Genomic DNA, 1,153,433 nt, shown 5'->3' with positions numbered 1-1,153,433 from the left:
TTTTGATGATTTTTAGGTCATAAAAATCCTAGCCCTAGTTATTATTATGGAATGTCCCAGGTACCCCCCCCCTCCTTGGATTAGTCAGTTTCGTATTCGAATTCGGAGCTGCATGGTGTGAAATGCTTCCAGTAGGAATTTGATTCAATAGTCAATATGTTAATATCGTATCAGATATTTAACAATAAATTTTCACGCAAATGAAGTAATTACTATAAGGTTATGGTTCCTTTTGGTGCTTAATATTGAATCATCCTATACCTGTTGAAGGATGGTTAAATATGGTTGATTATCCATCAACCATCAACCATATTTAACGAAGACTTCGACGGGCAGTGCATGATAACAGGCCAGTGACTATCATCTTGAAAAAGAAACAGCATGCCACATACAAGTGAAGATTAACAGTAAAACTTCCAAACGTAATTAAGTCCACGTTGCACCTAAAATAATATCGATAATCTAGTCCATTTTACCAATATACAGCAACTACATAAATGAAATAGTCCCAGATGACAAAATTAATAAAGAGGCGAATGTCGATCTATGTACAGTAGATAAATGGCCAGTAAATACTCATCTTGTTCAAATACTTAATGTTGTATTTTGAATTTTGTAAATGTTAAGAATTAGTAATGCACACATGAGCAACAGTGTGACAAACTACATAATCGTGCATATTACTTGAAATAAAACGTATTTGAGGTTTCGTTAAGGCTTCTAAAAACAGTTATCGCAGCTTCTTTCTAAGGATGTAAGAACCGTACAAGCGACTGTAATTAATGTAAACATTATACGAATAGCTATATATTTTAAAAATATATATGTGTGTTTCATGTGATGTCAGGATGAGCACAGTCACTATGTTTGCAAATTTTATTTGTCGTTTGCAAGGAAATAGCAACTACGTAACGTTCGTTACATCTGCACCAACTAGACGTTTGTTTTAAATCACGAATGTTCGTGTTGTATCTGTCGCCTGCCCGCTTGCATTCCGTATGCTTACAAGAACTGGCCTCAATCATGACTGCTCGAAGCCACAATGCAATCGTTTGCGATGTAGGTGAAACACACCTATACTAAAAACTTTTCTATGCGTAAATCTATCCATATGCGTCTCTGAAGCACGCGCTTGCTGCTGGTATAAGTTTTTTGTGTGTGTTATATTGATGGTTGCCATTTCACAAGACCGATAAATCTAGAAAAAAGAGGCATCAAAAATGAATAATGAACTTATCCTTCGGCCTACCAACACTTACCTGACATTTTCAAAATTGCCACTTTACTTTGTGCTCGGTTCCAGCGCACAACAGTCTTTCCGAACGATGAAATCGGCGATAAAAGCTCGGATGAAAAAAAATGTTTAGAAGATAATTGAGTTAGCAGCCAGAGCAGATAAACTCTGTCAGATGCAAGTGTTCCGCTTCGCTAAGCCACCCAGAACCATTACGAGAACTCATTAACCCCCATTTTCCTGTCCGCAAGGGGAAAAAAAGGAACCCGGAAGAAACAGATGAGCGCCAGTCTTTTTATCGGAAATATAAAGGCCACGAACAACCAACATAATCACATAATGTCACTCACCATTTATGTTACTGTCATTAAAGAACTCACATTTGAGAATATTGAAATTTTTAATATGTATATAGAAGAAACAAATGTTTAACTTCTCTTGGACATTTTTATTAAATTTTCTCTTTAATATCATTATTATTTTTAGCATAAAATAATGTCACTATTAGTATTATATGTAACTTTCTTTGTTGAGTTTGAGCTTTTGTTTTAAGTCCACTTTTATGCACAGATAGGCTGCTTCAAACTAATTTAGTTGTATAAAGTATGGCATAAAATGATTTTAAATACGAAGACTCTGAAGCAGTGATGTGCGTCTACGCGTAAACAACGATAGTCTACATTCTACACGTAGACTATTTTATACACGTAGATTACGTAATCTATGTAAACAACATGGCGGTAACAAGGTGATAACTTAGCAAAGGGCGCCGTGGAAGGAAAACAAAATTATACTGCGTATCAGTTGCTGTTGTGTAAGGAGAACTTTTCATACTCTTTCTTCCAAATTCGAACAATTTCTCACCTAGGAAGAAATCTAATATAGGAAGTATTCTAGTGTTTTATGGGAATAAGACCACTCTTGCCTCACGACTGCCATCTGTTGTTGTTTTTTGCATACTATTTATCTTCTTCCATAGTTGGTAATAGAAGAGAAGATAAATTTTGTTGTAAATAGAGTTCTTTTCATTTCATTAGGAACCAATATAGTTGAAAATGTCACTTTCCTTTCATGAAAGCCTTGAAAATTAATTTTAGTGCACTTTAGATTGTCTACGTAGTCTATGTAAACTACAACCGTATGTAATCTACGCGTAGATTACGTGTAGACAACGCATGTATTAGACGTAAACTTATAGTCTACGGCACATCACTGCTCTGAAGACATTTTCATAACTTTTAGTCAAATTAGTGTTAATTTGTGAATTAATTTATTATGTCAGTGTAAGTTCAATATTAATTTTGTTTTGACATGTATGTATTTTAAATTGTTAAATTATTCTTATCACGTTGCACATAAAAATGAATCTAGAAAAGGAAGTTGCAACCAGCAACTTGTACTACAATCAATATGTACTAGAAAAGTGATAATGCTCCTGTCGGATAATTTTGCAGGTTCAATGAAATGTACGTATTAGGTTTGATAGCATGCAATGCATTGATATAATATTATCGCTACTTGTGCAAGCTGTTAAGTAGAGAACGATATGGTTTTATTTTCAAATTCAACCAATTTCAAGGTTGAAAATCAATCACGAAGTTAACTACAGTCAAATGTCCATTCACAAAGTTTCAACAAAGAAAAAACTGACTTAGTGCCCGTTAGTGGTACTGTAAAAGTAGTTCAACAGCCAATGGCACCATTATGTGTGATTTCATCATTATCGGTAACCATCAGAAGCATTGGGTATTATTTTAACTTAAACGTTCAGTGAAAAGAAAAAGGCCTTCCCGTTACAGATAGTGCTAACGTTGTTGCCTTGTAATCAAGGGGTCCCAAGTCGATACCCGGTGGAAGCACATAGTGGTTCAAATCGCACTTTATAAACTTTATGGCGAGTCCTGCTTCAGGGTGTCTACAAGTCAAGAATGTCAAGAAAAAGTCAAGAAATTATGCTTTAGGTCAAGAATGTTTGCTATTTTCTACAGTATAGTGAACTTACATTGTTATATACCTGTACTGGGATTTGATAAAATTGAATATTTGGAAATCTAAAATTGTATTGAGTTGTGGTTTAGATATATTCACTTCGTTTCTTAAGAATTACATTCTTGTATGCGTAAAGTTTTGTAAAAATATTAAATATAGTAATGTGACCATTCCCCATCCAGGATGAAGTCTGAAGCACTGATTATTACGTGCATTAATAATTAAAGCAGGTATGAATCTCTTGTTAAAATACAGATTCAGTTTTCATCTTAACTGGCCTTGTGGCAGGGGTTTTTCAATGAATAAAAATATCAATTTTCTTAATTTTGCAACTATACCTAAGTAAGAGGCGATTAAAAAAATGTTAAGAAAAAGAAACAGTCAAGAGAAAGGAAAGAAAGATCAAGAAAAAGTCAAGAAATTTGGATTTGTTATTTTGGTAGACACTCTGTGATTAGACTATCTTTGTATAAAGTGAACTTAACAATATAGAAGAATGTCAAAGTAAAACCTATGTAATTATGCATCCTAATATTATCATGGCACATTACAGTGCTGCCTAACTCACAACTTGCCACTTCCATAAATAATAATATGTGATATCCTTATACACAGTTTACTTCAGTAAGAAAGCAGTGTGCTGTATCAAATACCATTAGGAAGGTAACTCGAGCAGGTTCCATGAACGATAAATAAGGTTTTGCTGCGTTTATTTCCTTAAAACACGTCCTATGATATCAAAATACTTTTAAAAAAGATTTATATTGGTAACAAAATGACAATGTGAATGCCGATGCAATCGTCCATGCCTTGCTTACTGCGAAGGTTCTGTAATTGTTGAATGCATAGAAGCTTAACTTACATGGCCCACAGCACATTGACTGATGGTAGGGTTAATGAGACCCTTCTGCAATGCTCTACAAATCCAGTAACAGCCATCACAGCAGCTAAATAATGACGATTTCCATAGATTTCTCGATCCAATTTAGATGAAGCATAATAAATGACGCAGTGGAGATTGTCTAAATCCTAGCAATCAAGGGTCTCTGCTACCGAAAACACATCGCTGGTCGTAACTGCTTGTTTATTATACTTTGCATACAGATAGGCAACTCATTTCAATACCAAATAGTAACTTTGAGTAACAATAGCTTTTAATGATTTTAATCACCTGCATACGTATGCGAAAGGCAAACTGGAAAACAAACCAAGGATTGTAACAAAAATGACCAGTATAGCGCGGGTTCAAATCCCGGCCTGAGCATGGGTGTTCTTTGTGAATGTCTTTTCATGAATTTTATCATATCATCAGTCATCTTCATCGTCGCGATTAGCGAAAGTGGCAGAAAAGCGACGTAAAATAACCTAATTCAACAACAACAACAAAATATCAGCTTTTACCACCAAGTTCTTATCATAAGGTCAAACACTGGCATTGTTCTTAACATTTCAGCAGATAAGGGTTACTAATTGCATTACTTTGAACTGACAAGGGATGCCAATATATTGCAATTCAAGAATATTTTTTTTATTCCGTTTTGCAACACCTCTTTGAAAACTCCAAGACCTGCTGCACAACTTTGCATTAGCTAAGTAGGGCCAACGCATCGAGTTCCATCGCAGCTGTTTTCTGGCTTTTCAGAAGTAAAATGTTTGGTTGGATTACAGAAGAGACGACAACAGTTTCAATCACATTTGAACTCTTAAATTTTCCAGGTAATTAAGAATTTTCAAATGTGTTTACAGAAATGTGAGATTATGTTCTTGTGCTACTTTGTATTGTTGCAAAGTAAATTGCAAGAAGCATAAAGACAGGTTTCGTATCGTGGCGAGTCCTATGGAAAGGAAATCATCTCTTTACTGTAAATAAAATGTAATAAAAAATAACAACTTGGAAATGGCTTTCATCAATTGAAGCATTCCACCGAATAACGCTGTCTGGCATATTTCAGTGAATGCGAGAACAACGGATAAAACCTGTTGTAAAAACAACATAACACCTTATGCAAACACAGTAGCAATATTTGGGCAACATCCGACCTTATGACTGGCCAGCTTGTAGCCTGTAGAAGCAGGGCCGTAGCATGATTTCACTGGTAACTCACCACATTCCCAAAAGTGCCATACAGCGTTATTCGGTAGAATGCTTAAATTGTTCAGCAAGAGAAGTTTGCTTGTCCTGCCAAATATATTTTTAAAAAACCGAACCACTATTCATCTTATTGTTTATTTATGACAAAAATATTGAACTGTGTTTCAAATACACAATGTTCAAGAATCAAAAAATATTGTAAGAGAGGTTTATGATTCTAAAGGGAGTGTTTATTAAACTTATTTTTCTAGTATTAATAGTATTAAATACCCAATTTTCAAAATACTTAATGTATCTTGATTCGAGAATATCCGAGAAAAACTGCAACACCCTTCATTTCCTCCATGGACACGCCACTTGCGTTAAAATCGTGGGAGAAATTATCACTTAATTATACCTTTATATCTTATCTCAAGTAAGTGGTAGGTATGTCAAATTATGAACGTGTAACTTCAGGAAAGCTCATAAATATTCCTTAGAATAACTGAATATCAGAACCTCCTTTACCTTCCGATCGTCTACTTTCAACAGGAAATTTCTTGATAACTTTGTTTGAAATGTTTCTCCACGAACTTCAAAAGGAAGCGGTAATTAGTGCATAACTTGAACAATGAACTTCTAGTTTTAATTATTTTTCGAAATGGAGTTAATCCTATTGATGCTACTTGAAAAATTACATGACAAAATCAAAGAGTGGGATATTAAGAGCGAATGAAAGTTTGTCCACTCTTGCCAAAATGATAGGCTCTACTATAGTTTACGTAAAGACTCCAGCCCTTCGTAGGTCACTATACCGCGCCAATTCAAACCATGAAGCCATGTTGTTGACACAATCATTCGAGAAGCCATTTTCCTTGTTCCTTTAACTAATTGAATACGTACTAATAATATATTTTTTTAATAAATTGAACTGAAATAAGTCATTAAGTATTCGAAAAACATTATAGTTGTCTACAAACTAAGGAAAATTAGTCAATTAACATAGGAAGTTCACATCCCATACATGTACCTTTTCTTCACACTTTAAGTTATGAATTGTTACGATAGTTTGAGACACTAGTATGTTATGATAATAGTACTTCCCATTTAATATTTTAAATATTAAATATAATTTTATTGATAATATTAAACTGAAAACTACAATAAATGTACTTCCTTAATAAGTAGGTATAAGCAAGGCGTATAATACCCTATCTCTATGAAAAATCCATAAAAGATTATTCCAGTCCTACACCTCCAGTCTTATATTAGTTCCGCGCTCTTCAAAGAAACTAGAAATATGTACAAATGGTACGGATATTTAATTCTGATTTACTAAATCTACTATTTCACACATTTAATCTACTTCCTCAGAATCACTTTTCATATTGTATAGTTTACATTATCCAATGTAAATTATATAAATTTCACAAAATATATAAAGTAAATTTTCAATAATTAATCGCAACGTAACGTAAACAAACATTTCTAACTAGCAGGATTATTTACATGTAAGAATAAATAGTGACATCTTCCGATATGCTCAAGGGCGTCCGGAAGGAGGAGCAATCAAGGGAAATTCAAGATTATACATTCATAGACAGGACTCTGAAGTCATTGACATAACAATTTTCAAATACGACCTTGACATTATTACTAAAATATATGTTCTTTCCCATGACTTGGTTTCTTTTGGTATGATGGTTTACCACACAAGAATTCAGATCAAATTTCAAATGAGCACATAAAGCTCAAAATGACTCATTGTAGACAATAGAACTAGTAATAAGTTGTAATATCGGAGGAAATACTTCAAACATAAAAAGTTAGAAATATCAGTTACATTGCCAACTAAAGGATTTAAAGTTTTGGGGAGGCGAAAAGCTACATAAGAGACAAATGCAATAAAGTTTCCCCTTCTGTCGAAGAGAGTGGATCGAGACGGAACTTCAGAAAGACGAAGAAAAGTCCACACGCAACACCTGAGACTTTGTCCGAGACCAGGTGTCGGCCCGAGCTTTATAACGGGTAAAACGGGTTTAGGAACTAAGAACTGAGTCCTTCATAACAGAAAGTCCTGTGAAAAATGAATGCGACCCATGGCAAGCCGCCCAGGACTGAAATTGACTCCCCGAGTTCTCTCTCTCTTCGTGAGAGAACTTACTTTTAAGGCCAGAAATTCTTTTTCTCCCAACTTATCTCTCTCTGGCTTACCCTCTGCTTGTGTGCATTCTTTGCAATGATGTTCATGAACATCACACGAGGAGCTTCTGTTTCGATCGAGTGGTGGTGTATTTGTACTTTAATTTTCTTCATTTAACGTAACGTAATTAAACCAAATGGGTGGAAAGAATCAATTAAATGTCACAATATCTGAAACAGTTAGAGGAAAAGGTCTAAACATGGGGCTCCACTTTTCATGTTGTCATTTTCGGAGGAAAAAATTAACATATCAAGCACCTGTCTTTAAAATGCATATGTATGAAATATATACTAAAATGTAATAGTATGCTAAAGTATAGAAGGTCTCAATTTTTTTAAAAAAAAAGCAATTTCCAAAAAATTATAAAATGATGTAATCAAAATTGTGGTCTAAATATGGGCTACTAGTGGCAATATCACAAAAAGCAATTAAAATTTAAAAAACAGTCATTTATCGCTAAAACATTATAAAATTCATATTTATGAATAATCTGTTGTTTTGAAAATCACGCGGAATGGGAAAAATCGAAATTAAGAAAAACATCCAAATATTTGTTGAAAATGTGATCTCAACATTAGACCTCATGTCATAGCCCATATTTAGACCATCATGCTATTTTTCTTCTTCAATTTATTCTCGCTCTCTGTGGTACATATTTCACAAATAAATCATGGCATTATAAAAGCCCACATTTGTTTTATGTACCGCTAATATTATAACCTATACAAAGCAGATGACAATTCAGAAAACGCTGAGTTAAAACTCGGAGGTCGCAATTCTATAACAGCGTCCAAGGCCGAAACAAACCACCACTTTCTCTTGCGAATTGGCGCCTCAAACTTTGTCCTTGACAGATAACCAGTTCCAATAGCCTCTGCCAGGCTGGAGCACCCGGGACCGCTGATAACTCCAAAACCCATATTTAAACCTTCTCCTCTATATGTAATGCATATTTTAACTGTATATACTTTTGTAAGCACTGCTGCAATACGCTCAATGTACCGCGAAGGAAAGTTTCTACTTGAAACCATGAAATCATGGGTGGCACCGAAATTTCTTGGCGGGGGGGGGGGGGGTTGTCCAACCATTGATATAACTTTAATAGCAGAAATAATAAGAATAATTAAGTATAATTGTCATTTTACAATAATAAAAATACAAACTACGAGTAATAAAAATTAACCAATTTTATTCCAAATTATTATTTATATAGATTGGGAAACTCTACTGCTCGATCCACCAGACAACGGAACATCCAGTAAAACAGGAAGTTGTTTCAGCACAGTGTACTGAAATTCACTTTTACACATCTCGTTGAAGAAAAAGCTTTGAAAGTTAAAGGGAATTTTACTTACTTTATGTTGTGCAACCTCTCACCTAAAACTATAAAGTTAGCAATTTTTAAAACTGCGGAACCATTTATTCTATGAATTAAATGGTAGAATATGAAAATAGTTCCTGTATCTTTCACTCATTTTTTCTGTTATTTAATAATAAGATGAGTTTCTTGCTTTTCTGTAACTTGAAATGAACGATGGCAATTTCCGGGGGGGGGGGGGGACCAGTTCAAACCCCCCTCTCGACATTCATGTACGAACTCTAAGGAAATGTCAGAAATATGTTTACTGCACTCGAAAGCATATTTCGATTGTCCCTGCGAAGCGATACAAAAAGCGACATAACCACTGTGCAACTACAATGTCGCATGTAATGTGAATCAACCACAACCAACGCATTTCGGTCGTGATTGGCTGTTTAGTAATAACCACAGTATTTAATTTTTATGAGCAAGATTTCATATTACATATTCCAATTCGACATTTCCCCCCCTTGCATTATGGCCGACTATTGCACACCCCTTTCCCCCCCCCCCCCCCTTCTTGCTTGGTCGCGCTGCGATGCAAAACTATACTACACTCATGCATTGTTAAGAGGCAGTGTTTGATGGATTCGAAACGAGCGTGTTACGGGTACCGGAGCCTTGTTTCAATATTTGTAGGTTTCATCGAGGCTGCAATATTTAAAAGTCACGGTTGGCTACGCGCTTTTGCGGTGCGCTTGTAACGTACTTTGGGTCAATCACTCTGAATACAAAATGACTAGCTCCCGAAACAAATCGAGTCAGCTCCCGACACACGAGACAAGATATTGAACAGCGAGAACAAACCTCCACTCGCCAAGATTCCAGGAACAAAATTAGCTCTGGTTTCATGATCCCCCCAGGCGAAACCACCGGGCTGTCCAACATGATCATAACTTCCCCCAATTGCTGGCAATTCTGGTGTTCTTTTTTCAGTCAGAAATTAACAGAGGTACTGCAGCCATAGGCGCAGACTTAGGCAGGGCAAAGCACTTTCTGCGGCCCAAAATTCACGCAGAAGGACACATTTTATGTATATTTACATATATAAATTATTGTTTATGCCGAGCGTGCCCTCCCAAATTATCTTAAATTGGCACCTCTGACTACAGAAGGGTGCTGAAAATCAAGAAGAGAATTTTTTTGTACAGATAATAAGATGGAAATTCAAGGGTGTATTATGCCTGGAAGAATTTAAGTTATTGCATATTGTGAAAGAGAAGACAAGAATTTCAGAACTGGGTTTGTTGCACTGCTATAGTTGGGAAGATAAACGAATTATCAAGACAAATTATTTTAGTACACCACCAGTGGCGAATACTCCATACATTCAGGGTAACGTGCACTTGAGATTTTCGATTTTAAATGCGCTTACACAACTAACAACATGACTTTAATTATCATATTTATAAAAAGTAACCAATTTTTTCCTCTTTCTGTGTGTAGTAGTTATCCTGAGCAATCAAAAGGTTTCCAGAGGCTTGATTAATCACGATCAGAACAGTGGACGTATGTATCGATAATATATTACCGAATGAAGTTTGCAATTTATATGTGTCTTTCGGTCGAGAAAATTAATCTGTGTTGCTTGTGTCGATATATGCAAAAGTGAGATACAAGGTCCGCTCGTGAGGAAACCGAACTGTCAAAAAAAAAAAAAAAAAAATCAAATAAAAAGGTACCGTATTCTGGCAACACTGCAAGGAGCTATATCTAAACTTCCCTTCAGTGCATGTTTCATCCTGTTACAGGCAGTCGGTATCGGGGCAAGCTTGCGTCAGATACAGGTCGTGTGCTGGGGGCGTACAAAATACGCGCACCAAGATGGGACAACGTTACAGCATAAAGTTTTGTTACACTTTGGGTAAATCGTTTACCGAAACGTTACAGATGATACAGGCAGTGTATGCAGCATTATCAAAAAGACAGAATGTGCAGTAGAAACAGAAACAGGATGAAGCGGGTTAGGAAGGACCTCTGTGATTCTGGCCACGATACTGCCATTACACGATAATGCTTGGCTTCACACCGCATTGTCTGTACAACAATACCTTGTTAAGCATTCAGTGACAGTGATCAATCACCCTCCATATTCTCCGGACTTATCGCCTGCTGATTTTTTTCTTTTTCCCAAGCTTAAGATGGCTATTAAAGAGCGAAGATTTGACGACGTCGCGGACATTAAATTAAATGTTACGCGTATTTTGAGAACACTTACTGTCAATGACTATCAACAGTGTTTCCAAGACCTGTACAAAACTGGTCAAAGTGTATTGTCTCCTCTGACGATTATTTTGAAGGTGATAAAGTCATTTGAAGGTTTTCTTTCCTAAAAAAAGAAAGTTCGGTTTTTTATGGGCGAACCTTGTATATAATTTGTTGAACTTCATTTCTTTAAGTCGCATGGAAAGAGACGAAGACCCGAATCGATATTGTTTATAATGTATAAGCAATTGCACATTTTCCTGGTGTATTTCAGTCAACTAAATTTCATGATTGTTTTGGATTAAAACGATATTTAAAAGTTCCTTCACCTTGCAAAATTTGTAGCTTCGGTAATTTCGTACATTAATTAAATCAGTTTTGGAATTTGCTTGTTTGATTACCGTAGTCAGTACAAGCCATTCGAATTATTTATGTAATATAGCAACAGCATTATCTAGGCCTTCAAATTTACAAAAGTTTTGATCTTGCTGTTTGCCAGTTGATCGATTGTTGTTTTTCGTGACCAGATCGAGATTATTTTTGTTGTTAGTAACTATCAGATCCATTGGCGTATTCTGAAAATTTGATCTGGTTTACCTAAACAATTCTTATTTATTGTATATATTTATTACACCCATGATCTAAATTAATTAGATACATGTATAATAGAAATAACACACAAATGCAGGTATGCAAGTAAAACAAAAAATAGAAGCCCGACAACTTCAAGTTTTCCAGGAATTTCTTTATTTTCATAAAATTTCCCTTTTTAGCTAAAATTGAACATAGATTTTTCCCACACCTAGGGACTGCAGCAACACACTCTCTACCAAGCGCGGCACAGAAACGGGAAAGAACAAGCAGTTTTCTCCCGCCAACGTTGTTTGCAAAGTCGGATTTGAGCACGTAGGGCGCGTGTTTTTTAATAGCCACTTGTCCTTCGGCTTCCTCGTCTTCCTGCCTACAACCCGGTCGTCAGAAGAGTACGATGGAGAACGACCAGTGGCGTGCATCAACCAGTGTTTAAATTATTTAAATAATTTACATAAATTCTGGTTTGAAAGCTTGTTTTAGTAGTTTGCATAATATAAATGAGCAATCGCCTATTTTTTTTTTTTTGTGCGAAAATTTAAAATCGCCATATCTTCGTCCCTAATTGAGCTAGGAGGATGGTTGATAGCTCGTTGGACTCGGAATGCAGTCCTCTTTCCGATTCTACAATTCAAAATGGGGGTTTCCATTTAAAATTTCGCAGTGTGATATCATTCAATAGCTTTCTTTACCTTATTAAACACGCATTTTTTCGTTTTCCGATTCGATGTGTATTTCTCACGATGTGTGACCGTTCCGGGACTTTTGGACCACCCAGTATAAAACTTGGTTTACCGGCGGTGAACGAGGTAACAGGGAGAAGTTACCACTGCTCAGATCCTCACGTTTCGCCTAAATAGCTCTTGATAGTTTGAGATGTAGTTGACACGGACTGATGGACGGATAGGCAGACAAACGTCACTGTTGCATAACCGTACATTTTTAGTTTGGTTTGGTTTGAGTTGGTGTTTTAAGTCCAATTTATGAACAGTAAGGCTAATCGGGACTGGACCTACGGTTTAAAGTGGGATCCGAACCACTGTGCCATGTGCCTCCTCCGGCTACAATTATAGTTGCCAGAGCCATCTGGAGTACGTTCGAAGCATCGGATTGCGGTGGAACTTGGTATAGATTAGGGATGGCCATATCCGGATCCTGGCGGATCCGAAATCCGGATCCGGTTGGTTCCGGATCCTAAGGATCCGGATCCTAAAATTTTTCGAATCCGGATCCGGTACTGTCGGATCCGGATCCAGAATTTTCGGATCCGGATCCGGTACTTTCGGATCCGGATCCGGTACTTTTGGATCCGGATCCGCAATTTTCGGATCCGGATCCGTTTTTGCCATCCCACATGCGCTTCTTTGGAAAGTAAGAATGTGTTTATAACATATTGTTACATGCTAATATTCATATATATATATATATATATATATATATATATATATATATATACACGTATATATATATATATACGTATATATATATACACACACACACACACACACACACACACACACACACACACACACACACACATATATATATATATATATATATATATATATATATATATATATATATATATATATATATACGTATATATATATAGCGTGTGTGCGCGCGTGCGCGATTTGTAATTAATTAATACACTTACAAGGGAGGTCAAAGTCCCCCCTCCGATTTCCATGAAACTTGGTAGGTGTATAGAGACCGCCCCCCTCAGATGTCAAGATGAGGAGAAATTGAAGTGGGGATCTGACCCCGAAACTACGTAAATATGGCATAGGAAGAAACAGGGTGCATAGGGCCTCTCTATACACCTGTCAAATTTCATGGGAATCGGAGGGGGACACAGGGGTCAGATAATCCCCACGTCAATTTGTCCTCATCTTGACATTTGAGGGGATTTTGCCCCCTAAAACAGTTTTTAGTTGAAACACAAAAAAACACATATTTCTTCCTTTGGGCCCCTCTATACACCTGCCACGTTTCATGGAAATCGAAGGGGAACACAGGGGTCAGATCCCCACTTCAATTTGTCCTCATCTTGACATTTGAGAGGAGGTTGCCCCCTCGAACAGATTTTTAGCCGAAACAAAAAAACAAGTATTTCTTCATTTGGGCCCGTTTATACACAAACCTGCCAAGTTTCATGGAAATCGGAGGGGGACACAGGGGTCAGATCCCCACTTCAATTTGTCCTCATCTTGACAATTGAGAGGAGGTTGCCCCCTCGAACAGATTTTTAGCCGAAACAAAAAAACAAGTATTTCTTCATTTGGGCCCGTTTATACACAAACCTGCCAAGTTTCATGGAAATCGGAGGGGGACACAGGGGTCAGATCCCCACTTCAATTTGTCCTCATCTTGACAATTGAGAGGAGGTTGCCCCCTCGAACAGATTTTTAGCCGAAACAAAAAAAAAACAAGTATTTCTTCATTTGGGCCCGTATATACACAAACCTGCCAAGTTTCATGGAAATCGGAGGGGGACACAGGGGTCAGATCCCCACTTCAATTTGTCCTCATCTTGACAATTGAGTGGGTTTTGCCCTGTAAAACCGTTTTTTAAATGAAACAAAAAAAACACGTATTTCTTCCTTTGGGCCCCACTATACACCTGCCAAGTTTAATGGAAATCGGAGGGGGGCACATAGGTCAAATGCCCACTTAAATTTGTCCTCATATTGATATTTGAGGGGGGTTGCCTCCTAAAACAGTTTTTTAGCCGAAACAAAAAAAAAACACGTATTTCTTCCTTTGCTCCCGTTTATACATACACCTGCCAAGTATCATGGAAATCGGAGGGGGACACAGGGGTCAGATCCTCACTTTAATTTGTCCTCATCTTGACATTTGAGGGGTTTTGCCCCCTAAAACAGTTTTTTAGCTGAAACAAAAAAACACGTATTTCTTCCTTTGGGCCCCACTATACGCCTGCCAAGTTTCGTGGCAATCGGAGGGGGACACTTAGATAACCTCCCTTGTTAGTCTTACACTTTGTAATTATATAACACTGCATATATTATAATGTTTTATTTTAATTTGTAAAACTGTAACTGTAGAACAATTGTATAATTTTTGTATAACATTTCTATCTTGTTATATGTGTTAAAGGTTTCATCCTGGAATGGAATGTCTCAAATTTATGTGTGTTTCCATTTCCAATACAATGGCATTTACAAAATCACCTCTGACATTTTATGTTAAACAAGTAAGATTACTTTTGTGCACGAGTGTGTTAGCCGATGCGTAGCAAAGTATTTTAGGAACAACACTTGAAAAAATTCTTGTAGGACTAACTAATGAAAAATTTCTTTGTAATCGAAGATCATAATACCTTTTAAGGTGTGGTAATATTATAATGGGATTGAGGTACGAAACTCTCGGATCCGGATTTTTGGATCCGGATCCAGATCCGGAATTTTCGGACCCGGATCCGGAACTGTCGGATCCGGATTTTTCGGATCCGAACGGATCCGGATTTTTCGGATCCGGATCCGTTTGGCCATCGCTAGTATAGATGGTATATTTATTTCTGAAATGCGAACCTTCAGGCTGTACGCATACATACCATTTACATTATGTAAAGAGATAATGTTACATGTTACATACACATACACAGGGTAAAGTTCGTGCTCACTCTACAGCAGAGGAACGTTACCGTAGTACACCTATACAGGATGGAAATCACAGAAGTCACTCCTGCCCCGGATGCTGCCCCTTATCCTTCCCCCTATCCTTCCTATGTCATGTCATACCCTTCACTTTCCCTTAAGGCTGGCAAAGTTTTCCTTCGTTCCTTCTAGATAGTGTTCAGATACATACCTAGGGCTCTGATGTCACGCTGCGCGTTCTCCGTCGCCCAGCTTTCCTGAATTATCGTACGCAGAGTTCTTTGTATCCTGTTCGCAGCCTCGTCTCCCCATCTGCGCTGTCTGTTCGGAGCTGACCATGAACACTGGACGAGAATGTGCTCCTTCGTCTCAACATTACCACACAATGCGCAGATTGTACTCCCATCCCGCACCTTCAGCTTGTTCTGCCTCCATCCACCCAGCAGGAACCAGGCTAGTCCACTTCTTTCTGTCATTGAGCAAAAATTAATGTAGCTCTTTCTACCCCCAGCCTACGACCAGCCTCGGGCTCTGTGTTGCGATGAGCGCTACCTTCTCGCTGCATTCTGCCGTTATCTCCGGTTTACTGATATCCACGAACCTATCCTTAATGATTTGTAGCAGCTCCACTTAACCCCGCTGACCTCTCTCTTCCTCCCATAGTTCCTTCCCCTAGTCCTATTCTATATAACCCAGATTTAATCCCCATATAGAGACCATGGAGAGGCGAATGATGACGAGAAAATATGTTCAAATTTTCACCACCAGGTGTAAATGTGGCGCTGAAGTAACAACAACCAGTAATTTGAGTTTATGTCGGTACAGCAGTGTTCGATATGAGCCCTGACAATGTGAATGACACTTTGGAAGCGTAAGGAGGGTGATCAGATGAAGTGTTTTGTGGAATATATTCACTGTGCACCAGATTTCAGCGCCACATTTCGACATGGTGGTGATAATTTGAACTATTTTCTTCTCTCGTCAGCATTCGCTCCCCCATTGTCTCCATACGATCTATACCAAGATTCAGCGCAATCGTTTGCAATCGTTAGCTTCGAACGGGCTCCAGATTGCTCTGAGTATGGCAACTTTAATTGTAGCCACCCGGTATCTCACGAAGTAACGTTTCTGTCAGTCTGTTACATTGTTCTATAAGGCGAAACCAGTAGATAAGCCAGAATCATCTTGTTCTACAATTAGAAGGCTGCCACAAGCACTTCCCAAACCTTGGAAACGTTGGGACGTCACACACTGAAATCTTGTGTCTATCAGAGAAACATACAAGAAGGGCTGAATCCGCGGGTCTTAGCTTCGAAGCCTGAAAGCATGAAGTCGTTAATCTGAACGATTACACTGAAAAGCTCGCCCCTCCAGTGAGTGTTTGATTAATTGCCGTTGTCGCTGTGGACTTGGGCCGCTACGCACTCCCTCAGATAGAGACTGTCATTAATCTTCCTCCTTCTGTCATCGACAGCAAAGCAAGATACTACGACGGGGATTTTGGGAAACGTAAAACAAATTCATGCAGGATCTCAAAGAATGGTAACGTTTTTCAACACGGTGACAGCTTATTTTCTCATCGGAAGCGCAAGGAGTGAAGTACAGTCATGGAAAAAAGTTCTTCCCCATAAGGCTTTAATAGGAGCAAGTAATGCAGGAGGGTAGGCAACACATATTGCACCCTTCGATGATCGGGTGATTTTGCCTGTCTTAACACCGAGAAATGTGTTCCACGCGAAGGTCAACATGACAGGAAAGCAAAGAGGGTCACGTGACTATTGGTTACGTGGAGTGTTGTGCTTCTCCACGTCCCCAGTTCTTGATCCACATTGCAGAAAAAGTAGAGCTGCATGCAATATATGAAAATAGGTTGTTTTCAACTACACGCTTAATTATGATTTTCCCAATTGTAAATCTATCAGACGTGTCTCCCGATTTAGTCGGGACAGTCTTTTACTTTGAATTCCTGTTTTTTCATAGGCGTAACTTGACGGGAGCAGAAAGGGCATTTGTAACCCCCACAAAAAATCAGGTTTCTTAAAGCTGCTAAAACAGGAATTAAATACTATGATTTGACGCGTCCAAAAAAAGTATTATATTGAAAGATTGTTCCCAAATACGTAGATAGCAATTTAATACTTTGAAAGTGTCTCAGATTTGTTTATTATGTCACATCTTAGTGTGGCACAGGTCTACTACAAAAGTGGAATTTCGTAACAGAAATATGAACCCACTCCTTTTATTTCGTAGCCGATTTCATCTTGAAACTGAAATTAAGAATATTAGTTAACAAGGTAAAAAGGTAAAGTGTTCCCCTGTGCATAGCACCACGCCATGAAGGCGTATAGGGGGTGTGGGGGTAACGCCCCACACTTTCTTGATCCGGTCGTGAGTGGGGGTGATGTGATCAGCATCACGCCCCTGCCGCCTTTACCCCCCAGGGTTTCCCCCAGGTACCCATGTTATTCGACGCTGGGTAGACGCCGGGACCGCTTCCACCGTTAACAAGGTCATTGGTAAACAATAAAAAAATGTGTTAGACCCAATTCTTTAATACCTTATCATAATCTTTATCGCAATTTTAAATTTTGTTGTAAGTCCACTTTATGCAAAAAAAAAAAAGGTAAAGTTCTCACCTGTGCTTAGCGCTACGCCATGAAGGCGTATAGGGGGTGTGGGGGTAACGCCCCACACTTTCTTGATTCGTTCGTGAGTGGGGGTGATGTGATCAGCATCACGCCGCCCCATACTTTCTTGATTCGTTCGTGAGTGGGGGGTGATGTGATCAGCATCACGCCCCTGACCGCCTTTACCCCCAGGGTTTCCCCCAGGTATCCATGTCATTCGACGCTGGGTGGGCGCCGGGGCCGCTTCCAACGTTAGAAAAGTTCCCGGGCTTGAACCGGCCGGGGATCGAACCCGGGGCCTATAGCATGGTAGTCAGACGCGTTACCGACTGAGTCACCGGCACAGATAGACTAATCTGAAATGCATACAGTTTAAAGTGGGATCCGAACCACTATGTGCGATCACCTGGTATCGTACCCGAGACCCCTTGATTACAAGGCCTTACCACTACGCGATCAGTGAGGCGCACACAATCTTTGTATTTCGACCTTTTTAAACCTATATGTATCATATAAGAGGTTGTTTAACGTTGCTATGCCTCTATGGATTATATATAGCCAGTATTCGAGCACATAGCGTCAGGTTTCATAGAATATAAGCTTCTCTTGCATGTTTATGGTTTCCTGTCTGCAGTAGAAAAACTGGCAGGTTCCCGTAGCTTTTCTTTCAATAGTCTTCCAATGGTTGCATATCATATCACTCAAATTTGATTCATTCGTTGCGAACACAATCCCCGATGGCGGAGTGGGATCGTGGGCGCCTTGTAATTAAGGGATCCCGGGTTCGATACTCGGTGGAGGAACATAGTGGTTCGGATCCCCCTTTAAACTGTAGGTCCATTCACGATTAGCCTAACAGGACATAAAGTGAACTTAAGACACCAAATCAAGCAACCAACACAATCCCGTTATTGTCCAGATTATCGAATCCAGAGCCTTCGTCGTGAATAACATAAGCAGGAAGACAACATGAAATAACCGAACAGAAACAGAACCTAAAACCTACATCGGATAGATTGGATTAAGTCGACGATACAGCACGGGTTCTGAAATGAAACAGAATACGAAAGTTGAGGGACCTCTATACGCACCCACTTTTCCTCCACTCAATGGAGAAGATATCCTTCTAGCTCAGAAGCCTTTACGTAGGAGTGCCCTGAGGGAACTTCAAGGCCACTACGATAAAGTGTTCTACGTGCAGCGGCGTATACTCTGGGTCATCTAGGTAATCGCAGATGACCCGGCTGTATTTCTTTTTTTTAATATATATATATATATATATATATATATATATATATATATATATATATATATATATATATATACATTTCCTCGCAATATTCTTCCAAACCAATTTCGATGCATACATTTCCTTGCTTCCAGCGCGCGAATACTTCCAATCGTTTGCCACCGAATGTCCGGGAACCTTTCTCCAGCCGGTGGAATGACTTCAGGGAATCTCACCCTGACGTCATTCCTCCCGCTTTCCTTACAACCCTTGGCGAGGAGGGAGGAGAAAGGAAAGAGGGGGAGGAAACACTGCTTTTCAGGCGCGGTGATTCCGTGCCCAGGGTAAGCTCCTTCTTGTGAGAGTCCACCGGTCGAACTCTCAACCTTGAGAGCCTTTACCGTTCCCTCCGCTCAACTAGGGAAAACATACCCGGTAGAGTGCGAAGAACAGGAAAACTGAATAACATGGGCAAACCAATTCTACGCTAATTTTCACTTTACATTTGCTTCTGTCTTGCTGATTTCTGTTACTTGAACATAAATTTATCAAAAGGGAAAAGCTTAAATATTGAAGATGAAGCAAACTGAATTAAAATTCAAGGCTTAAGCAATTAAAGCACCTATTTGCTGACTCCCCCCATCCTTGTATTTACAAAAATAGTGATTGTTTCTCCTCTCTAATCTTCAAAAGCAGCGAGAATACTTATCTCACGGAACTGAATATTTTTTTAAAGGGAAACCCCCCTCCCCGAAATCCTACAAATATCTAATTTAAAAAGTGTATAGTGGTAATTCATTTTACTTCATTAGCAGGATTAGACACTTTGCTTAATACGTTCTAATAATCTGAGATTCATCTTCAGGACTTCTAACCCCACTGTTTCAAATTTATGTGGCGGCTGATAATAAGGGATGATCCTCATCCCGAATTAAAATTCTGACTCTGACCTGCAATGATTCGAACTTTTAAAAACCTGTCAATTCGAGCTCGGAAAGGGATTTTTTTTTATTATTCATAGGGAATTTCATTCTGAGCCAGGAACACAACAACAGAAGTTTGGCGCGTGAAACTGAATGCGTGTAGTCGTTGGCTTCGTGCTGTGCTTCGTGTTTATTATTTATTTAGGTGTTAGTGTTTGTCGTGATAGTGCTGTGTTAAAGGGTAATGGATGTGATACAAGATTTGCTGGTGAAACCTTTTGGAACAAGATCTTTTCAGGAGAAGTTGCAAATTGTTAATACAGGTAGGCCAGTGTCATCGCTTGAACTTATTTCTACACACAAAGACAAAATCGGGAATATGTGAGGCATTTTCGCAAGCAAATTATGACAAAACACCATGGTTGACAGGAAGTATAAGTGTTAATAAGCTTTGCATTTTTGTTCGCCGTGCTTACTTTTCGGGGCTGAAAAGAATGTATGGACGCGTGACTGTAATCTTTGCAACACTTGTGCCAAACATGAAAAATCCAAAAGTCACATAACTTCCTTTGTTAAGCTGCAATCTTTCGCCCAGACACGTATTGACGTGCAACTGGACAAACAGCGTGCTTTGGATGTAGTACAGCACAAGTAATCGGGTCCTGGAGTAAGTTGAATTTTGCACTTAAATTAATATTGCGGGTTTTTATTTCACTAGTGCACGTCTTTCATTTTTATATTTCACAGGCTGTTTTTTTATAGCTTTATAATACTGTCTTGTTTTATTATTTGAAATTCTACGCGTATAGTAAACTGCAATAACGAGAATTAATTGATTGTGATCGTAGCAATAAGACAAACATTCCGACACAATATTCCTAAATCCAATATGGAGCGTGACATAAATTGCACGGAAACTTTTGGAGTTTGAGGATCAAAAGGTCGGAGATTACCCACTCGTTAGAACCAGCATACGCCACTGTCTACGTGCAATGACGGGACCAAAACATACGTCAGATAGCTGTGTTCCTCCTTATTTCGTACGCCATTGATAACTGGAACACGTGACCTCGTCTTTGGTAGAGCACAAGCCTGCTTGCTTGCCACCACCCTTTAGTTCAGTGACCTTCGCCCGTAGTCAGCAAGAGTGAATGACTCACCAGATACTTGTTGTCTGTGAGGCTACACAAGAATAGATATTTCGTTAGTGGCTGTAAGTATTGTTTCATCTGCAGTTATATCAGTTAACATTTCAATAGTTTCCTAATGGTTACGTTAGTGATAAACATGTAAATTAGTTCTCGAGAGTGAACGTTTTATCTATTTGAACGGGGGATTTTTATAGAGCCTGCATGTATTATTTTTTCCTGAAACAAGAAGAAATTCGAAGACGCAAAAAGAGTTGTATAAGAGTAGTTAACAAAAGGAAAAAAGAAGAAGAAAACGAAAATGTAAATGCTGAAATAAATTATGGTAGAGATCGAGTGAATAACATTTTGTCATGGGGCCTCCTCGATGGAGTAGTGATAACGTCGTCGCCTTGTAATCAGTGGATCCCGGGTTTGATACACGATGGATGCACATAGTGGTTAGTATCCCACTTTAAACTGAAGGTCGAGTCCAGATTAGCATATCTGTGCACCAAACCAAAACTAAGAAAGAAATTGTCACAGTGTAAGAAAATTTCATGTTCAACCAGATACGAAACAAAAGGGAATAATATATTGCAGGTTGGAGTTCACATCTGTAGCATCTAACCAGCACAATTATGAATCGCAACATATCGTATGAGATCCATTTTTATTATACATGTATGATAATATAAGAGAAGTAGAGGAAAGAGAAAACCAAGCGAAACACGGACGCCTTCTCCAGAATTTCAAATCTCGTTACATAAGGTTCTGGGTTGGAGTCCCGAACAGGCATGACTTTCTTGTTCTTGCCCTTTTATCTGCTTCATTTCATCATAATTCATCGTTATGGTTTACCTGCAGGGGAAGAATAATGACAATAATTGCCAATACAAAGCCAATGACAAACAGAACAACTCGATTACGGAGGTGCCAAGAAGAAACGAGACTTGACAGTTTCTCCGCCTCTCGGTTTGTCGAATTGAAAATTGCTCTCCCGTTCTCGGTCTCGACTAGTTAAATATAGAAATCGAAAATGTATGTGAATGAATATACATGTATTTTATATATTCCGGTTTTGTAGGAGATTTCGTGAGAGATGAAATAAGTACTCTTCCATCGTATTTATTTTTATAATTTTTATTCCCTGTTCGATGATCGCGACGATAAGGACGAGTGACCATTACACGAAATTGATGACGAAATAGTCAAACACCCCCGACAAGGACGGTACTCAAAACCGGGAACTTTGGCGACGATATCGAATGTCAATCACTTAATGAGCTTGACCACCGAGCCTGCTTAATGTTGTTTCTCTCAGGAAATTCGTAATAACTGTCAATATCCCACATTCACTATCATTTTCTTCATAATTTATCTTATTGTTGTGATTAACCTGAATTCAAAGAATTAGTTGAAAGGCAAAAATGCAAGATTGAATGTCTCTGATGTTACTTCGTGCCGAATAATATGACGTGGTATTATGATATGAATTTATTAATCATATAATATGCCTATTCATTCCATTGATTGATCCCAATTGAGCACACAAAATATGCTATAATGTCCACTCCATGGAGGAGTGGTTAGCACAGCGCCCTACGATGCCATGGGTCCCTGGTTAGAATCTCGACTTGGGCGTGGGTGTCCTTGGTAAGTGTCCCTTCATCAATTTCATCATAGCATCACTCATCTTCATCGTCGCTATTTGCCAAAAGTGAAAGAATAGCAAATCTAAATAACAAACATCCAATCAAATCGAACATCTCTACCGATTTAATTCTATACGGTACCGAATTCCCACTTTATTACTGCATCTTAAGTCATTTTACAGCATCTCAATTGTTTTCCGATTCGAAAACATTTGGAATGTTGTCTTGTGCAGTTGATTGTGCATTGTTTCGTTGTTTGGATTGTTTAATTAACGTCGCATTAATTAGTTTTAGACCAATCGTGACGGGGGAAGCAAGAGCACAAAGAAAGCGAAAGAGACAAGGAAGAGACCACGGCTTTCTTTAAAGATAGCATCCCGTGAATACAACTCAAGTGACTGCAGAATATTATGAATAAAATTTATTTCGCTTTTTCCTTTTATTTCTGTTTCAGTTATTTTACTTCGCTTTTCTTCTACCACTCGCGTTACTCGTGTCGGTGAGGAAGAATTATAAACTCGTGAAATGGACGATGGTACAAAAAAATATATGCCTCTCCCACGGTTCGAAACTGTCAGTACAAAATATTGTCTTATATTTAAAATTTACGGGCAAATATGGTTTGTCAGGTAGCAATTTTCGCTTATCTCTTTCTCAAGGGGTTCCATTGCCTCTCTGATGTCGTAATAGTAACGTCTTCGCCATGTAATGAAAGGCTTCCGAATTCAATACCAAGTAGAGAGGCTTTGGTTCGAATCCCATTTTAATCTGTAGGTCCAGTGCATGAACTAGACTTAAACAATTAACGTGTGGCATGTGGTCTGTGATGAGAACCATCATTTCAGCGAACCTTCTTGACAATGACTCTAATATCACTTGATAGAATAGTATTTCCTTACGAGTAGCTCTTGTCAAGAAACCAGTTCCTGAAATTTTCTTCTGGAGGCATCGTAGCACCCAGCTGTTTGTTGTGGCTGGGGCACGAGTCATGTGACTCATGCTATCAAAGCTCAATCCTTCCCGAGAAGTCAGAATCACCAGGCAAACTTAAGCGAATATTTTGTTATTTGGGTTGCATAAACAACAGGCTTTAAGACGTTACGAAATTCTACGTCCCGTGGCCCAGGTATTTTTTTCTCAGACTGTACACCATAGCAAAGAGACAATATGTTAAAGTGAGGGAAAATGAGTTAAGAAGCTCACAATTGGTGGATGTGTTATGTGGATAGCTCTGAACAATAACGTACTAAAAATCGTTAGAAAAACTTCCATCTGGGGAAGATGGCGTCATCTTTGAATATCAGTCGCCATATTGGATGTTTCGTTGGGATTGCATTAGCAACCTACAGAGTCAATTTTCGCGCCCTGCTGCATTCCAGTGTTGCCACAATATGAGGGCACAATTTCCCTTTCTAAGGGGCAAAATTTCCCTTTTTGGACCAATTTTTCTTTTCACCTAAGTAAATTATATAATAATAATAAGTAATAGTAGTAGTAGTAGCAGCATTATTAGTGGTGGTGGTGGAAGCAGTAGTAGTACGTAGTTAATTGATTGATTGATTTGGTGTTTTAAGTCCACTTTATGCACAGTAAGGATAATCGGGACTGGACCTACTATTTAAAGTGGAATCAGAAACACTATGTTCCTACACCGGGTATCGAACCCGGGAACCCTTGAAGTAGTACGTAGTTAAGTATTCCGTTGAATTCGTTATTCGTTTGAATAAAAAATATTTTTAAAAAGTTCACATTTCAGTTTCATCACTTCCTGACCAGATGCCCCAGGTATGAATCCTGGTCAGGAATCCATTTAATCGTTAATCCACATCGTTACTATTTATCCAAAGATGCATAAAAGCAACGTACAATAAACATAAAGGAGCAGAAACAGGTAGGAATAGCAAAATAAATAAATAGCAAAAGTGTGGATATGAAATTCGAAATTAACATAAACTGTAATAATGTAGTCAGATGCGGGCCTCCCCCATGGCGCAGTGGTAGCATCATTGCCTTGTAATCAAGGGGTCCCGGGTTCGATACCCGGTGGAGGCACAAGTGGTTCGGATCCCACTTTAAACTGTAGGTCCAGTCCCGATTAGCCTTACTGTGCATAAAGTGGACTTAAAACACCAACTCAAACTCAAACCAATGTAGTCAGATGACCTTAAAATTTCCCTGCAATTGTGGAATTTTTCATCAAAATTCCCTTTTCCCTTTTGGCTAAAATTTCGGTCCGAATTTCCCTGCAGAAGGGAAATTTCCCTTCATGTGGCAACACTGCTGCATTACACTGTTTTAACATAATTTTTGAAAGATTGAGTCAAAATCATACTTAACTACACTAAAAACAGAATAAATGAGACAGCGTCACAACTTTTATTTTGTACGAAATCAGTTTTCGACCTTTCCTGGTTACCAGAATGAGAAACTTAACAAACCAGGAGTTGCATAGCGTTTAAAAATCACTCATTTTAATACTTATTATGTGAGGGACATCTCCAAGTTGTTAGCCAAGTAAAAAAAATTATCATTGGGGGAGAGAGGGGATCTCGTGCTATTTATTTCTATCATACACTTTTTTACACCCTAGACCAAGGGAAATGGCCCTGGTCTTCTCTGAGCGTAAATTGATATTGCACTCATTGCATTCATTTCAACCCCTACAATGTGGGAAATGTAATAACTAGGGCTCGGAAGTTGAGGAAAAATCCTTTTTCTTCCTAGTGTCCGAAGACGAGGAGGCCCAACATAATATATGTTCATTTTGGGTCATTGTAGGCCAGAAAAAGGTGGGTTTTATTTGTCCTTTTTTGGCTTATTGGTTCTTTTTTAACCTTTTTTAGGTCTTAACGGCTTTTTTTTTGCAACTTCACCTTCTTTCGACTACGTTTTTACTGCCCATTCTCAATTCGAATCATCATCAGTTCATCACCTCTTAAACATCCTTTCTGTAGTAAAGAAATAAAAAAAGAAAGAAATACATATATTTGAACAGCCCTGAAACGAGAGAAAAACATTTTTGGAGGACTGAAGCATGTAGGGTACAAGGTCCTTTAACCGTAACTTGTCTGGAAGGTCGCGCTGTAAGTGGCAACTTTCTCTTGTTTTGAAGCTTACAGTTTTTTCGCACTGTGTGTTCCATACCACCAGAATTTTGCACTTTTTTTCATTCATTAAATATGTAATTAAAACTGAAGTTATTAATTAATTTGGGTCACATTTATACGTCTTTTCTTCGTTTTTAGGTCCTTTTTTGACATTTTTAGGTCTTTTTAGAGGTCTTCAACTTTCGAGTCCTAGTAATAACTATTCTTTACCATCTGGAAATTGGACAGTTAATGTCAATTTTTACGTCTTTGATCATGGAAAATGTTCCAGGAACCGCTCCAGAGATAACTTTATATTGCATCCACTGCACCCATATTACAGGATATAATGTTGGGAAGGTATTAAAGTTTTTTGGGAAAATATAACACCAATTGGTACGAGAATAGAATGTCTTAATTCTGTGCTTGATCTTATGGGTATTCGAGTTAAGAAATGTTTACAGAGTATTCAGCAGTGCTACACGAACAGAGCTGTGTATTGGTTGATTGGTTTGTTGTTTCAAGTACACTTTATGCACAGGAAGGCTAATCGGGAATGGACCTACAGTTTAAACTGGGATCCGAACCATTGTGCCATGTGCTACGTATTGGTATTCTAGAGCGTACAAGCACATTTTGTTTTCATTTGACCATTTTCAACAGGGATTCTTGAAACAATTAGTTCCTCGAATTTCAGTTGTCAGTATTAACGAACAAAGAGTATGATCACCGTGCCACTCTTCTCCTTTAATAGCTTGGTTCCAAAATTCCCCATTCCTGAGAAATTTCCATCCTCGGATCTCAACACTTATCGGGATTTTTGCGATTTCTGCTCGTTGCTAAATCGCTTGTTAAGTAGATTGGTGATATCCAATAGGTATAAGGTTAAGTGTCATCATGAAAATGAATGACAAAAGTTCGGATCATGAGTGAATTGTCATCTATTTAATTTGTTTATCATGAATCCTCGTCGGCGCGATCTAGAGATGACGAAATAACGCATAAGTGCGCTATTGTAGACTCTCCTGGCGGAGTGGTTATCACTGCACTACGAGGTCAGGGGTCCCGGGTTAGAATCCAGAGGCCTGGGAATGGGTGTTATTATTGTGAGTGTCCTATAATCAATTTCATCATATCATCACCAATCCTCATCGTCGCGATTAGCCAAAAATAATGACAGAAAAGCGAGAAATAAGTGCCCTTTTTGTAAGGATTGACGCAAATAAGGTATTCTTTAGTTTGGTATTTTTAAAGGAAACTCATGGGAACGGTAACGCAAATTTTACTTGTGATCTGTACACGGAAATTATACTAATAATTTAGCTACTTGGGCTATGAAGAGATATTCTCCCCCTCCTCACGTAACGTACCGTAATCTCAAGTATTGACATCCATTACGTAAAAGTACACTCTCTCTACCGTTAATATCTGGAGCAAGAGACCGAAAAAAGTCATCTGCTGAAATAGTGACTTGAGAGGGATCAAGCAATGAACACGGAGAAGAGGAAGTGAGTTCATACGAGGGTCACTATTTATATTTTGAGCCTAACAATGAAAAAAACAGGAATTTGGCATTGAAAACTGCTTTACTGTTTTTCGAAGTATTCTCCTTTATGGTCAATACACTTTTGCATTCGTTCGAACTATTTGTCAAAGCAGTTTTTCCAATCTTCTTGAGACACCTCCATAATATGGGTTTTGAACGCATCAACGGCGTCTTCCGCCGACGAAAATCGTTGTCCACGCAATTTATTCTTGACATTCGGGAACAAGAAGAAGTCATTGGGTGCCAAATCAGGACTGTACGGCGGATGACCCATCAATTCGATTTTTTCACTGTTCATAAAGTCGGTTGTTAGACGAGATGTGTGACAGCTGGCATTGTCTTGATGAAGAATGATCCGACGGCGTTTGTTTGTTTTCCGTATTTGAACGAAGACCTCTGGCAAACAAATTGTTGTGTACCATTCAGAGTTGACCGTTCTACGTTCCTCTAAAGGCACAGTTGCCACATGACCAGTTTTCCCGAAAAAACAGGCAACCATTTGTTTCGATGTGCATCGAGCGCGAGCAACTTTTGTTGGATTGGGTTCATCTTGAAACACCCATACGGTCGACTGCTGTTTACGTTCCGGCTCATATGCATATATCCATGATTCGTCACCTGTTACAATCTTATATACGTCTTTTGAAGCACCACGATTGTATTTATTGAGCATTTGTTTGCACCAATTTAAGTGACCTTTTTTTTGAGTTTTTGTCAAATTGTGTGGGATCCAACGAGAACATACCTTTCTCACAGCTAAATGATCATGTAATATTTTATATATGCTGGTGGAACTAATGCCTATGGTTGCCTCAATCTCACAGTATGTCACATGACGATCTTGCAGTATTAGGTTTTGCACAGCATCAATGTTTTCTTGAACAACAACTGATTTTGGACGACCTTCGCGAATCTCGTCGGTGAGCGAATGGCGGCAACGATTAAATTCGTTATACCAGCGTTTCACAGTGGCAAAGGATGGGGCTTCATCGCCAAATGTGGAAGTAAGTTGATCGATGCACTCTTGTCTTGATAATCCACGTCGAAAATCGTAAAAAATCATCGCACGAAAATGTTCACGAGTTAATTCCATTTTATTGTTGTCGCGCAATCTCCAAGGCAACATAAACAACACAAATGAAGCTATTGATAAAACATTTGAAGTACGTTATGGTCAATAATGCCAGACGATTCCGTGCAAACGTCAAATCGCGCCTAACTTCAATCAGTGTTGCCAAGGCTCAAAATATAAATAGTGGCCCTCGTACAAGGGAAAACGCGGCTGCAGTTACCAGTCGTTTGCAGTAGCGCGCGCTGCTCAGTGCTCAGTGCACTCGCTTTCTTCCCTTCCCTACTGTTATGCGCGGCCTTGCTCTACAATTTCCCCAGAGAGAGTGCAGTTAAATACTTTTATTCATAGAAAGTTAAGAAAATCAGAGAGTTTAGAACTTTTACCGGCACGTTTTAGAAGGCGAATCAAAGAATATAGAAACCCAGATGCAACATCCGGTTATTGTCCACTTTTCCTTTTCGTAATAAAACAAATTTCAGAGAAGAGATCCCATTGATTCACCTCGTGGCGAAACTTTCTCTAAATACTTCGCTCGCTTGAGAAACGATGCTAGCAGAAGTTCCTGTCGGTAGTTTGGGAGAGCGAGAGTGTGTCTCTCCTCAGAAATAGAAGGGGGGAAACCCTCCCTGCTATCACAGTTTGCGGGAGGGTGGATTCGTTTCTCCCCTACCCTTTCCCTCAGAAGCACTATTTTCAACTTTGACTGCGTCGGAAGCTGGAGATAATATGAGGGGCGGGTCACAGGTGCTCTTGATGTGTGGAAGCGGCCCCGGACCCAACTTATCGCCCGGTATAGAGACGGGGGGACGGAGGAGAGCGAACAAGATATCCGCGCGCGAAGTGGGATACGTCGCTTCTCCGCACTGGCCTGACCTCTGTCGGCGGCAGGCGGCACGTGACGAAGTACACAGTTAGAGGGGAGCGGCAGTAGATCTAGCAACAATGTAACTGGAAGTGCCACTTTTAAGTTCGGGGTGAGGAGCTTTTAATCTGGGATACGGTTTCTAAGTCAGCGAGTCCTCTGCTGAACGTATTGATCACTTTGGAATGCTAGCAGAACTCTCGCTCCAATAAGTTCGCTGCATCCCAACATGCTAATTTTCATTATAGATCATGTATAGCTACTAGAATACTGCAATCGTTCGAGTATCCCACGCTCGAGCGTTTGCAATGGATTATCATTTTATTGTGACGATAATCGTATGCAAAATATCCGTCCTGCCAGTTTCAGCCCGGAATCATTTATTTCATTTTCACATGTCACTGCATTGGTAAAATATACTACATTTTAACATGGAGATGATGACTACGTTCACCTAAGCTTTAATTTCACTGCATCCTGCACGTCACGATCCATATTTGATACGTAATTTTCATAAGTTAATTTTCCTGTGCAAAATCCTCCAAAGATAAGACCTGCAATATCTCTATAACCGATTTCAACATCTTTCCAACACCAGATCGCGCGAAAGGTCTCTGCTCTCCATTCCACTCCACAAATCCAACTTTTACTGTTACCTCAGCAGGCCTTTGGAACAAGTTGCCACCTGAAATTCATGTGTCTTCCTCAATTGTGACTTTCAAAAAATTGTTAAAGTTATACATATTATACAATGAAAATTAAATGTTTGATTTCCCTAATAATATGGCGGATGCAGAGAATGTTAGAAGGACGTAAGGCACAAAAATGATATAACGTTATAGTTGAGATGGATTATCGTCGTAGTATACCGTTTTGGACTGTGTTTAAGTATGTGTAATGTTGGACTGTGCTTAAGTAAGTGTAGTGTTATGTATTTGCTTGTACGTGTGTAAGGGCAAAAATATGTATGTGTGAGTGTGAGTGTGTGTGCCCGTATCTATAGGTTAGATTACCTTTCTTATATGTAATTTTTCTTTGTATTTTTTATTTCTCTGTAATTTTTATATATTTTTTCTTTCTTCTCAATATTTTAATTATTTCGTATTCAATTTTTTTTGTAAACATGGTCAAGTGGAAGAACAGGCTCCACAGCCTTAACTTCGCCATGTAAAAGAAGACGAAATAAATAAATAAATAAAAATAATTCCTCTCGGTTGAATAATTATCGTGTTTTAAAAATGTGAAGTGATACGCTGTTTACATCTCACGCGGCCGCCATTACAACTGCGCTCGTGACCTGACCTAGAGGTCGCTTCTGATTGGTTACGCTACGAAAAATGCTGCGGACCGAGCCTATCCTTGAGAAACGCCATGAAATATGCCATGGCATCTGAAATGCCATAAGATTTCTTTCTTTACACGTTAGCTCTTTGGTCATGGCATAAATGTTAAGGAAAATGCTTTCGTCTAAAGAGGGTGTTATACGTGTACTACTGAGCTTCGAGCTTATACCGCTCGTTTTGCCTGCTCTAGCGAAGAAGCTGTTAATTGCGTACCCTATCTAGCGTCATTCTTGCGAACTATTTGACTCTCGAGTGAAATCTCCTCCCTTCAGCATCATATTAGCTACTGAAAATAGATTAAAGAGCTCTTGAATCATTTCAAGTTAGGTTGATTTAAAAAAAAGAGACACAATATTTTGGGGTAAGAGTTGGATTGCTTACAAGATTATATGGTCCGTGCTCGAAGTGGGGATAAGAACACGGCTGGAGAACGCTTTTCATAATTCTTCAGCCGACTTCCGTGACGAAGTGGTTAGCACAGCGCGCTACGACATCAGGGTTCCCGGGTTCGAATCCCAGACTGGGCATGGCTGTTCTTTGCTAGTGTTCATCCATCCTCATCGTCGCGAATAGCCAAAAGTGGTAGAAAAGCGACACAGAGTAACAAAAAACTAAATTATAAAATTCGAGGTGGAAAGGGATACGGGGGGATGCTACCCCTCGGCAAGGAAGAATTTTGAGTGATTTGGTTTATTTTACTTCGTTTACAAAGTAGATTTTTCTGCCACTTTTGGCTGGTAGAGAAGATGAGGATGAATGACGATATGATGAAATTGATGTAAGGCTGGGCATGGGATGAGATTCGAATCCAGGACCAGGGATGTTAAAGGTTCGGGAACCCATTGATCCGGAAAAAAGGTTCCTGGACCGTATTTAAATTGATCTGGTAAAAGGATTCCTGGACCGAATTGAAATACTTTACAGATAAAAAGGTTCTTTTCGGTCCAGAACCCATTTACGCTTACTGATTTTCTCTGCTGGACCGGAATTGAATTTATTTACAATACCTGGACGTTTAACAACCCTACCCAGGACCCCTGGCGTAGTAGAGCGATGTGCTAACCATTTCGTCACGAAAGTCGGCGGGAAGAATAATGCAAGGCATCCTCCAGCTGTGTCCTTGTCCCCAGGTTAGTGTTAAAACATTGGAACATTTCCCTCAGCTAGCCCCCAAGGCACAAGCAAACGTTCCCCCACTTAACAATTTCCCCTTCCAGCACTTCAACCCTTATTGTTGTTTCTCTTTGTCTAATTAATATCCAAACACCCAATACAATCGCTGCTGATATCTTGTATTTTCTTTATTAACTCAATTTACTAACCACGGCATTTATCTTCAACATTACCCTTTGGTGCAGTTACAAACAATATAGAAAATTTTAATAACAAGTACATGCGGAGATGATGTGTAACAATTGATCGAATCAATGGCTTAGAACTACATTGTAGTCTCAATCGAAACAGATTCGATGAAAGAGGAATTGTTTGGCACAAGTAAGGAAATGTGGAAAAAAAGTGAAAGCGTTTTTACATGACAAGATGGTCTGGGAGATGGCTCTATACCTGGCACGGTATGCCACAGACGGTGGGTTTGAGTCCTGGTCGAGTCTGGATTTTTAGTTAAAATTTCTTTATGAATAAGTTACTATTGGTGTGGAGGTGAGGAGGTACAGAAAAGTAACAGGACAATGGCAATTAATATAGGGAAGTATATTAATTAGATTATGTAAGCAATGAGACAGTAGCCTTAACAAATTTGCAACAGATTACTCTTTCGTTTATTTCACCTTGCTTAATCGCGAACTGATGAAATTAATGATAAGGCAAGCGATTCGAAACTGGGACTTTTCTCCGTCACCGATCCCAGCTAAACTAGCAATGTAAAGTATTAAATACATCTCAATAGAGGACGTTTTTCTTTTGTTAGAACGCCTGTGTTTATACTTATATGTGTCCCAGTTGTCATTTTATGCGCGAGAAAAGGTACGTTTGCATGACTTTTGAAACAGTGTGTGGAATAAATGAATAAAAATACATTTACGATTGATTATTCTGGCTATAGTACAATGGCAAAACTCTCGTTGTTCACAGTTTCGACTATTCTATGATTCGTTGCAAAGCAGTTGACCTTGAACTGCCTGTAGATATGAATTCCTCTTGCACACAATTCTCCCACCCACAATGCAAACGTTCAGGTCTGTGGTGTGAGGGCAAAGATAAGCAAATCCCGATAGTTCTTTATGGTCACGTGACGTGTGGACAGCAAACACTAAGAGAAGTGCACAGACCCGGCAACGTTGAAATGGCTGTGTGTTGAGATGTCTGTTTAAAGCTTTTATAGTGAAATTGTGTTGACTTGTTTCTGCGATTACGTACGAATACTGGAGGAAATAGTGTCGTATTCATTGTGCAGCAGAAAGTAGAAGTATGAATGAAGGCTCCAGATTTCTGCCGCACTACGAAGTAATTTTGATACACGGAAATGTCAAAATAAAATCTAGGCCGGAACGTAAACCCGGAAACTTTGATGGCGAGATGGTAAGTATTTTTTGTTGTCATATATTATATTTAAATACATTGTGACGTAATTGAGTGTAATGCACGGTTGTGTCATACAAAACATGAAATAAATAGACCTAGTTATACTTTTAGTGTTACTTTCTACGTATTTATAATTGATTTGATTAGTTTGTAATAAATACAAGAAAATTAGTATTCAAGGAAACAACATAAGCCAAAACTCAAAACGTGAATAGCTGAGTATCCAACACATGTTCGAAATCTAGACATAAATGTCATTTTACGAGATTTTTGCAGCCATAGTTCTTTGTTTCGACCAATCAACGGACATAACTGTCCTTGTACGAGAGTTTTGCATTCGCTAATCCTTTGTTTCAACCAATCCCCGAACGTAACTGTGCTTGTACGAGATTTTTGCAACGATAATCCTTTGTTTTAATTTGAACCAATCCATGGACATAACTGCACTTGTACGAGATTTTTGCAACGATAATCTTTTGTTTTAATTTGAACCAATCCATGTACTAGATTTTTGCAGCGATAATCCTATTTTTGAACCAATTCATGGAAATAACTTCTTTTGTATGAGATTTTTGTATCAATTACACTAATATGCAAGGTTTTGTTGTTTTGAAATGAAGAGGTGTATCGGAATGGATTTTTTCCCGCAAATTCCGAAAATGACCTTTAAAATTCCAAAGCACGTGAGTTTTTTTTTCGCAAATCACGAAAATGTGAAAATGTAAGAAAACGTAATTTTTTAATGACATTGGTATATGACAACCTTTTTAACGTGTGGAAATGTGCTCCGGAGGACGGAATGAATGTGTAAGGAATAAACATAAATACATGGCTGATTACGAAAATTAAACTGACTCATACCACACCCCACAGCTCCCTTCTTTCTATAGGAGTCACATGATGGTCGCACATGTGGCGCCATTCCGGGCAGAACGCCCACTAGTCAGTGCAAAGCAGGTGCATTGTATTGAGTAGGTGACTGTTCGGTTGTTTTTTTGTGGCGTGTGCAATGGCTTCACGTGGTTGTGTCAATCATCCAGACATATTTTGCTACATATGTGGCTGTTATACGACAGGAAAACAGAGGCAAAATATTACGCCTTTCGTGAAAAATGCTTATTTTCAATACTTCGGGATGCACCTAGGAGATCAGGACAAAGCGTGGGTCCCTCACAAAGTGTGCCGTGCATGTGTGGAGGGGTTGAGAAAGTGAAAAAAGGAAATCACTGCTGTTCAGTGTACCCATGGTGTGGCCAAGAAATCACAGTGACTACTGCTACTTCTGCACAGTGAACATCGTCGGCCATACCAGTACCAGTAAGTGTAACATTGTGTATCCCAATATTCCATCTGCCATGAGATCAGTGCCCCATTGTGAATCCATCCTTGTGCCATTATCGTCCAATGTCAGGCCCCCACCAGACACCGGTTCAGACAGTGATACAAGTGATGAGATGTACCAACCGGACAGTATGGAGAATGAAACCCGAGTACCATTTACCCAGCATGATCTGAATGATTTGGTTCGCGATCTGAATTTACCTAAAGACGCAGCAGAGTTGTTAGGATCACGACTTCAAGCAAATAATTTACTGTGTCCTAATACGAGAATCTCCTGGTACAGGCACCGAGAAGTTGAAATTGGTTCCTTTTTTTCGTCCAGAAGACGGTTTGGTATATTGTCTAGACATTCCGGCAGTCATGAAATTATTCAATATTAATTGCAATTCAGGAGAGTGGAGGTTGTTCATAGATGCCAGCAAATCCAGTTTAAATGGTGTTTTATTACACCATACTAACATCCATCCATCCATCCATTCCAGTAGCACATTCAGTTACTTTCAAAGAGACGTACGAAAACCTAAAATTGCTGCTGGAAAATGTGCAGTACAAGCGTTTTGGATGGTCTGTGTGCGGGGATTTCAGGGTGATTGGAATATTGCTCGGCCAACAAGCAGGCTACACCAAATGTCCTTGCTTTTTGTGAGAATGGGACTCCAGAGCAAGGACGGAACATTGTGTTCGGAAGCACTGGTCAGTCAGAAGTACCTTCACACCTGGCCAAAAAAAACAACAACATTGTTTCAGTTCCACTGGTTGATCCCTCGAAAATACTGTTGCCACCGTTACATATAAAACTAGGTTTAAAGCAATTCGTGACAGCTTTAAGCAGGGACAGTAAATGCTTTCAGTACCTTGGTGTTAAGTTTCCATCAATCACGTCTGAAAAAATCAAAGCTAGCATTTTTACAGGTCCACAAATATGAAAATTAATGGCGGACAACATATTTACAAACTATGAGTGAGTGTGAATTGCAAGCATGGACTACATTCAGAAATGTCGTATAAAACTTTTTTTTTGGGAACACGTTTTTTTTTTACATTTCCACATTTTCGTGATTTGTGAAAAAACCTGACGTGCTATGGAATTTTGAATGTCATTTTCGGAATCTGCGGGGAAAAAAATCCATTCCGATACACCTCTTCATTTCAAAACAACGAAAAAAGTTGAAAAGATGCAGATCAGTGTAATATTTTGCTTGAATCAATCTAAGGACATAACTGCCCATGCTCGACATTTTTCAGCTATAATTCCAAGTTTGAACCAGTCCACCGACATAACTACCTTTGTATGAGATTTTTGCATCCTCTAATCCTTTATTTGAAACAAAACAAAACAATCCCCGAACGTAACTGCTCTTGTACGAGATCTTGCATCGATAAGCCTTTGTTTGAACCAATCCATGGACATAATTGATCTTGTAAGATATTATGCAGCGATAATTCTTTGTTTTCATTCAACCAATCCATGAATATAACTGCCCTGTACAAGATTTTTGCAGCGATAATCCTTTGTTTGAACCAATCCATGGACATAATTGCTCTTGTAAGATAAGTAGTGGGATTGGCTATAGGATAAGCACCACTTACAAGTGTAGAAAAGGAGAGGCTATTTGATTGAACAATCCGATTTGCCTACACTTAAAACAATGGCAAGAGGGGCTTATACCCCAATTCTTCAGGTGTGATATGCCCTGATTTTTTAAGAATTTTGAATTCTAGTGTAGAAAAGGTGAAGCCTCTCAGACAGATTTGCCCATACTTAAAACAATGGCAAGAGGGGCTTATACCCCAATTCTTCAGGTGTGATATGCTCTGAATTTTAAGAATTTTGAATTTAAGTGTAGAAAAGGTGAAGCCTCTCAGACAGATTTGCCTATACTTAAAATTATGTCAAGTACCCATATTATCTTATTGTTTATAGTGTGTTTTTTCTGTCAAAATCCCAGGAGACCCAGTAGAGTGTGGTGCATAGCTCCATGGTTTTTATTGCCTTGCAATCAGGAGGCCTCTGGGTGTGAGTCCTCATAAAATATGGAGCCTCCCCTGATGGCAAAATGTTAATATTGTTGCCTTGTAAACAAAAGGCTCGGGTTTGAGTCCTGATAAAATGTGTAAGATTGAAATACATGTTGCAAAATAATATCTCCACACGTGAGATTTTGAGAATAATTATTGTTAGTTGATATACAATTGATAGCTCCCAGATCTGAAAACCTGGTAAAAAGTGTTTTACAACAGCATAAAAAGAGCAAAATTATTTTATATTGGGGATCACCAGGGCCAAGTTACTGCTGTTGGGTATAAAAACACAAGCTCAGCCAAATACTATATATTCTCATTGCAAAACATCCCCGATCAATACAATAAGACATGTGCATGTGCCTGCATGTTCTTCTAATCTTTTGATCAGTCACATGCCCCGGCCAGGGCAATTAATTGCACGCCTGGGAGATTATATCTGCTGACATATAATTTTCCCTGAAAGGACACAGTGTAGATTATATCTCTTGCATGCCTTCCATCAGTGTCATTAACTCCAAGGTGAATTCTTAGTTGCCCGCTTGCATGTTTGCCTGAAAGAATTCAGTTGTATTTATATGTACCTGAGAGGGACTCTGAATATTTACTGCACATTTCAAAATCCCATTTTGAATTGTATTTTAGCTTTTCTGCAGAATAGGCAGAAGTACTGTGTTATTTGAGCTTCTCTGCAATATGCAGATGTGGTGTAGACATAATTCCTTGGCCTATATGTTCTATAATCAAAAGGCCACAGGTTCGAAACCTGGCAGAGTGTCTGAGCCTTCCTGACGGCAAAATGTTGGTATTATTGCTTTGTAATCAAGGGGATTCTGTGTTTGAATCGGCCCTCTAGAATTGTTCTGTGACTCTCTCATTTCTTACATCATAAACATATGATTTTTCCCCTATGAGAATAACACTACATATGGTGTCATCAGGTAATGCCTCATGGAATTCACAGATAATTTTAATGTTTGTCCTGTCATTCACCACAACTTGTTTCCTTTTTGAAGCATTGATGACAAACATGGGTCTCTGTGTTTTGAATTCATCTGGTGTGTAATACATGTCAGTATTGCCAGTAGTGACCCTTTTGTATGCTGTAAATGCTTCATATAATTTAAGGAAATCATCCTTGGAAATGTCTAAATTATAATTTTCTCTAGGGAATACCTCATTTCTGCCATTTTTAAGATATATGTTCTTGATGTTGCAGTTATCAAATCTACTTGATTTTTTTCCTGATTATTGTGTCTTCCATTCTGAAACAATACCACCACAAAATCCGGCATGTCATATTGTATACTGGAGAATGAATTTGTAGCATCAAACTCATAATAAGTACCAGTTGCGGGCTTCTGTACACATTGATATGTATAAAATTGTAGAGGAATCTGTGGATTTTTTATTATATCTGCTTTGTATTTAAGAGCATAACTGGCTTCATATTCAACAACTGGGATTCTTAGCTCCATAGTCTGAATAATGCATTTGCCTTCATCAGGTAGGGTATTGGGCAAAGCTTCCCCTGTAGAGTTTAATGTGCTGTACCTCATCAAAGCATTATTATCATTGGCAGCTCTTCTAAATGTGATTCTTAAACCACCCTTCCACATAATATCTTTGTAATCTGAGAAGAATCCTGGCAACAGCCGCATGGGGAACAGCACTGTGTGGCTCTTGGTTAATATTTTATCACCAGCCTCAAATCCACCTATTTTGTAGTAAGAAGCCTCGGTTTTGGATAATTTTAGAGTGGCCAAAGCTGTGGAGGTAATGCCGGGATAATCCACTCTGTTTATAACAACACCATGCTTTCTGATCTCAATTTCAGAGAACAGATGGGGCACAAAATTGTCCACCAATCTTATATTTGAATTTGCCGGATAATCTGTTCCATCGAGCTTTACAACATCAAATTTGATGTATAGATCTGCTCTGTGGGGGTGTATAAAGCCATCCCCTACATCAAGATCAACCTCAATTTCTGTGTTGGGTTGATTTAAATTTGCAAATGTCCTCCTGTTTGGGGGGAATGATTGTAGCTCATAACTCTCAATATTTTCCATTTTTTTTGTATGTATTTTTATTTAAATATTAATCTCTATGATAGCAGTTGTTGTGGCTCCAGCAAAATCAACTAATTCTTCTTTTTCATTAGTGACCATCAATTCAATATTATCTATTCTATTATGGCACACAGGAAAATATAATGTTGGGGATGGAGTGTAGATGATTGGCTCCATAAATTCAGAATTAGGTTTAAATGTTGCAATAATGCCAGTTTGTTTGTGAGTACCTATGCCATTTGATTTGGTGATCATACCCTCAGCCACATTACAGTGAATATTTAGAGTCTCTATGGCTAAGAATTTAGGTATATTAATAGCAGTGTGTTTGATGGCTGGTTCAAGTTTTGTGTTGTTCTCAAAGCCTAACAGCTCTCCTATAGTACCCAGATCCATTGTTTCTGTAGCAGATACAATCTCTACTCTGTGAGTGACAGAATTTTGACTTAATACTATACCTCTGGGTAATTGAGCATTTAGAGTGGATAGATTATATTGCCCTGGAGTGATGACAATTTTTTGATCCCCAACTGCAATTTTGTTGTTGTGGTGTGTAATATTAGGGATCAAGTACATGCCATAAAATGCTCTGAGAGCTATTGTTTTGGGATACACTATGTCATCATGCAATTTGAGTTTCAATATTGAATTTTGGCTGGTGAGATGGAATACCCCCATGATGTTTCAGATACAACAGGGCTTTTTGAAAATTTTCAATTGATGGTTTATTTATTTGAGACATATATCTAAGAACAGATAAACACAAATGTCCACAATTAACATCTTTGAAATTTTGAACACGGGCATTATTGTAATAAAGATTAGCTGAATTTAGATATTTTATTAAATTTTCAGGTGGAACACCTCCAAATGAATCAAACACAAATGCCTCATTTTTTAAATATTTAAGATAACAAATCCAGTGAGTGCCCTGATTTTTGTACTTATCCAAATTAACAATGCCACACTCTTTGTTGAGTGGTTGTTCTGGTAAAGAATCAGACATGTACACACCTCTAAAATTTTTGATGCCCAGTGGCTTGATTAAAGCTTCAATATCTTGGTTTTTAAGCGGCACTTGTTTTTTTTAAACTTATTCATGGCTCTCTTAACACCTTTGCCTTTTTTCTCCATGGCCAGGTTATGGCGCTTCAATTCATCTAATTCTGCCTTATTTTTCTTGGCATCTATTACTGTTTTTGCTATGGCAGCTGATCCCCCAGCCAAGCTCCCAACAGCCCCGAAAGCTGCTAAGATGGCAGGGATAGTACATATGAATCCCCCCACATGTGATTTTTTTCTTGATTGCTGTAATTTTTTTAATTGGGGGGTACTAAGCAACAATTTCATACCATGTCCCTTTGCAATACAAGAATTTTTTTCTTGCGCTGCTTTTTGGTCAAAAGGCTATCAATAGGCCCAAGAGATTTGAGACCTGCATAAGGTATTTGATACATAACACCCTTGGCCTTCATTGTAGGTTTATTATATATATATTCACAAACCCCACCCCAGTTTTTGTTTGGTGTTCATAGCTATGGTGGTCCCCAATGCTGCTATTTTTTCACTCAAAGAAGCATCTTTGCTTACAAATCTACCAAATGCAGCCTCTTCTAATTTCTTGTCTGCAACATGTCTCTTGTCAAGATCAGAATGTGTGTTGTATGCTATGTCATGGTCTCTACAAGCAGCATCTAGGGGATTTACACCAGGATCCCCTCTGTTTAATCTATGATCCAATTTTGTGCCTGGACCACAATACTGATAGCCTGGAATATGTAGTTCAAATGGCAGCTTGTTTATAATGTCATTCACCAGGCCCCGACCCTCAGAAATATTCCAAAATTTAGGTGGTAGAGTATTAATAATTTTTATAAGATATCCAATGCCCTTAGTGTCATTCACTATAAAATTAGACAATTTTGTGCTTATCATGTCCATAATTCCAACCTTTTCATTGTAAAAATTGTTGTTGCCAGCATTTTCCTCCCCAGCTATCACCAATAACCTATCTACAAGTTTCCTGACATCATCAACCCACACAAATTCTTTAGGCAGGGTTTTGTATTGTTTGATTCCACTGCCAGTCTTGATCTGTGACCATATGGGCTTGATTAAATTATTGTATTTTGCCCCACTGCTAGACTTGACTCTTTTTTGTGTGGGATCATTGTTCTGGTATAGAGCATCTGATTTTATTAATATTTCTTTGTAATATTCATAATCTTGATCTGTATAGCTGCCAGGCCTTTTCCTAGTCATCAGTTCCCACAACCCAGGTGTGCCGGGATATTTAACAAAACCACCTCTTTGTCCAAGATGAGATTCTGAATAAACAATTATATCATCTCCCATAAATGTTACTCTGAAATTGCCAATTCTATGTATGATGCTACCATCACGCTCTGTGTCAGCATATAAGCCAAAGACCTCATCTTTGTTGTCTTTAGGTGTGCTTAAATATTTTTGAGCAAGAAGACCCAATTCAATAGGATCCTGTGTAGCTTCAATTCTTCGAGGAGCAACAGGACTAGGTGTATGAATACTGGAAAGTGGGGTGATTGGATAATCTAATATGTTCCTTGCAGCTACAGGTACAAGTTTTGATATTTTTACCTAATTCACTAATAGCATCAGTAATAGGCTGTTCTGTTTGTTTGTGTTGTTCATAAATTCCTCGGTTCTCTGATTTCCATCCCTTAAATCTTTTTACAAGATAATCTCTTAATTTAAGATCATCAATAATTGGCCTTTTCATGGTTATTTATATATGTTTCAATGTCTAGAAAATTGTTGATTTTATTTCTGTATTTGCCACTATTGGGTTTTCTTGTCACATCAATTGTGACATACCCATAACTGTTTTCATTCCAGCACCTACTGCAAAACTTGGAAAAATCATTGTAGCTCAAGTCACCACCTACATATTCATCATGTATGTGTTTGAGATTGGTATGATCTTGATGAAACACACATATAAAATTGCTGTTGTCTCGGATCAGCTGATTGGGAATTTTAGAAAAAGTCTGTGCCAGGTAGAAACAATCAATGTTTTTGTGCCGCCCCTGTGTAAAAAAATTTCTAACCTTGTTTTGATTATCCAATATAATGTCATCAAACACAACAACAGAATTATCGAGACATTCATGGAGTGGCTTAACATCTGGTTCAAAAGTGGCAATATCCAATCCATCATATAGCTTCATCAGCTGCTGATATTTTAATTGTTCCAAGCTCTTAGAGAAGACATACAAGTGCCTGTTTTTCCAGTCTAACCAGTTGGGTGCCAATAAAAAATTATCAACCATTAGTGTAGTTTTACCACAAGCAGATGGCCCAACAATAAGACACCTAATATTATCAGGCAGCAAGTTGCCATTTCTCTTATTCTGTTGTTCAGGTTCTGGCAGCCTTTTTATAACATCCCAGGTGCTCATATTATTATTTTGTTTGCATCGATCCAGCTGTGTTCTGGAAGTCCTAGCCATTTGACAAATAACTTGTTGCCTTTTCTGCGGATGATTTTTTCTATGAGATATGTGTCAGGCTGTTTAGTTTTGCTGAGCTCTTCTTCATAGAATCTGCCTTTGAGAATTTCTCCTCGATGATCCTTTATTATATATGTGTTAAGGGTCCCGGGTTTAACTTGAACCACTGTAAATAATTCAGTGCTCCAGTTTCTTGTAAAGCCTCTTTTGAATAAGTGCTTATATTTGCTGATTCTTACTTGATCACCCACCTTGTATTTGGCCCTTCTTGTTGTTGGCTGGTATTTAGGATAATAAACAGTGCTGATCAATTTTTGCTCATCAGATGAAGTTACTTCAGAGGGTTTCATGTTGATTGTGGAATGGACCGAGTTGTTATATTTATGTAGAAGTTCTGGAAGAATATTAATCCATTTATAATTACCTTGGAGGGTAAATTGTTTATACATAAGATTTTTTAGGGTTTTGTTGAATCTCTCTACAATTGAGGCTTTGAGATCACTGTAACTCGAATAATGTTGTATTGCCTGGCTTTTAATAAATTGTTGAAACACTGAATTATAAAATTCTTTGCCATTATCTGTTTGCAAATAGCGCGGTGATCTTCCACTCTGATTGATGATTGTCCTGATGGCTTCTGTAACACATGTTCCAGTCTTGGATTTGAGTGGCACAGCCCAGGCAAATTTTGAAAATGTATCTATTACAGTGAGTAGATACTTGTAGCCCTTGTTGATTTTGTCTAAGTTTTTCAACTGTCCACTTGCCATTTCAATCAAGTCCCCTTGCCATAAATCATCTATGCCTTTTGTAACTACTGGGAGTCTCTTAAAATTATGTCTGGCTTGTCTGTGTAATTCATCAACAATAATTTGTCTAGACATAATATGAAAACAAGAATATTGCAACTATGGGGTGTTCAGCAGCTGATACTACAGGATTTTCTAAATATAATTTGTCCCCTATTTGTATTTTAAATTCCAGAGAGCCATCATCTTCAACATAGGCTGTTTCTAATGTATTGGGATCTGTAAAATCCTCTAACTCTACACTGGTGATTTTTACTTTGTTGTCAGCATTTGTTATTGATAAGGTGGGGTAGTGGTGTGCCTGTGGTTGAAGCCAATATTTGATCTTGATTGGTCTCAATGTGCCCCCAACAAAAAACTGGTAATAAAATTGTGCAGGGGACAGCATATATATTTTGCCACCTGGTGTAAATGGAGAATCATATTCTTTGTTGGGGATGCTGTACAATTCAAGAATTACTGTATGTTTTGGATTCTCGATTATGCCTGTTATTTCCTTTTCTGCTGTAAGCAATCTACTTGTTACAGATTCAAGGTGCTCATTGATGGTCCTAACAACATCATCATGGCCTGGCTTAATTTTTATGTCCACAACAAGTTTCTTGTATTGTTGCACAATTTCTTGAAGCTGGGTGGCAAAAACAGACAGAGCATTTGCTTGATTGGATTCCATGGTTCCTAGCTGTTGCTTGATATTAGCTACAATTTGTTGCAAATTTTCAACAACTGCCAATTTTGAATTTTGAGCAGTAAGATCATGGACCTGTCTTCTGATATCCTCAAACAGGGCATGCAGTTCATTAATATGTTGATTAGTTGGTAGAGTGGCCACTGTTTGAGTGAGATGTTTGATCTCTGCTTGGATATTCTTGATATCTTCTGATTTCAATATCCTATTCACTGCCCTCTTAATATTTTTAAGTTCCTGTGATGTAGGAAGATTTGATACTGTATTTTGCAAAGATTCAAGTGCCAATTTTACATTGTTTAATTCAGAAGCATCAGCCACATTTTGCATAGCATTTTGGAGCAGGGCTATATCTGCCTGAGTGGGTGTGGATTGTTGTAAAATTTCAAGTTTTGTTTGAATATCATCAATCAAATGATGAAAATGAGATAGCTCAGATTCAGTGTTGAGGTTTTCAAGCTTTGTGATTTGGTGCTGGACACTAACAAGAGTATCTACAATACCGGGCAGGCGGGATTCCAGAGATTCTTGTACATTTGTCAAATCACTTTGCACTGCTGCTATTGTACCTTCAAGATGGGTTATGGTACTTTGAATTTTTCCAAAATCTTCATATGTTTCAAGTTGCAGCTTAATATTTGCTACACTCCGAGTTATTGCTCTCACAGCATCAGAAGATGGCAAATTGTTCATAAAATTTTCAAGTGTCTCAATTTTTTCTTTAACCTCGGCTATGGCATTGTGCAGAGGATCCAGATTAGGTATTTGGAGTGATTGAATCTGTTCTTTTAGAGTGGAAATCACTAGATCAAAATCTTCTTGTGATTTTATGCTTTTGACAATTGTTTGGAGCTGTGCCTGGACATTATTTATTTGCTCTTCCAATTGTTGTTTCAATTGCTCAGAATTGGTGGCTTGGGTCTTAAATTTGGCTTGAAGAGCTGCTACAGCTTCTTCTAAACTTTGAAAATTATCTAATGTTGCCAGATCAGTATATTTTTGAAGCAACAATTTGAGTTCAGAATCAATTTTAAGAAGAGGGTCCATGCATTGTGATTGCAAATTTGTAATTTCTAATTGAAGACTGGCATTCAGTGTGGTTTGTAAAGCTTGTAAATCACTTCTTAATTTCTTGACTCTGACATCAAGCATCAGAATCTCATCACTGTGATCTTCATGCCTTGTATGGCCAAATATATCATTAGGCATTTTTGTTTTAGTGGTTATTTATTATAGAGTATCTGATTCTTAATTCTATAAAAAAGGGTATAAGCTTGTCATATGATCCAGGGACCTCAATATATAAGCAGTCACCAGCAGAAACAGTATATACAGTGCCAGAAATCATGTTTGAGTGTTTAATTCTATAAATATTTCTCCCTACTGAAATCTTGACATCACCCTCAGGGGTTGTAATAAATTGCAATTGCCCACCTACAGGTAATTGGTAATGATTTAAATTATTGTTAAATATGTACAATATTTTACCTGTTTCATCATCAACATCTGTAAGTATGCTGTTCAGATGAATAATTAACAAGCCACTCAGTTTAGATATTATATCAGAAGAGGGTTGTGGTGTTGGCAGCTCCATAATAGCCTGTTTTTTGAACCCAAATAAGTTCATAGGCATGTTTATTTATTTCAAATCATGCTCTGTAATTGGGCATTGATTGCTATTTTTCAAATCACAATGACCCCATGGTAGAGTATGTATGCCACATGACAAAATGCATCTCTTATCATCATGTGGGTCCAGAGCCACTTTTCTTACAATATTGCTAGTTAATAAGTGATCCACACTCTGAATTCTGGATTCTGATGTTCTGATTGTGCTACATGATTTGAGGCAATTTTTGTAATCTTCAAATTGGAGCTCATTTTCCACAATCACTCTGCCAATGCCCTTGGCCTTTTTGGCAACAACACCACTACATGTTTCAACACTGTACATCTTGGCCCTTAACCCAGCAAATGCCACAATAACATCACCAAGTGTCTCATCTTTTAACTTGCCAGGCACCTTTTTGTTGTGGGGTTGAATCTTTGTATGTTCACTGGTATCAAAATATTTAAACAATTCAGGCTGTGCTATATCTTGATAAACATCTTCTGTTTGAATATCAAGAACAAAACTATCAGTGTCCATGTACATCAATTTTACACAATCACCATAAAAAGGTTTCAACACATCATAATACAATTTTAACATGTGTAATTTGGCCAATTCCAATATCACAGCCCCTACATAAATAGGCTTATCAAATTTAATATTTGTTTTTTTCATGTTGAAAAGTGCCATATTTTCATCATAAATTCTTCTATAATTGAAATTAGGTTTTGCAATAAATTTTTTGCTCAGGCTGGGGTCAGTAATTATTTTAACATCGGTATGTTTTCTGACATTTTCAATTGTTTTGCCATACACTGAATTGACCATCAATTTAAACAAGGTCTTATCAAATTGGCTTATTGCTGATGTTCGAAGCTCTGTATTTGTATCAATATAAGGCTTCAACCATTTTGAGTGCCTGAACCTCAAAACTTTGCCAATTTTGGTCACTTGAACACCATGATTCATCAGGAACTGGAGGTTTTTGTAATATATGACATAATCCTGTTTCGGCTCTAGAGTCATCATCAATTTCTTCTGTTTAGAGCCAGGTGAGCACTTAACCTCAGGAATTGGGGGCAGATCAGAAAATTTGTTGTGTAAATTATCTGGAATTGTCAGATCAACCTCTAAGAACAGGCCATAGTTACTGTCATCAAAATCCTGAAGATTCTCAATATTAAAATCTTCAACCCATTCAAGCCCTGCATGTGGCAGTTTATCCATCATGGCATAACCATACAGGCTGTTTGCATCTACATACAGTATATAATTTGATGACAGTGCTGGATCATAATCAGGAATATATTTGTTATTTGCTCTGGCATATCTCTGAGAACATTGCACCATGCCTCCTCTTATACATTGTTCCATAAACAGATACATATCTTGATCCTGGATCAGATCCAATTGCATTTTAGTGTTTAAAAACATTGCAGACCATGCTAGGCCCGGAGCACTGTAAAAATACATTGGATCCAGCTTATAATTTTGCATGGAAGATTTTCTGAATGCCTGCAATATATCAGCTAAGAGGGTGACATCAAGTTTTAAATATGCCCTGTGATAATCACCAAATGTCTGGCATTTTAAATTGTTCCACATCAACTGGGCATGTTGATAATCATCATCAGTGATTCCAGATCCTCTGATTTTGCTGTAAAACTCTTGTTGTGGTGGCAGAGAACACTCATCAAATTTAGAAAAATCTGTAACATAATCATATGGATATACACCCTTCCGCCTAATTAATTTCAGGTCCTGATTTGGAAACAAAGCACATGTGATTTTGAATTGATCATCAGATAATTGAGTGGCCAGTGTAGCCAGGCTAGCCGATAAAATTCTGTAAGAATCAAGAAATCTTATGTGAATAGGAACACCATTAACTTTAATTATTTTGTTAATGGCAATATATTTCTCATTATTTTCAGCTAAAATATTTAAATTCTGCTTGTCAAACCCCTCGTACCTGATCAGATGATGGAAATCATAATTGGATGCTCCATGGCAAAATATAGGGATAAATTTTGGTCTCTTGATCTTAATATTACAGCTATTACACAGGGCCATTAAGAATTTACCATCTGTATGAGAATGGTGTTTCACCTTGATATTTGTATCTGAAAATTCAGAATCACATACCGGGCATTTTTCTGCATTGTTGAAATCTTCAATCTGTTTCTCTGTTAAAAGCAACATGGGTTTTGATTTTAATAAAATATTAGATGCTATGTCATGGCACTCATTTTCTTTTCTAAGTGCAAATTCTTTGATGGCATCTGCTCCCATGTATAAATTTTCTTTACTAACAACACCATCCTGTACAACCACATAATAAAAGCTGGAAGGTTCATGTAGCTGGTATGGTGTAATTGAAGATTCTTCAGGATCTGGATTGCAGAATGCAAGAGGTTTGAGGTTTGATTCAAAATCACAGACAATATATGCTGGGTGTTCCAACAAGGCTTCAAACTTTTTGAATTTTGCTTTTTCACTTGGATTAGGCATCACCATATGAACAGGTTTATAATTGCCACAGTATTTCAGATGCTCAATTAACTTGTTTTTAGCAATTTCTGCATTCACTTCCCGAACCCCATTCACCATTTTTCTACCATCAAATACACTTAAACATCTTCTGCACAACTTGAATATTGTATTGGATTTGTCTAGTTGTGTTCTCACTAAAGCTTCAAGATTATGTATCAGAGTGTAATGGTGTGTGCCATCCCCTTCAATTAAGAGCAGATCAATCGGAACAGCAGAATCATCATCAAATGTACTGATTCTGAGAGGTTCTATCAAGCAATTGCCACGGCCAGTGGAACAAATAAATACATTAATAGATAATTGCTTATCATTAATATCCCGGGCCTTTTTTCAAATTTATCAATATTCTGAACAGACATTGGATATTCTAAACCCTCCATTGCCTCATCAAAATCGTGCTCATGTTGTTTGTAATAACTTATTCTCTGAGGATTCCTTGAAACTGGAAACAAAGCAGCTAAAATACACCACAAAAAGCATTTCTCATCATTATTTTCTATATTAACCACGGCTCTTTTGTTTTTAATATTGGCAGGTAATGGCAGATATGTAGATCCTTGTAATGGGCTGAATTCAGAAATATTAACATATAACTTGTGTGGAGAACCGCATAGGCTTCATCCAGACTCTTTTGCTGCAAATTCAGAGTGTTTAATATTCAATTGTTCTATCAAACTGCTTATTATTTTGTCTAAATTTGCATTTAGGTACACAGGTACAGTTTCTGTTATGTGGGGCTGTGTAAATTTTGTGCCATTTGGCTTCTTATATTGTGCAAACAATTTGAGGGACAGCTTATAAGACCCATTTTGTGCATTTAGAATTCCCTGCACATTAGGATTTACACTGTTCAAAAAATTCTTAATACCACATCTTGGCTCTGATTTAAAACAGTGATCCCTTAATTGGCCATTAAAACTGCTATGGATAGGTGGTGCATAGCGTGGCTGCTTTGCAGGTCCAGCATTAACAGGTGCTTCATGCTTCCTTTTCAGACCAGATGTGGATGGTTGTGAGGGCAATGTTGATGACTGTACATAAGAATTACACTTATGCCATTTGTAATATGCCTTGCTTAATATTTTGTGGCATCTTGGACACATTTTCATGGCCTTTCTGCATTTCTTACGGTCGCAAATATGCCGGTGCCTGGCCCAATGAGAACTAGATATATTTTTATTACACTGATTGCAATATTTTTGTTTTGGCATTTTTGTAGTTTATTTATATAAAATTTCTTGGTCCAAAAAAAAACAGAACTATGCCAAAACAATTATAACAGCAGTAACTTGGCCCTGGTGATCCCCAATATAAAATAATTTTGCTCTTTTTATGCTGTTGTAAAACACTTTTTACCAGGTTTTCAGATCTGGGAGCTATCAATTGTATATCAACTAACAATAATTATTCTCAAAATCTCACGTGTGGAGATATTATTTTGCAACATGTATTTCAATCTTAAACATTTTATCAGGACTCAAACCCGAGCCTTTTGTTTACAAGGCAACAATATTAACATTTTGCCATCAGGGGAGGCTCCATATTTTATGAGGACTCAAACCCAGAGGCCTCCTGATTGCAAGGCAATAAAAACCATGGGGCTATGCACCACACTCTACTGGGTCTCCTGGGATTTTGACAGAAAAAAACACACTATAAACAATAAGATAATATGGGTACTTGACATAATTTTAAGTATAGGCAAATCTGTCTGAGAGGCTTCACCTTTTCTACACTTAAATTCAAAATTCTTAAAATTCAGAGCATATCACACCTGAAGAATTGGGGTATAAGCCCCTCTTGCCATTGTTTTAAGTATGGGCAAATCTGTCTGAGAGGCTTCACCTTTTCTACACTAGAATTCAAAATTCTTAAAAAATCAGGGCATATCACACCTGAAGAATTGGGGTATAAGCCCCTCTTGCCATTGTTTTAAGTGTAGGCAAATCGGATTGTTCAATCAAATAGCCTCTCCTTTTCTACACTTGTAAGTGGTGCTTATCCTATAGCCAATCCCACTACTAAGATATTTATGCAGCGATAATCCTTTGTTTTAATTCAACCAATCCATGAATGTAATTGCCCTTGTACGAGATTTTTGCAGCGATAATCCTTTGTTTGAACCATTCCACGGACATAACTGCCCTTGTACGAAACTTTTGCAGCGATAATCCTTTGTTTGAACCAATCCACGGACATAACTGTCTTTGTACGATATTTTTGCATCGATAATCTTATATTTGAACCAATCGATGGACATAATTGCTCTTGTACGAGATTTTTGCAGCGATAATCCTTTGAATTTCTATATTGTTTATTAATCGTAAATATTAACTGCATTGACAAGTTGTTTAAATATGGAGACGAGTAATTGTCATGGCTTTGGTACGTTCATGTGTCTGAAAATTTTCCAATCAAAGAATACCTATGCTAGTATAGCATTCGCAATCATGACCGCGTCTGACTTCTCAATATCTGCAAGCTGACTGGCTGTGTGTCAATTAAGCAATCTATTGCTGCTGACAAGAGATTATAATGTGACATCCATCCTGTATCGTAGAGGTATGAGGATCATTTCCCTAGTGTATGTTTCTTCTCGAGTCATTCCAAAGCCTCCCCAAGAGAGAGGCATAAGGCACATCAAAACGCCAACACAACACCCCAGGGAACAGGTTAATGTTGTTCATGGTAATTCAAGGGAAGTTATTGTACTGGCATAAACTGCTAAATTAGCAGTGATATTTGCACACTATTGTGCAGTGACAAATCCTGGAATGACACATTGGGACGGTGAATTTCAATCGAATACTAGTCTAACATCACACGCTCCCAAAATACAAAAAGAAATTATGTACGGAAGAATGGAACAAAAGTTGTGTATGTAAGTAGTATATTATCAAATGTGATACCATAATAATTTAACATTTGAATCAGACTTCTTACACATAATTTTATATTATTATTTTTCTCACTTTTGTAAATGAAATTGAGAAAATTAATATCACAAAATTACTATTTTATAGACATTTTATTCGGAAATACGGTGTTCGGGGGCGGGGGGGGGGGGGGGGCAAAGGGACGTCCGCAGATTTTTTCCAGCGAAGGGGAAACGATGTATTTTTATCAGGCGGGTAAACAAGGTATATTACACCGTAATAATGTTGTCCTCTCAGAAAACGCCACTTCAGTTTGAAATTATCATGTTCACACATCCCTATTATAATAGTGGATGTAAATTACTGTGACTGAAATCAACTCATACATCTCAAATAATAGGTACTTTAATGTCAAAATTCATTTTCCAGAAGGGGAGGGGGGTGACAACCATCCTTGTACTTCCTTCTGGACGTCCATGTCGCTATGTAATTTTGTAGAAAATTAAGTATTTAAGTATAGAATAGTATATTAAGGATAGGAAATTAAGTATTTTCAAGCCGATGAAAGTTGGAAGCAACTACGGGGGAGGGGGTGCATTATTTCCTTTGTAATTGAACTATTCCGCTTCGTTCTCTAGCAAATGTCTTGTTATTAACACTCCTATGCTTGATCGTTCAGTTATGCTGCCTCTATGTTGCTGGATTTAATATATATACACATTATATAATATATATATATATATATATATATATATATACATACATACATACATACATACACACACACACACATGTATAAAATAATTTGCCCACGCTACGAAGTCAGTGTTTCTACCTAGTAAGGCAAGGACGTTTCACTATGTCTGTGTCACTTCAACCATTTCATCAGTTTTTCATTCATCCATATTGTCGTACTTACCCGTAGAGGCACAAAAGTGACGTGAAATAACTAAAATAGAAATACATTTTCGGGTGGGATAAAATACAACCATCTAAAAATAGTAATGTAGTAATAGTAATACAATAATAATAATAATGTTCTAGCACAATTGAGTATCGTTTGGTATAATTTCACAGTTCAAACAGCACTTTTCATGGCTGAGTGGAGTTCCACTCTACCTCTCCCCTCCATGTTCAAGTAAGATGAGCAGGAAACGTGTTTGTGAGCAGGCCGTTGGAGGTGCCATAGCAATAGTTTATTAAGGAATTCTCGCGAGAAATCAATAGGTCTGGCAACACTGACATTGGCCGCGTCGAAGGCTCCTTTCCCCCTGCCCTTTTCCCCACCCGCCAGCACGATGAGGTTCTGCGCAGGTTTCTTTCCTTGTGGTTCCACTATAGTGAGAGATCTCATCCTAAGTTGAGTTAGCACAAGGGTAACTTATTTTTACAGTTCTGCTGATTTATACCCTAAAATTAAAATTAAAATTTACCTCAGACTAGAATTTGAAATATACTTGTATGTTGGATTCATATAGGACTCATATTCTAGACCTTGGTCATTTTTTATAGTGGTCCGAAGTCCCTCCCAACAATTAATTTTCATGCGAGTGCTCAAAATTCAACCCCGCCACCACATTCAAATAAACCACAATTTGTAAATAAAGAAAGACGGTGCAGGATATAACACTATGTATCTTTCGATTTCGGCTACAAAAATATGTGTATATTGGAATGAAGTGATAATCTCTACGTATTTATTTTCTCATTATTTATCATTTATCATGAACTGCGTTTCACTCTCTGCCCCTCTTTACTTCCAGCCGATTCGATTGGACGGGGTTGGGGGGACGTTTTTCCATCGTCTGGAACAATAAAGAAGGTACGAAAACAGCACGGTATATGAGAGTTTCTGGGTTAGAATCGTGGTGAGGCTGCATTTTCATTCAATTTCTACGAACTCATGTTGAATTTCGTGATTCTCCTTTCTTGACAGATATATTGATTGATTGGTTTGTTGTTTCTACTTCACTTTCCTGCCACTTGTGGCTAATCGCGAAGATGAGGATGAGTGATGAAATTTATGAAGCAACACTCACAATGAACGCCCATGCCCAATCCGGGATTCGAAACCGTGACCCCTTGAGTTGTAGCGCGCTGTGTTAACTCCGCCAAAGAGGTTGTCCCTTGTTAGATATAACACTGGTCTACATATGAATTTTTTTTTCTGCTGACTTAGATATTTTAACTGATTCTATATAATTTGAGGTCACTGATTCCAAATATGTAGTCAGAAAAAGTGTATCACGTCACAATTTTTCACAAATCACATTTGAAAATTTTCACAATATTATAATACTGGCCCAAACTCCAACAATTTTCCATATAGATATCTGCACATAATGAAATTTATTTTTCAGCTGACTTAGATATTTTAACTGATTCTATATAATTTGAGGTCACTGATTCCAAATATGTAGTCAGAAAAAGTGTATCACGTCACAATTTTTCACAAATCACATTTGAAAATTTTCACAATATTATAATACTGGGCTAAACTCCAACAATTTTCCATATAGATATCTGCATATAATGAAATTATAGGACTACAAACATAGGTGGCGTAGCTGATAACAGGTATTAAGTTGCATTGGTTCATAAGTTACATTTCAAAATTTTCAGAAAATTATATCCGGCTACATTCCAACAGCACTTGCAAAGAAATTGCGACGTAGTCAGATGTCCATGCAGAGTATCACGTCACGTTGTTTAAATGAAACATACGTTTGTATTTTCTCAATGGGGAGTTCTTTATGGACAAAAAGTTTAGGCAATTCCGGCAAATTGATCAATTTGTTTCACGAGCACATACAGTCAACACCTGATGCCGGTACTTATGCTAAACTTAACATACACCACAGAATAGCACAACATGCATACCTACTTAGGCAAACATTTTCGTTTCTTTGATTTTCTGGAGTAAGTGGCCTCAGGAACGTCACGCTGCAAGCACCAGCAACAGTCGGCCATCATGTTTTCATTCCATCTCCCCTGATATCGGTGCTCCATGGTTTTTATGTCTTGGGGGAAGCGTTCGCCCTGTTCTTCACTTACGGCACCAAGATTGGACGGAAATATATCTAAGTGGCTGTGCAGGAAGTGAAACTTGACACTCATATTTACTCCTAACTTTTCAAACGTCACCAACAAATTTTCAACTAGAACCTCGTAGTTGTGCGCCCTGAAGTTTCCAAGAAAGTTTGTAATGACATCAGAAAAGGCACACCATGCATCTTTCTCTGTGCGTTTCATTGTTTGTAAGAATCCTTCATCTTTTATGAGCATCCTTATCTGAGGACCATCAAAAATACCTGCTTTTACTTTCTCATGCGTCAATGCAGGAAATTTTGAGCAAATGTATTTAAAGCAAGCCCCATTCTTATCCAGAGCTTTTACATACTGCTTCATTAATCCCAACTTAATGTGCAGTGGAGGAACACTTTCTTAGGATCAACAAGTGGCTTGTTCTGGATGGTTTTCGCCCCGACTTCAAAACTTTTCCTGGCAGACCACAGTCTTCGTACTCAATGTTCGTTCCTTGCTCGACTGTCCCATAAACACAAAAAGCATGGATATTTCGTGAAACCTGCTTGTTGACCAAGTAACATTGAAATGACCTTGAGATCTCCGCACACAAGCCAACTGTCATTTGCATACTTTATCTTTCGAAGCAGTTCTTTCATTGTTTCGTAGCTTTCCTTCAAATGTACGGAGTGGCCAACAGGAATGGATGCTAACTTATTGCCATTATACAGCAACACACACTCCAAACTCCTCTTCGAGCTATCAATAAAAAGCCTCCATTCTTCTGCATTATACGTACATCCCATAGCTTCAATTAGTCCCTTCACATCTGTACAATAGACAAGTTCTTCGTCCCTTTGAAAATATATTAGATGCCTCTCTCTGTCCCGATATATGAAGGATGTTCCAGACGCTAACATATTTCTTTCCTTTAGTCTACACAGGTCCTGCATACTTTATGAGGTGCCCAGGATTTATCTTGGTCACCCAATTTAATTCCGAAATATGCACTATATGCTTTCCTTACAAAGTCAGTAATATTTGTCCTTTGTTTTGGGGCTAACAATGCTCGAATAACTGATTGAAATAATATTCATTATAATATTCCATGTGCTGTCATCTTGTGACCTCTTTACGTACTACGCTGTTTCATTGCTCTAAATATACATCCCTAATATTAGATAATTTTCTATTTTCCTCCGAAACCTGACGTGATAGAAAAAAAACGGATTTCGGTTTTGGATTTACCACCCTCGAATTACTAAAGAACAACCATCAGCCTCCAGTCAGCAAAATGGACGTAGACCAGTGTAATCATTGAAATTCTACTGCCATAAAATATCATTAATCATATTCTTCGATGACGTCGTCATCCAAGGTTCGGTATTTTAATCCTGTCCTGTGCATGGATGAGCATTAATAAATTTCATGTTTTCATCATTCATCATCATCGTCGCGTAACCAAAAGTGACGGTAAAGAGAGACAGAACAAAGAAAGTAGAAAATCATTTGTTAAGGCTTTGTCCAATACTTATCGCTCTGCAAGTTCTTGAACAACAGATAAGTTACAAAGTTAGGAGGACACAACCGGTAGCTCAGTGTTCAATTGAATTGTCTTTGGATAAAACGAACAAAAGTATGGTATTAACATGCCGTTTTGATAGCTCCTGATTTTCACAGACATAAACCACATACCACGCGAACAAGTCGCGAGTTATGCATTGAAGCTAGCAACTGGATCTTACTTTGATTCTTTAACTTTCGTAACATCACGTGGGACACCCGACCTCGAGCGGCCCCACGCAACTACTTTTTGCACTCCGTTTGAAATCCCATTATCGAACACGACAGTGCAATCCGAGCGAGCTGCTGGAAGCTGTTAGGTTGAAGCCGAATTGTGTAGTCAGCTGGGATTAGTGGCGAAGACTACTCCTACGCAAGATAAAATATCTCAAAGTGCAGAGTAGCTTTCTGCCAAGAAATTACCTACATCGGGCGCTGAAGTTTGTATGTTTTAAGTAGCGTTTTCTACCTCTCTAGGTGATGTTGACTTCAGATAATTTTTGAGATGCAAAATTGTTATTTGCACACACACACACATATAATGTACATATAATTCAGCGAAGATTGAATTTCTTATATCTATGTTTGGTTTTAGTCAAGGAGTAATCTACAACCCGACCATCTGCTTCCAAATATATACTGGGAATATTTATTTATGTATATGCTTCAAATAAATCCGTTCATTTATTCATTTTTACGAAGTAGCATTTATCGACAAACTAGATTAATCCTCGCGAATTAAAGCTAATACGGCAGCCTTTAATTGTCATGAAAATAGAAGTGCGAGTTCAGATTACTATTATCTAGACTTTTTAGCCTTAGGTAACGAAGACGTAACCACGTGTATTCGAGTTCTCCATCGGAGAAAGAAACCTCAGCTCAGATGCTGAAATTCCTTGCTTCGAGTGACGTTTCCAAAGACTGAGTGACGTTTCTGGAGAATTTTGTACCGATGAAGTTTGTTGCAGAGGAAAGGGAATTTCCTGAGCGACAATCTCTATGAGCGTTCGCTGCACCAGCAAGGGTTTTTGAGAGAAGTCGGAAAATCAGAGGAAGGAGGGGGGAAGACATGTAACATCTGAGTGGCTGAGCGAGGATAACGATGACTTGGTGTAATTTGGAGGATTCTGACAGTGAGTTGTCTCTAACAAGTTCAGCCCCAACATGATGCCGGTAGGTAATGGTGGAACGATCCTGGGATAGAAACACTATTAGAGGAGGAATCAATCACGAGAGGAGACGCGGAGGAGTAATGAAGACGCGAACAAAAGAACAGAAGAAGATCGCGAAGCTCTACCTTCCTTTCCAAATTAAATTACTCCATTCTTCGCATGCAGAAGATCTTCATCCTTTTCCCTAAGATTCTGACATAAAAAAAAATTCTAAAAATTAGTTACGGAAAAGAACTTTTAATTTATGTGTATCCGTGCTTACAATATTTCTCTATGACTGCGTGTGTGTGTTTGTGTGTCCACATATAAATAATTTCTAATCACTGAATATACCGTCGCGATTAGCCAAAAAGGCATTAACGCGACGCTAAATAACAAAAATACAAATACTACTGAATAGAAAATCTATGATAGAACTGTCATTTACGATTTGTTTTATTTGAAAATTTGTAGGAGGCAAGAATTGTAAATTTGGAATTCTCTTTGTGGAAAAGGCGTAGACAGATTTTCATTTTCGGAGGAACTGGGGTACATATTTTGTGAGGGTTATAGTAGCAAGTATTTAGTCAGTTTACCTGAACGCACCATTTATTTTCTATGTGGAACAGATGCTTCAGACAGAGAAACTAAATTACATTTGTTAATAAAACCTCTTAGACTGAACTGAACAATTTTAGTGGTAAGCCTGGTTCCACATGTACAGGGTTAACTCTTATACAAAGCTGTTGGGAAAGTCGATTACTGATTTCTGACTGCCGCTGCTATGGTAATGGATTTCGGAGAGAGAGAGATAAAGATACACCTCGATATGATGTAATAATACACTGTAATTGCAACTGCATGACGTGTTGGATCCACAGTAGCTTCATGAAGTGTCTTTCTGCACAGTTTCTAGAACGATGAGATAAAATGGTATGAACTGCAGGGCTAGAGTTCATACTATTTAATAGCAGTGTTCTGGGTTCTTACATGCCAAAGTAGGTGGTATGATGCTTCTTGTATGAACCTACTCCTAAAGGTCATCTTTCTCACAATTTTTACGCGTATTCCTAAAAACAGTTTGTACTTCATATTTATATTCTTATACTCAGTATGAATATTTTATTTGAGAATATTTTCTTGCTGGGAGAGAGAGTTTGTGAATGTTTCTTTTTCTAAAGAAAGTTTTATCGTGTACGTCTGTAAATGTATTTCCAGTTTGGAGAATTGTCATTTACATTTAATACCAGACTTTCGCTACTTTTAAAGAAAAGTTGATCACGTTAGTTTTCTTTAATATTCAGAGTTTGAAGAAAAAACCGCCGTGGAGCATAATTTGAAGTAAAATGTTCTTAACATATGCAAGAAACCAAATTGGAGAGATAAAAGAAAACAAGATTTATATTTCGGGGCTTAGAGGGTGAGAGTCTTTCTGTAGACACACAAATGCCAATCTCTCTTCCACGTAGTACATCCTGAACCACATTTTGCAGACTAGCGAGGCTCTGCTGTCTGGACTACAGCCAGTACATAATCCTCTGTGGGACTCGTCCTGGGTGTCGTCCACAGACGTTTTTGATTGCCCCTTCATTCGTTTCATCTTATCACCTCTCATCATTATCTTCGCGATTAACCAAACGTGGCAGAAAAGGGAAGTAAAGAAAATAATCATAAATCATGATTTTATACTTCAAGAATATAAAATATAATTATACTTCTTAAGAGGTCCGTTCAATGGTTAGTTATCGTCAGGCTCCATACATTTTTACCTTCAATAAGTTTTTCTTAATGCTTTATCATGATCTACATTAAACATATCTGGTGTACCTATTTTTCTCATTCGTCTACTCTCTTACGAATGCCTTGGTTTCGTGAGACGGAAACATGACAAACGCATTATCGTATTCTGGCAAGAAGCACCGCAATTGTTTTGAGAGGAGCAACTTTTTGGGAGTCCCTGTAATTCCGGCGACTTCACGGAAAGTCACGAAGCGGCCGAGGGTAATTAATATTTGAGCTGACATGCAGCGAGAGTGACTTTGAGTGAGTGATACACCCAAGGTCTCACGCCTGTCATGTTGCTTGCCACTGGACAGAGTTTCAGCTATGATATTACACAATTAACGTCCTCTCACACTAACGAAAATAGTTCATCGTCTGAAAGGCACAGAACTTTCTTGCAACCATTGAACGTTTTATTTTCTGTTCGATAGCAAGGATAATCTCTGATGATTCGTAAGTCGCAAATAGAAAATAATTATTAAGGTTGCATCATCTTAAGTTATCATATAAAATTGGATTTAATCCTTAACTACATATTGGAAGACAAAGCTTAAGGAAAAGTGTTTGTTAACAGATGTTAGAATTGACAGAAGAGTTTTGTTTTAAAATTTAAAACATCGATATTGCTCAAACAGAAGAACGTACTCCTCAGACTTTTCCTTTATAATACAGAAATAAGTATTTTATGAAATACAATATTTAATTAAAAAAGCGCAATTAAATATCCAATTCTTTACAGTCCAATATAAAATACTAAAATGTCAGTTATTTTATAACATGTAAAAATAATTTTCAAAACTCTGCTTTTTTCAGCAAAAAAATACTTACTAAACACAGCGCTCTTACTACTGATCTACATCTTAAATGCTTAAATTCATTCTTTAAAAAAAGATAAATTGCTTTAACTAAATGTTGAAGCAAATTATCTTTTTAAATATGCTAAATTATTTAATACAACAAAAGGTTTATGTAAATGTACGTAAGACAAAGCAATAACTTCTTCATCACATGAAACTACAATTGTCAGTGAGTCTTGGTCAGCTCAACAATCCTGTGCCGATGCTTCCTAATCCTTTACTTATTTCTTCCAATTTCTGCATCAGCTTCACATTTCTTTTTAGCTTCTCCTCTTAGTCTGGATGCAAGTGGTTTTCATTTCTTACCCTCCTGACCGTTCAAGCTGCTTCTATTCATTCGATATGACGGATCCAAGCTACCCTTCGGAAATTTCTTTCTTTCACTCTTTCCATAAAACATAATTAGGAAACGTTCTTAAATGTGCTTCTTTAATGTCCATATTTCGCAATTAACGACTATCCTAGGCATTCTGAACAATGTTCCTATGTCGAGTAAATACAGTGAAATTGGTCTTTACAAACCTGCATCGCTACAACGACATGTGTGGATACAACGGAAATTGTCATTAGCAAAGGATGAAATTCTCAGTATTGAAACTTGTCGATTTGGTAAATGAGTGTTTATCAATCCCATCTCGATAATGCTAGGACAGCAGCTCATATTAAGAACTGGATGAACATTATTATACACTGATGAAGATGGTAACCATGACATGACACTTGAATTAGTGGACCACAATTGTGTTATTGTTTCCTTACATGTAATTCTAATAGAACTTAACAACTGACGTCTACTTATTGGCAACATATAGTGAGGTACAACATATTCGAGATGAAAAGTACATTAGTCAGCATTTACCACATCTGTTCTGGTACAAGCCTAGTTCAAAAGACACTACAGAAATCGTACATAACTCTTCAAGGTGATAGATATTGGATAACGTATTATTGGACAATACCAAAATAGTGACCATTTGTCAATATTTGGACCTAGGCATAAATAATTTGTAGTTTGGACGTCTTCCACATGTGCCGAAGCAATCCACTGAACACCGACAAATACTGACGATATCGAACAATCAATGCCATACACAATGCTACAACCTTTCGAGCTGCCTCAACTTCGCAACTAGAACCTGAAGGACACCGAAGAGAACAAAGATATCAACGAGACAACAATGACTACACTAAGAACAAATAACATAAGGCCAATCCAATTTAACATAGACTGAGGGAGATATTACTTCATGGGCATCCGAGGTCGAGCATGAATCAACTTATGCAGTCACTCTACCAGCGATAAGACAGCTCCATCCCACATGGCATCTCATCGGCTGCAGAGATCTTGAACACGGAAGACAGAAAACGGTGTCAGCAGATGAATCCAAAACAGACGAAGAATTCCCGGATGTTCAGCAAATCGTGGAAAAAGTCACCTAATTAGACAAAAGCTTGCCAGTACATACAGCTTTATCAGGTAAGAAAAAATCTATACACATCTGTGTCCTGTACATCAAGAAGGTCTTAATTCAATGTAGAGTAGGGGTCATTACACTTCATTTCAAAGAGGTCATGTCACCCACCGACTCTGATTTTGATGAAATTTGATGTACACTCTTCCCTTATGGTTGAAAGAAACCTCCTGATTTTTTTTCACTATATCTCAAACGGTTTTAATTTTACAACACTTCGAAATGTCATTAAATGTGCATTGTCTGTCACTTTTGAGACCCTCAGCATAATATACTCTTGTTTGCATATATATTTCTTTCTCCTTAACCAATGATCTCTTTGAAATTTTACACAAAGCTCAACAAAATTATGAGGATTTCATAAAAAGAAACACATTACATTCAGATCCTATAAAAAAATAATAATGTTCTTGTAGGTTAATTATTGTAGTGGAAAAACTAAGTTAAGAAAACCTGAATTTTCAGCATATGGGCATGATGGAACCTAAAGTTTTTGATGTTGAAAATTATTGCCAAGACATGCTCTTTCTCTACAAAGAATGTAATTTATGTTATTTTACTCCTTGTAACAAAAATCTTACGTCTTTGGACATTGTGAAAGAATGGCTGCTGGGTAATTTTGAACAATATTCCAACAGAAAAATAAATGGAACAAAATTGTTCACAGTGCTTCAAGACATATTTCTTTCCCTGGGTGGATTCGACGGTATTGTTTACGTTTTGTGATGCAATGGACATAAGTGTTCGCAGACTGCAGTACACATCCAGAATCTGTATGTCCAGAGAGTGTCAATAATGCAGCATTTTATTCATTAATGTGTGTGTCGTAGGATTACTTTATTCTATGACAAGCCACAAACATTCACTATTTTTATGCAGACAATACGAATTGCTACTATCAACACCAAAAAAATCGCGATAGATGCGAAATAAACTGCATCAGTTGACTTCCTTATAGAGATTGATGTTAAAGGGAGTAGAGTTAGCTCAATTTGACCAACCCTCATATATACACACTTAATATAGTAACTCTACTTGCTACGCACGAGATACTGCAATATCAGCGAAAGACAATATTCCAATCCATCAAGTTGTAGCTCACCCCAAGGGTAGAATAATGTGTGCGTGAATTGCCAAGGTGTGGTTATGCAATTTATATGTCCCTGCGGGGAGCAATCAAAGACGCCAACGCACTGATTTCTTTGCGTCTGATGTGGCAGTTGAATTCTATGGCCACGAGTAACATAACGTTCTTGAAGTTGACTTCAACTGTGTCCCCTCCACAAAGTTAAAAAAAAATCGGCTTACACAACCTTCCAAATATTTCAAAATATGGTTCAAAATTTTCAGTTGGTTGGTTGATACGTATGTCTTACCACGCAGTATTTGATTTGGTGTTTTAAGTCAACTTTATGCGCAGTGAAGCTAATCGGGACTGGACCTACAGTTTAAAGTGGGATCCGAGCCTCTATGTGCCTCCACCGGGTATCGAACCCGGGACCACTTGATTACAAGGCGACGACGCTAGCACTGCCCCATCGGGGAGGCTCCAAAGTTTTCAGTTATCTGATGATTTCATCAAATTTCTCAGGATTTACCTAGGTGATAACTGTGCCTCACGGATGGATCGATTTAGTTAAAAATATTTCAAGCAGCAGTTATTCATGCAAAATCCAACTCTTCACCATATGGTGACGTCATTCCCATTCCTTTATCCAAAGAATGTGCACTTAATTGGTAATTTGGCTGAGAGAATGGATAAATACGAGCTACGGTTTTGCAACACCATAGCTATGGTAGCTACAGTAATGTTAGTGTGATAGCTTTTCCCCCTGATACTTCCAAGTTCGGCATTATCGACCGATCTCCTTGCTCTGTGTTCATTATGAAATATATGCTAGGTGCTTACTCAGGCGGTTACTTCCACATATAGATCACCCAGTTGCGGCAGACGCAATTTGTTATGAGAACAAATGAAAACCTAATGTTACGTGATGTTTTCATATGTTATCTCAAAATAGGTAATAATGTACTGAATGCAATCATAGCATTGGATTTTCAACGTTCCTTTGACACTATGAATCGAGAATTAACGTTAATAGTTTATTAAAAACTGTGGTACAGTTTCACTTTCCAAATGCCAAATCGTGTATTAAAAATAATGGCTCCCTAACAAAAACTTTTCCGCTGGAAAGAGGTGTAAGGTAAGGTCGGTGTTAAACTTTTGTGTTGTGGTCCTTTTTCAGAGGAAATATTTTGTTGCCTACTTTCCAATCGAAGTCCAACTTCAGTGGACTTTAATTCGTACAGTCATGAAAAAAGTACTTGCCCCACAGAGCCTTAACACAAGTAGTCTTATGGGGGAATTATTTCACGACTGTACATCTCTATGAATCAAAATATATATTTGGGACATGCATTAGAATATCTCCCTAGAACCTTAATTTTCTTCAAAGTATCATCCATTTACCACAATTACGCCCAAGAAGAAGGGTAGTGTTTCTGGTTAATTGGTTACTAAAACACTGCTTTATGTATATATGAGACATATATAGTTTATTTATTAACTTGTTTTGCCCGACATTATGTTGATAATAATAATGAAACTGCAGTGATTTTTCCCACACATTGGGAACAATAGTTTGATAGCAGCTGAAGGAAAACTCCTGTTTACAAATCCTTTCTCTTAGCGTTGGCGAAATGAATATTCTTCCCTGCATATGTAAAGCAAACAAAGAAAGCGAGGAAAGTGAGAAAGATAAAGGAAAGGATGGAATTACTTTTTTCCTTTTCTTCCTCAGCGCCAAAGTTAGTTCCAAGCGTTTGCCTCCTCTTCCCCTGCTCTTCCCGGAACCGAACATGCCCTGCGCATCAACCTCCTACCTTTTTCATACAGAGTTGGAATCCGACTCATGACATTGACAAATTTATTCTCCTTCCCTCGTACAAGCTGCTGCATATTTTGAATTGTTCCTCCCGCTTATCCCTTCCCCTCCCCTATAAAACTGATCCTTTGCTTCCTGAGAGAACTATATATTTGAATCTGTCTGGAACGTATCAGAATCCTACGCGAGTTGGTTTAGTTCTGATTTATGATGCCAAGATAGACTTCCCATCACAGATCCCGCCCTTTTTTTTTATGCAAAGGAAAATAAAGAAAGCATGGATATTGGCTAAAACGAAAACATATGATTTTGTGATCCGCCGTGAAAAGTGAACAATGGAATGAAGGAAATAAGAAAGGGGATAACAGGCATCCAAGTGTGAAGAGAGAGAGGGAGGATGTGAATAAACCTTATGTGAATGACAGAATGAATATACCTGGTGGTTCAAAGTTCAAACCCGATGTATTTGTTATTCACTTTATTTTTTTGTTTTCCTGTCAAGCCTGTCCATTGAAATTCACCTATATTATTCTGATATAGCAATTTCAGAAATTGGGTAACCGGCATGGATTTTACAATATCATTATCAGGTGAATACATTAAACATAAACATTAAAAATAATCTGAATATGAGATACTGTCATGATGTGGAGGCAAAAGTGTATTGCAAAGTAGCCGAGAGAGTTTTCTTTATTCCTCATACACCATTATTGCCAATTCTTCCTACTTTTAATTTCGACTCCTTCTATTATATCAAGGAGGAGAAGCGGGAAATGATTGTTCTGCCAGAATGGTGTGCCTTAAAGTGAAGTTTTTTAAATGTGTTTTTGATTATTTCATTGGACTATTAAGCACGTTGTTTGATTGGGTGATTTTGTGATTTTTTAAGCCCACTTTATGCTTATCGGGACTGGACCTACAGTGGGATCCGAATCACAATGAGCCTCCACCGAGTATCTAACCCTTGATTACAAGGCGACGACGTTACCACTACGCCATCAGGGAGACCCCAAGTTGTTGTTACATTTACTGCGAACGAACGTAAATTATATCACACTTAAATAACATTTGGAATTAATGTTGGTTCACAAAATTTTCCAAAGCCAAAATCAAAAGCGTTTTTAGTTTATCGGTTTTTAAATATATTTTTAAATTATATTTCGCTCTAATGACAATTGGTGTGAATAACTTTGCTCCTATTGATAGAGAGAGCGAGATCCATTATACCATGTTAGTTTAGTATTATAATGTAATGTTTCCATCTTTAATTATTTATTTCTTTTAGGAATCTATATGTAACGTTTGGTTGCAATTCTTGCGGTCCTCTATTCATATTGGGGGTTAGGCGTAGAGCTGACAACTCTGCACTGTAAAAAGACATGTCAAGAAACAGCAATATGAGGCCATGGATGTTCCCAAGGTAAAATATTCCGGAGGTAAAATAGTCCCCCATTCGAATCTCCAGGCGGGAACTACTTTGGGAGGTCCCTGGACTAAGGATAAGATCTACATTAGGAATAAGGATATTAAATTAGGCACCTGGAATGTTCTGAGCCTTTACCGGCCTGGGGCATTTCAGTGTACAGTTAATGAGATAGTTAAGTATAAATTAGATGTAGTAGCTGTCCAGGAAGTTAGGTGGCAAGGAGAAGGACATTGTAAAACTAAAAATTATACTTTTTTCTATGGTGGTACTGAAAATCATAATTTTGGAACAGGCTTTTCCATAAATAATAGAATTATCTCGGTTCTTAAAACAGTAGGATTTATTAATGATAGGATATCATACACAGTTTTACAGGGTAGGTGGTGTAAAATTATTTTATTAAGCATACGAGGGTCACTATTTATATTTTGAGCCTTGGCAACACTGATTGAAGTTAGGCGTGATTTGACGTTTGCACGGAATCGTCTAGCATTATTGACCATAACGTACTTCAAATGTTTTGTCAATAGCTTGATTTGTGTTGTTTATGTTGCCTTGGAGATTGCGCGACAACAATAAAATTGAATTAACTCGTGAACATTTTCGTGCGATGATTTTTTACGATTTTCGACGTGGATTATCAAGACAAGAGTGCATCGATCAACTTACTTCCACATTTGGCGATGAAGCCCCATCCTTTGCCACTGTGAAACGCTGGTATAACGAATTTAATCGTGGCCGCCATTCGCTCACCGACGAGATTCGCGAAGGTAGTCCAAAATCAGTTGTTGTTCAAGAAAACATTGATGCTGTGCAAAACCTAATACTGCAAGATCGTCATGTGACGTAGTACTGTGAGATTGAGGCAACGATAGGCATTAGTTCCACTAGCATATATAAAATATTACATGATCATTTAGCTGTGAGAAAGGTATGTTCTCGTTGGATCCCACACAATTTGACAAAAAATCAAAAAGGCGCTCGCGTCAATTGGTGCAAACAAATGCTCAATAAATACAATTGTGGTGCTTCAAAAGACGTATATAAGATTGTAACAGGTGACGAATCATGGATATATGCATATGAGCCGGAACGTAAACAGCAGTCGACTGTATGGGTGTTTCAAGATGAACCCAATCCAACAAAAGTTGTTCGCGCTCGAAGCACATCGAAACAAATGGTCTGGTCGCCTGTTTTTTCGGGAAAACTGGTCATGTGGCAACTGTGCCTTTAGAGGAACGTAGAACGGTCAACTCTGAATGGTACACAACACTTTGTTTGCCAGAGGGCTTCGGTCAAATACGGAAAACAAACAAACGCCGTCGGATCATTCTTCATCAAGACAATGCCAACTGTCACACATCTCGTCTAACAACCGACTTTATGAACAGTCAAATAATCGAATTGATGGGTCATCCTCCGTACAGTCCTGATTTGGCACCCAACGACTTCTTCTTGTTCCCGAATGTCAAGAATAAATTGCGTGGACAACGATTTTCGTCTGCGGAAGACGCCGTTGATGCGTTCAAAAACCATATTATGGAGGTGTCTCAAGAAGATTGGAAAAACTGCTTTGACAAATGGTTCGAACGAATGCAAAAGTGTATTGACCATAAAGGAGAATACTTCGAAAAACAATAAAGCAGTTTTCAATGCCAAATTCCTGTTTTTTCATTGTTAGGCTCAAAATATAAATAGTGACCCTCGTACATGCACCAACGGAAGATAAAGATGATAATACTAAAGACGATTTTTATGCAGAGTTAGAATAGATCTTTGATAAATTTTCTTAGTATGATATAAAAATTCTGTTAGGTGACTGTAATGCACAGATTGGCAAAGAAGAGACATTTAAACCCACGATTGGTAAAGAAAGTCTTCATGAATTAAGTAATGATAATGGTATAAGATTGATTACTTTTGCAACCTCAAAGAATTTAATTGTAAAACGTAGCACTTTTAAACATAAAGATATCCATAAATATACCTGGTCTTCTCCAGATGGTAAAACTCATAATCAGATAGATCATATTCTCATTGATAAGAGAAGGCATACTAGTATAATTGACGTTCGTACACATAGAGGTGCTGACTGTGCCAGTGACCATTATTTAGTAATTGCTAAATTAAGAGAAAGACTCGCAGTGATAAATCATAAACAACAAAATGTAAAAGTTATAAAATATAATATAGGAAAATTTGCTGATGAAAGAATTAAGAAAGATTACCAAATTAAACTGTCAAATAGATTTGATGTTTTGCAGGATTTAAATGATGATGAAAATATAAATGAAACAGACGTAAATAAGAATTGGGAGCACATACGTAATTCAATAGAATCAGCAGCTAAAGGAAGTATAGGATACCATAAACCAAGAAAAAGTAAGCCATGGTTTGATAATGAATGTCATAATCTAATAGAAATAAGAAATCAGGCTAGACTTAGGTGGTTAAATAAGATGATTCAAATCTAAACAATTATAATGGAATAAAGCAAGAAGTTAACCGCACGTTTAGAAGTAAAAAAAGAGATTACTTGAAAAGCAAAATTAACGAAATTGAAACAAACAAACAATAAAAAGGTAAAGTGCTCCCCTGTGCTTAGCACCACGCCATGAAGGCGAATGGGGGGTGCGGGGGTAACGCCCCACACTTTCTTGATCCGGTCGTGAGTGGGGGTGATGTGATCAGCACCACGCCCCGACCGCCTTTACCCCCAGGTACCCATGTTATTCGACGCTGGGTGGGCGCCGGGGCTGCTTCCAAAGTTAGAAAAGTTCCGGGGATTGAACCCGGGACCTTTGGCATGGTAGTGAGACGCGTTACCGACTGAGCCACCGCGGCCACAAACAAACAGTAAAAACAAAAATATCAGAGATTTATATAAAGGTGTAAATGAATTTAGAAAGGGGTGGCAACCTAAAGTAAACTTGATAAAAGATAAAGACTGTGATTTTCTAGCTGACCCAAGCGATATTCTAAATAGATGGAAGAACTACTTTAATGACCTTTTAAATGTTCATGTAGGAGATAAATCAGAAGTAAATGAAGTACACACAGCAGAACCTTTAGTTCCAGAACCTAACTTGACTGAAGTTAAAGATGCTATTAAAAGGCTAAAGAATAACAAAGCACCTGGTTCAAATTCATAAATTAATTTGTTTAATATGGAATAAAGAAGAAATCCCTCAACAGTGGAGAGAATCCATAATTGTTCCTGTGTTTTAAAAAGGTGATAAAATGAACTACAATAATTACCGTGGAATTTCTCTACTCTCAACAACATATAAAATATTATCTAACATTCTTCTAACAAGACTAACCCCATATGCTAATGAAATTATAGGTGATTATCAATTTGGATTTAAACGTAACAGATCAACTACAGATCAAATTTTTCACATCAGACAGACACTTGAGAAGAAGTGGGAATATAATCAAAATGTCCATCAGCTATTCATTGATTTCAAAAAAGCATATGATTCGGTCAAAAGAGATAAATTATATAATATGTTAGTCGAGTTTGGAATACCTAAGAAGCTTGTTAGTATGATAAAAGTATGCACCAGTGAAACAGAAAGTAAAATTCGTGTGGGTATTAATATGTCTGACAAATTTACAATTCATGATGGGTTAAAACAAGGAGATGCATTATCTCCATTGCTCTTTAATTTTGCCTTAGAATATGCTGTGAAGGTAAAAGAAACGAAAGAAGGACTAAAATTAAATGGTATGACTCAGTTGTTAGCATATGCAGATGATGTAGACTTATTAGGGGATGATACAAATTCAATTAAGAATAATGCTAAAATATTTTTCAAAACTGCTAAAGAGATAGGTTTGGAAGTTAACAAAGAGAAAACTAAATATATGCTTACAGGCCGAAGCCAAGTATTAGGTAATAATCAAAATCTTATTATTGATAACAACTCGTTTGAACCAGTTTCCAAATTCAAATACTTAGGAGTAATATTAACAAATGAAAATTATATTAAAGAGGAAATAAAAAGTAGGCTTAATTCAGGAAATGCATGTTACTTCTCTCTTCATAAACTTTTGTCTTCTTGTTTAATATCTAAGAAACTAAAAGTTAAAATATACAAAACCGTAATTTTGCCTGTAGTATTATATGGGTGTGAAACTTGGTCCCTTACATTGAAAGAGAAACATAAATTGAGAGTATTTGAAAATAAGATCCTCAGGAAAATCTTTGGACCTAAAAGGGATGAGGAGACAGGTGAGTGGAGAAGGTTACATAATTTAGAACTACATAATTTGTATTCATGTCCAGATATTATTTGAATAATTAAATCAAGAAGACTTAGGTGGGCAGGCCATGTGGCACGAATAGGAGAGGAAAGAGGAGTTTACAGGATTCTTATTGGAAAACCTGATGATAAGAGACCTGTAGGAAGGCCAAGACGAAGATGTAGGGACAACGTTGAGATGGACCTAAAGGAAAACAGTAGGGATGGAAAGGAGTATATAGATCTTGCTCAAGATAGGGACAGATGGAAAGCCTGTGTTGCTGCAGCTATGAACCTTCGGGTTTAAGAAGGCTAGAGAGTTAGTTAGTTAGTTGGTTACAATTCTTGACTAGAACAGACAAGTGGATCGAAAAGGTAGATATTCCATTAACAATTCTGTGAACACACCACATTTCGTTTTTAGCTAACATTATCTAGGAGATAACATAACTTTGAACATTTATCGATTGTCGACTTTGAACTGTTTGAACCAAATAGAGAGGCGGACAGGACAACAAAATACTTTAAACTAGCATTTGGGTCAGATCTTTAAGTGGATAAAATGTTCGATTTTCACATTTACTCCGAGCTATGAATGGACCACTTTTGATCGATTGTTGCCACTAAGAGCCAGATAGGCGGCCAGTTCAAGTTGGTTTATATTGTCCTTAGCTGTTATTTGGTAGGTGTATAGTTCCACCAAATTTTACCTTTGTAGTTTTCGAGATACCGACAGGTGACATAAACTGACAGACACTATCATCGCGTTAAGATACTTATTTTTCTTTTGCAGCTTATGCATATTAGAACCCTTGAAATGAATCTCCTGAAATATTTATCTTCGGCAAATAGAAAGGTGCAGGTGGTAATCTGTAACGTTCTGCGTATCTCACCAATGTTTATGGTATGATTACGACATATTCCAAATGGAAATTTACGCAATTGTGTCCGTTGAAGCGAAGGGAGGAGGGCGATGTAGTATTATTTTTTACCGGAGCCTGAAACTTGATTTTGGTTTCCAGGACCAGAGTAGCTTGATTCATGCTAGCAACACGTAATATATTTAGTAACAGTTATCTGTTGATATGTGTAATGTTTCTATGCTATGTAATGTAAAGTAAGTACATACCAATGTAGTACAAATAAGTTTACTCTGCAGTTATTGTAGAGCCACCGCTATAACTTCTGTAAAAAGCCAAAGTAGTGTCCAGATAGCTGGTTTTAATCAGTCTAGCCTGGGAACATTATACTGAACGCAGGTCCAATAGGCGGCTGACCTGCTATTTGCTGCATATCTCTATCTGCCCACCAATCGTCTTCGGGAGTGTGTGCCTCGATGAGTGTCAACAACCTCAGTTGCGAAGTAAAAGCTCTAGGGGTAACATCGCTTTCCCGTTACAACGTTGTTAAGCGTACGTCTGTTTTTGTCAGTTGATTTTATTGGCTCGTTTGTACATGTTTGGGTGTCTTGTGTACTAATTTTCCGTGCTTTGTGTACTATTGTACAACTTTTATCCAGTTATGGCGTTGATCAACTCCCTCTGTCCCCCTTTTTACAGTACGTTTGGCAACAGTGTAACATGTTTGGGTGTCTTGTGTACTAATTTTCCGTGCTTTGTGTACTATTGTACAACTTTTATCCAGTTATGGCGTTGATCAACTCCCTCTGTCCCCCTTTTTACAGTACGTTTGGCAACAGTGTATCCGACGCTCATTTGTTTCGCAGAAACTTTCGGTGCCTTGTGACTCGAAAATGCCCGATGTTAGTCGAAGAGAATTCAACTGATCTCTGATACGTTGTTTCCCAGCCGCCAGAAGGAATTGCAAGCTGTATAGCAGCCAAAGAGAGCGGCCGCTCTAATTGTTGTAATAAGGCCGGAGAAAACAGAAGATCAAAATTTTTCCACATCTAATTGAAGTCGCCGTTTATCCTTCGATTGAAGCTATTTCTGTTTTGAAAATGTTATGAGATGTAGAATTCTGAAAAGCTGAGCATATGCCACGTTATAGTTAAGATTATCTTTAAAAAAAACACAATAACTAGGACACTAGAAAGTCTAGAGCAGATACGCCGTCTTATAAACACTCCGGAAACAGATTATCACCCCATGGTAACTAAAAATTGACTGATAGCTATAATATCCTTGCAAGTACTTCAGTGCAGAAAAGATCACTTATCTAACATTAACTAACACAGAATTCGCAATTGTCATAGTTATGTAAGTTATTGAACTTAGGTAGCGATGAATTTTTCAATAGTGTTGTTGATAATGCGAACCTATAGAGGAACACCAAATTAAATTTTGTGAAACTGAAGGCCAAAAACTTGTAGAAAGATAAAAGGCATTCTCTCATGACATATGTCACTGCCGTTCAAGTTTTTCGATTTATTTTACTCCTACTGATATGAATGTGTGAGTCGTGGTTATTCAGGCATGCAGGGAAGACGAGGGAAGGCGTTCTCTGCCACAAACAGCGCCTCCCTCTTCCTGGCTTTCATTTGACACCTCGTGACGAGTTGACGGGCGCCTCCCGGGCTCAGGAAGCGGCGTTTGGAGTGACAGGGTGCACTTCCAGAATCTCTGGATTTGTCAGACGCAGGAGAAAACCTGTGGTCCTGAGCCAGCTGTCACTTGACCCACGAAATTTTGCCACTGTGGATGTTTCTGCACGTCTCCATCAATAGGAGTCAAAGTGCAAATTGATGAGTTTGGAAAAAAATGTAAAAACTTAGTGGAAACCTAAATTAATAGTTAGTCAACTGATCTGTAGCTTCCATGCGATAAAAAATATAATTTTACGATTGCACTTTATGCCATTACAACTGTTAAAAGTTCAGAGTTCAAAGTTCTCATTATGTCCTTTCCATTTAATCGATACCATGAGTTTGTGATTCACTTTAGGTTAGCACTGTTGAAGGTAGAAAGTAAGGACCTTATTTTCTCAACAGAGAAATGTCCAAGTACACTGTAACAGCTCCCGCAAAATGTACAATATTCTACCGTTAAATTTCAACATTCTACTTATTAATTTTCAAAAATAGGAAGCAACCGTCTTTTTGAAATTTAAATTACGAGATTTTATCATGGAGAAAGATTGATATTTTCAAAAACGGAATTTTGAAATTGCATTAATTAGGTTATCTACTGTATGTAATATCTATTAATGCTTTAAAACGATCATGGTCGTTTTTAACGGTAGTTTTGGCAGGGAAATTTAACGACCTTAGACCGTCATTTCTTCAATCAACTTTTTACATTGTAGTTAAAAATTTATTCCGGGAGTGATCTACTAGCACTTTATGGAGCACCTAAAGTTTCATTGTCTCAACTTATTTATGTTTGCGAACAGCAAGAAGAAGAACAAGAAGTGCACGTCATCAAACTTACAAGAACCTAAGGGAATGAAACTAGTCGTCAACCCTTAAAATTGGCACCAAAAGTTACGGGACGATATCTTTCAATTTCAAATTACGTACGGAACCATGCAGATAGAAAATGAAGAAATTTGGCAATTATGAACTCTTCCCTTGATTATTTATCTATCTCTAGCTTTCTAACTTTATTTTTTACGTCACTTTCCTTTCTATTGAGCTTATCGTGGCGTCGAGGATGAATTATGAAATTTATAATTGGATCAAGGGACAAACGCAATGACACATCCATACTTGAACCAGTGCTCAAACCTGGGACCTTAGCTGACGATTCTACTCCCAGGACCAGAATAGATTGTGGCACTCGCTGCACCCTTGTGTAGGCCTGTTGATTTTTATAATGCTACTAACATAGTAGATGGCCAATTTTAACCCTCTTGCCAAATTCAGCGAGGAAATTCATTCCGTTTCCAGAGACAAATATTTGGAAATCCTTATAGCGTTTGGGGATTTGATGTTGATGCCCGTGGAGCATCACTTAAATGTTGCCGTCCTTGACGCTAGGTAAGTCTAAACATGGTTCATAGCCACCGTAATAACTGGAGAACTTTCTAACTTTTGTAGTTTTTAAGCACCAGAAGCTAAGCTCGGAGAGAGCCGATAGAGATAGATACAAACTTTGAGCCGTGGCGGAGTGGTTATAACAGCACCGACGCCGGGATCACGGGTTCGAATCTTTGTGAGTGCCCCTCCATGAAAGTCATCACTCATCCACATCGTCGCGATTATCCAAAAGTGGCAGAAAAGTGACACTGTAAAAAATCAAATGAAATAAAAATCAAACAAACCTTGAGAAACCGGCGATTCACAGAAGTTCCTGATTGAATTTCGGAGAATACTTTTGAGAAGTTTGTCAGTTACCCTAATTTAATTAAAGATGTGAATCAATCCAAAGTTTTGCATCTAATAATAAGCCAGATACTGCACATGATAAGGCAACTCATTTTGGCTAAATATGCTACCAACACCCTACTTCAAATAATAATAATAATAATATGTATAGCTTGCAACCGTATTAGTACGAAGGATCCAAAAACCAGGATGGTTGAAGATACGAGCTGCCCAAACTAGTTTTCTAATAATTCGCTACACCAGTGCCAAGCCTGCTCCGGGAAATGAAGGTGCGGTTTTGAACTTCCAAAGTCTCAATCAGTGCCCCGCAAAATAATACCAGAGGTCCCCTCCACTTACCTACCTACCTTGACACACATACACACACATGTACATGATAGAAACAGGTTAGGCTTAGGGGAACCACATTGGTGTGTTCCAAGCGGACGTCCGCCATATTTGTGGCCGCCATATTGAATTCAACCCAAATTTTTTAAATGATATTGGTCTAGGAATTAATTCGTGCGCCTGGACAAGAGATGGCGTAACGAGCGTATCGTCCCACAGTTCCGTGTAGCCACACATGCGTTGAAAACTCCTGTCAGCGCGCATCGTTCGTAGTATAGGGCAGTTGATTGACGCGTCAACAACAGCATTTTGTAGTCAACTGAACATGGCGCAGTTCGTGCCAGATAAAGTGTTTTTGCGGGGTGTTCTGCTTCATTACTTTAACATGCAGAAAAGTGCTACCGAAAGTCATCGTATTTTGGTGGAAGTGTATGGTGACCATGCGCTAGCTGATTTCGGCCTGGAAGACCAAGAGCGACCTGGACAGCCAAAAAATTTTGAAGACGAAGAATTGAGAGCATTGCTCGATCAGGATTCGTGTCAAACGCAGGAAGAACTTGCAGAAGCATTAGGCGTTGATCAAACAACAGTTTCCAAACGCCTCAAAGCCATGGGAATGATTCAAAAGATGTCACATTGGGTTCCACATAAATTGAAAGACAGAGACCTTGAAAGACGAAAAACCATTTGCGAATTGCTGCTTCAAAGACAGAAAAGAAAGTTTTTTTTGCATCGCAATGTTACTGGCGATGAGAAGTGGATCCATTACGAGAACCCGAAACGAAAAAAGGCCTGGGTGAAGCCAGGTGAACCAGGTCCATCACAACCGAAACGAGATATTCACTGTGCACAGGTTATGCTGTGCATATGGTGGGATATGAAAGGTGTGGTGTACTATGAGCTGCTGCAACCGGGTGAAACTATTAATGGAGAACGTTATCGACGACAAGTAATGCGTTTGAAGCAAGCTCTGGCCAGGAAACGACCAGAATGGGAGAACAGACATGATAAACTTATTTTTCAACATGATAACGCTCGCCCACATGTCACAAAACCGGTCAAAACCTATTTAGAAAATGTCGGATGGGAAGTTTTACCCCACCCGCCGTATTCACCAGACGTTGCTCCTTCGGACTACTACTTGTTCGATTGCATGAATAACGATTTGATTGGACAGCGGTTCACTTCTTCAGAAGATATCGAAAAATGGGTCTCTGACTGGATCGCTTCAAAGGATGAGGACTTCTTTCGCCACGGAATCCGTAACTTGCCTGAGAGATGGGCGAAAGTGGTGGCTCGCGATGGACAATATTTTTCTTAAGGTATTTATGTATTTTGTGTTTGAACTACAGCTTCAATGTGTGCGTAACAATCGCACGAATTAATTCCTAGACATACATTTGTTACAATCATGCAGTCTTAACTTTTTCTTGATTAAAGATAGGTTGAAGAAACCTTCAGCACTGCATTTCTTCTGAAATTTTAGCCTGATTTAATTCTAGTCTGACTGCCACGCGAGAAATCCGGAGTCTGTGATATAAGGTCGGAATTTTTCCGGCTTTGTCCCCGCATAAGTGGCTCTAGTGCCCACCCAGCCTCATATCAAATTGTACCCGGCGGGTAAAGGCGACCGCAGCGTGGTGCTGATCACATCACCTCCAAGACGGCTGATATCGAAAATATGTGGGGCCCACATACCCTAAATGTGCCTTCATGGCACCGTGCCATATGCACAGTGAACTTAACTTTACCTTTACCTGTATATATTGTATTCGTTTCTGTACCCTTGAGTAACTAAGTTTTACATACACCTATACGAACCCTCTATTATGTCAATGGCTGAGGGCCCCTAAAGGCTTACTTGTCTCCCCCCCCCCCGCGGGTTGTATATCCGGCACTGGTCCTACTCGTTTTTTCCCCAACGCGATCAGATAAATAAGTGGTAGGAACGCAATCCCATTAGATCCAACTGGTATAAAATGCCCCGTTACCAAAATGATTGAAGGAACTTTAGAGCAGTGGCGTGCAATCCTTGGAAAGGCAGCCTCAGAAAAATTAAGGAAACCAAGAATGTTTAAGGTCCTTTTACCTTCAAAACGATCTTTAATAAAGGTGAAAAGTAGTCTTTCTCTGTCTTTGCAAACTCATGTCATTTCTTGATAAAAATGTCCTTTTGCTTTTCAATGTTTGCAAAAGATTTTTCAAGCGATCACGCTCATGGATAATATGTTATTCTCCTGTCAAAAATTATAGTTTTTGCGTCTCTACTGTGCTCCAAAGCTTTTAACTATAATTTTTCAAAAAATGATTCGTTGATCTGCCTCAACGATGTCAATGACATTTGTACAAAGAAAAGAAGAAAAAACAAGTACGTAGATATCTAACCTTACAGTTTGAAACACTACGGTAGCTGTAGAAGTAGACCTTATTGATAGTACTGCGATTGCATTTCAGCTCTTGCTGATTAGGCGTAAAGTTATCGTCCATAGAAGCTGGTCTGTTATTGGATGGTTCAAGGTCACATCGTCCCGTTCTCATTTCTTGCTTCCCCTGGGTCCGTAGTGTTGGGCGAAATACCCAGATGTTTTGTGAAATCGCCACAGGATGGTGCTAAGGGTTGCCATCTCGGACTGGGAGGATTACAAGTGCACTCCTTTGAAATAGTAGATAATATAGAAAAAATAATTATAAGTATTTTGCAACTGACCTGTGAAGGTCTTGCTGTACTGGAATGCACGCGCATGCTTTAAAAGTAATAGAAGAGAATGCAATGTACATACAAACGGGTGTTTCTCCAAGAAGTGTGTACTCCAGTCTAAATTCCGGTGCTTCCATTTGGGAAAGACCTCTGCATTGCAACTCTTGTTTAAACCAGAGACCAGTGTGAATGGTGCTGTCTCATTCACAGCGGACAACTCCATGCAGTTACATGACGAGTAGTTCGACGATCCGTGTCTTCCTCAAATTTTTATCTTCCATTGTCGAGAGAAAGTAAGAAAAGTGACAGAATTTAAATCCATACATTTCTTCACATATTGTTATCGCAGTTGATGCTGTAGAAGGATGAGAATCTTAGCAAGAACGCATCACGTGATGCTACAACAGCCACCCCTTCGTGGCATTTCCTTCCCGGACGTCGCTTGCAGCAGCATCTCCCTCATAAACCGCCTACCGTAACCATTCCCGACCTTCACATCCCGGCCTGTCCTTCACATCGTTGCCTTGACAACAAGGGGCTTTCTCCCTTCCGATCTTTCTAAAAAGCCACGTTGCTGTTTCGAGTTGTGAACGCAAAGCTTCCCATGAATATCAGTTTACATCCATGATATGGAAAAACATAGTGGTAACTTGTGTGATATTTTTAAACTAGACAACATAATATCATTGTGTTTCTCTTAATGATGAGGAGCGTGATGGAGTGTTGAAGTAAATGAGAGAATCAGTACAAATCTGTCTGGATCTCTGTGTTCGCAGCACGTTACCCTAACCACACCACCACGACGACAGCTAAACGACATATATGTAAACAAAATTTGACCCAAATGTATGCTACATAAGTAGTTGCATGAATAATTTCTTGTAACCATCATATATGCATTACTACATTCATTGTAGCATGTAAAGTAGGGCTAATCCACTACCGATGGCGATGTATTGGTATCGGAAATTATCGGATGGATATTATTCAGCAATGCTTGCCGATATTTTGGTCGCAGGATCCGCAAAAAAGACAATTTCGCGAGATTAATTATCCTGGGAGTTATGCATAATTCGCAGCTTCCATTGATTTTGTTCCAACATTATGTGGAAAATCTGTATTCTGTGATTCCATAACAGGTATTTTTATATTCTGATGTAATTATTGAATATTTTTTAGCAAAACTCTGATAAATTGAAACTTGTAGTTTATGAGGAATACTCACCCACTAATACTAATCAATATTTTGAACAACAATTGTTACAATTTTCAAGCACCGGTATGGGCATTGTTTCAAAATGGTATCTGCTCAGTACTGGTATAAATTAAAAATATACGATAAAGACACCATTTGCTGGTGTAATCCTTAATCAAAGGTAGACATTTTTGTGCAAGATTCTGTCAAGATTTTCTGCAACACACAGTAGCATGCTAAAAGTTTTCGTATAAGCAGTGGGGATTACTGCTTTTCTAAATTTTTGTAATGGCCGTATTTTTGCACATCATCACGAATTTCGCCGCATTTCGTTTAGGTTATGGTTATCTGGGTTACAACATCACGATTGGATTGGATTGGATTGATTTGATTTATTTTACTTAAGCTTTTCTTCCACTTTTGGCTAATGTCGAAGATGAAGATGAGTGATGATTTGATGAAATTGATGTCAAGGCCGGTATTCGAACCCAGGACCCCTGATACAACATCACGATCCTGGACACGCCACAGAGAAAGCATATTCAATTAAATTTTCTTTGCTGCATGTGGAGCCAATTAATATACTTTCAGTTCACTCGTTTTATTTATGTCGGCCCCCGTGGTGGAGTGGTTAGCACATAGCGCTACAACGCCAGGGATCCCGGGTTCGAATCCCGGCCGGGGCATGGACGTTTGTGAGTATCCATGCATCATATCATCTAAACCATTCCCATCTTCGCAAATTAGTCAAAAGTGGCACAAGAAGCGAAGTAAAATAAAGCAAATAAAAAATCAAAGATTCTCTATTCATAATGATTGATGTTTAATACTTTTACGAATGTAATGAATTTTCATATTGCGTTCTTAGCGTTAAGAAAATGATGATTTCATATATTTCATATATGTACTAAAGATGAAAACGGCGAACATTAGATACTTGTGTCCATTTATACAATCCTTTATTTATATTTCTTTATTTACTTTATATTATTATATTCAATCCTTTTCACATTTTTCAGTGTGTACTCTTCATCCCATCCTTCCATTGTTAGGGTCTGTTGTCAGAGCGGTTGTCAGAGCGGCCCTTGAGGTCGAAACACGCCTACTCTAATAAATACGATTTTATTTTTATTATCATTACATAATCGATGAAATATTAATTTTATCTCAGAAAGATTATCAGATATAATAAAGCATCCCGAAAAAAATTTGAAGTATGGAGACACAGCACGCTAAATATGAATAGAACCTTATTTTCTATTAAAAATTTTTGTATGCACACCATTTGCACCAGTAGTGGGGGTTATAAGGTATGTAAAATATATACATGCACTACACATGCACAGACGAATGAGTGTAATACCTTGTTTCACGTAGAATTCTACGGAAGATTACTACATTTAATCCGTTTTCTGACTCTAGAGAGATCAAGTGAACCTTGCTAACTGAGGAAGAATAATTACAAGCAACAAGAAATTAAACTACTTACTTATTGATTTCGAATGAGCCTTCCAATAAATTTACCGAAATAATGCATGTAGTACTTAAAAGACCATCTTCTCCCTTCTTGTCTTCCGGTCTATTTTCTTTTGTATAAAGTAGAAACAGAAGAAATGCTCTTATTTACCTCTCCGGCAGCACAAAGGAAATCGTGCCCTCTGAGGGATTTGGCGGAGGCAATGGCGGGAAGCAGGAAGCAGACCCTCTTGAGGAAGACAATGGATTCAAGGGAAGGGGCTTTGATCTTACGGCAATCGGATGTGCCATGAAAAATAGCAGGGTACGATTGATCTGTTGAAAGAGTGGTTTTTCTGTGCGATTCTATCTGGAAAGCATTTCTCATTCTTAAGACGCAACGAAAGTAATGTGAACGTGTAGAGAGGATAATTATGACAGGCACAAAAAGAGGTTACTATAAGGATTTGGTACACCAGAGCAATAGTAATCTAGGCTAGCGAGTCTCATTGTCATAAGAGGCAACTCGCTGATTGGCTGATCTGTATGAATCGCAATTAAGAAAAGAAAAAAAGAAAATCGGTATCGGTTTGAATTCATTTACTGACACAGGTCGATAGTTTTGAGGAATTTTAATCGTTCGCGGGTCCAGAAAAATGTCCCTCAACATCCTTGCAGAGTCCTGGAAGTTATGCAATATATATTCCATTGATTTTGCACCATTATTATGTGCAAAAACTGTATTTTGTGAATCAGGTATTTTAATATTCTGTTGTAGTTTTTTTTAATATTTTATAGCAAAACTGGTAAATTGATTCTTATAATGGAGTGGAACACTCACCCACTAATACTAATCTCTATTTGAATAATTTATAATTCTTACAATTTTCAAGTATCGCTATTGCATTTTCGCGTTTTGCTGGTTCTAAACATGGTCAATAAGCGTATATAATTTTACTTGGGTTATAATTTTTACATTCCTTTAATTTTGATTTATTTAGCATGGTTACGGAACGATTGACAATTGTTAGAGATTCTTGTTACATATAAAGCACTTAGTGTATGCGTATTTTCACATGACAACACAGTATCGTTCATTTCTATTATTTGCAAAAAATCTCGTAAATTTCATGTATGCTAATTCACACACAATCATTCCCGGAATTCCTGAGGAAGCTTCTGTTTTCGTCACTACGCCGGTTAATCGGAAAGTTGGTACATCAACTTTAAAAGTGTGGGAGTTGGTTTTAGTAACACCATTGTTACATTTCCTTTGAATGCACCAATTGCTAGGTACTTGAGCTTGCTTAAACTTGATGCATAATCATTGTAAGGAACTAACCAATCGATTTGTACATATTTATAATTGGGTTTACTCAAGTGCAGCTTATACTAAGCCTTGCAGATACGATTAACATTTGGTAGAGAGGCGATTCCACTGCTTAGTTGCTGTTCACAGTACTACCCTGACAACATTTCGACTGCATGGTAGCATCAAGTTATTTACGTGCACTGGCGCCGACATTTGAAAAACATTGGGTGTTCTGAACTCGGAGATTTGTTTTATAGCCTTATGGAATAATATATGTCATAAATGGGTAGAAAATTTAGTCTTTCAGGATTTTTCTGAGAGGAATACATGAATTTTGTAGTGTCCGTTTTTGCCCATTCAAATCATAAGTGCATATTTCGAAGATAACGCCTTTTTTAAACATCTGAGAATATTTGTGGACATTTATCAATTTCAGTTCCTACTTTGTATTTTTCCGGTGCTTTTCTGCTTGTCTATTTTTAGAGTTTTTAATGCCTATCGATCCTCATTATGGTTAAAATCCATTACTTTTCACGGATAGTGTAAATAATATAGGACACTGATAAGTACGAGATTGGAGATGGAACAAATTTTTACTAAAATTTGTTAACTTGTGAGAATTTTTTAAGGTATAATAATGACGCATTTTGTTTTCTTAAGCGCGGGAATTTTATTCCTAAAATAAAAATATAATACGAGGCAAATTATTGGGTGCGCTCGAGCCCCACGGGCACATATAAGTTTGGCGCCACTGTTTACATTTATTTACTTAGGAATAGAAATAGAAGTAAAAGAACGTTCATGGCAAGCTAAACAGGATGTAACAGAAAAGTTTGTTGTAATTGTACTGGGTGTCCTGGCTCAAAGGCATTTGTCTATGACGGTTATATTGCACCAGTATAATGGAATAGTCCATTGTAATTAGAACCGTGGTAGGTACTCAAGGTCAACAGTACACACACTTCATTTCTTTTCATGACCCTCAGCATGTAACTGTTGATCGTAGCCGGGCTACTTTTAACTGGAACGCCCTGTACTTACTATGTGCTCGTGTATTTATTGATCGCAAAGTCTATCACAAAATATACTTTATATACTGATGGAGGTACTTGTCCAATTTTATTTTGGGTAAAATGATGCACGCAGGATGATAAATTATTGCGGGCGGATCCACATTGTATGGAAATGGTTCAGCGTCAACTTTTATGCCCATGATATCCCAGCGACAGCTGGTGCAATTGTCATAAGACGTGCCAGGCAAATTTCCACACACACTAGCTCCTTCCCCTTCTTACTGCATGTGATACACAAAGAAAATTTCTTCCTCTCCTTTTGCCCCCTTTCGAGTACGATTCTTTTTTTATTAAAAGTCGACAAAGAGACAGATTCTGCATCACAATCGCAACTTTTCCCGCGGTTGGATGGTTTCCTAATAGCGTCGGCGGGAAATTCTCGTTGTCTGGGTTTGTCTCCGAGGAAGAAGAACCCCTTGGTTCGCTCATTCTGCATTCCCGACATCGATTACGTTGAATGCTGTGCCGGGATTATAGTGAAGAAACGGGCGCATGTGTGAGTGCGCGTAGCTTCAAGTCTCCGCCATTTTGGGTGGTGGGATCTCCCCTTCGGGTCCCCTAACCTCCACGATATTCTCGAAGGTTTCCAGATTCGCAGTCCCTCCTCGGCGAAGAGTTACGCCGCTCTCTCTCCCCTACGACGAAGCCTCTGTTCCGAGGCTCGTGTTATGATATATCGTCATCCCGCGCGCCACCCACGAAATATAAAATAATAGCAGCAAGTTCATTGCTATTCCGGTAGGCGCGCTGCGGACAGACACTAAGCCAGAGGAAATGTCGGTGATTTAAAAGAGTCGAGATCCGGGGGGTGGATACGTTGTGCGAAGCAAGATGAAGACAAAGGCGATGCAACAGTAAATAACAGTTAGCTGGTTTAAGCGTAGGAGAAACATTCATGTGAATTGAGTTCTTTCCTCGCTAGGTATACCGTTTATTCAACTGCTTGAACAAGTGACTGCGGTTTTCCGGAAGTCTTCGATAAACGGGGAAATCGTTGGGTGTCGTTTGTAACGAAGAAATGTGCACATGCGGTGTGTAACTCTGAATAACTACAAGGATGTAGTCTTCTATTTCCCTTGAAGTTAACAATAGCACCCTCAAGAAGCGTATTTCTACGCGTATGTTGTAAAGTGAAAAGGATGAAGGAAATGTGAAAACCTATTCGACATCCCTTCCTCAAGCTGCAGCCATCCCCAATAAAAATGGGACACCTAGCTCCTGAAATTCCCGCTTCCCTGCAATGCGCTGCGTCTGTTGCCTAACTGTAAGGCGACAAGTGAACAAGGGAAATTCAATAGCCACTTATAAATAGGAAGTTCGTCTATCGCCACTGAGTTAGGCAACACACATAACGCCATGCAGGGTAGCGAGTATTTCAGGATCTGTCTCTCCCGTTTTTATTGCCGGTGAATGTACATTAAATATACACACCGGGTGGTCCATTTATAATGATAGTATGGAATATCGCATGCAGAATGCATCCAAACGAAAAATTGCACAGAATAATAGTTTGATACTATTGAGGCGGTAAGTCAATGCCGCTAATATTTCGTCGCCGCCAACCACCCCTTAGGTGGGGTGGGGTAAATTTGAAATTTCAAATGGAACACCCCCACTCGTTTTACATATTTGGATTCCGTTTTGAAAAAGAAGAATTTTTTTGTTTGAAAAATTTTGTAAAAAAATTTCAAACTTCGAACATTTATAAACATTTGGTAGTTTCAGATTCATTTTGTTCCCTTTATGTAATAACGGTTTTGGTTTCCGTTGAGAACATTGCATAAACGAATTTTATTAAAAACATGTGTGCAAAGAATTCGACAAAAGAAAATTGTTTGCAATTTATGTTTTTGTGTAACAATAAATAATATTAATTTGTTCCAACTCTTTGGTTTCAAGGAAGAATTTCATATGTACAACACTACTCACTACTCCATTCAGGCTCGAGCAATGTTAGACACAAAGTTTCCTGGTCGATGGATATGACGTGGAGGAACCGTTTCTTGGCCAGCTCGTTCACCCGATCTCGCGTCGCTTGATTTCTGCCTTTTTGGGACTACTTAAAGAAAAGCGTTACCACGAAGTTCAAACAATGCCAGAAAACATGAGGCAAGAATTATTGATGCTTGTGCCTCTATCACTCCTGACATTTTGAAACGAATTGTGGAGCCTCAGACACCGTGTTTTGAAATGCATTGAAGAGAACGGTCATCATTTTGAACATTTGCTCCTTTAAACATTTTTTTTGTGTACCTCAAATGTAAACTAATTTGTAGTAACATACTTAATTTTGTTGTTCATATGAAATTGTTCCTCGAAACCAAAGAGTTGGAACAAATTAATATTATTAGGAGTCCAACCACGTTCCAGATGAAAGGAAATGTTTATCTACAGATAAACAACTTTCTAATAATCTTGTGTCTGTAGGGAAGTGATTTGTGTGTTTATATATATATATATATATATATATATATATATATATATATATATATATATATATATATATATATATATATAGGGTGTTTCGTAAGTTCGTTTACAACGCTTGGGAGGTGATTGTACGAGTGAAAGTAAGGTGGAAAGTTCATGTAACGAAATTCCGGAAACGGCATTGTTGCCGAGTTATTGACGTTTGAAAACGTGGGAAAATTATTTTCCGAAGTGAATAATGGCAAAACGGGTGGAGAGAAGTCGTCGGTGTTGGGAGGTCCATTAAGAAATTTGGTACGCTCTTGTCAAAAAATCACGCGGCAATGTTGTACAATGTCGGCGCAAGGGATTCCCCAAAGGACGCGAACGAAGATGTTGACGGGAGTGGGGTGGGTGTGCGTTCTGCTTGAGCTGGTATCGACGAAAATTGGCATGTGTTGAATGTCACCAAAAAACAAAGAAAATGTCCTGAGCGAAGGGCACTATGACGTAAAAACGAAAAAAATTAACTGTCATAGGTTGCATACCCTGAAGGGCAGATGGGTGTCCGTGTGATCTGATGTTAAGTACCACATTTCCCGCTAGGGACACCAACAGTGTAGGTTTTCTCATGAAGGAGCGCACGTGTCTGTGCCATTCGTGCTTCAGGTGCTGTGCCAGCAGCAGGTTGTTAAACATTCACGGTTGAATGGAAAGACGTGAGGTTCTTGGACAGTGTTAGGCTAACATTTGACCTAGCAGTGTTACGTGTTAATTCTTAGCTACAGCTCATCGTGTTCTGTGAAGTGTACTAGTGTACTAGTGTTAACGGTCATAAACACTTGTAGCCCGGTGTAAGGGATGGCTGCATACACGTCCCAAGAGCTGGCGGACATGCATCTGATTTATGGGGAGGCTGGAGGTAATAGCCGTGCTGCAAGGCGTCTGTATGGGGCAAGTTTTCCAAATAGGGTGTTACCATCGCACACCTTATTTCAAACTGTAGACACTCGACTTCGGGAAACAGGATCAGTGTTGCCACCTCGTCGAGAAGTTGGACGACCGCGAAGTGTGCGAACACGACGGTTTGTGGAAGATGTGCTAATTGCAGTGATGGATCATCCAGGCACCAGTACGCGCGCACTAGCCCACGAACGAAACATCTCCCATGTGAATGTATGGCGAGTCCTGGCAGAAGAGGGGACGCACCCGTACAAATTGAAGAAAGTGCAAGACCTTTTACCTCGGGACTTTGGCCCACGTGAGGACTTTTGCCAATGGTTTGTTCATCAAATTGAAACTATCCCCAATTTTCAGAATACGGTACTATGGACTGATGAGGCTATCTTCACGAAAACTGGTGTGTTCAATAGTAAAAACAGTCATGTGTGGGAACATGAAAATCCACATGCACTAGTAGTATGATTTGTGATATTATTGGCGCGATAAATGATGAACCCCCCTCAGGCTGATTTGGCTACACTTAAAACTTGCTCAACATGCCCATATGAGCTTTTTGCTCAAGTGTGGTACTCCGTCTAATCCAAGATTTTTGTAAAAATGCCCTCGGGAAGTTCCTGTGAAATGATGAGCCCCCTCAGATTGATTTGTCCACACTTACAAAAGGCACTCCTGTCAGATTGTTGTCCATAAGCTTGTTAAAAATATGCCCCTTTTGATATTTTTTTTGGCTACACTTAAAACTAAGCCAAAAAGCCACCCACACCCACACCCACCCACATACACACCCACACCCACCCACATACACCCACACCCACCCACACCCACACATATTTACTTCCGGTCCACTTCCTGTTCACTTCCGGTTCACTTCCGGTCCACTTCCGGTTTGCCTACTTCCGGTCCACTTCCGGCCCACTTGTGACCTACTTCTGGTTTATTTCTATTGCATCATGTTGTGCAACAAATTATTAGACATGTGTTGTTTTCTGATTGGTTGGTTATGACATAATGTGATGATGTGTTATATTCTGATTGGCTTATTGTTTCAGATGCTTTCAATGCGGTCTGTGCTTAGGCTATATAAAGAGATTTTGCATTGCATATCAGCCAGTATTGTGAGAATTGTTGAAGAGTAAGGGTGTGTTGTTGCAGTGCTGCTCATATTTTTTTAAACACAAAAATATTGCAAATTTATATAAATTGAATTACAAATCTATTTGATTTAATAGACAGAATTTTTGACAACCTGTCATAGGTTTATTAAGTATAGAGTTTTGATTTGAACCCCAAGAAATTTTATATAAATACCAAAGCAAAAAAATATTAACACACACACACACACACACACACACACACACACACACAAATCACACTGCTGAACCGAACTGATATTTTTTATTAAGCATAGAATTTTGATTTGGACCCCAGGAAATCTTATATAATAAACAACAACAAAAATGCCAAATCAAAAATATTGTAATCAATGCAATAAGAATATAACCAGCCCCAATTGGGCCAGGCACCAAAAGAATTGTAATCCAGACAAATGCAGAACTCCCACAAAAATATGCCCTAAATGCCATAGAAAATATAGCATGGAATATTTCACATATAAACATAAGGGTACTTGTTCTGCACAGTCATCAACATTGTCCCCACAACCATCTACATCTGGTCTGAAAAGGAAGCATGAAGCACCTGTTAATGCTAGAGCAGCAAAGCAGCCACGCTATGAACCCATCCATAGCAGTTTTGCTGGCCAACTTAGGGATTACCGGTTTGTATCAGAGCAAAAATGTGGTATTAAGAATTTTTTGAACAGTGTAAATCCTGAGGTGCAGGCAATTCTAAATGCACAAAATGGCTCTTATAAGCTGTCCCTCAAATTGTTTACACAATATAAGAAACCAAACGTCACAAAATTTACACAGCCCCACATAACAGAAACTGTACCTGTATATTCAAATACAAATTCAGACAAAATAATAAGCAGTTTGATAGATCAATTGAATATTAAACACTCTGAATTTGCTGGAAAAGAGTCTGGATGGAGCCTATGCGGATCTCCACACAGGCTCTATGTTCATATTTCTGAATTCAGCCCATTACAAGGATCTACATATCTGCCATTACCTGCCAATATTAAAAACAAAAGAGCCGTGGTTAATATTGAAAATAACGATTAGAAATGCTTTCTGTGGTGTATTTTAGCTGCTTTGTTTCCAGTTTTAAGGGATCCAGAAAGAATAAGTTATTATAAACAGCATGAACATGATTTTGATGAAGCAATGGAGGGTTTAGAATATCCAATGTCTGTTCAGAATATTGATAAATTTGAAAAGAAGGCCAGGGATATTAATGGTAAACAATTATCTATTAATGTATTTATTTGTTCTACTGGCCGTGGCAATTGCTTGATAGCACCTCTCAGAATCAGTACACTTGATGATGATTCTGCTGTTCCGATTGATCTGCTCTTAATTGAAGGGGATGATACACACCATTATACTCTGATACATAATCTTGAAGCTTTAGTCAGAACACAACTAGACAAATTTAATAGAACATTTAAGTTGTGTAGAAGATGTTTAATTGTATTTGATGGTAGAAAAATGTTGAATGGTGTTTGTGAACAGAATGCAGAAATTGCTAAAAACAAGTTAATTGAGCATCTGAAATACTGTGGCAACCATAAACCTGTTCATATGGTGATGCCTAATCCAAGTGAAAAAGCCAATTTTAAAAAATTTGAAGCCTTGTTGGAACACCCAGCATATATAGTCTGTGATTTTGAATCAAACCTCAAACCCCTTGCATTCTGCAGTCCAGATCCTGATGAATCTTCAATTACATCATACCAGCTACATGAACCTTCTAGTTTTTATTATGTGGTTGTACAGGATGGGGTTGTTAGTAAAGAAGATTTATACATGGGAGCAGATGCCATCAAAGAGTTTGCACATAGAATAGAAAATGAGTGCCATGACATAGCATCTAATGTCTTATTAAAATCAAAACCCATGTTGCCTTTAACAAAGGATCAGATTGATGATTTCAACAATGCAGAACAATGTCCGGTATGTGATTGTGAATTTTCAGATACAAATATCAAGGTGAAACACCATTCTCATACAGATGGTAAATTCTTAATGGCCCTGTGTAATAGCTGTAATATTAAGATCCAGAGACCAAAATTTGTCCCTATATTTTGCCATGGTGCATCCAATTATGATTTTCATCATCTGATCAGGTACGAGGGGTTTGACAAGCAGAATTTAAATATTTTAGCTGAAAATAATGAGAAATATATTGCCATTAGCAAGATAATTAAAGTTAATGGTGTTCCTATTCACTTAAGATTTCTTGATTCATACAGAATTTTATCGGCTAGCCTGGCTACACTGGCCAGTCAATTATCTGATGATCAATTTAAAATCACATGTGCTTTGTTTCCAAATCAGGACCTGAAATTAATTAGGCGGAAGGGTGTATATCCATATGACTATGTTACAGATTTTTCTAAATTTGATGAGTGTTCTCTGCCACCACAACAAGAGTTTTACAGCAAAATCAGAGCATCTGGAATCACTGATGATGATTATCACCATGCCCAATTGATGTGGAACAATTTAAAATGCCAGACATTTGGTGATTATCACAAGGCATATTTAAAACTTGATGTGACCCTCTTAGCTGATATACTTCAGGCATTTAGAAAATCTTCCATGCAAAATTATAAGCTGGATCCAATGTATTTTTACAGTGCTCCGGGCCTAGCATGGTCTGCAATGTTTTTAAACACTAAAATGTAATTGGATCTGATCCAGGATCAAGATATGTATCTGTTTATGGAACAATGTATAAGAGGAGGCATGGTGCAATGTTCTCAGAGATATGCCAGAGCAAATAACAAATATATTCCTGATTATGATCCAGCACTGCCATCAAATTATATACTGTATGTAGATGCCAACAGCCTCTATGGTTATGCTATGATGGATAAACTGCCATATGCATGGCTTGAGTGGGTTGAAGATTTCAATATTGAATATCTTAAGGATTTTGATGACAGTAACTATGGCCTGTTCTTAGAGGTTGATCTGACAATTCCTGATGATTTACACAACACATTTTCTGATCTGCCCCCAATTCCTGAGGTTGAGTGCTCATCTGGCTCTAAACAGAAGAAATTGATGATGACTCTAGAACCAAAACAGGGTTATGTCTTATATTACAAAAACCTCCAGTTCCTAATAAATCATGGTGTCCAAGTGACCAAAATTGGAAAAGTTTTGAGGTTCAGGCACTCAAATTGCTTGAAACCATATATTGATACAAACACAGAGCTTCGAACATCTGCAATGAGCCAATTTGATAAGACCTTGTTTAAATTGATGGTCAATTCTGTGTATGGCAAAACAATAGAAAATGTCAGAAAACATATTGATGTTAAAATAATTACTGACCCCAGCCTGAGCAAAAAATTGATTGCAAAGCCCAACTTCAATTACAGAAGAATTTATGATGAGAATATGGCACTTTTCAACATGAAAAAAACAAAGATTAAGTTTGATAAGCCTATTTATGTAGGGGCTGTGATATTGGAATTGGCCAAATTACACATGTTAAAATTGTATTATGATGTGTTGAAGCCTTTTTATAAGGATCGCGTAAAACTGATGTACATGGACACAGATAGTTTTATCCTTGATATTCAAACAGAAGATGTTTATAAAGATATGTCCCAGCCTGCATTGCTTGAATATTTTGATACCAGTGAACATACAAAGATTCAACCCCACAACAAAAAGGTGCCTGGCAAGTTAAAAGATGAGACACTTGGTGATGTTATTGTGGCATCTGCTGGGTTAAGGGCCAAGATGTACAGCTTTGAAACATGTAGTGGCGCTGTTGCCAAAAAGGTCAAGGGCATTGGCAGAGTAATTGTGGACAAAGAACTTGAATTTGAAGATTACAAAAATTGCCTCAAATCATGTAGCACAATCAGAACATCAGAAAATAGAATTCAGAGTGTGGATCACTTGTTGACTACAAATATTGTAAGAAAAGTGGCTCTGGACCCACATGATGATAAGAGATGCATTTTATCATGTGGCATACATACTCTACCATGGGGTCATTGTGATTTGAAAAGTGGCAATCAATGCCCAATTACAGAGCATGATTTGAAATAAATAAACATGCCTATGAACTTATTTGGGTTCAAAAAACAGGCTATTATGGACCTGCCAACACCAGCACCCTCTTCTGATATAATATCTAAACTAAGTGCTTTGTTAATTATTCATCTGAACAGCATACTTACAGATGTTGATGATGAAACATGTAAAACATTGTACATATTTAACAATAATTTAAATCATTACCAATTACCTGTAGGTGGTCAATTGCAATTTATTACAACCCCTGAGGGTAATGTCAAGATTTCAGTAGGGAGAAATATTTATAGAATTAAGCACTCAAACATGATTTCTGGCACTGTATATACTGTTTCTGCTGGTGACTGCTTATATATTTAGGTCCCGGGATCATATGACAAGCTTATACCTTTTTTTATAGAATTAAGAATCAGATATTCAATAATAAATAACCACTAAATCAAAATGCCTAATGATATATTTGGCCATACAAGACATGAAGATCACAGTGATGAGATTCTGATGCTTGATGTCAGAGTCAAGAAATTAAGAAGTGATTTACAAGCTTTACAAACCACACTCAATGCCAGTCTTCAACTAGAAATTACAAATTTACAATCACAATGCATGGACCCTCTTCTTAAAATTGATTCTGAACTCAAATTGCTGCTTCAAAAATATACAGACTTGGCCACATTAGATAATTTTCAAAGTTTAGAAGAGGCTGTAGCAGCTCTTCAAGCCATTTTTAAGACCCAGGCCACCAACTCTGAGCAATTGAAACAACAATTGGAAGAGCAGATAAATAATGTCCAGACACAGCTCCAAACAATTGTCAAAAGCATAAAATCACAAGATTTTGATCTAGTGATTTCCACTCTAAAGGAACAGATTCAATCACTCCAGATACCTAATATGGACCCCTTGAACAATGCCATAGCCGAGGTTAAAGAAAAAATTGAGACACTTGAAAATTTTATGAACAACTTGCCATCTTCTGATGCTTTGAGTGCAATAACTCGGAGTGTTGCCAATATTAAGCTGCAACTTGAAACATATGAAGATTTTGGAAAAATTCAAAGTACCATAACCCATCTTGAGGGTACAATAGCAGCAGTGCAAAGTGATTTGACAAATGTACAAGAATCTCTAGAATCCCGCCTGCCTGGTATTGTAGACACACTTGTCAGTGTCCAGCAACAGATCACAAAGCTTGAAAACCTCAACACTCAATTCATCACTTGATCGATGATATCCAAACAAAACTTGAAATTTTACAACAATCAACACCCACTCAGGCAGATATAGCCCTGCTCCAAAATGCTATGCAAGATGTGGCTGATGCTTCTGAATTAAATAATGTGAAATTAGCACTTGAATCTTTGCAAAATACTGTAACAAATCTGCCTACATCACAGGAACTTAAAAATATTAAGAGAGCTGTGAATCGCATTTTGAAATCAGAAGATATCAAGAATATCCAAACAGAGATCAAACACCTTACTCAGACAGTGGCCACTCTACCAACTAATCAACATATTAATGAACTGCATGCCCTGTTTGAGGATATCAGAAGACAAGTCTATGATCTTACTGCTCAAAATTCAAAATTGGCAGTTGTTGAAAATTTACAGCAAATTGTAGCTAATATCAAGCAACAGCTAGGGACCATGGAATCCAATCAAGCAAATGCTCTGTCTGTTTTTGCCACCCAGCTACAAGAAATTGTGCAACAATACAAGAAACTTGTTGTGGACATAAAAATCAAGCCAGGCCATGATGATGTTGTTAGGACTATCAATGAGCACCTTGAATCTGTAACAAGTAGATTGCTTACAGCAGAAAAAGAAATAACCGGCATAATCGAGAATCCTAAACATACAGTAATTCTTGAATTGAACAGTATCCCCAACAAAGAATATGATTCACCATTTACACCAGGTGGCAAAATATATATGCTGTCCCCTGCACAATTTTATTACCAGTTTTTTGTTGGGGGCACACTGAGACCAATCAAGATCAAATATTGGCTACAACCACAGGCACACCACTACCCCACCTTATCAATAACAAATGCTGACAACAAACCAAAAATCACCAGTGTAGAGTTAGAGGATTTTACAGATCCCGATACATTAGAAACATCTTATGCTGAAGATGATGGCTCTCTGGAATTTCATATACAAATAGGAGACAAATTATATTTAGAAAATCCTGTAGTATCAGCTGCTGAACACCCCATAGTTGCAATATTCTGGTTTTCATATTATGTCTAGAGAAATTATTGTTGATGAATTACACAGACAAGCCAGATATAATTATAAGAGACTGCCAGTAGTCACAAAAGGCATAGATGATTTATGGCAGAGCGACTTCATTGAGATGGCAAGTGGACAGCTGAAAAACTGTCAACAAGGGCTACAAGTATCTACTCACTGTAATAGACACATTTTCAAAATTTGCCTGGGCTGTGCCACTCAAATCCAAGACTGGAAAATGTGTTACAGAAGCCTTCAGGACAATCATCAATCAGAGTGGAAGATCACCGCGCTATTTGCAAACAGATAATGGCAAAGAATTTTATAATTCTGTGTTCCAACAATTTATTAAAAGCCACTCAATACAACATTATTCGAGTTACAGTGATCTCAAGGCCTCAATTGTAGAGAGATTCAACAAAACCCTAAAAAATCTTATGTATAAACAATTTACACTTCAAGGTAATTATAAATGGCTTAATATTCTTCCAGAACTTCTACATAAATATAACAACTCGGTCCATTCCACAATCAACATGAAACCCTCTGAAGTAACTTCATCTGATGAGCAAAAATTGATCAGGACTGTTTATTATCCTAGATACCAGCCAACAACAAGAAAAGCCAAATACAAGGTGGGTGATCAAGTAAGAATCAGCAAATATAAGCACTTATTCAAAAGAGGCTTTACAAGAAACTGGAGCACTGAATTATTTACAGTGGTTCAAATTAAACCTGGGACCCTTAACACATATATAATAAAAGACCACCGAGGAGAAATTCTCAAAGGCCGGTTCTATGATGAAGAACTCAAAAAACTAAACAGCCTGACACATATCTCATAGAAAAAATCATCCGCAGAAAAGGCAACAAGTTATTTGTCAAATGGCTAGGACTTCCAGAACACAGCTGGATCGATGCAGACAAAGTGATAATATGAGCACCTGGGATGTTATAAAAAGGCTGCCAGAACCTGAACAGCAGATTAAGAGAAATGGCAAGTTGCTGCCTGATAATATTAGATGTCTTATTGTTGGGCCATCAGCTTGTGGTAAAACTACACTAATGATTGATAATTTTTTATTGGCACCCAACTGTTTAGACTGGAAAAACAGGCACTTGTATGTCTTCTCTAAGAGCTTGGAACAATTAAAATATCAGCAGCTGATGAAGCTATATGATGGATTGGATATAGCCACTTTTGAATCAGATGTTAAGCCACTCCATGAATGTCTCGATAATTCTGTTGTTGTGTTTGATGACATTATACTGGATAATCAAAACAAGGTTAGAAATTTCTTTACACAGGGCCGACACAAAAACATAGATTGCTTCTACCTGGCACAGACTTTTTCTAAAATTCCCAATCAGCTGATCCGAGACAACAGCAATTTTATATGTGTGTTTCATCAAGATCATACCAATCTCAAACACATACATGATGAATATGTAGGTGGTGACTTGAGCTACAATGATTTTTCCAAGTTTTGCAGTAGGTGCTGGAATGAAAACAGTTATGGGTATGTCACAATTGATATGACAAGAAAACCCAATAGTGGCAAATACAGAAATAAAATCAACAATTTTCTAGACATTGAAACATATATAAATAACCATGAAAAGGCCAATTATTGATGATCTTAAATTAAGAGATTATCTTGTAAAAAGATTTAAGGGATGGAAATCAGAGAACCGAGGAATTTATGAACAACACAAACAAACAGAACAGCCTATTACTGATGCTATTAGTGAATTAGGTAAAAATATCAAAACTGTTACAGAGCAAAGTCAAAATTTGATCACAGAGCTTGTACCTGTAGCTGCAAGGAACATATTAGATTATCCAATCACCCCACTTTCCAGTATTCATACACCTAGTCCTGTTGCTCCTCGAAGAATTGAAGCTACTCGGGATCCTATTGAATTGGGTCTTCTTGCTCAAAAATATTTAAGCACACCTAAAGACAACAAAGATGAGGTCTTTGGCTTATATGCTGACACAGAGCGTGATGGTAGCATCATACATAGAATTGGCAATTTCAGAGTAACATTTATGGGAGATGATCTCATTGTATATTCAGAATCTCATCTTGGAGAAAAAGGTGGTTTTGTTAAATATCCCGGCACACCTGGGGTGTGGGAACTGATGACTAGGAGAAGGCCTGGCAACTATACAGATCAAGATTATGAGCACTACAAAGAAATATTAATAAAATCAGATGCTTTATACCAGAACAATGATCCCACACAAAAAAGAGTCAAGTCTAGCAGTGGAGCAAAATACAACAACTTAATCAAGCCCATATGGTCACAGATCAAGACAGGGAGTGGAATCAAACAATACAACACCCTGCCCAAAGAATTTGTGTGGGTTGATGATGTCAGGAAACTTGTAGATAGGTTGCTGGTGATAGCTGGGGAAGAAAATGCTGGCAACCACAATTTTTACAATGAAAAGGTTGGAATTATGGACATGATAAGCACTAAGTTGTCTAATTTTATAGTGAATGACACTAAGGGCATTGGATATCTTATAAAAATTATTAATACTCTACCACCTAAATTTTGGAATATCTCTGAGGGTCGCGGGTTGGTTAATGACATTATAAACAAGCTGCCATTTGAACTACACATTCCAGGCTATCAGTATTGTGGTCCAGGAACAAAACTAGACCATAGATTAAACAGAGGTGACCCTGGTGTTAATCCCCTAGATGCTGCTTGTAGAGACCATGACATAGCATACAACACACATTCTGATCTTGACAAGAGACATGTTGCAGACAAGAAATTAGAAGAGGCTGCATTTGGTAGATTTGTAAGCAAAGATGCTTCTTTAAGTGAGAGAATAGCAGCATTGAGAACCACCATAGCTATGAACACCAAACAAAAACTGGGGTGGGGGTTGTGAATATGTATATAATAAACCTAGGATGAAGGCCAAGGGTGTTATGTATCAGATACCTTATGCAGGTCTTAAATCTCTTAAAACTATTGATAGTCTTCTAACCAAAAAGCAGCGCAAGAAAAAAAATTCTTGTATTGCCAAGGGCCATGGTATGAAATTGTTGCTTAGCACTCCCCAATTAAAAAAATTACAGCAGTCCAGGAAAAAATCACGTGGGTGGATTTATATTTACTATCCCGGCCATCTTAGCAGCACTTGGGGCTGTTGGGAGCTTGGCTGGGGGATGAGCTGCCATAGCAAAAGCAGTAATAGATGCCAAGAAAAATAGGGCAGAATTAGATGAATTGAAGCGCCATAACCTGGCCATGGAGAAACAAGGCAAAGGTGTTAAGAGAGCCATGAATAAGTTAAAAAAAAAAAGAGCCGCTTACAAACCAAGATATTGAAGCTTTAATCAAGCCACTGGGCATCAAAAATTTTAGAGGTGTGTACATGTCTGATTCTTTACCAGAACAACCACTCAACAAAGAGTGTGGCATAGTTAATTTGGATAAGTACAAAAATCAGGGCACTCACTGGATTTGTTATCTTAAATATGTAAAAGATGAGGCATTTGTGTTTGATTCATTTGGAGGTGTTCCACCTGAAAATTTAGTAAAATATCTAAAATCAGCTAATCTTTATTACAATAATGCCCGTGTTCAAAACTTCAAAGATGTTAATTGTGGACATTTGTGTTTATCTGTTCTTAGATATATGTCTCAAATAAATAAACCATCAATTGAAAATTTTCAAAAGGCCCTGTGGTATTTAAAACATCATGGGGGTATTCCATCTCACCAGCCAAAATTCAATATTGAAACTCAAATTACATGATGATATAGTATATCCCAAAACAATAGCTCTCAGAGCATTTTATGGCATGTACTTGATCCCTAATATTACACACCACAACAACAAAATTGCAGTTGGTGATCAAAAAATTGTCATCACTCCAGGGCAGTATAATCTGTCCACTCTAAATGCTCAATTACCCAGAGGTATAGTATTAACTCAAAATTCTGTCACTCACAGAGTAGAGATTGTATCTGCTACAGAAACAGTGGATCTGGGTACTATAGGAGAGCTGTTAGGCTTTGAGAACAACACAAAACTTGAACCAGCCATCAAACACACTGCTATTAATATACCTAAATTCTTAGCCATAGAGACTCTGAATATTCACTGTAATGTGGCTGAGGGTATGATCACCAAATCAAATGGCATAGGCACTCACAAACAAACTGGCATCATTGCAACATTCAAACCTAACTCTGAATTTATGGAGCCAATCATCTACACTCCATCCCCAACATTATATTTTCCTGTGTGCCATAATAGAATATATTATATTGAATTGATGGTCACTAATGAAAAAGAAGAATTAGTTGATTTTGCTGGAGCCACAACAACTGCAATCATAGAGATTAATATTTAAATAAAAATACATACAAAAAAAATGGAAAATATTGAGAGTTATGAGCTACAATCATTCCCCCCAAACAGGAGGACATTTGCAAATTTAAATCAACCCAACACAGAGATTGAGGTTGATCTTGATGTAGGGGATGGCTTTATACACCCCCACAGAGCAGATCTATACATCAAATTTGATGTTGTAAAGCTCGATGGTACAGATTATCCGGCAAATTCAAATATAAGATTGGTAGACAATTTTGTGACGTATCTGTTCTCTGAAATTGAGATCAGAAAACATGGTGTTGTTATAAACAGAGTGGATTATCCCGGCATTACCTCCACAGCTTTGGCCACACTAAAATTATCCAAAACCGAGGCATCATACTACAAAATAGGTGGATTTGAAGCTGGTGATAAAATATTATCCAAGAGCCACACAGTGCTGTTCCCTATGCGCCTGTTGCCAGGATTCTTCTCAGATTACAAAGATATTATGTGGAAGGGTGGTTTAAGAATTACATTTAGAAGAGCTGCAAATGATAATAATGCTTTGATGAGGTACAGCACATTAAACTCTACAAGAGAAGCTCTGCCTAATACCCTACCTGATGAAGGCAAGTGCCTTATTCAGACTATGGAGCTAAGAATCCCGGTTGTTGAATATGAAGCCAGTTATGCTCTTAAATACAAAGCAGATATAATAAAAAATCCACAGATTCCTTTACAATTTTATACATATCAATGTGTACAGAAGCCTGCCGCTGGTACTTATTATGAGTTTGATGCTACAAATTCATTCTCCAGTATACAATATGACATGCCAGATTTTGTGGTGGTACTGTTTCAAACTGGAAGAAACAATAATCAGGAAAAAAATTCAAGTAAATTTGATAACTGCAACATCAAGAACATTTATCTTAAAGATGGCAGAAATGAGGTATTTCCTAGAGAAAATTATAATTTAGACATGTCCAAGGATGATTTCCTTAAATTATATGAAGCATTTACAGCATACAAAAGGGTCACTACTGGCAATACTGACATGTATTACACACCAGATGAATTGAAAGCACAGAGACCCATGTTTGTCATCAACACTTCAAAAAGGAAACAAGTTGTGGTTAATGACAGGACAAACATTAAAATTATCTGTGAATTCCACGATACACTCCCTGATGACACCATATGTAGTGTTATTCTCATAGGTGAAAAATCATATGTTTATGATGTAAGAAATGAGAGAGTCACAGAGCAATTCTAGAAGATTTTTGCATATTACATTGTCTTAGTACTAGATATATGAGTTGAGGCTGGTGTCCAATTGAACTTAAACCAGAAGTAAATATGTGTGGGTTTGGGTGGGTGTGGGTGTATCTTGGCTTAGTTTTAGGCGTGGGCAAAAAAAAATATCAAAAGGGGCATATTTTTAACAAGCTTATGGACAACAATCTGACAGAAGTGCCTTTTGTAAGTGTGGACAAATCAATCTGAGGGGGCTCATCATTTCACAGGAACTTCCCGAGGGCATTTTTACAAAAATCTTGGATTAGACGGAGTACCACACTTGAGCAAAAAGCTCATATGGGCATGTTGAGCAAGTTTTAAGTGTAGCCAAATCTGCCTGAGGGGGGTTCATCATTTATCGCGCCAATAATATCACAAATCATACTACTTGCACTGCTAGTGGCACATCATCAGCACAGATTTGCAGTGAATGTGTGGTGCGGGATACTGCATGACCATTTGATTGGACCGTACATTCTCCCTGTTCGCCTATGTGGACCCACTTATCAAGCATTTCTTAGTGAGGTTTTGCCTGAACTACTAGAGGACGTGCCCTTGGCACTGAGACAAAGACTGTGGTTTCAACATGACGGTGCACCCCCACATTTCGATCGGAATGTGGGCCATTTCCTCAATACCGTATTCCACAATCGCCTGATATTACGCCCCTGGATGTTTTCCTCTGGGGAGAGATGAAACGACTCGTTTACGAAAACCTGTCGTATCAGCCGAGGACCTCGTTGCCCGTATCAATGTAGCTGCAGCATCGATAGAAGAAATGCCGGGGTTGTTGGGTCGCACTAGACAATCCTTGAATCGCCGTTGTCGCCTCTGCTTGGAAGTACATGGTGGACACTGTGAAAACCGTCTGTGATGAGGTTCCCTTCACATCTCCATTAAGCATACTGTGTGCCCTTCAGGGTATACAACCTATGACAGTTCATTTTTTTCGTTTTTACGTCATGGTGCCCTTCGCTCAGGAAATTTTCTTTGTTTTTTGGTGACATTCAACACATGCCAATTTTCGTCGATACCAGCTCAAGCAGAACGCACACCCACCCCGCTCCCGTCAACATCTACGTTCGCGTCCTTTGGGGAATCCCTTGCGCCGACATTGGACAACATTGCCGCGTGATTTTTTGACAAGAGCGTACCAAATTTCTTAATGGACCGCCCAACACCGACGACTTCTCTCCACCCGTTTTGCCATTATTCACTTCGAAAAATCATTTTCCCACGTTTTCAAACGCCAATAACTCGGCAACAAAGCCGTTTCCGGAATTTCGTTACATGAACTTTCCACCTTATTTTCACTGTTACAATCACCTTCCAAGCGTTGTAAACGAACTTACGAAACACCCTGTATATATATGTATATATATATATATATATATATATATATATATATATATATATATATATATATATATATATATATATATATATATATACATATATGTATGTGTGTATGTACGTACAGACACACACACTGGTGTACAAAATTAAGGTAATAAACACGTATTTGCGAATTTCTCCAAAACTAATGGACAGAATGTAATGCATTTGGTATGGATACAGAGTAATAGCCTACCGCAATACACACCATACAACAGTGAACGTGCCCGACCCTGTGGCCGAGTGGTTAGCACATCGCGCTGCGACGCCAAGGGTCCCGGGTTCGAATCCCGGTCGGGTATGGTTGTTTGTGAATGTCCATTTTCATCCATTTCATCCCTCATCCCCATCTTCGCAAATTAGCCAAGAGGCACAAAACACGAAGTAAAATAAACTAAATCAATCAATCAATCAACAGTGAACGTACCTAAACATAACCATGAGTAATGCCCATGACAGCAGGAATGTGCAACACTGCCGTTGGAAGAGGCCGCCAAAAAGTTAGGCAAATAGGGGGTATGGTCACCTCTAACAGACACTCAGGTGGCACACCAAGTCGGCATATTCTTCACGAAACTAGTGAGAAGTGCCTGTGGCAGGCGCACACACTCCTGCTCCAAAGCAGTTCAAAGCCCATGGATGGTACTCGGAGGCAGTCGGCGACCTGCAATGGCCCTCCCAAGTGCATCTCAGACATGTTTAATCAAGTTCTGGTCTGGATATCGGTCTGGCCAATCCATCCGCCGAATATCCTCACTTTCCAGAAAAACGCCGACCATGAGAGCCCTATGTGGACAGGCATTATCGTCCTTGAAAATTAACTCGGGGCCAACTGCGTCCCAGAAAAGCTGCACATAGGGCTCTAAGATTTCCTCTCGATACCACTGCGCAGTCAGGGTGCATCTGTCAAACAGACGGAGTCATGTGCGACCATCCAACATGATGCCGGCCCATACCATGACACCTCCGCCGCCATAGTGATCCCTTTCACTGATGTTTGTGGAATAGTATCGGGTCCCATGTTCTTTCCAGATCAAGGTCCGTCGAGAATCAGTATCGAGGCTAAATCGCGACTCGTCAGTCAAGAGGAAATGGGCCCACTGAAGTTAGGTCTACGGCTGATGTTCTCTGCACCATGCCAGATGCTCTCTCCTTTGGGCAGGAGTGAGTGGGATGCAAACAGCGGGTCATCTGACGTACAGTCCTCACTCATAGAGCCTTCGGGAAACAGCCTGGAAACGGAGGTTCCAGTGGCAGCACAGAGCTCATGAGTGAGCTGTGTGGCTGTTGCCGCCCTCTGGCGCCTGGCGGACAGTGCCTAATACCTACCCTCATTGGCAGTTGTGACTTTTGGACGCTCTTGCTCAGGCGTTGGGATATGGATTCGGTTTCCTGTGTTTCCACAAATTGCAGATGACACTAGACGTTACATTGAACTCACATGCAACCTGAACTTGAGATTGCCTTGCCTCTAATCGCCCAATGATTCTCCATCCCATGCCATCCTTTAAATGTACGTGCGTACTCATTCTACCGCACTGCTTCTCCACCGGTACCAATTTTAACATTACCGCTCTGCTTCTTGCCCATGTGTACGAACAAAGTCCGAACGAGGATGCGTGGAACACCATCCGACTGCTTGTTCTCCCTACCGCTGTCGCAGTGCTACTGCCTCCACGTCCTTGTACGATGCCATAGTCGACATAAGCGCTGGTGCATGCTTTGGTGACCTCAGACTTTCCAGTTTTGGGAGATATTCGCAAACAGGTGTTTATTTTCTTAATTTTGTACACCAGTGTATCTTCCTGTTTTGTACCTTATTTCATTTGTATTTGGTACAGAGTCTGACTAAGACCTTGCTAGAAGGTTGAAACGTAACGTTTAGTTTATGTTTTTCAATAAAATAAATTTCTGCCTTGATCATCATATTGAGTTTTTGTCTGAAGACTGTAGTCTTTAAACATAGGCCTCAGATAATTAAGTAATTGAAGGATGCCATTCGTAATGCGATCACAGCAATACCAGTGGCAATACTACGCTAGCAATGCCGAACTTCAGGGGGAGGTCTCAGGAGTGTATAGCTCGTGCGGGCAAACATTTGTATTACATAATCATTAAAACAAAGTGGTGACTAAATTGCAAACATTGTTCCTGTGTGATGGTAAAATGAAATTTGAAATATGATCTATGTTGCTCTTTTTATTGCTGTCTGCAGACTCTGTGTTTAAATACTTATATTTTTAAAAAAATAATGCAATTACTTAGGACGACCAGTAATTATTTAGTAGTAGACCCGTTTTGCTTTGTAATAGAATTGTATGTAAATATTGGAAACATAGATCACGCAGTCTCAGCTTCAAAACTATTTTATGGGTATTAAGCCACTGGCCAAAGGAATGCTATAAATCCCTCAACTTTCGTCAACAACTACCCACGAGACTAATAATCTGTTATTGTTCTAAGGCGCGTTTCCTGGAGAACGAACCACCGTAAGACTCTCCCATGACGAATAGACCTCGCACAAGAGCTATTTGTCCGAGTCAGCCTCCTTTGCTCGTTCTGGGAGAAATATTTGAATTGCGAGCGAAGAGAAAGCTAGTATCATACCATTCCTTGTTCACACTTTGTTTTGTTGAAGTTAAATGATAGCTAAAGCTTAGTGTAGAGGATTCTGTAGGATTCCGGGTATATTTCAAAACATGGATTTGAGAAACATACTAAGGTGTTATCTACGTGTTTATGCACTCAAACACCACACCCCCACCCCATACACACATAACCTATCAAACTTATTCCGGTTGAAAACTGACAAAACATAGCAAATTTCATGGAAGAGACAATTTATAAAAGTGCTCTCGTATTAAAATATTCCCGACCTTCGTGGCGGAGTGGTTAGCACATCACGCTACGATGTCAGAGGTCCAGGGTTCGAGTCCCGGCCTGGGTGTTATTTGTGAATGTCTGTTCATCAATTTCATCATATCATTATTCATCCTCATCTTCGCGATTAGCCAAAAGTGTCAGAAAAACAAAGTTAAATAAACCAAATCAATCAGTCAAGCTTTACAGCTTTCTTTCCGTAATAACTTCACACACCTGCATAATAATTCTTATGTAGTAAGGCACAGAGGGTGACCCAAGAACTCAGCTTTGCGAAGGAAAAGTTTGGGAATTCCATCGTGACCTAAGGACCGGCGCAACGGCAAAGAGATGAGAAGAGATTTCACTTCTTCTGGAAAGGTTTTAATCGAAGTGTGTGTGTGTGGGGGGGGGGGTGTCAACTAACAGACCATAGAGTAAAGTAGACAAATATGGAATACCATTTTTGTTTTGTGTCATAACTAGTAAAAAGAAGGAAGTAAAAAAGGAATGTTTTGCACTGATATGTACGGATACATGTTAGGTGTAATGTGGTATATATATCTTGTTTAGGAAAAGATCCAGACACATAACAGATAAGTAAACAAAAGTAAAAGAATTACAAGTCTGTACATTTTGGAAAGGGTCGACAAATATGGAATATACATGGTGCTATTCTGTATAAAAAATAAAATATAAGACCTAAATGTTGGTTGGCTGATTTGGTGTGTTATGTCCACTTTATGCACAGTAAGGCTAATCGGGACTGTACAGTTTAAAGTGGTATCCGAACCACTTGTGCCTCCACCGAAGACCTAAATGTTATCTTTGTACACGAAAATAAGGAGAAATATATTGACAAACCAATTCAATGCGAAATAATGTTGTCCGGGGCATTTTGTAATATTTTCCAGCATTCAAGAACTCCCTTTGCTGCTCACGAACAGCAGTGATGTCACGCTTCATATCTTCAATATCTCATGTCTGCCTTCTATTTCCCATCCCTTTCCTATTCTCAGCCGGACGACTCATCCGAAACATAGAGAAATTATCATTTTGGTGTCTAAATATACCATTCCATATTTATCGCGCCTTCGGCATTCCATATTTGTTGCTCCGCCATGTTTTCTTTGTCTTCCCCACACCATTCTTCGAAATATATTTCAACACCTCCATCTGTTGATAGCTCCAAATGTACACATTTCAACACCAACGTAGAGTCCAACACAGATATTTCTGCCGTGCGATGCGCGACACAACTCAAGAAGCAGTGTTGCTAATGGAGCAGATAGAAAAATCGCTGCAGTGCGCCGATGCACAGCTGTTACGTACAACAAGAAAATTAGAGAATTCAGGTATATCTAACATTGAGTTTTAAATGTCATGCATTATACCAGGACTAGGATTAATATGTACTAAGAAGTGGCTTTGTATGTAGCTACATACATATGGACTAAAAATTCGCAAAATATGAACTAACACATACGTACAATTACCAAAAATGCTGCAAAGAAGACTTCTTTATCCGATTCCTTATTTGAGTGATTTCAAACAAAATAAAAATAATATTATTTTTCATTGCATTGCATTGCAGTTTCATGGCGTTCTAACTGTTCACTCCCAAAACGGCAGATAATAACATGCCAACGTGTTAAACCGTGACAATTGGACCACAACACTCCTCCTCAAGCAGTATTATTATTTCCTCTCTGTGATCGGCGACAGTCGGTTGCCTTTGTTGTACATTTACAAACGATGCCGGCTTCCACAACAATAACAAGTACATATACTGCCACTAGACGATAAGCTGCGCGGCTTTTTCTTTTGTTATGAACCAGGGCCGGCGCTAGTCATTTTGGCTCCCTGGGCGGTGGCGGCAGATGCCGCTCCATTTCGAAACCCCCCCCCCCCCGGTCATTACGCAGCAACGGGAAATTGAAAATCAATATATTCCTAAGTAAAACATCAAAATATAAATTAAATAATGAGACTTCTTATGCTATTTCAATACTATTAAGCGCAAAAGAATATCTCGCTCGACCACAGTTTTCAATAGGCTTATTTTTTTCTTCTCTTCGAATTTTACCGCCCTGCTATGAACTTGGTCACCCATCAAAGCATGGCAATTTTAACACAGAAAACAATATGCATCGCATTAAGCAGCAAAAATGACAGCCTCCTCTATGCCATTTCTACAAGAACACGTGCCGGAGCCAAGAGTTGAAATGCTGTTGGAGCCACATAATTTATTTATTTTGAACAATTCCAATATTATGAAATATGAACAATTTGTGAATTAAACCTGTTGAAATATGTAAAATTAAGTATATTTTCTTTGAATATGTAAAAGTAAGTATGTATTAAAGTTAGAAATATGGAAAAATATTGACAATAAAATGCACCTTAAATCACTACAAACATTACTATTCGCAAAGATATCACAAAATTTCAGCGATATTTCGTCAAACTAAAAGTATGTATTTACCTATAAATCCTAGCCCTGATTATAACCAGTAGATAACATTGAACACAGCTATGGGTTCGGTAAATAGTCTACAGTTCAGAAGCACTCGCACATAACGTCAAACCGGTCAAATACTTAGTATAAAATAAAAATATGGTGCTTCCAATCCAACAAAACTCACCGTCACTTTAACTGCCTTTCCCCTTCCGTGACAGAAATAGTGCTTCATTATTACAGTTGGCAACACTAGTTACTAGCTAGCCAATGAACATGCACTGCATAAATGAAGCAACCACTACGCCATGCTATATTGCCACATTACCGTCCCTGCCGAACGGTGTGAACCAAGAGCTGGAGCGCTATTCAATTGTTTTCAATGATATTTGCGCGAGTGTGTCCAGGAATGGAATGTCAATATGGCAACAATGGCGAAGGTTGGCGAGCAGCGTAGAACACGTGATGCTAAGAGAGAGGGAGACGAAACGAAAATTCGTATCTACGCAACGGCAAAGATATTTGTGTTGTACTCTAACACATTCACGCACACACATACGAGATTATTTGCGACTACATACATACCGGAAAAATCTTTTTTCAGGGCCAAAAACAGTTTTTTTTCTTGTGCATAAACCAGCAAACACTCCCAGATTCTATCAAAGCAGTCTCACAACTAATAGACAAATATGGAATAGGGTGTTAAATATGGAATACCGACGTATCTTGTTGAATATGTGTCGACATCTGGTGGAAAAATGATAAACCACATCTGAACAACCGGCAGTTAGTTGTAAGATGTGGTTTATCAGCTTTCCACCAGATGTCGACACATATTCATCTAGATACGTCGGTATTCCATATTTATCACCCTATTCCATATTTGTCTACTTTCCTTTACATGTACAGTGGAGGCACATGGCACAGTGGTTCGGATCCCACTTTAAACCGTAGGTCCAGTCCCGATTAGCCTTCCTGTGCATAAAGTGGACTTAAAACACCAATTCAACTCAACTCAACTCAACTCAACTTCTCTACATGTAGAAACTGCCTCTGAGGAGAAAATCTCGTGAGAAACACATTAACCTTAATTAATTAACATTAAAGAATAGGGACTTGCAATATGCGATAACAAGAGGGAGCTGTCACCAATATATAGGGGTGTATTTGAGAAGAATTCTTAAAACCAATGAAACGGGAACCCAGTAAGAAATTTGTCGCCGTTGAAGAATTACCTAAGTGATTTTCTGCACAGTGGCAACTTCCCAGTCTTACCTTTTCGTGCCAAAGAAAAAAGTTAGTGGGATACAATACTGTACCCTAAGTAACAACGTGGCTTTCGTCTTTCGTGGGGAAAATATTGTACTTCAGAATTATATTGCAAGATCAACAATGGAGTTTGGCTACGCCAGGCTGTCTAATGGTTATTATTGCGGCACACAATGAACTCCGTGTCTCTGTTAACATTGTTACAGGAACACTTCCGCCTGGACAAACTTCAGCCCCGCTTTTCTGCGACAATGGGAAGCGTTCTCCCGATTTATCTGATGATTCGGGACGAGTGCTCGGTCAAAATCTCTTTTGTGTGATGAAGTCCAGCGTTTCCTCGCAACCTCATTTATCGAAATTGAAGGAAAATGCGCCTGTTTTCTGTCGGAAGAGCAGCGCATCACCGAAAGTGCTTTCCGACGAAGCAATTCCCTGCTCACGACAAGTCAATATTGGTTTGAAACAATAATGAAAAAAAAAATAATCACACGAAGAACTAGAAAATCATTACAAGTGCTTTTTAATGCCTATGAAGTGTATAATGCTGTAAAGAGTAGGCAAGAAATTAATGATATTTTGGAATGTCAAAGCCAGTTTTAATTTTATGGAGATAGTAGTAGCTAATATTATAACTCCACAGCTGGACATTAATGTATTTATTTTAGTTGCACTTGATTTTTGTTATTAACGTCGTTTCTCTTCTAATTTTGGCTAATCGCGACGATGAGGATAATGGTGACCCGGTGAATCTGGGGCTCCTGAAGTCGTAGTGTGCTGATCTAAGCATTCCACCTCGGAGGGCGGCTAATGTCTTTATCGAAAAGCAGCACAATAAATATCAATTTAGAAAATATGATTTTATATTGGAAAAATAGAAAAATGGCTCAAGTTACAAGATGTCCCCAAAATTGCTGAGGCTATTGAGCCTTTTAGCACGCACGTGTCTTGGACAAAACTCATATCTGCTCTCAAATTTAGTTGATTTAGTACGCGAAATACGTAGTTTGGTGCCAAGGGAAACCTGAAAATCTCTTCTGCATCGGTCTCTTTGCTACATATGATGATAGACCGGAAGCTTTATTGATAGTTAATGCTGTCTTTGAATACAAAAGGTTTGAAAGTTGCTCGTACAAACACTTTTCCAGCCAAATACAAAAAAGCTGTTCTTGCAAACGACTATTCAACCATTAGATCTTTGCGGGCTGTTTAAACTTTAAAGAGCTCCTAATTAATTTCAAAATTGAAAATGTGGTGAATTTTATGTCGCCATTGGAAGAAACGTGCAGGAGAATTGATTGTGAATTCTTAGCTTGAATTCGAAAACATCATTCTTAGATATGTGCGTTAGAAAATGCCCCTGACCTCACACTCTCTCGATATAGTTAACCATTTTAGAATGTTTCGCCTTTAATCAGAAGCCTGTATGTTGTTTTGGCTTCCATAGGCTATTATCTTTACGTTAACTGTGATATGCACAAACTAATCTTGTTTTTCTCTGTAAACCTGGTTACTGGATACCAAAATAAGGTTCCAGCCTCTCCGTGGCACCACGAAGAGAGTAACGAGACAATGGCAACACATGCAATAAAGAGTATATTGTACTTGGATTCTACTGCAATATAAGTGTGTTGCCAGGAAGTGCTCGTTGCTATGTGCAGTACGTATGCATTACGTCATCTGGGAGCATCGGGTTTGGACATTACCTTCTCTATCTGAAAGCCTAATGGCTTGCTCCGGTCACATGATTAAGCGTCATCAACTGGAGGCGAGATAGCCGCCATGTTTGATTTGCTTCTTCGGAATCAATGTTGAACCTTTTTAGTGAATATGGGATTGTAATGCAAATTTAAGAATTGTAATTGAGTTTACATGACGTGTAAATATGCTTAAATGTGCAAGAGGTCTGGTTTGTAAGTGTTGTGTACTCAATTGCAGAGGCAATTATGATGAAAAAGGTAAGAGTAACGTTCACATTTCTTCAAGATGTCGTTGAAAATGAGAAATGTTTAGGGCAATTCCATGCCATTCGGCCCCTACGAAAAGATACAAGTTAAGTAACAAAGGTTTTATACTCATAAATAAATAAGAGTAATAGTTCATGATGTAAACATTTCATGTGTCCGGAAAAGGCATGCAATATACTCTTAAATGTGTTCATGTTTCATCTCTTGTCAACAATTTTTTTAAAATTTAACCTGAATTACAAACGTTGGTTGACGTTAAGATACGTTGTTGCTTATGATTGCAAATTAATTTCAAGATTTAGTCAACGTTTAAAATATACGTTCGTGTCTACAAGCAGTTTGTCAGTGTAACTTTTATGCAAGCATTCGATAACATATTCATATTATTTGCACAAATTTTCAGTTTCGAAATATGCTTAATGAAAGAAAGCTATACGACAGGGCAAAGTTGATAGATGTGTACATTTACATTCTTACTTTAGCTCGCTTTATGCTTCTTTAGGCTAATCGGAGGCTAATGGAAGATATGTTGTGCATTCAAATACGAGGGTGCGATGTGTAACAAGAACTTCGATGAAATATTCGTGTGTAAAATTATGTAAGAATATATTACTTATGTTTCAAACACAAATGTTTTCACACAGAAAGCATTTTGTTACCTAGCTATGTTAATATGAACTACAAATGTATTAAATTTAATAAAACTGTTTCATATGAACTGCTTTTTATTTTTTGTATTTGTGAAGCTTCGATGTTCGTAACTTTGATTATTAAATCAGTGATAATGTTTATTGTTTCATAATTTTTTAACATTCTTCACGATTTTATTAACAGAGTAAAGACAGTGTGAAGAAATATTTCAAATGTTTATTCCCAAGTGAACGCTAAGATCGAAATATTAATCTGCTTTTTCTTTTCAATGAAAATGTTGGAAACTCTAGTTATTGTCACAGATCTTACTAACTACAATGAAAAGATTCAATTTGTTTATTATCGTTCAATAAATCAATAGGGTCGAAATTACAATGTGACAAATGATTTACGTTTAGTCTTTATGCGCAGAAATGTAACATTGCCCTTGTACCAATAACTTTCGTAAGTTTTTGTATTGAGATTGTATAGCTACACAAAATGTCTGCATTATCTGGTTGATTAATTTGGTAAAGTTATAGACAATTTAATTCATTAGGTAACTTGGAAAGTTTGCGGTCAACCTAACATGCGGGGTTTTGATTTAATCAATTGATTTTTACATACAACAGTTCATACAAAAGGGGTTACGAGTTTTACTGTAGCTGACAAACATTCCCAATAATATTTTTCAAATATATACAATGCTTAAATTTTTCCGCCAGGAAGTTTCTAACGGTTTTCAACCCGTTCTTTGTGCTATGCTAGGAATTTTTTGTGGTGGCCATAGTGACTTCCTGAATGAACATTTTGGTATAAATATTCAATATTCTACTTTTCTCTTCTAACTATATTCGTCGGGAAGGTAAATGCCAAAATTTAACTTCATAAAAGAAATAAATATAGCTTAATTCTCTATGATAAAAATACGACAAGGGGTTTACAGCGTTAAGACGATCGCCTCCAGATGATGACGTCTTGACTGAGCGCTGTGGCCTGAACCTCAAGATGGTCTTGGTTTGGGGGTGCTCGTTGCTATGTGCAGTATGTGCTGTCGTCTGTGGATGCATTACGTCATCTGGGAAGAATTGGGTTTGGTGCGGGGCACATTTAGCTACTAACACGTCGCAAAAATCGGAACAAGCAGGTTATTGATTTTGTAGCGCTCGATTTATTTTTATTGTATTTTTGTACTTGTAGACTGCAATCATGTCTAATTGTGCTGTAGCAAGCTATGAAGGTAACATTATCGTATGAGGGAAACGGATTCCTCCAAATTTCCTTCAAATTTACAGGAGAAAGTACTTAAGGAAATCATTTTCCTTAGCGTTGTGGAAGTTCCTGAATGTAGATTTGATCCATTTTAATGTGAATGCGTGTTGTTTTCTCCGAAAATCTCTGTCCGACACGCTGTTTCTGCTCCCGCCATTTGCTTTCTGCACGAGAGTGCAATTCCGTATGTTAAGATGATGCAACCCCGTAGCCAGTGTTTCAGCCTCGCCGTGTTTTCACTAGAACATGACATGTCGAGTATTTTTAATTTTTTTTTTAAACTATGCTTGCCTAACCTAACTTAACCTAACCTAACCTTACGGAAAATGGTTTTTGGGGCTAACGTGAATGGTTTTTGGGGCTAACGTGAATGGTTTTTGCGGCTAACGTGAATGGTTTTTGCGGCTAACGTCAATGGTTTGTGAGTCTAACGTCAATGGTTTGCAACGTATTAGCATAATTTCAAATCCGGGCAAGAAAGTAGATATTTTCCGGTGAACGAGGTTGCAACACTGCATAAATCGACAAAACATTCTCAGAACGCCCCCTAAAGCAGTACGCTATCACGGCCATAATGTGTTACATATTCGAAACAACAAGTAACAGTAAGTACTCGTAAATAGAAGAAATAGACATTATCTTAGTTAGAAATGCATTATTTCACCTTAGGAAATGTTCCGCATTCGAAAATAACACGTTAGCAATGTAAAGAAGTCCGATATGATTCGTAGGTGTTTCCCTCATACGATAATAGTACCGCTATGAAAACTATAACCAGAAAACTAAAGGAACTGCCATAAAATATCACAGATTTCCAGTCGATAATTGCGTAAGTAAACAGTGGATTCATGCTTGTAGACGAAATGTAAAAAATGCAAGTGTGCAGTGCCAATTATTGTGAAGAAGACTATGTGCGAGATCTGAAAGCAGAACTTCTGTATTTTCCACCAAAGAACGTGCTGAAGCAAACTGCAGTGCCATTGCTAAAATTACACCTAATTACTTTAGTACCAGATAATCGAGGAAATGGTGTAGCTCTCCTAAACACTTATCTTCACAATACAGTATGATTCGCTTGTAGGACGTGTTGATAAGGTTTGCAGAGATGTACGCTACGAAAGACATGCAATAAGAAGACGTGCCCTAAACAGGCTAAAGACTATGCTGCCAAAAAAAGAGAAAAATATATAGACGAAGGTATATACACAAACTGCAAGCAATGTTTCGTTGTTGGAAAACATATTCGATCGTTTACAAAGGAGAAACACACATCTACATAATGAAGCAAATACATTAAAGGTTACAAACAACCTCTTTCAACCTGTTTTAACTAAATAAAGAAGTTCAAAATCTACAACGTAACCTAACCGACAGTACTACACGAAAATTCATCAATATCTTGATAATGTGTTCAACTAGCCCACCCAGCGTCGAATAACATGGGTACCTGGGGGAAACTCTGGGGGGTAAAGGCGGTCAGGGGCGTGATGCTGATCACATCACCCCACTCACGACCGGATCAAGAAAGTGTGGGGCGTTACCCCCACACCCCCTATACGCCTTCATGGCGTGGTGCTATGCACAGGGGAACGCTTTACCTTATTTTTTTTATAATGTGTTCAACTAGTGCGAAGTACGTAACAAATTTATTATTTAACACAAACCGATGTTGATTGTGATTTGTATGTTCACATTATTGTGAAAGACGTTGTCGGAAATGTGCATTTCGAAGATCGGGTATTGACTTTCACGCTATTGGAAATGAAATTCACTTACATCTTCAATTCGAGTTACGTAGCGTTGTATGCACGATGGTAAATATTGCATGAGTGAATATTACACCCATCATTGACATTTTTGCAACTTTGTTCAATTTTGGTATTTCACAAATACATTGTGGATAATTTTATACTCTTATTTCTTTGTAGTACATTTCTGTCAAAAAGAGCAAGATCTATGATTAGTGTAATGCAAGTTACTTCGGTAATGTACAAATGTGTGTCGCATATCAGCCTTGGAGTAGGAGTATATTTTCCGGTTATACAACTCAGACATACATGGAAAGGGAAATGGAAAATCTGCGGACAAAGTCCTTTAACGAATAATAATTCGTACACTTGCACGGTCAGTCATTGTAAGTTCATGTAACTTTTCTCCTTTATTGTTTAATTAAACTAAACTAAACTAAGAAAACTAAATATTAGACTTTTGTACTGCGTTGTGTTAAATGTTGTAAATAGATTATACCGGACTACTATCGGATTAAAAATTGCTTCTTGTGCCATTTTTGGCTAATTTGCGAAGATAGGGATGAGTGATGAAATGATGAAATTGATGAATGAACACTCACAAACATCCATCCCAGGCCAGGATTCGAACCCGGATACCTGGCGTTGAAGTGCGATGTGCTAACCACTACGCCAAGGAGGCAGGCTTGTGGAAACAAAGAAAGAGAACGACAGGGGAGGGGGAACTACCGCTTATGTGTCTTCTTTTCATATTTAAAAAAAGATAGAAAAGCAAAAATAAGCCAAATCTGTCAATCAATTATTTCTTTGTAACTCTTTCATTATGCAATTCTTCTTTAGCATGCAACGTTTTTTAATTAAAATCATAATACGATTTATGAAATGATGAAATCTGAAATTCTAATGAGAACACGGACAACCTTCATTGTAATATATCTATCAGGTTTCAGAAACATGATTTTTACAATACATTTGCATGTGCAATTTTCCCTCTTTTAAAAGTAGCATGTTTTAATTATGTTACTAATCATTAAAGGAATACCTCAATACCCTCCCGAAGTATGATAATTAACATTTTCCCCTCAAAGTAATGAAACACTTTCCCTCTCTGAAACTCGCATATAAATGATAGCGGCCGTTTGCTTCAGCCAAGCCCCGAACGAACATAACCGAAGGGGCACCGAGCATATCCGAGCCTCCCATATGACGTCATGCGCTCGTGCATGATCGGCAATTTTCGGATGGCGCTACCTTATATATTAAGTTACCTTGGTGTGTTGCATTTAGTGTGGGTGTTGACACGTTCTTTTAGTAAAAATAACATTATTTAACTGAAAAAAAAGAAGCTCACATGAAGACTCCCAGCATTCACTCGATGCCTCTCAGAGTATGGGTAATATCTCTGTTTATTCGTTTGTCAAATAAAATCAAAGTCAAGTTTTCACAAAGAAAAAGAAGTATATTTTACTTCTTATCAAACTAAAAATGCTTATGTGCGTAGTTCAATTGGCATTTCAAAGAAATAACAGCATCTTACAATTCAGCTTGGCCACTCATTTAAAACTCACAGCCCGAATTAAAGACAAAACACAGTCGTAATTCACATGGCAACAGCTCTTATTAGACATGTACAAGGTGATCCAAAAAGGCCGCCCCTTTTCAATTGGTGAGCATAACTTTATTTAGGCGAATAATTGCAAGCTACAAGGACAGAAGTGTTGCACAGACATGGGAGTTTGATACAAAATATGTCAATCAGGTTGTAAATGTCACATCACATCACGTCTCACTTAAGTTTTGAATATAACATCATTCAGGTGAGCACCACCGTTGTTGGAGCACTCATGAAGCCGAGCCACGAAGCTACGCCGCAATGTATTCTCCAGCATAGCAACCGGAATAGCAGCGATTTCACGGCGGATGTTCGCCTCCAGTTCCTGGATTGTTCCTGGGCGGGTTTCGTAGACCCGGGACGTCAGGTATCCCCACAAGAAAAAATCAGCTGCCGTGAGATCCGGCGAACGTGCCGGCCAAGCCACGTCGCCATATCGGGAGATGAGGTGACCGGGAAAAAGGTCGCACAATTTGGCAATGGACACACGGGCTGTATGTGCAGTTGCACCGTCCTGTTGGAACCATGTGATCAGAGGAAGGCGTTGGAGTGCCGGCAGGAGAAAGTCTTGGAGCATGGTCACATAACGCTCTGAATTGACAGTACACGTGGCACCAGTGGCTTCGCGAAAGAAGTATGGTCCTATGATTCCTGATGTACTGATCCCACACCACACAGTTAACTTGGGACTGTGCAACTCACGCTGATGCAATCGCCGCGGGTTTTCTGTACCCCAGAAACGGCAATTCTGTTTGTTGACCGACCCCGATAGCAAAAAGTGTCCCTCGTCAGACATCAGAAGGTTGTCGACAATGCGTGCATCTTGTGCCACATGTCGAGAAACGTGTCACAAAACTGAACACGTGCCACTTTGTCGGCTGCGGTCATTGCTTGCACTACTTGCACCTTATACGCTCGTGTATGTAAATCCAAGTGTAAAATGCGATGTAAACTGCCATACGTCATATGCAATGCTTGCGATCTGCGGCGCACTGATCTTCGTGGACTTCTTTGGATGTCATCCCGCACACAGTTGATGTGTTCCTGTGTCCTTACAGCTCGGGGTCGTCCAGGAGACGACCTGTGTCGTACTGAACCCTCCTCGTGCCATTTCGCTACCCAGCGCCGTATGGTGTGTTTGTCCGGTGCGTCTCTACGCTGGCCTAGTAGGCGGAAAGCTCGTTGGGTTGCAACAATGGACTTGCTTTTTATAAACAGCTCTACCGCGCGAACACGGTCTTGCACATTCCACTTCTCCATCGCAACTGATTCTCCCACTATTCGTGAATACGCTTCACTGCCGCCAGCGCGCGCCGGCCAGTGTTGGCTTTGCAGTAGCCAATTGAAAAGGGGCGGCCTTTTTGGATCACCTTGTATATCAAGGTCAATTACTATCCTGACATTATTAGTGAAAGGTTTAAATATTGGCTAAACACAGAAATCAAGTTAAAGAGATTAAAAAATAGCAATAAACATTTACACAAGAAGAAAGGTAATTAGGAAAGAACAATAAACATTTGTAAAACAGGAAAGGACGTATTAGTGTTTACCAAGGTTATTAGAAGTATAGGTTGGGCCAATCCGTTGTTTACTCGTGATGACGAAACGACGGTAAGATGTGAATTTATCCATGAAATGAATTCCAAATTTATGCGCTAGTGTTGCACTATGCAGATAGGAAACCATGCCAGAAACTGAACACACGAAATCGAGTACACAAATGAGCATTTCCACCCATTTACATTTTGTGGCTTCAGACAAATTGAAAATAAATATAGATAGTTATTTATTGTTATGCGGGACAGAATATTATTGATCGGAACGGGAATTTTTTTAAAATCCCGACATTCGGGACGGGAAATATTCGCAATTTCTCGACTAGTCGGGAAATCTCAAATTCTCATTTTCACCTTAAGTGATTTTCTTTGCATTTCTGGAATGAAAACTAACAATTTCCGATAAGTTCCAGACACTTGTAATGCAGAAAATGTCAAGAATTAATACCGTTTTAAAATGACCTTTCGGTATTTCCCGACTGCTCGGGATCCAGAAAAGTAGGGAAGTCATTTGCTGTAGTCGGGATAGGGACGGAATTTTTCTTTCCGATCCCGGTCCCGACTTTTCGAGATACCGCACACCACTTGTTATTATTATTTATTTTAGTTCAGCACAAGATACATCTTCCAAGTACGTTGAACATAATATAGACGTTATATACGTTTTTCAAAAGGATTCTTCGGTCACCGAGCTTTCGATTCGTGTGGGAACGCTAACGTGAATCATGCTAATGCTGGAATCTGCAGTGCGCATTTCTGCCCAGAAGATTATGTACGTAATCTGAAAAGTCAACTTTTAGGTTTACATCGAAGAAATATCCTTAAGCAAGATGCCTTCGACTCCTTATTATGAGCAGGAATGTAGGGAGTATAATCCTGCTAAATACTTCGCCTACCATTTCTTTGCCATTGGTGTACAATTCTCTCTCGCTTTTTCCCTACATATTCACATAAAGCAATAAAGATAGAAACTGCTAACTTTTCATTCCATTTTGGTTATTTATTAAACGGTACGTGGTTGTATTTATATTTGATAAATTTACTTTGCTCTTCCGGCCATTTAAGTCAATTGAGATGAAGAAGAAGTGATAAAATAGATGAATGGCCAATCACAGTTCCCCTTACAAGAGCGACCACAAGAAAAAGAACCTTCCTCCTCTTCTGTTCAACTCGGGCTATAAGAGAGCATGCTCCACTCTCCCCCTCCCCTCCACACGGTGCCCAGGAGTCGCGAGTCTACGCAGGTTTCGTTGCTTGTGGTTCACTATAATAGTAATATAAAATTGTACACTCACCTCACTTAGTTCTCCGGCAGTTTGTTTCTTTATACATCATATTTGGAGAAGATACAATCATATACAATTCAATCTATAGTTGTACGTACACTGTATATAACACACCTGGATGTACAGGGTCAAGGAAAACAAAGAAATGAGCATAGTTTTCTCTTTGGTGAAGATGTTGAACCTAAACCAAAAAAAACTCAAATAATGAATTCGACAATGTAAATTGATGAGATTTAGTAAATAATTTGATGAAGTGAACTAATTCTGAGTGGACTAATCGCAAGCTCAGACCCTATTACTTCTTCATGGTATGTGACGTAAAGTTCCCGCCCAACCGTTTGACGGCGTTAGTGGTTATCGCATCTCCTTTTCCACAGCGTGTAGTACACATCCTCATCTAGACATTGTTCTTGTTCTGGTGTTTAATATCTGCATACTGCAACACTGTCGTTTTGTCATTTCACGTGACTTCACATTGAAGTGATGCATTCACTTGGCCGGTCACACGTCATCGCACGCAAAAACTTCAACCGTTACCATGGTTTTGGGCCAGGGCTGGTGTTTACGACGTGTCTCCCGAAACCTGTTGTAATTCTCTTGTCTCGGACTAACTTATAAAAGTCAGCACATGGATAGATCTATCAGAAAAAACAAACGTCACTCAGTGTACAATAAATTGACTTGATAGGATAATTAACACTTTGTTAAATTTGGCATAAAAATCCGGAACTGGTCATACGTCTTAATAACATGGTAAATGTGCACAAAAATTGCTTTGAATTTTCCTCCGAATAAATTCAGATCATGTTGATCCCACAACTTACGTTACAACATTTTTATAGCTTTGTGTAAGGGGAACGGTTTGTACGACAATCCTTCTTGAACCATGCATTCTATGTGAACAATAAAGTAACATACGTACTTAAAAACAAAGTATAATCTATCTATTGAAGACTTATTACCCCTATACAACGAAGGTTATTACAACATTTTACAAAATATATTTCGTTATTAGACCGCAAAGCAAAGTTCGATAAATTATTTTTTAAAAAAAAACGTTAAGTGAAATTTGGTCTATTGCATACTAATAAAAGACAGCACTGAGCAAAACATTGTTTCCTTTCTTCCTCAGAATCTGTTTCCACTTACATGTTCATGAATGTTTGCCAAAAAGGTATAATATTCATATTATCTGGCGTACTTATTAGATATGATTTATTATGTTTTTTAAGTTATGAATTTATAATTCCTCAAGATACGCTACGCGTATAATCATTACAATGTTATGAGAAATAAAGTTTTTCGAAAGAACGAAGACAATAGAGTCAATAAAAAAGAGGGGCTGTCTTTTTACTTAATTATTCAAACTGAAACAGTGTTGTTGAAGATATCCCTCTCCCGTAAGAAATTCGATGTAAAAGTAAATAAGAGGAGAATCTTTGGATTCATCCAGATAAAGATTTAGTTAATTTCAAAAGGTTTTCCCATTTCTCGTATTCGTTCGTAAGACGCGTCTCGAATAACAGTGTTCTACTTTTTCTTAATTTGTTAGACAAAGATAAAAGTTGGAGGCAATAACAAACATAATGAGGTTAATTTCCTGTTTCCAACTTTCAAAAGAAAGCGGTCGAGTGGATTTCGGTGAGCGCTGGCGCGTTCGTGATTTGTTACGCTTAATTATGGGATTTGAGCTGGTAAGATTTCCTCCTCGCCCAAAGGAAGAAAAGAGATGGGAAAAATTATCTTACTTTTCATTAACATTCTCTGGTACAAAAGGCGTTTAATTTCTGAGGAGAAGCTGATAATGAAGGTGGAGGGTTTTCTTTAGGAAAACTAGATACGAATTCTAAAGCAAGCTTTAATGACAGCATGGTGCCACAAAAAAGTATTATTGTAAAAACAAGTATTTACATTTTCTCTTGTTAAATATTGTAACCTATAATTATTAATTTAAATTAGTAATGAGTTGAACAACCGTCTGACTAAAATGCTTTGAATAGAACCATTCCATTTATATATTTGAAAGGGTACCATTGATTAATTGAAGAGTTAATTTCAAGATTAACAGGGTCTTAATCGTTTCTATGTAGTATTTGTTTTGACAAATCTAAATCCCTACACGCACAAAAGTTCCATATGTTTATGTATTATAAGTTTTTGTTTAATGATAGAACTTACCACACACCGGCTTCATGAATTATCAAATTTTATGGAATAATATGGTCTTGTTCTGGCTTGCTCTAATTTACGGTTATGTGGATGTTTTCGTTTCGTTTGTTATATTTATTAAGTCTCTATTAATCTTTTTTTGTATTAATGGATATTCGCAAGGTAGTCGTTCTTCCTCTTGGAGTTTATATGTGGTGCTCATAATGAATTATCAGTCTTGGTTTATTATCATGCTCCGGAACACAATTTTTAAGTACACAATCAGCGTGTGTACACACATACGGAGAGAGAGAGAGAGAGAGAGAGAGAGAGAGAGAGAGAGAGAGAGATAGAGATAGAGAGAGAGATATATATTTCACATTTTTGCTATTTTCGAGATTTTTTAAAACCCTGTCAGGAAGGGATCTAATACGGATATCACGTCTTTATTTGAAATTTGTCAATAAAACCATTTCCGTTTAGTGCACGATTTAGGAAAATCAGAGAGGGCATAAAATGGTTGGAGTGGTCATCCAAATTACTAAAACTCCTTTAAATTTTAAACTACTTAGCTGAAATTAATATGAACACGTTATTTTTTCTTTCAATTATTTTTTTTTCATGAAATCAGCAAAGACTTTAAAACGAGGAACTGATATTTCCTATGTCACACACGCTATACAAAGTTATATATTTTAAAAAAGACCTCGTTCTGCAATAAATTCACAATGCTTATTTTGCCACAATTTTGCAATACAACTTTTAAAATATAATTTCTATAGCTTTATCCCGGAAAGTAATTTGATGGATGAAACATAAAGGAAGCACGTTTGTGTGCGAACAGCTTGTCTTTGTTTTGGAAAACGTTCTCTGTCGTCCACCACGATGCTTGAAATACGCATCAGATTGCAGGGGACGATTCGAAATTCCCAACAGAAAAGTTTTCAGCTTCGAACGGTAGAACGTAGCGTTGCGCCGAAGGCAATTGGAGCTACTGAATTAAAACTGTCATATGAGAGGGCCTGTGTGTTCGCCCTTGCTCTTCTGAAATTACCCTCCTTTTAGACAGACGATGTATAAAATGAGTATCGCAAATATCGAACTGCCGGAATCACCTCTCTGTACAAAGACGAGCCAATTTATTCATTCCGCGCGGTCGTCTCGCTGGAATTGGAGTACATGAATTGAGTGATTTTTCCTGTTGGCTTTATAAGAGCGTTGCCTATTCAGATCCCTGCGATAAAATGCCAATTACTTCTATGATTATAATTAAAGCTTCGGTATGAGTGGAACTGTTTTTTGTGCACCAACCATGTTTGGTTGACATGTGGTATCTAAGAAATAAGGCAATTCTCTAGAAATGATACTTAATTATTCTTTCAATGAATCATTTTCACGTCATTTTTTATAATACTTATTAGCACACTTGAAAACAGTACTCTTAAATGAAGGTAGTGGCGCTCTCCTTCCCTCTCCAAAACATACATTATGCAGAGATGGACGTCCGGAAGGGGGGCAGGGGGGCCGTGTCCCCACTGGAAAATGAAAGTCAACCAAAAATTATGTATTTCACACATAAAATTTCATTTTAGCCACAATAATATGCGTTAATTATTGCATGAACACCATAAATTCAAATTTAAGCAATGTTTTTTTTAGAGAACAACACTCTTTTGGGGGAAAATGTGACTTGTTTGCCCCCTTGGAAAAAAAATACCTTCCTTGACCCTCCCTGAAAAAAATCCTGCGGTCGTCCATGTATGCAGATAAAAGTTGAACTAAAGCAAACTAAAAAAAAACCCTATTAAAGATTTGTTTCTCGAGATCTAAATAATAATGTGAACGTCACATACAAATATGGATTACTTTATAATTTTCCAAATATTATCTTAGTTCAACGTAAAATACTGTCCGCCTGCTGGTAATTTACCTGCCTATCCGTGCGGATAAATAATGTTATGCCAATAATGTATAATGTGCAGCCCAGTCTGTTCCTGTAAGTACACAGACCTGCGACTTACATTGTACTATATCTCAACATTTCTATTACAAAACTGGACTAGTTATGTTAAAATGGTAAAATAATGATTCTTCCACTTTATGTGAGTCCACAAAGCTCAAGTTTAGTCATAAAGTTGCCTAGTAATAATAAGAAAAATGATAATTTTGGCAACACTCTGCCCTCCTTATTTTAAAATTAATGTTAAGTTCCCATGTTTAACAATAACATTACATAATGAAGGGCTCGGGCGTTCAGTGAGTCCAATGCAAATTCCATGGCGTAGCAATTACACTCGACAATTGAAGGAAGACTCTTTTTAATTTGTAACTAAATAATGAACAAAATGTCACTTACCATGTTTTTACCCCCGAGCGTTTCAAATAACGATTTTAAAGAATTTCTGATGCACTACACCGTTTTGACAATTAAATTGCATATATCTATATCATGAAAGCTAATATAATTATGAATGGGAAACAAAAAAGGACAAGTTTATGCATACATATGTTGGAGTATGTTATCCTATCATATTCTCTAGAAATGTCTTGAGAAACTATATTTAATTTCACACAATCACTGAGAGTGAAATTCTTCCCAGTAGATTGGATATGAGCAACCATCTTGCGTTTCTTTTCAAATATAATGTTAATTTGAATACTAAAGTGTTAAACAACAGCTACTACTTATTACACTTTCAGTAATGTTACGTATATCAATACACGAAAGAAGCTACCAGCATCCATTGTGGTTGACGTCTATAATTAACTTCATTTTAAAAACAAACTTCGTTTAACTTTCGGAAATAACATTTTCATTGTGAACTTTTGACGGCGCAACCTCTGCGTTGCAGCAGACTGTTAATGAGTATCCATAATGGATGAGATGATGCGATTTGGGACGCATTGCCGCGCTAGCTTTTGTGATCTCCTCCGGATGTAACAGACCCATTGCAATACCCTCCTGCCATTAGTACGGCAAGATTCACATCGAATTAGGCGATACTTCACACTAGAACACCACTCTTATTACCCAGAATTCCTGCGATAGTTTTTCACATTAACTGGACTGAAATCTGAAATAGATTGCAGAGAGATCTCATTCGATATCAGATTATATTTTTGCGTGGATATTTTCCAATTTCCATTTTTTTCCTCAAAATGCAAAGCTGCTCCTCTCAAACATTAAATAAAATTTCAATTTTTCCTAAGCCAATACTCATTTGTCTAGCAACTTTCGACTACTCAGAGAACCAATCAAAAGCTGATACCGAATACACAATGATATGACGTTTATCAATGCTGCTAATATGGACTATTCCTTCACACACACCTTATCAAAATATCATATTTATATTCATACATTTTTGTTATCTTTAAAAAGGAGTACAGCGCCATTAAGTCTCCACAATATGTATTAATTTCGTTTTACATATTCTTTTTGCGCTACGACGTCAGGGGTCCCGGGTTCGAATCCCGGCCTGGGCATGGATGTTTTAGAATGTCCATTCATTACGTTCATCATATAATCACTCATCCCTATCTTCGCAATTAGCCAAAAGAGGCACAAAAGCGAAGTAAAAATAAAGCAAATCAATTTAGTTTTATTTTTGTTATTTAGCGTTACTTTTTCTGTCACTTTTGGTTAACTGCGACGATGCGGATAAATGGTGACATTATGAAATTGATTCACAAAGAACACCCATTCCCAGGTTGGGAGTCGATCCAAGGACCCTGGTGTCGTAGCGCACTGTCATAACCCCTCCGCCACAGAGGTCGGTTAATTTTTAGTAATTAAAATGGTATGCTCATTTGCATCTGAATTAAAGTTACATGATTGACTGAATGTAGTTTGTAATTTGTTTTATACATACATCCCCCTTTCAACCTCTAGTTTCTTCTTTATTTTCTGACCGCGAGGAGAATGGGAACGGAAAAGATTAAAAGATTACAAACAGCAAGGAAGGCTGTTACATGTCAAAAATCAGTTCCATCCATGGAAAAACTACGAAACTTGCTTTTGGTCAGTTCATTAGATGATACTAATTTATGAAAATTCCCTTGGTTTATTTTATGAGGCGTCCATAATGGGGAATTAATCATATTATCACGCTAACAACTATTGTGTTTTACTGTGGCTTACGAGTGATGCTAGTAGTGTTTCTTTCAAAGATGTTTAGAAAATTAACTTCAAGAATGAAGATAATGCATTTTTGTAGAAAAGCAAACGAAGCCCGCAATTTTATTTGTACAGTCTACAATATTTTCTTAAACTGCCCCGAATAGATCTCTGAATCTGTATTATTTCATTGCACTTGCATATGGAGTACTCGCACAACATAAAATTATAATTTTAACCTTGAATTAATTGAAAAATGGAAAGTAACTGTGGGTTTCGAAAGAGTACTAAAAATAAGGTAAGGTGTTCATTTATTACTCTTTATAGGATAGATACCCTTCTTTAGACGAAAAAATGCTGGTCTGGGTTTCCAAGGAAAATAAGTTTTTGCAAGTGATTTAATATTTTGTTTATATTATTCAAAACGACACGAGACGTCTGGTCTCGAAAATGATACAAAACATGTATTTAGTCTCGTCTCTAATTTCCAAAAATCTGTTCGCCGACCTGGCGATGTAGTTAGCGCTACGACAAAAGGGGTCCTAGGTTCGAATCTCGACATGGGTGCTCTTTATGAGTGTCCTTTCATAAATGTCTTCAAATAATCACTCATCTTCATCTTCACGAATAACCAAAAGTGGAAGAAAAGCAAAATAAAATAGAACAAATGAATCAATCAAATCAATAAGAAAATTTGTCCGGCTCGTGTTAGAAACGATTAGTAATTTAGATACATATAATTGCTTTTATGTTATATTTCTCATTCAAAACCGCAAATTAAGCAGACCAACACAAAAATTACACATCACACAACCAGTATAAACACTACCATATTGCACTGAATTTTTCTGCAAAGTCTCGAAAACTGGATCAGTGAGATGGCTAAAAGTTAAAGAGCTTTGAACATGTCTCCTTTCACACTTTCTATTGCTGGAGGGGAAAAAATTAAAGCCTCGAGGATAATCGTTCGAAACTATCAGCAAGTTGCCATGGAAACATATTACTCCACATTAGCTTGAAGAAAATCCTTTTAGGACCAAAGTTCAGTTCCCCTTGCTCCTCCGCTTAGAAGCCTCGGGCTCCGAAAGAAGTAATGAACAAGGTTTGTGATTCGATGGAGTCAATATTTTCGGGATGATTTCCCAAGTTTCTCCTACGAAACTGTAACTTCATTAGAAATACACCAGATTTCCATTAGAGCAGACGGCCAACAATGGAGAAATCTCAGATCGGCTCATTTGAATCCCTCGCCATTAGCAAAGCAGTCTGTCCGAGAGCGAGACAAACTCAGAGGCATCATTCGGAGTCTTCGAGTTGAAACTGATGGTTCGTTTAATAGCTAAACTTTTAACCGTTAATAAGATTTGTGAATCCTTGTAATTTGAAGCTCACTGCAGGTGAGACTGGATGAAAGCAGGCAGTTCGTAACAATAGTACAACACGAAACTGACATCGGACATTATTTGGAAGGCTAATCACATGGTCTGAGTTTGAATTGCATTGTTGCGTGTGTTCTATGTATCGCAGTTTATTATTTTTATCGCTTTTAGTTTAGAAATGTGGACCATGCTTTCATTATGGCGTGTAGACTTTTGCTTTTGCAGACTTTTACACAGTCATTGATATTTCTGTTACGGTAAAGCCTAGAGCCAAGAGACAAGACGAGTTGTTAATAACCCAAAGTAGAGTACATGCCTATAAAAAAGCTTTAGTCTGGATTCTCGGATTGTTGAAACGTGCGTTCAGATATTCATTACAAATGGAAAGTATTCTATCTTTAAACTCAATAATTTTCAGGATATGGTACCTATTTCTACCACCTAAAAGCAGTATTCATCATATGTATCGTTCATTACACGTTCGGGTTTTATGTGGGACACCCTGCAGTATTAATATACTAAAAATGAAATTTTTGTCTACACTCTTATATTTGGCCATGCTTGGGTTCAGGAAGCGTCTGCTGAATAGTAAGACTATGGAGCAGTGTCTCAAGATAAGTGTGCTGAGTCAATTTTGCAATCATGATAAAATAAAATGATTGTATAAATCTAAACTCTTGACACGAGATTGAATATCTCATACATGTGCACTTTGCAGTCCCACTATCGAGCAAATTAAATGGATTGTATCAATACCCAATATGATCGTCGAGCCAATTGATTTTTGCATCCATGATACCTGGTTAGTCGGGAATGTATATGATTTTTCCTTTGCGTTTGTTATCAATTTCATCCGAGTATCATTCATATTCATAAAAATCTACTTCTTTTGTATCTCTCTAACTCGAATATGTTAAATTCATGGCAAGTCAAATGCCTCATCCCTTGAATACAAAGAAAATGGATCTTCGAGTTAGGAGAAAGAGTCGCAAGCTGTACGTGGAAAATATTTGACCACATTTTAAATCATCTCTACTGCGCTACAACTGATTTAAAGGCGATATACTGACCATTGAGAGATCTCATACCACAAGAAAAACAGATGACCCAATGATGTAAATGAAAATGAGACGAAACATAGAGGAAGTCACGCTCGTTCATACTAATTGGTGTTTTTTTAAGGATGACGTTTTTTGTTGAAGTTTAGGTTCGTATTCCTGGGTGCTTAGCCAGATACCTTAATAACAATTGTTCTACGAGAGTGCGTCAAATGAGGACCTTAAAAGTCAGACAAAAATTGTATGATAGACTGTATATAGTTGAAATTTACATAAAGCATCAACTAAATAATGCGTCACGGGAAACGGACGGTTTCCAAATGGAGAATTCGAAGCAGGAAGAGGGGGTAGAGATGGAAATAGGGTAGCATTGAACTCGCTCGGCCATGCCATTTTCGACTCGGTTCGGATCGGTTCGGCTGGGCAAGGCAGCAGTACATGCAATGTCAGTTGCAGTCGTGGCGCCGTGGACATTTGAGCATCATTTGTTCGCATACGACAGTTTCATGACAAGTAGCGAGTCGATTATTGAAACATAGCGGCTCTTTCGGTGCCGTTTCAGTATCGGGCGTCATGGATCCATTCGCCACTTTTCACGAAGCTATCGTATGGGAACAAACGATGCTCTTATGTCCACGGCGCCATGCACTGCTGCCACGCCCAGTCGAACCGAGCAGAATATGGCATGGCCGAACGAGTTCAATGCTACCCTATTTCCATCTCTACCCCTTCTTCCTGATTCGAATTCTCCATTTGAAAACTGTCCGTGTCCCGTGACGTACCCTGTATTATTTACATAACAACCCCAAGGCTGCAACTCTGAACCCGTGAACTTGAAAACCCTATTTTTGTCATTTTGAGAAAGTGCCTCCTCCATACACTTCCACCAGTGAAGAGCAGTGGTTTCTTGCGCTCTGTAAGCCTAAAATTCTTCCGTAAATGAAAATTCATTATCTCCATTCATGCTTAACCACACCAGCAAGTTCACAAATGAAAGAGGAAGTTCAACAATGTCCTCAATTGCAGGCAGATGGGTGGAAAATCCTTTGCAGTGGCTCAAAAATGACTGCAAGTACATCCCAAAGATTATTGTTCTTGAAGTATAAAGGCACAACGATTTCACCAGAATTCTTAATACACGAAATTCTACTCTGTAGAATAAACATTTCTGTAGTGATTCTATTAAGGCTTTGTTTGCTTCATACTTTATTTGGAATAAATACAGTTGTTTTAAATTGTCCAAATATATATCTGAAGTCTGGTCGTTGGAAGTGCAGCGTTGAGACTCATCACCTTTTGAATATATGCCATTAGTGACTTCACAGAGTCAGCTCCAATTTGGTAGCTTAAAAGGGAATTCGAACGAAGAAACTTTTAATGGATGGAATCACACATGCTGGAACATACCAAAAATGTCAGAATAATGATTTCGAAAAGGGTGAGATGGGATGTCGTCCTAATGTAAACTCCTGTCGCAGGGAATGCGATGGTTATTTTCCCCCTGCAGATGGCGATTGGTGTTTGTTGGGCATTGTTTGTGATTTCCCGGTGGCGTCTCCCTTTTATTGGAAAGGGAATCCTCCGGGAAGCAGGACCTCTGTTTTCTTCCAGCCCTGGTACAGGGATAATCCCACCCTAATGACTTTCCCGGGGAATATTTATATCCATTTGCGTCACCCCTGAGTTACCGCAGAGCGAAGGAAGAGGGCGCTGTTGACTGAACCCGTGATCTCGGCAACTTCTCATCCTGAGTTTGTGAGCAGGAAAAATGTGGCGATGCTCCCTTGGGGCAGAGAGGGACAAGAGATGCCGGGAAAACTTAAAATAACAAGCGGAATCTGGCGGACACTTGTCAATAATGAACATGACAGTGTGTTGTTTTGAGCCTGGAAACAAATTTTAATAAATCCCTTCCGTGTAAGGAAAACTTTTACCTGCGTTACTGCATGCACATTGAGCGGTATGCCGTAGAAAGAAGTTTGGTGTTTTGAAATTTTCGACCTGTCAAATCGCATGTGTTTTTCTTTTAGCATTTTTTTTCTTGTGTTTATAATTTTATTCTCCTCTTAAGTAGATGATATCCCCGCCAACGTCTGTTGCTATTTAATATTCACAATTTATTTGCACGTACTTAGAATTTATTTGCACGTATTTAGAATTTATTTGCATAATTTAGAATAAATTTTGTATATCATTAGAATAATTTACATTTATGTATTTGCATGTTCATAACTTTTAGGAATATATAATTATTTATTTTATGAAAAATATGTATATAGAAGGTAATTAGAGGTACTAAACGCTATGCATATGGTTTTATATTCATTACTGCAAAGTATGTAATGTATAAATCGATAATATTAATGTTTATAATATTGAAAATAAGTTTTTATGGTTTATGAAACGCTACGAAGGGTGTTAATGGTACGAAATAAGACGGTCCCGGTACTCGAACCCGCGATATGCAACGGTAATAAATGGTTTTAGTGTACAATGTAATAATTTTATTATGGTATGAAAGACGAAGGTCCGAAACAGGAGATGGTGAACTCCGCGCTGAGGGTAGACGAGAAAGGAATTTGGGGGATGTGCGATCTAGGTCAAATGACGTCAGAACGCCTGAAACAAAGAAAGAACCCGATTGACCAATCAGAACCGGTTTTCCCAAGGTTAATCAGAACGCAAGAACAGGGGAAAGGTATGCAACGCCGTAGGGCAAGGGAGGTATTGAACCAGACAACAAAAGATGTCTGGGAATGCGCAGCAAGGGTCAAATTTTTTGAAACTGTGCGTCGCTTGCATGCTAGAACATGTTTCTGTCAAAGTAGGCCAAGGTTTTCTAGAACACTAGAACAAAGGATGTCTGAGAATGCGCGCTCAAGGACAAACTTTCAAGCTATGCGTCGCTTGTAGAACCGGTTTCCGCCGCCAATTAATATTCCGCTCAGGGTTGCCCAAAGGCACAGGACGCTCTAGCGCTGGTTTTAGGGTAGAACAGGTTTATTTTAAAGTAGGCCAAGGTTACCTAGAACACAAGAAAAAAAAAAAAGGATTTTGGGATACCCAATTAGATTGGAGCGAAAATGTTACCCTGAACAAGGAGAACGAAGCGTAAGGGTTTTTTATCTGTACTAGGAAGAAGGGAGAGCTATCAGGGACTGGGCCTACAGTTTTCACTATTTGCTTTTATCACTGGGTAACGAACCTAGGACCCTTTGATTATTGATTTAGGTTGTAAATTTATGTTATTGCGTGTTTTTAACATAATATTGAGTTTATTTTTTACCAAACTTTGACTTTATGTCAAACATTTTCCCAGTTTATCCTTATTTTTACTCAAATAACACAATTTAAACGATTCTAGGAAGAGTTTTTATTATATTTTCAACACACAAACTGTGTTCTTCAATTTTTAATTGTTTACTTTTCAAGTTTTGGACACACAAAGTGTAGTTTGTCCACCTTTAAATTATTATTTTACCAAACTAACACAATTTCGTCTATTCAGGAAAGATTTTTTATTATATTTTAGACTTACAAAGATTTTTTTTCAATTTTTAATTTATTATTTTACAAGTTTAGGCTTATTTTTACCAAAATAACACAATTCAATCTATTCAGGAAAGACTTTTAGTTACATTTTCGACACACAAAGTGTGTTCTCAACTTTTATCTGTTTATTTCACAAGTTTAGGCTTATTATTACTCAAATAACACAATTTCATCTGTTCAGGAAAGACTTCTTATTCAATTTTGGACTCACAAAGAGATTGATTTCATTTTTAATTTATTATTTTACAACTTTATGTTAATTTTTTACCAAAATAACACTATTTATACTATTAAGGCAACATTTTTTATTAAATTTTGGACTGACAAAGACTTTTCTTCAACTTTTAATTTATTATTTTACAAGTTTATACCTATTTTTACCAAAATAACACTATTTATATTATTCAGGCAACATTTTTTATTAAAGTTTGGACTCACAAAGACATTTTTTTCAACTTTTAACTTATTATTTTACAACTTTATGTTAATTTTTTTACCAAAATAACATTATTTATACTATTCAGGCAACATTTTTTATTAAATTTTGGACTCAAAAGATATTTTTACAATTTTTTAACTTATTATTTTACAACTTTATACCTATTTTTATCAAAATAACACTATTTATACTATTCAGGCAAATTTTTTTATTAAATTTTGGACTGACAAAGACTTTTTTTCAACTTTTAATTTATTGTTTTACAACTTTTTACCTATTTTTACCAAAATAACACTATTTATACTATTCAGGCAACATTTTTTATTAAAGTTTGGATTCCCAAAGAATTTTTCAACTTCTAATTTATTATTTTACAATTTTATGTTAATTTTTTTAACAAAATAACGCAATTTTATATATTCAGGTAACATTTTTTATTATATTTTAGAGTTACAAAGATATTTTTACAACTTTTAACTTATTATTTTACAAGTTTATACCTGTTTTTACCAAAATAACACTATTTATACTATTCAGGAAAGACTTTGTTATTTTTTCGACACACAAAGTGAGTGTTATCAACTTTTATCTGTTTTTTTTTTTACAAGTTTATTCTAATATTTACTCAAATAACACGATTTGAACGTGTTTTTTATTACATTTTGGACACACACACGCACACACACACACACACACACACACACACACACACACATACACACACAAATCTCACGCAATATAAATTTAGTGTTATAAATAAATCGTTGTACATCAATAATGTATTGCACCATTTTCGTTGTTATTGGTCAGAATCTCTTTATTCAACTCTCACAAAAATCCTGTGCTACCATAAGTAAGCTCCGCTTCACGTATATGCGGTATAAGAGTTTTTACTAGTTCGATATCATTTGGAATTTCACACAACACACTGTAAAAGCTTCCTGTCGATTCCTCCTGTGCCTTCAAAGCATCAGCAACATCTTCATGGTTAGCAAGATAATAATCAAAAATATGCCTTGTATTGTCCTGATCCTGCAAATAACACTGGATTCTCTCGCACATCCACTCAACAATGCTGGCATTCATTCAAACAGCTTTCCCCTTGGCAAATAGGAAAACATTCGGAAATCAGAAATTCATCTTTACAGCATACGCACTCGCACTCATAAAAATGGGTGCCTACATTTAGATAACAACCCCTGCATATAATATACTTGCTAGGTGTATACCTCTTCAAAGTCTCCAACACACAATCCTTATGAGCCTCCCCGATGGCGCAGTGGTAGCGTCGTCACCTTCTAATCAAGGGGTCCCGGGTTCGATACCCGGTGGAGGCACAAGTGGTTCGGATCCCACTTTAAACTGTAAGTCCAGTCCCGATTAGCCTTACTGTGCATAAAGTGGACTTAAAACACCAAATCAATCAATCAATCAATCACACAATCATTATGGATAACATCTGAAATCATGTTACTCATGCCCTTGTCTGTTACTTCGTTGACGCCATTTTCAGTAACAGATCCTTCCACTCACAGATACACAAATAACAGCACCTGAAAAATAGAAACATAGTTGTAATACTTGTTCACATGACGCATATTCATTTTGGTATTTACTTTTTCTTCGTATCTTTGTTTTCTGGATTTATATATTATTTAAAAAACTAGTGGGGAAATATACATTCCAGTGGTAAAATCTCTTGCAAGGTACTCACCGCAGTGTGGTTAGCCATGTTTGTAGAGCTTAAAACGCCATCTTTCACTAATGCCCCCTTCCAGTCACACATACAAAATTAGAAGCACCTGAAAAATAAAAACATAGTTGTAGTACTTGTTCACATTACGCATATTCTTTTTGATTTGTATTGACCTTTTCTTCGTTTCAATATTTGGATTTACGCATTTTTTAAAAACACACTACATAATAAAAATCACTTACCTTAATTATAACTTCTCTTGAGTTCTTTGTCTGAAACTCTCGGCCAATAATCACAACTTGATGTCTTCTCTGACACAATGCTTCACAAATACTTCTCAAAATAGCTTCTGCTTGCTTTTACGCAGTTTTTATAACTCATAAGAAAAGCTGACGCTTTCTCTGATTTGTTGAAATAAAACCTACGCGTTTTCTAATTGGTTGAAATAAACCCGACGTGTTTTCTAATTGGTTGAAATATTCTTAACATTAGTTCATTCAAAAACCTAATAGTTGTCATCCAAACGCATTAACAAATACACACTGAAAATACTTTGAAATATTATACACACCTTAAAACTTTGTAATATCCTAATATAGAAATACAGAACCAAAAAATAGCATAGTGGAAATCTGAAAACTATAAAATAACTGTTAGTTAAAACTACTTTTTTCTTTAGTGTTAGAAAAAAACTTTAAAAATTAGTGAATGTGAGATACAAAACGTAATAAATAGAAAATTTAATACAAAGATTAAAAAAACAGTAGAGAATTCATTTGAAATCTTGCACATATTTTCATCCCTTCAAAAAGTGATTAAAATGACTGCTCAGAGTTCAGTCATTTCTAAGAGAGCATTTATGATCATATGCAGCCATAATATCAAGATTTATTTGCTCCAAGTTTTTACATTGAACAGGGAATAATTAAATTAATGGGAGACATTAAATGTTCTCCTTGAGGCGCATACCCTCACTTCTTTCATTTAGCTTCCAGCTTGTTAATACTGTATAAGAAAAACCTTACCAAGCGTCACATAACTTCTCTTTAGGAGCATACACACCTTCTTATCATCCTGCCCGTTGTGTTAAATTAAGCGTTTTGACAGTTTGGTTTGGTTCGGTTTATTACTTGTTCAAGATTTTAACTCCTGCCATCGCAGAATACTCTTACCAGAAAAGTTACACACATTCTGAACTGTTCCAAACGAGATGCAGCACATTAATATGCTCAACGACACCATGGGGGTTTTCTGTTTCCCAGATTCGCACATTGTGGCTGTTCACTGTGGCACTAAGACAAAATGTTGCTTCATCACTGAACACAAGTTTTATCACAAATGTGATCATGTTCTTCCATAAGCTATTGAAAACAAGTACAAAACTCAAAAGGAATGACTTTGTCCTCGGATTTTTGTGATTGCAGCAACTGCAAGTAATATGGCTTCTGCTTCAACCGAATCCGTAAGATCTTCCATAGGTCGCTCGTGGAACATTCAATTCCTTGCTTGCTCTTTGCGTTGACGTTTTGGAGCTACGAAATTGGAGGATGAGCCGTTGATTTTGCCTTACATAGGCATCCTGTAGCTGTGAACTGTTCGTACCATCGCCGTATGGAGTTTGCACTGGGTGGATCTTTACTGAACGTCGTTCTAAATCATCGTTCAATCTTTGTCACTGAGCGACTTGCATGCAATTCGAGGACAGCGTATGCTTTCTTGCGGTTTGTTGCCAATTTAACTACTGCTGCGCTCTAGCGGCATGAGATGGAAACGTATAATATTTACAACAGGAAACGAAACTTTCTGAGATACTTGTGCTCTAACAACATGCGAACAAATTACATGTAGTACTATAATTACAATCAATATTAAAACCGCTCCAATCATTTGTATACACCTTGTACTATATACGTGTAATGTGGTTCATGTCTACTTGGTAAGTTTAGCAGAGAACTTGTGATAAATCGAATATGATATTTGGTTCTTAACGTTGTTGTTAAGCACCACGTCAAGAAATCGTGTAGGATTTCAGTATTGTTATTCTTGCCACGTCACTGACTATACGCCAGCAGCTGTGGAAGGGTCGCGGATGAGCCCAATCCTCCATTTATATCCATCAATTCCTCCATCCGGTTGTCAGAGCGAGTACTGGATGAACCCAGCTCCCCAGGGGATGCCGCATGATGTATGCACGGTGTTTCACCGTTCCAGCCAAAATGCCCCTCCTCACTACCCTCACCCTCCGCCAATCGCTTCAACCATTGGAGACGATGCTGCACGAGACACGGAACGCTGGAATAAGAAATGGACTCGCTGGCTGTGAAAAGTGAACATGGCCTTGCGTAGAGGTTAAGCCGTTCAACCTTGGTTTGTGTCGATAAAAGAGGAAGCTAGTCCAACGGGCAACCTTTGGATTTCGTCCTTGCTGTTGCTGTTGTTGAATTAGGTTATTCTACGTCGCTTTTCTTCTACTTTTGGTTAATCCCGACGATGAGGACGAGCGATGATATGATGAAATTGATGAAGGACATTCACGAGGCACTCATGCGTAGGTCGGGATTCGAACCTGGGATCCTTGGCGTCGTACGTCGCTGTGCAAACCGCTTTGTACAGTGATTTTAGAAAGAAATATTTTTACAGTTTATAAATTACAGATTTAGAAAAAGCACACACCATAACTAAATCCTCCAAGTGGCACTAATGGACTTTCACCAATCACCATCAATGTGACGCCACCAAGGTTGTCTACGTTAAACAAATGTGAAGTAAAGTAGTGTGATGTGGAATAATTAGTGTCGTCTTAACTTCGCTAGGAAAACCAAGAGTCAAAAGTCGTATGTTAGAGGCTATGCACACTATTTTTTTTATTTATTGATTGAATTTTCTTATTTTGGAAGCTTTTCTGCCATTTTTGGCTACTCGCGACAATGAGGATGAGTAATGATATGATGAAATGAATGAGTAATGATGTGATGATGAAGGAACACTCGCAAAGAACACCCACGTCCAGGCCTGGATTCGAACCCGAGACCCCTGACGTCTTAACGCGCTGTGCTAACCGCTCTGCACAGTGATTTTAGAAGGAAGTATAATCAGGGTTTATAAATTACAAATATATCTAATGGACTCACATCATTATATTTGTTTTATAAGGACAAGAAAATAAGTAATTTCTGATTATACTGTAGTTTATTCATAGCCGTGATAAGTCTACATTTCAGAAGATTTATGTGCTTCCTCTATAGCGAAGAGGTAACGTCATTGCCTTTTAATTAGGGTTCCAAGATCGATATACGACACTGGTTCGGATCCCACTGTGTATAAAGTGGACTTATTACAAGGCTCATATACATCACACTGAACAATCTGATTAACGCCATTCGCCATGTCAGGCAAATTTAAATTTTAAAACTTTTTTAACGAACACATAAGAACCTCTTAAATGACGACATCATGATGATATAGAATTTCATATTTGCCTAAATATTGGGAAACAAATAAAAGGTCTTAGATATTTTGATACAACGAAACAGTTTTTCTAAATTATAGTTTTCCATACTCTCATTTGTTTTTAACTTACCAATCATTTCCTTCATTTTTTGCTCTAGCTACTCATTTCGCATTCCTGTAAGTCAAATCATCTGCCTGATCATCGTTTGTTTGCTACAAGAGACTTGTATTATATTCCCGGGGTCTGTTCTTTTATGTGTATTTTCTTTCGATAATACCGCCGAATAAAACGGCTCTGGGGCTCACCCAGGGAGGTAACGATGTCTGGAGTGTGGTGTTGATCACACCACCTCCAAAATGGCCGAGATCGATAATGTGTGAAGCCCTACCCCCCACATCCCCTAAATGTGTCTACATGGCACGGTGCTATATACACGGGGAACTTTACTTTTTCTGATATTTTTATAAAATAAAAATACATGATCATTTTCAGTGAAGATGTAAATGATTCTGAAGCTTCTTCAAGAAGGATGGTGAGTAGACTGAAATAACATCTATTTGAATTTCGATGCGTTAAGATAGCGTATGACTTGTGACGAAGTTACATAAGTAAATATACATTGTCTCGTAATTTTAATTCCTTTACATTTGATAAAACAAAGCAATACAATCATGTTACGTGTATATTCACAGATCGCAAGAACGTCCATAAAGTCATTGTACTTAGAGACAGCATTGCATTCGGTGATGGCCGTATGCATCTCTTGTGTAAATGGAGGGACCTTGAAGAATGGTTGACAATTTTCGCAGATGTCGGAATCAGAGCTGTACTTTGTTCTCCCTTCTTCTACAAGAAATCTTCCCGCAAAACAAGGGGGATGTTGCGTTATTACGTGCCTGGAAAAAGGAAGGAGAATGGTAATAATCAGAACCCTTATTGGAGGGGGAGAGATCGCATCAATCCCCGACAGGGGAAAGGGACGCCGCCTCCCTCCAGGGCTGTGTTGATCTCAACAGGGGTTCACTTTAGCAAGGCAAAGTCGATCCGAAGTGAGCTCAATTACAGCGAGACGGCTCCCGGAACACACTCACGGGTCACAGAACTCTCCCCTACACTGCTTAGCAAATCAGCAACTGCACAGACCATAATGTACCCACCCTGCCATTAATACCAATATCTTCATACAAATGTTCAATCACCTCTGTGGTATGAGTTTTCATTTGTAACTTTTCTTCATCCATTACTTCTAATCACCTGTGGTCACGATTAGGAGAAGTGGCAGAAAAGAACTTTTAACGAAAAATTCTAGTTTTCATAATTTTATAAAATTCTCACCACTTGCTAAAATTATTTTATAAATTGTGTAATTCGTGTTTAAAGTTAAAGATCATGTCATGTCAAATCATTTTCAATCATCTGCTAGCAAAGTTTTGTTCACATTTTCATCACAATGTAAGGAAACTGAACTGTTAGAAAACCCCAGGATTCAAGTAGTTAGTATATCATATTTAGAAAACCTCAGGATTAAAGTAGTTAGTACGGTATATCATATTTAGAAAACTTCAGTATTAAAGTAGTTAGTAAGTATATCATATTGAGAAAACCCCAGAGTTAAAGCAGTTAGTATATCATAATAAGACAACTCCAGGGATAAATTAGTTAGTATATCTTATTAAGAAAACCCCAAGATTAAACTAATTAGCATATCATATTAAGAAGATCCCATGATAAAATTAGTCAGTATATCATATTAAGAAGAAAAGTCTACAACCACAATGAAGGTATGCATGTGATCTTGTGATCGTTCTCTCATCCAAAGCATATTTTGTCTTGTCACCTTTGTCACCTTTTACTACAGATTAGAGCATTATAGAATTTAATTTTAAAGAAACGGGAACTTTATATACGCCATGATAATCTGTCCATTGTTACATGCCATTTCTCATATATTGGGCTACTAGTTTTCAATAAATCATTATGTGTGTATATATGAATCTGAAGGAAGTTCTGTGTAAGTCAGTGATGTTCTCAACTCATATACAAAATTCATAGGCTATGCTTTAATTACACAATCAGGAAAAGATGTATCGTTTATTACTTATCTGTCCAATTATGTAAATCCAATTTCAAAACCCGCGTGTTTATCATGTACATCCGGGAGAAGAGCAAATATCAAGAAGTTAAAGGTATGCAAATAAACAACAGGAAATTTGAAAGAGTTGAGAAGTTCAAATATCTATGGGACAATCTTAACAGATACAAATAATATAAGTGCAGAGATAAACAACACAAAAGCTGCAGACAAGATGCTATTTTTTCCCTCGTAAAGTTATTTAGATCAAAGAGCATATCTAAACATCTGAAAATAAGGGTCTACAAGACTGTAATAAGACCTACAGTTACATATGGAACAGAAGCATGGTGAGCTCATTTATTTATTTATTAACCAGTCGCCTATAACAGAGCGAATGCTCCAATTACAATAGGCATTACAATTTGATTTGCTATATACATGTATGTACAATATCATTTACATAAATACATAATACATGATACAAACACACAGTAATTATTACGCAAAACCTTAGATAAATAAGAATACAAAAAGTTATACAAATACAAAAGTTACATAAATACAAAAATTACATATATATATATTACAAATTTTTAACAGAGGAGAAAACTTAAGGAGAGAAGAAACAAAAATAAACAAGTAACAAGCTATAAAAGCTTGAGAATAATAAAGAAATTATATAAATGCCATTATTTAAATAAGAAACAGCAATAATCAATACAAAGCAAAGTTCAAATTTGAATTCATTTATATGTATACAAAATGTAATTCTAGATATATGAGATAAAGCTATTAATTGTACTTGAGACTATAAATACTGTATATCACTCTAGAATTGGATCTGTTTTATTTCTATATTAAATCTAATATGTTATTTAAACTATATAGAAAGTTTTTAATATTAAAAGCAAAATCCAAATCAATTCCATTCGAGACAATATTATTATGTTTACTTAATAATCTAATGATTGGAGAATTTTGATGGAATTTTGTGTTTGATTTATTGCAGTAAAATGGTTGTCTTACTCTTAATACCTTATAACTGACGTTAAAGTTTATCAACTGTAAAAGATTTTCACACTCAAGTATACCATTAATAAGTTTGTATAGTAATATATGGTCAGCCATTTCGCTTTTTCGTTGAAGTGTATCACATGAGAATTCATTTAGTAATTTAACATAGGAGATGCGATCTGAATATGAAGATCTCTTGTATTTTTTGTAGTAAATATGTAAATATGTGTCTAACAGCACAAGATGAGAAAAACCTACTCGTATGGGAACGGAAAATCCTCAGGGAAAATATATAGACCAGTGAATGAAAGGGAACTCTGGCGTATAAGAACAAACAAAGAACTCGAGGACCTATATCAGCAGCCAGATATTGTGATTGAAATCAAGAGGATGCGACTGAGATGGTTACTATGCAATAGAAGGACCTACATCCTATCTTTTAGATGAAGCAAGTTTCAGCAAAATCAGAATACTGGTCATTGAGATATAGTCATTTACAGTTTTTCAATCTAATTTCAATAAGGTCATTTTATCTTTATACAGGGTACAGCAATAAATTGGGCAATTTTGCAACACTGGATATAGCTAGTTGTTGCATCAGAGGTAACACGAACATCCGAACCAAGTGTCTCAGGAATAATAATACTAATAATGTTTAAATTAAATAATTATATTAAATTAATACTAATTACAATACATAAATTAATATTATATTATTACAAGAGTAGGTAAAAAGACTATAAGAATAGAGATATAACAGCGCATATTCATTACGTAGCTTACCTGTAGTTAAGATCGGAATATTTTACATAAAAACAAGTACCCTGGCAATGAAATTAATGTCAAATAGATGAATAATTGAATACTTATCGAATAACAAAAATGATGTTAAATGTAGTTGGAGAAAAGTAAGTTTGATTAAAATTTTATGCATATTATTTTGAATAGTAGTGTACATAAATCATCTTTGTAATGTCACTCAAAGCCTTATGATCCCAATATAATCCTTGCCTTCTAAAAAGTTCAGAGGAAATTAATAACTGTCGCTTATGCAACAAATGCTAATATTCTCATTACTTAATTTTAGTACTTGGTAAGTCTTTGGGGGGGGGGTCTGGACCCCTGGACCCCCTTAAATATGTCCTTCGTGGGCCATCAAACCCCTTTCATCCCAATATAATCCTTGTCGACAATAAGTTCAGAGAAAATTATACAACAAATGCTAAACGCTAAAAAACATGTGGAACGGATGGAGGGAAGGAGGTGTGTGAGAAAATTAATGTATGAAAGACCAGAGGGAAAAAGAAGGGCAGGAAGGCAATGGAAGAGGTGGCTGCAGGAGGCTGAGGAAGATGTAAGGAAGCTGGGAGTGAGACGATGAAGGAAGAAAGCAAAAGATAAGACTTGTCTGGAAGTCTATTGTGGAGGAGGACAAGGCTCTACAGGGGCTGTAGAGCCACAGGGTAAGGACAAGGCAATGTAATTTCAAAACCCAGATTTTGTACAGATTTAGCTTAATGTATTACTTATAAAATATTGATTCAATTAATTTGAGCCATAATAAACAATTATCGTATAATAGCATATGTATATGTAAGTACTAGTATCTGTATATTTGGTCATACAAAAAGTAATGAGAAGAAAACATTTTGACTCAAAGGTACGAACAAGTTAAAGCGACTACAATCTTTTTTCAAACTTTAATACAGACAGACAGATTAACATGATCTCAATTTTTATATTCCTTTTGCATTATATACGAAAATTCGCTTTTAAAAATGACTGACATCTCAGTTCCCGTGAAAGTGCAGTCTTTACAGGATAGTTTGTGAGAAATCGCTAGGTATCGAGTCTTTTCGATTAATGGCTAAAATACGAACAGCCGATCCAGCCCGAAAATAAGACATCATCAAGTTGTAAAGTGTGTGTGTGTGAATGTACGCGCGTGTATGTAATACATGTCCTTTATTGTTATTTCAGCACTGACAATTTCTAACTTGCACGAATGTAGCCTATATGTATATTGAATCTCGATTTGAACACATTTTCCCTTGCATTTTTGGAAAAATGACTGACATTTCCAAGTAATTTTCGACACTTAGCATAATTAATTAAGAACTATTCTAGATTTCCCGACTGTTCAGGACCGCGATAATTAGAAAAGTACTTTCCGTGACGGAGATTTTATTCCAAAAATTTAGATATGCTGCACAGTGGCGTAGCAACATATCGCGAGGCCCTGGGCGAGATTAAAATGCCAGGCCTCCTTACGTTTTCTAAATTTGAAACACAGTGTTGTTTGATACAAAATCTCCAGTCATACGTTAGCAACATTTTAACAACAATAATAATAATAATAAACTTATGAAAGTGAAAATATTATCATTTTATTTTACTCACCCTAAAAATGTCGTTCTCTGCTCTTCCTGGAGCTGAATTCGCTCACAATTTCTGAATAGTCCAGAGTTGAGGCGATATCGTTCTCTATCGATAGCATGGCGAGTTTTTTAGCTTCCTGAATACGTCCCTGTGTTGAAACTTGGTTCCGCTAAGTCTTTGCTTACTGACGAACAGGAACTCGAATTATCTTCTATAGCAGTAACACAATGCAATTCACTTACACTATGATCTACACATGCACCATCCTCTGAATGTACCGGTTGACACTAATCTTCATGTATTTAATTAACATCACTTACAACACTTTCCCCTGCATTTGTCTTCAGATATTTCATCAGTGAACCACATGAACTTTTATTCTGTTTTGTTATTTCAGCTTTTCTTTTTCTCTTAGAAGCACCGGACGGGAATTTTCTTCCCACATCGCGATCTCTACCTGACATATCACTACCGAACACTAAACACGGTGGAGAGTTAATAAAGCGAGCAACGCTAAGAACCGCTTGTTACCGTGCACAACATTCTGTGTGCATTGCTGTGTCTGGCTTCAAGGCTTCAAAATATGTCAGCAGTGAAGATCTTACAGTTACAACAATCGCAATAACGCTTGTGTTTAACAGAACTCCAAAAGAAAGAAAAAATGTTGGATTTTTTCCGTCTCTTTTGTTGTCGCCGTGCCGCGTAAGGTTTGGATTTCAATGCATTGCGACATCTACCGCTGTGGGTTGCAAGTTTGTAACAATAAGTAAGACTATTCTTTCGTTTGAGTTTCATGATATCAGAATTCAGATAAATATATAACACACTGCCGTAAAATCTTTCGTGAATTTAAATTTTTAGTAACCCTATGTGTGTGTGTGTTCAAATTCTTTCGTCAAGCTTAAACCAAGCATACCGTCTGTTCAAAGGTTTCCAACACTGCTTCCAAGCGCATAAAACGAATGAATAATAGACAGAGAATTGATAAAACGGATTATTTTATTCTTAGTTTGTTTATAGAGACGTGGCTTCTCAAATGCTAAACATGTAACGCATTCAGTATTACTTTTATTGCCGGGGAAACAATATAACTTTTTAACATATTTTTCTCACTTCTAATTATTATATATTTTTTCGTATAAACCTGGGAACGCGAGGCCCTTTCAGACGCGAGGCCCCGGGCGGTCGCTTGCTTCGCCCACCCCTTGCTACGCCTCTGATGCTGCATACCCCTAGTGATTTGCATAAACTTAAAAATGTGTGATGATTCACATTTCACCGTTAGTTGCAGTGAAAAATCGAATTACTTTGCACAAGAGAGCACTTTTTGAGTCTCTAATTATTTTAGTAGGCTAAAAGTTGAGTAAAAAAAAAATAATAATACGTAGTCAGCTGTTTAATTAACAATTCTTCTCCACCTGTGGGAGAGAGTTTTGAGATTTATAAATACTGTAAACGTAAAAGAAGTGAAGAAAGATCAAATTTTACATGATTTACTTTTGTGCTACTATTTCACAGATATTTCGGGTGGGGTAGTGAACACCAAAAACCTCTTCTACGACATCTTCAGTCAGAAGTATGAGACTTTTATGTAGTGTCTTGTTGCTACCTGATTCGAAAGATTAATTTTATTTCGTAAAGATGCACTTACCAAGGTGAATTTAACATGTAAACTTTTTACAGTCACTCTAAACTGTCCTCCACCCTGGTGATATGTGACACTGAACAACCAGTGGCGGCGATTGGGTTCCAAAACTGAGGGGGCAAGGTTCTAAAACTGGGGGAAGGGGAGAGGGCAATTTACTTTCCCTTGGTAGATAAGGTTTAGCATAGTGCGGGGGCGAAAGTGGCAAAAAGTGGAGGGCAACTGCCCCCACGCCCCCCTAATCGCCGCCAAAATCACAAATACTGGAAAAACATAAACACAGACAAAACAGATCAATGATTTTTATTGGCCCAATAAATTGAAGTTTGCAAGTCCATGTTTTGCACAGATGGGGTAATCGGGAGTGGACCTACAGTTTAGAGTTGGATCCGAATCAGTATGTGATATCGACGGGTTTTATTGTCTCAGTTAACCTAAACGACTTTAAAATAAATACAATAGAAAGAAAATCCATCGTGGGAAACGGATAGCAAGATAATCTGAACTATTTTCAATCAAGGGGTTCACTCATCTATTGGCATAAGCCAAAAATCAACTGCGGAAAAGTCTCCAAAGAACGATCAGAGAAGCTTTTCCATTTGGCGTCCTTCGGGTGTCAATTCAACCTATTATGTAACGTTGCGAGGAGCAAACTGGTCTACCGGTATCATGTGATAGCCAGGCGCTAAGCGTTTAATGGGAGCTTTTTAACTTGGACGCCAAACAAATGCGGGACCTGCCGCATAACTAGTAGATCAATTTTATCTGTCGTGTACGCACAGTTATCAATGGCTTTCCATCCGAGGCCGCTGTATACTTTGTGGACATTCGTGTCCTCCCTTGACAATCGGGGCTCATTGAGTGCGTCGGAACTTCATTGTTGGTGTGCGAGAGCTCGGTGGACAATATTGCTTGCGCACGTGGAAGGGCGAGGCCATTGTTGGCGAACAAGAGACGCTTGCTGCAAAAGCTGCGGTGAAATTGTCGCAGACGCTGATAAAAGGGCAACGCCCTGCTCCAGCGGTGTGTGAAAATATTAATGCATTTTCAAATATTACATGAATATCCACGCTTTTTTGTGAGAGGTAATGGTAAGTTAACAGTTACGATGATTTTTTTTATTTTGTAACTATCATCAGATGATGGAACTTGGATAACAACAATAGGAAACGCAATAACACCTCCATGATGCTATAACAAGAAAGGAGCTCATGCAAGTAACTGAATTTCAGTTGCAGTTACTTGGTTTAAGAAGTAACAGAGTTACAGTTACTCATTTTAAAAAGCTGCCACCTACGTGGCGGAGTGATTGGTAAACCCGCTATGACGCCAGGAGTCCCGGATTTGAATCCTGGCCTGGCATGGATGTTCTTCATGAGTGACAATTTCATCAATTGTGAGTCATCAATTTCATTATTTAATTACTTGCTTTCACCTTCGCGATTAGAAGTGGAAGAAAAGCGAAGTAAAAATCAATCAATTAACCATTTTTAAAAAAGTAACTTAAAAAGTAACTGAAAGTTAATTTTATTTATTTTCTCCTAGATATTTTCCTGCAAATAAATAACACACAATCGATAGTCATTAATTCTGATAAAATAAATATATGATTTATTGATTGAGTTGTTGTTTTAAGTCCGCTTGATGCACAGGAAGGCTAATCGGGACTGGGCCTACAGTTTAAAGTGGGATCCGAACCACTGTGCAATGTGCCTCCAAAATAAATATATGAAGACTTAAATGTGTTTTATTATATATCTCTGGTACATGTCTTCATGTATTAATATTATTGCAACAAAAAGAATATGAAATCAAACATAAAGCCTTCCTTGCTTCATGCGATTCCACGAAAATCATTTCACCTTTGCATTCAGAGAATGCATAGTTGGAAAGAGATCTACCAAATTTACCTCTTCCACCACATTACACATTTTCAAGTTAACAAATTTGATAACGTTTCTTCTAGTAATAAAGTAACTCTGTTACGGACCTACAGATACTTGCATTTAAAAGTAATCTTTACAGTTAGAATTCCTAAAAAGGGAACTGTTACTTCCAAACGCAGTGCAATATGTGACTCAACAAAGGCTTACAAGATTGTTTGTTTTATTCTCTTGATTTCCACTTCCCTATGTTATTTTAATGTTTTCTTTTTCTTTTCTGTTATAAATAATAATAAATAAATAAATGTTTCCACTATTTGTCCAAACACTGTACCAATATATACAGGGTGGCGCAAAAGTCACCATAGAGCTAACGTATGTATTTATATGTTTCTTTCTGACATGTATTACAGAACTTACAGTGCTTGAATATGAATAATAAAGGTCATAGGTCTGCTTTTAAAGAACATGCTCGATGTGTCCCCTTCAAACGCCATGCGCAGATGAATCCAGGCCATCCAATCATCCTGCACTTTTTGAAAGGTGTCCCCAGTGATGGTATCACATGCTGCTTCGATGCGCTACTTGAGGTGATCCAAGCTCCTGGTTTTCTCTTCGTACACCTTGGCTTTCACGTGACCCCACAGGAAAAAATTCAGTGGGTCAGATCAGGCGAACGTGGTGGCCACTCCATAGGACCTCGCCCGATCCCGTGCCCCGGGACGTTTGTGTCAAGCCACTGCCGCACGTCAATCCCAAAGTGTGGAGGGGCCCCGTCCTGCTGAAAGAAGGTGGGGGCGGTTCCATCAGGTTTGGACACCATGGGTATTACAGAATCTTCCAGCATGTCCAGGTACCTTTCGGCGTTGAGGTTTCCGTCGATGTATATTGGTCCGATGATGCTCATGTCCCAAATTCCGCACCACACCATTACCTTTTCGCCGCCTGTTGCCTTGCTGTCCATGGTCCAATGTGGATTATCCTTACTCCAGTATCTGCGCTAACGTGAAACACAGCCTCATCCGAGAAGAAAATTGTTCTTGTGAAATCCGGGTCTAGAGCCTGCATTCCGACAACCCACTCACAGAACTGGAGTCAGGATCATCTTCACTCATATGATGGAGCAATTGCATCTTGTAGGGATGCCATTTATTCACTTTGAGTATTCGCTGGATGCTCCAACGGCTTACACCTGTCTCCTTTGACAACAGTCGACGAGTACTCTTCTTCGGGATTTTCACCATGGACGCAATGAAAAATGTCGCCATCTGTTCATCAGTTGCTGTCTTCGGACGTCCAGTTCTCTTCTTGTCTTCCACACTACCCGTTTCCTTAAACTTAGCTATCAACTTAGCAACAGTGTCATGTGTGATGGGATCATGGTCCGGGCGTTGTTCGTTGAACTTCTGGGCAACCTGCCGGGTCTAATTTTCGCCGAAAAGAATAATTACTTCAATTCTCTCCTGGATCGTCAGTGGCATCTTTCAAAGTGGGGGGAAAACAGAATTAAAACCTAGGAATGTAAAAGAAAAGGCAACCTCAGTTGTATGGTGTCTTTTGCGCCACCCTGTAAAGCAGAATCTTCTCATACCCTGTCTCATACAGTAGTGTGACTAATGCATGCTTGCATGATGGGGGGGACTCCATCTTGAAGCCTTGTACCCTCCGAGTTATTAGACTTTGACAGGAGGGGTTAATTACGATCCAATAGACATATGCTATTTTCCATTCCAGGAATAGGGTCTTTGGGGCACTATTTTCACCACAATTTTTATTTTTGTCTTTGCTGACGCCACTCACTTGAAGATAAAATACATGCGTTTAAACTGGGTAACTGGATGGAAGATATTAAAAACAAAATATAGTAATAATATATCAGAAATAACACATTTATCGCTTACAACTTTACAAAAGATAACCCTTCAAAGTTTTTATCTCCCCATTATTTGTTTAATAAATTTGAATATGCCGTCCACTTCTTCACAATATGTGGGCAAAAAATAGACAGGCAGTAATCGTTTTCATTACACGATGCTTGAAGCACGTTCGGTGTTTTTTGCGTGCCCATATGTTTCACCGTTGTTGATGTGAGGACGTTCCTGACGTAATCCAATACGAAAAACCGACCTCCTTAGTGTAGTGGTTAGCACACAGCGCGCTAAGACGCTAGGGGTCCCGGGTTCGAATCTCGACATGGCTGTTATTTGTGAGTGTCCCTTCATCACTTTTATCACCTCGCAAGTAGTCAAGAGTGGCAGAAAAGCGAGGTAAAATATACCAAACCAATCAATCGGTTAATCCACCACGAAAAAATCCAAGAGTGTTCAGTCTAATCAATCACCTACGAGGTTATATAGGACTCTGACAATCAATCTTCCAGGCAACTCGAAATACATATGCTCCTTAACGATGTGACTGATGTCCGGGCGTTTTCTCTGTTATGTTGTAAAGCAGTTTGAGTTGGTAACCGGGGAGAGTATAATGCTCCGCCATAAATATAACAACGCGTTCAGTCTCCAAAAATTAAGGAAGTTCCGGGATTGAATGCCAAGTCGACACAATATATTCACTTTTGCACTGCTCTTCACCATTTCAATTGTAACATGGGGATTTTCTAAACCCAAATTACTGCATTGATCGTAGTCCCTTTGATGTGGCATGTCACTTCATTTTTAAAGTACAGTTTGAAGGGTAATTCGGGTGTGAAGTAAATTCTTTTCGGCATGGTTATAGCAGATTTTTCGTGAGGGGAAAACGTTCGGTGTATGCAGTACTTGAAAATTTAATATTGTTTGTGTACTACGTAGTGTGGAAATAGAAAGTTTGCATTGGGGAAGAGGGCCTTCCCGATGTTGCCAAGAGTATTCTCATTTCAATGCATTGTTGAATCAGGGTACGCAAAGGTGGGTCCAACCCGAAAAAAAACCAGCGGATTTTTCGGGTTGGGCCCGCTTGAAAACAAAACATTTTAAAACCCAATGATTTTTTTAAATTAATTTTGGTATTTCAAGGATTTCTGAAATGAAGGAACGTCATAGATGTGTATACTAATGAAGATTGCATTTTAGATTCTTAGAATGCGATCACGACTGGCATTCTAACTCGAGATTAATTTTGCTATCTAAAATGCGCAATACTTCTAATATTGAAATGAAGTAGAACGAAATATCAGAGCTCAGTACACCAATACAAAGTTCAATCTAAGAAATTATATAGGCCTATATTAAGCTGTAGATTCTGCAGGCACTTTTAAAAAAAGATTCCAATATGTATGTTGAACTGCAACGTATTTATGTTTGCTCAATATTGAATACATTCGTTACTGCAGTTTGTATACCAAATAGCATAGAATTACACGATTACTACATTATTACAATAACACAACTATTGCGTTCTACGTAACAGCATATTTCTTGAAAAAACAAACAAATCTACTATCGGGGAATACTATGTATACTATCTATGCTATCGCTATTTTATTATGCTTGTGACTGAAGATAATAGTACACACCTGCAATTGATCTCTTGATGCTTCTGACAAAAGTCGTAATGTATCTTATATCGTAATGTATCCATTACTGATACAACATCTGCTAATATCAATTCAAACATACAAACTTGCTATCCACAGAGACACAGAGCTAACCAGGAAATCGTAAGAGAATAAAGGATAAAAAATATACATTACTATGGTTTAGCAGTTTGTTGTGGTCTGCTTGTTGGTGTGCCGGGCGGCGAAGTGCAGTGGGTAGCTTGAGCGGCAATTACAAATGTGAATTATATTACATGTATTCACATTTTATTTATAATACCTCCACAAAACCCGAAAAACCCAATTAAACCCGAAAAGAACCGATTAAACCCACCTGGACCCAGGTGGGTTGGTTTTTATTTTAAAAACCAGGGTTTTTTCAAAACCTTGTGTTAAATGCAGGTTGAAACTGGTTAAGAGGATCTTTACCATTGAACTGACGCCAATTTTTGGATAAAGAATATGATTTATTGTATAACATTTCAGTATCTGTCATTTTTATGCGTCCATTCCAATTTGTGTCAAGTTATGGATTTTTTCGAGGTCTTTCATTTCAATCGTATTTTGGGTTATCCTAGAGCCTCTTCAGAGATCTTGTGACGACGAGAATGGATCGTTAGATAACGAATTTTGGTGACAGGATAAGTTGTTTGGTTCCCGCTTGCAAACAAAAGGACCTCTTGTTTCATAGCGCTTTATGAGAGCAATTTGTGATTCGTAAATTCTGTAGTTTCATATGACATGATACTCTTTACGAATGCAATATATGTGTAGAAAGTCTTTTCATAGATCGTGATCATGAAGTACACATATGATCCCTTCAAACATTAATTCTTCTGGATTTTTTTAAGAACTGACAAGGATGAAATTAGGTTTTGTAAAATGTATTTTTTCATTCTACTCATTAAATATGTAACCTCATCTGCTTGGAATACATGCTTAATGTAAGCGTTGTTGCATTCCCAATTGAAAGATCGCAGGATGCAAACAATTTTGTATTCTGAAGGAAGACAGTGATAAGTGAGTTATGGAGGCGTTCTTCATAAAAGCAATTGCAACGAAGTTCTTTCCCAACTGCAAATAGCTCTCTGCTATACCGCAACGCAACCGCCAGAGCGGAATATTAAAAAAACGGGGGCCACCTTCATTTCGGCCCCTTAAAAAGTAACGAGTTGCGCAAATAAGCAGAGCAATTTTGTTTAAATGGAACCACAAAAGGAATGCCGTATAAATATCGTACCCCCTCAAAAAAATCTGCGTTAAATGAAGGTGTTAATATTTCTTCCCGCTTTACGATGCGCACGGGCAGCTCTGTGGATGCCGTGTTTTTTGGGGCAGCTGCTCTCGGCTGCTCCCCACGTTCAGCCTGGGAAGATGTATTAGGGGGATAGCGAGGAGGAAGTTATGGAACCCCAGGGACGGATGAATTTTTCACGGGGGTAAATTGCATATTAAGTATTGATATCATCTCGTACCGTTGCCGCGCATCAGGGTCTCCCCCGGTTCCTTGATTTTACATATGTTATTAAAGTGCTTGTCCCAGTAGGTCGTTGCGTTCGGTGTCGCATGCAGGAGGGGGGCAGCGAAAGTTGGTTGGGGGGAAGCAGACAAGGTAAAGCAACACGAAAGGTTGATGTAATTAGGCGATGTTCCACTGAGCTCTCAGCGCCATCTACGCTCCATGACGGCTGCCCGGTCAAAGTCTCCTGCTAGTAATGCAGTTAGGGATAACTTCATTCGGAGGAAACGCGTATCCGACTCTATTTCGCCTTGGAAATGGAAACTGCACCAAATAATGTCACTTGTCGTTTCTTAATTGAAGACAGAAGGACTCTCTCTACATGCTCTCTTTTAGCATGCAGCGGTCGCTAAACCCTGAGCAAAGGAGCAAGATAACAGAAGGGAGCGAGCCTTAAGAAGCGGTGGTATCGTATGGCTATCTTTAATGCATTCAAGCAGATATCATGTACGGAATTTTCAAGGCACTCTCGTAATTCAATTAAGACTCCTTTCGCGTCTTCGTTCTATGTGCAAATTTCTCCCAGCACACTTTTGACTACATTGTGAGATATCAGGATGGGCATTCACTTATTCATGACTCGTCGTATTTAACTTGTTGTCGGCATTAATTGCACACTAGGGTTAAGCAATCTCTCGTCCATAATGTATGCCTACCATGCATGCAATGGATTCGTTCTAAGTCGCTATGCCTTTCTTTGTTTGGTACAGGGCCACAACTTAGGAAATTCCTCTATTGTTTTCAAAGTATATTAAACCCGTATTATATTAGAAACCATAATGGAGAAAAATTCTAAATTCTGTGGGATTTACCTCTATATGCATTTTCTTATACTAAGCAGCAAATTAATAAATAAAAGTACATTTTTACGACGGCTGTATTTGTATGTCTCACAATACACTGTAGTCTCTTGGCAACACTGCAGTTACTTTCCGGAAAGTGTAGTGATGAGTTTGGATTTAATTCCAAACCAAGCGATAGAACTGTTCATGTATTTAATGTTCAATATAAATCATTTTCTAAAAGTATATATCGAAAGCAAAGTCACTTCGGAAGTCCTCTGTACTCAGGTTAGTTGCCTGCAGAATCAAAAGATTGGTAACTTTTACTTCCCTCGTATTTTCTTTACTAATTTTTATTTTCTGTGTTAAAGGACATATCCCTTCTCTGCCCCTCGAGTTCTTAGTACTGAGTACTGCAAACTTTGAAGCGTAAATTTTGTCTCATCACATAGCAATTATAAATTAAATATTCGGATCTGAAGAACAGTTGCTTCACATCAGGCAACATTGCAAACACTTGTGGGTATTGGCGCAGCAACCACCTTCTCTCGAGGCAAGGCAAGAACTTTTTTTCTCTTGCCTGCTTAGATAAATTCAAAGTTTACTATTTGTTTTAGGTGTCATGTCCAGGGATGATTGTTTAGTTTAAGGCAACAGAGAGAGGTATCACTTTTTTCTTGTTTTCACTGGTGATTTATTGTTAGTTTGGGAGGAGTGGTTGTTTAGTTGCAGGTGTCAAGGAGGCGTAATGGCTATAATGGACCTCTCATGTGTGTATGGCTGGGAAGGTGGTGATCCCTCACACCTTCCGTTTTAGGTTCTTAGAAAATATTTCTGTCAAATCTGAAACGTCTGCGAGGGATCATTGATCTGAAAAGGAATGTAAAGTTAGTAGGGGTTAAAATGTCCGCAATATTGAAACACCTTGACTTATTTCGTTCAAGTGCAATTTCAAATGCTATGAAAATCAGTTCAAAATATCTACTTGTAAGGCAGTTGGCGTAGTCAAAATATTATCGACTTGCCCCAGATGTGACACCCCAGTCCTCTCCAAACACGTGAAATATTTCAAAGTCTTCATTGCCAAACTTTAGGATAGCAAATGCCATAAAATCGGTGTGAGTTTTGTTTCTTAATCTCAATCTCTGAATAGTGATCTGGAGATTTGAAAATAAATGTAAAATGTGAAAGCTTAAAATCTCTAAACTTGCTGCATGTATCGTTGTTACAAATTAGCGACGACTCCATTTCAACTCCCATCCCCCCTAAACGATGTAGTACTATTTTTAGTATTATAAAGTTTCTATTAAAAACTTACAGCTCTAGGAATCGAATAATTTTTTTTTGAGATTTCCGTTTCTTATTTCACTAGTATAAAGTCTAGGAAAAAATAGTAGAATTTGAAGCTCTGTCAAGATAGAGAAAATCGGGTTTTTGGTTGCTATCTTGAAACACGTCGACTCATTATCCTTTAATCTAAGGTGTCTATAAGATATTAAAATTTTAGCTCGAAAACTTTAAATTTTTGGCATTCATTGTAGTAAAAAATGTAACTTGAGCCCCAGTAACCTCCTAAATTACGCATTGTACTTAGAACGTTTTATTGTGGCCAGTGATCGACCTAACATTACTGAGTTGAAGGCGTCTAACATAGACCAAATCTGTTTATCGTTTGCCCCTATTTTGGCCATCCGCTCCTTCTAAATTTTCCATATTAGAGAGTTTCGTTAAGTAAGAGTACAATTTATTAGATTTTATTATCTTGATCTACAAAATCGCTAAAGAATTTGAAGTTTTTGTATCACCCACAAAAACGGGTTTCGCCTGTCATCTTGAAATACTTGACCGATGTCGCTCAAATGCAACGGAAGATCAACTCTCCAAGAACTTACATCCATTACACCTTATAAGCTTCATATTTATGGCAGTATAATAGTGAAAATATTTGCTAATTTGGCCACATTTTCCTACTATACCTTACGAATTATATTTTGAAAATTTTATTAGAATTATGGCAGAGTAAATAATGTAGAATAACTGTGAATTTAGCCTCTTACATTCAGAAAATGTATTCCAAAAGAAATTTGACGAGAATCGTGGAGCACGGTACATATCGCGAATCGTAGCGTAAATCGATTTTTCTTCCGCCATCCTGAAAAACGATTTCACTCAAATGCAATAGCGTTCCTGCTTGTCAAAGTATCGAGCTGTAGAAGCAATTTTACTAATTAACTCTAAATTTAAGTCAGTATTGTATTTGCAAATTTCACGACTTAAAGTTCTGTGCCCCTTCCTCAATCACACATTATGTTTTAAATGTTGCATAATATATACGTACTGTTACTGAGGACATTTTGAACAGCATGTGTAACTGTCTTATACACATCAGACCGAAGCGGAAAATGAAGTACAAGGCTGAGAATCTACCATGAGTTGATTTTACCATGAATTGAATGATAATAGAGCCCCTGCAGTTTGTTCTCGTGATATTTCCTTGTCGCCTACAATTACTGTAAATGTGTCATTAATCATGCATCGCGACAAGACCAAACGACATTGTTATCTCTATCTTTTCAATATTTATAAACATCCGTCGCGTTCTCGTGTCTGCCACCCTAAAGATTCGAAATGTATGGTATTAACAGCATTTCTAGCCATGGGCGTCGGGAAGAGGGGTCGATCAGGTCCGTCGACCCCCTCCCCTTGGAAATTGGCATAATTCATTTTAAGAGAGTGTTTGTTATTTTTATTTTGAAATAAACCTAACATAACATAAATAATAAATGTCATCCTATCATCACTCATCCTCATCTTCTCGATTAGCCAAAATTAGCAGAAAAGCGAAGTAATATAAAGCAAATCAATCCATGCAAATATTAATCAATAACATTTTATGGATATACGACGAAATGAATTATGAACAAATCCATGAAACATACTAAGTTATATCTATTAACATTATTAAAGTTAGTACATAAATGTGGACCTTGTAGTGGACAACCCACTTCAGTTGTTCTAGTCTATGTTTGGTAATAAACTGGTGCAGTATAACTGAAGAAACAAGTAAAGTAATTGGCCAATTGTGTCTGGGTATGAACTTATTAAATAGAGTTAAAAAATAGAATTTCATTTCTGGCGACAATTTTCACAGCAGTTTACTCAAAAGAGCAAATGTGTAGAATCGATGGCAGAAGAACTTTTCATTGAAGTTACTTGTGCGTGCATTTAACTTATATGTAATTAATTTGGAAGATTTTTCAATATTTATCGAATATGAAACAGTTACAGCAGCCAAAACTATTTATTCGTAAGGAATAGATGTATTGCAAAATTTCAATTTTTATAAAGCCGATGTCCGTGATTGAAAGTGAAATGTACTCAATATACGAAGTACAGAGTGGTTAGCACAGCGCGCAACGACGCTTGGGTCACCCGGTTCGAATCCCGGCTTGGGCATGATTGTTCTTTGTGTGCCCCTTCGACAATTTCATCTTCGCATCACTCGTCCTCATCTTCGCAATTAGCAAAAAGTGGCAGAAATTCGAAGTAAAAGAAAGCAAATCAATCAACAGGTTATAATTATTTATGGTGCTAAGGAAACTTATGAAAAATCATGTAATTCATTTTGTCATGTAAAGTACTAATATTTCATATGAGATGGAATCACTGATTTTTGATGTTCATATTCGGCAGAAGTAAAGTGGGTAGTTAGTGGGTCCAGTGGTATAGAAGTAATACCACACGATTAGCTACTTTTACTCGCGAAGGGTCAAGTTGACAAGCTACAAGTTTCCCTGGGAACTTAACATCAACTTCTGAGGGAAGTTGGAGAACTCCGGTCCCTGGCGCAGGAAGCTCTGCTGCTCTCTTCTCGGCAATCCCTTCCCGCCTCGCAGTCCCTGAGACCAGAGGAAGCGGACTTAATTTGAGCCGCTCTTTTCCTTTGACGAAAGGCGGCCAAGTTGGGGATTCCCCAGAGAGAGAAGGAGGGGAAAGAAAGAGAGAGAGAGAGAGAGAGCAGCCGATATCGGGAGCCTCCGATCTTGAATATTTAGCAGTCGCCAAAGGACCTTCCCCGTGTGCAGCTGGGATCCGGTCCATGCGCCGAAAACCTTCTTACAAATTCACGGCGATGGCGTTTTAGCGGAACTTGGCGAACAGTGATCCGCTACAAGAAGGGAAAAAGAGAACATTCCGCTGGGGAGAGTAACAAGAAACCTTTAAAAAAAGGCTAAAAGAGAGAGTTCAGGAAACATATGCTCCCCTTGTGAATAGGAGAACAATATTACAATATGCAGCGAATAAAAGTTGTTCTGCATTTGCTTCTAGTGCTGTTAACCTTAAATATTTGTTAATGTTTGATTAACCCTTGAGATATTAACATGTTTTAAGAAACCGTTGTTGTATTCTACGTTAGCACTAGGAACATAGTTCAAAAAATTTTGCTTGTAAAGATAAGGCAACAATTGCAAAATGAACTTGCAACGATTACAAAATATTTACTCGTATGTGTCCTAGTTCGTGTGAGTACAAATATGCCAATGCCCATTTTCTTCCAACTGTAAACAACATGCAACGTCACTGCCATGCTCATATGCACAAGATATCACAAAGTCCTAAATTTATATGGTTGTGGCAGTTGATATTTGGAGAAGACTCATCGGTCCATTGGCAATGACATGTAAAACTTAACCGGTACTTGTATCCAACAACAATGAGGTTCTTTAGAATACTCTGCAATAAATTTTCTGCAGCGATGGTCATTAATGTATGCGCGCGTGTGTTTGTGTGTGTCGATATTGATATTGGAACAAATTTAAAGATAATCAGTAGCTGAAATTGTTATTACCATTCTGGTACTATGGGTACTATATTGGAGACAAATCAATTGAAGCATTTCAAGGATGAAAAATAAATTAATGAATGAGTTTGCCTGTGTTGGCCACAGTATATCCTGCATATTTTTTTTCTTAACCCTGCCTACATTACATTAATTTTATTGTTTATTGATTTGGTTTATTTTACTTCGCTTTTCTGCCACTTTTGGCTAATTGCGAAGATGGGGATGATAAAATTGATGAATGGACACTCACAACCATCCATGCCCAGGCCGGGATTCGAACCCGGGACCCCTGGCGTCGTAGCTAACCACTCCGCCAAAGGGGCCGGCTGTCTACATTACATTTTTAGAGGTTACGGAAATAGTCTGACAAGCATTTTGTATCAGGTTAGAGTTTGGTAATAAAAGTTTCAAATATGGTGAGTGGTTTAGGCGGCGCGGTACGCCAAGAGGAACATTGAGAAGCTGTGATGACGTTAAATGGTGCAAATTTAGATATTTGGAGCAGAAATATTTACAACAGCAGAGACAAATTTGAGTAGAAAATTAGGAAGTTAATCGGTAATATTTGTAACAAGATACTGAACAGTAAAAATGAATTCACAAAATTCAATATTTCTGCTGATGTTAGTTAAGCATTGGTACCTTCAGATATATTACTTCTCTTGTTAAGAAACTGAGCTGATGTTTCTGTGGATCCACGTCCAAGTTGTTCTTTCGTTATTATGGCCACAATTGCGATAGTCTGCCAGAGCTTTTCCTTGGCAGACAGGATCGTCGCATTTTCTTCTACGCTGCCATGGAAAACACGTTAAAGATAGGCGAGGAAACACTTGATGAGGCATTAAAGGATAATATGAAAAGAAAGCTCGTCATTCATCCGCGTGAAATCAATAAGATTCGACGAGAAGGAGCATTCAAATATTGACTCTCTGTGTTTGAAAGAGAGCAACTTGCGAGGGAGAGGAACGCCTCAGTTAATCTGATTTCCCTCCTTCGCTGTGTATTACAGAAGCGCCGTTAGGTTGTAAGGGGAGGAGGGTGTATTCGATCAGTTGACGACAAGTAATGGTCTCTCAAAGATCAATAGGTGATGAGAATTCCTTCTTTTATCCTCAATTTTTCCTTGCCTCTTCCCCCCGTCCCCCCTCGTGCTCTTCCGGTCCTAAAGAGGATCAACGTCACTTCCTTTCCGGTTGTTGCGAAAGCGATGGAACACCAGTTCCTAGTCGATCACGTGACTGGATCGCGGGAGACTGATTGGATGGAGGAGCCCTTCCCGGAATTTCCGAAGAGGGGAATCCGAGAGACTCGGCAAAAAAGGGATCTTGTTTCCAGAACATTAATCTCGGTACGCTGATCGCGAATTATCGCAATAATGCATGGCTTTAATTGCAAATTCTGAAGCGTCGAGGAAGTTTTGGGCATAAAAGTAGGCACGAGTTAGCTTCGGGTTGCAAGAGGCCACAGTCTTCCGCTTTATTCTTTGGAGCATTCAAGCATGTGTAGTTTTTGAAAATATAAATAAGAAACGAATAAAAAGAGACTTAAGTTACACTATCGCAAAAAAAAAAAAAAAAAAGGAAATGAAAGTTCGTGATTTTTGTACGTGGCAAAAAACACTGTTGTAGAGGACCCAAAGTCCCATATATGATATATATTATATATATAAGCCTCTCCGATAGCGCAGTGGCGTCCTCGCGTTGTAATCAAGGGGTCCCGGGTTCGATACCCGGTGGAGGCACATAGTGGTTCGGATCCCACTTTAAACTGTAGGTCCAGTCCCGATTAGCCTTACTGTCCATAAAGTGGACACCAAATCAATCCAATCAATCCAATATATATATATATATATATATATATATATATGAGAGTGAGAGTGAGAGAGAGTGAGAGAGTGAGTGTTGGCTTGCGATTATTTAAATCTTATAGACGAAAAGACACTTAAATATGAACCTTTTTTATTCATGTTAACTTACCTTTTTAAACCAATAATTAAAAAAGAAGAAAACACTTTCGAAATCTGATATGTATCCCAAAAAATCCAAGACCCTAAAAACTAGGAATGCCGTGCCTACGAGGTTCACGAGATAATTAACCATGACTTTCAGGATAATTATATTATTTTATTTAACAACATATGAATCAAAGTTACCAATTTCATAATTATAGACCTCCGGCTACGCTTCGCTCTTCGTGTGGCTGCGAGAGTAAGGTCGATATATCTATGTCACTTTAACGGCTAAGCTTGAAGTAAGGGGTCAATAATTATAAAATGGGTAGTAATTTAGATTTACGTTTACAAACAACGTACAACCTTCCTTAAAGGATTAAAAAGTTTAAAAATGAAATGTTTTAATAAAATATTGGAGATGTTACATCTTAACAGATAAGTAAATTAATTTTAAAATGTGAAACTTATTTTTCCTAAACATACAATAATGAAGTCGAATTCGAATGAAATTTCATTCTAGAAAAAAATATATTTGTATTCCTGACCAATTCCGTATAACTCATGTCTAAAGTTATAATACATTCAATGTAGTGACGCAATAGGAGCTTTACAGTATTTGACAAGACGTTAAACATAGTATTACTTTATTAAAGCGCTAATAATAATTTGAAAGTTCCTAATTAACTATTACAGGCATTCAATTGTCCAAATCAGTGGTTCTCAAACTGTGGTACGCGTACCATCAGGGGTACATGAACCACTTGAAGGGGGTACGCGATCAGCTCGGAAGAGAAATGTCTAGAATACCCACACGACAACAGGTGTGTTTCAGATTTCATAGCTTTAACACTCAACAGGAAAATAAGGCTGATTTTGTCACTGACACTCTTATCTTTCTTTCATATGATTTGAAATGAAATACTCGTTCGAAATCTATAAAAGGCTAACAAGAAACGTATCAGGCTATGCAGGCACATCCTTCTAACTAGAAACAAATAAAAACTCTAAAATTGTGCTTGACAGTTTGTTTACAAACTTATTTTTGTTCTTTACTTTCTTTAACAACTCTAGAAAAAATATATGAAAAATTAAAGTTCCTTATGTACATCTTAGCATACATGTGTTTCACATTTTTATTCTTGTAATTAACCATAAAGATTGTAAAGGTAAGAACACCGAATAAAATAATAAACATAGGATTCTAATATTTATTTGTTTACCATCTTTCCACATACAGCCTGAATGCCATTTTGCTCTACTGTAGATATCCAACATATCAAAAACACTCCACCAATCAGGCAGCCAAAAAATTCTCCAAAACCCACTATTCGGAGAAAACCTATGATGGGGGGTACATTAGGCGTTTAGTTACGACCAAAGACATAGATTCTCCATTATCTGAAGTCATAACTGCTTGAGGCCAACACGTTGAGGTACAATGAGAAAAGAAGTTTAAGAACCACTTGTCTAAACTATTGTCTGAAAATTAACTCTGATGAACTTCGTTCGCTTTTACACCGAACTCGTTGCATGGGTATAGGATAAAGCTGGAATTCCCTTTCAGAGAAAGGAAATGAAAATTCTGGGTTGAAATTAACTATCGATAGGGCAAATAACAAGGAGGCTGTCGTCAAAAGTAATATCGGCGTTTGTTGAATGGTCAGGAACATCAGTGACGAAGGAAAGGGGAAGACACTTCGAGGGCTAAGCGACTGTCTTCTTAGCTAACGAGTCTTGTTACTGGATAGACACGTAGCAGCGGACGATGACAAACTTTGTGAAAGACAGATCTGCTGAATCAGTAAGGGAGAAGTCCCAAAGTAAACTACGATTGCCGAGATCTCAGAAATACAAGGAAAAGGGCATCATTTATTAAATCTCTCATCAACTTATGCTATATAAAATATAATTTGCTGGTTGGTCGACAGTCAAAAATAAAATGGAAATGTTAATGTGAAAACATTGGTGAGTATTATAATAAATTTTATAATAATGATTAACGTTTCTGACATTCTTTGAATCAAAAAGTGTTATTAGGTATGCCATGGCAATCAATGTGAAAGAAAATTGACTATAATGAAAGAAAACTTCATCAGAAATATAAATTTTCGATTTCTATTGTATAAATACAACCAATCGTTCATATTGCACAGTGATTCATGGTCTGCTTTAAACTGTAGGTCCAAACCTGCTTAGTCTATCTGAGAATAAAGTGGACTTAAACTGACTCTGAATTTATTTCCCACTGTTAAATATTGTTAAAATTTCATTTCTAATGAATACATATTTTCGAAGATATCCTGCAATGACTAAGCCGATTGAAAACATCCTGAAATTTCCCCGTATGCACGATATTCTTAATAGTGTTCAGCAAAACTAGATGAATTGAACATCAATTTTGTTATTAATTGTATGATTTATTGATGATTGTCTCAGAACTTTAGATGGACGATTATAAAATTACAAAATAATATTTATCTATTTATTTGCAAATTTATTGCATACATTATTACACTTATTGAATTTTTACTCTCGTGTTTTCATAAAGAAAATTGAGCGGCTCTGGAGTAAAACGTAATAAACCACAAAACGAAACTTTGTTCATCAAGTTGTGGCTAATGAGTTACCCAGATATTTCCCCTGTGTCATGTTTTATCATCTGCTACTGAATGAACTTCGTTCACTTTTGTGCAGAAACGTATACAGCAACTGCATCCAAAGTTAACTCCATTTCGAACTAAGTATGGGTTTTCATGTTTTACTCCCGAACCGCTCAATACATCCTTTTACATAACTTATTAGTTTTCTTTTGCAAATACATTGATTTCATTTGTATTTTAATTAATGATGTTTGTCATGTCAATTACAATTACAACGTGATTTCCAATGTCTAAAAGGAAGGAAAAAATGAAATCTTCATCAGGAGAAACTCTAAAAATATCAAAGTACAAACTTTTCTTTGCCGTGCAGTCATTTATTTTCCATAATCTTTTTGTTTTGTCCAAAAATTCGTTAGATAACCTATCAGGCGATTCGTGCGTCCACCAGAGAGCTCTTGAATATTAAGTAAGCGATGTTGATTGTATGTCATTCAAGTGCAGAAATTTGGATCATGATGTTTTGGAGTTACTTCTATGAAGTAAGATAGTTCAATCTATGGTCAGATATTGCAATAATATAAAAAACTCGTAGAAACCACTTAAACTTTGAACATTTATTTTTATCTTATCCCCCCCCCCCCCCGTCGGGCTTTTTCGTATCGGTCATCTCCTTACACTATGAAATTTTCTTCCTTCTTTTTCTAAATATTTTATGGAATAGAGGTTTAAGATTTTGAGATGCCCAGAATAATAAAAATAGTTTCAGAAAGAAAAAAAAATATCTTCAAGGATTTTAGCGGTAATGCACTAGAGCAATCAAGAGTTCTGTTTCTCGATTTGGGTATCGCTCTGTTAATGGGAGACCTTCCCTAATTTGAAATATGAAAGATCATGCAAACAAAATTCTGCCATGTCAATTCCATGTGAGGGAAAGCAACTACAAGTTCAACAGCTGTATGCCCCTCACCCTATGCTTTCTTTGATAAATCTCGGTAGTGCAGCTTTGTCAATTCATCTAAACCTTCTGAACCTGTTCCTTCTTCACCTCCATTCAAAAACTGTTGAACTAACTCAATCAATCGATGTGATAGTTGAAAATACTTTCAACCCAATAAGTATTATAAGGCAGTATTTAAAAATTAAATGTTTTGCATTATATTTGCTCCAAGAGATAACCACTGGATATCCACAATGTCAAGATCTATGGATGTTATGGACACCCATTTGACTTCCATTAGATATCTTGTTTTGGGCATCAAATTGTGGATGTCAACTTGACGTCCATGGGATATTCAGAACTCGATATCTGAAACTCAACCTATTCTAGATATCCAATACGTAGCCCAAGCATGCATAGAACTTGCTATGAAGAACTTAACGAATTGTGACTATCCAATATCTTGCCAGATCCTGCCAAAACTGTATATATAGAACTCATCCAAGTCTGGATATTCAATTCGTAGCTAAAACTTTTCCAAAATTGTGTTTTGGATACTAGTAAATGAACATAGTACATATTTACTATATGTATATTTGTAATACTTAATCAATAGTAGCTACAGTCAAATAAGGCATTTTTGGGGCTCAACCTGGACATTCAAAAAAATGAAACGAAACTAGCCGGAGTATGTAGTACTACATAAGGTGTATTTCTCACAAAAAGTCCCAAAGAATCCCGTTGCGAGTTTCGGAGACAAGACGTCATCAATATGGCTGCCATCAGAATGTGTAGTGCAATCTTTAAACGCATATAATTTCTCACAGTATAGAAACAGAACCTTCGATTTTGCACCAAATTAAAGAAAATCATTGGGCAATTTACAGATAGAAATATATTATATGTTCTCGACACATTGTCTGAAATATATTAACATAAACTTGAGAAAATTATATTTTCATTACCTATTTTAACCTTTTAGCGTAAATTACTTAATAAGTATAAAGTACTATTGAACATTTTTACATTATAATTGTAGAGCGTTTTAAGGAGTATAAAACGGTACCTGGTTATTTTCACAATAATTGTATTCAAGCACTATAAACTTACTCACCTCTTCTTTACTATTATTAGTTATTTGTAACGTACTGAGACGGTGAAAATAGAGAGAAAATGTGTTAAAGATTCTAAAATCATTACGGTTAATTTCAGATCATTATGAATAATTAACTCCAATTTTGAATGTTTGGTTTGAGTTGGTGTTTTAAGTCCACTTTATACACACTAAGACTAATCGGGACTGGACCTACGGTTTAAAGTAGGACCCGAACCACTATGTGCCTCCACCGGGTATCGAACCCGGGACCCCTTGATTACAAGGCGACGACACAAAATTTTGAATGAGAATCACATGATGTTTATTTGATAATGCCTATTTAATAGGCAGTTTTCTTGCTGAGTAGAAGAAGAAAATTTCATTGCAATTTTGTTTGCAGTGTGCATACCGTTCAAAATTAATGCGTATGAAAGCATTACAGGATGCACTTACGCGTGAAACTCTCGAGTTAAAAAGAAAAGGAAGATCCACTGGAAGCTCAAGCATTCATTCCGTTGTGTACACTGCTTTTGTCTTCCGCTAGTTTCAATAACATTTTGGCTCCTTTTTCCGGCAGCCCTGAGTCACAGCCATTCCGGGAATTGTCCAGAGAATGAGGGAGAGAGGAGGGGAAGTGGATAGGTGGGGGGCGCACTGATGAAACTCGTGGTGTCAGTGAGACGATCGGAGTGGGAGGAAAAGCTAGCGACTCTGGAATCCGCTGGAAGAGCAGGCTGCGGTCTACCTAACGCTGGGTTATCAAGTTCCGGACCGCATTGCTCCTTGCTTCGAGATCGGGAGTAGTGGGGGGGTTCTCCAGGGATTGCCAAGACAACGAGACAAACCGCACGACGCAGTTCCAGGGTTCCAGGAAACACGAATTCCAGTGTCTTTTACTCTGGAAAGCCTTCAGATAAAGGAGGAATAAAACAATATAAAACATATATTGCTTTCTTTGTCTTCGAGAAAGTAGCACCTAGAGAAATTTGGTGGAAATAACAGAATTTCCCTACAACAAATTGTAGATCAAAATACTGAAGTTCTCAAGCGGTGAGGTCCCTACTGTAGTTCATATTCTACAAATGTGTATCTTTGGTTCTGATCAGAATGACGGATAACGATAGAAAATTATGAATAATATCTAAAATAAACATACGTCGAAAACTATGATGGTAAAGGCAGTCTGATAATGCGACAAAGAAATATATCCTTCTTATTGGGCACCACCATTTTCTAGTTCGTGACCTGTTTATGCATCTACCGGCATCTCTGTCCCTCTCTCTCTCTTTTGTCATTTGTAAATATTCACAAAGTCTCATTCCCACATATTCTAGCATTGCACTTCTTTTCAGCTATTAATCACTGTTTTGTTATTTGTTTCTTTCTACGTCCGCATTGTATCTACCAAATGAAGCCTTTATCTAGATATTCAGTAGGGTATTGTGACATGAACAAAGGATAAAATTTCAAACGAAAGGAGTCTTAATTTTTTCCTTTGCATCAGGATAGATCAGCAGAAAAAAATTGCGCTCAGTCAGTATCTTCTTTTAACGCAAACCGGAAATACCAAAAATATTGACGATTTGGAGAGGTTTCGGTCATGAAGGCTTCACCTTTGAGGCTCTACTTACGCTATATGTAGTCATTTGGCACCGTACTTCAAAAGGATCAGCAGTGCCAAAAACAGCCGAAAAATATGAATATAGATGATGTTTCGAGTGTTGTATGTTGCCTATCTTCCATAATTACGCTGCTTCTCTTCCAGACGCCTCTCGCACACGGCCAAGAGGACAGTGGCATGCACGAAAGGCGTCGATATCCTTAACCAATCTTTGATCTCATTTTGGTGATACTCTGGATACCTTAGCCTCTGGTGTTACAAACATTTCAGAACCCACTTCTTCCAAAAGTTAAGATAAAAACTGAGGCTGAATTTAAGAAGAGAATTAGATCTGCTATCTCGTATTGATGTATCCTGAACTGTGCTTGGCAGACAAGCGAGGCTTTGGCGTCTGGACTCCCAGTCAGTCTAATCTTATGTGGGGCGTGTGTCGGTTGTCCCTGTATGTTTGTGATTATCCCTTTATCCATATTATCGTAAAACCATTCATCCTCATCTTCGCGATTAACCAAAGGAACAGAAGAAAGTGAAGTTAAATAAACTAAATCAACCAATCGATCATTATGATAGCAAACATTCTTGACCACAAAAATAATTTATTGCCTTTTTATTGACTTCTTGACCTACTTGTTGATTTCTTTACTTTTTCTTGACTTCCATGACTTTCTTGACTGGCAGACACCGTGAATAATTTTGTTCTCTATACCCCTGCTTTACAATCAAATTATATTGAATAGTGAATACGAATGGGCAACACCTTGTTCCATCACTATAAACCCTAATGCAAGAAATTCTGCTCAGGCGTTGAACAGTGACGTTATCAGAAAGTGGTCGCAAAATTTTCTTCATTAATTGCTTCCGTTTTCCCGTTTGTTTAATAGCAGGACAAACTTTTTCTTTCTTTTTGGACAATGACTGAATCAAAATAAATTTCACTATTGAGTCTGGAAGCGCGGTCCATAGACTTGTAACTTGTATGATTTTTTTTTGTTACGTATTTTCCTAATTAATATTATGTAACGCTCAAAAAGTAGGACATTTATGATATTTTTCAAATTCCTCCCGGACGCCGGACGTGTAACGACCCTGCGTGGTTATCACATTTAGCTATCCTGCGTGATAGCCATATTCTTTAATATATAATTATTAACTTGAGAAATGCCCTGCGAGGCTTATGCGTTTGATTTATCTTTTATCTAATTTTGAGTGCATTGTTGTTAGGCATGAAACATATATTGTTGTAACACGCACATTTTGGTTAAAGCAAGCATGCTAAATACCCTGCGTGGTTTACGCATTCAGTTATGTTTTGTGCAGTAATTGTTGTTTAATTTGTAACTTGCATTGTCGAATCTCTTTATCTTGTAATTTCTTTAATGTAAAGTGTTCAGTTTAGCACACAAGTGTTAAGTTTATATCGCCACATGCTAGTGGTTTTTACAATGCTAAACTTGATATTTTATAACGCACGAGTTGCATCTCGTGAATTTGAAGGGAGTTTGCAACGCTGCAGCCGGCTTAGTTCCGATCTTCTCCACCCGCCTCAGTGCTGCCACCAAACAGTATATAAACAAAGCAGCGAGGCCCGGAGCTCAGTCGACTGCCAGATGCCGACTGCGAAAGACCTGGACTTTGAGTCCATGTCTTCGGCTGGCTACAAGCTAGCATATATGGGTACACTTTTGCACCGCTCCGTGGTGTAGTGTGCAGTGCTCCGGCGCGCGGACGTTGCAGACGTAAGGCTAAAATGTAGGACATGTCCGGGAATAACCGGACGTCTGGTAACCCTACACCAACTCAACTCAAAATTTTAAAATGGGAAGTGGGTCAGTTATGTGATATATATAGTACACTATTTTCTCACACCTGGAAAAATGATAGGTACATTTGTTACAATCACGCAGTCGTAACTTTTTCCTGATTAAAGATTGGTTGAAGGAACCTTTACCCCTGTATTTCTCGTGAAATTCTAGCCTGATTTGATTCTAGTCTGACTGCCACTCGGGAAATCTGGGGTGGGTGATCTATGGTCGGAAATTTTACGGCTTTGTCCCCGAATAAAGCGGCTCTAGGGCCCACCCAGCCTCAAATTAAGTGGTATCGGGGGGGGGGGTAAAGGCGGCCGCAGCGTGGTGCTGATCACATCACCTCCAAGATGGCCTACATCGAAAAAATATGTAGGGCCCTAGCCCCTCCGCATTCCCTAAATGTGCCTTCATGGCACGGTGCTATATGCATAGGGCTTTGCCTGTATATATTATATTCGTTTCTGTACCCCTGAGTAACTACGTTTATTTTTTACTATGTCAATGGCTGAGGGCCCCCTAAAGGCTTACTTGTCTCCGCCCCCCCCCCCCCCGCACTGCAGGGTTTTGCGGTTTGTAGATCCGGCACTGTGTCCAGGCCTCTCTGATGGCGTAGTGTTGTTAGGAACTCCGGTTTTGGTGCGCGGTGGAGCCACATAGTGGTTCGAATCCTACGTTAAACTACAGGTCCTATCTGTGCACAAAATGGACTTAAAAAAGTCGATGCCCATCATTGGGCGATTCATCACTACTAACGAGTTCTCATCTTCCGAGCGAAGAAGGGGTGATGAGGCCGTTACCTAGACAGACAAATCTAGCTAGAAGACCGGAACCGCCGTTTGCAAATGTGACAAAGCTTGGAAGATATCAAGAAATTGTGAGCGAGAGGAGAGGAAAGTCACCAAAACTGACATAGTACTCCTAAACCGACAAACTCCTATTTCACAGCCGAGACGTCCTGCCACTTCTCAGCAACAGGGTAATTCTATTCTCTAGGTTCCCAAGATATTATGCGACCAGCGAACAAGTGTTAGTGACGGGTTTCTTTGTGTAGGGAGAGATTTTTGTTTTGGGGTGATTTCAATATTTTTGTTTGTCTGTCCATAGTGCTATATTATTCATACTGGTAGGATGAGTAAAGGTTTATAGTTTTAATCACGGTATTGCAGATAGAATAACAATTCCAAACATATATTCCTTTTAGTTGGGAAGATGTGGTGTTATTAGATTTTTTATGTTATTGTTGTTAATGGCGTCGTTCCCTAATAATTTAGTTCCCTACATCGTTGCGCCAGATAAAGATGCCCTAGATGCTGAATGTATTTTTTGTGAAGGACTTTATTCTGAGGATGCCAGTGGTGAATGTGTATCATGTGCAATATTTGAGCTCATGTTCAATGTGCAGGTGCAGAACATGACCTGTACTCTGTGATTTCTGAAAATGACTTTATTTGTGTTGCCATTGAGGACTAAATAGGCCAAAGAAATTACATTTCCTTTCATGTTAATGAAAGGAATTGCTTTATTCTCTAATAGAAGCCATTAAAATATTATCACATACATTCATTTGTGTTGATTTGTTATTTAATTTCTTATTTAAACAGGTATGTCGGTTTAGGAACCCATTTTCTCAGATGGCATGAAAAGAATATTTTGTGGAACAAAATGTTGTTTTAATAGATCTTGTTACACAGCTTATTGATGTTCACATTGATGTATTCCACTTCGGAAAATTCCTTCTCTACTCTGAGTTATGGTTAAAAAACAAAACGGTATGTCGGTTTTGGTGACTTTCCTCTATTCATTTTTTCAGTAATCAATTCAATAATTCGTCAGCTTCTGAATAAATTGCATGACAAACTAAGAACATTTTTGGGAAGTTTAGCTACGAGAATCGGAGCTCCAAAGGATGAAACAACGTTTAGGAAGAAAGTGAACCATTTCAAACAGCTACGGAGACCGTTTGACGCTACGTTTGCAAATGCGAAGACTACGCTATAAGTGCTAGTGTGCCGTGAAAATTCTGAAGAGCGTGAATTCTTGCAAGATCAACGGTCCAGGGGACTGCAGCACATGATTGGAACAGACGCTAAGACCACCCAGATCTTGAGAGTACTGGAGGGGCTTGAAAGTCTGAGCGCAAACAAATTGTGATGATTTGCTCTGGTTGAAAGCAAAAAATTAACATCGCTTCGTTTCGAGATGTTATTGTTTGTTTATATCACTATGCTCTATTGTACATGAAGAAGAAAATTTTACTAAATCGAGTCTTCGGCTCTCGAGATCTAAGAAAGTACACGAAGAAGCAGACTTTTCCAGAGGAGTATGTATTATCCTCGAAGTAGGCCTCTCCAGTATAATAAGTCATTATGGAAAGACGGGTGATAATTTAGGAAAATAAAGAAGTCCCCCCCCCCTTTTCACCCTAACACCTGCTTGTGGACCACGTTAGAGGTTCTGCCCTCAATATTGCAATTAAATTATAGTTGGCCTCACTCTCAAACTGGGACCATGCGAATAGCAGTCGTATGTGTAATACGCTATGACTACGTATCAGCAATATCAACCACATCAATGATATTGAAGCGTTAGTTTGGTAAAATATTTATTGGTGTCATAAATTAGTATTCATGAGAATAATCGACATGTTCATTGGTCCGTTCGTGTAGATCTCTTACAAACGCAAACATATTGACATGTATAATACACAGAGTGTCGTCTGTTAAGACTTTTTTTTGTAATAAAGTATTTTTATCTTTCTAGGTTCAGGAGGTTTGAGCTGTAAACGTATGATATTTAACACTCCTTTACTCCCTTTGGAGTTCAATTTCGAAAAACTACTGGGTTTTTACGTCACAAGAAGAAGACCCCAAAAATTTCAGGATCCTAAGTCCAGTTATTGATGCGTTGCTGAATCGGTGAGTGAGGATAAACTCTTTTATCTATTTAGATATATGTGGTGTGTGAATGTGTTACACATTTGCCTGCACACACATGCACGAACAGATTATTGTACTCATACTTACAGTATTATATCATGTTAAATTAGTTTGCTGGGAAATCTTTTGTTCTTACTAAAGTGTATTTTGTCCTTATTCTTATTAAGCGTATGTTGTGGTCCCTTCCCTCCCATCTGAGCAGAAAAAAATTCTGAATCCGTGGATGTACCGTATTCAAATCCCACCAACCGGGCCCCGTGGCGGAGTGGTTAGCACGACTTCAAAGTTCCCGGGTTCGAATCCCGGCCTGGGCATAGATGTTTGTGAGTGTCATCAATTTCATCATATCATCACTCATCCCCATCTTCGCTAATTATCCAAAAGTGGCACAAAAAGCGAAGTAAAATAAAGCAAATCAAAATCAAATTCCGTCAGCAGGGTTTTCTCAGCGAGATAGCCCTACTCTAGTAGACAAATACTGTCTGGTTGCCTACATCACTGAGTCTCGTACAATGCAAAGTTTACCAAAAAGAACTAAGCGAACATTCCCTTTCTGTTTAAACGTTTCACATAATATGTATTTTATTATGTATGGAATGCCATGTTGTTCGCCATTGTGCCCAAGCAGAACGTTTATTTATTAATTTTGCAAAAGAGGTAAATCTCATGACTTTCTAAGGTTCAAAACTATTTTTTTAAAAAGTATTTTAAAACGAAATATTCCCAAACAATTTTGCAAATTGCAAAAACGAAGGGACCAACGAGTATAATTCTATTATATGAAAGATCTTTCGAACCACTTCCTTGTTCCTCTATTTTATGTCACATCGGTAAGTGACGCGATTTGTATTTTCATTCAGTTAGTCAAAGAATTGAACTGGTAGTTTTTGAAGTGTCATGTCGACTAGCACAGATCAACGATGGAAGAATCGAGTTAATTTATTTGATAAGAAATTGGGATACGATTGTTCCTCTACATCCCCCCAAAAAATTCACTATCTGACTGATGGGTCAAAAGTGACAAAAAACTACGCTAAAGAGCAAAAAAATCAAATAAAAATAAAAGTCACGTGAAGGGTGTTGACGATTGATTCTTTAGCTTCAATGAACACAATAAATATTAATTAGCTTAGTCTGTCAGTTCAGCAATTGTCGGTTGCATGTAAAATTGATGTTTTTGAGGCTCAAAACCATGTTTTAGCTCTACATATAGCTATGCGTCGCAAGTATACATATGCGGCACTGTAATTAGTAAAGAATTAGCACTGTGATTGATTCAATTATAATGATTGGCGTACTAACATTTCGCAAGGCTCTGAACGAGATTGGAATGTGATGGCATTCTTTCATTCTTAGTTTTTTTTATGGGGGCGTGGCTTCTAAAATCTGACTGCTACCTCCCAGTTTACTTAAAATACGAAATTTTAAACGCAGCATATCTCAAGGTCGCTATAAGTAAGCTATGAATTAAAGAAATTCCTTACACTCTAATCTCTTCTAGAAACGTCAAGTTTTGAGAACCCAAAAATTGTGCTCCACTTATCAACCTTTCTAAGATGTCGCGCCAGTGTTTTTTTTAGCTTCCTGCATGTTCTAAAATCTAACTGCTAATGTCCTGTTTATTTAAAATACTAAATATTTGACGTATTCGTTCAAATTCCCACGTTTAATCAGAATTGTAACGTTTAACTAGAATTTAAAGCTTGGTGAAAACAGAATGTTGTTTTTTCCTTGCCCACAAAAAAATGACGTTTCCATTAATTTTTCTCACTTGTATTTATTATTTTTTTGTATAAACCCCAGTGGGCGCTCACTTGGGCCGCCCCTTGCTATTCCTCTGATTTTAATGATGTCAAAACCGTTAATAATGCGAGACGAATCTTCAAATCTGAAAAAGAAACCGTTCTTTCGTTTTTGTCACTGCTCAGCTGCACCTCCCCGGTGGCGCAGTGGTTACGTCATCGCCTTGTAATCAAGGAGTACCGGGTTCGACACCCGGTGGAGGCACATAGTGGTTCGGATCCCACTTAAACTGTAGGTCCAGTTCCGATTAGCCTTACTGTGCATAAAGTGGACTTAAAACACAAACTCAAACTCTCTGCTCAGTTAAATTCTGATATATATACTACAGTTGGGAAGAACAAGGCGGACAGAGGAGAGGCGCAGACGATATTCCACTCAACTCGCTCGGTTCCTTTCGCTTCAACCCAAGTTGCACAAGGTATAAGTTCCAGAGAGAAGTAAAAACTAGGTTGTATTGTTTCGCCCAAGGAAACCGCTTATTAATTCCACTCATACTCCGCGACGAGCGAAAATTTCAGACAAAGAAGATATAGCCTCAATTCTCTGCTTCTGTGCCTTATTGTCCCGGCGTTCGCAATGTCGCTGCAGCGTTTGAAGTGATTCTGTGTGCAGGAAATTAAATTAGCGGTCCGGCACATTAAGACAGGCATATTACAGCTCCAACCGCGTCTGCCATATCCCCTTGACTCTAGCATGGACACCGTTGGACGTGAGACGCAAAGCAACATCTGCTTGGGAGAATGGATTACCTGCGGTGCGGCCCCACAAAGGCTCACTCCGGCTACGTGGGAAGCACGGAACAGTCTCTTTGCACAGCACACAAGGAGAGGGGAAAAAATGCAGGTGCGAAATATTTGAGCAGTGGAGAGCTCGAGGAACCAATATATAAAAAAATATATCTATAAAATCTGATAGCCTTGCTGCAATTGTTGTTCGCTCTTCTGTGCGATGCGTTGGTGGCTGTGATAGTTCCATTATACAATGGTTTCTACATTGTGTATTACCAAGTTAAAAATAGATATTGACTTATCAGACACCGTGTATAAATATATGTACATATATATTACAAGTTGGATAATTAAGAAAGGTTTCAGACCGAAGCGACACGCTATACATATCGCTGGCGATCGAACCAATCACCAACAAAGTTTCACACCGTAGTAACATGACAGGCCGCACACAAGTGTGCGTTCGATTGGCGAAATACTCAAGCGACACTTGTCGCTTATCACTTCGGGTGAAATCTCCCTAAGAAATGACTTCAAATTACAGCGCCTTGAATAACGTAGTGTGGAAAACGGCACAGTTCTGCGCGCTCTGGCTGGTTCCACTCGAAAATGATCCGCTAGAGGCGCTGATGTTGAACCCGGTGCTTGGTATTCATCTGCTTATAATGGAAATAAATGGAGTTTTCGCTGCAACGTCTGATTCTTTTACATGAAGCATTTCTATGAATGTGATAATTGCTATGATATTTGGTACAGTGGTCTATGATATTAACGAACATTCTAGACAGTCGACCACGTCCTGTTATCGTCATACTTTGGTTAATAATACGGGAGAAAAAATACGCGTGGAATGCTCTTGGCAACTAAATTTTTGTGTATGAATTAGGTTCATTATTATTATCATCATCATCATTTCTTTTAAAGATATACACACTGAAGCATTTGTATTTTGGATATTTACTGTCTCTTTCCTTCCGCTTTAAACTAATAGCGGCGATGATGATAATGATGATTCCATGAAACGACAAGGGGAACCCCGCAAAACTTTCTTAGTGCCATCAACATGAGTGTAAGGAAACTTTCAAACCAATGGGACAAGCGACACGGGATGTTCACACTGCCACACTAGCAACACACACTTCCAGACTGTAAAATAGCATTCATTGCACATGAGGGTCCAAACAGCAAACGACACGTTCATATGGCGTATTCGCGTGCTACTTGTTACTTCGGTCGGAAAGCTCCTTAAAGGAAGGGTGGTCAGACCGAAGCGACGCGCTACAGGGGAAGTTCCCAACTAAGTGACAAGCGACATGGTGCCTTCAGTCTATTGGCAAGCGTTCGCTGCTAATTGTGCGAACAACAGATAGGCGACACGAAAAACCGCACATTACAACAACAGATCTAGGCGACACGATAAGTCACACGTGTCGCTTTGTCGCTTGTGCGTCGCTCAAACTGGGCCATTTCCTCAATAGCTTGCAGCATGTTGCCGTGGTTTGTTGTTCGCGCATGCGCCATGCAATGAGTGTCTTGCTTTAGGGAGATTGCACACCAAAGCGACAAGGGGCACGCGACACTTAATGCTTGAGGATTTCACCAACCGAACGCTGGGCTGTGCTTCCCGTCATGCCGCTACGATGTGAAATGTTGCTCTTGATTGGCTCGTTTCCAAGCAACATGTGTCGCTTCGGTGTGAAAGTTGCCTTGGACCGAAGGACCCGTGTCGCTTTGGTGTGAAATCCTCGTATCGTTTGTCGCATGTCGCTTTGGTGTAAAATCTCCTTGAGGAAACGGTGCAGTCAGAGCTTGTGTCCCTACGGTTCGAAAGGCTGCATTGATTACGGACTGCTCGCTTCCAAGCGACACTTGTGGTTTGTCGCCTCGGTATAAAATATCTCTCAGGATACTATTTATATTCTAATAACATAGAAAAATAAAACTCTAGTACACAATCCAACACCTGACGTCCGGAATCACATTGCGATGTTTCTTCTTGTGTTACGCATGCTATTTATTTATTAATTTTATTTTACTTTTCTTTCCAAATTAATGTCATTTCCTGACTGCAAATCACTCCACAAATATAACTGTTTCCATCAATTCACGTACCGCCTTTCAAGACAAACAAATCTACATAATATATTCCAAAAACTAACAAAGCCGCATTACTTTCATAAGAAAATTAGCACCGTCATTGATCGCACTGCCATCTATGTTTCTCATCCGTCTGGCGACCCAGTTTCTTGGGTCGTTTTCCACTCTACGTTATTCAAGGCGCTGTACTTCAAATCATACAGCTTCGAAACTATGTGAAGTTCAAGTGTATCAAAATATATGACTCAAATCACACTTCTTCGTAATTTTGTTATTTGATACCCGCTCTTCTTTAGTTCTGCACTGTAGGCTACTACAATTATTTTACAATAAAGTACAGTATTATCTTTGATATAAAATAATCTGAGATTTTAGCTTCTAAATTGGTTAAAATGTGGTCTTTACAGAGACTTGAAAATATTTCCAGAATTTGGAGCCACTCAATACAGGAAAAATAGATTTTTTATCCACCACCTTAAAACTTTAACCTAGTGGTACCATACTCAGACCCTTGGATGGGTCACTTTCTAGTTCTGAAAGAACTTGCACAGTACAGTTATATGTAATAATAATAATTATAATGAATATGTTACTTCTAATCATGGTTACATACTAAATAGTTTGTACCACAATGTGTAATTGAAAACAGTCACTTTAATGAACAATCACTTTCGCATACGTTTTAAAAATGGTAACAGTTTATCAACTGAACACGACACAGAAAATGATACTTTTTATGACCAGAAACTTGGACCCACTTTTCTGTCATTAACATCAATATCTGGAACAGCATGAATACTGCTACATGTAAATAAAAACCTTCATTATATGTTATCGAGTTACAAGTACTAAATAAAACGTTAATTTGGTGATAATCAAATAAAGTAGTAATTTTGAGGTTTCCAAGCGTAAAGTTATGACAGGATACATTTGATATGTGGGGTTGTTTTTCTTCTTTGAAGCAAGATTTAAAGGAAGTGAAACTACGATTGAAGGTTATCGTCGGGAGACCTGACGGGTAAGGGAAACAGACTTGTATGTGCATGTACGAGGGAGTTTCGAAAGTAAGTTTCATCATTATTTTTTTTCACAGGGAAGCTTTATTAGAAAGAGAAGAATACAATGTCATAACAAAATATAATCTTTTCGCTATTTTTCCACATAATCGCCACCGACATTGATACATTTGTTGTACCGTGAAATCAATTTCAAGAGACCCTCCTGGTAAAAATCGGTGTCCAGCGATTTAAGGGAGTTCTTCACAGCCTGTTGCACCTCTTCGTTGCTTCCGAAGTAACGTCCCGATAGTGCTGACTTCAACGCAGGAAAAAGGTGGAAGTCTGATAGGGCAAGATCGGGGCTGTAGGCCAGGTAATTAAATCTCTTCCATTACAGACGACGAATGTGATCTGCAGTGACTCTTGCTGTGTGGGGTCTTGCATTGTCGTCCAAGAACAAAACCCCTCGAATCAAGAGCCCTGGTCTCTTGCGTCGAATGGTGAATTCAATTTGCTTAGTGTCTGGCAAAAGCGTGTCGCATTGACGGTTCCTGTAGTGAAGTAATCAAACAAAATTACACCCTTCGCGTCCCAGAACACTGTCAGCATAATCTTCCCTGCGGACTGCGACACTTTGAATTTTTTCGGTACGGGTGAGCTGGGATGTCTCCATGTCATTGAGGCCGACTTGGTCTCTGGGGTAAAGTTGTGCACTCATGTCTCATCGGCTGTGATGATCCTAAACAGAAAGTCATTTCCCTCCCGCTCGTACAGCAAGTGTTCCAGGCTTATCGTCATTCTTGCAGTCTTGTGCTCAGGGGTGAGGTTTCTCGGCACCCATCTTGCCGACACCTTCCGATATCCCAACAAGTCGTGAATCATGTGGTGGGCTTCAGCACGTCCAACATCCAATGTTGATGCGACTTCAGCCACAGTTACGCGCCTGTTGGCTAACACCATTTCCTGTACTCTGTCGACGTTTGTTGCAGTCGTGGACGTGGATTGGCACCCAGATCGGTCTTCATCTTCCACACTCTGCCTTCCTTCATTGAACACCAGCGCCAAACCATCTGACGGGACATGACGTCGTCTCCATAGACGCTCTGTAGGCGTTGATGAATATCTGAAACACTAGTCCCACGCGCCCATTCATAGCGCACCACAGCACGCACTTCCATTTGTGACCACGTTTCCAGCACACGTCTTTCTGCTATACTGATTTGCACTCGAATGAGCTCGGGCACGTCGGTCTGCTGCTTATCTATATTCCTCGGCACTCTGCGCATGCGCCATCGCTCCTCTGCTCTCGCTCCTCCCGTCGTGAATTCAGGGAAGATTGTCTTCTGTTATGGCAATGTGTTTTCTCACTTTGTAATACAGCTTCCCTGTGAAAACAATTACGAAACTTACTTTCGGAATGCCCCTCGTATATGCTTAAAAAAGCTATACACAAATGAATTGTTTTACTTCCATTGTCGTGTCAATTGAGAATAACTCCCAAGAATGTATTAATCCTTAGAAATACGCGTCCAGTTCACTAACGTAATAATGCATATATTATGGGGTATATTTTCCACCCGTCAATTTAATCAGTCAACAACCTCAATCCAATAGCATCTGAACAACGCACAAGATATATGTATATGCTCGATACCAACAAATCAACTTCTGTAGAAGCAGTGACGTAGGAAATATGTTATCGAGATAGAATTTGTTCAGGATCATAAAAACTAAACAACGGATCTACAAATCTTGGAAAGCGGCGAAACCGAAACAATAAATCGAGCTTTTTTTTTTTTTTAGAGAGAGAGAGAAAAGATAATAAAATAATCAAGCAAACGAGAAAAATGTTTATTACTAATGTAATGTATACCTGTTTATAGTCGTTATGGTCTTTTTAGGGTCTCCCCGAACGTCGTCGCCTTGTAATCAAGAAGTTCCAGGTTTGATACCCGGTGGAAGTACATTGCACAGTGGTTCGGATCCCACTTTTAACTGAAGGTCCAGTCCCGATTAGCCTATCTATGCATAAAGTGAACTTAAAACAAATTCAATAAGGAAAGCAATAATATTGTCTTATTTTTCTGCAATACAATCTGTAAGTTCGCCGTGCATACAGCACTGTGCCATAAAGGCACATTTAGGGGATGTGAGGGGTAAGGCCCCACACATTCTCGATCTCGGCGATTTTGTAGGTGATGTTATCAGCACCACGCTCCGGCCGCCTCTAGCCCCCACAGTTGGCCCCAGCTTCCCATTGATTTGAAGCTGGGTGAGCTCCAGAGCCGCGTTATGCTGGGACAAGGCCGGAAAAATTCCGACCTTAGGTCACATACTCCGGGAAATGAACCCGGGTCTCTCGCGTGACAATCTTTATAAACATTAAATATTAGTAGACACACTTTTTTATGTAACCAGCCAACTGTTCACGTGATAATTACCCTCGATTCCTTGCTTTTCTACTTCCTTGGATTGTTTGAAGATTTCATGAGTTTGGGAAGTAGCCGAGATAACTTAAATTACGTGTTAAAGCGTTGCAAAATGGTGATGGAAAATCTATAACATCCTGGGCTGCAGACACTCGGTTAGCAGGAAATTTGAGGGCTCTCTTCATTGGAGCTCCATATATCTTATCGCCAGTTTATGGATCCTGTCAGCCTCCCTGCCCGCCAGAACTTTTGATGCTATCAAGTTACATGCGAGTGTTATATATTGTGCTGTCAGTCCAGCATGTAGAACAACCTTTACCCGAGCGAGAGGAAATTGTTTCCTGGGCCCAGTTAGAATAATGCGGCTCATTTGTTCTCCAGATAAAGGATAATCGTGTGAACTCACATTTCGCCGCTCGGACAGATCTGCTGGACAAAACGGCGGGTGGTCTCGCAAATAGCACTCGCAATTAATCACCTTGGAACAACCTATGCAGCTCGCGCAAGGCGATAAGAAAACTGCCAATGCAGAGGGTGCAACTTCTGTTTCGCCAATATGAAACCTTCCAAAATGTACGTATTCATTCCTTTAATTTCTGTTCCTTAAATACATTTAAATAGACTGTTAGCAACTGTATGTGTATTCTTCTCTCCAGACTTCAAAGCGTCTTCTGTTCATAAACACATCGCATACCCACCGCCCTCCCTGACGGAGTGGTTATCACACGGCACTACGACGCCAGGGTTCATATCGCTATCCGGAAATAGGCTTCTACTGTGACAATTTCAAGTCAGAAACTCTAATTCTGCGCACATCACATTTCATTGTGTGTAACATTCAAAGGCTTATTTCTTACAAAAATATTATATTACACAGAAAATATAAACAATTACGCAATAACAGGTAGATATGATATGTAAAAACCATACCCTAGATTGAATAAATTAGTTTATTCTATCATAGCTTTGCGTTTCCACTGATATATACTATGTATATCAAGCGCGCACACACACACATCAACTCTGGATTTTTATGTAATATCAAAGTACAAAATATGTACATAAATATGTAACAATAATTGATAAAAAATGTACCTAAATATGTATTATCAAAATAATATATAGCTAAATATGTAGTATCAAAGAATATGTAATGTTAATAATAATCGAGTATGCAAACAATTTCAAGAATTCTGCTAGATATTTATTTTATTTGAACATATTGAACATAATTTTAAGAACATAAGTTGTTCATATGAAAATTTGTATCAAATTTATAACCTCAGAAAACACAGCAATGTGCACATATTTAAGAAACCAATTTTATCAACTATTAATTACTTTTCACAGCGCAAATTATTGCAGAATATGTACGAGAGCTCTTTGTAACTTTCGAAACAAATTGTAAAAAAAAAGCGTCTACAGGGAGAAAAATCGAATGAAAATACATAGCTACTTTTGTACTCTTTGTCCAAGGTAACAAAGCCCCAACACCATTGGCTCTCTTACAGCCCCACACCATTACCCATCCCCCACCGTATTTTGTTGTAGCTGTGGGATTTTTCTCATCTGGTTCACAGATCTTATATAGCCAAGCAATCATGCGCCCATCTGATGCTCCATGGCTCAAATTTCGTTACAAGTACATAACATTACAAGAAAGAATTGCAAATAGGCCAATGGGCATCTGATGGGCGCATGATTGCTTGGCTATATAAGATCTGTGAACCAGATGAGAAAAATCCCACAGCTACAACAAAATACGGTGGGGGATGGGTAATGGTGTGGGGCTGTAAGAGAACCAATGGTGTTGGGGATTTGTGTTTCATTGATGGTACAATGGACCACATCAACTCATTGAACATTATGGGGCTTACTGGTGGCTACATGTTCACCCAGGACAATGACCCGAAACATTCAGCCCTCAACACCAAGCTCTGGTTATCGTACAGCACCCCACGCTGGATGCAAACAGCTCCCCAATCACAGGACATTAATCCTATCGAGAATGTATGGCATATCTTCGAAGAAAGAATCCAAGAACACCACATTTTCAACAAAAAACGACCTCAAGCGCGTTTTGTTAGACGAATGGGGGCAGATTACCCGACAAACAAAAGATACCTTGGTGAAATCAGTCCCACAACGGTTGCAGGAAATCATCAAGAGGAAAGAGGACCCAAGTAGGTATTAAGGATGTCTCGCACACTTAATATTGTATGCCGCAAGTATTACAGTTGAATACTTTTTTGAGCTCCAATTACACATCTTGTCTTTTGTTTTTCTGTACTGATTCTGCCATATACTAAATGTGTTTCTTTTCTGTGTAGTTTGTACCTCAATAGTATGCACTAAACTTCTGTGCACATGTACTTCCATCTTCGTTCCTTTTCTACTTGTTGTACATGTTTCCATGGGAGGCCCGTGGTGAGTTGAATACTTTTTTGAGCCACTGTATGTGTTTAAAAAGGAATAGAATATGTAATTACATACAAATCCGTGCTCTAATCATAACCCAGTCCGCGAATTCCGGATTAGCCGATGTCTGCGCATTAAGGGAAAATTATACCATGATTAGGTGGAGACTCTTCCTTTCTTTTATGTCATTGTTTTTCTCAATTTTCTAAGAAAAGGTTCATTGACCTTTCCGAATACAATCTGATTACGGTACATTTTGAGGTTTTGTCTATTTGAGTTATTGTTATGGTTAAATATATGAAATGGTGATTAATATATAACATGTTATTAAAATTCTACTTGAAAATGTTGAATGGAAATTGTTGTTATGATGGAGAATGTTAATATTATTGCAAAATTCTGTAGTTTTTTGTTTCTTATTAAAGGAAGGTAGTTAAATAACCAGTCTTTAGTCTATATTATGATAGAGGAATGTTTATATCTGTTACCAGGCTACTCCCGAGGCTATATTATATGCGTTAAAGCTATAGCGTTCACAAATGTACACCATTAGCGTATGTGTTTCTTCTGCATATTATGACTAGACCTCTGGTTTTAGGTTTTTAACCTATTTTTTTATTTGCGGGTAAATCAGAAATAACAAGTTTCGACAGAGTTTCATTAAAAAACACAAGAACTGGTGAAGTTTTTTTAGTGCCTAAAATAACCTATTTTGCTTCTTAGAAACTATTTTAGGTTTATGCGCCTAAATAAAACTCTTTCTTTGGTCTTTACATACATTTTTAGATTTTGCACGATTTTCATATCACACAGAGGCATTTGCTCTGTTTTGTGATGAAAAAATTAAGTGACTAACGTGTTTGACACACACTCTGTCGAATTCCCTCCCTCCAATCCCGGAATTAAAGGAATTCCCCTTGAGTAGCCATCCTGGTATTGTGCAGCAAATTATACAGAGCATTCCCTGACATTCGCTACGAAACTCGGCGGCAAGCTGACATCAGAACTTGTCTTTCCCGGGAACGGGCCAGCGACAGTCGCTAGAGTCGGCTATTAAAATTACAGTTTTCATATTGTCTACTAACCTTGACTACAGAAGGTGTTGAAAATGATGTCCCTCTGCTGCAACACATTCCTGGCATCTCCGAAGGAAATTGGCATTTACACGTGCAAGTTCGTCTACTGTAATTCTCCCAATTTTCCGTACAATACTCTCTTTTAACTCACGGATGGTGTGCGGATTGTCTTTGTATACTTTATTTCCCAATTTTTCTTTCCACTTTTATTCAGAACTGACCCTGTTACTCTAAACTTTTTTACGAGGTTTAATATAAGCAACTGTCGCGGACAAGTTCACCGGGAAAGTCAAGCGCTGATGCCGTGCCGCTTGCCGCCGAGTCTCGTAGCGAATGTCAGGGAATGCTCTGTACATACGCAATTCATTCCTCATAGTAACAAGTAATTTTTGCTAACAGCACAAGTACAGTATTTTCATAATTCATGGATAGTTTTAAAAACGATGTATACAAATGAAAATTCGGCTAGAAAATTAATATTTTTTTGCTGTATGTATCTAATAAAATTTCTAACTGTTATTTTGAAATTTTGTTTTTAACTATTGTACCTAATCAGTATTTTTCAGGAATTTTGAACCATTTTAAGTTTTTTGGAACCTACTTTAAGTTCTTTCGAGCCTAATTAAGATTTTTAGAACCTATTTTAGTATTTTTAGAACCTAATCTGAGATTTTTAGAACCTATTTTAGTATTTTTAGAACCTAATCTTAGATTTTTAGAACCTATTTTAGTATTTTTAGAACCTAATCTTATTGTTTTAGAACCTATTTTAGTATTTTTAGAACCTAATCTTAGATTTTTAGAACCTATTTTAGTATTTTTAGAACCTAATCTTAGATTTTTAGAACCTATTTTAGTATTTTTAGAACCTAATCTTATTGTTTTAGAACCTATTTTAGTATTTTTAAACCTAATTTAAGACTTTTAGAACCTATTTTAATATTTTTAGAACCTAATTTAAGATTTTCAAAACCTATTTTAGTATTTTTAGAACCTAATCTTAGATTTTTAGAACCTATTTTAGTATTTTTAAACCTAATTTAAGATTTTTAGAACCTATTTTAGTATTTTTAAACCTAATTTAAGATTTTCAGAACCTATTTTAGTATTTTTAGAACCTAATTTAAGATTTTCAGAACCTATTTTAGGACCTAAAATCACACTTTTTATAACCTAAAAATCCAAGGTCTAGTTATGACGCTGTGCTTTGATTTGTATTTAGTTATTATATTTGTTTTCGATACATTTTCGTTAATGTTATATACTGTATTTACTAGTTGTTTGCATGTTACATGAAGTGATTTCCTGCGTAGAGAGGATTTCTCAAGTTGTGGAATTTATTAATTAAGATCATTTAGCATTTAGTAGTTTAAAAATAAATGTTGGATCGCAAATATTTCGCAAATCCCACACCAACGCCCGGACATATTACAATGTAAACTTTGTAATGTGATGTACTGAGAAGTTGGGATACTTTCATACTCCACGATCATTGATTTTGTGACTCGTCGGTGCTTCCATAACTTAATTGCGTCACGCAGTAATCAAGAGATGATTGAGAATGCGGCTGCTATCAAAGTAATTAACATAACGCTGGAGCGTGGGCTGATTGATACAGAGTGGTATATTTAACATGATTTTAATTGAACTTTCCGTTATCAAGGTGATTAATATAGGATGGAAAACGCTTGCTTTGTGTGTTCAACATTCTACATTGCGTCACAATATGCGGCATGTTTATTCTGTTTACACGCAAATGAAAGTTACACAGGAAGATAACTCTAAATAACCCAACCAGACAGGTTAGCATAATACCTCCGGCTTTCATAAATCACTGCTACAGCAACACAATTATTCAGTCTGTCCAAAACCTGGGCAAGATTTGTCTAATCATACCTGTCAATTCACTCCAGGTTCAACTTACCATTGTCTTTCCACGTGCTTCTTAGTATTTCTACAGGATTCCCAGCAAGTAGATCAGATCCCACTTTAAACTTTAGGTCCAGTCCCGATTAGCCTTACTGTGCATAAAGTGGACTTTAAACACTAAATCAATCAATCAATACTAGGATGTGAATATAAATTTTACAGTTCGTATAATGTTTAGGAACCTTTCGCACTATTTGGTTCATCTCATTCAGGTCTAAATATACGTATTTTTTTAAGGAAACTTCGTTGTACGTACTACGGAAGGAAATTTAATACAAGACTGAAAATTAATATTTAAATTCAGAATTACTACATAAGGTTGCACAATGTTACCATGACAGTGTATGTTCACAAAGTATCCGGAGACGTTTTGCTAGGGGTATAATTTTCATCAACGGTATATATCTGTGTGCCTATTAATATTATTTCAGCTCTGACAATTTTTAAAATATATGCAAATGGATACATTGAATTTTAAACAGATTTCACCCTGAAGAGATTGCGCATTTCTGCCATAAAAGAAGTTATATTTACAAGCAATTTGTGACACTTGGGCACTTTTGATAAAGGACGATTCCGATTTTTCCAACTATTATAGAACCCAAACATCGGTACGGGAAGATTTTCTTCTGATTGCATTACAAAAGAGTTTCGATATTCAGCACACCTCTAGAAGTTTGCAAAAGCTTGGGTTGAAATTTTAAGGAAACCTACCATTCCAATAAGGCGCAGTCGCTGTTTTACACGACATTTGTATTCCATATTTGGGTAATAAAATGAAAGTTTTCCGATTTAGAAATATGGAACAGTGGCAAGTGTTTGGACCCGTTAAACCCTCCCCTTATATACGGCCCTGGCTGTGGTTATAGCTTGGGAAGCCTTTTCTTTATTGTGACGAAATTTCAAGAGTTCTAAGGGATTGTTTTTTTTTTTAATAGTTTCGACATTTAGAATAAATGTGTCACGTGGTCATATTGGCTTGTATTTAGTTGTTATCAATTGTTGAGATATAAAAACCAAAGTAGATATTTTATATTGAAAAGAAGTACTGTTTGATAGGTACGTAAGCCACCATATGTTACTAGTTGACATGGATAGATCAAACAACGAACAATACCATCACCGTAGTACTCTTTTCTGTGATAATTGCTAATTTATTCTCGAAAATAGTTAAAATCGATACACTTCTTGTCGATAAAAACGAGCTTTGAACTAAAGTATGAAAATAAATAAGTCCAATGTATAGAGCTAAGAAATGTTCAAAGTTTGGTTCTTTAATCCAACTGTAACATCCGTCACCAATGGGCTTGTCAGCCGTGGGATCTGAAAATACAAAGCATTCAGTGACACCATTGATGCTGTTGCGCTTCTCGATATGAAACGAAGTCGCTTTTCAAAAAAACAAATTTGAAAGTATAAGCCCTGTTCCTGCAGGTGGCTTCATTTTTGGCCCTAAATCCCCAATAGGCATTATCCCTGCATCAGCGTGTTCTGGGGGAGGATACCGGATGTGACGAAGGGGGCGCAGTCGGCCTCCGTTATGGATTAGAATGGATTCCCATGGAGAACCGTGCACTCGCGTAATACTCGGGATCCGTGCACTCGAACCGCCGCAAAATGCAGCCTTACTACGTGACCTCCCTTTATCCTTCGTGTTAGGCTTTCCGCCGTGTTCGGAAAAACGTGCAAGCAATGCGAATTCAGAGGAAACGAACTTTCAACGGCTGGTTTTTGCCACCAATGCAATACCTCGATTGTGAAAAAAAGAGGGAAAATAAACAATTCCATGCGCACAAATTTATATGACTGCAGAGTCTTTGAATCTATACATGTATATATTTCTATGTGTGTGTGTGTATAATTTAATCTATATGCGCGATGAATATTCATAAAGTTAAATTGCAGGTTTCTGTAGAGCGTGAGATGAAATTCCACCTTTATTTTGAAGGTTTTTTCTCCAGGCGCGGGGGAAACAGACGTATGAATCGTAATCCGTAGGCACATTGCTGTAAATGAACGTACATGGTAATTTGCATAGCTGAAATGATGAATGATTTAACTATTGTTGACCTTGGTTCCAGAGGGAAGACAGACACCTGCTTGTAGGAGTTTAATATCTGTTTCTTTCAAAACAATTCTATATGCTTCACCCTGTCAGTATTGATTCTTTCTTGCGAATATTGTCTGCATTTCGAATCTCCAGATTATAATTGGTGTGGTGGTAACGTCATGGCCGTGCGGGGTTTCCGGTTTACGATACCCGGTGAATGCACACAGCTGTTCGGATCCGACTTTAAACTGTAGGCTCAGTCCCTATTAGCCTATCTGCGGGTAAAGTGAACTTAAACAAATACTCAAAAACTGAAACAAATGATAATCCATCTAAAAATATTCTATAAAACGTAAATTTATTTCAATGAAGTACGTATAACAGCTAAATTGATTAAGATTTTCACTAACAAAGGCCAGAGAATGGATTAGTTGAATGTATTGATAGAAACGTGATTTATTCCTTCAATTTGTCATGCTTTATCCAGACAGAGTATTATATTTTTTTTATTATCTGTTATGTTTATAGCATAAATTAATATTTCTCTTGGAAGTACAAATTCCAAAAGTCTACCTTGTGGCGACAGCGGAAAAATAATTAAGATGTTACCATCTATTTGTCATCACTTGCTTCTTATAACTGAAACGTTCACATAGCCAAGTATTGTAAATGATAAATTAAATTGAGGAATTAAGGGCAACAGTGGTCCAACCTATATCACCATGAATTTCGAGTTTTAACTGTCTCTTGTGAGAATAATAGCGACTCTCTCTACAGATGTGAAAAAATTATAAAAATGTAGGGTAAAAACTGCATTTTGAAGCCAAGTGAATTTTTCCTCTAAGCCAGATTGCGAAAAAATCCAGTACAGCAGTTACCTTACCCAACAACCAACCAATCAGGGCATAGAAGTTATCAATACGTGGAAGAAAATTTCCACTCTTTTCAACATACAAGTACCGAGCAGAAATGATCGATAGTGGTCATCGAGAATTTTGTTGAACGACATGATGATTTGTAACTTCGTTCTAGACAGAATGTAAGTTGGGTGTGTATATATACAGACATACTGTGTATAAACACACACACACACACACATACACGCCCACAATACCCTTTTCCTTTTCAAACACAATAGCAAATAAAATATGTGAGTACCCAGTAAAGAAGGGATGAGGTAGTCTCAGGATATAATCGCAACATGACCGCCAATGAAATCCACTATATTGCATTCAGGTCAAGTTTTTCTAATGGAAGGGGCGTCATATGGTACATCAATCAGGCTATCTTTTCTTCTCAGAAATGTATTTCTGCAACCAGATTAGCTACATGTGATCTAATTAAACTAATGTGTGTGAACCATTAGATGATTGTTATTTCTTCAATGGTTTCTCAACACTTGTACAGATTTGTTTTATTTATTCCTTTATGGCTACTTTAGAGTATACACTATTGTCCTTTGTGATGTCTAAATCCTTAATATTTACTGGTTGCAATAAGTCTAAGACTTTTTCTGAGCATCCACAACGTTTCCACGCTATCTTGTGTCGGCCAACTAAAGTATCTGCTTCGTTCCTGATTAAACGAGAGATACGACAAGAAAATATTGTATCAGATTTCACCTGGGAAAAGAACAGCACTTTCTCCCTCCATCGGACAAAAGCTGCGGAAGAAACATCTGCCGATCGATGAAGAGGCAGTGATTACATCAGGAGTGCTAATTACTGCGCTGACAGGGGAAGTGGAGAATCGACACAATCATTTGTACTGGACGAAGACCATCAGCGCCCCACGACGGACAGATGGGAACTACGACGTCCAAAACGTATCGTCACCCATTACGGAAGTTGGCTCGCACTCAGGGCTGTTAACTGCGCCTCGATTCGGTACTTATTGCCAAATGATTCGTCTCCTGTCCAAAAACACGCAAAAGCAAGGCGGAAGAAAAGAACAAGAGGGGTAAAGACGAATGGGAAGGGCGTGGAAGGAAAAAAGAGAAAAAAGAGGAGCAACAGCTCCGAGAGTTCTTCGGTTGCTCTCACAACACTTCCAGCTGTTAACTTCTTCCCTCTTAATACTTTCACTCTCGCAGAAGTCTCGGCTGCGATTTTTCTGCAACCTTCTTGTTATTTGGTGTCACGAAGACATTAAAGAGAGGTTTGGCTTTCTTACTCTGTTTGACGTCGCTGTAAGAACATGTGTCCTCAAGTGCTTCAAACAAATTCTCATGGTTTTTCTTTCTTGACGTTTCTCTTGTAAGGTTTACCCATATCTGTGTTAATTCTGAAGACACGGATAATCAGCAATGTCCCATATAGGCTACGCGCTTCTCCAATTGGAACAATTTGTCAAAATATGTTTAATGCAGGTTCGGAACTGCAAAAGAATGCGAAAAGATTGCTGTTTGGTACACTTAGCAGACTATTGTTATGCGGGCACTGTTCAGACCTTCGGCTTATCGCCAGTTTTTTGGGTAAATGATTTAACAATTACTAATAAGGATGACTATTTATTTGATTTCATTTGGAGTTTTAAGTCCACTTTATGCAAAGATAGGCTATTCGGGACTGGGCCTACATTTTAAAGTGGGATCCGAACCACTATGTGCCTCCACCGGGAATCGAACTCAGGACCCCTTCGTTACATGGCGAGGACTTTACCATTACTTCATCGGGGAGCTCGATGAGTTTGAGTTGGTGTTTTAAGTCCACTTTATGCACAGTAAGGCTAATCGGGACTGGACCTACAGTTTAAAGTGGAATCCGAACCACTTGTGCCTCCACTGGGTATCGAACCCGGGACCCCTTGATTACAAGGCAATGGCGCTACCACTGCGCCATGGAGGAGGCCCTGGGGAGCTCGATGACTATTTATGTAATAATAAGGTACTGTTTGAATTCTATAACATTACATTGCATTTCGAGCGTATGAAGTTTCCGAAATAGGCAAATCGAGATGACTATTATATTAAAATTATTATTGATTGGTTGGTTTGCTTTATTTGTCTTTGCTTTTCTGCCACTTTTCGCTACTCGCGAAGATGAGCGTAAAACTGATGAAGGGACACTCACAAAGAACACTCATGCCCAGGTCGGAATTCGAACTCGGGATCCCTGACATCGTAATGCGATGTGCTAACCACTCCGCAATGGAGGCTGGTTATACCATATTTTTCTACAATAATTTTACCCACACAATATATTTCTACTTTTATTTGTTACAGGCAAGTTTCCATAATACCGACTGTTACTCAGTTTTGATTCTATTGACATTAAGTATCCCAGCATGGTATATCTTTCGGTAAACGCAATTTTACCTTCATGTCTGTATTAGTTTCGAAGCCACCAACAGAGAGAGACTATTTTATAGAATTAAGATGAAAATTACCGTATTTTCCGGCGTATAAGAGGCACCCCATTTTTTGTGCAAATTTTGGAGAAAAAAGCATTATCATTGATTTATAGTTAATTTACAGTATTTCAAACACAAAGTGACATGTAGGTCTACTTTCAACAAATAACTTACCTAATCTAACTAGGAAAGTACATATTTTAATCTTCTTCTTCGTCACACATTGCAAGGAAGCAAGAAAGAAATCGTCTAACTCAGTACAGAAAAAAATTACAGAAATGAGGGTAATCAAAAAACTGACTATCGGCGTATAAGACACACCCTCTTCTTTAGACCTAAAAAGTGCGTCTTATACACAGGCAAATACGGTATATATCTTTCTGTACACAAAATTACATGTCTGTAGTTTTATTTAATTCTTGTGTATCGAAAGATACTCACGAATATATCGATTGTTTGAGTGCCGTAAGGAGACACTCATATTTAGATCCTTTGTAGCATGGCAGGGTAAAAATATTAAGTAGATATGTAGGTTGACTAAATGTTATGTTTCTACCGTATTCTGAGAAATTACTATGTATAGATTGCTTTCGACTGATTATAATGGTAAGACCTATCACTCAGATCAAGAACACCTACAGAGTAAATTCGGAAACGAGAAGACAACGTTGCGAGGAACTCCCCAAACGGGTGATTTAACCATGAAAACTATGGGAAATGAGCAGTTTCTTCAGACAGTTGAATGGGATCGTAATGAAGCATTTTCTGTCTTTTTTCTTCATAGCGAGAATTTATGTCAGTGAGTGAGTGAGTGAGTCGGTGAGATTGAGTATATAGAGCGTGTTCCGCTTAGGAGTATAATAAAAATTCATAAAATTGTAAGAAATAGTTGGAATGACGGATAGTTGGCAACATTGTGAAGAGTAACTGAAAAAGTTTTAAATGTAACGTGCTGTGGCAGATCGCACATGCGCAGAAGCTATAGGCTAGTTCAAACTGCCGCGAAAGCATCATTCGCCATGTGGACGCCACAACAGAAGGGGTTTTGTGTTTTGGCACTTGCAGAATTTAAATCTGTAAAACGTGTCCAGCAAAGTTTTCGCACTCATTATAACGTTGGTGCAGCGGGTGATGTCCAAACATACGTTTCGATTATGAAATGGGACAAGCAGCTGAGAGAAACAGGATCTTTGTAGCCGATGACTGGGAAGCATGCGAAGCGGAAGATTTCTGAAGAGAACGTTGAAAGGATTCGAGAGACATTCACTAGAAGCCCTAGAAAATCAATCCGGCAAGCAAGTATGCAGTTTCAAATCCCACCAACTGCAGTACATAGGGTACTCCATAAAAGGTTGCGTTTCCATGCATACAAAATCCAAATTCATCAGCATCTAAAGCCAAGTGATAAGACAGCAAGAAAATAATTCGCCGTAACATTGCTAGACAAAATTGATGAAGACGGTCCGTTCTGGACAAGGTGTGTTTTTCCGATGAGGCGACATTCCACGTGTCTTGATGTGTAAACAGACATAACTGTAGGATCTAGGGGTCGGAAAATCCATGGAGTCATGAAGGATAAAATCATCGGTCCTACTTTTTAGTTCTAGGAGCGCACTGTAAATGCAGCAATTTACATGGACATGCTACAGCAATACGCTGTGCCTCAACTTCCAGAAGGAACAATTTTCCAGCAGGACGGAGCCCCATGCCACTTTGCCAGTTTCTTAGATGAGCACTTTAATGCACAATGGATTGGTAGAGGATCGCGGTTCATAATGTGGCCACCAAGGTCACCGGACCTTACTGTGCTCGTCTTTTTCTTGTGGGGTTTTGTGAAGGACCAGGTGTATGCTACAAAGGTTCTGGATTTACGAGACTTGCAGGAAATAATTCGTGGTGCAATCAACAATGTGACGCCACAAATGCTAGAAAACTTATGGGCTGAGGTGGGATACCGATTAGACATTTCCCACGCGATCAATGGTGCGCATGTTGAGGTGTACTAGACTTGTATAAAAACTTTTTTGATTTATGTATGTATGTAAAAGTTTTGGGCGTAAATAATAATAATTATATATGGTATTTTCTTTTATTATACTCCTAAGCGGAACACCTGGTATGTTGGATTTACTTACACTTGTGCCGTTAACCGGTATATTTAAATTGCGTTACCTTAAGACAGAAAAAATAATTTACAATTCCAACATTTTTAAGCACATAATGGAAGATACCAACAGCAATATAAGAAAGGATGAAAGAGCGATAAAGCCTAGGAGAAGTTTCATGTAATGTACAGCTTGAATATCACACTGTGGGATATAAATTTTACGTCTGGAGCCTGTAGATTCTCCTATCTATATCCTAACCACCCATTACAGACCGCACCCTCATCAACAGGACAGATGTTTCGGTTCCATAACCACCTTTCGGTCAAGTGACATTCTTGAAGGGTCCATTCCCTGTCAAATGACACCTTGGAAGGACCAAAATGGACTACGCTGTTCGCACCTCTATGGCGGGAGTAATCTTCCAATCAAAAGTTCTAATAAGCGATCGAAGTATCCTAAAAGTATCTAGAGATCTAGAGATGTGGCTAAATGACCTGAAATTCCAACAGGCAACATTGACAAAAATCAAATTGTATCGATCAAAAAAAATTCAAAATTTTCCGAAGTATGCATTCTTACAGAAAAATCCCCACTAGTTGCTCCATCAATTAATTTCTGGAGAGCTTTCTCCACGGAGTAAGTTCATTTCAGACATCTGTATGGACGAATTGTAATATCGTAGAAAACCCTGTGCAAATATCTCTCACCGTTTTCAAGTTATAAAGCGGCAAAGTTATATTCTATCCAGGGAATTTCTGTACCAAGGTCAAGGATAACGGTAGAGAAGGGAAGAAAGCGAGTGGGCGGAGCGAGGCACTACACGCTGCTGCAAAGGCTGGTAGCTTGAGTCGCTTTTCCCCTCCATGCAATCCTGTCTGTCTCTTAGCACGTGTTCATAGGTCGAACCTTCTCGAATCACTACTTGCGCAGAGATTTGCTTTCGTTCGCTCGCTCCAGAGATTCCCGGGACAGAGTATGGGGATCTGTGGAAGTTCTGGCAGCGCCGTATAGTTAGGCAACACACATCTCACCGTACAGGAAGCGTGTATTTCAGGATATAGGTGTCGAGTCTTTAGTAAGATGGGTGGACATAGTAATAATATTTCTCAAATACAAAATAATTTTGTTTCTAAAACTGGCGGGGTGAGGTGTAGATAATGGGTCTTAGTAACTTTAAAAATCAAAATATAAAGTTTAAGAATGGGATCCTGTTTCTACATTAAGTATATACGGGTACGCATTTTGCCACAAACATGTAACACATAAAAGCGAGTGAGAGTCACCGGATATGAGCGACAGGAGATAAAAACAGAAAAATCGGCCGGTAGGGGGAGCGGGAAGCTGGAGGAAGAACGGTTCCACTTTGCTCGATCTCTTTTAGGTATTTATACAGGCAATCTCTTTCCCTGCATCTCTCTTTTCACGAGGGAGCCTGCGGAGATCCTCCCCTCCCCCCCTCGCTCGCCCCCTCCCCCAGCTACTAACGAAAATTAGCTTCACAGGACCAACCCCTCGGCCTTTTGATGCGAGTATCACCCTCCCCGCGCCTCCCCCCGGAGCCCTTGCTTTTGCCGTCCGGTCCGCCGCCGTGCATTAAAAATTCCCTGAAACTTTGATGAGGCCACGGCGCCTTTCCTTAGCGCCTTCTGAAAGCTTCCACCTCCGCGCGAGGAAAAAGACGCCCCCCCCCTCCTCCCCCTCGCTCCTCCGAGATCAGAAAAGAACAAAGGTTTCCAGTTGGGACTGTTGGTTTCCGCGGAGGCACCTAGGATCTTCTATATAGCAGGAAAGGGGGGTGGAGGAGGGATCTTGGTAATGTTATCATGGCTGATCTTTTGATAAGAGGCTGCGGAGGGGGTTGAAGGGGTTGCACGGGATGGGGTTAGTCCGTATTCATGGCAGTTCTTCGCAGGAATAGCTTGTTCGTGACAAGTCATGCGTTTCTGCCTGGAATTCCCAATCACAGGATACCTTCGTCCTGCGCTGCCTGGAGGAAATATTACCACATAACCATCGCCGGTACTCTTTGTGACATATACTTTGTGCGCGCCTTGCTTTCAGTTGATGTACCTGGTGGGGAGCCAGCTAACGGCTCGTTTCCTGAGAACCTTCGTAACTAAAGGAACTAACAAAGTGATGTAATAAAAATAAATGTGATAACATTGAGTGTGAGAGTGGTGAGACGTGGTTATACATAAGGTTGATATGGAGAAAACATCCCTTGAATTTTTGTAAAGTTCGCCTTGAATACCGGGAATTATACTTGACTCTTATCATGGTCCTAGAGTAGCCACCCTGAATACACAAAATCGAATCGATACAAAAATGTGTAAATACAAATCCAAAATACACTAATAACAATTAATCTATATACAAGTATATAAAAATGTATGACACTCCCGATGTTTATTCTGGCATAACTCTCGAACGCCTGGAGCGATTTCAACCAAACTTGGTACACGTATCACTTGCAATCTGGAAACAAATACTGAGGGGGTAAGACACCCCTGGCTCCCGTAGGGGTGGAGGTGGGAAGGGGTGACAAGTAAAAATAATAGAAAATGTCTGATATTAGTATGGAATCCATAGTTTTCGGGGCACTCTCAATGCCGTTCAACTCCAAGTTCATCACCTATCGGGATGGGGGGGGGGGGGGGGTGAGAGTGGTGAAAATTAAAATGTAAAAAATTATCTAGATTAGTGTCGAATCCATAGTTTTCGGAGTCGCTAAGCTAATTGGTGACATTCACGATGACCAAACTTGGTACACATATGACTTACAACCTGGAAAGAAATACTGTGGGGGTAAGACACCCCTGGCACCCCTAGAGGTGGGGGTGGAAAGGGTGACATGTAAAAATAATCGAAACAACCGATATTAGTGTGGAATCCATAGTTTCCGGGGTCTCGCTAAGATGAATAGTGACACTCACAATGCCGTTCAACTCGAAAACACCCCTGGCACCCCTAGGGGTGAGGATGGGAAGGGGTGACATGTAAAACTACCGATATTAGTGTGGAATCCATAGTTTTCGGGGTTGCTAAGATGAATAGCGACACTCCCCATGCCGTTCAACTTCAAAACACCTCTGCCACCCGTTCAACTCTAAGACACCCCTGGCATCCCTAGAGGTGGGGGAGGGAAGGGGGTGACATGTAAAACTCCTAGTTCATTTTACACTATACTTAGAATTCATTATTTTCCTATCTAATAGAAGATTGGGATAAATAAATACACGGATAATGCCGGGCAATCAGCTAATAATATAATAATAATGCAATTCCACATATTGAGTGACTTGATACCTTCAGTGTGTGCCGCGACTCTGCCATTGTTCAATTAACAGCAAGTATTTTACTTTGCCTCTGAAGCATACAGGATTCCTTATGCATGCAATGTTCGCAGGCAATACATTCCATGCTTTGGGAGCCGAAAAGGAGAAAGATGATTTGTAGGTCGTCGTTGAATGATGGGGTAAGTCGAAATTGTTCCGTTACGGGTAACTTATTCATGAATATCCCTACGAGAATTCATTTTTTCGAACAGGTACTGCGGTTTACCTTCTGCCGGTGTGTTTGCCCTACCGTTGCCTCTAGATCTGGCGAAGCTAAGAAAGCGGACAATTGAATCCTTTGCACCTGTTGCAGAGGCTAAAATGGACTATCGACTCGATAGCTGTCGCCTCACGAAGGGTAAACATAATTATTCTGGAGAATGACATTATAGGAGCTTCTTGCAATTCCGTAACGACCATGTTAATTGGATTGATTTGTTGTTTTAAGTCTACTTTATGCACAGTAAGGCTAATCGGGACTGGACCTACAGTTTAAAGTGGATCCGAACCAACTATGTGCCTCCACCGGGAATCGAACCCGGGACCCCTTGATTACAAGACGACGACGCTACCACTGCGCCATCGGGGAGGCCTACGACCATGTTAACTCTTGGTTACATCTTGTAGCAGTAGAAGTGAAATAACATGCTAGAATTTACGAATGTTACCGAAATTTCGTTTAATTAGAGTAATGTATGCCAGTCACACTTTTTTTTAGTTTGGAACATCCAAATGCCCACCCTTTGTGTAAAGAGGGGAAAAATGAAGATTAACTTAAATGCCGTGTGGGAATATTGAGAAAAAAATAGGATTCAGGAATAATGTTGACAAAAAATAAGAAAAACTTATGTATGGTCCGGCTATAGAGAAGTAAATCAGGAATTTTCTCCCTTTATTATAGTTAGAATATAACTTATTGGCATTTATTTTTATTTTGTTGAGTGAAACACTTTTAACAAATTATTTCCAAATATTTGACCTTAAATATTTATAATTTTATAATTGTAAGTCAGTAATAACGCCCGAAGTGACACAGGGTGACAGATACCCCCCCCCCCGATCAACCCATCTCGCCTCCTTATGACTTTATGCTTTATCAGCACCTAAAAACCTGTTGATGTGCAGTAGTCATTTTAAGACGATAAAGATCTTTAACGATTTATCTTTAACCGGAGAGGGAAATAATTCACGTGATGGAAGTTTTCGTTTCTAAATATAGCCATCCATCTGCGCGCACACAACTGAGACACCTCAAATAACAGTTGTTTACAACTACAGGTACAGTGAAGTTTTTGGAAAATTAATGTAAGGTATCTGAACACAATATGACCTTACCCAAAATGGCCTATTTGCTGTTTCCAAGTAGTTACATACTGAATTCAACAGATCAACAGATGACGTTAGTATGTCATTTAGACTGTCGGAATGACATGATTGAACCTGTTGGTTGAATCTATCTATAGTGTTGTAACTTGAGGACCTAGAAGCAAAATAACTGATTGTGTTCTACGTGATCTAATATTGCATAATCAAGTTATTGCTTACTACATCTTCCAAGGGATAGGTGTTTGTATCTATCTCTAGTCCATATTATGGTAGCTCATAATTTGTACTTTACAACAATGTACGTATTTAGTTTGGACTTGAATCTAAAGTACTGTTTATAACGAAGGAAGACTATGTAAGGTGTACTCAATATGGCCTACATGGGAATATATCGTGAAAGACATGCGCAAAAGTGACATTTGTTACTCTTATGTTCACGTAGAGTGTCCGAGCGTCACTAAGAATGATGAAGGATCTTTCATTTTGCCAAGACTGTGATGTGTAATCTATGGTCAAGTTATAACACATTAATTTCTTTGTTATTTGATTTGTAAACGATGTTATTTCTTTGTATAACAAAAAAAATGTAAATAAAACATAAGTATATTAATGTACTTATCTACCTATAAAAAACATTGTGGTGCTTTCTTTACAATTTCTGTTGCATTTTTTGTTGTGAAAGAACAAAATATATCACTAGGCTATATTGGGTACATTTGTACCCAATATGGCCTAGGCATTACTTTTTAACAAAATCTTCACTGCGCCCATGTCATTATTTGGAACTAGCTCCAATTTTTAGTAAATATGCAGAAATCTTCCCTCTCTTGAATTTTGCGATTAGTTTTATCTTTCTGACTTTGTACACCATTAGACACAATCGCAAACCTTAGATGGGTTGAGGTACCTTAGGTTTATTTCCTTTCTTCCACCTGTGCGAATACATCAATGTATTTCAATTGGTGGAGCAGCTAAACAAGCCGATTAAGAAGCCTGTGTGCAGAAGACTGCAAACAACTGTTATTTAAGAACTAATGGCACAGTGAAGTTTTTGCAAGAAAAAAATGTCTATATCATTCTTTGATTATTGTGGTAAACTGCTGATCTTTGAAGCCATATGTATTGCATTAAGTACCTTGTTCGAAGCAAATCGTACTGGAAATGTAATGAAGGATGCAAAGCCTTTGTTATTGTTGTTGGGAAAAAAGTGATAAAAGTGTTGAAATGCATGCACATGAACGTCAGAGGGCATCAATTGTAACCAAAGAAGTAATTTACAAATGAAAAAAAACGCACAGCCAAGGAGGCATTGGTTTAAGTTGCAAGTTGAGATGTTGTAATAGCAGAATTGGTCTTTGCAGTGTGATACTTTATTATGTTGTTTCAAATTACCGTGATACAATATTAAAATTTTACGCGATTTTCTCTCTCCCAACATTCTAATGTCCATACTGTTTGCTTAATTACTTTGTTATGTACACAGATTTTTTTTGGCTAATTATTTTTTTTAACTCACACAGGCAAGATGCAGCTTGTTGACAATTAGACGATGATGAATTTGCTGCAATGCCAACATTTGGAAGATTGATATAATGGACGCTCCAAAAATCGACCGCCAAATAAAATACAAAATGGAGGATATACATTTGGATGGAAAATGGAGGCTTTTTTTTAGTTCATGCTGGCGATGGACCTAATCGGCTATTGGTAAGTAGCTCAAATATGTATCTCCTTGACATATTCTTTATATGTTTTGAAACTTTTTACGATTGTTATGCTTCTAATTCATTAATTCCTCTATTGAGGTTTTTCGAGCACTTTTCAATCTGCAGAAACTAAACAATTGTGATAAAATTGTAATCGACGGAGCATTCAAAAGTGCTCCTCGACTCTTACAACAATTGTACAATATAAGCGGGAGATATTCGTGGAAGGCGTTTTCTTACTTTTTCTATTTACTACCAAAAAAGCGCTACCTTAGAATGTTAACTGAAGTTACCTTAGAATTCGAACACGCGGCTGTGAGTGCCGTCATTCATGTTTTTCTGGACAGTTTGGTCGAGGCTGCTTCTTCCATTATGCTCAACACACACACACATGAATAAAATTTCAGGAACTAGGTTTGTCTGTACTTCTGGCTGCAAATGCTCTCTGATGCTAAGAATTATGATGAATTAACGACGTAGATGATAAATAGAGAATAAATCATATTGGTCCAATCTGAATTTTGGTCTCGCACGCTAGAGCGTGTGCTCGTAGACGGACATCCATTTAAAGAGGAGGAGGAGGAGGCCACTTTTAAAAAAAATGGCCACACAAAAAAATAGGATACTCAATATGACCCAAAATAGGAGAAGCATCTTAAGCATCATTTGACAATAGATGACCTAACAGTTAAAACTTGAAGTAATGATGTTTCAAATTTATATATACATACGTATATACTGTGTGGCCGCGGTGGCTCAGTCGGTAACGCGTCTGATTACCATGCTAAAGGTGCCGGGTTCGATCCCCGGCCGGTTCAAATCCGGGAACTTTTCTAACGTTGGAAGCGGCCCCGTTCGCCTTTTCACGTTTTCTGTGACCTTTAATACGAGGTATTACTCGACCCCCACCTTGCCATTTGAAATTTTCGAGTCCTTCCCTAACTTTAGACCCCCTTTTTTGGGTCACGCGGTTTCATCCTTTTTTAGTCCCGCAGTCATCATGTGGCATATCGTTGGAAAGCGTGTGTCCTGCACTTTCCGAAACTGTTATGGTGCTACACTTATCTTAATTGTTAAGCTCGGTGTACTCGATTTGGCTCACCTTCCTTTTTTTGCAAAATCATTTTCTATACGGAAAACGGTAGGTGGTACAGACAAATGTTTCATATGACAATCGTATCTTTCCCCGCCTTTCCGAATCTGCATTCCAGACATACCCTTTCCATTTGAAAATCGCACGAACAAGGGCATGTGCCCCCCACTAAAACCACAAAGGGTGGCCTTCTGGCTGTTGCAAATACTTTCTACGGATTCTTTGGGCCCAACTTAGTGGTGCATTTTTTTGTTTCAACTTGATACAATCTCCAGTTCTCGAGAAAAAGGTAGTGTCTGAGTCGCTCTGAAACACCCTGTATAAGGCTGAGCCGATACCGATACTTGAAAATGGAAATAATTGAAATTTGTTCAAGTTATTGACAATATTTGTGTTTAAATATTCATCTCCAATTATGTGCATCAATTTGCAAATAAATTTGCTTTAGAATATTCCAGAATTAAATCAGAATATTATAATAGATCTTATGTAATCACAAAACACAGTTTTTCGTGCAAAATTGTTGCAAAATAAGAACAATGTTCGAATTTTGCACGAAAGTGTCGCGCAGCATTTTTGCGGACCCCGTGAAAGACCAATATTCATGAAAAGTATCGGTTGCTATCGGCTCAGCCCTAACACACACACACACACTATATATATATATATATATATATATATATATATATATATATATATATATAATGGTTATAATCGCAGGGGATATTTGTGGGCACTTTGTACATCCTTGTCTACGTGTATATAGGCATATACGAAATGTTTGTGTTTGAAAAATATCAATGGACTACGTCACTAAGAGAATATTCTGAAATGCAAATTAAGTAGAAAGTAAATGATACATAGACAAAACTAGATCTATTCAATATGGAAATAGAAAACTTCATGTCTTCGAAGTAGTGAAATATTAATAAAAAAAAAAGTGGCTTTTGAAAGAAATGCAAACATTGACCCTCTCTACAGGAGCTCGTTTGGATCGAGGGCGTGTAAGTGGAGACTTATCTGTATGAAGCAACCCTCTCCCGCCGCTAATGGAGCATGAATATGGAACGGAGGTAGAAGTGTCCACGCCAATTAGGGCTAACACCCTGGTGGCTGCTGTTTGCCCTCAGGGCGCTAATCCAATAAATCACGGGGCGGTTATTGTTTTCTGAAAAGAGACGGACTCGCTCTCATGAAGACGTTGCGCGGAAAAGATGGCTTCCATTTTTTCTGCACGCAAGAAGCCTTCCGTTCGTTACTTGAGGTTACTTTTAGAAAAGCAACAGTGAAGGGGGTTGCTGCGAATTTGAGATTAACGAAGAAAACAAAGAGATCAATTATGAAACGTGATCGTCTTCAGCATCAGTAACTTATATTTACTAGTTTATTTATTTATTTATTTATTGATAGAGCTCAACAGGCTGAGCCCAATTATAGTGCTCTACTTACATAATATTACTACAATAGATTCAGTGTTCCAGTAATAGTATTTTTAAAATTGTATAAACTCATTGCAAAAATATCAATTGTGTTATTTACACATGAAATTGTGTTGAAAGAGTTGCACGCTCTCCACATCGGAGAGGTAGAAATAATTGATGTTTTCGCTCTCTGGCAATGAAAGATTTTGTGCTTGGAACGTGTTTTGGAACTGGGAACATTAAATGATATGTCTGATAATAAGTTGGAATCGTCTATTATACCGTTAATTAGTTTATACAGAAAGAGCAGGTCATTTACTTGTCGTCGGAGTGTTAGTTTGTTGAAGTTGGTCTCTGAGACTAGATTATCGTATGAATCGAATGTTGGATATTCTACACAGGCTTTGAATTTGAGATATCTAAGAAACTTTGACTGAATACGTTCTAGTTTATGAATTACGTCTATTTATTTATTTATTGTTATTTTTACACCAAGAAATCACTCTGTCTACATCTTCCTGCAGTTTCAAGCAGTCGTTATGTTATTAATAACGTGTCCATTATTTTAGTGAGTGAAATCTTCATCTGAATGTTTCTGTAAGTAGGTACACTTGTTTATCAACGTAAAGATGAAAAAAATTGAACCATGTGCTCATGATAAACATGAATAGGCAATCATCTTAACTTAAATATGCCACAATGTTCTGAAATAACAAAATGCAATAACGCAGTTTTAACACATGCTCTACGTTAATCAGAGAGGTGTCGAAGAAGTCCAGCCCACCAAAAGGCTTACCAAGCTCTAAATATCGAAATATGTATTTACAAGAGATTTATTTTATTTATTTCTGCTGTGCTCTTGCAGGAAATAACAAATAATGGATTACGGGCTTAGTAAAATTTTGCTCTTACGTGAGATATGCAGAATAACGGAAAGGAATACATATTACTTCAAATATGAAATTCCACTCAGTATCATGATTATTGTAGTAAGCATTACCTTAAAAAATAATTCAGTTGCAAGAAAAATACAAACATATTACATTCTCAGGGACTCACTATTGCAGCTGTACACAAAATATATTTTGTTAAATTGCCACATTTGTTATTTACATTAAGATTAGTTATTTAAAAGTATACTTTTATTTTTCAGAACTTGAAATAAGTAATATATTTATAGATGTCTGTTACATATATATTTTCACCATTATTATTTCATGTATTTTTTATCTTCACTTCATGTATTATTAATATTACATGTGTTACAAGTATATTGTGTTCCATGGACAGACAGGTACCTGTCAGAACCGCCCCAAAATATAATTCTTAGTATGTGCCTGGCATTAACGTTTCTTGCATGCCACTCCCCCATCCTTCTCGGACCCTCCGCCAAACACACACATATAGATATCACTTCAAGTCTCAAGAAATTCCTTTAAGCATATATTCCTCCGAGTAATTATTTATTGGCACCTATTATCGTTCAGTTATGATTCATCGTTTATTTTCATACGTTGGGATGTTTCCCTACACATGTTCTTTTTCCGTTTTCGTAATAATGGGTATTAAGACTGTATTATATCTATATATATAAACAAATACACGAAAATCTGTTACGTTTTCATTTTTAATATCTCTTAATGTTTTTTCCCCGCAGATCTAATTTATCTAACGTTGTTTAAAACTTCAATATCATTATTTAAACTTACAAAGAAATAAACTTGCATTCTTATTTTATAATTAACATAATTAATGGTATGGATATTTATGTCTCGTAAAGTCACTATACCTTGTTAAACATTACATCAGAACATTGAACACGTGATTCAGATTTCATCCATTTCCGGTTTACAAAAAGTCCCTGTGTACTTACGTATTTTTAGTCATTACTTGCTACCTTGTATAGCATATCAACATAAACAAATCATACATTTAAGTTATCTGTATCGCAAGTGGTTCGAGGAAGAATTTTTTACTGCATCTATATATTTGCTAATCCACTGCAATATTAACTTAATACGGTACCATATATTTTACTCTGACCTGCTTATTTTCTTCTGAATCGATCGGTTGATTGATTTGGTTTATTTTACTTCGCTTTTCTGCCATGTTTGGCTAATAGCGAAGATGAGGATGAGTGAGGATACAATGAAATTCATGAAGGGACACTCACAAACACCCATGCCCAAGCCGGGATTCAAACCCGGGAGCATTGGCGTCGTAGCGCGATATGCTACGGAGGTCGGTTGAGTCTTTCGGCACCCTTGTGCTGTCAGCGTCTGTGCTGACTGTCATTACTAACCTTCTCTCTAGTTACAGATAATGTTAAAATATAATAATGGACCACATCTAATGAGAATTTGATTATATTGACAGTTTGTTTATTTTTAAAGAATCCAATTTACTGGTATGTTATGAAAAATATGAAAGTTAAAAAAAATTATAATTAGTAAAATACTTATTTTCACTTTTTCGTTTCTCTTTTAGTAAATTATAAACGTTATACTTGAATTTTCAAATATATTATGGAAAAAATATAGTACAAGAAGAACACATGTTTCAAAAATCGCCTTCCACCATTATCAAACAGGAGAGAGGGGCAGATCAAAAGCTTAATACCGGATACCATCCTTCCGGAAACACACATTGGCGCCTTTTCATTCCTGCTGTTCACAAGGTCACAGATGCAGCGGTGATGAATTGACTTCTTTTTCTGTCTCTTGCAGAAGTGTAGCTATCGAGGGGAGGAACGGTCGCCCTGGACGCTGAAGTAAAGGCGGGTGCCAAACGAGAAAGACGAAAAGAAGAACGTTGAAAAAGAGAGGGGGGGGGGTGTGCTCGAAGCCGTCTAAATTAATATTGTCGGGCAGGAAGGAAATAAATTTAGGAAAAATATTTTTACTCGCTTCAATCAAAGCTCACCCGTTTGTGCAATTCATACAAAACTTATAATACTTAGTACGTACTTAAAGCAGTTATTATAGTATATGATTTGTTAATATTGGTGACTTACTATTTACCAAGTACTGACTGTTTGTGTGTGCAAAGAAGCGCCTTAAAAGTTGGAAACCTTCATCATCGGAAAGTGCAGTACCATGCATCTCATCTTTCTCTTGAAGAGATTCTGTGTTAAAACAGGTAAAGTAGAAGCACTAGATAATGGATAGATAATATCAGGTAAACGTTACGTGCCAATTATTAACATTCAGAAATAACAAAATATATTTCATTGCAGCATATACGTACATCATTATTACAATTTGTTCTAGTAATTAACGTTTTCCTGTATGCCGTAATAATTACTAACTGTACTCAATATACTATATAGTAATACATTGTAGATTACCCAGTAGAATACAGATATAAATAATGCCAAATATTCAATTCGAACTTTTGTTTTTTGCAGGATAGTTTTGTCTTAATACAGGTTTGGGACAAGTGTTTTGCATTAGTCCATGCACTTGAGCCGACTTCCGTGGCAAAGTGGTTAGCACGTCGTGCTACGATGCCAGGGATCCCGAGTTCGAATCCGAGCCTGGGCATGGGTGCTTTGTGAGATTTCCTTCATTATTCATCATATCATCACTTATAATCATTAGCCAAAGTGGCAGAAAAGCGACGCTTAATTACAGAAATCAAATCAAATCAAACCAACTTGGTATAGAATAGCAACAATTTTTCTACGAGTTATCAACGATTTTTTTTTATTGGGATTGTTCAACGGGAACCTTATTGGTGAAAATTGCCACCGCCCTCTTGACAGCCCCAGTCCAGCTCTGTGGCGGACAACCCTACAAGGTTGAAAGAAAACCAAGGACGAGGTCTGTTTCCATTCTAACTTATGCGTTTGTAAACTTACCATGCCTAACACTTATGGGGGTGTTCCCACTGTCGTGCAAAGTAAACATTTTCTGTTTGATCCTCGTTCCCTGTGGAACCTCAGCTAAGTCCCACTTAAAAGCGAGATTAGGGGAAGGAAGGCCTTCACTGCACAAACAAAACATCGTTTCTGAGCTCTCAAATCTAACCTCACAACAACAATGTATATCCCCCACCGTCTTATGTTACTTTGCTAATCCCCCTAACCAGCCAGCCAGGAACGGAACACTCCCGGGTCTTGCAACTGAAAGTTTGTGTGTGGATCTAAAAGATTTAAACATACGATGAATGCTAACTTCCTTTCATCTTCATCAGTGTTTTAAATAAATGCGATCAACACGAACAAGAATTTCCTTGTGGCAACTGTTACTGCTAACATGGTCAAAAGGATTGTTATATTCTCACAGCGTTTGTCGAGATTCGAAGACTGAAGACTCGCTTACAGTAACAACTGTTTTGGTATTATCAGAAGCGCATAAAATGTATTTTTCAAATTTTCCTGCTTATAGTATGGAATGTATGATTATATACTTTTGCAACTTATACCTAGCATAGATCATGGCCATGGATGTTTGTGAGTGTTCATTCATCAGTTTCGTCACATATCACTCATCCCCATCTTCGCAAATTAGCAAAAAAATTGCACAAAAAGCGAAGTAAAATAAAGCAAATCAATTAAAACCAATCAATCAAACCTGGTATAGGTGGATAAAATATGTAAACTGTTCTAAACTGTGCAAAGGTCCACGACGGAGTGGTCAGCACAGTACGCTACCACGTAAGGGTCCTGGGTTCGAATGCCGGCCTGGTGAGTGTCCATCAATTTTATCATATCATCTCGTTTCATCCTCATCTTCGCGATTAGCCAAATGTGGAACAAAAGCGAAGTTAAAATAAACTAAATCAATCACTCAATCAATGTTCAAAGCTGTAAAATGAAGAATGTGCCGGTGAGGACTTGGGAGTTCAAACACCCAATGACATACCTTCAAAAGATGATATTTATGATATGCAGGCTTGCCAGGCTGTGCTACTCAGAGGGCTGTTCTGCCATGCAGCTTAGTGTGTAAGTGTGCGTGTATGAAATATATTATGTTACTGCAGCTGTAATTTATGCCTTCATATTCATTTCATTTAAATACAAAGGACACATTTTGCGATTGACAGTTTGCACACTAATAATAATAATAATAATAATAATAAATTGAGAGAATTCCAATACATTCAGGTCACCACGATATTTCTATTTCTTTCCATTTTCTTCACGTTTGGCACACTTTTTGTCTTCGCTTACTGGGTGACGTCTCCAGGCCTCCACATAGCATAGACTCTGCCCCCTACCCCCTCTTAAGATTTCGTGAAAATCTTATAGCTTGAGTGATGTCCTGAGAGCAGCGGAGATTAAATTTCTTAATCTCTGAAAAATTTGATCTAGGGTAAAATTTGAAACAGAATTTGGAGTGCCCTCATGATAGGAAAAAATATCGTGTTCGTCCTCCATTTTGAAATGAAATGGAAAATGAAATTTAATTTCACTGAATTGCAATACGACATTGCCTCTTAGAAGTATCTAGTTGTTGAATGATAATTCTGCTGTAAAGCTTCTAAATTTCGCTGCAGTTACGGAAATGTGTAAAATCCTATAGACCAATCTCACTTCTATCGCCACTATCAATTATTTGTGAAAAAATCATCAAAAACAGGTTACTTCAGTTTACGTCACCATATATCAACACAGCACCACAGGGTTTTCTTCCAGGCAGCTCTTGCCTAACAAATCTTTCCGTCTTACTTTCGCATGCTGCCAGAGCTATTGATAATAACTCCCAACTTGACACTATATATTTGGACATTTCGAAAGCCTTCGACAAAATTAATCATAAATTTCTCCTTCATAAATTATCATTCAGATTTAACATCCATGGCAAATTTCTCTCTTTACTCCAGGACTACCTCCATGAGCGTGAACAACGTGTTGTTCTTTCAGGTACCTCTTCTAACTTTCTTCCCGTTTTGTCTGGAGTTCCCCAGGGGAGTGTCTTAGGGCCGCTCCTATTCCTTCTGTACATGGATGACCTCCCTGAAAAACTGTCCTCCCTCCCTATCAATATACTTTTGTTTGCGGATGATTGTAAACTCTTTAAGGAGATCTCATCGCATCATGACATGATGATTCTTCAAAATGCTCTCACAGAACTTAAGTGGTGTCGTCAGTGGAATTTAGAACTAAACCCTCAGAAATGCTCTTTCCTTACTTATTCCCTAAAAAAGAACAAAGTGGTGTCTACTTATACTATTGAAAACAAACCAATCCAAAACGTTTCCACCCAAAAGGACCTAGGTATTATCATGGATGAAAAACTCACTTTTAATTATCATATTATTGCTACCACTAAAAAAGCCATGCGCCTTCTCGGTCTTCTATACAGATTTAGCGAAATTCAAAACCCATTATCTCTTGCTTTATTCTTTAAATCTTTCATCTCGCCCATCCTTGAATACTGTTCCCCAATTTGGGCAATGTCCTCAAAAACCAATCTCACCAGAATAGATTCCGTTCTCAGTTTCTTTCTTGCAATTGTTCGCCATAGAATACCTTCCTTTCGACATATATCCAAATCAGACACCATGGCTGCTCTGAATATTCACACTCCATCCTTTCGTCGTGATCAAGCTGACATGAAATTTTTATACAAAATAATAAATGGCAAAATCAGAACAGATCTCCTAATCAGTGAATTCACACTTAGGGTACCCCAAAAGCTAACGCGCAACCTGCAACTCTTCCACAACCCAACCACTAGGCTATCCCTTCTACAACGCTCCTTGTTTTACAGGCTCCCAGAAATCTACAACAAACTTCCCCTGAATGTAGATATATTCCTTCCAGAACATAATTTTTGTATATTACTGACGAAGAACGTGTAAATCTATCCCATCTTGTTATTGCTTTTTATCTTTTGTTATTTTTTGTTTCTACTTTATGTTGTTTCAGTGTAAAATGGCCAAATAAGACTGTATCTGAAACTGTGAGTAAATAAATAAATAAATAAATCATAATATTCTAAACTTTCCCGCACTTTGACTTCATCCCTTCTCAACTAAGCACCATATTACAAAGTATTTATGACAAAAGTATAGTTCGAATAATTATCACATGTTTATTAGCGCAGTAATAATGCAATGGAATCATTTTTATATTTGACACTTGTAATATTATTATTTTCCACATTAGAGGAGCATCGAAGGTGATATGAACAAATTTCAATTGCCACGAGAATCGCATATTCCTCCTGTTCAACTTGTACAATGATAATTTTGCTTTCATATCCACAGTATAGTCTTCGAAACTTCACAGAAATGTGATTATAGATAATTATTACGTGGTAAGCCGAACGTTAAAGGAGTTATCTTCTTTCCAACGTGTCCGTGACGAACCTTGTCACTATTGTTCATTAGAGATTTTGTCCATGCCATCCGCTATTGCTGAAAAAGTTAAGCAATTGTTATGCAACACGTGTACTAAATCCAGTTGCCCTAGTTTCAACAGAGTTATTTTTTTCTACCTGAGGTTTACACACAAAAAAAATCGGGCAGGCAGGTGAAAAAGTAATTTTCATCCATCCAAGTTTGATGAGAACAACAAAGTGGAGATTATAAAAAGAAATTTTCGCTGCACGCATAATTTAATTTCTCTCACCTTTGCAACATTAGCGATCCGCGAGGACAATGAAGCATTCCTTCAATTCAATAACGATTTAATCACATTCGCTTTGTTTTCGCGAGATTCATGAAACACTGCACACGGGAGGGATGGAAAAAAGTGACAGCTACTGACCACCTATTTTCATAATTGTGGTTGTGGCGGACGTGACGAGACAGCAACAGGTCGTGACCTGCATGTGGACTTGACGGTTCAGGTCGACACACATGTTAACCTGCAGTGTTAGTCATTCCACTCACACGGTAGTTACAAACGAAGTGGTAACCGTCCGTGCTTTGAAGCTCAAAATGTTTCCGCTCGGTGTGGGAGAACGCGGCAGACAAGGAAAAGGGGTTTGAAACAAAGTGCAATTAGGTTAGACGAGGTTAGCTTGTTTTGATTTTCGGGCAAAACAAATGCAGACCTATGCGAAGTTGTTATGCATATTGGTTAATAAAAGCACATACAAGTTTTAATACAATTTCGCCCTTCAGACACTGAAGGATAGATGATTACAGGAAATGATATTAGTGAAGAAAAGTACTTTGAAAAATATCGCCACTATAACTTGCAAATTTTCAACGAATAGATACAACCGCGTAGAAAAATCACCTTGTGTAAAGTTAAAAAAGTATCATTACATTTTATAGTCTATTGAACAAATTAACATTTTAAAAATAATTCACTAATGTAATTTAATAATAACCTATGGCTCTTCAGCCCGTAAGGGCCTTGGCTTATCTCCCGACTGCCAGTCTTCCTCCCACAATCCCACCAAGAGGTGTGGAGATCTTCAACCAAATTGGGTGACGTGGGGTCAGTAAGTCGCACCCCCAGCCGTTATATGAAATATCCGTGACCGGGTTACGCTACTCACTCGTAGCTCCCCAATTTCCTCACGATGGTAGGTTGACACCGGCCCTATACACCGGTCGAAACCCCAGAGACTGAACCCAGGCGTACTCGAACCCATGCCGTCCCGCAGTCTGAGCCCAAAGCACAACGCCTTAGACCGCACGGCCACGGACGAAGACAACTAATGTAATTTACATTAACTAACTAACTAACTCTCTAGCCTTCTTAAACCCGAAGGTTCATGGCTGCAGCAACACAGGCCTTCCATCTGTCCCTATCTTGAGCAAGATCTATATATTTTTTTCCATCTCTAGCCATTTCCTTTAGGTCCATCTCAACGTTGTCCCTCCATCTTCGTCTTGGCCTTCCTATAGGTCTCTTACCATCAGGTTTCCCAACAAGAATCCTGTAAACTCCTCTTTCCCCTGCCATTCGTGCCACATAGCCTGCCCACCTAAATCTTCTTGATTTAATTATTCTAATAATATCTGGACGTGAATACAAATTATGTAGTTCTAAATTATGTAACCTTCTCCACTCACCTGTCTCCTGATCCCTTTTAGGTCCAAATATATTACTAAGAATCTTATTTTCAAATACTCTCAATTTGTGTTCCTCTTTCAATGTAAGGGACCAAGTTTCACACCCATATAATACTACAGGCAAAATTACTGTTTTGAATATTCTAACTTTTAGTTTCCTAGATATTAAACGAGAAGACAAGAGTTTATGAAGAGAGAAGTAACATGCATTTCCTGAATTAAGCCTACTTTTTATTTCCTCTTTAATATAATTTTCATTTGTTAATATTACTCCTAAGTATTTGAATTTGGAAACTGGTTCAAACGAGTTGTTATCAATAATTAGATTTTGATTATTACCTAACACTTGGTTTCGGCCTGTAAGCATATATTAATTTTCTCTTTGTTAACTTCCAAACCTATCTCTTTAGCAGTTTTGAAAAATATTTTAGCATTATTCTTAATTGTATTTATATCATCCGCTAATAAGTCTACATCATCTGCATATGCTAACAACTGAGTCACACCATTTAATTTTAGTCCTTCTTTCGTTTCTTTTACCTTCCTAACAGCATATCCTAAGGCAAAATTAAAGAGCAATGGAGATAATGCATCTCCTTGTTTTAACCCATCATGAATTGTAAATTTGTCAAACACATTAATACCCACACGAATTTTACTTTCTGTTTCACTGGTGCATACTTTTATTATACTAACAAGCTTCTTAGGTATTCCAAACTCGACTAATATATTATATAATTTATCTCTTTTGACCGAATCATATGCTTTTTTGAAATCAATGAATAGCTGATGGACATTTTGATTATATTCCCACTTTTTTTCAAGTGTCTGTCTGATGGGAAAAATTTGATCTGTAGTTGATCTCTTACGTTTAAATCCACATTGATAATCACCTATAATTTCATTAGCATATGGGGTTAGTCTTGTTAAAATAATGTTAGATAATATTTTATATGTTGTTGAGAGTAGAGAAATTCCAAGGTAATTATTGCAGTCCATTTTATAACTTTTTTAAACACAGGAACAATTATGGATTCTTTCCACTGTTGAGGTATTTCTTCTTTATTCCATATTAAACAAATTAATTTATGAATTTGACATATTAACGAATTTCCACCATATTTAATTAACTCAGCTGGTATTAAATCAATGCCAGGTGCTTTGTTATTCTTTAGCCTTTTAATAGCATCTTTAACTTCAGTCAAGTTAGGTTCTGGAACTAAAGGTTCTGCTGTGTGTACTTCATTTACTTCTGATTTATCTCCTACATGAACATTTAAAAGGTCATTAAAGTAGTTCTTCCATCTATTTAGAATATCACTTGGGTCAGCTAGAAAATCACAGTCTTTATCTTTTATCAATTTTAGTTTAGGTTGCCACCCCTTTCTAAATTTATTTACACCTTTATGTAAATCTCTGATATTTTTTTTATTACATTAGTGTATCTAACCCAAATATATTTTGTTACACTTACTTTAGCCTATCTAGAACAATATTAAATTTACATATTTTGTAAACAAAAAGGTCGTTCATTCGTCTACCCTACAACTAATTGTTAACGATATCTTTGAAACTACTACATAGAACTACGTATTTGATGTGCTTACAGATCTACCAAGCCCTTCTTTATGACTGATTAGCCACTTTTGAAAAATTATTTCTTTTTAAATAATAATTGAACTTGTTTATTTTTGTAGCTAGAAAGCTACATTTTCAATGTTAACAGAAATAAATTATATTGCTCATCAATCTGTGTTTCCCGTTTTATTCCACTTCATCATCGCTATGACGCCAGGGGTCCTGGGCACGGATGTTTATGAATGTCCATTCATGAATTTCATATCATCACTCATCCCCATCTTCGGAAATTAGCCAAAAGTGGTACAAAACGCGAAGTACAATAATAACAAATCAATCATAATCAAGAAGAGGATTACCATCTTCATTTAGAATGTACGATGTCTGACTGCCACTTGAGAGACTCGGGTTTGATTCCGGGGCGGGAGGAGCACCTTAATGTCCTTGTATATGCATATTTCTGACACATTGTCCTTACGGATAATCAGCAGAATTTGGAGCTCTAGCAACATAAAACAAACTTTTTGATCATCCATATTTAAAAGATTAACTGAAAAATGTTATACTTGATCACATGCCCTTCCAAACTATGCACTTTATTATAATGATTTATTTAAATATCATAGCTAAGGTAATATTCTATAATTGCTGACACATTTATTTCTTACTTATTGAAAATGAAGCCTTTAAGTTCTCCCAGGATATCTTGAAACGCGTTGACAAATTTTGCTCAAATGCAAAAGAGACGAATTCTCCAAATGCATATAGCGACTGTAAACATTTCAGCTCAAAAACTTTATATTTACTGTAGTTTTTGTATTTAAAACGTCTGCGAGTTCGATCCCCCTCCTTCCTTACTAAACTGTGCTTTATATTTTTAAAATTTTATCACAAAACTATTGCCTAATAAACACTGTGCGAATTAAGCTTTTTGCTTTGGGAGGGATGCCCACTCAGTGGCGTATTTGTCATTTCATTTTGGGGGGGGTAGGATTTTTAAGGGGGTATGGAAGTTTGTACTAGCCAGTATACTAAACTATTTCCTTGTGGATCTAAGTACCTTAGAACATTGGTTCTAGCTTAGGTCATTAAGTCTATGATAACATTTATACAAAATTGAAAAAAAGAACCCTTACTATATTTACATCCTAAGAAAGATCCTCATCACAAAAAAGAGCTATCGGAGTAATAACACCGAAAGCTTTGCCAAATTTCTATTGCCAAGTTCAAACGTAACATCCATCTAATCAACCTACAAGTTTCTTGTGAACACTGTAACACATTTTAAATATCAGCACTATGCCATGAAAACTGTAGATGAAAACAGTTTTCTGTTTTCTCGAGTTGGCGAGGTTGATTAGTTGCACAACGGTGTCTGTCTTTAATCCTCAAGGATGCATACCGGCCCCCGTGGAGGAGTTTTTTAGCACATCGCGCTATGACGCCAGGGGTCCTGAGTTCGAATCCTGGCCTGACATGGATGTTTGTGAGTGTGCATTCAAAAATTTCATCATATCATCACTCATCCCCAACTTCGCAAATTAGCCAAAAGTGGCACAAAAAGCGAAGTAAAATAAATAAATAAATAAATAAAGGATGCATACTTTGGATAATTAATGGACAAGAATAATTTATCAATTGTGTTTGTTACGAAGTTAATAAATGGTGTACAATATGTTTCAATTAAATTTTCTTTGAGCGGAGGGAGATCAAAACTTGCCTGGCAGGGATGGAAATAATGTTCTTTTGCAGGAGATACATTTTTTTGTGGGGGAAGGAATCGCCGACATCCCCCCCCCCGTTAATTCGCACACTGCTAAAAAATGTCCGAGAATATTTGTAGATAGAGTCTTGAAAGAACTTATATAGCACAGTACAGCGTGCGTGACAGAGTGAATATCAGATTTCGTTCGCCATATTGAAATTCGTCATTTTGGTTCGCATGCATGCAATAGCATTCCTGCTTTTGGTGGTATCTATCGGTGGTAAGAATTTCTTTAAAGCTACGTCAGTTATCGTGGTCATAAAATTAATGACTTTATATTCTTTGCCCCTCTTCACAGGTTCCTTTCAGAATCAGCTGATTTCGAACCACATAAGGAGAATGACAAGAGTTTCTCAGTTTGGCCATTCACCCAACCCTTTACGACAGCAAGTTTAACTTTATATTTTTAACACTAAATTTGAAAGACTAAAAGCCAGAAATTTGGCGTAGGAATGTGACGACCTCATCGCCCAGTGACTTGTTCACTGCAGTTAGTCAACCAACAGAGTGAAATGGTCAACATTTTGCTCTGTTGGGATTTACAGAGCTGTCCTGTCATGGCTATATGAGCGTCCCACAATCGGCAGAAGTGGGGTTCGGTTGGTGGACTACAATGTGATCCTCCCAGCTAGATCCGAGGGATCCGCTGACCAACGACAGGTGAGGTCCTCCATTCATATTGGGGGTTAGGCGTAGAGACAACTCTGCACTGTAAAACGACATGTCAAGAAACAGCAATATGAGGCCATGGATGTTCCCAAGGTAAAATATTCCGGAGGTAAAATAGTCCCCCATTCGGATCTCCGGGCGGGGACTACTTTGGGAGGGCCCTAGACTAAGGATATGATCTACCTTTGGAATAAGGATATTAAATTAGGCACCTGAATGTTCTTTACCGGCCTGGGGCATTTCAGTGTACAGTTAATGAGATAGTTAAGTATAAATTAGATGTAGTAGCTGTCCAGGAAGATAAGTGGCCAGGAGAAGGGAATTGATATACTAAAAATTATACTTTTTTCTATGGTGGTACTGAAAATCATAATTGTGGAACAGGCTTTTTCATAAATAATAGAATTATCTCGGCTCTTAAAACAGTAGAATTTATTAATGATAGGATATCATATGCAGTTTTACAGGGTAGGTGGTGTAAAATTATTTTAATAAACATACATGCTCCAAAGAAGATAAAGATGATAATACTGAATATGATTTTTATGCAGAGTTAGAACAGGTCTTTGATAAATTTTCTCAGTATGATATGAAAATTCTGTTAGGTGACTGTAATGCACAGATTGGCAAAGAAGATACATTTAAACCCACGATTGGTAAAGAAAGTCTTCATGAATTAAGTAATGATAATGGTATAAGATTGATTACTTTTGCAACCTCAAAGAATTTAATTGTGAAAAGTACCACTTTTAAACATAAAGATATCCATAAATATACCTGGTCTTCTCCAGATGGTAAAACTCATAATCAGATAGATCATATTCTCATTGATAAGAGAAGGCATACTAGTATAATTGACGTTCGTACACATAGATGTGCTGACTGTGCAAGTGACCATTGTTTAGTAATTGCTAAATTAAGAGAAAGACTCGCAGTGATAAATCATTAGCAACAAAATCTAAAAGTTCTAAAATTTAATACAGGAAAATTTGCTGATGAAAGAATTAAGAAAGATTACCAAATTAAACTATCAAATAGATTTGATGTTTTGCAGGATTTAAATCATGATGAAAATATAAATGAAACAGATGTAAATAAGAATTGGGAGCACATACGTAATGCAATAGAATCAACAGCTAAAGAAAGTATAGGATACCATAAACCAAGAAAAAGTAAGCCATGGTTTGATAATGAATGTCATAATCTAATAGAAATAAGGAATCAGGCTAAACTTAGGTGGTTAAATAACTCTGATGATACAAATCTAAACAATTATAATAGAATAAAGCGAGAAGTTAACCGCATGTTTAGAAGTAATAAAAGAGATTACTTGAATAGCAAAATTAACGAAATTAAAACAAACAGCAAAAACAAAAATATCAGAGATTTATATAAAGGTGTAATTTAGAGAGGGGTGGCAACCTAAAGTAAACTTGATAAAAGATAAAGACCGTGATTTTCTAGCTGACCCAAGCGATATTCTAAATAGATGGAAGAACTACTTTAATGACCTTTTAAATGTTCATGTAGGAGATAAATCAGAAGTAAATTAAGTGCACCCAGCAGAGCCTTTAGTTCCAAAACCTAACTTGACTGAAGTTAAAGATGCTATTAAAAGGCTAAAGAATAACAAAGCACCTGGCATTGATTTAATACCAGCTGAGTTAATTAAATATGGTGGGAATTCATTAATATGTCAAATTCATAAATTAATTTGTTTAATATGGAATAAAGAAGAAATCCCTCAACAGTGGAAAGAATCCATAATTGTTCCTGTGTTTAAAAGAGGTGATAAAATGAACTGCAATAATTACTTTGGAATTTCTCTACTCTCAACAACATATAAAATATTATCTAACATTCTTTTAACAAGACTAACCCCATATGCTAATGAAATTATAGGTGATTATCAATGTGGATTTAAACGTAACAGATCAACTACAGATCAAATTTTTCCCATCAGACAGACACTTGAAAAAAAGTGGGAATATAATCAAAATGTCCATCAGCTATTCATTGATTTCAAAAAAGCATATGATTCGGTCAAAAGAGATAAATTATATAATATATTAGTCGAGTTTGGAATACCTAAGAAGCTTGTTAATATGATAAAAGTATGCACCAGTGAAACAGAAATTAAAAGTCGTGTGGGTATTAATGTGTCTGACAAATTTACAATTCATGATGGGTTAAAACAAGGAGATGCATTATCTCCATTGCTCTTTAATTTTGCCTTAGAATATGCTGTTAGGAAGGTAAAAGAAACGAAAGAAGGACTAAAATTAAATGGTGTGACTCAGTTGTTCGCATATGCAGATGGTGTAGACTTATTAGGGGAGGATGATGTGAATAAAATGAAGAATAATGCTAAAATATTTTTTAAAACTGCTAAAGAGATAGGTTTGGAAGTTAACAAAGAGAAAATTAAATATATGCTTACAGGCCGAAACCAAGTGTTAGGTAATAATCAAAATCTAATTATCGATAACAACTCGTTTGAATCAGTTTCCAAATTCAACTACTTAGGAGTAATATTAACAAATGAAAATTATATTAAAGAAGAAATAAAAAGTAGGCTTAATTCAGGAAATGCATGTTACCTCTCTCTTCATAAACTTTTGTCTTCTCGTTTAATATCTAGGAAACTAAAAGTTAAAATATACAAAACAGTAATTTTGCCTGTAGTATTATATGTGTGTGAAACTTGGTCCCTTACATTGAAAGAGGAACACAAATTGAGAGTATTTGAAAATAAGATTCTTAGGAAAATCTTTGGACCTAAAAGGGATGAGGAGACAGGTGAGTGGAGATGGTTACATAATTTAGAACTACATAATTTGTATTCATGTCCAGATATTATTAGAAAAATTAAATCAAGAAGACTTGGGCAGGCCATGTGGCACGAATGGGAGAGGAAAGAGGAGTTTACAGGATTCTTGTTGGGAAACCTGATGGTAAGAGACCTGTAGGAAGGCCAAGACGAAGATGGAGGGACAGCGTTGAGATGGATTTAAATTAAATCTGTAGAGATGGAAAAGAGTATATAGATCTTGCTCAAGATATGGACAGATGGAAGGCCTTTGTTGCTTCAGCCATGAACCTTCGGGTTTAAGAAGGCTAGAGAGTTAGTTAGTTAGTTAGTTAAAAGCCAGAAAGTGTACTTAAACCACTCTAAGATTAAAATGAATTCCTTAGGGAAATTTCTGTTAATAGACATCTTGTCAAACAACTTGATAACTTTATCATGAAAATTTGGTTTCTTCTTCAACGATTAAAGCAATGCCTTTTCAATGGACAGCAATGATAATACGGATAGTCTATTTCCGTTCGAAAATTACGCAAATGGACACTTAATTTTCCTTAAAGTTGCTCTTTTTTATGAAAGAGAACATATGACCAAGAGAGTAATTTTGAAGTTTACACACCACCAGGGAATCGCGTCATAATTGTGTTTCTTTAAGTACTACTCGCATTGCTTTTTCATGGTAAACGGAGTGGCGATTAATGGATTTAGTCGTCCCTTTCAAATGATGTTCAGTTTGTGTGTGAAATGTCTTGTACTAAACGATTTTACCATCAACAAGTCTCAATAATACAACTACCGGTATCATCATTTTCTGGTGAAAATTGCATTTCCAGGGGTGACGACAAAGAACAACCATTGTTACAGTTGCTTACATGGCATGTTACAGTACGGTACGGCGCTTACTAGTAGAGCTAGTACTAGTACCGATATCGTATCTGGCCGGAGCAGCAAGTGCGTTACACACATCTGTCTCACCACGGAATCTGTTGGCATTATTAAATACTAGGCTCACAACAAGCTAGCCACTCTAACATTTGAATACACCTTGTAGGAATACACGCGGAATATAACATTTTGTTTTATTTGTAGGCTATGCACAATGTTTAAACGTTCTGTTTTGTTCGCTTATTCAATCAGGCAGATGGTATAAGTTCAGACCATCCTTGTAGGCAGTAGAAGATCTGTCTCCCCTTATTATTATTATTATGTATTAATATTATTTATCTTAGGAGATACCAAGATAATTTTCTGGACGGATTAGTCATAATGTAACAGATATAATTAATTGTACATATAATTAGATGAAGATATATGATTGGTCATTACATTGGTTAGGAATACATGTTGAAAGATATTCAGAGCAAACTAATTCTGTTGTATTCCATATTTAGAGTTCTATATTATTTATAATTGATTGTTTATTAATATGTACGAAAACAAATTAATTATCTGAGATGATACTTTCTTTAATATACTTGTTGTCCTTTTAAATTGCAGCCATCTAATTTATTCAGAAGGAGTAGGTGAATCACAACCAGCCCTTTGAGTTAAAAAACTTCTCTTATAGTTATAAAATATACATACACGCACACGCAGATATTATGTTTTTCACTTTCGCCTTCGTAGATCCTGCTAATCAAAGCTACGTGGCGGAGTGATTAGCACAGCACGCTACATCACCAGAGGCCCCGGTTTCGAATCCCAGACTGGGTATGGGTGTTTTTTTTTTAGTGTCTCTTCACCAGTTTTACCATATCATCACACATACTCGATTTTACGATTAGCCACAAGTGCCAAAAAACGAAGTAAAATAAACCAAATTAATCAATCAATATTTTGTTATGAAAGTAGAAGCTAGTATCTATCAGGGCTGCCATTAGAAAATACGAGGCTTAAAAAGTGAAAATATGGAAATCTTTCATGTAAGCATCATCATCATCATTGATATGCAACGCTTAGCAATCGTTTTTCAGTCATATGAACTTTCGTGACAACACTAGAGTCTCTGTTGAAGATTACAATCTTCTTCAATATTGGAATTCTTCTTTAAATAATTTCAGAAATAATGTGCCCTATTGTTGTGGAACATCTGACTTGTTTCGATTCCTAATTGAAAGCCCTGCAGAATTTTACGCTTCCATGAAACGATATAGGTTTATGAAGTATGTTTATTAATGGTGTGACTTACCTTTTGTTGTGTCAACAGAAGATATATTTTCATCTGGTTGATATTATGAACAAGAACCCATGACGTCCCTAAATGAACCTTCACACTCCATCGTGTTATTTACGTGGAAGCTGTTGGAGCACCAACATAGTGTTTCCTCTATGAGCAAGAATTTGAAACTTAGGAGATATTTACTTCTAGGACTGTAATATTGATACTTCATAGTTCTAAGTTATTTGGTCGTTTGAGGTAGCCCCAACATGATAAGCATATAACAGCATCCGAGATGCTCATATGTAAAGCTAATGAAATGAATCTAAGCAGTACGAAACATTGGCTATTTCTTCTCAGTAAGGTGCACTTGTCATATTTCTGAGCTAATTAGAGAGAAGGTTCGAAACTAATCTACATACCTAGGTAGTGTCGGCATTGCCCCAACTTGTTGGGGAATCTTAACACTTCGTGTGAAAAACTTCGACACCCAGTGCCTTTTACTGTCAAGTCTTCCGTTAAACGGCAGCTAACACGCCGAGCAGTGGGAGGGCTACTGCCGGCATTTAGACCCACAGATGACCATGGTACTGGTGCTTCAGTATCCAGATAGCTGGTGTCCAGTTTGCAAGTATTTGTGAAGTGTTAAGGTGTTAACAAGTGTTTTAGATTGTTTTGTTTTAGTTTACGTATTACTGCTATCTAATAATGCCACGTACAATTTAAAACAACGTATTTTTATGTAAGACTCTTACGTCATTACGAATTCTTGTAAGGAAGTCAGAAAGCCTTTAGCAGCAGAATTCCCAGATATTCCTTTTCCACACAGAGACAATGTTCGAAAACTTATGAGCAAATTTAGGGAAACAGGGTCTATTCTTAATAACAAGCGAAGGTAAAACGGCGTGTGCTTACTGGGGAGAAGCTAGACAACGTTGAAGCACGATTGGAACATATTCCTCAAAAATCCCTCCGGCGCCTTGCACAAGAAACAGACATTTGCATGACGTCTGCATGACGGGCTACTAAGCTTTTAAATCTGGACCCATACATTAGAAGAGTTGAAAGAAAATATCAGGAGAGTAACTGAAGCAATTTCGGAAGAGGAACTGATACATGATAGTGGAAATTTCCTTAAAAATGCCGTAAATCTGTGGAAGCAAGAGGACATCATTTCCAACACCTCTTGTAACAAGGCACGTACTCATTTCAATTTTAACTGTCAGTGTAATTGCACGAGCTTATTTCATTATATAGCTAGCGGTTCCAGTTACGCGGATGTAGCATCCAGTTTGCCGGCAGAAGCACTCTCGCTGCCCGGTGTAATAGCTACCGCTCCGCGAAAGACTCGACCGTGAAAGGCACTTTATTTAACAATTATAATAAATATATCCTGCAACACTAGTAAATATCAATAGTAATAAATGCAGTTGCATAAAATGGATAAGTGAAGGTTTGTAATGAGACATATTGTCACGGTATCCAGTGACGTATAAAATCACAGTTCGATATTTATTATTTTGTTTATTTAATCATATTATGACTTGTGTAAAGTGTGAAGTTTGGTTTATGTAATCTGAATATTTCCAATGCATATATGGTAAAATTGATATTCGAGCAAGACATCGGGAGTTGGGGGGCAGGTTTTCTGAGTCACAGCACGAACCGTCAACACGGCAAAGTACATGACATTTTTGCAACCGAAGCGGCTTGTCACGGAGGAAAGATGGACTTATTTTCGTCAGGACCAACAGAGAATTCGCCGCGGGAGGGCAAGCTGCTTTTCATCAGAGCTGCACGGTAGACCACAGATTCCCAGTTAAGCGCCAGGCAGGCGAGAACTTAATTCCCCGCACCAACCTGAAGACACGCCGTTTGACCGCGTTTCGAGACAATAGGGCCGATGTTGTTGCACCTCGCCCAAAAACCGAAGCCAAGCCATCTCAACTTCTTTTGAACTGACATTTTTGAATCTCATAAATCTGCAGGACTTCGAGTTTACCACACAGTTTGTCGGGATTTTTGTAGAGAGAGTATCTCCACGCTAGACTCCCGTGCACTTACTGTTTTGTTTTCGCGGACTTTCTTATATTTGCGGACCGTGAGTAAGTGACCGCATCTCAAGTGATCAGTGTGTGCTTTGTCCTGTGAAGCCATTCGCTGTGATTTGTTTTTATGAAACAAGAACTATCTTAACCATGGGCGGCTAACACGATAGAGAAATGGGGCCGTCACCCTTCCCCGAAACCCGCAACGACGATGCGCCACCACCATCCGGCGAAGCCAGCCAACGCCAACACGACCGACGCACAATGCCGCAAAGCCAACCAACGCCCGACGCCAAGAAGGATGATTCCAGATCGACGCCCGACAGAAGCCCGATACCCGAGAGAGAGAGAGAGATGATTCCAGGACGAGGCTCGATAGATGTCCGATACACAAGAAAGATTCCGGACCGACGCGTGAGGACGTACAGCCGACGCTTGTGAGAAGAAGGGATACGCGACGTCCTGTGAAAGTGCCCGATATCGTCGCAACCACCTTTTGTCGCGGTCGACCTCAAAGGAACATTTTCGCCGCAAAGGAACCTTGTGCAAATCCCCGCATCCAGGAAAGATGAACGATCCCACGATGTAGCAGAGTTTGTTTAAGTAGATTGCATCGTGCACGTGTAGTATCACATTGTGTACTAACATGCTATTGTTCTTCATGCATAGACACCGATCGCTATTCCCAAGTTAATGTGTAGGGACCAATTCCAGGGCCGAAGGAATAGTGGATTTTCTGTTCTGTTCTTTCGAAAGATTACAACATGGAGACGGACGGAGCATAGAGTCATTCCGCTCAAGGCGCTTACTGTTCTCATCAAGTAGAAATGTCCGATTCCTAGACAAATGGCCACAGCCGTCAAACATTAAGGCCAGTTTTCGTCGCTAGAAATGTCTATGATTTGACTAACTGAAAATATTGCACGTAAAAGTACATTCCTCCCTCGAAGTTCAAACCCAAAGGGTGGAAAAGATCTCTGCACAAGAGTCAGTTCGCCCCTAACCACAACTCGCAACGACGTTCTAACGCCTCGAGCAGGAAGCAAAGCTTGAGGTAAATACCAGGGTGGTGTAGTGGTTTGGGTGAATGTTTGGTATTCCGACGGTTCAAGGATGGTCAAGCCTCCACATCGGTAGAACATTTTTCGAACAACTTGGAGCATTCTGTTATTACGTTTTCCAGAGTGTTGTGAATGTGAAGATTCCGTGGATGACAGATCTCATGTAAGTGTCTTTGTGGAGCGGTGGTAGCGCAGGTGGTCAGTATTCCAGAGGTCCAAGGATCAATCCCAGCAGGAAGTGGAAGAAATTTTCAAGGGCATGGTAGAATTCTTTCATTTTCATTTCAATGCAGACGGTAAGAAGCGAAAAAATATACATCGTGCTGCAGTGGTTGCGCATTTGCTCCATGTACGAGAGGTCCAAAGATCGATCCCCATAATTTTTTTCCAACCCATTCTCAACTTCTTATTTCAATTTCTAGATTGCTGCCGTACTTTTTTCTTTTCTTTCATTGCCTTCTCCAGGGACTTGAAGATTACAGTAGTCTGATGATTAAGGCAGTCGAATCTCGAGGATGATGCCAGGTTACTGTAAAAGTTCTCACCGCTTGGTGGATTCGATCCTTGGACCTCTGGAATATTGAGCACTTGCGCCAACCACTGCGACACGCTGCCTTTTACTTTGAAGTTGCTTTTTCTTGTTCCTTGAGGAAGATAATTGTCAACATGTAGCAATAATATAGTTCGGCGGCTTCATTTATGCTACATGGAAGGATAATTCAATGGTAATTTGCTGGGAGTGGAAGAAATTTTCAAGGAAATGGTAGAACTCCTTTATTTTGATTTCCATGCTGACGGTTGGAAGCAAAAAAAAAAATACACATCATGGTTCCAGGAATTGGTGGATTCAATGTCCTTAAAATTGGTTTCCTTGCCTCAACACCTTCGGTGACTGTCCCTTTGGCTTCTCCACCCCCGTTTGCGGCTACAGTTCCATTCCTTACGTCCAATTTGATATAATTTTAGAATATAATCTATAACTGTAGTGCTATGTTCTAACCCCATGTTGTTACCAGAAAGAAAGCGTGAGAGAGAGAGAGAGAGAGAGAGAGAGAGAGAGAGAGAGAGATGATTACAATAGAGACAGAGACTGACATTCTTTTTTCTTCGTTCTTTGTGTCGATATTATGTTTAGTTAAGTACAAATGATATCAAAATTAATTTTTTATGCTTGTTGATATAACAAAAACTCTCTCCCTCGGTACGTTTAGTGGGGGTAAAATTTTAGAACAAGATTGTTGGTGGGAGGAAAATCCCCCCTATTCCCCATGGAATTTCGCACTTGATCAGCAATGTTATTGCAGCTACAATTATTGAATTGCAATATTATGGTTCAAAGTAACAGACAAAATTCAACACACAACACAATTCAACACCCTCTCCCCTGACCTAACAATCAGCTATTCATTCCCTTACAGCAAAGGTTCTCACACGGCATACCCCTTTGTACTTGTTGTTTACATTCAATTATCAGAAGTATTCGAATGGTGAAAATTAACAAAGCTTTCACATTTTATTCAATTGTCTTACACCAGATCCATTGACTAGTGTTGATAATTCTATGTTCAGAAAATAATATATTTATGAATGAAATTATACATATTAGCAATGGTTCTTGTACCGAGGAAATTGTCTGAATGTGAGTTAACAAGAGAAATGGGACATTTTCACATCAAGACTTCAGTTCGAAATAATTCGAACAGGGTTTACAAATAATAAATTGTCCCGGCAAAATCGGGACGTCTTGTAGACTTGCATCAATTGTTACCAAACTAAAATTACCAAATATTGCATACCGCATACTTCAGGAACCTGCCTCTCTCCAGAAACAACCCATTGATTAATGGAAGGGCAAAATCGAAATTCTGGCCGAATCTGAAAAATCTTCAATGTTATTTTCTTTTGTAAGTTTATATGAGTCCACATTAAAATATTTCGTAGTTCAAGGAGGGTCATGGGCCCCCATGCTTTAGGAGTGTGGAATGTCTAGTAAGATTACTTCGACGAGTGCTACGAGTAGTAATGGCAGCACTATGTTCCTACGCGTCAGAAAAAATTTGATGCGGATGGTGTTATGTTACATCCGGTGTAGCGGGGTACGAGCGATTTTATTGTTGAGTCAGCAGAACGTGACTGTTGACATTGAAGGCATCGGAAGCGGTGGGGGGAGGGGGGTCAATGGATTTGTCACGTTGTTTCTTGATGTATGCTAACCTAACACGTGCGTATGTTTGTGTGTGTGTGGAGGAAATGCGCGCGCAACCATTGCGTATGATTCAAAGACATGAAGAAATGATTTAAAGATGGCGCCGAATTTTGCTTTACCCCCGAAAGTTTAGTGGCTAAGGTTATTGCTCTGTAAAACAAGAGGCGTCGAGGGTTCGATTCCTGGTAGAGTCAATATTGATTGATTGATAGATTGAGTTAGTTTTTTAAGTCCGTTTTATGCACGGCAAAACTAATCAGGATTGGAGCTACAGTTGAAAAGTGGTGATTCGGACCACTATGTGCCTCCACCGAGTATCGAACCTGGGACCCCTTGATTACCAGTCGACGATGTCAATATTGAATGGTCTCGATTAGCCTGGGTGTAAATAAAGGCAACAAAATGTTTGAGTTCGAAAATCGAGTTGGGTTAGTGGTTAATGTTGTCACCTGGCAATGAAGAGGTCGCGGGTTCGATTCTCTAGGTAGTTAAATTAGGCCAATTGTTTAGCCCCGCCATTATAGGTCCCCGATTAGTCCATCTGTGCATAAATAGTGTTTGAATAAAATCAATATGGCGGCCTTGGGTTAGTGGTTAATGTTGTCGCCTGGTAATGAAGAGGTCGCGGGGTTCGATTTTCTAGGTAGTTAAATGAGGCCAATTATTTTGTCCCGCCATTATAGGTCCCGATTAGTCCATCTGTGCATAAATAGTATTTGAATAAAATCAAAATGGCGGCCGCGTTTTGTGTTTAGCGGCGGCGGCGGCGACCGGGCGGGGCGGCGCGGGGCGGCGCGGGGCGGAGCGGCGCGGGGCGGGGCGGCGCGGCGCGGGGTTTTTTTTCCGCGAGATGTTTCAACCAAGTGGTTGAGGGTTCGATTCCCAATGTTGGTGAAAATTGGATATTCAATTGTATTTGTTTAAAAGTTCCGATTAGCTTTTTTGTGCACAAAGAGAAAATGAACTAATTGGAAATAGGATGTTTATGCTGTAATGAAAAGGTCCCGGGTTCGATTCACAATGTCAAATTGGCTGATAATGATGTTGTTTTTAAAATAAAATAAAAAAAGAAGTGTGTTGAGTCCCCATTAGTATTTATGCAGGAACAGATATTAAAAATCAAAACAAAATGGCTGTGACTGGTGTTTAGTATTCGAAAGGTTCCAGGTTCGAGTTCCTAGTTATAATTTTTTTTTTTTAGTTTACAGAATTAGTTCCCATTTATTGCGTTTTGGCGAACATGTCCACCCCCCTTTGTGGCATTTGGACATGTTGGATATATACATAGAAATTGTTGTCAAAGTGCCTAATAATGATTTTCTGTTTAAATAAAAAAAGAAGTGTGTTATCAGTCCCGATTAGCACGAACAGATATTCAAAAAGCAAAACAAAATAGCTCATATTGTTGTTTAGTATTCAAAAGGTTTTGGGTTCCAATGCTGGCAAATTTGCAGAATAACATTGATTTGTTTAAAAAGTGAGTTACTATCCCCGATTATTTTGATACACAAATAGAAAATGCGTAACCAAGGGGCTAATGTTGGAGTTTTTTAACGCAGTCCCGATTAACCGTAATGCATAAAGCTGTTTCAACGAATATCGAACCTGGAACCTTTTGATTACAATGCAAAGACTTTTCCACTAATGTATGCTATGTTTTAAAACCAAAAATAAATAATAGTATCGAATTTTTTAAAAAATGCGTTACCAGTCTCGATTAGCCATTATGCACAAACAGATGTGTTTTGAAACCAAAGGGGGGTCGAGGGTTCGATTACAACTGGGGTATGTGTGTTGAGGAAACTAAAGGTCAACAGGCATGGAAAGTTTTTATTCGCCATCTCAAAATAAGTTTTTGGGCTTGGTACAGGTAGCTTTTTGTAGAAAGCCCCACAACGACATCAACGTGGCTACCATCTGTGGGGGCCTCTTTTTTTTTTAAGTTGGAGAGGGGCACAAAGCCGTTTGTACCATACAACGTTGCACCGAAGAACCAACTTGTCAACTAGTCACTCACTCCATCATTAAAGTGCACAACATAATATCAGATTTGCACTGATAATAAGCAAAAAATTATAGCGGCTGCATAATTATATTTCAATGACAGCAAATGGTTTCAAATGAATGGTTTTCACTTTTATTTTTTACTAAGTAACAGATTTGGTAATGAAAAGCTTTAACATTTGCATATAATATGAGATTTGTTTTGGTATCCAGTTTGTATGTTGACCAAATCACAGATATACTATTACTAAGGATAGCATTAACTTAATCTAATAAAAATATATTCCACTGCATTACAAAATTAACTCATTCTGTTTTCTGTTGTTTGAATCCATATGGTAAAGTCTCGAAACTTGATGCACATCTTTTTCTTTTGGTATATACCACCTGAAAAACCCTTATTTCCGGCTTACTAACAACGGAATGTGTTTTTGTGCGTACGATTTTGTTCGAGTTGAGTAAAGTTAAAGAGGAGGTGTTGTTGAGAATAGCATTGGTGAGTGATTCGAAATTGATTGTGCTGCTGTTTTTATGGTTTAGACATATGCCTTTCACCTTGCAAACAGTAGTAACATTAGTATTGTCTGGATTTACTACCTCAAATGCATAACTTTTCGGCCCACTGGATGAAAATGCTCTGATATAAGCATTTTTCCCATAGAGTTCTAGTTCATTTGTTAACTCCCCTAGATAGTCTCCAACAGGAAGATCAACATCACCTGGCCTTTGAATATAAATAACACTATCGGTATCATAGTACACTACATTTTCGCCTAATGTATCCAAATATTCATAAAGCTCTAATCGTGCATGTGTTGTAGTGTATGCTGCAATAACTACATTTACAGTCGATAATGGAAGTGCAGATTCTTCGAGATATTGCCAGTGAACAATCAACATATCTTCATTTATAGGTATAATTTGATGTACTTCAACATTGGGATTTTCTAGTTTATCGAAAAAATCCTTAGGATTGTTGATAATACTAACTTGACCAGGGTTTTCTCTCTGTCCAAATTTACCACAAAATGAATTCAGCATAAGTTTTGCTAAGCTTCGTAATCCAGGATTAGCACATATTCTGTTTTCATCCAACAACACACCCTCCTTTTCAAGATAGTCAGCTATGTATTTTTTTTTGGATTCTTCATTAATACACCACAATGGCCAGCCGCTTGCTTCAACTTTTGCTTTGAGAAATGTATTGATGTACTCTGCAAAAACACCACCTGATTTTTTTGCAGAATCATATTGTTCAACATTATATTTCCATACCTCATGTAATTCTAAAATTTTGTATTTCTTTTGAACTGCCTTCTGAACTTCATCCACAACCCAGGTTCCAGTTATAGCTCTTTCCCTAGCAGTATGGTTACATTCCGCCTGGTTTATTTCATCGGCACAAGTTCTACATAGAGGGAAAGTTAATTTTGAATTGGTTCGATATGGTAACACAGGATGGTACAGATCTCTCGGTGGAAGTATTGTTGCTTTGACAAGTCCTTCAAAAGAATAAATATCGGGGCATTCTTCCCCCACATAAATTTTCACCGGATGGCCAACTGGAAACTTTTTAACTTTGCAACAATAAGGGTACAGGCTACATACATCCTTATATTGAATTGTTTCATTTTTTTTTCACAGTGTAATGTAGTTTGGTAGCATTAGTTCTACCACCATAAAACGCCTCCCGGGGAATTATGGGGGCTTTAATTGATAACGGATGTTTTTCAACATAATGTTTCATGGTTTTGTTATTTCTCAACTGCTGGTGAAATTCGCACCCCCACATCTCATGGACAATGTAGTTAAGTGCTTTTAATCTGGTAATTTTATTTTCTGTTCTTTCATACCGAAAAGACAATGTATCATATGGGTCATCATGAAGAGGTTCTGTACGTGAAGTAGGGAAACATTTGACACAACCATGTGTTCTGCATCCTTGATATTCAAATACATGCTCTTGCCCCTTTTGATCTTTAAAATATCCATCTACTTTCAAATTTCCTCCAACTTTTACTTCTGGTCCTCTGGCTGCATGTTGGATTTCGATTTTATGTTTTTTTTCCTCCCATACCAACCATTGAATAGCCTCTATAGACTGAATATCACGCCATCTGTATCCGTTTTTAGGAATAATTCCTATATGTTCTGCTTTCAAAAATCTTTTACGGAATACTTTATTACAAGCTGAAGCGATGGTGATGGCTTCCAATAATGGGTTCACTGTTGTTTCTTTTTCAAAAGTGGTCATGAATTTCAAACAGGCAGCACGTAGTACATTAACATCTTCTACACAGTATTTTCTCAACTCCTTCTGCATATCGAAAACTACCCCTGTTTTCTGTTGCTCACTATGCCATTCCAAAAAACTGGTTCTCTGATTCTCCATCATAGAATCAACAGCGTAAAATTCAGTACCAGGGATACATCCGACATATTCTTTATTTTTCAAAGTATTAAAAAAATGAGGAAAATACCCTTTGGACATTGGGAGATCAAATGCTTTCGGTAATTTGTTGAGCGCCATTGGAATAAAGTTGAGAGAATCTATGAAATGGATATTGTGCATCTTCAAAGATAATATTTTGGCTCCATTCATGATCACAGACGGTGTCCATTTCATTTTTTCGATCATAGTTTGCAGTACAAAGTGCGAATCATACCCTCTACTATTGTGTGCAATACACACAATATTGTTAATTTTGGTGCGGTGAGCTGAAACAAATTGCAGAAAATCGTAAACAGGTTCTGTACTATCAAAAATGTGCTGTCTTTTTCCGCATACACTGCACCATTGAGACATATCTTTGTTCTCAATGCAATTATAGCATACATTTTGGCACACCAAAAGATTTGGAATATGCAGAAATTTGTTTTCAGTGCCTTCTAGTTTTGTGTCCTGCCTCGATTCAATATCGTAGAAAACAAGCATTGCTTTTTTTGATATAAGAGAAGATATTTGTTTGCCATAAATTTTTTGGATGTGACATAGATGTTCAGATGGTACCATATTTTTACAGCTGACACAGAATTTCTCTCCACATATATGAGGATTTCTGTTTGTACGGATAGCATACGCTTTCAGGCATTTTTCACAACATTTTACTGTCTGACAAAGAGAGTTTTTTCTATTGTAACATGTTTTATGATTATTGTAACATTTTTGACCATAGAAAAATCTGTTACAATCAGTGCACTTTATTTTTGTTTCTGAAACAGTACATTTGGGCTTTTCTTGGCATTGTGAACAAACAGCTGTACAGGATCCTAGATGTCTAGAAACATGATCATATTTTTTATGGCAAGTTTCACAATAGAAATTAGCGGAGAATGCAGCTGTAAGAGATGTTATAACATTAAAATGGTTGTTTATGTACACCAAATTTAAAGTTTCGCGCCTAGGTAATAAAGGACCTTCATATATCACATCACTCCCGGAAAATCCATTATATACGGTAATCTTGAAATCAGATAAATAGTCCTGAAATTTTTGAATTTCGGTAGTTCCTCCACCACTATTCAAATTTTCCCCAGCTTCTCTGCACAGTATATCCACTTCTTCTTCCATAACACATTTATGTTGTCTAACATATTGATAACGTTTTTTAGGTTCATTTTTGTAAACATTAATACCTCTTGCCACAACCAACGCATAAGCCAAACACCTGCTATCGGAATTTTTAATAGTTATAATTCCTTTTTTTAGTTTACAGAATTGTTCCCCATTCATTGCATTTTGGCGAACACGTCCTCCCCCTGGTGGCATTTGGACATGATGGAGATATACATAGAAATTGTTGTCAGAAAAAAATGTTGTATTGCTCTGCAATACTTTTTCCAATGCTGCCCACAATATCTCCATATTTACCGCCTGTGCTTCCCGAAAAGATAACCAAAAAGGGCGATCAGGGTGATCTTCATTTCTGATAGTAATACCAACTTGGTCATGCTCGGCCACATCACGTAGAACATATTGGACCAGTTCTTGCAATCCCTCCTGAACCCATATCACCGGATTCTCATTGTGTGGTGCCCCCCGCAACCGAGCACGCACCATTCGTCCTTCCATATTGAATCTTTGGTAACGCCTTTTTGTCTCTTCTATAACTTCAACATGATGTAACACTGCATCATCGCCACCGCCTACCTGTCTGCACACTTCCGCTTCCTGAATACAATCCCTAAGCACCATTTGGTATAACGCTGGCGAAATATGATTTGTACATTGCTCCAATTCTCTAGTGTCTAAAACAGATTCTAAATGGAAAATATCTCCACATTTTTCATCGATTGTTCCAATACACCCAAATATCTCTGTATCCTGGTTGTTATAGTTGTTAGGAAACATTTCAACATGTTGGTTGGTCTCACTAGAAATAGAGACAGAGGGTCTGGGTTGATTGCTGTTAATAGCAGTAGAGGTAGAGGGGGTAGATTGGTTGAGGTCATGAACAGTACTGTGAACAGTAGGAGAGACATTTTGTTTGTGCTTATTATGCTCTTGTGAATAATCACCCCCCGTTGATTTATTAGCATTATTTTCCCCCAATTCATTGGCAATAGCAACAAAAATATCCTGAGTATTATTGTTTACAGATTTGTCTATGTTGTCAATCGATATATTTGCTCCATCTGTACCCAAGGCCAAATCCAGATCACTGAGCATACCCTGAGTGGATATAAAGCTACTCTGACTATATTCACCAATTTCATTTCTGATTGTATTCAAAACCTTTTGGGTGCTTATTTCAATACCCCTCTCAAAATTAGCAGTGCCTGCATTTTCCATTGAGGTGGAGGGCGTAGATTGGATGTAGTCACTATAACTACCATAACTATGAACAGTAGAAGAGACATTTTGTTTGTGCTTATTATGCTGTTGTGAATAATCAACCCCAGTTGATTTATTAGCATTATTTTCCCCCAATTCATTGGCAATAGCAACAAAAATATCCTGAGTATCAATGTTTACAGATTTGTCTATGTTGTCAATCGATTTATTTGCTCCATCTGTACCCAAGGCCAAATCCAGATCACTGAGCATACCCTGAGTGGATATACAGCTACTCTGACTATATTCACCAATTTCATTTCTGATTGTATTCAAAACCTTTTGGGTGCTTATTTCAATACCCCTCTCAAAATTAGCAGTGCCTGCATTTTCCATTGAGGTGGAGGGGGTAGATTGGATGTAGTCACTATAACTACCATAACTATGAACAGTAGAAGAGACATTTTGTTTGTGCTTATTATGCTGTTGTGAATAATCAACCCCAGTTGATTTATTAGCAATGTCTTCCCCCAATTCATTGGCAACAGCAACAAAAATATCCTGAGTATCAATGTTTACGGTTTTGTCTTTGTTGTCAATCGAATTATTTCCCCCAGTTGTACCCAAAACCAAATCCAAATCATTGAGCACACCTTGGGTGGATATACAGCTACTTTGACTAAATTCTCCGACTTCATTTCTGATTTTATTCAACACCTCTTGGGTGCTTATTTCAATAACCTTCTCAAAATTAGTAGTACTTCCAGTTTCCATTTTTCGAAGATATCTGAAAATTATAAAGTTCAAAATTACCTAACAACTTGTCAACTAGTCACTCACTCCATCATTAATCTATATAAAACTGTGTTTGTAAAATTGTCTCCAGCCCCCGATTAGTCCATCTGTGCATAAAACGGGCTTCTAAACAATTTCTCTGTTTGCGCACTGCGGCTGATTGGAACTAGTGCCAGTTTTTAAAAACTAATTTAAATACATACATATGACACAGCTTCAAACTGTAGACCCAGTCCCGATTACCCCATCTGTGCATAAAGCGGCCTTCTAAACAATTTTTTTCTGCATACAGCGGCTGATTGGAACTGGTGACAATTTAAAAAAAATATATAGATACATATAGCTCTGCTTCAAACTGTGGGGTCCAGCCCCGATTACCCCTTTTTTGTGCATAAAACGGTCTACTAAACAGTTCATCTTTTTGCGCACAATAGCTGATTGGGACTGGCCTTCTAAACAATTTCTCTTTTTACGCACAGCTGCTGATTGGGACTGGTGACAGTTTTTTAAAACAAGTGTAAATAGATACATATGACTCCGCTTCAAACTATATGTAGAGTCCCGATTACCCCATCTATGCATAAAACGGGGTTTCCAAACAATTTATATTTTTGCGCACAACGGCTGATTGGGATTGGTAACAGTTTTAAAAGAGTGATTTTATATACACACATATGGTACCGCTTCAAACTGTAGGTCCAGGCCCGATTACCCCATCTATGCATAAAGCGGCATTCTAAACAATTTCTCTGTTTGCGCACTGCGGCTGATTGGAACTGGTGACACAGTTTTAAAAACTAATTTAAATAGATACATATCACTCCGCTTCAAACTGTAGATCCAGTCCCGATTACCCCATCTATGCATAAAACGGGCTTCTAAACAATTTCTCTGTTTGCGCACTGCGGCTGATTGGAACTAGTGCCAGTTTTTAAAAACTAATTTAAATACATACATATAACACCGCTTCAAACTGTAGATCCAGTCCCAATTACCCCATCTGTGCATAAAGCGGCCTTTTAAATATTTTTTTTCTTTGCGCACTGCAACTGATTGGGACTGGTGACACAGTTTTAAAAACTAATTTAAATAGATAGATATCACTCCGCTTCAAACTGTAGGTCCAGCCCCGATTACCCTATCTGTGTATAAAGCTGCCTTCTAAACAATTTCTCATTTTGCGCACAGCGGCTGATTGGGATTAGTGACAGTTTTTAAAAACTAATTTAAATAGATAGATATGATTCCGCTTCAAACTATAGGTCCAGTCCCGATTACCCCCATCTATGCATAAAACGGGGCTTCTAAACAATTTCTCTGTTTGCGCACTGCGGCTGATTGGTACTAGTGACAGTTTTTAAAAACTAATTTAAATACATACATATGACACCGCTTCAAACTGTAGATCCAGTCCCGATTACCTCCATCTGTGCATAAATTGGCCTTCTAAACATTTTTTTCTTTGCGCACTGCGACTGATTGGGACTGGTAACAGTTTTAAAAAAAGTGATTTTATATAGTTACATATAGTACCGCTTCAAACTGTAGATCCAGCCCCGATTACCCCATCTGTGCATAAAGCGGCCTTCTAAACAATTTCTCATTTTGCGCACAGCGGTTGATTTGGATTAGTGACACAGTTTTAAAAACTAATTTAAATACATACATAAGGCTCCGCTTCAAACTGTAGGTCCAGCCCCGATTACCCCCATCTGTGCATAAAGCGGCCATCTAAACAATTTCTCTTTTTGCGCACTGCGGCTGATTGGGACTGGTAACAGTTTTAAAAGAGTGATTTTATATAGTTACATATAGTACCGCTTCAAACTGTAGATCCAGCCCCGATTACCCCATCTGTGCATAAAGCGGCCTTCTAAACAATTTCTCATTTTGCGCACAGCGGTTGATTGGTGCTGGTGACACAGTTTTTAAAAACAAATTTATATAGATACATATAACCCCGCTTTGATTCGAACCCTAGAATTTTTTATTGCAGTGTTAATTTTATTCCATTTCAATTTGGTTCACATCTTATCGTTGGTGAATTCTACTGTTGGTTGAGCTACATTGGTCAAACTACACACCAGACACACACGCACTAGAGATTAAAATTAGTAACCATTAGAGAAGTAGGGTAAGCAGTTTGAAATAACAGTTAACTAGGAAAACAAACTTATATCACGCACTTACCTCCAGTTGCATTGTGGGGTTGCAGCAGAAATAAAAAAGTATAGCAGCGAAACAATCGGCTTAACTTTTTCTCACTACAGAGCACAGCAAACTGAGTTTTTGAAACTATTTTTGAACTTAAAAATACTGAATAATCACTTTCTGCTGGATGGGGGGCAAAAGTTGGACTTTACTACCTGTGACTCGGGGAAATCTTAAATGCGCCTTTTCTAACAAATGAACTAGAACTCTATGGGAAAAATGCTTATATCAGAGCATTTTCATCCAGTGGGCCGAAAAGTTATGCATTTGAGGTAGTAAATCCAGACAATACTAATGTTACTACTGTTTGCAAGGTGAAAGGCATATGCCTAAACCATAAAAACAGCAGCACAATCAATTTCGAATCACTCACCAATGCTATTCTCAACAACACCTCCTCTTTAACTTTACTCAACTCGAACAAAATCGTACGCACAAAAACACATTCCGTTGTTAGTAAGCCGGAAATAAGGGTTTTTCAGGTGGTATATACCAAAAGAAAAAGATGTGCATCAAGTTTCGAGACTTTACCATATGGATTCAAACAACAGAAAACAGAATGAGTTAATTTTGTAATGCAGTGGAATATATTTTTATTAGATTAAGTTAATGCTATCCTTAGTAATAGTATATCTGTGATTTGGTCAACATACAAACTGGATACCAAAACAAATCTCATATTATATGCAAATGTTAAAGCTTTTCATTACCAAATCTGTTACTTAGTAAAAAATAAAAGTGAAAACCATTCATTTGAAACCATTTGCTGTCATTGAAATATAATTATGCAGCCGCTATAATTTTTTGCTTATTATCAGTGCAAATCTGATATTATGTTGTGCACTTTAATGATGGAGTGAGTGACTAGTTGACAAGTTGGTTCTTCGGTGCAACGTTGTATGGTACAAACGGCTTTGTGCCCCTCTCCAACTTAAAAAAAAAAGAGGCCCCCACAGATGGTAGCCACGTTGATGTCGTTGTGGGGCTTTCTACAAAAAGCTACCTGTACCAAGCCCAAAAACTTATTTTGAGATGGCGAATAAAAACTTTCCATGCCTGTTGACCTTTAGTTTCCTCAACACACATACCCCAGTTGTAATCGAACCCTCGACCCCCCTTTGGTTTCAAAACACATCTGTTTGTGCATAATGGCTAATCGAGACTGGTAACGCATTTTTTAAAAAATTCGATACTATTATTTATTTTTGGTTTTAAAACATAGCATACATTAGTGGAAAAGTCTTTGCATTGTAATCAAAAGGTTCCAGGTTCGATATTCGTTGAAACAGCTTTATGCATTACGGTTAATCGGGACTGCGTTAAAAAACGCCAACATTAGCCCCTTGGTTACGCATTTTCTATTTGTGTATCAAAATAATCGGGGATAGTAACTCACTTTTTAAACAAATCAATGTTATTCTGCAAATTTGCCAGCATTGGAACCCAAAACCTTTTGAATACTAAACAACAATATGAGCTATTTTGTTTTGCTTTTTGAATATCTGTTCGTGCTAATCGGGACTGATAACACACTTCTTTTTTTATTTAAACAGAAAATCATTATTAGGCACTTTGACAACAATTTCTATGTATATATCCAACATGTCCAAATGCCACAAAGGGGGGTGGACATGTTCGCCAAAACGCAATAAATGGGAACTAATTCTGTAAACTAAAAAAAAAAAATTATAACTAGGAACTCGAACCTGGAACCTTTCGAATACTAAACACCAGTCACAGCCATTTTGTTTTGATTTTTAATATCTGTTCCTGCATAAATACTAATGGGGACTCAACACACTTCTTTTTTTATTTTATTTTAAAAACAACATCATTATCAGCCAATTTGACATTGTGAATCGAACCCGGGACCTTTTCATTACAGCATAAACATCCTATTTCCAATTAGTTCATTTTCTCTTTGTGCACAAAAAAGCTAATCGGAACTTTTAAACAAATACAATTGAATATCCAATTTTCACCAACATTGGGAATCGAACCCTCAACCACTTGGTTGAAACATCTCGCGGAATAAAAAACACCCGCGCCGCGCCGCCCCGCGCCGCCCCGCCCCGCGCCGCGCCGCGCTCCGGTCGCCGCCGCCGCTAAACACAAAACGCGGCCGCCATATTGATTTTATTCAAATACTATTTATGCACAGATGGACTAATCGGGACCTATAATGGCGGGACAAAATAATTGGCCTCATTTAACTACCTAGAGAATCGAACCCGCGACCTCTTCATTACCAGGCGACAACAATAACCACTAACAAAAGGCCGCCATATTGATTTTATTCAAACACTATTTATGCACAGATGGACTAATCGGGGACCTATAATGGCGGGACTAAACAATTGGCCTAATTTAACTACCTAGAGAATCGAACCCGCGACCTCTTCATTGCCAGGTGACAACATTAACCACTAACCCAACTCGATTTTCGAACTCAACCATTTCGTTGCCTTTATTTACACCCAGGCTAATCGAGACCATTCAATATTGACATCGTCGACTTGTAATCAAGGGGGTCCCAGGTTCGATACTCGGTGGAGGCACATAGTGGTCCGAATCACCACTTTTCAACTGTAGCTCCAATCCTGATTAGTTTTGCCGTGCCTAAAACGGACTTAAAAAACTAACTCAATCTATCAATCAATCAATATTGACTCTACCAGGAATCGAACCCTCGATGCCTCTTGTTTTACAGAGCAATAACCTTAGCCGCTAAGCTTTCGGGGTAAAGAACCTTCGGCGCCATCTTTAAATCATTTCTTCATGTCTTTGAATCATACGCAATGGTTGCGCGCGCATTTCCTCCACACACACACAAACATACGCACGTGTTAGGTTAGCATACATCAACAAACAACGTGACAAATCCATTGACCCCCCTCCCCCCACCGCTTCCGATGTCTTCAATGTCAACAGTCACGTTCTGCTGACTCAACAATAAAATCGCTCGTGGCCCGCTACCACCGGATGTAACATAACACCAGGCGCATTGCCGCCGCTAAACACAAAACGCGGCCGCCATATTGATTTTATTCAAATACTATTTATGCACAGATGGACTAATCGGGACCTATAATGGCGGGACAAAATAATTGGCCTCATTTAACTACCTAGAGAATCGAACCCGCGACCTCTTCATTACCAGGCGACAACAATAACCACTAACAAAAGGCCGCCATATTGATTTTATTCAAACACTATTTATGCACAGATGGACTAATCGGGGACCTATAATGGCGGGACTAAACAATTGGCCTAATTTAACTACCTAGAGAATCGAACCCGCGACCTCTTCATTGCCAGGTGACAACATTAACCACTAACCCAACTCGATTTTCGAACTCAACCATTTCGTTGCCTTTATTTACACCCAGGCTAATCGAGACCATTCAATATTGACATCGTCGACTTGTAATCAAGGGGGTCCCAGGTTCGATACTCGGTGGAGGCACATAGTGGTCCGAATCACCACTTTTCAACTGTAGCTCCAATCCTGATTAGTTTTGCCGTGCATAAAACGGACTTAAAAAACTAACTCAATCTATCAATCAATCAATATTGACTCTACCAGGAATCGAACCCTCGATGCCTCTTGTTTTACAGAGCAATAACCTTAGCCGCTAAGCTTTCGGGGTAAAGAACCTTCGGCGCCATCTTTAAATCATTTCTTCATGTCTTTGAATCATACGCAATGGTTGCGCGCGCATTTCCTCCACACACACACAAACATACGCACGTGTTAGGTTAGCATACATCAACAAACAACGTGACAAATCCATTGACCCCCCTCCCCCCACCGCTTCCGATGTCTTCAATGTCAACAGTCACGTTCTGCTGACTCAACAATAAAATCGCTCGTACCCCGCTACCACCGGATGTAACATAACACCATCCGCATCAAATTTTTGCTGACGCGTAGGAACATAGTGCTGCCATTACTACTCTACGTGTGTGTGTGTGGGGGGGAGGCGTGAAATTAGCACCCCCAATATTTTTTTTTGTAATTACTTTTGTGTGTCTGGGGGGTAGGTTCACGGACGTGACGCAAAGGCTCATTTACTCCACTTCGCTCCATCTATGAATATAAAACCTAGCAATTACAATCCCGATTTTACATCTCGTCCATTGAGAACGCAAATGTTCTACCTCCAAATTGTAAAGAAATATAGATATTTTGGCTGTGGTCTATTTAGGATACCATTGTTTCATCTCTGCTATCGTCTGATGCCTACATACAAACACTATTCATATATTGAGAGTCTTTTTGGACCATGTGCAGAATTTGGAAGCAGCCACGAGAATGAGAACTCCAACAACGAATTAAACCTTACGACAATTTCCTCAACAAACTACAAGCGCCATCCGAGCATAAGCTAAACCACTTGCATTCTAACCTCAGTCACTTGTGGGATTTGCTTTGCAATAGTAGAGGTCTTCGGTTCTTACTTTTGTTGTTAACAGACAAAAATTTTGAATAACAGTGGAATCAAAGTAGTTGATTGATTTCCCAAAATATGAACTATTTATTTTACTTTGCTACCAAACTGTTTTAACTCCATCTCGTTTCCAGAATGCAGTGTTCTATGTGGTAGATAGAACACTGGCACTCTCAAATCAAAGCTAGTGTTGCGTGCAATTATCCTATATAAAATTTCAATTATTAATTACAACATAAGTACTTAACGAAGCAACTACTTCTCTTTAGAAAGGCTTCAATATATCAGCCTTTGCAAATGGTACAAACTTTCAGCGCAATGTTGACAAAGGTTCAAGAAATATATCATGTCAAACTTGAAAGGGCTCTCCGGAAAAAATGAAAAATTGTACATAGAACATTTGGATTCTCAGTGGACAATATGGCTATGTTTTAAGTATGTTACTAGATAACTTACCTGGCTTACACACGCACTGTATAAAAGCTCTTCTGTGTGGACATGGCTCAAACTTTAATGTTTCAACTCTGATTGGTGTTGTGCTTCTCGCCTGAATTACAGTCAGAATTCCCCAAAATGTCGGGACTACCCAAAATCATCCTACATGCAACTCCATTTGCATGAAAAGTGGAGTTACGCCACTTCTGAACCCCTTATATATTAGGTTTATTGCCCCCATTACTTTTGAGGTACCTTGCACTTTGAAAACCACGTTCCCACAAATGATCTATCTCCACACTTCCTTAAAAAAAACTACAGGAAAATACAAGGGGCTTCATTTTGTAAAATCAGAAAAACGTTCATAATTAATGTTTTACATTATTTATTAATTGTGTACTTGAATGACATGAAAGCACAGTGAGAGTTTACAACATGGAGATACTTACATTGAAACCTGGACGCAGGCACCGAAAAAAATTGTGCGAAATGCTACAAGATCTGCAGAAGCTATGAAAAGTAAGTTGAACATGACAGATATGATGTACTTAATGTGTAATCGTGAAATATAAAAATCCACTACTTAGTAAAATGAGCCAGATTCACTATGAACTAAGGAAATAATTACACCCTTTTCCTGTTTTCTGGTAGTCATATCAATAAATAATTATTTGCACTAATTGCATATCCTTAACAAATACCAATGAAATACCTTAGTGATTGCCTGGGCACGCGTTTCCATGAAGAAAAATGTCAGCTTCAAGACTGAACAACAGCCAGAAACATTCTTTCACAAATATACATTCAGTCTCCACAAATTAATTCGATTGGTTGGTTCCAATAATTTCCTGCCCAGCTACAGTTAAAACCGAAATATTTCTAATTGATACAAGGTAATTTTAAGTCAATTTCAAATTTAAGTCAAAACATTCTATGGTAATTAGTAAATTGATTTTACTCCGCCTTAAATAATAAACCATGAACTTTATGCAAGTATTTCTCTTTCAGATTCAATATATTGTTCTTAATGAACATTGAACACACTTTGATGACATTACATAAAAAAATGAAATAAAGAATTCGTGAAAAATTAATGTGTGTTGTGCACATATATGTAGTTTGTGTGTACATATATACATTATTTTCCTTAAAGACCTTTACAAACTATAAAAACAAAAAAAACAACTTTTAATGCTCCAATGAAAAATTAAGATTTATTTCATAATAAGGTTTATTAATTTCATACCAAGATATTACCTTCCGAGGATTACCAATTAATATTTAGTGTGGAACAGAAAAACTTAGATATTTCATTGCTTAGCTTAATGTTGTTTTATATTCCTCGATGGAAAACTTCAGATAATGCATTTTCTATATTAAAGTAGAACAGCTGTTGTCTGCATTTCTCAATTAAAACACATTACATCAGGGTTTCAGTGTGTGAATCTACATGTTGAAAAGGGATAAAAGAGCATTCATAAATATTCAAATATGGAATCATAGAGGTAAATCTGTAAACCAAACAACATTATGTAAATATCATAAACAAAACTCGCATGAAATTCAAATCAACTTGTGATTGTGACAGCTGATAAGTTACCTGACCTTTACCTGGCTGTGCATTTATTAGCTACGAATTAGTCATATTGCGTCCAATATTCACTTCTTGGTTAAATCTATTTTCAAGAACTATGGGTTTGTCATAAAAAAATTCAAGTATTGAGCGTCAGGTAGTTGCAGTACTGAAATTGAACATCTTAACGGCTCTTCTAGATCAATGTGTTACATTCTTGCATGTAGGAGAGAAGATAATGAAATAATAATATACAATTAACGTGAACTTAATTATTTGTAAAGAACTATATGTTCCATCATTTGCCAAAAAATAACTATTGGTTAAAAGTTCGCATTCCCACATGCTGGGAATATTACTTACATGAAAAGAATTTTAAAGTCTTAATGTCACCTAGGGATTGATTTTCATTTTTCATTGAAAGGTATATTACTGAAAGTTATTTAGTAGTACATACGGATCGTTGTTAGAAGTAGTTAAAAAATTATAACAACTTAAATATTTCTGTAACGCTAACAAGAAACACTCTTCAATCACATATTTCTGAATAGGATGAAAGAAATACTATTCATTTATGCATTATTTTGGCCGCAAATCAAATCATTATACAATCATAACATTGAACAAATTATTACTGTAATTTACTTTAGGGCATGAATAGTAAGTATGCATTTTATGTGCTGGAAAATCCAAAAAGTGCATTTATTTTTACAAGGTTGTGCAAATGTATTTGATCGATAAAATGTCAAATAATTTGCGAGCCATTCTTTGTTATCGTTGTATGAATATAAATAAAAAATGTTAATTTTCGTCAGACCCATGTAGAAAGTTTCTACAATGCGCTTAGGTAAAATTTGGAGTCCTACTATAACGTTCAAAAACACTGTACATTTCCAGAAAAATATAGTCATTAATCCAGAGTAATTTCAAGTATTTTCTGCATGTAGGAGTTACATATCACACATCGGCTTTCACCAAGAACATTTTCAAGATTTTTCCATCAAGTTCGACAATGTTTCTTTTGCATTCACGTTTCAGAGGTAAAGTATTTAGGTCATAGTACAAATGGGTATTTTATAAAATTATAAAGAAAATTCGTTAATTTAATTCGGAACAGCAGCCAAGATGAACAACTCACTGAAGTACAGTTAGTTTTACATTTATGTTACAAGCAGGTACACTTTAAATTAATACAACAGAAATGATAAATCACTAGCTTTTATCATTTGAATCAAGAAATTACGTAGTTACAACCATCATTTTCCTATTGCATGAAAATTATGTAGTTTAAGTACGAGTAAAGGGTGACAGAATTTTTCTTCAAGTAGAAAACAAACATGATAAAAAACTTAATTATGTAAAGTAGAATGTTAAAAACTGTCTCCACAAAATTCACATTTGCTTTCATTTAAATTTTCTTCTTTCTATGGTTGTAAATTTACACTATACAATGGAATAGGTATTTAAGTAATAATTTATGTAAACTGTTGTATTACATGTTGTTGAACGGAATGCGTTGAGCAAACTAATTCCTTTTCCTATTCTTGGGCTCTTAAGTTACAAAGTGTTAACTTGTGAGGACGGTCGCTGTAAATTTCCTTTCCAGCTTTACCTTTGCAAAATAAAATTGAAAAGACTCTCACATGATTAAAGGTAGTTATGTGAATGTACATTTTCGTGCAATATTTGCAGAACATGCAGCAATTAATGGCTTATTTTGCTAGTGGGAATAGAAAGTGCAAAGCATTCTCACCAACACATCAAGTTTTACATATTCTGAAATATAATTCTTCTCTTTCCTATATGAGAAAGAAAATAAATGTCGAACAACATAATTAGTCACTGTCCCGAATCCCACTTTAAATATGTCCAAGTCATGAACATATAATTCATAGTTTATGTCTCTCGAGAACACAAAACCCGTTTTCTTGGTTATCAATTTACAAGCCCTACTGAATATATTTGATGATAGCATGATAAGTGACAATAAAAAAGTACTTAGATGTATGTATATATTTCGGCAATAGTGATAACACCTCATGTGCAACTCTGTGATTTCTCTTGTACGTGTGGTAAAACTTTCATCTTCTTTTTCCTTCTTAACATATTGCAGTCATATATGTAAAGTTAACATAACACTGTGGTTTGGAAATCGTATATCCTACAACAAAGTACACACTGATCTGAAGGATGATTCGAGGGTTTCTTTCCGTGTAAGTGTATTCATGTGTATATATATGTGTGTATGTTTGTACAATTGACCAATCAAAACAGGTAGCACATATCACTGCAATAATTTTCTTACTTCTTTCCATTTTCTGTTTTTTTCTTCAATTTGGCACTTATTTGAGGATACTGGAAACACTGGCATAGGTAGGCTTACATCTGTTACGATTCGTTACCATTTTGTTCTACGTTGTACACTCATCCAGTTTTGAGAAATATTTGAGCCTTGTAGTCTCGTTACTACAATTTGTTCCACTGTTCGGGTCCGTTAAAATAAACTGTCTTCCTTGCAAGCAACTTGGTCAACTGTGTCTGTTGAGCACAAACCCAATGCCTTATTATCAACCATTTCGTACGTTAAAGAGGACCACTTCGGAACAAAAGTTTGCTCTTGAGCAACAAGAAGTCTCCGGTCTATACACGGATCATGATTATGTTGAAACATACACCAGTTGCTTGGACCAAACATCAGTTAGCGGCTGAGGATGAACCACAAAGAGCTACAAGAAGTCCCACAAGCACCAGGTGAGGTTGGGCCCACCTAACAACAGTGTTAGAACCTGTAAAGAAGGAAATATTTAGTTCGTTATTCTGACTTGCTACATTGAAAGACATTCAATATATATGTGTGTGTGCATACACACACACACACACACGCGCGCGCGCGTACATTGTTGCCAGTGATTGTATTTTTCAGGCCGAAAAGCGACAAAATCTTTGTGGTTCTACCAAGAGTCCGTGAAAACAATGAAGGGTAGGATCTCCACTGTAGTGTAGAAACTTCTACATAAGTTTTATTGTGACATACATACATTTTTCTAAGGCATCATGGATGGATATGAATGCATAATTTGATGGAATGGGACCCTCACGGTGTCTTAGCTGCCATGAAGATCTCTGTTTTCATTGCACACTCTCTCGCTTCTGCTACGCTATTCAACAGAAAGTGATTATATTCGGGTGTGAATTTTTACCTATTTTTTTTATTCCTTCGTTTGATTAATTGATGGATTTAATTAATTTTACTTTCCTTTTCTGGCATTTTTGGCTAATCGCGAAAATGAGGATGGCCGGTGAATGATTTATGTACTACATTGTTAAAGGATATCCATACTCATGTGCTAGCCTTCGTGGCGGAGTGGTTATCACAGCGTGTTTCGACGGCAGGGTCACCTGGTTCGAATCCTGGCCTGGGGTGTTCTTTGTGAGTGTCGCTTCATTAATTTCATCATATCATCACTCATCATCATTGCCATTACCCAAAAGTGGCAAAATGCGAGAAAAATAAACCAAATCAATCAATCAACTATATTCATTTCTTAATAGTTTAATGACAATTGTCATTTTTATTTTATTAGCAATAAATACTCGTAGAAGTATAACATGAAACAACATAAAAGCTAAGCAATTAATCATTCATTTCTTCGATCAGGTATCTTTCTGTTAGCTCTACTGAGAATTTTTGACTTCTCACTCATTGTCATTACGTGTTACAATATTTATAGGCCTACCAGTTATTTTCCCATTATACAGAATGTATATCTAATTTTTATAAACAACATTTGAATTAAATTAACGCATGTTGGACCTTTAGATATGCGATTCAGAAGATATTTCAGACCCTATCTGCTTGTGCAAGTATTTAATGTGGGAATGCTTCAAACACATATACTACGCCCCTGGAACATTTTCACCTTACACAATATTTCAGGATTTGTTTCTACCAGCAGAGAATATTTATGCGAATACATGTTTGCTTCCGAAACAAAATCCCCTAGTACCAGCGTACATGATTAATTGTGTGGAAAGCAATTTTTTGTATATATTCGTTGAAAGAGAAAAGAGGAATTTCTTCTCTGATGGCGATAGAGTGTCTCCTATTACATTTTTCCATGTACCAGTAAAAAAAAAAATATATACACATGTCAATTACAGAGGTGAAATTAGTATGGAATTTAGCATTCTGAATATACTTCTTACAACTCCAACTTATTTTTGGCCATGCGAGCAAGAGTAAGATTTCAGTCATGTAATTTATCTTCCTCCCAGCAGGGAGAGTGGAACATACAGCCCGGGGACTGAAATTTGATACAACCTGTTAACTTCCCACTCAACCCACCGGTAGTTCATTGTGAGCAGGGTGTGGGCGGCAGGAGAGTGTCCATTGTCATGCTGTCACGCTCCGCAAACAAAACTGTCCATCAGGTGACAACAGCACAAATTATAATTTGGCGGTGTTTGTGAACAGCCTTTAATAAACTTCATAATGATGGTGCGTACATTGACCACACAGGGGGCCCAGGTTAATGGCGAGTAGGGAAATTATGATTGCAGCCAAACTCGAGCGCATTATCTAGTATTCTATAGTAGTAAACAACAACCAAACTTCCTCGGTATTACTACTCTGCAGCGGTGGTTATTTCTACTTTTGTTGGTGTAACTTTTTATCCCCCCCAAAAAAAACTTACACCAGAATTGCTCTGAAAGAAGGAAGTAAATCATTTCATTTCTCTTTTGATTCGGTGATTATGTTTGCTTCAATTTCTCAAAATTACATTACGTTTGGCTTTTGTGAAGCTTTAAGGCGCGTCCCCACTATGCCAGTTGGCAAGGCCGCGCGTAAAAGCCGTGCACGTGGGTACGTATCGTTGGCCTGTGTCGATAGACCAGTTGCCAGGCCGATTACAACCCGACAAGTAGCGGTTTTCTTCAAAGGAAATCGTGCCGGCTCTCTAAGTGGGGAACGCACCGAGTGGCGCCAAGCGTGCCTGCTCAGGTTGAGGAAGGATTAAGTATCGTTCCTTCAACTTTTGATCATGGAGTGGAGTGGACGGACTCGCAAGTTATACCATTATAGAAATATAAAACATATGTATGTGTACATAACTTATTTTAAATCTTTAAAACACATGATATTGTTATTTTACAAATGTTTGAAACGTTTAAAACACAGAGTTGTAATGTTTATTTTCAGACTTGTTTAAAACATATTTTCATATTTGTTACTGTGGTTAATTCCGTGTTTTGTAACTTCGTATTTTCATTCAATCCGTGTCACTTTGCTTATTGTGCACAGAAGTCTGTTCGGTGGCTGAAAAAATATATTCAGTTAACAAAGAGACATATCGTGGTGAATACCATGGGCCACGTTTAAAACACCTGGCTCTGCTTTCATTATTTTGTTTTACAAGTGTTTAAAACATTTATAAAATTGAATAGTTTTTGGATGAAACAGATTTGTTCCGCACTTGACACACTGCACATAGTTGTTAATGTCAGTATTTTGTTGCATTCACGATGAATGTATTTCGGAAAACAGAGTAGCTAGCACGCGGATAGTCTCGAACAGCTTACATGCAAGATTTAAGAGCAGCGTAAATATGTATTTTAAGAAGTTAATCAAGTTTGTACTTTATAACTAGAAATGCAGTCCTTCCTTGGATGATTAACAGATTCCTTATTAATCATCATTCTTAGAAAATAAGTATGTTTAGCATTGTTTTAAACTCTTCACTTGTTTAAAACACGTATTTTTTTAGTTTTTGATTAAAACATGCTTAAAACAAAAAAAACTGTTTTATTTGTTTCTATTAAACAAATTGCCACTTTCCGCTAATTTGCGAAAATGGGGATGAGTGATAATATGATGAAATTGATGAATGGACACTCACAAACATTCAAGCCAAGGCCAGGATTCCAACCCGGGACCCCTGGCGTCGTAGCGCGATGTGCTAACCACTCCGCTACGGGGACCGGCTACACACTATGTGTAATTTTAATTTTCCTCCCTTAAAAGAATTGGGAGATGAAATGGTTGATTTCTTTTTAATGAATTTTCGTTATTTAACGTCGATTTTCAACCAGTGATTTCATCGCAACGATGGGATGAGTGGATGACTAATGAAACATTAATGAAAAATTACAACATAATAATTGTGTTTTGCTTGAGAATGATTTAGCACATACATAAACATGCCCGTGCGCACGCTGTTCTCGTTGTTTTACACTGTAAATAATGTTAAATATAGGTGTGTTTCAAACAAGATCTCATGGTTCCACACGAGTACTTAATTCTAGCTGTTTGAAAGTCAAAAACAAATTGCAGAACTCGTCTTCTCATGAAACTAACGTGTACATAATAACATAGAATAGAAAGGTATTAAAAATCGTGGTCTGAGAATAATCTTACGACCACTGCCAAAGGCATGGTGGCCGATCTCAGAGTCGGGGTGGTTAGTACAGCGCGCTACGACGCCAGAGGTCCCGGGTTCAAATCCCAGCCTGGGCATGGGTTTTCTTTGAGAGTGTCCTTTCATTAATTTTATCATATCATCATTCATCCTGAACGTCACTAGCCAAAATGACAGAAAAGCAACGTAATAAACCTAATTCAATCAATCAATCAAAAACCATATGATTAGTATTTTTTTAGTTGTTAAAAGTAAACTCTCAACCGGCCAAGGAAATGACATTAGGTTGTGTGTAACCTAGTCCATGCAGTGTGCAAGCAGCCCTTCATGTTATTACACTGGAGCTTATAATCACATGTAATGAGACAGCAGGATAATTCGAGTCCCACATATGTAACGTGATAAATGTTGCAGTTGCCGTTAGTAATATGTGAGTAGCACTTAACGAAACAAGAATATGTAGGTCAAGAAGTGATAATCTTGTGAGATGGGCTGTCTAGGACACTTTAGCTTGAGGCTAACTCCGACAGCCCTCTGTTAACTACTGTACAAGACTACAACAGCCAAATGGAGAAGAAGCAAACAACACGGTGTATACCAGTCAAGAAAGTCATGCAAGTCAAGAAGAAAGTAATGAAATCAACAAGAAAGTCAAGATGTCAATAACAAGTAAAGAAATTATTCTTGTGGTCAAGAATTTTTGGTATCATGGTATCAAAATGACTAACTGATTGATTTAGTTTATTTTACTTCACTTTTCTGCCCCTTTGGCTAATCATGAGGATGAATGGTGGTAAGACAGGTGGATCACAAACATATAGGGACGACCAGTACGAACCCCACATAAAAATATACTGGCTATGAGTCCAGACACCAGAGCTTCGCTAGTCTGTCAAATGCAGTCCAGGATGTATTAATAGATAATGCAATTATCTTGTTATATACAGCTTCAGTTTTCATCTTAAGTGACCTTTTGGTAGGTTTTTAATGAAATAGGTATTTTTTTTCTTAATTGCTAATTTCCAACTATACGTACATCCTTGGTGACAATGAAGTTCGACCAGAAAGGAATACGTGATTAAATGCACAGAGGCATAGGCGGTGGAATGGGTGACCCGCAGAAGTGACGCATGTGTGTAAGAGGAGGCGTGTGAGCAGGCAAGAATCGTGATCCTAGCATGTTGCACCCAAGGTCACGTAAAGAACGAAAACGGGGAACTATACGCGTGACATTGAACTTCGACCAGGCACCAGACCCATACGGAAAAAAATTCCAGATAGTGGCGCATTCGACGGAAGCATGACGTCACGGACACGATAAGGGAGTCCACCGTATATAAGCGCGTGCTGTGCACCGAGCAACCGCAGTGCATCATCACCATGGCCAGGGGCAAACCTATTGACAACACCGTGAGGAGAAGAGTGGTGGAGTTGCAACGGGATGGACTCAGTGAACGGGAAATAGGGCGCCAACTGAACTTACCCAAGTCAACCGTCCACTGCATCATCAAACACCACCAAAATACGGGTACTACAGAGCCAGGTAAGGCCCCCGGTCGAAAACGCCTGCTGAGCGTGCGTGACCTACGGATATTTAGGCGCTATATCCAGACCAACAATCATGTTTCTGTGGCCGAATTACGACTGTGGACTCGAGAACGCTTTCACATTGAAGTGTCAACCAGAACCATTCGCCGTTACCTACAGCGATGCGGTTACCGAGTGTACAAGGCGAAACGTAAACCCTTCCTTTCCATGTTGAACAAAGGCAATCGACTACGGTGGGCACGAATGTACCGGGGATGGACATTTCGGCAGTGGAACAGGGTTTTGTGGACGGACGAATCCATTTTCAATGTTGTGTACGGGAAAATACGGAAAACAGTCATTTGTCGGAAGGAGGAACAGAATGAAGCAAAATGTTATGCACGTCGGGTACAGAAACCTGCGTCAGTGATGGTATGGGGATGCATGACGGCATCTGGGGTTGGTCCACTACACGTCTGTGAGGGCATTGTGAATGCACACGCCTATACATGTATACTGGAGCGGCATCTTCCCACAGTGCGAAGGCACCTGTTCCACAGGAACACATCTTTCAACACGACAATGCCAGGCCTCATACAGCGCGGCTGACAAGAGAATGGTTGTCTCGCCATCACGTGCGAACCCTGCCATGGCCACCATCGAGTCCCGACCTCTAGCCCATTGAGAATGTGTGGCGTGTTCTTAAGCGACGTGTGCAACAGAGGGGACCCACGACAGTGGCTGCTCTTATCGCCTGCCTGCAGGAGGAATGGCACCGCATCGATGTGGAATACCTTGAACGACTCGTCCGCAGCATGCCCCGACGCATTGCCACAGTTATTCGCCGACGGGGCGGCGTCACACCATGGTAAACAGGATCCCCTCTAACAGTGGTCGAACTTCAATGTCACGTGTAGATGGACGAAAATGTTTTATTTTGTGTGGACACCATACATTGCTGCGTTGCAGCGGAAATTTATGTTTTCCTTTGTTCCATGTAGCCTGCTGAATAAAATATGTTCAGCATATGCATGTGTTCTCCTTCTTTCACAACGCACTCCTATATTTGTGACTGGTCGAACTTCATTGTCACTAAGGTTGTAAGTAGGAGTGGAGAAAATAAAGTTTAAGAAAAACGGGGGAAAAAAACAAGAAAAAGTCATGAAAAAGTCAAGAATTTTGGATTTGCTATTTTGGTAGACACCTTGAAACATATTAATCAACCTAAGGACTACCTCTGCGCAATAGCTTGCGAAATTCGTGTCTGGTTTGCGCTGACATGCGAGGATATTTATCATCCCTTCATGTGGGTTGGAGAAAGCCCGTCCCTCTTGCGCCATGCGTCACGGTTACTGAAGAATTCTAGATTGCCCTCTCAGGGCCGCCGGCGTTATTAGCTGAAAACCACAGCGGGGTCATCGGTGGACAATGTTTTCCAAACATTGGGTTTGCGGCACGCATCGTGGAATGGTGAATGGCGTTTGTCAACTGCGCTTTTCCCAAGCCGCAGATTCATATAAATGGACGCAGAATACTGTTCGCAAGTCACCGTTGCGCATATCTGTGGTGCTCTAAGTTACTGCACGATTCAAATAAAAGTACAAAGAAAAACATAACTTTTATATTTCATTGTCTTCATCCAAATATAAAGGCAAAATATTTAAAAAAAATCAATCGCAACTCTAAAATAATTGCTATATATTTCTGATTTAAAATAAAAATAGTTGAAAAACAGTTTGATTGAATATGGTAGGAGAAGAGAAACATTGTAAATATTGGTAAATTAGGATTGAAAATTGACTGGTTTAAAAAGTGGCAATACAACACGTGTAAATGTACTGGAATATGAGGATATAAAGGATGCATACCATATTTTTTTTACCGTTAATGTGTATGTAAGTCAGAGGGAGAGAAGGGTAAGAAGTGTTTCTCATTGAAAGAATTGAAAACTACAGATGATCTAGAGAGAGGATACCTTCTGCTCTGGTCTATACTTAACAGCTTGTACAAACCCCAGATAACACATCTATATGTATAGTAATATGTATAATAAGTGTGTAATATACTATTACTACAAGGGTAATAAGGCAGAATTTATAATCAAAAGTTATGGAAAATTTATTGAGGGGAAAATGCAGATAGATTTTCTTATTCTTAAGAACATGCTTTCATTTAAATGTAAATATGTTCAGAAGTAAGATATGTATATGTCTCGATGGCGTAGTGGTAACGTGTCGCCTTGTAATCAAGAGACCCTGGGCTCGATAGCCAGTGGAAGCCCATAGTGGTTCGGATCCCACTTTAAACTGTAGGTCCAGTCCAGATTAGCCTATCTGTGCATAAATTGGACTTAAAAAGAAAACTCAAATTCAAACATTCTTCCGATATATCGTTCGTTGACTGTCAGAATAGAAGAATTTCAATGCTGAAATTCCAAATTATATCATTTAACATTGCCTTTGCTCAAAACACTTCAAACTTTATCTACTTGAATTAAATTATTCCTTCTTCCTTGGTTCCATCTGGTCTCAAAGAAACAATAGAACAGAGGTAAAACCCATGAAATTAAAAATTATCGTTTCTTTTTCTCCTTTTCTTTAATTGTTTAAGCTTCCGCCTTTCTCCTCTCTTCTCAAGATCTCAGGAACATGGAGCAAAGGAAGGGGGCCAATTAGTAACTCCACACTTCAAATGTCAAAATTAAAATCTCTCACGCTCCAGATACGGAGCAAAGTGGACTGGGAAAACAGTTCTCTAAATTTATCAAGAAGAAACAAGTCTTCAGCAGCGAGAAGAAAGAATGAATGTCATTCACAGAATTTTTCTTCTCTTGAATAATCCTCTTACCGTGGACGAACCAGTGTTTTCGAGAGAGAACATGGTGGATGCTTAATGAAAAAAATGTATCTAATTCTGAAAGTTCGATTGCACGCGTGTATCTCAAGAATCATGACAATAAGTAGCCACTTCAAATTGACATTACGATTTACTGTAATTACTTCAATTTAAACAACTCTCACAAAGGAATTCGCATTTGAACTCTAAATGCATTTCATTTTTAAATGCGGAAGTGTTGATAAACATTAGACTTTAATTGTGGATATGGATGAAAACTGAAAGAGAAGTGATTTTATAGCGAAACAAAATATGTATATAACACACTAACTTGCAATATTTAAAATAGCGACGTCACTTCATATCCTCATTACTATATCAGTTTAATATTTTTAAAACAAGCCATGAAGTAACTGGTGCTTTTAAACTCTGAGTGAGTAGAGAGGCACTTTGCGTCAGTCAGGTGACTCACATGCGTGCACTGTACCCTGCGGTTGGTAATTCTCTGTCCTGAAATCTGGAGCGTTTTTTCAGATAATTCTAATCTAATTAGGACGTGTAATCTATCAATTATAGTAAAATACCACATTCACTGAGTTATTTACTCCTCATGTCCTCCAGAATATAATTCAATGGATAAGTAATTGTTTTTGTATAACAGACCTACACAGAAAAACTCTTCCAACGTAGGGTATTCACCTATTTGACGTTTCAGGGTAATTGGCATAATATACAACGTTGTAGAACTGTTTTTCTTATTTCCCTTCATCAACCCGCAACAAACACTTGAGTGTGTTTGTAAGAACCATCCAGAATTCCCTACCTCGGTTGAAACTGTAAATCATGTGCGATTTCAATTGTACGAAGTTACAAGAAAATAATGAGTTGAGTTGTTGTTTTAAGTCCACTTTATACGCAGATAGGTTATTCGGGACTGAACCTACAGTATAATGTGGGATCCGAACTACTATGGGCTCCCACCGGGCATCGAACCCGGGTCCTCTTGATTACAAGGCGAACACGTTATCAGTACGCCATCGGGGAAACCCATACAAAGAATGAAAGAGGTTTTATACCATCATTGCCTATTCTCTACAGCGTTCGTACCAAATCAGGCTTCTCTCTTGCTAATGAGTAAACTAACCAAGGTTTTAGATATATCCCAGCACTAGCTGTAAGGTAAACTGCCATAATATCGGATACCCGCCCAATATCGGATACCGTCATTTCTCGGCTCGTGGGTGCTGCCATCTGCAACAATCCACTGAACTACGTTCGTCGATTGCCGCCAATACATCATTGTGAGTTGGAACGCTGTTGAGCACACTGCGCGTGCACGATCGACGAAAACAGAAATTTTCAGTTTCTGAGTTTTTGGAAGCATTTCATGATCAAAGGTATTCACATTGAAGGTAAGGGGAAACTATAGCTTAAAGATGGAATATTAGAGTATGTTGATATACTAGTCCTATTCGGGTAAATGTCTTTGTTTGATATGAAGGTTATAATTCCCAGGAGGTCGCGTTCGGCCTAATATCGGATAGGGAGGGCTGCCAAATATCGGATATCAAATTGGTGAAATTGACATTCCCCAGTCCCAAATTTCGGCACAAAACATGTCAAGAGCAATCTGATTCAGAAGAATCTGACACTAGTTTCAAAATAAATAATAGGGTGCTTCTATCATGATATGTAATTTTATTTCAAATATAATGTTAATATATATATTATATAATGTTAAATTCCTATCCGATATTAGGCATACCCATTATCGATATTCGGACGACTTTTTTCGATTCCTCAAATTTGCATTGTTTTTATATTTTGTACTGTACAACAAATAATTTATCAACAAAGGAGATAAACACCTCACAAGGCAAAAGGTAAGGTACCAAATTATGCATTTCTGTTAAATTTTAGTGGGTTAATTATGGTGATTTCAAAAAGATCCGATATTGTGTCGGTTTACCCTATTATTAAAGAATAAAAAATCCACTTTTTTCTTCTTTCCCTCTGCCTTTCTCCCAGTGATCAGGTCTGCGTAGTGCACAATCTCCCTTTGCGAGCTCATGTAGCCTAATGCGTTAACTGCTGGGTATGCAAATAGCATTCGTGAAATATTAACGACAGGCAAAGCTGGAGTTAAATTAAGAAGATCTACTTCGCCTTCAATATTTACAGAGGGAAGAACTTGCAGAAACCTCAAATCGCCTAGGGGTTAGAGGCCACGTCTTGTACTGCCAAATTAGAAGCGAGACAGAAAGAGAACTTTTCTTTTATTCGTCTATAAACAGAATCAGGAATAACGACTTTCAAACTGGCACACATACTATCATATCTTTCTCTCGATACATATAGTTCAATTACGGAGGCAAGAATTACGTAACTCAAAGGTGACCGTTTTGAGAAATCTGAAAAATGTTGGATTCTTTTTTGTAGAAATTATCGAGATACAGCACTTGTATCACTCTGGCAGCGGCTACTTCAATCTGAAATCTCTTTTCTATAGTCATATCTTAGTTTATGTTTTTGACTTTACGGTGAAACTGTTATTGATTTCAGCAACTCTGTCGCATCTTGCTTTGTGCCATTCATGAAGCAAAGGTAAATAGGTATTATATACTCTATAATTTCACATCTCTATTAGATACTATATTGACTAATGGCAATATTCATGATAGAAAGAGACAATATGAGTTGTGACACTAGCCGATCGTAACAAAATATATGTTTTCAATTCCCACTTTTTTGATGTATGGTGTTATTCGTGTTTAATTTGTAAATACATTAAATTTAGTGCCTTTTTATATTCATTTAATTACAAACATTTTTGATCCACGAAAATTGATAATCGCATTATACTCCTGGAAATATATAAGCTGCGGCTAAGACTGCGCGTTTGCATGGTCATGCTCTTCTTTTGTTTTCTGCTGAAATATTGTTTACTGGGCTTTATGAAATTTACTGTATGTTGGCAAAGGATAGTGCATTATGCGTTACTATCTCCGTATGTTACTATTAATTCATAACTTCAGTAAAACATAATGAAGAAAAAGTGCGCAGTCTTAGCCCATCTTACTCTACATGCGCGTATGTATGTACAGTTACGGACACTTCTGGGCAGTAATGATCTCATTGATTTTCAATTGGTTCATTACAACCAAGAAGTGTCCGTGGCTGTACCTGGAATCTGTTGCTCTACCTGAATAGAGACCTAGATTCAAGCTTGTTCACTGCACTATTGCTGGAACCAAAGTGACTGCCAGGGGAGTGCAAGACTGTAGTGCCCAACGTGAGGATGGCCTGTGAAGAGTAGAGATAAAAACTGCGGCAGGATGTATCTATCTGTTGAATTTGCATAAAGCAACACAATACAGCATTTATCTACATAGTCTTTCCATTCTGTGTTATTTTGTCTAAATCATAACAGCCACGTCTGGAAGCTACAGATTCTGTCTCGAAACGAGATGATTTGCTTTTGTTCGTGAACGGGCGCGAAAATAGCCATGGAGGAGAATTGCTCACGTTGAAGTGCAGAGGGCTAAAATCAATAAATTTTTTACTTGTTCTCAAATTTCCTATAAATGACAGTAGCTTGGGGCTATTGCTTCATTTACCGTATTTTTCGGACTAATATTAAGTAATTTAAATTTATTTTCAAGGGGAATATACATTACTCCAGAGATTATTATGGAGAAATCTAAACCGCGAACCACATTTTATGCATCTATAGTCAATGGATTCGATACCCAGTGGAGGCACATAGAGATTCGATACCACTTTAACTCTAGGATGAGTTCCAATTTGCTTATTCGTGCATAAAGTGGACTTAAAAGAACTAAATCTTTGAAGTATAAGGATTAATTTAGGTGTGGAGCTACAGGGCGGTTTAGTTCTTACTGCAGGTAGATTTCTCAAAATACACGAACTCTATTTCATTTGATCGAAATGGCACCAACCACAGTTTCAATATCAAGGATTTAAATCAATTATTATTAGAGTTGTCTTAAGTAATGGTACTTGTATCGCAACGCATAGCTGCACAATATAGTAATAAATGCGGCCACCTGGTTTTGTGTCGTACTTTCGTCACTGACTGTTTGTGCAATAATAGAACGTTATTTCTTTTCCCAAACACTGAGTGGACATGATGATGCACGTTGAGATTAAATGCGCAAATATTTTGATAGTATTAGTAGTGGTGGTCATTACGTGGCCTCGGAATGCTTCCGTCGAATGGCGTCGTTGCGAAACTTTCGTTCCCCGCGCAGACCATCTCAACTTGGCTTGGCCGTGAGCCAGAGCGGTCGGTCATCTGGGAAGTTGTCGTCCTCGCTTGACATTTTGTTATTACTGCTAGCTTATGCTCATAATCACCAACGCTGCGAAGCTAGAGACGAACGTTTATCAAGCCTCAGAATTTGTCCCTTTCCGAGTTCTCTGTGGTCCGACATATTTCCCCCGACCGTCCGGCAACTTCAGCGCGGATGAGCACTTCCAAGTCGGACAGAATTCAAGATCGCCTTCATTACCATCGCAACTCATATTTTCCTCACGCCAGCCCTCTTGACGAAGTGTTCAACGTAGTGAACTACGAATTCAGGAGTCGTAGGTTCGATTTCTGGGCCAATCATCTCTTCGTTCCTTCAATTATTTAATCAATTCACTATTCATTATTGCGATTAACCCATAAAGAGAGAAATACCAAACATATCTTGTTTTCACACATTTTTTAATAACATATTTGTCCTGACGTTAACAACTATTTTTTAAGCTTTCCGAGTTCTTCTTACCTTTCTTATGAGTTGTATAAACGTCACGTACTTGTCCCTCTACAACATTCAACTTTCAATCTTGCTCAAGGGCATATATACCCCTTTATTATCTTTAAGACAAGGGTTTTGTTAACACGATTTTCCCCCGTACACTTTCAAGAGTGCGAAATGGCCATGTATGCCGGCACACCCAAAAATGTTAATTCATTGATTCGAATTGCTGGATATCATTAGCGATTAATTGAGTTAAAATTTTTAATTTTCGCAATAGTCTTGATCTACAGCGTGTCCCGCTTAAACGTATAATAAAAGAAAAAATCACAACTTTTTTATTTACCAATATTTTTTGTCCAAACTTTGTACAAACATCTAACAACTCAGAATTTTTTTTCACACATCAAGAACACTAGCGCACTTCCACATGTGAACCGTTAGTGGCACGGCAAATGTCAAACCGGTTGTCAGCCTCAAGCCACACGTTTTGAAGCATGTTCGGGGTAATGTTGCTTACTGCAACCACAATTCTTTCACGCAAGTCTTGCAAATCTCTAGCCGGTGTACAGTAAACTTTGTCCTTAACACACCCCCACAACAAAAAATCACACACAGTGAGGTCTGGTGACCGTGGGGGCCATTCAATAAAATTCGAACCTCTTCCTATCCATTTTCCATTCAAATGCTCGTCCAGGAAGTCTCTAACGAGATTTGAGAAATGAACCGGTTTTACCCATTTCTTTATTGAAATGCACGATGGAACTACTTCTTTAGCACCTAAACCATAACGTGCACGAAATCGTCTGTGCAAAAGTGTCACAGACTTCACTTCAGACAACGTTAAAACACAAAACACCTTTTCTTGTGGCGACCACATGACGAATGGCTACTGAGGAACTGATGATATCAGTTTTCAAGACATTCTGGCTACTGCGCATGCACAACTACCACTGAATGTGTTGCTAAAAAAAATTCTGAGTCATTCTTAAAAATGAAACAACAATCACATAATTCTGACATTTTGTTTAGAAGTTATGAATTTTTTCTTTTATTATACGTATAAGCGGGACATCGTTTAATGATTGATTTTTGTGTTTTAAGTCCACTTTATGCACAGTAAGGCGAATCAAGACTGGACCTATATTTTAAAGTGGGATCCGAACCACTATGTGCCACCATCGGGTATCGAACCCGGGTGTTGTATAATCATAACGAATGTTTATTTCCTGTTTATTACTCGTACTTTGATTTGGTGTAAAAGTTTAAGAATAGAAAAGTAACATAACTGAACTAAGTTTGTTACTCTATTAATATACGTAATTTCCATGTCCATATGTTACTACAAGCAAAAGTCATTGTTTCCTATGTATTCGTTGTAAAAGTTTATTAATAGAAAAGTAATCATTCCTAAAGAAGTTAGAGTTACGTTTTCAAACACAAAGTGAATGTAACAACGATGACAAACAGTCTTTTGTTTCATTTGCTCACAGCTTGTATTGAATATATTTTCAATAGAAAATGTATTATTTATTTTTTTCTATTACAAATTTCCTATTAAAAGAATAAACATAAAAAAAACTACCTGATGTAAAATTGCATTTTTTGACTTGTCTTTTTTCCAGAATACCCTAGATATTCTATAGGACAAGGTTTCAAGGCTCACATAGGTAATTAAGTTATTATCGATGAAAATTACCGTTGCGCGATATTTGAAACACTCCATGTTAAATTATTGTAATGATAACACATACAGCAATTGTTTTAGTACCCTGTGATCCTGAACGGATATGAAATTAAAGGAAATGTTTGAAACCGAAGATGGGACGTGATGTTGCCGCGCATTGCCATGGCGGAGTAACGAAGAGAATTTGGTATTCTCGCAACGGAGTGGTAATTTCCTTTAGCCACTGTGGCGAAAACATTCTCGTGGACCTGCTTGTGCTCAAAGTGAAACTGCCTCACCACGGCCAGCTACTCGTGGTGAATAAATTTCTATTTCAACCGCCAGACATTTTAATTCCGTTTCAGAAATTAACGCAACTCGCCTTCCAATAACGACTTCTACCTCCCGAATTACAATGGTCTGTAATTCTCGGACAATGGCGTTATGGATTGGGTGAAGGGAATGTCTAAATATTGGTAGCCGTGATACAGACTGGCGAATCTGTGCGATTGGATAAAAATCAATTTATTGTTTGTAAGTTAGACAGAATTGAATTTTCCTTTTTCTCATTCGCATTTTGAACTGTATGAGGCTATTGCATATCAGCCTTTTCTATTGTCACAATTCGAACTTTAGCAGTTATAGAATCATGTAGGAACATACGAGTAAATTGTTGGCAATGTGTACGTACAACCTACTATTGTGGTAGTTGCATGTGTGGAATATTACGAACATGTTTTATGAGACTTATACCAACAGCACTGGTTGGTATTGTGGCTATTCTGTCTACCACTTTGTTTAAGTGTATCCAACATTGATTTATTAAAAGTTCAAGTTATTCTTGTGAATGCATACATCCAATAATCACGATTGTGGTATTGTTGACATGACGTTTAGTAGTCTTTTAACTCCCTCTCTGTTTAAAAGAATGAATATAGTTAATATTAATCGGTAATATTTCTTGGAGTAACTACTAACGAAGAGAGTCAAAACTGGACGAACGAGAAAGAAATATGCGAAACATGTTATTATTATTATTATTATTATTAACAGTATTTTAGAACAATACACAATTATATCATGCAATATTTATTAATGTACAAAATTTCACTTCACTCTGTCTAGGGAATGAATGGAGCAAGGGTGCGAATAACAATAGAGAAGAGGTGAAAGTGAGTGGGAGAAGCAAAGCAGTGCGCGCTGCTGCAAATGGCTGGTAGCTGTAGCCGAGTTTTCCCCTCAATACCCTAACTTACCATCTCACGCGTTCAATGTTACAGCCCCTTCAAGTCACTACTTGCGCAGATGTCTTGTTTTCGTTCGTTTGCTCCAGAGATTCCTGGGACGGAGTGTAATACGAATATCTTTTCTGTTTTTCTTTATGATCACATCGCAAGGAATTTTCTTGAATAAGTTTTAGTCCACGATGTTTACCTGAGAAATATCCAGATGTTAGAATAATTCAGATAAGCAATATATAGAAATAATATCTTCTGGATATCTAATAGCTATTATTATATCCTAATAACCGATAACTTAAATGACGGAAATTCTGTTGGCAGTTAATAAAATCTTGGATATGTGGATATTCGACTACTGTTATCGATACGTCTTTTCATTGGAATTATCCAGATATCCGGACTATGCTTGATCAGCCAACTGAATCGTATATGTACACAATCTTAACGTTGATACTCAGTTGTCCATCTTATGAATATCGATAATATCAAAAAGCAGCAGCGGGAGCTCAGTCGTTAGGGCGTCTGACTACCATAAGAGAGACCCGGGTTCGATCCCGGCGGGGGAGAACCGAGATTTCTCCCACCTGTTCAAGCGAGGAGGAAACTCTGAAGGGTAAAGGCGGCCAGGGGCGTGGTGCTGATCACATCACCTCCACCTCAAGAAAGTGTGGGGGCCTAAATCCACACTCCCTATACGCCTTCATGGCGTGGTGCAAAGCACAGGGGAGCACTTTACCATTTGTTTCACTTTATCCAATGAATATCGCCATATCCACCATCTAGATATTTCATTATCTGTCCAGCAGAATATTCAACTGCTGCAACCTATTTCTTGGATACTCATTTCATTATGTGGATTGTAGCCAAAAAGGAACTCAACGTATGTCAATCAACCGAATTATCCTAATACACTACAACCGCTTTATCAGGATGTGAAATATGGAAATATCCATCAATTGGATAATACGGACAGCCATTGTAGTGAAAGTGAATTCCTTCTCATCAACATTTCACGCATATATACTCTCTTGTTGAACCTTCCTGACCCAATGTTGGCCTTTAGTATTGACTTGTCTAATGTTCGCTGCTATCATGTACTGCATAGCGCCCAACCAATACCTCATTGGACAACAATCAAATCGACAAAAAGTTCTGTATTGTCATTAAGTTATGAAATAAATAATTTATAAAATAATTGCATTATAAGCAAGAAACTACTCTGGGGTCAGTCGTTAGCTTTCCCCACACTTTATTAGTGTACTATTGTTAACTGTTTGGACAAAAGCATCCTCCGACAACAGGTTGGAAACAGTGATTCTTTGGAAGAAGATGCTGCAGGCTTAGGAGAAATAAGAAGCCAAGGAAAACTGATTTTGATTTAATGATTTGATTTATTTTACTTTGCTTTTCTGCTACTTTCGGCTAATTTGCAAAGATGGGGATGAGTGACGATATGATACAATTGATGAATGGACACTCACAAACATCCATATCCAGGACGGGATTCGAACCGGGACCCCTGGCGTCATAGCGCGATGTGCTAACCACTCCGCCACGGAGGCCGGCTACAGGAAAACTGGTAACACACACAAACTACATCTAACCAGAGCTTACTACAAGTAATTGACACCACGAAGTAAGAACATGAAGAAACTGCTAATTTTTCAACAAGCGTAAAAAACAGGACAAACCATTTCCTCAAAATGAAAAGACGTTTCACAGATGCTTTCGAAAGGAGGACACAAGCAGGAATGGGTACCCTACAAAAAAAACAGATAGAAAATTCCTCGACATCGATGTGGTTCAACTCAATCCATCATTCTGTCACAGCCCCATGGGTAACAACTGAAAAACAACGTGCAGGATAGATAATCCTTATGCCACAAATAAACATATTAGAAGCAAACAGAACGGCAGCCATCAACACCGAGGTACGTGTAGCGATAACAAAAGGTTTTGTATGTATCTGAAGGCATTATCTTGTGTAATCATCGAACTTGACGCATCAAGTTTTGATTCATTTCTTTAAAACACAAGTTGCTATGTTACGTTGGTCACAACGACGAATCTTAGGCCTCAGTGTAGTGCAGTTCTTTCCTGTGAAGTATCTCATTTGGAAATACAGTTTCTATTTTTTTTTTAATGTGGAATGGAGGCAAATAATGTAAATTCTTCTATTTGAATTCCAGGGGCTTGAATTAATTATATTGTTTGCAAGCAACTTCATGTTTTCATTATTGCAGATTTCCTGGAGCATGTTGATTTTGTATTACCGCTGAATAAAATAAACTCTTTATATCCATTTGCTGAGTTAGGTTTCCTGAAGCTGTGTTTAATATGCTTGTTATGGATCTCAGGGATTAAAGGCGTGGACCAGCTAACAATCTAAATATAGAAAATGTTTTACTTGTTTTGCATTTTATCATTGCTAAGCTCCCCGTGCATAGAGCACCTTGCCATGATATGGAGCATTTATAGTCGATTGATAAATTTGAAAATTTTGGGCGCGTCAGCACGTAGGCTATTTTGCACCCGTCACATTATACGGGTATAATATAACTAATAACATAACTAACATCGGAAGACTAAAATATATTCTTTCTTACAAGGGAGGTTATCTAAGTGTCCCCTCCGATTTCCATGAAACGTGGCAGGTGTATAGAGGGGCCCAAAGGAAGAAATACGTGTTATTTTTTGTTTCGGCTACAAAACTGTTTTAGGGGACAAAACAGTAGTGGTATTTATGATAGGGACAGTGCCGGAAAGGAAGAGCTCCCCTCAAGCAGCTTTGGCTATACTTAAAACTTGCTCAACATGGCCATATGAGCTTTTTGCTCTAGTGTGGAATCCTGCCTAACCCAAGGATTTTGTAAAAATGCCCTCGGGAATTTTTCAGAAAAGAAGAGCTCCCTCAGATTGATTTGTCTATACTTAAAATTATGGCAAGTTCTCTTATCATCTTATTGTTTATAGTATGTTTTTCTGTCAAAATCCCAGGAATCTTGAATTGATATTTATTGGGTTCTGAGACCCAGTAGAGTGTGGTGCATGGTTTTTATTGCCTTGTAATCAAAAGGTTCGGGGTTGAATCCTGGTAAAATGTGAAGCCTCCCCTGATGGCAAAATGTTAATATTGTTGTCTTGTAAACAAGGGGCTCTGGGTTCGAGTCCTGATAGATTGAAATATGTGTGGCATTCCATACGTGAGATTTTGAGAATAATTATTCCTAGTTGATATACAACTCCCAGATCTGAAAACCTGGTAAAAAGTGTTTTACAACAATATATTGTACAAAAACTGAATTTCTCAGTTTTCTTATTTTTTCATGTTTTATAACCACCCGCTCAGCCATACAATAGGGGGAAAAGCGGGCAAATATAATTAATTGTTTGCATGTCTTGCCGGCACGCAAGAGATAAAATCTACATGCTAGAAGGGAGCATTAATGATTTTTCTGTACGATTCACTGAAGGGGCCATTAATCTTTCTGTGCGACAGGGGAAAAAGTGTAACATGTCTGCAACATGTAAAAGTGTAACAAAGATTATTGAGATAAAAATACATATTTTCACACAGTGGCAATGAACTGCCCCCCTTCATGCTGAAAGCAATTCTATTCTGATAATATAAGCCTAGGCAAAGACTTAGAGAATAATTCATTGTACAGACAAAATCCAATTTTATCTGTATTAGCTTCTGGGTTCTGAGACCCAGTAAAATGTGGGCATATTCCATTTGGAGACGTATTAATATTGTGGCATTGTAATCAGGGGCTTTGGGTTTGAGTCTTGATAAAATATATAAGATTGAAATATATACAACTGCCCACACATAAGATATTCACTGCTAGCTGATATACAGTTGAGGTTTGTGTGTTGTTGTACAACAGGATAATAGAACAAATATCTTCTAGAATTGCTCCGTGACCCTCTCATTTCTTACATCATAAACATATGATTTTTCACCTATGAGAATAACACTACATATGGTGTCATCAGGTAATGCCTCATGGAATTCACAGATAATTTTAATATTTGTCCTGTCATTCACCACAACTTGTTTCCTTTTTGAAGTGTTGATTACAAACATGGGTCTCCGTGCTTTGAATTCATCTGGTGTGTAATACATGTCAGTATTGCCAGTAGTGACACGTTTGAAAGCCGAAAATGCCTCATATAATTTGAGGAAATCATCCTTGGACATGTCTAAATTATAATTTTCTCTAGGAAATACCTCATTTCTGCCATTTTTAAGATATATGTTCTTGATGTTGCAGTTATCAAATTTACTTGAATTTTTTTCCTGATTGTTGTGTCTTCCAGTCTGAAACAGAACCACCACAAAATCAGGCATGTCGTATTGTATGCTGGAGAATGAATTTGTAGCATCAAACTCATAATATGTGCCAGATGCGGGCTTCTGTACAGATTGATATGTGTAAAATTGCAGAGGAATCTGTGGATTTTTTATTATATCAGCTTTGTATTTAAGAGCATAACTGGCCTCATATTCAACAACTGGGATTCTTAGCTCCATAGTCTGAATAATGCACTTGCCTGCATCTGGTAAGGTATTGGGCAGAGCTTCCCCTGTAGGGTTTAATGTGCTGTACCTCATCAAAGCATTATTATCATTTGCAGCTCTTCTAAATGTAATTCTTAACCCGCCCTTCCACATAATATCTTTGTAATCCGAGAAGAATCCTGGCAACAGGCGCATGGGGAACAGCACTGTGTGGTTCTTAGATAATATCTTATCACCAGCCTCAAATCCACCGATTTTGTAGTATGATGCCTCGGTTTTGGATAATTTTAATGTGGCCAAAGCTGTGGAGGTAATGCCGGGATAATCTATTCTGTTTATAACAACGCCATGCTTTCTGACCTCAATTTCAGAGAATAGATGCGGCACAAAATTGTCCACCAATCTTATATTTGAATTTGCCGGATAATCTGTACCATCGAGCTTTACAACATCAAATTTGATGTATAGATCTGCTCTGTGGGGGTGTATAAAGCCATCCCCTACATCAAGATCAACCTCAATTTCTGTGTTGGGTTGATTTAAATTTGCAAATGTCCTCCTGTTTGGGGGGAATGATTGTAACTCATAACTCTCAATATTTTCCATTGTATGTATTTTTATTTAAATGTTAATCTCTATGATAGCAGTTGTTGTGGCTCCAGCAAAATCAACTAATTCTTCTTTTTCATTAGTGACCATCAATTCAATGTAATCTATTCTATTATGGCACACAGGAAAATATAATGTTGGGGATGGATTGTAGATGATGGGCTCCATAAATTCAGAATTAGGTTTGAATGTTGCAATGATGCCAGTTTGTTTGTGAGTGCCTATGCCATTTGATTTGGTGATCATACCCTCAGCCACATTACAGTGAATATTCAGAGTCTCTATGGCTAAGAATTTAGGTATATTCATAGCAGTGTGTTTGATGGCCGCTTCGAGTTTTGTGTTGTTCTCAAAGCCTAACAGCTCTCCTATAGTACCCAGATCCACTGTTTCTGTAGCAGATACAATCTCTACTCTGTGAGTGACAGAATTTTGACTTAACACTACACCTCTGGGTAATTGAGCATTTAGAGTGGACAGATTATACTGCCCTGGAGTGATGACAATTTTTTGATCACCAACTGCAATTTTGTTGTTGTGGTGCGTAATATTAGGGATCAGGTACATGCCGTAAAATGCTCTGAGAGCTATTGTTTTGGGATACACTATATCATCATGCAATTTGAGTTTCAATATTGAATTTTGGCTGGTGAGATGGAATACCCCCATGATGTTTCAGATACCACAAGGCCTTTTGAAAATCTTCAATTGATGGTTTATTTATTTGAGACATATATCTAAGAACAGATAAACACAAATGTCCGCAATTAACATCTTTGAAGTTTTGAACACGGGCATTATTGTAATAAAGATTAGATGAATTTAGATATTTTATTAAATTTTCAGGTGGAACACCTCCAAATGAATCAAACACAAATGCCTCATTGTTTAAATATTTAAGATAACAAATCCAGTGAGTGCCCTGATTTTTGTACTCATCCAAATTAACAATGCCACACTCTTTGTTGAGTGGTTGTTCCGGTAAAGAATCAGACATGTACACACCTCTAAAATTTTTGATGCCCAGTGGCTTGATTAAAGCTTCAATATCTTGGTTTGTAAGCGGCTCTTGTTTTTTTTAAACTTATTCATGGCTCTCTTAACACCTTTGCCTTGTTTCTCCATTGCCAGGTTATGGCGCCTCTGCTCATCTAATTCTGCCCTATTTTTCTTGGCATCTATTACTGTTTTTGCTATGGCGGCTGATCCCCCAGCCAAGCTCCGAACATCCCCGAGAGCAGCTAAGATGGCAGGGATGGTAAATATGAAACCCCCCACATGTGATTTTTTTCTTGATTGCTGTAATTTTTTAATTGGGGGGTGCTAAGCAACAATTTCATACCATGGCCCTTGGCAATACAAGAGCTTTTTTTCTTGCGCTGTTTTTTGGTCAAGAGACTGTCAATAGTTTTAAGAGATTTGAGACCTGCATAAGGTATTTGATACATAACACCCTTGGCCTTCATCGTAGCTTTATTATATACATATTCACAACCCCCACCCCAGTTTTTGTTTGGTGCTCATAGCTATGGTGGTTCCCAATGCTGCTATTTTTTCACTCAAAGAAGCATCTTTGCTTACAAATCTACCAAATGCAGCCTCTTCTAATTTCTTGTCTGCAACATGTCTCTTGTCAAGATCAGTATGTGTGTTGTATGCTATGTCATGGTCTCTGCAAGCAGCATCTAGGGGATTTACACCAGGATCCCCTCTGTTTAATCTATGATCCAATTTTGTGCCTGGACCACAATACTGATAGCCTGGAATGTGTAGTTCAAATGGCAGCTTGTTTATAATGTCATTAACAAGGCCCCGACCCTCAGAAATATTCCAAAATTTAGGTGGTAGAGTATTAATAATTTTTATAAGATATCCAATCCCCTTAGGGTCATTCACTATAAAATTAGACAATTTGGTGCTTATCATGTCCATAATTCCAACTTTTTCATTGTAAAAATTGTGGTTCCCAGCATTTTCCTCCCCAGCTATCACCAGCAACCTATCTACAAGTTTCCTGACATCATCAACCCACACAAATTCTTTAGGCAGGGTGTTGTATTGTTTGATTCCACTGCCAGTCTTGATCTGTGACCATATGGGCTTGATTAAATTATTGTATTTTGCCCCACTGCTAGACTTGACTCTTTTTTGTGTGGGATCATTGTTCTGGTATAGAGCATCTGATTTTATTAATATTTCTTTGTAATGTTCATAATCTTGATCTGTATAGCTGCCAGGCCTTTTCCTAGTCATCAGTTCCCACAACCCAGGTGTGCCGGGGTACTTAACAAAAGCACCTTTTTCTCCGAGACGAGATTCTGAATAAACAATCAGATCATCTCCCATAAATGTTACTCTGAAATTGCCAATTCTATGTATGATGCTGCCATCAAGCTCTGTGTCAGCATATAAGCCAAACACCTCATCTTTGTTGTCTTTAGGTGTGGTTAAATATTTTTGAGCAAGAAGACCCAATTCAATAGGATCCTGTGTAGCTTCAATTCTTCTAGGAGCAACAGGACTAGGTGTATGAATACTGGAAAGTGGGGTGAATGGATAATCTAATATGTTCCTAGCAGCTACAGGTACAAGCTCTGTGATCAAATCTTGATTTTGCTCTGTAACAGTTTTGATATTCTTACCTAAATTATTAATAGCATCAATTACAGGCTGTTCTGTTTGTTTGTGTTTTTCATAAATTCCCCGGTTCTCTGATTTCCATCCCTTAAATCTTTTTACAAGATAATCTCTTAATTTAAGATCATCAATGATTGGCCTTTTCATGGTTATTTATTTATATTTCAATGTCTAGAAAATTGTTGATTTTATTTCTGTATTTGCCACTATTGGGTGTTCTTGTCATATCAATTGTGACAAACCCATAACTGTCCTGGTTCCAGCACCTGCTGCAAATCTTAGAAAAATCATTGTAGCTCAAGTCCCCACCTACATATTCATCATGTATGTGTTTGAGGTTGGTATGATCTTGATGAAACACACATATAAAATTGCTGTTGTCTCGGATCAGTTGCTTCGGAATTTTAGAAAAAGTCTGTGCCAGGTAGAAGCAATCAATGTTTTTGTGTCGGCCCTGTGTAAAGAAATTTCTAACCTTGTTTTGATTATCCAGTATAATGTCATCAAACACAACAACAGAATTATCGAGACATTCATGAAGTGGCTTAACATCTGGTTCAAAAGTAGCAATATCCAATCCATCATATAGCTTCATCAGCTGCTGATATTTTAATTGTTCCAAGCTCTTAGAAAAGACATACAAGTGCCTGTTTTTCCAGTCTAACCAGTTGGGGGCCAATAAAAAATTATCAACCATTAGTGTAGTTTTACCACAAGCAGATGGCCCAACAATAAGACACCTAATATTATCAGGCAGCAAGTTGCCATTTCTCCTATTCTGTTGTTCAGGTTCTGGCAGCCTTTTTATAACATCCCAGGTGCTCATATTATCACTTTGTCTGCATCGATCCAGCTGTGTTCTGGAAGTCCTAGCCATTTGACAAATAACTTGTTGCCTTTTCTGCGGATGATTTTTTCTATGAGATATGTGTCAGGCTGTTTAGTTTTGCTGAGCTCTTGTTCATAGAACCTGCCTTTGAGAATTTCTCCTCGGTGATCTTTTATTATATATGTGTTAAGGGTCCCGGGTTTAACTTGAACCACTGTAAATAATTCAGTACTCCAGTTTCTTGTAAAGCCTCTTTTGAATAAGTGCTTATATTTGCTAATTCTTACTTGATCACCCACCTTGTATTTGGCCTTTCTTGTTGTTGGCTGGTATCTAGGATAATAAACAGTGCTGATCAATTTTTGCTCATCAGATGAAGTTACTTCAGAGGGTTTCATGTTGATTGTGGAATGGACCGAGTTGTTATATTTATGTAGAAGTTCTGGAAGAATATTAACCCATTTATAATTACCTTGAAGTGTAAATTGTTTATACATAAGATTTTTTAGGGTTTGAATCTCTCTACAATTGAGGCTTTGAGGTCACTGTAACTCGAGTAATGTTTTATTGATTGGCTTTTAATAAATTGTTGAAACACTGAATTATAAAATTCTTTGCCATTATCTGTTTGCAAATAGCGCGGTGATCTTCCACTCTGATTGATGATTGTTCTGATGGCTTCTGTAACACATGTTCCAGTCTTGGATTTGAGTGGCACAGCCCAGGCAAATTTTGAAAATGTGTCTATTACAGTGAGTAGATACTTGTAGCCCTTGTTGATTTTGTCTAAGTTTTTCAACTGTCCACTTGCTATTTCAATCAAGTCGCTCTGCCATAAATCATCTATGCCCTTTGTAACTACTGGCAGTCTCTTATAATTATGTCTGGCCTGTCTGTGTAATTCATCAACAATAATTTGTCTAGACATAATATGTAAACAAGAATATTGCAACTATGGGGTATTCAGCAGCTGATACTACAGGATTTTCTAAATATAATTTGTCCCCTATTTGTATTTTAAATTCCAAAGTGCCATCATCTTCAGTTTAGGCTGTTTCTAATGTATTGGGGTCTGCAAAATCCTCTAACTCTACACTGGTGATTTTCACTTTGTTCTCAGCATTTGTTATTGATAAGGTAGGGTAGTGGTGTGCCTGTGGCTGATGCCAATATTTGATCTTGATTGGTCTCAATGTGCCCCCAACAAAAATCTGGTAATAAAATTGTGCAGGGGACAGCATATATATTTTGCCACCTGGTGTAAATGGAGAATCATATTCTTTGTTGGGGATGCTGTACAATTCAAGAATTACTGTATGTTTTGGATTCTCGATTATGCCTGTTATTTCCTTTTCTGCTGTGAGCAATCTGCTTGTTACAGATTCAAGGTGCTCATTGATGGTCCTAACAACATCATCATGGCCTGGCTTGATTTTTATGTCCACAATAAGTTTCTTGTATTGTTGCACAATCTCTTGAAGCTGGGTGGCAAAAACAGACAGAGCATTTGCTTGATTGGATTCCATGGTCCCTAGCTGTTGGTTGATATTAGCTACAATTTGTTGCAAATTTTCAACAACTGCCAATTTTGAATTTTGAGCAGTAAGATCATGGACCTGTCTTCTGATATCCTCAAACAGGGCATGCAGTTCATTAATATGTTGATTGGTTGGTAGAGTGGCCACTGTCTGAGTGAGATGTTTGATCTCTGTCTGGATATTCTTGATATCTTCTGATTTCAATATCCTATTCACAGCTCTCTTAATATTTTTAAGTTCCTGTGATGTAGGAAGATTTGATACTGTATTTTGTAAAAATTCAAGTGCCAATTTCACATTGTTTAATTCAGAAGCATCAGCCACATTTTGCATGGCATTTTGGAGCAGGGCTATATCTGCCTGAGTGGGTGTTGATTGTTGTAAAATTTCAAGTTTTGTTTGGATATCATCTATCAAGTGATGAAAATGAGATAGCTCAGATTCAGTGTTGAGGTTTTCAAGCTTTGTGATTTGTTGCTGGACACTGACAAGGGTGTCTACAATCCCAGGCAGGCGAGATTCTTGTACATTTGCCAAATCACTTTGCACTGCTGCTATTGTACCTTCAAGATGGGTTATGGTACTTTGAATTTTTCCAAAATCTTCATATGTTTCAAGTTGCAGCTTAATATTTGCAACACTCCGAGTTATTGCACTCAAAGCATCAGAAGATGGCAAATTGTTCATAAAATTTTCAAGTGTCTCAATTTTTTCTTTAACCTCGGCTATGGCATTGTGCAAGGGATCCAAATTAGGTATTTGGAGTGACTGAATCTGTTCCTTTAGAGTGGAAATCACTAGATCAAAATCTTCTTGTGATTTTATGCTTTTGACAATTGTTTGGAGCTGTGCCTGGACATTATTTATCTGCTCTTCCAATTGGTGTTTCAATTGCTCAGAGTTGTTAGCCTGGGTCTTAAATTTGGCTTGAAGAGCTGCTACAGCTTCTTCTAAACTTTGAAAATTATCTAATGTTGCCAGGTCAGTATATTTTTGAAGCAGCACTTTGAGTTCAGAATCAATTTTAAGAAGAGGGTCCATGCATTGTGATTGTAAATTTGTAATTTCTAATTGAAGACTGGCATTCAGTGTGGTTTGTAAAGCTTGTAAATCACTTCTTAATTTCTTGACTCTGACATCAAGCATCAGAATCTCATCACTGTGATCTTCATGCCTTGTATGGCCAAATATATCATTAGGCATTTTTGTTTTAGTGGTTATTTATTATAGAGTATCTGATTCTTAATTCTATAAAAAAGGGTATAAGCTTGTCATAAGATCCAGGGACCTCAATATATAAGCAGTCACCAGCAGAAACAGTATATACAGTGCCAGAAATCATGTTTGAGTGCTTAATTCTATAAATATTTCTCCCTACTGAAATCTTGACATCACCCTCAGGGGTTGTAATAAATTGCAATTGCCCACCTACAGGTAATTGGTAATGATTTAAATTATTGTTAAATATGTACAATGTTTTGCCTGTTTCATCATCATTATCTGTAAATATGCTGTTCAGATGAATAATTAACAAGCCACTCAGTTTAGACAGCATATCAGGAGAGGGTTGTGGTGTTGGCAGGTCCATAATAGCCTGTTTTTTGAACCCAAATAAGTTCATAGGCATGTTTATTTATTTCAAATCATGCTCTGTAATTGGGCATTGATTCCCATTTTTCAAATCACAATGCCCCCAAGGTAAAGTATGTATGCCACATGATAAAATGCATCTTTTATCATCATGTGGGTCCAGGGCCACTTTTCTTACAATATTTGTAGTCAACAAGTGATCATCACTCTGGATTCTGGATTCTGATGTTTTGATTAAATTCTGGGATTTGAGGCAATTTTTATAATCTTCAAATACAAGCTCTTTTTCAACAGTTACTCTGCCAATGCCCTTGGCCTTTTTGGCAGCAACACCACTACATGTTTTAAAACTGTACATCTTGGCACTTAACCCAGCAAATTCCACAATAACATCACCAAGTGTCTCATCTTTTAACTTGCCAGGCACCTTTTTGTTGTGGTGGTGTTGAATCTTTGTATGTTCACTGGTATCAAAGTATTGAAACAATTCAGGCTGTAACATATCTTGATAAACATCTTCTGTTTGAATATCAAGAATAAAACTATCCGTGTCCATGTACATCAATTTTACACGATCACCATAAAAAGGTTTCAACACATCATAATACAATGTTAACATATGTAATTTGGACAAATCCAATATTGCAGCCCCTTCATAAATAGGTTTATCAAACTTAATCTTTGTTTTCTTCATGTTGAAAAGTGCCATGTGCTCATCATAAATTCTTCTATAATTGAAGTTGGGCTTTGCAACCAATTTTTTGCTCAGGCTGGGGTCAGTAATTATTTTAACATCGGTATGTTTTCTGACATTTTCAATTGTTTTGCCATACACTGAATTCACCATCAATTTAAACAAGCCCTTATCAAATTGGCTCTTTGCAGATGTTCGAAGCTCTGTATTTGTATCAATGTATGGTTTCAACCATTCTGAGTGCCTGAACCTTAAGACTTTTCCAACTTTGGTCACTTGAACACCATGTTTCATCAGGAACTGGAGGTTTTTGTAATATGTGACATATCCCTGTTTCGGCTCCAGGGTCATCATGAGCTTCTTCTGTTTAGAGCCAGGTGAACACTGAACCTCGGAAATTGGGGGCAGATCAGAAAATTTATTGTGCAAATAATCAGGAATTGTCAGATTAACCTCTAAGAACAGGCCATGGTTACTGTCATCAAAATTCTTAAGATCTTCAATATTGAAATCTTCAACCCATTCAAGCCCTGCATATGGCAATTTATCCATCATGGCGTGACCATAGAGGCTGTTGGCATCTACATACACTATATAATTTGATGGCCGTGCTGGATCATAATCAGGAATATATTTGTTATTTGCTCTGGCATATCTCTGGGAACATTGCACCATCCCCCCTCTTATACATTTATCCATAAACAGATACTTATCTTGATCGTGGATCAGATCCAAATGCATTTTAGTGTTCAAAAACGTTGCGGCCCATGCTAGACCTGGGGCACTGTAAAAATACACTGGGTCCAGCTTATAATTTTGCATGGAAGATTTTCTGAATGCCTGCAGTATATCAGCTAAGAGGGTGACATCAAGTTTCAAATATGCCTTGTGATAATCACCAAATGTCTTGCATTTTAAATTGTTCCACATCAATTGGGCATGGTGATAATCTTCATCAGTGATTCCAGATCCTCTGATTTTGCTGTAAAACTCTTCTTGTGGTGGCAGGGAACACTCATCAAATTTAGAAAAATCTGTAACATAGTCATATGGATATACACCCTTCCGCCTAATTAATTTCAGGTCCTGATTTGGAAACAATGCACGTGTGATTTTGAATTGATCATCAGATAATTGAGTGGCCAGTGTAGCCAGGCCAGCAGATAAAAATCTGTAAGAATCAAGAAATCTTAAGTGAATAGGAACACCATCAACTTTAATTATCTTGCTAATAGATATATATTTTTCATCATTTTCAGCTAAAATATTTAAATTCTGTTTGTCAAACCCCTCGTACCTGATCAGATGATGGAAATCATAATTGGATGCTCCATGGCAAAATATGGGGACAAATCTTGGTCTCTTGATCTTAATATTACAGCTATTACACAGGGCCATTAAGAATTTACCATCTGTATGAGAATGGTGATGAACCTTGATATTTGTATCTGAAAATTCAGAATCACATACCGGGCATTTTTCTGCATTGTTGAAATCTTCAATCTGTTCCTCTGTTAAAGGCAACATAGGCTTTGATTTTAATAAGATGTTAGATGCTATGTCACGGCACTCATTTTCTATTCTACGTGCAAATTCTTTGATGGCATTTGGTCCCATGTATGAATATTCTTTACTAACAACACCATCCTGTACAACCACATAACAAAAGCTGGAAGGTTCATGTAGCTGGTATGGTGTACTTGAAGATTCTTTAGGATCTGGATTGCAGGATGCAAGAGATTTGAGGTTCGATTCAAAATCACAGACAATATATGCTGGGTGTTCCAACAAGGCTTCAAACTTTTTGAATTTGCAATTTTCACTTGGATTGGGCATCACCATATGAACAGGTTTATGGTTCCCACAGTATTTCAGATGCTCAATTAACTTGTTTTTGGCAATTTCTGTATTACATTCAGGAACCCTATTTACCATTTTTTGACCATCAAATACAGTTAAACATCTTCTGCACAACTTAAATATTCTATTAGATTTGTCTAGTTGTGTTCTGACTATAGCTTCAAGATTATGTATCAGAGTATAATGATATGTGCTATCCCCTTCAATTAAGAGCAGATCAATCGGAATAGCAGATTCATCATCAAGTGTACTGATTCTGAGAGGTGCTATCGGGCAATTGCCAGTGGAACAAATAAATACATTAATAGATAATTGTTTGCCATTTATATGCCTGGCCTTTTTTTCAAATTTATCAATATTCTGGACAGACATTGGATATTCTAAACCCTCCATTGCATCGTCAAAATCATGTTCATGCTGTTTGTAATAAGTTATTCTCTCAGGATTCCTTGAAACTGGATACAAAGCAGCTAAAATACACCACAAAAAGCATTTCGCGTCATTATTTTTTATATTGACCACGGCTCTTTTGTTTTTGATATTAGCAGGTAATGGCACATAAGTGGAACCTTGTAATGGGCTGAATTCAGAAATATTAACATATAACTTGTGTGGAGAGCCGCATAGGGTCCATCCTGACTCTTTTGCCGCAAATTCAGAGTGTTTAATATTTAATTGATCTATCAAATTGCCTATTATTTTATCTGAATTTGCATTTCAATATACCGGTACAGTTTCTGTTATGTGGGGCTGTGTAAATTTTGTGCCATTTGGCTTCTTATATTGTACAAACAATTTGAGGGAGAGCTTATAAGAGCCATTTTGTGCATTAAGAATTGCCTGCAGATCAGAATTTATACTGTTCAAGAAATTCTCAATGCCACATCTTGGCTCTGATACAAACCGGTGATCCCTTAATTGGCCGTTAAAACTGCTACGGATGGGTTCATAGCGTGGCTGTTTTGCTGCTCTGGCATTAAGAGGTACTTCGTGCCTTCTTTTCAGACCAGATGTGGATGGTTGTGTTGATGATTGTGCAGAGCAAGTATCTTTATGTGTATATGTGAAGTATTGCATGCTGTATTTTCTATTGCATTTGGGGCAAATTTTTGTGGGAGTTCTGTATTTGTCTGGGTTACAAATCTTTTGATGTCTGGCCCAATTAGAGCTAAATATATTTTTATTGCACTGATTACAATATTTTTGATTTGGCATTTTTGCTGTTGTTTATTATATACAATTTCCTGGGTTTCAATTCAAAACTTTATACTGAATAAAAAATATCAGTTGGGTTCAGCACTGTGATTTGTATGTGTATGTATGTGAGTATGTGTGTATACACTTAATATTTTTGGCTTTGGTATTTATATAAAATTTCCTGGGTTTTAAATCTAATCTCTATGCTTATTATGACAGGTTGTAAAGCCAATAGCCCACAAGTGGAAAAAAGAATAAATATTCATTCACACTGACCTTCCGCAAATACCTGCACGGACATGCATATCTTGAATAGCAATAACCTTGTTATGTATTAATTTTTGTATAACAGGCTGGGACAAATATAAGCTTGACTCTAAATATGAGTGGATTACAACAAATATCAGATTTTATATTGTTCAATATGAATATTTAAACCAAACAGGCATGTAAGTATGAGAAGCACTGTATCAACACATCTGTTCTCCTCAGTCACTCTCACAATAATGGCTGATGCAATACTCGGGAATTTCTGTAAGTACTGGCGCTGAGGAGAAACATGCAAAACAAAAATCAATACTACCGTCTCGGGAATTGCGCACACTGACACAGAGGAGAAACATGCAAACACGGAGCAATTCTAGAGGGGCTCTGCATATTGCATTGTTTTAATATTAGATAAGCAAATTGAACCTGGTATCCAATTAAACTTAAACCAGAAGTAAATATGTATGTGTATGTATGGGTTTTTGCTTAATTTCTGGTGTAGCCAAAAATATATCAATTTTTGACAAATTTATGGACGAAAATCTGGCTGATGCAACTTTTGTAAGTATGCGCAAATCAATCTGAGGGAGCTCTTCTTTTCTGAAAAATTCCCGAGGGCATTTTTACAAAATCCTTGGGTTAGGCAGGATTCCACACTAGAGCAAAAAGCTCATATGGCCATGTTGAGCAAGTTTTAAGTATAGCCAAAGCTGCTTGAGGGGAGCTCTTCCTTTCCGGCACTGTCCCTATCATAAATACCACTACTCAAAACCCGCCTCAAATGTGAAGATGAGGACAAATTGAAGTGGGGATGTGACCCCTGTGTCCCTCTCTTGTATCCTTGGCTATGGATATCACCTATATGATATTTAGGTCATGCTTGATAGGGTTATTGTTCCCGTGTGCGGCTATTTTGACGCTCGGTTACCCTTCTCTGGTCTGTCTATTGTTATGCCCATGCCTATCCGGGAACAACGGTGTCTATGAATTCGGCATCTCTCTACAATTGCACTGCGTTTGGTATCGACAATCCTACAGTTCTGTTCTGTGTGTGTTCCAATTATTGCGCGTGTTTTTCCTATGCCAGATTAACGTGGCTTCGGGGTCGGATCCCCACGAGGAAGGGTCATCCGGCACATTTATGGGATGTGGGAGAAGGGTCATTTTGGAGATGATTTCATCAGCACACGCTCCATGCCTGAGCTAGTGTGGAGAAATCTAGCCAAAGTTTAGATTTCACAATATGAAACTAGGATCCCATGGGATTACGAATGTAACATAGAGGACCTTATTTAATTAGATTACAAGGTTATTGAAACAAGCTTTGCTTGGAGATGGAAAGTTTTGCAGTAATTTATAACCACTACTTATCAAAATATCGGGTTCGTAAAATTAATTGCAATTTTACAGATACGTATTCCCATATCTGTCAATAATTGATTAATTTGTCCCATCTTCATAATTGTCGATGAAATGAATTACTAGGGATGATCAAGGCCATTCACTTAAGCGGTTATATGTAGACAAGTATCGGTTTGTATGTATGAAAATACACCTATCGATAAGTTTGTTTTCCGTATAACACCAACTATCAACAAAGGGTTTTATCCGAGAGAAATGATGGGTCAAATGCAATAATGTAATAATGTAAAAATGTAATAAGTCCATTACTTTGTGCTAACGGACATCGTTTGCAGCAAATCGAATTCTATAAATGTGGGTTTTCAGGATTCCGAAAATATATTATTAATTATTGTGATCATCCTAAAGATATGAAAAAGACCTCCACATATATAACCTGCTCCGATATAAATATTACTTAACGCAAATAATGTCAAATGCAGTATGTAAAATATGTAAATGTTCTTTTATTAATAGATATGCAACAAACTAACTAACTAACTCTCTAGCCTTCTTAAACCCGAAGGTTCATGGCTGCAGCAACACAGGCCTTCCATCTGTCCCTATCTTGAGCAAGATCTACATACTCTTTCCCATCCCTACCGATTTCCTTTAGGTCCATCTCAACGTTGTCCCTCCATCTTGGTCTTGGCCTTCCTACAGGTCTCTTACCATCTGGTTTCCCAACAAAAATCCTGCAAACTCCTCTTTCCTCTCCCATTCGTGCCACATGGCCTGCCCACCTAAGTCTTCTTGATTTAATTTTTCTAATAATATCTGGACATGAATACAAATTATGTAGTTCTAAATTATGTAACCTTCTCCACTCACCTGTCTCCTCATCCCTTTTAGGTCCAAAGATTTTCCTAAGGATCTTATTTTCAAATACTCTCAATTTATGTTCCTCTTTCAATGTAAGGGACCAAGTTTCACACCCATATAATACTACAGGCAAAATTACTGTTTTGTATATTTTAACTTTTAGTTTCTTAGATATTAAACGAGAACATAAAAGTTTATGAAGAGAGAAGTAACATGCATTTCCTGAATTGAGCCTACTTTTTATTTCCTCTTTAATAGAATATTCATTTGTTAATATTACTCCTAAGTATTTGAATTTGGAAACTGGTTCAAACGAGTTGTTATCAAAAATTAGATTTTGATTATTACCTAATATTATATTATATTATATATCGTCGTTCGTAAAGTAAGTTCCACTGATGAATATCGTGGTGCTGCAAGCGGGGCAGTGTGAATGCACATGCGCCTTGTGTAGCCACAACCTTGATGAAGTGCAGACGTCAGTCTGAGGCAGGTTGGTCAGGATAGTAGTGCGTAGTGCGTTGTTGTTATGTTTCAGACAATCCAAATTCCCGCCACGTGTGAGGTGCGATCCGTGATCCGTTTTCTGGATGCACGTAATGTTCCAGCTGCGGAGATCCACCGTCAGATTTGTGAGGTGTATAGAGAAGGAATAATGAGTGCTTCAATGGTAAGAAGATGGGTGAGACAGTTTCGTGGTGAACGGGTTAGTGTTCATGATGCAGAACGAAGTGGTCGACCATCTGTTGTGAATCCCAATTTGGTTCGTTTATTGGACGAGCAGATTAGGGAGAACAGACGATTCACTTTGTCTGAGCTGTCATTAGAGTTTCCTCAAATCTCCAGAACTGTGCTGTATGAAATTGTGACAGTGAATTTGAAATTTCGCAAATTGTGTAACCGTTGGGTCCCTCACTAGCTCTCCGAAAATGCCAAAAAGGAAAGAATGGGAAGTGCATTAGAGTTTTTGAAACGGTATAGTGAGGAGGGGGAAGAGTTGTTGGATCGGATTGTGACTGGAGACAAGACATGGGTTTTGCATGAAACCCCAGAACAGAAACGAAGCACCATGGAGTGGAGGCACTCCGCGTCACCGCGGAAAACGCAACCAAAACCAAAGCTTACAAACAAAAAATCATGTGCACTGTGTTTTGGGATAGGCATGGAGTATTGCTTGTGGAATTTATGGAGCATGGACAGTACATCAATACCGAAACCTATTGTGTGACACTTCAAAGCCTGCGTCGTGCAATCCAAAACAAACGACATGGCATGCTCAGTCGGGGTGTCATTCTCCTCCACGACAATGCTCGTCCGCATGTGGCAAATGCAACTCAGGAACTCCTGATGACCTTCCATTGGGAAAAACTACCACCCCCCCCTTACAGTCCTGATCTTGCCCCATCTGATTTTCATTTGTTCCTCCACCTTAAGGCATTCCTTGCTGGAAAACATTGTGGTACTGACGAAGAACTGAAACGTGCAGTTTCCCAATGGTTCTCCATTCAGGCGGAAACGTTCTATGATAGGGGTATAACAAACTTGATATCTCGCTATGATGCATGCTTGAATTCTTATGGCGATTATGTGTGAATGTTGTACCATGTATATATTCTCATCCCTATAAAGGTCGTTATTTTATCATTTATATTTTTCATTTTATTGCATGATGGAACTTACTTTCCGAACGACGTTATATATATATATATATTATATTATATTATACTTGGTTTCGCCCTGTAAGCATATATTTAGTTTTCTCTTTGTTAACTTCCAAACCTATCTCTTTAGCAGTTTTGAAAAATATTTTAGCATTATTCTTAATTGTATTCACATCATCCCCGGTAAGTCTACATCATCTGCATATGCTAACAACTGAGTCACACCATTTAATTTTAGTCCTTCTTTAGTTTCTCTTACCTTCCTTACAGCATATTCTAAGGCAAAATTAAAGAGCAATGGAGATAATGCATCTCCTTGTTTTAACCCATCATGAATTGTAAATTTGTCAGACACATTATTACCCACACGAATTTTACTTTCTGTTTCACTGGTGCATATTTTTATCATACTAACAAGCTTCTTAGGTATTCCAAACTCTACTAATATATTATATAATTTATCTCTTTTGACCGAATCATATGCTTTTTTGAAATCAATGAATAGCTGATGGACATTTTGATTATATTCCCACTTTTTTCAAGTGTCTGTCTGATGTGAAAAATTTGATCTGTAGTTGATCTGTTACGTTTAAATCCACATTGATAATCACCTATAATTTCATTAGCATATGGGGTTAGTCTTGTTAAAAGAATGTTAGACAATATTTTGTATGTTGTTGAGAGTAGAGAAATTCCACGGTAATTACCGCAGTTCATTTTATCACCTTTTATTAAACACAGGAACAATTATGGATTCTTTCCACTGTTGAGGGATTTCTTCTTTATTCCATATTAAACAAATTAATTTATGAATTTGACATATTAATGAATTTCCACCATATTTAATTAACTCAGTTGGTATTAAATCAATGCCAGGTGCTTTGTTATTCTTTAGCCTTTTAATAGCATCTTTAACTTCAGTCAAGTTAGGTTCTGGAACTAAAGGTTCTGCTGTGTGTACTTCATTTACTTCTGATTTATCTCCTACATGGACATTTAAAAGGTCATTAAAGTAGTTCTTCCATCTATTTAGAATATCGCTTGGGTCAGCTAGAAAATCACCGTCTTTATCTTTTATCAAGTTTACTTTAGGTTGCCACCCCTTTCTAAATTCATTTACACCTTTATATAAATCTCTGATATTTTTATTTTTGCTGTTTATTTCAATTTCGTTAATTTTGCTTCTCAAGTAATCTCTTTTTTTACTTCTAAACGTGCGGTTAACAACATTCCGATATAATCGAATTCGCCAATCCATTAATCACTACCCAAGCAATCCTGTTTTTCCCCGTGTGAACAATCCCTTCGTTGTTGTTACAGCTGGCTGCTTGGCAGCTGAAGCACCGAGAGATGATATCTCTTCGGTACTGAAGGGAAACTAATTACATCGCACCGAACGTCGTCTCCCCCTTCTCCTGCCAATCATGTCAACAAGGATTTTCACACGTCCCTTGGAATCAAGTTCTGGAGTCAAGATCTCTGGACCTCCCCATGCATGCTCAAATTCAGGCAGTAGGTACAGGGTGATTGTGAACATTGGGAACAAACTTCAAGGGACGAATCCTGACAGGACAACGAACAAAATGTCCATATGGACTAACGTCTGGGAATGCACATGCTCCAAGATAGTCCACCACCAGTCCTCACGCTTGAAGTCACTCGTAAGAGCACAAGTTTATTAACATGGAAAAGCAAATCCATGTCGTGTTGGTTGAACCAGTTCCTGATGTGCAAACACTTGAATAACGTGCATATGCTGCCTGTGAAGCTATTCGGATTCTGACCGGCACATTCGAACGGGTGCGTCAATTCCTGATGCGCTGCATGGGCGCTTGCATGAGGCCCGTGGGTGGAACTTCGAACCTGTCCGAACACTGACATGCTAGTGTCATGCAATGCCATGTACTGTCATGATACTTATTAAGTCTCACTGTGCCTTTCAGGACATTTGTTCCTTTTTCCTGTCAGTATTCACGTGTGCATGTGAATTCCGAGTACTGTAAATGTTGTGTCACTGTTGCGTCCCTACGTACTCTTGCAATTCGGGCCTGAACTGCCCATCGTATTTCTTTCCCCATGTTAGGCAACTAGTGTTCTTACGAGGGACTTCCGGCATGACGACGGGTAATGACATCTATCTTAGAACACATGCATTTCCAGACATGTTATGTTCATATGGACTTCTTTGTGCCTTGTTCTGTCAGGAATCAATCACCTCGAGAAGATTGTCCCTATTGTTCAGACCACCTTGTGTTTTATGGTTTCCTTACATCTAACAGAATTATTTCTGCATTAAAAAAAAACTTTCAACAAATTCTCTGTGTATGTAAACATAACCAAGAAGGAAAATGCTGGCCAATTTACCTCCGCACAAAGGAAAACATACTTCTGAATCCAGAGACACTAGATCAACCATTTCTTAGGTCGAGATGTAATTTCTACGAGATAGTGTACCATGTGTATCCTGTAATTAACCAAGTGATGAATTCTAAATACAGGTTTTTGAATATCAGAAATGAATAGCTACAAAATTATTAATGTCAATAAGAATGTTAGCAAGTATGAGATCTGCACGTGACGCAGTTGAAAGACCCTTCCGTATCAGTCCTCGTATTCACCTGGGATGCAGTGGCCAACACTTCCTACGAAAAAGGGGTAACGGGAGATACAAAACGCCCACTCACCGAGTAGCGTGCTCAGGATTTTTAAAGAGGGGGGGTCTAATGACGTATACTCTTTTTTAACAATCTGTCCTCATTTTATAATGTTATCCTGCCTTTGACCTTTTTTTTAGGAATAGTGGGTCAAAGGGGGGTATGACCCCAACCAACCCACTTGGGCACGCCACTGCACACACCACTTCATATATCAAGTATATATTTTCTGTATTGTACCAGTATATTAGACACTTTATCTTTCTTTTATGCACTATGTTGAAAAAATATTCAACACAATTCGTAATACAATACAATATTCAATCCGTAACGCACGAATTACCCCAGGTATATGGAATGTCCTCCACTGCCGGATGAAACCTCAAGAAGCTTGAGCAGCGCGAGATTAAAAAGCTGATGCACTTATCAGGCTCCTGCATCATCATTTCTCATTAAGTCGAGGGGTGCGCTAAAGGACTCCTACATGATTCTGACGATTGCGTGTTGATGTTCCCCAGGCTGCTGTGAAAATTGGTCTGCACTTCGGGAAACTCTGTCGACAGCAGTTTCCATCAAGGAGCGAGGGAAACAACACGGGAATATTTGAAACCATCCATTTTACTCAATGAAAAGCCTGCTCGTGTCAACAGTCTCATTTTCTGATAAACATCTAATCTCTTTCCACGGCTATTTTCCTTCATCCTGCTTTCAGACTTGCTTCACCCCAACACGAGAATCTCCCAGGATCCTCCGCGCCGGTGGACGAAAGGCCTTTGAAGTGCATTCGCCTTTCACTTCTGCAGCGGTTATTCGTTCTCGGTGATGGTTCACGTCTGCGAAAGCTCTTAAGGTTGGTTGGTTGATTACTCGCCCTGCAAATAAGCAATTGTGTGGTCGCAGTTCCGGACTACTTACAAATTTGCACCTGCACGTACACATCTTGGAAATCACCCAGCTGGTATGAATGAAATAAACATTAGAGCAATTGCATGGGCACCTAATTGGCAATATAGGCCAGCCAATTCAACGAGTAAGAACGCACTTTTAGGATACTTATCAGCAAAACTGAAAGTACCTTATGATCCGGGTATTTAACTACAAGTATCTCAGAAAATCCAAGAGCTGTATATAGGTAAATGCAAATTTTAGTGAACCGGACAACTAAATTTGCTTGATCAGTGTGTTAGCCGTGAGAAACAACATTAGATCTAAAATGAAGGATCGGGGGAGAAAAAAATAATAATTGCAAAACGTTACTAGCCATGCAAATGAAAATATACAAAAAAAAACTTCTTTGATGAATGAATGTGTATAAAACGAAAGAATGCAAGTTGTAAGGTCCAGTACAGCAAACACATGGGAGGAAATAACACCACTATCTCTCTTACAACAAAAAAATTTCTTACCTGCCTTGCCCGCATGAACCTTCAATTAACCTATTGATATCTCAAAAACTATCAAGTGCGAAGATTTCAAACTTTCCAAAATTGAAGGCCCATGAAATGTCAACTTAAAATGATACAAGTTATATCGATTCGCCAGTCTGTCTGTGGAAGTAACATAACCAAAGGTCAACAATTGATTAGTTTTTTTTACGTTGATATCTCATCGCAGCCATTCAAACTACATGTTTTACGAGTTTGAACACCTTGAATGAATAATTTACTACGATGTATCAACCTTATTGAATGATCCATCTATTTATCTCTTCTTGTCAACAATCGAACAGACGATACCTATCTCTTACTACGAATCTATACTGGAGATAGAAAAACACAACTTAGTGTAATTAAAAGGCTCATTTAGTACAATCTTACTTCGATATAAATAATCGCAATCAGCACATCCATCTATCTACTCTAATCAAACACAACATGGTTTGGTGAAAAACAGTAACGAATCTTGTAATATTATTTCGGTAAATACTTGTATTCCAACATAAAAAGGAAAATATGAAATACATTTCCTACCAATGAGTGGAAAAGAGCACGATTCAGTAACTACGGCACAGCACTACTTTTAGGAGTTACAACATGAACACTTGAATACTTGCATAGCACAGTCTTCACACGTTGTTATTGAATGTATGACTTCTGTGTTTACATTCTCCTTAGTATTCCGCATATTTGAATTTGATGTAAATACATTGTGTTATGTAAAGCAGACTCCAGCTTGAAGGTTTTCGTGTATTTCCGGATATGTTCATCAGTTTTTAGCCTCACATGAGTTGAAAAAAATGAAAGGAAATTTTTATTTGGCAAATACTGTTCATCGAAGGAAACACCAATCAGTTTCGGCAACGTTTTGTAAGAAGCTACAGGACGCACTTCGTAACAAAATATCAATTGGAGATCATTTGTGATGGTCTTCCCGAAAGGTTAGGTTAGATTAGGTTTAGTTGGCAAGTCCACCCTTGAAATAAATGGCTAAATCTTGTAAGTTTTTTTCAATAGAAATGCTTGCTTACTCCTTCCATATTAGAATATGAAAAGAATTTTCAAGAACAATACTCTTGACATTTCTTCTTGCAATCTCAAGAATTCTCGTGACACAAATGCCAAAACAGTGACTCTATAACTATCAGATCCATTAAAGTAACTACAATTCTGTAAGAAAAGAAGCACCACAAATGATAACCTTTATAATGCTAAGGCACACACATTTAAAGAACCTAATCGCAATTTTGAACTATGTGATCTCCCTCAAGCCTATATAAAGTGCAAACACATATAAAGAAATGGTTTTCAAATCTTTCCGAAACTCCGTTCAAATGTCTCGAGAACCAAGCGAATCGCCGGCGCTAATAGCAAAATAATAAATGGGATCCTTCCTGCAATTCTGGGCTTTAATAACCCTTTACTGGAGCATCTTGAAGACAGGAATTCTCTGGTGACACTGACCCTCGACTTATCCCCGGGGGGGGGGGGGGGGGCAGGAGGAGTGCGACAGTGGCTCCGTTTCCCTTGAGAAGGGGAGAAGGTCCGACGCGATATTGAGTTGAAGGAGCAATAAAAAGTGTCTTCCTTCCCTCTGGACAGAGAGAGGGTGGGGTCGGGGGGCGAGAGACGACGCCGGGGGAGAAACCAATTTTGGAAGCCCGAGGCTACTTCTTTATGACGTCACAGAGGAGCGGAATTACGTTGTAGAGGCTCGAAAGACTGAGCATTTACATGCATATAAACAGCGCTGGGTGGAGTCAACTTGGTAAAGGCCGACCGAGATGCGTCAGACTGACTGACTGGCTTTGCGAAGCTTAAATAAATGAAGAGGCAGTTCCAGAGATGAAGCCAGGACCGTCTTCCTTTCGGTGGGATGAAGAGTCTCTCTATCTCTGAGTGATTGTAAGACGGCTGCATCTCCACCTGACGGACAATTGCACGTGTTTCCTTCTTCAAAATTCGCCGCGCTTGGAATTCAGAATTTCTTTTATCTGCAATGCGGGAACTCTTCGTCATACGATAGGAAGGGTGTAAAAAGGAGTTTGGGCAAAGGCTATGGAGAATAAATAGGACTGTTAAATATTTAATAAGACTCAAAGTAATATAAGTTTCATTTATGTCCTTGGAAGTCACTTTCATTCAGCTAAAGTTACTTGTTTAAAAAAATGATGGGTAAGTTTTATGTGCTTACTAATATATATCAAATTAATGACAAATCTAATTATGTATGACTAGAAAACGATGGTCCCAAAGGTGTATTGAATACTAGCAATGCGATAAAGCATTTGATGAAACAGAATGGGATGAACGTGAAAAATAAATTGTAATTGAAAATTGAATATTAATTTCTTTTGACGAAAGTACACTAGAATTGAAGTGTACCGCGGAAAGTATTAACATTTTCGAACACTAATCACTCGGGTATGGATACGGTGTGGTGTGGTATAAAACCTTATATTTATGTAAAACAACAATTGAAACGTTTCCAATCTGTGAAGTTTGTCTTGCTGTAGATATTGATTGATTAATTTGATTTATTTTACTTCGTGATTAGCCAAAAGTGGCAGAAAAACAAAGATAAGGATGAGTGATGATGATATGATGAAATTGACGGAGAGACACTAGCAAGAAAACCCATGTTCAGTCCAGGATCCGAACCCGACATTTCTGGCGTCGTAGTGCCCTGTGCAAACCACTCCGCCATGGAGATCTGCTACTGTAGATGTTTTGTGCATTGCTTTTATTAATAATAAAACAATTTTCACTTGGTGCGCTTGCCACACCAAACTATAAAAGACAGGTCAACATATACTGCAGATACAATACGTGAATTGACATGTTTGTCAACTTAACCCTAAGATTATTTGGTATCAAATATGAGGTGAGCATCTTACTGTATCACGTCTCTTTAGTGATAAAATAAGTTTCAAGAGCGTACAATAACAACCACATTTGTTTTTTAAAGTACAGTTATACAAAATTCCTAATTCTTCAGCTATTGCTAAGCATTGTACTGAAAGCTTAAAAGTATTAAATATTATTTTTATATAATAGATTGTTGTGTACTTGCAATTGTGTCAACAGTGTAATTTTAATGGAAAAGTTACATGTGATTAGTATATAGGAGTGTAGGAGGAAGACGCTGTTGAGAGTCCATGGCATTTATTGTAGTTAATACATACGTAAATGGCATATAGTCAAGTTCTTCTTGTGTTGAAAGAATGACTGAAGATTATCGTGAGTGGCTTCATTACATTAACGTGATATAGCATAGTAATATTCATCAAACAGCCTTTGAAACATCACAGGTTATTAGATAAAATTAATGAACATAGAAACAAGAATTTTTCGGTTTTCTAGATCGAAAACAACACTCATTGTATTATGTCACAGAAGCTATGAATTTTTCATAGTGGTATTTTTCAAAGAATTAAAATATACGTTTCTAAGCACATCATTTTTAAACTCTTAACTTGTGGTAAGGCTGACCATTAGTGGAAACTCACACGTTTCACTTAAATTCAGTGCCAGGTGTGTATATGGAGAGTAAATGTAATTCGTATTATGCAACAACCAGGATATATTATTATTATTTTACTCCTCCCTTACTATTGCCAGTTTATTTACAAACAATGTTGCTTTTATCGTTATGGCAATTTGAATTCCTAAGAAAAGAATCGTGAAGGTTTTTCTCTCATTTATCACGTATTAGTTTACATACGCGCATTACTATTGCTTTTTTAGACGCCTTCCATGTCATACGTAGATAGTAATGATTGAAATAAGATATAAGTTCCTTTTGTAGTTAATAAGTTAATTTATTTTTCGAAAACTACTAATAACTAATGCTGAGTTCCAGAAAACATGTAGTTTCTAAACTACTGATCAAAGGCTCGCTACGTTATGTTATTCTCTTGGTTTCACAAACATTCTCGGCTTTTTGAGCTCAAAGAACAAAGTTTGTTCACCAAAAATGAGAAGAACAACCAAGAAGGAGGACTCCATGCGTATTCTCTTCCTTTCCATAAATATTCCGCAAAGAAGTAACTGGTGGCGTACCAAAGAAAACAGGCGGCATCGTAGCCAAAGCCTTTTGAGGATGGGAGCAGCTCCCTGGAAGGAAAGCGTTTAAAAGTGGGCAGAGTATCAGGAAGTTACAAATGCAAAACGTTCTCTGATGTAACGAGAATTCCCAAACCTTCCTTTGTGTGCCCCAACATGATGCACTCTCGGATACAAGAGGTCAAAGAAAGGAGGGCCGGTTCTTACTTCCGCCTGAAGAACCACCAAGAGAGGTATTTTCTTATGATGCTGAAGATCATAGATTCGATCAGCTATTTTCTTATTACAATTCATAGCTTTCTCATCTCAAAAATATCATTTACACTGGACGTGAACCTAGAGAAGAAATTCAATATGATTCACAATACAATCCTGTTGTGTATTACTTTGTATTGTTTATTTAGTTATATTTTTAAAATATTGGAATGGTAATAATCCGGGAAATGATATTGACCTATATTTATAACTTGAAAAGTAATATGGTACTTTCATTATGAAATTTAGCTCTAGTAACACTTAATTAGAGAATTCCTGTATAACTCTCGACGAATTACACGCTCTTGCCATCTAATCTATACCCAAAACACTATCTACTAGGTTTACTAGGGTTGAGTCGATACTGATGCCGATGTATCGTTAACGGAAAGTATCGGTTGGAATTTATTTACTGGTCGATACTTTTCCGGCATTTTGGTCTTTTGTGTACTCCGCAAAAATGCCCCGCGAAAATTTCGGTCTAATTATATATTAGAAATTATGTAAAATTCGAAGTTTATTTTTATCTTGCACTGGTTTTGTGTGAAACAACTGAACTTGGTAATATGTAATTCAATAATCTGATGTAACTCTTGAATATTTTAAAGCAAAAATCTTGGAAAATTGATGCATATAATTAGAGTGGAATACTTGCACACTATAGTATCTATCAATATTTTGAAAAAAAAACTTTAATATTACAAAATTCAAACATAGATATCGGTATCTGTGGAAATCGGTTCGCGTATCGGCATCGGTTTCGGTGGGAATCGGTTCGAGTATCGGCATCGGTTTCGGTGGGAATCGGTTCGAGTATTGGTATCAGTACTACTATTTAAAACAAAGTATGTCTTTCGGGTCATATTTCCTATCTAATAAGATGAAAAACTTAATTTTGGCCACCCAGTAACTTTCGTATGTAGAATAATATTTGTGCGGTTGTCATCAATGTTAAAATCACAATGCCACAACCACAAAAGCAATATTCTGCAAATATTTAGACTGTCATCATCTTAAGACACTATAACTCTGACTCTATACACTATTTACATTCAACGTTTTAAGCACCAAGTGTGCTGATAATCGGACTGACAAATATCGATTCTCAAGAGTTGTGTTCGACTTCTACTTAGATAATGGGTGTTGAAGTCTCGCAGCCTGAGTAGAAATTTGAAAATCAAAATACAGTATATCAGGTAGTGGTGAAGCCAGTTGTGACATATGGAGCAGAGACATGACTTTGGCTTAAACAGATGAAGAACTTTTGCGAAGATGGACGAGAAGTATACTAAGGAAAATATACGGGGCAGTAAATGATAATGAACAGTGGCGAATAAGGAGAAACCATGAAATTAGAGCTCTCTACAAAAAAAACAACAAAAAAAACATATAGTTTCCGATATAAGAAGCACGAGACTGAGGTGGTTGGGACATGTGGAAAGAATGCCGGAAGACAGAGCGGTTGAGAAGGTCTATAAAGGGAGACCAGGAGGGAGAAGATTAAGAGGAAGGCCAAGGAAAAGATGGTTGGAGGACCTCAGGAGGATGGGGATAAAACGGTGGTGAAGTCGAGGAGGAGACAGAAGAGAATGGGCTATCATTGTGAGAGAGGACAAGGCCCTTTAGGGGCTGTAGCAGCCAAGGAGTAAGTAAGTAAGTAAGCGTTGAAGTCTCACAGCCTTAGTGACATGGACTATCTGAAATCTCATTCTTTTCGGCCAGCGTAAGTTGGCACAGATGGGCAAAACTCTATACTGTGAACATTGGAATTACAATTCCCGTCGGAATGCTACACAAAACAGGTAAGGAATGGCACATGAAAAAATACATTAAAATCCAGAATTTATATAAAACTTGCATGGCTGTGACAAAATTTCTCGTGGCGAGAAGCTTATACTGTTCACAATAATTTATGTTGTCCAATCCAGCAGTTTTATCCCTTGTTATTAACAGTCCGGTAATGCACTTTCACAATCGGTGAATTCAAAAATGAAAATAACGCTGCCAATAACGTATGTGCTTCAAAGATCACACTCAATTCTTCTCTTATCACTACACACGGAAAACTAAATGCATAAAATCTCTTTGATGCACCAGAAACGCATCTATTGTGGCTTTTTCCACAGGTTCAGAGTTTGATGCATTTCTGTTCATAGTTTTTTTAAAAGATAACGCCGAAGTGCATCATATGATGAAAGCTAGTATTTCTTTCTACGTCTAACTATAATTTAATGCATCAGCTGATGCATTTTATATGTGCCTCCCTGAATATTTCTCGATGATGCACATTTGGTCTGATCTACAGACTTTGCTCAAAGTAAAAAAAGGCAATCCTCACCAAAACAAAATTATTAACAAAATAAAAATAAATAATACCTATTAACAAATCTACTCGTAATATCATTTACTACTCTTGAATCCTAAAACCAATGCACTTTTCTGCCACAATAGTAATTATTACTATTCATTATATTATAATAATATAAATATGTGGTCCTTTCTTACGAAAATATTTACATTAAAAGACAGATTTTTTTTGTTTCATCTGATGCATTTAGGGATGTAAAGCACCCAATAGTCAACGTCACTTCTCCATAGTACACCACGGTAACTGCTTGTTGCAGGTCAACGATACTCTGGCGACTGGATCCATGGCCATGGCAATCCTTTGTGGAGTCGTCGTCTCCTGTGTTTGTTCTTCTGCGTGTTGAGTGCCTCTTTACAGAGTCAGCTTTAAATAGGTAAGGAGATTTTATTATTGGAAACAGAATCGTTTTAGTTCTTGCTAAGTTATGAATTAATGAATTAGTTTTAAAAAATGAGTGACGAAGTTTTTAACAAACATATTTTTTTCTTGTTAGGGAGCCTGCTCTCGATTTCGTCTTAGTTAAGGGACTTTTTCTCCGCATTGTGTAACGGCAAACGTAGCCAATGTGCTGATATGCCCACAATGTAAAAATGAATCCATCAATCAGGGGATGCATTTGCTTTTTGTGTGTAGTGGGTTGGCGGGAATGTCGTAAAGAACGCTGCTCACAGATTTTCTCCAATGATTACACGAAACCCTTGCGATTAATCAGGAAGTCTTCAACGCGGCATTTTCGTTCGGCTTAGTTAATAGAATAAAGAAAGACATTACCGAACATGGAGGGAGAAATGGCGGAGGTGAAGAGATCGTTCATGAGGACTCATTTCGCGTGAGAGGCTCTTTCAGGGAACGGATCGCCCTTTTCAACACCGAGTATCAGGCGCGAAAACACCTTGTTAGGAGTTCCGCTCCCCGAAGGTCTTTTCCCCCCGCAAGCAGCTCATTCCCTGGTTAAGGGAGCCCCAAGTATTTTTCACACATTGGACGTGGCTGTCGGCAACCCGGAACCTTTCTTCCTTCGGCGATGAACGCGGAAGACGACGAACTAGATTCAAAGCAGTGTTGCAAACTGCCTGGAAAAGTCTGCTTTCCATGTTTAGTTCCCGAGACGTGATTATAACAAAACATTCAACATGTGTAATCCAGACCCTTAATGGGTTCGATACCCGGTGGAGGCATATAGTGTTTCGGATCCCACTTTAAACAAGGACCAGTCCCGATTAGCCTTTCTGTGCATAAAGTGGACTTAAAACAACAATTCAATTCAATTCAAAATCCTGAACCTTAATTACTGAGCTCTGGTTTAAGTTAAACTATATTAAATTAGTAAATTAAATTATAATTAATTAAAGAAGTTAAATACTAAATTAATGTATGTATTAATTTATTTTACTTAGTATTTCTGCCACTTTTGGCTAATTGCGAAGATAAGGATGAATGGTGATAAAATGAAGGGACAATCACAAACACATATGGACGGGATATAACACAAGTCCTATAAAGGATTATATTGCCATGGGTTCAGACGCCAGAGACTCGCTTGTCTGCAAAATGCAGTCCAGGGTGTGCTACGTGGAAGTGAGGTTGATATTCAACCCCTTAAACGATTACTAAATAATGATTTTTATATTCTGTAATATAATGGTGTGGTTAGGTCGGCAGGACGTATAATTGAGACGTGTGGCACCAGGGTCCGATTCCAGGATGAATCATGTCACGTCGAAGATCCCATCAAATGACAGTTCAGTCTATATATAATGGGTACGTTAAGGCAAATCGTGGGGGAAGGGAGGCAGAAGCGGCAGGAGTATGGTGTTAATTACATCATCTTCAGTGTGGCCGAGATCGAAAATGTGTAGAGCCTTGCTTCCACACCCCTTATTTATGCTTTCATGAAATGCTGAAATACACTGGAGACACTTTACCGTCTCATTTTGTTATCTTCAATAATGTAATAAACTAATATGAATTTTCATCAATAAAGTTTGCTCCTATTAACAACGTAATTTGTTCATAAAAATGTTTACGTATAAAGTCAGCTGTACCTCACTATTTCTGCGAGATGCATTTATAAGAATTTTAAATTTTCCATATCAAGTGAATTTGAAAGGAGGAATAAAATATATTTGAGACATGTTTATGTCCTGCATATTGTGAGAATAGATACACACCTTTTTGTTTATGTACTATAATAAACTACTATATTTTGAGTATAATTATTAAAATATTATTAGTATATACAGCTTTTTAATGTTATTTTACAACATTATTATCTCTCTTTAAGATAACCGTGACTTCATAGTCAAAGACAGTTAATGTTTGTAGTAATGATGTTCCTGGTTCAGGTCGAGGTAAGGGTCCCAATTTGGTGATTCAGACGCTCTTTCAATTTTTGCAATGTTCTTCTTGGGAAATCGCGATGGTGGAGGTGAGTGATGAAACTGATGAAACGATACTCACAAAGAACACGTGCCATGTCCATGATTCGAACCCATGAGAGTCTGTGGCGAAATCGAAACTTCCACTTAACGAGTTTGGCCATCAAGCTGGTTCATGTTACATATGTCAGAATGAGCGAAAACGGTTGTGAAGTGTTTTCAACTGCTCAATTTTAAGTTTTGAACATTTCGAACACATGTAGATAAGAATATTGTTACTTCCACATTAGTAAATGTTAATCTTAAAAAATGATACTATTCTGTAGCTTGATTCCTTTCAGAGATATGCATCTTTTTAAAATGCGGTATTCGGTGAACAAGTAAATTTGTAAAATCCCTAGAACTCAGACATTTTTTAAAAGAATCTGAAACGTTATTGAAGTTTTCACAAAATAGGTCGAAATAGGATGGACTAAAGTAAATATTCGCCTGATGTGATTTCCAATAACCATGACCGAAGATTACAATGTTTCATACATGCTGTTGATCAAGAATATAACGTTAGGCACAAAGACAAATATCTGTTAGATATTTTGTGATTGTAATGTCAACGTAAAAAAACACTGTCACAAAACCGTTCAGTATCTAAAGAATATTCTCTTAGGAAAAAGACCAGAAACGTAGATTTGACCGGTTGGCAACACTGCTTCCTGGAGAAGCTTTGAGGTTAAATGGGGACATCACACGTTCCGACCAGAACTCTCTCCTTTTCATACGGTTCGCTTCTGTTGAGTCCCTTTCCATAACCGTGTACCGCATGCATGAGAAAAAAAGAGGAAGAGCAAAAGACGAGATGTAAGAGACAGTTCAACTCGATATCCGCTGCACACACACACACCTTCTCCCACATGCAAGGTTTGTCCTTTCCGTTCCATTTTTTTTAACGCTCCACAAAAGTTGAAGTGTCCGAAGCAGGAGTAAAAATAAAAGAAAGGGAATGCATGGAATCAGAAATCTCCCGCTTCATATCCTTACGTCGTAATACTTTACGCCAAAGTCTGAATATACTAAATGGAACGCTCAAGCGGTTGTTTGTATTCAAAGCACGTTTCCTCACAAATGCATTGGGTATTGCCTTACGTATCCCTACACATTCTATGCATTCTATGCGCGGCTGGAGAATTCTGCTCCGGCGACAGTGAAATTGAGTCCAAACCCTTCGAGTGAAACTGGTAAGTTTATGCCACAATGAACATTGTTGTATGTTTCCAAGAGAATTAAAAAGGAAGTTGTTTGCTCACAACAAATATGTCTTGCGATTCTATGATTTCGATATGTATATACTATTTCTTGTACGCGTGTCACTTTTCTACGCCATTGGTTAGTAATTTGGTGAGTGATGATTTGAAGAAATGGATTCAAGAATAGTCACAAACAAATAAAGATTTCGGAGGCGAAAAGACAGTGGTAGACAAAATACAAATGGAGATTCTGGGATAATGTACGTTATGTTTCCTGTAGAATAAGAAGGGAAGAGTATTAAATTGAACGAGAACAAGATTCATTAAAAGTCTTAAACATTACAAATAAAAGTATAAAGAGAAAGGGAAGAGAAATATTACGGATCGTATTTGTAATTGCTGAGGAAGTAAGAACATTTGTACAGTCACGGACAGTTCTGGGTTGTAATGATTCCATTAAAAGTTTATGGAATTTTTAAGGTTCAAAGTGTCCGTGACTGAACTACAGGAGGTGAGATCAGTTCAAAAACTGCAGGTTGTTTGTTAAGTACGTACATGAAGTGATGGTTCCTGTTAGAAAAATCTATCCTAATCTTTTTTTTATTCGAATCCACCGCCATTGACTTTACAGTACGATATGATATACAGCACCGCAGCACTTGCGTAGTTATATAACGATAACTTTAAACTATCCATCATGTCAATTTAAGAACACTTTATAAAATGTGTTGATCATATTGCCAGAATCACTTTTGATCATCTGATTAAATGTCAAACTGTTGCCATACAAATCACTTTCACTTGTGAAATACCCTCGTGAATATGAGTGCAAAGCGTAGAAAAATTATCTGCCTAATGGGACACACAAAAGCTGTTTGTCATACGCGAGGGGTAATATATCAAACGTTTCGAATTAGTAATGCGCTTACCATAAATTATTCAACAGAAAGGCACGTGCACATCAACCTTCAAACAACTGCAACATACTTCTTTGTGAAAACAAAACTAGGTAATTCAAAGAAATACTCTTGATTTGAACCATCAGAAACTAACAAATACGTCAGGAAGATGTGATGTGTCATATTTTGTAAAACTTTCCCCAAGGTTTCATGTACATGAAAGAGTATACAATGTGTATGTTGATTATATATTGCAGAGAATGGGAGGAAACCAATGGTATAGGCATAATTTGATTATGTATGGATTTCATAATTACGTTGTCTTACTACTACTCCTTAATAGTCGAGCCAAATAATATTAAATTCTCAGGGATACATATGGAGTAAGGCTATTATGTTCACCCTTACAAACTAGGTTAGGGAGATGTTTTATACCTGTGTAAAGAGGTATCGAATACTGATGGTACGAAAGGCATAAGAAATACGACATCACCACTCAAATGAACTGTTTTAAGCTACACTTATGATGCACTCTATTCTTCAGTTACAAAACCTCTCTTAGTTTGTGCTTCTATTTGGTTTAAATATTTTCCTCTGTAAAGTTGCAAGCTTATTTCTTATCTCTCGAATCAAACCATGGGCCTCCCCGAGAAGCAGCTTCGTCACCTTGTAATCAAGGGGTCCCGAGTTCGATACCCGGTCGGGGTTCATAGTGATTCGAATCCCACTTTAAACTGTAGGTCCAGTCCCGATTAGCCTTTCTGTGCATAAAGTGGACTTAAAACAACAATTCAATCAATCGAATCAAACCACTTTAAATCTTGCACATGCACTTTCTGTTGGTGGAAATTCATGCCACAGTATCACTATTCAATAGTACTAATTTCCCCTGCGTCAAGAATTCACTAACTTCAAATATAACGAGAGTTTCAGGTAGCCATTTTGCATTGGAGGACGAAGTATTTTTATCAGTCAGCAAAGACAAATAAAACTTTCATGGTAAATATTATTAATTTATTGAGTTCGTTTGCAAGTACACTTTATGCACAGATTGGCTAATCGGGACTGGATCTACAGTTTAAAGTGGGATCCGAACCACTGTGCAATGTGCTTACACGGGGTATCGAACCTAGGACCCCTTAATTAGAAGGCGACGAATTTATCACTACCCCATCGGGGAGGCCCCTTTATACTATTATTGTTATGATTGGAACATAGAGTATATCTTATGGGTTTAAAAATCGCACCCATTTATTATTTGTAGCAGTTAAGTTGTAATCCGGGAATGTTTTGCATTGGCAAGTTATTTTCATGAAGTGCATTAAGGTGGTGGTTTGTCCAACTTATCCGTTGGCTTTGCTGAATGTGGAAACGACAGAATTGCTGGCAGTGCTACACGCTTACTTGCTTTACCGCCTCTTGATATTGAGAGCCTTTCAGTGAAATGCATATTCTTCTCTCCTGAACAAAGCAGGGACATTCTTCACAGCATTCTTCGGAGTAATTCTATAGGATCACCCGAGGAGTTCTCTCAGGTACTACAAGAACCACCAGGGCTCGTTCCTCGCGGGAACTAAACCTCTGGAATTACAGTCTGGCTGCTGCTAATGCAAGGGACTTAAGGTCTCGCAACCGAAAGTCCGCTAGATGCGTCCCCTCCCTTCTCCACAACAAGAGAGTCTGATGCGACAACACCTACCGCCCGTGATAATTTAGTCGCCTCGTTAAGTATAGCTATTTATGCCGCACGTAAAACATTTGAATATGAATATGCAATCCAAATCTAGGTTCGGGAAGAAAATCTTCCTCCAAAAAGTTCACTCGCTGCTGCTGAACGAAAAAAGATTGAAGCAAATTTTATTCAAGAAAAAATATAACAGTGAGAAAAGAAAGTTAAATTTAAATATCAAGAATAATATATTAATATATTTCATATTTTTTGTGAAACATCATGGTTTTTATAAAGTATTTGTATATTCAGAATGCCTTGACGAAATATCATGTGTACTAACGGAACCTTTACATGCCTCTGTAGACATGAAATCGATAATGAAGCAACAAACACAATTAAACATTTATGCCTTAATCAGGAACCGAACCAACATTCAAAAAGCTTTGAATTTTGATGTAAAAGTGTATAATTGACTAAGGATAAATTAATAAATAGAACTAGTTATAAATTCGAAGTGTTTTGCATTACGTTTTCCTATGAGACAAAAATAATCATTAAAGCGTGTTGCTTTTCAATTATTTAATTCCGAGTATGTTTTTAATTTGAAAGTAGCACATATCAAAGGCAGACATTAAAATGGACAAAGGATGATTTTATTATTTAAATCCTCTCTATTTAATGTCGAAAAAATAATTTAGAATGGATTTAGAGATATTTTTATTTTGTAGGGCAAATTCCTAAATTTCGCTAAGAAGTGTAAAATTTTCAGTAAGTTTCTTCTAGGATACACACATTTTTTAAATATTTCCGCTTTCGTCGATCCCACGGTTCCAGGAGAGCAGATTAATATCGGTGGAAATTTATAATGGGGCCATGCATACGATACTTTTCCACTCCTAAGTTCAAAACAGAATTACAGAAAAACAGAATATGCAAGTCAACTTTATTGTTAATGCAAAACATTATTTCTTGAGGTGATTAATATACGCATTATTATACGTATGCTGCTTTTGTAATTATTCCATATCATTCAAATCCAACCAAATCTGTAATTCATCAAATACGTACTTGCAGCTCCAACCATTCTTGAACACAGAAGTAGCATAACTATCTCTACGCCAACCCTATATTTCATAATATTCTGATCGCAACATCAACCTCCTAATAAAAGTAACTAGGAGGTGACGATCTGGCGCGTTTCCTTGTGCAGTATCCTCTTACTACAGACGATAGACAATGCGATGCGTTCATGGTATATTTTATTTGAGATTTCAACATGGATTGGTTTACATTAAATGCTGTCGATCAGTTTAGTCTGCCATTGGCGATCTAATCACCGTAAATTCGGAAAAAATCGGGCCGTTGAGCAGCGATTATACTCTCCCGTACGAAGGTCTCCTTGTCTTTGTAAAATTTGGTCTGATATGGTCCCTCTGTTACCTAAAATCGACGCTTTTATAGGAATCCAATTAGCAAGAGAAATTTCGCCTCACAGACCTGAAACTTTCATTTGCACCGGCTCTTTAATCAAACAAAAGTTCTCCAAACTGGATAAGCTAAATTTAGGGAAATCCATTGTTGAGCAACAATGATCAAATAAACAAACATATTATTAATCAATACCTGACTGCTGGCAGGCTTGCAATTAAATACAGTTTAAAAAAGTAAAGATCAAATCAATCTTCGGTCTGCTTTATTCCAATTTTTGCCCTAGTCGCATCTATCGTGATTTTTCCCCAATACAGAAAGGCAAAATTTCACAAATACTACGAATAGCCATTCTTCACATTACTACGTACATTCTCCAAAAGCTTGAAACGCGGAATGAACGATCATAGCCATAATAATCGACTCAGAATTAGATAAAAAGGATTGTGGTCACCAGTTTTCTTCAACCTCTTTATATTTTTTAAGCTGTCTACCCGCTAAGACGGACCGACACCTCAGCCAGGCAGTCATCACGACGATGAATTACTGATACTGTGTTTTCGAATTTTTTTGGTAAAGAGAATACAGAAAATTAGTAAATGTTTTTGCATATTATGTAATAAATGTATATCTAAAAGACCGGTCCAAATTTTGGACCATCCTTTCTGTCATTCCCCACACTTGAAACTTCAATCTCGGGCTGTGCGTGTGTTTCTGTATCTGCCCAGGGATATCTAGAAGTAGATAGAGGCAGCCGACTTCATACTGCCTTAAACATTAATATAGAATATAAATTGAAATTTGCCGGTGTCGTAGGACATTTTAGAGTGATGGGACTATTTCAAATGATACTTCCTCTTTTCTTCTCAAAACTCGATTTACTGATTACCAGAGACCAGAGAAATGATGCGCAAACTGGCGAGACTCTTGACTCTGTAAACGTGCAATATTCTGTGGGTTGTAATGGTAACCTGATTAGTTAATTGATTATCGACTCTCGAACGAATGGACTTGTGAGGACACAAATACATACATGCAGGTATATAACGCCACTAGTTGCTGGAACACTTTTGTAAAGCCAAATGTGCACGTCATGGAACTGTAAGTACAAATGGGGCGTTTTTTTGTACAAAAAGTACCAAAGAACATCTGAATTTCACAGACTGAAACGAAGCGCAATGGAAGATATACATACATTAGTCAGTAATACTTTTTATATAACACTCTCACCGTCTTATGATCGCTGAAGAATCAGAGGAAGCAGTACATCAAAAGGTTGAGAAATACAGAAAAATCGTGCCTCTAATAAGAAAGGGCCATTTTCAGCTAGTCAATGACAATCTTACTTTCTTCTGCTTGCAGGTTACTAAATTCAAATGATTCATGCCTGATTCTGGAAACAACTGAAGGTGCATACTATGCTTAACAATTCGATTCGCAAGTATATGCAAGAGTACGATGACTTTTGAGGCAGTGTTTGTTCATTTGAACAAAGCATCGCTGAAAAAAAAATCCCCTCCATAAGTCGGAAAAGCAATTTTGCGCGTGGTCACTTTGGTTTCCGCAGCGGCGCCACCTCCACGCAACAAAGGAGCTCATCGCCATCATGGCGGAAGATCCACGCGCGTAACGTGACTGCTTAGCAGCTCCATTCAAGCTGGGCTCCTGAAGGATTCAGGGCCTCAATAAACGGCGTGTAAAATGACCGTAGCGCCGCGTGGCGAGGCCGCCAGAAACAATCTCCTGGTTCCTAATACCCGTCGTAAGCTGCCAAAAAACGGCTTGTAAAGCGCAATCCCTTCTCACGCCTCCTCCCTATCTTGTCCGATACGAGTTACGAGACCAAACGAAGCGTTTTAACTGGCTTTTGATCCCGACATAAAAAGACCCCGCGGGAAACCTTATTGGCCTTTTTCAATAGAGACATAACGAAGGCGCAAACCAGAGAATTGGTTAAAAGCCAACGCCTTGTAAATGGTGGGAAATGTTATCGTTGAAACTCCACCAAAGGTATGCGTACATACAGAGAGATTGGTAGAGCCTAAATAAAAGATTATTAAAGTACCGACAGCTAAAATTGGATATTTTAAAATTTGGAATGCATAAGCAATAATGCCAAATATTTGTCGAAATGTTAAAAATATACCAAGATACATATTTTATACATTAGAACGAAGACAAATATTCCTACCAAAAATAATGGTTGGTGGTTGATACGGTATGCGCCAAAATATACAGTACTGAAACTCGCGCATATCGAACACGTGGTTGCGTTTCTCGACGGGGCATAGCTCCAGCTGCACGTGTTCGCAGTAGTGAAAAGGAAGTTGTGTTGTGCAGTTGTTGTTGGAAATGGGTCTCTCGACGGAGGAAAAAGTATTCATAGTTGACCATTATTTCCGCTCATACGGAAGCGGTCGTGAAGGTGGACCGAGTTTGAAAAAGGTGACTGGTCTATATGCAACCCAAATGACAATCGTCCACTCCACATGCCCTAACCTAACCTTAGGTTTCCTGACAGTTATGCAACCCAAAAGGCACGATTGTTATTTGGGTTGCATATAGACCAGTCATTATATTGTAACATGGTCGTATACTTTTGTTCATCTTTTCATTTCAGTACTGTATATTTTGGCGCATACTGTATATGGTGAATTGTTTGGATTTGTAACGAATTATTCCCTCTTCAGGATTTCCCAATTCAGTAACTATGGAAATTGAAATGAAACGAGAGCCATATCAGGAACTGGTCTATACCAGTTGGGATATTTCAGTTAAATGTCTTCACAACTCAGGAAGTACTTCTAATTCATCTCAGGGGAGGATGAATTGGCGTTTGAAATAAGTCGACATTATTAGAACTAACACTTAACATAACCTACAAGCAAAATATATGCAATATACTCTAAATATATTAGAGGAAAGAAAAACTCCCCTTAAAGCATAGTACTTTTCTGCAAAACGATATATACTGTACATATGTACGTAGTATTGCAGGCTAACGTACAGTAATGATGATATCCTCTCAAAAACCTCTTCCCTACCGATTCAATTAGCAGCGGTTCCTGAATTGGTATCTTTTCTCTTCAAACATTCCGCGTGAAAATTCCAGTTCCTGAATTCGTCCTGAGTTGGGGCATCACCTTTGTAACCAATGTACTTGGTTTTGTTTATATCGGTGACATATGCTGAGCCCAAGATCTGGACTATATCACCAGGCACGTGGACCTAGGGTATGGAGGAAGGGAGACGACTAGGACGTGCATAAGTGGTTAGACACAAACATTTTGCATCTTTTCGGCATCTTCAAGGAAGTCACGTTGCCATGCCAACGGTAGTCAGGCTGCAAACTTCTACGAAACCAGGTTGATAACTCCGGAAAGACCATCATACTCTTACTGATTTTTTCCCCACAATTTCTAATCAATTTTTCTTTTGCATTGTAGTCTCTGAGCTTCAGGCTTCGCAGCTAGCCTAGAATATACGACAATTTCAGGGACTCGTTCGGTCTTCCACCTTCAGAGTAGTATTGTTTATGTGGTAATATGTAAGTAGTCTCGCAACACAAGATGTATTTGGGAAAAGCAGTCAATATGAGATCATCTAGCGGTAGTCGAGGTTCCACCTTGTCTAGAAGTGTTGGCAGGCAAACGTGCTTTGACGGAGTCAATCAAGTGTTCAAGAACGAGTTCCTTATTTTCGGTTTATTTTATCGCTTGTATTGTAACTAATTCATCTGAGGTGTCTTCCTCGTATTTGGCCTCAAATAATATTCATATATCAAAATGTTGACCTGTTAATAATGGACTCGATTATATCAAAGTTTGAACAAAGTATCACAATTTTCATCTCCTGTAATAATTTTGAAACGATCAAAGAAACTGAATGAAATAGATTTGTACAGTGCGTTTGTTTTGGCTCTGGGCGAAGATAGCACGTGACACGGTGCAGATGCCGCCATTTTCGTCCCGTAACTTCTCACATATTTACTCACATATATCTTTAGCATGTAGACAATTATATTTCATAACGAGTCCTAACCCGTGTTATAAGAGTTATTAAAAGTTGTTCACGCGCTCTCTCGACCCAGAACCAAAACGAACGCACTGTATTTATCATATATTTAGTATCATGCGCCATGATTTGCTGATACACAAGCCAGATTTTTTTCCAATTATCATGCACAAGACTAGTTAACGTAATCACGACTTATCATGTCTAATCTATAGTAACTAAGAACTATTTCTAAGACTTAAAAATATTGAGGAAACACGAGTGCGGAAAACATCAAAGGCGTCTGTGGCATAAAGACTCAAAACTGAAGAAAATTAAATTAATTTCTCGTCTCTGTCATGCAATCGTGCGTAACAACATAACACATGCAGATGACACAAAAGATATATTACAAGAGAATGCTTCACTTGCAGAACCATTTTGAAGAATAAAAGATATGACTGCCACTGTTTCATTACAGTATAACTAGTTAACTTTTTTATCCTTTTATATACTCACCAAGAGGAAAACAGGTAAGAATAATACGATATGTTGTACAAGCCTCCAGAAGAATCCGAGTAATGTATCGCATAAAGGACTTCCATATAAATGTAGTAACAATAATAACATTCAAAATACATACAGTGCAATCAGTAATGTTCTTTTAAACCTAACTTTAAACACTTTTTTGTTGGGAGGGAGGTAGGAGAGTTATGAACGCGACTGAAACAAATTTGACGTTCGTCAATATATGAGCATATTTTTTAACATGAACCCAAATTGTAAGTTTTAATATATTTTGAACAAAACTCATTGTGTTGCACTCTTGGACCAATACAATATGACCATTGTACTCCCTTGTTCGTTATTCAATCGACTGAATAACGTGGAATGTCAAAATAAGAATCGTTAAGATTCTTAATTAGTATAATGATTTTAATTACTTTGGAATATTCTAAACCTTGAAGTGAATAGTGCCGTTTTGCGGATGTAGGTAGGGCTATAGTTACATGTTAGAGAAGAGTTAATGGGAAAATGTCAATAATACCTTAGCATAGTGACGTTCGATATCTGGCCACAATTTAAACTTTAATGTCAATATCCAAAACTATATAGTGCAGTATAATGTGTAACTTTATTCCACTGATTGGAAACATTAACTTTGGAATGCAAGGAATACCAAATTTATAAAAACATACTGATTAGAATAGACGTTGCTACATAATATTACGCTGAAAATCAAGTAATTTATTTCATTCTACGCCATCCATTATCTTAACTTCAAATGCCTAGCACAGGATGTGTTTACTATTGTGGAACGCAGTATTTTGTTCTAACTGAATTTAATGCGTGACTAATGCTTGGTAAGAACAGATACCTTGCCGACCACCTCATCGAATGAAAGTGCTGCTCTTCTCCTCCGCTATGTCACAGTCTAGATTAAGAATAGGATAAAGGGGTATGAAAACAGTAATTAATGGCCAATGGTACAGCAATAAAACTTAAGTATAACATAAATAATCGAATGATCAAATGAAGTTTTGTAATATGAAATAATTAAGACATAACAAAACGATAGAACATATATTTTTCATTTTGTCGTTATATATATATATATATATATATATATATATATATATATATATTTGAATAGAGTTTAGCTATCTAAAAATTAATAAACTTGATTTCACTGTAATTATTATACAGCATGTATGAATATTGAACCCATACTAAGAATATTTCCTTGTGGTGTCTCCAAAGCTCTATTTTTTTAAAAAATGAATCAATTAATATATTGAACTTAATAATGCTGTATACAAAATGCTTGATATATCTCCATGTTCTTCACATGTCAAGTGAACCGAATGAAAATGAAAATCTAAAAAACCATTGCTACCTAAAAAATGTAGTAGCCTACATGTAGATGAAGAATTACTCCCCCCCCAGTTTAAACTAGTGCCATAGACGAACATTAGCAAATGGTTCACTTTATTCAAGTATTTTCTGGTAATGTATGGCGCTAGTTGAGTAAGTTTTGTTTAATTACCGTGGATTTTTCTAATTCGATAACTATAATTAAACTAGTCTGTCCGTAAAACATGTTTAAACCTGAAAGAATGTTGGATATACTCTTACAGTGAACATCGAACCGATGGAAATGGTTGACGCTGATTCAAAATCCATGCATAATTTAGTAACGCCACCGATATAAGTATGTTATTCAGTAAAACTCAAAAACTGTGTAGACAATAAGGCACTCTAACTTCATCATTTACGTTGGAATATCTAGAAAGCAATCATCTAACGATATTCGCCACGAAACATTGAAACTGTCTGAAAAAGTCTTCTTCGTCCTACACTTTAAACATGAGTAGGCAGATAAAAATACATCGAAAGTTCTGGACCTTAGTTATTTCCAGTTTATGACTTTTGGTTTGTCTTTGTGCTTTTATTTGTTTCGTCGTTTCATCATTCATCTTTATTTTCACGATTAGTCTAAAGATGTAGAAGACAGGTCCGAAAATTGTACAGACAAAATACTGTTTTCAGATTTCCAATATTATCTAATTGTAATTTACGACTACTTTCAAGTTATTACAAGAATTAGGTTATTTTATCAAAAACTGTGAATTTCAAGTTTTTGTCAGCGAATGTTCAAAAATGTGTTCGAAAGGAGGTAAAGTTATTTTCAAATATCAATTTCATGACTTTTGAATTAATTACAACAAAATATTCGTACAATTCCAGCTGTCAGAAAATATACAGTTGCCAGAAAATATAAAATAATAACAAAGGAACAGATTAGAAGCAAAGTTCATGCACGCAAAAGATAGATTACACTGCATTCCTTTATAAATCGATATAAATAATTACATGCAGGTAACAATGAGTTGTTAATCAACGTAAGAATAAGCAGTCATGTACCAGCGATGTACAACACTGAGACACGCAGATATAATTACAGTAGAGATATGAAATTCGTATGAATATATAATTTTAGTTACTTTTTCATACTACACATATTTGTAAAAGTCTCTAGTATTTCCTTAAGAACAAATTTCTAAGTGTTTTGAACCACATTTCGATACTTACTTTTAATATGTTTGTATGTTGTAGCGTTTATATGGTACTAAATAAGAAGAAAAATATTAAATTATAGTCTATAATGTTGAAAGTTAGACCGGCATCTTGGGCAGAGCTTTACAATTTTTAAAATGTTTGGAAAATATTGAATATCAATTCAGTTTTTGATTAGTAAGATTTTGAAATATTTCTCAACTTTAGTTCATACGTTGTAGTTGCAACATACGAGCTGTTTTTTCTTTGCTAATAAACATTCACAATAAACTTTATAAAATGCATACAGTGTAAATGAGAACTAGTTACTGGAGATATGTCATACCATTCGATCAAATCATGGTTTTACATGCTCTAAGCTGTGGCTTCTGTTTCTTCATTTCAATGACAAAAATCTAGTACTTATTAGAAGAGTAAGAAAGATATTCAGTTCAAAAATGTGCATGATGTGGATGTGAAAACATCAGCCAGTACAAGACTTTAAAAATTCAAACGTTGTTTTGATACTGATGCCGGGAAGACATTTGAAAATACTGTTTCAAGCTTGTCATCATGCGAGCGAAGGGGGTAGGATTACTACCTGCTGCTTCCTGGGGATCGGGGGGCGGGGGGAGGTGGTCGGCTGGCGAGGGATCCATGTTCTTTCCCGCGTGGTGTCGCTTGTCTGAAGATTTCATATGGTCAGAGACGTCGTCCACTGTGAGCACCCTGGTGGCGTTCCTTGGAACTAGCCTCTCTGGAAGAATACAGGAAAAACCGCTGCAGACTAGACTAAAGGTTGAATGATGGCGTCCACAACACTGAAAATAAGGCTTATTAGACGAACTTCTTTCAAAAAAATATATTGATATCTTTTAAGAGAAATATTTGAAAAAATAATGCAAAAAACGCGAAGCAGTTTCTCCAATACAAAAAAATTACAACACTGTGCAAGCAGAAGCAATTGTTATACGGTGGTAAAGCTTTCAAATAAATAATGTTTTTACAGAACGAAATATTAAAGTATAACGCTGTGTTCGGTGTCACAACAGACTAAAAATATTGTCCCTGTTTTCGAAGAATATTTGGTTTCTAGTTCCTATGTAAACTTAAGACATGGTTTCGACGCAAATTTAGATTATATCTTCAGCGACTATGAAGGCAGTGTAGCAAAATATATTGTTGAAATACAGGAATCGCAAAGAATTTCTCTGAATGAAAATCCATGATTATGATTTCACATCATTTTTATCACGCCCAGTTTCCGACAACCAATAAGTGCTGCCACCTTTTTCTTTGCATAAACAATAGTCCACCGGAGATTTTTTTCCCCCTCTTAACCCATCAAAGAGCTAGAGGGAAAATATCTTAAGCCCAGTTGCAGGCAACATAAATTGCAAATAAAATTACCTGGACTTTAATTTAAGTGAAGTGTATAATCCATTGCCCCTTTCGCAATTTATGACGTAACTTAATTAGATGCTTCTCCAAAGAGCACATTAATCTTCTGCGGAAAGGCGCGGGAGAAGGGCAGGGCGAAACAGCGGCTTATTCAGTCCGCAAGTAAAGAAAAGGGGGAAAGAATCTTGTTTTTCAAGCGAGACATTCTTCCTCCGGCTGTTTTCTCTCCTTCAAAGCGATGAAACTTTTCATTTTCCCTCCCCAACGCCTTTCTTTAAAAAAAAATCCTTCCATTAATTCTTACTAAGCCTCACTACATAATCATATTGCAACAGTTCTTCCTTCAAATGGAACACTATAACATCAATTCATACTTCTTCCAGAATAAAGATATCGGCAGAATTTTAGGATAGGTTTATATGCACATGTCTGTGTGTGGAAGGGATTTCTGTTACTGGAGGAATAAGTCTGCTTGCATGCCAACATCAAAGCAACCCCAATTAATGGAGCTTTCAGTACTTACCGCACAAACAATTCATAAAATCCCTCTTATTATCATCATCCATCTGAGTTTTGATAAATTCTTAAATATGTATTTCTTTACGTGTGTAAATATTGACTTCTAGTGTCAGTTAATAAACATGGAGAATATTATAAATGTGTAAGAATTTCAAAAAGCAATATGGTTGTAAGCGCATAGAACAGGAAATAATATGTGCAAAAAGTATAATACTTAATGTTACGGATAAGAAATATATTATGTAAGAATGACCAAGCGAAATGCGTAGAGGCAAGTGGCTGGTTGATATGAAGAAGAAAAAGAGATACTGGAAGGCCTAATATGTAGAAATTACAATATTATGCACTTAAAATTATTGTAAATATATTCAGATTTATAGACGACGATTGAATTACATTATTATGTCTGTGGTTGATTGCAAGAGAGTTGAGAGGTAAGTGTTTGGAAATTGAAGAATACATATTTGACAACTTAATTTGTAGTACCGAAATTATTAGGTACACATCAAATGAAAGCCTTATACATACAGCACTGACTTAAACACACAAAGCAAATAAGATAAATGTGATACAAATGGGAGTTTTGTGGAAAATCGCGAATAATTCTTAGGGAAATGCAACTGTTATTTCAAGATTCAAAAACTAGATGAAAATACTCTCATACAGTGATTTAGATTTTAGTAGGCTAAATTTGTCGAAAGATGTGAAGACTTGGGAATAATATACGAATATATTTGCATTTATGACATCAAATAAAGTAATGCATTTCAATGGAAGGCTGAAAAAATGTTCTGTATAAATGTTACACTGCACATCCACATTCGTTAGAGACGTAGAATCTTGGCATTTATTCATTGATACTAGATGAAAGAAGATTGATCAACACCAAGCTCTTACTGTCCTTACATCCTTCAGGATCATCTTAGATTGGAAGGCTATTGGACTTCAGAACTTCTCAGTAAGTGAGACAATTTACTTTTTTATTCTTCAATTCAAATATTTTTACGAAGTTAAAGAAGTGTGTAACGGTTTAAAGACAAAATTTTACAAGAAATTGGTTGCAGTAATCGGCGCGCTCGCCGTTGTTGGGATGTACCTGTATACACATATACACCCTTAGTATGTTCAGGGATACAAGGGGTGGGGTATCGGGGATGGTCCTGTCCTTCGTTTCGCATAGCGGTGTATTCTTCAGAAAATGTCTACTACATATAACTTTATATGAATCGTAAGAACCAAGAGCACAAGAACAAGTACTCCGTGCTGAAGGATTTTATGTATTTTGCTTCAATGAAACATGACATTTGAGTAATATTCACAGTAATGATTACACAAAAAACACATTAGCATTTTATGGAACAGAAAATGTCTAACGTTTTGTGTTCCAAACAGAAGTTACGAATAGCGCTGTAAACTCTGTACAGATGCACACTTACGGTGAAAATGTTGAAGGTGATATTTGCCACAAGTATAATTTCATATATATATATTGCATGGTGAATTCACAAAGCTTATGACATTAAATATTAGTGCATCTTCAATGTCTCACTACCACCCCATCTTGTTACTTCTTGTTAGAGGCCTTCCAGTCTCCCCCGCTACCGACGTCCGTATGAATGTATGAAAATTATTTTATATTCTTCGTATGTATATTTCATCTATTTCATGCTCCACAACAGAACAGTTGATCCACAATAACAAATTTATTTTGAGTTTTCATTTCGAAAATAATGTAGTACTGGCTTCATTACAGGAAAAACTAGGGCGTGTCATTATAAGGGAATTTCTTGTCTTTTTCGGGAACAGTGAAACGTAAAACGAAATAGTTACAGTGACGTAAGAACATTCATGTAAAATGTCTTTAAGCTTGTAATTTATAAGTACTTCATTCAAATTAGGTATTCCATGAAAATAATGCTATCGATATTTCTTCTATTGTTGGGTATTAGTACATGAAACCAAAGTTTTGATTATACAAATTTATTAGTAAAGAAATTACTTGAAATTCCATAAATTCCACCCCTTATGCAAAAATCTTGTCTTCATGATTTGATAAAACTTTTTTCTTTTCTTTTATTACAGCTAGCATTGAATTGTGTGAAAGATTCACGATTTACCTTGTCACTATTAAAAAGAACGACTGGAACATCGACCTTAGGAAGTTCCGGAAGTCACGAATAAATTAATTTAACATACACAAAAAAGCGTGCTATGACAAGTGTTACCGAAAAGTTTCAATGTTTGGCAGGAAGCAAGCTGCATCCTTCCGCTACCAGAATTTGTTCAAGCGAGGTCAACCGCAAATCCGAGAGCCTGCGCCATTCCTAGCTTATTTTCTCCATTCCTCGAACCCGAGACCTCCTTGTTACGTCACCGTCAGGCTACATTCCCACGTTCATCTTCCAGCACGTTAAGCAACAATATGACCGGATCCAAGGTCGAAAAATGTATTTGTGCACCGGATTGCTAAAGTCGTTCCTGGTCTTCTGCATCATTACTTAAGGCTGGTTTGAATTGGTCGAGTAGACGTAAGAGTACTGGAGCGAGTAGGGTTAAGCGAGCTACTCTCCCCGTGTAAACAACTGGGGAGAGCACTGGAGCCAGTACTCGCTCCAGTAGTCAGGACAGTCGAGTGGCTGTCCACGCTTTCTGAGGACAGTATAGAGTCTGTGTTGTGTTGTGTCTGTGAGTGTCCATGGAATTTGTGTCGATTTTAGGAAGTAAGGGTGTGCGGGACAGAATTTTTTGGGTCGGCACGGGAAATTTTTTAAATCCCGACATTCGGGACGGGAAACATTCGCAAGTTGAAATTTTTGGGACGGGAAATGTTCAAAATTTCCCGAAGCTCTGGAAATCTCGAATTCTACACGTTATTTTCACTTTAAGTGGTTGTTTTTGCATTTCTGGTACAAAAACTAACAATTTTCGATAATTTCCAGAAATTTACAATGCAGAAAACGTCGAGAATTAACGACTTTTTAAAATGACCATTCGGTATTTCCCGACTGCTCGGGATCCCGCACACCCCTAATAGGAAGGAACAAACAAAATAAACTACGGGTGTATGAAGTTGAAGAGATGAGACTTGTCATGCATTTGGCGTAGGAGAAATAAAATTAAAAATAAAGGAATTTACGTTCAACCAAGAATGATCGAAAATAGAAAAATCAAACATATTAGTTTTTTTTTGCCAGACATGTCCTCCTTGTGCATTATTGTATTCATTTCTCGTGAAAAAAGTGTGTAAACAGTTTCAGAACTCTTTTTTTTTTTTAATCGACAACGACGTCGATGGGTTCAATCTGTGAAAAGAGCACCAAACAGCTGCACCCACTATCCCACTTTGCTGGAATCGAGTAAAACGTGTGTAAACAGTTACTCGCCATAGAAGGGTCGAGTCGAGCAGACATGTCAGTAACTCGTCCCAGTAACTCTCCCGTTCACTCGACCAATGTAATATTTGCGAAACTTGAACCACAGCTTGAACTTTAATACAGTGCAATTTTAATGTAGAGACCAACCGTTGAAAATGTAATCAAGATTCCACTTTGTTATAACTAATAATTAAGTAAATTTTGTATGAAGTTGTTTTTCGATTTTTAAAATTTGGTTTAAATGTAACGTTTGTACTATAAAACCGCAACTCACACCTCTCCACAAAGATTAATTAATTAAATTTCTATGTGGCAGTTGAATCAAAGGCTTTTCATTACAACTGTTTTCTGAGCTGGCATTATAGGCGAATATTTTGAATTTGGTACATCAAGTTGATATTCAATAATTCATTATTCACTTGAATATTAGATTTATCTCTCACTTTCTATTTCTTCCTTCAGTCAGCCCAATCCTTGGAGTTAAGATTTGTATCGACGATTTAATTTTTTTTCTTTAAAAGTATGATTTTAGAATGCATGCTGTGCATAATGTGCAAAACCGAAAACAAAAACATTCTTTCTGCAATCATGCTGCATTTCAAATCTAGTTATACACACACAACAACCAAAAATGAAACATAATTAAACAGAAAATCGTATTATGAAAAATAAACGAAATTGACATGACAACATTTACTCCCATACAAATAACGTTTACACATAAAAGAAAGTATTTCAGAAGGAAAAATTATTACACGTAGATAGCACATAAGGCATGCAAAACATTTGACAGTTCTTACTCTGCGTGCAGTAATTATAAACATTTTATGCGAGCATTTGCATTCATGCAGAAGTTGATTCCAACTGTCCTACCTTCCTTACTGGCCCCGCTTCTTACTTCGGTTGCTTTCGGCGGCGAAGAAGGCATCGGGATTTCTGCGGGAGATTAAAGTTTGCATTTAATGTGGATGTTGCAGGAAATCTTTTGATCTCTCTAAGCTAATGAAATGTGAGGAATGCTATCGAACTTGGTGAGGTGAGGTGCAGATTTGTTATGTTTGCAAATATTGTTTTCTGAATTCTACTTATTTTCGTACACAGTCGATCTACTTCATTTTTCATTATACAGAGTAATCCAAAAAGGACTTTACAATTTATAAGTGTATGGAAATTTATTCGGAAAAGTTCCAGAAGTGTTTGTGGTGTCCTTTGTAAGGCAATACATCAAGGTTTATTTAAGTTCAATGTGGATCCCATTGGTAATACTTCAGACATCCCATTTGAAGTCAACATTTCCCATGTTTGTGACAGTTTCTCATGAGGAAATAAATTCTCAACACACGCCAAATGTTCGTACGTGGAATGCCGGTCTCCAGATATGCACGTCGGGTTGATTTTGTAGGACTCGTAGAAATTACAAACTTCATTTCCACTGAACTTGACAACAGAGACCAGGTAGACGTTATATACACAGATTTCTGCAAGCGTTCGACACTGTAAACCATGATATTCTCTTGAAGAAAATAGCATTTTATAATTTCTCCTCTTCCCTCATAGATTTAATGTGCTCGTATCTCAAAAACAGAAAACAATACGTAAATTATGAAGGTTGCTGCTCCCATGAATTTGTAGCTGGCTCAGGCGTACCTCAAGGTTCTAATCTTGGTCCCTTGTTGTATTTAATATTAATTAACGATCTACCAAAACAACTTAGAAATTCCGAGAAACTCCTATTCGCTGACGATTTAAAATTCTATAGGAGCATTCACAATGACGATGATTCCATTAAATTACAAGATGACATCGAAAATCTCAACGCATGGTGTAAAGCAAATAAAGTTAATCTAAACCAAAAGAAATGCAGGGCAGTAACATTTACCCGATTGAAATCCCCAATACACTATAACTACGAAATAGCACACACACAAATAGACAGGGCAAACTCAATAACAGATCTTGGTGTAGTGTTCGATGATAAATTATCGTTTCAGTTACATATCACAAAGACTGTTAATGACGCGCATAGAAAACTGGGGTTCATTATGAGAACTGCAAAAGAATTCAATGAAAATAAATAGCTGTTATCATTATTTAACCTATATGTTAGGCCCAAATTAGAGTACGCATCAATAGTGTGGAGTCCACAAACCAGTAAACAAATAGATCTTATTGAAAAAAGTTCAAAATAAATTCACTCGCTATATAGTTTTTAGGATAGATGGTGCATATCCAAAGATGACACCTTATAACGAATTACTAATTAAATTACACATTACCTCCCTTGCAAACAGAAGACCCATACATCAGCTCCTTTTTCTTTTCAAACTTCTTAACAACAAATTGGATTCTTGTTATCTGCTTTCAAAACACTGATGCCAAGAGTAAATGGTAGGCCTACTAGAAGGATCACTCCCACAGTGGGTACGGAAGTTCCATTGCACAATTGTCACAGACTTCGTCTCTTCAAACCAAAACACACAGCGAGCTCGCTCTTAACCTGTGAAAGCAGGCGTTTTAAATGGAACTACCGCTGGCGGAATTCGGTACTATTCCACAAAGCTATTCAAACTTGATGTACTTCCTAACAACATGACACCACAACCAGTTCTATAACTTTTTTGAATAGATTTGTATGCACCTACAAAGTTGTAAAGTCCATTGTGGGCCACCCTGTATGAAAATGAGGTAGGCTATACGTTCCTAGAACTGTCAATCAACTACATGGTTTAGGCTATCGAACGTGTTCTTTAGGACTCTAATTCTTAAAACTCTTGTGTGAAAGTATATGTCCTACATGCACTATTTGGATTGTAGTTAAATAAGCTAAGGGGTCCCCTTCTTGATTTCAGTTTTCAGCCAAAAAAAATACTTTGCTAAATTCACTCCCAACCGGAAAAAAATAACTCTCTCTTGCCTGATAATATGTGTACCTACCTACTTTATTTTACATTAATTATCAATAATTTCAATCTTAGAACAGATTTTTATGGACATTTATGAAAACAATGAAAGAGGAAGTAAAATTCATGTGGGTATTAATATGACTGACAAATTAACAATCCATGGTCGGTTAAAACAAGGAGATGTATTATCTCCATTGCTCTTTAATTTTGCCTTAGAATATGCTGTTTGGAAGGTAAAACACACTAACGAAAAACTAAAATTAAACTGTGTGACTCAGTTGTTAGCATATGCAGATGATGTAGACTTACTAGGTGATGATATAAATACAATTAAGAATAATGCTAAATTTTTTTTAAAAGCAGCTAAAGAGAGGGGTTTGGAAATTAGCAAAGAGAAAACTAAATATATGCTTACAAGGCGAACCCAAGTGTTAGGTAATAATCAAAATTTAATTATTGATAACAACTCGTTTGAACCAGTTTCCGAATTCAAGTACTTAGGAGTAATAATAGCAAATTAAAATGATATTAAAGAGGAAATAAAAAACCTCCTTGATTCAGGAAATTCGTTTCACTTTTCTCTTCATAAACGTTTATCTTCTCGTATAATATCAAATAAACTAAAAGTTAAAATATACAAAACAGTAATTTTGTCTGTAGTATTATATGGATGCGAAACGTGATCCCTTACATTGAAAGAGAAATATAAATTAACAGGACTTGAACATAAAATCATTAGAAAAATATTTGGATCTTAAAGAGATGATGAGACAGGTGAGTGGAGAAGGTTACATAATTCAGAACTGCATAATATGTATTCATGTCCAGTTATTATTAGAACTATTAAATGAAGAAGACTTAAGTGGGCAGTCCATGTGGCACGAATGGGAGAGGAAAGAAGAGTTTACAAGATTCATGTTGGGAAACCTGATGGTATGAGACCAGTAGGAATACCAAGACGAAGATGGAGGGATAACGTTGAGATGGACCTAAAGGAGATCGGTAGGGATGGAAAAGACTGGAAATTTCTAAAGTTTGAACCTCCTACTCGCTTTCGATCTTTTCAAGGACTATGTACGTACATACAAGAGAAAGTATTGATACATGTAACATTAAACGTTCTGTTGGTTATAAGTTACACTTTTTTCTTCTCTTGAGCTAACTGGTGCAGTGAAATCTTGCAATCTAGTCAACGGCTTCATCGTGTTATGAAATTATAACTACATTGAATAGATCATAATAATACAAACGAGCCTCAAGTAGCCCTGTGCTTAAAAAATACTTAATTAATTACCCTCTGTGTGGTTGTGTATATTTGGTCTGGATTTATGAAAAGCATACCGGCTCTAATCCAATAAGGAGGACAATGAGTTTCCACGCAGTACGTTTCTTACACGGTATCATTTTGAAATAAATACTGTAAATAGATACTTCTGAAATGGGATATGTCCTAAAACATTGGCTATGCTGAAGGTGCTAAGTACACTAAACACGATCTTTATGTAACACATGGTGCAGCTTCTATGTACGGTCACCGACAATAAAAATGGGACATCTAGAACCTGAAATGCTCGCTTTCCTACAAGGCGTTATGTGTGTTGCGGTGGTAGAAATTGTCATTGAAAATTTGCTATTAAAATCCACTTATAGCCATCGAGTTAGGCAAAACACATAACGCCTTGCATGAAAGCGAGAATTTCAGGATGCGGGTGTTCCATTTGTATTGCTGGTGACTGTATACATTAAAATGCTTTCGAGAGCTCCACGAGAATGGAGGCAAGAAAGTTGTCACTCACCATAAAGACGTATAGAGCCCTCCGTTTCGCCGAGGGAGTTCTTGGAAATGCAGCGGTAGTTCCCGAAGTCCCTGTCCCTTAAATTCTTGATGGTGAGTTTCATGTGAGTTCGGTAGCTGTTTTCCGTGGCTTCCGTCTGGTACTTCTTGGTGGTGAGGAGCATCACGTTGTCGTACACCCAGTAGCTGATGGCCCTCGGATACGCCTCTGTGTGGCACTCGATGGTGGCGTCAGTGCCTGCAGGAGCGCCCACCAACTGGTTGGGAACCCAGATCATTGGTGAGACTGCGGAGAGAAGAGAGAGTAAGTTTTAGGAACATTCATGAAACGAACACTATAATGTTTTACTTCCATGTATCTAGTTGAACTCAAGGAATAGTTCTGAAGCATGTATATTTCCTGAAGATGATGATAGAAGGTTTGTGGTAAATACTGTAATGTATTATGAGGCTACTAATACTACCTATTAATAACGCAGAGAACTGAATACTTAGTTCTCTATGGTGTCAAAATCTTATTTAGTCGTAACTTTACGTGATTGTCTAAGAATTAATCAGAATTATTGAGAATACTAATGGACTAACATTGGGATTGAAACACAGTACATATATGAAAATGATAGGGACAGAAAGGCAACTGGAATCTTGTTGTGATTGCTTTGAATTTTGAAAGCCATTTAAAAATAATGGATAGGTTGCTTTATCATATGATAATAACATGTTAAACTAGAACAGGTTATATTAAAATAGATAATAAGATCAGTCTATTAAATTTTGTCCAATTATCTCCAATAGTTAGTTCTGCAGACTACAAAATTACTTGTTATAACGTATATTCATTGTTCACTTTTCTTCCTTACTATCTGCGAGGAAATTATTATCTGTAGATAGAAATTTAAACATATTATCGTTTTGAATATCCTCTGTTGCATCACTACCTCAAATGTAAGAGCATTTCTCGAAGAGTTCTACCGGTAGTCGAATTGCGGTCTCCGAGACAGACCTTTCCTTTTCTCCGCTCTCTCGATAATGACCATTACAAAGATCCTAACTAACTCTGCCTAGTGACCGAAAGCACGTGTCTCTGCAGCTCACATCTTAAACTACAGTAATCTCTGCCATTGAATACCTCCCACGTGCATCGCAATTCAACGTAAATAATTTTATCGGATGGTGGTAACTATTTGAATTTGTATTTTTCATATTTTACTTAAGTTACTTCGCCTCTTTTGAATAATCGCGTCGTAGAGAATGTATGATGAATGAATGAAAAGTAGAAAAAGGGGTAGAAATAGCCCCTTAATAAAGGTTCAAATTGCAAGGTTATAAAGAGACCTACACAGGACTCACACAACACATTATAAAGGTAAGGAGACAGTGAAAACTTAATCAGAGACAGTATAAAAAGTCTACTCCACTCAAAAGGTAAAAATATTTGTTGAAACGCTGTTATCATCTCCAAACATGCTTAGGAAGATCAAAAATTTGCCTGAAGAAAGGAAAATGGGCATATAAGATAAGAATATCTTGATGATACACGGATAAAGGAACCTCCATCATCCCGAACCAGGAACTTTAGATAAAAAATCGTGAATCCAGCCTTTTTTCTCCCTCCACCGCGGAGATGGCGATGATGATAACTGCGCAACACATATCACATTCAAGTTTTCTCACATAACACACGCGAGCAAAGAATTTGTATCCTCTCCACGATGTTTATTCAGTCCCCATTCTTCATGTCGAACAGGAAGAAGCGACGCTCCCTTGTAGCCTCGTGGCAAAAACCAATATTTGCTTCATAGGAAGTTACGGCTTGACACCTGGCCAGAAGAAGCATTGTTTATGCGCTCATTTCTTTTCATTAAGGGAAATATGCGACTCCCGCAAACACTCGGTGCTAATGGTCGGCCGCAGTTACTGGGCGTCGCAGCTGATGGACTTTTGAGCTTATGCGGAGGCTAGTGCTCCAATGTACACTGGCAGCACCATAAATAACTTAGTGGGCAATCTGTTCTTTGGAGGAGCCCCCACCTGCCGCATTAAAAGTTGTGCGCGGATAATGATTCTTTTCCTCTCGCAAGAAGCAGCATTAGTGTCGTCGTCATAGGCCCGAGGAACATAAGTATGCATTTTGCAGCATTATAGAGATACTTCCTGTTTCCATCTTCATTTTCATGTATCTTTATCAAGTTTCATTTTATCCTAACGTCTCCAACGGGTAGGTAATCTCATCACACTTAACGGTCACACAGAAAAAATATCAAATAGTTTCTATTATTAACAGAACTATACTTCTCTTCAGTTGTTCTGAAAAGAGAATATGTACGTACATTTATATGAGGTGACTGGTATATTTTAGAAACAAGAAAATACGTTTCAGTGTATTAGTACATAATATAATATCACTACATTATTTCCAGTTGATTTCACCAATAAAATCTTCGTAGTCTCTAAGTGCTAGTCCTCCTGCTTTCCTCTCCAATATAAATGAATTTATGTAGGGCCTCCCCGATGGGGTAGTGGTAACGTCATTGCCTTGTAATCAAGGGGCCCCGGATTCGATACCCAGTGGAGGATAATGGCACAGTTAGACTCTCCGAGCATAAAGTGGACTTAGAGCAATATTTCAATTCAATGAGTTTATACGTTATTTAAAATGAGGAGAAAATGAAATGATGATATGATGTATAAAAACACAAGAATGTTCTTCTTTATTTACTTAAAAATTGAACATTACATACTAAAATTGGCTGATCCAATAACACATATTGTGACATAGGTGAATTTTACAAGGAACATTCCGAAAGTAATATCTCCTTCGCCATAAAAATTTCATTTGTAGCATAAACGTGTGTAATGTAGTGTCAAGATATTGACAAGTGAATAATTCAAGCGTATCTAAAGCATTGTCAATTACTTTGTATACATTTCTGTCATCTTTGAATCCATTGCTGAAATCCAGATTGAGAAAAGTCTTGTGACTGTTTTTCCACCCACATCACGGCTAGTTAAAAATCTTCCATCGTCTAAAGGAAGGGTGCTTTATGAAGAGGAAAAAAGAAAATCAGAACTGTAAGGGATTACAGGGTGGCTACAAACAAGCAGAAATGAAATTCCCTGACTTTTCCAGGTTTTCCAGGACAAAATTTACATTTTTCCCTGACAATTACAGAGTTAACTAAATTGATCTTTTTGCAAATAGAAATAATAAACTCACACAGATCCACGTATGGTTTTGTTAAGTACCAATATTATCTTCTCTGACATTGACTTAATTTCTCTATTCTCTATGATTTGAATTCAAACTGCAAAATAGTGAATTTGGAAAATTATTACAATTCACAAGCTAGGGAACGATTACGGAATTTTTGATATGCAGTAAGTTTAAAATAAAATACTTGATTATTTTTAAAGTTACGACTAAATGAGATAAGAGTGAAGAGTGATTGATTAAGAAATACAATTTGTAATTTATCAGTCTCCTTAGCTATACATTCTCCGTATTAAAAGTTGATATTTCCACTGAGGTTTGGAACCCTCTGCTTGCAAGAACCATGAGTGCGGACTCATTTTTCAATGCATAAAGCTCTCTTCTCTGTAAAGCAAACAACTTAACTCTTGCATATAAGTGAAACAATTGAATCGAACAAAATAAAGTGTCATATTTCCTTACATTATCAATGGGATTTCTGCTTCAGTACAATATATCCAAGTGAAGTACTGTGAAACTGACAATATGCAGTTATACCATTATTGTTGACGAAAAGGATACGTAGGTATTAGAAATTGAACGCAAGGAATTTATAGAATTGCATTGTATAGATACCTGATTTAGCTAACCACACATTAAAACAGGCACACACTAATAATAAAAGCTTCTGAAAGTTCATATACGGGGGGCATTCTGAAAAAAGCTCCTCCAAAGGTGCCTATACGCAGCACTAGTGGTCGGAGAGCTACACACACATATGCAGGCAGGAAGAAGTGGCATGTAGCTGTAATCTGTTACAGTTGCAATGCAGCCGTTTTAGGACAGTTCTAGGTTAAAGATTGCAGCTCTCATACAGTCTCCCACCGACTGCGATGTAGCCTACATCGCACGCTCAGAATATGGCACAGAGCCACCAGCAATCGTGTGAGGTGTGCAGACCGGACGTCGTGAGTGATAGTAAGGTCAGACGATGGTGCATACAATTCAAGGAAGGCCAATCGAATGTGCACTACCCCATACAGCTGAGTACACACGGGCCTTTTGCATCACTTCAGGTCAGAGATCTTGGACCACTCCCTGTACAGCCCTGGCCTTGAATGTAACGACTTTCATCTCTTTGTTTAACTGAAGAGGTTTCTGGCAGGGCAAGGATTTGACAGCTACACTGCGGTAGAGATAGTTCAAGTCTTTGCTGTCAGACACATATAACATGGGCATACAAAATTTAGTGCCATGCTACGACAAATGCCAGAACAACGGTGGTGATTATGCCGAAAATTAGGTTAGGACTCACTGTTACTAATGTAATAAAGTACAACTGATATTCTTGTTTTATTTATGCCTAATCGGTAGGAACCTTGATATTTTGTTATTTTTTTAAAAATTGGTGTATTTTCTTATTTTTTACTACACGGTGTTATTTTCACCAAAATTCACATTTTCATTTTAGCGCATTTTCTGGCAAATATCTGAAATTATACCTTCATGGTGTTGAAAGTTATTTCGGGAAAGTTATTTTCCATACCCCTTTTTTAATTTTAAGGTAAGGATTTTAGATAATGGAATGTTCCCCTTATATACTGAAGGGTGCATAATGACCATAAGTGGCGACGCACCCAAAAAATTAAAATCAATCAATCTCACGTGACAGATACCGATATATTATGGCACCAAAAATTGGCATTATCTTTTTTTCACTTGTTAACTTGAAAAAATCGTGGGAAATACATGATTTAATGTGGCTGTCGGAATTATTCCATGTATGTTACGTATAACTCTATGGTTTACTCTTGAGTAAAATGTTGGAAACCTTGAATGTTCTATGTACACAAACAAGGCCTAAAAAAGACAAGAATGATGGATTTCATGGAATTTTTCGTTGTTTTAGGACATTTCTCTTAAAAGAATCACTAAAAACGCCAACAATTCGCATTTTATGCCAAATTCACATTATTTCGAATGGGCGAAAAATGTGTCCAGACATCATCACTGCACATTCCTAAACATAACTTCGCAGCAATTACCATTTTTCACAGTTTTAGCGTTTGCGAAAAATCAATGTCCCTACTAATTGGAAATTACTTTCTGGCCACCCCTCGTATAAATCAGTAGATGGAAAGTGAAAATTTAGCAGGGCTGGCAGAGAAAAGTCAATTCTTGAAGAAAGTGATTTGCTTTTATGATTGAATGATTCGAGTAAATATGATATTCAAATATTTACGTATCTATTATTAGTATTTTATTTCATAATATTGGACATTAACCTTACTCAGTGAGAGATTAATGACCATCTCTCATGAGTTTAAAAAGACAGGAATTTACAGTGTTGCAGTAAATTTGAGGTTGGGAGCATGCACTTGCCAATTTTTATAACGTTCACTAATGCAGTTTATGTTTAACTTTTTCGTGATAGTATTCAATATATGTATATTCCATTTGGTTGGATTCTTCTTGATATCTAAGAATAGTGCAATGTCATTGTAAACGTATGTTAACTTGTGCAAAACCAATAATACGTCAGGATGATGAAAGAAAACCTTCGTAAACACTGCTACATTAAATAAGGTGAAGTGAGCCAGAAGAGTAATAACATTCCAGCAGCATATTTGCAGTCTAAAGCTCTTCTTGTTTATGCATTCGATTTTTTTTGGATGTTGCAGTCCATGCAATTTCTGTCGCATGTTGTAGTGAGATACTTTGTCGGGTGGCGATATTCGACAAAAATCGTATGTATCAATGGAACCTATTTCTTTCAATGTTCCTTCAGTTTGCCTAACAAAACGCCTTACTACGACGTCCGACAACTATCGGACGGCGCCACCGGCTCTTATCCCCTCCATCTGTTGACAAGTCCCCTTACTACTCCCATACGGACAAGAAAAGAAAATGATAATTCAATGCATTTTCCACGTAATATTTAGAGGTTTAACATTTACTCCCCCGATGATACCATATGGTATCACCAGAGTAAGGTCGTACTCGACGGATGATACCATATGGTATCATGGTGCTGATTACGAAATGAATGTGCTTTTTGGACCTTCTTACTCTTATGTTTGGGTGGAACCTCTGACACAGGTCTGGAGCAAGCCTGGGAAATTCATATTGATGACCAACCTCCCTCTTCTCTGCAACATATCCATGCCTCATTTCCGAACAGAGTTTCACAGTTTGGCTCATTATTCAACTTGTATGGCAACCAGGAACATGAAATATGTTTCAATCTCTTTGGAAACGTCCATTCTTTGAAGAGAATACTAAGGTTTGCGCCTTCTCCCCAAAATAGCGGCAGAAGAGGGGGCAAACTCGAGATTTTTGTTGTTTTTTTTCATGGAAATTCGGTGGTCGCGCCCACAAACCCCCCTTCCTCGGTTCGGCATTCTGAATTATACACGGTTGCATGCTATGATGATTTAGCTGCAAAACAAAACTTATCCGAAGTAGATTGCTCCTATAGTGCTCGAGTTATAACAATTTTCCTCCAAAAATGCCAATTACCTATTTTTTGTAAAAAAAAAAAACAACACATTTTGGCTTATTATTCAACTTGTATGGCACCCGAGAACATGAAAATTATTACGTTCTCTTCAGAAATGCCCATTCTTTGAAAAGAAGACTAAAGTTCGCGCCTTCTTCCCAAATAGCGGGGAAGAGGGGGGCAAACTCCAGATTCTTATTGTTTCTTCATTGAAATTCGGGGGCTGCGCCCCCAAACCCCCTTTCCTCGGTCCAGCATTCTAAATTGTACACGGTTGCATGCTCTGATGTTTTAGCTGCAAATTAAAACTTATCCGAAGTAGATTGCTCGCATAGTGGCCGAGTTATAACAATTTTCTGAGCAATATGAAAATTACCTATTTTTAGTAAAAAACGGTGTTTCACATTTTGGCTTATGGCACCCAAGAACATAAAACATGTTTCATTCTCTTTGGAAACGTCCATTCTTTGAAGAGAATACTAAGGTTTGCGCCTTATCTCCAAAATATCGGGAGAAGAAGGAGCAAACTTCAGATTTTTATGTTTTTTCCATTGAAATTCGGGGGTCGGACTCCCCCAAACCCCCTTCCTCGGTCAGGCGTTCTGAATTGCACACGGTTGTATGCTGTGATGTTCTATCTGAAAAACAAAACCTATCTGAAGTAGATTGCTCTCATAGTGCCCGAGTTATAACAATTTACCTCTAAAAATTCAAATTACATATTTTTCGTAAAAAAAAAATAATCACATTTTGACTTATTATTAAACTTTTAAGGCACCCAAGAACATGAAACATGTTACGTGCTCTCGAGAAATGTCCATTCTTTGAAAAGAATACTACATTTCGCGCCATCTCCCCAAAATAGCAGGGGAAGTAGGGGCAAACTCCAAATTTTTGTTTTCTCCATTGAAATTCGGAGGTCGTGCTCCCAGCCCCCCTTCCTCGGTCCGGCGTTCTGAATTGTACACGGCTGCATGCTATGATGTTTTATCTGAAAAACAAAACTTATCTGAAGTAGATTGCTCCCATAGTGCCCGAGTTATAACAATTTTCCTCCAAAAATGCAAGTTACATATTTTTCGTAAAAATAAAAAATCACATTTTGACTTATTATTCTACTTGTATGGCACCCAAGAACATGAAACATGTTTCATTCTCTTGAGAAATGTCCATTCTTTGAAAAGAATACTAAAGTTCGTGCCTTCTTCCCAAAATAGTGGGAGAAGAGGGGGCAAACTTCAGATTTTTGTTTTTTTTAATTGAAATTCGGGGGTCACGCCCCCCAAACCCCCTTCCTCGGTCCGGCGTTCTGAATTGTACACGGTTGCATGCGCTGATGTTTTAGCTGCAAAACAATACTTATCCGAAGTAGATTTCTCCCATAGTGCCCGAGTTATAACAATTTTATGTTCCCGTGCAGAGTTCCATAACGATATCTTTAAATTAAATAATAAAAAAAAAGTCAATGAAGACGAAATTCCCTGACATTTCCCTGACTATTTTTGACACCTCAAATTCCCTGACTTTTCCCGGTTTTCCAGGTTTTCCAGGTCTGTCGCCACCCTGGATTAAGACATGACAGTTCACTCCATTTTGGCAATAGCCTGTGAAGTCTGTCAGAGGTTCAACTGTGTGCACTATGGGGTAACACAACACTATTCGTGGAATGTGCCTCCTTCAGTTTCTTCAATGTCTGTACATAGTGCTCATTGTTTATTGTTACACCCCGTTCAAGACAATCAGATAAATAACACAACGTCTGTCTCAGAAGATTGTCATCATTACTTTCCCTGATGGACAGTTGTTTTCACCTTTTTTTCTGTCGAGGGGAAGTGCGCTGCCATTCAATTAACAGACGATTTGTTTTTGGGTCATGCAGGAACACCTAGGTTTCAGCCCCCCCGCCCCCCGTCACATCATTAGAGAAAAACGCCTCACCTTCTCTCATAACAGTCCAAGAAGTCTATCTGACTTGAGTTGGTGTTTTAAGTCCACTTTATGCACAGTAAGGCTAATCGGGACTGGACCTACAGTTTAAAGTGGGATCCGAACCACTTGTGCCTCCTCTGGGTATCGAACCCGGGACCCCTTGATTACAAGGCAATGACGCTACCACTGCGCCATGGGGGAGGCCCAAGAAGTCTATCCTTTGTTCACATTGCTTACATGTTAGGTGTCTTTCAAACAATGTTTCTGCAGCTAAGGTCACTAATTTTTGTTTTTATAGCACCATGACTACAATGAATTGCATCACACTACTCCTGGATGGTCACACAAACATCAGCTCTAGTGAGGTCATTCACTCGTTGTCTGTTTAAATATGTCACTATTAGGGTGTAGGGGACATAACATTTTTTTGTCGGAATGGGATCTGGACGGGAATTTTTTTTCCTCAATCCCGGTACCGACTTTTCTGGATTCCATAACACCCCTAGCCTCTGCAGTTGTGGGTCTCTCACTTAGTTGTTTGTCCGATACAGAACTTTCCCCTCTCGAAACATCTTCACCCATGTTCGGACACTGCTGATGTCGATTGCATCTCTGTAGATTGCCGGAAATATTTTGTGCATCTCTTGAGCCTGACGTTCACATTCTTCTCCAGAAATTCAATCACTGCCTTTTGCTTTCCTCCATCAACCATCAAGGTCCCTGGTTCGATCCCCGGCCAGTTCAAATCCGGGAACTTTTCTAACGTTGGAAGCGGCCTCGGCGCCCACCCAGCGTCGTATGACATGGGTACCTGGGGGAAACCCTGGGGGGTAAAGGCGGTCAGGGGCGTGATGCTCATCACATCACCACCACTCACGACCGGATCAAGAAAGTGTGGGGCGTTACCCCCGCACCCCCTATACGCCTTCATGGCATGGTGCTAAGCACAGGGGAACACTTTTTTTTACCATCAACCATCTTGTTTATTTGCGAAAATAAAAAAAAATGCGCATTGGTAACATATGATAGTACATGTCAGCACAGAGTCATTAAAACAGTTAAAAATTTCAAACGTTATTAAAGAGGAAGCATTACACTCAGGAGTGCCTTCGCAGATGGAGTGTAAGTTACTGGAGATAAATGATTCATTGTTAATTTTGTTTCATATGTGGCAGTCGGAAGTGGAACAACGAAACCTCTATTTACCTCCTCCATAGAGCAATTAGCCGCCAAACGGGATCCTCTGAAGAGTGTTATCTCGCACGGCATGAAAACATCCTCTCAGGTGGTGGTAATTCGAACCCTAAATCAATTGATGCAGGTACTTAGCAGGGAAAGCAGAGGGAAAAAATTGCTCATATTAGCCGATTACTCCTGCAGAGATCCAATTACGTCGGTGGGCAGAAAGCTAAAGCCTTAGCGAATGGAGGAAGGAGCGCGCTCGCAGACGCAATTTCTCTCGCCCATAGATTTCGCCAGGAGCGCCACTGTTTCAGAAGATACACAAGGCTGCATAGATTTTATTTGCTACGCTAAATACTATTTAAGCACAGCTTCGTAAAACAGTGCAACAAGTTGAATGTAATTTTGAAATCCCTGTACAGAGTTCATACCATCTCAGAACTAAAAATTGGAGTTTCTACGCACAACAATAAGAAAAGTAAAATACCGAAATAATAGATTTAGTCCTTGGCGAATTTAACAGTTGTTTGCTTACGCGTACGATCCCCGGCAATAAAAATGGCACACGTAGATTCTAAAATACTAGCTTTCCTGAAAGGCATTATGTGTGTTGCCTAACCCTACGGCGATAAGTTGATTTTAATAGCGAATTTTCAATGGCAACTTCTACCAACGCCGTAGAGTTAGGAAACACACATAACGCCTAGGATCTAGGTGTCCCATTTTTATTTCTGGTGACTGTACATATGGAATACACATTTCTCTTAAAACGTGAGCGACATCTATTTGATAAGATACACTAGAAAAAAAGCGTGACATGGAAAGTGTTACCATTTTCAAATGCTAATGACTTCCGATGTACACGTTGCACAGTATGCAAACTTACATGGAAGTATATCAACAATCAAGAGGACTTTTGTTCTGTGTTGTTTACTTTGTTTTAGGTTGTGTATCTTACACAAAGGTTAACAAAAAAATATAATTCTCACTTATTTTATATATTTCCCACCTTGTCATTCGCAAACTATAAAATATAGTACAGATCTAGACCTAAAAAAAAACATGCTCAACAGCGCTCCAAGGACCAAGGTCTGACATAATATAGAGAGATGTTATAATATACCGCATTATCAACATACATGTTTTTAAATTACAATTATTTAATGTTCTCTACTATTTAGTTGCTTTCCTTTGGTTAATAGTTATTAAGAGTTTTAAAATATTACATGTTATATTTAGATTTACGTATTATATTGTTGATTACTTGTCACTGCATACAAAAGTAGTATTGTACTAGATTCGATATCCTAGCGTCTGACTAGTTTAAATGTGTGCTTTAATTGTATTGTAAGTACGCGGCACTTTAGAAGTTTATAAAGATATAGAACATTGTAAATATTTGTCAATAAATTCTCATGATGTACTGTAGCGGAGAGTATCAATCAAATACAGGAGACGTTATTCGCGGTTTATTGGAAAACACCATTCTTCTGTCAACTTCTTGCATAAAAAATATTTTCAAACAGTTACCGGTAGATCAGCTACCCTGGCTGATCAGCCGAGAATACTTGTTTGCACTTGTTCCAAGAGATTCAATTGCTAAGAAATAATTATGTAATTTGCAATCTTAGCAAGTAATGTAAATTGTAGACTTTTCTTTCTGTATTTCTGAAAACATATTATTCATTATTATACACATTTTTGGCAGTCTATTTCGCTTTTATCCATCCATCGCTCCACTGAAATTCGAGACAATTATTGCACATTGTGTGCACACATACATGTGCAAAACCTATATTTATCCCTTGATATTATAATAATTAAATCACGGAGGCTTAGTAGGTAAGGTCATGTAGCACGCAAGCGTGATAGAGGACATACATATTTGCATGATTCTTGTTGGAAAACCAGATGGTAATGAACCGAGAGTAAAATGGAATAACAGTAATAAAATGGTTTTGAAAGAAATTGTTAAGAGTGCGAAGAGGGTAACCCCTCTTTTATCCAGGATAAGGACAGACTGAAGACTGATGTTGTTGCGGCAATAAACATGAAAGGCGAGTACACAAAACGTCCCTTGCTTTAGTTTATTTACATTCTAAACACTAAATTTACTAGCATATCAATAGTTATGTACTGGGTGGGTTAAATGATGAATATGTCAATCACAAAGTAATATTTATTCTACACTCTAAGTAAGTTGTTAATTGTAAGATGTTGGAAATCGAAAGATGTTTAGAAACATGACATGAAACACTGAGTGCCCTAGTTTCCTGATTGGTAGGCAACCAAACATGCCCCACGCTCAAGTTGGTTGCATATATTTAGGCTGTAACTGGTTTCTATGAGTGAAATGTTTTAAGTCCACTTTATGTAGTAAAAGGCTAATCGGGACTGAACCCACAGTTGAAAGTGGGATCCGAACCACTATGTGCCTCCACCGGGTATCGAATCAAAGACCCCTTGATTACAAGGCTGGTTTCTATGATTCTTCAACTTTTATCCGTTGCTGTCTTATGAATGAGCGTAGAGCTTCAAGTGTCACAATTGTTGTTTTCCCATGTTTTATTAGCAACTTGTAGTTTTGTATTGTTCTCCCTGGATTATTTATATAATCATTATAAATAAAATAATAAGTCTGACTTTGTCACATCATATCTGGACACTAAACCACCATCTACTTTTTGATATTGTTTTTTTTTATGTAGCATCGTTTTCTGTAACATTTTAATGAGAATGAACTATGATTAATTGAAACTGACGACAGGACTCGAACCTGGGACAGTCGATAGAGAGATTGTCGATCCAGAACTCAACACGCTTTACCACCAAGGCGTCTTCAGCGGGCTCTTGCTTACACTCAAAAGGTCACGGGTTGGATGACAAATAGAGTCACATTTCAGTAGCTCCAGTTCTATGTACATGAAATGGACTTATAGCATGTACGAAATTAACAAAGTAACTCCTCATACTAAACATACGAGCATCCCTTTTCCCTGCGGCTGGCACGGCTACTACATTCTATGTCATGGAATACCGAGCTGTCGTTGCTAATTCCACCCACTTTTCACTTTCATGATTTCTGCATTCTTCGTCAATTGTTCCAATGAAGTGAAAAGTGGGCGGAATATTTGTTTGCCATTTACGCCGCGGGGGCAACTCAGCGTCGCTTTGTCACGTGATCAGCAAACCGGGAAATCCATCCAGGCGACGGCAATAATTGATACGCGGCAAACACTGCGGAAATGCGAACCAGTAATTGTTCCTCTCTGACTGGCCTGACTTCGGTGTCACGTTGCTTGCGGTGGGCGTGGCTGTTTGCTCAAAGCAGATGCCTGGTCGCACGCTCGCGACTGATAACTTCTGACGGGGCTCACAGGTGGCATCACCGGCGACACGTCCTTCAGCTGCACGCTTACGCCTCTAATTTGAGCATCATTTAATGCATTACTGCAGTACAAAGTCCTAAAACCGGTTATTTCAATCAGAAAGATTCCGAATGCTGTAGACATAGAAACAGCACGAATTGCATTGACATCTGGGGCACACCCACGGAATAACCAATGGCAAAGCATTACTTAAATATCATCGTCTATATGGAAACCGAAAATAAAGAGCTCTACGTCTTGAAAACCCTTGTCAAAACGCTATTTAAATTACAACAGATTAAAAGTGACAAAATTCAGAAAAGTAAATGCATCAGTTGCAACACAAATGCATGAAGTCTGTAGCTCAGACCAAATGCTAAAATGAATCATCGAGAAAGATGCATGAAGGTGTATAGAAAACTCATCAATCAATGCATTAAGTACGGCTCGACATTTAAAGAAATATTCACTTGCATAATACGATGCACATTGTCGTGTCCTTTACAATCGATATAAAAAAAATGCATTAAAATGTAAACCTGAATCTTGACAAAGGCAAAAAAACACACTTTAGTGCATAAATCGATGTGTGTCTGGTTCAGCGAATAGATTTGATGCATTTAATTTTTTTATGTGCAGAAGTTATAATTTTCGGATGTTACAGGACTTCTTTAACATAACAACGTAACTAACATAAAATATTATTTTGTTATTCAAAGTCACGTAAAACCCAAGTAAACGTCTGTTCCGCTTATTAAGATAAACATGTTTTATCTAAGAAGACTGTATACACTAGAGTATACTCGCTCGTACTCGTTCCAGTCTACAATGGAATGGAATATCGTTTTAATGTGACAATAATTGTAGACATATACACGTAAGATATCCGTCCTGGCAGTTTCAGCCCAAAATCATCTGTTTCATATTCATATACAGTGGAACCTAGATACCTCGAACTTGAGGGGGGAAAAGAAACAATTCGAGGTATCAAGGATTTTGACTTACCAAGGTTCGAGTTATTGAGGGCCAAAATCGCCTACTTCGAGTTATAGAGGTCTAAAGTTTACTGACCCTTCTGAACGTCGGCACTACGTATGCCTATGACGTATGTAGCATCATTTTAAGATAATATGTATACTTTACAGTACAACGTACGAAGAAATAAATTGTATTGAACAAAACATTAGATGCACTACGTACATACGTACAACATTGATTTGGTAAAATATTTGGTACAGTCCTGTATGTACAGTCACGGAAACTTCTGGGTTGTAACGATTCCATTGAAAGTAAAGGAGGTCATTACAATCCAGGAGTGTCCGTGACTGTACATACATACATACATCTACAGAACGTACGTACTACAAGTACATACTGTATAAAATCACCGACATCATAACCTGAAACTTTTATGTACGTTACGTATGTATCAACACTTCTACAACGCACATTAAGCACATTAACAGTGATGGTTACATACACGGCAGGGTGGGGGGAGTTTAAGTCCCGACACGATTGTTGATCACCTGACATTGTACGTACGCACCCTACACTTCGACTTATTGAGGTCCGTGCGACTAAAACTTCGAGTTATAGAAGTGATTAGAATTTAACATCGACTCATAGATATTTTTCATAGTCTACCTTCGAGTTATTGAGCTCAAACGGCGTTCCATAAACTGTACAAAAATTAGTATTGAGTGTTATGGACAATTCAAGGCGATTAAAAAAATCGACTTATCAAGGAATTCGAGATGTTGAGGTTCGAATTACCAAGGTTCCACTGTATTTCTGTATTTAGACTAAACTACATTTTAACATGGAGATGATGAAGTCCCAAAACCAGTGATTTCAATCATAAAGGTTCCGAATGCTGCAGACATACGTAGGAACAGCACGAATTGCTTCACATCTTGGAGAACACCCACGGAATAACCAATGGCAAAGCATTAGTTCACTGTCATGGTCATGGTTCACTTAAGTTTCAATTTCACTGCATCTTTAACTGCACGGTCCATATTTGAGGGCCTACCACCATTACGGTTATTTGTGTACCAACAAGGAAGTTAGTAGTAAGGTGTGTTTTATACAGCTTATATTGATACACTTATATCTTTTCTAAATATCTTGTATAAAGACACAAACTGCCGAAGTACTAAGTAAGGTGAGTGTCCTACTGGGCTTCGAGCGTATACCGCTCGCTTTGCCTGTTCGAGCGAAGAAGTTCTCAATTCCGTACGCTATCCAGCGTCGTCCATGCGAACTATTTGGTGCTTGCGCGAAATGCAGCACTCTAGTATACAAACTTTACGTTTAAGAGCAGTTTACATGCACTATCTTCCAAACAAACTTCTGTTACACGTAGGGTTCTTGCACATTGCAGATACAATTGTGGAAACAGCTTAATGTTGGCTCGACGAGAACTCCTACCCGCGTCTCTTGGACACGGTGCTGTGGCTTTACAGACTGAGCTAAGGTCAGCCCTGAATGTCTACGCAGCTCTACTCGTCTCTGGGAACGAATCAGTTGTTCAAATGCAACAGATGTTGTTGCTGTATCACTGACAGGCAATTTTCACACAGGTAAATGAGCGGAAGCCAAAATCTGAGCTAGAGATTCATGTTTAAGTTCAGTACAGGGTATTCAGCTTAGGGGGATCGAGAAATAAATGCTCACCGTTTAAAACAAAGGAAGATATTGTTATTTACCAATAGTGAATACACGTACTTGCGCATGCGCGCCAATGTGTAATGCTGGAACAAGTCTGGCACTATTCAGTAGAGCAACAGACACGCGACGCTACTGTAAGAATGTGGACGCCACAGGAAAAGGTTCAATGCGTGCTTTGGCTAGCAGGAGATAAATCTGTTACACATCTTGTGTACAAAGAGAGAGTTCACACTTTGCAAGTGAGGCAACGCATTACAAATTCAGCTACGCTAGTCACTACAGAACAGTTGGCGGGAGCTTGAATGCCGTTTAGATATCTGCAGGGTAACTAAAGGCGAGTAGCATTGACCATTTTCCTAAACTCGGATAGTTTCTACATAAAATGTGTGTTAATAAACCATTATTTACACTTCAAATTATCAATTACTTCCCGATCCCTCTAAGTGAAACACGCTGTATTTCTATTAAGTTCCTGTTTTATTTTGACCATAAAATTTGAGTTTATTACCAAAAAAGTGGTGCGGTAGTTTTCGTGCAACTAAAAGGAATGGCTGCATGGGTAGCCATCATGGTTCCTTAAGGCGCTCGTCCAGGCGACCGTTTTAAGGCACTTCATTTCGACTCGTGATTTCTTGGCCGTTCTCGGTTGACGGATTGTTTCACGATAAAGAATCGTAATGGATGGGCGTGGCGGACAATCACGCGGGGCCGCCCACGCACTTCCCTTCTTCTCTCGCCGCCGCTTCCTGCGAGGAGGAAGTCGCCTGATTAAGGCATCCAGCGGCGGATGGGGAAGCCTCGGCTCTCGTGACTCCTCGCCGAGTCATGCCAACTGTCAGGTATTTCCTGCAACAGCATTTCTTTGGAGGTAATTGAGATGTTAATTCTACTCCCAGACGATGCGCGACCGCATAAACCATCTCGAGCTCTCGACTGAGGAATGCCGTCTCCTAGACAGAAGGGAAAACACCAGGCAGAGTTTGAAACACTCTTCATATTCACGATTTTGAAGAACATTTGTAAAGAGAAATTCTAATGAAATCGTAAACCCTAACGTAAATGTTTTTTTTACTCGAATTTCAGCTAGTTTAGACATTTAATGGTTTGAGTTGCTGTTTTAAGTCCACTTTATGCACAGTAAGGCTAATCGGGACTGGACCTACAGTTTAAAGTGGAATCCGAACCACTTGTGCCTCCACCGGGTATCGAACCCGGGACCCCTTGATTACAAGGCAATGACGCTACCACTGCGCCATGGGGGAGGCCCTAGACATTTAATGATTTATGCTAAGTATTATATGCAAATTACTGTTCTCTATTATACATTTCCAAACTATTGAAATTCCAAAAAATCCTTTTTCTTGAATTGAATTATTTTTTTCTTCGCTTTTATACCACTTATAGCTATTCGAGAAGATGAGGATGAGTGATAATATGATGAAATTGATGAAGAGAAAATCACAAAGAAGACCAATGCTTAGCCCGGGATTCTAACTCAATCCTACTTAGTCACTTCTCTGTGAAACGATTCTGCCTATTCAGGAATTTTTTTGACTTTTGTCTTCCTTGTTATTACCACAGTTTTCTGACTCTTACCCAGGGCCAGTCGGTAAGGCGTCGGGTTACCACGGCGGCAGTCGTGTTTGATTGCCGGGGTGGATGATTTCAGGTGGGAATTTTCCCATCAATAAATGGGGCTCACCCAGTGGCAACCATTGCTGGCCGGAGCGTGGTGCTGATCACATCGCATTCACAAAGGGCAGGGATTGTAAATGTGTGACGTTCTACCCCCACACCCACCCGGTATATACCTTCACGTGATGTTGAAATCTTGTTTTTTAGTTCTGTTTGTACTGTGGGGCACTCGAAAGCATTCTCTGTAAAGTATTGTGCGAGAATTGTGCCCTGTCCGTTCCCCTTGGTGTCCAAAATATTCTAATATAAAATGTATAATGCATAAAATACATAAAGTACAATGTGAAATGTCAGGCCACTCGCCAATAGTTGCAGCACATAAGAGATGATCTTGCTAAGTACATTCATGCATCTACCAGTCTTACCAATCTTGTGTCTTTTATTTCTTGCACTGTTATGATGATATCAAAGCGTAACATTAGGATGCAATGCAGGTCGACACAACACATTTTGATAGAAATATTCTGCACGTACTGATACAAAGAATGAAAATGGTAAAATTAGTTGAGAACACTTCTCAATTTCCATATTCGTTATTTTACTTCGTTATCGATAATGAGGCTGAACGATGATATGAATCGACAAACCCAATAATATACCCTACCTTACGGTTCGAGCCTGCAATCTCTGGCTTCGTAGCTCTGACCACTCAACCAAGAACGCTGAAAACAGTTCATAATAGGAAACCTTACATTACATTGACCCAAACAATGACACACACAACCACACATTCCAGAACATAATTGTGTAATAAGTGGCGTGCGCGTCGAAGTTTCTTAACAGCAATGAAAGATTGATGAAACAAATTAAGGGAAATGTGATGTGTAAGGAAATGTCTATCAATGTAACTGGCCTCTATAAATTATATTTAAAATACAGTATATAGAGGTTCCAACGTAGTCCTATATCTACAAAGGAAAAATAACTACTGGAGAAAGGGCTTACTATTATTTATATACTTGACAATAAGTTTCCAATCTTTGATGGAAGATTTTTTGTACTTTAAAGTATTTGAGCTGCGCACTATGTAGCTTAATGGGGTAATGAAATCCCGTATCAATTCCTAAGACTGTATATTTATTTTTATTAAAGTCTCTCTGAACGCTTCACGTTGACCAGGGCATTCACTTGTTTTTCTCAGTTGTCTCAACCTCTGAGGCATGTTTACAATGCATTGTGTTGTGCCATGAAAACCTCATGAGCATTCAGGAAACAGGTAATACTTCTTGTTATAGAGTCAGCGGTTTGCATGGTAGCAATTAAATAACACGATTCGGCATAGAGGAAGAGCTCGATGGCCTAGTAATATAGAGGTGAGACAAGCTGAGAGGAGACTGACTTTTGGGATTGAGTTGAGAGAGAGAATGTGGTCAGCAAGACACTAGGTCAGAAGTGGAACGATGCTCTGGTCGACGAATTGGAGAAGCTTACAGACGACTTCGCTTATTTTGATTCAGCTAAAGACTTCAGATAGACAGGTAATTATCCTACACCCAGCCATGATTCAGGTTCAACGGTTCACAAAGTGACCATTGTCTTTTCTGTAGTTAAGTTCCTTAGTGTGATTTTGTACCTTTCGCATTGCCAAGCGTTAACTCGTCATGCCAATGACGAATGGTCTCATCAAGAGGATGAATGATGAGTAGTTTACATCACCCATTGATTAATTGGTTAACAGTTTAGGTATTCATAAGATCCCACGAACTTTAAGGTTCGTTACGTGGTGGAGATGCGGGGCAACGATCCCCGTACCTCTCGCAAGCCAAGCGGTTCGTTACGATCCCAAGATTTATTACCGCTGCCAACATGAGACTTCCATCATGTTATAGATAAAATTTCGTTCACTTTATATTTGCTGATCTTACACGAGATCATTTAAATGTTATGCTCCCATTTTATTGCCAACTTTCCAAAGGAAATTTAGGCATCTAGTTAGATAATATGGTTCTTAGAAACTTCCTTTTTCCCCTCGCCAATTTTAATCTCGACTTGAAGTCCGAAGTTAAGTTGTGTATAGGTAAAGGACACTTGACTACTATCATAAATAAGTTTAACTAATGTTTCAAGTAGATAATTGTTAATAATAAAATAGTAACTACTTATTGTACTAAACTTTCTAACTATCCACTAGCTTCTGCTCTATTGTACGTCGCTTTCATTTAGAAACAACATTGAGCCTTTCAAATCTCCACACACACTTTCTCTTCTTACATCCCTCCTTCTCCAGTTTGTATGTTTTTTCTCTCTCTCTCTCTCATACTCACCCTCTGTCTTACATAATTCATTATTAATATTTAATTGTAATTCTACTTCTCTGAAGAAAATTAAAACTTTAAGAGAAAGATATCACATAGTTAAAAGTAACTTTATGTTTTGTCAGAATATTGAATTTTTCTTGCTAGAACAATGCTATACCAAAATATTATAATACGAACAAAACGTTCATTGTTCATTCTTACAATTAGCAGGAATTGACTCCACTTTTACATAGAAATGATAATTCATCAGAATTAAATTATTTACTCATGTTTCAAGTCAATCATCATTTGGATCTTAATGTATTCCATAGTTTTTAATGTATATTTTATGTACCACACATTACATACGTATGCTGTTTCCAAGCTACCGGACAATCTTCAACACGGTCGCAACATGATGTATGCCAGTAAGGATACGGGGACTTCTCGGACAGCCTGTATATATTGAACGACTGACTTATGACTTGGCTATTTTTGTTTCTCTAATCTCTCTCTCCCTTTCTCTCAACACAACCTGTTTACGTTTTGTATGCGTGTGTGGGTAAGTGTGTAGTTGAATCATTGACTTAGAAAATATTGAAAGTATTTTCATGTTTCTTCAGTTGGCAACTAACACACCTCTGTTTGAACGAAATTTGTACATCTTCACAGTCACTCTTCACCGATTCGTTTGTACAAAAAACTGGAAAGATCTGAAGATGCACGGAATGTTTGGCAGCATCCACTCTTTCGATTCCAAGCGCGCCCTCCACAGAGCGCACTAAATTTCAGCAACGGCAGGAATTCCTTATTAATGAGAGGGTCTCGTGGAGTTATATCGCCCATAATAGGAACGTCTATGATAACTATCCTCATTTGTCTCCTTGACTCCATACCTCCTCGAGACGCAGCCACTGCGCTTTCCCACGAAGCGTTAGTTACGGTTGACGAAGGGAGCGATCTCAATTGCACGCCATCTGTCTGCAGCGAGAGAAAATAGCAGGTGGCTTTGACAGCGTCGGGACAATGCTGGGTTGACAAGAGTCGAAAGAGTTCTTCATTTCCTCCCGACCACAGCCCCCATCTCCTCCCTCCGTGTTTGACGTTAAGAAAAAGAGAAGGAAATTAAAATGCTAGATCCGAGGGGTGGAACCGTGCACACACGACAACCGTTCTTTCAAGAATTCCTTTTTCTTATCTGGTTTCTGTGATCCTTAGCAGCAGACACAGTACAGGACACTTTTGCTTCTTGGTGTACCTTAATTAACAGAAGCGGGGGAAGATGGAAAATTTAACCAGTCTTTGAACTACATAAGGATATCTTGGGAGACTCGTGTTCGATTCTGAGGAGGTTTTTTTTAGGATGTATCTGCAGAAGATATTCTCAGTCCGCCACATCCTTTTACCAAATGTATCTGGGGATACATTCTTGATAGGTTAAGGCAGGTGAAGTGTGGTGCGGATCACACCATCTCTACTAAGGGAGCGATTAAAAATGTGTTGAGATCTATCTTGCCAAGATGCAGTGTACTAGGTACATAGAACAACTTCACATTTAACTGGCACTAGACACAATTGCAATTACATCTAGAATTTCCGTCTTCGCCCTGTAATCAAGGGCCGATACACGGTGGAGGCACATAGTGGTACGGATCCAAACATGTAAAAATAATGAAAATATGACTGCTGAATGGATGGAAGTAATTGTTTCTTCTAGGAAACGTAAATTGGTGCTTTAAGTCCCTTCTCTCTTAAAGTTGCAAGCGTTAAGTGCATTAATGTATATAAACAACATAGTGAAGACTGGAGTCGCTTGTTTTCAGTGTCTTCGTCTGTTTCCTGACTTTGGCTGTGGCTCGAACGTTGTCTTAGCATACACGTTCTGAAGATTTATCGCTAAATTTATTAACAATTCCATGATCTTTTTTTCAGAACATAATTTTAGAGTATTCATTTCTTCACGGGATAATACGAAGTACAGTAAAACCTCGTTAATCCCGACTCCGATAAGCTGGACTTCGCTTAATCCGGACAGGCAAAAGGTCAAAAAAAAGAAAAAAAAAGCAGAATGCAAGGTTTTAAATGTGGCTAGAAGTCAACAAGGGAACTTCATTTTTCGGAGACTTTGTAATGTACTGTATATTGTATTTAGGCCTATGCCCTTTAAATACACCATAATAAACGTGTTTTGAGGCTAGAAACGGAGTTTTAATGCACTTTCTACTGTTCTTTTAGGTTATTTCAGTTAAACAGGACTTTCATTAAACCGGTCAACTTATCCCCCCATTAGTCCGAATTAACGAGATTTTACTGTATCACAAAATACACTTGAACGGGATAAGTTGTTACACACCAGGTCATGTTACAAGACCTGAAAATGCAATAATGAAAGCCATTGGTGGTAAAAATAATTCAATTACGAAAGGAACAACATAAAATATCATTTTCACTTTAAAAAACAATGAAGTTTCGATAAACGAAATATTATGGAGGCTCAATTAAACAAAACATCCCTACATTCGTAAAGGACGCTAAAGTCATAAATTGTAAACACATCTAATCAATCTTCCAGTTGACTAGCATAGAGAATAGAATAGGTATACGGTCTGGACAAAATAGACATAAAATGCTGATTATTACTATTGCAACTAAGTCCAAGGCACAACATTCATCAGGTGAATATGTGGTTAGCGAATGAAGGTCCATCGCCGCTGTTATCTAGGATTTTAGACCGGATACACTCGTTTCTTTTTCTTAGTAGCTCCACAATTGCCCTAATATTATGAAACCCATCGGGATAATACATAAAAACTGAGTCATCATAATTTAATTAGCAAGTAGGAAATTGGATGTGGGTGTGTATATATGTTTGTTCCGGCATAGCTCTCGAACGCCTGCAGCAACCAAACTTGGTACACGTGTCACTTGCAATCTGGAAAGAATACTTTTGGCTGGGGTGGGAAGGGGTAACATGTAAAAATAATCCAAAACGACCGATATTAAATTCGGCACAAACAGACATCCGTGACTCTATGCAATCCAGCACAACGATAGTGTTTCTCGGCTTGTCTAACATTCAGGCTGTGTTGCGAATCTATAGTTTTCGTCACACTCCCAATGAGGTTTAACTTCAAGTTCATCACCTATCGGCATGGAGGGTCAGAGGGGGTGAAAAATAAAATGCCACAAATGACCTACATTAGTGTCGAATCCATAGTTTTCGGAGTCGCTAAGCTAATTGGTGACATTCACGATCACATTTAAAATTAATTACATTTTACACTATAGTTAGAATTCATTATTTTCCTGTCTAATACAAGATTGGGATAAATAAATACCCGGGCAACGCCGGGCAATCAGCTAGTATTAATATAAACACTAAAGAATTCTCAAGAACATTCATAAATAAGGAATTACGATACTAAGGATCCTGCATTCAGTAACAAGATAAAGTAAAGGAAAAGTTAAAGCTTTGTGCCATTCTCTAGGTAGCGCATAGATCTTTCAGAAGAAGGTCAGGACAGTTAACTAGAGAGAGAGAGCGAGAGAGAGAAATAGAGAGAAAAGACAAAGAAAGTTTCATCGCAAGCTATTCAACTTTGGAAGCCACGAATTCCCGACAGGTTTCCTTACATTGTTTGAACACGTAAGCTTCTCCTTTTCAGGTTCAGCCCCAGGAAACTAAGGTCTCATAGGTCGGATATTTTTGTCAGCAAATGCCATGTTTTTTCTTCTTCTTTTTATATTTCTAAACATCCTCTGAGCACGCTGGTGATCGAGGTCAACCAGCAGGAATGAACAAAAAGTAATAATCCTTTCAAAAGTCGCCAAACATTCCATGCTATCTAACCCTACAGCTAATCCTAACTTTATATCAAAGGCTGCGATCTAGTACAAGGCTTCTCTTCCAACAGTCATCAGTAAATTATCATCAGGCACCCATAACACCTCGCAGTTGGAGTGATAAATGTACTCTAGTACCATGAATATTAAACGAGTCACTGCCTGAAGCTGTCCAAGTGATCTCCATTTACCAAAGAGGGGCCATGAATATGTAAAACTTTTCATACACTATACTTGTTTGTTTCTCAATAACTTCAAATTTTACTTTACATTACCAGTCTTTTAAAATATGACGAAATTCAGCATTCGCAGAAGCTTGTACCGCTTCGCGATTACGGTCCGTTTCGCCTTACTGAGTTTTCACCCCCCCAATACAATTTCGCGTAATTTATGTGACACTAACTTTCTAAGGCGAAACGGGACATCCCATTTGCCTTACACACAAAAAATTTCCCACCTGCGAATACGAGGTGTGGCTAGAAACAAACCGGACTGTTGCTATAAAATCTTTTATTGGTTATTTTGTACAATACGAACATTATGCTCTTCAAAGTACTCCCCTGAACTATCGATACACCGCTCCATACGAATCTTCCATTGCTGGAAGCAGTGCTGGAAATCATTTTCTGAAACCATGTTCATGACCTCCGTCGTTTTTGTTTTCACAGATTCAACGGTCGTAAATCTGGTTCCTTTCAGTGCTGATTTGACTTTTGGGAATACAAAAAGTAGCACAGAGTGATATCCGGCGAATAGGGTGGAGGTTCTACTTCACCGACATTTGCAATGTTTGACTCAGTTCTTGACGTGCAAGGCGGTCCAGGACGCAAGTCGTCCACGATCACTTCTCGTCCCTCTTTAAACCTTTGAAACCACTCAAACACTTGCGTGCGTGATAAACACTCATCTCCGTACACTTCCTTCAACAAACCATAAGTTTCTGTGGCTTATTTTTCGAGTGTCCTAAGATACTTCAAATTAATATGCTGTTCCACTTTCACACTTAACATTTTTCCGACGGAGCACAGATGTACGGTTCACTTCGTCCACAAGCTACAGCGGAACTGATCGCCGCGCACCCTGGGAAATCACACAGTCGATAGGCAGGATATCAAGTTATACACTCATTCACCGCTTGACCTTCACGCTCTTGCCGTGTGTAGACAGCAACATCAATCCGGTTTCTTTCTACCCACACCTCGTATTATCGACATGAAGGGTCATTATTATAAATGTAATAAAACACCATGCTACATTGATATAACGTGAATTTATCGCATGTTTCTTGGACTCATACCAAGAACCTAACCTAACCGAACCTTGGTCCGACTGAGAACCGCGCGGAGAGAGATTGGCCAAGGTCGGTGCTCCTGGGGATCGTGGTGGGGAGCCAAGATAGGCAACATCGCAAGCTCTGCGCTCCCATTACGAATTACCCTTCAAGTCGATAATATTCCCAGGTGGGAATTTTTTTGTGTGTAAGACGAAACAGGATAAGGCGAAATGGGATGTCCCATTTCTCCTTAGAAAGTTCGTGTCACGTAAAATGGGGTAGGTGAAAATGCAATAAGGCGAAACGGGAGGACATGCGTTTCGCTTTGCCCACTCGATTTCCCTCCTTCCGCCGATATACTCAGCAGATCCTGGAATAGAGTATATAAGCTTGCATGCTAGGCACACACAGGAGATGTACTACGTATATTTTTCAGCGAAGAATGCAGGCTCGATCTACATTGAGAGGAACCAGGCAACGTCGACGTCTACAGTGTTTCAAAGACAACAGATTCCGTTGCGGCAGCACTGGCAGGGACGATTTCACGCAGATAAAACAGCGCCAGCAAAAAATAAGGCGAAGCTTATGATAGCTCTGTGGTACGAGTAGAGCAAAGGATGGCACGGTATGCCAGAGACGCGGGTTCGAGTCCTGGTCAAGCCTGTATTTTTCGCTGAAAAATCTACATAAGCTTGCATGTATCTTCTGCATTTTCTTAAAAAACCACGATCTTATATCACTTCTCTTGTTACTTTTTACTGTACCTTATACGTATATCTACGACAAAATTTGAACTGGTGGATTTCAGGTAGATTTAAGTACTCGTGTTTGAATACAATATTCACTGTCTTTTTTCTGTATGATCACTGGCTTGTTGGTCCGAATTTCACTAGAAGCCCCAATAATTACTTCTTACCCGAGAGCGATTAATGTTTTAGGAGATGAAGTCTACCTTTCGAGAACCACGCAGGACGTCACTAGAATATTCGCTTCAACTCAAGGAAAATAGGCGAAGGAAAATTCGCTCCTCCCGTCGCTTTACCGCCATCAACCCATAAAATGTAATGAACCTTGTCCACGAAACACGTTTGCATCGCCAAACGAATTCCATTATGCCCGGAATTTTGAAAACCCGTGGGAGATGCCCCTCCATCATAATATTTGCCGTTACATCATTGTTGGAGAGGAGGAAGCTGGAGTCAGCGTAATCAACGCAGAGGGGGCGGCGGGCTGGAGCTAATCAGAGGCAACACGCGGCGCAGTAAAAAGGGAAGGCATTTCTATTTCACCGAAGCCATTTACGGCACCACTTGTTCTTCTGGCGAAAGCTAAAACGCTATGATAGATTCAGATTTCAATGATACAATTTTCCTTCATTGCTGAATATGTGTAGTTGACTTCTTGAGGGTAGACTGTTAGGTATTCTAAAAGAAGAAAATATGTTTATCCTCTTACATCCTCTTCAAGAAGTGATTCATGCTTCTTGAATAAAGGATAAACTGGAATGTAATGCAATTCTTGCTGACTTACTTTGACTTGATTTTTAATATTTAGCTTCGCTTTTCTGCCACTTTTGACTAATCGCATCGATGAGAATGAGTGACGATGTGATTAAATTAATGAAGGTATACTCACAAAGACATTCCATGCTCAGGCCGGGATTCGAACCCGGAACCCCTTGAGTCTTAACGTTCTGTATCAACCACTCCGCTTCGAAGGTTGGTGGTGCCTTACTCAAAGTTTATTCTCTCTATCGTTTGGTTTACAGCGGCTCGGAAGTCAACAGCAAGAGTAGATTAAAAGGAACAAGAAAATTGACAGGGAACGGTCTTTACTATCATTTGCCCGAAGAAACCTAGGAAAAAAAAAGTGACGGTCAACATAGGCAGCATCGTGACAGTGGACGATTTGTTAGGCCTTTTGTTGGTGCTTTCGCCGCAACAGACATTTGCAATTTGTACGCGCAAGAAAATTTCCAATTACTATTCCAAAACTTCAATTAAAATAACTTCTTATTCATTCTTTGTATCCATTAATTCAATAGTCGCAGTCTCATTAAAGTCTTCTTCAATAAAGGATAACATTCAACATTAGCTTCGTATTAGAGAAAATATCACTAGTCCATCCCCAACCGCCATCTTGACTGATAAGTTTGCTTTCTTTTTTTCAAATCCCAAAGTTCGTTTTAAGTCCAACTTTTGCTCAGAGAAGCTAGTCGGACTGGACTTAGAGTTTCAATTCTGATCCAAAGCGCTTTGTAATATTTCTCCACTGGGGATCAAACCATGAACCCTTGATTACAAGGCTCTAAATATATAATGACTGGATTTGAGGATCAATTGTGAGCACATTTTTCAACTGAATTAAAAATAATAATTCTTCTAAATTGCCGTTGGAGCATACAACCTTACAGTTGTTAAAAATTATGCATTCTGGAGAATTTTATCTTGTCCTTAGTTACAATCGTACTTGCAACTTTTCATGTGACAAACGAATTGGTTGTTTCCTATATATTAAGGGTTAAAATGGGTCCAATATCAATAACCTCACAGGGGATTAAATGCAGAAAATGATATTGTTGAGCTAAATACGCCGAATTCCAATATTTACTGTCATTCAACTACCAACCTCCCAGGTATATAAGATTATCTTTGGTTATGTTTCTTACACAGTAAAGATTAAAACGAGTGCAATATGGATTTATCCCCATAAGAAAGGCAGGGGTCGAATGCGTATAAATTGGAATTATTAATGTACAACTTTCCAGGTGGCGAACAAATTGATTACGTTCTGTACACAGAAAAGGTAAAATCACTGAAATATATTTTCTGAAGAGATCCATAGGTATTTTTTTTTAAAGATTTTATAATTTGCCAAATTTGACATTTGATTGATCGAATGAACGATTTGGATTATTTTACTTCGCATTTCTGCTACTTTTAGCGAATCGCGAAGATGAGTATTCGTATGATGAAATCAATGGAAGGATACTCACGAAGATCACCATTACCAAGGCCGGGAATCGAACCCGGGACCCCTGAGGTCGTAGCGTTATGTTCTAACCACTTCGCCACAACATTTGAATTAACTGAAACAGTAATATCAATAGTACATTTTATATTCAAATATGATACAGGACGTCACTTGGGATTACACGTTTATTGAAATTTAAGGATAACGAAGTCAATATGAAATTCAACCTTCTGCATTATCCACAGGGTGAAAGGAGAAGATAATTAAAAATTGAAAGTAATATAGGAGCACTTTTGCTTCCTTAGTCCTTAAAATATAAGCCTCTTCCTTCATCCCCTCCCTTAATTCCACAAATTCATCCGGCAGTCTATTAACAACATTTTATCTTGTTTAATTTAGAAAGGCAGCTGCGGAGAAGTTGGCGGCTCAAATTGGAAGTCATTATCTGCGGCGGTTGAGCTCTCGCCCTAGCCGGCCACCCCCAGGGGCCGGACCCTTCGCTTCTCTTCTTTCAATGCGTTGCCGAAGAATGCTGGCAGTGTATAGAGTAAGCGGAGGAGTGGAGATGAAATTATTAGTGCAGAAATAGGTACTCGCGAAACGATTTAATGACTGACCTACTTGGAAGCTGTAGTGTCAAAGTTCAAAACGGAGCTAAAGACGTCCGATGTTGTCAAAGAACATATAAGTATATGCATGTTTTAAGACCTCTTTGTGTACAATAAATTTTAGATGTATGGTAAGACGTAACTCCTGACTGCAATTTTACTTGAAATGAGATTATTTTCAGTGTCACAGAAGTCAGTTCCACGATCCCACTTTAAATTGTAGGTCCAGTATTGATTAGACTTCCTATGCATAAAGTGGACTTAAAATAATGTTTAGTGAAGTTAATTACTTTTTCTGTCGTTCGGAAAGTAAGCTCCATCATGCAATAAAATGAAAAATATAAATAGTAATATCATGACCTTTATAGGGGTTAGAACATATACATGGTACAACATTCACACATAATGGCCATAAGAATTCAAGCACGCATCACAGCGAGATACCAAGTTCGTTATACCCTTATCATAGAACGTTTCCACCTGAATGGAGAACCATTGGGAAATTGCACGTTTCAGTTCTTGTCAGTACCATAATCTTTTCCAGCAAGGAATGCCTTAAGGAGAAAAAATAAATGAAAATCAGATGGGGCAAGATCAGGACTTTGTAACGACCCTGCGTGGTCACCACATTTAGCGCTCCTGCATGATCGCCATATTCTTTAATGTACAATTATTAATGCTTGCGAAATGCCCTGCGAGGCTTCAACTTTTGGTTTATCTTTATCTAATTTTGAGTGCATTGTTGTTAAGCATGAAACATATATTGTTGTGCATAGTTTATTGTAACACAAGGGTTGAAGAAAAAATGCTAAATGCCCTGCGAGGCTTACGCATTCAGTTATCTTTTGTTTAATCTTATGCGCAGTAATTGTTGCTTAATATGTAACTTGCATTGTTGAATCTCTTTGTCTTGTACATAGGTTGTAAATTCATTACTGTAACGTGTTTAGTTTAGCACGCAAGCGTTAAGTTTGTATCGCCACATGCTAGTGGTTTTTACGATCAAAAACATGATAATTCTTAACGTACGAGTTGCATCTCGTAAACTGAAGGGACTTTGCAACGCTGCAGCGAGCTTAGTTCCGATCTTCTCCACCCGCCTCAGTGCTGCCACTAGACAGTATATAAGCGAAGCAGCGAGGGCCGGAGCTCAGTCGACTGCCAGATGCAGACTGCGAATGACCTGGTTCCCAGATCTAATCTGGACGCTCCCCCAACCAGGTTCCAATAGCCGAGAAGCCAGGAGGAGAAGAAGAGAAGCAGATAACCTACCTAACTACCAGGTCTGCCCAATACGAGCTTGGATTGCTCCCTTAGGTCGTGGCGGCCTAAGCCTCCTGGGTGTTCTCGGACCTATCCTTTGTACCTTGCCGTCTCCTGCTACTGCCTGGACATACCAACGGACTTGTATGTTCCCCTGCAGTAGTCTGAGTAACCCGTGGCGTCCCTTGTTCCCAACACCTTTGCGATTCCCTAGCAATTGACTTGGGTGCCTCCGCACGTTATCCCCCCTGTCGGCGCGGCACGTGGCCACTACAAAGGTGGCTATTGGCTACACGCACAAATTGATGCCCCTAAATTAAATAAGGTCCCTAAAAACCCCCAGACACCTCACTGCGAGGAATAAATGAATGTTCCCTGTCCTCCCTTATCTTCTAGACCTTCAGAGCAGTGATGACATCTGGTGTAAGTGTGCTAAACAGGTAATTTACAGGTGTGGGTAAGATAAATAAAGTTTTACTGGTTGACCTTTTGCCTTTCCTTGTTAAACCCCGCAAGCCCTGAGATACTTAGAGTACATGTCTACGGCTGGTCACAAGTTAGCGTACATGGGTACACTTTTGCATCGCCTACTGGTATAGTGTGTAGCACGCGGGTGGAACATTGCAACTGAAAGGGGGGGTGGTAGTTTTTCCCAATGTAAGGTCGTCAGGAGTTCCTGAGTTGCATTTGCCACACGTGGAGGAGAATGACACCCCGACTAAGCATGCCACGTCATTTGTCTTGGATGGCACGACGCAAGTTTTGAAGTGTTACACGATAGGTTTCGCCATTGATGTGCTGCCCACGCTCCATAAATTCCACAAACAATACTCCATGCCTATCCCAAAACACAGTGCACATGATTTTTTTGTTCGTAAGCTTTGGTTTTGGTTGCGTTTTTCCAGATAACGCGGAGTGCCTCCACTCCATGGTGCTTCGTTCTGTTCTGGGGTTTTATGCAAAACTCGTTTCTTGTCTCCAGTCACAATCCGATTCAACAACTCTTCCCCCATCTCACTATACCTTTTCAAAGACTCTAATTCACTTTCTCATTCTTTCCTTTTTGGTCTTTTCGAAGAGCTGGTAAGGGACCCAACGGTTACACAATTTACAAAATTTCAAATTCACTGTTACAATTTCATACAGCACGGTTATGGAGATTTGTGGAAACTCTAATGACAGCTCAGACAAAGTGAATCGTCTGTTCTCCCTAATCTGTTCTTCCACTAAACGAACCAAATTGAGATTCACAACAGACGGTCGACCACTTCGTTCTTCATCATGAACACTAACGAAAATGTATCACCCAGCTGGAACATTACGTACATCCAGAAAACGGATCACGGACCGCACCTCACACGTGGCGGGAGTTTGGATTGTCCGAAACATAACAACAACACACTACTCACTACTCTCCTGACCAACTTGCCTCAGACTGACGTCTGCACTCCATCAAGGTTGTGGTTAAACAAGGCGCATGCGCATTCACACTGCTCCGCTTGCAGCGCCACGGTATTCATAAGTGGAACTTACTTTACGAACGACGTAATATTTAACATCAAACAACTAGTAGAGACATCAAACTAGTAAACAAACTACATAATTTACATTTTCAGAAGTACAGAGCATTCCCTGACATTCGCTACGAGACTCGGCGGCAAGCGGTCCGGGATCAGCGCTTGTCTTTCCCGGTGAACGGGGTCCGCGACAGTCGCTAGAGTCGGCTATTAAAATTACAGTTTTCATATTGTGTACTAACCTTGACTACAGAAGGTGTTGAAAATGATGCCCCTCTGTTGCAACACATTCCTGGCATCTCCGAATTAAATTGGCATTTACACGTACAAGTTCGTCTACTGTAATTCTCCCGATTTCTCGTACAATACTCTCTTTTAACTAACGGATGGTGTGCGGATTGTCTTTGTATACTTTATTTTTTAGGTTTCCCCATTTTTCTTTCCACTTTGCAGAACTTACACTGTTACTTTAACCTTTTTTACGAGGTTTAATATAGTGATCCTTGTGGAACGGGAACACCAGGAAATTTCGTTGCAAAATGTCGTCGCATTTCTCCACAATTCCTTTTACCGAAGTAACACTCAACAAGATAAATCCTTTGTTGTAATGTAAACTTTTGTGGTGCTATATTAAGCAACAATCTTCAACACATGGACACGACACAACACAACTTCCGAGGGAGGATTATACTGGCGCCAGTCAGCAAAGTCAACAGAAAGGGAGAGAGAGCGAAGGCAGGGAGAGCGAAAAAAACAGACTGTAGCGTGCGACTGTCGCGGACCCGTTCACCGGGAAATCCAAGCGCTGACGCCTGGCCGCTTGCCGCCGAGTCTCGTAGCGAATGTCAGGGAATGCACTGTAGTGTTGACAATCGGAAAGTAAATCAAATTATACAAACTATTCATACGAAGTAAGAAAGTGAAATTTTATTGTTACTTCGAAATGGGAAATGACAAATCCTAATGTAACAAAGAATTAAAATTTCAAATTGACAGATATTATACATCAAGAGAACGTAGCTATTTTTAATTAATTGGGCATATCGGCTACAACCAATGGTATTTGATTACAATTACAATTGCATCCTTTACACCGATCCACCAACCACAGACTGAGACCAACCATTTTAAATGCATTTGTAAGTTCTTCAAGTGTTTCTCCCCAGATAAGACTTTCCATGAGAAATTCGGAAGTGTTTACCCCAAGAGTGGAAATTTCAGGATAAAGCATTTCACGTTTCAAGCACGAAGCTGCTGCAAATTGATCGATGTACATGCGATGTCTGCACGAATTGATGATTGCACGTGGACCCTTAAACACCTTACATATTTCTTTTTCCCCCTTCTAACTGGAACAGGAGACGGCTGAAAGGTTATTCGATATACCCATTGTAAGGCATTTCCGAGGTCTTCAGTTCGCCTAAAAAATGTATATCAAACTGCTCACTCAGACAAGAACGTTAAGTGAATATAATGTACTATTGGAATCAATTCACTATGTAATAACGCATTTTACCACTAGAACGTATCGATATTTACAAAACACTAAACAAAACCTGCGGGTGTAGGCACGCCTTCTTTAAAGAAAATCTTATTTTCAATAGATCAAGACGAGTTTATTCATGTTAGAAGTTCAATACGAATATCGCTATTTCATGTTAATGTACAAATTCCCACACTAACATTGTGCAATGAAATTGTCGATCACCATGTTGTTACGTTCCTAGTAACTTTCCTCACCCTTTACTCCTATAGCCGGGAGCATTGAGGCTCTAAAGGGTCTACACTGAAACCTATCTTCAGGGTAGGTGCAGAACAAATCCAACCAACGTCGTGAAGTTTTAATGAATTGTTTATTTACTGCTTAAGTACTTACAGCCAGTGGTTAGGTAGTTCATAACTGGAACTTGGAGATCAATTGTTAATAGATAATTTCAAACATACTAGAAAGGTCAAACTAGGGTGGCCCAAACCTAGGTTTTACAGAAGAGCGGCATACACCTATTCACTTCTTCCTAGACTTGGAGTTATCACCCGAGATTGCCAATTTAGGTTTTACAGAAGAGCGGCTTGCAATTATTCACTTCTTCATAAATTGGAACTTATATCTCATTCGGATAACCTAGGTTTTACAGAAGAGCGGCATACACCTATTCACTTCTTCCTAGATTAGACCGTTCCTATTTGGCCAGTCTAGGTTTTACAGAAGAGCGGCTTGCACCTATTCACTTCTTCCTAGACTGACACCAGAACAGACCTCCTTACGGACCAAACCAGGCCTCCCGCACTGGTGCAAAAATCCGAACAAGGTTAATTTCGGAATTCATTTGTTCGTGCATGAATTAACCAGCTACCAGACGACACCACCATCGATATTAAATCCTTATTTTCTCATTAAAAATTTAGTTTATGTATCTATTAATCAATGCTGATCACTTGTACGTGATTTTGTATTTTATTAAATGCCTTTCCCTTCTTAAACATGTATAAGAAAAATCGTATTTTTAAAGTCAATACTTCTACATGACGTAACATCGTTCCATATGATCTGTCATGGACGTACACTAACTATTTTAATAAGGATGTAGAAGAAGAAAAAGAAAAACAATGGCTTATTGTGCAGATTTTTATTATAAAAACTGTCAGAAGTGGAATCCAGAGCTGTCTTTTTTTCGTGTTCCGTCATATCCTGAAAGGTTAGTTTTTTATGAATTATGCTCGCTCTTTATGTAAAAATCATTTACATGAAGTTAGTTTCCACCTATGATTTCCACGGAGAATAATTCCTAGCATGTCTTCGTATTCTGTATTTTGCTTCATTTAAATAAAAGGCCATGTGTTAAAAAAAACGTCTGAAAGGGTAAAGGTTCGATTTTGTAACTTAATGCTATTTATAAGTTACATAGGATGATAGGAAGCCAACGAGAATAGTGGGAATAACTTGAAGTTTGTTTGAGGTTCAGAAAAGCTCATTTGTGAATGTTATAATGCAGAAAGTTGCAAGTTATCGCGCTCGTATTTGCTACTGCATCAAGTTTATTTCTTCTAGCATATGAAACTTTGTCAACATGTACAGGAGATAAAAAAAGCGTGTAAATATTAAAGCGATGAAACTTAAGGTAACGGTTCCTATCGTTCTATGATTTTTTATAAAATTCTCTAATCAGGAAGACTAATTATCGTAGAATTTTAGCAATCATTGTCACACGAAATTTGAACCTTTTATATATATTTAAAATACCTAAAATATTTTACCAACATTTACACATGTGTTACTGTAAAGAACAATCCTTTCTCACTGGTGCCACGGAAGGAAGATTTTGTGTTTCAAATCACATTTTAATCTATGTGCTTTAGTCCAACACTACAGAATTATGGATGTTACTCCTATTATTAATAATAATATATTTTGTTGATGGAATCATCTAATTATACCTGTAGTTAATCTTCTTCAGAAATATGTTGTGTCATAACATTTTTCTTGGAAGCACTCCCGGGAGTAGATTCCATGATACATTCAATGACAAAAATTGCATTGTTAGCCAGTTGTAGGTTAGGCAGTAAGCTTCAGTGACTCTTTCTAAAAAAATAATGTGGTAAAACTTTGCTTAATATGTTAGGAAGTTTAGTGCAATATCTATAATATGTTTTTATTTGCATTGCCACACATTGTATGGTACCATAAGAATTAGTTGCGATGAGAAATAATGTGAAAATTAAGTAAGAATAAATCAATTGAATGGTGGCAAGCACATAAGATTTTCCGCAATAGTTGAAGGAGCTATCATAGAATGGACCCTTATACATTTGACACTACTTTATTCAACAGATACAGATAGTGATCTAATGCATATTCATTTTCAGTATATTGTCTTTGTGTTGACACGCTTTGACCTTAGCTCACAAACAACTCTTGCATCTTAGAATTTATCTTTCTTGAGTGACATAAAATGCAGAATGCTTTGTCTTGCATAGTTATATGTTTCTAAAATATTTTTTCATCTTTTATTTTTCTTGTAGAGCTGAGATATGGTTCTAGAAAATATGGCGAAAGGACTTGAGGCACAAAACATACAAAAGTTACAGAGTTTGTGGAGACAATTTTTCAGAGAAAATGTTTATGAATTCTAATAGAAATAAGTTAGTGCATGATGCATACCCAGATGTAGAACCAAGTAAGTATATAGCATTTCTTATGGAATAACATTGTCATCAGTTATGGCTCATGCATAAGAAATGGTATTTTCCCTTTTCTTGATTAAAAAAAAATATATGCTTTAGAGATAAATTTTGCCTAAAGTACGTAACACCTAACAACACAATACATTGCTTGAGGATGTTAGAAACAAATGTATTTAATGTTTCACTAAATATTCCAAGCAGGGTGGATGAAAAAAGATGATATGATTTTCAGCTAAACAGTCCTGTAAAATATTTGAACAGTTTGATTAAAGGAAATAAAATGCACACATTTTTCTGTTTGAGACTACATATGTGAACCTACTATGGAAATGTTTGTTGAGTGTGTTAATGATGCTTCAATAATTTCAGTAACTTTTATTCCAGTGAAAGTCTGTAGGACCTCAATGAGATCATCATACCTTATGCAAAATATATAAATTACTAGTGATTCAATAAATATATGTATACCTAAATAACAATGTTTGTTTATTTTCCCTTACATTTGTTATTAGCAATAGAATATAATGTTTTACATTTTTACAGTATGAGTACTAAATCATTAAGAGTAATGTACTTACTCTGAAACTGTTCTCTTCTACTGGAGTATTTCAACATGTAAATTCATTCTTGGTGAAGTATAACATGTCACCATAGTGAGTGTCCGACCAAGAAACCTATCAGTATGACTATCAATGGTTTGTCTCATGGAATTTCATTAACAATATTACGATAATATTCAATACAGTGGAAACTAATTGATGTAGGGTTTTAAGGATTTCTTATAGTCTTTTACTCTATATTCCATATGTTTAATGCTAACAATATGATTTATATATATAATTGGAAGTGGGGCCTCCCCGATGGCGCAGTGCTAGCGTCTTCGCCTTGTAATCAAGGGGTCCCGGGTTCGATACCCGGTGGAGGCAAAAGGGGTTCGGATCCCACTTTAAACTGTAGGTCTAGTCCCGATTAGCCTTACTGTGCATAAAGTGGACTTAAAACAACAAATCAATCAATCAAATCAATTTGTAATTGGGAGTAAGATGCTTGAAATGAATTTTGGGACTTGTAGGCATATATGACCATATTGAGCCATTCAATGTATGTGAGGAAGAATCCTCTTATCTAATATCCTTACTTGAGTTTGAACTGTTCTTTTAGGTCTACTTTATGCACAGAAAGGCTAATTGGGTTGAACCTACAGTTTAAAGTGGGATCCGAAACACTATGGGTCTCCATATACAACTTCGAGATGAGGTGGTTGCTTTATAGGCATTCTAGGTTAACTTGTGTAAGATGTGACCTTTTCTTACTCTATTTTCCCATAACTATTCATTATGATCATCATAGTAGTTTTTACAGAGAAATAGACTGATAGAATTAAAACAATTACAATTTTATTCGAGAAATTATTCTGTTTGATAACTTCCCCAATGAGCTGTGTCACTCATAGCTATTATTTTATTCTATTCTCTCATGGCAGATGGCACTCAACTAGTTTCTATGTTGTATTTTCTAAAATATTATTTCATCTACAGAACACTGAATGTAAGTTATGATAGAAATTAACTGTAGTGTAAAATATTTACTTTCATCTACAGCATAACATAACCCATGGTTCTACAGAATAGTTTCTCAACATATAGGGTGCGACCCACTCCTGGGTCCTGAGGGGACATTTGGTGGGTCGGGAAGTTGGGCTCGAAACTTTGTTAACTGGGTCTTAAAAACCTATTACATTAAATTACTTAGATATATTGTTTTAACAATTTAAATTCAGGCCGTGTTGTTGTAAAAGAGCAAATATATGATTATAAACTGGGTGCACACCCCTACAAATTAATTCCGCTGGTTCTCATCTTATGGGTCCCATGAAGGTGGGTCCCCGACTGAAAAAGGTTGAGATCGACTGCTCTACAGCCCTGAAAGGGCCTCGGCCTATCAACTGACTGCCAGCCTGCCTCCCACAACCCTACCTAGAGGTGTGGAGATTTTCAGCCAGTAATGGGGTGACTTGGGGTCAGCACATCGAACCCTCAGGTGTTATAGGAGATTTCCCAGACTGGGTTACCCTACTCACTTGTAGGTCCCCAATTTTCTTAGGATGGTGGTTAAGTTTGGAAAACAAGTACTGACTATATGTATATATCTTTTATTCCAGTATTTCATACCTACAAGCCGCCAGCCTATTTGTAATGGTTTCGTTAGATGAATAGCGCTAATGTTCCATCAGTAGTTTTTAATATACGTTTTATGATTTATTCTTATTTCCTGAGACAAAACCTTCGAATCCTGTCTTTTGTATCCCTGGCATTTTCAGCATCAAATCTCCCCCCTCTCAGGGTACTCCACTGATATCAATTGCAGAGAAAGTGGATGCATTTGTCTTTCGTTTTATGAGGCCATAGACAGATGAATGGAATTTTCTACGTTGGTAAATCAGAAGTGTCTACATCTTGCGATTGAATATGGTAGGCCTACACAAGAGAGAAAATTACAGTGACGGCACCAGAAACAGTTGCTGATATTAAGTGTGCTGTATCCTGCACATTGCCACCCACGTTAAACTGTGCAGCAATTGTTATGAAGAGAAAGAGACAATTTGGGAAATGTTGCAACATGGCTCGAGCGCCCTTTAGAACACTTTTGGTAGCGCAATGATCCGCTCACCCCACCCTTCCATTCCTGCTTTTATTTTCTGCTAATAATTCAGATATATCTCGTAAGGTCGTAGTATTTATTTTATTTAAGTGCATAAAAATGTTCTACAAGGATAAATACCATTGTTCAGTTTATGCAGGGGTCCTGGGTTCGAATCCCTGTTAGAGCTTTCTTTGTGTCATCAATTTTTCATAGCATCGGCGCGATTAGCCTAAAATTGAAAAAATGCGACGCTAAATAAACAACGACGAAGGAGGGGTAAAACGCATTGATCTACGAACAAAGTAATCGCCGTAGATAAAATCGCGATTTGCCCAAAATGTCAGAAAAGTAACGCATAATAGGGAGAATACGAAATAAAAATACTTATTACCCATGGCCGTATTTAGAGGGGGGGTTTCTAGGGTTCAAACCCCCCCCCCGAAACTTCTGACATGTTGGATTAATGGAAGTTCAGAAACCAAAATCTGTAACAAATTTTCAATTTTTTTTTCCGAAGCATCACAAAAATACATGGAGACAATGTTGAAACGATCGAGCTAGAATTTTCATACATTTGGAATTCTGAAATTTGAGTGAAACAGGATTTATTCTCAGAATCGTAGCCCACCCGCGACCCCTTCATTATCACTTCTGCTGTCATCTTTCCAGTGTTGCTCCTGAGTCACAAGGAATATAGACTGAAGATTCCCTTATGATTGTCCCAAAATTCCCTTTAGAGCTTTTAAATTCCCCGTCCGATAAAGTCGAAAATAAATCCCCCTTGATAGGAGTTCAAACCTAGGATCTCCAGTTTTGTAGCGCATTACGTTCGCGATTGAGGTTACAATCCATGCACCAGGCTAAGTTTTTAAAAAGAATAACTGGTTCCACACTTTTCAAAATTCCAAAAAAATAATTTTAAAGTCAAACAACAAAAACTTTATGACTAAAATTTTCATCTAACTTTTAAAGCTTTTCTCTTGAAGGTATCTAAAGTTTAATGACGAAGTATAATAATTGTGCATTTCAGTAGATACACACTGTATGAAACGTAAAAAAAAAAAAAAAAAAGAAACTTGTCCTGGATATTCACTCATCTGCTGGATTGAGTAACCCACCTCAAGGATATAACAATAGTATAATAATTATTATTATTAGTATTAATATGGAATAAAATTGTTTTATTATTATGAAATTTTAATTATTATTGTACAATTATTGTTATTATTTCTATTATTCAAATTTCTGGCGACGCCCATGGGAACAATTATGAATGAACCCCCCCCGAAATTTTTTCCTGCCTACGGCCATGTTATTACCACAGATAATACACGGACTATTTTTCATGCACAACGGAATGATTTACGTGTTGGAATTTCAGGAACTTGAAATTATTTTCCTATGTTGTGCTTCTGGGCTACTAATTCTGTATATCTCGTTACTTAGATGTAGAAATCATTCATACATAACTGAACAATGGTATTTATCCTTGTAGAACATTTTTATGCACTTAAATAAAATAATTAATTCGACCTTACGAGATATGTCCCGAATTATTAGCAGAAAATAAAAGCAGGAATGGAAGGGTGGGGTGAGCGGATCATTGCGCTGAGACGCATTCAACTGTCACTGCCAAGAGTAAGATATGATTGGCGGAGAGGTTGCTATGACAACACTTTACGTTTCGAAACAGCCGTAGGGTGGCTCCACATGTCCGGTTTGGTATACGCACAGATTACAAAGGAGAGATAGGAAGTAAGCGATCTTATTAATCTGTGACCAAACTCCTTCGTATTTATACCCAAAGTTCCAGCCTCGAACACCTGTCTTTAGGTAATTTCTTATTACAATACTCCAAATTACAACAGAAAGATGTTTGAAAAATACGTAGTTTGGCAATTAATAATTTACAAAGAAAGTTTACATATTCATTTGGGTTAACAATTATTTCCTTAACGTTGATAAAATCTTACATTTTGGAATTATACAAATTTAAATGTTCCGCCTTTATTTAATTACAATTAGGTTAGTTCATCAAACATGGATAATCTTTGATTGGCAAATCTATATTTACATCATAATAAATGCCCATTGTCTTAAGCGAGCTGTCTTCATTTGATAGTTACAGAAAGGTGAATACATTAGTTCAACAACGCCTTGATTGGCGCGTTCATATTTGCGTCACAACATGTAGTATCACGGACATTAACAATGACTTGAGGTAACACTATATCAAATTTTCTTTTAACACGGAATCTTAAAGTTACAAAATAAGTAAGGTCGTAACAATATTATGGTAGTACCCATTCGCTTTTGATGATTAGAACTCTATAACGAAATGAGGAAATGTGCCATTTTAACATGAAAAAACTATAAGTAATTTCAATCCAACGAATGTTGGAAAAAATATATAATTAAAAAAATATGATAACTGCCATTAATATGCGTTTCTTTGGCGTAACAGATTACCAGCGGTTATGTTTGCTCCTTTCTATGCGTAGTTTGTGAGTAATCCAAGTTATCAACAAAGGTTAGTTTGATTGTTGAATTAAATAGACAAATACACGTGAAGTGAGACAACTTCGGTTAGAATTTCGAATTCAACAATTTCAATTTTGATAATTTTGAAATTTCTAAGATATTTAGAGCACTGTGAAATTATATTTGTTTACTCCCATGACGAGATACAAGAACGTACTGAGAGTATTTGATGGGTCTCCTAAATTGCATCTTTTTGATCTGTATAGTTTCTCAGAAAACAATACATACCTATTCGTTATGAAAGACACATTTTAGCATTTCTGATTTTATCCTGCAATTTATCAAATCCTTTTTAAATGTAACTTGTACGAAGGGAGTGTAGACGTATTGTAATTTCCTTCGGTGTTCATTTCATTTCGTTCATAAAAAATAATTATTTTTGTAAACACTCAGGGAAGGCCATTGTTTTCAGTCAGATATGAAAAGGCCAACGAATACATTTTCGTTATTATATTTTTCCTAAACGCTGAGACAAAATTCCATCTGGAGGAAATTGCTTTCCAAGGAGAGAACACTGTTTATCAACAACGTTAACGTGAAGCTAGAGACTTGGTTCACTCTCGTCGATGAATTTCCAAACACCGTCTCAGGAATGCACCATTACCTCTTGGGAACAATTTCAGAGGGAATCAATTTTCCACTCTCCTAAATGGCTTCACAGAGGTGCGTCACAGTTCCTGCCTCACTGCCGTTGATTTGTCTTTATTATTCCCCGAAGCAAATACAGAAGGAGACCTAAATCAAAGACACCCAAAGCGACATTTAACTCGATGGAACTAAGGTCTCACATAATTTTCTTTCAGCGCCGGATGACAAATCAAAGGAAAGTATTTCACATCGGATGGGAACTAGGAAAAGACAAACACTTGTTCACAAGATTCGTGTAATTCCTGGTTACAAGCCGTAAGAACAGCATTTGGGGTAAGGGAATTCATTATAATGTATAATATACATGCTTCATCTTCCATCTGAAGCTGTAATCTTGTCGGTATTACCTCAAGAAATTTAACGCTAGTCATCTGTTGCTTTCTTGTTCCAGCCTGAAAGTTCAATCACTAGGACATTACACTAGACTCCTTGGTTCATAAATACTTTAAGCAAAATTGAAATATAATTTCTGATTTGAAGGATGGCGCAGCAAAGTTCTGATACGCCGAAGTCAATGATGAATGCACAAGGTTGAAAACCTGTTTACAATTTTACAGTAGCTGATTTTTTTAATTAGGAAAAAATAAACATTTTGCAAACAGAATTCTCAGTTTATTCACACTCCCTACAGTTTCATTATATTATTCTTGCATATTTTTCAATAACTGTACGTAAAATTGTCTTTGTTAACTTATTTGCATCAATTTTAGCAGTTGTCATATTTGGAAATTTCACATGAATTGGGTTTTTATTCTAAACACCAAATATTTATTTTTTATATTTTCGTACCTTTTTGACATTTGGTCTTACACATCTTCTGCCCAGAAACGTAACACGCACTAAAGGCTGTATTAACAAAATACATTTTGATTGTTTTCGGTACCACTAGATGTAACTAACAAGAATAAGTTGAACAAAATCCGACCTACTAGTTGGGTAAATTAAGCCTGGTCCAAGATGGTGTCCTGTGTTCACGAAATGCAAGGATGATGTTTACCTAAGTGGAAAATTCACTATGGCAGGGTTTCCCGCACTATTTCGTTTCACGGTGCCCTTAGTGTTTCAAAATTTTTCCGTGGCGCCCAAATCAGAATGTAGGCCTAACTTGCAACGCTCAGTTAGTGTGGTAAGGTTGCTTGTCTTAAGTTAGAAAATAAACATATATTTGAAATTCAGAAACATTTTATGTGTATGAAGTACTAATAAGCACATTTTTGGAACCATCATATCATTGATTGAATTTACAATTGCAATTAGTGGGCCACATTTCGTATTTCGCGGCGCCCCTGTAAGCCAGCCACGGGGCCAACACTTTGGAAACAACTGCACCACGGTAATTTTTGACACAGTTTTAACCTTGATTAGGCAATTTACTGATATATCCTAACACCTTGCAACACTGCAGAAATGCAGACTGTGGCCCACTACATAAATTTCAGAAGGAAACCTTTTTGGGTGGGCGTAGCCGTTCTGCGAGGTGGTTATTGAGGATCGATCCAGATATTGCGGTGCTTTCCGCTGACACTGGGGGGGCATGGGGGGCGGTTATAGCCACCGGGCGGCAGCTGCACACTGCTTCCTTTTGCGGAGCGGCATGTGAATGTTCGCATTAAGCAAAGCCGCGACAGAAAACCTCAAGAGGTGACCGCCAGGAACGCCGAAGAGAAAGCATAGATTGTATTATGCTGCCATCTGTTGGCAGGACGACTCGGTTCCATCTGCTTCCTGAATTGAGAGCGCACCGTGCAGGTGGAATCAAGCACCAGGAGAATCGAAAAAAATGATTCGAAAGCTTCGCCCGGAATTTGACCTTTGTTGCCAGCGGAAACGAACTGGATCAAAGTTATTTTTATTTTGTTCGTCGCAAGTGTGTAACCAGCCATTAGACTCCCTTTGCACGTTCATCCGTGGTCCACGTGTGCGAGGCTTCTTCCACGTGTTGTTTCTTTTAAGTTATATGTAACGAAACTGCTGCATTCTTACTTGTGACGTGCAAATAATAATAATAAAATTTAACTTATATAGGATTTGTCAGTATGTATATGTGTTTTGCTTATTTATGGTCGCATGTTTATCGGCTTTGGAGAATCGTACGATGTCGATTAATGAAGATAGGTCAAATAGATGAACCATTCTCTAACTCATGCCACGTTCGATATTTGAGCCTCGAAATTTCGGAGACGAGACCTTAAAGCTTAACGCCCACTGAGACGCGGAGGAATGCGGCAACAGAACTTCTGTTGTCTGCTTCAATTGAAATCAAATGGTGTAACGCCCACTACAGGAAAAACGCGGATCCGAAGCGGGAATTTCCATGCCAGACATCTGCAGGTTATCTTAAAGTTTATCGTCCATTGAAACGCCGCCGGGAACATGCCTGTTGCCGCGTTTCACAGCGTCTCGGTGGGTGTCAAGCTTAAGTGTATTAATCAACACGGTCGACAGTTGAGATTGCAGAAGGGTGTAGATATTGGAAAAGATTCATAATATAGAGCTTGTCAATACCATTAACGAGTAATTTCTCGTTTTCGATTTAAATCAGTCAGTTATTTCAATTGCTTGAAAATATCGGGTGAGGTAGTCATACGGGAAGATTTAAAAAAAATCACAAAAAATAGAGAAAGAAAATATTAGTTAATTTTTGAACATGAATGTACTGTACATGAGTTGAAATTGCTAGTGTACCTGAAAAATGTTCATTTTTTTTTAAATATGGTGTCAGTAAGATGGCGTCCTTGGTTTTGACCACATTGTCGGAGTCTCAGAGTAAATCCGCCCATGACGTTATGCTGACATATTGGTAACCTTTTTCCTGCCTGTCCTCGATGACTATGACCCAAATGAAGAAGCTCTCTTCCAGCAAGATGGTGCAACTAGCCATACTGCCAGAATGTCTATGGATGTGCTTAGACTCGCATTTCATGGTCGTCTCATCAGCACATTCGGCGATATTCCGTGGCCTGCCCGTTCACCCGATTTCACTGCTCCTGACTTTTTCCTTTGGGGTTACCTCAAATCCAAAACATTCAAGGACAACCCTCCAAGAAACAGGGGTAATTTGAAGGGGCGAATTCGGCAAGAGATCCACAACATTCCGTTGGAGATGCTACGAAGCGTCATGGGCTGATTTACTCTGAGACTCCGACAATGTGTGCAACGCCTAGGACGTCAACTTACTGACACCATATTTAAAAAAGGAACATTTTTCAGGTACACTAGTAATTTCAACTTATGTACAGTACATTCATGTTAAAAAATTAACTATAATATTCGCTCTCTCTACTTTTTGTGAACTTTTGAAATCTTCCCGTTTGACTGCCTCAACCTACATATCTGATATTTTATAATAGTCAAACATATTTGTTCGTGTCTTTACGTAAATTGTGCAATTAAGTTATAGTGAAATAAGTTACTCTTGTCGCAGTTTGTTTAATACTTCAATTTCTTATGTCATGCCAATCTATAAAAATTCTACAAATACACTATATGTATACAACATACGTATTCATGTTATCATATGCTTGAAAATCAACCTTACTAATAAACGTTCATATTTACTTACTACTTGTAGCTATAGGTATATTTAAAAATTGAAAACAACCAGGTACTAACAATATAACTATTCAATTAAATTTAATTTAATTCAATTATTCTTTATTGAAGGACGAGGTTCAGACAGGTTGTTCTGCCACCTAACCACCATTACATGAAAGCTTAACTTCACACACACATTTGTATTACAATATATCCTTTTATATGCAATGCCGACCTCTGTGGTGGAGTGGTTATCACAGAGCTCCAGAGGTCTCAGTTCAATAACTCAGCTTAGAGTTATGATTTTAACATGGAAGTCAACAAATTTAGCAAATTTCACACACGCATTACAATACAAAATAAATAATTTCCATAGGAATCCATTGCCGTCCCATTATGAAATTCTGCACACAAATAGTCAATTTATGTCTTCAAAACATATATTGCTTTCAAGGAAATTAAAATAGGTGTTTTTGAGATTTTGAAAGAATATTTTTTTGAGTTTTTGAAAAATTACAAAGTTCAAATTAAAGCTCATTAAATGCAGAAGAATATGACACCAAATTGAGCTCTCTAAGTCAAACAGTTTTCGATCTACATCTGTTTAAAGATTTCAAAATCTCGTCAAATTTTGAGATTCTTGCATTTTTGAAAACTTTGAAATTTAGCAGGTTTTTTTTCCTCTTCATAGGTACAATGAATAAACAACAAATCTTAAAAATCTGAATCCTAAAGATTCAAAAATATTTTTTATTGGTTGATTTGACATGGAGTGACCCACATCATCACTTATCATCATTTTCGCTATTGGACAAAGTGGCAAAAAGCAACGCTAATTAACAAATGTTAAATCAAATCAAATTGTACATGCTTGTTGAAGTGCAAAAATGTAGAAAACTGAACTTCTTCGTCACGCTGAGCTTATGGTGATTCTGATAGGCAATATGGCGGAATGTAACGCCTTACAATTCGGTGTGGTGTAACTTGCGATCATGTTAAATATTGTGACTTTTTCGGTTCAATAGTTATTGAGTATTTCGAATTGTTAGTTTTATGAAAAATGTGGAAACAATGTGCAGAGGGATATGACACCAAACTGAACTCTCTAAGTCAAACAGTTTTCGAGCTAATTTGCTTTGCAATTGATAATTTTAAGTTACTTTAATGAATACTTAATCTCTCACACACGTATAATTTATGGAGATTCATATTGAAATTAACGTGTAGGTGTATTGTCCTAATGGATCTCCCGCATTGGATTTTGAAGTGGAGGGAGAGAGTAGAAAGTTCCTATACCAAACAATTATAATTTCTTATAATTTCAAAGTCAGTAAAGAATTTCAAATTCTACATTTTGGATGCAGATGTATATAAAGGACATCTTTGAGAAAGTTAAAACAAGGGATATAGCATTTTTGAAGTGTTTTACGAAGTTGTTGAAGTGATAGTTGAAGTTGTAATTACTTTCATTCCTGCATGCAATATCTTCATTTTTCAGTTTTTGTCATTTCCATATTTTTTAGGTGTAAACGACAGGAAGAAAAAGGCTAGTTAAGGAAGGCGAACTGAAGAGTTTTTCAAACTGTGGTTCATGTGATACGTTTCACAACAACTTTCAGCATGCTTTCTTTTCCTGAAGAAATTCTCTAAGTTTCTGAATTTTTTCAATTTACGCTCCATCCTGGAAAAAGTCATAAATCTTTCGTTTCTCTTTCTCCTTTTCTCTTGTGACTGTTCTCGTTAAATTCTAAATGATTTACGTCGTCTCATAAAGTTTGCTCAGAGAGTTGAATTAAAAATCATGATATTAAATTAACTTAAACCGAAATACATTGTAGATTTCATCGTTTACATTAAAAGACCCGAAACCTTTTCTCTGATTAGAAAGAACAGGATCAGCGCTTGTTAATTATGGGAGCTTTCATGTAGATGCAAAACATCAATTTTCAAAAATCTTAATAACTTTAAGACCTATAAAAGGGTAATCAATGCAGAGAATATAATTCTAAATCTCAGGTTATGTATGAGGATTATTAGAGGAATGAACTTAAGTTTCAAAGAGTTTCAATATAATGGTGTTTTCAAATTTTGAATTTTAAAAGAAAGTTTAGTAAAATTGTTAACTTAATGGTAGCAATGAAATAACTAATAGTTTCAGTGTTTTCTTTAATGAAGAGCTTAAAAGTAATAATGATAATAATATTATTAATAATAATGTGGAATCAATATTGCCACTATATAAAACAATATCCATTTATAAATTTGATGAAAGTAATATTGAATGACAAATATAGATTATAATTACAAAAAATATATAACGTTACGCAAGTATTGACTACAGTAAATAAAATGAATATCATAATCTATTTCTATAAATTTACTCCCAAAATTATTTTAAGTTTTATGTAATTTGAAAATACAATTTGTGTTTGAAAAGTACAAAACGGATTATTCAAAATAAATTTAACATGCAAATTATTTCATTAAATGTCTATATTCAAAATTCAATGAATAGTGTAGTTTCCGTCAAGAATCGAATCATAAATGTCATCGTCAGAACACAGTAGAAGCTGAAGGTGACGTCAAAGAGGGGTAGAACAGTAGCTGAGGATTAGAGATAAACTTATTGATCTCTGCGTGAAATGTGGTAATCTCCTTCTTGCCGATTGTATGAAAAATGCGCTCAGTGAAACTTTCGCTCAAATGGAATGTTGCGAAATTTGCGCTCAGCTTCCTGGAGGAAAGAAGCGCACCTGACTCACCGCTGAGAGCAATGCACCCCTTCGCCACCAACTATTTATTTCATTTCATTTCAGGTGTGACTTTTATGTAGTGCACTATGGAGATTCTTACAACTACTAAGGGCAAGCCTCACGCGAGCTATGAGGGCTACGCTTACCGGCAGTACAGGAGTACAGCAAACGGCCTTACCACTTGGCGATGTCTCCGGGGGCAATCGAAGAAGTGTCACGGGACAATGAAACGTAGGGACAGTGAAGTGTTAAGTGCCACTCAACATTCATGTGGCTGGAAAATGAAGAAATTCCTGTCGAAGTTTGGACATGCTACAAGAGACGGCACCGAACTACGAATGCTGTTGAATGATGGCATAATCACCTAAACAACCTACTTGGACTACCAAATTCCAGGATCAGAGACGTGGTTCTTGCTTGAAGAAAGAAGCGGAAAATTCGGGCTTCGTGTACATGAGATCACAGTTAAATTTTGAGGGAAAGAGAAGGAAAACTGCATACCAAAAGCTGGATGCAAGAATCGAGAACACAGAAAAGAGGTACGAAGAAACAGGCAACATTAGATCGTGTCTCGGAGCGATATCATTCTTACAAAAGTGGCAGTAAATTCGATAAACCGATGATATGACAAAGCTTTCTTGCAATAAAATAGTGATGAAGTTTTTATAAACAGATTTTAAATATGTCGAAATAGTTGAAAGATATTTCAATTATTTAGCCAGTCCACAGCCTGGAAAAAGTGTGATGGGCATCAAATATTAAATAAATATAATATATGAATATTTTGATTCTTTTAGGGTTAGGGAGGGTCAATAATGGTTCTTGGAAGTGTGAGCGGATATTTCGCTGAGAGGAACTTTCGCGACACCCTTCTTGCCATTACGGAAGAAGAAATTTTGCGTGTGAATCAACATTTCATCAAACGATGCCAGGAATGTGTGAATGTAGGTGGACATCACTTTGAACAACTCTTATAACACAGGTTAGTGCTCGTTTTGCAATATTAATTTAAATATCTGCATGCTAAAGATATGTCCATAAAAATAAGCGGGACGTAACTGGTCGAAAATGTCGGCATCTCCGCCATCGCCGTCCGCCACACTTCTGCCGATCTCTCGGCTTCGAAAGGAACTAGACGCACTGTATATGTATAGGCTTGCTGGAATCACTTTGCCTTAACAATAATGTGTGTGGCCTTGTTAACTACACAATATCAAAATGTAATCCTATATTGTCAAAACCCTAATAATTATTTCTGTGTGTCATGATAACAAAAAGTTTGTCCTATTTCAAACTAGGTAAAAGATTTTCTGCATTATTCAATATCATTTCTTTCTAGTTAGATAATAATATGACACAGTTTTAGAATAACTATTCAACGAAACAAAGGCAGTTTAATTTACATTGCTATTTAATTGTCACAACATTATCCACACGTTCAATATGTTTCGAAAGTTTGAAATGTTTTCAATGGTGAGTATTACTGTATTACAGGAGGTATTAATAAAATAAAATAGTTTGTTTCTACTGAATTAATGTTGAACCAATTTCTCCTTGTTGCACATAAAGACAAAGAATTGAAGGGAATTTCTGTTATAAACTATACACATGATGCAACACACCAGCATGCATTTAATCAAGGCATTAAATAAGAGCATGTACTTACATTCGACGTCAACGATTATTCTTTTGCTGACGGACGGCGGGACTCCATTGGATGCTATGCAGAGGTACGCTCCCATCTCCGTCCGGCTAATTTTGGTCAGATTCAGTTGCTCTCCATCGTACACGTTCACTGCAAGAATAATTGTTTACATGAAAAATATAACTATATCTTTACACATTGTTTCTTAAATGGTTGAAATGTTACATATATTAAAGATACTAGAGAAGATGCGTTAAACAAGGTTTGAAACACTTTCGGACTCTGCTATTCTCAAAATGTTCCTTCGTGAGGAAAATGTACATGTAGACGTGAGCAATGAAGCAAATAAACATGGGCTGTATGAAGTCGCCGTAGCTTAATCGTTAGGGCGTCTAACTGCATGCCGGAGACCCGGCTTTGATCCCCGGCGGGATCTTCCACCTGTTCGAGCGGCTCCGGGGCCTACCCAGCGTCGTATAAAGTGGGTACCTGTAGGAAACTCTGCGGGGTAAAGGCGGCCAGGGGCGTGGTGCTGATCACATCGCCCCCATCTTCGGCCGTGATCAAGAAAGTGTGGGACCCTAACCCCACACCCCCTATACGCCTTAATGGCGTGGTGCATAGTAAAGGGGAGCACTTCACCTTTTCACTTTACCTGTATTAAGCCTACAAAAGCAACGATTTTATTTTACTGTAATACAATCAAACATTGCAAAAAGGTTTGTGTAACTGTAGTTTCCCTGTAAAGAAAAATACAATCTTCATACTTCAATGTCAGCAGCACTCGCTTATCTCTTTGTCCCAACTAATTTGCACAATACTGTACTTTCCATAAACTAAGTTATAAAAGGAACAATGTTATGAATATCGTGGAGGAAAACTGTCTGGGAACTTGAGTTATTTGCTACGGGAAATTCTTCTCCTATAAAATTGATTTTTGATTGATTGAGTTTAAGTTTTAAGTCCACTTTCTGCACAGTAAGGCTAATTGGGACTGGACTTCTCCTGATAAGAGACCGTAAGCCCTTGCCTTGAGGTGAACAAATCTTGGGCAGATATATTTCAAGTCGTAAACAACTTGTAAGTCCACAGAGATTAGATGTTTGAGTTTGTATTCTGATTTTTCATTGAGTGATTTGATTTAATTTACTTCGCTTTTCTGCCACTTTGGACTAATCGCAGAGATGAGGATGAAGGGTGATAAGATGCAATGGATGAAAGGACGATCACAAACACACAAGTATAGCATACAACACGAGCCTCATGGCGGATTGTGCTGATCATGAGTCCAGACGCCAGGGCCTCGCTAGTCTGCAAATTTTAGTCCAGGATGCACTACGTGGAAGTGAGGTTCACATCTGGGTGTCTTTGCAAAGGGTCACCCTTATTTCTCATACTTTCAAAGTATAGGGGTCTATTGAATACTAAACTATACAAGTTGTTTAAAGCATTTACTTTTTCGAAAAAGTGTTCTCGGGTTACCAGGCAGGTTAAGTCTACATTGGCTTCCAATGCTCTCATCTTCAGGGAACACTTGTTCGAATCACGTTGCCAGGAAAGCACAATTCCTTCATTCACTTTTGTTATTCCTAGTGCATTATGCGTTTCCCCATGTCTGTTATATACCCAGTGAGATAAATATTCAGTTCACTAAACAAAGGTATATAAAACTATAAGTATACCAGTACAGAAACACCAGCAGAAGTAAACTTGTAAATAGTAACTAAAAATACATTGTAGTGGTGCCTTAGGATCCTTCACGCAGGACAGACGATTGAATAGGGTACCTCACTTCATGCGGAGTGTCGTTTAGTGTCGTTTAGTGGAATGTCCAAGCCACTCGATGCTCGAAATATGTTCCGCATCACTTGGGTGATTGCCTGTGAGAGGACCCTTAGACCCTAACCGACTCACTGCATTCTAAAATATAACGTATTTACCCTTACAGCCTCCTCCAAGGCGTTTCAAGATGATGCAACAAAGACAGGTTTCCGTTATGTCACGCGTGCTATAATGTTCTTCAAAGCTCTGCATAAAAATATATTTACGGAGTGTAAAGTATTAAGTTCTCGGAAACTTCAGGATATTTATTGGGTACAATTCTCTAATGAAATTTTAAAAATATAATGCATCATGAAGGAAGGACTACCGAGTTCATATTCAACTAACTTCTAAGAGTATAATGAAGTACATGGTGTCATGAAATAGGAAAATTGCTTCAAGGTGGCAGATCTTAAGCTTATGAAACCTCTAAAACTATTAAAAAATACACGTTGATGTTCGGTAGAGCTGATTTTCCTTGCGAAGAACGAACGAAGAGATTTTCTCCATATACTTATTCTATTTAAGGGGTACTCTAAGTAAAACAATACTTTTCAAGAATCTCTGTCGTAACTGAAGGACCTCTCCGATGGCGCAGTGATAACATCGTGGCCTTGTAATCAAGGGGTCCTGATTCGATACCCGGTGGAGGCACGTGCACCGTGGTTCGGATCCCACTTAAAGCTGTAGGTCCAGTCCAGATTATCCTTCTTTGCATAAAGTGGACTTAAGGGTATACGGGACAGTCTCCGCCCGGCTTTTCCCTCCGAGTCAGTGTTGCCAAGTAAGCTCTCTTGTGGCCAGATCTGGCTCTTTCGTGCACTCGTTTGGCACTCGCCCAGCCCCGTGCCTCACTATGATACCATCACTGGTTCCGGCCCACATAGACCAACTTTTGCCATGATTATACATTTTGCACGTGATGTGATATTGTTATATTGACTGCGTCGCCCCACCCCCTCTTATATCCCCAGCTACTTTTATATAGCGCAGTGTTGACGTGAAATTGGCATAATATTGTTATCAGGGAATCATTTATTTTCGATTTCATACGACCATGAGATTAGTGATGCCACCGGATCTAGATGGTAAAAACTAAGAATAAATTGTCATCAATTTAGAGTTAACGGTAATAGCAGCGCCCCACCCCTTGACAACTAACATTTCTCTAGGAAGCACTTCGTAAATCTAGCTCTTTGAAAGTCAGCGTCAACTCCATTTAAGGTGAAATTTAGCTCTTTTTATGCGCACCAGGTTTGGCAACAATGCCAGGAGGCAAGGAGAAATGCATTTGGCATATGGGAGTATTATTAGATTTGTTATCTTGGGAATATCAAACTTGCGATGGAATAGAAAATGATATCAACGGGAAGAGGGCAGTTTGAAGAAGTGATTGCCAAGCACAAAAGTCGAAACTCCAATTTGATTAGCTGTCATTTGATGTTGAAGTTCATTCCCCATAAGGAATACATGGGATCCCGAAAGTTCTTATTTTTCATATTTTTCATATATCGTGTCCATCTTAATAATCAACATAAAAAAACGCTTCCACTTGCAACGTGGAGAGAAATTCATACTCTTGGATACACCCAAGGTTTGTTTTAGTAGCAGTGCCCATTCGGGCGATACTGAAATAAATGCACAATTGGTGAGTAACTGTATCTCCTCCCCTTAAAAAAATCAATCAATCTGTCGTAACTGATAATAGAAAATATGATTTGTTACTATATAAATATCCTGCGACCATCATACCACATTTCTCTGCAGTCGATGAACTGTGGTCTGCCAAGCATAAGCGAACCGAATTCGTCACATTTTCCCCTATAAGACAGTCTGATTAGAATACCCTGCAACCAAAAGATGTACGAAAAAAAAGAGAGATTTTTGTAGTAATTTTGCTCCGGCATCACGATAAGATCAGACGGTTAGGATACCCAGATGGGTGTAATAAATTTGCCTGATGAGAGTCGTACCGGGCCCTGTTGTCTGAAATGCAAACTACGCGGTATAAATCACAGGAGCGATCGCATTCTCGCCGAACGCAGAAAATGCGTTGCCGCAAAGGACCCAGAGGAGTATTATTGATCTAGGAAAGAGCCCTTGTTCCTGAGGAACGCACCGTGCAGCTCTAAATAGGAAGAGCAAAGTTAAAGATCTTGAAAGACCGAGACTGTTCTCTTACTTAAACGTTTCCCCAAAGCGATAAGAACACACCTCCATTCAAGGGACGACGTTTAATTACCCCCTCCTCTTCGGATCCCGCCAGGAGAATTGCTCTCCCCTCCCCCGCGATGAGTGAGGGGGCAGAGTATGGACGGATTGTCATATGGTAATTAACGGAAACAATTCGTGGCGACCTGTTGCGTGGATCTCTCTCTCTCTCTCTCTCTCTCTCAACCCTCCAAGAGTTTCTGCGAGTGCGGGCAGGAGGCGAAAGTTGCAAGTGTTTACGGGGGAGCGGAGCGAGGGAATGCAGTTGTCCCGGCTTCATTATACAGGACTCTCTCAGTTCCTGCTCCGGGGCAAGCGAGACACTTTGAAACTCGCTCCCTCACGTCGTTTAACGTCATTAAGACGCAGTCAGGGGACGGAGATTCGTCGTTAAGAACTCGACACCCCTCTCTCCCCCTCGCCACCTCCAGCATCGGGCGGTAAGGAGAATCCGTTTGCTCTCTCAGTCTTGTCCAAAAGATACTGGGAGACATGCAAATGAGCGAACACGTTCCAAGAATCTAATTTGATTGTTGGAGTCTCTCTTCCATTCAATCCTGAAATTTACATCGTTACCATGGCTGGTGCAGCTGCCGAAAGGTCGTTGGTCGATTTCCTTTCCTCAAGCCTACAATTGCGGGTTTGCTCCTCGGCTAATGACGGGCGTTCTCCCTCTTGGTTGCGAAAGCTGTTTGCGAGGATTTGTCTCGTCTTGACTCCTTGTAAATCCCTCCAAGTCACGTGATAAGGGGATGTCTCCAGCAATTTAATAACTCCTTGCTGAGTTGTTTGACAGAGTTTTGCCTCGAGATTATTCAGAGTTTGGAATGGAAGACAAGATTGACAGTTGATCTGTCTGCAGTATAAACATCTATCCTTCAGTTTTCTATGCAATTTTCAGTACTACATTTAGAAAAACCATTTAAAGTAGACCAATTTTGAATTAAATGGTCGCTCTGGCATTTTCTAGGAAAAAAATATTTTTTGTGTACGATTTCTCCTATGTATATACAATTCAAAACTGATAATATTTCATCATGTCTAATTTCCATCATGATGTGTAGTGAATGTTGCTTTTGCAAAATTTTTACGTAACCATAACTATATCCGAAACGGTATAATCTAGACACCTAAAAAGAGAATCATTCTAACCATACGATTATATTAATTTATTTAAACCGCTTCCTTAAATGACGTAATTTAGTATAAAAATCAGGCTTAATTTGTTAAAATGTATTTTTCAGAGCACCCTTAGCAAATGAAGGGACTTATACTCTTGTACAAGAAGCCAACTATAGCACTATTTTTATAACAAATATGAAATTTGAAAAATACGGTATTGTGTCTTGAAAGTTCTGTTAATCACTTACATTTTCTCAATTTTGACTGCGTGTTAACATAAAATATTGTAAGATTTGAACTGTAATATATCTGATGGACAAACAAAAAAAATCGGATTTTTTGCTATATTGTAGTATTCTATGATAGTAAGCTCCAGGACAAGTTACACATTTGAACTTAACTCGGGGTGGGGTCTACAACAAAGAAAAGATGCAGGGAAATATGGAAACGGACACTTTAAGCAAGATGGAATAATCCTGTACAAGAATAGAATGCGTGTTCCTTGTGTCAGAAATATTATCTAACTTTAGATTATCCCATCGGGCATCAAGGCCATGTTATGTTTATTGAATGTCGACAGGTGATAGGTATCTAACACAAGCCTTCGCATTCCTGTCTTCACAATATTAGTGTTGATTTCCTCTATGTTAGAAACTATTGTGCACTAGAAGACGAGTGTACTCGTGGTATTTCAACTAGCCTTCTGAATAAGCCTATTACTAACGGATCCCTAAGGTTGTCATAATTTAGAGATTGTCACTGTGGATATGTTGATGCATAGGTATGTCATACGTAGTGAACCTGAACCTGATAGAATGGTCAGGTATGTCTGCCCTTTCAGTTCACCACCAAAGCCATTGACGGCATCCTTGCCATGACAGGTTGCAGAAGAAAAGAGCCATTCAAGGTGCTTTAAATGAAACAGCTCATGTAAAAATGTCATGTTTTGAAACAAGTATTTTTGCTTAAATTGGCTTGCTGCACCATCTGAAAGCACTTTGATGCATTGTGTTTGGCTATCTGTTTGATTTATCTCAGCAGCAATTTCAGAAAACCATTGACAGCATACTTGTCATGGTACATTTCATCTTAAATGAACGCAAGGATATATGTTCCTGTAGTAGTCTAGATACATGCTGTAAAGAGTATCCCCTGGGGTCGACCATGGCAAGGAGTATACCGTGTTTGTTACAACCTGTCCCGCTTCCCGCGCTTGCTGATCGCTGGCTTTTCTAACAGAAACCAAGCGACATTGCCGCTGCAGACCGCGTGAACTCCGTGCTGGGGAAAGCCGAAGCCAGGCTGTGAATAAAATACGCGGAAATGCACAAATATACACAATTCCCCTTCCTGAATGTTCCAGCTAAGATTACACTAAACACAAAAAGGACACTAGCAAATATCAAAACAATAAATTAAATCCTGGATATTTTAAAACGCATACTAATCAGGACCAAGCTTACAAAACAAGCTTCATCAACAAGACGTAAACAAAACACGTGAGTTAGATCGCAACGTGGCAACAGCGCCTACGTAAGATCCTCTCTTTTGGCTCCATTTCGCCCCTCGCTGCCCAGCAGACGACTTTTTCCTCGTTTCTCATTGGCACCGAAACTGTCGAGCGACCGCTAGCGCGGGAAACGGGACAGGTTCAAACAAACGCGGTATAGTGTAACGACCCTGCGTGGTCATCACATGTAGCTATCCTGCGTGATAGCCATATTCTTTCATATATAATTATTAATGCTTGAGAAATGCCCTGCGAGGCTTACGCTTTTGATTTATCTTTTATCTAATTTTGAGTGCATTGTTGTTAAGCATGAAGCATATATTGTTATGGCACACACGTTTTGGTTAAAGGAAGCATGCTAAATACCCTGCGTGGTTTACGCATTCAGTTATCTTTTGTGCAGTAATTGTTGTTTAATTTGTAACTTGCATTGTCGAATCTCTTTATCTTGTAATTTCTTTAATGTAACGTATTCAGTTTAGCACACAAGTGTTAAGTTTATATCGCCACATGCTAGTGGTTTTTACAATGCTAAACTTGATATTTTATAACGCATGAGTTGCATCTCGTGAATTGAAGGGAGTTTGCAACGCTGCAGCCGGCTTAGTTCCGATCTTCTCCACCCGCCTCAGTGCTGCCACCAAACAGTATATAAACAAAGCAGCGAGGCCCGGAGCTCAGTCGACTGCCAGATGCCGACTGCGAAAGACCTGGTTCCCAGATCTAGTCTGGAAGTTTCCCCTACCAGGATCCAATAGCTTCCTTGAGAAGGAAGGAGGAGAATAAAAAAAGCAGTTTTCCTACCTACCTGGTCTGCCCCATAAGAGCTTGATGTGCTACCCTTGGGTCGTGGCGGTCCAAGCCCAAGTCTCCTGGGTGCTCCCAGACCTACCCTTTGTACCTTGCCGTCTCTTGCTACTGACTGGACATACCAAGGGACCGAACCGTTCCCTTGTCGTAGCTGGATTGACTTTGCGGCGTCCTTTCACACCAACACCTTTGTGAAACCGCGGGTCCCTCACTATTGACGCTTTCGCATGTTGTCCCCAGACGGCGTGGCACGTGACGGCTATCAAGGTTCCTATTGGTTACCTGTACTAGTTGGTTCCCCCTAATTTAGTTAAGAATACTAATACTGCCCAGGTACCTCACTGAGGAGGATTTAAGAGCGTATGTGCTAAACTGGTTATTTACATGCGTGTATAAATATAAATAAACTTTTACAAGTTGACCTTTGACCTTTCCATACTAAACCCCGCAAGCCCTGAGATACTTTGAGTCCATGTCTTCGGCTGGCTACAAGCTAGCATATATGGGTACACTTTTGCACCGCTCCGTGGTGTAGTGTGCAGTGCTTCGGCGCGCGGACGTTGCAAAAGTTTTTGGCGCCCAACGTGGGGCCCGAATTTGCAAATACACAGGGCTCGACTTGTAAAACGTGGGGTCGGATTGGTTACTTAGTGAAGCCGTATATGGACTAGAAGTGGCTCACTGGTTGAAGTGCAAGTGCTAGTGACAGTGTTCGTCTATTGAATTCACGAAGGTAGTGAAGGAAAAGTGGTTTGGGATAACCATACAGAATTCACGAAGGTAAAGTGTTGTGACATATTCGCGTGTGACAAAATGGAAAAAGAAACGTCCGGAATGAGTCTACGGAGCAGAGGGAGAAAAACCATGGAAGGTGAGATTGGGTTCGCATGCTGTGATGATCCTGGAGCCAAGATGGAGTCCTTCCAGTGTCTCAAGAATTTCCATTGGATATGCGAGGGGCAAGAAGAGACCTCAGTGACTGTTGCAGAGGCTAGGTGTAAAACATGCTTATCAGCACCCTTGGTAGCGTCCCTGCTTGAACCAAGTCTTCCAAGTAAGACCCAATCAGACCATTGGCTGCTGGAGTGGTTGATGAAAGATAAAGAGGAACGTAAGAAAGAAAAGAAAGAAGAGGAAGAGCGTAGACAGATTGATGAAAAACAAAGAAAAAGGGAAACTGCTCAGTTAGAGAAAACTCGAAAGAAAGATTTGTTAGAGCTGAGACAGGTGGTCGAATCCATGGAGGAGAGGAGACTCCTTGAGAAGGAAGAGGAGATAGCCCGTATTAAAGAAGAGAAAGCAGAAGAAGAAGCTAAAAGGGCTAGAGAGAAAGCAGAAGAAGAATCTAAAAGAACAAGAAGGATATTCGGAAGTTTTTAGGACTAGCCAATTGGAGGCGAAAATTTATAAATGATTTTTCGGCTAAAACAGAACCTTTGCTGAAATTGCTTTCCAAAAGTGCTAAGTGGACTTGGAGTACTTTTCAACAATCAGCTTTCGACCTGCTCAAGCAAGAATTAGTAACCGCTCCTGCTCTAGCTCAGCCAGATTTAAATCAAGAGTTTTGCATACAGTGCGATGCTTCTACCAAGGGATTAGGATGTGTCCTGTTTCAGGAACTAGATGGAGAAAAGGTTGTAATCCAGTATGCGAGCAGGAAACTGAAGAATAATGAAGTGCATTACTCCATCCATGAGCTGGAATGCCTAGCCTTACTTTTTGGTGTAAGTAAATTCGAAATTTATCTCCGAGGAAGACATTTCAAGATATATACAGATCACCGGGGATTGGTCTGGCTCCAAAATTCTAGAAATTGGAATTGTCGCCTCACTAGATGGTCTCTCAAATTACAATCCTACTCATTCGAAATTATCTATATACAGGGAAAGGAAAACGTAGTGCCAGATGTACTCAGTCGTTATCCTGCAGAAGTCAGTGAGGAAGATGAAGAACCAAAATTTTTCCATGTTAATTACATTTGGCAGGAAAGAGGAGAAGTAGACAATGTCGAGAATTGGATGCAAGCTCAAGAGCGCGATTCTTTCTGCCTTTCCATCTTGGAAGTACTGAGACAAAAGGAAGATGAAGACTCCCCTGCTGAGTCCAAGGTGAGAAGGTTGTATCAGTTGTACGGAAATCTCCTGTTTAGAAAAACTACTGGCGACGAAGTCTCCTGGAAATTGTGTGTTCCTGAGAAATTAAAAGATAAGGTTTTACGAGAGAACCATGATGAGTTAGGACATTTTGGCATGGCTAAGACTTTTAAAAGAGTGAAGAACAGATATTTTTGGCCTAAATTAAAACAAGACGTAGCCAGACATGTTAGAGATTGCCTGACCTGTGCAAAGACCAAGATGGATAAACTTGGAATCATCAAAGACAAATTACACATTAACCAGAAAGACCAGCATGAACTTTTGTCCATCGACCTAATTGGAAAGTTACCTATGTCTTTGGGTTATCAATACGTCTTCACCTTGGTTGATGTAGGAACAAAGTTTGTCTCTGTCTATCCCCTGAGGCGAGGCACGGCCAGAGAGATCATTAATGTGATGGAGAAAGGATATTTTACCCACTTTCCTAAAGTCAGAGCCATTCTATCAGACAGAGGAACGCAGTTCACATCAGGCTTGTGGAAGGAATATCTGGATAAAAAGGGAATAAAGTATTATTTCACCACCGCTTATCATCCTAGCAGCAATACCATCGAGCGGATGAATCAGGAAATAGTAAGATTACTCCGGCTATTCTGTCATCGAGAGCACCAGTCCTGGTCAAAATACCTAACCGAAATATCTTGGCTTCTAAACAACTCTGTTTCCGACACGACCGGTTACGCTCCCTCCGAGTTATTCTTTAACAGGCCTGTGCCTAATGAAGTTTTGGACCACTTCAACTGGCCCATCAATGAAGCAGATTCCCAAATATCTAATTGGAATCAGAAACTATTCATGGCAAGGACTAGGGAAAGCACCAAAAGCAAGAAAAGAAGAATTAGGGTAAAAAGAAACGCTCTTCAATTAGAAGAAGGTGACTTGGTTCTTGTCAGGAATCACAAGTTAAGTTCCCGAAAGAATAGGACTATCGCCAAATTGTTTGAGGTATACATTGGCCCCTATGTCGCCTCGGATGTTCGAAGCAACACTGCCCTGCTGTTGAACCCGACGACCAAGAACCCAGTTGACCGAGTGAATTTTGACAACCTTCGTCTCTTCAGGTGTTCCCCCGAACGGAGAAGACAAATAGTGAATGAAGAAAAGACTTAGTGATTGAAAAAGTAAAAGAGATATAGACTCTGGTTTACCAAAAATTTTTCTGAAAATTTAAACTTTTTAATTTTCCTCAAAATTTTTGCCCGAGAGAGGGGAATATGTAACGACCCTGCGTGGTCATCACATGTAGCTATCCTGCGTGATAACCATATTCTTTCATATATAATTATTAATGCTTGAGAAATGCCCTGCGAGGCTTACGCTTTTGATTTATCTTTTATCTAATTTTGAGTGCATTGTTGTTAAGCATGAAGCATATATTGTTATGGCACACACGTTTTGGTTAAAGGAAGCATGCTAAATACCCTGGTTTACACATTCAGTTATCTTTTGTGCAGTAATTGTTTTTTTAATTTGTAACTTGCATTGTCGAATCTCTTTATCTTGTAATTTCTTTAATGTAACGTATTCAGTTTAGCACACAAGTGTTAAGTTTATATCGCCACATGCTAGTGGTTTTTACAATCCTAAACTTGATATTTTATAACGCACGAGTTGCATCTCGTGAATTGAAGGGAGTTTGCAACGCTGCAGCCGGCTTAGTTCCGATCTTCTCCACCCGCCTCAGTGCTGCCACCAAACAGTATATAAACAAAGCAGCGAGGCCCGGAGCTCAGTCGACTGCCAGATGCCGACTGCGAAAGACCTGGTTCCCAGATCTAGTCTGGAAGTTTCCCCTACCAGGATCCAATAGCTTCCTTGAGAAGGAAGGAGGAGAATAAAAAAAGCAGTTTTCCTACCTACCTGGTCTGCCCCATAAGAGCTTGATGTGCTACCCTTGGGTCGTGGCGGCCCAAGCCCAAGTCTCCTGGGTGCTCCCAGACCTACCCTTTGTACCTTGCCGTCTCTTGCTACTGACTGGACATACCAAGGGACCGAACCGTTCCCTTGTCGTAGCTGGATTGACTTTGCGGCGTCCTTTCACACCAACACCTTTGTAACTCACTGAGGAGGATTTAAGAGCGTATGTGCTAAACTGGTTATTTACATGCGTGTATAAATATAAATAAACTTTTACAAGTTGACCTTTGACCTTTCCATACTAAACCCCGCAAGCCCTGAGATACTTTGAGTCCATGTCTTCGGCTGGCTACAAGCTAGCATATATGGGTACACTTTTGCACCGCTCCGTGGTGTAGTGTGCAGTGCTTCGGCGCGCGGACGTTGCAATAGACTGTATCTTGTAGCTTTCTTTTGCTGTTTGAAATGATATGCTTTGTTTTCTATCGATGATTCTGAGTTTCTTGAACGAAGAAAGTTGACTGTCACATACAGACACACCTAGAAACAGTCTCCTGTTTCGCTCACAGTTTCCCCTTTAAGGGAGAGGCTACAACATCCAATACAATTTACCTACCGTAAGCAATGTCTGCAGTTCATGTCGTACCAACGAGTCGGTCATATGATGCAACATTATGCAAAAATATTAATTTTTCAAGGGGATAGTCATCTTATATAATTCAATACATTTGATAATCTGTAGTTTTGTTTGTCATCAAAGCCTAGCTTTAAATACATCACACTATTGATTGATTTGGCGTTTTGAGTCCACTTTATGCACAGTAAGGTTAATCGGGACTGAACCTAGAGTTTGAAGTGGGATCCTGCACCTAAGAGCACCTCCATTGTCGTCTCTTTTGGAAAATATTGTCACTCAATCAGCCTACAGGGTTTACACACTTTACAGGCTTATGTGTAATTCTACAGCTGATGTTTTCCTGTTTCCACTGGCAATTCCTTCTTCCATATCTGTATTTTCAATATCAACCACTTTATGATAATGAACTTACATATACACTAAGATTTAGTTGTGCAAGTATTAGTTCACCCTATGTGGTATTAGGGCAATGGAAGCCATACTGGCTTGTTGCCTGGCAGAAATGCAGACTGGATATTGCTGACATCATGAAATATGGATATAGGGGTTCCAATTTGTGCATTACCTTTACCGGTACATATGCTTTTGCATTTTGCCTCTCAGGTTGACCTTTTCATGGAAATGCCCAAAAGTTCTTTCAAAATATTGATTGGAGTTACAATTCCACTCCAATTCTAAGCATCAACTTACCAGAGTTTTGATTTAAAATATTAAAAATTACATTAAAATATAAAAGTGCTTTATACATACTTATATATGTGCATGTGTTTGTATTATAATCACAAAATACAGGGTTTTCTTACATAATATTGGTACAAATCAATGGAAACTTCGAATTTTGCATAACTTCCAGCTCATTTTTGCGAACCCATAAACGATCAAAACGCGGAGAAAGTATCAGCTGGTATCGGCATATAAAATCCAACCGATACTTTCCGATACCGATCCATCGGTATAGGTATCAGCTCAGGCCTCATTACACGTGTTGTAATTGTCGTGCTGTCTCTTCTTTATCTCTACGCTAAGGAAGAAAATTATGTTAAAGTTAAATTGCTCGTTTGTAACGAACCATAAATGTTTATTTTTTTTATTATGTTGCAGAGATGCACTTCTCCCCTTCTAAAGAAAATACAAATTGCTTCAATCATTTGATGTGGAGCTGAAGAGCAGGCCATTTGCTCACCCCTTTCTTGCACACTCACCGCAAGAACGTAACCAGACTTCCGCTGGCTTCCGCGTCCCCCTTCAAAAAGACGTTTCCTGGAAATTATTCTCCCCTCGCCCTCCTCTTCCCGCCCCTGGAATTGGCTACCAGAGATGTTTTGAGTCACGGCGCCACGTCGTGTAAGGCAGTAAAACTCCGGTCGGGGAAGAATTTCCAGCTCCAGTTTAATTAACTCTCTCCAGCGTGTGCAAGTTTGAAGAGCGCGCTGACCACATTTCACCTGAATACCGCGTGACCTGCACACAGACTCGCTGAAATCAGCGGGGAAAAAGGTCAGACTGCCCAATTCTGCACCATCCACCCTTAACTGTTGTTTACTGCCCAACCTGTTTTGGCCCACGCTTTGTACAACTCCCAGTATCTATTTCCCCAAATCCATAGAAGCGGGATGCGAAAGTTAGAAGTACACAAGTGGAGAATATCAACACGTGTATTCGCAAGAGGTCCCCAATTAAATTACCAGCATGAATATGGTGGACAACTGTGAAAATAGCCAACAATGAGTACACGAAGTTCTTCATCAAGAGGAGAAAACGTTTAAATTAAAGTGACTTGATGTTGTAATATTCCATCAGGAAAGTAACACTGCGTATTACATTGTATTTTCAACAAAAGCAACGTAAGCCAATTTGAAACAAATTGCTGTGCATATGTGTGCTGTATATATATTCAGAATGATTATAGGGGTTTTCAGAAATTGTCTGACGCAGTACACTTGAGATATGAATACATGTTCGTCTTTTCTTATCGTAAAAGATAACTTTCCAAGTTGTTTGTTACAAACACTATAAATGATTTATATATACGCGATTTTGTCATCATGCATATAAGTACACAATAATCGAATTCAATCCAAAACTCGTTGCAGGATGCCTGCGCAATAGTTTCACTGCAGCTTGCGATTCGTACATCAATATTTGCAGGAAAGGGAGGAACTAGATCCTCGACTTAGTCCAATAAAAAAATATTTCGGGTTAAATCTGGAGAACGAGATGGCCATGAGATTAACTTCTGATCAACGTTGGTCCGCTTCTACAACGGACAGTCCACATCCATTTTCTTATTTACAAAGGTACCCTATATACTGCAATATATACTATATACTAGAGGATAATATATACGTATGTGGTGGATTTCTTCTGGCTGCAGAGAAAGCAATGCAAGAACACCTACGTCAGAGAACCTCATCCCTTAGAATCTCAACTACTTGAAGAATACTTTACAGAAGTTGAATAAAATCTGGTACTGTGTTCACTGTACTAAATAAACGCAGTCTATTCTATTTTACTCACTAATCCCAACTCCAAATATTGATAGCTCGTTGCTTAATATCAGTTATGTCGTTGTAGACAGAAAATAAACTACGATTTCACACAACTCGAATTTCAATTCTACTCTTTCGCACTGGTCTGTCCACTTCTTCACTTTCTGATACAAAAAGACCTAGTATTTGTGAGAGGAAGACTTCGGTGAAGTTTTCTCTTTAGGCCTAGTAAACAATAATGATATTCCACTTCTTGCAATTAATTCCCTTTTCTACTTTCTCTCATCTCGTGTACAGTAAAACAAATGACTGTACACTTTCATTATTTGTGATATTGTGCTAGAAAAATAATTACCTAACTTGGAACAAGTAAGTAAAAAAAGAGCAAACATATTCACTGGTGGGAACGGCTGACGTGATTGGTACGTGATGAAATTACACGTCATTCGAAATCCTGCCAATTAAATTCGGACTGGAGTGAAGCGTGAAACCAACGACTGCAATCAGGCTTAAACGAGGCAAAAAGAACGAGAAGAAGAGTATCTAATGGCTATTGCAGTCGCTTATTATATAGGTTTGGAACATGAAAGGTATCTTCTTTTTTGTGAGAAAAATTTAATTTATATTGCCATTGCATAACTATAACAAAGGCAGGAACTGTATAATTTTTATTTATTATATATATATTGAACATCATGACTTACTTGACTTAATTCCTTTTGCTCTATCAGGAACATAGGGCTTCAGTGACGTGTCAACTCCTTGACTTCTCTCCATGTTTTTCCTTTCTCGGCTGCTTCTTCTTCTACTGTTCTCTTCCATGTCTTCTTCGGACGTCCTATTTTCCGGGCTCCTTGGAGGTTCCAGTCTAAGGCTGCTTTCTCTATTGCTCCAGCTGGTTTTCATAAGGCATGACCTAACCAACTCCATTCTCTTCTTTTTATTTGGATTGCAATTGGCTGTTGTTTAGTTTCTGTCCATAGTTCTTCATTTCATATTATTTCTGGCCATTTTATGTTGAGGATACGCTTGAGACAGCGATTAATAAAGGTTTGTATCCTTTTTGTGTTAGCTTGTGTGGCTTTCCATGTTTCGCAAGCACACAATAAAACTGATTTTACATTTGTATTGAAAATCCTTATTTCTGTCTTTCTAGAAATATTGCAGGCTTTCCAATGGGATACAGTTGTATAAATGCCATATTGGCTTTCTTGATTATATTTTGTATGTCTTCATCTGAACCTCCAGCTTTTGTTATGACACTTCCAAAGTATGTAAATGACTCTACTTGTTCAACCGGCTACAGCCGGATTGCGCACACTTTTCCGGTTTTCTCAGTGGTATCTGGTAAGCCGTTGACAAGCTGTAACAATGTACCGGATTGCGCACAAAAAATGAGGCGATGTTGTCAGATGTAAAAAGTTCTCAAGCCGTTCTCACTTCTGCTGTGTTTGTTTGTTTGTGTGTGTGTGGACTTACACGTGTTTTTGCTGAAAGGCTAGCATTAGATAGGCATAGAGGATGAACCTGATTGGTGGACTAGAATGTAATGGTCGGTGTATCTCCGTATTTATACCGAAGGTCACGAGCTTCGATTGACAGAAGTGTTTGTTGTGCAGTCATTACCCTAACCTAACCTAACCCAACTTTAGAGTTTGAGTAAATTGGTATGAAAATTGTATCTTGAAAACATCAATAGTGTCTTATTGTATTACGTAAATTGGCATGAATATTGTATCTTGATTTGCTACATTTACTGGTCAATTTATATTTTATATTTAATCCTTATTGAGATTTAGTACATATTTTATTTCTAATTTCTCTCTCTCTTCTTGTCTAAAGAAAAAAACGGTTTTGTGCACAGACATTAAAGCTATCAAAGCGGCAACGTTGGATCAAAATCTGTGCGCAAAACAGGTCAGTGAGATTTGTGCGCAATTCTGGATCTAATGTGTGCGCAATTCGGTTATGGCGGTTCAACCAGCTCATGACAAACATTCAATTTTTCTTTTCCTCCTGCCTTGACTTTCAATTCTTTAGTCTTGTTAGTTTGTTATAGCTGCATGTAAACAATTTCCATGAACTGAGAATAAACACAACTACGCTGCTTACTAGAAACGTGTTAATAGCTTTTTAGTATTTATTTTGAGAAGTAGGCGTTTCTATGAATAATTAAAATTCAATTGGTCGAATATGTTTTCATGCCTTGGTATGGATATATCAATATGTTTGTCCTTTCATCACTTTCATAGTTTAGCATTCATGCTCATCGTCGCGATAAACCAAGGCGGTAGAAAGACGCCGTAAAGTAACTGAAATAGAATGAAGGAAAGACGGAAACCGATCATGTAGTTATTTAAATGGTTTTGTGATACTGAATACGGTGATCAATCTATTCATGTTCAAAATGTGTTCTTGTTTCATGAGTTTTTGTTTTGAGTCGATTTTATGCACATAAAGGCTAATCGTGACTGGGCCACAGTTTAAAGTGGGATCAGAACCACTAGGTGTCTCCACCTGGTATGAGACCTGATGTCCCTTGCTTACAAGGCGTTCTGCTATTATTATTTTTTCTTAGTTGGTATATCGTAGATTTTGAAAACATACCTTTACTTAGTGATTTTTTTAAAATTTTCAATTTCAGTGAATTTAATTTCATTTATATTCGAAAATTTTGAAGTGCTGTCATTTTGTAATATGCACAGTATTTGTAATTGTATTTTCGTTGTTTTCCGTTCCACTAATGGCGACGATGGCAATGACTGATAATAAAATTGAATTGACGAAGAGATACAAATAATACTCCTACCTAGGCCGGGATTCAAACCCAGAGTCTTCGATTGGGAGTCGACCACTTAGCCCACTTCTTTTCTATATTTATATAAAGAAATACCGCTACACGGTAGTACCCCTGTCATTCACACATTTTCTCAACTTTCACTCATATCAATTTTTACTATATTTTCAGTTTTTATCATTACAGACAAACACAAACATCCATGTCCTAGCCGGGATTCGAACCCGGGACCTCTGGCTCCGCCACGGAGGTCGACGTCCACTCGGCAATCGAGTTGACTACAGTGTTGTTACCACAACACGAATGGAAATATTTATTTGTAGAACGTTGCTCTAAGAACGAAACTTTACATACACATATATGGGGAGGTTGTGTGTGTGCGTGTGTAAACAGAGTTAGTAAATAAAATAAATAAATACATACATATTTACTCTGTTTTTAGAAGTCTTCGGTTAATTGCGACGATGAGGGTGCATGTTGAGTTCCGAAGATTCAAAGCTACAACCACTGGCGACGACAATAATTACACAGTTATTATGCCTGAACTGTTTCGCTGCCCTGTACTTTATAATTAAATTTGTTTTGTAATTTTTCGTTGCTCTGGTATCTCCAATTACCCTCCCTATTTTATTGGGATCCTGGTGCGGGGTCTCATACCGTGCCAAGATTCTGAATGGTCATATAACCAGCGTTGAATTAGTCTCGGTCCGCTGGCCCCGCGTGAAGTGGCACGAACAGCGCTGGGGGACACGCTCTTCAACGATCCGGAAGAGGCCTCTTCAGTGGAGGATCCTCTTCATGTGGGTTCACTCGGAGTGTGTGACTTCTACGCTTCTTCTGAATTTCGCGAATCTCATTCGCGTATGTCGGCAATTCTCGGATCTGTGAGGTGAAGATGATGTTGAAACAATTATTGTATGCTTGCATTTGTTTCTGATGGGTTTAATATTTACTTGGGAATTTATTGCGTGGATTAAAACTCCCTAGGAATATTGTACGTGCTGTTCTGTTTAATGTTCCCGCTAGGTTAAAAAGTTCACAGGGATTATTATTATTATTATTTTCATATCCTTTTTTCATTCATTATTATTATTATTATTATTATTATTATGTATCAAAATAACCTGAAAGGAGCTCCCCGATGGCGTAGTGTTAACGTTGTCGCCTTGTAATCAAAGAATCTCGGGTTCGATACCCGATGCAGACATCCCAGTCAACACACTAACGTTGCCACAACGTTGTATGCATGTTGTATTTATGATGGCTGTTGTATGTAGGGGAACAACGTTGTGATAACGTTGCACCAACGTTACAAAAAAAAAAAGATTCCACTGAATGCGCTTTAGTTTGGAGGGTCCCCACCATGAGTGCCACAATCGTCAGATCGGAGTGTTTTGTTTAATCTGAATTTGTGTGTGCACTGTCCACAAAAGCTTATATTTCCTACAGCAGACACTAGATGACAATGCGACTCAAATGCAAAACAAACATAAGTTTTAGTAACACAAATAAGGATAACTTCGATTGTAATTAGTGAAAAAAATGTGATTTATTATTCTTTGAAAGATGTGTGAATATTGAAGTTGTAAGGAAGATCAGAAAATGAGATGTGGTGAATACAAGTGAAACTTCCATGATATATTTTTATCCCAGACTATATAATCAGGATCTAAGTAGTGCACACCACATGAACAAAACTTGCAGTTAAAAATTACAAAGCAACATTAGCTGTGATTTGAACACCTTCAAACTCCTTGAATCAAAGAAGACATGATCAGCCACGAATTAGAGGCATGGCTTAGCTGATACTCTCCTCACAGTTTCAAACAGCGAAGGACGTGTGTGTGTGAGTGTGTGTGCAAAAAGAAACTGATTACCAGGGTGTAGTTAGAGTTTGGTTAATTCATCAAACTCTCCAGACTAACTATTGCCTATTTTGGTGGAGCAGGAAAAGTTTTTATAAGCTGCAAAGGGAAACTGTGACGTCATAAACATTTGTTTTTCCTGTTACGCATATGTATTATATACAAAAATGTCTTGGCAAGATTGCTAATAGCTTACCATGCGAAATAACCATATTTTAAATATGCATTGTTGTTACATTCGTAAATTACACAGGCAGCAAGATAATGTTGCAAAAAAGTTGTGGCAACGTTAACCCCTTACATACCTAACGTTGCTACATAATGTTCAGTATATGTTGCCACATCGTTGTCAACCAACGTTGAAATTAATGGACTTAAAACTCAAATCAAACCAAACCAAAGCAGAACCTCAAGCATAAACCATTTCTGTAACAGAGTCTCAGGTGTTACACATTTTGCCGACATCCAGCACGCACAGACACCGGCTGTCCCGGGTTCGAATCCCGACCAGGGCATGGGTGTTCTTTGTGTCCCTTCATCAATTACATTACATCATTACTCATCGTTCCAATTAGTCAATAGCAGCACGTAAAACAAGGCAAAACACAATTACAAATAGAAGCAATATGCTCAGTCGTTCGGTTGTCTGACTACCATTCAAGAGACCCGGGTTCGGTTCCCGGCCGGGGAGGGGGGGTGAGAACCGGGATTTCTTCCATCTGTTCAAGCGGCTCCGGCGCCCACCCAGCATCGTATAAAGTGGGTACCTGGAGGAAACTCTGAGGATAAAGGAGGTCAGAGGCGTGGTAGTGATCACATTACCCTCACCTTCGGCCGTGATCAAGAAAGTGTGGGGCCCTAACTCCACACCCCCTATACGCCTTCATGGCGTGGTGCAAAGCACATGGGAGCACTTTACTTTTTAACAATACTCAGGGTGGCTACTTACCGGGAATTCCTTGAATTCCGGGAATTATGCGTGAATTATTGACTCCGGGAATTCTGCTTGAATTTTTCTCCGTCGACGTGAAAAATTACAACTTTTATTAATCCAAATCCTGTTGAATTTATACATATTTATAAATGCCCTGAATTGAGTTTTTAACAGTTTAACTTTTATTTTTCAGAATGCTGTGTGAAAAACAAAACAGAATTTTCTGGTTCGACTTACTTTGTTAGTGTCATTTGTAGAGCAATCTGACAGACGGAAGATTATTGCAAGATAAGGTGATTAGGTAGATTTAAGTTTGAAATTCTTACACAATTAACAATGTGCCGTAACATTTATGACTTGTGTTTGTAGATGTATTTCGAGACTGAATATGTGAAATGGAAAATATAAACTACGGACCTCAAATTAAATGTTTTGAATACACAGTTTAATTCAATTGAATTAGAATTTCTGAATATACCCTTTATATTGTTACTATATTTGTATGTGTGTGTGTGTGTGTTGAGAAGCGGTAATACGTAAGGTTGAAATAAAGAAAATATCTGCTTGTAGACTTGAATTTTTGTAAAATTCGCCTTTAAAACCGGGAATTGTACTTGATTTTTATGTACACATTAGAAAATTAAAGCATTTCCAAATTTTGAATAGAATAGAATCTGGTATTTCACTGAAATGAAAATTCCACATTAAGTAAAGATATGATTTCAGAGAAGCGACGCTAAATAGCAAAACTCAAATCAAATTACACATGTTGGAAGCATAATCGGAATTGAGTCCTTTGGAAATGTGATGGTTCCCCATAAATATTAATTGTAAATCACTTCGAAAAGCTAAGACACTGTTGATTCAATCATGCTGTACATGGAGTTCCTTTGTAATATTAATAATCTACGCGTACTAGCTAAATTAGAGATGCGGTGTTTAAAAAAAATGAGAGCATGGATTTTAATACATTATTCAAGTTTTCGCTTTTCCTTTACTTCTGGTAGCCTTTTTAATGATTATTTAATATACGTATATTAAACTTAAAAATAACCAGTGTATGTATACATACTAAACTAATCACTCACTCCTAACACACCAAATACATACTTGTTTTTTTTAAGTTCTGCTCCAGGCACTACGTAGAGAAAACTGAAATCACTTCGAAATGCTAAAATTCTCACACAATTACCCAGTGTCGCACTACTGGGATATTTGCTACTGATATTTGCGGATTCCAATGCAATTCATTTGCTTCATACGAATGTTGGGGTTTTCTGGATCCTTTACGTTTGCAACACTGTCGGTTTCTTATAACTGCAGGCTTCCTGCTCCCTCCTCGGCTTTCCAATTTCCTGGAGAGTCCGAACTCGGCCACTGCGGAGAGCATCTAAAGCACGGCATTTGGTGGAAGTGACCAGCCGGAATATTTTAAAAAGGGCAGCGAATTGGAAAGCCGTAAATATTTGAGAAACTAATCAAAAATGTCGAGTGGACTCCGTATCTTCTTCCCCTCCATCTACTTTCTCAGAAAATCTTATTTCCCACCGGAAAAATAATATTCACGTTCGTTTCTATGGGCACATTTGTCATTGAACACTCCATTAAGCAACACAAAACAAGAACGAACTCTCAACAAGCTTTCTCTACCTACATAAACAATGTTGTTTCTTTCTCTTATTACACTTCAACTATTTGATTTTCTATACCTGAAAAGGTTCGAAATTTATACTACGATTGAAATAATATATATGTATCTTGTCTGTGATTATGTCTGTGTGCATCTTTCTGTTTGACATATCTCTGCGTGCGTTTCAAAAAATGCATATATGTATGTTCTAAAGGGTGTGTTAAAAAACGGGACATTTTGAAACTTGGGTATAGACAATAGATAAATAGTTGCAAGAGATTTAATCATGGAAATGAAGAGTGCAGAAGATGTCATTACGTACATACATACAACCGAAGAGATGGCTAGGGTTATGACTTGATGATGACGTCCAATATATAGATATTTCCTTACAGATCTACTTGACTCGACATGCTACAACTGAAGAATCGCTCAGATTCCTGTGGACATGTTACATCGAGCTATGCAGAATGTCGCTCGACGACTGCAGGAACGGTTGCTTAGGAAAGGTCGTCATTTACAGGACGTCATCACCAAGTCATAAACCTTCCTATCTCTTCAACGGTATGTAATTATGTAATGGCATTCTCTGCAATATTCATTTCCATGATTAAATCTCTTGCAACTATTTCTTATCTTCTCTATATCTCAGTTTCAAAATGTCCCGTTCCTTTTTAGACACCCTTTACTACTTGAATGTTTTTAAAATACAAAATGTCGAACTGAAATTGTTGATAGTGAGTCCACAATTTAAATAGATCAATGAAACAACGGATATATTTTCTGACAATACCTACGAAATATAAATAATCCACGAGGATTTTATTTACTAACGATAATTTGGAGGTAGTATTTTGTATTAGCAAGAATCGAAGTAAAATACGGATGCATGTACAGTACAGTGTATTTTAGTAATTTAGTAATTTTAGTAATATAAAAAATAAATTTAACGTTACATTTTATCCCTTGCGTATTTCTTTCATGATAACGATCAGGTATTATCGTTCTTAATGCTTTTAAATAGAAAATGAAAAGTACAGAATATGCTTTACCGATGGGATAGTACTAGGTGGCGCACGAAAAACCGGCTCGCCTGCCTGATGTCGTCGCGACTGTGGTAGCCGTGAAGACTTGGTCCGGACGTATGTGAAGGAGCTCAGCGAGTTGTACTATCTTCAACAAAGAATCGCAATAATGGAGGCGTACGTGTGTACCGGTTTCATTTAGGAAACGCGGGACATTTTTGCAAGCAAGTTTCCTGGCGTTGGGGTACCAGCAAAGAGCAGCATACAAGATTTGGTGAAAAAGTGGCGTACGACAGGGTCAGTTGCAAACGCGAAAAAGAATCGATCACCTGCTGTGATCGCGGATACTGAAGCACGAATTACCAAAAGCCCTAATAAATCTACAAGTAAATTGTCGCAACAGGCGAACGTTTCGTTCAGGTCTTGTCAATGTGTTTTACACGATCTACGGATGAAGCTCTACAGAATGACGTGTCCAAGAACTGAACGAGGAAGATAAGGCTAAACGTGTGCGTTACTGCAAGTGGGTACTTAGCGACTCCACAGCAGAAAGCATTCTGCTTATCTACCCTGGCCGCTAAGTTCTCCGGACCTCACCCCATGTGATTTTCTTTCTTTGGGGATTAAAGAAAGTACAAGTTCGCGAGTATGTAAAAAAATAATTCACAAATGTAACATTTGTTCTCATACCCCGTCGCTACGTGAATAAAAATATGTTGAAACAGCTATATTATTTTATGTACGCTCTGTATAATATTTTGCATAATGAATTCAGATTCAGTTGCTAATTAATTATGATATAAATTATCATCTATAGTAATTCGTTAAACATAACTAATAAACGGGAGGGGGGATACCACTATACAAATTTTATGCCCATAGAGCATATTACTGTTACGTAGTTGGTTGGTTGGTTGGTTGATTTGGTGTTTTAAGTCCACTTTGTGCACAGTAAGGCTAATCGGGACTGGACCTACAGTTTAAAGTACAAGGCAACGACGCTATTATTTCTATTTTTTTATTTTATTTTACGTCACTTTGCTACCTCTTGGATAATTCGCCTCGATGAGAATGATTTCTGAACTGATGAAATGGGTGATTTGACAAATGCCCAACCAAGGTTCCAACATATTCTCTCCTCCTTTGTGTGTTTATTTGTGGCACATTTGATGTGTGAATAGTGCAACACTACGACACAATTTTCCATTCGACTGTACGTAATAATTTCATTCACTCACATCAGTTACGTCATCGGACCACATGAAACTAATTAAGCTCTCTCCGCTTAATCGGGAGAAGTCGGCCGATGCTTGTTGTTTATCAGAGCTGACGGTGTGGGGAATTCTAAATTTTTCAAATTTTGAATATGATTGCGGTTGGCCAAAGGTTCTTCTGAGCATTTATTTCTTTTCCGGTTGATATCCTGATGTAAAATGGATTTTTCTGTATTCAGGACTTTTCAAATAAATAAATAAATAAATAAATAAAGAACTACGAAACTGCTTTAAATTTTGTGCTACTTTGGCAGCGCATTCAATACCTCAGTTATTAGGTTATGTATACTCTGTCCGTGGAATCTCTGGAGTGAGCGAACGAAAGCAAGTCTCTGCGCAAGTACTGACTCGAGAGGGTTCAACCAATGAACGCGTGAGAGGGAACAGGATTGCGTGGAGGCAGAAAGCGACTGATGCTCCCAGCTGTTTGTATCAAAGTGTACTGTTTCGCTGCGCACATACCTTGCTCCAGAGTTTCCCGGGATAGAGTATAGAGGGAATACCATTAAGAGGGGTAGAAATTTCAAATCAGATTACTGCAACACCTCTACTGAGAATGCATTCAACTAATCACAGCATCTAAGGCATTTGACTTCATTCAACCACATCGTTCCGTGCTTCCTCAAAATATAACATGTGTATTATAGGAGGAAATATTTTCTTCCTTGCTATATATTGCAGGCATCATTGCGTCCCTCACTGTGGGTTTTATTTCCCAGAAGGATATTTGGGTGAAAGTAAGGACGGTTTATCTTGGGCAGGACGTTGTTATGGCCATAGTTGTGCGGCAAGGGTAATAGCATGGAGCGTAGGAAGTGTAATCTCTCACAGCTATGGAGGTCGTCGTTGTGTGTGGGGGGAAGCGGGTGGCTGCATAGCAGGGCCGAGTGTGGGTAACCGCCTGCGAGATTCCCTCTGTATACGTGGCAGTTACCTTGCCGCAATATTTATTGTCTGCAGCGTTACGGCTCGTGACCTAGGGCGACTTTCTCTTACGTGGAATACTTTTACGTGTGACACAGTCTCATTAACAGAGCGTATGCAGTTGTGGTAATTACAACCATCTTTTTTTTCATAGCTATTAACTTTGAACTAAGAGGAATTATGGAAACCATTTAATGTTAATCGCGAATACAGAAATCTACATAATTGCTCAAAGATAAATGCTCAAAACTGTCGCACGCTGCTCTTATCTCAAGAGAAGTGCAAGAGCCCATTTCAAACCATTTCCATCTGCCAGTGAGCCGAGTGTCTCTTCATCATATCACTCATCCTCATCGTTCCGATTAGCCAAAAGTGCCAGAAAAGCGAGGCTAAAATAATAACAAACCATCTACAGGTAGCCTTAAATGAAGTAAACTATCATTTAAATTTTGGATAATCTTTCTATGTTGTCATTCCACTATTTTTGTGAAACAACTAATTACGGACTGAAATTCAGTACGGTATTTTGTATAAAGTAAACTTCCGTTTCTTTTTTTGTTTTTTTAAATATATATATACACATACATCAGGATGAATTTTAAGAAAATTCTCAATATTCAATATAATGGTAGGTTTAACTACAACTCCTCTCTTTGTTTGAAGATCCGTTTGCTTAAACGTAGCAATACCGTTGTAAAAGTGTCTATATAATTGTTCAACATTTAATACAATCATTTTTCACTAATTATACTAAACTTCATGGGCCAACAGCCCTTTCAGGATCACAGCCTGACAGGCGGTCAGAGCATCGAGTCCCATCTCTTCTGTGTGAGTAAAGTTCATAAAATTTGCCGTTCCAAATTTCTCGTTTGGAAAAATAATCCTAGATATATTATCATGTTTTTGAAATTTATGAGCTGTACATATCATATCGTCATTTGTTTGATGTATAGAGTGCGACATGCATAGAAATAAAAAAAATAGCCTGGCTATTTTTTTATCTAATATTCTAATTTAATTACAATTTTCATAAAATTTATTTCAAAATGCGTATAGTGTGACTGAACACAGTCTTAAAAACGTCAAATTTAATAAATAATCAGATTTTGCTTGTTTAATCTTCTTCTTCGATATTCCTCAAATCAAAATATCACAAAGGCAATACGCATAATTCAAAATAGAAATTCTGGTGTTTTCTATTAAAGAAGATAGAATCCCAGTATTGAAAGTATCTTGGTATGTATTAGTCCCCAGAGTGATCTTGTTTTGGCAAGAGTTTATGTATTTAAAAACGTAAGTACTGATTAATTCATTAAAAATTAATTGTGTTTATTTAAATTAGTAACATTTACATTACATAATATTATTTATATGAAGACATGAGAGTGTAACTAATAATGAAATCGTATTACAATTTAACTTCATGTCAACGAAGAAGATAGTGAGCAACACAAAGGTGCCAGTCGAGAAGAAAGTTGAGGAGAGAATTCTCTACTGTGCCAGAGAATTATTTCTCAGACATCGTTCGTTTCCATTAGTGGCGACCATTTTCTCCCCCATTACGTCACACACGGTTATCTTAAATGGCTTGCGAGTTCAAGACACACCATTTCTACATAATGATACGGTGTTCCCATTATTCAAAATAAATTCATATCTCTCCGCTATTAGTGGTGTTCTAAAGCGTCGTTATTCCTGGCGAAGAAATTTTGAGGAAAGATACATTTGAAATGACGGAATTTTAAGTCATGTAACGTTACTATTGTAACCGCTCTTAGAGTTCAGCAGAGCAAAGGGAATTGCAAGGAGGAAAACTTTCCCAGCCTTCTGTTTCATCATCCGCCCTAATCTCAACATGAAATGTGTTCGTTGGAAACGAAATTTAACCAAATTTACATTAACGTTTCTTGCAGGTCGAGACCATGAGAAATAGTAGCGAATGAAATAACCATGTTATGATATACGCCCATGTTACACGTTAAAGAATATATTTTACTGAAATTTTATTTAAAAAAAAGTTTAATTTTAAAAGAACGAACTTCTCATCTCTGCATTACATACTTATGGATATTTATATCAAATCACATTTTTTTTATATGTGGCTGATTTTAGTGTTAAAAATATGTACGTTGAGATAATAGATAAGGGAAAATTGTTTTAATTTCAAGGGGCGTTTAAAACATTCTTAACTTCAATAATAGACAATAATTCATGAGTTAATTTGCATTATCGTCATCGTTTATTATAATTATTGTTATTCAGTTATCATCACTATCATGTTAGCTTATCTTGAGGATAAGAATCACACAAAAAAATCTTATGCGAGGCTAGGACTTCAACCTGCATGCAAGCAAGCCTTTGCGAAACGTCACTGGTTTGGGCAAAAAATCATATTTTGTGCACATAAGCAAATAAAGATACTACTTCCTCTGTGCAACAGTTTTTCTGTATAGATGAATAATTTACTTTACCGTGGTAAAAGATACGTACTTATTTTATGTGGATATGAAGTAAACGCAATAACACACACCAATCAAATCAATCAAAGAATCAATAATTTACTTACTTCTTCGCAACACTAGAAAATGTAAATTGAATAGTAACAGTTAATTCTGAAACAATATTCAGATATACTACTAATTCCTGTCTTAAAAATTAAATCATGATACCTACTATGTTGCGAAAATATAAAACGCATCGCTGTTTCGTTTATTCGCACTAAATGATAGTAGTGATTTAAAATGTACGACAATTGTTTTATTTTTGCGTCACTTCTAAGCCTTATAATTTCTAGTTTCCGCCTTTACATCGTGTCTGGAAGATGAAGCATACCACTTTCGTGCATGTAGACTCTCGCTCCAACCTTGAACACGCCTCTGATTCCTTTCTGATCACTGTCCTGCCTTGTTGTTCCATCCTAACCCTTGCGTCTTCCTCAATCACAACCTAGCTCCAACTGGCACTGACCGGACATTTCGCTGAGGACTTCCCCTCTCAACAGTTTTAAGTTGCAAAACTCACACCTGCACCGACAGACATTCCACGACATGACTGTGTGAAATAATGCATAAAGGTCTCATTCTGGTCTTCCCTGTCAATATTTGTTTTGAAAATTACTTTAGAACCAGTGCTCGAAGTGAGGGGGGAAAGGGGGATGGTATCCCCCAGCTAGCAGTATTTTCACAAAACATCCCCCCAGTTGTGTCATTGTCCCCGAGCTAACCCAAAAGCTCGACCAAACATCCCCCCGCTAACATTTTCCTCTTCAGGCGCTGATTAGAACTTTTCTTCTTAGCATGTAATCTTAATTGGACATACCAATTGCTCATTCAACCTCTACATTTCAAGAGAGTGGAAGTACATCCTGTGAACCTTTCTGATCGTTATTGCCTACAGAGTGGACGAACCTAAATATTATGAGTAGACAAAGAAACTTTATTACTAATCATAGATACCACTTAAAAAATAAGAAAAAACTAATGATACTCGTTATCACAATCGAACAATTATCCGACACACGGTATGAAACAAAAGCTACAGTCACCATCAGCAAGTTTAGTAAAAACATGGCAGATATTCCTAGGAAGAATTAGACTTCAATAATTACACCAAATCATCATATTTACATGGATTGCCAAGAATACAAAACACAGATCCGCTCTTTCGACAAATAACACAAGAGGCTTCTGAACACATACACTGCATGCACTACAAATTATTAATCCTGCTACAGTGAAAACAATGATTTTTGCACGAAAAAATCTGGAACGTTCGTATCCCTTCCTATCAGAAAGCACAAAATAATACCTCACACATGAAATATTATCAGTGGTCACGAGAAATTCCAGGAGGATAATACACTACACTCTGTCCAGGGAATCTCTGGAGGAAGCGAACGAAACCAAGCCCTCTGTGCAAGTGTTAATTCGCAAGGGCCGATCAATGAACGCGCGAGAGGGAAAGTGAAAGAATGAAGGGGAAACGCAGCTGCAGCCAGCATCCGTTTATAGCAGCGTGCACTGCTTTGCTATGCCCACTCGCTTGCTACCCTTTTTCATCGTTATGATGGCCTTGATCCACAGATTCCCTGGAGAGAGTGTACAGAACCAAACAACGCTAACGTTTGGAGCGATCGTACAGTTACTGACCCTGCAATAAATGAAGAACTTCCCAATAGACCCTGACTTCAATCAACAACAAGAAGGTATGGTAATGGGTTCACCACCATATCCAAACTTTGTGCAGACAGCTTACGCCCAAAGTACCAGATAACATAAAAACGTGGATTTAATATACAGATAATTCATTAGTAATATGCCCACATTTAATGCACACTCTGGTAGATTTTCTCCAGCACCTGAATCAATTGTACTGAAACAGAAAAAACGCGTAACATCCCTATCCTAGTGGATAGATCTGGGGAAAAAAATACCAACGTCCTTGTACAGGAAGAGAACACAAACTGGATAATACTTAGTCTAGAAGTTAAAATTGGTCAATAATACGCGTACAAATAAAGCCATGGTTTACTGTTAAGCATCTGCTCGAATACAGCAACACTCGGAAAAGAACAGGAAAACACACACACACACACACACACACACACACACACACACACACACACACACACACATATATATATATATATATATATATATATATATATATATATATGTATATATATATATGTATATATATATATATATGTGTGTGTATATATATATATATATATATATATATATATATATATATATATGAATTAAAACTCAATAGCCATACGCTTACCATAACGAAGAGACAAATGACAGGCAAATAAACAAATTGAGAGGGTCAAAGACTGACCCTTTGTCATACCATATCCACACAATTCAGAGAAGACAAGCCAAATTGTGTCCAGACTCTAAGGAGACCATTCAGTAACAAGAAAAGACAAAAAACAAATACCATCAAAGAAAAAACCAGAAAACCTCGTATAACTCAACAAAAGTTACGTATACAAGACATGTGGAGCTATTCTCTTCAAAGGTTTCTAACCATTTGAATAGCATGTACTATTTTGGTCCACCCAAGAAGGCCATAATCATCCCATTCATTATACAACACCACTTGATGAATTAGTGTTGTATTCTTTATGTACGTACCTATCAGACACACGAGATACATAGTTCCACCCCAAACTTGTGTACCTTGCCATGAATATATTGTCAAAACTTATTAATTGCAGAGTATAATCTACCCATCTATCAATAATATTTTTCCGGGGATCGATACAGTTTAAATTTATCTGCGGACATAGTCGCGACTCAACGTAGCAGAAAATAAGTTTAATGTAAATAAATCACCAAATTAACTCACTTCAATCATTATTTAAACAATACTAAATGTAATTCAATTACATATTTTGATTTACTACAATAGAACTATATATTACAAACTGAAGATACAATTTTTGTATTTCATTTTCAAATTTTAAGTGTTGGATTATTCATGTAAATAAATCCAGAAAATTTTGTAATGGATTAAACTATAAAAGCAAAATGTACCGAACGAAAATTTCCTTCAATATGTCAGACGTAATAATCAGCACAAAATAAGAAAACGGTAGTTTCATAATATTACTGTATAGTAACAAGGTCTGTTAATAATCCACTTTAAGCACAGAGAATAATTGTTAATGACAAAATTTGAAAAGCTACAGGAACTCAAATCCAGTTCTCCTTGACCGCAAGAAATAGATGAGGCACTTTTCTGAATACGGGTATGACCAACCTCTGTAGTCAGGGAGGGTATGGTAAGGATTTGATATGGGGTATGTATGTGTTCTTGTGTGTGTTGGTCATATTTGCTATCAGTTAAGTATATTCATTCTCAACGTACTCTAAATAACTGATCTAAAATTATCAAATGCTGTGAGGAACTTGGATATGTGTTTGTATGCTCTTTTTACATTCTAAATCAAATCATTTCCTGTAGACATGCATATTTATGTTGTAAAGTTTGAAACTGTATGTTAAGTTAGTTTGAAAAATGTATACTTTATCTATACTATATCATATAACTATATAAGAAAACTTCTAGTTACTGTTAACTATAACTCCAAACCACTTCACTGACAAAACAAGTGTTCCTGTGTTTCTTATTTATCTGAAATTTTAGCATTTACACCCCGTTATATGTGCAGCAAAATTAGTAATTTACATGTCCAAATTGTTATTTCGAAATCGTATTATATAGAATTATCTACAATATAATAACAGCTGATACGGTTTCTCTATGAAAATTTCTCATCAACAAGAATGGTAATACGGCAATGTATGTAATATTTCTGACTATAATTCTATACTACAATGTTAAAATCTATGATGCAAACTTAAGCTATGGTGTGAGAGAGCTTACTGGAAAGTGCGTTTGAGCATTGGGTCACCAACCTGTATTCACCGCATGCTGTAATATCTCATCTATCTCATTTGGCCTCGCAGAATCGGTTCGATTTACTGTCATAAATCTGTGCCCTGTCTGCTTTGCCACTGGAACAAGAGAACAGCCCATTTACTGTGCAACAAACCACCAGACTTCCCACAAAATACTCTGCACATATATATATTTGCCCAATTTTCCTATCTAATAGCTACTTTTAATTTTACATTACAGGTATCACCAAACGGGCGCATAATATGCTATTTCTTACATATTTACATATATTTTGCAAATTCCTAAAATTGTTATTTGAACGATTTCTAAAATCAGAGCATTTTAGTTTCTTCATTTTCTCATTTTCTTCCATCTCACTTGTAAATGTTCTCTTGAACCTAATCACATTATTTCTGCGAATTAGTCTTTCTTATTCAGCTAAGTAGAATCATATCATAATATTGTTTCAGACCCTTGAACGTTTTAGTGGCATTTTAGCAGATCATATTCAAGTTCTCAACAACGAGGAAACAAATACGTGACTTTTTTTCTTTTTCATGAAATGATTTTCTGTAATTTATATTGATTTGTACTACTCTATGCTATTTTTGATAATGAATAATCTATCATTACAATTTGAATATTTTGTGCGGGCCTTCAAGAAATCACTATTTGTAAAATCTATTGATGGAAAGTTTTATTTCTGACTTATTGCCTTTATATTTCCTTATGGAATATTGCTATTTATATATGTACGATATGAACGGATGATAATGTACTACAATAATTAATGTTGAATGAAATGGAGGGACAAGAAATTAAGACCCATGCCATTTGTTAAGCTACCATTTCATAGTGCTTTGTAACAAGAATACAAGCCACGTTAATCATTAATTGGGTTTAATTGTATTGTTTCTCTGTTATATAAGAATTTTGTGTAATGAACTGTGTGACACCGATATAACTAGTATGGTGCTAAACGACTAAGATGAATAAATTATCAGTGCATGAAAATAATTTAATCACTCATTAACTTCTAAAGAATCTTCTTACTAAAAATTATTACCCAAGGGAGCGAAAACTGGTTCTCTTTCATACACCGTGGTTAAGGATCAGGATAAGTGTGTTATTATACACCGAATTTCAGATTATTTTCTCAATGTCCATTATGCGCTAAGACATTTATTATAATGAATAACTAAATTTGTATAATATGAATGTATACAAGTGTGTTTTGCAATTACAACTATATTGCACTAGAGTTTATCATCTGGGTCACATTTTCTCAGACTGGTAGAAGTGCTAAACTTTAATGCAGTATGAATTGCTTATGTGTGTGTGTCTGTGTCCTCTCAACTCCTCGTTTATTCAATTGTATGATGAGTGTCAAAGATTGTAATTTTTACACTCTTTGAAGATTAAAAACAGAGAAACTATTAAATTTAACTTGACTGAACGTTTTGTATTTGTGTGTTAAAATTTCCCCACTTGGTCTCGAAGTGGTGAATTTTTTCAGTAACTAATTTTTCAGTGCCGATATTTACGGCAGTCAACATAATTTTATTGTCTCGGCTAAAGGGACGGCGCCAGCATAAAATAAGTGGGGGCGGGGGCTACAGATTTTGGAGTCAAATTTTCGGGGGCTAACTAATATCGGCTAAGAGGTATTTACGTAATACTTTACAATGATATAATTTTACCAGTGACATGTTTTACAGTCAGATCCAAAGATAAATCACATGAGATGTTATGTTGCATTTTGTCCCATGGGCACGAATGAATCTTTTATGTCAAATAAAATGCACTAATTGTATTGTTTTCTTTTCGTAAGCCATTATCGAGAGAATAATATTACAGACTTATTATTCATATTTTTTATTTACTTTATTTTACTTCGCCTTTTGTGCCACTTTTGGCTAATTTGCGAAGATGGGGATGAGTGATGACATGATGAAATTGATGAATGGACACTTACAAACATCCATGCCCAGGCCAGGATTCGAACCCGGCACCCCTGGCATCGTAGCGCGATGTTTATTATTCATATGAACAGTAAACAAAATACAACATAAAAACTACACTTATTATCAAGTCGCTGGATATACGTATAAATACTACACGTAACACTCTTTCTATGTAAAAGTGTGAGTATTGTTTTCTCAAATAAGAAAATAACTACAACAAAACTCTACGATAAGATGCATCTGCTTTCATGAGCCTTACAACCTTGTTTAAATCCAAAGATTTTGCAAGTTATTTTTATTATATTGAGTTTTAAGTGCACTTTATGCACATATAGGCTAATCGATACTGGACCTATAGTTTAAAGTATGAAACACTATGTGCCTCCATCGGGTATCGAACCCGGGACCCCTTGATTACAAGGCGGTGACGCAACTACTGCGCCATTGGGGAGGCTCTAGACAAGCAAGCCCTTTCACAATGGCCAGATTAAATAGAGCACTCAACCTCTCATTACCAATTCGAAGGTAACACTTGATTTAGGGTAAGCAGTTGTTGAGGGGGATATGCACATTTCAATAACACGAAGCTTATAAAGTTCGTAAAATGCATTTTGAATGTTTAAACCATTGGAAGCAGCTGCTGAAGGGTCATTATTTTAGATCATTCTGCCTCATAGTGCGCCATAACTCCAAACTGTCCAATCACAACAGTAGGTAGCGGCGAGAGATTGTAGTTTATCGTGCTTCACAAAAGCGACACTAACTAAATAAAGCAGGCATCAAGTAAACAACATCACCCTTGAATAGAAATCATGTTAATGATACCATTGTTTTCTTTCATAATGAAATTACTTACGTCTTCTTGTTCAACGACTGGAATTCAGAAGTTAGTGCCAAAAATGAGGAGGATGCGAGAAATAACATCCACTTAAGAGGTGCCACTCTCAAGAAATAAAAATATTTTCATTACAAATTCACCTTTACTAGGAGATAAATATATGAACATAAAAGTAACGAATATAGTTGCAACTCTTACACTGAGCATTTTGATTAGTGAGAATAACTGCTGAAGATTATAATTTTATTTCAGAATGTATTATGCATAAATACTGATCAGAATTGGATCAATAGTTTTAGATGTGCTTCAAAGATTGATTCTCATGCACGGAATAAGTTTGGCCAGACTGGTGGTACTGCAGAAATTATTTTCTATTATTAACATGTAGGACTAGGACTGCGAATTGAATTGAATTGAATTGAATTTAAAATTTTGGGAGCGTCAGCACTTAGGCTATTTTGCTCCCGTCACATTATAAGGGGGCCAGCCCCTTAAGATTACAAATAACAACTCTAACGTTGCATAACTAAAAAAAATAAAATGTTCTGACTTCTGTTAAAAGCTGAGGCTGTAAAGGGGCACTCAGCACACATAAGGACAAAATAACAGGACAATACAAACAAAATTATACTGGCCATAGGGCCAGTCGCCAGAGCCTCGTTAGTCTTTAGTCCAGGGTGCACTAACGTGGAAGTGAGGTTGCCATTTGGGTGTACTACGTGGAAGCCCTTACACCCCTACTAGGACTGCGAATAATAAAATTGCCCAAGCCTGCTGATCTGAGCACCTTATTGCAATGATTACTTGATTGGATTTGTATTAAGGTTCATTATATGCACAGAGGCTAATCGGGACGAAAGCTACAACTTCTAATGGAATTGAATTGATTTTTGAAGTTCACTTTATGCACAGATAGATTTAATCAGGACTGGACCTACAGTTTAAAGTGTGATCTGAATCACTGTGTAATGTGCCTTCACCTGCGTCGAACTCTGGACATCTTGATTACAAGGCGAAGGCGTTGCCATTACGCCATCGGGCATCTCTTCTAGAGGAATCCAAACTACTTAATGAAATGTTACCTCCACCGGAGATCGAACCTGGAACCCCTTGATATCAAAGCAGCAATTATATCGCTAGACTATAGGGGCAGGGAGGCCAATTCTAATCTTTCAAATGCTTAGCATTTAGGAATCAGGTAGTTTGTGTATTCTTTGATTCCTTAACTTTGTATTTCTCCTCCTCAATATGTGCAGATAAGGATAGATATAACGATTTAACCAATGAGACAGCATCACAATTGTCAATACTCGAATGAGGAACTAATGAACAGAAAAGAAACATGACGCTTCTTTAGATTTTGAAAGTAGTCCTACGTATGAAAATTCATTTATACACCTGTTAGACCTATTCCGAAATATAGTGATTCGATTTACAGAGGCTAATAATTGAGCACATTTAGCTGTATATGCCAACAACAATCAAAGAACAATCTCACAACCACTGAATACGTCCACCTATCAGGCAGGCAGCATACTTCGTAGCAAGTTTGGCGACTCATGATTGGATTGACCAATTCCTTAGTACAAAATGATCAGTGGCCCATAGATTTTTAAACACATCGTAATAAATTAACCTAGCGATCTAGGAAATCTACTTGAACGTTGTACTTGTCCCAATAAAAGTTTCATAATGAAAAATGAAAATTTTACTTTTTAATTTTCGGTCGAAATGCGTCTACCTTACTACAAAAATCTAAGGGAGCTACAGGTGCTGAGGCCTGGTTTGGGGGTGCTTCAGCCCCCCTGTAGCGCCTTCCCTGCTCTTGTAGAAACATTATCTCGTTATTTTGTTGGACATGGCAGTTAATTGTTAAAGCTTACAGCCTATAAATCACAGAAAACATTATTATTTGTGATAAACTATTGCTACAATTTCACCATTTGATCCTGTTACTACGCAAGGAAAACTAAATACATCAAATCTATTGGCTGAATCAGAAACACATTGACTGATTCACTAAAGTGCGTTTATTGACCTTTGCCAAGAATCAGGTTTACAGTTTGAAGCATTTTTGTGTAACGTTTATAAATGTAACGCCAAAGTACACAATATGATGCAAGTAAGTATTTATTTCTATGTCGAGTTGCACTTTAATGCATCACTTTATGCTTTTTTATGCAACTTCCTGCATCTTTCTCGTTGATGCACTTAAACATCTGGTCTAAGTTACAAACTTTATGCATTTTCTGTTTCAAATGATGCATTTACTTTTGTCTGTGTATTGAATCATCATAATAATTATAACTCTTTCCCAATAAAACTGGTATAACCATATATTTACACTATTTCACCCATCGTACCCGCTTGACCTGGTTCTATCTACTGGAGAGTTACACGTGTTTCTAAGTACCTTAAATGTGTTGTTAAATACATTCAAATGCAAGGTAAATCATGTAAAAGCAATAGAAATGATGATATACAAGAATCTTAAAAGAACCATAGTGTTCAATTGTGAGTCAACATACAGAGGACGTACTTTGAAATCTTGAGCATGAGAACCATAAGAAACATAATGACATTTTGCACATGTGTTTGATTCATTGATATGAATCTTGTTGATTGATGAAATGAACAATTTTCATTTTACGATCACAATAAAACATAATTTCGCTGTTAAGTTTGTAAGTTTCAAGTCCTCCATCCTCAAACGCTTCGACTGATTTTATTCAAATTCATACGAGATCAGTGATGGAATACATCTCGTTACTGTATAAACTTCCTCTAAATTTGAAGCAACTATCATGGTCTCAATATTCGCAACTTACCACTATTTTGACTCTTGCACCACTCCAAAATTACGAAATACATTAGAAATATTGTATTTGAAACTTATAACTCTTTCGGAGAATTATATCAACATATAAATCCAATCTGCTTATGTTATCATTAAGTCAAATTCACTTTTCGCCAAAACAAATAATGTAATAAAATTAATTGAATGCCCATGACAATGATGGTTAGATTTTGCAATATGTGTGAGATTTTTATCACCGTTTATGTCATATTTTACTAGATAAGCGGCTCAAGCTTACATTTGATCAAGATTATACACTAAAAATTCATTAAACAAATCTGTTTGTTTTGTAATTTATGAAAATGACTATTTTGATGCACCGATAAATGAAAGTAAATAATGATGAACACAATATATATTATGTGATTTTTTGTTTATAAAAAATCTTTCAAACAGAGAAAAGGAAGATAATGTAAACCATTAATTTTCGGAAATACATAAATATTGCTGTGGTGGCATTTCAAGTAGATTCGCATAATATTTGAGTCAATATAAATGCAATTCTTTACTAATTGGTACAATCCGTCTTCAGAAGTTAAACACTGGATCTAATAACATTTTATAGTAGAATAGGCTCCTTCTAATCACACAGTCACAGCAATACTTAAACTAGTAAAAACACCTTTATTTCCGTCTATATACTATGAAGTTCACCAATGTTATATTGTGAAATTCTTCAACTGATTTTGCACCGTCATCTTAAACTAAATACTCGATTTAAAACGAGTATGGACTTTTTTTATTCGTTGCAAGTAACGAAAATCGTAGAAGCAATCAGCCCGTCATTAACAAGGTTTGCAGATGCTCCGATGCCAAAGACAACCAATTTTCTTCGTCGTCCGTGTCCACTTCTCAGAGCAGATACCTCGGACTACTTTGCAAGCTTCTATTTTGTTCGGGCGGCTTTTATCGAGTATTAGTCGTTAGCTACTCCCCATTCACTCGAGATATTAGATCCAAAGTAGTGGACCTACGTAAATTAGCAAGGATTCCAGCTTTTGTTCATGAAATCAATGCAAAGTCTCATAACGACATCCCTCCCTTCCTTCAGGATCATCTCTTGAGCTTCAGGTCTTCCCCTTTCCCTTCTGTAATTGGTCGTGAATGAAGCTTTGGAAATCTTCTCTTGAATTCACATTGATTATCCTCGGTCTTAGAGTCATATATGTTGCACTCAGTCCAGTGCAAATAATAGCACTAATTTAAAGTTTTATTTGCAAGAAATATCAGAAATAAATAAATCAACACTTCAGTCTGATGATTTCTGATCTTGAATAATTTACAATCCATTATAGAGTTCCGTAAATATCAATTTACTACTATTGTAGGTATAGCATCCAATTTTTAAACTTCAAATGAATATTTCTCATTTAATGACATCATTTCAAAGCAAAGCTATTTAGAAGTAAATCAGTTTCATTCAGCTGTACATTCTATCTATTTAATAGAACAGTTGATTGTAAAGACTGTCAATACAAGCGAGACTGAAGTCTGCATATCGGTACTGTCATTGCACTAATAAGCTATCCGTGTACGATCAAATGAGTTGCAAACAACACATTGAATTTCAAGCTTTAAGGAAGTGACGTCAGAGCACATACCATGTTGCTTCTCGAATTCGTGGTTGACGTCCAAGAATGTCTAATTAGAAACGGTTCTAAACAAAGCCTTTCATGACAGATTCTACAGACCATGCTAACTATTGAAATCGATTATTCGGAAGAGCATGGATGTACAGAATGTTATTTGTTTCTATTCTGTGGTGAAGAGAAATCTACGCGGAAAGTGTAAACATGTGGTTGTTGATTGAACTGGTTTATTTTAATTCGCTTTTCTGCCGCTTTTCGCTAAATGCGAAGATGAAGATGAGTGATGATATTATGAGATTGATGTAGGGACACTTACAGAGAACGTCCACGCATAGGTCTGGATTCGAATCGGGTACCCTGGCAAAGCACTCCGCCACGTATGTGGGCTAAACACGTGATTGTGACTTGCGAAAGGAAGAATGGTGAAACATTCTTGAAATTATATTCGACAAACAATATATTTACCTTCAAAGTAAGTATTGTGGATCATAAAGAATGATATATATTTATTGTTGATATTATTACTACTCTTATCCTTTTCATTCTAAAGCTAATAATTATCTAATGATTCTCTTATTACCATAAAAGAACCAAATATTTCAAGCACTGGGGTATTCACAAGGACTTTGCTTTTTGATGCATCATTCTCCTACCTTAATCATGACGCTGAGGTATTGATCAATAACACGAGAGAATAAATACATATACATTTATATCGCAAGGTATACAAATTAAACGAACAAGATGCGTATTTGCATTTACAATGAAAAAAAAAACGTTTCCAGTAGCATATAAAATATATTTTATGGCTTGATTTGGCGAATCCTAATTAGAAATATGAAGTGTAAAAAATAAATTTAACTTAATTTTCATATTGTGTACAAGAATACATATATTATGAAATAAATTACACATATGCATACAGAATTCACTCATTTGATTTAGTTTCTTCCGAAGACTATTTGAAATGTCCGTAAACTACACTGAGACAGAGTAAATTGAATTTTACATATGTATTAACTTACTTTTAAATACGGGGTTATTTAAAATGATTGGCAGAGTTTCAATATTATTTTCTGGGTAGCTCATGAAACACATGGTATTTATAACCATGCCAAATGATGGAGACACACACACACACACACAATTTTATTTCGTTACGGACAGAACTCAGCAGATATGCATTTGGCCGTTATGAGGTAGGCTTTACAAGAAACTGTGTGTGCCACCGGTGAATGGAATTTGTCCTAGAACAATGGTAACCGAGTGTGATGAAATTCGAGCACAAAAATACCTCTGACAGAAGTGAACTGCCATCTTCCACAACCTGCCTCCTAGAGGCCAAATGTATAACTATAGGACACTACCTATTAGGAAAGGAATGTTGGTCTGGTTATAAATGCTAAATGGCACATTACCTGCCCAGAACAAAATATTGAAATCCCGGCAATAATTTTGAATAACTCTGTATTTGAAAATAAAATGTTGACATGGCAGTTCTGCTGTAATTTATAGTTGATGTCTCCAAGGCAAAGTAACGTTTAAATTAAAACGTGGAGGACCAATGAAGAGTGACGTGAGAGTATAATATCTTCTATAATTTTTCGCGAGGAGAGAAAGGCTTACTGTAATATATAGTCATTGAAATTTGCATTTGTAAACCGGATTTAAAAAGCAAAATGATGCAGAGTTAGTGAACTCAGGGGACCTACCTTTCTTTCTTCGGTCGATGGAGATCCCTTGCCCGTCCTCTCTCCTCCACATTATTTTGGGGGCTGGGAAACCATCCGCCTTGCATGTGAGAGTGATGTTTTGGTTCTCCCGAACAGCTACGTTTGACTGCGTGCTCTCGGAATCAAGAATATTTGGTGGAACTGTAAGAAACAGAAATACATTTTAAAGACATTTGTATTGTTTTCCATTTATATTGGAAACTTCACGGCTAATACAATTTCTGCCTTTGGGTACTTTTTTAAAATTATTACCTAGCCTTCTTAGTGTCATAACCACCAAAGGTCTACTTATTAATCATAAAAATAAAAGTCTAATAAATAATTTTATTAGCCCATTATTATAATTAACATATATACTCACTTTTACACTTCATAATTACATAATCTTTCCAAATTTTCTTATTCGGTAACTATGCTAATTTCAGGGAAGAATACATAATAATATGAATAAGAGCAAACGAGAAACACGTGTGAGCGAATTCGAAATCATTCAACTTCTTAGCTTCCCAGCACGTCCGATAAGTCAGGAAACAACAGCTCGAATGGCGCCACGCAAGTGCTTCTGGGAAGCACTCACGTGACCGCAGCGCCACCACCCATTGGCTGCGGTTCTCTGACCAGATGGAGGCGACTAGCGCACCTGCTTTTTTTTTTACTGAGATTGTAGATAGGCTACATGAACTTTACAATACTTACATATCACATGGGTTAAATACATCTAACATCATGGCATGCGTAAGGTTAGATACTCTGGTCGACAATTGCTAAGGAACAAACACGTTTTGACCAATAACTTTCGACTACGTAATCAGGGTTCAACATGTGAACAATATATAAGTACAGATATCAGTTAAGGTTTATTGAGAAAAGATGACGGGGATTCCAAATCAACCAAAGAAACAGAATGTCATAAAGCAAAACCAGCATAAGCAAAACAAAGTGAGGAAAGCACATGAATCACAATTTGGCATGTATAGAGTGAGTCCAGAGGAAATCAGTATGGCGTGTGGCCACCGCGACTGCACAGCAAGCTGCACACCTGTTCGGCATGCTGTCGATGAGAGCGTTCGTGAGCGCGAGGGGTATATTGTCCCATTTTTCCTGAAGTGCAGTTTTCAGCTCCTGGAGGGTCCGGGGTGGGGGATTCCTTTGTGCAACCCACCTTCCGAGAGCATCCCACGCATGTTCGATGGGATTGAGATCCGGTGAATATGCAGACCAGTCCACGCGGGTGATCTCTTTCCAGTGTCTCTGTCACTTGGACAGTTCTGTGTTGACGCGCATTATCATCCATGTAAAGAACGTCAGGGCCCACTGCACCCAGAAAAAAACGAACATAACCTTCCAGGATCTCTGTAGAATACCGTGCTCCAGTAACGGATCCTGCGGCGAAGATGTGAAGTTGTGTTTTCCCATTTTCCATTATGCCCCCATACCTGACACGTTCGCAGATGTGCTGTGCATAATATCGTGTTCCACCTTCTCTCCACACCATTTGATGCCCAGAATCACTTGTCACACAGTACCGCAATTCATCGGACACGGAGTTGTGTGTGATAAAGATATGGGCCAATATGTGTTTGTTCCTTAGCAATTGTCGACCAGTGTATTATTAGAACACAACATAAGAGCCGCCAAGCCGGCTAGAAACTCCATAAAATAAATGCCCTGTTCCCTGTCCCACAACTGAAAGTAACAATTTTTTCTGCCTCGACAATCGAGATATTGGCAATCGAAGAAACCCGGCAGAGATAATGACACGGCAGTTCAGTTAATTTGGCAGTTGTGTTTTGACGCACGAAGCGAGACATAAACGAATTCACCAGAGAATTTCCAACAGGAGAGCCATTTCGGCTGATGATTTTTTTTTCTCGCTCGCGAGAGGATGCATCGTAAATAGGGTCCTTAATAAAGTTTGCATGTGATGTATGGCGTGCGGTGGGCAACAAGCGCGGGAGCATGCGTGGCAAGGGCAATATTTCACGCTCGGAGATAGACGCGCCTGGAGCGGCGGGATGTTAGATGACAGGGGTACCAGACTCTTCCTCCATAAACATTTAGTCGGACAGGATCTGCGTCCACGGATCCGGAAACGTGTCAATCAGGCAGGAAACACAGGACTTATCAGCAGCCTCCGCCTACTGAAAGCAGCGAATTAACGAACGGAAAATGAAGAAAAAAGCACCAGTTTTTTCCCAGTCTTTTTTTCAACAAACCGCCTCTTTTAACCCTTTCCCTCCCCCTCGCCCCCTCTTTCTTCCCTTTCAGCTTCCGCGCGGGACCGTTGATTGATGAGGACTCCCACCGTATCATTGCCGGAGCAAGCGGGGAGCGAAGAAGCCAACCTGTGTATAGATGTCTGTTGCCATGATAAGGGTCACGTGGCTTGCAGTGAAAATAAGAGATAGACTCAAAACACGTAAATTTAAGTCGAGAATTTAATCGAAAATAGAGGTGGTGAAGAAACGACAGATCGAGACACCATACAATGAACGAGAACGAGGACTTGACGACACGAGAACGAGAATGAGTTACCCATACAGCAAAAAGGTCCAATGGATCCTAGATCAGATACATGGATATTATGGATATCCATTGGATTTGCATAAGATATTCAGTTTTGGATATCGAATTCTGGATATGCACTGGACGTCCCAGAACTGGATACCTAAAACTCCACAAATTCTAGATATCCGATACTTAGCCAAAGCAAGCAGATAACTGGCTATCAAAAACTCACCCAATTCTGGATATCCAATACGTTGTCAGATCTTGTCCAAAACTGGATATGTAGAACTCATACAATCCAGATATCCAATACAGAGCTAGATCTTGTCCAAAACTGGATATCTAGAACTCATCCGGTTCTGTATTTCCAACACAGAGCTAGATCTTGTTCAAAACTGGATATCTAGAACTCATCCAGTTCTTGATTTCCAACATAGAGCTAGATCTTGTTCAAAACTGGATATCTAGAACTCATCCAGTTCTTGATTTCCAACATAGAGCTAGATCTTGTCCTAAACTGGATATCTAGAACTCATCCGGTTCTGGATTTCCAACACAGAGCTAGATCTTGTCCAAAACTGAATGTCTAGAACTTATCCAGTTCTGGATTTCCAACACAAAGTTAGATCTTGTCCAAAACTGGATATCTAGAACTCATCCGGTTCTGGATTTCCAACACAGAGCTAGATCTTGTTCAAAACTGGATATCTAGAACTCATCCAGTTCTTTATTTCCAACATAGAGCTAGATCTTGTTCAAAACTGGATATCTAGAACTCATCCAGTTCTTGATTTCCAACATAGAGCTAGATCTTGTCCTACACTGGATATCTAGAACTCATCCGGTTCTGGATTTCCAACACAGAGCTAGATCTTGTCCAAAACTGAATGTCTAGAACTTATCCAGTTCTGGATTTCCAACACAAAGTTAGATCTTGTCCAAAACTGGATATCTAGAATTCATCCAATTCTGGATTTCCAACACAGAGATAGATCTTGTCCGAAACTGGATATCTAGAACTCGTCCTATTGTGGATATCCAATACTGGATAACTAGAACTCATGAAGTCCTGGATAACTAATAATACATTTTCAAGTATTGTCCACAACTTGATATCTAGAACTCATTCAATTATGAATATCTAATAGCTACGTAGCTGAATTTGTCCAACTGGATATCCAACAATGGACATAATTAGGATGTGTTTTGCATATCAGAACATGAACATATATATTTTTCATACTTTATCGTGCAATTGAAACAATAATTGTATTTTGGAATTAGCGCTTATAAACATATTTACCTGCTATTCACTATTATGAGTGACAAACTTTTTCAAAAATTTCTATTTGGGTTGTTAAATTAATTATTGTACTGATTAGGTGTAAGTCTTTTTTACTGTTAAGGCGGCCGGTTCTCATGCTCTCAAGGGAAGTGGGGAGCGGGGAATACGCATCAGACCAAACAGATAACAGCGGTGGCGCCGAGAGTTACGACACGGCGGGAAGAAGTACTACGTGAATATCGTTCTATAGGCTGCTTCGTTTCTTATCGCGCTGGATTGATCGCTTTCCCGTTCCCTTTGCCAGCATGAGGACCGGCCGCCGTAACAGTAGAAAATACCTATAGTCTGTGGAAAAGGAAACACTGGATGATGCATAATCTTGGCTTCTGACAAGCGAAATGTTTAGTACTTGTTGATGTGCGAGACGGTACTAAAAAATGAATTTCCTGATGTTGCAATTGGCTATTGGGTGCAGGAATATACGGTCTACCGGTTTGTCTCTCCCGTGAGGAGTTTACTATTTAATATTTTCAGAAGGATGGGCTTTTACATGTGTTTTGTGGATAGAATTCGGTAACGAACAACGGCCAAGAAGAAATTTAGAAATGCATTTACGTAGTCTATCTAAATTTCAGGAGCATGCCATAGACCAGATCAAAGAGAGGCATTTCATTATTGGCTAAACTAAATACTTGTAAAAAGTGCTTATAACAACCAGGTTTTTTTTATTTCAGTGAAATTACAAAGTAGACCAACCATACGCATAGAGCCCTTAGTGACTGTGGAGATGTCTTCAGAAAAGGAGAGTTTCCCATGAGATATGACCTCCAGGTCCTTCTGCGCGTCAACTATTTCAGTGCATTTATGTTCTATGAAATAGTTTTGTTTATTTAGCTTTTCGTTAAGGAGAAAGTCACCGTAGTACCACAGATAAACGTGTTATAATACTTTTATCTGTGTTGGCACATTTTGAGGATTAAATTTCAAGTTCCATATTCCACTCCGCTTTATTAGCGAATCTAAATGCTTTTGCAAGAGAGCCATGTCACTGAAAGTTGAGATCTTACTACATATTTTGCGATCATCAATGAAAAAAGGAGGTTTCTACATGAGCCGGAAAGATATCTTGGACAAGAACACTGCCTTTGGGAACATCAGAAGATACAGCTTGATAAGAAGAGGTTCCGGAAAGTACAACATTTTGCTGTCTGTTTTGGAGATAGTGCTTGAGAAGAGAGAGAAATTTTCCATGAACACTGACTGAATCGGTGAGATAATTTATGTACACGTTAGACAAATTAAACTGGCGAGGGTTCGTCCTTGGAATTTACACTCGCCTCTCCTTACATTAACTTAAAAGCAAAATTTCTATCAAGTTTCTAACAGTATTCATGCATGAGAAATTTGTAAGAGCAAAACAAAAGAATAGTGAAGACCTCAAACATGACCCCCATCTATCTCTCTCCCCCTCTCTTACTTCGCTCTTCTGGCCCTTTTAGGTAATCGTGAAAATGATGATGTGATGATATGATGAAATTGATGAAGGGGCAATAACAAAGAACACTCAAGGACAGGGCCTGGATTCGAACTCGAAAACCCTGGTGTCGTAGCACGTTATTCTAACTGCTCTGCAATTGAGGTCGACATGTAATATACTAGTACATATATTATAATACTCTGTGCAACAATATAACTACAACAATAAATATTTCAAACGATAGAAATGTGACGTCAGTAATTAATTGAATACTGCAATTCGTTTACCTTATTCAGAAACGACTTAAAATTTCTCCATAATATGCAATCGGTCAGTTCAATGTAAAGTTTGAAGGTAAATAAGTTTTCTGCTTCCATCTATGAGTAAATTGATGAAGTTCATAAGAAAAGCGAAATATAATAATAAAAAAACTTAGAAAAACGGAAAAATATGAAGGAGAACCTTTAAGACTGGATAATAATATTCGCCGCTAATTAAGTGAAGGTAAAAGGAGGTAATACTAAGATGGATTTAATATGTAGCAGAGTGGAGTAAATTAGCAGACCAAGGAAAGACAGCATTATTTGCAGCAATAATTGTGAACAACTTAAGAATCTAAATTTAAGAATTCATGCTGAGGAAAGGATATGACTGACTTCGACTAAGAAGGAAGGGATTGGGAAGAAGTCTGATTCGAGTGCAAAGAAACCGGGTTTCAGTGTGTACTAACTGTGTGTGTGATATGTAGGAAGGTTACACTTTTTGATCGGTGCAATAGGCAAAGTGTAATCTCATAAAGCTACCCGTTCCATCTTGGATAAAGAGGGCAATAGAACAGTACGAGAAGTGCAGATGTAGCTCAGATATTGGAAAGGCAAGCTTGTATGAAATAATACGGTGGGTAAATTGTAAAAAAGATAGTGAACTGATAGTGATGAACAGAATGTTATCTGGAAGAGGAATTTGTGGAAAATTGGTTAAGAACAGTAAAGGTCGAAAAAATGGATGTAGTCCTGCTGCCAAAGTAATGGAATTCTAAACAGAAGGGAAAATGTCATTGCATTTACTATATTCAATCCGTTGTTCGTAAGTACATCCGTTTCCTGGGGGCCCTTTACCCCCCCTTCCCACGCATTTTCGTTCCCCATGTTAACATGCTGTCTAGGAAACCGAGACTCTGGGCGACTTATATTCATAATTAAATATTAGAAATATAATTATGTTCATTCATAATGAGTGCTTACTTGTTCTTTGCTTGAATAAAATTTATCCCCGTCTAAGAAACATTCTACTTTGAATATACCAAAATAGCGTTTAATTGTGATAATGCGGTCTATATTTTCACAACGCGTGAATCCTTTACCTACATTATGTGTTATGAACTGAGGATGGTTTCTTTGTAAAGCATAGTGAGAGAGTTGACAATGTTCACAGGTGAATGTGTTTGTTGTGTGTTCGGAAGCGAACATTTTCTCGTACAAATTAAAAGACCAGTGAAAGGCATCGGACCAAAATTTCCCCTGCATCGCATCATGCATTCTGAGTTTTTCCTGCGTGCAAGCTTGATGTATCCGCAGTAATAAACAAACATGTCGCATGGAAGATTAAAAAAGGCAATTATCTCCGAATTAGCTTTTACATTTCCGGGTTGGTTCACTCAACGCCATATTTAATGTACAAGTAATCACTACGAAAAGGAATAGGAATACACGGGTCTTCCACTACTGTGAAAGTGCAAACGAATGCTAATGGTAATTCGTTTCGAAAAACAACACAAAGGTAAAAAGTTTGTCTTCATCTGCGATAATTTCCATTTGTTTATTTGAGGTCATGTTGATATGGTATCTCTAACTAGACGCATGGGTTGTGTTTGAAAATAATACACAGAGAAGCCTACTGCATGCATAAAAAAAAGCGAAAGGAAACAACCCAATATTTTAACAGAGAGGGCGTAACACTAATTATAATGTGAGGTCAAGTGAAAAGCAAATGGCTGTTAGTACACATTAAAGTTAGGGACCCAGTACCAGCTAACTGTAGACCAGGCGAACGAGAACAAGTCTCTGCGCAAGTAGTGATGCAAGACGGCTCCACCAATGAACAGTGAGAGAAGCGGGATTGCGTAATGCGAGACTGGAGTTACCCGATTTCCCTGCTTTTCGCTGGAAGCGTTGCCAACTTTTGGAAGCGACAATACCGTACGCACATGGCAAACGGACCGTATCTTTGTCTCCAGGTCCGTACGCTTGGTTTAAGAATTTCTTAAGGAAATGTTAGTGATAAAACAGTAAATGCAAATTTTGATAAGCCGTACATTTAGTGTACGGACTAAGGTGTAAACCGTACGTGCGTACATGCCAAGAATTTTCCTTAGATCTACAATGAGGACCGTACGGTTGGCAACACTGCGCTTTCACCACTCGATTTCCCTCCTCCTCCTCTGCCGCTATGCGCGGCCCTGCTCCTCAGTTAGCTGGGACAGAGTATAGAATTTTAGTGAGATGCACAGATTAAGCAAGTTGAGAAGAGCACATACAGAGCTGCTGTGGTTCTTGTGTTAAGTCATTATGTTTGTCTCCAAACTGTGTCTACGAAAGAACTTGGATTTTTTTTTCATTAGACCACCAGGAGCTCCGTGACATGGAGAATACAGTCCGAAAGCCACACCAACCCATATTTTGCTGTTCGGTCCTTTAATTGGTGTCTTTGAATATAGGTTCTAATTGTGCTTATTGTCTGCGGATAAGAATACTGTGACTCTTGACATGTATCCTTTATGTCTTAACTGATTGATTTGCTTTATTTTACTTCGCTTCTTGTGCCACTTTTGGCTAGTTTTGCAAAGATGGGGATGAGTGATGACATGATGAAATTGATGAATGGACACTCACAAACATCCATGCCCAGGTCGGGATTTGATCCCGGTACTACTTGTGTCGTAGGCGATGTCGTAGTCTATGTTTTACCTTTTCATTCACTTGACGCTCACTAACACTATACAATTACACACTTAGATTCGATGGCAAGGTTCTTCCATTCACTGCACCTACTTATTTTTAAAGATACGCCGGATTCCGTGGCGGAGTGGTTAGCACATCGCGCTACGACTCTAGGAGTCCAGGGTTCGAATCCCGGTCTGGATATGGATGCTTGTGAGTGTCCATTCATCAATTTCATCCCATCATCCCCATCTTCGCAAATTAGCCAAAAATGGCACAAGACGCGAAGTAAAATAAAACAAATAAATCAATCAATTTTAAAAGATAAATTAGATTGTCTTAAAACTCAGGGTTCGGGTATTAGAATAATATTCAGCACCTTTTCAACTTTTACTTCTGTCTTTTTGGCAAAATAAAAAAATACTTATAAAGCAATAGGACACTTGCGAGTACGTTTCCGTTCTACCAGATAGGTCGCATGTAAGTTACTTCCGCTAAGAACCTGTGGTGCTTCCTAGACTGGAAGCAATGGTCGAGCACACGAACATACCAACATATGTCGGGTTTGATTTTGTTGAGTTTCAGTCGTATGTCTGACTTTGCGTCAGTATACAGAGCTTGGTTTGAAGTCATTTGTCATGTCGTAATGATTTTGTTACATTGTCTTATTGTCCTTGTACCACTGTCGCAAGATTGATAATTATTTGCTCTTCAAAGCGTGTTGGAATTCCAAATATATTGTTTACTGTTCTAAAGGTTAAATACCGCTTTTATACAGTGTATGTTTTGCCTGTACTCCATTTGGCTTCCTTTGTTATTTTTACCGTGTGTCTAATTAGTTTGGAGTTTAGCTTTCATGTAATTGGCCGAGGTTGTGACGTCGCTTCTAAACTATGGCAGCAATACCCAGCGCTTCTAGTGGTACTTGACACAAAGTTGCAGTTCGAGAGTTTCTATCTACTCAGAGTTGTTCTCAACTACAAGTGAACTAGGCGTACAAGCTAGGAATGCTTTATGTACCATATATAACATTCTTACCTCATACAAACTTATTTACATCAATAATTGGAGATACAGAGTCAATATTAAGTATTCTTATTTACAATATTTCTATTACAGAAATTTTGTAATTATATTTTTTGTCTGAAGGTACTGAACCCTCCAAAAATAAATATATATATATGGAGTAATAAAATTCAAATTGAAATTGGACTTTCTATATTGCTATCAGCAATAAAGAACACAATTCCTCTAAATGAAAGGCTAGCAACAATGAAATAAGGTAACGATAAAACAAACCAACAATTATAATTTTGCAGGGACCACACGTGCCCCTTACAATTAACAGCAAATCAAGAAAGGCGAATAAGCTTTTTCTGATGAATATGGGTAATGTGTTTTGACAATTGAAACTCATTCTATACCTAACTGCAAATCCAATTTCACTCGAGAATCACTCTCTTTTCCTCTACTGGTGTGAGTGAATGATTGAATGATTTGATTTTCTTTACTTCGCGTTTCTGACACTTTTGGATAATTGCGAAGATGAGGATGGATTGTCGTTAAGATAGTATAGATGAAAAGACAAACACATACGGCCAGCACAAAATACAAGCTCCACGCCAGACCCTCGCTAGATTGCAAAATGCAGACCAGGGTGTAGCTACTACGTGGAAGGGAGGTTGGCGTTTGGGTGTCTTAGGTCACCTCTTACACCCCTTTTTACATGTGTGTATATAAATGTAATATTTTAATATTGTCGCCCAGTATATTTCCTCATCAAATTTTCTTTATACATCAGCCTATTATTGCTTTTGCTAATTTAGAAATAAACATTGAAACTATTACTAAAAAAGTCTTATGTGAGAATTGCCCTTTCTAGTAGTATACCGTGAATAAGTAAATAGCACCTGCCTTTAAATATACGTCAGGTACGTTCGCTCAAACTAATTAATGACTTTTGACATGGCCTAAGCGGAATGCCCTCTGCCTCCACAACCAGTGGCAAACACGGAAACGGTTTTTCGATGAGCAAGGCAAGGTGCTCTTGTCTTGGAATTTTGCGTCAAAATTTTGTTCCTCTCTGCATGCAAGAGCTGGTAGACCATGATTTACGATTTTGCGGACTTCCAAAACTTTCCCGTTGCAATACATCATTTCCCTGTTTAAAGTTTGCGAGCCAAGGTGTGGAGGGGCTGCATCATTAATGCCCGACAAGCCAACCGTATCGCATTAGCAAGCCACGTAAATGGACCCAGTTGCAGAGGGCAGTGCTCACTTGTACCAGGATGCAAATATTCGTAAGTCCAGGAAGAAAAAAAAAGGTTTTCCCCTTTTGTAAATGTTCTTGACACTCGCTTTCTCCATAAATGTCCCAAATTATCAGCCTGTTCACTTCGATAACTTAATGTGACGCATGGTAATTTCTGACCATTTCCAAAGCATGCAGAATTAGAAAATCTACATATTTCATACATTTCCCTCTAGGGGCAGTTTCTGTTTCATGGCATTAGATCTTGAAATTAGCTAAACTACCTTGTCAAAATTCTATTTAAAATTCGAAAAATATGCAATTACGGAAAATTATCGAGTAAACCAAACTCTTTTACACTGACACGTTCTTTCCTCTTGTACAAATATTTATTGTTATTAATTACATTTCTTGTTGTACAAATGTTTATTGTTCTTTCCTAATTACCTATCTCGTTGTACAAATGTTTATTGTTATTAATCCAAATCTCTGTTATTCATTTTGTTATTCTTGTGGTATTCAGTATTTAAACCTATCACTGATAATGTCGGGATATGTATATATCTTGTATGAGCTGTTGCCATGGAAATTACGATTCTGTTTTGGTCTTTCCTTTAGTTCTAACTTTGAGTTTTAAAGAGTGGTGAAGTTGAATTAAAAGAAGCTTTTATCTCTTTGAGTGAAATTGATTTTATGCACATAAGTATTTCTTTGGTTAACAAGTAATATTTTGTCTTAGTGAAAACTTGACTTTACTTTTAATTTGACCAACGAACGAACAGAGATATTAATACCCAATACACTGAGAGGCATCACGTGAATGCTACGAGTCTTCATGTGATCATTTTTATTGTGTGTTATTTAAATAATCATGTTCTTTTGACTGAAAGAACGTGTCAAGATTTTGCCGCCCAAATTGGAGCCAGAAATCTGTTGTTTTCTTAGTGGTATTTATTTTTGTGTGTTCGTGAAGTATAATTGACTTTTGATTTTGATGGAAATTCTGTGGTATAAGAATATGGATAAGAAAATATTGAGAAGTACAAGTAAATCGTCAGTGAGGAGAATGAATGTCCAGTGAAGTCAATTCCAGTTACAGCGGACCTGCTTACGTCATTACGGATTATGTTGGAAGATAGTACACGGTTCTGGAAACCAAGATTGATGTCCAGGTTCTCGTGGAGTTTGGTGATTCTTGTGCTTCTTTCATGACCTGTTATGATTCTGTAAGATCTGTGATGTATCACTTGTAGTCTGTAGATGTGGCTTTTGGCTGCGTGTGCCCAGGCTGGGACAGCGTATGTGAGGGTTTGTCTGATTAGGATTTTGTAAAGTTTGGTTCTTGTCTCTAGGGATCAGGCACCTGATCTGAGTACAGGGAACAGGGTCAGTACTCTCTGTAGGCTTCTGCTTGCTGTTTGTTGTAAATGTTGCGTGAAGGTCAGGGTAATTCCAAGGTATCTTGTTGTCTGTACCTTGAGTATGTCATTGTTTTGTAGCTGAAGATGATGGTTGATGAAGGTCGGGTACTCTATTTTACACCCTCGAATTTTTTTTCATTATGAAGATTATGTGATCCTATTTGTGAATAAAAAAAAATTGGAGCGCGGAAAGAAGTATTTACGACTGTACAGCCGTTTAAAGTTGAGATTTTGTCGTTTGAAATTGTTGAGTCCAAATTTACCACCGTTTCCGGGCTCCGCCCCTTGGGTAATTGACTTACCGCCCCTACCGCTACCGCGGCCCCGCCTTTATCTATAGAGTCCCTTTTAAAGGCATGTTAGAAATTGGCCGGAGTCACCTGCCCCCAATACTATTTGTCACTGTTTTCCGCATTGACACATGAATATACCAAAAAAACGAAGTTTAAATTAAATCTAAGAAGGTAACTTACCTCTTTTTACCAATGCCAGGCACTGAATTGCCGGTCGAAATTAAATTTGTAAGTCCAAAAATCAAGTAACTCCTACGTTGAAAGTCCTTGTTGTCCTTTTCCACAGAATACCACCCTCCACTCCCTTCCCATCATAAAAATAAGAAGTCGCAAATTATCCCACCCCACAAGTAATTTTTAAAAAAAACAATCCTCCCCTTTATGGCCTGCAGTTGTTAAAAATAAATAATTAATTCCAATTTCTGAAAGGGGTATCGGAGCTGTTGATGCTTGGGCGGCGTCTTGTAAAGAGTATCGCTTGGCTCTTATTGTCGTTGATTTTCACTCTATTTTGTTGTCCAGTCTTCAAGTAAATGCAATTGTCGTTGCATGGAGGAGTAGCACCATTTGATGTTTTTGCTGGAAGAGGGGTAGTATGGTACGTCGTCCGCGTATGTTGCCTGGTAACATTGTCCATGTAGTGGCATGTTTGCTGTGTACAGCGTAAATAGAGAGTGTCGATCCTTGGGGGGCTCCGGCTTGTATGTGTCTGGTTGTTGAGCGGGCTACTGCGAAGGTGACGTACTACGATCTTCCTCGGAAGTAGGTTGTGAGGAGGTTGACCACCCAGTCTGGGAATCCTTGTTGTAGTAACTTGTATAATAGTCCTGATATGCACACCTTGTCGAAGGCTTTTTCAATGTCCAGGAATACTTCTAGGATATTGTGCTTATTGTTGAATCCTGTCGTGATATGGTCGGTGAGCCGGACAAGTTGGGTCGTGGTGCTATGTGCTGGTCGGAATTCAAATTGGTAATCCAGAATGAGGTTCAGTGTGGAGGAAATTTGTTTTGAGTCTGCGAAGTAGTATGCGTTCGAACATCTTACTGAGGTAGTTTAGCAAGCTGATGGGGTTGGTGATGTTGCGGGAAATTTTTGTCTCTTCCTTGTTTAGGGATCATTATCACTTTTGATTCCTTCCAACACTTTGAGAAGTGTCCTGTATTCAATATGGCATTGAAGAGTTTTGTAAGAAGTACTATCGTTTTCCTGGGGAGGTGCTTCAGCTGGATTGTTCCAATCTTGTCAGGTCAGGAGGCCTTATTATTTGGTAGTTTTCTTATCGTTTCCTGTATTTCCGCTTGAGTGGTCAGTACTGGTGGCTTTGCTGGTAGATGGAATTGTTATCTGGTTTCCAATGCCTCTAGTACAAGCTCTGTGGTTTCGTCGTCATATGGATCGGGTGATACTCTGAACTGTTCTTCAAGTTGGTCTGCGAAGATTTCGGATTGGTTTTGGGGTCTTGGGTGAATGTAGAATGTTTGGTGGAGTCGAGTCTCTTTGGGTCAGGCTTGTGGTCATTTTCCAAACTTTCATGTCTAGTTTGGGGTGCATGCTGAGTAGTTGGTGCTAGTGGTTCTCTTGCACTTTCCTTAATCGTTTCCTAACTTTTCCAATAATTATGTTCCAGAGAGTTTTGTACTGTCGGTTGTTGGTTTGTTGCCATTTCTTCCTGGCCCAGTGTTGTACTTTGATGTAGTAGTAGGATACCGGAACGATTTTAGAGCTGTGTTTGTCATCGGTTCTTTTTTGGCTCCGGTGAGATCCCGTCGCTATGTTTGTAACCAGGGTGTTTGCTGTTTTCTAATGTCCTCAGCTGTCCGAATTGGTTGTGTTAGGTCTGCCACGCGCTAAATGTGTTCTGTAAACGTTTGCCAATCCGTCGCGATGTTACATTTTGGTGGCTTAGGCCTTTGCTAGTGCGTGAGCGATGTCAGGGTGAAGAAAACTGGAAGATGGTCAGAATCGTGTGCGTTTCTACTTTGAAGGGTTGTTGTGATGGGAACGTTCTTTGCGATGAAGATGGTCCGGATGTCAGGTCCATTTCCGTTCCTTGGGTAGAAGGTGGTCTATTGTGGTGCGTGCATTGGGTAGTTTAGGGTGTTGACTAGGTTCCGCAGCCTCGTGCCGTTGTTATTACTGCATCTGGGGTTCCAGTCTTGGTTCTTGCAGTTTATGTCCCCTGCGATGATCACGTTGGGGTCTATATTGGTTAAGTCAGTGATGTGTGTCTCCTTCATTCTTCTGTTTGGTTCTTTATATCCCGAAATCACCGTGGTGGGTCCTCCTGTGTGGTGGATTTAGATTCCTCTTCTTCGAATGGGCGGCGAAAATCTTAACTAAGTCTACGCGTTGCCAACTCACTTTTCGTTTACGGGTTGCAACCTCCGCGCTGAAAATTATTATGTTTTTATACCGAGAAATCACTAGTGGAAAAATCACTAGATGCACGTGTTAAACGAAAAACTGTGTGCTTTAAGACAATACAATTAATAATGAGTCGTGCATGACTCTGCATTACTAAACAATGTATTTAACAATAAATAACAATAATTATTAACCTTTGAAGAACAAGTTAATTAAAAAACTCAAAACGTATGCCTCTCGGGAGGAACATTCCGCTCAACACTTTTAACGGAAATGTTAATCCAAAAGGACTATAACAACCACGCAGGGTCTGTTATAAGAACGTGGCGACCACGCAGGGTCGTTACCATCCCTACAGTGGCCTAGATAGAGATTGAATGAAGCCCTACTTCCACAACTCGTATGTTCCTTCGTGTGGATCTGAGCTAATCAGACAGGATCTTTTACATTTTAAAAAAACTTTTGAGAGACTGACAGTTATTAAGCTCGCGGTAATCCAGGCACGTTAGCATCTCCAAACAGCCGCGACGCCATGAAGCGTGAAAATATGACATTATATTGCATTAGAATTCAGCTAATAATTCAGCAAGCTGTCTGTCTTAATTTCTCTGGTATTCGATAAGCAGGTCAACCTCCTAACAGAAAGAGCAAACAATCTGTTATTCTGTTTACCTAAGGAGGGCGGAGGAAGCTTTATTGTCATTCGGACATGAACACCTGGAGAATTATCTCGCTAACAATAGAGTTTATAATCCATGGTAAAGTGGAGAAGAAATACATTAAAATATATCTGCTGAAATAGTGTAGTGAGAACCGTAACTTATTTTTTCCTTTTCCTATAGCTTTGCAGTTATTGACGCTTGAGTGTATCTTTACTTAATATTGTTATTATTTGAATTTATGAACTACTATCGGATTAAAAATGATGGATACTTTAGTTTGGACTCCAATTAAAAATTAACCAGTAGACCTACACAAAAACCAGTTACATCAACATTTTGATTATTCACTTCTGCGTTAATCTGGTAGCCTTCAATTTAAATATCGTCGTGAGGACAAAAAAGTGCTTTCTTTTTAATTTTGCAAACATGTAACGATGTACGTACGTGGAACGTGGCATCATCGAACACAGTGATGTACATTGAATCGTGGAAACTGTGGGCTGACACTGAGGGTCAGTGCGTGCAGTGTTGCCACGTTCACCTTGACTCCGTTGAAGAAAACTCTGTATAAAATCGGTTTTGCAATGTGGATTGACAATGATAATTTATTTTTTTAAAAAAGCAGAGATTCGAAACAAGATCAATGTTGTATTTGTAGGACTACACAATACTAAGGAAAATATGTTTTATAAAATTAATAAGAACGGTCCTTTGACCAATTTTAAAAATCTGAAAATTACAAATTGTGTTTAAAACCTTCCTGGCTGCACCATGTTAATATTTCCTCACGTTCAGACACGTTTTCTTTTTATACAGGGCGAGGCACAAGTCCAGCACCACCCTTTTAATTTGAAAACGGCTTGACGGAGGACGATGAAACTTCGGACATGGCTAATGGACGTGGGGGCACACCAGATGGGGCCAGTATGCATCATGGCGACCATCTTGAAAACCGCCATTTTGAAATTACCTCCAGATTTCCAAATGGGAAGGGGGTTATGTGGCGAGTCATTTAAGATGTGCGTTTTCGCATACAGTCATTTCTTTCCTACCTTTATTTGTTGAAGTTCACATTTGGCGTAATGTAAGGGTTGTTATTTATTCGTTCCAAGTGATGTAACATAGCTATAACCCTCCAAGAACGGATTATAATTGTTGCAATAAGTGGGGATCGCAGTGCCAGGGTCTTCGCAGAATATTTCAAAGAGTGGTATCCAGAGAGACACGACATCTCGCATACGTGTGTTGAGTTTAAAGAGACGGAATCCGACACGACAGAGAACGTAGTTGATGGCCGAGGAACCGGAACCAACGAGGAAGCGCAGCGGCTATCGAAGCATCCTAAGTCGAAACACAGTACCCCACGTTTGGTGTCAGCGTCAGGAGTCAGTCAGAGATCCATATTCCGGGTGTTGCACTCGAGCAAGTGGCACCTATATAAAATTCAAATGAAGGAGGATCCACTGAGTACACACCTTGTTCTCCTGACCTTACGCCCTTTGACGTTTACCTTTGATTCCATCTTAAAGCCATGTTTTATCAAGACAAAAATCAATGATCTCCGACATCTTCCAGCATTGGATCCAGCAATCGTGTGACTCTGTGGACCCTGCAGTGTTATTGGGTGTCCATGAGTAGTGGCGGAAACGCCTTGCATTCTGTGTGGCACATAATAGGCAAACATATATATCACATCTTGTAGGACACCAAATCTTAACTTCAACTCTCAAAATATCCTCACCAAATAAAGTTAGGGTGAAACTATCTGCATATTCTTATTTCTGAGAAAACGCACATCTTAAATTATGTGCCACATAACCCCCTTTCCATTAGTAAATCTGGAGGTAATTCCAAAATGGCGGTATCAATATGGCCGCCAAGATGCATACTTGCTTCATCTGGTGTGTCCCCAACCCACAATAGCCATGTCCGAAGTTTCAAATTAAAAGTGTAGTGCTGGACTTTTGCCTCACCGTGCAGAATGTCAAATAGAGCGATCGTTTGTAAATCTAAAAAAAAGTTCTCATGACGATAAAAAATCGGAAGCATACTCGAAAAGAAAAAAATGGTTGCCATAGATTAACGCACAATTGAAAAATCTAAAGTTTGATTTAACTTGTTTCTGTCGTACGTCTACTGGTTAATTTTTAATTGGAGACGAATCTCGAGTATCCATAATTTTTAATCCGATAGCAGGACACATAAATTTCTTTACTCCTCTGAAATTTTTTGTGCACATACCCAACCCATAAATAAAATAATTATTTACATGTAAGTCTGCAATCCTTTGTGTATGTTAATTCTGAGAACACACTCATGTCAGGTTTCATTGCGGATAAACAGAACATCTTAGTTGTACATGAGTCAAGTGGTATGTTTAGAATGACAAAAATACGGTTTTCAATTGATGTTGTTGTTTTATGTCCACTTTATGCACAGAGAGGATAATCGGTACTGGACCTACAGTTTAAAGTGGGATTCGTACCACTGTGCAATGTGCCTCACCCTGTTATCGAACTCGGGCCGCAAAATTAAATAGTCACAATCTTGTTTACTGAAAGATGTTTTCCCGAAAATTTACTGGAAGTTTTTTTTTCAACTGTGCTCCTTTGACTGTGATCAATATTCATTTCCAAAATATGCTAGAAGATTACTCAATTGGCATAGTGCTTGTTCCCTTTCTAGCAATGTCTGACTGCGGTGAAAAAGCGTGATTTGTACGTACCATTTGCAAACTTAAACACGCATGAACCAGTCTTCGGCATCATGGAAGCATACATTGATTAAGGAAGCCATTTTTCTTGTATAATTTTTTAAAATAAAAATCGTATTTTTAATCACAAACAAATCAATCAACTGTTCATAGAACATAAGTGCATTATCATGAACATTTACGTATACATTGTAAAATATACGAGTAGTGTACAAGAGTATGTATGTGTGTGTGTGTGTGTGTGTGTGTGTGTGTGTGTGTGCGTACCGAGTGGTTCTGATCTCAATTTAAACTGTAAGTCCACTCCTGATTAGAATAAATGTGTATATATTGCACTTAAAACAAAACTCAGGTATATTTATTTATAATATAAACAATTTATTTCCACTTGAACAAATCTTGTCTTAAAAACATGTCAATTGTAAAGGTTTGATTTAATTAGATTTGATTTTTGTTATTTAGCTTCGCTTCTCTGCATCCTGAAATGATAAAATTGTTGAAGGGACGCTCACAAAGCATACATATACCATCGTAGTGCGCTGTGCTAACCACTCCGCCACGGAGATCAGCGATATAATACGAAAAAAATTAACTGGGCTCTTACGATAATTTGCTCACGTTAGTTAAAATCTGAACGGTCACGATCTTTGTCAACGGTACTTCATTTCTTACGAAACATACTTTGGCACTTTTACAAAAGCAGCAAACATTCCTAAAGAATCGAGCGAGTACTCACCAACAACCTGCAGGTACCCGACTTGGCTGATCATGGGGTTGGTGTTCACCTGACACATGTAGTAGCCCCTGTCCTCCTGCTGGACCTGGGAGACGTGAAGCAGCCACGTCTTTTGGTTGTCGTAGGAGACGCTGAACCGTTGCACCCGAGATATTACATGGCGGTGGATTGTGAGAATCATCTGCCTATCGATGTGGATCCACGCTACCTGGAACGGAAAAGCATTGGATTGAAATCAAAACTGGAAAGAATGCTGCACATTTAGAAGTAAATGACACTTTCGTATCTTGTAATTCGCCTTCTAAATGCGAAGGGTAATTTTTAATGTACTTTCAACTAATAGTACCTTAATCCTGACAAGTACCTTGCTATGAAAAGTGGTTATTGTTTTGATAAGTTGTTTTTAGTTCTTTATTATTAGACATTGACATCTCTTTTTAACGTAGAAGATTCAGCTCAACTATAGTGTGTTTAGGAAATTATCCCGGAAATCTCTTGAGCAAGGCCACGCAAGAAGGGGAGAGAGCGAGGGGGCGGAGCGAAGTAGTGCACGCTGCGGAAAGGCTGGTAGCTGCAGCCGCTTTCCCCCTCCAAGAAATCCAGCTCCTTCTCACGTGTTCATTTGTCGAGCCCTAACGAGTCACTACTTGTGCAGAGACTTCCTTGCTCCAGAGATTCCCGAGACAGAGTATGTATATATATATATATATATATATATATATATATATATATATATATATATATATAAAAGCGTACCGGTATTTATGTGGGACACCCTGTATCTCAAGATCTTGAGACGGGCCTATTTATAGCCCTCGTTGTTTTAAAGGTTACAAGATCAATAGCAATTTTCCCAATTTTATATCCGTTAAACCTGTTTAATAATAACAATAATATATTTATTGTTATGTACATAAAATAAAGAAAAACACAACAATATTAATTAATTGTACAAAAAACACTAACGCACACCTTTCTTGACAACGACAAACAACATAGGGTAATTAACAAAGTGAACCTTCGGCTGGCTACATTAGTTTCGGTAACTACAAACATAACTACAAATGCATCATATGCTTTAAATTGCGTCATTAACATATGCTCCACCAAGTTTGTTACAATGTGCTTCTTTCCGATATATGACATATACGTGGTATGGGCTACAAAGGATAACGTATCGTTGACAACACCAATTGATTCCCTTCTTTGTCCTTCTGATGGTCAGCTGTTCAGTTATAAATCAGAATGCTGCAGACGAGAATACTATAAAATCGATGCTCTAAAGCAGAATAAAGAACCCAGCTTCCGTTTGGCATCATACCGAGAGGAGTAACTGAATGGTTACTGCCGTCCCTCACATACCACTAAACTGTAGAGCTATGTAAACGGCTCCAGGATTGCAGAGCTTCGTGTAAAGAAATTCTTTCCCCATGAGACTATTGGTATTAAGGCTGTATGCGGGAAGAACTTTTTTCCATGACAGTACAGTGAAGAAACTTGCCCAAGGTACTATATAATGCTTATTGATCATTGCGTGTGCTAAATATGCATCAAGTATGTAGTTATGTGCATCATCGAGAAAGATGCAGGAAGGTGCATTAAAAACGTATCAACTGATGCATTAAAAACAGCTCGAAATGGAACAAAATACTCACTTGCAACACATGATACACTTTGGAGTTGCTTTTACAAACTATGTACAAAAATGCATCAAACTCTAAACCTGATTCTTGGCAAAAACAAAAAAAATACACTTTGGTGCATCAAATAGATTTTAATACATTTAGTTTTCTGTGCGTATGGTGGCCGTATTATGCTTAATAGAAGTTTTTGAAAATTGCTGCAAGTGTTTGGCATGAAGCACTAGAACCATCTGATAATATCTGAATCTGATAAATCAAACTTTTCAAGTATTACCCTAAGGGCAAATATTGTTAAAAAGAACGTAGAAATTGTGTATATGAAATTACTGTTAAATTAATTAGTGATTAATAATCACTTTTAAATCATGTAAAGTTGAAGTTTCATACTCTATGTTGAGAAATTCTAAACCATCACTCAAGATAAGTTGTCTAATTAGTAAGTCTGAAAAGAATCAACAAAATTGAAAACACTTATCTTTAAAAATAATTTCGTCCTTACTTAGTTCTTTTGAATGGATCGTTGTGGTGAGATACTAAAGCACATTAAAGAAGTACTATCGCGTTGCTTGCATTATGTAGCTCCCTCCACACCATTTTGTCGTGGTTGTTTGAACAGTAAATTGATATATTTGAACGGGATGTTTAACTACCGTTGGATCTTCCTGTTGTAACAAGAGTGTTCATTGACAGATCGACCGAAGATAAATAGTGTTGCAAATATAACGCCTGCCTATCTGATAGTGCTTAGACAGACATTCACTGATTAGCATATCTGAAGCCTATCAATACCAGTTAAGACTTGCAAATCTTTTCAACAAAGCTGATTTGTGTTCCCTGCAGATTTCAGAAACATGACTAGGATAAACTAAAAAAAGAAAATATATAATAGTTTTTGCACATGATTTAAAATTATGATAATATACACAGAATAAGAACTGTTTCAGTGTGAAGAAAGTTTACAACAACCGTTATACAATAGTGGCTATAAACAATGTTTTTTATACTGTAAGTGTTAAGCATGTTAAACAACAGGAATCGTTGGTGGTATAGATTAGTAAAAGTGATGCTAAGTTAAACATCAGTGTTTTAAAAGATATACAAATAATTAAGTTCCTTGTGGTTGTTTGAGTTTCATAAATTATTAAATTATGAAGGATTAAGTTCTTTTTTCTGTACTTTTTCTGTATATTCGAATATATATAAGTTTTAGGGAAAATATAGGCTGTGAATACAACATTTACCACTCAGATTTGTTTAAAGTAGAAGCGTTTACATAAATAAATCTATAAGAAAGTTGTTCTTTAAAAATTTTAATCACAACTTGAACTGCACTATGTTTCATAACATGCATACTATTCGCTATAATTGAGCAACATACATTTTATGTTGAGTGACATGCAGAAATTACATACACACTTTATAATTAATGAATAATAGTGGAAACAAATTGTAAAATAAATTGTAAATGTGTATGTAGAGATAGAACGAATGTTGAAATTGTCATGTCATCGAATGTGTGACAAAAGGATACACGTTTTGAACAGTTTTCTTGATGGGCATTCAATGTCAAAGTGTCCTTGAATCTAAGTTAAAATTAAATGCAATGCTGTAACTTCATTCTATCTTGTGAGTGAACAGTATAATATAATATTGTCATTTGGATAAAATTTCAAGTATTATACATAATTAAGTTAGACTGTACAAGGAATTTTACATAATGTTTGCTATTTTAACTTCTTGATTTACCATTGATTTGTATTGTGTTCCAGCCGTGACATCAAAATACAATTAATTTCTCCTTTAACTGTTACATTTCTCCTAGAATATTCAATGGTCAATTGCCTTGTTCCTTTATCTTATATAATTTGTTTTTCATCATTTGAAAATTGGCAGATATTAAAATAAATTTCTTATTAACTAAAGAGGAAATATTTTACTGTCCCACCCATGAGACAAAATTGTTCACTTACAGCTATAAATCTGGAAATGTATTCTGAGGGTAGTTATGTTTAATCAATACTGTTTAGTTTCTTAATTCATTGCGCAGAAACTGTAAGAAAACTGTTTCTTACCTATCAATAGAATAATTATTTTAATGTCAAAAATGTAGTCTGTGTGTCCCACCTGTGACACTGGAATGCCCCTAAGTATATAATAAGTAGCGCTAGTTAGACATCAGAAGTAGAAAATACGTGTAACTAAATCTCTCACGTTCTCAATCCAAAGGTTCAATGCAGAAATAACTCAACCTTTCCATGTGTCCGCCCCTCTTCTCTGTACTTTAATCTTCTTCGTGGCCTTCGTGCAAATATCATGGTGCATGTCACATTGTCCTTTCCATCTTTATTTACAAAAAGTATATTATTTGTACGGGTTGTACGCGTAAAAATATTTCAGTTTCAGATGAGAACCAGCCACTAACTGAACATATCGTGTTACATTGTCACATATGATTTCGGAACATGGTTGCTGGTGAAGTTGTACATTTCTTGTTCCATTGTTCGAACTTCCGTAGAACAGAATGGCCACTCTAGGACCATGATAAAATTCAAATATAAATCCCGGTTTTCAAGACAAAATTTCCAAAACTCCAAGGGCACAAGCACATACATTAAAAATATATAATTTCAGGTGAAGAGTTTACATTTGTAATTTCACGTACTCAAGATTCAAAATACATCTACAAACACAAGTCCCAAATGTTACGGGATACACTAATTTAGAAAAAATGTTAATTGCATAATAACCTAACCTAACCTAACCTAAACTCAAATTTACCTAATCAATTTCAAGATGATATTAGATAGATTGTTCTGCAAAGAACACTAACAAAGTAAAGGAATTGCCAGAATTCTGTTTTATTTTCCACGCAGCTTTCTTTTCTTTTCCTTCCTGGATAAAAAAAGATCAACTGTGAAGAACTTGCTTCCGGCATTAATAAATATGTATAAAGTCAATGGAACATGACTAATAAAAGTTGGAATTTTTCATGTCTACGGGGAAAAATTCACGCAGAATTCCCGTAGCCAATAAGTCACGCATAAATCCAGGAATTCAAGGAATTCCCAGTGAGAAGTGCACGTGTAACGCCGAAGATGAACTACTATGCACGTACAATCAGCACTCTATTTATAGATTCAATATACATTTTTTAAAGGTCACGGACGTAAAAATGGAAGAACTTTGCTCTTTTGATTAGCGTGAAGCAAAAGAAGAAAGAGTCTTGAAAACTTCTTAGCAGAAGAAAGGATTGGTGCACAAGATCAGAGGCCGTGAAAGGGGAGAGAAGCAAATCCCGTCGTCAGCCGTTCTGCAGGTAACGAAGTGTTCACAACAGCACTTTCTTGCTCAATTTCCTTTCGGCTGCCGTAGGAGGGCGGCTTTCGTAATAATCGATTAGCTTAATTTAGCTTCCTCCACGGCGGGGAGAAAGGAATCGGTATTTCATAACGACTCAGACATCTCCTTCAGAGGGGCTTTGTAGCCACTTCAGACGCAATACCGGCAGAACTTACACATAACCTTATAATGGTAGGAATGCCGCTACCAGATAAGTTTCTGCGTATTAATTTATTAATTGCCTGTTAGATTACTAGAATATTGTTGTAGTTACAACCTGTTTTAGTCTATTTTATGCTGAGATATGTCAATCGAGACTCCATGCAGAGATTAAAGTGCGAAACACTCTGCAATGTGCTTCCGCTGGGAATCAAACACGGGGCTCGTTGATTACAAAGCGACAGAAATAACACTACAAAGTCAGGAAGGCCCAGTATTTTTGTGGTGTTATATGTGTTGTGTATTATTTATGGACCATTAGAGTGCCATTGAGATTACTGATGATGAACCCTTGCGATTAAGGCCACCGTTAGGAAGCGTGAGATCCTCTGTGGACTAGATGCGCGAGGCTCCTCGTATATTGAAGTAAAAATGCACATAACCTTGGTTATTAAAGTTACACAATAGCACACAAACGTGTTTCTCTTGAAATTCTATCCCATTATTTTCATATGCCACATGCCCACCTTTTCATTTAAATACTGAAGTTAAATCCAACATGGCGGACTTCAAGATGGCCGCCATGTTCGACACATATTGTATTCGATTTCCCTCCTTCCCTGTATCATGTATCGTTATGTTTCATTCGTGTTTCACCAGCCGTATTTGTTTTAAATTGGTGATCCCATGCTCATGAACCACCCTGTACATTGAATCATTCGTCACACTTAAATTAGCAAAAATTATGTCTATTGCAGATTTGAAAAATTGATATTCTTCTCTTCTTTGACAATTATCGTTAGTCACCTCAAGTGTATTGCAGTTAGCGTACACTGATGACGTAAAGTACACATTCATATAGCATTGATGCCTCACATATCCAAAGAAACTTACAAAAATGTAAACTTAATTAAACAACATATAAAATAAACAAACATCATTGAAATTATCCTAAATTATTAACAGCAACGAATGTGTTATTTCAATTCGTTCACTTTTGGTTCCAAATAGCTAATAATAATTTTAAAAAAAAAACATTAAATAAAATAGTCTTGGTTCGGGTACGATTCCCGGTGGGAGCCCTTTACATTTCGGCGTTGACCACGAGTCATCCAATGAAAAACCGCTCTGGCAGACACTGGCCCTTCGAGGGCTGATGCGCCACGGAGTTTTAGTTTAGTGTTAGTATTCCTACACTCCAGTCAAACTTGTTATTCTATGGGGAAAAAACAATCGTTTTCTGCCTTGAGTTTTCGTGTCTTGTTTACGTATTACATTCAAGTTATATAAGGGATTAACTGATTCTTTTTCGGGAAGCCAATAAAATGTCGATCTCTTTATCTCATAGTTCACTTGCAAACTGCATTACATCAGGTTAACACGGTTGTGGCGCTTGGATCCGCACCGAGTATAATTCTCTGCGGTAATTGTATTTGTTCTATGTACAGCAAGGTACAATAAACTAAAGAAGGAAGAGAATTACGCGTAAATGGAGCAACTCAACTGTTAACATATGCAGATGATGTATAAATACGAGGATCCAGTTAAGAATGATATCATGATACTTTTAGAACCAGCTAAGGAGATACGTCTGAAAGTTAGCACAGGGATAACTGAATACATTCTTAAAAGACGAAACCAAATGTTAGGTAACAACGAAAACCTATCAGATTATTCCTTGTATACTTTAAAGGGTGCAAAATTGGCACTAGTGCCTATGCACCCAAAATTATAACTCATTCTTTCATTCATTACAACAATTCATTTAAATCTGTTTCTAAGTTGAAATAATTAGTTGTAATATAAAAAATAAAAACGATATTGAAGAGTAAATTAACATTAGACTTAATTCAGGCGCATTTCTTTTCTATTCATAAGCTTTTATCCTCTCGAGGAATCTAAGCCCAGAAATGTTTTGTAGTGTTTTATGGAAGTCAAACGTGGAACTTAAGCTAAGAGTTTTTGAAAGAAATTCTTAAAAGATAAATTTGGACCTAAAAATTTGAAACAATAGGGAAGTCGAATAGGTTACATAATATAAACTGCATATTGTATTTTGATTGATTTGGTTTATTTTACTTCGTTTTGTGCCACTTTTGCCTAATCTTGAAGATGAGAATGAGTGGTGATATGATGAAATGGATGAAGAAACACTCGCAAAGAACACCCACGCCCAGACAGGCGTCATGGAGCTCTGTGCTTACCACACCGCCACGGAGATTGGCAAATATTCCACTTCTATTCCCTGATATTATTAGATTAATTAAATAATAAAAGATTTGGGAAAACAGACCATACAGCACGCGTGGTCATAGAATAGAAAAGTTTACGGGATCCTTGTTGGGAAATCTGATGGTAAGAGATTCGTAGGAAGACGAAGATGGAATGACAATATCAAGATCGACTTGAAGAATATTAGTAAGTATGGTGCAGAGTGGATTGATCTTACCCATGTTAGAAACGCTGGTGCAAGAAACCTTCGTGTTTAGGAATACCATAGATTTAGTTATTTCTTGTCTTTTTATTGATACATCTTCATAATATTCATTATAGTCCTCGTTTAATTCACAGACTTTAATTAAGTCTGTCTTTGCTCATGAATTAGGAGAATGGTCTCAATAACCTTAATGATGACGCACCCATCTTAATATTCTAGTAACCAATTAAACGTTCAGGTTAAATAAATACGAAAGAAGAAATTGCTCTTTTGTGAGCACTATGATATGCGACACATTGAAGTACTTTTTTAGTGTTACTTATTAAGTTATTAATTTTACAGTATCCCGTGGATTATGCTCGGTAAAGTACAACCCTCGCAATAGCCACACCGCTTGAAACATCGCCTTCAAGCTACAACTGGTAGCCTCTAATTTCCTCCACTCAAGAAGCTTGACCTCAAACAATGCATCTTGCCTCTAAAATTTAAGCGAAGAGATAGAAAGGACGGCATTTTAAATAATGGCCCCCACTTATACCCTTTAAACCCTCCTCTCCTTCCATTTTTGATTTTCGCTCGAAAGAGCGAGAGAGAGGGGTCTTATGGTGGCCGTCAAGATTGAATTACGCGTTTCAGAATGAAATTAACTGGCTATTGAGAGCCACTTATCACGTGGTCGATTTTCTCCCAGCAGCAGATCAACACCTCCCCCCACTCTGACCAAGGGGCTTGTTTGAACGAAGCACGCAAATGGCGCCGCCTCCGGTGGCTGGTATTTGCAGGCCAGACCGCTAATTTCACGGTGCACGGCTGCAGATTATTAACTTGTCACGGCCGCGGATCGCTGCCTCAGCGCTATCCATCTGCTCCCTCTCGCCGCGTAGGTGAGGCCGCCACGTGGCTCCAAATACATTCCGGGCCTTGGAGGAACTGTTTCCTACCGGCCACTGCACTTTGCAATGGACCATATTAGTGGTGACGTCACAGTAGGCGACAGAGCACGATTTGAGTCCAAACAAATGCGAAACGTGTTTTAACTCCTATTTATAAGCATTAAAGTTTCTATCAGAAGGGGTAGCTTTAATGACTGTGACAGCGGTTATGAAACAAAATTGTGTCTGCATAGTAAATACATGTAAAGTAAAGTAAAGTAAAGTTCTCCCTTGTGCTTTGCGCCACGCCATGAAGGTGTGTAGGGGATGAGGAGTTAGGACTCCACACTTTCTTGATCACTGACCAAGCTGGGAGTGATATGATCAGTACCACGACCCAGGTCGCCTTAACCCCCCAAAGTTTCCTCCAGGTACCCACTTTATACGACACTCGTGAGCACCTTTAACGGGTGGAGAAAATCCCGATTCTCCCCCGCCGGGAATCGAACGCGGGTCTCTCCATGATAGATAGTCAGACGCCCTAACGACTTTTGTTTTTACATAGAAGAAATACCCCCATCATTCAACTTTTCCTCAACTTTCACACATATCAATTTCTTATTATTCTCGTCTTTATCATTACGGAAAACAAACATCCATGTCCTAACCAGGATTCGAACCCGGGACGACTGGCTTCGTACCGTGCTGTGCTGGCCACTCCACGACGGAGGCCGACATAACGACAGAGTTACCGTGGCTCATGTAGAGATGAGATTTCGTAGAATACGTCTATGCATCACATATATTTTACAGAGAATAAGGTAAAGAAAATAATAGAGTAAGATAATATACTTAACCACCTAATATACCCTAGGATTCTGTTATCTATGATTTGGGGCCATCTTGAAAATGGCGCAATTTTTATATGTAAAATTGAAGATGAGAATTGTTTCATGTTCATTTTCATGGTTTTATTGTATACGTATCTATACGATTCTATTTAATTAATTTATGTTATTGATGGCATTAAAGATAAAATAATAATTTTATTTCATAATTTTAATGCCTAAATATTTTCTAGGACAGGAGTACTAATAATGACAGTTGGAATGATTTTGTAAGTGTTAAAGTAATTGTCTCTCTTCTGATAAGGTATTAGGGAAGTATCCTTATGCAGAATATTTAATTGTCTATGGTTGTCCATGCTGTATTGTAATGAAAAGTTGTATCTGAGAGCATATAATGCATCACAACTGGGAACATGTAACAATTATATGTTCGCAGTTGTACACATAATGACTGTAACGAAGTCAGTGGGAAATATGTGTTTGATGTTTGTCAAGTCATTTATAGAATTTTGAAAAACTAAGTATGCTGACCAAGGCAGTAATTTATTTTATTAAAAACATAAACTAAACGTAACGTTTCAACCTTCTAGCAAGGTCTTCATCAGACTCTGTATCAAGTCCAAGTGGTTGGACTTGATACAGATTCTGATGAAGACCTTGCTAGAAGGTTGAAACGTTACGTTCAGTTTATGTTTTTAATAAAATAAATTACTGCCTTGGTCAGCATACTTAGTTTTTCATAATCATGGAAACAAGGCTTAATGGTTTTATAACAGAATTTTGTGAGTTGTAATGTTAGAATTTAAGTATAAATAAGTTTTGAATCAAATTTTTGTAAAAATGGAAGTTACGTACTTGTATAGTAGCACAATGAAGAGCAAACCTTCATCTTTGAGAACGAAACTGAACTTCAAGACTAGAGAAAGAAAACATGTAGTAACAGATGTTTTATGAAGTGAAATAAAGCTGTCATAAATTTTGGTACGTTGATCATGATGTATTATTTCTTTGAAGATACTACTCATGCAGTACAAAATAATATTTCACGAAACTAGATTTCATTTTGTACATGTAAGATTGCGTCGACGTCTGCCTCGAAGTATTTCCACATAGCTTTCGACTGAAGGAAAAGAAGGTTTATATTCTACTTAATCAATTGGGAGATATTAAGCTTGACGCCCACTGAGACGTAGGGAAACGCCGCAACAGACGCGTTTCCGGCGTCTCAGTGGGCGATAACCTTCAAGATAACCTGCAGACTTCTGGCATGGAAATTCCCCCTTCAGTTCCGCGCGTTTCCCTGTAGTGGGCGTTACACCATTTGATTTCAATAGAAGAAGGCAGCAGAAGTTCTGTTGCGTTCTGTTGCTGCGATAAGCTTTTAGTCCGCTTGTTTGTGAGAAGCACAAATGTTTGCCTGAAAATGAGGGGGGAGGTAAATACAGAACCTGGTTCAGGAGTCATTAAATCACAAATGAACCTTAGAATCGTTATCTGAAGAGCGGAGGTCGTCAACTGTTAACTACCACAGGGTGCTATTACACTCGAGCAATCTGACGAGACCAACATTTGGAAAGCTATGTTAACAGCGTTCTTCAACTTATATGTTTTACAACTATACCTCGTAGGCCAGTATGAGGCTATACACCTTATCATCACGAACAGATAGATGCGAATCATCTCTAACAATTTGAATTTGCTTAGAGTCACCTTCAGGTTAATGGCGTCGACGGAGAAAGACGAGAAATGAAAGAGAGTGGCGCAATCAAAAAGAAACGCTCTTGCCCTATTAGGAATTTAAACACTGCTGTGCCACTTCAAAATGGCCACAATGTTTTGAGCAATCATGAATGAATGAATTCAATGAATTAGATTATTATATGTCCCTTTGCTGCCACTTTTGGCTAATTGCGACCATGAGGATAAGTGTTCATTGATTGAATTTGATGAAAGAACATTCACAAAGAGCACCCATGCCCAGGCCGGATTCGAACCCAGACCCCTGCAAAACACTTCGCCAGGGATATGGACTATTGTACAATTATCGTATATAATATTGTGTTCATTATTCGTCCTTATCGGTGCCCATGAGTCAATGATCCATACAGTACATTCGTTAGATGAACCTCCATGGTTGATTGATTGATTTGTTGTTTTAAGTCCACTTTAGGCACAGTAAGGCTAATCGGGACTGGACCTACAGTTTAAAGTGGGATCCGAACTACTTGTGCCTCCACCGGGTATCGAACCCGGGACCCCTTGTTTACAAGGCGACGACGCTACCACTGAGCCATCGGTTAAGCCCTTGACCTCCATGCATACATACACTATGTCAGTTATTATAACCAGTGCATTTTTTTCTGCGCAGAAAGGTTCCGGTACTCTTCAAGTTCGTTTCCCATTGTGTTTATCCTGAAAACTAACCAAAATATTGTACTAGTGTGTTCATAAATGAGAGTGCTTCAATGTGGTCATTATTCTCAAGTGTAAAAAAGGTGCCAGACCGCCAGAAAAGAATTCCCTGATTACAAGTCATTATGTTATTCGAATATTTACCAAAATGTTAATAATACACGGCGCTTTAATATAGTTAAGAATTGTTAAATGCAAGGAAACAGAGTCATGAATCGCACTTAGCAATTGCTAATAAAAATATCTGGTCTGTGTCCATCCGTGGGGTCAGACTTCATGCCAACTTTCACTTGAAAAGAAAAACACGCAGAAAAACCAAGTGACACTTAATTTTTCTCAATTGAAAAAATATATATAATTTCGTTCTAAAAATAAGAAGTAATGTAAGCGATTATACTTAACAGAATGTATGTTTATACAGTATAAGAATGTCATTCAATTATGTATTTGAATTCGAAATAAATTAAGGATAGTTTTTACGCAGACAATAAAAAAGATTTTCTATGTCAGGTAAATTACTAGTTAATTACGTGTAAAATACATAACGAATAATTTACCTGTCAAAGCCTGTATATTATTTTCAATACGTGAGCACGCACGTAAATTCTACGTATGAATTTGCTTCAGTACTGTTCATCAGACTCTTGGAAATGTGATGTCTAATAAAAGGCTATTACGTTAATCCAGATTAATATATTTCGTTCCGCTACTTTTCTCCATTATAAACATTTCTATAATTTAAAACAAATTGCTGAAGATAAATGATTTGAAACTACTCCAGATCCCAATAAATCAGAAAATAATCTCGACTTCGATATGAGAGACCAACTCTCCTCTGTTTCAGTGCAAGTATTTTTTTTAAATTAGCCTCTTGGATCCGCTGCAGTCTGACTGCTGCTATTTCTCTTGTTGTTTACCCATTTTTATTCGAAGCCTCCCTTATCGAAATCAGATGTCCCATGTGGGTTTAAGTATCTGAAAAAACTCTCTGTTGCCGCAAATTTAAACCATGGACATTTATCAGAACACATTTCCTACGAGCACTTTTTATTTATAATTTATTTAGCTTTACAATCTTTTTAGTGGTTTATGGAGTGACCGTTTTATTCTTGTGTTCAGGAAGTTGTTCCTTTCCCTTCTTTTATTTATACATTCCCAATAAACCTTAAACAATCCAGATAACATCTTCTTTCATTACTGATTTCAACAGTTAATTATTTACATTCATTATCACATCAGGTAATGACACACTAAATGGCGGACTGGTCAGTGTAAACCGTTATGAGGCCTTGGCAACTCATCATAATTGTGACTCCCCGTACTTATTTCATCGCCAAGCATCCTCATCGTCGCAATTAACCCAAGATGTAGAAAATAACCGAAGTAGAAAAAAGATAATACATCAGTCAATATTTTTGTCCCTAACTTCTAATGCTTCTCTTAGTTTAAGAAGAAACAACATACCATTCTCAAGTCTTGGCTAAGGTCTTGTACTTGGAAAAGTGGTACCTTCGTTGCCTTGTAATCAACAGTTCTCAGGTTCTATACGCGGTGGAGTTACATAATGGTTTGGATTTCACTTTAAACTGTAATCCAGCAACGATTAGCCTCTTTGCATAAAGTGGACTTAAAACTCAAACTTGGATATTTTTTTTGCCATATTGAGTGACATAATACACTGATGCAGATATATGTATATTAAAATCGATAGTTTAAGCATTGCGTCTCAGATGGTAAATAAAGTGAGAGAGTGGGAGAGAGAGAGAGAGAGAGAGAGAGAGAGAGAGAGAGAGAGAACGTAGAGTTCATGTACTCTATACCAAAGGGTGTTAAGCGAGGAAGTACTTACCTTTTGTGGAAAAAAGGCCACGAACACTGTTTCCATGAATAAGGATTTCATAAGAGGACAATAAAATTCGCTGCAGGAACTTGAACGTACGGGCTGTTAAGGGAATTGGTTATCCTAAACAGACGCAACACTCACATAAAGAGCTGGATAATAAACTACTAGAATCGTATTAAGAAGGGGTCGATGCTCGTCGGTGGAAGTCTTCTTTGGGAAGAAAGTTAAAGGGAAAGGGGGGAAGCATCTTCACTTTCCTTAAAAAAATACTTGGCTATTGTTTCATTTACTGTTTTAACTATCATCAAATTTTGAGCATATTTGCAGAGAAATGTAACAATACCACACTCAGGTGGGAATGGTTATACCACCATATTTTTATGCGAGAAAATACAAGCTGCTTCCTTTCGCATGGAGAAAAGAATTATATAGGCTTGGTTTATGTATTCCTTATCAAAGAAACCTTATCAATTGAAAATTAGGCGTTTCTTATCTAGATAAGTCTGAATGAACACTTAAAAATATGGGTTATTCTTTTAGCGTAAACTAAGTTACTATATTCAAATGCAGTCTCCATCTGAAGATCCTTGCGATCATGTAGTGAGCATAATTCAAACTTGTATTGCTGATCATAGTACAGGGTGTCCATAAAGTCTCCTTACAACTTCAAGCTTTTATTCCAAAGACATATGAAGAGATAATTAAATGAAATTTGTCACATAGGGGCAGTATATATTGAAGTTTTTTCATAACTTAATAAACCTCAATATGGGCACCATTGCTTGCACGAAGGACGTCAAGGTTAAAATCGATTTCGCGCCATGTCCTCTCTAGCATAGCCTCATCAATGGTGGCAATGGCATCAGTGATCCTTTGTTTGAGGTCAGTAATGTTCCGTACATTTGTTCGATACACAGTGTCTTTAACGTAGCCCCCATAGAAAGAAATCTAGGGGCGTTATGTCTGATGAACGAGGTGGCCAGGAAATAGGGCCATCCCGTCCAATCCACCTACCGGGAAATGTTTGGTCCAGAAGTCACGAACATTTAATCTCCAATGTGGTGGTGCACCATTCTGTTGGTAAAGGACGGTTGGTTGAAGGTCAGAAAGTTGTGGTGTCACATTCAGTCAAAAGGTCAAGGTAAACATTTGCAGTAATTGTTTGCTCCGCAAAGAAAAATGGAGGATAAAATAAAGGAACGGATAATAAATTAAGAAAGCTTATGAATCATATTTCGAGACTGAAGGTGGCAACGCCGATAATGAAGAAGGGTAAAAATGATAAATAAATGGACAGAAATGAAAACCTGCAGAATGATCTTTGTTATGCACACTGCTTAATATGCATTTGGAAAATAAGATTTAATGGCATCAAGTTGAGGACAAAGATATTGAAAATGGAGGTATAAGAATAAATTGAGTGTAAGGTTTTCAAATACCAATGTTAGTGTGTCGAGCGTTCTGCAACATAGTTGGAAATTATAGGATAAAAGCATGAAATGAAATTAAATAGAAGAAAAACAATGGTGTTAAAATTGGGTGAAAATGAAATAATTATAGTTATATATTAAATAACTTCAGAGAGAGAATAGGTCAATAAAATATTTCAGGTATTGAGAAGTACTTTGACGGCTGACTGGAAACATGAGAAGTAGAATAGTCACGGCAAAATGAGCATTTCTTAAAAAGAGGGAATTATAAAATGGGCGCAGAATTATGCAAGAAATTCATACCAAAGTCATCCGTATGAAGTGCATTATTGTATGCATCGGAAAAGTGAACAATGTGGGAACAGGATAGGGACTTGGAAGAGTTTCTTGATCTAGATTTCACGGAGATTGGATAGAAGTAAGTGGCTGGATAAGGTTTTAAATGAACAAGTACCTGGAACAATTGAAGATTCATATTATGAAAGTGATAGAAGAAAAAAGTTGTGACATGATTTGGAAGACGACGAGGGAATACTAAGAACAGGAAGGAAAAAGAAACAGAGGGAGATACAGAGAAATGTACTTGGACGAATAAATGGGGAAGAATAGATTAATAAAGATGAAAGTTAAAGAAGCCCTAGACTATCTGGTTAAAAGAATACTAGATGATTGTAGGATTATGTTCCAGAAGCGATAAATTGCAAGGGGCTACGGATATTCAAATATATTAATTATATAACTGTTCACTAAAAGACTACAAATTTTTCAGTGACAATTTTCATCGCTATTCATAAGGTCTGAATGCATTTATTCTGGATTCATGGATTGTAAATTGCGCATGATTCCAGTTAGTTGTCGTAAAAGGAACCAATTCAGCAGAAATCCGAAAAGATGACGAATGAATGAATGAACTATCTACCTCGGAAAGAGGTTCTTTCCCTTACTTAAGTATCCATAAAAAATACAAAGGCAGTTACCGCCATCGGCGCCGCTCCTTTGGAAAATAAACCGAGGAATAAAGCCGTGAAAACAATTCCTTTCCCCCTTTCCTCGAGATTTGTCTATCGGTTGTGGTAAATCACTTCTTGGAGTTGTCAAAGATTTCGTCTGGAGCTTTTAAACGACAGCAACCGGGGGAAAGAGCCCCCCTTCATTGTCCCACAAGCGACGAGATCGAGTGCTCAGCGCTCTGAATGACAAATCGCAATTGTTGGAGAAAGACCGAGAGGAAAAAAAGGCCCATGTTCACGAACGTTGGAATTCTTGAAAACATTTTCTCCGTCCCTTCAGCAATTCCTCCCGTCCAGGACCCTGGGTGTCTTCCCTTCTTCCCTTCCTCCTCTTCAGATTTGGAAGGATGCCACGCATCAGCAACGAATACGGTCTTAGATTGAGCGGAGGCGCCATTTTCCGGTCAGTTTATCTCCCGATGGCTCATTCTCCGTTACGACCGGGAATGATGGGTTGCGGGGGGGATCTTCTTATTTTAATCAATATGAAGGAGATTTTGTTATTCCGCCATGGCTTTACACGAACACAATTACTTCGGGATCTTGGGTACCGGTAGAGCGATTGGCTGAACACGCATACCTTGTGATCTTTCGTTGAAACTGCCTGCATTTCCTCTACGCGATGAAAGCTTTCATCGAAGAAATTTTCTCACTTCAGTTACATCTCCTCACGAGAGCATCATAGCTCTACATCTCCGAAGATATAGACTGCAAGAAGGCGAATCTTCCAGCTCTTGCAATAACCGTTATCGGAAATGGCATTGTTCCCGAAATCACAGATCATTTGTCATCTGCAGATAACTCAGCTTCCTCTTCAACGTCCGATCAGGTTCTGAGAGCGTTCCGACACTCAGAAAGAAGTAGCATTATTTACGTGCTGTTAGAAAGGGTTAAAGGTCAACCTTGACCACAGTTCCCACATATAAAAGAAGTTGAAATAAATTCCATATTGGTTACTCTTAGCTCAGTGTGTTCTTATTGATTGATTTGCTTTATTTTACTTCGCATCTTGTGCCATTTTTTGCTAATTTGCGAAGATTGGGATAGATGAAGACATGATGAAATTGATGAATGGACACTCACAAACATTCATGTCCAGGCCGGGATTCGAACCCGGGACCCTTGGCGTCGTTGCACGATGTGCCAACCACTCCACTACGGGGGCCGGCAGTGTGTTCTTATTAGATGAGCTATATAACTGTCTTATTATGTTGAATGCGTAAACTAGAGAATTGTCCTTGCCTAAGACTACATCTTTCTTGAAGATTAGCTATAATATTTTATGTAAACAGCAATGTGTAGAATTATTACATCGTCTGCAAACAATCCACTTTAAGTTAACTTCCTTATATACATACAAATAATGTAAAATTCAGAAATATGACATTCTATTTTTGAGAGTAGTAAAGGGAAATTCGCTGGAGAATCTTTTAAGAAATCAACATATTCGGGACTCATATTCATGACATGTCGACCACAGTACTAAAACACAACTATGTACTTAAAATATACTACGGTATGCGCCAAAATATACAGTACTGAAACTCGCGCATCTCGAACACGTGGTTGCGTTTGTCGACGGGGCATAGCTCCAGCTGCACGTGTTCGCAGTAGTGAAAATAAAGTTGTGTTGTGCAGTTGTTGTTGGAAATGGGTCTCTCGACGGAGGAAAAAGTATTCATAGTTGAGCATTATTTCCGCTCATACGGAAGCGGTCGTGAAGGTGGACCGAGTTTGAAAAAGGTGACTGGTCTATATGTAACCCAAATTACAATCGTCCACTCCACATGCCCTAACCTAACCTAACCTTAGGTTTCCTGACAGTTATGCAACCCAAAATGCACGATTGTTATTTGGGTTGCATATAGACCAGTCACTATATTGTAACATGTAATATACTTTTGTTCATCTTTTCATTTCAGTACTGTATATTTTGGCGCATACTGTAAATGAAGATGTCGATGGGGTTGGGTTTTGTAAGGTATGTATAGTTCCAAAGACTCATACAGGAAATAAATTCTAAGGTATTCTAATAAAGTTATTCTATAAGTCACAGTAAAAAATCGGAGAAGTCGGATGGAAAGAATGGGTTTCGTACGAAGGAAACAAATATCTATTAAATATAAAATGCAATTTACCCTGTACCTCACTAATATTACACAAAATCAAATTTCGTCAATATATGCTTAAACCGTACTATGGAAAAGGGCAGACTTGCATGACAATCACTAGTTACAATACCAAGTATATTTTGATGTGCGTGGTTTTATGAATGACTCATGGGAAAAAGCACACACTTCTGCATGGTAGGTTTATACAAAATAGAACGGGAAGAAAAGCTGCTTTGACTAGTTTTAGAGACACCTAGGACTGTACTTTGAAATGGTTTGAGATATCACATACTTTAATGCGCACACTCCCCACCAAGATGATTGATATCAGTGGTGCCAACTTATATGAACCTGTGGGGGCTCGAGCCCACCCAATAATTTTCCTGTTATTATATCTTATTTTAGAATTAAAGTTTTCACGTATTAAGGAAACAAAATGTTATATCGCTTACCGCCTAAATAATTCTCAACTTAATTACTGACTATTATCAAAATATTTCATAAAAATGTGCTCCCCTGTGCTTAGCACCACGCCATGAAAGCGTATAGGGGGTGTGGGGGTAACGTCCCACACTTTCTTGATCCGGTGGTGAGTGGGGGTGATGTGATCAGCATCACGCCCCTGACCGCCTTTACCCCCCTCAGGGTTTCCCCCAGGTACCCATGTCATTCGACGCTGGGTGGCGCCGGGGCCGCTTCCAACGTTAGAAATTTCCCGGATTTGAACCTGCCGGGGATCGAATCCGGGACCTTTAGCATGGTAGTTAGACGCGTTGTATCTCTAATATATACATATATATAACTTTCCAGTGCCCTATATTATTTACAGCACACATCGTTATTAAGAAAGTAACGAAGGCTCGATAGGCACTAAAAACTCTCAAAATATGCGGGCAAAGCCAGCGAAAATACAAAATGGGCACTAACATCGGTAGATTTTTCGTCATTTTCTCAAATCAGTTAAGGTAAAAGGTACATTCTCAATCTTGGTCATTTTGGAGGTTATGTCATCAGTACTACGCTCCGATCGTCTTTACCACCCACGGTTGTCCCCTGGTTCCCATTGAGTTTTGGAAGGGTGAGCCCCGGAGCCGCTTTATTCGGGGAAATTCCGACCCCGGGAATCGAAGCCGGGTCAATTCAGACGTCCTACAGACTAGACTACCGCGACTCATTTTTCTTAAATTAGGAACTCAATAATCATTTATCTTGAAAATAGACACTTTTGTTGACTGAAATAGACAAAAACGGCTACTATGAAATTCATGTGTGCCTTTCAGAAATGACCTGAGACAGGTTTTAATCGTATACATCTAGATTTTCAGGTCAAGAAATTTAAAAAAGGCATTTTAGGCAAGATATTCAGACTATTTACGACATATTATTGGATAAAAGAAAAGAAATCTCCGAGTTCAGCCCACCCAGTTGGCGCCACCGATTAAAGCTGTATTTCCTTGAAGTATTACTACTAAATCTGCTACTGTAAGCACACATTCGATGTTCGTAGGAAGTTTTGGAAATCTTCCGTCAGTCGCGAAACTTTGAAGGCTTTCGCGAAGTGTCGCAACTAATGTAGGAAACCCGTAGCTGAGAAATAAGGTTCGCTGCCACATATTTTCGCTCCGAACGCATCTTGTGGCCGCAGATCCGAGACATCGGGAGGAAGGCACGGGAGGGATGCTGCTCTAATCCCAGACTCCCGGAGAAGATTGACAGAAGAAGCCTTCCTGCTTCCTCGGGAGATGTGACGTCATGTCTTCCCGGAGCCGCACCATTTTGTGTCACGCGAAAGGGGGGCTTTATTCTGAAAGCACGTAAAGCGCATTGCCTCCGGTGGAGATATTGCCGTATTCAAGGGGAGGATTACCTGGCATGTCACTGTAAGCATCGACGCAAAACACCCCTTAAGATCTCGCAAGTCCTTTCTCACGGTTGTCGCTTCTGCGAATCCCACAGACTACAATGACGCAAGGAGCAAGATGCATCAAAGGTGTCTGTCTGATGTCTCGAACGAAAGAACAAGGGACAAGGTGTTTTGAGCGAGGATTCCTGAGGATTTGCTATCTGCATCAATGATGGAGTGTTTACACTTGGCTAAGCTGTCTGAAGAACAAAGCACGCATTGGTAGAACAACTTGGGTGTAATAATGAGTGTCAGGGGGTGAATCTCATGCCACCTTGAGCTTAAAGTATTTCCCAATGAATCGAATAACCCTGAGAACAAACAGACAAGTCTCAAATTCCCAATCTCTTAATGCTAGTCAGGCCTCTCCGATGGTGTAGTGGCAGCGTCGTCGCTTTGTAGTTAAGGGGTTCTGGGTTCGGGCATATGGTTCGGATCCCACTTTAAACAGTAGGTCCAGTCCCGATTAAAACACCAACTCACTCACTCCAGATCTCTATGCCGTTCGATTTTTCTAAAAAACATTCTCAAACAACATAAAAAACATTGAAAATAATGGATGTTGTTTAGTAATTTGATATTTTGTTATTATGAAAGGTGACTGGTAATTATTTACAGAAATATTGAATATTCATTGCCATAAAATTGTAGATTTTGAAATGATAGCTATTATAACATATATAAATTAACGATGTACTAAATTCTGTTGTTTAGTCAACGAGGGTTAGAAGGTGAAAAAGTCTTTATATAAAGATAAGAAATGGTACTTACAGATATTAAAACTAATAATTTTTGTTTACTATAGTTTTTATTCTAATATGGCTCTTGCATACATTTCTTTTCTGCGTCAAACGAATGTCTCTCTCACACAAAAACACACACATACCCACACACAAGCGCGCGCTTCTTTGAAATTGTGTCATTAAATTGTTTCAAGAAGCGTAACACCTTTGTCGGTTGCAACATATCGTTCTATTTTTAATATTTTTCTTAGAAATATTGGTAGCCTGATCGTCCATTAGGATACAGATAGTTTCATATTTCGAGCAGTGGCAAAAATATTACAGAAATAACGATAAGGAAAAATATTATTTTGATACCGCATAAAAGACACCCCCCCAGAATATTCACTAAATAAGGATGTGCGTAAATATGTATTTAACCAAAGATGAAAACACTCAATCACATTGGAATATAACCTGACGATAAATCAATTATTCTGAAGTATGTCTAAGAGTTTGGGTATTTATTCCAAGTTGAATGATGGTAGCGTCACCGCCTTGTAATCAAGGGGTCCCGGGCTCAATACCTGGGGGAAGCCAGGTGGAAGACTGTAGGTCCAGTCACGATTAGCCTTATTGTGCATAAAGTGGACTTAAAACACCAACTCAACTCAACTCTAAGTTGAATAAACAACACAAGTGAGAAAACGCCGTCAATTCGGTATTAGGAAAGAAAGTGAAGAAAATATTGAAAAGGAAGAAGAAATTTACATTCACATCTGTGATTTTAAATCCTGTACTGGGGATTTCTAAACCCCGAGCCACAGGAACATTAACGGTACACTGTATGTATAAGCCATATGATCATTACCATCATCATCTGGAGAATGGGACGAGATTTTTTTCCGAGCAGATTGATGGTGGGCGATTCCTCCCCCGCGGACACTGCATCACATCTTGTTAGTCTCTGCTCCGACGCGCTGAAAGGAGTCAGTGATGCGGATAATTAAGTTAAATTATTGCCACGCGAGTTTTGCAATGAGTGCGAAATGCCGCTGCGACACACAGAAAGAATGGAGCTCCGCGGGGCGGCTTTGGAAGAGATTCAACGGCCGGGGGTTGGAAAGAATTGCAGGCGCAACAGAGGCAAGGCACTTCACAGGAGGGTGTCCATTTGAGATAATGATGAAGCTTGCTGGAATTACGGATTTATGATTGCAAGGTTGATTTAAGATAGGCACAGCAGCATCTCCACCTAACAAATGATTCTTTATAAGGTTGAAAATTTCGTTTTACCGATCATAAGATACTTTTTTTTACATTAAAAGACGACACTTCAATCTTTCCTAGTTTGTTATGTGTGGATGGAATTCTTACCATACGCTGCTCACATTATACTCTGTAATATATGCCTATTAATTCAAGAAACCTTATTTCATTGTACAGTCACCGGCAAAAATAATGGAACACCTAAAATAATTGCTTCCCTTCAAGGTTCTGTGTGTGTTACCCATTTCAACGTCGGTGGTAGAAGTTGCCATTGAAAATTTTCCTATTAAAATCCACTTACCGACTTAGAGTTAGACAACACACATTACGTCTTACAGGAAAGCGAGTATTTCAGGATCTACGTGTCCCATTTTTATTGCCTGTGACTGTACATATTCCTTGTCACTGATAATAACTTCAATTCCTCTCCTCATTCATGTGAAGAGATGATTCATAAATACAAAGAATAAGGTAGGATATTTGATAATCCACAATGTAGGAGTATTAATATCATAATTTCTTAACATAGCAGGAAATCTGATGTAGTAAGAAGCCTGAAAGTGTGACAACCTCCATTCATGTTTCATTCATTAGCTCCATTTTTTCCTGAACAAATATGGTGAATCGACCAGTGGCACAGGATGAGTTCACTACTGAACACATATCTTGAGTATCATACATATGGAATTTAGTAAGAAAGGATATGAATCAATGTGAATTGTATCAACATCAATACCAATTTTTTTCTGGGCAAGTGTTGGTAGTACAGTGCTCAAAAAAAGTTTTGCATATTCAGGGTTTGATATAATTTTATTATACTAGATACATGGAATCATATTCAAGAGTATAGGAGACATACAAACAGAACGAAAACAGTGCAGCCATGCAGAAGAAACAAAATCACACCAGAATCACACCAGAAGCACAAGATTGAAAGTGTGGAATGCGAAACACAAAAGAAAGGCAGTGCAATACCGTGTACCTACGGCTTGCAGGCATGGTTGGGATCAACAGATGGGAGTTCAGTTCCGTGTATAGCCACCTCGAGCCCGAAGGCATGCTTGAACACGACGGGGCATGCTAAGGATAAGATCATTCAACTTCTCCTGAGGAAGACTGTCCCACTCTTGAATGGCAGCATTGCACCTTGTTCACAGGAGGATTTTCGCGGCTCAAAATTGCTCGCTTCAGGTGTCCCCAAGCATGTTCCACACATTTCATGTCTAGAAAATACGCCGGCCACATGCTTCGAATGCCATGCATATCAAGGAACTATGGAACCACTCTGGCTCGATATGGTCGAAAGTTATCATCCACCAGAGTGAAGCCATCCCCACGTTGTAGAGAAACCTGCTAATATGGGTTCGAGAATAGCATTTCTGTACATCAGACCAGTCACGTGACCCTGGAGAGGAATTACGGGCGTACGTCGACCAAACATGATTCCACCCCAAAACATGATGGAGCCCCCCTGCTGCTGGTGACGTTCCTGGATGAAGGGCTCGTTCCATCTCTCATCTCATCGTCCCCAAATCCTTATGCTTTTGCTTAACGGGTTCAAACTGATGGTGACCTCGTCTGTATGCTCCCACTGTTCCTGACTCCATTGGCTGTGCAGTGTTGCCCACCTTACATGGTCTCTCTTATGGTGTGGTTTCAGAGGAACCTTGGGTATGGGTCTTCTTGACGTCAATCCTTCCTCATGAAGTCGATTCCGCACTGTCTGATTGGAAACATTCGCTCCTGAGGCCCTCCGCAGATCCTTGCATAAACTGTTAGCAGTTGCAGTGGGTCTACAACGTGCCGAAATCATCACGTACCGATCTTCCCTGTGTGTTGTTTTGCGTGGTCGCCTTGTCCTTGGTCGATCAGCAACTGATTGTGTCTCCCTGAACTTTTTCCACACTCGAGGGACATCACTTTGGTTCACTCCAACACGGTCAGCGACGTTCACTTGGCGATATCTCTCTTGAAGCAACGTTACAATTCGAATGCGGTCCGTAGCAGAAATGGTTGCTCGAGGCATGTTGCCCTTCGTTTCCCACCCGCTCTCCGTGCAGTTTCCAACTAACAAGTGTGGATAAGACACGGACAATGCCTCCCATCGAGCTACTTTCAAAGCTACTCAGGGATCATGTGACAACTACTGCCCTCTATCTGCTGAATATCGAACTCACTTGGGGCATTATGCCGGTTTCTGTCTCGGGTATTGCTCACATAATGAACATTGTTTACCTTTTGGGGATATCGCGACTCAAACCACATGCAATCATAATATGCAAAACTTTTTTTGAGCACTGTATTTTAACATATGAAATAGTTTACCTTTCACATTTTCTAAAATCAAATATTCCATATTTACAGTGTGCTGCTTTATCTATGAGGTGCTTTTCAATATGCATTGCCTCTTAAGGATCTAATACTTTCCCATATCACATATATACCGTATAACACCGCTAGCAACGGTCTGTTACCACGTATTACACCTAGCTTTACCTCGTGTAACGCTGCTAGGTGCTGGGATCATATCTGGGTGGCGTTAACTCATAGCCACTCGCTTAGATTTAGCCTTCGTCTTGAGAGGTGCCTTAATGTACATAACTCTATTAATACTCTAGAAATGAATGGCGACACACAGATTGGGGTTTTATGATCTTTAAGACTGAATCGGCAGGGACATAATTAGAGAAAGGAATTACCTGTCTCGTAGTTGAATAGCTTATCGATAAGTACTCCTATGTTCACTCACACTCACACATTCTCTTTTACTATCTTCTGACCTCCTATCACTATCCTCCCTTCTCCCTCCAGTCGATCCTTTTCGTTCCTCCTACACCCGAAGCCAAACACCGAATCCTCTCCCCTCTCACCTCCGATCTCCCCTTCGCGCTCCTTTCTTTTCCTACATTTTTTTACCACTCATGTTACTAGAAATGCATACTGCTGTAGTAAACGCATTATTTTGTATTTCCTGCCTCCTACGAAGGACAAAGTAGCTCAGGAATGCGTGGTACTCTACGATACTTATGCGTAGTGATAGGGTGGGTCCTTTTTTCTTAATTTGTACTAACCGGAAACATACGTAGTGAAATATTAAAAATTGACTAAATCACTGCCGTTGGAAGTAGCGCATACATAAATTTTATATGAACAGATATGGCCATAGAAAGTGGTTCTCAGTCTATTATAACTATCAGCGATATATGTTCGCATGTATCTATTGCACATTTTTAAAGGAAAGCACAAGCGAAATCGAGAAGATGGTGTAACTAACACACACCAAAACTCTATGAACTGTGTGTGTGAGTATGTTTACAGTATCTTTTATATTTTCTTCAACTAATTTAACAGACCACATCCCACATAAGATGATATTTTCCTTCTGATCACTACTTGCTGGACACAATTGCTGTTACAATTTCTGTACTTACGGTTTAGAAACAGCTCATGGCTACGTAACATGGCCGTGGATTGTTTGTGCAGCTGCCCTCGGATATCTCCTTGCAATTACCACGTGTTGATGTAAGGGTTAGCTAGGTAAACGGGCTGTGATAGGCTTTCGCTCCTGCCCCCATATAAAGTATCTCACGGAGCTCTTCAAGTGGATTTTACCAATTTCGTTTCAAAATATCGAAAGGAGTTATTTAAGAGTGCTTTTGTGCTTGCGAGTCAGTTTTAATCATAAATGATAGAGGAGTGAACTCTACCAACTTTCTTGTGCTATTTTTTCTTTGATGTAATCTGGAGAATATCGATGACGTTGCCTTCACAAACATACTTTTTGCACATATGGCATCATTCCAATTATAGTGCCTTTGTGTCCAAGCCCGTTGAGTGACAGACTTAAGATCTCATCACCAAAGCTTCTGGTCTTGAGTGATCTTTTATGAATTCCCTTCATCAAGGGCATCTAATAATACCCTTATCGTTGCGATTAGCCTAAAGAGGTAGAGATGAGACATATAGTGAGAAAATACAACAAAAATATAAAATTTCATTGCAATCTACCATTTTGTAATGCATATAGTTCTAGATGTTATAAAGAAAGTGATTTAAATTCAAATTCGTTTACATTCGTCAGTGTTGATTAGAAATATTATTCCCTCTCTTCATTTGAGAGAATTGTGGAACTCAATTATTGAGATAGGTTACTCACATATTTTATGCAATAATACAATGTTATGTAATTAAAATTCTTTACATGAAATATATATTTTGGCTGTCTTCCAGTGTACAGTGCATGAAGTTATGTAATCCTATTATGTTGGGTATAAATAAGCAAAAGTAAATTTGGTTCTGAAAATAAATCTAGCCAGCGTTCGAATCAAGCAATGTTAACAACTGCTAAATAACACATTTGTTAATGGAAGACCTAACGAACAGCACGAGTTTCTCGTTTTGATCAGAACATTGAGTAAGTGACGAGACAGTCCCATGGAATGTATAGTCTCGTTCTCATCTCTCGTGCTACAATCTCTATATATATAAAAATGGATGAATGTGTATGTGTGTGTGGGGGGGGGGGCGTTTGTTTGTTCCGGCATAACTCTCGAACGCCTGGAGTAATTTCAACCAAACTTGGTACAGTATCACTTGCAATCTGGAAAGAATACTTTGGGGGTAAGACACCCCTGGCACCCCTAGGGATGGGGTGGGAAGGGGTGACATGTAAAAATAATCGAAACCACCGATATTAAATTCCGCTCAAACAGACATCCGTGACTCTATGCAATCCAGCACAACGAAAGTGTTTCTCGGGTTGTCTAACATTCAGGCTGTGTTACGAATGGAATCCATAGTTTTCGTGACACTCCCAATGCGGTTCAACTCCAAGTTCATCACCTATCGGCATGGGGGGTGAGAGGTGGTGAAAAATAAAATGCCACAAATGACCTAGATTAGTTGTCGAATCCATAGTTTTCGGAGTCGCTAAGCTAATTTGTGACATTCACGATCACATTTAAAATTAGTTACATTTTACACTATAGTTATAATTCATTATTTTCCTGTCGAATACAAGATTGGGATAAATAAATACCCGGGCAACGCCGGGTAATCAGATAGTAAGAAATAAACGATAACGTTATAATTAAACGCTAATATTAAATAAGTCCAATGATTGTCAACAATGTAATGAAAATCGATCCTATTTGAAAGCGCACATATCCGAGATATTTTTGGACCTATTGTGCGATCCTTGGGTCTAGCCTCACAGCGTACTTTATACATTCTAATGAGGTTGAATAACGGTTTTAACAATCTTGATATAGAATCGGTTCAGGTACCCTGTAACTGCATCTAAGATAGTACGTAATTATCTATCATTTTAATAAATTTTGGAAATTTATTTTTCCCTTGGAGCAATGGACGTCATCGTTTGGATTTCATCTACATTGCAGATCATGTTTATCGTAAATCTCAAGTAACCATGATTGGTTCACTCAAAATAATAATAAAGTAACATTATTTGCAAGTACAATTTCAAGTAACCCTTACTATATTCCAAGGGATGTTATAGGATTTTTCAATTTGAATGAAATACACATGAAAATGATAATGCACGAACGTGTTTGCAAGTTTGTAATGAATCATTAGGAATCAGCGATACAACTGTGAAACAACACATCATTGACACAACAAACACTTGCTTCCAATTAGCCTCAATGACACTCAGCCGCCAGTCTCATTAGAATCTGACATCTCACATAGGTTATTTATGATCGAAAGCGTTGTTTGCCGAGGCAGCAGGTACTCTTTCTCTCGCCGCTCAGAAGGGTCTTGGCTTAATTTATCTACTTACATGGTGGAGTTCCTGCAGTTCTGCCGAAGGATGAAGATTACATGTTCGTCTTGGAATCAACGGATCCTTGCCTCTCTCAAACAGAAATATATATGGAGAAGATGAATACTGTTTCTCATATTCCTTTGTGTACTGCTGTTATTGTCATCAACAAAACTACATGTACTTCCTTTTTCTTTGTGGCCACAACATAGATAAGGTAGCGTACGGGACAAAATATCTCAAGAGACAATGAAAGCTAGTTTCATTTCTAATGCAACATATTATTGCAACCTACTGTAAGTATTATATATTACATATTTAGTTTGGTCAACAAACACGTAAATGATTTACTACATTGTATCCGCGTATTTATTTCGAATTTTGTTAGAAAATAAGTTTTCACTGAATGCAAACAATACTCATTTTCTTTATGAATAATTTTGAAGAGTGTTTCCTACCAGTAAAGTGTTAATTCTTGCAGCTCGAATACACTTTGTAGAATAATCTATGAGTAATTTGATTACAGAAAACGTCGTCGCCTTGTAATCAAGGGGTCCCGGGATCGATACCCGGTGGAGGCACATTGTAGTTCGGATCCCACTTTAAACTGTAGGTCCAGTCCCGATTAGCCTTACTGTGCATAAAGTGGACTTAAAACACCAAATCAATCAATTACAGAAAATTTGAGGACGAAGAACTTGTGGTTATGCATTTTTAATGTTAATATTGGTAAGTCATGATTAGTCAATTCTCTTCAGCACTGCTCTCATCCATGGAAAAATCACTGGAAAAAGGGCCGTAGGAATGATAATGGGTTTAGGGCATTCTTTTTGGCACTGACCACCATCGCCCTTTCATCAGATATATATTATTACCCAAGAGTCCATCTCGTGCTTGGTGGAGCATCGACGCAAGGAACCGCATGTTGTGGTTGAGGCGACAACTCTTCCGTTCGTTTGATTCCTGATTGTGATCTTTTACGATCCTGGAAAAGGATTTGGAACCTTATCGCGAAGACAAATAATGGTCCATTAGCGTCAGCGCTGATGGTAGGTAATTCTGGTAGAGAACGCTCGTTAAATTACATTTTACCCCCGGAGCAGCTGTTAGTATAGTTCATTTACATTCCATTCGTAAATTTCATTTTAATGATCATGTACTCATGGGTAATTAGTAAGTTTGGAAATCTTTAATTTTAGTTGTAATTGTATCGCTACCTTAGTTTCTGCTACCAGAAATATATATCTTCAACCAGGTACGAAATTTAGTTTTCTGTATTTTTAAAAAGTTTCGTATTTGTGTTTTCAAGCGTTTTCATATTTCGCTATCTTGGAAACCCGTTGCATTTTTCTTAATATTTTGTATTCCTGAACGTTTAGGGTGTTAACAATATTCGGGGAATAAGCAGCGAAAACAGAAAATCGAAAGTTTTAGCGTATAATCATCACATTTTCCAACGTATATATATTAATCTTGGTGAATCAAAATGTCATATGCGAATGGGAAAAGTAAGTGAGTAAAGAAAATCAACGTCTTGTCTATTTAACTAAGATCTTGATCTGAACCCAAGAGTGTTGCATGAACGAAAGGGTTCATAAAGTCCTCGGTCAAATATTTCCTAGCAACCAAAAAATATTGTGTTTCCAACAGAAAAGGCGGGGTGAGTGTGCAGATGTACACTCTGTCCCAGCTAACTCTGGAGCAGGCGAAGGAATACAAGTCTCTGCCCTGCGCAAGGAGTGGAGCGAGAAGACTGCACCAATGAACACGTGAGAGGAAGGGGATTGCATGGAGGGGTAATTGACCGCAGTTTCCAGCAGCGTGTACTACTTCGCTCTGCACACTCGATTCCGCCTTCTCTTCCGCTATGCGCGGTCTTGCTCCAGAGATAACTGACACAGGGTATAGGTATGAAGCTCATAGATCTGATTCCCAGAAATGAAATTGAAAGTTGTACTTTAATGCTAAGATCACATATGTTTCTTTTAAGTTGTTTCTCATTGCTACTGAACATTTTATCGAGGACTTTCTACATCCTGCTAAAAGTTTATTTTTAGAACACCTACATAGCTAAAGAAAGCCCGACAGTCAAAGAGGTACAAAAAAGAGAAAACGCTACACGTGTGTGTGTAATCGGTGTAGCTTCTTGATTTAAAAACAGCGTCCCATAATCCTCAAATATTTTTCCAGTAGTACAAACCCACGAGTCGATCAAGTATCACTGATCAACAATGAGGATATCACATGTACGCATTCTACAAACTTCAAAATTGCATCTCTTGCCTCCCACATGAATGGTTCCACCCGCCAGAGCATTCCGCTTCCTCCAATGAAGCCTCCCCCGTACGCGTCCGTCTCAAGATGTAGAATTTGATGTGAAAGAACCCAGCCTTAAGCAATGGGTATGCTTCTCGAGGGAATTTCTCCATTATCCATAATCTCCACGGCATTAAGAATTCATGGCCAGCCTTCATGGGAAACCATCCTTAAGGGCCACATTGCAGAGCCGAAGGCTGAGAGCACTAATGCACTCATACATTATTTGCTCCGGCCTTCGGTCAGCTTTCCTTAGCTTCCTCGCCGTCGGAAATTTTCCTCATTGTTCCGCGTCTTCCTGTTATTTTATATCGGTTATTAGCATTCTGAAATTTAAGTGGATGGTTGCTATGCAAACAAAGAGCTTGTTTACATTACGGGATGATTCCATATTATATATGAAATTGCTGTGCATCACAGATAAACGTACACTATAATACGTATATCTGTGGTGCCACTCACACCATATTGTGCAGAATTCTCCAGGGTGTGGGAAATGACACATAAGTCGCAAACTACGATTGATTTACTTTATTTTACTTCGCTTTTTGTGACACTTTTGGCTAATTCGCGAAAATGAGGATTGAGTGATGATATGATGAAATTGATGAATAGACAATTAAATTCATGTTGAATTTAAATGTCCATTCATCAATTTCATCATATCATCACTCATCCCCATCTTCGCGAATTAGCCTAAAGTGGCACAAATGATAAAATTGATGAATGGAGACTCTCAAACAGCCATGCCTAGACCGAGATTTGATCCCGGGACCCTTGGCGTCCTAGCGCGAAGTGATAACCAGTTCGCCACGGAGGCCGGCCGCAAACTACGATTTTCTGTTGCTTTTGACTGGTTGAATTAGTGTGTTAAGTCCACATTATGCACAGTAAGGCTAATCGTGACTGGACTACGATGACAAGTTTTGACGTTCAGTTTTGACCAGGACACGTTTCAGAGGCGTGTCCCTATCGTCCCGTCCATTCTATTAAGAAAAGAATATTTGTTCCGTTTTATAAAAGTCTAGGAGTTACCTTGAAAATGAAATCTAAATTTTAGAGGCAATTTATGACAAAGAAATGTGGAATTTCAAAACAAGCATCATGGCAACACTGTGGTTAGACTGCGTTTCAAGCTCTTCAGAACAATCAAAATTTTCGATTGTCATCGAGAGCTTTCGAGGAGACACCAGTTCACTGTTTAAGTTAGTTCGCGTCCGGTGTTGTATTGCTTTGCGTGTGTTCCGTTACATTGTACAGAAGAGACCAGCAACACTATGTAAGTCATACCAAGAAGATTATAATAATTAATACCTTTCGACAACGGAGATCATATTTCATGTATTGTTTATGTATAATGCATTATTTATGTGATCCATATTTTAATAATAATAGCACGTTAATAATAACAATATTCTTTTAATTAGGCCTAATGAATTTATCAGCAGGGGTAATCTGACGTCATTTAGATGTGTTCCGTTAAAATATTATGGCCACACTAGACTGGACCTACAGTTATAGTAGGATCCGAAGCACATAGGGGCATCCACCGGGTATCGAACCCGGCGCCCCTTGATTGCAAGGCGATGACTTACCATTACGGCACCGAGGAGGCCCCTTCTATTGCTTTTATTTAAGTCACACTGAATCAAGCAAATAAAATATTATCAGTATAATTGTACACTGAACACGTGTAAAAATTGTAAACAGTGATGATTTAGAATGTACATCATGTCTGTAATGTTTGCAAAAACATTGTACACAAGAATAAAAGAACAAACTGTCTTCTGTGAAATTACATTTTTTGACTTAAGTTCTTTTCCCCGAACAGCCTACGTATGTAGCTTTGTTTATCCACCGTCAAGTTAAAAAAAGGAGAAGCTACATGATCAAGAGAGATGTAAACGCTGTTCTTTGTTCCAGAAAAGGTAGTAACGTTGGCTGTACCCTTTAGAGATGAGTGGAAACCTTAAAGAGCAGGTAACATTTGTTTGAAGGAACAATGTGTAAAGAATGACAATATGGATGATTGCTGGGCTGTTCTGTGAAATTTATTATTTGTTGTTCGTGTCATCATTTCATGTAGTTCTTTGTTTTTACCGAGAATGGTGTTCAAACTCGACAGATTTAAAAAGACGGTTGCTTTTGACGAATGCAACCCTTATGAAAGACAAGTTACGCTTGCAGAAACGTCATAACCCAAAAATAACATTAATTCAATTTGTTATTCAGTTATTAAAAATTCAAGAACTAATTTGATGTTTTTTTTGGGGGGGGGAGGGAGTAATAATGTTTCTGGGACTGGTACCTGTTGCAATCGGAAGCATACGAATGTGTTTAATATTTATCAGAGTTTGCAACTGGTTAATTAGTGTGAATGCGCTTGACAGAGCAGAACAAAGTATAACTGCAAATAAACAGACTTGTTAGCTAAGGATATATTTAATAAAACAGACAGACGTATGCAAATGTGAACCTATGCAGTACTAATTTTCCCTTCTGAACTAATTTCACAAGAGCTTTAGTGTGATTTGTGTTCAATGGCTAAATCGCCAAAAAAAAAGTTATGAAACAATACGAAGGGTATGTATAGAAGCGTGTAGTGTAGTGTGAAATACTTCACAGATAAAAGGATGGTGTTTTCTGCAAATTTTGAACTGTTTTATGGTTGGAAACCTTAATGGCAATCCCTACTAATGGTGTCGGGAAATAAACGAAGGTGGATCTAGTAATCAACAAAATTTATTTGACAAGAGCACACTCTCTCTAAGGCATTTAAGCCAGGGTTGTTGAAGGTCCAGGAAGCCATCCATATATCTATCCTAACAGGTTCTATTGGGTTCCGCTGTAGGGCCGGAACCTTTCTCTTTGGCATAATTTAGATTCGGTCCAAGTTACGTATTCTTTCATTGAAAAAAGGTTCCTGGACCGTATTTAAATTCATTCTGAAAAGAAGTTCCTGGATCGAATTGAAATACTTAACAGATAAGAAGGTTCTTTACGGTGTAGAACCCATTTACGCTTCCTGATTTTCTCTCCTGGACCGGAATTGAATTTATTTAAAATTCCCGGACCTTTAACAACCCTGATTTAAGGTACTGCTGACTGAGAACATACTGTACATTACTTGCCATTACACTTTCTGACAGACGTATATCCATATATACATTTGTGTTGAGTCTCCCGGATGGCGTAATGGCAACGTCTTCACCTTATAATAAAGGGGTCCCGGGTTCGATATATGATGGGTGCACAAGGGATTCGGATCCCACTTTAAACTGTAGGACCAGTTCTGATTAACCTTGCTGTGTTTCAAGTTGACTTAGAACCAAAAGTCAAATATACATTTCTGGCCTAAAAGTGGTTTAGGGTTAATATTTCTTATATCAGTAGTAACTTTGTTAAAACCTTTCATTCTGATATCTTTCAAATAAGCAAAAGCTTTGTCGTGGAAGCTTATTGTATTTATTTCAATCTAACTTAGTCGGTTCACGTGATCTTATTAATCATCATACACGAAGTAAAACTAATCACTAGAGCCCGCATTTATAAGTGAAATGCATGTTCTTTTCCAGACTTCTAATGGTAAGAAGAAAGGTTATACTTCGTATTACATGCCTTGATGAGCTTCTTAACTAAAGTTGAAAGTGCTCATAAATGCTTATTTCTGCAGGAAACTGTTATGCTTTCTAATTTTATGATTTTGGTTTAAAATAGCATATTTTACTCAAATCTGTCATATTTCAATCCTATTTCAATCACACTAAGGCATCGGGATGACGAGATCAATGCTTCTAAATAGCCGCACGAGAGAAACGGCATCCTAGAAAATATACAGTGGATCCATTACAATGTTTCCAAATTACCTGATATTATAACACAGTTGAAAGCTCGAAATAATACATTGCAACATTCGCTTTCTCTTATTGATGAAATTTCAGTAACATTGTCTTCAGAAAGTCACGGTGTTGGTACAAATCGTGTCAGTCAAGCTCAGTCAGGAATTACTGAAAAATCCCGGTTACAAAACACTGTATCAAATTTAGAAAAAAAATTCTGGTGAAGAAACAGACATTGAAGAGGAATTCACCGAAGAAGAACTGTGCTGTTTTTCACATGCGCCTGTGATGTCATGCTACGTGGAAAGAACATTTTCACTGTACAAATCATTCTTCACTGACAGACGCAGGAGCTTCACTTCACACAAGAAAAATTCAGGATAACCTTCCTTACATACTTTAACAGCTTTGAATAAGTTAAGAGATCTAATAAACAAATATTTTTTCAGATTTTCCTCTATTTATTTATGCATATTTTGGTGCTTATTTTTTTCATTTTTTGTGCTTATTAACTTACTTATTTTACTGTTTGATTGTGCTTATAAATCCGGGCTCTACTAATCACAAATATATCTTGGACTATGGCACGAAATTGATTTCGCTCTCGTGAAGGGCACATACTACCATCTCACCCTTCACCGAAAAGAAACACCATTGTCACCCTTTAAGGGCCAGTGATTTAGCGGCCATTTTCTAAAGCAAGTGGGGGGATTAAGAACTCTCGGAACCTTCTAAGCAACATTCACGCAAAAAACGCGGACGTGCCGAGCATGGCGAGGAAGCCTTTCAGGGGAGGAGAAGCACCTAGAATAGAGCTGTTGACTTCGGCCGCAAACTTTGTGAAAGCAATCGATAGAGTCAGCGCCCTTATTAAGATGCAAACACAGAGTCTCAAATTAGAGATGGCGAACGGGCGCCCCTTGCTTTTGTTAGGGACAAAAACTTTGTTCTTTCACGCCCTCCAGAAATTAGGTTTCCCCACTTAACTCCGTCGATGGAAATTCTGCCGCAGTTCCGTTCTGCAAATGAACATGAATGTTATACAGAAGGCTGATCGGGCTATATCCGACCGATTTAGCAACGCTGCTGCCACGTGTGTAGTTGCGCCAGAAACTTGAAACCGGCCATGAATCTAGTGCTGTGTCTGGGCTTGCAGTTGCCGGAGCGTTTTGTTCGTGCTAGTGAAATGCCGCCGAAAATTTAACCGTTATTGGGAAGGGTACATCATGCTTCTTTTCCACGCACATTTTTCGTGCAACCGAATAGTGAAATAGTGTCTGGAAAATGGTTTAACCATCTAGGTGACCACAGCTAAAGATATCGTGGCCAGGCAGACACAAATGGTGCTCATGCAGAAACATTTGCCAACAAAAGGGGCTCGTTCGAGGTTGCAAGTGAAAGTGTCCCCTGAGGTGCTTCGTGGAAATCGGGGAATTGCAGTCCAGAAGCATCCACAACCCCAACGTGACATGGTCCAGAGGTTCAATGTAACGCAGTCCACGGTCAGCGACGTCAGTCGTCGTTGTCTTGGCCTGCGGTGCGTACGTAAAGGCCAGGCTCACAACCTCCTCCAGCGCCACATTGCAGAACGAAAGACCAACTGCCACAAACTGTTCGAAAGACACTTGGCAGGGTCAAAATGGAAGACAGTTGTCACATTGGATGAGGCCTACATCTATCTCACGCGTAATGGTAACATTAGGGCAATTACGTACCGTGACGCCTCTGGTGACGCCTCTCACCGCCAGTACCGTGAAAGTTTCCCACAGGGAATCATGATTGTCGCTGGATACGTTTACGAGGGGAAGTTGGAGGTACGTAAGGTGGAGAAAAACATAAAGGTGAATGCTGCTTACTTCCAGGAATCCATTATGGTCCCGATCTATCGGACAGACATCCCTCGTTTGTACGGAACCAACAAGAACCAGGTGCGGATCCACATGGACAAAGCGTCCAGCCACACCGCTAGATCATCCCTCCGGTTTTATCAGAACATGTAGCAGCCCTGATGCCAGTCCAATGGATTTCTGCGCATTGAGACTGTTAAAACGACGTCTACAATATCGCCGCCCCCGCACGCTCATTGGCCTAGGGAAAACCTGTAAGGAGGAATGGGATGAAATGCCTATGCCTGTGCGCTAACGTAGTTTGTTGCAGTGGAAATTGCGATGTCGGGCGATAGTTCATAAACCGGTGGTGGCGGCACGGCCTTTAAACTCGGAACTCTTCATAATTTATTCACAAGGAGAGCGTATATTGAAATATTCCCACATCATGCAAGAAGACATGTTGAAATGTACTTCGTATAAAGTTTCACTACATATGTTTTGCTTCCTACGTTATGATATCATTCAGGTTTCTATGAATGAATTCAGAACAAAAATTTAAAGTTTCGATTTAATTTCACCATAAAAGATATCTCGTGTACAATTTTAAGTAAAATGTTAGGTATATACCAAGAATGTTTTAATATTTTCTTTTCCAAAATACGGTATTTTACGGTATCTAACTTGTTACGTTAATTGAAATTAATTAAATTGTTGTTTTTAAGTCCACTTTATACACAGAATGGCCAATCGGGACTGGATCTACAGTTTAAAGTGGGATGCGAACCACTATGTGCCTCCACCGGGTATCGAACCCGGAATCCCTTGATTACAAGGTCTTGTTAGGTTAATTACAGAGAAATAATTAACTATGTAAAAGAACGACATAAAAGAAGGGGTATCTATGGTCCTGGTTCGAATCCCAGAAGCACCGGACCTAAGATCGTGAGTTTAACAGAGAAAAGGTTCGCTTATCATGGTAACTTTTTCAAAGATTATTACATAGTAGAGTATAGTGTATTCATAATCTAAACCTTCATATTTTCTCTTTTCTGGAAAATGGGTTTAAAGAATAACGTTACGATCTATATTCTAAATGCTTAGGATAGGATTTCCGAGTATGGCCGGTAACGATAAAATTGTCAAGTTCTCTGTTGCTCATTTCTCAAATTTCCTTTCTCTCTTTCTCTCTCACTCTCACTCTCTCTCTCTCTCTCTCTCTCTCTCTCTCTCCATTTCTAATTCACACACTTTGAAGGTAAATCTTTTCATATAAAGGCTGCCTTAATCTATTGCGATAGAAGAATAACACATTTGTGTTCATTTTGTTTTAGATATATAGCTGCCGGAAAATCTTTGAACCATCGTTATCAATTTAATCCAAAAAAATCACATAAAAAGGCATTTTCAATAACACTGTCTAAAATAATATTATTTTGCTCACAAAGACAGTGTTGAATTCGAACCCCGGCTCGCTTGATTATAAAGCGATGACGTTACCACTTCGCCACCGTGAAGACCCTACAATAATTACGAAAACAAAAACTACAACAGACAAGTAAATTGTACTCTTTCCTTCTGAGCATACTTCCCTCAATTGACAATTTATTCTTGCATGCAGTGCAATTTCTACACTTGTTTACCCATGCCTCTCGCACGTTTACTGCTAGCGGGAAGGGTACGCCCAGATTTCGTCCAGTCCTGCGACCAGGAGGAGAAGAGAAGAAACGTAAATAAGGCCTGCGGACGTTTGGCACTAAAATCCCCCATTGAAGAAGTGCCTCTGCTCTGTTTTTATTTGTCATTTTGACGTACTTAAAGCCATTCGCGAGGTCGTTCCGTGGAAACAGTCGTAAAAGCGTCAGATAGCAATCCTAAGTGCAAGATTAGCATCGCAGATGGTGCAGTAAAATCGTGCATGAACTTGTCTAATGATCAAAACTTTGTTGTGATGAAATAAGCTCACCAGGGTTTGTCATTTCTCTGGAATTCTCCTGCCAGGAATTCCTCGCTCTCTACCCTTCCAGTCGGCGGCGCAGGATTGTTTAAAGAACGCTCATCCAAGAAGAGTTTATTGTGTTTCGCTATGGGATGAAAATCCTTGTTATACCAACGTGTTATTTATCGTGGTTTCTGGAATTGCTGGGTGCATATCTCACAAGATAAGAAACACATTGAGTTTATATTTAATAAAATATAATAGATTAAATGGAATTTTGAAAATAAATTTTGGAAACAAACGAGAGGAAAAATAAAATTAAATACCATAACATGATTTCAAAACCGGCTCTTCTATACATATTGTAGCGAATGTTGGACTCTTCGTCAACATGATAAAACTAGAATAAATTTTTCTCAATTAAGATTTTTGCTGTCTGTAAGTCAAGTAATCTTACGAGATAAAATTAGAAGTGAAGTAATCCGAAATAAGTATAAGGTCGAACCAATGGTGGAAGAAATTATAAAATATCAGTTAAGTGGAATGAACATGTCCTGGGGTTGCCAAATAACCGTTTGCCTCTTTAATTATTAAATTACAGGCAGAAAGGTAAAATAAATTTAAGTACTGGCCAAAAGAGTCAATTTCGTGTTTTTTTCGCATACATCTTGCCAGTGTTATCCGATGAGGATGAACGTCTCATAATATGTTGTTGAGGATATTTCTGATGCTCAACGCATGTACTTTGGTCGAAGTGTACCATTTTCACCATAATATTGAGGAATTTAGAAAAACCGCCGAAAAATTACTATTGTACCTATCCATGCTGGTTAATGATTGTAACAATGTATACCAGACATTGTCTAATTTGTGTTCATCATGACACATATCTATGTGTTCAGAGTATGGGTGCTCGTCGTGGATACACCAATCTGTCTCCGGACATGCAGAGAGGCATTGCTAACGGACGCCCACAAGGCGAACACTGCAGGAACTGGCAACACAGTTTGGAATCACTAGAAGTGCAGTATCGAAATTTCTGAAGCGGTGGAAGCAACAGGGAGGTGTTGTGAAGGAATCCCATATAGGACGACCCAGGATCACGTCGAGACACGTCGACAGGACCATCCTCCGCATCAGCAGAAGCAACCCCATACTGACGTCAGCCGACATTCCTCGGGAGCTATCATTCCCAACCACCCCGTCGCCATCTGAAAGGACCATCAGACGTCGTCTCCAAGCGGCTGGTCTCAATGGACGTAGGCCTGTCAAGAAACCGCTGATTTCGGCGAAGAATAAGAAGGCCAGACTTGCATGGGCAAAAGCTCATCTGGCGTGGATCAGGAGAGAATGGAAAGATGTGGTCTGGAGTGATGAATCAAAGTATTGCCTCTTTGGAACAGAAGGAATAGTGTGGATTAGACGTCCTGTCGGCCAGAGATTTGATCCCAAGTTTCAACTTCCCACAGTCAAGCATGGAGGATGATCTGTGATGGTGTAGGGGTGCATCACTGTCAATGGCGTCGGCCCACTACGCCGAATCAATGGTATTATGGACCATTTCCAGTACGAGGACATACTGGAGAACACAATGAGACCATTTGCTCTCCAAACCCTTGGCCGTAACTTCACCCTCCAAAAAGACGACGACCCAAAACACACCTCCAAGCACATCAGCAACTGGTTCCGCCGTCGTCGCGTTAATGTTCTCGAGTGGCCCAGCCAATCCCCGGATCTCAATCTGATTGAGCACATGTGGAAGGAGTTGGAGCGTCGTCTGGCAGGGAAGAGAGCACCGAATGTTGATGAGAAGTTTGCTCAGTTGGAGGAGGAATGGAAGAAGATACCAGTCTCGTTTATCCACAATCTCATCGACTCCATGCCACGTCGTTGCCAAGCCGCTATTGACGCCAAAGGCTTTGCCACAAAGTGCTAGATGCTGTTTGTTGGTTTTGTGTTGATCAACACCAGTTTTGACCTTTCCCGGTGAACTGAAGTACAATATGTCTTTATGTTCGATGGTGTGTATTTTTTTTCTATTTAAATCAATTTGTTCTTTTGTAGACCATTTCACAGTTTGCCGAACCACTCGGTTATCAGTCGAATGTAATCTATTTGAAGATGTTTTGGTGCAAATATTGTGTAATTCACACAATAAATACCTCAGTTACAGCAAAAAAAACAAAAGTTGACACTCTTTTGGCCAGTACTGTAGGAAGACCATATCGTCGATGGAATTATCAATTTTTGTAGTCGAAGAACTTGATTTGGTTTCCCAAACTGCAAGATAAAGAAGAAGAGAAGGAGTTTATAGTATTGTCCTCAATATGCATAATATACTCTATGGATACATAATATAGTCTTTTTCACCGAATACCATATCTGTCAGTTCTGTAGATGTTGAATTCAGTTTTATTTACTTTGCCTCAGGATGTGATTTTTTGTCTTTCATGTCGTTTTGGTTGTATGTCTTTTAGTGATATCTTCTTGCCACTGTCGCAAGATTGAGTGTATTGTCTCATGTTTGAGGTGGATTACAGGAGAATGTTTATTTGTTCCATTCATTAGAAGGGAGATAGGGTTGTCGAGGTTCGTCCTTTCTTTACTCGTATACAGAATAACATTAGTAATTCACTGTTAATAATGTAGGAGGCAGAGAATACTACTGTTTAATTTCAGTACTGCTTTAATAATTATTTATTCATGTGCGAAAATCAGTCTGTGGCTACTCTGCCACTGTGAGTGACGTCGCGTTACACCACATGCAAGATGATATATTCAAATGTTGCACATGTGGAGAACAGAAAGACTGCAAGATATAAATTTCGAAGTACATTATTCAAAGTCTTGCATGTGATGTTATGCTGGTCTATTAATTCTGTCTTCAGTAGCTTTTGTTGAGCCATTGGATGTTGACACATATGTGCATAAACATTTCGAGATTTTAAACAAGTATCTTACAAAACATCCATCCAAATCGTCTCAGAACCAGATTACAATCAGGTGAAACTATTACCGGGATTAGTTCTTGCCCTGTGATTACTATGACTCTTGTCACACAAAAGACGAAGGAGGTGGCTTCGCTTCCTCCCTCCAGGCCTCGATGCGAAGTTCTGCCTTTGCTGACGTCACGGAGAAGTCTGTTCCGTTCACGGTGGCTGATCACGGGCGAGTCCCGTTACGCGCCTCGAGGAACCCAGGAACGAAACAAAACGACTCCATCGAGCCAAGGACCACAGACAAATCGCTCCATTTCCGGAAACGTCTTGTTCAACTTGGAGAGCTTCCGGCTCCTGTCTCATCAGGTACATCAGCCGACCCCCTTCCGACCCCTGCGCTGCACGAGGAAGAAGATAAACCCTTTTTTTATGGCAGGGGCCTCAGATGCCTCCAGGGAGGTGAACACCTTAAATTGCCGTTTCATCTTCAAGTAGAGTTAAAATGAAATTTTACAGTTATTCCTTTTTGATGATGGGTTCCAGGTGCTATGTGTGTGCGGAGAGTGCACGACGTATATGTGCTATAATAAAACCTCTGTAGTATATTCTAGAATGCGCATGTATGTTTCCAGTCCTTAAAGCTACATTTATCACTACGACTTGCTGAATAATTATTAGTAATTATAATAAGTGCCACCCTTTACCGTGGAGTTTGTGGTTTTTCGTAGCACTACCATCATTGAAGGAGTATTACACTGTTCAATAATCAAAACACGGTTGCATGTTTGATCCCAGAAAACATTAACATTTTTCAGGTATTGGCAAAATAAATGAAGCTATAATCTCAAAATCACGCTCCGTGTTGATCCGTTTACATAGATAAGATTTGAAATTTTGTTCAATAGCAGCACAAGCCACAAATGAATCAACTATGTGTGAAAGTGTAACAGAGCTACTTACTACACTAGTGTCCAAAATTAAAGCAACAAACAGAAATCCTTTCCTCGTGCGATTTTGTTTTTGATAAATTTGCCACGTTTAACCTGTTGCTATCGTGATTTTTTTGTTGATAAATCCTGGCACATGAAGGATAGTTTATTTTCTATCTTAAACCAGTTGTCTATGACATCATAAATATTACTATCACCTGATCGTATTATGTGGTCAAATGGACACACGGGAAAGAATTTCCGTTTTGTTGCTTTAATTTTAGACATTAGTACATATCTGTCTCACAGCAATGTCCAACGTTTCATAAAAATTGGATTTCAAAGATTATCCTTCAGTTTACTTCTAATTTGATAGATGCAGGGAAATGTCAAATAGATAACCAAAATAAAGAATAACGATCTTAATACTTTCTTCGCTTTATTTTCTCCATTATATTTGATCCGCTTAGTGTAGCAATGGACAACAAGTAATGGAGGAAGTACTTCATCCATTTTATGGGCAAGTATTAATATAACACTTTAATATATCCAACGCTATCTCCTATGCATTGCTACTTTAACATTAAAAATACTATCGAAATGATATACACGTACTATTAATGACGTTTTTATTATATGACACGTATAATGGCACGAAACAGAGTTCCATGCAGCATAAATCAGAGAGATACTTCACGAGCATCAATAAGTAACTAAAAATATTGACCGGCATCGATGCTGCAATACAGTATTAGTCAATAAGTTACGCAGTACGCTAATTTTTTCGTTAGAAACTCTACTTTTTTTCTGATAGGTCACGTGGTTCTATGGGCAAAATGACGCAGTAATCAAGATATCTTACGTTGAACCTCTCTAATCATTAGATCAAGCGAGGACATCTAGCGTTGCAGAATCACATTGTTCGCTAGATCACGAAAATGACAACTGCAATGACAGTTCAATAAGTAATTGAAAGTTGACCAAAGAATTGATTAATACTGGAAGATGTACATTTCCTAGCGGATATGCAACCTTTGTTAATCTACGATAATGTTGGTTGCATAACTTACAGGTTAACTTTAATATTTCGTTGATCAAAGGTTTATTTCTAAAAGTTCGAATTAATGTTTGTGATCAGATACACTAATTGGGGCTGGTTTAAATTTAGATCTGAACGACTGTGCAATGTGTTAACACCAGAAGTTGAACACTGGACCTCTCACTGCAAGGTGATAGGCCGAGGCATTACATCTTTTGCAGTATATTACGATTCCATCAGTTTAATGAACCTTTACGAACACATTAAAGACTTGTAATTGTGGAACTTTGCTTCAAACCTAACTCTCGTTATATTGTGAGCTTCGTATGTAGCCATTTTAGACAACAAGACATATCGGTGATACCACCAATGTACACGGTAATCAAATCGCATGCTCTTTGATTAAGCGTGCATTCGGATTCCATGTTCGTGAAATGTTGCTTGACCTAAACACCAACAGTTCGGTAGACACATACCAGAGAAAATATTTAGCATTTTTAGGTGCCAAGTTGGTCGTTTAGTTCACCCTATGTTCATGCAAATTAACATTGTCTTAAAACATACTAGAAAATTAGGATAAACAATTGGTAGAGTAATAGACGCACTAAATACTTTAGTGAAACATACAATTTGTCAATCATTCAAGTTGTCTTTGTGAGCAAAATAATTTAAGTCAACAATCTATATTATTGTCAACCATTAATATGTCCAAGCCTAAAAGAAATACATGTACAAGATGAGGTATTAATTTATTTCATTGGCCCGTCTATCTATTTGTGAGAGCTAACAACCTGTATTACGTGACCTGTAACCATTTCTTGGACCTATATCAGCGAACATAGATATATGAATCAAATACATGCAAACACTTTGCGTGTGAGTCTCAAACGAGCATGGCCAATTTATCATCATCTCTTAAATTATTGGAGCTTCTTTATAAATAGATTTTGATAGAAATGAAACTGTAACAGAGACTAAAATTTAAGTATAAATTTCTGTCGATATTGGTATTCACAATAAACATTGTTCAGTTTATTGATATCTTTCAAATTAATAAAATTAAGTAAACGTAAAACCTTACAATATTAGTCATATTTATGTTCATGGGAGGTAAAATTACATTATGCCTTCCACACTTGAATCGCGCCAAGTATAGCTATCATGTAAAGTATTCGATACAATAGACCATGTTAATTCATCATGTTAAAAATCAGCACATAATTCCACTCAAAAGTAAGCCTGGGTTAATTTACCATAACATTTCAGCAGTGTTTGTATTAATATTATTTATATTATTAACCCAATAAAATAATAATAATGATAATGTGACAATTTAAAATTTTGAAACGGGGAAAGTAAAAAAAGTATTCACACTTCAAACATTCTTACAAGTGTTTCTAAAATTGAATAAATACTAAATGCTAACCTCCCTTCCATGTACCTGTATTACACACTGGACTGCACTTTGCAGACTAACGATGCTCTGGTGCCTAGACCCATGGCCAGTATAATACTGTATGGGACTTATGCTCTATGTTGTCCAAATGTGTTTCTGATTGTCACGTCATATGTTTCAACTTATCTCCATTCATCTTCATCCTCGCAATTAACCAATTAACTTCTCAAACATGAAGTAAAATAAATCAAATCAAATACGAGCCTTGTACTGTGACAATTTCAAGTCAGAAACTCCAACTGTGCGCAAGACATAACATTTCATTGTGTTTAACATTCAGAGGTGTATTTCTTACAAGAACACTGGATATGTTATATTACACAGAAAATATAAACAATTACGCAATGACAGGTAGATGTGATCTGTAAAAACCATACCCTAGATTGAATAAATAACTGCGTGTTCCATTTACAACGCTACTCGGAGTTGGTACAACTTTTGAACCGAAAGTGGTACACATATAATTCTTATACCAAATTGAAGCGATGTTCATGCATATATTTTAAACCGGAGAACAATGATTGGATTTCATTAGTGTCCAAGCAGTGTTGCCAATTGTAACGGGAAGTGTAAATAAATATTTTTACAAAGCATGAAAAATGGCACATAACACACATGTACGGACATGCCGTCGGCAATTTTCAGTTTGGTTAGGTGGACTAGCTCGGCATTTATGGCAGTGAAAAAATAAATGTTCATTTCTACCGATAGCCAATCGGATGAGGCGTTTTTAGGAAGGAACTAGGAAAATCGTTGTTTTTAAAAATTAAGACTGTGCATTGGGAACACTACTGGTGTTTCAGCGCCACAAAAGGTGTGTTTCGAAACTGTATACATCATGCAATTACTGAAAACTGAATTTCGTCTGACAAAAGTTTGAAACAGGTCTGCATATTGTTGACTTATCTGGAAGACTAGCATTGGGAAACTGTTCTTGAAATTCTGCTCTCACTGTAGCATATGAATTGGAACGAAAATAATGTTCAATAATGAAAACTTTCTCCTCTGTAGAGTACCTCATTGCACCAAACAAGAATCATTAGAAGGACCGGAGCGGTCATTTTGATCGCAAGCTAAATTTAATTTCCCACCATCTCCAGTCTTTTGCGAATTTTGAACTGGCAATTACTGACTTTTCATTAATTGGGATGTACTTGTTATACACAAGAAATTAACTTTTCAAATATTTCAGAAAACAGTTATATGGCACACTATACCTAAAATTGCCAACAGCGGTCATTCTGACCGCTGTATATTTTGCATAGCAACATGCCACCTTGTTGATCGGAACGCCTGTTTATGCCACCGCGCCATTGATTTCGAGCACAACAATGAATAGCTATTTTTTTCTGCTTAAGTTTCGATGCGGAAGGAAATAGTTAGCTTTTGTCTGTTATTAGGTTCAGACGTTTACAAGAATGTCTTACTCGCGTCGTTTGTCTGCACCATAAATACTTCATGAACTGTGACAATTACAGGAGGATGAATCTTATATTGGGGATGTTTTCTGTGATACAAACATAAGCGTAGACGACTTTGCAAATGCAACAGATAAAGTGATTCATCAAGAAGTGACCTTGAAAACATCAGAGTTTCTGACATTCCTTGCAATGATAGTGAAATCGGGAGCATAACTGAGATTGGTATGGGAGGAATACGAAGGGCTTCAACTGGTTCAGGACATCAGGACGAATTTAACACCACTATAGCTCATGCCGTTCCTTGCTCCAGTAGAGGTCGCGGTGATACTGGACTTCGTAGCAGGGAGTCAGATAGGATACATTGGCACCCTCACTTTCTGAGACAGGAACACAGTGAACGGGACTACACTTTTGACAGTAACTTGCAGTAGTGAAAATAATTCTGGGAGGTTGGCAGGACAAAACGTACTGAAAGAAACAACAGGACCCACACCATATTATAAACGTAATGTGCAAGAAAACTCTGTGTCTAGTGCTTGGCGTTTATTCGTTGATGATACTATGCTACGTCATATAGAATTGTGTACTGAAACCGAAGCACGGAATACAACTGGAGACAATAGTTGGTCGATTTCACTGGAAGAGTTGGATGCTTTTGTAGCTTTATTATATGCTCGAGGTGCATACAATACTTCACGTCTTGATTTAGATATTATGTGGTCATCACTATGGGGCAACAGGTTCAAACAGATAATGAGTATCTGAGTTTTGATGTACATGGTAGTAGATCTACACGGCTGCAGACTGACAAATTTGCATTAGCATCTTCAGTGTGGAATCAATTTATTGAGAATTGCCATACGTGCTAAAAGCCTGGTCAAAATATTATGGCTGACGAACAGCTGTTTCCAACTAAAGTTCGGTGCAGATTCTTGCAGCACATGGCTAAGAAACCAGATAAGTTTGGAATAAAGGGTAACGGTTACGATTGTTTTATGATTTCTCCTAGCACAAAGACGAATTATCGTAGACTTTTGGAAATCATTGTCACACGAAATTTGAACCTTTCTTAAAGTAATGAGCGCTGTTTGGACTCGAAAAAAGTTATTTATGTTGAAAATTACCTTACGCACTTCTCATGGACAAGATATACTCCGTCAACAACCGACAGTAAATATCATAGAAGCGTGGGAATGAATGTAGAACTAAATCGGAACCTTAGTAGAATGCATTTAGGGACTTTATTTTAATGGTAAGTGAACCAAACATAACCTGCCTAACCTAACTACGATAGCATATATTGAACAAAATATTATGTGATCGCTAAAACTCCGCAGTATGTGTTAACAGACATAACTCGAAATCGAACAATGTAAAAATTGCATTCGTAGCATGATGAAATCGCAATAAAACAAAAGGAACTTGGTCCGAGAGAAATTCCAGATGCAGTGAAAACTTCTAAGACAATGGGGATACCACGCTGACAGTGTACCAAGGGAAAAATAACAAAAATGTCCTGCTCCTAAGTACTCTACACCCAAGAGTTGAAATATCAAAAGAACAAAAAAAGCTACCAGAAACTCTAGAATTCTACTAAATTTTGTGTAGACGTAGTGGATAAATGGCACGGAAATATTCTGTCAGAGCTGCAACCCGAAGATGGCCATTGCATGTATTTCATAATGTGCTCGATCTTGCAGGAATAAATGTCTGGATCATATATAAGGCAGTGACCGAGAAGAACATTGAACGGCGCAAGTTTCTATTGCAACTCGTAGAAGAGCTCCGAAAAGCGCACCTTCAACAAAGAACGCAAACAGTGTGTCTCAAATAAACAGAAGACTTGAGGAAATCGGAAACGTCGCCAGGGTCAAGTACACTACAAGTGTAAGAGAAGCAAGTCATACAGCACATGTTGCATTTGCGATAAGGCAGTTTGTGGTCAGTGTTCGACCTAGAGTTGGAAGTGTAGAATTTGCTTGGCACACGAGTAAAAATGAAAACCTTATATTCCGTTTCAAATATATTGTGTTCTGAATAAACATATTTCTTCACATGTACGACTATTACACTTGTTAGTCATTCTCTAAAGGTATTCGTAATGAAAATAAAATTGTAGACTATACTTTAAATAATATGTTTGCAAATAAAAAAGTAATTGTTACTACCATTGTCAAAAGCATAACATTACAATTTGTTTCGTATCAGTATTGAAGATTAAATAAGGGATAATATTAATATTGAATATTGTAGTAAATATTAAATATTGTAACTATTATTAATAATATAAAATATTGTAACTTAAGTACTTTAATAAATATTTTCTGTAGTGTAATATTATTAAATTACGATGTAATAATATCCTATTACTATAAGCACTTATGGTGTGCATAAAACATTAGCGGTCAAAATGACCGCTAACGGCACTTCTAGGTATACATTTAGCTAAGGCCCTTCTAGTGTTAACAGTAAATCAATAAACACAAAACACAACACAAAATGAACCTTGCAAGGAGACCAACAACACTCAATAACAATAACCACTGCCGACCGAATACGACTGGCCTTTCCTTTGTTTCTTTTCAAACGGAGGAAAATGTAATCTCATCGCATGGTTTCCAGGGGCATGTAAGTAACACTAATTTCATGAAAATTTGCAAGTTTATTTTTTATTGTTTTCAGTAATTGCATGATATATACAGTTTCGAAACACACCTTTTGTGGCACTGAAACACCATCAGTGTTCCCAATGCATAGTTTTAATTTCTAAAAACAACGATTTTCCTAGTTCCCCTTAAAGACGCCTCATCCGATTGGCTATCGGTAGAAATGAACATTTATTTTTTCACTGCCATAGATGCCGAGCTCGTCCACCTAACCAAACTAAAAATTACCGACGGCATGTCCGTACATGTGTGTTATGTGCCATTTTTCATGCTTTGTAAAAAAAATATTTACACTTCCCGTTACATCTGGCAACACTGTGTGAACACTAATGAAATCCAATCATTGTTCTCCGGTTTAAAAATATATGCATGAACATGGCTTCAATTTGGTATAAGGATTATATGTGTACCACTTCCGGTTCAAAAGTTGTACTAACACACATCAACTCCGGATATTTATGTAATATCAAAGTACAAAATATGTATATGAATATGTAACTAATTGATAAAATATGTACCAAAATATGTATTATCAAAAGGGATATGTATCTAAATATGTAGTATAGAAGAATATGAAATATTTATAATAATAGAGTATTCAAGCAATTTCAATAATTCTACTAGATATTTATTTTATTTTAACTTATTCACCATAATTTTAAGGAGGCAAGTTGTTCAAATTAAAATTTGTATTAAATTTTTTAACTCAAAGCGACACACCAACGTGTTTATATTAAAAATAAAACATTGCCAACTATTAATTACTTTTCACATCGCAAATTATTGTAGAACATGTAATTGATGGGGCAGATTCAAGAGTAATTAATGCATACAGGACTTACTTGTGATTTGTTACAGAGTGAACCACTATACCCTGTCCGAGCTAACTGTAGAACAGGGCCGAGCATATCGGCAGAGGAGGAGGAGGAAAATGGAGTGATGAAAGCGCAGCGTTGCCAACCGTACGGTCCAGACCTTAGTCCGTACGCTAAATGCACGGCTTGTCAAAATTTGCTCTTGCAGTTTTATCCCTGATATTTCCCTAAGAAATTCTTAAACCAAACGTACGGACCTGGAGACTAGAATACGATCCGTTTCCCATGTGCGTTCCGGATTATCCTTTTCAAAAGTTTGCAACGCTGCATGGAAAATCGGGTAACTCCCCTTGCCCATTACACAATCCCGTTAGTCTCAATGTTCATTGGTGGAATCGTCTCGCGTCACTACTTGCGCAGACACTTGTTCTCGTTCGCCTGGTCTATAGTTAGCTGGTACGGAGTTTAGGTATTTTTTCATGTTTTTAGTTGTCCTACACTGCCATCGATCAGAAAGAACAATTGAATAAAAATACATAACTTCTTTTGTACTTTTTGTACAAGGAAACATATTATTATGTAACTCGCTACGTACAGGAAAGTAGCTTCCTTGTCCATTGATGCCAAGTTTGTAGGTGCTTTGTATAAAACTAAAAAAACGGAACGAAAATATGTTACCAGAAATGTGGATTGGGATAAAAAAAAACTGTACCCATGTTTTATGTGTGTGTGTGGGGGGGGGGGGTTCAGCTTGTCTTCCTACTTGGCAGTAAATTTTGTATGACCACAACCTATGACCTTGATTAGAAAATATGACATCACATGAGCTACAAATTTTCTTCATTATATTTCAGAGATCGAAAATATAGGAAAAAGGACCAAGATAGAAAATATCACCGAAATATGTTATTTTATGTAAAGTAAGTTAGCAAATATGTAAAATATGTATATCCTGGCAAATATGTAACATAAAACGTATGCAAAAGCATCTCAGTTATATAATTCGTTGACATTTTCCTGTTCAAGGTATGTATCTAAAAGGAATGCAATATGTAATTACATACAAATCCGACCTCTACGCATCACACACAAACACATACAGGAGGAACATGCGTGGCCAAGACATCAATATCGAAAAGATTCTTTGGTTGTTGAATGAGTCAGATGGATGAATAATATTTGGGGATCTTTCGGGTGCTATTTGAATATCTAGCAGATGACGTCACTAAGCAAACGTCAAGAGGAAATACAAATCAAAGCCTTTAATACCTGTATTCATAACAGTAAACTCCGTCGATCTACACAAATCTTATCCAGTTTATCAGCTGTGAAGTCATCAATAATTGACCACGTACGCAAATGGGTCACTAAATCTATGTTTCTGTGCAGCCAGAGACAATTGAGGTGGCTACATAAGCCAGCTGACCCTCACGGCTCTCCGACCAGATATCCCTTGACTGGGAGCATGAGCAATTCGATTCTAAGCCCAGACACACATCAAAGCCTTTGTTCACCACCAGACTGGCTGTGCAGAATGTTCCAGTGATCCCTCTTCCCTTTCCATTATGCCCTGTTCATAAATGCATACAAGAAAGGAATATGTGTGTGTGTGTGTGTGTGTGTGTATATTTATATATATATGTGTGTGTGTGTGTGTGTGTGTTTATATATATATATATATATATATATATATGTATGTATGTATGTATGTATGTATGTATGTATGTATGTGTGTGTGTACCGGCACCTTTTTTTGCAATGGAGTTTAATATTCCAATAATGTAACGTGTTAATGAAAGGAATATAGATAAATACGTATATACCAACGTGCTATTATACAAGACACCACATAATTTTAGTGACTGTATGGTTAATTGTTTGCACGATTATCACTTGGAGCATCAGAGTAAACTGGTTGACGAAGTGTACCGGAAGACTCTTTGCCAGAGCTATTATATGGCTAATTCTTTAATATAAAAAAATAATGATATCTCTTAGCAGTGTTATTTCCCTGCAAGCAGAAACAAGTAGTAACTTTCATAGCAAGCTTCTTTGTTCAGTTGGGCGGAGCTGAAATTGTTCTTCGCGAGATACCGATGTATAACAAATGCCAACAGAAATAGGACTTTTTAATGAAAGTGAGTATTATATTTTTATGCAACATTTGCGGTTGAAGTATCGTTCTTAGTACTGTACAAGATTGTAATTCATTACATGAAAAAAAGTATTACGTGTAATAAGAAGGCAATCCATGGAACAAAGCTGTAGTTTTAAATAAGGATAGCGAGATGACCTTATTCAAGTCTATCTCCATATGCAATTATTGGATGATAGTTGTCTTGTGTATCACCTTTTTTCATTTCTTGCATCAGCATATGGCTATTCTTTTATTCCAGAAGGAGGCAGGTTAACTGGTGCCCTCCCCCGTACCCCCACCCTTATCTCCTCCAGCAAACAAGAAACACTAGGTAAGCGGTCCTTTAGTTCGAAAATGTATTTTTTTATGGTATTTAGGGGCATGTTAATTGTCACTGGTCCCCAGAAAATACTGAATTATGAATTAAAATAAGTACATTGTTTACACACATATTATTACTGCAGCATGAAAGAAGCAGGACATTATAGGTATGTTACAATGACAACAATGTAATGTAGAAAGTCAATTATTATTACTTATTTTCTGTTGGGTTTTAGTAACATAGGAAAGTGACAAAAATAAAATAGGATGACCTTTATAAAAGCCAAGGATATTGAATAAGACCATTTGCAATGGCCTTTAAAATTATTCAATTACTGACCAAAATATGTAGAAATATTTGCAAATAAAAGTTAAATACCACTGTATGAAATGGTTATTTCTACCATTTAGTGCTGTCAGTGATAAAGTGGTGGTAAACATTTGAACTTTAACGTGGCCTTATTCGACCTAGCACCTCATATATAGTGCCTATGTGTGTGTGTGTGTGAAAATTGAAAAATGAATCTGAAAATATAAACTGTACACCGTACAAGTGGATCACAAAATCTGAAAAATGATAAAAAGAAGCCTGCAAAAACACCACACAATAAAAACATTCTCCAATACAAGTGAAAAATGCAAACAAATGCATAACAAGATATATCATCCTACAGGAAAATACATTAGTAATGTTGTCTGGTTCTAACTGAATGGAAACGATCAGCTGTTGTGTTTAGCAGTGTCTTCAAGACCACGGAAAAATATGGCTTTTCATCCAAATGTCTATAACTGTGTGCGTAAAACTTTATTAACTTATATCTACATAAATCAGAACTATAAATTTAGTTCCATACAAGAATATTGTACTGCTACAACGGTAAACTGTTGAAGGATAAATTTAATTCACTATTAATACAAAATGCAAGATTGATAAAAGGTTAATCCAGGTCATGTAATGAATCAACAATATATTTGTTGCTTTCTGAACACATACAAAAATAAACAAATACACAATGGGTTGATTGAAAGTACAACTCGGAATTGCCTAATATCTTTATAGTGTTCTGGAAAGTGCATCATTAGTGTACGGGATTATCCTTCGTCCAATACGCTGTTGCCAGCTGAAGCCTTAATCCTTCATGGCTTCCCCTAAGAACGCAGACATTCAATAGCAGAGAAGAGCCTATTGTGAAACTTCCAATCAGTTACTAATCGTTAACCCTCTCTACCGTATCCGCCATATAATTTGATGCAGTAATAGGAGAACGGGGGAAAATATTCACTTCATAAGAGGAAGACACTGAGAGAGAACTAATCGCCAAAGATTATCTTGTTTCAATCTTCTTCCTCTCAAATTCAACTGAAGTTTCCTCAGCAACCACTCAATAGATGAAGTTCCGCCGTTCTTAACAGATAAGAAATCGCTATTTGTTTCCCGAGAAACAAGCTCCCGTCTGGATCTCCTTTTTTCCAGCCTTTGAATGGGGGAAAGCGGAGGATACCCCCTTCCTCCCATTGTCCGCAGGCCATGGTCCAGATTGCATCTTCCAACATTCGCTTCAGACGTTCCGAGGGAGGGAAATCAGTGAACCAGCGTGGCGTTGGGTAAGGGAACGAATTGCCTGCCCCGAGGTCACAGGCCTGCCCAACACTGTTGCCATCCGTAGTTTACAAGAAAGGAGACGGTGGAAGGGAGACTTTCTTGGCTGTGGTCCTTCTTTAAAAAGTAAAATATGCAGCCGCAAACTTTGAATCACAGAATTCTTCAACTAGGAGAATGGCTATTGAAATATCATTGATCTTGGGGATCAATTACAGGAATGACAATAACACATAGTGTTAACGGAAAATAAATCTTGCTATTTCGCATGGCCTTTTATTAAAGTGCAGGAAGAGTGTATTTTACATTAAAAGCGTAAAAACACCGTTTCTAATGAAAAACATCTTTAGACTTAATATAATCTAATGTTTTATTCATATATGTTGTTTTCCTATAGTTCATGCGTGATTGCTTGCCCTTCGAAGGTTTTCGCTTGTAACTTTTGACTGGGGCATTTCCGGACCAAGGTTCCCTATCTCATTTTGTTGCGTTTGTCCCCTTCCATTATCCCTGCAAGTCTGTAACACGGTCACAGAAACACCCTGTATAGACACCTACCACCTGGAAGTCAACGATTACAGATCAAGTCTCAAGTTTCCAAATAAATGCAATACTAGTGGTGAAATGTCCAATATACCATAATTCAGCAAGAAATATATTCTAACTTAAAGATTGATGTCACAGATAGATGTGTAACATAAATGTAAAAGAAACATTATACTTCAAAGTACTGTATATATTTAAATATAGACAATAAATTGCAATTTATATATTTATATTACATGTGTGTGATACCTGTCAACTTGTGTGAATGTTTCTAAGTAGTAAACTTTGATGCATAACCGTATTTAAACACTAAGCAACATATGTAGCAACCTTGACTAAGCCTGTCTTTCTTTTATTCTCCAGCGAGTTGGCGACGTTGATATTTATTTGCAGTTCCTTGAAACACGAGGCCTTGTGGTCAGAAGGGGAGCAATATGGCGGGGATAATTTCCTCCATGCAGCGTAAGGAAAGCAGCCATGGAAGAAGCACGAAGACACAAACAAAATAGTGGAAGGATTGAAAAACACAAGGAGAGAAGGATAAACTTCATCAATCTCCGGGAACTGCTTCCGGCTACGATCTTCCCTATCTCATCTTTCTTCTTCCCGTACCTTTCGATGTCCTGGTTTCATCTCTTCCCCCTTTTGACCTCCTCATCACAGAGTAAAACAGAATCTCTGAAGCCTTTATTACGTGCATAGCTGCTGTTTATTTATTATTACTTGACAGTTATAAGGTAGTGTTATTTGCTTAGAGAAAAGTCGCAATTTTACGACTGTTACCAACGGATTTTGACCACAAACTTGTCACGATTATTTCGTTTCTTACATTTCCAAGATCAGCATTATTCTATTTAATCCTCAAATTACATATTGTAATAAAACCGCAATTCGATGTTATTTCTCACAGTTTTCTGCAAAACTCGGTGTAATTAATTTACAAACGACAATAATGTTGTTTATGCACATAGATAAATTTGCACGTTGCTTAAAGTGTTGTCTAAGTCAACATACTTGTGCTAAATATGAAATATCGAATGAAAAATAACATGCAAATCTTCAACAATTTTACTTTTGCACCATAAAATGTGCTGTTTTTTTCTAATTCTTAAGCGTATATGAATGTGTGTGCATAATTCCATGTTTTCCACATATCGTCATTAAAAGTTGATAATATTCGCTTGCCACGCTTATGACACACCTTGTTATCTATCTTTCCTTCTCGAACCACAATATTGATGCTACATTTTCATCGGAAAGCATTTGTCCTCTCACTCATTATTGTACTCTTATAACTTTTCTCTAGAAAACTGTTTTATTCCTGGAAAGCTAAAAGGGGTTACTGTTATCGCAATTAAAAAATAAACGTGTGTTTTCAACACTTACTTAGAACAAATTTAACATGAAACTCTCTGTGGTTTCTGAAATCAGTTTTATTTTGCAATTGCATGATTCTATTGAATGAAGGCCTGAAGGATTCTCAGGAGTGGATTGACCTTGCCCACGATAGGACAAATGGAAGACTAGTTGAAGTAATAATCTTTCGTGTTTAACAATGCCAGAGAAAAAAATTGTTAATAATTCTATTGAATAATGAAAAGAACTATTATCGTGATAAATATTTCTAAATTACATCTCTTTATCCAATGTGGTGTTGATGAGGTCTCGCCAATGGCTTAGTGATAAAATCGTCGCTTTGTAGTCAAGGAGCTTCGGGTTCAATGCCTGGCTTCGGCCCCCACTTTAAACTGTCCCAATTGTACAGTCTCTGTATAAAGTTCACTTAAAACTCAAGCTGAAACTAGCCTTGTCGATAATTGCCAAGTTTTTTTTTTTTTAAAAAAATAATAAACCTTTGCCAAGTTATTAAAATAGGTCTCGAGACATTGTTTGCACTTTATGGTACATGTTTCAGAGTATTGTCGTTAATATATGTACACATACAGAGAGAGAGAGAGAGAGAGAGAGACAGAAAGAGAGAGAGAGAGAGAGATACAGAAAGAAAGAGAGAGAGAGAGAGAGAGAGAGAGAGAGAGAGAGAGAGAGAGAGAGAGAGATAATACCAGCACACTTCATATAATTAAATCAAGAAGACTTAGATTGGCAGGTGATGTGGTACGAATGGGAGAGAAAAGAGGAGTTTACATGATTCTTATTGGGAAACCTGATGGTAAGAGATCTGTAGGAAGCCTAAGACGAAGATCGAGGGATACTAATGAGATATACCTAAAGGAAATAGGTGAGGATGGAAACGATTGGAATGATCTTGCCCAGGATAGGGACAAAGGAAGGATTATGTTGCTGCAGCCATAAACCTTCTGATTTCAGAATGCAAGAGAGACAATTCCAATGTGTTTCTTGTAGATTTAAAGTACGATTTTGGCAAAAACTTGAATAACGCTAGTTTGAACCGGTAGACTGCAGCTACATAATCTACTTTTGGCATCTCTGAGTTTACCTGTGGGACTTTCATGCACTATAACTTGACTGGGAGCAGGGTTGATATCAGTTTAGAGCACCGCAGGGAGGACACAATTTCTGGGTGGAGCCTCAGTGGCTGCACCACCTTTTCTGTGCCGTGCAGGAAGTGGTTTCGAGCAGGCAAACCAGAGTTGTAAATTGTAGACGTAGGGTGTATAGCATTATATGGGGCTTGGGAAAGTCCACATTAATACTGTTGGATATGGCACGCTTTCGTATTCCAAGGATTTTGTCGAACATAAACAAAATTTGAATTCAAGACGTGACTTTTCCTTTTGTGGGGAGTTTTGTATGAAACAAAGATACGCTTTTTTTCACCCAAAACACCATCTTGGCCCCCTCACGTGATCAGAGGGCTGGGGAGATAACAGACGAAGGTCGATACTCCGCTTGGGAGACATCTACCGGAAACACATGCAAGTAACGAGGTCGCATTTCTTATATGTTGGGGCCTCCCCAATTCTTTCCTTCACAGCTTCGCGCCGTGGGGACCATACATCAGAAGAAGTGCGGAGGGGGCGAGTGGGGGAAACAGACATTGCAGGAGTTTGGGGTTGCGAGGAGAGATGTTAAGCGATGGTTATTTGTTTCAAGGGACGAAACCTCTTACCCAACTGAGCCCTGCAATTTTTGAACCGGCAGAGACGCAAAATTCCTTGCCCCCCCCCCCCCTGCTTCCTCTTCCTTCTCAAAAGATGGTTTTTGATGTTTCGGAAAGAATGCGCAAAGTGAGGAAGAGGCGGGATGTAAAATCGTGATGAAAATGTGTGAATATGGAGAAAAGCAGGGTTGGAATCGTCTAATACGCTTCCGTGTTTAGAATCGGCACTTCTGGCAGGATGATTCGAGTAATAAACGAGAAGAACGCTGGAATTCTAGTTCTAGCGTGTATGTAACAATGTCGTTGACCTGTGCGTAAAGAATTTGCGTTTTAGATTTTTTCAGGGAGAGAAAACATGAGGAAAGCAATATTCGTTTGAGCAATTCTTAATTTACAGCTTTTATCTCAGTGAGTACAGTCATAGAAAAAATATTTCCCCCATAGAGCCGTAAAACCAGTAGTCTTATGAGGGAAGTATTTCTGTTCACGATTGTACGTACATTAGACCCGTAATGCTCTACCAATATTGAAACTGATCGCTATAAAGCAAATTCAAGCATAGATTTCGATGATTGATTTGAGCTCCAATTCAAGTGAAAGAACAATACGATAAAATACTATTACATATTATACCTAGGTATATTCGCAGCCGACCTTCGTGGTGGAGTGGTTAGTACATCGTACTACGACGTTATGAGTGGCAGGTTCGAATCCTGGGCATCCTCATCGTTGCGATTAGCCAAAAGTGCTAAACAAAGCGATGCTAAATAACGAAAATCATATCAACATCAAATCAATCTTCGCAGTAATACCTTTCAGCCTGTAACAATTCTAATCTAAAAGAACTTATTCTTCGCTATTTGCAGTTCTTCATCTCGCAAACAGAGCAGGTTTGCAGCAAGTTAGAAATTTTATACAACCGATCATAGAAGCCGAAAGTGGTGAACTGGGAATTCGACCCTCGGTATCTCTCTCTGCGGTAAGAGGTCCAATTTATTAGATGCAACTATGTATTTTGTGTATTCAATCTCAATGCTTTCACAATACACCAGGGACGGCGACATTCAAGCGCCCACCCAAAAAATCCTGTGCCCACCCGATTGCCCACCCAATCAAATGAAATAAATATATACAATTAGGGAAATGTAAACGGTTCTGTAAGTATAGGCTGGTCCTCACTCAATGTATATGTATTTTACTTGTGAATATTGTAGATACTAAAAAGTTCACAAGTTTCATCCCTTAACTAGCTTTGCTGTCATTTGGCGAATTGTCTAATAAGTAAGTTTACAAAGATTAGAGTAAATATCTTGTTGAATGAAAATAATTTAAGCTTTTTTTCTACTTCCTTAATTTTGTCGTTGGAAAGCTAAAGGCACTATTAGAATTATTTTATTTTAAATGTAATCTAATGAACACTGCTATGATTATAAGCAATCAACAGGCTTAGTAAATTTTATTGGATATTCACAATTATGAGGTATGTGTATATGATCAAGAGTTCATCAGGATTTAGGAGGATTTGGAGAGTTGCAGCTCCCAGCCTTCAATGGAGAAAAATTGCTTTGAAATCAGCCATACATTGAAGAAAAAATATATTAGGAATGTGGAAGTATAAAAAGTATAACTAACCATCTGTCGTGACTTGGGCTAGGGCTAAAGGTTATAGACTAACTGAAACTGTGCATAGATGGAGTGAGTTCTTGATGTTGTCAGCACCGGCCCTCCACATAAATCTCGGCCTGGGTATGATCAAAGTGATAAACAATAAACAAATAAAATCATCTTCTTTGCCTTATTCGCAATGATGACTATGAATGATGATGATGAAAGTGATGAAAGGACACTGATAAAAACACCCATGCTCAGACCGGGATTCGAACCCGGGACCCCTGGCGTTATAACGCACTGCGAAAAGCACTCCGCGGGTAATTTGATGTCACTTTCTTTATTCTATCACAGATTTTGTTTTTATTATTTTTGTTATTTATTAAAGAATAAATAAATAACCAGAACAATAATCCAGGAGTGATATTTTTTAAAAGTCCACATGCTCAAATTGGCTAATTGTTACTTTATCTTCATTTTAATCTGTAGTCCTAAGGAGCGTGTATTGGGCTTCCACTGGAATTGAACCCAGAACCCCTTGATTATAAGACGAGAGCGTTATGCGATCGGAGAGACGATATACAGAAATAACTCCGTCAACCATACCATTTTATCATAACATAAGATGCGTCCATTTAAGAGGTGGATTACACTATTATTATTATGATTGACCATGGACGTCCGCATTTTTTTTTACAGGGAGGGACAAGCATGGTAACTTGTTGCAGGGGAGGCATATTCCCCCTCGATAATAGTGCTGACACCTATTAAAATGGAAGCTATCATGTTCCTGAAGTACCCTTCCAATAATAAACAAAATGACTGTGAATGAAATGAAATATATGTGTGCAATGTATAAGTTTATGATAAGACCAATTTTCCAAGCAGGCGTGCCCCCTTGCACCCCCTCCTTCAGGACACCCATGGATTGGCCTGAGATTTATACTATTTCTTTCACGTACGGACAAAAATATTTGAGACTGAGATAAAACCACGTCGTTGTTCGCGGAGTTATCTGTTTTGATAAAAAACGAAGCATTGTGGAGTTGAAATTACTACCTCAACTTTCGAAGTGCTATGAACTGTTGTTACTGTATTTGTGGAAAGTAATCAAGATTGATTTGACTCATTGTTATATTTCAAGTCGATTTTCTGCTAGTTTTGACCAATGGTGACGGTGTGGGTGAATGGGAATTAGATGAACGTCATGATGGAACGAACACAAACACGCAAGGAGACACAAAGCACCAAGAGGATTATCTTGACTGCGGTTACAGGCGCCAGAGATTCATTTGCCTACAAGAATACAGTTTCCAGGGTATACTATTCAGGTTGACATTTGAGTATGTTCGAAAAGGTCACACTTACAGCCCAAATGATTTGTAAAAAAGATAAGATGATTAGGTTTGACGAATTGCTTGTGTCCAAATCGCTTTCTACACAAGGTGAGAGGGAGATTTCGAGCGAGAGATAGAGGGGCGTGGGGAGAGATCCGTGTTAGTCAAACTCACCAAATGCCTTACGTTTGTACTGCCCACCCTAATTTATTAATATAGAGTTTCTGCCCACCCGGTCGAAAAATTCTGGTGCCGTCCCTGCAATACAACTAGATGCTGCCTAGGAATTTACGTAATATTATATTTTTTACTTAGAAATTGTCCAGTTTGTTTGTTCTTTCTCTTCCTATCTCGCTTTGTCTTATCCAATTTACCTAATATCTTCTCAAAGTACCCATCGGTTGTAGTCCCTTTCAGTACACGAAACCAGGGATCCCACGTTCGAATCGTGGATACAAATGAGGATATCATTATGTTTGTTCGGCCATGAATTTCATCGAGAAAGATGACTCTCATTTCAACCACTACGAATCGGTTGCTCACAGTTTTTGAGTGACCGTAGGCCTCACAACATATGTGCTGGAACAACTACCTCTAAAATAATATTTCTCACTAAATTAATAGGATAATGATATTTGAGAAACGTTTACACGCACGGGAAGCTATATTTTACGAATACTTTCACAGTCAGATGCTCATATCGGTGTATGGGAACCAGAGGAAAGTAACTCCTCAAAAATGCTGCTTTCAGTTTTGTTTAAATAAACTCGTCTGATGAGCTCTGGGGTCAGATCGACGCCTTAAAAAGATCGCTTCGCGGGCTTGCAGCAGACGACAATATGGGGGTGTGTCTGCGAGAACCAACCAAGTCCGCGAATGAGCGAGCCCGGTTTGCCACAACTAGCTCGCTGCAGCCTTCTGGAAGGGTGATTGACCTCTGTCTTTGCTACCTAGGCCTGTTTGTTCGTCTTAAGAGCAGACGACACGAGAGTATCGGCAACAGTGTGCGAACGACGTCTGCTGTTAGCCCGTGAAGCGCTCTTTCTAAGGCCTACAGTATAATCGTTAGCAGTTCCAATTTACTGACTATTTTAAGAGCCAGGAATATTTCTAAGAGTATATTATTTTCATGTGCACATATGTACAGTATGCGCCAAAATATACAGTACTGAAATGAATAAATGATCAAAGGTATAAGACATGTTACAATATAGTGACTGGTCTATATGCAACCCAAATAACAATCGTGCCTTTTGGGATGCATTACTGTCAGGAAACCTAAGGTTAGGTTAGGGCATGTGGAATGGACGATTGTCATTTGGGTTGCATATAGACCAGTCACCTTTTTCAAACTCGGTCCACCTTCACGACCGCTTCCGTATGAGCGGAAATAATGCTCAACTAAGAATACTTTTTCCTCCGTCGAGAGACCCATTTCCAACAACAACTGCACAACACAACTTCCTTTTCACTACTGCGAACACGTGCAGCTAGAGCTATGCCCCGTCGACAAACGCAACCACGTGTTCGAGATTCGCGAGTTTCAGTACTGTATATTTTGGCGCATACCGTAATCTCTCTTAGATCAAAAATAGAAGTTATTTTCTTCCAGGAACACACCATATTAAATAGCACTCGCGACCAGAGGGCTGCACAACGGCCAGAATCGCTTACTAGGCCCGCCTGGTTGGTCGGGCGGGCGAGTAAAACTATATACCTGGGTTTTGACCCGTCAAGCATCGAAAGCCCACGGGTAACTGGAAGGCCTTGCAAAACGAAGCTCGCTTATCTTCAGCGAACGCTGATTCCGGTTTTGCACCGTCTCCAGATACATGAGTCACGCAGTCACTGTTGCCAACTTTTAGATTCTAAACTGTTCTAGGAGCACTTAAAATGTTGATCACTTTTATCAATTTGAAATTGCAGACATTTATTCCTTGCTAGAAAACATTTGTATCGCTCACACCCAGTGGCGGCGATTGGGTTCCAAAACTAGAGGGCCAAAGTGCAAATGTACGGGGGAGGGGCAAGGATAATTAATTTCCCTTGGTACATGAGGTTAGCGTGGTGCAAAAGTAGCAAAAAGTGGGGAGGGGGGGCAACTGCACTCTCTCGGCCCCGCCCCTAATTGCTGCCACTGCTGACACCTGTACAGGAGTACGAACCAAGTTTCGCAAAAAGTGCCATCGTAAATACTTTGGAACTTTGTGTGACTGGTGGTTGTTCTACATTATACTTTTTTGGGGGTGCTCCCCTATGGCGCAGTGGTAGTGTCGTCGCCTTGTAATCAAAGGGTACCAGGTTCGATACCCGGTGGAAGCACATGATGGTTCAGATCCCACTTTAAACTATAGGTCCAGTCCCGATTAGCCTTATTGTGCATAAATTGACCAAATAAATGAATCAATCAATCAAACAGATTTTCTCTCTGGTGTAATTTTGCCAATTCAATATCCGAATTAGTTGCTCAAGATCCCCCCCTGAACACTAAGGCACGATGGTCCATAAAATGGAACATGAAATCAGAATTTGCATTATAAAAGGTTTTTGAATATTGTCATCTCTTTCAACAAATCGTCGTTCGCTAGTGTTGTTGCTAGTTATCTTGTTCTCAGACCGCATTGATAGTAATACGATACAAAATATAATTGTTAGCTTGTATTTTCACACGGGTGCAAATAACAGGCAATGCTATTTACACATTTCAACAAACAAACAACGTAAAAATGAAACCGGCAGAAGATTTACGATTTCAAGACCAGAAAGGTGACATAAAATGAACAAGACACACAAACCTATTTCAAGACCATCGAAACAAATTTAGAAAATATGTGGTAGTTGGTTTGACATAATAATGACACTAATTTGAGAAGTTACAAAATCTTAGGTGCAGTGGCTTAGCAACATATCGCGAGGTCCTGGGCGAGATTTGAATGCAAGGCCCCATCGTTCTTTAAGTTTGAAATATCAATGTAAATCGATACACAGTCATCAAGGAAACGTCAGCAAATTATCATATTTATATAATAGCCTACAATAATAACTAATTTCTGACGAAAATTATATTTGATAGTACGCGACAGAGAAATTTACACTTGGCAGAGCTACAGTAACACGCTGCTGGAATTTTCATTAACCAAAGTAGTAGTAATAGTACGTTTTTTAAGATGTTCTTTAGGCAGTAAGATAACTGAAATATCCTTAAGTGTGCTAAACTTTTTTTTAAAAAAATCAGAAATACAAAGTAAGAATCTTGAAATATAACCTATATATTATTTAATGAGTCGTTCTTTGTTTCCTCATTTCGAAGTTTGTAGGATGTAAAATATGGAAGGACGCACATAAAATGTCAGTGCTTGATAGAGCGGGGGGAAAGGAGTGCGCTAAATCACAATCCTGTCTAGGGGCCCAATGTATCTACCTACAAGCTCTTCTACACAATCGGTGTCAACATCAGCAAATCTTAAAATGATAGTCATTTGCACAATAAATGTGAAATGTTTGGTGTAATCAACTGATACAGCTAATTTGACCTTTTTTTTAAATTAGCAATTTTGACTTTTTTTAATTAGCAATTTGGACTATGTTGCACATAAATTGTACCAGTTAACTTTGAATTTTAGGACTTAGATGATAATAATAACTGTGAATCTCATTTTGTTGTTACGTCTTAATGTTCTTGTAATATTAAATATTTGACGCAGTGGCGTAATAAAATCGTAAAGTACGCGTCCGCAAGAAATAAACTTGGGTCCCTCAAGTACAGTCAGCTTCTTCCAGGAAATTTACGTAATTACTTAGAATGGCTGGTTGTGGCTGCACTTACATTAATAACTATACAAATCGATGCTCTAACTCTGAATTTTCACATATTACAACATATCTTTCTTTGACATTTATGTATTCAAAAGAAGAAAATACAAATACTTACTTATCCCTTCCCCCAAACAGAAGGCGGTACAGGATACAGAGAACACTGGAAGTTAGTGTAGAGCTATCAAGGAGAAGAAACTTTCCTAAAGCACTTGATTTCAGATTTAAGCACATTCCTGAAACATAGAACTTGATCAGGAAATTCGGAAGATAAATCATCTTCGTGCCCGTTACAGAGGGCAATAGCTGCGTCTGAAGTTGTAGGAACGAAGGAAGAACTGCTAATATTATCCATACCTTTCTTGAGTTTAAAATACCAGAAGCATTTAAATGCCCCATACTTTGCTCCGTGGCAGTTTGAGGTACTTTACCATTAACATATTAAAATCGGGTAGGCTATGCAAGGTCACGACACAGAAGAAAAATGGATAAAATTGTCCAAGCAATTTTTGCGTTGATGTTTCACATGAGAAATGATAATTATTTTGACTTTTTCGGGGCCCCTTAGGCTTAGAGCTCCCGCCCGCCTCTGATTTGACGTATTCATTCAAATTATAACGTTAAACTAGAATATAAAGCCAGTTAAAAATGTCTTAATTTTATTGCCCACAAAAATTAGCCTTTTCTATCTTTCTCACTTCCATTTATTACGTTTTTCGTATCAACCTCATAGGACGCGAGGCCCCTATATGCGCGAGGCCCAGGGTGGTCGCCCACTTCGCTCACCCCTTGCTACGCCAATGATTCTACAACCTCAAGGCAGAAATTCAAATATTTCCATGCGTAGTGAAATATAATGGCCGTTGGCAACACTGACAGTAGTGCTCGCCGTCTACCTGCAAGAACTACATCGAGTCTCACGGGTCTTCTTAAGACCCGGGTAATAGAAAAACCTTGCAGGCATCAAATCCTGTGCAACACTGTGACGTGAAGCTCGATTGCGCGATGTCGAACACCTGGGCTTGATGTGCGTGTTGCATATTATTGTAGGCGCGCCTCCTCGCAGACGGGTTTTCTCCGGGTCTTGTGCAGGCCTCTGCTCGCGACCCCGAATATACACACACACAAACAAACAACATACACAGTTCCAACGCTAGTCTAAAAATTCGGTGCAGTAAATTGTGACCTCAAGACATCAGTTTGACATCGTAAGTTGTTAAGAACATAGCAGTCACCTGAGGTTCCCGTCACGTTCTAATGTTGTTTGCAGGCGGCCATTTTGGTCGGTTTACTTCATTTCTCCTCTCTCTCTTGATAGCCTCATCAATCCTTCCTTCAGAGACTTTACGTTAGCGCCGGGTATTTTTTTCCTCCAGCACGGTTATTTGGAATTCCTTCCCGGCTCCGGGACTAATCCTGTCTCCGCCGGATTCCTCGGCTGCAATCCCAAATACACCGCCAGCAGCGCCGCTGCGGAAGGAATCACAACTACACAACAAAAGCGTGGAAACGAGAATTTAAGAGGTTCCGGGGTTATTCGAGGCCCATAAGAAAAAGCGGCCGGCTTTGGCGAGGAGCTGATTTTGGGGCTGATCTAACGAATTATAGGACACGCCCATAACGACGAGGAGCTGCGAGAATGCTAACAGTTCAGCATTATTACAACGTTCCGCCAGCAACGGGCATTTTTCTTACGGTGTACTTTGTGAGAAGTAGTGTTTTATTTACATAACTTGTGTTTTTCTTTGTAGGGAAGAAACAATCCTGAGTGTCAGTGTGAGATTTGTTCTAGAGTAGACACTTTTATATAAAAATGTTATAATTTTATTAACTTTTCTCTCCACAGATGGAAACATGAATAAAGAAGAGAAAAAACGTTGAAGGAACATTGATCTTACAATATTTACTTTAAATACTTAGTATTCTTAGAAAAAGCACTAAAGATGACCAATGCAGTCTTTATTAAATAATAAAACTCTAAGGACCGAACAATTTTTTAATTTTATTATTTTTAGTTCGTTTTTGGTCTGAAGAACACCCTGATGTAGGATTGAAGCGTTATGTGAAAAAGTGCTTGTTTATGTAATAAAGTGTGTAATAAAAATCCTTATTTTCTTTTCTTACATGCATCTGACTTAAAAAACTTGAAACATACATTAATATAGTAGTGAAATGAAATTCTATAGTGATACGTCTTTAGAATTCAGCATTGCATTTGTCAATATAATATAACATTCTTCATGTCATTGTGTACACACAATGCAGCCGCAGGTAAAATATTAATATAGTCTGTTCCGGTTATCTCCGGAGCAAGGTCGCGCATAGCGGCAGAGAAGCGGGAGCAAATCGAGTAGGCAGAGCGAAAGTTGTGTCCTCCCCTTCACGCAATCCCATTTCCTCTCACGTGTTCATTGGTGGAGCTGTTTCGCGTCACTACTTGCGCAGAGACTTCTTTTCGCAGAGACTTCTTCTTCAAATATAGCCGGGAAAGAGTACAGGTGGGTGTAGCGAGAATCTATATCATCGTTCTGGCAACATTAAAGCCACGCTATGTTTTAAGGTTGGAGGTTAGCAATTTGACCTTGAACTGCCTCTACTCGCGTTACACGGTATAGCAGCCGATCTCCATTCATTCTTGTCGAAGTGAAACAATTATCCATATAAAATGTTAAAGTTTATTGAAACTTTGCTACTGTGGAGAATTTCTTAACATATTATTGGAATAAAGATCGTGGCAGAATAATTAATCGAGAACCATTTTGACAAGAAAGCAAGTTTCGTGTGATTATTTTCTTCATGAACGCATCATGTTACTTAGCACTAAATTGAACAAGTTTTTGATATATCCATATTTTCTTCAACACATGCAAGAAAAGAGTGTACCATCAGCATAAAGAAATACCCTTATTTTCCTTCCTTGTAGGTAGTCACATACTGTCTGGCTGCCTTAGCCGAGACCATGGACGGAAGTGCGCATGCGCCAACCGGACGCGTTCAGTGGCTAAATAGGGGTGACGGAGCTTTGGACAGGAAGCGGGTTCCTTGAAAATCGTCTGCTGTAGAAACAGCAATGAAGTTTCAACGTAGTAACATCGCCGCCAAAATACATACAGAGATGTTTACGAATTAAGTAAGGGTTATGTAAGCCAGTCATATACTATATCAGCAAACAGAACATATCAGAAAAATATTCATATCGTCACATTAGTATATAAACTTGTTTGGAAACCAGTAGCTTTATTTTAGATCATTCAATTAAAATGAGCTTCTTAGTAAATATTATAATTAGCACAAATGTACACAACATTAATCAGGATAGTATTCAATAATAATAATATTGTTGTAGTAGTAACTGAATGGCTTGTGACATTTTCTAGCATAACGAGGGTGTTTTGTAGAATGTGCAACAGGGGCCAAAACAAGAGCCATCACAAACATAACACAGAAAGCGGTAATAAACACAAGTGAATCCACGCAAGCGAAATACCACAGGGTAGTTTGGCGAGTGCTTCTCCCTGCTTCCCCTCTCGCGTTTGGAATCGTCCTTTCCAGGTAGTTTCGTCTTCCTTGGCCGGACTGTACACACGCTCGAGCGCGAAAGACTTTCAAAAATTTCACATTATCACCGATAAAAGACACATACGAGTAGAGCAAAAGTTCTCTAGTCCCTGAAATGTTGTTTCATTCCGGTTTCTAGAGGTGCTAATCTATCACTAGTGTAGTACAGCCGGACGCCACTAGAGGGACAAATCAAACATGGCGCCACCCACACAGCCACCCAAAACGCCTTTCGGTCAATCACCGCATTTCGTCTTCTGACGTCAGGCTAAATACTTTAGTAGTTAGGCTAAATGTAGTGTATTTATGCTAAGACATTTAAACCTAACAAGTCTAACCTAACCACGAAAGCATTCCGAGCTTACGTCAGAAGATGAAATATGGCCCTTGACCAAGAAGGTGTTTGAGTTAGGTGCGATGAGTCATACACTACAGTAAGAAGGGCTTTGCGTTGTGTCCTGCACGTGAAGGCGAAGACCGCCAAGGATATTCATGCCGAGCTGGTCGAGGTGTAAGGGCAGAATGCACCAACATATGGCAGAATGGTAAAAGGAACTGTATGCTTTAAATGTGGACAAACAAATTTCAAGGACGAACCACGTAGTGGCCAGCCGCCCCTCGGTTAGGAACCAAGAATTGCGGCACACGCTGAAACTCTAATGCACGAAGACCAAAGCAACACTATACTCTGTCCCAACTAACTGTAGAGCAGGTAAACGAAATCAAGTATCTGCGCAAGTAGTGACGGTAGACGGCTCCACCAATGAACACGTGGAGTGGGGGAAAGCGACTGCTTCGCTCTGGCCACTCAATTTCCCTCGCTTCTCTGACGCTATACGCGGCCTTGCTCCACAGTTAGCTGAGACAGGGTATACACTTTTTCACACCAGCTGTAGTGCAGATTCATCTCAATGTCAGGCTAGAGCAAGGAAATTGCGTTCAACCAAGTAGACGCTGAACTCAAGAATAACTTTGTAGATTCAACAGATCCCTGTCTGCTGCTTCCAAAGTACATTTCATTAGTTAGCACACACCACGTGACCATACACCAAACCCTGCACAGATCCACAACGTAGTGCAAAAGGTAGAGACACCAAAACACTATGTGACACCAAATTGACGTAGAAGGCTCGGTTTTGCACTTGAAACGAACTACACGCGTTCGTGCACAAAGTCTGGCCTCCCCGATGGCGCAGTGGTAGCGTCGTCGCCTTGTAATCAAGGGGTTCCGGGTTCAATATCCGGCTGAGGCACATAGTGGTACGGATCCCGCTTTAAACTGTAGGTCCAGTCCCGATTAGCCTTACTGTGCATAAAGTGGACTTAAAATTCCAACTCAATTGTCTAGGAAGTCCTTTCGCAACGTTATCCACAATTCTGTACATATGACGAAGGCCAACGCCCAACATGTTCCGATATTGCTCCCGCACATGCAAAAATAGCAGAGACAGACGAGGGAAATGTAGATGCTGTGTCAGAACGACATGGACGATTTCCTTGAACAGATTATAGCCATAGACGAACCAGAAACAATAGAAACGAATCTATTCAGTGACACCAACGAAGAAATAAATGCAGCCGTCATCTGAAAAAAGTGATGCTTACTGTATCCTGTTTCTTCCACAATGTGCTACTCATGGCTGTTTATGCTCACAAAGTTCACACCTTCACCAGAAGCGTCGGAGAACGCTGTGGAAAGGGGTCCGGCTCCTTCCAGATAATGCACCTTTACATTCTGCTCATGAAAGCGTGGCACTTTAGAATGTGAACTCTGCCTCGCCCACCTTACTGACCCGACCTAGCCTGAAAAATGCATTTCGTGGTCTGCGTTTCCGAGACGGTGAGTACGTAATTTTCGAGATGCAGCGCTTCTTGGACACCAAAATTGTTGACTTCTACAATAAAGGTCTCCGACAAGTGGTCCATCGCTGAGAAAAATGTCGCTTTATGTAATGCATGTGTGAAGAAGGTGTAACGACCCTGCTTGGTCGCCATTCAATTATTATTAGACCTTGCGTGGTCGCTATATTCTATTTAATCGGATAAAAGAGTTAAGCGGAATGTCCCTGCGAGGCGGACGCTTTTAGTTTAAATGTATTCTATAAACGTTAACGGTTCCACCTCTACGTTCACTAGCTTCACTCAATATTAGACCCTGCGTGGTCGCTATATTCTTCTTAATGTTATCAATTATTGTCATTTACATTGTTCAACGTGTTTTTTAGAATAGCAGAGTCCTGCGAGGCTCATTATTAATTGTATTGTCTGAATGCACACAATTTTAGTTTATATTGTCACGTGCATCTAGTGATTTTCCCACTAGTGTTTTCTCAATGTCAAAACCTTGATATCTCTCAGTACGAAGGTTGCAATATGTAAAAAAATGAGTTAGCAACGCGTACTTGTAGTTAAAATTTTCACCACCCATGCGCCACCGCGAGTATAAAACCCAGCGCAGCGAGACCGGAGCTCAGTTGGCTCCCGGATGTCAACTGGCAAACATCCTGGGAAAAACCGGCAATCCAGCCAGAAGCCTAGCAGCCATCCCAGAAGGAAGGAAGAAAGAAGAAGAAGAGCCTAGCAGCAACCTAACTACCCGGTCTAATCGCTTCGGCTGATAGGTGCCAGGTTCTACCTACCCGGCTTGTCTGGGAGCACCAGGACCTCCTTCCTACCCTGCCGCCCTTGTACAGGAGACACCGGTCGGCTTGCCGATTCCTAGCTAACGCCGGGGGTGTCGCGGCATCCTTTAATCCTTTACCCAGCGCCCGCTTGTCGGAGGTGCCGGCTGGCTACGGCCAGTTCCCAGCTGTGGTTGGGGGTACCGCGCACATTCTACTTTCTCTTACAGGGGAGCCCGTGACGTCGGCCGCAAACAGCACCCTAAATAAAATTAGGTCCCTCTACTCCCCCTGGCGCCTCACTGCGAGGAATAAATTGAATGGTCCCTGCCCCCCTTTGAGTCCAGAAGTGGTGAATGCACGTGTAGGGTAAATGTAAATGCACGTAAGTGATAAAGGTTAAAGACTAGTGAGCTAACAGACTTTCTTATGATAAGTTTATAATAAACATATATATATATATATATATATATATATATATATATAAAGCTGTTGTTCACGTTTTTACCCAGCAAGCCCTGAGATATCTAGAATCTGTGTTCAACGACTGGTAAGAGGTTAGCATTTATGGGTAGACTTTTGCCGTCCTCCTAATTGAAGTGTTTACAGTGTGGTAATTTTGTGTAGGTGGGACGTTGCAAAGGACTAACTAACGCTCGTATCTGTGTGTGTCTTCCATCTTGATAATATTTAGTGTTGCTTATTCAAATTTAAAAGTAAGACAAAAAGTGATTATTCTAATACATTAGGGTCAATTTCTAATAATATTGTATGAGTAAGATCTGAACATACAATTGTTCGTTAAAGTGGGAATGTATTGAAAATACGGCTGCGCTAAACGTGTTAGGCAGAAGAGGATAAAAACTTTGGCAAAGCCTTTCTTTTAACCTCGCCAAAACTTCTGTGGTTGTGATACGACCTCGGGCTTTACGGAGATGCCTTGCTCCCAAGTGACACCTGGTTTACAGTTCAACTCCAGATGCAGATATTAAAAACTTTTCATGGCCGGCGGCGGAGTCATAACGCAACTTCACTGCGACTCGCGCCTTCCGTTGCTCTCGGTGCCTTCGGAACACCAGTAATGCAGCAGGAAATCACACGGGCAAAAGAACAACAGCGGGCTAGGAGGAAGGGGTGAAAAGTGGTCAAATAAACACGTGAGCGTGTACTATCCCCACCTTCTCTCCCTCTCTCCTCTCTTTCTCTCAAACGCCAACACACACGCTTGCAGTCTCTTTTCTCTTGTTCTCTGTCGCTCTATCTGTATGTGTGCGTCTTCCTGAGTTTCTGTGTGTGCGATGTTTCAGACTCGCTGGGAGATACACTATCTTGCTATGATAGCTACGCTAGGCGGATTGTTTTACAAAACTGTATCATTATCATATCACCCCAGTGTTTCAGAAATATATATGTTTGTATTTTGACTAAATAAAGTTAGGTCATTAAAACATCCAACAAATAGCCAATCGTTTTTCTACTGAAAAACATCTTCTGTATTTTTCTCATGGTACTCTACTTGTTAAGTGACGAAAGGTATCATGGTGGATTGTCTAAAATCATCTATACTCTATCCCGGAAAACTCTGGAGCAAGGTCGCACAGACGGATAGGAAGAAAGTGAATACATATATCAGCTTCCCTCACATTCATGTTCAACGGCGATACAAACTCTATCTTCAGATAGCTTTTCATAGTTCGCATCGCACGTTCAACCAATCCGTTCGATGATGGGCGGTGTTTTACTTTATTTTACTTCTATTTGTGAGCCACTTTTGGCTAATTTGCGAAGATAGGGATGAGTGATGATATGATGAGTGGACACTCACAAACATCCATGCCCATGCCGGGATTCGAACCCAGGACCCCTGGCGTCGTAGCGCGATGTGCTAGCCACTCCACCACGGGGGCCGGCGATGATGTACTGTGTTGTGAGCCGGGATGTGCATTAATGTAATACTTTTGCAATTGAGAGGCTGGCAACATTTCGACACGACGATCCCTGGTAGTTCAAAGGCACAGATGTAGTTCAGTAACGCAATTTTCTTCAAAATTTTGTGTAACTACGTGTCTTTATGTTTACACAATGTGACCAGCAGTAAATAAGCATCGCTGTAATGACTGGCAAGCCTCTTGATGACAACAAGAACTCTGAAAACGGACCCCAAGCAATCTTCCGTAAATATATTTTTAGGGAGTTTCTTTGCATGTGCGTGTTCTACATTGATACTTTTATTTGCTTTATTTTACTTCGCTTCTTGTGCCACTTTTGGCTAATTTGCGAAAATGGGGATGAGCGATGATATGATGAAATTGATGAATAGACATCACAAACGTCCATGCCCAAGCCAGGATTCCAACCCGGGACCCCTATGTTCAACATTGAGAACTTCTCCGTAAACATTCACATTTTGGGAACTTCTCCCTCTAGATGTGTGCAAATGTAGCTGTTTATACGTAACTATATTGAAAGTCCGCGTAAAACAAATGGAAGAGTAAAATTCTGTATTTATAAGAACTATGACTCGAACGACTCTTTGTAAATACAATTAGAAACCTGCACAAGACCCGGAAAAAACCCGTCTGCGAGGAGGCGCGCCTACAATAATATGCAACACGCACGTCAAGCCCAGGTGTTCGACATCGCGCAAGCAAGCTTCACGTCACAGTTGTGCACAGGCATCCATGCCTGCCAGGTTTTTCTATTACCCGGGTCTTAAGAAGACCCGTGAGACTCGATGTAATTTTTATCAAGTAGACGCGAGCACTGTTGTCAGTGTTGCCAACGGCCATTATATTTCACTACGCATGGAAATATTTGAATTTCTGCTAGGCGCAGGTGCCTTGAGGTTCTATAACGATTGGCGTAGCAAGGGGTGGGCGAAGTGGGCGACCACCCTGGGCCTCGTGCATGTAGGGGTCTCGCGTCCCATGACGTTGATACGAAAACGGTAATAAATGGAAGTGAGAAAGATAGAAAAGGCTAATTTTTGTGGGCAATAAAATTAAAACATTTTTTATCTGGCTTTATATTCTAGTTTAACGTTATAATTTGAATGAATACGTCAAATCAGAGACGGGCGGGAAATCTAAGCCTAAGGGGCCCCAAAAAGTCCAAACAATTCTCATTTCTCATGTGAAACATTAACGCAAAAATTACTTGGACAATTTTATCCAATTATTATTGTCTTGAATAGAAAGCGCTTTGTCTTGGCTTTTCTTCTGTGTCGTGACCTTGCATAGCCTACACGATTTGAATATGTTAATGGTAAAGCACCTCAAACTGCCACGGAGCAAGGTATGTGGCATTTAAATGCTTCTGGTGTTTTAAACTGAAGAAGGGTATGGATAATATTAGCAGTTCTTCCTTCGTTCCTACAACTTCAGATGCAGCTATTGCCCTCTGTAACGGGCACGAAGATGATTTATCTTCAGAATATCCTGATAAAGTTTTACGTTTCAGGAATGTGCTTAAATCTGAAATCAAGTGCTTTGGGAACGTTTCTTCTCCTTGATAGCTCTACACTAGCTTCCAGTGTTCTCTGTATCCTGTACCGCCTTGTGTTTGTTTCCTACTCTTCAAGTAACAACCACGAAAAAAGAACTATATTTCTCAAAATTGAAACTTAGGAAAAACTTCTGGAAGGTGGTGTCGAATGGTATGATTCAGCCAAAAGTTACCGGACTCAGTAATCTCACTCTTGAACGAGAAAGGGCAAGATCTAATGTAAAAGTATCATTCGCTGCCCAGAAGCCAGCTTTCTGTTAAACAAGGTGGTTTGATTTAAATAAAAATTTAAATTGGCAAATTCTATTTTAAAAAATCACTTATTGAAATCACTTTAAATAAAATTACAGAATAATGTACACAAGAAATTTGTAGATATCAGAATCACTTTTTGTGAAAGTATATTAATCTCGTATTCATTTAATGGTGTTTATTATGCTCTAAGAAAGGAAATAAAGAAGCAAAATATATGTCCTGATGGGGTGAAGCTCATACGAAAATAAATGTAATATTTCATCTGAAAAAAAAACCACTTAAATTTCCCTTGATTTAAAATTCAATAATTTGTATAAGCAAAAATAGCACATTTTTTAAATATACAAAATACTAATCATGTTAAACCGTAAATAGTGTAATTTTCATTAAACTGTAAATAAATATGGCAGCTGATATTTGGCTAACTATCATTAAAACCTCTAAAATTCGGCTACAAAGACTGCAAATATTATTTTAAGTTAAAATTATAAAGTACATCCAGAATTTATATTTTCACTGTAAGAAAAGTTACTGAAATTATAATAGTTTCATTAACACACTTAACAAACATTTTCATATTAGGTTCATTATGTTCAGTTCCAGAAACAGAGAAATGCATATTTACATGTAATTTGTTATTTGCTTTAATCAAACTGTTCAAATATTTTACAGGGCCGTTTATCAGAAAAAGCCTTTCTATTTAAAAAATATGTCTATGTGTACGATGCCAAAGAAATGATCCATTTAAATAAAAAATATAAAAAAAACATTATTTTTATCCACCCAGCTGTTAAGAGGGGCGGGGAAGGGTATAAGTAAGTATTTGTATTTTCTTCTTTTGAATACATAAATGTCTAAGAAAGATATGTTATAATATGTGAAAATTCAGAGGTAGAGCATCGATTTGTATAATTATTAATGTAAGTGTAGCCACAACCAGCCATTATAAGTAATTACATACATTTCCTGGAAGAATCTGACTATACTTGAGGGAGCCAAATTTGTTTCTTGCGGACGCGTACTTTACGATTGAATATTTAATATTACAAGAACGTTAAGACGTAAAAACTAAATGAGATTCACAATTATTATCATCATCTAAGCCCTAAAATTCAAAGTAAACTGGTACAATTAATGTGCAACAAAGTCAAAATTGATAATTAAAAAAGTCAAATTAGCTGTATCAATTGATTACACCAAAGATTTTACACTTATGGTGCAAATGACTATCGTTTTAAGATTTGTTGATGTTGAAACCGATTGTGTCGAAGACCTTGAAGGTAGATACTTTGTGCCCCTAGACAGGATTGTGGTTTAGCGCAGCCCCTTCCCCCCACTCTATCAAGCAAAGACATTTTATGTGCGTCCTTCGATATTTTCTACTTAAGCCATGGTTTGTGACATTTACATCCTACAAATTATGAAATGAGGAAACAAAGAACGACTCATTAAATAATATATAGGTTATATTTAAAGGTTCTTATTTAAGGATATTTCAGTTGTCTTACTGTCTAAAGAACATCTTAAAAACGTACTATTACTACTGCCTTGGTTAATGAAAATTCCAGCAGGGTGTTAATGTAGCTCTGCCAAGTGTAAATTTCTCTGTCGCGTACTATTAAATATAATTTTCGTCAGAAATTGATTATTATTATAGGCTATTATATAAATATAATAATTTGCTGACGTTTCCTTGATGACTGTATATCGATTCACATTGATATTTCAAACTTAAAGAACGGATGGAGCATTCTAATCTCGCCCAGGGCCTCGCGATATGTTGCTACGCCACTGCACCTAAGATTTTTGTAACTCCTCAAATTAGTTTCATTATTATGTCAAACCAACTACCACACATTTTCCAAATTTGTTTCGAAGGTCTTCAAATAGGTTTGTGTGTCTTGTTCATTTTATGTCACTTTTCTGGTCTTGAAATCGTAAATCTCCTCTCGGTTTCATTTTTACGTTGTTCGTTTGTTGAAATGTGTAAGTAGCATTTCCTGCTATTTGCACCCGTATGAAGATACAAGCTAACAATAATTATATTTTGCATCGTATTACTATCAATGCGGTCTGTAGAACTAGATAACTAGCAACAACATTTTTTTTTGTACTGGGTACAGAGTCCGAAGAAAACCTTGCTAGAAGGTTGAAACGTTATGTTTAGTTTATGTTTTAAAATAAAATAAATTTCTGCGTTGGTCAGCATATTGAGTTTTTCATATCATGGCTTTTTGGTGTTACAACAACATGAGCGAACGACGATTTGTTGAAGGAGATGGCAATATTCAAAAACCTTTTATAATGCAAATTCTGATTTCATGTTCCATTTTATAGACCATCGTGGCTTAGTGTTAAAGAGGGGGGGGGGGGGTATTGAGCAACTAATTCGGATATTGAATTGGCAAAATTACACAATCTGTTTGATTGATTGATTAATTTATTTGGACAATTTATGCACAATAAGGCTAATCGGGACTGGACCTATAGTTTAAAGTGGGATCCGAACCACCATGTGCCTCACACAGGTATCGAACCCGGTACCCCTTGATTACAAGACAACGACACTACCACTGCGCCATAGGGGATCACCCCCCCCCCCCAAAGTATAATGTAGAACAACCATCAGTAACACAAAGTTCCAAATATTTACGATGGCACTTTTTGCGAAACTTGGTTCGTACTCCTTTACAGGTGTCAGCAGTGGCGGCAATTAGGGGCGGGGCCGAGAGAGTGCAGTTGCCTCCCCCCCTCCGATTTTTTGAAACTTTTGCATCACGCTAACCTCATGTATCAAGAGAAATTAAACTGTCCTTTCCCCCCCCCCCCACTTTAGCACCTTGGCCCCTTAGTTTTGGAACCCAATCGCCGCCACTGGGTTTGAGTGATACAAATGTTTTCTACCAAGGAATAAATGTCTGCAATTTGAAATTGATAAAAGTGATGAACATTTTAGGTGCTCCTTGACCATTTTAGAATCTAAAAGTTGGCAACAGTGACTGCGTGACTCATGTATCTGGAGACGGTGCAAAACCGGAATGAGCGTTCGCTGAAGATAAGCGAGCTTCGTCTTGCAAGGCCTTCCAGTTACCCGTGGGCTTTCGATGCTTGACGGGTCAAAACTCAGGTATATAGTTTTACCCGCCCGCCCGACCAGCCAGGCGGGCCTAGTAAGCGATTCTGACCGATATGAAGCCCTCTGAATACAATTAAGTATCCTATTGTAGGCCTATTGAGAAAACTGTTCTTCAATTAATTGTTTCATCAAATAACATATATTAGGTTAGAATTATAGGACTGCCTGTTGCATTTGTTTTTGTGATATAAAAAGAAATACTGGGTAAAAAATTGAGTAAACACTTCTTGCACGAGGGTTGCTGGAAAAGTTTCTGCAAACTACCACCAACAGTGGCGCTAGTGTTCTGCTATTATAAAATTCGGAAGAATAGACCTTTTTTATGTTTAAATTATCTTTGATTGTTTGTTTAAGCATATTCTTTTATTTTTCACAGCAGTTTGAAGAAGTAGTTTCGTGTGAGAAATGGAAATTTCTCGTGAACACTTTCGGGCAATGATTTTTTATGATTTCAAATATAGTTTAACACCGAAACAATGCATGAAGCGACTTCATTGGGCTTCTGGGGATGAAGCACAATCCAATAGGACTGTGTACAATTTGTTTTCCGAATTCCAGCATGGTCGCACATTTCTCAGTGATGAATTTCGTGAAGGTCGTCCATCCACGTCTGTTGTTGCCAGTAATGTTGACACTGTTCGTGAAATGATTGAGAGAGATCGGCATGTGACATACCGTGAGATTCAGGCATCCTTGAACATTGACATGAAAGCAATACATACGATTTTGCATGGTCATCTGAACGTACGGAAACTTTCAAGCCGTTGGATCGCACACAACTTGACCGAAGCTCAAAAACAGGCTCGTGTAAATTTGTGTAAAGAAATGCTCAAAAACTTCAACCGAGGCAAGTCAAATTTGGTGTACGACATCGTTACAGGGGACGAAACTTGGATCTATTCATACGAACCCGAAACTAAACAGCAATATACTGTTCGATTGTTTCAAAGTGAGCCGAAACCAACAAATGTTGTTCGTTGGAGGAGTGTTGCCAAGCAAATGATTGCTTGTTTCTTCGGTTATACCGGACATGTGGCAACAATAGCTTTAGAAGATCGAAGGTCTGTAAATGCTGAGTGGTATAATACAATTTGTCTCCCAGAAGTCATCAATGAATTGCGTAAAACAAACTCATTATTCTTCACCACGACAACGCCAGTTCCCACTCAGCACACCAAACTTTTGATTTTTGTCCAGTAAAAATGTCGAATTAATTACTCATTGTCCGTACTAACCTAATTTATCACCTAATGACTTTTTTTTTGTTCCCACACATGAAAAATAAGATGCGCGGTGAGCGATTTGTGTAGCCTAAAGCAGCTGTTGAAGCATTCCGAAGAGCGGTTTCTGAGGTATCAGCTTCAGATTGGAAAAAATGCTTTCAAAATTGGTTTGAGGGTATGCAAAAGTTTATCGATCTTAAGGGTGAATACTTTGAAAAACAATAAAGCCATTCCCAGAATTTCACATGTCTTTTTTCATATTGATTGCAGAAACTTTTCCAGCAGCCTTCGTAATCGTATATATTTTTTAAAGTTCGGAACATTTATGTTACATATTATAGTATTCATTAAATCACAATTTTTTAATCTGTAATTTTTAAGGCAGCATATTGTTTGAAATATATTTCAAACCATAAACCATATGACGGGTATAATTGCAGATATTGTCAACTGACCCCGCACACATAGTAAACTCACCCTATATATACGGGCTGAATTGACAAACGTACCAACACTTTAAAAAAAGCAATAAATTTACAAGTTTTAGAAACATTGTGAAATAAAAATTCATAGTGGTCGAGGAAACTACAGGTATTACTCATAGCATTTCATCAGTAGCAGACCGTAATATTTAAGAGCTGCAAAAATTTAAACATGAAAACTTGGTCAACTCACCCCAGTACCCCCTATAATAATATACTTGAATATCAGCGAATAAGTTGCAAACCCATTACATAAAAAAATAATATTCCGTAGTCTTAATAGAGTTAATACTCTTGTAACGCACGCCTTAAGCTATAGCAACCTTTTAAAAACATACTAATGCATAGGATTGATTGATTTGGTGTTTTAAGTCCACTTTATGCACAATAAGTCTAATCTGTACTGGACCTATAGTTTAATGTGGGATCCGAACCACTATGTGCCTCCACCGTGTATCGAACCCGGAACCCCTTGATTACAAGGCGGCGACGGGGAGGCCCTAATGTATAGGAGTAGTGTAGAAATGCTTCCCAGTAAATTTCTACTTGTTGTACACCGCTAGTAGTTTTAGTACCAAGAAAAGTGGGAATGCTACTGTTTTCTCCAAAACTTCGTTGGATTTCTTCGACTAGTACAAAAGGGTCGAAATGTCAAATACTGAAATAAATTCGTATTGAATGACATATAAAAAAACAATACTAAATACTGCATTGGAAGTTCACAAATTAAGTGAGCCTCTTTTCAAATATTTAATAGGAGATTCAATCTCGTATTAAATTAGAAGATTTTTACTTTGATGCTCATGATAACAGTGTAAAAGGTGCGAATATATGTGACGTATTCGCAAGAACATTAATTTATGTAAAAGAAGCAAAATATTGAGAAGAAAAGATAGATAGAAGTGAGAACGTGAATGGACCGCCTTGTGAAATATTTTTCTAGATGGGAAAATGCATTGGCATTTCGTTATTGCTTTTAGGTCTTCTTTGTAAAAACTGTTTTGTTTAACCGAAAATTCCACTTCTCTTCTGTGCAGTTTAAATCGAAATATTCCTAGACGCAGCACGGAACAAGACCGTGTAAAGTTAGTCTCGTCGACTTCTTGGAGTTTCCGGCGGTGGGACTGCGGCGCCCCAATCCACGAGGAGCTGAATGATGAAACGAGCGGCTGTAATGGACCTGCTGAGCAGATCGTGTCACGTGACCCCTAATTAGCCAATATCCCGATAAGCCAAAGGGCGAAAGTACACGTCGTCTGGGTGCTGTAGCGGAAGAAGAGAAAGACAAAGCGAGGAGGAGATTCCTCGACTGCTCGCGCCAGCGTCTGTAATCACTTCAGTGGTGCCAACTCCTACAATTTCCTGCTGAAAGAACCGACACTCTTGGGCTACGATCTGAAGCCCTTTGCCTCGTTTTGGATAACATTAGAGGAACAGGTAGACTCCAATGGTTTAAAAGCACATCTTGGCACAATGCCAGAAGCATTTTAGTAATCATGGAGAGTACAGGAGCGACGTACTGAAGCTCATTGCTTACATTATGCAATTACCAGAAACGCCTTCAGTTGCGGAGCAAAGTCTTTTCTGGAGTTTTCACTCCGCACAAACTTAAGACCAGAAGAAAATCTTAGAAAGATGATTGCAAAACCTTGGCGAACATATATTTTATGTAGAATCCAAAAACCGGAGACAAGCCTTCCCCTGTAATGTTTGTAGACCATCTTCCTTGTGAAACTAACCAAACACTGCTTGGCAACATTGGTTTTGCGCCGAAGTCAGTGGTCCAGAAACGTGGAACTCCGGGAGGTTGGGCGCAATGTGGAATGCGAGGAAGCCCCCCATCTCCCATTTCACGTTCTGCAGCTGTTTCTTGCCCCAAGAATTTATGCAGCCACTACTAACCCATTCCACAGCATTAATTTCAGTAAGGTATCGAGTGAAGAAATTGCGGCAGAAATGGATAAAGCTGCAAAGTGTGTGGAAGCTTTACATTTTTATTTGCTTGTGTAGTCTTTATATATAGACGTGATATACTTAGAAGTAAGTCCTCTTGATGGCAGCAACATCTTGTGAAACTTGCATATTAGTCTCAATCCAATGATACATATTAATGGAAATTCAACATAATGTAGCACTAATGCGTTGAACTAGCAGATATATTAATAAATGTGAACGTGAAGGAGGAAATTAATAAAACTGTATTCAAATCGGAATTATCCTCCAAATTCTCTTAGCTGAATGATCGTTGACTGATTAATTTGGCTTATTTTACTTCGCTTTTCTGCCACTTTGGGCTAATGGAAAAGATGAGGATGAGTGATGGTATTGATGAAGGGACGCTGTCCTTTCTATTTCATCTCTATATCTTTCATCCTCATCGTCGCTAATAACCTAGAAGTAAATAGCGACGTAAAATAACAAAATGCAAATTTCTATTTCAGTTATGTACAGAACTTTAGAAATTTTAGAAAATACTTTGCAAAGATGAAATATTACTCCAAGATAAGATATGTAGAAAATTCCAGTAATTTTCACTTGTGACACTCTCCTTGTTATCCATCCACCCATCGTTGCAAATATCTGCCAATCCCGAACCCGTTAGTAATTAGTTATAACAAACATATGTATTGTATTCAGCTAGTGCCAAATTAATCCACGCAACGTACTGAGGATACTTGGTAAAATGTATTGCATATCATTAATAAAGTCACTTGCCACCCTCTGAGGTGGAGTGTTCGTGTAAAGAGCTACGAAGATAGTGGTCCCAGGTTATAACCCTGCACAATCATGCACCGTGTTTTTCCCATCGCCCATTTCATCACTTTTCTTTAAATAGTTTCGATTAGCTTAATATACACAATAACGACATTAAAGAACCAATATGGAAGCAGTAAATAAAGTCACTCTTCATACACATGTGTGAATAAACTTTCCACAAAATAGTACTCTAAAAGATTATGGCCTTCAACAGAGAAAAGGTTCCGCTTTTTACAATTGAATATAATGTAGGTTATAGTCCCAAAAATAGCCACTAGGATAAAACGGTTTCAACGTCCGTTTTGTACATTAAAGCTAGTTCTACTCATTTACGAGGGCGTCCAATTCAATGCAACCCGTTACAACATCTTAATTTTAATATTTCATTATAAAAAGTATTTCTTTTTTAAATATCTCCCCCCCACCTCAAAGTTAATATGGACAAAAATGAACTATCAAGTGGGGTTACGAAGAGACACATTTAAGAACAAATTGTATATATTTGTTAAACTACTAGTTAACCGAATTATCAAAATGAACGTTTATGACCTATCTAGGTTGAGATATTCATTGTAGTCTAAAATTCTGATAGTGTACGTTTACTGGAGTACGTTTAATACATACGTAACGCTATCGAAGCTGTTAATGTCGAAAAATACCATTAGAGGTCAGGAAATAGGCACTCTCGCCTGAGTTATGCAGACAAATAACCCACACAAACGCAAGTAAAATCACATACAGCGTGTTTGAAAAAGACCAAACATTTTGAAGTGGTAGGAGACACATAAGTGACATTTGTTAATAAAACAATCATTGATACAACCAAATTTCAGTGTTGTAAGCCCTCTAAATACAGGGTGGCGCAAAAGTCAGTTTATCCAAAAAGCACATTGATAATAGTATTACGATAGTGTATGTGCTTTTTGTAATATCTTTTAGGTATACGGTTGGTAACAGTGTCGTGTGACACCTGCAACAGTGCACTCGGTATTCTTTTGTCGACAGTTGAGTCTCTGGCTTGTTGTAGTGTGGTTCTTTGTTGTTAGATGACACATTTAAAGAGTGGACGCCGTGGTACCACTGATTGGCCTGTGAGTTCTTGTGATTTGACGGCCATGCGATTTTGCTTTGGGGGAATTGTTAAGGATATGGTATAGCCTACTCATTATCACCGGCAGATTTGAATGTACTGAAAAACTCAATTATCAATACGTTTCAGGTCATCGGCAATGATACGAGTTTAATGCATCGTATTTGCAATTCAGTTGCTGATCGTTGCATACAATGTATTGCAAACAATGGAGGACACTTTAAACAAAACCACTGAAACTGGAATTTTTTGTATCTACTTGTATTTTCTATGTATACTTGTATTTTGTGTATAAATTGTGTATGGGTAAACTGACTTTTTCGCCACCTGGTATATCCTCTGCGTTTTAACAAACAAGCAATGCATAAAATGCGAAAAAGAATTATCGTTCTTTTATCAGTTCGACAGAAACCATCGATACACGTAGAAAATTATTGCAAGAAACTCCACAGATGTATTTTATTCATGTCTGTTTTTCCTTCGTACATAAACTTTTTTCTCACCTTAGTAACTTTCTTCTTGCATACTGAACGTTCATGTAGAGCATGTTGCCCAGAATACCAGCGAAGAATGTCCATCTTTCAGCAGCCTTCACAGTTAAGAGAGAAAAAATAGAAGCATTTAGATTACGCGAACATGGCAAAGTTTCATAATATTTTCTGAAACAAAAGGATACACGGGATAAGGTTAACGTTTAACGAATTCCACATTGCTTGTTGAGACATACTTGATTGATTCATTTGCTTTATTTTACTTCGCTATTATGCCACTTTTGTTTAATTTGCGAAGATGGGTGATGATATGATGAAATTGATGAATGGACACACATCACAAACATCCATGCCCAGGGCGGGATTCGAATCAAGGATTCCTGGCGTCGTAGAGCGATGTTCTAGTCACGGTGACCGGCTTGGAACATGCAGAAGAACCCTTAGGTGCAGATGCCATTTTCATTTTCCTTTCAGAAACCTTCCAGTATAACTTTTCCTTAGTTTCGTATTTCACCGAAACCTATAATTGTCATATTATGAAACAGAAGCGGACGTCGATGACATTACTGAGCAAAACGTACATACAACATGCTGACAAAAACAGTTGTGCGTGCATTAATTCACACAATTTGTGAAATTGCCAAATACTTGTATGTATCGAAGTTTACAGTAGTGGGTTTTGCCATGAGGCAAACAAGAAACGTGCTCTGTTTCATAAAACAAATATTCACCTTTGATCCATGGTAGAATTTACATTTAACAATATTTCTCGTTCTTTACGTTTATTTTATCGCAGTTTTATATTTTTGTTTAAATAACCACGAGTAGGCGGAGGAGAGGAGAATGCAGGTAAGGTTTGCGTACGCGAATGATACACACGTGTGTGTGTCCTGATGTTTAAATTGAACCCACATGGCGATATTCCCCACAGACATTCGAACGAGTCAACATATTTACGCATCATGACTGTATTTTTCATGTTTATTAGTTTCCCTGCGGGTTAACACGGTTCACGTCCCACAATGAATGCAAGGACTAGGATGCATGGGAATTTATACAATATCTGATCTCGTTTCCTGCCCAGTTTCAAAGTTGCAAACATCGGAACTTGCGGTTGACTCTTTCTGACAAGGGGAGAATATTCGAAAGTTTAGAAATTCTTTCACTTCCCTTTCATCATAGAGAAAAGACCACATTTCATATACTTGTATTATCCTGCTGACGAACAGATAAAGAGCTTTCATACAGAAGTTCACACATTATAAATGCACTAAAATACAATGCTCTCATTTGGAACAGCTAAAATCTTTATAATGGTTAACAACAGAGTTTAGAAAACTATTATTATTATTATTACATTCTTTATATTGTTATTGAAACCCTGTTTGTTCTTCTAAGAAATGCGTAGCTCTTATAGATATTTTGGATAATGGTCCGGGACAGAGTAATCAGTTTGTAAGATATTCTCAACGAATTTGTGACTGTTTTTATTTCTTCTGAATAAAAGTGATTCACGTTTTAGTTTGTTCAAGGCATTTCCATAGCTATAAAAATGAAAACAATTTAATCTGAAATAAAAATAGAAAATAAATTTATTTTGCATATTCTCAATTAAGCCACTTTCTTACTTGTCACAGGAAAATTTCAATACCATTGTCCTGGATTCCAGGATAAATCTAACAAATTCAATTTCCATAATTAAAAAAAGGTGTATGTTTTCAGTCCTTGACATTTATTTATTACCCAGCCTGTCATATTATTACTCTTAGATATCATATGATGTTATTGATTGATTTGCTTTATTTCACTTCGCTTTTTGTGCCACTTTTGGCTAATTTGCGAAGATGCGGATGACTGATGATGTGATGAAATTGATGGATGAACACTCACAAACATGCATGCTCAGGCCAGGGTTCGAACCCGGAACCCCTTGCATCGTAGCGCGATGTGGCGCCATGTTTTAAGCTCTGGTTAGGGGAAGGTTCGGATCTCCTGGGGAAAGAGTAACAACTTTTCTCCTGAGATTTCGGCCCATGTATGGGACCGGTGGCCTCCCACCATCGTGAGGAAATTTGGGAGCTACGAATGAGTAGCGTAACCCGGTCATGGAAACCTACAACGACGACTGGGGATTCGTCGTGCTGACCACACGTCACCCCGTAACTGGTTGGATGATCTTCCACTTTTGCAGGTTGGAGTGAGGTTGGCAGTCGGTACGTAGGCCCTGTCCCTCACAGGCTGTTGCGCCACGGGGGTTAATACCAAACGGTTTACGATTTTTAAAATAGTGTTTCAAACTCTGTGTCGTAATATCGTAATCATGATATTCATTTAAGGGCATACATAAATACAATTTTCCTATCAGGCATAACTGTAGTATTGTCCATTAGCTCCAAATATGGGTAATACGCTCGTTTTCTAAATAATCAATACTTCCCCACTAATATCTTATACATTGCATCAGGGCATAATACGTATGCTACAGTCGCTTACAGAGCAAATGAGACATTATGTTCACTTTTCCGCAACGTTTGAATGCTTTGAAGTTGTTCACTCTTTCATTAATCAAAACAGGAAACCCTCGGATATTTATTAACCATAAACTGTCGTAGAAACAATTTTCCTGGAAAGAAATTATACATAAACCAGTCAATTTTTATGTTGCCAACAAATTTTGTTTCGATTTACGGTGCCATTTACCCCCCCCCCCCCAAATTAGCACATGCATTATGAAGTATATCCCCTTGTTACATTCGGCAGGAAGAAAAAAAATAGGCTAGGGAGAAAGCATCACGTGGGATATTGAAGCTACAGTAACGCGTTTGCTAAAAACAAATAAAAAGCAGTGGTTTACATTCTGCCAATTGGCCCTCGGCTAGCGACCATGCCCCCTCCCTCAGCACATTGGCTCACACACATGGTCGCCCGCAGCTATGAAACTGCTCGATATGGCCAGTTGACGAAGTTTTATCCCTGGCCATATTCGTTAAAGGTCGTTCATTAGTGGACGGGAAAGCGAACACGGCTCTATGCAAATGAAGCAGGGAGGGAAGTGCGGGGGGATGTGGGGGGCTGAAATTCCCAAACGCCACCCACGGCTTTGATAAGGAATCTCCTAATCTCCAGCCTCCCTCGGCCAGATTATCAGCCGAATTTTCTCTCCGCTCGTTTTAACTCGTGCCTAAATCTAACTTAAGACCCGCCGAAATCGTACAAATTATTCCTTGCTGCAATAAAGCACGGGTCTTTCATTTCAGCCCTAACTCCTGTAGGAATGGCAACTATTCAGGCGAATTGAATTAGTTTAGCAGATAACGTTGCCATTGTTCTATCATTTTGTAATTCCTGCTTCCCCCTCTCGCGATAAATCGAAATTCGCCAATATTCTATCCAACTCAGAACGCTTCTCGTTCAGAAAAATCATTGAAGAAGGCAGGGGACAATTGCATTAAATATATAATGAATTTTTGAATATTTTTTTTTGAATTCGAATCTAAAATTTTGGGTGTGTCAGCACTTAGGCTATTTTGAACTCATCACTTTATAAGGGGTCCAGCCCCTTACCATAATTAAAATAACATAACTCTAATGTCGTGTCGTAACTAAAATATTATAATAAAATTTTCTGACTGGTTAAAAGCTGAGGCTGTTAAGAGGCACTAAGCGAACATAAGGACAAAAACACAGGACAACACACAGAAATATGCTGGCCGTAGGGCCAGTCGCCAGAGCCTCGTTCGTCTGTAAAATGCAGTCCAGTGTGTACTACGTGGAAGGTCACTCCTTACACCCCATATAATGAATTAACATAAATATTATTAACATATGCACTAACGTACCACAGCGAATGGTTAAACATTCTTTTTGTTATATAGTCTATTATTATTTAGATAGGCTTTATTATTATGCATATGGGGTACAAGCTAAATGAAAAAAAAATCAAATACTCTTCTCTAAATTGGACTCAAGAACCAGAGCAACTATCTGCCGTTAAGGTACGCACATGAATTCCTCCCTTAGTACATAACAACGCATATGTTGGCCACAAACCAGGTATTTTCTTTGACGTTTGTTGTAAGTCCCCTTTGTACACAAAAAGGTTAATCGGGACTGGAACTACAGTTTAAAGTAGGATCCGAACCACTGTGCATGTGCCTCCAACGGGTATCGAACCCTGGAACCCTTATTACCACCGCACCGTCGGGTAGGTCCCAAATTGCTATAAATATGATTAGCAATGTTCAATATTTACTAATATTAATTCAAGAACTTTGTATGACACTTTTAGTTCCAAAATAGTTATCCTTGATACCGCCAAGCAAACCCTATGCTGTGTTCATGTTTATTATGTTATTTAAAATTTTTTACACGATGACACGTGTAGTCACCCTGCAAGTCCTGAGTGACTGAGTGTCTCGGTTCGACGGTTTCAGCTAGCATATGGGAACATCCGTCGTCAATTCACCAGTGACGTGTCATCGTCGATGCCAGAATAGGTAATAGGAAAAGGGTGTAGCATCCTTTGATTATTATCGCAAAGAATCCTATAAACTTTTCTTTCTTATACCGCACATTCAGCGTAGTCTGTTCATCAAAGTTATCTTGATATAACACCGCTCTGCAATTTGAATGTCGTTTCCCCCTAATTTTGGGGTGCTGATTCCAAATATGTAAGCAGTTTTCTTCTATCACGTCCAGTTTGTTGAAAAAAAATAAAACAAAATTTGCATATTGAACCATTACCGACATATATTTATATCCTTCTACAAGATCATTGCCATGCTTAAACGTGGTGTATATTATAATTATGTAATTGTAAACACAATGTATGTACAGTTCACAAGAACTACAAACAACTGATATTATTTACAGTGACCTAACTTATTTTACAGGCAGAAATTTTCGTCTTTTTGAACTTCTTCCATATGCATGAGAAGTACTTTCCCTTTTCAAGGACCAACAGTAGTCTGCCATCATGTTCACAGTCCAACCACCATGGTATCTTCTTTCCATGTCTTTCAAATCCTGATGGAAACGTTCACCCTGTTCCTCGCTGTAAAATCCAAGACAGGTATCTGAAAAATAGTCAATGTGAGCGTGTAGGAAGTGTAACTTCAAACTCATGTTACAACCTAGTTTGCTCAAATTTTCCAACATGGTGTTCACAATGGTTTTGTAAGCTGGACTGCTTCTGTTTCCTAGGAAGTTTTTTACAACATCTTTGTAGCTCTCCCAGGCTTGCTTTTCTGTTTGGCTCATTGTATCCTCAAAATTGGGGTCGCACATTAATTTCCTGATCTGAGGTCCAGTAAAAACACCTGCTTTCAGCTTATCTAGGGTCATTCTCTGATAAACACTACATATGTACTTAAAACACTCACTGTCCTTATCTAGGGCACGTACAAACTGGCTCATGATACCCAATTTAATGTGTAGAGGAGGGAGAAGAACTTTCGTGGGTTCCACAAGGGGCACACGCATAACATTCTTTGTTCCGGGTGTCAAGGGTCCTCTGGTTGGCCACTCCCGCCTTTGCCAGTGAATTTGTCTGTCTCGACTATCCCACTTGCACAGGAAACAGGGCATTTTTGTGTATCCCATTTGCAATCCCAGTAAAAAGGTTGATAACTTTGAAGTCGCCACATACAACCCACCCATACTCGGAGTACTTCACACACTGCAATAGAAACTACAAACTTTCATATGATTCTTTCAAAGTAATAGAATAAGCAACTGGTACAGATCCAAGAACGTTACCATTGTGGAGTAAAACACCTTTCAGGCTGGTTACAGAAGAATCTATGAAAAGCCTCCATTCAGAAGTTGCATACTTCACACCAAGCCACGTTACAAGTTTTGGTATGTCATTGCAGAAGATCATAGACCTTTCTTCTGAAAATAAAGAAACTATTTCTTGTTCCCGGGATCTGTAACATGAAATTTTAGGGCCAGGTAACAATAAATGTCTGTCTTTCAGTACAGAAGCTAACAGTTCAGAACTTTCCTTTGGTAACGCAAGATCACGTACCAAGTCATTCAGTGCGGTCTGACTAAATAAGTGTGGGGTATTGTCACTTGTACTGGGTAGAAAGTCGTCTTCTGATCCACTGATGTTCGTTGTATCGCTTACAACTTCCTTTCGAGGCGATGTACAGCTTGAAGATGGACGAGAAAGAATTGGTAGTCTTTCGTCATGTTTGATTGGTCTCATTGCAGATCGCAAATGTGGATACACTATGTCACTTTTGTTCTTGGCACTGAAACCTTGCACTTTAACCTGACAAAAATAACAGTCATCCGTATGGTTTAATTGTTCCCTATATACCATTGGTAGAGCAAAATAGAATTTCTCTCTTTGTCCGTTCATCCAGAATCTCAAACCTTCCACACAAGTCTTACATACTTTCTGGGGTGCCCATGGTTTATTTTCATCGCCAAGCACAAGTCCACAATATGCAAGGTAGGCTTCTTTGACAAATGGCGTTATCTTTAGTCTTTGTTTACACAACATGTACTTCCCACATATGTAACAGAAAGTGTTCGGGTCGTTTTTGCAGCCACGTGAAGACATTGTTGTCCGAATATACACAATTTTCACTTCATGCAACCATTAAGCACTAGGAATACAACACACTCGACCACATGTGAAACAAAAAACAGTCGAATTAGTGTTGCCAGATCACATACAAAGGTGTAATCACAATTTAACTCTAAATACTCTCCATGCCCTCCTATGGTAAATAAACGGGACTTTCATGAAACACAAATTCCTGATTTTCTCGAAAACCTGACGTGATAGGAAAAAACGGATTTCACCGTTGAACTCAGCGTGAAAATTCCATTTAGGAACACTCATTCATTTCAAAACCTCATTTTTGCTGCAGAGCAGTGTAATAATACAATAATATCGAGATTTGAATATAGATTATAGTGTAGTGTAAGCTAACTGTCTCAACTCACCATCTCTTTTAAATGCAAATACGTCTCCAAGGACTTTATTTTCGGAAACTCTTAATAATGTATAGTTCTCATTATGACGATGATACATGACATGGCATATGCAGCTAGAAACATCGTCCAAGTACACTCATCGTATGCCCTCCATACCAACTGTGTCTGGCATAAATTCCATAGTTATGGGCCGTAAACACATGGACGACAATGAGCATAATATTCACGTTTGCTTGTACGCAAATTCTGAATTCCAGAGAGAATATAATCCGTCACGTAACACATTGCATACATCTCATCACTATTAATTAATCATGATTAAGTTTCATATGAGTAGTTTAAGTGATGATTTTTACATTTGCTTACTGTTGTAAGTGACAGAAACATTTGCAGGATAAACTGACTTTCTCTCTTCAACAATATCATTAGCAGACTTTATATCGGTATATTTGTTGTTTTGTATCTGAACAGTTACCATTTATTCCTGTCCGTGTTAACTGATAAGTAAAATTAGTGAATGCCATGGCTCCAAATCCACTGGTTTAGATTCAGACAAATTGATTATTGGTTATTGACAATATGAACTTGCTAGTCCGACACTGTGTTTCACAATAACATTCCCATCCAATAAACGTTGGTAGAAGAACATACTCTACGATCCTACCGCAACCATTCCCAATTACTATACGAGTCTTTAGAATATTTTATAAAAATTCAAACACTGAGCATGACAATTAAATATGTTTAGTTAGTTTTAAACATCAAGTTTCCTCGTCTCACTCTCAGCTTAATCATGGCATTGAGATACGAATAGCAAAGAGACAAGTGGAAGGTCATGATAGAAAGTACATCCTCAACGCCGCAGGGACAGAGAGATACAAGAGTATATTCAATCCATACGGAGGCTCTGATTCAAATTGTATGGGCGTATTACCCTTGAATTACATTGTCTCCATAATAGATAACATTTTTACCTAAAGCGTGGAACAAAATCAAATGCTGATAAAGTTTTAGGAAATTTCGAAGATACGTGCATGTAAATTATCCATCGACAGTTTGTTTTTGTGCAGTGTGTGGTTCAAAATTGTAGCAAACTTGTCATAAAAGTAGAGACTAACTGAAAGAAAATAGTCACGCATAAAATTCACTACCCATGTCATTCAAATTGACTATCACGTATTCGGATTTTAAAGAATGTAATTCTATATTAAGGGTTAGAGCATGCCCGAATGGCTATCGTTTTTGCCTTTGGTACGTCCTGATCCATGAAGATCCCAGGATTTTCGTGCTGACCCAGCAATGGAGACTTGGGTTTCAGAAAGACAGATATAACGAGGAAGGGACTCGAATCACTGACCACACGTCACCCAGCGAAAAGGCGTTTGACAGGCCTTTGCCCTCAAGGGGTTGTCGAGCAAGCATGGTTAGATTATAATTCCTTATTTACAGGAATAACCTGTCAAGAGCAAAAATTCTAAATTTTGTACTTTCAGATATCACCATCACAATATCTTGCATGCTAGCACATTTTGTTACTTATAAATGTATTCACACAAATATGATAATACCATTTTTATTGATTTATCAATGGGTGGACAGAGGAATTCCTCAGTATGACAACCATATTCTGTCCAGAGAATTTCTGAAGAGAGCGAACGAAAGCAAGTCTCTGCGCAAGTAGTGACTTGAGAGAGTTCTACCATTGAACAAGATTTAGGGAACGGGATTGCGTGGAGGGGGAAAGCGACTGCAGTTACCAGCCTTTGCAGCAGGGTATACGGTTTCGCTCCGCTGACATGCTTTCTCCCTTCTCTACCGGCCTTGCTCCAGAGATCCCCGGGATAAAGCAAAAATCTCGGAACGTTTTAATTTGTATTTAGCGTCGGTTTCTATCACTTTTGGCTAATCGCGACGATGAGAATGAATGATGATTTGTTTCATTTACTTTTCTGCCACTTTTGGCCAATTGCGACAATGAGGATGAGTGATTCTGAGATGAAATTTATGAAGAGACACTAACAAATAACACCCAGGTAGAGATTCGAACCCGGAATCCTTGACATCTTAGCGCGTTGTGATAACCACTCCACCACGACATCTCTTAGACATTAGCTATAACTAATGTAAATAAAAATAATCTGCCTCCTTCTGTGTGTGTGTCTTTACACATAGATATAAATGTCACCGAACGAAGCTATTAATGATCCGTTTCAATTACCATTGTACGTGGAAGTGGAAATGCTCCGTGGGTTAACAAGGAGACGTTAACGTTTGACGAACCGTGAATAAGAGCAACATACGCTCTAACTTTGGGAATTTACTCTTTAAAGTCCTCACTTTACAACCATAGTGGCTCTGGAATCGTCACGATAGAAGTAAACATTTGTGCTGGAAATGGCGCCGCGTAATTAAAAGTGCAGCTTCCCAGCTGGAGAAGATAACGGGGGCTTCCGACTCATCTTCTTCTTCGCTGGAAGGAGCGTCTTCTTGTTGCTGCGAGTATGCGATTTCGCAGAGCATGGCGAAGTCCTGTTTGGACTGGAGGGGGGGAGGAAATGAGTGCGGGCGGGTGGAGGGAGCAGAGAGAGAGAGAGAGAGAGAGCATGTTTTTTGTCGTTGTGAGGTGCAAGATATGGACTTTGTTAATTAGTGAAGAGCGCAGTATAAACTTGGATAATTACCCACGTTAAGCCGGCAAAGAGCTAGGGGATTAGGCCCATCATGACCTTCTCTCCCCCTCGGCCCCGGAGACCGTAGGAGGCAAAACGCGTTCCTGATCTTTGCGAAATATTAAGTTCTTCGAATTTTTAAGAGCATTATTTTTAAAATGTTGGGATTAACCTTAAACCTTGTTGCGTTAATCATTATGTGATATCAACATTTTTCGCGCTTCAAAACAAATGCCGATAATTATGACGATTCCGACACAACGTTTCGCGCACACTGCGCCGCACTTTCGGTCTAATTGCGCGACAAATTTCCAGCAATCTAGCTACAGCAATGCGGAATCCTTAAGGACTAACTGCTGCTTTAGCGGAACTTAGAAAGACTTGTAATTTCTTCTGTTACGTAGGACTGGCAAATCAGAGAAGTGATTGTATGTTTTTAAGATTATAACACCATTAAGCCTCGTTTCCATGATATGAAAAACTCAATATGCTGACCAAGGAAGGAACTCATTTTATTACAAAACACAAACTAAACGTAACATTTCAAACTTCTAGCAAGGTCTTCTTCAGACTCTTTTGTACTTTGTGCAAAGTCTGAAGAAGACCTTGCTAGAAGGTTGGAACGTTACCTTTAGTTTGTGTTTTGTAATAAATGAGGTTTCTACCTTGGTCAGCATATTGAGTTTTTCATGTTTTTAAGTAACATGATATTAAGGTTTGAATTCAGGGTATACAAATTTTACGTTCAATCAATACATTTTCCTGCGCCAATATGAAGTCTTCGAAATGTCGACCACAGTACTAAAACACAACTATGTACTTAAAATATACTACGGTATGCGCCAAAATATACAGTACTGAAACTCGCGCATCTCGAACACGTGGTTGCGTTTGTCGTTGGGGCATAGCTCCAGCTGCACGTGTTCGCAGTAGTGAAAAGGAAGTTGTGTTGTGCAGTTGTTGTTGGAAATGGGTCTCTCGACGGAGGAAAAAGTATTTATAGTTGAGCATTATTTCCGCTCATACGGAAGCTGTCGTGAAGGAGGACCGAGCTTGAAAAAGTTGACTGGTCTATATGCAACCCAAATGACAATCGTCCACTCCGCATGGCCTAACCTAACCTAACCTTAGGTTTCCTGACAGTTATGCAACACAAAATACACGATTGTTATTTGGGTTGCATATAGACCAGTCACTATATTGTAACATGTCCTATACTTTTGTTCATGTTTTCATTTCAGTACTGTATATTTTGGCGCATACTGTATATGCCGGGAATCTATGGAGCAAGGTCGCGCGTACCGGCAAGCGAATGGGTGGAGCGAAGCATTACGCTCTGCTGCAAAAGCTTTCCCCTTCCGCGTAATCCCGTTCTCTCTCGTGTGTTCATTGGTCGAGTATTTTCGACTCACTACTTGCTCAGAGACTTGTTATCGATCGCTCCCTCAAGAGATTCCTCGGAGTATAGATCTTGCAAGTGCAGATAAATCACAAGAAAACACTTCGCCGAAGTTAACGGTGGAACACAGAATATGGGCTCAGCCATATTGTGATACCACGTAGCAGTAAACACTTTCGCCTCTCGTGCGAGCCGTCAAAGGTTCGCTACTCAGCTTAAAAAGAAGCAGTGTTGGACCCCTTTCGTGACAACAATTTGGGAGAGGCATCGGTTTAGAAAACCAGATAACACTGACGATGGCATTCGACCACGCGTTATCCAAAGATTTAGAACTCGAAAAATATACAGGGTGAGTCAGCATCGTAATGGGCCAATATTTTCAAAATGAATAATAAACTGGACAAACTCTCACAGCGCCATCTTACAAAAAACACATAGAGAGAGTTGATGGATGCTGTTCGGAGCAATGAGGTGCCCCCTAGGAGGGTACCCGGGTGTTCAGGGAACCATACATGCACGAATATCTCCTCTCAGGTTATTATTCAACACATCAAGTATGTAAAAGTAAGTTCATTATTTTTAGAATTCGCTAAATCATTTCGATAGTCTTAACGAAAATAAATTGACGGCCAAATCAGGTAGACAAAAATAAAGGGAATTATAAAGCCAGAATAAAGGTCTCTTCAGCAATGTAGGAAATCATATGCTAAATTAGAAAACTTACGGATTTTTCACGTAAGATAAGATAACGGTAAATTACAATTTTGGAATTGATGGAATTGATCGTGCGAGAGGTACCGTAGGTCATGCAATGATGTAAAGTTAATGTCAAAGTTATGTACAAATAGGCTAATAGAGACTGGACACTCGATTCGATCCACTGATACGCAACAACACAGCGACCAACGCTTGGAAGCCTAATTTAATAAATTATGTAAATTTAATTATTTTTTTAAATTACTACGCTAAAACCGCTCGAATATTGAAGTTTTTCTCGCGAAACACAAAAGTAGGGATTTGGGTTGAGCAACGGAAGAATAATAGATTTGTCAAAAACCAAAGGTAAAGTGTCATTTACATTGTTTATCATCAGACAGGGTAATTAGAACTGAACCAACAATTTAGTGTGACCTAAACGACTGTGAAGTGTACCTGCATTAGATATTACGTATCGGCGAGGTCAAGGGGAATACAATAAGGTAACAAAGTAACATAGAATTTACATTCTGTCCCGGAAATCTATGGAGCGAAAAAAAACAAGTCCTCTACGCAAGTCATTGCTCGAGAGAACTCGACCGTTGAACTCCGTTGAGAGTAGAAGTGAGTGCATGAAGAGGGAAACAAGGCTGTAGCTACCAGCCTCTTGCAGCAGTGCGCACTGATTTGCTCCGCTTGCTCGCTTTATCTCCATTTCTACAGTTATGCGCGGCCTTGCTTCACAGATTATCGAGACAGAGTGAAGAAATGAAAATCAGAATAGAGTAGAATAGATGAGAGACATCTACGAGTCTTGTATGTCGTATATCTTGCAAGTGTGTTTCGGTCTCACTGACTGTTCTCACAACTGTGTCACGAGATTAATAGTGTTTAAAAATATAACCAAAGTGATAATAATACATTGAAAAAATAATACATAATAATATACAGAGTGGATCAGAAGTGACAGCGCAAACGGAAACGGTGAAAAGTACACGATAGTGGAAGCAAAAGAGTCTCAGTAAATATTGGGTTGCAAACGAACTGTTTACCGAGACCTTTTTGCTTCTCGTGCTACTTTTCACTGTTTCAGTTTCCGCTATCACTTCTGATACACCCTGTATATGTAATAAAATATACTCGTACGTTGAAGATAAAAATAAAAGACGTAGGAAAGCGGTCTTTTTTAATTTCAGTTTTTACATCGCAGTTGCTGTATCCTTCGGCTCAATTTTTCAGCTGAGATATTCGTTATCATAACAAGCGAATACTCTCCCGTCGCTCGCGTAGCTCACCTCTCCCCTCCGTCGCCTCGGCTCTCGCTCACCGCAAAGCCTCAGGATTCGGTTCGTACATCAGCGGAGATCTTGCCAACCGAGTCGAACTGCCAGGTTCCCACGGCAGAGGTCAGCAGTAAGTGGTGAACCGACGGGATAAAACTACCCATGGAACTTTGCCCGCGAACATAAACTTAACATCCAGTCGAGAGCTGAAATCCTCCAACACGCACTTCCCGGCTGGGCGGCAGCGCGTCAATATTTGCTCTGGAGCGGGGATTGAGTGGAGGTGACGAGTTCCGACGCGACAAAGGAATTGATCCTTCCAATTTGAAGGTAATCTTGCTGTTGAGTAATTTCAACAACGACCTGGACCGAAGGTGCTGCTTATTTCTAACCAAACAGTACTTTCTCGCCACTGCAGAAAATTCAGTGATGTCCCGAAATGAAGGTGTTCGGGTTCCTTTCCACATGAAAACAATTTTCAAATGCTCAGATACTAATTTGAACTTGGGAATCGGTGAAGATTATTATCTTCCATGATCATAGTGATGATTGTAAATGAAATATGCAACATTTTGTAACCAAATTCACAATTTAAGTGTTCGCAAAATACGCGTAACATTTAATTTAATGTCCGCGACGTCGTCAAATCTTCGCCCTTTCATAGCCACCTTAAGCTTGGGAAAAAGGAAAAAAGTCACCAGGCGATAAGTCCGGAGAATATGGAGGGTGATTGATCACTGTCACTGGATGCTTAACAAGATATTGTTGTACAGACAATGCGGTATGAGGCCGAGCATTATCGTGTAATAGAAACCATTGGCCAGAATCACAGAGGTCCTTCCTAACCCGATCCATACTCTTTCTGAGTCGACCAAGTACTTCCTTGTACAAGTATGAAGCATATCTGACAGCTGCTGCGTGGTTAAACGTCTAACACCTCCCACCAGTGCACGAACTTTCTTCACACTGTCGTCATTCCTTGACGTTGAAGGGCGTCCTGATCTCGGTTCATCCTCGACACTTTCACGTATACCTTTGAAACGATTTTACCAGTCATACACCTGGGTTCTTGATAATGCTGCATCACTGCACGTATCATCTGTAACGTTTCGGTAAACGATTTACCCAATTTGTAACAAAACTTTATGCAGTAACGTTGTTTCATCTTGGTACTTTTGTACGCCACCTGCACACGACCTGCATCTGACGCACGCTTGCTCCGTTAATCATAGAAAAGACTTTCTACTTGCTTGAATATGAAGAAACAAATTTTGTTTTTTTATTGTAACGTCGTTTAAACAACCACCCACAAGGCACTCCATCTACGATTGGAGCAAGAAATTTGAGGAATCTGGTTGTCTGTGCAAGGGGAAAGGTCGCGCTTGGGGAGGACTGTACTATCGCATTGATATCTGTCGTGTTACAAAAGGGTCACACATAGAGATATTTGTAACTTAGCCATGTAAACTTCACGACACACTCTTCTAACCATGTGTCGGCCTTCGTGGCGGAGTGGTTAGCGCATCGCGCTACGACGCCAGGGATCCCGGGTTCGAATCCTGGCCTGGGTATGGATGTTTGTGAGTGTCCATTCATCAATTTCATCATATCATCACTCATCTCCATCTTCGCAAATTAGCCAAATGTGGCACAAGAAGCGAAGTAAAATAAAGCAAATCAATCAATCTTCCAACCATGTAAGTATTTCAGCCATGTTATTAAAACTCTTGATTCTATAAAACTTTGAAACTGTCAATTTCTTTTAGGCTCACCCTGTATACCTATATTAAATGGAACAATTCAAATAAATTTTTCAGAAGAGGGCGCAAACAATGTATTTGCAATTAGAAACTCTGAATGGAATTTTCCCCTTGATATTAAAAGGCGTTCTACCCGCCAAATTCTTCTAAAGGAGGTTGTATTTATAAATGAAACGTACCGGGGGAAGTTAAATTTGGCAGTGGGCCTTGACAAAATCACACCAATGATGAAAGCTGTAGACCAGGTGAACAAAATCAGCCTAATGAAATGAGCCACGAGAAATTTGACAGGAAATTATTTTAAAACTTTTTTTATACTACCCTTCCTGTTCACATGATTTGATTGTAAAGTCTTTCTGAAGCTTTGCAATGGAAAACATTATTGAAATGTAGTTATTTAACGTAGCTTTTTTACCTTGTGGTTAATCGTGATGGGGAATATGGGATTGAGAAAGAAAGTTAGAAAATTCAGATACAGACGGCATGACTGGTTCTGAATAAGTTACTGATAAGCAGACATAAGTTAAGAATGAACTTCTTAAACCATTCCGTGTTGATGTCCAATTTTTCGACCTTTGCAGGTTTTGAATACAATTTTGATCTCCATACCAGTGACAACTTGCTCTGTAGAACGCACAATGAGTGTCATAAGAATGATTAAAAACAGACTATATTCGTGTATGGCTGATGAGTGGTTAATGTTTACCTTAATTCCATCCTGTGAGTACGATATTTATATTAAAAGTGGAGCCAACTGAGAAAATTATCAATAAATATGCTGCAACAACTTTGCACTTCCAGAAGTTGTTATCATTTGTGTAAAATGTTATTTCAATCAATGGCAAAATAATATACAATAATATATGTAATTGTCTGCATTGTAAACAATACCTAAAGTAAACATACTGTATAATGCTTAAATATGTCTGTGTTTACATTGTTCCGCAAATTTTATCTGACCAAAATAATTTGAGTAAATAATTCGGCATAAGTAGGGGGATACCTTCTAGGGGAGAGTGCGTCATAGGCCTTTGTGCAAATCTACATTATATATTCTCGGTTAATTGAATCGATCACACAAACAACGAAGGTTGTTTCTTTAAAAATGTCACAGACATAGCAACACAATCAGCCATTCTCCTATCTCTTATACGTTTTTCCTCAAACAGGTGCAGAAACCTCTTCCATCTTTTCCTAAATAGTGTCATTTGTATATTGTAAAAGACAAAACAAAATACTCCAATTTAATGTGTCTGCAGTTAGCTGTTTGTTACAACTTTTTTCGTGTGAAAGATACATAACAGCACGAGAAGATTTCTATATTTGAATAACTGATATTCTCTCAGCTACATATTGCACTCATAGAAAACAAATGATACTTCTCTTTATTCTTGTTTCGAAAAAGCACCTGTTTGTGAATCCAGAGATACCTGCAGGTCCTATGATAAGAAAAGCAGGATGTTTGGTACAGATGGTGTCGTTGTCTGTCTTGGTGAAGAACAACGGGAGCTTGCATCTCAAGAATATTGGCAATTAGTGGTAATGGACTGTGATGAATTATCTTCGCTTCTTCACACCTGCTCATCACTTCAAGACAAATGCATCGCTTGTAGCGACGTTACAAGAAACAGCCGAAGCTGGAAATTTGCCTTTCGTGCAGCTGAAGATGAGCATTTCTCACGAAACTTGGGAGGAGAGTGATGCCCCTGCAACTTGTTTGAACAGTGCGGAGGTGTATCGTGATTAGGCGAGGAAGATGCAACAGCAACAATTTCTTTCGCTTCTTGTTTCACCCCTCGTCTCTGAGCTGAAGAGTGAAAGAAGTGTGTCAGCAGAATCCCCTCGGAGTGACAGGAAGTCGATGGATTGATTAATCTTGCATCGCTCTTAACCAGAAAGCGAGGGAAACTTTGTCATTTTTCAGCTCCGCTCCTGTACCTGGGCCACTTCTCTCTAGCCACGTAATATTATCGAATAAACATCAGAGAGCAGGAACAGCAGATAGCGCCGCATTCATAAATTCATGAGGGAAAGAATCCTATTTAGATCTGATATATTCATGCTGTAGCTATCCCCGCCGCAACGGGAGAAACAGTGGAGCGAATTACTTCAGAGGGGACAGAAGAGTAAGGGACGGGCCCTCATAAAAGCCCCTCTCTCTCTCTCTCAGTAAACTTTAATAAAGAGAGAGACAGAAGAAGCCAAAACGATATTTCTTTCGGTATAAATGGCTCCAATGTTGTCTATTCTCTTTCTCTCAAAAAGGGAAGGGAATCGACTGCCTTCGCAAATCGCATTATGTCCCCCGGTTTCCAATAACAACGGAACCATTTGTAACCGACCGATGAGGTGACTGCGTTTCCGAAGTATGTACAAAGATTCCGTTGCGTTCCACGGCGAAGAGACGGGACAAGGGGGGAGGGAAATAATGGAGAGAATTTTATTCAGTTTGACAACCGCGACATCCACCCGCCGCCTCGTTCCCTTGACAGCAATCAATTCGGTTCGATCTCTTCTGCTGCCACAAGCAGCGAAGACGAAATCTACTTATCTTGTCCTTTATTCGTGTAGTAAATCCACTTTGTCGACTTCGAAGCCAAATGCTTTTAAAATATCAAAAGATCAATACCGAAAGAAAATACGACATTGTGCCTGATTTTGTTTAGGTGTATCGATACGTTTCCCAGTGACGGAAATGAACACAATATTCAATAATTTTTCAACTAAGATACATTACAAAAATAATCGTCACTCTAGCCACAGGTATCTCCTACGAGTATGAAACGTGCTTTAAAATAATTTGTGATGCTGATCGTAACCAGTTATATGTTTTTCAACAGTAGACAGATTTTCTGTCTTGTTTCTTCCAATATTATTCATAAAATATTCAATTTAGAAGCAGAATTATCTAATTTTACGTGCAATTAATAACATGAAACCAGAGAAACGCATTAGTTTACTTGTTATAAAATGATTATAATCATATTTCGCGAAAAAGTAAAACGTCTTAAAAAGTTCATGAATGCAGCAAATTACTATTTATATATAGAAAGCTATTCTCCGTAATTAATTTGATCTTAATAAGAGTTCGTTGTCAATACGAATAAAAATTCAATCAGAATTAGACTTACTCGAAAGACATTTTTTTTCTATGGCACATAATCATCACCCATATCAAGATAATAAACATTTTTTTTAAATTTCTAGAATGCAGAATTTTATGTGAATTTTCTCCTAGAAATAAATGCTACACTCACACCCACACACTTTTACTACACACACACACACAGTGTCGGACCTACAACTTGCAAAACCCCGCAGCGCGGTGGGATCCGGAGACAAGTAAGCCTTTAGGGGGGCCCTCAGCCATTGATATAGTAGAGGGTTCGTTTATGCGCATAAAAAATAAACGTAGTTACTCAGAGGTACAGAAACGAATAAAATATACACAGGTTAAGATAAAGTTAAAGTTCCCTGTGCATGTGGAACCGTGCCATGAAGGCACATTTAGGATATGTGGGGGTAGGGCCCCACATATTTTTGAGGTGATGTGATCAGCATCACGTTCCGGCCGCATTTAAAAATTCGGACCTTAGATCAAATCAGGCTACAATTTCATGAGAAATGCTGTGGTGAAGGTTTCTTCAACCTATCTTTAATCAGGAAAGAGTTTCGACTTCATGATTGTAACAAACTGGGCCCATCCAGTTCTCGATTTGACTCCCCTATAAGGAGCCCAATGCATATCTTTCAACATATTACATAACTTTTGCACACAGAAACTTCGCACACAACAGGTGGGAAATTACGCAGGATTCTGCTCTGAAATGGGCAGATAATAATGTGGGACTATCACTCAGTTTGAGGGTGTTTCTTGTGCTTGTGCGTTTACTATTTCAGTATATCCTGTTTCAAACTGACAATGAATTAAGGAAAACGCATGGCATATTATGAATGAATATGTGCAAGAATAGAGGAAGAAGCATGGGCATACTTTAGTCTTCATGCTCTTGAATGAGCCAGTCCATTGTAAAATAGGCTCCTTTGTTTCTCTTCGGAAAAGTAAAATAACGGCCTCGCCCAGATGAAAATTTTATCTTGGGCCTTCCTTTGTTATGTAAATATGTGTGACGATATTAAACTTCTGTAAAGGATTGTAAGAATAAGTGTTATAAACAGAATATGATAAAAAATTCTCAGTCAAAAGTTACATGTAAAGTATTATGTTGTATAATTACATAATCACAGCAGTGCAGTGAACTATTTGTCCAGCTAATAAAGTTCGGTGCACCCTGATATATATGTTTTCTTGTCAAAGACAGTTAGTGCAATTACTACTTTTCAAAGGTTAATTCAAGTGTATAAGGTCCCACCTTAAAAAAAAAATTGCCCCTCTTCCAGCAAACAGAAAGAAATTAGTATTTATGTTTTACTTAGCTTTAACCCTCCCCCAAATCTCTTACGAAATTGGCGCCCATGCACATCACCCCCATCCCATTTTTGTAAAAAAAAAATGAGTTGAATTCAATATGACGGCCACAAATATGGTGGACGTCCGCTTGGAACACACCAATGTGGTTCCCCCTAAGCCTAACCTGTTTCTATCATGACCAACTGTACCCAGCTTAACGCCTTTACTTTTTATAGTGGTTGTTAAGGAACTTTTGAATTACCCTGTAGGCCTTTGTATGTGAGTTTATCAACATGAGATCAAGCATTACACACACACACATATTATGTGTGTGTAATATATATATATATATAATGTGTGCGTGTGTGTGTGTATGTGTGTGTGTATGAAGGTAGGTAGAGGCGGCCTTTGGTAATATTTTGCGGGGGGGCACAAGATTTGTAGATCCGGCACTGCACACACACTCTTCACGATAAGTCTATTTGTAAAAGTGAACATCTCGCTTGAACATTAGACAACCATCAGTTACTGCCAGGTATATGTAGAGTATATAATTGAATACGTTTGCATTTCCTGCTTGGTGCTGACATTTTTCCTTTGAAAACACAAGAAATGATTAACTAAAATACAATTAACTTGAACAACAAACGTTTGTTTTCTGCACACAGTTGTGACACGGATTCATTTCTTCAGAAATTTGTGTTTTCTATTTTACAGCCTTGGATATTTACCAACTCCTACTTCCTTCAATTTTATCATCTCTTGTTTTCTTCAGTCGCCTTACTCAACAGTCTGGGTTTTTCTCCTTGCCAAGACGGTTCTGGGATAATATCGTTAGCTCTCTGCATTAGACCACGCTGAGCACTCCCAATAACTGATATGCCCTCCATGTTATTTCCTTCATACAAATTCCAGCACTGATCCTTCGCTTTTTCTCACCCACCCGCCTGGAAGTAAGTGTGGCCAACCCAGGGCTGAAAGTTACGTAGTTTTGGTGTATAAGAATATTGTGATGCGCATCGGCGGAAGGGAAATGGTAAAATATAATGAATTGGTGCGCTTTTTATACAGTTATTTATCATGTAAAAAATTCAGTAATATTTATGATTTGATTTTAAAGAAAATATAAATTCACATTAGAGGTTCCCATGTTGAAATTGTCATAATAAACATATAGTGTCTCACTTTGTATTTCATCCTTGCTTGTTTGGATGATATACATTTGAATGAAGCTCGCCTTCTGGCCTTCTTTTCTACGACACTGCACGCGTTGATTCGACTGAATGTAGAGAGAGCGTGATCTGATATATTATCCAGTGGCCTCTAAAACTCTAGTTATCATTCGAGGCCTTGGTAATATCTCTATTTGAATTGATTTGGAAGGAATACAAGAGGAACTCAATGCTATGCGTCAACTTCAAGAAAATAAGAATAATGCAAGGAAAGATTTCATCTGGTTCCCGTGCAATTATTGTAAATGTTTATCCAATTTAAGTTGTGACGATAATCCCACAACAAACCTTCTTTAATCCTTCATTAATATTTCGTACCTTGAACGAAATAATAATATAAAATTTATTTGCAGTTGTCCCTTGAAAAAATTGTGTACATATTTTCAGAAAATAATCATCGCTTTTCTATATTTTTCGTTAATCGCGGCGACGAGGATGAATAATGAACAGGTGTTTTATGGTTCAAATACAATTATATGTCAATGTCTTAACCAGACTTCGAACATGGCTTCGTAGCTTAACGTTGACCACTCCGCCACTTTCTTCACAAGCATAAAAGTTTTAAAGAAATATATATAATTCGCTTCCGTCGGCACGAATCCCACAAGACATAGAGAAACGAGTTAAAATAACCGAAAAAAAAGATGTAGATCTGCATACATAAATGTGGATTTACAAATAACAAATATTTCCATTATGATTGGTAAACTTACTTACTCTATAGAATTCGCATATTCGCATCGTTTATTTCAGAATTTACTGCCTTTCTGCTTAGAATCGAACTCATAATACTAATACGTACATGTATTTTATTCGTACATGGTGCAATTTCTAGGGAAGCAATGTACTGAGATCGGCTTCTCTGCTGATGTAAAAACATTCTTTGATGTTGTTGCTGAGTTATTGTTCTAAGTTCACTTTATACACAGAAAGCCTAATCGTGATTGGACCTAGAGTTTAAACTGGGATCCGAACCACTGTGCAATGTGCCTCCACCGGCTATCTAACCCGGATCCCTTCATTAAAAGTTGAAGACTTCATCACTCCGAGTCTTTGAAAGGTCATGCTTGTTACTTCCCATTCATATTGCACATATTCATGTCTCAACTAATTGTTACGACAGAGTGAAACACATAACTCTAATATATGCAAATTATTTGAGGAACCGTTCGCATTTCCAACGCAGATATACAGGATATTTTTTAATCGAAAATGTTGTGAAAATATATTAAAATATACTTTACCATATATAAATGAAGTCGTATTCATTATATTAAAATATACTGTGCATCTAGTGGGTGTATCCATGTAAATGACAATTACTTGAAATAATACAAACATTATGCATTATGTAGAAAACATTTGGGTAACATGATTATCAATTACGTAGCTGAATACATTTTTATGGAATTTTTGTCTTCTTTTATTGGAAGCATAAGCAAATTGAGCAATGTATAAGTAAGTGTGACAAATTGTACAAGTATACAATAGTGACTAAAAGTAAAAACAGTACAATGGGATTTCTACGTAGGAATGATAATTTATTTCACCATTAGGTAACAATATATTCTGAACTGATTTCTGTAAATGAGCAAAGACGTGGAGCAAGCCATTGTGAGTGGAAGCTTTATTCGGAGAATAGCACCACTGCTTTCAACTTCCTCCTAAGTTGTCCCGCTTCATTTGTCAAGATGGCGCTGCGACCATGAAGCCAATCCAAGCAAGTTATTTCTTTCCTGCTTTCTCACAAGCAGTTCCTCCTATGAATTTTTCATTTCTACCCGGTCTTTGCTTTGCATGGGCGATACAAGAAAACATGGGTAGGAAGCAGCTAATCTACGAAAGGGGAGGAAAGTATGAAGGCAAAAATAAGTTGGTATCATATTGCCTGGCGCAAACAAAATGGATAATGTATGTCTCTCGTGTGCATTGCTATTTTTTCATTCATAATTTGGCTATGTAAATCAGATACTTTGCCAATGCCCATAAGCTTCCCTTTAAGTTTAACGAACCGTTATTTTGTTAAGGAAAAAAATATCATCGAGCTTCTGTAGAGACATTGAAGTCAGTGACAAGCCTGAGGAGATATGTTGTGGTTTATAAGCCCCCTTGGTCTAGATTTTGTTAAATAAAACTTCACGACGAAAGGAAATATAGAATTTTGAACAAATTTCCATAATGTGTTCATATATTTTTAAGAAAAACGCTCCTGAGTAATGTATTTTTGAAAATTTCAGGGTTCCGAAAACGACTTTTATATTTAATTAATTATGAAATACTAGACTTCACAAAATACAAATTTTGTAGTTCTTGGAGCTGCGCATCAAGACATTAACATTTCCAAAATTTGTACATGTTTCTCAAAAAGTTGTAACTTATTAATTTGTTTAACATTTTATATTTCCATCTAAATATCTTCTCAGAGTTTTATGAATGCATTTTTCATTTTTAGAAAGAAATTAATCTTAGAAAATATTTCTGCACAAACAGCGACTACAACGCGGTCCATAATATGTACAAATATGGAAAATAAAAACTGAATATTTCGAGCCTTCACGCCATGATGCGCAAAGATAATACAAAATATAACTGATTTCAGTTTCATATATAAATACACATGAATACGTTCCCTGGATATGAGCGTCTTCCCATCCACAATATTCATCGGAACTCGCGCCGTCGGACACTATATCTTTGGCCTTCTCAAAGAAGATCATGGAGGTCGGCAGTTCGGTTTCGATGAAAACTACAAAGTAGTGCACGAATGACTGTACTATAAGATTTCATCTGTTCCGGAAAACGGGCTTTACAAAAAATGACATGCATGCATTAAAAAGCACATCAAAGTTGAACATTTTAAAGAAAAAGTTTCAAATTCAGAGTGCAGATGTTCTCAAACGAATTCGTGGTAGGTATGAGGTAGGAGGAGTGTAAAAAAAGTAATACATATTTTTCTTTATTTAAGAACAATGTAATGTGCGATTGGAATACATATATTATACAAATGGGGGATCAGTACAGTGTGGAAGTTTTGGTTCAGATTTTTCTAGGATGAACCCCCCATTGTATATGAATTATTTATCAATAGTTTTTACTTATATCATTGATTCTCAATTGAGAGGAAGTTTATGCAATGGATTGATTGATTGATTTGGTGTTTTAAGTCCACCTTATGCACAGTAAAACTGAAAATAGGGACTGAAAACTATTGTCAAATATATGAATAGTGTAACTTCTGACCGTAAGTAATATCACCCATATTGAAACTCACTATACCCCATCACGGGAATCTCTGGCGCAAGGTCGCGCATAACGGCAGAGAAGGGCAGAAAGCTAGTGGGCAGAGGGAAGCAGAACACGCTCCTGCAAACTGCTGTTAGCCGCAGTCACGTTTCCCCCCACGCAATCCCGTTCCCTCTCACGCGTTAATTGGTTGAGCCCTCTCGAGTAACCACTTGCGCAGAGGCCTGTTTTTGTTCGCTCGCTCTAGAGATTCACGGGACAGAGTATAGACCAAAAAAGATTGTCTGCCTGTATAATTTAAGACAACAAGATTTCATTAAATTATATATTATTACATAAAATTTACATTTCTGCTAATTTTCAAAAAATACATTTTTTTAAAAAAAAATGCATTTATATTTTACCACTTCTAACTAGTTACACGAAATATACTCGAAGAAAAATTCTTGGAGGCCAAGATTCAGGCTTTCCGCTTTGGGGACAATCAAAATTCGATTTGCATCTTGAAAGTTAATAACGTTTAGTAGTTAGTTGAAGGTTTCATGTGCTGTAGCAACATTTTAATTTTACTTCGACGAATCTAAGAACGAACCCGACACACCAGAAGGGTTCTTTGTCTTTTACGAATGACAGAAAGCAATTTCGGTTACGGAAGTTTTGTTTGCGTAATTTTCTGATCCCTAATTGATGAAATCGTAAATCTCGGCGCTTCAATCATACTTTACTCGGCTGCCATTCTCCAATGATAACATCGATTTATTCAAGCCTTAGCCCTTCTCCGAAGAAACCAGTCCATCCTCTCGCTTCCCTCTCTGGTTTTTAAATTATCACTCGGGCGTCCGGCGGCGATTGTCATTACGCGACTCAAGCGAAAAAAAACAAAAACAAGTCCACTGGCGTTTTGAGGAAAAAAAACACGTTCGTTTCTCGGGAATAAAATATGCATGAGCAGAGATGGAAAAAAATGAAATTGGGGTGGGGTCTTTTCAGAATCAGCAAACTGAACTACAAAATAGCAAAGATATATCCAAAGGTTTAGGAAGGAGGGTATTTTTATAAAACTAGAATTTCCTTATTCATGGGCGCAATAGAGATACTTGTATACACATTGTACAATCAATTCCTTGTGTGTTTTTATTCCTTGTGTATTTTTATTCCTTGTGTGTTTCAATTATATAGGCACACTTATATTTTTCCACATTTATACATTTATAAACAGTTAGCAGAATTGTATAGCTTAACAAATTAATCCAAAAAGCTGTTTCTTTAGTAACATAATCCGTGTAAAAATACTGTAAGCTTAAGTGTAACCCTACTTCAAATAATAAATAATAATAAAAAAACGTTTAATACAAAATCTTAGATAAACGTTATGTATTATTTCTGACAGAACTAGGAAGAACGACTCGCGATTGAAGAATTTATGAAAATTCCTTGCCATTTGTTCATTAACAAAAACAGGACAATTGTTCATAATAAATATGAAATCACATTTTATTCATGTATAGTTGCAGACTATATTTTCGTACTGCAATAATGCAATGGTATCTCAAACTAGCAAAATTTACCTAGTATGGCATCACTGCCAATAAAAATAATAAAAATAACAGATTTATAATAAACATTTAGTATTATTATTGTGTATATAATTGCAAAATCGCTTAATTTCAGTTGTTGGCCCTCAGCACAGTAAATTGACTGATTGATTGAGTTGGTGTTGTAAGTCCACTTTATGCACAGGAAGGCTGATCGGAACTGCACCTACAGTTTAAAGTGAGAATCACTATGTGCCTCCGCCGGGAATCGAACCCGGCACAGTAGAGCATTCGTATGCAACTGTTAAAGTATACACGACAAAGTATTATACACTCTGCAGATTAAGAGGTTACTGTATCTCAGCTAATTACTGTTATCCACATTGTTATATACTATTGAAAGGCACAATGGCTGATCTAGAAAACTACAAATCGCATATGTGATATTCAAACAAATCCATCACCGAGCGCCGAAGTTCTTGGTAGCAAGAGCCTTATCTGGCTTTCTATCCTTCGCCGAACATGAAAGTTATTAGAACATGCAGAGGCGTCGCTCGCAACTAACGGGGATGATGGTAATCAACAAGTGTCACCCAGACTCTCCATAATAACGAAGATAGCAGGACTCGCGGGCAATCCAGAGCCGTGGTTGTTATTGGACCCGTATAATGAAGCCTTCAGGCGGTGGAACAGGATCAATTCCACTTAAAACCTCTCCCTTGCCCCTCGAACAATAAGAGGTGAGACAATGTCGAATAGTTGGCAACTCCGCAACACTTCCCGCCCTCTCGCTCTTCCGCTGGCACTTCAACGCGATGCGATGCGATGCGATGCTTGGTTACAAAGCTACTTCCCTCTCGGTTCAGAATTCACTCCCTCTCGTAGTCACGGAGAGAGGGAAAACAGCAGATTGTTAACAGAGCTTTTATGAAGGTGTCGAAAACTTGGATTCCAGAGGCACGCAAGGCCATTTATCATTCCGTGGAGAAAATCCAGGCCACGAGAACTAAATTTCTTCTGGCACAGAGCGAGGGAAATTCGTTTTTTTTTTAATTTAGCTGAATCACAAGCTGTTTCCTCGAGCATTCTCCTTCTTTCACTTATCAATCTTTTCTTTTCGAAATATTAATTCAATTTCACTTCTGTCGATGGAAAGGAGACATGTCTAGAAAAGTATTATAGGTGAAATTCAACATGTACTAACACTGTGAAAATTAAGATTTTTGCTTTGCTCACTCAGTGGCGTATTTGCGATTCCATTTCTGGAGGTAGGATTTTTTGAGTATGCCAATTTGTCACTAAATTAAACTATTGCCTTGCGGTTCTGTACCTTAGAACATTGGTTCCAACGTAGCTCACAAAATCTTATGACAACTTTTACACGTAATTTAGGAACACTTGTAGTGGAGTCTCCGTTAGAACCGGTGTCCATTCACAGCGCGGAGCGGTTATTTTGACAAAATCCTGTTTCCTTGCTGGCTGCTTTGGGGAGGGGGGGGATTTTTAACGTTGCCGCTTCTTGCCCATGTAGTAGGCCGAATTGGTTCCTTGACCGCAAGTCCCTTCGTAGGTAAACGCGGCAACAGAGAGTCACTGACATAAAGGCGGTTCCTGCGCCGGTAGGAAGGGCGCCTCGACTTTAGAGTATATTCTAAGAAAACCCAAACTCGCACACAAGAAGAACTATCAAACTACTAACAACAAAAACTGGACTAATTTGTATTGACAAGTTCAAACTTAATATCCACTACCTTCTTGCGAACAATTTAATACATGTAAAATATCAGCAATATGCCATGAAAACTTTATTGGGTAACAGCGTAGTGTTGGCTGGGTGAGGTTGGCCAGTTGCAGAATGTTGTCCTTCTTTAATCCACAAGGCTGTATACTTTTTGATAGGGAAATCTTTGATGACTGGCCATTAATAGACAGGAATGATTTTTCAATTGTTTTTGTAACAGTTTTAAGAAATGGTATACAAAATGCTTTCACTTCCATTTTGAGAGGGAAAAAAATAAATTTCTTTTGCCGGGAATAAAATGTTTTGTGAGGGGGAAATCTCCGACATCCCCCTCATTAATTTACACACTGCGCACTGGTTCTTGATTCCAAGACAATGGAACGAATGTAAGAGTGTATACGAAAGAGTGTTTATCATTGACTGTATTTGAATTGATTGATTGGGTTTATTTTACTTCGCTTTTTCTGCTACTTTTGGCCAATAGCAAAGGCGAGGATGAATATGTGGTGAAATTGATTAAGGACACTCACATAAAACATCCATGCCCAGCCGGGATTCAAACCTGATACGAAAAAGTATTTGATATTACGCAACATATTCAACAAGATGCTGAGTAACGGAAACATGACCTTTTACGGGCCCTAAAGTAGGATACCTCAGGATAGAACAAATTGGAAATGGAAATTGCAAAGTCATTTTGTTGAAACATGCGTCATTTCTCGTACACCACATGTATTCGTGATACACAAACTTACCTTGTAAATAATGAATAGTAATATAGTACTGCATCTACACTAATAACTATGCTACTGAATCTGTCGCCAAAAAAGTTGGCAACGTAGTAAACTCCATAATGGCGAAACACGTGACCTAATTGAGAGTTAATTGGCCTCTATACAGTGGCGTGCCCAAGGGGGGGGGGTTGGTGGGGGTTGTAACCCCCCCCCCTTTCGCCCAATATTCTTAAAAAAGAACGTCAAATTTAGGAAAATATAACAAAATGAGGGCTGACTACCAACAAAAAGTATACGTAACCCCTCCCTTTTCAAAATCCTGGGCACGCCACTGCCTCTATACTTGGTGTTGTTTGACGGTGTAACAAGACACCAAAGATTGTGCTAACATCATCAATTCCGCCTTAACACCAAAAGGAATGTTGTGTTACACTAAGTGAAACTATTTGTAAAACCACACTTAATGATACTTTTCACCACACTCATTACAGTGTAAAGACGAGGTGTTTCTTCCGTGGTAGATAATATGTGGTGTAGTAATTTCTACGACTACCAATGCCGATCCTCTTTCATTTAAATTGTTGACAAATCTCACTGTAATCCAACTATTTGTGCCACTTTCTGGACTTCTTGGATTTATGTAATCTGCCGGAAAGGTAAAATGATCATGTCTAGTAATATCCATTGATTGTATCATTAAATTATGGTCAAAATCGCTAGATGATCGCCATGGACGAGTTCGATACACTCAGAAGTTGCCACCTAACGTAAAGTCACTCTACTGCTATTAAATGGAGTTCTGTTTACACGTCTACGTAAAGGAAAGTACACACAACAAACACTGGTGCTGGTTTCATAGATCTGTTCTGAGTTGAGACCAAGACACCTGCTTAATCCTAGATGCACGAGAAGCTAAAATACCTCTGCTTCCTCACATTTTCAGAAAATCCTCTTTTCTCTTCCAGTGTCTTCCGAAAGAGAAAATGGAGTAGAAAAAGAAGAACATGATTTCAACCGAAAGGAGCGGAAGTGACGCAACTTGGCCTGGATCTCCGCGTCCTCTGGGGACAGGGAAGCCTGTCGCGAGACTCGGCGGAGAGTCAATATGGCCAAGTCTCAAAGTCCAGGAGCGGCAATTCGATTCCTTCACCTCCGCCCACAAATTCCCGCCGAAGGAGAGAAATGCCTTCGCAACAAGGGCAAAGAGTGCGAGTCCAAGAGCGCAAATGACACTTACGTAACGCTGAATTTCTTACTCGCTTCAACCTCAAATTATGCATTGCTTCACTAGAGACAAAGAAACCGAAGAGACTATTCGTGTCACCGTTAAGCTGTTGACACTTGGCACAGAACAAACAAGATCCAAAGCAGACACTTCCCATAATTAATAAAGAAATTAATGTTTTCAGTTATTTGTCTTATTTAAAAGGAAGTCTTCGTATCGTGACTATACCATGTCCCCACTTCCTCTGGAGCAAGGCTGCGCATGGCGTCAGAGAAGGGGAGGAACCGAGTGGGCAGAGCGAAGCAGTACACGCTGCTACGAAGGCTGGTAACTGCAGCCCCCCCTTCCACGCAATCCCATTCCATCTCACGTGTTCATTGGTGGAGCCGTCTCGCGTCACTACTTGAGCAGAGACTTGTTTTTGTTCGCCTGCTCCAGAGATAGCTGGGACAGGGTATAGATCTTTATATGAATCCAAATGAGTGACAAAATAACTTACATTATCTCTTTCTGTGTGAAGCAAAGGACCATTACTCCAAAGTGTGTAAGTTAGTCCTTACTTTCAATACTCAGCTGAATGAAGCAACAATGACACCCGTGGAGGGAACGAAACTCCTACATGTAATAAAGATCCAGGGGGCGGATGTATACAAAAGCATGTATACTGATCAGAAAAATGCCTTAGCCACTATGGCAACTACATAGTGAAGTAGTTTATAGTGTAAGATTCTGACCACAATAAATTTGTAACACTGTTAATCCTTGTTTCCATGTTAATAAAACATTAAAATGCTGAGCAAGGCACAATTTTTTAGTATAAAAAAATATATAAAAAAGTAACGTTTCCACCCTCTAACAGGGTCTTCTTCAGGCGAAACTTCACAACAAATAATATATATATATATACACAACCTTGGTGACAATGAAGTTCGACCAGAAAGGAATACGTGATTAAATGCACAGAGGCATAGGCGGTGGAATGGGTGACCCGCAGTAGTGACGCATGTGTGTAAGAGGAGGCGTGTGAGCAGGCAAGAATCGTGATCCCAGCATGTTGCACCCAAGGTCACGTAAAGAACGAAAACGGGGATACGCGTGACATTGAACTTCGACCAGGCACCAGACCCATACGGTAAATTCCAGATAGTGGCGCATTCGACGGAAGCATGAAGTCACGGACACGATAAGGGAGTCCGCCGTATATAAGCGCGTGCTGTGCACCGAGGAACCGCAGTGCATCATCACCATGGCCAGGGACAAACCTATTGACAACACTGTGAGGAGAAGAGTGGTGGAGTTGCAACGGGATGGACTCAGTGAACGGGAAATAGGGCGCCAACTGAACTTACCCAAGTCAACCGTCCACTACATTATCAAACACCACCAAAATACGGGTACTACAGAGCCAGGTAAGGCCCCCGGTCGAAAACGCCTGCTGAGCGTGCGTGACCTACAGATATTTAGGCGCTATATCCAGACCAACAATCATGTTTCTGTGGCCGAATTACGACTGTGGACTCGAGAACGCTTTCACATTGAAGTGTCAACCAGAACCATTCGCAGTTACCTACAGCGATGCGGTTACCGAGTGTACAAGGCGAAACGTAAACCCTTCCTTTCCATGTTGAACCAAGGCAATCGACTACGGTGGGCACGAATGTACCGGGGATGTACATTTCGGCAGTGGAACAGGGTTTTGTGGACGGACGAATCCATTTTCAATGTTGTGTACGGGAAAATACGGAAAACAGTCATTTGTCGGAAGGAGGAACAGAATGAAGCAAAATGTTATGCACGTCGGGTACAGAAACCTGCGTCAGTGATGGTATGGGGATGCATGACGGCATCTGGGGTTGGCCCACTACACGTCTGTGAGGGCATTGTGAATGCACACACATATACACGCATACTGGAGCGCCATCTTCCCACAGTGCGAAGGCACCTGTTCCACAGGGGGCGTCTTATCTTTCAACACGACAATGCCAGGCCTCATACAGCGCGGCTGACAAGAGAATGGTTGACTCGCCATCACGTGCGAACTCTGCCATGGCCACCATCGAGTCCCGACCTCTCGCCCATTGAGAATGTGGGGCGTGTTCTTAAGCGACGTGTGCAACAGATGGGACCCACGACAGTGGCTGCTCTTATCGCCTGCCTGCAGGAAGAATGGCACCGCATCGATGTGGAATACCTTGAACGACTCGTCCGCACCATGCCCCGACGCATTGCCACAGTTATTCGCCGACGGGGCGGCGTCACACCATGGTAATCAGGATCCCCTCTAACAGTGGTCGAACTTCAATGTCACGTGTAGATGGACGAAAATGTTTTATTTTGTGTGGACACCATACATTGCTGCGTTGCAGCGGAAATTTATGTTTTCCTTTGTTCCATGCAGCCTGCTAAATAAAATATGTCCAGCATATGCATGTGTTCTCCTTCTTTCACAACGCACTCCTATATTTGTGACTGGTCGAACTTCAGTTCACTAAGGTTGTATATATATATATCAGAGGGTGGAAACGTTACGTTTTTATATATTTTTTATACTATAAAAGTGTGCCTTGGTCAGTATTTTAATTTTTTATTAACAATAAATTTGTGACAAATATGTATTATTTCTCTTTAACTTACTCTCTGAATAATCCCCATAGTTCTACTCTCTCCTCTACAAGATAGAGTGCCTCTCAAATAAAGTGGTAAAGTCCTCTTCTTGTAACTAAGGGGTCCCGTGTTCGATTTGGAGGCATATTGTGGTTGGGGTTCTACTTTAAGGTGTAGGTCCAGTCCCTATTAGCTTATCTGCGCATAAAATGTACTTAAGACACCAACTCAATCTACATAATGCAATGTAATCCTATGAGGACATTTTGAGAAAGTTCACACACTTAGTTTCGTATTAGCAGAAATATATTCGTTTCATTCCAATATCAGTTCAATTGTTCAAATAATTTAACTACAACAAGAAGAGTATTTTTCCAAATTTTTCCAAATTTTACAGGGGGCCCAGGCTTCGATACCCGGTGGTGGCACATAGTGGTTCGGATTCCACTTTAAACTGTAGGTCCAGTCCCGGATAGCCTTACTGTGCACAAAGAGGACTTAAACAACAACTCAGACCAAAACAAATTTCACAGGGTAACAATTTTTACTTCTGTGATACTCGAAACAAGGAACACTTTATCACATTTGTTGTTCTATAGACATGACTGATTCACTAAATCGTATTGTGTTCATTCGTTCCAGATACCAGTTCTGCTCAAGTCGACGAACATTCATTTTAAACAACTTAATTTTTATTAAATCACTTTCAATTTGGAATTGTACTCGTGATCGGGACATAGATTGCAAAAGTCGATTGACCTTGGCTTTCATAAAAACTTCCCTTTTCCATGACGAAGCTAATGCCCAATCTTTGAAAAAGTCAGTGGTTTTATAAGCAAACGTTACCTGAACTGAAATTGCTCTGCGAAGTAGTTAACCCTCGGTGTAACCAACAGTATTTCCTGATGTTATGTAATCTGACCTTTATTAGAAAAAAGAAGAGAACCATGGAAACAAAAATCAACCTACGGAGTACTCCACTCTTTTCCTCTTCCCATATTCCCATAAGGACGCAGGGCGCAACCCCTCTCTCGCTAATGACTGAGCAGGGGGGAAGAGTTAGTAGGCAATGGAATTAGCCTTCCCGCAGCTGATGGGGATGGAGGAACGAGCCGTTTGGGAAAAGAAACCGAGGTATTGACGTGGAGGGAGCAAGAGGGAGGAAATTGTGTTGGGGGGGTTGGACATTGCGACCGTCTGGGAGGGAAAGGCAGCGAGAAGCAGTTCATTTCGTGATGAGAGAAGCTACGGGAGGGATGGAGACGTTTCGAGATGCGTATCGGGAAAGGATCAACTCGATTGAGCTGTAACGACGCACAGAGTGGATATTGAAAAACTTCTAAGTGCTCCTCCTGAAAATGCAGCCTCCTGGCTTGTTTCAAACGTCGAAGTCGATAAACAAACAAACATGCATTTGCCTATATTTGAACACGAATTGAGTCCACTTTTTTCCTCAAATGTATTTCCTTTTCTACCTAGACTGAAAAAGTACTTTATGAAGAATCAAACACCAATGTAGCGATATTTTGATATTTGAATTGATACTGGAAACTGTTTATAAAGTTTGCTAAGTGCACTTTTTGAATATATAGTTTAATCTTAATTGCGTACCAAGTTCCAAGCGTTTATTGAATCACTACGTGGCATTATCGGAAATCAAACGCGATACTCATTCAGCATTGATGATGTACCTAAAATGCTGCTTGAGTTTGTTTCTAAGTAAACTTGATGCAAAAATATAAAGTGGACTTAAAACATGCTTCGTAGAAATGTCTACGTTAGTGTTGAAACGGTTTACGACATTTGTGAAACAAGTCTGTAATATCGAATATTTTAAGCAACGTAGAGAAAATAATGATCTATCATGGAAATAATTTCAACACAATTGATTTTTGATCCAAATGTTTGGGAAAATCCACCATCTTGGAAAATGGTGGCAAAACCCTGTTTTTCTCGAGATATTTGACAATATTGCAATAAGTTTATTTATTTATATACGCATATGCGTGTGTGTTTTTTTCTGCATAGCAGATACCTCTAATATAATTCAAATTGAAATCTTGAAACTTTTTTCTTCCTTCAAACGCAATGCTGAAAGGTTGTGAAGGATAGAGGTAAAAACGATGGCTCCAACCAATAGTTTAAGATGGCAACTTCTGGATGGTCTTTTGTTCCAATTACGACTGGTATAGGAGAAAATCCTTTCGCACCAGTGAGAAATCAAGCATTCCAACCGAGTCATGTGTGTGTGTCTGTGTGTGTGTGTGTGTGAAGGGGTGTAACAAAGAAACAGTCTTCGCATTAGAGAAATATAATATAAAAAGGACACAGTAGAAAAATAAACCTTTCGAATAATTTGCCATACAATTTCACAGGATCTAGCACAAAAACCATTTACGTTGTAATTATTTTCCTTGTTGTGCATTATTTTCCGCCCACTGCCTCTGCTAATACTGATGATGAAAGCATTTGTGAGTCAGGCCAACCGTTTCCAAGTAATTTTTTAAAAATATTTTCCTTTGCAGCCATTTTACAGGATGGCGGACTTTCCACAAAGACATGAGAAACCGATTTCTTGAATAGAGAAAATTATATATTTTGGCACATTCTGGTACAAAAATTATTTGTTCCATGTGAAATTGTTTAATATCCTTTACTAATAAGACAATCTGAATATATGTATGTATAGTATATATGTAACAAAATAATGTAGATAATGAATCCAGAGTGACTAAATAAATCATGAAAGTAAGAAGTTAATCAAATTGGTTGATTTAACATTAACTGCGTCCAATGATTTTACTCTGGACTGCACAGCGTTACGTTAATGTTCAATGGAATACAAAGAAACTAAATTTGTTGGCATATGCCAGATAAGAATGCAAGCTATTATAGAAATGACGGTGCACTGAAACCCAAGGTAAAATTATAAGGTGTGCGTGCCCTGAATGTTCACCAAGCACGGTTAGGTTGTCACGAAAGGCCCTGGAATCTGATGTTATCAATTTTCCACATATGCGTTAAATTATATTGAAATATTCTTGAACAGCGTCAACTATAAAAGGGGATCCTAGAACAGTACTTTTATTCAACTTTACGAAGGTTTCTAACCTAAGTGATACAAAAGTTCTCGAACGCAATCAAGTAACTGATGGATATTTTTCACCTTCATGATGTACTGACTGCACGGCAACTTGACAAAATAAAGCCATTGTCAAAGCTTGAAGCTTCTCTAAATTTTGGCTTACACGCTCTTCCTTTTATTGCAATCCAGGCATGATACGTTGGCAAGCAGAGGCGGAAGGAAAGGGCGAGATGCGAGTGAAAAAGTTGACTTGACAACGCGGCATGAATTAAAAAAGAAAGACGCGGGAGGAATGGACGTTGCTGTCTGAAGATGTGAAATTCGCTGCTTCCTGAGCCGCAGCGCGAATCGGCAAGCGAAAGTTCTGCTCCATTGTGATGCAGAGGAGGCCTCTGTCAACAGAAGCCGAAGAAGTGCTGGAAGAGCCACGTCACGATTTGTCCTTCGACCATCATCCCGCCGCAGACGTCCACTCGTGTTTCTGTCAAGCTTTTGATCAAGGAAGCCAGCGAAGCCTTTGGGCCCGGATCTCCACGTTGCTCAGACGAATAATCCCTTTATGTACGTCCTAGCACATCTCTACAGAACAATTGTATAAGTATGAATGAAATGAGATTATCTTTCACTCTTTCGACAAAATCATGTTTGTCTTCGACAGGCTTCCCTTCACCCAGCGCAGAAAGATCTAATAACTTCTCTACGACACAATCAGTTCGTTAGGTTTTGTTCATTTATAAAATAAAAATGAAACTTTCCAACTGCCTCATTTGCAGATTAAGTTAAATTTGAGAATATACGTACATAATATATTAATTTAAATTCTCTTATCGTCGACTTTCATTGGTTACCACAGCGCATGAAGACTCCAGTGGTCGAATCCTGGTATAGGCACGGGTGTTCTTCTCAGGTGTCCTTCATGAATTTCATCATATAGAAATTCATCCTCGTCATCGAGATTAGACAAACGTGGCAGATATCGACGCTAAATAACTCAAATCTAACCAAATTCTCTCAGCGTCTTAATCAACTTTCAATTTATTAAGCAAAGCCGTGCAAAGCATTGGGTTTGATCATTTTTTATTGGTTTCCACAGAACAATGAAATTTCTTCGAAACAATTCATTCAAGATAATATAATTTCCGGCTTCTTGTTATTTCCGGCTGTAAATAATTAACTACTGCTTCTACTTTGTTTATTTTACGATACTTTTTCTACAACCTTGGTGTAGTTGAGTGATGAACAGACGAAATAGTCTAAAGAGCAAACACATGGACAACGTTCATGTTCCGATAAACGATCGAAACTAGAATAATCACAATTTGATAACGTTATTGTACATGTAGTTATCTACTTTATACATATTAATGCAAATAAATAGTGATTTGATTTCATACATTCCGCCTCACCAGCTGCAGCTATTGCGGGTCGCTACGGTGGTGTGGGGTGTAATACGAGATGCTCACGTGCTCAGAAGAAGTATAACGTTTCACCCTTTCAAAGCACCGGTCTCAACTCTACAACTCGAGGAAGGTAATCATCATCAAATGATAAGACACAGAAGGAAAGTATACTCCGTGACGCAATAACCCTTTGGGGCTCAAGGCCCGCTGAACGCCTTTTTGCTGGGTGATATGTGGTCATCTCATCGAGTTCCTTCTCCGCTGATTTCTGGCTTTCTATAATCCGTCCCAGCTAACTGTGGAGCAGGCAAATAAGTCTATGCGAAAGTAGTGACGCGAGACGGCTCCACCAATGAATACGTGAGAGGAACGGAATTGCGTGGAGGGGGAAAGCGACTGAAGTTACCAACCTCCCCATCAGTGTCTCCTGCTTCACTCTGGCCAATAGATTTCCCCTTGCTTCTCTGACGCTATGCGCCGCCTTGCTACACAGTTATCTGGGACAGCATATAGACCGGAATCTGCTACTTCTTAACAGATTCAATTAGATGTAGGGGCTCTGTTTTTAGCAATGTAGTCCCCGGCAATAAACATTGAACAGCTAGATCCTGAGATACTCGCTTTTCTACAATGCAATGCATGTGTTCCAGTCCGCTCATCGCCGTTGAGTAATGCAGCACACATAACGAATTGCAGCAAAGCGAGTATTTCGGGATCTAAGTGTTTCATTTTATTGCCGGTAACTGTACGACGTACAGTGTACGTACAAAGGTTAACAATTATGTGATAGATTTTACTACAAATAATAAAAAAACAATAAGAATCATATTTCATGTGAATGGTATCTTTAAAAAGTAACATGAAAGCTTTGAAGATGCCCTGAGAATTAGAACGCACTAATTGATTGATTGATTGATTTAGTTTATTTTACTTCGCGTTTTGTGCCTCTTGGCTAATTTACGAAGATGGGTGAGTGATGAAATGGTGAAATTGATGAATGGACATTCACAAACAACCAAGCCCGAGCGTTGCAGCGCGATGTGCTAACCACGCGGCCACAGGGTGCGGCTAAAACGTGCTAATCTTTTCCATAGTATACGTCACCATGACGTCTCCCATTCTTCTCTTAGCTTCCGTTAGAATTGGCGGTGTGTATTTACATTCCTTTTAATTGAACTGCCATGGCAACTCTGTTGTGATGATTGAAGAACATTCCCATGACAGTTTGGAACCCAGTGGCATGATCTTCCTCTGACGACATCGATGACGGCGTTCTTTCTTGTAGCCCATCCTCGTAAGTATCGGCAAACGGCGTGTCATTGTGCGTTTTCCTATGTAGCCTCTTGTTCCGCCGTAAAACCGAATGTTTTCTCATCAGTCCGCCTTAAAGTTGAAGGAAGAAACGCAAAGGAAGGATTCCGTAGTCCTTGATGGAGCTTCCCCTTTCTTAGCTTGAATATCGTCTGAGGTATTCATTTGATAGCGAGGCTCAAGGATTCCAGAGAATCCTGAAATAATTAAGCTTAAGAGAAAGATCTCCAACGTCTAGAACCCGCAAACTTCCCACACACCTCTTTTCATAATTACTGTTCCCTTCATTTTGTTTGTCGGTGCATAATACATGCAGTCAAATAGAATTAACAGGGACGCTTTGGCGCTTCATGTGTGAATTTCACTTAGCAGTGGGACCATGGCTGTATATAAGGTGATGGTTCAACTGGTCTAAACCCCTCCCTTTTGTTTAGTAAACATTTTGTATTAATTACACAATCAAATCAAGAATTAATCATTTCATTATATTACTTGCAAAATTTCTGAAAAAATTATTTATGATTTTTTGTAATTGATGGTCTGATATTCTTCAATTGCAATAATATTATTTTCTTCATACTTCAGAATTGGTTACAGAAAAATATACAGTAATTAGAAAAATTAATTGTATGTAGTCTCAAGAAGTGAAAATTCAGTAGCCTATATCATGATAGATTTTTTCAAAAAGGGAAAATAGAAATATGAATGCATTCCTACAATAGCCATAATGAAAATTAACCTGTAGCTAAAAGTATTTTCTACTGTTACGGCGGCCGGTCATATTTCTGGCAAGGGAAGTGGGGAGCGGGGAAGCGACCAATCTAGCACAATAAGAAACGCAGCAGCCAGTAGAACCACGTAGTACTTCTTCCTGCCGCGTCGTAACTCTCGGCGCCACCGCTGTTTTCTGGTTGGTCTGCGGCGTAATCCCCGCTTCCCAATTCCCTTGCCAGAACTAGGACCGGCCGCCGTAAGAGTAGAAAAAACCTATAATATGTACACATTGGTATATATGATGAGATTTGTCTAAAAAGATATATATATATATTATTGTTTCATTGTAAACTGTTTAATGATGATGATGAGAATAATAATAATTATATTCAGTAACCCTTTAAAAATGTAATCATTAACATCAATATTATTATCAGTCGTTAGGGCGTTTGACTACCATGCGAGAGACCCAGGTTCGATCGCAGGAGAAGAACATTTTTTCCACCTGTTCAAGCGGCTCCGGTGCCAACCCAGCATCGTATAGAGTGGGTACCTGGAGGAAACTCTGGGGTGTAAAGGGAGTGGTGCTGATTATCACCCCCATCTTCAGCCGTGATCAACAAAGTGTGGGACCTAACTCCACACTGCCTATACGCTTTCATGGAGTGGTGTAAAGCACAGGGGATCACTTTACTTCATTAACGATTTATAACTGTTTAAATTTTACTGTCTTGGACTGCCGAAAGTTGAACTCCTCCTATATGACCACGAGTGGGACAAATTAACACATGACAATATTTACCCTTTTTTGATAATTCATACTAGTGTTGCTGAGAATTCCCGATAGCAGAACGTACAGTCACGGAAACTTCTGGGTTGTCACAATATCATTGACTCTCTGTGGAATGGTTACAACTCTGAGTGCACAAGGTTAATAGATGGTGAGCAACATTCGTCGCACTCTTGGCACAGCGCAGGCTCGGTAACCTTGCAATTGAAGTCGGCGACCAAGATTATGAACTACGGAGCACCACGGACGGGAGGACCTGATAAATTATTCAGCAAAGTCTTTGCCTTTGGCGGCGAGAGTCCTTCTTCAGTGTAGCGTAAACTTAATTAACTACATAGGATTTAGTTTGACGCGGCACAGAAGAAATCTACATGAGGAAATACGATGTGAATTTTGCACATTGTACCGGCGAAAGCTAGAAACTTCAGATTCATGGCGGTCCTTTCATAACTTGCTTTCAACAATAATTCTTTGTAGCTCTCAGTTGCCTGACTCGTCCTGCCCCCATACGTTCAAGAGCTTCCATTAATTTCTGCATGGCGTGAAATTCTTTGTGTGCAGTCAAGCTATATTGTAACGTAAAATCCTCTTTGTTACGATGAAAAATTGGAGAAATCGAATCTGGGTGTCATGCATTTTCAACTTCCAGACGTCGAACGAGGATCATATTTCCACCCTGGGTACACGAGTTCGTCACTCGGAGTGGGTGATTCCAGGAATTTCCATGCAGAGAAGGCTCTGAGGCCCACCCGACCACTTGTGGAGGCATACCGCCTCCACCACAATTGATGTGGAAATCTGGATAGCATTATCGAAAATACTATGTGAAAGACATGTTACCTTCAATAAGAGATCATTATCTCATCATAAAGACATGTTACAGGCATATTCACTCACATACAGAGACTTGTTCATTACAAACAACTAAGACACACAATTAAGTCATTACAATATTTGGATGTATATAGTGGACAGAGAAGGACATCTGGAAATAGGAATGCAGGTGCAACTTCCGATCGGACAATGTCGTTGCTGAGTCATGAAAAGTGGGAGACATTGGCCGGGAGGAAGTTGTGGCTGATCGGGGATTTGCGTTCGGGGAGTATTGGGAGAAGGTGGTGAGAGAGAGAGAGTGGGATTTTGAAAGTGACAGGAAAGAGAGGGCATTAGGCAAGTGAGAGGGGTCTACTTCTTGCCCACATTCGGGTCCGCATGGTATGGGTACAATAATAAATGCAATATTGGCCAGAAAAGAAAAGCGAGTGTTTCTACTGCTATTATCCCCGTACTACTAATACGGTAGTTCAACACACACACACACACACACACATACAGGGTGTCCGGTCTATAGGCATATACAAATACACACATTTTTTAGCATCTGTGAGGTTTATCAACTTTCCTGTCCCGGTTTTGTATGAAGTGACTCAGAACGTTTTTATGTACGCTGGTGCACCTCAATGTTGGTAGCATTTGTGGCTCGACAGATATGCAAGCGATACTCAAGCTCGTTCCAAGTGTTGACCAGCGTTTGAGACATTATTAGCGCAACCGCTTCAACGATACGCTGTCTCAAATCACCCAAACCGTGAACTTCTTGTACATGCAAAAAAGACTAATCGTGACAAATCTGGGTATCTCGGTGGCCAGGCAGTTGGGTTCCCCTCTTCCGATGGAACGTTCAGGAAACGTTTCATTCAGAAACGTGGTGACATCTATACGAGCATGTGGTGGGGGACCATCGTGATGAAATTTGATATCTGGTAAGTCTATCGACTGGGCTTCATTACAAAACAATATGGAGTAGTTTGCGCATTATAAGCAGTTATTTTTGTATACTTCTAGCCCAGACACCCTGTATATATGTATACACACATATACATGCGTACATACACACATATATGCCGACATCCGTGGCGGAGTAGTTATCACATCGAGTTACGACGTCAGAGATTTCGAGTTCGAATCCTGTCTTGAATATGGGTATTCTTTGAGAGTTTCTTCTTCAATTTTATCATAATATCACTCATCCTCGTCTTTGCGTTTAGCCGAAAGTGGTAGAAAATACAAGTGAAATGATATGCGGACTCATGATGTTCTTTGCCTCATTTCTGTCCAAATGGTCGTGTTTCGTACATTAGAATGCAATAATGAATGAATGTGTGACATAATTCATAATGTGTTTTACTAAGAATATATGTTTGAATACAATGTTACGTTATGATGTGCCCGACCCTGTGGCCGAGTGGTTAGCACATCGCGCTACGACGCCAAGGGTCCCGGGTTCGAATCCCGGTCGGGCTTGGTTGTTTGTGAATGTCCATTCATCAATTTCATCATTTCATCACTCATCCCCATCTTCGCAAATTAGCCAAGAGGCACAAAACTCGAAGTAAAATAAACTAAATCAAATCAAATCAAATCAAAAACGTTATGATGTGTTTGTTATTTTATCACACGAATTTGTTTCCAGTTCTTCCTTAAATCCTTCATATAAATAAAATAGATTATTGAGAGAAAGCGTGAGCGAAACACCAAATTTCCTTAACTCTAATTGGTAAACCCTTCCCCCCTATCAAAAGTAATAAGGGAAACTTGCCCAGCCACTCCCTCATTAGCTAGTCCACGTGAGACATCGCAGCTTGCGGACCGAAGCGAAGGCGATTAAGAATGTCATTCATAATTTAAATATAGCTGGTTGCTGAAGGCTCGCTCTAAAGGGAAACCCTGAGTTTGACTTTGCGATCTGAATAATTTACTTTCTATTATGTGATGTGATTTCCTTGCCCTCAAAAATTAATTCCATCAAAGAAAGTGAGTTAAAATCAAGTGCCACGAAATCCTTAATAACATTTCTGTTTCGTGATATTATCAAAATATATGTACAGTGTCTCTCAAAAGTTTTTGGACAACCACATTTTAAACTAGGCAACCTAATTTACGCAAGTCGTTGGTGGGTTGCGTGTAGAGTTAGACTAAATTTCAGGTTTGCCACATGCAGAATATATATTTATGAAATACGCGAAAGAAATAAAAAAAAGTATTATTGTATAAAAATATAAAAATGTAACTATTATATCGCAAATGATAAAATTCATTCTGAAAGAAAAAATAAAAGGTTTTCTAGCATTTCATTGCTGATGAGTCTACAGAAAGAAAAAGAGATGAGAGGAAACGAAAGGTGACAAAGGAGAGGAGAAAGTGAAAGCAATTGGAAAATAGGAAAAGTAGAGGTGAGAAGAAAGAGAGGAGAAGTAGTGAGAGAAAAAAGGAAAAGGATTCGAGGAGAGATGAGGAAAATGGAGCAAAGAAGAGAAGAGAGGAGGAAAACGAGAGGAGTGGAGGGGAGGAGACGAGAAGAGGGGAGTGGAGAGTAGAATAAAAGAGAGAAAAAGAGAAGGACGAAAAGAAGAGGAGAAGAGTGCAGTGGAGTCGGAAATCAAAGGGAGGAGAGGAGATAAGAGGAGTGGAGAAGAATGGGATGGAGACAAGAGAGGAGCAGCTGTGTAAGAGACCAAAATATAAAAACAATATTTAAGGTTGGATGTATAGCAACACGTTAAATGCCGAAACCATCACCACTACTCGATACAATGCTTAAGTGAATTTTGCGAGATAAACACAATTTACATGCATTTTTGCTCGAAATATATTTTAAAATGTTAGTTGGTGTGAAGGCTTCAAATGCGCAATTTTTTTAATATAATTTTTATGCGTTGCTATCGCTAATACGCACCTCGCTCTGTTTCCCTTGCTTATGAAATCGCTGTACACAGCAGGCGAGTTATTATTGCATACAGAGAAGACTGAATCTCTCATCGAACATCGTTGCACTCAATATACAAGGTGGTTATAATTAAAGTGACGGTGTTCAGAGTGGTACAGCACGGGCTGTAATGAGAGTAGCAGTCTGAAACTTCGTAGATATGCTAATGAAGCAATGCGCTCGCGAATTATGAAAAAAAAAAAATAAAAAAAAAATAGTTCCAATTCTCGCCACCAGGGTAAAACATGGCGCTGTAAGCAGTCAAAACGTGGTATAGTTACAAGAAAAAGGCAGGAAAGATCAAACACATGAGAACAATGGCTCTGGCATGTTTATTAGGAACTATGGTTACAAGAACTGTTCAATATGGCCTCCCAATTCAGCAACATGCTGCATTCGTAACACGGCATGGTCGACGGTTGCTCGCAGCATGTCTGGTGAAATATGAGCGACATGTCGTTGTATGCTAGCCTTCAGATCAGGCAGAGACCGGACATGTCCCTGATAGACACGATCTTTTAAATATCCCCACAGCCAGAAGTCACATGGATTAAGGTCGGGGGATCTGGAAGGCCAATCATCTGGAAACTGCCTAGAGATGATGCGGTCATTAGTGAAGGTTTCTCGCAGAAAAATCTTTCACGTGGCGAGCGACATGTGGTGTTGCCCCATCTTGCATGAAAATGGTGGTGTGTTCACAGTTCCGTTCTTGCAAAGCTGGAATCACGTGTTGCACAAGGAGGTCCCTATAACGTGCAGATGTCACTGTACACCTAACAGGCCCTCGAGGTGTCATCTCCTCAAAGAAAAACGGACCAAGAATGAAGGAGCTAGTGAACCCACACCATGCAGTCACGTAAACTGAGTGCAATGGTTGTTCCTGCACAACATGTGGACGAGTGGAACCCCATATGCGACAGTTCTGAGTATTCACTGTACCGACCAGAGTAAAATGCGCCTCGTCAGTCCACAGAATATTCCCCGGCCACATGTCATCCACTTCCATGCGTGCCAAAAACCGATGGGCAAACTCACGGCGTTGTGGAATATCTTGGGGTTTCAATTGGTGCACAATTTGAATCTTGTAGGGATACCAGTGTAAAATGCACCGCAATACCTTGCGAACTGTTGACCAGGGGAGTGACAATTCACGTGCCACAGCTCTAGCACTGGTTGCAGAAGTTGAGGCATGTGCTGCACGGTCAGCTACAGCTACAGCAACTTCGTCCACAACTTCCACGGGGATGGGCCGCCTTCCTCTCCCTGGTGCAACACCCAATTCACCTGTTTCCTCGAATTTCTTCATCATCTTCTTCAGCCCATTAATTGACATGGGCCCTCTTCTCAGCCCTTTCTGTTGGCGATATTTCCGCAGTGCAGCGTTACTATTGCTCCCATTCTGGTAAAACAACTTCACTAGCAGTGCACGGTCTTTCTTCGCAATAGCCATTGCTTTTTACACGGGAAAAATCAAACTTTTAATGTTCGGCGAACATTCACATCACTAAAGGAAAAAAAAAGCAACAAGCGTCACCACCAACAACCAGGGAGCTCACACAATGGTTAGGCAATGTCACCGACTTTGACGTCAGAGTTACGGAAAATTCCACGTTTTGACTGCTTACAGCGCCATTTTTTACTCTGGTGGCGAGAATTGGAACTATTTTTTTTTTTTGCATAATTCGCGAGCGCATTGCTTCATTATCATATCTACGAAGTTTCAGACTGCTACTCTCATTACAGCCCGTGCTGTACCACTCTGAACACCGTCACTTTAATTATAACCACCTGGTATCTGTTTAAATGTACGACATAAAATAATACTGGGTAAATGACGTTCATATAAAACTGAGTGGAGTTGTTTTCCCTTTCTGTAAGTTCACTTTATGCACAGGTAGGCCGGGACTGGACTTACAGTTTAGAGTGAGATCCGAACCACTATGTACCTCCACCGGGTATCGAAGGAGACGACGTTCATATGAAGTTAACAGCTTGAAGAAATCCCCCCCCAAAAAAAAAAAACTGCAGTACAGCAGTACTCCATTTGCAATATGAGAAATATTTCATTCATTATTTTAGGCTGCGACAATACTTTGGATCGGCTGCACGGAACGCACTTGTGCGATTCTCTCAGCGAAGCGGCAACGCTGTGGAAGTCGCCTGCAGCCCGCGGAGTCTGAGATTGGCCGCACCCGGGCATACGTCATGCACCCGTTTACCATATTAGGAGTGCGAAAGAATAATTAATATCTGGAACATACACTGGTGTGCAAAACCTAAGGACGAGATAGATAAAGTAACATAAAATATTTCGTAGTCGGTGCAAATGAATGAAAGCCCGGCAGCATGTTGCCAGAGGTTGACTACACATGCACAGGGACCAAGAAGTTACATGGCATGATGCCAGCGTGACCATTGCGCCGAATGGGTCAGCTCCAACAACACGAAGCAGTTGAATGAATGGGACGAGACAGTGTGTGTCAGTCAGAGGGCTGTTAAGGTGCATTGTGGTGGTGTTACTCACAACAACATGGCCCGGAGACAACATTTGGATGCGTTCACACGGGGAAGAATCATCGGGAAACTGGAAGAAGGACGAAGTGTGACGAGTGTGGCCCAGGAGTTTGGGATTGCCCACAGCATTGTTTCACGTGCATGGAGAGCGTTCCGAACCACAGGCACTGCTGTGCAAAGAAGAGGTGGTGGTCGACCACGGTCAACTACAGCAGCGGACGACCGCTACATTGTGCAACAGGCACGCAGGGACCAACGTCAAACAGCGGGTGGAATTGCAAACACATTTAACAGGACCGCGATTCGTCCAATCTCACGATCCACGGTGACACGTCGACTGCATGGGTGTGGTCTCTTTGCCCGACGGCCATTACGTTGTGTTCCGTTGACACCCGCGCATCGGCGACACCGTTTGCGGTGGTGCCAAGAACATCAGGACTGGACTGAGGAGGAGTGGGGTCGCGTTCTCTTCTAAGACGAGAGCAGATTCAGTTCGAGTAGTGATTCTGGACGTACACTCGTCTAGCGAGAGGTGGGAACACGCAATGAACCTAGGAACGTTGTCGAGCATGATCGTTTTGGTGGTGCAGGTGTTCTTGTGTGGGGAGGCATAATGTTGCATGCGCGTACCGACCTCCAAATTTTTGAACGCGGTACGGTCACCGGTCAACGTTATTGTGACACTGTTCTCCTTCCCCGCGTGCGTCTTTTCAGAGGTGCAGTCGGCCCCGAATTCATCTTTATGGATGATAATGCGCGACCGCATAGAACGGCGCAAATGGCGGAGCTCTTGGAACGAGAGGATGTTCGGAGTATGGGCTGGCCTGCCCGTTCCCCCGACTTGAATCCCATCGAGCACGTGTGGGATGCAATGGGGAGACGTCTTGCAGCACGTCCATATGCACCAACAACCATCCAACAGTTGACAACAGCGCTGGTGGAGGCATGGACTACTATACCACAAGAACTCATTACCAACCTTGTGAGCAGCATGGGAGCACGTTGCAGAGCATGCATCGCTGTCCGTGGTGATCACACACCCTTCTAAGGACCATTTCATTACTTCTGTAATGTCACGGGGCCATCATGAGTCGCAGTGCCTTCCGTGTAATTTCCGGTCTATGCGTAAAAATGTCATTTTCTGTTCTGATCATCACGTGTTTTTCTCTGTTCTTTCCTGTATCATACTGTAACATTACTTTGTATGTATGGTTCAAGTTTCACCGATCTGTGCCGCTTGTAACTGACACAGCATGCGAAACTTACTTTCGTCCTTAGGTTTTGCACACCAGTGTATTTGATGTACACACGCAGGGGCGCCGACTTGTCAAAATTATTGGGGGGGCTCTGATCACTGAAATAAATGAATGAATGACTCATTTGCTCTTTTTTTTTAAAATAAAAATTACGTCTTCGTATAGCAGTTTTTAAGCAGCTATTATATTCCTCATGAAAATGAAATGTAACATCAAAAACGTTTAGAAAATGTTTCAAAGTCTCTTTATGTATTTTGTGTCTGCTCATTTGTTTTTTTAGATAACAATTAACATTTTTATTGAAAAGTATGTATTTACATTGAGAGACCAACCTAACAGTTTTATGCCGGCCTCGGTAGCCGAGCATGTTGGGTAGTCGACTCAACTCGCTTTGATCCAGAGGTCTCAGGTTTGAGTCCCGGCGAGGGCATGGGTGTGTTTGAATGTCCGCAACAGACATGTGACGGGTTGAAAATAACCCATAAATTAACGAATATTTACAATATTTAACAGTTTTATTTAATTATTTACATAAATGCTAACACAATTCGCAGGAAAATAGTTTTACTTTTTTGTTCTTGCTGCAATATTTTACTTTTTAAATTTAATTTTACAATAATAAAAAATAGCATGTACACTAAGATATAAAGTGACATACACAACAAAAACATATGAACATGATTTAAAAATAAAGCAAACGTTGCTCTACGCACTGGGTTATTCCTTATGAACTCACTAAGGAGCGGTCTCAGGTTCAAATTATCAAGCACAGTTTGATGTATGTGGAGTACCGCTAAGCTGCTTTGTTTGTTCTGCCTCATTGTAGATCTCAAATATGCCTTTTGTCGGCTAATAGCACTGAATGACCTTTCAGCTGTGGTTGTCGTCACTGGCACAGTGCGGAGGATCATCATGAATTTGGCTCCTGGAGGGTGCTGTCTTCCAACAGAAACTTCCTTATGTCACGCAAGGTAGATAGAACCACTTTCTTCTGTTTGGCGATATCACCAAGAATGGACATGTGTAAGGAGAGCCTATCGGCATCCAAATCTTGGCGAAAGAATTCTCGCGGTTGCTGAAAGTTTGTTGTGCAACTGTTCACAGCTGAGATGCATTCTTTCTCTACGGCTGTTACTTTTTGTAGTCCTGTAGATTCATGTCCTTGTTTAACACATGTTTTTGCTGTGTCACACACGTAAGTGTATATTGATTTATAATACTATTTTGGAGTGTAGAACTTGTGATGTTTGGCAGCATCAGGATTTTCAAGTCTCTTAGGGACGTGACGTTGCCGGGGCAATACTGGCTCATCAACGAGGCTGGGTTTGCCCTCTGTGCATTTCAGCCAGAACTGCTAAAAACACATTCGCTTTTCTTGAAAGATGTCAGTCAAGTTTTAATTCCACATCTGTAGCACCAATGCGTGGAGACTGAATCTTACAGTTTACCTCATCCATTGGACCCATCACATGGCAGCAGAGGGAGAGAAAGAAAAATGTCTTGAAGTGAAGCATTGTCTCCAGGTATCCAGCACATTTTGATGCTGCGTCAGTAGAATCTTCTTCAGAAAATTTATCAAGAAAATTGAGAAGGTTTTCATAGTTCCTTAAGATCTCTTCAATACTGGAGGCTCTCAACGTCCACCGACGAGGGCAAAGTGGTCGCAGTCCAGTATGGCCAGCCTTCTCATTCACATCAATAATATTCCTAAATATTTGCATTCTTTTAGGGGATTCCCAAACAGTCTTTAACATGTCGTTGGCTAAATTCATTATGTCTGTGATTAATATATGTATAATAGTAAATAATAATTATATACTTAGTATATAGTAATAAGTCATGTGTTTTGCTGTCTCCGGTCACAGCCACCCCCCAAAGTTGATGGTCTAGAACATTTCAAATGTGTATTTAAAGTTAAGTTCATGTGACACAATTCAGAGTAAACTTTACAAGAGAAGAAAATTAATACATTAGATCCTCTTAAGCAAAATTATTTGGGTGCTTCTGCCCCAACATCATTAACATTGGGGGAGGGGTGCTCGAGCCCCCTAAGCCCCATGGAGTCGGCGCCTATGTACACACGGCAAACTTCTGGAATTTGATCATAGCTATGCGTTATATCAACAGTTTCCTGCAGTTTCATTGAATTTGTAATTATGCATTTCAAGTTTGCACGTTTCCCTAAAACGCCAATTTCTGAAGCATCTAGTAAACATATGCATTTGATTTTTCTACAGAGGTGCAGAAATAATCAAACTTCAACAAGTACACAAAATCTTAAAATTATATGTACAGTCGATTATTAACTGTATGGTGTTAAGTTTCCCGTTCGTGAAAATTGGAAGAAAAAACTACACTTTTCAGTGATTTTTTTTATTATAGTAAGATAACAAAGTTAAAATTAATTTTCAGATAACGCTTATTAAAAAGTAGATACTTGAAGGTTTCGAATGAGGTATATTTGAATTTTTCCTCCCACGGAGTACAATTTTACAAGCGCGTAAACCGAGGGCTCAATATTTTTGTCTAAAACACATAAACCCCTTACCTCGCATAGTCCTGACTGAGTGTGTTTTTATGCCAGAATCTCCGAAAAAGAAGGTAATACCAAATACGTTAAGGATAGCCTTCTGACACAGTGATATGTAATATCCACCTTTGCCATATTGTCTACGACGCCACCGAACTCGTAGCGGACATAAACAAAAGCACACACACTTGGAATATGCCATGTTTTAACTGATAATATTTTCATTTTCCTTACGGACGAATTTCAAAGGTGGAATATGAGAATTTTGGCATATCCCAATTCTTTTGATACTTCAGCATATGAAAGGTAGGTGGCAGCATGTGACTGTTTTCAAATTGTAAAATGTATAATCACTTCTTGTGTAAAAGAAAAAGAAAGAAATGTTATAGCATACTGTTTTGTTGCGTAGAAACCAGTTGTAGGAAACAAGCGAAAGAGATAACAAGAACGTTTGTAGTAGTTCGAATCAATTTAAATCAATTGATGTATTTATTTAGTGCAAATAATAAGTATGTTCACCAGAGAACGGTGTTGTGACTTTGAACTATTTAAGGTACTCTTATTTCATAATTTGCTGTGAAGTAGAAGTGATTTTCTGAGCATATAGTAAAATGCTCAAGCCTCTAGCAAGCAGTATATCGTCATACTTGTATCTCAAAATTCGAGGTCGGTTGGGATCTGCCGTTATTATTCTGAGCGCCTAAATTAGTAACACTAGTGGAAGTAAATGTTCCAGTCTCTAGGAATGAAATCCGGAAATAATGTCGGTTAATTTAAGAATTATTATTATTTTTCTCTATATTTATATTTTAATTTTAATGTAGCTACTATATGTACTTACTAACTCTGCAAACTACTTTTATGCATGTAATTAAATACACGGTGAAGTACAAAGGTGTAAATCTGTTCATACCACTAAATAATACATTTCAATTTCAATTCAATTATTGCTTCAGCTTTGCGAAAAAAAATACCTTTCTTTTAAGGCACATTGGTGTACAATCCTTCATTAGAACAATACCGTTGTATTACATTTACCGTTAACAATCCTTACTGCCTACTACCCCTTACTATCGTTAATTTTGATGCATTTTCCCATTTTGATTGCCTTATGTTGACGCATCATACGCAGCTGATGCATTTTAAATGCCAGTTACGTCGTAAAATTTATGCATATTATTTTGTCCATTGATTCCCTTTGAGTTCTATGAGGCTGTTGTTCACATACTACCTGAACCAGGCACGTACCCAGGGGAGGGGCCATGGGGGTTATGCTCCTACCCCCCCCCCCTCGAACCATAAAATATTTAAATGTGTGAACCTACCAAAAGCTACGAAAATAACATCGACGATTTTTCAAATTTGTAAAAATTTCAATTTTGTTCTTGCATAAATGAATGTGTTTGTTGTGTAGAAATCAGCAGTCTGCACTATTGGGTAGTTTTAGTTTTATAATAATTAATGCAAGGCTACCAGACGTCTGATTCACCGATTTAGTTAGGACAGTGCGTTAATTTTAATCCCTGTCCCGACTTGTTTCGAACTGATGCAAGAATGTACCTTTATTATTTTGTGTTAACTCACATTTAGACAAGTTCTTCATTGTAATAATAATTGATAATATATAACATTTACTTTATAAATATATTATTTTCTAAACATAGAATTATCATGACTTTTCAATGACGCTTGTGTAAGAAAATTAGAGGAAATTTGAAAACATTGTTAATTTGTGGAACACAGAACTATTTGAACTATCTTCGTAATCTCTCTCTCTCTCTCTCTCTCTCTCTCTCTCTCTCTCTATATATATATATATATATATATATATTAGGGTGGATCAAATGAAAACGGAAAAGGGGCCACAGAATGAAATCAACAAGGTTTATTTCAAATGTAATCTCCAAAGTTACAAAAACACTTGTCCCACTGTTTCACCAAGTGGTGAATACCCTGCTCGTAGAATTCCTTTGGCTGAGATCAGAACCAGTTGCGATCATTGTAGATGACTTCATTGTCCGAGTGGAAGCGCTGACCCTTCAATGCCTTTTTCAACGGACCAAAGATATGGAAGTCGCATGGCGATAGATCAGGGCTATACGGTGGGTGCTCCAACACTCTCCACTCAAACATCGTCAACGTGTTCTTGGTAACAGCTGACGTATGTGGCCGCGCGTTGTCATGCAGCAAAACCACTCCAGAGGACAACACGCCGGGCCCTTTGGCCTTGATTGGATACTGCTGCCTGACCGACTACGCCCTATCACATGCTCACGCGATGCTATCTAGGACGAGTCTATTAAGCAGTAGGGGTTTCCTTCCTTACCGCTAGCTTTACCTCTACACAGGGTTGTCGCCACACACATACATAAATATAACCCAATACATCCACTGTGCCGTTTCCATTTGATCCACCCTCATATATACTATACATTTTCGGGTATGGACCCTCAATCAAAAATATCCTGGGTACGGGCCTGACCTAAACAGTATATACAGGGTGATTCTAAAGGTATAGTACAAACGAAAACCACAGATACCTCCCATGAAATAGAGACGAAAGTTCCCCTTCCACTTTGCCGAGAGATGCCTCCGTGAGGAGCTAGACAACGCCGAAAACGTGTGAAAATGAACTTCACACCTCTGTACAGCCAGTACCAGTGAAGATAGAAAGGCGGAACAAACGAAGTCAAAAGGAACACCAAAGTCGCCCATCCGAAAAACACTAGGCGGCAGCTGCGCAACGCATGCGCATGGGGTTCCACAAAGGAAATAGGAGTGTCCCGCAAGACAAGTGAAGGGAAAGGGTAGCGATCGACAACGGTAGGGAGAAAAGAAGCTATGAAGCATGAAGTAACAATTGCACAGCGGGAAACAAACACCATGACTGAAGCAGTGCAGTCGAGAAAAGTAGTGCGGGGTTGCAGAACCACGGGAGGACGACGTAGGATGTAAAAACACACCGAGAATGCAAGCAAAGTGGTCCGTGAAACTCGACAGGCAACAGACGCGTACATGGTTCGGGGCAGAAATGGCGGCGCTGGCGGTGCAGCGCAAGGGGAGTCCCCAAAACACAGTGGGGAGACACCGCAGCAAGAACAAAGCACGGTGCAACAAAAGAGAAAGAGGACCGGACGGGGAATGGTACCTGCGAAGGAGACAACAAATGCGGGACGAGGGATTCCCCGTAGCAGCACCGAGGGGATGTCACACAGAGGTCGTGCGCCAGCAGGACAAACACAGCAACTACGGGCACAGGAGGTTATTGCTAATGAAAGGTGCACGTACAGATAGGACCACGTACCCCGTACTGACGTTGTAACAAACGTCGTGATGGGGCCCAATCAGCCTCTTAGAAATGAAGCCGGAGGCACATCGCTGGGTGGGAGCGGGCGAAAGGCTGCTGGAGTGTCGTACGGACCCCACCACTCCGTACGGTGGACGACACTAATGGACAAGGTCGGAATGTTTCCATCCCGATCACCAGGTCCACCGTTCCCAGACCTGACGCGGCTGCTTGCTTCCGAGCGCAACCCCAGCCGAACAACTCGAGTCCCTCCTCGGCCGCAGCCTTCCGCTCCGAAACCAAGCGTGGCCTCACAACACCGCAGCCGCACACTGCCGCGTGGGTGTGAGACCGGGCCGAGCAAGGCTGGACAGATAAACTGCGTGGGACAATCGTGTAATGAAGCTACGTGGGGGTATGCACGTCTGTTCAACTGCTGGGTTACCCCACATTGGTGTACACAAACACCACACGATCGTACGTAGTGCTCCCCGTCGGCTCGAGCAAGACGGACGAAGTACGTGTTGTGGGTGAATGGGGCAAGAATGAAGGACGCTACATGTGTTCCACGATGACAAGGCTCCAGAGTACATGGCCCCACCTGACGGCAGTGGTCAGGTAGTGAAGAGCACAGGCACGGGTGGCTCAGGAACGTCAGCTGATTGTACCACAGCGCCGTGCGGACGTGTGGGCTGATTGGAAGTGCAGCGTCAGGGAGCGTGTCAGTGAAAGAGCCGGTGCGGTGGTGGTGTGCTTGACGTACGACAATTGAGTACGTTGTTTCGAAGCCGTTGTGACCAGTGTGTGTGTGTGCCACCTGTGCACTGCAGTACAGTATTCCATAATTGGCACTATCCTCACCGTACCATGGAACGCTACACATTTGTAGAACTGAGGGACATGCATTTTGTCTACGGCCTTGCAGATGGCAATGGCCGAGCAGCTGCACGCCTTTATCGCGGACGGTATCCGGAGAGGCGACAACCCGACAGCAGGTTGTTTTCGAACGTGCACCGTACCCTTGGCGAATCGGGTGTGTTACGTGCAGGCCATCCTGTCGGTCACCCAAGACATGTGCGCACCGCGGCGGTCGAGGAGGACGTACTTGCTCGCGTGGACGACACACCGTCCACTAGCACCCGTAGCATTGCACGTGCAGTGGGAGTATCACAGTCGACAGTGTGGCGTGTCCTTCATGATGATCTGCCGTATCCCTATCATCCACAGCGAGTCCACGCGTTGCAGGCTGGGGATTACCCACGACGTGTGGAATTCTGTCAACGACTGTTGCAGTTTTGTACCGACGATCCCCGTTTTTTGCGCCATGTGCTTTTCACGAACGAGGCAACATTCACCCGTGAGGGCATCTTCAATTGCCGAAACAGCCATGTGTGGGATTATGAAAATCCACATGCAGCAGTCGAGGTGCACCTTCAGACCCAGTTTGCAGTGAATATCTGGGCAGGTATCATCGATGAACAGATTATCGGTCCATACCTGCTGCCACCACGTTTAAATGGCCGCCTCTATCGCACCTTTCTTGCATCAGTCCTTCCAGAGCTGCTAGAAGATGTACCCCTCAACGTGCGACATCGTATGTGGTTTCAATTGGATGGAGCGCCTGCACATTTTGATGGCACAGTGCGAACCCTTTTGCACCGTACCTACCCACAGCGCTGGATCGGCAGAGAGGGCCCCGTCCCCTGGCCCGCCCGTTCGCCTGACCTCACACCAATGGATTTCTTCTTGTGGGGCCATGTGAAAACACTCGTCTACGAGACCCCGGTGCCTGACAAGGAAACATTGGTAGCGCGGATACTTGCAGCATCGGCCGAGGTGTGTACCATGCCAGGGATTTTTCATAGGGTTCGTCAGAATTTCCTGCGGCGCTGCAATGCCTGCATTGAATGCGGTGGTCGTCAATTTGAGCAACTTTTGTAACAACGTCAGTCCGGGGTACGACTACGTACTACGTACTATTCCTATCTGTAAGTGCACCTTTGCGTGGCAATAAACCTCCTGTGCCCGTAGTTGCTGTGTTTGTCCTGCTGGCGCACGACCTCTGTGTGACATCCCCTCGGTGCTGCTACGGGGAATCCCTCGTCCCGTATTTGTTGTCTCCTTGACAGGTAACATTCCCCGTCCGGTCCTCTTTCTCTTTTGTTGAACCGTGCTTTGTTCTTGCTGCGGTGTCTCCCCACTGTGTTTGGGGACTCCCCACGCGCTGCATGTGTTTGTTTCCCGCTGTGCAATTGTTACTTCATGCTTCATAGCTTCTTTTCTCCCTACCGTTGTCGATCGCTACCCTTTCCCTTCACTTGTCTTGCGGGACACTCCTATTTCCTTTGTGGAACCCCATGCGCATGCGTTGCGCAGCTGCCGCCTAGTGTTTTTCGGATGGGCGACTTTGGTGTTCCTTTTGACTTCGTTTGTTCCGTCTTTCTATCTTCACTGGTACTGGCTGTACAGAGGTGTGAAGTTCATTTTCACACGTTTTCGGCGTTGTCTAGCTCCTCACGGAGGCATCTCTCGGCAAAGTGGAAGGGGAACTTTCGTCTCTATTTCATGGGAGGTATCTGTGGTTTTCGTTTGTACTATACCTTTAGAATCACCCTGTATATCCCTTGAATTTATACAAACAACTGCGTTCCCGAAATGAAACGTCCTACCAATGTACATTCAATTTAACTTTTCTTTAAACCTGCATCCGTCTTGGGGTACAGTTCACTTTGTCGACGACTGTTATTTCCCTAATTTTGTTTCTCTTTCTGCTTGTATTTCCTTCTTCATATCCGTTCTGCTTTGACAAAGGAACCTTGGGGTAGCATCCTTCTTTGAAGCTGCGGAGGGACCCTTCCAATTGCTTTCTAAAGGCCCTTTTTTCCTTCCCTCCGCATTGAATCTTTCTGATCTGCCTGCTGTATCAGTAATCGGCGACTCCCCTCGCACAGCATCCGGGCTAAAGAAGAAAAAGCTGTTTTGTTGGGGAGCAAACGGCAGATCGATGCAGTGGAAGCCTTATCGCATGGTCACATTACGCCCCCTTTCGCTAAAGCAATAAATTTTATCTGGAAACAGAGTAGCAGCTAGGAGATCATAAGAAGAGCTTATGGTCGTGTGATTGATGACGGAGGAAAGGATGGCCCGTTTTAGGGTGGACAGGAAATTCGGAGTGTGAGGGGGTGCGAGGTGTTGGTGGTCATGATTCCGAATTTATCTTCAAGTGTCACCATAACCAGTAGCCTATCAGCCCACTCCTCAAGATGACCACCGTCTGAAATAATACTGATACGTGTTCTAGAAATGACCTTTTTTTGCTTTCATTAATCTCGACAGCACCGCCCACGCCCACCTTCGATATCCCATTAAAATGTATTACCTTACACTCAGTTTCTCTATCTTGATCTTGCACAAAAACAGAAACGTGAAATTTAGTTGTACACTCTGTCTCAGGAATCTTTGGAGCAAGGCGACACAGAATGGTAGAGAATGGGAGAAAGGAAGTTGAAAAGCAGTGCGCGCTGCTACTAACGGCTGGTAGCTGCATCCGCGTTTTCCCCTTCGTACACTCACTTCCCGTCTCGCGCGTTCATTGGTCGAGCCCTATCAAATCATTGTTTTCGTGCGTTTGCTCCAGAGATTCCCGAGACAAAGTGTAGTAAATATCCAATGAAGAAAGAATTAACCACCGGATGGGAAATAACAATTTGGTAAGGCTGTAATTTTTACAAAGCGATTGCCATTTCGTAATTGAAAAATGCACATCTTCAAAAAGGAGAGTATAACAACATTTAAAGAGATGATAATTCAATAACACATAACTACGTATAAGGTTGGGCTACAACGAAACATGAACTTCCCCGATGACTTAGTTCTAACGTTGGTGGCTTGTACGTAATCAAAGGTGCCCGATTCCATTCCCAGTAGAACATAATGAACAGTGGTTCTGATCCAACTCTAAACTGTAGGTCCAATCTCGATCAGCCTATCTGCGCAAAGATGGCTTTAACTAATAAAAGAAACGGTTTGTTGGATTAATATATATCATACATATTTTTTCAAGCTAAGATAGGTAGGATTGGTCCGAAGGTGAAAGGTTAATTATATTGAAACGGTTAATCCATCTTGTTGTAACCATTCATGTAAATATTATTATAATGAGCTTATTAAATCATAGAATCTTTCTCGAAGAAGACCAGATGTCTAGATTGTTTAGCCCCAGACGGGATCTTACTACAAAATTCGAATGATAAGGTTCAATACCGGTAATTGAATTTGTTGATAAAGCTTTACTTTATTTCTTCTTCATGGTGAAGAAGAAATAAAGTAAAGCTTGTTCAAACAAAACACTGCTTTGTTCTTGCATTATTTTAACGTTTCGTTGCAATAGGATATAACTTATTTGTACAGTCACGGACACTGCTGGGTTATAATGAATATATTGACTTTCAATGGAATTGTTACAACCCGGCACTGTCCGAGACTGTACAACGTCGGTAGCACATACTTCATATCACACTGTGATCACACAATTGTACCCAATCGCTGGATAAAAGTACATAAATTGTAAGAATCAAGGATTGTGTATCCTAACACACGTAAATCAAACTTAAGGTATCGAGTTACTTCAAACTATACGCACCACATAATCTTACATTATTCATTCTTCAGCATAAAACCCCAATAATCATTTACAACCGACTCTATATATAAAGAAACAAAACCCAATCTGTTACTCTAAACATGTCTGTTTTCTAAGGCCATGTAAACCGCACAGTCTGTTATAATCTTTGAACAATGGCAGCGTCACACACGACATATAGTTAATATTTAATTGGCTTTTAAATCAGTATGTTTTTAATGTAGTATTGATAGAATATAATATAATAAAAGAACATTAACAATAATTTAAATTCAAGCTTCGTTTGGAAATTGAGTAATTCCTACATTAACAATCCAGTGTTCACTTCTTAAAATCGACAAGAAGCACATAACTTTCATTTTCAAGCAAAATATACGTAAATCTCTAAGAACGTGCAGTTGAAGTGTATTTTCATAAGTCACTGCTTCTATCTGCGGCGAAACCTCAAAGGTTTCGGTTCGTGAACTGACCGCGTTAACAGAGTTGTCATCCCGTTAAAATCCTCACTTTCATGTGGAAGTATGATGTTTGCTGATGTTTAGCAAAAGACGAGTTCTCTGCAGAAATTTGCAGAGGTTAGGGCAGCTTCCGAAATGAGTTTTTAAGGTCCGAGAGGCCGAGTGGAAAATTCATTCCTGGAACATTTTTAGCGCTAGAACTTCCTGCTAGAGAAAACTTTCTGCGCAGAAGGCATTACAGCGGACATTAACAACAGACCTCACCAAAAGTATCCTGCAGTTCTTTCTTGGAAGAGCGTGAACTATTTTATATGATGGCGTACATATAGACATTATCTACGGCTACACTATTCGCTTCAAAAATTTAAAGATACCAGTCAATCCTGTTGTAAATGAAGTCGGACATTTTCTGCGCGAACAAAATTATCTCACTTTGTATTTCATATTTGAAAATATGTCTAATTTATTACATAAAATGTATTATGTATCACTATCAATGCTTGAAAACACTGAAATACAATAATATCAACACTCAAATTTATTATGTGCAAACACTGCCATACTATTAAAGTACAACTACTGTATTTTGTCCATTATTTGATTTCTCTTATTCTAAGTCATTTTACGAATCTTCAGCATAATCTCACAAAGAGGATTAATGATATCTTTGGCGAAATCTTAAGTCCAGCACTCAACGCGTTCGATCACCGAGAGGACAATGAGATAGTGGAGTTCGATTGATTGTTTAAGTGTATTTTAAGTCAACTTTATGGACAGAAAGGCTAATCAGGGCTGGACCTACAGTTTAAAGTGCGATCCGAACCACTATGTTCCTCCACCGTGTATCGAACTCGGGATAATCGTGGAGTGGGTGGGCAACAAACACTAATGTAGATTACAATACATACGGGATACATGTGTACAAAAAATATTGCTATCCACTTATGCATTGCACTCTGCCATGTAGGCAAACTGAGGATGTAAAGGTAGGCCTTACACAGTCTAGCTCAGTCACAGGAGGTGTTGCGATCGGCACTACGCTCCGCCCGCTTGGCTCCCATTGAGACTGTGAGAGCTATGGCAGCTAGAAAGAAATAAAACCATAAGTACTAGAATTGAAACTATTCTGTACCTGAGACGTTTTAGAATCAGTAAAACAGAAAACAACTTTCTGAATCAAAGTTTTATCCCCACTATACTTTGTCCCGGGAATTTTTGGAGCAAGGGAACCAAAACAAGTCTCTGCGCAAGTAATGAAGCGAGACGGCTCGACCGGTGAAAACGTTCGAGGAAACGGGATTGCGGGTGGGAGGAAAGCGACAGCAGTTTCCAGCCTTTGCAGCAACATGTACTGCTTCAGTTCCGCCCAGGCTTCCTCCCCATCCCTACCCTTATGCGCGGCTTTGCTCCAGAGATTCCTGGGATGGAGTATAACATCCTATAAATTCATGGAACTAACTTTCGCATAACCCGTTTCCTTTTAGAAGCCCAAATAGTTGAAATATGGAATGACGATCACGGCATGTGTTCCGACAATTATCCACACACTTTCCCTGCCAGATTGAAGATTTATTACTCAGTAATGACGGCTGCAAATTTTAATCCGAAAACGAATTTACTCCTAAAAGATTATAGGTGATGGGCCAGAATGGAATCAATTTCCTGTGTCACATAACGGTTTGCGATGTGATGTGGTGTGTCTCTCGCACCGAGTAATTTTCACATGACGCATAAATTCGATTCATCTGTCGCATTAAATATGCTATAATCTCTGCTCCACAGCCCTCTTTAAATTACGTGTGCCCGGCAGGGAAATTAGATGCATCAAATGCTGCCATGCTTCAATGCGTGCTGGCGATAGCAGAGAAATGTACTGCAAGAACGAAGATAGCATAGTTTCTTACTATTTAGTACTTATTTAAATTTTACTACATTCTTTAAAATATATTAATAGGTTATTACAACAATAAGGATGAATATATGAATGTAGAGCTGAGCATTATTTGAAACAATTTTAGGACTCACCGAAGACGTAGTGGCAATGTTCTCAATTTGTAATGAAGGAATCACGGGTTCGATCCTTGGTTGAGGCACATTGCACAGTGGTACAATTTCTACTTTAAGGTCTTTCCACCAAGGAGGGCAGAAACTACTTACTATCGCTCTATATGTGTAAATTATACAAATTGAGTTAATTTGATTTGTGTGTAAAATTAATATAAATTTCTCACTCGAAATATGCTCTTCACATCGAAAGTCGATTTTTACGGAACACAAAATACTCCTATTCTGTTTGTTAATGATTTATCGTCTCAACGAGATATGAAGCAAAATTTCCAACTTGCTCAATTATGCGAGAATAGAGTTTCAAGAGACCCAAGAACCCTCACTCAAATTAAATTAATAAAACAATGTCTGAAAAAATATAATGTCTTAAGCTAACTCAAAGAATAGTTCTTTTCATAGGATTTTAAAGATATTTTCCGAACATATTGATAGCTAAACTACAGGGTGGCGCACGATATGATCCACCATTTGTTTTTTGTTTTTTCCAGGTCTGAGATGAGGAATGACGTCATGTGTGCCAACAGCAGTTGCAGTAGTCATTGGAAATATCGTGTGATGAAAACTGAAGCGTAGTGCATCCACCTGTCCCCAGGGGGCTAGAGTATACAACATGGCGGACAAAGGAAGACTTACGACGGAACAGCGATCAGCAACTGTGCTATTTTCGCCGAAACAAAGAGCATTGTGGGGACTCAGAGGCTCTTTCGTGCACATTTCCAAATTCGGTGGGCTGATCGGACCCTTTTCCTTCGAGGAGACAGTAAACAGTGAACGTTACTTGACCATGCTCCGCAATAGTTTCATTCCACAGCTTCTTGCCACAGCTTTACCGTTCAATACTCAGTGGTTTATGCAAGACGGTGGAATGCCCCACACACAGCAAATATTGTGCTGGATTTTTGCACGACATTTTAAATCTTCGTGTAATTTGAAACAGATTTCCTGATTGTTTCGCTGGTGGACAATCCTGGCCCGCAAATAGCCCAGATCTCAACCCCTGTGATTATTTTCTTTGGAGTTTTTTGAAGGACAAAATTTTCGGAAAAAACCTCAAGATTTAATGGAACTGCGAAAACTTATTGTTCAGGCTTGCAGTGAAATTACGGAACCCATGTGCCGTAGGGTAATTGGAAATATTAGTGTTCGCTTGACTGAGGTCAAAAGTCAAAACGGTGGCCATATTGAGCATGTATTGCAGTAGTACGTTTTTCCAAAGTGTAACCTTTGTGTGATTTATGTTTCATTGAGAGATTTTTTTATAATATAGTTTTTATTCAACAACAAAATGGTGGATCATTTCGTGCGCCACCCTGCATAATACACTTGCGAATTTCAGCATACAGTCTCCGTTGGACAATAACTTTTTTTTTACTTTTTTACAACATATCGCTTTTTATGCTTATATATGCTAATCGTGGCGATGAGGATGAATGTTTTGTAGACGAAACTGATAAACAGGCACTCTAAAAGATGAACCCATAGGCCTTAAACTTCGGACTTTCCGTGTGAGTCAAGTCCTCAAAACACCACCTGTAAGCGCATCTTCTCGGAAATACTTTCATATAATATATCGATATAACTTTAATCAAACACATGTATAAAATAAGTCCTGAAATAATACTTATTCTTTGATAATTAGTAAACGATGTCGAGATTAGCATTTAAGAACTTTGATTGGGATCCTTTTTAAACCATTTTTTCCCCCAGAGAATTCGATTTTTTTAAAATTGTTTGCAGCTGTGTCAGGACAGATAGTGACACAGTAAACATGTTCCAAGTTTAGATCTGGCTTGAATATTGTACATATTTCCTGCCAGAGAGTTTGTGGAAAATGGAAATATACTACGTTAGAAGGAATACTGATCACACGAAATTACCTAAGCAGAAGTGTGAGAAGAGGCGACGAAAATTTTTCAGTTTATTGGGGGTTATGCTCACGTTCGTAGAACATGCCTTTAACATATTTGGGTTAAGTATAACATATATGTTAGCAGAAATGAATTCACTGGCTCAGTTCACATAAGTCGATTTTCAACAAAATTGGAGAAAAAATCTTTACTTTTGTCACGTCGTCTGCCTCAATTTTCATCGTATGATGGAATATATCTTTACAAATAATATACGGAGGTGTCAAATGAAAACTTTAGACTGTATGTTGTTCAAATTTATACAAGGTATAAACTATATTTTGCATAACAACCTCAAGGTTGCAAAACTGATCAAGTGAGCTTCAAAACGCCATTTTTGTAATTTTAAAGATGGCGCCTCATTCACACAGTTACACCAGTGAAGAGCAGTTGTTTCTTACCCTCTGGATGGCAAACGAAAATTCAATATCTCCATGCATGCTTACTACAGCATCAAGTTTATGGATGGTGGGAAGAAATTCGACAATGGCTTCTGTTCGCAAGGGAGGTGGGTGGAAAGAAGTTCGCAGTGGCTCACGTATCACTGCACGTTCAACTCATAAGTTCTTCATGATGTACACGAACACTAACTCAGACTTGAAATTACATGTATATCAGCAATTGGTCTATGTTAAAATGCAGGAAACTTGTGCAACCAGACATGAAGAAATATAAAACGGGGTGATTCTTATAGAAACGGCCTGACAAAATGTGCTGTAATATAAAATATACGATATAGATATTAATATAATTTATACGTGACGTACCTTGGATAGTGTGCCGTTGCATGTAGCATGTTGATAAAGATAAACGTGTACAGTACTGTTTATGGTTTCAGGAATTCGTGCGCGATAATCCCAGAATTTTGGATATCAACTGAGAACTAAAAGTGGCAAGTGCCAAAATCGAAAGTGTTGGCAAATCGCAGCACATCAGCCCGTACGAACGTTCACACTAGTGCCTTTTTACACGCCCTTTGAACAACTTAGAGGGCTACCAGCAACTTTTCACGTTTACCACATTATCAAGCATGGCACATTTCACAGTTTAACGTGGAAAACGGTGTTTGAATTCTTGTGGTACTTATATCGTTTACCAATTTTAGTCTTAAACTGGTTTAGTGATGAAGCATGGTTCCACCTATCGGAATATGTAAACGCACAAAATTCCAGGATTTAGGCATCTGAAAACTCACCGCTACTACCCAACAAAAGCAAATGAACAAAACCCACAAAAAGTGGGTGTGTGGTGCACCATATCTGGTTTACGAATCATTGGAGCGATCTTCTTCGACACGACCGTGGACAGCACCTCATACTGCCGTATTTTTGACGAGTTCGTGCAGCAGTTGGATGACGTGCAACTTGCACAGGGTTACTTTCATTAGAATTCAGCGACGTGCCACATGTCCAACGTGTCCTGATTGAGAGCTTCTTCCCCAACTACGTCATTTCGAAAGGGTTGTGGCCTCCAAGATACCCGACCTTATCAACCTGGATTTTTTCTTGTGGGATTTACTGAAGGACAGTGTGCATGCAAAAAAGATTCGAAGAACAACGTTTCGGTTGAAATCAGGAATATGACCGCAGAAACACTGTGTCGAGTCACGGCGAATATGAAAACGCGGGTGAAGGCAACACTTTCAATACATGCTCTGATCACAATCAACGGCACACTATCATGTATAAATCATGTTAATATTTATGTGATATATTTTATGTTACAGCTCATTTTGTTAGGTCGCTTCTTTAAGAATCACCCTGTAGATAAAAAATAAAGACAAATTAAGGTTTATATTTGACTCTACCTTGTAAGTGACGAGAGTAATCCAATAATAGTTAGTACCAAAATCTTCTAATTATGTCGCGCTAAGCTTAATCGATTCGAATAGACAATTTGGTTTGGTGCTTGAGAATAGGTGCTTCTTCATGCGAAACCGTGTTAATATACCAGAGGACCGTGTAATTAATTAAGGAAAGCGATGAAAACAGCGCGAAGAAGTTAAACCGCGAAGGGAGAAGAATTATTTTCTTAAAACCAAAGAACCATTATATTCGAACATCATATAAATTGCGGGGCCTTTGATGTGCCGAGGAGTTCGCGGTTTTGTAAGATGCGTTCATCGTTAGCTCCAGGCACTTTTGCGCATAATGAAAGTAATCCTTAATCACCGACACATTACACAGGAAGCCTCCCACGGGGCTGCGACGGAGGAAATTCTAAAGAGGAGGCGGAGGGTCGTGACGTCACAAGATACGTGGTTTCATAATTTACAGCTTGGAGAGAAAATGGGGGAACGGGCCACGAAAACTGAGTTCGGTGCAAGAAGCTGATATTTTGATTTTGTGTGTTTCCTTGCGTCTTGGTAATTTGATTATAATATGTAAGGAAGTTGCAAGTGGGAAAATCCATGTTTGTCCAATAAGATTCTAAATACATTTTTCTATGAGTTTGATATCATACCAACATTTCAGAGATAGCTAGCTACTTTATTCATTATGAATACTTTATGGTAAGGAAAACACTGAACAACACGAACCGTTCAGACAGTTCAATTCCATATAGCCTACCTGGTAAAATAGAAAAAATGAAAAACTCAATATGCTGACCGAGGCAGAAAATTTATTTTACTTTAAAACCCAAACTAAACGTAACGTTTCAACCTTCTAGCAAGGCCTTCTTCAGACTCTGTACCCAGTACAAATGAAAAAATATGTAAAAGATTGATTGAATTAGGTTGTTTTCAGTCGCTTTCTGCCCCTTTGGGCTAATCGCGACAATGAGTAGGGGAAAGAGGGGTAAGTTGGAAAAGGTTGATTTTTAACCACTTTTATTTCACCAAACCGCATAATTTTTGGCAGTGACAATTAATATGGTATCTTGTCATAAAGACGACCAAGTTTCGATGTGAAAAGTCATAAAGTGTCCGGAGTTCAATAAATGTAAGCAAATGTTACATTTTTTGTCAACTTATCCCATCTGCTGGGTAAGATGATGAGGCATTTAAATAATGGTTTCAATTTATTCTACTTTACGTACTAGACACGCCATTACTTCTTATGACTTTCCATTCGATTTCAATCATTAGGAACCTTTATTCTTTAGCTTTCGTTGTCGTCATTTCTTCGCTTAACAATGGGGTAAGATGACGAACTCCGATATTGCGTTGACTTCCACTCGTTATCTTACCCATCACCGTAACACTCCTTTTTTCCCCTTAACATCGTCAAAAGGCCTAACAACAACAACAACAATACAATACGTATGTCGAACGCTACAATCACTAAGGTAGTGAAACAGTACAAGCAGCAAAGTGAACCTATACTTACCGCTCCACACGATGACCGCAGAACCTACTTGAACTTAACACCAGCACCTAACACAAACAACTTTCTCTTGTTACTCTCCCTCAGTAACTCCCACAGGGATGGTTCCGCTTTCAGGATATCATGCTTGCACACCTCACCACATGAGACTTTCAGCTCCTGCCATCTATGATTTTTGGGCCAAATTTGCGACTTCGTTATCTTACCCGCTTCGCCAACTTACCCCTCTTTCTTCGATATATGATATAATTGATGAAGGACACACAAAGAACACCCACGCTCAGGTCGGGATTCGGACCCGAAACCCTTGGTGTCGTAGCGGAGTGTAATTAATAACCACTAGGTCGGCTAAATATACAAAGAAATTATAAATTGAAAATGATAACAGTGTGGTACTTCAGTCTTTTCGAAAAATTACGCCGAGTATAAACTTATTTGGAAAATATAATCTCATGGGGACTGCAAAGGTCATATTTTTGTTTCCGTCTTTACCGAAATATTGTTTACGGTAAAAGAAGTGGACTTAAAACATCAATTCATTCACGATCATTATCGATTAATTGTATCTAGATCTGAACTTCATATTAGTTCCCTCTTTGAACAGTAGATGGAAATCAGGCTTTCTGGATCCTCTTTTGAGTCACCTCTAAGTTTGTTATTTTAAGCTAAAACTTGTATTATTGGATGCATATTTCGATTAAAAACCTCTCATTACCACCTTAAAAATCTCCTTTTGCTACTCTTAGTTCCAAGCTCAAAAGAAATGGATGGTATACACGTATAAATGATGAGCTATGATATCCTGAAGATAAAAATTAGTTTAATTCGGCCGAAAATCTATCATTCCAATAATAAACATCTCCCTCTTTTAATTTCCTTAAAAGAGAACGATAATATATATGAACACACGATAACCTTTCGTATGACCTCAGGAATAGGGATTAGGGCCTCCCCGATGGCGCAGTGGTAGCGTCGTCGCCTTGTTATCAAGGTGTCCCGGGTTCGATACCCGGTGAAGGCACATAATGGTTCGGATCCCACTTTAAACTGTAGGTCCAGTCCCGATTAGCCTTACAGTGCATAAATTGAACTTAAAACACCAAATCAATCAATCAATCAATCAGTAATAGGGATTACCCTTCGCATATACTAGGCTTACATCTCGAATGGGAAATCCTTGCTGCGAATTGATATGAATATAATAATAAAATACAACTTTTACCACATGTAAAATCTTAGAAGTGTGGAATATGGTATGCAATTTCACACTCCATTGTTTGTACAGTCACGGACACTGCTGGCTTGTAATGAATTCATTGACTTTCAATGGAATCGCTACAATGTGGCAGTGTCCATGACTGTACAGTATTTCTCGAATATTGCCGTTATATAAGGGAGAAGGAGAATATTTCTCTTTTTCTAATTTGAATCTCTTCTAATGTTGGAATGGTGGTAGCTTCTTCGTGTTTATCAGAAAGGTAGATGTCAAAAGAAAGAAGCAGAGCAACAGAAGCGTCTGGAAACTGGAAGAGTATTCAAAGGGCGAGGAGAAGGCCAGAGACGTGTCCTCTGAATGAAACACCCCAGGATCTTGGATTCTATTCATTGGCTTCCGCATTCACTCCTATCACTCCCTTGTATTCCTTTTACTGAAGCTATAGCCAAGATAAGGCAGAAGGTACGGAACCTTCAAGACCTTCGGTTTCAGATTGCACAAGAGGTCGGTTCGATCCCCTCCGGACATATTACAGCGAACTTGAATGAAGATCGGATACCGACTGGATATCCTACGCGTCACCACGGCAGAACACACGTGGAACGCTATTGATTTTTGGTTAAAGCTTGACCTATTCTGGAAACGATGCTTAAAAAAATATATGTATTAAAATACCTACTTTTATCCTCTGATTCTTTGGAACGCGTTACAATATCGAATTTCACTCAGGAAGTTTGGATGTAAGTAATCTCTTCACATGAAGAAATTTTGTGATTAGACTTACCATCATTGCCTTGGATTCAGAAACACGGGAGTAATGTTTAATGCTTTATACGAAACAGTTATTCAGAAGTTATTATTCATTCACTTACCTTGTATTCGCCGAGGTTCTCAACGACGCAAGGCAAAGAAGCGTCACGACCCACGGCCACCGTCACATTCGGAATCGGCTCAGCAAACTTCGGCCCTTCGGTCAGGGCTGAAAGAGAAAAGGAAAAATCAAGTTCTGTGTTTTTGTATGTGCGGCCACCAGATGAAATACCGTTTAGTAGCAATTATCTGAAGTGCGTTGAAATTCTGAAACTCTGCTGTATTTAAGACGTTTCCAAGTTGATAATAAAATTGTTACATTATTAGAAGCAAATAGTTACTGGAAAACAACGGCAAAAGTACAAGTGAAAGACGGAGTAACGACAGTAACAACAGTGGTGCTTTTTACACAAGCAGGGTTTATATATCAAACATGTAGTTCAGGCATAGCATCATTTTCTCTTTTGTTCTTTGTGTTTTCACCTGTTAATTCTGAGTTAGTTTAACAGCAACAATTAAAAGTAAAAGTAATTCTTACCTATGTGTGAAAGTCCGTAATGGAAAAATATTAATTAGAAACGCAACCAGTAAGTACCTCTTTTCAAGGATGACATTGGAACAAACATTTAACTATCCAGTCCCAACTTCCAAAGTGTTTCTCAAATCGAAGAGATCATTAATATTGATTTAATAAATTTCAAAATAGATGGCCTGGTACCATTTTTGTGAGGTGCTATACAATAAACACTTATCTATTAAAATGGCAAAATTACGTTATTTCATTTGACATGTGTGCAAAACTATTTATATAATACAAAATATATATATAATGACTATTAACTTGCGTCAATAAATGCAAAGAAATAAATATTTTCAATTACTTTCAAGTAGAGTTGCAAAAGGCTTTTCTTTAAAGAAACTGAAATTTTGGCGCTTTTTTTTGGCTTTTTACCATTTATAGCTAACGTATTTCACTTTAAGTTAATGTTGTGAGTTTACAGGTTTGTAGTGACATATTTTACAACTAGCTAAAAAAAAAGTAGGCTGCGTGATGTAGCAGCCAAGAGACAGATATTGGCCAATCCCAGAGGGCACGTATTGCATAGTGGTTCAGATATAATTGTAACCCTAGCTTACCGACGGTGAGGAGGCTTGCAGATCCACCACCCATATTTTTTTAGTTTTTTCAACTGTTTGAAAATAAATTACATTGTTCCCTAGGATGTTCCCAATATTTTTGTACTACTTTTGTTAATAAAAACATAAATGTAATGTAATTAGGATGCAAAATGCATTTGGTGGGCATATCAGGCACATCTTTCAATGAGTTTCATTCGATACACTCATGCCGCTGATAGTGTACAATTGGTCGATAAAGATGGTAATTATTGTAATTATTATATTTAATAAATAACTGCGCTTCTACAAACCAAAAAAGCATTAATAAAATATATTATGGATTTTGTGAGTTTTAGTGAATGATAAAATATATGTGAGACACTCATGCAATAATTGGTTATTATTTTTTTCAATGATAATAATTTTTGTGATTATTATAAATAATAAATTACGGCACATATGTAATCAGCAAACGAAGCAGAGCAATAATAAAATGGTTTCTTGAATTTTGGTGATAAAAAAGTGAGGGTCTGTGAGCCGCCCCAGGTATGTAAGTTTCTCGTACGGCATGGGTAAGCTAGGGCTAAAACTAAGCGTGTAGTCTTGATGAGCACATCTGACCATAAAATTGACTTAAAACAAGCTTTAACATGTTTGTGTCTCAACTTAAATTTTGATGTCATAAGATATGAAACAAATGTTAATATCAAAATATTCGATGTTTCGGGGCAATTAAAAAACTTTACTGTTCACAACACACATGCAAAAGTATACATATTACGTGAATGTGTGTGTATATATCCTAATTAAAGGAACCTTTCGAACCAAAACAGCATAAGCTGCAACTGTCGGTTGTCACTTGCCCTGTACCGTTTTCTCATAGAACTTTCAGACAGATGCAACAAGTGACATATGTCACTTGGTCTGTTGTTCTTGCATGCACGGTGAATGTTTTGCTTTATACTGAAGGAGACTGCATCGCTTGTTACCTGCAACTTCAGTCACAGAGAACAAATTGCAGGTACTGTTGTTGGGAAAAGACCCGATTTTTTTATAGGTAATAAGAAGGGGTCTGAGGTTCAAACCTCAGTGGAGGCAGAGTGCTTCGGATCTCATTTCAATCTGTAGGTTTAGTCCAAATTAGCCAGATTTGTTAATAGATTTTCTTTTTTCCATTTGTGGCCAATCATATTTGCTTCTGCTTCAGTATTAGTGCCAGTGTTTCTCAATCAGCAGTCCGAAAAAGTCCTTTGCACCCAGGAGTTGACAACTAACTTCAATCTAATTTTATATTTGACAGCATAATTGAACAATTTATTACTCTTTATGATTATGTTATAGTTTATATATTAATACTTAATATTAATTAAGGATGCATATTAATTTACATATAACGTTTAAAAGATCAGATATGTATTTATAAGTGACATTTTTGGTTTCAGGGCATCGACTTGTAAGAAATAAATATACTGGCCTGTGGCCTTACAAAGGTTCACACACAGAATTGTATTTAGTGTGTATTTTGACACACTAAAAGGTGCATCATTTGCAGTTTATGCACGTTAACGTGTTATTGAGATCAAAATATATGTGTCAATTGACACGTTTTGGGTTCTGTGTGCAGAATCACTGCAAGAAGCAAACAAAATACGTCACTAGTTGCTCCGTGACCAGGACCATTTAACCAAATTATAAATGATGTACTTGTGGGAGACAGATTAATTTAGTTGATTTTATTTCACTTTCCTGGCACTTTTGACTAATCGCGAAGATGATGATGAATGGTGATGAGATTGATGAAGGGACAATCACAAATATAAAGGGACGACACAACACGAGCCCTACAGAGGATTATGTTGGCTACGAGTCCAGACGCAGGAGATTATATAAATGTGTTTTAACATTAGTTTGTATTTTGAGATATTTTGGTCCCATTTTTACGTGCACGTTCACGAAAAACAGTCCTTAATCAAGAAATAATTTCTTACCCGTCTCATACTTTCTTCAGAATTAACATTTTATTGATTTGATTTACTGAATTAGGTTTTCTGCGACGATTTTCTGCCACTTTAGACTAATCGCGACGATGAGAATGAGTGATGATATGATGAAATTGATGAATGGATACTCACAATGAGCATTTTTAACATTATTTGTAACGTTCGTTCTGTTTGTAGTCCTAGAAGATCCTAGTATCATATTCAGGAACTCTCTGTATATGCATTCTCGTGTTACTAAGTGAATGGGAAAAGGTTCATTCACACACAAACACAGCGGAGGGCGAGAGAGGGGCAAAATACATACGTAAACAGATATTTGCTCTCCTCCAATAACCATCGGTTATCAACACCGGTGGTTACGGCCAGGGGACGTTGTTTCACACATTCGGTGCAGTGTTCGATCCGTGCGAACGAAGGAACATACTGTTATGGCGTCATAAAGGCTGCGCCGGCCTCACTAAACTAAAGGTAATTCAGCAAACAACGTTAGTTACAAAAAGGCTAGAAAAGATCACGTCGACTTGAATGCAGCCAGCAGAGAACCAAAATGACGGTAGGTCAAGGGTTAAATGCCACCAGGAGAGTGTGTTTAATTGACTTTTCAGCCTTAACAATTAAGCGGGAAAGTGAATTTCAAGGTTTCGTTAAGAAGGAGAATTCAGGGACGTACAGTAAAACCAGAAGAATGCTGTTTCACTGTTAATGAAGTAATAATGCCACAAAATATCAAGTTTGTAATTTATTGCGAATTTCGCACTAATTTCATTATATAAAACACAATTTCTCACAATGATACAGTTCTATTGATTCTTTCCTATGTATGTTCCGACCAACATAAACGAGGATTAGGTTACGACGCCAGGGATCCCGGGTTCGAATCCCGGCCTAGGCACGGGTGTTCATTGTGAATGTCTCTTCATCAGTTTCATATCATCACTGATTATCTTCGCCATTAACCAAAAAGCGAAGTGAAATAAGCAAATCAATCAATGAACTATGAATAAAAATTCTTTTAATTAACTTTATCTAAAGTTTAGATATTTCACTAATATATGATAGTTTCGCCATATTCATATTCAGGCAAAAAAAAGTTGATCATGCCTTGAGAAGTACCAGGTTTATTTCTATAATTGTCTCAAAGTAAACAGAATTTAAATTGTTTAAGCTAGGTATACAATGTGCAATTGCGAATACTCTGTGAGTACTAAATATAATGAGTGGTGTCGATAGTACATTTGGAATTTACTTTCAAATGAATGGTAATTATAATTAATATGCTCTTAAAATTATTCACATTTTTAAAAGATTGATTGATTGATTTGGTTTACACTTAAATTATATTTTACAATATTTTAAAAAGATACAGCTAAGAGAATATATGTTATAGATCTTTTAAGTTCTTACGGCGGGCGCTCTAGAAGCTGGCAAGGGAAGTGAGGAGCGGGGAAGCGACCAATCCAGCGCGATAATAAACGCAGCAGCCAGTAGAACGAGGTTCACATAGTACTTATTTCCGCCATGTCGTATCTCTCGGCACCACAGCTGTTGTCTGGTTGGTCTGCGGCGAATTCCCTGCTCCCCACTTCCCTTGTCAGCTTCTAGAGCGCCCGCCGTAAGAACTAAAAAGATCTATATCATATTTTCTCTTAGCTGTATCTTTTTAAAATATTGTAAAATATAATTTAAGTGTAAATATGAACATATCGGTTAGGAGATGTAATCATTGTCATTATGTTTCGCGATAGGAGGCTTGGATGTTCGTGAGACCTTTGGTTCACACAAGAGAAACATATATATATATAGAAACCCTTACTTTATTGTGAACATTTAGAGAATGTAAAATTCTTGGGGAAGAAACACGCTGTGAGCCTTTCCCGCTTCAGATTTTCTCACATTCTATATCTGTGGAACACTTTCTCCAAAATGGCGATCTGTAGAGTAAAATGTTTCGTCCTTTCTTGTGGTTAAAGTACAGTTTAGAATTCTACTTCTTATTTTCTTTAAGAAAACTATGACGTATTTGCACCGATGACCTACGTAAAATTAGATTTTAGTAGACACCTTGAAAAACAACAATGACAGATTCAAATGAGAATTTCTTTAGTGCTTTATATCAGTAGTGTATATTAGTTGTTTCAACGCAATACTTTGTAGGTATCCTCTTTTTTTATCAATTGAATATCACTTTTTGACATATTTTGACAATTTTTTGTCGATGTTTTAGCGTTTAGCGATGTTTTAGTACAAATTTTCACTATACTCATTTTTTTTTCACTCATACTTGGTAGGTATATTATGATCTTACGTGATACAACTTAACCTATCCTTTTTTTACGATTATTTAATTTTTTTACGATCCTAAGTGATATAACTTAACCTATCATTTTTTTTATTTATGCACTGTTTGAACGTCATCATTTGAGGATCATATTTTGTAGGTATTTTTTTTTATCAATCGAATATAAGTTTTTGACATATTTTGACAATTTTTTGTCGATGTTATAGCGTTTAGCGATGTTTTAGTACAAATTTTCACTGCACTCATTTTTTCCATTTATACTTGGTAGGTATATCACGATCTTACGTGATACAACTTAACCTATCCTTTTTTTTTACGATTTTTTAATTTTTTTTACGATCCTAAGTGATATAACTTAACCTATCATTTTTTTATTTACGCACCGAACTAACCTACAAGGGACTCTGTTTGTTTTAATATTTCAGTATTATAAGGTTTTCACAAATTTTATATAACCTAAAATGTGTTGGATGTTGATTTTTAGTATGTGGCAATTTTTTATGAATTTTAAAACTGCTCTGTGACCCTCTCGTTCTTCACGTCGTAGGCGAAGGACTTCTCTGCAATCAGGATGACACTGCATAGAGTATCCTCGGGCAAGGCGTCGTGGAACTCGCAGACGACCTTGATGTTGGTTCGATCGTTGACCACAACCTTCTTCCTCTTAGATGTGTTGATGACGGTCATGGGTCTCCGTGCTTTGAATTCGCTGGGCGTGTAATACATGTCCACGCTTCCCTCGGTTACGCGTTTGTAAGCCGTGTAAGCTTCGTAAAGTTTGAGGTAATCGTTTTTGGTCACGTCGAGGTTGTAATTCTCGCGCGGGAACACTTCGTTGCGTCCATTCTTCAGATAAACGTTCTTGATTTTGCAGTCGTCGAACTTGCTGGAATCTTTCTCCTGATTGTTATCGCGCCCGGTCTGAAAAAGCACTACGACGAAATCTGGCATGTCGAACTGTATGTTGTTGAACTGCGTCGTCACGTCGAATTCCATGTGACTTCCCGACGCTATCTTCTGCACGCACTGGTAACCGTGAAAGTGAATCAACACCTGCGGATTTTTCAAGATCTCCGCTTTGTACTTGAGGGCGTAGTTCGTTTCGTATTCCACCACCGGCATTCTCAATTCCATGCTCCGGATGACGCATTTCGCCGCTTCGGGTAAAGTGTTGGCTATCGGCGTGGTGCCGTCCGGACCCAAAGTAGCGTATCGCATCAGTGCGTCGTTGTCGTTGGCCGCTCTTCGAAACGTGACCCTCAGTCCTCCCTTCCACATGATCTCCTTGTAGTCCGAGAAGAAACCAGGCAGCAGACGCATGGGAAAGAGCACCGTGTGACTTTTCGTCGATATTTTGGTCCCGGCTTCGAATCCCCCGGCCTGGTAGTACGCTGCGTCCGTTTTGGATAATTTCAACGTTCCCACTGCCGTCGACGTGATGCCTGGATAATCTATTCTGTCGATGACGGTGTTGTGTTTCCTCACCTCCACCTGCGAGAACAGGTAAGGCACGAAGTTGTCCACGAGTATCAAGTTTGCTGCTGCAGGAAACGCGTCTCCATTTTCTTTCTTCACCACGTCGAATTGAAGGTAGAGGTCCGCTCTGTGAGGATGAATGAACCCATCGCCTACGTCCACGTCGTATTCGATCTCCCTGTTCGCCTCGTTCAGATTGGCAAACGTGCGACGGTTGGGAGGGAAAGATTGCAATTCGTAACTTTCGATTTGCTCCATTTTACATGTATGGTTATTTATTATACGTTGATCTCCACGATGGCCGTCGTAGTGGCACCTGCGAAATCCACCACGTCTCCTTTCTCGTTCGTCACCACCAACTCTATGTCGTCTATGCGGTTGCGACATACTGGAAAATAGATCGGCGAAGAGGGCGTGTAGATGATCGGTTCCATGAACTCGGAACTTGGTTTGAAAGTGGCTATGATTCCCGTCTGCTTGTGACTTCCTAACAATCCGTCCGAAGATTTCGTGATCATACCTTCCGCCACGTTGCAGTGTACGTTCAGAGTCTCTATGGCCAAAAATTTAGGAATGTTGGTTGCTACGTGCTTGATGCCAGCTTCGAGTTTGGTGTCGTTCTCGAAACCTAAAAGTTCTCCCATGGTGCCCAGGTCCACGGTCTCCGTCGCGGATAGGATTTCCACTCTGTGCGTGACCGAATTTTGAGAAAGGTATGTGCCTTTGGGTAATTGAGCTTGCAAAGTGGAAAGATTGTATTGGCCTGGCGTGACGACGATGTGTTCGCTTCCAACGCTAATTTTGTTGTTGTGCTGGGTGACGTTAGGTATGAGGTACATGCTGTAGAATGCACGCAGAGCCACGGATTTAGGATAGACGATGTCGTCGTGCAGCGTGAGTTTCAAGATTGAAGATTCGCTCGTGAGATGGAACACGCCCATCTTAGTGATGCTGTTTGAGGTTCCACAGTGCTTTCTGGAAACCCTCGATCGTAGGGTTATTTATTTTAGAGAGAAACGCGAGCACGGAGAGGCAGAGATGACCGCAGTTCACGTCTCCGAAATCTTGAATGCGTTCGTCGTTGTAATATATGGAGGTTTTGTTCGTTTTCAGATAATGAATTAAATTTGCAGGTGGAACACCTCCGAAAGAATCGAAAACGAATGCTTTATCATCATTTTTGTGGTAACATATCCAATGCGTGCCTGGATTTTCTTGACCGTCCAAGTTGACTACTCCGCATTCTCTTCTTTTGACGGTTGAAGGTAACGAGTCGGACATGAAAACTCCTCTGAAGTGTTTGATTTGTAACGGTTCGATCAGAGATTCAATGTCTCGGTTGGTGAGTGCTTCTGTTTCTTTTTTTTAAACTTTCTCATCACGCCCTTCCCCTTCTTCTCCATGGCCAGGTTGTGACGTTTCTGTTCTTCCAATTCCGCCTTGTTCTTCTTCGAGTCGATGACGGTTTTCGCGATGGCGGCACTTCCGCCGGCCAAACTTCCAACGGCCCCCAATGCTGCCAGGATGGCCGGGATGCTGAATATGAAACCTCCGATTTTTTGCTGTTTTCGCGAACGCTGCAATCTTTTCAATTGAGGTGTGCTGAGCAGCAATTTCATTCCATGTCCTTTCGACAAGCAAGAACGTTTCTTCTCGCGTTGTTTCTTGGTGAGTAACCCATCGAGGGCACCTAGATTTTTAAGATTGGAGTATGGTATCTGGTACACGACACCCTTGGGCTTCATGTTGATGCTCTATGTGTTATTTTCACGGTATGTTATTTATATATATATTCTGAGATTTTTTTTGTGTAGTTTTTTTTTACGGTATGTTATTTATATATTTTCAAGGCCTCGCAGTCGTTACACAAATTCTATTACGTGCTTCGTTTTCTTGCCAAGAAGTTCCTTTGTCCCCTTGTACACGATTCGAGTTTTGTTCTCGATTAAAATAGATAGCTTTTTGTCGGATAACATGTTAGCGTATCGATCTGGTAAAAATAGACTGTATTGTGCGTTGAGCAACAGGCGTACCTTGGGACCATACTGGGTAGAAACGATTGAACCGGAAGTTATCGTGTAAGGTTTGTCGACTTCCAATTCCTGAATTTTTACATACTCGACTGACAAATTTAGCATTTGTTTTAATGCTTGGAGATCGCTCATTTTTTCAGTTGTCAGAGTGTTAGAGAGAAATTTAATTGCTTTTTTTTCACGATGTGTGTTATTTATATATATATATACCGAAGATTATTTTTTTATGATATGTGTTATTTATATATCAAGTTTTTTTTTGGCACGTATATATATTATTATTTTTTTAACAGAGGAAGAAAGTTCGTGCTTCGGAAAACGCGAGGATGTGCGTAGTGATATCTTCCTTCTCCTGCATAGACTTGTACCAATCATCAGTATACTGTCTTCTTCCCTGCATCGCCTCGTACAGTTCGTCCGACCTATCGTTTAATTTTTCCCCTGCAGCCGAAAGCAGAATGTTGAGATCACCGCACCTCAGGCCGCTGATCTCCCGAAGAAGGTCCTTGAGAACCATTTCACAAGGGATGCGAAATTCCGGCATCGTTCTTGCCATGATTACAAGTTTATTAACATCTCCGTTAACTACCTTTTTGAATATTTTAGATAGTAGCTCGGGTGGCAAATCAGTTATGCAAGCCATGTTGTTTTTTTTTACTGTATGTTATTTATATACCCCACCCCAATTTTTGTTTCGTGTTCATGGCGATGGTGGTACCCAGTGCGGCGACCCGTTCACCCAACGATGCGTCTCTACTCACGAACCTTTCGAAAGCTGCGTGCTCTAACTTTCTGTCTGCTTCGTGACGTGCATTCAGATCCGTCTGCGTGGTGTTGTAGGCGATGTCGTGATCTTTGCATGCGGCGTCCAACGGATTCACACCCTTGTCTCCTCTCTCCAATCTTTTCTCGAGTTTGGTACCCGGCCCGCAGTACTGGTAGCCAGGTAGATGCATCTCGAAAGGTAACTTGTTGATGATGTCGTTCACGAGTCCCTTTCCTTCGGCCACGTTCCAAAATTTCGGAGGCAGCGTGTTGATGATTTTGATCAGGTAACCTATGCCCTTGTCGTCGTTCACGATGAAGTTGGAAAGTTTCGTGCTGATCATGTCCACGATGCCAACCTTCTCGTTGTAGAAATTACGGTTGCCTGCATTCTCTTCGCCGGCTATCACCAACAATCGGTCCACGAGTTTCCTAACGTCGTCCACCCAAACGAATTCTTTGGGTAACGTGTTGTAGCGTTTGACGCCGCTGCCTGTTTTGACCTGGTTCCAAATCGGTTTGATGAGATTCCTCTACTTCTCGCCGCTGCTCGATTTCACCCTATTCTGCGAGGCGTCGTTGTTCTGGTACAAGGCATCCGTCATGATCAGAATTTCCTTGTAACTTTGGTAATCTTCGTCGGTGTAATCTTTCGGCTGCTTTTTGGCGAGGAGTTCCCACAGTCCCACCGTACCCGGATACCTGTTCCAACTATTCTTGTCGCCTAAATTGACTTTAATGTCGTTGCCTTCGAAGCTCACCTTCGATTTCCCAATCTTCCACACCACACCGCCGCCTTCGCTGGTTTCCATGCTGGGATACAATCCGAACACTTCATCCTTGTCGAATTTCCCCGTACTCAGGTAGTCTCGTGCCAAAGGCCCCAACTCGATTTTATCCGAAGACGTGCTGCCTATGGCTCGACGTCGTGCCGGTGCATCCTTCAGTTCGAACGGTGTCGAAGGAATGCTCGAAATGGGTGTGGGTGCGGCATAACTTTTAGCTGCGAGCGGTACGAGTTCATTAATCAAATTTTTATTTTGTTCCGTGACACTTTTAATTTCTTTACCTAGACTGCTGATGGCATCGATCACGGGTTGATCCTGACGTTTCTTCTCTTCGTAGAATCCGCGATTCTCGGATTTCCAACCTTTGAAGCGTTTCGCGAGGTAATCGCGAAGCTTGAGATTTTCGTCCTCGATTTTTCGTTTCGTCATGACGTTATTTATATACGTCGTTTCTCACAACGTTGCAACGTTTAGAAAGTCGTTGATTTTGTTTCTGTATTTTCCGTCGTTGGGTTTCCTCGTCATGTCGATCGTCACAAATCCGAAATCGTCACCGTTCCAGCAAGTAGAGCAGCCTTCCGAAAATTGATTGTAGTTCATGTCTCCGCCTACGTAGTCATCGTGCGCGTGCTTGAGGTTGGTGTGATCTTGACGAAACAAACATATGAAATTGGCGTTGTCGCGCACTAACTGTTTTGGAATTTTGGAAAACGTTTGAGCTAGGTAAAAACAATCCATTCCTTTGTGACGACCTTGCGTGAAAAAGTTGCGAATTTCATTTTGATTTTCCAGGATGGCGTCGTCGAACACAACGACTGAATTTTCACGACAATCGTCGAGTGGTTTTATTTCCGAGGCGAATGTTGCAATGTCCAGACCATCGTACAGTTTCATCAGTTGCTGGTATTTGGATTGCTCCAAACTTTTCGAGAACACGTACAGGTGCCTGTTCTTCCAATTTAACCAATTCGGTGCGAGGAGAAAATTGTCCACGAGCAGTGTCGTTTTCCCACACCCCGAAGGACCTACGATCAGACAGCGGATGCTGTCGGGAAGCAACTCGCCGTTCTTTTTCTTCGTTTGACTTTCCGGATCCGGTAGACGCTTCACCACGTTCCACGTACTCACAAGATCACTTCGTCCGCGTCGATCCAACTCTTTTCCGGAAGTCCCAGCCATTTGACAAACAGTTTGTCACCTTTCCTACGCAATACTTTCTCGATGAGGTACGTGTCGGGGTGTTTTGTTTTAGAGAGTTCCTTTTCGTAAAATCTTCCTTTCAAAATCTCGCCGCTACTATCTTTTATTATATACGTGTGTTGGTTTCCAGGTAGAACTCGAACCACCGTAAAAAGTTCCGTGCTCCAATTTTTTGTGAATCCCTTCTCGAAGGTGCGTTTGAATTTGCTGATCCTCACCTGGTCTCCAATTTTGTATTTAGCTTTTTTTGTCGTGGGAGTGTACTTTGGACAGTAAACGGTAGAAATTAAACGCTGCTCGTCAGATTTGGTAACGTCAGCTGGCTTCATGCCTATTGTTCTGTGTACTGTATCATTATAGGTGTCGACGAGTTCCGGCAGGATGTCGACCCATTTGTAATTTCCCCGAAGCGTGAATCGTTTCCACATGTGTGTTTTCAAGGTTCGATTGAATCTTTCCACGATGCTGGCTTTGATGTGACTGAAGCTCGAATAATGTCGAATGCCATGTTTTTGAATAAATTTTTGGAATACGGCGTTGTAAAATTCTTTACCGTTGTCCGTTTGCAGAAACCGTGGTCGTCTGCCACCGCTTTCGCGAAAAATTAATTTGAATGCTTCCGTGACGCACGTTCCTGTTTTCGCCTTCAAAGGTAGAGCCCATGCGAATTTCGAAAACGCGTCTATGACGGTGAGGAGGTACTTGTTGCCCTTGTTCAATTTATGCACGTTTTTCAAATTGCCGCTACTCATCTCCACGAGGTCACTTTGCCAGAGGTCGTCGATGCCCTTGGTTACCACAGCCAAACGTTCGTAGTTGCGGCGTGCAGGTTTATGCAATTCTTCGACGATGGCCTGCCTAGACATTTTTTTTGTTTAGAGATTACGTTTTAAGAGAAGCACCAGCGTGATGGGATTCAAAGAGGGTGGTACTTCACTCGTGTTTTGAATGATCAGCTTATCGCCGGCACTCACGTCGAAAACGGTGAGATCTTCGTCTTCGTGTATTTCATATATGTTGCGCGTTTCGTTCCAACGTGCCAGAGGAATGTTTCCTGCTTTCTGGACACCACGATTCGATATCAAGGTCATGGTGGGAACGCTAGCTTTTCTACCGTGAGACCAGTACGAAAATTCGTTTATCTGAATCGTGCCATCGAGGAGAAACTTGTAGTACGGATGATAAGGATGCAACATGTACAGTTTGTTACCTTCGACGAACGTGGAGATTCTCTGTTGATTGGGTATGCTGTTGATTTCGATGGCTTGCAGAAAATGCAGTTTAGCGAATTTAGTGTCGACGCCGAGCAGATTACTGTGAACTTGTCCGAGTTTATTTTCGATGGGCAGCAAATGCTCGACTATGGTATCCGTTACGGTAGAAAACGACGGTTTGATTTTCACTTCCACGTTCAACTGCTTGTAGTTTTCGTTGAGTTCTTGCAACTTGGCACCGAAAGAGGCCAGCGTCGATTCCTGCGTGGATTCCAGCACTCCAACTTGATCTCTGATGTTGACGACGATGTTCTGAAGGTTCTCGACTTGATTCAATTTCGAGCTCTTCTCGGTAAGATCGTTCACGATGCTTCGCATCTCTGTAAACTGCGTGTAAAGGTCGGCGACGCTCTGCGAAGTGGGCAGCGTCGACACCAGCGAACTGATTTCGTCTCGAATCTGTTCCACGTTCGCCGTTTCCGTTTCTAGTCGTTTCAGCATTCGAGATATGTTTCTTTTCAAAACGTGCAATTCTTTGGAGGTGGGGAGATTGGCCACTTTACTCTCGAGATCGCTCAATGAACTTTTGATGTCGCTCGAATCGGATAGTGCCGTCACCGCCGTTTTCAATTTTTCCAAATCTTCGCTCGAAGGTACGCTCGTCCGTAACGATTCCAAGTCACCCTGTATGTTGTCGAGTACGTGATGAAAATGAGCGAGATTCGTTTCGACGTTCAAATTTTCTAAATATTCGATCTTCTGCTGAACCGTGCTTAACGTGTCTTGAATGCTCGTCAACGCTCTCGCTTCAGCGTGAATATTTTTAATTTCTTCGTTGATCAATTCCAAGGAGGCCTGAAGCGTGGCGATGGTGGTTTGAATGTGTTCGAAATCTTGATAGGCCTCCAATTGAATTTTTATGTTCGCGACGCTTTTACCGATGACCTGCAGTTCGTCCGACTATGGTAGGTTCGTCATTGTATCTTCCAAAGTCTGCAACTTGGATTTAATTTCTTCCAACGTGCTGGTGAATTCTTCTTGTAATTTGGAAACAACAACATGCAAGCGTTCTGCGTCTATATCGTTCACGACGGTTTGAAGTTCAGAGAAATTCTTTTCTATTGCGGAAGTTCGTTCTTCGATTTCGAGTTTCAGTTTTTCCAAATCTTCATTTTTCGATTGAAATTGCTGTAATTTGGCCAAATCATTTTGAAGCGAATCCACGCTCAACTGTATATTTTGAACGCTGTCGTAAGAAGGTACGTCTACATAATTTTTTATGAGCGTTTTCAGTTCGGAATCGATTTTCAGAATGGGGTCGAGACATTGCGTTTGGAGCGTGGCGATTTCCGACTCTAAACTTTTGTTTAAGGTCTCCTGCAAAGCAATCAAATCGGTCCTCAACTTCTTAACTCGAATGTCCAACATGAGAATCTCTTCTGCGTGGTCTACACGCTTGGTGTTGCCGAAAATGTCGTTAGGCATTTTTGGTTAACGGTTATTTATAATAGGATAGACGATTCGTAATTCTACAAAAAGAGGAATGAGTTTGTCGTAATCTCCGAGAAGTTCCATGTAAAGATAATCTCCTGCAGGAACATCGTACGTAATGTTAGAAAGCATCTTGTCGTGCTTGATTCGAAAAATATTCTTGCCGGTAGAAATTTTGATTTCGCCTGCGTTTTCCGGATTCACAGTGATTTGAAGTTTCCCGTCGATCGGAATTTCGTAGAAATGTAAATTGTTATTAAAAACATAAAACATCTTGCCCACATCGTCATTCAGTTTCGTCCAAATGCTGTTGAGGTGAATGATCAACAGACCGTTGAGTTTAGGTAACACGGAAGGTAAGACTTCATGATCTGGTATGGTTTCCATAATGATCTGTTTTTTGAAACCGAACAAATTCATAGGCATGCTGGTTATTTATTCTCACAACGTTGCAACGTTTAGAAAGTCGTTGATTTTGTTTCTGTATTTTCCGTCGTTGGGTTTCCCCGTCACGTCGATCGTCGCGAATCCGAAATCGTCACTGTTCCAGCAAGAAGAGCAGCGTTCCGAAAATTGATTGATCAACAGACCGTTGAGTTTAGATAACATGGAAGGTAGAAATTCATGATCTGCCGTGCGGTGTACAGTCTCCATTGTTTGCTTTCGGAAACCAAAGTGATTCATTGTCCTTGCTAGTTATTTATTGTGTATGTGAGATAGTTAATTTTTTTTATTTTAGTTATAGTTATTTAAGTTCATTTTTTTTTCATTTGCATTGCCTACAATTTTTACTAATTTCTAAACGATAGTGTCCCCAAGGTAACGTGTGGATTCCACAAGACAAAATACATCTTTTATCGTCATGCGGATCTAATGCTACTTTCCTAACTTTGTTTGTTGTAATCACGTGGTCTACACTTTGGATTCTTTGTTCTATGCTTAGTATCATCGATTGTGAGTAAAGGCAATCGATGTAATCGTGGAAGGTGAGTTTGTTCTCCACCGTATTTTTGCCCACACCTTTTGCTTTCTTCGTGACGCTACTCTCTGTTCTCATGGCATACATCTTCGAACGCAAACCCGCGAACTCGACAATAATATCACCGTTACATTCATCTTTCAGTTTACCTAGGACTTTTTTGTTGAGGGATGGAATTCCAAATCTGTTGGGTTGAGGGTACGCAGAAGTATCGAAATACTCAAGCATGGAAGGATTTTTTATGTCTTCGTATAGGTTAGGTGTTTGTATGCTGTAAATGAAGCTGTCGGTGTCCGTGTACAAAAGTGATATTTTATCATTGTAGAAGGGTTTCATCACGTCATAATGAAATTCGAACATGTAAAGTTTCGACAAGTCGAGAACCGTTGCGCCAACGTAAATTGGTTTTCTGAATTTCATCAATTTTATATGTAGATTGAAAAGTGCTAAATTCTCGTTGTAAATTTTTCTCGACTTGAATCTAGGATCGGCTATCCACTTCCGACATTTATTCTTATCGGAAATTAATTTCACGTCTACGTGCTTTCTAACATTCTCCATGGTCTTTCCGTACACCGCATTGTTCATTAATTTAAAAAAATCCTTGTCTAAATCGGAAGTGGCAGCTGTTCTATGTTGTGTGTTAGTTTCTATGTAAGGTCTTAACCACGTGGAATGTTTAAACTTTAGTATTCTTCTAACATTTACTATCTGAACACCCTTCCCAATCAAAAACCGGAGATTCTTGTAGTGGACGACGTATCTCTGTTTAGGGTCCAATGTTAACAAAAGCTTGTCTTGAACCGAGTCGGGTGGACATTTGATTTCGGGAGTCGGAGGCAAATCCGAAAACGTGTCGTGCAGGGGGTCGGAGAATTGGAGATCTACCTCTGCGAAGAAACCACACTCGCTATCGTCGAAATGAATAATGTCTATCGAAGTGGGATCTAACCATTCGAATCCCCCGTATGGAAGTTTCTGAACCATGGCATGTCCGTAGAGATTATTAACGTCGGCGTAGAAGATGTAATTCGATGCTCGATTTGAATCGTAATCTTCTTTCATGTGTACGTTATTAGCTTTTGCATGTCTCTGTACGCATTGCACCATTCCACCTCGTATCCCTCTTTCGATAAATAGCAACATGTCAACGTCCGATATCAGTTCCAGCTTGACCTTTGTCTGGAATAACATTGCCGACCACGCTAATCCCGGTAGACTGTAGAAATACGCTGGATCTAATTTATAAATATTCGTTGCCGTTTTCCTGAACGCTTGAAAAACATCCGCGAGTATCGTCACGTCTAATTTTAAGTAGGCATCGTGGTAGTCTCCGAGTGTCCTACATTCTAATTTCTCCCACATGAGTTGCGCGTGTTGGTATTCTTCGTCCGTGATTCCTTTCTCTCTGAGTCTGCTGTAAAATTCTCTTGGAAGTGGAAGAGCGTCGTCGTTAAATTTAGAACCATCACTGACATATTCGTAAGGATAAATCCCTTTACGTCTAACGAGTTCTACGTCTACGTTGGGAAAACTAGCTCTAGTTATTTTAAATTGATCGTCGGTGAGTTTGTTCGCTAAAGCATCCAGACTTGCAGAGAGAAATCTATACGAATCCAGGAAGCGCATCTCGATTGTATTTTTCGTTCCCGGAATCGACACTTGCTTGCTGAGACTAATATAGCGTTCTTCATTCTCGGCCAAGACACCTATACGTTTCGGATCGTAGCCAAGATGTCTCACAAGGTGGTGAAAATCATATCCGCTTCCGTTGTGAAAGAATATGGGGATGAATTTAGGTTTCTGGATTTTAAGATTGCACGTGTTGCAAATTCCACCTATGTAGTTTCCGCTGAAATGATCGTGGTGGAATATTTTTTTGTTCTCATCAGTGAAACTTTGATCACATACCGGACACACCTCAGTGGAATTGTAATTTTGAAGTTCATTTTCAGTTAAAAGTGCCATCGGTTTTGATGTAAGCAGTACGCTACCAATTACCTCAACCTCCTTCATTATTTTTTCCAGGAAGTGTTCAATTGCATTTGGCCCGCGGTATATATATGCTTCATTTATTTTATCACGTCGCACAACAACATAGCCGAAACTATTAGGTTGATGAAGCTGGTACGGCGTTGTGGAGGAAAGTTCGGGATCCGGTTCGCAGTAGGAGAGTGGTTTGAGGAACGCCTCGAAATCTGCGACAATAATTGCAGGATGTTCCAACAATGCCTTGTGCATTTTGAATTCTTCGACTTCGTTCGTTTCGGGCATCAACATTCTAGCCGGTCTGTTGTCGCCGCAGTAAATTTTATGTTCGGCAAGTTTCTCGATAGCAATTTGACGTCCGCTGTATTTTCGATAATCGAGTTGTTTTTGATCGTCGAACGTGGTTAGGCATCTCGGACAAACTTCGATGTTGTTTGCATGCTTGGTTGATTGACTTCTGACCAAACGTGATAGTGAACGAATTAGCGTGTAGTGATGAACATCCTCGTTTGAAATGAGAAGGAGATTAATCACACGAGCATCATCATCGTCGATATCGCTTATCCTGACGGGATGCACAAGATATTTATCTGACGTGAAGGAATACACATTAATAGCGATGCGTTTTCCTGCACGATTTTCGAACTTTGTTATATCCGACAATGTCACCGGGTATTCAATGTCAGACATTACACTTTGAAAGTCGGTCTCGTATTGTTTGTAATTAGAAACCTGTTCTGGATGATTTGACCAATGAACAGGATGCAGTGCAGCCAATATACACCAAAGGAAACACTTTTTATCGCTGTTCTGTATATTTAACACAGCCCTCTTGTGTTGAATGTTCGGTGGAAGAGGAACGTAGCTGGAAGCGCGAAGAGGCGAGAATTGGTTCACGTAAACAGTTAACGTGTGAGGACTTCCACATAGAGACCATCCCGACCCTTTAGCCTCGAAATCGTCATGTTTCTTAACCAGCTCGTTGGAAACTTTATAATAGAAGTTGTCCAAATTTTCGACGTCCGCCAAATAAAGAGTCTGGTTTTTTGTACGATGATAAAAAATACTCGTTGTGCCATCAACTTTCTCGTATTCAGAAAACAGAACAACGTATATTTTTATAGAGTTGTTTTCAAGTTTATCTTTTAAAATATTTAGTACAGATGTTTTCGTTTCATCCAAGAAACTAAGAATGTCACGACCTGATTCTGACTTAATTGAAAAATCCTGGAGTTGGTCGTTAAATGCAGATCTAATTGGTTTGCGTTCATTAGATAATTTAATTTGCTTGGAAGTGGAAGCTTCCGTTTCTGAATTATCGATTTTCCTTTTCGATGTTCCTTGTTCGATCGATGGTTTGCAAATTTTGAGATGTTTACTTAAATTTGCAATGCTGATCATTTTTCCGCATCGAGCACAGGGCTTAGAAGGTAACGAACGATTAATTCTCGAACCTGTTTCGCTACATCTTGCCCTGTGTACCGATAAATTGTTCCTTGAGATTAGCTTCCCACAAGTAACACATTCAGTTTTATCATTTTTACGATTGAAACTGGTGGTGGATGCCATTGCTTTCTCCAAAATCACAGAAATCAAAAAGTCTAGTATATAGCGACACAATTTTCAGGTATGTTATTTTATATAGAATTTCTTGGAGTGATTACAAAACTCAAAAATTCAATCTACTGTAAATAGAATTTCAGGTATGTTATTTATATAGAATTTCTTGTGTGCGAATACAAAAACTCAAGAATTCAATCTACTGTAAATACAATTTTCAGGTATGTTATTTTATATAGAATTTCTTGGGGTAATTACAAAACTCAAAAAATAAATCTACTGTGAATATAAATGTATGCAACTCTTCTTCGAACTTGGAAGGGTCTGTGACGTATTCGTAGGGGTAGACCCCTTTACGTCTGATGAGTGCGACATCTAAGTTCGGGAAACTTGATGTAGTAATGGCTAGTTGGTCGTCTCTGAGCTTCCCAGCAAGAGCATCGATGCTTGCCTGGAGGAACCTCAGAGAGTCGAGGAACCGAAGCTCGATGCTGTTGCTTGAGTTGGAGATCGGCACCCACTTGCTGATGCTAATATAACGCTCCTCGTTCTGCGCCAGGACATTGATTCTCGCATTGTCGTACCCTAGATGTGTAACCAAGTGATGGAAATCATATCCCGAGCCATTGTGAAAAAAGACCGGTATTTCATCAGACGGTTTCTTATACTTGCAGCATAGCACGGCATAGAATTTAGTGAAGTATGTGGCCAATGCATCGTTGAGGATGGATATTATCTTAGCTCGCTCGCTCTCCAGAAAACTACGCACATCGCAGAAGCTGTCTGATGTTATGTTAAAGTCTTCTAATAAATGCTCAAACGCAATTCGGTCTGCTTTCTTCGTCAGCTTGACGCATTTGGTAGGTGGCGATGCATCGAGGGAGGTTACTTCTACCTTTCGCTTGGAAGGTTGCGGTAGAGATGTTCCAGTGCTCTTGCAAGTAAGCTGGTGTCGCTTGAAGTAGTCAATAGAAAAATTGTTTCCACACTTAGAGCACAGTTTGGTCGCACATATTCGCTTTCCCGGCACACAAGTACGACAGTGCCTTTGAAAATTTTTACTTGACACAGTAATTTGGCACGTAGGGCAATTTTTTTCAGAACGCATAATGCAGAGATTTTTTGGGGGTATGTTATTTAATACCAAATGCTGTGCAATGCAAAATATAATTGCTCACTTTTTTTAACTATTTTCTATGACCTTACTTTGGTTTTTTTTTTTTTCGCCAAATTATATGCTTCTAGTCTCCTATACAATACAATATACGTACAATATATTGTCAACAGTATTATATTTGAGCGCGTCGCTTGTCACCTAAACACTACAGCTCACAGGTCGGGAAAATCTGACATGAAAACAGATAATACGCTTATGCCTTATTTATATGTAATTTTCACGGGGCGTTCAATATTGTCAACGGTATTATATTTGAGCGCGTCGCTTGTCACCTAAACACTACAGCTCACAGGTCGGGAAAATCTGACATGAAAGCAGATAATACGTTTATGCCTTATTTATATATAATTTTCACGGGGCGTTTAATATTGTCAACGGTATTATATTTGAGCGCGTCGCTTGTCACCTAAACACTACAGCTCACAGGTCGGGAAAATCTGACATGAAAGCAGATAATACGTTTATGCCTTATTTATATATAATTTTCACGGGGCGTTCAATATTGTCAACGGTATTATATTTGAGCGCGTCGCTTGTCACCTAAACACTACAGCTCACAGGTCGGGAAAATCTGACATGAAAGCAGATAATACGTTTATGCCTTATTTATATATAATTTTCACGGGGCGTTCAATATTGTCAACGGTATTATATTTGAGCGCGTCGCTTGTCACCTAAACACTACAGCTCACAGGTCGGGAAAATCTGACATGAAAGCAGATAATACGTTTATGCCTTATTTATATATAATTTTCACGGGGCGTTCAATATTGTCAACGGTATTATATTTGAGCGCGTCGCTTGTCACCTAAACACTACAGCTCACAGGTCGGGAAAATCTGACATGAAAGCAGATAATACGTTTATGCCTTATTTATATATAATTTTCACGGGGCGTTCAATATTGTCAACGGTATTATATTTGAGCGCGTCGCTTGTCACCTAAACACTACAGCTCACAGGTCGGGAAAATCTGACATGAAAGCAGATAATACGTTTATGCCTTATTTATATATAATTTTCACGGGGCGTTTAATATTGTCAACGGTATTATATTTGAGCGCGTCGCTTGTCACCTAAACACTACAGCTCACAGGTCGGGAAAATCTGACATGAAAGCAGATAATACGCTTATGCCTTATTTATATGTAATTTTCACGGGGCGTTCAATATTGTCAACGGTATTATATTTGAGCGCGTCGCTTGTCACCTAAACACTACAGCTCACAGGTCGGGAAAATCTGACATGAAAGCAGATAATACGTTTATGCCTTATTTATATATAATTTTCACGGGGCGTTCAATATTGTCAACGGTATTATATTTGAGCGCGTCGCTTGTCACCTAAACACTACAGCTCACAGGTCGGGAAAATCTGACATGAAAGCAGATAATACGTTTATGCCTTATTTATATATAATTTTCACGGGGCGTTCAATATTGTCAACGGTATTATATTTGAGCGCGTCGCTTGTCACCTAAACACTACAGCTCACAGGTCGGGAAAATCTGACATGAAAGCAGATAATACGTTTATGCCTTATTTATATATAATTTTCACGGGGCGTTCAATATTGTCAACGGTATTATATTTGAGCGCGTCGCTTGTCACCTAAACACTACAGCTCACAGGTCGGGAAAATCTGACATGAAAGCAGATAATACGTTTATGCCTTATTTATATATAATTTTCACGGGGCGTTCAATATTGTTAAGAGCGTTAGTTTTTGTAGAGCTCTCTTTTTCCATCTTTCCTCTATACAGTAAAGTTGTAGAAGACACAATTAGCTAACCTAGCATACAACATACCTTCCTAATTAATATGGATATTGTCACACATTCCTCTTATTTTATACTGTTGTAAATGGAAAAGATTATGTACGGTAAATGTTTTGTACATTATAGGGAAAAAATGCAAAATATCCCCCAATTTTAATTCGATCCACCTCTGAATCGAATTTTTACATATTCTCACGCCACCACATATTGTCCTATTTGCTTCTTTTACTTGCCTTGCTTAATTAACTCTCGCTAATTAGCATTTTTTTGGAAGAAGTCAACTAGAACAACATATGGCGGTATGAGAAATATGCAAATCAAAGAACATTTTAGCAATATATGGGCCCTAGCAATTAGCTTCGTCGACTAAGAGTACTCCTTCAAACATCTTCAGCTAGATCGTATTACTACGCGAGGACGTTTAAAATTTTTGGGTGTTGAAAAAGTTTGACGCTACTTTTTATTTCTATTGTTTGCTAATAGATGGCGCTAATAGTACCCCCTCCCCTGCCCTCTCCCCTCTTCTCCTCTGCTGTATGACAAATAGCACAAACATAAAAATCAAGATTTTGGAGAGCAAAACATAAAATTTGCATGCATCTGATATCGAACCGGGAACTTTTATCTTTCGGGGAGTCAACATTATTTTTTTACTCAGTCGTCATATAACATGAACACACGCAAAAATTCACATGTGCTTTTATTATTTTGTGTTCGGTAAGTACAAGTATATTCTTACATAAATTATTGTTTAATTTAATAAATTGTAAACTCGGAGCCTGCTATACTAACACTCCTTCTGTATTTCATTAAACTATTGAAAGCGAATGTTGCGTGCATGCGGAAATAACACAGAAAAAAAAGCGAATGGAAGCAATTTAAAATCACTGGGGCAAGGTCAGTATTACGAGAGCGTAAAAAACATGTGCTTCCATTCAACTTCGAAAAATAAGAATGAATGTGTGCATACAGAACACATATGCTTTCTTTTCACAGTTGTAAAATCATATAAATTGTACATGAGGTAAGTTACGGGAAGGCTCTCTCTTTTATGTCTGTGTATATGTTGTACAATTAGGTACAAGTATTGTACAATTAGGTACAAATTGTTGTACAATTATTTTCCCCAGTTGTCCAGTTGGAGTTGGGGGGCATAACACTGGTATTATTTGTAATCACAGTGCTTACTCATGTATTTTGTTTAATATTTTATTTCAAATTCACTGTCAGAAACTAGTGTTGTTAGTTTCTGCATGTAGGTTTATTTACTCTGTTGGTTGTCACTGTCAAGTTTTTAGTATTCGTACAGCATAAAAAGCTATAACCCCCCTCTCAAAATATATACATTGTATACGCCAAGATGCCCAATAGCCTGGCAACACATCATGAAAAAACATGCCAAGAAGACCCAGTGGGTTTATAAGTCAGTGCTGCCAATTCCTATTTGTAGGTTAGCTTAGCCAGTGAAAGATCATATAGTAGAATTTTTGTAGAGTGGGTGTTTGCGAGTTCCGCGACGCCTTGCCCGAGGATACTCTATGCAGTGTCATCCTGATTGCAGAGAAGTCCTTCGCGTACGACGTGAAGAACGAGAGGGTCACAGAGCAGTTTTAAAATTCATAAAAAATTGCCACATACTAAAAATCAACATCCAACACATTTTAGGTTATATAAAATTTGTGAAAACCTTATAATACTGAAATATTAAAACAAACAGAGTCCCTTGTAGGTTAGTTCGGTGCGTAAATAAAAAAATGATAGGTTAAGTTATATCACTTAGGATCGTAAAAAAAAATTAAAAAATCGTAAAAAAAAAGGATAGGTTAAGTTGTATCACGTAAGATCATAATATACCTACCAAGTATGAGTGGAAAAAAAATGAGTATAGTGAAAATTTGTACTAAAACATCGCTAAACGCTAAAACATCGACAAAAAATTGTCAAAATATGTCAAAAAGTGATATTCAATTGATAAAAAAAGAGGATACCTACAAAGTATTGCGTTGAAACAACTAATATACACTACTTATATCTAAAAATACTTCCTTGTATATCTTCTTGAAGTGTGTGAAATTCAATACTTCTACCATCAAGTTACATTTCATAGCCCAGGTTCTTCTACCAATTGTGGAAGGATTGAAGTTCTAAGGAACAACAGAACCAGATACAGTGGGAAATCTCCCTCCTCTTAGTTCCAAGAGGAAAACCCTTTTCCTTGCACAGCAGTCGAGCCTCTCGTCATTGCATTCCTTAGCAAGTAACTTCCAGCGGATGCACATTTAATTTAGCGCAATGGGCGGTTTACCCCAAGAGTTCATTTGCGCCTCCGTCATCAGATGAAAGTGCAGCATTGTCTCTATTAATTTCATTCCCGGCGCCATTATCCCTTCCTCCGAAGGAGGTTAATAAAGCGAAGATGCGACAGGTAGCTACTTCTTGCTAGTCAAGCGATGGCAACGGTCCTGGATCAAGAATGAGTGCGAGATTTATGTCTGAAGTTCCCCGGCACGTGGAGCGACTCGAGTGACTGCGCACAAACGATGGTCTGATGAGGTAGAAATGATGCAGTGGCTGAAGCAAATCGAATGAACAGTTGTGTCTTACTTACAGCTATGAAGTAACAGGTTACTGGTGAGGAAAGAACCGCATGGCCAGTTCATGTATACTCTGGAGCGAGCGAACGAAAGCAAGTCTCTGCGCAAGTAGTTACTTCAGAAGGCTCGACCAATGAACACGTGAGAGGGAGCGGGATTGCGTGGAGGGGGAGAAGCTGCTGCAGCTACCAGCTGCTTGTATCAGCGTGCACTGCTTCCCACCTCCTTCCTATCCTTCTGCGCAACTTTGCTCCAGAGATTCCCGGAATAGAGTATAGAAGAAAATCGTAAACTTTTCTCACTGGACGGCGGCGGGTGCTAGCAGAAATACAAACGCTCAATTTGTTTGAACAAAAGACGACCGACCTCAACCTTGCTGTGCATTGATTCCTTCTGCACTCGTTTGATTGACCCCTGTTTATAACGTTACGAACTGGGTGATTACTTACGTCACATGGTCTGCTGTCACGCAATGTCTCACGCAACTGTTCCGGTGTTTCAACATGAATAATCTGACATTGTGAGTTCAGACGTCAGGCATAGTAAATACAATCAATTCTAAGTGACGGTAACCCTTCATGGGAATATTGAGCAATATTAAAAAAAACCGTTACTGTGGTAACCACTATGATAGTTTTATATCGTAATATTTTCCATATAAAAATCCTTTTCATCACAAAAAGATCAGTCCTTGACCTTCCAAGTCATGGATCTCGCCCTACGAAATAGCATTTTCTTTTGGAGATACGTGCAAAATATTCCAGGACATCTTCAAGAATTGTGATATTTGCTTAAGGGAATATGACAAGCATTATGTACAGAAAACGCTCTCACATTGCATAGGAAACTTTCGTTCTTGCAACTCATATTCTTGAACTAGCTTCGTGTCGTGTAGGGCAAATTCTGAATGCAGAAATTCTAAAATTGAATAAGGAAATACTCATAATAGTTCATAAAAAGAAAACAGTTTGTTTCATCCTCGTAATTATCATAATGAGTATACATGTACAGTGGGATCCACAAGTATTGCTCGGCAAATTGTCCATGACTACTTTCATTAATTTATCTCTCGTATTCTGTTAGTTTTTAAGGAATGATTTTTTTCTTATGCTGATGCAGAGGTGCCAGCAGCCTATTTGGCATTTTATTCGAATTCTTGAAGCTCTCATTGAGTAAAATAAAGAGAGTAAACTTGGTGATGGGCCATTTGCTTGGTAATACTCATTGATCCCACTGTATACGGTTTTGTTTATTATATATGATTATAGTTTTACACGAAAGATTGGTTACATTTTCTGAACACTTTGTAAAGAGCATACATTTCTACTCTAAAGATCTTCGTCCTCTTTTCTTATTCAGTCTGTGTAAAAGCAGCAAGGAATTTGATTGTTCAATCATTTCCTTTGTCTTCAATGATTGAAAACTATTCTAATTGGTAAACATAATTAATTCACTATTACTATTTTCAGAGCACATGTCCATAACTTATTTGGGGATATGGCAGAATGTAAGTTAAACTTATCTTAAATTTAGGCTAAAAATATCAATTGAATACATATGCTACATGTCACCAATGCAGTACATAGCATAGATGTGCATAATGTCAGCGGTCATTAATTAGAGAAAAAGCTCCAGCGAAGTTGTCCTGATTGCTACACAGCTCTTCGTCTGCAATCACTTCCTTAAGCCCCCTCTCTTGTAAGGAGCTGCTCAGTTAAGAAATCTCACAGCCCAAGTACAGGGACGTTTCGACCAGAGGACACGCTGTTACAAGACGCTTTACACCACCCACCACTTCCCACCTGATTTATGCATCGTTTCACGTCGCGTTACAGCAGAGGGAAGACGAAAGCCGTATAAATCAAACGGCGCCATTTATCACAGAAGACTCAGCAGTCTTTTCTCCCCCTTGGCAGTGAGGGAAATGCACCCTCTACATATGTTCTTAAAATAAGCTCATATTCATCAAAATGTGAAGTGCAAGATTACTTCTGGATGGTGGAAATATATGTGTTTTCCAGATAAAACATTTTTCTTTTTAGTTCTTCTTTCCATAACTTTCATAAATGTGTGTACTTACTTTGGCTATGTAAATCTCAATTAGATTTTGCAATTTAAGACTCTAGAAGAAAATGCCACAATATTCTCTGAAAGCAAGGAGAAGAGTTATGCATTCTGTATGAACGAAATGCATAATTGATGACGAAAGTCTATTCTAATATGAAAATTTAAAGATAAGTCGGTTAACTTATACTAGTAACATTCTTCGTGAGGAATGCAATCATGGAAGGATATGTGAATAAATGCAAGAAGACAATGTAGAGTCACACAGTGAAAAATTGGACGTTTAGTCGGTATTTCGTATGAGGTGTGATTTAATATTTCATGAGTGTTACACAAAGAAAGAAAGATAACGAAAAGATACCTTATGCCTTTTTCTTTTTTGTATCTGAAGAGAACATTTTTTCTCTGGTTTGCTAATATCTTATAATCAATATTTTTTTTCTGTAATCTTTTTATTCGTTGTATCTGTTTCCACGATGATGGCAAATAATTATTTAATTATTTTTCTCGTGATAAATGTACAGTTGACATGTAATCAAATACATAAATAAATAAATAGCACATGTTGGGGTTTTTCTGATGTATAGGATCATATTGTGACCATTCCAGCTAGAAGTAATTTGTTGTTTTTCTATCCTTTTTACCTCTACATTTTTATGGGCTTACCCATGGATATAACATAGCCAAACACAGATGGATACGATATGGAGATAGAGTAGCTGCCCCAGTGAAACCTTCCCAAGGGGAGTTACTTGAAAAATGATAGCCCGAGCCAATGTTCCTAATTAAAAGGTTGCAGTATTGTTATGTTTAGTGTGCTATCTACGAGAGAAAAAAATTGATGGAATAGTTGTTATTATATTGTTATGTAATTGATCCGAAGCCTATCACCTTACCTTCACGCACATAGAACCACTCATCTCTCATCTGACAATTCCTATAGAACCACGTCTACAGATACATTGCTATGACCACGGCAGACATGAGAATTATAAAGAATTGTGGCTTAATTTGACTTTTATATACACTGACGGTTCAAAATCCAATGATGGAGTAGGTTTTGCATTTTCTGTTTCGTTGTACAATGAAATTAAAAATTTACATTAACACAAGATACGTCAATATTTTCAGCTGAGTGTTATGCCATATATCAAGCGCTCCTCTACGTTGTAGAACTAAGAATTAACCACTCCCTAATCCTCACTGATGCATTGAGCGTCTTGCACGCTTTGTCGAGAACAGGCAGTGCTGCATACAAGTTAACAACTTTTGAATACTTGATTTTCTGCACGATGCAGCATTTTCGACAACAAGGACAGAAAGTGATTTTTACTTATATTCGTGCGCATAGTAATCGAAATAAATACCATGACATAGTAGATGCAAACGCTAAAAAAGGGAGAACCCAGGAATATTGATTGATAAGGCTAATTGGGACTGGACCTACAGTTTAAAGTGGGATCCGAACCACTATGTGCCTCCACCGGGTGTTGAACACCGGGACTCCTTGATTATAAGGCGACGACGCTACCTCTGTGCCATCGGTGAGACCTCCAGAAATATGTAACACCTCTTCGATTACCTTATATAGATCACTTACCCAAAACATAAGATACAAAAACAGTGGGAGGAGTGGTGCTAAATAGAGCTACAAAATACGACATGCCATAAGTGGCATGCTCAAGTCAGAAATCATACACCTTGGCACCAAAGCATGAATCTACCTTGGGCAGTGGTTGATTTTATATTAAGAATGAGGCCAGGTATTAGTAAATCAACATAAAGATTGTGCCACCAACTTCCTGTCAGTGCGGAGAAGCTAACCAAACACTCAACCATTTATTTTTTGAATGTCACTTAAGGCAATAACACCGAGACTCTTTATATAAAAACTTACAACACCCACAGGTTTCATTTCCGATATCCTTATATACATTAATATCTGAACCTCGTACTGCAGTTATTTGGATACTTTATAGTTTCGCTAGAAAACATAGGTTTACAATGTAAACAGCCATGACCCTCACGATAATTTAAATACAAAAGACCTCGCAGAGTCGTTATATCATAAGAACAGAAGGACTACAGCACTCAATAAGACAATAGTGTTCCGAAGAAAGTGAAAGATATTAATCAACAGCTTGGAACAAATACGTATAATAGTACCTGAACTCAGCAACTTTGGCTAGAAATCTCAAAAATATGCGGTGTGAGCCCAAACAAATAAAGAAGAAGGAATAGTTGCAGGGTTCGCCAAGGTGGGTTTTTCATTAACTTTGGTATTTCAATGATTTCTGAAATGAAGGAATGTCATAGAGGTGTATACTAATGAAGATTGCATTTTAGATTCTTAGAATGCGATCACGACTGGCATTCTAACTCGAGATTAATTTTGCTATCTAAAATGCACAACACTAGTAATATTGATATGAAGTAGAATAAAATATCAGAGCTCAGTACACCAATACAAACGTTAATCTTTATTTAGAAATTACATAGGCCTATATTAATCTGTAGATGTAAGCTGTAAGTAAAGCTGTTAATAAAAGTCACTGAACTCAGATCTGAAGTCAGTTTCTTTTGGTTTACTATCGGGGAATATTATGTATACTATCTATAGTATCGCTATTTTATTATGCTTGTGACTGAAGATAATAGTACACACCTGCAATTGATCTCTTGATGCTTCTGACAAAAGTCGTAATGCATCTTATATCGTAATGTATCCATTATTGATACAACATCTGCTAATATCAATTCAAACATACAAACTTTCTATCCACAGAGGCACAGAGGTAATAAGGAAATCGTAAGAGAATAAAGGATAAAAAATAAACATTTCTATGGTTTAGCAGTTTGTTGGGGTCTGCTTGTTGATGTGCCGGGCGGCGAAGTGTAGTGGGTAGGTTGAGCGGCAATTACAAATGTGAATTACTTGTATATTACATGTATTCACATTTTATTTATAAAAGCTCGACAAAACCCAATTAAACCCGAAAAAACAATTAAACCCGAAAAATAAACGATTAAATCCACCTGGGCCAGTTTTTTTTTATTTTTTTTTTTTTAAAAACGGGTTTTTCAAACCCTGAATAGTTGGCAAGAAACACGAAGAAACCTGAATGACTTACCAGAATTTGAATTTAGAACCTTAGGATATCTTCGTTGCATGACTGACAACAGAAATATACAGGGTGTGCACGATGAACCTGCGGGGTTTTAAAGTGATGGGAAATTATAACGAAAACAACCGGGACATTTCTTGGTAATTTTATTGCAAAGAGCAATTCAAAAAGTTTCTTACAAAGACTTACCACACTTCGCGTTGAGTAAACTGCGTCCTTAACATACCCCCAAATGAAGAAGTCCAGAGGAGTGATATCTGGGCTGCGTGGTGGCCAGGGTATAGGGCCCCCTCGTCCGATCCAACGATCTGGAAAAGTGGCTTTCCTCCCCCTGGCTTCAACACACTCCCAGTTTCCAGAAAACTTCTGTACCACGCCCTGATGCTCTTGTCCGCTGGCGGCGTTTTGTTAAAGACACGCCGAAACTTACGCTGCACCGTAACAATTGATTTTGACTCCCCAAACAATACCACACCGTGAGCTTGAGAAGACGCCACTTTCACAAAAGTGACGACAGCGCTGCCAAGCATGATTCGCGCGAACTATAAGAAAACAACCACACAAACTTCAGCGTACATGGCACCAAATACGAAAGACTGGATTGTCGTAACTTTATTTTTTGATTTTTAACATTGCGCCAAAGCTCCGGAAGTTAGACCTTTTAAACCTTGTATAATAGAAAAAGTCGATTGAAGACAGGAAATTACTGTTTTAAGTCTACTTTACGCTCAAAGAAGATAACTGAGCCTTGATGTATAGTGTAAAGTGTAGTCTAAACTTCTGTGCAATGTGGCTTCACTTCGATCGAATCCTGGAACCCTTGAATGTGCTTGAATTACACCCTGTCTCGGGAATCTCTGGAGCAAGTGGACGAAAACTAGTCTTTCCGCAAGTAATGATCTAGAGCATCCTTTCTCAACCTATGGGGCACGACCCATTCCTGAGTCCCGAGGGGGCGTTTAGTGGGTCGCGAAGTCGGGCTCGAAAATTTATTTAATGTTTCTTAAAAACCTTTTTGCTTTAACAATCAAATTTTAGCCGGTATTGTGCGTAGTCTAAACTCTACATTTCTATTATTCACGCTCTGCCATTGTTTTTTACGGGCATCTTTCTGATGTTTAACTCAAAGGAATGGGATATCTGTCGTTTACGTTTCGATCGCAGCAAGGAGTTATATTATCTGTGCCAAATGCATGTCAACGTAGGTGTTGCTTGATATTGTGTATGTGCGGTTACCGAGAGGTGTCAACTGGCACCATTTCACATTGCTGCTTGAATTACAAAGCTAACTGCACAAGAAAAAATGTTTTCAATTTCAGCATGTGTGTTTAGTTAGATGTTAGACTAGAGTAAATTAATCTTTTAAATTACTTTTCTAGAATGAAGTATGTGTAATTTGTTTAAGTAAGTTTAGAATAGGGCTTCTTAAAGTACTCGATGTAGCAAAAATATGATTGTAAACCCCTACATGTAATTCTGCTGGCGCCCATGCTCATGGGTTCCATAAGTGTAACGTCCTTGAAAGTGGGTCCCGAACTGGAAAAGGTTGAAAGCCACTGTTCTAGAGAGTTCGACCAATGGACGCACGAGGTGGAAATGCGGATGCAGCTTCCAGAAAGTGTTGCAGCGACGCCCACTGCTATGCTCCGCCAATCGCTTTCTCCCCTTTCTCTGCCGTTATGCGCGGGCTTCTACGCAGAGAAAACTATTAGGGTTGCGACGATTTCGATTGTCTTGGAAAATTCACTTTATCGCTGATGATAGATACCATTCTCGTCCTCTTCCTTACACATCCCAGTTCATCATTCATCACAGTGCCGTCTCAGTAGACCCAACACGAACCTTGGACTGTTTTTCCCAGGCCCTCCGAAGAGGCAGCCTTCGACAATATAAATCAGAATGTGATAAACAACTCGATTTGAATTTTGCGTGCGCACACTTCCGATGCCGGGAATTGGCTGTCCCGAAGTTGAGAAGCTGCAGCCTGAGTTATGGGCCGGGGGTGAGTCATTGAGAGGAGTCTGTAAGCAGCAGACACAACCCTTCTACTTTCAAATTGAATTGCCGCTCTGGTTAGTTTTACTGCCGTTCGAGCGAGGAGGAACATCCTTCCGCCGGTCGTGGAAACCGAAGCCGGGACCCCTTCTCGGGAGGCAAACGCCATCAACTCGCAGCCATGACGTTGCATTCGTCTTGTTCGCTGCGGACGCGGCGAGCCATCCTTCACGAAAGCTCCCCCCGCCCCCCTCTCTGCCCCCCGCCCCGCGATCTGTGTGATGAACCGCCGCATCCAAAGTGCCATTACAGAAACTGCCGCGGCTCCCTCCAGTAAAATATTAACACGAGCACCATGCCATTGCGAAATTGAAAATTCTTATTTTATGAAGTGCCTCGCGTAGGGAAAGCAAATTGCTGCTTGGAAAATCGAAATCTCAATTTTGCTGCAATTTTCTTTTTGGGGTATATGACCCCCCCCCCTCCCCGACGGCGCTGGAAACAATTTGTATATTACCTGGTATGAGTCATTCGGAGAAAAAAAAACGCATCCCATGTTTTGATACTTCGCATTGTGGACGGGTAGACTGCTGCGAAATAATTATTGTGTCAATGCAGCCATTGAAAAATCAGATTGCTTCATGCATTGACAAACTTTGTGAGTACATTACAATCTGAGAGGAGAATATTTGAGCGGGAGTGAATACTTGAGCTGAGCTGTGAAACATTACTCTTTCCTGCTAATTCGTTCAGGATGATTGCAAAGGTTTTAATGTAGTTATAATCGATAATTATATTTCACATAGGTTTTAAGCCCTAATTAGGGAAATGCATGTTACTTTTCTCTTCATAAACTTTTGTCTTCTCGTTTAATATCTAAGAAACTAAAAGTTAAAATATACAAAACGGTAATTTTGCCTGAAATATTATATAGGTGTGAAACTTGGTCCCTTACATTGAAAGAGGAACACAAAATGAGATTATTTGAAAATAAGATCCTTAGGAAAATATTTGAGTCTAAAAGGGATGAGGAGACAGGTGAGTGGAGAAGGTTACATAATTTAGAACTACATAATTTGTATTCATGTCCAGATATTATTAGAATGATTAAATCAAGAAGACTTAGCTGGGCAGGCCATGTGGCACGAATGGGAGAGGAAAGAAATGTTTACTTGATTCTTGTTGGGAAATCAGATGGTAAGAGACCAGTAGGAAGACCAAGCAAAAACGGAGAAATAATGTTGAGATGAACCTAAAATAAATTGGTAGGGATGGAAAAGAGTATATACAAGTAGACCTTACTTAAGTTAGGGACAGATGAAACGCCTGTATTGCTGCAGCCATGAACCTTCGGGGTAAAGAAGGCTAGAGAGTTAGGTTTTAGGCTCTTTTCAGTGAACATTATGTGCCGGTGTGGTGGCTTTCTGTTGACAGTTCGTAAAATAATTATTTTGTATGATAGCAACAACGGTGTGTATTTCGTAATCTCTGATCATATCACGTGTGTGTAATAAGATAAACATCTCCCCATGAAGTACGGTCAACGGCAATAAAAATGTGACACCTAGATCCTGAATTGCCAGCTTAACTGCAAAGGTTTATCTGTGTTGACTAACTGTAAGGCGATAAGCCAAATTCAATAGCCACTTTTGAATAAGAAGCTCTACTATCGCTGCGGAGTTAGGCAACACACAAAACTCCATGCAGGGAAGCTGTCCAATTTTTATGCCGGTGACTGTACGTAGAGAGGGTGGTGTCCCATTTTCGGTCTCGACAATATTGGAGAATATGTGATCATCACCACGCTCCGATCACCTTTATCCTGCTGAAATGCTCCCTGAAAGACTGGGTGAACTTCAGCAACTCTTATAGAAGGAAAATTACCCATCCCAGTAATCGAACGAAGGACCCCTGCGTAACATATAACGATATTATACCTAAAATGTGCGAGCAGCCTCCTAGGTAATATTAAATTGAAGTACTAAGGCTCGTGCAACCGAGAACATTATTACGTGGAAGTGAGATAATACCAAGAATGATTAATTTTGTTTATTTTACATCGCTTTTCTGTTACTTTTGGCTAATGGCGAATATGAGGATGTGTGATGATATGGTAAAATTGATGAAGGGACAATCACAAAGACCTCACAGGGATTCGAACCCAGGAACTCTAGCGTCGAGCACACAGTGCTAACCACTTTGCCACGTATGTCGGCCGATAATACTAAGATATCTTTAAGCCACCAGGAGAACCTCAGGGATCTAACCTTGGGCCACTTCTCTTCACATTACTTATTAACGACTTGCCTGATTCATTTGAAAATCCACACAAATTGCTGTTTGCAGATGACCTGAAATTTTACAGAAAAATAAGAAAACAAGATGACAGTGTTCAACTTCAAAATGACATTACAATGTTAGAAACGTGGACAATGAACAATGATTTAACACTAAATATCAATAAATGCAATTTTGTAATATATACTAGAAAGACAAAGCCAGTTGAATTTCAGTATCAACTGTACAACCATACTCTAGCAAGAAATTTTACAGCCAAGGATTTAGGGGTTATTTTTTATTCAAATCTTACTTTTAATAAACACGTAGAACAAATAATTAGTGAAGCGTTCAAGAACCTTGGGTTTATTCTTAGAATGGAGAGGGTTTTCAAGAGTATAGAGACACTAAAAGTTTTGTATTATTCATATGTAAGACCAAAACTCGAATATACATATATGGAATACAGACACAGCAAACTACAGGGTAGCAATTGAAAGAGTCCAATCAAGATTTCTTAATTTTTAAAATTCAAATTTCAGAAAGTTTACCCCACATTTGAACACTACGATAACCCAATATTTAAAAGTCGGTTTACAAAGCTGTGTCTTAGAAGAACGTTACAGGAAATAGTATTCTTGTTGAAGTTGTTAAATCACGAAGTACATGCTGAACATCTACTCTGCCAGATAAATTTTCGAATCTCGTCGTCGAAAACTAGACTTCCTTATAAAGAAGGCTAGATCGGAAATTGAAAAGAAATCTCCATTGTGGAGAATGTGCACCAGTTACAATAAATTGCTTATCAAGAACAAGACCATTGACATCTTTTCTATGAATCTAAGGGACCTCAGTAAAGCCACTATTAACACAATGGTCTAAGCTTAAACACATAATTTCCTAAAGAAATGGTGTGATAAAGTGTGTATATATATAAAATAAATAATTTTAAATATATTTCTATATACTCTATATTACAGAAATAAATATATGTAATTGTATTCATATGAGCTCTGTAATTAGATATGTACCTGTTGAGTTCAATAAATAAATAAATAAATTATTATTGGCTGAAACTACCAGGGCAGATATTTTACATATAGCTATGTTTCTGCAATTATTGTCATGTGAAAATTATATTGTATACGTTCGAGGCTGAGAGACTCAAAGCATTACGAACGTACGAATGTGATCCCATGCAATAGTCCAGTGTGAATTATACATTTTCATAAATTAATATAAGGATATACAAATTCTGGTATTTATGTAATGTGAACAAAAAAAGTGGAAAAAACTATTATTGTTTTGGCAGAAAAGGAAGGGGGTATTCCTTTGTAGTTCGACTGTGAGTACCTATAATCAGTTGTGAATCCAGGAAGGGATGTTTTGTGGGAGGGGAGATGTCAATATTCCATCAGGGAAAGGGGGCGGGGGTTGGAAGCGCGGAAGTTGGTGTGAAAACGGCAGTAAATGGTTTGTTTTGCATGAATATTGCTTATTCAGGGGAAAGTGGCCACACAGGAAGCAAATTCGTTATCAAAAACGCATTTGCCTTTCATATTCCACTCCCTTCATTTCAAGCCGTGGAGCATAGCATGCATGCACTGGCATGATTTATAAAAATAATCCAAAGGTTTAATTATCTTGATTTTTTTTAAAAAAAAAATCATATTATGTTCTGCTTTCTTTTATTTACTTAATATAATCGTGTATTTCCGTGTGTGTCTGTGGAGACGCGTCCGTAGTAAGTTTAATTACCAAGATGAGTATGTATGGATGATAATAAAATACATGAATCGTCATTTTCAAATTTCTCTGCATTTTGACTTGTTCTGTAATCGATAAAAATACAATGTGATTATAATCATTGATTATTCTCTCTGTTTCTATTTCTGTCGCTTTTCTATCTTGGGTTAATCGCGACGATGAGAATGATTGATGAACTGATGAATATGTGATGGGACATACACAACAATGCATCCAGCCTTAACCAGTGTCCGAATCTGCGACCTCTCGCTTCGTAGCGTGTTGCCCGAGGAAGCAAAATCGGTAGGTTGAAAGAGAGTATGCCGAAAACTTAAAATGACATTACAGACACAACACCTTGGAGGGGTCCAGCCGTTGTGGCACTTTGTAGCAACTTGTAAGCTTGGCAATAAAATAATTTTGTTGATTCAATTTTTAGCAAAGCACGACAGTCATGTTGGGACCAAGGCGCTTCCCCCCTTCCTATACTGTCAACGGCAAGGTTCCTGGCAAGGTAACCTGAAGGAAGTTGGGTGGCTTAGCGGCAATAAGGCCAGAACCTTGGCCGTGAATAACCCTGGCGATAAGCTTAGAAGTCTGCTGACCACTTACGTCATAGCCAGCAAGGCGAATCTGTATGAGTTGCGTACGGTTCATTTGCATACATCTCCAAAATGAGTGTCACTTGAGTACAAGTGATGGACCAGGTTGTAGGAGGGGCGGGGCGACATATTTTCTACCTGCTGATGAGTCTCAGATTCGTACAGGCTTTGTCAGTAAGACATGTACTTTCTCTTTTCTGCCAATCAGGGTGCGTTTTCATTCTTTTTTCCCCACTTTCTTTGTAGCTAAGGACTTCGTCACTTGTTATCGATCTATCGTGAGTGACAAGCTACAAAATCTCCCGTTATACTTCTGTGTTAGTTTTTCGATTAAGAATGGAAAATTCGATCGAACAACAACCGTGGGCAAGCCGAGCGCGTTGTACGAAGGATATCGCTATAGAATGTTCCGTACGAATAAAAAAAAATGAAGTGGCGTGGTTGTGTTGGCAACCAAAATCCCAAAAGTGTCCTGGTAAGATTGTGACAGAAAACGGGTGTTGGAAAAGGGACTCTGTTCATATGTGTGCACCAGATTATGCAAAAATAGATGTAGAACGAGCGATTTTTCGGAAAAAAAAAGGGCGCGTGAGGAAGAACAAGTGTCGGTGTCAGATATTTATACTCAAGAATTCGACGATATTTCATGCAGAGGCTACGAGTTTGTGACGAAAGTTCCGCTTTTTCAAAATTTGAGAAACATCCTGTATCGGCATAGAGCAGCATTGGAGATCATATTGGACGACAGGATTTTATCGATGGCGGATGGCAGCAGTTTTTTTACTAGCAGACAATGGTCAAGAGGAAAGGATTTTGGTGTTTTGTGGAACGAGAGGAAGACAGTGTTTGCAAAGTCAAGAACATTTTTTTCATGGACGGTACCTTCAAGAGTTTGTTCGAGCCAGTTCGCCAAGATTTATACCATTCACGCTTATCTGGGAAGCAATCATCAAGAAACCAACGTCGCTCCAATTTTATTTGCCCTTCTGCCGGACAAGAAAAAACCACCTATCTACGGTTGTTTCGGCTTATTCTTGATATCGCCCCGAATTGGAATTCAGCGAAAGTGTCGATCCATTTCGAGGCTGCAGCGATATCGGCGTTGAAAGAAATATTTCCGAGCATCAGGATTCACGGCTGCTATTTCCATTTCAATCAGTGTCTCTGGAGGAAAGTGCAAGAAATCGGAACTCTTAATCATTAAAAAGGTCAATACGCTGTATGCAAATGATACTCAGCAGGTATAAACGAAAGCCCCTCACAGTCGTCCCTCTCCCTCCCCGCTGTACGTAATTGATTGATTGATGGATTTAGTTTATTTTACTTCGCGTTTTGTGCCTCTTGGCTAATTTGCGAAGATGGAGATGAGTGATGAAATGTTTAATGGACATTCACAAACAACCAAGCCCGAGCGGGATTCGAACCCGGAATCCTTGGCGTCGCAGCGAGATGTGCTAACCACTCGGCCACAGGGTCCGGCTGTACGCAAATGATACGACACCAGCAAGGCCATACCTCTCCCCCAGAATGGACAGTCAGCGAAAATAGACACAAGGTTCTGAGAAAAACTAAATATGCTGACCAAGGCAGTAATTTATTTTATTAAAAACATAAACTAAACGTAACGTTTCAACCTTCTAGCAAGGTATTCTTCAGACTCTGTATCAAGTACAAAAGTCATTTTGTAGGTGACTTTTGTACTTGATACAGAGTCTGAAGAAGACCTTGCTAGAAGGTTGAAACGTTACGTTTAGTTTATGTTTTTAATAAAATAAATTACTGCCTTGGTCAGCATATTTAGTTTTTCATAATCATGGAAACAAGGCTTAAAGGTTCTGAGCTCTCTCAGCTAGGTTGAGGATAAAGACAAGGTCGTAACTTCAATAAATACTCCTAGAAATAAGTATCTCAGTCATTGAGTCCTGGCACATCGAGAGGCCGTTTCATTATTCGCTGCTTCGATCTTAGAGGGTAAGCCTCAAGTACCCTAAGTGGTGACACTTGGGATTTCCATCTATTTAGAATAAGATCAAGTCACAAAATGGCCAGTTAGTTGGAGTTAGAACATAAGCATTTTACTGTAGACGTTTTAGACTATACCAAGCGAGTGCCTATTATGTCTTCCATCAATTAAGGATAGTACCCATAGTAACGCTAGTCGCCCCTTAAGACTTACAATATGGAAGCTACGTCGTCATTTGTCAATTGAGTAATATGAAATGTGATCAGCTCTAGCTATCTATTGAGTGATAAAAATGGTTTCCCCAAACTTTCAAACTTTGTCCTACCTTCTCTTCCTTACCCAAGTTCTTGCCCTGAAATGGCTGTCTTTGCTATTAATGACAACAGTTGTTTCAGTTTATTGCAACATTTAACACTGAAATAAAATAAAGTATTAACCATACATGTCACTTGTGTTTCAACTATTTCAACCATAGTACCAAATTTAACAGTCGTCAAAATTTTCATATTATTGTCGATTAAAAATAGTGTTACGTATATTTTCGATCACTCAATAGCTGTTAATGTCAATATTAATCCGTGAATACTTGATTAAATGTATAATTTACAGTGTTGTTTACTCTATGGGTTACTGTGCAAACAAGAATTGAATCAACACGGTGAACAAACAATAAACCTGATTAATTAACTTCAATTAATTAGCCCTACGAGCAAATAAACCATTCATTAACAAACAATTTAGTTCGCGAATAAAATTATGTCAATGTAACACGCTTGATTATCCTAATTAACATTTTATGTAGTAATATATTACCTTCTGCTTCAAACAATATCAAAAATATCTTTGTAGTTAGGAGAAATGATAGTTCTCTCCTATGTTTGCAGGAATTGATTTTGGCAGACAGTCTCATCTGTAAAATGCTCGGATATAGCAGAATAATTTATGTACAGAATGGTCTGTTGGGTTTGTAAGATTTGTACTTCGATATCAATCCACCAATTGATGTCTTAGAAATAATTATAGTGTTGCTATATTTACTTTCTTGTAAGGCCTTGTAATATAATTATGAAGAAAGTTTTCTCTCAAACTTGACATTTTGTTGGCCTTGTAAGATTTTTACCTTCGATATCAATCCACCAATTGTTGTTCTAGAAAGAATTAGGTTTCTATATTTACTTTTTTGCAGGGACTTGTAACATAATTATAAGGAAAGATTTCTTTTAAACTTGACATTTTACATGCAATAACTTACTGTTACAACGGTAGGAGTTTTAGTCTTTGAAAATTAATCAATAAGGTATAACCTTTTATTAGAGGTAAATGAGTAATAAGATTATTAATTTCAACCGAACCGTACTTTATTTCCCTTCACTGATATGAAATAAATTTATCAAGTTATGCATTTTTTCATTAAATGACAACCAAATGCTCTTTACCTACTACAATGGAACATTAACAATTTGACTTCTTGTCGTGAAGTCGTGCAAGAAGGTATTCGTTTCAGAGATGTAACATATATATATATATATATATATATATATATATATATATATATATATATATGTATATCCAAATTATTTCTTGTAATGATATATGAATCTTTATTGTAAATATTTTATATGGTTTTGCAATGTTTAAAAGATTAACAGAGACTAGCATCATAGTCTGATAAAATATTTGAGAGAAGATAGAAAACAAAGTATTCATGGCTTATCCAGATGGCGCGACAGCGATAGTGAAGCCTAGGTGAATGCACAGAGTGAACTAGTGACATCATTATATATCACTGTAGGTGAAACTGAGGTACTGAATACTTGGTTGTAATTATACGCACACCTACAAAACATGAAATTCCTTGAACCTATGCGGGAGACTCCAGTAATCATCAAATATTGAATCCGTCCGACTAAAACGTCATCATAGAACAGTGAAAACAATTGATGCTAATATGCTTCGACAGGCAGTGCGAGGATATATTGAAATTTAAGAAATGAACAAAAAAAACATAATTTAGCAGTTATGAGGTTCTCAGGATTTTCACCGTTTCTTTACACGTTAAGTACCATTGCATCAAACTATTCTGAATAATTTGTTGATGCCATTCAATTTTTTAACTGAATATAAAAAAATATGAAGTCTAATTTTTAAAAAACTATTCACACGATGTATATTTTACACAATACAGTAAAACCTCGTTAATACGGACCCCGATAAGCCGGACTTCGCTTAATCCGGACAGGCAAAAAAAAGCAGAATGCAAGGTTTTAAATGTGGCTAGAAGTTAACAAGAGAGTTTCCCAAAGAAAAAGCAGTCAACTACCGATGAAATTTTGTTTCCCGCAGACTATGTGCTGTACTGTATAGTGTATTTAGGCCTATGTCCTTTAAATACACCGTAATAAACGTGTTTTGTTGCTATAAACGGAGTTTTAATGCACTTTCTACTGTTCTTTTAGGTTATTTCAGTCAATCCATACTTTCGTTAAACCGGTCAACTTATCCCCCCATTAGTCCGGATTAACGAGGTTTTACTGTATATAAATTTCATGACGCTAATCAAGCAAAGAATAGGTAACAATATGAGGTTAAGTCCCGCTTATAATTCCAATACAAAGACTTTAAATGAACCATACAGAATATATCCATAAATACGTCGACGTCTCGAGTGAGGCAAGTTGAAGCTTCGTCCGCCCTGGTAAATGTATCGGAAATAACCGTAATACCATAAGAGTTCATATTGAACGGACCGGAAATATTCTACTATAGCAAACAAAATAATGTTCCGGAAAACATGCAGGCATCGATACTTTATTTTAATGTCTCTGAAGTATCTATAGCAACGCAACAAATTATTATTGCCAATACCTTTGTGCAATGCGGGGTGTAAGGGGTCACCTGAAAGTCAACCTCACTTCCAATAGTACACCTTTATTATTGTTTCTTGCAGGCCAACGAGGCTCTGGCGCCTAGATCCACGGTCAGGATAATCCTTTGTGGAGCCATCGTGTCCTGTGTTTGTCCTGTTGTGTACCGAGTGCAGCCTTTACAGCCTTAGCTTTCAACATGGGTGTGGGGATTTTTATCCTCAGAAATTGTATAGTTTTAGTTCTCGTTAAGTATCCTCTGTCCCGGGTATCTCTGGAGCAAGGCCGGGCATAGCGGCAGAGATGGGGGAAAATCTAGTGGGCAGAGCAAAGCAGTACACGCTGCTGAGAAGGCTGGAAACTGCAGTAGTCCTCAACCCACCGCTCCACGCAATCCCATTCCCTCTCACGCGTTCATTGGTGGCGGCGTCTCGCGTCACTACTTGAGCAGAGACTTGGTTTTGTTCGCTTGCTCTAGAGATAACTGAGACAGAGTATAATGATGGATGAATTAAGTTTTAATAATTGAGTGAATTTTTTACACACATCTTTAATTTTCTTGTTAGAAGCCAGTTCTCCATATTATTTTATTTAAAGGAGCTTATTCCCGTATTGTATGACGGGCAAAAATCGTCTATGCCCATAATATCAATCAATCAACATTGCGCAATGCATTACTCTGACAAATGAAACTCGCATCCTCCGTGACGGAGTGGTTATCACAGCCAACTACAACGCCAGGTGTCCTGGGTTCGAATCCAGGCCTGGGCTTAGTTGTAATGTGTGAACGTCCATTCAATTTCATCATATTATCGCACATCCTCATCGTCGCGGTTTGCGAAAAGAGGCAGTAACAAAAACCAGACAAATCGAATTCTATCGACTTGACCAATCTCTGCCCAGTTTCCAAAGAGCTTTCATCACTGACGCATCTCCGCTGGTGCACTACTTCGAGGTGTTTAATACGACAGGATGTAGCACACCAACCTCTAACGCTTTCAGAACGTTACATGAAACGATGTTAAATCCCACGATGGGAGCAATTTACCACCTACAATTTCTTCAGCAGGACTATAACTTTTTGATGGCGCCTGAACGCAACACTACCCTTATTTTCATTCCCGAACAAGAAGAAAGAACAACCCTCCCATCGATCGTGTTCTCATAAGAATTCAATCATCGTTCGACGACGCTTTGCATCTACAAGGGACGCTCTTGAAGGCACCTTCATTGAAACATTCCAGAAGGGTGATTATTACACACACTCTCTCCTTATTCACGTCCCCCATTTTCATCCTTCCTCTGACCAATCAAATGATGGGTTTTAGCTTTTACGTTTTTTTTTTTCTTCCTCTATCCCATCCTCTTTTTTAGAGGTTGCAGGTTTTCGGTTTATGTCTCTGGGATAATGTATACGGGCATTTTCTAGCGGCGGTGTCGTAACACAATTTGACGTTACGACAGAAGAAACTGCTGGGAAGGGTAGTGAGTTATGTTCCATCTCAACCTCCCGCATCCTTTTCTCTATCTTAGTTTAAACCCGTCCTCCTGGGAATAACACTGAAAACAGACAAACTGCGGCCATTTTTAGCCCGATCTCTCTACTCTAGCTGGGCGCAGTGTTGCCAGTTGAACATAAGCAATCATTTTTCATTCCGAGGATAAAAGTTTTCCGCGACAAGAGACACCTAGAGGGGGTTCGTGGAAACAAGATCCTACAATACACGCGAGGACACCACTGCGGGGACAGTAAAAAATGAGTTCCAGCAGAGGAAACAAGTTTTCTAATAATTTTGTTCTTCTTATCTTTGTTCTGAATTTGTTCTTCTTCTTTCTCAAGAAGTGTGAATCTAGACAAGAACTTGTTAGGGCAACTGTAAACGTGGAAATATTTTTTTCTCTCTGCTTGAGTGAGTACTTAAAGTAGTATAGTGGGCGTTTTCGATCCAGGTTACAGATAGATTAAACCACCACGTGTTCAATCCACAGAGAAATTTGGTTTATGGTCTTCAATGGATCATACATATTTCGTAACTAAACAGTAACTCCTAGCATGCATTGTTTACAATGCTAGCAGTTGGGAAACAATTATTACAGGAAAATAATGAAATAAATATTCTCTCCTGCATACTTTTCGTTAGGAAATTTAAAACCGATCCTGGAATAGTATGTCTCCAGTTGAAGCTAACCAAATTTTCTAAATTAAAACTTTTATTACTACAACTTGGTTGTATTAATTAAAAAACCGGCGGCCAATAAATTAAAATTAATTTAAACCTATTACTACTTTCAAGACTGGCAAACAATTTAATATATCACAATAAAGTGCTACTCGAAAACTTTGAACCAATTACTAAAGTTATTCATCTCATTTAGATGGAACTAAAAATGCTTTTCTCCACTTGTAATTACCTAATTTCATTAAACCGGATATATATTGAAATAACATATTCCATCTTAAATTAAAACTCACGGAATTTAAGGGCACTAATCAGTAATTTAAAAAGTACACTTACGCTATGACCCTGTCAGTCAGTCTGTCTCTCCGTCTGCCCATTGCTATGTCCGTCTGTGTCAGCAATCAGCTTCTCAAAACTAAACTCCACAAATCAACGTGTGAGAGGGAAAGAGGAAAATAAGGCTGCAGTTACTAGCCGTTAGCAGAAGCGTGTACTTCTTTGCTCCACCCACTCGCTTTCCTCCTTCTCTCTGGTTATGCGCGGCCTTGCTCCACAGATTCCCGAGGGAGACAGTGTGTAACGATATGTATAAAGGCGACATTTGGTGGACAGACCAACCTATCAAATAATGGTTCAGCGGAATATAACACATCATTCTGTCTGGCCGCGAAAGAAAACAATCGACCTGAAGTGACCTGTCTATACCCTGTCCCAGCTAGCTGTGGAGCAAGGCCGCGCATAACGCCAGAGAAGCGAGGGAAATATATTTGCCAGAGTGAAGCAGGAGACACTGATGGGACGAATGGTAACTTCAGCCCCCCCCCCCCCCACTCCACGCAATTCCGTTCCTTTCACGTGTTCATTGGTGGAGCCGTCTCGCGTCACTACTTGCGCAGAGACTTATCGTTTGCCTGCTCCACAGTTAGCTGGGACGGAGTATATATCCCGGAAACCAGCCGATATGAAGATCTAAAAATTTTCTAAAATTGTATTTTCAATCAACATCAATTCTTTCTATGGAAGATAATCAAACTTTTATTTGTGCGATTACTTCCCAACTGTACTATACTATTGTTCTGTACTGTTTTACTGTTGTTTTTATTTCGGTTTAAAATCGCTTCTGTTGTACTGGAAATTTTAATAAATAAATATATCAACTTTTCAAGCTTCAAATATGAATTTTGATGAGTTGAAATGTGAATCACCAACTTGACGAAATATATATCTTCTTAATCGGGCAACTTATCTGATATTGTACACAATCGAAACTTATTGTTGTCTCTCGATTACTCAGCAACTACTACCTATCTTACCATGACATACTCTGCACGTGCGTCCATCTATGGGAAGCAAATAATCGAAAGTATAGAATCGATATGTCTTGAACCTTCGATATCTCAGATTCAACTAAACATGAATGCAAGTAATTTCGTAGAAAATTGAAGCGAAAAACTGCAGGCTCGACCACAACTCGAATCCTTATATCTGGCATACAGTGCCACTTCCTTACTTGCGTGGAATTGTCTGTCAGTAATACCGCAACGGACTCTTCTGTTTTTAAATACCGATGACGTCGACGGTGACTAGTAACTCCCAATTTAGACATGTAGGCTATATTACGATAAAATTTGGAGCACATAGGATATGTCGTATATAGAAATTTAAACGACAAATACAATTCAACACATGCAAAACAGCAAAAACAACAAAGATACATACATGTCATTTCGTAGAAATTATGAATTTGGCGAAAGTAGGGCTAACTAGGTAGTTCAGATGGTAAAGCAGTAGCCGATCCTTAGATTTCTACGTAGTACATCTCCTGTGTGTGCCAAATGACATGACGTAATTTCGTGTACCGAAACACCATATCGGAAAACCACTTAATCCAGTAAATTACTCCAGAGTAATACATTGGTCCCGTTTAGTCAATGTTCGATCCGTTTGATTGCTCGCAATAATACAACTTTGTTCAACTGAGAATATTCAACTGATGAGAGTGCTAGAATAAATGTGGTATTGTCACATATATGTGGTGAAGACAAGGCTGCTGATTTCAGCCACTGAACAATTGCGGAAAGCATATTCGTGAAGACTGCAAAAACAAACTTCCCTTATGTGAACAGTAACATAGCATTCCTTAGTTCGTACTTATCGTAAAATTTCTCTGAACGTTTGGTTTCCCAACTTCTTCACTTTTTCTTAAATGCCTTTTATCTTCAGCTGACAGTTAAACATCATAGAATTCCGAATTCTTGCAGTGTCTTGACATTGTAACAACAAAAATAACTTTGTCATTATTATTATTATTAATAATAATAATATTATTGTTGGCACGTTTATCTGGTACTTTTTCCACACACAAAAGTCCGTGGATGCGCCGGGCAGCTCTTATGCCATTGTTTCTTGTTTTTCAAAGAAATGTATTTCGAAAAATTTACACCAGCAACTTAAAGGGCATAATTTACTATACTCGTAAGGTATTTACAGGACAAAATACTTCTTATACTTCTTTTAGCATGTATTTGAAGGAAATACGCGTACCTTTCAAATTAGGACAGAGTTCTCTTTTCTTCCTCGTCATGTGTTAATTGATTACATACTGGCTCATGTGCGACTAATATTGGAAGTTTCTACGATAATCCAGGTTTCAAGAGGTTGTAGAATTAGCGGAAAATTTCTGGATGATTCTAATTGTGACGCAAGACGAGGGTTGGGCCTTATTATGAGTAGGGCCTTATTTGGCACTCTTACTTTATAATAAGTGGCCCGAAGCGGAAGTATCTCGCAGTACTTTAGAAAATTTATTCTGCACTAGATTTATAGATGAAATTGCTTATAAATAGTAAGTAAAAGTGGACAGTTAACCTCGAGAGACTATGACTTACTCAACAGAAGAAGTTTTAAATATTTATAGAAAAGTTTTAAAATTGTTACGAAACAATAAGAAATATTTTGCATGAAGAAGTCAATGGCACCCTAAACATGAATGTCGAATTTAATGGAATTTGTCATTTTTTTCTTTTAGTATTAAGTTCAAGGAGCAGATTGGAATAAAAAGACTATGCATTACTTGCATGATATTGGAGAAAAGCGAAGAAGACGTGGAGAGATAATTATCATTTGTTCTTATCAATCTCAATATACAAAGCCATTGAAAACTTTTCAATGCGCTTAAATGACATTTCGAAAGCAGAGAATAAGTTGATTGATTGATTGATTTAGTTTATTTTACTTCGCGTTTTGTGCCTCTTGGCTAATTTGCGAAGATGGGGATGAGTGATGAAATGATGAAATTGATGAATGGACATTCACAAACAACCAAGCCCGACCAGGATTCGAACCCGGGACCCTTGGCGTCGCAGCGCGATGTGCTAACCACTCGACCACAGGGTCGGGCGAAAGCAGAGAATAAGAAACGTTCCAAAAATTACATTTTTTTTTTTTTCCTATCGGTCTAAAGTCAACTCCATAATAAGTACTTTTATTGAATTAATTGTATCAAGTAGTGGACTTTTGAACAAACACTGACTGAAATTAGGATGGCAGCTCGGGTCATCTTTCAAAGACCTTATAAGTTCCAGATGAAAACGCATCTCGAATTGTTCAAGCAGGCAACATGATACAGCTATAGCTATATTTACATGAGCGAAACTGATATTGAGAAAGAATAAAGAGAACATTCGCTATGCAACATCTGTTCCAGGCATAAGATCTTATCATGCAGCAGTCTCGGCTAATAAACAAGTGATAGGCAGGAATGCAATTCCCATGATTGAAACGGGGAAACAAATAGAAGTTATAAACCTACAAAAGACCCCGAGGAGATAAATTGATACACACAAGAATAAATTTACCTATTTAAAGGACATCAGGATGCACCTACAATTACCATGAAATGCTGATTTTCAAAGAGTCAACGATTTCACTTAGAAATACGGGGAACATTAGCTAAAAAAATTTAAAAAATCTACTTCTTAATTTCCATATATGGGACATTATAGAGAAAACATACATTTTCTTGTATGTTCTTGTTTAAATTAATTGATAGAGGAGGATGTTTACTTTCGATTGTAATTATTTTAAACTTTCGTTTTGTATTGTTTTTAAGGAATGGAGGTATACGTGTATACCTCTGCTACGTGGCACAGCAGATGTTTCTTGTAAAACTCTCCCATTTTAAATATATATCAAATACGTAAATGCTAGAGGTTTACGAGAAACATCTGCTGTTCCAAGTAGCATGATAAGACGCTACCTACTTCAAACATATATTTATCTAAAATAGTATTTAAATTCCAGTTTAACGTGGATTTTTTAAAAATATAACATTTAAGTTTTTTTTCAAATAAAAAAGTCCATTCAAATAAATACTTTTTTTTAAAAAAAAAAAAGAGAGGTAGAAACATTAGGAGGAAGCCGTTGTGAATTTCAACTTGATTGTAATGTGGAATATTGTTAGTGATGGGATTTGATTGCCAATGAGTGGATGAATAAAGTAAAACGTGTTAGTGTGTCATCACATGTGTCTATTTCGCACCATTCGCATTATACGTGGAGACAGCCTCTTATCTAAAATCCTTACCTAAAATTTAAAAGGCAATATACAAGCCCGTTGAGTATAATTAAAAGCCTCTACAAGAAACACAACACAGATGGACGCCCGGAGGGTGGGAGGTGGAGGGCACGGTCTCCCCGGAAAATTAATGGCTAGCTAAAGTTGCATACTTAGTATATTTCAGTCACAGTAATTCATGATAATTATTATAAGAGCATTACAGCAAGATAATTTCATACTGAATGAGTGATTTTTGAGGGGCAACATTATTTTGGTGGAAAATATGCATAGTTTGCCCCCTTGAAAAAAATTACGTTGCTTGCCTCTTCCTGTAAAATATCCTGCGAACGTCTATGTACACACACAACATATTAATAAGACAAGAAGGCACTGTGCTATCTTAGAGACGGTGCAAATGGGCCGTGATTTTCAAAGTTCTAAAAACAGTAAGTAAAACACTGTCATTATCTTCCAACATGTTTGACAGGGAGCCGTGAAGATGAAGCTCTTATCAAGACATTAAAATCTTCACATTCGTGAAGAGTAGGCTGAACACTTTCACAATAATAATTACTGTAAGTGGTAAAGGAGAGTCTAGCCCATGCAACAAATGACTATGGGTAATATTGCTGTGTCCATTGCGAAGGTGATATAATATTACTTCTTTTGCACGGGAGGGACAGTATGAGGAATGCCATGTACAGGATGAGAATTCAAATCTCATTCAGAAAAAGCAGATGTGTTCGCCCCATATACAAGTCGGGGTCAAGATGTGATATTTGTGACAAGACTGAACACACATAAGAGTGTCTCTGATGACAAGCTGAACCGTTTTTGGAAAGACTACGGTATTCAAACGATTTATCGAATCTGAAGTTGAAGAGAGAATCCTTGAGCAACAAAATGTTGCCAAGACATCTAGGTACAGAAGACCATGTACAGGGGCTTTAATTTTTGCCGTAACAGTGTTAGCGCCTTGAGCTGACGAAATCACAGCCAGAACAACGTCGTTCTCTTGTAGGAGGGGGGTCAAAAGGAGTTCCCAAAACGGATGCGTCATACCTGCCACACAAAGTTTTGAATAAATGACCACGAACACCCAACAGGCGGAGGTGTTACGCAGCTAATACGATACTAAATCGCCGCGTTGTATCATAAGCTCTTTGGAGGTCAGCGAAGACTGCGATTAAGTGTTACTTTTTCAAGAAAGCATCCTAAATATATGTTTTCAAGTGAACGAGATAGCCATATGTGGAACGACTGGGATGTAACTCACACTGCAAGTTACTGGTCAGGGAATTGCCTCTAAGAACGAAACAAACTGCTTCCTGTCTATGAGTTCAATCAGCTTGCACAGACAGCTAGTAAAGGCGATATATCTGTAACTGGAGGCTGTGGTGCGATCTCTACCTGGCTTCAAGTTGGGAACAAAACAGCCTCCTTCCAAGAACTGGGAAATTAATCTTCCAACCAGAGCCAATTAAAGATGGTCAAAGGGACAATTTATCTGTGAGAGAAAGATGTCGTAACATCTCAAAGTTATCTCTATCTAGCCCATGAGCAGTATTCTTGAAGTCTCGAAGTTCGTTTTCGAATTCTTATTCGCAGAATAACGAGTTTTCTTGTACTTGTCGCTCTTCGTCATGACTAAAACGTGGTTGGTATAAACTAGATGCATTGGCAAATTGTGTTATGTCCGATACAATATTTCCGCAATACACTCAGCACTTAGGCGAACTTTTGTCGGAACGTGCTTATTTAGAGATAAAACATATTGAAAGTCCAGCACGCATTCTTGATCCATCATATCATTGCACGAATGATCGGAACTGCTCATGGTTGGCAGCAATGGGTGTCAGGTTGAAACGACGAAAAGCATTGTTACGGTTTTGAATTTCTGCACGTATATTCACAGACCAACAGAGGACAAGTTGTCGCTACACAGGCCCACTGGGATGGTGTATTGTAACATATGCTGTATGAAGGACACGAGTTTACTGTGTTTCTATGGTAACGTTGACAGTTGGACATCAGCTCCAGTGATGTTCCAGTGAGAGAATTGTTCAGGTGATCTTTGAAGATGTTGAAAATTGAGGAGCAACGTAAAATGATCACTCCCAGAGAGGCCAGAGCGGACAGTTCGTGAGGAGACAAACTAAGACTGCAAAATGATAAGTCCATCGAGGAATTAGATTCAAACGGTGGACTGAAGTAAGTGGGAGTACCATCATTCAAAAGTAATAAACCTGATAATTCATTTATGGATATAACCCTTGTGTGGTTAGAAACCTCACAAACGGTGGTAAGAACTGGAATCACCGAAGAAAATTCCATCAACAGGAAGTTGGTCGTATAAGGAGCGACACTCGCCAAAAAAGAAACTCTCTTCCTTAGTTATGTACACACAACACAGAGAGATTGGTTGCAGCATGTATATTTGCACAGACACAACTTGGAGGGGATTATTTATTTATTTGAAAAATCCATTTTACATCAGGATATCAATCGGAGGAAAAATAAACAAAATAATAAGATGGACACACACACACACATATATACATATATAACAAGAATAATAACAACTAGGATGAAAACAACATTATTTACCAGGGTTGTTAAAAGTCCAAGATCTCATAAATTCTAATGGATTCTATTGGGTTCCGCTGAAAGAGCGGAACCTTTTTCTCACACAATTTAAATTCGATCCAAGTTCCGTATGGTTTCATTGATAAAAGAATCCTGTACCGTATTTTAATTGTTCGTGATAAAAGGTTACTGAACCGTATTTAAATTGATGCTGGAAAAAAGGTTCCTGGACCGAATTTAAATTCATTCTTGAAAAAAGGTTCCTGGACCGAATTTAAATTCATCCGGAATAAAGGTTCCTGGACCCAATTTAAATGCTTTAAATATGAAAAGGTTCTACACTGTCTAGAACTCATTCACGTTTGATGATTTTCTCTCCCAATCCGGGATTGAACTTATTTACAATTCCTGGACCAGGTTGACCGATTAAAAGTTGCCTTCTAAAAATGTCCGCAAGTACGTTTTACATTGGAGTGTTACACTGCGGTTGTAGAAACCACAGGAAGTAAATCATAACGCTGTTGTACTCTCATGGGCCAGGTTCAAAAACTCCCTTGTCGAAGAGTTAGTGTACATAACCGAATGGATTATATTAGTGTGGCGTCACATGGAATTCAAACAAACCCGTCACATGTTGCTCTGGCATCCGATCCAGGAACCGCAGCCAATAGGAGCCGTCGATGAGTTAACGTCAGGCTGCTGTGTACCCAGCAGATATCACAACAAGGTCGGGTAGTGTTGCTAGTACCAACTGAAGGGACATGCGCTAGAGAATGGGGCTACATGGAGAGGGGTAACGTGAAAGCTGCGTTTGCGTTTCGCCAATTTCTACCTTGTACCTTAGATTCTCGAGGCAGCCAGCACCTGGATTAGTCTTTCATGCTCACAAGTGGACAGTTGTTTATCGTCAGGTCCGTATTCGATCCAAGTTGCGTATTGTTTCATTTCAATACGGAACTTGGACCCTATTTAAACTGATTCGAAAAAAAAAAATGTTCCTGGACCGTATTGAAATTGAACCTGGAATAAAGGTTCCCGGACCGAATTTAAATTGGTTTGGAAAAAGAGTTCCCGGACCGTATTTAAATTCATTCAGAAAAAGTGTTCCTGGACAGTATTTAAATTGATCGGTGAAAAAGGTTCCTGGACCGAATTGAAATACTTTACAGATAAAAAGGTTCTTTACAGTCCAGAACCCATTTACGCTTGCTGACTTTCTCTCCTGGAGCGGAATTGAATTTATTTAAAATTCTTGGATCTTTACGAACCCTGTTATTTGCTCTTTAGCTGCTTGATGCACGCAGTTGTGTAAGTCTGAGGAAATGTTTCGAAATAGTTTGCAGTCATCAGCATACAATAATACTGAACATTCCGAAGAAATATATTCGTAAACGTCATCCATGAAGAGAGAAACACAGGGGTCCCAAATAACTTCCTTGAGGCACACTGGAAACTACAGGAAGCCACGATGAACAGCAACCAGATATGATTACTTATTGCTTTCTATTGTGCAAGTAAGATGAAAGTACGTAGTTTAAGAAGAGGTCCGTGAATTTTGAATCTATTTGACAATGTGTGGATGAGTTGCGTTTGAGGGATAGTGTCAAAGGCTTTGGAAAAGTCTACGTAAATGACATCCATGTCTTGCTTGGCATTCAGGAAATTGACTGCTTTGGTAAGCAAGCAAGCAAAGTTTGTGTCACAGGAAGCATGAGGAAGAAAACCGTGTTGAGTAGGAGAGAGGAATGGTGTAACATGTGTAAGAATACGATTACAAATTATGTTTTCTGCAAGTAGTGCAAGTTCAGGAAGTAAGGATTAATTAGAAAGAGAAAAGTTTAGACAATTGAGTCTCGAACAACGATTGCTACACCACCGTAAGCACGACGACTCCCATGGAAGTATGCTCGTATGTACGATTAAGCACATATTCAATTAAAATGGAACAAGAGTATCGTTCGACACGAAGGCTATGTGGGAAAGCAACATACTCATTTGTTCACAGTTACTTGTATTAAAAGTGTTGAACGGATGATGCCTTTACTTTTTGATTCACTTAGTAAGAGACTTACTCCTGGACAAAATCGAGATAAACAAGGAAGAGAAACAACAAAAATGACTAATGAATAATACAATAAAGAATTTGCACACAAAATTCGCATTACTCTGTCATGATTTTACTCTATTGAACTATTATATATTATCTTACATGTTTCACTTCTAACCTGGATTAAATGGGGGCAACACATTTTTCTGTCATCAATGTTCAGGATTTTATTGTGTTATTATAATTTGTTAAATAATTTAATGCGTAATGGTAAAGTTCCTTGTGCATACAGCACCGAGCCATGAAGGCACATTTAGGAGAAATAGGGGTAGGACCATAAGATTTTAACCAGAAGCCACACTTTATGTACGATATAGAAAACTAACAGTAGTGAAATTAGTCCTATTAACGTTTACTTGAATTTTTATGTCATTTTGTAACAAATCTATTTAGTAAGGTCTAACTACTCAAAGTAGAGCCATGGTTGCACTCTACCTCTCTTACCTTGTGTTACGAATACCTGCAGCATGTGGGGTGTAAGGGATTACCCTTTCCGAAGACACCCAAATGTTAATCTTCCTTCCACGTAGTACACCCTGGAGTGTGTTTTGCACACTAGATTGGCTGGGCTTTCATCCAGTATAATCCTCTGTAGGGCTCGTGTTGTGTCGTCCATATACGTTTATGATTACCCACTTAATCCATCTCATCTTATTACCATTCATTCTGATCCTAGTGATTAGCCAAACGTGGCAGAAGAGAGAAGTAAAACAAATCAATTAAGTTGTACGCAATATCTGTTTAGTTCATTGTAACCCATCCGTTACACACATGTTCACTCCGCTCCTATTTGTAATTTTCATTAAAATGTATATGCATAAATAACAGACACACAATATACAGTACTGGCCAAATTATTGTACTCATTAGTTGAAAAAATGAAACACAGATAAACTCAGTTTATGTTGAGAAATTGGACAGATTTTATGTTTTGTGATACACATTGCATTATTATACACACTGCAAGTACTGTCAGTACTTCGTATGACCACCTTTGGCCTTCACCCTTGGCTCTTTTTGAGCCCAATTTAATTATTGTACAATTCCTTCTCAGTCTTGTTTTCTAAGCTTCAAACCACGAGGTTTATGAAATTACGCGTTGCTCCGAAGATACAAATAAATAACACCTTTTCAACAACCTGAATTAATATTACTTCCTTTGTTATAACTAGGGCTTGAAAGTTGAGGAAAAATCCGTTTTTTTCCTAGTGTCCGAAGATGAGGCCCAACATAATATATGTTCATTTTGGGTCATTGTAGGCCAGAAAAAGGTGGGTTTCATTTGTCCTATTTTGCCTTTTTCGGCGTTTTTTTTAGCTTATTGGTCCTTTTTTAGCCTTTTTTAGGTCTTAACGGCTTTTTTATGCAACCGCACCTTCTTTCGACTACGTTTTTACTGACTATTCTCAATTCGCATCATCATCAGTTCATCACCTCTTAAACATCCTTTCTGTAGTAAAGAAATAAAATATATATATATATATATATGAACCGATCCCTGAAACGAGAGAAAAACATTTTTGGACCACTGAAGCAGGTACTGTACAAGATACTTTAACCCTAACTTGTCTGGAAGGTCGCGCTATAAGTGGCAACTTTCTCTTGTTTCGAAGCTTTCAGCACGGTGTATACGACCAGACAGCACACGCCTGCAAAGATCTCAAGGTGCCGTGCAGAGGGAGGGTGTGGGGAGATTAAAACTGAAGTTATTAATTAATTTGGATCACATTTATACGTCCTTTTTTCCTTTTTTGGGTCCTTTTTTGATATTTTTAAGTCTTTTTATAGGTTTTTTTTGGGCAATTTATAGGTCTTCAACTTCCGAGACCTAGTTATAACCAAACAAATAGCATAAATAACACGGTAAACAATGTACGTTTTGTTCCAGGCATTTTTGCGAATGTGCAAAGAATCGTGTTGCCACCTATTCTTGGGACACAGTAAAATAAAGGATTGTTGGAAACAAGATTATATCGAAGCAGACCAACAGTTTTATCCTATAAAAAGTTATTACAATCGTCAAATATATTTAGTTAGAACACTTCCAAAACAAGGAAATATGCTTCGGTTTTACAATGAGTCCAATAATTTGGCCAATCTGTAACTATTAAGAATTTACTAAGGCATTAGGAAATTTAAAATAATATGTTTTGTGTGATATTTTATGTGTAAGCAAATGTTCACCTAAAAGGCACGTTTTGTGTAGAGTGGATCATATCTTATTTAACTTATTGAATAATAACCTAATAGTTCTACTCGCAAACAAAACAGGAAGCAGTCTTTGATCCGTTGTTTTAAAACAACACGTCCACATTTCGTGGCAAATGCCTTGACAAATGCCAGTGGTTCAATCCAATCCTGGTGCAGTGTAAATTTCAATCTGATTTTTATCATACATTTCAATAAACACAACAAGACTTTAGTAAGAAAATAGTTTAATCGATTCTAAACACACTTCTGTAACTTTATCCATTCCCTTGAGCTCCTACTATTGGAAGTTATCTTTGTCTTGAGCAAACAGATTTTGAACAACACTCCTTCATCACGACATAATCACATTTCAGCACATTCCTTTTAGTGAGGTCAGTTTTTTATGAAAACAAAACAAAATGTGCACTGCAAGCTCAAAATGTCATCAACATCGGTGAGTGCGAAGGCCAAATCCTGCGTGATTTGACATGGAATGGGTCTGTAGAGTGTAGCAGCGAAGTAATAATCGTTAAAAGACCAACTTCCTTAGTGACTGGCACACACAGTGCAACACGTGTTGCAGCATTAACGCTCGTTAAAATAAAACGAAAGTTTTCCGGTTCGTAGAAAGAAGCAAGCCCTGGCAACAGTCGTCTGCGGCAGCTTCTCCTCTCGACGAAAATTCTTCCTCCTTCTCAAGAAAGGCGAGAGTAAGAGAAAGTGGAGGCCCCCGTAATCAATATTGACAGCTCCAAAGCTGTATCACTCCCCGACTGATTGTGTTGTTCAACTTTACAATCAACGGAGAATCCCAGCAGAACTTCTCCCCATCAGCGTCTGTGGCGTTCGTGGGGAGGGACCGAGGTTATGAGGCAGCGATCATTCCGCGGGGGAATCCCCGGCACGCGCGTCGTCTTCAACCGTAAAAAAAGAGATTTCCGATTTTTAATAATCCCTCTCGACTAATGAAATTCTATATATATAACTTGAATGATAGGGTATTGCAAAAGTTTAATAAAACGTTATAAGATTATCATCAAACTTTAAAATTAGGAGCGTAAAAATATCACTTGCGTAGATTCATTATAATTTCATTGTATTTGGATGATATATACAAGAGTCCATCATACAAAAACAAAATTTTACATTGCTCTCATAACTCAGTCTATTATAATTTTCAAGATACAAATCTAAACTTCTCCCAGCTACAGTAAACTATTCAAAGTGGCGTAGTTTTAGATTTTGACCTAGAAAACCAATGCTGACACCCGTTTTCTTGAATAGGGCTTCCAAAATAAGACACCATTCTTGAAAGTTTATTTATATATGTATTTATTTGTCTTGTTTTTCATGGTGAAGTTAAGGTTGTGGAGCCTACTATTACAGATAGCAATGTATACATGAAATTTAGCAGACTACATTTAAGTCATTACATAAAGGAATATATTGAAAAGAATTATATAGAAAAATTAAAAAGAAAAGGTTACATGCAATAATAAAACACTAACATTTACGCAGGAGTGCACAACAACAACAGTGTCATCATCTTCCAATATGGATGATAAACAATCTTCTCAACTGTTTATTCATCCATGTTGTGATATGATGACAGTGTTTTAACAAACATTTTTTTGTTTTTGAGAATAGCGGGCCTGTTAAACTGTATCTAAGGAAGTTTTTAGTCTATTCATACCTTGCGTTGTGTATGTCCTGTGCAAGTCCCTTTACCACCTTGTACTTTTATCCTTTCTCAAGGGCCTATTCACACCCCCTTTTAAACTTTAACATGTGTGTTCAAGTTAAGAGGATTTTTCCTCCTACACTTTGAAGGGTTCAAAATGGCCGACGCACCTAAAACTAAACTCCGTACCAGCTAACTGTAGACCAGGCGAACGAGAACAAGTCTCTGCGCAAGTAGTGACGCGAGACGGCTCCACCAATGAACAGTGAGAGAAACGGGATTGTGTAATGGGCGACGGGAGTTACCCGATTTTCTCCTTCGCTATGCAGCGTTGCAAACTTTTCAAAAGGATGATACCAAACGCACAGGGCAAACGGACCGTATTTTGGTCTCCAGGTCCGTACGATTGGTTTAAGAATTTCTTAGGGAAATATTAGGGATACAACTGCAAGAGCAAATTTTTTACAAGCCGTGCATTTAGCGTACGGACAAAGGTCTGGACCGTACGGTTGGCAACGCTGCGCTTTCACCGCTCGGTTTTCCTCCTCCTCCTTTGCCGATATGAGCGGCCCTGCTCTACAGTTAGCTGGGACAGGGTATATTCACTCGGTCATTCATTCAACAAAACACGCATATGTGTACAAGGAGAATAGCGTGCACGGTAACACATTCTAACCTAACCCACTATGCGTTTCTTATTCACGTACACCCGGAGACATTCGACTATCCATATGTTTAGGGTATAACGTAATGGACTTAATTGCGTAAATTACGAGTAACAGAACACTGTTCTCTTTTCTAACGTACGCTTGCAAGTAGCAAGTAACATACTTTAAAATAAAATCTAGTTTACTTGGGGCCTACAATATCTGTTTGCAATGCAGGATTAAAAGTAACGTTTCCAGTTTAAGAACAAAATATCTTTCTTATTCTTCTAGTTGCAGTACCATGATACGCCAGACTAGCTCACCCACCTTTTCCTCTCTCAGAGAAAGGAAGTTAAATAAAATGACTGGTCGTGAGAAAGCACGTCGGCGTAACAGGTACAGGAATGAGATTCCATACAAGTCACGGAGGACGTCCCAGTCACATTCTTCCACGTGAAAGGGAGTTTCTGCAATGATGTAATATTCGAAATGCAACCTACTATATTACAAGGAGAAGTACTTTCGGAAGTTGGAAGTTCTTCTTGTTTACAACGAAAGTGCTGATGACCTCAAAATACAAGTGATATACGGTTTGTAACAACAAAAAGCTATAATAACATTCATCTCTCCTGTAAGCTTCTAATATTCCTTTTTACATACCTTATCGTACAAGAAGTTCTTTGAGGTGTTTCTGTAGAATAACTACTTAAGCTTGCCGCTATTTATACTCTATGTGATCAAAAGTATCCGGACACACCGCGAAACGTGTGTTTTCATAGAGGGCGACACAGTACTGCCATCTACCGCGTGGAACACATAGTCAGCGAACTCAGTAGTCTGCAGAGAGTGTGAGACAGCAGTATCGGATGGTCTGAGGAACTCACAGACTTTCAACGTGGTCAGTTGGTTGGGTGCCACTTGTGTAGGAAGTCTGTGTGTGAGATTTCCACCCTCCTAAACATCCCTCTGTCCACTGTTTCCAATTTTATAGTGAAGGGATGTGTACAACCTAAAAGCGTGCAGGTCAGCCTCCCATGTTGACCTCCAGAGACCATCGAGTGTTGAAGAGGGTCGTACAGCATTATCGTCAATCATCCATCGCCACCGTCACACAGGAATTCCGAACTGCATCAGGATCTACTCCAAGCACCATTATGTTTGGCGCAAGGTGTGGCAACTTGGTTTCCATGGCCAAGCAGCTGCCCATAAGTCAAACATCACACAGACAAATCCCAAACGCAGCCTCGTGTGGTGCAAGAAGAGTCGAAACTGGACCATACAACAGTGGAAAACCGTTGTGTGGAGTGATGAATCACAGTACACAATGTGGCGATCCGATGGTAGGGTGTGGGTGTGGCGAATGCCTGGTGAACGACATCTACCAGCCTGTATAGTGCCGACAGTGAAATTCGGAGGTGGCGGGGTTACAGTGTGGTCATGTTTATCCTGGAGGGGGCTTGGCCCCTTGTTGCTTTACATGGCAATGTCACGGCACAAGCTTACGTTAACATTTTAACAGCTTTCATGCTGCCTACCGTCGAAGACCAGTTCTGGGATGACCATTGTGTCTTTCAACACGACCGAGCACCCGTCCATACCGCAGGGCTTGTGGGGGAGTGGTTTGACGACAACAACGTCCCACTAATAGACTGGCCTGCGCAGAGTCCTGATTTGAAACCCATAGAACATCTCTGGGAAGTTTTGGAATGCAGACTTCGTGCTAGTCCACACCGATCCACATCAATACCTCTTCTCATTTTGGCGCTCTGCTAGGAATGGGCTGCTATTCCTCAGGAAACCTTCCGGCACCTGATTGATAGTATGCCTGTGAGAGTGAACGCTGTCATCAAGGCTAAAGGTGGGCCCACACTGTATTGGCTGTCAGTGTTCTCAATGGAGAGTTGCCCAAACTTGTACTTTATTTTGAGGTGGGTGTCCGGATACTTCTGATCACACAGAGTACATCTAGATATAGGAATACTGATTAAAAGGTTAACAATTATAATGGCGGCCATATTGGAAAATTGGCTGAAGGCATTAATAAAATATTTACGAACATAAATATCAATTATTAACTGTAAAAATCAGTAAGCGGCCGCGGTGGCCGGTAACTCGTCTGACTACCATGCTAAAGGTCCCGGGTTCGATCCCCGGCCGGTTCAAATCCGGGAACTTTTCTAATGTTCGAAGCAACCCCGGCGCCACCCAGCGTCGAATTACATGGGTACCCTGAGGAGTAAAGGCGGTCAAGGGCGTGATGCTGATCACATCACCCCCGCTCACGACCGGATCAAGAAAGTGTGGGGCGTTACCCACACACCCCTTATACGTCTTCATGGCGTGGTGCTATGCACAGGGGAGCACTTTATCTTTTTTACCTTCAAAAATAAGCAAAACTATAATAAACATGAGACAATATACTAGCCATAATATAATAATGTTTGTTAAATAATATGAAACAGCGAAGTAATGACCAACTCGGGGTCATTACACTCTCATCCTCATACTGAAATGTTCCTTCTGCCGTAACCTCATATCTGCAATAAAGTTCTGGAGACAGAATAGCAGCCTGTTGAAAGCGACTCGGCGATTGGCTTTTCTCCGGAATTTGAGACTCATTAGGCTGATGGCCATGTGCCATCACTCCATTAACTAGTTCGTAATTCAATTTCAAGGGAGCTTCACCAGACTTTCTTTTACGCTTTCTTTTTTGCCTTTTTGCTTTCTTCTGTGCGTAATCTAACTAAGTGATGTTTCCAAACTTCCTCTTCCTAGATTTACGCATCTTTCTCAGCAAGCAAAAATCTTTTGAGCATAACGTAATTGGCAAGATTTTTATTGCATTGATCCTTTATACGTACAAAGTTGCGTATGTAGGTATGCAGACATGAAGATACAACATACTTGTATCTTTACTAGACATTATCTGCCAAAATACAGAATCGTGCTGTTTTCGAAAAATAACAGTAGCCGTGGGTCTTAAGAGATTAGTTAGAAAAATGTATTAGTAAAAGATATAGATACCAAAAAATACTCATAGTATTTAGAACAACGAAAGTTGTATCTCTCTTCACATAACGTCTACATGCAATTTAAAACGTGATTTACTGGGCATTCTACAATTGTCTGGTAACAAATTAATTCTCCACATTTCAGATAATGTTCATCAATTTACTGTAACATATTTTGCATTGTTTTAAACATTACTATAAAAATTGCGTCAGGATAAAAGTGAAAATAAACAGCGTATAATAAATTATATTTTGTATTTCGCCTGCACGGTATGTTCAGAGACTAAAAATTTATACGGAAGAATATTACAAATATTACAAAGGTACGTTACTAGTGACACTAATATAATTAATTCTACAAACTACGTAGCGCGCTGCACTGACCACTCCGCCGCAGAAGTCGAGTACTAGACCATCGCGGTTCCGTTTATGAATGAGAAGAAATAAATGTGTCTACTTTTAGAACATATCTGCAACCATAGAACCAACAAGCACGTCAAAATTATATCAAAATATTCATTATGCCTGCTCGTGCATTATCATGACAATTACGCCGACCTCCGTGACGTAGTGGTTCACAGCATGCTACGAGGCCAGGGGTCTCTGGTCCAATCCCGACTTGGACATTGGTGTTCTTCGTGAGTTCCAAAAGTGAAAGTAAAGCGAAGGAAAATAAACCCAATCAATCAATCATGACAATTACCTTCATAGAACTTCGTAATTAATTAACTATCCAGAAGAAACAATTAATGAAGGATTTGGATGATCAAGACAATGATTAACCCTTGGAGACCCTGGGAAAATTTTTCATTGCTTCCGAATTCAGCCGCATGAGGTGCTACCTTCTCCAGACTAGTATTTAATTCCTTACAAGGCATCGGTGAACTTTGGACTCGCCGTATCAACAGGTGTCCATTCACAGCGCAATTTGACAACATGCTGTTTCCCCGCTGGCTGCGGAGAGAAGGGATTTCAATGTTGCCGCTTCGCTACAAAAAAGCGGTCACCGCGCCGGCTGAAATGGCGCCTCCACTACAGTGTTCTGCTGTAAAGTAAAATGTCTGTAATCCACGTAAGCCACAGTTTCTTTAGGGCTCTGTGGCACCAGTAGTTAGTATTTTAGTATACTTTACTTTTAGTTTATTTGCCATATTTTTCTTGTTCGCAATACATATGCGCATTAATACAATGAATTTCAAAGTACAGTAGACACGCGATTAACCGAGGCTCCTGGTTAACAGAGGGAGTGGTTGGAAAACATCTCGCTTCATAACGCACCTCCTGTTTGTTTACTACAAATAAGTTGGAGTCAAGTCACCTTCCGCGATGCACGTGTTCGTTACATTGTCGGTGTATCCGATTGTTACGGTGGTGATTGAATCTGTGTAGGCCTATTCTAAGCCAGTAATGTAGCATGAGTGGCAAACGGAAAAGGTGTGTGGTTTCCCTGGAAACAAAAATCAACGCAATAAAAAGGTTGGATAAAAGTGTCTATTAAAAAGGTTGCTGCTGATTATGGAGTCGGGGAAGTGACTGTTGGAGATTGGAGACGTAAGCGGAAGGACAATGAAAAGTGGGTGAGTCAAAGTGTGAGCGGGTAGTGGTTTAGCGCGGACGACGATGAAGAAAGGTGAATATGAGCAGTCCAAAAAACTATGAAGGAATTTTTGAAACAAGTAATCTTCTCATTTATGTTGTACTAGTAATAAATAATTACTATACAGTTTTTAGTGTTGTTTCGTCATTTAAGACCTATTAGCACATTATCTCCGTATTATCCGAGGTAGTCTCGGTCCCAATTAGCTCGGATAATCGCGAGTCTACTGTACGTTATGAAGATCGAGTGGCTCGAGTTAAGGTTGAAATCAGGGGCGCCGACTTGTCAAAATTATTTGGGGGGGGGGCTCTGGTCACTGAAACAAATTAATAAATGACTCACTCCCTCCCTTTTTTAAGTTTTGGCTCAGTGTTTGGAATCTCGTAAAAGCCCATGAATTCCTCAAAAATATTAAATTAAATTTTTCATTTACAGTTCGAATGCAAAATGTCAATTGTTCACGGATGGATATGTCATTGTCACAAGTTACGTCAACCATATTAGCAAAATATTCCCGACTTTTAATATCTGCTACCACAGAGCGCAAAACATAAATTATAGTGATTTTCATAAACGTCTGCAAATGGTAATATAACAGCAAATGACAAGTTAAAAATGGCCAACAGATGTAAATGCAAGCCGAAAATGTCGATTGAAACACTTGAAGGTTATAGAAATAAGTCATTAAATGATTAATTTTTAAAAATTATGATGCGACTAGGGTTGGTCGAAGTGATATGAAATGATCCTATATTAAGTAGTTTCTCACCACTCATGAGCGTGCATGCATGCACAAAATGTTGCCAATAATATATTTGATGCTCTACAGGTTTCCTGAGATGCAGCAGTTAGAAACAGTGTTGCCAAAAACAAAAAAAAAATATGGAACATGGAGAGCCATTTGTAGCCCGAACGTCCAATCCACTCTTCTAGCTCTTGCACATTTTCTTTTGAAACTCTTTTTAGTAAAAATGTTAACAATATTCATGATTATATACTTAGTATATAGTAATAAGTCATGTGTTTTGCTGTCTCTGGTCATAGCCCCCCAAAGTTGATGGTTTAGCAGTCTCAGCCCCCAAAGTTGATGGTCTAGAACATTTCAAATGTGTATTTAAAGTTAAGTTCATGTGGCACAATTCAGAGTAAACTTTACAAGAGAAGCAAAATAATACATTAGATTCTCTTAAGCAAAATTATTTGGGGGGCTCTGCCCCCACATCGATAACATTGGGGGGGGCTCGAGTCCCCCTCCCCCCAAGCCCCATGGAGTCGGCGCCTATGGTTGAAATTGATAAGAGACACTCGCAAGGAAATACCCATGTGGAGCGTTTAACCTTTGTGAAATAAATTATGAAAATGAAGACGAAACGTACCGTTTTAAAACGTTCGGAGCTGACGTGGAAGCGATTCGAGGCATCGGAGTGGCGAACGATAAACCTTTCTCCAGCAGAAGACATGTTGGCGGATGGTGGTGACGGAAGGTCAAATTAAAGAAAGAAAAAAAAAGTTCTCTGTCGAAGAAACATCACCGGAAGAGGGAACGGACTTGAGGGGGAAAGGAAAACAATAAGTCCTGACATCGATCCCGCAAGGCAAACCCTTTCGCATTAAAAGTTTCCACTTTGGCTATCCTTAAGCCCTAAAAGACTTCCCACGGCGAAACACAACGGCGGCTGGATCTTGCGTGCCTGCTGTTAACATGTCGAACACAAACGACAGCCGCCGCTTATCTCGGCAATGGCCGGAAAAGCCGCCGGGCGGGGGAAGGGGAGTCCCTTTCTTCTCCAGCTCTCGGCCGCTGAAAATTTGCTCGTCTCCGAAAGACTCCTTCTTTTAACACTTCCCTCACAAAGCGCCGCTCAGTTACACAGAACGCTCTCAACATTCCCTTAACTCAATAGAGATTTCTCCCGCTCGCTTTTTTTTGGAGGAGGAAAGAGGAGATTCTGTCTAAGCCGCCGCCTGCAAATGGCCGGGGCACACTTAGCCGTTCGAGAAGAGTTCGACGAAGCGGATATCTTTAGTGCAGAGCACACACTGCTATGGTTTATTCACCCGTCATTGGTCGCGCATAAGGGAAGATACAGATACAGGATCCCTTAAAGGAGCAATAACATTAGCGTTAAAGCACAGATAAGGATAAAAATTGACACAAAATGCTGAGAGATATTTTAATATCCTAATAACATTACTGAAATGGATGCATGACAAATCAGCACGAAATCACAAATCAATATTTATAATGGCCGCCCTTAGCACGCACACATTCCGTAAGTCTTTGTGGCTACGCATCAATTGAATTACGCAACACATCGACTGGAAAATGAGAACTGCATTCAGAAGAGACCGACCGCTTTAAACTTTCAATATTGGGATGTCTCTTCTTAGAAGCCATCTCCTGAAGCTTGGGCCACAATTTGTAGTCCAAAGGGTATAGGTCCGGACTTGCAGAAGGGCAATCTGAAGTGGAAATGAAGTCTGGAACATTTGCTATGAGGGCACGCTCCATTTCTGTGAAAAAAGGGTAAAAACATCAGCCAAAGTGTACCAGCAGACAGTGCTTGAGAGACTAGTCAAGAATGTCAACAACACTCTCTTCCATGGTCAGAACTGGAGGTTCCAGTAGGATTCAGCCCCAGCACATAAGGCCCGAACAACACAGCAGTGGCTGGAGGCAAATGTACCAGACTTAATTTGCACTTCGGATTGGCCTTCTGCAAGTCCGGACCTATACCCTTTGGACTACAAATTGTGGTACAAGCTTCAGGAGATGGCTTGCAAGAAGAGACATCCCAGTATTGAAAGTTTAAAGCGGTCTCTTCTGAAGGCAGTTGCTCATTTTCCAGTCGATGTGTTGCGTAATTCAATTGATGTGTGGCCACAAAGACTTACGGAATGTGTGCGTGCTAAGGGCGGCCATTATGAATATTGATTTGTGATTTTGATTTGTCATGCATCCATTTCAGTAATGTTATTAGGATATTAAAATATCTCTCAGCATTTTGTGTCAATTTACTTAATATTTTGTGACAGTATTTATGGTAAGACTAAGTATATCCTTACCTGTGGTTAAAGTTTAGCAACTCAAATCGTGTTCAGCACTAAATGTACGTACGTCACCGGTATTTAAAATTGGACACTTAGATTCTGTTTAACTTGCGTCCCTGTAGGCGTTATATGTGTTGCCTAACTTTACGGGAAGGAATGGATTATATTAGCAAATTTTAAATGGCAACTTCTATCACCGCCGTACAGTTAGGCAAATAACGCCTCTTGCAGGGAAGCGAGCATTTCAGGATCTTGGTGTCCCATTTTTATTGCCTGTGACCGTACAATGTACACAGTTATTTTCAACATTATCTTTACCCTACCTAAATGCAAAACAGTCTCATATACCTGCGTTTACTATGCAGCCCTGAAATACAACAGGATTTATACAGTGATGGAAATCAAAGTAAATTAATTATTTGGGCATCAATACACGGATCTTAATTCAATCTTGGTTTCGTTTAAATTGTCGCATGTGATCTGTTTCTGCAAGATATATCTTAAATATATACTCATTACTCACAACAGTTACTTATTAGAAGCGATATAATAACGATAATGAAAGTATTAACTAAAACCACTCCATATCGACAGGAATATAAACACTATAAGCCAACGATAACACGATTAAGCCTTGTTTCCATGATAACCAAAAACTCAATATGTTGACCAAGGCAGAATTTATTTTATTTTAAAAACATAAGCTAAACGTTACGTTTGAACCTTCTAGCAAGGTCTTCTTCAGACTCTTCAGAGTCTGAAGAAGACCTTGCTAGAAGGTTGAAACGTAACGTTTAGTTTATGTTTTTAAAATAAATTCTGCTTTGGTCAACATATTGAGTTTTTAATTATAGGCAATAAAAGAGCAACATTTTTTTTTGCGGTTCTGCATGGTTTAATTCTTTTCCAAACATTTTTCGTTTTGCTTATTCAGTGTTCCTTTATCAGTGACGGAACCTCATTCCCCTCCCCCATGCATTTATATATTTTTGCAATTGATACAAAAATATAAATACTATTGAATATCTTAACAGAAAATGTTTGTGACCAACCGACATGGTACTCTACCCCCACCCCCTCCCCCTCATAAAAGTCTTCTAGTTCCGCCATTGATAACAACTGAAAAATCATACCTTTGGAAACATTTGTCTGTATCATTTTTCCTCGTGTGAACACATTTTATTGCATCTAAGAAGTGCATTTTGCGCACTTTAAAAAAAAAAGGTAAAGTGCTCCCCTGTGCTTAGCACCACGCCATGAAGGCGTATAGGGAGTGTGGGGGTAACGCCCCACACTAATGCGCAAAATTTAGGCCCTTGGATACACCAATTCAAAGTAGATTTAGTTGCTTCTGAGGTATCGAAGCTTAGAGAGATATCATATGTTGATTTTTTTTTACTTCTGCAAACAGTTGAACGCTCAGATCGACCTGAAGCACATTGCGTTCTGTTAATATGAGGCATATCATTCAATTAATTAAATTCTATTTTTCAATCACTAGTAATTTCTGAGTGATCACAATGTATCGACGGATTTTGATTGTTGATTGTATATACCAGTGGTATGGCCTTTCAAGAATATAATAATGGCATCAAGTTGAACCAAATTCAATAATAATGGCTTGAACGGTTTTGGTAATGGAGTAGCGTCCAATGTTGTGAATATCCCTTCATCAATTTCATCATATCATCACTCATCCTCATATTCGCAATTAGCCAAAAATGGTAGAACGACATTTCGTTTCGTGCTGTTGTCAAATTTCTTGTTATGAAGAGGAAATGATGAAATTCATCGGAGACTTCAGCGTGCATATGAAAATATTTGCACGGTGCTAGCAGTGTTAGAAGATGAGTGAAAGATTTAAAAGAGGGAAACACGAGCATCCAAGATCAGCCTCGTAGCGATCACCCTCTAACAGCATCAACTGAATGCAACAAGGAGAGGGTTGGGGAGATTTTCTTGAACTTGAAACCATTAATGCTGCTGGTCCAGAGAATGTACAAGTTCCGTCGCGCATTGCGCGATAAACGTCCTGGGAGAAAGCTCGTCCTGCAGCACGGGAATGATCGGCCCCACTCAGCTTGCTTCACATCAAAAGATATTGACAAAATAGGGTGCGAAGTTCATCCACATCTCTCCTACAGACCTGATCTGGCACTATCACATTATCATCTATTTGGATTCGTGAAGGAACAAATTCGAGATCAACGTTATAATGCAATGGAGGAAATATTCAGAATGCAATACGTCAGTATTTTCGGCAGGCTGAAAAGGAGTACTAAAGCAGGGGTATAGTCAAACTTCCAGAACCGTGGTAAAATGTGTACAAAGAAGTAGAGATTGTGTATTAAAAAAATATAAAAAAGCTCTGTCGATTAAGGTTATGTATTTGGTTTCTCAATAATACAACAAGATAATTTAGAAAAATTGCTGCTCATTACTTTTGTTATGACTCTTGTATAATCTATGGATATGAAACTTCTCGGGCAATATGTACCTAGGCACATTTAACATCTAAATATTTGGTACCATTTATTTAGTTCATGCATTAGCGTCAAAATAAGGCTTGATTTTTCGCAAGAGGCACGCCAATGGAAATGCTGGGCTGAATGAATCCGATGTTATTTTTGCAGCTCGCTGCCCGTGTCTTGCTGGGTGCTAATGAAAGGGCTAAAAACAAATCCGCCTGTGCAGGCTTTGAACGTCAACATTGATGGAAAACGGCAAATGGTCTATTTGATCCGAATTATTGATTGACTTGCTGCCTGTGTTAATGAACCAAACATTGGATTATAAGATAACGTCTCCCAGATGAATCCATATTGTGATTACATGGTTCGTAGTGCTTCATTTTACCTCCACGTGCACGTAGAAATGCACGTAACTGTTATGGGGGAGTAGTGATTAATATTCCACCATTACAATCAGATTTTACGTAATACCTTTATTATTTTTGTCAAAAGATCATTTCCATACTCAGTAAAATATTTATATGTTTCGGTTATTTCATGTCGCTTTTACACCTCATGTTTCAATAGCGGCGATGAGGATGAACAATGAAGTGATGAAATAGGTAATTGGATAAACACAGTAATACATCCTTTTTATGACAAGGGTTCGAACCTGGGACTTTTGTGTTCCGTAGTACTTTACACTTTTCACTCTGCCCCGGATGCTGGTGAAGAAGTTTGTCAGATAATAGTTAAATTTAATCCTTCGTTAAATCTTTAATACATTGCTTTCTATCAAAGTATCAATTTTCGTAAAATTTCGAGTTTAAGTTTTAAGTTCACTTTGTGCACAGTTATGCTAATCGGGACTGACCCTACTTTTTAAAGTTGGATCCTAACAACTACGAACCTTCACCGGGTATCAAACCCGAGACCCCGTTCATTACAAGGCAACGACGTTACCACTACGCCATCGGGAAGGCCTTCTCATCCCAGCTCTTAACCTTGACTAAAATGCAAAAAACATGCATTTTGAAATATATATTAATTCATCCTTTAATTATGTAACCAATATGTTATTATGTCATAACAGACATCCATCAAATTCCTGACGAAAACTAATGTAAATATGACAAATATGTAGGTGTAAATTCTTTTAATTTTCTTCTCATTTCAACGCAATAAAACATAGGGGTGTTTCACCTACGTCACAAGCTGTTGCAATGTGGCTCCGAGCACCCATGATTGAGGCCAGTACTTGTAAGCATGCGGAATTCCATCGTGCGGGCGGAAGATACTGACGCAGACATTCGTGGTTTAAAAGAAACGTGCAGTTGGTGCAGATGTAAAGAACGCTACGTGGTGGATAATTTTTTGCAAGCTACAAATAAAATTGGCCGTAAACACGGCCGTTGTGTGAATCCTGACGTCACAAGAAACCCAGCTATAATTGTTATTTCCTTATAGCAACAATACATAAGCATATTTCTTATTTCTAGGAAAGTTTATACAAATAATTCCTTGAGCGCTTCAGTTGAGTGGAATTACGGTTGAAGTTTAACTTGAATCTCTCTTTAGCATTGACACCAAACATGACATGTGAAATAGATACATTTTATTCTGCAGCATTCAGGTAGTAAATTCTTATATATTTTTTTTAATCTACGATATTCTATATTTCTTGACATATCACTGGGTCGCAAAGGAAGCTGACCGGCTCGCAAAAGTTTCATTTTACATTGAAATTTCTTGTTTCGTGTACCCTGTACGTAAAACATTTTGCCTGCCCAGGGCTACTCTAGGACCATGATAAAATTCAACTGTAATTCCCGGATTTCAAATCGAACTTCCGAAAAATTCAAGGCTACAAGAACATGTTTTCTCTATTTCAACTTACGTATTACCGCCTCTACCCACCCATCCACACACACAAATATACGAGTATTATCAATATAAAGGATGCGTGTGATTCCAATATATGCAAAAATTGTAATTCAATTCAATTAAACGGTACACATATATAAAATATTTAATTTAAGGTGCGGAGTATATATTTGCCACTTCACATACTCAGACTCGAAATACATATACAAACATTAAGTCACAAATGTTACGGTTTATATTCTAATCTACGAAAAATTGTTAACTGTATTTGAATTTTATACGACAGTTTACCCATTCATTTTCAAGATAACTTATCTTCCATCTGTAAGATATTGTTCTGCAAGGGACACAACGAAACTAAACGGGTTGAGAGAATTCTTTTCCTTCCTCGATAAAAATAAGAACTTATTCCGTCTTCTTCTTATTCCGATCCTCTTCTACCAATTGGTGTCGAGGTTTTGTAGAGAGCTCGCCATCTGTCACGATCTTCTGCCAACTGCCTTCCTTCACTCCATGAGATGTTCCTCCTGCTCAGGATATCCTTCATTCCCTCATTCCATGTCCTACCTGGTCTTCCTTTCGGTCTCTTTGCACCCAATCCTCCCATTCTTGCTTCCCATACCTGTTTAGGTATTCGATGTTCAGGCATTCTGCTGAGGTGTCCAAACCATCTGAGTTGTGCTTGCTCCACATCCTGCTCTATTGGTTTTGTGTTTAATGTTATTCTGATTGTTTGATTTCTGATTTTGTCCCTTCTGGTCTTTCCCACTGTTCTCCTCAAATATTTCATTTCTACTGTTTGTAAGTTTTGTTTTGGTTTTTCATTAATTATCCAGGATTCACTTCCATTTATCAATGTTGGTACATAAGTTGATTTGTACACAATCATTTTTGTTTTTTGGCTTATTTCCTTTTTCCCTAAAAATCCTTTGTTTATGGCATAATATAATCTGTTTGTATTCTTTATTCGAGTGTTTAATTCTTCATCTATTTTTCCATTACTATTGATTATAGCACCTAGATACTTAAAACTTTGCACTTGTTTAAGCTCTGATCTTCAAGACTTATTATGATGTTCTGAAAGAAATAAAACCAAAGATGAGGAAATTCAAAGTAGGAAATTGGAAACTGAAAACTGTAACTGTATCTGAACTTTTATATGCAGATGATATTGTATTGTTTGCAAATTCACAAGCAAACCTACAAAGAAATTTAGAAATAATAAATGGTAATATGTCAAAGAAATATATGAAAATAAACAAAGATAAAACAACTGTGTTAAGGATAGGGAGAATAGAAAAATAAAAACTAAACAGTGAAAATCTTACCTCAGGGCATTTATAAAAATGTATAAATTTAATGGGATTTGGATTAATAAATGTTGCAATTTTTCACGTCTACGGAGAATTACGGAGAAGTACCCGACTCGGTGTTATACAATATACAGTATTCTGTACCAACATGTTTCCAATATGTGCGAAAGAATCACTGGTCTAAGCAAATAAAATTTGCATCCGGAAATGCAAGAGAATGATCATCAACCTGGGTCTAACTAATGGCGCAATGGTAACGCTGCTCCGTGTTCGATTCAGGGTTGCCATGGTTCGGATCCCACTTTAAACTGTAGGTCCAGTCCTAGCCTATCTATGTATAAAGTGAGCTTAAAAAAGCATTCAGCTATCGCAGAATCATGCTTCAAGTCTGGAACGAAAATGTGAAAGCGATTTCTCAACAGTGCTACGAAGACAGAATTCCAATGTTGGAACTCTGAAAAAGGCGTGGACATACAATTGTGTTTCTAAAAAAAACTCAATATGCTGAGCAAGGCAGAAATTTATTTTATTATAAAAAATATAAAATAAACGTAACGTTTCAACCTTCTAGCAAGGTCTTCATCAGACTATGTACAAGAACAGGATGATATATATACTTGTACACAAAAATACTCCCCTCCAGACTATTTGAAAGTTGTTCGGGATCATTCTAGCAGGTGACTTTCCCTTGTCAACATTACTTTCACCTGAAAGGGAATGTGGTTGGACTCTTTATCTCACGCTCTATTTCCTTCATTGTTCTTCCTTCTTCTCTCCCCTTTCTCTCTAGTCCTTTCCACTCTTTCTAACACCTTCTTCCATTCTTTGTTTATCATCAATCCCTCATTCCAGTTCATTGTGTCTTATTCACCTTTCTTCTCTATTTCCTTGGCCTCTTTCCAATTTCTCACTAGCATTCTCTTCTCCCTTCCTATCTGCTTAGCCTCATCCCACTCTATGTCATGTCCTGTTTCTCTCGTCTGTTTAAATATCTCATTCCTCTCTCTCTTAAGTCGTACATGATCCCTATGTTGTTTCAACCTGTCTTTTAGCCTCTTTTTTCATTTCTCCTATGTACACACTCTGTCATTCTTTACATTTCACTTCGTAGATAATCCCTTCCTCTTCTCTGTTCCTTTTTCTTGTTAACGTTCTTCGCTATTCTTAAGATGCTTCTCCCTCCATTCCTGTAAGTTTTAATGCCCGCTTTTCTAAGCATTTTGCATATCTTTTCTGTGGTCTTCCCCATACTCCTTATTCCAAACCTCTTCTCTTTTTCTTTCTCTTCCAATTCTCCCCTGCCACTTTTCGTCCTTCTTCTGTTTATGTCCAGTCTATCCTCCTTCTCATAGCCATTATTTTCCAGCTGTTTCCATAGGCTATTTATTTTGCCTTCTTTTTCACATTCTTTTGTACATATTTTCTTGATTCTGTCATCCATATTCTTTATAAAATTTATTTTTGTCACCTCACTTACATCACTTCTTTTGTGACAGAATACCCCTACTGCACACTTCTTCTGATGCCAAGCGGTTTCAATTTCTTGTCCTCTCTTCGTTTTCATCAATATATCTAGGAAGCTTATCTTGTCTTTTTCTTCTATTTCGAGTTCCAATAATATCCCTTTTTCTTCATCTTGTATTTCTTTGGCAAATATGTCGATCTGTTTGTTCGTTCCCTTCCATATGCCAAAACAATCGTCCACATATCTGCAAAACAGTATCATTTTGTCACCTCCTTTTTCTACTACTTTCTTTTCTTGATACATAGTCTGATGAAGACCTTGCTAGAAGATTGAAACGTTACGTTTAGTTTATATTTTTTATAATAAAATAAATTTCTGCCTTGGTCAGCATATTGAGTTTTTCATATCATGGAAACAAGGCTTAATGGTGTTATAATTGTGCTTCTCCCATCATCTATTTTATCAGTTCATCATTCATCTTTGTTATTGCGTTTATCCTAAAAGTAGAAAAGCTTCGTAAAATAACCCAAAGAAAAGATTTGATTACTTTTTCATTATTTGCGTTGCTTTTCTATCACTTTTAGCTAATCGCGACAATGAGGATGAGTGATGATAGATTGATTGAATTGGGTTGTTTTACGTCGTTTTCCTTCGAATTTTAGCTAATCGCGACGATGGTGATGAATAGTGATGTGATGAGATAGATGAAAGGACAATTACAAATATATCTATACGCGGACGACACAACACACGTCCTACAGAGGGTTATACTGGATGCAGGTCAAGACGCTAGAGCCTCGTCAGCCTGCAAACTGCAGTCCAGAGTGTACTTCGTGGAAGGGTCACCCCCTTACACCCGAGGATGAGTGATGTGACGAAATTGATGAAACACTCACAATGAACACCCATGCCCAGACCAAGATTCGAACACGGTACCCCGTCGTTGAGAAAGAAAAAAAGAGAATTCTGCAGTTTGGAAATGGGCCGAGAAAATGAAAACAATGCCGAGTTTTGTCCACAGCGACGCAACGATCGCGGTTGTTCCGTGTCCATTTGTCTGCCTTGTTGAGATCTTGGGTAATAATTCTCTTTGAGGAGAGTCACGCCAATGCCTCGTGGAATGCCGTAATTCCCAATTACGACCCATGTAAACGAGCAGTCTGCACGGGCCACTGGACGCATGACGATGTCCATGAACTTGTGTCGCTGAAGGTGAATCCTCGGTTATGCACTTAGTTTATTTGCGTTTGCTAATCTGGCGGACGAAACGAAATAACAGGATTGAAGATGAATAACGAACTACGTACCTCTCACCTTCCCTGTACCTACGAGTAAATAGACAGAAAGGGGTTTACAGTATTGATCTGTATGGATGCCATTTTGTTATTAAACATTGCGTTTTTTATGATGATGATCGAGAGTAATATGACAAAGCATGTTGAAGTGATGAATGTTGGTATCCATGCTTACTTACACTTCCTCTTCATATTCGTCGTGGCGGAGTGGTTATCACAGGTTTCTATGACGCCAAGGGTCCAGGGCATGATGACTTTGCGAGTGCCCTATCATCAATTTCATCATATCATCACTCATCCTAATCTTCACGATTTTATCCCAGAGTGGTAGAAAAATAAACCAAATCATTCAATCAATCATCACCCAAAGGTGAAAAAAATGCGACGTAAAATAACCAAATCAATCAATCAATCAATTAATAAATTTCAATATTTGACCGCAAACAACTCCTCGACTTAGAGAACTCCTTCCAATTAAGACAAAATGGTCCTTTGACAAAAGGTTCGAAATGCGAATTGGTTATTATTTCTCTCTCCGTTGGGTAATGTAAAATGTGTTTCTATTGAATACAATTATTACTGCACACAAAGAAGACTTAGTAAAATAGTATTTCTAACAGAAAAACATTGTAAAAATTACGAATATCGTATTTAAATACAGTACAATACCAAGGCGAGGTACTGTGTTATAATTTAAATTACACAAAATGCATTACTATTTGTTAATGTGTCTGCAGTACATAGCTACTATATCTAAATGCCAAGCATGTGTTTAACATACTATATTATCCAAACACAAATGTGCGAAGCGAACAAGAAAGTTTTAGATTTATTTTTGTGCACACTGACAATAATATTAATGTTCATGTGTTCTCTGTTATCCAATTTTTCCTCTTTTTGCTCCTAAGGCGCCTGGGGCGATAACTCCTTTATATCCTCTCCGTATCTTCCATAGTGACGTGGATGTCATTCTCTAGCGTTTTTCTAGTTTTTTACCAAGTGTCAAGAATCTTGATATTTCACTTCTGCATAGATTTACCCCTTGTCAGGTGACATTTTCTAGGAAAGACTTCAAAGCTAACAGAACATGTAGTTGGAACGCTACTTGTTTGTTTATTCGACCCGCAGCGTGTAGTGTTAATGTTCCAGTGAAATAGGTGTTGTGAACTATTTATAGACATTTTAGAAAACATTTATAGTGTATTTTCTTCGTTCTATTAGCGCTTTCCTGCTAAGACAGATCATCCAGAAGATTTGGTATTAATAAAGCAATCTGTTCTCATCATTCAAAAAAGGTACTAAAAATGAAAAGATGATTCAATGGAAACGCTAATAGGGTCATTATTGACTATTTCAGGAAAAATCAGAATTTACTACCTGCAAACCAATGTGGTACGTGATTGCACAGTACATATGATCCGTTGCAGTTAGAAAAGCGATTAGATAGTTATCAGTGTGTATTTCCAACTTAAAAATATATCATTAGACACCCATGATCTTAATAAAACTCAAGTGCTGTAAGGAAAGCATCGAATGAAATCTGATCAAAAATTTTCTTTTGCGGTGACTTAATATATTATCAGTTTTTTTTTTCACGCTACAGCCAGGAACAGTCGGTTGCATAATTCTGAGGACAGCTGATCGCCAATGACATTCAATGATTGACGATTGAGTTGGTGTTCTAAGTCCACTTTGTGCACAGTAAGGCTAATCGGGACTGGACGTACAGTTTAATTTGGAATTACGAACCACTATATGCCTCCACCGGGTATCGAACCCGGGACCCCTTGATTACAAGGCGACGACGCTATCACTGCGCCATCGGGGAGGCTCCTACCAATGACATTCAAGTAGGCTTCATTAGCTCTAGTACCTCTTGCGGTGTCTCTGGACAAAGGGGCGAGCAGTGAGGAATGACACACCACCGATCAGTGTTTCCTACTGGAGGTAACTACAGCCGCATAACTATAACAAAATTGCACACCAAATAGCTACTGCTGTACTGTAAGTGGTCTCATTCTCGACCGAAGACGATTGGTAGATTCCAAAAGAATGAGCCCTGCTAGAAAGTTTAAATATGATTAAACAATATTCGTCATGTAAAATTTATTTAATATTTTATTACATAAATTTTGCATATTATTGTTGTCTGTGTTTAATTGGATTATTTTGTGCGTATGTTTACCTCTTATTTCAATCACAACGATTGAAGCAGATGGGTGAACAAAGGAAGGAACTCCCACATTCTGATCGGGAATCAAATCAAGAACCACCAGAAGCCTCCAACTATGCGTCACTACTAAGCGTTCAACACAACACTCAGTCCACTCAGAAATCAAAGCTTGAAATTCTTGTTTTCGCTTGGAAGTAACATTAACAAATACTTAGGTTAGGTAATGGATGTTTTATCTCTATTCATAACCTACCATCTTTTCGTCCATTCCATGAATATAAAGTATAAAATATACATAATAGTAATTTTGCGGGTAATATTATATGGAAATTAAGCATGGTCCCTTGCACTAGTAGAACGTGATGTAAGAGTTTTTGAAAATTAATTACTTAAACGAACATTTGAACCTGAAGGAGATGGAACAAGACGGTTACATAATGTATTCTCCTAATATTTATTGGGATAATTAAAACAAGAATTATTAGATGGCCGTTCGTAGAAGTAGAAAGAAAAAATTATCGAATTCTTCTTGAGAAACTGATTAGAACATAGCTGAAGGAAAGCCAAGCCAAAGGTAGGCAACGTTGAGATGAACCTGAAGGAAATTGGAAAATTGATCAGCATTGAGGATTGGCCTTGATCACGCCAATATGCCACAAAGACAATTAGTTAAGCAAATTCTATAGAATTTGTTCATCCTTACATGCCACGTTGAACCCAGTTGGAGAATTACAAATGTAAGCATGGAAAAGCGCATACAATGCTATTTCTGCCAGTATCGACGTAATTTCTCTTGCAATGAAGGCATTTAGCATCCCCATCATTTAAAAAATTCGCCCCTGCGGTTGGAGCCAACGGAGTGAAAATGAAGTTAAAAAAACAGAAAACAAAAGAAAGAACTTGCCGGGAATCAACTGAAAAAAATCATTGTCAGAAGGGTCCATTTGCCAATGCTCAATCACTGGGCTTTGCATTCAGCAGAATTTTCCGCAGCGGGCAGCAAAATCTGGAACGGGGAGGCGACCTCCGGAAATCCCGCTGCACATTAAGAAGAGCCAGACCCACGCTGCTAATCGCCAAGTACTATCCGTGGCGACGTAATTAGTGGACCCTCCATCAATCTGTGGCTTCGCTATCTATCAGGTAGGGATCCGCAAAGCATGGTTTTTGATCAGTCGATTCATTCCAGAGGTTTAGTTAACCTATTTACGATCCGATAATTAGCCCGCATTCAATTAGCCGCGGTGCAATTCGTTATCTGCTACATGATAACGTTTATCGATCAATTTCTCTCAGTTATCACCAAGCAGTAGAGCACATAAATCCGATGTCCCTATGCAACTATCCAAAATTCGTTGTTGCTATTGTCCATTATCTCAGAACAACTTCAAAATCATCGGAAACTACCAAAGCTCATTCCAATCGAACAACGACTTCAGGTCGAAACCAGGATGATTTTGGATGGCTTGGAAGGTTTCAGGGAAGGTTAGAAACGGGTTAAGGTTTAACCCATACCTCGATAAAAGTGTATTTTCAACTATGTCATTGAAGACAATATCCTAAGGAGGAAGTTAGTTCTTTCGTCTCTACTTGTCTCTTCTCGAATCTGTGTTTCGATAATGTTCAACTTCAGTTGTTACAATTTTCAGAATTTCTACATGAGTATACATTTACATGAGAAATATGAATAAAACATACGAAGCAATTCATATGAGAAAAGTATAACTTTATTTAACTGAAATTCTGGTTCATAGATTTGCTGAGCTCACAGAATATTTATTTTGATATATGGGAATACTAAAATATATTTATTTCGTGCAAAATTTATTTCGTGCAAACAGCACATAGGTTACATTCTGGGTAAATAACTAAATAAACTAACTTCAGTAAATTAATCATATGCCAAGTAATGTTGCCAGCCAAATAGAATGAATGTGGTACAAAAGTACAGAGAGAAACAAATGAATTACTTTATTGACACTAATAATGTACCAGTGTGCTGCTGTCAATGGTACTGGGCACACATGACTGGTTAGTTCACTAATTCATTCGAACATTGCTGAACAATTATCTACCAAAAATTAAGAACACGGTGGAAATTAAACAACAAACAAAACAGCTAATAAAATCCGCAGACTTTTGCAATAAATATTAGCTGCTAATATTAGCTGTTTTCGTAATAAAATATTTGTGTAAGTGTTTCTAAACATTATATTTTTGCATGACTGTAAAACCAATGACATGATTAGTCGTTGCGATGCTCCACCAAGAATTTAGTTTTGTGTCTTCCGCCGACGTATTTGAGTTCACTGTTAGTTCTTCAAGGCAGTAGGCTCAGATATATATTCATTATCAGTTAGTAGGAAAATTCTTAAATTTTATACATATAATTGAGTTGGTGTTTTAAGTTCACTTTGTGTCCAGTAGGGCTAATCGGGACTGGACTTACAGATTAAAGTGGGACCCGCACCACTATGTGCCTCCAATGGTGTACACATGTAATGTTAGCTGTGTTCAGTTTATCTTGGAAAACGGATATACTCATTTGAATACCCAAGCTAAAATGAAGTGCTCTTAGAAATAAAAGTATCTCGATAAGCTTTATAGTTCATATTTCTGTTGCCGTATATGTGTTTACTATGAATACGGAAGTATTGAGATAAACTTTCTCTGCAACCTTAAGAAATATTGTGAACAATAACATGTTGTTTTTTTTATATATATTCTCAAGGAGTGTACACATATGGACCGTGGTGCGTGTTCCATAACAGTTCCGCAGATCATGATATGTTTGTTATGATTTTAAAATGCGTGAATTCAAAATAGGTAAATAATATTATTAATTACGCAAAATTGAAAACATTGGTCTATTTCCATACACACAATTATAAAATAAATTTTTAATAGTATGTACATCGTTAAAGTAATTATTGATTTATAATCATAAAATTATGTTTTAATTTAATTGTTTCCATTTAATTTAAATTATGTCTTCCTCTTCTATATCACAGCGTATGCAAATGCCTGTTATGTTTTTATGTAGTTGTTTGTAGTCATCGATAATACGTAATTACGATAGATACAATAACACGAAATGGTTACAATTTCTCTCTATGCAATCTCGTATTTATGTAAACGAAAATTACTTTTTCTGTAATTTCCTCCATGTTTTCCTTTTAAGTATGCGAGAAAGAATTATGCCAATGTATGAACTATGTATAAAGATATATATAACATAAATTATTGCATTCACAACATTTACCGTAATTGAAATTAGACGTACTGTCATTAAAAATACAAAACTCTAAATCACTGAAAAATTAAACTACATAATGAATTTGTGTTTAAATTGTTGTTACCTATTTTATATAACTTTCTGATAAGAAATGGTTGAGACACAGTATTAATCTCTCACCTAGCTTCTGAACACAATTTCATCTCTGTAGTTATCTGTTGATCTCAACTCATATTTCCTCCTTCCATAGAACATTTTTGGAAACATATAGATGTCGTGTGTGGTGTGTGTGTGTGTGGGGGGGTGTATGTAAAATATGTGTATACATGACAATAATTTATGACTGTGACTAGTGTTAGCAAAATGACCGACAAGATTGTTTAAATTTAGAATACCTTGTAGTCGTAAATTGATTGGATGTCGATTCATCTCATGAGAACTCCGGCTAACTTTATTCCAGAAAGACTAATCTCTAAATATATCTCCTACCGTGATAAAGATCAAGGCAATAGATTATACAAATGTTGATGGGAGGAAATTGCGAACGAGTTGTTTGTTTTGTCTAATTCTTCTCGTACAACTTCTTATTCTTAATGCTTCTTCCTGATTCTGATGATAATTTCCAATTGAGTTCTTCAAGAGCAATTTCAACAGTTTGTTGCCGAGGAAAACTTTTAATGCAGATTCGTGTTCTTGCGATGTTCTCGTGAGAATTGCGCATCGTTAGTCACTTGGACCCTTGATGGAGAGGCTTATTTAAAATTCGCGATAAGAAAAACTTAGCACTCTTCGCGAAATCCTCTGCCGGAATGACTCGTCTCAGAAGACTGGGACAGGTTAAGGGAGCTCGAAGAATAGAACATGAAATTTCCCGAAAAGCAAAATCTTTCCGAACGTTTCAAGGAATAAATAATTCAACCTTTTCGCAGAGTAAAGTGAAAATGGCTACATGTTTTCCTCAGCCCATGAACAACTCAGATAATGCATTAGATCTCAACTGCCTGATTTATTTTTCATTTGTATATATATATATATATATATATATATATATATATATATATATATATATATATATATATATATATATATATATATATATATATATCGAGAGTATAATACTTAAGTTTAATGAATTCTTTACTTTCTGCACAGAATTGCTAATTATCGCATTATGCTGCATGTCACCAGGAAGTAATTCTGCGATTACCCATAATTTCACCCATCTCTACAATCTATTACTGGATTTTCATACCCATTTAGAAGAATAAAAATCTAAGAATTACTGGATTTCTAGTATTATGCCATTTCATACGGACGTCAAAGGACATAACTATTCAACAGCATTCAAGAAACCTAATAAACAACATAGCAATAAAATTACAAACTGGTAAAATCAAATTAGAAAAATAATTATTGGTAATACTGTTTCTTCTTTGAAACTATACGCTTCCGTTTACGAAATAAAAAAAATATATTTTTATTTTAGTTTTGAATTGTAACAATGTTCCAAAAATAAAACTGTCAATACTCTAAATGTATTATTTATTACAAAGATTGTTTCCTATACTTAAACCCATATAAACTTTCTTAATATAACTTTCAAAACTTTTTGGATACGTAATAAAGCTATGGAATAAAATAAAATAGTTTCCACGACCTCTTGTACTTGCCGTTTTAGGGAAGCGACATTGGTGTGTCGCTCCAGAGTGAAAAACGACAAGCGACAAGGTAGTCATCCAATCTGCAGAAAATCATTCAGTTCGCAAAAGTTATACTAACATTTTCTAGTCCATATGGAGTAGAAAACTGGAAAAGAAAGTAGAAATCAGTAAAACTGATGCCGTTGGAATTTCCGTCCTATTAACTTCAAAAATATTGAAAAAGAAAACTCATTCAATTTTTTCCATTACTGTATCAGTGTTTTGGGGAGTTTTCAAAATAAGAGCTTTAATATGTTAACGTTTTTGATTGTAAATACAGTTTTTAATTCAGATTTCGATAACTAACCGTAAAAGTTTGAAACTTTTCATGCAAATTAATCTCTTTAACTTGTGATGACACTATCATTCACACTAAATGTGAATATGACTCAGATATACAGAGAATATTAATTTCTATTTAATAAATCAGAAAATTATCAATACATAACTTATCAAAAAGAAAAGTTAGAAGCAAGTTGCAGACAATTAATATTTAAATTTAAAACTTCAGGTGACAGCAGAAGTTGTCCCCACACCGTTCTGGGTCCTTTCATTCGGTAAATGAATTGGAAAGCTGCACACTATTGTTTGTTACATCTGTTCTGATTGTTCGTTACAGACAATCTATCCCAGAATAAATTCCGTTTACGATGACGATAGAATATCTAGTAGAGTATGGAATAAGCAATTGAATGGGTGAGAGAAAGATGGTAAAGATTCCACATTTTGGTCATTTTGAGCCGAGATAGCCATTTTTTTTACTTAAGCTAATCTACATCAACTGACACAGAGAAAGCAAACATTGTCCCTCTCAGTAGGAGTCAGTAGGAAATATCATTGAGGGGAATGTTTGCCTTTTAGCTCTCAGCACAGACAAGAAGCAGTCAACATTTGAAGTAATAAGTGTTGAAAATCAGCAAATAATCAACTTTAAGCAATGGTGGCCTACGCTGTTTAAGATCACTAAACGCTTGCAAAGCAGAGAAGTGTTTCAAATTAGTAAGTACAGGCAACTCATGTATAAAGAAGAAGAAAAAGGATATGTGACAGCACACGAGTTTATAGACTGCACTAGGAGAAGTATTCAAGCTCTACAAAGACGGTGAGATTGTGCTTCCTACTACTAATGCTTATAGTGGAAAAGTTCCAATAAGCAGTAATAATTTAAAAAACTAGAAAATAAAGAAAATTGAGGACGTGGCTAAAATTGTGCATTAATTGCCAGACGACTGCAAAGAATTGTATGACATCATGTTATCACGGCCTTCATCCATGCAGTTTGCATATGATGAACATTCTGATAGTGGCTAGCAGTGCTGTAGAGAGAATACTTTTCAATTCATTACGTTCATGTTGCAGGTTCACCACTATTTGAAGAGAATGTTGTGTTACTTAAAATTTATTATCGAGAATTGTTAATGTAAACATTTTATTTTGTCAGAACACTCATCTTGCATTCATAGTAATGTTAAATCAAATACTGACTGGTCTGTAATATTTAAAAACTGCATTTATTGTTTGCTACGTTCAAGTGAGAACTAAAAGGAAAACATTACACTATGTTTTCATGACTGTGTCTATTTACGTTTGAACAATTTACAAAAAGTGTTGCTTTAGAATTATTGTCAGAGCTTTGTATTATAATTTCACAATAAAAAGTTTTTTATTAATTATTTTGAGCCCAAGAACAATTTCGTTGATTCCCCTAAAATTACACTCTACGGAATCTGTTCCTTCTATCTCTCACCCATTCAATTGTATTTTTTGCAAAATCACTAAATTCGAGATGAGTTATCACGATATCAAAGAAGCAGTCATCCTTGGCCATGTATTGCTCTGTGGTTGATAGTTCTCGACATTTCATAAAATTAACCCCACTTTACTAGATGTGATTCAGCGATGCTTAGTACATCGCATTTGTCTAGTAAAAATTCCAATTGCATGCCTGATGAGAACTCACGTCCCAGTTTGCTTAGGCCTTGGATCTATTTTGATGTCACAATCAATTTTTAGGGCATACATGTATAGAAGATCGAAAACATTGACCGCATTCTGATCACGTTTCTCATTAAGGGTGCACTCCACACTAGCTTTGTTCAGGATACTTGAAAGCGCATTTGTAGCAATGTAAAACCAGAGAGCTCTAAGTGCATTTTACTGAAAGGCTCTTCCTTTCAGTTGTCTTCCATGTCTTCATTGTATGTTTCAAGAATCGGATTAATTTAGGTTCTACTATAAAGATCTGGAGTACTACAGTTAATCAATTACATTAGATTGGATCCAAAGTTTTGCAATATTTAGCACATGAGAATGCATATTACATTCATTATTGCATATTCTCGTTTTAGTTGGTCACCGATTATATACTGTTCTTCCAGATACATTTGTATGAAATCTGATGATATCGAGCTTAGAATTCTGCAATCTCTAGTAAATCACATCACTGGTCTGAGGTTTGCAGCATTTTAGTGTCCTCTCCTTTAAGCAGCAGATATGTTGTCCGCTATTTCAAACAGTCTCAAAAATGAAACTTCATTACATTGTATTTGTTAAGAATGGCAAATAATTGTCGGTTCTTTTATAATGCTTATTGATGTTTCGGCGCACTACGTTCATATTTACGTTAGCATTTTAAGGTCGATCAGCATGTCACACTTTCTAAAACATGCCGTCCATTCTGTCCATTTGTGTTACTACATTTTTTCAAAAAATATTTTCAATTGTTCGCATCTTGCCTTCAGTTGTCATTAGACATACAAGCACTGAATATGAATTGATTAAAAAAAACCTTCCAGATATTTTTGTAACGGGTTCAAGAAACCATTTAAAGCCACGAGTGCTTGGCTAACATTGAGCTTTAAACAAACGTTTTTCTTAAACATTTAACTTTCCCTGTTATGTGCAAGAGAGAGTAAGAGATGAAACAATGAACATGTTACATATGTTTTCTTCGAAATTTGCTAATGATTTGAGAAGAATTCAACTTAATTACTCGTATCCAAACCGATGTGCCCAATACTATGCAATTGATATTCACCGGACGGAATACTTTGTCATCTTTGGTACTTCCTGGTTATTGGTTGATAATTTTATCCATAATAAAAATTCTTCGATTGCTACAAGTGTATTTTTGGTTGAAAGTAAAAAATCAATATATTTTACAATGTTAAATGCAGAAAATGTATATCAAAATATAATGTTGTGTGTGTATTGCCTTATTTTAATTGTTCAATATCCGGACATTGTGGTTGTGTTCTGCTTCTATGCGATTTATTACTCTTTCATTTCCTTTGCGCATAAGAAGTGCGCGAAGACGAAGTTGTTGCCGGGAGTAGACACAAAGAGATGTGCAATCGGTATCAATTATCTCCCTGCTTTGCAGCCAGTTAAAACAGCAGACCAGTTTTCGCCTACAATATAGAGAATGTTGAAATGCTTTTCCAATGTCTAATTACCTCATCCGAATACGGGATGTAAAATTGGTAGATTGAAAACTGAAGTTTATACAAGGTCTCTCTCCTCGATATTTCGACGAGCTCTTCTTTCCCAGTGCCCGAGGGCATTTCCCAGTAAAGGAATTATCTTCGGAAACAGAGTGAAGCAACACAAAGCCCCTTGAGTCACAGAAGATGATTCTCAGGCGCTTTGCTCTGGACGAATTGGCATGTTTGCACTGTATTCGGGTTCAGAGCAAGAAGATCATATCTTCGATATAACCAATCTTTGGACTACATTTCCACTAGAATTCTACATTGCGTGAGAAAACTTAGCATAATCGGTAAAATCTTGTTTCCAATCAGCATGTATTCTTCCTTCCCATTGAAATGTTACAAACTCCTTCAATTCCTATACTTCAGAAAGTATGAGAAGAATATGTAATTTGGTACATGTTTTAAGGGCCCCCGATTCCCTGATAATAATCCGGCCCTGGATTACTTCCCTTCTTTAATCCTTTCAAATCTCTCTACTTTCACACCTCCCCTGGGTGTCTCGAGAGCAGATTTATAATAACACCGGATTTACGAAAAAGATGGGTTACACATAACACATTTATATTTCAGTCCCTAGGTTCGACTACAATGCAACAAGTATAGAGAGTGAATAAATATTTGGTAAGCACAGAAGTATTATAGCTCAGGGAGTTTAATGCAGCAAATCAGAACATTATCTTCGAGGATTACATGCGCGTTTGTTATGCGCTTTTATTATATTCATATTTACATTTTCCAAATGTGCATTGACCAAATCAACTAATTTCATTAATTCCACAAAGTCGTACATATGGCCTAACCATTGGTACTTTCATTAACACAGAGTTAGCCTAACTATCTCTGTGGCCTCCCTCGACTTATTGATATTCCGACCAGTTGCGTTTCCTTACGCAGCATCCTTCTTCAGCCCGCTAGGCATTATGATGCGACTCAGCAATATCTCCCAAATGCAACAAACCTTTGCTAATGGGGGAACTTGGGGTTTTCAAACAGGGGTTGGCTTTACCAAATGCTACATATATCTTACATCATCAGTCTAGCCACCATAAGAGGACTAAACTCTAGAGGAAAGGTTCATCGTCGTCGTGAAAGTGGTAAAAAACTGTTTTTGTTAAAACCAACTGGCCTTTTTATAGTCGGGATGGGAGTCCGTGGACGTTCATCCCGTAGCACTGGAACGGTCTTTTTGAAAGATATCATCCCAACGAGGTAGCTAAGAACAGGGGAATCTAATATCCAGCGAAAGCATAATCAAACAAGTACATATACATACATGCAATAACATATAAAAATACACAAAAATGGAAACATATTATTTAACTCTTTACCTTGTAGCTGGCTAGCAATTAATTAACATAATACCAAAATACCTGTAATGATCAATCCGATCGTTAGAATGTCTAAAGTTGTTTCAGATCATATATACTTAGAAATTGTACGCAAGTAAATGATCAAATGACAAATGAAATCTGATAGGTTGCATTGAATGTTCAATTTTTGTTACAGTCGAATTTTGTTACAATTAGGTTATTTACTTTCCATCTCCATAATGTTAACGGTAAGTCAAAGGATTAATGATGCATGATGATAAAATGAATAAAAGAATAAACAGAGCTTGACACATAGTATCTCTCTGTGTTTCGAACCAGGGGCGTAATTATTCAGGAAGATGAGTCCTGGCAGATTAATACTTGATCTTATACAAAATACGGAAGCAACTTAAACAGCACTCAAACCATAAAAATTATATGTGGCATTTCTACATTTTATGATCTAAAATGCTTGTTAAAAAAATAAAAATACATAAAATTAATTAACGCAGCAAACACCCTATTCAAAACACTAACAATTTAAAATAGATTTTAAACACTGAAACACAAAGTTGACAAAAAAACTGTACTTTGATTGCACAAAAGTTCAATTATTTACGGTGCCGATTCTTGAGTTTAAACACACATAATAAAAATTATCCTGTTACACACTTGTACTTTATTAATAAAGAGAGAAACAGACAGCAATATATTTTATTTTGATATTGAAACCTCTCGAGATAAACATACGGGATCCTGTACGAAATTAAACCTAACAGTTTCCTCGTCTCAAAAGTTTGTGGTTCCATTTCCCTCTGACGAATCAACAATGGAATTCAATCTCCCCGATCACCTCGGAGGCTTCATCAATTCTCACGGAGGATCTCTTTCTCCCGCCAGGGGAATCTCAATAAATTCAAATCGGCCGGATATGAAAAGAGACATAGTTTGTTTTAGACGTCATTTCGAGCTGTAACGCGAGATCCAAATAAGAGACGATTTCACAGGCTTAAGATCTTTCTCCTCCATCTTCGGTCTCTGTCTCCGGGTGAGATAGGATGGATGCAGCAGTCGAAGCCGTATCTAGGAAGGTTTAACGTTTCAAGATAAATTTATTCTTCCGAAACCCTATATATGCATACCGCACACTTCTTCTGATTACAAAGATAATAGACATTAACCTCCGTGTGGGGTCTTGTATTTGCTTATAACATTTTATTTACGAGCAATCTGTGCATAAATAATGCACAGTATATTTCATTTTTTTTTAACCGTCTGAACTATATTTTCATTGATAAGAATTTACATAAATATGAATACAACATATGATACCGGAACTTTTCATTACTCAGACAATACACAAACATGTCAAGACGTATTAATCTTGCATCCAGCCAAGGGTCCCGGGTTCGAATCCCGCTCGGGCTTGGTTGTTTGTGAATGTCCATTCATCAATTTCATCATTTCATCACTCATCCCCATCTTCGCAAATTAGCCAAGATGTACAAAACGCGAAGTAAAATAAACTAAATCAATCAATCTTGCACCCAGCCCATTGGTCTGTGCTTACACATCGCATATAAACTCTGAGAACAATAGAGTTTCTTCGCAAATTCGTGTGTTAGACTCTCAGAAAATGGAGGAAAACTTAGGCAGACACTTTGATATGCAATTTTGGGTACAAATTTTAAAATAACGGTTTTGAGAAATGGGCCTAACTTGTCTTGTGATCCACTTGACCTAAAAAATTGGAATTCAGAGTCAAAATCTATATTTCTTCGGAGTCAAACGGCTGAAAAATCATCTAAATTACTCAGAATAATACATCCTCAGCTTGGGAAAATTTCTTCAACACTTTCTACTTCTATTTATTTTTAAACAGTTCACTCACTAGTATTTATTTGCCCATGATCTTGCAGAAGATTGTACATAAACATTTTAATAACAGCCAGAAATGCAGATGTGATATGTCTTTTTTCACTAGTTCCCAGAACCTCCTTACATTCTTGTGCAGGTCTTCATTGTTCTTTTTATTAAGACTTTATTTGCTAATTGCATTCTTCTTTGAATTTCATTTTCCTTTACTTCCCTACTTGTTATTCCTTACTTGTGATCCACTTTCTCCAAATTTAGGTAACATTTTCTTCCTTGATTACAGCTACATACTGTCCAATGACACAAGCTTTCATTGTTATCCTTGTTAATCTTATCAGTGTTTTGATATATTAAACTTCCTTATATTCTTAAGCGGTACGTGTATGTTTACACTGTCATATGCTTGTTTAAAATCAATATAAATTTTGCAAACACTTTTTCAGAATACTTTGAAAAGTGCGTATCTGATATATCGTTACTGAATCTTTCTTGAAATGGTATTATTCTATATTTTCCATGTAAATTCTGTTTATCTGAAGCACTGAACATTTGAGAATAATTTATGTTCTGTTTAATAATGAAAATCCTTGTATATACCTATTTTTCAATTTCTCGTGATTGTTATGGGACATTCTTTTGCTTCCCTTTGTGTTGGTGTACTTTCAAGATTTGTACTATACGTTTGCATATGTGTTTGCTTATTATACTATATTCTCATTATTTTATCATTCATGCATTATGTTCACATTGGTTTTTACTGTTTTTAATTTACTAGTTGCTGTTTATATTTCATGTAATGATGGCAATTTTTCTTCACTTTCTTTTTGTGTAACTTCCTTCTTACTGTTCTTTCACCACACTACCTCTAGTTTTAAACTTTCCTTTTCGTTCTTTCTCATGGTTGGAAATCCGTAACTGTTATCATGGTAATTACGTGTAGTAACTGGAATTAGTATGTTTATCACAACCAACGTTACAACTCTATATGGGATCAGTGGCGGGGATTGGGTTCCAAAACTAGGGGGGCAGGGCGTAAAAAGAGGGGGGCAAGAATAGTTTACTTTCTCTTGGTGCATAAGGTATAGTATAGTTCGGGGGGGCAAAAGTGGCAAAGTGGGGCAACTGCCCCCCTCACCCCCTAATCGCCGCCACTGTATGGGATTATACTGATAATTATGTTTAGGGCTGGGATGCTCTTTCTTGTTATAGAAGCTGACCACTGAAAACGAGTAGGGGTGATTGGGCCTTGATTTAGTGACCCCTTGGTAAGCTAAGACGAAGTCGATAGTAATAAAGTGGAAACACCTAATGAAATTTTGTGTCTTCCTTCTAGAAATACTGGGTTCTGCCGCGAGGTTCGCGGTTTAATATGGAGACATATTTTAAGAGTAAATTCCTTTTCCCACAGAAGCTTATTCATTGAAACGATCTCCTTAGAAGTTTACCCACATCGCGCCTTTCCTTTTTTTCCCTCTCCTTGCGAAATTTATTGGCAGGGCAATGAGGTATGTTGGTAGTGGAGCTACTATATCGAACGGGCCCCGTTGAGGGGGGAGGGGGGTGCGTGGACTTAACCTTGCTGTAAATCATTCGGAGGCGGCGGGCCTCGCTCCATGAAGTGTATGCCAAGGCCCCATCTGGTCCTCAATCATCACCGCTCGTAGATACAGCTCAGGCTCCTTTCGGTCTCCCAAGCAGAACGAAGTGCTGCCAACTTCTATTCTTAAAACTTACTAAACGTTGAATGGGTATCACTTTGATGTATTAATTCCGATAAGAATTGCGGCCCGTCACATTTATCCACGCTTTTACTCCACTTGGTTATGTATTCGGTACTTATAACCATAAGGGTCTTGACATTTGAATTGTTGAGGGAAGAGTGCTTATGCTTATGTAAAATGCAACAATATTATACACATGCAAATTTTGAATTATTGAAGGTACATGTCTGCTTCTAACCTCCTCCGTAGAACTATCTAATGTATGAAGAAACAGGTTGAACTCAGAATAGCTATCCGCGTGAAAGAACTTACACAATGGATCGCCAAGAAGATAAGAAGCAGAGAAGATAAGAGTTTTGCCTCAAGTCCACTTTATGCACAGATAGGCTAATTGAGACTAGACCTACAGCTTAAAGTGGGATCCGAACCACTATATACCTGCACCAGGCATCGAACCAGAAACCCCTCGTTTACAAGGGAACCACTACGCCAACAGGGATGACATTTGGCAAACACCAATATTTAGATCTCATAAAATTATTTATACAAGCCTGACTGAAATGAATATGACAAAGTCAGTACGAAGTTAACAGATCGGTAAAAATATTGTTCATTATAGTACTTTAGGTATTTTTCTTCTATTATACCGAAAACCTCAAACATTCAAATCTTTCCTGAGTCCTTAATTGAAGGTTTATCCCAATTTTTATTTAATTTTATTTACAAAACGTTAAATTAAATGTTTTTCATAATACATTGCAAATTTACTGTTCCTAGCTTTCATGTACCAGCAAGAGTTAAGGCTTATGTGTACTAACAAGCATGCAATATTAATTGGAGCTTATCCATTTCTAATGCTGTGTTTGCTCTTCTCTCGTCTTCAGGTGAAAAAATATATTTTTGATGATGGTGGGAATCAAACCTAAGGTTGACCCATGATTTACTACAAATACAACTTACTAATTAACCGAGTATCCTAACGCATTCTTTGATTTATTATTTATGTTATAAAGTTGTTGATATGTACAGTTGAACTTCGCAGAGCATCTAACATACAGGTATTACAGAATTTCATTGAAAATATGATGAACATTGAAACAAGTCTTCAAGCTTTCCTGGCTACGAACGATGAATATTACCCATCAAATTCAATACAAATATACTCAACACAATAATATCAAAACGAAATAAAATCTGTTGTTGTGTACGTAGTTAAAGACTTTTAAGTTTGGTTTCTAGAAAAATCTCAAACATCTTCAAATGAAACTTTGAATTATTTTGCATGTTTACATTTTTAAGTGTAAATAGGCCGATATAAAACTCAGAAGAATAAGCAACATATTTTACTTATTTATCAACATAAAGTTTCAGATTCAGAACAAAAATGCTCACTCAGTACTGTACCTGTAATACCAGGAAGACAAAACAAAACAATACAAGATAGCACAGGAAAATATTAAAATATTACGCGTACATTCTTAACGATTGTCGGAAACTGTGTTCTGGCAAGAATATGCCAACATTATGTTGTGGATTGGCCGTGTTGATACTTGTAGATTAAATTGCTAGTTCGCAACGAGTATGTGGTGGCTGAATATTTAAGACAGGCATAAATCTGTTTTATGGAGGTATCTCAGGAAAGGTATGTCGAGCAAGAAGCTGAGGGCAGAATCAATCTTCGAAATATTACTTTTTGAAGCTATGGTAAGGGAGCAGTATTCAAGAATAGGGGAGATAAAAGATTTGAAAATATATACCAATGGATGATTAGTAACGAACTGAAATTCTACCAGACAGATGTTCGGTAATACAAATATATATTTATATTATTTAATTGATTGATTGATTGAATTGTTGTTTTAAGTCCACTTTATGCACAGAACGGGTAATCGGGACTGCACCTACAGTTTAAAGTGGGATCCGAACCATTGTGCCATGTGCCTCTACCGGGAATCGAACCGGGGACCCCTTGATTACAAGGCGACGACGTTACCACTACGCCATTGAGGAGGCCCTTTTATTATTTAACATGTCATGTACTTGGATGGGTAGTAGTAAGTAAATACTATGAATGCTTACAGAAATTTATAAATATGTATGTGGCGATTACAGTGAAAAGCTCTCTCATTTGTCCAGTGCCTCTCAGCCTCCTAGCAGATTGGTTTAGGGTTTAAAATTAGCGAGTAACCTTATTCTGTGGTAAGAAACATTTATGTGGTCTGATGTAAAACACAAGGGACAACTTCTAGAATACGATTGACAAGAAGAATGGATATGAAATAATAAGCACACAAAAACATTGGGAAAATATTATATAACAGAAGAGCCCTGGATAGCTGAGAACGAACTGGTAAAAATTGTGCAACTTGTTGAAAACGGAAATTCACTTGACCCAACAAATAATTCCCGCAGAACATATTCTTCATCCTTTCTTTCTAATTGAGATTTCTTCGAGAACCGTCTATTAGTGCAACTTTGCTATCGATACGAATCGCCTCTTGACTATTTAAGCGCACCGAACACCATTTTCCCGAACCTTTAGCCATTTTTTCCCCAAATTGGCAACATTGCGGAACAGATCCCAGCGTATCAAGGTGCAGATAAGATTAGATGAGAAGGTAGGAGCATTCGTCTTCCATTACTGAAATTGGAACGAGAAGCTGGAAGAAAGAGCGGAACCGGTCTCCGGTGCGAGAATAAAATTGTAATTCGGGTCTCAATTGGCACCGTGACTACAGGGAAGCTTTTATCTTCCCATCCCCTCCCTCTCGTTCCAAAATATGGGAGCGGGAAAGGCGAATAATGCATGCGTGTGTTGGATCAGGTGTTGACTACGACACGTCGTTTCTGCTGACCCAAGGCTTGTCCTAGTCACGAGGGGGACAGAGTGTCAACTCTCAACACGCTTGCTCCGTGCCTGCGTTGTAGTGGCCGTCGACCGGGAACGACGAGACATAACGCAGGTTCTCGTCGAGGTGGAAAACTGAATGGAATTTCCCAGATGAATAGATAAAGCACAAATCCTCGACAAGCTGCATTCTGAAGGTAAATAGCCAGTGCCAGAGGCAGATAATGTCCCGGTGGACGAGATTGCATTGAATCTGTAAGGAAAGCGGTTGGTGAATGACAATTTGCGATGCCTCTCAGATGATAAATCCGTTCTTATCTTGTCTGCATAAAACCTCTGAATGTACTCAATAACATAGCATTTGGAGCGGAGTAACATTAGATTTCTCACTTTTGAGGAAATATACAAGCGTAGTACCACAGGGCTTTTGCCCTCTGCATTAAAATAAGTTATTTTAGTTAGTAACATTTATGTTTTTCTTTATTTTCTCAATTATTTTCAGCATTTATATTGCAAAGTTAGTTACACAAATCAATCCAAGTTACTTTGACTATATTTCGTACACCAGGATGATTATATCAACTACAGATAAAATATACTTTATATTTTATTTCATTTTATTTTTGTTAATTAACGTTGCTTTTCTGCTACTTTTCGCTAATCGTGACGATGATGAAAATGATGAAGTAACGATTAGAAAGATCACCCATGCCCAGGCCGAGATTCGAACCTGGGACGCTCCGCCAAGGATGTCGGCACATACTTTCTATCCCTGTGGGCTCCACCTATTTTTCACTAGGTTCCACATTTTTTACGTCACAGCATTCTGCTGCTGAAGCAACTATCGCTTTTGCAGCTCTCAGCGACTCAATTTGAGTTTTAGGTGCACATTATGCACATAGGTTAATCGGGACTGGACCTACAGTTTAAAGTGGGATTCGAACCATTATGTGGTGTTCGTCAAAGTTCTGTTTTGACCCAGTTTGTATTTCACATTACGAACGCGGGATCATAACGGTGCAGAATGAATGAGTGGAGTGGAGACGAAAAAATAAAAAGAAAGAACGCTAATATCGGCATAATATTTATACTTCATTACGAAATCAGTGGCAAGTACAGTTTGGTGTTAAATGAATATATATGCTCCTATTGTGGAATAAAAAGTAATTCTTGATTATTTTCACGATTTTTTCGCTTTATAATTAGGTAGTGATTGCTGCTACTACAGTTTTAAGCAATCCGATTGGCTGACGTGTCCGATTGTCTGACGGTGACGTCATTAGTGAGGGTAGGTTAGGTTAGGTTAGGCTGAGTTTGGTTAGATAGATGAAGAAGAAGAAAGAGTGTTGTGGTACTAATTCCAACCTTATAATTATTGATATTGTGTGTGTGTCAGTAATATAGCGTTGTCCCAGCAATGCAATGCGGTGAGGAGGTGCCACATTCTCTACTTATTTTCAAAAATGTTCAATAAACTTGATTCATTTGAGTAACTTTCAAAGTTGAAGCGTAAGTCTTGTTTATTAGCAAGTTAGATCATTGTACAGCAGTGGTGGAGCGTGACATTTCCAATAGCATGATGAAGGATATTTATTTCCCGTTGTGCTTATTTTCAAGCTCGTATGGTCAGTGATATATCCACACACATCCCCACCCCCCCCCCACACACACACACTCCGTTACAGAATGATAAGTGCAGCGTGCTACGACGCCAAGGGTTCCGAGTTCGAATCCCAGCCTGGACATGGGTGTTCTTTCTGAGTGTTACCTTATCAATTTCATCATATCATCACTCATCCTTATCTTCGCGATTAGTCAATATTATGAAATATTATGAAAATGTGAAAAAATATAAACATTTTGCGTGATTTATGAATAAAATCAAATATTCAATTTCTGGATATACATAGTAATGAAGATCTGGTTTCGCATTCGAAACTATTACTTACATTTATTCAGATGAGAGAAAAAGTGTAAGGTTGTTACACAATGCAATGAAAATAATCCTTAGTGGTTCACTTGATTTTCAATCTTTAGGAGTCAAAAATTTCAGAATTACGTATTTTATTGAACCATGATCAGTATTTTATGTATCTAAAAATTACCATTTTCTTGAACGGGCCATTTTTTTTCGTACAGCATAACCTCACCAGTTTTTGGCGAACGTATACAGGGTGTCTCAAAAGTAATATCGCAAACTGACACAGGTGAAAGTATACGATAATAGAAGCAAAAAAGTCTCAGTAAACATGGGTCTGCAAACGAGCCGTTTTCGAGATAATCGCGAATGTGTGATTACAAGCCGCCACTGACTTCATTGTTTGCAAACGTCGTCCTAGTTGGTAAAATTCTATTAATGTGTGCGAATGTGTGGGTATAAACAGTACCACCTCTTGGAAATGTTCTGTTTGATTGCAACGCCACCTATCGGAAATGTTCTCTTTGTAAACAAAGAGCAAACATCGGACCGCGCAAGGAGTAAAGCACTCGGTGTTTACAAAATGCAATGAATGACGGCTTGGAACCACACATTCGCACACATTATTAGCATTTTACAAACTAGGACGACGTTTACAAACAATTAAGTCAGTGGCGGCTTGTAATCACACATTCGCGATTATCTCGAAAACGGTTCGTTTGCAGACCCATGTTTACTGAGACTTTTTTGCTTCTATTATCGTGTACTTTCACCTGTGTCAGTTTGCGATATTACTTATGAGACACCCTGTATATCTTGTGAAATTATGTTCCAATCGACTCAATACTTGACATATTATGCCTGAATCACAGGCCTGATTTCCGGCTCGATTTTCCAGTTGGACTTGGACTAGTTGTGTGGTACTGGCTCAGCTGCTAGTTTTCGCTTCCAACAATACTCGTTACCTTACTTACTGTTGTTCCAACAAGGCATTGAGCAGAGCAAACAAGCTAAAAAGATGGACGAGCGATTTGAATAACGTCGTACGAGAATAGCTACTGCTGGTATTAAAAATTAAAAGAAAAGTATGGGCTAGAAATTGGCTCGAAAGAAAATATGGTCATTAATGTGTACTCAACAACCTTTTTAATGAACTCGGGTGTATATTCAATATTCATAGATGAGATACGCAGGATTCATTCTTTTTTAAAAAAAATGTTCAACTAAATATGTCAAACATTTAATACACTGGTAATAAAAGGATTTTCTTTATCGGCTAATCACATTTGTCGTGTACAAATCTCATAGCTTTGGAAAAATTCTAATTAATGAACACAAACGCACATCATATCTGTTTACTTTTTCTTTCATCGAGCAGCGAGCGAAAAAAAAACAACTAACGTAGGAAACCACAGACAAGAACATTCCCTTGCAAACTCACAGATTATCTTCGCATGACAAAACTTTCGCTCTGATTGGCCGTTGCACAGAATCAAGCAGAGAGAGCCAGTTGCAATTTAATTAGAACACGGTTTATTCGTCAAAAACAGGTCAGCAGCCATCATTTCCAGCCAGGAAGCCAGTCCAGCGCCAAGTAGGGAGGGCACTCCTACTGGAAATCCAGTTCTGTGTGATTCGGCATTAGTCGACTTATTTTAAGTTGGTTCACTTAGCGTAAGACAACATTGGAAAATGCACTTGGTACGATTGATGTGCAGAAGAAAATTTTCAATTTGGTTTTCTTAGAAATATAAGTTCACTTTTAAAGCAAAGCGATACGTAAACATTGGCATACGAGGAAATTGATATAATTTATTTGCAATAAGAAATCCACATGATATTCACTGTTTTTATCAAATAAACGTCCTAATTCATAAGTAAACATTTATGGTTACTTTCAGGTGTATTAAAGACGACAATTTGTATATTCCACCGGCCGCGGTGGCTCAGTCGGTAACGCGTCTGACGCGTCCCGGGTTCGATCCCCGGCCGGTTCAAATCCGGGAACTTTTCTAACGATGGAAGCGGCCCCGGCGCCCACCCAGCGTCGAATAACATGGGTACCTGGGGAAAACCCTGGAGGATAAAGGCGGTCAGGGGCGTGATGCTGATCACATCACCCCACTCACGACCGGATCAAGAAAGTGTGGGGCGTTACCCCCACACCCCCTATACGCCTTCATGGCCTGGTGCTATGCACAGGGGAGCACTTTACCTTACCTATTGAGCCACGTAGCTTTTTCCTTTGATACCAACCAATAGAATCTATTAGGTGACATATCCGTTTCGCATGAACTATGGCTAGCCATAAAATTGAAACATTATCCTTGCAAGGCGCTGATTGAATATCCAATATCATCGCTCGCAGGTGGCACGGCAATGGCGGGGAATTACACGGTTTCCCTCGCTTCACTTATTTAAAGTATGACACCTCCATCAAGAGGCCGTATCTATCACAAGGACCGTAAAGCCTCCACATTCGATCTGCAGCCAATCATAACTCATCGCCTGACATACGTTATTACCGAGTGTGAGTCTTCATCAGTGTTCGCAACGGTGGCGTCAGACGTGTTCATAATCTCGTCATTTTTCACACTGACAACGTTGAGCTTATGCATTAACAAACCCATTTCCATAAATCACACGCACGGTCTCTCTCCCGCACGAACTTGTTTGTCGGTAATTTTCTGTTCTTTCTTGGAAGAAGGCAAGGTCGCCCCCTCCCCTGCTGGGGAATAAGTGTAATCAAGGGAAAGCTAATCGAAGGCACAGCATTACCTGTTCGTTAGAGAGAAGTGCTTCCGATGGAATTACTGCCGGCTGCTGCGAAGGAAACATCGAGGCCAATGCATCTCATTTGCTTCCTTCCGACTTCTTCATTGATTTCTCTGTGCATGTACTACAAGTAGATCGCTAGGAGATGTTTGCAACAAAATTTCTTTGTCGTTGTTGGTGATGACTCATTTTCCATTAACTTGCAGTCTTTGCTATGGATTTTTACAAACGGTCGCCAACTGCTTCTGACTTTCCTCCCATACCCTGCACTACTTACCATAAGAATTGTTTGAATTCTTGCTTTGTCTACTTTATGCACGGGCTAATAAGGACTGGACCTACAGTTTAAAGTGGGATCCGAACCAGTGAGCAATGTGCCTCCACCGGGTAACAAACCCGATACCTCTTGACTACCGCCGACAACGTTACCTTACTATAAGATTAATAGACTGATTAATTTGGCTTATTTTACTTCGCATTTATGCCACTTTTCGCTAATTTGCGAAGATGATATGATGAAATTGATGAATGTACACTCGCAAACATCCATGCCCAGTCCGGGATTCAAATCCGGGACCCCTATCGTCGTAGCGCGATGCGCTATCCACTCCACCACAGGGACCGGCACCTTACTATAAGAATAAGAAACTATATTTATAGTTTGAAATCATCATTCAGTTACTCTTTCTGGCGGAGTGGTTATTACAGCGCGGTGTCAAGCTAGAGGTCCCGGGTTAGAATCTCGTCCTGGGCTTGGGTGTTTCTTTGTGAGTGTCCCTTCATCCATGTCGCCATAACATCACTCATCCTGATCGTCGCTATTAGTCAAAAGTGTTGGAGAAGCGCGTTAAGTAAGATAAATCAAGTCATATCAATTTACTCCTTCAATATAGGATACTTCCTGATTGTCCAACGTTGCCAGGGTATTTATTTATCCCAATCTTCTATTAGTGTAAAATGAACTTGTTGTTGAACGGCATTGGGAGTGTCACTATTCATCTTAGCGACCCCGAAAACTATGGATTCCACACTAATATCGGTTGTTTTCGATTATTTTTACATGGCACTCCCTTCCGACCCCCACACCTAGGGTGCCAGGGGTGTCTTACCCCCACAATATTTCTTTCCAGATTGCAAGTGATACGTGTACCAAGTTTGGTTGAAATTGCTCCAGGTGTTCGAGAGTTATGCCGGAACAAGCACACACACACACACATACATCCATTTGTATATACTCTGTATGTATGTATGTATGTATGTATTAGAAGAAGATTAGTGTAATTAAAGCAGTTTGCAATTACCCCAGATGTTCACATTTAACTATGCAACGTCCCCCGGTTGGACACCAGTCATCACAAAGTTAGTCCGCTACTCCTTTAGTCGGGAACATGAGAATCTGCAAATCAACAGGGCTTGCTGGGTAGAAAAGAAACACAACACTGTTTTCAAAGTTAAAACGCAGTTTTATAAACGCGTATATTTCATAATCACTTACCAGTACAACACTAGAACATTCAATACTAACGTTGGTATATTCCCTCACATAAAGCGAAAGTCAAAGAACATAATTAATTGTTTACTTTCAACTTATCGGCAAGAAGAAAACTCGGAAAACCAAAAACTATACTTCAATTCTCTCCGTTTCCAAGTTCTTATTATTTTTCACCTTCAACTGTTTTTCAAACACCGATTGTCGTCAGGTGAGGAACATTCAGGTGGGTTCACTTCCTCGGCTGACATGAGAAAGTGACGTCAACACGAACAGATTTTGACGTATTTATAAACATACATAAAAGTTCCAACTACAACTGTATCAGTCTAACTATAATTATCTGTGACAACTTGCACATTATTTCAAGTAATAAACATTTTAAAAATCTTAACTTCTTATAAATATAAAATCTTAAATTCTCAGGTTCGTTACAATTGCCCCTCGTCTGGGGAAAATTTTTGAAGAAATTGTAATTTACAAGTTCTGAAAAAATTTTGAGTATATAATAATATAAATAAAAATATAGAGTTTATCTGCACAATTGAATGACTCAATCTTGGCTTCTCTTCATTTGACAACAGCTCAGAAGGAACGTAGTTTACAGTATCAAAAACAGAATGTAATCGATGGTAGTTAAACAACCAATAAACAGTGAATTCAGGCAATGATTGATTCCATGATGGTTTAATAGAACAGTAGGCTTCCATATATATCTAGTTTTTTTCTCCAGAAAGACTTTGTAGAAAACTGTATAGGTTTCGATAAGCAATGAACTGAATCAGTACTTTTCCATAGCACTTCAAACTCAACACTCTTCTTGCTTCTGTGCTTCTAGAATAATGCCTTTAAATTCCACACCAGCAATACAATAACTCCTGCTTATAGGAATCAATCCAAATATTTACTATATGGACCTTCTCTCAGAGGTCTACGGATTTATACATCCCGATTCTATCCTCATCTTGGACCTTTCGGATGTACCGCACTAAATATATATCTGGAAAATCCTCCTTCATTTGAACAGGAGTGGTAACAAACAACACATCAACTGCCTTTTTCTTAATACTTATTTCTGTCTGGTGCAGTTTTTATAAAAAGCATTCGCCAGAGGAAGTCAGAACCAAAACCTTCTGAAATGAATCCTTTGGTGCTAAAATTCAGACCACCGATTTCCAGTTCTATTTGTCTACCATCTAACACTCTCTTGTTGAGTCTTCCGGAAAATACACCAGTTTCACATTGGAATTTGTTTGCACTTGACTGCCTGAAGATACATTTTCGGTCAGCAAAAAGAATTTACATATTATCCTTGTATTTTACGTCCCGTCGAGTTCACTTGCCTAAATGAAGAGGAGACACTTAGAAAAGGTCGACGTTTGTTTGACATGATTGGGATCGCTGGTTGTGCAGAAACTCTCTAGTAGTCTCCACTGCTTCTTCCTGCTCAGAGGCAACGTCATGTCTTGGGGAGAAAGAACCACAATTGTCACCTCTACGTCGTGGAGAGTACCGTCTGAGCGGACTACGGCTACGTCGTTCTTCGTAACGCCATCTGTCTGGAGAATTCTGCTCTTGTTCTGGACGAGGCCTGTAGAAATTGCTCTGTCTTTGGTTTTGATCTCGGTTGAAACCTCTCCTGCCTAATCCTCTGTTGAATCTTCGAGGTCGTGAGAAATTTCCTGCTCGACTCTCTGAATCCATCTGGATATTCCGGATCTTAAAACTTTTATTCCCTGCAGCATCTTTATTCTTAGAGTCTTCTTTATTCTTCCAGGCATCAGGGTCATCATAAATATCGAAGTCCTTCAAGAAATGTGTCAATTCATCCACACTTCGTGGAGCGTGCGCCAGACAAAGATTCCGAATGCGATACGGCAACTGTCCAATGATCAAATTAAGAACTTCGCTCTCATTAAAATTGTCAGCTAGGTTTCTGTACGCTGCGTAGACACTCCAGGCAAAACTCTCTAAGTTGTCGTGGACCAGGCGAGAATACCTTCGGTTCCTCACAGCCGCTAGTTGTCTTTGTTTTGCCTTTTCTGATGCAAATTCATCCTTAAAGCGTGCGCAGAAATCATCATAATTCACAAAGTTGTCAATATTACCAGCTAACCAATGCTCAGCCTTGCCGGTGAAAACCCGAGGTAATAATTCCAATCTATAGTGCTCAGGCACTTGCATTAAGTCGAAACTGACATTTAATTCACGCAGATATCTTTCGGCAGATTGAGCTTCGATATCGCCTTTAAACTTCGGAATGTTCGCGATATCAGCCATTCTGGCCATCTTAAACTCTGTTCTTCGTCGAGGAGAAAAACTGTCATTACTATCCTTTTCTCTAGGCCTCTTGCATCTATCAGAAGTTGTGGTATTACCGGGGAAGAAAGGGTTTGGAAGTACAACTGGAGGTTCATAGGAAGTAGCTTCTGGGTTCAGTCCTCGGATTGGATCAGGCAGTATATCGGAAGAGGTTACTGGTCGAATCTGTAAATTATGGATCTTTTCCTGCAGTTCACTGACCCTACTTATAATTGTAACTGTCTGTTCCTGAATTTCTTGGCGAAGAGATACTTCCATCTTTTTAGCCTTCTCATGGAGAAAATTAACCTTTTCTCCAGCTTCTTTTATTTCAACTTTCTGTTCTTGCACTATATTTTCTATGAATTCTGTTCGTTCACCAAAGGTTTTTAGTGCTACATTAATAGACTCTACAGAACTCTTTAATTCTTGAACTCTCTCTGGAGGGTCACATTCAGATTCTCTTCCAGACTGGACAATTTCAAGGCAGGTTTCCATATTCTTCTTCAATTGATCCTGTTCCTTCTCTATCCGTCCTTGCCGAACTGTTAAGAACTCTAGCTGCTCTTCCACAATTTCCTTTACCCTTTCGTCCACCTTTTCAGTGACTTTACTACTAAGCTTTTCTATCTCTCCTCTGATGCTCCGTACCTGTTCAAGTTTATGTTGAGAGAATAGAGCCTGTAGCTCTGACCTTAGTTTTATATCTTCCTGTATCCTCCTTTCTTCCTGGTTTTCAATCAATGCACGGAAAATATCTAAGTCTTCTTTTCTCTTTCTCTCTTCCTCCTCTTTCTCTTTCCTTTTCTTTTCTTCTTCCTCTTCTTTTTCCTTTTTTCTCCTTTCCTCTTCCTCCTCTTTCTCTTTCCTTCTCTTTTCTTCTTCCTCTTCTTTTTCCTTCTTTCTCCTTTCCTCTTCCTCTTCTTTCTCTTTCCTTCTCTTTTCTTCTATAGACTCAACCATGAGTTTAAAATCCATCATCTCCTTCTTTCGAACTTTCTCTATCTGAGCCATCTCTTTCTTACGCTGTTTCTCCTCCTCTATTCTTTCCTTCTGTCTCCGCTCCTCATCCTTTTGTCTACGCTCTTCATCCTCCTTTTCTTTCTGTTTTCGCTCTGCTTTATCTTTCATCAACCAATCAAGTAGCCAGTGATCTGATGAGGGTTTGGTAGGAACGCTCAGTTCTGGTTCTGGTGCTGACAAGCATGATGTGCATCGCATCTCTTTATTTGATGCCAACGTTACTTCCTGCCCATCACAACTACTATGAAACCTCTGCAAACATTGGCAACACTGGAAGAATTCCCTGTCATTGGTGAGATCATCACAGCATCCAAACTTGGTTTCTGCATCCATTGTCGTTCTTCCTCTGCTTCGCAGATTCATTCCTGTCGCGTCTTTCTCCATTCTACTACACCGTCTATGGCTCTTACCAGTTAATACCTTCACTTCACTATCACTTTTACCTTCGTGAATTCCAAGGACTTTCACTATCACCTTCGTGAATTCTATGCACGAGCACTTTCAGTATTCACTAAATCGGGTATTACGTTTTAATTGCTGAAATAACTTTGCACTCAAGCCCCACGATTGTACCAAAATAACTATGCACTCGAGCCCCACGTTGGGCGCCAAAATAACTATGCAACGTCCCCCGGTTGGACACCAGTCATCACAAAGTTAGTCCGCTACTCCTTTAGTCGGGAACATGAGAATCTGCAAATCAACAGGGCTTGCTGGGTAGAAAAGAAACACAACACTGTTTTCAAAGTTAAAACGCAGTTTTATAAACGCGTATATTTCATAATCACTTACCAGTACAACACTAGAACATTCAATACTAACGTTGGTATATTCCCTCACATAAAGCGAAAGTCAAAGAACATAATTAATTGTTTACTTTCAACTTATCGGCAAGAAGAAAACTCGGAAAACCAAAAACTATACTTCAATTCTCTCCGTTTCCAAGTTCTTATTATTTTTCACCTTCAACTGTTTTTCAAACACCGATTGTCGTCAGGTGAGGAACATTCAGGTGGGTTCACTTCCTCGGCTGACATGAGAAAGTGACGTCAACACGAACAGATTTTGACGTATTTATAAACATACATAAAAGTTCCAACTACAACTGTATCAGTCTAACTATAATTATCTGTGACAACTTGCACATTATTTCAAGTAATAAACATTTTAAAAATCTTAACTTCTTATAAATATAAAATCTTAAATTCTCAGGTTCGTTACAAAGTGCAAATATTTTAATTCCCTTTTTTCCGAGATTGTAGGCAGGCTAGATATTTTGAAAATGTATTTCCCCCTGTAATATATTTCAATATTTAAAAGTGTGGTGACCAACTCTTCCGTATTTCCCGCCGGGGATGTAAAGGGCGACCTTCGTTGATGATACCTAAATGTCAACCTCGCTTCCACACCCCGGTAATTGTTTATTGCAGTCAAACGAGGCTCTGGCGCCTGGATCCACGGCCAGGATAATCATCTGTGGAGTCGCGTTCTCCTGCCTTTGTCATTGTGTCACCTGACTGTCCCTTTACAGCCTCAGCTTTTAACAGGCAAGGATATATTATCCTCGGAAACATATAGTTTTAGTTCTTGATGAATGAGCTAGTTTTAAGAATTGAGTCAGGAAGATTTCAATGGACATCTTTTAATTTCTTTTTAGGGGCCTGTCCTCAATTGTGTCTTAGTTAAGGGGCTTATCCCCGCATTGTGTGACGGGCAAAATAGTCTTATGTGCAGATATACCCATAGAGCTTAGAAATGATATATCTTTTTTTAAGATTAAACTTTAAACAGATACACACTATACATAAACAAGGTGAAGAAACAGTTTCTTTTTAAAAAGATCGACACTCATATTTCTAACCAAAAACAAACAAAATGGTTTAACGAGGAATTTTATTTTGAATACTCAGTGATACAATTGTATGTTAAGAAACAAAGACAGAGTTAATTTGCTTTGTGCTATTTCATTCAAAATTTAACTGATAGAAATGTTCTTTAGAGCATTTGAATTTGAATTTCTGTTATTTAGCATCACTAATTGGGACCATGAGAGTGATTGATGATTAGATGAAATTGATGAAGGGACACTCACAAACAACAGTCATGCCCAAGCTGAGACCAAACCTGGAAATTTTGATGGCAAGATCAAAAGTCCACCAATTAACAAGGTCGACCATTGACTTGCTGTGCTCTAGAGCAATTCCTTAAAGTAGAGACTGACCCATGAATCTCTGGCGCGGCACAGATCCCAATTTTTGTTTCGTGTCCCTTCCTCTTAGCATCAGGTGTTCTACCCTGCTCGCCAACCTTCACCATTGTTGCCAATTGTCATTCCACTTCTGGACACATTCAGCCAAACATCATTGAAAGCAATTGAATAGCGCTCCAGCTCACGGGTTCACACCGTTCGACAGTGATGTTAATGTGGCAATATAGCATGACGTAATGGTTGTTTCTATTATGCATTGCATTTTCATTGGCCAGTTAGTATACTGATTAGTCTACTAAAAATAATCTTAAACCCATGCTGCCATCTGTCGGCTTGTAATGAAATTGTCCCTCGTTTGAATCCTGTTTGGGCGCATATTAAAGAGTGGTTCAGATCCCACTTTTTATAACTTCAACCCTCATTAGACTTTCTGAGCAAGGTGACCAGATTTTTAAAACAACAAAACGGGACATTTTTATATATTTTCCTGAAGGAAAAACAGGACGGCAAAATGTAGACATTTTAATTTAAAAACTGTTTTGTCATAAACACTTACTTATATTTGAAAACTAAATAAATACTGTGTAAATAACAATATGAAAATATGTACTGTACTCAAACCAAGCAGTCCGTAAGAACTAGAAGTAATTAATTAATATTTTGCTGATGAATGGATCTTCCTCAGTGCATCTTTCTTTTCAAATAAGATTTTGTAAAAGTTTACACACGTGTGTAATCCACATATCTTTCCAAGTTTCTACTTTCCAAGAGCGTCCTTGTCACTTGTCCACAAACACGAAAAAACTCATTGAGTAGGGGCATTAGTTCCAGGTAAACATAGAAGAACTTCCAATGTTTTAAGAAAATTGGAATATGGCACATATTCTCTATCTAACAATGCCGTGGTTCATAGTAATAGTAGAGAAGGTGTATTGTTGCAGTAATTTTATGCGGATAAGTCATTGTCACATGGCCCCCCGTTTTAAATTTTAAACAATCGGGACAGATACTAAAAAAAGGATCTGGCCCAGCTAAAAAATAACAAAAAACATTACACTAGGATGAAAGAAAGGGTTGGATGTTCGCCTTGGTTGAACTTACGGAATCAAAACAGCAGTTTACAGGGCGGGAGTGGCGAACGCGAAAACTTCCACAACAAATACTCTTACGCGAAAGATAAATTCCTTCGATTTCTTTCATCTCCCGCATCTGCACTAAATTCCCTATTAACTTCGCGCAAAGGTGGAGAGATACGAAACACTGGCGAAAAGGCATTTCGCTTAGGCGGCGTTATTTATGGCGGCCGCAGGAGGAATCCCCGATGGTCGAGGCGCTTATTTGAGTCCCGATCGCCGGACAAATTGGTGGCTCCTGGGAGGGCGACTCCAGGAATGCAACCCCTTCCCCTGCTTGCCCGCTTCCCGCTCATCTCCCCTCCATAAATTCTGGCCCGTGTCAGCGCGGGAGCTAAAAGACTCGCGAAAGAGGAACGATCCGACCGCAGCGGCACGCGAACCTCACACCGCTCTCTCTCGGTCCTCTCCGGCTGAAACTGAGCACTAGCCGTGGCCAGTCTTGTGAGGATTCGTTACCTATTAAACCCGCTTCTTACGTTGCAGTACTTCCTCCTTATGTTCTAAATATACCTAAATATACAATACGGTATACCTATTTACAAAACAATGACTGGCATCATAGATAACCCTACTTTTCTCCAAAAGATATGTTTCAAAGCAAAGAAATGTGGCTTAAGGCTGCGGCAATTGATGTCTTATGATATTCCTAAAACAGAAAGATTCAAGAATTCACCATTATTTAGAATGTCCTTTGCGTTCAACAAAATATCTAAATTGCAATCTAATCTTGATTTTAGTATCTCAATCAATGAGTACGAAAGAATATTAAGACAAGTGTTTACAACATAAATTATCAGATTTAGCGTTATACTTAGCAATATATCACTGCATATGAATAAAAATGACATCTGGGTTTTTTTGTCTTGTTTTGTATGAAGCGCTTCTAAATTGTTAATTGGGTGTTATATTATTCTATAGTATAGTTTAGTAATTTATATTACATTATATTTGTGTATGTGTTCTACCTGTGTTATGTCTCACTGTATTATATTATGTGTTTCTTTTGTTTTTGTTCTTTTATTGGCAACCTTCTGTAAAAGGAGATAATTTATCTGTTGAAGAAAATAAATAAATAAATAAAATACAGTCAACAGGAATTTACAGATATTTTCGACTTAATGAAGACACGAAGAAGTTCCTACAACTTATCGACATGCAACCTTAATTTCACATTTTCCATTGCAAATCCAAATAAAATCCAATCGCATAAATTATAGTGAAATATTCTACTATATGTATGTTCTTGTTCTTTTCTCATAATCTACAAAATAAGTGCGAGAGAATTAAAACGCAGAAACGTGCGCAATTTCGTTTAGGCTACGCACAATGTGCAACTACATGTCACGTTGTGTTTGAGAGATTCCCGTCAGTCATGACTCGGGGGTACATTCGATTTGCCAATAATGTCAATGCTTTGAAGTTGTTGTTTTTTTTATGCTGGTTTGTGAGCTATTGCATTAGTTCATATTTACTCACGAGTTCTAATTTTTCGTGTTTCAGTCCGTCAAAATGACCTGTGTGACATTCATCGAAAAACAGTACACTTTGTGGATTTTTTTCACTATGTGAAATACAAACTACACTTTATGCCATAATGCTACATCTTATCTTTGAAATTCACGAAGGTACACAATGTCACCTGCTTTATCGCAGCTCAAATTACAGAAAATTCCTTACAAAGGTTCCAATCATTCAGTTGACAACAAAATTTCTCCTGTAGTTTCTGTCACTCGGAAAGAATTTGATAATAATGATAAAGCAGATTAATATTATTATTTAGTTGTATAGAGTTTGCGACCAATCTAAACAAATTATTTGGTATTTGATGATTTTGTGGAATTAAAATTGCCTGAGCATCAAAGGAGATTTGAAATGGTTTCAGAAGTTATTTTTTAAAGAAATATTCAAAGCATACAAATAACCGTCGGGTCCTATGATGCAGTTGTTACCCTATTGCGTTACAACTCCTGGAGATTTAGGTTAGAATCCTGGACAAAATTTGGATGTTTGTGTTGTTTGACTCCTGCATCCATTTCATCTGTCCATCGCTCATCCTCATCGTCGCGATTAGCTCAGCAAAGAAGAAAAGTAGAGGAAAAGGTTTAAATATGGGCTCCCCTTTTCATATTGTCATTTTCGGAGGAGAAAAATAATATATCAAGCACCTGCCTTTAAATGCATATCTATGAAATATATACTTCAATGTAATTTTTTATATAAAATGGTAAAATTATGTATTTCAAAATTGTGGTCTAAATATGGGCTACTAGTGTCAATATCACAAAAAGCAATTAAAATTTAAAAAAACAGTCATTTATCGCTAAAACATTATAAAATTCATATTTATGAATAATCTGTTGTTTTGAAAATCACGCGAACTGGGAAAAAACGAAATTAAGAAAAACATCCAAATATTTGTTGAAGATGTGATCTCAACATTAGACCTCATGTCATAGCCCATATTTAGATCATCACGCTATTTTTCTTCTTCAATTTATTTTCGCTCTCTGTGGTACATATTTCACAAACAAATCATGACATTATAAAAGCCCTAATTTGTTTTATGTACCGCTAATATCATAACCTATGCAAAGCAGATGAGAATTCAGAAAACGCTGAGTTAAAACATACCTGTAAAACGTTTTCGGAGGTCGCAATTCTATAACAGCGTCCAAAGCCGAAACTAACCACCACTTTCCTCTTGCGTATTGGCGCCGCAACCTTTGTCCTTGACAGATAACCAGTACGCATAGCCTCTGCCAGCACCCGGGAGTGCTGATAACTCCAAAACCCATATTTAAATCTTCGCCCATATTTAGAACTAACCGAAGTAGAAATAGAATAAGACAATCAAGATGTTAAGAAGCATACATTCATAACTTAATAATATAGGAGACATGGTGGGCCATGAGATTTCACTTTAAAATTCAATTATGAGACATTATTTCGAAAAATACGGAAATAATGTATATGATGATTCCTGCAGTCGTAAATCCAGAAGTTAAAATCTTGGTGCAGTTAAAAAAAAGGGCAGATCTCGGTAACATCGCGCTGCTTCCTGCCCAACCGCCAATATTTGCTGCGGAGATAAGCGCAGTTTCCTCCTTCCGTTATCTGTTTACTGGCCCAGGGCGCCGAGCAGTTAATTATGAGCAATTACTTGTTTTTAATCCGAACAACTGAGAAACGAACAGCTGCAATAGCTTCCTACAGACGACGAAGATGACCGTTCCCCGCCGCGGTGCATTTTGTTCGTCTCTAACAGACGAGGCCGACACGCGAGACGGCCCAAATGGTGAGCCATCACGAACAGAGTGCATGGGCGACTACGTAAGGCCAAGCACAAACAGAATACGAACAGGAAGCATAGTGGCCGAACGATGCGTTTGGGAATTTTGTTCACTATTAAACAATACAGATTATTTCATTACTCGGTTTGTCAAGCAGTAAAATTAGATTATAATTTTTAGAGTACTGCATTGGATCAATTTCGCTCGCTCAAACTCGATCGGATCTCCCACGCTCGAATATATAGAATATCAAATACGATACAATGTGACAATAACCGTACAAATATATGCGTAAATTTTGTGCTGGTAGTTTCAGACCATAATCATCTATTCATTTTCTGGTAAGATAGTCTTAATTACATTTTAACATGGAGATGATGACTAGGTTGACTTTAGTTTTAATTTCACTGCATCTTTCACTTCACGAAGCAATTTTGAAGGCACCCTACCACAGATAAATTACGGTTTTACGTGAACTACTGGGCTTCGATATCGTTTGCCTGTTCGAGCGTTATTCGCTCGAGCGAAGAAACAGTCGATTTCGTAAGCCATCTAGCGTCATCCGTGCGAACTATTAGCCGATCGAGCAAAAAAGCCTCGATGCAGCACTCTAATACTTTTGTGGCAAATATACCTTTTTTTTTTTTTTCATAATCTCGTATTTATCAGTTTCAAACATTTTCTTTCTTCGCACATACTAATCAGCATGAACCATTACTATAAAATAGCAACAACCTAATAGAGGAAGTATATACCTATTTGGTAAACTTAATTATCGAAAACCCAAAGACAATAAACGCATACATATATAAAAACATAGTGCTCCCCTGTGCTTTGCACCACGCCATGAAGGCGTACAGGGGGTGTGGAGTTATGGCCCCACACTTTCTTGATCACGGCCGAAGGTGGGGGTGATGCGATCAGCACCACGCCCCTGGCCACCTTTACCCTTCAGAGTTTCCTCCAGGTACCCACTTTGTACGACGCTTGGTGGGCGCCGGAGCCGCTTGAACAGGTCGAAAAAACCCGTTTCTCCTCCGCTCTGAATCTAACCCGGATCTCTCGCATGGTAGTCAGACGCCATAACGGCTGAGCTACATATCTAATACAAAAAAGAAAGAAAGTACTTCGTCAGGCATAGTCGCAAAATAAATATTTGATTGATTGATTTGGTGCTTAAAGTCCACTTTATGCACAGTAAGGATAATCGGGACTGGACCTACAGTTTAAAGTGGGATCCGAGCCACTATGTGCCTCCACCGCAAAGTAAATATATCCATGTAAAGAATACTATGGTATTTTTGTATCTGTATTTTTATATCTGTTGCATATACACAGAGTATGAATCTTGAAAATTCCAATTCGCATTTGAAGCTTTCGAGAATTCTGTTTGCATTTAATATTAGTATGTGATGCTAGAATGGGAAGCATATGAATGCACTGGATTAATTTTAAATGTTTAAATTAAAATAATAATATACATTCCAAAACATTGTGAATAATCGCATAATGATAATACAGAAATATTAACATAATATAATTCAAATATTATTCTTATAACTGTGCGTAATATATACATGAAGTGATTATAACACCATTGAGCCTTGTTTCCATGATTATGAAAAAATATATAAATATGCTGACCAAGGCAGTAATTTATTTTATTAAAAACATAAAATAAACGTAACGTTTCAACCTTCTAGCAAGGTCTTCATCAGACTCTGTATCAAGTACAAAACTTTTGTACTAGAAGGTTGAAACGTTATGTTTAGTTTATGTTTTTAATAAAATAAATTACTGCCTTGGTCAGCATATTTATATATTTTTTCATAATGAAGTGATTGTAATTACTTGCGTATATTGGATAGAAAGCCTTCAGCGTGCATGATGAAACCATTTATTAGCTACTATATAGCTTAATTCAAGAAGTCATGGTTACCGTATATCACAATGTAGCAAGGGCGGTCGTTGATGGAATAGTTTTTGACAGCGGTGATATGGTATGTGACAAGAAAGGACCTATAGGCGAACATGTTTGTTTTCCATATCGGGCTAGTTAATTAACGATAATTAGGTGCAGTGCACCATGCGCAGTGTAATAATAGCGATGAGGTGTGTTTACAAGATACGGCAATAGCACGCACCCAGTGACTGATGACCCCTGATGTCTACCCTCCCTGTAGCCTATACAGGTACACGCACCACGCAATTTCTCTGCGGTGCGTATTATGTTATTCGCTGGTGGGTATCACCTTCTCGCGAGGCCATCCTGACATTAATGTATTACAATGTTTCAGAATACCTCATTATTGCGTAATCACCCGCAGCGTTCCTGGGAATGTACAATGAGATTACATGCAGGAGCAACAATATGCGGCATTCGTCACTGTCAGGGCTTGTTGTTTCTTGTGACATTTAAGGATTGGGGCGAATATGATGCACCGTGTCTTCATTCTAATTCAGCAAATCAGTTACGTTTGTTCAAAATAGTATTGAATTAACCCACGCTATGCAGACACAAATTCGAGGTAAACCCATATCACAATTAATATATTTATTATTTTATTTATAAATAATAATTAATTTATGAATACTTAAAATATTTATATTCACTAATCTATGTAGTACAACGAATTCGTCCATTTACAGTTTAAAAATATTTGTTCTCCTCAAAAAAATATTTTGCAAGTATTCTGCGTACTCATGGCTGCTGCTGTAAAAATTTAAGCTCAGCATCTCTCAATTTACAAGATTTGGTGAACGTGCAGTACAAGGAAATCGATTTTATGTCAGGAATCTTGAAACGTATTGGCCAGTTTCGTTTAATATCAATCTATTCCTCCAATGTGTCTACACTGAGGTGTGAGAAAGCGATAAACAAGATTGTTCCCAGGAGGCCACATCACATTGGGTCAAAGTTTAACCTCATTGGCGTTAAAATGGTCTAATTGTAACCATTTATTTGTGTTATTTCAGCTCTCTTTAGGTTAAGCATTGACCAAAATGACCTGTAGACTTCCTGGGGCAACTCCCTAAGGCACGTTAACACCATTTTTAACAGTGTGTTTGACCAATTTCAATTTTTGTAATTCAGTTTAATGTTTTTATTATTAAATTGTAAACGAATTGAAATCTTATTATAAGGTGTTTAAGTTTCACTGTTTCTGTGCCAAAAAAGTAGTCTAGAAATAGATTCAAAATTCAAAAGTTGGGGAAATAGATGGATATACAGGGTGTCGCAAAACTCTTTCCACAACGCTTGGGTGCTGGTAGATATCATAAAAATTAGTAACTTTTTCCTATAAAGTTTACCTCGAAAGCGCTTAGTTTCTGCACTCTAAGTGCTTAAAATCTATCCTGTACGTATGCAACCCAACACAGCAAACGTTTGTTCTGATATAACTAACAGGGGCGCGTGGCAGGGTTGCCACTAGCGTTCCTCGTTAAGAGAGAGACGACTTGAAAACAACAACTTGGGAGTCTTGCCTGAGCAAAATCCAAATCATTAATGATACTTGCGATGTTGCAAGAAGCATTGACAATATTTATAAACTGACCAAGACAAATAATGGGCAGACTGAATTTCAAGATTACTCATTCTAAAATATCTCCATTATTAATCGATTGATTTGGTTTATTTTAATTCGCTTTTCTGCCACCTTTGGCTAATCGCGAAAATGACGATGATATAATGAAATAACAAATGACAGCAATGTCTAGCCTAGGATTTAAACCCGAGACACCTGGCGCCGTAGGGAGCTGTGCTAACCACATCGCCACGGAGTCTTTCGTGTATCATGCAATATCAACAATTGCAAGGGACTCGTGAGATAGGGGAAATCCACTGTGAATGTTTCTTACAACATCGCAATTATCATTAATGTTTTGGATTTTGCTCAGGCAAGACTCCCAAGTTGTTGTTTTCAAGTCGTCTCTCTTAACGAGAAACTTGTAATCGGAATTTGTTAGAAGTTATGGTAGTTCCTCTAATTTAAAATCCATATTAGGCAGATCACATTTGAAATTATATTCAGAGCAAGCAACCGTTTGGAGAGAGTCCAAGCAGATATGGAACTCGGTATCGCCTGCTCCCATAGTAACGCTGAAAGGAGATCTATCATAGCCCCCACGGTGACTAAGTGCGATGAGTACTATAGACTCGTCGTGTCTTGACGCGTGCGAGGTTGTTCCTTTGTCATTGTCCCTTCATCAGTACTACCCAATTTTCATTCATCTCATCTTCGCGACTAGCAAGAAAGAGGTATAAAAGCGACGTAAATTTAGAAAAATGAAATGAGAAATAGAGACCTACTTGAGGAATTAAGTTAACAGTAGATTACACTGGGAACAGTTTAATTGCGGCACAGTGTTTGAGAGCTAATTTAGGGCGATTTCATGCTTCTGAATAATGATATAATAATGTATTTCCTGAATTGGCTCTAATTTATGAAATAAATGCAACTAAAAAAATGGCGGAAACATAAGACATACATATAAATAAACTTAAAACAACAATTTAATATTTCTTTTTGTGATTACAATCATTATTATATTATTCTCTGTGATGATAGACAATATATTCCACACATACAGGGTGTCACAAAACTCTTTCAACAACGCTTGGGTGCTGGTAGATATCATAAAAACAAGTAACTTTTCCCTATAAAGTTTACCTCGAAAGCGCTTAGTTACTGCGCTATAAGCGCTTAAACTCTATCCTGTACGTATGCAACCCAACACAGCAAACGCTTGCTCTGACATAACTACCAGGGGCGCGTGGCAGGGTTGCCACTAGCGTGCCTCGTTAAGAGAGACGACTTGAAAACAACAACTTGGGAGTCTTGCCTGAGCAAAATTCAAAACATGAATGGTACTTGCGATGTTGTAAGAAGCATTGACATGACAAATAATGGGCAGACTGAAATTCAAGATTACTCATTCTAAAATATCTCCATAATTGATTGATTGATTTGGTTTATTTTAATTCGCTTTTCCGCCACCTTTGGCTAATCGCGAAGATGATGATGATATGATGAAATAACAAATGACACCAATGTCTAGGCCAGGATTTAAACCCGAGACACCTGGCGCCGTAGCGAGCTGTGCTAATCACATCACCACGGAGTGTTTCGTGTATCATGCAATATCAACAATTGCAAGGAACACGTGACATAGGGGAAATCCACGAACGAACAAATGTAAACATGATTTGTTTGCTGCCTCGTTTCGAACATTTGACATTCGAACAAAAACTGCTGGCTGCTACTGCATTACACAATGACTCGAACATCGTGGTTGCAATCACATTCGCAGCAAAACATGCCTTTACTGCAGAAATGAAATTTTCTTGTCAGTATATTAGTTCTTGACTTTTCTAACGCTACTATTGTTCCAAGAGACAAAATAATTCGTTAAGAGCCGAGAACTAACATACTTTATAAATTCAGTTTTCTTACAGTGTTCTTTTTACGTTAAGTTCAATGCACCAATAGGTGTAGTGGTGCAGTACCTGATCCCTTTTCAGAAAAATCTGAACTACGAAGACGAATGATCCATTGGCATATTTCTCCAGGCCGGAGCTCTTATCAGGAACCTTCAATAGAGAGATCATGTGTCGATCACTAATCGTACTTGATCACCAAGGCGGCTCAATAGACTTTTGCTGTTCACAAAATTGTTTTTTGTCATTGTGCAATACGAGTGCCCTTTACAGTTCAGCGCTTGATATAAGTATGCATTTCTTGGCTTTGGCTTTTAATAAGCACTAGTTTTAATGTGTGAATTTATTCATGCCAGGGGTCTTGGGTTGGAATCCCGACTTGGACATGGATGTTTGTGAAGGTCTATTCATCAATTTCATCATATCGTTACTCATCCCCATCTTCGCATATTACCCAAAAGTGGCACAAAAGCGAAGTAAAATAAAGCAAATTAATCAATCAATCATTAAATTAAAAAAGCCTTGCAATTACTTACTTGTGAGACGAACATGATTAGCAATAACAATAGCACAGATAGGAATAACTTCCAAATAAATTGTAATAACATTACAGTCTGCGTGTTCGAAACGAGGCAGCAAGCACATCATGTTTACATTTATTCGTTCGTTGATTTCCCCTATCTCACGTGTCCCTTACAATTGTTGATATTGCATGATACACGAAACACTCCGTGGTGATGTGGTTAGCACAGCTCGCTACGGTGCCAGGTGTCTCGGGTTTAAATCCTGGCCTAGACATTGGTGTCATTTGTTATTTCATCATATCATCCTCTTCTTCGCGATTAGACAAAGGTGGCAGAAAAGCGAATTAAAATAAACCAAATCAATCAATCAATTATGGAGATATTTTAGAATGAGTAATCTTGAATTTCAGTCTGCCCATTATTTGTCATGGTCAGTTTATAAATACTGAGAATGCTTCTTACAACATCGCAAGTACCATTAATGTTTTGGATTTTGCTCAGGCAAGACTCCCAAGTTGTTGTTTTCAATTCGTCTCTCTTAACGAGGCACGCTAGTGGCAACCCTGCCACGCGCCCCTGGTAGTTATGTCAGAGCAAGCGTTTGCTGAGTTGGGTTGCATACGTACATGATAGATTTTAAGCGCTTATAGCGCAGAAACTAAGGGCTTTCGAGGTAAACTTTATAGGGAAAAGTTACTTGTTTTTATGATATCTACCAGCACCCAAGCGTTGTTGAAAGAGTTTTGCGACACCCTGTATATAGCAAAAAAAATTTGGGTTATTGAACTCATATTTCCAATGTATTCACATTAAACGCATTCCGCTTAGTTATACTACAAAATTCAACATTAAGAGATATATTGCCTAGCAATGCTTCATAAGTAGCCTAGCAACAATTTACAAATAAATAAATAAGTTTCTTAATGGAAATTTCAGCCCATTATCAAATTTTGATATTCCCGAGAAAAGCGTGGAGTAATTTTACCTCCTACATTTACCATGGTGTGTTTCTTTTTATAACTGGAGTCAATTCAACTGAACCAATTATACAATTGGCAATCACAGCTGTTTTGTGTGCTGAAACTGTTATTAAACTTTATGCCACAAAATATTTTTTTTTGTTCCCCAGTGTTATAGAATAATTTAAACAAGTTATTTATAACGCTGTTATTTGTCAAATTTATCTAAAATTGGTTTATTTCTATTGTTCGTTCTGAGTGTATGGATATTTTGACTAACAGCGTTTAATTGCTTCACACTTAATCGCAACGTATTCCTTCTCGTTATCGCAAATTAATTCTGAACTGTGATTTCGTGTTGTGAAACTTATGTAAAACGATATGCAGGCCGCAAGAAAGCATTTCAGAGAAGAAAAAATAATATTTTTTACCTTCTGCATTTCAAATTCTGAGTCAAACCTCGAAAACACAGGCCTTCCGCTCTGCCAAGTACGGACGTGTAAAAGTCACGTGGCTTGTCGTGTGCAAAGTAGCCCCTCACCTTCTCTCCTGTGCTTGTCATCATGACCAACAACCCTGGCCGGATTTACGACCCAAACTGGACCTGATATTTCACTCGGACTCTCGTTGCCATGGAAACCAGAAGGTGAGGAGGGATAAAACAAAAAAAAACATGAAGAAAAAAACCCGGCATAGCTGGATTTCTCTCCGTTAGATTTTTTTTTCATCTTGCTTCAGCAAAAGCGGCAACTCGAAAGCGATCAAAGGCCTTTCATAAGGCCATTTCGTTTCCATTACTTTTCGCATCACTGCCTCGGTCTTTTTTTTCCCGCTCTCTTTTCTTTCCTCGTTGACGAATTATCACATATTTTTCTTTCTACTTCCCCAAGCAAGGAACAACTGAAAATTAACTTTCGTCTGAATCAACTACCGTATGAAGGCCGGCAGCAATTTTCCTGGGATGAAGCTGGAAATTTTCCATACGAAACCAGGTGGAGAGGTTCCATCATAACTGGACACGTGCCAGTGGGAATTATAGCAAATTAGAGTCTCCATTCTCTCTTCCGCTCTCAACTGACAACCACTAAACTGTTTTTAAAACTTAACGAATCTTTCATTAAAAAATGCTGTGTATATATTTGTAATTATTAGGAGTAGCATTTCTATGACCTAAATATCACCAAAATATGCAATACAAAAAGTGCTCTTAAGACATTTTTTTAAAAAAATTATGCACTAAAATTTGAAACATATTCCCTTACAACTGAACCGTTTCAAACATCAATATTTAACATATGCTGAGATATTTTCACACACTACTGTAGTTCACATTATGTGCCCTGAATTGCAATATACAATGAATACTTTCTGGAAATGTTCAAATAAAAATGATTGCCTATTGTCAACCAGCAAATCCCTGTCCTGAGAAAAGCTGGTTTCTCCTTCGGCTGACACAAGAGGAGCATATTTAAAGTAAACAATATCGTTCGGCTCAAGTTCTGTAGTATAGAGAAAAAAGTTTTCTCCCAATCAAATTTTTGCAATGTATGTTACCCTTTGTTCTCTTCAAAACTTTCCTCAGTTTCGTTGACATTTGTTGTCACCACAAGCACCATGTAAGTTGTTCACAGTTTTATTCACAACTTCTATCTGGTCCACTAGTGGTACTTCTGGTTGTTCCAAAGCAGCTGTAGCAGCAAGAAGGAATCCAAAATTTGGTTTGCTATGCAAAACTTTACTTGAAATTTCGTCTTGTTACAACAGTTCTTGAAGGAATCAATGATATTTTTCACGGCTTTCGAAAATATGCTGAATATGACCGAAAATCTATAAAAATATGCTCTATCACGTAGAAATGGCAAAACATGCGTAAATATGACCTTAGAAAGCTTCTTCATAAAATGAATTTCTATATATTTAGAGAACACATCGCCCTTAACAAAAAAGTATGCTAAGTCATGAAAAGTAGCCCTAATATTTATGATATCAGAGCTTTGGTGTATACATAAAATATAGTTGAGCAGTAGTGCCTCATTTCTAATTTGAACGAAGGTGCAATATGTCACGATGCCTGATGAAATCCTGTTAGGAAAACAGAGAAGAAACATTCGTTACATTGGCAACAAAATATCAGAATATTTGTCACTTAAAATGCATTAGAAGGAACTGAGGTGAACATGATTTCCGTAAAATTCACAGGCAGTAAATTAATTTTTAAATTAAGTTATTGTTTTGTTGGCCGTTTAGCTTTAATTAAAATTACATGGAATTAATTTGAACTGTTTCAGTAAGCATAACCTTACTCAGATCTTCTAGTTGATTGATTGATTTGATTAATTTTACTTCAATTTTGTGCCACTTTTGGCTAATCGCGAAGATGAGAATCAATAATAATATGATGAAATTTATGAAGGGACATTCACAAAGAACACCCATGCCCAGGCTTGGAATCGAACCCGTGACCCTGGAGTCCTAACCACTCCGCCCGGCTCAGAGGCTCAGACCTTCTTGTGCTTGTGGGTCACTGTATGGCTGTCATAGATATAAATGTGGCATATCTTCAACGAAAATTGTACATTTACCATTATCTGTGCGCTTTAGTTTTATCGCAAAAAGTGCCTATTAAAATGTACCTATATGTGGGTGGGCCAGCAGGTGGACTAGCCTGATTTTGGAAGGTACTGTAGCTCACTCTGCTCATCTGGTGCTACAAATGGAATTACTCATTTATGCAATACTTGGAAACTATTTTTTAAGCTGCTGAAAGGGTTTTAAGTAGTTAGGTAATAGATTTTACAGCATGAGTGTGAATGTTTAGAAACTCATTTCATGAGATTGTATTGAAAACATTTCGCTACATTTAAATCACATATCACGACATAAAATTGACCTAAATTCTTATTAGGGCACGGATTAGAGATCAGGTTTAAACACTAACCTTATAATGGGCATTTTCAATAGCATAGTGCCTGGCGTTATCCGCTTGCCATCAAGAGCCTCCAGGTTCGATATTTGGTGGAGGTTAATTGCACAGTGCTTCGAGTGGTGTCGTGCAGTCTCGATTCTCGAGTTTTAGTATTTATGATACTATATTTTTAATCTGGACTGTCTTGACATTATGTCCTGTTGTCTCATCAATTTCCTTACTCTCCTGGCATCTCCTGGAATAACGTTTATTTTACGAAAGAATTTAACATTTTCATCAGACATGATAAAGATGAAGTAGAGGTAAATAGGTATTCCCACTCAACTTTAAAAATTTTCAATTCATTCGTTAGAACTCATCTCTTTGAAACATTTGTATTTGCCTCCACGACTGGCAATACAATTTTCCCTTCGGGGCACACAACACGATTATTTCCGCTGTACGAAATTTTTGGGAGTGCTTTCGTTGGAGGATGTCATTTGCCGCTGGTACAATTGAAACCGAGACGAAAGTTGCGGCAAAAAGATCACGACGAGAAGTAGATGGAGCATTTCGTCTCTTGCTTTTTTCTCCTTCTTCCGCGGACCGCATCACAGATGCGGCCATTTCAAGGGTCCAGAGTAAATAAATTACCAGGATCCAAGCTACTCGGAGTGCAATGGACTCGGCGAGTGTCCGTCGAGACCCACAACCCGGGCGTCCACATCCATTTGTCCGTCCGGTCAGGAGAACCTGTTAGCGCCCAACAGGGAGGCCGACCTCTCGGTTCCCTCATTTCTCAACGTCGACCCCAGTTTGTTCATCCAGCACCAAGGAACGTCAACGCGGGGGCTAATCCCGTCTTAGCCCCCTCCGCCGCTAAGCGCTTCTTCGTAACTTATTCCTTTATTTTGATTTCTTCCTTCCCGTTGTCGACGAGACGCGGGGATAACATATATATATATATATATATTTAAATTTAACTTCTGTCGCATTGTTTTGGAGGTTTTAATTTAACTTGGGACAGCTTCGCGTGAGGGAATGCGCCGGATGTGGCGTGCCTTTGCCCCGAAGTCCGACATCGATTTCCAGAGAAGCTTATTTCCTTCCGTTAAGAAGGAAACCCATGCGACAGAAAACAAAATAGAGCGCAACTACAGTGTCAAAAAAGTTTCTACAACTTGGGCTGCAACTTTTGAGTTGCCGTTCGCTGCTGGAGACTCATGAAATTGCGTTTGTTTGCATAAAGTTGTTCATGAGAAATCTTCATTTATATCCTGCTTCCATGTTTTTCAGTCGGTACACCCGGTGTCTGAGTCCAAACACATTCAGAAATGGAGTGACGTGCTTCCATTCAACATAACCTGGTATGATACAAATATTATCGTATCCCCTTGCAATTAACCTTCTGAGTTACGATGCATACTGTCTACTTCAGTATTACAGTTTATTCAATCAACTACTTTGTGCGTTTTCTGTTTTAAAATATCAACTTTAATCAAAATTTACAAAATTGTTTCTAAGGGTTTTATTTCAAGATATATTCTCAACTATGTCCCAAGTGAATGTCAACTGCTGATATTTTTTCTATAAAATGACAAAATGCTTATCATGTCTTTAACTCTTCTCGCTATAAAACCATTATGTATGAACAGTGTACACTCTATATTATAATTGTTACACTGCAAATTGGTTGAGATTTGAAACGTGTCTTAAAAAACTTAATATTTATTAGTTTAATTTTTGTGCAAACAACGCGTGGATAAAATGACCAAATTTATCAAAATCGTTTATTGGATTAAAAACTACCTTTGCAACCCGAAAAGTCGAACTCCCTTAGCTCAATCTCTATATATTTTCATCCTTCAAATTATGTGACGTCATGGGTGCTACAAGGTCGACTGTGGACACACTAAGTAAAACACGGAGAAGGAAGAAGAAACTGTAGATATTTTTAGAAAATTGAATCTTTTAGAGGATCAGTGTTGTACACATTTTTTTTAATAATTAGTGAATAGTAGGCTATAATTTTTAACACGATTTATTGTTTTGTATTTTTATAAATCAGTGAGCAATTAAAAACAAAATAGTCTGATAAAAATTAAAGTTCATAAACATTATTTTGTAGAAAAATGGTCTGTTTAAGGCTATTCGTCTCTTATGTGTAGCTTTAACTTTGAGTTAGATAAAGGGCAATATATGATGAGATTGAGAGAATCGTTACAAAATATACCTGTACCATAACTTTTAATGATGTCATTATGAAGCTGTATGCTTTAGTATATTCTAATCTAAAGGTGCGAACTACCAAAATAAGGATCGTATCATTTCTGCTCAAGTTACTCACTATTATTATGTCCTATACGCTATACTGTAAGGTATTTTAGTTAATTAAAAATATACAACAATGTTTACTATGTTTACAGCTAGGTGTCGATAATAATCACTAGTACAGAAGTATGTATCAGTAGTTCTTTCACCACAAGATCAAATTTATAGAAACGTCCGAACATCCACACAAGAAAGTTAGCCGGAGTTGGTCTACAAGTCCCTTTGCAGCCTGATGAATGCTGTTAGATAGTAAAATGAAGTGACAATCCGAAAGCAAGTAAGGTCAACAACTTTGAGCCTCTGTAAGCAACTGAACTTTGCAAAAATACTACCCATTAGAAACACTTGAGGTCATTTACGAGCGGCGTTATGGCGGGGAAGCGGCCTCGTTTCCGGGTAACGACGAGTTTGCAGCTTTCGTCTCAAACTCCCCTTGTCCTGCTATCTTCTGGGACATTCGGCGGTGTACATCCGATGTCCGTCTCTCTCTCTCTCTCTCTCGGTCGTGGCACTACGCAAAGAAAAGGACAGGAGGGAAACCGACGAAAGGAACGGAGTCCCCATCAGATAACACAAACTCTGATGGAAAGAAGAAAAACGGTCAAAGATGGAAGGAGATTAAAGTCCCGTTCCTCATCGGCTTACTTAATCCAAAATCAATTCCACGTTCAGGAATCCCCCCACTGCACAAACAGACAATGTTAGTTTAGGATAAACCTCGGCAAAAATAACAATCGAAACCAGAAGCACCTTGTTAGGCTTGTTCTATTCTTCCCAAGTAGGAAAGCTGCAGGGCAGAAACGCAAAAAAAAAGTATATTTCTGCCTTTTTACATATACGAGACTTAAACACTGTGACCGCGGGGAAATTTTCAGACCGATTTAAACATACGTACACATACGCACGCAAGACCAAGCACGAATGAACTTAAGTAATGGTCGTTTCATTTAATCTGTTTTCCCTGAAACTTTTATTATTATCAAATGTTAAAATGACATCTTCTTTGATGGGCAATCATTAAGGAATACAATCCTTACACGTGAAGATTTGTACAATTTTCAGATTCTCGACTTGGAAAAATGCTGAAAAAAGTTGACATATGTTACTGTTGAGTGTTACTTACGTTATCACAATGGCTGTGTTTCATCTTACTTGACGCCGTAAAAGGTTTTGCATATACTACATCTCCGTCACCTATCTTAGGGCTCATAAGTGTGTTGGTCTTACCTAAAAAATAAAACAAAACAAAAATTGTTTTCAGAATCATTTCAGTGTTAACTTACATTTTAAAAATGGAAACGAAAGCTTTCTTGAAATGTTTAATGTTTATTCATTATTATATTACACACACACACACTTATATAAGGTACCTGAACCCAATATGGCCTAGCACCCAATATGGCCTATTTGCTGTTCCCAAGTAGTTACAAAGTTAATTCAACAAATGACGTTAGTATGTAATTTAGACTGTCCAGATGACGTGATTGAACCTGTTGACTGTACCTATACAGTAACTTGAGGCAGGGGTGCCCACAGGGCATGCGTCATGGGAAATTTTTTTGGGGGGGACAAAATTTTATACCCATTCTATAAATCTCCACACGAAAATGGGGGGATCGTATCGTTTGATTGACTTGTTATTGATTTTTAGTTTTGGTTATTATGTACAGTTTTTCTACTTACCTGTGGATGATCGCGGCGATAGGGTTGAAATGAAACACCACCTCTTATGCCTTTAGAATCGGTTTGGATGGAGGGGGGGTGTTATTTGCATTAATACAAGGTTAGTCGAGCAAACAAACTGTGCAGAATAATTGACTAACAATGGTAGTGAGCCTAAAGTATCGAAAGTAGACATGCATTACTTAAATATGGCTGTATTATACAGTGACGCAACCACAGGGGTGCAGGGGGTCATTGCCCCCCCCCCAACCTTCGACGGAAGTCAATTCTATGGGGCAAGGGGGGACAAACATTGACAGCCAAGGGCACCTGCAAGAGGGGCACATAGGAGCAATTGCCCCCCTTGATTTCAAATTTAATGCAAATAGAAATACATTTTGTAAAATTTTCTTGGTTGCTTTGCTCGCATTATCTGATTCTCTGGCTTTCGTCAATTTTAGATCTGTAGCTAGGGGCGGCGGGAGTCGACCATGGACGCCGAATGATCTAAATGAAAGGAAAAGTTGTAAAAGAGAGAATGCTATGGCGTCCAGTGAAATTATTTGCGCTCTATTAAATCAATATTGTTTTCAATTGCAAAAGTTGGATCTATAAATTTTCTTACTCGCTTCGCTCGCAATCTACTTGTTTTCTGTAATGTTATGTACTTACATAATATGTGTTGTATATTTGTCTTGAATAAGCTTTGAATACGTACACAATTTAGTGTTAGCTTGTTGCATATGTATTTTCTTATTTTATGTCGCTCCATGTTGCATATGTGTAAAACATATGTTGTGCATGAAAATTACACATGTATGTTTTGAATGCATTTATCATTCATTTTCTGCCATTCAAAAATACAGTTTGTGTGCTTGTTTTACATTATTAGCTAATGTAAAATTGACGGTGTTGAAAAAATATTTCACATAGTTTGTTCCAAACAAATGCTTTAGCACAGACTTCTACCCCCTTTTTGCGTAATTTATGAGGATAAAAACGTCTTTGATGCTAGTACTACTACTAGTAATAATATTAATAATGTTATTATTAATGTTGTTGTTATTATTGTTATTATTATTGGTACGTTTATCCTGGTACTTGCCCCGCACCCCAGACAAAAATTCGTGGTTGCACCTGGTATTACATTTTTCCGCAAATTTTGTCTGACAAAAATAATTTGAGTAATTAATTCGGCATAAACGGGGGAGCGGAAAAATGGTCTACGTTTTTGGGGGGAGTGCGTCATGGGCGTGGTGGGGGGTTGGGCACCCCTGTTGAGGAAAAAGAAGCGAAATAGCTTAACCTCGTGATTGTGTTCTACGTGATCTAATATTGCATAGTCAAGTTATTACTTACTACATTTTCCAAGGGATAGGTGTTTATAGGTATATCTAGTACATATTAATAGCTCGTAATTTGTACTTTACAAGAATGTACTTGGACCTCCCCCATGGCGCAGTGGTCAGTCTGGCTCGAGCAGTGGTCTGAGACGGTTGTGTTTGCGCGTCTCTCTAATAGCTCGAAGTCACGTAGCGCGTATTACTCGCGAGTCCGGTTGAAGTGAACCACGGCGACGCTGCCAACATGGTAATCAAGAGATTGAATACACTAAAACTGAACTTCAGTCAAGTGCGAAGGAAACCAACTTCGACGGAAATACACAATTGGATCAGCAAGACCATGAAATTGAAACCGGAACAAGTCGTAAGTATTGAAGTAGACAATTATAGACGTTGTATCTTTCTGAAACTACTGTCGAAAGTAGTGTGTGAACAGTTGTTGCTACAGTCAAACGGAGAATATAAATATAGTGACGAAGACGGGGATTGTCCAGTGCTTGTTACGTGGGCGGATGCAAATTACGTGATAGTTAGAGTGCACGTTGTACCGAGTGAACTGTCCGATGACGCCATTCGATCGGTCCTGAGTACGTACGGTCAGATAATATCCTTGGACGATGAACGGTATTCCAGTGATCACATTTATCCGGTAAGAACTGGCCGTAAAATCGCCAAAATGAATCTAACTCGTGCGATTCCATCGTACGTCACAATCAGTGGCGGACGATACTGGGTGACATATAGCGGGCAAGACCGTACTTGCAGTTACTGTGACCTTAGTGACCATTTTTACGTTACCTGCCCGTCCCGACGTCGTCAAATGGAGAAACCCGAAGATACGTCCTATGCCGGGGCGGCGCGTCCTGTCCCGAGGAATGTGCCGGCTGCCGAGAAAATGATGACCCCGACACCCACTATACTACCTGTGCATCTGAAACGCTCCGGAGACCAGGAAAATGAGGACAACGTACAAGCTTCACTACAGGGTGTACCTAAAAATACCGTACCAGATTCCACTTTACCACCCAGTGTAGAAAACAAGACAACAGCAGACGTTCCTAACCCCGTCAGTGTGGACCAAGTTAATGTCAACCAAGCAGCCCACGTAGCAGAGAAGAATGGGGAAGAAACAATGGACGTTACCCTCGAGGTGCCCAATAGTCCGATGCAGCAGGCAGATGACGACCATGCAGGTGAAGGTGGGAACTCCGAGACGGCGTCCCCCGCATCAGGCACTCTTCCGAAAACAACGAAGGAACCAAAAAAGAAGAAGAAACGCAGTCTCCCTACGAACGATACGGCGTCGACACGGCGGCAAGATGGCCCTCATCGTTCGGTGTCTCCAGTGTCTCGGCGACTGCGTAGAACGATGAGTGCGACAAGAGAACAAAGTGCGAAATCTAGTGGCGGCTCTGATTGGTCGCTTGACGTCAATGTGTGATATATATGTCTACCATATCCTAGTTATGAAGTGTGTTGTCCGCGTTATAATGGTATTAGGGTTATGTTTGTCGCATGTCGTAGTGAAATTGAAAAAGGTAAATAGTTTAACGTCGGTAAATGCACATAACATTCCCACCGGGTACACTAGTACAGAATCCCACATGACGACCCCCATATATCATTTTGCAACAATAAACATTAACAAGATGAAATCTAGTGTCAAGCATCATGCATTCTTAGACTATATTAAGCAAAGTCACCTGGATGTAATTTTCCTGCAAGAAGTCGGGACCGATGATTTCTGTCTGGGCAGTGAATATACCGTGTATAACAATTTTACTCACAATTCTCTAGGAACCGCCATAGTTGTGAAATCAGGCCTCCATATAACGGAAGTTTACCATCACCCGTCTGGTCGTATCACATGTATCCAAATAGGAAACATATGGTTTTGTAATGTTTATGCACCATCAGGTACCAACGCTAGAAATACTCGGAACATATTTTACGCTACAGACGTGGCGAAGGCATTAGGTGGCTCCCGTCAAAACATTGTGCTGGTGGGTGATTTTAATTGTACTCTAAGAAGACAGGACCAATATCCAGGATTCCATACATCACCTAGCTTGCAGGCGCTGGTTGAAGGGTTTAAACTGCACGATGTTTGGGTGGCTAAAGGTCCGAATATAGACGGCTACACATACATACGTGCCGACACAGCGAGTCGGCTTGATCGTTTTTACGTTAGTGCACACATGATTAGCAAAATATCTGCGATTCGAATTTTCCCAACGTGCTTTAGTGATCATTTAAGTGTCCAACTCGACATGAGTTTGGATGTACCTTCAGTTGGACGAGGGCGGGGATTTTGGAAGTTCAATGTACAGTTATTGGAAGATGAACAATTTCGTACCGAATTTAAACAAAAATGGAAGAAGTGGGAAGAAATGAGCGTACGTCAAACTGACATTATTATGTGGTGGGACACTTTTCTAAAACCCTCCATTAAATATTTCTGTTTAGCATATAGTCGTGACAAATACTCAGATTTCAATAAGAAATATAACTTTTACTACAGAGTGCTTCACGAACTAACAACACAGCTACTACAAGGGAAGCCAGTGCGTCAAGAAGTGAAACGAGTGCAAGCAGTGCTGCTGAGCATGCACAGAGAGCGTATGCAAGGTTACAATGTTAGGAGTCGTCTTCCTATGTTTGATGCACAAGAAGAAGCCTCGTTGGTGCAGGTGTTAGCAGAGAGACGCAGTGCACAGCGAAAGAGAATAACGTGTCTCGATACAGCCACGGGAAGACTAACCGAACCCAAGTTAATACGAAAGTACTTACGGGACTTTTATGCAGATCAGTTTAAAGAGAAGGAAGATCAAAGCTCCCGTCGCACTCCACTGCAAGGGATGGACCTTCCCATGTTAACGGAAGATGACCGTCGCTATTTAGAACAGCCATTCTCAAAGAAAGAAGTGTACGAGTCTGTTCACAGTGGAAAAACAGGTAAAGCTCCGGGAATCGATGGTGTCCCGATAGAATTGTTCCAAACCTTTTGGACAACGGTGGCTACACTGTTCACACGCTGGCTCAATGCGGTATTTACGAAGAAACGCCTTGGACGAACGAGTCTTACGGGTGTTATGGTTTTGATTCCCAAAATATCTCAGCCCAGAAAGCCAGAAGACTTCCGGCCAATCACATTACTATGTGCTGATTATAAAATCTTTGCACGTTTGATCACCCGAAGGTTGCAACAATTTGCGGATACTTTACTAGGGCCGTATCAATATGTATATGGTACAAGTGGTAAAATATTTCACATTCTAACTAGTGTACGTGACATCATCACTTCTATGCAAGATATTGAAGGTTCTCAAGCTGCTTTAGTGGCGTTAGATTTCAAAAGTGCCTTTGACTCCCTCAGACATGACTATCTTTTCCAATACTTTGGTAAAGTGGGATGTGGTGATTTCTTTGTACAATCTATACAGAGCTTATACAGAGAAGCTCGAGTTCAGTTATCTATCGATGGTTTTCTGTTGCAAGCCTTTTCTATTCAGCGCTCTGTTCGTCAAGGATGTCCATTTTCCTTATTTGCATTCTGCGCAGCTCTGGCTCCATTTTTACGACTGATGCATGCAAAACTTCAGGGACTCAGGCTTCTTGGGAGAGACCACAAAATATGTGCGTACGCAGATGATGTGACCGTAATCGTGAAAGATCGGCTAGACTTGACTCGTATGGAGGCCGTACTTGAAACGTTACGAAAGCAGACGGGACTTAGTTTGAACCAGAAGAAATCTAAAATCTTACCCCTAGGGTGTAACCCCACTCTGTGGACTGAATCTGTATCTATACCCATTATTGATAAAGTGACAATTTTGGGAATAAACTTCACTACGACCATAACAGAGACTGTCTCCAGAACCTTTACAACTATTCTCCCAAAAATCCAGGCAGTGTTGAACATGAATCGTTATAGACAATTATCCTTACGCTCTAGAATACAGTATGTGAACATGTTTGCATTATCGAAGTTGTGGTATGCTGCGCAAGTTTTGCCTGTTACTGCGAAAGACGCGGCGCAAGTACGAAAGATGATAACGCGCTTCATATGGCATGCACATTTGTTTCATGTCGCACATGAAACGTTATGCCTCCCAGCAAGTAAAGGAGGACTGAACTTGCGCCAAGTGGAGAGACAAGCCTCGGCCTTGTTTCTACAACGGAACATTGAGTTGCTTCTGCAATACCCTGATAGTTTAACAGCAAGATTACTACATACCGTAACGAACCTTAAAGTTCGTGGGATCTTAAAAGTATCTAGCAGGTTAACCAGTTAGCTGATGGGGTGATGTAAACTACTCATCATTCATCCTCTTGATGAGACCACTCGTCATTGACATGACGAGTTATTGCTTGGCATGCGAAAGGTACAAATTACACAAAGGAATTAAACTACTGAAAAGACAATGGCCACTCGTTGGATTTTGTGAACCGTTGAACCTGTATCATGGCTGGGTGTAGGATAATTACCTGTCTAACTGAAGTCTCTGAGCTGAATCGAAAATAGCGAAGTCCTCTGTAAGCTTCTCTCTAAGTGTTGACCAAAGCGTGCTTCCACTATCGACCTCCTGTCTTGCTGACCTCCTCTCTCTACCAACTCAATTCCCAAAGTCCAGTCCCTTCCCAGCTTGTCTCACCTCTATATTCCCTGGCCATCGAGCTCTTCCTCGATGCCGAATCGCCGAATCGTGTTTATTATAATTGCTACCATGCAAACCGCTGACACCAAACCCAGAAGTGTTACCTGTTTCCTGAATGCTCAGGAGGTTTGCATGGCACAACACAATGCATTGTAAACATGCCTAAGAGGCTTGAGACAGCTGAGAAAAACAAGTGAATGCCCTGGTCAACATGAAGCGTTCAGAGAGACTTAATAAAATAAACATACAATCTTAGGGATTGATACGATACTCTGATAGATGAAGTGGAACTGCGAACACCCATTTATCCAGGGAAGATCCCTTCCCACTACAACTATTTGAGGACAACTCTTGTCGAGTTTTGCTATCTCCTAATCGGTTCACCTCACATGGATGTCAATGGCATGACAGTGAAATTTTTCTATAACCAATTGACTTGCAGGTTACACCACCAGCCACGAATTGTGCTTCTCCGAACTAATGTAGTGTGGTCAAACGTATGGAGAAATATATCTGCCTCTCATCTTTCTAACCGCGTTCGATCTTTGTGGTACCTAGTAGTTCACGACGCCATTGCGACCGGTGCTCGAAAGTGGCGATACCAAATGACTGACAGTGCTCTATGTTCCAATTGTCATCAAGCTGAAGACACTTTACGACATCGCCTCGTAACATGTCCCGCAACGGTAGATCAATGGAAGTATTTGTGTAAATGCCTTGGTACTATATGTAGAACATCGCCCGATACATTTACTGTAGATCATTTACTGTTACCAGATTTTGTGTTCTTCCCTCTTACTAAAGTAAGAGCGGTCCAGTTTTTAGTAGCTCAATATATTTATTATATTTTAGGACATAATTCAGCGGCAATACAAATTTCGCTGCAATATCACTACAGTGAAAATTATTACCAGATGGACCAAGCCAACCGCAAAACACTCTATGCAAATTTTTTGCAGGCCCTTTTCTTGTAAATACACCTAATTATGTAATATAGATCTGATATATGTGTAATGTTATCGTAGGATCATGTAAGTAGTACCTACTGCATAAAATAAAGAATATTAAAAAAGAAAAAAAAAAGTGGTAGCGTCATTGCCTTGTAATCAAGGGGTCCCGGGTTCGATAACCGGTGGAGGCACAAGTGGTTCGGATCCCACTTTAAACTGTAGGTCCAGTCCCGATTAGCCTTACTGTGCATAAAGTGGACTTAAAACAACAACTCAAACCAAAACCAAACAAGAATGTACTTAGTTTAGATTTTAATCTAAAGTACTGTTTATAACGAAGGAAAAAAGGACACTATGCAAGGTGTACTCAATATGGCTTACATAGGAATATAACATGAAAGACCTTTCATTTGCCCAGACACTGATGTGTAATCAGTGGTCTTCAGGTAGCAAATTGTGCCGTGCCACTCCCTTGTTCATTGGTTTGCAAACAAAGTTATTTCTTTGTGCAAATCTGTTATATCATTATGTAAATAAAATGTTAGTGTATCAACATACGTATCTACCTATAAAAACAACATAGTTGTGCTTTCTTTTCTATTTCTGTTGCATATTTTGATGTGAAAGAACAAAATATTTGATTAGGCCATATTGGGTACATATATGTCCAATATGGCCTAAACGTAACTTTTTAATAAAATCTTCCCTGCACTCATGTTATTGTTTGGAACTAGCTCCAATTTTCAGTAAACATCCAGAAATGTTCCCACTTTTGAATATTGCTATTAGTTTTCCCTTTCTGACTTTGTAAACTACTAGAAACAATCACAAACCTTAGGTAGGCCATATTGGGTTCATGTACCATTTATTCCAAATGAAAAAGTGTTGAGAATGTTAATATAGGAACATTTTTTGCTAATATCATTAGGTTCATATAAATTATTTCATCACTTGCACTTTAAACCAATAACTTGCAATAAACGTTGCAGCGTATTCTTCAAACTGTACCCATAGTAAAAACATGTAGCATTCAACAGTCTATTCCAATCACAATAAACTAGCATATAGAAATATACTTCAGGAAGAAAGGCTAGGAACTAACTGTAGCATTGGAGAAAAAGGAGTGTGGGTAACACTTTTCTACCTTCTTAGACTGACAAAGGGGATAAGAATTAGTGCTAGTTTCACAGAATGTTACAATAACTACTACAGGTGTGACAAGTCACTTGCACTTGTGGAGACCATTGAGGGCTTCGTCCACTGCGAGTTTCCCACCTGCACACTATACTTCAAGGGCCTCCTACAACGCTGCAGTCCCGCTGTTCGCTCAGAAGTCCACATGTCCATACGAGAGCGATATTTTCCAAATGGAACAGATATATATGTCAGGACTACTGAATCCCAGAAGGTTGAGGTGGTATGTTGTGAAAAAACTAACAGTATCTTACTTCGATCAGCATAGTACTTTGGAATTTTATTGTCAAAAGCACGAGTATACAAGTTATTTTTATTCTATTCATACAAGTTAGTGTTATTCAACCACACACACATATTATATACACTCCTCACAAAACGTTTTGAAATGTTGTTATATTAGGCACAACAAGTTTGTAATATTATTATGTTTGGCAATAGTTGAGAGGCACGGTGGCATATGTCGGTGAACAGATGAGAACGTCCACCAGACAGATATCATGTGTTGTTGCATTCCAAGGCCGTATCTATCACCTATTGTGTCATGTAACAATATTCCAAACTTTTTGCGAGGAGTGTACATACATATATAAAGTGGTTGTGACTTTCTAATGCACTTCTTTGGAGTAATATCTAAAAAAAACGAAGCAGTTGTACTACGTGAATCAGAAATTTAAAAAAAATCAAGGACAAAGAGGCAGAAAGAATATGAAAATATCCGTGGGAAAAACTTGTCATGTCATCTGATAAAAATAAATAACTTCGTTGTTTGACATCCACGTAGCGACGGACTGGATGTGGAACGTTGAAAACTCTGGCTGTTCGAACTATTGAAGAATTTAATTGTAAAAATCATATTTATAAACAGCTAATACAATAAACGATCTTAACTGATGTATGTGAGGACACACCGAAGAACTATTTCCCAAAACCGTCAATGTCATAAACATAGCTGAAACTTTTTTATATTAACATTTCCCTAGCATGCTTAATGATTAACATCCGAATATTTTGCTGGTGTTTCAGGAAGTAACACCCATATCTCTCCCTCCCCATCCCCCCCTCTCTTTGCGAACTAGACATTTCTTGTATTGAGACATGTGTTGCGTAAGCCCTTGCGGAGATAAAATTCTTATGTGATGTATAATGCAAGGCCTTTTCCATACAGGGAGATAAAGTGAGGGCATTATTTCATTTTTAGTAACATATCCATTCTTATCTCTTCAGCGCCTTCTGCTGAAAAACACACGAAGGAAGAATTGTAGACATTGAGATTGAAGGCTCGTGTCTGGAAGCTTTATACGCCTTCACTATTTGCATACGAGGTGCGCCAGGTAAAAGACGTGATATGAAGCCCTGTGAATACTTCCTGGGTACGAAAACAGGATTAAATGTTCTATATCTTTGTAACGTTGATTCATTTCCTTAATTTGAAATCTTTAAGTAGTCACGACGAAAATATCGGACGAGTTTAATATTTCATGTATGAATTGGAATTCTCAGGAGGCTAATGTTTCTTTCTTATACCACTCACGATTATAATCCCTGGAGGTCTTTGAACCTGGCTAGCTTAATTGTGCATTTATATGCGTGCTAAAGTGTGTTGGCTTAATTAATACAAGCTGTTCTGTATTACACCACTGTATACCCGATTGTAACTACTTATATTATTTTGCAATGTGACTTAATGAACTGTTTCTATATTATTGTGAATTTCTATTTAATTGAAAACAAGGAGGATTAACATGGCTGAAGGAAAGTATAGTTATTTCAGTGATGGTATTTACGTTGTTTGTTATCCTACACAGGATTTCACAGATTGAAATTCATTTGGTGGTAATTCTGACAGTTTTTTCCGTGAACTTCTTCAGTAATTTCAGATGAAATTCTTGGATGATGCAGAGACTCTTTCCCTCCATCATGAAACGGGGTGTAAGGGCTGACCTTCTGGTAAAAGCCAACCTCACTTCCTCGTAGTACACTCCGGTAAGTGCTTGGTGCAGGCTAACTAGGTTCTGGCGGCTGTGTTTGTCCATGTATGTGTGCTAAGGGCCCCTTTACAGCGTCAGGTTTTAGTAGGTAAGGAGATTTTAATCCTCAGAGACGGTATACTTTTGGTTCTTGTTAAGTAATGAATGAATGAATAAGTTTTAAAAATTGAGTGAGGAAGTTTTTAATAGACATACCCTATTTTATTGTTAGATGCATATCGTCAACTTTGTTTTAGTTAATCCTTTCATTGTGTGAGGGGCAAAAAGATCCTGTGTGCTAATATGCCCTTCATATCAAAATCATTCAATCCATCATAAAGCCTACCACTTACCAGTATCGGCTAACTTAGCGAGACTACAAATGAGAAATGTCAATTGAACCAAACACTCTAGTCACTAGACTGACTTTGCAGACGGATTATAACCCCTAACTTTAACCAAGCCTTTCTACGAGAAATAAATACGTGTTATACATCGAATTATGGTAATATAATAGAGACTATTAAAAATGAAGTGATAACTCATCCTTACGGTCACTCCGATATAACCACACATTGAAATATTTCTGGACACAACCCTGACTTAATGACTGTGTGAAAGCAGTCCATAATCAGAGTTAAACCCAGGTAGATTTTCACTTTGTGTCTAATTCTCGCCCAATACAATACCGGATTAATCTTGACAGGCCCACCATCGATAATCTCTCTATGTACAACGCAAACTTGTACTTATTGACTCAAACTCAATATTGAAAATTTAAATTGTTCGCTCTGAATATGCATAAGCGTTCCTTAATCAGGGACTTCCTTGATAGTATCGTGGGTACGGCTATTGTTTCGTAATCAAGGAGTTCAGAGGTAAATCAACTGGAGGTGGATCAGTAAGAGTAGTTAGTCCCACTTTAAAGCATGTATAAGTTTAGTGCCCATTAACCTAGCTCTACATATTTCAGTTGTAAAGCAGATTTATCAAGCTTGATTCTGTTCGTCAATCAACATATTTCATTCATCGGCTCACTAATGACAGAAATTCAATTTTAGCAGGTGTCAAAAAAGTCTTGAACATTTAATATTCTTTAAAAAATAGTACTTGCATCCAACTGCTCATATCGGACTTCCTTTTCTCATCATTAACATTATTTCTTTCAAAGCTAAATCTTGAATTCTGAAATTAAAAATAAGATATATTGGCTGTAAGGTTTCTCAACAACTCTCTCTCGCATCCATGATCGATGTGATCAAAGAATCGCGGGTTCGATGCCCAGCGGAGGCACATAGTAGTTCGGTTCCCACTTTAGACTGTAGGTTCAGTCCCGATTAGCCTAGCTGTGCATAAAGTGGACTCAAAACCGCAAACTTAAAAAAAACTCGTATCCATGAAACAATTCACGAATAGCATGTTTTGTATTCCAGGCATGTCTTAGGAAATGATGTTACAATACTTAGTACCCCACAATGGAATGGACTGGAATAAATTATGTTTACAATCATAATCCTCACCCACTAAGCCGCATATCGTTCTCTTCACTGGTAATGCCGAAGCGACACCAGCCCCGAATGAGATTGGTTACACGCGAATAAACTGTATAATGCAATCCCGTAAATCTGTGCTTTCCTTTCATGCGTCAAACAAATGGCGCCTTCATACCATATGCATGGCCAACACAAGCACGGTTATCAGTTAATTGGGCGTGAGCTTCCACACCGCGTCAGCACCAGCCAAGCAGGATCAATTCCCTTCCCCCTTCCGCCAGCCAGGGCTACTGCACCGCCACTCTCGATGGGTAAAATGAGTTTCTTGTTTCTCCGTTAATATGCATGTACATTTGTTGTTTTGCTTCAATAGTTGTTATTATAATGCACTTCCGGATAAAGAGTAGCCACTTGGAACATATAGGGTCATATAGAAGAAGTGATTTGATTGATTGAATTTGTGTTTTAAGTCAGCTTTATGCACAGATAGGCTAATCGGGATTGGACAGCGTTTAAAGTGGGATCCGACCCACTATGTGCCTCCACCGGGTATCGAACCCGGGATCCCTTGATTACAAGGCGACGACGTTACCATTACGCCATAGGGGAGGTTCACAAAATAAGTGATTTCAGAAAATCATTTCTGATGATGACGGTTTTTCTAAATGGTTGCTGTATGAAATTAAATCTTTTGAATATCTCTATTAGTGACCTTTCAAGAGGCGGAGACCGGTTAATTTTACTAAATTCAATGGTAAATCCGAAAATTTATATTTCAGATCCCGTCAGTTTACCCTCTGGCTGCTGTCTTGAAAAATGGCCGTATCAAAAAATACAAAATTGAAAAAAATCTTAACTCGATCCTCTTCTTAAAAAAGGGATGAGGAGGCAGGTGGGGGGAGAAGGTTACATAATTTAGAGCTACACATTTTGTATTCCTTTCCAAATATTATTAGAATAATTAAATCAAGAAGAATTACGTAGATGGGCAGGTCATATGACATGAATGGGAGAGGAAAGAAGAGGTTACAGACAGGATTCTTTTTGGGAAACCTGATGGTAAGAGACCTGTATAAAGACCAAGACGAAGATGGAGGGATAATGCTGAGATGAACCTAAAGGAAATCGGTAAGGAAGAAAAAGATTGGATTGATCTTGCCCAGGATAAGGACAGATGGAAGGTTTCTGTTGCTGCAGCTATAAACCTTCAGAATTAAGAAGACTAGAGAATTAGTTAGTTCGTTATTCGATTCCTCAACAGACCAAAATTGTAAAGCGTAATATTTTCTATAAGTAATCATTGGGAAATTTCAATCCATTTCCTGCCTTGTCGGGAAATGGCAAACCTTTTCCGTCTTGATGTCGAGATTTCAAATTTTATCAAATGAAGTTTGTTATTTGATATGTCTCTCCCTGCAACAAATTTCATATTTGAATGGCTTATTGCAGAAAGGGACCTGAGTCACATTTTTGAGGTATCGGAGTTAATGGTATTTTTTATTTTCCTAGTTACAGACACATCTTTTAGTGCAGAAAGGACGTCAGTCACACGAGACTATAGCCAAGAAAATGCACAGTGAAAAGTGTACTTTAATGCAGAAAGGTACCTGAGTCACTGACTCGGGTCCTTTTCTGCAATAAACCTAGCCGTATTTATACGTTGTACGAACTGTGTACGCTAATCTGTAATGCAGCTTGGAGCGGTAAAAATACTGTCAAACTTATTGACACCAGTACCATTATTGGTCTCGCAATGTGGTGACCTCATGTCTACAAAAAAATGTGCCATCTGTGAAAACTACCATGTGTTCCTACAAGAATAGGCAGCATTTTCAGATTTCCAAATATCATTACTTTGAATACTGCGTTGAACATAAGGGTACTGTCAAGGTTTCCGAATTCATTAAAGCTTTCACGTCTTACATCTTCTATCTGTCCAAAGGTGCAAGAATTGTAATTCCTACGCCACGTACGTTCCCAGTTGCACGTATGACGATCAACCTTACTAAATTGAAGGACATGTGAACTCCCTTGCCGTATGTACAGACGACGTCAAAGGATTTTATGAAGATATTCTTCAGTGGCCCACTACACACGGCAATGAAACAGACTCAGATGTAGAATAACACATGCATGTATGAGCTCGTACATTAGTGTACTTCAAACACCGACAATAAAGTCCAGAAAGTGCAATGCACTGTAATTTTTTTCCGAATCTATAATTTTCTGTTGAATATATAACATAACTTAACCTATCCTATCTTATGTGGGAACGACAAACGGACGTTTGTAGGATATTTCTCTTCTTATTTCTCAACGTTTCCACATTTATTGCAGAAAAGTACCGGAGTCATAACTTTTTCATCTCCACTATCTCTAGCAGCATACTGCAGGGGGGTGCATTGAGGGTTGCAAAATTAACTATTCATTATGCTGAATATTTGAGCCAACAACGGCTCATTTCTTTCTTACACTATCAATATTATACGATTTTTCTTGTTTTTCTCAGAATTGTGAAAAAGTGACTCAGGTCCCTTTCTGCAATAAGCCATTCATTTGTATTCTTGGTTGATTCTGGGATAGTGATGGTTCAAGTTATGTTGTTCAATTTCGATATTTTACTAGACAAGATATTTCAGTTCACAAAGTAACACAGGATAAATTACTTGCACTGGGAACTAATAATTATAAACAGTTTCTGTGTAATCGAGAGATATATGTATAGGGTTTGTGTGGGAAGGGGAATAGAAAATTTACACTTTCCTTTTTTGCACAATTAATAAACGACATAATTGCAATTCCAAATGCATGGCTCCACATATTTATTATATCAACTAACAATTAAAATATATCCAAAACTATCGAAGGAAGAGCGTTTTAACTACGCAAATAGAGAGATCAAAAGTAATTATAAAGCCTACATTTGAAATACTCATCATACCTTAATCACTTTAGACATTGGCAGCATTTGGTATCTTCGAACGCACAGACAGAATGAGGTACAAAAGTTGGTTGTACATATAAACCGAAGTATTACTTCTGAAATTTATGCCATAAGATTTTAATTGTATATTCCTTCAAAAATGTAATAATTTCAACTGATGTTTGCTTTTTAAGGGAACATAAGCTAGAAAGATCAGTTTTTTTGTTAGTTACATGAAACATTTGCACGTGACTGTACAGCTACCATTGCCTACCAGGAGTAATATTGTAGGACGGGGCGAGTGGTCTCGTAAACAAAATTCCCTCCTCCTCTCGGAAATTGAACATAGGTCGATGGCATGAAGCCAATTGACCAACAGACCACAGAAACTTACCGCATCATACGTAACACATGCATAATGTGTACTTTGTGGAAACATACGCTTTCAGAAACCTACTTTAATTTGATATATGAGAATACCATTAGGGCATAATATAAAGTGTGGGTACAGAAAAGATATGAACTACAGTTTCTAGTCTGGTAAATGTAATAATCATTTTCGAAGAGGAATTAATATTTTGTGAAGCGTAGGGTTTCCAAGTGGCTTTTGTTTGTTTTGACTCGTGCTCAATTCATTGAATTCCATTGGCTTTTTTTAGACTTGAATTCGTTATTTCTTATTTTTCAACGACCGATCCAATTGTAAAAACAAGGCTGAAGAAGTCTGGATATGAAACGGATATCGAACCAGTCACGTATTTACAAAACCTGTCTGAAAATTCCTAGTGCGGGTGTGGCTAATGGTAAAAGCCAATACTAGGCTACATATGTTGCACGCACCATAGGGGAAGCCAAACCGTAAATAAAAAGAGTGTCTAAAGACCTTTAGTTCTAAATCACTATGTATATATACGGTATGCAAACACTACTTACAGTAACAAAACAGTAAAATTACTGACGACATAAAATCTACCAAACGTAGTGTAGAGGAAAACCTAACCTAGCATTTAATCGAACACATATAACAATAGTAGATACTTGCAAAATCACAAAATTACTAACATAAAACCTAACAAAATGTAAAATTATTAATACAGGGTGGCCACTCTAGAACCATGATAAAATTGAAGTATAATTCCCGGTTTTCAAGGCGAACTTCTATTTCAAACCTTACGTATTATCGCCACTCACCACCCGCACGACCATACAGACACAAATATATTAACAATATAAAGGGTCTGTGTGATTCCAATATATCCAAAAATTCTAATTCAATTAAACGGTACATATATTTAAAAAATTTAGTTTAAGGTCCGGAGCTTACATTTGCCAATTCACATACTCAGACTCGAAATACATCTACAAACAAAAGTAAAAAATGTTACGGTTCTAATCTATAATCTACGATAAATTATTAATTGCATAAGAATTTTAAACTAAAATTTACCTAATTATCTTCAAGTTATCTTGTAATAATCTTCCGTCTGTCAGATAGATTTTCTGCACACTAACAATGCAAACGGATTGAGAGAAATCTGTTTTATTTTCGACGCAGCTTTCTTTTCCTTCCTGGATAAAAATAAAAGCTAAACTGTGATAATCGACAGGACCTTTATAAATATGTATAAATTCAATGGGATTTAGATTAATAAAAGTTGCAATTTTTCACGTCTACGGAGAATTCAAGCAGAATTCATGCTTAATTCCCGGAGCCAGTAATTCAGAATTCAAGGAATACCCGGTGAGTATTCATCCTGTAATACTATCAAACTAAACGACAATACATTAATTTTTAATAACATATCATAAAGAAGTGATCAGTATTCGATCTCATACGAACCATGGTACTTGAAGAGAGGTAAAAATATATACAACGAGATACCGTAACCCACCTATCCTTCGAATACTTCCCCCTCTAGTACGTTACATGTATTAGGGATCAGGTTTCATCGATTGATTGTTTTGGTTTACTTGACTTCGTTTTTCTGCCACTTTTGGCTAATCGCAAGGATGAGGATGAGTGATGATATGATGAAACTGATGAATGGACACTCACAAAGAACATCCATGCCCAGACCGGGATTCGAACCCGGAATCTCTGCATTGTAGCGCGCCACGGAGGTTGGCTTAAAAAATAAGGTCATGCACCATTACATCATGGAAGATACGCTCTACTATTGGCTGTTTACATTAGCCACACCTACAGTTATGCTTTCCACATAGGTTTACTAAGGATTCGCATGGAAAAGCTACACTAAAAACGATAGCGTTAATCAATAATGGGAAAATCTTTCTCGGCTGGTGTTCATCTCTCAATTCAGAATGTAGAAATTTCACGCCTAGAAGTACTGTGAACAATGCACCTACAATTGCATAATCATACACTGTATTTGGCCTCGTCGAGTGGTAAAGTTGTCGCCTTGTAATCAAGGAGTCCCGGGTTCGATACCCGACGGAAGCACATAGTGGTTCGGATCCCACTTTAAACTGTAGGTCCAGTCCGGTTAAGCCTATATGGACTTACAAAACACAAACTCATACACTGTATTGAAAATATTAAATTGAAGAATGTCTGACTTTGCTTCGATATTCGTATTCATTGTATTGCAAAAATGGAACGTGGTTCCTGTGCATTTGTATCAACCAAATGCCTGGAAAAGGCCTTCGCTGGGTTTCTCGTTCAGTCGCCCACTGAAATAAGACGTGAGCAACCAGTCAAGCGGAGAGATGCAAGTATGTCCCATCTCGCCGTACAGGTCAGTGAACAACGGCCGATCAATAACATAGAATTGGAAAGGCAGTATTTCACAGTCAAGGACCACGCAAGTCCACATATTGAATTCTTCAGATAGCAAGACGCTTTTCCACCTATAATCGCTCGCGAGGGTAATCACTCACACGCCGGCAGCTGCGAGGAGAGCGTTTCTTCATAAAATTACGGAAAGTGGCAAAAAACATAAAAACACACGTCATAAAATGACGTCAGTACTTCCATCGTTCTTCGTCATTTTTCCTTCTCTCTTGAAGGTCATTTCCTTGTTAGGAAAGGACGCCAAGAATTACATCGCCTGGACTTTTCGTCTTGGGACAAACCTTGCACGACATACAAAAACATAGTCACTTTTTTTTCTATCTCGGAGTTCTCCGTGAGTTTAGGAGCACTTCAGTGGATTTTGGCTCTAAGTAGGCAAACGTAAAGCTTAAAGTTAGGACGGCAGGAATATGAAATGACTTCGTGCACTTTACACCATACCCAGTTCCAACTATCTCTGGAGCAAGGACGCGCATACGACAGAGAATGAGGGGGGGGGGTATCGAGGGGGCAGAGCGAAGCAGTGCACGCTGTTTGGAAGGCAGATAACTGCAGTCGCTCCCCCCTCCACGCAATCCCTTCCTTTTACTTGTTCATTGGTGGAGCCTTATCGTGTCACTACGTGCTCAGGGACTTATTTTCGTTCACCTGCTCCAGAGATACTGGGACAGAGTGTACATATTTTGTAAGGGAGAGTGGGGCAGAACCGGGAGGTCGGGTAAAACCGTGTATCTTATTTCCCGCTTGATTAGTGCTGCATCCTCGCGGGTAACGAAAGACCTATGTTCAACTAGCGAAGAAGAAGAAGCAGCCATAACAGTGCTGCGTTGCAAGCGTTCGTTTAGTTTATTTACCTGATTTTCGTTTCAAACTTTGTCTGCTTGCAGCGATCTATTACAGAAGCACTATTGCAGTGAATGAACAGGTAATTATTATTATGCCTGGCACCTTTATAAGTTTAGCAACGGCATGCTCTTCATAACCTATACTTGTGGGGTGAAACCGGGTGCGTCAGGTGGGCAGAACCTGATAGTACCCGGTTACACCCCACGAGTATGTCAATTGTGAAAAGACTTACATTAGTAATTCTAACTTAATACAATGATTGATAAATAATTATTTCGCAAGTAGCTCTTACAAAACTGTATAATATTTAATGAAAATTGAGAAAAAGACTCACTGCAATGTATAACATTGGTTTTCTATTTGAGAATAGATATGCCTATGTATATATTTCATTAGAATCACAAAGAAGCTTTCTAAAAGTAAAATATTTTTTTTGGAAATTTCAAACGAGGCCTATATATTTTGCGTGTAAAGCTTATTAACCTTTTGCAGGCTAGAATTCTTCGAATATAATCACACATCCAAACAATTTAAGTGATTTCAAAACAACAAAAGAGAAAGAAATGATTTACGTGGAAAAAGTGAATCTAAAACTAAATATGATTGTTCATCTGATGAAGAGGATAACACTTCATCTGATGCAGCTTGTATTTTCTGCAACGATCTCTACTCCTACCGCAGTGGTGTGGAACAAGTAGTAGTAATTATTTTACATGTGATTTTTGTCAATAATCCTTTCATTATACCTTGTAAACTAAAACTTTTGATTTTTGCTCCACATTTGGGGTAATTCCGAGTGATTTGACTTTTTTCTCAAAAAAATATTATAAAATAAATTAAAACACCTACATTTTTATGGTTGTAGCATTAAAGAATAATAAATGCAAAGTAATTATGCTGGTTTTGATTAAATTGTGTACACAATCTTGGCTTCGACAAGGTAGCAAGCCTTAGCAACCCGGTTCTACCATCCTTTTCCCTACATGATAACAATTTCCAATTGCTTTATCTATTAATTTACTTTGCAAATTCAAGAAAGAATAGTTGTTTTCTATACAGGTGCACTCGAATACCATTCTCCCTGCATGTCCCACAACTTTCAAAAGCTAACTAGGCCGTAAGGACAATATTTTTAAAATAATCCCCCGGCTGAAATTTCAGTAGCATCAACGTCATGCTTTGGGCTCTTGCCATACTGTGTTACTGGGTATATAAATTCACGTATCCATTTTAACATATAATTAAAATTTTGAAACTTTACAGTACATTCACGTTTTGTGGCAAGAACACTATTGCTACAACTGCCCTTTAAAACCTTGATTCATAAAATTTTCATTAGTTACTACTACATTGGAAATATCCAAGTATGCGTTTTTTGTAATTAAAAAAATATTCAGTTATGTTAATTACAACGATTACAATTTAATAATTATTATATGTAAATGACTATTTGTAGGCAAATCAACATATTTAATTTTGTAACTAGACATTTAAAATTTTTAATGAAATTCATATCAATTACATAATGTAACAAAATTAAAATATTTTTAAAAATCAGGGAAAGGTACTCTCGAGAAAACTGTGCAATGTAGGTTCCTTCCGACGTGGAAACTGTAGAATAATCGAGAAATACACACTTTTTCGTTTGATTCTTTAAAGACCCAGTTTCATTTCAAAAACCATTTCTTTCACATTTTTGGTTTTATCGCGGTTCCAGTTGGCTTCATTTGTATGGGTTTTAAAGTACCACACGCATATAAACATACTTTTCCGCTCCGTTAGCTTTCGAAAGGGAATATATACGAGTATGATACTGCATGGAATACAGATTATTTTATCCAAACGGCTCGGCCGCAGAGAATGAGGGGTGGGGGAGGTCGAGGACAGTCTTCTGCGAAGGGATGAGAATTTGTTACAAAAATATGTAGACAGTTTCAATATTAATGTCGCATGGTGTAATTGTATTTTCTTTATAGGTCGCTTCTCTGCCAATTTTTGTCTATTTACGCTGATGAAGATGAATTATGATTGGATGAAACTTATGAAACACTCATTGGAAACGTAAATATCAGGACACAATTCCAAAACCTTCGATGACGACATCTAATATGCTAGGACACGGAGGGCTAACAGGGCTTGATCATCCCTGAAATATCAGCGATGCCAAAATATACTACGGTTATGATTGCCCTGTGGACTTACAAATTCCACTCTTTGTCTCCGGTAGCTGTGGAGCAGCGTCGCGTTAACGGTAGAGAATGGGAGAAAGCAAGTGCGCGGAGCAAAGCAGTGCGCGCTGCTGCAAAAGTTTGGTAGCGGCACTCCCATGCACTCACTTCCCCTCTCAAACGTTCATTGGTCGAACCCTCTCGAGTCACTACTTGCGCAGAGGACTTGCTTTCGTTCGCCTACTTCACACATTCCTGGAACAGAGTGTAGCTCTGAACAGTGCAACCTATAGGTAATGAATGGCTTGAGGTACAGGTGCAGGTGCTCTTGTTATGGAATCACTAAAATACACTAAAATTACTACAATTTAGATTCCTTTAGGACAATGAAGAGAGGCAATGGTAACAACCAAGAAGTAGTACACTCACTACACGAGGATATTTTTCAAGACGTGGTGTAAATTGCTGGAGTTTGAGCCTGTTTTTTAAATTGGCCATTACAAATGCTGTATATGAAACTTGAAATAAATAAATAAATCCCTGAGGGAGAGGAAATTTTCACTTGACGCTGCAAACGCAATGGAGTGGTAAATTTGTTTCTTGAATCTGTGAAGCAAGGTCGCACATAACGGTACAATGGGAGAAATTGAATGGGCGGAGCAAAGTAGTGTTCGCTGTTGCAAAAGGTTGGTAGCTTCAGCAACGTTACCCCTCCATGGACTCACATTTCCTCTCACGCGTTCATCGTTCGTTTTCTCCAGAGCTTTCCGGGACAGAGTGTAGTGGTATGTATACCGCGTTTGTTAGAACCTGTCCCGTTTCCCGCACTAGCGATCGCTCAACAGTTTCGGGGCCAATGAGAAACGAGGAAAAAGTCGTCTGCTGGGCAGCGAGAAGCCAATGGAAAGCAGAAGAGAGGCGCTTACGTAGACGCTGTTGCCACGTTGCGGTCTAAATCATGTGTTTTGTTTGTGTCTTGTTGAAGAAGATTGTTTTGTAAGCGTGGTGCTGATTAGTGTGCGTTTTAAAATATCCAGGATGGAATTTATTCTGGTGATATTTGATTGTGTCCTTTTTGTGTTTAGTGTCATTAGCTGGAACATTCAGGAAAAGGAATTGTGTATATTTGTGCATTTCTGCCTATTTTATTCACAGCCTGATTTCGGCTTTCCCCGGCACGGGGTTCATGCGGTCTGCAGCGGCAATGCCGCGTGGTTTCTGCTAGAAAAGCCAGCTATCAGCAAGCGCGGGAAGCGGGACAGGTTGTAACAATCGCGGTATAGTAGACACATGCAACTGTCCATGACTAAAACGAAAACTCCATGAAATAAAAGTATACATACTATAGATGACTACGGATCCGCATGCAAAATTTCCTTGTGTGCACCACATCCCTCTGACGATAACTCTGATCTGCAAGGCTTTCTAGGATAGGGTACTGATTCTAATAACTCAAACAATAGAAATATCTAGTTGTAGACGTATTTTACGAAGTTCACCATTAATCGACAGTTCTTGTTTAGGTATGTACACAAATCAGAACAGAATTTCACCATCGTTCGCAGATATGCGAGCTAAATGTATTTTATTTTTTTTCATTTGTACGTGCTCTTGTTTCCAAATGATTTACGAAATGGGAGGAAAACAGAACTTGAAACCTATTAAAAGCATATTGAAGCCTCATACTCTTAATTGAAATGGCACAAAAACCAAAGTGGTAGTTGACCATTTATTATCATTAATTGTATTTTGCATGGAGAAGTTACTGGAAAGCGTACATTTTGCACTTATTGATCCTATAAAAAAATCAAATTTAACCGACTATTATACACTTAAAAATCTCTGCCTGAAAATTAGCGGTGAATGAGTGTCAGTCAATCGACTTTGTCCTTGTTGTTATGTCGTGGCTTTAACAATCAGGTTGTGGTAATAGAGAAGTGGAGTATCCTTCCCGCCACTGATTGAGAGTGATTCCGCCAGGGGAAAAAGCGGACACACAGCAGAAGTTGTATGAGGAATGTATGGGATAAAGATAAAACGTGTGTTGCCGTTCCAATCTTGGCATTTAGTAGATTCGGGGTTCAGGTTGAGTCTGCCTCAGAGTGTCAATATGTCGTAATATTTTTCTTTATGTCGAGGTCACAGTGAAGCTACGCGTAGGAGGTATGTTGGTTTTTAACACCGTTGCTAAACATCTAGGTTAGTTATGCAAATGAATAAGAATTATGATTGTTTGAAATGTATTGAAGAAGAAGGAAATAGCAAATTTGTCCCTTAAATCCTTTCCAATCTCCCTTAGTATAAGTTTCATGATACCTAATAAATTATGTTCATTAAGAAAAAATGTTATTATAAGCTATACTATACATAAATTGTTTTTATGTTGTGTTTACCATTTTCAGAAGGCTTCACTGAGTCCAATGCAAATTGTATGACATGGCATTCACTCGAAAATTGAAGGATGGCACAATTTACTTTGTAACTCACAAATAACCAAAATGTCACTTACCATGTTTTACACCCGACCCCTTCAATTGAGCGTCAATATTAATCCTTCGCACCATCGCGGTTACACTAGTTGTATAATCAGGTGAATGTGTAACATTTATAAAGCAAAACAAAGTAATACTAACTGTACCTCTGTGTCGGATTGGTTATCACAGCGCGTTACGACACTGGGGTTTCCGGGTACGAATCTCGGAAAGGGCATGAGATTTCTTTGTCACCGTTCCTTCAGTATTATCACATCATCACTTATCCTCATCTTCGCGATTAGTCATAAGTTGCAGAAAAGCGAAATAAAATGAAATAAACCAAATGAAACTATTACAAAAGATGATACTTACTTACGGTAGTACAGATGAACCAGTGAGATTCAAAATTCCGTTACTATATACACTATTTTTACTCGATGATAATTGTGAAAAATATTAAGAATGAACATACAGTTATATCTATTGTGGGATGTATGTCTCGATACGGTAATGCTTTCACCGTGTAATCAAGGTTTTTTTGGTTTGATAGCGAGTGGAAGCACATAGGCACTTTAAACTCTAGATCAGGTCCCGAACACCAGTGCATAAAGCGTACATAAGACAAACGTTGGCTTCTGTGAATAACTTGAATAACTATTCAGGGTTGAACCGAAATGCTCTAATTATGCCTACAATGTAATTGGACTGAAGCTTAGCTCGTTCGGTAGGTACTTTGCCTAGGATGATGTTTTCCCGTACTTACTTTTATAAATCTTGTTAGTATATAACTTTTTAAAATAATTACGGAAACTGTTGTGCGTTTGCTTCATCGACACACTACGATGGCGACAAATGGCCGCGAGTACCTCGCTTGGCGATACCGCGAACACCAACGCGACGGTCTACACTTCAATGGATCGCTGTGCATCTGCTGCGTCGATTACTTGGCGTCATGCAATGCAGAACAAACGTAGGTAATCAACTGAACCTTTACTCCAAATATGCATTTTATACATCAATATTTATGGGTACAAAAATGAATGCAACTTCCTTCGCAAGCGCCTCAGACTGGCCTTTTGATGGCGACGTTGCTGGAAAAATGAAGTAGAGAGAAAAAAAAATGAAGAACAGAATTAAATTTGTTGCGGTCGGATGAGGACGAAGCATCAAAGATGGCCGTGAAATTATTTTTAATGGAGAGGAAATTTCTTCTTAGGTGGCCCTGGCTTCCTTTTATTTAACGAGGCGAAGCTTAAGCAAATGAATGGCATTCAAAGACCTGAAATAAGGTTTTTTAAGTGCAAATTGGCGGAGACCCCAGCTCGGACGTTTGCTCTTTGTCCCCCGCCCCTGGCCGCCGCTATTCAGGGATCGACCCAATTAAACCTGGGCTTAACTTGCGGGTTGCCTCCTAATGGAAACTTCCCTCCCGCCTGAAATTCCTTATTCCTCGTCTCGTCCCCTGTTTTCTGTCATGGACTACCTTTTGTGCACGATAATCCGATCACACTACCTCAACGAAAGGGTGCGGGAAGCATGCACTTGATAACTACTTAACTTGCATTAGTTCGCTCCTGCTAGACTCCCAATTGCGGGATTAAGGCACGTGTTTCTTTTTTCGTTTTTCTCTTTGCAAGACAGGAAGTTCGACGTCAAAATCTTCTCGGTGAGCTCGTCCGGATTAAACAAGCGGAAGTTGTGAATTTTGAAAATGGATAGGAAATTAATTCTCACGATAAGCTCATGTTTGTATGATTATGTCAAATTTATTCTATTCGTACATGAATGACGATTTTATAAAATAATTATTTTTATGGAGATGAGTGAGAATGTAGTGCAAATTATATTAATGTATAAAAATTTGTGAAGGAACCGATAATAACACAAACATAGAGATTTAGTTCTACTATTTACCATTTGCAGACTAGCGAGGATCTGGCGCCTGGAGCTGGAGCCAGGATAATCGTTTGTGACTGTCCCTTAATCCATCTTATCTTATCACCATTCATCCTCATCTTCGCGATTAGCCAAAAGTGGCAGAAAAACGTAGTAAAATAAACTAATCAATCGACTAATCTCAAAGAAAGGCAAACCTTCATAAGAATGTTAATATATATCGCATACCGTAAAGTGGGGTGACTTCGGGCATGCGAGGTGACTTCGGACACGTGCATGAACAAAACATTCCATTGTTGAGGGTCAGACGTAGGCCGCCACCGAAACGCAACAATGGGAAATTATCTGAGTTAACCTTCTTACAATTGCATTATAATGGGTTCAAGGTCAAATATCTTGTGATGAGCGGAGAAATAACACATTATTGCAGCAAGTCGGCTTGTCAACTTTGCATTGGCTCCTGTAAAACCTCATTGTGCAGACGTGTGTGTTTGACATTAGCACCTTATGAGTAACGAAATACTATTTTAATTTATATTATTACTTGAAGCATACTTTGTGGGATCATAACCGTGTATCGTTTCTTTTTTAGGTCCGTTTGTAGTGAATTTCAGTGTATTGTGAAGTGACTTCGGACATGCCAAGGACATATAAAAAGAAGTTAAGAGGACATTCCTACCAAAACTATTTTATCGACAGCAAGTTTTAAAGAGGGTTCCAGGTATCAATCCCGGTCTCACAGAAAATGAGAATGAACAACGCTGGACTGATACATTTGTCGAAATGCTTCGAGATGTTCGAAATGACAAGGCTCCAGAATCCCAAAGACGAGGAAAACGTATCAATATTGAACCCGGGAAAAGTGTTACGTATAGCTTCCAGTCTTCATCACAACAGGATTCAGATAATCCAGACACTAGAGAATTGTCGTCAGCAGAGGAATCGTCTGAAACCAGTGATTCTGATGGCACCGAGTGCTTTCATTGTAGAAGACTGTGGTCAACAAGCAAGGACGGAGAAGATTGGGTCCAATGTCATAGTTGCAAGAGATAGGCACATGACAAGTGTGCCAAATTTTCTAAGAAGCAATATAAATGTGCTCAATGTATTAAAAAGTAAATTAAAAAGATGTCCGATTGTAATAGTTGTAGTTTTTCTGTTTGAATAATTTTATGTAAACATTGATGTAAATTTAAGTACTACAGTGTGTGTTAAGATGTAAAAAAGTGTAGTTCATGTAAAAATAAACTGTTCAAAACATTGCTTATTTAAAACAATCATAAAATAGATCCGAAAACACCTCATACATGCACCATACATCGGACTATATGAAAACCACAATGTGTCCGATGACAATGAGTGGTGACTTCGGACAAAATAAAATAAAAAATTTTTAAAATGTATTTTTGAATGTAATATTGTGATTGTTTCTAAAACTCTGATACATATAATTATTACATTTTGTGCACATACAAGTATAATTGTGAATATTACCATACAAAACGTCAAAAAACTGTCCGAAGTCACCCCGGTTTACGGTACTGTATTTACTAGGACGTTAAGCTAGTTGTACAGATTCAAGGCACTCTAATTAATACCATTCACTGCTATAACTAACCGCTTCACCTGTTTGATAAATAGAATCACATTGAATCTATTGAAAGGTTTTTGATTGACTTGCTTTATTTTTCTTCGTTTTGTGCCTCTTTTGGCTAATTTGCGAAGATCGGGATGAGTGATGATATGATGAAATTGGTCAAGGAAAGGTGACAAAGAAAACTCATGCACTTTCCAAGACCCCTTGATTACAAGGCAATGACGCTACCACTGCGCCATCGGGGAGGCCCCTCGCCGCTGAAGTTTCCGGATTCGAATTCCAACCTGGGCACATACGTTAAGACTAACACATATCGAACCGTCCGATGCGTTTTCCTGTAATGATGTTGATAGTTTCTGCATTTTTTTAATATATTAGGATTTTACGAAGTTCTATGCTCAGCACAGAGCATCATGCTTATAAGTAATATTTAACGTTATATTCGGATTCAAGAAAACACAAAATGATCCTAAGATAATTATTCTCAACCACAAAGAGTGACAAGCTGCTTCAGTTGTCAAACTTCGCATGTGTTAATCATGGTTAGTCTCACAAGTCAGTGACAAACGTGGACCATGTTCACCTATATAATAACAATAAAAGACTTGAGTTTCGTAGTGGAAGTGGTTAACAATTATTAAGAGCATTCCGTGATCTGTTATTGACGGTGCTTTTTGTGGTCAAATCTGAATTACAAACACTGAATTTCTCAGATGTATTTTGGAGCATGCAATTCACACGATTACCTTGTACAACGGGTAGAAAACATGGAAAGTATTCCAAGCAGGTCCTCTGCGTTTCCATTATGTTGATGATGGGTTGTTTTCAGCCGCGGTGAAGTGGCCGGAATGGCAGGGGAAAGGGATTGAGTGTGTTTCAAAATCAGCCGCTGACACCTGAGATTTAATGAACAGGGTAAACGGAGAGGACGCATTTGGGTAGAGGATCTGCATATTGATACCACCAGTCGCTGTCATTTAATTATGGGCAGGACGGTGGAGAGAATGAAGGAATTTGAGAGGTTCGCTATAATTAAAAATGTTACAAACAGTGAGAAAAACATTGACAAATAATTCGGATTGCACATTTCTGGCTCTTCGCTATATACACGTGTAAAGAAATGGCTTAAATAAAAAAAACTACTTACTGATATTTATTTTCTCACGCTATATTTGTATTTTTAATTTTATGTTTCTTTTCTGCCTTTTCAAGCTAATCGCGGCGGTGAGGATAAATGGTGATTAGATAAAATTGATGGCTGAACAGTCACAAAGAAACACATGCTATGGGTCCGCCGAGATTCGAACGTGGAACCTGACATGTCCTTCCCGGTCGTATGAACAGACTGTTGAAGTACACCATCCCGCCTGGTATATAGTAATCTTGTAGGTGGAAGTGAGGAGGTTAATGGAAGTGCATGAGAGAAAAATTGTGCTGTTACTGTGATTTTTTGTACGTTTCGTTATTATATACAACTTTGGTTCTTTTTAAATTGCATATTCAAGATAAATAGATTCTGAATTCATATGTTAAAACCTAAGTTCTGTGTTTTTGTTTCTATTTACTGAAAATCTTAATGTTTTCCCGTGCCCTGAAAGGTGTCATTCGTATGCCAATATAGAGTTTCATGTTGCTCATTCTCAATATGTATTGAGATCAATATATTATTATGGCTATTAATATCCTATGGTTGATCCTGGCACGACCGTGTCAAACCGTAGATTTTGAGTCATGCATTCAACGTACTCGGCCAGCGCAGCGACTTTAAGCTTTATTTATGTAAAGGAAATATGTGTCGTAACACAAAAATGCATCATGTATGTGGAAATAATGCTCCCTGGTGTCAAATCGTATTCACTTTTTGAATTTGGAGTTTCAAGTTCTACGTTGTTATTCCGTACATTGTAGAACGAAACCCATATTATCGTACAAAAGTTGAAAATATTACACTAGCATACATTGGTCTTCTGCCCAACGGCAATGCAATTCCACGTATAGCCAGCTAATTATATCTTCAAGGGATGCAGCAATTTACTCCCTCGTGCGTTGTGTTGCATTTTCAACAAGTCTCTGTCCAGTTGGATGTATACATGGATATATATATATATATATATATATATATATATATATATATATATATATGGAAGGAAACATGTCACGATTATTCCAATTCGGAAAATAAGAGGAAATATGGAGGTAAAAAATTTTTAGACCTATCTAAATTATCAATAATTTTAGTAAGTTGTTTGAGCATATTGTTTTCAAATCGCGTCTTTCTAACTGACATTTCGGAAGCTTTTAGCAAATGACTGTAACTAAATGTTATATATTCAGATTTATCTAAAGCTTCAGGTTTAGTGAACCACTAATCCTTGATTACTGAACTTGGCACTTGTGTTTAGACTTTCATTTATTGCAAAATTTCTGGGAGTTATGCTGTACATAAAATATTTAGAGTCAGGTCTCATAATACTTTTTCTAAACTTGGTTTTATCATTTAAGGCGTACTACAAAGATCTCCACTGTCCTTAATTTGTTTATTCTATTTTTGAACGATATAGTTGATAAGGTTATGCATCATTTACACTAATGATATTAAGTTTTACGTCGAGATCAATGATGCAGACGACCATTATAAACTACAAAGCGATATATACCCAATTCACTCCTTTTATGTGTGTTATGGCAATCGTTAGACCCATACTAAAATTCAGTACCCTCACACTGAATATTTCCTGTTATACTGTAACAAGTGGCTTAATTAAGAATATACAAGAGAGATTTCGGACTTATTTTCGGACAGATTTTTAAATTGTTTTGATTCTTCTATCGCTCTGATAATATCTTGATAAAAACTAAATCTAAAATCACTATTTTAAAAAAGAAGAAACACAAATGATCACGAAGCGTTGTAATACAAGGTTCGCCTATAAAAAAGAAGAACTTCTTTTTTAGGAAAGAAAACAAGTAATTACATTCAAATGACTTTATCACCTTCACCAGAGGAGGCAATACATTTTGACCAGCGTTTGTACAGGTCTTGGAAACACTGTTGATAGTATTTGACAGTAAGTGTTCGCAAAATACGCGTAACATTTAATTTAATGTCCGCGACGTCGTCAAATCTTCGCCCTTTCGTAGCCATGTTAAGATTGGGAAAAAGGAAAAAATCAGTAGGTGATAAGTCCGGAGAATATGGAGGGTGATTGATCACTGTCACTGAATGCTTAACAAGGTATTGTTGTACAGACAATGCGGTACGAGGCCGAGGATTATCGGGTAACAGAAACCATTGGCCAGAATCACAGAGGTCCTTCTTAACCCGCTTCATCCTGTTTCATGTCGACCAAGCACTTCCTTGTAATACCACTGATTGTAACAAAACTTTGTGATGTAACGTTGTTCCATCTTGGTGCGCGTATGTTGTACGCCACCTGCACACGACCTGCATCTGACGCACGCTTGCCCCGATGCCGACTGCCTGTAACAGGTTGAAACATGCACTGACGGGAAGTTTAGATATAGCTCTTTGCTATGCCAGTGTTGCCAGAATACGGTACCTTTTTATTTGGTTTAGTTTTTTTTTTGTTTTGACAGTTCGGTTTCTTTATGGGTGGACCTTAAATGATTACCTTGTCCCTGTGAAATTATCTGAACCATTTATGGGATCTACTCCATATCCCAGGAAGCAGCAGTATTGTATTTCAATAATGACTTATAGAGAATCCAATACTAATTATCATTTATACTTTATTGTTTGAGTTGCTGTTTTAAGTCTACTTTATGCACAGTAAGGCTAATCGGGACTGGACCTACAATTTAAAGTGGGATCCGAACCACTTGTGCCTCCACCGGGTATCGAACCCGGGACCCCTCGATTACAAGGCAATGACGCTACCACTGCGCCCTGGGGGTATACTTTATTGTGAAAGATTATGATGATTACACCGGTTTCCAAGTAGTGCATTCACTTTTAATGCAGGCATTATTTTGAATTTAGTTGGGTACTGTTTGTCATTTTATATTTTGAATTTGTAACATGCACATTCTTGTATTAACTTCTGTATGAAGGCTCTTTAGCTGTTCTTCATCAGGATAACATAAGTATACATAAATATTTTTTAGTAGAAAAATAATAAATTAGTAATATATATATATATATATATATATATATATATATATATATCGATTTTCTGTATGTCTGAGTGTCTGTTCACTTTCTCACCAGAAAGGTTGGTGCGTTACGTCTGTCTACGGGAAAAAAGCAAATCTTCTCTGAAGATGGAAAATTAACTTTCCTCACTTTTAAGTTCTAAGAGTACGTCGTTCTCTCTCTGAGGGATTAAGGGGGATTAGCAAGCATTACTGGCGTTTACCCTTTCTGCTGGATCGATGTCGAATGTCGTCGAGAATATAATTCACGTTCTGAAAACTTACTAGAGATCGCAAGTGTTTCCAGCTTGAAGTTTAATCAAATTCTCGCCTGAAGTTCATAGTTTCCCTTGCTCCTCATAAATCATATACGAACATCTGAAATGTGACTCGATCACGTGATTCAGATATTTCAGCAGGCTAGCGAGTGCTTTAATCCACGTTGAACAGCAACTCTCTCACCTGTTATAACCAAGAAACACTTTCCTCGATACAAGATGTATATATATTTTTAAAACAATTATGTATTCTACTACGTAACTACGATAAAGTGGAGAGGAAAATTTAATGCAAGAGATATAAAAATATAATTCAGTGGACCGAAAGACATAAGTAATCTCCATTTTCTATCTCTATCCATGGAAGTTAAACAATCGAAAGTGAACACTCGATATGTTTTGATTCTTTGATACTATTTTGGAATAAAACAAGAGAAACAAAAGAGGGATTAATATACCGAGAAGCATGTTGTAAATAAGAATTCAATCGGCAAAATATTATTAGTTTGTCCGGTCCGTCCATTCGCATTTTCGAACCGACAATCGAGTCATTCGATATATCTTGATTACATTAAATTAAGGGTACATAGTTATTGCTTAATAGCATTTAAATTAAACTGTCCGAGATAAACAACAAAGAGCAACAATTGAAATTATAGTAACCTATAGTTAACAAATTATTATAGAAATATTACATTTTGTGTAGTTATCTTGATTTGCATTATTAGAAAGCTACTAGGAAGATAAGCCTTGGGTGAGGGCAAGGAAGCGCGGCGAGGGTGAAAGGCGACCGGTGAGGGCAAGAGTGAGTGCGTATGAGAGTGAGAGAGTTAGAACAAAAACGACCACCTGTCATTCAACAATACAATGTCTATTTTATTTGCTAGGAAGTCAATTATTATAGGAAAAAACGAGTGTTATTATTTGTTTCTTTAAAAAATCCGGATGTTTTATCAATTTTAGTTCACATGTCTGTACAAGGATGGCTAGTTAACCATGAGCATAATAACAAAATAATAACAAAGTGAAAAAACAGTAAAAACACACACGTCAATTCAGTGTCGTTATATAGTAAATCCCATGAAAATAGTATATTGTGTTTAATTTATTCATGTCTCCCTTTTATTTTTCATTTTGTCCCTTTGATTTTGTTCATCCTGCCCCTTGTTTGTACATACAAACAAGACAATTGTCACGTGTTAGAAATTCTTGATGCCTCTACACGATCCATCCTTTGAAGAGAAGTGTAAGGAAAGAACCTTTCATCGATAGAGTTCCTGTGCCGAATTTTTATCAGGTTCAAGATAGTTAGTATGTTGTGCTTCATACTATATTCGTTCTACCCTGCGATAGATTCCAGCAGCGAATCAATGACGAGACAAGAACAAACGTGAGCAAACTGCATTTACATTTAAGTTGGCTCCACTGCGAAGAACACCCTAAGTAATTGAAGTGAACGACCTTGTCGACAGCTTCCCTCTTCATCCGAACGCCCTCCGCTCCCTGACGCCTTCCTGGGCTTCGACGAGTTCAGATTACATCAGTCAGCCCTGTCCAGACGGTTAGACAAGGGGATAAGGTCATCTCAGGCACGTCGGGGAAAGCCGCTGACTGGAGGAACCTCTCGATTGAATTCGCTGAATCTTCTCACTTCTTAAAACACGAGGGCTCGTTACTTTAAACGATTTCTTCTCTTCTTTCTCTTCGGGGACTCCATTCAAATGTGACGCTACTTTCTGAAATACGGATCATATTTCTCTAGAACGTGTAATATTCTCGCTCTTCATCATAGTCTTATTAATTCCAACAATATTTAGTTCTTCCATTTCACAAGACAGAAGTCCCATTTATGTTCAATATAATGTATGCTCTGCACAAGATAATATAAATGTTTAAATTAAAATATTGGTATAATACGGTATGCCCCAAAATATACGGTACTGAAACTCGCGCATCTCGAACACGTGGTTGGGTTTGTCGACGGGGCATAGCTCTAGCTGCACGTGTTCGCAGTAGTGAAAAGGAAGTTGTGTTGTTCAGTTGTTGTTGGAAATGGGTCTCTCGACGGAGGAAAAAGTATCCATAGTTGAGCATTATTTCCGCTCATACGAAAGCGGTCGTGAAGGTGGACCGAGTTTGAAAAAGGTGACTGGTCTATATGCAACCCAAATGACAATCGTCCACTTCACATGCACTAACCTAACCTAACCTTAGGTTTCCCGACAGTTATGCAACCCAAAAGGCAGGATTAATATTTGGGTTGCATAAAGACATGTCTTATACTTTTGTTCATCTTTTCATTTCAGTACTGTATATTTTGGTGCATACTGTATATTATAAATAAGTTTAAACTCATTTTCAGTCAAATTCAATAAAATAGAGAGTCTTTTTTACAGAATTTTGCGCCCAAAAATACGTATTATATGTATCGAAGAATATGTATAAGTCATATATTAGTAATAATTCATTACACGATTCTTGAATTCTTAGGATTGGTGAGTTTTTATGTAGGTTTAACCTTGAGAATGGCGTGTTGAAAGTTGTCCTCCTCCTCGCTGTAATTGATGTTACATGAAAGTTTATTTTCTCTTACAGCCCAGAACATAGCCAGTTTTGTCTTACTAGTTTACGTACAATTATTAGATCATTAGAAACTCTTCCGTCTTCCAAGGTATTGCGTCTAAAATAGCTACTTAAAGTTACAAAATTCTTAATGCTTTTCAAGTACAGACATTTCACTATTTGCATTTGTATCTTTTTTACCGCATCTTCCCAAATCCCACGCTTGAGGATTTCAGATTGAACTGCAATATTCAAATATCGGACGAATTAGTGTAACGTATATTCTGGTTAACCTACATGCTTCAGACACATTTTTTTGGTACAGAAGCACAACAGAACCACCCCTCTATTAAGAACATGTTAGTAATGCAAAGGTTATATGTAACAAAATTAGTGTAACTGTTAAATAATAAATTCCTTATGAGGGTATTAGAATGATTTCAAAACAGATCAGTGCGGATGAAATGAGTATCTGCCATTGGAATTACCTAAGTTTGCCAGATTATTGTAACTTGTTTTCAGAACGTAAGCAACATTTTAGTAGTACAGCATGGTTCCCATGAATGAGAAGTTGAAGGATTCGGAGCTCTCGCGAATGTCTCCTCCCTGCTAGGCTTATGGGAGCATGGTGACAGACACAAGCAGCTTGATTTTAGTCACTTTGAAAATAGCAGTTGCCTTTCTTAAAACTATGATTATTCTTTGACTGTAAAGTGAAAACGCCCGGTGATTTATATATATCACTTAATCTTTCTTTCGTCTTTTCTTCCTCTCTCTCTCTCTCCCTCCATCTCTCTCTTATTGTCAAGTTTCGCAGTCTCCCCTTTTCTTTCAACCCTCCAGTTTCCTTCTTTCGTAGGTTGAGAAACTAATTGGGGCAGTTGGAAAACTTTCCAGCGGGGGATTGTGTCATCAACCCTCGAGGACTAATTCAGCATTCAGCCTCTGCTCCAACACGGCTTGATGAATGCTAAGAGAAGATGTCTTCTTTTCGCCTCCCACCACATCAGAAAGGGAGGCTCATAAATAAAGATCGCTGGAAATTAAATGTACATTGGGGCCTTCATTTGGCTGTTATTGACTGCAGACACCTTTCCTCGTTCTCGCCTCCATTGTCATCCGGCTGGCGAGAATGGCGGATCGTGAGGGTTGTGGAGAACTCGTATGGTACGGCACGACACAGAATGGGCAACCGTTGCAGCCGCGAACAAAACACGCCGTTTGGATCTAAGGTTATGAATTCCGGAAGACACGAGGGACATACAAACGTTTTGCCTGTTGAGGCATAATTTGTGTAATAATGGAAAGATTGAAACAATCAACATACATATAGTTTGCCTTTAGTGTCCTCTACTAAGACTTACCTGCCACAGAGTTCCCATCACGTTCGATGCATTTCCCAGGCCTCAAAAAAAGTTTGGAAAAAGTATACAAAACACTCACTGTCCCCGTTCAGAGCAGTTTTAACCTCCTGCAGGTCCTCGAATCTCATGCCACGAAGCACAGACTTAAGTAGATAAGTTCAAAGTGGGAACAAGCGAAAGTGTGGACAAGACAAGGAGTGGCAGGCCATCAACGTCGGTGACCAGCTACAACCGCCACAGGGTTGATGAGCTCACTCGATCACATCACCATCCAGGAAATTTCTGATGCAGTGCATATGTCCTATGGGTCAGCACAGACAATGAATGATTGAGAGTCTGGTTTACCATAAAGTAACCCTCTAAACGAAGGGGGCAGAGAGTGTTCTGTGGAATTTTTCCAAACTTCTTTTGAGCCCTGGGTAAAACGCAAAAGCTCAAATGCATCGAACGTGATGGCAACTGTGTGGAAGGGTAACTCTGAGTAGAGGATACTACAGGCAAACTATATGTATGTTCATTGGTTCAATCTTTCCATTATTAAACAAATTATACCTCAACAGGCAAAACGTTTTGATGCCCTCTCGTATTTTGTAAAATTGCAATGCAGTTTTGTCGCCCGAAAAAAAATATGGAAGAAGAAAACTTTGATTTTTTTGATTTGATTTGCTTTACTTTACTTCGCTTTTTGTGCCACTATTGGCTAATTTGCGAAGATGGGGATGAGTGATGATATGAAGAAATTGATGAAGGGACACTCACAAATATCCATGCCCAGGCCAGGATTCGAACCCGGGACCCCTGGCGTAGTAGCGCGATGTGCTAACCACTCCGCCACAAATGGCCGGCAAGAAGAAAACTTGAAATTAAAATTAATAGTTTCTTATCAAAATCCAAAATATACTAGAAAACTTAATAAACTTACAGCGGCCCTATTTTTAAAAACAAGCTGGTGTTGTGAAATCTCAAGCTTAAAACTGTTTGATCTATTCTCACAATCTTAACCCTAGGAAAATTCACATATATTTAACTAGGCCATTGACCAATATTTTGTAGTCATCTAATTTCTCATTTATATACAATTTGAGCCTTATTAGCCTTTGTCGCTCATTTGTAAGCTCTCCTATTGATTTGTTTGTGGAAACCAATCAAAATGTTCATCTGCATCAATATATATTCTACTCTATATCTAAGATCATTTTATTACATTTATTTACATGGATTGGGGGGGGGTGTTAAGAAATAACCAGAAAGATTGAATGAAGCCCAATATGTGAGTTCTTCCACAGATGCAATTAGTTAAAAACAAGGAAAATTTAAACTAGTTGCTTGTGTAAAGCAAGTTACTGAAATTCTATTTATAATTATCAACACACAGAGCATATTATAGTTATTCAGGTGTACTTCATTGGAATTCATTGACCAATTAGATCATTTTCGCTGAGATTTCAATGAGATATTTACTTTTTCAAAATTCCCCGAGATTTCCAGGTCCTCCAGGTTTTCCAAGTATGTGGGAACCTCGCAAATACGATATACATTTATCTTTTACTTCTGCCTACCTTGAGAACAATCACAGGTTGAATTTAGGTGTGATTAATAGGGAAAGGATTTTAAGGTGCTAAATTCTGCTCGGAAAAGGTGAAAAAGGTTCTGAAAATGTCTTTGCTTAGGTCTAAACCAGTTACATTAACATTCTTTATTCAACATCATTTACTTGGCCTCAACCATCTTGTTACTCTGGATTTCGCTCAACATTTCTATGATTTCGAATGTATGTCGCTGAACTGACGCTTTGAGCTCAGGGGATCATTATATGTGGCTGTCCATTTTCTTTAATAAAACATGAAATAAAAGGAAGGGAAAAGGTGCTCAAGCATCAAAGAGGAGGTAAAAAGGGAATAAATGTGCTAATCTTACAAAAACGCGCAACAAAGTGTGTTCATTTTACTTGATTTCATGTCTCAAATAATCGGTATGAAAACAGCTATATTTTTGGAAAGATGCTGCACCTTAAAATCCGTTCTGGGGTGCCAAGTTGGTAGTACTGTGGTCTTATCATATCAAAGACGCATAAGGAAATAATCTAGAACATGTGAAGCCTTACCTCCACGTTGTACGTGTTGTACTACTACCCTACCTTCCATCGCCTTACCGAAGTCGAGAAATTAGTACAAAAGTCAAACGAACAAAACAATCACTTACAAGGATCAAGTTGATAAAATGACAATAGGGGTTATTTCAGACTCTGTGTCGCCCTTCTTTCTTGCGTAATATGTTGCAGCGTGCCTCCAGCAAGAGTTTCTCTTGAAACGTTCAAACATGATATATGCTGTCAAGAGCAGTTTTCTGCCACCTCTTTCAAACATTTTAATTGCTCTTTTAAGGCATTCGAAGGTATGCGCGTAAAATCGCCAAACTTTTCAGTCCTTGGAACATAAAAAGCGGAAGCGTGCACCTGACACGGTTATGAATGCATGGAGAACAAGCCTCGCGGATTCTACCGACAGGTGGCTCTGATGTTGTTACGCGGGAAGAGCCGTACGGCTGTAAATGTGATGTGTGGCGCAGGCCAGCTTCCAGACAAATGCCCCCGCGTTCAAAGCGGCGAAAGGGCCCCGAAGCGGCCGTCGGGAAGCCAGAAGGGCTTCAGCACTCGCCCTTTTCTAGTCGACGGAAACGCAAAGTATTCTGGCTTCTGGAAAACAAATTTAAAATGTTCATGTTTTAACTCAAGATCAGAGGAGAATTTATATCGTGAATCACTTCATTGCTCCAACAGATTTCTTCAATGAGCTTGCATCTATTCTACGAGAATTCTCGTAAATAAAGAAGAACATTTACAAATGCAATTGTTTGTGATTGATGAATTGACATTGAATTATTTCACGTGTCATTTCTGCTACTTTTGGCTAATCGCGAGGATGATTGATTGTTTGGTTCATTATACCTTGCTGTTCTGCTAGTGGTTAGCACAGAGCGCTACGACGCCAGGGGCCCAGAGTTCGATTCCCGGCCTTGGCAGGGTGTACTTTGTGAGTGTCCCTCATCAATTACATCATATCATCAATATATCACAAGGCAGCCGGAGCGTGGTGCTGATCACATCACCTCCAACATGGTCATTTCCACGTCCTCCTTTATATGTCTCATGGCATGGTGTAACGTGCACGGTGAACTTTACCTTCTAAATCTATTAACTAAAGTTTCATTTTACCCATTCTGATATGTCTGTTATATGGATTAGAAAGAATATTAACAATTCTACGACCTATTATTCAAACTACAATGTTCCATACTCGGAAATGAAAATCATATCTAGTATCAATATGCATAATGAAGAGTTTCTTTATTTGGTATTCAATAGGTTTACTACCCTAATCTACTCTTTTATATAGAATCTAAACTAGTGTGTGCAATGTTATATCTAATTAGTCTTAGAAAGCTTCCAGATGACAAAATATATTTAATGCATTTTCAAGTCCTGTCTCTTTTTATTGATCATCGTTTGACCAAGCTTGTAGTTTCAGTGTTCAATTTCTCACATGCTGATTTTGTTATTTGATATTATTACTACAGTACTTTTATCGTTTTCATCAATGTGTCCTTTCGTTTATTTCTCATTTAAGTAGTTTAAAGTGGAATCCGAACCACATAGTGATTCGGATTCCACTTTAAACTGTAGTTCCAGTCACGATTAGCCTTACTGTGTATAAAGTGGACTTAAAACACCAAATCAATCAATCAATCATTTAAGTAGTATTTATAACATTCTTATATGTTTAGATAAAATTGCATGAATATAAAATGTAATTCTCTCTTTAATCTAGTGAAAACTGAAAAGTACTTTTCGAATGAAATATTGAGATATTTGATTTCTCTGTCGCTTTCTGAATTGTGATGAGTTGCTGTGTGAATAGACTAGACATCTCATTACAATGTATCTCAACATGATAATGTTTTTGTTTCCGTGCATCAGTGTATTAAAATGGTCCGACCTAAATTACATCAAATTACTGGCGTTAGAGTCAATCTGCCTATTATCCTATAAAATTACAATAATTGTCAATATATAGATCATGTAATATACTATATATATTATATGTTATGCATAATAGATATATTATACATAATAGAACATCAAGATACACCATTACATATATAGTATTACATATATGTATATTATTTTGACGACTAATGCTAATAGAGTTACTGCCACGAAATTAATTGTTTGAGAAAGAAATCTTAAGAGTCAAATAAATGTGGAGAAGATTGGAAGTTTTACAATAAGATGACAAGCATTAAAATACAACAAGTCTAACACAGGATTAGACCACAGCTTCGAAGGTACTATTGAAATTTTCGCTAGCTAGGAACGAACTTATGAAACTCCGTTCACGAGAAATCGAAATGTAACGGGAAGGGTGGAGCAGAGAGATAAAGCTTATGATGATATAATTCTTGCACGTCACAATATGCAGATAAATATAATTTCTACGTTCTGTATATCGCACAAGTGTCAATGACCGCGAACGAGAAATTAAGAATGAATTTATGCTGGCACTAGTCCATTCCAAAATGCGAACACTTAGTGGGAAGTGTTGAGTAATGAGGATCGCTGTATTTGTGTGTATGTCCCAATGTTTGTTTATTCGACCCCATGTGTGTGTGCGGCAAGGTTAATGGAGGCGTTGACAATCGATGAGTACATGGTATGAATGATGGAGTACATGAAAGGAAACGCAAACACTAATGTATTATCTAGATGCATAACTTGCTGCCCCTGGCTTTAGATCGTGCTACGATTACAAGTAGAAGAGGGAACTCGCATGTGAATATTAATAAAAGTTGACTGATCTGTGTAATGACTAATGAGGGGAAAAAGCAAATTAATTTTTTCACATAAGTAAACTTTGATGCCGCAGAGCTTGGCATACAACCCTCATTCATCATATTCGTAACTGTGGCTTATCCAAATTGTTTATAACACACAATACTAAATAACTACCATATTGAACGAACAACTACGGTACATGTGGATATACCCTTCTGTGCTATTTTGACACTTCTATTCATACAGAGCGTACCAAAATAGTGTTTACAATCTTTGAACGTTAATAACATTGATTGATTGAATTTGAAATTGTGAGTGCGTAAGTACTTAGGATATTTTGCACCCGTCACATTATACGGGAGTCCAGCCCCTTACCATAACTAAATTATAACTAATATAACATAACTAAATGTCGAAGGACTAAACTTTTCTTACCTGTATTAAAAGCTGGTGCTGTAAATGTGTAAATGGACACTCAGCATACATAAGAAAAAAACACAGGACAACATACACACAACCCTACAGAGGATTGTACCGTACGTCCAGACGCCAGGGACTCGTTACTCTGCAAAATGCAGTCCATGGTGTACTACGTGGAAGTTAGGTTGACATTTGGGTGTACTACGTGGAAAGATCACCCCTTACACCCCGAACGTTAATCATAGTGACGCTAATAACAGCAAGTATGAACTTTTTTTGGTGTAACATATCTTAAAGTTAAAATGATCGCGGACAGAAATACGTACATCGTTTGCAACGCTGTGAAACAAATAGACAAACACCAGATATGGTTTCCACGAGAAGTAGAGCACAGGTAGTTCCAAACGCTTGTCTCGTGTTATTTGACGGTGTAACAGAACTAACAACAGAACACCTACACGTGTTCACACATACTCAACGTAGACATTGGAGCTTCAAATACCAAAAGTCTAGTCACGTTTAAGAGTTTCTCTGTTATTAACATTCAAAGAGAGTAAATAGTATTTGGGACACTGTAGTGTCTTATTTAAGTTCAGAATCTCACTATAAACACAGCCTACTTCCATACTGTGTAGATATATTTAAGCGAAACTGCAGGCTCGTTTAAAATCTCTACACAGTACATCTTTTGTGTGGGCCTTAAATTAAGGTTATACCGTACAGGGTTTCATTTTCCAGTTAAGAGTATTATAACTGAACTGGATTGCAACGTATAGCCCATTCACTGAAAATATTCTTGACTTCGATGTTTTATATTAAAAAATTTAAGTAACATAACATTTAGGTAAAAATATGACAGAAATAACTTGTTATTCTTGTTGTAATATATTTGAATCTTCAGGAAACAATACACATCACTGTACAAAATCTTTGATGGAAAAATATATAATTTGTGACGTGAGTAATGTATGCTTGTAACTGTACACACGATTGCTAACAACTCAGGACTTACTTCAACTTATATCATTGATTTGAAATGAAAACCTTAATCTGCTCTTCTTATCTAGTACATTTCTGCATGTAAAGTTGACAAGTATTCTACACTTTAGCATAGACCCTTTGCTGATCAACATATATTTTCAAGTCTGAGTTAGTGCCCGTATGCCTCAACAAGAAGAATATTTGGAATCTATGTGCAGTCACTTATAAGCCACCGCTATGGTCTTTCCACCCATCTGCGTGCGCACTAAGGCCATTGTCGAACTTCCTCCTCTACTTGTAAACATGCTGGCGTTGTAAGCATGCATAGAGACATTGAATTTTTATTTGCAGTAGATTGTCTGTAAGCTTTAGGCTTCCAGAGGGCAAGAGACCATTGCTCTTCGCTGGTGCATCTGTATGCAGGAGACGCCATCTTTAAATTACAAAAATGGTGTTGTGAAGCTCATATGATCAGTGTTGTAGCCTTCAGGTCGTTTTATAAATAACAGTCGATGCCTCATGTAAATTTGAGCTATTTATAGTATGTCTTGTAATTTTTGTGGAACTTTTAAGGTTTTCAATTGACTCTCCATCGAACATCTCTACCCACTTGCTCATTCCAAATTCGAAAATAGAGTATACATATTGATGATCAAATGCCTGAATTGACACGGTCTATCTATAATCAGATTTTAGCCTACGTTAAATGGTTTTGACAGTTTAGGTCCATTATCTGGTAATCAACTAGACACAAGCTGATTACGTCATATTGTGTGACGTCACATAGTGATAAAACAATTTGCAATAGCCCCCAGTTACACTACAGTCATTTCTGAAGCTAGTTTCTTTAATATTCCCAATTCTTTACTTGCTTCCGTTGTCTTGTGGTAATTAATAGTTGAACTGGAAATTTTAAAATTATTTAATGTTACCTCCGAGTAATAGACTGTTTTCCTCGCAACTGTCACCGTGGTGTGTAGTATGCACTACATTGGCAAAGCTATGACCGTGTTTGTGATTGTATTGAGAATCGGCGACATACCTTGATTCTTGATGAAAAGGCAGAAGAAGACCTTGAATGATTGTTAATAAATTTGCAAGATGTAACATAATGATATTTTATCAAACAATACATGCGGATTATTGCAAGCCAAAATTTCTTTGTAAACATTTTTGAATTCACCTATTTGATGCTCCTTCTCTTATTCATAGTGCAGTTGCAATAATCACTATGTGGAAGTATCATAGGCTTTAAAGTATAGACATCAGGTGTGGTGGCACTTTCATGGGTTTACCGAGAAACCTGTAACTCCTATCCTCTATCGAAACGCGAACGACTTAACCAATATAACAGAATTTTGAAAACATTGGTTGATTGATTTGATTTATTTCACTTCGCTTTCTGCTACTTTTGGCTAATCGCAAAGATGAGGATGAATATGATGAAATTGATGAAGGGACACTTACAAAGAATACCAATGCCGGTATTCGAACCCGGAACCCCTGGCCTCGTAGCGCGTTGTTCTAACCTCTCCGGAATTTGTTAGAGTCCGATTTGAAGACATCGTCGGGTGCAACAAGAGTTCAAATGGTAATACGATTCTTGTATAATTTGGTTATGTATATAAATTTACTTTCTACTTTGAGGAAGAAATTATACAATTAACGTCTCACTTTTACATGTTATTCACAGACCAAAAAGAAAGCACAGTTGATCCGCATATACAATTACAGACGTGTAATTCTATTCATTTCGATAACCCTTGTTTCATTCACAAATAATTTCACAGTTTAACTGTCAAATGAAGGCAAAGTATTTCAAAACAAGATGGAGACAAGCAAAGTATTTCAAAACAAGATGGAGACAAGAATGGCGGAAGAACAATTAAGCCTCTCGATTTAAAAAGTAATGTAAACGCAGTTTTTCTCTTTACAAGGTTCTCTGACAGGAGCTGTTATTATTTCATTCTCTAGTAAATAAAGTATGGGAGACAAGGGAGAAGGCATTCAACAGAGACGCTTGAGTTTCAGACGCGAACTAAAACAGGTCAGTTGTTCACCAGCCAATTGTTTCGGAAGTCTCTCACTTCGCGAAACCAATTTACAGAAATTGTCAATTATTGAGTCACGGAGATCACAGGAAACTTGAGTTCATTGACGCTTTCAGGACGGAGAAGCAGGTCTTTCCCGAGTGCTCAGGATGAAAGGAGTGAAGCAGTGTTTACGTCATCACTTGCAGTTTGACGGAACGTCAACGTTTAAGTCTACTTTAAGCTCTGAGAGTCTAATCGGAACTGGACCTACAGTTTAAAGTGAGATTCGAACCACTGGGCTATGTGCCTTCACTAAGTATCGAGCCTGGAATCTCTTCATTACGTGAAAGGGTGTGTTGTGTTTCTTGCAAGTAAAAATCCATGATCTGTTTGATACGCTTCCTAATGTACGATAGACCTTGCGAGCATTACCACAATTTACCATATTGCACAAGCATGTTGTATGTGTATGATGCGTAATTGCATCATGTAGGCTATGTACACACACACGCATACATATGAATTGAATTGTTACTTGAAGTCCCCTTCACGCACTGATATGTAATCGGAACTTGACCTACAGTTTATAGTGTGATCGAAGCCACTGTGCAATGTGTCTCAATAGAGTAGCCCTTGATTATAAGGAAACGAACGCTACCACTACGCCATCGAGGAGGCACAGAGAGAGAGAGAGAGAGAGAGAGGGAGAGACAGAGACTAACTCTCTGAAGAATACATTTACTATTCTGTGTGTACGCAACCACGTGGCACAAATTCCCGATTGCACTAGTTCTTTTCTTCTGTCGGATAAGATATTAAAATGAGCAATATGTTCCTCCAAGATTTATGCATTTATCAACACAAACAAAAATATATATATATCTACTGCAGTGTTTCTATCTTTTACATTAAACGACAACAAAGAAAGGTTCATTACCTTGATGTCCTCTTTATGAACTGTAAAAAGTTTCTCATGAACGAAATATATGTTGAAATTTACATTCCGCTTTCACCGTTATAGTGTAAATTTAATTACAAGTTATACATTCAGTAGTGTAGTTTAATGTAACTGGTTTACTGCGCAACAAAGCGAGAGGTCCTAGATTCGAACCCCGAGTAAGCTACATTTGTGTTTGTCCCATCACTTATCAGAACATGATTCATCCTCATATCTAATCCTACTCATTATCATCGTTTATCAATCCAAGAGATATAAAAGGAACACAAAATAACCGAAATAGAAAGAAAAGCATTTCCCTTACGTGCCAATGAGAAAATGAACATGATAGTGAAATATGATTTTAGGTTAAGCAATGATCAAGGAAGTTAATAAAGTAAAAGGGGATCACGATTCTATATCGTAAACTGAAAACACATGGCATTAAATTATGAACATAAGGACTAAACCGAAGCAAATTACTGTCCTTATTAAGCTATCTGGGCTCCAAGTGGCATGAAACAAACTTTTTGTCTTATGCTCTAAATAGAATATTTAGGTTCAAGAAGTGGTGTTCCATTCTTGATGTTATGCAACCCAACGTGTAGTACAGTTGAGTGGGTTGCAGAACACTCAGGATCATATGATATCTTAACGGACCAAGTGTTGAATGGGCAACTACTATCAAATTTTCATTGGAATACAGTAATTTCTTAGTGTTTTTGTTCATCTTCCACAGTTACTATCCAAGGCATGCGTTAACGTCCACCAACACGGATTTCTGCAGATATCGTGCGTATTTTCAGGACTAAAAAAAGACTAACAAACGACACAGTTCACGTATTTGTCCATAAAGTTCAGCATTATCTTTAAACAATGGAATATTTATGGCACTCAACGTGTACATTTGCTTTAAACATGGCAACAACTCGACTTAAATATTAGCGAGTCTTGGCATAGCTTATTCTCTTTCGCTTGTACATCCGTCGGGATTTGCAAACGTTGCTGTGTTTGTCCAGGAATCAAAGAGGATGAATGGTTGGAAGCTGCATTTGCGAAGTGATCCACTCGGGTTACGAGTAATCTCCCTTCGATCGCTCCAAAGCCCATCCCAAACGACCTGTCAACCTCGCCTTAAAATTTCCAACGGACGACGGAGAAACTAGTGCATCTGTCACACAGACACACGAGCGTTCGCTTAAAGTTTCGAGAGCAATTATCTTTTTTTTTTCCTTTTCAAAAAAAAAGAAGCGTTAATTTAAAGTTCTGATACGCGGTTATTTCAGTGTTAATTGCACATATTTAAACTTTATGTTTTTTAGTAACGGTAAACTAAAGTGGTTGCTTGAACTAAAATTCTCTGTTATGTCAGTGCCATAAAGATCTTTTCAGCATTCCCAGGTTGGCACATAATAGTGGCACATAGTGACATAATTCGTTGTATATTTTAGTCTCTTCTTGTAGAAATCTATGTGAATTGTAAAGTAAAACGACCTTTTAAGCAGGAGAGTATTTAGTAGAATAAGGAGATACGAAATTTATTGAAAACTATAGAGTATTTACTAAAGCAGATCATTGAAAAATAATAGTTTGTTTCTTGCTGTTAAGTTATAACCAGTGAAACTTTGTTAAACTTACTGTTGAATGCATTACACGCAAAAACTGAGTGATCCCTTATCCTAGTCTTGAGGCAATTGAAAGCAATAAATAAATATAATGAAGAACATGTGTAATACACACAATGCTTATAATATCTTAATGTATTATTTACGTAAAACTTGTAGTTTATTATACTTTGTGTGTACCCTACATTCTTTGAATCCCTTAAAGATATACAGTGCGTTCATTTCGATCTTCAGCCGAGAGATCGGGAGAAGCGTGGCGGGCGACGCTGACGGAGATGCCGACATTTGCGGCCTGTAATGCCCGGTTATTTTTATGGACATACGCAGAAATTTAAATAAATATTGCAAAACGAGCACTAACCTGTGTTATAACACGCAAAAGTTCTTCTGCAAGAAGTTCTGCCCTTATATACACAAATAAATACGCTTTAGAACGGATGTTAAGAGCCAAAGAGAATAAAACATTTTAATCATAGTATTGACCAGTAACGTCCTGCTTTAGTTTATATCCTTGAAAGAGTTTTGTGTCGACGGGGATCGTTTGGAGGTTTCAAATGTGCAACACTGTATCAAGATTACGCTGTAGACGAAACCGTTAAATGTCAATGGTTTACGTGAGCTTCCTTGTAATCCGAAATCTCCGAGCTCCAGTTCTTTGTTCCTTCGCGACTAGTTGAAGACAAGAGCTGTGAATATAGTGGAGAGCAGATGTAAACCAAGAGCGTGTTAATTTCGTACTGTGCGCAAGAGTGTTATTATTGGTTACTTGCCGTTACTTGTTTGTGTTATTGCAGTGTGTATGTGTGTTGTGTCAGTGAGACGATTGGAATGCCAGCCGCAAGGTTCACGTTAGAACAAAGAATTTTTATGTATGACACTTACGTGAAAACAGACTCGTGTCGAGACGTGTGTAGGCAATTTTTACAGAAATTCCCAGGCGTTTCACCTCCACATAGAGATACGGTTAGACATCTTGTCCTTAAATTACGAGAAACTGGATCGTTAAAGCAAAACTCGATGAAATTGGTGCAGCGTTATAACGTTCTCCAAACAAACCTCTACGCCGTGTTTCACAGATGGGCGTGTCAAAATCATAGGCACATACAGCCACTAAGCTACTAAAATTAAAACCGTTCTCTTATAACACAGTTTAGTGCTCGTTTTGCAATATTTATATAAATGTCTGCATATGTCCATAAAAATAAGTGGGCATTACAGGCCGCAAATGTCGGCATCTCCGTCAGCGCCGCCCGCCACGCTTCTCCCGATCTCTCGGCTGAAGATCGAAATGAACGCACGGTACAAGGGAGATTCAAGTGAAAAGCTTAATTTGTTTTTGTTTCTTACGTAGAAGATTTCTGTATGTGGGGTTGCACAAGTATGCCACATTTTCGCACAGACGTATTGCTGATTTACATATATTTTCATCTTTGAGTTAGTGCCTGTACATCTTAAGAGTAATAAGTATTTGGAGCCTATGTGCAGTCAGTTATAAGCCACTGCGAAGGCCTTTCCACCCATCTGTCTGCGAATTGGGTCAATTGCCGAACTTCCTGCTGCATTAGTAAACTTGTTGGTGTGGTAAGCATGCACAGATATATTGAATTTTCATTTGCCGCGAAAATTCTGTACGTTTTCGGCTGACCGAGGACAAGAAACCACTCCTCTTCACTGGTGTAAGTGTGTAGAGGAGGCGCCATCTTTAAAATAACAAAAATGGAGTTTTAAAATTGACTTGATTAGTGTTGCAGATTTAAGATTGTTTTCTAAATAACAGTTGATACCTCATGCAAATTTGAGGTGTATTCAGTCTGCAGTACAATTTTCATTGGTCTTCTAAGCTTTTCATTTGGCTCTCCTAGTATCATTAAATTAGTTATTTTATTAATCCAAGTGGTGGCCGCGGTGGCTCAGTCGGTAACGCGTCTGACTACCATGCTCAAGGTCCCGGGTTCGATCCCCGGCCGGTTCAAATCCGGGAACTTTTCTAACGGTGAAAGCGGCCCCGGCGCCCACCCAGCGTCGAATAACATGGGTACCTGGGGGAAACCCTGGGGGGTAAAGGCGGTCAGGGGCGTGATGCTGATCACATCACCCCCAGTCACGACCGGATCAAGAAAGTGTGGGGCGTTACCCCCACACCCCCTATACGCCTTCATGGCGTGGTGCTATGCACAGGGGAACACTTTACTTTACTTTACTTTTATTAATCCAAGTAATATGTAGGTCTATCTCTCTTGTGGTTCCTGTGTTGAAGACTGACATTAATTTTTTTAAAACATTTCTTGACCAGGCAAACGAATAGGCGAATTGAAATATTATATCTATTGAGATTATACAGGTCTTACAGTCCATTCAATTTCATATTTGTAGTGTAAGTAACACCTGAAATATCGATATCTTACTTTTTATTCGATCCTCGACAATCAAATGATTGACTCAATATTATTTTTATAGCATATTAATCCAGTATTTCCAAGGTCTTCAAGTACATTTTTAGATCATCCGTAACGTTCAGGTATTTAATGTTGTTAAAATAGATTGAAAGACATTAACATTTCAAAAAATACACACACTACGTAAAAAACATGAAAAATAAATGAAACCTTTTCTACAATTTCCATGTACTCACATGTTTATGTTCATTCACAAGGATGGAAATTTACATGTGAAAAATGGGTCTGTCTGAAAGGTCAAAAAGAAGTCTTGAAGTATAGTGTTGTCGGAAATGACGTCACTAGTACAGTTCGAAAGTAAACGAGCAATAGGAGCCTATAGCGCGCGCGAGATTATAGTCTGCATTACTAGACTTCTGCACTCGTTCATTTGTATGAAACCGTGAAAGTCGAAAGTTAACCAGTTGCTGATTGTAGTTCTTTCAATGTGTGGAAATGAAAGTATAAGAACTTCTTAAAATGCTATGTGATTTCTATGGGGAAAAAAAACCAAGTGTTTAAACGTGTGATCTTAGTTTTATCTACCGATCATATTTGGAGCTGCAGTCGAATTGAAGTTCGAAAGATTTCCTCTTTCAGTCCAAGATAGAGATACTGAACTGCGAGATCGTTCTCTAAGGGTTTTCGCTTCAAATATGGTCTCTCGCACCTTTTATAAATTTTCAAGTTCGAAATAAAACATTTTGAGAAAAATCAATTCTGCTTTGGCTACTTTAAAATAAAATTCCGACAACAGCAATTCAAAAGCTAAGGCCTTGGAAGCGGTAATTACAGTGGGTGACGCTTTGTTAGCACATCTACTCCCATCGCCGATATTTTCTGGTTTTCAAGAACAGACTCCGCTACCAATACCTCGGAGTATCTCCCCAGTTGTCCTCACTATGATGGATGAATACAGACATTTTTTGCGGTACCGGAGATCGAACCCAGGACCGCCGGTAAAACAAGCAACAGAGTTAAACATTATGTTGCAAAGGCTGATTGATTGAGTTCGTGTTTTAAGCCCACTTTATGCACAGTAAAGCTAATCGGGACTGGATCTACAGTTTAAGGTGGGATTCGAATCACTATGTGCCTCCACCTGGAATCGAACACGGGTCCCGTTGATTACAAGGCAACGACGCTACTACTGCGCCATCGGGAAGGCCCTTAAATTACTTGAACTTTCTCCCTTATATCGTTAGTAGTTAAATAGTTCAGAAGAAATAATTACTACAGAAGTATACTTTCTGGGTACAATACCATTATGTTGTTCATCAAAAGAATCGCAAGCAGCGGCTTGTGATTTTTGAGGGTTGATAACCGTCACCCGAGAGCGAACAATAGGTGCACGCACATCAAAGTAAGCCGCCTCAGCCATCATTCAACGTTCAGCGGGGAAGAGAGAGAAAAGATGAACTTTCCACCCGGATTCGCAGATTTCTCTAAGCATAATAAATCTCGTTTTCCAATTGTCAGGAGCCAAAGAGAAAAGGGGGCCCTCTTCAATGGAATCCCCAGTTATCGCATCACGGGACGCTCTTCTTCTTAGCCGCGGCCTTGCGGAGATCTTATTATGGCGGCGGCCGAGGGAGGATAAAAGAGACGAGAGATTAGGAAGACATGCAAATGCTCTTACGCGGCTCGGCGGGGGGGAAGGAGGCAACGACGGTAACGGCCAACACATTTCGGAGGTGTTCGGGGTAGAATTTAAAACACGCTGTAAACGCTACGGCTTATGCAACGTTTTATTACCTGCAGTCGTAAGAACTTCTCCAAACAAATTTTTCTTCTTCGCAGCGATATTTGCACGCGTTAAATAACGTCTTGTATCGTTGTTCTCGCAGTTGGGGAATAAAGCGCGCTGTTTCGTAAAGAGAATGTAGGATCTTTCTTCGAGGGTAAAGGACTGAAGAACTACATCTTCTCCATGTTTGGAAAAGTGAATCAACCATTGTGTAATTGGATAGGGTGCAGCCCTTTTCTACTTTTCTCCCTGATTATTTTACGCCGCTTTCTTCCTCTTGGGTCAATCACAACGATAATAATGGATCATCAAATGGATGATGAGACAAATACAATAACATGGCCATGATTCTAACCAGGGACTTCTGGCTTCGTACAATGCTACGCGTGGAGGCTCTGGCTTTGTACAGTGCTACGTGTGGAGGCTCTGGCTTCGTACAGTGCTACGCGTGGAGGCTCTGGCTTCGTACAGTGCTACGCGTGGAGGCTCTGGCTTCGTACAGTGCTACGCGTGGAGGCTCTGGCTTCGTACAGTGCTGCGCGTGGAGGCTCTGACTTCGTACAGTGCTACGCGAGGAGGTAGCCACGATGCAGTTAGGAACTTCTTGATTCGTTGATAGTTGAAGAGAAATTGATAATTATGTGCTGGGATTCTGGATTAATATAATTCAAATATTAAACAAATTTCAAGTTTGCAGAATACAAAGTTTTCGCTTATTTCGCCAGTTAGGTTATTGTGTTAGCATTTACCATGCAGTTTCTGTTGCTGTTGTAAAGAAATCACAACTTCTTCCTCACAGTGGCGACCTACATGGTGGAGTGGTTAGCACAGCTCGATTAATACAGGGGTTCGGGTTCGAATCCCGTTCTGGGCATGGATGTTCTTTGTGAGTGCCCTTCATAAATTTCATATTATCATTACTCATCTTCATCTTTGCGAATAGCCAAAGTGGCATAAAAGCGAAGTAAAATAAACCAAATAAATTAATCAATCAATCCTTCCACACGGTGGTGTGTTCAGAAGTTTCGCAGGGAAGATCAAGCCTTATTTCTTAGTCATCTGTCACAGGGGCTATTCTACTATAATTTCTTGCATTTCTCTTTCCTTAGTGAATAAAAAATGTTGGCTCAAAGGGACACGTCACGTTACTTAGCCTAGCTCTTGCAACGTTTTATGTACAGTCACCTGCAATATAAACCTTTTGTCCGCCCACGTAACACAGATGTTACCAAAAAAGTATGTCCCTTGTAGAATCTGTAACACATATGTTACTAACAGCTTTAGGTACAATTATCGAGGGTTTGCCACACTTATATTTGTATATTGAGGTTGAAACACTGACAGTTCGTTCGGGAACATGTGTTTTCGAAAATTCCAAATCCGCCCCCCTCCTTTCTCGGTATATGTCACGTGTTTGGGCTCACCCAAACACGTGTTGGCTCGACACTTGACAGACACAATGAATGCTTGGTATTTACAATGCTGTTTTCCTCCAAACTTCCAACGCTGTGATTTAGTACTGATAAGGCACACATTCTTCTTTGTGATTAGACCTGGTGATCCAGCTGAAGTAGTGGCTAGGGGGGGAGGGGGTATGGCAAGGAGAGAGGGGATTGGATGAGGTTTGGCGGTGTCAGCTTCCTGTCGCCTCTATGTTAGAAATGCAATGAAGCTTGACGATAGCCAGAGGCCAGAAGCATGAGTCTAAAGCGTGCGTCTATCCAGAAGTATAGACAAAACACACGATTGCAAAGGCTCCCTTCCCTCCTCTGTTAGGAAAGGCCTCAAAATAAACAGTTCGTATCATATAACAGCTCATCGATTTCCCTACGTTTTGCCTTATTATTCAAATTGTATTGGACCCACGAACATGAATCAAGTTTCATTCTGTTGCGGAAGGTCCATTCTTTAAAAAAAAGCAAAAGTTCCGGTTTTCTCCCCATAGTAGCTGGAGAAGAGGGGGCAAACTCCATATTTTCATGCTTTCTTCATTGAAATTCAGCGGATACAGCCCCCGCCCATACCCCCCCCCCCCCCGCGGTTGGAGAATCCAAATTTTACATGGTTGCATGCACTGATGTTCTGCCTGCAAAACAAAAGTTATCCGAAGTAGATTGATCCCATAGTGTCAGTTGTATCAATTGTATGAATAATATGCAAATTGGCTAAAATTCGCTAGAGTTTTACGTTTTGCCTTATTATTCAAATTGTATTGGACCCACGAACATGAATCAAGTTTCATTCTGTTGCGGAAGGTCCATTCTTTTAAAAAAAGTAAAAGTTCCTTTTTTCTCCCCAAAGTAGCTGGAGAAGAGGGGGCAAATTCCACATTTTTATGTTTTTATCATTGAAATTCGGGGGTGCAGCCCCCGCCCGTAACGCCCTCCTCCCCCGCGGTTGGGGCATCCTAATTTTACATGGTTGCATGCACCGATGTATTACCTGCAAAACAAAAGTTATCCGAAGTAGATTGATCTCATAGTGCCAGAGTTATTACGATTTTTCTCCATTATGTATACGAATTCAAATTTCCTGCTCAAAGCCTCGGCGACACTGGGCTTACTTTCGTCAGACCGCGGGGCGTACTAATGGTAAATGGAGTACCTAAGCCCCGCGACAGGTTAACTTTGCAGCAGATGTTATGTATTAATCCACGCTAGAAAAGCGCTCAGCATCTCCTGTGCCAGTCTTGCCTCAACCGCCGAGCTATTCACATCACAGACAGTGAGAAAATCGGCAGCATTGCAGCGGAACTATATTCTGCGCTCACGTTTGGGTCTATATATGTGAAAAGTTGCTGCAAACTTAACCTGTCGCGAGGCTTAGAGCCTGAAATCTTCGCTTACCCGAAAGGCGTTATGTGTGTTGCCTAACTCTACGGCGATAGGGGAATTTTAATAGCAAATTTTGACTGGCAAATTATACCACCGCCGTATAGCTAGGCAACACACACACACAACTCTAAAGGGAAGTGAGTATTTTAGGATCTAGGTGTCCCATTTTTATTGCCGATGACTGTACAAGTTAATTCACAATGTGAATAATTCAGATAGAGTGATTATGAATATGTGATGAAAACAGAAGTAGTAAAGCTGATACGGATTTATAATTTTCCAAATACATCTTCGTGTCTAATTTCGAAAAATGTTTAAATTGTGCGAACAGAGAATGCGTTCAATTGTGGATTTGGTTACAAAGTGCATTTATACTTTTTATGACGATAACCGTGGACAGTAACGCCAGAGCTAAAAACGAAATCGATCCAATTTATGTTCCCGCCCAGGGAAAGGTTGAGGCAAATCTTCACAGAGGGGCTCGTGGCATGGACCTCATGTTTGCGGATGTAGCTGCGATTGTGTTTACCCTGGGAGATTCCGGTGGTGGATTTATTGCTCCACAAATCGTTCCCTCCGTTCATTCCCTGCCCAAGATTTGCTCCTGGACCATCTCGTAAACAGAGCCCCACCGCAGAGAAGATCCTCCATTTCAACACGTAATTGCTCTCTGGAAGCAGAAGTTCCGTTCTATTATCTGATGCAGACTATAATCAAAGCGCAAATTGCATATGCTATCGGTCGAAACTACTCCAGTCCTTAAATACCGCTTCCGGGCAATCTTTTATAACGGATGTGTTTAGCCTGTATGTCTAGGTTCAACTTCCCTTACTTACTTCTGTAACTGGATTTTTACCACACTCGCTCGAATATTATCGGGAGGAGACGAGACGAGATTTGGCATAGTCTAGGTCAAAAGTGGCACAAAAAGTGAAGTGAAATGAAGAAAATCAATCAACAATATATATGTAGTATACCTCATATACAGCATGTACCACACGAACTTTCACAGCGTGCAGAGGTCACTTAGGCAAACAATTTATTTTCATAACGTTGTCCTATTTGATGCCTTGTTTCGAAGTTACGAACCTTCGAGATCCACAATTTCATCCTGAATATATGTCACAACATAGCACAGGATCATAACTACTATAAACATTATACAGTATATGAATTTGGATATATTTAAATAATCGATTAGACACTCGCTTGGTTTGTCTGAAGAAGTTGCATAATATCAAACTTAGTTTTCAAATATACCAAAGTTAGTCTCTTCTCTATTTCACAAATATTTGTCTCGTTCTTGGGCTTATCTCGACAAGTTTCGATGAGTCTGGCAGTTCAGTCTCGAAGCCTTGGACTGGAAAGAAAAGTCTTTCGAATTGCACTTCGACTGCAGCGCCAACTACGATCAGTAGATAAACTTAGGACACGTTCATTTTCTCACATTTTAACACTTGTTTTTCACCATAGAAATCGCACTGCATTTTGAATTGTTCTTATTACATTTCCACACATGAGAAAAACTTGAACCAACAACTTGTACTTGTTGGTTTTCTACCTCCGTGATTTTAAACAAAGGAACAACGAGTGCACGAGCCAAGTACTCAAGACTGCAACGATGCGTGCTCCGCGCTGTTCGATTGCTAGTGCGCTTTTAAACTGCACTAGGTGGCGTCACTTCCGACAAGACCATACTTCAAGTCTGCTTTTTGTACCTTTTAGACACAGCCATTGTATCGAGTTAAAATTTACAATTAAGAAACGAACTATGCAATGGAAAGAATGCATGCAGGCAGCCACCATGTTCATAACAAAAATATAAACATTATGGAATGGCTTGAAGTGATATTGATAAAATATCATTAATAATGATGAATTGACGTGCCCTTCGTAATTGTTTGGTGTACGTAAATTATATTCTTGGTCGACTTTGTCGACACAACAGTGTTTGTTCCCACATAAGACGATAGAGTCCATCTGTGTTGATCGAGACCACTGACGCAAGTGCGCATGCGCGACTGGATGAGACCATTGGCAAAATCAGGGTGAGGGAATCATGTTCTGTCAAAATAGTCTGCTCCTGAAACAACATTGCAGTTTCATATGTAGTAACGTCGCCGGCAAAATAGGTTAGTTGTAACAGTAATCGTTAATAAAAACACAACAAATCAAACTATAATAAACTAAACAAACGAAATACTGAGCTTGAAGTGACAGCATTGATTCGCGCATCTTTACCTAGATTCGTCTTCTAGAGCTGATCTTGACTTCTGTGATCCAACAGTACGTTCTGAGTTAGTGAGGAAATAACGAATGTCACGAACGAAAGAAGGAATTAAGGTAGAGCCAAGATATAGATGAAAGAAATACAAGTAATTGGTCACATGTATTCTGGGAATTATAACCAAGATGATGGAAGCTTAGATGAATTAGAAGAAACAAATTCAGCGAAAGTTTTCCTGGTTCTTACATAGATTTTGATACTAAGTTTTGTGACGAATATTGATTACTTTTTTGGGGGAAACTATGTAGCTGGTTGGAACGTTCCCTCTCGGTCGAGAGATACTCTGCCTCCACGAAACAGCCCTTTCCTCTTCCGGTTTTAGGAAGTCGGATTTCTCCCACTGTCTCCCCCTCTCTCTTCGTCTTCTCTCCCCTTCACTGACCCTCTCTCCTCTTCTCCTGGAGGTCATCAAGAGATTATAGATTTATGGTGGTTGAGGCCCTTGTTTACAGGGCGATGTTGTTATCGTCGTAGGCATTAGAATAACTACTTAACATTACGAGATCATGAATGTCGGAGTTTCATTGATTTTATTATTGGAATAATGTCATTGGCGACTGGGGTTAAAAATAATAAGAGAAAAACAATTTCATAAGAGAGCATCGTTCGGATATTATAATTCACAGTTCAACACCTGGAGTAATTGTTTTAATCATTCGATTTAACCACTTTGTGTCAGGTGCACAATTATCAGGTGCGTATTCCACAGAGCCACTGGAGTGCCTTTCTGACCGCTGGACTAAGTGGTAGGCTTGACATTCTTGCTTTCATGCTGACGGTAGACAATCGGAACCCACTTCAATCACGTTTTGCCCTGCACATGTAAAAATAAACAGCGTAATTGGCGACTGCATAAATTGAATGTATCACTGACCTTTCACGGAGCCAGAAGAAGACCTTTCTAGTAGAATTCTAGTTAAGTGGTAGGCGTGCTTTGATCCGATGTTCATTTGGTCACATTATAATCGCATGAAGAGGATAACTAGAAATTTAATTTAACACATGATCAAAGGCAACTGTTCCTAGTTTGGAGCAAATAAGCTTCAAAAACCTCACAGTAATCTCCATTTATATATATATATATATATATATATATATATATATATATATATATATATATATATACTAGCTGATTATCCGGCGTTGCCCGGGTATTTATTTATCAAAAGCTTCTAGCTATTCTAACTATAGTGTAAAATATAACTAGAGTGCGCGTCAAATCTCCTGCATATGGCCTTGAACGACTGAACAGCACCAGCGAATCACGGACGTGCGGCGTTGCCTAGTTCAGAAGCTTTTTCACCTCGCTACTAAATCGTGTACCTGGCGCTCGGATATAAATAGATTATTTCAAGTGTCAGTAGTTCAACAGATGGAAAGATAATGAATTTGCGAGTATGTACGAAAAACAAGCGTGATTGTAGCTTATACCGTTCACTCTGTAGAAGCAATGTTATTATAAACGTATTTGCATTGTATCCTTTTTGCTCTCCCTTCGTTCCTGTTGCATTCTGAAACTTTCCGATTAGCTAAGGGAACAGAGCAAGTTCGTTCCCAGTGATGGCAGAAGAAGTTGACGAAGAGGAAGGATACCGTCATTGTTCGTTTTTTTTTCATGTGTTTAGTGGGTGTGTGCAGCATGTCGTTGAGTAAACCAAGTGGTAGTGATGGCGAGAGAAGGGGGGAAAATACAGTGTTGTACGAAGCCAGGCACGACAGGTGATTTTTCAGGTGTCCAATTTTTTTTAAAAAAAGTGTTCGAGTGACGAACAAAGAAGTAAAATTCACTTTAAGAAGTGCTAGGATCTAACAGCTCAAGCGTGTGGTGTGAATCAAGCTACCGTTTCTCGGATATGTTCGGGGGCAAAACAATGTGGATCGGGGCCTGCTCCAATATTTCAATTACCTAGACTAGAAAGCACATTAACATACCGAAAAGATCGACAAATTTAGATGACTTTGAAAAAAGACGTAGTTCGTAGAACAGTCTTTGAAATTTACGATCGTGGCGAATTTTCTACTACCAAAAAGATAACGTACTCTTTACTTGACAAAATATCTTACAAAGGCTCTACACTTCCACCTTGAGAATATTGAAAGAATTATGCAGTCCCTAATCAGGTATGTTCTTTTCTCCCATTAAGTTTATTATATGTTATATTATCTAATGTTCCGTGCTATCCGTGACAAGGCGTTTCGCTCGACCACGCTGTCTCTTTCCGTGTGAGATTTCGACATGGCACCGCTGCAGTGCGCTGCTATTGGCTATCGCCATATGCAGGAGATTTGACGCGCACTATAATTTTATTTCATCGTGAATGTCACCAATTAGCTTAGAGACTCCGAAAACTATGGATTCGACACTAATCTAGGTCATTTGTGGCATTTTATTTTTCACCCCCTCTCACCCCCCATGCCGATAGGTGAAGAACTTGGAGTTGAAGTGTCACAAAAACTATACCGTTCTTACTGACAGCAGATCAAAAATGCATTCGTATGAAAATGTATGAACAGTGTTTGGAGCGTTTTAACAATGTTAAAGCTGAATTTCTGTAGGTTTTTAACCATGGATGAAACTTGGATTCGCCATTACATACCAGAATCGAAACAGCAGTCTTTTGGGATGCTAAAGGGATTTTATGTATTTATTCTTTTTAAAAGGGTAAATAAATATCTGGAGAATCCAATCGCTTAAACCTAATAGATGAGAAAAATCAGTGAGAAGAGACCCGGTTTGCAAACGAAGAAAATAATTTTTCATCACGACAATGCACTTGCCCACAAAAGTGTTTTGGAAATGGGAAAAATAAGGGATTTGAACTATAAATTTTTCAAACTTTCATCCTATTCCACAAATTTGGCTCCCTTCCACTCCTATCTGTTCCCAAACCTCAAATTCTTCCTCGATGGTAAGAGTTCTTCATAGAATCAAGAAGCGATTGCAGCTGCAGGAAGGTAAGCATCGCTGAAATAATGTATTGACCTTAAGGTAGATTATGTTGAAAAATGAAAATAATTCTGAAATTGTAAATTCGTTCTTTGATTGTTAGGTTAAGAAACTTTCAGATCAACCTCATATCTAGTGCTCGAGCAGATTGACATTTTCAATGAATCACATACAACATTTCCAAAAGTACGTATAACGTTTCGATCCTATTTGACAACATGCATATGAAGTTAACACATTTCTGTATTTTAGTTCAAAATAAGTCCCAGTGTTTTCCAACTAAACGTTCTGTAGGAAAAATAATTTAAGTCCACTCTAAGTTTCTTCATATGATACTGAGAACAAGAGTCCAACTCTTCGGCCATTACAAGACTTTTCTCATATTATCCTTAAGATGGAACAATATCGTCTCCGCTCCAGAAACCCCCGGAGCCACTGGAAAGTCATCCCGCCGCAACAAATTCTTTCCAGGAGTGCTTCCAGTCTCAGAACTCGCGGCGTTCCGGACAAGATACAAATATGTGAGCGGGAGTTCCCCCTCCCTTTGCACCCGCAGGCCCTTTTCCTTGGAAGGCCCTTCATCCGAGGTTAATACGGCGATGGCTCCCGTAATGTCATTACGGCACAAAGCGAGCCTCTCTGGGGCAGGTCGGAAGTGGCTGCAATCAGAGACTGACCGCCGACTTGCTGATCCCGCAACTTCCCTCCGGATATTACGTATTCTCAAAGAACACGCGAGCGTGTTTGCGTCCACCTCGTTAGAAGGTGCGAAGAACTTCTAATATCTTTGGACTCTCTTTTATAATGAAAGATTGTTCTCGTAATTCGTTTCGATCGCTAAAACTATGAGACCAACGGAAACTTTCCTCGTTGGGAAATTATCAGGTCAAAGACCGACTCGGTTGCGGAGTTCTCATGAACAGTAAAGGGTATTTTCTTTCTGGTTATATTGAGCATCTACTCAGTGGGGTAGTAGTTAGGTGTTCTGTCGTATCAGGGAATATTTTTTTCTGATAAATGCATGTATATGAATGATTTGATTCGTGCCTCTAATTGCAGGCTATTCAAGGAGAGTTTCAAATCCTACCACACTGTCGAATAATCTCCGTATCTTGCTGATAAACTTTTGTCTTTTCCGTTTTCCAACTTCTTCCCACTTCTTTTCTTCCCCATTCTTGTTGCTTAACCATTGCTTACTTCCAGCGTTTAAATTAGAATGGAGGACATAGGTGAAAATATGGACAAGTTAGGAAGGGTGGTTTTATAGGATTGGGAACAAGGAAGTAAAGCGTGACTGGTTCTCAATGTAAAGGTGTACGTATATATCTCTTTCTATATAAAAATGGATGTGTATATGTATGTGTGTGTGGGTGGGTGTGTGTGTGGATGTTTGTTTGTTCCGGCATAACTCGCGAACGCCTGGAGCAATTTCAACCAAACCTGGTACACGTATCACTTGCAATCTGGAAATAATATTTGGGGGTAAGACACGCCTGGCACCCCTAGGGGTGGGGTGAGAAGGGGTGACATGTAAAAGTAATCGAAAACGACCGATATTAAATTCCACACAAACAGACATGCGTGAATCTATGGAATCTCGCACAACGATGTTGTTTCTCGGGTTGTCTAACATTCAGGCTGGTTGCGAAAACGACCGATATTAGTGTGTTTTTTGGTTGATTGGTTGAATTGTGTTTTAGGTCCACTTTATGCACAGTGCGGCTAATTAGGACTGGACCTACAGTTTAAAGTGAGATCCGAACCACTATGTGCTTCCACCGGGTATCGAACCCGGGACCCCTTGATTACAAGGCGATGACGCTACCACTGCACCATCGGGAAGGCACCTATATTAGTGTGGAATGCATAGTTTTCGTGACAGTCCCAATGCGGTTCATCTTCAAGTTCATCACCTATCGGCATGTGGGGTGAGAGGGGGTAAAAAAATGCCACATATGACCTAGATTAGTGTCGAATCCATAGTTTTCGGAGTCTCTAAGCTAATTGATGACATCCATGTGTCTTCACGCAAAATATATCACACACTTTATTTCTAAATACCTTTAGCTTCAGTAATTACACACATTTTAACTCGCCGGTCATCTAATACCATATCCATGTATTTGTTCAATGATTTCTACTTTCCCTGCACTTTTTGGTAGATTTTCCCTTGGATCATCTTCAAGGAGCAGACGTAAAGTTTAAAACAGAATTAGAAACAAGAAGATCCCTCTCTTTCTCTCCAACATTGTTGGGATAGCGTCAATCATTTTGCCATCAACGGTGCACTGCAAATTCGAAATGGCTTAATTTCAATTGCGTTTTGGTCAGGTCGTATGTGACGTAAGAGAAATGAACTATGCATCAATTAAAAGTCTCGCCAAAAATGCTTTTGCGAAGAAACTCAGTACAGTTTCTCATCTGTCACGTGAATGCGCACATATATAGTGAAGTTAATTTATTACCATAATTCAATTTGAAATTAGGACATTTACAATGAATCACCCTGTACATTATCACAAAACAGTTTAACTGGAAACAGAACATTGCAAAGTAATATAGAAAGTGAAGTTCATATGTACAAATTATGAATTCTATTACTTTTCTAACTGGCTAATGGATCGAGTTTATTTTACAACGCTTCTATGCAACTTTTGGCTAATTGCGAAGATGATAATGAGTGACGATATGATGAAATATGTGGGACACCTATGCCCCGGCTGAGATATGAATCTAGAACCTCTGGCGTCGTAGCGTGCTGTTCAAACCACTCTGCCACGGAAGTCTGCTATTACGTTTCTAATGATTCAACACAAGCAATTTAATCTTGATAACACTAAAAGTAGGCAAAGAAGCTCGTGAATGTGAAACGTTAACGCACATTGCAATTTAGAACAGGTCGGAATGGTTACTTTCTCTGCACGTACCCTCATGAACCAAGTGACGATTGAGTAGTTCATAAAACGTATCTATATAATCGGCATTTACGTACGTGTTAAAATTGGGCACTTTAAATCTATGTAGCATTGCCTGTAGAGTTTTCAGTCGTACTTTTTTTTTTCGTCAGTTTATTATTTCAAAGCAACCGGATGACAAACAAGCAGCAAATGTCGCGAGAGAGGAAGTCAACCTGGAAGAGAATGAAGCATGAGAAGTCGTTCCTGCACCGGAAGATTTCTCTCCAGCGCGCGGCGTACCCAGCGCCACCTACGGAGGAATTCCCGGATTCCATCCCAGCAGCGGGTTGATGTATGGCCGGGGTGTCGTTCCCCCGCAAGGAACGCCGAAACGAGCAATCGCTACACTCGACTAATTGGTCACTACACGAGCGATAATTACCGCGAGAGCCTAATTTCCACTCCGGAACAGCGACCAGATTAATCGTCCACGAGCTTGTCTTCAGCATACTTTACTTTACGCGAAATTAAATAAAAGAAAAATAGCGGGGGGCAAAAAAAGGGGGCTAATGGTTGCGGTTTTCCCCCTTCCAGAGCAGAAATTCCTTTCGCCTCGCGGACGGATGTCGGAAGGGAAGGGGATGATGACGCAGGGAAGATTTCCTTCATTGCTCGTAATAAATTTAATCAAAGTGCACTTTATTATTCTGAAATAACTCTTCACTACTTTTATGCTATCTTAATAGGAAATGTACATACGTTTTTACAGGAAGACAGAAGTTCGAAGATATTGAATTCCCAACACAAGAATAAAAAAGAACCCAAGCAGAGTGCTTATAAACGTATTTTAACTTGTGGTTACATTATAATCTTGAATGTAATTTTGTTGCTATTTCATCACATTTTAAAATAATATCAACCAAGTATTTTCTACACAAATGTGCATATAGGAATGACGTGATTTGACTGGAACGAAACGAACATAAACTTTAAAGTGTATATCTTTATGTACAGTCACCGGCAATGAAATGGAACATCCAGATCCTGAAATATTCGCTTCCATGCAATGCGTTATGTGTGTTGCCTAACTCTACGGCGATAACTGGATTTTAATAGCAAATTTTTAATGGAAACTTCTACCGCCGCCTTAGAATTTGGCAACACATTTAACGCCTTGCAGGGAAGCGAGTATTTCAGGAACTGTGTCCAATTTTTATTGCCGGTGACTGTACGTATCGAAGCACTCCACGAACGACGTTGTGACCAACGTTTTTCAAGACAGAAATCTAATGGCGAAAAAACATTGTTCTTAACTTCGAGAATATGGTTGTAATATTAGCAGCCCTTTCTAAATCGTGAACCTTTCCTGTGGAAGAAAGCAACATGGCTGATTGTTGTGCTGTTTCTGTTAAATTTGCTGTTTATTTATTGCAACTTTGTTCATGTAACCTCTCGAAAGTGAAATGTTGTTCCCCATTGCCAAACAATTATTTCGTCCCGAAATAATTGCCAAATTTTAATATTTTTAAAGTCACTACTTAAAATATGTAACACTGTATTATTTGTTTCACGTGATTAGTCATCACGCTACATTATTACTTTCCGTGTTCTCCATTCGGAACTGAAATCCTAATGATTTACTGATAAGGTTATTGAACTGATATAGCACTTCACTTCTTTCGGCAAGCAGTGTATGGACTGTTAGTGAAAGGAATAAGGTTTATGCTGTAAATATCATTTCATTATTGCATATTCTATAAAGAAAGTGACGTAACTTGTTGCTTGCAACTTCAGGAATAGCGATGCAAAGATAGTAAAAGTGTTATATCATTCCTGTACCGTAATCTCATGTGTGTCATTGGGTGGAATTACATGTCAATTACATAGGCGGAGTTCTGGAGGGGCCAGGGGTGGCCTGCCCCCATCCCCACCTTAAAAAATACAAAAAAAATAACACATGATTAAGTTCAATTGCTACATTTTTTTTATGAAGCCATACCGCAAATCTTGACGTTTGGCATGATGGCATGTGTGGTAATTGCGCCGCAATAGCGGGTGTTAGACGATTTGATTGATGTGTACAGTTTGAAGGAAGAAGAACGTAACATGACTTTGTGTTGAGTCTACAGTTACTGCTGAGGCATCAAAAGAACTTTTCAATTTAATTTTTCTAAAATTTCTGAAGCTTACTATTGTACCGTAACTTTTTTAAAGTAATACGAGAATTGTATCAATAAAACATTAATGAAATGCAAAATGCAATAATCGTACTGTTTTGCTTCTTTTAAAACAGACAACCAATTTACTAATTAATATTTGTTTATTTAAATGAGGAAATTTAACATTTTCAAATCTAAAAGGCCTAGAACTCAGTGTTTTTAAGTTGTTGTTTTTTAATTTCCGGGGGAAGCCCTTATAAGCTATGGGATATTGAACAACACTCAGGTATGCTTCTCCCAGAGTCTGCCCCCCCCCCCAAAGCAAAAGCTCAAACTCCGCCCATGTGTCAGTAGTTCCACTACGTCGCAGGAATACATGACGCAACAACGCGTAACGCTGGACAAGGGGAGAAAGCAAGTGGGCGGAGCAAAGTATGAACGCTGCTGCAAACGGCTAGAAGCTGCAGATGCATTTCCCCTCTATGCAACTCCCTTTCCTTTCACCTGTTCATTGGTTGATTTGATCCTTCTCGTGTCACTTGTTTTCGTTCACTTCCTTCACAGACTCCTGGAACAGAGTATAGACTTGAAAATCATTATCTGATGCTGTGATGTTCACATACTTCAATTTTAAAAAAGGTAAAGTTCCGTCTTACACAATCATAACATTTAATTGCTGGAAACCTGTTCTGTTAAAGAATATCCTGAGAAGAATGTATATTTGTTAAATAAATTATATTTTTGAACGAATGAGGTTATACTCGTATTAGAAAATAATCCTGTGATTGGATTTGAATTATATTTTTTTGGGTGCGTCAGCACTGATGCTATTTTGCTCAGCTTTGGTTAAAAGCTGAGGCTAAAAAGGGCGCTCAGCACAAATAAGGACAAAACACAGGACGACACAGAATTATACTGGCCATGACACCAGTCGCCAGAGCCTCGTTAGTCTGCAGTCCAGGGTGTACTATGTTGAAGTAAGGTTGACTATTGGGTGCACTGTGTGGAAGGAGCACCCCTTACACCCCTATTCCTATGATGATTTGTAAGAAAACGTGAATGTCAGAAGATTATTTGCATGAAATGAGTGAAACTTTAAACACGTAAATCTTGGAAGACTTTTACAATATGATAATGTAAATTAGCCATGACCTCAATTGAGATCTTGTGATTGAGATCAAAGCATCAGGATACTACAAGCATCAAGAGTGATGAGACGCAACGAATGGAGGTGGACAAGAATGAAACGAGACAAAAAATATGTCTCTCTCTGGCGACAGGATTCGATCTCTGTAACAAATGGCCGACTATAAGATTTCCCAGAGGTTCGGAGCCAATTTATCAAGCGCGATTGTGGGAGCCAAAAGCTAAATGAGGAAGAAAGACGGGAGTTATGAAGAATGCACGCCTTTGGCTTCTATACGAGGATGCGCAATTGAAAGAAGCCCAGCGTAACAAGTGGCCGTTCACCTAACATTTTTCACCTGCGCTCAGTTAGAGTGTAACAGCGGAGAGCGGTGGCAACAAAAGTTCCAATTTTTCATCCCCGACCTCCTCTGCTCGACGAGTACAGGCGATCGTCAATTTTTTTTCCCCTGCAGTGGCGCTGCGGGACTGCAACGTCGGACGTCTTGGCGAGCGTTGATGTAGCACTTACTGTGGTCCTTTCAAGGCGAGGGGCGATGGCGGACGTTTATCAGCGGTCGTCCTTTGTTCCTTAGGGAAATCTAGGGAAAGCGACCTCTTGTAAATCAATACTAAGGACTATAACAACACGCACAGAAGAAAGAAAAAGTGGATTTTTTCCCCTTTGTCGCCGAAAGAAACTCCATCGCGTATATATATCCAGAGAGAACTTATCGTCCGTGGTTTTCAAAAGGCAAAATGTTTCCAAGCTCCGAAGGAAATATTACTACCAAGTATTTCCCAAAAGTATAATAACAACCTTCAAGTCACGATGCCGAAAATATGCGTCCTCATTTCAGTATTAACAAAATATCACAAAGTAATTATTCATATTTATCCTAAATCATTAAAGAAATGCCGATGTTGCTGTAGTTCTGGAGATGTTACAGTCGTTATGTGGGTGTAACATTAATATCCGCAAAATTACCATCGTGACATTCCCGATGGGAATCTCAACAGTGAAAAATGTATTAATATAATAGCATAAAACGTGATATTTTCTCCTTAATGGTTTTTCCAATGCTCTTCTCGTGAGATTTATAGCTTTCTTGCTCGCAGGATTTTGAAGGATCCTGGTCTAGATTGCAAGAATTTTCTAGCTTGATGTAAATAGATATACATGCCAAAACATTCGAAAGCATGCAAAACATATTATGCGAAAACGAAAACAACTCTTACTTCTTGAAAGGAATAGTACACAATATGCAGGGTGTCCACACCAAAATGTCCTAATTTTATTTTGTTCTGGTGTGATTTTGTCTACAAACTAAACATGTAGAAGAGTTTTGATTTTGCTTTAACAAACTTCATACTCCTAAGACATGTGTTTGAATAAAATCACCTTATTTTTATTGATGTGGAATTGGGAACAAAATAAAATTAAGGCATTTAGGCGTATACACATTGTATATTTTATTACTGGATATTCACAAGACAATCTGCTTTGCATCACTCATGTAGAGGTAAATATTTATTATTTTGTACAAAACATTATCAAAAACATATATGTATGTTTGCGAGAAATTTTATTAGAAAGTTATAACAGAAAAAAACGAAATGAATGAGTGACCACAAAAACTAATAAATAATTAAATTTATTCACTGATAATTGCCAGACAAACAACACAGAAAGTTGTTTGTTATATAATTAACGCGCCCTTTGTGGGCTGTTATTTTTATATCCCCAGTCGCCTGGATTCTGTGATCACTTTGACGATTCAAATGGGCCATTCTGCCCATAGACACATGCACATACATCAATTTAACTCACTGGTTAGGTGGGAACACATCACAGTATGCAGATAGCACAAACAGCACATGATGGATGTACTGCATTATAAATGGAAAAATAATCAGTTCGCATGCTCATATGTGGGAATGTAAAGAAAGCATGATTACCAAAATATATTGAACAATGCTAATGATGAATATTAGCAAATATGGATATATGGTGTGTTCGGGGAGTTCAGTATAGAAACAAGCGGTTTGTTTGATTCTTGAGTTAGTTAACAGTGAATAAGGGACAAACAAAGTAATAGGAAATAGCACCATCACGCTTAGATTGGCTAAAGATCTACCTCGGTGGCTGGATGAATTCGTTGGACTAATAGTTATCTCACTATTGATTGTTCAGGGTTTGAGTCTTGGGTATAGGTATGAAAGGTGAGTGTCCCTTCATCAATTTCATCATGTAATCACTCATCCCCATCTTCGCAAATTAGCCAAGAGTGACACAAAAAGCGAAGTAAAATAAATCAAATCAAATCAAGGGGCAGATAAGGAATCAAAATAATGAAAATACAAAAAAATGCATGTAGGTTGTCTAACGAAACACACGGTAAAACGTCAGTTAGAATGGATGTACCCAGAAGAGACAAATTGCGTATATGAGACACGATCCATTTACAAACTCATTAATGCAGCTTGTTAGGAAATGAGCAAATGAGAAACTAACAGCCGATTTTTTTTTCTTGGCCTTTCTTTCCTCTTTCGTGACCTTTGTTTTAATTACCATTTATTTAAACACCTACTATTTAGGTGTAGTTGAAAATTTAGAAAATATATATTTTTATATAATGAATAACTCCTACCACAAGGTTTTTCAAGCCTCCTTAATATCAATTACTACATTGTTTCTGAGTAGAGTGCTTATTTAACATACGAAATATGTTCATTATTTTTGGCTATCTTACGTCAGTTATATTGTAATTATGAGCTTAAATAACTAATTGAAGAAATTAAATGGAGTAGTGGTACTAGAAATTTATAAAAAAGCAATGCTCGCACATGATGCGAAGCTTGTCTGTCATTACTGGGGTACTGAGGGCATTTTAATCCGCACCGCAATATTACATGTCCTTAATTTTTAGATTTAAAATTACAATGGACTTCTTTTTAATTCGAACTTGGATAATTCGAACAGTTTGTTCCACTTGAAATTCCTACTGAAACCAATGTTAGAAATGCATATGTAATTCGAATTTTCGAACCTTTTATGTGGATAATTCGAAGGCAACTTATCCAGGTAAGAATAAGTTTTTGTTTGATGGTTTGCAGCCTTCAACCTGTCCACAATGAAGTGGGATTGCTCACCCCTTTCGTGTTCAATGTTCGACCTTGAACTCCCACTAACCAATGATTTGTAAAAGTTTTCGTATCTTTGTTAGTTTTGATTAGTCAGGGTGCGCTGTTCGTAGTGTCTCCTACTGGCTTAACCTCCGAGAAAAGAGTAGTGGAAAGATGTGTGAGTAAGAAAAAAATGTGTATCAATACAGTTTACTTATAAAATCGTGTTTTTCATTCACTGGTAGCTTAATTACTATTGTGAGAGGAATTGTTTTTGGCTTGCAGTATAGGACCACGCACAATATAGGGCAATTTTTACGGAAAGGTCTATAACCACATGCAGTGGCTTTATAAAAACTTGTTCCTTGGCTCGCTACTAGATGGCTTTGGTTATGTAAGGGGTGTTTCTTCGAAGTACAGAGTGGTCGGAGGAGAGCAAGCCTCCAGAAGGAACTTCAATTCCTACAGATTAGCCAAGTGTATAAGTTGAGTAGACGGAAAGGACGAGGTAAAATGTAACAAAGACTGGGAGTGGTGTGTTATTGTAGTGGTTTAGTATTTCAAGTTGTTTTTGTAGAGTAGTTAGTTGGTTAATTTTTGTTAAGTCACAGGACTCTTTGTTCTGCTTTAAACTAGGTCCTCTGCTAAAATTGACTATTAAAAGCTATGTATTAAATTGACGTAGAGGGAAAATACTTTAGGTTCAATAAAATCAACTGGAAGTCGTTGGGATATTAAATGCATAGAACATAATCATCTTGTAAAAATTTAATTGTGTCATTTGGTTTCTATAATTTTCTTTATTGAATAAGTCAGTTACTGATTGTCATTTGGGGTTCATATTCTTTATTCGCCGGACCACATGCCCGAGTGGTTAGCACATCGCGCTGCGACGCTAGGGGTCCCGGGTTCGAATCCCGGTCGTGCATGGTTGTTTGTAAATGTCCATTTCATCCTCATCCCATGGAAGGCAATGGCAAACCACCATGGGTTCACCTTGCCCAGCGACCTTCCGGTCAAAAGACCTGCCTTCAGGCAGACAACTCATCATAATCATTCTTTATTCATACTGTTTATGATGTCTAAAGCCCGTCTTGAAAAATGTGAAGTAAACATCATATTAATTTAGCCATTATATATTTTTTTCACTAAACCTACAACTTTACGGCTTAAATCTTAAATCGATTATTAGTAGTATTCCAGTGCCTTATTTAAGTTGATTTCTCTGCTTGGTTATTGGACCGACTTTAGTTGTATTCCTTGTGCTCTCTCTTAAAGAGGAATATTTATAAACAGTGGCGGCGATTGGGTTCCAAAACCGGAGGGGGAGGGGGCAAAGACAGTATACACGTATTTCTCTTTGTAGATAAGGTTTAGCATAGTGCGGGGCCAAAAGTTGCGAAAAGTGGCCACTGCCCCCCCCCCCACCTTCGGTCCCCTAATCGCCGCCACTGTTTATAACATTAAATAGCTATAAAGGTCATACAAAAGAAGCTGGTCATAGGTCCAACTCATATTCATTATTTTTCGTTTATACTGTAGTACAGTAGTTTTGATTAATTGATATCCTTTAATAATGCACGTTTTTGTAAAATTCGATTCCTTTTTCGTGAGCCTTTGTAGTTCGAATTAAAAAAGAGTTCAGTGTACTTCACATAATTCCGTACTCACAAACAAGAACTTCGAAGATGGACATTGATAATGGAAGAACAAGGAAACATCCGGGGGTAAAAAGCGATCGGTAGCAGAGCGTTATCCTTCTGTTGTTGCCAAATGAACATCATTAAGCCCAGCGTCGAGCACAAAAGTTCCCCGACATCAGAGTTATTGCCAGCTCCCGTGTAGAGGCTTGTTAATTAGCAACAACACGCTGCGATTCATCGTGTCCTCGCAGTGGGAACCACTTTGCTGTTGTTTTGAAATATTTGATCAGCGCCACCACCTCTCACCTTCGACTTGTAACTTATTCCTGCCATTAATGGGGTGGGCTGCCACCTGCCGTCGTAAAACGCTCAGCCGCACCCCGCCGGTGCCATAAAACGGTTAGCAGTAACTTTTGACGAGGGGAAGGGCCCGCCGGTCCGAATGGATTCGGGGATGTGTAGGGATGCAGGGAAGGGATTATTTGCCTTATGTTTGACGTAGGGATCGTAAAACGGAGCAAGAAACTTGGGAACGATTCGAGACGTGCATTTCGAAATGAATTTACGGACGACTTACGCATGAACGCTCTCTTTATTTTTTTTTTCTGAACTGACCCTTCGGCTTGGAAAATATTACAAAGTTAGATACGCATTGTAACATCTTTCGGGCGTCGCTTCAGGCATGGAAAATTTAGAACATAACGTCTCACCCATCCTGAGAGAAAAAATTAAATTATCGTTTACTTTTTCGACAAAACAACATAAAATTGTTCACATGCAGCTCAGAATAAATGTATGATAGGAATTAATAATTTTATATATATATATATATATATATATATATATATATATATATATATACACAAATATATATTAATAAAATTATTATTTTCCATCATAAATTATATGTATATAGGTTTGATTTGATAGAATTAATTAGGTGATTTAAGTCCACTTTATGCACAGTAAGTCTAATCGGGACTGGACCTACAGTTTAAAGTGGGATCCGAACCACTATGTGCTTCCACCGGGTATCGAACCCCCTGGACCCCTTGATTACAAGACGACGACGCTACCAATGCGCCATCGGCGAGGTGTGTGTGTATATATATATATATATATATATATATATATAGAGAGAGAGAGAGAGAGAGAGAGAGAGTAACATTTATTCTACAATAATTTTCAATATATATATATATTACTATTTTCGCTCAACAATGTGATACGAAAACGTAATAAAACATGTGCTGTAATTTTCATCGTAAAGGTAAAAAAAAAAAAGGTAAAGTGTTCCCCTGTGCATAGCACCACGCCATGAAGGCGTATAGGGGGTGTGGGAGTTGCGCAAATCATGTCATGCAGAAATGTTGCTAATGAACAAAAATATTTTTGAAGAAAGGTATTAACTTTAATCCTTCCTTCTTTCTCGCTTATTTTAAGTCCCCTTTTTCCCTCGTGGATTAATACCGAGAATGAGCCAAATTTATGAAGTCATGAAAATTATGATACAGCAATGTCTTAGCCAGGGTTCGTACCTAAGAACTCTGGTTTCGTAATGCGTTACCCTGTGTAATAAACCACCAGACCCCCCAGGTATTAAGTATAAAATAATAATAAAAACAATATTTGTTCAAACCAATATTTTTTGTTCAAACTTTGTACAAACATGTAACAACTCAGAATTTTTTTTACAAATCAAGAAAACTAGCGAACTTTCACACGTGAACCGTTAGTGGCACGGCAAATGTCAAACCGGTTGTCACCCTCAAGCCACACGTTTTGAAGCATGTGTGGGGTAATGTTGCTTACTGCAACCACAATTCTTTCACGCAAGTCTTACAAATCTCTAATAGGTGTACAGTAAACTTTGTCCTTAAGACACACCCACAACAAAAATCACACACAGTGAGGTCTGGTGACCGTGGAGGACATTCAATGAAATTCGAACCTCTTCCTATCCATTTTCCATTGAAATGTTCGTCCAGGAAGTCTCTAACGAGATTTGATGTCTGTCAACCTGTAGTAGCACCATTTTGAATTCGAAAAATTCCTATGCCAGGATGATCTATGGGTTTTGTATAGTTTTGAACAACCTTTAAAAAGTTTTGAATCCGATTCAGTTTTTCGTAATAACGAATTCAAAAATGCTACTACAGGTTGACGCCTCAGTAGCACTTTCACTAAATTCAACGGAAACGATGCCATTTCGTAGTCTAGGTTATGTATCGTTTTGAACAACCTTCAGAAAGTTTTGAATCCGAAGGACAATTTCAAAAATTCAAATTCAAAAATGCTACTATAGCAGCACTTGTTTTGAATTCGAAAAATTCCTATGCCAGGATGATCTATGGGTTTTGTATAGTTTTGAACAACCTTTAAAAAGTTTTGAATCCGATTCAGTTTTTCGTAATAACGAATTCAAAAATGCTACTACAGGTTGACGCCTCAGTAGCACCTTCACCAAATTCAACGGAAACGATGCCATTTCGTAGTCTAGGTTATGTATCGTTTTGAACAACCTTCAGAAAGTTTTGAATCCGAAGGACAACTTCAAAAATTCAAATTCAAAAATGCTACTATAGCAGCACTTGTTTTGAATTCGAAAAATTCCTATGCCAGGATGATCTATGGGTTTTGTATAGTTTTGAACAACCTTTAAAAAGTTTTGAATCCGATTCAGTTTTTCGTAATAACGAATTCAAAAATGCTACTACAGGTTGACGCCTCCCTCAGTAGCACTTTCACCAAATTCAACGGAAACGATGCCATTTCGTAGTCTAGGTTATGTATCGTTTTGAGCAACCTTCAGAAAGTTTTGAATCCGAAGGACAACTTCAAAAATTCAAATTCAAAAATGCTACTATAGCAGCACTTGTTTTGAATTCGAAAAATTCCTATGCCAGGATGATCTATGGGTTTTGTATAGTTTTGAACAACCTTTAAAAAGTTTTGAATCCGATTCAGTTTTTCGTAATAACGAATTCAAAAATGCTACTACAGGTTGACGCCTCAGTAGCACTTTCACTAAATTAAACGGAAACGATGCCATTTCGTAGTCTAGGTTATGTATCGTTTTGAACAACCTTCAGAAAGTTTTGAATCCGAAGGACAACTTCAAAAATTCAAATTCAAAAATGCTACTATAGCAGCACTTGTTTTGAATTCGAAAAATTCCTATGCCAGGATGATCTATGGGTTTTGTATAGTTTTGAACAACCTTTAAAAAGTTTTGAATCCGATTCAGTTTTTCGTAATAACGAATTCAAAAATGCTACTACAGGTTGACGCCTCAGTAGCACTTTCACTAAATTCAACGGAAACGATGCCATTTCGTAGTCTAGGTTATGTATCGTTTTGAACAACCTTCAGAAAGTTTTGAATCCGAAGGACAACTTCAAAAATTCAAATTCAAAAATGCTACTATAGCAGCACTTGTTTTGAATTCGAAAAATTCCTATGCCAGGATGATCTATGGGTTTTGTATAGTTTTGAACAACCTTTAAAAAGTTTTGAATCCGATTCAGTTTTTCGTAATAACGAATTCAAAAATGCTACTACAGGTTGACGCCTCCCTCAGTAGCACTTTCACCAAATTCAACGGAAACGATGCCATTTCGTAGTCTAGGTTATGTATCGTTTTGAACAACCTTCAGAAAGTTTTGAATCCGAAGGACAACTTCAAAAATTCAAATTCAAAAATGCTACTATAGCAGCACTTGTTTTGAATTCGAAAAATTCCTATGCCAGGATGATCTATGGGTTTTGTATAGTTTTGAACAACCTTTAAAAAGTTTTGAATCCGATTCAGTTTTTCGTAATAACGAATTCAAAAATGCTACTACAGGTTGACGCCTCAGTAGCACTTTCACCAAATTCAACGGAAACGATGCCATTTCGTAGTCTAGGTTATGTATCGTTTTGAACAACCTTCAGAAAGTTTTGAATCCGAAGGACAACTTCAAAAATTCAAATTCAAAAATGCTACTATAGCAGCACTTGTTTTGAATTCGAAAAATTCCTATGCCAGGATGATCTATGGGTTTTGTATAGTTTTGAACAACCTTTAAAAAGTTTTGAATCCGATTCAGTTTTTCGTAATAACGAATTCAAAAATGCTACTACAGGTTGACGCCTCAGTAGCACTTTCACCAAATTCAACGGAAACGATGCCATTTCGTAGTCTAGGTTATGTATCGTTTTGAACAACCTTCAGAAAGCTTTGAATCCGAAGGACAACTTCAAAAATTCAAATTCAAAAATGCTACTATAGCTGCACTTGTTTTGAATTCGAAAAATTCCTATGCCAGGATGACCTATGGGTTTTGTATAGTTTTGAACAACCTTTAAAAAGTTTTGAATCCGATTCAGTTTTTCGTAATAACGAATTCAAAAATGCTACTACAGGTTGACGCCTCAGTAGCACTTTCACCAAATTCAACGGAAACGATGCCATTTCGTAGTCTAGGTTATGTATCGTTTTGAACAACCTTCAGAAAGTTTTGAATCCGAAGGACAACTTCAAAAATTCAAATTCAAAAATGCTACTATAGCAGCACTTGCTTTGAATTCGAAAAATTCCTATGCCAGGATGATCTATGGGTTTTGTATAGTTTTGAACAACCTTTAAAAAGTTTTGAATCCGATTCAGTTTTTCGTAATAACGAATTCAAAAATGCTACTACAGGTTGACGCCTCAGTAGCACTTTCACCAAATTCAACGGAAACGATGCCATTTCGTAGTCTAGGTTATGTATCGTTTTGAACAACCTTCAGAAAGTTTTGAATCCGAAGGACAACTTCAAAAATTCAAATTCAAAAATGCTACTATAGCAGCACTTGTTTTGAATTCGAAAAATTCCTATGCCAGGATGATCTATGGGTTTTGTATAGTTTTGAACAACCTTTAAAAAGTTTTGAATCCGATTCAGTTTTTCGTAATAACGAATTCAAAAATGCTACTACAGGTTGACGCCTCAGTAGCACTTTCACCAAATTCAACGGAAACGATGCCATTTCGTAGTCTAGGTTATGTATCGTTTTGAACAACCTTCAGAAAGTTTTGAATCCGAAGGACAACTTCAAAAATTCAAATTCAAAAATGCTACTATAGCTGCACTTGTTTTGAATTCGAAAAATTCCTATGCCAGGATGATCTATGGGTTTTGTATAGTTTTGAACAACCTTTAAAAAGTTTTGAATCCGATTCAGTTTTTCGTAATAACGAATTCAAAAATGCTACTACAGGTTGACGCCTCAGTAGCACTTTCACCAAATTAAACGGAAACGATGCCATTTCGTAGTCTAGGTTATGTATCGTTTTGAACAACCTTCAGAAAGTTTTGAATCCGAAGGACAACTTCAAAAATTCAAATTCAAAAATGCTACTATAGCAGCACTTGCTTTGAATTCGAAAAATTCCTATGCCAGGATGATCTATGTGTTTTGTATAGTTTTGAACAACCTTTAAAAAGTATTGAATCCGATTCAGTTTTTCGTAATAACGAATTCAAAAATGCTACTACAGGTTGACGCCTCAGTAGCACTTTCACCAAATTCAACGGAAACGATGCCATTTCGTAGTCTAGGTTATGTATCGTTTTGAACAACCTTCAGAAAGTTTTGAATCCGAAGGACAACTTCAAAAATTCAAATTCAAAAATGCTACTATAGCAGCACTTGTTTTGAATTCGAAAAATTCCTATGCCAGGATGATCTATGGGTTTTGTATAGTTTTGAACAACCTTTAAAAAGTTTTGAATCCGATTCAGTTTTTCCTAATAACGAATTCAAAAATGCTATTACAGGTTGACGCCTCAGTAGCACTTTCACCAAATTCAACGGAAACGATGCCATTTCGTAGTCTAGGTTATGTATCGTTTTGAACAACCTTCAGAAAGCTTTGAATCCGAAGGACAACTTCAAAAATTCAAATTCAAAAATGCTACTATAGCTGCACTTGTTTTGAATTCGAAAAATTCCTATGCCAGGATGATCTATGGGTTTTGTATAGTTTTGAACAACCTTTAAAAAGTTTTGAATCCGATTCAGTTTTTCGTAATAACGAATTCAAAAATGCTACTACAGGTTGACGCCTCAGTAGCACTTTCACCAAATTCAACGGAAACGATGCCATTTCGAAGTCTAGGTTATGTATCGTTTTGAACAACCTTCAGAAAGTTTTGAATCCGAAGGACAACTTCAAAAATTCAAATTCAAAAATGCTACTATAGCTGCACTTGTTTTGAATTCGAAAAATTCCTATGCCAGGATGATCTATGGGTTTTGTATAGTTTTGAACAACCTTTAAAAAGTTTTGAATCCGATTCAGTTTTTCGTAATAACGAATTCAAAAATGCTACTACAGGTTGACGCCTCAGTAGCACTTTCACCAAATTCAACGGAAACGATGCCATTTCGTAGTCTAGGTTATGTATCGTTTTGAACAACCTTCAGAAAGTTTTGAATCCGAAGGACAACTTCAAAAATTCAAATTCAAAAATGCTACTATAGCAGCACTTGCTTTGAATTCGAAAAATTCCTATGCCAGGATGATCTATGGGTTTTGTATAGTTTTGAACAACCTTTAAAAAGTTTTGAATCCGATTCAGTTTTTCGTAATAACGAATTCAAAAATGCTACTACAGGTTGACGCCTCAGTAGCACTTTCACCAAATTCAACGGAAACGATGCCATTTCGTAGTCTAGGTTATGTATCGTTTTGAACAACCTTCAGAAAGTTTTGAATCCGAAGGACAACTTCAAAAATTCAAATTCAAAAATGCTACTATAGCAGCACTTGTTTTGAATTCGAAAAATTCCTATGCCAGGATGATCTATGGGTTTTGTATAGTTTTGAACAACCTTTAAAAAGTTTTGAATCCGATTCAGTTTTTCGTAATAACGAATTCAAAAATGCTACTACAGGTTGACGCCTCAGTAGCACTTTCACCAAATTCAACGGAAACGATGCCATTTCGTAGTCTAGGTTATGTATCGTTTTGAACAACCTTCAGAAAGCTTTGAATCCGAAGGACAACTTCAAAAATTCAAATTCTAAAATGCTACTATAGCTGCACTTGTTTTGAATTCGAAAAATTCCTATGCCAGGATGACCTATGGGTTTTGTATAGTTTTGAACAACCTTTAAAAAGTTTTGAATCCGATTCAGTTTTTCGTAATAACGAATTCAAAAATGCTACTACAGGTTGACGCCTCAGTAGCACTTTCACCAAATTCAACGGAAACGATGCCATTTCGTAGTCTAGGTTATGTATCGTTTTGAACAACTTTCAGAAAGTTTTGAATCCGAAGGATAACTTCAAAAATTCAAATTCAAAAATGCTACTATAGCAGCACTTGTTTTGAATTCGAAAAATTCCTATGCCAGGATGATCTATGGGTTTTGTATAGTTTTGAACAACATTTAAAAAGTTTTGAATCCGATTCAGTTTTTCGTAATAACGAATTCAAAAATGCTACTACAGGTTGACGCCTCAGTAGCACTTTCACCAAATTCAACGGAAACGATGCCATTTCGTAGTCTAGGTTATGTATCGTTTTGAACAACCTTCAGAAAGTTTTGAATCCGAAGGACAACTTCAAAAATTCAAATTCAAAAATGCTACTATAGCAGCACTTGTTTTGAATTCGAAAAATTCCTATGCCAGGATGATCTATGGGTTTTGTATAGTTTTGAACAACCTTTAAAAAGTTTTGAATCCGATTCAGTTTTACGTAATAACGAATTCAAAAATGCTACTACAGGTTGACGCCTCAGTAGCACTTTCACCAAATTCAACGGAAACGATGCCATTTCGTAGTCTAGGTTATGTATCGTTTTGAACAACCTTCAGAAAGTTTTGAATCCGAAGGACAACTTCAAAAATTCAAATTCAAAAATGCTACTATAGCAGCACTTGTTTTGAATTCGAAAAATTCCTATGCCAGGATGATCTATGGGTTTTGTATAGTTTTGAACAACCTTTAAAAAGTTTTGAATCCGATTCAGTTTTTCGTAATAACGAATTCAAAAATGCTACTACAGGTTGACGCCTCAGTAGCACTTTCACCAAATTCAACGGAAACGATGCCATTTCGTAGTCTAGGTTATGTATCGTTTTGAACAACCTTCAGAAAGTTTTGAATCCGAAGGACAACTTCAAAAATTCAAATTCAAAAATGCTACTATAGCAGCACTTGTTTTGAATTCGAAAAATTCCTATGCCAGGATGATCTATGGGTTTTGTATAGATTTGAACAACCTTTAAAAAGTTTTGAATCCGATTCAGTTTTTCGTAATAACGAATTCAAAAATGCTACTACAGGTTGACGCCTCAGTAGCACTTTCACCAAATTCAACGGAAACGATGCCATTTCGTAGTCTAGGTTATGTATCGTTTTGAACAACCTTCAGAAAGTTTTGAATCCGAAGGACAACTTCAAAAATTCAAATTCAAAAATGCTACTATAGCAGCACTTGTTTTGAATTCGAAAAATTCCTATGCCAGGATGATGTATGGGTTTTGTATAGTTTTGAACAACCTTTAAAAAGTTTTGAATCCGATTCAGTTTTTCGTAATAACGAATTCAAAAATGCTACTACAGGTTGACGCCTCAGTAGCACTTTCACCAAATTCAACGGAAACGATGCCATTTCGTAGTCTAGGTTATGTATCGTTTTGAACAACCTTCAGAAAGCTTTGAATCCGAAGGACAACTTCAAAAATTCAAATTCAAAAATGCTACTATAGCTGCACTTGTTTTGAATTCGAAAAATTCCTATGCCAGGATGACCTATGGGTTTTGTATAGTTTTGAACAACCTTTAAAAAGTTTTGAATCCGATTCAGTTTTTCGTAATAACGAATTCAAAAATGCTACTACAGGTTGACGCCTCAGTAGCACTTTCACCAAATTCAACGGAAACGATGCCATTTCGTAGTCTAGGTTATGTATCGTTTTGAACAACCTTCAGAAAGTTTTGAATCCGAAGGACAACTTCAAAAATTCAAATTCAAAAATGCTACTATAGCAGCACTTGTTTTGAATTCGAAAAATTCCTATGCCAGGATGATCTATGGGTTTTGTATAGTTTTGAACAACCTTTAAAAAGTTTTGAATCCGATTCAGTTTTTCGTAATAACGAATTCAAAAATGCTACTACAGGTTGACGCCTCAGTAGCACTTTCACCAAATTCAACGGAAACGATGCCATTTCATAGTCTAGGTTATGTATCGTTTTGAACAACCTTCAGAAAGTTTTGAATCCGAAGGACAACTTCAAAAATTCAAATTCAAAAATGCTACTATAGCAGCACTTGTTTTGAATTCGAAAAATTCCTATGCCAGGATGATCTATGGGTTTTGTATAGTTTTGAACAACCTTTAATCGGTGTTTCAAAATGACGAGTTCAAAAACGCTTCTTCAAATTTGCAACTCAGGATAATTTTCAACAAATTCTACCGTTGAATTTTCCTTTTCTTAATACACTTAGGACTGTGCACATTACACTAGAAATTGTTTCATCTTAACACGTAATATTGATGTTGATAGTTCCTTAGAAAAGGGCCACGCCTTATAATTTTGTCCGGATTGCAGGAGCGAAATACTGATAAAATAGTGTGGTCAGATAAAATGTTTATGAGTAGAGCCGGGAAGTTTGGCAAAATGCCTCTTTTTATCTACTGCATATATTGATAAAATTTTTACGGATATACGTTTCTCATGTTCTTTCGAATGTTTTAGAAGCCTTTTCATTTTGCCTATTTTGCCTATTTGGGACCCCACTGCCTATTTTTTAATTATAATGCCTTTTTTTGCCTTTTTCAATTAAATTTGACCATTTTTTTAAAAAAAATGTGTATATAAATTATTTTTCTCCCAAAAAACGTTGTTGGCATTTATTTTTCTTTCGTTTATTATGTGAATAATTTTCGCCTTATTTAAGTAATATTGAACTCATGCATGTTTCAACATTGCTGAAGGAGAAAAGTGTGAGAAAAATGTATTTCATGCTCAGTTAGGATATTGCCTTTCGGTTAACATTTCCTTGTGCTGCTGAAGTGCTGAAGTGGACAGGTTGATTTCGAACACAAAGAAGATATTTCTGAAATCTCCCTCTCGAACCCGAAAATTTAAGGAAGTTGCATTTGAGCTTAGCTTACCTCCGCAACCAGTCTTAACCAGATGGGGAACCTGGATATCAGCAGTTACATATTATGCTAACAACCTTGAAAAAATCAGTGAGGTGATAGATGCTCTTCCAGAAAATGAAGCGGCTTCAATTCGTGAAGTGAAAAAACTCCTGTGCTATTCAAGTTTATTTTTGCACATTATGGCGCATTCCCAGAGACAATTACAATTACAGAACTTAAAAAAAATACCTTGTAGCATCCATGAAAATGTACGAGGAATCTATGCAGCAGATGATGGAAGTGGCAGGAGAAAAGGGGTCAGCTGTTGCGGAAAAGTGCAAGCGGGTAGTGAGTGCAAATGAGGACTTGAAACAATTGAAAACAATTTGTGATATTCTAAAAGGTGAAAATGCTGTTACCGAAATGCGTCCAGCTACATTAGCTTGTTTTATGTATGCTCCAATAACTTCTGTCGAAGTAGAAATATCATTTTCTATTATGAAAAACATTCTCTCTGACAGACTACTATCAATGAATGTTGAGTAATTAAAAAAACACCTTGTAGTTATGTGCAATCAAGACGGAGAAAATTGAAATGCTCTTCCCAATGTAGATTTTAACATTTTGCCAGAAATTATAGATAAAAGTAAGAGACTTCCAAATGTGCCGTTTTTCGGTTTATTTTGCCTTTTTTCATTTTTAGTGCCTATTTTCCACATTATAAATGCCTTTTTGCCTGCCTATTTTAACGAAAATAAATGCCTGAACTTCCGGGCTCTATTTATGAGTTTTACAAGCACGTATTCTCTGGCCCTCTTACTTTCATTCTCTCTTCTATTTTTTTGTTTTTCTTTCGCCTTTTCTCTTTGCTGCTGCATCACTTCTTATTTACCCTTTTCCACCATTGTCCTCTGCTTGTAATCCAACCACATCGCGCTAAGACGCCAGGTGTACCAGGTTCGAATCCTGGTCTGGGCATGCATGTTTGGAGTGTCCATTCATCAATTTCATCACATCATCACTCATCCCCATCTTCGCAAGTTAGCCAAAAGTGGCACAAATAGCGAAGCAAAATAAAGCAAATCAATCAATCAATCAATTGTATTACAGCCCTCTCTTCCGCTTTCGCCGTTTTTCTAATGTTCTTGTTAACTGTCTCATTTTTAGTATCTCTATCCATTCCAATCTAGAAAGAAGTAGGGAAGGTACTCGATGTTGTCACCTGTTGTTCCTATCTCTCCTGTTTCAATCTTCACATAATCTTCCTATTTCTCTCCCTCTTGAGTTTCCCTAGCTCCGGTCTCCGTGGCGGAATGAATAGCGCGTTTCTCGGTTTTGAATCCCGGCCTTGGAATAGGTGTCCCTTCAATCAATTTCATCTTAGCATCACTCATCTTCATCTTCGCGATTAGCCATAAGTGGCAGAAAACCGAAACAAAATAAAATAAATCAAATGAAAGTTTCCTAGCCTTCATTGTATCCCTGTCCATGTATTTCAGTTGCTCGCAGTGGACTTTTCTCTTTAAGTTATACTAGTATATTAGGTGAACCAAGCAAATTACATTAATTGATATGAATGATTTGTATCATTTAGATTATTATACTGGCTTTGAGTCCAGATGTCAAAGGTTTGTTAGTCCGCAAAATGCAGTCTAGAGTGTACTAAGTTAGCATTTAGGGAACAGATTAGAGTATATTGTTTAATTCATGCGACAATTATGAAAAATATGGAAAATTTTCTTTACAAGTGCAAGTGACACCCAAGTTATACTATAGCCGTCCGTAGGAGAGGAGCAAGGTTTCACATTTCATGGATGGAAGCAAACGAGCAGCAAAACTTTTTGAAATGTAATTTTAGCGTTTTATATTCTGAAAGCAACTTATGCCAAAATTCAAAGTTTACAGTTGCACCCTTAGTTACTACTACTAACGCACTTTTCAAAAGGAAATGCCTTGTTTTTTTCTTGCTATACAAAACAATGTTGTGTGTGCCGTATATTTTCAAGGATGATGACAAAGAGACAGATATTGACAATAGGGTTCTTGCGTGTGAAATCATCACAGCTCCCTACCCTAGCATCTAAGATTTTCATAAAATTTGGTAGAATGGTAGAGGACATGAAATATCTTACATGTGTAAAATTTTAGCCCTCAATGATACACGGTGTTCCTGCAGCAGGGATGCCAACTTCATAAAAAATGTCAAATTTATTCTTACAAGGCCAACAAAAGATATCATGACTTTTCTTCTAATTATGGTGTAACTTTCATCTTGGGCTTGTTTTGGAACTAAGGGAGCATAAGTTTCGTAAAAAATAGTCTTACATAAAAAAAATTAAGTTTCTTTATAAGCTCACATGATGTGACCTTTGACTTCGAATACCTAGCAAAGCGGATCTTCAATTTTGGTGGGAATAAGGTATGTTATGCAGTTAAGTGTAATGTCTGTTTGGTGTACGTTTCATTTAGGGGTTGATTTGAGAACAGGTATAAACAAATCTGACAGTAGTATATGCTACATTGAGTGAAACACCTTAGAACTTAGTCTAGTAATGTCGTCTGGGCAACTAATTGCAACAGAAATGAAACTAACTGCCTCCATAGTAAAAAAAAATGTGACGAATCCGATTTTGAAGAGTTTACAACTCTCTAATCTGTAACTTCGACGACATCTTGAAAAAGGGCGCCAAGATTTAACGTTGAAAATTTAAAAAAAAAAGAATATCTCGAAAACTGTGAATTGTGCACTAAAACTGAAGATAACCAAAATTAAAGAGCAGACCATTTGATAACTTATGGTTTTTGTTTGATAAAGTTATCTTATATCTTAATTGAATTAGAAAGCTCCAATTATTTACTTTAATTTGGGAATTAGAGTAAAAGTTGATTTCTTTATTTGATTTATTTTACTTCATTTTGTGCTAGTTTTTGGCTAATTGCGAAGATGAAAGATCATATGATGAAATTGATGAATGGACATTCATAAACATCCATGCCCAGTCCAGGATTCGAACCCGGGACCCCTGGACCTCAGACGTCGTAGTGCAATTTGCTAACTACTCCCCCAAGGGGGCCGACTACAGTAAAAGTTGGTTTGTGACATAAATAACAGCAAATATGTAACAAACTATGTAATATATGTCCTGAAGACACTGAACAAAATAAATATATATAATATTCTGGATATATTTGTGTTGAATGCAGATACATAACATTCAGATGAGCGTCAACGTGTGTGTTTATAGCGACATGTTAGTACCTCGTTTATGTGAAAATGTGAAGTTTAATGTAAGCGAAAGCATGTTATATATTATCGCATTTACAAAGAAAATCTAAATCACACTGCCAACACACTCAAAGACTTTGTGAATCCAATCGAAATTGTAACAATATCTACAGCTGAATGTGAAAGCGGGGTCAATGCTATGAATCTAGCTTTATCAGATGAGAGAAATCAATAGAACCGTTTCTTTTTATCAAGTCCAAGGATCTCAGTGCCCTTCACACAGCAACTGGTTAACCATCAGACCTGCAGGAACAGTCCCATTCATTTGTCTAATCAGCAGATTTATATGATTTTTCCTATAGTTTGATTTTAGAATTTAACTTTGAATGTTTATAGTTTGATTTTAGAATTTAACTATAAATTATGTTAATTTGTGTTCCATGTGATAACAAAACTAGATTTTAAGCAATTAACATGGAATTAATAGCACACTTAATTTATAGATAAAAGAGATAGTGCATGCGAGGTTTCAATTAATAGAAACCTGTGTGTCTTGGAAACTACTGGCACACACCTACAAGCTTACTCAGATAGTAAACTCACAACCTATTCGAAATATTATCGAGATGAGACGAGTCGAGATTTGTCACAATCTCGTTTCGTCTTGTGTATGGTGAGGCCCTTCTCCTTGTTTGTGTTTGTTCTCGTCTGAGTCTATACTCAGAAGTTTGTTAAAACAATATAATCGGGAATGAACCAGGCGATTAAATTGAAATAGAAATACCTATCTGCAAATAATTTATCTGATAAAAGTATGTGACCTTTTTAATTCATTTATATATGCATGCAATGAGGAAAATATCAATTCTTCTTAGTGATGGAATACAAAAAGTTACAATATATATATAATTTCATAGGTAGTAAAAATTCCTACAATATCTTTTGTGTGAATTGTGTAAGTACGGTATTTACTTTCGGAAAATTATTTTTAAAAAAATCTGATAGAAAGAAGGCGTGCAGCATAGTCTTCTGAAAGAAATTTACATCTTATCAAGCAATCGACGCAGTGCGGTATCTACAAGTCTTGCCCCCCCTCCCGCAAAATATTACCAAAGGTTACACCCCTACCTCCACCCACCTACACACACCCACCCAACTCAATTTTTTTTTTAAATGGGAAGGGGGTTATGTGATATATATATATATAGTACACTGTTTTCTCACACCTGGAAAATGATGCATTTGTTACAATCATGCAGTCATATTTTTTTCCTGATTAAAGATAGGTTGAAGAAACCTTCACCTCTGCATTTCTCGTAAAATTCTAGCCTGATTTGATTCTAGTCTGACTGCCACGCGGGAGACCCAGGGTGGGTGATCTAAGGTCGTAATTTTTCCGGCTTTGTCCCCGTATAAAGCGACTCTAGGGCCCACCCAACCTCAAATAAAATGGAATCTGGCCAGGGGGTAAAGGCAACCGCAGCGTGGTGCTGATCACATCATCTCCAAGATGGCCGACATCGAAAATCTGTGAGGCCACATTCCCTAAATGTGCCTTCGTAGCACGGTGCTATATGCACAGGGAATATAATTTTTCTTTTACCTGTATATATTGTATTCGTTTCTGTACCCCTGAGTAACTAAGTTTGTATTTTTTCCATAGCCTATGCATATATTAACCCTCCACTATGACAATGGCTGAGGGCCTCTTAAAGGCTTGCTTGTCTCCGACCCCCCCCCCCCCCTTGCACTGCGGGGTTTTGCGGCTTGTAGATCCGGCACTGAATCGACGTAATATCCTGTAACTACATTTCTTCATATTACACCATTACACACCCATTTTAAACAATTTTCATCTCTTTAAAAAATGTTTACAAGAGCGCAGATAAAGTGAACTAACTACCACAATATTGTAGAATATGTTCACAGTACTTTGAATTATTTTAAAGAAGAAGGTAATGTTTGTAAACAATATACACTTTAAATGTAAATTAGAAGTGTTCCATAGGACAACAGTCTCCCCTACCGAACTTTTTATTCTGCTATTGCGGGCGAGAATCTGAAATTTCTAAAATAATGTTTTTAAAATCCCACAGAGGATGTTCTTTGAATTCAACAATACGTTTTAAAGAAAACTTAACAGAAACATTCCTAACATTCCTAAGACTAAGAACATATTTATCTTGGGTTCAATCTCAATAACGACACCTTCGATACCATTCTTTAAAGGCGATAAGTGTATCGAGGCAATTTGAAAAACAAGAAACGAAAGTACTTTCTAATCAGCTGAATAATGACCACTGCATTCTGTTCGATACATTTACTTAATTCAATTCAGCCTATAGAATTTTTCCACGTTCCTTTAGTACAGTCAGATATACTTTTTAGGCGTACATTTGACATGCAAAGTGGACCAATTGTAGTAAATATTAACAGGACGATACTTTTGTATTTCCATAGAGTGCAGGAAGATATACGGTAAAATACGAACACGAGCGGGCACACATACCAATACAAAGAAATCCCTAAAATAGAAGTTTCAGACCTGGAGACAAAAATACAGTGTGATTGCCATTTATGTAAAGGCGTTGAAAGGTTTCAACTCTGCCGCGTTAAACTTCTCTTTTATTTTTTGATACTAGGTATGATTTGTAGAACAATTCAACTTATTGACTCATATAGTATATCCAATGATGACAAATCTAAACCACTACCGCAATAGTCCACCACTCCGTCTCAAATTACGACCCAATTGTTAACAGCTATGTATTGTTAGATCGATAGTTACTTATAGTTTTGAGACAGACAATACAATCATACAGAATCGAAAACATTCCAGTAAACATTTCCCCAAAAACAGTTTCCAAACGGAAGAAGGTAAGTCGTTATTCTGTTAATGTGTTACGTGCTACCGTGACTGCAAGGTGTTGTTAATTGTTCTCCAGAAACACGTGCATTAGCACTACGCCGGACTGGGGCTGCCAAGAGGTCGGTGGCAATTTTTCTCAACAGGGCGCCAATTGCCAGGAGTTGACAAAAACGTGGGGACAAAAATGTGTTTTCGGAAAGGCATTGAGAGGGCGTACCAGGATTTTGGCGGGTTTCCCGGTGGGCCAGTCTGGGCCTGCATTAGCACCAGTATGAAAATGGAAACATGTCCGTTCCTTGTAGACTAAAAGTTGGAGCTAGAAAAAGGGTTGTTTTGTAATTCTTCTTGAAAGCAGGATTTCTTCAAATTAGAACTCGGAAGCACTTCAAGATGGACAGATGTAGCTACTCCTATTTGGATGGATCGAGAGAACTTTGAGAAGTGAAGGACAGTACTGAACACAGGAAAATCAGAAGTTAAATCAATTTTATATTTAATTTACAGGGTGTCGCAAAACAACTTCAACAACGCTTGGGTGCTGGTAGATATCATAAAAACAAGTAAATTTTCCTAATATACTTTTCCTCGAAAGCGCTTAGTTTCTGCGCTACAAGCGCTTAAAATCTATCCTGTATGTATGCAACCCAACACAGGAAACAACCGCTCTGACATAACTTCCAGGGGAACGCGGCAGGGTTGCCACTAGTGTCACTTGGCAGTCTTACCTGAGCTAAATTCAAAAGAATAATGTTATTTGTGATGTTGTAAGTAGTATTTACAGTACTTACAAACTTACCAATGCAAAGGATTTCAAATAAATGAGGACTGAAATTCAAGAGTGTTGAGTTGGGTTGAGTTGGTGTTTTAAGTCCACTTTATGCACAGTAAGGTTAATCGGGACTGGACCTACAGTTTAAAGTGGGATCCGAACCACTTGAGCCTCCACCGGGTATCAAACCCGGAACCCATCGATTACAAGGCAATGACGCTACCACTGTCAAGAGTGTTGATTCTAATAAGTACTGTAAATATGTAATTCTTACAACATCGCAAATACGAGGGTCACTCTTTATATTTTGAGCCTAACAATGAAAAAACAGGAATTTGGCATTGAAAACTGCTTTATTGTTTTTCGAAGTATTCTCCTTTATGGTCAATACACTTTTGCATTCGTTTTAACCATTTGCCAAAGCAGTTTTTCCAATCTTCTTGAGACACCTCCATAATATGGTTTTTGAACGCATCAACGGCGTCTTCCGCCGACGAAAATCGTTGTCCACGCAATTTATTATTGACATTCGCGAACAAGAAGTCATTGGGTGCCAAATCAGGACCGTACGGCGGATGACCCATCAATTCGATTTTTTGACTGTTCATAAAGTCGGTTGTTAGACGAGATGTGTGACAGCTGGCATTGTCTTGATGAAGAATGATCCGACGGCGTTTGTTTGTTTTCCGTATTTGACCGAAGACCTCTGGCAAACAAATTGTTGTGTACCATTCACAGTTGACCATTCTACGTTCCTCTAAAGGCACAGTTGCCACATGACCGGTTTTCCCGAAAAAACAGGCGATCATTTGTTTCGATGTGCTTCGAGCGCTAACAACTTTTGTTGGATTGGGTTCATCTTGAAACACCCATACAGTTGACTGCTGTTTACGTTCCGGCTCATATGCATATATCCATGATTCGTCACCTGTTACAATCTTATATACGTCTTTTGAAGCACCACGATTGAATTTATTGAGCATTTGTTTGCACCAATTGACGCGAGCGTCTTTTTGAATTTTTATCAAATTGTGTGGGATCCAACGAGAACATACCTTTCTCACAGCTAAATGATCATGTAATATTTTATATATGCTGGTGGAACTAATGCCTATGGTTGCCTCAATCTCACAGTATGTCACATGACGATCTTGCAGTATTAGGTTTTGCACAGCATCAATGTTTTCTTGAACAACAACTGATTTTGGACGACCTTGGCGAATCTCCTCGTCGGTGAGCGAATGGCGGCCACGATTAAATTCGTTATACCAGCGTTTCACAGTGGCAAAGGATGGGGCTTCATCGCCAAATGTGGAAGTAAGTTGATCGATGCACTCTTGTCTTGATAATCCACGTCGAAAATCGTAAAACATCATCCCCCGAAAATGTTCACGAGTTAATTCCATTGTATTGTTGTCGCGCAATCTCCAAGGCAACATAAACAACACAAATGAAGCTATTAACAAAACATTTGAAGTACGTTATGGTCAATAATGCCAGACGATTAAGTGCAAACGTCAAATCGCGCCTAACTTCAATCAGTGTTGCAAAGGCTCAAAATATAAATAGTGACCCTCGTATCATTACTCTTTTGTATTTAACTCAAGTAAGACTGCCAAGTGACGCTAGTGGCAACCCTGCCGCGTTCCCCTGGAAGTTAAGTCGGAGCGGTCGTTTCCTGTGGTGGGTTGCATACATACAAAATAGATTCTAAACGCTAAAATTACATTTCAAAAAGTTTTGCTGCTCGTTTGCTTCCATCCATGAAGTGTGAAACCTTGCTCCTCTCCTACGGACGGCTATAGTATAACTTAGGTGTCACTTGCATTTGTAAAGAAAATTTTCCATATTTTTCATAATTGACGCATGAATTAAACAATATACTCTAATCTGTTCCCTAAATGCTAACTTAGTACACCCTAGACTGCATTTTGCGGACTAACAAACCTTTGACATCTGGACTCAAAGCCAGTATAATAATCTAAATGATACAAATCATTCATATCAATTAATGTAATTTGCTTGGTTCACCTAATATACTAGTATAACTTAAAGAGAAAAGTCCACTGCGAGCAACTGAAATACATGGACAGGGATACAATGAAGGCTAGGAAACTTTCATTTGATTTATTTTATTTTGTTTCGGTTTTCTGCCACTTATGGCTAATCGCGAAGATGAAGATGAGTGATGCTAAGATGAAATTGATTGAAGGGACACCTATTCCAAGGCCGGGATTCAAAACCGAGAAACGCGCTATTCATTCCGCCACGGAGACCGGAGCTAGGGAAACTCAAGAGGGAGAGAAATAGGAAGATTATGTGAAGATTGAAACAGGAGAGATAGGAACAACAGGTGACAACATCGAGTACCTTCCCTACTTCTTTCTAGATTGGAATGGATAGAGATACTAAAAATGAGACAGTTAACAAGAACATTAGAAAAACGGCGAAAGCGGAAGAGAGGGCTGTAATACAATTGATTGATCGATTGATTTGTTTTATTTTGCTTCGCTATTTGTGCCACTTTTGGCTAAATTGCGAAGATGGGGATGAGTGATGATGTGATGAAATTGATATATGGACACTCCAAACATCCATGCCCAGACCAGGATTCTAACCTGGGACACCTGGCGTCTTAGCGCGATGTGGTTGGATTACAAACAGATTACAATGGTGGAAAAGGGTAAATAAGAAGTGATGCAGCAGCAAAGAGAAAAGGCGAAAGAAAAACAAAAAAAAAATGGAGAGAGAATGAGAGTAAGAGGGCCAGAGAATACGTGCTTGTAAAACTCATAAACATTATATCTGTCCACATTATTTTATCAGTATTTCGCTCCAGCAATCCGGACAAAATTAAAAGACGTGGCCAATTTTCTAAGGCACTATCAACTTCAATATTACGTTGATGAAACAATTTCTAGTGTAATATGCACAGTCCTGAGTGTATTAAGAAATTGAAAATTAAATGGTAGAATTTGTTGAAACTTATCCCGAGTTGCAAATTTGAAGAAGCGTTTTTGAATTCGTCATTTTGAAACACCGATTGGGATTCAAAACCTTTCAAAGGTTGCTCGAAACAATATAAAATCCACAGATCATATTCGTTTAGGAATTTATCGAATTTAAAACAAATGCTGCTACAGTAGCATTTTTGAATTTGAATTTTTGAAGTTGTCCTTCGGATTCAAAACTTTCTGAAGGTTGTTCAAAACGATACATAACCTAGACTACGAAATGGCATCGTTTCCGTTGAATTTGGTGAAAGTGCTACTGAGGCGTCAACCTGTAGTAGCATTTTTGAATTCGTTATTACGAAAAACTGAATCGGATTCAAAACTTTTTAAAGGTTGTTCAAAACTATACAAAACCCATAGATCATCCTGGCATAGGAATTTTTCGAATTCAAAACAAGTGCTGCTATAGTAGCATTTTTGAATTTGAATTTTTGAAGTTGTCCTTCGGATTCAAAACTTTCTGAAAGTTGTTCAAAACGATACATAACCTAGACTACGAAATGGCATCGTTTCCGTTGAATTTGGTGAAAGTGCTACTGAGGCGTCAACCTGTAGTAGCATTTTTGAATTCGTTATTACGAAAAACTGAATCGGATTCAAAATTTTTTAAAGGTTGTTCAAAACTATACAAAACCCATAGATCATCCTGGCATAGGAATTTTTCGAATTCAAAGCAAGTGCTGCTATAGTAGCATTTTTGAATTTGAATTTTTGAAGTTGTCCTTCGGATTCAAAACTTTCTGAAGGTTGTTCAAAACGATACATAACCTAGACTACGAAATGGCATCGTTTCCGTTGAATTTGGTGAAAGTGCTACTGAGGCGTCAACCTGTAGTAGCATTTTTGAATTCGTTATTACGAAAAACTGAATCGGATTCAAAACTTTTTAAAGGTTGTTCAAAACTATACAAAACCCATAGATCATCATGGCATAGGAATTTTTCGAATTCAAAATGGTGCTACTACAGGTTGACGGACATCGAGATTTGAGAAATGAACCGGTCTCGCGTAACTGTTTTTCCCATTTCTTTATTGAAATGTACGATGGAACTACTTCTTTAGCACCCAAACCATAACGTGTACGAAATCGTCTATGCACAAGTGTCACAGACTTCCCTTCAGACAACGTTAAAACACAAAACACCTTTTCTTGTGGCGACCACATGACGAATGGCTACTAACAAACTGATAATATCAATTTTCAAGACATTCTGGCTACTGCGCATGCGCAACTACCACTGAATCTGTTGCTAAAAAAATTTCTGAGTCATTCTTTAAAATGAAACAACAATCACATCATTCTGACAGTTTGTTTAGAAGTTATGAATTTTTCTTTTATTATACGCACGAGCGGGACACGCTATATGTGGCGAATACTACGGCATTTTTCCGTATCTTGTCAATGCTATGCCCATACCTAGTACACACTGACATTTTCATTGGAAGTTAATACATGTCCATCATCTATTTCAATGTCAAAGAACAGACAATGGTCAACTCAAGGCGTCGCTACTAGAGGTTGTATGCCCTCTTCCAGATGTGAGGGTAGATGAGTGTCCCTTCATCACATTCATCTACTCACCATTCATCTTCATCATCAGGATTACTGCAAAGTGGCAGAAGTGACATAACATATGAAATATACATGTTTGTGCTAAGAGGTCAGTTTTCCTTTTCATTTACTTAGCATCCTCTCTTTACCTCAATGGGGAACTGATTCTCTTTCATTTCGGTATCTATAAAAGTTAGACACTCCTTTTGAATTGATTGGACTCTTAGCCACTGTACATCTTTATATCAACCAACATTTCAGAGATTCGTACTGTCTCCGTCTTCAGGGCAGTCTTTTTGTTCAGGGCACGGATTTTGATGACATTTCTTTCATCTTTTAATTGGTGCAACGTCACTTTTAGGTCATTTTTTAAAAAACTTTTGTGTCACTGCATGCTGAAACACAAGAAGTTCAACAATTTCTGTTTTGTCTGAATGTTATCTTGCGGTAATTACTCTGTTTAACTACCAGCGCAACAAAACCTGTCTGAAAATCGCGAAATGCAACATTGTCGAGTTTCTTATTCACAGTCTACACAACACACCAAGGCGAAGAAGCAATTGTTAAATTGTTTGTCTTGGAATATATATAGTATTTTCAATAAGCAGATTGAGTTTTGTATGAATTTTTGGGTCATTTTTCAAAGATTTTAGGTCATTTTACAGGATTTTTGTTGTCATTTTAAAGGTTACTTTTCAAATATTTTTAGGTCTTCAAAATCCGTGCCCCACCTATTGAATCAACCATAATCATAACCGAGTGAGAAAATGTTTCTTTGGAAAAATTAAAACAAATTATACCAAAGGATTTACATTCTTGTAAGTACAATATGCACTCTTTTCAACTTTTTAAGTTAACAGCCTCTCTCACATTGCATGTACCCAAACGAGGGTTGTTGCATTCAACCCTTTGAAAACTATTCTTATATCGGCGAGTACCGTGCACCATCGAATCCATCCGAACATCCACGTCTACAAAGAAATAAGCGAATCGCATCTGCACTGCATGGCGTTTATGGAACGGGCGAAGCGCATTGCAAGGAATACAGAAGCAGCTTCATTCAGACGAGAGCTGCAAGCGTGTGTAGCATCTTAATTCCATCATTCGAGTAAGAATACGATAAAGAGTGCACATTTGAACAAAAGTGAAGTAAATTATTTTTTCCAGAGCGCAGGACTGCTTATACTGTATACATGTGTGTGTGTGTTTGTTTGTTTGTTCCATACAATAAAACTTCATTCTCTAGTAATTCCACTTATTCAACTTCTGTCATATGTAGTTTGCATCGCACTTCAAACTGTAGGTCCAGTGAAATTAAAACAAGAGTTGCCAATTTTTTTTATGAAGGTCGTGGTGTTATTTGCTGAACTTAATTTGCGACAATATTTACCTTTCTAAAATAGTGCAAATATTCAAAACTATCTTAGATTTTAAGTCTGTTGGATCTCACATTTTGCAAGCACACTCCAGGTGTCGAGATAACTTGAAATGAAAAGAATCAAATAATCCTATCCTTAGCTTCAGAAGCCACCATAAAATTCCACATTCAAAACAAAACAATAACAATCTCTGCAAAAAGTTTTTCATCTTCCAAGGTACTATCACAGATAAGAGCATTATTAAGGCGATTATTGATTTCACTGAGTACCGTCTTTTCTATGTATTGAGGTGGTATTTATGTCGAAGATACAAGAAACGCAAGATAAATGAAACGACATATCAACGATTTATCTGTGGTAAATTGCTTAAGTGTTCCTTGAAGAAATACCAGATTTTTATGACGTTATTTCTTCAGTAACCTCTTATCAGCGAGGAATGAGTATAATCCAGGTAATCTCTAGTATCTAGTATTTACATAGATGTACAACATTCTATTGTTTCCTAACCGCTAGCTAGTAAAAGTCATGCACTGAGGCTTCGCAGGTGAAAGTGATGTCGGAAATATCCATCCCTCCAGGGCTGTTGTGACGTCAGGCTTAGCCGTCGACAACGGTGAAATTTAGCAGCGCCATCTCTTATTCTTCTGTCAGAAGTAGTGGAAGCAAGAGTGCGAGTGGCGCCTCTCAGTGGATTATTTGCAAAATTCTTGCTGAGGGCAACTACCAGTAGGACGTCAGCGCAGAGCTTTTCCTGTCTTAGTTTCATATCTGCTGAATATGTGGTACTATACACCACTGAGTCCATTTACATTTTTAAATTACAGAACGTCACACATGTCATGACATGGTAAAAACAGTTAGTTTCACAATAGAAAATATAGTGCCATCAAAATTTACAAGTTGAAGTCCTGGTGAAGGCAAGGGTATTTTTTGTCAGTGTCCCTTCATAATTTTTATTTAATCACTAGCTTATTACCCGGCGTTGCCCGGGTATTTATATGTCCCAGTCTTGTATTTGACAGGAAAATAATGAATTCTAATTATAGTGTAAAATTAACTAATTTTAAATGTGATCGTGAATGTCACCAATTGGCTTAGCGACTCCGAAAACTATGGATTCGATACTAATCTAGGTCATTTGGGCATTTTATTTTTCACCCCCTCTCACCCCCATGCCGATAGGTGATGAACTTGGAGTTGAACCGCATTGGGAGTGTCACGAAAACTATGGATTCCATTCGTAACACAGCCTGAATGTTAGACAACCCGAGAAACACTATCGTTGTGCGGATTGCATAGAGTCACGGATGTCTTTCTGTGCGGAATTTAATATCGGTGGTTCTAGATTATTTCTACATATCACCCCTTCCCACCCAATCCCTAGGGGTGCCAGGGGTGTCTTACCCCAAAATATTATTTCCAGATTGCAAGTGATACGTGTACCAAGTTTGGTTGAAATTGCTCCAGGCGTTTGAGAGTTATGCCGGAACAAACAAATATACACACCCACACCCCAAAAAAGCGACGTAAAATGATAAAAATACAAATGCCTTAACGAAAACAATATATTAACGTGTACAATCCAGTTGAATGTGCCTTTAGAACGATAGCCTTTAAATCTTAGATATTCTGTTTCTTTGGAATATAAGGTTTCACATAACTTACACAGCCCTTTAACTTTATTTGTGGAAAGTTATGGACATAGTTAAGAGTAATTTAAGCCCTAAATACATCTGCATTGCAATTGATTGATTGATTGATTGAGTTGGTGTTGTAAGTCCACTTTATGCACAGTAAGGATAGTTGGGGCAGGACCCACAGTTTAAAGCTGGATCCGAACCACTATGTGCCTCCACAGGGTATCGAAGCCGGGACCCCTTGATTACAAGGTAACGACGCTACCACTGCACCATCAGGGAGGCTTTGCAAGTAAGTAAAGAAAGGAACACATGATAATCCTTTTTGATATTCCGTAGGCTATCAACTAATTGGAAAATACAAGGAGTGAGCGGTACAGAATACACAATGAACTTTTTCTATGAATATTATACGACTTTTCTTTCCTTTGCTGCGTTACTGTCAGGGAAATTTAGTGTCCTCTGCAGATAGTGATCATGGAATTTTTCCTGCCCGGTTCACTACTGTTCTCACCGTGCGGTTTCGACCCGAAAGAAAACGACAAAGATAAAAGAACATACGTCTCACGGAGATATAGCATGGCGCTTACTGTTGATGCATCTTGAGAAGAATATTCCGAGAATGCCATAATTCGTGGCGGGAGAAGAAGCAGAAGCTTTGTCCGTATCTACTCTCCACCAGGAGGAGCTGCTGGCGCTTGAGTTACGACGCTCGGGCACGGCTCCATTCCGAGCGGGCCCCCCTCCCACTCCGGAACCTCATAAAAGTGTCATCGTGGGCAAAGTAATCCAGGTCGGAGCTTCGCAACGTGATAATGAGCTGGTGACCGTTATTGCTCTCTTGAGGAGTCAATGGGATCGCTGGGAGATAGCAGTGGAGCTTCCTTCGGCGCCTCCTCGTTTGTATCGGAGTGTTTGCCACGAGGCAGCAATATTAACAAATGCATTTTGCAGCAATTTGCCTCCTCCTGCTTAAGTTATTCTGTTCCAGAAGGAATCCAGTGCTGAGTGAGTGCCGAAAGGCCACGCGTGGCTACATTCTGCGAATAAAAACTAGAATGAACATGATAGAGAGATAGAGGAAAGGTGATCTGTGATTTGGTTTTCAAAGTCTGCTTTGTTTATCATTCTCTCACATCTCACTAACAAATGTCGCATTCAATTTCTTGTAGGATATTCTCTGGCCGTGTAGGAAAGGTGCGAGACCGTGCTTGAAGCGAGCATCCTCCGAGTATGGTCTTCCAGTGCGGTCTTCAAGTCGTGTACTGGAAGTGTTGTCTTTCGAATTGCACTTCGACTGCAGCGCCACATACGATCAGTAGATAAAACTTCGTAGTCGTTGTTTTCCTCGCCATTTAAACACTTCTTTTGCTCCATTAAAATCACATAGCATTTTCAAATACTCGCACACATACATTTCTACACATTAAAATAACTATAACCAACAACTTGCTGGCCCATAACGTATATCTACCTGTTCTGCTGGCTTTCTACCTCCGTGATTTTAAACAAATGAACAACGTGTGTAGAAACTACGTGACCTAGTCACTAACCATCTGAACTGCGAGCTGTGTACTTGCGTGCTTCTGTTCTTGGCGCTTTCGAACTGTACTAGGTGACGTCACTTCCGCCAAGACCATACTTCAAGTATGTACTTTGTACCTTTCGGACAGAGCCTCTGTGTTGAACCTTGCCAATGAAATGAACCATTCACATGTTTTTCATAGGAGAACTTAAAGTTTTATTAATTCTAATATGGACCCAGATAGCACTTAAGCTTGTGGGAAGCTTGCTCATAGCTTGTCCAAGTAAGTGAGATATGGCAAACTGTATGTAGGTTCGGTGTAAGTGGTCCTTCCCAAGTGAGTGCTCTCAAGCACTTTTGCTTTGCAGAAAGGTTACTTCCGAAAGCTTACAGCTAGTTATGGCAAGCTTGCCTTGACAAGTTTGCTGCAACTTCGATCGATTGATTTGATTGATTTCGTGTTTTAAGTCCACTTTATGCACAGTAAGGCTAAACGGGACTGATCCGAACCACCATGTACCTTCACCGGGTATCGAACCCGGGACCCCCTTGATTTCAAGGCGACGACGCTACCACTGCGCCATCGGGGAAGCCCTACTGCAACTTCGACTTATGGTAACTAGATAGCTAGGTGCAAGTTTGCTTCAGGTTTGCAGCAAGTTTTCTGTGCTATCTGGGGAATCATATTTTACTATGCGAGCTAGTTAATCTCATTTGTTTAATTAATGTATACATAAACAACCAGGTAGCCACGGTAACTAAGTCGTTAGGGCGTCTGACTACGATGCGAGAGACCCGGGTTCGATCCCCGGCGGGGAAGAACCGGGACTTTTTCAACCTGTTCAAGCGGCTCCGGCGCCCACTCAGCGTCGTATAAAGTGGGTACCTGGAGGAAACTCTGAAGGTAAATGCAGCTAGGGGCGTGGTGATGATCACCCCTAGCTCGGCCGAGATTGAAAAAGTGTGGGGCCCTAACCCCACACCCCTATACGCCTTCATGGCGTGGTGCAAAGCACAGGGGAGCACTTTACTTTTTTTACTTTTTATAAACAACCAGGCTGAGAATGTTTGTGTCCTTTATTCATCACTGCATGCATTTGCTGGGGACTCCTTTACCATCAGGCAGATTAAACTTCCACTTAATGGATCCGTAACGTGTCCAAAATATGTGACATAAGCTCTTGCTAGTGCTGTGGTGAACAAAATTACGTTGTTACTAATGGTGATCTTCTAGTTCAAATATACAGAAATATCTAATGAAGTTACTGAGATAAAAAAATAATATATGGCCCCTTCCGATAAACCACGATATAAAGAATAAATTCATCTATAATTCATGATTACCAAATACCTACCATCAAAATTTACAGCCACAAAATCTTGAAGCCATGTCTTTTCCTAACTTCAAATTATCCAAGAGAACGTTTGTGTCTATCATATTTAATTTGTATGCAGAATGCAGAAGTTCTTTGCGTATTAGCTATATTACCGAATAATAACCAAGAGAAACAAAAGCAGGCATTCAATCAGGCATAATATTTATATGAAATGCAATCAGACATGACATATTTACATTAAAATTAATCAGAAATGAAATATTTATGTGAAATGCAATCATGAGTTTATACAAGTTTGTTCAGCCTTTGTTCATTTTATGCATATAGTAAGAATCGGAGCCATCCCCCTAAGATGAGGAGCTGAGCCACTGGTCTCAGGTTCCTTGCCTTAGGCAAAGCCATACCAGATGCACATTGTATTTTTAAACGTAATGGTATGCTATGTGTATATAGAACAGTCACTTACCCCAGACGTCGCATTAACTTGGGCCTGGATATAATATGCATAGTATATATACAGATATGAAATTCGACAATAATGTAAGCTAATATAAGAATTATTAATTATTGACTTTTTAATTTTAATTGTTTCATTTAATTGTTGTATCTATATTTTTATAAGCCTCTTTTATGCAGCAAACTAACTCTGTAAAATAGTTTTATGCATGTATGTTAAATACACGGTGGTGCATGAAGGTATAAATCTGTTGACAACATTTGCAGAAATAAATTTCAATAAAATTTCAATATATTCGTTACGTTGTCTTTTACGTATCCATACTAAGTCAAAGGCAACGTACGCTTCAAACATTCGGAAATAATTTTGGCAAAAATGGACAACGTCCAAGTGAGACCGTATAATTTTTTTTGACCTCTTGTCACAAAATTTTATGACGGGGTAAAATAAGAACAAACATATGAGAGAGGAAATAGTGTTTCCACAGATGTTACGCAGCAACAATATAAAGAAAGATGAATGGCCTGTGACCGGTGCGGAGAACAAAACAATGTTGTAGAAATTTCCGGAAAGTAGCGTGAGACATGGAAGATCTTCTCACTTCTTCAAGAAAGGCGACAAAGCAAGAAACGTGGCCTTCGACAGGGAATTCTCCTTCTTTTGCCGATCTCTACTTGATCGTGTAATGGATGAACGCCGACTATGATGTATGTGATTAACAATAGTAAGACAAATACATAGCTAAATTAAACTGAATATTTTGAACTCAACATTAAATTATTAGCTATACAAGGTAAAAACTTTCAAATAGCTTACATAACATATCAGGCATCAAGTAGATAATTTCACTACTCATTTACATTTTTGTTACTTAACGTCGCTTTTCTTCCACTTTTGGCTAATCGCGATGTTGACGAGTGATGATATGATGAAATTGAAGGGCCGATCACAAGAATCACATGTCACACTGCCACACTGAGATAGGCTACTAGTATTGCTTCATATTTCACGTTCACTATCATTTGCGTATCATCTTTTCAGATCCTGAAGAATATAACAACGAGGTACCATCAGAAGCTACCTCTCGTGTTCCATCCACAGCATTTGTTTTTCTATTACTTTTTTTCATTTAGTGCCAAAAGGCATTCTTAATGGTCACATATTAACAGATGCAGTACACTCGTATAGAGGAGGAACTAAACTTCGAGAGCAAAACAATGTTGTACAACAACATTGAGCAACAACTTTTGATCGTAGAGTAACAGTTATCTGAGACCTGGTCCCGCCAAGTGGTTTTTCGTTGGGTGACACGTTGTTAACGCAGTAAAAAAAACAAAAACGTATAGTGGGTGTGAAGTTAAGGCCCTACACTTTCTTCATCATGACCGGAGGTGGGAGTGATGTGATCATCCTGGACGCCTTTGTCCCCGAAAGTTTCCTCCAGGTACTCACTTTATACGACGCTGGGTAGGCGTCGGAGCCGCTTGAACAGACTGAAAAAATCCCGGATTTCCCTCGCCGTGGAACGCGGGTTTCTCGCATCGTAATTAGACGCCTTAACGACTTTTTTTTTTAATTTGAAGGAATACCGTATGCGGTAGTATCCCGTCATTCACACTTTGTCTCAACTTTTACACCTATCAATTTTTACTATATTTTCAGTTTTCTCATTACAGACAAACACAAACATCCATGTCCTAACCGGGATTCGAACCCGGGACCCCTAGCGTTTTGCCACGGAGTTCGTATCCGACTGAGCTACCGTGGTCAACGCAGAACTAAGACTAACCAAGGAAAACAAAATTGACTATCATTATCGAAAAAAAAAATACGCACGTCTGGACGAAAAAAAGACATGCTTGTTTTGGCTTGAGTGCTTATGTTTTTAATGTTTTGCTTTTACGAAGCGTTATTTTTATATGATACTCAATGGAAAATAAAATTCAACTCTGCGAACGTTGCTATAGAATACTCGAGTGTACTTAAATTATTATGACTACCATATTTAATTCGCGTAAGTAGTAGAGTAGCTCCTGGTTGAAATGGTCGGAAACAACTTTCAAACGTGGCGCAAATATACTTAGTAATTCAAATACTCACACCTGCTTCATGTTCCCAGAAAGGTTAAGTGCTAAACCAACGATACTCGTCTTTCCGTGTAAACATTCGAGTAATTAAAACTTTTGCATAACATTTCGATTCATGAGGATTCCTTTCGCAGTAGGTCCTTAAAAAAAAACAACGCTTTCTGAGACTATCAAAAACAAACACGCCACTCGTAAAATAGTTTCCCATCGCTGTAAATGCAGGCGGTGATTGTAATTATCGCTGAGAGCTTTTCAACCTGAAATCCTTCTCTTCTGCGTTTATCCTTCTTTTCTCTCGCCAAAGATGGGGAAGGATAACAAGATTGTTTTGCGAGGGAAATAAAGAAATTTAACTTGGAAAGAAACGAGTGCGACAAAGACAAGAAAGTATATTAAGGGATGGTTAGACTTGACGGGGCAAATATGGTGGGGCAATACTCTAAACTTATCACAATTCATGATAGAGAGGCGAGCTTGTCTTAAGCTTGAAACGAGTTGAGAGTCTTAATTTAACGCGCAGCAAGAATGCCTAATTAACTCAAATAACCCCAGTAAAAACTTAACGCTAATTTCCAGCAGAGAGGGCTGGTGTTAATGGGGGGAGGGGGGAGCACCTGCAGCCAAGAGGGAGGAGGAAGGAAGAGCGTAACGAGTGGAAGAGTCTGTGACGTCACTCGGGGACTTGCAAGAGATAAAGTGCGTGAGTCCTCTGGTCTCAGGGCTGTCGTAACGTCTCGCGGAGCATTTGCTATTCCGGGCGGTTTCTTTCTCCAGTTGGTTCTAGCTGCCCTAAATTACTTAGCTATACATTCTCAACATTGTGTTTCTTGCCGGCACAATAGGGAAGACTCGTGGCGCCCGGTTTATTGTGCTTTTTTATTGTTGTAAGTGTGCGGGAAGAAAGATGAGGGGGACAAAAAAGGAAAGAAGAAATACTACGAGACTATTCAAGGAAACCTTCCCTTCCTCTGTTGAACATGTCTGGTACGTGTTGCAGAATGAAGACCTTGGAACGTTCTTCAACCGTTTCCAATTGTGAAGGGGGGGAAAAAAGCTTGCACCTGCTTTCGCGAATTTATGTTGCACAGGAGGAAACTGTGCGGAGTGGCCTCGTCTGCTCCGAATTTTTTTCCGAAGTTGAAACCATGCTTCGAAAACTCTCCTGGGTAACGTTTGCGTAATGCAATCGGCTTGTAATTAAGGCGTCCTTGGTTCGAAACCGACGTAAACTTTTAGAGACGAATTTTCAAAAGCTTGTCGAAGTCCGCCTTAAGCTAAGATATGCTAATCGGGACTGGACCTAAAGTTTGTTTAAGTGGAGTCCTAACAACCAGGCACGAAGGTTTCTTTTCCGGAGGGGGCTGGAATTATAAAGGTGAATATTACATAACTGCGTTCAAGGGAGAATGGGATACGCAATACAAGATTTCGTAATTAACATTTCTAACCTTACTTTTCAAAGTTGTTATTTTGATTTTTTCTCAAAATTTCTGGGGGGGAGGGTGTTGTAGCCTCATCATTTCCACTCTGCATACATGTGCAAAAATGATAGAAACAACTGAAGTCACATGTGAATTGCTGTCACTAGGGTATGTGATGAGTATTCGCTAGTTCGCAGCCAAGTTTGCAAGAAAGACTTTGTGTATGTAGTACCACTGCAATAAAAACAGCGCTAGACACAGACTGAACTAGTTGTACAGAATATACGTATCATCTCTATGCAAACTTCACTACTAGAAAAATCAAACATTATAACCATGTATTATGTTACACGAAATTCCAAAGGTATGATGTAACTTTATTTAAATTTTCTTCACTGGACCTACCTTATATTACAATTACTTTGCTACATTACACAAAAAGATTTTACTAAGCGTTAGGGTTGTGCTGAAGCCGATTACAGATGTATAAAAATCGGCATAAATTGACATATCGGCATCGGCATCGGCAAAAATCCGATATTTAAACCGGTACAGATTATACTAGAGTTTTACCTTCTAATAAGTTTTATATTTTAGTTTTGTAAGATTTATTGAAAATTAGGTTATGATTCATCATTATTGTAGAGTTTTTGTAATAACATTATTGCACACTCTCATTCAGAGGATCAACCTAACTCAAAATCGGAAATAAAACAGTACATTGCTGAACCAGGATCTGCTGTTGTATTGGAAATTCAAAAGTGAGTATTCAAACCTGAAGAAAGTGTTGAGAAATACTTGGGCATACCTCCTGCATCAGTATTCAGTGATTGAGTGTTCAGTGTTGCTGAGCAGATTTGCGATAAGAGAAGAAGTAGGTTACTTCCTGAAGTGCTTCCAAAACTCGTGTTTCTGAAGTTGAATCTGGCAGCAGTAAATTTCCAACATTAAGAACAAGAATTCATTTTGCATTTCAAAGAACTGCTTGTGTACTAATATAAAATCTCTTGAGGATCCACGTTCTTCTTAAAGGTTCACATAACCACCTGTTGTAGATGCAAATGCACATTCGCATCTCTTGAGAATATATATGTATATACATATGATATGCAATACTAATGTCCATAGCAAATTTATTTTTGTCATGCTGAAAATAACATCCCATTTCTGTTTAGTAATCTTATGTATCGGAATCGGTTCCAAAAATTATTGTTGAGTACATCGGCATCGGTAAATTTTCAGCTTCGTCACATCCCTACTAAGCGTTTTAGCTATTTTCACTTGATGGATGGGGGTAATTTTATTTCCTTCAGAACAATTAAATCCTGCCCTGAAAAATCAACAAACTTGGAACCTGGTCACACGTTCCTCTTCAGAGCATATGAGAATAATAAAGGGATGTGGTCTATTTCAATCATGATATAAGATATAAAATAAAAGTGTAGTAATTCACCAAAAGGTTATTATTAATTAATTAAACTATTTTCTCTCCAGATTACTGAGTAGTGAATTCACATCAGGAAGTCATATTTTTTGAGTGGGAATTCATGTTTTGAAAATATCAAACATTTAGAAAGAAGTCGAGAAATTCTGGAGACCCCATAACGCAAATGGACGTCTGAAGCTTAACAAATGCAATGGGAAGTGATCTTTGCAGTTAGAGCCAGAACATGTAGATTCAAACCCATTTATTCAGGGAAAATATAGGGCCGCAGTTGAGAGAAAAAATCGTACGAATACGTGACTAGCAAAGAGCATTACCATCTCAAGAAGTTCTGTCAGGAGAGGAGAAGCTACTTTTCATGCTAGAATAATAAAAAAAATCAAATAAGTACACATAAGTATCAGAGAAATGAGTTACTTTCTTCAATTCAGAGATATTATACGACAAATGAACAATTCAGGCAAGTTTCAAAATTGTGCAAGAGAGAAATTGTATAATTGTAATAACAGTAAAGAAGTCCATTTTTAGAAAATTGTCGAAAAATGTCAAATTTCGGACATCTCTCAGTTTCCATTGCATGTGCGAATATTCGGCGTCTATTTCATCGACCTTCATTTCCTGGCTTTAAAGACCGGAGCAAACTGATTGTTCAGGAATTACCAATTAATTTCTCGCGGCGCTTGAACATCATCAAATTCTGATTCAGCTTTTTAATGTAATTCGAAGCTTCACACAAGAAAATTGGATTCCCTTTTCCTCCGCTATTTGGACATTTATTTTTAAAGCAATAAATAACCTATCAATCCATACATGCAAATACAACTGATTTTAAATAGATTCCTCAGCTCGGATTTTTGTTTTAAGTGCACAAATAAGCTAACTGGCTTTGTACCAACAGTTTAAAGTGGAACCACTATGTGTCTCCACTGGGTATACATGTATAACCACAGAGCCCCTTGATTGCAGTGTTCCGACGTTACCATTCATTGTGATATGATATTCTGGCGTTCCAATTAAATATTTAATTAAATTTAAGTTCCAGCAAAATTTACGCTTTACGTTACATGCATGGGAGAAAAACTCCATACTTTGTACTATTGTACAAAAAAATAGGACTTGCGATGCATCACAATTTAAAGATAGAAAAAATAATTTCCTAAACAAAATTTCTCTCATATTTCATAAATTATGTCTAACAGAGTTCACGGTACGGAAGCTTCTTTGCATTTTAGTCATTTTTAGTCGATTAATCGTAACTGTAATAAATAATGTGTAATATGTTAAATTAAGTAACTTAAGAACATTTTTGTGTTCAATATTTCCGATGCAGGTTAATTCTTTAAGCAGCTGTGTGATTAGTATTAATGATAGAAAACTGAAAAATCTCACAACGGAACCTATAGATACAGAAAAGCAACTTAAATGAGAGAAATAGAAATATACTATATACAGTGAATAAGAATGTGTAAGACAAATGTTTTGTAATGAATGAGCATAAAAGAGTTTTCATATTACGAATAAACAAAATTGTAAAAGCACTGTGAGATAACCTCACAGGTTACAGAAGGGTGAGATATCATTAAAAATACTTTGGTAAAGAATTTATTTTCATCCGTAATAGTTCTATTAAATAAATTTATAAGCTGATGAAAAAATATGTGGTATGTGAATTACAAGGGATATGCCTTCGGCGCTGGATCTTTCGGTTTACAACAAGAATAATTTCTTGGACAATTTTTAGCTGAGGATGGAAAAATATCCGTTTGGTTTACAATAATTTGTGCTAGGCAAAGAAGTTACGAGTTGAAAGTTCTCCTTCGCGTCGACTTTGAAAAAAATGTTTTTACAAACTCTTAGAATGTAAAATTTAAAAGTAAAACAAGTTCATATGTGAAAAACTATATTTCATCTATATTTTGTAGTTAACTAGGAAAATTTAATAACGTTAATCATTAATTACTAGATAGTACTCTAAAATGAATATGTACTTACTACTTAGAAAGTTTCTAATAATATCAAATATAATATTTGAAGGTGAATTTTGTACCACAAGGGATTAAAGATTTATGAATGTGTTTATATTTATTCAAGTATGGCAAAATTACTGCTTTTGATCTTTTAAAAAATCGTTATATTATAACAACCGTCACGAACCTCGAGGCTAAGAAAAGAATTTCTAGAATATGAAATACCAAATATCGATAAAATCGATGGAATATTAATTCATTGTTACGAAATCTAATCCTGTACATTTAATTCAAGATTTTTGTTAACTATTTAACTACGAAGATTAACGTATTAATGCAAGAAGTATTCGTGATTGATCGAAGCATACGACGATACATAAACTTTCTGCATAATCTTTACCGTGTTATCCGAATAAAGAGAAAAATATACTTCCATTGACTTCAGTGACGGCGAATGTCAATTTTGAAAACCAGTTGAGCAGAAGAGGGTGATAACATTCATTAATTCTCGGGAATTTATTTTCCATCCCGTGTTCGCGTTATCGGCTGCTTGTTTGTGTCAAAATGATCAATGTTTAGGATTACCTCTATATTCTTCTATCCATGTAAAACACAGCAAATATTGTGAATATAATTAACAGTGGAGAAATATCTACCAAAATTCTAGATTTCAATAATTTCATTATGAGGAAATATATTTTTTTAATTTAGTAAAAATTAATGAACATTCTGTTACGTAAATTACAGCGCATATATGAAAGTTTATAATAAATTTTCAACGCAAATGGAAGACTACGTCACATAAATTTACTGCATTTTTTAATTATGAGTGACAATTCAGTTTTTATATTACTAAACTTCATTGCTTGATTTTATATGTATTGTTGCCTTACGTCAGCATATCTTAGTTTTATATCTTTATGCAGAAGTATTTTGACAAATAAACGTAATGTCGACTTGCATTGAGACACTGTCTGTGGGTACGAATAACGGTAAGTTATATGCGTTCATTTGTTTCAAAGTACGTTTATGATTACATTATACTCATTTAGGTAAATTGTAATTGGGCCTACAGTTTAAAGTAGAATCCAATCTACTCTGTGTCTCCTCCAGGGAATGGAATTAGGAGACAGCTTTAGCTAACAAAGTTGTTTGTCCATACTTTCATCTTCCCCACATACTTACGGTTCAAATTCATCTCACGATTAATATAAAGACGTAGAAAAACAGCGTAAAATAAGGATAATAGAAATAAATACTAATGCAGATAGATAAAGTGGGTAGATATATAATAAATTTCCAAAGATGAAATGAATGAACTTTGTTACATATAGTAAACAAAAAAATATTGGAAAGTTATAATGATAATGACGAATATAATGGAAAACCTTTAAATATTGGAATCCAGATCTCTAGTTTCATGGATCTGAATCCTTGAGGTTTGTAGTTATTTGCCATTAACACATTGTACTGTTAATTAGTTTAAAATTTTTAGTTATTAATATATGTTTTGAAACCTAAAATTCAATACATTTTCAATGCAACATTTGAAACTGTATTTAAACTTTCCGTTGTTGATTAATGAATCGTTGTGTAGATCGAAAGACGTGGCTACCTAATTCTTTGACAGTCATCTAGTGGATCAACCACACCAGAAAATCTCGCGCAGCCACTTTCTCTATTACAACATTCTAGATGCCATGTGGAAGATTGCTGTTTAGTAACATTTTTTTGTAATATATCTGATGTTCCAACACATAATAATTTTTGAAGAAAAATAGAGTTGTTTACTCTGTCAAATACTTTGCTGACGTCTGTGTAGATTACAACTAACTGGATTTTATTTGTGTACTCTCAGCGATATTTTGTATTACTACAGATAAGTTATCAGTTGCAGATTTGTCCTGCTGCTGGGAAGCTACATAGGTTCTTAAGTTACATAAACGAGCGATTCAAATATTCGGAAAAAAATCGGTATAACGGGCCTTAATTGGAAATGCTATCTTTGTCTCCAGAACTGAGAACTGGTGTCAAGAGCGTCGTTTTTACATTGCCATTACTTTTCCCAGGATTTCAGAATTATTGTTAAGAAGCTCATACTTTTTCTTATTACTGAATTTTGTCCGACACTCCAACATATTGGTCTTGCAAAGGGTGTGTTACCTTTATGTTGGGAATGGCAGCTAGCAAGAAGGGAGGAAGATTATCATTGGAAACTCATAAAGAATTTTACTGCACACACACACACATATGCATGTCCACCGGTAGTAGAAGAAAGCTAATAAGCTCCGATATGATTCTTTGCTTCGCAGCCGAGGTGCATGCGTGCAGGTGAATCCCTTGTAAGGAACCGAGACTTGATTGAGTGACCGAGAGGAAGCTGAGAATAATGCGGAACGACGCTCCGAGGCAGAATCAATATGCGAGCAGCTCCGTATTAATAACAGGCGCTGGGTGGAAAGAACGCGGAACAATGGCAGGGCCTCCTTTGATCAGCAGTGGCAGTTCATTTTCTTACATTCCCCTCTGATGATCAAAATATCTCTCTCTTCTGCTGAGGACACTCTTCGAGTGTAAAAAGGGACTTCTTTTTGACTCAGCAAGGAAGGAGAACTAAGAACATATGGTCCCTTCTTATGTATTTTATTCATATTTTGTGTGTATTAATGAGCGAATAATTACTAAACCATGTTAGGAGACGATGACAGTGTTTTAACAAATGTTTTTAGGTTTTTGAGTTAGGCTAGTTCTTGATACTGTTGCTGAGGTCCTTTCACTACCTACGAGTACATTTTTAGTCTTTCTTCAGTCTTTACACTCCTTTTTTAACTTTAAGGTAAGGGGTTTTGACAAGAGGATATTTTCTCGTGTACTTAAAAGGAAGCAGAATGGCCACTGTGTACCGAAGCACCCACAAGTTTTAACTCAACAAATCAAAATTCATAATAAAATACAGTAGTTCAAAATTACTTGAAAGAAGCGTTAGCGCACTCAAGAGTGTTGTCAGGAGTCATATTTGTTCATAATGAGCGATGTGAGTCGACTTGAGAATGTACTAACGTAATACTTACATTAACAACTAAAGATACATTGAAAATTGGTTGTAAAGATACAGGAAAGCAAATTAGCTAATTGCTCTGTAGGTAAAGTTATTAATTCCAACAACACACAAGTATACAAACATGTTTGTAACCATCTTATAACATGGAATTATTTTGAATCATTAAGCAAAATCAGTACAAAAGTAAAAAAACAAATGGTGGCAATGGCGCAATAAGAGTACTGACGAGTCTGTAGATTAAACATATCATATGTATACACATGACTTGATCCTTAAGAATGTAGTTTTTTATTACAGTTCTACTATACCTTATCTTGAAAGAAATATGCAATTTACTCAATTTGCGATCTTTATTTATATTCTTTGAACATAATTACATACCACAGAGCAGTTGTGTCTCGTGAGAATGTTTTCCCGTGAATCAAAATGCTGCAAAATAGTGTTTTCTTTAAGAACGACAAGTAGTATTGTTTTGTTTATAGATATGGTACATTCTTAGTTTAGGGTCATATGCAAATAAATTATATGTAAGTCCTGTATTGAAACATATAACATAGATTTATGAACTCAATTTTTTTAAAATGGCAAGTGAAAAAAGTCTGCTTCAAATACACTTGAAGATGCTTCAAAATACAAATGAATTCAAGCAAAATCAACTTCAGGGACAAAACAAGCGACATAACATCCAGTATGAATCTGGCATCAACTGACAAACGTTAATATTTTCTTTCTCTTTCTATTGTTCCTTTGGTGACGTTTCTCATCTTGTTACACTGTTCCTGTGGAGTAAGTTGCTTATCCAATTACGCAAAAAGTGAACAAATCCCTGAAGTCAAAAATGACTGAGGATTATGTGTCTTTTACAAATTAAGTGAACACTTCGGGAACAAAATTGCTTTCATTTCGCTCGATTTCTTGGATTTATTTACAAGTTAATGTGCTAAACATTTGGATTTGCAAACATTTGCGTAGACATATTTTCTTGAATATGAAGTTGAAAACTGTTGCAAGTTAATAGTAAACAAATAGCTTACAATGGCGAAAAGATACATGTTACGTAATGAATCCGAAAATAAAATAAAAACATTAGATACCTTTCACAGAGTCCCATACAATTTATTCACACCAACATTACTTTGAACACTGACACTACATATGATTCCGGTTTCTCCACATATTCCTTAGATTCGTTCTCTAGCCTCCAGCTGAACGTCTTGATTGTCGGTGCATTCCCCAGTCCAGCTGAGAGTGCGTATCAACCCGTAGCTTGATCCATGCCTGTGTGTGGACGATGACAGATCAAGCCCCTCTCCCATTCACGATAAATAAATCATCGCCCGAGGCTTCGTCCAACCGCGTCACGGTGCCGCCACAAAAGCCGGCCTTTCCTACGTGCTGCTCCTCTAACAAATCCATGCAGCACGAGAGCCATTACTTGTTAATTCCGACGGCTGTCCAAACGAGAGAGCCCTGATGAAGACCGCACGGCTCGGCGGACACAAGGAAACATAGATTGTCTGTGCGTGACGTTAGTGGGAAATCCACCTCTTTCTTTGTAAAATGTACTGTTTGCTTTTCGGGACCGGGATTTGATTCCAACGGTAAGGAGGTAAGACGCAATGTCATGTGGACTGCCTTCTGTTGTAAGCTAGATTAATAACCAAGCGTCTACACACAGCAATAACGTTTAGGTACAATTCGGAAACGCGGATGTCCGAGAAATTAACATGTAAATTTATCAGCCTTAGCTACCAAACATTCATTATTTACACAGTCTGTTCAAAGATTTGGAAGAGATCAGATCAGAACAATGGTATGAGATTCCACCTATATTTTATTTTATGTTTATATATATATATATATATATATATATATATATATATGCATTATTTATTCATTTTCACAAAACAGAAAAATTGTAAATATTCTCTATCCGATATTCGCAAATCATAGAAGAGTTATAGCACATGAATAACTGCTCCCAGCTACTCTGCAGCCTCTTTAGTGTTAGAAACGCCCTCTCAACTTCCAATAAGATACTGGGCCATATTTAAATTAAGAAACTACTGTTGCTTTGACTCACTTTTCTCCCAGTTTTGGCCAATCACAATGATGAGGAGGAACTATGATCAGATAAAATTGTAACACCATTAAGCCTTGTTTCCATGATATGAAAAACTCAATATGCTGACCAAGGCAGAAATTTATTTTATTATAAAACATAAACTAAACGTAACGTTTCAACCTTCTAGCAAGGTCTTCTTCAGACAATTGTACTTGGCGCTGAGTCTGAAGAAGATCTTGCTAGAAGGTTGAAACGTTACGACTAGTTCATGTTTTATAATAAAATAAATTTCGAGTTTCCCAGGCAAAATTGATGGAAACCGTAATTGTCCAGATCGTGGTTCGACCGCTCAAGGCTCTCGACCACAAAGCTGGCTGTAAGGTAAACAATCAGTGATTTGTAACCTCACTACACACATTCAAGGGGGAGACTACGCTCTATTGTTTTGTTTATTTAGGATATATAGTACGTTATAGTCATTAAGAGAGGGATCACTTTCCCGTGATCCTTTATTTCTACTGTGGGGAAACAAACAGAAATGCACTTTCTTACTTTTCACACTTGGAACATCATTTTGCTCCTCTTTTACATAAAACATATCAGGCACTAATAAGTAAGGACGTTTAAAACAGTAAATTTTAGGCACAAATACAATTCGCACATAATGATTGTGGTAACTTAAAACATACTTCTTGACTGAAAGTCAAATCGGTTCACGGAGACAAAATTTGGAAAATCCCTAGTTCTAATTATAAATGCACAACTGGATATGAATGTATATGTAGTTGGAGAAAGAGTATGTGGATTATCTTAAACATTGATGAAATGAGAGAGGATGGTAGTTGATAATAAGAATTTAATTTCTAGAAACTTTCTGTTAGTTGCATATATTGCCCATGAATCGTTGATGGTAATATGATATCGAAAACGATCAAAACTCTTGATCAGTGAAGATTTTGAGGAAGAATATCTTGGGTACGAACCAATGTAGTCTATAAATATTCCACCTACCTTATATATGCCATACGTACATTCATGTAAACGCTCATACATATATGCATCTCCACTTACCTCTTTTTCCGTTAACGAATCATATTCCTTTATTAGGAGATAGTTCGCCCATACATATATGCATCTCCAATTACCTATTTTTCCGTTAACGAATTACATTCCTATATTAGGAGATAGTTCGCATGATTTGTTAGTGAAATTGAATAAATGTACGAGCGAGTTTGGAGTTTGGAGTTTTGAGTTGCTGTTTTAAGTCCACTTTATGCACAGGAAGGCTAATCGGGACTGGACCTACAGTTTAAAGTTGGATCCGAACCACTTGTGCCTCCACCGGGTATCAAACTCGGGACCCCTTGATTACAAGACAAAGACGCTACCACTGTTCCATGGGGGAGGCCCAAATGTACGAGCGAGCGCGCACAAACACACACATACACAAAACACACCTTAATAGATAACAGACGAATTCATCACTCACACCAAGCATTAATTACACTGTTCATAAATGAGGTATTGTGTAAAGTTTATGTGACACATTCAGCAACTACTATGTAAGTTTCTTCGCAGTAAAGTTAGCAAATATTTGCCTTGCCATAAAGAAGAACGATTTTCAATATCAAATGGATTTATTTTCTTGTATTTGAAATGTAGCGATGTATATTTTCACTACCAAGGTATCAAAGATATTAACATCGGAAATTTCAGTTCCTACAACAAATATTTTTGGACTAAATTGTAACGACCCTGAGTGGTCGCCATATTATTTAAAATATATTGTTAACAAGGTTTGGTTAAAGAAAGCATGCTAAATGACCTGCGAGACATACGCATTCAGTTTTTCTTTTGTCTAATCTTATGCACAGTAATTGTTGCTTAATATGTAACTTGTATTGTTGAATCTCTTTGTCTTGTGCATAGATTGTAAATTCTTTACTGTAACGTGCTTAGTTTAGCACAGAAGGGCTAAGATTGTGTCATCATGTGCTTTTAGTAACTTTTTATGTAGTGGTTTTAACAATGCAAAACATGATAATTCATAACGCATGACTTGCATCTCGTAATTTGAAGGGAGTTTGCAACGTTGCAGCCGGCTTAGTTCCAATCTTCTTCACCCGCCTCAGTGCTGCCATTAGACAGTATATAAACGATTCAGCCAGGCCCGGAGCTCCACAACTCCCAGCCTCGGACCTGATAGGGACAGGATGTCTCAGACTTCGTCGTCGCCCGGAACGAGGGCGAAACGCAGCAGGGAGAGTGCGCCGCGGAGTGAAGCTCCAGAAAGCCACTGTTCGTCAACACCGTATGGTTTTCAACGATACGATGAGACACCATTCTGCACGGACAAATATGTCCGACCAATTTTCGTCAAAACTGATCGATGTGCGTATTACTCCGACCTAATACGAAAGGTTACAACTACGTGTCCAACATTCGTCGTGATGTTTCACCAACTCAAGGTTTTATGTAAAACCGCTTCTGACTTTAATAATACTTGGCAGTCTCTACGAGGGCCGTGTAGCAAGAAGCTCATAGTCGCGGCATCAGCAGCAAGGAACTACCGAAAGGTGGTGCTTCGGTACGTTCCTTTGGATTATACAGAGGAACAAATTTACCATGCCCTACAGGGAGTCGGCTTCCAGACAGAAAATGTTCGTCGTCTTCATGAAAGACAAACTATTATCTGCACAAAAGCTTCGTCAGTTCCCGATTACAGGGAAACTAAACTCCCATTAGTCGTCGCAACAATACGACGTGCAGAACTCGACTCCGAGACGGCAAGACATTCATCGGATGTATACAAACTCAATACCCTCAGTGGTTTTGAAATCGCAGTGGAAAACTCAGACCTCAACAAGTTCTTCAGTGCCATCGCTGCCAACGCTTCGGTCACGGTCAGCGATTTTGCCAGATGTACCCCAGATGCGTAAAATGCTCTGGGATTCATTGGATTACAGAATGTCCACAGCGCACACCAGACATACCAGCAAAGTGCGTGAACTGTGCAGGAGCACACACATCCAATTATAAGGGATGTCTTGTGTATCAAAGTCTACTGCAAGCTTCCAGTGGTAGGGGCCTAATGAAGTCAATCCAGGACACGAACAAGAAGAAGAAGAAAATATCCAAGCCTCCGGCTAATACCGTCCAAATTCAACCAGATACGACTTCAACGCAGAGCGCCATTCAGCCAGCAACTACTTCAATGCAGCGCGTCATTCAACCACGGAAGCCAGAAAACAGATCAACTGCTGCTGCGCCTTCTCCCAGCCAATCACCGGTCTCCACATCGTGACCGCAATCCCAGCGAGCCGACAATTTGAAGGTTCTACGTCTGCTGTTAAATATACTGCTGAACCCAGCTTTACTCCAGCCACTACGCGTGTTGATGGAAGGATTACAGGCCATCACCGCGCTGAAGACTCAGATGCCAGACTTCAAATCCTTCAGGAACTATTAGCTGTAATCTGAATTGGTTATATGCTTTTCGTTTGTGTTCGTTTTTGTGCCGTCTTGAGAACAACACAGATTTTTCCTCCGTGAGACAGTTGCGGGAGGTATAACAAAATTATGTAATGCTACATAAAATCATGTAATTTTTTGTAATAATAAATGAAGAGATGTCAGTTTAAAGAATAAAGGCAACTGATTTAAAACCCGCCATGACGACGAACAAAAAAAACAACAAAGAACCAAACCCGGAGCTCAGTCGACTGCCAGATGCCGACTGCGAAAGACCTCGTTCCCAGATCCAATCTGGATGCTTCCCCGACCAGGTTCCAATAGCCAAGCAGCCAGAAGGAAGGAAGGAGGAAAAGAAGAAAAGCAGATAACCTAAACAATAGGTTAAGCCTAATACGTGCTTGGAGTGTTTCCTTAGGTCGTGGCGGCCTAAGACCAAGTCTCTGGGTGCTCCCAGACCTATCCTTTGAACCTCGCCGTCTCTTACTAATGCCTGGACATATACCCCAAGTCCTGAACGTAGCAGCAGTTCGGCATCTTTGACATAACCCCAGAGGAAACTGACCGGAACCGTATCTAGTTTCGAGCCACCACCTGTTTTTCGGCAAAGCGCTGTTGTCAATTTTACCTGCAGAGTTTAGACATCCATTCATTCACTGTGACGTTTTACTCCCAAGGTCTTCATATTGCATAGAAAAATAGCAAAACACAATAACACAACCTAACAAAGATAGAGAACCGCAACCTCGTGTTCAAAAATCTCTATGAAACTGAATTAGCAACATCTCATTTAGTCCACGTGGACTTGATGAGAGCTGTCATTTCTTGGACGAACGCTATTGGTGGGAAAGGTTTCAGGGGAGGATTTACTGGACTCCACGTGGACCTGATATATGGTTGTAAGGGGGAAAACTGATCTTTCGGAACTTTCTTTGAAGTAAAGTGAGGTTTCTTTGGGGACCAGCACTATACCAATGGACCTGTCCGTTCCCTTGTAGTAGTTGGAGTGCCTCCGCAGCGTCCTTTGATCCCCATACCTTTGCGATTCCGTGGGCCCGCCGGCCCGTCCCTCGCAATTGCTTGGACGACTCCCGCGGGCCCACGCCCGTCCCTCGCAATTGACTTGGACGCTTTCGCACGTTGTCCCCAGACTGCGCGGCACGTGACGACTACAAAGGCGGCTATTGGTACACGCCCTAATTGATGACCCAAAAATTAAATAAGGTCCCTAACCCCCCCCCCCCAGGCACCTCACTGCGAGGAAAAAATGAATGGTCCCGGTCCTCCCTTATCTTCTAGACCATCAGAGTAGTGATGACATCTGGTGTAAGTGTGCTAAACAGGTAATTTGCAGGTGTGAGTAAAGATTAAATAAATTTTACTGGTTGACATCTTACCTTTCCTTACTAAACCCATCAAGGCCTGAGTTACTTAGAGTACATGTCTACGGCTGTTTACAAGCTAGCGTACATGGGTACACTTTTGCATCGTCTACTAGTGTAGTGTGTAGCGTGCAGTGTGTAGCACGCTGGTGGAACGTAGCAAAATCTACTTTTCTTTATTCCCAATGTCCTTTCAAACCGTATCTGTTGCCGAAATTGCTCCTCGTAGCATACCTAGGTATCTAGTTTACAATCATTCTGTTGAAGCATTTTATTTGCATGAGTTACTCTCTCCTAAATTCTGATTCCACAGTTATTTCTCAGCTATTCTAGGTGCATTGTGGTGTAGTAAGAGTTGGTATCTGTTAATTTACTTCGTCCTTCACCGTTGTCAGACAATGATTATCGGTAACTAACCAATGCAGATACGGATTAGTATTGAAGAGTAGTCAAAGGTCAAAGAAACTGATGCATGACCTGGTAGGTTTATAAGCAACCAACGCTCATTCGTACCTATTAACCTTAACGAAACAAAATATAGTGTGTGTATATATACACACTTTATTTCCCCTTTGTTCTAACCGGATTATGCAACATAAAGGAATTAAAAAATAAAAGCTCACAAAGGGCGTATTTTTTCACCTTCTGCAACGTCGTTATGATTCAAAAGTACGAAAGCGATGACTGTCCCAACCTCTCCTCTGCTCCCATTTCAGCATGTCCTCTCCCTCCCCCTCTCTCTATCTCCTCCCACTGCGGTGTTTCATATCGTGTCTGCATTGCCTCAGATCCCACAAAGACTATTCGGGAAGCATGCGGGTAAATAAGAGTATCATCAGAGGAAAAAGACCATGTCTTGTGGCAAGGAAAATTCGAAAATTCCCGCAATCGTAAATCAGCATTAGGAAACAACCTTCTGCTCGATATCGGAGGCTCTAACCGAATTGTCTGAAGCCTCGGAGCGGATGGCCAAAAACCCGCCCAAAGGAAACATATATAACTGAAAGAAAGAGGGGGAAAGATGGACGCGGGGATTTGCAGCGGAGAAGAATGGAAGAGAGATGAAAGGAAGACCGCTACATGAAGACACGAATAAATACAAATAAGTGTAATGTGAAAACAGAGCAATACAGGAAAGTCCCACGTAATGGGAAATTTGATACGGTGCCAACGGGAAAAAAAAACGTTGGCTTCGATCTCATCGCCGAAAATCGCATTTCAACGCTCAAGAGATTTTGACTTGAGTTATTACAATCCCGAGGATCGATTCGAACGCATCTTGGGAAACTTACACACGTGATTTATTTGAACAACTTCTGTTATCCCCTTCTTTGGTACGCAAAGGAACATAAATGCTCGTTCAGCAACAGCACTGTTCCATTTTTTCCCAAATAGATCAAGACGCCACGATTTACAAGGAACTACCAGCAAATCCGCAATGGGGAGGGCAGTGAAGTGGGTGGCCTGAGTCTCTCACTCTCAAAGGGTGTTGTGAATTTTTCTCTTGGTTCTCTAAATCAATCTGGGCCAAGCCGGGCACATTAAGCAAAACATTCGTAAATATGTTTCTATAGCAAATAATACTATCTAGATCGATAATATGTGGAACGTTGCCTTCATAGTCGCCACAAGTCTACATTGTTTTAGTTGAATAATCGGTAATTTTACATCCTTTTCGAACGATTCCTTCCATGTTCAACTGATAGATATATTCGCGAGTGGTGATATACTTATCTTTATTCTGCATGTGTGTTCAATTTATTACATAAATTTATTGTTCATTGTACTTCTTTGCAGATTAAACTGAAATGCTTCATAACCAATTTCGTTGCTATGCAACTTCGTTAGAACAGCTTCAATAGTTCAAAATATTTTTTCTCCACAAATCATGGAATGACAAAATTGGGTCCAAATATTTTGTAATGATGAAATTTAAGAAAACATGTTTTTAAAAAAATGAAAAAAAAGGTTAAAGGAAACCTAGAACGAAAGAGACTTGTAAAACGATAAGGAAACAAATCGGAGGATAGTATCCAGAAGGCAATGCGGGATCTACAACCCACGAAAACCCGCAGTGCGGTGGGGGGGGGGATGATCAAGCTTTTAGGGGGATCCTTGCTATGCCCTTTTGATACTCAAATATGTGTATGTAAAACAATGAACGTAGTAATCTGTGCAGCACCGCAGTGCAAAGAAGTAAAGACCACCGAAATATTGTAAGGTGAAAGCATTTGGTGTTTATTTAAGTTGGCTAAGATGCAATAGTTTTAGTTTAATAAATTTTGTTTAATGCTCCATACCAGAAACTAAACATTAATTCATTTCTAACCGCAAGTGTGTCTTCCCTAGATCCGTGGTGTGGAACTGTAGGAGGACATGGACGTCCACAGGTTTTTTCCCATGGAGGGGAAATCAAGGTAATTTTTTCAGGGGGCGGCAAATGAGGCATATCTTCCCCCATAACAGTGATGCTTACTCAGAATACACTGCTTCAATCTGAAATCCTCATGTTCCTTCAACTCCCTTACAATAAGTAACGTGAATTACTATGACTTACATAAATTTATGTGTGTAGGTGGACATTCATTTTCCATGGAGACTGTATTTCCCATTTGCCCGCCCTCTTCCGGACGTCCATGAAATGATTCTACTTTACGTATATATGTATATACGCGCGCGCGTGCGCACACGCACAACATACATTCAAGAAACTGATCAGAAGCTTTGATATGTCCTTTCTCAAGTGCGTGTATTTTATATAGAAGGGCCTTTAATAATATTTTTGGAGGGGGGAGGGCACAATTTGTAGATCCGGCACTGCAGAAGGACATGGCTATTTTTTACATTAGCAACACATCTTCACCTTACGAGAAAGAATGAATTAAGTACACAGAATGTGTAACACACGTAGAGAGTTACTTAAAAAGCGATGATATCAGAAAGAAATTGACGTTGTCATGCAATCACTAAAACATGCCAAAATTCATAGAATTTACACTGTACCTCTCCTTGGCAAACCAAATAGCATTATAAATGCAGGGTATCATACCATTCAAACATGGTTACCAGTCGAGCACATCAATTGGAGGACTCTCAGCGTGCGTTTCGGTAATTCCATAGCAATTTTATTTATATAGGTACAGAGTTAATGCTCGGTTGGGCCTTTAGCTGACAGCAGGGCAGCTGGTTTCTAATTTTTCTCTTTTTCGAGAAGCTGCTATCATATTCGAAATTCTGAAAAATTGCATCTGCTTAGAAATTCTTTTAAAACATTCACGTGAATATGTGTACAGTTTGCTTTCGCTCTTGTCTAGATATTATCAATAGTTTAATAGACTTACGTAGAAACGAAATTATTGATATTATCTAGGCAACAGCGGAAGCAAACAACGTGAAGATTCACCTGAATGCTCTACAACAGTGGCATTCAAACTGTGCGACAAGTTTTGCAGGGGAGGCGCGAGAACTTCCGAAAAAAATATTTCTCTTTTCTGATAGTTTAAAATATGCTAATAAAAATATATCAATATCTTATGAATTATTGCAACTCACCTTGTTTGTCCTTCGGCATTGTCTATCTTCGTGTTTTTCAACTGAGACAGGAACTGCCCTCGAACCTTATAGAAGAAAACTTTGCCAATGATGAAAACTTCATTGATAATGCCTTTGTAGAAAAAGTGGCGTATCTATTTGATATTTTCCGCAAACTGAATGTTCAGAATGTGAACAAGTGAACCCTGCACCTATCAGAAAAGGTACCAGACTTCAAAGAAAGTTGCTTCTTTGTAAGAGAAAGATTTGATTTGATTTGATTTGATTTATTTCTTACTTCGCTTTTTGTGCCACTTTTGGCTAATTTGCGAAGATGGGATGAGTGATATGATGAAATTGATAAATGGACGCTCACAAACATCCATGCCCAGGCCAGGATTCGAACCCGGGACCCCTGACGTCGTAGCGCAATGTGCTAACCACTCCGTCACAGGGTTGGCTGTAAGAGAAAGATTAATGATGAAAGCATTGATGATTGCTTAGATAAGAAAGAGGACTATAATTAGGGTAAATGTCTGTTATATCGGAGACACATTAAAATCGGATATTTTGTGCTTCGGATGGATCGTACTTACCAATTGTGTATTGCGGAACATAGTTGAAGGTGCCATTATGCTTCTTACACGAAAATAACTTCAATTTCTCACATTACGAGTAATTCTTTTGGTTCCTTTCTTCCGTTGCGGAACATACAATATGGCGCGCACAGCTGTGGATCATCGCGGGTCGTGCTTCTGTTTCGTCGATTTGGAGTGGGTATGCAGTGTTTCCACCTTCTTAACCGAAAAATACCTACTTTCGTGTTCATTATGTCATCACAAACCATTGACGGATAGCCCCAAAAACCATTCACGATAGCCCCACGAACCATTGACGGATAGCCCCAAAACCCATTAACGGATAGACCCAAAAAACCATTCAAGATAGCCCCACGGACAATTTCCGGCAAGGATAGATTGGATTGGGTTGGGTTAGGTTAGGTTAGGTAAGCATAGTTTTAAAAAAACATTTTCTCGTAAAAAAGGCACGTTTGGAAACACTGTAGACCGCGTGACTTTCGACGCTCGCTCCATCTGCAGGTACACAATGGAAACAACGGCATAATGTTGTCGCTTTGCACGAAATGCAAGTTTATTATATCAAAAGTGCTTATTTCTTGTTGTGCAGCATTCTACGGTGAGAAATACCTCCACAAACTTTCAAAATGCTACAGAAACCCATTTCCGTAAGTAGTTTCTTCTGTAAAAATGAAAAAAATGTTTCTCCGATATAACAGACATTTACCATAATTAGATGAAAAAATCCAAACATTGCTGTACGTCTGTATCCAGTTTTTTTCTGTCTACATTTATTCTTTGTCTCATGAATATCGTAATGAAGTGACATGAGCTTATAAACATTAAAAGAATGTACACTATCTGTATTAATTACACACATTATATTTCCATTACTTATGTGCACCAACAGTAAATAAACACACAAAGAGAATTTATGTTGATCTTTCAAGGTCACATCACATCTATTTTTTCCATTATTATTGAGGGGAGGCGAGTGCAGTTTTTGGCAGCTGAAAGGAGCCACGACAAAAAAGAGTTTGAAAAACCCTGCTCTAGAAGGAATTTTAAGAATATGTAACTTTTCAGATTTTGGAATATCCTAGAGATTTTTCGAAAGTAGATGAAAATTCTAAAACAGTTGCCTTAAACAGCCGAGCCTTAAAGATGGAGTCGAATTACAAAATGTTTCTTGACTCCATTCTGAAATGAAAGTAATATGTGCAAGATATAACGGATAATTCAAGTAGGGAGGACAAAACCTTATTCTTGCACGCTTGTTCTACCTTACATAATTACGGGGATATGGGCATGAAAAAGTGCTCACAGTGAAAGCAAATATGGTATCTTTATAGATACACGTTATCAAAATAAAACTTGTGTAAACATATCAAATGTCGAGTTTGAAGCATCGCGATGAAGAATTAAACGTATCAGCTTTCTTGCATTCCCTTCAAATGTTTCTTTTATGAAGCTAAAGAAAATGCACGTTTGAATTTCTCCGTCTTGAAGTGGATGTTCAGGTGTTACTGTGAACATTATGATATTTACATATTACGGCGTACCTAATAAATCTTCAGCTTTGCTGGTCCGTAGCAGATGCAGTACTGGAAAAGGGATCTCTGTAAGGAAGGAGTTTTCCATAATTAACGTCGGTAATTTTGACCCTGAACGCCTCTCATATGCTAAGGAAACTCTACCAAGATGAGATCCTTCCCCGTGGCTATATGCATATTTATGGCGACGGTTGAAACAAAAGACGACCGCCCTTGCAATGGCAGTGTGACAAAGGGGAGGAAAACAGCGGCTGCGAATGAAGGAAGAGCTCCTCCGTCGGCGACCGCTAAGCACTTACACTTTCAAGCAAAGCAATGTTACGTTGCAAAGTAAATCAATACACACAGAGAACGACAAGGATATTACATTGTCGTAATGTTAACAGATGTTGTTCTGATTACATGATCATTGCATATTTATATTCTCTGGTTATGCAATTAACGGTTTTGTATTAAAATATGTAAGACGTTTAGGGACATTCTAAGTTATTTTATATACAGGGTGGTCACAAAGTCGCTTTCCCCAAATATTTGATTTCTTAATTTATTGTAGAAAGCGACTTTGTACCCACCCTGTATATATATTCATGACCTTTTTACCAGAGATTAAGATAATACAATATCTTATAAAATAAAAGAACATATGACGATGTAAATACATGTGCTAACATAAATAATGAATATTGATTGATTTGGTTTATATTACTTCGTTTTTCTGCCACTTTTGGCTAATGGCAAAGATGAAGATGGGTGATGATGAAATTGTTGAAAATCACAAAGAGCGTCATGACCGGGCCGGGATTCGAATCCGGGACCCCTGGTGCCGTAGCGCGCTGTGCTAACCACTCCGCCACGAAAGTCGGTAAAATAAATAATGAACATAGATAAATAGCATTACTGAAGAATGAAAAATGTCACTCCTCCTCTTCTTCTACGAGTTCGGAAAAGAGAGGTGATAAATGAGCCATAAGAATTCATTCAAAATTTCCCTATGGATTTAAGGCCCAGGATATTCTGTAGTTATGGGTGTATTTTTTTCCTCAAGTTACATACACATTTTGTTGTGTGTTTATGAAACATTAATTAGAATTAGAATTTACTATAATGTTGTCACGTGATTTCTATATTAACTGCATCAGAAATGAACTCAACTATGAGTGCACAAAGAAAAAATGAAATAAGTGAAAACCCATCTATAGTAAGACTTTCTCCTGTATTCCACTTTGAAACCAATACCTGATTGAAGTTTGAAATTATACAGGATGACATTTAGAAGAGTCCCACTTAAAGGAAATAAATCTGATAAACTGGGAAATCTGACATTCAAAATTTTGGATAGCATGGACTGCTGAAGGAAAATAATACAATTTCTGTACATGTAACTTCAGAAGCTATCATTACAATTTATCAGCGCATATGAAGACTCACAAAAAGTTTGAATAGGCTAATGAAACGAAATTATCTTACTGAAAGAAGAAATCCGTCTCATTCATTTTTGCCAGGACCGACTTCTTGCCTAATTCAACACCCGATGTTCGCACTTCACGTCCACTAATCAAACGAAATAAGTCTGCAGGATATGTGATATGATATGATATGATTTGCTTTACTTTACTTCGCCTTTTGTGCCACTTTTGGTTAATTTACGAAGATGGGGATGAGTGATGATATGATGAAATTGACGAATGGACACTCACAAATATCCATGCCCAGGCCAGGATTCGAACCTGTGACCCCTGGCGTCGTAGCGCGATGTGCTAACCACTCCGCCACAGGGGCCGGCTAAGTCTGCAGGACTAGGTACGGTAATTTTACATTGTACTCAAAACCACAGCTAGTAAAACTTTTTTAATAAGATGTTTACGTGAAACAAGAGTACCAGTTCCTATTTTCTTCCATATTGTTTTGCCATAAGGCTTATTGATCACACAACTTAATCACAAAATCAAACAATCAAAAGCTAACCACCATGCAATCATCAGACATATGTATTACGAATATCATAAGCGGAATGAAGAGAAGCTTTACAATTCTCCACAATAAACTTATTTTCTGGTTAGGACAGCATGGTGTACCTGAAAGTCTCGAATCAAACTGCAGGTACAGCAAATGATGATGAAACTGACAAATGCATGGAATTCTGTCGATGGGCATAACAAGTGCCAAGCCAACACTATTCAATTTACAACAAACATCATCAATTGAATGATATCAGGTAGCACCTCCATCCGAACATACATACTCAGAACTTCCAATACTACTATAGCTCTTTTCAGTTCTTACGGCGGGCGCTCTAGAAGCTGGCAGGGGAAGTGGGGAGCGGGGATTACGCAACAGACCAACCAGACAACATCAGTTGTAGCGGCCGAGAAACACGACGCGGCCGGAAAAAATTACTACGTGAAACTTGTTCTACTGGCCGCTACGGTTCTTATCGTGCTGGATTGGTCGCTTCCCCGCTCTCCACTTCCCCTGCCAGCTTCTAGAGCGCCCGCCGTAAGAACTGAAAAGAGCTATAACTAATTTTTAAGGCGGCAGAAAAGTGCATTGAATTTAAGCTTCAAATATAAGGATAACCTTTCTTAAAAATGGCAACCTTAAACCAAATAGGACTACAAGATAGATCATCACCATTAATAGAGTAAATGATATTCATCCATGACCACACAATACTAATTTTAATTATAATTACAGTATTAGTAGGATATTTAATAATATAACTATTTAATAACAAATTAACCAACCGGATACTACTACAAGGACAAGTACTAGAAACAATATGAACAATTATACCAGCAATCACCTTAGTTTTTATTGTACTCCCATAATCAATCAACCCTCACTAACCCTAAAAACTATTGGGCATCAATGATATTGAAGCTACGAATACTCTGATTTTATAAATGCAGAATTTGACTCATATATAGCCCCAACAAATGAAATAATAAAAAACTCATTACGACTATTAGATGTAGATAACCGGACAGAATTACCGTTTAATATAACTTTCTTTCCACAGCATTTCCTAGGACTAAGAGGAATACCACGACGATACTCAGACTATCCGGACGCTTACACAACATGAAATATTGTATCAAGATTAGGATAAATTTTATCATTTACAGCAGTAGTTAGGAATGGTTGGAACACCATTAAGTATTCTAATTCGTATAGAATTAGGTCAGTCTGGAATTTAATTGGAGATGACCAAATATATAATGTTATTGTAACCGTACATGCATTTATGGTTGTGTGTGAGGCAGATTAGACACTCCTATCTCAAGGACTATTTTCGAGGCTAGTTGTTATGTATCAGGCGATGTTAACACTATATACGCGTATATGAAATTACGATCATGATGCCCGCTACTGGCAACTTGAAAATCCATACAGGGTTGAGAGAGCCAAGCAGAGAGCAAGATGACGACCAGTTGATGGTCCGGTGTGAAATATGGAGGAACCCACTCTTCTTCGGAACCGCAGGTGACACTGACTAAACGTGAATTCTGATGCACTGCCCAGAAGCCGGGTTTCCAGTGTAGTTCCAAGAAAGCACGCACCGATCCATTACGCCACTGTTGTGCGAGAATGGCTTGATCACCAGTTTCCAGGGCATTGAAAAGGTGCCGAGTGACCTCGGCAAGGCAAAGACCTGGCACCGCTTGACTCCTATTTGTGGCAGCATTTAAGAGGTATGATTAACGCTTACTGTCATAATATTTCTGATCTTCAGCATCTGGTATACATAATCAGATACGCTTGTCAGCAAATTGTTGCTACCATCAACAACAGAGTGTTAATGAAATGGGAGTAGCTGTGTGTTATGAATAAAGTGGGTAATTTTAAACAGCTTCTACAAAACTTCCTGTGATTTCAGACTTTTGTTACACCCTCTAGATCGAAGCATACTTATAACAAAAAAAAGTAATATTCTAGATCCCATTTCTGATACGAAAGGTTAGTCAATAACCGACTTGAAGAGAAGTGAAATGCGTCATCATCTCCTATGACGTCATAATGCACAAAACAATCTAGCATCTTTTCTACAGTTTATTTTAAACTTTAAGTGCTGGATTATGCACGGCGTAACGCAGTACTGCACAAATTCAATACTTCACAATCTAAATCGCTTGAATTTATACGATCAGTTTTAGTTAGGATCCGATCATGGACTGACGGCACTTAATTGTCCTTGTCCATGATTTTGCAGCTGTAATGTGTTTAGGATAACATGAATGTAAATGCTCGTGGATAACTTTCTTCTCATTCTATATACTTTTCTACTTTGTTTCTCGCAGCTATTAACTGAATCATTAATGTTTACAAAGTTAGGTTGAAAGAAGCTAACTTGAAGAAAGAGTTAATCTTGCCATTCGTAGTAGAGATTATCACTTGCAATAAAAAATATTTTTTTAAATCAGTGAAATTGCTCAATTGCATGGTATTGTATGACTGACCATAGTAAAACGAAATTACACTTTACCGTTTGAAAATTTCAGATGAATTAAACAATGGTATAAACGTAACTGTAATCCCGTGCACGTGTAACATATAATGGATTTTGCTCCCGGGAAACAAAACATTACTTGTTTTAGTCTTATTCCCTTCAGAAATATCACGGAATATTTTTTTAAAAAACAAAAACGACACATTCCAACTGTCCTCAGTAATCGATAATGCAGGGGAAAAACTTCATAAAATTGTGAATGTTGAATTGCAAACTGTACAAAATTGCTGTTGTGTTTGATTGTTCCTCCTAGGTATACCTGAATCTGCATTGCCACGTTGTTCATTAAATTAACAATTTATCTAGTCTTTTAAATTAAAGGTATCGAAATAGTTTACATTGTTTAAAGTTCCAATGCGAGAAGAAAGTTATGTAATACAACAAATATATTATTGCCAGCTATAAAGAATTTTGTAAGTCAATATATTTATAAAGCAATTAACCTGGAATACTATGCAATAAAAATAACGTATGATTTTTGTTATCTAACGTCACCTTTGTGCCTCTTATGGCTAATCGCAACAACAACGTTCTTTCGTCTCTTATATATTTAATTATACGTTTTCCGTGCGTGGGTGTGTGCGAGTGTGTGCGTGCATTTCTCGTGTAATTACAGCCCACCTGCGTGGTCGAGTGGTTTTCAGAGCTCGTTACAACGCCAGAGGTAACGGGTTCGAATCCCGGAATGGGTGCTCTTTGTGAGTGTTCCTTCATCTATTACACGATCACTCATCTTCATTTTCGCAATTACCCAAAAGTTGCAAAATAGCGAAATAAAATTACACCAAGTCAATCGTTTAGTTATAAAATTAGTTCCTTCGTAAAATTAATTCTAACATTAAAACCAACTTCGTATCAGCTCTTCCTTGAGTTCTAAAGCCAGTTGTCTAACGTTTGAACTTTTTGTGAACGTTGAAATTTGTAACTAGCTGATACTGTGACGTCAGAATATTATAAGTACTTTTTTACTAGGTACATAATTAGATAGAGGAGTAAAAAAGTTCATATTAAACTTGCAGAAGCAGTATTTCCCTGAGAGAAAATTCACTCATATTGTGTACAGAGAGAGAGAGAGAGAAGATATAACGGCGGAAGTCAAAAGGCTGAGTTAGTCTCGGGCGGGCGGCGAAGCGCGACTTTGTCTTGTAAGCTTTATGGTTAGTTGGGGCTCTGATTTTGCTTACTTGGAAATTACCAGCTTGTTTATTCTCGACTACAAAACGACAGTGTATTTGGACAGAAAGATATGAAGGGCCATGGAGAGAGAGAGAGGGAGAGAGAGAGGGGAAAAGATATAAAATGACATACATGAAAGGGAAAGTACTCGAGCCTTTCAACAACTGTCGTACTACATTATTCATTTCACGGCAATTATCCATTTCGAAAAGATGAAAGGGATAGAGAAAATTACGACATGCAGGACACATAAGCAGAAATACAAGCTTTTTCTTCAACCTCCATTGAAAACTTTGCCTTCTGTCCACTCCCTTAATCATTCTTCTCATTATGAGGGTCTTTGAGCACGCTAGTCTTTCTGAACTGAAAGCGCATTGTGGGTAGGCGAAAAGTTAATGGGGAAGCTTGAAACTTTGACGCTCTTGCATACATTTCGCCATTGTAACACGGGGTCATATTTGCATATCAGCTTGGTTTGGTTTGAGTTGCTGTTTTAAGTCCACTTTATGCACAGTAAGGCTAATCGGGACTGGACCTACAGTTTAAAGTGGGATCCGAACCACTTGTGCCTCCACCGGGTATCGAACCCGGGACCCCTTGATTACAAGGCAATGACGCTACCACTGCGCCATGGGGGAGGCACTTGCATATCAGCTTTAATAGCGTTCTAATTGTTTTATTTAATTTTATAATTCGCATGATAACTAGGGAAAAAGCAAGAAAAGCAAACAAGTTTCTTAATTTATAAATTCTTACAACAAAGAATGTTCTTTAAAAGTTTCTCCTATATTTGAATTATAATTCACTATTATCTCGATCTGACACCAATATTAAATATATTTCAACATACGAGCGCAGGTAAAACCTGACAAAAAAGTACTTCCGTCAACATTAAACTGGATAGGCACACTGTGGCTAACAATTATAGATATTTACAAACATGGCCGTATATATACGTAAATAATGGATGCTGTTCAAGTTATCAGCACAAGCATGGTACAATTTTAATAACTATAACTTAATTGTTACGATTGATTTGTTATTAATTAATACCTTTGAAATACAACCATTAACATTTTCTCTGTAAACATTTTTAAATACACCAAAGTTATGTGATAATTAATATAATTTATCTACATCAAGTCAATATTTAGATTCCTGGCATTGTAGCATGCTGTGATAACACTTCCCCACGGAGATCAACTCTCTCTCTGAACTACCAACCCATCCCTCTTTTCGCTTGATTTGTCGCGTATACGGTTTTAACTGCTATGTTTAAAATTGCCTCTGTCGGATCATCCTGCCTTCAGAATCTGTTGCAGTACATCTTTCAGCAGATATTTGAAAAATGATGAAATGATAACCACATTATAGCAAATCCATACATTGATGTAAGAATGAAATTCTAACGTCAAATAACAAAATCAAACGAAGGTTAATTGCATTATAAATATATTGACTTACAAAATGTTATAGAGCTTGGAATAATAAGTATATTTGTTGTATTACTTATATTTTCTTCTCGTATTGAAATGTTAAACAATGTAAACTATTTAGATACCTGTAATAACATAAGAAGACTAAACAAATTGGTAATGGAATGAACAACGTGACGACGACGATTCAGGTATATCTAGAAAGAGAAGAATCAAACACACAACAATAATTTTGTACAGTTTACAATTCAACATTCACAATCTTATGAAGTTTTGCCCTCCATTATTGATTACTGTGGACAGTTGTAGTTGTGTTTGCCTGCTCTGTTGAAATGAAATGAGAAAACAGTAAATTTTAAAAAAATGTTTTAAAGTTAGTAGAGCAATGCTACAGAATTCTAGAAACATGTTCTGAATTGAAACTTGAATAATATAGAGATTTTAAAATTTAACACATTATTATTAAATACTAAAACGAAAAATAAATTGCATGAGTCATTAAACTGCATAATGCTGTTGTAATGGTTTTGTTTTACACAGCAAAGCAATACGAGAATTGGCATTAATTTGGGGGAAAACATTTAATGTTTACTGTTATTTGACAGTGTACTTGTATCTTACGCCTTTGTGAGCGAAAAATTTTCAACTTCTCTTGGTTAATTGCGATGTTGTAATAATAACGATGTGACCAGGAAACAAGTCTTACTTGATATTAGAAGCTAGATACCTTTAAACCTCAGCCAGTTATTCTGATCACCAAGTAACCGGGGGTGAATTATTAGTTCATTCTACAAGCTCAAAAATGTTACCATCTGTTTTCTAGCATTACGAACTTAGCGTTTCTTCTACGACTAGGAATCAACAGTATTCTTCTTCTTTGTTATTTTCAACATAAAGAGTCTTCTGAGAATATTTAAGCATTACACAAAATATACAAGTCTGATTACGAAAAGCATGAACATCTCAGTGGGAAATATATTGTCAGAGCTGAAAAGAATATTTCTTGGCATTTCCTACTTCGCCTCCAGAGCAAAGTCGAGAGCTGTGTTCTCTTTTTATGCTAATGACACAAGGAAAGAAGAAAGCTCCTTTGCTCCTTGGCATATCTCTACGAAGGGCTTTATTCCCCATTTCAAGGAGTTGCTCATGCGAGTATCGTTATTACTGCTCGTCTTATCGCAGGGGCAAAAACATAGCTGCTAACATATTACACATTCACAATATTTCATTGTGCTTTTCTTGAAAGTGAGAGAGAAATAAGATTTCTCGTAAAAAAGAATATAATTGTTCTCTAAAACGGCAGAAGTGAACCTGAAAGCATCCATAATGTACCGAAGCAAAAAGGGGGTACATGAGGCTTGGCTTTGACCCCAACAATAAGAATAAGTGGTAATATCTTTACCACACCCTTTACCGCAGAAATGGTAACTCTCTCTTAGTATGTATCTTCATAGAAGGCTACGCCTACATCATTCCTAAACTATCCACACAAACCTGGAGGCAAAAAAAAAAAAACATTTTAAAAGGACATCTTAATTACCAGCCCTTGAATTTACCTTGATTTACCTTTTTGCAAAACTACAAGTGATGTATTTGTATCTATCCTATTTTACAAGCTTTTTATTAAAATTTATTTTATTTCGTTGCCATAGTCAAAATGTTGGCTGATGAGCTACTTAATGTATACGAAATTATCAGGGGGTCTCTCATTATAACGGGTGTCCCAGAAGTCTTTCCCTGAATACAAAGTTGATTCATATCCGCTATATGTAGAGATGTGAAAGTGGTGCTAAAATGTTGGGAAACTAACCAAGTTTTCTTGTTGCAGGTTTGAGTAACGTGGATGTAGTGTAGCAGTGTCAGTGCCCAGAAAACCGGAAATGTTCACAAATCAGGAAAAAGCTCAGCATGTCCTCTAGTATCACGAGACCCGGTCACCAATAACAGTGCAGAGGAACTTTCAAATGTACAGAATTCTTTCGTCTAGAATGTCTCCCATCAATAAGTTGGTATTTAAAAAATGGAATTTATCTTCATTCCCAAATCCTGTTAAGTCCAAGAAACATTGTATAGAAAGATGCCACCCGATGTCAAGAACATTAATCCCGGATTCCTTGGCACTGACACTGCTACACTACAGCCACATTACTGAAACCTGCAACAAATAAACTTGGTTAGTTTTCCACATTTTGGCACCACTTTCACATCTCTACATTGCATATAGCGGATATGAATAAAGTTTGTAATCAGGGAAAGACTTCTGGGACACGCGGTATAAAAAGAATTCAGAGTTTCCACCACGCGATATTAGGCAAATAATATTAATAAGCGTCAACAATAAAGAATTTATAATTAGGATTATACCGGAATAGAAATCATGCTTGGTTAAGTTACAAAAGTTAAAATGTAGTGCAGACTGATGTCGCATTTGTAACATTCTCTCTGTTGCTATTTGAAACGATGCGTTTGTAAGCACCTTTTCATTAACAGAAGACCGTCGCAATTCAAATGTAAAATTACAAAACAATCTTGGCTAATCGATAAGATGATGATGATTGATGATATGATGAAATTGACGAAGGGACACTCACAAAAACACACCCATGCCCAGGATTCGAACCTGGAACCCATGGGTCCTAGCTTGCTGTGATAAGCACTTCACAATGGAAATGGGCTTAAAACTACGAAAGACTCACTGTAAAAATAGTATTTTTGTTTGCTGAAATAAGGCACTGTGATGTTTAAAGTTATTGGTCTCCCAGATGACGTAGTTGTATCAACGCGGCCTTGTAATGAAGGGATCCCGAGTTTAATATGTGGTTGGGAAAAATAGTTCGGATAGCACTTGAAACTTTAGGTCCATTCCCGGTTAGTTTATCTGTGCATAAAATGGACTCAAAATCTAAACTCTTCCATGTTTTCAACAATTAAGTTCTAACAGTAAGGTGTTTGTCTCGCACCGTGTTTGTCTCGCACCGTGGCCGTGCAGTCTATGGCGTCATGCTTTTGGCTCCGCCTCCTAGGAGAAGCATGACAACTTTTCTCTTGAGATTTCGGCCTATGTATGGGAGCAGTGGCCACCCACCATCTTGAGGAAACTGGGAAGCTACGAATGAGTAGCGTAACCCGGTCATGAAAACCTACTACAACGACTGGTGGTTCATCGTGCTGACCACACGTCACCCCGTAACTGATTGGATGATCTCCCACCTCAGGTGAGTGAGTGATTAGGATCAGGTGCGAGTGAGGTCGATAGTCGGTATGTAGGGCGGGAACCTCAATGGCTGTTACCCCACAGGTTTTTTTATTTCTTGTATTTACTAACGTGTTTGCTATTTTCTTTTTATGAGTTCTCCACGACTGGCTCAGAATGGTCGAACATCTACTTAAAACAGCTAACAGAGATATTAAATCACTTCCAATCACTGCGTACAGGAGAGCAGGTAGGCTCGCTGTTTCATCATACGCGCAGAAAAGTGAAACACGAAAGCGACAGAAACATTGCCTTCATGAAGAGATCAGTGTTTACAGTGGATGAGCTACAATTTTGACACAGGTTTACCTCATGCCTCACTGTCACTCGCGCACGATTTCATTTCCCAATAATGTCTGATTTCCGCTAACACTTGCTTGTTCCATTCATGTGTTCTCCAATTGGGCTTCCCAGGTAATGCAATTTAACATGCTTAAAACATTTTTTTAAAAAAAAAGGAACAACAATGTTGCACCAAATTCAATTAGTGGCAGCAGAATATTCTAACACGCCGTGTTCCGAATGCTAATTAGCTTCGCTCATTCGCAGTGCGCGGCGTTACGTCACCAAGTTTCACCCATGACTGAGATGGAAATGGGAGGTTCGTGAATCAACTTATAATTATGGCTCCATTGCCAATGAGTTGCTGGACAGCTCAAATTAATATTCGTTCAAACAGAACAGGAATCGTCGTATCGTATAAATTTTAAAACAGGTGTTAAATGAAAATTTATATAGCATTTTCATATTCCCTCCTGTTGGATCGTTGAAATTTAAATGAGTTTAATCAATTCCTAGTATGTGCATGTTTCAAATTAAATCAGAGAACTGAGCATGGATTTCACCTAAACTCGCATTACTTTAAGTATTCTACAATGATTTACTAACTGCTCTTACTTCAGACATTATTTGGTGTTCAAATCTTCTATATATATAAATGGATGTGTGTGTGTGTGTATTTGTTCCGGCATAACTCTCGAACGCCTTGAGCAATTTCAACCAAACTTGGTACACGTATCACTTGCAATCGGGAATGAAACACTGTGGGGGTAAGACACCACAAGCACCCCTTGCGGTGGGGGTGGGAAGAGGGTGACATGTAAAAATAATCGAAAACGACCGATATTAAATTCCGCACAAAAATCAGCCGTGACTATATGCATCCCGCACAACGATGGGGTTTCTCGGGTTGTGTCACATTCAGGCTGATACGAGCTTGTGTTGCGAAAACGACCGATATTAGTATGGAATCCATAGTTTTGGCGGTTGCTAAGGTGAATAGTGGCACTCCCAATGCAGTTCAACTCCTTAAGTTCATCGCCAATCGGCATGGGGGGTGAGAAGGGGGTGAAAAATGACCTACATTAGTGTCGAGTCTATAGTTTTCGGAGTCGCTAAGCTAATATGTGACATTCAGGATGACATAAAATTAGTTACATTTTACACTATACTTCGATTGATTGATTGATTGATTTAGTTTATTTTACTTCGCGTTTTGTGCCTCATGGCTAATTTGCGAAGATGGGGATGAGTGATGAAATGATGAAATTGATGAATGGACATTCACAAACAACCAAGCCGGGATTCGAACCCGGGACCCTTGGCGTCGCAGCGCGCACTATACTTCGAATTCATTATTTTCTTGTCTAATAGAACATTGGGATAAATAAATATCCGGTCAACGCCGAGTAATCAGTTAGTGCATTATAAAAATGTCACGCAGCGGACAAAGTAAATTGTTTCATTTTATAGGAAATTAATTGTGACTGTACCTGGAAATAAATTTGCTTTTTCTTGTCGAATACAATATATATACTGTTTGCAAAAAATACAAAAGAAACAAATTACATTATATTGTAATATTGTCTAAGGCAATAACACTCGACCAAGACCCCGTCGCTATTGATACAATGCTGAGAACAGCAAGGTAGTAATTTTTTTTTTAAAGTCTGTGCACCGATTCCAACAAATTTACTTGGAAATAACTTTCTATATTCTAAACTTTATGCATTAAATAACATGTGCCCATGAAATTAAGAATTAACAAATGAATTAGGTCATAATGGTAATAGTTCGATCATGTCTAGGATTGTTGACAAATATAAAATTAGGTTTAAATTAGTTGCCAACCCCTGGACCCCTGGATGTAATGAAATATTGTAGTTTCAGGCTAACATCATGAAATTCCCAATTCTTTAGAAGTTGTTACGTGTTATATTCTTCTTAAGGGTTGTTTATACTACGTGTAAAGGACTTAAATGATAACGCTTATTACACTTCTGTGCCTAAATATGTATCATAAAAAATATGTATTCCCAATGCCCATACTTTGACGAAAACATGTATGTAAGGGGACGGGTATTGACATAGCTTATTGATATAAATAGGTGATATTGACATAAATCTATTGATTTAGTAAACAATTTACACAAATTGATATAAAGGAGGGAACCCCGGAATGTGAAAATTCAGAGCTGACGGAACTTCGTATTACTGACGTCCTGGTCTATTTCAAAGGTACCCAGGACATAACCGCATACCCCTGAAAGTACTACGGGCGGAGGTGAGCTCATTTCCGGTGCCAATGAACACGCGAGAGGGAAAAGTGAGTGCAAGGAGGGGAAACGCGGCTGCAGCCACCAGCCGTTTGCAGCAGCGCGCACTGCATTGCTCCGCCCACTCGGTTTCTACCCATCTCTACCGTTATGCAAGGCCTTGCTCCACAGATTCCCAAGAGAGTCGCAACGTTTGTTCATTATATTAACAAAGAGATCTTTGTCGCACTAAATAAACAAATTTGGGTAAAACGTAATGAAATTTGCCCCAGTTGTTATTTTCTGAAGATCGAAGTTTCATTTCTATTGTTAATTAAATTCAAATCAAACTCGTGACGGGGGGCGTATCGGATCTTTGTGGCACTCGTGGCTGGTGGAAGATCGTTCCATATTAAAGTTCAACGACGGTTAATGAAAATCGTTTACCTCGTTTAACGGAACGCTGGAATTTCTCTGTTCCAAGTTTCCAGATTTGTGCAGTTACTTCACCCATGGCGTGTGTTAACAGTAAATAAGGAAAGCATGTACGTTGTTCTCTGTACACACCAAGTGTGCCCAGTGGCGCGTGATAGGAATTTTGAGGGGTCAAATGGAAGAAATATTTATATTTCTCTTTCTTAACTTCCAAATTTATGTTCTTTGCTGCTTAAAAATGCATTTCAGTATTTTTCTTAATTGAATTTACGTAATCAGAGCGTGTTGCTGATCACACCATATACACAAATGTCCAAGAATGTGAATGTGTGTGGTCCTACTTCCACGTCCTTCATATGCCTTCGCGTGATGTTGCAATGTGCTTTTACATCATAATTTGCGTACATGCAACGTCGTCTGGGGTTACACCTTAGTGCAAATTTACACCTTAGTCCGCCAATAGTTGCTTCAACTCTTTCTACAAAGGTATTCCAAGGAAAAGTAAAATATAAAGCATTTCCTTGCTTTAACCTTAGCTTACCAGCTCTAGTTTTACGACTTTTTAACTGTGATTTGTTTTTATTAAAAAATTGAAAATGGATTACATAGTTCCCTAGGATGTTTCCAATATTTCAGTATTACATTTTTTCACAAAAGCATACATAAGAGGCAAAACTCACTTATTGGGCCCCAGATGGATCCATGTTATTCTAGACGCTAATTCCAGATTCATTGGGTATTTTAAATTATTCAAGATGTCGTTCAATATGGCCGCCACAAAACTCATAACATTACAATGAATTATTTACTTGCGTACATGTAAAGGGTGGTTCAAAAGTCATCATCCTATTTCAACTAACCTTTATTTTGACATCTTGTTGTTTATATCAGTAGCGTTTTGTCAGTTAAATAGAAGATACTCACGAAATTTATTGTTTGCAAAAATGAATAAGTATACCCCACAAGAACGTGGAAAAATTGTGACAATTTTGCGTGGCACTTTTCCGGGCAGGGTAATATCCTGTTTTGGTGATTTGCCATGGCCGGCCATGTCCCCCGATTTGCCCGCTCCAGATTTTATCCTTTGGGATATTTGAAGTCATTGGTTTATGTGAATACGCCAGAGACGTTACAGCATGAAATTGAAAACATTTCCCCGCAGATTTCCAACACCATGGGAAACGCAATAAAAAGAGCCCAAATTTGCATCAATTCGAATGGTGGTCATTTATTGGATGTTATCTTTAAAAATTGAGGACATAAAACTTAAAAATATCAATAAAAGTTTAACACAAAAACCTACTTTGTTTAATTTAAAACCCAAGCTATAGGCTAAGAAAATCAGGTGATGACTTTTGCGCCACCTTGTAGTAAGAATTATTTAATTGATGCGAATTTACAATTTACCAATTCACCAATGACGATGCTACGGGCAGGAGTAGTTAGCTGTTTGTTAGTACAATTTATACGAGCTTAATCAATCTAACTTTCATTATTAAGAGCAAACACATAATTACAGTTCACTATTATTTAGTAAAACCTGAAATATCACAACTGAGATAATTTGGTGAACGTTACTGCACCTTAACAACCTGGTAATTCTGCCGATGGAGCGTTTGAATATTCATGTACCGTATGTGCCTAAATATACAGTACTGAAATTTAAAGATGAACAAAGGTATAAGACATGTTACAATATAGTGACTGGTCTATATGCAACCCAAATAACAATCGTGCCTTTAGGGTTGCATAACTACTGTCAGGAAACCTAAGGTTAGGTTAGGGCATGTGGAGTGGACGATTGTCATTTGGGTTGCATATAGACCAGTCATCTTTTTCAAACTCGGTCCACCTTCACGACCGCTTCCGTATGAGCGGAAATAATGCTCAACTATGAATAATTTTTCCTCCTTCGAGAGACCCATTTCCAACAACAACTGCACAACACAACTTCCTTTTCACTACTGCGAACACGTGCAGCTGGAGCTATGCCCCGTCGACAAACGCAACCACGTGTTCGAGATGCGTGAGTTTGAGTACTGTATATTTTGGCGCATGCCGTATTAAATAAAGTAAAGTATGCTATCCGCAGGGTCAAAATAGTAGGTTGGAAACAAAATGACTTATCTGAACGCAAGAGAGGAAAACAGATTTAAACCGGGTTATAAAAGGAAGAAGACAAAGGATCATGCCCAATTTGGATAGTTTTATATCTGCTTGTTTACTCATCATGTTTATTTTTTGTCTCGTTTCTGTCTTTTTTATGCTTTCGACATTTGTAATATCGTACGGAATATCATTCTTCTTGGTTTTTATACGATACGCTTGAGGAGCTTCTTCATGATTATGACTAGAAATGCCCTTCCTTCCTACGTTCATCGTTTTGACTACTTGATTTGCTGTAGGTAAACATGTACCCACCCACTATCCACATGACTTCCTGCACAGCACGAAAAATTGTTGATACGGCAGTAACTAAACCCACGATGCCTGCAACCACTTTTCGCAAGATGAAAGTCTCTTCTCCCACAGCCCTCATAAATGCACTCGCATGCACCTAAGAAACTCATTGCGGCGATCTTCTGTTCTTGTTCCGCCGCACAATGAGACTACTGTGTCTGGGGACCGCTGCTTCGTGAATGCAGCAAAAGTTACATGGACCACCGGACAATTCTCCATGCGGCATCCTGCCTTTGAAGTAGCGGGATCCGTCGAGGGCCTCCGGTTAATGACATTGTTACGACTGAGGTCGAACTTCGCTCAGGAAGCTCTATGCTCTCTCCCCACCCGTTCTCTGCGTCTCTGTGCGAAGGTAGGCGGTGCGTGCGTGCGTGTGTGTGTGTGTGGGAGGCAGCTGCAAAGAGAAAGGGCTAGAGATCTGAACTTCTATGCCGTTACGTCTTTCATGAATATCACCTGCCTTCATATTGCCCCATTGTTTCCATACGCATGACTCTGGGAGAAAGGGGGCGGACACTGCAATGTCTCAGTTTAACACATTCGAGCTTTCAACATCTGATTAAATTTTCCTGAGCAATTATCAATACATCCACTGCTTTTTAAACCTAGACATTGAATATTATGTGATTGTATTTACCTAGCTACAATTATAGTTCTGTAAATATGTATTACACATAATTCGATAACTATTTTATTTACAAAATGAATCAGAATTTCCCCCCAAAATAGCTCTTTTAAATAAATCACTAAAAATGCTAACCACATGTAAAATGATATGCTGCATGACCCCCTCCCCATTTAAAAATCTGGATATAATTCCAAGATGGCGGCTTTCAAGATGGCCGCCATGATACACACTAGCACCACCTGGTGTGCTCCCACCCCAAATCACCCATATCCGAAATTTCATCGCCCTCCGTCAAGTAGTTTTCAAATTAAAAGGGTGGTGCCGGACTTTTGCCTCACCCTGACACTATAAAAGTAAGATTTCCACTCTCTAACAGGGTCTTCTTCAGACAAAGATTCAAACTAAAAAGAAATAATAATTTGAATCTTTGGCTGAAGAAGACCCTGTTAGACGGTGGAAACGTTACATTTATACTGCGTTATTACATAATAAAAACTGCCTTGGTCAGCATTTTGAGTAGCTTATTAAACATGGAAACAAGGCTTAATGGTGTTACAATTAAATCAGTGTTTACTGCTGATTTAGGAAATGAACCTAGATTTAAATTTCTACATCAGGATACTACACGAAACTTTATTCTCATTTTGTCAACTATCTTACATTTTATTGTTTTATTAATTTTTTGTATTTTTATGAAACCGCGGTGATAATTTAAAACATTTTGTTGTTGATTTAGTTGAAGCTGCTTTATGCGCAGAGGGAAAATGAATGCTTCAATACTTGCACATTCTTCTACACAAGGACGATCCGTGTCGACACCAGTTATAAATACATGTTTCGTTCTCGGTCTCGTGCTGACTTAAAATCATGCTTCTCGTTCTCGTCTCGGACTAGAAGCAGAACTCTCGACTATAGAAGAAACGGCAATTACAGCGTGTCAACGAATAAACATTAACAGCTTATGTAGGCCATTAAGGCAAACAACTTTTGTTAATATCTTCCTCTTTGACCCTACGTTTCGAGGCTACGAACACTGAAGAAATGTGGACGTTATGCAACCGTGCAGCACAGGTACACAACTACCACTCTGTAATTACTATATACAAAATATATAACTTGGTCTGAAGAAGTCGGGTAGTAGAATAAAATTTGCTTCAGGTGCATTTTTCAAATAACATTTCAAATGACACACCAGCGTCTTGGAGAGGCTCCCCGATGGCGCAGTGGTTAGCGTCGTTGCCTTGTAATCAAGGGGTCCAGGGTTCGATACCCAGTGGAGGCATATAGTAGTTCGGATCCCACTTTAAACTGTAGGTCCAGTCCCAATTAGCCTTACTGTGCATCAAGTGGACTTAAAACGCCAAATCAATAAAAAATAGCGTCTTGGACATTAAGTCTTGGTCTCGTCCTGATTTTACAGAGACCTGCTTATTTTTCGGTCCGATATCGACGAGTCTTGAAGAGTCTGTCCTTGTTAATGATTTGATTTATGCAAGACATCTAGATATTATCCCTGCTAAAAAAATCATTAGTTGCTATTTCAATAAAGTAGTACATGTAGATCTGTCTGCACACAAACCTTTATCTTATATGTAATGGTTTCTGATTATACAATTCATATGGGCCATTCCATGTGATAGTGTCTATGAATCTCATTTTTTTAAATTAAATCAAATGCTTGTGAGTCAAAAATCTAGACTCGTCATTTGGATAAAAATTCAAGCATTATACATAATTAAGTTAAAAGGTAGAAGGTGTTTTACAAATTGTTCGTTTATTTTAACTTGTTTTAATTTACTTTTGTTTTGTTTTGTATTGTATACCACTCGTGACACAAAAAAAACAATTAATATCTCCTTTAGCTGTTGAATTTCCCCTTCAATTCGACTAGGCTATTCAATTACTTTCTCTGTCTCAAATACGAATGGAGTGTAGCAATGGTTTACATGTTGTACAGTGTATGAAATGGTTATTTTATAAATTTAGTGTTTATTTAACAAATGCAGTTTTAATTATAACAATAAATTTTCTCTGACACCAACCGGCCTGTGTAAAGTTGTAATAAGTTTGTTTCTCTTCACAATCGGACTTCTCAGAGGTTTGGCAACGAAGAGAAACACACATTGCCATTATGCGTGTGAGAGAGCCTTTATCAGTTTAGTTGGTATTATAAATATACACTTTATGGCTAATCACAGCTACTCAGTTTTCAAACGTAGATTATATTTAATATTCCACGTTTCAAGAAAATCAACTTACTTGTACGCAGGATAAACAATATCTTCAACTCCAATAATTTGAAACACTGCAGAAATAATTATCATTAAACTTACATTTCGTAACATTTCTCCATGTCCACAACAACAAGCATTCTTAAAACATAATAAAATTGCATTATTAACCAACTTGCGGATTTGTCACATCATCTCAATGTCCATATTCCCTTACATTCAAAATTATTCCCTATCGCTTAATTTATTTTTTAACATTTGACAATTCACAGAAATTAAAATAAATGTCTTATTACCTAAACAACCAGAGTTTTATCCGTCTCACACAGAGTTTTATCCGTCTCACACGTGACACAAAATTTTTCACTTATAGATATAAATCTTTAATCAACAGTGTTTAGTTTCATAATTCATTGCACAGAAACTGCAAGAAAAATGTTGCTTAACCATTAGTAGAATAGTTACTTTAATGTCAAAAATGTAGTCCCACCCTTGACAATGGAATGCCACACAATGTTTAATTTGTATGTCTTCTACTTCCTGCGATAGATATTGACTGTTGACTGAAAAGAAACAAATGGACAAGCCCATCGTAAACATGTATCTAATTGATTTGGTAATTCATATTTTTTTTTCATCTCAAAGAACGTTAATATTTACAGTTGTGAGTCTAGTAAATTTGAACAATATAATTGTCTAATAATTGTCTTCTATTCCTTGAAAACAAAATAGAAAATGATTGTTCCACTCGCACAGGTTTCCATACAATGAACGATTTCAATAATCGACGGTTATAGCAATAGAAACAGAATTTTATATGAAACATGTGTAGTAAATACGTTCCTCATTTTCACAACATTCATGGACATTCACGCTTTCTTCAGCATATCAGAAATTTATCTATCTGGTCCTTTTCATCAAAATTCATTCAACTAATTCTAAATGTATCCGATAGATTTGTACCTTTTAAGTTTGGAAAAAGAAGAATTAAAATCATTGCATTTCTTTTCCAGAAAAAATGTAGATTTGCATCATAAAAGCTGTGTCAATTCCTTTAGGTACAAGTCCACACTAAGATGAGAATACGCATTTATATGTCTTATAATTTTAACAATTCACACACAATGATGTTTATTTCATCCCTATCGGAACTTACAATTAGGCATCCCTATCGGAACTTGTAATTAGGGATTCCACTGGTAAAAAAAATTCATTATAATAAAAACAAACCAAGAAGTGGAATGAGTTTTAAATTAAACATTCAGCATTGCGACAGGAAAAATCAATGACATTCCACACATCGAATGTAAATTGCCTTCTTTTATTGTATTCGACCACGGAATTTTCTTTGTCCCCTCGGCCGACATAAATTAAATGCCGAAATTAGAATTATTGTTTTTACATGCATGCATCAAGAATATTAAAGATATTTCGTTGTAACTTATTTTTAACTCTGAAACAAATTAAATTATTTTCGGATCTGACATTGTATAGGTAAAGGCACCTTGCTGTACGATGTAAATTCCATACACACCACAGTACTTTATTTGTCTAATGTTACTCCATAATATAGTATCTCGTTTCAAAATGAGTGCCTGCAGGCGTTTCAGTGTTTTGTGATTGATGTGAGGATTTCATCAGATGTTTTATGTTATTCTCTTCAACAAAATATATATCACTCCACGTACAAAATATTTGTATGGAGCGAGGAGAGTGTGTGCATGAATAAATGCATGTATGTTTGTGTGTTTTGTGTGTCAATATATGCATGTTTCTTGTGTGTGTCTATACATATATATGTATACATCGTTATATTCAAATTGCGATTAATTTGTTTATTATCAAAATGAGTCGATAAGAAAATAAATAACTGTGTTTTTACCTGGCCTTCATTGTGATCGCTATGATTACAGAAAAGCGGCATAAAATCGACGCAAATGAAGAAAATAATGTATTTGTATTATCTTATTTAATGTACGTTGCTTTTCTGACAATTTCGGCTAATCGCGACGATGGGGATGAATGGTGATTTGACAAAAATGGTGAATAAACACTTGAAACCAGAGGCATTCACCATTCCGAGGGCGATCTTCATGAGGGAAGACTTCACCCTCTGGAAGACTTGTGAGGGTGACGGTGAGGGAGGTCGAGTCGTGAGGTGAGGTCATGGGGGTAAAAGTGAGGACGGGGGCTAGCAATGAGGAAGCAAGACGAGAGGATGAAAGAGAGGGAGCTTAACTTAAAATGAACACCTCTGTTTGAAACTCGGACTCGAAACCGGAACCATTTGATAGTCTACCACTTAACGCGGTCGATCACCGAGACGACTCGTTCGATTGCGGGAGACTCGAAGGAGTTCGAGCGAGCGAAAATGGTTGAATGCAGCACTCTAGTCTCCAATAAATAGGTACATTGGAGTAACACTGGGGAGGGAAAGTAAAGGCGACGGAAGTGTGGTGCTGGTCACATCACCCACACGAATAACCGAGCTTGTGAATGTGTGGATCTCTACCTCCAGATCTCCCACTTACCTTCACGAAATGTTGAAATGAGCAGGGGGTATCTCTACTCTTAAATGTTGAGCCGGGAAATTTTGTCCAGAAAGATGGCTTCATGTAAGAGGTGACGTTGGTAGCATTCTGTACTTCAGCTGATGATCAGGAGTTTCATATTTGGATGTTTCATTAGCTTCAAGGCGTACATAATGACTAATTGTATCGTAATAGAGGTTCGAGAATACCCAAACTTTTAAATGCGCAGTGCTTATAACTGTACATCTGTTATTATTTCGTCGTACGTTTTTAAAGTGGCAAAACTTTCTGCTAAGCGTTAGAATTCTACCTAGTATACCTATAGAGCCATTCCATGCCAAATCAACACAGATATGTGCAATTTTCAACCTGACCATCTTCGATTTTCATTAAATTTGTGGAGTTGAAAGTATGCACGGAACTTTGCAAATATGAAAATTTTGAGTCTCGCTTGTCTTGTAATGGTAAAATTATTCAATGTCAAAGTTGGCATAAATTGCCCTTTCTGAGCTCGTTTAGCTTCACTAAATGTGCTACAACTCTGCTCCTATTTGACCTAGGAAGCTGAAATAAAGTTTATTGTGCAGGAAATGGAACAAGCTTTCGAATGATATATAACAAGCCTAGCTTTGGATAAAAAGACAATCTTGTCACGTAACCTTGACCTTTGACCTTGGATATCTGAAAACATGTCATCGCCAAAATTCGTGAAAAAAATATTAAAAAAAAGGTAAAGTGTTCCCCTGTGCTTAGCACCACGCCATGAAGGCGTATAGGGGGTGTGGGGGTAACGCCCCACACTTTCTTGATCCGGTCGTGAGTGGGGGTGATGTGATCAGCATCACGCCCCTGCCCGCCTTTACCCCCCAGGGTTTCCCCCAGGTACGCATGTTATTCGACGCTGGGTAGGCGCCGGGGCCGCTTCCACCGTTAGAAAAGTTCCCGGATTTGAACCGGCCGGGGATCGAACCCGGGACCTTTAGCATGGTAGTCAGACGCGTTACCGACTGAGCCACCGCGGCCACTCCGTGAAAAAAAATATATTTGGCACATTAAGCTATACTCTAAAACATATGAAAAATTTAACATGGGACTCCAATGGGATCAGAAGATACAAATTAGTATGTGTAGCTACGTGACTGATAAAGGCCTCATTACAATTCACTAGGGAGAGTCGAAAGTCCCTTTACATCGCCAATAAAATGTAAGGCAGTTATGCTGGGTACATTTGGTCATGACAGAAACTTGTTAGGTTCAGGGTGAACCATAGTTGTGTGTGTCAAGCAGAGGTACGCCATATTATTGGCCGTCATATTGAATTCAACTCAAACATTTTCAATGGAAAGGGAGTGTTGTCATATATCAAATCATGCTCGAATTTCACGAGAAATGCAGTGGCGAAGGTTTTTGCAACTTTATTTCAGCTTCCTAGGCCAAATAGGAGCAGAATTACAGCACATTTAGTACAGCTAAACGAGCTCAGAAAGGGTAATTTATTCTAACTTTGACCTTGAATAATTTTACAATTACAAGACAAACGAGACTCAAAATTTCCATAGTTACGAAGTTCCATGCATACTTTCAAGTTCCCAAATTTAATGAAAATCGAAGATAGTCAGGTTGTAAGCTGTGTTGATTTCGTATGGAATGACTCTATAGCAGTATGTTTGTACTGTTTATTCACACTAAAGAGTCAATATTGAATACGAAAGAGGGGACAATATTCATTTTTCATAAAAAAGGAAGTCGTCCTGTTATTTTTTCTTCTTCCGATTCTAGATTTTCATACATAAGGATCGATTATCAGCACAACCTTATTGAATGCCCAACGGTGAACAAAACGAGGTATAGTTTATAGCTCTGTAGTTTCCGAGATACGAAAGTTATAGTTAGGTCAGGACATAATTTTAAATTTCGCACTGAAGACAGTCCCGGCGTTGAGGCTAATACCGTGTAAAATAGCCTCGCCTCTAAGGGTTAAGTCGCGTACGCTACCTTCTAAATTTATGCACAATATTTCTAACATCAATATGCGTCGATAATTGTGTGCCAAACAAGCAAACTGCATTTCTAAGCTATTGCCTGAGTATGAAATGTACCTTCGAAACTTTAAATTTGATTTTTACATTCCTCCATTCACGAATGGTTTCGATCTGCTTTGATCTCAGAGTTGGTATTGTTTTTAAAAAATGAAACATAATGAATTACGTCGGAATGCTAAATTAATATCGAGAGCTTTATTAGGTAGTTGGTTTCGTGAAAAATACGAGTCTCCACGCAACTATTTTAATACAGTCACTCGTAAACTAAAAAGCTGACTTACATTTTTCCGAGTTATCTCCGTTATTTTACTCTCCTATGTGATCGCTTTTTATGAGTTAACATTTTCATGTACCCAGAACGTTTTATGTACTTCCGTGTCTCTGTTTGCTTTGCTCTTGCGATCTGCGACATGGGTTACGCAATACAAAAGCTCCTCTCCCACCCCCTTTTTGAAAAACCCCGAAACGGACCAATGCTCAAACAAATGAACGGTAAACGAAATTGAAATGGAATTACACATTTATTGACTTATTCGAAATGCAAACTCTTTCTCCAAAATGAAAGGGATATTATTGCCATCAAATTAATTGAAATTATCAATCAACGCTTTTTTGTTCATAGCCGGACGCCTCGATGTTGCCTGTCGTCTACTGGTTGTTTTGTTCCATTCGCTACGTTAAACTTCTTCAAATTTTTGGACAGTAATTTTCATTGCGGAATTCCGTGGAAAACGGATGGAATAGAAAATTGGGGAAAGTATTGTTGGGTGGGTAGTATTTAATTTAACGCTACCAATATCCTATTTATGAATAGAATCATGGAATTCGATGGTAACTGAATTGTAACAATGGATGCATGCTGTTGACTTCAATATAATACTTTGCCCTTCATCCTATAGGTCATTTCTAGTCTTACGGCGGCCGGTCCTAGTTCTAGCAAGGGAAATGAGGAGCGGGGATTACGCCGCAGACCAACCACACATCAGCACTGGCGCCGAGAGACACGGCGCGGCGGGAAGAAGTACTACACGAACCTCGTTCTACTGGCTGCTGGGTTTCTTATCGTGCTGGATTTGGTCGCATCGCCGCTCCCCACTTCCCTTGCCAGCGTTAGGATCGACCGCCGTAACAGTAGAGAATACCTTTAACAAGGATGTGCGAGTGAAAGTCAATTAGATGAGGCACCAAAGTTGCCAGTTCTTGAAGATCGACCCCCTGACAAGGTCACTGATCACTGCTTACATTTCGTTAGTTAATGGTTATTGAATGTTGTGTTGAAAGTTTCAAATTTGTCCTTTAATCCTCCATTCAAGATTTACTATTCAGTTTTCACGTCTATTAGTTTTCTTTTTCTCGTTCTAAATTTTTCTTTTCTGTTTTTGTTAAGGAAAACACGTTTAAAATAAAACATCAAATTCCAAGACAAATCCTTGATCTTTGTTAGCTTTTAGTGTCAGAATGACAAAGGTGCAAGTCGCAGTGCTGTCGTGAACATGGAATGGGTTTATATGTAAATACATATTTTTGCATGAAGCTGAAATTAGTTATATTTTGTATTATCTTTGCGCATCACAGCATGTAGACTCAAAATTAAGTTTTTATTATCCATATTTGTACATATATTAGGTTTTGGCTCACATGTTTACATATTTTATTTGTTTTTACATATTATTTTCATATTGCAGAACATTTCTCAACTTATACTACATATTCCCGCATTAACTACATGTCTCCGTGTGACCGAAACAGTTGGGTGAATTTCTGGCGAATAACTGACAAATTTGAAATACACTCCCATTTCTTCTTGCGATATTGAACACAGTTTCAGTCAATATACGTGTAAATCCATCTTAAAAGACGACAGAAGAAAATTCACGTTCGAAGACTTACAACAAAATTTTGTTATACATTGTTTTGGAAACAGAATATGAAAACACATTTTGTGTTGCTTTACAATTAATGTCAATGTAAGCATACTGCATTTTATGTAGTAGTATCTTATATTATTAAAAAGGTATTTTTTTACAATATTGAGCTTATATTTAACTCCATATTTTGGTGAAAGTAACTACATACGTATTTACATATTTAGCATATTTTTACTACATATAAATCTGTTCCCTGGTCATGAACTTTATACATCTAATTTTATTAATGAGTTACTGAATTTTATCTAATAAGAACAGATACATGTGGTTAGGCGGTTCTTGATAATAATTTTGGTATAATTTACCAGTTTAACGATAGTCAGAAGGTGGAAGAGGACAAAAATCATCCTTAGAAAAGATGAATACTTTACTTTCGTTACCACCTACATTTGAGTTTATTGGGGTGGAAATTCCCAGCATCCTCCTATGTTAATTCTCACCCTCTTAAAGATATGGCAAAGTAGACGAGACAATTAATTTCATCACAATAACCCCTATTCCCCTTCATAGCGTTGTCGTTACCAGTATAGCAAAAATTCTTGAAGTTCACAGAAATATAAGGACTTCTCAAAGAACTTGAGGAAAATTCAACCCCCAAGCGAAACATATAAAGTGAAGTACGTCCGTAACAAAACAAATCTCTTACAACTGCTAGCTAGGGAGGTGCAGGTTGGTAAAACTGAGATAACGTCGTGCGCCCGTTTCACCGACTTCCAGTAATGGATAAAGCTTTGTTCCTGAATGCTGCTGAGCAATTTTCATATCACGGTACATATCATATGGGAGCCAAACATTGTAAAAGAAATGAGTATGCGGGGATTTTCATTAAACAGAAAAATTTCCTTCTATCTTTTATCTTTTAATTGTTTTACGCTTGCCTAAGTTCCCATCTACAGCTCAAACCTTTACAATGAAATGATGCACAGGAAATATGTAAAAGGAAAAATAATATAGAGATTAATTGAGATTTTGTAGATTACTTGAGAAGCACTGGTCAATACCATAGACCAGCATCACGTGACATCATTTAACACTTCATAGGTCCAAAACTAATAACGATATTTCAGTTCTACTTCATTTGCTCATTAATGTAGGTACATATGATTTATGACATACTCCAATAACATAAGAATAGTTCTTTTTAGTGTTTCTTTAAAAACGCTTTTCATAAGACCTTATTTCTCTACAAGCAGCTCATTGCATCATCCATGCTCCTTTGCTCGGTTAGGGTTGAACATTCGACGACAGAACTAGTATAATTTACTTTTGTTTTTAGCAAGTGTTGGCTCATTTTAGATTTCTCAACGCGTGTCTTAATTATAAAACACCTACAACAACTCTGACTGTCTTCTGCGGAAGCACAAATTAATACAGGGTGAGGCAAAAGTCAGGTTACATAGGTGAATGGCCACCACTGTCGACAGACCTGACAGAATGGACTTTAACACATGTAGAGGGCATTGTGTACGCTAAGAAAATTAAGAACCTGGACCACGTCAAAGAAAGTATCATAGGCGCCATCTCCCAAATCACCCCCACCACACTATCAGACGTCTTATGCAACTGGAAGCATCGAATTGAAGCATGCATTCAAGCAGATGGTGCGCATATTGAACAAATACTGTAACTGTACCCATTGCATAGCAATCATGTGTGTGTGTATGTATGCGCATATTTGCTTTCCTATGTAACCTGACTTTTGCCTCACCCTGTACAACGATTATCATCTATTTTGTTGCACGTTCAACAAGCTTATTTACAGATAAAATGAAGTACACCTCATGCGCAAATTCATGCGTTAAGGTGAACGGTGTTATCTCAGTACAATAATTTTGCAAAAATATTGGTTGAAAAACAAAACAAGCCCTAGTTCTAGCTGTTTTCATTTTTTTATCTGAAAAAAAAATAGAGCTGCATAGAAACGGATGGTAGCCAACATTGGAGCTAGGTTAGCTTTGTCTGCAAGTAGAAAGGTTGTAATTTGGCACACGTCGAAACCGTGGGTTGCTCACAAATTAATGGCCTTGTTTTTCCGCGTAACTGTTTCGCTGTTGAGTTCGGAAACAGTAAAATGTACCTCAAAGTAAAATAAGTTCCTTAATTCCCATTGGCACCTCGCTGTGAGGAACAAAATGAATGGCCACTGCCCTCACTCACTGGCACTACGCGTAGGAAGGACTTTAATTGACTACGTCGCGTTGTGTTATTTTAAAAATGAGTAAAAAAAACTCGTACTCACTCGATAAGGTTCAAATTGCTCTTAACCGTATCTCATTATGATACAGAATCCATTTAGACCCGTTTGGAATATGGCTCAGTTTTTCTAATAGCTGTAAATTAAAAACACGTGACTGTTATGCCATTTCACAAAGCAAATGTCAGATTTAGACTCCACTTGAAACCGTAAATCCTTTTCAATTTAGTCTAAATGCATATAAAGCCATTTAAAAAAAATACTTAAAAGCATTCTTGTGTAATATGTATCTTTGAAATATTAAAATTAAATGCATTATTGGTTTCGTCACTTCCTTATCTTTTTACTTATTATAAATTATATCTGGAAATCTGGAATCAAATATTTCATTCAATTAATGAAATATTGTCGTATAAAAAGCACGACTCTTCAAAATATTCCAAGCCAGCGGTTCCCAAAATGTGCGTCGGGGTGCCCTGGGGTGATAGCCACGCATTGAGTTTATACGTTTTAGTTGAGTCAATTCATCGACAAAGCGAAATCCCCGCCTTCGTCTCAAGTATATTCGCATTATAATTGCCATAAATAAAGGATAAAATCTTTTAGTTTATCTACTGCAGCAATGTGGATTTATTTCTCTGTGCTGTGTATATTGTCTTTGCCTAACACTATCCCTGTACCTGAGAGGAGTCTGTGTACTTCACCGAGTCTCATCGTTCACCGCTGAGTATTATTAAGTTATTATTAATAAATATAATAATACGTTTAGTAGATAAATAATACTTGAAATAAATCTATGAACGTATCACCCTTGCTCTAAGAAATTTACGGCAATGCTGCAATCGCACAGCATGCCTCATGAAAACCAACGGTGCAGCTATAGAGTTCCCTGTAAGGTATTCTAAACATGCACCACATACAAATCCTCCATTCTGAAGAGGAGCCAGTGGCGTAGTGAGGTTTTCGTCGCCCTCCCAAAGTACTTAGGTGCTAGAAACGCATATCTACATTGACGACACCAGACAGGTGGACGGACGAACATTAACGCCCCTTTCATCACAATGGACAGGAAATTAACTATTGTCCCAAATACGCTTGTGCTTCACCCTACCTGCTTAAACACTTTTCTGTTCTCAAAGAAGTCACTCCTTGAAATTATTTAGAATGATATGTCTCTCTCCTTAAAGAACTGGAAGATGTTGAATTTTAAGTGCACTTCATGCAGATATGGGCTAATCGCGACTGAATCTACAGTTTGAAGTGAGGTTCGTACCCCAATAGAAGGTGCCTTCACCGAGAATCGAACCCGGTATCCCTGATTACAATGCGCTAACGTTACCACGACATCATCGGAGAGGTCGTTTTACAGAATAAAATCTAAGTCTTGTTTCATTATTCAAGGATTCAGTAAAAGCGTGCAAAAAGGAAATAGGTGATAATTCACTACACAGTTGGCGATAGGAAGCCTAGGGTAGCGGAAGCCAGCGTAACTGGCTACAATATGTTCAGTGCTAGTGAGTACCAATGTCCATAGGAATGACACATAAGAGGCATGTACGAACGGGTAGAGACACTGCTGAACTACGGTGAGTAGCGTCATTTATAGACATTGGTTATGTTTGTACAGTCATGGACACTTCTCGGTTGTCATGATTCCATTGAAAGTTAATAGAATTGTTATAACCCAGAAGTGTCCGTGACTGTACATTTGGAAACATTGACAAACCGGTGTTAGTGACATATAATTACGTACGTCACAACAGCTGTTCAAAATGACGGCCAGCAACCTCAAGGTAAACATGGCAGCGGCATATGAGAATCTGCAGCACCTTTTCAAATATCTCTCGCATGTTTCAAATCGTCACATTCGACGACAATCCCATGTCAGTTTCCACTGGAGTCTCGTGAACAAGTGGTTTCAGATATCCTCAGACGAAAACAATCGAGTTGATTCAGGTCGAGTGACCTCGTAGGCCAGCGAATAACACCTCCCTGCTAATCTATTCAGCATGAAAGGGAACATCCAGATGGTTGGGGACTTCCACACTGAATTTCCTGTCGGTGGTGCATCCATCATCTATTTCCCGTTTCCTTTTTGCATGTTTTTCCTAAATCCTCCTGTATATCCTGCCGCACCCCGCGACGGAGTGGTTAGGGCATCGCGCTACGACGGCAGGTGTCCCGGGTTCGAATCCAGGCCTGGGCATGGATGTTTGTGAGTGCCCATTCATGAATTTCATCATATCACTCATCCCAATCTTCGCAAATTAGCCAAAAGTGGTACATAAAACGAAGTAAAATAAAGCAAATCAAACCTCTATACTATAGTTAATAAAATCGACGACGTAAATTTTATGAAGAGGATAGGAATGTACAGCTCAAAACCTTATAGCTTTCAAAGATTATTCTAATAAAACGAATAAAATATATTTGAAATCTAATTAATGCCACTAAAATACTTTCTATGATGTTAGTGTCAATGCAATTTATTATACTGTATTTATAATTCCGTTAAAATGAAAATAATCAAAGTCGCATGGAAACATTTTTCTTTCACCAACATGCCATCTCACCGAGTATTCACAGTGGTTCCAACGCAACTGATTTTGATATCAAAGAATATTCATTGTGCCTTTCTGTTGTAACAGGAAGAAAGATGCTGATTTAGCTCTCAGCTAGTTTCGCAATGGAAACGGAATCGCGCTCCTGGCCAGTGCAATCGCGCCGCCCACATTCTTCGCTTATCTCCAGAAATGACTTCACAAAGAGGGCGGAGTCACGCAGGTCAAAGGGCGAGACAGCTCTTGTTTATTAAACTTTCGCCACCGGCCGCTTATCTCCTCTCTCCACGACCCTCCCGAGCGAATTATCAAGCAGTACGGGAAGCAAATAGATTCGGCCTCGCAGAGAATGGAGCTGTGCAGACTTCCATGCGAAAATGTATTTTTTTGCATCTCACATGACCTTTGCTATATTTTACGTACCCTCATCGGCACCTTCCCTTGCGAGTTGTGGTAGTGCTGTCACCTCGCAATAAAGTGGTCCCGGGGTCGATCCCGATGTCGGCACATGGCACAGTACGCTTTCAACTGTAGATTCAGTCCCGATTAGCTTGTCCGAGCATAAAGTGGACCTAAAACCAACTCTCACAACCTGCAAAACTTTACACTTACTTGAAATTATGTAAAATATGCATAGTATATGGAAAATAAAATACTCATTTATACCCAAATTGCCAAAATATGCAGCCAAATGTTCTCCCATTTAATTGCACTTCTGTCAAAACACTTAAGAAAAATGCTCCTTGAATTTTCCTTTTCAATAAAAACGTGAATTTTACTTATTGCATATGGCAGTGGTTCCCAAAGTGTGCGCAGCGACGCCCTGAGGCGCCGTGGCTGGCTTACAGGGGCGCCGCTAAATGTTCCAATATTTTCACTGAATTCAATCGATGATGTGAGTGTTCCAAATATGTGCTTATATAGTACTTTTTACACATAAAATGCTTCTGAATTTAAAATATGTTAATTTTTTAACTTAAGCTAAGCAACCCAACCGCGTTGCAAGTGTTACATAGGCCTACATTCTGAATTGGGAGCAGCGGAAAAATCTTGAAACACTAAGGGCGCCGCGGAAAAATTTTGACGCACTAAGGGCGCCGCGGAAAAATCTTGAAACACTAAGGGTGCCGTGGAAAAATCTTGAAACACTAAGGGCGCCGTGGAAAAATCTTGAAACACTAAGGGCGCCGTGGAAAAATCTTGAAACACTAAGGGCGCCGCGGAAAAATCTTGAAACACTAAGGGCGCCGTGGAAAAATCTTGAAACACTAAGGGCGCCGTGGAAAAATCTTGAAACACTAAGGGCGCCGTGGAAAAATTTTGAAACACTAAAGGTGCCGCGGAAAAATCTTGAAACACTAAGGGCGCCGTGGAAAAATCTTGAAACACTAAGGGCGCCGTGCAAAAATCTTGAAACAGTAAGGGCGCCGTGGAAAAATCTGGAAACACTAAGGGAGCCGTGAAACGAATAAGTTTGGGAACTCCTGACGTATGAGTTTGTAGATTCTAGGTAGTACAGTGAATAAATAAACCAACTGTGGTTTGTTTCTCTGAGTTGTTTTGTTGTTCACTTTATGAACATAAAGGCTAATCTGGACAGGATCTACAGTTTAAAATGCGATCCGACCCACTATGTGATTCCACCGGATGTCGAACCCTGAAGACTATTATAGAAGCGATGCGGTTCTGACGGCTATCGAATGCGCACCTACCGACACTCGGGATCCGTAACATCGGCGTTTGTTGCGCAAGAAACGTCTTGCAAAATTGATTAAAAGTGCCGTGATTTTGGCGGAGATCGAGTGGTCACCCACAGTCACATTGGAGCCGTAACGTCTGCATTTTATGCGCGAAAAATAGTGGAAAATGACTTCCTCGAAAATCGTTTTCAACATATGAAACTGTCACAAACACACATAGGCCATGTAACCTGAGATTTAAATTACTGAGTTAAAAGCACGATGATGGTATAACTTTAGACGTATTTGGCAGAAAAGGGTGCTGTAATAACAACGTGAATTTTGGGAAAAATAACACAGAAAAAATGTAGGTCTTTACTTATAAATCAACCACATTATTTCAAATAATTATTGCATATAATAATAATTTATTTCATCATAACACCCCTGTGAGTTAGATATTATACGTGTATGTATATATAATTGTTCAAATAATATATGTATCAGTTTTCTACACATTAATGCTGTTCAGATTCGGCCTTGTCTCTATATTAGTTCATTTACTTACAAAAACACACGCTAATGTGAAAATGACGATTTATTTCAGTGCATTAATGGTTTTGATTGATTTATTTGCTTCATTTTACATTGCTTTTCTGCTACTTTGACTAATCGCGAAGATGAGTATGAGTGATGACATGATGAAATTGATGAAAAGACGCTCACAAAAAACACCCACGCCCATATCGGGATTGAAACTCGAGACCGCTGGCGTTGTAGCGTGTGTGCTAACCAATACACCACGGAAGTTGGCTCATTAATGGTTTCATATCTAAAAAATGTAAAGAAAAACAGTTGTATCAGATTTCTGCTCATTTGGTGTATGGAGTTAATGATGTATCCACTCCCACAAGTGGCTTACTGACTGTAACCACGCTGTCCTGTTATCCTGGGAACATCACTTCCAGAAAACTAGATTGATTTACCGGTACTGGCTATTTCAGAAGCGGCACCGCTCTCTCTGTTATTTGGTTTGATTTGGTGTTTTAAGTCCACTTTATGCGCAGTAAGGCTAATCGGGACTGGACCTACAGTTTAAAGTGGAATCCGAACCACTTGTGCCTCCACCGGGTATCGAACCCGGGACCCCTTGATTACAAGGCAATGACGCTACCACTGCGCCATGGGGGAGGCCCTCTCTCTCTGTTATTGTGTTCCGCTGTTATCACTGAAGCAAACGCTAGACGAGCTCACAACTAATATACAGTATAAATGTTATATCAGTTCCTAATCGTATTAATCCAAACCACGGAACGTGCGGCCGTATAAACCACGATAATGGTGCATGTTAATGTAAAGCTCATGATATTTGTTACTTCATTTTGCAGCGTGTGAAATAATATTACAGCGAAAAGCTGTTACAAGCAGCTGAGACTTGGGGCGAAACATAACATATGATACAGCTCTAATTAAAGCTACATACCAAAACATATACAGAGAAAGGGGCAACATTTTCCACCTTGCACCCTTAGCAACGAGGTCACCCCTGACCTTTCACTAGAGACAATCCACAGCAGAATGTGCAATTGACAGTTTCCCTCGCACGGTATCTGTCTGGTGGACGCTCACGTTATTTCACCAACATATGTCACCGTGACTATCACCTATTGCCAAACTTAATAATATTCAAAACTTGTTGTGCCTAATATAACAACATTCCAAACTTCTTGTGAGGAATGTACTTACATAGTCGCAATATTTAATCATTATAAATGGAGTCTCATACAACAGACATAAAGTGAAATATGAAATAATTCTTGAGGCTTTCCTGGCAGAATGATGAAGTTTTCTCGAGATATCAACCAGGTGATTTCCGAGCAGGCTTCCGAGCTTTCAAGAGCTGACGTCACTCTCATCATCAGGGATTGAAGTGATTTTTCTTAAGTGTTAACGTCACGTTAACGTAATTGATACCCAGAGAAAACTTCTTCAAAATGAAATATGTTATCTAAAACATATAGCTAAAACCTAAGTTTAAATGGACTTTCTTTTACACGCCCCTAAGACAATAGATCAATTTTCGCAATCAGAAAATCAAATTAATGGTGAAGTATCTCTCTGCACAGTTTCGGTGTCCGAGCGATTTAAGTGGTCAACTTTTGATCTCGCAACTTAAGTTCCTGAGTTACTGTTGAATCGTGGGCATGGGTGTCCTTCGTGACTGTCCCTGCATCCTTTTAATCTAATCATCACCCATCTTCGATTTGATTTGCGTTACTTAGCGTCACTTTTGGGTAATCGCGACGATGATGATGAATGATGATATGATGAATTGGAAGAAAAAGAATACCCATGCACAGACCTGGTATCGTAGCGCGCTATGAAAACCACTCCGACACGGAGACCGGCATCATCGCTCACCTTCATGGTCGCGATTAGTCAAAAACGGAAGAAAAGATAGTGTAAATAACAAAAATACAAATATCTCCCCCCCCTCTCTCTCACACACACAGAGTCAAATACCAATCGCTGTTTTGGAGTATTTGTTTTAAGTACGCTTTGTCCACATGTAGGGTAATCGGAACTGGACCTACAGTTTAAAGTGGGATCCGAACCACTGCGAAATGTGCCTTCACCGGGTATCGAACCCGGAACCCGTTTATTACAACTTTTGTTTTTGTTCGTTTGAGTTGGTGTTTTAAGTCCACTTTATGCACAGTAAGGCTAATCGGGACTGGGCCTACAGTTTAAAGTGGGATCCGAACCACTACGTGTCTCACCGGGTATCGATCCCGCGACCTGTTGATTATAAGGCGACGACGCTACCACTGCGCCATCTGGGAGGCCATCCAATCGCTGTTATGATTATTATATAAGAAATAACATTTTAATCACAAAATGTCAGGAAATAAACTAGACGAATTCCTCAAAACACTTTACAAAAAAGACCTTTGGATTTGAGTGTCACGCTTTTGGAGGAAAAATTGCGCATGACTGTTTGATAGATAAGATCAATAAGAGTAGAGCGCATTGTTCATCTCAATTGTTATCGGAAACATGATAAAATAATTTACACATATTAGTCCAAAGACGCAGATAGATTGAAGCTTTCGCAGCGAAGCTTCAAAGCTATTGGTTTTCTCTTCAGGATGTTCCATCGCTCAACTAAATTACAGCGAATCTGACAAAGTACATGTAAAGCTTTCCACCCTGCCACTCCCCGCTTCCCCAGTGTTTTGAAACAAGGCAGTCTTAATGACAGCTTCATCCTCTGTCAACGTCTCTTATCTGGGAAGAACAAGGATCCGTCACTGCAGAATTGCCAGTCAATTCCTACGAGACAATGCGCCGCTAGTCTCCTCGTCTGCACGGTGGAACAGTTATTCAGGGAGCTAATATCCATTTAGCAAGTGTGCTACTCTTTACCGGGTCTTAATTGATTTCGATTTATGTGGAAAAGTGCGTTTTCCCTCCCTCTCACCGCCTGCGGAGAGAGAGGGGAGGGAGAGAGAGAGGATTCGTTGTTTCTGCATGAAATTGAGGTACGTCGGATTTCACGGTCGTCGAATTGCAAAGCCTGTTTTCGCGGAGGCATCCATGTCGAGTAAGTGGCTATTACGGAGAAAGGAAGCTCCGCTCACAAAGGAGCAAAACGGGCTTTAATTGGGGGAATCCCCGTTGATTGTGGAGCGCTGCTCATTCGCCATCCTTTTGCCAAATCTGTTACAGAATCTTAGCACCTCCGCGGAGTGAATCTCAAAAGCTTCCCGGATTAGGTACGTTGCTGCCTGGGTAATTGTGGACTTGCAAACTAACTCGCAAAAAAGGGAATGTACTCGAAGGCTAGCGCAAAGTCTAAAAGTAATTCTCTCTGTCACTTTTATTCCGTCCCATAAAAGAAACATGGCACACGATGATTATAAAAAATTTAGAAATAATTTCTTCACCCATACCCAAATCTAAGAAACGTTAATATATTGCTAAATCAACAGTCTGCCCGTAACGTACTACAGAGCGATCCATTGAAGTGTAGACCGCCGCGTTGGTGTTTACGCTATCGGCAAGTGAGGCGCCCGCGACCGTAACGACAGTGTGAACATTTTGGCTCTGGGCCGAGATAGCGCGCGATTGCAGACGGCGCGGCATGGTGCGGATACCGGCATTTTCGACCCGTGACGTCCCGCTTATTTTTACGCACATATCTTTAGCCTGCAGACAATTATATGTATATTGCATAACGAGTACTAACCAGTGTTAAAAGAGTTATTCAAAGTGGTGGCCAACTGCATCCACACATTCCCGGCATCTGTTGATGAAATTTTGATTGATACGTAAAAGTAATTCCGTATTTCTTGTTAAGTTCTGTTTCTCTTAATCTCAGAACAAGATGCCTAACTGCTTCTCTCCGTGGAGCTGCAACGCCAGGGAATTTCTGTGAAAATTGCCCACAAACATCTCGACATGATTCGGTTTTCAAGTAAGTGTTACACACAAAAATTCTTCGTTTGGTTTATCTGCGGCTTGGACCCCGAACTGTTGCTTCGAGGCTTAAGCTTGGCAATGCAGTATAACACAAGAATTCCCCGTCACCATGGCCATCGGCCCAACCTGATTGGTAGGGGTTCATGTTACCCTCCTTGTCTACCGACCAATAAGGCAAAAATAGAATTTCAAGTTAATTCTTTGACTGCATGGTCGAGTTTGAGGTGCTTGTTGCCAATTATAATGCCATATTATTTCACGCGCGGGCTTATTTCTCTGCCGATGTCACACTAAAAATTTTAATGTCCACGAGAAAAGTTTCGAAGGAACAAAGTTCTTTCGGTACGCTACTTAAAGAAGGCACTTATAGTGACTACTAAAATAGAATGACTAAAACCAACATATGTTTATCTTCCTTGTCAATTCGATGAAACTGTCTGCCAAGAATCCGGGTGTTTACAATAAGTAGTTTTCTGGCCTGACTACAGCATCACCAAGCAATTTTGTTTAAGTGGACATAACAATGGAAAATGGGGGTTGCTTGAGTAAACAAGAGGGTGAGCTCAGATTTCGCGGTGAAAGTATTTGAAGTTGATGTCCGCGCCGTAATCGAAGCTCCAACTAGTATATTTTTTCTCTTTTATACACAAGAACTTATTTTTTCATAAAAAAAGGCTCATATCAGTTCGTCGAAGCCTAGCGTTGGTGTTCCGAAACGAATGTTTCAAATTTAAGGTTCGTTTGTATATTCTGTGTGCTACAGTGTAATGTTATTTTACGCAAGAAAATAAAACAACGATTAACAGCAAAGAACGAAGCACAAATATGGATATCGACGCCCTACCCGGATGTTTATGATCAGGATGTATTCCACTACCGTTCTCAAAATACTGAGATAAAAAAAAATCATTTTCGTACCGAACGAGAGCCGCACGCCTTCTCAGCAAATGGCAACAATCCCAGTGAAGCTCACCAAATTACTTAAACTGGAAAAACATGGAAGTTTACACTGTATATTTCTCGCATGGGTTAACTTGTTCTTCGAACCGCGCATTTTATGCGTGCATCCATGCACGACTGCGTCTTCTACAGAATTTATTTTTTATATAGGTTTCTAAATTCAAACGCATACACGTATGAAGCTCAGTACATACGGTAAATAGAAAAAAATGGGAAACTACCTTTTTTACCTAGTGCACTGGAGGATGATGTATGAATGCTTTTTCTCCCACGCTAACGCCTAGGCACTAACTCCTTTCTGCACATTTCATTTTTTACTATTGCACAGTGAAGTCACAATGTGTATGGACCTTTCTTCTTTGTGGAAGACACTATCACTGGTACTGCTTATTTGGACATGCTCCAGCAATGGTTCTACCCTCAACTGGATCGTGAACAAAAAAGGAACATCATCTGGCAACAAGACGGCGCGTCCCCTCACTTTCATCGTGAAGTACGAAATTGGTTGAATGCTGTTTTTCCCCCAACGATGGATCGGTCGTCATTGTGAGGATGACGTGGCTCTTCTGTAATGGCCCCCAAAATCTCCCGACCTCACCCCCTGCAATTCCTTTATGTGGGGGTATGTAAAGGATAGTGTATACGTGCCACCGCTACCTGCCGACCTCCATGAATTGCGACGCAGGATTGATGCAGCTGTGGAGTCTGTTACACCAGACATGCTAGCTTCAGTGTGGGAAGAAACTGCCTACAGACTAGATGTGTGCCGTGTCACAAGGGGATCCCACATTGAACACTTGTAACTTGTGACAAAAAACTGTTTGAGTTACCCTTCTTTTAAGGTATGTTTCATTTCTGTATTGTATATGTAATAGAATATATACTTAATAAAACCCCGATATTCATTTTGGAACACCCTGTATATTAAGATCAACATGAAATATACGCATAAATGCATCTGTATTGTTATGTAAATTGAACGTTAGGTACAGAATTTATTTTATGAATGTAAACATGTTGTTGGAGTTGACAAATTCATGCACTGTTTGGCATCCAGGGTGCATTTATTTTAATCAGCTTTATTTAAATCACTTTAAATACATAGGTAAATAATTTCTAGAATAATGTGCATAAGGATTTTGTAGATATCAGAATCACTTTTGGTGAAAGTACATTAATCTCGCAATCATTTAATGTGTTTTTAGAGTCTAAGGAAGGAAAAGAAAGGAAACAAAATATATGAAGGGGAGACCGGGTTGAGTTGAGCATGTTTTTATGTTTACATTTCTGCAGCTCTTAAAAATTACTATCTACTATTGATGAAATGCTACGAGCAATACCTGTAGTTTCCTTGGCAACCGTGATTTTTTATTACACCATGATGCTAAAACTTTTAAACTTATTGCTTGCTTTTTCGAAGCATGTCAGTACTGTCAATTCACCCCGTATATGAGGTGAGTTGACTATATGTGCGGGGTCAGTTAACAATATGTGTAATTCTACCCCATACATGGTTTCGAATATTTTATTTCAAACAATATACTGCCTTAAAAATTACGGATTACAAAAATGTTTTCAAATGAACAGTATAATATGAGACATAAATGTTCCAAACTTTAACAAAAAAAAAAAAAGTTTACAAAGTGTTTTCTGAATTTTTTACCCAGTGTTTATTTTTATTGTTATATCACAAATACAGATGCAATATACTATCCTATAATCCTAATCTAATATATATTATTACAAACAATGTGTCTATATGCTAAAATGTTTCTGATGAAACAATTAATTGAAGAACAATTTTCTCAATAGGCCTACAGTATTGTCAACTAGCCTCTTCCTTCCTATTGTCAACTCACCCCGATCGCCATATTGAACTTTCTGGTGCTGCCGCTGCTAAACATTGCAGTTTAACAAAGTATCCGATTGTAGTATCGGTACAATTTACCAAAGTCTTCTGGATAGCATTAGCATAAACTATTTGCTTACTTACTTTGAAAACGAATAAGAAAGAATATGGAGTTGAGAAAATTAACTTCGCAAGTACGAATTGATGTTATTTGTCATGGACACTCAACTTCTTAGTTGTGAGTTGGTTGTAGAGATGACACACATTCACAGTGACCTGCAATGTTGCCAACTCTTGACTGGCGAGAATAAAATGGACTTTGTCAACTCGCCCCTATGGGCAACTCCCCCCGGTCTCCCCTACTGAAGGTGTGAAGCTCATACGAAAGGAAATATAATATGTAAACTGTAAACACATTTCAATTTATCTTGATTTAAAATTCAATAATTTTTATAGGCAAAAAAAGCAAATATTTTGTGTAGAATAATATACAAAATACTAATCATGTTATACCGTAAATAGTTTCATTATCATTAAACTATAAATAAACATTGAAGCTGATATTATGCAAACTATCTTTAAAAAAAATACCAAAATTCAGCTACACGGACTATGAAAAATATTTTAAGTTACAATTATATAGTACATCCAGAATGTTTTATTTTTACTGGAATAAAAGTTACTGAAATTATTATTGTTTCATTAACGCACTCAACAAACATAAGTTGATATGTATACAGCATTAGAAACAGAAAAATGTATATTTACATGTAATTTTTAAATTAATTTAATCAATCTGTTCAAATATTTTACAGGGCCGTTTACCAGAAAAGGAATTTATATTTAAAAAACACGTATATGTGTGTATGGTGCGAAAAACCATGCAAGCAATTTTAAATATATTTGTTTAAAAAATTTAAAAAATCGATTTAACTTTAAACAATCGTCAAAAATAATTTTGAGATAAAAATCGTGATTTTTATTCACTCTGCTGGCATGCATGTATAAATACGACCGCTAGAGCCTCCCTCGAGGACGTAGTGGTAACCTTGTCGCCTTGTACTCAAGGGTTCCCGGAATCGATCTCCGGTGAAGGCACATACTGGTTCGGATCACGATTGAAACTGCAGATCCAGTGCATAAGGTCTGAGCATAAAGTAGGGTTCAACCAAACCTTGATAAGTAAAATCCCAAATACCGTGCAGGTTAAAATGTAACTGACAAATTACACTGCTGCTATTCACTTCTCTAAAGTGAAAGTTATACGTAAGTAATAAATTTATATATTTTTCTGAAAATTGTTTAGTTAGGTCACAAATTTACTAAATGGTTACACAAACTCTTGTAATTATGGAAGAACTTGATGAAGGTCATTGGGAACCTTCGAACATTATTGCTTTCGACTTCCATACCTCCAAGATCGACAGTTTTCTAAGCTTTTTCCTCTCCATAGTTCCATGTAGAGCATCAGCTCTGAGACACCTACCTAGGAGGACACTCCTTGAAAGGTTACACATCAGTACCCCCAACATTTGGTGGATACATCAGAGATATGAATTTAGACAGATCAGTAATGGACAGATGAACTTTCCCTAAAGTGCCCAAACATAAAACACTGACCTAGGAAACTTTCCATAGTGCAACTCCCATTCTCGCATTGAAACAACGTTCCTTACTCCATTGGCCAATCAGTTTAACATCATAACGAACTAAATAGATATCTTCAGCTATTTCTCATCTTTTATTACCAGCTTACAAACACATTGTGCATTGTATAACTGCGCTCTGCTTAATATTCGTATTGTTTGTGTTTGGATTTCATTAACACTATTTAACCAATTGTTTTGGTATTTTTTTCTTTCCGGTTTAAGATGGCTTGTGCTTTTCTGCTGTACTGGAAATTTCCTTAATAAATAAATAATTTTGTAGGTCTCTTTTCTATAGCGCCACTCTTTCTCTATCTCATAGATAAAAGATGATGCTATGAGAGAGTACTGTCACCTTCAAACTTCTCGACCATTAATATTTCAAATTTTATAATTAATAGAGAACTTTGCATCTCCATTCGTGACCCTGATTGTGTTTATTGGTAGAACTGCATAATTTATATTCCTCTCCGGATATTATTAGAATAATGAAATCATGAAGACGTAGCCATGTGGCACGAATGGGAGAGGAAAGAAAAGTTTGCAGGATTCTTGTTGGGAAACTTGATGGTAAGAGACCTGGAGGAAGGCCAAGACGAAGATGGAGGTATAACGTTGAGATGGACCTAAAGGAAATCGGTATGGATGGAAAAGATTGGATTGATCTTGCCCAGGATAGGGACAGATGGAAGGCTTGTGTTGCTGCAGTCATAAACCTTCGGGTTTAAGAAGGCTAGAGAATTAGTTAGTTAGAAGAGGATTTCCCTCGATCGAAAAGCGTGGATTGTAGCCAGTATCTCTCGACTTGTGTATGCAGGCTTCCTACACGCGACCTTATGTCCTTTCAGGCAAGGAAATGTCACGGGGGCAAAGACATTTCTTTCCAGGGTCCTCCGGGGAGCAATGCGGAAGAGCGGCTATACTAGCACTAGCAGTCACATAGAGGAGGGCAACATTTCTTAAAATATAATAAAAAGCTACTACATCGTTCAGGAGGGGGATTTATTTACTTGTGATAGTTTTCTTCTGAAATGTAAGATATATTTAAAATTTATTTACAATAACCTGATTAAATAGTGCGAATGATAAAAAAATTCTTGATGAAGAATATAAGACATCGATTGAGAAATACTATACTTATATCTTACCAGGTTATTTCACTTAAGAATCCCACATTCAACTGAAATCATGTTCAAGCGTATTTCCAATCTGTATATTCCACATCTACACCAAACTTCACTCCGAAAAACTTATTTTGTGAATTAACTCAGTTTCTCCCAGTTTTAACTAGAATGTAATTTGAGCTATCCGAGTTGATCAAGATGACATATATTTAAAGGTAGCATTGTCAGCAGGAGAAGAAAATTAAGGAACGTGTAAACAACACAAAGCTAAAATGAAAATGATGTGGCGATTTCATTTCGAACAAAATACATTATTGTTAAAAAAAACAAAAAAAAACAGTAACATATCCCTTTGTTGATATAATTTGACCAGTCTGTCCTTTACATTCCACAGGCTATCAAAATATTTATTCTCGGTCCCATGATGTGGTATGAGCACGCATTCTGCCACAAAAGGAAGATAACATCTCTAAGTTGTGTTAGCATACTCTCCAAGTTTACTTTACACAGATTCAGTAACTGTACACCATTCCCATGAACCATACAGGTATTTTCTGAATATGGCGCCAAAGGAGTTCAACTTTGGGGAATCTCTCTCATATTCAATGACTGCATGAGATTTTCGGAAACCCAGTTCCGAACGTTATGCCTGTTCACACCACCACTGATGTGGAATGTCGCCTCATCACTGAACACGATCCTCTCCCTGAAATCATCGTTCTCATCCCTGCGTGTTCACACTGAAGGCCATTGCGAAGTGCGTTGTCTCGTTCAGTGAGTGTCTACTCAAGCTGCAAACTTGTAAGTCATTAGTTGCAAACGCGTATGAAGCACATTCCATACCATAGAGCGGGACATTTCCAATTCACAGCTCGCCTTTTGAATTGACTTTCTAGGACTGCGCTCGAAGGCTTGACGAACTTTATCCACTGACTTCACCGAACATAACGGGTGACCGGTGCTTTTGCTTTTGTATAGGCAAACCTTTCTCCAGAAATTGTGTATATGAACACTTAATGGATTTCTTAATCGGCGGATTAAACCAAAAGTGACGCCGTAAAACTGTGTTGAACTGTTATCACAAGTGTCGTTTTTCACATATTCTACAACACACATCGCTTTCTATTGTTTGCTCAGCACAATTTTTCACAAACAGCTTGCATATGCACGGCGTGTATTTCAAGTGAAACGTCTGCAGCCTAGTTCCAAGACTCTCCACACACTGGTCAGCTAGGTACAATCTTTTCAGGACACCCTGTATTATTAAAATATGATTTTGCGTTGAGGAAAATGTCACAGACTTGAAGAATTCGAGTTGAGCACCTTTGAATTAGTTTAAAACTTTGTAACTCCTTTACGCTAGCATCGACCAGGTTCATGCATATCCGTTTGATTGGTTCCACTCTCTCGTGTGTGATCTGCCTCCTCCGAGAAGCTCAATAAGGGGGTGGGTCCTCAGCCTCACAATGGCTTAGCCGGCTCCCTAATCTAGATCTTTGGAGAGTGTTCCATTTCTGCGGCGTTGGCTTGGTACTGTCTTCCATATTCCTCGCTTCGGCGAAAAGTCTTCCTTCCGGTTTTCCTACCCTACATGCTTTCTCCTCTTTTTTTGAGAATATATGACAAGGAAGGGGAGGAATGAGAACCTTTACCCAGCAAGCTCTGTGATACAGTATAAGCTGTGTTTTGTTCTACCGCCTAAAGGAGTTTGGGATAAACTTTTCACGTCAGGCTGATGGAGGTGCGTGGGCTGGTGAAGGACGTCACACAGTGGCTGTGTAGTACATCTGTTTCCCCCTGCACGGTTGTTTTAGTCTTTACATCTCTATCCGCCCCCTTCCCTATTTAGCATATAAAAACCAGGATACAAATTATTGTGATAGGATTACTGTGTGGATGAACGTATCATTAGTACATACAGGGTGTATCATAATAGAGTAGACAACTTTAAGAATTTATTTCAACTGAACTATATGGAATACAATAATGATGTGTGTCACGTATCAATCAGTAACATTTCAAGTGTCTACAAATGGCTACAATGTGGTCTCCACAAGTTATACGACACACATCCCATCGAGATTCGAGTTCTTGCAGCACTTTTCCCAAGAAGCCCTCGGTCACCAAAGCAAGACCGTTTCCCATTCTCTCTCTCCTTTAGCTGTTGCACATTCTGTGGCATAGGTGCCACATAGGCTTTGTCTTTCACAAAGCCTCAAATGCAGAAGTATAGGGGTGTAAGATCTGGGAGCCTGTGAAAGTCGTTATTTTCTTTAACACTACACCAGCGCAACAATGACCGTGTTTACAAAAGTTTTGCATATGAAAACGAAACATGAAGTTTTTCCATTGTTACACAACAAACCTCATTGCTACGTTTCAGATATATTTTTTTTAACAATAAACCTGAGAAGTTGTTTACTCTATTATGATACACGCTGAACACAACTAAAGTGCGCGTCAAATCTCCTACATATGACCTTGAACGGCTGAACAGCGCCAGCGAATCATAGACGTGCGGCGTTGCCGTGCTCTCCTTGACAAGGCGTCTCGCTCAACCACGCTGTCCCTTTTCCGTGTGAGATTTCGACATGGCACAGCTGCAGTGCGCTGCTATTGGCTATTGCCATATGCAGGAGATTTGACGCGCACTCCTAACAGATTCAGTGTGAAGTAAATGTGCTTATGTTGTGGTTTCCTGTTCTTGCTAATGTGATCAAATATAGAAGGTTTGAAATATTTTACATCACCAATTTCCATTCAGCATTGCAGGTCACTTTGCAACCTAGCACTTTTAACCTTTTAAAAGGGGTCAGGTAAGAATTTTAGCTAAGGGGATACTTCGCCGTGTACATTGAAGGGTGCAAAAGGCCATATGTGCTGACACATATGTGCCCAAATATGACACTGGTCAACAAAAAAAATATTTTTTTCTGGCATGGACTTTTCCAACTGTTTTAGACTAATTTCAGTCTGCTGATTCCAAATCTGATCTCAGATTTGCTCTATCACATCTCATTTGTATGCTATTGGCAAATCCCATTTTCATTGATTTTACCCGGAATTGACCGGTGGGCACTTATGATTACAAGTTGTTGCGAGTCAGTGAGTGCTTTAGTGATAAAAGATGGCGTTGTATTTGTAGGATACTGTGTTTATAATATGTTTTTATGTAGACATCAACATTTATGTCATATTTTTCATCTGCAGGTCGTGATCTAACAATGGCTACAACATCCGGAAGAAGGACTTGCTGTAATGACGCAGACATCTTCTGCTACATCTGTGGCAGCTTTACTTTGAGGGATCAAAGGCGCAACATCAATACCTTTGTCAAGAAGGTGTATCTTGCCTACTTTAAGGTACGACTGGGAGACCAAAACAAAAATTGGGCTCCCGACAAAGTGTGCAAGACCTGTGTTGAAACTTTGCGATCATGGTCGAAAGGAAAGAATGCTACGCTGAAGCTTGGTGTGCCAATGGTTTGGAGAGAACCAACAAACCATTTGGTTCATTGCTACTTCTCCCTTGTCAATGTAAAAGGTTTCAATAAGACGAACAAACACCACTTACAATACCCAGATATCCCATCTGTCAGACGACCAGTTGAACACTAAGAGGAAATACCTGTGCCTGTATTTACTGACCTACCAGAGATTGATGTTGAAACCCTCACTTCACCTGCTTCTACAGATGATGAGGATGATGATCCGACCGAATATACGACATAAGTTGCAGATTCTGATAAAATGTCCTTGTTTAGTCAGCCTGAATTGAATGATCTGGTAAGAGATTTGTATTTGCCAAAGCAGTATGCTGAAGTGTTGGCTTCCAGGCTGAAAGAGAAAGGACTACTCAGACCTGGCACTAGTGTCTCCTTTTATCGAAACAGAGAAGCAGCACTGCGAAAGTACTTCCATTCAGATTGTCAACTTGTTTATTGTAATGATGTTGAAGGGCTTCTTCTGAATATGGGACTGCCTGCATATGATTCAAGTGAATGGAGACTTTTTATTGACAGTAGTAAAAGGAGTTTGAAATGTGTGTTACTGCACAACAGAAATATATATGGTTCAATCTCAATAGGATACTCTGAACGAATGAAAGAAGAGTATGCAAACATCAAGACAATTCTGGATAGATTGGAATATCATGTTCATGGATGGGTAATTTTTGTTGATTTGAAAATGGTTAATTTTCTGCTGGGGCAGCAAGGAGGTCACACCAAATACCCTTGTTTCCTGTGCTACTGGGACAGTAGGGCTACATTAGAACACTGCGTTAAAAGGACCTGGCCACCAAGAATCAGCTTGACGCCTGGTGACAAGAACATCAAAAATGAGCCTTTGGTTGAAAGGAATACAATTGTATTTCCCCCACTGCACATAAAACTTGGATTAATGAAGCAATTCGTCAAAGCTCTTGATCACACTGGCGACTGCTTCAGCTAAATATGTTCAACCTTTTCAAGTGTTAGTGGCGAGAAGAAAAATGCAGGAATATTTGATGGCCCTCAGATAAGAACACTCATCAGAGATCCACACTTTGTTACAACAATGACTGCGGGAGAGGCTAGGGCTTGGAATGTATTCTCTGATGTGGTGCGGAAATTCCCTGGGAACAGGAAAGCGGACAACTATGAAGAGATTGTGGCGGAGATGCTCTTGAGTTTCCAAGCACTTGGATGTAGGATGAGCATCAAGGTTCACTACTTACATAGTCACTTGGCCGACTTTCCAGAGAACTTGGGTCATTTGAGCGAAGAGCATTTATATGCAGTCACAACTGTGCTACGGCTCATTAAATGTTTGTTTCGTTATTATTGTATAATTCGTGTTCATTTTCCCTTAGCATTCCTAACCCGCGTTTTGAAGCACATATTTCCTATAAGGAACTCGCACCTACAACTAAAAGTTACAAAAAAAAGGCCCGTACCTCTACCATGTTTCCTCCTTCCCTTATTTCATTATTTTATTACCGGGGTGTAAGCAAGAAAAGGTACTAGCGAGAGGTTTAGTAATGAGGCTCAGACCATTCTATGTTCGGAGAGACGCCTCCGTCCTCCAGGTACATACCTGCGCTGTCTTCCGCGAAGTTCACACACCAAAACCAAATCCAATACTGATCCCGAAATTCCCTTCCGATCTTCTCAGATCGGTTCGGTTGCTTCGCTATATAAATTCCAATACCTGTCGATTCATATCCGTCTGTCAGGCTGGTACCTTTCCACGGACGAGGCAAGTAATGGAATTTGTAAGGTCTGCATTCCAAACCGACGAGAACATCCTGTCTCCGTAATGTTTCGTTTCAAGTACACCTTCTAATTTTTACCTACAAGTCAACAATTGTATCTTATTCTCATCTGTATGTCTGTTTAGCTCTTCGTATATGATCATAAATGTGCTGTTTTTATTGAAAATGTAATATTTGATATCTCAAAAACCTGATGTGATAGTGACCACCGGTCAATTCCGGATAAAATCAATGAAAATGAGATTTGCCAATAGCATACAAATGAGATGTGATAGAGCAAATCTGAGATCAGATTTGGAATCAGCACCCCAAAGTTACCTTAAAACCATTGGAAAACCTTATGCCAGAAAATGTGTGTTGACCAGTGTGATCATCACCTTCAACATTTTTCTTTCTAATTCTTGCATGAAATGAAACGCTGGTCAATCTCAGCAACTTATCCACGGTTTTGGTCAAGTTTCAGATCAAGGAGTTTGTATTATACATTACATATATGAATGAGAAAGCCATACCATTTAGAAAACATGTTTTTTGTGCTCTATGATGGACAGTTGGGACTGCGCAATAAATCGATTTATTGGTAAATTATGATTGACGTTTAATATAAAATATTAACAAGTAGAATAACTCACTTCCAGCGTACTCTCTTGGAACGAGGCACAAGTACTCCGTCGTTCTCTCAGTCCTACGACTTTGATCGATTCTGATCCACTCTTAAGAATGGGCCGTATAAAATCTCTCACTTCTACAGCCTCTCTCTCCTCCCCCTGTCTCCTCCCTCCCTTTCCTTAATCCGCGTGGGTCCATCCTCCCTCCATCGTTCGGGATTCCAGGGATGTCGCCTTACCAGCCTTTGGGAATCGGAGCAGCAGGGACCCCTAAATCACAACTCCTCAATCTTCCACGTGGAGTCCCTTCTCACGTATTCAAGGCGACCGAAGCTATAATCCCACTGTCCGAATGAAGGAAAAGCTTCATTCATCTGCTATTAGGGCACAGTGCATACATCCAATTCATTATAAGTTGCAATAACCAAACGCTTAGGCGTAAGTACTAAACTATGTTTATTACAACAATCAACGATAAAAATAAGAATGCAAGTATCTTTGTTCTATTTGCTCACTTCCAGCATAGGTATGCTAACTAATTTGTAGAAATGTTCATCACAATTATTCATCATTAGTTCCTCGAATAATCAGAAATATTTTCAGACATACAGTATGCGAGGAACACACACATCCACTCGCATACATTTGATTTGATTTGTTATGCTTTGCTTTTTTGCGAGTTTTGGCTAATTGAGAAGATGAAGATGAATAGTGAGTGATAAGGTGAAACTGGCGAAAGGACAATCACAAACACGCAAGGACAAAACACTGCACAAACCCAACAGAAAACTGTGGGTGCAAGTGCCAGAGTCTGCAATAATGCAGTTCATGGTATACTACGTGGAAGAGAAATTGACGTTTAGGTGCCTTCAGAAAAGGCCAATTCATATATGCATACATACATATATATGTATATATTGATGAGGGAAATTGGATGAATCTCAAAAATCATTCTACTACCAGGTTGCACACCTCTCTTAGTCTTAGGAAGACAAACCCGGAGGTAGTACAGAGGAATTTCCTTGTTTAGCCAGCGGCATGCACGATGTTGTTTGTCTGAACGAGTCAACGTACTGTACAGAGAGAGTTATTTTATTTCTTGATTTTTGAGATTCACCCAATTTCCTTCATCAATTTATGATATCTGTACATAATGATGGCTTTCTTGAAATGAATGAATTGAATTATCACGTATCATGCGTATCTCGTAGTTCATTTTTCAAACATCGGATCTAGTAGGAACATTTGAAATAACTTCTCCTTATTCAGAATGAATTTAATTCATCACATCATAGCTATAAAAATCTATTTACTGGCATGCAAATAGAAAACTTGTATATGTGAGCATGTAATTTCCAACATCCGTGTAGTTTCACGAATTAGAAGATACATATTTAGAAATAACCAATTAACGGTGCTCTAGTATGAACACATTCAAACACATGGTCCTCTCCTTATGTACAGTGTCTCTCAAAAGTTTTAGGACAATGACATTTTAAACTAGGCAACCCAATTTACACAAGGAGTTGGTGGGTTGCGTGTAGAGTTAGGCTCAATTTCAGGGTTGCCACATGCACAATAGAAATTTATGAAATACGTGAATGAAATAAAAACAAGTATTATTGTATAATATTATAAGAACATCACTATTATGTCGCAAATGACAAAATTCGTTTTGAATCAAAAGAAAATAATTTTTCTAGTATTTCATCGCTGATGAGTCTACATAAAGGAAAATAGGTGAGAGGAAACTAAAGGTGACAAAGGAGAGGAGAAAGAGAAAGCGAAAGGAGAAGAGGAAAAGTAGAGATGAGAAGAAAGAGAGGATAAACGAGGATAAATAGTGAGAAGATAGGAAAAGATTCAAGGAGAAATTATGAAAATGGAGCAAACAAGAGAAGAGGGGAGGAAAACGGGAGGAGATGAGGGGAGGAGACGAGAAGAGGGGAGTAGAAAGTAGAGAAAAAGAGAAGAACGAAAGGAAGAAGAGAAGAATGCAGTGGAGTTGTAAATAGAAGTCAGGAGGGAGATAAGAGGAGTGGAGAAGAATGAGATGGAAACAAGATGCGAGAAAAGTAGGGAAGACGATATGAGATAAAAGCAGAGGAGAAGGAGGGGACAAGGAGGAGAAGGAAAAGAGAAGAACAGAAGGAAAGAAGAGAAGAGGTAGTTGCAGAAAATATCGTCTCAGCGTCAAGAATTAATGCATTGATCAAACTATCGACATGAAACAGTCAATAACATTTTGAAATGTATTGGAGAATGTATTCGATCGGTGCGAAATGTCTTTTGGCTGAGTACAGAGCAAGATAAAATCTTCCACGTAAGATCTTTGATTTTACCTGCGATTATATCACTAAAAACATGAATGTAATTTTAATATTTATAAGAATTATCCAATTTTTCTCTACTTCTCGGTTCGTTGAAATGGAGATTTTTGAAATTTAATATTTCCCCTCCCCCATCGTTAATTCCAAAATGAATCATTCCATTTCACACGGCGTGGACAATGAACATACTGGGATATGTCTAAAACTTACGAAAATTTTCTGCCACGGGACGGGTTTGAACCCACGACCATCAGGTTGACAATCCTTAATGGTAACCACTACCTTACAAGATTTCGCTCCTGACAGCAGGCAGAAGCAGCTGACCAATATGAAATGTAGATGCAACTCTGCTTCTACTTGTAATGTGCAAAGAATACTTGTTTGTAACAACGAAAACGAAGTTAGTACAAATCGGCCAAAACATTTAATTCAGAATTGCACATGATGAAAACTTTTCAGTCGATATTTTTGCATTGAACTCGAGTGGGAAAATGGGTAAAATTAGTATGTCCTAAATTACCACAAATATAAATAGATATTTCATTAACATTTGTCAATGTCTTTGTAGCAGTACACAATTGTCGTTAGAGTATCAGAATTCACGATCTTATACATGAAAATATCCCTTTGAATGTGTGTCAATTCAGTTTATTTATATATATATATATATATATATATATATATATATATATATATATATATATATATAAATTCCAGATGCAGATCAATGTAATCTATTACAAATAATGTCACCGTGCTCTTCATTAACCCAGATATGCCTGAAAAAAAATTTCTTTAATTTTTCTTGTTTTTTGTGTTTAATGCTTTAAGAAAAATCAGATTAATGTAAAAATAGTGTTTATTTTTAAATATCTAGTTTCAACAATGCTCTAGAGGGTGTCCTTTTAAAAGGACAGTAGGCATTAAGGGGTACATTATGTTAGTGTAACGAAGTAATGCACATTTTTCTTCAGCGAAAAAAATGTTATTTAACATGAAACAAATACATAAGAACATATTCTAATTGTTTGTGTGGTAGCTTACAACCACGCAGACTCAGTTCGGTAAGAAGATGAATTGTGGTAAAAAGATTATCAAAGAAGATATGATAAGGGTGAGACCCAATAGATTGTAAAACATCAGTGTACATGAGCACCACGGATGGGCCAAGACCAAGTATCCTACTTTGTATTCCTCAGGTAGTTTGGTTTTTCACCCTGATTTGGCTCCATCCAAACAGCATACCCATTACAAGTAGCACTAACCCACAGCTTGTAGCCGTACCTGATTGGTTGATTCGTTGTTTTAAGTCCACTTTATGCACAGTAAGGCTAATTGGGACTGGACCTACAGTTTAAAGTGGGATCCGAACCACTTGTGCCTCCACCTGGTATCGAACCCGGGACCCCTTAATTACAAGGCGACGACGCTACCACTGCGCCATCGGGGAGGCCCTTGTAGCCCTACCTGATCGGTTTGCCGTGAATAAATTGATTGCATCTGTGGCGACCATAATATGGCACCATTGCCTCATCAGCACAGTGATATTCGAAGTGTGGTGCCATTTCCCGACATTTCTTATTCAATATGTTGAAAAGAGGTCTCACTTTCGCAATACGATCACTTGTGTCCAAATGCTCATTATCGCAACAATGCAGATTTGACATAATAAATTCGAATCTGTCTCTAGACATAGCATTCACAACTGCGCCATTGCTTGTATCTTTACATTGTTCCCAATAAAGATGCCTTCTAGGAACCTGGTTGTATCCACTCAACAAAATAATTCCTAAAAACCACTTCATTTCATCTTCACTGACATCTCCTGATTTGTTCTTTCTCGCTGCATATCTGTTAGTTTGTTCTCCCAACAATTCAATAGCATCATCAAAGAAATGCAAAAACATTTCGAGTGGTGACTCTTCATTGAATACTTCCTGATTGTTGGCTAGTCACTAAATGACACCTTCAGTTTTCCTTTAGTCCACTTATATTATTTTCACTAGATGACACTGACCGAGAATCTTGATTGTTGTTTCGGGAAACAGTTTCATCCAAATTGCTAATTATCTCATCGTTGTTGGAAGTAAAGAGTTCTGCTTCAGCATTCAACTTAGATCCTGGTAGGTTATTGGGTGAAACTGAATCATCTTCTCCAGAATCTTCATCGGTGACATCTCCTGTGGCATTCATTGGTGGCATTATTACAATATCCAACTCATGTTGTAAACTATCCCATCATCATCAGCATCTTCCTCCTCAAGGATGGAAAGCATTTCATTAAGTGTAAGATCTCTGTAATACAAAATTTACGTAATATATATAAATGTATATAAATGAATATAAATAAATGTATATAAATGAATATATATATATGTATGTATGTATGTATATATATTATATATATATATATATTAATGATGATGATGATGATGATGAGTTGTCTGCCTGAAGGCAGGTCTTTTGACCGGAAAGTCGCTGGGCAAGGTGAACCCATGGTGGTTTGCCATTGCCTTCCATGTAATGAGGATGAAATGGACATTTACAAACAACCATGCAGGCGCGGGATTCGAACCCGGGACCCCTAGCGTCGCAGCGCGATGTGCTAACCACTCGGCCATGGGTCCGGCATATATATTAATGTATTAAATAATAATAATTATAATAATAATTAATTAATATATTAAATATATATTAATATATAAATGTATGTAAATGAATGAAGGTAAACACAAAGAACCCTCAAGTGCCTACTGTCCTTCTAAAAGGACACCTAACTTTATATAATTTTTGCATCTCTGTGTATTAAAATTTTGAACATTATTTCGTTTTAGGTAAACACATATGAACCTAGCAAACGTGTACTGCTCATAAAGTAACTGAAACTTTTATAAAAGATAACAAAACTTACCTTTCCGTTCTGCAGTGTGAAGAAAATGATATGGCTTCACAGACTCATAAACACAAATAAGGAAAAATAACATAACAATAGCCGGAACTTGTATACATTTTGTTACGCTTTGTTCTATGAACAATGCAGTGCTGCAAAATCGACAAAACTAGCCTCGCGCAGGGTTTAGGACTCCTCCAGAGGGATTTAGATTCAAACAGGCAAAGTGTCCTTTTAGAATGACTGTAGGCATATCTGGGTTAATAAAAAGATAATTACAAAAAGAGAACAACTCGTAAGGAGGATCGAACCAGGGACCACTAGCAGCCCAATCCAGAAATTTAACCTCTACACCACGCCCTTACCTTCCGTTCTAACAACAATTTTAAAGTATTCTGTTCCTCTAATATTGTAACTGTCGTTGGATATACCTACATGTAGTTGAACTGTTACTGGTTTTGAATTGCTTTCTTGTAGTATAACAACTATCTTCGAAAAATAATTTTCGAAGTGATGAAGAAAAACGAGAATATTGGTAGTTGTGAAAAGGCGAGTTATTTCTTCTAACTTATTATTGTGATTAGACATTATTAATGGAAAATATCTACAGGCTTGAACATTGCAGGACGATGTTCTCTTCCTGTGATACTGCAACAGACAAAATGCTTGTTTCTTGTCGCAGTCTCGTCTCCAGAACAGTCTTATGAAATGTATTTGGTGTTGCGTAAGGTAACACGAAATAATTACACCGCTTACGATCTGCCAAATGTGAGAAACGTTATACGTAAACAGGCGGGAAATTGTATTCATAAAATCACATTACATTAGACAGTGTTAGTCAAGAGGTAGAAGAAGTTGACCAATGTGAAATGTAGATGTAGACTGTTCAGGACACGTGACTGCGTCAGTAAACAAGCATTTCGTCTGTTGTTGTATCACAGGAAGAGAACATCGTCCTGCAATGTTGAAGCCTCTAGATATTTTCCAATAATAATGTCTAATCACAATAATAAGTTAGAAGAAATAACTCTCGTTTTCACAACTAGCAATATTCTTGTTTTTCTTCATCACTTCGAAAATTATTTTTCGAAGATAGTTGTTATACTACAAGAAAGCAATTCAAAACAAGTAACAGTTCAACTACATGTAGGTATATCCAACGACAGTTACAATATTAGAGGAACAGAATACTTAAAAATTGATTGTTGTTGCAAACGAAGGTAAAGGCGTGGTGTAGTGGTTAAATTTCTGGATTGGGCGGCTAGTGGTCCCTAGTTCGATCCTTTTTACGAAGTGTCATTTCTTTTAAATTCTCCTTTTATTAATGAAGAGCATGGTTTCATTATTTGTAATAGAAGAGTAAAATTTACATTGATCTGCATCTGGAATTTATATATATATATATAAAAAAACTGAATTGACACACGTTCAAAGGGATATTGTCATGTATAAGATCGTGAATTTTGATACTCTAACGATAATTGTGTACTACTTCAAAGACAACGACAAATATTAATGAAATATCTATTTATATTTGTGGTAATTTAGGACATACTAATTTTACTCATTTTCCCACTCGAGTTCAATGCAAAAATATCGACTGAAAAGTTTTCATCATGTGCAATTCTGAATTAAATGTTTTGGCCGATTTGTACTAACTTCGTTTTCGTTGTTACAAACAAGTATTCTTTGCACATTACAAGTAGAAGCAGAGTTGCATCTACATTTCATATTGGTCAGCTGCTTCTGCCTGCTGTCAGGAGCGAAATCTTGTAAGGTAGTGGTTACCATTAAGGATTGTCAACCTGATGGTCGTGGGTTCAAACCCGTCCCGTGGCAGAAAATTTTCGTAAGTTTTAGACATATCCCAGTATGTTCATTGTCCACGCCGTGTGAAATGGAATGATTCAGTTTGAAATTAACGATGGGAGGAGGGGAAATATTAAATTTCAAAAATCTCCATTTCAACGAACCGAGAAGTAGAGAAAAATTGGATAATTCTTATAAATATTAAAATTACATTCATGTTTTTAGTGATATAATCGCAGGTAAAATCAAAGATCTTACGTGGAAGATTTTATCTTGCTCTGTACTCAGCCAAAAGACATTTCGCACCGATCGAATACATTCTCCAATACATTTCAAAATGTTATTGACTGTTTCATGTCGATAGTTTGATCAATGCATTAATTCTTGACGCTGAGACGATATTTTCTGCAACTACCTCTTCTCTTCTTTCCTTCTGTTCTTCTCTTTTTCTTCTCCTCCTTGTCCCCTCCTTCTCCTCTGCTTTTATCTCATATCATCTTCCCTACTTTTCTCGCATCTTGTTTCCATCTCATTCTTCTCCACTCCTCTTATCTCCCTCCTGACTTCTATTTACAACTCCACTGCATTCTTCTCTTCTTCCTTTCGTTCTTCTCTTTTTCTCTCTTTTACTCTATTTTCTACTCCCCTCTTCTCCTCTCCTCCTCTCCTCTACTTCTCTTGTCTCCTCTCCAAACTCTTCTTCTCCTCTTCTCTCATCTCGTTTTCCTCCTCGTATCTCCTCTTGCTTTATTTTCCTCATCTATCCTCGAATCTTTTACCTTCACCTCATTACTTCTACTATCCACTACTGTCCTCTATTTTCTTCCCTCCTTTACTTTTCCTCTTCCCCCTTTCTCTCCTCTCCTCTCTTTTGTCCCCTTCCGTTTCTGCACTCCTCTTTTCTTTGTGTAGACTCATCAGCAATTAAGTACTAGAAAATCGATTTTCCGTCTTTCAGAAAGCATTTCTCATTTGCAACAAATGTAATACTGATATTTTTTTTCTAGTTTTATACAATAATACTTGTTTTTATTTCTTTCGCGTATTTCATAAATATATATTGTGCATGTGGCAACCCTGAAATTGAGCCTAACTCTACACGCAACCCACCAACTCCTTGTGTCAATTGGGTTGCCTAGTTTAAAATGTCGTTGTCCTAAAACTTTTGAGAGACACTGTACATGCTGTGCACTGAAAATAAATTTAGTAAAATCCATACGTAAGACAGCTCTGATATTTAAGCTCTGTTGAATTTGGGTCGTTTTCGACGTCGTACTTTCAGCAAACCAGGAATACAAAGGGAAGTTCAGGGAAGTATAACAGCCTACAAGAAACATATCACGATTTCGTTTTGACCAGTGCACATGCAAAATAACATATGAAAGCCTCCGAGTTTGGAGATTGATGTGTGAGTACTTTTGTGTGGCTGGACGTTTCCTGAAACGCCATTTCTTTTCCTTCAGCAACATATGAAGTGCGTGCCTGCCATTGTCTCCACAACTGAACGCCTCTCTCTGCATCGCAGCAAGCGGAGTAAACATTCACACGGAAACACAACATAAATAATGCATCCTGGCTCCCAGAAGCCTTTGGCACCTCCCTTCCTGTGCTCAAGACTTCACAAAAGGGGTTCCTCAAACCGCGCGCCAGATACAAAGGCGACTACAAGTGATTTCCTTTCGATAAATGGTCCCTTTCTCCTTGCATGAGGCAGCCTTTGCTTGCAAACACTCTCCCGAGCGACAACACATCACTGCGCTGTCCTTCAACTCGGCCTTTGTTCGATGAGCATTGTAAAACGCTCCACTTCCTTTCCTTCACACAGAACGGCCTTTCGAGCCACTTCCTCCTCAATTTTCCTTCTTCTGGTCCTCACAACGATAGATGACATCTAATAGATTAACGGAGGTCTCTGCCGTAACACGTTCGTGTATTAGTTCATTAGTATAATGCATAGCTGGCAGGTTTGAACGTTCAATAGATGTACCTGATTTCTAATTTCTGACAGACTTATTTTCAAAAACACACACTACGTTGTAAATAACTATCACGTACCAAATGGAGCGTATTTTGAGGAAACACTTCGCAAGGCATTCAGGTTACTAATTATTAGGCAAATATCGCTTGTGAAATTTCCAATAAATTGAAAAGCATCCGGTTGAAGCCTGATGATTACAGTAATTACAAGGAAGTCAGCGAGAAGTAATTTTCTTTGCATTCAGAATGCAGTAATTGTTTCTAGAGCCGGTCCTATAAGTTCAAGTTGGATGGTTAGATCCTGCTTCTGAGAACAAACGTTCGTTGTGCTGTTATAGCTCATAGAAAAATAGGTAACGACTATCTTTTATAGCATAAAAGCTGAATAGCAACCGCTATGCAGTTAATGAACATCCATAGCTACTTCCTAGAAAAATATAGAATTACGTATGTGAATAGTTTGCCTGTGCTTGCATGTAAAATTAATTTTGAAGAAATTGTACTAAGGCAGCCTCTGTGGTTATTGATTTGGAAAAACAGAAGTCCTGCATGTAATTGTGATTTCGTTCATATTATCATCCACCAGAACTATCTACTTGTTGTATGTCGCTTTCATAGGTGTTGAAAGAATCGCTTAACAAGAAAATCTAGCAGTAGATAATTTCTAGTTAGCTAACTCTTTATGGGTTAAGTATATTCGCATGTTAAAAGCAGAAATTAAATTTAACTGCAATGAAAATAATTGAACGGATTAAAAAAAAACACGCTTCTCCATATACCATAGCCTCTACAGGACATCTGTCTTGCAGTCAGGAAGGTGTACATATAATATTTCATTACCGTTTCTGGATTGTTGTAGCCTTTCTACCTCTGGTATCTGTGGGTAACACCCATTACATTAGATACAATGTAGCCGCCGGCAAACTACACGTTCTTGTGATAAAATCATTATTGATTGGTTGATTGAGTTGGTGTTTTAAGTCCGCTTTATGCAAAGTAAGGCTAATCGGGACTGGACCTACAGTTTAAAGTGTGATCCGAACCTCTATGTGGCTCCACCGGGTATATAATAGTAACACGTTAATCTACTTTTTTTAAAAAAATGTATCACATAAGCAGCACTGTTAGTTCTCAAAAATGTAATGCATTTTTTTTTACTTCATTTACTATATTTCGTTAGTTACAAAAATTATCTTGTGAACAATGTATTGATGAGAGCGTCAAAGCAAGAATCATAATTTTGGAAGAGAAAATATTTAGCTCCCAATCCCCTGTATTCATTCACAGTATCCAAATGCATCATGTTAATTCTATATTAATTATGGTCTGTTCTAGAAAGGTCACTACATCAGGGCCCCGAGACATTCTATTTAATATTACTCTATGTTCAAGGTTCTTTTTGTGCCACCATGAAGCCGAGCAATTGAAAGTCTAATTTAGATTTCAGCTTAAACTGCATATTACACCACGAGTTAATTTATGGAAATAAAATGGTTATTTGTTAAAGTAAACAAAGGGGCGAAACGCTGTTCCGCTTTCTGAAACAATGTTACATCACAAATCTGTCATTCACGACTACAAAAAGAACAAACGAGTCATTAGCAACTGCGTAATTATAAATACCGAATGCACCATGTCACGAGCTGAACAAACCGACCGCAGAGAGTGGAAAAGGTAGGGAAAGACTTAACGAACTATGGCGTGTTGCGATCGTGACATCATCATAATGGAGCGTCATTCCGCGCAGACAAATTAGGGAATAGCAAATGAGTGTGATCTGCACACACGACCTGCAATAATCTGCCGGCCGTTCCATTTTACAGCAATTATGGCGGGGGGCCGTGGGAGAGAGAGACGCTCTGCGATTTTCTGTTCATCAAGTCGCCAATTGAAATGACATTTAGTCTTCTGAGACTAACAGCGTAGGCATGGGAACTACTAGGTCTTGCGTGACAGCTGTTTTCCAATTCAACGTTCCACGAAGTTAAAAGTTGGGAGGGTGGGGTAATACAGCTGAGGAGGAGACCTACATATCAACTTTATCTGCTGTTTCTCGCATTAGATATGTACGATATTCTTTCCTGTTACTAAACTTCTACGTATTTAAGCTATGAAAATGTACTACCTAGTTGTTGAGGCTAGTACTAATAAATATTAACATTTAAAGCTTCATAGGGTAGAATATTTTGCCATGTCGGTGGTCGGCTCGATGTCTCTCTACTGAATGCTCTAGCTTCAATTCGCTGGTTGGAATTGGTATTCATTCCTTTGTGAGTTGTTCTTTCATCAACTAAATTTCTCATCATCACCCGCGACTGACCTAGAAGGAAGAGAAGCGAAGTAAAAACAATACTTTTTCACAGGCAAAGGAGAATGCCGCTTCGTCTTGCAACGAACATGAAAAGTTTCTGCATGTCTATCTTCAAGATATAAGTATTTTTATACACATAAATTGAAATAATTCATAATAAATGTGTACAAAAGTAACTGTCCAAGGTTAAGATATCACACTTTTATTGCATGCCGGGTGAGCAAAAGGAAACTGTGCACCTACACTAACGCTACATTACGCAGAGAAAACCCTTTCTTGATGTTTGTTGGTACATAAGGGCATTGACAGTTGGTTAGTAAGACACTCATTCTTGTCAGTCTCTCATGGTTGTTTCTTCAGTGGTTTCTTCGGAGCGTGATCTTGCAACGCGCGGAACTGCATTAGGAATGGTTTTGTTACTCGAAGCTCGTGTGTTTTTGGTGGAATAAGTCTTTCGACATGGAGGTGAATATACGGAAGAAGTGCGAAATAAGTTTATGGAAAGGTTTCCTGATACAGATCCACCACATCGTAATGCAGTGCGGCGGTTCATCGATAAATTTCGCAGAACGGGATCAGTGAAGAATGCGCCGAAATCAGGCAGGTCACGAGTTCTAACAGAGGACAAATTACAGGATATTTCGATTAGAATAGAGCAAGGCCCAAAGAAGTCAATTCGTAAATTGTCACAGCAAGTGAGCGTGTCGCACGGCAGCGCAAGAACCGCACTGAAAAGCACTTACATTTACACCCCTACAAAATAACAGCAATGCAAAATCTGCAGAGACTTTATTGCTGTCAATGTAGAGGATATTCTCGATGTCACATTTTCCTCAGATGAGGCCTGGTTTCATTTATCCTGTTACGTGAACAGTCAAAACAAAAACACAGGAGCTTCGAGTAGCAAAACCATTGCTAATGCAGTTCCGCGCTTTGCAATATCACGCTCCGAAGAAACAACTGAAGAAACAACAATGAGTAACTGACAACAATGAATGGCTTAGAACCAACTGTCCATGTCCTTATGTACCAACAAACATCAAGAAAGGGAAGTTTTTCTATGCGTAATTTAGCGTAGTGTAGATGCATAGTTATTTTCAGTCCCTTTTTTCCGTATTTCCTTAATTACGATAGATGCAGGAAGAACATTATTTTCTTGGTCATTCTTCTCATTCCTGGACTACACCACCACACCGATTTGGCACATCAACCAATCGAGGTGCTCTTTTTCTTCCCCTTATTAGTTGGCTATATAAAAAGTAAAAAATAATGCTTGGGAATCTCTCCTGTTCAAATCATGATATATATATAAAATCCGACACTCAAAGTTTGTTGCAAATGGAAATTTTCTGATTATTTTCATTTTATTGTAAAGTGTAAAACTGGCCATTTTAATTAGTATTTTGTTTCTCTATTTAACATCCAATGCTTCTACGAATTAAATTTATAATTCTCTGGATGTTAACGACAACGGTCCTTTGTTAGTATGCAATTGCAATGTTAATGGGACATTATCAATTGTCTAGTGCTTTAAACTATACTTATTCTACTGTATCACTATGTTTCGGGAGAGCACATCTGTCGTCTTCAGATTATTATTTTTTGCTGTGGTGGGGATCGAACCTACAATAGACCTGCGATATTACTACTTAAAGGCATTTTTAGCTGTTATCACGTTTAATATAGGTCCCTAACTATAATTTAAGAGACAAACTAATGTTACCACTCCATTAAAAGTTTTGATGTCGCCTTGTTATCAAAGATCCCTATGGGGAACATATCTCAATGATTCTGATCCACCTTCGGTCTAATTATAGTCAATTTATTGATGCAAAAAGTGGACGTTACTTTAATCATTATTCATCAGTTTCCATTGTGCAACACACCCATTTGTGCAACAAGGTCATACTTTGGCATAGTAAAAAGTGGAAAGTGCTCCCCTGTGCTTTGCACCACGCCATGAAAGGTCATAGGGGGTGTGGAGTTAGAGTTACACACTTTCTTGATCATGGCCGAAGGTGGGGGTGATGTGATCAGTACCACGCTCCTGGCCGCCTTTACCCCCCAGAGTTTCCTCCAAGTACCAACTTTATACGACGCTGAGTGGGCGCCGGAGTCGCTGAACAGGTGGAAAAATCCCGGTTCTCCCCGGGCGGGGATCGAACCCGGGTCTCTCGCATGGTAGTCAGTACTTTTTAATAAAAGAATACCCCTATGCGGTAGTATCCCCCGTCATTTACCTCTTGCTCAAATTTCACACACATTCTTTAGTGTATTCTCGGTTTTCTCATTACGGACAAACACAGACATCCACGTGATAGCCGATATTCGAATCCGAGACCGCTGGATTCGCAGCGCGATGCGCTAACCATTCCGCCACGGAGGCGGACAACGACTTAGCAACCGAGCCCCCCTCTTGAATAGTCCCTTCCGCAAACTATCAATTCATTGCGTGCTAGAACTAAATGCCAAAATAGAAGCGATCGTAAGATGGTATTTAGCAACGACAATGCCAACAATTCCCCATTGTTTACGAAACCTTCTTAGAAACAGGATTATAATTCCCGCGTCACGCCTTCAGAGAAAAAGGCCATTAGAATATCCTTGAGATTGGATCAGCTCTAGTGCCAGGACTCGTTAGTGAAAAATAATTGAATCATGGCGTTTGATTGAGCCGTTGCAGCCATGTCGAGTCTAAGAGCGGTAAGAACCAAACTTCATTTAACTTGATGAAATTTTCTTCGAAATTTCGCCCCGCGCCCTTGCGGCCATGTTGCTCTTTGTCTTCCCCCCTCCTCGCATGGTTTGAATAAGAAGGCAAGAGATGGGAAAAATTTCGAAAAGACTATTAAGAAGGCTGCCAGTTCCTTGGGAGGACAAACGTGTAAAAGAAAGGGAAGGGAGGAAAGAAAATAAGGAGGATAGCTGTCATGAAGTTCCTCTAATGGGAACTCGTTCGAAAGTAATAATCAAATGGATTACGGTTTCTTAAAGAGGAGATTCCAAGATGGAATCGTTCAACATGTTTATTTTTCCATTTAAACTGTTTACAAGATCGAGTTGAAATGTACACTGAATGGGCCCTAGGTAAGACATCAGTTCGGCTTGCTGTCAAAATTAAACGAAGAGTAGTCTATAATAAAGGGGAAAGTAAATGTTCTGGCAAAACCAAATAGGCCATATTAATAAAACTAAGCATTAAATCATTCCTGACGTTTTTCCTAGAATGAATTTCATTATGAAAAACAAGGACGAAAACATTCGCAACAATGGGTCACCTATTTCCTCAGTTGTAACGGGTGAACCTTTCTGGAGATACACGAATGTCAACCCCCACGTAGTACACCCTGGACTGCATTTTGCAGATTAACGAGGCTCTGGCGTCTAGAATCACTTCCACTCGTCTTCTCATGCATGTTGGCGATTAGCCAAAGGTGGCAGAAAATCAAAGTAAATCATCTATCTTTCAATCAGTCAATCAAAACCTGTTCCCTCAATGACAACCTAATCCAATAACTATCGTCTGTTCGCATTTCGTTATGAACAATAAGTAGGGACGTGAAGTTCTTGTTTTAACGATAATACCGAAAAGTTGAGGAAAGCAAAATAAAGTGTTTAAAATGTTTTTGGTAGGTAAAGGAGGCAGTGTTTCGGAATCACAAAATAACGCGAATTATGCCATTTTTCAGAATAACACCGAATTTTGCACTTTAACGCGAAAAACGCCGCGAAATTTGCGATATAAACTAGGCATAACACCTCTTCTGTTCAAAAAGAACTACCTGAAGCGCTATTCTGTCATTTGTAGTGTAGCTGGTGATAGTTCGATTCAAAAGAGATTGCATTTATTGCAGTTTGGCGCAGACATGACTGACAGTATTTAACCTCGTCCTGAAATACAGGGTGGTCCAAAAGTGTGGAAACGCATGAATAAAAATTGAATGACATTATATTTCCAAAAACTAACATTGCAGGTTTGTAATAGGGGTGGGGGAAAATGTTATAAGGAATATGACGATGACGGCCGCCATCTTGAAATCCGCCACCTTCAATGCAACTTTAAAAGTTCAAATCGAAACCATGTCGTGTAATACCTCATTTCAATAGGAACTTTTCTTACGAGTTCAACGGTGTGCATAATTTTGCTCTGGCACCAACAGGACGAAGTTATTAACGTTTTTTTGTGTTTGTCACCCCAAACAAGGCTCGTAATGAACCCATGACCACTCACACTCCCCTATTACAAACCTGCAATGTTAGTTTTTGGAAATATAGTGCCATTCAATTTTTATTCAGGTGTTTCCACACTTTTGGACCACCCTGTAGAATTCGTGCAGGGGAGATCTTCCCAGAAGGGAAATTTCGTAGGAAAGGGAAAATTTTCAGGGAGAAGCACCTGTTGTGTTTGGGGAGAGGGCGTGTAGGTGTGGTACACAAAACGGTCGCAGAGGGATTTTTTTGCATTGCTAGGGAAATGTGATGTGTATGATTGTGTTAAAATATTTGGGTGTTATCGTTCAATAAGCACTTCGTATTTATTGGCTGATGAGATGAAATAGTTTTCCAAATTGAAGAAATTTGGTCATTTCTCACAAAAGTAAGCCATATTTTTGTTTTGTCATTAAAACTAAAATTTGACTCAATTTTCCAGAACTAAAACAATGTGAAAATTTTAAGCATAGAGGGGACAGTAAAAATGCATGTAAAAATAAAACCGAATTTTGCTCAAAACCACGAAAAATAACACCGAATTGCAGTAAAAAATAACATCGAAATTCAGGGGAAAATAAAGCGAAAACTTCACGTCCCTAATAATAAGACATTATTCTTAATAAATTGAGCGGATGGTCCAAATTTTGTGAAATAGCGTAGAAGAAATCTTGGCAGATTTCTAATGCTATGTCTTAAGTTATGGATATTTTATGTGCGGAAATATAAAACGTTCATAAACGAACATGAAGGTAATAAAGGGAGGTACATAAATATGTGTGTATATATACAATATTCATATACCTAGGCTTATCATGTTTCAAAGTTTTGAAAGGGTTGAGACAAATCATGAGCGAGAAAGAAATCGTGGTGAGACACTGTGACTGTGTATGTGCTCCTATTAAATGTCACCACACACGTCTATTGCCGGTCTCATGCATGGCTTCTCAGCTATACCGTTCATGCAAATATCGATCGCGTATGAGAAATTCATGCAAGGAGTGGCTGCTTATCAAGCCGCGAATGAAGACTCAAGCATGTTAGACTTTTTCAATAAGACAAGCCCAAAGAGATAGTGTGTGGGCAACCACATCCCAAAAATGACTGGCGCATGCGTAGACACACAACTGAGCCAACTGCTGGACCATTTTTATACGTTTTGTTTTGTCTTCCAATCTGAAAATAAACTCTGTAAAACTCATTTCGGCCTTTATCGAGTTATATAAACTAGTACAGTGTGGCCAGAAAGTCCCTTTACATCCAAACTAAATGCGTGTAACAATGTAAGATGGTAAGATATTTAAGATTTTTACCTCCCATCCTGATCATTGATATGGCAACAGTGCTCCTCACGCGAATTGCCACGTGCCTGCCGCGTAACTGCCACGTGACTGCCCGCGGAGAGAGAATAAAGTCTGTGCGTTGACTAGTTCATTGTTGCGCCTTTCCGTGCTTGGTGAACAACAATGGCAGATGCCAGTGACTTCACTTTGGAGGAGCGCTTAGTGACAACTGTGTGGGTCCATGAACGGAAGCACAACAACGAAAATATGCCGCAGGTGATGGATAGGTTTCGTGAACGGTTCGGTAAGGAGCCACCAAGTCGTCAGACTTTGATCACGTGGGAGAAGAAAGCTTTTCGCCTGGGAAGTGTTTTGGATGCCCCTCGTTCTGGTCGTCCATCAACCCGAAAGGAAACGTGTGCAGACGTTAGTGTGTCAGTGATGCGTTCACCCTGCAAGTCGACCAGAAAGCGTTCTGCATAACTTGGAATTGCAAGCAGCATAATGCAGCTCCACATGAAAATGGACTTAGGCCTGCACGCATTCCAGCCAATGGCCATCAAGGGGTGTATCAAGCTGTACAGGGATCATGCAGGTGCACATACGGATGTTTTGGACAATTAACTGTAAATGTCATTAATGTAGGGATGAAATAAGTGCAGGTGTAAAGGGACTTTCTGGCCACCCTGTACAATACAACAAATTATTCTCTGTCCCAGGTATCTCTGGAGTGGGCGAACGAAAGTGGTGACTCCGGAGGACTGACTAATGAACGCATGCGAGGGATCGGAACTGCAGGGACGGGGAAGAAGGACTGCATTTACCATCCTTTTCAGCTTCGCTCCGCCCACTCACCCTCTCCCCTTCTTGCGCTGCCTTGCTCCAAAGATGCCTGGGACAGAGTATAGTACAACAATAAATTTAGTAATTAATTTACTAGAGTAAATTACTAAATTAAACCTTACCCTGAAACATCTCCGCACTTCAAATCCCTGAAGATGGGAGTGGCGTTAGCTCTCGACAGCTCGGAAACCTATCACCTGGTTGATATCCGGAGAAAACCTCTTCATCATATACGTATGTTACTGCTTAAAGTTTCAGAATATACAGTGTTGAATGAACATTCCGTTGTACTTTAAACCATTTTATAAACTTACACCTTTTTCCACAGAATAGAAACTGCGTATTATTTCCCGTGATTTTCAAGACCTTAAAGGGCGCTACCGTAGCACCATATGCATTTTAAAGCCTGAGGGAAGTTCTGTACGGTTACCATGTCCAACATGTACATTTCTTCCGCCCAGGCTCTCAAATTACAAAGCGCGAGAAGAGGCCCTTGTTCCGTGTCCGAGGCACGGCACCTTCCTGACTCTTCCCTCCCCGGCATTAAGTAGCAACAACATTAAATTTAGGAGGAGAAAATGAGTTCCCACCTGCTCTCAGCCAGCCAGACAAGAGGAGGTGGTTCCTCTCGAGATACGGAAGAGCGTATTTCCTTGCTCTGGGAGGAGAACACTTTCGCCCTCTCGCGCCATTACGGAGCACAAGAGGGGTGAGGAGGCAGTGTTGCCAGTTAACGTGGGCTTTTTGGTTCCCGAGGGCTTTTCGTGTGGCGCCAAAGAAGGCAAAGCAAGTCTTCCCTCTGTTGCACGAGCTACAACCAGGGCTGTAGTCCAGGGTATATGGCGGTATACGTCGTATACCCTCTGGTTAACCTTGCTCATTACCATATACCTGCTGCTACAATTCGCATACTTTCTCATTTCCTTTGTTTTATATTTTTTGTGTATTTTGGCCATTGCTCTATTTATTACGGTCAAATACTTCTGGTTTGTTCATTTCAGAGGAAAAAATCAATTGTTCCTTTCAGTTCCTTCTTCGCTTCTTTTACACAAGGGGTTTTCCAAAGTTCCATTTTTAGTGTAATTTGCAGTGTTATTAAATTGTTAACAGTATACAAACTGATAACTCACACAAGCAATATCAATAAGGAAGTTAAATACATAGGGGGCATTCCATGTCAAAGTCTGGCCATTCCTCCGTGGCCGTGCGGTCTAAGGCGCTGTTCTTTGGGCTCCGACTGCGGGACGACATGGGTTCGAGTCCGCCTGGTTTCAGTCTCTGGGTTCTCGGCCTGTGTATAGGACCGGTGGCAACCCACCATCGTGAGGAAATTGGGGAGCTACGAGTGAGTAGCGTAACCCGATCACGGATATCTCCTATAACTACTGGGGGTTCGACGTGCTGACCACACGTCACCACATTAGTAGTTGAAGATCTCCACACTGTAGAGCCACGGGTTATTATTTATTATTATTATTATTCCATGTCAAAGTGACCCTGACTCTCAATTTCTTGAAATTAAATGAAATGCTGTAACTTTATTCTATCTTGTGAGTCAACAATCTAGACTTGTCATTTGGATAAAAAAATACAAGTTTTATACATAATTAAGTTAGAAGGTAGAAGGTGTTTTACAAATTGTTCGTTTATTTTAACTTTTTGATGTACTTCTGTTTTGTATTGTCTCTCACACCAAAAAACAATTAATTTCTATTTTTACATTTCCCCTTTAATTCCACTAGAATATTAAATGGTCAATTACTTTCTCTAATTTACGTTTCAAAATTTGAAAATTCACAGAAATTGAAATAGATTTCTTATTAAGTACAGAGGCAGTGTTTCATCTGTCCCACCCGTGGCACAAAATATAATTGTTCAATTATAGCTATCAATCTGAGAAAGTATTTTGAGGGTAGTGATGTTTAATCAACAGTGTTTAGTTTCATAATTCATTGGACAGAAAGTGTAAGAAAAATGTTGCTTAACTATCGGTAGAATAGTTACTTTAATGCCAAAAATGCAGTCTGGGTGTCCCAATAGTCAAAATGGAATGACCCAATAACATGCTCTACGGTAGCCTATAAAATACTGCTGTTTTAATGCAATCATAAAACGCATTTCATTTTTTTATTTCATAAATGCCTTCTCCATAGCAACATGTCTATCCTAAGCCATTTATGGGTATATCACAATACGAATATCCATGAAAACGAACTATTTTTCATAATTTACGTCGACTTTCTTACCTTCTAGTCCAATCGCCATGGTTAGAATGAATGATGGGACACAGAAAGAAACGTTCAAGTTCAGAACCAGACTCGAATCCACAACAGAGATACGAATCGACCACTCCATAGACGTGGCCACCGAGGCGGCTTCCATAGCCAGGGAAATGGTAGAAGGTGTGGAGGAAAAGGCAGAGTCAAACGACGTTCTAGTGTCTGTGGTCACGCTCCCTTGCAACATAGCATTGCATCAGGAAATCTAAACCACCAGCTTTGATTATTATTCGAGCCACATCGCCGTAGCATAATTAATACCCTGATTAAGCACTAATCAGGAGGTCAATTCCTGTGGGAAATCCTGGAACAATCTCCAGTGCTCACTAGTGGACTATGGACTTCGAATCAAACCAATCTTGGGCATTCCAGAGTTCAATCGCGACCCATTCATATATGTGGAAATCAGAATGCAATATAATGCTTTTAAAGCTTATTTGATATTGTATTTTAGTTACTTTATGCCATCATTTCACCTCCTTGTTTTTGTTTGTTTCAACGAACTCTTATAGCTCGCAGCATCTCCGTCATAATAGGAATGTCTTAACGTACTATCATGCCTGCGCTCCTAGTTTCGAATCCTGGGTGGATAATGTAAAATAGAAACATTATCCCTGTTAGCCACTAAAGACATAATTGGCAATAGACATCTGATACAATTGAAATAGAATGTTGGGTCAAATTACTTTCTTTATAGTACACAACTTCTATTGATAGCGTATGGAAATTCGCTTTTCAGTCAGAATAAAAATATATTGGATGTTTGAAATCCAAGAATATGTTGACAATTAACAGTTTCTAATTATAATACTAGTAATATCTTTTGTATGATTTCAGAGCTTGAACAGTATTTCTCTTTGTCAACCTGTGTGTGTAATGTGCAAAGTTTGCACACCCTCGCCTCACTGCTATTTATATGTACCTTAGCAATGAGATCAGATTGTTGAAATTCAATGCCTACTAGTAAACACTGTCTTCTGCAAATGGTTTAAGATTTGTGAAGATCCTGTGTTTTTCAAAAGACCAAAGTAGGGTACTGATTGTTAATTTCGCGTAATAATTTCGTTTTCCAAAAGAAATATTAACATTGTTTATTAAAGAAGCTAAATAGGAACATTCCTTAAATTGCATTTATGCGTTGGTTTGTAAACAACGTTACAGACAATAGCGGTAATATAGAATGTTGCTGTAGATTTGCATCTCTATAATTGAGCTTTTACACATTTTACAAACAACAATGGAAAGAAATTAAAGACATTAACGCATAGGTTATTCTCCAGAAATATTTTTGTCAGTCTATCTTTCCTTGTGCCTGAGGATATAGATGTGCCAGACAATACAAAGCTTTTGCAAAAAAAAAAATCTGCTACTGCAAAATTTGATAAAGAATTTGGCGCCAGACTATTTTCTGCGTTCTCTTGAAATGAGCAACCGAAGGTAGTATTTCTGACGGCACGTCACGTGCGATATTATAAAAGACAGAAGTCTGGCTACAATGATGGGAGGTGGGAACATTAGGGGTCACGTGAAAGAGACGTGCTCCAAAGTTCTCGAGAGGCCTCTGATGCGGTTAATGAGGTTGAGAATGTGATGGGAGGCCTTTGTAGGTAGTTAGTAAAAAGTTAGTCGATCCTTCGGCGCTGAGATGGCAAAAGCTACTTTTCTCTCTCGGATCTGAAAACTCCATCGACTCATGCTTTGGGTTGCACGGGACAAATTGTTCCCCGAAGAAGCTTCCGCTGCCCGCTGCCTGCAGGTGATTATGAGATTAAATAGTCCATAACACCCGACAAGTAAAAGCACTCGTATTGAGGCAAGCATGTGCAGGCTTTCGAGAATATCACTGCTTATTAGTGGTTTCGATACAAGCAGGAGAATTCACGGAAGTTCAGAACTAACTTTGTTTCTGTGTTTACACGCAAAGTAACTTCTTTCATGGAGATAAGAAGGGGAGGAGCTATTCTTGCATAGAGTTAATAATAGATCAGAGCCCAGAAGTTGACTAAAATAATCAGGCAAAAAGTCAATTTATATGAATAATAGGTTAATAGAAATAGGGAATTTTCATTTCAGTTTTGCTCGTTTCTGTTCATACAGATTCAAATTTAAGATTCGAAACAAAGTTTTGTTTTTCTTTGTTGTCTTGTATATAAAAAGTTCTTAAAATTCATGGTAAGTCGTCTGCCAAAAAGAATGTTTCTCAAATCAGTGAATGATTTTCATTCTTCAAGGGGAACAATTGCAGCATGGTGAATAGAGAACACAGATTAAAGAATGGCTTGTTTTACAAGGTAAATCATTAAACTCACTGTAATGATTCTTCAGTTTAGTCATTTCTACAACTTACATATTTTTGCTTTCTAAATTACGAGTATTTATATGTACAGTCACCGGCAAAAAAATGGGCAACTCCACCCTGAAATACACGTTTCTCTGCAGGGTGTTATGTGTGTTGCCTAACTCGACGGCAGTGGTTGGAAGGAAGCGAATATCTAAGAACCTAGATGTCTAATTTTTACTACCGGTGACTGTACATTTATTTACAGGAGAAAAAAAAGCTTTCATCCGTTACTTTTTACTACAGCCTTCTGATTCGATTACTGCGGGGATAAAACTAACAAGAAAGCTTTCTTACTCGAATGAGAAAGGCACTCGTCTGCAGGGAAAGGTCGTCAGCATAAAACTGGAAATCACCGCTGAGAACTTGAACATTGCGTAAGTGCTGGCATATGTATAGAAAAACCTAGTACCACTATTAAACTATTATTAACGATACTGGCACGAATGCATTGATGTTTAAAATCACATGACCGTACTTACATATGGACATAGTTATCCCAGCAACAGCAGGTTGATGCAAATCGAATTTCTTACCTAGAAAAAAATGTATTAATATATTAGGTAATACCTTGTAACGTTATATTAGATTCTTACAACTACTCTATACAACCTCTTCTGTGCGCTTTATTTCCATCTCGAAGTAAGGAGCACACTTTAATACAGAGGCAATGAATGCATTCAGTCAGTTCGCAATTACATATACATATTTCATTACAGATAGTCTCCACATAGTTGATATTCTAATAGTTCAATTATTTTTGGAAACAGATCTTCCTTCCATTGTTTTACTTTTACAAAATGTACTCAAGTCCTGTCTACTTATATGTAGTTAAGCTGTGTTTTCCCAAAGAATGTGTGGGTGGAGGGGTGTGTGTGTGGGTCTATGTATAGTCACAGACACCTACAGGTTGTAACTAAACTTTTGACTTTCAATGGTTTCATTAGAACCCAGAAATGTGTCCAAGACTGCACATATACGTGTGTATTCCACTGCCATTCTTTTCCTTTCTTGATCGTTCTTGAAATTCTGAGGAAGTCAAAGGAATTTTTGAACATCTTAAATATTTCTGAAGTTCTCTTCGTGCCTGCAATCCGTATCTGGTCCCAGTAATGGAATGTTCCTATCTTGAAAATAAAAACTACTAAATAGATATATATATATAAAATTTCAATTCGCACCTGGGTGTAACTGTTACATTTTTCAGGAATCATTCGCCATTTTCCCCAATTAGACTGTCTTCTTTCTTTCTTTCCAATTCGGTTTTTTTCCGTCGCTTTTCTACATCTTGAAATAATCGCAACGTTGATGACGAATGATTAACTGATGAAATGAAAGATGGGACAAACATAATGGTGCACCTATGCCTTACAAAAGGTTCGAACCTAGGACCTCTGGCTTCTTAGCTCATTATTATGATGGCACCGCCTCGAAGGCTGATCTCATTGAAACTTGCTAACTTATAAAGTAAGCATTCAGTCATTGGCGTATGATATTGAGACTTTGGAAACTTCAATTTGCCCTATTTCTGTCATAAATCACATTAAAGGTGCATTCATCAGAAAATGTATCTTGACAACTGCTTCAACATCAAAATACAGCAATTCACACCACCTAGGTTCAATTACCTTGTTTTCTTAAACTGTTATCCCTATAATTTACAAAAACGCATGTTAAAGAAATCATAATACGTATTTAAAGTTTGAGAGAGAATCAGACGTGGTTAATTCTTGCCATGGGGTTGCATTATGGAGTCAAAGATGTATATGACAAAACAATGTTTGCATTCTCATAGATTGTAATAAAGTATTCAGACCAGAATTTAGAGGAGACAACAGTTGCTTCACTTGGAAAAAATTGCTTTTAAAAGGGCTCCATAATGTAAAAAACTGGGATATTTTAATTTGGTAAAATATATATATATATTTCAAATATAACTATCAATCTGACATAACTTAGCATAGTAGGTATGGCTGAAATTGTATATTGAGGGATCTGACGATATTATCAGCCTGTTTATTCATACTTCTCAATTCAGGTATGAATTAGTTGCATGTACAAAATATGTAAGCATATTTTAAGAGAAGAAATTTAGATTTTGTGTTAAAACTGTATTCGCAAATGAATCAAAAAATAAGTTGATAAGTGGTAAAAGTTAAGTTATAGTTCCCCATGCACTTTGCACCATGCCATGAGGCATACATAGGGGGAGGTCGGGGTAGGGTTCCCCACATTCTTCCTTCTCGGCCATATTGGAGGTGTTGTGATCAGCACCACGCTCAATCCATCTTTACCACAGGGGTTGCCCACAGATGCCAATTTATTTGAGGCTGGGTGAGCCCCAGGGCCACATGCGGAGACGGGGCCGGTAAAATTTGGACCTTAGATCGCCCATCCAGGGAATCAAACCGGGTCTTCCGCGTGGCAATCAGACATCCTACCGAATAGACGCGGCTCAAAGGTAATGATGGGATATTTTTCATTCTTGAATATATAAAAATATAGTGATAAGTTGAGGTGAACTACACAAAAATATATAAATCCCGCAGATGTACCGAGCAAGAGCCGGATGTAGCTTCTTGCTATCTCTGGTCTGTTGACAGAGGTGGGCAACAGACCACAATATTCACGAATAATCCTTGCTCAGTTATGGAAATCCCCTTGCGGCGTGCTCGAAGCCGTCTCCTGTAGATTGCAGCAGCGCTCAGTAAAACTGACAGCTCGTTCAAATCCCACCAGCTAGGCACAAAGTGTCAAACTCCATTCGGCCCACGACAAAAGAAATCCCCATTCGGTTAATCTGCTGATTATCCAGATTGGAGAGCGATTCGCGCGATCAATGCTAATTGCAAGCCAATTCGGCTTTAGCAACGCGGAAAACAACTGCGGTTTCAAAGTTCTTTGTGCCAGGAAATGCCTCCACGCTCGCAGATTGGCGAGTTAGCACATGCAAGCATTGGGAATTGTTTTTCGCACACGCTCCGAAAGGTAATAATCCCAACGACAGACAAAAATAGCCGTGAAACGTGCCTCACGCGCAAACCGTAACGGGGCCCCGGGATAAAAAAAGATAGTCGCGCTCGCAAGAGAGGATGCATGAATAAATTGCAGGGTCGCCCGAAATTTTTCTAGCGTACCAGAAGAGAACAATAAAGGCCGAGTCATGCAGGAGGGTTCGAACGTTGAGAAATGAACAGAAATCCACTAATTGTCAGCTTCGGAGGTTTCGAAGGAAATTTCTCTGCGTTTACATGCATTTCCTCCACACTGATTAAACAACGGTGATTTGGGTTACTTATTCTGAACAAAACATAATTACATTTACGAGCACAATGGATTCGACGCGAAAAATTCTGTACAATGGAGTTTCGTCATCTTTCATTCCATTAGTTACAATTGTGCTGTCGAGGTATTTATTCGAGTTTAGTTTGTCACACTTGTACAGTCATGGACACTTCTGGGTTGTAATGAAAGTTAATCGGATTGTTACACCCACAAATGTCCGTGACTGTACGTACAGTCAACCGTAATAATAAAAATGGGACACTGAATTCCTGATATACTCGCTTCGCTTCAAGGTATGTGTGTTGTCTAACTATACGGAGGAGCAAACGTAAATAGCCACTTTTCCATTGCAAATTCTGACATCGCCGTGGCCGTGGAGTTGACAACACATGTAATGCACTACAGAGAAGCCAGTATTTCAGAATGTAGGCAGCGCTTGAAGTGGAAACTGTTAGCTGGGGAGATGTTTGGTACAGCATTGGGGTTTGCTGGGGAAACGCTCCTGTGGTTTAACATGGTGGCAATGAGACAGTACAACTTTGCTAGCTGCGGGATATCATGCCTCCGCATTCCCCCTCACTTCGATTGGATTGGATTGATTTGTGTTTTAAGTCCACTTTATGCACAGTAAGGCGAAAATAACAATCATTAGACCGATATAGTTACCTGTAAACGTGAGGCTGTATGAAGTATATTTCAAATCAATAAAATAGTGTGAACCAAGTAGCCAATTAAACTGAAACTTCAGTCACAATTATGGCTAACATATAATAACTCCATCATAAATTTTGAATTGCATGTAGAACAGAACAGACAACATTGTTCTAAGTGTATATGAATACTTTTCAAAGATGTTTGAACAAAGTTATCTGAAAAATATGTCTGTTCCTTCATTAGGGAAAAAAGTTGCCAAAGTCATCGTCTGTTGCATTTGTATCCGCCAGTTGGGTACCTCCATGGTGGAATAGTTAACGTAACTCGATTTGACAACTGAGCAACTAGGTTGATTTTCTGGATGACGTAGTAATTCATATTTTACTCTCATCGTCGCCAAAAAGCACAAAAAGAAAATGCGAATACTTCCCACTTGGATCTACAATAACTACTAACAGATGATGCGGGGAAAAAAGAAGAAAAAAAGCCTTGCCTGACTCCCACGAGAAGCAAAGAACAAGGCAGAAAGATAGTTATACTTTCTTATCCCGGACACGCACAGAATGACATAATTTTGCTTCCCTACTTTAAATGTTATTCAAGTTCAATCTGCCTACGGTTTCTCCTCAGGGAAATTGTAAGAGGGTTTCAAATTACCGAAGTTCTGCACCATCCAGAACAATGCATATGGTGTATTAAACTTTGTAAAAGTAAAACTTACTTCTATCCAAAATTGATAACGTGGAAGCAGAAAGGAAAAGATAAATTTTCCCGAGTCAAGATGCACGATATGATACAAAGATTGATAGTGAAGGAATCATGCGTGTCGTACATATAAACAGGTCCATTTGAATACTTAAAAGTGTTTATACATGCATATTATGTTAGCTAACATATCTTTCTTAGAATTTTATGTGTCTTGTGTTACGTATATGTAGTTCAAATGCTTTACAGTTTTAAACTTTCGATCCGATAATCAAGAGCGATTATTTGTATTAATATTGTTCTAAATGAAGTATTGTATGGCTTAATTGTAGGCCTTTTAGGATAATAAGTAATATTAGTAATACATACTTAGCAAAATATATTTTTGATTGTGCTGTTTCTGTTATGTCGCACATCAGCATTCATTCTTTTTGTGATTTCTTTGTTATCCTTCATCTGAAGTAGTACGCGTAGAACATAAAATAATCAAACTAGACAATTATGGAACACTTTCAAGGCCTATTGTCTGAAACTGAGATTCTTTGATCTCTATATTGAAAGTGTTCAATACATGCTTGTTGATAAATCAGAACGATACGAATGAGATATTAGTTATGTTATATGTTATAAAATAAATAATTTAAATGCATTTCATGATGTGCAAATATTTTTGGGATCTTAAAGAAATGCGAAATTTTGAGCAGAGTCACTGAATTTCATCATTAGCAATTATGAAAGTTTGTAGTGTGGAGAAATTCTGTTATTTTTCTGTCTGACAACAAAATATCTCCAGAAATTACGGAAGATAATTTTTTTTTCCAAATCCCTTAAATTCCATGACAGACATAGGGATAGTGAAAAAAGTCTACACTTGTAAATGAAGCTTTTTCCATTATTTGTGAAAATGAAACACGAGACACTTTTATTCGCTCCAACTAAATATTAGAAGATAAATGAATTTTAGAAGTTTATCTAAAACAAACTTTAATACAATAAGAATGAGACCCTGTCCTGTTGTAGTTCGCATAATTCAATTTATTGGATGAAATTAAACTCGTTAGAGACCACATGTCCAATGCAAATTCGGGATGATGTAACGTTAATATTTATACTTTTCAACTTTCCTAATCTATTTTTTTCCTATTTATAGGAAGTGGAAAGTGTGAATGTAGCATTTGATAACAATCGACATCAATCGATGTTTTCCAGAACAAAAGCGTATTTGGGTAAAACTGATAAAAACCAACAGGCATTCGTGGTCAATGAGCTTTGGCCAAAATTCACTTCAAGAATGTATTTTTGTGCTTTGTTACAGAATCTTACAAAGCACCCTTTTATGCATCTAAGTTTCTTGTATTTCGCTTTGACTGTACTTGTTCGATATGTGTGGAAAATGTATCTATCATTCAAAGTTAGTGCAGTTCGGTTAGAAATACAGGGTAGTCCAAAAAAGGTAACCGAATATTGACAGCTAGACTTTTGGTTGTCTTTTTTAGGGTCCACCCTGTACAGCCACCGGCAATAAAAATGGGACACCTAGATCCTGAAATACTCGCTTCCCTGCAAGGCGTAATGTGTGTTTGCCTAAGTCTACGGCGATAAATGAATTTTAATAGCAAATTTTTAATGGCAACTTCTACCACTGCCGTAGAATTAGGCAACGGTGACCGTACATTTTAACCAATGATATTTTGTGTGCGGGTTACGGATCGTAACGCAACTTGCTACACAATGTAATTTAATTTTGGAAAATAGTATACTGAATTCATTTTCGACCCACCTCACTTTACAGGTGCACCTTATATTGTCATAGTAACAGCAAGTCAAGCAAGTTCGGCCCTTCAGTCATCGCACTGGGTCCCGAATAAAAAAATTAAAAAAAGTTGCCCTGAGCATTTTATGAATGCAGTCACGAGTGAGTTTGTTTCGTTCCTTCATCGCCAGAACACTTCCGTGCAATCATGACTTTCGGGCAAATTTTCTTTACGGGGGCGATTGCGAGAGCAGAAATTTTCCTCCCCGCTACCTTCAGTCCCTTGTTTGTGTTGTGGATCGCATAATTCTTAAATAGCAAAAAGACCCAACGGCACCGCCGGGATCTGGCGGATGACGTGTTCGAGCACGCGGCAGAACATTTCTTTCTTCTCCTTATTTCCTCTGATGGGGAGCGTATTAAGGAACGGAGACGCCAATTGCCGAGAGGGAGGAGGGCTCTCTCGCTCGCTTCCACCCTGAATACTGCTGCAGCGTATTACAGAAGTCGTCGGGTGGGGTCCGGTGGGGGCTTTTGCCCACCTTGGCTGGGAGTCGAATTCCGAACTAAAATCGGCCTCGGGAGGCGAGGCAAGGTTGGGTGGATTCGCCGTAAACCGAGAGGCGAGTGCGTGTTTGGCCTGCTAGAGTCGGTTTCCATCGTTTGTCTGGTTTTACTGCGAGTGCACGACGGAGGGATTTTTTTCTCTTCCGTTTTTCCCCGTTTTGCTTCTTATACGTTCCCTGAACGTTTTCGCCAGCTGCTTGCGACGTCTTCCCATGACGAGCGTGTGGATCGGTTGTAAAGAAAAAAAAAAGGCTCGAAATTCGGAACGATATTAAGAGTTTAGCATTACTCCAGATATTTTTTCTTCTTTATGAGACTTGCTTCTTTTTTTCTTATTTTCTCTTTGCTACTCTTCTTTGCGGTTCTTTGTTTTCCGCGTTGTAGCACGTCGTTAAGAACCACAGACCACTTTCTGAGTTTCCAGCTTTCTTCTTTTTAATAGAGGATGCTGGCACGAGGCTCAATTTTGTGCTTGTAATGAGGTATCTGGTTCTAGTAACTGCAGTGAACTCCCGTTTGGTTCCTTAGGGGTCGTGGCGTTAAAGAAACTGTTATCTCAGCCGTAATGCTTGCCGAAGCTAGCAAGAATTCTAAGGAATTGTCAAACTTAACAAGGCGAGTCTTTGTAAAGATTAGGTCAATTAGAAATCGGCTTTTTACGTTTTAATTGTAGCAGGGAGGGGGTTGACGAAGACTGTAACACCTTATTGTGACCCAAGATTTCCTATAAAAAGAAGATTACGTGGGGAAATTCCTAGATACGCTGTACACCACATCAACAATCATAACGAGCAACTGCAAAATTAACGAATATGATATTAATATAACATTTCTTGCAAGAATTATTTCATTATTGCCTTTATCATTACAATCCTTAAAGAATGTAAATCATTTTAGTTCATCTGTGTTCATGCTTTCTACTTAAATGTCTGCATGCAGAATTAAATACAATGACGGTTGATTTATCGAGTTGGTGTTTTAAGTCAGCTTTATGCACAGTAAGGCTAATCGGGACTGGACCTACAGTTTAAACTGGGATCCGAACCACTATGTGCCTCCATTGAAATCGAACCCGGGACCCCTTGATTACAAGGCGATGACACTACCACTACTCCATAGGGGAAGGCAAATACATCCAATAACTAGAAATGACAAAAGGGCGGTAATTTTGTAGAGACCCTTCTGCAAAACTTCACAAAAATTTATAAGTTATTGATAATGTTTACCTAATAACAATATAAATGATTTTGTTTGTTGCATTGCAAACACTTATGTCAAATACAGATTGCATTTTATAATTTTACATTTCAAGATATGACAGCTATATACAGGATGATTCTCGCAAGGAAACCCAAACATTCTCCAGAAACGTTTTAATTTTTTTTATGTATCCTGTTGAACATATACGTGCAACAAGACAAGGTCTGCCTAGAAAATCATTGAGTTTCCTAGCGACGGGATCTTCTAAAACGAGACTTCTGAAGGGTTTGCGTTTCTTATCAGCGCCCCTTGCCGGGCGTCAGCGATAATGCAACAATACCTATTCAAATAGATGATAATGCTCTAGTTGCATGTCTGTACCGAACTACATTAGAATTTAAGTTAATGTACGAGTTATATTCGATATTCCCGAAATCACAAGACTTACTGTGTTTTCGTTTTACGAAAACTTTGATGAACCATTATGAATACAGTAGAGTTTTGGGCAATCCAACCTGAAATTGAAAAATGCCAGTGACTCACGGAATGAAAAATTATGAAACAATTTGCTTGAGCCTAAGTTAGCTTGAATAAATGAAATTTTCATTTCGCAATAATCGTATTGTTTGAATGAAAATTTTCTAATATCCTGTTACACACTATTTCATAAGTTCAGCATGAAGTCGAATGATGACCGACTATTTTTTATACTTCTTCTTCTTCTTCTTACAGATCTGGGTAACCAAAGCCCGTTCTGCGACTAAAAAATTGATCATTCCACCGGTCATATGAACTTTCTAATTCTATTTTTACTTTTGGTCTGTAATTTTATAATTTTCAAGGCAAACAGTTATCTGACATCCTCAGAACATGCTCATTCCACTTTATTTTGGTACTTTCTTTTAAAAATTCCTTCTACCATTGCATCAACCTTCCATTTATTTCGAATTTCTTAAATTCTAATTTTCTCTCGCAAGGTTACTCCACTTAAAAGCCAAAAATCTCATTTCTGAACAATTTATTCTAATTCATGTTGACGAATAGTCCAACATTCGCTACATATAGACGAGCCGGTTTCGAAATTATGTTATGGTAGCTAATTTGAATTTATTTTCTCATTTTCTTCACAAAATTTATTTTCAAAGTTTCATTTAATGATTTTAAGATAAATATTTAAAGTTTTGTGATATATCTGATATTTTCTGAAGGAAAATATTTTTCAAACTGGTTTCCTGATTGCGCAAATAATTGTTTAAATATGCAGAAACATTCATCTTGGTATGAGTAACTTCATTTGTTATTTTTAATTGCACCACGTCAATAGGCATACAGAACCTGACTCAGCAATGTCCGAGTTTCGGGCGCGACTGAACGCTCTTTTAAATTCAGTGGCTAAATCAGGTGAACGCCATGTACGGAAGATTTCACAGCGAGAAGATCGATTCAAACACGGGTTGCTATTATCACAATAGGCGGAATCGCTTGACTGTCACAGACACCTACCCATTACTTTTGCACGAATCAATCGAGTTAATGACGCGAGGAGCGACGCTAAAGGTTCTAAAAGATTCACGAACGTTACTTCGGAAACTTATTAAGGTTCGACGTCCGCCCCATTCTTTCGCCATGTTTACAGCGAGGAAGTTGTTATTCTCGTTTACGCACACACTGTGTCCTTTCTCTTTAGCGAGTTTCTTGCCATTGCTCTGCTTCTCTGCATCCCCACCACGCTGGAGCAGACGTAAGTTCCAATTTCATCTCCGCAAGAATTTCTCCACATTCCACATCGTCCTCTTCTCACCCCCCTTTTACTCCGGATGCATTCGAGATGACATCCCACTGTCCAGCCATGTTTATCTTATGCTAAAGCAAATGGAGAGAGTAGGAGACTTGCTTTATATCCCCTCCTCCCCTCCTCTTCTTCCTTTGATTCCAATCTTGGCTCCTAAGACAACCGGCTCCGTAACATTCCCGATAAGGAACACAATATACGCCTAAAGTTAAAACTAATGCAACGACCTTCAACGTAGTGGCTATCCCAAAATTGCAAAATCTTTTATTCATGTCTTTCCTGAAATGTAAACACAAAATTCACAGCAACAATGAAGTTTAAATAAAGCCATAGAGTTTCATTAACGTTCAGAAACAAATCATCTTGCAAGTTGACATTTGACAAGATTGCAAATATTTTTAGAAATCGTGATCGGTAACTTTATTAAATATTTCGCGGTAACTCTGAATTTATCCATAGAAGAGAAGGTTTCAGGCTAGAAATATACAAACTAAAGAATACAGTTAATTGATTTACATTCATATTTTTCCAATGTATGCAAAGAAACTGTTTGAATGGATCACAAAAAAAATCTGTTGTAATTTAAATTTCGCAGTATATAAAGTTTAACGTCGGTTCTATACTGTAAAATCTATAAAAAATTCTACTTACAGTACAATTATACTATATTATTATTATTATGCTGCAAAAAAAGAAGCTTAGTTTCGAATCATGGGTTAGATATATACGGCTCATTATGTTTGTTTTTTCATATGTTCATGAATTTACCATTCGCTCTCATGGTCGAGATTGATATAGAGAGATAGAAAAGCGGAGTAAATATCCAAACTACAAATATGTATAGCGTAACTAACTATAATTTAAAATTCTTAATGGGAGGTGATTTTTCTGATATTCAACTGGCCTGACAAATCTAGTTTTCCTCATTCTTTCCTGAGTGGGTTCTACATATACCAAGATATGATCCAAACCCGTATCTAAACTGTGTGAATTTACAAAAGTGAATTATTTTGCTACAAAAATACTTTCCAGTAGCATATTTGTCGGAAAATATCTGTTTCGGTTCCCTGATTGAGTAGTGCCAAATTTCCCAAGTTTAAAAGGAAGCACGTTTCATTTGTAACATTCATTTCATATTACAAAGATTTCTTTAATTCTTATTTCTGTTCATGTTTATTCGTATCATATAACTCTCATTTCGACCGCTTAATAGATTAAAATCAAAAAGGCACCGTAAACTAAGACGGTGAAATGAACTAATAAATATAACTAGAGAAGAAACACACCCTTACACCCGACATTGGTCTTTAGTATTACAAAATTATAAAGATTGTTTATGCACTTTATGCACACATAGTCTAAGCAGTATTTCACACAAAGAGTGAGTTATGAATCAATATGTCCACCACCCAGGATCCCCTATTATTAGGCTACAGCGTTAGTTGGTATGCTTTGAAGTCAGGATGGGATGGGAAGAATTGTTCCCAAGTCGTAACTTCATTTAAGACTGGTTTTGGGAGTTTTCCTCGAGACATTAATTACAAAACTGGGGTTTTGGGAATTAACAAATAGCTCGTATTCCTCTAATGTTGAATTTTGAAAATAATTATGTTCATGGTATTGCGTATGTTGTAATTGTGGATAAAATGAGAAAAAACGAATAGAAATTAGTGTTCTATCTACAGCTATATTAAGTACAGTTGCCATTACCTTTCATGGAAATTTAAGTGACGGACTGAGTATTGCATAAAAAGGCAGTTAGTTATAAAACCAAGCAAGGTAAAATATAGAAAATTATATAAGAATGCAATGAGCCCAAGCAAAGGAGTAGCATCAAATGAACACACGAAAAAAGTATTTTTGATAATTCCACAGCCCATAATCAATACTTCCCTAGTGATAATAATAATACGAAGTATAACGCTAATACAAAGTGTGAGAATAGTTTTGTTAAAGTTCATAATCCAACATTACTACATTCCTGTAGACAAAAATTTATTAGTGCTATAAAATATTTGAAAAGTAACCTACATAAGACATTATTATTATATTTCATATAATACTGTATTTGTCGCATTAGTGAATAATGCGAATATAGTTTATCAAATCAAGGATTATAAAATTAAAATGGTACAATATCAGAGTTTTATAAATTCCTGAAAAATGGACATGCAAAATGAACTAAATAAATTCAAAAACACTCTAATAACAAATTATAACTCAATTATGTCCACATAAAGAGAAAAAGCGACAAAGAATATGCACAAACACAATTTATTCCATCATTATGGAAATGAAGCTTAATTAAATTTCACGAGCATTGCTGTTTTTTTCATATTCCTTTTTGTTACCTGCGTTATTATATTATTACACATACATTAAAGCTTTGTCGACGTCGGCACTTGCATACCAAAGGAAGCAAAGTATTCAATTCATCATGACGCAGATCCAATTAACAAATCATAAAGTAGAAAAAGAAAACCACTCATGTTGCTATCGAGAGCATACGTGCATGTGAAATAGCAGGTTCACTGAAAAAGTGGTCGAAAATTACGTTCTCTCTGTACTTAGAACATTGTGATGAAGACATTAAAGTGAAAGAGTTTCCGACACCTCGGTGTTGTTTTCACAGGAATGGCGTGCCAACCACTGGGGTTGCCTTTTAGTGAAGGAATTGGCAAACCTGGACAAAAACGAGTTTGCTCCAACTTGTAACCTTTCCCGCGTTAGCAGTCGCTCGACAATTCCTCTGCCAATTGGAGACGAGGAAAATGACGTCTGCTGGACAGCGAGGAGCGAGTGGGAAGGAGAGAAGCAATGCTTACGCATGTAACGTTGCCATTTCCTGCTTATTCCTTATTTTTTTATGCATTTCAAAAAGTTCATTTTGCACAATTATAGTGTTAATGCTTAATGTGCTGTACCACATTATCACCAGCAATAAAATGGGATGCACCTAGATCCTGATATACTCGCTTCCATGCAAGGTGTTATGCATGTTGCCTAACTCTACGACGATGAGTGGATTTTAATAGCAAATGTTCAATGGCAACTTCTACCACCACCGTATATTTAGGCAACACACATAACACCTTGCAGGAAAGTGAGTATTTGAGGATCTAGGTGGTCAAGTTTTATTGCCAGTGACTGTACATTCGTACATTTCCGTGTAGACTTGTTCGCAGCCTAGCTTCCTCCAGCAGACGTCGTTGACAGTAATAGCGACATCGTCGCGTGGTTTCTACAAGAAAGATCAACGTTGTACGAGCGCGGGAACAGTGACAGCTTATGCCAAACGCGGTTAAAGTAATAAATCTCGTGTGAAGATCATTTCTGTGTCCATGGAAACTATTGGCATTTCAGAAACCTCTAGACCTACAAGAAGTAAGTTTAATGAACTGATACAACCTACGGATAGGCTGTAAGAAGCCACGCACATACTTGTCAAAAAAAAATAATATTATGGTCAGAATCATTTCACCATCATCTGCTTCTCTATATAGTCACCACCATTGTAAAAACATTCGTCATGTTGAAAATCAAGTTTTTGTAGCGAGTCGTCGAATAAATCTGCCGGTTGCGTGAAACTGCGCCTGAGCATGCTTCATGAAACAACAGCGATATACTGGGCACGAAAGATAACTTGTCCTGTTGACAAAAAAACTAGCAAAAAGTATAAATGTAGTGGCGAACCAGACATGGTGATTGGTGAATGAAACCATAAAAGGAGGACCAAAAATACCCATAGCAATAAAAAAATGCGTGTCATACACTACATTATTTTCGGAAAAGTGTTACGCCAGCATTGGGTTTATTGGGCCACTTTACCTTTAGCATTTCCTAACTTTCCCCTTTCCTTATCCATATCCTATGTCTGCAGAAGAGTGAAACATATAGTTTTCTAATTCATGTAACAATGCTGAATAAATACGAGCTCCAATTATTAGGCGGAGAGGTCTTACAACTATTCATTCTCGGGTCTATATTAGTTTACTTTGAAGTAATGCATACCATCTTGGATCCTCAAAACTGCAAGATATAGGAATTTTAATTTTATTTTCAATTCTGAACTAAGGATAAAAATGCTAGATAAGTAAGGAAGAGAAAGTAAAAAAAAATCTATACGAGAACATTTATCATGAAATCATGTATTACATCAACACTATTATTGACAATGCCATAAAACAATGAATCCAAAGTAAGTTTGTGATAAAATCCTCCATAGTTATATTTTTTCTATATTGAAATAATTTTATTGGGAAGAATCAGAACCTACAAAAACTTTCTTTTTCAAAGTATCAGAAGCAAAAGGCTTGATTTAGATGATCGAAAAAGCTTCATTATGATTTCTTGTTCATTTTGTTCTTAGTTAAATTAACCGTTTGAAGCCAACTTTTAATTCTCCAAAATGACATCCAATATCTGCCCAGTATCACATAACATGAGAATTAACTGCAGTATGTAGTTATATTTACTTCATTTTACTTTATGTCTAATCACACTCTATATTAATTTAATAAAGTGAAGGCCGTAACGATGTTGTCACTAGTGAAGCCTCGTCCCACACTCCAAACCAAATGTACAACTTTCACCCTTCATTATTAAAAGCAAACGCTTCTTTCTAATTCACATTCAAGTAAAAGAAAAATAGTGAAATTGATTTAGTTTGATCAATATTATTAACACGATCTTAGAAAAATAATGAAAATGTATGCATGCTAACTTTAAAAATGTATTATACATGTATAAAGTCTTAAAATTTCTCCTTGAATATAAAAAGCACAATAGGTTTTCCTCTCAGTCTACATAATGCCCACTACTCATCATGGAAAGTAACCATTACATTTCATCAGTAGAGTCTATGGGATAGAGATACGTATTTAGGTGGTATTCTAAATTTAATACCGACCATAATAACTAGAAATTGAAGAGAAAAAACAACTCCCACATTTTGTGGAAACAGTATAGGGTAAAGGTTGGTAATATTGTGACAATGGTAATATTGTGATAGTTGCTGTGTAAAATTGTAACAGTATTGCTAAGCGAGCTAGAAGTTTTCTCTCTGCTTGCCTGCATTCCTCGAGAAGTGGACCTGAAGTGAGCATAATGGTGTCTCGCAAGAAGGACGCGTGCAGGAGCCAGTCTTCAAAGAAAATGAACACCAAAGAGAAGAGGTAAGTTGATACAAAAATGTTGTATTTAAGAGAAGTAATAACTGGTTAGATGCTATAAGTAATATCAAAATGAAATTCCGTGTGTTAATACTGCATATTTAAACGTATTTTTTTCTGTGTGAGAATTCCGTTGTCAATGAGTCATGTCCCTGCTAGAAGCTTCTGAACATGGCGTTCTTCCTTACAAGACAGTATTGCAAGATCGAGCAGTGGAGGACGAGAAGATTCGCAAACAGCGTGATTACGACCCCCGTAAACTTAAATATGCCGTAAAAATGAAAATTAATCATCATTGGACAATATATAAGGCTTCAAAAGAGTTTGGGATTCCGTGGAGTACCCTCAAGCTCCATGTAAAGCAGCATATCTCGGACAGTTCTTCAGATGTAGAAATTGACATTCGTAAACTTGAGCGGCCATGTGAAGCAAGAAGGAAACAAGCTCGTGCTCCTAAGGCGAAAATACTTATTCCCATACATGAAGCAAAACAACATGGAAGGCCAAGGAAAACCACCAATGTTGAATACCGTCGAACTTCTGATGACCGAGCTAATGGGACTGCACCTTCTACAAGTAAGGGAAAAGCAGATGATACGTTTTGTGGTGAGTGTTCTCGCTCCTATAATAAGGATGTACATCTTAAAAATGGAGCTGAGTGGATTCAATGTGGTTTTTGTTTTGCATGGTACCACGAAGCATGCGCCAACATTGAAGAATCTCCACAGTTCATGTGCAAAAAATGTGAGGATTCTGTGGACGATGACAGTGATTAAGAAGAGAACTTGAATTTTGCCAAAAACTTTTATATCAGACACTTAAAATATTACTACATAAGTTTTTCTTTATTATATTAATTAATTTATTAATTATGTGAAATACATATGGGGTTTGGGTTTTTTAAGTTTATCACAATATTACCATCACTGTCACAATATTACTCTATGCTGTGAACATAAATATTTTAATTGAAAAATATTTAATGTAATTGTGTATTTTTTTTCATTCTTTGATAACGACATTACTTAATGAAGCTGTGTACTTGTCTCGTGTCATTGCCAATTTAGTTTGGGAATAAATAGTGTTTTTCTTTAAAATATCACAATATTACCAACCCTTACCCTATTACCACAAGTAATATGGAACAGAACACGAGAAACACAATGTATTGCATTTTGAATATTCGTAGTGACAAAATTTATGGAATGACAGGTTAAACTTGCGCAAATGCGAATATTGGATTTTCGTGGGTATTTATCACGTAATGCATTGAATGCGAAATTAGCAAACAAACTACAGGAAAACCACAACCAAGTTCTTGTTTTTTCGCTGTTTGACATTCATCAAAATCGTAATTAGCATAATGTTTGCGTATATATTAATAATATTTTTCGATGTTGTCCTGTTTTGCAAGTGTCATTCACCTCATACAGGAAAACTGAAAAATATTGATATGGAAGGCGTGGTAAATAAATTTGATAGATTCAACAAAACCAGTTTTTTTTTAGCTCTGGTGTACAGATATAATGAACTATTACCTACATATTATGTGAATAAATATTATTTCATTTGCAGACTCGTACAGCAGTGTTTTAAATTCCACTGTTTTAATTTAATATCGATATACTCAAGAGATCATATTAAAATTTCCTTTTCTTCAGAAGAAGTATCTGTTCGATACCATTCATAGTAATTGTCACAGAATGCATTTATCCGTATCATTCATGTAATAAAACATGGAGGGGGATACTCACATTTGATATGGAATCACTTTCTACAACAAATTTTATCGAGTACTCTTAGTGAGTACCTCCTTTAGTTACACGCACAACGTGGATTCGTGCTAGCTCCAGCATGTCCGTTCTCACAGACTTCAACATCAGTTAGGATGCGATTTTTCAACACATCCATTCTGACATCCTAAGTCACGAGATCGTCTTCTGGGATACATTAAGAATACTGTGTAAATGTTACCATTGTCCACAACTCTGGACGAGTTGAAAAATTGCATTGTTACCACTTTCATTAAAAAGAATATCAAGTTGAAACTACGTTCAATGGTTATGGATTTTTCAGAAAAATGTTCCATTACAATAATTTATAGGACATTAAACCTATTTTAGGATACTCACTTGAAGCTCCCCTAATATCATGAACTTGCTCTAGATTTGATTTTGATTTGATTTGCTTTATTTTACTTAGCTTTCTGTCCCACTTTTGGCTGATTTGCGCAGATGGGGATGAGTGATGACATGATGAAATTGATGAATGGACACTGACAAACATCCACGCCCTGACCGGGATTCGAACCCGGGACCCCTAGCGTTGTAGAACGATGTGCTAACCACTCCGCCACGGGGCCGCCGAACCTGCTCTAGAGATAACTAACGTTGCATCATATTGATATCTTATATATGTCTTTAGCGCTTTGTTTACCATAGTGATCATTTGAAATCCGATGAATCGTTTTTAAAAAAAGCTTTATAATTGAATAATTTTAAAATTACGATTATAAAATTTATTAAGAATATGTGTTTAATAATTGTCCCATTTATGTGTAGAAAAGTCTGTCTTCGTGGCATAGTGGTTAGCACAGAGCGCTACGACAACAGGAGTCCCGGCTTGGAATCCCTGCCTGGTTATGGGTATCCTTTGTAAATGTCCCTTCATCAATCTCATCATCTTTCATCCTCATCTTCGCGACTGGACAAAAGTGGCAGAAATGCGAAGTAAAATAAATCAAATCAATAATCATATACAAAAAGTTTACCCGAAATTAATGAAAGGCACTTAAAGATAGACGGGGACATCAGTCCGTATCAGCATTTTCATGCCAGGACCTTAAAAGACTTGAAAACCAATCGTCTCTTCCATACTTCATTTCACATTCACTGCTCCAGCTGCAGCATCTCAATCTCTTTTTCCTTCAACCTTCGATTTCCTTGGCGATGCCTAATGATGGTGTGATTCTTAAGAAAATGAAGACGTTACTCCCGCCGACGAACACCACGATAATGGCAGCCGACCTTCGTCCCGTGTAATGGCGCGGAGATTGAGAAGCCTTCGATCTCATCTGCCCTCGTCGCAAGCAGCAGCCACTTTGTTTCCCTCCGAGATATTCAGTTTCCATCTTCGGAGGGTAAACCTCGCGTAAGCTCCGTCCTTACTGCTGGAAAACAACCTGTTATTCCTGCGTGTGCCACGGGGCACCAAGAATCCGCCTCCCACTGTCAACCTCAAGGATTCTCCTCCCTTCCTTTGCGCGGCCGCAACTTCCATGAATACAAAAGACCAATCTAATTGAAAACAACATCCTCGTAAGCCGCGGATAGGCGATTTCCTTTCTCGCTACTTGTTGTGCGAGGGTTTCTAGAATACTCCCCCCTCCCCCTGGCTCTCAAGAGCACCCAAGTAGCTGCGGTAATATCTTAGAAGTTTTCATTTCACTTAACTCCCATGCAGTTTGAAAGAGGCTAGATTCATTGCTGGGTAAAATTTCAATATCGCAGACAATTCTGTCACATAGGGCCAACAAGTGTACATTCTAGAACAAATCGGTATAACATAGGGAATATATTCCGAATATATTCAATCTTAAAAGAATAAAATTCGAAACAAAATTCCTAGTTTACCGTCAGATATATTGAGTGATGTTAGATATGCTCCTTCCCAGTTGTTTCAGATTATACAGGGTGTCATTTTAATGGCGCCCACGGACCACACATTCGTATAGAGAACATCAAAACAAACAACTTTTCTCAGTAACATTTTTCTCGTTGATGCGTCGATTCGACGCTACAGCCGTTCAAAAAAGACCGTTTTGCCGCCTGGATGCTGACAACCCAACACAACATTTGTTCGTACCTGTGACGTCATTTCCTGCAGCGAAACAGCGCACGGCAGGGTTGCAAGGAACACACAAATTTTGTGAAAAATGACAAAACTACCAACCACATTATTAGCTTAAAACGAAACGAGAAACCAGTAGACAGAACATCATAGCCTACCAGCCAGAAGATCAGCAGTCATCTCAGGGGAAAGGGGAAGTGAACTAACGATATGAGAAATGGTAAAAACGTATTCAGAATAGAGTGTCATTATCGGATTTTGTCTCAGCCTACATGTCAAATATCAACAACAATATTGGACTTACACCTTACATGTGGCTGTTTACGCCCAGCTACATGTCAAATATTTTCAAATCTCGTTGCAAGGTTGATATCTACAGGTTTGTGTCCAGATGACTTGTGCTACTTTTGTGCTGATAACGGAAGTATCCGAAGTTCACGTTCTTACTTGTTACTTGTTACATTAGGCCTACGGCTAAAATACGTACAACCACAGTAACAATCTAATTATGAATATGTAGCGAGTATACTGACCTGTTCACAGTTGCAAACTATTACATGTGTATCCGGTGCATAAACAGTCGTCGGAGAGCTTGAATTACTACTACTTATATCCCTGTATTTTCAACCATTTTTGTCACTTGCCTCATAATGCCCTAAATATACATTATTTTATGTGTTGCTTACCTTTGGAATTTTGAGTTCTTTCATTTCTATCTTGTCATCTGTTCAGTGTATCACAGACAACTAGTATCAGAAGGACGAAGTGGATAGCCAAATTGTAGATGCCAACTTGATAACTAGATTTGGAAATATTTGACATGTGTCAAATGACCACTTCCACTTGAATTCTGTTTTCTTTCTACCATTTTTCGTATCGTTTGTTTACTTCCTGTTAGGTTACAGAACGTGTTTTCTCGTTTTGTTTTACGGTATATAATGATGTGGCTGTTTGTAACTATGTCATTTTTCACAGAATATGATTTTTCCTGGAAACCCTGGAACGCATCGCTTCACGACGGGATATGACGTTACAAATGCAATCAAATGTTGTGTGTGGTTGCCAGCATTCAGGCGGCAAAACGGGCTTTTTTGAACGACTGTAGCGCCGAAACAATGCACCAACGAGAAAAATGTTACTGAGAAAAGTTTTTTGTTTTGATGTCCTCTATACGTTTCCGTAGTCCGTGGGCGCCATTAAAATGACACCCTGTATATACAGTGCGTCCATTTCGATCTGCAGCCGAGAGATCGGGAGAAGCGTGGCGGGCGGCGCTAACGGAGATGCCGACATTTGCGGCATGAAATGCCCGCTTATTTTTATGGACATATGCAGACATTTATATAAATATTGCAAAACGAGCACTAACCTGTGTTATAAGAGTATGGTTTTAATTTTAGTAGCTTAGTGACTGTATGTGCAGATGATTTTGACACGCCCACCTCTTGTGAAACACGGCGTAGAGGTTTGTTTGGAGAACGTTCTAACGCTGCACCAATATCATCGAGTTTTGCTTCGGTTAGAATCCGTCGTTTTTGCTTAGGTGTTTTAAAATTTAACGATACAGTTTCTCGTAATTTAAGGACAAGATGTCTAACCGTATCTCTGTGTGGAGTTGAAACGCATGGGAATTTCTGTACAAATTACCTACACACGTCTCGACACGAGTTTGTTTTCACGTACGTGTCATACATAAAAACTCTTTGTTCTAACGTGAATCTTGCGGCTGGCATTCCAATCGTCTCACTGACACGTCACACATACACACTACAATAACACAAACAAGTAACTGCAAGTAACCAAGAATAACACTCTTGCGCACAGTACGAAATTAACACGCTCTTGGTTTACATTGCTCGCCACTATATTTACAACTCTGTCTTCATCTAAGAGCAGAACTTGGATGAATTACAGAAGAACCTTTGCGTGTTATAACACAGGTTAGTGCTCGTTTTGCAATATTTATATAAATGTCTGCACTGACCATGGCGTGATGTTAACGGGTTGTAATTGTGCTCCGCCTTTGGATAAACTTTTCTGTGTTTATTAATAATGTGGAACTGAAGATTATAGTGATTTCTTTCACGTAAGTACTCTGTTTATGTAATTGTGAAGTTGGACAGTGGAAGAATGAATTGTATGAATCGAATTAGTTAATTTAAAGTTGAACTGCTCAATGTAAACAAACCGAGTCACAGAATAGAACCGAGTCTCATGCTTGGCAAGATTGCCAGCTCTTATATTGGAACTATATGGCGGAGCACAGTCACACAATCGTTCGATTATTTTTCTCGATTATTTTTTGCCTGATTTTTTTCTTCTTCGATTATATTTTCAATTATTAACAGACATTAAACTGAACTTGTTTTTATTGTTTTCTTGGTAGTAGTGTATATTAGTACAAACATGGGATTTTGTGAGAAATGTTCTAAGCCAATTACTCGGCAAGATCAAAATTTAAAAGTGAAGTGTGGATCTTGTGCTGGTGTTTTCCATGGAGCATGCGCTGACTTTACTGAAAAGGATATCGAATTCTTACATGATTCAAACCAAATTTGGCGCTGCAAACGGTGTGATAAAGCTCGAAGATCAAGTTTAACAACTGAAACACCGGTTTCGTTGTCAAATGATTGTCCAACTATACAGGAAGTGTATAATTTATTGTTAGCAATTCAGAAAGAAATAGAAACATTAAAGCTATCTCAAAAAACTATTGAAGAAGATCTTGGAAAATCGTTGAATCTTGCTCATGAGAAACTAGATGAGAATACTAAGCTTTTGAAGAGTCATGGAGAATCTTTGCAAAAGTGTTATGATACAATTGACAATATAAAGTCTGAGAACTTAAAATTACGAAAGCAAGTACAATCTTTGGAATTGCAGATTGATGAATTAGATCAGTACGAACGAAGGGACACATTGGAACTTCATGGTATTCCTTGTCAGGCTAATGAGAATACAATGCAAATAGTGAAGGATGTTGGTCGAGCATTAGATTATCAAATAGACACGAACATGATCAGCTGCTGTCACAGACTGAAGTCTCTCTCACCTCAACAACCACCAGGAATCATCGTGAAATTTGTTAAACGCGTAGATAGGGATAATTTGCTGCGAAAAAAGAAAACTAAAAAGACATTACGGAATTGTGATTTGGGTTATAGTACTGGTAGTTTGATTTATATTAACCAAAATTTAACAAAACGTCGTAAACAAATATTTAATGAAGCCAGGAAAGTAAAGAGAGATAAGAACTTTGCTTATGTTTGGATTGACATGACGGGGACTATTAAGCTTAGAAAGACCCCTAATGACCCCCAGGTGTACATTTTAAACAGTGTGGATGATGTGCATGCCCTAATTAGCAATGCCGCCAATGGAGAACAATAACTTATTATGCTATTATCAAAATGTAAGGGGCATGAATATCAAATTAACTGAGTTGCACTTGGGTGTCTTAGCAACTGATTATGATATCATTGTTCTTACGGAAACTTGGCTGACAAGTGATGTTCAAAATTCAGAACTATTAGACAATAGGTATCAGATATTTAGACAAGATCGAACAAAAAGTAGAGGGGGAGGTGTGTTGGTCGCCGTCAGGGAAACTATTTGTGTAAAATGTATTGAGATGTCAGTTGATTGTATAGAAATTGTATTTTTGCGTATAAGTGGTGACGTCAAAAGTTATTTATTTATATCATTGTATATTCCTCCTGATACTAAATTGGATAAATATTTAAACCTATATTCTCTGTTAGAAGAAGTGTTAATCTCTTATAATGGTAATATATTTATTATTGGAGATTTTAATATCCCAACAATATTGGATTCACATACTGATCTTACGCGGTGTGGAAATGTCGCAAATGCACTTAACGATTTTATGAATTTATTGGATTTAAGTAGTATTAATGACATAAAAAATAATAACAATAAAACTTTGGATCTAGTGTTAACCAATGTTAAAGACCGTATTAATGTTTTAAAAAGTACGTTTCCGCTCCTACCAGTTGACGGTCACCACCCTCCCCTTATATTTAATTTACCTTTTAATTTAAAGGGCTCTCGAAATAAATTGTACTCAGCTATAGGTTTTAACTTTAAGCAAGCTAATTTTTTGAAGTTGTATCAGGATCTTGCTGGTGGTGGTTGGGAAGAAGTGCTTCAATGTAAACACCCAAATAATGCTGTTGATAAGTTTTATCAGACCTTTTATGATATACTTAATAAACATGTTCCAAAGAAAAGAATTCATAAAACAAACTCGTATCCTTGTTGGTTTAATGGTGAAATAATAAGAATATTGAAACGCAAGGAATTACATAGGCGTAAAAGACATATTTCTAATTATCATAATGAATGGTTTATTCAGTTACGAAGAGAATCTAAGAAGTTAATAAACTTAGCCTACAAAAACTATGTAAACAATGTGCAAAATGAAATTCGAAATGATTCAAAACAATTCTGGCAATATGTCAGAAATAAGAAGCAACCTCAATTAAAACCGTCTAGTATGACATATCAACAGGCTACACTAACGTCTAATCAGGATATTGCAGATGGATTTGCAAGGTTCTTTAGCAGTGTTTATGCTAAGGTAACTCCAACATATGATATTCCTAGAGGCGAAACTTTGGATGTTTCTCACTGTTTAAATATAAATACTATAACTTCAAGGGATTATATGAAAGCATTGAAAAAACTGAAATCTAAGAAATCAAGTGGTCCAGATGAAATACCCTCATATATTTATAAAGGTTGTGCCGACCCTCTTCGACTTCCACTATGTTTTATCTATAATCTAATTTTATCGACACAAACCTTTCCTGATCAATGGAAAATTAGTAAAATTACGCCTATTTTTAAGAAAGGAAATATTAATAACATTGAAAATTATAGACCTATTGCGCTAATCTCAACCCCAGCGAAGATATTTGAACAGATCCTGTATAGTAAAATTTTATTTCATGTTCAGCCTTATATCTCTGATGTTCAACATGGTTTTTATCCAAAAAGATCCACTTTCACTAATTTAATGTATTTTACTCAATATATTTCGGATTCTTTTAATGAGAACATTCAGGTAGACGTTATATACACTGATTTTATTAAAGAGTTTGATAAGATTGATCATAAGTTATTATTAAATAAACTTTCTTCATTTGGTTTATCTGATGTTTTATTAAAAATAATTATCTCTTATTTGAAAAACAGAAAATACAAAGTGGTTTATAACTATGCTACATCGACAGTATATACAGCATACTCAGGTGTCCCTCAGGGATCAAATCTTGGTCCCCTTCTTTTTGCGTTATATATAAATGATCTTCCATCTGTTATAAAGTTTTCACGCTGCTTATTGTATGCAGATGATTTAAAGATTTTTAAAGGCATTATACTTCCAGAAGATGCTATCTTATTACAAAAAGATATAGATGCTTGTTATCAATGGAGCGTTCAGAATAAATTATATTTTAATATTAGTAAATGCTCAACAATAACGTTTACAAATAAAACAAAAGTCGTACTTCCTAATTATATTCTTAATGGAAGTGTACTTACACGCGTAGATGTAATCAATGATTTAGGATTAATATTGGATAAGAATTTAAATTATAAACATCATTATTCTTACATCTGCTCGGATTCATATAAACGTCTTGGATTTATAATTAGGTCAACTAAAGATTTTAAGAATACGCAAGTTTTAATGAACCTATATAATGCAATCGTTCGTTCAAGACTTGAATACTTAAGTGAAATTTGGGATCCATTTTATCAAGTACATTCAGATAATATTGAACGAATTCAGTTTAAATTTTTACGATATTTGTATTTTAAAAAGTATAATCGTTCAGCAGTATTAAATAGAATTTCTTATATTTTTTTACTTGTAGATTTTCAGGTGCCACCTTTGAAATCTAGAAGATTAATAGCTCAATATTTTATACTTTATAAGATTATAAATTACTTAATAGATTCTCCTGAACTGTATTGCAATATTTTAAACTTAATTTTAAGCCAATAAATTTTAGGTGTTTGCTTCCTTTTTTTATTGATAAATCGAGAAACAATATACATAAATCTTCAGTTGTTATCAGACTATGCACAAATTATAACAACCTTGTTCAAAAGGGAATTAAAGTAGACTTCGCGCTTCCTTTTATAACGTATAGCTCAATAATAAAAATACATATATTGTCATTGCCTAATCTTTTAAATTCACAGTAAATTTGATTGAAGCTGTGTTTATATTATATTATTTTTATTGATACTATGTATTTAAAGTCATACCTTATTTATTATTATATGGGTTTGATATTTGTACAAATTGTATAATTAATCTTAGTGTTCATCGTCTATTGTGCGATGCATAATATGTTTGTATCTGAAAGTATTTAGCAGTACTCTGTTGTGATTGTACTATATTGTGTTTGTATTTTGTTCTGTTATTTTGTGTAACATACCTACTGCCATTTTTATATTTTTGTCTTTTTTTATCTCTTGCTTTGTATTTTGTAATATTGTAATTCTGTTGTTTTGTATTTTTGTAATTTTTAAAATGTATATTTAATCTTTATTGTAAATATTTTTAATAAGATTCTTTGTAATTGGAACTATTGGTTCTGTTAAGGATCTTTTGCTAAATAAATAAATAAATAAATATGTCTATAAAAATAAGCGGGCATTACAGGCCGCAAATGTCGGCATCTCCGTCAGCGCCGCCCGCCACGCTTCTCCCGATCTCTCGGCTGCAGATCGAAATGGACGCACGGTATATGGTATATAATTGTAAACAGGGCCGTTTACCTAATCATGAAAAGATTTATTTAGAATGATGCTACTCTTCTTAAACACTGCATTAATAATTTGTTCCAGTCTTCACTAAACATTTATTTAAATACATATATCTTGTCTGATTTTCATTTTCAAGGTTGGAGAATGACTATCGTGATATTTGCCAGCACACACACGCATGCAGAGAGAGAGAGAACAGACAGACAGACAGACAGAAAATCTAAAAAAATACAACATGAAGTTATTGATAAGAAGAAATAATTTCATCTAACGGTAACAATAAGAAACAATGAGGCAACATTGTAAATAAAACGAACTTCTGCAAAGATCAGGAATAGTAATCAGAAGTATTGTATTCACAAGAATAGTTGTAAATAGCCGAAACCAAACAAACAACACTCCACCACTGTTTTACATTGTACATACTTCTCTACTTGTAGAAAGTTGTTTTTATGAGGTATATCATTTCCTGCAGTTGCATTCATTCTGCTACCTTCGCAAATGAACATTTAACATTCCAATAACGTTCCATGATTGTCACAGACTGAGTTGTAAGACTCTAGAAGAGAGGTTGTGAATGCTGGAACACCGTGGATATTTTTGGAGGAGACAGAATTGATTCCGGTTATTTCAACAAATGAGAGTTTCTTTACATTTTATAAGTATAAATAGGAAAGACAATAAGTAAATATTTCTTACAAAGAGTATAGATAATAATTTTCTGTGTCTCGTAATACAGGTGGTATTTAAGTGTACTGCACTGTTCCAATTTTGTGCATCGAATAAGAGGAAATGCTTTGTAGTAAAAATTAATATTTAAATGAAAATTCATTAGTAGAAAATGGCTATATGTCAGCGATCAGAAGTGACTTATGCAAAGATAGTTTATTTTCATTTTCTGATACCATATTTTAAGGAATTATTTAATTTTCAGAAAATTAGCTGTGAAACTGTATTTGTCATAATTAGTATTTATATACCCGTGTTTTGTGTTTAGGTGAAAATGATATACACCTCTTATACTGAAAGACAAACACAATATATGTAAAAATAAATTGGTAATATATTCCATTAAAGATTGATTTTCAATAAAAATGCCTTGAAATAATTCCATGACAATGTTCAATTTCGTCTGGAGAAGAGAGAAAGGCAGAAATATCAAATGTCAGAGAGTTTGAATTTTTAAGTCCACTTTATGCACAGAAAAGCTAATCGGGACTGAGCCTACAGTTTAAAGTGAGATCCGAACCAATATGTGCCTCCACCGGGTATCGAACCCGGGACCCCTTGATTACAAGGCGATGACGTCACCACTACGCCATCGGGGGAAGCCCAGAAATATCAGTGTCCGTGTGCACATAAACAGTGTTTGCAGTGTTGTTGTGTATGTCAATATTGGTGTGAATAATACGTAGTGAAATAGCCCACATTAAACAACTCCTGCATGCATATATACCTAATAAAATTGGGGTATTCCAGCAAAGAAATATGTGCCAACGATCGGATATTAGACAAACGTGGAAATGTTCAGTAATATTACTGTCATATCGCTTCCTAATATACGTCAATTTCGTTTTTGCAATCATCTCATGAATAAACCCCGGTTGCCAGTTTTTGCTCCCAACAACCCCTCTTGCCGTGGCAGTCTCTCCCCTCGGAAAAATGCCCTTCTGTGCCCTTTTTTTATTTTCATTTTTCCCCTTCGTTATTTCTGATGTATTTTTCGCGGTCTTGTTCCGGCTGAGCGAACAGACGTCAGGGCGACCCCTTTGAGAGACCCCGCTGTATTTATTGAGGCCTCCGCACAGGATGTGATTTTCCGCCACTTTGAGCAGATTGTGACTTTGCTATAAGCCTTGGAAGGGTTCGACTCCCGGCGGACAAAAAAAAAAGAGAGAAAAGTGTCCCTGTGATGATAAGGCGGAGGGCCTCTAAGCTCCCCTCCACCCTTTCTTCTTCGTCCGAGCCATTGCATCCCTTCTGCTATCTCCCTCTTCTCGGTATCTCCGTCTGTCGCTCCCTTCCTTTCATTATTCCGCTGAAGCTGTTTCGGTAGCCGGTTGCCACAGGTTCAACGCCCTCCTGCGATGGTATCCCGCACTGATAGTGCTCAGAAATGCACTGCGTAAATTTTCCAGTGTCGAGTTTTGCATCGCATTCTCTGTATCTGCCTGCAAAGACGAGGTAAGGAAAATGGAGCAGATCGAAACAAGCATCTTATGGGAAGAATAGTGCTAAATCTTTCTCGATTACTACCACGAATACCAGTTGGTTGAAAATTGGGGGGTTACGTCACCCAATCCGTGCGTTCTCTGTCCACATATAACACATAAAATTTCATTCATATATATATGAAATATTGAGTGCCTTCCACTTACATGACGGTGATTACGACGCTTCTGTCCTATGGCTGTTATATGTGTTCATCAAGCAGACAAGTTCAATATGTACACCTTTGCCAAAAAATCCGACGGCTATTTATTTCAACCTCCGATAAGGGAAGAATGAAAAACAAGAACGAATATTAGCCGGGCCCCGTGGCGGAGTGGTTAGTACATCGCGCTATGACGCCAGGGGTCCCGGGTTCGAATCGCGGCCTGGGCATGAATGTTTGTGAGTGTCCATTCATCAATTTCATCATCTCATCACTCATCCCCATCTTCGCAAATTAGACAAAAAATGGCACAAAAAGCGAAGTAAAATAAAGCAAATCTAGAACTACATTTCTTATCTACTTTTGTACGTAATCGATTAAGAGCCTTTGCACACGTGCCGATATTTTGTCGGAGTTGTAGACCGGAGACGATACCGGCATGAATCTTGCACATGCACCGATAAAATCGGAGTTCACGCCAATACCTTGGTGCGGGAGCAAGAAGTTGTGGACAAAGTCTGAGATCGGAGATGGCTCCTGCCTGGAGTTTTGGTTTGGTCTACTGTGTTTGTTGCATCTTCGACGTAAATACAATCGCGATGGAAATAAAATGTCAGTGGTTAGCTTGAATTAGTCAGTGAATCATGTACATCTCTCAGCTAAGACGACCCAAATGCCGAATAGTAAGTCATATCAATCTCCTCTAAATTGAGATTTATAGCTAGCCTGAATTCATAACCCATGTCGCCAGCCGTTGCTCTCTCAGGCATACAAAGAATGTCACATCAGTAATTTACAAATCCTTCCTGGTCTATTGGAGTTAAGGTGCTGATCAGCAGGTATTTCAGGGCAACGACCAGGGAAGGAGGAAAGAGAACAAAACAGAGAGCAACGTGTGGTGTGGGGTCTTTTGCCTGGAATCGCCGAACAAGAAGGAACTGAGGAGATAGAGCGATCAAACACGTTTCGATATGAACAGCGGGGAACTGTATCATCAGAGACAGACAGGTATTGTTGCTTTCAACCATGTTGATCTAGACTTGAAGGTATAAATGCAGAGGCTTGTGTTTTGCCATTTCCAAGTGTGTAGTTAGTACCTCTTGCTCATTTCCATTACGGTTACCATGAAGAGCGAGTGCTTAAATGAAGAAGATGAATGACTAAGCGAGCTACATCACCCACCTCAATGGTTAAGGTTCTTGGTTCGATCCCACGTACTCAGAGTGCGTAACGAAATATTGTTCATAAAATAAATGGAGAAATTAGTCATACCGGAAGTTCTTACACGATATGTAGTGTTAAATTGTTAATGTAGGAAAATTGATTTAAAAGTAAGTATTGTTTTAGTAATCATGAAAAAAACGAACTCAATTTTCGCTAAAAAAAAAAAAAAAGTGCGACCTTTACACTCGTAAATTTAGCGACGTAGGATGGGCTTCCGAAAGATAAAACGACGCAAGGTCTAAAAATTTTACTCGCAGAAAAAGGCTAAAAATCATACGGACGATTTCACTTCAAGAGTACATAGCCAAATAACATAGCAACAGTCGCGTAACAGGTAATACCATGTAGAATAACGTCCAAAAAACTTGCGTGAATTTCTTTGAAGGAGTTACTTTTTTCAGATCAGGTATAAATTCTATGGACATACATTACCTATTTTAAAACGAGAACATTTTTATGAACTCATTTATATTAATGTAACGAAAGAAGAAAAAGCATTAGTGAATTTTAGCACTAAGCAGAAAAGCAGGAGATTATACGCATCGCGATATGATCCATGATTATTCATCGCAAACGCCTGAATTCCTTGGGGGCGCCTCGTAAAGAAGAGCGTTCCTTCTTTCTCCCCGGCTTAAAAAGCTGTATAATGCTTCTATGAGCGATTAAATCTACCGGAAATGATGTCAAACAGCTCCGCCTGACGATCGATAGAGGAGTTAGTATTCGAGCTGCTCTGCCCGCCGCCCGAATTTACTTTGTATTTTAAATTCTTCTCGTTTCAGAGCGTCGCCTTACCCTATGTCATCCTCCGCGTTATTGCAGGCAGCAACGTGACGCGAATAAAACAAAGCATCGTCTTCAATACAGCTGTTTCTCAGGAAGTCAGATTCCCTGGTAGACAGACGGATCCTTGTGGCAGGAAGAGAGCACAAGTAGCACAACTCTTCCGAAGCACAGGGGGGCCTAGAAATATTGCCTCCAAAATTACTTCATTGCTGGATAGAAAGTACAAGTTATCAAAAAATATTACAGTTCGTCTTCAACTTTAGATTTTCAAGCCAATGGAAGTAAAGAATGTTCCGGCATAATTTCCAAGCACCAGACGAAGATGAAACTTCCGACACGTCAAATATCTGACCGCTCAGCGAGCAAAGAGATTGTTCAGTTACTTGACAATCAACCAAGGGGCTGTAAAGGATGACCAGGCACCCAAAAGTTAGCCTCACTTTCACACAGTGCGCGAATTAACGGGGGATGCGGGGATTCCTACCCCCCCCCCCACACACACACATTTTTCTCCCCGCAGAATAATTTCTTTTTAATCCCTACCAGGGATGTTTTTATGCCTGCCAAAGAAAATTAAATTGAAAGCTTATAGTGTAATTAATATATGTTAACTATGGAAGAAATACGACTGCAAAAAATCGTTCGACAAAACAGTTAATTAACCTTTAAAACAATTGCATCCTACATGGTTATATTTTTAAATAGCTCATTACTTATTTTTTTCTTGTCGTCGGGTGCTCACAGAGCAACACCGTTGCTCTGTCCATTGTCGAAGAACTACGAAAGCCTACCGCCATTGCAAGAATAGTTGCTTTCGTCAGCTTTGCTAGTTGGAGGTACGTAGATGATCATCTACGACACATACATTTCTTATCGCACACCGTCATTGAGTAGAACACGCAATAGATATTTGGCGATAGTTCTCTCGGTGTTTTCTAAGTTCAATAGCTCTTTTTGTGTATGGGTTTGGACTTTCTTAGAATCTAAATATACTGTTTCCAAATTACGTCTGAATGCTATCATAAGATATAATGTATTATACGGCGTACCGTTTTGAGAAGCGATATCGGGCGGAGCCACGCAGATCGTGTCTTTGGCGACCAGCCAATGGCAGGAGTGCAACGTTGTACAGTTAGGAAACTGCGGCGCGCAAGTTAAATGCCGTGTCCTGTATTTTTCTTGCGCGCAAGACGTTTTCATAAAACTTGCCACTTTAAAGTTCATCATAGGCTGGGGCAAGACATTTTGAACCTGACTGTAAGTGCCATAAATTTCCGTCGCCTACAGCCGAAGTTATCGTTTCTCGAAGAAACACTGGGAAACAACACGTCTCAACACACACACACACAATGACCCTTTCATTTTACTTCAGTCTGTTTTTTTCGTTGTCACCGTGTTTTCAGCTGAGATTTTGTGTCTTGGGAAAATAAAGGGTGTTAAATTCGTCTCAAAATACACAATGACCCCTCATTGTCGTGGGCGTACTGCCTCCAACATTGTGAGTTTGAGTCATTTTGAGTTCTTGTATGCTGCAGTGACACGATATTATAATCCTGTGTAGAAATATTCACTGTATTATTTCATTGTACTCATATACTGCGTATGCATTGCATTAAAAAAATAGTTGTAGGACACAGCGAATGCTCCGTCCTTCACTTCCGCTAGCAGTTGGTTTGGCAACAGCGCAATAGCACTGGCTGCGTACTGGCTGAACCCATGTTCCTTCTAAAAGCGTACACCGTATAGGTAAGTCTTAGAACTGGAAGGCAAAACAAGTGGATTGATTTGGTGTTTTAAGTCCACTTTATGCACAGTAAGGCTAATCCGGACTGGACCTACAGTTTAAAGTGGGATCCGAACCAGTTGTGCCTCCACCAGGTATCGAACCCGGGACACCTTGGAAGGCAATAAAAATTAGCATACATAAAAAAACTAGTCCCTCCCACCGCGAAAATGAAATCACAATTACGACACTGAGTGGGCTTCCTCTCCAAAGCAATGAACCTAATTCACACATTGCTTCCGCATAATGCACCATGGTAACTATTGTTAAAATCGAGTTTCTTAGTTTCCCCCAATAGGCTTTATCTTCAGGAAGGTCTTGCGGTCTTTCTGGCTACCTTGTGACGTATTAATTAATTGTTGCAATACAGATCGACAGTTAGGTTGGTAACGTATGCTGTAAGCGTAATTTTTTACATTAAAGCATTAGAACCGTGAAAGAAAAATAAATAAAGGTACTTGGTAAATGTATTCAAATTTGAGTTACTCTCCATTTAAAAGTTCTGTATATTTCATTCCCTGTATTACAGATAGTTACTTTTTATGTCTTGCTTGTGCACCTGTATTTCTTTATCGCTTTCTAAGGCTTTCAGAAATGACGAAGACTATCCAGTAATAAATACAAAGTGCATTTTTGCAAAAGTACGCAATAGCTGTTTTTAGAATTAATGTTTTCTTAATTGATATAGCATTGCATTTATTGTTTACATCTCTGTTAGGAATTAGTGAAACGTAAGTCAAAGCACAAGGTATCAACAAGAAACTGTACAGAATAATAATTCTCAGTCTGTTTTAATTGAGCATGTCTACTTGAATCCCATGTTCAAATTACTCGAATCTTTTTTCACCCTGTTGCGTGGAGGAGTAGTCAGCGAAACGTGCTACAAAGCAGAAGACCCCATGTTCAAACCCTGTGTAAGGCATGCGTCATTGTGTTTTGCTATTCCCCATGTCGGAATAGCACGGGTTCGAATCCCAGTCTGGGCATGGGTGTTCTTTGCAAAGGGTTCCTTCATCATATCATCACTCATCCTCATTGCCTCGATTAGCCACTCATCATCCATTTCGTCAGTTCATCATCTCTCTCATGAGAGAGAAAATTAACAAAAATAACCGAAAATAATTCATGATTTGATGAATCAACTACCAACCTTTATTAGCAAGTTTTCTAGGCATCATTGTCATCCATTCGTATAATACAGGTTAGTATAATTTCTATAGCATTGTATATTGTGCTACAGCAAGAAGTTTCGAATGAATGTCAGTGTTTACACAAGAAAAGATACACACATAGGGCCCCTCTCTCACAGAAAGGCAACCTGCATAACAGTAAAACTAGACTGGGTTGCATATGACATTAATTAAGTGTAATTATGACTACCATCTTCTGGCAATTAACCGCAACTTGCTTTAGCAAACGCCTGTGCAGTGCATGGAAATCATGCACCTGCTGTTTCAACATGGTCTGCGGGGCCTAGACTAGAAATGAAGTACTGTATATACCTTGCAGAGTAAAATATTAAACTTCGGAAGATATGGCCACTCAGGTGACCGAGCGTGATGAGTGGTGGGCTCACTCAAACCACGGATTGTTTTATGTTTGAATCCAGGCTTTGACCTGGATGTTACCTTGTTTTTGCCCCTTTACCAACTTCATGCGCACATCATTCACCTTATCGTCGTTACTGGAACCCACTTTAAACTGTACGTCCAGTCCCAATTAGCCTATTTGTGAATAAAAGTTACCCGTGGTGCAACCGTGAGGACAAGGGCCTACCTACCGACTGCCGGCCTCACTCCCACTTGAAGAGGTAGAAGATCATCCAACCAGTTACGGGGTAAGGTGTGGTCAGCACGACGCACCTCCAGTCGTTGTTGTAGGTTTCCATGACCAGATCTGTGAATAAAGTGGACTCAGCGAACCAAACAAACAAATTGTCGTCGTTATTATCCTAAAGACGATGAAAAACGGCTTAAAAGAAGAACGTAATACAAATACAAAGAAGCTACGGCATTCATCTAGTAGGTTAACGTATTTGAATTGGTGCGAGAAACTCATATAATTGTTAATTGTACCGCACGTAAAATTACTTTTCTGGATTAATTTTTCTCTGACGATCAGTGCTCGAATTGGGAGGGGATGCAGGAGATTATATCCCCCAGCTAGCCAGATTTTCGCAAAGCTGTCTCACTAACACCATGTTAAACCATAGATGCATCCTCCAGCTAACCCCAAGGCAAGACCAAACATCCTTCCAGGCAACAATTTCCACTTCAAACACTGCTGACGATAACATGGAGTTGGAGTTTTGGTTTTAAGTTCACTTTATGCACAAAAAGGGTAATCGGGACTGGACCTATAGTTTAAAGTGGGAACCGAACCACTTGTGCCTCCCCCGGGTATCGAACCCGAGACCCCTTGATTACAAGGCGACGACGTTAGCACTACTCCAATGGTTAGGCCCGACGATAACACGGAATGGGTCAATATTACAGGATATGCAATAACACTTGTGACCATGACATATTTGTAAAAATGGGTACATAAGACGTGTATTGATATGCAGCGTAGAGTTTTTATTGATATCTGTTGCTTTCAAATATTTACATAAATAAGTAAAAAGAATAAAATATTTATTTTTGCTATCTTATCAACTAAAAAAAATGCAAAATAGATCGATCAAAATGGGCCTCCACGATGGCAGAATGGAAACGTCGTGGTTCGAATCCCACTTTAAACTGTAGGTCCAGTTCCTATTAGCCTATTTGTGCATAAAATGGGCGTGAAACACCCATTCAAACAAACAAACAGATCGATCAATATTTTTAAAATTAAAATTGCAATAGTTTCGCACGGTCTTGTGTCTTCAATTATTAACGTACTCAAGCTCACATGCGCTTTATTCTGACTACTTCCATGGCGAATGCGTAAGACAGTTTACAAAAGTCTGAAATGTGTTTTCTCTCCAGAGTTTCCGAGGATCTTCAGAGCAGAAGAGTAGAGGGCGTCGGAAGAGAGAGAGCTGTCGCTGAAAGTAAGAGATTAAGCAAATGGACTCCTTCAAGGACCACTTTCTGAACGCAGGTGGAGAGGAGGCTCTTTGAACTCTTTGAAGGCGAGCGCCCTGCCGGCCACTTTCACAGGCAGCTGAGAGCCTGAAAGACCTGCTCGCCCGACGGAACAGCTCGCCGTGTTGTCACCATCGGCACCGCGTGTGCAGGCGGCGAATTAATTAGAGGTCCTCTGTCCGATTAGTGCTAGCAGTTCCACAGAAAGCAGTGTTGCCAGTGTGTGTAATATCAGCACCAGAGGAGACATGCTGGCCAGACATGTATCTACAAATATATATCGGGTCTCAGAAATAATAATAATATATAAATGTTCAAGTTATTATAATTATATGAAATTAAAATTTAAATATTAATTAAAATGTGTAAATTAATTAATATTGTATTGTTCATATTAAACAAATAGGTAAAAAACCGTATAAAAATAGAGATATCACAGAACCTATTCAATATCTAGCTTATGTGTAGTTATGTTTAATAAAACAACTGTCCCGGCAAAGAAATTAATGCCAGATAGATAAAGAATTGAATATTTACTGAATAACAAAACAGGATGTTAGATCCAGTTGACGAAAAGTAAAGTTCCTGATTAATATATTATGCATATTATATTATTATAAGTAGTAGTGTGCACAAATCTTCTTTGCTACTATAATTCAAAGGTGTGTGTTCCCAATCTAATCATTGCCTTCCAATAAGTTCGGTGGAAATTAATAACTCTCGATTGCAACAAGTGCTGAACAAGTATACGTGGGGTCATTCCAGCGTGACATTTACGCACATAATTTAAGGTTCTAGACATGAGATTGGATTAAAATATTCATAATTAACTAATTTCATCGAATTATGAGGTATTTTGTGGTGACTGGTAGCAAATGTAAAAAACTTGAGTATAAAGCCATAGGCAGAATGAATGAAAAAGCATTAACAAAAATGTAGCAAAATTTTACTTCCTTTGTCTAAACTTTAATGTAATTAAAAACAATAATAATTTCCGTATTCATTAATTTTGTTATTAACTTTTCGTAGAATGCCCCATATTTTCATTATTTAAGTACTTGCTAAGTCTTTCGGAGGATTCTAATCTCCCTTCCACACACACACACACACACATGTTATTAATAACAAATGAAACAATTGTAACAATTCCCAGATGACAATGGTTTATGAGAGGCTCGTGTGGATCAGATTTGCAACCCTTTCTTCGTTAAGGGTTGTGTTTTAAATCCTCTAATGCCAGACTGAGATTTCATATCAGAGGGTTTTCATGGTTTGTGAAAGATACAAATTAACCTTTTTGGAAAACACAAAATTTTAGGTCGTTAATGGTTATTCCTAACAAAGTAATGTTTAGAATTGACACAACATCTGAGTTAGTAAAATAAATATATTTTTTAGGCTCTTGTACCCTACATTATCAGTTTTACATCGCAACTTATACAACTGCAGGCCGAAAAAACCGTGAGTTACGAGGGACTTTGGGAATTTCTCCCCCAACGCTCTTATTCAAATAACCCTCCTACCACTTAAATTCTGCACGGCGAGGCTTCCTTTGTTATAACAAGAAAGAAATATGGTTTTAGTCTGAAATATACGTACGTTTCTATGGATAATGCCTATGTCTTCCTTTTTTTCTCTCTGTCAATGCACCTTTTTCATTTTTCTTTCTCTCCCCCACTCTATCTCCTACCCCCTCTCTCTCTCTATTTCTGTGTGTTGGTGAGAGGTGTTGTTCTCTTTGAATATCTTCTCATTATTTTACATCGCTTTTGTAACTTTGGGATTCATCCCGATGATGAGAATGAATGGTGAACTAATGAAATGGATGATGGGCAGCCAGTAATGCGTAACCAGGGTTCGAATCCGAGACCTCTGGATTCGTAGTGTGTTCCGTTGAACACTTAGCCAAGAAGAGAAGCCGCAAATACACTGCAACATGAATGCACTTAGGGGAATGGAGGTGGTACTCCACAAATTCTCAATCTCGCGATCTCGACAATAGTGACGGTGAGTAATCATCACAACGCTCCGACTTCTTATACGACGTAGGTGGCGATTGGTGAAGGTTTGTTTGAGCGCAAGAGCCACTTTATACACTTAATGTCGGGAATGTATGGAGCAGGGAGGCGCAAAAGAACAGAGAAGGGTAGAAAGCGAGTGAACGGTGCGGAGCAAAGCAGTCCCCTCTCACGCGTTCATTGGTCGAGTCAACTCGAGTCCATATTTGCGCAGAGGACCACCTTTTGTTCGCTTGGTCCATATATTGCCGGTACAGAGTGTAGTCAAAGTTTCTTACACAAGATCACCCATCCCGGGAATCGAATCTGGGATCTCTCTCGTGGAAGTCAGACACTCTGGTGACTGTAACGCCGCCTCTGAATTCGCGGGTGCAGGCACACACGTACACATAACCATCCATTTTTACATACTTTAAGCCGACCTCCGTGGCGGAGCGGTTAGCATAGCTTGCTGCGACGCCAGGGGTCCCGGGTTCGAATACCGGCCTTGGCGTAGATGTTATTTGTGAGTGTCCCTTCATCAATTTCATCATATAATCACTCATCCTCATTTTCGCGATTAGCCAAAAGTGGCAGAAAAGCAAAGTGAAATAAACTGAATCAATCAATTTACTTACTAATAGTTAATATCCTTCTGTGGTATGTACAGTCACCGGCAATAAAAATGGGACACCGATATCCTGAAGTACTAGATTCTCTGCAAGGTGTTGTGTGTGTTGCCTAACTGTAGGACGGTGTTAGAAGTTGCCATTGAAAAATTGCTATTAAAATCCACCTATCGCCGTAGAGTTAGGCAACACACATAACATCTTGCAGGGAAGTGAATATTTTAGGATCTAAAGTCGGGACGCGATAAGAAGCGGCGTGTAATCAGAACGCAGAACGGCAGAACGGGACCAAATTCTGTCTCCTCGTTGGCTGCCATGTGGCTGGGGGTTTTCTAAGTTGCCACGTTCGCATAATCAGACGGACAGGCTAATCAGCTGTTGGCAAGCTCGGGAAAAAATTAAGCGTCACGCGAAATTAAGCACGTACGTATCAGTATGCTAATATATGTTATTTCCGTCATTAAGTGATAATTTAACGTATCTAGAAGTTTCTTGTAGGTTAACGTTAACTTCCCGTGTGAATTTTACATTCTGGCAAGCATGAAACATTGTATCTTCCTGCTCTACACAGCAACCGAAAACCTTTACTGAAAGAACCTCTGTTGTGTTTTTATTATGGTACATTGCAAGCATCAGTTACCGGCATATTTTTACTTGTGTTGTATCGTATCATAATTACCTACAAAAGAAAATGCGTCTTGTGTTATGAACAACTGTGGCTAATCGTTCTCCTTTGATATCATGCCGCCTCTCTTTGCCTTCTTTGTCACACCGCGACGTTTGTCTTTTTCGCAACTCGATACCGACCGCAGCTATACCCGCCTATTGTTTTTGTATACGAAACTCGCCCTTTATTTTGTAAAGACATGGAATTTATACTTCTGTAACATTGTTGAAGCTTCAGAAAGTACAAATGAAATGTATTTCTTGAAAATTAGGGCGAATAACGTATAAACAAATTACGTACAACTTGGTTTCGTTAACGCGTTTTTTAAATTATATTTTGCGGAACCTACAAAAATTTACCTTTTATACAGAATTTCACAGAACTGAGTTATTGTATTACAGAGAAGAATTTATCAAGAACAAATCAATTGTGTGTGAATTGATTGATTGGTTGATTGAGTTGGTGCTTTAAAGTCTACTTTATGCACACTACGGCTAATCTGGAATGGACCTACATTTGGAAGTGGGATCGGAACCACTATGTGCCTCGACAGGGTATCGAACCCAGCACTACTTGATTACAAGACGACGACGCTTACCCTACCACTGTACCATCGGGGAGGCACATGTGGGTGTGTGAAGTGAGATAATTTGGGAAGCTACAGGATAATGCAGGCTCTGGCAATACAGAGTTCATTTAATTACAACGAAACGCTTGGCAATTGCTCGATTTCCTAAACATTAATGATACATTTGGTACATGTGTAATTAATGCTTCGAGCTACCTGTATGTAAAAACATAAAAATGAATGAAAGAACAGAAGTCAGTTGTTTTTGCTGAGATTGAGAACAATGGAAGTGTCCCGTTGTTGACTGTTTAACCAGATGTTTAATCCTACACGTGTTTCTGTGGACTCGCGAAAATCCTGAAGTAGGTCAATCCGGCAACTGCGCGTCGCTACCAGAGCGGGTGGTTCCACGCCGGTTGCTAGCGCGTCCCGACTGTAGATGTCCCTTTTTTATTGCCGGTGATTGTACAGCTGTAAAGGCTCATACTTGAAAAAAAAAATATTCTATTCTACTTTAACCGTCTACCATTTTATTAAGTAAGATGCAGAAGACAATTTCATTAATTAACTGGGGTTTATGGGTAAGGATAGAAAGAAACCTTCTGGACATGTTTTTCAAATTCACTCCTACCAAACCTAATAAGACAACTTACCGTGCAGTTTCTCTTTCCATTTTCAGAAGGCAATGATACCTCGAGGGTTGTCCATCTCGCGCCTAATCTGATAACCCTGCAACAACGTTTTCTTCGCCTCGGTCAGTATTAGGCGTGTAGTTCTTTCCTTGCGTTGCTCGGCGTCGAACCTCACTTGATGAGTTTTCCGAAGATGAATGAGCCGTCATTCTTTCTGCCACCGTCTGTGCTTGCAACAACACTCGCTCCACCAACTTCTGACAACTCCAGATTCCTCCCTCGCAGTCCTGATTGCTGTTCCCAGTATCCAGGGGGAAAGACTTAGGCCTTGTCGACCGGTCTCGATTGGCGAGGAAGGGAAAAAGGCAACATTTTCTCTTCTCCCAAGAAAAAGGCCATCGTCGAGTTTTCCTTAAATCTATTTACACTGTCGCTGTCGGGTCTCTGCGCAAAGGATCATTCATCAAAAGCTGTTTGCTCCCAAACAATAAAGCCAAGTACGGGCCCATAGGCTATCGATCAAGAACACTATTTGTTGTAAGGAAGGGTGGAGTCCTTTAATTTATAAGGCTTCGAAAGTCTTAAAGGACTCTTAACCCTAGCAGACTTCCATTCCGAAAGTCAACCGTTAAAATTCGCAATTTTCTACATTGACTTCGACTGCGATACAACGCAAGAGTTATTGAGTAAGAATCAGCGTATCAATGTATTTCTTCTGTCATTTATATGCAGTGCCTTTCACGGTAGAGTCTTCCGCGGAGCGGCGGCTATTACACCGGGCAGCGACAGCGCGTTTGCCGGCAAACTGGATGCTACATCCGCGTAAATGGAACCGCTAGATATTTATTAAAATTGTGACGTTCCTTTCTGATGTTCGCCACTGGATCACTACGTCACGGTAGCTACCCAATCTCCTTGTGCGGCGGAGTTATGAGACTCTCCTTAATGTTACGCTACAATGAGCGTTCCCAGGATGTAATGATTTGAAAAAGAAATAGCTTCTTGTCATTTACAAATTTAATAACACATTTTACCTTTAAACATTAACTGCAAAATAACAACAATATTCACAAACACAATCACCTTTCAATTAAGCTACAGATTTTTCTTTATAACAGTGTTTTTCACAACTCACGCAACTCAACTTACTTTTTCCTTTTCACGTACTGTTGTTCCGGCAACGGAATCAATAAAATATTAGACAGTTCTACAAATGTTTATAAACCGGAAATGACTTCCGCTTCCGATATTACGTGTAACAAATATACAGCAAAAATTACAAATTTAAATCAACACAAACAACAGTATCGAAACTAACAAATATATCAAACAGATGTCTGTGAAATTAACAGAAAACAAATAAACTATTACATATGGCCAAAATAAACAAGGCGTATGAAAATAAGCTCATACAATTACACGGACAGTTACAATGAAAATGTACCTTGTTACAAGAAGTGTTGGAAATTATGTCCTCCTGCATCCACACACTTACGGCATATTTTTAGGAAATTTCAGTAACACGTGTAGGCCCTCTTCCAAAACTACTTCAAATTTTCTCCTGGTGTTTTCTTTCAATTCTTCTAATGTATGGTTTAAGGTTTAAAAGTTTGGTAGCTCGCCATGCAGACCTCATGCAAATGTATGTTTATTGTACATGGCGTCCGAGGAATTTTTGAAAAATGTGTACCAATCGTGCTCCAACGTCGTCTAGTTTCCCCAGTAAGCATATGCTATTTTACCCTTCGCTTCTTATTAAGAACAGACACTGTTTCCTTAAATTTGTTCACAGGTATCACTGTCTCTGCGTGAAACAGGAACATCTGGGAATTCTGCTGCAAACATATTTTAACTTCCGTATAAGAATTCCTAATGACGTAAGGGTCGTACATAAAAATTTGTTGTTCAGAACTGGACGTATAGCGTGGCATTATTAGACTGCAGAAAAGCACCAGTAATACGTAAAATAAAACTAATTTAAACCACTTGTTAACACCTTAACACTTCACAAACATGTGCAAACTGGACACCAGCTATCTGGATACTGAAGCACTGACGCGTCCAGTGCAAGGCCACCGTACAGCTGTGGATCTAAACGCCGGTACACGTCCTGCCACCGACCGGCGTGTTAGCGGAAGACTCGACAGGGAAAAGCACTGTTTAATCTGTTAATAGTCGTTCTCATCACGCCGACCTCCGTGGAGAAGTGCTTTGCACAGCGTGCTACGACGCCAAAGGTCCCGGGTTCGTATCACGGACTGAGCATGGGTGTTATTGTGAGTATCGCTTCAGTAATTTCATTATATTATCACTCATTCTCATCTTCGTGTTAGTTAAAAATTGCAGAAAAGCGAAGTAAAATAAACCATATCAATCAATCAATCGTCTTCATCATAGCGATTAATATTGAGAGGCATTGTATTTGTATTTTTGTTAATTAGCGTTACGTGTCTGTCTTTGTAGCTAATCGCAACGATGATTGGTGATGAGATGAAGTTGACTTAGAAAGAACACCCTAAGGTAGAACTCAAACCCTACAACTTCGGTGGTCAAATCGAAAGTCGACCACTTAACGCGCTCGGCCAGTAGAGTAACGTTACTAACAAATTGCAAATGAATGTATTAAATAAATAAATATGAAAACGTTTTGAATATGATTCAAAGAAAATCGAATGCTGTAATGGGTAAGCTCTCTGATGCTAAGTCATTCCATAAAGCTTCAACAAACTCTTGTTGCTTTAACACTTAAAAAAATAATTTAATCACTTATTTCTTTATCCATAAAGTCTCAAAACTGACAATAAATCCTTTCAGGCCTTCATTGATTCTTGACCGTTTTGAATCATCCGCTATAACGTCTGTCCTGTATTTTCAAATGTGATGATTTAACAACAATTCCCTTCAGAACTAAATTCTATTTCTTTCATCACCTCGTTTGTTCTCAGATTAAGAATGCTATATTATTAAAACGATTCTCATGGATATTTTTTCTAATTTCTCATTTATGCGGGATAAAGTAACCATGAAGCGGATAAAATGCTACACATAGTATTTCTTATGTTTATAATGTAGTTATAGGCTTGGTGGATGCAAGGGGGAGGGGCCACTTGCCTCCCAAAAATATTCAGCTTTTTCAAAATTTACAACATAAAGATACTTTCATTAACTTCCTGGGACCTGAAGAGCTATGTAATAAAGAGTATTTTTTATGCTTTTGAAAATGTAACAGTTGTTTAGCATAATTGCCCTAGATAAGAATGAAAACCTTTACATTTTGGTCCCCAAATTTAAACATGAAGTTCGATTCTGACCTTTCCCCTCAAGTTAGACCCAGTTACGCACGTGGATGCAGTAACAGATAAGTCCGCTAATTTTCAAACATTTGAGGTGCCTAGTTCATACTTTTCCTGAAAATCCGCGAAATAGAAAGAAAACATTTGTGACACATCTACATTCCATATCAATTTATGATTATATGGGGAAACCAGGGTATGATGGTGAATTATAGAATTGTTTGAAAACACTTTAGACATTGCATATATTCTAAGAAAACCTTAATACCTTCTATTCAAAATCAACTTTGTTTCCCCTGTATAAATTCAGATTAGTTTTAAAAAAAACATATATGCAAATATTAAAATTATACCAATATTCTGATTGGTACCCGATGAGAGTATCGCAGTTACACTCTAAACGCAGCTCCAACTTGTCTGCGTCTGATAAAAGCTTGTCTCGAACAATATGCATAATTTGAATGCTAATTTTCAATTTTCACCGTGGAAACTGATAACAAACTTATATAACTGACATTTTGCTAATATGTGTAAATTTGACACGGAATCATGATGCCATTTTGACATATTTACAGAAGAGTTTATTCCAGATGTTCCATGACGTGGAGTTTCGCAGATAAATCTGCCAGCATCATTAACTCCAGCATCCGTATGAGCTTCCGCGGGTGGTTTCCTGAGCTAATGCGCTACCTGCCGGGCGGGTGTCACACTTCCAGAAAACTTCCCCGCGACGAGTCCGCGTAATGGATTACGTCATCAGAATGCAGGCCCACACCTGGCACGGTCAGTTCCGCTCATCCATCACGGCTACATCTCGTTTACAACATGGCGACCATCCTGTCAACGATTTTTAATCAACTTTCTAGAAATTCAAAAGGACTGGGAAGGTAAGAAAGAGTACTGGAAACATTAACTTGAACAGCGAGACAGGACGTTGCCTAGGTAACGAATGTTGCTACGAATGTTAACAGTCATTGACATCCACGCATGATATATGAGCTCCAAATACCAATTCTAAATCGAATGAAGGGAATTAATTGTTTTGATAATTTCCCTGAGAATTAATTTCGTGAATGTTTTCTGTAATTAATATTATGCATCTTGTAATAATGTACACCCGGAATCCGGTAGAGTTTGTGCCAGTCCGAAGTGTATTTTATAGGCCCCTCAAATATGTCACTTGCAATTATGTATGTTTCCGTTGTATTCAGTGAACATAGTGTTACATAGATTCAGCTAAATGTTTATCAGAGTCAAAATGAATTGAGCACACTGGGTGGCCACCTTAGGACCATGATAAAATTCAAGTACAGTTCCCGGTTTAAAAGGCGAACTTCCAAAAAATTCAAGGGTACAAGCAAATGTGTTCTCCACTTCAACGTAATACGACTCTCACCGCCCACCACACAAATAGATACATTGTGTGTGTATATGTATGTATATTAACAATATAAAAGGTTTGTGCGATTTCAATGTATCCAAATATTCTAAATCAATTCAATTAAATAATTTAAAATATTTAATTTAAGGTGCGGAATTTACATTTGCAATTTCATATTCAGACTCGAAATGCAAATTCAAACACAAGACACAGATGTTACGGGATAAACTAATCAAGGAAAAATTGTTAATTGTACAAGAATTTCAAACTCAAATTTGCCTATTCAACTTCACCTATACCTTATCTTGCACTAATCTTCCGTCTGTCAGATAGTGTGTTCTGCAAAGGGCATTAAAAACGTAAACGGATTGAGAGAATTCTGTTTCATTCTCCACGCAGCTTTCATTTCCTTCTTCTATAAAAATGAAACCTATACTGTGAGAAACTTGCCTCAAGGCATTTATAAATATGTATAAATTCAATGGGATTTGAATTAATAAAAGTTGAAATTATTTTCACGTCTAGGGATAAAAATTCAAGCATAATTCACACATAATTCCCGGACTCAATAATTCACGCATAATTCCAGGAATTCAGGGAATACCCGAGTAGCCACCCTGTCACAGCGATATGTTTTATACATATCATTCATTCCATTATCCCTTTATACCAAAAGTTTCTTTTCAAAAAGTAACCTCATAACTGAAGAAAGGGCAACACACAAATAAAATGTAACAAAAAATACTAAGCTCGCAATCCCATTCTCGTCATTCAAATAATACACAAAACCAAACTTCGGGCAGAGTACAACTTAATCGGATATTTTTCAAAACCACAAACTCTCCTGCCTTCTTTTTTATACGGTTTAAAAAAATGTTTTCTCATCAAATACCCCTTATTGAAAGAAGTTCTTAAAACTATAAATATCTCCCGGCAGCATGAAGGGTATTAATATGTTGCAGTTTGTATGCGTGGGTATGCCAGGAATGTTGACAAAAAAGAACAATCAATAATATCGCTTCAGGAAAAGTTTAGGTTTCCACGACAACGAATGCTACGCTACCTGTATCCATGTCCATTCTGATCAAGTGGATGGAGTTCGCTTTATTCTTTTTTTTAACGGAACATTCATTCATTTTTAAACTTCAACTAAAACGTTATCACAAATTGGAGGTAAATTAATGATGATCGACTCGATCACTCCACAAATTAAAAAAACATTTTGTTTGCAGAGGCCAGTTTTTTCAATACATTTTTCGTTGCTTTTATTTAATAATTGAAGTCGATATAGAAATCTAGTTGCAGTGAGACATTGTAATCGAATTCGTGAGACATTCTACGAATCCATAAGCAAAGCTTCAGCTATTTCATGCTTGATGAAAATATCCTTTTCAATGCTGCAGTAAACTGATGAAAATGGAAAACTTTCCTTTGTTTTAACGATCGTAGTTTTATCCATAGGCTATGTGTCCCCTTTCCTTGTATTCTTCTACCGAGTGTTTTATGTACCTCCAAAATGTATGTGCCCAGATACTCCATTCATAACATTTTATCTGTTTACAAGATTATGCGAGAACCATCTAAGATGTCTGTGAGAAAATGTATCGTTAATACCGCCATGAAATGTTTCTCAAAAGACCAAAACAATTAAAATATTTTTAATTTTTGAAATATCGTTCTTTTTTTAGGTCTCTATCCAGCATTGTCAACTTTCTCTCGATTTCAATCAACTCGTTATGATTAATGAAGCACGAGTAGAAATAATGTTATGACAATTAATATGGGAACATTAGTTTCAAATTTTATGGTGCTGGTAGTGGAAATTCATCACTTTTCCTCGGCTCATTAACAGCTTCAAGTTTTCTGTGCACCACGTTGTGTGTGTATGGAAGAGTTAAAGAGAAATGCAGGTAGTCGGAACACTGTTTCACGTAGCCAAAAGTTTTGTTTATTTAGAAGTCTTATCATTACATTTGAACACAAGATGAAAATGTTCGCGAAATCTGCCATACCCTACATAAACTAAAAATGAAGGGTTGTATTTAACATTATACATGAAACACTTATTGTGAGGCCGTATTTAGTGTGTTTATTAGACGTTAAGAATGTATTTTCCTACTGGTTTGCATCGTTATTTCAAGTATTCATGGAATTAATAACTGAGTGATAAGTGTAAATCATTGAAGTTTAAAGACAAGTAAATATCCAAAATACTTTTTCCAAACACACCCAAATGTCAACCCCTCCAGAAGGGCTTGTGTTGTCTCGTCCCTATATGCTTATGTCCACCTCATTACCATTCATCCATGTCCTCGCAATTAGACAAAAGTGGCAGAAAAGGTAAGTAAAATAAACTAAATCAATCATACAAAATACATCTGTATATGTACTGTTTGCACCTTGTTAGTTGGAAACGTAGAAAAAATCTAAGTGCAGAATTTGTTAATAAGGAAACATAGCAGAATGCCAACTCAGAATGCCCAACTTGGCGACAGGTCACACTCCATACTCTCCTAAATCATATTTCAAAAGTTTAATTGGCATATTGTGCTCAAGTAAGTATAGCTCCAAAGATGCAGGTAGTTCGGCTACTTCCTAAGAGGGAAAAAGTTCCTAATATTCTTTAATTTTGACCTTTAATCCTATAGCTTTATTTCATTTGTTATTTTTTTCTATTTCCACAAATCACTTTCTTTATAAAGTTTCTGAATGTTTGAATAACATTATTAATTAATCCTAAAGTTTGTTCATTACGTATAAACCTCGAAATAGAATTTAGAGGCAGCAGCGTATCTCATTGACAAGGAAAGTTTGCGTGATGTCAACCTTCGCCAACACAAACAACGTTTATTCCACATTTCTCAGAGATATGTGACAGGAACAGGGCTTTCTGACATTCCTCGTAGCCTTAATGTTATTCCACCTTTTAGCTTGAGTGTTGCACTAGTGAGTCACATTACGCGCTTGTCAAACTACTTCCAACCACTCTTCCTACCATTGTACTATTTTTTTTTAAGTCCGTTCGTATAAACTGTAAACATCCTCATGAACTCGAATATCACGACCGAAAATCAAGATAAAAATGTTACAATGATACTTTGATTTATGTTGAAGAAAGTTTGTACGATTGTAATGAGTTCCGATTGAAAGCCATTTTTGAGGAAAGTTTATTGATCTCTGATCGAGAAAATATTCAACGTGTCATTGAGATTTCTTACCCTGATTTACATTTTTAATATTCATAAAGATAAAAATAATATATAAAAAGTAAATTATAAGAATATTTATATTTTGTTTGGATTGTTGTTTGAAGTCCACTTTATTCACAGATAAGCTAATCTTGACTGGATCTACAGTTTAAAGTGGTATCCGAACCACTGTGCAATGTGCCTCCACCGGGAGTCCTTGATTACAAGGCAACAGCAAGTAATACTCTGTATTATACATACTAACATAGGTAAAGTATTTGTTTAACGAGTTGCTATTTCAAACTTCCTTACAAAGTAAGTTAAGGTTACGTGCACACCTATACTTCCTGACTCGGGACAAAACAAGTCGAAACTACGTTTAACTTTATAACAACGTAATACTTCGTCGTCACTAACCAGAACATGTAATTTCCATATTCTTAAAAATAAGATTATCATAATTAAAAATATATAATTAATTTCTCAAATATGCAAAAACTTAAGTTGAATTGTCCTTGAGAAGCCTTAATTAAAGAAAAAGTGAAAGTGCAATTGTCATTTTGTGCAAGTTTGCGAGGGTAAGAGCCTATAACACCCGAAAAACAGAAAGTAGGAATGTCAAGCTTATGTTTTCGACTTGTCAGTTAATTACCTTCCTTTATTCTAACAACTTGTGAATTACTAAATTAACAACAATATGGATTTTTTAAAAAGATTTTGAAAACATGAGAAAATATATTTTAAATGCCACAAGTCACGTCTTTGAAGGTATACTAAGTTGGTAGTTTTGATAAATCTAGAACGTATTTTACAAGTTTGAAAGAGGACAAAACCTATAGAAATTGTTTATTTTATGTTTATATCTATTTATCGTAGCTTTCCAAATAGCCAAACGGAGATAATTAATATGTTATCAAATTAATATTCTATCGCCATTTTACTTCACGAAATATATTTCTGTATTAATTTGTTAGCGATATATCATCATAATATCTCTCCCTGTCAAATATTTGACTCTCATTGACAGGCAAACAGATCCATCTGTGTATTAAATAGTACTCGGTTAAATTACAACTTGCTAATACCATCAATCAAGGCAATTAGTATCTTGGCAATTCCATGAACTCAAAATATCAACATCTCCGATTATGCAAGTCTATTATGTTTTATTTTATATGACTAGCTTAATGACTTGTGAATAACAATGTAATGTTTGTATGACACTATCTGATATGTACAAGGGTTGTATAAAAAGTAATGGCAACACTGGTATAATTGGTACTTGACTGTATTGGCAGAGGAGCACGTGTTACATTCCTTCAAAGTAATCGCCCCTCATCTCTACGACCTTCTGTCACACGTATGGAAGGCGTCGTACACCGTCAGCGCGTCCATCTCTGTCGATGTCCCGCAGTGACCGCCCTATAGCACGTATGATGGCTTCGTGCGTGTCGTAGTGCTTCCCGCCCAGTGGTTCCTTCATTTTGACAAAACGGTCGTAATCACACGGTCTCATACCGGTGAATACGGCGGATGTTCCAGTACCTCCCACTACCAGTTATGCAGGAGCGCCGTCACATTGTTCGCAGTGTGACACCTTGCATTGTCAAGCAGGATGATGGGACACCGTGCCGTCGCTTCCTTCTTAATGCGAGACGAAGGTGGTGTTGCAAGAAGGTGCAGAAGTAGGCTGCGTTGACCGTCTGCCTGAGAGACGTTGTTCTTCTTGCCTAAACATATTGTTAGGGCGCTTGCACTCTCGTCCTCTGCTTCAAAGCACTGCTGTTTTTGACCGAATAACATACAATCGCTCCCACTCACTATACTTCCTCGTCTGACATTCCTTTATCAGCCACGAAACGCTTGTGGCGCTGTGAGTCACCCCTTTCACGGAACAGCAGTGTTGCCATTACTTTTTATCCAACCCTTGTAGATGTAAGTTTTCTTACTGCTACGAAGATGCAAGCAAAAAAGTTAAGCTCCACGTTACGTGCGTTAACTTTTAATTATTCTGGAATTAGGAAATAAGAGCAAACAATTATTTTAGCACTCCAGTTTATACGAGCTTGATCCTGTGTAATTGCATGCATATCAGAAGTTTTGTTATTTGCCTGCTCATTTCACAGAAATTTGGCAGTTATTAATTGAAGGTGTGTTTCCTTATATTTTCCTAGTTAACGTAGGTAACTGTAAATATTTATGAATGTGTAAAAAATAATTATAACCAAAGTCTCCAAAATATAACTGTGTAAAGTACATGTCAATATTTTGTAAAGTAAGGTGAAAGTTTTCAAATGATTAGTTCAAAGAATACGTAAGATTAAAGTTTGAAAATGTTACGCCCATAACTTTGGAATCCAAATTTCACGTTTGTATATTTGGTTGCTTGTGAGACAGTCAATATTCATGAAATATTGATTGTTGACTTTCGATCTTTTCGGTTTCCGTATACAGAAGAACGTGCCGACCGAGATGTTTTATGTCGGAATAGGGGAGCGCTGGTTTGATCTTTCAGTTCACTAAATTATGTATTTGTATCTCTCGTAGTTCGTGAATAACCAATAGGTATCCATTGAGTTCGATGGTTCGAACAGACAAATAGTGTGTCCGTTCGAGAAGATACTGTATACATAACGAACGCATCTACTTGATAATACACGGTTCATTAAACTCGCCGAACTTCATATTCGTTTAGTTTTAGTTTATGAGTAGTTTCGAAGATATCGCCAGATAGAATTCTTCATCTTCTTTTATATGACCATGTCAACAATATCCTGTTGACTTTGGTCAGCGTTTCTGTTATTGTTTTGCTTCAGAAGTCGGTAGATTGTCACTATTATCCATGCGCTGTTACGTTATGAAAACATTTTATATTTCAAGCCTACATTTTTCGTTCATATCCGTACAGAAGCCAAATTAGTGGAGGAGATAATTCTGATAAAAGGAAAGAGAGTGATATACGAAATGGAATTTTCAATCGTTGTATTTATTCCTTTATAGTGTGAGATTCGTTGTTGTGAGAAAATTGGGCATAGAAAATTAATCGATTGTTGAAATTTAAGTATTTTACTACCATAGAGAAATGGGTTGACCCATTAAATTACCATTCTGTGGCTTTTCACCTTTATAAGATTCCGAGATATAGATCAGCTGTTTTCTTGTTCTCCATGGAGAGATACCGAGTTAATGTATGCTGCGTTGAGCTACTATTTGTTACGTCTATCAGTTCACCAAAATTTGTTTTTATAGCTCAGATACTTTTGGAGATACTCTTAGTTAACACGGACGGACATGACCAACGGATAAAGATACTTTTTTCCAGCTTTAATGGTTAGTACTCCACAATTGTCATACGAGATGTACAAAGGAATTAGAAAATGAAAGAATCAGTTCGGCAAGGAAATTATTTTCTATGCTAACACCTAGTGTTGTCTACATATTATTTAATTTGTAACTTATTCTTTACAATACAGCTGATGTTATCGATGCATATTGTATCGATTCGCGTATAATTGAAGGGTACAGTGGGATCCATGAGTATTACCGTGCAAATTGTCCATGACTATTTTCATCAATTTTTCTCTTGCATCCTGTGTGTTTTTAAGCGACGGATTTTTATGTATGCTGGTGCAGAAGTTGTCAACAGCTTATTTTGAGTTTTCTTTTAATTCTTGAAGCTCTTATTGAGTCAAATAAAGTTCACGAACATGGTGATGAACAATTTGCACGGTAATACTCATGGATCCCACTGTACGAGATACTGCCACACCACGTTTTCATACCTGTGAGAAACAGATCTTAAAGTTCAAATTTCCAAATCTACCTTTCCGCTCGAAATTTCTCTTACTACTCGTACCTTCTAGCTTAATTCATCCCAAAATTCTAATTAGATAATGTCTGTAATCAACTTTCATGTCATTTCATTTAAAATGTTTTGCAAGCGCATTGTAATAACAAAAGTGACTTTGCACTAACATGGCTCTACCTTTAATTTTTGTAGTCTATTGGTTATATTTTTACTTCCTCGTTACAAGAAAATACTTTCAAGCAACGGTACATTTCACCAAAGACAGCTTGTCGAGGGCTTAACATACTCTCTGGAAAACGTTTCATAAAAAATCATTGGCTGACACATGGAAAGGTGAAAAAATATACCATACCCCTCTCCCCTCTTTACCTCTTACAATTTTTTGGCACACCCGTGCTTTCGGGTATTGCACATTGTCATAAGATTAGTGTGTGAACAAAAAAAATTTCCACAATATTTGATAAAATAAACCTGCAACAACTCCTTTCTCTAATTTCGTGCATTTCATATTTTTCGCATTAAAATGATACTAATATTTCTTGAATTAAAGGATCTCGATTAAGCTCAGCTCGATCTTAAAATATTTATCTCTGTCTTTAATTGTGAACATTTTGATTTGTACTCGCTTTCTTAAAATTAATTTGAGACTGAAAGTGTTGCCATAAAAATTTGAACAAACGTCTTTAATAGAACATTTCAGTAAGTGAGAAATATTTGCATCTTAGAATGTGAATAATAGGAATCGGAAGCCAGGCCAGCAGTGTTCCCAAGTGCAAGTACCCAAGTGTATGATGGTAGGGGCCACCGAAATTAATATAACTCTTAAAAGTAAGTCTCGCGGGAGAAGTTTACGTCTTTACGTGTATTTAATAGACTGAATAATATACTGAAACAACTGGTCCCAGTTAATTTTTTCATTAATTGTATGCACAATTCAAATTCATTCTACATAATGTAACACTAACTTTACTTGTTTAATTAATGCCTGAAACATCTTGCAGTAATCGTATTCTCGTTCCAACTGTCAACACTTTGTTACAAATAAAGTTAATTTTCACAATTTTCTGGAGATGTTACCTTAAAGATATGGCCTATAAATAAATGCTTATTTATTGCTTTAAATTTATATGTGGAAAAGCATTTTTACTACAATGGCTTAGGAAAGAAAATCACGGATGATGTCCTGCATTAATGCCATTTCAGAAAAACTAGGTACACCCTTCTTTAACGATGCTATAAAATAATCCTCTTCTAGAGAAAATATGGAAGCTTACGGCTACCTGGGAACTTCTTTGTCATGTAGTAAACACGTGCGCACTGTCATAAGAAGCAGTGGTTTATTTTCCTTACTGCAAAAAAAGCCCTGCTACTGCATGTGGTAAGTGCCCGTAAGTGCAAATTCAAATTTTAAAATAACCATGCAATAAATGTATTGAAACGACCTGTCCGTTTTCCAATGGGCAGAAAATATCTCTGAGCAGCATTCCTAGTGGGTGACCGCTGGCGTTGAGAGTGTTAATTATTCAGAGGAACTCGTGAGGAAAATGTTTGAAAAATGGTTTCACATGGAAGTCAAGTAATTCTCAGACTTGGGCCGTACAGACTTCTGAGGAAATCTCAAAATTTGTACTTGAATTACTAAAAGTGCATTAAATAGATACCAACATGTGATTGTATTTGAATTACAAGTGCATAAAATAGCAACAAACTTAATGATTGTATTTGACTTACTAAAAGTGCATTCATTAGCAACTAGCATGGCGATTCTATTCGAATTACCAAAAATGCATTACATAGCAACTAACATGGTGATTGCATTCGAATTACTGGAAGTGCATTAAATATCAACCAACATGGTGATTGTATTTTAATTACTAAAAGTGCATTAAATAGCAACTAGCATGTCGATTCTATTTGAAGTACCAACAGTGAATTAATTAGCAACCGACTTGGTGATTGTATTTGATTGACTAAAAGTGCAATAATTAGCACCAACATGGGGATTATATTAGAATTATTAAAAATGCATTAAATAGCAACGAACATGGTAATTCTATTTGAAGTACCAACAGTGAATTAATTAGCAACCGACTTGTATTTGAATTACTAAAAGTGCATTAATTAGCCACCAACTTTGTGTTTGTATTTGTATAACTAAAAGCGCAAAATTACAATCAATATGGTGATTGTATTTGGATTTCTAAAAGTTCATTGCCTTGGGTAATTAGAAACCAACATAATGACTGTATTGAATTGCAAGAAGTGCATTAAATAGCAAGCAAGATAGTCTTTTCATGTAAGTGGTGCACCAAAGGTTTTTCCATTTGACGAGAAACTGCTCATCATCAAAAATCTGACAGGAGGACGCATCAGTCCGAGGAAGAGTAAGCGTGCCTATAAAATTTCATCCGTGTGCATCGGGAGGAACAAAATCACCCAAGCAACAGGCTCAGGATTCTTCTTTTGAAATTCTCCTCCCACGTTGCAAATCGATGAGAGGATGCTAACGGTTTGTTGCGGAAACTGCAAAGCCACGGACGAACGGAGCCACCGTTTCGGGGAAGAAGGAGAAGTGGAGGAGAAGAAAAGGGGAGAGAGGGGAAAAGCTCTTACCGAAGGATTGTTGAGAGGAAGAGCCTCCAGGAACAATTGTCGTTCCAATCCTCTTCGGCGGAGAACGCCACGCCTGTTCCCGAAGAGTGCGAGGAAATCCGCAAAGCTATGGAGATTGGGAGACGTCGCTGACAACCGACTAGCACAATGGTGTGAATTCTTGACGGATCAAGAACTGAAAAGGAATGCAGGCAACCATCGTACCGAAAACTGCAGCGACAACGTTTGATGCTGCCTTTTTTTTTTTTTTTTTTTTTGAAGCAACACGAATCGTTCATTAAGTTTGGAAGGTCAGCCAGCCTGCGTATCTCCCGCACGCAAGCACTGGAGTCCTGGGCTTCGATTTCCTTCTGGACCATTAGTCACACGATTATGAACGTGGTGACAGGGCTGATAATGCTAAAGCTGAGCGATCTAGTTTGCGGAAATAAACAGAACGCTCACTTCAGGCAGGTGTTGATAACAGTTTTGCTCTTCAACGTTAGGAGCGTTCTCTTTGGCAGATGATGCTATAAGTCAGATGCACTCGATCGATTTAGGTAATTGTAAGAAATGAGTTGTGGCCTCCATGGTCAAGCGGTTAGCCTAACTTTTATACACGGTTAAGTCGTTGTTTCTTCTTTGTTTTCGATAGTGATGGCTAATGTTTAGACAAGACAATAAATCTACAAGAGAAAACGATAATTCTCTGCAAAATTTCTTGCGGATATATCATTGGTAGGTAGATGCAGACGAATAAGTAATAGTGATACGTATTACTACTGAAACCAATACTCGTTGAAGTACATGAAACACAATTTAGGCTTGATAAAGAATTTTAAGAAATACCTTTTGTGGACCTTTGAACAAATAACTGAATGGCGCTACAAAACAAAGAGGCTGAATGCAAAGAGAAGCTTTAGAAATGTAATTATTGAGAAAACTATAGCGTGCGAAATGCACAAAGTAAGGAATGGACCTATACTGGAAAGAGTTTGTGAAATAGAACAATATAGATATGATCAAAAGGAAAATATTAATTAGCGCAAATGATAAGAAGCGACCGCCTGTTACAAGATGTTTTATGAGAAATAGTTATTTGAGGGAATCAGGGAGAAAATACATCATTAACTGAAGAGGAGCCTTCCCGTGGCGTACTGGTAACGACGTTGCCCTGTAATGTTTAGTACCCGGTGGAGGCTTAGGTGAATTCGTATTCCAATTTAAACTGTAGCTCCGGTTCCGATTAGTCTATCTCTGCATAAAGCGGACATAAACAAAAACTCATTAAAAGTAGATACACATTTATTGATCTGTTTTATGTTACTTCGCTTTTCATCAAGTTCTGGCTAATGGCGAAGATGAGGATGAAGGGATATGTTAATGAGAGAACAATCAGAATCACACATGAACAAGACACAACAAAGGGTTCACAAATAACTATACTGGTTGTAGGTCCAGGCATCAGCGTGTAGTGTGCAAGAATGTAATCCAAGGTGAGCTACGTGTAAGAGAGGATATATAAATAGGATGAAACGTCCTTTCCAGATCGCCTGAAAAAGTAAAGAGAAGGAGAAATCATGAGGCATTGAGAATTATTTCTTTTGTTAAACCTGATACTTCCATTATGCAGCGTTTGGGAACAGAGATCGGAAAAGAAATATTTGAGCGTTTCTTGGAAACGTCTGCTTCGTTTGTTTTTTCTTTTCCCCGATCCAGTTCTCCTCGACGACATCTTCCCCCGCCATCCCCTTCCCCGTCCCTCTCTTCGAAGTCTGATTCGCCAAATTGTTTACGTTCGACTGAAAAGCTCTCAATGAAACTTTTAAACGCGATCTTCTCTTCATTAGAGTCGGGGAGAGGAGCGCTCGCCGCTGCCATTAGCCGGCTCCAGACGACATCGTCAAACGCTCCCAGGAATTCCTTTGTTCCCGTGGCTATCGATTCAACGAAAAATTGGATTCATAAAATGCAAAGGAAAACAACATCGTCCAGAACCGACGAAATCAAAGCACATGTGAAATCGAATGTCTCCTTTATATAGATATATAAGATAAAGTGTGGTGATTAAAGAGAAAGTGGTGGCTACATTGAATTTCATTTTGAATGTAAGGTAAAAATTTAAAAACTACCCCCTGTGCTTTGCACCGTGCCATGAAGTTACATAGGGTCGTATGAAAGCAGGAGCCCACACATTTGTGTGTTTGTTCTAGGCTCAAAAATACATTGGTTTTATTTTCTGTCGAGGTTAAACAGATGATGGTTTTCTTCACCAAAAAGCATTTTAATATATATAGAAAAAAGTAAATAATACATCACACAAATGAACTGGCAAAAACATAAAAAAATAATACACAAATGAAATGACATAAGAAAGAAAAATATAGAACGAGGACAACTGTGCAAAGGGTTATAATATTGTACAGTAAATCATTGTTCATGTAAGGTCTCATCGATCCCAAGTTGATTTTATAACAGAATACAAGCGAATTATTCTAGCATGCATGACACTAACATTTAAAATTTAAAATGATTGAAATATTTACACCCTGTTCAACATATCAGTCGAGGCATAAGGCGCACATGGACATAACGTAACAAGTTACATCAGTTCGTCATCCTCACAAACACCCAAATCCCAACGTCCCTTTTACGTAGTACACTCTGGGCTGCATTTTGCAGACTAGCGAGGCTCTGGCGTCTGGACTCAGGTCAGTATAATCCTCTTTGAGGTCCGTGTTGTGTGCTGTGCATGTGTGTTTCTGATTGTCCTATCATCAATTTCATCTTATTACCACTTCATCCTCAATCAATTAATCTGTCATATATCAGCCCTTATGGTCGCACACCTATATCGTTACGGAATTCATGAAAACGTTATGACGTTTGCAACGTCCCCCCCGGTTGGACACCAGTCGTCACAAAGTTAGTCCGCTGCTCCTTTAGTCGGGAACATGAGAATCTTTGCAAATCATCAGAGCTTGCTGGGTAGAAAGAAACACAACACAGTATTCAAAGTTAAACGCAGTTTTATAATCTCTTATATTTCATAATCACTTACCAATAAAACACTAGAACATTCAATACTAACGTTGGACAATTCACTCACATATAACGAAAGTCAAATTACATAATTAATTGCTTGCTTTCAACATATCGGCAAGAAAAAACTCGAAAACCGAAAATCTATACTTGAATTCTCTCCGTTTCCAAGTTTTTCTTGATCCTTGATCCTTCACCTTCACCTGTTTTCCAAACTCAGTCTGTCGTCAGGTGAGAAACATTCAGGTGGGTTCACTTCCTCTGCCGAGATGAGAAAGTGACGTCAACACGAACAGATTATGACGTATCCATAAACATATATACAAGTTCCAACCACAACTGTATCAATCTAACTATAGTTGTCTGTGACAGCTTGCACATTATTTGAAATAACAAACAATTAAAAATCTTAACTTCTTACAAATATAAAACCTTAAACTCTCAGGTTCGTTACATGTTATTAGGTCTGGTAATACATCGCGACCTTAAAGTAAAAAGGTCATGTCTGCACTTTTGTGCGAAAATGAGTTTGTGACCTTAAGCAGACCATTGGTTTACATTCTTTGTACAGTGGGATCCATGAGTATTGCCATGCAAATTGACCATCAGCATGTTTGTGCACTTTATTTGACCTAATAAGAGCTTCAAGAAATAAAAGAAAACTCAGAACAAGCTGTTGACAACTTCTGCACTAGCACACACAAAAATCTATCGCTTAAAAACATATATAATGTAAGAGAAAAAATGATGAAAATAGTCATGGACAATTTGCACGGTAATACTCATGGATCCCACTGTACTCCGTAAAGATCATACTTCGAAGAATATTAGTTTCGAAGAAATCAACGGTGTAAAAAAGTACTATCTGCAAATGAAGTTATAAGTTGGGGTAAAAAAGTTCTATCTGCTTTGTTTCCGGTCTTTGTGTTCATTGCATAGCATATTGTTGTATTGCAGCTGTTCATATAACATTCATATACCAGGAGAAGATACGTAGTTGCATGCAAAATATTATTGACATTTTGACTTTTATGGTCATACATAAGAAAACAGTCGATGAAATATATCAAACTAGAAATTCATGATTTCACCTGCTTCTTGATTTTCAACTATAAGCTTGGAATCTCTATATAAAGGTAAAGTTCCTCGACGAAAGATATCTCAATATCTCCGTTTGCCATGAATTCGCAAGTTTGGAAAAGAATTGTGTCATTGTTAGCGTTAAAACTAGGAATTCGGAGAGTAAACGTAAGGTTTCGACATTTCTCTCCAGTCCCTTCCAAGGTGCATAAAATATTAAACCCACTTCCGTGCGAATAGTCTTATTCGAGTTTCAACGTGAACGGGGCTTATACACCCACAACTTACAAATGCGAATGAAGAGCTCCCCTGCAAGTGCCGGGAGGTGCCTCTGGAAATGGACCTTTGACAGTTCATGAAGACGCGTGCACCTGGGTGTTTTATCTCCCCCGCCCGCCCTCTCCGCGTCTTCCGCTACTTGAAAAGTTGGAAGGGGCAAACTTTATCTTCCATCCAGAACTAAACGACTGGAGGAACTTCCAGGCAGAGATCGAGTTAACACGGTCGCACAGACGCTGCCAAGTGCTTCAAGTAAAGGGCAAACTTACTCGACAATACACGGAGCACTTCTTCCCTTATGGACCCTACAACAGCGCCGTGTAAAAAGACTCTCTCCGCTGCCTCGTTTTGCTTCCGAGGGAAAAAGCCCCGGGAATAAAGGGACGGCGACGCCGCCTCCTTACAGTCAGAAGCCAATAAATATCACCCGCACTCAAAAGTTTTCATTCCCGAAGCTTGAAAAATGATATTTAAATGGCTTTCGGAAGTGTACACTGCTTCTTGCTGTAGTTCCCTAAATTGCTATGCAGAGTCTGGAGGGTTATTGCATGGCGTCTGCTCAACTTTCTCATTTCGAGTGACACAATAACTAAAAGGCAATACAAAATGCAACAAAGAGGGTCTGTAGTCATGCCATAGCATTGTATACATTTTGGAATTGTAATTTCTCGCTGTTTGTTTGTTTTACTTTCTGTTCGGTTAGGCTACTCAGAACTAGAGGGGTCAGGAGGGGCCAGGATCACTATGAAGGGTAACACCAATTGAGCTTTTAGTTTATAATAAAGTGAGATTCAATACCACTATCTTTTCCAATACAGTAATTCTACTCTTGGGACCACTTCATTGCAAGGCAATATGCACTCATTGTTACTCTTGGAGATGGACTCCATGCATACGGTGTCAATGATTGGGCCATAGAATGAGTTGAGATGTTGTTTCAAGTCCACCTTATAGGCTAATTGGGACTGAACCTACAGTTTAATGTGGGATCAGAACCACTTTGGGGTCATCGAATGTGGAGCGTTTCGTGCACATACCCAAGATTTTACAATATAATATGACGATTATGTTTGATAGGTTTATACGGAAGTTACTAACGCATGTGAGGGCCTCCGTTAGAGTCAATGTTTCTCTAAAATGTCTCCAGTAAGAAAGTATTGAACGATTCCTGTCCTTATAAGCCACGGCCTGATGTGAACAGACTTTAAGAGTCGGGACATGCCAGAGGTTTCTAGTAGATCGCGTCAATAGTTTTCATACTTTCCTATCCCGGGTTCCATAATCTTCTATCGAAGTACTTCCCAATTATCCTTACGATTCTGAGTCAGCAGAAATGGTAAGTTCCCTCAGAAGGATTGCAATCGCTTCACAATAAGTTTTCAAACTTGAATTATGAAATAATAGTTTCTTTCTTCTTCGAGTTTAAGTCCAAATTAGGTACATATAGGTTAATCAGGTAAACCTGTAATGTAAAGTAGGGTCCGAACCACTATGTGCCTCCTCCAGGTATCTAACCCGGGACCGCATGATTACTTGTGATGACGTTACCACTAAAGCATCGCAGAGGCCTATTGTTTGAGTTAAAGAAAAATAAAGTACTTCTATGTAATCTCTTTCAGTGAATGTATACAGAGAGCGAGCACTTACGTACTTTCAAGAATTCTTGTTTGAGCATAAACCAGTAAGTTAACTGTGGATTAAGGGATTGGAATATGATCGCCTTCCTACACCATCTCAAGTATATTTTGGCACTAAGGATTTGGGAACATTAGTTCAAGAAAGGATTTATTTTAATTTGCTTTTATGTCACGTTTTGGCTTGAGAAGATGACGATGAATGTTCATAAAATAAAATAGATGAACGGACGACAATCACAAACACAAATGCAGTTCAGGATGTACTACGTGGAAGAGAAGTTGTCATAAGAGTCTCTTCAGAAACGGCCACCCTTTAGAATCATTGCATATCTTTTTATTCCGAAGACCACTATAAGTAGAAAAATATTATTCTGATAGAATATGAACACTAACTTTACTTAATTAGTAGTTAAACATAATTTTTCCTTCGTAAAATCCGCATGGCTGGAACACGAAACCTTATTAATATTTTTGAGTTCACGAGAAAGGCTATACTGTGGAATTTCTCGTGTATGACATCCATTTGTTGCCGGCAAGTAGCTGCGGAGGATTTCATTTCAGTCCATTCGACTAAATTGTAAATTCCCGGCATTTGCAAATGCAGGTCGGACGCTCCACTTTAAATCAGTCGCCGTGCACGTGTTTTGAGATATATCTCCGCCAACCGCTCGCTCGACGCAGGGACACGCTCGCTCACCGCCCCAACAGGCGCACATATACATAACGTAACAAGTTAGATCAGTTCATCAATAACACCAACTCGCTTGATACATTTTAATGAAGTGTCATTCCTCTTCCTGAATTTTCCGCTTCCCTCCACGTTTTTTTCGCTCCTTTGCCCACCCGCAACCATGCTGCAGCCAGGCAGTTCGTTAGCCTGTTGAGCGAGGCTGCCTGAAAAAACCCAGAGTCGAATGGAAGGACGAAATGTAGTGGTTTTTCAGGTAATTTGCATGTAGCGGGACCGCGGGGAGCCATAAATACCGGCCCTGTCGTCCCGCCTTTCGCCGCCTTCCTCGGTCTCCATACCCCACACCGTCAAGTGTTGTTGTAAAATTCCCCGTATTCCATCTTATGAACCCTTAACGTTTGAAACTGTAACGGAATTGCGATGAGAAATAGGAAGGATCCTCAAATGAGGTGGGTCGTGAAAATACTTCGAAAGTTACCAGTGCCAACAAATCTTTCGGCATTTATCTTTTGAGCTCATCCGCAATGGAGGAAGCGGCGAAGCGAGAGTAAGGAGATGAAGAGATCTTACCTTTATATTTCTTCGCTACGGAAGGCGTCGCTGTGGCTTGAGTCCTCCCCGGAGAGTTTCCGCATTATGCACAATCGCCCGTCCGTCCGAATATGATTACTTATGCTTGCTTCGGTTTCTCCAGTGGCACATAAACCGCCTCCGGCGTGGTAAAGGCTCGGCTTACGATCTCACCTCAGAGAATTCCACGTTCGAGAACCGACGAGCTCCACTGTTCGTATCCTTTTCCATCCATTTCGTGCATTCAGCCTCTCGGTTACAATGAAAATATATGGAAAAGTGACTTGGAGCAATCAAAATAAAACAAAATGCAATATACCAGCATATTCGCACCAAAACTGCCAGTTCTTATATGTATTGCCATCACAAAAAAATAAATAAATTATAATCAATTAACGTGTTGCCTTACGATTCGGCACATACAGATGATGTACGAGGGAAAGTCAGTAAATAAGTCACAAACTGACATGGGATAGCTGAAATTAGTAGTGAATAGTTTCTAAAGGCGTCATTAGGTGGAAGCACAATTCAGCTTGATGGTATTTAGTTATAGGTATTTTCTACTGTTAAGGCGGCCGATCCTCATGCTAGTAAGGGAAGTGGGGACGCTGTTATCTGGTTGGTATGCGGAGTATTCGCCGCTCCCCACTTCCCTTGCCAACATGAGTACCGGCCGCCGTAACAGTAGGAAAGACCTATACCCTATATCAGTCGCTAGATAGCAAACGCACACATGTCATGGGCCGCTCAGTTTAAAAATGGCGACCATAGTACGTTAGAAGAGGAGCGTGCTGTTGCACGTTTTTTATGGACAAAAGGACTTCCTGCAAGGAACATTCTTAATCAAAAATTTCCTGTTTACGGTGAGAAGGTTTGTCGCGAAAAGCGTTTGATTTGGTGTTTTTTTACCACTTTATACACAGTAAGGCTAATCGGGACTGGACCTAGTGTTTAAAGTGGGATCCGAACCACAATGTGCCTCCACCAGGTATCCAACCCGGGATCCCTTGTTTACAAAAGGCGACGACACTACCACTGCGCCTTCGGGGAGGTCGCGCGTAAAGCGGTGTACAACCGAGTCAGTAAATTCTCGCAACAACGGTGAAACGTTTTGCGGATGATGAAGATGTTGAACGTGAGGTGCAACTGTGTCTAGGACAGGTTTTCAAGCAGCAGGGGTTGGGGGACTGATAAAGAGATAAGTGTATCAATGTTGCTGGAGATTTCTTTTGAAAAATAAAAACGATTTTCAAGTCAGTATCTCGCTTAGTACTGTTTAAATAAATGTTTGTGACATACTTACGGACTCACCCTTGTACTACAGTAGAAATTTCAGTGAAAAATGTACGCTCTACCAAGACTCGAAAATGCGGTCATTTCTACTAGCTGGCATTCTAGACTGGGTTTGCTCCTTGATTTGCTTTGAATGTTGTTATTTAACTTATCTTTTCTTTTACTTTTGGCTAATCGAGACGATGTGATATTATAAAATTGATGGACACTCACAAAGAACACAGATAGCCAGTTCAGGATTCGAACCCATAACCCCTGGCGTCATAGCGAGTGTGCAAACCACTCCGTTATGGAAGTCGGCTGGAGTCCGCAGCTGTTTCTTTCAAATAGCTCTCCAGCTGTCCATCTTATACAGGGTCAACAACGAAATAGTTATGTTTCGATCCAGAATCCAACCCCATGAATGCTCTATCCAGTAGCCCCAGCCAGTATTACAACAGTCAGCAAATTTCCCTTCAATATCTTAATATCAGATTCATACAAATACAAGAAAATAATGTAACTAATAGTAATCAGGATAAAAATCCCTCAATCTGTTATGTTTGTATATTTACAGATCTGTATAGAGTACTGCATAACAAAAGATGCCCTACCAGGAAGAGTCTGCTTCAAGATCTCCCATACAGATCAATGTCCAGCATTGGTCATTTGACAATTTTAGAAAAATAATTATGATCCCGATGCGAAAGTGACGCGTTAGAGGCATTTTAATGTTTTCTCCTTTCCTGTTTTCCTGACACCTCGAAAAGGAAGAAATTGAAACAAGAATTCATGACTAAATTTTTACTGGTTAGATATATGTCGAAAAATCCTTCACTGTTACATTTTTCGAAAAATTCCAGTCTGATCTGATATATCACATCACCTCTTCCCATTTAAAAATTTTGAGTTGAATTCAATATGGCCACCAATATGGCGGACGTCCACTTGGAACACACCAATATGGTTCCCCTAGGCTTAACCTGTTTCTATCATGACCAATTGTACCCAGATGAACTCCTTTACATTTTGAATTGGGTGTTAGGGGACGTTTGTTTCGCCCTGTAATATTTTTCTGCAAATAGCCCAATTTTTTGTGCACTAATCAGAAAATGGTGAGAAAAGCACCGTGACAACTATCGATATCTCAGAAACTACGAGAGCGATAAAAACAAAATTTGGTACACTGATAGATCTACCAAGTAACAGCTCAACGCTAAAAGATGAACTCGATCTGTCAGTCTGTCTGGCAGTGAGAACCCACAATAGATTTAAAGTGACCTGAGACAGTATCTCGGAACCTTGGGAATGCGAGGATCTGAACTTAACAATTGAATGCGATATCAATTACTGTAATTGGCATGTCCGTCTGACTGTTGAGGTCAAACAATTGGAAATGAACAATTGGCACAATGCTTCGATATCTCCGAAATCATTCAATCGGAAATACGAAATTTGGTGGTTTGGCGAAAGAAATGTTAATTCTCCACACGAGACTTTGAAGACCCCATGTTTATATTAGGGTTCGAAATGGAAACTTTCACGAAACATAACGCTTTAGTTTCGTTAACATGGTGTTGATTAGCGACTAATGAGATGGCGTTCTGTATTAATAATAGCTAATGTTAAAATATTTACATCAGAAATATAAAGAGCATGCCGCACAAACTATTTAATTTGAGTTTGTATTTTAGAATGCCTAGCCCACTTTATACCATTACGTTCAAAAAATATATAATAATTTATATAATAATAAAGTATGAAAGAAAAAGAACGATCATAATAAGAAAAATTAAATTTGTGTAAATACCTTGTGCAGGAGGATAACTTTGTCAGAACAGTCGAATCCACAAGACACGACAAATAATAATTGACAAATTATAAAGTAAAATCGAGAACTACAAGGCAAAAAAAGATGAAGACAACGTAGACGTCATCATACTATGCTAAAACTCCTCGCGACAACCGATCCCCACGTAGAGGATAATCTTATATGAATACTATAATACGTACTATTAAAGAGTATTAATAATTTAGTTAATGAAATGCTTGTAACTCTATATGGTGCGGAAACATGGACACCGAGAACAAGTGAGGAAAAGCAACTGGAAGCTCTAGAAATGTGGTTATGGAGACGAAAGGAACGGGTGCAATGGACAGAAAAAGAGAGAAATGAGACAATGCTGGAAAGTGTTTGGGAAAAGAGATCAATGTTGGAGATAATCATGAAGAGATAAAGGCAAATGGTTGGGTCACTGGATGAGAAGAAACTGTATCCTAAGGGATGCTACTTAAGGTATGGTCGAGGGAAATAAAATCCAGGAGAGAAGATACCAAATACTTGATGACATCAAAAATGCTGCTACGTTGCTAGAAAGCGAAGGGCTGATGATCGAACATGATGTAGGTTGCAAGGAAAGACCTTCACTTAGGCAGAAAGCAATGAATGAATAACATTGTTCACACTGAAAAGGAAAACATAGTGAAATATCTAAAGGAAATTAGACGAACTGGAAAGGTCCGTTACTATTTCTGACGAGACGAAACGAAGAGTTTCAAGACGTTCACGAACCGGAACGTCGTTCAGGTTCGCTCCGGTCCATTTCGAGCCCTGGTTCATATCAATGGGGCTCTATTGTAAATTCTGCTACGTAACGCCATCGCACAGTCACCAGAACAGAAGCTCAGGGGGAAAGCGCTACTTGAAAAAATAATAACCAAATTGATTCATTACATCGAATGTGTTAAATGGAGAGGAGCGGTAATTCCTCCTAGTGATATAGTTCATTACAGAGCGATACGTCGTGGTAAATGCAAAACATTTTCACCCGAAACTCGTAATTATTGTGTGCAAATCAGCTGGTTTAGAGGGCAGGAAAGGATGCATACATGCACGCACCACCCACACGCGAGGACGAGTGTGCGTGCGTTTGCTGGTCACTATTATCAACCTATGTCCCAACAAATCTGTGCGCGCATTATTCAGCGGCGGGGTGTGAGGCCCGGAGCATCCAATATTAATGGAGGGGAATGGGCACGCAGCATATTCCTCGCTCGCAGAAATAAGCACATTACATATTCATACTTCGCGGCTTCGTGTCACCGCCGGAATCATCGCCAGCCAGCAATTATGTTATAATTTACGACTCCCACACGCGCATAATAAACGGCACAGAGAGAGAGAGAGAAGGAAAAGTATAATACCGATAGAAATAAAGGCGTTTCCATGAAGTTGTGTTTCAAACGCAGACCATACGCGTCCCGGATTTAGGGTCCCCCTCCCCCTCCCCTCTCACCATCCAACAGAAAATTGGTTTAAAATTTTCAGCACGTCCAGCGTTCATGCGGTGTGCATGGAAACTGCGTAATTTACGGAAATAATCTGTGGACACAGAAGTAAATCCAGATTGCCTTTCGTTCCCCTTCTTCTCTTTCCCTTTTGTTCCCCTTTTTTAAACGGGAGGATCAAACGGAATCAGTGATTTTTTTTTAAAGGGCGAACGAAACTCCAGGAAAATTAATCCCAAGCAGTAAAAAACAATGTCAGAAGTTTCGAATAGCCTTTTGGAAAAATCACTTTGACTCTGTTGGGCCTGAGAATGAAAGAGCTCTACGTCAGTCTTAACGTTTCTTTTATGCAGCCAATGATAATTAAGCATTTATTAGGAATCAGTATACTGACGTTCAAAAGGTTTTTAAGCTTGGTAATTGATGTATCTAGTAAAGATCTATTCCATGGATATTATCACGGATTTTTATTGAGCAAAACACGATCTGAATTTACCGCCGAATTCATTCATTCATTCATTGTTTTCTGCCTAATTGGCAGGTTTTTCACTGCAATCTTCAGCTTTCCCTGTTCTCTGCCTTACGCTTCGTAATAGCATACGACCCAGTTAATTTAATATCATCCATAAGCTGATATCTCTTTCTTCCACGGACTTTTCTTCCTTCAACCATTCCCTCCAAGGCATCTCTTAGCAGGCAGTTTCTTCTTAGACAGTGTCCTAACCAGTTTCTTTTCCTCTTCTTGATGGTCTCCAGTATAGATCTTTTTTCACCAACTCTTTTCAGTACGGCTTCGTTTCTTACCTTGTCCGTCCATTTTACACGCTCCATTTTTCGCCATGTCCACATTTCAAAAGCTTCGAGTCGTTTCTCTTCATTTCTTCTCAACGTCCAGGTTTCTGCACCATATAGTGCTACACTCCACACGAAACATTTCACTAATCTCTTCCTTAGACCTATGTCCATGGGTCCACAAAAAACATTTTTTCTTCTATTGAAAGCTTCTTTTGCTATTGCGATTCTCATTTTCACTTCTTGGTTGCAGCTCATGTCACTGCTTATAGTGCATCCGAGGTACTTGAAGCTATCCACTTGCTGGATTCTTTCACTGTTTGCTCTCACATTAATATTCCTTGGTTTCCGTCCTATAACCATTGCCTTTGTCTTCTTTACATTAATCTTCATCCCATACTGCTCACAGCTGCTGTTTAACTCTTCTAACATACTATTTATGGTTATTTCATCCTCAGCGAATAATGCCATGTCATCAGCAAATCTTATGCAGTTTATTCTTCTTCCTCCCAATTTGACACCTCCTGTGCCCTGGAAACAAGTTTTCACTATATCTTCTAAATAGATATTAAACAAAGTAGGCGATAGGCAGCATCCTTGTCGTACTCCTCTTCCAATTTCACAGCCTTCTGTCATTTCGTCTCCTGTTCTCACTTTAACTCGTTGATTCATGTATAAGTTGCTTAGAAGTCTTCTCTCTTTCCAATCTACACCAATTTTCTTCAGAATTTCTAAAAGTTTAACCCAATTCACTCTATCAAAGGCTTTCTCCAGGTCTACAAATACTACAAACACCTCCTTTCCTTTCTCTAAATATCTTTCCCCAATGGTCCTCAGTAAACCAATTGCATCCCTTGTACCTCTTCCTTTCCTGAAACCAAACTGTTCTTCCTCTAACTCGCCACTGACCTTCGAGTATAGGCGTCTGTTCAGAATTCTTAGAAGAATTTTTGCCGAGTGAGATATCAAGCTGATTGTGCTGTACTCAGAACATTTTCTGGCATTGCTTTTCTTCTGCAGAGGTACCAAAACAGTCTCCGTGAAATCTTGTGGCCAATCCCCTTTCTCATAGATTTCATTGCATAAATGCAGTATTTCTCTTTTTCCATATCCCAGGCATTTGATAAGTTCAACAGGAATTTCATCAGTGCCCGTTGCTTTCCCATTCCTCATTTCTTTCAGTGCTTGCTCAAATTCTTCATTCAGGATATAGTATCCTTTCTCATCACCAGGCACGTCGTCTTCATTTTCTACATTCAGACTGTCTGGGCGATTATCTTTCTGGTAGAGCTCTTCAACGTACTTTCCCCACACATTCGATATTCCTTTTTTGTCTGTGATTTCACATCCTTCCTCGTCTTCTATCATCCACATTGTTTTCCATTTCTTCTTTTGGAAGCCCAAGCATTTTACTTCACGATACATCAAGTCATACCTTCCTCTTTTTTCCAGTTCTTCAATTTCCTCACATTTTTGTTTCATCCATTGTTCTTTTGCCCTGTCAGTTTCTCTTCTTAGCTGGTTATTCAGTATCTTGTAATTATGTCTTCCCTCTTCTGTATTTACATTCTTCCATTTTCTCCGTTCCTCCATTTTTTCCAGCATACTTTCAGTAATCCATGGTTTCTTTGCACTTTTCCTTTCCCTGTAGCCTATTGTTTCATCCACTGCCTTCTGTATGCAGCTTTTTATTCCATCCCACATCTCATCCTTATTGTTACAACTAGCTTTAAACTTATTATAGTTTCCTTGGAAATGTTCGGCAAATTTTTGTCTTTCGTCTTCTTCCCTTAGCTTCTCTAAGTGGGGTTTCTTGCTCACCTGGTTTTGGGTTATCTTCTTCAATGTAAGATTGATTTCTCCTATTAGCAAGATGTGGTCTGAATGTTGGAAAATAAATGAAGCTATATATTCTCTGTCCCGGCTATCTCTGGAGTAAGCGAACGAAAGCAAGTCTCTGCGCAAGTAGTGACGCCGGACGACTCCACCAATGAACGCATGAGAGGGAAAGGGATTGTGTGGAGGGGGAAAGCGACTACAGTTACCAGCCTTCATAGCAGTGTGTACTGCTTCGCTCTGCCTACTCGATTTCGGGGACAGAGTATAGCGACTGCTAACTGAATATCATCAAGCTTGTGCTTCCACCTAATGGCACACCTTTAGAAACTACTCACTACTATTTTCAGCTAGCCCACATCAGTTTGTAACCTATTTACTGACTTCCCCTAGTTTTCTAACTTTACATTTACTGATTCATTTTCATACTGATTTTCAGCCTGTAAGGAGTAGTCTATTACTGTGCATCATTTGGATTCTTATTGCACATAAAATAACACTTGCAAAATACTTTAAACGCAAAATCAGGCAGAAATTAAAACATACAATATAGCAGAGGACTAACTACACAAACGTGCGCTATCACACTGAAACACACATTAAAAACATTTCCTTACTTAAGGATTTGAGTGTGTTTGCTATAACAACTGGAGGTGAGTTTACAAACGGGATATTTGAAGGAATACGCTACGATTGATTGATTTGCTTTATTTGTTTCGTTTTTTGTGTCACCTTTGGCTAATTTGCGAAGATGGGGATGAATGATAATATGATGAAATTGATGAATGGACGCTTTCAAACATCCATGCACCAGCCTGGATTCGAACCCGGGACCCCTGAAATACGCTACGAAATCAGGGATTTCATGTTAGAAATGTGTGTTGTCTTATCGTGCATTATCTTACCAAGTAGTTCAAACAATTCAAAATAACGAAATTTAAGCAGAAAACGTGATAGCGACTAGACCGATGATAGTTTATATATTAATTAAGGAGTGGCAAGAATGCAATCCAAAAAGCGAATGAATTTCAGATTTCTGAAAAATTTTAAGAGTACAGGTTTGCTGGATAAAAGTTTCCCGTAAATGTTTGCTTGTAAAAGTGTCATTTCTTTTAATAATGCAATTATGTTTAATTGTTAATGAAACCGTCCTGCTTGTAAGAATTATGTTACAATTTACAATTCTCATATTGGAGCTATGTATCACGATGCACAATATCTGCAAACAATTTTGATAGGGAGAAAATGATATGTTATAATCTGAGTGAATAGACGTTTCGAAAATTTATGTGCAGAATTATATGCTCAAAAAATTGACGTGGACACAAAGTTTCATACAGGAAAATAAAATAATATAATAATTTGAAAATTATGAGTGGCAAGCACTTTTGAAAATCTATAAACACTACAATAACTTGGCACGCTGTGTCGGTATCTGGAATTCACGTGATTTTACCGTCTTCAGTTGTGGAATTCATAATAATTTCTTAAACGACAAAAGTAATAATTAAAACCCAATAATAAAATGTTAAGAGTTTCGCACTCCTAAAATAATCAAGAGCGATGAATCATCTAATAATCATCACTCGGGCCTCCCCCATGGCGCAGTGGTAGCGTCATTGCCTTGTAATCAAGGGGTCCCGGGTTCGATACCCGGTGGAGGCACAAGTGGTTCGGATCCCACTTTAAACTGTAGGTCCAGTCCCGATTAGCCTTACTGTGCATAAAGTGGTCTTAAAACACCAATTCAACTCAACTCAATAATCATCACTCTATAATCTTTCCCCTAAAATTATATTTTAATATTTTTTCTAACCCTCAATTTACAAACTTAAAATATAAGAAGAAACTACAAGGACATAACCGGCCTCCGCGGTGGATTGGTTAGCACTGCACGCTACGACGACATGGCTCCTGGGTTCGAATCCCGGCATAGGCATGGTTGTTCTTTGTGAGTGTCCATCATATCATCCTCATCGTCACGATTAGTCAAATATGGCAGAGAAACGACGCTAAATAATGAAAATCAATACAAGGAGAGATAGTATTTATATGTTACATCCTAATACACATTGCAATAGGAAAATTCACTCCTTCTGATAGTGAGAATGCAGAACAGTAAGTAGATTTGCATAAGATAGAATATTAAGCACGGCATGTGTATTTTCCCATAGAATATTTTACTTTACAATTTGCACGTAATTAATTTATTAAAGCCTGCAATACAGTGAAATTTGAAAGATAAACTTAACGACGGAATTCGTTATTTTTTTAAACAAAAGGTAATATGCGTTCCACGTATTTTTTGTTCGTGAATAAAACATAAGCTATTTGTGCGGAGAGTGATTGATTTATAAATGACATTTTTCGTGCATGACAAAATCTGAATCAGTTTGAGGTAAAAGTGGTTTGGAATGTAACCAGTGTGGTGGGGTGGATGGAACGCTGAATGTATTATATTGAACAATGAACAAAACAAATTAAATATTCTTACCTAAATGTTAACATTATATACGGTTAAAATAAATCCAGCGTTAGGAATTGAAGGAATAATTTAGTATTAAAATTGCGTAAAATGTGATGCTCAACAACATGTTAATGTATAGAGATATCGCAGAAATCCAAAGGGTTTATACTTCAATTTTTTTTCCCATTTTGAAACAAGTTTGATAATATCTTAGAAAAGTTAAAGCTTGAGATGAACATAATGTTTACCACTAAGCTTCTTATGCAATCCACTGTGTGATAATGCCTTAATCAATTTAATAAGATATCAAATCAAATAGATATTATTAGCTGTTATTCGTCATTTATCGCCACCCTACAAACAATTGTAGTACATAAGTAATATTATTGTGAAACTGAGCTCTGTTTATCTAGGTACTGTTTTGTTGTTTTGTTTTATTGCTTTATTATTATTGTTTATTTCTGGTTTGAAATGGCTTATGCTGTATTGGAAGTTTCACTAAATAAATAATATTTTGGGTCACGTGCCATTAAGTAATACATTCTCCATCTTATTAAAAACAAGATTTCGGAAAGGAAACTCAAGTTAGCGTAACACTTTTGCCAATTTTAAATACATTGTTTCTATATTTGGTCTTGTTTTTGTACGTACAATATAAGTAAGGAAACTTCAGGATATGAGAGTGTTGGATATATAAATTGGTTTGAACACATGGTTGAAATTTCTTAATTTAAGCGCACCTATTTGAAGGAAATAAAGAAGAATATACGTACATAAAATAGTTGAATTAATATTATTGGTAGTATAGAAATATTAATACAGATTAAACCTTAGTAGGTTCCATTAATAGTTTATAATTAATTCATTCGTTTCACTGGAACTTCTATCCTTTGCTATCTTCCTCCTTATAATTAACAATAGGGTTCACTTAAATAAATGTCATCTATACTCTGTCCCGGTTGTCTCTGGAGCAAGGCCGCACATAGCTGCATTAGAAGGCAGAGCTAAGCAGTACACGCTGCTGCGAAGACTGTTAACTGCAATCGCTTTTCCCCTCCACGCAATCCCGTTCTATCTCACGCGTTCATTGATCGAGTCGTCTTGCATCACAACTTGCGCAGAGACTTGTTTTCGTTCGCTTGCTTCAAAGATAGTCGGGACAGAGTATACCAGTTTATATTTCTTCTTTCTTGACTTTGCCACATTAACCACCCCATCCAGTACTTCTTTCAGCACACAGGTGTAGCGTTTCCTTCTGCGTCTCAGGATATTCACCTTTGCTCCTTGAGGAGAGAACGACGAGACCCTTACAGGGATACATTGGACCTCTCCAGGTCAAGACGTTGAACGAAAGGACCTAATAAAAACATTCGAGAAAGATTTATCTCCCAATGTGCGGGTTTACAATTTAAGTTATGGTGCTTTTACTTTCTTCTCTTTGTTTCTTTTAGATGGAATGTCTTCTCGTCTGCATTCTGGCCTCTATTTATACTGCTCCGTAGCCATGGAGACCTCAATCTTGTTTATTCTTAGTGCAACGTCGCTAGTTGGACTAGAATCGATAGGTTGATATAGGGGAGTCGGTAAACGTTCTCAACCGCTAGATTGCTATAATAAATGATGTACTTCTGGATCATGTCATAATTCCCAGATGGTTCCATGCAGGTGGGTCATTAACAACATTAAATACGTGATATTAATTGACCTATGACGCTAAGTTGTTGTTTTTTAAACGTAACCACGTTTTAACTCAAGATGATAAAATGTACCTGTTATACGTAGAAATTTTTATTTCCAGATTTAAAGAATAAATAAATAGAATTTTCACAAATTTCTGCATATTATTTTTGCAGTTCTTTGGAAGTTACATAAACATAGAGAAACTCAGATATGACACATTTCCATCTCATTTCATTCTCGACCCGATTTTATTTTCTTTACTTGATCACATCCAGTATTGATCTTCTTTCACCAGCACAGTTTCGTTTTCTAATTTACCTGTCCTTTTCATACCCTCCGTACTTCTCAATAACCATATTTGTAATTCCTCTAGTCCCTTTTGCTCACTTCTTGAAGTCCACGTTTTTGCGCTATGGAGTGCTGCACTCCACACAAAGCAATACATTACCTTCCTTCGATCTGTGTATAAAGATCCGCAACTGTTCTAACTCTGTTAAAAGAAACTTTCGCAATATGCTTTCCTCAGTCAACCATACGATAGTATACATGTACACGAGAACTGCATAGGAACACTTCAATAATGGTAGTAAATTAATATAAATGAACAAGTCATGTATTTGAAATACTATTACAAATACCTAAGTTTTGTGGATGCCGGGAAGCTGTCGACTTCTGCAGCACAATCCTGTGCAGTGATAAGTATTTCACATACATGTGAAGAACAAAATGATTTCTACCAGTGTTTCAATAGCAGACTTGTTCGTAATATAAGTTCCCCCATTTCAGAGTATTACCAAATAGTTTAATCACTGATACTTATAACTATTGCAAAAATGTTTTAAAATACCACACCGTTTACAAATAGTAGAATAGAATAGAATTACCTTTATTGAGAGGGGCTATTTCGGCCTCGCTAAATCTTAATCTTGAAAAAAAAACAATTTACAGGATAGGAAAACCTAGTGCATGTCACTTGGTAGGAGGATAATATCAAAATTTAAAACGAAATTTTAAAAAACTAAGTTATATTCATAATCATTTTTTTTCTGATAGAATATTGTGGTATGCATTGGGCTCCTAAAAACATTTATTCAAATTAAAGACCAGGTTTTCACAAATATATTAGCTTAATAATCTTTCATAGATTTCGTTATAACTTTATTGTTATCATTATAAGTATTTGAAGTAAGTCTTGAAGCTTTCCTGACGACGAATGATGAATAAATTCTCTCTGGCTATCAACCACGTCAATTCTGGAACAGTTTTTTAAGCTTTTGAAATGATTCTACCCTGAAGATCAGAGTGACGTTAGCTCTCGAAAGCTCGGAAACTGTTCCAGAACTGAACTGGTCGATAGCCCGAGAGGACTTAACCATCAACATTCATTGTAAGTATTGTAAGCAAAATTGCGTGCATAAAAAATTATCAACGATGTCGTGGTTATTGCAAAATTAAATAATAAACCATTAACTTTCCTCGATCGTAAATAAGTTTGAAGCATCGATATTTAACTTAGAAGCGCCGCATTCCTAGTTTCCACTTATATGTTTACTACGTAACTTAAATATATTTCTATGTTACTTGCATCCGCCGTTTAATGTGTACCTATTGCACGAGAAACAAAAGACTTTTCCTAGATATGTGCTTACTCAGCTAAAGCCGTGACTTCGCAACAAGCTCCTTTGATTAAACAGATCCCAGAGAGTTGAGTTGAGTTGAGTTCCTGGTGGCACGTGGTTAAACCTTCCAAAGTCTCCGAATCTTGGCAACCTCCGTTAGTAAACATTTAAATTGTTTGCCCACGCTGAGAGGATCCGACTCCGGGAACAGAGAACCTCTGTTGCGAGGGAAGGAGAGAGTCTGTTGTTGTGACGTCTGCCGCAATGGAAGCAGATATGTTGAGGATCTCCACCTGCCAAAGAACGGAGCACAATTCAAGCCTCTTGCAAGGGAACAACTGGCGCAAATTCCTCTTAAGAATCAATGCGAGAAGGAAACCAAGTTCGTCGCTTTGCGGTTGAACTTGGAAACCGAGGCGCGGCAATTAACGCTTGCAATTTACTCAAAGATTCGTTTTAACAATGATCGTTATGAGACACTGTGTTCCTCTTCATACGACAAAATATGGATAAGCAGGGTTAGTAGTATTGATGTGCGCCAGTGGCAGTTTTATTTTCGTGGGTGGTCTTTTATTTGCGTATAATTAAGAACTAATTTGCACGTGTTTTAATTAATTTGCACGTAATTAAGAACTAATTTGCATAATATGAATAAATTAGCATATCATTAGAATACTTTACATTTATGTATTTGCATGTTTATAACTTTTTATGAATATATAATTATTTATTTTATGAAAAATATGTATATAGAAGGTAATTAGAGGTACTAAATGTTATGCATATGGTTTTATATTCATTACTGCAAAGTATGTAATGTATCAATCGATAATAATTAATGTTTATAATATTGAAAATAAGTTTTCTATGGTTTATGAACCGCTATGAACGGTGGTAATGGGTGTAGGTACAGGTCCAATTACGATTGGGACGGTCCCGGTACTCGAACCCGAGATATGTAATGTTATTAATTAGTACTATGCAGTAATTTCATCATGTTATGAAACACGGTGGTGCAACACGCTAGACAGAATACTGTCTCAGAATTTCGACTCCGCTCTGATGCCAGACAGAGAGAATGAATTAATATTCCACGCAGGTAGAGAAGAAAGGAATTTGGGAGATATGCGGTCAAGGTCAAATGACGTCACAACGTCAGGACAAAGAAGGAACCCGATTGACCAATCAGAGAACGCGTCGGTAGATTTTCAGAACCGGTTTTTTCAAGGTTAACCAGTACGCAAGAACAGGAGAAAGGTATGCAATGCCGTAGGGCAGGGGAGGGATTCAACCAGACAACAAAGGATGTCTGGAAATAAGCAGCAAGGGTCAAATCTCTGAAGCTATGCGGTTTCCGCCGCCAATTAATATTCCGTTCAGGTTTGCCTCCAAGGCACAGGACGCTTTAGCGCAGGTTTTTTTTTATCTGTACTATGAAGAAGGGAGAGCTATTAGGGACGGGGCCTACAGTTTTCACCATTTGCTTCTATCACGGGGTAACGAACCTAGGACCCTTTGATTATTGATTTAGGTAGTAAATGTATGTTACTGTGTGCTATTTAACTTAATTTTGAGTTTATTTTTTACCAAACTTTGACTTTATGTCAAACATTTTCACAGCTTATCCTTATTTTTACAAAAATAACACTATTTGTACTATTCAGGCAACACTTTTATTAAATTTTGGACTCACAAAGACATTTTTTTCAACGTTTAACTTATTATTTTACAACTTTATATTAATTTTTTTACCAAAATAACACTATTTGTACTATTCAGGTAACATTTTTTATTAAATTTTGGACTCACAAAGACATTTTTTCAACTTTTAACTTATTATTTTACAACTTTAAGTTAATTTTTACCAAAATAACACTATTTGTACTATTCAAGCAACATTTTTTATTAAATTTTGCACTCACAAAAAACATTTTTTTCTACGTTTAACTTATTATTTTACAATTTTATATTAATTTTTTTACCAAAATAACACTATTTGTACTAATCAGGCAACATTTTTTATTAAATTTTGGACTCGCAAAGACATTTTTTCAACTTTTAACTTATTATTTTACAACTTTAAGTTAATTTTTTACCAAAATAACACTATTTGTACTATTCAGGCAACATTTTTTATTAAATTTTGCACTCACAAAGACATTTTTCAACTTTTAACTTATTTTACAACTTTATGTTAATTTTTACCAAAATAACACTATTTGTACTATTCAAGCAACATTTTTTATTAAATGTTGGACTCGCAAAGACATTTTTCAACTTTTAACTTATTATTTTACAATTTTATGTTAATTTTTTACCAAAATAACACTATTTGTACAAATAACACTATTTGTACTAATCAGGCAACATTTTTTATTAAATTTTGCACTCACAAAGACATTTTTCAACTTTTAACTTATTATTTTACAACTTTATGTTAATTTTTTACCAAAATAACACTATTTGTACTATTCAAGCAACATTTTTTATTAAATTTTGGATTCACAATGACATTTTTTCAATTTTTAACTTATTATTTTACAACTTTATGTTAATTTTTTACCAAAATAACACTATTTGTACTATTCTGGCAACATTTTTTATTAAATTTTGCACTCACAAAGACATTTTTCAACTTTTAACTTATTATTTACAAGTTTAGGCTTATTTTTATCAAAATAACACAATTCAATCTGTTCAGGAAAGACTTTTAGTTACATTTTCGACACACAAAGTGTGTGTTCTCAACTTCTATCTGTTTATTTCACAAGTTTAGGCTTATTATTACCAAAATAACACAATTCTATCTGTTCAGGAAAGATTTTTAGTTATATTTTCGACACACAAAGTGTGTGTTCTCAATTTCTATCTGTTTATTTTACAAGTTTAGCCTAATATTTACTCAAATGACACTATTTATATTATTCAGGCACTATTTTTATTACATTTTGGACTCTCAAAGACACACACACACACACACATACACACACACACACAGAGAGAGAGAGAGAGAGAGAAAGAGAGAGAGAGAGAGAGAGAGATTTTTTCCAAGTTTAGGTTTCTTTCCACTCAAATAACACAATTTAGATGTGTTTTGAATTATATTTTGGATGCAAAAGTATGTTTTGACAAGTTCTACCCTTTTATTTTACAAGTTTAGGATTTTTATTACTCAAATAACACAATTTCATCTATTCAGGATATTTTGTATTTACAAAGAGATTTTTTCAACTTTTAATTTATTATTTACAAGTTTATGCCTATTTTTTACTCAAATAACACAATTCTATCTGTTTAGGAAAGATTTTTAGTATATTTTCGACACACAAAGTGTGAGTTTTCAATTTTTATTTGTTTATTTTACAAGTTAAGCCTAATATTTACTCAAACAACACGATTTGAACGTGTTTTTTTATTACATTTTGGACACACACACACACACACACACACACACACACACACACACACACAGATATATTTTCCAAGTTTACAGGATTATTCTCTAAGTTTACTCAAATAACACATTTTAAATGTGTTTTGAATTAAACTTTGTACACACGAAGTGTGTTTCGTCAATTCAAGAAAGTTTTCAATTATATTTTGGATGCAAAAGTATGTTTTGTCAAGTTCTAACCTTTTATTTTACAAGTTTAGGCTTATTATTATTCAAATAACCAATTTCATCTATTCAGACAACATTTTGTTTGTTATATTTTACTCACAAAGACATTTTATCAATTTTAATTTATTATTTCTCAAGTTTATGTAATTTTTTTATTCTAATAACACAATTTTAACTATTCAGGCAACATTTTGTTGCAATTTGGACTTACAAAGAGATTTTTAAATATTTGTATTAAATTTTCTATTTATTGCGTTTTGTATTTCACATTCGATATTACAAAGTTCTAAGGTGTGTATAATATTTCAAACTATTTTCAGGGTGTATTTGTTAATGCATTTGGATAATAACTATTAGGTTTATGGATGAACTAATGTTAAGAATATTTCAACCAATCAGAAAATGTGTCGTTTTTTTTTCCACCAATCAGAAACGCGTCGGTTTTATTTCATCCAATTAGAAAACGCGTTGATTTTATTTCAACCAATCAGAGAAGGCGTCAGTTTTGCTTATGAGGTATAAAAACTGCGTAAAAGCAAGCAGAAGCTATTTTGAGAAGTATTTGTGAAGCATTGTGTCAGAGAAGACATCAAGTTGTGATTATTGGCCGTGAGTTTCAGACAAAGAACTCAAGAGAAGCTATAATTAAGGTAAATGATTTTTATTATGTAGCGTGTTTTTAAATAATATGTAAATGCTAATATTGAAACGAAGAAAACGTCAATACAAACCAAAAAGAATATGCGTAATGTGAACAAGTACTACAACTATATTTCTATTTTTCAGATGCTTCTAATTTTGTATGTGTGACTGAAAGGGACCATTAGTGAAAGATGGCGTCTTCAACCTCCACAAACAAGGCTAACCACACTACGGTGAGTACCTCGCAAGAGATTTTACCATTGGAATGTATATTTCTCCACTAGTTTTTTGAAATAATATATAAATCCAGAAAACAAAGAAACGAAAAAGTAAATACAGAAATGAATATGCGTAATATAAAACAAGTACTACAACTATGTTTCTATTTTTCAGGTGTTCTTATTTGTGTACCTGTGAGTGGAAGGATCTATTACTGGAAATAACGTCAACGAAGTAACCGACAAGGGCATGAGTAACATGATTTCAGATGTTATCCATAAGGATTCTGTGTTGGAGATTTTGAAGAGGTATACACCTAGCAAGTATATTATATGCAGGGGTTGTTATCTAAATGTAGGCAACCATTTTATGAGTGCGAGTGCGTATGCTGTAAAGATGAATTTCTGATTTCCGAATGTTTTTCTATTTGCCAAGGGGAACGCTGTTTGAATAAATGCCAACGATGTTTTAAGTGGATGTGCGAGAGAATCCAGTGTTATTTGCAGGATCAGGACAACACAAAACATATTTTTGATTTTTATATTACTAACCATGAGGATGTTGCGGATGCTTTGACGGCACACGAGGTACAGACAGAATACAAAGCTTTTTATAGTGTGTTATGTGAAATTTCAAACAATATCGAACTAGTGAAAACTTTATAGATTCTATACGCTCAGCAGAGCTTACTTATGGTAGCACAGGATTTTTGTGAGAGTTGAATTAAAGAGAGACTGACTAATAACAGCGAAATGGTGCAATACATTATTGATGTACAAGGATTTATTTATAACAGAAAATTTATATTGCGTGAGATTTGTGTGAGTTCTACAAATTTGGACACTGTGTATTATGCGCTTGTGAGTGTTCCCGATTATTTCAAAGAGAACAAAAGAATCGCGCTGGGTTAAAGACAATCTCCATGCATTAATGTATGATATTCCTTGTGGATGTGAAATATACTATGTCCGGAGGGCAGTTAGGAACTTGAACTGTCAAGGTGGTACATTTTTCTGCAAAGGAAAATCCAAATTATCAAAGATTTGTTTAATATTGATAACATTGTTGATTTACAAACTGTAAACTGTCCATCCCTTAAGAATTTGTATATGTTTCAAGGAGGATTGTGCAAGTATCATTCTGATACTTCTCCCCCAGCTGAACAAGGTTGCGCATTCAGAAATGTTCAAAGACTTGTATGTTGGTACAATAATAAAGATTTGTGAAAAAGAAATGTTTTCTATGTTGTTATTTAGTTTTAAAGCCTGCATTCAAGGTATTTTCAAGTATTACCGTTTTTTTATTTTTTGAGTGATTGACTTAATACCAGGAGTTATACGAGCCGTATTTTAACTACAATCCCTATATGTCTATGAGGACTAAAATCCACTGATTGAACCTTAAAGCTTAGGCTTACTATGTATATTGATTACTCACAGGACAACACGAATTTTACATGAGGATTGTAGGAGGCATAGGCCCACACGCCAGAGCCTTATTAGCCTGCAAGAACAACTTATATGTTGAATTGTGACTGTTTAGAATAATATTTATAAAGTTTAAATCATTTTCATTAGATTACATATATATTTTGGATTCAAATAAAACACTCAAGTTAAGTTTTTTAAGTTTATTTTTATTTAATATACAAATATAGAATATATCAAATTCACATATATGAAAAATACTCTACCAAAGAGCAAAAGTCACATAGGGATTACGATTTAGCCGATGCTGAAATTCTTCCATGAGGGATTTGTAGTAAGAGAGAAATTTTTGCCATTGGTTAAAGTTGAGGGTGACTCCACCAGAGATGTTGGTGATTTCCATTTTTATGTTTTCTCCACTGCCCTCGAAGGTGAAGTAAAGTTCTTCTATAATGTTTATAGATCTGAACCTGTCTTCTTGTGTGGGGAATCTGTTTTTGTAAGTGTCGAAGATCGCATCTGATTTGTACACGCATGATGGGTACTCTTCTCTATTTAGGGACAATGTAATTTTTTCATGTTTCAAAATCAATTCAGTGTTTGTGAAAGTACCTCGAATAATGATATCCATGTTGGCAACGATGATGAATCTGGTTTCTGGTTTTATGCTGTTCATTTGGTGGGTACCTCAGATAGACTGCATTTTGGTTTGCTATCATAAAAAGTTTTAAAAATATGCAACTAGTGCTACAAAAGGAACTGAAATTATCGACAATTTCTGGATTATAACTAAAATTCAGTTTGCCTTTTACATATCCAATATTTACAGACCAACACTAACTAGACTTCGATTTATATAAATGTAGCGGGAACTATATTTCTGAGAATCAAACTATATTAGGATTATATGTTAAACTTATACAAAACCAGATTATTCTATGTAAGTATATTTATATTGACTGGATTATTTAACAGATCAAACAGAAAGAAGGCAAAATTCACTAACGTAGGTGATTGCATGAAAATAACTAGGTCAAGGAGTGACCAACAGTGAGCTGAGGTTATATATAGAGGGTCGCTCTTCATAATTCTTACCTTCGCTGGATCGGCGAAGGAACGCACTTGTGGGCGGTAGAACCTGAATGGGCTGCACCAAGACATCGAGACTCGAAGCAGATGTCTTGGTGCAGCCCATTCAGGTTCTACCGCCCACAAGTGCGTTCCTTCGCCGATCCAGCGAAGGTAAGAATTATGAAGAGCGACCCTCTATATATAACCTCAGCTCACTGTTGGTCACTCCTTGACCTAGTTATTTTCATGCAATCACCTACGTTTAGTGAATTTTGCCTTCTTTCTGTTTGATCTGTTAAATAATCCAGTCAATATAAATATACTTACATAGAATAATCTGGTTTTGTATAAGTTTAACATATAATCCTAATATAGTTTGATTCTCAGAAATATAGTTCCCGCTACATTTATATAAATCGAAGTCTAGTTAGTGTTGGTCTGTAAATATTGGATATGTAAAAGGCAAACTGAATTTTAGTTATAATCCAGAAATTGTCGATAATTTCAGTTCCTTTTGTAGCACTAGTTGCATATTTTTAAAACTTTTTATTGATAGCAAACCAAAATGCAGTCTATCTGAGGTACCCACCAAATGAACAGCATAAAACCAGAAACCAGATTCATCATCGTTGCCAACATGGATATCATTATTCGAGGTACTTTCACAAACACTGAATTGATTTTGAAACATGAAAAAATTACATTGTCCTAAATAGAGAAGAGTACCCATCATGCGTGTACAAATCAGATGCGATCTTCGACACTTACAAAAACAGATTCCCCACACAAGAAGACAGGTTCAGATCTATAAACATTATAGAAGAACTTTACTTCACCTTCGAGGGCAGTGGAGAAAACATAAAAATGGAAATCACCAACATCTCTGGTGGAGTCACCCTCAACTTTAACCAATGGCAAAAATTTCTCTCTTACTACAAATCCCTCATGGAAGAATTTCAGCATCGGCTAAATCGTAATCCCTATGTGACTTTTGCTCTTTGGTAGAGTATTTTTCATATATGTGAATTTGATATATTCTATATTTGTATATTAAATAAAAATAAACTTAAAAAACTTAACTTGAGTGTTTTATTTGAATCCAAAATATATATGTAATCTAATGAAAATGATTTAAACTTTATAAATATTATTTCTAAACAGTCACAATTCAACATATAAGTTGTTCTTGCAGGCTAATAAGGCTCTGGCGTGTGGGCCTATGCCTCCTACAATCCTCTGTAAAATTCGTGTTGTCCTGTGAGTAATCAATATACATAGTAAGCCTAAGCTTTAAGGTTCAATCAGTGGATTTTAGTCCTCATAGACATATAGGGATTGTAGTTAAAATACGGCTCGTATAACTCCTGGTATTAAGTCAATCACTCAAAAAATAAAAAAAACGGTAATACTTGAAAATACCTTGAATGCAGGCTTTAAAACTAAATAACAACATAGAAAACATTTCTTTTTCACAAATCTTTATTATTGTACCAACATACAAGTCTTTGAACATTTCTGAATGCGCAACCTTGTTCAGCTGGGGGAGAAGTATCAGAATGATACTTGCACAATCCTCCTTGAAACATATACAAATTCTTAAGGGATGGACAGTTTACAGTTTGTAAATCAACAATGTTATCAATATTAAACAAATCTTTGATAATTTGGGATTTTCCTTTGCAGAAAAATGTACCACCTTGACAGTTCAAGTTCCTAACTGCCCTCCGGACATAGTATATTTCACATCCACAAGGAATATCATACATTAATGCATGGAGATTGTCTTTAACCCAGCGCGATTCTTTGTTCTCTTTGAAATAATCGGGAACACTCACAAGCGCATAATACACAGTGTCCAAATTTGTAGAACTCACACAAATCTCACGCAATATAAATTTTCTGTTATAAATAAATCCTTGTACATCAATAATGTATTGCACCATTTTCGCTGTTATTAGTCAGTCTCTCTTTATTCAACTCTCACAAAAATCCTGTGCTACCATAAGTAAGCTCTGCTGAGCGTATAGAATCTATAAAAGTTTTCACTAGTTCGATATTGTTTGAAATTTCACATAACACACTATAAAAAGCTTTGTATTCTGTCTGTACCTCGTGTGCCGTCAAAGCATCCGCAACATCCTCATGGTTAGTAATATAAAAATCAAAAATATGTTTTGTGTTGTCCTGATCCTGCAAATAACACTGGATTCTCTCGCACATCCACTTAAAACATCGTTGGCATTTATTCAAACAGCGTTCCCCTTGGCAAATAGAAAAACATTCGGAAATCAGAAATTCATCTTTACAGCATACGCACTCGCACTCATAAAAATGGTTGCCTACATTTAGATAACAACCCCTGCATATAATATACTTGCTAGGTGTATACCTCTTCAAAATCTCCAACACAGAGTCCTTATGGATAACATCTGAAATCATGTTACTCATGCCCTTGTCGGTTACTTCGTTGACGTTATTTCCAGTAATAGATCCTTCCACTCACAGGTACACAAATAAGAACACCTGAAAAATAGAAACATAGTTGTAGTACTTGTTTATATTACGCATATTCATTTCTGTATTTACTTTTTCGTTTCTTTGTTTTCTGGATTTATATATTATTTCAAAAAACTAGTGGAGAAATATACATTCCAATGGTAAAATCTCTTGCGAGGTACTCACCGTAGTGTGGTTAGCCTTGTTTGTGGAGGTTGAAGACGCCATCTTTCACTAATGGTCCCTTTCAGTCACACATACAAAATTAGAAGCATCTGAAAAATAGAAATATAGTTGTAGTACTTGTTCACATTACGCATATTCTTTTTGGTTTGTATTGACGTTTTCTTCGTTTCAATATTAGCATTTACATATTATTTAAAAACACGCTACATAATAAAAATCATTTACCTTAATTATAGCTTCTCTTGAGTTCTTTGTCTGAAACTCACGGCCAATAATCACAACTTGATGTCTTCTCTGACACAATGCTTCACAAATACTTCTCAAAATAGCTTCTGCTTGCTTTTACGCAGTTTTTATACCTCATAAGCAAAACTGACGCCTTCTCTGATTGGTTGAAATAAAATCAACGCGTTTTCTAATTGGATGAAATAAAACCGACGCGTTTTCTGATTGGTGGAAAAAAAAACGACACATTTTCTGATTGGTTGAAATATTCTTAACATTAGTTCATCCATAAACCTAATAGTTATTATCCAAATGCATTAACAAATACACCCTGAAAATAGTTTGAAATATTATACACACCTTAGAACTTTGTAATATCGAATGTGAAATACAAAACGCAATAAATAGAAAATTTAATACAAATATTTAAAAAATCTCTTTGTAAGTCCAAATTGCAACAAAAATGTTGCCTGAATAGTTAAAATTGTGTTATTAGAATAAAAAATTACATAAACTTGAGAAATAATAAATTTAAAATTGATAAAATGTCTTTGTGAGTAAAATATAACAAACAAAATGTTGTCTGAATAGATGAAATTGGTTATTTGAATAATAATAAGCCTAAACTTGTAAAATAAAAGGTTAGAACTTGACAAAACATACTTTTGCATCCAAAATATAATTGAAAACTTTCTTGAATTGACGAAACACACTTCGTGTGTACAAAGTTTAATTCAAAACACATTTAAAATGTGTTATTTGAGTAAACTTAGAGAATAATCCTGTAAACTTGGAAAATATATCTGTGTGTGTGTGTGTGTGTGTGTGTGTGTGTGTGTGTGTGTGTCCAAAATGTAATAAAAAAACACGTTCAAATCGTGTTGTTTGAGTAAATATTAGGCTAAACTTGTAAAATAAACAAATAAAAATTGAAAACTCACACTTTGTGTGTCGAAAATATAACTAAAAATCTTTCCTAAACAGATAGAATTGTGTTATTTGAGTAAAAAATAGGCATAAACTTGTAAATAATAAATTAAAAGTTGAAAAAATCTCTTTGTAAATACAAAATATCCTGAATAGATGAAATTGTGTTATTTGAGTAATAAAAATCCTAAACTTGTAAAATAAAAGGGTAGAACTTGTCAAAACATACTTTTGCATCCAAAATATAATTCAAAACACATCTAAATTGTGTTATTTGAGTGGAAAGAAACCTAAACTTGGAAAAAATCTCTCTCTCTCTCTCTCTCTCTCTTCTCTCTCTCTCTCTCTCTCTCTCTCTCTCTCTCTCTCTCTGTGTGTGTGTGTGTATGTGTGTGTGTGTGTGTGTCTTTGAGAGTCCAAAATGTTATAAAAATAGTGCCTGAATAATATAAATAGTGTCATTTGAGTAAATATTAGGCTAAACTTGTAAAATAAACAGATAGAAATTGAGAACACACACTTTGTGTGTCGAAAATATAACTAAAAATCTTTCCTGAACAGATAGAATTGTGTTATTTTGGTAATAATAAGCCTAAACTTGTGAAATAAACAGATAGAAGTTGAGAACACACACTTTGTGTGTCGAAAATGTAACTAAAAGTCTTTCCTGAACAGATTGAATTGTGTTATTTTGATAAAAATAAGCCTAAACTTGTAAATAATAAGTTAAAAGTTGAAAAATGTCTTTGTGAGTGCAAAATTTAATAAAAAATGTTGCCAGAATAGTACAAATAGTGTTATTTTGGTAAAAAATTAACATAAAGTTGTAAAATAATAAGTTAAAAATTGAAAAAATGTCATTGTGAATCCAAAATTTAATAAAAAATGTTGCTTGAATAGTACAAATAGTGTTATTTTGGTAAAAAATTAACATAAAGTTGTAAAATAATAAGTTAAAAGTTGAAAAATGTCTTTGTGAGTGCAAAATTTAATAAAAAATGTTGCCTGATTAGTACAAATAGTGTTATTTTGGTAAAAAATTAACATAAAATTGTAAAATAATAAGTTAAAAGTTGAAAAATGTCTTTGCGAGTCCAACATTTAATAAAAAATGTTGCTTGAATAGTACAAATAGTGTTATTTTGGTAAAAATTAACATAAAGTTGTAAAATAAGTTAAAAGTTGAAAAATGTCTTTGTGAGTGCAAAATTTAATAAAAAATGTTGCCTGAATAGTACAAATAGTGTTATTTTGGTAAAAAATTAACTTAAAGTTGTAAAATAATAAGTTAAAAGTTGAAAAAATGTCTTTGCGAGTCCAAAATTTAATAAAAAATGTTGCCTGATTAGTACAAATAGTGTTATTTTGGTAAAAAAATTAATATAAAATTGTAAAATAATAAGTTAAACGTAGAAAAAAATGTTTTTTGTGAGTGCAAAATTTAATAAAAAATGTTGCTTGAATAGTACAAATAGTGTTATTTTGGTAAAAATTAACTTAAAGTTGTAAAATAATAAGTTAAAAGTTGAAAAAATGTCTTTGTGAGTCCAAAATTTAATAAAAAATGTTACCTGAATAGTACAAATAGTGTTATTTTGGTAAAAAAATTAATATAAAGTTGTAAAATAATAAGTTAAACGTTGAAAAAAATGTCTTTGTGAGTCCAAAATTTAATAAAAGTGTTGCCTGAATAGTACAAATAGTGTTATTTTTGTAAAAATAAGGATAAGCTGTGAAAATGTTTGACATAAAGTCAAAGTTTGGTAAAAAATAAACTCAAAATTAAGTTAAATAGCACACAGTAACATACATTTACTACCTAAATCAATAATCAAAGGGTCCTAGGTTCGTTACCCCGTGATAGAAGCAAATGGTGAAAACTGTAGGCCCCGTCCCTAATAGCTCTCCCTTCTTCATAGTACAGATAAAAAAAAACCTGCGCTAAAGCGTCCTGTGCCTTGGAGGCAAACCTGAACGGAATATTAATTGGCGGCGGAAACCGCATAGCTTCAGAGATTTGACCCTTGCTGCTTATTTCCAGACATCCTTTGTTGTCTGGTTGAATCCCTCCCCTGCCCTACGGCATTGCATACCTTTCTCCTGTTCTTGCGTACTGGTTAACCTTGAAAAAACCGGTTCTGAAAATCTACCGACGCGTTCTCTGATTGGTCAATCGGGTTCCTTCTTTGTCCTGACGTTGTGACGTCATTTGACCTTGACCGCATATCTCCCAAATTCCTTTCTTCTCTACCTGCGTGGAATATTAATTCATTCTCTCTGTCTGGCATCAGAGCGGAGTCGAAATTCTGAGACAGTATTCTGTCTAGCGTGTTGCACCACCGTGTTTCATAACATGATGAAATTACTGCATAGTACTAATTAATAACATTACATATCTCGGGTTCGAGTACCGGGACCGTCCCAATCGTAATTGGACCTGTACCTACACCCATTACCACCGTTCATAGCGGTTCATAAACCATAGAAAACTTATTTTCAATATTATAAACATTAATTATTATCGATTGATACATTACATACTTTGCAGTAATGAATATAAAACCATATGCATAACATTTAGTACCTCTAATTACCTTCTATATACATATTTTTCATAAAATAAATAATTATATATTCATAAAAAGTTATAAACATGCAAATACATAAATGTAAAGTATTCTAATGATATGCTAATTTATTCATATTATGCAAATTAGTTCTTAATTACGTGCAAATTAATTAAAACACGTGCAAATTAGTTCTTAATTATACGCAAATAAAAGACCACCCACGAAAATAAAACTGCCACTGGCGCACATCAATACTACTAGGGTTAAAGCTAAAGTTTTGTAACATACAGTGTAAGGGAGAAAAAAATCCACTTTTCATGATTCAGTAGTTAACAATATATCCAATTAATAATGCCCATTTGTACTCCAAATGTGAAGAAATGCGTTATTTAATGATCATTCCTTTGACTTAGCCTTCTGTTATCAACGATTCTAAAAACGTTTTCCATGTAATGTTTGTTTTAAGTCCAGATAGATATGCTCAGATAGGATAATCAAGACTGGACCTACAGTTTAAGGTGAAAACCCCGAGGGATCGAACCCCGAGACCCCTCGACAACAAGACGATAAGACTAACGGGTTGCAACATGCGCTCGAAACGTCTTTTTTTTTTTAGTAATTGATTACGCTACATTTGCTTTCAACGGTTCATTTAGGTTTGTGCCTGCTTCGAATAATCTCTAAGAACACTCATTACACCCAAACACATTAAAATGGGACACTTGGATCCTGTAATACTCACTTTGTGCGTGTTGTCTAACTCTACGGCAACCTTTTCACAGCAAGTTCTGCCATCTTTGCAGTGTTACGTAAACACATAACCCGTTGCAGGGAAGATTTTGCAAGATATATATATATATATATATATATATATATATATGTCCCATTTTTATTGCTGCAATAATATTTTATTGACAGGATGTAGAAACATAAAACATAGACATTAACCACAATTAGCTTATCTCTTACAGATCACGTTCAATTCATCAAATTCCCAATATCTATAATATCTTGAAAACGAAAATTGATATATATACCTATTTGGATTAAGGGGTGAAAATTTAGGAATCAAAAGTTTTGTCTGAGACATATAAATAATTTTTATAGTCTCAGGAAGATCATTATGATTATAAATATAAGTTTAAATTTTAATATGAGGAAATTAATTAATGTTACTTTTTCCAATTACTTTCACATCTTATATCTGCTTGTCGAAAAATATCTAGATATTTAGTCTCTTCCAGTTGAGAAACATCACACAAAAACTTACATTCATACATATTCATTTGTTCCCCCTTCTCCCTCACACAAGCATTTCTATTTCATGTGTTTTCATACTTTATTTACCGCTAAATATTTTTAGGAGCTTTACATGGAAAGGAAAGTTAGGCTGAGTAGCAGGAACGAAATTTTCCCATCAATATTTGCAGTACGCATTCCATCAAATCATCTATAACTTTATAAACTGCTACTACTCTCGTACATTTAAGCTCTCTATATATTCATCTCCTCTAGGATATAGATTTTAATATGCTGCGTCATCTTAATTGAAAAGTTAAAACCTGAACTGAGAGTTGTTAATTATTTGAAAGGCGTTGGTCATAGTTTAGTGTTGGCAACTATTCCGCTTTTCAATAATGTTCTGTTCGTTAATGTGCGTCTTCAGTACCTCTTGCACGAATTAATCATGAAATGTATGGTATAAAAAGCAGAAACAATCATCGTCAAAAGAAACACTAAAGTTGATTGCACTGGCTTTATTTAAAGCCACTTGATCCCAGATAATATACTATAATAATAGCAGTCGTTCTTGATATTTCATTTGAGGTCTCTTGACAGAGATCACATTGTCAGCCTTTTGTTTGAGGCCCGGAGGAGTCAGGCACCCCCTCCGTAAAAGTGTTCTGTCTTAATATGCTCCTTTACGTCCACCACGAGTTCCTTTGTACCTCACCTCCCCTTGCGAGTCTTTCCAGGCCGTTGATCGGGAATTCAAGGAGGAGGACTCTACACGAGCCACGGAAATGGACTTTGGTCAAATAATAAAAGAAGACGGTACAAAATATCTTATTTTTATTGAGATGACTCAGTATTTGTTCTTATTTTCTCCCATAAGTACACAAAATACAATTGTGAATTTTTTCCTTCTGGGGCTCTCTAATTTGGCGACTGAACTGAAGCAACTTCACAATCCAACACTGAAATTCACAAAAGGCGACGCAGTGTACCAAAACATTTGTTTGTTGAGATAAGCAAAAGAAAATCTCTTGCAGATAGGAAATGTATTTGTTTGTACCAGGTGTAGAAGTATGAAACCGGAATTTGTTCGCAAGAAGTAAACGGCTGGTGTTTGCAACTGAGAAACAATATTTTATTCAAAGTAAGCTCCATTGCTAGTTACACATTTCTCCCACCTTTCCGGCAGGTTATGAATGCCACGCCAAAAAAAACGTTCTTCTTTTGAAGCGAACCAGTCTGCGAGCCATGTTCGTACATCTTCATACGAATTGAAGCGCTGTTCTGCAAGAGCGTGACCCAGTGAGGCAAATAGATGATAATCTGAAGGAGCCAAGTCGGGAGAATACGCCGCATGTCCTAGTATTTCCCATTTGAACGCCTCGATCGTTTCCCGGACCCGTTTTGCTGTGCGTGGTGAGTCGCTGTCATGGAGCAGGATGACCTTGTGTTGCCTTGATTCATATTCCGGCCGTTTGTCACGTAATACTCGATGTAAATTGATCATTTGCTGTTGGTAGCGATCTGCGTTAACGGTTTCACCGGGTTATAGCAGCTCATAATAGATGACGCCCCGCTGATCCCACCAAACACAGAGCAGTGTCTTTTTTCCAAAGCGATTTGGTCTTGCAGTGGATGTCGATGGTTCGCCTGGATTCACCCACGATTTACGATGCTTAGGATTCTCCAAATATATCCATTTCTCATCGCCGGTCACTATGCGATGGAGAAACGACTTACTTTTGTATCTGGCGAGCAGCATTTGACAAGTGGTCTTGCGGGATCCTTGCTGTCTTTCATTCAGTTCATGCGGAATCCATTTGCCCGCTTTCTGCACCTTTCCCATAGCTTTCAACCGAAGAGAAACGGCTTTCTGCGTCACATTCAATTGTTCCGCGAGCTCCTGCTGCGTTTGGGTATCATCTTCATCCAATAAGGCTTGCAATTCGTTGTCTTCGAACTTTTTCGGAGGTTTCCCACGTTCCTCGTTTCGCAAGTCAAAATCGCCACTTTTGAATTTCTTGAACCACTCGAAACACTGTGTTTTCCCGAGAGCATGTTCGCCGTAAGCTTCGACGAGCATTCGATGCGATTCTGCGGCGGTTTTCTTCAAATGATAACAGAACACCAATGCTGTCCGCAAATCGTAGTTCGTAGGCACAAAACTCGACATGTTCCGGGTGTGCAACACCTTCCTCTGTCTGGCACTCGGGTTACTGTGTTCCGATATAACGTCCTCGGGAGTGGCGGGCAGCAGCTGGCGCTGCTTACGCGATCTTCCGCGCCCTCCACTGCCGGCTAGCACCATCTATCGGCCAATTCCGGTTTCATACTTCTACACCTGGTATTCTATCCCATTTACGGAACAATCAACTTCATTATTATCTTGCATGATTTGATTTGAATTTTGTTATTTAGAGTAGCTTGTAACGACCCTGCGTGGTAGCTGTATTCTGTAAACGTTAACGGATCCACCTCTAAATTTATTAGCTTCATTAGACCCTGCGTGGTCGCTGTATTCTGTAAACGTTAACGGATCCACCTCTTAAGTTTATTAGCTTCACTCATTATTAGACCCTGCGTGGTTGCTATATTCTTTTTGATGTTATCAATTATTGTCATTTACACTGTTCAACGTGTTGTTTAGAATAGCAGAGTCCTGCGAGGCTCATTATTAATTGTATTGTCTGAATCAGGCACGTATCCAGAGGGGGGCTTAGGGGGCTCGAGCCCCCCCCCCCCCGAAAGGTTTAGGTTTACACTAGATAAAATGAGGTTTTTGGTTTCTTGTGGTGTGAAATAAAATAATGTGACAATAATTTAAGGAGATAAATAATTATCGAGGCAAGACGGAGAATATTCCGTAACCCTGTTATTGATAATAGCACGTATCCAAGATGGGGCACAGGGGGCTCGACTATCTCTCCAGGAAATTTTTCAGTTTACATTAGATAAAATTAGGTTTAAGGTTTCTTGAATAATGTGAAAATAATTTAAGGAGAGAGATAATTATCGAGGCAAGACTGAGAATGTTTTATACCCCTGCTATTGTTAATAGCACGTATCCAAGGTGGGGATGAGGTGGCTCGGCCCCCACCCTCAGGAAATTTTTCAATTTACACTAGATAAAATTAGACTTTTGGCGTCTTAAATAATGTGAAGATAATAAATTTATAAATCTGAGAGAAATAATTATCGAGACAAGACGGAGAGTGTTCTATAACCCTATTATTGTCAATAGCACGTATCCAAGGTGGGAATCAGGAGGTTCGAGCCCCCCTTCAGGAAATGTTTCTGTTTACACTAGATAAAATTAGGATTTTGGCTTCTTGAATAATGTGATGATAATTTGGGAGAAATAATTATCGAGACAAGATGGAGAATGTTCTATAACCCTGTTTTTGTTAATAGCACGTATCCAAGGTGGGGTTGAGGTGGCTAAACACTTGTGACTGCTAAGGCCTGAATCTGAACAATTTGGTGGGTTTCGGCTTTTATAAGAGCTGCAAACATGGGAGGACAAGACACGTTAGTGGTGTTCAGGTTCGAATCAGAGATACATATTCGAGAGATGTCTGCGTCCAGTTCGCATCCCACAATTTGAATCTCGCTTGTCGAGTGGACTGTCTATCCCGTGCATGTGTAACAGCTTCGTAAAAACACTAAAAGACACCATAGATGTTTTTATGCCTGATGAGGAGAAATGGACAAACACACATACTGAGATGGTTCCGGCACACAATGTTAATGCATGGAAACAGAGGAGTGGAGTGGTAAAAAATGTTCCGATTTCACGTTCTGATTAAAATGACAGCCTTACAGTGGCGACGATTTAAGGGATAGTTGCTCTCCATTTTTTTTTTGCCTCATGTCTACCAAGAGAAAGTAAACTTTCCTTGCACCGCCCTCGGCCACCCCCCCCCCCCCCCGTTTTGGAACCCAATTGCCACCACTGGTCTTAAACATACAATTGTGAGGTTCTTACTATACCCCTTAAAAATGGTGTTGAGCCCCCCCCCCCCCGAAAGGAATTCCTGGATACGTGCCTGGTCTGAATGCACACAGTTTTAGTTTATATTGTCACGTGCATCTAGTGATTTTCCCACTAGTGATTTCTCAATGTCAAACCCTTGATATTTCTCAGTACGAAGTTTGCAATATGTAAAAAAATGAGTTAGCAACGCGTACTTGTAGTTAAAATTTTCACCACCCATGCAACACCGAGTGTATAAAACCCAGCGCAGCGAGACCGGAGCTCAGTTGGCTCCCGGATGTCAACTGGCAAACATCCTGGGAATAACCGGCCATCCAGCTAGAAGCCTAGCAGTCATCCCAGAAGGAAGGAAGGAGGAAGAAAGAAGAAGAAGAGCCTAGCAGCAACCTAACTACCCGGTCTAATCGCTTCGGCTGATAGGTGCCAGGTTCTACCTGCCCGGCTTGTCTGGGAGCACCAGGACCTCTTTCCTAACCTGCCGCCCTTGTACAGGAGACACCGGTCGGCTTGCCGATTCCTAGCTAGCGCCGGGGGTGTCGCGGCATCCTTTAATCCTTTACCCAGCGCCCGCTTGTCGGAGGTACCGGCTGGCTACGGCCAGTTCCCAGCTGTAGTTGGGGGTACCGCGCACATACTACTTTCTCTTACAGGGGAGCCCGTGACGTCAGCAGCGAACAGCGCCCTAAATAAAATTAGGTCCCTATACTCCCCCTGGCGCCTCACTACGAGGAATAAATTGAATGGTCCCTTCCCCCCTTTTGAATCCAGAAGTGGTGAATGCACGTGTATGGTAAATGTAAATACACGTAAGTGATAAAGGTTAAAGATTAATGTGCTAACAGACTTTCATACGATAAGTTTATAATAAACATATATATATATATAAAGCTGTTGTTCACGTTTTATTATGGGTAGACTTTTGCCGTCCTCCTAATTGAAGTGTTTAGAGTGTGGTAATTGTGTGTGGTGATTACGTGGTGGGATGTTGCAAGCTTTTCTTCAACCGTTGACTAATTGGGACGATGAGGATGAGTAAATGATATGATAAAATTAATGAAGGGACGCTTACCGTGATCGGGATTCGAACCCGGAACCCGGTTTGTAGCGTGCTGTGCTAACCACTCCATGACAAGTCACGAAGGTCGGCATTAACATCTTGTATTACGAATAGTGAAGTGTTTGGTGTATATGGAGTGGGTCCAAGACAAAACTAGTGAAATTTGCCCAATCTCCTCTTGTTATTATTATTATTATTATTTGGTTCAGAGTCTGAGAAAGGTTGAAACGTCACGTTTATAGTGTTTTTATTTTACAATAAATTCTGCCTTGGTCAGCATTTTAGTGATTTATTATAATTCCTGTTTTGTCCTTTGTCCTTGACGTTGCCTCGATATCTCATTCTCGCCTTGGTTTGGATGGGGGAAGTGTCGATTTGTTACATCTTGAAATAAATGGAACAAAAGATGCAAAATAAGTAAACAAAATAACAACACAAGCATTTGCACATTCGAACACATATCACTCATAATATAGATATGTATATATGAGCGGGTGGTATGTGTGTGCATGCTTAAAACCATTGCATGTTATATTCTCGTACTTCCACTTGTTAGTCCGTATAAACAAGGAACTCTTTTCAGCGCCTGTGGGAACAAGTTCGTTACTATATCAATTTCGCTTCCCCCATTTGTTGTATGTGTGAAACTTTTCCATATTTTTGCTCATCGCATTGGCCTCTCGCTTCAGTTTGCTCAGCTTGTTTGCAGGACAGGATTCCAGAAAGCAGAGAGAGAGAAATATTTCATGCGATGAATGAAAACAGAGGAAAACACAGGAGTCGGGGAGCGAAGGGAAATGTGCAGAAATGAAGCTCACGCTTTGTGAACAATGGCGTTAAAGGATTCTTTTTTGTTAATTAGTAATGTAAATTTGACTTCTCGCCTTAGCGGTACAACTTCAGGTGGTTGAGTAATTCTAACGTCAATAGCGAAACAACTCACACTACTTCTATTTTCCTCCCTTTCCGAAAAATATTTATAAACAAATTCTGTCCGTAAACAATGCCATTCCGTGACCAAATTCACTACCATTTCCGTAAATTACATTGCTATAATATTCGAAGGTTCAGAAATATCTATTTTCTCTTCATCACGCCGGTTTGAACTCAGATCATGTAAGAAATTAAAGATCGAACAGACCATCAAATTTGAATTTCTTCATCATTTTCATATAATCATATTTCATCCGGTAAGATTTAACACGAGTAGAGAATAAACGAAAAAGTAACGAAAGAAAGAATTAAACAAATTACGTAACATAATGTTTGCATTTTTCTTAATAGTCAAGAGAAAAAAATCAATTCTCTATGGTTATATACAAGTTGAAGTTGCATTTACTATTTAACCGAGATATGCACTATGGGTAATCAGTGGAACATCTTCTGGTTGATAAGATCCATATTTTTATGTGACGTCACTACTAGAAAATATGTCACTTGTATACTATTGTGATAGAAAAAGTAAATTTTGTGTTATTGTATGTAAATTGCACCTAGTTTGTAATGTATATTTCTTGTTTAATGATTATTGTATTTTATGTTCTATTTTTAGTGTTTCAATGTATCTTTATATTTGAGAAAATGCATTGTGTGAATTTGGAATCTAAACTTGTGTAGATGTCAGTTTTGTTTGTAGCATCTTTTTGTAATTAGCAAGTGCTTCATCTTTATTTGATCTGTGATCTTGAAATACTGTAGCACAAAAGCGAGGATTTCGCATAAGAGAGGAACACATTCGCCGCAGATCATCCATAGAATTTAATCTGAAAATAACTGCTCGGTGTTGTGCATACATCTTGGTATGTAGTTCGGGGCGCAAGCTAGGCCTATGCGACCATAGGTGTGCCGATAGCCACGCATTGAGGTTATGTGTTATCGTTGAGTCAAGACACCGTTAAAGCGAAATCCTCGCATTCGTCCTAAATATACTTGCATTATAATTGCAATAAATAAATAATAAAACCTTTTAGTTCATCTACTGAAGTAATGTGGTTTTATTTCTCTGTGCTGTGAATATTGTCTTTGCCTAACACTACCCCTGTACCTGAGAGGAGTTTGTGTACTTCAGCGAGTCTCATCGTTCACCGCTGGCAATTATTCAGTTATAATTATTAAATAAAATACAATCTTGTTAATACCAAATATAATAATGCACTTAAATGTATCACGGTTTATTGGCTGTAGATTTTTAACGAATTTATTAATAAGGATAATTTATATCGTTATTAATTGGGCATCTGAATTGTTAAATATAAGTAGATTTTTAAAATTATGTCTGCTAATATGGTACTATACTGAGTACTGAATGAGAAAACAAGAAAATCAATAAGGGAATAAAATTAGAAAATGCAGAAGTAATCGTAAGGTCTTAGTAATAACATTTGAAACAGTTGGGAAGCACAACGTTATTTAATTTCGGTAAACGTTCGTTCTTTCATTTCGTTTATTCTCTTGCATCCTCCTAGTTGTTTTAAGAAATGAAGTTGTACTGTTGCTGGTGCATAGGTTGTGTGTCTCTTGTTTGGGATTTGTGCTTATTTACTCAACCCCACATTAAGAATAATAATGTGAATTAACATAGTGATGTAGAAACTTGCCCGGTAGTATTGTTGTTATTGTGTACATAGCTTTCATATTGGTGATCAGCAGAAATGTGTAAAGTGCGTTTTATATAACCTGTATCTATATCACGCAGTGGTGTTCGTAGGTCTACCAAATATTGTGTGCAATGCAGTTACCACTTGAAGTTACGCATGTGCTGTGCCATCCTGTTTACTGCACCAACTGAACAAACTTCCAAAACAACAAAGAAAAACTTGTCGCTTGTGAATGAAGCCACCTTCAATGCAAACAGCAGTTTCAAGTGTCTGCGCATATAGACGTACATGTGGGTGGAGGTGCATATTAAACCCCCGACCCGAATCTATCTACATAAAGGCAGAATCGAGCCGTGCTGTAGCTAGACGTAAACACTGCAGGTTGTTTCCTATCGGGGGAAAACAGGCCGCATTTGCAAACAATGGGGGGTCATAAATCGAAAAGCGCGCTCTGGGAATCTATAGCGACGGACGAGTGCAAATTCAGTTTTGTGTTTTCTGGCAACGGCTGATATTCACATTGTTTGTTTGCGTGGCTGGTTGGTTAAAAGTGCCACAAAGCGGAATGCGGCTGTGCAAAGAAGTCGAAAAGAACTGTATAACCTGCACAGGCGCCCCGTTGCTTAGAAAAATACTAGTGGATTTGCTAATTGAAACGTTTCATAACAATCGTTAATGCAGCTGTCACACTGGAAATAAACAAGAAGAGGTGAAATGAAGTAATGTTAGCCATCGCATCTTTTGAACAAGGATAACCTTACAGTAGGTCCAAAGTGAAGAATTAGAATGGCTTTATTAGTTTGGATAGCCAAATGTCCGTGATTAACGCCTTCGAAATGGAAATCATCTCTACACGGCAAAGAATCTAATTAATACACCGTCTGCCCGAAAAGTAATGAGACTGCAGTCAGTATGTGAAAACAAACAACAGTGGATGGATATGCCGATAATGTTTATTCAAAGTAGTCTCCCTTTGACTCCACACAATGCTTACATCTGTCATACAGCTGGTCGAAGGCATGATGGAAGTTTTGTAGTGGAATCAGCCTAAGTCGATGTTTCACAACACTTTGAATTGTCAGTAATGTAGCTGACACGCTCCCATTTCATGGCATGCTTGAATTTTGAGAAAAGTTTAAATCTGTCTGTACCACATCTGGCGAATATGGAGGTTGTTCCATCAAGCAGATCGACTTGGAGGCTAGAAACTGCTTCAAAGGCATCGCACAGTGTTATCATGCAACAGAAGCTAGTTGTTGTTGAACAGTTCATTCTTGACATCGGGCGTACAGAAATTGCAGCACTCCTCCAGGAAGATTCCTTGCCCCCCCCAAAAAAAACCATTGTCATTGACACCAAAAACAATGTCCCTTGTCTTTACATGTGATTTTTCCAGAATACAGACTCCCTCCTCTTTTGAATGATGAATACCAGTGAAACACTTGTGCACGGTTCAGTCAGTCTTTCCCATAAACTTGTTTCAAATCCGTTGCAATTTCTCCTAATTTACAGTTAAATTTTATCAAAGCTCTTTGTTCCATTACAGTACTTTTGAGGCGGTGCACTCACATAGTCCTACAGGGTATAAACGACGTCACGCTTCTCACCCACCTTTCTTCCTCAGGCCCCGCCTTTCGTATTCTGACGTCATGTTAAATGTTTGTGAGGTTAGGCATGTTAGGTTTAGGGCTCTTAGCATTAATACGCTGCAATTCTTGTGACAAGTCGAAGGGCGAGGCTTGACCAAGAAGGTATTTGAGAAGTGTCTCATACGTGAGACTTCCTACTTCAATGGCTATAACTCGCAAACTGCTGCGTAAATCAACTGGTTATTCTGCCTGCGATTACAGTACCCTCTAGTGGTCCCATCTATAAACTAGTTCCCCTTTTCCTCACCAACCTTTCCTGGAATTTATCAGTCTAATTACTGATCGGGCAGAAAGTGTACAAAGACGCTTTCTTAAAGAGAGAGACATTCAAGTTTATCAACGTACGTTATATGAAGTGTTAAGTTGGCATTTATAAACATTATATATATATTGGTGACCGAAAATTAAGATGAAAAAATCGCAACTTGCTCATTATCAAGAGAAAATCTTACTCTTGCACTATGCTAAGTTTATATCTGGGCAAGATATAAAACTGCAGCATATATAAGGCTTTAGACTTGCCTTGTCAGCATGAGGATCGGCCGCCGTAACAATAGAAAAGACCTATAGTATATTCAATCGATATCTAAAATGGGGGATTTGAAACGTATTTGGAAGATACACTGGGTATTCATAATGGTCATATTTTATGAACAGAAAATATATTTATATGTTGATGGCATGCATCCGACGTGAATGATCAACCTGCTTGTTGTATAAAAAATATTAAGTACGAAATAGGTAGGTAATTTTGACGCAAAAAAATTGAACACCTGGTCAGCAGCTCTTATCAACAATCCTTTATGCTAGTAACAGTAACAAAACAAAGAGTGGTACCACCAAAACAAATATTTCGGTCCAATGACTGCCAGGAAGAGAGCAGAATGTGTCTCCTCGTTCCAGGGTCTGCGTACTGCAATCGAGCACGCTATTTGCATGGGAAGCACGGCTACATTTAATGCGCTGATAAATATCTGACACGCAGAGAGTATATAATATCTGGACGATAATAAGAACAGTTGCATGCCACGGACCACGCTCTGTTTGTAAAATTAATCTTCATCTTTAGCACCGGGAGATGCTTTGTGTTGTTTTTGAGGAAACCAGTCATCATGCAAGAACAAATTGACTCGGCTGCTTATTAATTTTAATCGCACCATTCGACAAGGTACACAAAGGACTTCAAAGGAAAGTGATAACTTTTCAAAACATTGTAAATCTTTTACCTTCATAAGCTGATCTCCACTTTGATAGCCACGTAAGATTTTATGGAAGGAAACTCTTTCGCAGAATTGGTTGGTTTCTTTCTCTTTCTCTCATGTATGTATAGGCCTATCTGTCTATATAGCCTATATGTGTGTGTGGGTGGGTGTGTGTATGTGAATGTATGTTGCGAGGGCAAGGAAATGACATTATTTCACTAACCAAGAGGGAATTAGATACACGCCTGCTCGGTAGCCGAGCACTTTCCATTTCGCCACTGAAGTTCACGGTTCGAGTCCCGGACATAGATGTTCCTTTTATATCCATAAAATTCATCTAATTATCACTCATCTTCTTCGTCGCGATTAGTGAAAAGTGTCGAAAAAGAGTCGTAAAACAACAAAAATACGAATAGAATTATAGAGACACAACGAAACGATACGGATTATGAAAATATATTATTGCAAAATTTGTTTCAAATCTACCTTATGCTCCGATAGGCTAATGGGGACTGAACCTGCAGAATAAAATTGGGTTCCAACGACCCTGAGTTGCTAGTTAAAACTCTTCCTAGCCTTTTAGATATATAATTTTGATTTCCGTCAGGTTTCTATTGACTTGTAAAGGTAAGGAAATATTTGTACAATAATAGGTCATCCCAGATAACTACATGAAAAAATACTTTTCTCTCTACCCTTGAATAAATGTTCTCGATGAATACAAACTAATTTCGCTACCTCTATATGAAATATAATTCTATGTAGCTCTAGATCCGAATTGTTGATTAATTAAAAAAACGTTAGTTATTAAAAGCAAAATAATGTTTCTATAGTGGCCGAATACACAGAAAAACTGGCATGTTGCACCGCCATCTTTAAACCCACAGAACCATGAATAAAGTTCCATGTTTAATTATGAACGCAGTAAATTAAGATGAATATTTATTGTCCTGTTTTTTGGTATTAGTCGAAAATCCAAATGTTCTTTATAGGATTACACATAAAGGGGGTATCAGAGGGGTGATATCACATTTCCACCTCTGCGAGGTACTTTGCTATCGTTGCGCTTGTCAACTCCGCCTAATTATAGCTGTGTTTGGTCCTCGTGTTTCCTCTCTAGTTGGAGGTACACATTAGTCCCATATTTTACAAGTTTTGCGGATCCTAAATTGAAGTTGGCCACAGCAGTAGGAAGATAAAAGTGAAACCTCGTGTTATGTTGTCCTTTGGCCTTTTGTTACTAATTAGTTTGGTAGATCGCATATTAGGGTGAGGTTTTTAGTGTTAACGTTCGCAACTTTTGTCAAACTTATTCCTAGAGTGTGATATTCCAACTTGGAACTTTGATTTCAATATATATATAGACGTTATAAGTATATGTCTTTGAATGTGATGGCTTTGCGAACTTTCAGCATGTAAATGCATACAGTTTCCATGTATCCATTTACCAGCATTTTTATATTCGGGCTAATCCACACTTCTTAAGAACCAATGATGTTCTCAGCAGCCATTTAAAGGAACAAATCCAATTACCTTTTATGTTTTATTTATCCAATAGTTGCTTTTTATGTAGGCGAGTTACAGTTATACACTTATTCTGGATAAGGTAAAAATGGAGGAAAGTGTTACATGAACAATAATTTTCACTAAATTATAATAAACCGATACGTTTAAATATGAAAATATAGAGAATAAAATAATTCATACTGAGCCTTTATATATGTTCCACCATGTAAAACATTTCCTCCTAATAAATGTATTTTGATTAAGGGCAATATTTTATTTCTATCTTAAACAAACCATATTAATTTCTCTGTCGAAAGGTTTAAAGAAAGTACCCGTCTATATTCCTTATCTGAAACAACCAACTTTGTTGGTCGAAACTCTTTGTTCCAAGTAACTCCTTACTTCCAACAACTATCATGGATTTATCAACGTTTTCAATATGAATCATTTTAAATGTAGTAATCGAAATAATTTACATATATGTTATTTTCTATTACATTTTTCCGTCTTCATAACTTGTCACTATGTTGCTGTTCTGTTTGTACATTCGCAAGAAACAATATCTAACAGTTTTGTTGTAAATAAAAAACACAATTCAAATTACGAGTTTTCATACATTCCACTATATCCAATAATGCTACATTTTGTAACAGTGATAGTGATAATGATAATGACACATCCTTCTCCTTATGAAAGATTTTTATCATTACAATAAAATTGCAAGTGTTACGTAAAGAATGACAGTCATAACTTGAGTACTATGTTTTATGTTTTTTCTGAAACTTTCAAGATTATAGTCTCATGTGTAAATTAAATAAATAAACCCTAACTCTGTTCCCAAAAAGTTGTTAAAATTTACAACATTACCATGACACTATCAGTGGTACAAAAATGTGTTCAAGTGCAGTCATTCTATGTTAGGAGTACCGCGAGTTCTCCAATTTACAAATAGAAAAAGAAACTGATTCGTTCAGAAAAAAAAGAACAGAATATACATAACTCTAGAGCCTGGCCCTGTGTGCTCAAAGAGCACATATTCATTCGCTGCAGCACAGACAACTAGTGTTTGGGGCATGCCTAGTGAATTTGCATTGCTAGCATCCACACAGAAGCTCTGCATGTTAATTTCCAGCCACCTGCTATATTGTATTTGTCCATGTATAATCCTAGGTTTGCCGCATATATTTCATATCTAAAATGGCAAAAATGTTGAGGCAACCTCCCTCCCAGCTTCACCATCATAGTCAAAGCCGAGCGTGACAAATACGCCTGCAACGTTTCGTCGATAATTGGTGGTTCTACGGTAATGCTGTCATGGAGACCATAGTAGTTTGTCATGCTAATTTCTCTCAAATAGTGAAACACGCATACTTTATGTTGTTGGAGTGACAAAATGTTGAGGTTCATTCCGAGGTAGACAAGTATTTTGCTATCAAGACACATACTTCAGATAGTTTGTTTACTTTACGATGATTTTATGCTTCTTTGGGTTGTTCAGGGCGATGGCGATGATGGATGGCAAAGCGAACAGGGAGGGACCTATTCAGGTTGAGATTCCAACTCAGAACATCAAGTACTTGGTTCATCTGTCGTGTCGGCCACCGATGCAACAGGGTGTTTCATTTTGTTAGTTCGTTCATCAGTAGTTGTTGAGCACGATAGTGGATGTTTGTGCCCTTGGGTGATAATTCATTTGCATGTATTTAGAATTCGTTTGAATAATTTAGAATAAATTTGAATATCATTAGAATAATTTACATTTATGTATCTGCATATTTATAACTTTTATGAATTTTTAGTTGTTTATTTTATGAAAAATATGTAAATAGAAGGTAATTAGCGTTACTCAATGTTATGTATATGGTTTTATGTTTATTACTGTAAAGTATGTAATGTATAAAACGATAATAACTAATGTTTATAATATTGAAAATAAGATTTTGTGTTTTTTTAAACGCTATGAAGTGTGGTATAAAAGCTTCTTTTACGATTTAGAACGGTCCTGGTACTCGAACCCACGATAAGTAACCGTAATAATTATAGTGTACTATGTAATAATGTTATATTGTATGAAAGAAGTTGATTCAACACGCTAGACAGGAGACGGTGAACTCCGCGCAGGTAGACAACAAAGGAATTTGGGGAATGTGCGGTCAATTTGCGGAAACCGGTTCTACAAACAACGCGCAGCGTCAGAGATTTGATCTTGACCGCGCAGTCCCAGACATCCTTTGTTGTCTCGTTCAATCCCTCGCTTGTCCTGTGCTACGGTGTTGCATACGTTTCCCCTGTTCTTGTGTTCTAGTTAATCTTGAATAAACCGGTTCTCAAAATCTACCGACGCGTTCTCTGATTGATCAATCAGGTTCTTTCTTTGTTCTGACGTTCTGACGTTATTTGACCTTGACCGCAAATTCCCAAAATTCCTTTGTCAATTTTCCATCAACGGAACCATAAGTGCTTAAGACTACTTGGATTTGTTAAACAATCAGGTTTTTCCATCCTTGCTTATAGAAAAAGGTACTTTTTACAGTTTTTTTCAATAGGGAGGAACACCAGAACACTATGGGAACGTTGTGAAGCAGTTTCTATCCAAAGTTAGTTATCAGATGACAAGGGTCGCATATTCTGTTTATGAACTTTCCTTACGAACATAAACATTAGCCTTGTCACTGTGAAGGACTTTTAATTCAATGGAAGCGTCACACTGTAAATTGTTTGCGACAACCATTCATAATGCGCAGCTCTTCGTGGATGTATCCGATTAAAATCTTGTGCAATGTCTTGCTCATCCATCCTCTCATCAATGAATAGCTTGAAGGTGGGGATGGTAAAGCCGGTCGGAGTATGACGATTATCACGTCACGTCGAGATCAAGAATGTGTTAAGTTCATCCTCCACATTCACTATCTGACTCCATGGCATGGTGCAATGCACGGGGGGACTTTATCTTTACACAACACAACACACAATTCAGGAAATACCATTATCTTGGGTGTGATTCTGTCTGTTGTTCCATGCACATCATAACCTCTTAGCCTTTACTAATACAGTCCGAGATTGTACTGTGAAAAAGAGAATGGAATTTCAGTGCCTTCTAAAACGTGGCCTCCAATGTACTGTGAGAAAGAAGGAGAAATTCCATTGGCTTGTAAAACGTGTATTGTGGGAAAGACAAAGAAGGTGAATTTCAGTGCCTTCTAAAGCATGACTTCTTAATGTACTGTGAGAAAGAAGATGAGATTTCAATGGCTTCTAAACTGTGACTTCTTAATGTACTGTGAGAAAGAGACTGAAATTTCAATGGCTTCTAAAACGTGATCTCGTATACTCTGATGATTCGTCTGATACGTTGAAGAGATTACGTTCAGGATATATTCATTCATAAATGAGGGCGTCTCCGATGGCGCAGTGGTTGCGTCATTGCCTTGTAATCAAGGGGTCCCGGGTTCGATATCCGGTGGAGGCACAAGTGGTTCGGATCCCACTTTAAACTGTAGGTCCAGTCCCTATGTGAATAATAAATAAACTCAAACCAAGCAACTCATTCATAAATGTATATTCCACATGCAAGGAGTGCTGAACTTTCTGACGTTCAAATTGATTTACAACCATAAATAACACTCATGTAATTACAATAAGTTTTCTGTAAAAAAAACTAAGTTATCAACTGCGGCGTGTTTAACACATTTGACTCTGGTTTTGCAATTACGTTACATGTTCTGCATGATGGACCAACATTCTCAGGAGTAGCTCAGGAACCAGAAGCAAGGTATTTAAACAGTCTTGAGGCTTCTCCTCTGAAGACTTATTATAATAATTGGTCCTAAGATTCAGTCACCCGCTAAACCCACCTTCAACTCCCGAGGCAGACAGACTCTTCACAATATCCTTCTTCGTCTTCTATGTTAATTGCCAGCTCCCGGGACCAGCGAAATAGGTTCATGGGCATTAAATAGACATAGGGATTAAAGGTAGCACGACTTGACTGATACGAAAATTATCTTGTTTTACAATGAGTATAAGACAGAACGAAGGATTGCGATAATTAAGTTTTTTCTATTAAAAATAAGTGAAAGGAATATCTCGAGAACTTTCTTAGCAATATTGAAATGTACTAATATGTGAATGGGAAGAACAGCATCAACAGAATCAAATTCACACCAATAAAATTTGAATTCTAAATAATTAAATTATAAGTACTCGTATTTTTGGAAGCATGTATTTAACAATATGGCAATTATAATAATTGCTCAATTGAGTAATTGCACTTTTCAAGTTACCAATACCATTTCTTTCTATTTCTCAGTGTGCATAATTTGAATTTAATACCTTTCAAGCTAATACCTTTCAACTTTAACAACTTCTACGCCGACCTCCGTGTCGTAGTGATTATCACAACGCGCTACGACGCCAGGGGTCCCGGGTTCGAATCTCGGCGTGGGCATGGGTGTTATTTGGGTGTCGCTTCATCAATTTCATCATATCGTCACTCATCCTCGTGTTCGCCATTAGAGAAAGGGAAATAAAATAAACCAAATCAATCAATCAATTTGACAGCTCCTCAATGGATGCCGGCCTGACCTATATCTAGATATCAGGAAATGGCAGTATGCAATGACGTAATGGTTCTACAGCATAGTTTCTCAATCTATTGGGCGCGATCCACTGCTGGGTCTCGAGGAGGCGTTTGGTGGGTCGCGACGTCGGGCTCGAAAATTTATTTACTGTGTCTTAAAAACCTATTACATTTAAACTACTAAGCTATTGTTTTAAAAATTTTAATTCAACTCGTGTTGTACGTTGTCTAAACTCTACATTTCTGTTATTCGAGCTCGATCATTTCTTCTTAGCCGGCATATCTCAATTTCAGGATGTGTGTTTAGTTATATGTTAGAGTTTGGTTTGAGTTGCTGTTTTAAGTCCACTTTATGCACAGTAAGGCTAATTGGGACTGGACCTACAGTTTAAAGTGGGATCCGAACCACTTGTGCCTCCACCGGGTATCGAACCCGGGACCCCTTGATTACAAGGCAATGACGCTACCACTGCGCCATGGGGGAGGCCAGTTATATGTTAGACTACAGTAAATTAATATTTACTTTTCTAGAATGAAGTATGTGTAATTTGTTTAAGCAAGCATAGAAGAGGGCTTCTTAATGTACTCGATGTTAGCAAAATCATGATTATAAACTGGGTGCACACCCCTGCAAGTAATGTTGCTGGCGTCCACGCTTATGGGTCCCATGAAGTGTCATATCCTTCAAGGTGAGTGCCGGACTGAAAAAGGTTGAGAACCACTGCTCTAAAGTAATATATCACTGGAATGTGTAACAATTCAACTACAGTGTTTCAATATGCAGATATTAAATACCTGAAACAAAAATAGACTATAGGAAAAGAAGGCTTACCATATGGATAAGCGAATGCGGACGTTGCTGGCCTTATCAAACGGTTGGACCACACACACAGTGGACAGAACAATTATTACGCAATTATTATCTCACAAAATTATTTATTAAATTTCACAAACTTGTATTATTTGTATCACGTTTTGTATATTTCTGTATATTTTAGTGTAAATTCAATCTTCTCTCCAAAATGATAAATTAGTTCTCATCTGTGGGGGAAATTATTTATAATTTGAAAATCATACACACTTAAATTCACGGGAAATCGTTATTACTGAACTTCTTGTGTTGTTTTAATACCTGGCTAGAAATGAAGATATAATTATTTAATTATCTGCTTGCTATCGCGTACTGTGTATAGTTTCATGGACAAATTCACCACCATTTCGTCATCACAAGTAAACATGGAATTGACTCATCATCATAATCTCCGCATGTCATTTCTACAGTTGTTTATTTATATTCACAACTAAAAATCTAAACTTTGTCTTAATTATGTCGATATTTACACCTATGTTACGGAATGTATGAGCCGCGGTAGCTCAGTCGTTATGGCGAGAGACCCGGGTTCGATCCCCAGCGGGGTAGAACCGGGATTTCTTCCAACTGTTCAAGCGACTCCGGCGCCCACCCAGTGTTGTATAAAGAGGAAAAACCCTGTGAGGTGAAGGCGGTCAGTGACGTTGTGTTGATCACATCACCCCCACCTTCGGCCGTGAGCAAGAAAGTGTTCGGCCCTAAAACCTACGTCTTCATGGCATGATGCGAAGCCAACCGAACACTTTACTTTGCTTTGCTTTTTTGTTACGAAATGTAATGAATTTAAATTAAAAGATTGTGATAAAATAGTAATCGAATTCACAAAGAATGTATCTTATGATATATTTTGAAAGCAAATTATACTGAATCTAAAAAATCAATACCGACCCAGAATATGTACCCGAAATCGAAAATAAAACTAATTTCCATCTTAACTTAATAATGTGGGAGTAATTTCTGAATAATACCTTCAAACGTCATTCACCCAACATGTACAATGATTCTATGAAGATATATGATTACCATGGACTGAAGCAAAACTTAATTAAAACTGACCAGGAATATAAATTTGATGTTAATTGACAAAACAATCCATGTAAATTGCGAAGAACTGAAAGTAACGAAGTTTCTACTTGGAAACATACATTCAATTTGATGAGAAGCTAATTTGTAAATTGATATGATGTTGTATTCGGCTTTCGTATTCGATTAAAGAAAATTGTAAAATGTCACATTAGTGTACTTTACAGAGGAAAATACATCATTTTCATTCATTCGGACGTTTGGGTTTAGTATGAACCGACGAATTTATTGTATAAATCTTCACTTAAGTGGTAAAATCTATAAAAATGATTAAGTTTAGAGCAAGTTAAAAATTGAAATTACCGCATGAAAGTACTACATGAAAAACTACAACGCGTGTAATTAGATCTAATGTTCTTCTTGTTTGTAAGATTTGGGAAGTTGTTGTTAACTCGGAAGTTCCTGCAACAAGCCAAACGTCCAATCTAGTGTACTTACCATATGGAGGACACTTGAGGAGTTATCTGTAATCTGTAGGATCATAACCCAAGAGAAACCGTCGACAGATGGATTCATGCTGATGGCTAAGTCATTCAGTCAATCAATTTTACTAAATTCTTCCATTTTTCATATCTCAGAGAAAACAATCGACATTGCCTAACCAATTCAATGTAACCTCCATGACTATGTACTTATACAGTAGCGCACTCTAAAAGCTTGTCAGATAACCTTCAAATATTTATTCTTTTTTTTTAACCGAATCTATGAAGCTATACAATACTATTTTGACTCTACCTATGAAGGATATGGAAATTTCCTCTGCTGTAAATCGATGGCGCAGTGGTAGCGTCATTGCCTTGTAATGAAGGGGTCCCGTGTTCGATACCGGTGGAGGCACATAGTGGTTCGGATCCCACTTTAAGCTGTAGGTCCCGTCCCGATTAGCCTTACTGTGCACAAAGTGGACTTAAAACACCAAATCAATGAATCAATCAAACCTATACTGTAAATATAGATCGAGCTCTTCCCATACTTAAATCGATTCCTGCTAGTAATTGTATATAATACGCTAAAATGCAAAACTTTTCACTGAAAAGCCAGGAATTTGCGGCGTTTTACAAGATGGAAAGAATACAAATTTATTGCAAGTACTGTAAGAAATATTGCTCAAAATTAGAAATTATTTCGCTTAATATTGCTTGATTTGACTCTGTATTGCATCCTAAACCTTATGCCGAAATTTTGTCATGATAAAGAAAGTCATCAGAAAAGGAACGTGCTTTAATAAAGCGGTTCGTGATTCATAGTATCAAACTGTTAATTTAGATGCTATTCTTTCATCATTCACTCCTTCGGTAGATCTATTTGCAGAGCAAACAAACCACGGAAATTTTAAAAGCCATCTATTTGAAGAATTAGACATACTAAAAGGTTCCATAGGTAAATTCAGGGCATCAGGATAACTCAGAAAACCTTCGACTGTTCACAAAACTTGATCAGTGAAAGCGGATCGAGTAATTATGTCTGTTGATATCAGTTAACTGTTTAAGTATGTATGTGAAAAAGGGTGCTCGAATTGAGGGTGAACGCAGAGAGGCAGTATCACCCACATAGCAAATTGTATGCAAAGCATCCACCTTTCTTATTGTTATCCTGTTAAACCGTAACATTCTCCCAGCTCAACTCCAACGCTCGAACATCTTCTGCCTAGTAATTCCCACTTCAAGCACTGATCAATATTATAAGATGGCTTATGTACTTTTATAGATTACATAGGTATATTACTATGTGTAGCATTTAGAATATAATATTTGTTAAGTCTGCCAATATAAAAACATTACAAATATACAAGATATTTTAAAAAAAATAACAAGCATAAAATAATATTTCTTCTCTACAAACAAGAAAAGTACGTAGTTACTATATTGGAAAAATGGGTATCGTACGGACATTTTTCCTGATCTTTCCACTGATATCTGTTAAACTTTTATCAATTTGCTTGTTTGATTTGATGTTTCAAATCCACTTTATGCACAGATAGGCTAATCGGACTGGGCCTACAGTTTAGGGTCTGATCCAAACCACTGTGCCATGTGCCACTAGGATTTCGAACATAGGACCCCTTGATTACAAGTCGACTACTTTATCTCTACGCCATTGGAAAGGTCCCTCTTTCTATCAATTTCCAGCAACCAATATTTGAATGAAATACAGTAAGATGAATCCGTCCAAATTGTTTAATACGTAATATTTTTAAATACAGTCACAGACACTTCTGGGTAGTAACGACCCCACCGAAAGTTAATTAGATTGTTGTTATAACGCAGAAGTGTCCGTGACTGTATAAGATATATTCCTTAGGGTGGATCGAAAATTAAAGAAAACACTCATGAGATATAACTGTATTACCAAAAAAATGTTACTTTGCAGCTCAATAGTTCGCGTGCAAATTCTCAGTTTGATACTTGATCTTTAGGGCACCTTTCGTTTAAGGGCATGCAAACCCAACATACATTTTTCTCATCGAATGGCCATGCCGTGACAATCTCATTACTTTCTCATTCTACTTAATTCTTGTACTTCATTCTATATCCATAGCGAACTAATTATTTTCTTTATCTTTGGTACAGAAATAAATAAAAATCAGTGGCACTCTTGTATCCGTATCACGTGATTTCACATAGACATGACAAAATTGACCTTTTACGAGTGATCGTATCTTAGGAACGAGGCCTGATAATCAAAATGCTATTAAAATACGTTTTCAACCTACACGTCACGCATATGCGGGCGTTCACGCTTGCTCACACACACACACACACACACTCACACACATAGATGGTTTCTCACATGCGTAAATATTGTGACAACTTACCTTTGCCCCTTTTCTTTGGGCATGATTTATCATGGGAAGTATGTATGAACCAAACACTTACCTGAAAATGGAAAAAAAAACAGGTATAAGACGGCAGAATTTAAATGTATGCCATGTTGTTATAAACTAATGCCAGTTACATACATAGCAAAATTTTACTAAACAATGTTACAATTTTAATACACACAAAATTTCATACGCAGCAAACGTGGAGGAAATTATATAACACTAGCTGATTTCCCGGCGTTGCCCAGGTATTTATTTATCCCAATCTTGTATTAGACAGGAAAATAATGAATTCTAACTATAGTGTAAAATATAACTAATTCTAAATGTGATCGTGAATGTCACGAATTAGCTTAGCGACTCCGAAAACTATGGATTCGACACTAATCTAGGTCAATTGTGGCATTTTATTTTTCACCCCCTCTCATCCCCCCTGTCGATAAGTGATGAACTTGCAATGGGAACGCCATTGGGAGAGACTCCGAAAACTATGGATTCCAAACTAATATCCGACATTTTCGCAACACAACGTCATTTCCGCCTGAATGTTAGACAACCCGAGAAACACTATCGTTGTACGGGATTGCATAGAGTCACGTGTGTCTGTTTGTGCGGAATTTAATATCGGTCGTTTTCGATTATTTTTACATGTCACCCCTTCCCACTTCACCCCTAGGGGTGCCAGGGGTGTCTTACCCCCAAAGTATTCTTTCCAGATTACAAGTGATATGTACCAAGTTTGGTTGAAATTGCTCCAGGCGTTCGAGAGTTATGCCGGAACAAACATACACACACGCCCACACACATACATCCATATATATACATATAGAAGGTAGTTCCTACTGAAAGTATTACTGATACCCAGTTTATGTTCCTAAACTAGTATAACTTTTAAAATCCGGTAACGTAATTCAAAGGATATCAAATATTGACCTAATTATATTCTGGGGTGAGTTTTTAAATCAGAAGGTTCAGCCCTTCATTCCAACTAAATAACATTTTCGCAGAAAAACTGATTTTGTCCAATTCTCTCCGCCTTCAAAGTACACACATCTTTCTGGTCACTGATTTAGCGACTAATTGGGAAAAGCTTGATCACAATTACATACAATCCGTTACTTTGACCAGCTATTCTACTGGAGATGGGTAGCAATGGAATCATGGGAACTCAACAGTAATTTCCAATTCCTGCTCATATTGGTTCCTTAGGACTACCAAATTTAACGCAATGTCGTTAACTAGTGATGTGTTAAGGAAAAACAATAGCAGGATAATATTGAGCACCGGAAATGGCAGGTAATGCAGTAGAAAAGCTGGTAAAGAAATAACAGTGGCAAAACCGTGAATATGAATGGGCGCAAACTTTCCGTCCTTTTTGCTGCAGATCATTTTCAATACATTTTGCAAACGAATGATATTAAGAGGGTTTGCTGGCGGACATTCTACCTTCAATGCAGCAAAAGAACCATACACTTCAACTGCTGTGGTAAACATCACGCAGAAACGACGCTTCTAAAGAGTTGAATAGATCAGAAAAGAAATTGGCGAGTGATTCAATTTGCTGCCAGGATAAAGAAAATGCCTATCAAAGTGTTACACAATATAACATGCAAATTAGAAAAGACGGAAGATTTGATTTGATTTGATTTGATTTAGTTTATTTTACTTCGCGTTTTGTGCCTCTTGGCTAATTTGCGAAGATGGGGATGAGTGATGAAATGATGAAATTGATGAATGGACATTCACAAACAACCAAGCCCGACCGGGATTCGAACCCGGGACCCTTGGCGTCGCAGCGCGATGTGCTAACCACTCGGCCACAGGGTCGGGCCGAAAAGACGGAAGAAAATGAGACGATATAGAAGACGACATACAAATACAGTAGTGATTATTGGTTAGAAATAGTAATGCTCCTGGAAAACGGTTTAAAACCGCTTACGAATTTTGTCATTTTTTTAAAATATAAAAATGTTCAAACAATAGCGGATTTTCTTGACGAATTAGCAGCAGAGACTGAGTGTTTGTGGTGATCATCAACCTCGACCAATTGGTCGCTGTTTCCTGTTCTCCCCACAAGTGCCATAGACTCTTGTCACACTATCGAAACCGTATAAATAGGAGCCTCGTACTATGATGGAGCAAAAAGGTGTAAGTCATCTTCCTAGTCTGATTCTCACACAATGGATTACCAAGTACATGGGTTTACCTAGCGTTGATGGTTTTCATGAGAATGAGTCAAGCTCGGAAAGTTTAAGTAAGATAGCGTTGCTTAATTAAGTCTCTTTGCTCTCACGCATCAGTAGACATGGAAGTTTCAGTGACGGCATAGAAGCAGAACATTATTATTGCAATAGTTTTACGAAATTGTACCTGGTAAATCCTAATACTTCTCCCATAAAGTACTATAAACATTACATTATGTAATTTCTTCTCATCAGCATGCATATACATAGAAGGGGGAATCCCCCAACCTCCACCCGCATACATTCAGGTGTATGCACTTAGTACCATTATACGCGGAATTTTACGGTTCTCCAGTTTTTCTTTCATTTTATATTCTCTATTTAATTTCATAATTCAGTACAATACAATGAACAAAAATAATAATAATGAAATCGGCATATTGAATAAATTGGACATTCACGGAACCGTGCATGCGATCATTAATAATGCATATACTAGACCCGATGTTCGAGTAACCAGAACAATATATCGGTTATTGTTAGTAGTTGAATTGATAGTGGGTAAGGGAAGTACAAAATGAGGGTAAATCTAAAAGTTGGAAGGTGATCTAGAAAGAATGCGAGTTAGCTTCTGTAAAAATGGAAGAAAGTGTGGTTTACTGCAAGCCAGAAAAATGAAATAAAAAGTAATAATTTAAATAATTTAACTGGAATTGATAGTCAGTAAGATCGTGGATGGTTATTATTAGTTATTCCTTGAATCATCAGGATAGCATATACACAGGTTAATTGTATAAATAATAATAAGGAAAAAGATGCGAAAAATTCTGTACCAATATTCTTAGCACGGTTCGACAATCGCTGTCGTTTAAGTGAGGTTAGATACAATTGAAATGTCTTGAAAGCACAAGTTCCATTATAATATTTGAAACACCGTAATACATTTTACGATAGCTAGTCTGCGGTGTCTTCACTGGCAGGCGGAAGGGTTCATCGGAACGTTGTCTGGTGCTAATCGAGTGTTTAGAGGGGCGGCAGCGAAGATTCCTGCAGCCATAAAGTCAGGCATCGCCGGAGACCACAAGCTGACGATTATAAATCACTGTTATAGATTCAGCAAACAGAGGAAACACCGACAGAACACGCAAATGTGTTATCGCCTCCCTGCAGTTATTAATCACATGATTACTATTCTGTCCACGAGCGGCGCTATCGTCGCGACTCGGTTTGTTGACTCGGCGGGAAAAGGCGCTAGTTCAGCCGCAAATCTGTTTGCGAATTGCGCGGCGGCAACGAAGCGATTTTCGTTCAACCTTTCCTCGATTTAAATAAAGGTGCAGGTTGGTGGGGTGCGCTATTGTCAGAAGAAAATGCTGCAATTAAGGAGCAAGAAACAATGTAAACAAATGTTTTCGCTGAGAAGAATACTCAGAATTTTGGGTTTATTTTTCCAGGTGCACTTCTAAGGGGCCTTGTAGGTTTATGTGGAGATCTGCCAACCGATTTTGAGAATGGATGTCAGGTGTCCTTCTCCTAGCAATTGTCATCGCGACTCCTAATGAGCGATTTTGAACGTATATACTGCGTTTTGCATATCTACAAGAGCCTATAGTCAACCTCTCGTACTCTAAACTACAGATGAGAATATCTAGTACGTGAATTTTCCGAATTTAGAGATAATTATCGTTATAGATATTCTTATTGTGCTCTCCATTTTAACTGCATACTGTATTAAATGTGCCCTTGGGAAGACAAGTATTTTTCTTCCAATGCGTATAAAATAAAGACTATTTCTCAAGTTTAGCCAGTTGCCTTCATGCGTAATGTTGTATCAATAAAATAATTAAGGGTATTTTAAAAAAACTTTAAACACATTAAGTTGTTCGTTGAGTTTATCTATCTAATGTAAGATCTGAATCACTGAATGGTTTCTAATTGCTCAATTCCTTTTTATCACAGAAAACAATGTAATGGTTTCCATTGCACTTTACGTTATTTCGCAACTTGTTATCGCTTAAAGTAGCAGAAAATGAATTTAAAATACTACAAAATTTATTTTAAAAATATGATCAAATTAATTTAACTTTTACCTCGACTATGTATTGTCAATACCACCAACAACAACAATGCTAAACTATTAAACTGAAGTAATGTGTAGTGGCATTGTATTGTTGATCATACAAATTTCCTGGTTATAATCAGAAATGGTAAATAGAGCAATCAACTTTATTTCAGCTGAGCTAACACATTTTATGTAATGAATACATCAATTACATTATCCAATATTTGTAATAGGATGAAATGACTGAAGTTTCTTTACTACAGATCGTTCTGATAAAAATATTAACTTTAAGGAAAGTAAATTTAAGAAGTACAAAATCAGAAGATATTTGTAAAATGAAATATCAAAGTTTGTTGCTTTCTTTCAATTATATTCCTCGGAATACGTCATTCCCTTCATCAAAAATCACCATGAATGACTTAATTACTTAACAGTATTGAAATGAATGAATTATTTGATTCATGAAGAAGAGGTTCACCCAAACTAACTTAAGGGACGGCAATGAAACGTAGATGCCAACAATGCTTTCGACTTATTCCTGTTTAACTTGACATTGTTGACTCTTGCTCCGATCTGAGTTATGTCAAAATTAAAGATGAATAGTCATAGACCTTATGTCATAACTCATTTACTTGAAATTCACATTTACTAACATGTAACATTAACAGAAATATAACATAAGTAGTCAAGTATTATTTACATATTAATTTTCAAATCATTAATGAACTTAGTTTCATAGCTTCATCAATACCATCAGTATAGCTTTAAATAATATATTGAAAAACATTAATAGTGTAGAATGGTAATTGTTACTTAATTCTTCGTTATTTGTAAGAAATAATCATAAGAATGATCTGATTAGTACGATTTTTGTTTAATTTCTTTTGTACTTGAAACTTTTGCAGCAAATTATGGAAATTATTTCGTGTCTATGTGATATGATTTACGGTTCTGAATTTCACTTATGAACAGTTGGTTTTTACTTCAAAGAAAAGATAATCTTCCACCATGAAAATGAATACATCTTGTTCCCTTGCTAGTCTTGGGCGGTAAATCACCTTCGATATTAAACTCCCAGCTCTCTGGGGGCTAAATACATCGACCGTGTTTTTCTTTTTGATCGCAGGAGCAGATAATAAGCAGCAATTATTTTATTTTACAACCCCCTCGAGCAGCCAGGGAGAAAGTGGCGGCAGAAATCGATGTCGACCCTCGACCAATGACAGGCCGCAGCCATATCAGATCAATGCGTCTTTGCAATGCCGTCATAAATGTCATACTTCTCATGGCAAGGAAGCCTCTTCTAAAATGCGCGATCAAGCACGTTATTAGGTTCTTTTCTCGAGTAACATTTGTTATTACATTAGTAAAATTATTCAAGTTGTTAGCATTTGAAATTTTCCCCTCTAGAAATGGATGAATAAATAATACGGGGAGCAAAACCAAAGCAAAGTATACCAGATTTAGTGATAAACTCTTGCAAGATTTGAATTAAATTATATAATCCAGATATAATGGGAGAGTCGTGGTATTAAGTCACTATATGAAATTGAATTTTTATTATTACGTATAATTTTGTCTTTTGAATTTTTAGTTAAACACTTTATGTATTCATTGAATTTTGTGTAAGATGTACTAAGAAAGTTCATTACATAAATACTATGACCAACATTACTCTGAATGGTTAGCACAGTTGAATATGTTTACCTTAGAAGAAAGAAGAAAAATGAAAAGGATAAATTTTGTACAGAAGATCTTAACTTTCCCAATAGACAGTGAATATCTCAATTCTTATATGTCTAAATAAGGCCAAATGTTTAGTAGCTGGTCTTGTTGAAACCTAAAATTTGAATTTATGATGTATAAGATTGTAGGATATACTGTATTATCTTATATTATGTATTCAATTCTGAAATTTTGTATGACCAATTTTGACATAGTGATGTACCTGGTTGTCAAATCGTGCTCATCACTTAAATAAATAAAATATATTATATATGGGAATAGTAATGCAAGAAATCCCTTGAAAAATCGGTACGAGGAAATTGTCGCATTTATATTAGTAAAAGTGTTTAATGCTATCTTATTGTGCAATAGAATTTTCATAAGTAAAATGATTTAAAGTGATAGAAATATCAATATATATAATTTGGTAAGTTTCTTATTGTTTCAATTAAACTGGTGATTTTGTGTCACTTTTGTACTTCTTGGGTTAAACTTTGTGGTGGAGACAAACTATGAACTGATGGAATGGTGATTAGATTAGAGTTAATTAGAAATACTTTATTCATTGGCAAGGTTCAGTCGATGGCTGCTCTAGCACATAGCCTGCAAAACATATAGAAGTGGCAATTAATTGCAACAAGTGCAAAAGATACATGCCAGAGTTCGAACAGGGGACTTTGTAGCGCGTAACGCTGACCACTCCGCTACTCAGCGGCGTTTGAAATAATACAATAATATTTATGATTAGTTTAAAAATATTCAACTTGTGTATGTTTATTGAATTACATTTCAAACTAAATAAATGCAACTTGAAATCCTTCTAGCATTAGAACTTACAGATTAGAACTTATAAAATAAATTGATCATTAAGGATAACTTACTGTGAATTACTTTTCTTGCATTCACACAACGTTTTTGAGGTTTTCAGGGTGCATATAAAATTTAATTTTAACTAGCCATTTGCAAAATCAACCCATATGCGAATATGTTTCTTAACTGATTACAAGTGATATTACTAGATACAACAGGAATAACTCTTCAGTATTGAATACAACTTGTTATAAGTTAATATATTCATCAAAAATATAAATAATTCATATTAGAGAAATAAATATCTCATAATAATATTTTGCATATACGTAGCTTATGTGGAATTCAAAATAGATATGGAATTTGAAACACACTTAAATCACAGCAACTGATCGTTACGTAAGCATTGAGTACAAATACGTAATTGTACATAATATCATTTTTAGCAAACCAGAAGTCAAATCAACTTCAGATATTTCGTATTTACCATGTGCCGTTTTCAACGTGTAAGAAAATTATTTAGAATCAAAGGAGTATGAAAACGAGTCAACCTTATTTGCTTTTATAAAAATATTCAAGATACCCTCATGCACCTTTATTACGGGGCACCATGAAAGTTTGAACCATTAACTTTCGACTCACAATCATACTCGCGTACGAGCATAAATGTAACTTATTTGGAAAAATATGGGAAATAATTTGTTTTTCTGCATCCATCCAAAGTGAGTCTATTATTATAACGAAGAATGCACAGAAATAGTATTTTTCACCTGTCTTCAGTGACAAGAGAATGTATGGATGTGGTTGATTTGATTTGATTTGATTTGATTGATTTGCTTTACTTTACTTCGCTTTTTGTGCCACTTTTGGCTAATTTTTGAAGATGGAGATGAGTCATGACATGATGAAATTGATGAACAAGCACTTAATAACATCCATGCCCACGCCGGGATTCGAACCCGAGACCTGCTGGATGTGGTTGATTGTACAGTCACGGACACTTCTGGGTTGTAACGATGCCATTTGAAATCAATGTTATGCATACATACATACTATGGTAGAATTGCAGAATCTTTTGAACAAATTGTAGGATGATAAAAATCTCTTTTTTTGAACACAATTGATTGATTGATTTCCTTTATTTTACTTCGAATTTCTTTTCCGCCACTTTCGACTACTCGCAAAGATGAGGATGAACGATGATTTTATGAAATAGATGAAGGGACATTCACAAAAAACAACTATGCCCAGGTCGGAATTCGAACCCGGGACCCCTGGCGTCGTATTGCGTTGTGATAACCACTACGCCATGGAGGCCGGCTTTTTTAAACACGAGCAAGGAACAGGATGAATTTAAAATCTGTCACGACTAAACTAGGAAACAAATTTTACAAAACAAAGAACCGAATTAGTTTACGAGAACACAATGGGTACCAATTGTATTTCATTGCTGCTCACACTCATTCACTACCCTGTAAATGCAGTCTATGGACGTGCAATTTATTACCATAATGTAATTGAATGGAAGTAAAGGGGAGAAACGGGGGATGCAACTGTTTGCGAGCTCTTCCCTCCGAACAGGGAAAATATGCTCGCACGCTTAAGCCCCGGCTGGAACCCGCAGAAATTGAGTCTCCCGGAAGAGCGGCTCTAAATCCCGCAATTTTCTTGCTCTCGGAGACAAATCCTGCTCATTAAAACCGGCAACAAGGTGGGCGAGGGTGGCGACATCTCGGAGGTACAGATGTTCGAAGGGAAGACATGCACCGAACGCTAAGCGACTTCGGCGAAAAGATTCCGGAGCAATCAATCTGATGAAATAAAAAAAAAGTCTCGCGGGAAATTTTTAAGTTCATGCTTTCCATCACAAATTATTGGCAGGATACGCGTCGGAATTCGTGTTCAACCATTTAGCTCCTGTCATCGATTTGTCGTGGTCTTGGGATTGAAATGTCTCCAGCGATGAACTTTCAGAAAAAGAGAGTTTTGAAGGAGCCTCCCCGCAATTGTCATTAGTTTTCTGGGGCCATTCTTCTTCATTTGATTCAGAATTCATTCTCATTAGGGTAATATGAAATCCATGTATATTATTATTTATTGCCGCTTTCCCATTTTTCTCGGTACAGTCAGGGATTTGCGTCTCAGGTTAACGATCGATCCAGGAGTAGAGAATTTTTCCACACAGATCCTGCCTGAATTGTGCACGGTTACTTAGTCGAAATTTCCAGTTGTATTGCATTAATTTTAGGAAGGATTTGGTATTTCTTTTTTTTAAAAATTTAATGTGCAAAAAATTATTTTCACGCTTTACTTTTTGCTCTATGGTTGATTTATTAATTGATTGATTGATTGATTGATATATTTGTTTATTTTACTTCACTTTTGTGCCACTTTTCGCTAATTTCCGACGATGATGATGAGTGATGATATGATGAAATTGATGAACGGACACTCACTAATATCCACGCCCAGCCCGGGATTCGAATCCGTGACCCCTAGCGTCGCAGCGCGATGTGATAAACGGTCCGCCACGGGAGCCGGCTTTTTGCTTTAAGGATTCACATTATTGGTAAACCCCAGTTAAGAGTTTATTGTGACAGTGTTACCTAGTGGCCAGCAGAAGACGAAGAAATAATGTAGTCTTCTGCAGTACATACCGAAAGAAAAGTTAGAGAACCACGACTGACGAACAAGAGCGAAAATTTCGTGACAAATCCATGACGTTAAGAAACACTAATTTTAAGAGCAATTAAGAGAAACTAGTAAAATAATCATGAAGATTTGCATACTCAGGATATACTACAATTTCTCATTCCAAAGGATCAAAACTGTCAATTGCCTCGTCATAGCTTCAATAGTCACTCAAAACGAGAGAGCACACACAGATGCAATAAACCAGTCGCCACCTAAGGAAAGGAAAGCGGAAAAGCTTCGGCTTATCTTTCAGCAAGAATATTATGAAGGAGGGAACATTTTGTAGATAATAGATATTTTTTCGCAACTTTGACTCTTCAACTTATATTATTAATTTCCAATATCTTAGCTATAGCCATAAGCTCTGCATCTACAGTGTATTCTTAGGAGATGCCTACACCAATATCTAATAGAAAAAATAACAAACCAAATAGCCTAATATAAAAAATAATTGATCGTGCACCGTGTCATGGAGGCACATGCGGAGCGTGGAAGTTGGTCCAAAAATTCTCGACCTCGGCCATACTGAAGGTAATGAGAACAGCATAATGCTCCGACCGCCTTAACAGGCAAGGTTTACCCCCAGGTATACTTTAACTAAAAGCTGGGTAAGCCCCAGAGCCTATTTTATGTGCGGACATTGTTGGGAAAAAATTCCCATAGAATATCTAGAACGTAAAGTACGGGGTGCAATCATCACCTTCCTATTATATAACGGCAACCCAATAGATTTTCAGGGACAACAGTATGTCATCAGGAACAATGTTCTGGAGAATATTGTAGACGATTGGGAGCCTCTTCCCATTTCTCAGCCGCAAGCAGCTTAACGTCCATGTCGACTGCCGCTCTGTGCCCTTTAGAAAATCCCGAAGTGACCGCTCTGCTCCGACGTGTCGCTGTCTGTCTTTCGAGGTCAATAATTTAATATGTTCTTGTTCCGAAGGCTGCGCCGCTCTGACCCGCTTAAGAGTCCTTCAATATTTAAGTCATCAGAGTTTGCTACTTATACAACACTGAAAATATATAGATAATTTTATAAACAAGAGTTGTCATAAGCCTTATATCCTTTTATCTTCACTGCTAAGTTTTATTATCTCATTGTTATACTCCTACTGGAAATTTAAAGTATTTTGTTTCCCGAGAAGCCAAAGTTCTACTTTCTCTCAGTTTTGCATTTTAAATATGTAATGTGATTACTTTATGATTAGCTATCGTTTAGGATAATAGCAACGATAAGGATGAAGAGTGTTTAGATAAACATAAGACACAAAAAAGGACGATACCCTGTCAATGAGTCAACCAAGTCGTCACTTAACGCGTTCGACCACTAAGGAATTTGTGCCAAATTCATTTATTTCTATATTTTTATGACAGCTGTACATATCTTACCTTTTTTGACGATATTTTAATGTTTAGTAGAATATTTTAATGGCCTTTTAGATTTCGCCAGCGACCCATCTCCAGTCATTCCTACTAATATAACATAATTTTAGGTAACGTCATTGCCTTGTAATCAATGGGCCCCGGGTTCGAAACCCGGTGGAGGAAGGCACATAGTGGTTCATAATCCCACTTTAAACTGTAGGTCCAGCCCAGATTATCGTATCTGTGCATAAAGTGGACTTAAAAACTAAAAAATTAAAACATAATTTGATTAACATTGGAGAACTATCCTAAGGGACGTACATAATTGACTGAATTATAATTTAAAATTTCACGAATACTGAGACTCATTTATTATTTATAACACTCAATTTTATTGTGACTATGATAAGGTATTTTATAAGAAGAAAGATATCCCACAATCACTGTCGCTGTTAAATAAAACAAGTCTTATTGTTGGATATTGTGAAGATATGAAACTCTTAAGTTCATTTCGGTGTGTTGCTTAATAATCAAATTTATAGATTTTCATGTTTGCTGCTAACATAAAAACCAGCATCGACATTACTTTTACATAACTGTTAATAAAAGTAAACTTCTGAAATATCATGTAATCTACTCTCACGGTTATGATTTTTCTTTCTCTCTTATAACAACATTATTTTTGATCGAATGAATAGTTATAGTGATATGTGACAAAATACTGAATTAATGTATGCAAATTAATATATGTACTTCATTCACAGACATTTCAAAGAAGAAAAATTGGTATATCATTGTTATGTTCAGTGAAGTGTTCTTGTCGACTAACTCTGATACCATGTTTCTACGAAGTTATTTTTATCCAAAGATATAAGACAAGTTTAGTTTGTTCGACGCCATAGGCCTTTTTGATTCTTACATGGGAGGATGTTGCTCAAAAGGTATCAGTTCTCTTCAGGACGTGTTATTCCTACAGAATCCACAAAAAAAAAAAAAAAACATTGAGACTATCACTCACAAAAATCTCCTTGTTAAATCTTTGCTGTTTTCATGCTACAAAACGTCATTCTTTAAAAATGCATTAAGTCTGAATTCGATTTTAATAAGGTGATACACATGTTTTAGAACCTGTGATTATGTTAGTGTTAAGTGTCACTTTTACCAAAGTAAAGTTTACGTGCACATTCCTAAGTGGAGTATAAAATCGAAACATAAGAGAAATAAGCCGCTCCGTTGCCTCGGTGCAACTTGTTCACCATAACACCTTCAAATCCTTCCAATGGCAGGATTGTTTGTTTAGAACTCCCCCGCTTTGTTCGATAAATGGCATGAAGGGGGCGCCAGATGTTCAGTTCCCTTTGTGTGATTTAGCGGGGAAAATCTGCGTGGAGGAGTCGCTTTCCGTTACCGTCGGAAAGTAAGGATATAAGTGAAAGCAAAAACTTGTGCGCCAAAAGGGGAGACATTGCTGAAAAGTAGGTACTTTATGTAACCTGCTACTTAGAAAATTTTTAAAAATTGGCCTCAGTGACGGAATGGGCATCGAAACGTGATGCAAAATCAGAGGTGCCAGGTTCGAATCTTGGGTCAGGCATTGTGATAGTTCCATCACCCATTAGTTTATTGTGATTGACCCAAGAAATGGAAATACGATGCAAAAATAAACTAAATAGAAACAAAGATCTTTTCATAAAAAGTTTATAAAAATAATTTGGGAATTAACAAATAGATTAAATATATTTCCGATATCTAACAAATATTCTAAACACACATTAATTCTGGGATAAATTTTAACCTCGTGATAAAAATATGACTGTACATACGTGTAAAGGCCATTTTTGATTCTCACTTTTTCGAAAAAAATCATAAATACAGAATTATGGACTGAGGATTTTATTCAAGTTTATTTCACATTCTTCTCAAATATAGGCCAAGACAATTTTGGGACGTTAAGTGAAATTATCTGCAGAAACTTCTAAACTTTTCAAATCATTAACTGTTCTAAGATTCTAACCCTCATCTCAATTAAAACAAGTATTTTAATTATATTTTAAAATTACCAAACAATGACTGCATTTACCGAACAATTGTTGGTAACCTTTTATATTGGATACAATGTAATGAAGATTTTTTTTAAATAATAAAGCCTAAATGCTGAATAGTATAGCAGTTATGCTAGGGAAACTAAATCGATGAATGCAACCCATTATGGCTGATTTTCATAGTGCAAGAAATCTTGAGAATTTCCAGAACTTCGGGGACACTTGCTGAACACATTCAAGGATTTTTTTCTTTAATTCTAAATGTACTAAACTATAAAAAGTTATATTGTTGATTGTAAAAGTGAGTTTCAACTACCAGAAATGTGTGTGTTATTCCAAAATGAGGTTTCGTATCTAATGTTACATTGTTCCGAATGGATAACAGTTGCCAGACTGGAATATTCATAGACTAACGAAAATAATAAATGTAAAAGTCTAATATAACTATTATTATTATAAAATAGTGTTATCTGGTATTCCTATTGGCACGACGCCGAAAGTTGATATACTCACTGCCCATAGAACTTTGACACTGGGCCCATTTCCACAGGCTTCGGCCAGAGTTTATTGCAGGCCTTGAGATTAGAAGTGCTCCATTTCAATCAGAGAAACTGACATAAGTCCATGAATTGAGGTCGAAACCATTGACATGATATATATAGAGATAAGTCGGCAGACACCTTAGGCCAACTGGTTCACTCATCTTACCTGTCCCCTTAGGGAAGAAAAAAAACATTTTCAATAACTGTCAATGTATCCTAATTATGCATCCTTGTATTCAGGGTATATTAAATGAGATTGTAGATTGTCCCCCACCAGGCATTTTCTCTTAGTGTGGTTAACTGGTCGGAACAAGCGAGAACTATAATCTTGAACGTCGGAATCTATTTCATTACAAGCGAAATTCCTTGTCTTAAACTTTAAAAAATGCACCGCTTCTTTCCTTTGTGTGTTCCCGATTCTTCTATCATTCAACAAGGGTCGCTTGAAATCTGCCGCTACTTGTCCCGCTGCGAACTTCAAACGCGCTTTCAAGGAGCAGAAAATCGCGAGCAGCAGCGAGGAAAAATTTTCGGCTTGTGTTATCAAAGAATGCAAGTTAGGAAAGTTTCGCCTAACTTTGACTACACATAACAGTACACAGCAGACTGAAATGAAAATGAAAACTGAATGGGGTGATCTGTTAAGGTTGACAACACACGAGTCTTCAAGTATAATTAATCTGAACTAAAAGCTAAGGAACCTTTTCTATCACAATTACAATTACAGGGTAAGAAATGTAATGAACAAGTGCCCTTATTAATATTTAGAATTAATTGGAAACTTCATCGTTGTACAGTGTGAAAGCAATTAGGAAAAATCTTAAATGAGAAAAATAATTTTGAACCAAAAAAAAGCTAAGTTTCGAACTATTTCTCACATGAGTAAACTGGAAAATGAAGGAAGAGCACTGTTTTAGAAGGACTGTTTGAATTCAAAGTATATCATTTGCTATAGTATTGTCGTTGAAATATTCCTTATTACTTTGTGCCAGAGTGTTGTGTTTAATTGCTCAGGTACTACCTTCTAGATTACATTTTTCTAATTTCTATTGTACGTTGTTTGTCGAAATTTGCTCTTAACGAGAAAATTAATATTAACAGTTTCTTTAGAAAATTTCATATTACAAATAGTAATACAAGATAAAAGTGTTTGATGAGCCCAGGTTCCTAGCGAGGGGGCTGAAGCCTAGGGCGACATTCAAAGCTTTTTTGCTGACAATAAAGACCAATGTGATGGAGAAATTTACACTTGGCAGAGATATATTCTGGTAACACGTTGCTGAAACTTACTGTTTCCCAGTAGTAATAATACATATTTCAAGATTTTCTTCAAACTATATATAGTACATAGGCTAACTGAAATATTCTTAAATATGCACAACTTTTTTTTTTAAACCGGAAATGCAAACTACGAAATTACGAATCTTTAAACATAATCTATATTATTTTTTAATGAGTATTGCTTTGTTTCCTCTCTTCAAAATTTACCGTGAATATCATAAACCATGAAACCATGGCACAAGAAGAAAATATAGAAGAATGTACATAAAATGTCAGTAGGGTAAAAATGGAAGGGAGGTGTCAAAACACATTCCTGCTTTGGGGACCAAAATGTCTAGCTACGGTGCTGGATGAGCATTAGAACGGATTTGTGCTATCTTAATAAGAGACAAAGGGTTGATTACTACGCTGCTTTAGTTAAGATATGGTTTGATTGATTGATTGAGTGTTGTTTTAAGTTCATTTATGCACAGAAAGGCTAATCGGGACTGGTCCTACAGTTTAAAGTCGGATCCGAACCATTATGTGCTTCCACCGGGTATCGAACCCAGGACCCCTTGATTACAAGGCGATGATCGGAGAGGCCAAGTTAAGATATGGAGAGAATATAATACTTATACTCGTGCATGTGTGTCTGGAGTAGACGACGGAGCTGAAACATTCTACTCGTCCTTCCTTTCAAATGATTACATTATTTCATTCAATAAATCCAGAAGTAATATTACAAAGAATACTCCTCTAATCGTGCAACATCCCCCAGTAAATCTGTGACATGGATATATTGTACAAACCGTGATTACGCGAAATTATGAAACATATGCGTTCTCGCAATTTTTATTTCCATTGTAAATAAATAAAACAAGCAAAAGCATAATAATTTTGTTCCAAGTGTGAAGCTTCTGAGAATGTTTTACTTCTCAGAAGAATTTTCTCGGCTGAGGCAACGATTGCCAACTTAGATTGTAGTTTTCCTCAAAGCGAAAGAGGTTCAAACTTACTGCTCTAAAAGAAATTACACATTTTCAAGGTGGTGGAATGAGGTTCTCAAATGAGCAAACTTGGAGGCAGTTGGTTGTCATGGAAACTATCTCACCCAATGGACCGTAGAAAAAAAGTACACCATCGAATCATGAAATTCTCCGCTCGGTTACAGCAATTTTCATTTAATTCTGGTTAGTAAATTAGAACTTTTTACTATGTTAATAAAGGTGATTAAGTAGTGTTACTTAAAGTTCGAGAAGAAAATTAAGTGTACGGCTAACGATAGATTCATAATAAAAGTTTTATAACAGCTTTATACGAAAGAACACTTCCTGCTCCTTCAAACTAAAGTTTGATTTCGTGTTTTAGTCCACTTTATGCACAGTAAGGTTAATCGGGACTGGACCTACAGTTTAAAGTGGGATCCGAACCAGTATGTGCAAGGCGACGACGCTACCATTGCGCCATCGGGGAGGTTCAAACCAAAGTACTGCACACCGTGGAATGTACCAGAATAACTGTAGTCTAAGCGAACATGGTGTTTAATCGAATAAAGTACAGTGTTTTATTTACTCACCACTAGAACTGGCCCCAGCAAACACTGTAAGTTGTTCGAAACACGCTCTAAAATTTTCCACAAAGGTCTAGTATATGATCATATTTGGCGCTAATTTATACTTTACTCCCCTTAAATGAACTATATTCCCTCAGAACAAGAGATCTATGCACACTCGTGCTTAACTGCTTGATATAGGGTGTTCAAAAAGTCACGCACCCCAGATTTTAACTTTTGTACAAAAAGGGATAGACACACGACACTTACGCTGTGTATTAACTTTGTCTATGTGAATATTTTTGAAGCATTAAAAAAGAAAATCACGCTCTACATGAACGTTCAGTATGCGGGAAAAGTTACAGAGGTGTAAAAAAGTTTATGTATGAAGTAAAAACAAGACAGCTGTGGAGTCCATTGCAATAATTTTCTCCTATATCGATGGTATCTGTGGGTATTTATCGAACTAATAAAAGAACGATACATTTTTAGACATTTTATGCATTACAAACGATTTATTGGATTAGTTATGACACTCATAAAAAAGCATGTTTTTTAAAAAAATTACGAGGTGTACTGGCAACATTGGTTGTCTCAGGGGGCAGTACCAGGTGTGCTCGACATCTGGTTATGCTATTCAGTGAATTCCAATATAGCTCAAGTATGTATTGTGAATCAACGTTATGTTATTATCTCTAGTCATTTGTGAGCAATCGACATATATAACGATTATTGTAGCTGACAATCGAATGAAAGGGCAAATCAATATTATATATAGCTGGTCGATCAGGTATTTTACATGTCTTTCAGTTTGTCAAATTTCACATTTATAGATCAAATAGTTTCGGAAATATCGCAACGTTAATATATCGTTTGACTCTCATGGACAGATAGATGGACCAATCGAAATAATTTCTTTATAGAAATAAACTTGCCACTGTAACCTTTATAGCTTCTAACATGTACGCTTAGGTTCATCATTAGAGACATGCATATTTCGTTTTTCATGTTTCTGAAATGTGTGAGGTGCATTTTCCTACCCTGTTTTGTCACTAAATAATGCAAAATGAACTGCAAATTGCGAAATTGACTGAAACACGCAATTTAGAGGGTTTTTTTTACCGACGTGACACTTTCTCAAGTCAGAATTATCCTGAGAGTTATGCAATTCACGTAAAATTTATTCATTCTGCTGTAAATATTTGAGAAGCAAAAATGGATCCCTTTATACAGGAATAAACTGGTAACGACATAAATGTGCTATTAGAAGGTTTTTGTGCCTCTATTCATCATTCATGAGAATGAGATGTATGAGAACTGTAGTTATCACGCAATGGCAGATGTTTTATGTAACTAGTACGTGTAAGTCGAACAGAACACTAAATTTTCTCTCAGTTCAAGATAGTCATCACGGATTGACAGATGTTTTCCCCAAAATTCGAACCAGTGAACCCTAACTACGACAGTCACTGCCATGTAGACTGTCTACACGGAAATTAAAACCTGTTCCCAACTAGCCTAAAAGAACCAGGTATTTTTATGTTACAGCACATTGGATAAAACGATCAAATCCAGTTGATCGAGCAAAATGCTGCCAGAGTTATTTTCCTGAGCGATTTTAACTTTTAACGAAATAAAGCGAGAATCCCCTGAAAGTTCGCTGTCCGCGGTTTCTGCTGGATGCAGATCCCTGTCAACAGCATCTGCTCCCTTAATGGCTCCCGCGATTGTTAAGATAAAGTTTCGAACGAATTGAAGCACGTACGCATCGCCGCGATAAACTGAACCTGGCCTTTTTATTCGCGTCAGTTTCTGTTCTCTGCTAACAAGAATGCTAATATTTTTCTTAGTCTGTACAGTTGATTGCAGTCTGTATAATACGTATTTCGTTCGCTTTGTATTGGTATTTAATAGCAATTTCATCGAGAGTTAGTTCTGGTCGTGATGTTTTCCTGGTGATTAAAGGAGCAACATAATATCCAGCAAGCACGGCTGACGCTTTCCCAGAACCTTTGCAGTCCTAGTTTATTTTATGTGATGAACACGTAAACAACCAATATAGCAGTAAGTGTGTAAAATAAAAAAGTATATGATAACACCGATAATGTAGGTACTGATTGATTAATTAATTCATTCATTCATTGATTTTCTTTATTTTACTTCCCTTCTTGTGCCACTTTTGGCTAATTTGCGGAGATGAAACTGATTAATGGACACTCACAAACATCCATGCTCTGGCCAAGATTCGAACCCGGAACACACCGATAAAGTAAAAAAGTAAAGTGCTTTGCACCACGCCATGGGGGCGTATAGGGGATGCGGGGTTAGGGCCCCACACTTTCTTGATCTCGACCAAGCTGGGGGTGATGTGATCAGCACCACGTCCCTGGCCGCCTTTACCCCCCCCCCCCCCAGAGTTTCCTCCAGGTACCCACTTTATAAGACGCTGGGTGGGCGTAGGAGCCGCTTGAACAAGTTGAAAAAGTCCCGGTTCTCCCCCGCCGGAGATCAAACCCGGATCTCTTGCATGGTAGTCAGAAGTCCTATAGACTGAGCTACCGCTGCAGTTCCACCGATAAAATATATAAAGTATAGTAAGAGTAAGAGTATACTTCATTACAATTAGAATTAGAGAACCAGAATGTTATACACTACTATTCAGAACTGTTCAACCCCATTAAATTTACCACTTTATCTGAACAAAGACGCTACATACAGAACACTAAATGCATAAGTTAAAAAAATGCATATGTCTGTAGCTTAGACCATAGATTGATTGAAGTGTTTGTTTAGGTCTACTTTATGCACAGAAAGGCTAATCGGGACTGGACCTACAGTTTAAAGTGGGATCCGAACCACTATGTGCCTCCACCGGGTATTGAACCCTGGACTCCTTGATTACAAGGCCACGACGTTACCACTACGCAATCGGGGAGGCCCTGTAAGTTCTAGTAGTCAAGGGGATCGAGATCACTAGTCTGTCCGGATCAACTTCGTCGCGATTAGTCGGTGACAGAAGAGCGATGTAAAATATTCTAATGCAATCTAATTCTATGTTATAAGGAACATTTCAACACCAACACACATTTTTCACACCTAAAAGCTGATTTTGCCCCTGTCTAAAATGCTTGCAAGCACACATTTTCGAAATATATACCATTAGTACAAGAAGGAACAACAGAATTTATAATGATTGTCGGACCCTAAACTATACTTCTGTAATGAAAACCTAACAATCTCTTCACGGCAACAATTTGGCATTTTGGGACAATATACGGCTTCAACTAATTATTATTAACGGATTGAAATTTGTACATGTAACTACTGTTTATAGTTACTTGGGATATAGGTCTATTTATTGATTTTACCGTTCAGGATTCTTACTTTTCTAATTTTATTCTACGTTAATTAAATTAAAACGTTTCTGCTGTAATAAAATTAAATTTCATTCGAATTTATTCTTAATGTTTTCAATTTTTAATGGGTTTATAAAGACACAAACGAAGCATCAGCATGGAAAAGTACGGATATGTGAGAAAAATCAACGATTGGCGAATCGAGTGGAATGCAGATTTTTAATTCAACCTTTAAACTGTATTTCTAAGATTTATATAAATAAAAGTCAACAACGTTGGAATGAAATTCGTCACTGATGCACTTAGCAGCCTTCTTTCCAATTAAGAGCAATTTGAAATTTGCATTTGCATTCACTTAATAACGTTTGCCGGCCGCGTGCAACACATGGCATGTAGTCGAAAATCTAGGATACGCATTAAAGTCGATTTTCGCATCAACGGGATTCCGATAACGTGCTCCAGCTGGTCGATGGGCTTCCGAATCAATCCCTCTTGCCACTCGATCCCAGCAACGGCCGACGCGACAGCAGGTATTCCAGCAATGCACGAAGACCCTGCTGGAGGCTGCCTTTCCACAAGGCAGAGAGAGCTATGCTGACTTCCCCGTGACGTCTATGTTAGTTGTAAGGCCACTTTCGTTTCTTCTCTTGAACATTCTCTACCACTGTTATGCTCTTCAACAAATATAGAAATTTTAACACATCTACATCGATATTCAAACATTGAATGACAACAGAAAACAACTTGGTTCTTTCTAATACATTCGCTGGAAGTTAAAACCAAGCTGTATTTCCGATGGCAAATTGGACCTACGTTTACAGAACTTATTCAGAATATGATCCATGGTCGCTAATCATCACTTGTAGATTGCTGACAGAACAAATAGATACTCTCCTGACGTAGATCCCTCAAGCTGTTACAGTGACAAAGTTACATCACGTAGTTACTGTTAAGATAGGGTACATCTACGCCTATTTAAAATGTCATTTTGTAATAAGATCTAATTTTCACTTCTTTCACATGTAATACAACACCACATATCTTCACTGGATAAAGCAACATTCAAATAGCATATCTTAAAAAATTACCTAGTAATGGATAAATATGGAATGGATGCACTATTGCTCACTAGCACAGAAAGATTAATTAGTTGACTGTTTCTTGTTTCAAATGTCGTCTCCTTATATTTCCAATAATTCCTGAAAAATGTAAAGGTCACACCCATACGCGCGTACAACCCCCCCCTCTTTCCCCAACATACACATGATGTCGATTGTTGACAATAAATGTATGATCTATGTAATTAATTTGGGCTCCTGCGTAGCGAAATGGTTAGCGCTCTAACCTTTGGTGCGAACGGTCGTGGTTCGATTTCAGTGAGAACTACAAAAATTTCGGTATTGACACAGCAATTGGGAAGCAACTTGAAAAAAGTGAGTAGTGGCTCCGATTTGGAAGGTCATAAAACATCTACGATGGGACTCGATGTGCTGACCACTCGGCACCCCTTGGCCCTCAAAGGGCTATGTAGAGAGAGGAGAGAGAGAGAGAGAGAGCACTGAAAACATAGACTGTGACTGAGAATTTCGACATGTGAACATAGAAGACGGCAGAACTGCGCTTTGTTGGCGCTGAGTTCGACCTTCGTCGGGAGTGAATTCCAGGTTACAGGTACACCCAACGGCGAAAGAAACAGTAGGCGAATTGTCCACCACCATTTTCATTCGGTCTAAATTATGATGATTATGTGATGACAATGAATTGAAATAAAGACGTCAATAAGTAGAGAACAATGTCTGCTTCGAATCAACATAGTTTCATTCCTTAAAACAACACAGGATGTAGAATAAAGAAGTAGTGAAAATACCGGTGATCAATTTGACTACCATTATCTTTGCCGTTGACTGTACGAGAAAGACTTCTGGGTTTGTGGATTACTATACTGGATGTCAGTGTTGGAACCGACCACTCCGATGTTTCTCGGAATTTTGAGGGGGTCGCTTCCACCCCTCGCAGGTCATCAACAGGCAGGGTTGGGTATCGCTGTTGCGTCCAAACAATGTTTCCAGCTCGAGTAGTTTGTGACCAGATTGAAGAATGACCGCTTGTGTGTACAAGTGGTCTCGAATCAGAACACAATACACGCTAAAATAAGTATAATGGTGGCGGGATGCTTATGTAGATTACGTATCATATATCAGGGCAAGTAGTGTTATTCGCAGCAAATAACTATTCTACTATTAACTTAAAACACGCAACGTGTTAAAAATAAATTTTCTTCACAAACTGTACGATCTCTTGAGTCGCACATTATTTTTCTCGATTTCGTGAAGACCGATTTTGAGAATCCTCCTTAGCAAACGATGCCTCCGCGATGGCGCAGTAAGCAAGGGGTCCAGGGTTCGATACCCGGTGAAGGCACATAGTGGTTCGGATGCCACTTTCAACCTAGATCCAGTCCCGATTAGCCTCACTGTGCAGAAAGTGGACTTAATTCCTGTCTCAACTCCTTAACAAACCTTTCGAAGAAGCAAAAATTTAAACAAGTAAATATATGTTTGTCATTTTGAGGTAAATTATCATTTTTGGCTATTTTTGGTTCATATGAATCTGCCTCCTCCTCCTCCGTGGCCGTGCGGTCTAAGGCGCTGTGCTTTGGGCTCCGACTGCGGGACGACATGGGTTCGAGTCCGCATGGATTCATTTTCTGGGTTTTCAGCCTGTGTATAGGACCGGTGGCAACCCACCATCGTGAGGAAATTGGGGAGCTACGAGTGAGTGGCGTAACCCGGTCTCGGAAATCTCCTACAACGGCTGGGTGTTCGACGTGCTGACCACCCCGGGTTATAATTATATTATTATTATGACTGTGCATTTATTTTAAAAATAAATCTTAAATATCTAACGGGGTGCAGTCACATTAAGAATACATTCTGTTCGTCACGTTAAATGCATGCATTATTAGTTAAGTCATTTCAGTACTTTTAAGATAAGCAGTCTCTCAAGTAGTATTCGATCTTGTGATTCAAAATTGTTGAAGAGCCTCTTGAAATCATAGCCATCAACTCTTTACAGGGAACGCTCCGATATACCTGTGGAGAGGGTTGAAGGTTTATCTTTGGTTGGTCACGTGCTGTCCCCGAGGATGATTCAATCAGCCCAGGACCTGCAGCCGGCCGAAGAGCTCCGATTTCCAAGTCCATCTGGTGCATGACCGGAGTACGTGTCTCCCCGGAGGAGTCCGGGGCTTCCGTCACGTAAAATCAACAGGGTTTATGAGTCATAAAGCTTCACACGATGGACCTGTCCGTCAGATGGGGCCAGCCGGACATAAATGCTGACAGACAGGGAGAAAATGCCGGAGTGTTTGCCACTCTGCGCTAGCTCAACACCAATCACATCAACAAACTGATAGATACTTCAGAGCTCTTTACATTCTGTTCATATGTTGGAATACTCTCTCTCTTCTTTCATAGAAAATATAAATGTCGAAGTGAAGGGTGACATTTCCACTCATTTGGTAGCACTAGTGTGATGAACAAGTTACAAAATTTCTCGATTCATTCCACTATACCAACACCAATCGTGACATTTACAGAGCAGCAGGCCTCTCCGATGGCACAGTGGTAGCGTCGTCGCCTTGTAATCAACGGGTCCCGGATTCGATACCCGGTGGAGGCACATAGTGGTTCGGATCCCACTTTAAACTGTATATCTATCGCGATTAGTCTTTCTGTGCAAAAAGTGGACTTAAAATAACAATTCAATCAATTCAATCAACCATTTACAGAGCAACAAAATAATAAACCATAAGAAGAAATCTTCTTGAACATAAGTAAATATACTTATCTATCATCAGTAACTTTTAAAGCAGATTTCAAAACATATCAAATATATCATGGTCAAATAGATTCTCATCTGCTTACATTTTTACGTAGCCAGAAATGGCCAATTTCAAATCTCCCTCGGAATAACCAAAATGGCCGAAGTTGAACCCACGATTGATTGATTGATTGATTGATTGATTGATTTGGTGTTTTAAGTCCAACTTTTGCACAGTAAGACTAATCGAGACTGGCCCTACAGTTTAAAGTGGGATCCGAACCACTATGTGCCTCCACCGGCTATCGAACCCGGGACCCCTTTATTACAGGGCGACAACGTTGATCCCATGAAGAGAATGTGCAAGTTATTTAATTCAGTTTCTAAAAATGACGCAAGCATAGGCTTATTTAGATAGAACTGTAACTTTAGTTCTATTCATTGAATTTTTGTATGTTTTGTTCTGTTCATAGAATTTTAGTTTTCAATTAGCTTGTAAAGTTATATCTTACAGTTAGTTTCATTTTTATTGCATTACATCTGTGATTCGTCTCGATAATCTTACAAATTATATTCTTTTCACAATTGTATATTACATCATACATATTTCTTATTAATTATCTTAATTATGTTCTTGTTTATGTAATAGTGTCATCCCATACTGAACATTATAATTGGGCATGTGCCTGCTGTGCTCCAAATAAACAAATAAATTAATAAATACTGGGCAGCATAATGCAATGTTACTCGAAGGTATTGGATGTGTAAGTGATACAAAATTTTCCTCTTCATTTCATTTCATAACCGACACTTTCTGACCTTCCAGGTGGGTAACGGTGAAGCTGGAGAGAAACTTGATGTTCAATCGTCCCCCAGAGAGCTTGTTCTTCGATTTCGAAGTGATGTAAAATTTCACTTCAGCACACACGCCCAGTGGGAATGAACTTTGAGTTTTCTTTTCAACAGAAGGAATGATCGCCCAGGGAGGATTAACCCTTTGAGTATAAGAAAACTATCATACGTAACATACTGTGCAAAGCTTGTGTAATTGTTCTAACAAGTATGGTTCACAAAAAAGGACAGGGTGTAAACACGAAAGTATAAAGCATTTAGAAACCACGGTAGTTGGTTCGAATTCCAGGTAAGTCACGGTGTTTCTTTGTGGTGCTTCTTCTATCCAATCTAATTACATCCATCTTCATGGTCGTATTTATAAAAATAATTAGAAAAGTGACGAAATACAAGTGTCGTTGTTTCCGGATCCTGACACAATTCCAACTTTTCAGCTGTTTTTCCATTTTACACAAACAGTTCTTTCATTACAAGTGCTACATCAAATAACAATTTTATTTATAAATTTTTGTTTTTCTTTAATTCAACTACAGGAAAAAGAAATAAAGGCGCTTACTGTATATTTCAACATTACACTATGATTGGCATAACTTAACTTGAAGCTTAAATGCAGTGGGCCTAAGAAGATCTAGAAATAACCTCAGAAATGAAAGATTCCACGTCAACGTGAAATCTTTTATTCTTCGTCTTTTACTTCGCCTTACTGCCTCTTAGGTAAATTGCAACGATGAGTATGAATGATGAACTGATGAATGATTGAAAAGTAAACGAACAATTAGTGTAATATAAAGTACATCTTCAATTTTTGTAATTAAACTGAATAAATGTTTTCATTTTGATTAAGACAATTCTGAGGTTTCATTTTTTACGCCTGCGCGAATTTTTTTAATGACAGCTTTCCTTATGGCGGATCATATTTCGTATCAATGCTTATGCATATGCATTGTACTGAATATAATGCCAATTTTCGTCTGGTAATTGGATGAGGCTGGTAGATATGAAGTGCATTAGGCAAATGCAGTTTGCGATTCAGAAGTGCATTTGCCCAATTTTCAAATGAAGACATTGAAACCGTCTGCTTCCATATTAGCATGAACTGGCTATGAACTTTAAACTTTTACAACTTTGATCTGCGTTAAGAAATTAGTGTAAATCTTGAGTCCATAATAAGACCGAGACGAGCGCTGTACTTCAGCAGAGACTGTAAGGGAAGGGCATCTTCACAGAGAATATGAGTCAGACGTTGAGATTTAACAATACTACTCCCCCTCCCCTTGTGCCGTTCCCGAAAGAGGGGACCCAAGAACAGGCTAATGCGAATGAGAGGGATATGAGGCGTTCAATTTCGCTGGAATCATTGCGCCCCTCCGCTGCATACGAAGGGCCGCTTAAGCGCAGTGTGAGGCGGGGCCCATTCCGCCACGCGATCGAGGGGCGAGGTTCTGATTTCACTCAGGATTTAAGAACTTCTCTGATTGCTTCTTAGTCCCTTCGCTTTCTCCCGCTGCGGCGAATGTAACGAAAGCTTAGGCGAGCGTCTCGCATTGCGTTAACAAGGCTGCAAACTGGGGAAACAGGAAGTGCAGTTCCGCCACTTAACCAAGAAAGTGGAACAAGAGGAAAACATAAAGCGAGGGAAGTAGGTATAAAATACAAAACGTTAGGTTTTATTTCCTCTTCGTCACATACTTCCTGCCTAGCGGAACAGACAACAATCTTCCACGAAGAGTTAGGTAGGAGGGGGCCTATAATATGCGCCGGGTGTATAGTCAAAATTATTCAGAAGTTTATTACTGATTTCATTTTTCATGACAAAACCGGCTATCACAGCGGTCATTCTAAAATATCAATCCCAATTTTTAAAAAAATACTATTCATGTAGTTACGTGTCAGTCCTATGTAAGGAGCTGAAATGAATGACTTATATTCTTTACATAATTATAAGCTTATATTTGTTATCCATCGTACCACAAATCACTCAGTTTACATGCATTACTCTCATTAGAATTTTATGGCTGTTCTTTGCTTCGGCACATTTGAATTCTAATTTTGATGTGACTAACGACCTACAAATTATTTCATCTTCATTAATGGACGATCAATTTCACCAAGTAAGGCTTATAATAGCATGGTCAGAATATTCCAAACCCTATCACACATACATAGGGGTGTAAGGGACGGCCTTCTGGTAAGGCACCCCGAAATCAACCTCACTTCCACGTAGTACACCCCGGTAACTGCTTCTTGAGGCCAACGAGGCTCTGGCGCCTGGACACATGGCGAGGAAAATCCTTTGAGGGGGTTATGTTGTCCTGTGTTTGTCCTTCGTGTTCTGAGAAGTGTTGGACGATATATCGTCGGACAATATATCGGGATATCAACCAGACGATATATCGTGACGCTATTTGACGATATATATCGTATCAACGATATTTCGTCACGACATTTTGGCGATATATATCGTGTTGGCGATATATCGTCACGATATTTGGCGATATACATCGTGGAGACCATATATCGCCGATATCACGATACGGAAAAAATATCGTATCGTATCGTCTGTGAAGATATTTTCTTGACGATATATCGCCATATCTAATTTCCGATATCGTCCATCCCTAGTGCTGAGTGTCCCTTTAGTGCCTCAGCTTCTAACTCAGGTAAGGAGATTTTAATCCTCAGAGATAGTATAGTTCTAGTTCTTGTTAAGTCATGAATTATTGAATTAGTTTTAAAAATTGAATAAGTTTATAACACATATACTTTTTCTTCTTATTCTGGGCCTGTCCTCAATTTTTGTTTCAGTTAAGGGGCTTATCCCAGGATTACGTGATGGGCAAGAATAGCCTATGTGCTGTTGAGACTCATTATTATATCCATTTTTTTTTCATTCTCTGTTACCATCCACTCACAAATGACAGACGGCGATTTTGAAATGCCTTATTACTGACATAGATGTAAAAGGCAGTTCACAATATATCTGATTGTGCTATTATTACACTTGCCATTGTCAGTCATATTCGTTTCACAGGATCCAGAGGTGTTTTCGAACGAACGAATAAGTTAATTTATACCTAACATGCAATTATACTGCATAAATGAAAAATGTATTAATTTTATAGCGAATAACAAAGATTTTAACAAATAAGATACAACAGCATCTGATAAGTAAGCACAATACAAACTTAAATTCTTGAGCACTAACAAGGTACATTTGGATATTATTTTATACGAACGCAAATAGCAATGGTAAATGGCTTCTTTTATTGGACACTGATTAGCATCAACAGTAGTTTTCACATGAATATTCCTTTGTTATATAGATTGCTCTCTATATTCGATTATCGTCACATCACAAACCGAACAGACAACAGTGAATTTCACATTATTCAAACAGAATTGTCCGTCAATTGGATGAAGCTTCAAGTTTTGTACTAAGCACAGGCAGACGACAAATTGAATTTCCAATCCCATTATGCATGAAAGACTATTTTAAAAACTTAATCAAGGAAATGGTTCAATGTGATGAATAATAATTACCACACTGCCATGAGCGCTGCAGACAATGACATTTAATAACAGCCTTGGATTGTTCTAACGTGGTTCATACTTATAACGTTAATTTTAAGTCCACTTTATGCCCAGATAGGTTAATCGCGACTGGATCTGCAGTTTAAAGTGATATTCGAACCACTATGTGCTCTACCGAATACCGAATCCTGGACCTCTTGATTATAAGGTAACGGTGTTACCACTACGCAATTAGAAAGGCCCTACGATATAATTTCATATTGTTAGTCATTATTCGATAATATGTACATGTAAATGCCATTTATTTGCTCTTAAGACACTGATGTCAGTTATAAAAAAAACGAACAAGTAAACCTGATAAATTGACTAAGCTTTAGATAGTACAAGGCTGTCGCAAAGAAGATGAGACAGATTTTTTCCTGGCTTGGCAACACTGCCTATGGTTTCGGCACTAGTCGCGTCGTGTAGGATGACTCATTCTGTTTCCATAGCAAGTTGTCACATGTTGCGAAACCACGTTAGTGAGCAACTGTGTTGATTTACGTGGAACGTGTTTCGTTTACCCCTCCACGTTTTAGTGTATAACATTGCTGTTCATCTTGAGTATCAAGATGAACACCGACATGCCATAAAATTTTGTTGGCGTTTAGGGAAAAGTGCTGCGGAAACATATGCAATGTTTAAACATGCAAATGCCGATCAAGACAGACTGAGGAGAGCCACAGTATTACCAAGGAGTCATTAAGACTCTGCGCCAGCACGTAGCAAAAAAGAGGCCGCATTTGAAGAACTCCTTCATATTGTACCACGATAACGCACGCCCGCATACCGCACGGGCTTTTCAGGATTTCGCGACGAAGAGAAAAATAGAAAATTTCCCGCATACAGCATACAGCCCGGACCTTGCACCCTGCGACTTTTGCCTATTTCCACTTTTAAAGGCCACTTTACGTGGTCGTCATTTCATGACGAACAAAGAAGTGATCACCGCAGCGAATGTTTTCTCCAGTTCGCTACCTGACGATGAATTTTCAAAGACATTCACAAAGTGGCAGGAGTGTATGGACGCTTGCTTAGCTGTCAATGGTGTCTATTTTGAAGAAGATGTACGTCTACTCGATATGGCTGATTCTGAATAAAAATTTTGTGGTTTGTAATTTTTTGTTTCATTTTAATGATTCTTGGAGGGGTCCATGTACATGCTTGTCTTTTAACTGCTACGCAGTCACGACTTTTTGACCTATTGCGCTCATTTTGGTCTCAATCGGCAGCTAATGAACCAAATTTTCACCCTAGTACATTTGCTAGCCAATGGAGATCGCTGTTTTTCTATACAGGAATTAGTCTCACCTTCTCTGAGACAGCCTTTGTATAACAGAGAACACAATTCCATCCACTCCGAACTAGTCGTATGTATTCATTTGAGAGTCAAATTGAAAATACAGTTATGCACACATCTGTATCCACAGTTTATGACTGAAACTTATTAACCTCTAGGAATGATTGTTTTAAATTATGTCATTATCTGTACCGCTGTTGAAAGTTTTCAATTAATAACGTTGCAAATGTTAATGTAAATCAATTCACTTAAGCAGAATCATCTTACGTAAGTGTGCTGAAAACATGAAAACTTTCTTTAAAAAATAAATGTACACTTCTTTTTTCATGTCAGATTAAATCATCTTCTTCCTGTAGTATTCTCTTCCAATCATCAACTTCAAACTCTGTAAGTGTAACCTCATCGATATATTTTAGTAAACTAATAGATTATTTAGAAAGAGAAATGTTACAGACATTTGTAAATATTTACCTTTATGGTCCCTCAAGGAATATTGTACCACGAGTTATTATTAGAACGAAATTGTTGATGGGGCTGGATAACAGACGGAGGGTAGAAAGTGTTTTGTCTAGTAATGTCCGAGACATTGAGTCTAAATATGCACACAGGGTCAGACTGTACGTGAAGTAAACACGCAAAGGTTTTCATAAAGCATAATGAAATTCACATGGAAAGCAACGGGACTAAGAGAACGGTGTCGTCCAGCGTTGGATGATGCACTGGTGTACAGATGGTCAAGAAGCAATCTAAACCACCTTAATTTCATAAATTAACCTGACGTAACATAGTTATATTTCCTGCAATAAAAACTCTGTCCACCACCACCACCTCTCTCTCTCTCTCTCTCTCTCTCTCTCTCTCTCTCTCTCACACACACACACACACACACACACACACACACACACACACACACACACACACACACAGATAATGTTTTCTTCTATTGACATGATATATGTAGTCCATTCAATTTCTCTTGTGCGGACACTTTTACAATGTATACAATCGTAACAAAGCGTAAGCCTGTACATTTCTAGAAGCTTCAAAGCTTCAACCTGACCAAGGGTAATTCACTTATTTCGACCAGCCAGTTGCTTCTCTTAGATATGTCAAATATGCAAAGTCAAGTGTATTACAGGTAAACAGGCAGTAATTCTGCTAAGGGAATACGAAGGAAAAACTTGACGAATCGGCGTAGAGGAAGTCTCTACTGGCAACAGGGACAGAGGAGAAAGGTAGAAGGATCACTCTTTGGTTTGATTGAGAATAGTCAACAGCTCTTTGATTTTGTCTGCGAACGACAGTAAGACTTAGCCCGACAAGCAAGCCTTCAGTGCAGGCTTACACTTCGTTCTATAACTTCATCTCAACTTGATCATCAGACTTCATCTAGACAGGTAATTAGCCTACCCTACCATGTATGATTCAGGTTTGAAGGTTTTAAAATTGAAGTGTTAACTGTTTGTCATTTCTAATCACTTCTAGTTGTTTATTTACTGTACCTTTTACTTTAGTACCTAATACGCGTATCATACCCTTGGGTATGAGGGATCTTATTGGGAATGTAGCTCACTAATCATCATTCATCCTTCATGGTAGAGCAACTTGCTGCTCATAGTGAGCTCGGTGGTAATGAGAAAAAGGTATTATGTGCAGTGGCGAAGCGTCCTATGAGGCCAGGAGGCCGGGCCTACCCACGCCATTACCCTTTTAAAAGGTGTATTTACTTATTTCGTAAAAGCATTTGTTTTTATGAGACGAAAATATTCAAAATTTAAATTATGTTTACTTGCACATACTGATGTCAGAAATTCATTTTTATCTAGAAAGCCAAGACTGGAATTAACTACAACCATTCCTTTAGTTAGACAACAGATAACAATGGTGTTTTCCTCGGTGCGAGGAAGTCTTGCTAAAAAAAAAACTAAGTTGGCAGCAGTAGAACGTACCAAACTGACAATCGCTGAAAGTGCGGAATTCTGTCATCTTCTCACGGCACAAACGTCAGACTGACCCGAAAATTATGGGGTTTCTTCTAGCCCTTTTCAACTCAATTGCAAAATAAATAAATAAATTTAGAAAAAAAGTGATGAAGATTTGACAACAATTCGTTGGATTTTCGCGATGTCTCATGATTGGTAGTTCTTTCTGGAGGTGTATGCATAAATCAGGGGTTGAAAAATTACAAACAAATAAAAAACCCGAAATGAACAAAAATCTAGATTAATGACATCTGGTGGGCGGGAGGAGAACGTCTAAGACTTAATTATCGTACTGATGGCCGGTAACAACACTTTTGAAAACGTCACGCCACTGGCAATTAAAAAACCGGCCTGGAGAGATATTGTACCACTCTCCATGACATAGCCCCCTCACTTTCTTTTTACGGATTTAAGCAACTAATGGAAATTATTGCACTTTTGTGCCTACCCTGCTAGGAACTCTACGCTTCGCCACTGACTATGTGTTGCCTAAATCTACGGCGGTGGTAGAAGTATCGATTGCAAATTTGCTATTAAAATCCACTTAGTTAGGCAACACACATAACACCTTACAGGGAAGCGAGTATTTCAAAATCTAGGTGTCCCATGTTTATTGCCTGTGACTGTACTTTGCCTTGTTGATAGAACATACCGTGCAAATGAGTGCATATCGTAGGAATTTGAAATTTTAATCCACAAACAAATAATATGGAAGAAAACTCGAACAGTGTGGTGTGAATATGGTAATTACAATTGTACTTTAGGCTCATTCAAAGCGAAAATTGGCCGATGGACTTATCCAAATTTTAACATAAACATTTTCGTGCTACACAATCGACGTTCAAGTCGCAAGGTCTTCCCCGTGATTTTTGGGAACAGATAATTGTGGGCGATCCGTTTCTTTTTGGCATCGTGGCTTCCGACTAATGGCGGCATGCGACACAGGGCTCTCTCGCGTGACGAGATAAAATTTACATTCGTTTGCATGTTCTGCCCAGCGACATTCAGATTAACCTCCTGCTTGTTCCTATTACACGATCACGACATGTACACATACGGAGAAACACGCAATAAATTCAACAGGTCACGGACATTCTAATTTACCCCGTTTTCCGGTAGTTTGCCAAAGAATTATGCCTCCGAAATTCGAATGATGTTGGACTTGGATCTCTACGCACACTGAACATACCACACACGACATTTTCGGAACCCTAGACGATCCCCAAAAGTTGGTCTTCACGAGCCTACAATTCATTTGTTGTACTTTCGTTTCCAATTGATATTTTGACCGTATTATCTGAATCTCTGGTTGTTCATTATTTGAAGATCAGCTGTCGACATAAGTTATTCCCACTTTCGAAAACTCAAGATGGAAATTTGAAATGAAAATTATTTCATGGAAATAAATAGAACCGTTCACCAATATGTAAACCTTTGAATTTCTGCGTCGAAATTTCATGAATGTATTTATTAGAGTATTTACATAACTATTGAAAAACCATAAAAAGCATTTTAAATAAGCAATGCCATCTGGTTGATTCTCAGTGGATTGAACTTTCGGCTAAAAATACTAAGAACGGAATCTTAACTTGTACTGTTGTTTTTTATTCTCCTTTCATTATTGCATTTCATATAGCCGGACATTGGGAAGGAAGGGTATTTGTTCTCTGTGATTATTGTATTAATATTTTGCGTAAAATTCCCAAAAGTTAACGAAAAATATGGTCAAATCAAATCTGGCTGGATTCCTGAATAATTGTGTTGGTGTTACGTGCTTTATCTTCATTACTCATAGATTCCTGTTCTTCATGAAAGAACAACTACATAAATGATGCTCTGACTTCACTCTACAATTCTTTCCTCTCGTAGTTTTCATGCCTTGAGCGTCTAAAAATATTATCTGTTGTGTTCGTTAAGTATAAACACAGATTCTCATCACCGATTTCAGTATAAGATCGACATTTCTACGATTCCATTGGGGAATAATTGGCTTCCTGCGTCAATGATATTCAAATGTAACCCTGTTCTTTTCTATATACTGTAGGAATTTATAGATATGAGTACTTGCTCTTTCGGCTCCAAGAATGATTGCGAAGTATTCCATGTATCAGTGTGTTTTCGTCGATATTCAATTTGGTTATTCCAGATTTCCTTTATGTGGACTCCAGGAATGGGTTAATTTCCTGAACCAGAATCCAAATTCAGACACTTAGATGAGCCACGGAAAAAAAATTCTGCCTAAGAACTTTTACATTAGTTTCGCTTCTTGGGAATTGTGAATACGTCGTCTGAAGGAATCCATTTTGCAAATCTATCTGCACAATATTTATATTTTGTATCTGATTTCAGTGTGTCAAATTAGCGGAACCTTTGATGTGCAAATGAGACATTTCATTTGCTTTGTCATCAATCTAAAACTTAAATACGTGCTACTTCCTCAGAAAGCATGGCTGCATATTCCGACAAAGAATCACAACTATTCTATGAAGAAATCATTTAGGAATTACCATCGGAAACGCCTAGGTCAAATCGCTCCTGACTGTTATGTTCAAATGCGTTTCTCAATGTCCAAATGTTTCTTATTTCAAGTTCCCATCTCCACCAGTCGTTTCCAAACTGAGTGCTGACAGTGTGGTCATTTGAAAACCAACTGCTGGATATAAGCCGAATAGTGATGCGAGTTGTCTCTGTCTCCTTTCTCTTTCGATCTGGTGTTCCGTTAATGGGCTTGACAAGGAGGAGAGGAGCTAAGTTTAGCTGTGTGTCTTGGGGAACAAAGAAAGAGGTTGCCCCGAAGATAGACATTTACCTGAAGTTGTTGCTGGCTTCCCCTAACAGCTAGTATACTTCGTTTGCCGATGCGCAGCAGCCCCTCTTATGAGAGCATTCCGATTCAGAGCCCGAGGCCATTGGCTGGGAATATGTCTTGCCGAGCACAATGCAGATTTCGTCGAGATAGAAAGGAACCCTTTTCAGCAGTCGGCGACACGCGTCGTGCCTAGCCTGCGGTAAACAGAAAATGAAGGAAGAAAATGTTGAAAGAAAATTTAGTCACTGCGAGCCTTCCCAGAAACAAACAGTGGTGCCAGCCTACTGAAATGCATATTCTCCAAAACAGCTGAGATGAAACCAAAGCCTTTTTGCTTTCTTAAACTATTGTTCTGAAGTTCTCTCACGAGGGAGAAGCTTTTTGACATCTACAACCTAACTATATTACTTGAACAACCAACCACCTGCATATTTCAACGTTTCAATCTCAAACTCAACGTTTGTTTTATGTTCACTTAACGTTCGGTCAGGCTAATTGGGACTGCCCTTATAGTTTAAAGTGTGAACGAAACCACTATGCATTGTGCAGCCACGGGAATATCGAAACCGGAACCCCTAACACTACGCTATCGGGGAGTCTAACTGCATTTATTAATATACTCTTAATTCTTTAAACTTAATACTCTATTCATTTTCCGTTTATATTCATTGTAAACTTCAAGAACCAATTCTTAGGGATCTCTGTTCTATGTGTGTGTATAAATATTCTTCTATTGCCTCCAATAATTATATTTATAGTTGATCACTATTTTGCATCGAAGAAAGATTTTTTAAGCATCCAGATAAAGGTGAAAAATATTAACAACATAGGCTATATATGTGTGTGTGTGTGTGTGTGTGTGTGTGTGTGTGTGTGTGTGGGTGTGTGTATGTGTGTGTGTGTGTGTGTGTGTGTGTATATGTGTGTGTGTGTGTGTGTGTGTGTGTGTGTGTGTGTAGCGGAATAGCAAGCGCTGCAGATATAACTTTTAGTAGTTCGAAGAAGCACACAATTTCATTTGTAATTTAGATTTTGTTTCTTGATAAGATCATTGACAAAGTTATTTGAATCTACTTAAACTTTGTACGTCATTTCCATTAATTGTGCCGAAAAAAACACCAAGTTAATTCTGCAGCGAGAATGTTTTGAGAATTCTAAGCTTTTCTTGCATTTCATGTTAGCATAATTGTCTGTGCGGTTCTCTTCTTATTTGTTCGTCTTCAAGAGCCACTTTTTTGTCTTCCTTACTCGTACAGAAAAAAAAACACAATTACCAGAGAGTACAAACAAGTTACTTGGCCTTATATTCTACAAAGAAATTGACGTTCACCGTATTAAAATGTTATCGCGATCGGACCACACGTTTTATATATATAGAATTTCAAAGAGAGTGATCATTTGCAGAATTAAAAAACGGCAATTTTTTCTCACGTCGATAAAACTTCGAAGGCATAACCGAAAAAAATGGTTATCGTAGATTAACGCAGAATTGAATAAGCTAAATTTTGATGTCACTCGTTTTTATGTAGGTCTACTGATTAATTTTTAATTAGAGTCTCGAATATCCATGATTTTTAATCCGGTAGTAGGTAACTCAACATTCTGGATTCGCGCAGGTGTCTCGCCTGCTCGTAATTAAGAACTCAGAAAACAGTATCACAGTAGTCAATAATAGGGAAAACAAGAGACTGAAATGTTTAATTTTTATACGTTCGGAGGGTAAGTTTTTGAGCCGGTAGATAAAGAGTGCGGTGCGCCGAAAGATTTTTTACATGCTGAATTTACGTGTTCTGTCCAGGTAAGCTGAACATGGAGCATAAATCCCAAGTTTTTAACTGCTGTGGAAAAAAATGCATAAATTGACTGTGAGCTTAAGGATACTTAATTCCAGATGCGTATATTCGGGACTATCTAGGCTATCTGCGAAGCCCAGACTCAGTGAATAAAATAAAGGAAAAAATATCTATCAGAAAATGTGCATAAAATTGTTCATTTCAATAAGAAGATGTACCTGATTTCTTAGGAGTTGGAAACATTGCTCGCTTTCTTTGAATTTGCGAGACGGCTGGCCCAGCGCCGGCGGGCAACTCTACGGGGGTGACGGGCAAGCTTGACAATGTTGCAAAATAATTTTTCCCAGCATGTACTTTCCCCAGGATCGGGGAGTTGTGGAGCCAACAGTTACAGGAGAGAGAACAGGGTTGCATATGGCGGGGGAAAACCCTCTGAACTTCTTCAACAGTCTGGGTCAATGTTGCAAACCAATTTTTCCCAGCATGTAATTTTCCCAGGAATGGGGAATTTTGAAGCCAAATTATCGCAGGCAAGGGGAAAGTATGTCATATAGCAGGGACAAGAACATCATTGAACGCTTGCAGAGGAGTTGAAAAAGAGGTCGTTGACCTTCAATCAACTAGAGATACAGTGGGGAGTAAAAAATTGTTGGCTGAGCGAGAATGGTTAATGAGTGCATCTAAAAATTACCGAAATGGCAAGGACCAGTTCTAGTCTAGATCGCGTCGAGTGGTCTTGGTGCGTGGAATTTATTTTGAGGCAGCGTGTGAATACAGTAGTGAGTGGATTGTATTTTTGTGAATGATATGTGCTGTGTTGTGTAGTGAACTGAAATGAGGGACATAATTAACAAGCTGTCTATTCGGCTTACGAATGACGATAAGCTCCAAATCGTTGTGGATTTTTCTTGTATGTGCACTTTATATGAACAGATAAGCTAATGGGGATCGGACCTACAGTTAAAGTGGTATCTAAACCACCATGTATCGAACCCGGGACCCCTTAGTTTTAAAGCAACGACGTTACCACTGCGCCAACAAGGAGTACCCGAACTTAAAATCGTGAAAATAAGTAGGTTGAAATTTTATTTTTACTCTCGTATCCTACATAATATTTCACAATATGGGCCTCTTATTTATGGAAATAAGAATGAAATTCTTGAAATCCTTTCGTTACTGACAGTGTACATTTCCATGTTTTTTTAATGAGGTATATATTTTTAATCACCGAGTCACATGACTTCAACCCGTCACCCCAAATGTGTTAAAAAACAGAAACACCCCACCAGCAAATTTTTGTCCATTCGAACACTATGATATGGTGCGATAGCCCAGGTTCTTAACCCAGTATACGTCACTGCTAATTCGTTTATTTTCTTTTGTATCTTGGGGAAACCTACGAGAACACATGGCTTTACGTCAAGTTGACGTTCAATCTGTGATCTACCCACTACTTTTTATTCATTATGTTGTTTGTACATTGCATGCAATGAGGGGGAAGGAAAAGTGCAACTGAAAATCTTCAGTATAGATGTGGTGCCCACGGTAATTAAACACGGACGGGAGGTCGTTTATATACAGGGTAAACAGGAGGGAGTTCAATACAGTGCCTTGAGGGATACAACAGGGGATGTTTTCCAATGATGAACTTGTATATAAGAACGAAAGTAGAGTCGGAAAACTGAGTAGTGATAATAATTTAGCGACTAGAATTTCGTGATCAATGGTTTGGAAAGCTTTGATAAAATGTAGAAGTTTCCATACAAGAACTGTCAGTTGCCTATTGTCCACAGCCAGCCATATGTAATCGTTTACGCTGACAAGAGCTGTACATAAACATATGTACAAAAGTTACTACTATTTTAAAGACACACACACGATGTTCGTACTACATAAATTTTGTTATTAGTTTTACATTATAACATTTTGTTTACTATGAAAATTGACCTATATCGTTATATTTAATTACAACAATATTTAGGAACAACTATAGAATGTTAATTTTAGGGAGAATACACCTACTTAATAAAAATGTTTGTCTTCCATTTTAATCTATTCCTATACATAATAGTTAAGGAAGTTTGTTAACTGTAGTTGTTCTGTTTCGGTTACAATAGTGCTAATAAAATTGTAAATGTACAGTAGTTGTGTAAATAGAAACAACTTCACATATGATTTGTATTCTTTGTCATAGTAAATGTGCATGTGTTATCTTACAATGGACAAAACATATTTTGCAGTTTCAATTTATGTCATAATGCTAGAGTTTAAAACAAAATCAATGTTTTGATTATATTACGTGTTCGTGATTGTATATGCACAGCATCATGACAAGAAAACAAAGGCTCCACTTTATTTTCCTTTCGTAAAAGACATAGCAGCAAAGGATTTACTTGAAATGTGTTGACTGGATTGACAAAGGAGAACCTAAATGCATTTTCGGAATGGAATGTCTCCTTCTTTAAGACCACGGCCATCTGTGAAGAGAGCTGAACAATCGAAGCAGCTCTCGGTCCTTGCCGAGTGATGTATGGTCCGCCTTCTCAGAGAATCAACGGCAGTTCAGATGGTCGTTTCGTTTTCACTCCGGGTCTCCACACGCAGCACAACCTGGAAGCAGCCATCCACCTTGTTCGGTTGAAAATCCCATTTCGATTCCAGGATCCACCCCCTCCTCTTTATTTGGAGCGTTGTTAGGGATACCAAGCTCCTCTCCAAAAGAGCTAATACGTACGGGCAATGACAATTGCTGCAAGGACTGGTGGTTGTTGAAAGGCTTTGATGAGCTTATTTTCCATGCAGAAGGTTCATCTATCATGAAAAACCACATTATCAGTAAAACAAAGGCAGTTGATGAATTCTGAAACACGGCCGCATTTATAGCAGGTGGTCATCGGAAAATATGAATGGAATCAAATACACCATTGTCCACTGTTTCTTAATCTATTTGTAGAGTAGAACGGTCAGCATGTGTACAGAAATTGTCGACCAATATTTTCATACGGTTTTCTGTCGTGCACTTAGTGTTTGTATAGTCACCAACGTTTCAAAGTTTTGTTGAAAATGCTCTTATCGCAGTTCAAAGAGTACGGACAGTGTCCAGACTACATCTAGGTTTCTACAAGAGTAGGTTTCGTTTAGTTTAGAAGGTTGAAATGTGCGTGCTACATAAACAAAATTTATACATCGGGTCACATATGCAAAATATTACAGGGTTTTATCCAAATGCAAATCTGGATCATTACTCCTAGTACTCTAGCTGTTACAAAAATTTCAGCTTAATATATCTCAATTTGAGAATTTGGGGTGCTTGAAACAGAAAAAATGCAGGAGCTTTCGCCCGCCTTGAAATTCCATGACCGATTTCATTTAAACGTAATATCCGATAAGTCACCTAAGCGTCACCAACTGCTACAGAAATAGTTGACCTGGTAACAAAATTGACAACTGGCTTCTCTTTGACCAAATCTTTATTATTGTTAGTTTCATTCCTTAATCTCCATAAACATAATTCAGACTGAAAATATATTTTTAAAAAAAAGCATAAAACTGGAAAATACATATACAATCACATTCCATATGTGTACCAAATATGACCTGCCAATGACCTGACATTTTCCGTAATTGTTCTCTTTATAAATTCCTTCATAAACGGTGGCCGGTACATTACGTGTTCGACTTTCGATCTGACGTTTTCCGGGTTAAATTGTAGGCTTGGCCATAGTTGTTCATTGTGAGTATTTCTTTATAAGTTTGTCTAATCATCTTCCAAGTCACAACTAGCCAAAATTATTCGAGTTGGTTTCATTTTGGTTTGAGTTGGTGTTTTAAGTCCACTTTGTACACAGTAAGGCTAATTGGGACTGGGCCTACAGTTTAAAGTGGGATCCGAACCACTATGTGCCTCAACCGGATATCGGACCTGGGACCTCTTGATTACAAGGTGACGACGCTACCACTGCACCATCGGGGAAGCACTCAAAATTATTAGAAAGTGACGTAAAATAACAAAATTGCAATTCAAAATACGAGTGAGGTTCTCTCACTTCATTTCCTAAAAATGAAAGCAATGGAGCACTTTCTCGGCCTGACCCCCTTCCTAAAAAAGGTAAGCAACTTTGGCTGCCAGTAGTGTTATTTCATAGAATAATATGCCAATTTGCAGGACCATAACGCTTCATTTGTTTTAAGTCATTGCAGGAACCATGGCGTAAAAGAACGTGAACAGGTATTCTGATTTTGCAGAACAATGCTCCCTCGATCAAGGCTGGGAAAGACGGGCTGTTGTGAAGGATTAGGATTTCACTGCATAGACCATCCACCTTACTCGCCAGATTTTCAATTATCTATTTCCTAACCTTCAAAGACACCGAAAGGACAGAACTTTGGAAATAATTCAGAGGTGAAACCAGCAACCAAAGTTCCTTCAGAACGACAGTCAACTAAAACTGCGCACATAAAATGGGACAGCAACGTCACATATCCCCGCCAATTCATCATAATTACTCATTCCGTATCTTCTGTCATAATTCAGTCCGATTATATAAAATACATACGGCAACTTTTTCGGACACAATTCATGTGATCCTTTTATCGCGCCGCGTTGGATATTCATGTACTACGTAATGCCAGTATCGCTACACCCACATTTTTGTTATCTCTCTCTTCCCTATTTCAAGGCGGGCTAGAGTAGTGACACTCGATGCCTCGGTTAAGAAAATACAATCGATTTTGCATAACACTCGCATCCAAGAAGACAACTTAATAATAGCCAAAGTGAAAACATTGAATGAAGTTTTATGCCACAAGCCATTTATCAGTGAATTGGGACAACGACTGTGTAATTTTATCGATCACTAAATTGGCTGTCTTGTCAAAAGAGAGATGGAGTCTTCTCTGATTTCGATATATATTTTTCTTCTCCAGCACCACAACAAGTTCTTACTTATCCTTGAAACAAATTACTGTAATTGGGAAATTCAGTGATAAACTCGTATACTGTGAGAAATAATGAGGCCTTAGGTATTGATTTCTACGTTCAATTCGAATGGAGTGAAGAAACTCTTACGTTCTCTTAACTCATAATCAAGGAGGACGTTTCAAGAAATAATGAAAAAAGTTTTTGCTGTTGAGAGTTCTGTTTTAAAACTCCAAACAGGTCCTCCCCGATAGCGAGTGGTAAGAATATCGCCTTGAAATCAAAGACCCAGGGTTATATATCCAGTGGAGATACGAATCCCATTTCAAATTGTACGCGCAGTGTCGATTATACTATTTGTGCATAAAGTGAACTTAAAACAAACTTTGGTTTCATTTTAAGATTCGAAGGTAAAGAAATTCAGTAAAAATATAATTAGAGTGTTTTTTTCTTCAAATTTAAGTGTTATACCCCCAAGATAAATAAAGTGAAATTTGACAAAATGTGTTGAGGAGAATTTCCAATTGATTTCGTTCAATGAAATAAGCATTCATGTTCTCCTTTCCAATCAAAAATTGCAAAAAAAATAACTTCTTAATTGGGAGATTAAAGTTAGAAGTGCCATTTTGAATGTAAGCGATTCCAAATTTCAAAATTTGCCTTCACAAAACTCCATAATATAATATATCTAAATGCTCATCTACAATACTATTCTTTAAAATTAACAGCTAAATGTGCTAGTCTGATATTTTCAACAGTTCTATAACGTTATCTCTCCCATTTTATATTTTACTCACGGTATGTATCAAAGCCCCAATCTAAAGTTGTAAATCACGTATATATCTTCAGCCCAAAATTTGCACTTTTCTCAGAAAAAATTAAAACCTTATGTAGACATATTCGAGTATTAGGATATCACTTAGGCTGAAATATAATATTTCAAGTATGGTTTAATAATTTGGTACACGATAAATGCCGAAAGTGAAGAGTTTATGAGCAGAACATTTATAGCAGAATTGGATAAATTCAAATTATGAATTCGTATCAATCCCTAAGATTATATGTTTATTTTATAAAAAGCCTCTCTGAATGCTTCATGTTGACCAGAGCTCGTCTCACTTCTGCTCCACTGCTCTCCTAACTTCAACTCCCTCCTCAATTCCAATCCATAGTCAGTCACCTCTCAGTTTGTCTTACTTCTATATTCCCTAGGCCATGGAGCTCTTCCTCCATGCCGAATCGTGTTTTTAATTGCCACTACGCAAACCGCTGTCTCCATAGGCAGAAGAAACTACCTGTTTCCTGAATAGCTCAGGAGGTTTTCATAGCACAACACTGTACATTGTTTACGTGCCTCAGAGGTTGAGACAACTGAGAAAAACAAGTGAATGCCCTGGTCAACATGAAGCATTCAGAGAGGCTTTTTATAAAATAAACATATGATCTTAGGGATTGATACGAATTTGAGCGAAACAGGACAACGCATATTTTCATCCAAAATTCCTTTTTTTCTATGTGGTTTACGGTTGTAAATTAGATATACTGAGTTCAAAACGTAAATTAGACGTGTATTAACAAAATATTTTTTTTTAAATAAAAATGGCTTGTGGGTTTTAAATAAATGTATAAATTGTTGATAGTTTTATTGTAATTTGAACTGACTTCTTAGGAATATGTAATACATAAAATATCTGTATGTAAGGAAAAACTTGTGAAGGCCCGCTTCCCGCACTGCTCAGTGATCACAACCTACCATAATCAACTTTGAAAAATATAGACTACTCACTACGGTTGACGTGTGCGGGAGATGTTTGAGATCTAAATACAAAGTTTACTCAAGAACTAAACAGATCAAAATAGGTTACTTAAATACTGTTGCTGCAGTTATAATAATACAATTTAAATGTACTCTTAATTTATATGTAGGCCTATAACATTATGTGTGTACGTTAAACCCGATTTATCACTTACTCTAATAGTGATATTCGGAATGTTTTGCATCTCAATAAATTTACTGGCAAGAAAATCATTCATTCGTTCTCTACACCAGGCTACATGCACCATGAATTAAACCATCAGTAGGTATGTTACTGGCCTGACGGATTTTGTACGTAAACTATAAACCGTATTAGTATCATTTTTGGTAGATTCTGAAGCAAAATTTACTGATAGATTCGAAAGCTAAAATTACTTATAAAAAAATGGAATTTGTACACTAGTTTTTCTGCTCACGCTATCACTGAAATATCTTTATAAAAGACATGAACTGGCAAGGTTTGTAGAAACTTCAAAATTAATTTGTGAGATCCTATTACAGGTATAGCAGCTTCTACATTTATAAAAAGGTTTTTAAATCAGACAGCATTCTTAAAGTCTATCTTTGACAGTTGTATTTTTTCATATTTGCATGAAGCATTTTTAATGCATACGATGCTTCAACGAATTTATAATGTTTGCATATAAATTTATACGTGATTCTTCATATTATGATATTCTATAAATCTATTTCAATTTTCGTTATGTGCGTTGCTCTTTATGTATTCAACTAATAGCGACGATAAGGATGAAATATGAATTGATGAAAAAGGGTTATATGGCATATCAGTGATATATTAGTGTCTGATCAGCTTTCTAACATGAGACTTCTGACTTCGCAATGCATGACACTTTCTACTCTGCTACGGAAGCCACTGGTATCCTACATAACAATGCATCTACTACTATACTAATACTAAAGTGTGTTGAATAAGCTTTATTCAGAAAATATGATTTCAGTAATATGAAAATTTTAAATCGTGTCAAAACAATTTTTATTTAGATTTTTACATATCTAATCTTCTATGATTAAAATGTTAAAATTGATTTCTAAATATAGTCTTTATTTTTTCTTGCAAGTGACCTGGCGTGAAGTCTTTTGATGACTCGCCATGGCGAGTACTTCGCCCCCTCCCCCCTCCCCCTCCTGTCCACTAAAATCAAGGTTTCGAAATCACTGATGTATTTTCATATATGAATGTTCAGTATATTTTCCAGTTTTATATGCAAATTTGCTCAAGGGTATAGTAGAAAACGAACTTCCGTGATAAAAGAACAAATTGTATAATCTAGTGTGTTTTAGAATTCAACCACATTCTCACCCATTTTTTTTTTTCTATTTTATTATTCCATTCCTCCAATTGGCAGAGAAGATCGGAAGGCTGGTTATCATTTTACTTTAGCCTGAAATCGCGAAGAAAGAAAGAGGGAAGGAAATTAGCATGAAAACGGGTTTTGGCATCTCGCATTGTTAAAAGAAGTGTTTCAAAAATTGCATCGCACGGACGTTAGGGACGCCTTCATCTAGTTTCTCTCTTTTCTTTTTCCCAGAAACCAAATATAGCCGAAACGAAGGCTGGGCGAGGGAGCTGATAACGTAATGGTGTTGGTGCTGGAGATTGCTTATGATATATAGGCCATCGACCGACATGAGGAAGTGGTACTTTCGACTTGATAACTCCCTTACGACTGTCTATTTCCAACTGAGCATTTCTCTCTCTCTCTCTCTCTCTCTCTCTCTCTCTCTCTCTCTCTCTCTCTCTCTCATTCACTCTCTCTTTCGCTTGCTCTCTACTTGAGGAGAAGGACTGTGAGGAAAAATATAAATGGTAAAAAGAACTGCTGAAGAAAACCATAGCAGGGTTGCCAGAAAATACAAAACAGAAAACCCCTTGGCAAGTCATTTTCATAGTAGCCTCGTCGCAAATTAAACACTTTACACCGTAATGCACTTTTTTGGCAGTAACTAACTGGCGAATTGTGTAAATTACACTGTCGATGGGTAAAAGAGAAACGCATGATCAAATTTTATTTTTAAAACATCGGATAGTTTACAAGTTTGTGTAATGACAATGAGAAAATGCGATTCACTTCAGAACAATTACATATCAAAATTTATTGTAACATCACAGATTTTAGAGGAGAAGGTCTAAATTTGGGCGAAGGTTTAAATATGGGTTTTGGAGTTATCAGCGGTCCCGGGTGCTCCAGCCTGGCAGAGGCTATTGGAACTGGTTATCTGTCAAGGACAAAGGTTGAGGCGCCAATTCGCAAGAGAAAGTGGTGGTTTGTTTCGGCCTTGGACGCTGTTATAGAATTGCGACCTCCGAAATTTTTTTGCAGGTATGTTTTAACTCAGCGTTTTCTGAATTGTCATCTGCTTTGTATAGGTTATAATATTAGCGGTACATAAAACAAATGTGGGCTTTTATAATGCCATGATTTATTTGTGAAATACGTAGCACAGAGAACGAAAATAAATGGAAGAAGAAAAATAGCGTGATGGTCTAAATATGGGCTATGACATGAGGTCTAATGTTGAGATCACATCTTCAACAAATACTTGGATGTTTTTCTTAATTTTGATTTTTCCCATTCCGCGTGATTTTCAAAACAACAGATTATTCATAAATATGAATTTTATAAGGTATTAGCGATAAATAACTGTTTTTTGAAATTTTATTTGCATTTTGTTATATTGCCACTAGTAACCCATATTTAGACGACAATTTTGAAATACATCATTTTACCATTTTTTGGAAATTGCTTTTCTTAAAAAGAAAATGAAGACCTATACTTTAGCATGCTATTACATTTAAGTATATATTTCATAGATATGCATTTTAAAGTGAGGTGCTTGATATATTATTATCTTCGCCGAAAATGACAACATAAAAAGGGGGTCCCATATTTAGACCTTTTCCTGTAATAAAGGATAAAGCAGCAGTATACATGAAGAATGACGAAAGCTAATTCCATTACTCTGTAAAAGATTGCATTCAAAAGTTCCATACTACTGTAAAAATGTAATTTCAAGACATAATAAGTGATTTGTTACATTCATTTGTCGAATCTAATTGTACGAAGAAGAAATTGAGGCGATAAAGGAATGTGCAATATACATCAAGATGTGATTCGAACTTACTATCAGCATTAATTTCAGCCACTTACGTCCGAATAGCACAAAATATTAAGTTAATCTCAAACCTATCAGCAAAGTTTTATTTTACTTGTCCTGCTATTCATGTTGTCAGGAGATGAGAATCGAAGTCTGGTCATGAATTATAGGTTAGACAAACTTACATCCAAAATATAAAACATAAAACAATGCTGAAGGTAGTTCTCTTTCTGTCGATTTAGAAATCAATTCAAACTTCTAACTTAAAATTAATAGAATTATTTAAAAATAGAACACAGGACTATTTAAACATAAATATGCATCAGGCAATTTTGTGACCTGCTAAATAACTGTGAAAAACTTGAACAACTTCTTTAATCACAATCAACTCTGAAAGTCATTTTATAGAAAGCATATCAATTCTCGATTATGTCTGCTGCCTAACTACTTTAGTCAATAGTTTTTATTGACTTGATGTTTTCACTTGTGCGATTGGTAATTGTGAAATATTAACGAATACACGTTGGACAAAACAAAAACAAATTGTTGTATTTCAGAATACCCACCTTGCATTACATTATATATTTTTATATTCATAAGTATAGTCTCTTCAAAAATAGTATATTCTTACTTTTTTTCAATGAAATGTATGAAGAAATATTTCTCGACAAAAAATATTTATTAAAAATCATTTAAATTTGTTTTATAATTTCATACTTTATAATATTTGTTTTGCGCCAAATAAAAACAATAATTTTATTTAAGCCAATATTACAACATTATACTAGTTTCAGGGTACAGTAATACGCTTCTGAAGCTTGAAATTTATTCACCTCATTTAACTATGTTGTTATATGATTATCAATAGAGACGTGCTTTGTAATTGTATACGCTCATCATGCAGAATAGAAAATCAAATGTCAAATCCTTTGATAATAAGGCAATGTACCCGGTAGAGAGGCCTTTTATCGTTTGTGTGGGATATGGCAATGTGTTGTTAATTGCCACGGTAACATTTAGAAACTAAACTGCTGATAATTGAAAACTCATTAACACTAACCTTTCATTAATATGTCACGACAAAATGTGATATCGATTTTCTACGTTTCTAAACAGCTTCTGGATACGCACTCACCTCAGTAAGTTCATAGAGTTCATGCAGATGCTACCTCATTATATTTCTCTGATAGGCAACTCGTATTATTCTTAGCACATTTAATGTGGAAACTTTCCCACTGTAATCACCTTGACTTGACTTGGCTTGAGTAACTTGAATACCTAGAACTTTTCCCATAACATAAATTGACCAATATACAGTTAGTTTGCATTATATGAATGCATAATATTACATGCCTTATTTTATCTTTAAGATGCGGAACAGTAAAGGTGAAAATGTACATTCATGTCCACCGTTAAATCTCGGAAATAACTAAAGCAAGAGAGACAGAATTTAGTGGACTGAAGACATTATCAATTATATCTGTCTGTCCGTCAGAGGCAACAATTGAGATCACTTCAAAACCTGCAGATCTTCAATATATTGGATTCTAACACTTTTGAAGACATCTAACGTTACATACATTGTTTAAAATACTTCATCCCTATCGGAGCAAGACCATCTTGAGGTTCAGGCCACAGCGCTCAGTCAAGACGTCATCATCTGGAGGCGATCGTCTTAACGCTGTAAACCCCTTGTCGTAATTTTACCGTAGATAATTAAGGTATATTTCTTTCTTTTATGAAGTTAAATTTTGACATTTACCCTCCAGATGAAATAGAAGAAAAATGTATAGTATTGAATATTTACACCAAAATTTTGATTTTGGCCACCACAAAAATTCCTACCATAGCACAAAGAAAGAGTTGATAACCGTTAGAAACTTCCTGGCGGAAAAATTTAAACATTGTATATCTTTGAAAAATATTATCGGGAATATTTGTCAGCTACAGTAAAACTCTTAACCGCTTTTGTATGAACTTTTGTATGTAAAATCAATTGATTAAATAAAAAAAAACATGTTAGGTTGACCGTAAACTTTCCAAGTTACCTAATTAATTAAATTGTCTATAACTTTACGCAAAATTAATCAACCAGATAATGCAGATATTCTGCTTAGCTATACAATCTCAATACAAAAGCGTAATTTCTATATCCTTGCAGCAAAAGCGAAACAAATTCGTACAAGGGCAATGTTACATTTCTGTGAATAAAGACTAAACCTAATTCATTTGTCATATTGTAATTTCGATCCTATTGATTTTATTGAACGAAAGATAATATACAAATTTAACCTTTTCATTGTCGTTAGTAAGATCTGTGACAATAACTTACGAGTTTCATTGAGAAAAAAAAACAGATTAATATTTCGATCTTAGCGTTCACTTGGGATATAAACATTTGGAATATTTCCTTACACTGTTTTTACATTCTGTTAATAACATCGTGAAGAATGTTAATAAATTATGAAACAATAAACATTATCACTGATTTAATAATCAAAGTTACGAACATTGAAGCTTCACAAAGACAAAAAATAAAAATCAGTTTATATGAAACAGTTTTATAAAATTTAATACATTTGTAGTTCATATTAACATAGCTAGGTAACAAAATGCTTTCTGTGTGAAAACATTTGTATTTGAAACATAAGTAATATATTTTTGGATAGTTTTTCACACGAATATTTCATCGAAGTTCTTGTTACACATCGCACCCTTGTATTTGAATGTACAACATATCTTCCGATTAGCATAAAGAACCATAAAGCGGGATAAAATAAGAATGTAAATGTACACATGTATCAACTTTACCCCGTTGTATAGCTTTCTTTCATTAAGCACATTTTGAAACTGAAAATTTGTGTAAATAATAAGAAAATTTTATCGAATGCTTGCCTAAAATTTTCACTAACAAATTGGTTTAGTAGACACAAACGTAATATTTGAAACGTTGGCTAAATCTTGAAACAAATTAATTTGCAATCATAAACAATAATCTTAACGTTAACCAACGTTTGTAATTCAGGGTAAATTATTTGATTATTTCTAAAAAAAAATGTTGACAAGAGATAAAACATGACCACATTTAAGAGTATATTAGATGCCTTTTCCGTACACATGAAATGTTTACATCACGAACTATTACTCTTATTTATTTATGAGTATAAAACCTTTGTTACTTAACTTGTATCTTTTCGTAGGCACCAAATCACATGGAATTGCCCTAAACATTTCTCATTTTTAGCAACATCTTGAAGAAATGTGAACGTTACTCTTACCTTTTCATCATAATTGCCTCTGTAATTGAGCACATAACACTTATACACCATACCTCTTGCACATTTAAGCATATTTACACGTCATTTAAACTCGATTAAAGTTCCTAAATTTTCATTACAATTCCATATTCACTTAAAAGGTCCAACATTGATTCCGAAGAAGCAAATCAGACATGGCGGATATCTCGCCTCCAGTTGATGACGCTTAGTCACGTGACCGGAGCAAACCATGAGGCTTTCAGATTGAGAAGGTAATGATCGGAGTCATTCATTCTGTTCGTAAAAATAGACTTGCATTTAAACATATTGACAACTTATAAACTTCTCAAGTACAAAATGTGAATTTTAATCAATTGAAAGAAAACTCTAATATGAACAGAAAAATATCTCGATTTATCAATTCATTTAATTGATAGTTTTACTTAACAAAAATGGAAATCAGTATTGCCTATCGATTATTTAGTAACTATTAAATCGCAACCAGTGTGTCAATCTATCAATCGGAGTATAAAATGTATAATCAACAATTTTTATTCTTCACCTTTTTGTCATCTAGGACAAAAAAGTTACAAATAGATACTTTTGATAAACTTTAAGATCTGTGAATTAGAAATTTCATATGATGTAAGTAATAATATTTGGCCCCATCTATGATAGTAAACGGGAATCAAACTATCCAACACTACTGATTACTCAGAAACCACTTCATACACAAAAAACAAAATTTGGCGAAGTGAGACACCTATCAGATGGAAGTTAACTTTTAAAAAATATCATCTTTCGCCAGTTCATCAAAAGTTGAATCACCATTTCATGATCTGAATGGAGCTTCTAAAAATAGCACGGAACTCCAATCAATTTCACGCTTTGCATTTTAACGAAATAGCTAATAGATTTATAAGCGTCAAGAAACTATTGGTATATCTTCTAGTTTAGAAATATAGGTGCTTTAATTACGCATGCTCTCGCCTTAATTTTATGCTTCAGTGCAACCTTATTTTTGTGTTAGCTAGGTGAAATGGGGTGGAGGTAAAACGCCTCCCAAATCTCAGTGAGATGATGAAAGCACATCACAGATGCATCAGTGAGGATAACGTTTTCAGCATGTAATTAGATTATTTAGGTAAAATACAATCCGCTTTGAAAGAAATGTCTGGAAGTTACGACATGGTGAAATTGTTGTGAATCTCTATCCTCAGCACTTATAAACGCAAAGAGCAAGAAAATCTATTATAAACAGACAATTGTGGATAATTGAATACTGAATAAAATTATATGATTGTATTTATATTATATTGATATGATATATTTGAAACCCTTGACTTCACAAACCTGTAATTATACATTAATACTCATGTTTAAGTGAGTATTTATCTTTTTCCAAATTTACGCCACTGTTCTGCCATTTTTGCCTCATTGTGACGACGAGGATTAATTACAGTGAGAAATTGTTTAAGGGAAATTTACAAATAAAGGCACACGCCCAGGTCATGATTGGATCCAGGAATAATGACTATTCTTCACTTTCAACCATCGAGACTGTGAAATTTAAATTTTCAAAAGAGACATCATATTAGAAAATTGTTCCTAGGAAAGAGACAATGGATTCAGAAAATTTGAGTACTGAAATTTTTTTTTAATCCCTTGATTACTATCCAGTCCTTTACAAAAACGAAATCAGTTTTAGCTAGAATCAACCCACAAGAGTTTTTTTCGTGACCCAATCAGCATTATTAAGAGCTTTTAACGCAAAACTTTATCTCAAAATTCCTACAAGGGAAATGGTCTAAGGGTAACAATTACAGAGAGTTTACCGACCCTCCTGAAAACTATATTTCCGAAACCACAGGAGGCATTGCAAAACAACAACAAAAAAAAGAATTTGATTCCCAACGAAATCATCAGGCTGGCATCACGTTTCTCTTCGATATGTCCCATCGCGAAATGTCCAAGCGTTTTTATACAGGAGCACGTGGGCCAAAACGATTGTTATTATTGCATTACAACCGTTTGCAGCGGCCGCGGGAGCAAAGCAAAGTCGTTAGGGATTATTCGAAAGCAGCCACAAGGCCTGATGTCGCGGTTGCAAAGCAGTGTTGCAATCCAGAGTCATAACAGTGCATAGCAGGTTGACAAAGATTTCAACTGATCGTCAGATATTGTTATGTGGATCGGATTTACTTGAACGGTCTGTAACTATGATTTACTACACTTTTACTTCCTTGTAAACATTTCAAGTTGAAAATTAATAATAAAATGAAAATAATTGAAAAAAAAATTGTTACAGTGATTATCGCATAACAATCATTGATATCAAATTGAAAGTAGTTAAATATATGTATTATCTGAACGTTTACTCCAGGACCAACTGATGACTGTCTAAATAGGCTTAACTATGCGTAAGATAAAATTTTAAATTCAACTGCAGATATAAATTTGTTAGAATGGTACGTTGATTATTCCTTCACATGCAGTTTTTTGTAATTTTAGTTTCAACAACTGTTTGGCTTTTAGAAGGCTTCCGCTGACATTAATTGTGCTTCATTTAATACCTAAATTTGTGCAATATCTTGGTCACATGCTGGCCCGCATTATATGGATTGGTCGACCATACTTAGAACTGAATTAGAACAAGCATAATTCTTAATGTTTTGAATATTGTGTTATGTAGAAAACTATAGTATTATTGTTAGTTTAAAGGACAGGAACAGGGCAGAACATGTCAGCATTTCTATATATTTGTACACAGTGGCCGCGATTAGGGGGACGTGTGGGGGCAATTGATCCCCTCCCACTTTTTGCCACTTTGGCCCCCACACTATTCTAAACCTTATCTACCAAGAGAAAGTAAAATGTCCTTGTCCCCCCCCTCCCACACAGTTTTGGAACCCAATCGCCTCCACTGTTTTGTACAGTTGGGAGAACCATGTCTGTCAGAATGGTGGTGATGAAAGAAAACGCGATGGACTTGTTTGAGTTCGTGAGTCTGCTTTATGCACAGAGAGAGTAATCGGGACTGGACGTACAGTTTAAAGTTGGGTCTGGACCACTATGTTCCTCCACTGGGTATCAAACCCGAAATGACTGACTTGCTAGACATTCGAGACCACGGCCAAAAGTCAACTGGCAAAGCACTGAAAAGAGAGCATGTAGCGAAATAGTACAAAGCATACTTTCAAATAACATAATCATTGTTCGGAAAGACAGCAGCATTTATCAATCGTTGCATCCTTCTGTAGGACTTTCAATTCATCCCGTACCAACGTTGTTGCTTAAGCATAAGAACCACACCATTTTTTCTTACTTTTCATTTTCTTTCATTTGTTGAACCCCCTCTGAAAATTCCTGGGTGCGTCTATGACTTTTATGCTAAGCACAATCATAATGCTGACATTTTCGCATGTATTTGTGGAGACATGGATGTAAAGTTTGTAAACACGGCGTCACTATTTTGTATTTATTAAAGATGTTCCGTGTGGTAATTTTGAATTACTTTTACATCATGACTTCAAATTGCTAGTAGAGAATTCTTTAACGGGTATAAAAACGGAGCTATTAAAAGCTGTGCAATTTTCAGTGACTGCAAAATTCTAAATAATATTCTTCTGGTAAATACATAGAAGAAGAGAATCATTCATTGTATTCGATACTAGAAGCATCTAAACATTTTTCCTGCAGAGTTTGGAAAGCATTAGTTTGTTGAAATCGTCCAACATAGGAGCATGGGTTTCAATTTATGATATTAGAGAATAGCTTTACGATTACTGGTCCTGTAATAGTCTGTCAGTCGTCAAGGAGCATCTGCAAAAAAGTTACTGTGCGCGTGTGCGTAAAAAACAATAACAATGTTAAACTGTAACAGAGAAAACAGTTTCAGAAAATTGGTGTAGTGTTGGAAACTCATGGTAAATAAAACCATTCAAAAAGTACTTTTAGTGGCTCAAGAATCCTGCACGGAAATTGCTGTATCGTCACAAAAAGCTCAAGGGATTCTTAGTCAGTTAATGAGTTTTCTCAATCAATAGTCAGATATGGCGCATTGGAAAAAGCAGCATTGAATTCCAATTCATCCTAGTTGTATTTCGACTGTGGCAGTTAGCAACACTGATGTGTGTGATAATCGACAAGCTCTGGTAACGAGAGTTTGTCCCATCATGGCGGAAATGACCACGGACAATGGAGCTGTGTGGTCGCGGCTAAATTTCGTCCAAACCACGTCGAAATGGCGTTGCCATCAAGGTTCATAATAGAAGCAAAGAGTGGCGGTAACGTCGCAATCATGGAGGTCGGGCAGGAGAGAAAAAAATAAACAGAAGAATAAATTCGTTCAAAAATGGAAGGCATAGCACTCCGAAATACACTATTAGTAATATGCGCAGGTCGACAACGAGTGCAGTAACCTCATAAAGGTATATTATTATACAAAAAAGAGGAGCAAAATGAAAATGAATGATTTTGCGAGGAGAACTCTGGGGGAGAGATGTCCTGAAGGAAGGCAAGGAATTTGCAGCCTCTCTTCTAGAGCATCTGCAATGTAGTTCTTCCACGCTCGAAATTGGGTAGTCAGGAAAGGAAATGAGGGCGATGTTGGATTCCGTTCTGCAGAGAATATGCAGTCACCGTCTTATTGCAGTATTTTGAGTTCGAATCTCAATCCTCGCATGGTCCTATCATTCTTGTCGTCGCTATTAACCCATCAGAAGTATGAAATATTCATAAGCTATTATTTCACCTGAATTCTAATATTGGTGACATGGTTTTAATTCCATGGAAGTTACGTTTATGTTGTCAACATCATCGACGTCCGTGACGGAGTGACTACGACGCCAGAGGCCCCGGGTTCGAATCCAGACTTAGGCATGGCTGTTCTTTGTGAGTGTCCCTCGGGGCGTAAGGTGAGAAAACACTGAAATGTCATCCTCCTCTCCATATAGTACATCCTGGCCTGCATTTTGCACACTAGCGAGAGACTGGCGTCTGGATTCACGGCCAGTGTAATCCTCCGTGAGGCTTGTGTTGTATGCTGTCCTTGTGTGCGTGTGCGACTGTCATTTTCATTCATTTCATGTTATCACCAGTCATCTTCATCTTCGCAATTAGCCAAAAGTTGCAGAAAAGTGAAGTAAAATGAATCAATTCTTTGTGAGTGTCCCGTCATCAATTTCATCCACTCATCCTCATCTTCGCGAATAGCCAAACGTGGCAGAAAAGGGAAGTAAAGTAATCCCAATCAACACCCTGTCAAGCGTGTTTCGACACAATATTATACTAAGTACCATTCTGATTATATCAATTCTATTAAAGTGTCGAGATTATGTGACACCATAGATAGAAAGTGTCTGTATAAAGCTGTAAAACAGGACAGTGTTCAAACAACCCAACCTGTAATATGTAATATGAAATATGAAAAAAATATTAAATATCTCCTATATTTGACACTGTTCAACTGGTGGTGTTAATCATAACATAAAATAGGGATAAAAAAATTGAAATTGAAGTGACTGGAATATAAAATGAAAATAAAACAGAAAGCATAAATAAAAAAAAACCCACTAAGGACGAACAGAGATACAATGAGTTAATATTTCATTCAGAAAGCAAACAAGCTCATTGCAGGTTTACACTGGTTTCCGATGAGTGTTTCCTGGGAAATTACTCCTTCGTGGCGGTGGAGAAATTAACATGTTCCCCCGCTCTAGTATTTCCAGAAGGTAAACACCTTCGTCCAAGTGAAATGTGTTTATGGCACACTCAGGAGAAAAATTGTCGCTGCATACAAACAGATATATGCAAACACGCTAGGGAAAAAACATCTCGGTTTATTTCACTGAAACATGGGAGAATTAGAGCAAACACGCATTCAACATCGTAAAATAAGGAATGTTTGGCGATCGGAATTATTTTCTTTGTTTACACACTTCTCTCGAATTCCGCAATCATGCATAATTTACAATTTTCCGCTCTGCTTTTCCCCTTTTGGGCATGCCTTGCTTCGTAGTTGAATAATGTATGCTAGACAATTTATCGACGCAAGTTGACATAAAATGTTCGTTATATTACAGTGAGTTTTTTTTTTTTTTTTGCAGAAGGAAAACCACAGAAATATTCCTATTTTCAATATTATTTACCGGAGCTTAGCAGTTATAAGAAACTCTGCCTAAAATTATTATTTCGCGCTCGTTTCAATCCCTGTATTCTATCCCTATTTTTCTTCATCGTCGGCGAGGTGAAGAACACAAAAGAAAGAAACAAAATAATAAAAGAATAAGGAATCTGTGGTGACTAAATGACGTAAGCAGAAAATGCATGAAAATTTTCTAGAAGATTTAATTTAGAAGAGAGTATAGATCAATGTTGCGAAAGAAATGTTAAAATTAACGGATAGCAGACGAAACTTGAAGTTCACAAATAAACGCAAAAGGAAACGAAAATTGATCATGAGAATGTAAGATTTTTAGCGTAGGACAAGGAAGGCAAACGACAAGTACAGAGAAACGAGAATGATGGAGAAGAAAATCCGTACAAGGAGAGAAGAGAATGGGTGAGATTTAAAATGGGAAGATTTGAACTTTTACGTGTATAAATTACTGAGTAGTATTTTACATGTCTAGAATACCAGTAAAAGTAACATGTGGGAAATTGTTAATGATGATAAACAAAATATTGGTAGACTGGGAAGGACATTTCAATGGTAGCTGAATGAAGGGTTAGGTACAGATGATACTGGTAATGAGGAGAAGGGAAGGGGAGAATTTGTACACAAGGAAGAAGTACGATAGAGGAAAACAGAGCAACAATAAAAAGCACAAGAAGAGTATATAGACCGAGATGAAGATGATATACACACAGAATTCATTTTAATTAAATATAAGACGTGAGTGTTAAAACTGCATTGAAGTACGAGATAATAGAGTCTACATGAGATTAAAAGAAGAAACATCTCATGGATGAAAAATGTAAAGGAATGTTCGAATATCGTAGCATTTCGTCATTAAATAGAGTTTAAAAGTTCTTGCTAGCATTATTTATAATCAACTTATTCCATATGTAGAAAATAGTATCGGATCATACCAATACGGATTCCGAGGTGGGAAGTCTACAGCTGATCAACTATACATTCTAAGGTAAATGGGGAACAAAAACCAACAACTTGGAGTAGAGATCCACAACCTCTTCATAGATTTTATATTCACTTACGACAGACAGAATGAGCAGAGAGAAATTGTACTCGGTCAGAGTTCCAAAAAACATTCATATGAATAATTGACTTGGTTTATTTTACCTCGCTTCTTGTGCCACTTTTGGCTAATTTGCGAAGATGGGGATGAGAGATGAGATGATGAAATTGATGAAAGGACACTCACAAACATCCATGCACAGACATAGACAGAGAAAAGAAGAACGGGATTCGACCCCAGGACCCCTGAATTGACGTTACGAGCATGCTGAGCATCGGAGTTTTTCTCTCAGAACAAATTGATGGAAGGAATGTATTGCGAGAAGGTTATGCTCTGGCATGTTTACTCATTAACATGGCATTAGAAAAAGTAATATACCAAGTTACGTAAAATACAAATCATTTACTACCTTTACTATTGGCCAGTGCAGATATTAACATAAGCTGATGATATGTAGTTCATTACATGCTGTAACGGACAGGTTTTGCATATTCCTGTCTTTATTTCTACTTTGGCTTTTGAGTGCGATTTTCTACGGAGAGCACTCGATGAGATCATTGTCTTCGTGCCCTTTGAATCCCTTATTTGGAATAAGGACAAACCAATTAAGGAAGTGTGGATTGTTTACTTCTTAGCAATGACCATAAGAGGTATCCCCCATACATAGGACTTCCTGCGTTTGACACGAGGCGACAAAAATAGTCCTGTCGAAGGCCACCCCCTAAGTATAAAACCCCCAGAAAATGGGTAAAAAGTGTGGCAGATCAGAGTTACGGCGGGAGGCGCTGTCCAGCCTCCGATCCAAGATGACCATCCACCCAGCCGAGTCCAGGTTGTCTTCAGGCTCTTAGAAGATGGACAAGAATCTAGTGCTACAGCTCCTTAAGTATCGCTAATCATCCTTTATTTCTAAGCAGCTTCCTTACCTTAACTTTTAGGCTGAGATATCTTGATATATCATGTCACGTGCCACTTCCGACGACACAATGAAAATCACAAGGAAGGAATGGTTTCTCGGAAGCGACGATAGATGGCAGCACGCCATATAAAGAAGAGCAGAACTCATTGTACAAACTAGGAGCGGAGAAGAGCGATTATATGTATTATAGTAAATAAAAAATATATAAAGGAAGAGTATAAAAATTATAGAAGAAGTGAATAAAATGTTGTATATAGTAAATTAAAATAATTAAGAATATGGTCGCATATGAAACGTTTAGGAAAGTCATTAAGCGAGCAAATGAATTCAGAAATGTATCTCATCTCAATCTCTTTTTATTTCCCTGACGAGGAGAACATCGTCAGTGTTTTGGTTGTTTGTCCCCGGTGGCGCTGTGTCAAATTAGACGCCCCGAAGCACTTTACGGTTGCGCTCTCTATTAGTCGCACTGAGCCATTGGTAGCGCTTGTTATTAGCGATCCTGGTTGTTCCCCTTTGGTCGTTAAATAGGAGGTGGCGCTATTGTCAGTTTAGTCGACCCTACTCTTTCTACAAGTGTAGCTTGTATTGTTTGCCAAAGAAGCGGGGAAAGCGAGCGCATAAATAAGATTACGCTTTAAAAAGAAAGATAACATATTAAAAGAAGAAGAAGCCTTTTCGATAATAAAAGAAGAAGAAGCATTTTCGATAATAAAAGAAGAAGCCTTTTCGATAATAAAAGAAGAAGAAGCCTTTTCGATACTAAAAGAAGAAGAAGCCTTTTCCATATTAAAAGAAGAAGAAACCTTTTGATAATAAAAGAAGAAGCCTTTTGATAATAAAAGAAGAAGAAGCCTTTTGATAATAAAAGAAGAAGAAGCCTTTTGATAATAAAAGAAAAAGAAGCCTTTTGATAATAAAAGAAGAAGAAGCCTTACGATAGTCAAAGAAGAAGAAGCCTTTTTGATAACCAAAGGAGAAGAAGCCTTTTCGATTATACATATATATATATGTATATATATATATATATATATATATATATATATATATATATATATATATTCTCTGTATTTTGTATAGTTCTCAGAATATAGATCCGCATTTAACTATATCCTCTTGGCTATAAAACGCTTTCTTATTTGGAATTCTCAAATAAAGAACCTGTCCCCCTGAGATTAAGATATCTGTAGCCGTGGTAAATAACATTTAAGTACGTACCCACAAGGGGCGTAGCAATCAAACTTCTATTCTTTATAAAAAACCTTGTTATTGTTAACCATACCTTATACGCTTGATTGTGTCTACACCCAACAGATTCTCCTACTTAGTTCTAAGACTCTAACCAAATAATAATGCATTCTCTTTCAGCTCTAAGCCCAGACGTCAGAGTTACATAACCTCTAACGGTAGTACTCGGGGTCTTGCCCGACTTACCGTTACAATGCTGTCGAAGAAATTTTTCTGTTTTAGAAAAATAGGAAAGAAAATTGGATTAACAGTTAATGAGAAAGAGATAAACAAAATACCTTTATATGGTAGCAGGTAATGCATATACAACAAACATGACATCAAATTCTTAGTTTCTTGCGAAGAGCTGGACTCTTCCATCGTCTGTAAGGAGGCTTTTAGTTTGTTTTTCCTGACTTTTTAATGTGTTGTGTTTGTCTCGTGCAGGTCGTTTTACAACCTTGCACTTTTAATTTTTCCCAAGGGCCTGTTTACACCCCCTTTTTTAAGTTTTCAGTCAGAATTTTAGATAAGGGGATATTGCCCCGTATACATAGAAGGGTGCAAAATAGCCTTAAGTGCCGACGCACCCAAAAATTTTAAATCAATCAATCAATCAGATATGTACTTTTAAAAGACTTGATTCCTTTACATATTTGGGTTCGATTGAAGCATACCATAACAGCATGAAAAAGTCACAACTCGACATATAGCTGCAAACAAAGCATATTCTGGGTTACATTTTAAAAGTAATATGCTCTCAAGAATATTTTTACTAGCTATATGGTCCTGATAAGATCAGTGTTAGTATAAGCTTGTGAAAAATGGAATTCGAAAGAAAGGAGGAATATTGCGTAGAATCCTGAGCCCTACATGTATTAATGGCGGATGGAGAAAACGATTAATAAAGAACCAAAGGTGATCGGAATAATTAAAGCATCGAGACTGAATGATTGAGAACCTACTTGATATTCTACATAGACAGAGAAAAGAAGAACGACATAACTAACTTATCGCTCCCAAAAATTGTGCACATTCACGCGCGCGCTTGAATATGTGTGCTCATTTTGTATTAGTATCAATTGAATCGGTCACAAGGTTGTATCCAACAAAAATCAAATGCCACAGAAACAGCAAAAGAATCAGTCATGTTTCTTTCTCTTATATGTTTTTCCTCAAACAGGAAGTTCCATGGTGCGGAAAATCCTTCAGTCTTGACAAAACGTCATACTGCTATATTCTAGAAGCCAGAAACAATTTTTTTCTCCAATTCAATGTTTCTGTTGCTCGTGCGACCGATTCAATTAATGTTTGTTGGATTCCCATTAGCCGATATTTTAAATCACATGCAAATTCATGTAAATCCTGCATGTTATCTATATGTCTATGCACTCTTTTAGCAACTTTCCCAACCAACGGCAAAAGTCAAACTGCTAGCACAACATAAAACACAATCACCTACCAGATATTGCACGTCATACAGTTGATTACCACATCCCTCTTTGTTGCTTATAGTTTACTAATATGCAAAGAAAATATTTTGAAATATTTTTCTGTGAAGGACAAAATCCTTTTTTTAATTTTTTTATGAACATTCTAAGCGTTTACTAGCCTTTCAATTTCACATTTTAGTCAGTGCTGCATTGAAAGCTTTCTCTTTTTAGGGAGCGCACCTGACTAGAGTACTTTCTCGGTTCCATCTTTTCAGTTTGCACTAGATTCCATGAACGAAGCGTTCTCTTAAAATATTGTAAAAAAAAAGCAAAGAAACTCGCGTTCTTATTAATATTATGAATTTCTCTTCCTCTCTCGTATTATATGAATACATATCAATTCGAAGGGGAAAAACTACATTTCAATTCATTCCAGTTTCAAATATAAAACGTTGGAGAACACCTAAAAGAGGTATGCGTGAAAGATTAAAGTTTTGGAGATGTTTCTCTGAAAACACAGTTTTCTTGCCTCTTCGTGTACTGCCAACAGAATACAGATAAAGCACACATACTGTATTCAGCCGTCGCCCACATACAGTAAAATTGACACTTTTTATGGCCTATTTGGTTCAACAGCAGGGACTTCTATTTGAAAATGCGGCCAGGGAAAGACACACACACACTATCGATTCGATATTAATAACTCATTCATTTGGAGGTGCCCCATTACCCGTCATATTCATCAATATCTCGTTTTAGCCTTTTTTTAAAAAAAAACGGGTTCCTGAAAATTGTGGGAGTTGCAGAGGAATCGCTTCTCTCTTTTCCCTTTCATTTCGCCATTCGTTTTGTGCGATCGTTAAAATTTGCGTTTATCGTTGCTTGTGTCGTGGAGTCGAGATCTCACAACGAATCGCGGCGAGTTTGACCGTCGGAAAGATTAAATGAGAATAGCATTTCGAAATTAAGATTTGCTTTATACACAAAACAAAATCGTTTCTGCGCAACGGGACAATAACAAAGAGTATGACTCTGATGTTTGAATAGTGTAAATCATTAAATGAACAGAAATTAACTTGATTTGCTCCGTTTAGACATACCAAGAGAAAACGTTGTGTCATTAGCTATACATTATGCACATATCAATGTAACGCATTCCATAAAACAGAGTTTTCAACTCATCCTCAGACAATATCCTTCATTGGAGCATCTAGAACGTATCCGCTTTCTATAAAAATGCATTCAAAATATTCCTCATTTTATGGAAGTGCAACTGACTACTCTTTGATGCTAAAGTTTTCTAGATACTCCGTGGTTGATATTTTCTGAGGATGAGTGAAAACATCTGTTTTATGGAATGCGTTATATTGGTTTGCGTACAGTTTATAGATAAAAATATTTTTGTTGATACAAATAAACGGAGCAATCAATTTAATTTCTGGTCATTTAATGATTTACAAAATTCAAATATCAGTCATACGCTTTGTTATCGTCGCGTTACATTTTTGCAACTGAGTGATTTATAGGATATTTACAAAAGCTTTAATAATATAGATTACACACATTATTATTCTCACAAATAACGAAACTTTATTCCTCCCGATATATATAATTTCAAGATTTTCCGGCAAATTTTCACTTCTTTGATACCATATATTTCAACTACGTTTCTTTGTTTGCATGATGCAAAACATTCAGATAAAAACAGTTAAAACAGAGACCTTAAACAGTGAAGACGAGGAAGCAGTGAGTATTAAACGGAAGGTCTATTTTGCCTACCTGTCATGTGGTTACAACACGATTCCTTAACACTGTTCATACTAGAAGTTTTCAGCCACCTTAAATTAGTAATTATGAGGCGTGGACACAATTTAGGGAAGAAAGTTAGTAATTTATAATGACTTTGCGATAGTCCTTCAGATCAGAGCTACAGGAGCATGACATGATCAATTTACTAATTATTGTTGGTGGTGGTGTGCTGTGCGAGGCGTGATTTGTAAAGCACTTTCCAATTTCTTTCATCCACCGTAATTAATATAACGTATCGTTTTTGTTAACGAGGTTCCTAATGTTTTCAATTTTATAAGTCGCAATCTCTATTCTCTTTGGTTCACTAAATAAAATAAAGCCATAAGCGTCTAGAGGAAATGCTAGAATTCGAATATTAGTGACGCTGTGATATTTTCTTCTTGTCCACTCCAAATTTCGTTCTTCACTAAAATTCAATTCCAACTTTATAAATTATTATTGTTATACAACAGCAACACTTAAATATTTCCAATTATTATTCACTATTGAACAAATAGACACATGGAAAAGGAATTATGATGGGGGACAAGTAATATTTGAGAGGTAGTAATATTGCAGCTCTTTCATATCGATATTAAATCATTGAGAGAATTAACGTGTAATTGCTAAGAGAAGGCGTAGTCAATTTTAATCAAGTTTCCCTCACAGATAACTCTTTCGACCATCCCATCCCCTTAAAAAGTTAGGTGGACTCAACATCGTGGTGTGACGTAGGTGTACAGAAAAAAAATCTCGCCCATCAACAAAATTAGTGTTCCGTCGCTCTCTTGTAGAGACCTACCTTGATCACTCAAATCAAATACCGTATCAACACACATTTGCGTAGAAACATGAATCAATATTTACACACACACACACACACACACACACTGTCTATATATTTCGTATACTACATAGTTATAATATATAATACTATATAATTAGCGAGTTATGACGTGAACAAGATAAATCTAATTCCCAGCACATTGCAACATGCTATGAAAGCATGTGTGAAGGTAGGACACCACACTTAGAATTTGTCATTTTTGGAGATGATGCAATCACGAGTTATATCAATATGATATTAAGTTTTGTCCAGATGTAGCTATAAGTTCAAAATTGTATTTACTTCATGTAATTATAAAAAAAAACTTATGTTATAAAAAATAGTATTTTAATTTCTTAAGTGGCGGATCTTCAACTCTTCTGGAAGAGCAAAAGCCTATGGTTTGGTTTTGGTAAGACTTGAATTTTAAGTCCACCTTATGCACAGAAGGTTAACCAGGAGTGGACCTACAGTTTAAAGTGAAATCCAAACCCAGGGTGGCTACAAATAAGCAGAAATGAAATTCCCTGACTTTTCCAGGTTTTCCAGGACATGAATAGTGTAATCTGATGCAGCCGTTTTAGGACAGTTCTAGGTTAAAGATTGCAGCTCTCATACAGTCTCCCATCGACTGCGATGTAGCCTACATGTAGTAGATTTTTGCACGCTCATAATTTGGCACACAGCCACCAGCAATCGTGTGAGGTGTGCTGACCGGACGTCGTGAGTGATAGTATGGTCAGACGATGGTGCAGACAATTCACAGAAGGCCAATCAAATGTCCATAACCCCATACAGCTGAGTACATGCGAACCCTTTGCATCACTTCAGGTGAAAGATCTTGGACCACTCCCTGTAGAGCCCTGGCCTTGCATGTACCGACTTTCATCTCTTTGTTCAACTGAAAAGGTTTCTGGCAGGACAAGGATTTGACAGCTGCACTGCGGTAGAGACATTTCCAGTCTTTGCTGTCAGACACATATGACATAGGCATACAAAATTTAGTGCCATGCTACGACAAATGCCAGAACAACAGTGCTGATTATGCTGAAAGTTAGGTTAGGATTCATTGTTACTAATGAAATAAATTAATAGTGATATTCTTGTTTTATTTATGCCTAATCGGTAGGAACCTTGATTTTTTGTTATTTTTTCAAATTGGTGTATTTTTTTATTTTTTATTATTCGGTGTTATATTTCCCAAAACTCACATTTTCTGGCAAATACCTGAAATTATACCTCATGGTGTTTTTAAACTACTGTTTCAAATTGTAAGTCACATGCCATACGCTTCTTCGTGAGAGTTTGATATCTTGAAAGTTATTTTGGGAAAGTTATTTTCCATAATCCCTTTTTAATTTTAAGGTAAGGGTTTTAGATAATGGAATTTTCCCCGTATATACTGAAGGGTGCATAATGACCATAAGTGGCGACGCATCCAAAAATTTTAAATCAATCAATCTCACGTGACAGATACCGATATATTATGGCACCAAAAATTGGCATTATCTTTTTTTTTACTTATTAGGTTACCCAAAATTCGGGTTTTTGTTTAAAGTAATTTTTCTGCCAAATATATCAAAATTTAATTCTTCCATTGTTCTTTTAAACTATTATTTTAAATTGTAGGTCACATAGTCTACGTATTTTCGTGACAGTTTGATATGTTAGAGCAGATTTTTGAGGAAGTATAAGTAAAAGTAAAGTGCTCCCCTGTGCTTAGCACCAAGCCATGATGTCATCTAGGGGGTGTGTATTTAGGACCCCACACTTTCTTGATCACGGCCAATGTGGGGGTGATGTGATCAGCATCATGCTCATGGCTACCTTTACCCCCCCCCCCAAGTTTCCTACAGGTACCCGCTTGATACGACGCTGGGTGGCGCTGGAGCAGTTTGAACAGGTGGTAAAGATCCCGGTTCTCCCCAGCAGGGGATCGACGGTAGTCATGGTAGTCAGACGCCCTAACGACTGAGCTTCATTATTTCTCGCTCGACAAATGCCGATGCTGCGTACTTAGGTTGGTAATTCAAAACACATCTCGCACGACAAATGCTGAAGATGCAGTTCCCGTGTGACGGTAGATACGCACTCGATTTCCTGTTAGAACCCTGCTACTTTGCTCCGTGATGCAAATTGTTTTGATGGAAGTTGGAAAAATCGTGGGAAATACATGATTTAATGTGGCTGTCAGAATTATTCCATGTAGGCTACATAAAATAAGCATTATATTTACTGTTGAATAAAATATTGGAAAACGTGCACGTTCTATGTACACAAATATGGCACATTTTGTTTCTTTCAGCCTAGAAAAGTCAAGAATGTTGGTTTTCATGGAATTTTCCATTGTTTTAGGACTTTTTTAAAAAAAAAATACCAAAAACGCCAACAATTTGCATTTTATGCCAAATTTGCATTATTTCGATATTTCGAACGGGCGAAAAATGTGTCCAGGCAGGCATCACTGCACATTCATAAACACAACTTCGCAGCAATTAACATTTTTCACGGTTTTCGCGTTTGCGAGAAATCAAAGTCTCTACTAATTGGAAATTACTTCCTGGGCACCCCTCGTATAAATCAGTAAATGAAAAGTGAAAATTTAGCAGGGCTGGCAGAGAAAAGTCAACTCTTAAAGAAAGTGATATGCTTTTATGATTGAATGATTCGAGTAAATATGATATTAAAATATTTAAGTATTTATTATTAGTATTTTATTTCATAATATTGGACAATAACTTCACTCAGTGAGAGATTAATGACCATCTCTCAAGAATGAAAACAGACAGGACAGAGTGTGGCGTTAATTTCATTGCAATACTAGTGTTGCAGTAAATTTGAGGTTGGGAGTATGCATGCACTTGCCAATTTTTATAACGTTCACCAATACAGATTTATGTTTCACTTTTTCGTGATATTATTTAATATATATATCCCGTTTTGTTGGATTCTTCTTGATATCTAAGAAGAGTGCAATGTCATTGTAAACGTATGTTAACTTGTGCGAAACCAGTATGAAAGAAAACCTTCGTAAGCACTGCTACATTAAATAAGGTGAAGTGAGTGAGCCAGAAGAGTATAATAAAATTCCAGCAGCATATTTGTAGTCTATAGCTCTTGTTTATGCATGCAATTTCTGTCGCATGTTGTAGTGAGATACTTTTTCGGGTGGCGATATTCGACAAAAATCGTATGTCTCAATGGAGCCTATTTGTTTCCATGTTCCATCAGTTTGTCCAACAAAATGCCTTAATACGACGTCCGACAACTATCGGACGGCGGCACCCGATCCCATCCATCTGTTGACAGTTCTGTCCCCTTACTACTCCCATACGGACAAAAAAGTGATAATTCAATGCATTTTCCAAGTAATATTTAGAGGCTTAACACATTTTTCTGCCCCTCCGGAAATTTATCTTTCTCTCTCTCTCTCTCTAGTGGCCGCGGTGGCTCAGTCGGTAACGCGTCTGACTACCATGCTCAAGGTCCCGGGTTCGATCCCCGGCCGGTTCAAATCCGGGAACTTTTCTAACGGTGGAAGCGGCCCCGGCGCCTACCCAGCGTCGAATAACATGGGTACCTGGGGGAAACCCTGGGGGGTAAAGGCGGTCAGGGGCGTGATGCTGATCACATCACCCCCACTCACGACCGGATCAAGAAAGTGTGGGGCGTTACCCCCGCACCCCCTATACGCCTTTATGGCGTGGTGCTATGCACAGGGGAACACTTTACCTTTTTTTTTTTTTTTACCTTTTTCTCTCTCTCTCTCTCTCCTGCCATCACTGGTTTCTGGCGCCGTGGTTGTGTTGTCCATAAAAGGGACCTAAAAGTTGAGGCTGAAACTTAGCAACAAGATTTCCTGTTCGCGTGCAGAGTTCCATAACGATACCTTTAAAAAAGTCAATCAAGACAAAATTCCCTGACATTTCCCTGACTTTTTTGACACCTCAAATTCCCTGACTTTTACCGGTTTTCCAGGTTTTCCAGGTCTGTCGCCACCCAGCAAACCACTATATGCCTCCACCGGGTATCCCTTGATTACAAAGCGACGACGTTACCACTACGCCATCGGGGAAGCCCAGTAAAGGCTTATGTACTTATCAATTGATTGGAGGTATTTTCTTTCTGACTCTGTGCTCTATGCACAGGATATGAACATGCAAAGACAAAGTGCGCACCTGCATACATTTTTATTTTGGTTGTATAACTTACTTTTTAATCCTCTTTTGGTTAATTGCAACGATTATGATGAAAAATAATTATTAAAAATACACAAATTAATAGTCTAGCTTCGAACCCAGAATATTCGGAATCAGATCGTGAGTCGAGCACTCAAGGATTTAGCCACGATAGACCTTTAAAGCAAATTCAACTCACATTTTGTTTTCATATTACACTGTGTTTTATTCATGTCTATCTTGACTTAACGTGACATTATTTCGCACTAGTTTCTTGTGAAGCTGATGCAGTTGTGATGCTAGTAATAACAAAGATTAAGAGACGAAGGAAACACGTCTGAAAAATTCCCTTCCTCAAGGAACAATGAGAACACCAAAACATATGGAAACTTGTCTGTTCTAGGAAATTTCTGGTTGGTGCACGCCCCTTTAATTTTCTGTACTTTCTTTATTATTACATTATACATTATTCATTCTCGTTTCAGATGTATAAGAGTAAAACTATCAGCTCACATTTGTCAATATGGCTTAGTAATCTGAAGTAAACTTTTGAACTCAATTCAGACAGAATCAATAACTAAATCTGCATGACGACTTCTCAACTATAACAATCAAAAACAAACTTCTACGTGATCTGTAGACGAGACAATTCAGCAAGCAATACAATCGCAAAATGCACAAGGAAACTGACTAGCTTTCATGTTTTCCAAAATAATTCTTCAGGTTTGTTTATATTTTCGAATCAGTGTTTGTCTGCAAGCAACTGGATGTAATTTACACCACAAATTCGTTAACTCTCTTATTTCTAATGCTTTGAATCTTGAAGTTGGTAGGTAGATATCACCAAGAAGATACTCAAATTATCCAGATTTATATCATCGGCATATCATCATAGAGAAACTATTACGTGTTTTTTCTTATACGTATTATTCAAAGCATGGCCTGTAATTTGGTAAACCAATTATCCAATTCTAATGAAATCTTAAACTCTCACCTGCTATAAGTTAATTTTCTTCAACACTAGAAAAGATAATGAATTATCTACTTCTTCGACATGGTGAAATCTGTATATTCATTACATTTTTAAAGCTCTGTTTTTATGGACATGTTTAGACTTTAGAACAAAATGCCAATGTTAAAACATGATTTACACTCTGTCAAGGAAGTGTTCGAAATATTGAAAACTTGATCCGCAATAGTAAATGGAGGCAAAACCATGAGATTTCGAATTCAAGATTCAATAGCACCGAGGTACTCTTGAAATCGGACAATTGATTTCAAAATGACGGACGAAAAAACGTTTTACCCTAAGTTGCTAGAGCTATGGAATTTTCTTTTTAAAAAATTGTATTTTGAGTGTAGCCTTTACAGGAGTTCTATAGCATTGCCTGGGCTACAACTTTGTAATAAAACTCTCAAGATATAGTTCGCAGTTTAGGAGGGGAATGAGACCAAAATCTTAAACGTTTTTACTACAATAGCTGACCAACTTATAATTCTTAATTTGAATCGTTTATGTATTGGTCTACTGTTACATTTGAGTAAAACAAGTCAGCTGTGACAGAATAACAGACGAAAACTCAATTTTAACTACATTTTAAGGTCTCCAATTCAAAACTCTGTCTAGGCCACATTTTCGGAACTAAATAAACGAACGTTGTAGACTATTACTTATATTACACATACATTACATATGACTTAAAATATCGTGTGTGATTGAGAAGGTCACCAAAGTGCGACTACACTAAATACCGTAAAATTGAATTTTCAGCGGCTGCTTCTACAGTATTTACGTATCTCTTAGGACTTCTACCTATGTGATACTTTTAATCGGTTTCTCTTTATCGGTGGATCTACCAATAAAAGGAGTAGAAGGGGCTTGTAACCCCCAATTCTTTGACCAATTTGCCACCCAAAAGTAACATCGAATACACGAGAAGATGGTAAGATATAGAACTGGTAACTAAATAAGAAATTTACTAAATCACTACACTTTACTAAATTAGTGGTGCTAGTGGTTTAGACCTCTATTGATCATATCCTAAACTATTAGACTCAATTTACAAGCACTGAATTACAGTTTTCTATCTATTATATTTCCTGTGATATTTCCCAATTTCCTATTGAATTTAAGAGAAATTCACCAATGCGCTTCTAGATAGTGAACATTCTCCGGTTTTTCTTCATGTTACGAGCGCTCCGAATTCTGCTTACGTTTTCAAAGGTTCGTCTGCACTACATTTTTCGACATAAGAAAATGAATATCGCAAATATTTTAGAGCGTGACTTTATATTTAATTATTTTATATAAAAACTTGGCAATATAGTGCGTGTTTTAGAATAGGAAATGAGCGAAGTAGGTCAATAACCAATATCTCTTGAGACCATGATTATAGAGTATCTAAATACTTGAGCTAATGGTCTAATATTGAGTTTTGAACATAATCGGTCAATACGTTTAAATATGACGGACAAAAAGTTATGTTATGTAAGCCTCTAATTCTGCTGATATAATCAAATATCCGTGTGGACCATATTTTCGAAGCTTATTGTTATTACAAAACCCCCAACATATGGATTACAATTTGGTAATATAAACTATATAGAATTATTTCACTTTTATACAAAATTGACAGTAGTAAAAATTGAAAGTATCATAGCAGTATATTTGCATTTGAGCGAAAATTGAGACGAGTTTCTAGATGTGGCCTTGAACCATACAGAAACTTGCAAAATTTTGAAAATTACGCTGGGTGCGGTTTATCCCACTAGAGACATTTATTAGTAGTAGGCAAGAGATAATATTAGAACTAACTAACTAACTCTCTAGCCTTCTTAAACCCGAAGGTTCATGGCTGCAGCAACACAGGCCTTCCATCTGTCCCTATCTTGAGCAACATCTATATACTCTTTTCCATCCCTACCGATTTCCTTTAGGTCCATCTCAACGTTGTCCCTCCATCTTCGTCTTGGCCTTCCTACAGGTCTCTTACCATCTGGTTTCCCAACAAGAATCCTGTAAACTCCTCTTTCCTCTCCCATTCGTGCCACATGGCCTGCCCACCTAAGTCTTCTTGATTTAATTATTCTAATAATATCTGGACATGAATACAAATTATGTAGTTCTAAATTATGTAACCTTCTCCACTCACCTGTCTCCTCATCCCTTTTAGGTCCAAATATTTTCCTAAGAATCTTATTTTCAAATACTCTCAATTTATGTTCCTCTTTTAATGTAAGGGACCAAGTTTCACACCCGTATAATACTACAGGCAAAATTACTGTTTTGTATATTTTAACTTTTAGTTTCTTAGATATTAAACGAGAAGACAAAAGTTTATGAAGAGAGAAGTAACATGCATTTCCTGAATTAAGCCTACTTTTTATTTCCTCTTTAATATAATTTTCATTTGTTAATATTACTCCTAAGTATTTGAATTTGGAAACTGGTTCAAACGAGTTGTTATCAATATTTAGATTTTGATTATTACCTAACACTTGGTTTCGGCCTGTAAGCATATATTTAGTTTTCTCTTTGTTAACTTCCAAACCTATCTCTTTAGCAGTTTTGAAAAATATTTTAGCATTATTCTTAATCGTATTTATATCATCCCCCAGTAAGTCTACATCATCTGCATATGCTAACAACTGAGTCACTCCATTTAATTTTAGTCCTTCTTTAGTTTCTTTTACCTTCCGAACAGCATATTCTAAGGCAAAATTAAAGAGCAATGGAGATAATGCATCTCCTTGTTTTAACCCATCATGAATTATAAATTTGTCAGACATATTATTACCCACACGAATTTTACTTTCTGTTTCACTGGTGCATATTTTTATCATACTAACAAGCTTCTTAGGTATTCCAAACTCTACTAATATATTATATAATTTATCTCTTTTGACCGAATCATATGCTTTTTTGAAATCAATGAATAGCTGATGGACATTTTGATTATATTCCCACTTTTTTTCAAGTGTCTGTCTGATGTGAAAAATTTGATCTGTAGTTGATCTGTTACATTTAAATCCACATTGATAATCACCTATAATTTCATTAGCATATGGGGTTAGTCTTGTTAAAATAATATTAGAACCAGGTTATTCATCGTTTAATACTGTAAATGTAAATATTGTTCAAAATAAGGAACATGTGTTATATTAGCAACCTGTGTGTATGTTTTAGGAATTTAAAATTTCTAAAGTAGGCAGAAGAAATGCGGTTTTACAATTCGTAGCGTACTTCTCATTTCGAGTTACACTTGAGCTTTCTTTCCTATTTCCTGCCTTTTACAAAGATATGTGTAACTCGAAATGAGAGGTACGCTACGAATTATACATATTTCTGTAATATGTAACAGTGCACTTTTGAGTATTTTAAGGGAAATATTCTACTCTCCCTAGTACCTTTTAGAAGGTAGCTGTTATTAGGATAAATTAAATTAAGCTGTATATGTACTATTATTTTACAAAATTGCAGAAATACAATTGTCTACATTCGGTACACTTCATGCTTTTATGGAATATTTCATGTAAACTTTACTACTGAGGTAAAGTCTTGCTTTTTTTTGGAAAATGCTATTTTACCCTGCTGTAAGGAGAACAAATATTGTAGTCCTCACAAAAAATAGAAGGTATTTGCTGCCTTATATTGGCGAAGAGTAAGCTCATAATAACAATTAGTTACAAAATATCACTAAGAATTACACTATATTTCGTAATTGTTTTATGTGCTACATCAAAATGCATTGAAGTCAAATAGATATGTGTATGTCCTGCTCACTTAAAAAGTCTACGCATAATAAAATTATACGTTTATCTTTGAAAACCAATCCAATACGAAAATAATAGGTGACTGGAATCAAGCAGTGATTAACATAAATGAGTGTGAATGCACACCTCTTTACAACTTCCCTGTCACGACGTTATAAAAACTACAACAGCGTATATAATTAGATTCCTAAGAAAACGTTTGAGCTAATGGTTCTAAGAAGAAAATGTTTCTAAATAAGAAAACTATATTCACAATTTAAACAGAAACACCATATGAACCAATAACCATCATAATGAATGTTTTTAAATAATAAACATATGTTTGAATCAGAAAATGTATCTTAGATACTTTACACGGAAGTAGTTGAAATAATAAGACAACTATTTGTGCACATTAAGCGAAATATTCAGTTTATAAGTTTGTTTACACAGAATTTCATAAGCAGTAGTAGTGTCACTTACGTTGGATTAGAAAGTATCATAGCATATTGTAAAATGCCATAAGCGGAGAAGAAGGAACCTTGTAGTACAGATATTGAAGAGATGTACGTAAGTTGTGCGATATAGTTTTATGGATATTCAAATATTGAATTTACTGGTTAAGAGATAACATTTTGTTGTTGTGATTGTGAACAGCAATTTCAAGGCCCCAAATTTTGGAATCTTTGGAGAATTGAACATTAAAATAGATATATTCTTCGATAATCATTTATAATATTAACAGGTCTTATGAAACGAATATCCTTGACACTTTGTGAATCTGCTCAGGATCCTATCTCGAGACAATTATAATTTGCGATTTTTAACTTAATGACAATGTTTTCCTCTGGTAACGCCGGCCTACGCGGCGAAGTGAGCAATTTATGAAACTAGAGGGTCAAGGTATGTATGCATTACTCATCAAGTCATCATTCCTTCTCATCGTCGGAATTAGCCTACGCAAAATAACCGAAGTAGGATGAAAGCTTCGGAAACAAATTATATGAATCATTGTATTGTATTTAGCGTTCTTTCTTTTTCACCTTTGCGATTATGAGGATTTCACCTTTGCGATTCATAATTGCGATTATGAGGATGATGGGTTATTAGATTAAATTGATGAAAGGACTCTCAGAGAGGAACACGCATACCTACGACAGAACTTGAACCTACAACCATAGGTGGCGAGATCTCTAAATCCTTATGAACTGGTCTCTCATTGAACAAAATATTTTATTCTTTCTCATAGCTTCAACGATAACTGTAGTAGAAGTTGCAACCTGCGAGCGAATTATGTGTTTATATTTTGGTAAATGTTCTTTTGCCATTTGGTAAAAAGTGACCTACGTTTTTCTTCCGATCAATCTTGTCGCATCATGCCAGGCATCCCGAGGAGAGACGAGAGTCTGAAACGAGTTGACAAGCGAAAGATATGTCCATTAACGTCCTACGCCGATCATCATTACGACCAACTGCAGCAAGCGAAGACCTTTATATATCTTCTTACTTTAAACGTTTATTTATTCTTCAACATTCTCTCTCTGTTAATCAACGTACCTGTGTGACATTGTGCAGATATTTCCAAAATAGTAAAAAATGTCAAGGGGGCATTAGGGACATGAAAACGAACACGGAGTTTCAAATAATAGAAGATAGAACTTTTCCTCTCTTCTGTGGACTCATTACTCGTGTACGTGCTTTGGAAGTTACTACTAGCTAAAGGTAAGGGAAATAGATAAATATATTTTTGTAGTTGTCGGTTGTTAATTTGTAGATTTATTTTCCTTCTCCTCAATAACTGCTAACCATAATTCTCAGAAAAAAATAAAACACTGAATGTGAATTAAGCGTATATTTGAAGAAATCGTACGTTTATGTGTTTGTATGTTTTATTTTTATTTTTGTAATTTGGCGCCGCTTTTCTTCCACTTTTGGCTAATCGCGAGTGAGTGAGGATGAGTGATGACAAGATGAATTGATGAAGTGACACTCACAAAGAACAATCACAGACCCCTGACGTCATAGCGCACTCCGCCACGGAAGTTGGGGGGGTTGTACACACGTACGTGTACTTAAACTACTCACTACTAACGTGACAGTTTACAAACATACTCATTTCTTAATTAAAACTATTATACTTTAACATTACTTATTTATTTTGCAAAAACCTACCTCGAGCCGAGAACTTTCTGAAGGATGATCCTGAATTCTAAGATATATTTTTGCCGTTTCACAGAATTTTAGTTTAAAGTTATTGGGTGAAGTTCAAATGTAAAATTAATATAAATGTCGTGGAAATGCATATTTTGACTAACACGACATTTCTTTGTCCTCATAGGAGATACAGAGTATAAATCTCCGAAGTGTTTAAGTATTTAGTACGTGTATCAATGAAACCAATCGAAATGTGAGCATGAGCAAATTCAAATATATCCTGGAGTTCGAAGACGGTTACGTGAAATATTGAAAAATTATCAAATCAGATCAAAAAAGGTTCAATTAAATTCACGATTAAATGCCCACGACTAAATACGACACTTACAAGGAATGCAGATTGTGATTATAAAAAATTCCGCCTGAGGACACTGGAAATAAGGAAAGATTTTTGTAGTTTTAATTCCTTTATGAGTAATTCAGAAACAACATGACGAAATATTTTGATAGATGATGAAAAATGAGCTATTGGGTTAAGGTTACGATTAATAGATTTTATATTTTTCAATTTCTATTCTTCGAGAATAACTCTTGCAAAATTAATTTTAGATTAAGAACTCGTTTTTCGTTGTTACTACTGCAAATTAGATTCACATAAAGTCAGTTCTACTTAGCGTGAAAACTTTTATAGGGTACTAACACTAGACACAGGGGTTAAGGTGGCAGTTTCGTTTGTGTACTCAAAATTTAGAATCCTGATGCGAAACATTAAGGAAGAATATAATCAAATCTTTATATTTGATTCACGCGTGTGTAACTTGAACAAAGTAAGTGTTTGTATAATATGTTTTTGAGTGAATATCTTGCATGAAATTCATCGATTGATATCAAAAGAACAACAAAACCGTAGAATATGAGTGTACTTCTACTGGCAACTACTGAATAAGCTGGCATTCACGATAGTTTAGCGTACAACACGGGGGAATATAATCAAATCAGGAATAAACTATTTTCTTATTGACTAAATAACAAAATACAGGGATTATAGGAATTTAAAATAAAATTAAGTTTATGTTCTTGTTTTATATGAGGCAAAGGAAACAGGTTCTTCAGGAGTGGCATTGCTTAGATATCAATTTTAGACACTGTTATAAATCAAATTAGTAAAGAAACATAATGTGGACCTACATGAATATAACAGTTACGTGCTTTCAATACGTGGCATCAATCATTACTTTATTAGTTTAAACGTTTTCTGATTTTCCCTTAAAAATGACTGAATTGACCTGAATCTACGTCTCAATGTATATAATACTAACTTGGTATTGATATTTTAAAATAATGCAACAATTGACACTTTCAAAACTGAGCAGTAACACTAGTGATTCAAGAGAGTTTCCCTGAGGTAAGAATAACCCGTCGATAATACAGGGGTTTTAGATTACAAGGAAATATTCGTGCTTCTCTGATCTGTTCTCTAATGGATGACGAATTCCGTTCTATTCGCTTCAATTAACCCAGAAATATGGAAAAGCGACCAAAATAACAATAAAATACTGAACCAAATAACGTATATGCTTTATATGGTAGAATAAAATGTGAAACATATGCAAATATAGTGCATGTACTGTGCGTACGTAATACTTTGATAACTTCTTCACTGAATTCGAAGTCACGTTCATTCAGAATGACATAAAATGCAAGGTATTCAATATCTGGAACGGAAACTTTTAATGGCTTTTTTGTAGCCTTTCCAAACGTTAGCGCACGGGAAGGAAAAGCAGTGTGGATTTTGCGAACTTCCTGCAAATCGAGGCAAAGGGAAGAGACCTCGTGTCCGGCAACAAAGAGGGGGATCTAATGTAACATTCCGCCGGTCGCCGCATCAGCCGAGAGTTGGCCTGAAGAGCGACGAGTGGCACTCGACGACCCTCCAATTCATCCGCGTCGCTTCACACAGCAGCAGGCGAGTTTTGTTCTCTCCTTCCCTAATGAAAGTTTATCCTAATTCCACGAGTTATTTAACAATTTGCAAACTCTACGCCGAAAGTCAACACCGCTCAAATATTTAGATTTATTTTACTATAAAGAGGAAATGTGGGTTTAAAATTGATATCGACGCAAAATTTATTTTAGCAGAAAACACGAGGAAGTGCTGCTTTTAGAAAAATATTTTTTGCTTCCGTTACGGGAACCAGGGGAAAAGGTGCACGAGTTACTTTGAACTTCTCAATTCAGTACAAGTTTAAAAGTGGTTTCTTTTGCAACGAAAATATAAATATTTCTATGGAGTATTCCCTTATACTGATTGTTTGTATCCTACTAAAAATAAGAACATTCATTGAGCAGAAATGAAATGATATAGCAGTTATTATTGTTCAATTGCTAGAAACTTACGTCCTACGAAATTGAGAATATTATATAATCCTCGTTACGTACATAATTCTGATCCGTGCACGTGGTACTAAGCTTTATGTTTATAACTTGTGATTCACTAAATTGTCGTAAATATCTTCCAATTATCTACGTAACACATGACAAAATATAACAGTAACATTTATGTCATGTACTTCGTTTTCCCTAGTTTTATTCAAAGTTAGTTGTTATTTAGTTATTTCAATTTCCGATAGGATAACAAAGTGAAAAACCATCTACTAATATTATAGGAATTCATAATCTGGGAAATGAGAGAGGGGGGAGGCGGCAGTAAATTGATGCAAATATCTGAATTATTGAGTTATCGCGCAATTGTGTTTGTTACTGAACTAGTTGAATGAAGTACCCACTAGATAAGCGGGTACTTCATTCTATTCATTCACCTATAGCTAGAAATCTTATAACAATGTACAATTTAATATATTTCTCAGACACAGGTGATACAGTTGTATACTGTAAGTTGCAAAATAAGATGAAAATTCGAACATTTTGTAATATTAGACGGGAAGTTCTGTACTAATGCTGAAGAACGGAGTAGGTGGTGACTTGTCTTCAGTGTGACCTAAATTTTATACACTCACGCCTGTGAACTCTGCAACCCACAACACTCTAGTGTATTTAGTGTCACGTGCTGGCGAGTAAGTTGCCAATTGTTGGGAGAACGAACATAATTTATAATTTTACGAAGAATGTTAGTCATTCTTCATTGGTGTGCTTTAAAAGTTCAAGAGTAGTTCTTTGCGTAACAATTCAATTTCATATCCAATGTCCCTGCTAGATACTTTGAAAGAGACTTAAATACGGAGTGTCCGTTATGATAATTTGCAAAGAAAATCATGTGGTGAATTGTTATGTAGTTTGCCGCAAATATAACTTTCACAGTGCCTTAATATGTTTACCAAGAATCTGCTTAAAACAAAACATCTTCACGTCTCATTTGCTAGTTTAATATCAATTTTTATGTTTTAATATGTGAGCAAGACTCAGAAAAGAGTGTTATGTCCTTACCGAATTGACAATCAAGTTATGCTTAATTTCATTAACACAAAATTTTAAAAAGGTTCTAAGAGTAAAATATGTTCCTGTATTAAAAATAATCAAGTATTTGTTGAGATACAATTACTAGTTATTTCCAAGAAAATTGCAAATTGTCGCACCACCTCTTCGGCAACCTTTCGAAAAACATAAGGGAGAGAAAAATGTGCTTTTCTTGCCAGTGAGGGAGGAAAGTGGTTGGTGGAGGGTAAAAGCTATCTTTCGTCCTACCTTGAGACATGAGGGTGATGAAGTGGAAGACACTAAGAGCGAAGTAGCGACCCCTGCGTTTTCTCACTCCCATCCCGCCCGCCATGCCGTTCACTGGCACTCCTCACTCACTCGGCACATGCCACGCCGTACTCTGCAACACACTCTCGCACATGCCGGCCTCTCGCCGTCCACTGCCATCCACCTGTGCTGCGCCTCGCCACGACACGACCAGCCGATCGGCCTGCCCTCTGGTGCTCGCAGCTACAAACCTCGTGCTCCAAGTTGGGAAGTGAAGAAGATTGGTAGATCGAATCGCGTATGAAAGCGCGGAACGCAGTTGCTTCTGAAGATTTGACACCGATTATTCCCCCGCCTTCTCAACTAACAGCGCCGATGGAAGAAAAGGCAAGAGGTGGTGTGTTTCGTTCCCATTTGTTACATGTTATCATTTTTCTTGTTTACCAATGCAATTTGTTTCCTCAGAAAATGCATTGGTTAACGTTGTAGCCTTGTTATCGAATCAGAGTTGGATTTCTGATGTGCGCACGTTGTAACGAATTCAGGTTCACTTTAGTTAACCTTATTATTATTATTTATTACACCTATAACAGAGCTTTCGCTCCAATTACAATAGGCTTGCATATATACATATTTTAAACAATTAAAAAATTATAATTCCAACAATACAATACAATACAATAACAATAGAAGAAAAAGGAGAGCAAAACTACAATAATGGTTTCATAAAAAAGACACCAGCATAGGTATTCTAGAGAACATAAATCCAAAAGTGATATTCACTGAGGTAGAACAAGGTACATATCTATATACAGACTGAGGCATTTATAACTATGCACATGCAAATACTCATATATAAACAAATATACACACATACAAGCAAATTGTATTTATAAACATACCCATATACACAGAAAACATCTATAATTATTTATTATTTATTCATGATTCATGACCTTCTTCGAAGGACAGACAGGAATTGCATGAATGGCATAGCAAAATCCAAGTCTCCACCGTTTCTGACTATTTCATTATGTTTAATACATAGTCTTAGAATGGGGGAATTCTGATGTTCTGTTGAATTGGATTTACTGTAATAAAAAGGCTGCCTGAACCGCAACATGTCCTTCTTAGCATTAAATTTTAATGTTTGGAGGAGACTTGGACTGTCAACCAGCCCGTTGACTAACTTATATAAAAATAATTGATGAGATATTACTCTCCTTTCGTACAGAGGTGTAACATTGAATTCTCTGAGTAATTGTTTATATGATACCTGATCCTGAAAAGATGATCTTTTGTGTTTTTTGTAATATAAGTAACGCACAAATTTCTTCTGAATTATTTCTATTTTCTTGCTATTACATTGAGTGTGAGGTGACCAGACTACACTTGCGTATTCTAATTTGGTTCGAACAAGGCAATTAAAAAGGCTTGTCAGAGCTCTTTCATTATGCATGTCTTGTGAACTTCTAATTAGAAACCCTAACGTTCTGTAAGCATCATTACAAATCTGATCAATGTGTGTTCTAAAAGATAATTTATTATTTAATGTAACTCCTAAGTCATTTATCTGATTTACTCTTTGTAATGCACGGTTGTTCATTGTATACTGATAAATATTAGGTCTGATTTGCCTGGAAAAAGTTATTGCAAAACATTTTGTGACATTAAAGTTTAATTTATTTTCTATGCTCCATCTTTGTGCATTTTCCAAGTCTTTTTGTAACTTATGTGCATCATTTGAATCTTTCATTACTTTATACAATTTTAAGTCATCAGCAAAAAGTAAGCATTTTGAGTATTTAAAAATTGTGGGTAGATCATTGATGTATAATAGAAAGAATAATGGTCCAAGATTGGAGCCTTGCGGTACACCAGAACAAACTTTGTAAGTGTATGACTTAGCTTGATTGTATGCTACAAATTGCATTCGATTGCATAGGTAAGAAGATATTAACGTAAGAAAGTTATGAGAGAGACCAAACTTAGACAATTTACTTAACAATACATCGTGGTCAAGAGTATCAAAGGCTTTGGCGAAGTCCATATATATTGCATCAACAGAATTCCTATCATCAAGGGAATCGGATATACTCTGTGTGAAATTGACCAAATTAGTTGAAGTAGACTTTCCAGGACAAAATCCATGTTGATCTATTGATATATAAGGTTTAACATGGTTGAATATCCTGTTATATAGTATATATTCAAATATTTTTGAAGGAGCTGAGATTAGAGAAATGGGTCGGTAATTTGTAATTTCGCATGGGTCTCCCTTTTTTAGAACAGGACAAATTTTGCTGATTTTCCAAAGATCAGGAAAAATTTGAGTTTTTAAAACAATATTATAAATATAACACAAAGGGGTGCATAATAATTCGGCACAACCTTTGAATATGTATGTTGGCAATTGATCAGGACCACTGGATTTGGTTGATTTTAGTTTTTTTATGGCTTCATTGCATTCTGCGTCGGTGATTGAATCTACCACCAGCGACTGAGATACTATCATGTCAGAGGGTTCAATAATGTTATATGTTGAAGGATTTGAAGCATACACTGTTTGAAAATATTCAGCAAAACCATTAGTAATTAATACGTTCGTTTCCAATCTATTACCCTTATACATCATATAGGCTAGTTTCCTATTCGTTTTTTTTCTTATTTCTTATAAAATTCCAAAATGGTTTAATGTTGCTTATTAAATTGTTCTCTATTTCTGATACATATGTTTTATATGCTATATTTATCATTCTTTTTAGTTTTCTACGTAATTCAGCAAATTTAGTTTGATAGTAGTCTGAATATTTCATCTTTCTTCTGTATGTTTCTTTTTCTTTTAAGTTTCTTATTATATCAGATGTAAACCAACATGGGTAAGAACGTTTTTTACATATTGATATTTTCGGCACATATATGTCTATCACACCATTAATTACCTTGTAAAAATAGTCTAAGGCTTCATTGGGATTCTTGTAAGTAGCTAAATTGTCCCATTTTTCATTTTCCAAGTGTTTGTACATATTGTAGAAGTCAGCCCTTGCATAATTGTATACAGTAACTGGATTTGATTTAACACTAGTAACCTTTTTGTTTAAAAAGACCTGAATATGTAGTGACGGGTGGTGGTGGTCTTCCTCAAGCAACGGGTGTAAATTTCTAGTAAGATTCATGCTATCACTTATATTTGTCAATAGTAAATCTAGGGTTTTCCCATTTTTATTTTTAACATGATTGACAGATTTAAAATTTCCCATTGATAAAAAATTAGCAAGAGAAATACTAATAGGTCCACTTATCTGTGTATGAAGTGGAATTAAAGCAAATTTTGGGGACAACAAAGAATTAAACTGTTGATCATTTCGTTGATCTATCTCTACCTACATCTTGAATGAACAAAAGCATACAAATTTATCTAAAATGCATTTTGTAAATTATAACCCTACAAATTCTCGACAGCAACAAATATTACCGCAGTGCTTGTTGGTAACAGACGATAGTTTTTTTTGTTAGTTTGTTTGTTTTTGTAATGAACCTACAATACAATTGTGAGCAGAACATAAACATACAGTGGGCCTCCACGATGGCGCAGTGGTAGCGTCGTCGCATTGTAATCAAGGTGTCCCGGGTTCGATACCCGGTGGAGGGGCATAGTGGTTCGGATCCCACTTTAAACTGTAGGTCGAGTCCCAATCAGCCTTACTGTGTATAAAGTGGACTTGAAACACCAACTCAATCAATCAATAAACATACAGTATATTAAATTCTCTTAATTAAAGACATTTCTGAATTACTAGGGCAAATCAAAAGGTAAGTTACACCCCCTGTATAAAACAAACAAAACACATTAGAAAGAAAATAATTATTGGACAAAAATCTATGAACATTTAACTTTTTTCGGCATAGTCACCAAGGTATTCCAAGGACTTTTCGAATTCTGTGACCAGTTATTCGATTTCATGTGTATAAACATTCCGTTCAATATCAATTGAGTTGACTTTTGTGCTCATCGGGTAACAATCGCGGCACCCAGTGAGAGCACAGTTTTCGATACACCCAACCAGGGTCGTATCAAGGTTTGTGGAGGCCCCTGGGCAAAATGTTTTTTTGGGGGGGCTCCAATTTTTATTATTTTTTACTAGGAGCTTTATTTGCTCAACCACCACCACAGGATACTGCGCTATAGCAGCAGTAAAATTCTGCGTCTAAATACAGTATATTATAAAGAGAACTCCGTATATACAATATATATAGTAAATACTAAGGCGGTTCAGACGGAAACAGAGAATTGAGCAGTAGACTGTACTTACGTACATAATTTATTATAAATGATATTGTTTACAATTAAGAGTAAATATGTCACTACAAATGCACGGTCCATCTACTGGACAATTACCGACAGGTTCATTGTGGAAATTGTAGTAACTACACTTTCTTGAAGAAAATTCCCAAAGGCTTAACACTTATAGTAGACACACTTTTCTTGCCTTTTTCGCCGAACATTCATCTACTATATAATCGAAGTCCAATTCACAAAGAAGTTCATGTTCAATTAATAATAAAGAGAGATTGGATAAGCGATCCTGTCCCATGGTAGCACGAAGCCTGTTTTTCACTAATTTCATTTTTGAGAAAGATATTTCTGAAATACATTCTAAACAGAATTTGGACATTGGGAAATGTACTGTGGAACGAGTCCTTACATACAATATTATACATAGGCAGTTACATTGGGATGTCTTCCTGATGTTTGACATTGCCACTGCTTAGAACTCACAGTTCAAATACAAGGTTATTAACGAAAGAAAATTATGTACTTCGTAGGATTATTTATTATCTTAATCGTAACTGAGAATTGATTGTTTGAATAGGTGTGCCTTATTTCCACACCACAGCCAAATCAATCCATGGTATAAAGTATACTGAGCTTCAGATATCTACAAACAGATCGACTGAGAGCTGTGCTACAATTGGATCCAGAAGAGTGTAGACATAGGACAATATTGAAGTATCTTTTATTTTTAAAATACAACTTCTTTTGTAATTTTTCACAAGCATAGCCAGTTGGTTAAAAGTTTTTTTTGGTGGAAGCCCTTCGCAGCTTCCCTTTGGTGGGGGCCCCGGGGTAATTGCCTCAGTTGCCCATAGGTTAATCCGGCCCTGCACCCAACTGGTCATGAATCAGCATAGACACAGTACATATCGTAGGATATGTTCAGTTCACTTGCAATCTCTTTTAATTTTCACGTGGCCGTTGGCAAGGATGATTGCATTCACACGCCCGGTTTTGTCGATAGTGTTCTCAGTTGCAGACCGCCCGACACACTGCTCGTCGTTCACGTTCGTTCTTTCCTCTTTGAACATCTTGCACCATTTCCTAATCACGGGGTGCAACATTGCTTTCTCACCTACACCTCGAGAATTTGGTGATGGATTTCACTCCGATTATGCCTTCGTGCCCAACAGGGCCGGACTAAGGCGGGTGCTATTGATGCTGCAGCATTAGGCCCATTCCTGAAATAGGCCAAGATGAAAGCAGATGAGAATTTTCCGAAAGCTGAACAGTACTCTTTTCCTATATTAACCTGAAAATAAATCTTAGAATGAAATTTGGAGCCCCAATTTCACAGCGTTACTTATTATACAGTTACTATTATTCTTTGCGCTGTGACGTAACTATAACGTCCTTGTGTTTATTGTTCACCGAAGATTTCAAGCATCAGGCCCAATTTCGTCTTAATCCGGCAACTGGTGCCCACAAACATCGGACGACGGAGCGCACCTCAATGTTGGACGCCACCTCAATACGACGACGCGCCATACTCACACGGTGACTACTCGCATACTAACCCAGCTGCAGCATGGCTACTTCGGGTATGGGAAGAATACATTCCGGACAGTGTTGCCACCAAGTGGGATTATTTTTTCTCTTTTTAGTACAGGAACACGGCTTGGGTGTAACTTACTTTTTGATTCGCCCACGTATCTCACTCTTACTCTATTTATTATATATTTTGGTTACTTTTACGCCACTTTCCTACTTCTTATGTTTTGCAACAATGAATATGCCGGCCACCGTGGCGGAGTGGTTAGCACATCGCGCTCCGACACCAGGGGTCCCGGGATGGAATCCTGGCCTCGGCATGGACGTTTTTGAGTGTTCATTCATCAATTTAATCATATCGTAATGTTCCGTAGTATTTTTTTAATTATTATGTACAACGAACTCCAACTCCCAGTCATTCAACCATCGTTTTCCAATCAGGAAATATTCAGAAACATCAGAGGAATGCAGTGTCAGACAGCACTTAAGCTCTTCCTGGTCATCAGAAGCATAAACATGTAAACAGGCGAAATCCAGGAAGAGGCTACAGGCCTGACTCTGCATTTGTTTAGTAAATTGAAATTGAATAAATATCTGGGAGGCAGGGAGATCGAGAGGAGTTCTAATTCAGTGATTGAGGAGGAAGTTACGATTGAATATAGAGAGAGGAGGAGGTTCTAGGGAGAGCGTGTTAACGCGAGTCGCAAGTCAGACTCTACGTACAGTCACAAGCATAACCTCTCACGGCAGATCTTCAGTTGCAGTACAGAGACATTAGCCATGCTGATCCAATCTGTAGGTGTTTGAAACTCAAGAGTTGTGCGTTGCCATTCAAGTGTGTCAATTAGTACCTCTTGCTCTTTACCATCAAGCTCACCATGAGCAGAGTGTGCTCTACCATGAAGGATGAATGATGAAGTGAGCTACATTCCCAAGAGATCCCTCATACCTAAGGGTATGATACGATATAATCACTCATCCCCATCTTCTCAAATTAGCCAAAAGTGGCACAAAAAATGAAGTAAAATAAAGCAAATCAATCAAGCAAGCAACAATGAATATGAATGTGTGATTGGACAAATACAATGATTTAACCATGTCTCACACAGATTTGGAACCTGAGACTTTGGCTTCGTAGCGCGTTATGCAGATAGCTCCTCCACGGAAGACTGCTACTACTTCATGTTTGAGTGAAATTTATATATGATTACCATTTTTCTACATTTGACAGCACATACACACATACTAATAAACGACCATACAAAGTTCTTGTAATGTAACGAACTAGTACTGCAAGCTGAAAGTATTTTCTTTATTTAAAATCTACGTACACCAGTCCAATTACAAGTACAATGTATTAAAATAGTTCACGGCAGCCTAAAATACCCAAAATAGACACAATAAATACAGTGTGTCCGAAAAGTCACGCAACCCGGTGTTTACGACCGTATAACGGAATAGCGAAACGGAATGAGAAGAAACGCTTTCCGCCAAGAGAATGCCCTGTGTATTGGGAAAATTTAGAGAGACAAACATATGTAAGAACATGTATGTTTTAATAAAAAATAAGCAAAGTGTTGCCAAAGGCGGGAAAAAAATATTTGCAAATCGTGTATATTGATGCACAGAACTCACTGAGGTAAATTATTGCAACATTTCACAATACCAACGAACAATTTGGATGGCCATCTAATGAATTTGACAGAAAAAGAACTTTGACGAAGTTTCAAAAACATTGCAGAAGGGAATAAATGGGCTGTTCCAAAAATCGATGTTTTCACAATATTACGAGCGACACTGGCAACACTGTTGGTGTCACGTGTCACTAACAGACGTGTTTCACCTCAGGCTATCACACTAAGGCATTTTTAACGACAAAGGAGAAAGTTGGTTATTCTCGAACATATGCAATAAATTACATACACCTTGCAACCCTGAAATGTGGTTTCAATTAGATAGGTATGTCAACAGCCAAAATTCCAGGCATTGGTCGACAGAAAACCCACATCAGTTGCATGAACTACCCTTGCACTCTCCGAAAATCGGTGTATGGTGTGGAATATCGCGACGTCGTATTGTGGGACCGTTATTCTTTGAGACAACAGTGGATACTGCTGTGTACGGGGATCTCATAATGCAATTCGTTGCTCTCCTGGAAGAAGACGAACGTGATGTTCGGGTACAACAAGATGGAGCAACTTGCCATACATCTAATGAATCTCTTCGTATGCTGAGAGAATTCCAAGGATTTATGGCCCAGTCGCTCGCCCGATTTAACATCTGCAGATTTTTTTCTGTGGAGTTACTTAAAGGGGAAAGTATACCAAACGGGACCCAGAACATTGGAGGAGCTGAAACGAAACATTACACAGGAAATTAATAATATCGGTGATGCAACCCTCAGGAAGGCATCTGAGAACATGATCAAGCGAACCAACTTATGTATCCAAGAAAATGGTGGACACTTCGAACATTTGCTTTAATTTGTAGGGATACCCACATTTCAGGGTTGCAAGGTGTATGTAATTTATTGCATATGTTCGAGAATAACCAACTTTCTCCTTTGTCGTTAAAAGTGCCTTAGTGTGATAGCCTGAGGTGAAACACGTCTGTTAGTGACACGTGACACCAACAGTGTTGCCAGTGTCGCTCGTAATATTGTGAAAACATCGATTTTTGGAACAGCCCATTTATTCCCTTCTGCAATGTTTTTGAAACTTCGTCAAAGTTCTTTTTCTGTCAAATTCATTAGATGGCCATCCAAATTGTTCGTTGGTATTGTGAAATGTTGCAATAATTTACCTCAGTGAGTTCTGTGCATCAATATACACGATTTGCAAATATTTTTTTTCCGCCTTTGGCAACACTTTGCTTATTTGTTATTAAAACATACATGTTCTTACATATGTTTGTCTCTCTAAATTTTCCCAATACACAGGGCATTCTCTTGGCGGAAAGCGTTTCTTCTCATTCCGTTTCACTATTCCGTTATACGGTCGTAAACACCGGGTTGCGTGACTTTTCGGACACTCTGTATAATACAAGTTATCATTTCATATAAGATTCATGAATTCAGATTTACAATAAAGAAAGCCCAAATCTACATAAATTCATTAGTTCTTTATGGTAGTTATCAGCAAAAATCTGTAAACATGTAGTGGCCTCAGGTAACCGTTGTATGATCATGTGGATTACTCATCGATATTTCACAAACCTACAGAGATTGAAGTGGTAAACTCAGATTGCTATTTAATAAGAAAGTGTAATAAACTTATCCGTTTAACCGCAAGAGACAAAGATCGATATATGTAACTCTGAAACTAACAATACAAAAAAAATTTGATATTCAAGAGCTAGTAAATACGATATGAACGTGATATACATTATATCTACTGGAACATCTAATCAACCATCGAATTATTGCTATATTTTCGAAATCAAATATAGTAAGTTGAAATAATTTTGGTATATTTGTTCAAACATACATACGCACATACATATGTGTGTAGACACACACAATATTGACCTATTCATTTATTTGGTCCAGTCAATAATCGAATGAAATTTATATGAATCGATTTCCAAGACACTACCAGACAAAGACTTTCAGATAAAACATTGGGCAGTTTTGCAGATTCTTTTAGAACAACATGTCCTGACCACAAATCTGACAGATTTGAGCCTAGTGTACTTGATAAAGTAGATCACAATCATTTTCCGAAATAAGTTGTAATAAAACTTTCCTGTCCTATTCTTGAAACTCCATTCTAAGCAAACTCCCAGTAGGAGTTGTGTTTCCAAGGAACGATGAAACCAAAAGAAACCAATTTACTGCCGCGCAGCCTCGTCCATCATTTTGAAATAGTATAGAGCAAAAAATAAGCATGAAAAATTATCCATTTATCTCACAAAGTGATCTGGTTCTTTTCCAAGCAAATATCAATCCTAGTGTACCTTACAGCTTTTATATTTTGGAAATATGTGGTTTGGTATATCATGACATGATATCTTCAAATTGCAACACACTTGTGCTGTACGTCTCAAAAAATAATAATGAAGACACAAGTGTAGTTAATTTTGTTGCAGATGATTATGGAGGAATTTACTACAGCATCGCTTTAGCATCAGAAGACCAGTAACTTATTCCAATTATCCCTCTAGAGATTCTGTTGAAAATTCCAAATTAAAATTTCTACAGGCTACTTCGTGCAAGCTTGTTGAAATATATGTAAAATACATGTCAAACTTATCCATTTGTGATAAACCTGTAATATATGAAGGACCAGGGGGCTCAGGGATCAGAATGAGAATGTTTCAAAAGGCACTTAAGTTCCAAATAGATGGAGTTAAGTCCACTTTATGCACAGACAGGCTAATCGGAACTGGACCTAAAGTTTAAAGAGGCATGCGAACCACTATTACAACTACCATTATTATTATTATTATTATTATTATTATTATTATTATTATTATTATTATTACTACAAGAAGCAGACGTTACCGCTACGCTATCGGTAGAGACTAATTTGATGGAACAATCTTGTTTAGTGTTGAGGATGAAACAAAATTGAAAATTGAAGACCTTGCACAGGGACGTTGTAACTACAAATTTAGTACTTGTGATGAAATCAGTAAAATACAGTTGCACATAACAATTTTAGAGATATATTTGTAGTATTGTACCCATATACTCGGTATTACCTAGGTTGCATGTAGCATTATTACGAAATAAAGAAATATTCTTTCTAAGGTCGGGAGAAAACGTGAAATTTCGTACTACGTCTTTTTTCTACATAAAAGAGTCTAAAAATCCATACAGGGTTTATAATGGCACATTAAATACCATGATTCAGATATGAGAGTGTATATTTGTTCATAGAAACATATCAGAAAACTTCAATGTGTTCAATGAGACAAAAATAGTGAAACATCCTTACAAAACCAGTGTCAAGAAAAATGCGATCAATTTTTCTAGATTGAATTCTTCTGCCTTTCCAGTTCACATAACCTTTCCCCTTCATTTTCTTACCATAACGCCATAATGCTAAAAGCTGGTTACGTAACCATTTTTAACAAATAATTCTATTGTTGATTCTAATAGGACTCAAAAGTCAGAATCTTCGTTTTGATTATTGTAACCTTCGATACCGAAGGAACTTGCTATATTTCGCTCATCTGTTCCCCCCTTCTGCGAAGAAAAGGAAGTTGCCCAGGATAGGATAGGGGAGCGTAAGAAATTTCGAGGGGAGTATTAAATTAAATTTCCTCCGAACGTATTATGAACCGACTATCAATAATCCTGATACAGCTAGAATTCTGTTGGGGATTGTATGAACAAATAGTTTCCTAACCTAATTGTATCATTGCGCTTGTTTGTGTAGAAATCCTTACACGTTACGTTTTAGTGAGCAACTGTCATCTTCGCATTTTGACTCCTTTTAAGGATCCAAACTTGTACATTGATGTATTTTCCAAAGGAAATAACAATATTTTGGTAACCTGCTTGATGAAATCTGAATACATGGCCTCGTTCTGCCACTACCTGCTCAGATTTTGATTTAATTTGCAACATTTGCTCCTTCAGGCCCTTGAGCATATATATACATTTCTTCCGATCACTTCTGTTTCTACCTAGGTATATGGGACACAGACCACGGAAAACGCTATTTTTGCATAACTAGGCAACGCATATGGTACCAGGGTAAACATCTCTTAAATTTCAACATTTTACATTTTTTTAAAAAAAAATTCATAATGTTTTCCCCATCACCGATTTTGTTCTGTGTTTATATTTCTTATATATCTCCTCAATATATTTGTAGAATTTTGTGAATGCAATTTCCATTTTGATGCACGATGACTTTATCATTGTCCACTACGCATTAAAACTTGTCGATTTGTTTTCGAATTTTAAAACCACACAAGACTAAAAAGTTACATTATGTGATAATACTTCAGCATAAAATTTTACCGCTCTACGATACCACAAACGCTGTTTTTAAAGATACCAAAAGTTTTACTTTGTATTATTTCTTTCACACGTAAAGAGAAATGGGATTGTTTGATACTGTTATCCTTACTCTGCTCAGAAACTGCAATTAAATGCGAGGATAATATACGTAGGTGCACGGATTATGAAAACGGGCGAAAGTCTAAAGTTCTAGCTAATGCAATATTAGTCCTGTAGCTTAAAATTCGATAAACAAAATAGCCCCACCCTAACAGTGGACAGCGATATGGTAGCCGTTTGGAAATAATTTCTGCAAGAAAGAAGGAAAATTCATTCTTGAAACTTGCATTACCTAAAATAAAGGGAGAATGTATTTTCTAGTGTCTTTGCATCCCACTGTACATTAGAAATACAGGGTGTCCCACGAACGGCGCAACTGGGAATTAAGAGTGGCGTTACTTTGTAACCGAAACTGTACATACATAAGTCATACACCAAATGTTAGCCCTGTCCAAGTAGATATTTTTAAACATAGAAACAACAAACGGGGTGCAGTGTTGTTCATGCAGTGTTGCCAAATGTAAGTGAAAGTGTAAATTTATTTTTCCACAAAGCATGGAAAATTGCATGTCAAACATTCGTACGGAAATTTGGACATCAATTTCCACCTTGGGTAGGTGGACTATTTCGCCATCTATAGTTCAGAGAAGAAAACCGATCGTTTTCGCGTATAGCAAATCCTGAAATGCCTCGTAAAGACGTACCGGTCCAAATGGGTGTTTTAAGAAATATGAGGTACAGTGGCAACACTGTTGATGTTTGAAGGCAACAAAAGGTGTGTTTAGTGATGGTCTATGACATGGAAATACTGGAAACAGGAAAAATTATGGTGAAAAAAGTGTTACTTACCTACTCCTGGCAACCATGCAATGCGATAAGAGCGCCCACCGAACGAGAACAAAAGAATCAGTTAGTTGTGTACTCAGAACTGTTTGAGCCGTGCATTTCGCATTGTTCGTAGGGGAAGATTAGAATTGTTCTGTGAAATGAAGTACTCTTTGGAAGAGAGGGTGTTCATTGTGGAACATTATTTTGTTCAAAATCGTACGCTAGTGTAAAAACTGTGTTTCGCGAGAAATATCCGAATAACAGTGTTCCAGAAAATTCGACGATATATCGACTTGTTTCCAGGTATCGTGAAACAGGATCAGTTAATGACAAACCCTACCACAGACAACCACCAGTTTTGACACAAGGTGTGCTGCAGGATGTGGAACAGAGAATATCACAATCTCCCAGGAAATCTGTTCGTAAACTTGCTGCACAGTCAGGTGTATCAAAAACAACAACTCACCGAGCGTTAAAACAATTGCACCTACATGCATATAAGGTACAGGCTGTGTAAGAACTGAAGGAAGCAAAGGTGCACGTGTAAGATACTGCCAGTGGTTTAGAAATTTTATTAGAGACAATGGTGTGAATATTTTGGATAAGGTTTTTTTCACGGATGAAGCATGGTTCCACTTAAATGGATATGTCAACAGTCAAAATTGTCGACACTGGTCAAGTAACAATCCCCATTTGTTACATGAACAATCACTTCATCCACAAAGATCGGTGTGTGGTGCGCGATTTCGCGGAGAAAAATAATCGGTCCGTTTATTTTCAACACAACAGTTGACGGAATAGTTTATCGTGACCTTGTCACACAGTTTATTTCTCTGTTGGAACATGATGAACGTGATTGTTGGTTTCAACAAGACTCCCCAACATGTCACACGTCTAATGAAACTTTAGACATGTTGGCAGCGTTTTTTTGGCGATCACATTATAAGCAAAAACTTATAGCCCAGTCGCTCCCCGGATCTGACGTCTCCAGATTTTTTTCTGTGGGGTTATTTGAAACAAACAGTTTACATTAATAACCCAAGAACACTTGATGATCTAAAAATAAACATTTGCACAGCCATTAACAATATAAACCAATCAACCTTGCATAAAGTTGCTTCCAACATGATAAGACGTGTTGATGAATGCCTCAGGGAAAATGGTTGTCATTTTCAACATCTTTTGTAAAGCTACACTGCCTGTTACGCGCATTGCATGGTTGCTAGGAGTAGGTAAGTAACACTTTTTTCACCATAATTTTCATTTTCTTTTTTTCCTGTTTCCAGTATTTCCATGTCATAGATCATCACTAGACACACCTTTTGTTGCCTTCAAACATCAACAGTGTTGCCACTGTACCTCATAATTTTTTTAAAACACCCATTTGGACCGGTACGCCTTTACGAGGTATTTCAGGATTGGCTATACGCGAAAACGATCGGTTTTCTTCTCTGAACTATAGATGGCGAAATAGTCCACCTACCCAAGGTGGAAATTGACGTCCAAATTTCCGTACGAATGTTTGACATGCAATTTTCCATGCTTTGTAGAAAAATAAATTTACACTTTCACTTACATTTGGCAACACTGCATGAACAACACTGCACCCCGTTTGTTGTTTCTATGTTTAAAAATATCTACTTGGACAGGGCTAACATTTGGTGTATGACTTATGTATGTACAGTTTCGGTTACAAAGTAACGCCACTCTTAATTCCCAGTTGCACCGTTCGTGGGACACCCTGTATTATGTGTATACTTAAATATAGACGACTATATAAACAGTGTTACAGATATATTTATGTCTTTTTTTTCTTTCCCTTCCTTTGCTGTCCTTTCATTTTAAATTACTTCTATAATTATCTTCAAATTATTTCTGTTCCGGTTTCTTTTTTTTTGTTTCTTTTTCCCTATCATTGCCTTTCGATTCAGTTCTATCTACCATCATTAATTTCCCTCTCCTTGTTTTCCTGAATAATTTATGGTAGTCTCCTTGCAATTTGTTTAGATTGAATCGCTCATAATTGTTAGGAAAAGAGAAGACAGGATCGCATCGCATCGCTCCCATGCTTCGTTGTCTTGAAGAGCACAAAGAAGCATGGAACAGGCAAAAGGAAATTTGGTCGGGTAAATAACTTTTCAATAGAGTTGATGTTTTGACAGACTCACCTGGGTAAATATTGTGGCGCGTTCACGATATTGAGTATTCAGCATTTTTGTTTGCTTGTTGTGTAATTTTATCACTGATGAAGAAGTCATGCGTTGTAGGGTGTTCCATCATCCACTGTTAAAGGATGATGAGATTTCTGGTCGTGAATCAGTTCAAGTTCCTATACTCTGGAACAAGAGAATGGAAACAAGTTTCTGCGCAAGTAGTGGCGTGAGACGGCTCCGACTCCAGTTACAAGCCCTCGCAGCAGCCTGCTTTGCTCTGTCCACTCGTCCTCTATGTGCGACCTTGCTCCAGGGATATCCAGGACAGAGTATAGTTCCTCCCCCTTCATGTCTCTTGTTATAATTAAATATGAATAATGGCAATTAAAATCATGAATAACTGTTCAAATTCAGAATTTCCATTACACTTCTTAATTTTTTACAATAGCATTATTTGTTCCAAATTTACATTTTTAACTTTTCCATCTACACACATTAACCCATCCTTTAGAATACAAATTCCGAATAAAACAAATGACCCTTCCTACCAGGTTTTACCGTATCATCTCTAGTAAAATACTAGGTAGGATGGAACAAATATTTCTTTAGTATTTCCATTCACACATGTGGGTGCGAATATGCATCTACTCACTGATTACAGTGAACATAACATACGAGACAATATGCTAATTCTCCATGATGTAAAAACGAGCGTTGCAGATAGATATTGTTAATTCCTATAGTTTATAAAAATATTAATATTTATGAACGTCACATGCATCTTCAGTACACGAAAATAACAAGTTGCAGGTGCATTTACTATGTAACCGCAATGTGCCGCATAATTACTAATCAGTGCATTAGCATATACCTCGGCTTATTGAATATAGATTTTAAGGAATTGCTAATGAGGATAATTTATATCATAATTAATATGCACTTGAATCCGAATTCAATATACAAAGTTTTATCATTCTAGCATTTAGCACAAATTGTATTTTTACTTTGTTATCGGATAAGACCCATTGTTGTCACTTTTTGACTCCCGTTGTCAAAGAGCCGTATAGATCGGTCGAGATAATAAATATCCACTTCCTAGCCAATCAGTTCACAAAACCAAAGTCTCATTATTCTACTGTTGACATAAAATTGAGGACCTCGCCGATGGCGTAGTAGTAACTCCGTCACTTTGTAATCAAGGGGTCCCGTGTTTAATACACGGTAGAGGCAGAGAAGTTCGAATCCCGCTTTAGACTATAGATCCTTTCGCGATTATCTTTTGTGTATAAAATGCACAAAAAAACTGACACGAATGGACAAATGTTACTATTAGGATATTTCGATACACTAAATGACATTTGTAGCTGTATTTCGTTCTGATGTATCGAGTGTTAAACGTAGGCTATATCATAGTTGACTTTCGATTGTGTCATTGTCATAGACAGACAGACAATCTGATCAACATCCCTTATCCTTTGTGTTAAGTGTGCATAATATCTGAATCGATATTCAATTGTTTGTAAAGTTGTTATTGATAAAATTGGGAGTTCAGCCATCTTAGAAATGGTTATTGTAAGTTCAGTATTAAATCGTTATTTTGTATCCTCGTTTCTATCTTTATACTGTGAAGTACCTACGTGTGCGAAACAATTAACCTCTGCGTGTGAATACACGACAGAGATTTATACATGGCGACGAGGATGGGATTTAGAAATCGAGGATAAGTATATTCACTTATAAGCTTTGCGTTATAGTATAAATGTATAATGGCTTTGGTAGCTGGTTTTGATAAATATGATCCCCAAGATGGATCGATAGTAGCGTATTTGGAGCGCTTTGATAATTATTGTCAAACACAAGCTATTCCAGAGGACAAGAAAGTTCCTAGATTAATATCTGTCATTGGAAACAAGCCATATGAAGTTCTGCGTGAATTATTTGCACCTACATTGCCTCATGATAAATCCTATCAGGAAATTGCACAAAGATTAAAATCTTATTATAGTCCATCAAGCAACTATATTGTACAAAGGTTAAAGCTTAGAAAATGTGTACAAGAAGAAGACGAACAAATAGAAGATTTTGTAAGGAGATTACGAAAGATCGGAGAGCAGTGTGGTTATGGTGAGTTTCTTCCCATTGCTTTATTTGATTCACTAATTAGCGGAATCAGATCTAACACTATTCGTAAGAAACTCATTAGTGACAATGTAATGGAATTTCACAAAGCTTTTGAGGTAGCTAAGCAGATGGAAAAATTAGAAGCAGATATGAAGGAGTATTACGTCCAGTCCAATGTAAATTTTGTTAACACTAACCGCGCAAAGGTAAATAAGTGCAAGGGCGATACGCGTTTGAACTCCGGTGCCAATTCTAATCCAAAACAGGATAGCTGGAAATTCCAAAATACTGTGTCAAGTGGATCCAATCTTAGGTTCAGACAAAATCAATCGGATAATGAGGGAAGTAAAAATGAACGGGAAAGAAAGCAACAATATTTCAGGCATTGCAGATACTGTAAGAAATTCGGTCACGATGTTTCCCAGTGTTTCAAGTTACAGCGCAATAAAGAAACTAATAGTACTAAACCTTATAGCAAGTACAAGGCGAACGCTGTACAGGCTGTTGAACCTGTTTCTTCGGATGATGTGGACAGTGAAGTGTTAGATGTAAATGAATTAAGGGTTGGAATGATTACTATGGAAGTAAATGGAGAAAGTAAATTTATGCAAGAAAGATCGATTGGGTATAGTTTGTCTCACTGTAATGAAAGTTCAGTTTCGTCGCAACCATATCTTAAATCTGACCATTCTTCATTGCCTATGAAAATAGCTCATTGTGATAAAGCTACTAGTAAGTTTGTTTCTTCGTCCGAATATGTAATTGCTCTCAATATTAATGATTCTATGTTGAACTTTGAAATAGATACAGGTTCACAAGTTTCGATTGCAAGTAAAACATTTTGTGACATTCAACTGCATGGTTTGCAATATCTGGAAGCTGACTGTGTTTTACGATGTGCTAGCAATATGACTTTGCCGTTAGTAGGAAAGGTTGCTGTAAGAGTTCGTTATGAACATGTAGATAAAACACTAGACTTGTATGTAGTCGCATGTGATTTAAAATATCCACTCATGGGAAGACAATGGATTAAGCATTTATTACCTGATTGTCACATTAATTTATCTCAACTGAGGCCATCGTTGGAAGTGTATGAAGACAAGACTCGTGTTTCGTCTATGTTAACATCTGACAAGTTGAAATTTGTTCAAGGGCAAACTTTGCTTAAGTCGAAGGATACGACTAATGCTTCGCCTATGTTAACAGCTGACAAGTTGAAAATTGTGCACGGGCAAACCTTGATTAAATCACAGATGGTTAAGTGTGAAAATCTGATTGCATCTTGTGATGTGCAAGGATTAATAAAATTTATTAGGCACGAATATAAAGAGTTATTCGATAATGATTTGTCGCAGCCAATTAAACATTTTACCGCCACGATTCCAATGAAACAAGGCATTACACCAATTTTTAAGAAATTTTATAATGTTCCGTATGGTTTACGTGAGAAAGTTAAGTCTGAATTAGACAAATTGATTGAGCAATGCATTCTAGAAAAGATTGACTCAAGTGATTGGGCGAGTCCAATGGTCGTTGTGTGTAAGAATGATGGTAATTTGAGGCTCTGCTGCGATTTCAAGAACACTGTGAATAAATATGTTGAAAATGTAACTTATCCATTGCCCAGGATAGACGAAGTGTTTCCAAAAGTTAATGGATGTGATGTATTTGTTACCTTGGATCTCAGAAGTGCTTACCTTCAAATAAAACTTGATGATCAAGCCAAACAGTTACTAGTAATGAATACCCCATGGGGATTGGTACAACATACTAGATTGCCATTTGGTGTACGGATCGCATCACAAATCTTTCAAAAAACGATTGAAGGCATACTTCAGGGATTAGATTTTGTCATTCCATACCAAGATGACTTACTTATTGTTAGCAAGGGTTTAGAACAAGCAGTATCCAGAACACTTGAAGTTTTAAACCGTTTGAATGAGTACAATGTTAAGGTTAATTGGAACAAGTGTTCATTCTTCAAAAACAAAATTGATTATTTAGGATATACTTTAAGTAAAGAAGGAATACATCCTTCTGAAAAGAAGCTGCATGCATTGATACAATGTCCAAAGCCTTGCAACACCAAACAATTAAAGGCTTTCCTTGGAGGTATTAATTTTTACAGAAGATGTGTGCCTAATCTGTCAGTCATCTTGTCGGATCTTTACAATTTATTGAAGAAAAATGTGCGGTGGCAATGGACAAATGATTGTCAGCGGCAATTTGAGGCAGCTAAATTGGCTCTACAAAATGCCAAGGTCCTTGTTCCATACGACCAGAATAAAGAAGTTATTATACAGTGTGACGCATCTCAAAATGGATTAGGTTCACAATTATGCCATAAAGTACAAGGGGAATTGCGTACGATTGAATGTATTTCATGTACGTTAAATAAGCATGAGGTTAAGTATCCTATGCATGAAAAGGAAGCTTTATGTATCGTATATGCAGTGAGGAAATTCCAAAAATACGTACAAGGTAGATCGTTTGAAATATGGACAGATTCAATGCCAGCTAAGCAATTGTTAGCTTTGGAAAAACCAATTCCTATTATGGCGTCGCCACGCATTCAAAGGTGGTGCTTATTTTTGGCTTCTTTCACATATAAACTAATATGTACTAAAAAGGTTGAACTTGCAGACATGTTATCAAGGTTGCCACTTCCTGACGTACATGATGATGATCCTAGGCAAGAAGAATTTGTGTACCAGGTTACGCTTACGCCGAATGCAAAGCAGGCGATTTTGACGTATTTGAAACGAGATGAAATTCTTAAGTTAACGAAATCTTATTGCAAGAATGGATGGCCACAAGATGTGAAAGGGTTCAAAGGAGATGAATTGAAGGAACTGTTGGCGTACAAGAGAAGACAGGCAGAATTATGCATTACGGATGAGTTACTGTATTGGGGTCGGAGACTGGTTGTTCCCAAAGGAGTGCGAAATTACATTATTCAGAGAGCCCATGAAGATCATTGTGGTATTGTAAAAATGAAAGTAATGCTCAGAGAGAGATATTGGTGGCCAGGAATAGATAAGGCTATTGAAGAGTATGTAAATAAATGTGAAGTTTGTGCAGCAGTCAAACCAAATACAAGTGCTAAGAACTATAGTGCATGGACTGAATGCAGACATCCGTGGGAAAGGATGCATATGGATTTTTTTGTGTATAGAAGTATTACTTATATTATAATAGTAGATGCCTACAGCAAATGGGTAGATTGTGATAGAGTTTCGTCTAGTTCATTTAAAGAAGTAAAGCGTTATCTAATTAAACATTTTGCTATTTTTGGGCTACCAAAGTGTATTGTGGTAGATAATGGTCCCCCATTCTCATCTTCAGAATTTAAAACATTCTGTGATGAACGTCACGTCAATTTGTACCACTCTCCTGCGTACCATCCTGAAAGCAATGGTCAGGTCGAGCGCTACGTGCAGACAGTGAAGACAAAGCTAGACTGTGCTGTACGGGAGCAATTGAACAAGAATACGCATGTCAACGTTGAAGAATTGTTGCAGAGAGTATTGGTAGCTTTGAGAAGCGAATATAACGCATCAGGTGACAAAACGCCACAGCAAATTATATTTTCCTACATTCTCAGGAATAAATTTGATGCCCAAATGGAAGAAATAATAGATCAAAACTGCGAAAGGGATAAAGCAGAAGCAGATGAAAAGGTGAACCAAAGAGGCGATTTTGTATGGGTTATGCTACCATTTAAGGACAAAAGGAATGCTATGAGGTATGTCAAGGGAAAAATTATAGCACGGAAAAGCAAAGTTACATGGCTGGTGAATGTTGAAGGTAGAAACCGGGTCGTGCATGAAGATCAGTTAAAATGGATGCAAGACAAGAAAAATAGGTATCATTTTGGAAGTCAGAAGAAGGAGGAGGATAATGATGAACGAATTCATGGACCAGATACAGGTCAAGACGGCGGATCAGTTTTCTGCGATGAAGACTTATTCGTTACAGGAAAAAGTGGAAGTAATGACAGTGGTTCTGTGGCGCCAGAAGCTTCTACGCCAAATGACAAACCATCTACATCGTACTTGGATGATTCCTGCAGCCAACATCAGCAACAACAGCAGAATCAGTGTAGGAGGTCCTCTCGACAGAGAAAACCGCCTGATAGACTGAAATATAACTAAGTCAAATAAGGAAGAGGGGGAATGTTAAGTGTGCATAATATCTGAATCGATATTCAATTGTTTGTAAAGTTGTTATTGATAAAATTGGGAGTTCAGCCATCTTAGAAATGGTTATTGTAAGTTCAGTATTAAATCGTTATTTTGTATCCTCGTTTCTATCTTTATACTGTGAAGTACCTACGTGTGCGAAACAATTAACCTCTGCGTGTGAATACACGACACTTTGTTTGACTTTTTTCGGTTCTAATGGCACTTTTGGATAATCGCGACGATGATTGATTGTTTGAGTTGGTGTTTAAAGTCCACTTTATGCACGGTAAGGCTAATCGGGACGACCTACTGTTTAAAGTGGGATCCGAACCACTATGTGCCTCCATCGGCTATCGAACCCGGGACCCCTTGATTACAAGGCGACGACGCTACCACTGCGTCATCGGGGAGGACTAATCGCGACGATGACGATCGGGCTTGGTTGTTTGTGAATGTCCATTCATCAATTTCATCATTTCATCACTCATCCCCATCTTCGCAAATTAGCCAAGAGGCACAAAACGCGAAGTAAAATAAACTAAATCAATCAATCAATCAATCATGAAGGAATTGATGAAACAACAATCACACATAAACACTACTACGCATAAGTCTATATTGGTTGTGCCCATGAATTCAGGCGTAAGAGCCTCGTCTATCTGCAACAATGCAGTTTGTGTGCGCGCGCGTTCCAATTCGACTTGACTACTCGGCACGTTATTATTAGCAATTTTACCACAATTAATTGCTGCGAGTTAAAAAGAGTGATTGTTAAACAAAGAATTGTGGGCTACCATGCATTATGTGTTTGTTTAGCCTCGCAATTGTTCCAAACAAACGTCAAAGGACACATTTTGAAATGTTTAGTACAAATATGAAATGTCAGTTTAATCAGGTGCTGTTTACAAAACATACGAACGAAATTAACTGGGAATAAGTATCGATTTAAAATCATTTGGAGCGAATAAATTGCAAGTTTATTTTTTTTCATTGCTCCAGCGCCTCTAACCAAGGTTACATCCCTTTGTTTGCTATTTCAAACTAATTGAAGAGCGGAAAATATTCCTGACAAAACCACACAAAACTGTGGTAAAATTATTTGTTTTGTTCATTGGTTTCACACACAAGCTTTATATTTATATATGCATGTCTATCTGTGCTTCTGTGTGTGTGTGTGTGTACGCGCGCGTGAAAGAAAGACAGAGAGAATTCACTTCATATCTGTTAGATAATGTCCTAGAATCCTCGATTTCAATTATATCCTATCAAAGAATTGCACTAAGTCATGCAATGAAGAAGAAAAAATAATGCGGAGAGATGCATCCATAGTGTTTTGTTTTGCATAACAACACACATGCACAGTAATATGTATATATGAACATTCAACCTTGGGGCGGAGGTGGTCTGGTCAGAGTTAGAGTAACATACTACAAAGCCAGAAGTCATTTATTCGAACAGTGGTCAAGCATGGATGTATGTATCACTGTGATTTTTCTGATCATCAATGTCACCACTTCATCACTTACAATTTTCGTCGCTATTAGCCCAAGAGGTACAATAAGAGGTAAAATAACTGAAACAGGAAGAAAGAAAGGCACTCAGTGTATTTATATGTTGCAATTTGGAGTATGATGTATTACGCTTTAGGCTTTAATGAGTTTAAAATGACAAACGTCCGCCTCCTTTAGTCTTGACGAAGGATGTGGAACTAATGGATGAATGAAAACATGTAAAGGGCATTGCCGACAGGATAGTAGCTAAAGATATCGCTTTGTAATCAAGGCTTTAACTGCCGGTGGCAGCAGATTAAACTTTATAGATCCAATCCCGATGAGCCTGTATGAGCATAAAGAAATGTGACGAATCTTTTGAGGTGATTAGAATTACAAGCTTGCATTAAAGTTTGGTGGAATGACACCACTGAGATTACGTACTTCCAGTAGACAGAAACCTTAAGGGATGCATATTGATCCCGGAGTAGAAGAACGCATCATCGGCCAATGAGGAACAAAGTCAATGTTTAGGTTGGTAATGGGTGTATTGCTCCAAATTCGTATTTGAACAGCATATACAACCCACCCAGTACCGTGCCCAATTTGTTAAGGGAGCAAGGAAATGCGGTTTCTTGTAAGCTTGTATTGTATTATTGCACTGCGTAGACAAAGTTTGTATTTAGAAAATATGAAGCAAAATAAATTGAAAGATAGATCTCAAGTCATTTCACCAATAGTGCTAATTAGAAGCAACTATTTATCTTCGTAAATCTTACAATTCAATTCAACATCAAAGTTCAGTTAAATGTTATAGTATTATGACATGGAAAGAATGTTGTGCGATCTTCCCCCGCAATAGCCATCACGCAAAGAATCTAGCAAAAAGGTTCTCGTGCTTAGGCATTAATTTAGGTGGTCTTGGAGCCTTAGTCTCTAGCCTCTATCTATAAATGTGCCACCGGTAGGAATGAGACATAATTTCCCAAGGGGGGGCTAAAATTTAAAAGAATATATACTGAAGTGTGACTTAAAATGAGACAAATAATAACTGACTTAACCTGACAACTCTATTGTGACATTTATGTATTTCCACATCATATATATTGTGGAAATTCATTGAAATCACTTCTTATGTTAGCTTCAGGTATTTATGTAGGTCTATATACAAATTCTAGCCTGAGAATGTTAATGTTTCTTTTTTATATTCTTCCAAAAGTACCACATGAAGATGTCAAAATTAAACTGGAATATAAAATCCTAATAAATGGGATAATTACAGTATAATCAATGCACATGCACCCACGGAAGTATCCACAGATGATGTAAAAGAAGATTTCTATGATGCTATAGAGAAAGCATTTGATGATTGCCCAAAAAATGACATAAAAATAGTAATTGGAGACTTTAATGCCCAGATAGGCATTGAAGACGTGTATCAACCAAAAATTGGTAAACAAAGTATGCATAAAGTAACAAATAACAACGGTATGAGGCTAATAATGTTTGCAGCATCTCGGAATCAAGTAATAACAACAACTCTGTTCCAGCACAAGGATATTCATAAAATAACACGGAGAGCCCCGGATGGAAAAACTTACAATCAAATTGACCACATGCTGATAGATTGTAGACATAGATCAGATATCATTGATGTTAGATCTTTTAGAGGGGCTAATATCGATTCCGACCATTACTTGATTATGGGAAGGATTAGAGCAAGAATATCTAATAGCCGAAAAATGAAGGCGACTAGCCTGATTAAATTTAATGTCACGCAGTTAAGAAATCCAACGGTGGTTGAGAGGTACAGAAGTAAACTACAAGAGGGATTCGTCGGGATGAAACCGGCAGAAGTGGAAAATGTAGATGAGAGGTGGGATAGATATAAGCTAAGGATCAGTAATGTAGCAAAGGAAATACTTGAAACACAAAAGCCAGTAAAGAAAGAAACGTGGTTCGATGAGGAATGTCAAAATGTAACCAAAGAAAAGAATGATGTATATAAGAGGATGCAGCAAAGAAGTGCAACAAGGAGAGCTAGGGATGAATATCAAGAGAAAAGAAGGATTGAGAAGAGAGTCCATAGGAAAAGAAAAAGGGAATGGATGAAGCAAGAGATGAAGCAGTTGGAAAGCCTGTATGAGCAGAAGAATGTAAGACAGATGTATAAGCTGGTAAATAATACAAAAGATGTTTTAAACCAAGGACAACAGTCTGTAGAAATGAAACAGGCGATATAATTAGTGACAGTAGTGAAATTTTAGAAAGGTGGAGAAGGCATTTTAACGATGTATTGAATGGCAGTGCAGATATGCTGGAAGAAGGATTAAATGAAGAAGAGGAAGGAGAAGAGGGCATAGAAAGTCCAAAGTTAGATGAAGTATGGGAGGCAGTCAAGATATTGAAAAATAGTAAAGCACCTGGTATAGATAACTTGCAAGCAGAGCTGCTTAAGCATGGAGGCGAGAGTGTCATTAGAGGCTTGAAGGAAATAATAAACATAATCTGGAAAAAGGGACAGATGCCAAGTGAATGGAGGACGGGTATCATAGTACCTATCCACAAGAAAGGGGACATGATGGAGTGTGCAAACTATCGTGGAATTACATTGTTGAACGTTGCATATAAAGTATTTGCAAGAATTATATATAAAAGACTACTACCATATGTAGAAAAGTGCATTGGACCATATCAATGTGGGTTCAGGCCAGGGAAATCTACAATTAACCAGATATTCACCTTAAGGCAAATACTGGAGAAAACTCTGGAGTTTGGAATAGGAACGCACCATCTATTTCTTGATTTTAAATCAGCATACGATAGTATAAACAGGACCCAACTATATCTGGCAATGAAAGATCTTGGAATTCCAATAGGATTAATAAGAATGGTGAGGATAACTATGGAGGGCTCTAATAGTAAGATAAGAGTAGGAGGACAACTCTCAGAACCTGTTGAAATAGAAAATGGACTAAGACAAGGCGATGTGCTGTCCTGTTTGTTGTTTAACATTGCCTTGGAGAAGGTTATACGGGAAGCTCGGGTGCAAATTAGGGGTACCATATATTATAAGTCAATCCAGATACTTGCATATGCAGATGATGTGGACATAGTAGGAAGATCTCTACATGCAGTAGAAGAAGCATTTCTGGCCATAGAAAGGGAAGGAAAGAAGATGGGATTGGTGGTGAATGAAGGGAAGACTAAGTACATGGCAGCAGGCAAAGCACACGGATATAATCCATCACCGACCATAACAATGGCTAATTATACCTTTGATAGAGTGGATGCCTTTATCTACCTGGGTTCTGTTGTGACATATGAAAATGATTCACAGGAGGAAGTAAAGGCACGACTTATAGCAGCGAATAGAGCCTATTATGGACTACAGAGACATTTTAAGAGCACCATATTGTCCAGAACAACTAAGTTAACACTTTACAAGACACTGATAAGACCTGTATTGACCTATGTTGCGGAAACTTGGACCAGTTCAAGGAAAGATGAACAGCTGGTAGAGACCTTTGAAAGAAAGATATTACGAAGAATATTGGGACCAGTATGTGAGAATGGAAAATGGAGAAAGCGATTTAATAAGGAGCTCTATGACTTATATCAAGAACCAACAGTTATTGGTGTAATAAAGGCGGCTAGATTAAGATGGGCAGGTCATGTGATACCCATGAGTGATAGTGACCCTGCAAAGAGAGTGTGATGTTGGATAGCCCAGGTGGACAAAGGAAGCGAGGAAGGCCTAAATTAAGATGGGTGGATGGAGTGGATGAGGATGTTCGGAAGCTCCAGTATAGAAATTGGAAAGTTGTGGCAAAAGTTAGAGATAGATGGAGACAAATCACAGAGGAGGCCAAGGTTCATCAGTGGACTGTAGCGCCATAAGAAGAAGAAGAATAATAATAAATGGGCAATAGCTACAATTAAACCGATACATTTTATCCAACATGGCTTACAATTTGAAAATGGCGGATTTTTTCAGAGTGGGAAATCTTGGGTAATTTTAAAGGGCAATTTTGTGAGCACATCTCAAAAGGTTTTGATTCTTATTAAATTTGTTCGGTTTAAAATCTAAATCTAGATCCTCTTGAATTGGATTGAGTTCTTTTAAGTCCACTTTATACACAAAGGATAATCGGGACTGGACCTAGAGTTTAAAGTGGGATCCGAACCACTGTGCAATGTGCCCCAGCGGATATCGAAATCGGCACCACTTGATTACAAGGCGATGTCGTTACCACTACGCCATCGGGAAGGCTAAATCCTCTTGGAGTATGTGATTCAACGGAAACAGGTGACAGTGTCGATTATAGCTTAGCCACTTCTCCGATGTGTGACTGCATTGTTCAATATGGTTACCGACTAGAAGTCAAGTTAGATTAACTTGGAAATAGAAAACAACCAGGACGGACATCGGGCAGCACCTAGGAACTAGGCTAAGGCGTGGATCAAGCAGTCTCCAAAGTCTCTATAAACTTTGAGTCGCCGGGCTTCTTCAGGCATACGATTCGAGGTCGAGGGGAGACATTTTTTTCAACACCCGAGCTCAGTCCTTCAGAGAGGTGCAATTCGAGATTTCAGTTTGAGAGAGAGGTTGAGGTGGCGTCTTTGATGATCGATTTCGTACGCCCGCCTGTCAGGAGTAGTAACGGAATGGTGCCGCCCTGAAGAACGGGATCGCATCTAATGTGTCTGCTCCAAAGACCGATCGTCTTGAGCTGAAACATGGAACTGACTCGAGGAACTGAAAGAGAACAGAAGACAGCGGCAGTCAGTTTAACATCCAAGGTAACCTGCCTCAGGGATCCTATTCTGTTTTCCCTTCTCATATGGTGTCAAGCTCCATGTGTGGCAAAATTCGAGATGGGCTTCCTCCGAAACGAAGTTGGCAGTCTATGAGCGACACTAAACTGAAGCTGGGGGGTCGATGTACAGGTGCTACATCAAAATAGTAAGACTTACACTGATATTAACTACTGCTACATCCATTCCCTCAAAGGCTTCTGCAGTTTCATGTATCAGCTACGAATGTATGACATCGGTGGGGCCTTCGATTCAAGCCACGTCTTACGATGATCATTTTCATATTTCCATTTACCTCCATGCTTTTAATCTCTCGAGTTTCCCCTTAGTTCACCTCACCCTTGCAGATAAAGATCATTCGGACATCGAGGGAGAAGAATTATGCGAAGAACTCAAAGAACTCTGCAAGATTTTGCCACGAGACAAAGGCGAACCACGAGAAGTCCTGCAGACACAAACACAATCGACGTCTTTCCTAACTCATGGGTGGCGTTACGAATCGTCCTCACGATGCTAGTAAATAAAACGTATCTGCAATCATCTATACTCTGTCCCAGCTAACTGTGGATCAGGCAAACGAAAAGTCCGCGCGTTCATTATATCACCAGCGGTTAACAAAGGGAGCGGTTAAAAGAAACACCCAAGCGGGCGGTTTTCTCTTGAAGTACTAGAAGCAAACAAACTGAAGTAGGAAAGCGATGTTGCCAAATTGAAGAAGAGATAAAGAGAAAAAGCAGAAGGAAAGGGTAAAGAAAGGGTAAATAAAAATGAAAGAGAAACAAACAAATTAAAGAATATGGAAAGAGAAAAGAAATACAGATAAAGATTAAAAAGAACAATATTAATAAAGATAGGAAAGAGGCACATTATAAATCCTCATATTTACACTGAATACACCTTACTTCTCTACTCGAAAAAATATATTATTCAGAATATACATATATAGTTAACTTACTTTCACTCATCGTCATCGCTGTCTCCCACGTGAATCACGAATCTCTCCTGGTTACTATTCGTGTCGTGGTTAATATATGTTCTCTCAATTTTGGTGTGTTGAACACAGGACAACCAAAGCTGGGCATCAATTGTCTCTGTTCCATCACGCAACAGCTGGCATACACTGGCACTTAGAGTAGGAGATACATTGTTTTTCCTCACATATGATTTTAACTTGGCCCACACCAGTTCTATGGGATTAAACATGCAATGGTAGGGAGGGAGTCGCAACACTTCATGTCCACGTGAGGCTGCAAGCTCATCCACTACGTACGTACTTTTTAGTCATGTTTACCGATTTAATTATTTCTAATAAAAGGGCTTTTATAGGAACAGGTTTCGGTACTGGAATGTCGTGCCTCTCCATGAAGGAAATAATATCTTGCAGTTTTGTCTTCATAGTTGGGATTTTCACTAGCAGCCGTGAGTGATAACTTGCATTATCGCAAATTATGATACACTTCTTATCATTTGGGAAATTTGGCAGCAGATAATTGGTAAACCAATTTTCAAACACTTGTGCGGTCATTTCGTCGTGACTATCATCTTTACAATCTCCAATGTTCTTAGCTGAAACATACAAACAATTTATGATCCACTCCTCACTGCTCCCAGCATGGAGCACCATGATGCGCTTTCCTCGCGCTGACGGCGACTTCAAAACATAGTTGCAATTACCATCGTTCCACCATTTTTTGTCGACGTCGTGAGTGTCGAACCAAGTTTCATCTAAATAAATAATCTGGCAGCCTTCTGATCTCAACTTGTTAAGTTTGTGAAGGTAACGATACCGCCAAGCAACAATTCTTGTCGACTCCTTTATTGCATTTCTTTTCTTCAGCCGACGAAAAGAAAAACCAAGTTTCTTCAGAAGCTCTCGAAGCGTCGTTTGTTTGTAAGAGAAGTCTGATATTAGTTTCAGATGTGTTAATAATTCACAGACACTTTAGAAAAAAATTGTAAATTTCTCTCCTAACAAAATCGCAAACAAACTCGTCCACTTTATGATTTTTTTCTTTTTATTACCAGGCTTTCTTGGTGTACCTGGGCCTCTTCCTGTAATCTTTCGCCCTGTTTTCATGTCTAATTTCAAAATATTTGCTGTCTTCGATATTGGTCCTCTTCCTCAATTATTCCTGGAGACATATTCGTGGACACTGCATGCAAATTCTTGAGCTTGTTTGTTCAGAATTTTCTTTCTTTTCCTCAGCACTCTGGAACTGCCGCTGCTGGTACTTTGGTTGGGTTCACTTTCGTCAGTTAAATTCTCCTGCGCAACAACGTTTGATAAAGGGACCTGGTTTGCAACCCACGGTCTCCTCATGCTAATAACAAAACCAAAATCTAATAAAAAAACTAAAAGCACAACACTATAACAAAGCAACAACACAACACCACACAACACAACTAGTTAAGAAAATCAAACCCGCACGTGGTTATGGCGCAAAAATAACGAGAGGCTCTCGCACACACCTGCTCCGCCTTGCAACTACAAGAAATGTAAAGAAAATGTGGCAACAACGTCTGAGTGCACGTGCTTATCGGGAGCGGTTTGGCTATTGTTGCCAGTGTTAAGTTTCAAGAGAGGCTTGCCGATTGGGTTGTAATGAACGCGCGGACTTTACTGCTTCGCTCCGGCCACTCGATTTCCTTCGCTTCTCTGACGCTATACGCGGTCTTGCTCCACAGTTAGCTGGAACAGGGTATATGGTTGAGGAGAGACTGACATCGCTTGCAGTGTTATGCGTCGGAAACGAAATAGGGCACGGTTGACTTTTCAGAGACTTTGTGACAGTTTGCCAATGTCAAAGCGTGGAAGGCTCCATTTTAATGTAATTAATGAAATAATTAACACTTTTCCATTACGTTTTTTTTTACTTTTTTTTACTTTTACGTTACGTCCCCACCCTTCATTTATTTTTGTTGGCGCGAGCCCTGAAACTAGTTAAGACACAGAAACACTCATAGTGACTTCATCACAGGTGTTGGAGCAATACTTCATTGTATTTAAGTTTTGTCTAATCTTATTAACCTTGAACTTAAACCTTAAAGTAGGGTGACCAGACATATTCTTTTTAAGAGTATTATATTCTTTTAGAAGTTCATATACTCTATACTCTTTTCAATTTGGAAAAATCCCCAAATATACTCTTTTCCTTGCTATTTAATTTCATTCATTATTTTACGCGTAAAAATGCGTTAAAATCCACAGAAAGAAAAGAAACAATGATGGGTAAGTGGAGGTCAGTGTACAAAGATTTAGTACAGGCTGGGTCAATTTTAAAAGGGATTGTGCCTCTTATAAAATTCTTGTTTACTTTGCCTGGTATAAATGTTGATTGTGTGTTATTAAAACTTATTGGCGAGAGGAAAGAAGTACACTCCTGGTGTCAACACTCGAAGAAGTATTGACAGTGAAATCCAATATGGACATGACCTGTGAAGAGTTTGGACTGGCAATAAAGGACGACTAAACATACCCAAGAAAACAAAATCATCCCAGAAGTACGAATGATGGTGCCCATTGGTGAGTAAGTATTTGTAATTAGCTAATTACATTAGACCCATACGTAATTTTAATTTGTAGAGTGTAGGCCTATTTTATAGGGGCTATAATAGAAGCAATAACAAATAGCCACCCTTATTTTCATTTTCTTTTTATGTTTTGTGCATGCGCACCTTCAATCTATAGACTATACTTTTTTTTGGTCAACAAATATCTGGTCACCCTACTTAAAGAAATTAAAATCTGGGTCCTAGATTAGCAACAGTGTGTGCTGATTACAGTTCGCTTTCATAAATCGACTATAAAGTAGATTAGGTGCTGTCAGTGAAATTCAATTCGAATTTAAACAAGACAAATACAAGCCGCGCGTACTAAAGCCAGCCTTAGAATATGAAACGCACGTCTGTGGCTGGAACGATCATGCTCGCCAGCGCCCTTTTCACTTAACGCGTATCAAGAACGTTAATTGCAGCTGCGTTTGCCCTTTGACAGCAAACGTTGATCTTCATGTTAGTTGCTTGCTTGGGGATGCTTCGTTGACGGATGGAAGAACGTAACCGGGGCGGGGGAGGGGGGTTCTTTACAACCGTGACATGAACAAGTTTTCTACTGTAATCAACAAATTAGACTAAACAGTTCATGTCCTACGAATGTCTCGAGTTCACTTCGTGTCTATGCTCTTGCAAGTACATATAGATACTGTCCTACAAGAAACTCTTCTATTAGAGCACCAATCACGAAACTGAAGAAAGTGCCCCGTGTCAGTCTTTCCGTCTGTGTCAACTATCAGTATCTCAGAAACTGCCAGAGCTATAAAGACAAATTTTGGTGGACTGATAGACATAGCAAATAGTAGCTGAATTGAACATAATCTAACTCAGTCTGTCCGTCCGTCTGGTGGCGAGAAACAACAATCAATCTAAAGTGACATGACGAAACCAACAAATGTGATGGTCTGAAATTTTCTAAAATGGAAGAAAACGTAACGCAAATTTAAAGCGAAATAAATTATATAGATTTGGCAATCCGTCTTTCTAGGGCATGAAAAAAAATAGATCGATTAATTTGTTTATGTTGCGATAACCTCAAACTAAACACAAACCTTGCTGTTCATGAACCACACTACACAGCAAGGTAATTTACACCACCATCGACGTCAACAGTCTTTCTTTTTTGTTTTTGTTTTTTATATAAATATATATTTGGTTGTAGCTTTGCTGCTATGCACCAGTTACATTTGTTTTACATTTCATAATTTTACAATTTCATAATTTTACGATTTCATAATTTTATAATATAATATTTTCTCTCACAATATAGTTGGTAAATACATATATTATTTTCTTCGTTGGGTTCCTCAAAAGTGTTGACAAGGCGTATGGGACGTTATATCCTGCTTCTTTTAGGTCTCTAAAGAAATAATCGCGCGTAGTTGCATTAAGATGACATCCAAATATAATATGATCAGGTGTTCCTTCAGTTTCAAAACACTGACAGATTGGGGATTGAACAATCTTCCTAGTGTACAGGTCTTTAGGGGCTAGGGTGTAATTTAGCCAACATCTAAGAAGACTTGTTAAAGAGTTTCTTGAAAGGTTAATGTCTTGATACCAAGGTTCTTTAGATATAATTGGTTGAATTTAATAATATTTTTTTTCCCATTAGTCTTCCCTGTAATTGACCATTGTTTCTGCCAACTTTTCAACAATTCTGTTTTAGCATGCGACTCTAGCGCTTTTGCAGAAAATTTAATCCGAAGCGATCGGTGACTTGATTCTTCAGCTGCGTACTTGGCTAATGCGTCTGCTATGTGGTTCCCTTCTATGGGTGTATGCCCAGGAGTCCAGACAAAAGAAATACTGTATCCTGAGTTGGTTAGTTTGTGATACAAAATTTTTATGTTAACAATGTACCAGTCTACATAGTAATCAGCAGTTATCGATCCCAGGGAGTGTAAGACTGACGCTGAATCAGTGGCGATCACTACCCTCTTGAGGTTTTTCTCCTGTATATACAACAATGCTTGACGAATAGCAAACGCTTCCGTCGTGAATATTGAAAATTCTGCTGGTAATGGGTAGATTTTGTATTCCATTAGATTATTGCAATATATTGCAGCTCCAGTATTACCAGTTGCGGACTTTGATGCGTTGTGTATACTATGTAAAAATCTTCATGCAATACAGTGTGTACATATTGCATGAATATGTTATTCACCATACTTGGCATTGACGTTCGTGTATCTTTATCTGGATATGGAGGAAAGTGAACGGGAAGTATTGTTGCTAATTTAAAATAGTCTGTCGTAAAGCACGGAGACGTCGAAAATCTAATAACTTTCGGTATGAAATCCTTAATCGACTTGTACGCTGTGAATAAGATTGGAAGATTTAATTTAGATGTAGCTGTTCGGTTTGAAGATATTAAGGCTTGTAAAAGTGATAATTTTGGTATTATCGGACTGGATATGGAAGACATCTTTTTCATTAAGAATTTTCAGATATTGTGCCCGTAGATGAAAAGGTGGTTCTCCTACTTCAACAAACGTAGTATGTTTCGGTGTTCCTTTCCATAGACCAAAGATTCTACATAAACTATGATATTGTATTGAAGATATTTTTCCAAATGCCCAATTCAGATTATTGTTAATCAAGAAAGAGCCATATTCTAATCTTGAGTTTAGCATTTGCTTGTGAACAATGTGGAGTAGTCTAGGATCTACTCCTCACTTTTTCTTGACTGTGAGACATTTTATAATGTTAAACGCCTTAAGCGCTTTTTCTTCCATGTGTTGTCAACAGTGTTTCAAAGGCAACAGATCTCATTGCAGTAGCACAGACAGAAACAATTCCACGCAGGTAAATAAAACAGCAAGAGTGAAACCAGGCGAAACCAAGGTTGGCTCGATAGTTCAGTTGGTAGGTTTATATTTTCAGTATAAAATACAACCTACCATAAATATGAATTCTGAAAAATTAACAAACAATGAAAAACTAAATATGCTGACCAAGGCAGTATTTTATTTTATTAAAAAACATAAACTAACGTAACGTTTCAACCTTCTAGCAAGGTCTTCTTCAGACTCTGTATCAAGTACAAAAGTAACCAGATACAGCAAGAAGGGTAATATATATACACAAACATTACTCCCTCCAGACTATTTAGAAAGTTGTTTGGAACTTTCTAGCAGATGACTTTCACTTTCCAACTTTACTTTCACCTAAAAGGCTAAACACTTCCATATAGAATGTGGTTGGACTTTTTAATCTCACGCTCTTTTCCCTTCATTTTTCTTCCTTCTCCTCTCCTCTTTTTCTCTTGTCCTTTCCACTCTTTCCAACATCTTCTTCCATTCTTTGTTTAACTTCAGTCCCCCATTCCAGTTCATTGTGTCTTCTTCGCCTTTCTTTTCTATTTCCTTGGCTTCCTTCCATTTTCTCACTAGCATTCTCTTCTCCCTTCCTATCTGCTTAGCCTCATCCCACTCTATGTCATGTCCTGTTTCTCTCGTGTGTTTAAATATTGCATTTCTCTCAGCGCCTAAAGGATTAAAAATAAGTAAGAAGGGAGTGGTTTGCAACACCAGGAGATGGAGGATATTGGTTCAGAAAATGGAAAAAGAACTGATATGGAATGAAATAAGGGCAAGAAGAAAGGAGATAAAAATAATAAAGGAGAACCTGACAAGAATTGAAAAAGCTATTGAAGATGGTCTCACCATTTTTACGAGAGAATATACATTTCATGAAATGAAAATCTGGCAGGAGAAATTTAGAGAGAAAATGAAAATAAAATTGAAGAAGAAAGGAGAGGGACTAGGATGGAAAGAAGAAAGAGGAGAAGAGGAAGAAGAAGAGGATACCAGAAAAAGAGTTGTGGTAATAGGGAATGTAGATCTAACAAAAGAAGAGGAAGCTTTTTTAAAACTAGGCAGAGGTTTTAAAGTTAAAGAAAGAAATGTAGATTATGAGGAAGTTATATATGACATTGAAGAAGCAGTGCTCCATATAAAAGAAGAACCAGAAAGAGACAAGATTAGAAGAAGAACAGCAGCCATACTGAAGAAAGAAATGGGAAAACAAGGAAAAGTAGATAATTTGAGTCAAAAAGAAAGGGAAGGGATGAAGAAAATCAAAACAAGAAATGATGTGGTGATAGAGCAGGCAGATAAAGGTGGAGCAATTGTGGTGATGGAAAAAGAATGGTACGAGAGGAAGTTTGAAGACCTAAAAGAAAATGGATATGAGGAGATTTGTGGAACAGGTGAAGAACAAACTATAAAAGAAAGAATCATTAAAGACTGTAGGAGGAGTGGATTCAAGAAATGCATAAAGGAGACAGGAAGACTACCAAGTTTGAAAGGCTTTCCAAAGATACACAAAGAGGAGATAAAGTTAAGACCAGTAATGAACTGCAGAAACAATATTTTGGAACCCTTAGAAAAGAAATTAAAGAAAGTTATTGACGTGTTAGTAACACAGCAAGAAAGCAGAGCAGTTAAGAACAGTGAACAAGTAGTAGACCTCATAAAAGGACTTAAGTTAAATGAGATGAAGACGACAATGTTTAGCTTAGACGTGAAAAGTATGTTCCCGAGCATCAAGAGGGGACACGTTTTGGACATTATTAAAAAGAGAATGGGACAAGAAATTATAGGAGAATGGGATAGTGAAAGGGTAGTGAAGGCGCTGGAAACCATTTGGAATAACGGTTACAGTATAATGGGAGATAAAATAATGTTCATGAGTGAAGGACTAAATATAGGTTCCAGTCTAAGCCCAGCATTGGCTGAATTGGTTATGAATGAATGGGAAAAGAAAGTGATAGAAAAGGGAGGTGACAAAATGATTCTGTTTTGCAGATATGTGGACGACTGTTTTGGCATATGGAAGGGAACGAAGAGGCAGCTTGACATTTTTGCCAAAGAAATTCAAGATGAAGAAAGAGGGATATTATTGGAACTTGAAATAGAAGAAGAAGACAAGTTAAGCTATCTAGATATATTGATGAAAAGGAAAAGAGGACAAGAAATTGAAACCGCTTGGCATCAGAAGAAGTGTGCAGCAGGGGTATTCTGCCACAAAAGAAGTGATGTAAGTGAGGTGACAAAAATAAATTTTATAAAGAATATGGAGGACAGAATCAAGAAAATATGCATGAAAGAATGTGAAAAAGAAGGCAAAATAAATAGCCTATGGAAACAGCTGGAAAAGAATGGCTATGAGAAGCAGGATAGACTGGACATAAACAGAAGAAGTAAGAAAACGGGCAGGGGAGAATTGGAAGAGAAAGAAAAAGAGGAGAGAAGGTTTGGAATAAGGAGTATGGGGAAGACCACAGAAAAGATATGCAAAGTGCTTAGGAAAGCAGGAATTAAAACTTACAGGAAGGGAGGAAGAAGCATCTTAGGAATAGCGAGGAATGCTAACAAGAAAAAGGAAAACAGAGAAGAGGAAGAAGAAGGGATTATCTACGAAGTAAAATGTAAAGAATGTCAGAGTGTGTACATAGGAGAAACGAAAAAAAGGCTGAAAGACAGGTTGAAACAACATAGGGATGATGTACGACTTAAAAGAGAGAGAAATGCAATATTTAAACACACGAGAGAAACAGGACATGACATAGAGTGGGATGAGGCTAAGCAGATAGGAAGGGAGAAGAGAATGCTAGTGAGAAAATGGAAGGAAGCCAAGGAAATAGAGAAGAAAGGCGAAGAAGACACAATGAACTGGAATGGGGGACTGAAGTTAAACAAAGAATGGAAGAAGATGTTGGAAAGAGTGGAAAGGACAAGAGAAAAAGAGGAGAGGAGAAGGAAGAAAAATGAAGGGAAAAGAGCGTGAGATTAAAAAGTCCAACCACATTCTATATGGAAGTGTTTAGCCTTTTAGGTGAAAGTAAAGTTGGAAAGTGAAAGTCATCTGCTAGAAAGTTCCAAACAACTTTCTAAATAGTCTGGAGGGAGTAATGTTTGTGTATATATATTACCCTTCTTGCTGTATCTGTTTACTTTTGTACTTGATACAGAGTCTGAAGAAGACCTTGCTAGAAGGTTGAAACGTTACGTTAGTTTATGTTTTTTAATAAAATAAAATACTGCCTTGGTCAGCATATTTAGTTTTTCATAATCATGGAAACAAGGCTTAATGGAGTTATAACAAACAATGTACAAAGTTTGATTAAAACACGCGTGTTATGAATTCTATTGCTTATGTCAACAGTGCACTATTTAAATAGATACGTGTTCGCAAAAGTTCGGTTTCTGGCAACACTTTTCCCACTGCCAAGAACATTTCCAATACGCTTGCGATCGTTAGCTACCAATTTCTTGTGGCAAGGTCAGGCATTCAGAGCTTATCACACGGCAATGCAACATAAAAAGTAAGGTGGTTTCGGACAGAGAGACGTAGAGCGGAAAGCAGTGGCCTTGTTCAACATGCGTAATCTAGAGACACTATACAACAGCCAGATAGTGCTTCTATCGATACTGGACACAATTTCTTTGACTTTGTTCATGAACACAGAAGCTACACCAAATAACTATGCTTATCTTTCAACACCGATGTAGAATGTGATTATCGGCTGGGAACAGGACACGATACAAAACCTGCAAGTCTATGAGCATCAACGTGAACTTGACCTAAATACACAATTGACGAAAGTAGAGCAACAAACTCCTAGCAGAGCGTGGAACATGGTGAAGCAAAGCATTTAACAGATAAGGTTCAATCCTTATGGTATATTTTAAATACGATAAAAAAATTAAAATATATAGGTTACAATTTAGTAATAAGTACAATGCAGATGTACAATGCATGTAATGAAGAAGAAACTATAGACTATAGATATCTACATCTCAACATTGGAACAGTTCTTTTCCACCACTGTTCATATCTATACTTCATTTCTAATTATTTTCTAATATCATTCAAGAATTCTATCATTTCTTCATATTTCTAGATCTTTCCAGCATTTCTCTGATTTCGCAGCAACTTCTTGCCAGTATTGCTGTAAGATTCCCCCTTGCAAACCCTAAATCGCCACACATGGCCCATGACGGATTCGCCCCGAGTCTAGCCTCGCATCACAGCCATCTTTACTTCTGAAATCCCTATGTCTTTACACTAAACGTTCTTACGAATATCTTAAATCTGGCAACTATCGGCTAACCTAGCTCTCTCTTCTATTCATCTTTCCACTAATGGCCCAGAGGCAGCCACTGCTATTGTCAACTGTGTGTCTCTCTCCAGTCATTCTGGCGACACAAGTCATAAAACTCATTGTCTCACAATAACCCCTTTTATACGTCCCGATCATCTGGTCTGCATCCTCCTGTACTGGTTGCAAACTCCAAAGATGTGTCACTAGAATTATAGTAATATAATAATATGGTTGGATACTTTGCTTTGGTGTAGCGGGGATATATTGCCTGAAGGCATAGGAGGTTTGACATCACTGCAAACTGTCCTTTGCTGCTTGTAACTTTTCCCTCCAAATTTCCACCAATAGAATTCAAAAGGTCAACTCAATTTCGGCATAACCATAACCTTCTAAATTTTGTGGAAACAGTTTTTGGCTCGAGTACGGTGAAGGACGGAGGTGTCGAATACCATCGAGATCCGTCGGTGACCACTAAGCAGTACCGAGTGTAAGAGATATTATGGTGGACAGTGTTAAGATACCTAAGTGTGTGAGGTGACAAAAACAAGTTGACGTCCAAGTTGCTATGCTTATTTTCAGTACAAGTTTATTGTGCGGACAGTGTTATAAAATACATAAGTGTGAGCAAGGAACTAAATGCACCAATGGATCGGTTTGACCAATGCAGAACCGGTGTTTTGATAAAGGACCACAGGACGCAAGAATAGGAGCTTCACCACGGCAGTGTCGTCCAGGAACCCATGGAAGGGGTAAGAAAACGAAATTAAACAACAGTGCGCCAGCCCAGGTGATTCAGTAGTCATCCCCTCTCGAAAATGTCAATCACAAACAACTAGAACTTTTGTATCTAAAAACTTTCGTCTTTACTTATCTTAATCAGCATTAAACTCAAGTAAAATTGTTTCCAGTCCTTTTTTATTTTAAGTAATTATCTTTATTTGCAATGAAAACCTTCAGTGGTGTCCCACCCCTACCGACTAGCTAGCTGGAGGCGGACTGTGGTGATTGTTTCATTGGTATTTGGTTGTGTCTACTGAAGGATTAGTTCTTAATCCTGAAGGTAGCGGCACCCTAATATCCGTGCCTCTTTGGCAGTGACCACTGTCCGCCGATGCAATGGAAGAGACCATTGCATCCAAGGATGTTGAATTGTACCATCGCATCTTTCATGACGCTCTCAACGTGGGGCTACCATCTCTTTCATTGCATCTCCAGTAACATTTTCACGGCGCCCAGGCAATTTAATCACGTTTCGGCAGGGGGGTCTCTGGCCATATTAGCACTGTGTTATGATATCATTTAATTGTAGCATGTTTGTTTGTTTAGTTTTGTGCATGTCTTTGGTTTGTTGTTGCAACCATGTTCTAAAGGGGCAGTTTAATTTATCTTATACTTGTGTTTGCATAATCTTCATTAACAAATTGTCAAATCGTCAGTTGACAACACTGAACTTCCGCCCGATTTTGAGTGAACAGTAGGGAACTTTTCCTTTCGTATCCCGTTATCTATTGACCGTTGTGTTTGGGAAAGCGATTACCATGCCTTTGACGCGGCTACAGAAAAATCTCGTAGAAGAAGCCGGTTTGCATGCCACAAGCTCAGCAGGGAACCTCGAAATGGAAAGCGCTGAAAATGAAAACGCCGTGCAGCAAATTTCTGTGCTTACAGATGTTGGGTCTCCGTCGGAAAATGTCAGTCTCTCACAGGTCATAAATCTTGAACAGCCGCCGACCACTATTGAGGATATGTTTATACGTTTAACCCAGATAATTCAGATTCAAAATGAGCAAATAAATGCCAATATTAGCAATTTGCGTAAAGAGCATGCTATTAGTATACAAGCGCTCAGGGAAGAAATGGCAACGAACAGGTCAAATTTAGAGGCTAGGATTGATAATGTAAGGGAGGAAAATAATCAAAATGTAGAAGGCTTACGTAACGAAACCGCTCAGAATATTTCAGCTTTGAGAACCGACATTGAAGACGCTAGAGAAGAAACGGCGCGAGATATTTCGTCAATAACAGAGAGGATTACGCGAGTAGAAACACAAGTCAACGTTCGCGTCACTGATTTTGAGAAAAACATTGCGCAAGATGTATCCACGCGGTATGAACGTTATGAAAATCAGTTCAGTGATCACTCACGATCAGTACAAAAGGACTTATTAGAAATTTCAGGGCAAAATGAAACGCTGCAATCCGAAATTAGGATAAATAATGAATCTATTAATGAAATTAGGCAACAAATGAACAGTTTAGACAATGACTTGCGAGAAATTCAGAATTCGCCTCAGCAATTATCAATTCAAATTCGTAAGGAATTACAGGAATTAAATACAAATTTAAACAAGAAAATTCAACAAGAAGTGAGGAATGTAGAAAATAAGGTTAACCGCGACGTGAGAAGTTTGGAGCAGCAGGTTACGGAGTTACGCAGTCAAAATTCTAATGGCACTAATAGTGAACAAACGTTTGATGACAATTTCGGAAATGTAGCTCAGAATGCATTTGATGTCCCAACTAATTCGGAAAGTAATGACCAGATAAGTTGCGCTGTTGCCAAACAACTGTTAGATAGTAAATTGATACAATTACCATATTTTGATGGAGAAAATGCCGAGATTAATGTGCATGCGTATCTAAGAAACTTGGAGGAATACTTGTCAATTATGAACATTCCAAGGAGGCTATATACCAAGGTGTTACGTCAGACGTTAGGCGGGCAGGCGTTAACGTTCTTTGAAGTGTTTGAAGGAACCATTCAGTCTTTTGACGATTTTAAGGCTTTATTTCTGAATGAATATCTCTCAGACCACCAATTAACTAACATCAAGCTTACATTGTATACGTCCAAGTACGATTCGAAGAAATCTGAGTCTTACGTCCAGTATGTGGTGAGAATGGCAAAATTAAACACTGTCTTAAATCCACCGTTGCCAGAAGATGAACTTATCAGAACATTAGCCAGACATTTTCATCCTGGTCTGCAAAGAAATATCACTGCTGCGAAGCCGAAGACGTTATCTGAGCTTATATCGATATTGAAGGAATTCAGTATGATTGATGAGGAAAGAAATGTAACAATGAACAGGAACAACAGAAACCAACCTCAGAACAATACTCATGGTAGGCGTGGCCAGATGCATGCCGTAAACGCAGCTCAGGTGATGACTGAACGTCCACGGGAGGATAGAATAAACGTAGGACGTCGCCAAGCACGGAATGAATATATTCCAAGGTATAACCGCCAATACAACGACAACAGGAATGAATATCAGCACTTTTCGAACAACAATGAAGCAAGCGCCAACCATGAAGGCAGAAATGAGCAACGTCAAGCTAATGTGACACGTGCCAATCAGGGAAACGCCACAGGCTCTCTTCCTCGCAATTAGATGGGGGAGAGAAGGAAATTCACAATAGATTACTAAATGGCAACAATGCGAACATATGGATGGAACAATCAATTTCACAAAAGGAACTTCGTTCACATGTTAATAATAACAATAATGGAATAAAAATGAACGAACCAAGAAGATATGGTGGATCTGGCAACAATGAGCATGGTGAAGTAGCCGACGATGATAACAACGTGTCCATGGCCCTCTCAGGCGTTATTGATGTAACAATGAATAAAATGACGACGGATGCCGACAGTGGAGCAACGTCACAAGAAACTTTAGATAGAGCGATAGGAGCTCTCGAAGACGAATTCTGGGAAGATGGAGGAAAAATGTACCCATCTTTAATTACGAAGATTCGTGCTTTGCCTGAGGCCAATTGTGCGGTTAATAATACCGAAAGCATTTGTTTATTAGACACAGGATCTACGTCATCAGCTATATCACACCTTATGTTACAAAGGATACAAGAAAATGAACCTCAAACATCGGTTATCGGCGTATCTAATCTTATTATTAGGACAGCCACAAAAGAAAAGCCAGTGCGAATTAAACAACAAATTCTTGGTGAAGTTAGACTTGGCAACACTGTTATTATTCATCCATTCTTAGTTGTTCCGCACTTGAGATTTGAAGTTATAATCGGAGCTGATTTCTTTCATGAATATCAAGCCAATATTGATTTCGAAAGGGGACTTTTGAATTTCACGAATCAAGATGAGAAATGTGCAGTTCCATTTCGCAAGAGCGATGTTTCCATTCAGCCACGTATTGTTACATGCATGATTCAAGAACCTCTTTTGCCAATAAATGATGCGGATCATATTAATCATTCATTAGAACCATATTGTGATGATTTCAACATAAACGCTTGCCAAACAATAAATGAGGAAGCTCTAAAGTTGCCTACGCGCACGGAATATTATTCCGAGGAAGAAATTAAAAACATTGTTTGTAAACAAGAAGATTTAGATAAAACACAACAAGGTAAACTACTGAAATTGCTGTTGAATTATCAGGACGTGATGTCAGATTTTCCAGGAGACGTAAAGAAATATGAATATAAAATTAAAGTGAAGAATATAAAAGAATTTCAGGCGAAAACAAATTACATTCCTTTGGCTTATAAGGAAATAATAGATAGAGAAATAACTACTATGCTGGAGCAAGGTGTCATTAAACGAGGATATTCTGCCCACACCTCACCCTTATTGATTGTAAAGAAGAATGATAATACACCTAGAGTATGTCTCGACCTCCGCTTAGCGAACCGATTCATTGAACGTGATGCAGAGAGGTGTGAATCAATTGAAGATATATTATATCGACACCAAGGTGCAACTTATTTTGCCACGCTTGATTTGTCACAATGTTTTCTATCTATTCCACTGCACGAGGAGAGTAAGAAATACATGGCTTTCGTTTATAGAGGGAAAACTTTCGTCTTTAACAAGATTCCGTATGGAATGTTAAATTCCTCGAGTGCTTGCGCACGCTGCGTAGAACAGGTTTTGGGGAGCGAAGTTCTCTCATACACATCTGTTTACGTCGATGATTTACTGTGTAGTGCCGACACTTATGATGAACTTTTGTCAAGAATAGAAGCCATTCTGGAGAGATTGAAAAGAGGAGGATTTCGTGTAAAGCTTAGAAAATGTTCATTTGGAAAGAAGGAGATTAGTTATTTAGGTTTTAATTTAACCGGGTCAGGAATAAAATGTCAACCTGAACGGATAGAAGCCATTCAACAACTGCAGCCACCGAAAAACCAGAAAGAGTTAAGAAAATATCTAGGATTCGTTGGATTTTATAGAGCATTCGTGCCTCAGTTGTCATCGTCAGAAGCTCCATTGTGCGCTTTACTGAAGAAGGACACTCGTTGGAAGTGGGGTCCGTTGCAGCAGTCCGCCTTTGAAGAGATAAAGGAAAAATTCCTGAACACAGTTATGCTTTATTATCCTCTGAAAGGCAAGACATTTCATTTGAGTGTAGATTCGTCAGCCTATGGAGTTGGGGCATGTTTATATCAAAATGATGAAGATGGAAATCAACACGTTATTGCTTTTATTTCACGCACTTTAACCGCAACTGAGAAAGTATATGCTGCGACAGAGCGTGAGATGCTCAGCCTAATTTATGCAATCAAGAAATTAAGGCATTTCCTCGAAGGAAAACATTTTATTGTGGAAACAGATTGCAAGGTATTGACACACTTGTGGAAATGTTCTTTCACTAACAAGAGAATACAAAGATGGTGTTTACAAATACAAGATTTGTGTTTTGACATTAAATATGTGCCAGGGAAGCAACATATTGTGCCAGATTATTTAAGTAGAAATCCGGTTAATACTGACACTGGAGTGACGGAATGTCACACTGAGACCATTGACACTGAAGAAGTGATCGCAGCAATTGATTATGACATTGATACGAGGGTTGTCCCTGAATTGAAGAATATGACCGAATTGCAGGAAAATGACGAGAAGTTGAGAAATATTATTCACATTCTAAAGCAAGATGATAACAGAAAACTTAGTCTTAAAGAGAGAAAAATCAAGAATCTTCATAAGATTGAAAATAACATTGTATTTAGAAGAACGAATAATGGTGCAAATGATTGGAGAGTGTGTGTACCCCAATCGATCATGACGAAATTGATTTGGTATATTCATACCATTCGTGGTCATTTCGGAAGTGCGAAAGTGTTCGCAGAGATGAGAAAATCATTTTATTGGAAAAATATGGCTCGGCACATAAGAAAAGTTTTAGCCTCGGGTGACACGTGTCAACGTGTGAAGGCACCAAACAAGAATTTCCAAGGATTACCGATTGCCATTATTCCCAGCCGCGAGGACAACCCCTGCAAGTACAATATAAAGGGACCCAGTCAAGGTCAAGGAACCAGGGAACCCAAACAAACACACCCACGGACCTGTCCTAAACTTTCCCTTTTTGTCAACCATTTCCCATAGAAAGGAAAGGATTATATTTCTTAAATTATACTCAATATATTATTGCATATTGTATTATATTATCTATTATATCCCATTTACTCTTATTTACATTTAGTCTTCGATTTTATATTGTGTTAATCAAGTTATGTTAATATGTATTTGGTGTAGCTTATCAATTATTAATTATATTTTCATTATTCACATATTTACTCAAAAAAAGTGAACTCAGAATCGGACAGATTTTCCTTCTCTAAGTTCAAAAGGGGCTTTGGAACAGTTCTTTTCCACCACTGTTCATATCTATACTTCATTTCTAATTATTTTCTAATATCATTCAAGAATTCTATCATTTCTTCATATTTCTAGATCTTTCCAGCATTTCTCTGATTTCGCAGCAACTTCTTGCCAGTATTGCTGTAAGATTCCCCCTTGCAAACCCTAAATCGCCACACATGGCCCATGACGGATTCGCCCCGAGTCTAGCCTCGCATCACAGCCATCTTTACTTCTGAAATCCCTATGTCTTTACACTAAACGTTCTTACGAATATCTTAAATCTGGCAACTATCGGCTAACCTAGCTCTCTCTTCTATTCATCTTTCCACTAATGGCCCAGAGGCAGCCACTGCTATTGTCAACTGTGTGTCTCTCTCCAGTCATTCTGGCGACACAAGTCATAAAACTCATTGTCTCACAATAACCCCTTTTATACGTCCCGATCATCTGGTCTGCATCCTCCTGTACTGGTTGCAAACTCCAAAGATGTGTCACTAGAATTATAGTAATATAATAATATGGTTGGATACTTTGCTTTGGTGTAGCGGGGATATATTGCCTGAAGGCATAGGAGGTTTGACATCACTGCAAACTGTCCTTTGCTGCTTGTAACTTTTCCCTCCAAATTTCCACCAATAGAATTCAAAAGGTCAACTCAATTTCGGCATAACCATAACCTTCTAAATTTTGTGGAAACAGTTTTTGGCTCGAGTACGGTGAAGGACGGAGGTGTCGAATACCATCGAGATCCGTCGGTGACCACTAAGCAGTACCGAGTGTAAGAGATATTATGGTGGACAGTGTTAAGATACCTAAGTGTGTGAGGTGACAAAAACAAGTTGACGTCCAAGTTGCTATGCTTATTTTCAGTACAAGTTTATTGTGCGGACAGTGTTATAAAATACATAAGTGTGAGCAAGGAACTAAATGCACCAATGGATCGGTTTGACCAATGCAGAACCGGTGTTTTGATAAAGGACCACAGGACGCAAGAATAGGAGCTTCACCACGGCAGTGTCGTCCAGGAACCCATGGAAGGGGTAAGAAAACGAAATTAAACAACAGTGCGCCAGCCCAGGTGATTCAGTAGTCATCCCCTCTCGAAAATGTCAATCACAAACAACTAGAACTTTTGTATCTAAAAACTTTCGTCTTTACTTATCTTAATCAGCATTAAACTCAAGTAAAATTGTTTCCAGTCCTTTTTTATTTTAAGTAATTATCTTTATTTGCAATGAAAACCTTCAGTGGTGTCCCACCCCTACCGACTAGCTAGCTGGAGGCGGACTGTGGTGATTGTTTCATTGGTATTTGGTTGTGTCTACTGAAGGATTAGTTCTTAATCCTGAAGGTAGCGGCACCCTAATATCCGTGCCTCTTTGGCAGTGACCACTGTCCGCCGATGCAATGGAAGAGACCATTGCATCCAAGGATGTTGAATTGTACCATCGCAACATGTGGCAACAATTAATAATGATGTCAAGTAGAATATGTCGTACTACGTTATTTTCCAGTTTTCAGGGTTAAAACGCACTTTGTCGGGAGTTCCTCGTAGCGTCCTTTTTTTATACTTTCCTCAAGATCAATACAGATGGATACTAAAGATTCTTTATACAAGAGTGACGTCTACATAAGCTTCAGTCCAAGATTACGTAAACAATTATAACTTACTACTCAATACAAAAATAGACATTCAGAAATAGACCAAATGGAATACATAACTCAATTCACAATAAACCAGAGATATAACATGAAAATGAATAACTTATACACAATGATGCAGAAAAATCCAGATTCCTTTCACAATTTTTTTGTGTGAAATATTTCAATGGAAGTGTCATATACTGGCTAACATTACATGCCAGACCTAAAATATATAACCATCATCCTCTTGTCAATTGTTTCACTTTTGTCTATCTGTTATCGATTCTCCATCACGACTGTTTTAAAATGTAATAGATATAATATTTTCGTGTTTGCCATGTTGGTTTTTGTCTTATGTTCGACAATTCAGAAGCAGAATATACATTATGTTATTTTAAAATATATGCCTGAGAATTTATTACAGAAGCAAGGTGGGAATTTATTGGCAACCCGGAATTCTATAATATCCACATTTGCAAAACAATTACTTCCATAATGTTTGGGATGTAAAATTGTCAAAAGAAGTAAATATTGCTTCCTCTGCTTAAGTGTCGCTATTGAAATCGTTCATAAAATATTAATTATAAACAGTGCAAATGAAGGAGTAATTTAGAAGTTAGAAGTAACATTATTAATCTTACGTTTAGCACGATCTATTTATTATACATTTCATTACTGGTGATCAAGAAGACTGACTGAACTTCAGACAAACTTCATTTAAAGTTCAACCCTTCTTTTTAACCAAAATTATTATGTAACTTTTAGCATATGCAAGCCTTAAGCCCAAATTTAAGGTCAAAGTTCGAAGTTTGAAACAAAATTAGAATTCTTTTGAGTTGTAAATACGTACTCTTTTCTCTCGGTCTCTTCTCTCTTCTCTCTCTCTCTCTCTCTCTCTCTCTCTCTCTCTCTCTCTCACACACACACACACACACACACACACAGAGACACACGCACTCTCTCTCACAGAATTGGGCGAAGAGCCCAATAGAAAGAAGATGTTTTATTTACTAATTTCTATTTTAACTAAATGTCACGTCTGTCATGTGGCTCAGTACTTACTCAATTACAATAGTATCATATATGACCATTGGATAGGTTCAATGAAGAATTTAAAACGATTCCGTTCACACTTATGAAACATTCAAAGTAAAAAAATACATTTCTATCATAATTTTCTTTGATTTCTGACTCCTGACATTGTGAAATCGAATGTTTTTGGTTCGAGTATCAATTTAGAAAGATAAAATGAACTGTATAAAATTAATGAATTCTTTGAATTTGAACAAGTATGGGTATCAACATACTAAATAATTATAGCTAGCATATCTTTATGAATTTTAAATATCAATAACAATTATTATAATACGTACGATATGTACTAACAACCATGTAAAATTACATGCAATTAAATTAATTAATGCATAATAGGTCTTTATTGTGTGGTTAACCTTTGAAATGAAATTAGTATATCTATAATTACTTTGACTATTTAATGTGTGCCTGTAGTTTATTCAGGCAGGAAAAAGGTCTTACTTATTTCAATTGTTGCATATTAGGAACTTGTTCTAGTGTTCAGTGGAATACGAAACACGAATATTTGAGATCAACTGAGAATTGGACTTGGTAATCCATGCCTACTATATTCTTAATCATTAATGTAAGTGAAGAGGTTATTTTATTTTTCGTGCAGCAATTAAGTTGATGTTTCGTTTTTGGAAATGATACTGCAGCGTGTATTTTCTACAAAAATACTGTTAGCTCAAGAAGTAAAACACCTTTCCGTTCTTTCACCACAACAATTATGCGCAGGCTCTTTCTGTGAACACCACAGAATATCATCCAAGAATTGGTTGCCGTGAGATAGCATAGGAAGATGTAGAGCAAAACCGAGCAAAATGCCTGAGAAGTAAATTAAGGAACCTGCAACAAAGGTTATAATTTCAGGTTCATATTCCGACAAATAACTGGTGCGGTGCTTCTGTGGTTAACATGTTGATGCAGAGGATGATGCACGGGAGGCCAGCTTTCCCCCGCAAACAGCTTCCAGGATCAATACTCACCCCGTACCAACACACTTGAGTGCATGTGATGTTCTTGCCTCGCGCTCTGAGCAAACATAAAAACCATTGTGCAGCGAACAAGAAAAAGGGTCGACTCACAGTTTCAATTTGCAAAACATTCAACCTCAACTCACGTGGGTTTATTCTGTCATAATAAAAACTGCTGACTGTGTAACAACGAACACGTATGTGCCGACCAATCCGTCACAGTAGGACGAGAAAGCATTTCGTGAAGTTGCTTAATATAAATATTAATATAATATGGTATATGGTATTGTAAGTACAATAGAACAAACGAATATACCTATTACTAGAACACAAATCTAGTAATTTCATATAAAAGGAATTGTTAAGAGTTACACAGAAATAATAATCTTAAACCTTTTTTGACACCCAATGAGTTTCTGTGGTGTAATAAAAATGATTTAGTCCAACTAACCAAAATATACACATATTATTTCTTAAAAACATCAAATTGAAGTTGAACATCTAAATATAATTAAATTGTTGCCAACAGCAAGTTGCATAACATTATGTTATATGATTCGACCTATTTAAAACAAAATAAGACTAGTATTCCATATTAAATATTCACATAATTTATGTGTTGAACAAACTTCCACATTTTCGATCAAGTTGTTTGAAAATGAACTTTTTAAATTAAGTTAAAGTAGGAGATAATAAATATTGTGTTAACTTAAAATTATCTTTTCTCCTCATTTACACATTTATTTTCACTGTGCGCATGAAACACGAACTCTAATACTTAATACTAAAGAGAAAGACGAGTTATTTACATACTTTTCACTTCAAATTTCACCAAAGTATTTACTTTCAAATTAATGAAAGACACTTCAAATATTCTCAGTGCATATTCACAAAAATTGTCAACGAATCATTATTGTTTACATGCAAAGCTGATTTAAGTTCTACATCACGACAACCTACACGACATATGAAATTAAAATCCTAATATACAAAGATTTTTTCAATATTAATATCGGAATGTCAACGAACATGTATAGGCTACATAAATTACTTTTCAAATATTTATAAGCACATTAGTATCAATAGTAATAATTCGCAAAGCTGAAAAACTTACGCTTACGAGATGGTCGTGTATGTCAAGCTGTATGTCGGTCTGTCAGTCTGTCCTCATCTTCTATCGATATCTTAGCGCTTACCACAGCTGAAAAATAAAATAAAATTAAAGTTCAAATCAACATAAACCAACTTCATCAAGCATAAGATATGACAATAGATCAACAGTGACCTATTGATATATTGTAAAGCAATTAAATCGGAAGATTTAAAATTGTATGAAATTTAAAACCTGGCTAAAGATATTTAACGTGATATAAATGATTTCGATTGAACCATTTATCTGATATGAGAGTAAAATTATCGAAAGTCAACAATCAATTAAATTTGTGATGTAGTTGATGTTCAAGTTACTGTACAATTATGTAATTCGGTGAATTGAAAGAGCTATCAATTATAAATTCGATGCGACATACATTGTTTTGATTTGTCCACCTTACTTAATGATATGTGTTAATGATAACACATATACATATCGATTACTCAGAAACCACGAAGGCAAAATTTACCAGAATGAAAGGAACATACATCGTATTTGTCGTAAAATAATGATGTATCATACACCCCTTTCCACGGCTTAACTTGTAGTATATCCACATTACGACAAAAGAAAAAAACAAAAGTGACAAAAAAAGCAGGTGACCTTTTTTTTGAATAGGTAGAGATAATAATGGATCTGCATTATAAACAGTACGTTGTAATAAGCATGCTTTGTAACGTGCGCGTTATTTCTTCAACTGTCAGATTAGGTTACACTATCTCCTAACTAACTAACTAACTAACTCTCTAGCCTTCTTAAACCCGAAGGTTCATGGCTGCAGCAACACAGGCCTTCCATCTGTTCCTATCTTGAGCAAGTTCTATATACTCTTTTCCATCCCTACCGATTTCCTTTAGGTCCATCTCAACGTTGTCCCTCCATCTTCGTCTTGGCCTTCCTACAGGTCTCTTACCATCTGGTTTCCCAACAAGAATCCTGTAAACTCCTCTTTCCTCTCCCATTCGTGCCACATGTCCTGCCCACCTAAGTCTTCTTGATTTAATTATTCTAATAATATCTGGACATGAGTACAAATTATGTAGTTCTAAATTATGTAACCTTCTCCACTCACCTGTCTCCTCATCCCTTTTAGGTCCAAAGATTTTCCTAAGGATTTTATTTTCAAATACTCTCAATTTATGTTCCTCTTTCAATGTAAGGGACCAAGTTTCACACCCATATAATACTACAGGCAAAATTACTGTTTTGTATATTTTAACTTTTAGTTTCTTAGATATTAAACGAGAAGACAAAAGTTTATGAAGAGAGAAGTAACATGCATTTCCTGAATTAAGCCTACTTTTTATTTCCTCTTTAATATAATTTTCATTTGTTAATATTACTCCTAAGTATTTGAATTTGGAAACTGGTTCAAACGAGTTGTTATCAATAATTAGATTTTGATTATTACCTAACACTTGGTTTCGGCCTGTAATCATATATTTAGTTTTCTCTTTGTTAACTTCCAAACCTATCTCTTTAGCAGTTTTGAAAAATATTTTAGCATTATTCTTAATTGTATTCACATCATCCCCCAGTAAGTCTACATCATCTGCATATGCTAACAACTGAGTCACACCATTTAATTTTAGTCCTTCTTTAGTTTCTTTTACCTTCCTAACAGCATATTCTAAGGCAAAATTAAAGAGCAATGGAGATAATGCATCTCCTTGTTTTAACCCATCATGAATTGTAAATTTGTCAGACATATTATTACCCACACGAATTTTACTTTCTGTTTCACTGGTGCATATTTTTATCATACTAACAAGCTTCTTAGGTATTCCAAACTCTACTAATATATTATATAATTTATCTCTTTTGACCGAATCATATGCTTTTTTGAAATCAATGAATAGCTGATGGACATTTTGATTATATTCCCACTTTTTTTCAAGTGTCTGTCTGATGTGAAAAATTTGATCTGTAGTTGATCTGTTACGTTTAAATCCACATTGATAATCACCTATAATTTCATTAGCATATGGGGTTAGTCTTGTTAAAATAATGTTAGACAATATTTTGTATGTTGTTGAGAGTAGAGAAATTCCACGGTAATTATTGCAGTTCATTTTATCACCTTTTTTAAACACAGGAACAATTATGGATTCTTTCCACTGTTGAGGGATTTCTTCTTTATTCCATATTAAACAAATTAATTTATGAATTTGACATATTAATGAATTTCCACCATATTTAATTAACTCAGCTGGTATTAAATCAATGCCAGGTGCTTTGTTATTCTTTAGCCTTTTAATAGCATCTTTAACTTCCGTCAAGTTAGGTTCTGGAACTAAAGGTTCTGCTGTGTGGACTTCATTTGCTTCTGATTTATCTCCTACATGGACATTTAAAAGGTCATTAAAGTAGTTCTTCCATCTATTTAGAATATCGCATGGGTCAGCTAGAAAATCACCGTCTTTATCTTTTATCAAGTTTACTTTAGGTTGCCACCCCTTTCTAAATTCATTTACACCTTTATATAAATCTCTGATATTTTTATTTTTGCTGTTTGTTTCAATTTCGTCAATTTTGCTTTTCAAGTGATCTCTTTTTTTACTTCTAAACGTGCGGTTAACTTCTCGCTTCATTCTATTATAATTGCTTAGATTTGTATCATCCGAGTTATTTAACCATCTAAGTCTAGCCTGATTTCTTATTTCTATTAGATTATGACATTCATTATCAAACCACGGCTTACTTTTTCTTGGTTTATGGTATCCTATACTTTCTTTAGCTGCTGATTCTATTGCATTACGTATGTGCTCCCAATTCTTATTTACGTCTGTTTCATTTATATTTTCATCATCATTTAAATCCTGCAAAACATCAAATCTATTTGACAGTTTAATTTGGTAATCTTTCTTAATTCTTTCATCAACAAACTTTCCTGCATCAAATTTTATAATTTATAATACTATCTCCTTACTCTCTGAATATGGAAATAAGCAAACTTGAAGTTCAGTCAACGTATTTGAAAATTCACCATGTGAAATAGTCGTTTTTTACAGCTCGTGACAAATTTCTACATGAACATGCTTCTCTTTAACTGTCTGCACTCTTGGAGCTCAACAAGCTCCGCACACGCTCGTCACGTTTCAGTGGTCACATGTGCGCTTCTTACTGATGTTCTCAAATTCCTACTTGGTTGAACGTGACTCTTGCCTCGCACACCATAACACGAGATGTGGGTGGAGAGACTTTATAAATACGTCATAAATACGTCATCTGTACGTCAGAATGCAAAATTACGTTGTGTAATTCTTGCATCTTCAATTTAATATCTTTGCTTTTTGTTCGCTAGGTCTAAATAATGGATCGATCTTGTTTGTTTGGGATTCAGTTGTCATCCACTGTAGGCTCATGAGCCAAGCAATGACGGATTTAGCTCGGGCCACGTGTCCACCCCTCCAAGGGCGATGACTAAGTCTTATACCGCGTTTGTTACAACCTGTCCCCTTTCCCGCGCTAGGGAGCGCTCGACTGTTTCGGTGCCAATGAGAAACGAGGAAAAAATCGTCTACTGGGCAGCGAGGAGCGAATGGATGCCAGAAGAGAGGCGCTTACGTAGACGCTGTTGCGACGTTGCGTATTTTAATTGGCTGCCTGGCTTTGACTTTCCCCAGCACCGAGAAAAGCCAGGGAGCAACTAGCGCGGGAACTGGGACAGGTTGTAACAAACGCGGTATACGCTAGGTTATAAGAGCGTTATATTCTTGCGAACATAAAAGTTCGAGCAACATAAAATAGAACTCTGCAATAACTTGCTTTTCCGGACAGCCAAAGAATACCAAAGAAGTTAGTATAAATTGGCTAATAAGTACTGGATGATTTGAAATTAATATAATACTTCAATGAAAATCGATTCCGAAACATCTTGATTACAGTTCGATAGAGTAAAGCCGCGTTTACACCGAATGTTACCAACAAATGTTATTAACTTTTTGTTACCAACACGGTTAACAACAGATGTTGGCAACAAATGTTGGTAACCAGAACACTAGTTTGACTTTATTGTTGTTAATAATTTTTGTTAACATTTTGACTGCATGACCTCAGTTGGCTGCAAGATGTCGAATGTGGAGGACGTTGTACTCGCTGCGGCAGCATATGTCATTTTGGCGCAACAGAGACCTTCACTGCGGACAAGAGCACTCCATCTCACTTAAAATATTTTCAATGATAAGTAAATTACAAAACAAAACACACCTTGCACTCGCTGGCTGGCTGTCACTGTCGTGATGGTGGCGGGAGGGGAAGCGGAGAAAATGTTGCTAACATCGAAAAGGCTCTGTTAACATGTGTTGGGAGCAAATGTTGCTAACATTCTTTGATCTTTATCGACTTCTTGTGGATAACAAAATTTCTGTTGGCAACACGCGAAATCTGTTGATAACATGAGATGTTGATAACAAATTCACAAGGGTTTTTCGAAATGTTACCAACATTTGTTGATAACATGTGTTAGCGACCCTGGTGTAATTGCGGCTTTAGGACCAATGTTATGGATAACAATTTTGCTCCCCCCTACAAAACTGCTTATGGATGCCCTGTCCAAATCAAGTCTCCCTGCAGATTCTAGTATGTTAGATTTTTGCACAAAAGAATATAACGAGAATTCAATAACACCATTGATATGCAAGAAAAACCGGATAAATAGAATGCACTTAAAACTCTAACAGCAACTGACTTAATCTATCTTCTATATACATATATAAAAATGGATGAATGTGTGTATATGTGCGTTTTTTTGTTCCGGCATAACTCTCGAACTCCTGGAGCGATTTTAACCAAACTTGGTACACGTATGACTTGCTATCTGGAAAGAAATACTGTGGGGCTAAGACACCCCTGGCACCCCTAGGGCGTGAGGGTGGGAGGGGGTCTCATGTAAAAATAATCAAAAACGACCGATATTAGTGTGGAATAAATAGTTTTCAGGGTCGCTAAGGTGAATAGTGACACTTCCAATGCCGTTCAACTCCACGTTCATCACCTATCGGGATGGGGGTGAGAGGGGTGAAAAATAAAATGTCAAAAATGACCTAGATTAGTGTCAAATCCATAGTTTTCGGATTCTCTAAGCTAACGATGACCAAACTTGATACACATATGACTTACAAACTGGAAAGAAATACTGTGGGGCTAAGACACACCTGGCACACCCTAGGGTGAAATAATAATCGAATAAATATAAAATAAAAAAATAATCGAAAACGACCGATATTAGTGTGGAATCCATAGTTTTCGGGGTTGCTAAGATGCATAGTGACTTTCCCAATGCCGCTCAACTCCAAGACACCCCTGGAACCCCCAGGGGTGGTGTGGGGTGGGAAGGGGTACCATGTAAAAATAATTTAAAACGATCGATATTTGTGTGGAGTCCATAGTTGTCGGGGTCGCTAAGATGAGTAGTGACTCTCCCAATGTCGTTCAACTCCAAGACACCCCTGGAACCCCTAGGGGTGAGGGTGGGAAGGGGTGACATGTAAAACGACCGATATTAGTGTGGAATCCATAGTTTTCGGTGTCGCTGAGATGAATGGTGACACTCCTAATGCCGTTCAACTCCAAGTTCGTTTTACACTATAGTTAGAATTCATTATATTTCTGTGTAATAGAAGATTGGGATAAATAAATACCCGGGCAACGCCGGGCAATCAGCTAGTATGTTATAAATATGGTACGTCCAGCTTTCTGTGCGTATTAACCATTAATTTCACGCTCTTTATGTGACATACCTCTGATACTGCAAGATCCACAAAATAACAATTGATCGGTTTAAGCGCGAACTAGGTGTTTCCTTACTGAGACAGACACAAATGACTTCCATGTCTGCTTGTCCATTTTGATAGTCAAATATTATTCAATACGAAGAAGCATTGTTGGTATCTAAGTCTAGGTTGCGGATCCGGAAATGTAGAAGGCTCTAGAGAGGAATCCATGGCAAAGCAGAATATTCAAACAGATCCTTGAGATAGATTTGAGACTGATATAACTGATACTAAAGGTATTTCCTAGAATGTCCCTCTGTACGTGTCAAAATGGCCTCCATGCCTATCATCTAGCAACCTGATAGAGAGATATGACTACATTGGTTCTTTACGTTAACCTTCCATTATTCAAGAGGAACAGGTAACGTGTTCACTGTTTGTCATCTAATTGTGGAAATAGTAATGTGGAGTGTATTCAACGCATCTCACATCTTCTAGCTTTACATGTTTTCGATTTTTCTTTTCAAGGTTATGAAGTTTTCAGTTTTCTTTCGCTTGTGCATTGAAGTTTATGAACTTAAACATTTTTCACAGTTTAGATATCTTTAGTGTTCCAAATCCTTAAATCGAACAGAACGAATAGTAATTATAAATCAGGAAACAATACAATTCTACAAGCTTTGTACGAACAGTCGGTAAGACAATTTTCTGTTGTTATAGAATGTTTAAAATACAGCTTTAAAACAATTGTTTTGCAACGTCCCTCTAGTGCACTTCTTAAAATAAACTTATACCACGGCTACAGATATATCTTAATCTCAGGGGATAGATTCTGTATTCTAGAATTCCAAATAAGAAAGCGTTTTATAGCCAAGAGGATATAGTTAAATGCGGATCTATATTCTGAAAACTGTAGACAATACAGAGAAAATATATAGCGAAGCTTGTATATACATTGAAATATATATATATATATATGCTGATTCCAAATTTACGTCGGTTATATTCTTCTTATAAATATATGTATAATTGAAAGGAAAACTTCTTCTTTTCTTCTCACAATTTTGGGGAAAAGGCTTCATCTTCTTTTCTTTCTTCTATTTTGGTAAAAGGCTTCTTCCTTCCTATCTTTGATTTGGGAAAAGGCTTCTTCTTCTTTTCTATCGTTGATTAGGGAAAAGGCTTCTTCTTCTTTTCTTTCTTCTAATTTATTGTCCTTGCCTTTAAAGCGTAATCTCATTTATTATATGTATGCGCTCGTTTTCCCCTCTTCTTTGGCATTATACAAACGACACAAGCTATACTTATAGAAAGATTAGGGGCGACTAAACTGACAGTAGCGCCACCTCCTATGTAACGACCAACAGGGGAATAGCCCAGGATCGCTAACAGCAAGCGCTGCCTATGGCCCAGTGCATCTAATAAGAAGCGCAACCGTAAGTGCTTCGACATCGCGCTGCGACGCCAAGGGTCCCGGGTTCGAATTCCGGTCGGGCTTGGTTGTTTGTGAATGTCCATTCATCAATTTCATCATTTCATCACTCATCCTCATCTTCGCAAATTATGTGGCCGAGCGGTTAGCACATCGCGCTGCGACGCTAAGGGTCCCGGGTTCGAATCCCGGTCGGGCTTGGTTGTTTGTGAATGTCCATTCATCAATTTCATCCTTTCATCACTCATCCTCATCTTCGCAAATTAGCCAAGAGGCACAAAACGCGAAGTAAAATAAACTAAATCAATCAATCAATCAATCTTCGCAAATTAGCCAAGAGGCACAAAACGCGAAGTGAAATAAACTAAATCAATCAATCAATCGTAAGTGCTTCGGGGCGTCTAATTTGACACAACGCCACCGAGGGACGGACAAACACAAAAGCTGACGATGATGAGGTATTAAATCAAATTTTGATCACTAGGATCAAAAAGGAGTTACATTTCTGAATTCATTTGCTCACTTAATAAATTTCATAATTGTTTCATATACGAGCACATTATTATTTATCTTAATTGGCTATTTACAACATTTTATTCACTCCTTCTATAATTTGTATACTCTTCCTTTATGTATTTTGCATTTACTATAATATATATAATCACTCTTCTCCGCTCCTAGTTTCTACAATGAACTCTCCTCTTCTTTATATGGCATGCTGCCATCTATCGTTGCTCTCGGGAAACAGTTCTTCCTTGCAGTTTTCATTGTGTCGTCGGAACTGGCACGTGACAGTTTATACTTTTTTGGCAGACAAGACAGGCAATGGCACAAATCAAAAGATAATACTCGATGTAAGATTGTTTCTCAGGATAGTGTAAACAGGAATTTCAGTACTTAACTGCCTAACAGCAGCAATTTACACCTGACTGTGGAAAAATATCCAATGCTTTCTTTCAAAATGTTCTCAACAGAGTAAAAGTAATGTTTTAATTTGAGATAAGCACATAATTTGTCCATTTAAATCAACAGCTATCTTATATAGGAAGGAAATAGAGTTTTTACCCAAAGCAACTGTTGTTGAAAGTAATTCAGTATATTACGAGAGTCTATACTCTATCCCGGGATTCTCTGGAGCAAGCGAACGAAAACACACTCTGTGGAAGTAGTGGCTCGATAGGGTTGGATTAATGATCGCGTGAGAGGGGAGGTGAGTGCATGAAGAGGAAAATGTGGCCGAAGCTATCATCAGTAAGCATCAGGGCGCACTTCTTCGCTGCGCCCACTCGCTTTCCCCGCTTCCATTACGTTATGCGCGGCCTTGCTCCACAGATTCCCGGGACAGTGTATAGTAACTTTCCAAAAGTACAAACTATCAGCGAGACTTATAAGTTGACGTTACCAATAGGCTTGTTATTTGTTGTCGCACAACAAAGACAGAATTCTTCGGGCGACGTCATCGAACACTGCACAAACGGATACTACGATATTGAATTCTGGACGGACAAATCTTCATATAAATCCGATTCCTTCCAGCACCTTTCATCGTCACAATATGTGATAACAAAGTAATGCTCCGCGGAATGCACCCATTATTTGGCGACGCCATAAACGGTGGCCAACAACGCACGAGCCCACGTTGCTACGGTCTGTTGCTAAGGAAAGCCCCGGAGAGGCGAAGAAAAAGGCATTTCGCTCGTCTTTCGATTGCTGTAATAGAACATTTTATTGAGGCTGGGAAAAGAAGCGTCTTTGTACCAACTACCGCGTCGATGATTCACAAAGCAAGGCTTTCACCGGGAGAAGCAAGGGAAGAAAAGGAAAGCGCAAGAAAGAAAACAGGTACGAGAGGAGAAAGAGCTGCAAATTTAAATGCAGATAGGTTACCGCTGAACCAACTCGCATTTCTAGTGCCTGACGCAAACACACACTGCATTTTCCAGCCTCCCTTTTGAATGTATACAGTTTATATGTATGCCTGATTTCAGCTGAATTTGTAGCCGAGTTCTCTCTCGCCCTCCTTCTTTTTATGTGGTGAAAGTTGAGCGAAGGAAACAGAAAACATTTCTCGTTTGCACCAAGAAAATGCATTACACCAGGAATCCCAACCGGCCTGCGATGCGAATACTCCAGAAAGTACATAACAAGTTTCGTCATGAGCATGTTTTTTACAAATGTCAGCGATAGTTATTGGTTCCTTTAATAACTGGCATTTTTATATTATCAATTATCATGATACCGTCAGGAGTAAAAGTGCATCGCACAGGAAGTTTCTTCTTAGTCATGTACGGATGATCAAACCCCTATTCTATAACGTACAATTTTACATTTACGCTAAAAACCTTGCGGTATTTGGGACCTGTAGGTACAGCAACATCAGTACTGCTGCGTTTAATTTGATAATGAAGTGAAGTGCAATGCAGTCCTGACTACTACGCAAATACTTCCGAGGTCTCCCACCCAGCAGCAGCTGCCTGCTTATCGCCTGAACACTGTGCAAACAAGACCTTGAATGTTCACGATCGACACAACCAAGAAGGGGAGGAATGTTTAGATTCGTTGATGCGCTGCTCGCTTACAGAACGCGTTAAATGGTCGACTTTCGATCTTGTCATCGAAGTTCACGCGTTCGAAACGACGGTATGGTTATGAATGTTCTTGGCGAGTGGCGTGCCCCCAGGCCCGTAGTGAGGGGTAGGCTAGGAAAGTTGAAGCCTAGGGCGCCATTCAAAGCTTTTTTTTATAATAAAAAAAAGGCAACAAAGTCAGAATATGCGACGGAGAAATTTACAGTTGGCATAGTTAAGGGGAGAAGAAAAACATACTCCCTCTGTCCCATAATTATGGTCCGGTATGCTAAAATGGTAGTACAGAAATGACAGTCGAAGAGGCAGATGGAAAGCACAATTTGTACTGATCCTTGAGTAATAAAGTTGTATGACTCATTCCCGTGTTTCATGTTCTTCTTCTGTATACACAAATGTCACAGTTTGAATATCGGACAAGTATTTTTTGACAACAAACAAAAGTGTACCGGACAATAATTATGGGACAGAGGAAGTACAAGCTTGTTTTCCTCTACTCTTGTATACATTGAAGATTTTCAAGCGATGAAGTGACCCCTATACTTCCTTCCAGAAAGGGGGTGAGGGAGCACAACGTGATAGCAAATGTCATAATTCAACTCGGTACTTATTATTTATCACTTTCTTTTCTTTCTTTTAATATTCTGGTAACACACTGCTTGAATTTCTGCTTCTCAAAGTACGTAGTAATAGTATGTTTTAAAAGATAATCTTCAGGCACTCAGACATAACTGAAATATTCTTGAATATGCTAAACTTTCCTAAAATCAGATAGGCGAACTAAGAATCTTTTAACTGCAACCTATGTTATCTTTAATTAGTTTTTCTTTGTTGCCTCATTTCAAAATTTGTAGGACGTAACTATCACAAACCAAAGCATAAGAAGATATCTAGGGACGCACATAAAATGTCGATGCTTGATAGTGCGGGGGGAGGGCAAATTACAATCCTCCCTAGAGTATCAAAATATGTAGTTACTGAACTGTTAGTTTTTACGGACTTAAACAATTAGACACACATCAATCAAGAACTATCACAAGTTGAAGCAATGAAATTAATTTTTGGTAATTAAAAATATGCGCAAATAATAAAAATTATCAGTAATCTCATTAACCCACTTCGGTCACCCTCTCTAATATTTGTTTTCCATATAGAAATTCTTAACAGTGATATTTCGATACATTCTACGCATCAAGCTCTACTAGAGTTGAAGACCTGTATCTTTGCGGGTGGCCTTGGCTACTCCGCGCAGCGTGTGAGAGAGATACGTTTAAGTAGTTGCCACCTACTCGCCCTTTGGGTGGTCGACAGCAAGGACAGAACGCAAGGATAATGACGCGCAGCCGGTAGCTCCTCCTCCTTGCTACTGCGCAGCCGGGCTTGGGCAGGGTTCACCGGCAAAGCTACAGCTCGTCAACTCTAGCACAATGACGAGTTTCCTGATACAATGTGATCACTAGTGGCGGTGATTAAAGGTGGGGCAATTACCCCCACTTTTTGCCCCCTCACTATCGCCTCTTAATGGTAAACCTTGTCTACCAAGGAAGTAAACTCTCCTTTAGCCCCTCACCCAGTTTTGACAGCCAATCGCCGCTACCGGTGACCACCATATCGCTAGAACGCCCGTCAACATCGGTAGAACACAGCTAAGTAAAAAGTTCGGAAGAAGCCGGATCTAATGTGACCGAACGGTATTGTGGGCGAATAAATACAAGGACCTGTAACTAGTTTTGGTGTCAGAAATGTTTGATACAAGCTAAACATTAAAATTGCCTTGTATCATATTTATTGTGCACACTGAGAGAGCGACAAAAATTAATATAAGGATTAAAGAGATGTGACAATTCCATTCCCACCCCCTAACAATTGTGACTAAAACTTCTAATGCATATTTAATTCAAATAAGAATAAAGGCTGACTCGTTAAAAGTTAAGCGATCACTGGGAGTCCACGTCTAACAAATCGTCAACGAACAAAGTGCGTGGCAAAAATGGCATTAATACTCCCTTGAAAAAGGTGTATCCCACAAATACCGAAAGTGTTACGTCACAGTGGCAACGCTAGAGGAGAAGCCAGGAGCCTCCCGCTACGAAGCTATAAAAACAAAATAAATGCCCTTTTAGCCCAAATATGCATTAATTTTATAATATTTAGGATATACTAAATTCAGTTATTTATCCATACGGGGGTCCGACTGCATCCCCCTAGCCAATTGCATTAATTTTTATATAGATAGATTTCGACTCATTATGTAACGAAAAATTTGTTTCAGGGCGAAGGAACCAACAACAACAGAGATATTTGATCGCGAGGTATAACACGTAAGTAAAGAAACCTATCTCGGACTGCTTTCAGTTTTGTTCGTAAAAACCGGTTCTGTGCACAGTGAAACAGCGAAATATCACGTAAAAAAGCTAATGTCACCAAACTGGTAAACTTTCCGTACACGGAAAACCGATTTCTTAAAATTTACAGGGGAAATTACTTACCGAATGCAGTTTCTTTAGACTTGTGGAAGTTTGGGGAAGAGTTTTCTCGCATCGTTCATTGAATTTTACCGGTAAATCATGTATTTTTTCATATAAATGTGTGGCCGATGCACGAAAGCTGTTGCATCCATTTCCTTCCAGCCGGATGTTGCCTGTGTGTGATGACGTAATCCCGGTCAATCCTGGTCAGTGTTTCCAAACACGTGTTTTTGTAACTGAAGAAGGTACGTTTTAGCAAATAGTTTGTGGTGCTGTGTGTCAATGGTTCGTGGGGCTATGTGTCAATGGTTTGTGGGGCTATGTGAGAATGGTGTGTAGAGCTACGCATTTTTTTCTAAACCAATTTTTAACTATTCTAACCTAAACGTGGCCCAACCTAACCTTACCGGAAATGGTTCGTGGGGCTATGTATGAATGGTTCGTGGGGCAATGCGTCAATGGTTTGTGGGGCTACGTAGGTATTTTTGGGTGGAGTGGGGTGGAAACACTGCATGCCGACTATGGTAGTGAAACTGTGACCGCCATTTAGCGTGTTACCGAAGGGGAAAAGAAACGAACAAAACTTACTTCATACGTCGAAAATATAGATTATTTCCGTGAAAAAAGCGAAATGCCACCTTCAGCAATGTTTCTCAATGCAGAATACGTAAGTAGGAATATGGAAAGTGACATAAATAGCGAGTTTCAGGCGGTTTCCGGATACGGAAAGTTTACGAAAATGAAGGTGGGAAAGTCCATGCTAAAATATTTTATTTATTGTATGTACACTTCGCAACATCTTATTTAACCGGCCTGAAAAATTTCGAAGTCCGGAATTCGTAAATTTGGCAGCATAGCGCTTCAGAGCCAACTAAGAGCAGCCAACTTTGCAACATTTCTTCTTCCTGAATGAAAACGCTCTTGTTGTTTTTTTTACATTCTTTCACATTCCATAAAGTAAAGATACCCTAAAGCAGTAATAAAATATATGAGTAGACAAAAATTTTTAAGTGGAAATACGAATGTTGAAAATATTTGAAGATTCTTCGTTCTGAATTTGAAAATAGGGAAATTTATGTGCATTGTGAAACACTGAACAGGTTCTCACCCACCTGGAAAGAATTGCGGTCACATTTGAATGCAAGAAGGCATATTTATGATGATTTTATGCGAAATGTTTAGTAAAGATACCTTGCACAACACCACACGATTCTGCAAAGTGTGTCTTTTCCTTGGCTCTTGGCGAAAAATGGTTCGAAACTCCGGCACAATGTTGCTTCAACTGAGATCAACGTGCTTTACTGAGATTTTCGTTAGTAATATCCTGGAGTAGTTGGTTAGATGACAGCAATTTCATTTTTTTACTGTTTTCGTCAAAATCGAAACATCGTAGGTTCAAATCCCACCAAGGCAAGACGGGGGAGGGGGGGGCAAGGACAGTTCCTTTCCCTTGGTAGATAATGTTAAGCATAGTGCGGGGTCATCTGCCCCTCCACACTCCATAATCGTCGCCACTGTGCATGTCTCAAGTAATGCTTCTACTAATGTTTACTTTCAGTGATTGGCAGGATTTTAGATAATACTTTTCCTTTCATTCAGCTGTTATAAGTTAACACATATTAAGAACTTACATGTCAACTTTCTGCATCCGGAAATGCTGGACATAAATCACATAAATATCAACGGAAATATCCAAGAAACGTAGATAAGCATTCTCGTCCAAAGCCGTTTACTTCCCAAAAAAGATTTTCCAAAGAAGTCAGTTTGAACCCATGACCTTTCATTCCATAAGCAAACGATCCCCCTACACCACACGGTTCACGTTATTTTATGCACTCGGTTCGGATCCCACTTTAAACTGTAGGTCCAGTCCCGATTAGCCTTACTATGCATAAAGTTGACTTAAAACATCAAATCAACCAATTCATCTCCTTTCAGAGTGGGCCTTCTATGATACGCGTACTGTAGTCGGCCAGCCTCCGAAAATACAGTTCTGCTTCGCGTACACCAGAGTGTAATTGCATTTAATATTGTGAGTAGTAGGAATAATAGTTAGTGGATGTTTGTGCCCTCGGGCGTTTAATATTCGCAATTCATTTGCAAGTACTTATAATTCATTTGCACGGGTTTTAATTCATTTGCATGTACTTAGAATTCATTAGCAAGTACTTAGAATACTTTACATTTATGTATTTGCATGTTTATAACTTTTTATGAATATATATTTATTTATTTTATGAAAAATATGTATATAGAAGGTAATTAGAGGTACCAAACGCTATGCATATGGTTTTATATTCATTACTGCAAAGTATGTAATGTATAAAATGTTAATATTAATGTTTATAGTATTGAAAATAAGTTTTCTATGGTTTATGAACCGCTATGAACGGTGGTAATGGGTGTAGGTACAGGTCCAATTACGATTGGGGACGGTCCCGGTACTCGAACCCGCGATATGTAATATTATTAATTAGTACTATGTTTTAATGTATGTTATTATGGTATGAAAGACGATGGTGCAACACGCTAGACAGAATACTGTCTCAGAATCTCGACTCAGCTCTGATGCCAGACAGAGAGAATGAATTAATATTCAGCGCAGGTAGACGAGAAAGGAATTTTGGGGAAGCGCGGTCAAGGTCAAATGACGTCACAACGTCAGAACAAAGAAGGAATCTGATTGACCAATCAGAGAACGCGTCGGTAGGTTTTCAGAACCGGTTTTTTCAAGGTTAACCAGTACGCAATAACAGGGGAAAGCTATGCAATACTGTAGGGCAGGGGAGGTATTCAACCAGACAACAAAGGATGTCTGAGAATGCGCAGCAAGGGTCAAATCTCTGAAGCTATGCGGTTTCCGCCGCCAATTAATATTCCGCTCAGGTTTGCCTCCAAGGCACAGGACGCTTTAGCGCAGGTTTTTTTATCTGTACTATGAAGAAGGGAGAACTATTAGGGACGGGGCCTACAGTTTTCACCATTTGCTTTTATCACGGGGTAACGAACCTAGGACCCTTTGATTATTGATTTAGGTAGTAAATGTATGTTACTGTGTGCTATTTAACTTAATTTTGAGTTTATTTTTTACCAAACTTTGACTTTATGTCAAACATTTTCACAGCTTATCCTTATTTTTACCAAAATAACACTATTTGTACTATTCAAGCAACACTTTTATTAAATTTTGCACTCACAAAGACATTTTGTTTCAACTTTTAACTTATTATTTTACAACTTTATGTTAATTTTTTACTCAAATAACACTATTTGTACTAATCAGCAACATTTTTTATTAAATTTTGGACTCACAAAGGCATTTTGTCAACTTTTAATTTATTATTTTACAACTTTAAGTTAATTTTTTACCAAAATAACACTATTTGTACTATTCAAGCAACATTTTTTATTAAATTTTGGACTCACAAAGACATTTTTTTCTACGTTTAACTTATTATTTTACAACTTTATATTAATTTTTTACCAAAATAACACTATTTGTACTATTCAAGCAACATTTTTTATTAAATTTTGCACTCACAAAAAACATTTTTTCAATTTTTAACTTATTATTTTACAATGTAATGTTAATTTTTTTACCAAAATAACACTATTTATATTATTCAGGCACCATTTTTATTACATTTTGCACTCACAAAAAACATTTTTTCAATTTTTAACTTATTATTTTACAATTTTATGTTAATTTTTTTACCAAAATAACACTATTTGTACTATTCAGGCAACATTTTTTATTAAATTTTGGACTCGCAAAGACATTTTTTCAACTTTTAACTTATTATTTTACAACTTTAAGTTAATTTTTTACCAAAATAACACTATTTGTACTATTCAAGCAACATTTTTTATTAAATTTTGCACTCACAAAAAACATTTTTTCAATTTTTAACTTATTATTTTACAATTTTATGTTAATTTTTTTACCAAAATAACACTATTTGTACTATTCAGGCAACATTTTTTATTAAATTTTGGACTCGCAAAGACATTTTTTCAACTTTTAACTTATTATTTTACAACTTTAAGTTAATTTTTTACCAAAATAACACTATTTATACTATTAAGGAAAGACTTTTAGTTATATTTTAGACACACAAAGTGTGTGTTCTCAACTTCTATCTGTTTATTTCACAAGTTTAGGCTTATTATTATTCAAATAACACAATTCAATCTGTTCAGGAAAGACTTTTAGTTATATTTTCGACACACAGAGTGTGTTTTTTCAACTTCTATCTGTTTATTTCACAAGTCCAGGCTTATTATTACCAAAATAATACAATTCAATCTGTTCAGGAAAGATTTTTAGTTATATTTTCGGCACACAAAGTGTGTGTTCTCAACTTTTATTTGTTTATTTCTCAAGTTTAGCCTAATATTTACTCAAATTCAAATAGCACGATTTGATCGTGTCTTTTATTACATTTTGGACTCTCAAAGACACACACACACACACACACACACACACAGAGAGAGAGAGAGAGAGAGAGAGAGAGAGAGAGAGAGAGAGAGAGATAGATAGAGAGAGAGAGATTTTTTCCAAGTTTACAGTATTATTCTCTAGTTTACTCAAATAACACAATTTAGATGTGTTTTGAATTATATTTTGGATGCAAAAGTATGTTTTGACAAGTTCTACCCTTTTATTTTACAAGTTTAGGCTTATTATTACTCAAATAACACAATTTAATCCAGTCAGGAAGGATTTGTTATTATATTTTGGATGCACAAAGAGATGTTTTCAACTTTTTTACTGATTTTTTTGCAGGGTATGTATTAATTTGTATTTATTTTGTTTTGTATCATATATACATTTACAAATTTTTAATTTAGAGTTTAGTATTTATTTAATTTTTTTCAAAAAACACTAAAGAAAAAGTACTTTTAGCTAAAATGTAAGCCACAGAATATATTATTATTATTATTATTAGGGTTTACTGATTTCCACTATGCTATTTTTGGTTCTGTATTTCTATATGTATTTATTTAGGTCAGGTTACGCCTGCTATGTAGGAAAGTTTGTTTATTTTAGAGTTTGCTGAGTATTTTGTTACTTTTATACTAGGTAAAGTTTTCTAAATATATCAGGAAGGGCTCCATCCATAGACTTTTGTTTTTGGTGTTTGGAGATGATGCGATCAGCATCACTCTCCATCTGCTTTTTATTTTATGTACCCAATATTATTTTGAGGCTTAGTGAATTCTAGAGCCTATTTATGCAGGAGAGAGGGCTTGAAAATTTTCATTTCAGATAACCCACAACTATTTGTCAGAGTATTTTAAAGGATATTTTATATTTATTATGTGCTACTAGAATATCAAAGCTTGCTTAATTTTTATGTCTGTAACGCATTTATTGTATTTGTAGCTAAGGTTTACTGGATAAAGTACACGAAATGTTTATCATTTCGACTATTTACTTTTATACGAGGCCAAATTTTTAGTGTAACGAAAATTATTGTGTGTCTATAAAGACTGAAATCCCTTTACCGAGGGGTCCATAACTGGACGTTTACCAACATTGTTTCTTTTTTTTAAAAAAATATATATAACCATTTATCAATATATTGACAATTCACAGGACAAGACGAAGTTCACAGACGCCTGACTATATGGACCATAGGTCCACTTGCTAATTTTTTTTTCTAGGCTAGAAGAATAATTTAGCCTTATAGCCTTTTTCAAGGTATTTTTGAAGTATTACTGGTGTTTTGGGTGCATCAACACTTGGGTTATTTCCATTTGGTTTATTATACCAGGTTTATTTTTTACTCTAAGATCAATATATGTCTCCGAGGACTAAAATACATTTATTGAAGCTAAAAGCTTAGGCTGTAACTAGGGACTTAGCATGTATATCGACAATTTATAGGACAACACGAACCTTACAAAGGATTGTAGGTGATGTAGGCCCACACGCCAGAGCTTTGTTAACCTGCAAGAAGCATTTACAGCTAATGCTACGAGGAAATGAGGTTGATTTTTTACTGTTTCACAAGAATGCTATTTTTTATACACCCAATATTTGCTTTTTCAAGTAACTACATGTACCAGAAGCACTTACAGGCCAACTCTAACTAGACTTCGACTTATTCTATATCAGGTGCTAAATGTATCAAGAACACTGATTGTGTATATTTCTGAGGAAGTACGCAAAAGCAGATTACCCGATTAAAGTATCTGAAAAACATATTTTTCTATGTAAGTATATTTTTATTGACTGGATTATTTAACAGATCAAACAGGAAGACTGCAAAATTCATTAAATGTAGGTCTATAGTATAGGTGGTTTCAGAGATATAAAAAGAACAAATATAAGATTTCGCTTTTTTTGCTTCTGAGGCTAATCGCGACGCAAAGGGTAAATGGCGAGGAAATGTAACGGAGGAGAAACAGTCCCAAAAGTTATGGGCTGCATGTAAGTTAATACCACAGAGATATTACAGTAGGTGTAGGTTCTACCACCAGAACTTTTCTATCATAATAATAATGGTTATGCTGTACTGTTAGCTAAAGATGCTGATATTTGAGAAACTTAAAAGCTTACTTACGACTTACTGTTGCGCAAGATCCGATGACAAAATTTAAAAATTGTAATCGCCCAGACAGGGACTCGAACCCTGGACAGATAGGTTAAAAGCCTAACGCTATACCAACTAAGCTATCTGGGCACAAGGTATTCTTTTCTTGAAAAGTTAGTTATGTTAAGAAATATATTGAAACATTTCAGAACACTTTTGGTCTGGTTCGACAGAGAAGGAGACAACATTTCCAAATTTTTACAGACTAGGTGTATTTTTCCACTATAGAGGCCTTCACTATATGTAATTCGAAACGCTAAAGTTCAGCTAGCTTCCAAAATTGAGGTAAAGATTGTGTTTGGCGAGATTAACAAGTTACAATTGTATCCAGTTACGGACAAATAAAGCTAAAACTCTTAGATTTACTGTACTAGCCAAGTTTTAGTAACATTTTCTTCACTTTAGTACAAATACCAAAGAAATAGGTATATTTTATTTATAATTTGACAAAATGTACTAGTATTTAATTTACAAAGTTAGGTAAAAAAGCAGTATTTTTTAAAAATATTGTTACTGCCTTCAAATTTTATGTTATTTAGCCACTAACAACTGATTTACACTGTTTGGCATCCTTTAAATAGGAAAAGAAGGAATTATTTGTTTATTATTTTTACTTTATATTTATATTTATTTAAGAAAACAATACTACGGTTTAACTTAATTTTTAACAAATTGTTACTAATTTATATATCAAAGTTATGTTATTTAGAGTGTTTGAAGGCGTATAAAGTTAATATTTGTAGTTATCAGTTCAACTAACAATTATATTTTACACACAAAAGATAATGTTTACAGTTAAATCACTTGAATCAGAGAATAATATTTTACAGTAATTGATTCATTCAGCACTAGTCAGTACTTTTATGCTTCAGAAAGTTTTCTTAATTTTCTATTACGCATGCTATTTTGGGCTATTTTAAAATGTATTTCTAAGGCAAACTGGTTTAATTTTCTGCTTATAATGGAAAGTTGACATAGTTTTCGCACAATGCTTTGTACATTTGTTATATTCTCTACTTACAATTCAAATATTATGCTTATTTAATGTATAACTAACTAACTCTCTAGCCTTCTTAAACCCGAAGGTTCATGGCTGCAGCAACACATGCCTTTCATCTGTCCCTGTCCTGACCAAATCTATATACTCCTTTCCTTCCCTACCAATTTCCTTTTGGTCCATCTCTACATTATCCCTCCATATTTGTTTTGGTCTTTCTATTGGTCTTTTACCATCAGGTTTCCCAACAAGAATCCTGTATACTCTTCTTTCCTTTCCCATTTGTACCATATGATCTACACACCTAAGTCTTCTTGATTTAATTATTCTAATAATATCTGGACATGAATACAAATTATGTACTTCTAAATTATGTAATCTTCTCCACGCATCTGCCTCCTCATCTGTTTAAGGCCCAAATATTTTCCTAAGGGTCTTATTTTCAAATACTCTCAATTTATGTTCCTAGCTTATACTGTAGTTATTATATTTTTTTCTATCAGCTTATTTTGAAATTAATATTATTAGGTATAGTCTTTGATTTATAACTATATTGCTTTTTATCAATTTATCTAAGAGTACACGCAGACAAACACATGTGTACACACTTTTATGTAAATAGATATGCCTTTTTTCAATATTTTAGTATGAAGATTGCACTTTAGCTATTTAAGCAAGGGTAGGAAAGGTAGGATTTCTGAGAATTTGTTGCAGGATTTTGTTGTCCAAGTATAGATGAGAACTGAGCTGGGAGACTGTTTTGAACCTTTTCATGAGAGTTTGCATGTGAACTGTATGCAAATTGAGCACTATTGACTGTGCATGCCTTCTAAGTTTTGCTGTTATTTTACATCAAGTCTGTGAGACTGTAGTCAGTTTTCCCATTTCAAGTAGTTTTTATTGATTGTATTTGTATATGTTGTGGGAACTTAGCAGTTTTATGTTATGAGGCACTTTGTTGTAGAATATTTTTACATGATTGTTTTGAGATATTGAGTGTCTGCTGTTTTACTTGTAATTATTTTCCTTCTTGTGTTGTGTATTTGACTATATTTGTCCAAGTTCGTATTATTTAGAATAATTGTTATTGACTTGTAGATGTAGGGAGTAATAATCCTTTGCAAGATGCCCTATACTTTAGTCTAAACATTATTCTTAGTGTTCACTTTTGAAGCCTTAGTATTCTGGTAGTATTATTAATGTAGAGGTAAAATAGGCTGAAACGTAGGCATTTTTTCTGATAAATTATACTCACTTAGTTGTTTCAGCAGGTAGAAGTTGCATGCTGGTTTACTGCTGATGATGTTAATTTGCTCTTCTTATGTACTACGTATGATGTAGCTTACTTGAGTAACTGGAATTTTCTACTGAAAAAAGGATTGCTTGTCTATTTTATTCCTATGTTGTTGAGTTTGTCCATAAGCAAGCCATGTTTTTACTCTATTCTATGCCTTGGAAGAATCTAGATATATTGTGTTTGCAGTTTTATGTTTCTCTAAGGTTTCAGCTATGTAGTTTTTTAAACTGTGCTATGGCTTAACTATTGATTTCTTTTTCTGGATGCCATGTTGGTTCTGTGTATTCCTTTTGCTGCTTGAATATGACTTAGGTTGTTTGCTTTTTTCCTTAGATCTTTATTTGTTCAGTAATTTTTAATTTTTTTTTGAATTTTAATTACTTTAATTTTACATTAACTAACATATTTTACTTTAACAACAAAAGAATTTACTCTAATATAAAATCTTCTACTAACAAAAATGTACTATTATAACTTTTAATTTTAGAAAATTGTATTTTTAAAACTTTAACTTTGAAAAATTGATTTTTAATTACTTTAATTTTACATTAACTAACAAATTTTACATTAACAACAAAATAATTTGCCCTAGTATAAAAACTTCTACTAACAAAAAATGTACTATTATAACTTTTAATTTTAGAAAATTGTATTTTTAAAACTTTAACTTTGAAAAATTGATTTTTAACACATTTTGACTTTAACAATGTACTTTGATTTTTTTATGTAAAAGAATATTAAAAAAATTAAAAATTACTGAACAAATAAAGATCTAAGGAAAAAAGCAAACAACCTAAGTCATATTCAAGCAGCAAAAGGAATACACAGAACCAACATGGCATCCAGAAAAAGAAATCAATAGTTAAGCCATAGCACAGTTTAAAAAACTACATAGCTGAAACCTTAGAGAAACATAAAACTGCAAACACAATATATCTAGATTCTTCCAAGGCATAGAATAGAGTAAAAACATGGCTTGCTTATGGACAAACTCAACAACATAGGAATAAAATAGACAAGCAATCCTTTTTTCAGTAGAAAATTCCAGTTACTCAAGTAAGCTACATCATACGTAGTACATAAGAAGAGCAAATTAACATCATCAGCAGTAAACCAGCATGCAACTTCTACCTGCTGAAACAACTAAGTGAGTATAATTTATCAGAAAAAATGCCTACGTTTCAGCCTATTTTACCTCTACATTAATAATACTACCAGAATACTAAGGCTTCAAAAGTGAACACTAAGAATAATGTTTAGACTAAAGTATAGGGCATCTTGCAAAGGATTATTACTCCCTACATCTACAAGTCAATAACAATTATTCTAAATAATACGAACTTGGACAAAATATAGTCAAATACACAACACAAGAAGGAAAATAATTACAAGTAAAACAGCAGACACTCAATATCTCAAAACAATCATGTAAAAATATTCTACAACAAAGTGCCTCATAACATAAAACTGCTAAGTTCCCACAACATATACAAATACAATCAATAAAAACTACTTGAAATGGGAAAACTGACTACAGTCTCACAGACTTGATGTAAAATAACAGCAAAACTTAGAAGGCATGCACAGTCAATAGTGCTCAATTTGCATACAGTTCACATGCAAACTCTCATGAAAAGGTTCAAAACAGTCTCCCAGCTCAGTTCTCATCTATACTTGGACAACAAAATCCTGCAACAAATTCTCAGAAATCCTACCTTTCCTACCCTTGCTTAAATAGCTAAAGTGCAATCTTCATACTAAAATATTGAAAAAAGGCATATCTATTTACATAAAAGTGTGTACACATGTGTTTGTCTGCGTGTACTCTTAGATAAATTGATAAAAAGCAATATAGTTATAAATCAAAGACTATACCTAATAATATTAATTTCAAAATAAGCTGATAGAAAAAAATATAATAACTACAGTATAAGCTAGGAACATAAATTGAGAGTATTTGAAAATAAGACCCTTAGGAAAATATTTGGGCCTTAAACAGATGAGGAGGCAGATGCGTGGAGAAGATTACATAATTTAGAAGTACATAATTTGTATTCATGTCCAGATATTATTAGAATAATTAAATCAAGAAGACTTAGGTGTGTAGATCATATGGTACAAATGGGAAAGGAAAGAAGAGTATACAGGATTCTTGTTGGGAAACCTGATGGTAAAAGACCAATAGAAAGACCAAAACAAATATGGAGGGATAATGTAGAGATGGACCAAAAGGAAATTGGTAGGGAAGGAAAGGAGTATATAGATTTGGTCAGGACAGGGACAGATGAAAGGCATGTGTTGCTGCAGCCATGAACCTTCGGGTTTAAGAAGGCTAGAGAGTTAGTTAGTTATACATTAAATAAGCATAATATTTGAATTGTAAGTAGAGAATATAACAAATGTACAAAGCATTGTGCGAAAACTATGTCAACTTTCCATTATAAGCAGAAAATTAAACCAGTTTGCCTTAGAAATACATTTTAAAATAGCCCAAAATAGCATGCGTAATAGAAAATTAAGAAAACTTTCTGAAGCATAAAAGTACTGACTAGTGCTGAATGAATCAATTACTGTAAAATATTATTCTCTGATTCAAGTGATTTAACTGTAAACATTATCTTTTGTGTGTAAAATATAATTGTTAGTTGAACTGATAACTACAAATATTAACTTTATACGCCTTCAAACACTCTAAATAACATAACTTTGATATATAAATTAGTAACAATTTGTTAAAAATTAAGTTAAACCGTAGTATTGTTTTCTTAAATAAATATAAATATAAAGTAAAAATAATAAACAAATAATTCCTTCTTTTCCTATTTAAAGGATGCCAAACAGTGTAAATCAGTTGTTAGTGGCTAAATAACATAAAATTTGAAGGCAGTAACAATATTTTTAAAAAATACTGCTTTTTTACCTAACTTTGTAAATTAAATACTAGTACATTTTGTCAAATTATAAATAAAATATACCTATTTCTTTGGTATTTGTACTAAAGTGAAGAAAATGTTACTAAAACTTGGCTAGTACAGTAAATCTAAGAGTTTTAGCTTTATTTGTCCGTAACTGGATATAATTGTAACTTGTTAATCTCGCCAAACACAATCTTTACCTCAATTTTGGAAGCTAGCTGAACTTTAGCGTTTCGAATTACATATAGTGAAGGCCTCTATAGTGGAAAAATACACCTAGTCTGTAAAAATTTGGAAATGTTGTCTCCTTCTCTGTCGAACCAGACCAAAAGTGTTCTGAAATGTTTCAATATATTTCTTAACATAACTAACTTTTCAAGAAAAGAATACCTTGTGCCCAGATAGCTTAGTTGGTATAGCGTTAGGCTTTTAACCTATCTGTCCAGGGTTCGAGTCCCTGTCTGGGCGATTACAATTTTTAAATTTTGTCATCGGATCTTGCGCAACAGTAAGTCGTAAGTAAGCTTTTAAGTTTCTCAAATATCAGCATCTTTAGCTAACAGTACAGCATAACCATTATTATTATGATAGAAAAGTTCTGGTGGTAGAACCTACACCTACTGTAATATCTCTGTGGTATTAACTTACATGCAGCCCATAACTTTTGGGACTGTTTCTCCTCCGTTACATTTCCTCGCCATTTACCCTTTGCGTCGCGATTAGCCTCAGAAGCAAAAAAAGCGAAATCTTATATTTGTTCTTTTTATATCTCTGAAACCACCTATACTATAGACCTACATTTAATGAATTTTGCAGTCTTCCTGTTTGATCTGTTAAATAATCCAGTCAATAAAAATATACTTACATAGAAAAATATGTTTTTCAGATACTTTAATCGGGTAATCTGCTTTTGCGTACTTCCTCAGAAATATACACAATCAGTGTTCTTGATACATTTAGCACCTGATATAGAATAAGTCGAAGTCTAGTTAGAGTTGGCCTGTAAGTGCTTCTGGTACATGTAGTTACTTGAAAAAGCAAATATTGGGTGTATAAAAAATAGCATTCTTGTGAAACAGTAAAAAAATCAACCTCATTTCCTCGTAGCATTAGCTGTAAATGCTTCTTGCAGGTTAACAAAGCTCTGGCGTGTGGGCCTACATCACCTACAATCCTTTGTAAGGTTCGTGTTGTCCTATAAATTGTCGATATACATGCTAAGTCCCTAGTTACAGCCTAAGCTTTTAGCTTCAATAAATGCATTTTAGTCCTCGGAGACATATATTGATCTTAGAGAAAAAAATAAACCTCGTATAATAAACCAAATGGAAATAACCCAAGTGTTGATGCACCCAAAACACCAGTAATACTTCAAAAATACCTTGAAAAAGGCTATAAGGCTAAATTATTCTTCTAGCCTAGAAAAAAATTTAGCAAGTGGACCTATGGTCCATATAGTCAGGCGTCTGTGAACTTCGTCTTGTCCTGTGAATTGTCAATATATTGATAAATGGTTATATATATATTTTTTTTTAAAAAAAGAAACAATGTTGGTAAACGTCCAGTTATGGACCCCTCGGTAAAGGGATTTCAGTCTTTATAGACACACAATAATTTTCGTTACACTAAAAATTTGGCCTCGTATAAAAGTAAATAGTCGAAATGATAAACATTTCGTGTACTTTATCCAGTAAACCTTAGCTACAAATACAATAACAGCGTTACAGACATAAAAATTAAGCAAGCTTTGATATTCTAGTAGCACATAATAAATATAAAATATCCTTTAAAATACTCTGACAAATAGTTGTGGGTTATCTGAAATGAAAATTTTCAAGCCCTCTCTCCTGCATAAATAGGCTCTAGAATTCACTAAGCCTCAAAATAATATTGGGTACATAAAATAAAAAGCAGATGGAGAGTGATGCTGATCGCATCATCTCCAAACACCAAAAACAAAAGTCTATGGATGGAGCCCTTCCTGATATATTTAGAAAACTTTACCTAGTATAAAAGTAACAAAATACTCAGCAAACTCTAAAATAAACAAACTTTCCTACATAGCAGGCGTAACCTGACCTAAATAAATACATATAGAAATACAGAACCAAAAATAGCATAGTGGAAATCAGTAAACCCTCTAATAATAATAATAATAATATATTCTGTGGCTTACATTTTAGCTAAAAGTACTTTTTCTTTAGTGTTTTTTGAAAAAAATTAAATAAATACTAAACTCTAAATTAAAAATTTGTAAATGTATATATGATACGAAACAAAATAAATACAAATTAATACATACCCTGCAAAAAAATCAGTAAAAAAGTTGAAAACATCTCTTTGTGCATCCAAAATATAATAACAAATCCTTCCTGACTGGATTAAATTGTGTTATTTGAGTAATAATAAGCCTAAACTTGTAAAATAAAAGGGTAGAACTTGTCAAAACATACTTTTGCATCCAAAATATAATTCAAAACACATCTAAATTGTGTTATTTGAGTAAACTAGAGAATAATACTGTAAACTTGGAAAAAATCTCTCTCTCTCTCTCTCTCTCTATCTCTCTCTCTCTCTCTCTCTCTCTCTCTCTCTCTCTCTCTCTCTCTCTCTCTCTCTCTCTGTGTGTGTGTGTGTGTGTCTTTGAGAGTCCAAAATGTAATAAAAGACACGATCAAATCGTGCTATTTGAGTAAATATTAGGCTAAACTTGAGAAATAAACAAATAAAAGTTGAGAACACACACTTTGTGTGCCGAAAATATAACTAAAAATCTTTCCTGAACAGATTGAATTGTATTATTTTGGTAATAATAAGCCTGGACTTGTGAAATAAACAGATAGAAGTTGAAAAAACACACTCTGTGTGTCGAAAATATAACTAAAAGTCTTTCCTGAACAGATTGAATTGTGTTATTTGAATAATAATAAGCCTAAACTTGTGAAATAAACAGATAGAAGTTGAGAACACACACTTTGTGTGTCTAAAATATAACTAAAAGTCTTTCCTTAATAGTATAAATAGTGTTATTTTGGTAAAAAATTAACTTAAAGTTGTAAAATAATAAGTTAAAAGTTGAAAAAATGTCTTTGCGAGTCCAAAATTTAATAAAAAATGTTGCCTGAATAGTACAAATAGTGTTATTTTGGTAAAAAAATTAACATAAAATTGTAAAATAATAAGTTAAAAATTGAAAAAATGTTTTTTGTGAGTGCAAAATTTAATAAAAAATGTTGCTTGAATAGTACAAATAGTGTTATTTTGGTAAAAAATTAACTTAAAGTTGTAAAATAATAAGTTAAAAGTTGAAAAAATGTCTTTGCGAGTCCAAAATTTAATAAAAAATGTTGCCTGAATAGTACAAATAGTGTTATTTTGGTAAAAAAATTAACATAAAATTGTAAAATAATAAGTTAAAAATTGAAAAAATGTTTTTTGTGAGTGCAAAATGTAATAAAAATGGTGCCTGAATAATATAAATAGTGTTATTTTGGTAAAAAAATTAACATTACATTGTAAAATAATAAGTTAAAAATTGAAAAAATGTTTTTTGTGAGTGCAAAATTTAATAAAAAATGTTGCTTGAATAGTACAAATAGTGTTATTTTGGTAAAAAATTAATATAAAGTTGTAAAATAATAAGTTAAACGTAGAAAAAAATGTCTTTGTGAGTCCAAAATTTAATAAAAAATGTTGCTTGAATAGTACAAATAGTGTTATTTTGGTAAAAAATTAACTTAAAGTTGTAAAATAATAAATTAAAAGTTGACAAAATGCCTTTGTGAGTCCAAAATTTAATAAAAAATGTTGCTGATTAGTACAAATAGTGTTATTTGAGTAAAAAATTAACATAAAGTTGTAAAATAATAAGTTAAAAGTTGAAACAAAATGTCTTTGTGAGTGCAAAATTTAATAAAAGTGTTGCTTGAATAGTACAAATAGTGTTATTTTGGTAAAAATAAGGATAAGCTGTGAAAATGTTTGACATAAAGTCAAAGTTTGGTAAAAAATAAACTCAAAATTAAGTTAAATAGCACACAGTAACATACATTTACTACCTAAATCAATAATCAAAGGGTCCTAGGTTCGTTACCCCGTGATAAAAGCAAATGGTGAAAACTGTAGGCCCCGTCCCTAATAGTTCTCCCTTCTTCATAGTACAGATAAAAAAACCTGCGCTAAAGCGTCCTGTGCCTTGGAGGCAAACCTGAGCGGAATATTAATTGGCGGCGGAAACCGCATAGCTTCAGAGATTTGACCCTTGCTGCGCATTCTCAGACATCCTTTGTTGTCTGGTTGAATACCTCCCCTGCCCTACAGTATTGCATAGCTTTCCCCTGTTATTGCGTACTGGTTAACCTTGAAAAAACCGGTTCTGAAAACCTACCGACGCGTTCTCTGATTGGTCAATCAGATTCCTTCTTTGTTCTGACGTTGTGACGTCATTTGACCTTGACCGCGCTTCCCCAAAATTCCTTTCTCGTCTACCTGCGCTGAATATTAATTCATTCTCTCTGTCTGGCATCAGAGCTGAGTCGAGATTCTGAGACAGTATTCTGTCTAGCGTGTTGCACCATCGTCTTTCATACCATAATAACATACATTAAAACATAGTACTAATTAATAATATTACATATCGCGGGTTCGAGTACCGGGACCGTCCCCAATCGTAATTGGACCTGTACCTACACCCATTACCACCGTTCATAGCGGTTCATAAACCATAGAAAACTTATTTTCAATACTATAAACATTAATATTAACATTTTATACATTACATACTTTGCAGTAATGAATATAAAACCATATGCATAGCGTTTGGTACCTCTAATTACCTTCTATATACATATTTTTCATAAAATAAATAAATATATATTCATAAAAAGTTATAAACATGCAAATACATAAATGTAAAGTATTCTAAGTACTTGCTAATGAATTCTAAGTACATGCAAATGAATTAAAACCCGTGCAAATGAATTATAAGTACTTGCAAATGAATTGCGAATATTAAACGCCCGAGGGCACAAACATCCACTAACTATTATTCCTACTACTATTGTGACTAATTTTACTTTAAAACTACAGATTAAAGCGATAATAGGGTCCAGAAAAAGAACCTCAAAGTAGATCTTCACACAAAGTATTTTAATCCATTGCCAAACATTTCAGTTAAGAATAATATTATGCTTTTCCATTGACCATATTTTCGATTCATGGTGAATTTGCTAAAAGGACCATGTCAAGAAATCTAAATAAGTAAGTTTTACTAGTAAATGCATTTAGAATGCACGGATCAACAGGGGAGGAGAAAAATAAACCTCAAAAATAAGTAAAAATGCAACTCATAAAAATACTGAAAAATAAACTAAAAGCCAAAAAAGGCCGAAAATGCAAAAAAAAAATGTAAAATAGAAAGTGTTTTCCGGTTCTAACTGAAGGGAAACGGACATGGTATCAGGTTTAGCATTGTTTTTAAGGGTCAGAAAAAAAGTTGATTTATCATCAACTTTCGGACCCTAATTAGTAATTATGACCCTTAAAATTTTCTTGCTGAGGGATCGTATCGTCCCATATCTCCACTTCATAATAAAGAAAAACATCAAGTTCATATTTCGAAAATGACTTGCAGTTTTCCACCACGAAAATATGTTTTTCATAGTTTAAAGTTCGTTAGTATTATCTTTCAAGGTTTCCATTGTTTTAATTTCACACATATTTTATATTTCATACGTTGAATATCCCTTTCCTCTCTCTTTTCATACAGTCTTTGAAAAAAAGCTGAAGTTTCTTGTCAAACGGGGTCTGGTTCAAATGACTCCTTTTCGCTCTCTTGTTCCTACTTTAAACAAACAACAAAATACTTTGTAACTAAATGATTGCTTGTTCAAAAACGGAATTTTTACACAATTTACAAAATATGACAAAACGCCAATAGACATGTTCATCATTTTTCCCTTTCAGCGTTTCTCGATTTTATCTGAATTCGTTTCCTCATGAAAATTGCCGTGAGGAAATTATAGACATGATATTATGTGTGAATTGGTTTCTTCAAACTGGTAGCAAATTTTAACATGAGCTATCTGGAGAAGAGGTAGCGTGCTTGATTCTTACGAGGGAGGTCGTAGGTTCGATTCTCCACCTAGGCAGGATTTTTTTCAGGAGTATATCGTTGGGTGTAAAGTTTATCCACCGTGCTAAGAAGTTAACATTGGTCTCTGTATTTCACGAGAGGAAAGGAAATAGTAAGAGAAAGTTATTTCGATGATAGGAGGAAGTCACATGCCACGTGGAATGCGCAGAATCAAGTTACATAGAGCTTAATGGTGGTTTCGAATATTGCAAAGTTAGTGCGGAAAGTTTGTTATGTCTGATACTCGTACTTTCTGTTCAAAGAAGACAAACATTTTAGATACAAAGCAGTGAGGAATTAACGATCATTATGAGGTTTTGAATTTTTTGTTTGTCACTCACTATATAAATAGTAGTTTCTTATCGAATCGGCCTTCGTCGCAATAACAATTTATTTACGTTAATTAGCGATTTACTATTAGTTTTAGAAGCATGGTAAGATGGTGGTGAGGGGATTGAGAACAGTCATTACGAAGGAACGGACATAAAATTACCAATCTTAGCAATGTGAACTCATTAAACGCCCTCCTTCGTTACAGTACTGCACTACATCACTACTTAACATAACTGTGTATCTTTTTTTAGTATATCGAAATCAAATAATAATCAATATTTTAGGTGTCAGTGAAGAACAAACAATACATAACTTAAATAACATTACATTTTGCATCCTGAATACATATATAGGTGATTTGTGAATTAATCATGATGTGTGTGTTAACAAAACATATGAACAATAACTAAAAAGAAAAGTTTTAACTTTAAATCCAGGAAATCTCCAACTTCTAAGGGGAAATATGCGCAGTAGGGACGTCCCTCAAGTGTGCATCGGATTCATTTTTTAAATATTCTAATATCAACGGTATCTGTTCAGTAAACAAAAAGAAAGAAAAAAAAGAAAGAGGAGAGGGTGAGATTTGAACCCGCGACCTTCCACGCTTGATGAAAAATAAGGATAGTAGCACGTAACCAACTGCTCTAAGTTAACCTAATGACGTTAAACCCTTAAAAACATTTTGACGTTTATGAAGACTCCCACCTTCCTGTGTTTGAAGCACATTTTCTCGACAAGTCGTCTAAAATATATATTTTTGAGAACTGTTCGATATTATGCAAGGTATTGTAAATAAAATGTCGCACAAACTCCTTACAAATTTGCTTCTTTCTGCACAAACTTGATGGCAATTTCCTCCAGGTGGAGAAAAACTCTATTCAGTGTTTCAAACCCCCCCAAATTTCAAGTCGAGCAAGCAGAGTCGTAAATATCCTTCAAGGTTCTTTTTATAATTTATTATTTCTGTTTGATTGCGTATTATAATAGCGGTTTATACTTTCTAAGTTCATGGAAAGTGTTAAATTGAAAACCTATCACCGAAGCGTTCTTCGTCTAGTGGAAGGACCTACGCAAAGGTGGCTACTCTCACCTGGAGCTGAAGTGCAATGTTGCCAAGTTTACGATTTCGGGACTTAGAATTCTTTCGGGGCGGTCAAATAAGATGTTGCGAGAAACTGAGAAAGCGCCATATTGGTTCCCTTCTGTACTGCACCTGTCGTGACGTTCCGGCGATTATGTACCTTTCACACACACACATGAACACGTGCAGATTTGCCACAGATCTTGGGTACACAGTTGTAGTAATAATTAGCTTGCAGTAATGATTTAACACTGGCACAAGTAACACTAAACCGATTTCGTCGGGCCCGCTTGACTGCGCGTAAAACGTCCTGTCGCTGAACACGCTTTGGAGGGACTGGCAGCAGTAATCAGTGTTGCCAGTACAAACCTCGATGCTGAAGATAAATGCAATACAATGTACGCATAGACGCAGACTGTGTACGGGAAAAAAAAAATAGATGCAAGACCACTTTACATACAAAATGCTTCGTTTCAAACAACGTTAGCTCGTTACAAACCGAACAGGTAAGTCTTAGAGTTGTGGCAGTTTATATATTCGTAGTCTACGTAATATATTTTTGGTTCGTATACATTGTTTATCTGCATCTGCGAGTTAATAGTGACGACCAGGAAGAATTGTCAATCAAATTTAAAGTTCGCTTTATGCGCACATACTTTAATCGGGTCAGGACCTACAGTTTAAAATGAGAACCTCCTTAAATATGACTGTAGGGCATGCGAGTGCACCTACGAATGTCTCACGGGGAATTTCAATAGTGCCTTTGTCGTCGCAGCCAAGCTTAGTGGAGAGCGTCGTACATTATGCGTGGTATCTAAACTGGGACCAATAACTCCCCCCCCCCTTGAGATGAGATGGGCGCTGAAATATTAATTTAATAACGCAATTATTGGTTAGAACTTAAACTGTAATATATTTAGAAATCGAAAAACCTACAACCTATTCACGTGTTCCTGGTTAAATATAAGCAGCATGTTAACATGAGAAATAGATGGAGAGATATCACGCTGTAGATAATTAGTATAGATAAAGATAACAAGTATAAATCATTGTGGGATATATATATATATATATATATATATATATATATATATTCTGTGAGACAAAAGCTTCATCCAAGAATAAGTCAGTCATTAGAGTTCAATTTTCGTGGATGAGTGCAAACTACTTTCAAATATCAAAGTCTAGTTTTACTGTTAACTGAAATATTTGATATGTGGATTTAAATATAGAATACATGTAAAGTTCGTTTAATATTAAAATAATTGCAATGAACTTATTGCTCCTTGGATCAACTTCGAAACTGAATTATTAAAAATCTAATGAGATCTAAGGTAACGGGAATCACAACTAACTACCTTTTATCTATTTTTCTTCGTGATTTATTTGCTGATCGGGCCCTGGGCTTAAGATTGTACGTCCTTGGGTGCTAATGTTGTTTCTTCGTAAGGATCTTGTTTCTCAGTTATCAGTTTTAATACTGGCAATGCAGTTAATTTAACACGTTCAGTGTGTCAACTAGCGAACTGATAATATTTACAACAGCTATGTTAAACTCAGAGCTCAGTTCTTAGTTATGGTCATTCAACTACACAGCCAAATACTGACGACCTCGACTTCAACAATCACATTTCATCATTATAATTATCGTTAACGACAACAATAAAATTTATTGGTTATTTACGGTAGATTAACTTTAATGCCTTATATACCATTAATTGAATTATATATACTTTTAAAATATCTTTAAAATAGCAGTTTTGGGCTCATACTAATTGTAACAATTGCACTACTCCGCAACAATGATCAGCGGGAACAATTATTGATGTTTGTATGTTATTCTATTTGAAACATTCGGACATTTGTCAACAACCCACGCACGATGTGTTTGTTTCTGTTTTGTTTAAGTCCACTTTTCATGCACAGACAGCCTAATTGGAGCTATCTTTACAGTTTAAAGTGAGATCCGAACCACTATGTAACTCCGTCATGTATCAAACCCGGAACCCTTGATTACTACGACATCAGGGAGGTCCTAAGAGCGATGATCATGTCGAAACTTTTTCATATGCTTCTTTAGTAATGAGAAAAGAAAGTGGACTGCTATATGGGTCGGGTCGGTCTGGATCTCGAGGTTGACATGCATGCACACACACACACGACGCCATGGGGTCTAGGGTTGGAATCCTGACCTGATCATGGGTGTTCTTGGTGAGTAAAGCAAGTATATTTGCTTGCTCTTTGTTACGGGTCATCGAATGATTGATTGATTGGTTGAGTTATGTTCTTTGGCGCAGCTTTTCTGCCTCTTATGGCCATTCGCGACGATCAGTATGAGTGATGATGATACGATGAAAGTGATGAAAGGACACTCACAAAGAACACCCATTCCCACGCCGGAGTTCGAACCCAGGACACCTTGCGTCGTAGCGTACTGTGCTAACCACTCCGCCACGAAGGTCGGCACGGCTATAAACAAATGTAACTGTTCCTCCAATCAGGGTTAGCTCTCTTGATATCTTAACCTTAGTTTTCCTTTCAGCCGCGACTAAGTTCATTTCGGGACGGCGTCGATATACTACTTGATTCTAGTGAAGGTTCTACAAAAATATCATCAAAGTTGATTATTATCGAGCAGGGGCCAAATTAGGACACTTGATATGGAATAGCTTATTTTAAGTCCTAACAAACACACACACACACACACGAATTAAGGGGTATGGATTCGATACCCGGTAGAGGCGCATTGCACAGTAGTTCCTATACTACTGTAGGTCCAGTCCCGATTAGCCTATCTGAGCATAACGTAGACTTAAACACTGACATTGACGCACTCGCGCGCGTGTATTCAACTTGGACCCTGAACGAATTTAACCAGCAATTGGGTAGCTCTGACAGATCTCATTCTAAATCCTTCCAATCTACTGATGAGAGCTGTCCCAAAATAACGTTTTACCATAATATCGATTTATTGCTTTGTATTTAAAGTTAACAAATCTAGCATTGTCAAATATACCTTTCAGTATGTTTTAGCAGGACATTTTTCTATCACTCCAATGTAATGGGGGATCGACACTTGCCCAGTTCCACGAAAACATATGCGTGGGTAACGTAGTAGGTGTTTGTGTAGCTCCAGCGCCTGCTGTGTGTTATTTGCTTTCATGTTTCCTGGTAAACAGTGGATGTACGAACCAAATGCGATAGGGTTAAACCTGAGTCCCTTGGGCATCCTCACACGGTGTCACAGTCTCCTGCTGCCCTTCATATTAAAGCATTCAAAAACAAACTATTTAGAGTGCAATCGCGCAGGGTTTCTTTGCCCAAATGTGCTTGCACATTCACAATACATTCCATGCACCGCATCAAGCGTATATTCCAAACTTCGCTTATGGTATCACGATTTCAGTGGCTAATACGTTCTTCTTCTTCTTTCCGGACTGGGTAACCAAAGCTCGTTCTGCAACTACAAAAATTGATCTCTCACTTGGTCTCACTCGGGGATATGGTCTTTCTAAATTTCTTGTTCCCTTTGGCCTGTAATTCAATAATTTTCGAGGGAAACGGCTATCTGGCATATCCTCAGAACATGTTGATTCCACTTTAAGTTTCAATTTCTTCCACTATTTCTTCGACCTTCGATTTATTTCCAATTTCATTACTTTTAAATTTGTCTTGCAAGGTTACACTACCTAAAGACCGCAAAAATTTAATTTGCGAACAAATTATTCTGGTTTTATCATGTTGACGATTGATCGAGTTGGTGTTCTAAGTCCACTTTATGCACAGTAAGGCTAATCGGGACTGGAACTCCAGTTTTACCAGTGTAATCCGAACCACTATGCGCCTACACCGGGTATAGAACCCGGCACCCCTTGATTACAAGACGACGGGGAAACCTATCATGTTGACGAAGACACCAACATTCGCTAGCATGAAAAAGATAAGCTTTTGCAATTATGTTATGATATCTACGGTAATTCGAATTTATTTTCTCATTTGGTTTCCAAACTTTCTGTTCAAAATTTCACTTAATCTATTCGTCCTACTTCTTCAATTCTATCACACCATCATCATGTTGTTTGGAGCAAATCTTTCGTTGTCTACTTAAACGATGATGAGAGAATACCCTTCATTTTGAAATTGTTTTCTTCCACTTTTGGCTAATCACGACGATGAGGACTAGTGATGACATGATAAAAATGGTGAAGGGACACTCACAAAGAACACTCATACCCAGGATGGGTTTCGAGCCCGGAACCTTTGGCATCATAACGAGTTGTTCTAACCACTCCGCAACAGAGATCAGCGGGATCAATTATTGATGTTTGTATGTTATTCTATTTGAAACATTCGGACATTCGTCAACAACCCACGCATGATTTCCTTCAACTAGGAAAAATCAATATAAAGGAAGATACCGCAATACACAAACTCTTCATCATCGTACGAAAAATTCATTCCAGGAAAATTCACTTCTTCAAACTGAATATCAGCAGCCTCAGATGTAGGTGAATATGAGACATGATTAAGCTGAAAGAGTACAGGCTTATTAATAATAGTTGTGATAGCATAGAAAGGTTTTAATTGGTAGAACAACACTTTTCAACTCAATGTTTTGTCACTTGCCTTCTTAATTGCCTAGACGCAATCTCCCAATGAACTTAGTATAGTAATTGCTTGTTATGGTATTTCCACAAAGTATAGATGATGTAACCTTGTCCCAAATTGCTGCTAATGTAGATTCAAGAAAAAAGGAGACCCACATTTCATTCGCTGCTCGATCTCTGCTTATTGACGACAGCATCATGAAAATACTTACCTAAGTTGAGAGATTGGGATACCTCCCATTCTATAATGCCAAATTTCTTAAGAATCAGTTTCATACGGAACAATTATTTTATTTTATTTTGTTTTTGTTAGTGGCCGCGGTAGCTCAGTAGGTAACGCGTCTGACTACCATGCTAAAGGTCCCGGGTTCGATCCCCGGCCTGTTCAAATCCGGGAACTTTCCTAACGTTGGAAGCGGCCCCGGCGCCCACCCAGCGTCGAATAACATGGGTACCTGGGGGAAAACCCTGGGGGATAAAGGTGGGCAGGGGCGTGATGCTGATCACATCACCCTCCACTCACGACCGGATCAAGAAAGTGTGGGACGTTACCCCCACACCCCCTATACGCCTTCATGGCGTGGTGCTATTCACAGGGGAGCACTTTACTTTTTTTTTACTTTTTATATTTTATTTTTGTTATATAGCGTAGATTTTGTGTTACTCTTGGCTAATCGCGACGACGAGGATGAGCAGTACTTCATCACATTTTCACTACTTTCCTCCTTCTCCAAGGATTTTTTTTCAGCACCAAAGATTTCATAAAGACATCCTTCTGATGAACTGATACATTGCTTTATATTTTTCAATAACAACCTCGACTGCGAAGCAATAGATCTGTCCTTGTCCAAACTCTATGCGGCGTGTCAGTATCACACACCCAACCAAGAGGTGAGATTTTTGACTACGTTAAGTCATATTGTGTCATGTTTAAGATATGATATATATGTATTTTGTTCTTGCTTGCCTTAGTAACTGTTTAAGTAGTAATTACAATAAATTCTTGTTCGTTACAAATTTAATAATTATTTTACATGGTGGTGATATGGTCGTAATTATGTTATTGTAAAATTACAAAATCTTATATTTGCTTCAGCGTCTGTTTTCTAAATAATGTGTATGTCTCGACTTATCAACTTGTTCAAATGTTGCCTAGTTAGATCTAAGTTCTTTATAAACGACATCGTACATCTATAAATTCATTTGAGCATTTCGACGTAAATAAAATAGATACTGTTTAGATCTTGAACTTATTCGAACAGAAGAACTTCTGGCCAGTTTTTGCATGGACCTACATCACTACAAAGTCTAGTAATACTAAAGGTACAGCTTCCCAGTACTTTACATCGTGCCATGAAGACACGTGAGGAACTTGGAGGTAGGGCTTCACACATTCTCGATCTCGACTATTTTTGGAGGTGATTTGATCACAACCACGCTCCGGCAGCCTTTACCCACCCATTTATTTGAGGCTGGGTGAACCCCAGACCCTTTTTATGCATGTGTAAGACTGAGAAACTGTACATATTATATCACCCATCCAGGGAATAGTAGAAAATTAGAAAGGTAACACAGTCTGCCACCAACAATGATTAACGTTTCTATATTATGCTCAACTTGTTTACAACGTCCAATTAAGTTAACATTCAAAACAACTCCCTTCCAGCATCAGGTTTACATTCATTTCGCCCTCAAGCACTACAAAAAGGTCCAAGCCTCACTCCTAAAAGTGTCCTGTGTACGTCCACATTTGAAAAGTTAACACAAAACATTTCTGGAAACAAGCAGGACAACTCTACCAGCGTATGGTTAACCCAACCTCACTATCGTGTGGTTAAGCACACTTAAAAAAAGTTGGCAAAATCGTCGCTGAATGCATATTTTCCTCATGTTGATAACACAATTTTGCCCCTTAACTTAATTATACAGGGTGTTGCAAAATACCTATTACAACGCTTGGGAGGTGATTCGACAAGTAAAAACAAGGACAAAATGCCATGTGGAAAAATGTCGAAATCGGCACCGTTTTCGAGTGACAGGTGTGCCAAAATCGCCTCCACCATGTTTAAAGCACAATAACTCAAGAAGGAAGAAAGATATCAATGTCGGATTAAAATAATACAAAGAAAGTGGTACCTGATGAATACAATGGTGCAGCAATTGAGGCCCAGTGTACATTGCGCAAGGGGACTCTCAAAGAAAGTGGGGGAATCCCCTGATGGAAAATACAGGAAATTTACTACTATTTTCTACATAATGGTGAGATCGGGATGTAGCCAGTAAAACATGACGACGTATGTTCACATGTCCCACTACTGCTGGGACAACGTCCCACACTCGGGAAATAGGAAATTCACCCGAAAATGACGCTATGCCGTCAGATTACACTGAGATTGATTTCAGCTAAGTGATACAGAAAGCCGATTTGGACATTTTTTCACATGGCATTTTTTCCTTGTTTTTATTTGCCGAATCACCTCCGAAGCGTTGTAACAGGTATTTTGCAACACCCTGTATACGCTGTGTGTATATCCTTGCAGAAGAACCTCCTACAATACTCGTTTCCATCATTGGCAACAGAAACTGAATTGCTGAAATTTATTTCATTCTCAGATATTGGTTCAAATGTTGATTTCCTCATATTAATGCTTATGACTCTGATTATGCTGCAACCATGTTGTGTCGCGTGATTTTACATATAATCTGTTATATTTCAATTGTGCTGCATGACTGGTGGTCGACTCCAAGCTACCTTGCAGAATTCCTTGCTTCGGCTATCTTTCTGCACTTAATGATAAAGACGAGTAGTTTCGCTAGTTACTAGAAATACAATGCGTTCGTATTGGCTCTGGGCCGAGATAGAGCGTGAACAACTTTGAACAACTCTTATAACACAGGTTACTACTCGTTATGTAATATAAATATAATTGTCTACATGCTATAGATATATATATGCGTAAATAAGCTAGACGTTACGGGACGAAAATGCCGGCATCTGCCCCATGTCACGCGCTATCTCGGCCCAGAGCCAAAACAAACGCACTGTACAAACGTGTATCTTTATGTATGCCAAATACCAATTTCATTGACAAAATTGCTCTATTCGAGTCAACACCTTTAGACACCGGAAAATTTCTCAGAAAGTGCTAAAGACACAAATAGAATGGATGGATCGAGGGTAATTTTAAGTTGTAATATAATTTTGTACTTTCTCTGTCGGTGGAACTGTTTGTCGGCCAATGAGAGGGAAACAATTAACAGTGACAATGGGCATCAGGCTATAGTGACATATCCTATATTGACACAACTAAAAATAAAACATAAGTGGGATATTTTAGTTAGAAACTCCAATGATATTGATGGTTTTTCGATTGAGTTATTGGGCCTCCTCGATGGCGCAGTGGTAGCGTTGTTGCCTTGTAATCAAGGGTTCGATGTACGGTGGAGGCACATAGTGGTTCGAATCCAACTTTAAACTGTAGGTCCAGTCCCGATTAGCCATTCTATGCATAAAGTGGACTTAAAAGAACAAACCAATCAATCGATTGAGTTGGTGTTTAAGTCCACTTTATGCACAG

The 1,153,433-nt window shown here is 37.9% G+C and overlaps 1 protein-coding gene across 2 annotated transcripts; it reads right to left on the bottom strand.

The window, feature by feature from the left end:
- Window positions 1–235,451: 235,451 nt before the first annotated feature.
- On the bottom strand, window positions 235,452–1,064,282 carry LOC145995207 (lachesin-like). 2 transcript variants are annotated; one of them, XM_083131770.1, is made up of 10 exons: window positions 1,064,122–1,064,282; window positions 566,793–566,899; window positions 417,644–417,851; window positions 398,971–399,132; window positions 390,028–390,126; window positions 358,559–358,687; window positions 309,346–309,630; window positions 305,520–305,582; window positions 299,954–300,109; window positions 235,452–238,611 (listed from the first exon to the last, which is right to left on the bottom strand). In XM_083131770.1, exons 1-10 carry the CDS (start codon window positions 1,064,204–1,064,206, stop codon window positions 238,520–238,522), a joined length of 1,386 nt encoding a protein of 461 aa, XP_082987896.1. In that variant the 5' UTR covers window positions 1,064,207–1,064,282; the 3' UTR covers window positions 235,452–238,519. The 2 variants fall into 2 exon arrangements, with proteins under 2 accessions (XP_082987896.1, XP_082987897.1); XM_083131771.1 differs by lacking the exon at window positions 390,028–390,126.
- Between the last annotated feature and the right edge of the window lie 89,151 nt (window positions 1,064,283–1,153,433).

The sequence above is a fragment of the Lepisma saccharinum genome, chromosome 11 (assembly GCF_977018435.1).
Source record: "Lepisma saccharinum chromosome 11, izLepSacc3.1, whole genome shotgun sequence".
NCBI lineage: Eukaryota > Metazoa > Arthropoda > Insecta > Zygentoma > Lepismatidae > Lepisma > Lepisma saccharinum.
Note: the sequence above shows the minus strand (reverse complement) of the source record. Positions and strands in the feature narration are given on the sequence as shown.

Excerpts from the sequence above, each read along its gene's own strand:
- LOC145995207 (XM_083131770.1), bottom strand. The coding sequence starts at position 1,064,206 with ATGGCGGGCGGGATGGGAGTGAGAAAACGCAGGGGTCGCTACTTCGCT. Across the intron at positions 390,127-398,970 it reads CATCGACCGAAGAAAGAAAG|TGGCAAAGCAGACAGGGCAC; the intron begins GTAGGTCCCCTG and ends CTCTTGTTCCAG. Across the intron at positions 309,631-358,558 it reads AATAATCGTTGACGTCGAAT|TCTCACCAATGATCTGGGTT; the intron begins GTAAGTACATGC and ends TTCTCTCCGCAG.